Source organism: Sus scrofa, chromosome 15, assembly GCF_054392235.1.
Source record: "Sus scrofa isolate SSC_HxYL_T2T_F1_AM1 chromosome 15, Sscrofa_HxYL_maternal_Yorkshire_Landrace_v2.0, whole genome shotgun sequence".
Taxonomy (NCBI): domain Eukaryota; kingdom Metazoa; phylum Chordata; class Mammalia; order Artiodactyla; family Suidae; genus Sus; species Sus scrofa.
The window spans coordinates 46,506,775-47,641,037 of record NC_139397.1 but is presented as its reverse complement, the minus strand read 5'-3'; the positions used below and the strand labels follow the sequence as shown (position 1 = coordinate 47,641,037).

Sequence of the window (1,134,263 nt, the reverse complement as noted above, 5' to 3'; positions counted from 1 at the left end):
TGTGCATATTTTGGCATAACCTCTCATAAAGTTTGCAAGGTCAGAGCAGGGGTAGAAATGGAGATCCACGTGTCACATTAAAGTTAAAATCATGCTGAGTAGCATCAAGCTGGGATGTTCCGGACCCTCCCTTACAAGCATGCTCTCCTGATGTCTGGAAAGGTCTGGTTCTACCTGAGTGCTGCTGTCTTCTGGGAACTCTGCTATTGGAGGTGGGGGCTGCAAGGGGAGCTGGGTCCTGGCCACCCCCACGGCCCTACCTTCTGACCCTGGGTGTTCCCATGATGGAAGTGAAACTGCAAACAACAGTGTGGATCCCCCCCCCCCCCCGCCCTGCCCTGCTCCATCCACCTGCCAGTACCTACAAACAGGGGTCTTCCAGATGCACACAGAATGAGCAGAAACATCCCTCAGCCATGGGGCCTGGGGGAGAAGCCCAGCACCCCCAGAACCAAGTCCAGGGCATTGGGGGCCCAGGGACTACATGCCCTTGGCTCTGCCACTGCTGCTGTGTCCTGCCTCCATCCTCCCAAAAAGAGGGGGGTAGTGGGCACTCCAGACCACCCACCTGAGTTACCAGGCAGCAGCTTCCACTTGAAGGACAGTTGAGCAAGCGAGCAGAGCAGAGAACAAAAGCAGATGTGCTCAGAGGAAGGAAGAGTATTGGGAGTTCCTGTCGTGGCTCAGTGGTGACAAACTCAATTAGCATCCATGAGGACGCAAGTTTAATCCCTAGCCCCACTCAGTGGGTTAAGGATCCAGCATTGCTGTGAGCTGTGGTGTAAGTTGCAGACGCGGCTCAGATTTGGTGTTGCTGTGGCGTAGGCCTGCAGATGCAGCTCTGATTCAACCCCTAGCCTGGGAACTTCTGTATGCTCTGGGTGTGGCCCTAAAAAGACAAAAGACCAAAAAAAAAAAGAAAAAAAAAAAAAAAAATGAAGGAAGGAAGAGTGGGCCCCCTGGGCAAGGGGAAGGAAATGACAGTGTGGGTCCTGTACTGGGGGTGGGGGGTACATCTAAACTGTAAGGAAGTGGACCTGGCAGTGGGGGAGGGGAGCATCTTGGGGAGCTGGCAGCTCAGGGGGCTCAGCTCAGGGAGACAGGCTTCTGCAGGCATCCACACTCACAAATGCAGACAATGCCCATTGTCCACCTTGCAGCAAAGCAGAGACTCTTGCTCAGGTACCCAGTTTCCCCCTAGATGTGTCTCATCAAAAGCCTCAAATTTGTCTCAAAGTCAGATAAATTACAAGGCTACCTTGGGCTCATACCTGCTGAACGTGAATCTGGCTGAGCTGTACACTTTCTGGAAGCATGGGGGTTTTTTTCCTTTTCTTTTGCTTTTCAATACTTGACCTTCACACAGAGGGCAGCATCCCTCCCACTCGGCCCTTGGAGATCAGCAGCAGTGAGGCTGGGAGGAAGCCTCAGGACACTGCTGGCAACTTGGCCTGCAGCAACAGTTTGTACAGATGCCCCGGTGGTTGACTTACTCAGGCCTGGTACCAGGCTCCCTGCCACTACCTGAAAAGATGCTATTCAAGAACCCAGGAGAAATGAATATGTTTTGTTGTTGTTGTTGTTGTTGTTGCTTTTGTCTTTCTGCCATTTCCAGGGCCGCTCCCGAGGCATATGAAGGTTTCCAGGCTAGGGATCGAATCGGAGCTATAGCCACCAGCCTACACCAGAGCCACAGCAACGCAGGATCCGAGCCGCGTCTGCGACTTACACCATAGCTCATGGCAATGCTGGATCCTTAACCCACTGAGCAAGGCCAGGGATCGAACCCGCTACCTCATGGTTCCTAGTCGGATTCGTTACCACTGAGCCACGATGGGAACTCCATGAATGTGTATTTATAAATAGATAAAAGAACGACACAGCCCAGCACCACGCCAAGTGAGCTGAAACTTGGGCTTCCACCGGTACTTCATGTTTCTACGGCCAACGATTCACTCAGTATGTAGTTTAGGGCACTTAGAATATGTTTGAAGGAAATCACAGTCTGATGGTTTTACTGTGTGTGTGTGTGTGTGTGTGTGTGTGTGTGTGTGTGTGTGTTTGTTTAATTAAACATATATTAAGCCTTTTAAGACTGAAGCTGTTTTCCCTTTGTTACCTTTCCCTTGTACATCAAAGAATTCAACATCCGCAGAACTGCCTCAGTTTTCCTAAGACTTGCTCAAGTTCCCTTATTGTCTTTGGTGCTACCGAGCTCTGAAATAAATTATTTCTATATTTAATCATTGCGTAGGTTCTCACCACAGCACACAGTTCTGTGTGCTAATGTTTTAATCTTAGTATGCCCTTTTAATTCTCTCTTTGCCCTAACTTCCCCTCATTTTGTCATTGTACTGTATACCTTTTTGTAAATTATCTCTAAATGGTTTTGAAATGAGGGACAGGATAGACTGACTGACCAGCTGGTTATATAATAGATAAATGATCAGTTGATAGATCAGATGGATGGATGAACAGATAGATAGAAGATAGAATGATAGCCAGCATAGATAGATAGATAGATAGATAGATAGATAGATAGATAGATAGATAGATAGATAACAGGTGATGGAATAATGACAGAATAATTTAAGATGTTATTAATCCTCTACACCTACATGGAAGAACATAAATCAAATTCTTAGCACTGATTACCAGTTTGAGGGTTGAGGAGGGCGCTCAAGAGAGGAAACTGGAATAAAAGGGAGCAAGGATTTATTTCCCTTTTACAACTTTCCACTCTGTATTTTTACAATGAGCACTTACTACCTTCAATAGTTTAAAAATGCAAAGCAATAGAAATAAATGTACTCTACAAAAATAAATGCTGCATAAATAAAATATTAGAAACTTAAAATGAGTATAAAACAAATATAGGGTCGACATGTAATATATCTTTAAATGCTACATATAAGATGCCATGAAGGCTGCACCGATTTACATTTCTGCCATGGTGTGCAAGGTTTCCCTTCTCTCCTCATCCTCACCAGCTCTCGTTGATAACCTAATTTCTGATCTATTCTAAGGTACCTCAAGGACACCTTCATTACATACGCACTTTATATTTGGAAGATGGAAGCACAAATGAATTATCTAAGACTGGAGGCAGAGCAAGAAGAGACTTACACTGATGTTTAACTCATGCTCCACAAAAGAATTTAAGGCTATGTATTTTCCAGTAAATTTATAGCAGAACATTAACCACATAATCATTAACTTTTTTTTTTTTCCTTGTAGGGCCACTGCGGCATATGGAAGTTCCCAGGCTAGGGGTCCAATCAGAGCTACAGTGGCCGGCCTATGTTGCAGGCACATCAAGGTGGGCTCCAAGCTGCATCAGTGACCTACACCACAGCTCATGGCAACGCCAGATCCTTGACCCACTGAGCAAGGTCAGGAATCAAATCTGTGTCCTCATGGACACCAGTTGGGTTTGTTTCCACTGCACCACACTGGGAACTCCAATCATTAACTATTTTTATTAAATGATTTTATTTTTGTTTGCTTAGTAGATAAGATTTCATGGTAAATTAAATAGAGTGAAGAGATGTTTTTAATTAAATATATTAATCATTTAGAAATAGACATTTATGTATTTGGTGGATATTTTTATTTTTCAATAATGAAGAATAATGAAATCCAGAGGAAATTTTTGATCCACACAAAACATAACATTGAATCTAAAAATGGTATACACACACATCTACATACACACACATATATACACAAATGTGCACACCCAATACACATATATAGACACTCACATACACACACACACTTCTCACGTCCTTCTTCTTTTCTCCTAATGTCTCCACTTGCACAAACTTTTTGGATAAAGTTGGTTTTAAATGTTATTTGAATTTCAGTAACAAAATATTTTTTAGAGAATCATTTTTACAGCAACTAAACAATCTGTCAAAGCAGTCCTTTAAGGAGCAGGAATTACACTGAGTTGCGAAGAGCAGCACAGGAGAAAGGCATGTGATTATTATTATTATTTATTCTTTTTTTTTAGATCTGCACCTGAGGCATATGGAGGTTTCCAGGCTAGGGGTCGAATCGGAGCTGTAGCCACCAGGCTACGCCACAGCCACAGCAACGTGGGATCCAAGCCGAGTCTGCGACCTACACCACAGATCACGGCAACGCTGGATCCTTAACCCACTGAGCAAGGCCAGGGATCGAACCCGCAACCTCATGGTTCCTGGTCAGATTCGTTAACCACTGAGCCACGACGGGAACTCGAGGCATGTGATTTTTACGGGGCGATTATCCCAAAGTTCTAGGGCCAAGACAGGGTCCTGCCGCACTTAGTTAGAGAACTCAACTCGGGCTCTGTGGATCCACCCAGGACAGAGGATTATTTATAGCCTGATGAGTTACATAAGCCACACAAATATAAATTCCATTAGGAAAGAACGCTGACGGGTGCATTCTGTCCCTGGAATTAGGCAGGACACCTGGTGTGAGTGAGGGTGGTGTGTGCCCTGTTGCATAATTTCCTGCTAAAATTGTCAACCACACCCTCCACCCTCCTCATCGCTGGCAGAAAGTTGGCACAAATTGTCCCGTGTACAGCAGTCTCTTCATTATCCTTCACAGCCCGGGACTGTTGCCGCTCTAAAAATAAAGCTCTTCTCCTTTGCTTTCTGAAATAGGCAATGACAACACTGGATAAAAATGGCCAACGTTTTCAAAAAGACAGAAATTGTACTCCCTTGAAAAGGGATGGATGTCTGCCCTTGTGCTTCCCTGTCTGACTTGGAAAATTGAATTAAGACGATGTCAGCTCCCTGCTAAGTGTCAATTTCTTACAAATGTGTGTAGCAGAGCTCAGTGAATTTGTTGAATCTGAAGTTGACAAAGTTTGAAAATTCACAGGTGGTGAGGTCTGCGTGAACGAGAGATAGAGAGGGGCAAAGCCATTGGTTTCAAGACCACACAGGGCAGCCCTGCTCTGTTAAAAGGCAAGTTGTTTTTCAACCTCATAATAACCCTGGAGAGCGTTACTGTCTCGATTTTACAAATGGAGAGAGGAAGCCAGAGGAGACAGAGGTGATTCACTTCAAGACCCTGGCACCTGGATGAGGAAACCACTGCTTCCAGCTGAGGTCATTTTTTTATTAACACATACTGTGATGAAAATAAACAAGGGATTAATGATTCCTGCTGAACGTTCCACATCTGGAACCTGAAGCAGCAAACTGCCGACGAGAGCCGAAGTTAGTCCCCTGGGATGGCTTCTCTGTCCACCAAGCAACCAGATGTTGTCAAGGTGAAGACAGACCACGGTCTTTCAGGAGGTTGAGAAGCAGTCCCCTCTGACGGGACACAACTGAATCCTGCTCCCCAAGTAGAGTAGGTGGTGGAGGACAGCCACCCCTTTGCAACATCACTGCGTAACCACTTCCTATCACCCACCCAAGACAAGGTGCAGGAGAGGCTGCAGGTCTGTTAGAAGAGGTAGCGCTGAGCCCCCTGATCTGGGGAGAAGCCAGGAGAAGAAAACAGTCAGAGAGCCTTTCCAGTGGGCATCGGCACGTTTGCTGAGTGAGGGGTGGTACCAACTTGGACAGCAGAGGAACCAGCTCTCATTTTCCTTATCCCTGGAAAAGTCAGACTCTATGACACACAGGCCATGCTATCCCTTTTAGAAATGTAACAGCTCTTCCAATAGCTGTATGCAGGTGATATAAAATCTATTAGCAGATGCCAACTATAACATTCAGAATGGATAAACAATGAGGTCCCGCTGTTCAGCACAGAGAACTCTATCCAATCTCCCAGGATAGACCCCGATGGAAGATAATATAAGAAAGGGAATGGAGTTCCCATGGTGGCTCAGTGGAAACGAATCTGACCAGCATCCATGAGGATGCAGGTTCAATCCCTGGCTTTGTTCAGTGGGTTAAGGATCCAGCATTGCCATGATCTGTGGTGTAGGTCACAGACACGGCTTGGATCCCATGTTGCTGCGGTTGTGGTGTAGGCCGGCAGCTACAACTCTGATTCAACCCCTAACCTGGGAACCTAGGTATGCTGTGGGTGTGGCTTTAAAAAAGACAAAAGACCAAAAAAAAAAAGAAGAAGAAGAACAAGAAAGAAAGGGAATGTATATGTGTATGTGTGTATGACTGGGTCACTTTGCTGTACTGCAGAAATTGGCACAACACTGTAAATCAACTATACTTTAAAAATAATAAATAAATAAAATCTGTTACTCTCTTTTGCTTATGTTACTCTGCACAGAGCTATAATACATTCAAGTCAATCACTTTAAACTGTATTTTTAATGACAGAAGAAATGTTTTTGTTGATTTTAAGTCTCCAGTTTTATCTAAGATCACGTCCTTCGCCTATCCACTTTTCATTTTATTTTCCACATGAAAGCTACACAGGGTCCAAAAAGGACACAAATTACATTTCTCTAAATGTCTGCAAACTTAAAATGATATTAAGCTTCCTTACCTTAAAAAGCAAACAAATAAGAGCACTTTTTAATATGATGACAACAAAATCATTAACTGATCAGGTTTTTTCATTTTGTAAAAACCAGTATCTCAACAATGGGAACTCCGTAGGTTATGGTATTTGGTTGAAGAGATCAGGTGAAATACCTCGATGGCTGTGTTTCAGTCCATGAAATGGGAAGGTTCTAAGCACCTTTTTTCTTTTTTCTTTTTTCTTTTTTTTTTTGTCTCTTTGCCATTTCTTGGGCCACTCCTGCAGTATATGGAGGTTCCCAGGCTGGGGGTCCAGTTGGAGCTGTAGCCACCGGCCTAAACCAGAGCCACAGCAACAGGGGATCCAAGCCACGTCTGCAACCTACACCATAGCTCACAGCAATGCCGGATCCTTAACCCACTGAGCAAGGCCAGGGATCGAACCCGCAATCTCATGGTTCCTAGTCGGATCTGTTATCCACTGCGCCACGATGGGAACTCCTAAGCAGCTTTTTTTGTTGCCTGCATATTCGGTGGTTTTGTTTCTGTTTGTATTTTGTTTTCTTTCTGTTAAGCCGGGTGATTCAGCCTTGGCAAAGCCACCTGCTATACCTGCCTTGTGCCCAAGACTGCTAATCACCTTCTCACCCTTTCTCAGAAGTGGTGTTTCTTTGCTACAAGAAACGGCGAAACTCATCCCCTCATTGTTCTCTTGATGGACGACTTATTTACAGCAGCAAGCAGTGTTACACGTATTTCTCTTCTGCTGGTAAAAACATCCAGGGAAAAAAAAAGCAAACTTTTCTCCATAACCCTGAAGCCTAATCTGTTTCCAGGTAAGCAGTGGGTGTCCTGGGAGACCCCCTCCCTACTATCGGAAAGGGAAATGGGGAGTTCCCGTGGTGGCGCAGTGGTTAACGAATCCGACTAGGAACCATGAGGTTGCGGGTTCGGTCCCTGCCCTTGCTCAGTGGGTTAACGATCCGGCGTTGCCGTGAGCTGTGGTGTAGGTTGCAGACGCGGCTCGGATCCCGAGCTCCGATTCAACCCCTAGCCTGGGAACCTCCATATGCCTCGGAAGCGACCCAAGAAATAGCAACAACAACAACAACAAAAAGACAAAAAGACAAAAAAAAAAAAAAAAAAAAAAAAAAGAAAAGGGAAATGGGATTTGCTGTTTCTTGTATGTGATAACTCGGTGTTAAGAGTAACATACAAGGGAACATATATTATTTGCAATGGTTTCAGAAACCTGTCCACCATAAACTCCAGTGCCCACCCTAATTTATTTCCCTGAGGCCAAGGAGGGTAGCTTTATTCTAGAGCAGGGGAAGGGCCTGACTTTCCCCGTCCCCACACTCTGCTGACCATGAAAGGGCAGGGTGGGCACCCGGGGCGTGATGCTCTCCCACAAAGTCCTCAGTCCCCCAGTTCCTCGCAAGCACAGGGGCAAGCAGAGCCCATGTCATGGAGTCCTGGGCCTCAGCCTGAGCAGTGACCTTACTTCCAAGACCAGCTTCCAAGACCCGGCCCTTCCCGCAGGACCAGGCAGGCTCCCTGGAGGAAGCTGGGCATCCATCGGTCCAGCCACGCCGCCCAGGGGCCCTTGCCCATTCCTTTTTGTTATATTCACCAGTTTGTAGTATTTTTTAGATTCCACATAGAAGTGATAGTATACAATATTCATCTTTGTCTGATTCCTTTCATTTGGCCTGATACCCTCCCAGCCCATCCATGTGGCTGCAAATGGCATAATTTCATTCTTATTTTACGGCTGAGTAGAAAAGCAGAAGCTTGCTTTATCGGTGCATTGGTTTCAGGAAATTAATTGGGCAGCAAGTGGCAGCCAGGTGGAAGGATGAGGCCCGGAGAAGAAGGCAGGAAGTGTTTTGGTCGGAGGGCCTGGAATGGCACAAAAGGACGGGAAAGGGGAATGTGGATTAAATACGATGAGATATTCCCACTGCCCTGTGTTATCTGCCTCTCACAGAATGCCAGCTCTCCACCGTGGAATATATCACAGCTTCAGGAAGAGAGAGCCTTTCAAAAAATGGTACCCATCATCATGAAGTAAACACCAAAACAGAGACTGACTAACAGGTGAAATCATTTAGTTAAAGAGCATAACATTTAATAAATTAAAACAATTTCTTGGAGTTCCCACCAAGGAACTGCAGGAATCCAACTGCAGCAGCTCAGGTCGCTGCAGAGGTGTGGGTTCAGTCCCTGGCCCAGCACAGTGAGTTAAAGGATCCAGCTGAGGCTCGGATTCAGTCCCTGGCCTGTGAACATCCATATGCTGAAGGTGCTGCCATTTAGAAAAAAAAAAAAACTCTGCAGAAAATGCCACTCATCCTTAAGTCCTGTCTCAGACACATCTCGGTGTTCAAGAAAGCTTGGGGCAGACAACAAGGCGAGAAACCATGTTTGTGGCCTAGGACATTGCTTAAAATTACCTGGAGGGCCGCAAGCACATCGGGAGGAAGGAACCGGGGTGCCCGAGTGCCCTCCCCAGCTTTACCCTCAAAGCCACAACGTACTTAAAACACAACTTCACAAGCCGGTTTTATATAAACGAGCCCTGAGGCTGCCTGCTTGAGAAACACAGCAACCAAGGATAATGGGAAAGATGCCTCCTACCCAGAAGTGCTGTTACTGATTTGTTTTTTTTCCTTTTAAAAGACTGTGAAGTCCCTGGTGGCACAAGCAGAGGGGCTCCCAGAAGAGACAGAGCTGGAAATACTGGCCCGGCTTCCCCACCTGGGAAGATGACCGAGATGCACCGGAGCTCAGGCTCAAGAATGAACTGGAAAAAATACAAAGTCCTCGCCCTTTATTGCTTTATGCAAATGTCCAGTGAGCATGATCGTGTGCACTGACCTGGGGTGGAGGAGCGTGAGGCCCGCTGGCCCCAGGGCAGAGCAAGGGAGTGAACGGGATCTGGAGACTTGGAGGGAGGCCGGACAGATCACGTTTTCATAAGGCAGGTAGCAACGGTGGAGGGGTGGGAAATAGTTAAAAAGCATCCCTTTACTTAGGTGGCCTCGGTGACAAACAGGAGCACTGTTCTTTTTTTTCTTCTCAATCTTTAAAAGTGAAAACATGGAAGCAGATTCCTGCGCATTTCTTCCATTCAGCAAAAAAAAAGGGGCATCTAAAAAACAACCACTCTAGCCACTAGGTGACAGCCTTGAGGCCTGTGTTGAAGGGGCAGAGGTCCAGTCCTCCCACTGCGGGAGACCCCAAGGTCCAGGCCACCTGGTATGGTAAGCATCACGCCTAGACCCACCTGCAGGAGCAGGTGCCGCCCACTTTAAAACAGGCCACGCCCACCTCCTGGAGGAGGCCCCCACCCACCGGCTGGAGTAGGTCTGGCCCCTAGGCTCCGCCTCCGCTCAGCCAGAGGGCTGAGCTGTCTGGCACCCGAATGCTCAGATTCGTACCTGGATTCCAGGTACTCTGTAGCCCCTTTGTCCCCTTGGTCCTGACACTGCCGGGCAAGTAAACGCTCTGCTGACCCTCTGGTGTGCTCCATCCCTTCTGAGCTGGGTTTCTGCGGGTGGTAGGTGGGCTCAAAGGTGACCTGCTTCTCTATTTCTCACCTGGTGTGCTCTGGGTTGGCCGTCCTTTACCAAGTGGTGACCTGTTTCTTTAAACGCTCTCAGTTGTTGGATTAGGCAATGGGAACAAAGCCAAAAGCATGAACAGCCTGGGTGGACGAGCAGTCCCTGAACCCCCAACAACCCTGCTGGTGCCCAGATGCTGCCACTCCTCCTGCAGCGCTTGTGCATCCGCCCAGCCGGCCCACACCTGCCCCGCGGTATCTTTTTAAAAATCAAGAAGCAAAACAACCATTGAAAAAATATTCAAGGACAAACAAGGACACAGTGCGTGAACACAGCTCCCCAGAGATCGAGAAACCTGCCTGTTCAGATCCTATACCCCCACCGAGAGCCCTGCACCATCATATGTTTAATGTGAAAACTTCCAAGGCTGTAATTTACTGCTTTGAAAAATGAAGGAGCCTGCTGCGTTTGACATGCCTTTTTGAAACATGGAATAGTTAAAATTCATACCCCAAACTTAATGTATAGATAGATCACATATTTTTATGACTTCCCTGATGTAATAAGAGCCTTGTAATATCTCACAAGGTATGTTTTATTCCTTCTAATGTGTATCATGTGAAGATTAAGAGGCTATGCTATTGCCTCAAAATGACCTGCTATTTCCTAGAAACAGTAATTTGCCGGACCTGTCCTTGTCACTGGGGTAAGTATAATGCCTTTAATAATCTCCCATTCACTAAGTGATGTGTTTGCATCAAAGAGATGGATCTGGTGTGGCCACAGGCGGACTCTGGGTACCTGGTCTCCCAGTGCCACCTAGAGGCTTCAGGGCCCGGCACACAAGCCCCTGGAAGGACTTCCTCTGCCTCATAACAGAGCATGAAGGGTTTTCCTCGAGGCTGAGGACTGGTATCTCTAACTTGACTCCAGGTGAGAGCTGCGGCTAACAGCAGAGAGTGCAGCACAGGAAAGGGGCTGAATGGCCTGGGTCTGGGGCAGATTTGCAGTGAGGACAAAGGACACTGTTTAAAGCCACCAGTGCTCATTTGAGCTTGAAACCCAAAGCTGCTGGAAAGCTGGCCTTGGAAAGGCTGTTATACCACCTTGTCTGACAAACGAGGTGCACATCAGAAGGGATTCGAGGGAAGCAAATACTTTTATAAAAACCCTGCAGAAAGCCCAGCCCAGCCTTTCAGCCCTACCTGTCTTCTTAAGTGACCAGCCACCCTCCGGTCAAGCTGCACATAGGTGGCCAAGCTGTGGCTGGAGAAGCCAAAGGACAGGTGAGCTGCTGTAGCATTGCTGGCGGGCCTGGAGAAACGACATATAGCCAGGCCGGTATGTGAGGCTGAGCCCCGTCCTGTGTCTTGTGTTTGCAGTGGAGGTGAGGTTGTGTGTATGTCCACTTTATACTGGAGTCTTTTTTTTTTTTTTTTTTTTTGTCTTTTTGTCTTTTTTTTTAGGGCTGCACCCACAGCATATGGAGGTTCCCAGGCTAGGGGTCGAATCGGAGCTGTAGCTGCCAGCCTACACCAGAGCCCCAGCCACGCCAGAACCGAGCCACATCTGCGACATACACCGCAGCTCATGGCAAAGCTGAGCGAGACCAGGAATCGAACCCACAACTTCATGGTTCCTAGTAGGATTTATTTCCACTGCGCCATGATGGGAACTCCTATACCGGAGTCTTTTTGTGTGTGTGTGTGTGTCTTTTTGCTATTTCTTTGGGCCGCTCCCACGGCATATGGAGGTTCCTAGGCTAGGGGTCGATCGGAACTGCAGCCACCGGCCTACGCCAGAGCCACAGCAACGCAGGATCCGAGCCGCATCTGCAACCTACACCACAGCTCACCGCAACGCCGGATCGTTAACCCACTGAGCAAGGGCAGGAACCAAACCCGCAACCTCATGGTTCCTAGTCGGATTCGTTATCCACTGCGCCACGACGGGAACTCCGATACCGGAGTCTTAAGTGTCACTTGCCCCTCTTCCGAAAGTCCGTGATGGCAAAGCATGTTTGCCCAGCCTTCTTATTTAAACACCACCACTAGTGTATCCAGAGTTTCCCTTTTTACTGCTAGGGCAGCAAAGGCACCTCCTGGCAGCTCCCCTACAGCCTTAGTCTAGATGTGAATGCTTAGGAAGCTCGAGGACAGAAAGGAGGGCATCCTCCAGCAGCCCCTCAGCCCCACCCGGTCAAGGCTGGGGAGGTGCCGGACTCCATGTTAAAATGTCCTGGAAGATAAACCATGAAGAACGGCCTCAGGTTGTAAATGAAATCACCACAAAGATGGCTGAGAAAAAGCCACAAAGTGTGGATGAGGACAAAGAGAAAACAAATCAAGAGGCAGATAATCTGGGTTAAATAGTAAGTATTAAGTAATCACACTAGTTATGACGGCCATTATCGTAGCGACACGCTGCAGCCCAGGCTGTGTTCCAGACCCTGACCTGGGCACCTGTCTGTGCTCATAGTGGGAACACCAAGCTTCCACATGGAGCCTGGGGGACAGGCCAACGGTTGTCCACACTTACAGCTGGGGACTGAGCACAGAGCCAGTGATATTCCTAACGCCGATGGTGTGGACAGCAGAGCTGGCATCTGAACAGCAGTCAGGCCCCTGGGTCCTGTGGCCCCCTTAGTACAGAGGGGCCAGGAAATGAAACAGGGACATGGGTGGGAGGCAGGAGAGGAAGAAGAGGGACCCTTATCCTGAAGAATAAACTGACTGTCCGTCAGTCCACCTAAACATCCCGCAGGCTACAAGGGCAGCTGTTCCCTGTGGCGGGGCTCTGGTTGCCACTGGGTGCTCACCGGTGGGGCACCCGAATCCCCACAAGGACCGAGGGGTGGGGCCCTGTACTCCTGGGGGTCACGTCTTGAGTGGGCTCCTGGGTCTGGGCGGTGAGGCGGGCAAGAGGCCAGAAAGTGAGTCCAAGGCGCGAGTCAGGGGCAGCCTGAGGGCTCAGTCAGAGCTGACACTTCTAAAGAGTATACCAGCCACGGGCCCTATGGACAGGACTCCAGTGGCAGGACCTTCTTCTCACGCTGCCTGGCTACCTGCTTGGGACCTGCTGTCCCAGCCTCTGCAGTGAGACTGGACCAAGTTCGCCTGCAAGGCCTCGATTCCCAGTGTCCTGGAGAAAAGCAGGAGAACCACACTGTCTGACCTCTGACCATGAAATCTGAGAATACTAAGCACTCGACCCCCTCTGTCCCTGATCATGCTCCTAACTCACCTCCTCCACTTGCTGGAAACAAACCCGTCTTAACAGAACCCTGCGTGTCAGCGCCAGTCTAGAACCCCAAATGTGAGAAACCACTTTCTGTGATGTGGAAACAAAGCCTTAGCTCTCCCGATATGGACTTTCCTCTCTTGAGATACACACAGTCTTACCTTCATTTAGTTTCTTTTTTTTTTTAAGTGTGAATCAATTTTTTTTTACGACCACTTTCATAAATATCCACTCACTAATGAAACAGCCATAGTCCCTTCTGTCACAAATATGCATCTTCTCGTTTGTTTCATTAATGCAGGGGCACTTTATGAAATGTAATTTCTTGATCCACTCAGCAGTTGTACATTTTCTAAGTCATTAATGTGCACATGTGGATTCCCACTGCACACCTGGGTCAAAACCGTTCCTAGAAAAAAACGCATGTTTATTGAAAGCAGACATTTGTCACCCTCTGGATGAGGCAGGCGTATTAAATTCAAGCCCTGCCAATGGCTGTTATCACAGTGTCTGCCATGGATGGAAATATCCAGAACAGTCCTCATTTCTTGCAAACAGAGATGCAGCTGGGATGCAGCGTAAGGACTGGGCTTCAATTTCATGTTTACTGGCTAGAGGAAGTCGCAGATGCTTTTAGGAAGGGCATACGTTCCCCTCACTCATCTGCAGTGTTAGATGTTCAGGATTCATTTGAGGGGAGGGGAGTTACGGAATCCTACAAAATAAGCAGGACCTCCCTGATCCTGGGCGCTCTGCCTGCAAGAAGCTCTGCCTTGGCCAAAATGCCCTTCTGATGCTTGGAAAAACAGAATTCTGAGAAAAGAATCTCCAGCTCACTTTCTCAGCTCACACAACCTCATTTTGGCCTGGGGGCCAAGGGGTAGACCTGAACGAAGAGGTGTCAAAATTATCTCTTAAAAATCGTATTTGACATAGTGGAAGACAGTATAAAAAAAAGAATGTATGTGTATGTATGTATGACTGAGTCACTGATGTACAGCAGAAATTGAAGGAACATTGTAAATTAACTGTAATAAGATTCTTTAAAAAATAATAATAAGATAAAATGTAAAAAAAAAAAAAAACCTAAAAAAATAATATTCACCTTGTTTTCTAATCTTTTTTTTTTGTCTTTTTAGGGCCATACCCGCAGCACATGGAGGTTCCCAGGCTGAGGTCGAATCCAAGCTACAGCTGCCGGCCTGCACCACAGCCACAGCAACACCGGATCTGAGCCGCGTCTGCGACCTACACCACAGCGCACGGCAACGCTGGATCCTTAACCTGCTGAGCAAGGCCAGGAATAGAACCTGCATCCTCATGGATGCTAGTCAGATTCATTTCTGCTGAGCCACAACAGGAACTCCAATGTTCACTTTTGAAGATACAAAATCTGCATATTTCCCGTGAGAGCTGAACAAGTTAACATGAACCTTTTCCCCTAAGTTTACTGAGGTATGATGGATGTGTTAACACTGCATAGGTTTCAGAGGCAGGACAGGTTTCAAAGAAAGGATATGTTCATCCTAAACAGGTTCAAAATCTTCACCAAGAGACCTTCTGTGATCTGCCAAGTTTCATCCTTTCCCCATGACAATGACTGCTATGTTTCAAATGAGGGTTTACTCCCCTTAGAAATGCCTTAATTAGCCCACTCAAAAGAACATGGCCATCTAGGCCTCATGTTTTTCCTACAGAGATGTTACACCCAGTGGACATTCCTAGGCCCGTAGAGAACATTACCTTCCTAGGAATTCTGATCCGTGGGTGCCTCTCCTGGCCAGCCCAGTAGCCCTGTCCCCACGCCCTGCTGGGGAAGCTGCAGGGGGCAGCTGTGTCGGGGGTCTGGTCCCCCTGGCTCCTGGCTTGGGGCGTGTCACCCGTCGGCTCAGCTGTAAGGTTGTACCGTGTCCCGTCATTAAACAAGCCAGGAGAGAGCAGGCAAGTATGTTGGGAAGGAGTTGGCACAGAAGAGCCACCAAAAGTTGCCTTTTAAAGTTTTATTCGTCTGAAGCAAGAGAAAGCAGAGAATAAGGAGGCACACAGGCTCACGGCTCCCCCAGCGGCACGTCAGAGGCACTAGACCTTCACACCAGAGCACACGACCCCAGTATGGACAGCACCCCGCAAAGCCCAAAGAAAGGTCAGCTCTCCTCCAACCCACCCGCAGGCACCTGCAGATGCAGCTGCCCAGCCTCCTGAGAACACTCAAATTTTCCCCTCAGAAAGACAGAAGCTACTAACAGCCAAAGGCCGCGATTAAAACCGTAACTCATGATGGACTACCAGCCGAACGCAAGGTCACAGGCCCTTGTCACGGGCTGGACGCCGTCTGGCTCCAGATCGGCCCTCACTCAGAGGCAGACGCGGGGATGAGCTTGGGCTTGGCCTGCTGAGGGAGCACCACGTCAGGGATCTCCTCCCCGTGCTTGTAGACGCTCACGGTCACGTCGATCTTCTCACCCCCGTACTTGTTCTTCACGTGGATGCTGTACTTGCCCGAGTCCTCAGAGGTCACGCCCTTGATGGTCATGCTGACGTACTTGGCCTGCTCCACCTTGACTGAGAAGTGTTCACTCAGCTCAATGTCCTTGTCGTTCTTGAACCACACCACTTCCGGGTCAGGGTTCCCGAACACCGTGCAGGTCAGGTTCAAGGTCTTTGGTGGGGAGGGTGGGCAGAGAGGGGAAGTTAGAGAAAGAAAAGCCAGGCGGCCTCTGAGCAGGATGGGCCCTCTGCCCACTCAGATGTTTACCTGCCCTTCACATCTTTATTAATCAACATGCTCTTTATATATGTAGGCACCATACTAGACACCAGGAAGCCAAAAGGAGAGAGAGGCAAGGAGGTTCACAGTGTCATGGGAGAGCTTGTGAGAAAAATCAATAGTAATCTTTTATATTTATTCCCAGGTTTAATCTATAGTGTAAGTTGATTAAAGAATGTGAAGGTTTTCAACTTCTATGTTTTCCAGTAAATAGTTTTAGGCTGTTTCTATATTTCCTTTATAGTCAGACTTATGGATTCACTTGACCGGTTGCTCTGGAAAATCAGAGGCCATATTGTCTTATGGTAAAAAACACTGTGGACACATAAGAAAACATGCTTTCAGCCCCCAGGATAAAAGCAAACTGGTGCCAATTCTCAGTCCATGACCACCAGCCACAGCTCCCAGGCTTTCTTTAACTGCTAAAGAAAAGGGCTATGAATTTTTGTATTTTAGCCTCATAAAAATTCTCTCAAGTATCTATGTCCCCATGACACTGAGATGGAACCACTCAAGCGCCCAGAGAAGTACCAATTAGATATCAGTAATTCCACTGACAGGTGACGGATTAAAATTCCAATAAATCATTTCCATTATACATCCCAAAATGACCTTGAAAACTGGAGCAGAGGTTTTTTTCTTACTTCACACTCAACAAGGTGCCTCCCACCTTCCATGGGGTGCAGTGGGGGTGGGTCATGTGGGTGTGGCCCACCTACCCCTTCAGTTACACACTTGAATGGCCCCAGGACACCTGGTATCAGAGCCAGGTGGGCACCCAGGGCTGGGAACATCAGGTGCCTCAGAGATGTGCAACGTGTTCCAGATCTCACGTGATCATAAAGCTTCCCATGATCGTAAAGGATTCGGAAGGTTAAACTACTTTGTCCCTTGAGGACTCAGGGTCCTCAGAGGCAGCCTGGGGCCATCAGAGTGACAGGGACTCGGGATGCACTGGAGGCCGAGCAGCACATGGTCACCCCCTCACCCCCCAGTCCCTGCGCTGGGCCCGCTATAGAGCCCCCACCGCCATCCACACCACATCCCTGGCCTGCTCCTACCTTGCCTTCCATTATGGTCACCACGTCAGGTAAGCCACCAATCACCTTGCCACGATCTACAACAGGAGAGCAACCGGGATGAGAAAACTGGCCATAGGACGTTCCTGTGGGTCAGGCTCCAGGCTGAGCACGAGGGGCAGGAACCGAGCTTGAGGGGCTGTGCTTTCCTGGGAGATGACCCAGGACAAGGCCCAGCAGTGGGGACCCGGGACAAGGCCCAGGGGAGGGGGATGTAAGTGACCCCGCAGGTAGTAGGGGGTCGTGAAACACTCTAGAGGAAGAGCAGGCTATGAGCAGGGCTCTGAGGACGAGGATTCCACCGCGGACTGAACCCAGGCAAAGCATGTCCTCTGAGATTCACCAGGAAGCTGGGGCCTGGCGTCGGCAGAGGGGGTTGTGCAGGGCGGTGTGGGATATGTGTAGTTTGTAGTTTTCTGCCAGTTGTGATGTTCTGACATCTTAAACCTCCTGGCTGGGGTGGGACCATCCCTCCCAACCAGCAGCCCCCCAATGACACATGCCAACCACCAGCCAGGCCAGGCCTCCCCCGCCCCTCCTTCCTCCTGAGAGGTGACATTCCTCTGCCCGAATGAATCCCCCAGGGCAGGTGCCAGGCAGCTTGAGCCCAGAGCCCAACAAAACCATTAAAACTAGTCGGTCTTACATGTTCCCCTGCCCTACATGTCCCTTGGAGACCCCAGTAAAGGCTGGGGCCTCAACCCACCCATGTTCTGCCTTCTGCCTCCCCCCCACTGACCCCAACCCCTAGCACTTCCCCTCATGGCCCTGTCCCAGGACATGGGAGCATAACAAGGTGGCCTTCCTGAGCCTGTCCTGCGTCTCCTCTGGTGACTGCTGACCGGCCAGCTCACAGCAGAAACACAGAGCAGGTGGTGGAGAGTGGAAGATGGAAAGGAGGCCAGAAGGGGAGGGAGAGGGGGCTAGAAAGGGTCAGGCAGGGAGCAGGGGATGGGGGGGGGGTGCAAGCAGCAGGTGGGTATGGATACTGTGAGGGTTTCCAAGCAGGCAAGACGATTTGCTGCTTATTACTTAATGCATGGAGTGAACGGTCTAAAGCACGGACCCTTTTGTTCCCCCCAAGTTAATATGTTGTGCTTGCGATTATCTAACATTACTTACTTTTCTCTGCAAAAGCAGCTGCCCTAAAAATTCAAAGGGGCAGAGAGGAGAGAATGAAAGAGTTGTGAGAAAGTGCTGTCAACCAGAGATCACATATTTGAGAAGTTTGCAAGCGATGACGCCAAAGGAAGAGCACATTCAGGTCACGGGGTCTGAGGACCTCCAGTGTGACTTTCCCTGACATCCCCGCACCTCCTGTCTGGGAAGGGGGTGCCCTGTCTTCCAGTTTGCTAAAACCCACAGCAAAGTTTACCATTCAGACTCTTTTTTCACCAGATTCACCAGGTTGTAGTGGAGATTTTTAGACATGTTTAAAAACAGTGGTTTCTCATTTACCTTAGTCATCCATTCATTCATTTACTGAATAACCTACTCTGGGACAACAAGCATTCTCGGTTTGGGATGCTCCAAAATTTACATACATGTTTAGAAGTCCCCCGTGATTCTTTAAAAAGTTGCTCTGAACAATGGGATAATAATAATAATAATAATAATAATAATAATAATAATTCAGCACTCAAAAGAAATGAGCTAACAAGCCATGAAAAGACTTGGCAAATGATTAGGTGTATCTCACTAAGTGAAAGAAGCTGGTCTGAAAAGGCTGCAGACTGTGTTTAAGGGTCCAACAGTGGACCCTTAAACAATGCCAGGCTTAGGAAAATTCTCGCGGAACTTACAGCTGGCCCTCAACACCCATGGCTCCCCATTCGCAGATTCAACCCACTGCAGGCCACACTGTTGTATTTACCACCAAAAAAAAAAAAAAATCACGTATAAGTGGAGCCAGGAAGTTCAAAACCAGTGTCGTCCCAGGGTCAACTGTACGTGACATTCTGGAAAAGGCAAGACTAGGTAAGACGATGAGTGGCTGCCCCTCTCCCTTGGGGAGGGAGAGATGACTGGTGGGCACAGGGGATTTTTAGGGCCATGAAACTTTTTTGTAAGACACTGTAACAGTGGATACATGTCACTATATACATTTGTCCAAACCCACAGAATATCCAACACCAAGCGTGAACCCATTGCAAACCATGGACTCTGGATGATGATGACGTGTCCATGTAGGGTCATTGATGGTACCACAGGGACCATCTGGTGGGGGGGATGCTGGTGGGGGGGAGGCTGAGCATGTGGGTAAAGGAGCATAGGGGAATTTTCTGTACCTTCAACTTACTCTTGCTGGGAACCTAAAACTGCCCTAAAAACGTAAAGTCTTTAAAAAGAACCTAAATATATAACATTTAAAAAATGGCTCTGTGGGATGTGTTGCTATAATTATAACTAGTTCAGAAATTCAGCATTTTAATCATTTAAATTAACCCAGGGTGATGGTAACTCTAAAATTAATTTATAGATACATTTATAGTTTAGAAGAATGTCTTCTTCTACATATCCCATGACTTAAATTGCCATTCTCATCCCATTTCCTAGGAGCATCATTTTCCCTGGGCCAGCAAGGCATCCTGAGATGTCCCCACTCAGTCACAATGACACCACATCAACTGTACCCCAGATGGAAGAGTAATAATCAGACATGCAAATCTTACTTGAGCTGCTGGAATTCTGCAAATGCTTCATCAAAAGCTGCAAAGAAATATTTCATACATTATTAACCACTTCGATGTATTCAGCATTTAGTCATTCTACTTGGCTGCTCCGCTGCCCGTGGGTTTGCTTAATGAAAACTGACCAAGAGCCAAGGAATAAAGTGGTGATTCAGAAGTAATCTCTGAATGGAAATCATAGAATCAGATGGTCTTCCTCAATCACTAAGGGAATCACTGAGTACAAAATTATTAGGTCCTACCCTGCAATCCCACTCTTGGGCATCTATCCGGACAAAGCTCTACTTAAAAGAGACACATGCACCCGCATGTTCATAGCAGCACTATTCACAATAGCCAGGACATGGAAACAATCCAAATGTCCATCGACAGATGATTGGATTCGGAAGATGTGGTATATATACACAATGGAATACTACTCAGCCATAAAAAAGGATGACATAATGCCATTTGCAGCAACATGGCTGGAACTAGAGAATCTCATACTGAGTGAAATGAGCCAGAAAGACAAAGACAAATACCATATGATATCACTTATAACTGGAATCTAATATCCAGCACAAATGAACATCTCCTCAGAAAAGAAAATCATGGACTTGGAGAAGAGACTTGTGGTTGCCTGATGGGAGGGGGAGGGAGTGGGAGGGATTGGGAGCTTGGGCTTATCAGACACAACCTAGAATAGATTTACAAGGAGATTCTGCTGAATAGCATTGAGAACTATGTCTAGATACTCATGTCGCAACAGAAGAAAGGGTGGGGGAAAAACTGTAACTGCAATGTATACATCTAAGGATAACCTGACCCCCTTGCTGTACAGTGGGAAAATAAAAATAAAAAAAAAATTATTAGGTCCTAGAGAACAATGGCCTTACCTTGACCGGATAGGTCCAGTGAGCGTTGATGGTTATTTTTGCCGTCAAAAATCTCAAAAGTGTATTTGCCTTTATCCTTCTCGGTGGGCTCACAGATCTGCAGCCAGGCCATCTCCTCACTCCCTCCAATCCTCATGTGCTCACTCGATGCAATCTTAGCATCCCTTTAAAAGCCACAGGAACACATTTCAATTCAGAAGCTGTTACACGAGAGGTGCCTCTGGGATGATCAGACACATGTTTCAGTGGGCGCCTCTAGCTTGCTAGACCTGATGCCACCACAGATTTTTCTGGATGTTATACATTTCAGTGGGCGCCTCTAGCTTGCTAGACCTGATGCCACCACAGATTTTTCTGGATGTTATACATTTATTAACTACATCATTAGCTCAGCTCTGAAAACCTTCCAAAAAACCAAATCCGATGCTTCATTTTAAAGATACACTGTGATTTAACACCCGCCTGTTGGCCACATATCATAGACTATCAGATACGCTACAGAGGATGGCGTTTTTCTGCTGAAAACATTAAAAATAGAATCACTATATGATCCAGTGGTTGCACTCTGGATATACACCGAAAAGAATTGAAAGCAGGGACTCGAACAAACATTTGGATACCCGTGTTCATAACAGCGTTACTCACGATAGCCAGAAGCTGGGACCATCAACAGACAAACAACTGCAGTCCATCCACACAGTAGAATATTGTTGAGCCTTAAAAAGGGAGGAAATTCTGACACAGGCTGCAACATGGATGGACCTTGAGGACACTGCATTGAGGGAAATAATCCAGCCACAAAAGGAGAATTACACTCAGCCTCAACTCAGCAGTGACAAAGGGTTATAGACATGCCTCGGAGCAGGGGGAAGCCACAAAAAGCCAAACCACACACCGCCACCCTGCGCCCTTCTCGGACCCCTGCTTCCTCTGAACTGGTCAACCTCGAAGAAGCCAAACAAGTCCTGGTAGCAAAACACGGCCGCCGGCAGCACCGAATTCCTTATCCTGTTACTCTCCTAGACAAGCCTTGGGTTGAAAGGATTCTCTGTTATTGTCCGGGGGACTTACAGGGACCAAATCTGACAAAACCTCTTCCTTGGTTTTATTCTTGAATCACAAAACATGATCAAATTACTGCTTTCTCAACTAAATTTAAAACGTCTTACATTAAAGTAAGGAAAAATAGGATATAAGAAAGCCTCCATGTGTCTGCTCACTTGTGCAAAAGAAGCCCAGGAGATTGGTCACTGCAGTGGGGGTGGGGGGGCTGGGAGAGGGGACGTGGGGCTGGGAAGGGGAGTCTCCCCTCCCCCAAAGAGCTCAAGGCTTTGGCAGAGATTTCAGGCGCCTCTGGGATTAAGTAGCTGTAATTGTTTTCTTATATAAAGAGGCCTTGCAGCGTCTTCAGTGGCCAAGATGCGTCTAAGTTCTCAGTGGTCAATACTTAGTGATTTGAGGTCTAGCCCTTTCTAAATGACATAGTAATTTCATCTTTGAGCCAGAGAAGAAAATCCTTTTGTAAAAGGACATTTTTGCTGAGTTCCACTCTGCTTGCTTGTAACTCATCCAGAATGGTTTTAGCCAGGCCTCTAAGTGGCCCTGAATGCCTTACTCAGCATTTTTGTCAAAGAAAACTGGCCTTGCTTCTGCCCACATTTTACAAAATCACCCTCGTTCATCGATTTCTTGTCCCCTGTGGACACAGAATGTTGGGGCCCACAGCACCCATCTCCCCCAAGACCCCCTTAGGCATCTGACTGCTAAATGGGCCATTTAGCCTCAAACAGCAGATTATCCTTCAACAAATGCTATTATTCTCTATTTTCCCAATTTTGTCTAATAAGAACTGATGTAATAGTCAAATATAATTTTGGTTATATTTCTGTGGTAGACTTTAACTGCAAAATAAAGTTTAATATAGAATTTAATACTATTTAGTATTTAGGAGTTAAGGAGGGAGTTCCCACTGTGGCTCAGAGGGTTAGGAATCTGACTAGTATACATGCGGATTCGGGCTCAATCCCTGGTCTTGTTCAGTGGGTTGAGGATCTGGCTTCACTGTGGCTGTGATGTGGGCCAGCAGCTACAGTTCCAATTTGACCCCTAGCCTGGGAACTTCCATATGCCTTGGGTGCGCCCTCCCCCCAAAAAAAGAGTCAAGTAGTAAAAAAACAACTAACAACTAAAGGTAATTCTTTCCTGAAGAAGTACTTGTTTTGTTGAAATTTTGGTTTGGAGAAGAAAAAGCATGGAAACAAGCCATGTTTATGAGTCCATGGAAATTTCCAACACATTCCTGGCTCTGCTCTGTTGGTCTCTAGGGATCATTTCATCTGAGACAACTTCATCGAGGAGTCAGACACATAATCTGAGCCCTTATCTCTCAGTCTGTCTGTCTGTCTCCTTCCACCAGGCTAGACGGCCCTCAGCACAGTGGTGGCCAGAATCAGACCAATGAGTGTTTAATACCTGCTCTTTCACTTAACTAGTTGTGGGACTTTGAACAAAATGATTTATGTTCCTCTTTCTAAACTTCAGTTTCCACATCTGTAAAGTGGGAGTATTAATACTGAACTCCTAGGGCTTTTGTAAGGGTAAGTGAAATCACATATGTTAAGTGTTTACCACATATAACTGCTCACACAACATCTGTGCACCCACGTGCCTGGGCGTGCGTTCCCACGGGGTGTGGTGTGTTTAACCCCTGCATGCCCAGTGCCCAGCACAGAGTGAGCCACTTCCCAGGAGGCAGGGCTGGAGGGGAGCAGTCTGTGTCAAGGAAGGACTCAAAGCATTTACAGGGAAGCTGGAGCACTCATGACAACCACGCACGATGACTGTACTGCAGGTAGTGACAGAGGCACAGAGAAGGAAGTGATTCATTCTTCTCCATGGGAAGGTTTGATCCAGCTGGAAGTAGAGATTGACTCACTGGACCTCAAAAATAAATCTTATAAACAATCACACCACAAAAATACACCAGAGTTTCCATCTCAAAGGTCCCATTATTGGAATCCTTTACAAGAAGACACTTCCCCCACAAACCCCTTAGCTTGGGTCTGCACTGACTCCACCTGGTACAGGGCTCCACGCTCCCCAAAGACAGAAAGGCCTGGTTCCAAGCACAGAGGCACTAAGACGACTGCACATCTTATTTTATGAGTCTGGTCGTGACAGCTAAGCCAACAGCAGAGGGTGTCCAAATTTCAATATGAAAAAAATCCTGGGACTTTTGTCCTTTAAGCATTTCTATTTCCTGGGAGTTCCTGTTGTGGCTCAGCAGTTAACGAACCCAACTAGTATCCACGGGGAGGCAGGTTCCATCCCTGGCCTCGCTCAGTGGGTTAAGGATCCAGCATTGCTGTGCGCTGTGGTGTAGGTCGCAGATGTGGCTCGGATCTGGCATTGCTGTGGCTGTGGTATAGGCCAGCAGCAACAGCTCCAATTTGACCCCTAGCCTGGGAACCCCCGTATGCCGCATGTGCGACCCTAAAAAAAAAGAAAAAATGACATTTCTGTTTCCTCATGAGAAGTTTCACCTAAATAAGTCTTCCACAAGTAAAATAATCATAACCACGGAGTCTTCCTTGTAAAATGTTAATTAGGGGAAATAACATCTAAAGCATGAGGCAGACACTCTGGGGTAGAGTCCATTGAGGAGCTAAGACGTTGATATATTGACATCATTGAAAATGTGGCCCCAAAACGGTGCCCGTGTCCTCAGGTTAGAGCTGAAACGGCCACGGAGGCCCGGCCCCACCTGCCCCATCTGAAGTCGTCCATCAGAGGCCAGGCCCTAGTGGGCAGTGACCTGATTCCGCCCTGCTTCCTCACACTCACGCTGCAAGCCTGGCAGGGGTGGGAAGGGCAGACCCCAAGGGGCTGAGGGGGCAGGCACTCATCCATGTGTGGTGACCCCTGGGAAAGTCTGGAGCGTGTTAACAGTGAACACACCACCTGAACAGGCAACAGAACAGCAAACATGAAACATGGGAAAACCCAATGTTTGTAGGGTTTCATCTCGTTTGCTTTCCTCTTTTCATTTATTCAGCTTGTTTGTGTCCTTTTCTTTCGAATCAGTCCTTGGGAAAACCAACCGACTAGACATCTGGAGGGTGGGGTCTGACTATTCTTTCTCCATCAGCTCTGCTAGATTCTGGATGGCATGTGCGTCACCGGGAAAAGCCCCTTTGTCAACCTCGCCTCCCGCACCTTCAGGTGCTTCTTTATCTTTCTCCTTCTCCCCCCATTTCCATGACGGTCTCCGCCCCAAGCCAAAGGCCATCATCATTTCCCAAATCTATAGAGTCTCGTAGGATTTAGCCACAAGCGCCGGTGAGCCCAGCACCGCCCGGTCAATGGCACGGCCACATCCACAACCCTGGTCCACTTACTTGTGATACCAGTTCACTTTCATTTCTTCCATAAAATATTTCATGAAACACTGCAGCCTTATTCCTTCCGGGGTGCAGAGTATTTTGAGTGGAGAAGCAGATGCTCCTGCAGAAAATAAAACACACTCAGATCCAAGGAAAGCTGTCTGTGCCGTGAGGGTGGGAGGCTTGTGGCCAGAGGCCCCTCCCCCATCCCGCATCCACATCCAGACATTCCACATCCGTCAGCCACAAACTCTCCCAATTTCACTCCAGAACACAGTGGTTCATTAAATAAGCATTTGCCACCCTGAAAGCATCTGCAAATCTCTTTGACAATGGCATCAAGGAGCTCAGATGGCCCCAAGAAGATGTTCCTTAAGGGGACTTCCCACATCCCTGACCCTTCCATCCAGTCATTGCTATACTAACTCAAGACGATGTGTAAGTCAGATCCCGCGCCACCTTCTCAGACATGGGATGGGACTCCATGCTGGGCGGTCTGCTCTACCTGCAAGATTGTTCCCACCTCCTTCACGCTCTCCCTATTCCTGGCATTTGCTAACCTTGCCCTGAAGGCACTGGAACCTCCAGGCACTCAATGCCCAATAGTGCTTTTTGGAAAATCCACATAAATGATCCAGGGATGGGGGTCCCCTTACATGGCCAGAGCCCGGCTACAGAATGCTTACCCCACTCCCCCGGCTCCTGTACTCGTCTTTCTCTCTGCCCCAAAGATAAAGGGCAGAAAATGATTTTTCCAACCCCCTTCCTCTGCTTTGCTTCTCTTCACAGCAAGTAGCATGGTAGGCTGGCCAGACACTGAGGGTAATTAACCACACATCCTCCCACACAAAATACGGGAACGCCGTAATTTTTAAAAAACCTAATGGCTCACAGTTGAGGGTCATTTTTCTGACTACAATTCAGTGGATAAAGGATAGTGAGTCCAGAAATTTTCCTAATGGAGCAGAGAGGAGGGAAAGGTACCACCCAGGAAACGGACAGCCAGAGGGAGACCAATTCTAGGAAATCTCTCAGCTCAAATGCAAGGACCACACCTGGAGCTTTCCCTCAACACTGATGATCAAGCCCTGACATGGAGTCCACTTTGCCCTCTGGGCCAGACAGCAGGCTGACCAGCAGGCAGGTCAGCAGACAGTGAACCGGCCCAGCCCAGGGAGGAGGTAGGATGCATGCTCCAGGTAATAAGATTATAAGAGCCTGATTTCCAGAAGAATTCTGACCGAGGCAACATTGCCTAGGAAACATTGCCTAGGAAGCCCTTTCCCTGTTTTCTGGTTTTATACCAACTGTATCCTTACTAAGCCTTGATTTTGAAGGTTTAAGGAGCATTTATATCTTACTATACAAAATGTACCCAAATAGGTATGTAATCTATGCAGTCACCACAACACAAGTAAGTTCTGCCACTGGTGTTTCTGTTTCACAATTGACTCAAAGTTATCTGATTGGACATTTCAGAGTTCTATCAGGTTTTTTTTTTTTTTTCTTTTTAGGGCTGTACCTGCAGCATACAGAAGTTCCCAGGCTAGGGGTCGAATCGGAGCTGCAGCTGCCGGCCTACACCACAGCCACAGCAAAGCCAGATCCTTTACCCACTGAGCGATGCCAGGGATTGAACATGTATCCTCATGGATACTAGCTGCGTTCTTGACCACTGAGCCACAATGGGAACTCCCATGTTCTGTAAGTACTAAAAATCAAGGTTTATACTTTAAGTTTAGCCCCCTTTTGGTAATAATACACTTGTATATTTCTACAAAATGAGAGGATTACCAAAGTTCAAAGCACTGGACGAGGAACATCTTAGATATTCGTCTCGTGATAAGGAGGGATGTTCCACATGCCTTCCGAGGACGCTGACCCCTAACCTAGGGACACGGGAAGGTTTAGGTCCTCCCAGTACTCTGCTGATAATGAACTGAGTGACCTGGGGAGGATCACTCACCATCTCGGCGACCAGAGCTCTCATCTAAAGGCTTCATGGATCTCCTCTAAGATTCTGCAAAAATACATGCCCCCCCCCCCCCGCCACAGCACAACCTGTTGGCAGTTGATGGAGATGCCGAAAATGTAACTGAGGAGCTGGAGCCTCCAGTTCTGCTTTCTGCATCTCCAAAGTGCACAGGGAAACGTGCAGGAAAGTCAAAGCTATGTTCGCACACACACAGAAGCACGCACACTGGAACTCTGGCCTCAATTCTCCTAACAGGTGTGTTTGCGTCCACAGAACCACAGACCTTGACATCTGCATAAGCGTCTGGATGTCCCCTTGTCCAAATTCCTCACAATGAGGATGAGGATGGGGACCCTAACCTCTCTGTATTGATGATAACACATTTGCTTTACAGCCAAGCGCATCCTTTAACCTGTGGAACACTAAGACAAACCGCTTTGCTCTGTGGCCCATTAGCTGTCAGGGCAGGAAAGCCTCCTTTGCTTTGTGTCACACAGACCACTGCAGGGTCCTCTGTGTGGGTTCAGGGTCCAGAGAGTGAAGCTCACTCAGGAGGCTGGGTGAGGATCCCATTTTCATCCAAAGCCTCTAATCAGCCCTGAAATCCTAACAAAATTTGGGGGGCCCAGAAGAGCCACTGGTTGCTCCCCAGGATGCAAACCCTGGGGGGCTGCTTGGTCTTAGAAGCTCCAGGGACACTATCTCCGGTGGGAAGACACTATCACCAGCACATGAAGGGAAACTTGGTTTAAAAGTCAAGAAAACTATTCAGGAAACATTTCCATGCTCCAGAGAACATGAAATTGGTATTTTGACAACTCTCTGTTTGAAAGTGGTTCTCCTTACATGACACCAGTATTACCCCAGATGCTCTGCATGGAGGATAGAATTTGACCCAAAATGCCTCTCCCGGGTAGAGTTAGACCTCGTTCAACAAGGCAGAAGCCACCAAGGATCTTACACATGTGGCTCAACCATGACTCCAACGGCGTCCACGTAACAGTCTGCAGAGCACAGAAGGTGGGTCCCCACCTTCTCTCCTGATATTTCAGCTCTGTCTGCGATCAGTGATAGGGGACCCACTGAGTCTATATAAAGTCTATAAAGTCACTGACTGGGGGGACAGGAGCCCACTGGAACCCAGACAGGAATCGTGGCATTTGCAAGCCTTCAGACTCCTTCTGGGGGCTCTGAGCCGCAGTGATGATGGCCACACATCAGCCACCCAGGGTGTATGGGGACTAGGCCGTCTTCTGTCACCTGGACCATAGGCCACCTCCATTCGAGAGATGCTGGAGGTGCAGGAGGCAGGTGAGAGTAATGGTGAATGTGCAGGGATATGCAACTGTGTACATGTGAGCACGTCTGAGCGTGTGCAGGTGTGATGGCACCACCAGTGCGCTCAGAAGGAGGCAGACGCGGTTTCCCTGAGAATAGAGAATAGAGGTCAGAGGATGCAGGTGACTGCAAACCAAGGTCACAGAAGATTGGACAGCACGCGGGGACAGGTCCCTGATGGATGTGGGAGCCACAGATGTCGCTTGGAGACAAGACAAGACCAACACCACAAGCTGCAGGGAAATGTCACTGTTGGAGGACCCGGCAGCTCTGGGCTAAGGGGCCAGGCATGGGAGCTGCAGGAAAATCCTGTCTGCTACCAACACATCCACATCTAGTTCACATAACATCAGCTCTGCTCCTGCTGCGACAGCACAGAATGCAACCCTGCAGATGCAGGACAGAGGCTGAAATGAGTGATGCATGCCCTCCGGTGCCTTGTCTCTGCCCTGACTCACTCAGGATACCACAATCAGTCTCCCACATTACAGGGCATATGGTGTTTTAGTGCAATGTCATTCCCCGGAGCCTAAGAGGGAAGCCACCTTTCAAAAGGTTGAATTTACCTTCACAAAGTGCCCTGCACACCACAGAGCAGAATATGGCCCGCTAACAATCATCAAGGCCAAAACTCACTCAAAATGTGGTCATGCATATGACAAGCAAAAGCAAAAAGGAACAAAGTCTACCCTACAGAGTTGTTTTGAAGAAGCAATGAAAAAAGAAACGTCAGAAGTTTTCCAGAAGAAGGTGGAAAACCCTCACGAGGCCTCAGATGAGCTGGGAACTGGGAGAGTGTTAGGGTCTGGCTGGAGCCCTGACTCAGGCTGGAAGGCCCCTCCGGTTAAGCCCTTACCTACTGCAGGCCTTGGGTAAGTGAACTGAAGAGACAAGTTAGGTGATCTCTGGAAAGCCCACAGTCACACAATTTTGTAATTCTCCACATAAAGCCTTATACAAATATAAGCTATTATTATCAAATCAATAACCAATACATTTAGTCTCACAGTTTCCATAGAAGGGCAAATAGAGAGGAAGAATTTATTTGCAGAGCTAAGAACTGGGTTTGTACATATCAAACCAGGCACAAACTAGAGGCTTCTTCAAAATTCACTGGTGCCGTTCAGCATTTGTAATGAAGACACTGAGAGCAATTCCGCACAAAGCGATCAGCACTGACCTAAGGCAAACTGTGAGAAGCGGCTGGTGGTCAGGAAGTCCAAACCAAACTTGTTTTGCCTTTTTTTTTTTTTTAAAGGAAAACATAGGCTACGTGTAATGCTGAAAATCCCCTTTAAAAAAGCAGTTCCCCTAGCTGTGGAAAACGTCTTGCTCAGGAAATAGTGATTTTAGGACCCAAAATGACTTGAAAATTAGAAGACGTTTACTTACCGCAGACTCTGCTCATTGCCAAAATCATATCCTCGTACACTGAAAGGAAGGAGGAAATGGACCATTACGATGGATAATTTCATCAGCAGTATTTTCATGTTTAATTAAATTGATACAGGAAACCAAGACGTTCATTTGAAAAATGAAACATTAAAATGGCAGTATTTATCCATAAAAGGCTGATGTGCAGTGATAAATCCTTCTGACCTATTCCCTTTTAAAACAAGGAACAAGAACATTTTGCTCAACATAAATCCAACCATACATTTAATTGAACCACTTCATCACTGTTTCAGTCATTTTAACTACATTCGTCACAGGAGAGAACTTGGGTCCTGCAGAAGGACTCAGATGGCCTTTCAGAGAAGCCCAGAATAATATCAGACCTTTTTCTAAAATACAAACAGTTTTGAATGCAGCTCAAGTACAAATCTATTTTCTTCTACTGTGCTCACGCAACAGAAACAATATGTAGCTAAGGATACAGACGGCTGTGCCTTTGTCACACAGCTCATCCCCCTGGCTGAGTGGATACCTTTTAGCAGAAGGGAGGAGGTTTTATCCTACCTTTGCCAGCTATCTCAAGGATAGACACATCTTGACCTCTCTCGTCTTTCAAGGTCGCCTTATATTCACCATGGTCCTTCTTTGACAGCTGCAAATAAAACACATCCAAGTAGGTAAAACCAGTGCCATGATAGAAAATGAACTACATGCCAATACGTTTTCTTTGCAAACCATGGTAATTCAGGATGCAAACTGGGAGATCATGCAGAATTCACAAGTCATTTGAAAGACCTTGTTTGTCATGCTTTTCTCTGCTTTCCTTACTACAGGGTACCTTTGGTATAAGCAGTTCACAGACTCCCTTCTCCAGATCAGGCAACTTTTCAGTTTCATACAGAACATCATCCTTCAGCCATTTGAAAACCGTTTCTTTCTTGGTGTTTGCTACCTACAAGACAGGAATCTTTTGTTTAGTATGTGAATCGCCGTGGATCATAAGAAAAAAATCTATTTTGGTTTTAAATCCCAGACCTAAAAAAAAATCAGCACACATGGAGGCCAAGTTCCTGTTTTTCCCACTGCCATTGTGAGCATGTGCTGAAAGCCCCCGGTCAGAATAAAGAGCAAACTGACTCTTCACAGTTCCCTGCCTTCACTGACACTTGCCATCGTGTACACGGTATAATGTCCACAACTTGATACACAAATATACTGCAAAATGGTGACCATAATGAGATTAATTAACACATCCTTCCCCTCGCAGTTACGTGTGTGTGTGTGTGTGTGTGTGTGTGTGTGTGTGTGTGTGTGTCGGGAACACTGAAGATCTGCCTCTTAGCAACTTTCACGTATATAACACAGAGTTTATTAACCTTAGTCACCAGGCAAGACATTGGGTCCCAGAGCATATTCCTTTTATAACTGATACTTTGTACCCTCTGACCAACCTCTCCTCCACCACTCCACTCCTTGCTCCTGAACTTGGCTTTTTTCTGGTTCCACATATAACTGAGATCACATAGGATTTGTCTTTCTCTGACTGGCTTATTTCACTGAGTATGACGACTTCAAGCCCCACCCAGGTTGCTGCAAATGGCAGAATTCCATTTTTTATGGCCGAATATTATTGTATGTGTATCTCACATCTTTTCTCGTTCACTCTTCAGCAGACATGTGGGTTGATTCCGAGTCCTGGCCATTGTGAACACAGGAGGCAGGTATCTGCCCACAACCGTGATATCATCTCCACTGGATGTTCACCCAGGCGTGGGATTGTTGGATCCCATAGTGGTTCTAGTTTTAAAATTCTGAGGAACCCCCAGGCTGTTTCCCATGAGGCTGCACCAATTTACATCCCCCCAACAATGCACAGGGGTTTTTTGTTCTCCATATTTTTGGCAATACTTGTCATTTCTTGTCTTTTTGATGATGGCCTTCACCCTTATCTTCTGTTTTTCTGCTCAGCCTCTAAATATAACTGGATGTCCCCATCCTAAAAGAAGTAGGAAAAAGCCCCGACCCCATTGTGCCAGCTATGACTCTCAGAATGTGTACAGCACAACTGTACAGGTTTAAGAGGACAAACGACGCTTGTTTCCCATTTCATACTTACTCCTCCTCCCCTTCCCCAGTCCCTGGCACCCTCCGTCCTACTTTCTGTCTCTTTCTGCTTTGACTGCCTTGGGGACTTCATGTAAGTAGAATCTTACAATATTTTTGCATCGGGCTTCTCTCACCTAAGGCTCATCCATGCTGTAACAAGCACGTAACAAGATTCCTTGCTTTCTAAGGCTGAAGGACATTCAGTGGACTGACTACGTCCATTTCTTCATCCATCGATGGACACTTGGCTTCTTCCACACTTGGTTACTGGGGACATGCTGCCATCAATGTGGGTGTACATGTGCCTACTTGAACTCCTGCTTTCGACCCCGTTCTGTGCTGGACCGTGTGGTGAGTCCACATGTAACTTTCCAGGAGCAGCCGTACTGTTCCCCACAGCGACCTGCCCCACAATTTACACTCTAGGACTTTGGCTTCCTGTTTCCCATGCACTGTTTCACAGCGGAGACTGTGTGAGCTGCTTCCTGACCGTCCCCACCCGTCTTGAGAATGCGGACCACCCGTGTCCTCCCCAGCCATCCCCACACTCAGCTCAGGAACCATCGCTCTGCTGAGCTGGCCGTTTACTTTCCTCTCTTATCCACCAGACCCAGCAGCTGGTAAAGATAAGCAACGTATTATTGATCTCTCCCTACAGCCTCTTCTACAGGGACGGTCATATAGCAGGTGCTCCTTAAAGTTTATCCCCCAAATTCAGGTTTTTATAGTTAGTAGTAACTAAGGCTTTCTTTATTACCGATTGTTCAAGCAAAAACTTAAGAAGCCTCTTATTCCCAAAACACACATTTTATTTCCTAAAGAAATCATATGAGCAGCATAGAACCTTCCAGATAAATGTCATCCCAGCCTACTTTCTCATCGAAGCACTTATTAAAACCATAAATAAATGGTTTATAAACCATCTCCTCCTTGGAGTTCCCGTCATGGCGCAGTGGTTAACAAATCTGACTAGGAACCATGAGGTTGCAGGTTCGATCTCTGGCCTCGTTCAGTGGGTTAAGGATCCGGCATTGCCGTGAGCTGTGATGTAGGTCACAGACTCGGCTTGGATCCCGCGTTGCTGTGGCTCTGGCATAGGCCAGTGGCTACAGCTCCGATTTGACCCCTAGCCTGGGAACCTCCATGTGCCATGTTGGGTGCAGCCCTAGAAAAGACAAAAAAACAAACAAGCAAAAACCATCTCCTCAAATCTTCGTTTCCATGCCACTTGGTTGCTAAGGATCACAGACAAGACTGAGGGTCAGAGCCCCCCACCCCATCACCACCGCAGGGTATGGCCTGACATTAGCTGCTTCCTGACCGTCCCCACCCGTCTTGAGAATGCGGTCCCTGGTTTCCGCTAAGAACCAAGTCCTCACCTTACAGACAAGTCGAACTTCACACTCTTCAGTAACATCCCAATGAAGATACTCAGAGAAATGAGGGCCTGAGGGAGAAGGAGGGAAAAAGTTCAAAAAAAGGGGGAAAAAATACGTATACATACACATACATGTATTTGGGGCAGAAGAAAGTAGTTGTTCTGTCTGAAACCAAGGTAAGTCCTTTTCTGGGCTCTGAAGCCAGCGTGCACAATACGGATACTGCATCTAGAGGAAGATGTCTGATGGCTCCTGCTCATGCTCTTTAGAGTTCATGCTCTTTAGAAAGAAGAGTAATGAAATGTTGCATTTCCCTCTCGAGGCATGTGTCTCCCGGAAGACCCAATGGCACAGTACATGCACATGTTAAAAGAGGAGAACTGGGGCAGGTAAGATGAAGAAAAGGCAGTGTGACCCAGCAATTATGTCAGCTCATCATAGCTTGTTTATATAACAGTTGAAATCAAAGAAGAATTTGTATCACTTTCAAACATATCATTATTACTTAAAATAAATGTAGGTCATATGCTAATAACATATTGAACACAAAAATATAAAACAGATTCAGAAAGTATTTATTGCTTTCTTCCATATAAATACATACTACAAAGTTAAAAATCATATTGTAGAAATGAATACAATAAACATTTTTGACTATTAAAAATAAAAATAGGGGGGTTCCCGCTGTGGCACAGTGGGTTAAGAGTCTGACTGCAGGGGGTTCAATCCCTGGCCCAGCACAGTGGGTTAGGAAACCAGGGCTGCTGCAGCCGTGGCATAGACTGCAGCTATAGCTCAGATTCAATCCCTGGCCAGGGAACTTCAATATGTGGCGGGTATGGCCATAAAAGAAAATATAATAAAATCAAAATAAAATAATAATAAAAATCAAAAAACAATAAAATAACAATAACAAAAAAAATAAAACCAATCTCTTGACTTTATATTTTAAAGCCCATATTCTATTTTTTTTTCAAAAAGCAGAGAAATCTCACATAAAAAAATGTTTTTCAAATAAACCCTTGGGTTATATTTCAGATTCTAAAAGTTACCCATTTTCCTTTATATCTAGTTAATATGCATTTTTACAAAAGTATATTTAAATGTATTTTTTTATAATTAAACAGTTAAAACATCTAAAAGTTGAAAAGGTCACATGATTTTGAATAAAATAAGTTCCTGGCAGTGGGAATTACTTCTGCTGCCCTCTCTCCCTTTCTTTTAATGCCCTCAACCCACCCACTCTTGCTTTTTACTCTTTCTTGTCACAATCGCTGGACTCCATCTGACCATTTAATGGAGATACTCTTTCCTTATCAGTGCAGGAAAATATGAACACTAAACAATAGATTCTAGGGCTTTTCAAGAAGCAAGAAAAAAATACAGATGAAATAAAAGATCAAAGAACAGAAAAATATCCAAATCTCTACAGATAGGAAGTGGTCTGACTTTTTGATCATTTAAAATCGCAATTAGAGTCATCTGCCATTAAGTAGGATCCACTCCAAGCAAACACTCAAACCTTTGTCTTAGACTAGTGGTGGGGAAGACAGTCAACTACCTACCTTGTTTCCTGAGAAATTCCTTTCTTTGAAATTCAGCCTCTTCTAGGACAGCCTTGAATGCTAAATTCAATAAATAACAACAATAAAAAACAGAAATGAAACACGTTTTGCTTCTCTCCAGTCCAAAGAATTTTCTTTGACTTTTCTCTCAAGGGCGTATATGCATACCATCTCCAATAAGGACCAGAGAAGACTGATTTTTAGCTTTTCCATCGTGAATCTGCACAGTGTAGGTGCCTTCATTTTCGATGGTGAACCGATCCATCACCATCTCAACAATGCCGGTTGACTTGTCACACTTGATTCTGTGTGTCTGGGAGCAAAGAGGGGAGGGGAGAATTCCACGGTGAAACCCCGCCTCCACTTCTCCCTCTGACGCCTAAATGGTGGTGGCATCAACTATCATATCTTAAGGGGCTGTGACTCACATACAAAAACACAAAACCAAATGCCATCCACTGAACCTCTTGGTGAACCAAAGACCTTTCTGAGGTCCCAAGGGTTAGGGCGCGATGCCTCTGGTTCTGTTCGATCAAACAGGACTTTCAGGTTTTAAGGGACTAAATCCCACTCCTACCCCAGGCCTTAACTTCCTGGAAACATTGAAAAAAAATCACCTGGACAATTGGAAAATCCAACATTGCTTCACATAAATGTGTCCTTGTATAAGATCGCTTAGTTTTTTCTCAATGGGAAATTGGTATATAAATTGAGAAAGAGAGAGGAATGAATGAGAAAGCACGAGCTGGGATCACTTTTTGAGCGAGAGGTCATTTCAGGAGACGGTCCTGATTCCAGGAGGCACAGGGGACACTGCCTCCACCCCCAAGACTCAAGTAGCTGTGGGGGAACGGGGACGGGGCCAGGGCAACAGTCAGCAGTGTGACGGCTATATGCACCACGCCTCAACATGGTCCTTGCATTTCTTTGTAGTTTTGAGTGTTTACTTTTGAGAGCATATTTCAGGTTGACCAGACAAGGTGCTGCTCTGATCTGTAGGATGCTAGTTGGCTTCAAACATGGAAAGCAGAGGACTCGGGGACCCTCGTCTGATGAGGGCTGAGAAGCGGAAAGGTACCACTCCCGACAGCCGGATTCCTAATGGTACAGAGCGCTCTCCATTTACTCAGTGTCTGCGCTGCGGTGTCTGGGCAGGTTTGAGAAAATAATTAGGCGCCTAGCAATTGCCATTATGCAGCAAGATGAAGTTCAATGATTTTATGGGGGCCATAAATACAGGCTTTTATGTGACTTTCACAAAAGAGCATCAATCTCCACATGGAAAAGTCACCTGTGGATGTCTCATTAAGGAGGTAAAATAGTACAGCCGTATTCCAGAAGATTAGCCGTGCAGCAAAGACATCCGTTCTTAAAGCTAGCTTTCTACAGCAGGTAGGAGATGTTAATCAAAAGATGTTCTACAAATAAGTGTAATTACACTAAATTCCACTGCATGCCATAGCATGAGCTCTGCTCAAAGAAAACGTCTCCAATTACCTGGATTGTGCAATGGTCTCCCGCAGACAACTCCTGTACTGTGGGCTTTTTTGCAGACAGGAAGAAACTACATGCTTTCTACCTACTAGCCAAACCCCCAGTTTGTACAGTTCTTCAGGTATGTCACTGATCCCATGGGGAAGATGGACCAGATAAGGAAGCTCACATGCTCTTTGTCCATGCACGATTTCTTCCCGAGAAGCGTCCACCTAACCACGCTGTCCTAAATACCCATCAGACACCAAGGCCAGATAGGGACCAGATGCTCAGCTAGAGGAACAGTGAGTGGGCCACCAATGGCATGAGCGACCGGTTAATATTTGTGCTGCGGACAAAGGATTGTGGCAGTTAGGACCTGGTAGGGCAGCTAAAGTGACCCCCCACACTGGGGTGTCAAGAAAAAGAGAACAGAGGAAGAAAAGATGGTGGACCCCGCCCGAGGGGACCACCGAACATAGAAAAAGCCTCCATGTAGCTTGGCTTTGAACTGGGTTCTTAGATATGCTGCAATTATTAGATGAGGGGAAACTCTGGAAACATAGTCAGTGGTCCACAGCCAAAAAAAAGAAAGCTTCATAATACTTGCAAGCTTCATTCTTTACAGTTAAAAGTAAAAGAAGGGCAAGTGTTAGTTTCATGGTGTGCCGCGTATCTTTCTTTGCCTGGACTTGCCACGCCAGGGGAGCAGCCTGAAAGCTCAGGGAAGGTGCAGAAACTAATTTCCCAGCTGATGGCTTCCATGGGGCGCTGTCCTTGGGAGGGGGGCCTAGGGAGGCATTGCTCACCCTCAGAGCAAAAATCCATGCCTTCCAAACCCTTATCAAAGATAAATAAACTGACCCACCGAGAACCCCCCCATCCCATGTAACCCGAACCTTTTTACAATCCCACACCCCACGCCTCTGAAACATAGTCTGTTATTGTTTAGCTCCAACAGGCTTGGATTTAAAGGGCTCCTGATCTCTTATCTAATCCCGACCAAATCTCTGGGTGTTTCAAGAATCCACCATCTCCCATTCATCTTGTCAACCTCCCGCACCCCAATTTCTACAGCTCAAAAAGGGATAAAAACAAAAACCGAAGATTGATTTTCAGGGACTGACCTTCCAGAAATACTTGGCTGCTCCAAAGCCAGAGGCCACACACCCGTGAACTCACCTCGCTGTCAGGGACTTCTCTGTCGTTAATAACAAAGCGGTAGCTGGCGTCTGGAGATAGGTGTTCAGCCTGGAGCCAGAAGCGAACCTGGCCCTTATCAAAAATCTCATAAGCTAATTCTGACTTCAGAGGAATCGCTGCAGGAAGGAAAGGAAGCATAAGTCAGTAATTCATGAACCCTTGTGACAAAGAAGAGCTGCATATTGCAGGAAAACAGCAATCCTCATTATTAAACTGTTTTGAGAATGTGAAGCCCCGCAGTACTGAATTGGATCATGAAAACCAAAACTAAGCAATGCAACTCTAGTGAGTCTGGTGTTGCATTTGAAGTCTCCTGCCCTGCATGTCCCAGGGCCCCCGGTCTGCCTTCTTGACAGCCCAGCGGTAGCAGACAGCAGCATCCTTTCTGAATTCGGGATAAACCAATAACCGAGGAGCCCATTTCATATAATTCTCACCTGGATTGAACAGCCACACTAAAGCCCAAATTCAAAAACTCTCTGCATGCAGTGAAAATGTCTGCAAGTTACAAGATTAGCTGACATGTGTTCTGGGTGAATTGTTGAGCAGCTGGGAGCGTGACCTGAGTCCATCCTCTCCCCAGGGTGTCCCTTCTTGAGCTGCACGTGGTAGTGAACCCAGTCCTGCCAGGTTCAAGCCTGCACTCAGAGTTCCAGGCTCACTTACTGGGATTTTTTATCTCATTGCTCAGCGCCATCAAACGTTCCAGCTCTAAAATTAAGAAAAACAGAGTCACTGGTTTTGACCTGTACATTCGAAAGTTTTAAGCAAAAGCAAAGCTAGACAAAGCAGAGATCTGACATCACCAAGATTTGATCTGAGGCTGTGAAAGAAACCTGAACTGGGGGTGAAAGGGAGGTGGCGGGTAACTTCAATTCTGAATACTCCCTCCAGTAAGTTAGTCCCTGCTGCTAAGATCCTCACCATTCAGGGGAGTTCCCGTCATGGCTCAGCCAAAACAAATCTGACTCGTATCCATGAGGACACAGGTTGGATCCCTGACCTCGCTCAGTGGGCTAAGGACCCAACGCCATGTGCTGTGGTGTAGGTCACAGACATAGCTCAGATCCGGCATTGCTGTGGCTGTGGTGTAGGCCAGGAGCTGCAGCTCTGATTTGACCCCTAGCCTGGGAACTTCCATATGCCACTGGTGCGGGCCTGAAAATAAAAACAAAAGACAAAAGATCCTCACCATTTAAACACCCACTTACTGGAGGTACTGGTCAGAGCTGTTTAGGGCAGGGGTACTGGGGAATGTGGGCTGGGGGCAGGGAAGGTACAGTCCTGGAAGAGGGAGGACTTGCAGGGGGGAGATGCCTTGATCCACTTGCAGACCCTCTAATTCCACATGAACTCTTTCCTAAAATCGGTCTGGCTGGCTGAGAATATGGGTGGTCTCTGATTTTCCTTCTCCTTTCGAAGTGTCCTGCTTCAACATCCCTCTCACCTACCCAGAACGTCACTGTGGTGTATTATCATGAGTTTAAAATAATAAAAAATAATAAAAAAAAAATAAAAAGCAATAATAAAAAGCAAAATAATAAAAAAATAATAAAAAGCAAAAAATAAAAAACCAGATAGCATTGCTCCTGAGAATTCCAAGGGTAAGTTAAAAAAAAAAAAAAACAACTGACTGTTCTAAATCATTTTTTTCTTTCCTTTCCCTCCTCTCCTTCCTTCCTCCCTCCTTCCCTTCCTTTCTTCTTTCTTAAAATTAGAATTTAAGAATGACATCATGCTCACAAAGGTCTGAATGCACCTGTTCATTTAAACTGAACAATGAAGCTGAATTTCTGTGACCCAAATGTGTCCAGCCTGGACGAGTGAATGAGGCAAAGACTGACTCTCCCAACCAGGTCTCACGGTCAGAACCTCAACAGATCAAATGAGCTAAAGTTGCAGCCTCCAGGTTTTGCCTAAAATAAACTTGAGGTCCATATGCAATATAAAATATGCTGGAAAATTCATCTCTGGAAATGATTTAAAATTAAGGCGAGGAGGGCCCATTGTGGTTCAGTGGTTAATGAATCTGCCTAGGAACCATGAGGTTGCAGGTTCGATCCCTGGCCTCACTCAGTAGGTTAAGAATCCGGCGCTGCTGTGAGCTGTGGTGTAGGTCACAGATGCGGCTCGGATCTTGTGCTGTGCTGTGGCTTGTGGCGTAGGCCCTCGGATACAGCTCTGATTAGACCCCTAGCCTGGGAACCTCCGTATGCCACGAGTGTGGCCCTAGAAAAAACAAGAAGACAAAAAATTTTTAAAAATTAAAAAATGAAATTAAGGCAAAAGCGTCATCTGCACACTTTCATATGGAGCAGAGAACTGCATGGCTTTTCAGAATTCTTTAAGGATGCTTTGCGAGCAAAAAGCTGTTTGAGGATCACCGAGTGAAGGTCCAAAAGGGCAGCTTAAAAAGATACAAGCGGATTCTGGTGTGTTCCTGTCCCATCTGTGAGCAGTGGGCTCAAAAGGGACCACAAAAAGCAGAGACGGTGCAGCCCTTCACTGTTCTGCTGGTCCTGGGAAACATACAAGGGTTCAGCCCCATTTACCTGCGGATGCTGTCTCCCAGGTGGGATGCTGGGCCCTCACCACCTGTCCTAGGCACACTCCTGTGTCCCCCTCCTCGAGAGAACACCCTTAGCGGGCAGCCAACCAAGATCACTGATAAGGAAGGGATCCCCTTATCAAGCTTAAAGCATTTTGATGGTTTATTTGTTCGTTTATTTTGTAGGGGCTTTTTTTAGCCTCTCCCACTGCATGTGGAAATTTCCAGGCCAGGTGTTAAACACGCACCACAGCAGCAACTCAAGCATCGGCAGTGACAACACGGGATCCTTAATCCACTGTGCCACCAGGGAGCTCCAGAATTTTGCCTGAGGATTCTCAGAGACTCCTAAGCCTTTAGAGACCTGACAACATGCAGACTTGAGGATCCTGTCCAGCGCTGCCCACCACTGACTAATGCCACACCTGTACAGCTGACTCTGAGCTGCAGGTAGGGTGGGGAAGGGCTGGATACAAATAAACACAAACCCAGGTAGGGGAAGAAACCCCCTCCCGAGGCCAGTTCACTACCTGGTGGACTCAGATCTGGGGACCCCCCTAAGAGAAACCACTACTCTTCCCTGGGGAGCATGAGCTGATATTTTTCCCCTCTCCCTGCCATATCCTAAGAGACCAAGAGATTTTAACTATGGTAATTAAATATTTCACACACCTAAAAATATATATATCCACACATGTGCATGTGGGTTTTTTTTTAATCTTCCCATTACTCGGCTATTCAATGTTGGGACCAAATGGAGGCCTCCCATCTGTGTGTCTCTCATTAATTTCAAGGACATATTTGGTAATATGCTACTTGCCAGACTACTGACATGTAACTAAAACCCATCTCTGAAAGTATAAAAGGAAGGCTAGATAAGCAATGTAGAGCAATAAATAAAACCCTCCGGGACCAGCGATTCATTTAGTAGATACAGTGCACACTGTAGAGTCTGTTTAATTTCCAAAGTAATCGGGGGCTGTTAATAAAGATTTCCCAACCCCAGCCTCCCACAAACACACTCCCTTTTTCTAAGGAAATGTCTTTTTCTGTTAGTGTCAATCCTTGAAGGTGCTTTATATAAAACCCCAAAAGGCCAGCTTCTGTCCTACAGGTGTTACCTTCCTCATCCAAGACAAAGCTGGAGGACACGCCATCTGTGTCACTGACGGACACAGAGTAAGTCCCTAAGTCCACTTTATCCGGATGCTTAAAGTACAGCTTTGAGCTGAAAGGGAAGAAAAACGAGGGACGTTAATCACTGTGTTTGCAGGCAATCTGAAGGGTCACAGCTGCCAGCTCCAGGGTGGAACTTACTGGTCCCCCACAGTCTCGACCTTGAACCTCTCGTCATCCGCAATGTCTTCGTAGGATTTGCACCAGGTGAAGTGAGAGGCATCCGTCATCTCCTGGCAGTCAAAGCTCAAGTAGATGTTGCCCTCCTCGTCTACCCCCGCACTGATCTCCTTCGTGCCTGTGGAGCGAGAACACCGGGAGCCTCTCAGGAGCTGGCTGGGTCCTGCTGAGTCTTTTTTTGGAGTGTCGGGGGGGTGGCCTGGGTGGAGGGCTTGTTTTACATCGAGTCATCACTTTCCGCCTACCGTCCACCTACACTGGGGAGCGGACGGAGGGCAGAGAGGTTCGGGGCTTCATTTAAGTCATCACATTTCTGTGCACTTCCTTTCCTGCACCCAGTACACTGGAGAAAACCCTTCAGGCTGCAGTCCAGCCATAAGGATCTTTCTTCTCTGGGATTTGACCCTCCCTGATCCTGAGGTCCCAGCAGGTGTGGTTACAGCACCTGTTTCACCCACTCCGGGCTCCACTTACTCCACTTTTTCCTCTTAGGGGGGACTGTTTGTTTGTTGCTTTTTGACAAAATGGGCCCTGGCCCACACAGGCCAGTTGGGATCCATCCCTCAGGATTCAGGGACAGGAGGAAACATGCCAGCCTGAGCCAGGGCCCCAGAGTTTCAGGGCCCCAAGACAGTTTCAGGTTCTATCACCTGAGAGTCAGGGACCCTCCTCTGCCCGCACCCTCTGAGCTCACCTCCCACCCTCAGCAGCACCTCCCTGCCAAGGTCCCTCACTGGCCTCTTACTACCTGCAACCAGGAAAACCGCTATTGGCTTCATAATTTCTGGTCAAAACTCTACCACAACATAAAAGCCATGCAACATAGACTCCCCTGCACACGGTCCTACTGCTGCCAATAAAGACCCCGCCAGCCACACAGTGTGGCCCCACCAGCCCAGGAGGTCGGGGCAGGCAGTGTGTCTTTGAAGACTTGTTCTACTACGTTCATCAATCCAACTCCCTTAGGAAATGTGACAGGGCACCAGAGATTTTCTGTGATGCAGGACTTCTGGCGATGTTGAAAGACATGTTTACAGAGCTTTAGTAAATTCTCTCTCTAGTGCTTTCAAAACTTTCCATTTCAAAAGTCATTTCATTATATGTAGTTTGAGGCCAAACATTTATATTCAGTTGAATATAAAATGAATATCTACCTATCGTTCAAAAAGCAAACAAAACTAAAGTCAACAATATTAAAAAAAAAAGTTTTTCAAAATGAGACAGGGCCACTGTCCATTGGTCCCCCCATCCATGCCCATGTGCACGGCTCTCGTGAGGTTTTGCCAGTTGAGCACCCGAACAGGCAGGTCTCACCTGGCCTGGCCTCCACCAGCACCGGCTCCGATGTGTCCGAGGGCTTCCCCACCCCGTTTGCGTTTACCGCCCTGACGCGGAAGACATAGGTTTTTCCTTGGTGCAGGTCACAGACCTTGAGAGACAGAGGAAACGTCACACGTGAACAGAAAAATGAAAATGACGACACTATTCATCACATTTTATTACAATTGTACTCTCTTTTTACAAATAGCTTATTCTTCCAGCTGGAACAGCCACACAGAAGAAGCCAGAAGAACAGGAGGGAAAGGGAGCCACAGGCATCACTGCCTTTGCAAGAATAAACAGCTTTGCTACTGTTTTGATATAGTCTCTCCTTTGTCCTTTGCAGATTTTAAAGCAGAATTAAAATCCTATGATCTAGTTTGCAACCTAGTGTTAATATTTAAAATAATGCTATAGGACTAAATATCATCTTACGTGTGATTTTCTACATAAAATGTCCCATCATTGAGGCATATCAAAGTCAAGCCCATATGGGGAGTTCCTTTGTGGTGCAGTGGGTTAAGGATCCTGTGTTGTCACTGCAGTGACTCAGGTCGATGCTGTGACGTGGGTTCAATCCCTGGCTCAGGAACTTCCACATTCTGCAGGCGTGGCCAAAACCAAAATAAAACCTGTATTTCCTATGTGCAGATGATGTATATTTAATCTGCATGGATAACAAAAATAAAATAGGTATTAGCTAATTTCTAACTAACTCATTTAGCTGGATTCTGTTCATTCAGGAGACACTGATCTTGCTCCATGCTGTCCCATTGCTTTCAGAGGCTATGGCTCACATAGATGTCTCTCAGCACACAGCTGAGTGGATACTCAGAAATGGCCTTTCCTTAAGGATGCCAGTCACCTCTCTGTCTGAACCACACTGCAGAGCCCACAATCTAGAGATGAAAGCCTCTGACGAGAGGGGAGGGCCTCTGGGTCTAAGGACTACTGTCCCCACTAACCTGACCCAGTGACTGTGAACTGCAGGTACTAAAGACAGAAATACCTGGAGAAAGAGAAACTTCCTCATCATAATTCTGTCAAATGTATTCATACTGTGTATGCAGGTGTGTGTTTATCAGACATACACCAGTGATCACGTGAATGAAGTAAATAAATAAGGGCTTGGTGTGAAAAGACATAATACAGTCGTGACTGTGGAAGGTGCATCAGCACAGCTGTGACTGTGAGGTCTCAGCACTATCAGGGGTTGTAAGACAGCAGGAGGGGGAGGAAATAGGCCTTCCAGATGGCCCACACACACAGTCGCCCCCCCATGTCCTCCGACGGCCAGGTGCCCTGGAACCACCTACAATGACCCAGGTGCACAGCTCCCAGGGGGAGCTTCTAGCTAGACCCCCACAGGGATGAGCTACTTCCCCCAGAAGGCAAACCTAAGAAGGAACACTCAACTTTTATTTTATTTTTTTCCCCTTTTTAGGGCCGCATACGCGGCATATGGAGGTTCCCAGGCCAGGGGTTGAATCAGAGATACGGCTGCCGGCCTTCCCCACAGCCACAGCCATGCCAGATCCGAGCTGTGTCTGTGACCTACAACACAGCTCACGCAACACCAGATCCTTAAACCACTGAGCGAGGCCAGGAATCGAACCCACAACCTCATGGTTCCTAGGTGGATTCGTTTCTGCTGTGCTACGAGGGGAACTCCAGAACACTCACCTTTAAGTAACGATTTGCAGTGGCAACTTCATTGACGGTGTTCCACTCTCCGGAATCCTCCTCCTTAAAATCCACAAAGTAGCCAGAGACAGGGCTGCTACCGGAATACACAGGAGCTTTCCAGAGCAAGACCAGGGACGTGTCCCGGACCTCACAGAACGTCAGGTCGTAGGCAGGACCTGAGCAATGGAGTCAAGTCTGTGTAGGCACCCATGCAGGCAGCCCCTAGGCCGCCCCAGACATACCGCCTGCTAGTAGAGCCTGCACACCTGCTCATCGACAGGTGGTCATGGACACCCCTCCCTCCAGGCACTCATGGGGAGCAGTGCTGAGCATGGTCCTGGGAGCTGGGGAAAACCTGCCTCATCAACCAGGCATGTAGGTGCCTGCAACACACCTGGAGTAATTCATGAGTCCCCGTGCTCACCCGAACCCAGCAAGTACCTCCTGTAGAGAGAAAGTAGTACAAGAAAGAACCCCAGGGTACCTACCCAGCCACTGGTGGGAACCTGGGCATCACAGGACTGTCACTCAGAGCATCTGACCACCTGAAACTGGCTTACCTGCTCCGCCTCCATAGTACCCCAGCCCCACTCTCCACAGACACCTGAGCAACCCTAGGGATGAGGGCTGACCATCCCCAGGTCCAGAGGGGCCTCGAGCAGTAGGAGGGGAGCAGCAGCCCCCCAACACTAATTAGTCTGCAGCCTTGGAGCCTGCTAAGCCCCCAAAAGGCACTGGGAACTTCTACAGCTTTTCCTTCCATTGACTTGTCTAAGGTGCAAACTAATTTCCTTAAAACAAACACCCCCACAAAAAGGAAAGAAGAAAAGCACTATAATCTGGCCACAAAATGAAAAAAAAAATCATCTGAATTTTGAGCTTTTCAGCTCCAACTAAAGGTCTGCTATCTCGTCTTGCTTTGCTTTGTTCCAAGTGTGAGCATAGTATTAATTGCATTCCACATTGTTGAAGCGGATACAGAGAAGCAATGCCCAGTGCTTGCAAATTGTGAAACGGAGCCCTGAGTTGATGCAAACTCTGACAATGATGCATTGCAGAACCAGCAGCCCCGTGGTCCGCGAGGAGACTTGAGCTAATACACAGCTCATAGCATCCTGCTGTCCACGTGGAGCTGGCCCATGCCCCTCTCCTGGGATCGGCCTCCCTCTGCGCCTCAGAGAAAAGATCTTCTGGAGGAGGTTGCCCTGGACCAGCCTCCAGCCACAGCATCCTGGATGTGGGGGAGCCGTGCAGATCCTTTATCCCAGGGGGTGTCCCCCTACAACTGTCTCAGACTTCAGCCCCAATCACTCCACACTTGTCACCATCTTATCTATGCATCCACAGCCCAGATCACACAGAGGGTCAGGCTAACGCCGTGCCCAGTGCCTGGTACCTGGTAGTGATGCCAGAGTCTGTACAAAGTGGCTGAAGGTCTGCTGGTGCCGAGGCCAATGGGGGTGAGGCTGGCACACGGAAAGCCACATCTCCCCCAGCCCTGTGAGTACAGCGCTTCACACAGCATGTGTCCACAAGAGACCATCTTACCTGGCTCAGGCGCTGTCCAGGCCTCACACTTGAAGAGCTCACTGGGATCCGACGGCAGCCCGATCCCCACCAGGTTGGCGGCAGCAATTTTGAATTCATACGTCGAGCCTTCTGTCAAGCCCTCCACCTATTGAGTATCTTACGTTAACAGGTGAAACAACAGCTGCACTACAGCCCATGGGGGAAGGGGGGTTGGTGGCTGATTTACAGATGGAATACAAGCAGGGGGGCCCTTGCCAGTGAGTCAACCACGTGTTTCTGGAAGGTTATTCATATGCCTGCTGCCATCATCATGTTCAACCTGACGTGGTTTGCCTCATCTTCTCCGTACACCCTCCTCAGGGGAATGAAGGGAGGACTTTCTGGCGGGTGGGAAACCCAGGCTGAGAGAGACGAGAACCAGGAGGACCCAGGGGGATTGCAGTCGGGGGGGGGGGCTGCCCTCAATCCCAGGAACCCCCCCCTCCCCTCAACATCACACGTGGGGTGTCAAGAACCAGGGACAGGAAGCATCCTCACTGAGGGGTGTGGCCTGTCCCCTCCCCACACACTGTCTGGAGGTCCCTAAGGGACCATTCTGCCTGGTCTGTGCCACAAAAGATGAAGGGAAGGCCTTGGACCAGAACCACTAGCCCTGCCTCACACCCCGGCCACTGGCACGAACACAGATCTGCAGGATATCGTGTCTCCCAAAGCAAGTGCATTTGCAGTCAAACTGCTACACGTCCTGCACACAGGTCTGCGCTCCTTGTGGAGGAGCTAACACTGCGCAAGCAGCATTTCCTTGTGACTTTGGGACCTGACAAAAAACAGTACAGTGTCTGAGGATAAGCGCGGACAAACCAGCAAGCCTGAACTTCTGCAATAGGTGTCATAATAGACACGCGTGAAACACACGGTAAAGACGTATCCTATACACTCAGATATTAACACAGAACCTTCCACAGACAGAGACTAGACCTTCTAAGAGCCTCCTCCCCCAAAACCCTCATTTTGTAGCAAGAGTGACTTCTGCACAATAGGTAGCCATGCCACCCTGGGAACGGCAGTCACTCCCTTCATGCACACAGGGACCCTGTTAAACAAACTCTTTGTCACCGGTCTCTCTCAGAGAAACCCTGTTCGGGGGGCTTTCGAGGAGCGGCTCAGGGAGGTGGAGCCGTTGCCTGTGGCTGCTGAGGGTTTGCACAGGGACTTGATTCCAGGCCTTTATTACTCTAAGTCCACATGCCTACTCCTGCCACCTGGACATACCATGCACTTGGGGAAGTGACTGCCTGGGAGGCTCGAACACAGGGCCTTCTCGGGAAATGGGGACAAGGGAGCAGAAGCATCATTCTTCTCTGTTCCATTCTTCTCGCCTCAGGAGGAGACCTGCCGCCAGCCACCGGGGCCGAGCACTCACTGCAGCACCCGGCCACCCGCCCACCTGCCCGCTTCCCTCCTCTGGCGTCTCAGAAAGAAAATGCTTCTGAGAAAAATCACCCCGCTAAAGTAAACAAACCCGCAGACACCCACCGTGAGGATCCTCTCTTTGAGAGGTGAAGAGTTGACTTCGTGCCAGTTTTTGTGGTGGCCCTCCCGCTTGTCCACGTAGTACCCAATGATGGGTGAGCCCCCGCTGAACTTGGGCACCTTCCAGCCGAGGGTCATGGAGTGGCCGTCACAGTTCAGAAGTGTGATTCCATAAGGGTGGGATGGCACGGCTGCAGGAAACAGTGGAAATGCACCCACAATCTTAGCACAATAATCCTCAGCATTTGAAAGCATCCTCAGCCGCCCCATCCACCTTCTTCCCTTGCTTTTGTCTCTTGTTTTAAAGAGGGCAAGTTTTATTTGTTTGTTTTTTTAGGTCCGCATCCATGGCATATGCAAGTTCCCAGGCTAGGGGTCTAATCAGAACTGTAGCGGCCGGCCTGCCTCACAGCCACAGCAATGCCAGATCCGAGCCTCATCCATGACCTACACCACAGCTCACGGCAACGCCGGATCTTTAACCACTGAGCGAGGCCAGGGATTGAACCTGGATCCTCATGGTTCCTAGTGGAATCGTTTCCTCTGTACCACAACAGGAACTCCAAGAGAAAGTTTTTAAGTTTCTTTCATATGTGTTTGCTGCAATTTCTAAATAATCTTCCAATACATATATACATATATATTCCAATATTTCAATCATCCAAGGGCAGTGAATTATTTAAATCTGGCCTAGACATTGGAATAGACACCCCCCCCCCCAGAAGGAAACCTTGAGAGAGAAGCTTTCTCACCATGGCTGTGAAGACCGGCAACCTCACCGCCCATGACCAGCGATGACCAATACATTTAGGCCAGTGAATCTCAATCTCCTACATAGTTACAGATGAACTCAGATGAGTAGGAACTCAGATGAATATGAATACAGGTTTCCCTTTTAAATGCCGGATTCGGAAGTGGATTATTTTTTCCAAACAGATGGAAGAGGATGTGTCTCTGCCGCCGCCACCCCCTCCCCCGCCCCCAGTTCTAAGCAACCTGTCTCCCATCGTCCTCGGTTACCTGAGACACAGGTAACTGGGAACAAGCTACTGTCATTTCAGAATTAAAACATAACTGATTGGTAGGAATGGCTTGAAGAGGCCAATGCTAATGTTTGAAAGTCCCTCCTGGGAAAAATGGATAGATTAGAATAATGACTTTAAGAGAATAATTGCTGTTTTGCTATATTGCCCAAGTAAGTATTATTAGGTTTGACATTTCTTGGAAATTCCAGTAACATTATTTTATTTATGGCTAGAAATCATAATTTTTGAAGATGCTTTTGGATTTAGTTGCAGACAAAAATCATTAAAGAGCAACACATTTCTCCCAGAAGTAAAAAGATAATACTATGATTCAAACTGTGTATATGAGATGTTCATATTTGAAAATATTCCTGAATCCATTTAAGTCGTGGGGTGCATTTTATACTAAATAACCAGAGCATCAATCATAAAACACAGAGCTGCACAGATCAAGTTTTTCTTGGGACCATCACACAAGTTAGGATCCAAACTGTTCAGTGTAATCAAAACAATAATTTCGAAAGATCACTAGTTATGAACAAAGCCACAAAGTTACGCAAACATTTGAAATTCTCTGGAATGATGTATTAAAGCTCCTTGAACTAAGAACAGCTGAAAGGCCACTGACGTGCTAGTTTCACATCTGTTTTGAAAAGAGTCGGTCATACCCCACAGCATACATTTTAATGTGGGTATGTGCACGTGGAAACAAAAGTGACCTCCAATAGCATTTTCTATTTTTAATTTACATTTTATTAGCACATTATCAATTCTCCCGTCACCCTGGCATGTCCGAGACAAGTAGCCAATTGATGAGAAGTTTCCACAGAATTATGTGTTCTCTGTTCATCAATTTACATCCCCTTTTCCCCTCCGGTTATATTCTAAATGAATCACAAATGTTTTCTCATGCAGAAATTAAAATGCAGCAGAGAACCAAACACTGGCTCAGAGCCGCCCGTGAATCACTTACTGAGGGCAGCCTGGACTTTGATGACATCAGACTCCTGCGAGTTCTCGCTCGTCCCCACCGCATTCACAGCTTTAACTCGGAAGATGTATTGCTCGCCAGTCGTTAGGCCGTGCACCACGAACCTGAGGAAGACACGACACGAATCGAGGGTGTGACTACAGGGGTCAACGTTTTTCCTCTTAACGACAGATAGACATCATTATGAACGTGCCGTAAAATCTTCACCAGAGCTAAAGGGAAGTTTACTTCTTTGAGTGCCTCGTGTGTGCACAACATACATCCATTTTCACTTGCAAGTTTAGTTCATTAATTGGAATCAACAGGCTGGGTCCAAAAGTAAGGCAGGAACACCCAAAGACACGGGGGCTGACAGCAGGTGGGCCCCGAGGGGTGGACCACTAGTTGCTGGATGCGGTCTGGGGGCAGGAAGCACAGTCCTGAGTGGGTCATGCGGTGTCAAAGCCCCTCGCTCTGTGGCTCCCCCTTCATTTCTGAATCTCCTGGGTTTTGTCTGGATACGGGTTCTAATATAAGGTAGGCTGCCACTCCTTACCTAAAAGAACGCACGGATGTAGAACTGAGTAAGAAGGAGTTAAACCACAAGGCCTAAGGATTTAGACCAAGGCCAGGTTAGGCTTGGAGACGGCTTGGACACTTGACAGATTTTATGTCCTCAGCCAGGTTACCTAACCTTGGAAAGACTTTGTTTTCCCATCTGTACAAGGGGATAATGGTCCCTACTGCTCAGCACAGCCACCTTGCTGGTGCTAAGTGCTCAGTAACTGTGAGCAATGATTACTCATCTCAGAGTCTACAAACGTTTCTCAGCCATTTGTGAAAATCCTGCGCTAGTGATAGTTTAAGTTTTCTGTCCTGAGAGCTCTCCCTGCATTTGCTGGCAGGACTGTGAAAACATCTAACCTCGTTCTCAGTTATGTCTCTTTTTTCCTGGCTACAGCTTTTTCCAATTTTTTTTTTTTTTTAAAGAGTGAAGAGGGCACGGTGTCTGAGCCATAACAGACAACCAGTCACAGTGGGGATCAGACGGCTACCTCCACTGTCCTGAGTGCACCTCCTGGAGAAAAGCCTGAGGCCCCAGGCCATCCCCACAGGCTCAGCAAGAGGCAGGAGCAAGTCAACGCCAGAGGAGACGCTGGGACCACTGCAGATGGGGCCATGTCACCCCTGCAAGTGGGCAGGGCTGCCCTCCACCAGCTTTGTGCAACTGGTGTCTGGAGAAGAGGCCTGTCAGCTGTGTAAACAAAGCAATATTTTTTCTTTTTATTTTAGGGCCACACCCACAGCATATGGAAGTTCCCAGGCTAGGGGTGGAATTAGAGCTGCAGCTGATGGCCTACGCCACAGCCACAGCAACGCAGGAACCTATGCTGCATCTTGTGGCAACCCCAGATCCTTAACTCACTGAGTGAGGCAGGGGATCGAACCCACACCCTCAAGGACACTATGATGGGTTTTTAACCCACTGAGTCACAGCAGGAACTCCGACAAAGCAGTTTTTAAAGTTCAAAAAATCAATACAGAAAAACAAGACACCTTTCCCATCCCAGTGGCTGCTTTAACTCTCCTATTCAGGAAAAGTCTTAAAGGCTAATCACGTCAGAGGGGATATGCTCTGGGGCTCTTCCTCCATCAGCAGACAACTTGCTTCAGCCAGGTGGTAGAACTAGCTCACCAGCTGTAAAGCACACAGCCCTCGTGTACAGGTGAGGACACAGACTCATGGTGTAGACCACACAGGTGTCCCTCCCTGGCACCTGCCCCTGTGGGCCCCATGGGTTGTGGTTCTTGTACTTCACTAGGGAGCAGGGGCATTGGCCGAGGGGTGGGGGGGGAGGGGCCCAGGCAGCAGCACCTGTTGTAGCCAATGGGCTTGTGGTTACAAGGCTCCCAGACATTGGAGCCGGCCACGCAGCAGTCCACGTAGTAGCCGAGCAGGTCCTCCCCATGCTTCGGCTGGTCCCACTGCACCACCACCGAGGTCTTGGTGTTCCGGGATGCAAGCACGCGGCCGGGGGCCGAGGGGACCACTTGGCAGAGAGATACGGACACAGGGTCAGTCACATCGGAGTTTGGGGGACACCCCCCTCAGGCCCTTTGTCCACAGGGCTTGGTTTTAGAGGAGAGGTGGGCAAGGAGGGCGGCCCAGGGAAACAGGGGACCCAAGTGGTGCTCAGCGGACCCCTCCCCCTGTCCCCAGGTCCCTGCCTGGCTTCCAAAAGGAATTCCCACCAGGGTTACGCCCCTCTCTCCCCCAGAAGTAACCCATCTGCAAAGCTCCTCGGTAACACATGGGCTTTGCTAACCAGGAGGAAGACATGTAGGATGTAAGATTACCCATTTTGAGAAAATAACACCATTTCTATCAGATTAGAGGGACTCTGGGGAGCTCAAAATCCAGCCATGATTGGACCATGGATTTCTCCCCTCCTGCAGTTCAGAATTTCTATAAGCCTTACCTGACATCTCCAGGGAGGGGACTTCAGCCAAGAAGTCCTAGTGCGTTTAGGGCTAGGTTTGGGGGATGGGGGTTGTTTCTCGTTTTTTGGTTTTTGTTTTTTTTAAGTGGCCATTGCCTAAAAATATTTCTAACCTGTTTACACGGGTCATAAAAAGATGGAAGTTGGGAGAGATGATGACCACATCAAGGCAGAACCTCCATTTTGCATCGCTTGCCAAACGGAGGTTCAAGGTGATGTGAATTATAACTCATGACGACTTTTAAGGTCTTTATCAACACAAGATAATGGCTGTCCCGCAGCCTGTCCTACAGGGGCCTGTCCTACAGTCTTGGCCACTGGCTGTGACAACTCACCGATGGTATCTTGGGCCTGGATGGGGGACGTGATTTCCGACGGGTCGCTCAGGCCATGCTTATTTGCTGACAAAACTCGGAACACGTATGATTTCCCCTCTGCCAGATCGAAGACGGCGTATCTTGGGGACCTGACAGCCGTCTGGGCGTTCTCCCGCTGCCAGGTCCCACTGCCGACCACAGACTGCAAAGACAGGGGACTGTGTCAAGGCCTGAGCTCCCCAATGTGCATTGAGGGACTGCTCCGGTCCAGTTCCCAAATTACCCTGTAGGGACCACACATCCAGGGCCATCCATACCTCAGTTCTGAATTTTAGGGAAAGGGAGCCGATTTAGAGAGTAGGTAAGAAATTATTTCCAAAGTTGGGAACGTTACCAGTGACAATTTTTAACATAAAAGCCAATAAACTATGGAAAACTTCAGGGAATCAGTGCATAGGTTGTGGCTTTAGTAAAGATGAAGTGAAATCTAAACAATGAGGTGATTAAGCAGGAGAGGCAGAGAATTCCATCACAACTGCTCCATTTCAGTTTAAAATATTCACATTTCGTAGCTATTATGGTAGTAACACAGCAACCTAACTAACCAGCAGTTGGGCAGATATGTTATGATCCAATATGATACATTAATACTACATGTGTCCATTTAAGTTACTATATAAAGATGTTTATTCAGACAAGAACTGGATCATTCTGTTAAATATAATGCAGGGAGTTCCCATCGTGGCGCAGTAGTTAACGAAACCGACTAGGAACCATGAGGTTGCGGGTTCAATCCCTGGCCTTGCTCAGTGGGTTAAGGATCCGGCATTACTGTGAGCTGTGGTGTAGGTGGCAGACGTGGCTCGGATCCCCCGTTGCTGTGGCTCTGGTGTAGGCCGGAAATCACGTCCCCCATCCAGGCCCGATTGGACCCCCAGCCTAGGGACCTCCATATGCTGCTGAAGCAGCCCTAGAAAAGGCAAAAAGACAAAAAAATATATGTATATAATGCATGATGCAGATTGTATCTATGATATATCTAGATTTAAACACCTATACAGAAAAAAACATATGTAACACATGTTATAATGACGGCTTTGCATTATCAAATTATTGATTTTCATTTTATTCTACATACCACCTATGCATTTTCCAAATTTTCTATACTGCGTGTTTAATTTTTATCATTGATAATTACTTTTAAAACCATGATTACATGTCTAATTTAATTTTTTTCCATGATAGATAAACCCCCTTTTGAAAAGAATCCTGAGGCAGTAAAAGTGGCGTGTGCACTGATCCTACTAAATGCCACCAAAAAGGACAATGAAAGCATATTGAACACCCCAGGCTCCTAGACATTAGACTCACACTTAGAAAAGTTTTCCGTTTTCAGCAAAAGTGACATTGCATTCTTGGGCTGACACAAGCATCCATGGTGCCTGTTCTCTGGCTGGGAAGCCCTGGGAACACTTAGCTGGGCTGATCAGAGGAGAGGACCCCATTGTTGGAGTGGGAACAGGGAGTGAGTAGGGAAAACGCTGCCAGGGTCCTATGGCCAAGCTTCTAGAAGAGCCTGGGAGGCAAAGCTGAGTCAGGAAAGGAGGAGCAGGAGCTGGAGGAGACTGTGGGTCCAGGGCCCTTGGGGGGGGCTGCCCGGGCATCAGAAGGACTGCAGGTGCCACTGCCTCCATTACAGCCAGACCCAGGCACCCCTCAGCTGCCAGATGCCATGCCCAAGAACTGCAGGTACCACTACCTCCACCACAGCCAGACCCAGGCCACCTCTTGGCCACCAGATGCTGAGCTCATGGCCATGAGGCATCCCAGCGTCCACACAGACAAAGAGCCTCGGGTTGTGGATTTCCAGGCAGAGCTCTAAGGCCCCAGTAGACCACCTTGTCTGTCCCGCAGCTCCCCACCCCCCCAACCAGTTTTCGAGGCATGGTGTTTGTGCTTTGCCCATCACACTGTACCACCTTGGTGGCAGGCAGTGAAGCAGAGGCAGGCCTCCAGGATGCAGTACTCTTTTTGAAAGGGATGGAGGCCGTGAGACAGGTGAAGGGGAAAGAGGTACCAACTCTAGTTATGCAGTAACTCATGGGACGTGGTCCACAGAAGAAGGAATGTGGTTAATAATACTGTAATCACTCTGTGTAGGGGAGAAGGTAACTGAAGTTACTGTGGTCATTCCACAGTGTGCGCAACCGTCAAATCACCATGCACTACACCCAAAGCTAACATAATACCGTACGTCAACCATGTTTCACTGAAAAATAACTAAACATATAAAAAAGATTTTTAGGAGTTCCAGTCTTGGTGCAGCGGAAACGAATCCAACTAGGAACCATGACGTTGCAGGTTCGATCCCTGGCCTCACTCAGTGGGTTAAGGATCCAGTGCTGCCATGAGCTGCAGTGTAAGTCACAGAGGTGGCTCAGATCCTGCGTTGCTGTGGCTGTGGTGTAGGCCAGCAGCTGTAGCTCCAATTCGACCCCTAGCCTAGGAACCTCCATACGCTGTGGGTATGGCCCCAAAAAGACAAAAAAAAAAGAAAAGACATTAAAAAGATTTTTTAATGTGTTTGCTAACGTTTGGTCTTTCCAGCATTAGGTAGGAGAATACAGAAATATCTCTGAAGAGGGCCCCAAAAATAACTTTCCTCCTGAGACAGCACTCATCCGGGGCTGACTACTGGATTTTCATAATGCAAAATCTATAAGTCAGCACCCAGAGGTAAGAAGTTAACACTTGACCCTGCACACAAGGAAGCCTTGCAGATAAGTGGGGAAAGTTGAGGGCCATTATGCCTCCTGAGCCTGAAAACTCCTCATTTCCATTCTGCTTCCTTCATTTTTTGTATTACACTTTGTTACTGTATGATATTTGCTCATGTTAAGTGTTATCAACTTTATGTGTGTATTATATATATCTTAATATATTATAATATAAATTTAGCCATACTATGGTTTGTATGGCTATAAAGGTTTTTCAATAATGGCCCACAACCCAGTCATGGGTCACCAATTCACAGGAGTGGGTTCTAAGTTGAATTTTTTTTTCTTTTTTTGTCTTTTTAGGGGCCTCACCCACAGCATATGGAGGTTCCCAGACTAGGGATCAAATTAGAGCTGTAGCTGCCAGCCTGCGCCACAGCCACAGCAACACCAAATATGAGCCAAATATGAGCCGCATCTCTGACCTACACCACATCTCACGGCAATGCCGGATCCTCAACCCGCTAGGCAAAGCCAGGGATCGAATCTGCAACCTCATGGTTCCTAGTTGGATTCGTTCCTGCTGTGCCACGACAGGAATTCCCCCAACCAGCATTTTTGGTGCCATAGGCCAGACCAAAGCAGGAGAGAACACATAGCATGGAGTAACGGTATTGTGTTTGAAATTTTGTTGGCTATGTACATGTATGGTGCGCACGTGCTGCAACACACAATCTATTTCTTTATACCCGTCCAGATCTAAAAAGTCTCCAAATCAGTGATTCTGCGTAACCCTTCGCCACCTGGAGTGTGAATTCCTCTACAAGATCGCCACCAAGTGGCCACTCGGCTTATGCACAAACTGAGAGCAGCGGCCTCCTGTCTGGGGATCCTCACAGCCTAGAATACTCCAGCAGGAAGAAAGCTGACAGAGCCCTCAGGGCAGGGGGATCCATGAATGGCAGCACAGCCATTGCTGGGACACAAGGCCCAAAGCCACTTCCTTTTCAGAATTCTCTACATGTTCAGCCAGAGCCTACAGCTTCATATGAAATAATAGTGTGAAGTCTCTTGAGATGATTTATCTGGTGGCTGCTCATCCTTAAAACATGAAATAACACAACACGAAATCCTACAGAGACCTGCTGCTTCAGGACACCAGCCAGTGAATACCTTCTCAATGAAATACATCAGCGGCTCCTTGCCACGGGGAGTAGGTGGGTCCCAGCTGAGGACAACATACGTTCTGCTGATTTCCGAGGCGTGCACATTGGTGGGAGGTCTTGGAATCTGAACTTCGCCTGGAGGAGGAATAAAGGCAGTCAGTCCAGAAGAACATGGCTCAGGATCCTGCCCCCCACCCCCATCTGCAGAGCCCTGTCCCTCTGCTGCTTTACAGGCATAAAGCACTCACGTATCGATGTCATCTTTGGCTTCATTTCTATTTTGGGAAAGTAAGCAAACTGCAAGGACTATTTTTCCAGAGCCAAAGCATAATGAGCTGGTAAAGATCATCCAACTACTTTTGTTTCCAATATAAGCCAGTTGGTAAGAAAAGAATTGAATGCAGAATTCATCCAGAACTGCAGCGGGAGGTGGGGGAGGGATTTACCCAGAAGAAACGGCATTTAAGCAGAAATGGAGCTGTGCCTTTTCGGGGCATCTGTGCAGAGAAGGCATTAGCGACCGTGCTCTGCAGTAGGGAAGCCTTTAGAGGCGTGATTTATTTTCTCTAAGGGCCTCTGTGGTGGTTTTCCTCTTATTAGGCTGCTGAAGCACCAAAACTATGTTATCAACTTGCAGAGCACACAGCTTCCCTTCACAGGTGGACCTGCTCCACATTCACAAGCACTGGCATGGGTGTCTCTCTATGGGGAATTCTGGAGTGACCTCAGTAAGTCTTCTGCAAGTAACTATGACAGAACATTTGCACCAGAGATGCCCACTCTTCTGACACACGTCCCTTTTTAATAAAATGTTAGGTGTCAGGGGTGTTATGTTTGGATGAGGGAACTTTTCATAAGGGGTGGAGGTTTTCCAGACCCACAGTCCCAGTAATTGCGGTACAAAATATTATGAGCTTCCAATTAGATTAGCACATGATTAAAATGGTTCAAACGTCCCCAGGACATCTCTGAGCCCTGCTCAATATCCAATTGCTCCCTCTGGACTCTGCTACAGGCGACGAATGGAATATCTGCGTGGAAACTGCACAAACAAGCCTGGATTTCATTTCATCAGAGTCCTGTTACCGAGCTCATCACATTTTACAGGCCATGGGGGCATGGGCGTGTAGCCGTGGCCTTATCCAGGAGCGTACTGATGAGTGGGTTGGATTTCAGACAAGGAGCCAGAGTGTCTCCAGAAAAGTGCCAAGTGTGCCGGGCGAGCGGGCCCCAGAGCACCCAGCACCTTCTCCGGATCTGCCTACGGCTTCCGCAGCTGAAGAGATCCAGGGAGAGGCTCTTAAGAGGGACAACACGGAACACCCACCCAGGGCCACGCCAATCTTCCAAACTGAGTCGTGGTTCATTTCAGAGGCACTAGAGGACACAGGACAGACCAAGGGGACAGAGGGAGCAGCGGGTGAGGGGCAACACATGAACACAGAATTGCCTTCCCTGCGCTGTCGATTCTAAATGCCTCGCTGATTTCAGAACTGGCACATAACATCTAGGCTCAGAGGAGAAGGGAGTAAGAAGCACTTTATTTGAGGCCAAGGCAAGAAGGAAGGATCCAGCTTTTCTCAGCAGGGAATCCCCAATCAGGGTGAGATGCTTGTGTCACCCAGACTCTCAGCACCCCAGGGGCTGGTCACGAGGGGGCCTTGGAGCTCTTTCTGCAGGTGACCCCAGCCCTGGACAGAAGAGGAGGGGATTCGAAATGGCACCAGGAGCCAAGGGGAGGGCCAAGAAAATAAGCTGACATCTGTTACTGACCCCCTGACAGCCAAAGGAGCATCTGAGAGGAAGAGCAAAGGAAGACAAGAGAGAATGAGAGGGAACAGCTTCACCAGGTGTGCTCACCACGGCCCTTGTTCCTACCCTCAGCATCACAGTGCTCCTCTTGAGCCCTATTCTAATGAGTCGCATGCATACCAGATGGAAGTGTCACTCAGGAACGAGCTTCCCTAGGGTCACAGAGCAGTGGGTGTTGAGTTGGGGTCCAAGCCCAGATCTTCTGATTCAAAATCTGGCTTTTTGTTCTATCAACCCAAGGAAGGAATCAGAGCCTCCACCACCTGCCAGGAGGCTCGACTTTATCTGGAATTTTTAGAACGCCCAAGAAGACAGAATTCAAGAGAATGAACACATGAATTTTCGGCAAAATGATGAAATCAATGCATTAACTGCAAAATGATGTTGTTCAAGACAGTGCAGTGAATGCTTGGACCTATAATGACTAGAACAGAAACATCTCAGTATTTCTATAAGATCCTATTCTGGCCTTTCCAAGAATGGAGTGTCCATTTTTCCATGGAGAAACTCAAGAAAGGTTGGAAAAGTTGGATGGTATTAACAGAAAAGAGCAGGAATATTAATTTATGTTTACAGGAATATACAAACCAATATTAAAATGACTGGGAAAACATAGCAGAAAAAAAAAAAAACCCTGAAATGACAGAGGAGCAATTTTTCAGGCAACAAAAGTAAAGTTTCTTTTGCATTAAAACAAAACAAATGGCATTTGCCAGTTCTTTTCTAGCTAAAACAATGCTAAGGGAGAAAGTTCAGCTTAGGTGAAGAAAAGAGATGTGGGTAGAGAAGGAAGAAATTCCTAACAGCACATTTTGAATCCAGAAATGCTTTCCTTGAAAGCTTTACAGAGTTCCTTTCTCTGTCTAAAGATTGTCACAGATTGGAAGAGGTATTCATTGATTAAAGTGAGTAAAGAAAAGAGATGAACTTTCTAATCCCTGTATTTGTGTGCAAGGTTTTTGTTTCATACCTGGTTTGTTCTAGACCATGGATACCACCTGTTCCTGCACACAAAGCCTCACACTGAGACCTGAAGCCCTACGAGGCTGAACGCAGGCTATTATCAACATCCCAAATCAAAGGATTTTCCATCCGAGAGCCTTAGCCTGGGCACTTCCTCACCAGCTATGTAAACAAAGCGTCAGAGAGTGTTCCCATCATGGCTCAGTGGAAGGGAATCTGACAGGTATCAATGAGGACACAGGTTTGATCCCTGGCCTCGCTCAGTGGGTTGGAGATCTGGCATTGCTGTGAGCTGTGGTGTAGGTCTCCGATGTGGCTTGGATTCGCATCACTGTGGCTGTGGTGTAGGCCGGCAACAACAGCTCCAATTCTACCCCTAGCCTGGGAACTTCCATGTGCCATGAGTGTGGCCCTCAAAAGATAAAAAAAAAAAAAAAAAAAAAAAAAACCAAAGCCTCAGAAATATCTCCCCGACTATGAATAATACATGAACAGGTTCAGGAAACCATCAAATAGAAGGCACAGCCCAGGCCACCAGAAACCCCGATTTCTTACAAAAAAGGAAATGGGAGGTGGAACGTGAAATGTTATCTGCGACTTTATTCCAGTTGGAAATAAGACCTATTGTGTCTGTGAAACAAAGTTCCATGGAATCCACTGGAAAACCAGGTCTTGGAAAATGAACTATTTCTTGACTTGGCATATAATGAATGGCTGACTATTTATACCCCAAACACATCCACATCTACGTATAAAAGGTAGCTGTTCTCCCCAAGGGGGCACCGTCCTACCTTGAAAGCTGTATTAGGTGATGTGACTTCATACCCCTTGCTTTTCACAGTGACCTTCACACAATGCAGATTTCATCATGGATGTGTGGCATTTATATAGCAACTTACATCTTCACATTTTAAGTAGTTTTTACCCAATTTGAACTCCGACAAGCCCACTCAGGATAATTAAGATCACTTCTCTCCTTACTGACTGATCTGCCTATTAGGGGTGAAAAAAACCTCTTTCTCCTCTCTCGCGTCAAAAATGCGTATTTTCTACAGGCTGGCCTCCCACAGCAATATCTGTTCCAATATAAATGCGGTCATTTTTTATTCATTCAAACATTTACATTTTAATCAGTGGTTTAGGAAGTCATAATATCAATGACTTGATAACAGTCCTCTAAACTGTTTTCTTTTGTTTCTTGCTTATTGGGCATCTTTCCCAGTTTCAGATTTTTTCTGGAAGTGGAGGTTTTAACTAGGACTATAACAGTTACCATGGAATTAATCAAAACTCTTGAAGGCTGTTCCTCTGAGAATAACGTCTTTCTTCTTGTTGAGAAACTAGAGACAAATCTTTACGGGGCAGAAGATACAGGGTTTGGATACTATCTGGGCAAATGACAGAGTCAACCTCTGCCCTTCTGACTGTGCAGCTCTCTGGGGAGGAACACCTGGATCAGCTGCCACTTTTAAAACCAGCTCAAAAGTACATCTCCTGGGACCATGGCTCCAAATTAAGTCATTTCTTAATTCTTATTTTTCACTCATTGTTCTCTAATTATAATTCCAGTTAAAATCTTTGGATTTCTGGTTAATGATACTATACTCTCCCCAGCTATCTATCGATCACAGGAAGGAATATTAAGGACAAGTGATCATAAAATCCAATATAAAAAAGGAAATGCAAACTTTCAAACCACAGGGATGCTATTTGGTAGGGAAAAAAAAAAACCATTTTAATTAAAATGTTAGAAAGAAAATTTTTGCTTTAAAAAATTTGAACAAAACACTGTCTGTCACGGAGTCTGGGAGAAAGGACCCCCAGGCTCGGCCAGGAATCAGGTCTCAGATTGGGTCTGGCTACTTCTCTGTAGGTCCCTGGGGATGTGCGAGACCTCAGATGCAGCCCCAACCCCACCAACCTCCTTACTTTCACTCCCGCCTCTGCCCTGCTGATTTTGTTGACTTCAACAGCCCTTAATCATGACCCACAATTTTTATTTTCACATATGAAAAGTGTATCCACCACACAGGTGTTTTTACCTCTGTTTCCCTCGTCTCTAATCACAACCCGAATCCCCAGGGTATAAGCAGCAGCGAGGGGATGGTGAGGACTTCCTTACCTTCAAGGTCATCCTGATAGATCACGATGTCTTTATCGCCCTCCCAATGGATCCCTGCAGAGAGAAAGGTTGCTGCTGAATGTGACTCCACGCTTTCCTCCAGATTGCACTGGTTTCTCGGAGGCCCCTTTGCCTGCACTGAGAGGGCACGCACGCCTCTCAAGTGATCAGAGGTGACATTTTGGAAGTGGTGCTAAGATATCCAGTGCTTCTCAGCTCTTTGTATTGGATCCAAAAGGCCACATAGGTAAGGAAGGTGCAGTGACTCATTTAAAACCATAATTAAGGGGCCAATCCCAGGGAGGAATCTGTGTTGTGTGAAATTAAAATTCAGAAGGGCTTGGTTTCAACACCTTCTAAGATGCATTAGGCGTTGAAATTACATCAGTGGACTAGGAAAAGTTTGGTTCTGAACTGGTTTAACTGGATTTCAGGGAAGAGCTGTAGGAAGATGAAACACCTTCATTTCAAGGTGGAAAAGTCAGCCAGGTGTCCCCACCCTTAACATGACCTTGACGGCTACTCAGAGCCCATGAGATTCAGCCATGCCACATAGTCCTAAAGACGGTCTCAAGGCTCAGATACAAGTTGGGGGCGGGGGGGTGGGGAAGAGAAGAAACAAATCACATGAGACCGATGGACCTTGAGATCTGAGTGACCTACCTTGTAACCGTTTGAGGTCAAGAGGGTCAAGGGCAGCCACAGCCTCGGAGGCTCTGGAAGGCCGGCTGACCCCTGCGCTGTTGACAGCTCGCACGCGGAACGTGTAAGACCTTCCTTCAACAAGCCCCGACACGGGGTATTTACAGATCTTCACAGGGGCGTCATTGCATTGAACCCAGTTGTCAGTCCCCACCTCACACCTTCAAGTTATAGAAAGAGTAGAGAATAGCAAATATATCAGTCTAAGAAGTATATACAGGTGTATACATACATTATGCATGTATATTACATATAGAAAACAGTTATAAGAGAACATTTCCCATTGGTAAAAATTGATGCTGTTGAAATATTAATTTACACAAACAGTAGTAGAAATAAACTTTTTAAAAATTTTTTTATTATAGTTGATTAAACTTTAAAAGACAGAGCTATTTAGGAAATGTCATGTATATACATACATCTCCCTGAGCCTTTATAACTTATAGCTGAAGCTTAATTTCTGACTTTGAACACATTTAGGCAAAATCTTCCCCAAAGGTTATTTCAGATCTACCCCCAATAGTTCTCTTCCAGGTTACACCATAAAATCCCGGTGCCCCACAGTCCCCTTCTCTGCTGCTGCTGCTCAGGAAACAGACACCCTTCCTTCCCAAGATGTATCTTTCTCTCCAGAGCCATGGAGTAAATCCTCACTGCAAGGCTCCCATCTACTTCAATCACGTTAAGATGTTTCTTTCTAGATAGAACCCTTCTCGTGGAATTTAGAAGTTTTTTTGGGGGGGTTGTTTTTTGTTTGTTTGTTTTGTTTTGTTTTGAAAACATCAAGTTCTAATCAGAAACCTGGAAATATAGAAAAGATTAACCTCTTTTCGGTGGCCGCACCCATGGCATATGGAAGTTCCCAGGCCAGGGACTGAATATGAACCTCAGCTGCAACCTATGCTGCAGCTACAGCAACCCCAGATCCTTTAACCCACTGCACCTGGCCGGCATTGAACCTGTCTGTGCCTCTGCAGCGACCTGGACAGCTGCAATCAGGTTCTTCACCCACTGCGCCACAGTGGGAACTCCTATTCTCCACACTTGACAGATTGAGAAATTTCAGTATAGAAATTTCTCATCAATTTCCAGGGAGAAAGAGCAAGTTCAGAAAATCCATCTTTCTGAGTGGTCTAGCCCTGGGGTTGTGCCTGCACTTCAAGAAGAATCAACCCTCTTTTTTTCCTGACTATTCAGGATTTTTCATGAATGTTCTCAGACTACCTGCTTCAGCCAGTCTGACATGGTCAAAACTGAGGCTGGTGGGGGGCAGAGTTGCTGGGGAACAGCTCAGGTCAACACCCCATCTGGCAAGTTACCAGGACAGGAGGGCATCAGAAAAGGAACTTCTGGATCCAGGAGGTTCTTTTTAGGGCTGCACCCGCGGCATATGGAGGTTCCCAGGCTAGGGGTCGAATCAGAGCTGTTGAGCCACAGCAATACCAGATCTGAGCCGTGTCTGCGATCTACACCACAGCTCACAGCAACACCGGATCCTCAACCCACTGAGGGAGGCCAGAGATCGAACCCACAACCTCATGGTTCCTAGTCAGATTTGTTTCTGCTGCACCATGACAGGAACTCCTTAATGAGGGAGAGAGGAGACTGGAATATTAACTGAGAAAGTACCCGAAATCCAAATGGTTGGAAGAATGATCAAATATCGAAGGAGAATAGAAAATAGCTTTTGTTTTGCTTTTTGTTTTTTAATTCAAGGTAAACCCTGAACAATGTAAATCAAATTCCAGCCTATCAAATAGTGCCTTGGTTGTAAGTATTTTATCTAAGCACATAGCTTTGTTGCATGGCGAATAGAATTTAATCAATGCAAAAAACAAACAAAAAGAACTAGAATGATAGTTTTTTCTGAAATAACTACCCTATCTTATTGTGTTTTACACAAATAAAATGAATCCCTACCCAGACCCACCCTCTTATTCCTCAATAGCTTATACCATTCTGTCTTACTTCTAAATGCATTTTCTTCGACTATATTTCTATCAGTGATTAAAATATGTTTTTGAAGCATAAACTGCATATCCAATAAATTCACAACTCTGTTCAGTTTCCTTCCCAGGATCTGAGCACTATCCTAAGCTCCTAAGCAAAGGAACATGAAAGAGTTAAAACTCCTTTGGGTTTAATGATGATCTGCATTTACACTATTACTCGAAGAAAAAGTCCAAAATTTTGTTCCTCGAAACATCATATATTTTACTTTGAAACAAGAACACATTATTTAACAGAGAAGTTTGGGCTTTGGGTAGTAATGAGCTGGTGTCCTCAGCTGGATGTCGCCATGCCCCAGCCCTGGTTGTCAGAGGAAGGAACAGGGCTAGGCGAGGGTCTCCTGGCCAGAGCCCGTCCCCAGCCTCAGGGGGGACCTTCAGGAAAGCCTGGAGGAGCACAGCGGGATTAAAGGAATCAACTGTGATTACATGAGGCCCCACCTTCTGGTGATACTTTCCCATGCCCTAGTCAGGGGCATTAGATAACCAGGTTCTTGTACCTATAGCCCATCAAAAACGTTGTCGGAGTTCCCGTCATGGCACAGTGGTTAACGAATCCCACTAGGAACCATGAGGTTGCGGGTTCAATCCCTGGCCTTGCTCCATGGGTTAAGGATCTGGTGTTGCTGTGAGCTGTGGTGTGGGTCGCAGACCCGGCTCAGATCCCACATTGCTGTGGCTCTGGCGTAGGCCGGTGGCTACAGCTCCAATTAGACCCCTAGCCTGGGAACTTCCATATGCAGTGGGAGCAACCCTAGAAAAGGCAAAAAAAAAAAAAACGTTGTCATGAACTTGAGTTTAGACAAATATCCACATTCGCTGTCCAGAGTAACACAGGTAACTCTTGTTTCAGGAACATTTCCATCCTCTGAGGGATCAATGGACACTCACCGATCAATGAAATAGCCAAGAACCGGGCTCTCCTTGGTCGTATTGGGTGGCTTCCAGGTCACGATGACATAATCCCGGTTGGCATCATGGCAGTGCACATCCATGGGCGCACCCGGTGCCCCCATGACCAGGGGGTCAGCATCTGGGGGAGGGGAGGCATGCACCAAGGGAGGGGTGGTGACAACGACTTTAAACTCAGAATTTGCTCTCCCTGGTCCTGCTCAACCCTCACGTCCACATGACTCAACCGTGATGGATGGTGACGAGACACTAAACGCACAAGGTCCTAGTCTCTACTGCACACCCAAGTCTATGGTTTTTCACAATTGAATCCAAAACCGAAGTGCACCTTCTGCTGTTGGCATGCTGTCACCTAATGTCATGCCGATGTCACACTGGCACCTAATGTCATGTCCTCAAAAACCGACCGATGAAAGGATGATAATAATGAGGACTTTGAACACCCAAGACACATTACCTCAGGCCCTCAAATGCTTCAGGATCCTCAGAAGATTTGAGGATTACATTTTTTTCCAGCAAGTTGTGAGCAAATATTGGGTCCGCTCCACAGCCTGGTTACAATCACAGTGCAATTAAATCTGTTTTCCTATTTTAGTTACAGCGGCACTGAAGGCTGACAGAGCTATTTAGAAAATTAATATACTGAACGATTAATTTCCTTATCTAAAATGTGTCTTTATTCAGTCACCACAGCCGCTGGGCTGTCTCAGCTGCGTAAGCACACAGTACAGTTAGTTCCTTGCTCCCGTCTCCTCAGCATATTAACAGCTAAGGCTTCCTTGACACAAAGCCAAATATTTTCTCTCCTATCCAAAATCTTCAAAAAGTCATGGGAACAAACTCCTCTGAACATGCATTATTTCCTTCTTGTTGGCAGCTGGGTATAAGCCAGGCAATTCAGCTACACTGTACTCATTGCGCTTTGATGGGGCAAAGCCCTTGCTGGAAGGCATGCTCAGAGATGGCAGGGACATTTTAATGCCAGCCTCATAAAAATGGTAAAACTTTGTGGAAGTGTCTAAACCTTGCAAGTTTATGCTGTCCAGTGGGAGTGGGGAGGGTGGGTGTGTGCTTGTTTTGCATTTGTCCTTTTTTTTAAGTTAAAATATTCCCCAATGATAAAACCCTTGATTCAGTTCAGAAAAAATAATATGCTGACAGTGCTAATCCAGGCACATATGATCTGGAGCCCAAGGTGGGCAGGAAGGAGCAGGAACACGGAGCACAGGGCAGGTAAGGCCGGGGGTGGGGTGGTGTGGGGGCAGAGGGCAGAGCAGCCAGGACGGGGAGGGGAGGGAGTTGGGGGCTCCAGGGTCAGGACGGGCGCCAGCCTCGCAGAACAGACTGTGCCAGTGTCCTGGGGTTGGGAGGGGGTGTCAGCTGTGCCTTGACCAGGAGGGCCCTCTGTGCCTGAGGTCACCGCACAGCCAGGACACATACAGGGAAGGGCTCGGCCAGGGGGAGGTGCTGGCCCCAGACACAGGGTTGCAGCTTCCAGGGGGACGTGCTCGGGCTTCCAGCGCCTCCCTCTAGGGAAAGGCCCAGGCCTCTGAGCCTCCACACTTCCATTTGAAAAGGAGAGAATGTTTTCCTACAAAACTGTTGTAAGAATTTTAGATTTTATATGCATATGTGAATATCTGTGTGTGTATATACACACATATGTATACATTTACCTGTACGTATACACATACATACATGTACATTATATATTATATATCATTTTACCCATTTCACATACGTTTTATGACATGCTGACATATTATTCCAGGCACATATGACCTGGAGCCCGAGGTAGGCAGGAAAGAGCAGGAACACAGAGCACAGGGCAGGTAAGGCCGTGTGTGTATGTGACACACCATATATACATACTCCTCTGACTATATACACCTATAAGCCTGTATACCTTAGGCTCGTGAGGGATAATGCATAAATATAAGTGTGATGTGTATATACAAGTACATCTATGTAACACATGGAAAACATCCAACACTGTGCCTGGCTACCGTGAACTCTGCCCTCCTTCACGGGCAGGATGATTCGAGCTCTCCTGGGGGCTCGCATGAGGATGAAGCTGCCTGACATAAACCTCGGAGGTGTGGCCCTCTTGTTCTTGTCTTAAACACACATAGAATCGAAGGAGTGGTAATGACAGTGGCCATCGCCCCAGCCGTCGCCCCCCCTCCTGTTATAAAGTTTCGGGTGGGAGAGGTGAGGGGGACCCAAGGGGCCCGGCTCCAGCCTTGGACCCTCCAGAAGAACAGTGCTGTGTGGTCACTCTGGGAGTCAGGCTATGAGTTCCAGCAATTCAGCACTGAGACAAAAAGCTCTCCTTCTGACCCACCCTAATGATGCCTGCTTATGTCACGCACGTGGTGGGATGAGCCCAGAAACCCCTCCTGGCTGCCAGGCCAACTCCTAGCAGTGCCCACTTTGCCTACACCTGCCCGCCAGAGCCGCGCACCTCGGACAAACAGGAAGGCGCTGTGGTCACTGATGCCGCCTCTGGACACGATCCTCAGGGTGTAGAGGCCCTCGTCGTCCTTGTTGAGGTGGCTGAAGGACAGTGAGGCCTGGCCTTCTCCAAAGAACATCTTCGTCCACTTGGACTCCTTCAGCAGCACATCTGGACGGGGGTCAAGGACAGTGGTGCTCAGGAGCGCCCAGGACCAGAGAGCACAGAGGACAGACATGCCAGCCTGACCTGGGGCTCACGCCCAACCAGGGCGGGTAAAACAGCCTTCACGGCCCAGACTGGATCGGCCCTGGAGGGGGGAAGGCGAGACTCTGAAATGGGCCCTGCTGAGCCTTCAAAGGCGCTCACCCTCCACGCTGGCACCAGGAAGCCCCCACCAGCTGGCCTTAGACATAAATAGCAAGGTGTCCTCCAGGGGACACAGACCTAAACCATACTGGATGTTACATCACATAAACCCAGAGGCTGTAGCAAATGCTCAAAAACAAAAAGCCTGAAAACATTTTTTGATATACTATTGATCAGAGTATTAGGGATTTTCTCAACAGTCCTATCCTTTTATTTGTCTTATTTGTGATAAGATCTGACTTGTAAACCTTAACTCAATGGAAAAATACCCCAATTTCACAAAATTCATCCAACTTTTTTTTTGGCTTTTTAGGGCCAACCTGTGGCATATGGAAGTTCCCAGGTTCAGGGTCAAATCAGAGATGTAGCCGCCAGCCTACGCCACAGCCACAGCAATGTGGGATCCAAGCTGTGTCTATGACCTACACCACAGCTCACAGCAATGCCGGATCCCTGACTCACTGAGCGAGGCCAGGGATCAAACCCGCATCTTCATGGATACTAGTCGGATTTGTTTCCATCTGCCATGATGGGAACGCCCATCCTACTTCTCTGTGTAAGGACTTGTTGGAGACCACTGAACTGCTGAATTCTGCAGGAGGTAAGTATCTGCTGACGCAGAGTTCTAAAGTACAGGATCTCCTTCAAAGACAAGATAAGAGAGTCATGTATAAACCGTGCTATTCTACTAGCAGCCGCACTATGCCCTAGAGGTAATTCACCAGTGCTAATCCTTTCCTTTGTTATTCACTAAGAGGTGCTTTGTCATTGCCTATGCCTGATTGTGCTCACTACTACATAGGTCACCTTCCTTAATAAAAGGCACAAGGGCCAAAGCCTAGGTGCCTCCTGGTCCCCCACTTTCTAAATGTAAAAGAGTCTTGTGTGTTTGGTGATACCTTGCCGTCCTTCTTCCAGGATCTCCCGTTGCCGTGTTGCACTGGACGCGGCAAGGACTGACATAGCCTCTCAGCATAGATGGATGTATACTTTAAAATATTAGATCTGGGGCCTAGTTATCGAACTCATTCTCTCCTAGTTATCGAACTCATTCTCTCCATTTGATCCCAATTTTTTAAATGTTAACACACTTCGCCTTAGTATGCTGTAGTCTTCAAGACTGGATTATCTTCCAGGTAAATGAATGTTCATGCATTTAATTAATCTGTGTAATATTGAAGATACACCCCATGCAACCAGCAGGCACATGGAGATGGGATATTTCCACGTCAGCAATACCTGCACTTTGATGCCTGAATAAAGGATGCTGGAACTGACATCCTAGTGTCCAAAGCTGTCCACCATCCAAGCCCAGATCACCCTCTCAAGGGTACCTTCCACCTGTCCCCTTCCAGGCAGATCCTGCTGCTCGTCCTCTGGAAATGTTCAAGTCATGGAGGTTTTTACTACCACTTCTCCCTCCCCTTTGCATCTCAGAGGCACTCAGAACTGTTTCCTAATGAGGATCATCTGGAAAATCCTAAAAATGCAGAACCACAATGGAGCCAGACTCTCAGGCTGACCCCAAGCACTGGGCTTATTTCAAGCCTCCCCAGTGATCCCTGTGTGCTCTCAGGATTCAAACCTGGGCATCCTTGCCTCCTCTCCTCCAGCCAAGGCTCAGGGAAGATCTCTCGAGGGTGCTGAAGCAGCATCAAGACAGCAGCTCGGCACTCAGACTGCCTCCTGACCCCATGCCTAGTGCCCCAGCTCAAAAAATTCACACATGACTATTTAGTCCTAGTCCAGGTAAGCACTTCCTTCCTTTACCCTGTGTCTGAGGGTCTGCAACTTCCTAGGGAACCTAGAAAACCTCCCTAGAGATGCGGATCTCACGGCTGGACCCTAGCCTCTGCCACTGTCCACAGTGGACGCTGCCATGCCCTGCCCGCCCCAGGGACCCCATAGCTGCTTTGCTGTGACCATCAGATGAAGCCACTACACATCTGAACCTGATACCCGTTCTCAGGGGAGCCCAAGCTGCCTGGCTAGCAGCCCCTGTGATCTGGCCAAGCCCTGAAGCCCACTATTTAGATGGTTCCCTCTAAAGAGGAGAGCAGTGGCTGTGGATCTCCAGCAGGTGACGTGCCAGAACAGCATTCAGGTGAGCACAGCTTTGGGGGTGAATTTAGAAATGACAAGAATTTCCAAAATAACACCAGATGCGATGGACTGAGCTGTGACCCTCCCCAAATTCATAGGTTGAATCCTAACCCTACTCGGGATGACGTTAGGAGTGGGGGCCTTTGGGGGTGACTAGGGTTGGTGATGCCATGCAGGTGGGGCCACTGTGATGGCACTGTTGTCCTTCTAAGAAGAGAAAGGGACCAACCCCTGCCATGTGAGGACACAGGGAGAAGGCAGCCGCCTGCAGGCCAGGAAGCACCTCTCACTGGGAATGGATCTGTGGGCACCTTGACCCTGGTGTTGAGCCTGCAGAACCACAAGAACTAGACTCTTGTTTAAGCCTCTGTCTGTGGTGTTTTGTTATCACATCCCGAATGAAGACATGGGGATTATTCAGAGCAGGGACTACCCTGGCTCATGTGCAGGAGAAGCTGAAAGGTGTCTGAAAATTGCTCAGACCAGACAGGTGGCACGTTCACACACAGGAATGTAAATAACAAACCAGGCCCCTCAGCTGCCCCCCCGCACACAGGGGCTGCAGCACACTTGGCTGGCATGGAGCCCACCCCCTCACTGGCCCCATAACCTCATCGTGACTTAGTACATTGCCCTCAAGAGCAAATCACACCTGGAGTGGTCTCAGGTTTATTGCCAGGAGCAGGGGTTTCCCGGTCAGTGATCCCTCTAGAACCCTAGCCCATCTTTATTTATTTATTTATTTATTTATTTATTTATTTATTTTGTTGTTGTTGTTGTTGTTGCTATTTCTTGGGCCGCTCCCGCGGCATATGGAGGTTCCCAGGCTAGGGGTTGAATCGGAGCTGTAGCCACCGGCCTACGCCTGAGCCACAGCAACTCAGGATCCGAGCCGCGTCTGCGACCTACACCACAGCTCACGGCAACGCCGGATCGTTAACCCACTGAGCAAGGGCAGGGACCGAACCCGCGACCTCATGGTTCCTAGTCGGATTCGTTAACCACTGCGCCACAACGGAACTCCCCTAGCCCATCTTTAAACTGTGTCAGTGCATTTCCCGGACCAGCAGAGGGGTGTCATTTCATAGACTGGGGCCTTGGGCTTACAAGCCACAGGCGGCTCACAGCTCATTAACTTTAAAGAGTATAAAGCATCTCCTTGCATCTTAATTCCAGAAGGAAGCTGCAGAGGATGGTCTCTACTGGTTCCACAGAAGTAAACCTGTGGAGGTCTGGTCATGACCAACAGCCTCCTGACCACTGTCCAGCTCCCTGTGGAGGCCGGCTGTCAGGCGCCACTTTGAACCTACCTTTCCGTTCTGATCAGTCAAGACTGAAACCAGGTCTCCCCAGAATTTCAGGTACTTTCTAGTCACAGGAAAACCTCAAATCAATGCAAACACTCTCTGGGAACCAGCAGAACTCTCCTCAAATCTATTCCGGAACTCTCCTCAAATCTATCTCCAGAAAGGGCAAACTAGAACCTTAGAACATCTATGAGATCTTAACCTAGAACCACGAAAGTAAATGAAATCTCCACTACGAAGGTAAACGAAATCTCCTTTGCCATCACAGACTCCCCCTCCGTCCACGTCCCCTCCTCTGCCTTCTGGACCATGAAAATCAGACATGATCCCGTCACGGGTCTCAGGCCTCCAAGCCAGCAGTGCACACCGGGCGGCCAAGGGCAAGGTCACGGCAGCTCCTCTGGCCTTGGGCACGTTCTGCTGTCCCCTGCCCTGCGCTTGGGCACAGGGGCCCTCCCTCTTCACCAGTTCAGAGCCTTCTCATCTTTCAACAACCTATTTTTTCTTTCCATAAGGCTCTCCATCATCACGGCAAACATGCTTTCTTGGCTAACCTGGACAGTATGCGGGGCCAGTACCATGGCTTTGACAAACTGTCACACCCTGTTCTGGGACAGTTCTTATACTTCAAAAAGACACTGCTTTGCCATTTTGTGTATTTTCCACAACTAGATTATAAATATCCTGTAGTATATGATTCTTTGTAATATTTTGCATGGTGTTAGATCCTGACTAAATATGGGCAGAACACTCTGTGACTGAATCCACAGAAACGAGCTCCCTTTAGAAGCTTCCTTCTGGAGTCTGCATGCACGTGGCTGGGCAGGGTTCGAGTCCCAACCCTGCCACTTCCTGGGGTTGGGGGTGGGGGCTGAGGAAGTTCTTGTCCAGCTGCTCACCTATGAGGTTAACTCACATCCCTCTCACAGTCCTTACAAAAACCATGTAGGTTACCAGGCCCAGAACAGGGTCAGGACGTAATAACTAATAAATTTGAGCTGTTGTTTCGGCCAACGGAAAACATAAAGAAACAGACACCCCACTCAGGCTTCCCCACCACAGAGAGATGCTGTCTATGGGGCCATAACCACCCCTGATGCCTCAGTGCCCCCTACCCTGGTCTTCCTGTTAACCACAGTCCCAAGGTCAAGCAGGTCCCCAATCTCACACACTTTGCAACCCGAAGCTCTCACGGACATGGAAACAACACCAGTCACACGGAGTTTCAAAACACACTTTTACCCCCGTGTGCCCCAGATCCAAGCCAGAGCAAGGCAGGCATCACCTGTGTCTGTGGCCATGGCCATGGCACTCACCGTCCCGGTACCACTCAGCCCGTGGCTGCACCCGCTTAAGGTCTGGCGTCACCAGCAGCGTGCATTTGAGAGTCAAGGTCTCGCCTTCCCTTCGGAAGGTGACCCCGAATTTCTCCAGAAACTGGACGTCGAAGTGCGTGTACGGAATCACGGACGACAAGGGCACTGCACAGAGCAAAGGAATGCGGTCTCAGCAGGAGGGGCTGGTGGACGTAGCCAGCCAGCCCTGCAAAGCCTGTTTCCTCACCGCCTCCTGCGCTCAGGTCCTCAAATGAGCTGTGCTGTGGGTGGGATGTCTGATCCCCCGGCTCTTGTGCTGAAGCCCTGACCCTGGTGTGATGATGTTAGGAGGGGGGCCTGTGGGTGACTAGGTTGGATGAGGTCCTGAGGGTGGGGCCCCAAGTTAGGATTAGTGTCCTTGGAGAAAGAGGAAGGGACCAGAGCCCTCTCTGCTCCTTGGTGAGGACACACGAGACGGTGGCATCTGCAAGCTGGGACTCAGGCTCATCACTTGTGGGCACCTTGGACCTTGGGCCTCCAGCCGCCAGAGCTGAGGTCAGTAACTGACTGATGTTCAAGCCCTGAATATGGTGTTTGTTACAGGGCCCAAGCTGACTCAGCCACTTCTGAAGAACCAGAAAGCCAGCCGTGGAGTCCTATCTGGTCCTTTGTGCCCAAGGAGGATGGAGGAGCAGGGTGTGCAGGGAGGCCACCTGCATAGGGACCATGTGCAGAGAGTAAAGGGTTTAAATCCGGCATCAGCCCCAAGACCCCTGACTCCCACCAAGTCCCATCACTCTGAGCTCCCAAATCCATGGCAATAGACTATCGGCACACAGACCATGGCCAGGAGAAAGGGTCTTTTGAAATATGGTTTTTAAAAAAAGATTTGATGCTTAGAAAGTATCTTTTTAGTTATGCGCTATGTCAGTACACATTCTTCTGCACGAAAAGACAAATAATCGACTTACATCTGATCGGGAGTCCCACGGAATGGAAGGGCTCCTCGTCGCCATGGAACCCTGTGAGACAGGTGAGTGGTCACGGTCACGGTCACGGTGAAGAAAGAGGGTGGGGAGACACCCCTCCTCCCATGAGAGCAAACTCACTTCTCACCACCACCGCCGCGTTGGTGGACACCTGTCCGTGCACATTGGTTGCCACCGCCGAGTAGGTTGCAGTGTCGTCAAAGTCCGCCCTTGGAAGGAAAGAGCAAGACCATGTCTGAACTAGCCCAACTGTCCTGGTCTCTGAATGCCGGTGACCTGGATGGGAGCACGGCCTTCCTCGAAAGCAGCTCGTGTGACCTGGATCCCTTGTTCAGGAGTGATTTGTTTAAGAACAATGCCAGCTCTGTCCTCGGAACGAGGTCTTAATTATAGACACGGGTGAGCTCTGATCCTGGACAAGGGCTTGGCTTTGGCTTTGAGGGGCAAAGAATGTACTGGCGCTTCTGAAAATCCTTCATTTCACCTCAAGGAGAAGCCTGTATTCCCTCTGGTTCTGTTTCTCTACCTCGCAGAAGCCATGGTTTTATCTTGTCCTTAGGTGGTTCCAATCCATCTACAGGAGAATGAACCCCAACCCTCCCCCACTGGGGGTTCCCTGCACAGACCCTCAGACAGGAAGCACCTGTTAGACGGACCCAGCTGAGACTCTACCTGGAGAGTCTTGGGGAGGCATGTTCTCACCCAGAAAGGACAATGACCCAGGAACCCAGACCCCGTTTCTCAAGGTGGGGCTCCTCCCCCTCCCCACATCCATCTCACAGAAGTTGAAGCTAATTTTCTCTGCAATGAACTGTCTGCCCCCCAGCTTACCCCAGAGTGTCACTGAGACAAGAGGATGTGAGAGGGGTGGAGCGCCAGCTCTGCTGGTAACCACACACTGGCAGCTTTGTACAAACGTCTCAGGGCTCATCAGGGTAGTGCTGCCACCCTATTAACATGGGGAGAAACTTCTTTAAGAAGAAGACTGCAGCTTTCTGCACCTGCTGTGCCTGCTGCTGCCTCTCCAAGGGTGAGCATCACGGGCATAATAACAAAAAACAGGCAGAGTTTACCCCAACCTCACTTCTAAATGCTTTAAGCAGGCAGTGTCCCCAGAGACAAACCTGTTACTCAGAGGCCCTGAATAATTTTATTGTCTTTTCTATTCTACTTGGAGCTGAAAATTGCTTCTTTGACCAAAAAATACACAGCATTTCCAGTAAAAGAGAGAGAACATTCAGACACCTAGGCTACCCGTGCCACAAGCTCCCAATGCAGTTCCGGCGCGTCCTGCAATGCAGTTCTGCTTGGCTTCCTCCAACTGCCACAGCTCGGGGCAGGGGGGTGTGGGGGTCACACAGACAGAGTCTGCCCCCATTGATGTCCAGACTGACTGCATCAGCTCAGGATCACCAACCACAAAGCCCGTCAACATGAAGCAGCAGTTCTAGCCTAAACTCATCAGCATTACTGCAGGGGCAGCCATATCCCCAGGGCAGAGTGACAGTGACTGTGAAACACATAAAAACCCCTTAACCTAGATGCGCTCTCCATTGCTCTGCATTCAGTCTGTGCTAATCCACCCAGATAAGTATCCCACAGATGCCCCACTGAGCACAGGCCCTGGGAGCTGCCTCTGGGACACAGCTGGGTCTAGGGTCTAGGGTGGAAGGAAGAATTACTTCTCTTCCATAACCTTAGGCACTGCATAATTTTTTTTTTTTTTTTTTTTTTTTTTGGCCACACCTGCAGCCATGGAAGGTCCCGGTTCAAGGACCTACACCATAGCTGCAGCAGCACCAGGTCCTTAACTCACTATACTAGGCTGGGGACTGAACCCATGCCTCAGCAGCAACCCAAGCCACTGCAGGGACTACCCTAGTCCTTGACCCACTGCACTACAGAGGGAACTCATGCTTGAATTATTTTTTAATCTCTCACTTGGGTGATTTCTTCTAAACAATGAAACCACTGTATTTTCCCAAATGCATTCTCCAAACAGGAAGCATTCTGAGATTAGCCCTACACCTTTCCCTACAGAGACCCAGCCCCCACTAGCAGTAACAGCAGACTAGAGAAAAGGGGCTGGGCTGGGGCCCCCATGGGTGTAGGCTGGGGAATCCAGAGACCCCAGCAAAGCAGGAGAAGCAAAGGCTCCCATACAAACTGCCTTGTCCAAGTTCCCAGCCATGGAGGCTGGGATGGATCCACACGTGACAGGGACTCAGAAGTCAGAGCCACAAGGTAGAAGCAAACACCCCACCCTGCATGGAGAAATGGGGCCAGCCCAGTGTAGGTAGTGACCCGCCCCTGCTGGACCAGGACAAAGACTGTCCCCAGCCCAACTGATCAGCATCCCTACCAGCTCCTGAGTGAGCAGCCATCAGTGCTTGAACCATGCAAGTCCTGGAGAAGACTGTGTACAGACATTACTTAGAATGTGGCCAGCATCACCAGAAACCTTTCCTTAACTCGAAGGCCTCCCTCAAAAGCCCTCCTGGATATTGTGTAGCATCAGTGGTCTCCAAACTGTGTCCCACGGTTTTCAAACCAAATCTCCCAAATGAGCTACCCACTTCTCCTTCAATATGGATTTTTAGCAGTTTTTAAAAGTGTAGTAGAAACACACCCTGGAGGCATCACGGAGTGGTCACAGGCTGGAGCCTGGACTCAGAGTTGTGCTGCACTTTGTGTAGTAGTCCCTCAGGCTGGACTACTCACACCGTCTCTGCTTAACTGAATTCTATTCTGAGAATTCAAGGTTAAACTTAATGTTCCCTCTCGCAACTACTTATCTCTGTGAATCAGGATTTTCTTCAATATTGTGCAATCAGAATAAACTCTGGAGGAAAAACGGTTGCTGAGACTATTATAAGCCTGCAGCCATTGCCACTGGGTCTTATTTCAGGTCTGTGCCCTCATTAGACCAGCCTGATAAGCCTCATCTATTGACTTTATAAGAAATAAATACTACGTATTTTAAACTTCTCCAAGGCATTTATTGAACACCTATACTTTACTTGGGGGACACTTACGATTAACTAAAACAATGCACTTGAAAACACTTTGCAAGTTTCTAGTACCATATTACCTGTGTATATTATTAATTAAACTGTATTGGGAGTTCCTGCTGTATTAGGAGTTCCCGCTGGCACAACAGGACCAGCAGCATCTTGGGAGAGCTGGGATGCAGGTTCAATCCCCACTCTGGCATAATTGGGCAAAGGATCCAGCCTTGCCGCAGCTGCGGCTTAGACCATGACTGTGGCTCGGATCTGATCCCTGGCCCAGGAGCTCCATGCCACAGGGCTGCCAAAAAAATAACATGAATAAATAAAAAATCAACTGTATTAGCTGGACTCCTGGACCAAGTTCAAAGGAGGTTTCCTTTCCCTCCTTTATGAAGCCCCTCCTCTCTGCTTACATCCCAACAGAGCAGCACATATTTCTATGCGTTTTTAGGACTACAATGAATTGCCTTCCATTGAGCTTTAGTGAAAGAGGCTTGCAGGGAACAGAGGGGGCAAGCAGAGCCCCAGGCGCCAGGCCCACCTGGAGAACAGCTTCTCCTATGGGGTCTGAGCTGTTCATCAGTTGACTCACGGAATTAGGACCCCGAGGGAAGAGCTACCTAGCACATTAGCACTGCCGGCTGGTTGCTGCTTGAGCAACCTGTTAGCACCTGGTACTTGGAGGAAGGGCAGGGGCAGGGAGAGGGCACCTCGCTGGCAGGACCTCAGTACACAAACACACACATACCTGCCCACGTGCTCTTCTCCAGAGGAGATGATCCACAGGAGTCATCCGATTTGCAAAGAAGCCCATGCCCCTGAAAATATTCAGACCCCCGATTTACTGCACCAGACCCCAGTGGGCCGAGGGAGTGTGCAGGGACAGTTAGAACTTCTGGCTGCCTGTATCCACTTCCTTTTCACTTCTCTTTTGTGAATATTTTACATCATATCAAATACATAGATATAAATAAACACACGTGCATGCTTTGGGGGGGACCTGTGTGCTTTGGGGGGCAGGGATCACAGACATCAGTCGGCCGCTGGTGCAGGGGTTGAGCTGCAGGAAGCCTGGCACCTGGGGGCTCTGGGCAGAAGGGACAGCTGGGGCTGGGTAGGCAAGACTTGGCAGACTCGGAGGAGAGAGTGCCCAACTTAAGAATTTGTCCACAGGTCACTTGAGACCCACAGGCCTGACCACAGCCCAGGGAGCTCCAACCTTTCTCTCCCTCCCAAAGCCACAAAAGGAGAAGCACTTCACTAGCCCACAGGGCCTAATTTGAGCCTTTACTTCATGCTCTCAGAAACTGCAAGCAAGTGATTAAGGGGCAAAAGGGTTTATTTTCTTTTTGTTTTTTGTTTTTTGGTTTTTGGTTTTTGGTTTTTTTGTTTGTTTGTTTGTTTTATTTTTTTTAGGGTTTATTTTCTATTTGGACAGGATCCCTGGATAGGTCTCGTTTCCTTTGCTCTCAATTGTTACAAACTTCTATGAGGCACTTTATATCCCAAATCCTGGATGGAAGTGACCCCAAAACCACTCGGAGGAGAAACTAATGCTGCTCCATCTATTTTAAAGAAGGGAGACATACCCTGTGTCCTTAAAGAGGGGAGATGCGTTAAGTGGCCCAGGTATCTCTCCTGGGTAGTCAGGCCACGTGTCCTCAAACTCTCAGCGGTGTTGACATGGGATTTAAAATTTAACTCAAAGTAGAATTTGAATATCAAAGTCTAAAAATAAAGTGCAAAAAGAGGTTTAGCCCTGGAGTCACCCTGCAAGGCGTGGGGCCTAGAGAGCAGGGACATTGGAATAAAACATGAGATAAGAGGTTCTAAACACCTTTATAAAAACACGACAGCAGCATAAAATTCTTTGAAGAAACAGCACTCACGCTCTGGTTCCCAAGAGACAATCTTATGAGCATATAAAATAGTGTCAATTTCAGCTTATATTCGAACAGCCCCAAAGGGAACCAAGCTTCCTTTTCGGCAGTTCAAGAATTTGGCAACAGCGGCCAAAGAATATTCATAGAAATAAATGTCACTCTTGTAACAGAAGGAGGAGCCCCTGAACCCAGGCAGAGCAGGGGCCAGCACATTCCTCACCACTCAAGTGGCCGCAGATCAGATGATGGAAAGTCAGCAGTTTGGAATGAACAGCTGAGGTCAGCTGTAACCTGTGGGCTTCCCCACGGCTCTTTTCCTGAAGAATATTCACATTTCATCTGCTAAGAATGTCCCAATGTGGGTAAGAAGACTGAGAGAAAAGTTAGCCTTGAGAGTTTGCTTTTCCCAATTCCTTGAAGATGTGCAGGTGGACTCAACCCCAGGTCCCTCTAAGGATACCTGGATATCCCAGGGCCTCACTGATTCTGTCCCCTGACAGAATGGTGCAAAGCCGTCCCTGTTCCCAGCACAAATGTGAAAGTGGCCAACACTCCTGTGAACAGGACTTTCTCATACGTGAGAAAGGGAATTCATGTTTCCTATGAACACAATGACTCAAATAGAGCCGGAAAACAAACCAGTTGCTATGAGGGTAGTTTGACAAGCAGTCATGGGGCCCCCAGATTAGAAAAACATCATTTCCCCCCCCCCATAAAAACGCACTTCAAAATGAAGGCAAATGGCCTCTTTCTAGATAGTCTGGCTTGCTGCCTGTGGAAATGTCTGAAAATTTGGGGATTCAAAGGTAGTGGCTGCCTAGACCCCCCATTCCTCAAGCTCCCCATCCCAGATGATGCAGGAGTCCCAAGGAACACCACAAGGAAGTGCCCAGTGTGACACCTGGAGTCTGGGCACCGGTGCAGTGAACACTCACACTTGGACACTGCCCTCCTTTCTTAAGCCATTTGTTCCCTTTGTTCCCAGAACCACTGAATTCACTGAATTCCCTCTGGCCTGACACCAAGGTAACAAAGGGACGCTTCTCCTATTAACTGCATGAACCCAGGCATGTGGGGGTGGGATGCGGGTGTGGTGTGAGGACCTGCTTCCTCCGCTGTGTGTGAAGGGCGGATGCTGGGGGTGCACCAGACCCATCCCTTACCTGTTGATCTCCAGGGTGTGCACGCCATACTTGCTCTCAATCCTGTACTTGCCCGGCTCCCCCGCCTGGCAGATCAAGCTGCCGTCTTTATACCTGAAGAAGGTAACACTCGTCTGAGCACAAAGGCAGGCTCAGGTTTGCATGGGCCCCATCTTCCTTACCACCCCCGAGCACGTCGTCTCTGCCCTGCCCTTCACCTCTCAGATCACAGAGGTTCAGAGCCACCCTCAGCTATCTAAGCAGAGAGCAGCTCTTGCAGGACTCGCACTGTCTGGGCCATCTTCCACCTGTGACAGAGTATGGGCCATAGATCCCCTTGAACTTGTTGGGAGGCAGGATATCACATCCCCAGGAAAAATGTAACCAGTGTTGGTTAGGCCCCAGAACAGGCCCTGGGGGCCACATGTCAGAAAGACACCTCCCCAACCCCCGAGGAAGCTGGCCTTGGCGAACCTCAGGACAGCAGGCCTGTGGCTCCCCCAGACCAAGGGTGGGCGGCTCTCAGCCTCCTCACCCACCATGTGAGCAGCCTGAGCATCCAGGCACTGTTTCTCTGCTCTGCACTGGGAGCTCCGGCCAGCACCCAAGTCATATGTCTGTGGTTTTGTGACCAAGAAGAGGCTCTTGGTCTCCAGTCTCACTCCAGCAGGTGGGGACACAAGGAAATATGCAGGTTAGTTGCAGCCACACAGAAAGTGTTGGTGGGGCTTAGAGATTCAATTCTTGGACCTCATGAGGCTTGAGGAACCCTCACCTGTGGTTCCTGAGCCCAGGAGCTCAGGCTCTCCTCCTACCTGGGTAAAAGCAGAGCCGCAAGTATAAACTCAGGTCATTTCAGGGAGCCTGTTTTTAAATAAAAGTCCTCTGGAACATCAGTTGGGTCAACATCATTACAATGAAAACACCCACCTAGGGTTTCTAGCGCCCCCTCTATGCGGTTCACACCCATTTCCTGTGGGCACCAAGTATATTGGTCTGGGGAGTGGGTGCCATGCACACGCATGCCCTGCTAGTGGGTCTCCTACAGCCGTCAGGTGAGCCCATCGCCCACCACAGACCCTTCCAAGGGAGTGTGAAGGGCCCCCACTCACCACTGCACCACAGGGGTGGGGAAGCCCTGTACGGTGAAGCACAGCTTGACCGACATCCGTTCCCAGACGGTGTGTGACCTCAGCCGCACCAGGATCTCAGGCGCCCTGCTTATCCGATCCTCAAATGAGTGCCTCTCCCAGGCCAGCCTGTCGCCCACCTGCGGCGGAAAGTGAGGCAGTCAGGGCTCGGAAGGCACAGCGCCTGCCATCAGACCCCTAGCCTGGCACTGACACAGCCGCACCCCAGTTCCACCCACCCCTACCGCGTGCCGCAGGGCATGTGTGTCCACGTGCTGCAGCGCGAATCTATCCAGCTTGTCCCGGGCGTGGGTGCGGGCCAGGTGAACGTCCTCTTCCAGCTGGGCCAGCTCGCTGAGGTAGCGCTCCCGCTTGGCCTCCCCATAGGCAGCCAGCAGCGAATGGTACCTGCAGGAACCAAGAGGCGCATCATGCTCGCCACACCTGCAGGGGGCAGGTGGCCACCGAAGGTCTGGCACCAGACATGCTCCCCAGGATGTCCCAGGTGGACGTGGGAAAAAAGTGGGCGAGATGCTACTGCTGCTCATTTTTGTTTCTTTCAAGAGGGCACCTTAGTGCAAGTCCCAGGTAAGGAGTTGTAAGGAAGGGCAGGTGCAGGATTTATAAAGGAGACAAATCTGGGAGCTGCCCGCCCCAGGGTCCTCTCACAGAGGCCAGTGGGCTCCACTTCATCTCGCCACCAGCAGTCCCTACGCCCGTACTCCCTGCTGGACATATCTGGTATTGGAAGTGACCCCGCATGGGGTGGGACATGACAAAAGGCAGGTAGTGGGCCAGGCCGATAGTGGGTCTGAGACACCCTGCAAACAGGACTTGCTTTCCCTGTTGTCCACCTGGCAACTCACAGACAGCAGGTGCTCAATAAAGACCAAGAAGCCATGGGCAAATCACTACACTTGCCAGGACTCAGTCTCCCATTTGTAAAGCCAGGACCTGGGCTGCCTCAGGGCTCTGAGAGGCCTGAGGCCTGGGTCCTGCGGGTGAGGAGCTGTTTCCAGTCGGGTCTGACATACGAGGATTTAAGGAAAGGCTGGGCCGGAGTTCAAGCTCACCTCTGCCTGGCAGCACACAAAGGACACTTGTTTTCCTGGGGTGGGGTGGGAGAGGACTGCCATTTCTTTAGGACAGAAGTAACACCTCCTGAACTAACAGATTCAGATCAGAAATGTGCATATTTTAGAAAAATTAAAAGGATTCAATCACCAACACAGCTCTGGATCTGCAGGGTCAGAGAAAGGAGGGCACAATCCTTCTGGCCTAAGGACGAGAGCCCCACTGATCACACCTGACACTGCCGGCCCAGCCATGCAGCCACTCCCCAAGCCTGAGCCAGCTGCCCTGTCCTTGTCCCCTGCCACACCTCCTCCTGACCGCATTCCCGAGAGGCACTGCCTGGGGAGGGAAAGCGAAGAACCAGCATCTCCTGCGGCAGTTGGCAGGGGCGGGGCCAGTGCTCTCGTCCACAATGGTGGGTGTCAGCCCTGAGAGACGATCTGCTTCACGGGGTCCATGGTGTCAGGAGAGCGGAAAAGCCCCAGCTCAGGGTGAGGGAGCTGTGCGGGCCCTTTCCCGCACGCCCACCCCAGCACTGACCATCACACCTCTCTCCCCCAGATGGAGCGTAAGCTGAGGCCCGGGGGCTCATGTCTGGGGACTTGGAGATCAGATACAGAGTTGCAGAAAATTCTGCAGCTTCTTCAGGCAGAACCATGGATTGAAGAACTAAAAACTAAACAGGCAAGTGCTGATGAAGCTTCTTTTCACTCCTGACCAACCAGCCCTTGTTCATACCTGTCTGTGCCACTAGGACACACAGGCTTCTGCCACCATCTCAGGCCATCTCTTCACACCTCAGGCCTTTCCCACCCTCTGTTCACGGTGATTCCCCCCCCCCCCAGAGGAGAACAGGCTTCGGTGTTCCTTAGGCACCCGTGCACGGGCGATGACAGCGTCACCACCCCACCTACTGACCCCCCACTCCGTGCACTCTGGGTGCCAGGCACACAGAAGCGGCTCTGTGGGTCCGTGTGGAGGAACAGCAAGCACCTTGCTAAGAGGACCTGCAAGACACAAGGCTTCTCTTCTGCAGAGAGCCTCACAATGACAGTGACAGCAAAAACAAATCTTTGTTCCTGCCGCAAACAATCATGAGAGCTTAAAGGGTCAGATGTCCCTCGTTGAACACGTCCATGTGCACTGGACTTGTCAGTTGCACCACCATCCCATAATGTTCATAATAAATATTACAAATGGAATTGCTCCCTCTACCCCACCCCAAACACTGTGATTTGGAACACGGAGAAAGTATTCCTACTACTCTCTAACAAGGTGAACGTGACTCTGGCTGCCTTGTGCAGAATGATGTCACTCACTTTGCATCTGCCGGAATGACAAGCCCCTCAGACAGCTGCACAGTGCTCAGAGGCCCATTTCTCACAGGACAGAAACAGAGACATCGAAGGGACATTTCTAACCCACTGGAGCTCCCTGAGGGATTGCTGGACCCCTCAGGGCACCAATGCCTCCTTGGTATTTATTTTACATGAAGACAGAACTTAATTCAAATGGACAGAACCACAACTTCATCTTTCACAAAGGACTGATTTGTCCTGTAAGTTAAACTAATATCTGCCACAGGAGGCAAGGAATAATAAGTGCTTCCAATAATGCTGAAGGCCAGCCAGAGTAGTGAATTAGCATAATAGGGACTGGAATTCATGAATTCCTCAAATCGCCCTATACCTAGCTCCCCTACATGAACAGAGCAGGAATTGCAACAAAATCTCCATTAATTGGTGTTCCCATTGTGGCTCAGTAGTAATGAACCCAACTGGTATCCACGAGGCCACAGGTTCGATCCCTGCCCTCACTCAGTGGATTAAGGATCCAGCGTTGCCATGGAGCTGTGGTGTAGATTGCAGATGAGGCTCAGATCCCCTGTTGCTGCAACTGTGACATAGGCCTCCAGCTGCAGCTCCGATTCAACCCCTAGCCTGGGAACTCCCATATGCTGCAGGTATAGCCCTAAAAAGCAAAGCAAAACAAACAAACAAAAACAAATAAACCCTGGCCTGGGAACTTCCATTTGAAGTGGGTGTGGCCCTAAAAAGACAAAAAAAAAAAAAAAAGTCTCCATTAACTCTGGCCCCATCCATCAAAATTTCCAACTACTTAAGATTTAAAGGAGGAAAGACCTAATTTCAGTAAGATCTTTCACATGGAAGATATGCACATGGGCTGTGAGAATAGATCATGATGAGGGTCCTAAAATGCAGAGTCCCAAAGCCTGGGAGCGGGACTCTGGGGAGCATCAGCACAACCCTGACCTGCATCCACTGTGCTTGCCTGGAGGGTCTGATGTCTGCCACCAATGATCAAAGTACAGTCAGATCTGCTCTTGCAAGAGCACAGCTTCCTGTGTCTTAGGAAGGTTTCCAAGAGCTGGGATGGTCACAAAAGGCATTTTCTGCTGCAAGTCATGAATCACAGTAACCCACTCTCTGACTGTCCAAATTAATACAAGCTTACTTTCCCCATTCCTTTCATCCCAGGAGACTGAGGAGTAGAATGTTATGTGATAAGGTCACATCAAGGTGTAACTGATTAAAGTTATAAAGCTCTAGTTTTCTTACTCCCTGTGCCCAACCCTTATGTATCATAGAATCCTTTCTTAGATAATTCAATACATAAAAATCCATTTTCTCAATGTACACATTTTGAAGTGATTCTTTTACAAAAGAAGACTTCACTTGACAATAAAATTAATTTACAGGGCAAAATTCCCATAAGGTGTTTACAGGATAATTCAAAATTTTTAAAATAAAGGCTAATCTTTTCAGCTATATAATATTTTTATTAGACAGATTCCTAAGTCATAGAGCAATGTTCAGACTAAAGCATGTTTACCCCAAACTCATTTTTCCTTCCAGTTCAGGCTGAGTGATAGAGTGAAAATTTTCTAGAAATAAATAGTAGGAGCAGGCGAGGAAAGAAAGAGACCAGGTGCAAAACGAAGCATCATGAGAGGTTTAACTACTCTGGTCTTAGAAGATCAACGTAAGTTGACCACCTGTTCTCTGGGATCTGGGAACAGTTTTAAGACCAACATTCTTATGACTTCACCTCATTCCTGTGACATGTTCCCCAGGAGCGGAGTCCATGGGAATGAGGAGCATGAGGGGCTACAGAACGCCGTCCACTCTCCACACGGCCATCTGGCCGGAAGGAATCCCGGCCCCCTTCTTGAGTCTAAAGTCTCACCCTCCCAGCTGTCCTATAACAGCCCAAGAAGTTCTCAGTGGAAAACTTCAAACCATTAGGTCTTTCCATGCTTCTGAATGTAACAATCCTGTTCTCTAGGAAGAGGTATTGAGTCTGGGGGGAGAGGACAGGCCTGAGGCCAAACCCAGCTGCACAGGGTGAGAAGCGTGTGGCCCCGGACAGTGGCCGAGAGGCCTCCAGATTACAGTCTGCACAAGGAGGCAGAAAAATCCATCCAAGTCATTTCCTCATCAGGATTAAGTGAGAAGATTCTGGAGGGGACTAAGAACAGGCTGAAAATAGCCGCTCATGGCTTATACTGCCCCAAGTGCTGCCATCCGACTAGGTCCCCCAGCCCTTTCGCTCTGCCCCGCAACACCCCGACCCAGAGCCCAGGTCCCTGCAGCGGGGTCTGGCCTGGCACAGGCAGAGGGCACAGAGGCTTACCTGCGCTTCCTCTCCTGCTCTTCCTCTTCTAGTGCTGTGCTCACCCTCTTCGCGCAGAGCCTACAGGTGGTCCCTCCCAGCAAGGTCTGGCTGGACGCCCTCTCGGATGATGACTCTCTCTGGGACGATGACTCCTGAGTGACAGACTTCTGGGAAGATGACTGGGTGGAAGCTCGCCTCGATGAGCATTGAAAAAATCACATGTTAGAGAAGTTTAGCAAACATACATAACATACCTAACAAACTACAATATTCCTTCATGCACTCCAAACCATCCTTGAAATGAACAGGCACTCACACCTGCGCGTGCACAGGCACACACACACACACATACACACACGCTCATGCACACGCGTGCAGGCAAGCATGTGTGCATGTGCCTACCTGCACATGTGAACATACGCATACCCACATCCCTGCACACGGCCTACACACACACACACACACACACACACACACACACACACACTCATGCACAGGTGTGCAGGCAAGCATGTGTGCACGTGCTTACCTGTACATGTGAACACACACACATATCCCTGTACACGGCCTCGCCATGCCCCTCCCGTGTGCCCCTCCCTCCCAACTCAGCCCCTTGGGGCCAGCAGTGCTTTCTGCCCCCCTTTATGGCCTGAGGCCACAACTATGTATAACTTAAGGGATTTGAAGCCCGTGCAGCAGCTGGGAGGGGCCACAAGTATTTGGCTCTGTTTGTTCCAGGGAGAGCAACCGGGCACAAGGACCACAGGCGCTTCTAAATATGGGTGCTGGGGACATGTGCAATGCCATGCCTGCTGTCACCATCCCAAACCAAAGCTGCAGAGACACGGCAGCCAGGCCCCCGTGGACGCTGGGCCTCAGAAACAGATGAATCTGGGGCTGGACCCCAGCCTGTTGGGCGCTGAGTACATCTCTGTTTGCTGCATTCACAGTTAATGCAGCAAAACTATCTCTGAGATCGGCTTCCATCTGATCTTTACTTGGCCCCATTAACTCCTGTCGCCTCAACCTTCATTCCCATTGGATTCCTTCTCTTGTCCTTGTTTTTGGTGACCTTTTGATCTAGTTCTGGGAGGTGTGTGAAGAGGAGTGAATTCAAGGAGCATTCACTGAAGGTCCCTGCCTCATGATCTAATCCAGAGGCTCAGAGCCAGTCTGCCAGGATCTCTCAGGGCCTGCCAGAAACTTCCAGATCTATCAGGATCTTCTAGGATCTGTCAAGACCTGCCAGGATCTGCCAGGATCTGGCACAATGCAATGTAATACAATGCTTCACACCCAGTTTGTGGTGCAGCCAGGTCAGCCACTTTCCCCCTCTGGCGCTGCACATGGGCATCTGGAAGTATTGCCCTCCTCAGCCCCTCCCAAACCAGTTCATCTCCAGGCTTCTGGGGACTGGATAAAGCTTCCTGCCCTGAAAGTCCTACAAAGCTCATAATCAAGGATCAGCCAGGTAATCAGTGAATTTCAACTTACTTTTTCGCAGCATATTCATCCAGAAGATACCTTGTTTGAATATTCCGGTAGGACTGGTCAAAGTGTCTGTGTCTCTTTTGGTAGAAGGGCACGGCGACAAGCGACATCTTTGTGTACACCTACCAGTAAAGTGTGACAAATGGAGCTGAGACCCTGACACTTCAAAATTACTCAGGTCCCTGCAATTTCCACACCAACATGCTGCATGGTTCCCAAGGGCAAATCAACTCCAATTAATAAAACCCTTCTGGGGGGGAGGGGGTTAAAGAAAGATTCTATCAGAAGAAGTCATCTTGGACACCTAGTAAGTTCCCTGGGACCTGATTTCTTGTTTGCTTCCGTAACAATTACAACACTGGGTTACACGTTTCACTTAACTCTAAACTCAACCGCTATCCGTGGAATAGTTTGTTTGAGGCAACTCCAAGAGCAGTGTGAGTGATAAGGATAAAAATAATGAAAACAGAGCTCAGAGAAGTAAACAAACACTTAGAATCCAAGCGAAGAGGAGATAAGGGCACAGAGACACAAAACACACTGGGGGTGAGAGGGGAGCCCATAGCAGCCAGCAGCCCTGCAGCAGGTGGCGTTTGAGAAGAGTCCTGAGAGACGGGAGGTGACAGGTGGGCACAGGGGTGGCAGAGGGCATCCCAGGAGTACAGCAGGAGGCAGGGAAGTACAGGAGCCCAGGGTTTGAAGGAGGAGACGGGACAAGTGGCTCTGGAAAATAGCAGCCTTGTAGGGAGAAGATGTGCCAGCTTTCTGCCTGGAAGGGGGACCTGGAAAAGGATGTATGCCCAGGAGGCCTTCCAGCCCCACTTGGAGAATCACGCCTCATAGGCGACTTGCCCACTTGCTTGGCTGGGAGGGGTGGGGGTGGGGACTGAGCCCAGCAGGAGAGACTTGGGGCTGTGGGGAAGTGAGCACATTTTGGTTAAATTCCCCCCAAACAAGAAGTGGTTGAGACCCATCCTGCAGTGGGGACATGGGGATCTGAGGCGGCGCAGGCGTTAGATGGCCATTTAGATGGTCACAGTACACACGTTCACACCGACTTGCTCTCTACAAAGGAGCCTTACCGGGCCCCTTGCTCTCTACAAAGGCGCACAGACAGTGTCCCCAAGTGTCCGTGACCATAAACCTCCCGGACAAAGGGGCACAGGAACTCCTCCAAACCCGAGCTCCTTTTTTGCTGTCTGTGCCAAAACTGAAATAATTTGCCCCAATTTAAAGAAGAGAGCCTTAGGAGGCCCCACCACAGCCCCCAGGAGACATGAGCGTGGCCCTGTGGTGATCTGCAAAGATCTGAGTAGGTGTTAGAACACCTACCAAACATAATGTGCTCCAAGTCTATGCGTCATGATCAGTCCCTTTAGACTGATTTCTGAGAGTCCCAGGACTATAGAGCTTGGAAAGATCCTCAGAGATTACCCAAACCCCTCTTCTACAGGAGAGAATGGGTGGGGCAGGGGACTTGGCAGGTGGAGAAGAGAAATGATTTTCCCAAAACATACAGAAGGGGTATGCCCATCCAGAGGCCATCAGATGTCCACTTCCTGGCCTTTTACACTTTCCACACTAACTCATCTCAAAATTCCCTTAAAAAACAGCCAACTGCCTCATATCCATTGAGGGTCCAGCAGGTGTCTGGTGGCAAGCTGGCATGGGCTTGATTATAAATATATAATAGGATGTTGCCCCTAATGGAACACAATAAAAATACACCCCCTCTTTCCCGCCTGTTTTGAAAGAGGTACCATAATGCTGAGGTCAAGGGCACAGGTTCTGACCTCTGATAGACCTGAGATGGACTTCTGACTCTAGCACTCGGACAGGACCTTGGGCTAACTTCTCATTTCGCTAACTCTGATATTCCACCAAATCTGTACAATGTTGGCACCGGGCTTGGTAGGGAGGAACAAACAATGGAATCGGTAACTGAACCTAGTGAACTATTATTGTTTGTTGCTGTTGTTAACTTGAATTCTGTAGATAGGAGAGGGTATCTGAAGACACACTCATCACTTTAATATTTGCAGTATCCTCAGCCTCATCTCAGTGGGGTCTTCCAAGGAGTCACTCAAGGTGAGTCTTCAAAAAAAGCTTCCCGGGAGTTCCCGTCGTGGCGCAGTGGTTAACGAATCCGACTAGGAACCATGAGGTTGCGGGTTCGATCCCTGCCCTTGCTCAGTGGGTTAACAATCCGGCGTTGCCGTGAGCTGTGGTGTAGGTTGCAGACGCGGCTCGGATCCTGCGTTGCTGTGGCTCTGGTGTAGGCTGGTGGCCACAGCTCCGATTAGACCTCTAGCCTGGGAACCTCCATATGCCACAGGAGCGGCCCTAGAAATGCCAAAAAGACAAAAAAAAAAAAAAAAAAAAGCTTCCCGTCCACAATGGCACACATCCCATTGCTGGGCAAAGTACACTGAACTGACGTGTCACAGCTTGGAACCAATTTTGTCCCTGCAACATTGTCTCCCATCACCCCTGCACACGTGGAGGAAAATTCTGCTGCTTTGGAAAAACCCAGAACAACCCTGCAGCTGCTGCTACACAGCAGTCCCTTCCCATGACAACATTTACTTCCATCTGTGCCCAGTTCCCCCTCAAAGTGGATGTACTTCTTGGCAGAGGGATGAGTCCAAAAACAGCCCAGGCACCAGAAGAGGATAAGCTGTCCATTTTTTTTTTTTTTTGTCTTTTGTCTTTTGTCCTTTTTTAGGGCTGCACCCGCAATATATGGAGGTTCCCAGGCTAGGTGACTAATTGGAGCTGTAGCCACTGGCCTACCCCAGAGCCACAGCAACGCCAGATCTGAACCATGTCTGTGACCTACACCACAGCTCACAGCAACGCCGGATCCTCAACCTGCTGAGTGAGGCCAGGAATCAAACCCACAACCTCATGGTTCCTAGGTGGTTTCATTACCACTGTGCCACGACAGGAACTCCGGATACGCTATCTTGACATGTGTAAAGTGTGGCCGTGGGCACCCCCAACAGGGGCCCACACTTGCTGGGCCCCTGTTCACAGCCAGTGACCCATGGCCTTGAACCTGTCTGCACTGCACAGATCAATGCTCTGTGCTCAGCCAGAGCCCCGCGCATCCTGTATTGAGGGACCCAAGTTGTGTGGCTGCGAGGCTCAAACTCCCTCAGGAGCAGACATCCTGCAGCAATTGGGGGCACCCACCCAAGTCAGGGGCATACGGTCCCCGAGGTCCTCATCCAACTGCAGACTCAATGGCCGTCAACCCAAGGATGTCGAGGGTTCTCGGCAGCAGCCGGCACTTGGCCCTCGATACTCTGAGGCTCAGGACTGGGAGCCAGGAGGCTTCAAGGGCACGGCACTTATACTCACTGTTCACCCCGCGCATCTGGGGCACCTGGCGCGAGCCAGTCAGGCCTGGATGGGGATCCCCAAATCCATGGATCCCATCTTCTATGCATATGCCCCTGTGCCCTCACTGACCTCCACAGGCCTCAAGCCTAGCCCAGGCGCCAGCGGGACAACCCACAGCCCCCACCACAACCCAGCCACCATTTGGGCCCTGCTCCATGGACCTCAAATTCCAGAACCTGCCCATCCGTCCCAACCCCTTGGAAGCGAGTTGCCCTGCAGACACAGCACATGGCCTGGGGTCTCAAGGCAGCCAGGGGGGTCCCAGAGATGTGGCCAGCTGTGTTCACCCACACTAGCAAGAGGAGAGAGTGAGGGGCAGGCTGCAGAGACCTCCCTCCACAATCTCCTTTAAAGGAAAATGACCCCCACCCGACACCCCAAAAGGCAATGAGAACAGCCATCCCCAGCACAGCTTGGGGTGAGTCTTGGGTAGAAGGTGTGGGGACCGGATTCCAGTGCTGACCTTGCCATCCATCCAGCTCTTGGGCCTCAGTTGGCTTCGTGGAGGGGCCAGAGAGGGGCAGGGACATTCCTTCAGTGCCAGCCATTCCCGCCTCTGAGGCTGCCTTTAAAGATAGCCTGCTCTGAGCACTGGCATCCGTGGATGACGAAGACTCGGAATCCACAGTAGACGAAACACACAGGCTTGGGTGTGAATTTTCAACAACTGCAACTGAGTCTACACAACCTTGAGCTGCACCATCTCATTCTATCCTGGTTTGAATCTCAGCCTTTCCCACCAGGAAACTGAGTCTCAGAAGGTGAAAATAACCCTCTGGTCACCGGCTCCCAGTGACGGGGCCCAATGCCTAGCCCAGCATCTGCCCGGCACCGGCCTGCTCTCCACCCACAGCCACTCCTGACATGGGTGGGAATCGGGACGGTGAAGTGAAACCCAAGCTGTCCCCAAGTACAGGGGCTGTATGTCTGTGACAGGCTCAGTCCTAACCCTCCTGCCAGGCCTCATTGGAACCACACCTCATGTCACCCAAGAGGGCTTTTATTTGTGAAAACCTTTCAGCTAAAACACATTCACTTCCATTTAATCCAAGTATTGGTGGTCTGCAGCAGATGCTGTGAAGGCCCCTCTGCACACAGGTAAAGTCCTTGCAGAGCAGAGAGGACAATTGGGCCATGCCCCACGCAACCACCCCCTCAGTTTCCACTGGCCCTGCGAACACCGTTCCCCAAGGTTTTTCCAAACTACTCCGCTCCACCAGCAAATAGAACTGGGAACAGAATGATCTTAAATCATCATCACCCAGCATGGCCTGGCATCGAAGGTCTGGCAGCCAATTTCCCAAGTGTTCCCCCAAATAACCTTTCAGATGCAGGACTAGGTGTCACCGCCGTTCACCCGCTGCCTCTCCCTACGACTGCAGTTCCTCAGCTCCCGGGAACCTGACCCTTTCAGGCCCAGCACTTAAGCAGGATCAAATTAGACGGAGAAACAAGAGAATGTGCTGCTTCCTGCCCAGGAGAACTTTCCAGCCACCAGCCAGTTGCCACAGTTTTTTCACAGATCAAGAGAATTACAAACCAAACAACAGTTATACAAATATTTCAGCCCATCAAATTCTACCCCCAGGTTCTCCTTGTTTCGTCAAGAACAGGCCCTTGGGGGAAGGCACCTGATTTTTTTTTTTTTTTTTTTTTTGTCTTTTTTCTAGGGCCGCTCCTAAGGCATATGGAGGTTCCCAGGTTAGGGGTCTAATTGGAGCTGTAGCCGCCGGCCTACGCCAGGGCCACAACAACGCAGGATCCAAGCTGCATCTGTGACCTACACCACAGCTCACGGCAATGCCAGATCCTTAACCCACTGAGTGAGACCAGGGATCGAACCTGCAACCTCATGGTTCCTAGTCAGATTGGTTAACCACTCTGCCATGATGGGAACTTCTGAAAGCCCCTGATTGACTGTGAGTTTCCTGTAGATTCCCTGCACAGATGACCCAGACTCAGCTTATTAAATAATTCCACAAAGTGATCTGCGCTCCACGTGCTCTGTGGGTGAGGACCGTGAGATCAGAAAAGTGAAGCACTTCCAACTCCCAAAGACCCTGTCTCTGCCTCACTGCCAAGTGCAGACATCCAGCTGCACTATCCTCGGGGGCCGAGTTTCAAGAGCAGGACCAGAGAGAGCTCACACGCTGGGGGTAGCTGAGCCGGAAAACTCTACAGGATCACAAGGCATCAGGGACACGGGAGAAGACATCGTTTTCAGGTGAGAACATGGAAACAGTGACAAGAAATAGAGCTGTCCCTCCCCTCTGCTTATCCAAGTCGAAGGTGAATGGCCCTGGTTTCTTTCTTTTCTTTTTTTTTTTTTTTTTTTTTTTTTTTTGTTTCTCTTGAAAAATGATCTCATTTTATTTCACACCATTGCAACCCCGCCCTCTCCTCAGAGGCTCTCATTTCTGAGACTCTAGAAAACTGCAGAAGTGAACCCACTCAGACAGCTGAAGATGCTGCAGCAGAAACTGGGGCTGAGGGACACGAGGGTGGGAGGGGGCTGAGAGCATCCTAACAACAGGGAAGGATTCAAACCCAGTAAAGAAACACCACTGCTGATGTGATCACAGAGTGGAGAGCACGGGTCCGCATTTCTCCCCCCGACACAGTCCACTCAGAAATCTGAGTGCAGCCAGCTTGGGCACACACAGCATTCTCTCCTCCAAAGCCTCAAATTAGAAAAGGAAAGAAGAGCAGGAAACTCACCAGAGAGAAGGGGAAGCGGCAAGGAAGAGTGGGCTCTGCCTCGAGGGCTCACCAGGCTGCAGGAGAACTTCTCCCTCCAAATGCCCGGCCTCCCTCCCCTTTATGGCCAAGAAGATGCTATTTATAGACATGGGAACTGCCCGGCCCCAGCTGATACCTGCATCATAAATCATCAGCCACATCTTCAGAGGGAAAAGTCTAATATGAGTCGGAAAGATGGAAAAGTGAAAGGCATCCTTCCTGACTCACAAAGTACTCTTTCCTACCCAGGAAAGTGACCATGCAGCTACTGAACCAGAAAAAGAGGACAGGACCCCAACCTCCCACCCCCGCCCCGCACCTGCCCTCAACCCAGCTTCACACTAAAGCTAAATTTGCAGACCAGTTTTCAACCCTTTTGAGCTAAAGTTCCCCTGGCACATAAACAGATTCTTCGGGACAAATCTCAAACAAGGATGTCATTGTCATCAGCCTTTTTACCATTTTGGCACCAAACCCAAGAGCACAGTTAGCCGAGGGTGGAGGAACAATGGCCTTTTTGGGTTTTGGAATTTGGGGTTGGTTTTTTAAGTGTATTTCAGAGATGGCTCTCGCTCTGACTTGGTTTCATCCTGGGGTTGATTTAGCCAGAATTTCTGCCTAAAAGAGGACCCGTGCCTACTCGGCAAGTTACGCCTTATTTATAGTTATTTCCACAGGCGTGAGCGGCATCTAAGCTGCCCAGGGTTGCTGGGGACCAGTGCTCTGCACAGCGTGTGGCCGAGTATAAATAACACACGACTGGCACAATCAACCCTGGGCTGTCACTGGGCGCCTGTCGCAGAGAGGAGGGCCATGTGGGAACGCCCCATTTCAGGGGCCAGGCCCAGCGCAGCCCAGCAGGGACAGCTGGTCCACCTCCTAGTCGGCCCAGTTGTGCTGGGACTCTGCTTCCCCACCTCCAAAAGGTACATAAGAACTACCAGCTTTTATGGATGTTGCAAAAATTAGACTAATACACAGGAATTGCCTGAAAGTCCCAAAACTCCCTGTTCCTACTTCTGCTTTCTCAGGAATGTAGCCAAGGACCAGCAACATATGGCAATGAATGAGATAAATGTCACAACAGCACACAGACAGGGACAAAAACCAAATGTCCATCTACATAGGAGTGGATACAGAAGATGCAGTACATATATACAATGGAATACTACTCAGCCATAAAAAAGAAGGAAATAATGCCATTCGCAGCAATGTGGATGCAACTAGGGACGATCATACTACATCAAGTAAGTCAGACAGAGCATGACAAATATCATATTATGGTCCTTCTATGTGGAATCTAAAATATGATGCAAATGAACTTATTTACAAAAGAGAAATAGACTCACAGAGAAAACAAAGTTTTGTATTAGGCGTCCGGATTAACAGATGCACACAACTGTGTATACAATAGGACCTACCATAGAGCACAGGGAACTATATTCAACACCTTGTGATAATCTATAATGAAAAAGAACATGTGTGCGTGCATGTGTGTGTGTGTGTGTTTGTGTGTGTGTAACTGAATCACTTTGCTGTGCACCCAAAACTAACACAATATTATAAATCAGCCATACTCCAATAAAAAAAAAATTACGAAGATGCAGAGTGAAAGTTCACTCCATCCTCTGAGCATCCCTGCATCCTCTCTCTGTCCAGCTGTTCACTCTCCTCCCTAAAGTGCCGTCACTGTTCCACATGTGGGCTGAACCCGGGGGCAGACAAGAGCCAAAGAGAAGAAACCCAGAGGACACCACGGTCAGAAATGTGATACGAGACCACTCTCCCTGGGCTTCCCAACCATGAACCAAAGATCCCTGCTTTACTGAAGCCACTTGGCATAGGGTGTCCACCACGTGGGACCCTAGGTTTTAGAAAGAGCACAAAGCACAGCATCAATCATGGTGGAGATGGCACTGCTGGTAAGTGGCCCAAGATTGTCTGAGCTGCACCACCTTGGGCCATGTGGCCTTCACATCTTCATCTCTACACAGCCCCCCCAATCCAGAAAGCTGCCAGGTGGAGCGCCTGGAGAGCTGGGGCCCCTTAGCCCAAACACCCCATTCTTCCTCTAGACTGTTCATCTGTCTGATGTTGGGGGTTTCCCTTCTCAGCAAAGAATGAGATCCTAACACTCTTGCTGCAGTTCAATGGAGCCAACCCCTAGCCTAGCCCATCCTGTGCCTCTAGGCTGGACATGCTCCCTGCCCAGCTTACCCACTCTGCTCAGCAATCTTCAGATGACACTTGACCCTGACTGGCCTCAAGGGGGGCAGTGTCACACCCCCTCCATGAATCTCACTCCCTTAAGACTGATGGCTGCCTGCTTGGGGGCTTAAACCTGACCCCTGGACCCTGGACCATGTCCACCCTGGACCCTGGACCCTTTCCCCCTTGACCCTACTTCCCCTGGACCACAATGGGGCAGGTGCACCACTGAGGCAGGCAAGCCCTAGAGGAGGTCAATAAATAGCTTACCTAAGAGAAATATAGTCAGATCTTAAACACTGGTTTCTTGTCCGCATTCTCAGCTGCTCTAAATAGCAATCAGCATTTTCTCAGCGTGCTCACACAATCCCACATTTTAGGCAACAAGGGAGCCATTAGAAGTGTCTCCCCCCTCCTATGGGACGCAGTCTCCAAACATGGGAAACCAGAGGCAGTCACCCTGGACCACTCACCCCGGCTGCAGCCCCATCCTTGGCCTCCTTCTCCAGCCCTGCACGAGGAAGTACCACGAAGAGCCACACTCTGGGGAAAGGGGCGCTGTGCTCGCTCTGTGATGTCTTTCTTCCCAGGTGTGTGTGCCCGAGTGTTCCAGACTTGGACCCTGCAGGAGGGATTAAACCTCAAAGAAAAGCACATCTAAGGGAGAACCTTCTGAAAACGCCAGTCCTAAGCCTGGACCTTGTGCAGAGGAGATGAAACCTCCTCTCACCTCCTCTCTGCAGCCGCTCCCATCCCACTGACCAGGGAACACGAGCTGTCACACAAGCTGTCACCCTGCCCAGCGGAACCTGTTCTGAAAGTCAGACATGCATCCATAGGGAACCATAGCCTTACTGCAAACCTCTGACGCTTCTACCATTTCTGACACATTCTAGGGAAAGTTGGGAGAAGAAATGTTTATGTTTCCTTAAACTGTTTTTACCCATGTCTGACCCTGTTTGGGACCCCAAGCAGGTCTTCTGGTGCCTTTTTGAGGCCAAGAGCTGTAAGACACATTGAATTTAAATTTTCTGAGGGTGGCTTCCCTAAATAGCCCTTCTCATGGCTCCCAGTGTCCCAGCCACACACCAGACTGTGGTCCCCTTGTCCCCAGAGCACGGCGCAACTCCATGCTCACAAGGGAGTTAACTACCGAATGAATAGGTTAAAGACATGGAGACTCACTTGGTAAACATTAGTTAGTAGTGACTTATAACTAGAAAGAAACATCCAGGGTTGACTATATTCAGTCATTCTTTGCCTGTATGTATTATACCTCTACATTAAAATGTATATTTACTTTAAATATACTTATATAATATCTATTATTCACTATGTCTCATTATATCTGCATGTTTTAACCCCCTCACCAACACTGCACGCCACAGTGGTGCATTGGATGCAGTTACCACTCAAAGCCCCTTTGTATTGCGGCTTCCTCTTGGTGGTGCATTTTCTACGAGTTTTGGCATATGTATGACAGTTATTCACCATCACAGTATCGCACAGAATAGACTCATTGTCTGAAAATCCTCTGAGCTCTGCCAGTTCATCCCTTCCTCAACTCCTGGCAGCAATGTTTTTTGTTTTTTGTTTTTGTATGTGTGTGTGTGTGTTTTGTTTTGTTTTTTTACTGTCTCCACAGTTTGGCCTTCTCCAGGCTGTTATAGTGTTGGAATCACACAGTAAGTGGCTTTTTCAGATTGGCTTCTTTCACTCAGTCATATTCACTTAAGGTTCCTCCTTGTCCTTTCATGGCTTGAGAGTTTATCTCTTCTCAGTGCTGCATAATATTCCATTGTCTGGATGCACCATAGTTTCTCCCTTCACCCACTGAAGGACATCTTGGTTGCTTCCATGTTTTGACAATCATGAATAAAGCTGTTACAAACAGCCATGTGCAGATTTTTTGTGTAAACATAAATTTTAACTCATGAGACTTGTTTTCATGAGTATTTCAATTCCTCCAGCACCACTGCTGGACCATGGAGTGAGAGGATGTCTATTTTGTAGGAAAGCACCAAACCATCTTCCGAAGTGGCTATATTCCCACCTCTGCTTTCCCACCAGCATTGATGACAGGTCCTGTTGCTCCACAGCCTCGCCTACAGTTGATGTCGTAGAGTATAGCTTTGGGCCATTCTCATAGGTGTGTGGTGGTGCCTCATGGTTTTAATTTGCATTTCTCTGATAACATGTGATGGGGAGCATCTTCTCATGTGCTGACTTGCCATCTGTGTGTCTTCTTTGGTGAAGTGTCTGTCCAAGTCTTTTGCCCAATTTTTACCCAGGTTTTTCATTTTATCTTGTTAATTGTCAATAGTCCTTTATATATTTTGGATAAGAGTCCTTTATCAGATGCGTATTTTGCATATATTTCTCCCAGTCTGTGATTCGTCTGTTCATTGCCTTGACAGTGTCCTGCACAGAGACGATATTTTGAATTTTCACAAAGTCCCATTATTTCTTTCATGAATTATGTCTTTGGAGTTCTTACCTGAAAAGTCATCGCCATACTCAACGTCAATGAGAGTTCGTCTTAGAATTTATTGCTTAAAAAGAATAAAAAATTAAACTTCTAGAACTGAAAAATCCAACTAATGAAGACCTTAACAAACATTTTTAACAGCACACTTTCTCTCCTTTGCTCCTTCAGACCAATACACCCGCCTGTGTTGTGGACCCCATTCCCTCGTGTGGAACCATCCCCAGAGCTCATATAGGGTCTGGAACCCTTCGTGAGCCCATCAGCCACACAGAAAAACTTCACAGTTCATGAGACATCTGCCCTCAACAGGGCATTGACTCAGTGATGCATCAAGATTATCCTCCAATAAGGCTGGCTCTCACATCTCCATGAGCTCAAGAAAGAAAGAATGGATCAAACACCTTAAATAAAAACATGGAAGATACTGAAAAGATGCAAGTGCAACTTTTAGAAAATACCACATCTGAGAAGATTTAAGGTACTGATGGGATTGACAGCACATTACTTCAGCAGAAAAACATCACTGAATATTGAAGATACACCAATAGGACATACAGGAGATAAAATTCAAAGACAGAAAAATATAAAAAGAGTTGTAGGACAACTTGAAGCAGTGATACATATGGAATTAGGGTCCCCAAAGGAGAGGGTTGGACGGAAGAACGTATCTGAAGAAATAGCAAGAATCTCAACAAACATCAAGTTCAAGAAACAAACAAAACGATACCAAGTCACATCATAATCCAATTGCTTAAAGCCAATGATTCAGAGGGAAGCTTGAAACAAGAAGAGAAACAAGACATAGTCAGTGCAGAGGAGCAGAGGCAAAAAAAGCAGCACTTTTCACAAAAGCAATGCAGAGGACAGTATTCAGAAAAAAAAAAAATCTTTCAAAAAGGAAGGTGGCACTCCCACACACACAGCCAGGTGCTGTGAGTGAGGACTTAGTGGGACCCCAGCACCAAGGGGGTGCCCCTCCCCACACCTGGGGTCAGCAGAGGCCCAGTGGGGAGCCTGGTCTCACCAGGAACCAGGAAGCACCCTCCCCACCCCCACCTGCTGCCAGCCCAGGCACAGAGGAGGCCTGACCTAAACAAGGTCCAGAACCTCCTAACACCCCAAATGTCCCCTACTGCACACAATGACTCTGTCTCCTTCTCCTCAAAGTCAACCGAGGTCCATACATGGGAACAGGCTCAGCTCGCCACCGGAAGCCCACCACCCTGCTTCCCTACCCCCAACAACTGCTCAGACGATGCTATGGGCCCCGTGCCCCACCCCACCCCCGGCCGCCTACTGATCCTTTCTGTCATCATCCCAATGTCCTTCCAGTGTCCCTCCTCTGAGTGTAGGACCAGTCCCCCGACACACGCCATCCTACAGCCCCAGCCACCAGGGCAACCTCCCAGCCTGGCTGCTGAGCTTTACAAGGTCACAGTCTCCGTTTATCCACTTTCCACTCACCCTTTGGCCTCTTCCAATCTACCTTCTACTCCTGTCACATCACTCACCAAAATAGCACTCAGTCACCCATGACCCCGTGTCACCACACCCAAGGACACATCTGTTCCCAGGCTCCTCCGCCTTTTGTCACCACCTGACCCGCTGACCACCCCGGTCCTCTGGATCATGCGCTCCCTGTTCCCGCCGCATCTCTGGATGTTCCGCTCTTCTGCCTGCTGGTGCCACTTCCTTGGTGCCATGAGCTGTTAAGTCTCCCCCAGGGCTCTGCTCACGACCTCTCCTCTTCCCACCTGTGTCCCGCCCTGGGCACCTCAGCTGGACACTGCGAAGGCCCCACCTGGAAGCAGGTGCCCCTGGGAACCCAGCAGTTCTGCCCAACTGCCCCTCCCTCCTCCTACAGAGCAAATGAACCTTAAATGCAACAAGTGGAAGATTAACTTAGCCCCCCACCCCAGGCTCCATGTCCCGTGATCCCCATCCCATGAGCAGCACAAGGCATGGATCCTGGTTGGCCCCTCCTCCACAGGGTCCTGCAGTCTTCCTCCTAGACACCCTCAGCACTGCCCACCTTCAGGGCCATGATCCCTGCACCTCCCGAACTCCCCCAGGCTCTATCTGCACACGCCCCCTTTCCTCTGCTCTGTGTGTTCCAGGCTACATTCCAAATAAATGTTTCAGGAGGTAGATCTAAGTAAGCAACCACCTCACCCCCCTTAAAGCCATCAGGTCTTAAAGCCCAGCATCTGATGTGGAAGCCCTGCCCCCAGGGTCCTCCTCAGCTGCAGGCTCCCCGCTTCCACTCAGGAACCCCCGTTCACACTTGGTCTCAAGCCCCAGTCTGTCAGGCGCCTTCCCTGACCCCAGTCCGAGTCAGTCTCCTCGCCTATGTATCCCAGGGCCCTAATCTTGATTTGGAACCATGCACACGCAATGATTCCAGTGATGGTCTGGACAGACTCAGAGCACAAGGTGCTCCCCTCGCCATGGAGGCGTGGGGTCTCAGCTCCAAATCCACATGAAAAACTCTCTTCACAAGTAAGTACTTCCCAATGAATGAACCAAACTAAGGGCCTCCCTCAATATTAGCAGAAACTGAGCAGTGATCCAGCCTGTGCTCTTCCCAACATCAAAGCGGCGAAGCTGCCTGGCATCGGGGCATTCCTCAATGTCTCTGTAATGGAGCCCGGAGTTTTTCCATATTTTGTAAATCAAAACTAATCCTAGGAAACCTGGCAGCTGCTCTCGGCCACATACCTTGCAGGTATCATGTGTGCACTCCATTCACCGTGACCTCTAGACATTCCATACTGAGATGGGGGCACAGGAGCCCCCAGGGCCACAGGCAATGTGCAGCACTGCTCATGCAGGGCTCAGATGTTTCCTCTCTGGCTCCGAAGAGTCATCTGCACCAGTCAGAGGATAAAAACTGTCTTAGCAGAGGAGACCCAAAGAGGCTGTGGAGAGCCGTGTGGGAGAGGAGCTGCTTATCGCTGTCAGCGTGACCACAGATCTCTACATCTTGATGAAGTTCAAGATCATAATGTGGTCCTTAACACAATATTCACAGTTACGGTTTAAAACTATGAGAACTGCCCATCTGACTGTTAGAACTGCACACTCTATGCCTTTCTTCTAGGCCAACAGGTCCTGAAGTCAAAGATTCGTGCAGAGATGGGAGCTGGCTTGGAGCTGCGCCTTCACTTTGCCTGGGTTGTGCCTCGCCCATCAGACCAGGCAATAAATGCGTTTTTACTTAACATGAGAGCATGGCTTTTATCCTGTAGATTCTATTTACAGGTTTCTGTTTACAGATACGGCCCTCAATTAATGGGAAGTTTATCTCTATGCTGTCATGAAACAACCATAACAAAGCCAGAAGAGGTGAGGTCTGGCCAGGGAGCCCTGCGCCGGTTGTCAAGGGCACTGGCTCCAGGCCCGGTTCTCCTGTTTGTTAAACTGCTGCTGAAGCTGCATGCCTGGGGCAGAAGTTCGGCAACACCCCGGGGCCTTGGCTTCCCCATTTGGAAAGTGAGCCTCGGATTAGATGATCCTCGTCTAAACTCCGATATGCTGTGATTTCAATCCTGAACCATCACGCCCGGCAAAGGGAGCGCTACCCACATGAATACGGTCGCCAGCTGCCCGGCCCCAAATAGGATCCAGGAAACAGGAACCAGAGCACAGGATGGTCACGCCAGGAGGATTCCATTCTGCAAGCGCTTAATGGCTTAAAGATTACCAACCGCACAACAAGCCATGTGCTTACAAGAAGAGTGGTTGTCACAAAACAAAAGTGGGTGGAAGGGGGGCCGCCTGTCCTGTGTGGAGCAGGAGACTGACCACGTGCCCTGGATGTGGTGGAGACAGAGATAGGACGGAGGTCAGTCCTGGGAGGACTCCCAGAACCGGACAGGACATCGGCTACCGAGCCTGGCCCCTCACTTCACCCTATAAACTCGGAAATTGAGGCCCAAAAAGGTTTTAAAGAGTTGGCAGGGTCACATGTCATGCAGTGGGTTTGAACTAAAATTAAAATCTCTTTATTCTCAGGCTCTCATGATTTAGTCTCCAGAGAGGGGCTGCTTCCCACAGGGGTTGTATGAAGCTAGGTCAAGGACAAGGTGATAGCCATGACCAGTTCAGCTCATGATTCAGGCCATAGCCCACTCGGGGAGGCCACAGCCAGGGTGCATTATGGGGTAGTTCACACACAGGTCAAGTCTGCTGAGGGGCCAGACCCAAGGACATATCCAAACATAGGCTTAGGGTCCAATTCTTTTTTTCTCTCTCTTTTTATGGCCATACCTGCAGCACATGGAAGTTCCCAGGCTAGGGGATGAATGAGAGTTGCCCCTGTGACCTACACTGCAGCTCACGGCAAGGCCAGATCCTTAACCCACTGAGCGAGGCCAGGTATCAAACCCATATCCTCACAGAGACTGTGTTGTGTTCTTAACCTGCTGAGCCACAATGGGAACACCCCAATTCATTTTTTTGCTATTGTAGTTGATGTACATACACTATTATATGTTACAGGTGTATAACATAGAGCTTCACAATTTTTAAAGGTTATACTTCATTTATAGTTATTATAAAATACTGGCTATTTTCCCTGTTTCATACAATATATCCTTGCAGCTTATTTTTACGCAGTAATTTGTACCCCTTAAGCTCCTATCCCTATATTGCTTCCCTCCACACTAATAACCACTAGTTTGGTCTCTGTATCCATGAGGGTCCTTCTTTTTTGTTATAGTCACTAATTTGTTGTATTTTTTTAGATTCCGCATATAAGTGAAGTCATACAGTATTTGTCTTTTTTCTGTCTGACTCACTTCACTTAGCATAACGCCCTCCAAGTCCATCTATGTTACCTCGAATGGCATTATTTCATTCTTTTTATGGCTGAGTAATATTCCATTGTGTATATACACATCTTCTTTATCCACTCCTCTGTTGATAGACATTTAAGTTGCTTCCATGTCTTGGCTATTGTGAACTGTGTTGCTGTGACCATTGAGGGTATGCATCTTTTTGAATGAGTGTTTTCTTTTGGGGGGGATATATGCCCAGGAGTGGGATTGCTGGATCACGTGGCCACTCTACTTTTAGTTTTTTGAGAAACCATGATACTGTTTTCCACAGTGGTTATACCAACTGACATTCCCACCAACAGTGTAGGAGGGTCCACCTTTTCTCCACACCATCTCCATCATTTGTTATTTGTGTTCCTTTTGATGATGGCCATTCTGACACGTGTGAGGGGATATGTCACTGTGGTTTGATTTTCATTTCAAGATCCAATTCTTTCTAAGCACATGGGGTCAGGAACAGGCCCTGGAGTCCTGTGTTGCTTCTTCTTTTTTTTTTTTTTTTTAGGGCCACACCTGCAGCATATGGAGATTCCCAGGCTAGGAGTTGAATCTGAGCTACAGCTGCCAGCCTACACCACAGCCACAGCAATGCCAGATCCAAGTCAAATATGCGACCTACACGACAACTCACAGCAACTTTGGATCCTCAGTCCACTGAGTGAGGCCAGGGATCGAATCTGGGTCCTCATGGATACCAGTCAGGTTTGTTAACTGCTGAGCCACGACAAGAACTCCAGTGTTGCTTATTTCTCATTTCCAGTCTCAGCGTGTTGTCTTCTCCTCCATCCTGAGAGAGGACACAGCAGGAGCTGTGGACTAGGGTGACATTTGGGCCCAGAGATTTGCTCTGCCCAAACTAGGTATGAACAAGGCAAACCCTAGAAAAGCACAAGGATGTCCCCCAGGAGGTTCAAGTCTGTGTTTATTTGAAGTCTAGGGTGTTCCAGTGTTTGCTCCTCGGGCTTCCTGGAAAACCTAGGACTATGCCATTGACATCTGTCTCGATTGCCCAGATAGAACAAGGAGTCTATGCTGGTTCATTCAACCAACACAGATGCAGCATGAAGGGATTTCTCTTCTCAGGGTCAAGGGAAGGTCAAGGCAACACTCCCCCATCACCCTGGATAACTAAGCCTTCAGACCCCTCTGTAAGAGTAAGGCCAGCCCAGCGTGAGGACCCCACTCACCAGCCCCTTCTCAGGAATAAACAGGTCCTCACAGGTCCTGGGACCCCCGGCCCAATCTCTTTAGTGTCAAGGACCTTGCTGCCATAGGAACCCCCACCCCCGCCCCCACCAACCACCCTCCCAGGGAAACTACAGTAACTGCAGAAGCATCCAGAAGCCATCATGGTCCACGGCCGTCATTCCAAGGGCACCTGCTGACCAACGGGCAGAGTGAGCAGCACAAGCAGCTCGCACCAAACAAATGGCCATATATTTGGGGCAGGACTGATATTCAAGGCTTGTGTCCTTAAGACCACCATTCACTGGTGTGTAACAGTGAATCAGGCACATATGCAGTTTTCTAATAATTTAAAGGGAGTGAAAATGAAGTCACTGGACCTTTCTCCAACTAGGCCATTAGGACCTAGCTCACTTCCAGCTGATTCTGTTACAATCAAGGGACCCTACAGCCTATCACCCAGCTGAAAGCATCTCGAGAGTGAGAAGAAAGGACTCTTAAACACTCTGAGACAACAGGCACAAACTGTTATCACCCGGGATGGCCAATTTCATGTGTCACCTGGATGGGGCTAAGGGTATGCCAGGAGAGCTAGGAGAACAATATTTTAGGGGCATCTGGCAGAGGAAAGACCAGCCTCCCCAGTGTGGGCAAAGCACGCAGCCCTGTGAGGCCCTGGGCAGGCGCACAGGGGAGGGAAGGAGAGCATTCTTCCACCCTCCCCTGCCCTCGGACATCCCAGCTCCTGATCCTGGGGACCCTGGACTTGGACCGACTTGCAGAACCGGCTATCCTGGTTACCAGCCTGAGACTCCATGGTCTCCATAACCCATGGACCACTTTCTAAAACAACCCCCCTGGCTTGTGTCTGTCTGTCCTGTTGGCTGTCTCTCTGGCAGACCCTGAACCACAGCCCCTTGTTACGACCCACACAAACTCAGCCCCACGTGTGGGGAAGTCACCCCCTCACCTCTGGGGAACCAGAACCATTTGGGGCCTGAGAGGCGCCGTCTCTGTGAGGTGGATTTTCTTTCTCCAACAGACTGTTACTTCTCCTTCTGGTCTGATTAAAAACTGAGTCCACAGCATTTAGTTCTTTCCCCATGAGCTCTGCACATAATTATTTTTTATGCTTGTGAGCAGCTTTCACAGAATCATGGCCCTTGACTTGAGCACTACATTATTGCACTTCTTCTTTTAAAGACTTCTTTTACCATCACAGACTCCAAGAAAAAAATTTAGATAATACCCCAGTGGTAAAACATCCTAAGTTCATGCAGAGGTTATTTGCATAAAATTCTAACTTCACCATAAAACTGCAGACTGCAATGCCTAGAGTCTAAAAGTCATCAGTTATTCCTAAATTAAAAGATGACTTCCTGAGTTAAATCTGGCAGTGATTTTAGAAATCTGAGCAAGTTATTTTCAAAAGTATACAAAAATCAGGCTATTACTTTCCTACCCCAGGAGAGATAGAAACTACATCTCATTCTCTTTTTATTTTAAACAGCTATCCTGGGCTGGCATGTAATAGACACTCCATAAGTATCCCTTGATTGGGTTGTTTAAAAGAAAATAAAATGAACTGAGTTAAGCTATGAGGTCAAGTCAGGAATGGAACTTGCTTTAATCCTTTGAAAAGTACAGATACAAGTATCAACTCCTGACTTTTTCATGTAAAATGAAATGATGTTAAAGCATCAAAAATTAACACTAGAGGGGAGTTCCCTTCATGGCTCAAGAGTTAACGAACCCAACTAGGATCCACTAGGATGCATGTTCAATCCCTGGCCTCGATCAGTGGATTAAGGATCCGGCGTTGCCAGTAAGCCGTGGTGTGGGTCACAGATGCACTTGGATCTGGTGTTGCTGTAGGCCAGCAGCTGTAGCTCCAATTCAACCCCTAGCCTGGGAACCTCCATATGCCACAAGTGTGGCTCTAAAAAAAGAGAGAGAGAGAGAGAAGAGCATCTTATGAACAGTCTTTTCTTTCCCTAGAGCCAAACACTATGTGGTAGAGTTTTAAAGCTCAGTTGCAAAGTGGCCTCTGGACTCTCAGCAAGAACTTTTCTCGCCTGTGAAGTTAACACACTTCAACCTCTTCTGCAGCCTGAATGCAGGTTTGTGACAGCCCATGTTGCCATATGGAAAATAAGAGTTCACTGAATGTTCACAGATCTTCCAAATGCCATCGTACAGCAGCAAAACCTCACGTTCTTGATACAGACACCAAGTTCATCAGTACCATGACAATGACTGGACTCCCAGGCTTCCTCAAAGGGTATTAGAAATCCACACTCCGGAATTACCATCGTGGCTCAGTGGAAACAAATCTGACTAGCATCCATAAGGATACAGGTTTAATCCCTGACCTCAATGGGTTAAGGATCCAGTGTTGCCGAGAGCTGAGGTGTAGGTCACAGACGCAGCTCAGATTTGGTGTTGCTGTCGCTGTGGTGTGGGCCAGAGGCTACAGCTCCGGTTTGACCCTTAGCCTGGGAATCTCCATATGCTGCAGGTGCAGGCCTTAAAAAAAGAAAGAAAGAAAGAAAGAAACCCACGCTCTAAGAACCTCAGGCTTCAGAAATCTTGGCAAACCTCAGGCTTCAGAAATCTTGGCAAAGTGAGTTTTCAGCTTATATCCACTAGAGGGCGCACCGAACCGGCAGAACGATCTCGGTCCTTTTAAGGGGGAAAATGTGCTAACACCAATTCCTTTAGGAAGAAACGCAAAAGTGTTTTGTAGGAGAGAGGAAAAACACTATAAGCAAATTTAAATAACTGTATTTCCAATAATCTTTTGCAAGTTTGAAAAAAATTATATTCATCCTAACGTGGCTCCAGCTGGTCACAGTAATTGCATCTCACCAAAAGCATATCAGGGGGAAAACCCAAGTTGAATAATGACAGGTTAGTATTTGAAGTAACTCTTACACTGAAAATAAGTTTTTAAAAATCTGAATATATGTGTGTGTGCACACACAGTTACTTTTATGCGTCAGCTTGGCTAGGCTGTGGCACCCAGATGTTTGGGCAAACACCAGTGTAGCTGTTCCTGTGAAGGAACTTTTTATTATTTATTATTACTAACATTGCAGATTATCCTCTGTGATGTGGGTAGGCCTCGTCCAATCAATTGAAGGCCTTAAAAGAAAAAGAAACAGGGGATTCTGCCAACAGACTGCCTTCAGACCCAAAATACAATTCTCCCCTGGGTTTCCAGCCTGCCACCCACCCTATGGATTTTGGACCTACCGGCCCCAAAGTGGTGTAAACTAATCCATTACTAAACCTCTCTCTAGCTTGGTTTTACCTTGTCAGCTCCTACTGGCTCTGCTTCTCTGGAGAACCCTGACTAACACACACACACACACACACACACACACACACACACACACACACGAACTGACAAGGAATTCCGCAAGGAGTACCAGCCTGAAGCAGAGGGGGGATGAACCCCTTCACGTGGCAGCTTGTGTTAGTCACCCATAGCTCCCATTTGACAGCCTCACATAAGAGGCAGAAATAAAAATCCTGCATCTGACAACAGGGACCTGCTGTACAGCACAAGGAACTATTCTCAATAATCTATAATAACCTATATGGGAAAAGAAACTGATAAAGAATATGTGTGTGTTTATGTGTATGTGTGTGTGTGACTGAATCACTGTGCTATACACCTGAAACCAACACAATACTGTAAATCAACTAGACTTCAATAGAAAATTTTTTAAATCCCATGCCTGAAATGAGGTGAAGAATCCAGTAAGGGACACCCCCCCGCCAGGAGCTCCAATGATGGGTCCCCAGGGTAAGGACACTGGGTACAAAAGCACAACCAGGCCAAGTCCTGTACCCTCAGGATAACCTTAAGCCTTGAACTTGGTTAAAGGGAGTCCCCATCCACTCACCCACCCACCAGACACCCAGCAGAAATAAATGTAAATATAATCTGAAAAAGGTATCCTATCTATGGGGAAAACTGCTCCTACTAGTAATTTTCCAAGAACAATGCCTATTATCTTGTCAAAGATAGAGAAACATCTGTGAAAACAGCAGAGACTAAAATAGGTCCACGGAGACTCCCATCATTGCCATCATTGGGCAAATTGTAGAGCAAACACCAGCCACACCAGTCATCAGGAAAACAACCTAAAGCACAGGGAGACGGGACCTCACACCCACAGCAGCCATCAGGACACCCTGCGAAGGTGGGAATTTCAACGACATGTCCACATTGGGGGCTCCTCAAACATTCGATACAGTCACCAAGTGACCCATCAACCCCGATACTGGGCAGACACACGAGAGCAAGGGACACACAGACATGGGTACCTCTGCTTCCTTAGAAGTTTCCTTGTAGTTTCCCAACCGTGGGGACAAGCCGATGTCAACAACCGACTCATGGGCAAAAGAAAACGTGGTCCAGGCACGAGGCCACGTATTGTGTGATCCCATTTTAAAGAAGGTCCAGGACAGGCAAATCCACAGAGGCTGCAAGCAGACCCGTGATTGTCCAGGCTGCGAGACTGAGGGAAACGGTGTGGGTTCCTTCTGGGTGATGGTGGCTTAACACAGACAGTGCGATGGCTGCACACACTGTAAATACCCTGAAAACCACTGACTCCCTTAAAACTTTTTGCATCTATGACAGAAAAGAAAAACCACCAGCCTACAATTTAGATCATCTAGACCAGTGGTCAGCCGCCTTTTCTGTAAAGGGCCAGAGAGAAAGTATTTATTTTAGGTTGAGTGGACACACTGGTCTTTGCGACATACCCTATTTTTTTTGTTGCTGCCGTTGTTGTTGTTTGTTTTGTTTTGTTTTGTTTTAGGGCTGCCACCATGGCATATGGAGGTTCCCAGGCTAGGGGTTAAATTGGAGCTGTACCTGCTGGCCTATGCCACGGTCACAGCAAGGCAGGATCCGAGCTGCCTCTGCAACCTACACAACAGCTCAAGGCAATGCTGGATCCTTAACCCTCTGAGCAAGGTCAGGGATCAAACCTGTGTTCTCATGAATGCTAGTCAGATTCGTTTCCCCTGAGCCACGATGGGAAGCCTGGTTTTGTTTTTATAAACCTTTAAAAACATAAAAGTATTTTTGGTTTAAAGGCCACCAGATTTGGCCTGAAAGAATTCACATCACTTGGCGTGTATTCCCAAAGCAGTTTTCCCTTATTGTTCTAAAATATATGTGTCTTGAGAATGAGGTAAATTGCAATGGTGTGGGCCATTCATCATAAACACCCCATTAGGATGTCATGAAAGTCTTAAAAATTCATCCCGATTAAAAAACTTCCCATGAATTTCATAGATGTGTATTTATGTCAAGCTGGGGCCATTCCTCTCGTTCTTGGTTCCTTATATTTTGTCCCACAGACTTTTCCATCTGGGTCGTGTCCCTTCTGCCTGAATGGCGTCCTGTGGTATTTTCTTCTGGTGGCAAAACGTCTCAGTTTCTCTTTGTCTGAAAGATTAGTGACCTTGCCTTCATTCTGGAAGGATCACGTCTCCGGTTGTAGAGTTTTAAGTTGGGGCAGTTTTATCCCCAAGCACTGTGGGTGTTTTGGGGCATTTTCTGCCCCTATGATGGCTTAGAGGACAGAGGCCAGCTCATTCCAACCCATCTTTACTTTGAGGCCACCCCTTATTTTCCTTTGCCTTCTGTTAGGATTTTATTTGTATTTAGTTTTCTGCAGTTACCTATGGTCAATGTCAGTGTGGACTTTAATAACAATTTGATCTTGGCATTTGTGAGAATTCTGGGTCTGTGGTTGGTGTTTTCCATTTTCTATCAGGTCTGGAAAAGTTCCACGGTCTTGTCATCTTTTGCCTCCGTGTCACTCTGGAATAAGTATGTATTAGAATGGCTTACACTCTTGTTTTTCACAGCTTTTACATTTTCTCTATATTCTTTCCATTTTTGCCTCTGGATAACTTATTCTGATTTATATTCCACATGTTTATATTTATGTGCCAACTCTGCAGTTAAATCCATCCAATGAGGGTTTTTTTTTTTTTTTTTTTTCATTGTTGGCCACCCCATGACATAGGGGGCGCCTGGGCCAGGGATCAGAACTGAGCAGTAGTTTCAACCTATACTGCAGCCACAGCAACACTGGATGCTCTAATCCAGTGCACTAGGCCGGAATCAAACCAGTGTCCTGGCGCTGCAGAGATGCCACCAATCCCGCTTCGCTACAGCATGAACTCCCATCCACCGTGTTTTTTATTTTGTTTATTTACTTTTTATTTCTGAGAGGTCTGTTGAGTTATTTTTAGAGTCTGATATGTTTTCTGTTATTGCAGATTTCCTCAGGATTGTCTCTCACTCATGTCAACATTTTCATGTAAGTTTTTCAGCTTTATTGAGATATATTTCACAGACCGTATGATTCACCCATTTATTTTTATTTATTTACCTTTTTTTTTTTTTTGTCTTTTTAGGGTTGCACCCACGGCATATGGATGTTCCCAGGCTAGGGATCTAGTCGGAGTTACAGCTGCCGACCTACACACAGCCCATGTCAATGCTGGATCCTTAAACCCACTGAGCGATGCCAGGGATTGAACCCGCAACTTCATGGTTCCTAGTCAGATTCATTTCCGCTGTGTCATGACGGGAACTCCATTTTAAGAGGATCAGCTTCCAGGAAACCCAAAGTGACGGGGTGCAACCTCCTGGGGCCAAGTTACTCCATGGTCTTTCCCCTCCAACCACCTGCCTCCCCCAGCACCACCCCCCAGCACTGTTTCAAATTAAAGGGGGGCTGCCACACACAAACGTTTCCCCCAAGCGGAGGCTGCTGCAGAAGTGTACCGGCCAGAAGACCTGCTTACTTAGTGTTAGGCATATGCTCCAAGTCTATGCCTCATGATCCGTCCCTTTAGACTGTTAGGCATGATTTGAAATTTTAAGGAGAAAGATGTTGGCTTAAGGGGATTAACAAGTCCAGGGTGCATGGGGACCTGTTGGGTATTAGCCTTTTCAGACAAAATGCACAGATTTCTGAAAAATCACTATGGGGGCCAGAGATAGTCATGAAGAGGACCCAGGACACTGGGGTGTGATAAAAAGGAGGTGGGCCTGATCTGCCCCTGGGAACCACTCAGGGCCTTTCAAAGCCCATACCTGTCCCCTCAACACCGGCGATCATGAGCCTACTATGTGCAAGCTCAGTTCACGCTTGTGTTCAAAACACCAGGGCTCAGGCCCTGCAAAGGCCACAGTAGGATGGCACTGAGATGAGTCACAGACACAGGTGGGCTGGGGGTCTGTGCTGTGGGGAGTAGGGAGGGGCTGGGGGCCATCTGGGCTGCCATCTTGGACACAGTGATGGGGTGGACCCTGCCAATCACTTAGTCGCATCACTTCCTGTGGTTGCTAAATGTTAACATTCCCAAGAGTCTTCCTCTTTCTAGTTTTTTATATTTAAAAATGCTAAATACACTTTTTCTAGCCTCAAATAACTCTGGGCTGCTATTTGGATATTCCAAAAGGCCCCCACTGATGGGAGGAACTAAGTCTGGTCCCTCGCAGGGTGACTGACCTTCATCAGCGCAGTGAGCACACACGAAGGCGTCCACAGGGTTAGGTTATTAACAGGAATGTGTGTCACTGGAGGGTTAATACTTCCCCTTTGAAAAGGAAGATACATCTCAATTCTTTAATTAACAAGTATCTATTGTGTGGATGCACTTCAGATATCACTAAATGCACACCCAAAGGGTTTTGAAAATATCTTGTTGCTCTGATCTATTTTATAGTAGCTGTGATGTCATTTAAAATACCTTGATCTTTCCAAATTTCAGGATCCTGGATATTTAGTTCACGGTTGGCTCAAGGTGTAATGTACTCTCTTCCCAGCAGGTGGCGGTGCTGGCCGCAGCCCTCCTCGAGCTGGGCGGTGGGTCTTGGTTCCTGATGGACCGCAGATCCAGCAACCACAGTTTCCGAGGCCGGAGCACCGTCCCGTATGTCCCTTACGCGAGGATCCAGGCCCAGAAATGCACAGGGTGCGGTGGATTCGGGGTGAACTGAGGCCAAAAGCGGGGAAACAAAACAGAACTTCTTCACCTGCTTCAAATCGGGGGACGTACAAAGACAGGAGGTTGGCAGGGAATTGAGAAGGAAAGACTGAATCTTTCTGCCACAGCAGCCTCGCAGGGAGTTCTAACCCCCGACCCCTGACCCCGCTGGCACGGCCCCCTCCCCTCCTGGTCCACACTGGCCTGCAGGGGCTGCAGTGGTCCTACAACACACCTGTGCTTCTGTGATGCTTCATTTCAGGTGTCAGCTCTATGGCCTGGCCCAGATGCCTGATTAAACACAGTTACTGGGTGGTCTGGTGGCACCACCCAATCCCCCCAGGACGGAAATGCACTGGGTAAAGCACCCCCTGCCCTTCAGGCTCCCGGGCCCTCAGACTCAGGGCAAGGGAAGAGGTCGACACAGAGGCCCCCAGGCCTCCGGCCTCCAGCTGCACCACCCACCAGCTATCCCGGGCGCCTCTAGGGCTCCTCAGCCTCCAGCATCATGGGAGCAAATACCTTATGACAGACGTTTTCTAGAAATAGAGATGTAAGTCTGGACAGAGATTTGCATATAGACAGCAGTCACAAACAGTCATCTCCATGTCCACATGGCTGTCGGGATCTCCACAGCTGGACCTCCTCCTGGCCTGTCTCCCTGAGACACCCCCCCCCCCAGGAGCCCCCTGACTTCTAACCAAAGATGATGCTGGCTGTGTGATACAAACATCCCAGGAGCAGGAGAGGAGGCCAGGCAGGTGGGCACAGAGGGGCAGCCAATTAAGACCCTTCCTGTGGCCCCTGGAGGACATGTGTGTGTCTGCGTGTGTCGGCCCATGTGTGTGTATCTGTGTGTCTGTATGTGTGAGTGTGTCTGAGTATCTGTGTCTGTGTGTATGTCTGTGTTTCTGTGTTTGCGTCTCTGTGTGAGTCTGTGTCTGTGTGTATCTGTATTTATGTGTGTGTGTGTGTGTCTTTGTGTGACTGTGTGTGTCTATGTATGCCTGTCTGTGTGTCTGTATTTGTGTGTCTGTAGGGGGGGATAACTGCTCACCCCCACTTTGTGTGATAAGCTCTGATGTTGGTTATTCTGCTCTATTTCAATCCATAGGTGCAGCTGCATCCCAGCAGATTGATTTCCTGATGCATGAGTCACACCTGAGGTCTGGAAACACTGATGGGTAAGGCAGCTGATTCCTGCTGGCGTTTCTGGGGCTTAGAAAGTGCCTGGCCATGTGGGGCGGGACCAAGTACTGGCTACCCAGAATGAGAAAAACAAAAACAAGCAGCAGTTGGAGGTGGGCAGGGGCATCCTGGCAGCTCCCCCCTCCCCCACGACCCCGCAGTTTCTGGAATCTCAAATCTCATCTGACGCAGTCCACATCCAGTCCGCTGAGGACTGGGGGCTCTCTGCTTCCTGCCAAGGGGCAGCCGAGGGCTGAGTCCCACTGTGTCCCCCACCTGTGCTGAGCCCTGGTTCATGGGAAACAAAGCAGAGGGATGGGGGTGGAGGGAGGCAGTCAGGGGCCTCTGGTCTTTGATGCTTGTCCCTCAGGATGTCGAAGTCACTGATGAGTTTGCTTTTCTCCCGCAAGATGGTTCTAACCACCCCCCCCTTCCCCGCTTGGTCCCTGCTCCTGAGGGGGCAGAAGATCACCCACCCTGCACTCAAGGGTCTCAGGGCTCTGTTGCGGTCACAGCCCTCCGCCCACAGGGTGCTGAGCACCTGTCTTGCTCACTCACAGCATTGTCCTCCCTGCCTCAGCTTCATGGGGACACATCGTGGGGATGGGTGGACAGCCCAATGGCCTTGGCACAGGCACCCTCACTGCATCCCGCTCCTCCATCCACTAGTGCCCAAGGCTGAGGACCTTCTGAAGGCCCATCGCACGTCAAAGGCAAGACCCAAGGGGCCCTCTGGAAGCACTGGCCCCCATGACCTTGTCTCCCCTTCCTGTCACCTCCCACGCTCCCCACAACCACGCCAAGCCCACAGCCAGCCCTGCTCAGCCACCTGCCCAGCCCTCGCTTGTCTGGCTTGCCACCAACAGCAGTCCCCCAGCTACAGCGTCCCGGGGTCTGTCCTGCACTGGGCTTGGGACTGCCTTCTCCAGGAAGCCCTCCCTGACCCTCAGGACCCCAGTCATACCAGCAGCGGGGGCACAGCTGTGCTAGGCCTGCTCATGCTCATGGCACAGCAGGAACTCAAGAACTGCTGAAATAACTGCTCCTACTTCCGCTTTGATAGGATCCTTCCCTTCCTAGAATCCGAATAGCCATTTGAGTTTAATGCATTTGAACGGGGCCAAAGAAAGTATCAGAAACGATTAGTGACTGGACGGGGCGGGGGTGGGGACCAGAGCCAAGGCTTAGAGAAGGACCTTGCTGACACGCTCACAAACTCCCTGGACTGCGACTTTGTGGCAAAGGGACACAGAGATCGACATCAAAGAAAACCCTTTAACCACTAAGGAGAGCTGTGAGGAATTAACAGCTTCCTCTTGCTTTTCTCTACTGTGGTCCCTGCTCTGGGAGCAGTTGTCGCATTTGCTCCTGGATGCCATCCCGCTGGAACCGAGGAAACGCGAGGAATTCAGACCAGAGCCCACAGTAAGAAAGAGCCTTTGTCTGTCCTTTGTTCCCACAGCCGCTTTCACACACACAAAGGCGGCCGTGGACACTGCTCTGCTGTGTCCCTGCCCTGGGTGTTTACAGACAGGGTCTGTGACCAGCAAGAGGGGATGGGACGCGCCATGTGTGCAGAACAGTGCCTGGCAGATCAGGGCGTCGGCTGTAAAGTCCTTCCAAGGAGGAGGACACTGAGGATGAATGGCAGAAAAGTGCAGAAGAAAAGGAATGGGAACTGCCCGGTGAGGTCTGCACACGAGACACGTTGGGGTCCTGTCCCCGCCCCAAGCCAGCTGCCCTGAAGGTGCTGATTTTGCCCCGAAGGTGCCCTGCCTTGGAGGAGATTCCAGGACTCTGCGCCCTGACAGAAACTAAGATTTACTGCCATCCCTACGTCTGGTTACCATGGCCTTGGGCTCCGCCAGCCACAGCTCACAAAGGCTGCCGTCCTGGGCCTTTCAGACCCAAATTGAAGCTGCTTTTAGAGCAGCAGACGTGACCACATCCTCCTGTAAGTTCCCTCTAGCATCCCAAAGTTTCATTTGCAGAGTAAACACGCTCTAAATGGCCACAGCTGTTGTGCAGCTTTGCGCTGGCCACGGAGGCCTCGGTCTTGACCTCCCACATCCCAGGAACGCCGGCTGAAGGAAAACAGCCTTCGTGACCCACAGACCCGATATCAAGTTACTCCTACATTATCCAGAGGGGCCCGTGGTCTAAAACCCAGGAGGAAACAGGGCAGCCTGGCTTGGCGTGTGCAGTACATTTCAATGATGACACAATGCTGAAACCGCGGCAAAGGATGTGATGTATATTTTTCAGATATTAATTTTTTTTCTTAGATCATATGTGCAAGCCCAATTATACCATCACTGCTCAAATTTTAGAGCATTTCCAAATTATGCCATGGAAGTAGAAGATGTTATCGGAATGCATAAGAAAGGTTAATATCGAATTTGCAGAAAAGGCGTGGGGTTGGACTTGAATCTCACTGGTCTCTGAGCATTGCCCCCAACAGGGCTGCCTGTTCTGCCCAAGGACCCCACAGCTCCATCCAGACTTCAACACCAGGACTGTCCGCCAAACTCCAACAGGGCCACCAGCCCCTTGAAGCTGTGTCCCAGGAGGACAGACCCCAAAGAGGCCCCAGGCTGCCGGGAGAGCCCACTGTCTGTGCCAGTTGCAGCCCTGACCCTCCCAAGAGCATTTACTAACTAGAGCTGATGAGAGTGAGCTCCTCCTCTGTGTGGGGACAGCTGTGGACCTGCCACAGCCCAGGAGCATCTGTCAAGGGCCCTAGAGTCATGCCTTCCAGACAGAATCTTCAGGAAGGACAGGGCCGGGGTCCCAGGCCCTGGGGAGGGCAGAGTCCTGACTCTGGAAACTGCCACCTGCAGACACACAGCAGGCCTTGGCACCGTCCCCGGGTCCCCTGTGTCCCGTCCTGCTCCTTCAGCCTCCCTGGAAGTTGCTGTCACCTCTGTGTGAATCCCGGGGGCCCTGGCCCTTCCCACTGTGGGTAGGAACTGAAGAGACATTGTCACCACTTTAACTGAGATCCCTTGTCTGTCCTCGAGGGGTTTCAAGGTCAGGAGGACTGGCTCAAACCCAAGCCTTGGTCTGGGGGGGAGGGAGGATGGCCACCAGGATGTCGTCTTGAGCATCGGGTGTTGGGGGCAGTGAGCCTGGACCCTGTAAGGATGGGGGCCGGGACATGAGAGCTGTGGGCACAGGCACGTGACAGTGGGGCCAGAGCAGCTGGTGAAGAAAGAGCAGGGGGTGGATGGTGAGCATGTGGACTTGGCCGTTGGGGTTTGGCAGATTCTCCTACCTGCTCCTGGGCCTTCTAAGGGCTGTTCTGTACATAGCTTTTACCCCAAAATGCAAAATGGCCAGGAGGGTGTGGGCCACTCCTGTGGCCGCAGTGTCTTACCCTCTGTCCAGGTGTCGGCTACGCACTCGGCTCCCTCAGTGAGCAGGTCCCGTGAGCCAGGGCCTGGCAGGGGTTTCCGGACATGCTCTCTTGCAGAGCATCACTCCCTTCCCGGCGTTTCCACGGCTCTGCAAGTACATGCTGAGTGCCTGCCCTGTCCCAGGCACCAACCGAGATCTGGGGACACAGGGGTCAGTGAGACCAGCCCCTGCTCCCCTGTCTTCATGAAGCTCGATTTCCAGTGAGGAAGGCAGACCACAGTCACCGAAAAAGACCTGCTCTCTCACTGGATACTAACAACAGAAACTAAACTGATAATAATAAAGACATAGGCGGGTAATAGTAAGAAAGATGGGACATAGTGGATGTTAATAATAAAGAAATGATATAAATGGATGATGCCTGACATAACAGAAAGTAATAATAAGGACACAATATGCTGGACATTAACAACAAAGACATTAACAAGAGCCATCAAGAAAAACAAAACATGCTGAGCAGACAGTGGCCGGGGTGGAGGTGGTGAAGTTTGGACTGAGAGAGAGAAGTGGGAGACTCGAGGCTGGGAGATGTGGGGACAGAGATCCAGGCAGAGGGGAGCACCGATGAATATGTTGGGGCGGGCCCATGTCAGGAAGCCAGACAGCCTAGTGCCTGGAAAAGTGGGAAGATGGGGGAACAGCAGGGAGTACGTGCAGAGGTTGGCAGAGGCAGGTCTCCGAGGCCTGTGGGCCAGGTCTGGAGTGTGGGGTCCATGGGGGTGTGTTGGCACCAGAGGGCCTATGCTGGGGTGTGACAGGCCCATCCCAGGAATGGGTCGTCCTTAGGGTGATGACAAAGGCCAAAGGGTGAGATTTGGGCTGGACCTTGCCCACGGATTAAGATCCTGCATGTTCCACACAAAACCCTGCACTTTACCTGTCACTGCCAGAGTTTGGAAGATGTCCAAGGTGAATGAGTAAATAAATTGTGGAACATCCCAACAAGAGAAGACTATTTAGGGCTAAAAAGAATTGAGCCCTGAAAAGACATCGGGGAAACTTAAACTTACGTGGAAGAAGCCAATCTGAAAGGCCCCATGTGTGATTCCAACGCCATGACCTCCTGGAAAAGGACAAACTATGGAGACGGCCACAAGATCAGTGTTTCTAGGGGTTGTGGGAGGAAGGGATAACCGGGGGAGCACAGAGGAGACTTGGGGCCGTGAGACTGCTCTGTGTGACATTATAATAGGGAATTCACATCATTATAAATATGTCCAAAACCAAAGACTGTCAAACATCAGGAGTGAAACCCAGGGTGAACCACGGCCTCAGGGGGACAGTGATGTGTCAGTGGAGGTTCATCAGTTGTGACAAAGGGACCATCTGGTGGGGACACTGATGGGGTGTAGGCCATGTAGGGTGGGGGCAGAAGGACTGCTCATCTGGTTGCTACCTTCATGGTCAGAAGCAACACCACAGCACACCTGTCAGGAAGGTTCCAGAAGGGCCACTGCCATCCTACAGTGGTTCTGATTTCTCAACCCAGACTTACTGGGTGATTGGACTCTGAGCTGCAGTTCCCGGGAGCTGCCTGGGATTCCCCAGCCGTGGGTGGGACTACGTGCCTTCCTTCATCCCACGTGTGCTTTGTGACACCACTACCTCTCTGGGGTCATCCAAACTGACCAACCTCAGGTGGTATCTGCACGACGGGTGCTGGGCAAGGGTGAGCGAGTGGGGATGTCAGCAGAGAGCAGAGCCCCGAGCCACGGGGCCAGACCACGGCCACCAGGACCACTGGCATCTGACCACTTGTGCTGGTTGCTAAAAATGCAGGTTCCTGGCTCCAGCTCAGACACATTCAACGGGAGTCTGTCTCTAGAGACGTAGGAATTCATATTGTTAAGCAGTAACCCCATCGAACACCATGGCAGGTAGGTGCCCATGCCCAACCTTGTAAACTCACTGAGGGGTGTTAGAATCCACATTCTACCATTTGGGAAATGCGACCATTCACGGGCCCAGCACTTTGTCCTGCAAGAGGGCAGGAGGCAGAACCAGGCTCACACAGACCGGGAACGATCCACTTCAATGGTTCTTCTGCTGAGTTACAACCAGCTCCAGAGGAGGGTGTGTGGTGTTCAGCTCTCTGACGACCAATGAGGCCCTGCCTCTGAAACGCTCCCATGGTGTGCTCTCAGCATGACCTCTGTGGGATGGAATGATGCTGTGTGCATTCAAGGCTTAATTTCCTCGGCTGAAATGTCTGGGGTGTCTTCTAAGATGTAGTGAACCAGTGGGGGGCAACTTCCAGGCACTCCCCCACTGCAGTGCCTGGACCCCCTAGAGTTACTGCCCCGGGGTAGAGACACGCATGGGCTCCCAGCCCAAGGAGGGCTTTTTTCACAGCCTCTAAAGAACTGTGCAGAAGGAACTCTTCTTCATAAGAATAGCTGTCACTTAATTTGTCTGAAGAGGTTAGAGAACAGCCATCCTTCTCACTCAGCAAGATTATCACACTTGGGTGACTTCCTCCCACGTCCTTCATCCGCTCCAACTTTCCCTGTCAGATGCATCACCTCTGTCTGAAAAGCCCATGTGTTCTGTGCCATTATATCTAATGTAAAAGATGCCAAAGACCGAGAAAGTCATTTTCATTGATTGTAAAAACCCCAGCACTCGGCAGGGGAAAACAAATAGCCATGGGAAAGTGAAGGTTTAAGGATATTTTTGCAGAAGGAACAATGGAAGTTCAGATTGGTGAGCATCCTTCTCCATCCTTTGCTTAAAAATATCAGCAGCATCTTCCCCATGAAAAAGTAAAGGTTTCTACAAGGAAAGATAATTTTTAAAGAATCCCTACAAAGTAACAGTAACACGAGTGCACACTCTTGTTGGGTGTGAATGTTTGAGGGGACACCATCTTACAGACTTTCATTCCAGGAGGCGGAGTCAGGAGCACTGGCTGTGATGGAATCATTAGTTTCCGGAAGGAGAAGAGTGTGATGTGTTAGCCGAGGGGTCCAGGCTCCCGGGCAGGTGGCACAGACGACTTCCCACCGCCCTGACATCACAGCCTCACTGAGTCCCCGTCACAGCACCTTCTCTTCGGGCCTTCAGGCCATCTCTCCCTCGCATCCTGGGGCTCTGACTGCTCCTCCAGAGCCCTACCCCATCCTGGCTGCCCTGCTCCATCTCAGACCCTGCACGCCCCTCCCCCAAGCAGCTGCAGTGGGAGATTCTGTGCAAAGAGTACTGGGAAGCTCATGTGCAACGGCCCATGTCTGACACGCTCATCCAGGCTCCAACTGGAAACTGAACAGAGTGCAGTGGGCAGTCTCTAACACCCCCACACACACCTGGTGAGCTGGGAGCCCCACACGGTCAGCTCCAGCACAGCAGGAAATGCTGCCCCAGGAGACAGATGGTCACCCCCCATCCTCCTGCCACGGGTGGAAATGTCCAAGCTGGCATGTCCGCTGTCTCTCGGCCCCTCCATAATCCTGCGCCCTAGGGGAGGGGGAAGCCCAGGGCCAGACGTCAGGGAGGCCCTGCCCTTCCCACTCGGGGCTCCCTCCTCGGGATCTGCGCCTGCAAGGAACAGGCATCATCCATGCCCACTGTGCCGGCCTCGGTTTGTAAAGGTGACATGTGACAATGGAGGAGTCAGTGCCGAGGAAAGAAAAATATCACCCAGTTCCCCAGAGAGGAGGGGCAGGCTCGCCTCCAAGGGCAAGGGAGAGGCACCGGGTTGGGTCCAGGGGGCAGAAGGCAGGATGCAGGGGTCCCGAGGCCTGGCCTTTAGTGGGCTCTCCAGGGGACAAGCAGGGTGGGGTAACATGTAAGACTGGCCGATTTTAATGGTTTTGTTGGGCTCTGGGTGACAGGGGTGTCTCAAGCTGCCTGGCCCCCAGGGGATTCAGGCAGAGGAGTGTTGCCTCCTGGGGGCAGGGAGGCAGAGGAGGCCTGGCTGGTGGTTGGCATGTGTCATGGGGGAGCTGCTGGCTGGGAGGGGCCATCCCTTCCCAGCCTGGAGGTTTAAGATGTCAGAACATCATACAGACAGAAAATAAACCCCGGGTTCATCCACCCACTCCTGTGGGTCTGCAGGCCGGCACCCTCTGAAAGAGGCCACAGGCCAACACCACCTGATTCAGGGAGCACAGGCCCCCCTTCTCTCCCCTCCTGTGCTGGTTGAAGTGTCTGTCTGATCAGTGAGCCCATTTCTCAACTTACTCTGAACTTGGCTGGGTGGGGGAGGGGAGCCAGAAGAACCCCCTCTGGCCCCAATTCTGTGCCCTCTGGGATTTCAGTGGGAAGAGGTGTTTCTCCGGAAGCCGGGAGGAACATGGGGAAACCCAGTGAGTGTGCTTTGCTGCTGCACCTGATGTACCCACTGGCACCCCAAACCCTTGCGGGGGTTGGGACGTGGGACCCACAGTCGTGTTAGTCGTGCCTCTGATTTTCTCTGCTGTGTGATACTTTGACTCTGGAGAGACCCCCGCCTCCCAGGGCCGGGGCCTCCCGAGAGACAGCAAAGGGCAGAGAGCACGACCTCCATAGAGAACCCACCCAGGCAAGCCCCTTGTGCAGCCTCACACAGGCCAACACCTCCCTAGGGATTCAGGCAGAGGAATGAAGCCCTCAGAAGCCCTCGGGACCCCTCACAGCGGCCAGTTCCCAGCTGTCCACTCTGCCTGCCCTCCCAGGGGAATCCAGTGAAGGCCCTTCCCCTCACTCTGCATCCCTGACCAAAGCCAGGTGCGCCTGGACCCCTCCCCGCTCTGTAAACGTTAACAAACTTCTTCCTCTGAGCCTGGGTCCTGGCCCCTCCTGTGGCAACGCTGCAGCTTAAAGAAAGGCCTCTCCAGGAAGCGGTGCAGCCAGAGGGGCCAAGGGGCCAAGGGAGGGGAGGGGGGCAGAGATGTCCAAAGGCACCTGATGCGCAGGCCTAGACCCACTTCCTTAGAACCAGAAGGTGGAAGGACCCCGCCCCCCTGCTCTTTCAGGGATGGGGGATCCAGCCCCAGGCCTGGAGGGCGGAGCAGGAGTCCTCCAGCCCCAGGGAGCCCTTCCCCAGGAGAGGACGCCGAGGCAGGGCTCTGCGCTCCAGAAAAGACACAAGAAGGGCCCAGAGATTTCAGGAGCGCTGGCATCGCCCTGTGATTTATTTCATTTCGGCACAAACACACAGACATACAGGGTTGTAAGGGATCCGTGCCCAGGACTGGGACACTGAGCAGCCAGCCGGCACCCTCTCCCACAGGCACGCGTCTTAATCCGAGGTAGACCTGCGGCGCTTAGACCTTTCCAAAGCCCTGGAGGAGCTTTCGTCTCCTGTGAGAACACACCTGGCCTTTTTGTTTCAACTCTTTCCAAACCCACTCCCCAAGGAGATAAAAAGCAGCCGCAGTTGCCAGCTACGCGCTGAGCTGAAGCCGCGTAGTTCAGGCATCTACCTGGACCGGGGTTCGGAGAGGGTGGCTGCTGACACAGATCCAGGTGCCACGGGAATGTGACACACTCCCACCCGTAGCTCCTACTACCTTCCCGTAAACAATACTATGGCAGAGGAAAAGGGAAATAGGAACACTGATTTCTTTTAACACCAAAATAAAACATTTTGTAAGCTGGGAAAGCATGGAAAATAAGACAGAACACAAAATAGCACTTTTGTTTACATTTCGCCCCAGGAAGGTGTTACAACAGATTATGTCCTGAAACCATCTTAACTTCAGGAAAAGGCAAAGAACCAAAAATACTGTTTCAAAATCTTTCACAGGAAGTTACCCAAGAGACCAATAGATTAAACAGAAGCTACTAGAATTACTAAAGTGACAACAGAAATTAACAGAAATGGAGCAGGTAATTCATCTTAAATATTTGTAGCAAAACTGATACAGGCAGTTTTCACTAAGGAGCAAAAGAATTTCCACAGCATTTATTCTCTTCAAGGAAAAGGAAAAGATGCCACCACAGATTGAGAAATAATGAGAAACTCTATTTGGAGTTCCAAAGCCAGCTCCATAAAGCGCCAGGAGTCCACCCTGGCGCCTGGGCTATTCCCAAGACCAAGAGTGAAAAACAGAAAAAATGAAGACGTCTTAACCCAACGATACAAAAGTCATTGCCTCTGAACTAACCAAAAGATTGAGCTTTTGTGAATTACAAGGTTTCCCCTTAAAATGCCACTGCGATTTCAAATATTTGAGAATGTCAGTGTGCATGGATTTGATAATTTCATGAGAATTATGGATGGATGTGGTAAAGGCATTACCTTCATTGACTCTTAATTGATCGAAGAGCAGGGCTATTTTTGCACAGTTTCTCTAAACAGAGTTGGATAGAGATTTAGAGTGACACAGTTGATGTGACAAGATCCTTCCTTGCAACACAGACCAGAGGCAACTCTCTGTTGTGCTTCCCCCTCTTGCCAGCCGTCCTCCAAACCAATGACCTTGGATGGGGTGGCTTTTCTATTTGTTTAATTGGTGCACACCCTCCTGGCCCCACACCCCAGGTACTGGCCCCAGAAAAGCAAAATAAACTGGTCCCCATAGCATGCCAGCTCCTCTGGTATCTGTTCTTGTGATGTTCCTATTAGAAATGTGGTCTGTAAGGTTCTGCAGCCTCCACCCATCCTGAGCTCCCTTGGGTATTTCATCCTGACAAGTCCCTGCACTTTGAGGCCAGCTCCCACAGGAAGTGATGCTATGTCTCATACAGACATTTCTCCATCCAGTTAAAGGATGAAATAATATTTATCACGTGGCTGTCTGCACTGGCTCTAACACGCACCGCCCCCCATTCTCCTCTGGGTCCGTTTACTTTGGAAGCCCATTTCAGCCTTTATGTTTTTAAACAGTGAACATCATAGAAATGATTTCTCAAATAAAATCACAGTGATAATAGCTCATGAGTTTGCTATGGAAAGAATGAAAATATTAAATTGGTTCCATTTCATATCAAAGTTTTAGTATAAATAATGAAAGTCTAGAGAAAAACATTATCATGTGAAACACTCGTGTCTTTAAAAGAACACTGTTTCTTTTGGATCTTAATTTTTTTTTTTTCCCTATTGGTCCTCCAGTCCACTCCTACAAAAAGGCCAAAGAAGTCAGGCAATAGGAAGCCTGCTTTTCGTGCAGAAGATGATGAACCATGCTCTTAGGTCAGCAGCAGCCATAAGCAGGCACACAAGTCACCAGCCACTCCTGACCCTCTGGTACATGCAGAATCAAGCTGTCCTTCCTAAACATGCTTAACTGATCACTTCATCACCACAGCCTCTTTCAAAAGCATAACCCAGTTCCATATACCCACCAAATGACAAAGAGAGGTCAACTCCCATCACTAGAATCAGGAGTAAATCATAGCAAGGTACACATGACTTCATCTACTTATGTGCCAGTAACTCTCAATGTTTACTTCTATTGTAATAAAAAATAGGATTTGACTCAGAATTCAGATCATTTTGCCTCTATTTATGTGTATACTTTCTCCTTAAACTCTTCATCAACCCAGTCTAGACATAATTGGAAAGTAAAATCTTAGAACAAATGAGGAAAGACCAACTGATCTGTTTTTAATCCTTGTGCCCTGTCAAAGTAGTGAATTTCAGGTTAATTCTATTAAGGTATTTTGGAATTCACAGTAGAAAAATGTAGTTTACTTACTATACTACCTTATAAGTATGTTTTTTCACCTTATGTCAATAAGCTCATTGTCATTCTGCCACATTTTCTTAGAAAGATGCTTGTAAAAATGAATATTCCTCATCGGAGTTACAGAATTCACATTTATAGCATCACAAGTAGTGGGTTCAAACTGTGCCTGCAGATTTTTCTTTAGAACTCTTAGAAAGAAGGGATTTTAACCTCCTTTTGGGGGGGGGGCACTACCGTCTTAGAGTCCACTATAAAATATGAAAGTGTCTGACCATATCTGGTAGCTACCAAATGCCCCTTTTATTTTATTTTATTTATTTATTTTTGTCTTTTTGCTATTTCTTGGGCCGCTCCCGCGGCATATGGAGTTTCCCAGGCTAGGGGTCCAATCGGAGCTGTAGTCTCCGGCCTACGCCAGAGCCACAGCAACACGAGATCCGAGCCGCCTCTGCAACCTACACCACAGCTCACGGCAACGCCGGATCGTTAACCCACTGAGCAAGCACAGGGACCGAACCCGCGACCTCATGGTTCCTAGTCGGATTCGTTAACCACTGCGCCACGACAGGAACTCCCAAATGCCCCTTTTAAAACAGACAAGCACCACATGGTCAGCTCTTCCTCCTGATGACATGCTCTTTGGCAAACATTTAGTCACCAAAGACTTTAAACGATAAATCATACTATATCATTGAACATAATTATTAACATCCTTGAATTTGGAAACTTAAACTCACCTCGGTTAAGCATGAGATAAAACCAAAGTTGAGGTGTGTGGGCCTCTGAGGCCGGGGGTGGGGGTCTAAGTGATGGAGGAAGAACTTCCAATGCTTACAGGACAGGAGAGCTTATTGGTAATCAAAGAGTTTACTTTTAATGCTTATTACTTTTGAAGTTGAGCCAACCAAAGCTTCAGCACATACGACTGGAACTTTTAAAACTAAATTAGAAAGGGTTTAAGAGCTTTACTTATCAGTTATAATTTTAAACCTCAAGCCAAAAAAAAGTGTGACCTTCTTTCTGTGGTTCCACTGACACAGTTCCCATTGGCCTAGTTTAGGATCTCAACTCTGGGAGGTGACCTCAAGGTCCCCGAGGGGCCCTCTCATGGCGCAATAAGCAACAGTACCCAATACCCCCACGGAACTCATCTGGCCTCCTGGCCACTCCTGGAGTGACCATGACTCACCTGGGTACACTCCGGGCCCCACCCACTGCACCCTGAAGCATAATCTGATTCTATTTCTTTCCTTCACAGGTATTTTGTATCTTAGTTGTAAGGCTGTCTATTTGCACACATCCTACATTTTACGCCATCGCCATCGGCCAATTAAGCAAGCAAAGCAAAAAGAATGCAGAATAGGAAACAGACCTTTACACAGCGTTGCAAGAGGTCTTCAAGGCCCCGCGATAAGCTCCCACCTGCTGAGCGGCTAAATGACCCCCGTGGGCAGAGCCCACCCACGACTCTCTTCCTCCCCACTTCCACTCCCTTCACCCCTTCCAGTTTCCTGGTTGGGGCCTCCGTGACCCCGGCCCACCCTACGCGGCGCCCTCCTCGCCTCTGTCCGGCTTTTCCAGCAGGTTGAGCACGAACGGGAAGAGCAGGCCCCGGGCGTCCGGAGGGGCTCGGAGCGACTGGAGCTCGAAGCTGCCTTCCTGGCCCGCGTCGCCGGCGCCAGGCTCGCAGTCTCGGGGTGGCACAAAGCGCCAGGTGCCCGCGCGGCTCACGCAGTAAATGGTGCCATCCAGCGCGGCGCAGCGGAAGGGCTGCAGGCTTGACGGTGCGCCGGGGGGCCGCAGATGTGATGCACAGCGGCTCCACTGCTTAGCCAGGCAGTGGTAGCGGAGCACACTGACCCCTCCGGCCGGCCCGGCTGCCGGAGCGTCGCCTCGGCCCCCACACAGGTCGAAACGGTAGATGGAGCCGTCCAGGGCCACCATGTCTGCTGAGCGCTCGCGGCTGCTGCTACACGGGCACTCCTGCCACTCGTCGCGCCGAGGGTCATACTTGAGCAGGCGGTAGAAAAGCGAGCCTCCCGACACGTATATCTCACCATTGCAAGTGGTAGCCTCGTGCGCCACGGCAAAGGCGCCCCGGGGCAGCGGGGCCACAGTGGCCCAGCGGTCGGCGCGCGGGTCGTAGCGCTCCACGCTGAGGAGGCACTCGCCACCCACGGCGTACAGGTGGCCGTCCAGGGCCAGCAGCTGCAGCTGCGAGCGCGCCTGACGCAGCGGCCGCACGGTGCTCCAGCGGTCGGTGGCCGGGTTGTAGCAGAAGACCTGGTCCGAAGGCCGCGCGCGGCCGTCGGGCCCAGCGGGCCCCACACCGCCGGCCACGAAGAGGTAGTTGTAGAGCACGCACAGACCGCAGCCCCGCGCCGGCGCGCCCTCGGGCAGCCGCGTCAGCTCGCGCCACTCGCCTGCCACCTCCTGGAAGCAGTAGACCGCGGCATCGCCGCGCCCCTCCGCGTCCCCCGACGGGCTCTGCGGGCGACTGCCCGCGCGCTCCCCTGCCGGCCCGAGCGCGGCGGCCAACAGGCGGGCGCGACCTGCGCGCAGGCGGCGGCGCAGCAGGAGGTCGCGCTCGGCGCCTGACAGGCGCCCGAAGACGGCGGGCTCGCGCAGCACTTCCAGGTAGTGGTCGCTCATGAAGCGGTAGGCGGCTTCGCGCAGCTCGGCCAGCCGCTGCCGCTTGGCCGCGGTCAACACCTCGTAGCAGTTGGACAGGCTCAGCTGAGGCGCCACGGCGTCGGTTGCGCGCTGCGCCGCGCAGGGCAGCTGCAAGCGGCGCGCGCCAGCCACTACCTCGGCCACGTTGTCCGGCCGCACTCCCGCCATGCGCCCGGTGTACGCGTAGGCCAGCAGCAGCCGCAGCGCCGCCCAGCTCACGCCTTGCACCCGCAACACGTCCCGCGACGCTCGCGCGCGGAAGTAGTCGCTGCGCGCCGCCAGCACCGCCTTGTGAGCCCGCAGCCGACGGCCGGACACTTCGATGAGAAGGTCAGGCTCCCCGTGCTCCGGCCCGACGCCGGGGGGGACGGGAGCAGGGTCCCCGGGCTCCTCCGGGGACGTAGACTCTTCGGGGGACACGGGCTCCTCCAGGGACACAGCCTCTTCCAGGGACACAGGCTCCTCCAGGGACACGGGCTCCTCCGGGGACGTGCGCTCCTCCTCGGGGGACACGGGATCCTCAGGGGATGCGTGCTCTTCCGGGGACGCGGCGCCCGCGCTGCCGACCTCCCACTGCCTCTCCACCACCCGCTGGCCGCTGCGTCGCGAGGGCGGGGAGGCCCCGGCGCTGTCCGCTGCGGAGGCGCGAGACTGCGGCGGGGAGTCGTCTCCGGAGCTGAAGCACAGGGACGCGCTGAGACTGCAGGGTGTCTGCGCCGGGGAGGCAGCGCCCTCCCCCGCGGCCGCATCCGGCAGCTGCAGGCTGCCCTCTCCCGGAGCCTCGGCAGCGCTGCCCCGACCCGCGGCCTGGCCGCACACACCGTGCGCAAAGGCGCGCCCGGGCTCGGCGCCGAGGACGCGGGGGGCCACCGGGTTCTCCATGAGAGCGTTTTCTCCGGCTGCGGCCCCACACTCAGCAGCCCCGCATAACTTCGCCCTGACTGTGGCAGCTCAAGGTCGATCGCTCCTCTGGGGTTCCCGGCTTCACACGCTTTCCTGGCAAGCGATCAGATTTCACTTGCCTCCACACCGGGTTTTGCTCACACGCCGCTCCTCTCGCGCCCTCCGGCTCTCCTCTCCCGAGAGAAAGGGGCGTGTCGACTGCAGCGCTCTCTCGGCTGAACTTGTGAACCCGGCAAGGTTACTGCCCTGCAACAAGCTGTCTGCCAGGGTCTTTGTGCCTTAGTCTCCACGTCGCCTGGAGATGCTCGAGTCGATAGGCAGGACGGCCCTGCAGCCACGGCCGCTGCTCTGTCTGTAGGTTCTGCCCTGTAGAACTGAGCTGCCAGGCCCTTTCTTCCCAAGGAGTCAGTGATTATCACGCCACATTGCCTCACATCTCTGCCTCCACCGACGACCAACGAATCAGAGACAGGCTGCGGTCAACCCTGATTTTCACTCCTGTTGTACAGAGAGCCGCCCCAGGGAGCTTTCTTCTTGAGTGTGACTCCCATTTGCGATGAAGGTTTATGAATGGTCATCCAGAGAACCTGTGTGTATGTCTGGGCACCGGCGCCCCCCCTTGAAGTTCCTGCCTCCGGCGGTGTTCTCCCGGGGGGAGGGGGAGGGCATAGTTCACTCGCTGATGGGTGTTAGGAAAACACAACCGCTGTGCGCACTGGAGGGGCCTCTCTCGTTTCTCCATCAGGAGGCTTCCTTGGCAACTTCCTCTGCTGGACTGTCAGGTGTTTCCATGTCATGTCACCACACTCTTCGTATTCCTGTTTACAGGAGAAAAAGAGAGGGTGTTTGAATTTGCATTTCTCAGCAGGGCTATTCTGTGCCAGTGGATCTATCCCAGTTCCCTCCACAACCTCCAGGTGTCAGGATTCAGATTCGGTGGGAGGGAGGATTTGACTTTTTGTGGAGAGCCTGGTAAATAAGATACACGAGTTTATTTAGATATTAAAAACAGTTCCTGTCCTATATCCAATCACTTGTGATGGAACATGATCGAAGATAATAAAAAAGAACATATATATATACATATATATACATACATATGTATATATATATATATATATAACTGGGTCATTTTGCTGTACAGCTGAAATGGACAGAACATTGTAAATCAACTATAGTAAACATTTAAAAAATAATAACAAAAGAAAAAAATAAAAACAGTTCCTCTCCTGATTTTTGATGCCTATAAAGAAGCAGCAGTTCAGCCATGAGCCTGAAATACATTGGGTTAAAACGTAGGAAATGGCTGGGTTTGTGGGTCAATGGAGTCAAATATCAACCATTTCCTGTTTTCAACCTAATGAGATATATATGTAAAACTAAGAACTTTTAGTGAGAAAGCATGACTTGCCTAGGAAACCTTCTGAGTTTTACTGTGTGACAGTTTTCCTGAAATCTTACAGTTATCTCAGCTACAATCACAGCAAATATTTGGAGACAGGTACTGAGGCCTCTTTTCTGGTGGTGGCCTCAGAGGCTCCAATGCTGAAGTCTGTTTGAACTGCTCATTCTTGGAATCATGTCTCTGAGAAACCTTGGAGAGGCCAAGTCTCCAAATGCAACACATGCAGCAAAAGAAAAGCCAAAGCAAAAAAAAAAAAACAAAACAAAAACAAAAAATCCACAGAAGTACTTGGCAGACTTGAGCACCTGCAGATGAATTATTTTAAAATATAGTAAAATATCTTTCCTAAATTGGCAAAACCTTCATTGAGACTCCCCAGGCTAGAAGGGACCATAGGGCAGAGGCGAACTGCACGCTGGCTCCCAGAGAGACTGGGGACAAGAAAACATACCCAACACAGCTCAGGCTTGTCATCAAACTGTGGGATGTGTTCGCCTCTCACATGAGATAAAGTGGTACTTAATCACCTACCCTCAACTTTCGAGTTTCTACTAATCACACTTAGTACTGTCACCTTATCTCTATAAATGCTCCAGGTTGAGTGTGTATGCCTGTGCATGTATAAATATATACATGCTTGCCCTGCTCTTCTTGCTACTATGTTACTAAAAAAGCTTTCCCATTATTCTCAGAAAGAAAAGTGTCTTAGAATTGGAAATTCAAGACCTTCAATCTCTTTCTCCTTTCCTCTCTGCCTCTGTCTCTGTCCCTCCCCCCTCCCCCTTCCCTGTTTTCCAGTAATCTTTAACATAACCTTTAGGGCATATTCACCACGTGCAAGGCACTATCCAGGACACGTGGTTAGGCGGTGTGCAGAATGTGGGGACGGGCTGACACTCTGACCAGGGTGTGCAGGGCGCAGAGGTGCTGCATGTTTACTCAGCTGTGCCGGGACTGGCGATGCTGCCTGGGAGGCTCGGTATGGATGGACATGAACCCTGGCCCACAGCAACCGGAATGTGATGACAGACTGGAAACCTGCAAGGATTTTATAAGCAAAGTTTCTGGCATGTTCCCAAAACGCCAGAGGTGCTTTCTTAGCGGAGTCATTCGAGGGAAAGTTAGATAACAATTAAGAAAGACATACTTACATATCTTACCCAAGTACACACATGAACCTCAATATCTGAAATAAAGTCAGGAACTGGCTCTCTTATTTGCTTCGTTCTTTTCATACTCTCTTAGAACGAGAGGAAGACCTTGGACTTCAGAAAACTAGTATTCTTTTCTTTTTCTTTGGCCAGAAGGGTTTTAGAACTTTCTAGCTCATTCTTTGGCTTGACTCTCATCAGAATGTGCAAAAGCCTAGCCTGAGAATGTCATCACAGACTCACAGGAAAGGCAGGGACACATCTGAAAAGTCTAAGTTTGGAATTCTTATGTTTTAAAAAGCTCTAGAGAATCAGTGTAAAGCCTGAAAAAATCAGCGTAAATATATATTCTGTCTTAGGTACAATAAGCAAGCGCTCCAAATACAACCTAAGTAGTCAGGGGTCTAAGCAGGCACGTCCTTGCCAGCTCCCTGGGCATCCCAGGCACAGACCACAGAACAGGTTGGCAGAGCTGCAGGTGGGGGTGGTGAGACCTTGGCACAGTCACTCAATCCCATCCAATAGAAGCGTGACAGCCACTCACCCAGGCAGACAGCTCCACACCCCATGACCAGCTCAGGAGTCCCTGTTCACCACACAGTCAGCCAAGGAGACGAAAGACACCTAGACATTGTCAGGTGTGTCAGGAGACTGTCCGTCACTGTGATGCTGCAGGTGGTACTGCTGGATCCCAGACACTGGGAGCCACCCAGTGGGGCCACTTTCTGAAGGAAGGTCCTGGAGCACGACAGGTCCTGGCCCCCACCCACCTTACAGGATAGATGGTCAGATCCACAGGAGTAATGAGGAAATTAAGCAGATGAGCCATTTCCTTTATCAAATGATGCTAAAGAAACTCAACATTAAGAACTATCTTTTTTTGCCTAGATTGTCCCATTACTGTGATTCAGCTTTAAAATGCATGCATCAGCCCATTTTGTGTACATCAGTTTTCTGAGGTGTCAGCAAGTCTAATACGTTAGTGTCAGATTTCTTTGGGCTGGAAGTCCAGGATTTTCAGAGGGACTTTCCCCCAAAGCTGCAGGTGGTTCCAGAATCAGAATTCCCCCAAGAAGCTCCTAGAAGACTATATGCTCTGGTGGCACCCACACAGGTAACCAGAAAATAACCAGACTCTCCACCCAACAGAGGCATAGGTCACAGATGCAGCTCAGATCCTGTGTTGCTGTCTGTATCTGTGGTGTAGGCCAGCAGCTGCAGCTCCGATTTGACCACTAGCCTGAGAACTTCCACATGCCGCAGGCACAACCCTAAAAAAATAGATAAATCTTAAGTAGCGTTCTCCCCTGAAGGATATAAATTTCTTCCTGACACTGCAAATACCTAAAAGGAATTTGGGGGGGGGGGGCGCCCCACCCATGGCATAAGGAGTTCACAAGCCAAGAATGGAAGTCAAGCCAAAGCTTCAACCTATGCCCCAGCTACGGCAACACTAGATCCTTAACCCACTATGCCAAGCTGTGGATCGAACCCTGGCCTCAGCATCGACCTGAGCTGCCACAGAGATAACACTGGATCCTTAACCCACTCTGCCACCAAAGGAACTCCCTAAACAGATTTTTTTTTTAAGTTTCTTTCTACAAATTTCTTCACTGTCAATATGAGTTTTTTTAAAAAGACTGTTTCCTAATGAGGACATTATTTATGTACCTAACATGGACATGAGATTTATTTAAAATTAAACATGCTCTGTTATAATAATACAGGTTGCTAAAGAGAATCTCCCTTTTAAATAAAATCAAATTAAAATTTTAAATAATATTTTTTAAAAATATTAATGAACAGACTTAGGAAGTTTATCTAAACTTCTGCCACATACATGTATTGTAGCCAATTCCTCCTCCATGTCCTCTGCGACATGCCAGCTGAGTGTCATCCCCGTGTCCAGCCTGTGACAGGAGAGTGCCTGTCACCTGCTGCCACCCCCCACCCCAGGGCAGGACCCTGTTCCCACAGTAAATAGTCAGTAAATCCTGGGGTTAACTCACCAAGGAAACAACAAACAGAAGGAATATCATCAAGTCTTAGAAACTTGCAGAAAACCTCGGGATTTCTGTTTGATCATGAAATGTGTTGATTTGCTTCAGCTGTTCACAACAGATACTGTTTTCCAAGTTTCACTCCTTTTTGGGCCCAAATGAAATGACCTGGCAATTCTGGGTGCACAGAGCTGCTGGGGCAGGGAGTGGGAGGGCAGCCAGTGACCTTCACTCCAGCCAGAACCCAGCTCGGCACTCTTCTCTGTAGGAAGCATGGTCCTAGGAAGACCATCAAAGCTGCGTGTCTGGGATCTGCCACGAGGAAGCATAGCCCACAAAACGTATTCATTCCGAAAAGCATCCCAAGAACTCTGCTGTCCAGCTGCTAAATGGCAGGTGCTCTGTGGTCTTGGAAGGTGTGGAAGGCGCATGCTCTGGGTCTTGTCTGCAAGGCTCTGGACTCTTCAGGCAAAGAGACAGCAGTATGGGTGAGAGGAACCCAAAGCCATATTTAGGCCATGTGCTCAGTGAGGCTGAGGTGTGACCAGGGGGTCTGGTAAGCAACCTGATGTGATGAATAATTAAGTGGGGAAGTGATGTCCTTCCATAGGTCTAGGATGTTAATCAGAGTCAATTCTGCCAGAATTTATGATTCTTAACTTACTTTTAATGAAGGACATTTAAGACTCAAGGGGCTGTAATGTAACCTGAGTGCACCAGTAATAGAAAAATAGCCTGCATCTATTTTGTCTATTTTACAGGCACTGCTGTCACGTGTGTGACATCATAGGACACAGGAGACCCACGCAAGCAACCCTTCTGTGGGGTCGTCGTTTTTAGCTCCCAGGCAATGAGATGTGAGGCGATTTCACCAACGTCACACAATTTATCAGCCCCACACTTCGTGGGTGGTAGAACAAGAAACATCACGAGGCCCTGGTGGATGCTCTGAAGCCCTCCACCGTCACCAACCCCTACGCTGCGTCTGTGCACTGGGGGGATGGGCACCTGCAAAACACTCCGGGGTCTGCTTGGCTGCCCAGCACACCCTGTGAGAGGATCCCAGTGACGCTCTCACCTTCGAGAGTAAAGCAGACCTGGGGTGGGGGTGGGGAGGAGCTCATACCGGCTCTGCCCGCGTGGGCATGATTTAGGGGAATAACAGCGGGTGACTTTTCTGGCAAGGCATCACTGTAAGAAGTAAAATTATTGAGAATTTCCAAAAGAAAAGCTTTTATGTAAGAGCTAGTCTCAAAGTGCAACCTCCTTCCGCTGGGAAATGAGGCACCGAGCCATCCACTCCAGAGTCTTCACTGCCCTCATCTCCTGGCCCCTCGGCCTGGAACGCCTGTCAATCCTCCGCTCCTGTCGAGGAACCCAGCCCCGCAGCCATATCCCTGCGGGTAGACCCCGTGTGGGGGTATCCGTGTGCATTTTCACCCTAGGCTTCTCCCTGCAATCCCCAGAACCACCTGTCCTCCTCTGAGCCAGAATCCTTGCTCTGTCTCAGGCTCAGGCCCCAGGGACCTTCTGTCATTGGCGCTGCCTTCCTCACTTCCACCACTCCTGCGACTGTGCCGTCTGTGTTTATATGGTACGACTTATTTTAGTACCTCCTATGTCTGTGTGTCATCCTTTTCCATGAGAATGTGGAATTCATTGTTCTAACCCTGGCAGGGATGGGTTCTTCAAGGGCCACCAGGAAGGACTTGATGGACGGATGGATGGTAACCATGGAAACTGGTAAAAAACAACTCTAAAAACAACCAGATTAAAAAGTCATACAACAGCAAGTTCTTAAACTATACAAAGAATGTTGTAACAAGGGTATTATCAATGAAATATGAAAAATGATAAATAGCTCACAAAAACTTCTTTAAAAAGGATCAGCAGTTGTCCGTGGATGCTGGATGAGATAGATGTTGTTATCGTCTATGTCCAGTTTCTGTATGTTCTAAAACAAATATACACTGGCCTCATGATCATAAAGGGCTGTGGTTTTAAGTGAGAAGGAGGCTCCAGTCCAGCCGAGCCCAGCGCTGCAGATCTTGAGCTTGGTCTAGGAGAGCCAGCCTGGCTCAGGCCATGTCCTCCTGCTGAAGCAACCCGGCCTTCAGGTTGATGGAGGAGAAGGGCTTTGCCCACACGGAGAGGACATAGGGGGTGGAAAGAGAGGAGGGCCCTCTGGACGGGGTCACCCCCTGCAAGGGCCTTGAGGTACGTGAGCTAGTAAGTTCTGTGTCTGGCTTCAGCCAACATGGATTCCTGTCCCTGGAAACTGAAATACTTCTGAGTATAAACAAGGACCTACCTCACCGGGTCGCTGTGGGGAAGAAATGGATATTTGTAAAAAGCACAGCCCTGCATAGGCCCCAGCTCCTCATAACCACGTACTGTGAGATTCTGACCTGGAAAACATGGTCCCCAGCTCAGAGAAAGGCCCGGCAAGACAGAGGGATGGTCCCTGCAGGCTGTCCCCAGACCAGCTCCTGGCACCTTCATGGCAACCTTCCTTCCCGTCCTCAGGATTCACATGTTGAGGATGGGTAAGGAATGGCTATGATCTTGATTCGAGATGAGAAAATGCTGAAGGCCCAGAGACACTAAGATTCTGGTCTCAAAAGACCAGGGTTAGCAGCAGACAAAGCCACCAGGCATCCTCCCCTCCGCCTCTCTGTGGCATCTTACACAGGCCACAGGGAAAACACCTGGGATTTGCACCTGGTCACTAAGGGCATGACCACATGATTCCCAGGGCTTGCTTCCACCAATCAGGAGCTTCAGAAGTTTGGGTAGGAGCCTCGGATTCTGGCCCTAGCCTCATGCTTTGAGTAGCACAGCCCCACTCTGAAGCCAGCCTCACAGGGTGCTGGGCTGTGACAGAGGGTGGTGGTAGTTACGAATGTCTCTGTGCCCTTGGCCATTGCTGGTTACCAGCTATTTGGGGGAAGATGAAGCCAGTGTAGCGAGATTAAATTTACATTAATCCAGCTGGGCTGCTGGGTCATGAAAGTCTTAACAGAGTCCATGTTCTGCTTCCTTCATCAGATCGTGGGTCTCTGTTTTAATTCAAGAGGTACACACAGTGTGAGAGCTTGGTGATTCCTAAGACAGCCCTTTGTTGATTCCTGACAACAGCCCTGAAGTCAGCACACTTTTAAGCAGGGTGGATCTCAGGGGCATTGCTGCCACGCTCAGGGAGGCCTGTGCCTTCAGCCACCACCAAAGGCACCATCAGCAGATGGTGCCCCCTCCGTCCCCATTATGACACAGTCCTGTGCTCACTGCAATCAGCCCCTGAAGAACTGGAAGGAAAGTGGACAAGGATAAATCTGCATTGGCTCAAAAGAGACTCCAAGTTAGGTGGGTGCAAATTACGAGCTGGGTTCTGGACATGCCTTCAGGGAGCAAACTCAGAATATTCCGCAATAGAAGCACCTGCCTTTGCTTGTGGCTCAAGGTTCATGTCTTGCTGACTGAGGCCAGCACAGAGTATGAGCGCTGGGACCCCTAGAGTCCCTGAGCCTCTGGAAAGAGGCACATGAAATGCAGTCCTGCCTGGAGATTTCTAGCTCTGAGACCCAGTTCTGAGCTTTACCCAATTTGGGTAAAGTGAACTCTTTTCACATCAGTCAATTTTGCACACCCACTGAAATCAGAGGTGTGGGTCTGACCAATGACACGGTCAGAAATGAGAGGCCACCTGGACCACACAAACCCCACACTTTTCCCAATTCTTCAATCTGTTCAAGTCCCATTGACATGTCAACGTTGATAATAATTAACAATATTCAGTCATTTGTTCATTTACTGAGCAGATAAACACTGAGCATCTACAGTGTCCCAGGAAATGCCCTCGGTCCCAGACAGCAGCAAGAATCAAGCAGATTTGGTCCTGGCCCCCACACGGCTCACGGTCTAGTGAAAAAGGCAAATATAAGCCATTATTATATGAATTCTAGTGCAATTCCAAAGCACAGTAGGCAAGTGCTGTGAAGGAAACATAAACAGGAATCTGAGATAACTGGACGGACTTGGTTCTACTCACCTCTGAGAGAGAAGGAGGGAATAACCTTCTTTCTATGGAAACAGGCTTGACCAGTTCTAGAACCTCAGAGAGGCTGGGTGGACAGGGAGCCCTGTCGTCAGCAGGACAGGGCTCCTCTACAGAGTTCTGGCATCTTAATGACAATGGCACTCCTCTGATGGCTTTAAAGAAGAGAACAAATGCGACAGGGAGGTAATGTGATCTGCCTTGTGTTTTGGAGGGTGCTTTGTGTCCTTTTCATACAAAAAGAATTGATGAAACTACCTCTGGACCAATTTTCTATCATTGCCAAAATGACCACACAGGTAAAAACAGATGAACCATAGGTCTCCATATCAACACGGATACATTTCAAAAACATACTTTTGAATTTTTAAAGGTTTGCTGACTGCAGAAAGATACCATAGAATACAATTTATGTACATTTAAACATGAAAAAAATATGATATGTATTGAGGGAGTGTGGAAAAGATAGGTGTGAATTCTGGTATGGTGGGTCCTCTGCGTGGGAAAGGAGGAGAATGGGGCTGCCAGCTCTGCATCATGTGGTTTCCTAAAGCGTTAAAGCACAAATGGCCAGATGATAACGTGTGTCAAGTCTTACTTGGATACAGGAATATTTATTACATTGTTTATGGTGTTCGAATATTCTACAATTTACAACTTAAAATGTTATTCCATGTTTAAATTGCTACCATATTTGTCAAGCAGTCAGTCTGGTCTGCCTCTGGGACTAATGCAAAGAGCACAATCTGAAACGTGAGTGGGAGAAGGTACTCACCAGCTAAGAAGACCCTTGCATGACTGTGCTCCTGGTGTGGAAGAGCTGAGTGACTTATTCATATGTTCAAAATTCCAGCCACACTCAAATATGGGAAAGTTAAATAAAAACTCACATTTTGTCATCTGTAAAGCTCTAAGCTCTTGATTTCATAACAGATCAGGCCCATTCCTGGCAGACTGAAGCCAAGCAGATTCCTCTTGTATTAATCTCAATTGTTGATTTACCATTGTTAGAGTAGATGGCAAACAAGAGAGAAACTGGCTCTGCGATGCCTGTCCTGCTTTGCTTTGTTAAGATGGAACAGCGGAGCCCTGCTTCCCCTCCCCGACCCCGGCATCGCCAGGGTGTCAGCACAGTTCCCAGGACAGGATGCTGTTGAGCAGGTACCTCCTCTTCAAGCCTAGAAGGTCCTGGGAAAGTGCCTGGGTCCCATCTGGAGGCCCAGTCACGCAGAAGCACCTTCTCTTTGGATGTAGAGAGGAGGCACCTAGCAGAGAGATTACAGTAAAGTAAGTCATCTGAAGTCAGTGCTTGCTCTCTGCCCTCAAAGCAATGAGGGTAGCTGGATGGGACGAGAAGGCAGACAGAAGGACAGCTCATCTCTCACTGTTGATATCTGGCCACTGCTGATATCTACCTTGGACTTCCTGAAAAATGCTGTGAAAAAAATGTCCTTATGCAGAAATCAAAGGCAGACATTGACACTGGTACGTTCACCCACATGAGTGTCAGGAGAGACCATTTCACATCAGAACAGACGGTCCTGAAACAGTCAGGAGTGAATGGATGCAAAAACCAAATACTTAAAATTACTTTGAGGTTGGATCCAAGGAAACTGTCATTACGCAGCTTCTTTGCAGAGGCTTTGAACCTCTGGCTCAGTATGGTTTGGTAGATGAAGGCTGCCAACATATTGATTTTTATTGCATTTCCCCCTAAATGTGGGTTTAAAGTTAATGGCTGCAGTGGGTTCAGAGTGAGAGGTCACTTCAGTGTCAGAAAGATGATTACTCTGGAAAACAGTGCTCCCACGTAGGCAAACGCCACAGTGAGCCCCGGGGAAGGCTGTGACTCCTGCACGTGGCACCAGCACCAGCAGACCCCAGGAGCAGCGGTTTCCTGCAGCCTATCTATTCAGGCCTGGGATGCCACGGGGACGTGTCTCCAGGCCAGCCCTCCCCACCTCCTGTCCGAAGGGTCTTAGCACATCCTCCCCACGGAGATGGGGGCTCCACTGCGTCAGCACCTCCCCGAGGTCCCAAGGCCACATGCAGATGTACCCTCTGGGGACTGGGCCCTCTCTTGCTCCATCCTGCTTTTGGCAACCGGCCTCCTTCTCTTTGAGGGTCCCTAGTGAGCAGCGATGGGGCTCCTGAAAGGGCTTTAGGTTTTTACAGAATCTTCCACAGACATTAGAACATGCTCTTTCAGAGCCTGAGGACGGGACACCCCTTCAAACTGCAACACCAGCCTACCTGCGCCCACAGGCGTGTCACCTTCCAGAAGCTCTGTACCCTAGCCCTCTGATGATGGGCTCAGGAGATGGTCTGACCCCTCGTCAAAACTCAGCCACCGGCACGTCTGAGAGCATGCAGGCGGTGCACATCACATCTGCCAGCCTTCACTCAGCCACTGGTAGCAGGGTGCAGTCTGTTGTCTCCCCAAACTGAAAGCTCCAGGAAGGCAGACTGTGCCACTGACCGTACTGTGACTCAGGGTCTATGCAGTGTCCGTGGCGGCGGCTCTGGGTGGGCTTGGGTGGCTGGTTCATTTCGAGCACATCAGACCACAGCACTTCCTACAAGAGGGGGCATCCCCACCTAGCTGGAGTCCCCTCAGGCAGGGCCCCCATGTGCTGCTCACTGGAGTCTCCTGGCCTGGAGGTGAGTGTGCACAGAGCAGGCTGTTACTGCCCACGTATGGGAGGGCGGAGTGCCAGGCAGGGCCTGCAAGGATCTTGGTATAAACAATAGGGCTTCTAGGAATTTTAAGGACATTTTTTCACAGCATTTTTCAGGAAGTCCAAGGTAGACAAAGAATATACATGGATTTTGTGGCTGTGGCTGTTGTCTAATGGCAGGAATCCTAATAGATGCATAGAAAACCCACTAAGATTTTTTTAAGATAACTGTACAGGAAGACATACTGCCAGCTTGGAGTAAATGGGACAGAAAGAGCACAAAATGAAGCCAGGAAACAAACAGACTGAGAAAACCATGCGGCTGCCAACACTAGTTGTCTCTCATGAAAAAGGACGGATGACTCAGAGGGTAGAGCCAAGAGTCCAGAAGGCAGAGAAAGAGCACTGGGAGTGACTCCCAGGAGTGAGACGGAACCAGCACGTGCCCCATGGCAGGGCAGGGTTGCCACAGGCCAGGGCCGGCTGTGCCTCTGTTCCCCTTTCTGAATAGGAGGGCTGTAATGCTTAATTTTAGAGGTCAGCATGGCTGGGCCACAGGGCCCAGATGTTTGTCAGATGTCCATCTAGACCTTGTTGCAAGGTGTTTGCAGATGGATTAACACTCAAGTCAGGTGATGGGGGATACAGGCTGCTCTCCATAGTGTCTGATGAGCCACTTCCTGGCTCACCGGTGTCTACCTGCTGTGTCCTCACTAGGAGCTCAGTGAGGTCTCTATTATAAGGACACTAAACCCATCATGGAGGCTCCACCCTCACTGACTGTATCACCTGCCAAAGCACCCCACCACCACCACCCTGCCACCGCCACATTAATCCCATCTCAGGAGTGGGGGTGTTACGGTTCAACAAGTGAATTGGGGGACACATTCAGTCTATGGCAACCACAAAGTTTTTCGGATGGTCATTGAACAACCATGTCAACTAGAACAAGTGTCCTGTTGCCCATGTTCATGGACTGCAGCCCATGGCAACAGGAAGCTACTGGCCAGCCCACATAATAAGTATCTTAAATGACCACTCTGATGGCTATTTGGGAAACTGACCAAGGGGGCAGGAGAAGCCATGTGAAGTCCCCCAGGAGCTACCACGTGGGGGCAAGAGAGGACAGTGGCTCGGACAAAGGCAGTAGATTTGAGGACCACACTAAGGGCCCCCACGATTCCAACTTCACAGAAAACAGTACTAACAGCATCCCAGCAGCGACGTGGTGGTTACCAGCTTAGAAAACATGTCAGCCACGCCATCCCACTTAATGATCTCCCTTCCTGATTCCATAGATCTCAGTTCTGTAAAATAAACCCACGTTCCACTCTATCAAGTCCTAAAGTATAAAGGTCCATCAATTTACAAAGAGAAAATACCACAGCTAATAAGTGATAAAAATCGTATTAGGTTACAAATCTATGGCACATGGTCTAGGTGCACCTCCGCCTTCCTTTCCTCCTCCAGGGTGTCCTGTTCCTCTATGCGCCATCTTCCCTAGGACCTCCCCTGCCCTCCTCATCCTTCAGACTGAGCTCAAAATCCCTTTGTCAGATGCTTTCACGGGGCTTATTCTTCTCCTTCAGGGCACTTGCCTACGTGTTCTTACACATCAATCACCATGGTTATATTTTTCATGCCTTTCACCTTATTAGATTCTATGCTGCAAGGGGTGGGGTGGGGGTGAGGACTATGTCTATTTTAAATGCCATTGTACTCCTAGCACCTAGAACTGACCCTGACCTGGGGTTGACATCTGATAAATATTTGTGAAAGAAATTGATTACCATCAACTATTGCATAAGACATGCAATGGCTTCAATTTCCAAGGCACTGTTTATTTTAATTTCCTTTCTAGCAGAAGCTGGCAAAAGGCAAACTCCTGGAAGTTTTTGCTTTATTCCAAAAGTCATTGCTCATTGTTAACTATTTGGCAAAGATGTGCTGGTGCCAACACTATAATTTTAGCATAATTACAATAATTCCAGGAGAAAAACCCAAATCAAGGCCACAGTGGAGAAATAATCCCTTGAACTCCAGATTCCCCCTGAGTCACCAAGGGAAGATGTGAAAAATGACAGGGCTGGTTTGTGCTCTGCACATCAATGGCTCCTCAGGACACCCTGGAGGCCAGCCCAGAGGCCGTCCTCCTGGGTCACGATGCCTCAGATATAAGGACGTTGAGGGGTGTTACAGCTGCCTAAGTAATTCCAGACTCACTGCAGAGCTTTTCTTACTGACAATTTATGCTGTTGGTATTTAGAAAAACAATTGAAATTTGAGCCCAGATGGAGGATCCGCAGCACGGAAGGCCTCCTGGTTTCAGCAGAGGGATGAGTCTGAGAATGGAAGTGGACTCTAAGCTAAAGAGCTATCTGCTCTCCCGCTGCCAGTGTGGCTACTCGTATCAGAATGGATGGAAATGAAATCAAGCAATGGGGACTGCCAAGAAAGATGTTCGGAGATGATGGACAGCCTCACCACATTTCCAGATCCTTCTGTTCTCCTAAGGCTGGGGCCAGCAACAGGCCAGGTCCTCTGCATGTGAAGGAAGGAATGCCTAGACAGGAGGAAGGCACAAGGACCACACAAAGCCAGGTAGTCGAAAGACCTCCTCCCAAGTCCAGACGCTTAGATCCTGTAAGCAAAATCTTTCAACTATTTCCATTCTGTGTTCTAATTACATTATCAGCATTGCCTATGGAATTGATATTAAAAGGGTGAAAAACCTCTCCTTAAATTTCTGTTTTGTTAGACCCAGAAAAGAGAGATGGAACGCCAGTTACCATACATGTGCAGACACTGGACTGACCCTGGGCAACTAGATGACAATGCAGAGCTCCCTTGCATTTCAGGGTGGGGAGGATTCTAATAATAGGACACCATTAGCTGGGGATAAAAGGCCCAAGGGCAACATGGATCCATTAAGGGTTCCTAATTAGAGGCTGAGTAACTGCTGGTTAAGGAGAATTGGAGGGAGGCAGTCTGAGAACAGGCCCTGAACAGAGTGAACTGGCCCTTCCTCTGAGGGGGTGAGCAGGCATTTTAAATCTGACTGTAAAGTGCTTTCAGTGGGTTGAGTAGAAATAAAGCTTATTTCACTGATTTGTTCTTTTCTTTCCTAGAATAGATGTGAGGGTGGGTGAAGATAAAGAATGTAGTTTTGTAGGAACTAAGAAGCGGGGAATTTTTTTTTGAAACCTTTCTTATTTAATGTTACAGGAGCTGCCACGCTGGAATGGCGCCAGCCTGTGCCCCCCGCCCCCCAAGGCTGAGGTCCCCCAGCATGTACAGATGTACAGGTGGGGGCGGTAGGCTTGATGCGGAAACGCATTTAACCTCCACTCCTTACATCTTTAAGTCCATGCTGTCAATGAGCTGGTTACACAGTCTTTATTTAAAAATACCCCCTCCCCCGCGTCATCATGATGTCAGGCACGTTCAAACCCAAGCGACAAGCACTGCTGGTGGGCTGTCTGGTCGATCGGTCAGTGGAGCAAAGGAAAAGAAAGCACTCGGTGTGCACTACCCAGACACCCCACCAGCCCGGAACAATCCTGGCGGCGGTGGGGGTCCTGGCCAAGGCTGCAGGGCAGTTAGAGCCAGCGATGGAGGAGAAGCGGCGAGATGCCTCTGCACAAACTCCGGCACGTTCCTCCCCTCCCCCAGGTCCCAGGCCCAGGAGGGACCTCCCACCTCTTCCTGCGGCCACTCGAAATGGAAGCTCCAAAGGCAGGGTGGCCCAGCCCTGGCCGTCCTCGAGGAAGGGGTGCCAGGCGCTAGTCACCCGGCGCGAGGCGTGAGGCCTGGCTCCTCCCCGCCGGGCTGCGGGCCGCTCCGCCCCCACTCTGGCTCCCGCCCGGCTGCGCGAGCGAAGGCGCTATCGGCGGCGGGAACCACAATGGACACGGCGCCCCGGGGGCTGTGTCCATGGATGCGGTCCCCGTGGGCGCGGTGCGGGGGCTGGATAACACTCGCTTCCCGCAGGAGCGCCCTAGGGGAGTCCCCACCGCGGCCCCCTGCAACGCGGCGCTCGGGGGTGGGACGGAGGTCCGCACACCCTACTCCCCTCACCCCCACAGCGAGCAGGGCCACCCTCGACCGCTATCCATCCTGGCCACCAACCCCCGCCCCAGCGGCTACCCGTCCCGATTAGCGCCCACCCCTGGGCCCCCGCCCCTCTTAACCTCCGCCTCTGGGCGGAGGGGGGGGGCTCGCCGCCGCCTCCCCCCGCCTCAGGGCCCACCCCTACCTCTCAGCTCTGTGCCTCGCCCTCCACCCGGCGCCCACCCGAGCCCGGGATGCTGAGCCCTGGCCGGGGTCGCCCACGCGCATGCGCGGGTCCCTTCCCGCGCACCTGTGAGATCGCCCGGAGGCGGGGCGCCGCCTTCCGCGCACCTGTACGAGTGCCTGTGGGCTCCCGGGCATCTTCCCGCCCGCCTGCGGGCGCCCCGCGGGACCCTACGCGACCAGGCCCGGCCCAGGGAGTGCCCCTGCGACCCCAGCCCGCCGTGGTGGTAGCGGGCCTGGCACTCACCGCGTCCGTGGAGGCCGCGCCGAGCGCCCAGGGGCTCCGAGCAGCGCCCAGAGGCGGGGACGCGGGCGGGAGGGCGGCCCCAGCTCTCCTGCTCTCAGCCGCGCAGGCTCTGGGCCTGAGCGCGCCGGCGCAGCCCCGGGTCCCGGTCCGCCCGCCCGCGCCCTCCGCTCGCTTAACCCTTTCCAGGTGCAGAGCGGTCCCGCGGAAACCCGGCTCCAGGAGGGGAGCGGCGCCCACTGGAGGCGCGTCCCTGTACACACATGGAGAGGCGCGAGCTATGGGCTGGACCCCGCGGCATCTCGTGGATGCTGAGTTTGAATCCAACAACCACCACACCAAGAAGCCAAGAAGCTAGAAACAGGTCCCCGCTGGTGCGCTGGGGGTCCTGCCAAAGGCCACACCCTCTTGTGTCCCAGGACCACCCCCTCCCCGCGCTCCACCAAACCGTGAAATAATGTTATTTAGTGTTTACGTTTTTGTAAAAGCAGGGATGATGCGTTCTTGAAATACTTCGTGGTTAAAAAGCTGCCCACATCCTTACAGACTCCAGAATAAGAAAGGAAAACATTCAGAACACTCGAATGGAGAAAATGCTGAAAACTGTTCTCGTATCTAGATACGTGCCCCCCCTCCCCCCGCCCCGCCACCAGGTCCCCGCGGCGGGTGCAGGGCATAGGGCGATGATGCGCAGGGCGAGGAGGGTCCCACCGTGAGGAACCAGCTTCCCAAAGACCTGCCATCGGAGAGGGACGAAATGCCCTCAGATCCAGGCTGCTTTCTGTCCCTGCACACAGCTACTTCCTGCCGGCTCAGCTCTAATTAAGACTGGACCCCTGATAGTAAGTGCTATTTTTAAAGGTTTTGTGGAAAATGATTAAATTTCCATAGTCACAGAGAGCCTTGAGCTTTTACTTTTTTTCTTTTTAAAATTTCTGCCTTCCACATTCTCTGCCAATATATGAGTGCTTCGACTTTCAGCAGCAGAGTTAATACCCTGAAAACATCCTTAAAACACATCTTCTTTCTGTTGCTAAGAAGAATACATCTTGATTTGGATTACACGAGGCAGAAAATGAGTAAACTATTGGGAAATAACTTTTTTAAATTATCAGTTACCTAGCGGAAAAAGACCTTTTGGGGGTTGAAATAATTCCCATCATGCTCTGTTTGTATTTTATCCAGTTTACTTCAGAAATATTTCAGCATCTATGGGATCTTTCCAGTGCATTTTTTTAACCTGTTTACATGCATGTAAGCAGCTCAACCTACATCACCGAGGTGGAGATATCTGGAGGGGAGCTCCCATGCATTTCCCCAGCACCTCTCCCGTCTTTTCAGGAAACCGGCTGGGTGAACCCCCAACATCAGAGCTTCAGTTGGCCTCCCCACCCACCTTTGTGAATCAGCCTCCAGTGACCACCCAGCTTTCTCCAGTCACAGGTGCTGTTGTCACTGAGGTCCTGGTCTGTCCTCTCCACCACTCTGTCAGCTCCAGAGACCCACTCATAAGTCATGTTTAACTTTTCTTCTCACTGGATTTTACAATGCTTGGCATATACTGGGTTCCCAATACATATTTATTCAAGGAATGAAATAATAAATGAATTCACTTAAAACATCCATGCAACCTCTACACTATCTAGTAGAGAAGGAGTGTGGGGACCTCCATTGATTTTCAGACTTTAGATGTTTTATTTTTTTAAAATGCACTGTGGCCTCAATGTGGTCAGTGGAAATTGCAGAGGAACATTGTATGTATTTCATTAGGAGTTCATTCTAACGTCAGAGCTTCCTTAAATTGAACCTGGGGTTTAAAAATGTCAGGAAAAAGGACTAGCCATCTTAAATATTTTTTAAATATCTATTTCAAGTATATTTTAATAAAACTATTTCTTTTTTTTTCTTTTTCTTTTTTTCTTTTTTTGGCTGCAGCAGTGTCTTGATGTGGGATCTCAGTTTCCAAACTAGGGATTGATTAAACTCCACCATGGTTTTGGCCGCCGTGGTGAAGGCACAAAGCCCTAACCATTAAACCACCAGGGAGCTCTGTTTCACTATTCAAATCTTCTACTGCTCAAAAGAGCCTAGTTATGCATGGTAGACTTGAAGTATGCAAATATATCACTGTGTAAAGCTGTGCCTGAAAAATAGAAATGAACTCCTAGTTGTCCTGGGTACAGCAGTTTAGAGGGCCCTGAATGCAGTGACTGGGGACCTGGGTTCCAGGCTCAGGGACTCTGAAATCTGTTTAGAAGCTGCATGGAGCAGTACGGAGAACAGGGCTTTGAAATTCAAACCCCAATTTCAGCACTGCCAGTCTGCGGATTCTGGACAAAACACTTAACCTCTGTAAAGTGGGGGCATGACTGTCCTCCCCTCGGGACACACCGAGGTGATAGGCACAATCACTTAGTGCCTCTGACCTTCACCCTAGGGGAGCACCACTCACACTTGCTGTTTCTAATTCTGTCACCATCCCCTGTGTGATTTCCAGCAAATGTTCTTACCTCTCCAGTCTGTGCTCCCCATAGAGTTTACATCGCTGGAGGAAGAGGAGGGATGGCTGGTGAGTCACAGTGGCTTGTTCTGGACCCTGGATAGTGTTTTCCTACCTGTGCTAATACCAGATAACAGACAATTTCCCCCAAGCTTTTAACAGCCCATAAGAGTTCATGCACTCCCCCAGCCTTCCAAAAGAAAAAAAAAAAAAAGCAATTAAATTCCAGTAGCTGTCAGGAATTGATCCAGTTGCTACAAAGTACTTTGAGTCTCTTGGCATGAAAAATTAGTTAGAATATCTGTGTGTTGGCGTGGAAAGCACATTCCCTGCTTCATTTCAGAATCCTCTCCATCTTGTAGCAAGGGGAAGCCATCTGCCCTACCCCTTGCTTTCACCCAGCCCCAGCCTGAGGACTCCCCTCAGCTCTGATGACCTCGGGATGCACCTGCATCCTTCAGTAAGCCATTCCTTAAACACCAGAGGCTCTTCTTCATGTCTGAGTTCTTCTTATCAGCCAGTGCCTGAGAACCTCACGTTCAGAATCAAAGATGTGGCCCAGCTTTCTGAGACATTGTGACTCCTGACCACGGATGCCACACACAGATGGTCCAGGCACTGGCTGAGTCCGTGGTCCCACCCAATGCTTTGGTTATCCTGGTTTGAATAAGACAACAGTGGCCTGTCTTTCTAGGCTCATGCAACAGCCACTGTATTGAGGCAAAGTCATCCTTAGCAACTGCCGCATCAGTGAACAGGGGACTCCGAGTTGGGCCGAATGCCTCTCTGTGTCCTGCACAGTGGTCTGCATGGAACGGCAGGCGCTCCTGCAGGTACTTTCCCTCAGCAGATGGCGAGCTGCCGGGAGCCGATACATCCTCGTCAAGTGAGTAAAGATTACCATCACTAAATGGCCAATAAGTTTGCCAGTGCTGATCCTAGTAAATCTTCCTTTGGAAAAGAAAGAAAAATTGAATAATTATTCTAAAATATTTTCAAGGTATTGTATGACTGGGTCACCTTGCTGTAGAGCAGAAATTGATCCAACATTGTAAATCAACTATACTTTAATTTAAAAAATGAAAAAAAATATTTTCAAGGTATGCATTCACAGTGTGAGAGCAAATTATCTGCAATTAAATATGACTTCCCTAAGTCTACACGGTACTTCTATGGGTAAGTGTAGGTGTAATTCGCAAAATACCCAGGTCTAGATATAGACACACACACCTGGGTACACAGGACTCCAAGAGGTAAGGACCACTTGCATTTTATTTTTTATTTTTTATTTTAAAATTATTTTTATCTTTTCCATTATAGCTAGTTTACAGTGTCCTGTCAATTTTTACTATACAGCAAAGTGACCCAGTCACACATATACACATTCTTTTTCTCACATTATCCTCCATCATGCTCCATCACAAGTGACTAGATATAGTTCCCTGTGCTGTACAGCAGGATCTCACTGCTTATCCATTCCAAATGCAATAGTTTGCATTTATTAACCCCAGAGTCCCAGACCACTTCCATTTTAAAGTTGAGGACATTTCACTCTCAGAGAGTTTATGTAACATTTTCGCTTTGTGGGAGGTGGGGCAGGAATTCTAACCCCCACAACCCCAGAGGCCTTGCTCACATTCACCATGAAATATGGTCCTTCTAAGTGAATGAATGAATCCAAGCTTTGGAGAGTAAATTAAGAGGCTTACGAGCACAACAAGCATACTCTGTGTCACAGGAATACGGTGTTAAAAACAGGAGTGGTGTCCCAGCCCATCTTGCAGTTTCCTTTTACCACACTGACTTTCACCCCAATCCCAAGGTGTTTTGTGCAAGTGGTCGGATTAACCTTGGCGCTTCACTGCCCTTGGGGGGCTGGTTGTGTGTCTCAAGGAGTCTTGTCCTAGATGTCTTCTGGCTCAAGATTCCTCCTCCAGAGGTGAGCTTGGAGGAAGTTTCCAGACAGGAAAGTCATGAAGCTTGCCATAACCCTAGGAAGAGACAGCAGGACACAGCGATCCGGCAGAAGGGCCTGCACAGCCTGCAGACTTTGGCCGATGGTCTTGTTCCTGAAAGGGGGCCCGGAACTGGGGTCGGTCTTGTTGTCAAATAAGACCGTTCCACAGACCATTGCTGTCTCCAACTATGGAGTGTTGGTGATGGCTTTGACAACCTAACTGAAACAGGACGAAACCCAAATCAAAAGTAACCACGTTATTACTGACCTCATCACCGGTACTACACTGACTGCAAAAACGTTTAATTTTTCATCTTTACGTAGTCAAGGCCTAACTAGTAAATCCTCCAAACTACAGACTAAATAACGACCCTTAATCTGATAGCCTATTCTGGTTAACCCCAATTTAAAGGTTTTTGCAGGTTGAACTGTGTCCCCACCTATTAAAGAATATGTTGGAGTCCTAACCCCCTGGAAGTCAGAACATGACTTTCCTGGAGATGTGATCTTTATGAAGGCAATCGAGTTAAAATGAGGCCCTTAGACTGGGTCCTGATTCAGTATGACCAGTGTTTTTATAAGAAGAGCAGATTGAGGAAGTTCCCATCATAGTGCAGCAGAAACCAATCTGACTAGAAACCATGAAGTTGCCTGTTCGATCCCTGACCTTGCTCAGTGAGTTAAGGATCCGGCGTTGCCCTGAGCTGTGATGTAGTTGGCAGATGTGGCTAAGATCCCATGTTGCTGTGGCTGTGGTGTAGGCAGACAGCTATAGCTTCAATTCAACCCCTAGCCCAGGAAACTCCATATGTTGTGGGTGTGGCCTAAAAAAAAAAAAGAACAAACTGGGGCACAGACATAGGCAGCAGAGGGAAGCGTGTGAAGCCAAAGACAGTGGAGAGGTGCAGCCCCAGCCAAGGGATGCCGAGGATGCTGGCAAAAGCCAGCGGCTGGCAGAGGCAGGAAGACCCCTCCCCTTGGACCTTCAGAGGGGTTGTGGCCCAGGGGCCCCTTCATCTTGGACTTCTGTCTCCAGACTGATAGGGGATACACTTCTGTTGTCTTAAGCCCCCACCTGGTACATTTATTTTATTATTATTTTAAGTAATTAATTAATTTATTTATTTTTGCATTTTAGGGCTATGCCCGCCACATATGGAGGTTCCCAGGCTAGGGGTCAAATCAGAGCTACAGTTGCTGGCGTATACCACAGCCAAAGCAATGCCAGATCCAAGCCATGTCTGTGACCTACATACACCACAGCTCACTGGCAACGCCAGATCCTTAACCCACTGAGCAAGGCCAGGGATCAAACCCACAACCTTATAGTTCCTCATTGGATTCGTTTCTGCTGTGCCACAACGGGAACTCCTGTGGTACTTTATTAAGAGTCCCTGAGAAACTCATACAAAGGTATCATGTCTTCTCTACATAAGCACTGCTTCTCAGACTGTCTGATGGAATAAAATCAGTTATCTTTTTCCAATTTTCAATCTATTATGGACTGACCTTTTCAAAATACAATAAAAATGAGTTGCTAGAAAAAGAAAATATAAAAAAATGACATGCAAAATGCAAAGCCATTTCTTTAGTATTTAGTTAGGCACTGTCATTCTGTCACACTTCTGTACACGTTTCAACACACTGCTCTCAGTTTTCTTCCTGGCGGGGGTTGTGAACTGGCAGTGGGCCACACGGCTCCTGGAGCAGCCCAGCTCCAGGACGCCTGGTGATGGTGAGCAGGCAGTTGGCTCGTCCTTGGGAAACTGACGCTTTCTCACGCCCTTGCAAAGACCACAGCACACAGGGTGGGGGTATTTCCCTCTTTCCAAACAATGTCTTATTGTGGAATTAAGCAATGCACCTGGGGGAGAGGGGATAAAATGTTTGAAAATGGGTTCTAAACTATTTCCAATAAATATACGTGGAAATCTAACAGCCTGCCAGGTGGGCCCCTTTCCCCTGCTGCTCTGGGATTCAAATGAGTGCCAGGAAAACACTTTTGAAAAATGTTACCCTGCAATTTGTAGGTCCTCTCCTTTGAAACCCTAGCCCTCCAGGAGGAAACATGCCCTTGATGTGTTTACATAAGTGCTGTTTCCCTCAGGCCTCTGCGTTCACCCTCCTAGGAGGCAGCCGGCAACTTTGTGGGGAGGAAAGGCCACCTGGGCACAGATGCAGGCTGGCAGTGTGCCCCACCAGCCACAGCCCCTCCAGCCACTTCCTCTTTGCTGCCCCATCTCCAACCATCTGGTTGGTTCGGCAAGGGAGATCCAGGCAGCAGAGAAGAGGGAGGGGCCGACCGCAGAACCCTGCCAACTCCAGTGGTTTCTGTGTTCTCTCACCCCCCAGACCCCAGGGCCATTGGGCCCTGAGGGGCTCTGATTCCTGCTGTGTCTCCCCGCCTCAGGATCCTCTCCTCTCCTCACTGTCCTGGGTAAACAGATAAAGGTGTGAAGCTTCATCTGAAAAAGGTTTGCCACCTTTTCCTGCCACTGGGAAGGTGACAGTGCCACCCAGCTTGGGTCTGTTTTTCCTAGAAATCATCTGTAATCCTGTTCATGCCTCCAAACCCTTCCAGCATGAAGGGTGGTGCTTTCAAGGCCATCCATAAACCCCTTGTGTTGAAATGTCAGTACACAAAGAGGCTTAATTACAGGTAGCCAGCCTCGCCTCCCCACTCCTGTGCTCTGTCCCCAGCAGCATCTCTGGTCCTTCTGTAGTCACCATTCCTCCCACCTGGGCCACCACCACCCAGCTAGCCTTCTCCCACATCTGCCTCAAGGCCTACCACCTCATGAAGCCTCTTTTGGAGCCTTCCCACCTCTCTGTCCCCACAACTCTGTCTGGAGCTCCATGTCACTTTGGTGTGCTGGCCCCAGGCTATCCGGTTCCGTGTGCACAGCCCCCAGGTCTCCTCTGCAAGCCTAGCCCCCGTCACAGGGCCTGACCCGCAAGTGGCTGTGTGGACAACACTTTTTCATCTGTTTGTAGCTTTGTATTTACACTGCGCCCTGTCTTAAGTCTTAAGTCTCGGCTCAGGCTTGTCTTAAATACCAGACTTAATCTTTTCCTTCTTTCTCACAGTTCTGGACGCTGGGAAGTTCAAGATCAGGGTGCCAGCAAGGTGGGTTCAGCAGGGGTGCGCTGTGGGGGGGTAGGCGCTGTATCCCTGGCCTGCAGACCACACCTTCTCCCTGTGTTCTCATCCTCACGTGGCAGGGAGTCAGCCTGCTCTGATGCTACCTCTTCCTCTAAGGGCACTAATCCTGTCATGAGGCCCCACCCTCATAACTTCATCATCTCGCCAAGGCCCCACCTCTTAATACTGTCACACTGGGGGCACAGATCTGGGGGGACACAGACACGCAGGCCACAGCTCAGCCTTAGAGAAGAAGAGATGACGGCTTCAAAGCCAGCCTCTGGGATCATCTCTGCCTGATGATTTGTTCTCTGTGCTTTTTCTTTATTTCCTTCTGAAAGTATGTGGTTTTGCTTTTATCACTGGAAAGAAACAGTAAATGTATACTTATTTTTGACAAGTCAGTTTGGAGAGTAAGCCCTTGGGAACTCTGCTGAGCATCCAGTCACTCTGCTGTCACCTCACCCCTTAATCAGCCCTGAGCCAGCAGGACTTTCCTTCTGTCCCCGTCCACCTCCTCTCCTCTCCTCTCCTGCTTTCAGGCAAGGCCTCCCTCAGGCCCCTGGTCCCCCTGCTGTCCTCATGCCTCCCAAGACCTGGGGGACTCTCGGAAGAGGGCTCAAGGGGGTCTGATTGGCTCCCAGGGTTCACTGCCCTTGCCCCAAGGGGTCTCCCAGTGGATGAAATGTGGCAGGGGGCCTGTAGCCGCTGAGGGACCCCCCCCAAGTCACACCTCCACCTGCATCCTGGTCCTCACCTCGTCTTCAGCTGCTGGATGTGTGTAGGGCCACAGGCAGGTGGTGGGTGTGGCTGGGGTGGGGCTGGATGCCCGCAGGCGCCCTGCTGACCAGAGGCCCCCACCCACTCCTCCCTCCACACCCTTGAGCAACTGCAGAAGACCCCTGCCCATAGGCCCAAGTCAGAGAGAACTGAGGCCAGACCCTCCAGCAGCGGTGGACACTGGCATCTGTCATTAAGTCTGGATACGTGGAAGACGGAGCCCATGCCCATCAGAGCCTGTAAAATTGGATGCATGTATGCTGAACCTAAACACTTGGTATATTAAGATGTCTCCTGGCAGCATGAGGTTTTTCTTTCTCTCCGGGCTATGAATCCAAATCCCCTCTAGGCTGCGGATTTACTGTGATGGTACATCTTGCTTAAAGATCAGTAAGTGGGGGTGTCTGGAATGCAGGACCTTCTCCCTGTTCCCACCTGCTAGTCTGCAGGAAAACCTCTATTTTCCTGACCCAAACAAGCTGTTTTTATACTTAAGTTAGAACAGCACTGCTAAAGTAGGACAAATCAGTGAGGACGTTGGAGAACAGAATGGGGTCCTATGTGCTAAGGGCAGAAAAAAAGCAGGCTGTGTGGCGTCTGCAGTTGCCTGGGAGTAAAACGGGGACGAACTCCTAGGACTCTACCTCGGCCCCGGGACGTTCAGGACATCCTGTGCCCTGCGGGCTATCTGGCAGCACCTCTGGCCCCTGCGCAGTGGACACCAGTAACAGTCACACCCCCAGGTGGTAACCACCAAGTGTCTCCAGATGTTGCCCCATGGCTCCTGGGTCGGAGGGTGAACTTGCCCTGATTTCAAACAACTGAACAAAAGGCAAAATAGGAATCCCACATGTTAGCCCCCAAAAGGGAGAAAAGCAATTATTTTTGATGAGCAGAAGAAAATCAGGTGACTCCCCTGTACTTACCAAAGGGCACCACACATCTGTGCCTGCCTCACCTGGCACAGGTGTCGGGCCCCTGACAACTCAACTGGGGAAAACAGCTTCGTGGTGGGTCTCAGATTGGTGCTCATCCCTCGCTGGGGCTCTCCCGGCTCTGCACTCAATGTGGCGTCTGAGGAGGCCCATGGGTGGGTGGGTGGGGCACCCATGGCCCCTGGTCTGGGTCTGGCTGTGTACCCCCTGGCCTCCCACCCACACTCACCACAGGCCCTTGGCATTGTTGTCAGGCAGCAAACAGCCTGGTTACCCTCTCGAAAGGCAGCCCTGCACCCTCGGCTGTCCACATGCCAAACAAGGTGGTCTACCTGTCCCGACTTACCAAGACCCTCTAAGTCACAAATAGAGGCGATTTGCCATGAAACTTCCAGGCAGCAGACACATGGACGGGTGCCCAGCTGTCACTGGCAAGTTATAGTGAGCACTGGGGGAAACTCCCAGATCACATAAAACCACTGAGTTCCGTGGGTGGCTTTTGTGAGGTTCGTGCTCCCAGCTCTTCTGCTGCTTCCTGCCCTGGCTGGGCTCCAGGCACTGCGGTTCTACAATTCTGGCCAAGCCCCAGCCGCCCAGCAAGTCCTCTCCCCCTCCCCCCCTCCTCCTGAGTCCAACCCTGTTCTCCTTGCTCTGGAAAGTTCATGGGCTGACACCAACCCTGCCACTGGCGTCGCCTGGAGCATTGGTGCACCTAACCACCAGCTTCCCCATTCTCCAGCCCTGCCGCCTGGCCAGGCCCCAAGCCCCAGGTGCTGTCTGTGGCACTACGTCATCACACCTGCCCTGGCCCATGCCTGCGTGGCTGTGACCCCCAGGCTGGGCCAGGGGATGAGGGTCTGGAGAAGTAGCAGGAGGAAAGAGGGCCTATCCAGGGTCACAGCTGTCCACTTACAGGTGAGAACATAAAATCCTGCTCTACCTGCCTGAACTCAGAACCAGAACTGTCGTGTTCTTCTCAGAACCTGGCAGAATTGTCTCCAGCTGCAGGCCCAGAAGGTGGGGGAGGCTCCATGACCCCACCTGGAAGGAGCAGGAAGGCATTTTCCCCCTTAATGTGCAGCCAAGACGTGCCTTCATCCCCATGAAAGCTGTCAGGCAGCAAAGACTCACTAACCCGCTTCACAAGGGTTAATTCTTTCAGACTCTGAGCAGCAGGGAGGAGGCTGAGCCCCAGGCTGTCTGCTCCTTCCTCGAAGCCCCAAAACAGCCTGAAGGTGCAGGGATGTGTGTGTCTGTGTGTGCGCACGCACTGTGTGCATGTTTGAGTGCACTGTTATGTGCAGGTGTGTGTGCATGTGCCCGTCCACGTGTGCACATGCATGTGCACGTGCACAGGCCCAGCCTCTGTGCAGAGTGGCTGGGGGCATGAAGGGAGAAGCGGTTTCTGAGCAGGACCTGCTCTGGGCCTGGACTAGAACTGACACACAGGTGAGGAAGCCATCAGCGAAGTGCTGAAAACCACCGAAGAACACCAGGCAACCACCTACTCTCTTTTCTTACACACTGACTCACTTTTTTAAAAAAGAAAATAAGTGAAGTGGCTGCAATCCCCACACATCGCTCGGCTCAGTAGCCATGACTTGGCATCTATGTTCTATGTCAACACAGAGCTCCTGCTACTTTGAAACCTTTATTCATTAAAAAGAAAAGTCAAGTTTTATGAAACATTTTCATGCACATACATTTTAAATCCACCAAAAAATGCAAAATCACCAGGGCTTAAGTTATGTCTACTTCACAGGTGAGAAACCTGTGGCTATAAATGATCCCAATGACATTCTTAACAAATTCAATTTATGAAAATATTTTCAGGAGTTCCCATCATGGCTCAGTGGAAACAAATCTGATTAGCATCCATAAGGAGGCAGGTTCAATCCCTGGCTTCGATCAGCGGGTTAAGGATCTGGCATTGCCGTGAGCTGTGGTGTAGGTCACAGACGTGGCTCGGATCCTGCGTTGCTGTGGCTGTGGTGAAGGCTGGCAGCTGTAGCTCCAATTGGACGCCTAGCCTGGGAACTTCCACATGCTGTGGGTGCGGCCTTACAAAGAAAAAAAATATATTTTCAGAAAAAGATATTTTGGGATGTGGTTATAGAAAATCAAATCCGATGAGTCCCTGTGCAAAGACCCCACTTCCCCACAGCCTGGCCGAGGGAGAAGCAGCTGCCCTGCATCACGGCCAAACCGTCCTGCCTGACTTGGCCCGTCCTCTAGCTCAGCGCGGGCTCTGCTCCCTCAGGACAGGCCCCTGCCCAGAGGTGGGGCACCAGGAAGAGAGCGTCTGGAGCTCTGAGAGGAAGCTTCTCCAGGCTCCTGCTCTCAGTGCTGCTGCACGTTTAACAGCCACAGCCACTGACCCCGCTGCAGCCCCCCACTTCCTCTCCACCTGGGACCTGTGCCTCCTCGTGACCCTGCCGAGGAAATGGATTATCCCAGAGGCTCAAATCACAGAAAAGACTGTGCTCCCGGCCAGAGGTGGAAACAGACGGTGCTGCAGGGGGGGTCCAAGTGGATAGAGTCAAAAAGGGTCCCTGAGGGGGCTCCAGATCAGCTGGGGCTGGAATGTGGGCTGAAGAGGAGGCAACACACACACACACACACAGAGACACACACACACCCCCCTACATGCATCTGCTCAATGACTGCTGAAAACAACTCACTTAAATGCCACAGAATCTGTGGAAAGGAAGCCATCTGATGGCTGGAACCGCTGTGAGCGTTGTCTGTAACTGCGTGGCGCTCATAAAACATCCTTGGGAGGTGCCTGGGTTGCGCCTCCCGAGGGGTTTGGGAATTACCTGTCACTGCACAGAGCTGTCATGCCCAGGGGTGAGGGGAAGACCACAATTAACAGGGCACAGGACCCAGAGCCACTCAGCTCCCACCCTCTTCACCTACCACTCCCCCAACTCCCTGCTGGGGACCGTACTATACACGGAGCTGGCTTTCTCCTGAACAAATCAGCTGACCTCCAGGAAGACGATCACCTGCTGAGCCCAGCAGTCTGCTTGGGAGACGTGTGCGCTGACCCATGGTCAGAGCCCTGAGGCGACTAACAGCTCACACACTAGGCACACGGCAGACCAGACACCCAGGGATGCTCTGCAGGATGTTAGGAGCCACGAGAAAGCACTGCTGGAAGCTGCTGACAAGTTAAAGTGCTAGCTTCTTTATGTGACAGTTCACAGTATCTCCAAACGCTCTCTGCACACAAGTTCTCTGTGAGAGGGAACTCTTCAGGAGCTGACCAACAAGTTTGTACTTTGAGAAGGAAGAGTGTCGCATTTTAATGGAAAGATAGGAATTGAGTGACATTGAAAGCCTTACCACACAGCTGGGAAGTAAAACCCGGTGAAGTGACAGATGGACAGCACGTGACAGCAAGACTTTTCTAAATATGTTATCAATATTGCAATGGAAATGGAAATCTCAATTGGCACCATTTTAATTTTTTTTTTACTTATTTAAGGTATAAGAAAACGTGGTAGTTGTCAGTTGAGTTTTTTGAGGTATTGATGAAGATCACACAAGCTTTGTGTGTCAAAGTTTAAGTGAAAGGCATAGCCAAGGACTTCTGTTTTATTTGATCACTTAAAACACCGAGAAACTATACTTCTTTAATCAGGGCAAACGGTATGGAGCTTTAGTCTTACTTTACATACTTCTCTTTCTGTTAAATTCATTCACCTCATGACACCACTCAAAATAAAAACTGGCAGGTGTGTGCGTCTCTAGAGAGTTTCTTGGCACCAACTTCAGATTCAAAGGGTTCTTTTACACATACATTGTACCATCTCTGGAATCTACATGTTATCTCCCAAACCAGCCACTAGGGGTGCCACCCTGGCTAGGACCATCAGGACGCCCCCTGAACATAACTGCCCTTTTGTGTCTTACAGGACAAAAGGCAACTCAGAATGCTGTATTTTTAAATAAAAACACTTTATTTATGAAATAAGATAGCAGCTAACAGTTTAAGAAAGCCTGGGGAGATGTTACTTTCACATGGGGTACATCTGCACCTTGGACAGTATTTGGTTAAGTCATAAAATTAGCATCTTTAGTCACCTGTAAAGTGCTGAGAAACTTCTCTCAGATAAATGCCTGCATTAGTTCTCCTGACCTTCCAGTAAGTTGAACATGGATACGTGATACACGTGCAGCACAAAGAACTCATGGATAAATATGGGCTACTCACACATGACGACCGCAGAGGCAAACCCGCGCATCTGCAGAAGAGGTGCAAAGTGCCAGGTCATGCCACCAAGGGCCACCTTGCTCATGGCTGCCACCAGCAAGGCACCCACCGTGACGGCACTGTGTGTGTCCTTCAGAGCCAGAAGCATTCCTGGTCAACAGGTGCAAAAACAGCAGAAAGGACCAACAAAGACACCTCCATGGGTCTCAAGACACTAAAATACACCTGTCTCTAAGGTGACATTAATGCTGTTTAACGTGGGAATGGACAGGTATTTTGGCATTGACACTTGAGTCTAAGTGTTGATAGGAATTGAGCATTTTGGTTCAAAGCAAACATTATTTGTGAAATGTTACAGACAATATATTGACTAAAACTCTGTTAATTCTTTTAATAGAAAAATGCAATATAAAAATACTACTTTGTTAAAAATATACAATACACGCATTATACCACTTTGGAAAACCCAGCTCACCTCAGAAAGCAAGTAACACCACCTGGATTGGTATATATGTGACCCGGCTTTCTTCATTGTTATAAATTCTATCCTGGAGTTAAAAGATAGACAATATAAATAAAAGTTGTGAATCTGAATCAAGTATAATTACTTGAGAACTGTTAATAACCTGTCCACTACTGAACATGCCGTTGCCAGAGTTCTGGGTTTGGAGGCTCCAGGTAACAGGACAGGAGAGGTCCAGATGCCGTGTCTATTAAGGACCACAAGGCCAGAGGGGCACCATTCTGGGGACTTCCGCTCACTCATCGAGGTATCCACTCCCCCCTCTGCCGCCGCCCCCGCCACAGGCGTCCATATTCAGCTCTGCAGAGTGGGGAGGAGGACAGGGCTGGCAGGATATGCCCCCTTGATGATATTGCACATTTCTGCCCCACAGATGATTGGTCATTGACCCCAACCAGTATAGACACCTGGGGTGGCCAAAAGGCCGTCCCCGACCACTGCTCTGGGCTCACACGTTCAGCAGGGGGATCTGCCAGACCATGACAGTGGAGGTCATCTCCTCCGGCCGCTGCTGCCTGGCCTTCCTGCTCATCCGCCGGTGGCCCTGGCCCCCACAGGCCACCAACACGGAGCTGGCCTTCGCCCTCCTGGCCCGCCGCCCACGGCTGGGTGCAATGCTCGTGTGCCGTAGGAGGTCCTGGACGAAGCTCTCCTCTGGCCGGGGCTCGAGAGGGCCGGAGCCCAGGGACCCAGAAGAGGAGGAGGAGTCGCTGGCGTGGGGCCCGGGGCCTGGCGAAGCCCCCAGCCACACAGCGTCCGGGCTGCTCTGGCTCGGGCAGGGGGCTGCATCCCTCTGGTCTTCATCCTGAGGGTCGGCATCAGGGGGCGGGGTGTCCCTGGGCTTGTCCTTGTCTGCCTTGGGGGCGGCGGCAGCCACGACCAGGAACTTGACGGGCCCGCTGTGTGCGTGGTAGGAGACCAGGCCTCGTCCTGAAAGGGGACAGGGCTCAGTGGGGTGTGCACGTCAGGCAGGACCAGAGAGGAGCCCAACACTCCATCCACAACCCTAGAACCCACACAAGACAGTGCCAAGAACAGCTTCCAGATCCTGCTCCTTCGCAGTTTTAGTTCATTCCAAGAACAATCTCAAAACCATGCTTAGTAACACAACCCCTGGCTTTTCATCAGCAGCACCCAGTTCTGACACTCGCATCATCCTTTTAAAGTGAGAAAAAGGCCATTCTCCTGTTCTCTGCATAAAGGCCTTCTCACCTGCTCTAAGATAATATACTTAGGAAAATCCTTCCTACATCTTGATTTAAAGGAATGAAATGCCTGGGAGTTCCCATTGTGGCTCAGTGGGTTAGGAACCCAACTAATATCCATGAGGATGTGGGTTCAGTCCCTGGCCTTGATCAGTGGGTTAAGGATCTGGTGTTGCCATGAGCTGTGGTGTAGGTTGTGGATGTGGCTCAGATCCCACATCGCTATGGCTGTGGTATAGGCCGGCAGCTGTAGTTCTGATTCAACTCCTAGCCTGGAAACCCATATGCCACAGGTGCAGCTCTAAAAGGCAAAAAGTAAAAAATAAATAGGAGTTCCTCTTGTGGCGCGGCGGAAATGAATCCTACTAGGAACCATGAGGTTGGGTTCCATCCCTGACCTCGATCAGTGGGTTAAGGATCCAGCGTTGCCATGACCTGCGGTGTAAGTCACAGACATGGCTCAGATCTGGCATTGCTGTGGCTCTGGCGTAGGCCCGCAGCAACAGCTCCAATTAGACCCTTAGCCTGGGAACCTCCATATGCCGTGGGTGCGGCCCTAAAAAAACAAAAAATAAAAAATAAATTAAAAAAATAAATGAAATGCCTGAAAGATGTCAATTTGAGGAATAAGATGCCTACAACTCCAGTAGCTTCCTGCCATTCTTTATTACCAAAAGGTTCTGTGGTTTAGAATAAGTTAGTCCTATGGTATTAATTAAAATGAAGACTTTTCAGTTTACAGGTGATTGAACTGAATCTTAAAATCATCATCAGAAACTCCCTAGAGGTCTTTTTATGAAAAGCAGAGCCCAGGACACCCTAACTCCAAATGTCAGTGGGAGTGGATGTCCATTCTTTAAGCACCTCGCAGGTGATATAACAAGTAAGGGGAGTTTACATCCTTTCCACCAACAACATAAGGCGGGACATGCCCCAGGGGCCCCCCTCCCACCTCCCGGGCTGAGGCACACTCCTCAGCAAGCAGAAGGGCAAGTCAAGAACCCTCCCAGCGGGTGCTGGGGGCACATGGAGGGTGAGGACGCCCAGACGCGGGGATGGAGGTGACCACCTGGTGAGCCTGAGCCTGTGCTTCCTACACTCCGGGGACCCCAAGCCCGACAGACGTCCAAAGGGACCTGTGTGCGACCGAGCCCTGCATGTGACACACAACTGGAAACAGCTAAATACCCACCACACCTCACATGGGCAACAAAGCCACACCACACAGCGGTGAACTGTGTGAGCCACAGTCACATGACCAAGGATGCACCTTGGAAATAACATTGAAACAAAGCACTGCAGAGGAACATGATGAAAAATGGTCTTTTAAGGTACAAATCGCCAGAACTAGAGAGAATAAAATCAGCGGTCCGGTAATGTGAGATGAGCCTTGGCAGGAGAAAGGTTATGTCTGGCTGGGGTGGAGGGGTGCCCACTCTGCCTTTTTATCACTGAAAATGATGTATTCATCACATGTAGCTGCTGCGGGTATAAGAGGTAGACCATAGGAGAACAGAAGTTACGAAATGAATAAACAAAATTGGAATTCCACAATCCTAGCAGGCGGAAGATGACAAAACATGGGTTTATCGCAACCACCAAGCTGCCTGCAGGAGACCCTTAAGGCCTCATGACAGCAGGAAGGCGTGTCTGCAGTCACAGTGAATATTCCAGTGCTGACAGAAGGAAGAGACTTAGAAAAAAGGTCTTTATCAACATCTGGGTGAGTTTCCTACAAATATTTTTCTCTGAGTTATTACACAATCAACATAAAATTTAAGACCTTGGTTTTACTTAACTTGCAGTATTAAGATTTTCCTGTATCATTCAAAGCTCTCTGCAACCATCATTTCCACTGGCTATGTTACATTCTAAAGCAGCTGCACCACCATTGCTTAAATATCTCCCCTACCCCTAATGTTGGACCTTCAACTTGTTTCCTGTTCTTCTGGCATTATGCTTTGTTCATAGATTTGGCAGCTTCTCAACAGATGCCTGAACTGGAAACCCTGACTCCTGACACATGAGAGTTTCAAGACTCATGGTCCTTAATGCCAAACTGCTTTCCAAAAAAGCTGTGCCCACTTGAACTCCTCCCAAATGTGCTAAGAAGCACAGCTGAGCTTTCTCTGATACTGGGCTTCCTTCTGTGCAAAACCTAAAAAGCATCCTTTTTTTTTTTTTTTTTTTTTTTTAGCAAAACTGTGTATCGTGATAGAAACTAACAGGTGGCCAAAAATTATCATGAAAACACATTTTAGGGACAAGACTCTGCCTAGGCCATGATGTGAAAAAGAGGAAAACAAAAGTACGAATTGAACAAATTAACAGACACAAACTTCATAGCACAGAGGGGGCAGGGAAGAAACAACCCAAATAATTTACACTGTCTAACAACTCCTGGGATGACTTGGCTGGACACAGACCCACATGCTTAAAGAGTGTACAGGACAGAGGCTGGGGAGGTGTGGGCACATGGGTGGTGTACTCACCGGTCACCTTGGGGATGCCCTGCAGACGAGGAACGGGCAGGGCCACCACAACGCCCAGGCTGGTGCCCACCATCAGCAAGCCATGGCAGACGAGTAGGCTGGTCACTGACAGCCGCTGGTGCCCTGGATGGAGAGATAGGAGAGGCTTGCACCCCTTGGCCTGGCCTCTGCAGAGCACAGGCTGGAGCAGGGCTCCGGAACCGCCCACCTCACCAGAGCACTACCAGACTGGCAGATGTCACCGGGGCCCTGGGCATACTGGGGAGAGACGGGGGCATCCTGGCTGTACTCCTGCCAGATGGGCAGCTATGAACCTGGGACACTGCTAAGCACTGCTGGGCAGCACTTCCAGGGCCAAGCAAAACCCCAAACCATTCAAGAAACTATCCATTTCCTGCCAGGGCCACACACACACCCCTCACACGGCAGCCCTGCCAGCAGAGCCCACCTGGACAGGTACAAGGAGACTAGGATGGCTCCCCTCGCAGCCCGTGCTCAGCAACACAGCCCATGCAGGAGCAGGGAGGGGACTGCGCCAGGAACGGGAAGGGACCTCATCATTCAGGCTCTGGGAAACACTGATAGAAAACACTAGAGCCCAAGGGCCTCCAGAGCTCTGGGCTATTTGCTCTGCTTTATTTTCCAGCCAAGGCTCTAGGGCCCAGAGAGGCTGACCAGGCTGACAAGGGGAGGAAGTAGGAGTGAAAGAAAGAGCAGAGCTTCACCCCAGGTGCACATCTCTGGTGACTGTCAGGAGTGATCCGGGCTGTACAGAATCTCGCTGCAGCTCCGACACCACCCACAGCAGCGTGGCCCCCCAAAAGGAGCTGTAGACCACTCCTGGTGTCTCTGCTCAGTGCTGAACTCAAGAGCAGAGGGGAGCGATTCAGTCCCCTCCTGAGAAGGAGCAAAGAACACTTAACAACAACTGGATTCTTCTGTTCCCTAGAAATGGGTCATTTCCAGTATCTCTGCATAGGACCGGAATTTCATCTTAGATAAAAAGCATGAGAAGAAATGCTTTCATGCCAAAGCCAAAGGCTGGCTAGCATGTCCACAAAAGTCATTCTATGATTAGGTAATGGAAAAAAAAAAAAAAAAAAACCCAAACCAAAACAACAGCTACAAAAACTAAAGACCTAGTTTTATTTCTAAATATGAAATATTTCTCTTAAAAAGCTAATGTTCTAAGTTCCCAGGAATTCTGAACATGTGCCCGTGGGAGCAGCTGGCTGTAGAGACACCTCGGAGCTGTGTGTCAGTCTCCACGTGCTCCAGGAGCTGTCATTTCCAAAAGCCAGTGAGACATGCAGAGGTGGTTTAGATACACGGCGCTGGGCATGGTTCTCAGCCTTGTTATCCAGAGGCGGGTGGTCCTGTCCTGGGCAGCCCTTTGGAGGTGAGCCCAGGGGCGAGGCCACGTCCCCGTAACACAGGTGCGGCTTCCAGAGCATCAGTGCTCACTCAAGGCCAAGTGTTCTAACACTTCCACGTGACTGCTCATATACAGAGAGCAAGTCTGCAAATCTGACCCCCCCCCCCCGCCCGCCCCGGGTAAAGCTTTGGTGGAAGAGATGGAAGCAGCTGGGGGAGGTGACAGTGGGACCTGGCTCGCTGCTCCGTGTGCTGTGTCATTTCACTGCTGCACAGGGTGGTGGACGTCTTTGCATTTGAATACCATAATTTTCAACGTTGACGGAAACGGGCCACAGCAGACCTGACCCGAGTGGTCAACGTCATGACAGTGGGGTGGACGGAGGACACAGATGTGATCTTCCTCTTGCAGCCACTTTAGAAGCCACCGTCCTGGAAGGAACTTAGAAACTGGGCAGTGGGACGATCCTGTGGTCCTAATGTGACTACATGTCCTCTTTAATACACAAAAGTACTGGGAACAGTACTAACAAGCAGACTCTCTCCACATGGTCTCAGGGCTGGATTGAGAGGTTGGCTGTGGGTGTTTCTACAACGTGATTCCACCCACACTCTCATTTAGGTTCCAAGTCCTGCACATAAGTGAAAACTGCACCAGTAAATTGTTTTGTGATTTATTCAATCATCCTGAAATATTTTGGTTTGGGAAACTGTGAGTTTCATTTAATTCTTCTTCAAAAAAGGAATTTATGAGTTAGATTTTCTTTCACAGAGAATCTGTAATTTTAAAAATATTGTTAGGGCTATTAAAGAAGCATTTAAAATACTTTCAATTTACCACTTGGCTTTAAAGAAAACTAAAAAGGGGAAAATGGGAAATTTTTTTTTTGCTAATGTCTCTTCTGCTGGTACTTCCTCTTGGAAATGTTGATGTGCTTGGTGGTATCACATATTTCTCTGAGGTTCTTCGTTTTTCTTCATCTTTTTTACCTTTGGTTTTTGGCTTCAAGTTCAGTAGTTCTTTTTTTTTTTTTTTTTTTTTTTTTTTTTTTGTCTTTTTAAGGCTGCAGTTGCAGCATATGGAGGTTCCCAGGCTAGGGGTAGAATCAGAGTTGCAGCTGCTGGCCTATGCCACAGCCACAGCCACAGCCACAGGATCCAAGCCGAGTCTGCGACCTACACCACAGCTCACGGCAACGCCGAATCCTTAATCCACTGAGCAAGGCCAGGGATCAAACAGGTGTCCTCATGGATACTGGTCGGGTTTGTTTCCGCTGAGCCACAACGGGAACTCCAAGGTTACATTTTTATATCGCACACAGAGCCTCGTAAAATATGTGAAGTATTTCCAACCACTAACACAAACATTAAACAGGTTTTACTTTCAAATTATGAAGGATAAAACTTTACCACTTTTTTTCACTCAGAAATTCGTTTTGAAAAGTAATCTCAGCCTCTTCAGGAATTTTTCCACTTCTTTGCCTGTAAATAGCATATTAGGAACATCTGACTTTTCGCCCTGCTGCAGCTTTTACATCTGTGTTACGTTACATGTGGTAAAAATCTGAGAAACTTTCTCTGGTCTTTGTAAAGAAGTTCCTCTCTTCAGAAGTGGATCTTTCCAAAGAGAAAGCACAAAACAGTTCAAAGGCAGAGAAAGGGGCCCTGTGTGGTGTTGGGATGGGGGAAGTCATGGTCGGGGGGCGGGGAGGGGGAAGGTTATGAAACACTTCAAAAATGGGGAAAACTCTCTCCACATGGGAAAGACCAAGAGGAATACTCTGGGTGGTGGGAGGAGCCCCTGAAGGACCCCCAAACTTCCACTAAACCATAGCACAGGTGGAGGAAGTTGGAAAACCGCAATAGCCGTTCTTCTTTGCAACTGGTTGGAGAGCATTCAGAATTGACTAAGAGCCCAAGCTCCGCAGGTGTGGTTTGTTCCATTTCCAAAGTAGCCTAGGGCTCACCTCTAATTTCACACGTGAAAGTTTAACTGACTAGTACTTCGAAAGGTGGTGATTTTCCCATTCAGGAGGATCATAACTAATCAAGAGCCCTGTCCAAGCTGCTGAATCCCCTTATGAAGTGGTTGATGGTATTTAGAAAAATTACACTGAGGTTTTTTTGTTTGTTTGTTTTTTTAAGTAGAAAAACTTGGCGCCTTCCTTTGGTTACGTCACCCCTGGAAGGCAATGCAGTCACTGGAGGGACGTGAAACGGCTCATCTGTCAGGAGGTCTCAGCACTTTTCCATAAAAACATCCTGCCTCAACTGTCCTGGGCAAGGAGGGAAACAGGGCTTCCTGACACAGTTCCTACTGACTCGTGACCGGGGCCGGGGTGCGGGAAACTCCTCTGCCCCATGTCCAGCACCCTCCTTGTGGCTGAAGTTGACCAACTGCATGTGTGCTGATCCATGGTGTCCCTACCACTGCGTGGCTGTCACATCTGATGTGGTTCAGGGCAAAGAGCTGAGCAGATGGGCTTGGAACTGGTCTCCAAACAGAAGAGAAGGAACCGAGGTCACACAGTCAGAGGCCCCCGGGAGGCAGAGCAAGACCCCAGGGGACTGAACAGATTTCATCAATTTCACTGCAGAAAAAGACGTGAGTTACAGGATAATAATTTTTTTTAACTTTGTTTTTCTGGCTTGAGAAGTCTTCCTCTCTAGAACATCCTGGAATTTTACATTCCAGTGAGAGCAATAAAGGACACTTTTACATATTGCTGGTACGTGCACGTAACAAAATCCACTTGGTAAGTGCAGGAACACAGGTCTGAAAGGAGGCTCTACGTCTGCGTGTCCAGGATGGCAGTAGCCCCACGACCTGGACTCCCTGCTCTCGTCTCAGGTGTCTGAGCGTAAGACAGACCCCTGGGACACTGGCCTGAGGGGCAGACGCTTCTAAGGAGGAGGAAGGGTGCCTGTCCCCAGATAAGAAAACACATCAGAAACCAGACCATCGAGGGATGGACCAAGAGCAACTGGGAGGGAGGATCCCACACGGGGTTGGGGGCAAACTTCCCCTTCTCCAGCAGGGCCCAGGAGGGTGCGCCCAACCAGTGGGTTCCGGAAGGGACCTGGGGGAGGAGCGAGGGGCGGCCAGGCAGGGGCACCAACACCACCTCCTCCCACGGGTGTGGATGGACCTCTGAGCACAGGCCTCCCTGGAGAAAGGGCTGTGCTTGGGCATCTACAAATCTGGACAAGTTTCATCCCAACAACTACAACCCAGCTTCAAACACATTCCCTCAGCCTGTGCTGGTCCCACAGCAAAGTGCTGGAAGTTGTGAACCACTGTCTTTTCCTAAATAGGTGAGGCTCCATTTCCTCACTGAACAAAGATACCTGGTTGTTTTAAACTGCTTTGTGCAGAGCCAGCTCGAGGGGTTAAATCCTTCTGCTTGCATGCACACTCACGCATCAGCTCCTAGTCTGTCCTCGGCCTTAGCAGCACCTGGAACCAGCAGGCAGCTCCCTGGCCTCCCCCTCCCATCCCTCCTCCCCCTCCACCCCCTCCCCCTCCCATCCCTCTCCAGCATGTCTGATATGCTCTTCTCACCAACCCTTCCCTCCTGAACCCTGTCCCTCATCACTCCCCAAAGGACAAACTCCCAAACTGCATCCCCCTGACCTCTGGCCCACCTGCCAGACCCTGAGCTCCAGCTTCCTGCTGGGTCTGTGCTCAGCAGCACCAGATGGATGCACCATTTCCCTCAACCCCCTCTGTGTCTCGGTCTGTTCCCGATTTTGCGCTCTTCCGAAGATCCCAGTGCACCCCCACCACCTCTCAGGCACACTCAGCACTGCAGCCCACTTCCTCAGTGCCTGCACTCTCCCTGCCGCCTCCAGCCAGGCCTGGACCACACCAGACTCCCCTGCCCCACCCCCGACACAGACACTCTTCCCAGGACTCAGCCTGGAGCCACACGCCTGCTCAAACCACCACCGACTTCCTTCAGCCCGGCCACCTGTGCTCATGCGCACTCTCCACGGGCTGACACGTGCCAGCTAATATGTACACATGCCATACACAGGCTTACATGCCAGCCGTAGGCCAACACACATCGGCTACATGCATATACAGAACAAAGGCATGATCATCACAACAGGTACATGCATGTAGGTATTGGCTAGACGCCTCTACATACCAGCCACATGGCTCTGCACTAGCCACACACACACACCCACCAGGTACAGGCTTAGAGACCTAGGTGCATGTTCATACACACCAGGCCATGCATATACACACTAGCTACACACGTGCATACACCTGCAACATGCTTACATACGCTAGCCACATGCTCGTACACACCAAGCCCAAGTGTATCCATATACACACCAGGCACACATGTATGCACACACACACACACATGCTATACACACCAGCTGTACACACACACACACACACACACACACACACACACACACACACACACACGCACACACCTCTCCTGCACCCACCTCTGCTCCTTGGCTGGTTTTACTCCCCTGTTGGGAAACACCCTTCCCACGGAAGTGGTGGGAATTGCTGATGGAATCCAGCGGAGCTGCCCTGTGACCCCCCAGCAAGACTCCTCCTCTCTGCTCTTCAACTTCAGGTTTGTGTCCCCCTGCTTCACCCCCGTGCAAACATCCTCAGGGTCACCGGACACGTCCTGAGCCCTGGCCCTGGGGGAAGCGGGCAGCGGGGAACAGGAGCCCCACCTGGCAGCATGTGGTGGACGGGAGTGGCGATGTTGATGTCCTGGAGATGCTTGAGCGTCTCTGTGTGGAAAAGGCGGAGCGTGGACCCTGAGGTGAAGGCGACCCAGATCCCCACACCGGCGATGGCCATGTGCGAGACCACCATGCCCTCCTCCTGGTGGGCCTCCAGCTGACTCTGTGGAGACCAAGGAGAGAGTTACGGCCGGGCTTCGGGATGCACGGAGCTTCACCCCATGTCCATCAGCTGTGGCAGACCCACCCTTTGCACTGCTCCTTAAACCTCAAGCAGCGCCTGGTCCCGCCCATGTGGTGTCCAGCCAGTGCCATATGTCCCCTGCCTTCATCCATCCCCAGCAAAGGCTCTGTCACCCAGACCCTTGGATGCTGAGCTGTGGGCCCAGACTCATGCAGACTCACCAGTGCCCCTAAACCTGAGCAGGAACAAGGGTGCATGCCCGCCTGCTGCGAAACCTGTGGAGCTCAGGGTCTCCTCGATACTGAGCTGTACCACCCTTGCTTTGTTCCCAGTGGCCACCTGCTGCTTCTGTCTGACCCTCACTGCCCCACTGTCCCTCCAGACAACCCTGCTCCACAGGGACCCAAGAGGCAGAACTATGACAGGCTGGTGCTGGGCAGCTGTACTCACTGCCTCTCAGGGATTGGAGAGGCCGAGCTCACCCATCCCTGTACACCCACCCTCACGGAAAGAGTTCGCCAGGTAAATCTTCATGCTCACCCATGCCGTGCGGCAGTCCCTGAGCTAGACTGAAGGGAGACAGTGAACCACTGATTTCAGTCGGACAGGAGACTCCACGTCCACCAGCATCACAGCTCATTTCAACTGAAGATTGCATGGGGACAGGGGGGCATTCCAGGCCCCTGCACGGGGAAAGGAGGGCGTCCTGGGCCCCTAAACCAGGATGGGTGGGCATCCTGGGCCCCTGCACAGGGGGTGCAGAGCTGGGGATGGGGAGGGGTGCAGGGTCAGCCTGAAGTCAGGAAGCTGGCAGGATTGTCATCCCAGGGGGAAGGGGGCACCACCACATGCCCATCCCAGAGCCGACTGCACCATCCCAGGAGGGAACAGGGAAATCCAGAAAAGACGAGGACCTGCTCTCTGGGGCCCGGCCCTGGCCCTGCAGGGCAGGCAGTACTTGAGCCCTTGGCACCTCCGGTGTATGTGTGTGTGTGTGAACATGTGCATTGGGTTTTCTCAAGTACATGCATGTGATCGGAAATGCTGGGTCACGTAGTGATTCCATGCTTCACTTTTGAGGAAGGGCAGGCTCTCCTTCAAGGGCTACCACGTGTCCCATCCCCCCAGCAAGGCTGCAGCCTTGACCCCACACCCTGTCCTGTGCCTGTTAACATCCTTCTCCTACTTTTGTGGTCCTAGAGGGTGAGGTGGGATCTCACGGTCGTGTGGGTTTGTGTTTTTCTAAGGACTAATGATGCTGCAAATCCCTCCAGGTATGCAAGGGCCAACTGCCTATCTTCTCTGGAGAAACCTCCGTTCAGATCCCTGGTCCCTTTTTTAAGTGGGCTACTCTTATTGTTGAGCTGCAAGTTATATAAACTGTTACATATTCTTGGCAGATTTGTAAATATTTTTTGCCATTCTGTGGGGTGTCTTTACACTTTATTGATAGCTTTCTTTGAAGCACACAAGGTCTTAATTTTTATAAAGATAAATTTATCTGTTTTTCCCCCTTGGTTGCTTCCACTTTAGGCGTCAGATCCGGTCACAAAGATTTACTCTCAGGTTTTCCTGTAGGGTTAGTTTTAGCTCTTACACTTAGGTTTAATCCATTTTACACACCCCCTTTTTTTCCCCTGTCAGGGCTGCACCCAAGGCATATGGAGGTTCCCAGGTTAGGGGTCAAATAGGAGCTGCAGGTGCCGGCCTACTCCACAGCCACAGCAAGGCAGGATCCAAGCCGCATCTGCAACCTACACCACGGCTCACAGCAACACTGGATCCTTAACCCCCTGAGCAAGGTCAGGGATCCAACCCACACCCTCACAGAGACAATGTTGGGTTCTGAACCCGCTGAGCCACAATGGGAACTCTCATTTTACCCCACTTGTGTGTGTGGTGTTAGGTAAAGGATCCAGCTTCACCCTCTTGCGTGTGGATGTACAGCTGTTCCAGAGCTGTCTGTTAAAGACGATTCTTTCTCCACAAATCGTTTTGGCACCTTTGTTGACAGTGAATTGACCATGGACAGGTGGCTTTATTTGTGGGCTGGCAATTCTGCCCCATCGGTCTGTCTGCCTGTCCCTGTGCCAGCACCACACTGTCTCCACTACTGCAGCTGCAAAGCAAAATCTGAAATTAGGAAGTGGGAGTCCCTCACTTGTTCTTTTTCAAGACCGTTTTGGCGACTGTGGGTCCCTTGAACTTCCATGTGAATTCTAGGATCTGCTTGTCAAGTTTTGTTTTTTTTTTTTTTTAAAAAAAAGGCCATTGGGACTTGGATGGGGTCATGTTAAATCTTCAGATCAACTTGGGATTTCTGTCATGTTCTTTTCGATGTATTATAAGTGAAGGGGTTTTTCTGGACCTGCCCGCAGCACGGGGAAGTTCCTAGGCCAAAGATAAAACCCACATCACAGTAGCGACAAAGCTGCTCCAGTGACAATGCCAGATCCTTCTTCACCTGCTGCGCCACAGGGAATTCCAAGTTGCTGTTTTTTTTTTAATTTCTTCCTCAGATTGTTTGCTGCTGAAATGTGCAGAAATTAAAGATTTTTGTGTACTGAACTTGTTTATGACTTCTAACATTTTCTGTGGATTTGTTAGGATTTTCCGCATAAAGATCATGTCATCTGCAAACAGAGAGGATTTTACTTCTTCCTTTCAACCCGGATCCCCTTCCCCTCCTTTTTCTTGCGCCCCTGCTCAGGCCAGAACCTCCAGAATGATGAATGAAGTAACGAGTGGGCAACCTCAACATTCCTCATCTCAGTGGGAAGCTTTCCATCTCACCAAGGAGTGTACTCAGCCACCAGCCTGTCCCAGAGGCCCTTTGTGAGGCTGAGGGAGAGGTCACCTTCTGTTCTCAGTTTTCTGAGCACTTTTTATCACCAGAGGGTGATGGGTTTTGTCCAATGCATTTTGTACATCAATTTGGGATGAGCATTTTGTGGGTTTTCCCCTTGGTTCTGTTAATGTGGCGTATCACATTGATGTTGTTGCACTGAGCTGTCCCTGTGTTCCGGAACGAATCCCACTCGGTCATGGTAGCATAACCCTTATGCTGTGGAATTTGGTTTGGTAGCATTCTGCTGAGAATTTTTTGCATCAATATTCGTAAGGATGCTGGTTTGTATCTGTCTGTGATGGGAATATCTTTGCTTGCCTTTGGTATCAGGGTAATGCTAGCATTACAGAAAGAAAAAGTGTCCCCTACTTTTAAATGTTTTAGAAGAATTTGAGACAGATTGGTGTTCATCTTTACACGTTTGGAAGAACTCACCCGTGAAACCTTCTGGTCCTGGGCTTTTCTTGTGGGGAGGTTTTTTTTTTTTTAATATATTTTTTTTATTTTCCCACTGTACAGCAAGGGGGTCAGGTTATCCTTACATGTATACATTACAATTACATTTTTTCCCCCACCCTTTCTTCTGTTGCAACATGAGTATCTAGACACAGTTCTCATGTGGGGAGGTTTTTGATTACTGATCCAATATCCTTTCTCGCTTTGGAGATTCAGATTTCCGGCTTCTTCACAATTCCGTCTCGGCAGTTTGTACCTTTCTACCAACCTGTCCATTTCATCCAGGTCATCTCATCTCATCTGCTAGCATATAACTGTCATGGTTCTCCTTAGTAATCCTGTTTATTTCTCTAAGATTGGTAAAAGTCCCTGCCTTCCTTCTTGATTTTAGTAATTTGAGTCCTTTCTTTTCCTGGTCAGTCTTATCGGATTATTCTTTTTTCTTTTTGTCTTTTTGGGGCCACACCCACGGCATATGGAAGTTCCCAGACTAGGGGTCGAGTTGGAGCTGGAGCGGCCAGCCTACACCACAGCCACAGCAACGCAGGATCCAAGCCTTGTCTGCAACCTACACCGCAGTTCATGGAAATGCCAGATCCTTAACCCACTGAAGTGAGGCCACGGATTGAACCCACATCTTCACAGACACCATGTCAGGTTTTTAACCCGCTGAGTCACAACAGGAACCCCCCAGGGGATATTTCCTGCCTTGTCAGGGGCACTGGACTTCTCGAACATTCCCTCTGTATTCCTGTGAGGACACCCTCTCCCGGGGTTCCCCCTTCCTCTGCTATTTCTAGTCAGATGCCCTCACACTCCCCTTTCTCTTCACACCCTTAATGCCAAACTTCCATGTGCCATGGGTGCAGCCCTGAATAGACCAAAAAAAAAAAGAAAAATGTCACAGCACATTAGAGAAACACTGGTGCTACTTGAGCACAAAGGCACAAAGGCACTGGCTCTGCCAGCTGCTGATCATTCCACAATTACTGCTGACACCTCCTCTGGAAGAAGCCAGGAAGTCATGGTTTACTGGTCCTCAACCTGCTGCTTTTTTTTTTTTGTCTTTTGTCCTTTTCAGGGCTGCACTGGCGGCATATGGAAGTTCCCAGGCTATGGGTCAAATCAGAGCTACAGCTGCCGCCGACACCACAGCCACAGCAATGCCAGATCTGAGCCATGTCTGCGACCTACACCACAGCTCACAGCAACACTGGATCCTTAACCCACTGAGTGAAGCCAGGGGTCGAACCTGCAACCTCACGGTTCCTAGTCAGATTTGTTTCTGCTGCTCCACGACGTGAACTCCTTCAACCCGCTTCCAATTAAGCAGGTTGGGTCCACCCACTCACTGCTCTGTGCTGGGTTAATTCAGTTATGGCCATTAACCCACCTTCCTCTCCCTTCAGCCTGGCAGGTCACTTGCCCCCTAAGTATGAGCCCCCAGAGGGTGGAGCTTGAGCCCTCTAGGAAAGTCTGCCTCGCTGTCCTTGGCCTTCACAACTGGCTGCTTTTGCTCACAGAAGCACCCCCGGCCGCACACCTCCAGGGCCTGCAGCATCCACCTTAAGTTCTCCCAATCCACCCTTCCAATGCAGAGTGGAATTTTCCTGGCGGGGCTCTGGACTAACCTTCCCAGTGCGTCTTCAGTCTCCAATCTCGCCCCCTTTACGCCTCAAAAAACCCTCTGAGAAGACAGATTTCATCACATCTGTTCCATATTTAAATCCTTCTATGGCCCCCACCACACACAGCATGGTGGTGAGCAGATCACACGCAAATCTGCTCCAAGAAACCAAGCCAAGCGCGACTGCCTCCGCGATCGCGGTCACGGTGGCAGGCTGCGCCAGCACAGCCCAGATGGGCCCCCCGTGAGCTGGGAGGTGTCCACGGCCTCCCCTGAGCGCTTAAAGGAACAGAGGCCACAAGACAGTGACCACAGAGGACTCCAAGCTCCTCTGCCGCAGGTAGATGACCCCATGCCCTGCACGCTCAGACTCACCCAGTTTCCAGGCAAAATTCTCCAAGGAACTGCTTTGTCATCGGGCAGGGAGTTCCCATCGTGGCTCAGCAGTAACAAACCTGAGGACACAGGTTCCATCCTTGGCCTCTCTCAGTGGGTCAAGGATCTGGCATTGCCATGAGCTGTGGTGTGTGGTGTAGGTCACAGATGAGGCTCAGATCCTGTGTTGTGTGGCTGTGGTGTAGGCCAGTAGCTATAGCTCTGATTTGACCCCTAGCCTGGGAACTTCCATAGGCCACAAGTGTGGCCTTAAAAAGACCAAAAAAAAAAAAAAAAAAAAAAATTGATACACACAACACTTACTGGGTGGGAAAAAAAAAAGGTTCTAAAACTTTACTAGGAGTTCCTGTAATGGCTCAGTGGTTAACAAATCCGACTAGGAACCATGAGGTTGCAGGTTAGATCCCTGGCCTCACTCAGTGGGTTAAGGACCTGGCGTTGCCGTGAGCTGTGGTGTAGGTCTCAGATGCAGCTCGGATCTGGCGTTGCTGTGGCTCTAGTACAGGCTGGCAGCTGTAGCTCCGGTACAGGCTGGCAGCTGTAGCTCCAGTTAGACCCCTAGCCTGGGAACCTCCATAGGCTGCAGGCACAGCCCTAGAAAAAGACCAAAAAAAAATAAAACTTTACTAAGTTGATCATATTCTTTATCATGGCAACTTCTAGGTATATGATACGTTTGGAAAGTGGCTCTCACTGCAAAGTGACAACCATTCTACTGTTTGTATCTTGTGAGTCTGTCGCTTTATATGTTTTAACATTCCCACCTCCAGAATATCTAGAAGGGGAAAGGGTTGGAGCCTGAAAGACATCTCTGGTTCTTCCAGACCACGCCCGTTGTCTCATTATCTCTACTGAAGGACCCATTTATCGTACTGACTTGAAACACCTTTTCCATCCAACACTAATTTTCCACATGTCCTTGAAGACTCACTCTTACGTTCACACTGAACACTTTTTTTTTTTTTTTTAAGGTAACGTTTGTATCAATTAGCAGGTAAACAATGGACAATTATTCCATGGATGTGGCTAGAAAACGGTTGTGGGATTTTTGAGTTAATCCTTCTTTCTAAGCCATCAGGAGGGATTTGCTTTGAGCACAGGCCACAGGCAAGATGCTGCCTGAGCTCCCCACCTTCGAGAAGTGTTCCTTGACCCTCAGCCCGGGACCTTGGCTGGACTAGCTCTGAGGGCTTTTCCACACTGCACAGTCACTTTAAATGGCTCACCTCCACAGTATGAGTCTCCACGCTGATCACAGAGACTTGACCTCCGCAGGCCGCCCACAGCGCGTCTTCCATCACTAGTAGACTTCGAACTGGCAGGACGCCCAATTTTACCACTGTTTGAGGTTCAGAATTCCAGGAGCCATCTTAAGAGAAAATATTTTTTTTTAATTGCGTTCACATTGAGTTTCTCCAAAGAAGACACACAGATGGCCAATAGGTACATTAATTATTATAGATATGCAAATCAAAACCACAGTGAGATGTCACCTCACACCTGTCGAATGGCCACCATCAAAAGACAAGAAATCACAGGTGTTCCTAAGGACGTGGAGAAAAGGAAACCCTTATGCCCTGTTGGTGGGAATGAAAATCAGTGCAGCCACTATGGAAAAAGCCTGGAGGTTCCTCAAAAAATGAAAAACAGAACTACCCTATGATCCAGCAATTCCACTCCAGGGTATTTATCCAAACAAAACAAAAACACTAATTTGAAATGATACACGCACCCCAACATTCATAGCAGCCTTATTTAACAAGAGCTGAGACATGGAAGCAACCTAAGCCATCGATGAATGAATGGATATAGAAAATGTGATGTATATATACATATACACACAATGGAATATTACTCAGCCATAAAAAAGAATGAAATCTTGCCATTTGTGACAGCATGGATGAAGCTTGAGACCATGATGCTAAGTGGAATAAGTCAAACAGAGAAAGACAAAGTCTCACTTGTATGTGGAATCTAAAAAAGCCAAAATCATAGAAACAGCAGAATGGTGGCTGCCAGGAGCTATAGTGGGGAAATGTGGAGATGGTGGGAAAGTATAAACTTCAGTTATAAGATGAAGTTCTGAGGAGCGAGCACAGCACCGTGACCAAAGGTAACAACAGATATCTGGATCTGATGCCTGACAGTGGTCGAGAGTGAGTCTTACATGTGCTCACAACAAAAAAACAATGGTGAGTATGTGACGTGATGCAGGTGGGGGCCAGCAGAGGGTGGTGATCATTTTGCAATGTGTGTGTACCAAATCAATACATCGCACATTTTAACCTCACATAACATTACGTGTCAATTTTATCTCAATCATGCTGGGGAAAAAAAATAAAGGTCTAGCTTCCCCCAATTAAATAAATAAAGCCTGAGTAAGAAGAAATAGCCATAACTATCCCAGATCAAGTTGGCGGCTTACTAGACCGGATAGAAATTAGGGTAATTTCAAACTTCCAAACAGTTAATAGTTGCCATGAAATTTAATCTCTGCCAGAGCAGAGGAAAAAACAACTTGAGTGAGCAAGCCTCACCACTAAAGCAGGAAAGGTCACAGACAAGAGGAACTCGGAGAAGCTCACATAAATCTGCACAAACGTGTGTTTAAATACACGTCATGTCCTCCAGGAGAGCAAGGTTTCCTCCCTGAGGTGACCCCCCAAACCTGCCTTAAGGAAGTTGCTGCAAATCACCAGCCTCAGGGCTCCCTGTGCCCCCTCCATGAAGCTCCCCCCAACCCCGGGAGTCGCAGGCTCCTCCCAAGGCTCCTCAGCACCCAGCTCCCAGCCAGCCCAGCCCTCCGTCTGGGTCTATTTGTTTATATCCCTCGGGTGATCAGCCTGGGGTGCCCTGAACTAAGCTGAAGGTTACTTCTCCCTGGATGAGACAACGGCCCAGGCCGGGAGCCAGGGAGCAGGGCTGGCACGGACGGGTGACAGCCACTCCACACAGAAGGGCCTCACGTGAGGGCAGGACAGCACTGGGGAACAGCTGTGGGAAAGGCCTGAGGACCATGGAGGAGCCAGCAGGGCACCAGCTGAACACAGCTTGCAGTGTGATGGGCAGGTGGCATTCTGATTTCCGTCCTCCCTAATGGGTCACATGTGCCTCAGGACATGGGGGACGAGAGGCACCATCCAGAGCGCAAGGCCCCCACCCCAGATGCCCACGGGACACTGGCCTTCTGCTTTGGTGTAGACAGCCACAGCCCCGCTGACCAGGCCGGCGTACAGGTTCTGAGGTGTGCAGGCCAAGCTCAGGACTGTGGACTTGTCAGGAGCGAAGAAGTGTTGCAGCCGCACCTTCTTGGAGCCTTGGCTGCTCTTGTAAATGGAAATGCTGTGGAAGAAAGAGAGAGGGAGCCACAGTCACTGCCAGCCTCCCGGCCCTCCCCTCTCCTTCCAGAACTACTCAGCTGTTTTAAAGAACAAGACCGGAGTTCCCTTGGTGGCTCAGTGGTTAATGAATCCGACTAGAAACAATGAGGTTGTGGGCTCGATCCCTGGCCTCGCTCAGTGGGTTAAGGATCCGGCATTGCTGTGAGCTGTGGTGTAGGTCGCAGACGTGGCTGTGGCTCTGGCGTAGGCCGGCGGCTACAGCTCCGATTAGACCCCTAGCCTGGAAACCTCCATTTGCCATGGGTGCTGCACTAAAAAGACAAAAAAATAAAATAAAGACCAAGACCACTACCACTGTGATCGCCTTTTCTTTTAAAAGAGAAGACCTAGGCTATTTAAAAACAAAAATAAAAAAAGCTGAAGTTCCCGTCGTGGCGCAGTGGTTAATGAATCCGACTAGGAACCATGAGGTCGCGGGTTCGGTCCCTGCCCTTGCTCAGTGGGTTAACGATCCGGTGTTGCCGTGAGCTGTGGTGTAGGTTGCAGACGCGGCTCGGATCCCGCATTGCTGTAGCTCTGGCGTAGGCCGGTGGCTATAGCTCCGATTCAACCCCTAGCCTGGGAACCTCCATATGCCGTGGAAGCGGCCCAAGAGATAGCAACAACAACAACAACAACAACAAAAGACAAAAGACAAAAAAAAAAAAAAAAAAAAAAAAAAAAGCCTGGTCCTCCCTACAGATCTAGGAACATCACATCTTAGGTCTCCTTTCAACTCCGACAACGCCCAGTGTCAGCACAACTGAGCATGGCTCTGTTTAATTCCAAAGTGTAAGAGGGACACACATTGAAAGCACCAACAAGAACGGAGCACGTCCATGCTGGGCAGACCAGAACTTTCCCTGTCAAGGTCAACTTCTCATGGGGTTGCTCAGAGGACTTCCAGGGGCCTCGTTCACTGGCTCTGCTTGTATCACGTAAACCCTGACTCGGTGGTCAGGGAGGCACCTCCAGCCAGGCTCCCACCACCTCCCACTAACAAAGCCGCTGGGCCGTTGATGCGGTGATGGACCCACCTTCCCTCCTCCGTCCCCAAGCAGACAGCAGGGACACCCAGTACTCGACCCGCCGTGGCCTCGGGCTCGGGGGCGCTAGGCTCCCGGGGCCTCTCCTCAGCAGGCGCGTATACCATGCACAGGACACGGGACTCCACATTGAAGCACTCGATGACTTTGGGGTGGGAATTTTGGAAGGAGACGATGGCGATCTGACCCATCTGGCTGGTACAGCTGCCGATCTGGATGAGATACAAGAGATGAGAAGGGCTCTGGGACTCCCACCCAGGGGACACCGGACACAGTGGGGGAACAGGCTTTCTCTGGGGAACCAGCTTCCATGGGGGAAAACCTGCTCACAGAGCCTAGCTCCCTTTGCAACAGGTTCATTAGGTTACTCTGCATTTTAGTAATGAGGGCAGTTTTGTTTTCTGAAAAGTCACATTATGTCCTTTAAGAGACACACACCTGGCACCACAGGATGGCAAAGGCCTATCCATGCACAAATCAGAGTCTGGAAAAGCAGACAGTATCTCTTTTTTTAAAAAACAAAAAACAAAAACCTCTTTGTGTGTGTGTGTGTGCGCATGTGTGCATGAGCACTACTCACAACCTAACAACGAAAGACATGACACACCTTGAAATTCAATCTGCATCACTTTATTTTGCCTGTACCACAGCATGCAGAAGTTCCCAGGCCAGGGACTGAACCCACATGGCAGCAGTGACAACACCAGACCCTTAACCCATTAAGCCACCAGGGAACTCCCTGAACAAATTAATTTCAACTGCTAAGTTTCCAGTGTAAAAAGCCAGAATGGGAGTTCCCATCATGGCCCAGTGGAAATGAATCTGACTAGGAACTATGAGGGTGCTGGTTCAATCCCTGGCCTCGCTCAGTGGGTTAAGGATCTGGCATTGCCATGAGCTGTGGTGTATGTCACAGACGCGGCTCAGATCTGACGTTGCTATGGCTGAGGTGTAGGTCAGCAGCTGTAGCTCCGACTGGACCCCTAGCTTGAGGCTCCATATGCCTCAAGCGAGGCCCTAAAAAGCAAAAAAAAAAAAAAAAAAAAGAAAGAAAAAGAAAAAAGAAAAAAAAGAGGCGAGCATGGTCTTAGAAGGGGAAAAAAAATATCCTATACAATTTAACTGCTCAAATGGAAAAAAAAAATATTTAAATGATTCCATCAGTTAAGTTCGTTGTTTTTAGATTGAATTTAATATGGTAGGGTTTTAGAGGAAAAAGAAGAGAGAAACATTTTAATTCCTTAGAATTCTACATCTTTTCCAAAAGCAGTCAGCTCCCTTTCCCGCTTCATAAACACAATATTAACCATCTATGGGAACGTTCCACCCTGTGGTTTCTCATCACGTGAGCCATGGCTATCGATTCTTGACGAACTGCATTAAAACCAGACAAAGGCATCTCACCCACAGGAAACCGTGAGCCGTGGAGGACGAGTCTGGCTGATTCTCATGACTCAGGTAAGGCTCGGGATTATACACAGCACATTCGATCTGAAGGAGAACAAAACCAAAGGCCCAAATGAACACAGGACCAGGAGGAGCCAGAAAGCCCGTCTTACACAGATGACAGATTCTGACGTAAACCACAGCAGCTCCAAGAACTAAGAGGGGAGGATCAATGGGTGAGTCTCAGAAATCCGCTTTTTAGAGGCAAACACCTAAGGAGCCATTGTCTGCAGTGCGATGCTCCTCGGATCCCAGGGCCCCCTGGACATAAATGCAGGGAGCCGGTCCCCAGTGGGGTGGGCTCTGCCAAAGGCTGAGGGGGGTATAGGTCTGGGTGAGACCAGGAGTGAGCAGTAACCATGTCTTTTCTGCTGATCAGCGTGTGACACAACCACGAGCCCCTGCAGTGCATGCGGGGACGTTAGCAAAATGCCCCTGGAGATGGGCTTTGCATCAGCCAAGAGCGGGCACTGCACTTCCCAACCAGAAGGCCTCCAACAGCAACCCACGCACGTGGAGGCTGAGTGCCACCCAGCAAGGGTACGGACCTGACACAGCTGAGCCGCAGTGCCTGGCACGCGGGGTGCTTCGGCAAGGGGGGCCCAGCATTGGCTCCAGCTTCAAACCACAACACTCTTAAGTGACTTGGAAACCAACCAGCCCTGGGGAGGGGTGCCCCTTCCTGGCCTGTCGGCCCACCAGCCAATCACCTTGAACTCTTGCTGCTTGGCCACTGTCACTGGCATATGTCCCACGAGGAGGGGGTGTCTCTCCTTCTTAATCTGATTCCCATCGTCTTCCACGCAGAACCAGCCCAGGTGGTTGTCCTCCTCTGTGATCACACCCGAGAAAAGGGAACAGAGGTCGGTCGGCAACGTCGACAGGTGCGGGGGCAGGAGGTCCGGGCACCCTGCTTAGTATAAGACTGGAGAACTACGCTTTTACTCCTGGAAAACAGCACAGCCACTCCTTAGAGGAGCGGCGGCACATGGCTTCTCTGCCTGGGGAGCACTGGCCCCATTCAGGAGACGCCCGTCCAGATGTCTGGGAACCGGCACTCCCCGAACCACTTGGGTCCATTTTCCTTGATCTTTTTCCCAAAGCAACTGAGATGTTTAGATTCAAATACTAGGGACAGAGTGAGAATTTTTTTTTTTTTTTTTTTTTTGTCTTTTTAGGGCCTCACCCTCGGCATATAGAGGTTCCCAGGCTAGTGGTTGAATTGGAGCTGTAGCTACAGTCATAGCAACGTACTCTCCGAGCCGTATCTGTGACCTATACCACAGTTAACAGCAATTAACCCACTGATTGAGGCCAGGGATAGAACCCATGTCCTCATGGATCCTAGTTGGGTTCATTACCACTGAGCCACTGTGGGAACTCCCAGAGTGAGAACTTTTTTAACATGGCATCAACACCTTGGGATACAAAAGTACCACAATATGAAGAAATATTTACTGCAAAGCAAGTTGTCCATCTCAGTTTTGAACATGTGATGCATCTGAAGGTAAAAGGGAGCTTATCTTTAGGGGCTGGGCTGCTTGCTCATTCACGGAGACTGAACCTGGCCCCACAAACCATGAAATTACTTGAGGATCAAGAAAGGAGCCCCACTCCACTTCCCCTTCCGTGGAGAAGGGCCAGTCTAGACAGCGCTCCATGGATGAGGAGAAGGGCCTTCCTTCCACCAACCTCAGCAACCCAGGCCCATCTCTCTTCTGAATTTTATTTTCAGTTAATATTTCAGACTGTTTGCATGTGAATGAGAGTTTCACACAGACAGGCAGGACATCCAGGTGTTCTGAGCAACAAACTTGTGCCTTTGGCAACTCCATATGTATGCATGTCAATGGATGCTACCCACCGTCTGTCTCTTTGACACAGATCGAAAGAAGGCAAGGCTAAGGGGACATCCGGACAAGAAATGATCCAAGTCCCATCTCTGAAAGAACTACAGGCCTTATATTTCCTGCGGGACAGTTCAGTCCAGGCCTGTGTTTTACTTCGCAGGTGAAGGCTGAGGAAACAGGGTGAGATGAACCATCACTTTCCTGTCCTGTGTGGCCAGTGCCTGGGCTGGGCCTCCTGACTCAAAGGGCTTTTACTTGGGTTGAACAATCCCCACTAACATTAACGTTTTCTTATAATAAATTTTTTTTCCACTACAACCCTTAAATCACAGTTGTAAAGGTGCTAGGTTAATTTTTCCTACTTGCAAACACTCTTTCATGTGATTGGATGAATACTGTCATGCCTACCTCTCAGCCTCAATTTTATCCTCCTGGGTGTGCATTTCATCATAAAATAGGAAGGGACACTGCCTCTTTTTCTTTTTTTTTTTTTTTGCTTTTTAGGGCCACACCTGCAGCATATGGAGATTCCCAGGCTAGGGGTCAAATTGGAGCTACCACTGCCAGCCTACGCCACAGCTACAGCAACACGGGATCCGAGCCACATCTGCGACCTACACAGCTCACAATGCCGGATCCCCGACCCACTGAGCAAGGCCAGGGATCGAACCTATGTCTTCATGGATACTGGTCGGATTCATTTCCACTGCGCCACAACAGGAACTCTCACTGCCTCTTTCTGAAGGTGCCTCACTGGGCTGAAATCCTCGCCCTCTTACCCAGGGCGCGCTTGGCCATCTGCAGGTTGTTGGTCCAGGACTCTTTGATAGCGGGAGTAAAGGTGTTGAACACAGCTGTGAAGACGGTCGGCCGGCCAGACCTGCCGGAGAGAAGGCAGGGTGGATCACCCACATAGTGGGCTCCACCCCGTGAAATCCAGTCACGTGTCCCAACTGTGGGGTAGCATCCTGAACCTCGAGGGCATGCAGGTCAGGACAGAGAACCACGTGCCCGGCCCCAGCCCCCAGAACTTCCTTGTACAGGTGACCAACCTGTCCTGCTTCCCCGGGAGCTGTAGTTGAATCCGACAGCAGTCGGCTGCTCTGATCTCCTCCTCCTTCTTCAAAATAAGTCTCTGTAAACCGGAGGTCCAGTCGTGGGCCACTGACTGGTTCAAGTTCTACAAAGGAAATGAATTTGCCCATTTAAAGTGTACCGAGGAGGGAGTTCCCGTCGTGGCTCAGTGGTAACAAACCCAACAAGTATCCATGAAGATGCAGGTTCAATCCCTGGCCCAGCACAGCGGGTTAAGGATCCAGTGTTGCCGCAGCTGTGGCATAGGTTACATGGCTCGGCTTGGATCTGACCCCTGGCCTGGGAACTCTATATGCTGCAGATGCAGCCATTAAATATAATAATAATAAAGTGTTACTGAGGCACACCCCTCCTAAGTGAGAGAAAATGCAATGATATAATGTGAAAAACCCAGGGAGACCTGGGACACCCATCTGAGGTGAGCCTGGGAGTCACGCCTGGTGGCGGTTAGGTAGGGGTACACCTACAAGAGAACTGGTGCTCCAGTCAGCCTCAAAAGGAAGACAAGTTACCCAGAAAGAGGAGAAAACACACCGTCAGAAGAATGCTCACCTCCGGGAGAACGAGGACACAGGAGCACATGCTGACAGTGAGTTAGAAACAAAGAGGGAATTTTTAATTGAACGGCTACGACTCTTACCTGGTAGTTTCCTTTCAGGGTTCCAATCAATTGAGTGATTTGACCGACGACATTTAAGTCATGCAGCAAGTTCTGCAGATCTTGATACAGCTGCCCTGGCCCCATATAAACTCTGTCTGCAAAGTAAGACGACAAAGAGGACAGATCCCAAGTTGGCACCAGCACTCGAGGGAGGAGACGAGACCAAGGTCTAACTCCTCCAGAACCTTTAAAAGGTGAATGTTTTCACATAATGAGAGGCTTTCCTGTTTCTGACTTTTTCTTCTGAAACAGACATACAGAAAAGCTGCAGTAGCACAGAGCTCCCTTCACCATGTCCAGGGGTTTAAATCTTGGAGAACCACAGAATCGAGGTGCATTCTGGGAAGTCACATCACGGCACCACTAACCACAGCGGATCCCTCAAGCCTTGCCCACTTCCCCATTTGGGTCCCACGAGGTGCTAAGCCGTCGGTGCTCCTTAAATCTCCTCCAACCTGGATCAGGTCCCAAGTGCCCCTCCCTCAGGACCTTGACTTTTTTTTTTCTTTTACTTTTTAGGGCCACACTCGCGGCATATGGAGGTTCCCAGGCTAGGGGTTGAATTGGAGTTGTAGCTGCCAGCCTACACCACAGCCACAGCAAGGCAGGATCCGAGCCTTGTCTTTGATCTACACCACAGCTCACAGCAACACCGGACCCCTAACCCAATGAGTGAGGCCAGGGATTGAACCTGCATCACTGGATACTAGTTGGGTTCTTAACCCGATGAGCCACAATAGTAACTCCCAGGACCATGACATTTTGTTTTGTTTTGTTTTTGGTCTTTTTGCCTTTTCTAGGGCCACTTCCCGCAGCATATGGAGGTTCCCAGGCTAGGGGTCGAATCGGAGCTGTAGCCGCCGGCCTACGCCAGAGCCACAGTAAGGCAGGATCCGAGCTGCATCTGCGACCTACACCACAGCTCACGGCAATGCCAGATCCTTAACCCACTGAGCAACGCCAGGGATCGAACCCACAACCTCATGGTTCCTAGTCGGATTCGTTAACCACTGCACCACAATGGGAACTCCGACCTTGACGTTTTTGAAGGATGCTGGTGTTTCATGGAACATCTCACAATTTGGGGTTGACATGTTTCATCACTTCTAGTATTTTTAAAGCATGGTTGATGTAATTACTACCAGTAAGAAGTTTCTAATCTCTAGAAATGACATTTAATCTGAACCAAATTTCCAATAACCCAGTCATCTGACACCAAAAGGAGCTCCGCAATGAACGTTCTCTGAACGTTCTCTCTCTCTCTCTCTCCTGGTTTTAAAGGACAAGGAGGAGCTCGGCCATCAGCCGGGTGAGTGGACTGGCCTCAAGTGCCCAAGAACAGCTACCCCCCACCCCCGACTCAGGCTGATCATCTAGTCCAACAATCCAAGCTTGGGGGAAATCAGGCAAACGGTTAACACGTAAAAGGTTTTGAAGCTGTTGGAGTATTTCCAGGAGGGAAGTGGGTAAAAGGTGAATTTATATGCACATCAGCGTAATGCTAGCCTGGCCAGGGGAGTAACGCGGAAGCGCTCTGTGACCATCCCACCCTGGCGGGACGGTTCAGAGATCTGGCAGTGACTTAGGACTCTGCCTTCTGTGTCTGTAACTAAAAGGCTCTTAAATAAACAGGAATTGGGAGTTCCCGTTGTGGCACAGTGGAAACAAATCTGACTAGGAACCATGAGGTTTTGCGTTCGATCCCTGGCCTCCCTCAGTGGGTTAAGGATCCGGTGTTGCCGTGAGCTGTGGGGTAGGTCGAAGATGTGGCTTGGTTCCTGAGTTGCTGTGGCTGTGGTGTAGGCTGGCGGCTACAGCTCTGATTGGACTCCTGGCCTGGAGTCCACATGGACTCCATATGCCTCGGATGTGGCCCTAAAAAGGAGGGAGGGAGGAACAGTGGTGGTGGGGAGGAAAGAAGGAAAGGTCGGATGCCTCTGTGGGCCTTCTAAGCAGGCAGGGAAGAGCTGAAGTGGGTGGACGGTCCACGGCATGAAAATAAGAAGGCCTCAGGCAGCCTTGGTCACAAGAGCCTCCTGCCAACCAAACTCACTGCCCTCTGTCCACCGCCCTGCAGCTGGGACCTGCCAGGCCATCCTGTCCAAGCAGAGGGAGAAGCTGGGGCAGGATGAAGCCCTGCATCCAGGGGCTATGGAGGGGACTAGGACTGGGTCACTGCAGAAGACATGGTCTGCTGAGCCAGGGTGGGCACGCAGACAGGCTCCAGGGACGGAAAGGACAGGAAACGGGAAGCAGCGGGACTGGCCTGGCTCCACCGCAAAGCTGCTCTGCCCGCCCGTCCCATCTCATGGGGTAGAACCAGGGCTGCCACTGAGTCCCCATCACGGGAGGGAGACATGGAGAGGGAGGTGCACATTTCCAGCAGGCTTAGAGGATCTTCCACAGTGGGGCTAAAAGGAGCTTCTCTGCCTTTACACAACATGTGCGGACACAGTCAAGTGTACACCTGTGAGCATGGGAGATGCTTTATCAAAGGGCACTTTGGGGACACAAAGAGCAAATAATATCCTAAGGATGCAGAGGATGAACAATAAGAAGTGAGTCCACTCACGTTGTTGAACAAAGCAACACAGAGCCCTCCTGTTTTCTCAAAGGGTACTTTCAGTTTAGGAAAGAACCTCTCTTTCTGGCAAAATTTATATGAACAACAAATTTGCAAATCAAGAGTTTTGCTGGTTGGGTTTCCCACCATCTGGTCACGACGCCCAGCACCCTGGGTGGGGGGAGCGGAGGGCTTCTCACAGTGCCCATCTCCATGGAAACCTCTGCCACTGGCTTGAAAACTCAGGCTTTGAAAGCTGAGTGGAGTCCACATGGCCCACAGGACTGGGGCCGTGGCCAAGGGAACTCTGCCCAGAAACATCCAGGGTGGGGTGAGGGTGGGCATGCCGCAGCTCAGAGGCCGAGGCCCCTCATCACACCTCGGCCTGGGCAGTGGGACATTTCAAGGACCGGGGACTCCAGGCAAGAGCTGGGGGGAATGGGCCACTGCAGACGGGTCCAGCCAGGGACGATGAGGGGTCCTGTGGTGCCAAGGGCTGAGTGAGCATCTGCTGGGATGACCAGGCTTCCCTGCAGCACTGTCCAGTCCTCAGCACAGGTTCCCTGCCAGGAACTTTCCAAATTGAATTCAGAAGTTTGGTATCTTAAGGATCAAGGTCTTTTTTACTGAGCAAGAATCGACACTTAAACACTGTAGATGCTGAGGGTACTGTCTGGTGACCCAACACACACACGTCTGTCGGCCTCATTCCCACCCTCCCACCTGGGACTGTGGAGGTTCCCGCACCGAAGACCCTGTCCTGCCAGCTCCCCGTCCTGGGTCTGTGCCCACATGCCCTGTACCCCTTTCCTCCACTTCCTCCCAGGGTGAGGCCGGTGCACACAAAGGAGCCACAATCTAACAAGGAACCTTCCATCCTTTTCCTTCCAGAATGGACTCGACCAAAAGCCAAGTTTGCCACAGCTGAAAATAAAGCTTGGCTCCCTGCAGAGGGAGACCTCGCCTCCACAGCCTGGGCCCTGGACCCAGGGCTTTCCAGATACAGTCTGATGAAGAACCTGTGTGCTTCAGAGACGGGGCCACTCCTCTGCCTCTGCCGTCAGCTGGGTTAACTGCTTTGGTCTCACATTTTATGGGAATTTGCTGCCCCTTTCTGGCCTCCCCCCCACCCCCAGTCTCCCCACCTGACCTAAAAGCCCTCCCCTCTCTGTCCTCACCACCACCCTGCCCTCCTCACCACCCCCCTCCCCCCTCCCCACCCTGCTCCCTCCTCACCACCCGCCTCCATCCTCACCAACTCCCCGACTCTGTCCTCACCATCTCCCTCCCGGATGCAGCACCCACTGCCCCGACCCTCCCTTTGCAGCTAGAAGCAGGGACCCAGGCATCCGTGTTAGATTTCAACTAGCAGGGAACACTGGTAAACATTTCAGGACAGCTGGCCTGCTGTCCTCTTTGCAGAGTTCCCTTGTCTGCCTGCAGCGCTGTCCCTATCCCTGCCCTGCAGGCTGCCCGGGACAGGGAGACCACCCTGAGACGCCCGTAGGCCACCGCAGTCATTGCTGGTTCACCCTCTTGCCCTGAGACAGGAAAGCTCACACCTGGACGCTGGCCCAACAGCACGCACAAGCCCCCGGCGCCGTGGCGGGTCCCTCATGGGTGCAGGTGTGTGTCACCTCCTGACAGAGGCCCAGCTGTTTCTCTAGCTTTTACCACCAACTGTTAGGGTTAAGTAAGGAAAGCAAAGCGAATGACTGGTATGAATCACATGCTTCAACATGTGCACATCCAAGTGCTCCTGAAAAATACATCTAGCCTGTTCTTACCTCTTGAAACACTTTCAGAACCTCTCCCTGGGAAGCGTTTGATGACAAAACGATGGTTTCTCCATCTCATGTAAGTGACTCACCGAGGGCCCAGCAGTTTGCCACTCCCCCAGGCCCCCGAGCTGGGACACCGCCTCTCACGCCCTCCCCTGCACCCACTTGACACAATTCCTTGCCAACTAGGAGGGTCTACTTGTTAAAACTGAACTGAGGTTATAAGGTTCATAAATGAAGAAAATACAGAGTCACCTTATTTCTGGCAAAAGGGAAATTCATTTTCTCCTAAACCCACCTCTTGAGACAGCACAGAGCAAAGAGAAACAGAAGCGACTGAAATTTTGCAGAAGTTCAGGGGGTCTGGAAGCTCAAACCAACCAGGGACCCCAGGGTGCAAGACCTACACTAGAGGGAACAGTTTAAGGCGATTACACATCATGACCAAGGACAAGAAGGATTCAAACAAACGCAGGTTCCAGCTGGTGCTGCTGGGGTGCAAGCCTCCCACGCGGCTCCCCCAGCCGCTCCTGCGGTTGCCAGGCAGGGAGGCCCACACTGTCTTCATCACTGAACAACAGACAACCTTCCACACTGAACTTCAGTCACGTGTCTACCCACTAGGAATGGGGATTTCTAATTCAGCTTCTCCAAATAACTTAGGGACATGCTCACAGAAGAGTCATAAGGAAGAGAAGCAGCGGGTGTGAACCTGAAGCTGGTCCATAAAGCCCGCAGACACCAGGGCAGCCCAGCTGAACATGACTTATGTGACTGCAGGGCCGGCCAGGGGCTCATCCTTAGGAACCCACCCAGGGAATCCACGGGCTCAGCCTGTGCTGAGATCAACAGTGTGGATTCTATGCACACAGTCAACCCGCTGTCTGCTCCAACTAGCCTGTCCCTCTCTCCAGATGAGCCTGGTCAGATCAGGATAAACCCTCCACCATGGCCAGATGTACCAGCGAGCGCACAGACCATTTCCGGCATCTGTGTAAGCTGGACAGCATCACACTCTTGTGCCAGGGCCTGAAAAGGAGGGTCATGGAGTGCCCCTTGTGGCGCAGTGGTAAACGAATCTGACCAGGAACCATGAGGTTGCAGGTTCGATCCCTGGCCTTGCTCAGTGGGTTAAGGATCTGATGTTGCTGTGAGCTGTGGTGTAGGTTGCAGACGCAGCTCGGATCCTGCATTGCTGTGGCTGTGGCGTAGGCTGGTGACTACAGCTCCGATTAGACCCTTAGCCTGGGAACCTCCACATGCCACGGAAACAGCCCTGGAAAAGACAGAAAAAAAAAAAAAAAAAGGAGGGTCATGACTTGAGTTCCATCTTCCAACACACACAGAATTAGCAAACTGAATTTGTTAAAAAAAAAAAAGTTTTCTTTAATCTAGAAGGCATGTTAAAGATGCCATATTCCTCCTTTCAGAGTCTGGAGCTAAAAATTAAAATCCACTTTAGGGTTAGGGAAGCTACAGTACAGAAGTCCACACACCAAACTTGGAAGCCAGGTGAACATCTGGGCCCACGGGCCTGACTGGGTTTGTGGGCAAGGACCCAAAGTCAGCACTGCCCCTGAACTCCAGACTCAGTCCCCAGCGCACCCCAGCACCACACCCCACATGACTGTCTGTCCACTTGGCACCTTTGCTGGTAGCACTGTGGGCTTAAAGTGGGTGAGTTGTGGTCTATGGAAATACCATTAAAAAAAAAAAAAAAAAACACGCTTTAAAAAGTAACACATCTAATACAGAACTGAGACAACTACACAGAGCTTTGGGCAACGTGAACACTCTGCGCCCTTCCAAGACGCCTGGACTGACTCCGCCCAGTCATGCTGCCATTGTCACAACCTGCTAAAGAGACAGATGTGTTAGTGGACAATGGGCATGTTAGTTCTTCCTCCTTGAGAGGCCGGCATGGCCTAAACTCTGCCAATCGCCTCCCTCTGCTCTTGGTTATTCCGGATGGCAGATGTTTCACTGTGTTATTGGCATCCTTGTGTTTTCCTTCTCTGAGCTCAGCCTTTGTTCTTCTGGCGTCCGACAGTGTGGGTAATCAAAACAGTAAGAGTAAGAGGACCAGAGATGGAAAAGGCCCATCTCCACGGCAACTTGTCAGGTCCTGGGAGGGGGGTGTCTGGGGACCACTCAAGAGCTCTGGGTCCCTCCTGTGGGGACTAGGTGGCCTGGCTGGTCACCAGAGTATGTCTCCATGTCCCAGGGAGTCGGAGGATGACCCGAGGCTCCTTTCAGTCTCACGTTCCCATGCATGGAGCCTGATCCCCTGAAGAGACCCTCGGGGGTGCCCCGGATCCAGGGTACAGCCACAGCCTGGGAGGTTCTCGTCACCCAGCCAGTCGCCATCCCAGGACACATGAGCTTCTTCCAATGCCCCCAGGGCAGGTGGCTGAGTGGCCAGCTGGTCAGCAACCAGCAGCTGAATGAATGAACCAGCCACCCCATCAATCACCCCACCCTCCACTGCTCATTCCTTCTCTGGGAAAGTCACCTCCTTTCAAGCTGCCAAGCTGTCCTGTGCTTGCATCTGTGTGGGGATGGACCCTACGATGTGCCCTGCTGGCAGGTCTGCCCAGCACGGACCCCACATTCAGAGTCACTCCCTTCAGGACAGACCTTCCATAGACAGATGGGTGAAAAGGCACCAATTCACTAAAAACTCAATAATGAATCCGCTTTTCTTTGCATTCATCTAATACCTACTATTATTGAACTCCAAGTGCATGCCTGGCTATAGAACTGGAAGGAAAACCATGAAGACAGCAAGCTCAGCAGGAAAAGGATGAACTAACTTTGGACAAGGTCCCTCACACACTCACTAGGTTACTAGCATCTCAGTTTCCTAAGATAAAGGCATGACAGTAACAGATCACACTGAATGGCATTGCCCTCCGCCCTCAAAGGCCAAGAGAAACGGATTAGAGACGTCAACCTCAAGGTACGGATTCTGCCCAGGAAACAGAGAACAAATTTCTACTGATGACAGACAAGTTTCTCCTTAAATTCCCTGTGTTAGACAGTGTGCAAAAAGGTGTTTCCTGAAAATCTGCTTTGACTGAGATTATGTCCTTGCTTTTCATGGAGGCACGATAATGTGAAATCGCAGCAGTCTGCAGAACACCATCCCAAACGCTTTCAAGTATTTTCCAAAGTCCCCTTCACTTAGTATGTGACGACAAAGTTCTCCCTAAATTCAGAATGAAAGGACCTACTCTGCAAAGTGACACACTTCCTTTCGATGGACAACGAGGACCACGGGTTTCCGTTTGCCGAGGCTGATGGAAAGTTCATGGCAATACTTAGGACCCAAAGGCAGCAGTAAACTTACTCCAGGTTCATTCTTGGCTGTGGTACTTTAAAAATTAAGTCATCCTGCTTTTTGCTTTTTAACATTGCTGATACGAATCTAAGTTGGCTTTGCAGGAACCACAAACCCGAAGGTGAACGAGAGGAAGCAGCGTTCCCTGTATCACAGCAGAGACCCACAAGTCCAAGGCATCCTTGGAGATTTGAACACGAGAAGGTGATCTTGACCATAAACACATCTCGGGATTGCTTCATTATAAAATACACAGAGGCGTTTTGTTGTTGTTGTTGTCCACAAACCCAAGACAAACAGGATCTGCTATACTTGCAGGTAATTTTTTTTTTTTTTTTTGTCTTTTTGCCATTTCTAGAGCCGCTCCTGCAGCATATGGAGGTTCCCAGACTAGGGGTCTAATCAGAGTTGTAGCCACTGGCCTACACCAGAGCCACAGCAACGTGGGATCCGAGCCGCATCTGCTACCTACACCACAGCTCATGGCAACACCGGATCCTTAACCCACTGAGCAAGGCCAAGGATCAAACCCGAAAACTTGCGGTTCCTGGTCTGATTCTTAACCACTGAGCCACGACGGGAACTCCCTTGCAGGTAATTTAAATGGATTTCTAAGAACTTATAACACACAAGGCCGCTCTTGAGTAAAATTTTAATACATCCAGTCAACTTGGAGACTGTGCCTCCCTCCCTCCCCTCCCCATCTCCCCCCTCCCCACCCCAGCTGGCCCTTTCTTAGGAAAACATGTGATTTAGTTTGGGATTTCCATTAATAGGACGGTATGCACATTGCTGTAAACAGGAGCATGGTTTTCTCATCAGCAACTCAGGCATTTAGAAACTTAAGCTTGAGGAACTAGCTTATTCACCAGGTCACTGAAATGAATGACTGTTAACATCAGACAAAGAGGAAGAGACAATGAAAGAGACCCCATGTCAGATGGGGCCCTATAGTCACTGTGTCTTGTTCCCCCAAATCCAAACCTGCATATTCACTCAGAAAAATCCAGCCTTTCAAAAACAGCCTCCTTCTGAACACGTCAAAACCAAAACAATCAAAAAGGTTATGGAATACACTTACAGTTAACATCGTATCATTAAATACAAAGGCTCATATTATATATAAAAAAATGTATGGAAAATTTCCATTCACCATACTTTAAGTGCTCCACGATTCAGGGGCAGAGGCCAGTGTGTGAATAAAATTTAGCCAGGCTTTATTTGGATTAAAAAAACAGAAAAAAGATTTCCTGCTGCTCGTTGGCATCTCTGGAGTGCAGGGACACAGGTTCAATCCCTGGCCCAGCAGAATCCAGAAGTTAAGGATCTGGTGTTGCCACAGCTGCAGGGCAAGTTGCAACTTCAGCTCAGATCTGATCCCTGGCTCAGCAACTTCCATATGCCACAGATGGCCAAAAAAGGAAAAGGATTTAAAAGAAAAAATAAAATTAGGAGTTCCCACCATGGCTCAGCAGAAACAAACCTGACTAGCATCCATGAGGATGTACATTCGATCCCTGGCCTTGCTCAGTGGGTTAAGGATCCAGCATTGCTGTGAGGTGTGGTGTAGGTGGCAAACGTGACTCAGATCCCGCACTGATGTGGTTGTGGCTGTGGCGTAGGCTGGCAGCTATAGCTTTGATTCAACCCCTAGCCTGGGAACCTCAATAAGCCTCAGGTGCGGCCCTAAAAAGCAAAAGAGTAAAAAAATAAATTAATCAATTATTTTTTTTTTTTTAAAAAGAAAGTAATGAGCTCTAGTTCAAAATAGTTTAGTAATAACCACCGTGTGATAGACTGCTGCACAGCTCAGTGGGGGACCCCGGCCCCACTTCTCTGTGAGGGGCACAGATGGCCCCGCCTCCCAGAGACGGAAGGAGAAGAGGCTGCAAGAGCTGGTCAAGGCTAGGCAGAGCCAGGACCGAGACCCATGCACTCTGGGACCATCTCTGCATCAACGCTGGCCTCACACCCGCAAGCGCTGGTAAAGCGTCACTTACTTGGCTTGGCGCTGGCCACCACGGCCAGGCTCTCGGGCACGTGCACCAGGGGACAGCGGCCGTTTTCTCCCACGCCTTCGTCCCCACCATACTCGATCACTTCCACATGCCCCAGAGGAACGCTCCACTTCAATAAATACCTCTGGCTGGTGGATACGCCGGCACTGCTGTCGTGGGAGGTCCTGTAACAGCCAGGAAGCCTCAGTTCAGGGACAATCACAAGCCTGAGTTGTGACACTTTTATCCTTCAGCCACTCAAGGGAGAATCGTCTGAAGTGGGGAATCATGGTGTTTCTGCCTTTCTCACCAGCAGGGACCACTCAGGTCCAGGTCTATGGGGGGCTTTCAGAGATGAATACACCTATATTTAATAAGAAAAAAATCATCGAAGATATGTTTATAGGAGTTCCCTCTGTGGCAAAACAGGATCGGCCGCCTCTCTGCGGGTTCGTCTGGCACAGTGGGTTAAAGGATCTGCTGTTCCTGCAGCTGTGGCATAGGTTGCAACCATGGCTCAGATCTGATCCTTGGCCCCTGAACTCCATATGCCAGAGGGCGGCCAAAAAAAAGAAAAAGAAATACATACACGTGTGTGTGTGTGTGTGTGTGTGTGTGTGTGTGTGTGTGTGTGTGTGTGTATGCAGCTAGCAGCTAATGAGAAAGAATGTAAATGATGATAAAAACAGGAACAGTGGATGATTCAGGAAACTAGAAATGAAGTTCACTTTAGTTTCCAGCTCCACCATCAGCCTCGTGTTCAAACAGTTAATGTACCACATGCCTCTAATCTCCACCTGCAACGACCTGGTGACATCCCTGGACCCAAGTTGAGGGAGGGGTCGACTGCACACAGACCTCTGCAGAGTCAATGAGAAGGCACAGTCACCGGCCCCCCGGACGCCTGCAGTCCTGCTCCTTACCGAGTGCTGACCGTGGTGCACAGCAGCACGTCGTTCAACATGAGCAGTCGGCGCTCTTTGGTTTTCACGATCTCCCCGCGGTCATTGTAGACGGTTTCTATCATGTCGTCAGAACGGACGAGGTAGCGGCTCCCGCTGCTGAGAAGCTGAATATTCAGACCACACTTGACACAGTGGCCACAACCAGGTCACCAGGAAAAGGAAAAAGGATGAGGAAGAGGTGGTGCGAAATCCATGAGCAGTGGCAGCAAAGCAAAGGGAAGCGCGTATGTTCTGTGTGGGGTTCAGAAAGTGGCTTTTTTGCTTTTTTTTTTTTTTTTTTTGAAAAAAAAAAAAAAAAAAAAAAAAACTAATTTCAGAAGTGGCAGGATCTACCCTCCTTTCATAAGCAGTTTCTCCAGCTAAGAGACACCAACTTGGCCATGGAGGGCTGCCTGTTCTCTCCCATCAGCCGGTGTGTGCCTTCTCTTTCCTCCACCCTCCAGTCTTCACAGAAGTCGCCCCATCCTTTCCATTACTTGCAGCATCAAATCAGCCCAGAACATTTGTAAGTAGAAGGAGTTATTCTGTAATTTTACTTTTCCCAAAGGGCAGCATCATGAAGAAGTCACCCTGCCTGCTTATGGCACCTCACGTTTGACTTCACTGAGCCAAGTAAGAGAGTCCGGGTTCTTGGGAAAGATGCTTCAGATTAATTAATAAAATATATAAAGTCAGACTTAGTGTAGCCCAGTGGCAAATCCAGAGTCCCTGGCCCAGACGTCCATGATGGCCAGCCAACCTGACCTGTTCACTTTCCCGCAGCTCATGGGGATGAGGCTGCAGGTCACTGACATAGCAGTAACTGATGTGTCACCTGCAAGCCCACCCAGACTGTTGTGGGTTCCTAAACGTTCAGGTACCACGGGGAAGCATGATTTTAAACAACACAAGTCATGTCAGGAATACCAGTGGATGCAATTTTCTGCTTATAAAAAGTTCCTACATAAATCAAGTGGAAAATCATGGAAAACCTAAGCCTGAACTGTATGATTTTTTGTTCTTGTCGTTAAATTACTGGACATCACTGCACGGCAGGAAATTACCCCTGCTGTCAAAAACAAGGCAATTTTAGCAACAATGACTACTATGTATAATTAACATAGTTGAGGTGCACTGGAGCTTTAAATAAAAATGAGAAAGCCTATGCAAAATCAGGTTATTGTGGCGGGAAGAGGGCTTTGTAAATGAAGCTGAGATTCAGCTCTGCAGAGAACTACTTTCATACTGACTTCCCTTCCTGATGATGATACAGTCCAGTCTGAGCATGGACAGGTGCAGATAAGCACGTGTGTAAATGTCCATGCTTCAGGTATGACTTAGATGAAACGCTACATTTTGAAGGTAAAATTCAGCTAAAAGAGTGCTTCTTATCCATTTGGGGTCCTGGGTCCATATGAGGACCTGCCACTCTGTGAACCCCTTTTCTGGGAAAAGACACACAGAGGCCGGGAAGGCTTGGTGTGCCCTTTCCTGCGTCCTGAGCCAGGGTCTCTGTCCACCTCAGCCCTGAGCTCTGGCCCAGGGGACTCCCTGCAAAGGTCCCAGGAGACTGGGAACAGACGGCAAGGAGGGCGGTGGCTCATTAGTGCCAAGCAGACAGGAAAAGCCCCACCTTGTTCAGGTACCGCTCGTTTATGGCTTTTGCTATCTGCTTGATTTCACAGCGCTGGTCAGCATCTCTTTTTCTCTCATTCAGCTTCTCGGCGAGTGTCTCGAGCTCCGTCAGTGCCATCTGGAGGGGCAGTCTGTCAGGGTGCCCTCGGGGCGTGTTCTTCAACATGTCCTGTAGGGGAAGCTGAGTGAGGGGAGGTGTCGCAAGAGGGCCCTGACATCACCTGATGCTGGGAAGAGGGAGACAAGCCCTGGGAAGGGGTGACAAACCCAGGAAACACAATTCCGCTCAACATTCGAAGCTCCTTTTGCAAAACCAAAGCTGACTTATTAAATGGGATGGGAGGGGACGGGATTAAGATAGCGGAATAGAAGGACTGGAGCTCAACTTCTCTCCCAAAAACAACAAAATTCACAACTAAAGACTGAGCAATCTCCACCCAAATGGACCGGAAACCTTAAAAAAGATACCCTACTCCAGAAGAAAAAGAGGAGGCCACATCAAGAGGTAGGAGGGGCGATTTGACGATATAAACAAGCCCATACCTCCCGGGTGGGAAGCTCCACAGACTGGAAACTAACTGGTTCACAGAGACTCACCTACAGGAGTGAGAGTTCTGAGCCCCACATCAAACCCTCACATGTGGGGATCTGGCACAGGGAGAAAGAGCCCTGGAGCATCTGGCATTGAAGGCCAGTGGGGCTTGTGCACAAGAGCTCCACAGGACTGGGGGAAATGGAGACCCCATTCTTAAAAGGCACACACGGACTTTCACGTGCACTGGGTCCCAGGGCAAAGCAAAGTCTCCAAGGGGATCTGGGTCAAACCTGACCGCAGTTCTTGGAGGACATCCTGGGAAAACAGGGGTGAATGTGGCTTGTTGTGAGGGAAGGACATTGAAAGCAAAGCTCTTGGGAATATTCAGCAGCAGTGCCTTTCTCTGGAGGTGGCCATTTTGGGAAAATCTGGCCCCACCGGTCAGCCAGCCACTGAGAAGCCCCAGGGCAAACAACAATCCAGGTGGGATCACAGCCCCGCCCCTCAGTAAACTGGCTGCCTAAAGACCCCTCAGGCACACAGCTGCCTCTAATCCCATCCAGAGACTAAGCCCCACCCACCAGAGGGATTAGAATCGGCTCCTCCTCCCAGGGGGCGGGCATCAGCCCCTCCCATCAGGAAGCCTACACCAAGCCCCCATACTGACTTCAGCCACAGGGGGGCAGACATCAGAAGTAAGAGAGGATACAACTCTATTATCTGTAAGAAGGTCACCACACCAAAAACCTATAAAAATGAAAACACAGAGAACTAGAACTCAGATGAGGGAGAAAGAAAAAACCCCAGAAAATCAGCTAAGCCATGAGGAGATACTCAGCCTCCAGGAAAAAGACTTTAGACTGTTGATGCTGAGGAAGATGCAAGACATTGGAAATAAACTGGAGGCAAAGATGGATTACTTACAGGAAACACTGAGCAAAGAGATACAAGATATAAAACTTAAACAAGAAGAGATGTAAAATACAACAACTGAAATAAAAAATTCACTAGAAGCAGCTAACAGCAGAATACAGGAGGAAGAAGAACGAATAAGCGAGGTGGAAGACAGATTAGTGGAAATTACGGATGCAGAACAGAAAAGAGATTGAAAACAAATGAAGAGAGTCTCAGAGAACTCTGGGACAACGTGAAACACACCAACATCCGTATTATAGGGGTGCCAGAAGGAGAAGAGAGAGAGAGGGAGACAGAAAAAATATTCCAAGAGATAACAGCCGAAAACTTCCCTAACATGGAGAAGGAATCACTCACTCAAATCCAGGAAACACAACGAGTACCATACAAAATAAACCCAAGGAGGAACACCCCGAGACACATACTAATCAAACTGACCAAAATTAAAGACAAAGAGAAAATCCTGAAAGTAGCTAGGGAAAAGAAACAAATAACATACAAGGGAACCCCGATAAGGCTATCGGCAGATTTTTCAACAGAAACTCTGCAGGCCAGAAGGGAGTGGCATGATATACTCAACGTGATGAAAGGAAAAAAACCTCCAACCAAGATTACTCTACCCAGCAAGGCTCTCATTCAGATTTGAAGGAGAAATCAAAACCTTCTCAGATAAGCAAAAGCTGAGAGAATTCAGCAACACTAAACCAGCCTTACAACAAATACTAAAGGAACTTCTATAGGCAGAAAGAAACAAGAGAAGAAGGAAAGAAAAAAGAGCAGCAAAAACAAATCCAAAACAATTAATAAAATGGCAATAAGAACATACATAATAATTACCTTAAATGTGAATGGGCTAAACACCCCAACCAAAAAACATAGACTGCCTGAATGGATACAAAAACAAGACCCATATATATGCTGTCTTCAAGAGACCCACTTCACTTCTAGGGACACATACAAATTGAAAGTGAGAGGATGGAAGAAAATATTTCATGAAAACAGGGATCAAAAGAAAGCTGGAGTAGCAATACTCATATCAGACAAAATAGACTTTAAAATGAAGAATATTTTAAGGGACAAAGAAGGACATTACATAATGATCAAAGGATCAATCCAAGAAGATGTTATAACAATTTTAAGTATCTACGCACCCAACACTGGTTCACCACAATATATAAGGCAACTGCTAACAACCTTAAAAGGAGAAATCGACAATAATACAATCATAGTGGGGGACTTTAACACCCTACTTACAGCAATGGACAGATCAACCAGACAGAAAATCAATAAGGAAAAACAGGCCCTAAATGAAGCATTAAACGAGATGGACTTAATAGATATTTATAGGATATTTCATCCAAAAGCAACAGAATACACATTCTTCTCAAGTGCACATGGAATATTCTCTAAGGTTGACCATATCCTGGGCTACAAATCCAACCTCAGTAACTTTAAGAAAATTGAAATCATATCAAGCATCTTTTCCGACCACAACGCTATACGACTGGAAATCAACAACAAGAAAAAAACTGCAAAAAACACAAACACGTGGAGACTCAACAACATGCTACTAAACAACCAATGGATCACTGAAGAAATCAAAGAGGAAATTAAAAAATACCTAGCAGCAAATGACAACAAAGATACAACACTCCAAAACCTATGGGATGCAGCAAAAGCCGTTCTAAGAGGAAAGTTTATAGCAATACAAGCCCACCTCAGGAAACAAGAAAAAGCCCAAATAAACAAGCTAACTCTACATCTAAAGCAGCTTGAGAGAGAAGAACAGACAAGACCTAAAGTTAGTAGAAGGAAAGAAATCATAAAGATCAGAGCAGAAATCAAGGAAATAGAAACAAAGAAAACCATATAAAAGATCAATGCAACGAAAAGCTGGTTCTTTGAAAAGATCAACAAAATTGATAAACCCCTAGCCAGACTTATCAAGAAAAAAAGAGAGAGGACTCAAATCAATAAAATCAGAAATGAAAAAGGAGAAGTAACAACGGACATCACAGAAATACAAGGGATCATAAGAGACTACTATATGCAACTATATGCCAATAAAACGGAAAACCTACAAGAAATGGACAAATTCTTAGAAAAGTGCAATCTTCCAAGACTAAACCGAGATGAAATAGAAAAGATGAATGGACCCATCACAAGAACTGAAATTGAAACTGTGATTAAAAAACTTCCAACAAACAAAACTCCAGGACCAGATGGCTTCACAGGCAAATTCTATCAAACATTTAGAGAGGAGCTAACACCTATCCTTCTGAAACTATTTCAAAAAATTGCAGAGGAAGGGATACTCCCAAACTCATTCTATGAGGCCACCGTCACCCTGGTACCAAAACCAGACAAAGATACCACAAAAAAAGAAAACTACAGGCCAATGTCACTGATGAACATCGATGCAAAAATCCTCAACAAAATACTAGCAAACTGCATCCAACAATACATTAAAAGGATTGCATATCATGATCAAGTGGGATTTATCCCAGGGATGCAAGGGTTCTTCAATACCCACAAATCCATCAGTGTGATACACCACATTAACAAACTGAAGAATAAAAACCATATGATCCTTTCAATAGACGTGGAAAGAGCCTTTGACAAAATCCAACACCCATTTCTGATAAAGACCCTTCAGAAAGTGGGCATAAGGGGAACCTACCTCAACATAATAAAGGCCATATACAACAAACCCACAGCGAACATCATTCTCAATGGTGAAAAACTGAAAGAATTCCCGCTGAGATCAGGAACAAGACAAGGATGTCTGCTCCTGCCACTACTCTTCAACATAGTTCTGGAAGTCCTAGCCACAGCAATCAGAGAAGTAAAAGAAATAAAAGGAAACCAAATTGGAAAGGAAGAAGTAAAACTATCCCTATTTGCAGATGACATGATACTATACCTAGAGAATCCTAAAGACTCTACCAGAAAACTGTTAGAGCTTATCCACGAATTTGGCAAAGTTGCAGGACACAAAATCAATACACAGAAATTGATAGCGTTTCTATATACTAACAATGAAAGAGCAGAAAAGGAAATTAGGGAAGAAATCCCGTTTAGCATCGCATCTAAAAGAATAAAATACCTAGGAGTAAACCTACCTAAAGAAACAAAAGACCTGTACTCTGAAAACTACAGGCCACTGATGAAAGAAATCAAAGATGACAAAAATAGATGGAAAGATATACCATGCTCGTGGATTGGAAGAGTTAATACTATCAAAATGACTATACTACCCAAGGCAATCTACAGATTCAATGAAATCCTTATCAAATTACTGAGGACATGTTTCAGAGAATTTGAACAAAATATTTTAAAGTTTGTTTGGAAGTACAAAAGACCCAGAATAGCCAAAGACATCCTGAAAAAGAAAAATGGAGCTGGAGAAATCAGGCTCCCGGACTTCAGACTATACTACAAAGCAAGAGTCGTCAAACCTGCATGGTACTGGCACAAAGACAGACATATAGATCAGTGGAATAGGATAGAAGGCCCAGAATTAAACCCATGCACTTACAGCCAACTAATCCATGACAAAGGAAGCCAGATTATACAATGGAGAAAGGACAGCTTGTTCAATAAGTGGTGCTGGGAAAACTGGACAGCCACATGGAAAAGAATGAAATTAGAACACTCCCTAACACCATACACAAAAAATAAACTCCAAATGGATTAAAGACCTAGATGTAAGACCAGACACTATCAAACTCCTAGAGGAAAACATAGGCCAAACACTCTATGACATAAATGACAGCAACATCTTCTCAGATCTACCTATCAGAGTATTGACAATAAAAAGAAAAATAAACAAATGGGACCTACTCAAACTTCAAAGTTTCTGCACAGCAAAGGAAACCCTAAACAACACAAAAAGACAACCCACAGAATGGGAGAAAATCTTTGCAAGTGAATCGACTGACAAGGGATTCATCTCCAAAATTTATAAACAACTTCTGCAGCTCCATACCAAAAAAACAAACAACCCCATCCAAAAATGGGCAGAAGATCCAAACAGACAATTCTCCAAAGAAGACATACAGATGGCCGAGAAAAACATGAAAAGATGTTCAGCGTCACTCATTATTAGAGAAATGCAAACCAAAACCACATTACACCAGCCAGAAAGGCCATCATCCAAAAGTCTACAAACAAGAAGTGCTGGAGAGGGTGTGGAGGAAAAGGAACCCTAGTACACTGTTGGTGGGATTGTAAATTGGTGCAACCACTGTGGAAAGCAGTATGGAGATTCCTCAGAAAACTAAACATAGAACTACCATTTGATCCAGCAACCCCACTCCTGGGCATCTATCCAGAGAAAACCACGACTCTCCAAGACACATGTACTCCAATGTTCATTGCAGCACTATTTACAATAGCCAAGACATGGAAACAACCGAAATGTCCATCGACAGAGGAGTGGATCCAGAAGATGTGGTACATATATACAATGGAATATTACTCAGCCATTAAAAGAACAAAATACCAGCATTTTTAGCAACATGGATGGACCTAGAAACTATCATGCTAAGTGAAGTCAGCCATACAATGAGACACCAACATCAAATGCTTTCACTGACACGTGGAATCTGAAAAAAGGACAGACGAAACTTCTTTGCAGAACAGATGCTGACTCACAGACACTGAAAAACTTATGGTCTCCGGAGGAGACAGTTTGGGGGGTGGGGGGATGTGCCTGGGCTGTGGGATGGAAATCCTGTGAAATCAGATTGTTATGATCATTATACAACTACAGATGTGATAAATTCATTTGAGTAATAAAAAAATGAAAAAATAAATAAATAAATAAATAAATGGGATGGGAATGGGACCAAGGCAGCATTTCCAGTAAAGGACCCATCCATGCAAGCACACAGGACCCCAGAAGTCACTGCTCTCAGTCTGGGTGGGACCAGCGAACCTAGGTCCACAGCCGGGCCAGGTCCTCTTCCCACCAGGGACATAAGCAGCACTGCTCCAGGTGATGTTGAGGGGCGGGGGGGCCGCCTGCAGAGCACAGTGGGGGCACCTGGAGTCAACCTCAGAGAGGGACATCTTAGTGTGGGCACTGTCACCTTCTGAGTCCACACAAGGAGGGTGAGCAAGACAGGCCCCCTCCCTGCCTGCCACCTGCCACCCACGGAAGCTCAGGCAGCAGTGTCCTTCTCTCTCAGCCTCTTGGTCTCCTTCATCTGGAAAGAACCCACATAAGGACTATGTTTCCTTTTGGATGAACAACGTGTACTGCTCCGTGTGATTGTTTCCCTGTGAATCACGTGAAATGCTGTCAAGGCAAAATGAATCATCTTGGGAGGAATTCTGGTACCAGCAGGGCAGGGGGCAGTGCCTGCCTGGACCCAGGGTACCACACATCTGGAAGAAAGCTGAGCAGAGGAAAGGGAAGTTCACTGCTGCTACCAGGTTGTTACTTACCTGCTCCAAGACGGGAGAGGGAACAGTAATAGGGACAAAGACAAGGGCTTCTGGAGGACCATCTGTTAGGACCCAGTGGCCAGGAATAGCCAAGGGCATAGCTTGATCCCAAGTTTTGGGGGACGGCTATAGGGTCATAGCAAGTACAGGTCACGGGGCCCCGGGAGAGCTAAGGGGGGTCATGTGTGGTTAGGACAAGGAGAGGCAGAGGGGTAGCCAATGAGTGAGGGGAAGCGGCCCTTCCTGGTTATGCCCTCCACTACCAGTCTCACTGCACGTGGACCCAGCAGGAGTCAGTGCTTGGGAGGAAGAACACCTGCTCCAGCTCCCAGCTGGTCCCTCTGAGGTAACAGTTCCCAGGAGCATCTTTACTTGGGAGGCAGGTCCTTGGGCATATCCCGTCATCATCAACCGAGGCCTGTCCCCCACCCAGGGCAAGAGCGCATGTGGTTAATGAAACTTGGCTTTGCCCCAGTTCAGGTTCCTGGCCCAGGGTCCCTAAGACCCTCGGGATTTCCCTAGTGATGGGAGTGAGGAGCATCCGTTCGTAACAAGCCCATTCGCCCAGGGCCTGCCTTGGGAGACACGGAGACTGGACAAGGGGCCAGCTGACCCAGGGGAGCCCTACCTGGAGCAGCAAGATGAACTGTGGGAACCTCTGGATGGGCTTCATCATTAGGCTGTAGAGCGTCACGCGGTCAGGGCTGGATTCCTGGCACTGCTGCGGGGACACGGGCCCGCTCACCTGAGGCTAAGACCTCGAGGCCCCCCTTCCACCCCCACCCCCCGCCCCCCGACACAGCCCCAGGAAGGGCACACACCTGCCCTTTGCCCCATCTGCTTGCAACCATACCCACTACAGCGCAAACATGATGACATGTGCAAGTCCACGGCCACACTGCAAACACACTGACACTTTCGAGTCCCCTCTCACACCACAAACACACATGAAATCCATGGCCAGGCCCATCTGGTTTCTGAACTGAAATCTTCTATTTTTTCAGTCAATGTTTTAAGTGCTATTATGAGCTAATTTCTTTTCTTTTCTTTTCTTTTTTTTTTTTTTTTTTTGTCTTTTTAGGGCCACACCCACAGCATATGGAGGGTCCCACGCTAGGGATCTAATCGGAACTGCAGCTGCCGGCCTACACCACAGCCACAACAACGCCAGATCCGAGCTATGTCTGCGACCTACACCACATCTCACGGCAACACCGGATCTTTAACCTACTGAGTGAGGCCAGGGATCAAACCTGCAACCTCATGGTTCCCAGATTCATTTCTGTTCCATGATGGGAATTCCTATGAGCTAATTTCAATACCCTAAGAAGCAAATGAGTTTCTCAGATCCTATAAGTGCCAAAAAAGTGCAACTATCAAAAAGAAAAGTGACAGAATCCCCAAGCGGAGTGGCGCGGGCCCTTAAAGGGCCTTGCCCTGCCTCCAGTGGACTGCCTGGGTGGCTTGTTCTGCAGGGGGCCATGGATTTGTCCTGAGTCTATGAAGACTCAGGACAGGGTGGGGCGTGCGTGTCCAGAAACAGGCTTTGGCCCCAGGTTTTATAATGCAAACTGGAGTCTCACATGGGAGGAGGAGACTAGGCCCAGTGGACGAGGGTGTGAGCAGATTTCAATGTGGTTCTTCTTGCGGCAAGCCTTCCTGGTGAGTGGACGTCACAGCCTGGGACAGGTGTCACCCATTCAGTCCAGGGGGAGGTTTCAAGGTCAGCCACCCCTGAGAGGGTGGGGAGCCCCCACCTGATGTCAGAGGAGGGCTAGACGCCGGACTCCCACCACCTGGTATGGGCTCGGCCTTCAAGGTCTGCTGACAGCTATGACTCAAAGAGGCCAAGGAGCCCCAAGCCAGACTCCAAGAACCATGTCCCGTTATTCCTCATCTTAGGCTGAAGGATGGGGACCAAAAGCCACTTGCTGGGGTCTGACCTTCATTTTCCGACTGTCTCCCCATCTGGCTACCCACTTTGAAGGATGTGCAAATAAAGGTTTTTCTCAAAAAGCTTGGAGTTCCCATTGTGGCTCAAAGGGTTAAGAACCTGACATGCTGCCTGTAAGGATGCGGGCCTCGCTCAGTGGGTTAAGGATCCTGCGTCGATGTGGCTGCAGTGTAGTTGAGCAGCTGCAGCTCTGATTTGACCCCTAGCCTGGGAACTTCCGTATGCCTCGCGTACGGCTATAAAAAGAAAAAAAAAAAAAAGCTATGTTACTGCTAAACATTCATCTTTATTTCTACCATGGATCCAATACCTAGGGTCCTGTTGGTGGTAAAATCTTTACAAGTAACACACATTTAACAGGAATGTTTGATAAGATTTTCCTATGATGTATTTTGACACAGAATCTGTTATTGGAGAGTGTTAAAACCCCTCAAGGCTTAAATAAAAGTGCTTACCTTTAAAAATTCAAGAAAAGCAGGTTTCGTAGCACATGTTTTCTTAAGGATTGCCACCGCTGTGCTAAAATTATTCACATATTCACTATAGGCATCCAGCACCATGGATTTAGAAAACTGAAACAGGAGGAAATTGAGAAATATAAATAATGTGTAGAGTCCAAATGCTACTTTTCCAAGCTTAAAATGAAAGACTGAAACCGGCACTAATCATAACCCCTCAGTCACAGCGGTGTTTTCATTAGATAAACTTTATTATGACTGTGTGTGATTATTTTTTCCTTTACGCAGACTTGTTAAGAATTTTGAACTGGATGGCTGATCTTGTTTTGCTGACCCCAATGCTCTTTAAGGCCTCCCTTCCCAAACCCATGGCAGTTTTGGGGGTTCAGTGAAGAAAGGTTCCTACCACAGATGTACACAGACGGTGATTACAGACATCCTTCTTTCCGTCCCTGACAACCAGCACTCTGTGCACTTCACCCCGAGACAGGATGTCCTGCACCTGAGTCGGTGGAGGTCCTGTATCCAGACCTCAACATCCCCTAGAAACAGCCTTCCAGGCTGAGGAGCAACGTCACATACATAGGTTCACTGCCTGATTTTCCTAGAGGCACAAGGGTCTCAAGGGTTGGAAACATCTGCCTCACTCTCTGAGATCAGTCTTCTAAGATGCCACATATTCTTGAGGCTGGACATCAACACCCATCCGTAGACAAAGTGGGTCACCACTTAGAAGAAATGCTTTCATCTATATTATATTTCTGATAAGTATCGTATCTAAAGATCCCTGAAATAATCTGAAAGATCCCTGAAAGGTGTTATGCAAATTAATTTTAGTAAGAACTGTTTCCATGTTATGTTCAAAGCATAATTTATGTACCTTATCTCATTCAGCACACAAACATACAGAAGAAGAAGGCTTCGTATATCCTATTAGAGCACCCCCTTAATGCTCTGATGAACACTTAAATGTTTTTTATAGGGAGTTCCCGGTGTGGTGCAGCAGAAACAAATCCCACTAGTATCCATGAGGATGCAGCTTTGATCCCTGGCTTCACTCAGTGGGTCAGGGACCCAGCATTGTGTAGTTTGCAGACTTAGCCTGGATCCCGAGTTGCTGTGGCTGTGGCATAAGCTGGCAGCTGTAGCTCCAATTCAACCCCTAGCCTGGGAACTTCCATATGCCATGGGTACGGCCCTAAAAAGGAAAAAAAAAAAAAAGTTTTTATATATCCTATTAGAGCACCTCTTCAAGTATATGAACACTCAAACATTTTTAAGCTCTCATCCCCCTGACGTCATTGTCTTCAATCAATTATAGAATCCATCTTGCTTTCTCCATCTCTGCTGCCTCTGGAGAGGAAACCAGCCAATTACAGTGTGGATGATGCATAAATAGGCCAATGACAAGCAGCTCAGTACTGCCCGGTGCCCAGGCTCAGGGCCGACATGGCTCCTGCTGCGAAGGCTGTGGTGCCTGCTCAAATCCCACCACATCCTAGGCCGCCACAGGGCCCGGTGATCACATCACAGAACCCCAGGCAGGGTGCCAAGGTCGGGGGAGAAACAGGAGGCTATTTTCCCGCAAGACATTTCCCGCGGTTGCTGGAGGGCGAGTCCCTGTGAGGGCACCAATCCGACAACCTTACGACATCGTTCACAAGCAAAGCCCTGGCTCAGCAACAAAAGGCGTCCTCCAACTGCCTGTGGCGTACCCCAAACCAACAGTGCGGTTTCGGGTAAACCTTCCCCGTAAGCCTCTGGATGCTTCTCTCGATATTCCTCCCCCACCCCACACCTGTGCAGAGCCTCCCGACTTCAGACCCGCCTGCACAGGCAGCTCAGCAGTGTCTGCAGTGTCCTGGGGATCCTGCTGCAGGACACTGGCCCTAAGGCACCCGCGGAAGAAGGGCAGGGGCACCCACAGACCCTCCAGGTGTGGCGGCTCTGTTACCGAGGCTACGAAGACGTCTCCAATCATCTCCACGGAGTCCCACTCGGCCACACGGCTGGCCAGGGCGATCTGGAACAAGCAGTGGCACTGCAGCACCTCCTTGACCCGGTAGAACACGGTCCGCAGCTTCCTCTCGCTCAGGACCCTGGGCTCCATCTCAGAGAGCGGTTTCTCGTATTGCTGAGAAATAGAAACAAGGACGGCACCGGCTTTTCTCGGGAAGCACGAGAGAACAGGGACACCGTTACTCTACGTCAGAACGAACCGCCTGACTTCTGATGTCAATGTACAGGCACCTCTCAAATTCTTTTAAGAATTCTGCAAATTTGAGTATTTTATGGTTCGTAAATATACATAAACATATACGTATGTAACAAAAATATATCTGTAAAAAAGTCTCATAAAACACATCCACTACGTTCACGACATTTAGGTACCTCCAATATCCTCTTAAGGGCATCCACGTAGTTCTTTTCACTGTCGACAATCGAACCCAGAATATACCTTCTTACGACCTGGTGGGAATTTGAAAACACAACAGCTGAAAACTGCCTCAGAAAACACAACAGATAAATTTCACCTCTACATTGAGGCTTGGTAAGTTTTTGTTTTCAAGACAGTTTTAGACAAATGAAACCTCCCAAGGCCTTAAAATATTTTAGATAGTGTATTAACTAACCACCTTTTTGGGCACAAAACATACTTCCCCCATCACTCCAATTATTTTATTTTTCTAAACCTCAAATTATAAACTATATACTATGGCAGCACAATTAAATTATGGCATTAATAACAATTTCATCCACTTACCCAGCAACAATGAAGTGAATTAACCTGACTGCATTTCACATGCCCAGCATGGAACTGCATGGTATTTCACAGACACATTAAGTATTTAAAAACAAACAAACAAAAAAACAGTTCCAGTCTTGACTCAAAGAGTGCTATCAGTAACACTGATTTAAAATCATTATTCCAAAGTTAGAAGAGAAACGGAGTTCCCATTGTGGCCCAGTGGTTAGCGAACACAACTAGCATCCATGAGGATGCAGGTTCCAACCCTGGCCTCACTCGGTGGGTTGAGGATCTGTCATTGCCATGAGCTGTGGTGCAGGTCAAAGATGCAGCTCAGATCTGGCCTTGCTGCAGCTGTGGTGGAGGCCAGCAGCTGTAGCTCTGATTTGACCCCTAGCCTGGGAACTCCACATGCCATGGGTATGGCCCTAAAAAGACAAAAAGACAAAAATAAATAAATAAAATAAAATAAATAAAACGTTAGCTACCAAAAAAAAAAAAAAAGTTAGAAAAGAAACAAGAAGATTTGGAAGGTAGAGGTTATGGTTTTGTCCTGAGGCCCTTCCCGCCTTGAGGCCGAGGAGACAGGGAGCAGTCACCAAGGTCTCTTCTGAGTACAGAGCTCCTAACGGGTTGAGATGCTTGTTTTGCCAACAGTGAGGTCACCTCTGAGGTTTGCTTTGTGTTACTGGAGCACAAGTTTCTGGCCCTAAGATGCCTGTTAAAGGCCAGTGACCATTCTTGGCACTTCTGTCAGGCTTACACACAGTTTGGCAAGTTGTTCTTGGCAATAACGGGAAAAGAGAGCATACAGATGACAGTAAGGTTGCTCCCACCCCACACCCACAGGCACCAGCCTGGCGGCAGTGCAGATTCAATCCAGGATCCACGACGCCACCTGGTGGAAAAGGGACAATGTTCTATGGGGACGCCTCTGGTTGGTCACCACTGCGTCAACAAGGTGCAAAGACGTGAACCAGAGCTGTTCTGCTCACAAAATGATGGCAAAAACCAGCCCTTCTAGGGTGCTTAAAGAGGAAAGTCATGTATTCAAAATACAGGTGTGTGTGGCTTCAGAGAAGTGCCGGGCCAGGCAACCCGCCCCCTGGGGGCTGACTCCAGCCCACAGACCTCCCCCAACTCTAAAACGAGGGTGAACCCCCAACTGAGACATCCCCAAACTGCAGGTGGTCAAATCCAGGTCAGCCTTCTCCCCAAACCCAGATGCCCAAACACTGACTAAAGTCTGGAGCCAGAATTATTTGGGGAATTGGGAGGGGTCTAATCTAGCTATTAGATATTTTTTTAAGTCCTGAGATGATATAATGTACCAGGTCAAAGGGCCTAGAACTGGTATTAAGACAACTGAAAACTACAAAATAAAACCCAAAATTCTGGAGTTCCTGACATGGCTCAGCAGAAACAAATCTGACTCGCATTCACGAGGACACAGGTTTGATCCCTGGCCTTGCTCAGTGGGTTAAGGATCTGGTGTTACCGTGAGCCATGGTATATGTCGCAGATGCAGCTCAGATCCTGCATGGCTGTTGCTGTGGCTGTGGTGTAGGCCAGTGGCTAGAGCTCCAATGTAACCCCTCCACATGCTGCGGATGCAGCCTTAAAAAGACAAAAAATAAAACAAAATCCCAAATCTTGCCCGCAGTTTGGCCCCCAGTTAAACTCGGGGCATGAACAACATGCCTCAGGCTTCCTGGGACCCCAACCACAGCCCACGAGGGGAACTCAGCCCTGGAACAGACCTTCCTATGAAGCCACGGGAACCAGCAGGAAGGCGCCAGGGCTGAGAGGGTGATTAGTGCCAAGGTCCTGGGGTCAGAGGAGGGGGCCACTGCCTGGACAAAGGGCAGAGGGCAGAGGCCATAGGCCAGGCCGTGTCCTTCAGTATCAATGCTACTTTTCAAGTAAATGACAACCAAGAAATAAAGGAGGCTTTCTATTTCTTTTTTTCTCCCACAGGGCATGAAAAGAATGCTCCATATCCAGCATTTACCATGACATTATGTTACCTTACTTCAGTGTTGGAAGAAAAAATAATTAAAGAGCTTCCACACCTGGGTGTAACTTTTTAAGAGAAAGATCCCACAGAGAACAAGCAGTGAATCGTGGAGGTAAGAAAGCAAGCTGGGGAGCAAGCACAGAAACCAAAATACACGTCCTCTGCTGTTGTAACCCGGCCATCCTGTGCTTAGTGCTGAGGGCGTGTCCAAAACACCAGGCAAAGCCTATCACACGTGTCACGTCAGTGTCCTGTCGCATCATGAGGAAGACACTGCAGACACATCCTTGTGTTACAGAGAAGGGTGTTGCTCAGGAATTGTGGGCCTGGAGTCAGAACCAGCCTTGTGGGAAGCCTTGCAACATGTCACCCCCTCAGCCCTGAGGGGACAAAAACAGACTGGCGGGTGTGTGCATCTGTTAAGACTCCAGGCTCGAAATACCTTTCCCCTCTGTCTCTTGGCCAACCCTCAAGACCCCTCACCGCCTCCAGGTCCCAGTCTGGACCAGATGCCAAGCAGCCACTGAGCCTCAGCCCACCCTGCAGGCCTGCCCCCTGCCGTGTCCAGCCCCTCCCTATCATCCGAGAGAAGGGCTCAAGTCCCAGGGCCTCGAGATCGGCCAGAGCCCCAGGTGGCCAAACGATCCCAGCCAGAAACCCCCTTTCCAACAAGGTAGGTAAGCTGGGAGCATGGACAGTGAGCAGAGGGCAGCGGAGATGGGTCTCTGCTCCTGGAAAATTGGCAATGCAGCCACATTTCCACACAGGAGCACGCGCGAAGCAGGGCTTTGGTCAGAGATCCAGGTGGGACCTGGACCTGCCATATTCTCCACACGATGCCCACTCCCCAATAAGGAGCCCCAGGTCTGGATGTTCCCTGTGGACCCACACTCCGCAGGGTCATGCAAGGTGGCACATACAGCCTGTTGGACGTGTCCCGCCCCCTGAGCAGGAGTCCAGCCCCTCACCATCCAGCGCCAACAATGTAGACCCTCCACTTCCCTCTCACGTGCCAGCTTCCCATCCTGTCCTGACAGAGTATTAACAGCCCCAGGCAGCCTTTCCAGTGCAGCTCATCATCTTAGGCTCTGAACTTACTGGGAAGCATTTCTGTGTGGTTGTGTCTGCATCCGTTATCTATGCGTGTATGTAGTGGGTATTACACGTGCTTCTACCATCCAGCTCATCTGCCTATCACCTACCTACCTACCAACCTACCTATGTCTGTGGGGCTGTTGTTCTGCCTGCATCGGTGTGTACGTGTGTACATGGAAGGTCCTACACATGCATCTACCATCTAGCTCGTCTGCCTATTACCTGCCTACCTATCTACATCTCTGGGGCTATATCATCTCCTTATATCACCTGCCTGTCACCTCTCTCAGTCTCCAAGAATCTCATGAGGTTGCCCACAAAGGAAAAACAAATCACATCCCACCCAAACCATCGACCCCTCCCCTCAGGCCCTTGTTCCTGAAGTTTTCCTTGCCTTTTACCCAAAGATAATCAAATGGAAACCACTGCATTTTTCCCCTCTGCTACCTGTTTACAGAGATTAAGAACTTCACTTATATTTGGCTGCTTCATTAGTTGTTGGAGTCTGTATTCTAATCTCCGACTGAGGCGCCATGTACACACACACTTCACACTCTCATGGCCAGTCTCTGTAAAGTCGTCCCATCAACACGGCCTGGTTCACAGAGGATGAACACGTTCCACGCATGTTCACAATTACTCAAGGTACTTAAGGACGGGGATGCAGAGCCGGGCCCCAGCTGCTGACCAGGCCTCAGAGGCCCACCGCTGGGTTAACCCTTCCCTTGCTGGCCCAGGGGAGGTGGGTGGAGGAGGCCAGGTGGGGCAGTGACAGGGCGTCTGTAGCAGCAGGTCCCTCCCAGCCAGCACAGCCTCTCGGTTGCAAAAACACCAGGTACCAGCCCGCACAGCCTACCTGCTGCTGAGATAAACCGTCCGGCATCGGGGTCAGGACAGCCTCCGGGTGTCTGCAGTCTACATCAATGAACAAGCTCTGCTCCTCTTCCAGGCAGGATCTGTGATCTTAAAGGAAGACACAACGTGCTAGCTTGACCCTGCAGTAGTATGTTCATACATCACCTCACAGCAAAGCTGGCCGTCAAATCAAGGCCTTGGGTAGACTTCTCAGTTCTACACAATTCCTTGCCACCCAGCGATGAGTCAGGTCTTAACAAACCCAAGAAAATACCCTCCCCACAGGAGGAATGCAGTGTTTGCTGATATTCGTAATTTTTCAGTACTTGAAGTCTAACTTTAAAAGGCAGAGGGGTCATCTGAATACCTAGATGGCAAAGAAGAAATACATATTTCAACTTTTAATCTATAAAATATAGATATCAGAAACAAAGAAAGGCAGCTACAAAGAGCTAAGAACACTCAGTAGTCGGTGAAAACTAAATGAGATGGAGTCACGTCCTGAACTTTCTGCCTTTGTCACTAGAGATCTGGAAAAGCACAACTTTCCCCAAATCGAACATTTTAGACAAAACTAAATTCATTTCTAAAAACTGAGATGCAGCTAAATAGTCTAAAGAATTCACAAAACAGCTAGAAACCAGAAAGCACAGAGATTTCTAGGTAATTTTTTAGAGATTATCTGATTATCTAATTCAAAAACACAAAACCCTAGTGGAAAAAAAAAATGTCTATGGAACTTTTAAAAGCCTACAGTGGGTGCACACCTGTCAGAACAGCCAAATCTAGACACTGACCATGGCACATGCCGGGTGTGGAGCCACAGGAACTCTCAGAATCACTGCTGTGGGAGAGCAGAGAGGTGCCACCACCTGGGAACACAGTTGGGCTGTTTCTTCTAAAGCTGGATACACGCTCACCCTGTGATCCAGTGACCATGCCCCGTTGTATTCACCCAGAGGAGCTGAAAACTTCTGACCATGTGAAAACCAGCACACAGTTATTTACAAAAGCTTTATTCACAATAACTGCCAAAACCTGGAAGCAGCCAAGATATCCTTTAGCAGGTGAATGGATAAACTGGCCCATCTAGACACAGAATATTTTTCAGCTAAAAAGAAATGAGGTTTTGGAGTTCCCATCATGGCTCAGTGGTCAATGAACCCAACTAGCATCCACGAGGACATGGTTTGATCTCTGGCCTCACTCAGGATCCGGCATTGCTGTGAGCTGTGGTGTAAGTCGCAAACGCGGCTCAGATTCCGAGTTGCTGTGGCTCTGGTGTAGGCCAGCGGCTATAGCTCCTATTCGAACCCTAGCATGGGAACCTTTATATGCCGCCAGTGAGGCCCTAAAAGACAAAAAAAAAAAAAAAATAAATGAGGTTTCAAGTCATGAAAAGACACAGAGGAAATTAAATGCATGTTACCTACTAAGTGACAGAAGCCAATCTGAAAAGGCTACAGACTGTATGATTCCAACTCTAAGATATTTGGGAGAAGCAAAACCATGGAGATAGTAAAACAATCAATGGTTGCCAGGGGTTGAGCACAGAGGGTTTTAGGACAGTGACACTACTCTGTGGGCGGGGGGATTGCGTGGGAAATCTCTGTACTTTTCACTACATTTTGCTATGAACTTAAAACTATTCTAAAAAGATAATCTTAAAAAAAAACACAACAGGACATTCCAGTGTCCAGACCCCTCCCTCAGAGGTTCATCAATGGTCTGAGAGGTGGTGGGCGAGGCACATGCTATCTTTAGAAGCTCCTGCATGTTCCTGGGAATTTCCAGAGCCAGAAGCCAGAATTCAGCCCAGTCTTCCCACTTCACAGTGTAGAAAACTAAGGCTGCAGAGCTTCAGGGTGCATGTAAGGGACTCTCCCCACCCAGACTAGGGACGATCCTCTGCTGCTCTGCTCACTTGTCCCCCAGATCCAGCTTCCAGCCACCCTGAGCATCCAGTCCTTGGACCTCGTTAGCCTGTGACCCTATTCCAGGGTTTCAGGTAGGCCTGAGTTGGCATTAGTCCCCAGAATCCGGGGACCCAAACCCCAGCCTCTGCACCTGTTGGGCTCTGCCCCTGTGCCCTACCAAGAAGGGTCCCCCTCAGGGGCCTGACCTACTGCCAGCTCCCATGGGGCACATACTTTATCCAAGCCCACAGCTCTGTCCTGTGGGAAGAGGCCGAGGGCTCTGCAAAGAAGTAACCTCTTTAAAGGCTCCCTGACTAGGTCCAAGTCACAGGGGCCACTCTACCATGTAACCCCCACCTACCTGCATAACTAGGTATCTCCTAACTCATCAGTGCACAGAAACACTCTGATACAGGATAGTCCTTGGCTTGTGACTCATTGCCAATGTGAACAGACCTGACAGGCTCTTTCTGACACAGAGGCTACTGCTGCCCTGAGTGAAACTGGTCACAAAATCTGAAAGTTCTGATCTCACTCCCAACCGTCTCTCCCAGCACAAAGGTCCCTGAAGTCCCTGCTCAGAGCCTGACAGCTTGACCCCAGTCTGGGACAGGCGGTAAAGGCCCAGGAGAGCCCAGGCACTGTGAACACACCTGTGGTTCTGTCCTGCTAGGAGCAGCCCTGCTGAGAACTGGGGGTGTTAGGGGAGGGCAAGCCCACCCTGGGGGGAAGCCACAGACCACTCAGCAGCTGAGAGGAGCTGGTTAAAGGAGAGTGAGACCCACCACCTCTCCCTTGGCCCAGAGAGCACACCTGTGCCCTGGGAGGGGAGGCTGGGCTGGGGGATGAGCAGGTGCTGCACCCGAGGCCAGATGGCCAGCATTGGAGCTGGAGGAGCCCGCACACCTGCAGAGACGAAGGACTTGGTCCTGATGAAAGAGCGGCCCCGCTTCACCGCGGCCTTCGTCTTCTCCAGCCCATCCTTGGTCCCCTCCCGAGCAGCCTTCATGAGCTTCTGCATCTGCGGAAAGGGGAGCACAGTGAGGGGTGGACGACTCCAGGAAAGCCACTTGCTGCTTGTAATCCATTTTAAAAGAATACTGTCAAGTAGTTTGGTCTTGAAATGTCATCTGAAATTGGCTTTTTGATCTGGGAGGCCTTTCTTGGCTGTTGTGAGAGTGTGTGTGTGCGTCAGGGGTGGTTTGGGGCTGTTTTGTTTTGGTTTTGCTGGTTAAAAAAAAAAAAAAAAAAAGAAGGAAAATAAACTTTCAAAACAGAGCCCTTCCTTAACACAGTTTTAAGTCTCCAGCTACGTTTAAAAGTCAGTCTTCATTTTTATCACAAACGTTTGCAATGAGCCTTGTAGAAGTTTGAGAAACTAAAGCCGCACTTGTTCAAGGGTTCCCTGAGGATGAAGCACTTAGGCAGGAAACAGCGGAGCCACCAGTGGGAGACCCCAGGGCCTGCTCAGCCCTGGACACTCCCCACCCTGCCTCTGAGCCCCAGGGAGCCCAGTCCAACAGCTCACGGCCCTTCTTGTGGATGATCACATGGACCTGGCCAGGAGTCACTGTGCCCACTTGAATGGCCAGGTGGAGTTAAGAGCCAGATATGGACAGAGCGATGCCCACATAAGAGATGGGCACACCCCTTCCTCCACAGATGTTAAAGAATCAGGACCACTGCCCACCACAGACAGGGGGCTCCTTCCTTCTGGTTTCCTCAAGCCAGGGACCCAGCCTAATCCTCAGACTGGCCATGAGCCGCCAAAACTTCCAATGACGAGTTTTGGCATTTTACCCACACTTCCCACCCCTGGAACACTAACGTCTGAGTACCAGCCATCACATACCAAGTGACCGATGGCCCGGAGCAAACACACCTGGCCTCGCAGGAAACAAACCAACCCTTCTGTCTGTCTACACTGCCTGCCTCCCCGTCCTCCTGCAGGTCCTGCCCAGGGGTGGGGGGTTCCAGTATCTTTACAGGTACCTCCAGCGTTCAGCCTGACTCCCTCGCTGGCCTCTACATCCCGCTTGGGCCTCCAGGGCCGCCGCCCAGTGGTCCAGACTCAGTGAGCAGCCTGGATGCCGGAGCCAAGCCCTTGGCCGTCTATCCCACAAGGAGCCCAGGCTGCTGTCAGGCACTTGCGACTCCAGCCCTGAGCGTTTTGGCAATTCCTCGACATCCCCAGCCTTGGGCTGCCTTCCCGAGGAGACACAACTAGGCCACCGCTCAGCTCAACAGAAACCAAACCAGTGACCCTCCCAGGCTGATCCCGTCTCCCTCATCCACTAGCCCACCACCACCCCGCTCCACCAGCTCAATCACCACAAAGCCACTTGGGCACCGACCTCTGCGTACCTCCAACCAACCCATCCATGTCCTGCTGACCACCCTGGATGGTGACCCGCCATCCCCTTCTCCACGGCCGCTACTGTCGTCTTCACTCTGCGCACATGCCCTGCCTAGCAGGCTGTCAGGCGGCCCTACTGAGCTTCCTCCCCCAACAACCATCCCAGGTCCCAGCCTTTGCACCCTAGGACTGTAGCCCGAGCCCGTGCAGGCTGCCCCCAAGGAGAGTGAGGAACAGCGAGTCGGCCAGGGACCCTGATGGATGCCAGGTTTCAGGGAGGGGAACGGCTGACCAAGACACCCGGCCAGCCAGCAGCCCAGCATCCCAGCAGCATGCCCAGCCGCCTGGCCCTTTCTGCAGCTCTGCCTCTTCCCAGAAGCGGGAGTGCTCAGCCGGAGCCATGACCTCACCCCTGCACTGGCCACCACCTCGCCATCCTGCCATCTCACCTGTGCTTATTCCCACCTCTTCTGCTGGCCTGGCCTCCCACACACAATTCCCCGGACGACCCAGCCCTGGGCTCCCCACAAACCCCCACTGGACTCCTAGCTACCCCAGTGACCTGTGGCCTACTTCCTAAGGAGAGGCCCTGATTCCTAGGGCTTTGCTCCTGCACCGGAAAGCATGAAACCTAGCGATGACATTACAGAAGACATTTCTCAGTGAACACCGACCTCAGGTAAGTGCCATAAACAGGTGTGAACATGTCACAACCCTCAGAAGGATGGCAGACCCAAATGAAGTAACAATTACTTGACAGTGCCCTTTTAAAACACATCTCAAAACAGTGACGCCACCACATCCAGATCCAGCAGTTCTCAACTTGTGGTCCCAGGAGCCCTTCACACTCACAAAAGTCATCCAAGAGTCAAAGGGCTGTGGTTTGCCTGCTTTATCTATATTTACTATATACAGAGGTAAAACAGAAAAATGTCGAATTTAGTAATAGTCATTTTTTTAAATAATAAACTTATTGCATTTTACCTTAGGTAGCATATTTATGGAAAAGCACTCTATTTTCCAAAATTTAAAAAGTGCATAGTTTTGCATTCTTGGGGAACCTGCGTGGAGACGGCGGCTCCTGAGTGCCACTGGGCGTGGGTCATGCATCAGGAAACCTGGGGAAAAGTCCCCCGTCCACACATGGGGGAAGCAGAGCGATGGGGGAACGTGCCCCGCTGGGGTGGCGCCTGGGGTTCCCTGGACCGCACTGTGAGAACCACCGCCCGGCAGGACCGGCCAGCTTGGCAGCTGACTCTCCTCTTGACGGGCCGGCCGGTTCCAGCAGAAGCGTCCAGCGCGAAGCACACTACCTTCAGCTCATGTTTGTGCTTTAGGCGCTGGATCTCCACGGCTCCCACCGTGCTGGCCATCACCTCTCTCATTTTTCTCTCATAGTGCTCCTTTAAACGCGCTAGGTCATGGGAAAGCTACAGCACAAAGAGACACAAGCTTTTCACAAACACGCCCCTCTGGGGACTCCGAGACCAGCTTACGTTGCAGGGACGTCAGCGGCGTCTGGTCCCGGGGCCCCTCGTCCCAGCCCCCCGGCTCTTGGGAAACAGATACAGGGGTGAGTACAACCATCATCAAAAGGCAGACGCGCCTCCAGCTGGGCCACCTTGGTGAGGTCTCTCCACCCAACGAGAGCAGGTCAACGCAGAAAGAAGTCTGTGTGCCGTCGCTGTTCCTTCACGCTTTGGTGAAATTAAAATGATCGAGTGTGTAAAACATGCATAAAATGATTCCTTCATGTCGGCACCAAAGCAGGCGAAACTCGAATCCAAGGTTGTATTGAGGGGCACACTTTGGGGGCAGGGGGCGTGTAGATTTTTAAGGTTCCAAACTATGTAGCTTTTTCTGCGGCCCATGGGGTTGGGGTAAATCGTTCCTCATATGATCACAAACATCTCAAATGTGCAAACTGAAGGCCCACTGCTCCTTAGCGACTGTCTCCCAATGTTAACCCAGACAAAGACACCTTAGCAATTCCTGATAAAATCTGAGACTTCGGGTAAGAGGACTCTTCAAGGACTTCTCGTGATACTTGGGCAGCTTCTGAAATGTGACTTTTCAGACAAGAAAATCCGGGCCTTCTCACAGCACCTTCCCCATCCCGGCAGCTGCCTCACCAGGACGGGAAGCTCATGACCACCTGCCCTCAAGTGGCTCTGGGCTGCCCAGCCCCCTTTCTGCTGCTGGGTCCTCCTCCCCAGACCTGACCCCTCCCCCCGCCTGGCACTGGAACATGGGTCTCGCTGGACGGCAAGGAGGGCTCAGTAACCATGTCCATGGCTCACGGGCTATAGCCTGACCCAGCCCCGTTGGTACATAATACAACAGGCTTGTGAAAGACGAAATTTAGGAGTGTTTTAACCTCCTTTCAAGGCACCACTCTGCTGAAATCAGACCGTAGCGCCATATTTAAAATCTCAGTTTAAACCTAGAATGCTGCACTCGGCCATAACAAGCCAAGTGTCACAGCCATAGCTTCATTCATTGGTTAAGTCTCCACTGCCATAAGTCTGGTGACAGAAGAGGGCTCAGTTCCTGAAAAAATCTTGTTGATAACATTGAGTAGTTGAGTTGACTACCCCAGTGTGACAGATTCTTCTTGGGTTTCGTGACATGATCACAGACAGGAGAACATCAAGCTGTCCCTAATAATGTATAACCTACGTGGAGAACACATCTGGGCACACATCAGCCTGGTCACTGGGTACAGGCAGGTGCAGGGGTTACTGATCAATCCCATCATGATGGTGAGGCATTAGATCACAACCGCTGGGCACATGTGGCCCGCATCCCAAGGATGCAGAAGGCATTGACGTGGCTCTGTGCAAATCCACCCTTTTAAGAACAGCTGAAACACCCAGCAGCAAAAGCATTTTTAGGGTGGCCGGTCACCACTGATCATCGCAAACCTCAGTGGTTGACTTCCCTCAACAAAGCAGCTCTCGGGCCCCCACCCCACACCCACCAGGCCAAGAATTCACGTCTTCAACCTCTGCAGCTTCCCCCTGGACCCTCTGGAGTCTCTGGAGTTTCACACACATGTGCTCCCTTTAAGGAAGGATAATCCTGGGCAGCCCAGGAGCTTTTGTCCTGTAACATCCTTTTAGAACATGATCTATTTTTATGTCTTCCTGTTTGTGTTGAAAACACTAAGGCTCACAGCATCCAGTAAAGGACAGTGGGGCTGTGCAGCCAGGCCCAGCTCCATCCATACAGGGCACAAACTGCCTTCGGTGTGCACAGCACAGACATCCAGCCAAGAGCTGTTTCCTTTCTTAAACTGTTCAAAATAGCAAGCTGCTTAGGGCCTTTAGAGTGATTTGTATAAATTTAATCTTCCAGTCCTGCCAAGATTATGTGAAATAATCTTTTTTTTTTTTTTTTTTTCTGGCCTTAGCCACAGCAAGCAGAAGTTCCCAGGCCAGGGACCAAACCCTCACCACAGCAGTGACCTGAGCCACGGTGGTGACAACACCAGGTCTTTAACCACTGAACCACCAGGGAACTCCTAGGGATTGCTTTTCTTTTGCCAACACCTCATGCTTTTCTCAAACTACATATCAACAACATCTTAAAATAATACATGAATGAAAATTACATTTCATAGTTTACATGTCAACATGAGACCGTTCTATCTCTTAAACGCTCAGACTGGGCACATACTTGCTTTTTGTGGTTGCTGCGCAGGAAGGGCCTGGGGACCCCGTTTCTGCTCTCCGAGTCGCTCTGCTCCTCGTAACTCTCAAATTCACTCGAACTCCATCCGTATTCCAGAGAGCTGTTTCCACCTTCACCTCCATTGTCAACATCATCATAAATCATTTCATCTGAATGCATAAACGTCAAAATGAAATGTGAGAAGCAGAGTTCGCCAGCTGTAGTTGTGTGCATGCCTGTCATTCTATCCTGTTGTCAAGAGCTGGGGAGGAAGCATCTCAGAGAAGCTCAGAGGCCCAGAGTCTTAGGTGAGATCCTAGGGAAAGGCGCTGGGGTGACTGGCAGGGTGTCACAAAACTCTGCTAAGTCCCCAGCCCCAGCCACGTTCTGAAGACTACCCACTGGGCTGTGAGAATCCTCCACAATTATACCAAATAACTACCTGCTTATAGAGAATTTTTTTTCTATTTTTCTTTTAGATAAGTGTATGGAATATAAAAAGATTAGACAGATAATAGATCGCAGGTAGAGGTATTCAAATATGGACACCAGTGACGCTTACTGCAGACAACTATAAATTCTGCTTCTGTGCTAAAAATATCCCATACAACCTATAATCTATGATTGTATTTAAATGCCTTCATCACATCAGTCCTTCTGGAATTAGTGATGAGCACATCTGTTTATGCCACCGGATACAATGACAAAGGCGCCGCCTGTCCAGGGGATGACGTACCAGGGCAAACCAGCACAGCTGTCACCTCCAGCAGGGGCACCACTGGACTACGTTCTGCTGGCGTTTGGTTTCTGAGACCCCAGACCACCCCTCTGTACTGGGAAAGGGGGGATCAGTTATCCCCAAATGCATCTCAAACCTGGTTCTGCAGAAACCAGCCTTCAGTCTCCACCTGATCTGCACCAGCTACTTAAATAACTGCCTGGGGCGGGGGGGGTGTGCTCATTTTAAGGCCCTGGAAGCCCCAGCATGAGCGCTGGTCTCCCCCACCTAGGACTCTCTGGCAGGGCCTCCCTTAGCTGAGCCCACAGCAGAGCTGGGGGCCTGACAGCATCCAAAAGTGCTGGAGGAATCAATCGATGAACTCCCACTTTTAATTAGCAAGTTTGCTGCAATTTTAAGAGCAGGCCCTCTGTGAGGCTGGCAAAGTCCCTCCTAGCCTAGTCTTCAACACCTCCTGGCCCACAGTGGGATGAGCACAGGGCCCACGTCAGTAGTCTGATCCTGTGGGAAACGACAGAGAACCAGCCCAGGCTGAGGACCCCTGAGCTCTGGAGACAATCCTCCCAGGTGAAAATGGGCTTTGGCTTGTTTGCTGGGATACTCTGGATGGGATCTCCCACCACTTCACCAGGAATGTTCAGCATCATGCCTTTTGGCCTCCAAGTTTATGCAAGCACCCTCAGGTGGTCAGAGGGTCAGCCCACTTGCTCACCACGCTTTCCTGCCTCCTAACAGGGTTGGTAGCTTTTCCTTTGAAATACAGCAGGAACCAACTCCTCCAGGGTCTACGAGTGGTCAAGCTCCCAACCTCCGTCTGACAGGGCCTGTTTCTCTCTCTCTCTCTTTTTTTTTTTTTTTTTTGTCTTTTTGCAATTTCTTGGGCCGCTCCCATGGCACATGGAGGTTCACAGGCTAGGGGTCAAGTCGGAGCTGTAGCCACAGGCCTACGCCAGAGCCACAGCAACACGGAATCTGAGCTGCATCTGCGACCTACACCAGAGCTCACAGCAACGCCGGATCCTTAACTCACTGAGCAAGGCCAGGGATAGAACCCGCAACCTCATGGTTCCTAGTCGGATTCGTTAACCACTGAGCCATGAGGGGAACTCCCAGAGGCTATTTCTCTTGTTAAAACCTTAAGATACAGGCACCCCAATGTTCACACCACCATTTACAACAGCCAAGACATGGAAGTAACCTAAGCATCCATTGAGAGAGGAGTGGATAAAGACAGAGTTCCTGCTATGATACAGTGAGTTAAGGAGCCGTGGGTTTGATCCTCAGCCCGGCCAAACAGGTTAAAGGATCCAGTGTTGCCACAGCTGTGGCTCCAATTCAATCCTGGCCCAGGAACTTCCATACTCTGTGGGTGTGACCATAAAACTTTAAAAAGAAAAAAGGAAATGTGGTATATGTATATACAGTGGAATACTATTCAGCCATTAAAAAAGAATGAAATAATGCTATTTGTAGCAATGTGGATGGAACTAGAGATTATCATACTAGGTGAAATAAGCCAGAGAAAGACAAGTATCGCATGATATCACTTATATGTGGAATCTTAAAAAATTATACAAATGAACTTATTCACAAAATAGAAACAGACTTACAGACTTTGAAAGCAAACTTATGGTTACCAAAGGGGAGAAGTGGTTGGTAGGGGATGGACTGGGGGTTTGGGATTGGCACATGCACACTGAGCTCTATGGAATGGATGGTCAATGGGAACCCACTGCACAGCACAGAGAACGCTACTCAGTGTTCTGCAATGACCTATGTGGGAATGGATATGTATGTATAACTGAGTCACTTTGCTGTACAGCAGAAATTAACACTGCACTGTAAATCAACTATACTTCAATACAATACAATTAAAAACAAACAAAAAAAAGATTTATGAGTTCCCACTGTGGCCCAGCGGAAACAAATCCAACTAGGAACGATGAGGTTGAGGGTCGATCCCTGGCCTCGATTAGTAGGTTAAGGATCCAGCATTGCCGTGAGCTCTGGTGTAGGTCGCAGATGTGGCTCAGATCCCACGTTGCTGTGGCTGTGGTGTAGGCCAGCAGCTGTAGCTCCAATTCGACCCCTAGCCTGAGAATTCCCCTATGCCACAGGTGAGGCCCTAAAAAGACAAAGGACAAAAAAAAAAAGAAAGGAAAAAAAAAGGTTTACACTTTGGCTGGGTGTGGAAACCTGGGCTGGAACACTTTCCTTCAGCACTTTTGAGAACATTATGCTGCTGTTCCTCCCTGGGTGGCCACGCTCTCTCCCCTGCTGCCGAGATGTCACAACGGGGCTGTGCTCAGTCACGTGAACTGCGTGTGCCTCAGTGCAGACTCATCTGCACTCTGCTTTGAATTCATATTTCTACAATCTGATAACTTCCATCTTTAATTCTAGAAAATCCTCAGTGATTCTTTCCCCCATGTTGTCATATCATTTATTAGGTACATGCTGGCATTTCCAGCTTCCCTGTGTCTTACCTTCCTATTTTTTCACATCTCTAACTCCTTCTGATACTTTAGGGTAATTGAAAAAATTACCCCCCTCGAGAGCTGTAATATAAACACATGCACGCGTGTGCACATGGGGACACCATAAACTACAGATCGTGACGAGCCCCACATGGGCTGTGGCCCTGGCAGGTAAGCTGCACGCTTATACCCAGAGGGAAAAACTGCAGACTCAACTCATAAAACTCGATTCCAGCCCCAAATCAAACCTGGCTCGGAGTCTGAATTTTCTCTTGGCACATCATCATAAATGGCTTCTTCCGGATCTGGAATAAAAGGAAGGGAAACTTTAAAACCTGACCAAGACCAGGGCACGTGGGGGCGGGGTGGGGGAGGAGTTGGCATTTCCTGGGGCTACAACTTGCTGCAGCTCCTGGAGAAGTTAGTCAGTCATGAGGCGGTGCTTGACCAAAGCCCTAGCCTTAGGGGGTAGGAGGACCACACCCTAATCTGAGCTGCTGTGAAACATCCCCAGTGGGAGTTTTATGGTTTCCAGGCCTGCTTATTCCATTACTTCACGTTCAATTACACAACTGTACAAGAGCTTTAAAAACATTTTTAAGTTTATGAAGTTAATGTGTTCTGATAGAAAATACAAAAGTAGTGTTCAGCCTCCGAAACAGAGGGACAGAGAGTTCCTGTGGTGGCTCAGCAGGTTAAGAACCCGACTAGTATCCAGAAGGATGTGCGCTCGATCCCTGACCTCACTCAGTGGGTTAAGGACCCGGCGTTGCCATGAGTTGTGGTGTAGGTCACAGGTGTGGCTCAGATCCCATGTTGCTGTGGCTGCGGTGTAGGCCAGCAGCCGTAGCTCCAATTCAACCCCTAGCCTGGGAACTTCCATATGCCTCAGGTGCAGCCCTAAAAAGAAAAAGAAAAAAAAAAAAGCAGAAGGGACCCTCCATGGGCAGATGCTCCCTCTGTTAGGAGATCCTGCAGTAGAGCAATGGGGTTTTTCATTTACATTTTGTAAGAGCTCCGGGCTTAACAGGGAACCCAACCAAACCCGTGTCCTCCACCCTGGAAACCATAAAGGTAACTGGTCACTAAGCAACGGGAGACAAATGAGGTACATAAATACAGCTTCACTTGTCCTCTGATGTCGACCCACAGTCGTTGCCCCCATGTCCTCAGGGTCAATAGTCCTGTTCTTGTGCTATTGTCAAGCTCCCACATCATGCTTGTTGTCCTCTAATAATATTTATTAACTGTGACCACGGTATTTCCACTCCTATTAGGTAATGCGAGGGGCTGCTAGTGTACAGAGCTTACTTTCAAAAATATATACATATGTTATTCTAATAATAAAAACAAGTTACGGGAGAAAGTCAGACAAATTCTATTTTGGAAATAAAATGGCGTGAGAATAACTAGATGATGGTTTAATCCTATAATGATCCAGCGTTAATAGCCCCCTAGCAGAATCATGTACTTAAACTAAATTGTTTTGACAATGTCATCATTAAAACCGAAATGAAACATTATAGGAGAGAATTTAATAATTAGGAGATAGTTAAGATGGTTCTACTTTGTAAGTCAATCATACAAAAAAACCATTACAAAGAAATTAGTGAGCCAGTGGATACTAAAAGGGATAATTAGAAAAGCAATCTTTACTTTAAAAAAAAATGTAAAAACAAATCTAGCTAAAATTGGTCCTGCTTTCTAAACTACACGCAGAACAGATCTGGTGTGCCATCTGGTCAGTAGGCTGCCTAACCACCCACCACCCCTTCAAAATGGTACCATGGGAATTCCCTGGGGACCTGGAGGTTAAGGATCCTCCAGCGTGTCACTGCTGTGCCGTGGGTTCCATCCCTGGCCTGGGAACTTGCACATGCTCCCAGATTCAGCCAAAAAAAATGGTGCCAAGAAAAAACATCTCATTGGGGATCCCAAGAGAGAATGGCTTGTTAATGCCACTGTCCCCAAATCTCTGTTGGGGCAAAAATCAAAATCTAGACTAGAAAGAAGGGATCAGAAAGAGGAGTGTGCAGGATGCAGAGAGCAGAGGTGATCTGACGGGGGCATGATGGCCCCCAGGGCCTGGGCAGGCCTCGGGCATCAGCGCTGGTGTGGGCTCCAGGTAAGTAGATGCCCTTTACATGTCTTAGATCTGATACGGGATGGGGGGCAGCAGCAGAGCCTGACAAGGTGCCCAGCGGCCACAGTACTCACTCTCCATCCAGGCGGTATTGGCCGGATCTGCAGCCCACCGGGCCAGTGCGCTGTCCTCCTTCAGGGCCGGATCCTCACTAGAGAAAGCACATGGGAGCATCGAGCAGGTGAAAACCCATCCAGCATCACGGCCCCCTGTGCTGCTGCACGTGCCATCAGCCCTTTCCCAGGCGGTATATGGGATGTGCCAGGTTCAAGATTTCACCAAGGCTACTTCTAAATTCGTGGTCCATAAGGCCCACCCCACTCAGCACGGCGGACGTGAGGAAAGGTGGTCCCTGCTCCTGGCAGCCCAGCTCAGCCTCCTTTCTCCAAGACTTTGCGGAGGGACCGCCCCGGGCCCCCAAGCAGCCGGGTCGAGGAGATACACCTGAGGGAACAGGTCAGTGAGAGAGAGACACAGGCCCCGAAGGTAACGATACTCATGGCGCGCTTTGCAGGGAGAAGCCGCGCGGAGTCAAAGATTGAAGCAGGAGGAAGAGAGCCTGGAACTAGGGATGGTCAGCTGGAGACAAACATGGGACACTCTGCAAACTTAACACGTGGAAAAAAAAGAATCATTGAAATCGAATTACAGGAATATCAGCCGTGCCTCAGTGTAGGTAACAGACAACAGTGACAATGCGGGGCTCAGGCTGGGCACGCAGAAGGAGCCAGGACTCGCCCTCCCACACCTTCTGCAGTGCTCACACATGCTCCAGCCAAGAGTAAGGGTTTGGGTGCCTTGGAAATAGCGACAGGGGCCAGGTTAGGGAGATGACCACCTGGACACGGCCAGGGAGACCCCTGCAAGGGGACACGGGAGGTGAGGCTGCAAAGGTATATTTGGTTGAGGAGAAGGAAAGGGATGAAAAACTAGACCCATATTCTAGGAAAAAGCACTCATCCGTGTTTGTTCGGAAATTAAAATAACCTAATCTTTCAGCCCAGGGTTACCGACGCTCCTGGAACCACATACCCTTCAGAATAATGATCTTGGGCTGAGGAGGGGCTCCATTCATTCGTGGGATTATCTGTCTGGTCGGTATCCCTCTGCCCCACAGATACTGTAGGAAGCATGACAGCACTAAGGTGTACTTACTGTTCTATTCCCAATGCCTCGCATGAAGCAGGCACTCAATAAATGCTTTGCAAATGAAAAATAATCATAGACACACCTACCAGGTACCAATCACACTAGCACACTAGGTGGTAAAACTTGGTAGAACCTGGTCAGATAAAATAGACTCTGAATCAAAAAAGGTTACAAGAGACAAAGAAGGACACTCTTTATTCATAAAAGATTCAACACAGCAGGAAGATGCAGCAATTATAAACACACACACAACCGTGAAAGGGGCCTCAAAATACACGAAACAAAGATGGGCAGCACTGGTGGGAGAAGAGGACAGCTCACTACGACCACCAGGACTTCAGCACAGCACTTCCAATAGCAGACAAACATGCAGACAGTAGGGGTGGGGGGGGGGGTCGGAAGCAAAGGATATGACAGCACTACAGACCCACGGGCGGCTATGGGACAGGCCACCCAGCCTCAAGAGCTACCATCATAAACCTCCTAGAAAAAAACAACAAAAAACTTAGGACATGTCATTTGTCACCAGTGATTTACTGAACATGACACCAAAACCACAGACAATAATATGAAAAAAAATAAACTGGACTTCGACAAGATGAAAATCTTTTGTGTATCAAAGGATGCTATCAAGAGTGGAAAGACAACACACAGAAGGAGAAAATATTCCTGAGTCACTTATCTGATGATGGGCTAATATCGAGACAATCCAACAACAACAAATCCATTTCAAAAATGGGCAATAGGACTTGAATAACATTTCTCCAAAGAAGACATGCAAATGGCCAATATGCACATGAAAGGATGCTCATCATCTTCAGTCATCAAGGAAACACAAATCAAAACTACCAGGAAACACTGCTTCACACTCAGGAGGATGGCTATGATTTTAAAAAGCGGAAGGTAAGTTTGGGGAGCTGATAGGGAAACTGGAACCCACGTGTGGCTGGTGGGAATGTAAAATGGTGCAGCCGCTACGGAAAACAGGTAGGTGTAAAAAGTTAACCATTGGATCACTGTGTAACCAGCAATTCCATTCCTGGGTATGAAGCCAAAGGAATTGAGAGCAGAGAGCTGTAGGCCAATGTCTACCCCAGCATCACTCACAGGAGCCAAAAGGTAGAAATGACCCACATGCCCACTAGTAGATAAGCAAGCACACAAAATGTGTATACACACAATGAGGTATTGCCAAACCTTAAAAAGGAAGGAAATCCCAACACACGCTGCCACATGGATGGACCTTGAGAATATGATGCCAAACACAAAAGGACAAACCTTGTGTGGTTCCGACTATGCGAGTTACCTGGACCAGGCAAGCTCAAAGAGGCAGAATGCAGTACAGAGGTCACAGGAGCTGGGCAGGGGAGCTGCAGGCAGTGGGATAATGGGGAGGATTTCTGTTCCAGATGACAAAAAAATTCAAAAGCAGATGATGGCTGTATAACACTGTAAAATATTTAATGCCACCGAATTTTACACTTTCAAGTGGTTAAAATGGCAAATTTTTATGGTATGTATTTTTATCACAATTTTTAAATGAGTAATGCAATATATCAAAAGCCAGAGAATGACACACTTTAGGTGAAATATAGCGTGGTTCATGAATTATAACTCAGTAAGGCCACTTAAAACCAACCAACAAACACACCTGCCATGCACCTAGCGCAATGCTGTGCTAGGTGACAGGTGTTTTAAGACTTGGTAAAACCTGGTCTTCACCTCTGAAGAATTCAGTATAGCAGCAGAAAGGGACACAAGAAATAAGAGTGAGAGCACAAAGCAATAAATTAGAACGTAGGTGTGTGCACACAGCTCTGGGAGCAGGGAGGAGGAAACTGTATGAAATGAAACATTTAAGCTGGGTTCTGAAGGGTGAGTAGGAGTTTGTCTGGGGGAGGGGATTTTGGTAATTTCAAGCAGATGAAACAGCATTTGTGAAGACAAGTGGCATGCAAGAAAGATCTATAATGAAAGCAGTGTTAAGGATTCTAGATAAACCCTGACAAGAGTAAATAAACCCTTGACAAGAGTAAATCCTTTCCCCGTGGGATCCTGAGAATCTTTACGAGGTTAAGCACATGGACCACTTCCCACTGGGGGACAGGAGTATCACATCATCCTCCTCTATCTGGCCTCGGACTCACAGTTTCTCCATTTCCACAAAGAATAATGTCAATGTCTTACAGAGTCCTGACATTCAGTCTGGGGGGTCCCTGGGTGAGAGGGCAGAAGACACGGAGGACAGGAAGGCCAGGGTTTGGGGGAGGGCAGGGCAGGAAGGCCTGGGAATCACTGCATCAACATTTCAGGAACTGGTCAGGAACTCAGAACATCTGTGGAAAATTAGGGGTGATACCTGTTTGTCGGATCCTCAGAACTCAAGGAATTAAACTGGCTGTCTTCTGCTACTTCCTGTGTCTCTGCCAGGAAAGAGGAAAAGTTCATATTGTTTTATACCTGAAAGAAATGTTTAGGACATTGCTTTTTATCCTTAGAGTGGTTTCCTATTTTCCTTTCTTATCGATGAGAGGCTGGGGTACCCAGGGGGGAGGGGTCCAGCGCTGTGATGGGGTGTTGGTTAAAGAGTCAGGCATTCACCTCCGCCAGTGTTCCTTCCTGCTAAGCAGAGGTGAATCATGACTCCTTAAGCAGCACTCTGTCACAGCGCTGCCCCCCGACCACCAGCACCCCAACAATTCCCTCCCTGCAACTCCCCCTGCTGGCTGTTGCTTCTCAAGACACTTCCCTATTCCGCCGCACTTCTGCCTCCTCTCCCAGTTTCTCAGGGTGCCCCCCCAACACACAGACACACACAGACACACATAGACATAGACACACATAGACGTAGACACACACAGACACAGAAAGACACAAAGACACACACAGACACACAGATACAGACACACACAGACACGGACATACATAGACACACAGAGACACAGACACATAGACACACAGAGACATAGACACACACAGACACAGACAAAGACACACAGACACACACAGACATGCACAGACACAGACACACACAGATGCTCAGGCACACTCCCCCCTTCCCGCGTTCCACTCGCTCCCTGAACTGGCCCCAGCTAGTCAGTCTGACCTCAGAGAGTCTATAATCTATGCATCCACGCACCACATGAGAGTGCATGCACACGCACACACACCTTGGATTTAGAACAAGATGTGATAAATGTCACCCAAATGCACAAGGTGCTGGAGCCCTTGAGGGAGGTGGGAGATGGGGAGGCTGATGAGAAAGGGATAACACACTCCAGTCAGAGGAGGCTTCAAAATCCCCGCAAACAACAAGCTCTGAGCCCTTCCTGGACCGTGCTCCTGTCACTGAAGTGACCTGGGGGCCACTTGTGGCCTGGGGGCACAGTCTAGCGACCAGGTGAGGAGCAAGTGCACCCAACCCCGCCTGAGCTCTACCTGCGGGCTCCGTGGGGATATGGGTGACGACAGGGCTGGAGTAGGCGGGCAGCAGGAGCGGTAGGTTGGAGGGCACGGCATAGCCGCAGGGCACCGGCACCAAGTACCCGCTGGGCACATGTGGGGTTGCGCCCTCCTCCTCAGCTCCCGGGTCTGGGGTCGGCGGCAGAGGCGGGTCCTCCTGGAAGGGCGTGATGTCGATGACGGAATAGGGGCTGACCCTCGCTGGGGCCCCGAGCTGAGGCGGTTCCGAGGGCGAGGCCGTGTCTGCTCCTGCCCCGTCTACACCTGAGGATGGAGAGGAGAGCATGGCAAACACGCAGCCATCGGGGGCACCGCCACACCTGGGCTGGGGAGAAGAAGAGGCAATACACCCAGGTGCCGGGGAGACCCCCAGGCCTGGGAGCATGCCCCTGGGGAGCACAGGTGGGGTAGGAGCAACCTCGGGGTGGGGGTACACAGAGCCTGGCTGCACCCTGGATGCCTCCTCCAATGGGGTAAATAGGTTAGAAGCCACCACAAGTGGGGGCTGGTTCACCATGCCAAGAGGTGACCCAGCCAGCCCAGTGGTCAGTAAACAAAACTGCCCAGTCCACCTCCAAGCCTCAAAATGTGCATTAAATTTCTGCATTTCACCTCAAATAGCATGCTTTTGAGAAAATGTTTCATATAAAACAGTGACTATACTGATAAGACTGTTTTTATAAGAAAACAGCAATACCAGTTCCCTCCAAACATAAAGAGGCAGATGGACATGACTGAAAATCACAGGAAACAGCACAACAAAGAGAACCCCGGCCAAACCTAAATGCTGTAATATCAGCTCACATCACATAAGGGAAACGCCACCTTCCCCAGGACGCTCTACCCGCAGGTGGGCTGACGGCTGCTGGGGGGCGCCCGAGGACATACCTGACCCGGTGGTGGCATGGGTGGTGCAGGCGGAGGTGGCGCTGGCTGGGGCGGGGGCAGCAGTGGTGGCGGGGCCAAGGGTGTCTGCTCCCGCATCCCCTGCCCCAGGGGCGCCAGGCGCTTGTCTGTCTGCTTCTGGAATTTCATCTCCACTGTCAAGATCCAGCTGTTCTCCTTCCTCCTCCTCGTTGTTGTTGGCGTCACACTTTACTTCATTCTCTAAAGTTTAAGAGAACATACATTACAGCTTTAACGACTGTTTCGGGCAAAGGACTCTGGAGCTCCTGACAAACAGAAGCCACAAGGCCAAGGACAGCAGCAGGGAGTGGGCACTCAGCCTCCCTGGGGAAGCACTGTCATCAGGCTTTGGGGACAGCCAACAGGACCTGAGGCCACAGCCTGGATGGGAAGGCAAGGCAGAGAGTATAAACACTTAGACTCTGGACTTGGGGCCACATTAGGAAAAAGTCTCTTGGAAACCAGAGTTCCCACTCTGGCTCAGCGGTAATGAACCCAACTAGTCTCCAGGAGGATGCGGGTTTGATCCCTGGGCTAAGGATCTGGTGTTGCCATGAGCTGCGGTGTAGGTTGCAGACGTGGCTTGGATCCTGAGTTGCTGTGGCCTACGCTGGCAGCTGCACTCCAATCTGACCCCTAGCCAGGGAACTTGCATATGCCACAGGTGCAGCCCTAACAAGGAAAAAAAAAAAAGTAAACCACTGGGAGGGGGGACACGCGGAACTCAGCCATCCCCCAGGCAGAGTGTCATGATCCTGTCTGCTGTTCACCCCCACGGGCACACACCATACATGCAGTAGACCCACGGCTGGGAGCCACTATGCCACCCCAGTCAGGAGAATTCCTTCTAAGACTGCTTTTGAAGGAAGTGAGAAGGATACATGGATTTGCTGAGACAAGGGGCTTTTACATCACAAACAAAAAGGTCCTTCAAGCAGAGTTCGTCTGAAAGACCAGAACACTACCCCCTGTAATCTCAAGTCACTAGAGGGTCGCTTTCTTTAAAAAAGTTTTTCGAGGGAAAAATGCATACACTGGGATTAAAATGTGCAACAGCACAAAAATCCTCTGTGTCTACCTGTTTTATTGTACATTACATATAAAAATAGTCAATAAATTATACTTACAAATACTTTGTTTTCAAGAGAAACAGGTGACGGTGGTCACAGGAGAGCCTGTGTCTCCCGCTCATAGTTCATTTTTGCTCCATCCCCTCCCAGATATTTTGGAGCCTACTGAGTCGTGGGATATTGCAATGCTTTTTTAAAAATAAATTTCATAAACTGACTTCCTAATTCTCAAAGTTCAGCGGTTGTAAGATTCAGTCCCCGAACGAGAGGGCTGATGAGAGAAAATGCCAGCATGTGGTTCTGAAAAGCTCATGAAACTCAACACTGCCCAGAGTGGTCTGTTATGCTGCTAATTCAAAACACTACATTTTTTTCCCCCATCATTTTTGTCAGGGTATTTAACTGATATTATTCCCCTGTCATTTGTATTTAGCAAATGAGAATTTCAGGGGATGATGATAGGTGTGTTTGGAAAATGTTCTAGAAATTTTTACTTTTCTGTTAAAGAGATTTATTGCTCTAAGATGTGTTTGTTTTGCTTTTTGTCTTTTGTCTTTTTAGGGCCGTGCCTGTGGCATATGGAGGTTCCCAGGCAAGGGGTCCAATTGGAGATGAAGCTGCTAGTCTATGCCAAAGCCAGAGCAACTTGGGATCTGAGCCGCGTCTTTGACCTACACCACAGCTCATGGCAACGCCAGAGCCTTAACCCACTGATCGAGACCAGGGATCGAACCTGAAACCTCATGGTTCCTAGTCAGATTCATTAACCACTGAACCACGATGGGAACTCCTAAGATGTGTTCCTTATCTCAGTGAATAAGCTGACAAATGATAGCAGGAAAAAAAAAAAAAAAAACTTTTTAAATATGTATTGTTCCCTGTTGCTCGACACGTAGTTGGAGTTGTTAGCAAGCACCTAAGTCAACAAGACTAGGATCCTGGAAACAGTGGTTCCCCCCCGCCCCCACCAACTTCTAGCCCTCACCCATGTTTGTGTGGCTCGGTTAGGCTGAAACTCAAGATCATAAAACAATTTATTTTAAAAATAAATTTCATAAATTGACTTCCTAATTCTCAAAGTTCAGCAGTTGTAAGATACAATCCCCGAATGAGAGGGCTGTTGAGAGAAAATGCCAGCATGTGGTTGGTTTCTCCTGTGGCTTCTAGGAAGTGGCTGACCTTCATATTTTAATTAGATACGAATGTCAGAGGATTAATATGGTCCACAAAGATTAGAGTGTCAAGAAGAAACATGTCCTTAAACCAAAAACAGCAATGAAACAGGCAAGAAATGTATTCATTGTAGAAAATTTGAAATATGTAGAAAAGTGGAGAAGAAAACACCAATCATTTGCAGTAGTCCAGGGACAGCTCTCATGCGTGAGTGAAGAAAGGGATTAAACTGGAGTTCCTGTCGTGGCTCAGCAGAAAGAAATCTGACTAGCATCCATAAAGACACACATTTGATCCCTGCCCTTGCTCCGTGGGTTAAGGATCTAGCATTGCTGTGGCTGTGGTGTAGGCCAGCGGCTACAGCTCCTATTCGACCCCTAGCCTGGGAACCTCCATTTGCCATGGGAGCGGCCCTAAAAAGCCAAAAAAGGCGGGGGGGATTAAACTATCGAAGCCAAAGTCTTTTTTTCAATTATGGTAAAATATGCAAAACTTGAAATGTACCATCTTAACCATTTTGAAGTGTGCAGTTCAGTAACATTAAGGTCATTCACGATGTTGCAAAACCATCACCGCCATCATCTCTAGAGCTCTGTCATCTTCCTCAACTGAAACTCTGCCCCCACCAGCCCCGGCCCTACCATCTACTTTCTATGACTCTGACTCCCCTGGGGACCTGGTCTGGGTGGAATCACACAAGACCTGTCCTTTTGTGGGAGGTTATTTCACCGAACACAAAGTCCTGAAGGTTCATCCGTGCTGCAGCGTGGGAGCATCTTCTTCTGTTTTAAGGCTGAATCATATTCCATTGTGCATACAGACTACGTTTTCTTCAAACCATCACCAGTTGATGGACACTTGGGATTGTTTCTACCGCTTGGCTATTGTGAAAAACACTGCCATGAACGTGGATGTGCAAGTGTCTATTTGGGTGCCTGCTGTCAATTCCTTTGAGTCTAATAAAACCAGAAGTGGGACTGCTGGATCATATGGTAGTTCTTATTTTTAATATTTGTGAGGAAGCTCCATACTGTTTTCCGTAGTGGCTGTCCCATTTTACACCCCCAACAGTGCACAAGGTTCCAATTTCTCTACATCCTCACCAGATAACAAATATCAATATATTTGGTATATTTGTTATTTTCTATTACATGGGTGGGAAAATACCTAAGTTTTCAAAAAAAAGCTTGTTAGCATGGCAGGAACTTCTTTCCAATTACTGAATTATCTTCAACGAAGTAATTTTAATGGTTTCCCTGTATGACACTGTATGAACATGTCATAATCTGAAAAGTCTATTTTCTACTCCAAGACATCTGGGCTGCTTCCTCACCAATATTCTTATAATCAAGTATTGTACAGATCTATGATCATTTCATTGAGATAAAATATTTAGTAACAGAACTTCTGAGACAGGGGACATGCAAAATTTTAAGGTCTGGGGTATACACTGGCAATTTCCCATTCAAATGTGACATTATTTGGAAATATTTCACGGTGGATGTAACTGGTTAAGACAAGGTCACACTGGATGGAGTTCATGGGCTCAAATCCAACATGACTGGTATCCTCATGAGAAAGGAGAGACGCACACACGTCAGGAACACCCAGAATTGCTGGGCGCCACGATAGCCAGAGTCGTCAGAGGGAGCGCAGCCCTTGCTGTTATCAGAGAGGACACCCACTGTACTGAAAAGCTGCCGTGGTTCTGCAATTCAGGGGTCCTCAGCGATGGGTCACTTGGAGATGGTGTCTGGAGATCAGCTTGCTTCCAAATCACACGCATGAAAGATGTGGAAGTGGCCAAGCACAGGGAGCAGGTCAAGAAGGGACATGCAGACGAGGTAATGTCCCCCCTTGGTCCAGGAGCTGGGCTGGTCACCACCAAGGTCACCAACCGAGGGACAGATCCCAGGACAGGATAGGGGGTATGGAGGCCACCCTGCAGCACCTCCTCGGGCTGAACACAGAGCATAAACGCCTCGGGCTGAGAAGCTCAGGGGCCGAGCACTGGACACAACAGCCCTTGCACCACCTGAGTCAAGCCTTGAACTTGGCTTCCTGCCCACGGATGGCGAGTCCTCACAACCTCTGCTCACCGTGAACCTTCCTCTGGCACCATGACCTTCCTCTGGTGGCACAGACACTGCACCCTCCTGGCTTCCTCCCTCTAGCTGGCTGTGTGTGGGCTGGATTGTGTCCCCAAATTCATACACCAAAGCCCAGGACCTCAGAATGTGATATTTATGGAGACAAGGCGCAAAGAGGTGATGAAAGTGAATGAGGCTGCTGGGCGGGTCCTAATCCAGTGTGACGGGCGTCCTGACGTGAAGAGGCCATCAGGACACAGACATGCACAGAGGGGCTACCACGTGGGGACACAGCGAGGAGACAGCAGTCCATACCCTAAAGAGACACCTCGGGGACCCGCATCTCTGTCTTGACATGCAGAGGACAGACATCTGCTGTCCTAGAGGTCCTTACAGAGGCCCCGCAGACTGTCTCCTGGACAGGCCCCCTCCCCTCCATGCCAACAGGCTCCAAGAGGGGCCCAGCATGCCCACCCCCAGGTCCTCATCTGTAGGAAGCTCCGTCAATGTCTCCACCCACATCTCCTCTGGGACCACAGATGGGGTCCCCAACAGAGCAGATCCCTGTCCTCCTGCCCCGCCACTGACTCTCCAAAAGGAAGGGCCTTGATCCCCCTGGATTCTCAGGTCAGGAGCCTGAGGGCCCCCAGACTCTGCCTGCTCCCCAACCACGAGTCCAATTCACGCCCAAGTCCTTGGGCTTCACATCCCTGAATCTCGCTACTCTGTCCTTCCAGGTGTTCCTCTGGTGGCCTCACAAGGCCTGGTGCCCCAGCAGGGTAGTGCTCTGCTCCCCTTCACCCACACTGGGATGGCAAGTGTTCCCACAGGTCTTCGGGGGACCCACCAAGTGCTCGAAGCCTCGGCACAGACTCGGCCTGCTAACGTGAGGCTCCAGCCCACTGCTTTGGTGCATCCAGCCTTCAGACCTCAGGTTGGGGCAGCGAGGAAGCCCCCGAGCCTGGACAGGGTACCCCGCATGACCACTGCACCCCGTGACTCCCTTTCCTAGCCTGCACCTGCCTGTCCACAGTCTGTCCTCCCCCACGGGGCCCACACACCCGGCAGCCCTTGGGGAAAGGAGTGACTCCAGACCCCTGGGCAACCTACTACTCCAAGCAGGGGACAGGGTGCCATTGGTCCTGAGACCCCTCCTCCCAGGGCTGCACCCGTGCTCCTTCCCACATCACATCACTGCCTGGGTCACCTGGAGCCACGCTGCCATTATCGAGGAAAAGAATGTATGTTGGATAGTTCAATGAAAAACGGTTTTAGCCTCCACTACACTGATGGCAAAACATAAGTCACCGCAAGTTAAGATGTTGTGTTCCCAGCTGCGCTGATGAGAATGTCTGTTAGGATTTTAGGCCATCCGAAGGAGGGGAGGGGAGGTGGGCAGGGAGGGGAGAAGGAAAGCATAAAAGAGGGCAGCCACTCCCGGTGGACACAGGACCCAAGGCCCACAGTCCGCACAACTGCCAGGGCACCCTGGGAGTCACCGGGGCTGGATCTGGTCCCCTGCCCCACGAGGGAGTTCACTGCAGGGCTCCAGAAGTCGTCGTCCCTCCCCCCACTCCCAACTGTGAGCAGACAGTGCTCTGGCACAGCTAAAAAGCCACTGACAGCTTTTACAGACAGGGCATGAAATTCACACAGAAAGGAAAAAAATACAAGAATGGTCTTTTTTTTTTTTTTTTTGGTCTTTTCAGGGCTGAACCCCCAACATATGGAGGTTCCCAGGCTAGTGGTCTAATCAGAGCTGTAGCTGCCGGCCTACACCACAGCCACAGCAACACAGGATCCGAGCCACGTCTATGACCTATACCACAGCTCACGGCAATGCCAGATCCTTAACCCACTGAGCGAGGCCAGGGATCCAAACCCGCAGCCTCATGGTTCTTAGTTGGATTCCTTTCCGCTGAGCCATGACAGGAACTCCAAGAATGGTCATTTTTAAGTTGAGAGATAAATGCTATGCAAATTGTTGTTTCAGGGGCTTGTAAGACCACAGCAGATTATAATAACAAAGCTTAAGACTTGATGTTTCTCTTATTTCACATCAAGGCCCCGTCAATGTCCCGGGTCACAACTCCCCTGGGACCTGTTATGAAGAATTTTAAGAAGAACCAAGATGCAAACCCCACCAACAAGGGGCCAGTCACAGCATCCTCATTCTGTGCCACCTCTAGGTCCTATGTGTCACAGCCAGGAGCAGATCCCTGAGCAGCAGGGTCCTGGGAACAAGGCTACCCATCAAAGACCAGCTCCCTCACCCTCAAACACCTCCCACTGTGCTATCGTCCCTCCCCTGAGCTCACCTCCAGTCACCAGGCACTTGGTGAGAACTGACTTGAATCAACATGAAGCTGGTGACAGTGCTGACTCTGTCCCCACAGTGACTCTCTTTTTTGTTTTACTGTTAACTATAGAAAGGCATGAGCTGGTGGTGACTTTAAAATCCCCAAACTGTTGAGTTCTGTGTCCTGAAATATCCCAGAGCATCTTCTAACTTGCTGAGCTGAGAGCCTCCAGGTGGACGTGACCTCTGCACTTCTCAGCGCAAACTCCTGGGGTTGGAGCTACTCCAGCTCCGTTCTTCCAGAAGAGGACAGAGACTGAAGCCTGGAGAAATGCACAGCTGCTCTGGGTCTTCAGCTCCTGCACCTCAGGGTCCACCTTCAGACCAAAGCAGCCGTGGATGAGGCCCTCAAAGCTAAAGCTTCTCTGCTGTACAACCCGCCTCCAAATCCCACTTTACCTGGGCGATTTGACTTGTCATCAAGGAAGCTTCTAGAAAAGGCACAAGTGCCTGATGACAGGTAACAAGTGGCCATGAGGTAGATTTATCTCACCTGAAGACATAATGACACTGCAGATGGAACACTATGCAGCCATTGAACATGACAGCTGTGACAGCCACCACGCAGTGACATGGAAAATACTTACCATGCTTTAAACATGACCTTGAAACATAGAGTCAACAATTTTAAAAGGTATATTCAACGGCTGCAATTATGCAGGAAAAAAAGAGGGAAAAAGAAGAAAAATGGGAGTTCCCGTCGTGGTGCAGTGGTTAACGAATCCGACTAGGAACCATGAGGTTGCGTGTTCGGTCCCTGCCCTTGCTCAATGGGTTAACGATCCGGCGTTGCCGTGAGCTGTGGTGTAGGTTGCAGACGCGGCTCGGATCCCGCATTGCTGTGGCTCTGGCGTAGGCCGGTGGCTACGGCTCCGATTCGACCCCTAGCCTGGGAGCCTCCATATGCCGCGGGAGCGGCCCATGAAATAGCAAAAAGACAAAAAAAAAAAAAAAAGAAAAAGAAAAATGATCAGAGTACAAGCACTGCTGTGGCTCAGTGTGCTGGGAAGGTCAGACCTCAGCGACTTCTAGCCCCTGGCCATGTTCAAGGGCTTTGGAAGAAGGTAGTTTCAGTTTAATAATGGGTGAAATTATAATTAACGTATCACTGAATCATCAAAAAGATGCCAGGCCATTATTCCCACAGCTAATCATCACAAGAGTTAACTACCCAGGAAATCATGTAAGTATTAGCATGCTTAAGATATGGTATTAGCATGTTTACATCGTTTTCACCTAAGTCAAACCTAAGTTTTCACCTCTCAGCCAGGAAAGGACCATTTGTCCAGGGAGACAGGGAAGCCTCACTGCATGGCAATACCTGGCACCTGCGGGACCTTCCCGGGTTCCCAGAGGGAACCTTCCAGGAAGACCATGAACCATGGTCCATGTGGCAGGGCCCATCTCCTCCTGGCCGAATCAGTTCCAGCTAAGAGTGGTTCTGCCAGGGGATGGAGTCACGAGCGTTCCCGTGGACGGCCCGGTGGGTCGGGCTGGGCCCTAGGATCACTGAGCCTCGCCTGTCAGACCTGCTCGTGAATGTGAAGACGGACAAACAGGACAGGTGGGCTTTTGGTGCTGGAGGAGGAGGGAGTAGGTGATGGGAAACAGGTCTGAGCAGGTCATACATCATCTGGAGCCCTAAACACTGGTGCAGAAAGGGCTCCTGGGCCCTCCTTCTGTATTCTAACCCCAGGGAGCCCCATCCCGCCTGAATGCAAAGGCAAGAGGAAAGGAAAACTCCATGAGCTAGCTCATAGGCTGGTGACCTTAGAAACAGGAAAATAGCACAGGTGGCAGCAATGGCTCTATTCAGTGACAGGCAGGAAGGAAGAGGCAGGAGGGCAGCTGTGGAAGAGCCTGCTGCCCGCAGCCACAGCTCCCAGAAGCACACTGCCGGCGCCTGGGGACTGTCCCTGCAAAGGCACAGGAGGACACCTGGACATCACCTCTTTGACAGGGCTGACAGGCAGTGGGCAGGATCAGCCTGTCTCATTTTCAGCAAAAATTGTCAAAGCCGGATCTAGTCTGGAAGCCCCCTGAAGCCATCAACGCACAGATGGATGAAGTTGTGGGGGACCCTGAGGAAGCCATGCTGGGAGGTGGGAGGGGTGAGGTCACCCTCACCCTCTTGGGCTCGCCGCACCCCAGTCTCTGGCAGCTACTCCACTGCAGGGAGGTGGCCCCCGCTTCACAGTCCTGGCTCAGGGGCAGTTGGAGGGAGGAAGGAGAGAGGGAGGAGGGAGAGAAGGAGGAGGGAAAGAGGGAGGAGGGAGAGAGGGAGGGAGGAAAGAGGGAAGGAGGGAGGAGAAAGGAGAGAGGAGGAAGAGGGAGGAAGGGAAAAGGAAGCCGCCCCAGGTCAGCCAGGGCCCCCCCAGACATGACAGTCAGTAAGCTGGAGTTCGGCCTGAATCTAGTCTCTGAAACAGGAAGTCAGCCACCTGTATCCTCCCACCCAGGTTTGATCCATCTAATGGGGTGGGTTGAGATAACCTAGACACCAGTGTGTGCAGGGGGGTGCTTGGCCAGGACACCCCCAAAGCGAGGGGGCACTGGGTCTCTGGGTCTCTGCCTCCTCGGCGTCTGCTCAGACCCTCTTCTTCCTTGGGAGCTCCCCACCAAATCACACCCAAATGACAGCAATTTAGTCCCAGGAGAGAGCCCTAATTCACCTGCCTGCTCGGACCCACCCACCTGGCCTGCAACAGGTACCTTCTGAAGCGGGAGTCGCCGGCCCCGGCTGGTCCATGCCGCTGCGTCCACCTGGCTCTGGGCTTCGGAGGAACAGGGACTCTGTGAGGATGAGACACTGCCATCAGGGGCAGGCGGGGGGCTGGCTGAACCCCACCAGGTGCCCCACCCACCACCTGAGAAAAGGAAAACACTGATTTTTCACCCACAGCTGCACTACCACCTACAGTGGTAAAGAATGTAAACCTCTTTGAAATAACACTCAGTGCAAACTGAAAGGGAGAGTCCCAGTGTCTTGACATCACATTGACTTGCAGCCAGGAATTTATTTTTGCAACTGGGATTTAGGGGCTGGACCCCTCCCAGCCCAGGACGCCCTCAACTCTCTGCTTAATATTATACATGTTCTAAGGGGAGAGATGAACACAAAAGTCCAGGACTACTGCTTCTTCCTTTGACCAAACTTTAACAGCTTTGAGTGAAGAATTCATTTCTGAGGATTAAGGATGAGGCTGACCACTTTCTTAAGCCCTTTTAAGTAAGTGTGTCACTAAACCCTTGGCTCTGGGCCGGATCTCTGCATGCCTGCGTGTTCTCTTTCTTTCCCCTCCTTTCTGTTTCCTTGTAGGCTCTTAGAAAACGCGGTCTGGAAGTGAGTGTGACAGCAGCTAAGTCATGAGATGGCCAGTCCCTCCCTCTTGAAGAGGCCGTCCTGCTAACCACGGCCCCGTTTACGAGTGCTCACCCCAACACCTGCTTGGGTTCCACCGCAATGGGGAAGCTGCGCTTTGCAGAAGCACCTTCCTGGTGTCCGGGGTCCTGGACGAGGCTTGGGGGCAGCCCTCGCGCCGCAGCCTGCCCACGCCCAGAGCAACACCTCATCTGCCCACTTGCCACAAGGAGAGTAGGACAAAAGACCGTGGGTGTGGGCAGGGCCAAGCTTGGCGTTCCATGCTCCCAGGATGCTGCCCCTCCGGCCCCACCCTGTACTGATCAGCGCAGGCAGCTCGTTCTGTGCTCAAAGGAGACACGCCTCTCTCAAGTCCTCAGGGCTGCCGAGGCCCCTGTGGACCTGCCCTAGGGGGACAGAGCGGCTCCTGGTCAATGACTCAATGCCCGTGGGTATGAGGCCTCCCATCCCCTGTCCCCTGCTGCTGCCCTGGGCTGCTCTTCAGCCCCTGTGGCCTGTCCCTGGCCTTCCCAGGATGACCTATCATCAGGCACGCTCAGCCCATGATGTCCTGTGCTCAACATGAGCGTGTCACCTCTCCTGTTAACACAACTCCCCTAAGGAAGAAACAAAGCCTTGGGGGGTTTAAGAAGCCCAGCCAGGGGAGACCCGAGGGCAGCTACTGCAGGATGCCGAGGGCCTGATGCCGATGCACCTGCCTCCGACCACACACTCACCTGGGACTCAGGGCAGCACCTGTCCCAGGAGCAAGGCTGGAGCAGGGCCGGGCACAGGGCAGGCCAGGAGCGCCGGCCCACCCTACCCCCCACAGACCCCACAGGAGAGACAGCCAGTGACAGCAACTGAGGACAGTCCTGCCTCCTGGAGAGAAACTAGTTTCCATACCATTTAGGACAGACATGTTCAGACCACAGGGCCAGGGCACCGGAACCCAAAGAAGCTGGGACAGTACCAGAGGACCTGACACCTTCACGCTCTGATCCAGCAGGGGCAGGGGAACATGCTGGCTCCTGACAGTGACACACAATGACCGCCCCCAATTCAGCCAACAAACCCTCAACACCTCCCTCGTGCTGGGCCGAGAGGTCACTGTGAGGCGACATGCACATGGATCAGAGAGCGGGACGACTCAGGATCACACAACTGCCCCGTCACCCCCAGGAGCAAGTCAAACATGCCTGGACATGTATTTACACCTGTCAGGTGTACATCAGCTCCTGTGGAGCCAGGCCAGCCAGGTGACCACACAAAACACTCAGCACATCCATGTGTTGGGTCTTAGGCAACACCGAAGGAAACAGGGGGTGAGCTTCAGAGCAGAGCAGCCCCCACCACCCCTCTGTGTGACCCCAGCACCATCCCGCAGGCAGAAGTCCCAGTCATCTGCCCAGAGCTGGTACAGAGCAGTCAGACATACACACAAGCCGGACCAGTGGTCAAGTGGCTTTTTCTTACAGAATTCAGGATTCTCAACCACACTGTCTACTCACTTTCAAATCTTTCTTTAAACCACATGAACGCTATTCATTTCTACTTCAAACACATAAAAATACAGTCAAATTGGCTTCTTGTTTTCCCATTGCTAATGTGGGACAAAACAAAGGAAGAATATGCCTGTGGTTTTTCCCACTCCATTGCCTGCTCCTATTAACTAAGCACAGCTCGCCCTCAGAGCACCCCGGACGCCAGGACAAAGCCCATCCTAGTGGCCCTGCCTGAGGATGACGAAGCCAAGACAGCGCTCAGGGCTCTCGTTCCACGTGGCAGAGCTGGGACTGGTGCCTCTGCCTGTGTGAGTTACTGTGTGAGAAGTTCAGGCAAGTAGAAACTCAGGGCCTGTTTTCTTCCCAAATCAGCAGCCATGGGAAGCTGCCTTCTTGAGAAGGGAACTCTCTAGGAGATACATGAGTACGCACAGGCACGCACGTGCACACACATGTGCACTTGCACACATGCACGCACAGGCATGCACATGCACAGGCATGCAAGCACAGGCACACACACCCATGCACATACAGGCATGCACCAACACACACACAATCTGCCTCTGAATTTCGGAGCCCCACACATCCCTGTTCCCCTCCCCACCCCACAGGCATCACCCAGCACTGACACGTTCCCCTCTGGGACCTCCTGCAGCCCCAGGAAGCCTGCTCCCTGACGGCAGCCAGGTCAAAACTGGCTTCAGGCTTCCCTCCTGCCAGAAGCCTGCCACGTGCCTGGCACCTGCAGCTTCCTGATTACCCTCCAGGTTTGCAGACAGTATTTTCAGGGACAGAGGACGAGCCTCCTCTTTCACAAGGCTCCTCTGGGGCTGACAGCAGCAGGAGATAATGCCAGTCTGGGCTGCAGGCTGTGGGTCATTTTCCAATTTAAGCTTCCAAATGAAAGAGTTCACTGTGCACTCAGACTGTAGTTCTGAACAAAAAGATGACGTGCGGCAGAAGCAGCAGCCATAGAGACGAGCCGGGCCCGTGCTGCACTTCTGGGCGGCACGAATCTCTTTTTTCCCACAATTTCATGGAAACGGATCCAAGTCTTTACCCAGTGGTGTTGTCAGTGTCGTGTGCTGTCTCTGCAGGTGTGCAGGGAGGCTACCATGGATGCTCTGAGGGGTGGGGACTGGCCACCTCCCCAGCAGGTGTCTCCTGAGCACAGGATGCTCGGGGCTCCAAACATGAGGACAGCAGCGCACTCTTGGCCAAGGTTCTTTCCACTCGGAAGCAGCAGGACAAGTAAGCAGTGGGGCCTGGAACCAGTCTGGGGAAACCCTGCTCTGGGCCGACTCTCCGGCTGGACAAACTCTGTGTCTCAGTGACCTCGGCTGTGAACAGAGATGACAGGATGTCCTTGCCGGCTGCTGTGGGGCTGGGAGCAGAGGGCACCTGCTCAGACCAGACAGCAAGCACTGGGGGCGCTTCACCAACATCCAGCCTCCCCCGACAATGTGCTGCTTGATCACAGTAAGGTAGGGGGACAGACCTGGGCTGAGCCTGTTCCCCCCCGACCCTGACCCCAAGCCCAGCTGGGACCCGTGGCGTCCATGCAGCAGAGACAGCGCTACAGCAGGTCAGAGGCACCCGGAGTCCTGCACCAGGGAGACAAGCTGCACCACCAAGCCCAGAGGGTGCCAAACACCTCACACCTGAGGACAGAGCCCGGGGATGTGGGGGACGGGGACCCTGGTAGCTCACAGCTGCCTGTGCCAGGTCTGCTGTTGCCCAAAACCAGGAGTTTCTGACCAGCCTCAAGTTAGGGAGACCCGACATCCACACAGAGACCCAGGAAGGAAAAATGGGAAGCTCACAGGATCTTAGCACATGGTCCTGCTGAAAGGCTCCACTGAAGATTAACCAAACTCCACAGCAAACCAAACACATCAGCCCTTCTCACTGAAAGCTTCCATAGGTTTTTCTTTTTCTTTCCAGGGCCGCACCCGCAGCATATGAAGGTTCCCAGACTAGGGGTCGAATTGGAGCAGCAGCTGCCGGCCTACAGCACAGCCACAGCAACACCAGATCCGAGCTACATCTGTGACCTACACCACAGCTCACGGCTGGATCCTTAAACCACTGAGCGAGGCCAGGGATTGAACCTGCGTCCTCATGGATACTAGTCAAGTTTGTAACCTGCTAAACCACATGGGAACCCCAGATGTTTAGGCAGATATGACACTCACAAAAAGGAAGGAAGAGAAACCATAAAAGCACAGCTCCCCCTACAATGTGCAGGGGACTCCACTTTGTGATCATCTAATTCTACCACAAAGGGTACAGAAGTGACAGCACCCAGGGCCTCACTGGGGTGTGTCCTGGGTCACGCGCTTCTCTGCTCCTGTCAGACTGAGGCCTCTTCCCAGGACCCTCCCCGCCAAAGGAAAATAATGAAGAGGAGCCGTTCATTCCATGTGGCAGGAGCCATGAAACAGCACCGGGCCACCAGCTGTTCACATCTCCTCCCCACAGTGCCAGGGACCAGCCCCTAGAACTGGGGGGGGTGGGGAGGTGGCAGGGGGGGCTCACCTGGACAGAGGCTGGCACACTGCCTCCTGCCCTGGGCATGCGCAGCCCTGAGGTCCACGCCTCCACTGCCACCTCTAAACCAACCCCTCCTGCACTCGCCCCTCCTGGGCCCTCCTCCCTGCAAACAGCCCCCATCACCTCTCTGCCTCTCTGCCTGTCTCTGCCTCTGTCTCTCTCTGCCTCTGTGTCCATCTCTCTCTGATTCTGGCTATGGCTCTGTCTCTCTCCGTCCGTCCCTCTCCCCCTGCCCCTCCTGCACACCCCCATGCTCTGCTCCTGACCAAGAGGAAAGGACACAACTCTTCCTTGGGAAGTCTGTCCCTGGAAGCAGGCACAGCCTCAGCTTGGTGACAGGAGCACAGGAGTAGGTCCCGAACAGAACAAGCCCCAGGTCCTGGGCCTAAGGATGGAGGGCAGCCCACAGGGACAGGGATGGACGATGTGGGGATGCAGGTCTGGTTGGAGCCTGAGGAAATACAGCCCCAGCTGAGGGCAGAGGGGGACAGGGACTGGGCCTAGGCTCCACAGTCACAGAGTGACTGTCCCGTTCCCCCCTCTGCCAAATCCAGACTCCAGAGGACCGGAGCACCTCACTCTTGCTCAGACAGAGGGAGAGGGAGTGGTGAGATGGTCCCACTCCTGAGGATGCGCCCACCCCCAGGGAGTCCGAGGGGCAGGTGAGGGGGACACGCCCCTGGAGCCTCCCCAGACACCTGAGGGACCCCCACATGCTGCTACATGTGGGCCCAAGAGAACGAGTGCGTGAGGCTTTGGCTGACACCCAGTCCATAACATGCATGTTTACAGAGGTGAAAACATGCATTTAATTATTTATTAGGGTCCCCTAATAAGGAACAAAACCCAGAACCTTACCTGACTGTGGTCTGCTTTCAGAAAACCCTTGTGGGAGGAGGAAGGGGAGAGGGAAGGGAGGGAAGAGAGGGGCAGGGGAGGGAAGGGAAGGGGGGCAATGGTGGGTGATGCCGCTCGGCCCCACCCAGGCTCCCCCTCCCCTCCTGCCCCTCACTCTTCTGGGACTTTTCTTCCATCCTTTAAACCCAAACCATGGGACTGGACTGGATTGGTCTGCGGTTGGTCTGCACCAGTCCCTCCAAAATCCGACAGTGCCAGCATTCCTGACCCTGGCCCCCGCCTCTGGGTGTGGGTCCATGTCCCCTAGTCCATGTGTCCCCAGACAGAGTCAGGGGGACATCATGGGGACAGTGACCTGCCGCCCTCCAGGATCAGCACCCAGACAAGACGCAGGCACAAATGCTTCACCGTGAAACGTGCCTGCGTCCAAAGGCACAGACACGCCCGTGCAGTCAGACAAGCCAGCCAAGAGCCTTCTCTCAAAAGCCCAAAGCCACCTACACAAAGTCACATGGCTTCATGTTGTCAAAACTTACCAAGGACAAAGCTGACTCTGCCTTTAGTTGGCAAAGTCTTTGAGAAACCTCTTCATCACATAGGGTACTACATCCATAAGACAGAACAGGAGAAAGTTACCCTTGCGAGGGGGAGTCACTGGACTGGCCTCTGAATCTCTGTGGGTGACATTCTGTACCCAAGGCGGCTGCCTGGTGGGCGTCTCTTTCTAATTCTCAGGCCGTGCCTGTCCTCAGCCACTTCCCACACCACACGTGCCTGATCCAAGGACATGCGCAGCACATACCAGCCAAAGACTGACCGAGGATGCAGAGAAAGCACACACCCCATCACCCCAGTAATCAGAGGAGGGGGAAGTGAGGAAGGAGAAGGCAGGAAACGATCCCAGCCCTCCTCCTACAACCCATACACCCAGCAACTTCTTGCATAAAGTAAACTCCAACTTTCAAAAATCATCCTTACAGAGAAGGTCATCCAGCTTGGGGTATGGAAGTAACTTGGGAAAACTCCTGGGGCTAAAACCTGTCCCCCGCCTTCTTGCAGGGGCACCTACTGCAGCTCCAGGTGGAAGTTCAAGGGTGACTGACCATGAGGGCCCTTCCCCAGGGACTCACATTCTAGCAAAGAGTTCCCCTTATTTATAGGAAACATAGTTAAACTATGCCACAGAGAAGGAAAGACGCTGTGCAAATGTGTAATTACATCAGTCAAATGCAGATGAAGCCACTGACCCCCAAAGCTCAGCAGAGCCTTTCATCATACATCCAGGGCACAGCTCAGCCCAGGTGTGGGCTACCTGGCCCCACCTGGTCCCACTCTAGGGACATCATCCCCCAAGAGGCTGGCTTGGACCACACCCTGGACCACAGCAGTGGCAGGGTCCAGACAGCCCCTGCAATTACATCTCCCCCACAGCCATCCCTGCTGCAGGGGCTGAGACACCCCAAGGATGGGAAGAAGAAAGAGGAGCCAGAGCACAGCCCCAGGGAGGGAGCCGACAGAGCTCTCCCAAGGAAGACTGAGGAGAAGACAGAGGAGGGTGGGGAGAGGTGGCTGTCCCACCCACCATGGGGACCTGTCCAAGGCAGAGGACATCCACAGAAGGCGTCTGATCAGAGAACTGACATGGCCAGACTCACCTTTTTAGAAGGTCGCACTGGCATCAGGTAGACAGGGCATCGAGAGGAGGGCCAGGTGGACAGAGGGCGCCCCCAGGAGGCTGTGGGGCAAGAGCCAAGGCTCATGATCAATATGATGGAAATGAGGCAGCAGCACAGGAGACAGTGCAGAAAGTGCAATTACAGCAGCCACAGCTACAAGGATGGGCTTTTCCCTCTTCCTCCTATGGCTGGTTTGCAGTTTCATACCACTGTGGTCAAAAAAGATACTAGATGAGATTTTAATCTTCCTAAATGCATCAAAACTTGTTTTGTCACCTAACATCTGATCTATCCTGGAGAATGTCCCACATGTGCCTTACAGAAATGTCCATTCTGGGGCATTCCCGTCGTGGCTCAGTGGTTAACGAATCTGACTAGGAACCATGGGGTTGCAGGTTAGATCCCTGGCCTCACTCAGTGGGTTAAGGATCTGGCATTGCCGTGAGCTGTGGTGTAGGTCGCAGACATAGCTCAGATCCTGCATTGCTGTGGCTGTGGCGTAGGCCAACGGCTACAGCTCTGAGTAGACCCCTAGCCTGGGAACCTCCACATGCTGTGGGTACAGCCCTAGAAAAGACAAAAAAAAAAAATGTCCATTCCACTGCTTTTGGAAGGAATATCCTGTACATATCTAATTGCAGTAAAGTTGCAGAATACAAAGCTGCCACAGAAAAGAAAATTACAAGCCAACAAATTAATTACAAATTAATATCCTTGATGAACATAGAGTCAAAAATCTTCAACAAAATACAGGCAAATTCAACAATATGTTAGAAGGATTTATTCCAAGGATGCAAGGATGGTTCAACATCTGCAAATCCATGAATGTGCTGCAACATATTAAAAAAATGAAAGATAAAAATTATATGATCATCTCAATAGATGCAGAAAAAGCATCTGACACATTTCAACACCCATTCAAGATTAAAACTCTGAACAAAGTGGGTATAAAGGAACCTCAACATAATAAAGGCCATACTGACAAGCCCACAGCTAACATCATATTCAAGGATGAAAAGCTGAAAAGTTTTTCTCTACAATTAGGAATAAGACAAGGATGTCTACACTTATCACTTTTATTCAAAATAGTATTGGAAGTCCTAGTCAAAGCTATTAAGTAAGAAAAATAAAAGGCAAAGAATCAAAAAGAAGTAAAACTGTCACTATTTGCAGATGACATATTATATATAGAAAATCCTAAAGATTTCACCAAAATTTTTTAGAACAAATAAGTTCAGGAGTTCCTGTCATGGCTCAGCAGAAACGAATCTGACTAGTAACCATGAGGATGCAGGTTCGATCCCTGGCCTTGCTCAGTGGGTTAAGGATCTGGCATTGCCGTGAGCTGTGGTGGAGGCTGCAGACACAGCTTGGACGTGACGTTGCTGTGGCTGTGGCATAGGCTGGCAGCTACATCTCTGATTCAACCACTAGCCTGGGAACATCCATATACCATGGGTGCAGTCCTAAAAAAAAAAAAAAAAAAAAAAAAAAAAGACAAAAAAAAAGAATAAACAAGTTCAGTTAAGTTATGGGACACAAAATAAATATATAAAAATCTGTTGCATTTCTATACACTAATAATGAACACTTCAGAAATAGAAATTAAGAAAACAATCACATTTACAATTGCATCAAAAAGAAAAAAAAAATCTAGCAAAAAATTTAACTACCAAAAGGTTAAAGACCTATATGCTCAAAACTTTAAGATGCTGATGGAAGAAAAAAAAAAGACACTGATGAAAGAAATTAAAGAAGACACACATAAACGGAAAGCTATTCTATGCTCATGGACCAGAAGAAATTAATTTTTTTGTGCCGCACCTTTGGCATATGGGAGTTCCCAGGCCAGGAATCAAATCCAAGCCACAGCTGCAACCTACACCACAGCTGCAGTGACACCAGATCCTTAACCTATGGTGTCACAGCAGGAACTCCTGGAAGAAATTAATACTGTTAAATGTCTACACAATACCCAAAGCAAAATACAGATTCGGTACAATCCCTATAAAAATTCCAATGGCTTTTTTTTTTTTAACAGTAAAACAAACAATCCTAAAATTTGTATGGAAACACAAAAGACTCCAAATAGCCAAAAGCAATCTTGAAAAAAAAAGAACAAAGCTGGAGGTATCACGCTTCCAGATTTCAAACTGCATTACAAAGCTACAGCAATCAAAACAATGGTATTGACATAAAGACAGACACGCATATCAATGGAAGAGAGCACAGCCTAGAAATAAACCTGCTATCAGCACAGCTGTCACTCACCTGCAGGTCTTTACCCAATAAATATATCACCTTCCAAATGAGGCTTTGCCTGGCCACTTTCGTGCATAGCAGCCCCTCCCCATCAGCAACCCCAGCCGGGAATCCTGCTTTATTTTTATCATCTTCTAAAGTACTATCTACTTTTCCCATCTGGGGCATAAGCCCCACAAGAACAGGACCTGGTCCCTCTGGTCACTGCTTAGTCTTGGACTGACTAGTACTTTGCACCTAGTAAGTGCTCACTAAATACCTGTCAAATTAATAAATCATTCCAAGATCTGCCATAGCAGGCTGGTCGTGGGACCATATGCATCTTTTCCCATCTGTAAAGAGGCTGTTTCTTTTATGAAAAGTTTTAGTACAAGAACTTCATTTTTTTTAAAGCATGAAAACAAGATGACATTGAATGTATTTCATCAGGGGAGAGAGGGGGCCTAAGGGGATGGCCTGACCCTGGAGTCCTAAAGCCCTGAAGCTCCAGGCCAGCAGGTGCGCCCAGGCAGGGGACAGAAAGCAGGGAACAAGCATCAGGAGGAGCTGTCCCCATTTTGGGGGTACACATGACCTCCTCGCCTTCTCCCCAACACAGTGCAGAACGGGGCTCAGAGCAAGCAGGAGATGCCCGCCATGGGCAACAAAGGCCCGTGGCAGGGCCGCACATGCTGAAGACATGCAAACACCTGGGACTGGTCTCCTAGGCATCGGTCTTCTGGCTAACGCTGCACCTTCATTCTTTCCTATTAAATCATCGGGAGCATCGCATGTCTAAACGCTTTTCCAGAACAGAGGCCGGCGGCAAGCCCCATGTCTGCCCCTCCAGGCACTGAGTTCTGGCCCAGAGACGGAGAATCATGAACCCTGCAGACCCTACAGCCCAAAGGCAGGAGAATGACCCTAGTTCCAGTTGAAAAGCAGCCTTTGTCACACTACAGGGGACAAGAACTTTGACACAGAGGCACTGCCCTGGGCCCTGGGCTTCCATTGGCTGAATGCACTGCCCACGCAGATGTCCAGACCAAGCTTCTGCGATGTACGTGAATCAGGGTGGCCTCTGCCTAGTGTCCTGCTGTATCAAGTTCTTCTCGCCCCTGCAGCAAGAGGGCTCAGGGCCAGGAGCCAAGTCCTGTCCTGGGGAGGGGGCAGGTAGCCACCCCGTCAGAGCACAGCCCTATGCACACATGCCACGCAGCATCCTGGCCTCATACCACCCCAGGATCCCAACCGCCTGCTCTCACCACCTGGCCGGGTTCAGACCTGCACATACTGGGAGGAAAAGACTGAATTCTTTCCACCAGAGCTCAGCGCTCCTCACAAAGAAGCGGACCCTGGCTCCTGAAACAGGAGCCTGGTTAACTCTGGAATTCCCGGGTTGTATCTACACTGGCCCGCACTGCTAAGCAAATGCCTACACTTTCAAGCTCACTCAGGCTGCCCCACATCCATCCCGGAGCCCAAGGCCCTCTGACACAGTGAAGAGACAGACACACAGTGCTCCGCCTCTGCACAGACACCGCCTCTCGGGTGAAAGGCCCCCACATTCCTTAAAAAAGTCACAATCCTATCTTCCCTTTGGAGAAACAAGGCGAATAACAATAAAACAGTATGTGTGCCCTTGGCCTTTCTTCTAACTCCGCACCAGTGAGCACTGACACAAGTGCAAAATTCAGGTCTGTGACTTGGGAGTTTGAATGTCACAGTCCTTTCTAAAAAATAACAGTGATCCACCCATGAGGGTCTGGTTCCCACCACCAGCCTGCCAGCCTCTGGCCTGAGCAGCCTCAGCCCAGGAAGCAAAGCCCCGCCGTAGGGCCCTGATGCTTTCTGGACCCTCTGCTGCAGGTGGCCATCAGGGCAAGTGCTCGGATTCCTCATATCTTCCTTTTGTTTTCTTCATAAAGTCCCCAGTCCAGGAGGCATCACTGAGTCAAGGTTTTGGTGCCTGGGATGGGCCAGCTCACCAATCCCCTTGAGGAAGGCTAGCTTGACCGGCCCACATCCACAGGGGAGCACAAAGCATCACCAACCCACGCATGGGCTTCTCCATAGCTCCCTTCCACAATGGGCACTCTAGGCTGGCACAGCACTTGGAGCTGTATTTTAACTTTAAAAAGTAATTTCTAGTATCAGAAGGTGGTTTGTGGAAGAGAGACACGTTAAACCTAAAAAAAACTTCTAAAATTTTTTTTTAAATCTCCTGAACATTGTGTAATAAAACCGTAAAACATCAACAACCCATTTTCTACCAACAGGTATGCATTACTTTAATGATACAAAGAAGAACAGGAAATGAAAGAATAACAGCAGTGCCCATGACTGGTCACCTTTATAACGAAAGTTTTGAAAATGTGCACACAGCGACATGGATGCAACTAGAGATTCTCATACTAAGTGAAGTAAGAAAGAGAAAGACAAATACCATATAACTCATAGGTGGAATCTAAAATGTGGCACAAGTGAACCTCTCTACAAAACAGAAACAGACTCACAGACATAGAGAACAGATTTGTGGTTGCCAAGAAGGAGCGGGGCAGCAGGATGGACTGAAGGTTTGGGGTTAGTAGATGCAAACTATTCCATTTAGAATGGATAAGCAACGAGGTCCTACTATACAGCACAGGGAACTATATCCAGTCTCCTGAGATAGACCATGATAGAAGATAATATGAGAAAAAGAATGTATATATGTATGTATGACTGCATCACTTTCCTGTACAGCAGAAATTGACACATCATAAATCAACTATAATTTAATTTTAAAAAATTTTAAAAAGGAGTTCCCATCGTGGCGTAGAGGAAAGGAATCCAACTAGGAACCATGAGGTTTCGTGTTCGATCCCTGGCCTCACTCAGTGGGTTAAGGATCAGGCACTACCGTGAGCTGTGGTGTAGGTCACAGACGCGGCTCGGATCTGGCATTGCTGTGACTCTGGCGTAGGCCAGCAGCTACAGCTCTGATTAGATCCCTAGCCTGGGAACCTCCATATGCCGTGGGTGCGGCCCTAAAAGGACAAAAAGACAAAAAATAAATCAATAAAAAATTTAAAAAAGGACAGTGTACACACACACACACAAAGAAATAAACGCAAACAGGCTTGAAAAGCCTCAAGTTGGGAAGCGTGAGGATCTCTGAAGAGCCTGAGTTGGTAAAAAGGGGGTGTGATGGTTGGGGACTGGTGGTGGACAAGTAGGTCCTTTGCCAGCTCTCCCAGGCCTTACTGCTCAAGGTCATCACATGTCACACAGGAGTCCCAGGCCATGCCCAGCACTGGCCCTGCCCCACACCTGCAGAAAGAAACCAGGCTGCAGCTCTCAGACCCGTCACGTCTACCTGGACCCGAACGCCACTCTGTACTGCAAAGCTCCCAGAACACCCCCCACCCCACTTCTTTCTAAACTACACTTCCAGGAGGCCCATCATCTTACATCACGTGTGTTCCCCTTCTGTCCCATTTCACTCCGCTAACGTTTCTACCTGTGAAAACTACATATAACACCTAAAATCAGGAAACCATGAAAGTCTACACCTGACTTTAAAGAGTCCCTCACTGAGTCACCTGAGTGCAGATGTGGCCACTAAATCATATCCCAGGCCAATCAAGGAAGCATTGTGACAGCTTAAGGGATGAATTATATTTTAAAATTGTACAAAGAGCACACCTCACCTTTCCTTGATAACAAAAGTTATTTCCTATAAAACAGATGTTCAAAATACATTTCTAAGCAAGAATTGAACCTGGAGGGACATGAACTAACTCCTGCACAAAATCCAGAACATTGACAGTATTTTCCTTTTGTGGCTTAACCAAAGAAAACCTAAAAATCCATTGTTTTGTGTTAATGAGAATTTTTACTACTAGTAACTGAAATGAATATTACACTGCACCAAATATGTCTGCTGCTTTCTCAGAATGTACACATCCTATTAAGAGCTAGAACATTTACTCAGATTTTTAAGTAACAACTGAGGGTCTCCCAGAGGGAAGAAGTGTTGCCAGCTTGCCAGGTGGGGTTCAGTAAGGCACCTGCGACCACTGGTCGTACACCTGCTTCAGTTTCTGCAGCAATGATGGGGGGGGTGGGCGGTGAGAGCAAACACGCACAGGGTTTTAAAGTAGCAAATAAATATTTTCACCCTAAGGTGGGCCTCAGACTTTTGCCTTTATAAGAAAATATAAAATTCTGGTCCCCACCCAAACACCCCAAGTTGCTATTCCTCCAGCAGCTTCACGGGGTCGAGCTGATCCAGACTCCAGGCCCGGGCCTGGGATCCCTCCTGCACACTCCTGACAGCCGGTGGGGTCTCGCCGCGGTTCGCGTTATCGCCGACGTCACCTGCACTGTCTGCGCCCGGGGGCAGGGAGCACCCCGAGAGGCCCTGGCACCGTCCCGCAAAGCCCCGGGACGGGCGGGCAGCCCGGACTCCACGGAGCAGCAGGATTTGGCCGGTTCGGGGGGAGTTGGGCAGAAGTGCAACTTTGGAAGGAAAAAAGAAATCTCCGAGTCTCCGCGATAGGCTCGCTGGAGGGGCCGATCAAGGACTACCATCCATTCCCAGCCCGCTCTCACCCCGCAGGACCCCTCTCCGCCCCCAGACCATCCCGTGTCCGCACTTACCCTGCAGCCCGGACGGGACCCCAGTCTGCCGTCCCTCCGAGCGCCCCTCTCCCCGCCCCGCGTCCGCCGCCCAGGGATGCTCCCCTGCCCCCCCCACCAAGGAGACAGCCCACCTTCACGCCGTGATTGGCCGAACTGGACGGTACCCGGAGCCCATTGGTTCCCACACCCGCCCGTTCCTCGGCCGCGCTCCGCCCACGCGCCCGCGCATTCCTGCGGAGCCACGTGGCCGCCCGGGCCCCCTCCTTCAGCCCAACGCCCGGCGCCGCTGCGCACGCGTAGGCAGGGGGTGCTCCGCGGGACCCCAGTACCGCAGACATTTCCAGGTGGAGCTCTGAGAATGCGGACCCTTGGGTAGGGGGCGCCAGGCAGACCACACCCCCAGCTCCCCCCCACCCCCTCCATGTCCCCAGAGCATCCACCCCTTCCCCTCGCAAGCTGGCCATGCCTGCAGGGGCGTTCCTGGCTGCTCGGAAGGTCAGCTGCTCTCAGACCCGCCAAGTCTTGGGAGTTTGGAAATGGAATGATTTCACACATAAGCTTGCGTGCTTTTTGAAAGTGCTTATTTTTCCCGGCACCTTTCCAGTGAACATGGGTTCTAGAATTGCGTATCTTGTAAGAACCAGAAAGTAAGTGATGCTGTAAGAGGGAAGCTTCCCGCTGCGTTCTGCCCTTGGAGTGGTATTACAGATTATCCTAAAAAAAGATAATTGGGAGTTCCCTTCGTGGCTCAGCGGTTAGCGAACCCGGCTAGCATCCATGAGGACACGGGTCCGATCCCTGGCCTTGCCCAGTGGGTTAAGGATCTGGCCTTACCTTGAGCTGTGGTGTAGTTCGCAGATGCAGCTCTGATCCAGTGTTGCTGTGGCTGTGGGGTAGGCCAGAGGCTACAGCTCCGATTAGAGCCCTAGCCTGGGAACTTCCATGTTCCAAGTGCCCCGGAAAGACCAAAAAAAAAAAGATAGTTGGGCCTAAAAAACATCCTTATACTCTGAGCCTATTTGAGGTTAAAAGTCTACACACATGCTTCGTTCCTTCCAAGCTGAACAAGAATTCCTTTCTGTGCTGTTGCAGTTGTTTGCCTGGAGCATGTTATTGTTATAATTTCTCTTACAGGACAAAACATGAGACAAAGCATCTTTAACAAGAATTCAGACCAAGGAGTTCCCATTCTGGCTCAGCGGGTTAAGAACCCGACTAGTATCCCTGAGAATCCAGGTCCCATCCCTGGCAGAGCTCAGTGGGTTCAGGATCTGGTGTTGCCGCAAGGTGCAAAGTGTGGCATATGAGGCAGGTGCCGCTCGGATCTGGTGTGGCTGTGGCTGTGGCTGTGGCGTAGGCCAGTGGCTCCAATTCTACCCCTAGCCTGGGAACTTCCATGTGCTGCAGGTGCGGCCCTAAAAAGAAAAAAAAAAATAGAAGAAGAATACAAACTGAACAAAGAATGTTGTCTGTTACCTGGTCAACAAGGTAAACAGTCACACCCTTGGCTCTTCTCCTGTCTCCTGTCCAAATCTCTCAATCATATAAATAATTTATTGTCAGAATTTTAGAACTGCCAGACATCTTTAAGACCTAAGGTGCCTTCATGAGGTTTCTAGGAGAAAGACAACGCAACTAAATGTCACAGAGTGAATTCAAACATTGACTGCAAAGCCCCATGCCTTGTAAAGTTCTTTCCCTGCAAACTGTGATTAATGTAAATCATAGCTAACATGCAAAGTCTACAATTGTTGGGAAATAATCAATAGTAGATAAAGCAATATTTTAGCAATGTTTTATTGTTAGTACTTGCTAATTTTATGGACTGAGCTGGGGTTTTTTTCTTTTTCTTTTTACAGGCCCACCTGTAGCATGTGGAAGTTCCCAGGCTAGGGGTCAAGTAGGAGCTATGCCACAGCCACAGCAACACAGGATCCAAGCTGCATCTGCGACCTTTGCTACAGCCTGTGGCAATGCCAGATCTTTAACCCTTATCCTCACAGAGACAACGCCGGGTCCTCAACTCTCTAAGCCACAGCAGGAACTCCTGAGCTATTTTTAAATATTATTTCAGGAGTTCTTTGGTGGCTCAGCAGGTTAAGGATCCAGCATTGTCACTGCTGTGGCTCTGGTAGCTACTATGGTGTGGGTTCGATCTTTTCTGCCTGCCACAGGTGTAGCCAAATAAATGAATAAATACTATTTCAGACCCACCTTAGAGCACACTTGACGATACTAAAGCCTGAGTCAATTGAAGAAGATACTTCCTCTTGGTGACTTTAATATCAGAAAAAAATATTGTGGGTCCTTTCCTCTAGGGGTCTTTGAATAGCTTATTCAAAGTTCTCCTACCAAATTTTCCTAATAGTCATGGTGGCCAGAGGTAGAAGGGCCAAGGGAATTAGTTTTAGTTCACCACACAACAAGATCTGGATACTTGTTAGTTTCTGATCCAGTAGAGCAGAAATGAGAGGGAAATAATACCGTGTGTGGATTAAACGAGGGATTTGGAGTCGATGTGGGGATCCTGTTTTGGCTTCTAACACTAGTAAAGTCCTGTGTGGCTTACACAATCTCTGAGCTTCCGCCTCACCATCTAGAAAATAGGACTAATACTATCTACATCATAGATAAGTTTAAAAGGGAGAACTCTGCAAAGAACACAGTGTGATATCTGGCAAAAGTAAATGTTCACTAAGCCATAATATAATTTCGATCCATCTTATTTTTTTTTTCAGGAGCAAAAAAAAAAAATTAAATCACTGTTTTGTGTGTGTGTGTGTGTGTGTGTGTGTGTGTGTGTGTGTGTGTGGCTTTTGTCATTTGCCTTTAGGACTGTACCCGCGGCACATGGAGGTTCCCAGGCTAGGGGTCTAATCAGAGCTGTTGCTGCTGGCCTATGCCAGAGCCACAGCAATGCCAGATCTGAGCTGCATCTGCCACCTACACCACAGCTCACAGCAACACCGGATCCTTAACCCACTGAGAGAGGACAGGGATTGAACCCACAATCTCCTGGTTCCTGGTCGGATTCATTTCCGCTGTGCCACGACAGGAACTCCAGAATTACTCTTTCTGGTAGATAGCTCACATGTTTGTCTTAAAAAACTTAATTTCGAGAGGCTACTATTTTGCCATCATTTTTCACTCAGAAACCATGCTGTTTGGAGAAAATGGATATGTGTATATATACGACTGGGTCACTTTGTTGTACAGCAGAAATTATCCCAGCCTTGTAAATTAACTATACTTCAATAAAAATGGTCTCATGAGAAGAGAAAAATTATGCTGAACCCCGTATCATTCTAGCAATGCTAAGACAAAGCCACGATGCAATTACAATAAAATTTATTTGAACTAATTTTTAAAATACAGCCCTAGTCATATTATATTCAAAAATGCATCTTGTTTTTAAATTTAAAGAAAGAAATCATGCAGTGTTGGATCATGGGATTGATACAGCAGCATCCTACCTTGCAGCACAGAGTGGGGCCATTTCCTCAAGGCCAGCTGGGGGCACCAGCAAGGGCAATGCGGACGGGCTGGGGTGAGGCTCTGGAGCAGAAAGGACTCTGGTTGAAGCCTCCAATCCAATCTGGTTTATTCTAGGGTTCTTCAGATAAGTCACCCTGATATGGAAGAGGAAGTGAATTTCCTCTGCAATTCTCTTTGACTGTGGCATATTTAGAAAAGGCAGGTTAAATTTTCAAATATCAAGGGACTTCCTAGTTTTCTTTTCATTATGCCTGAAGCTTCATTTCCCTGTGGTATAAGAATATAATCTACATGATATCAGTTTTTTAAAATTTGTAAAGCCTTGCTTCACAGCTCACCATAGCATCAATGTTCGTTAATGTTCTGTGACCATCTGAAAAGAGTGTGTTCCTCACCTGCTGATGTAATGTTCTGTATGTGTCACTTAGGTCATATTTGTTACTATTTTTTGTCTGCTTTTTCTATCAGATACTGAGAAAGGTGTACACTGCACTGGAACATCTAACCAGTGTGATAAGGCAAGAAAACAAAAAGTATAAGGATTGGGGGTGGGGGGACTGAGTATTCACAAACGATGTAATTGTGTACATAGAAAGTCCAAAATTACCTACAGATAACCTAGAGTTAAAAATGGAATTTAGAAATTTGAGATGCCTCATAGACCTAAGTTTAAAAATTAAACCACGAAGGAGTTCCTGCTGTGGTACAATGGGATTGACAGCATCTCTGAATCACTGGGATACAGGTTTGATCCCTGGCCTGGCAGAGTGGGTTAAGGATCCAGCACTGCCACAGCTGTGGCATCAGTGGCAACAGTGGCTCAGGTCTGATCTCTGAGCTGGGAACTCCATATGCCACAGGGTGGCCAAAAAAGAAAAAAATTAAACTATCAAGCTTCTAGAAGAAAATATAGAAAATATTGATCTTGGGGTAGGACCATCCATTTAAATGCACTACCCATTTAAAATTATCAGATTGGACTTCAAAATTTTAAATCTCTGCTTATGAAACCATTAAGAGCATGAAAAGATAAGCCACAGTTTGGGAGTAAACATTCGTATTACATACATATGACAAAAGATTTGTCAAAAAGTACTTCTACAAATCAAGTTCCTGCTGCAGTGCAGTGAGTTAAGAATCTTACTGCAGTAGTTCCCGTTGTGGCACAGTGGAAAAAATCCAACTGGTATCCATGAGGATGTGGGTTTGATCCCTGGCCTCACACAGTAGGTCAGGAATCTGGCATTGCCCTGAGCTGTGGTGTAGGTCACAGATGTGGCTCAGATCCCAAGGTGCTGTGGCTGTGGCATAGGCTGGCAGTTGTAGCTCCAATATGACCCCGAGCCTGGGAACTTCCATATGCCTCAGGTATGGCCCTAAAAAGCAAAAAAAAAAAAAAAAAAATCTGACTGCAGTGACTCCAGTGGCTGCAGAGGCACAGGTTTGATCCCTGGCCCAGTGGAGTGGGTTAAAGGATCCAGCATTGCTGCAGCTGCAGTATAGATTTCAGCTGGGGCTCAAATCTAGTCCCTGGCCTGAGAACTTCCATATGCCATGGGTACAGTCATAAAAAATTAAAAAATTAAAAACGGCAGTACACCATAGAAGTCTTGCTGATTGCTGGTAAGAATAGAAAAGGGTGCTCAATGTTACTATCTTCAGAAAAATCCAAATTAAAACCACACTGAGATACCACCTCACCCATAAAAGAATGGCTAAAATTAAAGATGGACAATAGCAAGTGTTGGTAAGGCTGTGGAGCACTGGACCTGCTGTTGTATTAGCCAGGGTTCTTCAGAGAAACAGAACCATCAGGAGGTACATCTAGGCCTATGAGGAAATCCAGAAATATGGAGCAGAGGGACCAGGGATACGGATGAACTTGCTCAAGGGTCAAATACACATGGTGAAAGATCGACTGACTGTGAGGAATGGATTCACACAAGAGGCTGAGAAGCCCCATGACCTGCCACTCCAGTCAGGGAAGCAGTGCTGAGGACAGGAGGTGACAGGAGATGACCCAGCTCATCAGTGAGGCAGAAAAAGGGAGAAATTCCCATATCCTTTGTCTTTTGTTCTGGCCGTGAACTGATTGGATGATTCCCACCCCAACCCCCGTGGGGGTCAAGGATTTATTTTGCTGAGTCCACCGACTCAAATGCTAACCTCGTCCAGAAGCTCCCCACTGACACACTTAGAAATAACCCTTAATGTAATTAACCCATGGCCATCAGCTGCCCCATAAAATTAATGGTCACAAACAACTACAAATTGTGACAGGGGTGAAAAATGGTACAACCACTTAGAAAATTTGTTTAGCAATTTCTTGTAGGATCAGCACATTAATCCCACTCTTAGATGTTCACTCAAAGTAAATGAAGACATAAGCTATTACAAGAATATTTTATGCATAACAGTTCAGACTGTTCAAATCAGTGCAGATAGTTCAAAACCGGAGACACAGGGTAAAGCTGTAAAGGAAGTGTGGTTTACATAGACAGTAGATCACTGCCTGTAACAATAGGTAATGAAACAATAACAAAAAGGGCAGTAACAGAAAGGAATGAGCTGAGTACTCAGCAGCTCAAAAACACTGTGTTACATGGAAAAAACAAACCTGGAGCAAACTCTGCCCTCAACCATGCATCCTTTACATGCATGACCAGGGGAGTGTGTCCGTGGACGCACTGCCTCAGCCCTGGACCCAGGGGCTGGGGGTGGAGGCCGTGTCAGGATCAGCACGCTGTGCTCCACAGAGGGTCCCTCCTTCACTTTCCCACGCTCGCCCTTTCCACTGCTCGCCCAAAGCCGCCCCCGCCCAGGTCCCCTTCGAGGGCCACAGGCCAAGGGGACAAGTTGGGGGAAGAAGTAGGAGCCTCGGGAGATAAGCAAAGCGCGGGCGCGCTTCTGTGGGTCTGGCGGCCACTGGAATCCAGGGGGAGAAGGCAGCATTGTTCCAGGCGGGAGACAGGACTGTTTTGTTCCCAGAGCACTTGCAACAAGGACGAAGCTGTTTTCCTGCTTTGCTCCATCTCCAGTGGGGGAGGGGAGGGCAGAGCCCTGCAAAGAGAATGCTGCTCCCACCAGCAGTGCAGACCTGGGGGGTGAGGTTGGGGGGAGCCTGGAGGGATGGGGGGAGGCTGGGGCCGGGGGAGGGGGCGTGCATCTCAGCACTTCAGGTTTGCACCAGGGCTCCCTGGAGGTGTAAGAGCTCTTCACGCAGAGGGCCCTCCCCTCTCTGACCCCCCCCACCCCCTCTCCTCTGGCCAACAATTCACTTTGGAGGGTACAGCTGGGAAGGACTGTCCCAGGAAGAGAAAGAGGACATCTGTGGTGACCTAGAAGGTGATTTCCTGCTGGAAGAGGCTTGGTCCCACGGAGAACAAGCTGGGATTCTCTGCGCAGAAGTCGGTGGAAGGAGGCACAGTCAGGGGTGCCAAATGAGGAGGCCAGGGAGCACGTGCACCACAGCCCTGCGCAGGGTGCATCCCTTTCTCCGCATGGGCTGAGGGTCTCCTTAGAAGAAGGGCATGCCCAAGGCCAGCACACCCCAGGGCTCCACTCAGCACTTTCACCTGACCATCAGGGGCCTTTAGGAAGAGCAGAGGGAGGGAGGATGGGGGCCGGGGGGATCAGCCCTGGGCTCTGGGAACCTATGCCCTGGGTCCCAAGGGGCCAAGGGGGTGAAGGGGACCGCAGTGGACAGAGAGGCTCGGACAATCCGACTACAGCCCCTCACCAGAGGCTCACCTTCCTTATAGGAGCCCAGAGGCCGTCTCCTTCCTGCAGCTCATTCCCTGCCCTTCATGATGATTCCAACCCTGACCACCCCCCAGCTGGGCTGCCCCCCAACAGCACCTCACCCTCTCAGCAGGACAGACTCCCATTGTATCTGGAAGTGCTGAGGCCCTAAGTGGCCTCCCTCTATCCACTCAGACCCACACCAGGACAGGAACGCCTTTCTCCGGATGAGGAGTCCCCACTCCTGCCCACGGCCGACTGAAGCTCAGACCTCTGCTATTTCCACCACCACCCCCCCTTCAGGCCACCACCCCAACTTCCAGACCCTCATCACAGGGCCTACGGGCCCTGCCTGGGACCCTTCCCATGAGTTCTGAACCGGGGTCTGTGTCTGCAGGGCCTGACCTGGAGGCTCACTGCTTCTAACCCCAGCTCCCCCTACTCCCCCACAACCTGGCTTCTGTTCCACCCCTGGGATCTGCTTGCACATTTGTGTATCTGCTCCCCAATCCCCTAGAATTTCCTGGGTGATGAGGGCGTGTTTGCTCAACAGGCACTCCCGGATGGCTTCAGGGTGGGAGCTCATTGTCAGAGATAGTGAGCCCTGATCAGAGGCTTGGGCCTTCCAGCTCCCAGAACATACCCCCCCCCGACCCCAGGTCCCAGCCTTCAGCCCCCAGCCCCCAGCCCCCAGTGCCCAGCCCCAGGGAGGAAGATGCTGGGCAAATGCTGTCAGAAAAGGACATAATGATGGATGCCGCCTACGTGAAGAAGCCTTGGTGAAGTTCCAGAAGTATATGGGGTTGGAGAGCTTCCAGGTGGGTGGACAAGCCCCACCTCCGTGGACAGCAGCCCTGCCCTCAGGACTCTCTGTGCCTCTTTTGTTGGCTGTTTGGATGCTTTAATCTTACCTTTTATTTTGTAATAAAGTAGCCTTTCTCTGTGAGACCAAAGAAGGGGATGTGAGGACCCAAGGTGTCAGAACCTGCTACTGGTGTGTGACCAGAGCCCTTAACCCCAAGGTGTGACGCTGCCTCGGGGAGACAGTAGAACACCAGCAGGTGTGGGAAAACCCACACATTTGGTGTCAGGAGTATTAGCAGAGGAGATGGAGTTTTTTCTTTTGCCATCACTGGCTGAGGACCAGGCTGGTCCTCTGCTCTGCACCCCCAGCGGCTGGGCTGTCTCTTCTGAGCCCAGCTCCACACGAGAGGCCTCTGCTCACAGCCCACAGGTACCTTCCTGGGCAAATGCTGTCAGATCTGCCTGCTCTTCTGTCTTTGCTCCCTCCCACCCTCGCACAAGCTTTCCAGACAGGTGCTCGCTGAGCCTGTTTTCCGTTTGTAAGTTTCAGCCTCCTGAGGTCTAGCGTCTGCACAGCTACCAGACATACAAAAAGCAGATTTGATCCAGAACCTCAGAAACCTAGGAGGGTTCCCTCCCACCCTCTGGCGGAGTTAAGTCTCAGCCTCTACCTTCTAGAAACATGAGTTCTGGGGGCAGACATGCAAAAGCAGGAGAGAAGGGCCAGCCACTGTCCTGCATTCCTCTTCACCTGAAGGCTGCAGAGACCAAGGGAAGGTTGGAGTATGCATTGCTGCTGATCTTGACAAAGCACATTTGAACTACAAGGGTCCCACTTATACGTGGATTTTTTTTTTCCAATAAGCATAGCACCGGTGTTTTCATTTGACGGATCTTTAAATGAACTAAGTTTGGGGAAAGTTTGTGTTTGCTTAGAGATTGCAACTGGTGGAATTGAAAGAACTAGAGTTTGAGTCTTGATTCTCTCCAGGATGTTTCAGCTCCCTGCCCTTGGCCGAGTCCACCAATGCCTTTGTTTTTGAGACAGAAACTGGATTTTCTTTGGTTTGGGAGTCAGGGCCTCAAGCCCCCTCACTGTTCATGGATCAACTGCATTTCTTTCTGTCTTTCCCACTAGACTGTGTTAGCCGCTCACACTACATTTTAATCACTGTAGTTATTCAAAAGATTGAACATAAAGTATGGATTTCTCTTGGACTTCAAGGACGAGGGTTATTACAGAGGAGAAAGGCCAGTGGTTGACTGAATGGGACCACACTCTTCCACATGGATACTACATTTTATTATTATTTTTTTTATTTTTTGGTCTTTTTGTCTTTTTAAGGCCGCATCCGTGGCATATGGAGGTTCCCAGGCTAAGGGTCAAATCAGAGCTGTAACTGCTGGCCTACACCACAGCCACACCAACTCAGGATCTGAGCCGCATCTGTGACCTACACCACAACTCACAGCAACGCCAGATCCTTATCCCACTGAGTGAGGCCAGGGATCGAACCCTCAGCCTCATGGTTCCTAGTCGGATTCGTTCCCACTGCACCACGATGGGAACGCCCTCATGACAATGGCTTTGATTCGCCCAAAGGGGTAAGGCACACACATGGAGTGAGGTTTTCTCCAGCATCTTTCTTGTTTTCCCCCAATTACTTTTAGAACTCTGTCTGTGTCCTTCTCTTCATTCTGCTTTTGACCCTCCAAACATGAGCCTAGTTTGATGTTGTTTAAAATGAGATGTTTGCCCACCAGAATGATAAGTTGGAGAAATCTGACAATACCAAGTGTTGGACAGGCTGTGGGGCAGCGGGAATTCTCATTTGTTCATCATAGGGGCTCAAACCGTTTGCAGTCTCATAAATTAACTGTATATGTACCATCTGACCCAGCAATTCCACTCCTAGGTATTTATCCCAACTACATAAACATGTATGTCTACAAGACCGCTATGAGCAGTGTTCTTGGCGGCTTTATTCAAAACAGCCCCTGTGGAGACAGTCCATCAACATGTGACTAGACAAATCCTGTTATATTCATACAAGGATGCTACTCCATAAAGCACAATGGAGCAGTATTAATAAATCTCCATGCATTACCCTATGTATCACCATGTATGTGAAGTTCTAGAATAAGCAGAAACGGTCTACTGGGGTGAGATGGATGAATGGCCTGGGAGGAGCTCCGAGGACATTTGGACTGACAGGTGCTGGCAACACAGGTGTACGCGTTCTTCTAAACTCATCTAACTGTACATTTAAAATGAGAGCATTCAGTACTTCCCGCTGTGGCACAGTGGGTTCAGGAACCAGCATTGCTGCAGCTGCAGCCCAGATTTGATCCCTGGTCCAGGAACTTCCATATGCCACAGGTGCAGCCAAAAATAAAGAGTAATAAAATGGGTACCTTCATTATATAGTAAGTCATACTCAAGAGAGTTCATTTATTTTTTAAATTTTATTTATTTATTTATTTTGCTTTTTAGGACTGGACCTGTGACATATGGAGATTCCCAGATTAGGGGCCAAATCAGAGCTGCAGCTGCTGGCTCATATGACAGCCACAGCAACACCAGATCTGAGCAGTGTCTGTGACCTACACCACAACTCACGGTAACACTAGATCCTTAACCCACTGAGCAAGGCCAGGGGTCAAACCCGCAACCTCATGGATAGTAGTCGGGTTCATTGCCGCTGAGCCGCAACAGGTACTTCCAAGAGTTCATTTATTTTAAGCGAGATGGATGTCAAGGGTAAGAAGAGGCAGCACTTGAAGTGAGTTTTAAGGACGTGAACTCTATGAATCTTCAAGGTCGCCACCCACCCCCACGAGTCCCTTTCATTCTCCAGACTCTCCCTCCTCCTTCCTCTCTAATTGAACTTACCTCTTTGGGGGGCAGCAACATTTAATATAAAATTTAAATAATTTATTGTTCAATTCTGTTATTTTCTATTGTTTTTCCTCTTTCCTGTCCGTATGTGTATAGAAACACTTTTATATCACTTACAGTTCCAAATGCATGGTTTTTGGCTTTGTTAAGCTTTATGGGCTCACCTGGGTATAAAGCAACAATCAGAGCAATAATGTCAAAGAAAATTAACTTTAGCTAACCATCAGGATGTGAGGTTCTGTGTCACACTAACCATCAGGATGTGAGGTTCTGTGTCACAAGCCACCTTCAGGTGAGGGTCATTCAGTCTACCACATCGTCCCCATTAAGTACCAATCCTCAGTACCAACAGATTCTGTTTTCCTACCACATCCAAAATCAGGCATTGTAATGAGCGTTTGTCGCTTTTTACCTTTTTGATTTTCATCTAATTGCCCTCAAACTTAACTTTGAATTATTTACAAGCAGACAACAAAGAACAATGAAGCCATCCTCTCTGGTTCCGGTTCCTGGCCCCTGCTGGGTCAGATCCAGCCAAGATCTGAAAGCATTTGTGGAAAAGCTATGACTCAGTGCATGCTCACCATATTGTTGTTTTCCTATTTCCTTCCCAAATGAAACTCAGACAAGACCACCATGTTGCAGAAGGTGAATAATATCAACAAACTGATTTGAGGGGGAAATGGCACCGTCTTCTAAAATCTCCTAAGGTTTTCCTCTTTGGAAAACAGCATGGGAATGTTCATTGAAATGAAAGGTGAGTTAAACAGTATTCATAAGAAGCAATACCCTGTGGTAATAAAATGTGCATTTGGCTGAAAATAGAAAGATGTATGTCTTTATCCCAGCTACTCCTCGACTAGTTAGATGACTGGTAAAGTATTTCACTTCTCAACCCTGTGCTCTGAGATGAGTGACCTCGAATTTCCCCCAGTGACACCATAGGAAATAGATGGCCCCTTCTGAAAAGGGGTTAATACCCAAAATACGTAAAGAATTCATACAGCTCGATTGCCAAACAATCTAATTAGATAATGGGCAGAGGAGCTAAAGAGACAGTTTTCAAAAGAAGACATACAAACAGCCAATAGGTACAGGAACAGATGCTCAGCATTACTCAATTATCAGGGAAATGCAAATCAAAACCACAGTGAGGTATCCCCTCACACCTGTTAGAATGGCCATTATCAAAAGAAATAACAAGTGTTGGTGAGGACGTAGAGAAAAAGGAACACTTGTGCACTGTTTGTGGGAATGTAAATTCGTGTAGCTGCTATGGAAGACAGTCTGGAAGTTCCTCAAAAAACTAAAAATGGAACTATCATAAGATCCAATAATCCCACTTCTGGGTATTTATCCAAAGGAACAGAACTGCTATCTGGAAAAGATAGCTGCACCCCCACATTCGCTGCAGCATAATTCACAATAACCAAGACAGGGAAACAACCCAAGAATCCCTTGACATGTTAATGGTTGGAGATGTGATATGTATATATGCAAGAGTAGAGTAAACATAAAAATAAAGGAAATTCTGCTATTTTCAACAACATGGATAGACGTTGAGGGGTTATGCTCAGTGAAATAATTTAGGCAGAGAGAGACAAATATATATATGATCTCACTTTTACGTGGAATCCAGAAAAACTGAACTCACAGAAACCAAAATCTTATTGACAGTTGCCAGAGGTGAGGGTTGGGGGGTGGGCAAAATGAGTGGAAAGGGTCAAAAGCTACACATTTCCAGCAGTAAGATAAGTAAGTTAAGTTCTGGGGATTTAGTGTGCAGTACGGTGACTAAAGTTAACAATTTTATATTGAGTATTTGAAAGCTCCTGAGAGAGTAGATCTTAAAGAGATCTCATCACAAGGAAAACATTTTGTTACCAGGCGAGGGGATGGGTATTAACTGGAATTATTGTGATTATTTCACAATATGTATACATACCAAATCTTTATGTTGTCACTTTTATGTTAGCACTGTTTATCACCCGTATCACTATTTATCATTTGTCCTACTATTTATCATTGGTATCACTATTTATCACTTGCACTATTACTTGCACCTGGGGGATGCTGAGGGGTTCTGTTTCTCCCATGTACTGCATGAAAGCAGAAGATTCCTATTTCATTTGTGCTGAAACTGGCCCCCAGTCCATTTCCCCAGTCGGCTCCCTTCTATCTCCATGAAACCCCAGTTTCTATAAGGTGATCCCTAAACCCTTCTCCCTAAACCCACATTAATAGAATCTCTCCCCTGGACAGGGTTCATCACTTGCCTGCACCTTCCAGTGCACCAGTCCCCAAGTGCAAGTACAGAGCTTGGTGAGTAGAGCCATTGGATTTTAGCTGCCACAAGTCCCTTGTGCAGTCAACAGCCTGCATATCCATACAAGGCAGACCTGTGTCCTCAGGGCTCCCATTTAACTTGGGACTTAAGTCTCATCTCCTTTGTAGCCCCTCGCAATCTAGCAATTTCTTCTTTCTCCGAACCACTATAGGTCAGGTTGTTTACTTATGTGGTGCTGTAAACATGCATTTTCATCTTTGCTGTTTTAAGGCCACGTCCATTCCTGGCAGTCTGATCCCTGGCAGCACTGGCTGTCATTTAAAATATTGGATTACGGAGTTCTCTTCGTGGCTCAGTGGTTAATGAACCCAACTAGGATCCATGAGGATGTGGGTTCAATCCCTGGCCTCACTCAGTGGGTTGAGGATCCGGCATGGCTGTGAGCTGTAGTGTAGGTGGAAGACTTGGCTTGGATCCCGAGTTGCTGTGGCTATGGCTTAGGCCAGCAGCTACAGCTCCGATTTGCCCCCTAGTCTGGGAACTTCTATATGCCTTGGGTATACGGCCTAAAAAGCAAAATAAATAAATAAATACTAGGTTTATTTCCAATATTCAGCAATTCAGTACTCCTCACTATTTATTACTACCCTTGGTTCCGGGAGGAGAAGTTGGGTTTGAGGCACAGTCTGTGCCCACCTGGAGCCTGGTAGTAACAAGGCCACAGACGTTGATCATCAGCAATCAAATACATCCAGGCGGCTTGATAACTGTGATCATCTCATGTTTAAAACCTTCTAAGGATCACAGCCAGACCCTCTTTGGTGCTCAAATTGAAACCATGGTAAGGCATCAAATCCTTCCACCTGCCCTCACGAATCAAGCTCCTTTCAAGACTTAGGTGACCTCCCGATGACCCAAGGCCTAAATAATAAGTTGTTCTCCAGGAACTTGGACTCAGCTGAGTCTCATTTGGCTGAGCCGGAACAGGACCACGGACCTTTCAACTGGGCCTGCAAGGGTCCACAGGTGACCACGTGAAGGTGGGAAGGCATGCAGCCAGTTACGCCTGCGCGGAAGGACCTTACGCACCTTTTCCCACTCAGCTTTCCCCGCCCTCCGCGTGCGCCCACGCCCCCGACGTGGCCCATCCGACGCATGGTTCTGATCCTTTAAATCCCCGCCCCCCTGCCTAGAGGTGGACTTGGGTTTCGTCATCGTTCTGTTGTCTGGCTTCCCAGTGAGAAAACCCTTCTCGTTTCAAACTTCGGCATTTCTGCTTCCTGTGTGTCTGCAAAACAGACTTGGTTTGGTAGGAAGTTTAGGAGCTGTGGGAGGGAGTCTAGAGAGATCTTGGCTTGCCCGTCGCGGTGCTGAGAGCCGGTGGCCGGAGCGGAATGGCGCCCGAGCCCATTTATTGCAGGGCCGTCCTGAACCCCCGGCAGGTGCCACAAACCTTCTGCACTTGGTTTCTTTTTGCAGCAGAGAAGCAGTGTGAGGTTTAGGGTATGAAGATGTCTTAGGGGGTGAGTAACCTCATTAGGGAAATGTAAGGGTCCCCTTGTTTACCTGTCCTGACGCCATTGGTGGCTGGAGGCCCCGCTTTGGCAGGAGTGTCTGGAGATAGTAGGAAAGGTCACAGCTATAGGGGTCCTGGTGAGAAACAGGGGTTTTGGTCTTATTTATCTATGTTGGTCTGTATCTGATTTTTTTCCCTTTTTAGGGCTGCACCTGCAGCATATGGAAGTCCCCAGGCTAGGGGTCGAAACAGAGCTGTAGCTGCTAATCTGGCACCACAGCAATGCAGCATCCTTAACTCACTGAGTAAAGCTGGTGATCAACTTGCATCCTCACGGACACTGTTGGGCTCTTCACCAGCCGAGCCACAATGGGAACTTCCTTCATTGTCTTGATAAGAAATGGCAGTTAGGGACTAAGTTTATTTACTGCAGCAAAGGACATTTGGATGTTACTCCGACCATCTGGAAGCAAAGCCCCCCTTGGAGACCTCCCGGCCGCAGTATTCTCTAGGTATGAGTAAATAGCCTGGAAATCAAGTTATAAATGCAACTTTGACTAGACTTTGTAAATAGGAAGAAAAGAGGGGATGAAATATTTTCTGTAGTTTTTTATTTCAGAGTAAACCTGTGCCAAGAAGATGTAAAATTATGTCCAACAGGAAAGGTGAAGAAACCCGTTGAGTTGGATCCTAATGGAGAGGAGGGTGACTTAATGTCAGTCGGGCCAGGAAACCCCCAAACTTGGGTGGGGCAGTAGGGGCTGAAGCAAATCCCCCTTAGGGTGGGGTGTGGATGCTGAGACCAGGCAGCCGATGGGGTGGTTCTTGATGGTGGGGGTCTGGATCCACTCGCCTTTCACAACTTTGATTTGGGAGAATATGCCAACTTCTAGAGATGATCCAAGGAGAACAGAAAAACCTGTCCTGGGTGGTCTTTCCTTGCAATCCAAAACCTGACCCAGGCAGGTGTTTGAAATTCACAAATACCCTCCTAAGTACATTAAATGGTGTTAAATAGAGCCCAGGAGGAGGCTGATCACCTCATGCAGAAACACCTGGTGGCCCAGAAGGGGCTGCAGCAAGCAAAGCAAGTCCTAAGTGGGGCGTGAATGCTGGGGATGGGCTGAGATTGTTCTTGCAGGATGGCGGGGAGTGGGGGCAAGACAGAAGCACTCACAAACCCTGTGAGGTAAAACAGGAGCCTTCACAATTCCTAGGGAAGGGGCTTTGGCACAGACAGAATAGGACCATGCACCTTTCAACTGGGCCTGCAGAGGTCTCTATATCTCATTCTTGAAATGGCCTTCAGAATTTTTCTCAGTAGGTACCAGGTTCAGCAGAAAAAGCAACAGAGTAGTGGCCTTGACCCAAGGAAGAACCGGGCTCCAGGGGGACTCAGTAACAGGTAGGATCCCCCACTTGACGGGGCACCCAAAGTGTGACCAGTCTGCACGTTGCTGGCAGGAGCAGAGAGTCCCCAAATGAGACTCGGAAGAGAAACAGATGATGTATATAGGGTGCCCAGGCTGACCGACAGTGACAGCAAACAAGCTGATCTGTCCGTGTCCCCACAGGGAGCCCCAGGTGACCAGGACCATTGGGAGGCTGATTTACACTGTAGGGGGCGAGCCAGGGGGCTTTCTAAACCCCATGACCATTAGGGTGTCTGCAGGCTAACAGACACCCTTACAGCTGCTAGGCTGGACAAGACCCACTCGAGGAGTAGCTTTTTCTCGCCTGTGCCTACCCCTTCTGGATGGTTTCTGAAGTTCACCAGTGTTGCTTTTGCACAGGGACACTTAAGGACATTAAAGCGCCACTAGAGCAGACCTGCACAAGGCAGGATCCACAGCTCTTAACCCCAGAGACCAGCCTGAGCCTTCAAAGGCAAGTCTGCGGGGGGAGTGCTGAGAAGTGGTGGAGGGGGGGCGGGGGGAGCAGTGGCACCTGAACGGGTTGGGCTCTGCTGGGGTCAGACAGTCCAAGCTTAAAGGGTCCCCATTAGAGGAACAATCAAAGCCTGCGCTTAGTTCCTATTGGCTCCCTCCAATCTGACTTAACACGCCCCTGCAGGTCACCTTGTGACAGACTGGCCCATAGCTGGCTGTTCACGTGATTGCAGTGTTCTCCACGAGTCTCTAAGCCACAGCTGTGCTACCTTGTCCAGGTACATCTGCTAGGTTATGGAATTGGGCTTGGGGGAGGCCCTTTTTGCATGCCCTGGAGTTTAGAATCCCAGGAGTTACATGCCTGCCAGGGGGGAGATCCAGATTAAGGACCTAAAACACCTTTGTGCTGCTCATCAGCATTTCTAAAAATATCTAGAGAAATCCTGGCAAAAGCTTGAGGGACCTTAAACTCAACAGGGAGCCCTGATCCAGGATGTGGGTGGTGCCAGATGACCAGTAAGGCAGAAGATGCTTGAGACCCGAGACATGGGTTTAGCTTGACTTCCCTTAATGCCTGAGCGAGGCTGTAGGGCGGTGGGGAAGAGGGCAGATCCTCGGCCCGATTGTGTATTTGGGGCTTTGAGCTCAAAGACAGAGCTGCTCCCTAGGGGCTGGGGGAGCTCTAACTAGGACCGAAGTTCCCACCAGGGGACTAGGGGTTCCTGGGAATGAACCGGTTCTGCCACATCTGGAGCCCCCCAACTTTGGACTTGAGCAAAACCCCCTTAAAGTAGCCCTTGAAGGGCTGGAATTGTGGGGGATAAACTTCCCCACCCCTGGTTCTGTCCTTGCTGGACGGGACCTGATGGGGGATGGAAACCAGGAGAGAATGTGAATGAGATCTTTCCAACTTGGGCTGATTCCTAGATGCTGACCTTGCCCGGGGTGGGTCAGGGGTGAAATCTGGCAGATAATTACATTGCTTTTCAGAAGCTGTGAGAAGAATCAGTAGGTTTGTTGCAGTAGGGACCTTTTTTTAGGGCTGCACCTGCATATGGAGGTTCCCAAGCCAGGGGCTGAATGGGAGCTACAGCTGCCAGCCTACACCACAGCACCACAGGATCTGAGGCCCATCTGTGACCTACACCACAGCTCACGGCAATGATGGATCCTTAACCCACTGAGGGAGGCCAGGGACGGAACCTGTGTCCTCATAGATACTAGGTGGGTTTGTTAATCACTGAACTATGGTCGGGAACTCCACAGTGGTGGTTTTGTAGTCAAATGCCTCCCTCAGAAAGCAGCTTAGTAACTTGTAGTAAGAACTCCTGTTAGGGAGTTCCCGTCATGGCACAGTGGTTAATGAATCCGACTAGGAACCATGAGGTTGTGGGTTCGATCCCTGCCCTTGCTCAGTGGGTTAATGATCCGGCGTTGCCGTGAGCTGTGGTGTGGGTTGCAGATGCGGCTCGGATCCTGCGTTGCTGTGGCTCTGGCATAGGCCAGTGGCCACAGCTCCGATTAGACCCCTATCCTGGGAACCTCCTATATGCAGCGAGCGGCCCAAGAAATGGCAAAAACAAACAAAAAAAAGAACTCCTGTTAGTCCTTCTAACCTCCTGGTCTTGGAGGGAAAGCTCGGTGTGAGAACTCTACTTGGGCAGAAGTGAGGAACTTCTCTAGCTGTCGATCTGTCCTCCAAAACCTGTCTGTACTTGACTGTGCTGACCCCTTGCTTAATGCTCGTCACCTTCTCCATCTGCACTTTCATGGGCTTCAGCTGTAACCCATCACCGAGGCTAATCACCTGTCCCCTTAACCAAGCAGGTGCTTTCTCTCCAGGTCCCGGCACCCTCATTTAAAAGCCCTGGCGTTTTCCCCCCAATCAAGGTTCAGAACACTAGAGAAACTATGCTCTTCTCTGCCTACATCACTTCCATATTTAACATCTCAGGGTAGTGACTGAGGCGCTACAGCAGATAAAAATGATCCCTGCTTGACCTCGTCCTAGATAAACTCCTGAGATCCTATATGTCTGGCAGTCTGTGTTCTCAAGGGTGTGTCTTTGTGGTTTCAGTTACCAGTCTTGAGCCTCTGGCCGCCTGGACAGCTGGCACAAAGGTGGTATGTTTCTTGGGATCCAAGTTACCTTGAAACCGGAAGCAACTCGAGAGCAGAGCTTGACTCAGGAAGCCCATGTTGAGTCTGTGCTCCTTACCGCTCCTGACGACCAGTAAGATGGAGGCGGGAAGGGCCTGGGGACTCCCTCACCCCTCGCCCTCCAGATCGAGGAAGGGCCGTGAAAGATGGGGGACTGAACCCTGAACCAGTGAGCTAAATTAGCTCCCCCTGCCATCACTGGTAAAGGTCAGGAAGATCCTCCGTGTGCACAGAGCTTAAATAAGACATTCCCTGAATTGTTTTCCAGGAACTTGGAGTCCCAGCCGCATCTGGTTTAGGCTGAGTCAGTTGAGACAGGATAGGACCACCGACCCCTCACCTGGGCCTTGGAGTGGCCTCTGGTTACCGGGAACCTGGGGGTCCTGCGCAGAAGGGTGGTCCCCGCCCCTCGCCGATCATGTGAGCCTGGTGGCCCACTTCCCCGCCCGTGGGGCCCAGCCCCACTTCTCATGGGCGGATTGCGATCTTTGCCTTCCAGGCTCCTTGCTTGGCTGCCTTGTAAGTAAGCCCCTGTGCTGCAGACCTTGGTGTCTCGGTGTTTTGGCTGCTGTGTACTGGGCTTCAGTGAGGGGTCACTCACCTGTCACCCTAGGAGGGCATCCGGACGCTACAGCCTCAGGAAGCCACTGACAGGAAACCTGGTCCAGCCCATCTCAGCACCCCGAGATGCTGCACCTTCCCAGTCAGTCCTGAACAGTCTCTTTCAGATGTTTCAACCCCAAGGCCACCCTGGCATGCACCACCTTCCTCCAGGGTTGAGGAGGAAGGTGGAGAGGCCCATGGCCCAGGATTGTATGGGTGTTGGTGCCCAGGACACTGTTGGGGTGGGGGTGTGGTGGGGGGATGCGTGTGCAGTAAACTGGCCCAGCCACCTATAAAGGGAGAGAAGCAGCCAGTGCAGTCCCCACACCGACTTCATGAGGCTCCTGGGGCAGTGGAGGGACGATGTCCCCAGGCCTGGGTGCGGGGGCAGAGGCATGGCACTGACCTGGGTGGTTCACCCCCATCCTCCCCAGGGGGCCACAGGGCTGTCCCCCTGCCCCTCTGGAAGACAGTCAGGCAAGTGTAGGCATCAGCGACACTGCTCAGAGCCCTGTTTCCCAGACCTCAGGCTGGAGGTGTTGAAGGGCAAGAGCCAAGGTGTGGGAAACAGCAGCATGTGAAGGGCAGTCTGGTGCTGTAGCATGGGGAGGGGGCCTTGGTGTGTCGGCGCTCATGCTGGGTCATCACAGTGGGTAGATGCTGCTCACGCAGGCGGTCTTCTGCACTGTGCAGATGCTGTATTTCTTTGTTGACATATAGTTGACCTACAATGGGAACTTCTGCTGTACAGGAAACTGACTCAGTTATACATACTGGCGTTTTTTCATATTTTCCACAATGGTTTATCACAGGATATTGACCACACTTCCCTGTGCTACACAGGACCTTGCTTCTCCATCCTGCATACTGGTTTGCATCTGCTAATCCCAACTCTCAGTCCTTCCTCTGTGATACCACGTTCCCTACACATCGAAAGTTCTTGGCAACGCTGCTTGAAACAAGTCTGGTGCCTGTTTTCCAACAGCCTTTGCTCATGATGTTTTAGTCATTCTTAGAGTATTCAACTCATTAATGCGGTCAGTGCTCTTACTAAGACTTAGGAAAGTGCACTTGAACGCTGAAGCATTAAGGTATGTATGTTCATTCTGTGTAGACTCATGTCTGAAGTACAGCGTAAGCGAGCTTTATGTGCCCTGGTTCATGTGACTCGCTCAGTCATGATCAAGTTCTGGTCAGGTTCACTTCTGTCACATCTCTCCGAGGTTCACCTGACATGCCCCAGGGCAGCCTGTCCAGTCCTGGGAGCAGGACTGGGGACCAGGAACCCTGTGGGCCACACTACATTGGGGAGAAAGGGATAGCCTGGGCCAGGGTGACCGTGACACATGGGCTGGAGCAATGGAGGGTCAGTCTCTCCTGGAACAAGTATTCATCTGAGGATTCCCAATTAGACCCTGACTCCTTGGGCTTCAGGAGTATATATCTTTTTTTCCCATTGTCCAGTTTTAACCAGAACTGCCCAGGCTCAGCATCACCCTCCAATCTGCTCAGATACCTCACCCCCTTCCTCCCCTAGCCAGCTTTCAGTGTGGATCCCGTATGTTGGTATGGGGGTTTTCTGCTAAGGTCTGAATGTCCGTGTCCCCAAACTCATGCTGGATCATAATACCCAGTGTAATGGTGTGGGGCCTTTGGGAGGAGGTCATGAAGGTGGAGGCCTCAGAAAGGGGATCAGTACCCTGAGCCCCCAGCTCTCTCCGTCCCCCAGACAGGACACTGAGAAGACACAGCCTGTGAGCCAGGAAGAGTCCTCCCCAGTTGCTGAATCTGCCATGAGCATCTGGATCCTGGAGGTACAGCCTGTGGTGTGCTACAACAGCTGTACCCTATAATAGCAGAGGTGCCCTAGTACAGCACCTCAGAGACACCCCCACCTCTGCTGTTCATGCGCTCCGTGACTTCCCGTCGTTGACACCACCCTGCTCCTGGCTGCCAAACTCCGCAGGAAAAGGTGAGCCAGTGTCTTCCCCGAACAACCCCGCTGAGGGAAGGAATACCCTCTGTATGGACCTTTAGGGTTTCAACAAGTAGCCGGTGGGGAGCAACCATAGGACCCTGGCTGGAGGGGCGGCCGCAGTGCATCCTGTGGGCCAGTGTCCTTATGCGTTTGGCCTCGGGACTGACCATCTCCTGACATTGGATGAGATTAGGTGGCTGTGTCTATCAATGCTTAATCTATAGTAACCATTAAAATACACTAGTGTAGAGCTATTACATATTAATTAATGCTATATTACGAGAAATAACCACTTTCCAAAAATAACCATCCATGAGGAAGAGCAAATCATGGACTGTGTTTTTGCCATCTTACTGTCTTAACTGAAGCTGGGAGTGTTCATACTTGGTCTTGCTTTTGTCAGTCCTCATATTGAGGTAGGAGCCCCAGGTGAGCAGCTGCAACTGGTCTCTCTGCTGACCCAGGCGGGATACAGTTGGGAGGGAGCACCATGTGGATTTCCTTCATGAGACACCCACAGAAGACCCTCAGTCTAGCGGAAGGACGAAAGGAAGGTAGAAGACACCAATGGGAATCCTGCTCAGGGGAGAGATGGCACGTGTCCCAAGCCCTGTCCCCATCCCAGTATAAATGAGGGTAAGCCCTCCTTGGTGTGTGCTTCCCCCCTCCCCCACCGGGGCTCTGCAGCTAGAGACGCTTACCTTCTCTCCTTTGCTCTGTGCCTTGCGTTCTCTTCTCATACTCGCAGGTCATGGTCTTGGTCCACCCACCGTGACAGCTCCTGTCTTTGGAGGTGCCTAGGGGTCTCCCAAGCTGCGCAGTCATAACGCTGTGGGTGACGGTGGACACCTTCTTCTAGTATCTGCCGGAAACAGGTTTTCCGGCCCTGAAGGAGCCTGCTGAGTCTTTTTCTCCTGTCCTGTTCGGGCTCCTCTCCTGCAGCTTTCTCTCCTTTTTATCTGGCGCAGTGAGATGTCTTTCCATGTTGCTAATTCGGTGCTGTTTACCTGGGGTAGAGTTCACAGGTCCCCTGAGGTCTTATGAGAACTGCTAAGGAAATGGGGCGAATGACCGTGGAGTCCTGTTGTCTGTCCCCTGTCCTCCTCTGTCCACGGGTTCCTCCTGGGGAGACCGGCAGCTTTTCATCTCTAGGACCCCTTTTGCTTCATGCCCTGGCAGCTTCTTCTCTCCTGTGAACAGCCTTCTGGGCTGGTCGACCCCATGCAGCTCACATCTTGAGTCTCCTGATGCCCAGTCCTGGGGCTATGCCCCAGTACAGGAGAGATAGTGAGATATCCTCAAGGAAAGCCCTGGCAAGTGCTTGGCCATAGTCAAAATGTCCTCCCCAGGTGATGTGGGAGGATCCCTTGTGCAAGGGACCAAGTTCAATGGGATACACCTGGTCAAGGGCCGCCCAAAACCCCCTCAGGGTAAAGCCTCTGGTGAGCATTTCCAGGAGGCCGAATCTCTCCCGGCAGAGCTTTGTTCTTGCTTACAGGCCTTTCAGCAGGGGATGACTCCCATCTAACTTGGAAGAAACACCCTTCTTGTATCCTTGACTTAGAAGCTTTTTAAATTAGATGGGCTAGGAAAAGAAGCTTACCTTGATCAACATGCCCCAGATATCAGGTGAAAACTCAAAAGTTTCAGTCAGGCCCACAAACTCCTAGAGGTGACCTTTGGGGTATTTAATAATGGCGGTCAAACCAAGGAGGAGGAGAACCAGTGTAGAAGGCAGGCCAAGGCTCAGGCTAAACAGATGCCCTGTAACCTCAGGGCCACCCAAAGGAAAGGGGCCAGGAAGTTTCAACCACCCGTCTGGAGGTAACGCCAACAAGTGGGAAGCTTCCAGTGCAATTCAGCTGGCCTTTGGGCTCATAAATGTGGAGGCCTCCCCCAGTCTGCAGACAGGCGGGGCTATTAGGACCGCCCTCAGTCCCAAAAAATGGGAAAGGGGCTCTGTGAGGCCACACTGGATGACTCGGGTGGCTGGGGGTGGGGTGTTATCAGCCATGCTGGATGATTCAGGCAGCTGGGGAGGCTCTAGCGTTCCCCCATGAGGTATCTTCACCAAGGAGCCCTGGGTGGTCCTTGAGGTGGCAGGTAAGAGGATTGGCTTTTGTTTTTTTTTGTTTTGTTTTGTTTTAAAAATTTATTTTCTATTGGAGTATAGTTCACTTACAATGTTGGTAGTTTCAGGTATACATACAGCAAAGTGATTCAGTTATACATAATACATCTATTCTTTTTTAGATTTTTTTTTCCCATATGGGGGCTTTTGTTTTTAATGGATACAGGAGCTGCCTTTTCTATGCTGGTATTTCACACTGGCTTTTCACTAAAAGCTGTACAGTAACTGGTGTTGACAGCAAGCTGTACACCTGTTGACCTTGAGCCACTTTGAACAGTGTCTGATCTTATGCCTTCCTGGTTGTTCCCTAGTGTCCCACCCCACTACTGGGGACCTTCCAGGCTCGCTTGGAGCCATGTTACCGTTAGGGGCCTCAGGCAGCCCCTTGTCTCTACCCTAAGATTAATAAAAGCAGTGGTCTGCTCCCAGGCTGAGTTTCAATCCTTGCCTCTGTAATGTGTTTGTTACGTTTTGTCCAGGTTTACTGCTGTAAACAGGGTGACAGTGATGCAGGCACCCCAGCTCCTTAAAACCGACCCTGCTAGAGGAGCGGAGGTCTGCCTGGGGCCCCTCGACAAGGTGGGTGAGAGCTCTGTGGCCCCAGGTGGGTAGGGTCCATGTGCCTGGAGGAGCTACAGAAAGAACTTCACCCTTCAGCCTCCTGGTAAAAGATCTGGGGTCCACAGGTCTCGGGGCTCAAGGTAGGATATACCCAGGCCTACATGGAGCAGCTGCAGTTGGACTCCTGTGGATGCTTGAAGATAGGGTGGCAGTGAGAGCCCTGGGCCCTGAGGTGGTCAGAGATGTGTGGTGTGGATCGGGTCGAGAGAGGCCTTGGATTGAGGAGGAGGACCCCAGCGGGAGTCCTGCAAAGTGGAAAGATGCACATGCACACCAGGACCAAACATGGAGAGGAGTGGCTGGAAAGACCTGTAAAACTGCCCCACATCAGTGACCTCAGCCACCCCAAGCTCCCCTGTGCTCTTCCACATGTACCCTGCCTCTTGTCTTTCCCAGTCATGGTCTTCTGCTGGATTCTGCCTTCAAAGAAGATAAGACCAGGTCCTTCTCCAGAATTTCTCCTCTGGCATCAAAACACTGGCTTTGAATGGCCAGGGCAAGGGGAGGTTAGAAGGTATGATGCCCTGGAGCTGGCAGGACCCTAGCTGTGGCCTCGGTCCCCAGGTCACTCGGGCAATGCAAGAGGCACATGAGGACGGGGCTCTGACTCCAAGCCAAGGACAGCTGTGTGCTGACTGCTGGGACCCAGATGGCTCTGCTTTGTGGACCAGACCAGCTGTATACACAGAAATGGGGTGGAGGCAGGGAGGCCGAGACGAAGAGAATGGAGGTGTGAGGTGTCAATTTTGGTCCTGCAGGTAGAGCTAGCGAGACCTGCAGACCGAGTGGACCAGCCATGGATGAGGATGATCCCGGGAGTTCTGACTTGACAGGAGGTCCTGATGGACCTTTGCAGGTTGTTTCCATGTCTTGGCTATTGTGAATAGTGCTGCAGTGAACATAGGGGTGCATGTATCTCTTTTTCTCTTATTTTTTGGGGGGATTAGTACTTTTTATAGTTGTACAGCAGTCATCACAACCCCACTTTATATCATTTCAATCCCAAACCCCCAGCCCATCCCTCCCCACACAACCTGTCTCTTGGTAACCATAAGTTTTTCAAAGTCTCTATCAGTATCTGTTTTGCAAAAAGTTCATCATATCCTCCTTTTAGATTCCGCATATAAGTGACTGTATGTATATATGTATCTTTTTAAACGAAAGTTTTGTCTGGATATATGCCCAGAAGTGGGATTGCTGGATCATATGGTAGTACTATATTTAGTTTTCTGAGGAATGTCCATTCTGTTTTCCAACAGTGTAGGGAGGGTACCCTTTTGCCATACCCTCTCCAGCATTTGTTATTTGTAGATTTGCTAACGATGGCCATTCTGCCTGCTGTGAGGTGGTACCTCATTGTGGTTTAGATTTGTACTTCTCTAATAATTAGTGCTAATGAGTATTTTTTTTCATGCGCATATTGGCCATCTGTGTATCTTCTTTGGAGAAATGTCTATTTAGGTCATCTTCCCATTTTGCCATTGGGTTGTTTTTCTGTTGTTGAGTTGTACAAACTGTATATTTGGAGATTAAGGCCTTGTTGGTTGCATCATTTGCAACTACTTTCTCCCAGTTCTGTAGGTTGTATTTTTGCTTATGTTTATCTTTATTATGCAAAAGCTCTTAAAGATAATTAGGTCCCGTTTCTTTATTTTTTGCTTTTCTTTTGCCTTAGATGGATACAAGGGAGTTTCCTTGTGGCATAGTGGATTAAGGATCCAGCATTGTCACTGCAGTGGCTTCAGTTGCTGCTGGTGAGTATTTGATCCCTGGCCCAGGAATGTCCATGTGCCATGGGCATGACCCCCCCCCCCAAAAAACAGAGATGGATCCAAAAAAAATACTGCAACAACTTGATATCAAAGACTGTTCTGACTTTTATAGGAGTTTTATTATTTCTGGTCTTACATGCAGCTCTTTGAGTTGATGTCTGTTTATGGTGTGAAGGTGTGTTCTAATTTCTTTTTTTTTGGGGGGGGGTTGTCTTTTTTAGGGCCACACCAGCAGCATATGGAGGTTCCCAGGCTAAGGGTCAGATTGGAGCTACAGCTGCCACCCTACGCCACAGCCACAACAACACAAGATCCAAGCCATGTCTGCAGCCTACACCACAGCTCACAGCAATGCCGGATCCTTAACCCACTGAGTGAGGCCAGGGATCGAACCTGCATCCTCATGGCTACTAGTTGGGTTCATTAACCACTGAGCCATGACGGGAATTCCTAATTTCATTCTTCTACATGTAGCTGTCCAGTTTTCCCAGCACCACTTACTAAAGAGACTGTTTTCTCTATTGCATGTTCTTGCCCCCTGTTGTAGATAAATTGATCATAGGTGTATGGGTTTATTTCTAGATTGTATCTCGTTCCATTTATCTGTGTGTCTGTTTGGGGGCCCATACCACACTGTTCTGATGACTGTAGCTTTGTAGTATAGTCTGAAATGAGGAAGCCTGATTTCTCCAGCTCTGTTCTTAACACTGTTTTGGCTATTTGGGGTCTTGGGTTTTCTATACAAATTTAAAAATTGTACTAATTCTGTGAAAAATATTGATAGCGAATGCACTGAATCTGTAGTAGTCAAAAGCTTGACCTTAGATAAGATGCTCTTGGTCACCCTGTAGCATATGGAGTCCCTGGGCCAGGGATCAGATCCCAGCCCTGGTTGTGGCTTATGCTGCACTTGCAGCCATGCTGGATCCTTTAACTCACTGTGCCAGGCACAGGATCAAACCTGTGTCCTGGGACTGCAGAGACACTGCCAATCCCATTACACCACAGCAGGAATTCTGTCATCTTAACAACATTGATTATTCTAGTCCAAAAAGAGCACAGTATGTCTCTCCATTGTGTCGTCTTCCATTTCTTTTGTTGGTGTCTGTTTTCTGAGTACAAGTATTTTATCTCCTTGGGTAGGCTTATTTGTAGGGTTTTTGGGTTGGTTGTTTTTTAGGGCTGCACCCATAGCATATGGTGGTTCCCAGGCTAGGGGTTGAATTGGAGCTGTAGCTGCTGGCCTGTGCCGCAGCAACGCCAGGTCTGAGCCACATCTGTGACCTAAACCACAGCTCATGGCAATGCTGGATCCTTAACCCACTGAGCAAGGCCAGGGATAGAACCTGCACCCTCATGCATACTAGTCAGATTCGTTTCCACTGAGCCAAAACAGGAACTCCTCATAGGTATTTTAATCTCTCTCTCTTTTTTTTTTTTTTTTTTTTTTTGGCCAAGATCACAGCATGCGAAAGTTCCTAGGCCAGGGATCAAATCTGTGCCACAGCAGTAACCCAAACCACTGTGGTTACAAGGACTGATCCTTAACCTGCTGCACCACAAAATAATTTCCATTAAGCATTTTCTTCTAGATGTGAGTATAAATGGGATTGTTAACTTTTTATAGTTTTAATGTATAGAAATGACACAGATTTCTGTACATTAACTTTGTATCCTGAAACTTTTACCAGATCCACTGAGCTCTAGTAGATGTCTGGTGGTAGCTTTAGGATTTTCTATGTACAGTGTCCTGTCACCTACAGACAAGGACAGTTTTACTTTGTGCTTTCCAATTTAGACTCCTTTTATATCTTGTCTGATTGCTGTGTCTAGGACTTTCAGTACTGTGTTGAATAAATGTGAGGGTGGGCATCCTTGTCTTGTTCCTGATCTTGGAGGAAATGCTTTCAGCTTTAACCACTGAGTAGGTTAGCTGTGGCCTTATTATATGTGGTCTTTATTATATCAAGGTATATTCTATGCCCACTTTATGGTGAATTTTAATCACAAATGGAACTTGAATTTTGTCAAAAGCTTTTTTTTGCATCTATTAAGATTTTATGGCTTTGATTCAGTTTGTTTGAGGTATAACACATTGATTTTTGCGGACATGGAACCATTCTTGCATTCCTGGGGTAAACCCCACTTGATCATGGTATATGACCCCTTTAACATATTCCTGGATTTCATTGAGGACTTCCACATCTGTTCATCAGTGATACTGGATGTAATTCTTTGTGGTGCCTTTGTCTAGTTTTGGTATTAGCATGATGGTGGCCTCAAAATGAATTCAGAACTATTCCTTCCTCTGGTTTTTTGGAATCCATGTGAAAAGGATAGGTGTTAACTCTTCTCTAAATGTTCAGTAGGATTCACCTGTGAAGCCTTCTATCTCCTGGACTTGTTTGTTGGGAGTTTTTTAAATTACTGATTTCAAAGTTACCACTGTGCTTCAGTGGGTTAAGAATCTGACTGCAATGGTTTGAGTCATTGCAGAGGCACGTGTACAATCCAGGCTTGGAACAGTGGGTTAAAGGATCCAGCGTCGCCACAGCTGCAGCTCAGATTCAATGCCTGGCCCAGGAACTTCCATATGCCATGGGTGAGGCCATGAAATTAAAAAATATGTTTTTACTCATCAATGGTAACTAGTCTGTTCACATTTTCTATTTCTTCACGGTCAGTCTTGGGAGACTGTTTCTAGGAATTTGTCTGTTTCTTCTAGGTTGCACATTTTATTGGCATATAGTGCATAAGAGTCTCTTATAATGCTCTGTATTTCTACAGTGTCATTTGTAACTTACCCGTTTTAACTTCTGATTTTGAATTTTGGGGCCATCTCCCTTTTCTTTCTTGATGAGTCTGGTTAAAGCTTTTTTTTTTTTTTTTCCTTCAAAGAACTAGCTCTTAGTGTCATTGATCTTTTGGTTTATTTTTAGTGTCTCATTTATATGTGCTCTGATGTTTATGATTTCTTTCCTTCTAATTTTGGGTTTTGTTCATTCTTTTTTGTTCCTTTATGTATAAGGTGAGGTTTGATCTTTCTTGTGTCCTGAAATAAGCTTGTGGTTCTATAGACTTCCCTTTTGAAATGTTATTGCTGCATTCCTTAAGCTTTGAACAGTTTTTCATTTTCATTTGTTTCAAGATATTTTTAAAACTTCTTCTTTGGATTCCTTGGTGGTCCACTGGTTATTGAGTAGCATAATTAGCCTTCATGAGTTTGTACCTTTTTTTTCCTTTTTTCTTTCTTTTTCTTTCTTTTTTGTTTGTTTGCAGCTTTCTTTCTTGTAGTTGATTTCTAGACTCATGGTGTTGTAGTTGGAAAAGATGTTTGATACTTGATTTCAGTTTTGTCTAATATGAGTATGCTACCCTGGCTCTCTTTTGCTTTCCATCTGCATGGAATATCTTTTCCATCATCCCCTCAGTTCCAGTTTCTGTGTACACATTTGAAGTGAATCTCTCTAGGCAGCATATCCAGGTCTTGTTTTTGTATTGGATGCTCTGTCTTATTTTTACTTTTGCTTTTTTTTTTTTTTTTTTGGCTTTTTAGGACCACACCTGTGGTATATGGAGGTTCCCAGGCTAGGGGGTCTCATTGGAGCTGTAGCTGCTGGCCTATGCCAGAGCCATAGCAACACCAGATCTGAGCCACATCTGCAACCTACACCACAGCTCATGGCAATGCCAGATCCTTAACCCACTGAGCAAAGCCAGGGATCAAACCCGCAACCTCATGGTTCCTAGTCAGATTCATTTCTGCTGCACCACAGTGGGAACTCCAGATGCTCTGTCTTTTGAGTAGAGCCCTTAGTATGTTTAAAGTAACTTTTTGTTTGTTTTTTAGGGCTGCACTCATGGCATATGGAGATTCCCAGGCTAGGGGTCAAATCGGAGCCACAACCACTGGCCTACACCATGACTGACAGCAACGCCAGATCCTTAACTCCCCGAGCAAGGCCAGGGATTGAACCTGCAACCTCATGGTTCCTAGTTGGATTCATTTCTGCTGTGCCACTATGGGAACTCCTAAAGTAACTATTGATAGGTATGTACTTATTGGCATTTTGTTAGTGGTTTTGGGGTTTCTATAGTTTTTTATTCCTGTTTTCTTTATGATCTGATTATCTTTGGTGCTTGGATTCCCGTTTCGTGTGTTACTATAGATATTGAGTTTGTGATTACCATGAAGTTTATATATAGCAATCTATACATATAAAGTGGTTATTTTAAGTTGCTAATTTTTTTTTCTTTTGGTCTTTTTCGTCATTTTAGGGCCACACCCGTGGCATGTGGAGGTTCCCAGGCTAGGGGTCTTAATCGGAGCTACAGCTGCCAGCCTATGCCAAAGCCACAGCAACACCAGATCTGAGCCATGTCTGCAACCTACACCACAGCTCATGGCAACACCAGATCCATAACCCACTGAGCAAGGCCAGGGATCAAACCTGCAATCTTATGGTTTCTAGTTGGATTTGTTTTCTGCTGGGCCACAACGGGGACTCCATTAAGTTGCTGACGTTAATTTCAAACACATTTTAACAACCCTGCATGTTTACTCTCATTTCCTCATGATCACTGTTTTTGATGTCCTGTTTTACCATGTATTTGTTTTGTGTAACCCTTAACTGTTTATTGTGGATGTAGATTTTTATTAATTTTGACTTTAACCTTTTTTACTAGCTTTTTGGTGTTTACCACCTCTTCTATATATTTGCCTTTAGGGATGAGCTTTTCCCTTTTGTAGCTTTCATAGTTTTCTTTTGCCTAGAAAATCCTCTTTAACATCTATAAAGCTGGTTTAGTGGTGCTAAACTCTTAGCTTTTACTTGTCTATAAAATTTCTGATCCTCAAGTCTGAATGAGAGCCTTGTCTGATAGTATCCTTGGTCATAAGTTTTCTTCCTTTTATCCCTCTAAATATGTCATGTCACTCCTTCTGGCTTGCAGAATTTTGGGGAAAAAGTCAGCTGATATCCTTATTGGGAGTTTTGTACCTTGTTACTCTTCCCTTGCTGCTTTTAACATTCTATCTTCAAATTTTTGCTCTTTTAATTGCAATGTGTCTTGGTGTTTATCCTCTTCAGGTTGATTTTGCACTTGAATGTTTGTTTCTTCTTTTCCCAGGTTAGGGAAGTTTTCACAATTCTTCAAATGTGTTCTGTGCCCCTTTCTCTTCTCCCTCTGGGACCCTCCTAGTGTCCATATTAGTGTGCTTGGTGTTGTCCCAGAGGCCTCTTAAACTGTCCTCATTTTCTGCTTTTTTTTTTCCTACTTGGCATCAGTGATTTCCACTACTGTCTCCAGCTCACTGACCTATTCCTCTGTATCATTTTATCTATTGTTGATTCCTTCTAGTGTGACTACCAGTTACTGTATTCTTCACCCCATTGGTTCTTTACAGTTTCTAACTTCCCCCTCTGCTCCTCCATTCTTTTTTTTTTTTTTTTGTCTTTTGTCTTTTTTTGTTGTTGTTGTTGTTGTTGTTATTGTTGCTATTTCTTGGGCTGCTCCCGCGGCATATGGAGGTTCCCAGGCTAGGGGTTGAATCGGAGCTGTAGCCACTGGCCTACGCCAGAGCCACAGCAATGCAGGATCCGAGCCGCGTCTGCAACCTACACCACAGCTCACGGCAACGCCGGATCGTTAACCCACTGAGCAAGGGCAGGGATCGAACCCGCGACCTCATGGTTCCTAGTCGGATTCGTTAACCACTGCGCCATGACGGGAACTCCTGCTCCTCCATTCTTGAGTTCTTAGATCAACCTAAGGATTTTTCTTGGGTGGACTGCCTGTCTCCACTCCACTTCATTTTCTTCTGCAGTTTTGTTCAGTTCCTTAACTTGGAAATATTTCCTCTGTTGCCTCTTTTTGCCTGAACTGCTGTATTTCTGTGTCTCTGTAGATTGGTTACATTTCCTGACCTGGAGAAGTAGCCTTTTATAGGAGAAATCCTGTGTGTTGCAGCAGTGCACACCCCACTGGTCAGAGCCATGTGCTAGGAAGCCACAATGGGGCCTGTATGGGCCCTTCTTTTATGGTGAGCTGACTACTGTGGGTGGTCTGGTGGTCATGGCTGGCTTCCAATCCAGTTGGTAGCCAGGTCCTGTCTTGTGCAGAGGCTGCTGGTTGGTGGGGCCAGGTCATAAGGTGGCTAGCTGCAGAACCCTGGGGTACCTGGGGTTTGTGCTGGCCCACTGGTGGGTGGAATCAGGGCCCTGGAGGGCGTGGGGCTGTGGCCTCCCCACTGGTGGGCAGAATCAGGGCCCAGGAGAAGGGGGTCCCACGGCCTGGGGCTATGGGATGGGGTCCCACTGACAGGAAGAGCCAGGTTCTACAGTCTGGCCCAGCATTGGTATTCTTCACCCCATTGGACTGATTACTGGGCTGATTACTGGTTCTGCCCCGGGTTTCAGAGCTGGACTTCTGCGTGTGCCCTGAAGAGTGGAATCTGTTCTCACAGCCCTCTGAGGCTCCACAGAGTAAGCCCTACTGACCTTTGAAGCCAAATGCTCTGGGGCTGGTCTGCCAGTGCAGACCCCTGGGCTGGGGAGCCCAGTGTGGCGTTCAGACCCCTCCTTGGGGACAAACTTCTGCAATATAATTATCCTCTCACTTGCAGGTCACCTATGGGTCTTTTTTTTTTTTTCCTTTTGATCGACATAGTTGACTTACAATATTGTTTCAGCTGTACAGCATGATTGTATTATTGCAGATTTTATTCCATTATAGACTGTTAGAAGATAATTGCTAAAATTCCCTGTGCGATACAACATATCTTTGTTGCCTACCTGTTTTATACATAGTTTGTATCTGTTAATCACATGCCCCCAGTTTCCTTCTCCCCTTTGGTAGCCCCAAGTTTTTTATGTCTGTGAATCTTTCTCTTTTGAACATATGTTCATTTATATCTTTGAGATTCCACATAAGTCAAAGGAAAATACTGTATGATATCACTTATTTCCTTAAGCATAATCTCTAGGTCTATCCACGTTTCTGGAAATGGCAGAACTTCATTCCTCTTTATGGCTGATGAGTATACATATTCCATCATATGTATACACTGTATCTTAGGCCAGTTATCTGCTGATGGGTCACTTCCATGTGCTGACTCCTGTAAGTAGTGATGCTACAAACATTAGGGTGTATGTATCTTTCTTGACTTAGTGTTTTTATTTTCCAGATATATACCTGGAAGTAGAACTGCTGGATCATACAGTAAATCCATTTTTAGTTTAAGGACGTTCCATACTGTTTTTCAGAGTGGTTGTACCAGCTTGCATTCCCACCAGCAGTGAAGGAGGGTTCCTTTTTCTCTACATCCTCTCCAGCATTTGTTACTTGCAGACTGTTTAATAATGGCTGTTCTGACCCATGTGAGGTGATGGCTCATTGTGGTTTTGATTTGTACTTCTCTGATAATTAGCAATGCTGAGTATCTCTATATGCCTGTTGGCCATCTGTATGTCTTCTAGGTCATCTGTCCTTTTTTAAATTGGATTCTTTATTTTGATTTTTTTTATATTGAGCTGTATGAGCTGTTTGTATATTTTGGAAATCCCTTGTCAGTCATACTGTTGGCAAACACTCTCTCCCATTCTTTAGGTTGTCTTTTTCACTTTATTTATGGTTTCCTCTGCTGTGCAAAGCCTTTTAAGTTTAATTCCCATTTGTTTGTCTCTTTTATTCTTTTTGCCTTGGACTGATTCAAGAAAGTATTGCTGCAGTTTATGTCAGTGTCCTGCCTATTTTCTCTTCTGGAATTTTATGGTTTCAGGTCTTACATTTTGATCTTTAAGGTATTTTTTTCCCCAACATGATGTGATGGAATGTTCTAATTTCATTGATTTACATGTGGTGGTCCAGCTTTCCCAGCACCACTTGCTGAAGAGACTGTCTTTTCTCCATTGTATATTCTTCCTCTTTCGCCATGGATTAAGTAGCTGTAGTTGTATGTGTGTGTATGTATATTTCTGGGCTCCCTATTGTTTCATTGATCTTTGTGCTGATTTTTGTGCCACTTCCATGCTGTTTAGATTAGCTTTGTAATAATTTTTTTTTTGTCTTTTTGCTATTTCTTTGGGCCACTCCCGCGGCATATGGAGGTTCCCAGGCTAGGGGTCGAATTGGAGCTGTAGCCACTGGACTGCGCCAGAGCCACAGCAACGCGGGATCCGAGCCGCGTCTGCAACCTACACCACAGCTCATGGCAACGATGGACCGTCAACCCACTGAGCAAGGGCAGGGACTGAACCCGCAACCTCATGGTTTCTAGTCGGATTCATTAACCACTGCGCTACGATGGGAACTCCTGTAATATGGTTTTAAATCCAGGAGAGTCATAACCTCCAACTTTGTTCTTTTTTTCCTCAAGATTGCTATGGAAACTTGGTCTTTTGTGATTCCATGTAAATTCTGAATAGCTTAGCAAAAAATGTTCTCGGTATTCTGATAAGGATTGCATCAAATCTGTAGATTATAACCTAGTATGTGATCTAGCCTGGGGAATGTTTCATGTGCATTTGAAAAATGTGTTGTAATGCTTTTAGGTTGTAATGTTCTGTGGATTCAATTAAATCTAACTGGCGTATTGTCACTTAAGGCTACAATTGCCTTATGATGTCCTGTCTGGATTAAATGTCCATTGATGTCATTGGGGCAGTGTGTCTTCTATTACTGTATTATTGTCAGTGTTTGTTTTATATATCTAGGTGTTTCTGTATTGGGTGCATGCATTTTAGCAAGCATTAGATTCTCTTCTTGTGTTGATGTCTTTATCATTTTATACTGCTCTTCTTTGTCTTTCATTGTAGCCTCTATTGTAAAGTTTACTTGCATAGGACTATTGCTCCTCATACTTTCCATTTGCATAAAATCTTTTTTCCCTTTAAAAATTATTTCAGGAGTTCTGCTGTAGTGCAACAGGATCAGCAGCATCTCTGGAGCCCCAGAGCAGGGGTGTGTGCAAGTTTTATCCATCCCTGGCCCAGCATAGTGAGTTAGGGATTTGGCATCACTGCAACTCAGATCTGATCCCTGGTCTAGGAACTCCATGTGCCACGGCAGGGGGGTAGGGGGAATAACTTTTTTTTTCTTTTTTTTTTTTTTAACACAGTATAGCATAGTTGATTTACAATGTTTCAGGTATTGCAAAGTGATTCACTTATACATATATCTATTCTTTTTTCAGGTTCTTTTCCTATGTAGCTTATTATAGAATATTGAGCAGAGTTCTGTGTGCTATACAGTAGCTTCTTGGTGAACTATCTATTTTATATATAGCAGTGTTTATATGTTAATCCCAAGCTCCAATTTACCCCTCTACCACATTTCCCCTTTGGTAACCATGAGTTTATTTTTGAAGTCTGAGTCTGTTTTGTAAATAAATTTGTTATTTTTTTTATTCTGCATATGTGATATCATGTGGTAGTTGTCTTTCTCTCTTTTTTTTTTTCTTCTTTTTTTTTTTTTTTTTTTTTTTTTGCTATTTCTTTGGGCCGCTTCTGCGGCGTATGGAGGTTCCCAGGCTAGGGGTCGAATAGGAGCTGTAGCCGCCGGCCTATGCCAGAGCCACAGCAATGCGCGATCCGAGCAGCGTCTGCAACCTACACCACAGCTCACGGCAACGCCAGATTGTTAACCCACTGAGCAAGGGCAGGGACCGAACCCGCAACCTCATGGTTCCTAGTCGGATTCGTTAACCACTGCACCACGACGGGAACTCCGTCTTTCTCTTTCTGACTTCACTTAGTATGATCTCTAGGTCCATGTTGCTGCAAATGACATTATTACATTTTTAATGCCCGAGTAGTATTCCATTGTGCATAGATACCACTTCTTTATCCCTTCATCCTGTTGGTAGCCGTTTATGTTGCTTCCATGTCTTGGCTGTTGTAAATAATGCACCGCTGTGTTCATAGCACTATTTTTTTGAATTATGGTTTTGTCTGGATAATATGCCTAGGAATGGGATTGCTGGGTCATATGATAGCTCTACTTTTAGTTTAAGGGACCTCCATACTGTTTTCTATAGTGGTTGTACCAATTTACATTCCTACCAACAGTGTAGGAGGGTTTTCTTTTTGCCACACCCTCTCCAGCATTTATTCAGACTTTTTAATTGCCATTCCGATTGGTGTGAGGTGATAACTCTTTGTACTTTTGATTTACATTTCTCTAATAGTGATGTCGAGATGCCTTTTCGCCACCTGTCTTTTGAGAAATGTCTATTTAGATACTCTATTTTTTTGGAGGAGGTGCTTGTTTTTAGGGCCACACTCATGGCATATGGAGGTTCCCAGACTAGGGGTAAAATCTGAGCTACAGCTGCTGACCTATGCCACAGCAACATGGGATCTGAGCTGCATCTGTGACCTACACTGCAGCTCATGGCAATGCCAGATCCTTAACCCACTGAGTGAGTCCAGGGATTGAACCCACACCCTCACGGTTCCTAGTCTGATTTGTTTCCACCATACCACACTGGGAACTCCTTTTGCCCATTTTTGATAAGTTTTTTTTTTTTTTTGATGAGTTGTATGAGCTGTTTATACATGTTGAATATTATTGGTTATTTCATTTGCAAATATTTCCTCCCATTCAGTAGGTTGTCTTTTCACTTTCTTTGTAGTTCCCCTTTCTATGCAAAAGCTTTTAGATTTAATTTGGTCCTACCTGGGTTTTTTTTTTAATTTTCATTACTCTAGGAGGTGTATCCAAAATGATATTGCTGTGATAGGCAGAACACTCTGACATATGTTTTCCTTTACATTTTATAATAGCTGACTTTATGTTTAGGTCTTTTATGTATTTTATTTTTGTTTTTAGAGAATGTTCTAATTTCTTTTACATGGAGCTGTCCGGGGGGGCTGGAGCAAATGGGGCTCGTGCTCACACAAGTTTATGTTGGGGGGTGTGGCTCTGTTCAGATGCAGCCCAAGGTCACATCTTTCCCCATTTGTGGTCATCTTATGCCTAGTGCAAGGTTGTAGTGTGGAATGGGCAGAGTCAGAGTGTTTGTTCAGCTAGGATTGGGGATGGTGGTATAGTGCAGCTGCTATTAGAAGTCTGGGCTGTCTCTGTGGCAGTTTGAGTAAGTTCCAACAATGACCACTGCCCCAACTGAACCTCACTCTAGGTCCAATGTTGAGCTGAGACATGGGGAGTGTGGCTGGGTATCTCTCCAGCTTATTTAGGGGAGCATGGCCAAGTCGGCAGGGACTGATCCCTGCCTGCCCTGTCTAGTGGCAAGCCAGCACCCACATGCTTCTCATAAACAGAGTCTAGGTTTTTCCAGTCTTTATTCCTGTCTCACTAGTTCTCCAAGAAGCCAAGAGGACTTGTTTCCTCTACATAGGACCATGAGACTAGGATGCCCAGTCTGAATTGACCTGCTCACTCCCCAGAACAAATGTCCATCTGTGCGATCTCCCTTTTTCCTAGGTCCCAACCTGAGTCCTACCCAATTACATGTGTATCTTTCTGCCAGCCTTGGCTGTATAGAAGCTCTGCCAGTTTCTGATTTTCCATGCGAATTGTTTAACGAATAGCTGTATCTCTGATGTTTGTTGGAGGTGACCTCCACATCCTTACCCTGCCATCTTGATCCCCTCTTCTAGGAGTCTTGGCTGTACCATGACTTTGCTCTTCCTGCCCTGCTTGTTCCTTCATTACACCTGTACTTGTAGCACTTTTCTGGTAGAGACTAGTCTTTGTAATTAATAGGTGCTCTGTAAATAGTAATTTTGATTTGCCTGTGAGAGGAGGTGAGTTCAGGGTCTTTCTATTCCACCAACTTGGGAAATCTCTCTTGCCTGAAACTTTTGACTCCCCGAAAACTTAATTACTAATAGCCTGTTGATGGAAATCTTTCACGAGAACACAGTTGATTAAAACATTTTTGAAGTTCCTGTCATGGTACAGCGGAAACAAATCCAACTAGGAACCATGAGGTTGCAGGTTCAATCCCTGGCCTTGCTCAGTGGGTTAAGGATCTGGCATTGCCATGAGCTATGGTGTAGGTCACAGATGTGGCTTGGATCCCACGTTGCTGTGGCTATGGTGTAGGCTGGCAGCTACAACTCTGGACCTCTAGCCTGGGAACCTCCAGATGCCGTGGGGGCAGCCTTAAAAAGACAAAAGACAAAAATGATGGGTATTTCTATTTAGAAGCATATAGGTTCAGGCATTGATAACAAAGCAGCAGTATGATTCAGGGTAGTGCAGACAAAGAATGTCACCTACTACATCAGTAAACAGTGCTGCCCACCATCAGCCACTGCAGCTGCCCCTGAGGGGAATTCAGGGTGAAGAAAAACAGGATATGCTCTGTGCTCTGGATAGCAGCCCTAGATAAGACATACATATTCAGGAATAACTTCAAATTTTTGTGTGTGAGTAACAGTAGTCTTTGGAGTTCCTGTTGTGGCACAGTGGAAATGAACCCAACTAGTAACTGAGGATGTAGGTTCAATCCCTGGCCTCACTCAGTAGGTCGACTATCTGGCATTGCCACAAGCTACAGTGTAGGTCACAGATGCAACTTGGATGCTGCATTGCTATGGCTGTGGTGTAGGTTGGGAGCTGTAGCTCTGATTTGACCCCTAGCCTGGGAACTTCCATATGCCTCGGGTGCAGCCATAAAAACAAAGAGCACCAAACCCAGTAATCTTTGATGTTTGACTACATCTTTTTTTGGCTGTTTAAAAAAAAAATTATATCCTGGCTCCTCCCTTAGTTCTGCTAAGAGGGTATCTCCCCAGTTACATTCCTCAGTAAGGTCCCCAAATTAAACTTAATGCAAAACTTTTAGGTGTTTGTTTCTTCAGCTGATGGTTTGGGTGACTGTGAATGGAGCAAGAGTGGACATCTCTCTTGCACCTGGACTCTGTGAGAACTGGGAGGCTTGAAACCAGTAGAGGCCTCTTTTGCCCATCTGCCTCCTAAATGAGTCTCCATGGGCCTTGGATTTCTTGTTACTAGAGGCTGATCATGTTTTATTTTGTGGTGGATAACCTCCTCCCTGGAGAAGTAGGTTTTCCTTGAACTTAGTTTCAAGTAACGGTACCTGGGTTACCCTAGTTGAGAAATACTGGAAAGATCTTACTCAGATAGTGAGTAGGGCTGGACTGGGTAATTAGGTGGGAGATTGGCTTCTCATTTTTTCTTGAATTGATTACTTTATAGTTTGTTGGAATAAAAGTGGCGATAACTCCTGAGAGCCTTCAGCTCCAAAGAAGGGACATCTCCTTCAGGGTAGAAATGGTTTTTGTAGGCAAAGACTACATTTGTGGGAGTGGTGGAGGCAGCCTCATACTGTGCAGCCGTCCCTATAGGGAAACCCACTCATTCTAATCAGAGCTTGCTCTGCTAGGACGTGCACAGGAGCTGGCCACTCGGTGATCAGAGCACTCACAGTGGTCTCAGGCTGCAGAAGGTAGAGACATGCAAGAGGGCTGAAGTGACTGCAGGCTTGAACCTAAAGGAGGTAAGCTCACAGCCAGTATACTGGCTCCCCACATGGTCATCACTAGTGCGTTATCTTGACAAACATACCTCTGATGGGGAACAAAGCTGTCAAAACCAAAGGAATGACAGATTACCAGCCTCCACCTAACACCCTAGCCAGGTGCAATACACATGAAATTTATACCTGCAAATACTTATTTGATTGGGGAAACCGTACCAAACGATCTCGACTTGGAATGGCCAAACTGGGTTTCTCCTGGCTTTCCAAAGTTGTCTTGTGTATGCAGCTAGTGAATGCTATGCATAAGGTCAGACTGAGTAGAATGCTTGACTGGTATTTAGAAGCTTCAAAAAGGAAATGATAAAAGGTTCCTTTCTCTTCTATCCCCTCTGCCTTCTGCCGCTTCCTCTCTCCCAGTAACAGAGAGGACACAGACTCAGAATCACAGCCCCTTTAAGGTGAAACCTATCACAGGAAGTGATGAACCATCCTCTCCCTAAGTACACACCCTGGACTCGAGCAGAACTTGAGTTCTAGCTGAGAAATTTCCCAAACCTAGTCAAGACCCACAGGGATATGCAAAGGAATTTGAGTTAAGCATCTGAACCTATGAGCCTGGGGTTTTAGATCTGTATCAATTAATCCAGATAATTCCTTTCTGAAAGTAAAGCAAAGAAATGGATAAAAAGAATGGAACACCCCTTAATTTTGATTTCCATAGACCACAGACTTAAGCCAAATGTAAGGAATTAGCTTATATGTCACTTGCTTATCCCCAGGCTTTTTCCAGAAACTTTAGACTGGACAAAGATTCAGCAGTGTAAGTAAAATCCAGATGAATGCATTCTAGATGATTTTGAGGTTTGAGAACTTTTAAGCAATGTTCTGGCTTGACACCCAAATCTTTCTCTAACCACCAAAATGATCTTTTGCTTAACTCCCCTTTTGAAGGCACAGATAAGAAACTACTTATCTACTCTGACACTGTTTAGGCTGGTCAGCATTACAGATGCCATTATCATGTCTGCCAGCCCCCTTTTCAAAACCATAAAAGAAAGCAAATACATCTACAACAAACCATGACCCTTCAACTGTGCCAACTAAAGTCAGTCAATGGTTAACAAACCCTGTCCAATCCATGACTGACCAAGGAAGCTAGCGTTTGCTTTTGCTATTAAAACAAACAACAACAAAAAAATCCCAGGTCATTGGAGAATGAACTTTAGAAAAAATACAGGAGAACAGCTAACCGATAGTAGACACAGGGGCCCTCTTTCAGCTTTAGCATCTGAAATCAAAGTACAGCTTCCTGGGGTGACAGACACTTCAGTGCAGATGGCAGAGGTGCTTCTAAGACCCCTATTGAGGCTCTTCAGTCATTACCTTGAGAGTTTTACTTAGGACTTAATGGAAGGCACCCCTTTTGCCTAGTAGAAAGTGCCAGTTTACCTGAGAGAGATTTATTAGAAACTTATGAAGCCCGTATTTCTCCTATGAGGGGAATATTTTTAGGCCTGAAAGATCAGATTTCCCCTGTTGCCCATGATAAGGGTGATGCAGGAGACTTGTTAGGCTCAGTACCTGAAGAGTTATGGGCACTGGATCCTTCTGACATGGGAAATGCATTCCGCATCTAGACCAGAAGCCCAGGGCTCAACAGTGCCCGTTGAGGCAGGAAGCTGTGGGGGACGCAGAGCCCTGGATAGCAGCACACGCTGAGAAAGCCTCTTGTGCTTTTCACCAGCCCTGGGAACACTCCCATCCTGCCAGTTAACAACCCTAATGGCATGGGCTGGTGATGGTACGAGATTTGAGGTCGGTGCTATTACTCCTCACCCCTCTGGTGCCAACCCCCACGCCTTCCTGTGGCCTCTGAAGGGCATTGCTGAGTATCCACGTCCTGATCGCTTTAAATGGATGGTGATGCCCAGGGCCATGCCGAAAGCCCCACTCTCCCCAGATATTAAAAACAGACGTCCATCTAGTTTTTCCTCAAGTCAGCTTTGATACAGTACATAGATTTGCTGTTCTGTTCAAGTTCTTTGATAAATAGCAAGGCACCCTGTACTTCAGAAGCCAGCCTCAAGGGACAGTGTGTCCAAGGAAAGAATCACCATTTTGTAAGGCTAATGAGAAATACTCAGGACTCATGCTAAAGGTTTTTAATTGACAGAGGGCACTCTGGCTTTCCCTGCCTTGAGACAAAAGGGTGGGTGAGGGGATTTCTAGGCCTTGTGGTCTACTGGGGAAACCACATTCCAAATTTTTCTTTAGTGGCTCATCCATTATATAATTCGCTTAAACCAGATCACCTTGAACCTCCTTGGAAACATCGTGAAACCACAGAGGCCCTAAAAAACCTCCAGGCAAAGGCCCAGCCCTTGGGGCATCCAAATTATGATTTGCCCTTTTTTCTTTTTTTTTTTTTGGTCTTTTTGCCTTTTTTAGAGCTGCTCCTGCGGCATATGGAGGTTCCCAGGCTAGGGGTCCAATCAGAGCTACAGCTGCCGGCCAACACTATAGCCACAGCAATGTGGGATCCAAGCCACGTCTGCAACCTATACCACAGCTCATGGCAATGCCGGATCCTTAACCCATTGAGCAAGGGCAGGGATCGAACCCGCAACCTCATGGTTCCTAGTCGGATTCGTTAACCACTGCGCCACGACGGGAACTCCATGATTTGCCCTTTTTTCTTTGTGCTAGGTTAGGAGTACTAACCTAGCAACATGGTGGTTACCAGCAAATGGTGTATTGCAGCCGCCAAGTAGGCACAGCAGCCAAGGCCTGTCCCGCCTTGGCTCACAGCTGTGCTGAGTCAAACCACAGAGACTATCACCATCTCTGCTCCCCATCCTGGAAGCCTTACTGAATGTGTCACACATGATTCAGCTGTTCAGCTCCCTGGGGTGGTTTGGATCTCGCCACCTCCCTCTCCACAGGTATGAATCACTTAATCCAGCCTCCGTGCTCTCCAACGCATCAGATGTCAACGATGGAAATCTTTCACCTCTTAGAGGAAAGCCCAGTGCATGACTGACTTTGTTACTCACTGAGAGTTAGTGTCTGCAAGGACCTCTTGGAGGGTACTAGGCTGGCTATACCATTGTTTCTCCAGTGTCTGCACTGGAAAATGCCCTCTTGCCTAATTCTCCTCACCCAACAGGCTGGAGAGCCTGCCAGCTGGCAAAGGCAAAGTCTTTAATGTTAATAGACAGCCGCTGTGCTTTGGGGCTGGAACAGGACTTTTAATGTCCCCAGGATGGCCTGTTAGAATTACTGGGTGCAGGTCTGCAGCTGAATGCACTAGCTGTCAAGGCTGACACTGCAGAACCCAGAGGAAGCTAGCCGATCAGGCAGCCAAGACCTCGGCTTTACAAACCAGCCACCCACTGGCTTTCCCTCCCAGCCACCGTACTGACCTGTGGTTAATTTCAGGGGACAGGAGGGAGGAAGACTGAACTCCAGCAAAGGGCTGTGACAGGCCCACAGAGGAAGCCCACCTATCCTTCCGTTTGAAGCCTGGTGTCCCATTTTGTGATATTTTCCCAAGGTTGCTCATTGGAATCTGGTAAGATGGTATTGTGGGGCACATTATTATTATTTTCCTTAAAAAAGTTGTATTCTTCATTTACTCCAGACCCTGGGGGTCGGGCGTAGAGGCAGATGGGTTCTGTTCTCACCTGGGTGTGTTCCTGGGACACCTGCGCTGGCCCGGGTCACAAGCCTCGATGTGTGTTTCCCTTTTTCTTTTTTTTCTTCTGTCTTCCTGCCATTTCTTGGGCTGCTCCTGCGGCATATGGAGGTTCCCAGGCGAAGGGTCTAACTGGAGCTACAAATGCCTGCCTATGCCAGAGCCACAGCAATGCAGGACCTGAGCCGCATCTGCAACCCACACAACAGCTCACGGCAACACCGGATCATTAACCCGCTGAGCAAGGGCAGGGATCGAACCCGCAACCTCATGGTTCCTAGTCGGATTTGTTAACCACTGCGCCACGACGGGAACTCCTATTTCCCTTTCCTATACAAGCACAGGTCTTACCACAGAAGAATCTGTCCTGCAGGTGTCTCCACATCCCCTCAAGAAAGAGGCTCAGAGCCAAGGTCTGAGTGCCCCGCGTTCTTGTCTCACTTCCCCCATGTCTCAGTCACTGGGGAAATGATAGCTGCTCCCACTGCCATGATGCATAGCACAGTAATAGTCAGCCTCGTCCTCAGGCTGCAGCCCAGAGATAAGAAGCCCCACATTGGCCAAAGCATCCTTGGCCCCAGAGAAATGGCTGGGGACCCCAGAGCTCTGGTGCTTATCAGAGTCTGAGTAGAAACTCAGGAGGTACCAGGGAGGGCTCCCTGGATTCTGCTGGAACCAAGATATGACTTTTCTACCCACACTGATGTCACTGCTCAGGATGCAGGGGAGCCTGGCTGATGCTCCAGGAGAGGCAGAGAGGGAGGGTGGCAGAGTCAGGAGAGCCTGGGAGAGGAAACCTGTGCAGTGATAGGAGCACGAGTGGCAGAGGAGTCCAGGCCATGGTGCTCACAGCCCCTGGTGCCCAGAGAGGGGCTGGGCTGCCCAGGGCTCCTTTTCTTGCCCAGCCTCTGCCAGGGGAGGGGCTGCCCATGCAAATGGGGGCCTAGCTGGGGACCTCCCCACCCTCATTGGGCCCTGGTGCTGGGGCTCAGCTCCCAGCCCAGACTCAGGGGCTGGAGGGGGCCTCCCCCTTGGGAGCCCCAGAGAGGAAGCACCTGATGACAGCACACAGGTCCCTGCTCAGAGGAACTCTGGCAGCTAGAGAGGACCCACTGCTGAGTCCCCACCAGGGGGCACAGGCCCCGCTCCATGCAGGTAACTTTTGTAAGATGACAAGCGACATTTTTTTTTTACTGGATCCTGGACTTTGGGGAGATTACATAGAAACTGAGTCCCATTTCCTCTTCCTTGTACCAGGTGGTCCTCCTGCAGCAGCAAGTCAGAGGCTTGTGTGCGCTGCTCACTGAACCAACAGAGGTGGGGCCTAGACCCCACTGCTCTGGGCTGCTGACTCTGGCCAGCCCCAGTCACCAGGCTCATAGGGAGCGTCAGGTAGTCCTGCCAGGGTCTCAGAGTCTGTGAACGCCTTTGTTACGCTGTGGTTATGATACTGGAAAGATGATACTAGAATCCAGGTTCTTGTTGACGGCAGTCTAAGAATGAACTCCACCAACACACAGGCAGCAAGCAAGCAAAGTCTATTAAAGAAAAGCAAATAGCTCCCAGGACAGCTGGGAGCAGGGAGGAGAACTCCCTGGGGCACATTATTTTTGGAAGCCTTGTACAATAGCTGGCAAGGTTTACTCCATGCCCTTGGTCCAAAACCAAACCCGGGGAAGCCACTATAGTTTGCAAGGGAAGCTGCTGTTACCTGCGGGTCCCCCTGAACCTTGGCAAATTGGTTGTATACAGGCCTCCCTCTCAGGTTATCGATATGCTCCTCTATGACTGGTATGTCTTCATACTGGGCTGAGGCCTCTGAACGCTGAAGGGAACAGAAGGGAAATTGGTTTTAGAGTGATGCCCATTTGGGGAACACCCTCAGACTTAACCACTTACGCAGCATTTCCATTAGGCCAGCACCCCAGCCTTCTAGGTGGTGAAAGAACAAATGGACCAGTGAACTCAGTTGGCCAGGATGATAGAGGCTTATTCCTTACTCAGGCTAAGGTCCTTCTCAGACCTGCCCCTTTTGGAAAACACCATTTGTCCCCTGAGATTATCAAGGGGTGACCAGTGAGACTGGATGGAGTTTGTGAACCTGTATTAGTGAAAGGGGTAGGCTATGGCACTGCAAGCGTTCAACTGAATTGTTAACATCCATCAACAAGCTTGGAAGGTCCTGTTATCACAGTAATGGGTCTTCAGATGAAGGTCGGATGCCCTGTGACCTACAACCAGGAGGCTGTGTGTACTGGAAAAGGCATCATTTACACCTCAGTGGACAGTCCCTTATCAGGTTCTCTTAAACAGCTCATGAACAGCAAGACTGAAGAGAATTGACCTCAGATCTATGTTTCCCCCCTAAAAAGGGCCACTGCCTGGGACTGGTCTATGAGAGAACCACTGGCCTCAAACTCACCTTAGAGCAATGTCCAGCAGGAAGGAAATGCCCTGCCAGGGCGAGGAGGCATCAGAAGCAGATGGCTGTCCCAAGGCTGGACCTGACTGGTATGTGGTTTCTAACGCTGCCTTGATTTCTGGTGTCTGAATTTGCAATCCTATGCACATTTGAGAATTCAAGCCACTTGTCGGGTCTGTGGTCAATGACCTGCATCCTGTGCTTCTGGTTATTGAGACCCTTTTCAAGGGTCTGATGGATGGCCCTTCGAAAGCTCATCTTAGAAGTTATGTCCAGGCTGCTGCTGCTAATACTGGGACACCTTACTTGGCCAGTCAAGAAGCACCCTTGCTCTGACTCGGACCATAAAGAAGAGTTTTTCCTTAAAGTTACTCCAGCTTCATCAGAGCAACAAGCTAGACTTCAGTCAAAAATTGTAACTTTCCAGATCATGAGGAGGGACCCTCTCTCAGTTGTGGGATGGATTTAAATGGCTAATACTGGGCTATGGCTCTTGAAGACTAAGCCCCACCTCCCACCATGTTGGGAACAATTAAATCAGACTGAAGATTATCAGGCTCGGTGCAGTTATGACAAATGTCAGTATATCATTTCCCTTAAAGATAGCCATTGATATGACACAGATTGGGTCAGGTCACCGGGAACATACTGGGTTGCACCTGATGGAGCTCAAGTGGCTTTGTAGCACCAACCTGGCCCTGGTTTCTTCCAGAATGGATGGAAGAGGTACTTCAGGATCCTCTGGGGGTCAAGGCCGCTGTGTGCTGTGTGCTGACAGGTACCAAAAGATCCATGTTCCCCTGGCATGAATGTTTAGCCTACATGCTAATGAATGAATCGTTTTAAGGTTTATGGCAGGTAGCCACATTCATAATACAGTATTGGAAACATCGTTATATTAAAATTCACCTGTGGGAGTTCCCGTCGTGGCTCGGCAGAAATGAATCTGACTAGCATTCATGAGGACACAGGTTCGATCCCTGGCCTTGCTTAGTTGGTTAAGGATCTGGCATTGCTGTGGCTGTGGTGTAGACCAGCAGCTACAGCTCCGATTCGACCCCTAGCCTGGGAACCTCCATATGCCATGGGTGCAACTGTAAAAGGACAAAAAAAACTGCCTGTGATAGTTGGGGAGATGGCATATCATCCTATGAGATAGAAGCAAGGTTATAAAACAGTAGGAACACCAACATTCTTAATTTTATATTTAACATCACTTACCTTATGCCTGTGTAAGTACAGACTACACGTATTTCACGAGGTCATGAGACACCTGACTCTTAACTGTTTTAATATTTCTAAGCTAGAGGGGTTTTCTGTTTTATTCAAATTGTTGCAAATCTCCAAAAAAACTTCCAATGTATTTATTGAATAATATCCTTACTCAGGATATTAAGTGGAATCTCACAGTTCAAGGCTCACCTGTATAAATGGGCCAGAGAGGGAGGTTTCCACACACTTGCAGGCGACTACATGGGTTCTGCCCTACCTGTCTGGGTGGCAAAGGATGTGGCCACTGGGTGGAAGTCCCCAGCCCCATAGGTGAACCAGGGCCTGGATGTGCTCTGGGCTGTGGTGACAGAAAATGCAGCACTGGAAAGGCCCCCGATGTGGGGACAATCTAGAAGGCAGCTCCCGCTCAAAGACCTGAATTGCCCTCCCCTGCTGTCCTTCAGGAAAGGTTTTGCAAGACTGTGTGAGGGAGGGGTTGCCGGGTGTGTGGTTAGTGCCTGCACAGTTCTGATGGCTTGGTGGTAAGGTAACTGGAGAAATTATAGCCCTTGAGGAACTAAAGGTCCTTGACTGTTTTATGGCTCATCTCTTATTTTTGTCTTGCTTGACTGTTTTCCTTTGTATCTGAATTTTCTTACTTCTGATTAAATTTGTTCTTTGCAATGTGGAAGACCTGAGAGGCTAAAGCTCCTCTCTAAATAGAAGGAAGGGGGGACATGGGAGCGGGGTCTGTCCCAGGGAAGCCCTGTAGGGTCTGGCTCGCTTTCAGCACCCAGAAGCCTCCTGTCACTGACACAGCTGCCCTAAGATCCCCACGTCCCCTTCTGCATGGCCTCAAGGTTCTTGGGGTCATTCTAGAGAAACTTGATGGAGCCAGTGGCTTCATTTAAGTAGTTTTTTTTTTTGGGGGGGGGGGCTTTACCCATGGCCTATGGAGGTTCCCAGGCTAGGGGTTGAAGTGGACCTATAGCTGCTGGCCGACACCACAGCCACAGCAACGCCAGATCCAAAACACATTTGCAACTTATACCACAGCTCACGGTAATGCCGGATCCTTAACCCACTGCTCGAGGCTGGGGATTGAACCTGAGCCCTCATGGATGCTAGTCAGATTCGTTTCTGCTGAGGTTTTAACTTCTGATATGGTACTTCTGTAACAGGAGCTACTGGCCACTAAACCTGTCTCCTTTTTCTAGAGCAGTTTTCTAAAAAATTGATAGTTACAAGGGGACTCCTTGACACTCTAAGTTTCAAGGTGTCAAATTCTAGAGAGACTGCTTTGAATTTCCTAAAACATAGTTATTCCCAAAGAGCTCAACTCCCCAAACTCTTAAACTTTAATTTCATCCCATTGTTATCAAGTTGTTCTTGCTGACAAATTTTATAATAGGATTAATAAGATCTTACTAACTTTCCCAGGTACAATAAAATTATAGTTGACTCTAAATATATGTCTGGGAGTTCCCGTCATGGCTCAGTTTCAACAAATCTGACTAGGAACCATGAGGTTGCAGGTTTGATCCCCAGCCTCGCTCAGTGGGTTAAAGATCCAGCGTTGCCATGAGCTGTGGTGTAGGTCACAGATGTGGGTCAGATCGCACGTAGCTATGGCTCTGGCGTAGGCTGGTGGCTACAGCTCCCATTAGACCCCTAGTCCGGGCACCTCCATATGCCACGGGTGTGGTTCTAGAAAAGACAAAGATATGTCTGCATTAACTAAACAAGCTTAACTACCTATCAGATCAGGTATTAATCTAATACTAAGTGTTTTACATGAACCTAAAATTCATTTGGGTTAGATATTTCTGAAGATTTGTATAGGCCCTTAAAAGAAATTAAGCCAATTAAATAGAGCTTATTTACAAATTAATTTTGACATCCATGCATCTACTTAGACTTAGCTCTCCGTTTTCCCACTTGGTAAACAAAAAACCTCCTTTCCCTTTTTTCTCTTCAGTCTCAGGAACTAGAGATTGTCAGAATGTTTGTATCTCAGAGGCCCAGGGAGAGAAAAGCAAGCTCCTCTTAGAAAGTGAGAATAAAATACTGCTTGTGACAAAGGATGTCACAGTCCCCGTGATGGCAGCCACCTCCAAGGGTGAGCCAGTGAGCCCTCAGGGCACTCAGGAAGGAAACAGAGAACACTGCCATCTAGCAGCCATCAGGCTGCAGCCACTCCTGAAGGTGAGCCCTGAGGAAACTCAGGATGGGAAGACACAGGAGGCTGGCCCCTGGAGAACCGAGGTGCATGCACATCAAAGGAAAGATTTCAATGAGCCCAGACCTTGCATCTTCCCATACATGGAAAAGTGCTAAATCCCCGACCTGAGATGTCTAGTTTTCTGCTATTAGCAATACTGTTTTGTTCCTACTACCTGCCCTTTGTTGCTAAACTCCTGTGTATCCTAGCTCCCACCTCTCCTCCTTGGAGCGGTTTTCTCAGGGTTACTTGAGAGGCTGCCTCCTGGGCTTGAAATCTTAAATTTTATTCAGTGGACATCCTTAACTTGTAGGTTGTGCATGTGTGTTAGTTGACAGTTATGGCGATCACCAAGGGACCAGAACAGACCTCTCTCCTTTGCCGGAACTCTACGAGGCTCCAGAGCCCTGATACTAACAGAGGCCCCTTGTGCTCATCTGTCTGGATGAATTGGGGTGAGTCTGTCCTGGTGCTAGGATCTCCCATTATTAGTTGATGAACCTAAGTTGGTTGGTTTTTTGTCATCATTTTGTGATTTTTTTGGGGGGGGCCACTCCCACAGCATATGAAGGTTCCCAGGCTAGGGGTTGAATTGGAGCTGTGTAGCCACTGGCCTACACCAGAGCCACAACTCGGGATCTGAGCCACATGTGTGACCTACACCACAGCTCACAACAACGCTGCATCCTTAACCCACTGAGCAAGGCCAGGGATCGAACCTGCAACCTCATGCTTCCTAGTTGGATTTGTTAACCACTGAGCCATGATGGGAACTCCTAAGTTGGGTTTTTTGTCTTTTTTTTTTTTTTTTTTTTTTTGCTTTTTAGGGCCGTACTCATGGCATGTGGAGGGTCCCAGGTCTGGTGCTGCCCTGAAGACTGACCTGGAAGATCTGGGAGAGGCCAACAGGAGGGAGGAGACCACCAACCTCCTAGCATCCTTGGTGCTGGCATCCATCTTGCTTGAGAGGTGCCTGTACCACCAGGAAGGACCCTGAACCAGAGCAAGTCCAGGCTGAGTGAGATGACTAGCCAGAGACACCCCGGAAACTCACCCCATTCCCATAAGATGTGAGCCTGTGAGTCACGAGGCAGAGCAACTCTCCTGGGTGCCCTCACCTGCTGCTCTCTGCCCGGGTCCCCTTTCTGATAAAGCCTCTTGTCTTTGTCAGCATGTGTGTCTCTTCAGACAACTCATTTCCAAGGATTAGACAAGAGCCCACGCTCAGGCCCTGGAAGGGGTTCCACTTCCTGCAACAACTGGCGACTCTGGTGGGACATCCCTTCTTTGCCATGACTGACATCTGGGTACTCAGGGACAAGCAGACCCAGCGGCTGCCACCAAGCCCTTTTGTCCCTGGTCTCCTGACTCTGACGACTGGCCAGTGTGCCCTCACCAGGTGAGGGGCAAGAAGACGGTTGACCTTCTCCTCCCCTTCCCTCTTTTCAACCCCCACCCATTTACCCTCCTTTGCTCTGCCCTGAATGCAGGAGCCTGGTTGACAGCCTGTTATTTAGTCTGAGGGCTGGAGGCTGATCACCTCTGATAGGCAGAGACATCGAATCTGAATTCCATATTCTGGTCTCTAGTTGAATTGAGTTCCTGTGCCCCTTTCTGAAACCCAGGGAAAAGCTCTGTAACACCTGGGCATCTGCAGGTGGCAAGACACATTATCAGGCCACACCCCCTTATCTTTTTAGGGTCCCACCCACAGCATATGGAGGTTCCCAGGCTAGGATTTCAATTTGGAGCTGTAGTTGCTGGCTTACGCCACAGCCACGCCACGCCGGATCTGAGCTGCACCTGCGACCTACATCACAGCTCACCGTAACACAGGATCCTTAACCCCACTGAGCAAGGCAAGGGATCGAAGCTGTGTCCTCATGGATGCTAGTGGGGTTTGCTAACCGCTGTGCCACAACGGGAACTCCAAGGCCACCCCTTTTGTTCTTCCTTCCCCTCTCTCAATCTGACCTCTTTTCCTCCCTTTGAAACCTTTGAAGACCCAAGATATTTCCATTTACTCTGTTTGTTAGTACTCGGATCTGAAGTTCTATGTCTCCGCAGGCTTTCTGAGAGACAGCAATCTTGTGTTTAAGGGCATGTCTGATAAGGACGGCCCTACCTGTGTGATCTATACTTGAGGTTCTTTGTTAGGATTTGTGATGGCCGTTTTTTGCCTTGTGAAATGGGAAATTCAGGCTCTGTCCCACTGTGGGGACCCTCTTAGAATTCTGTCCCACTGAGAAGATTCTAGCAATGGGCTTGGGACTAAGAAAAAGAAGATATTTAACACTGGCCACAAAACTCTTTAGACTCCAGAGAAAATTGGTTTAGATGAAACTTTTTTGAAAATTCCCAAACTAGTTCTTTTTGCATATATAGTTAGAAAAAGCTTGGTAAAACATCTTTTGAGAATTCTGACCTTGAGGGAACAAATCCTTCTAGGACAACTTTTTTCCCCTGTGCCTTGAGACCTGGGCTCTCAGGATCACATATCTAGGTCATTTCTAATTCCTGGGACTAAAAAAAAAAAAAAAACCGAGGAAAGAACTTTATAACTAGTGAGTTTTATATCATTATAACCAGATTCATAACTAAGTTCATAAAATGAATCTGTGACCTCTGGTTGTGTCTATATGTCTGTGCATTATGTATATGTCCTTACCTTTGATGGTATTATCAAAATTAATCTGTCAATGAGCTCTACTTAACTAGATGATTTTTTTTTTTTTAGGGCCGCACCTGCAGCATATGGAAGTTCCCAGGCTAGGGTTTGAATAGGAGCTACAGCTGCTGGCCTACACCACAGCCACAGCAACGCCAGATCTAAGCCACATCTGCACACTGTGCCACAACTTGAGGCAACACCAGATCCTTAACCCACTGAGTGAGGCTAGGGAGCAAACGCATATCTTCATGGATACTAGTCAGGTTCTTAACCCACTGAGCAACAACAGGAGCTCCTGAAAATTTTTTAATAGCTTATATAGGAGTTCCTGGGAGTTCCCATCGTCGTACAGTGGAAACGAATCCAACTAGGAACCATGAGGTTTCCAGTTCGATCCCTGGCCTTGCTCAGTGGGTTAAGGATCTGGCCTTGCCATGAGCTGTGATATAGATTGCAGATGCAGTTCAGGTCTGCTGTGTAGCTCCTATTCGACCCCTAGACTGGGAACCTCCATATGCCCTGGGTGCAGCCCTAAAAAGCAAAGCAAAAAAAAAAAAAAACTTATGTAGGAGTTCCCACTGTGGTGCAGCTGAAACGAATCCAACTAGGAACCATGAGGTTGAGGGTTCAATCCCTGGCCTTGCTCAGGGCATTAAGGATCCAGCGTTGCTGTGAGCTGTGGTACAGGTTGCAGATACAGCTCGATCTGGCGCTGCTGTGGCGTAGGCTGGCAGCTGTGGCTCTGATTCAACCCTTAGCCTGGGAACCTCCATGTGCTGCAAGTACAGCCCTAAAAAGACAAAAAACAAAAAACAAAAAAACTTGTATAAATTCTCAAATATAGAAGGTAACTGGCAAGAATTAATTTTAGGTTCACATGAACTGGGAAATACTGAGTATTAATATCCACTATTAAAGTTTGATCTAATAGACATCTTTATAGTCAGCAACATTAAATACCTTATTGGACCTATAGGCTTAACAGAAATTAAATAAGATCTTGTTACATCTGTTGCAAACTTGTCAGCAAGAAAAATAACTTGCTTATAAAAATTTTTATAAATAAGAGCTTTAGGGTGAACTCTTTAGGATTAATTATGTTTTAAGATGTCTCCTTGGGGAAGACATTAAGGACCTGGCGTTGCTGAAGCTGTGAGTTCAATCCTTGTTCCAGGAACTCTGCCACAAGTGTGGCCAAAAAAAAGCGGGGGGGGGGGAGGGTAAGTCTACTTGAGGAGGATCTCTCCAGGTATTTGATAATGTGAAAATTTAGCGTTGTGCTAAATTTAAGTTAAATGGTAGAAGCTTATTGAATAGGTCATTTCCACACACAGGGTAAGATGTTGAAACAATTACTGAACATTGGCCTCATTTTACAGAGAATCTAAAGGTATTTAGAACTACTAATGTTTGGTGCCACACTGAGGTTTTCTATAAGTACATGCTTTTTAATGAAATTATTGGTATTTATGTTTACCAATCTATAGGGTGCTGATACAGAAGACAATTCGTGGCTGCTTAAGGAAAGTAGGATATGTGTTTCCAGTGGGGGAAAAAAAAAGAATGGATGAATTCTATCAAGGGGAAAAAATAAGTGTCTTATAGTTTGTTTGGGATGGAAAAATAAGAGACTAATATGGATACAGAAAGTGATGGAAGGTTTGTGGAAGTGTTCCAGAGAAGAGTTTGGTGCATGGTTGGGAGTGATTAGAATAAATTTGAGTAAAGTAATTTTAAAAGTAAGCTGGTGCCAAATCTGAATTTGACTTTTTTCTTAAGAGAACAAAATTTTCTTGGAATCCTACTTTTGATAACAGATTTTATGGAATTCTTTGCCTTCACGTGATCTGTTTGCTTTTGAGATCTCTTGTAACTTTGACTAAGGAAAAAGCATTATCCACAGTGATCTATGATCTTATTTGTCCAAGTGTTTTGAAACATTTTGATAAACTTCCCAAGTATCAAATTTTAATTTTTGACCTTCAGCTAACTTTGGGACACTTTAGAGGAATCCTGAGTCATCTCAGAGAAATACTAAATTAACTAGGATTATTTGGTACATTAAATTACAAGGAAAGCATTATCACATGAGCAGTAAACCTACTTGGATTATACTGTAATCAGGTGTATAATTGCTTTTTACATCTTATTTATAGATATTGTACTTTAAGGCTGTTGCAAAATGGCTTCATCTTCAGGGAGATTCACAGGAAGATTATGGAAACTGTCACAACAGCTGCACATCAAGATGCTGGTGTACGAGGATTCTAGCCCATACTGACCTAAAACAAGGGCTGGGCCTATAGATGAGGTATCCAGAGGCTTTTACTCCCTGATAAGGCAGGGTCAGTGCCCCTGCTCAGCCTTGAAGCAGTTACAGAAGATGGATCGTCACCCCCCTGCTTCCCATAAGAATAAAGGAGTGAAATCTATGAGGGGGGAATGAAATGGGCAGGGCGCAAACTTTAAAAAGAATGACGTAGACTTTGAGGATATGACAGAGACTGGTTAGAACCAACTGGGTCCAAGATGGTGGGTGATTTGCCTTCTAGTAGACCTCGAGTTTCTATATGCTCACTGCAGTGCATTAGCAGGCTAAATGGCGCACCACAAGAGCACTGAGGATGAATGTTAACATTAATTTTTAGAATGTCTGTTAAGTGGATAGTGTAATGTAAGATGGGTATGTCCTGGTATTGTTACATTTTATCTTAAAATGTATGTCATAGCAACTTAGTTAAGCTGCTTTGTCAAAAGCATTGTAATCAAGGAAGCAGGATCAAGATGGCGGAGGCGTAAGATCACACAGAACGTGTAATGAACACTGGCAGAAGACCTCAGACCTCCAAAAAGGACAAGAAACTGTCCATGTAACTGGGTAGGGAAAAAAAAGGATTCAGGATGGGACCAGCACTCCTGAGAGGTAGCTGTGAAAAGGGGAAAGGAACCCACACCCTGGGAAGCCACCTAACTGACGGGGCGATCAGCTGGACGGAGGGGGGAACCTCAACGTCTCAGAAAAGCACAGCAGCTGGACTGAGGAAGGCAAAGGAGAGCTGCACAAACTGTCGGTACTGCCACTACGGACACCACAGCCTGAGACCCTCGGGTGTGGGTGCCGAGACTCAGGCTCGAGGTCAGTTCCAGAGAGAGGACCAGGATTGGCAGTGCGGAGACAGCTTGAGGGGCCAGGGAGCAGCACACCACAGCTAAGTGAGCGTGGGAGGAGGCCTGGGCCTGCAGGAGAAACCAGGTGCCATTGCTGCGGAGGGTGAGAGGAGAGGGGTGGGGACCACTGCAGGAACACCGTTCTCTGCTCATGCATGGGCACTCGGGCAGTGGGGCCCCTCTTGGCTGGGCTAAAACTGCTGTACCCAACTCAGACTCCAGAGGTGGGTGAGATGGGCATGGCCTGCTACCACTGAGGGTCCTGTGACCAATCACTACCTGTCACTTCAGGGGTCACTGCTGAGGAGGCCTCTGCAACTGAACACCACCTGTTGCCCTCACTCCCTGGGGGTACACACACCCTGCCATTGCCACTGTCAAGGGCTCTTGGCACTGCCCCCACCTCCCTGAGGGTCACTGCCACTGCTAAGGGCCCTGCAAGCAGGCATAGCATACAGCCCCCACACCTCCATGGGTCCTCACCACTCCCAAGGGCCTGGTGACCAGGTGCTGCCTGCAGACACTGTCCATTGCCCCTACCTGCTAGGAAGCACGTGCAGGCCATGTACCTTCACACCCCCTATCAAGTGGATAACAGCTTGCACACACTGAGGAAAGTGCAAGTATCCACACCAAAACCAAACCTTACACTAAAGTAAACCCACACAAACTATCCAGGGATGCTCCCACAAATATAGGGAGTTCCTGTCGTGGCTCTGTGGTTAACAAACCCAACTAGTATCCATAAGAACACGGGGTTTGATCCCTGGCCTTGATCAGTAGGTTAAGGATCCTGCATTGCTGTGACATGTGGTGTAGGTCGCAGACACAGCTCGTATCCCTTATTGCTGTGGTGTAGGTCAGTGGCTACAGCTCCAATTTGCCCCCTAGCCTGGGAACCTCCATATGCCATGGGTACGGCCCCAAAAAGACAAGACCAAAAAAAAAATCCAAGAATACAGTAGGTAATTGTTTTCCCTAAACCCACAGACTAAGAAAAATATAAGCAAAAGGAAGAAGCACAGGAACCAGTCCCAGTTAAGAGAACAGGAGAATCCCCTGGAGGAGCAAACAATGAAGACCTCTACTGTCTAACAGACACCGAGTTCATAAAGGAGATAGTGAAAATAGTGAAGAAATCAAGGGTAACACAGATTACTTTATAAAAAGGAACTAGAGTAGAAACTACAGGAGGAATTGGGAGTTCCCATCATGGCTCAGTGGTTAATGAATCTGACTAGTAACCATGAGGTTGCAGGTTCGATCCCTGGCCTTGCTCACTGGGTTAAGGATCCAGCATTGCTGTGAGGTGTGGTGTAGGTTGCAGACACGACTTGGATCCCACATTGCTCTGGCATAGGCCAGCAGCTACAGCTCCAATTAGACCCCTAGCCTGGGAACCTCCATATGCTGCGGGAGCAGCCCTCGAAATGGCAAAAAGACAAAAACTACGAGGAGGAGCTAAGAAAAATTAGGAAAGGCATGTGCAGAGCTGAAAGCTGAGTTAAAGGCATTGAACCACAAAATGAATAAGCCAATGGAATAAGTGACTTGGAAGACAGAAAAATAGAAATCACCCAGAAAACCAAATGAAAAAAGAAAGCAACATAAGAGATCTATGGGACAATATAAAGTGTACCAATTTACACACAACAGGGATGCCAGAGGAAAAGAAAAAGGGGATTAAAAATATACTTGAGGCGCTCCTGATGTGGTGCAGTGGGTCAATCTGACTGAAGCACCTTTGGTCACTGTAGAGGTATGGGTTTGATCCCGGTGTAGTGGGTTAAGGACCCAGCATTGCCCCAGATGTTGTGTAGGTTGTAGCTGTTGTTCACATTCAGTCCCTGGCCCAGGAACTTTCATCTGCTGCAGTGTAGACATAAAAAATTACAGAAAATCTTTTGAAGAAATTATGGTTGAAAACTTTCCAGATCTAAAGAAGGAAACATATCTAGACACAGGAAGCACAGAAGGCCCCAAATTAGTTGAACTCAAACAGACCTACACTAAGACGTATTATAATAAAAATGGCAAAAGTTAAAGGAGCGGATTCTAAAGGCAGCAAGAGAAAAACAATTATAAGGGACCCCCCCCCATAAGGCTATCAGACCAAGTGGGATTCATCTGAAGTTGCACAAGGATGGTTCAACATATGAAAATTGTCATATACCACATTAACAAAAGTCCAAAACCACATGATCATCTTAATAGTAGCAGAAAAAGCATTTGACAAAATTCAACATCCATTCATGATTAAAAACTTACCAAAGTGGGTATACATGTATAAAAGCTGGTTATGACACTCCCACAGGCCAATAGAATAATCAACAGAGAAAAGCTGAAAGCCTTTGTACTACAATCTGGAAGAAGGATGCCCACTCACCACTTTTATTCAACATAGTATTGGAAGTCCTAGCCACAGCAATCAGACAAAAGAAATAAAAGGTATCCAAATTGGAAGAGGTAAAACTGTCACTATATGCAGGTGACATGATACTATACATTGAAGCACTAAGCACTCCAAGCAAAAACTACTCGATCTGGTCAATGAATTCAGGAAAGTAGCAGGATACAAGATTAACATTCAGAAATCAGTTGCATTTCTATATAGAACAATGAAATATTAGAAAAGGAATATTAAAAACCTTTTAAAATTGCACCCCCAAAAATTAAATACCTAGGAATAAACCTGACCAAGGAGATGAAAGTCTTATGTGCTGACAACTATAAAACAATAATAGGGAGTTCCCATCGTGGCACAGTGGTTAACAAATCCAACTAGGAACCATGAGGTTGCAGGTTTGATCCCTGGCCTTGCTCAGTGGGTTGAGGATCCGGTGTTGCCATGAGCTGTGGTGTAGGTCGCAGATGCGGCTCGGGTTCCGAGTTGCTGTGGCTGTGGTGTAGACTGGTGGCTACAGCTCCAATTAGACCCCTAGCCTGGGAACCTCCATATGCCACAAGTGTGGCCCTAGAAAAGGCAAAAAGACAAAAAACAAAAACAAAAACATTAATAATGGAAATTAAAGAGGATTCAAAGAAATGGAAAGATATTCCATGCTCCTGAATTGGAAGAATTAATATTGTTAAAATGGCCATACTACCCAAAGCAACCTACAGATTTAATGTGATCACTGTCAAATTACCCATGACATTTTTCACAAATCTAGAATAATACAAAAATTTATATGGAACCATAAAAGACCCAGAATTGCCAAAGCTATCCTGAGGGGGAAAAGAAATCAAACAGGTGGCATAACTCTCCTAGACTTCAGACAGTATTACAAAGCTATGGTAATTAAGACAGTGTGGTACTGGTACAAAAACACACCAATCAACAGAACAGAATAGACAGCCCAGAGATAAACCCAGACACCTTTGGTCAATTAATCTTCAACAAAGGAGACAAGAATATAAAATGGGAAAAAGTCTCTTAAGCAAGTGGTGCTGGGGAAACTGGACAGCTGCATATAAATCAATACCCTCACACCATGCACACAAATCAACTCAAAATGGCTTAAAGACTTAAACGTAAGACATGACACCATAAATCTCCTAAAAGAACATAAGCAAAATGTCTGACATCAAGCATACAGATGTTTTCTTAGGTCAGTCTCCCAAAGCAATAGAAATAAAAATAAATGGGACATAAACTTATAAGCTTTTGCACAGCAAAGGAAACCATAAACAAAATGAAAAGACAACCTCTGGAATGGGAGAAAATTGCAAATGATGCAACTGACAAGGGCTTAATCTCCAAAATATACAATTTTTACAACCCAACAAGAAAAAAAAACAACCCAATCAAAAAATGGGCAGAAGACCTAAACAGACATTTCTCCAAAGACATAGGGATGGCCAACAGGCACATGAAAAAATGCTCAACATCACTAATTACTACAGAAAAGCAAATCAAAACTACAATGAGTTACCAACTCATACTGGTTTAATAAAATTAATAAAATTTAATTGAAAATTTTAAATAGTAATCAGATCTTTAACCTTTTGGCTTTTAAAGACTTTTTGTCATTCGTAAGACAAACCGATGCTCTGCAAAACTGGATCATCTTCCAGAGATTCACAGAAAGGGCATGTCTCTGATAACTTTTAAGTCACATTACTAAACTAGGTAAATTTTAAAAGTTTAATGGAAACTGTTAACAAAAAGGATTAGCCACATAGGATTGAGTAAACTGATGAATGCGGTTATAATCTTTATGGTTTCTGTCTGAAACATTACTAGCTTTTAATCTGTTTTCCCAGCTCTGGATGAAGGCCAGATGCTCCACGATCTGCAACCAGATTAACACCAGGCTACAGTCATTCAAATTATTTAAGGCCGCACCCATGGCATATGGTTCCCAGGATAGGGGTCGAATCAGAGCTGTAGCTGCCGACCTACACCACAGCCATACACACAGCAACGTAGGATTTGAGCCATGTTTTCCACCTACACCACAGCTGATGGCAATGTCACATCCTTAACCCACTGAGCGAGGCCAGGGATCAAACCTGCGCCCTCATGGATGCTAGTCAGATTCATTTCTGCTGAGCCATGATGAGAACTCCTGGTCATTTAAATTTAAACCATATGAGGGATAACCAGCCTAGTAACACTAGGAAATTTGGTTGGGTGCCTTGTAGGCAAAGCCAATATATAATTTCCCTTAAAACTAAGAACTGGTATAGAACAACTTAAGTCGAATGACCTGGGAATATACTAGGCTGCACCAAATGGAAGTTCTTGACTTAAATTCTGGCTTATGACCTTATTAATACTGCTAGCTGTATTTGTTTTATATTGCCTGTTTTACAAAATTGTTTCTTGCATTACCAAATGTGTGACTGAGCCTCTGATAAAGTGACAACACATAGTTCTATCCAAAATCAATTACTGTAATGGTGTGACACTAGATATGGGCAGAAGCAACAGAGGGAATATCTTCTTGGAACTTAAGAGACCAGTAAGACAGGGGCCCAGAGACTTGGCTATTGTTAATAAGACCTAGTCCAACATTAGCACATTGAGTGTCCTATCAGTGAAATCTCTGCCAGAGCTGGGAATAATTCATAGCACTGTGGAACAAAATGGTCATGAAATGCCCCCCAAACCACAAAGGGCCCCTGCCAACTAAAAACTGCCATGCCATCTGCCTCTGTAAGGATTAAGTCAATGGCCACTGTGGCCACTGACCTTCAAAGCACCCTGAAAGGAGATCAGAAGTTAGGCCCTCTGAAAAAGTGTCAGGAGAGGCCTTCAAATAGTTAGATAGGAGTTCCCGTCATGGTGCAGTGGTTAACGAATCCAACTAGGAACCATGAGGTTGCGGGTTCAATCCCTGGCCTCACTCAGTGGGTTAAGGATCTGGTGTTGCCATGAGCTATGGTGTAGATCACAGATGCGGCTCAGATCCTGAGTTGCTGTGGCTTGGGTGTAGGCCGGTGGCTACAGCTCCGACTAGACCCCTGGCCTGGGAACCTCCATATGCCGCGGGTGTGGCCCTAGAAAAGACAAAAAAAAAAAAAAAAAAAAGATTCAGGTGAGGATTTTTTATAAGCCCAGACGACTGACCAGACAGCCTGGAAACTCACCCCATTCCCATAAAACCCAAGCCTGCGAGACACACAGCATGGTGTGCTCTCCTGGGTGCCCTCACCTGCTGCTCTCCACCCAGGCCCCCTTCCCAAAAAGTGTCTTGCTCTGTCAGCAAAGTTGTGTCCTCAGACAACTCATTTCCGAGGGTCAGACGAGAGCCCATGCTTGGGCCCTGGAAGGGGGTTCCTGCTTCCTGCAACAACACCTGACTTAGAATTACTTGGGGCATCAGTTAGGCCAAGGGCTCAAACCCCTCTGGGGATCTCTGAGCCTTTTACAGATAAAATAGATAAAATGGACAGGGAATAAAAGGAAAGAAAAACTTCTAAGACTCCTATAAGATCAAAAACTTATTGACTGGATCCTAATGAAAGCTAAAGTTTAAGGTATAAGTGGACAGAATTAAGGTGGAAGTGTATAGTTTTTTTGGGTTTTTTTGGGTCTTTTTGTCTTTTTACGTCCACACCCACAGCATTTGGAGGTTCCCAGGATAGGGGTCAAATTGGAGCTGTAGCCACTGGCCTACGCCACAGCCACAGCAATTTGAGATCAAGCCACATCTGTGACCTACACCACTGCTCATGGCAATGCCAGATCCTTAACCCACTGAGTGAGGCCAGGGATTGAATCTGTGTCCTCATGGATACTAGTCAGGTTCTTAACCTGCTGAGCCACAATAGAAACCCCTAGCTTTTTTTAAGTGAAGCCATAAGACCTCTTCTTTTGCCTGTTAATATTTCTGTGTGCACATTATACCTATGAGCTATCGCTACCTCTGGAAAGTGTTATCAAAATTGAATTTATAAAGAGTTCTATTTAGATGACTTAAAAGTAAGTGCTTACAAATTAAAGAGAAACTGGCCAAAATGACTTTAAGGTTCACGTGAACTGGGAAATACTCAATATTAAGTTATCTGGCACTAAAGTTAATTAAAGTATGTTAATCTAATTAATATAGGCATGTCTTTAGAGTCATCAACACTAAGCAAAATATTTTTATTATAATTAGGTTTAATCTAAGTCAAATAAGACCTTATTATATCTGTTGCAAACTTGTCAACAAGGAAAATGACTTGATATGGTGAAACTTTATAGTAAATGTAAATAAGATAAGGCTTCTGGTAAACTCTAAAATAATTATATTTAGAAATGTCTGCTTAAGTAAATCTCCCTAGATATTTTGGTAACTTAAAGTTCTTGAGTTGTGCAAATTTAAGAGATGAAAGTTTATTGAATAGCTAGGTTATTCCCAAATAAGATACTGAGACAGCGGTTACCAAACAGAGAAAGTGTGAAGGTATTTAGGACTATTAATTAATATATTCAGAGCCACCCTGAGATGTTCTCTATAAGAAAACAAATGTTTTAGAAAATATCACTGGTATTTATCTCCATCAATCTACAGAATGCTAACATAAAAAGCAGTTCATAATTGCTTACTTCCTAGTTTTCACTAAAAATTAAGGTTTTTAAGTGGTGAAGATTCTAATTAAACATGTAATTAAAGCTAACAGAAATAATAAGGAAGCATTTCAGCACACGGTAGAGAAGTAGGATGTGTATTCTTAGTAAAGAAGGTATGAGGACAACTCAACAGCAACAAAAAACAAACAACCTAATTGAAAAATGGTTAGAAGACTTAAATAGACATTTCTCCAAAGAAGACATATGGATGGTCGAAGGCACATGAAAAAAAAATGCTCAACACTACTAATTATCAGAGAAATCCAAATCAAAACTACAATAAAGTACCACCTCACAGCAGTCAGAATGGCCATCATTAATAAGTCTACAAATAACAAAAGCTGGAGAGGGTGTGGAGAAAAGGATACCCTCTTACATTGCTGGTAGAATGTAAATTGGTACAACCACTATGGAAAACAGTATGGAGGTACCTCAGAAAATGAAATATAAATATAAATATAGAACTACCATATGACCCAGCAACCCCACTCCTGGGCATATATGTGGACAAAACCTTCATTCAGAAAGATACACGGGAGTTTCCGTTGTGGCACATCAGAAACAAATCCGACTAGGAACCATGAGGTTTCGGGTTTGGTTCCCTGGCCTCACTCAGTGGGTTAAGGACCTAGTGTTGCCGTAAGCTGTGGTGTAGGTTGCAGACATGGCTCAGATCTGGCGTTGCTGTGGCTGTGGTGTAGGCCTCCATATGCCACAGGTGCAGCCCTAAAAATAGCAGAAAAGAAAAGAAAAGAACATGCACCCTTGTGTTCATAGCACACTATTCAAAATAGCTGAGACAAGGAAATAACCTAAGTGTCCACTGACAGATGAATGGCTTAAGATGTGGTATATACACAGTGGAATACTACCCAGCCATAAAAAAGAACAAAATAATGCAATTCACAGCAACATGGATAGAACTAGAGATTCTTATGCTAAGTAAGTCAGAAAGACAAATACCGATACCATATGATGTCACTTATATGTGGAATCTAAAATATGGCACAGATGAAACTATCTACAGAATAGAAACAGACTCACAGACATAGAGAACAGACTTGTGGTTGCCAAGGTGCAGGGAGAGGGTGTGGGATGGACTGAGAGTTTGGGTTTAGTAGATACAAACTATTCCACTTAGAATGGATAAACAATGAGGTCCTGCTGTACAGCACACGAACTATGTCCAATCACTTGTGGTTTTTATTGTTGTTGTTTTTTGTCTTTTCAGGGCCATGCCCTTGGCATATGGAAGTTCCCAGGTTAAGTAAAAGTCAGATCAGAGCTGCAGCTACTGGCCTACACCACAGCCACAGTAACACCAGATCTGAGCCGCTTCTACACCACAGCTCATGGCACTGCCGGATCCTTAACCCACTGAGGGAGGCCAGAGATCTAATCCGCAGCCTCATGGTTACTAGTTGTGCTCATAACCCACTGGGCCACTACGGGAACTTCCCCAATCACTTGTCCCGGAACATGATGAAAGATAATGAGAGAGAGAGTATGTATATATGTATGACTGGGTCACTTTGCTGTATAGCAGAAATTGACAGAACAATGTAAATCAACTCTAATGAAAAAATTTAAGAAAAAAAGGTATGAGGAATGGATTACATTTTATTGAGGGAAAGGAAAGGATGTCATAGAGTTGGTTTGGGGATGAAAAAGGAAGGGACAAAATAACATAGATACAGAAAGTGATGAAAGGCTGTGGAAAAGAACCTTGAAAAAGTTTTACTCATGGTCAGAATCAACTAAATTTAGATGGAAGTTACTTAAGTAAATGGCTTTTGTAAATAATCTCTTACAAGGCTGGAATTTGCTTTCTCTCTCTGTTAAGATGAAGTTTCTTATAGTGCTCCTTTTTGATAACAGAATATGTTTTTCTGTGCCCTTAAGTGATCTGCATTTGTTTCTTTTTTCTTTTCTTTTCTTTCTTTTTTTTTTTTTTTTTTGTCTTTTTGCCATTTTCTTGGGCTGCTCCTGAGGCATATGGAGGTTCCAAGGCTAGGGGTCTAATCGGAGCTGTAGCCACCGGCCTATGCCAGAGCCACAGCAACTCGGGATCCGAGCCACGTCTGCAACCTACACCACAGCTCACGGCAACGCGGGATCCTTAACCCACTGAGCAAGGGCAGGGATCGAACCCGCAACCTCATGGTTCCTAGTTGGATTCGTTAACCACTGAGCCACAACAGGAACTCCTGCATTTGTTTCTTCTGAAATTTTCCTGACTGGTTAAAGAAGTACTGTTTCATAGAGACCTATGATCTTGTGTTTTAAAACCCTTTGAGATTTTTAACTAACTTCCCAAATATTAAAATCTAATTAAAGTTCTTTTCAGTAGCTCACGTCCCGAAACTTAATATGGTATTTTATAATGTATCCTACCATCTGATGTATTAAAAAGCGCAGCTGGACCAGAAGGAAAATTCTAGTCCAGATTTTGACATTCAGATCTGTATGTATGGGAATGTCTCTTAAAACTTTCAGAGTTGCTTTTTCTCATCTATAAAATAAAGGGGTTAGACTAGACACTAATAAATATCCCTTTTGTGTTTGTTTCCTGGTAGATCTAAAGTTCAATATTCTCTGATTCTTTTAGAATTTATAAATGATTGCTGATATTACCATTCTGGGAATGCTAATCATTTTTTTTTTTTTTTTTTTTTTTTTAAGGTCACAGCATATGGAAGTTTCTGGGCCAGGGACTGAATCTGAGCTCCAGCTGTGACCTACGCCATAGCTGCAGCAATGCCAGATCCTTTAATCCACTGTGCCAGGCCAAAGATTGAACTGGCATCCTGGTGCTGCAGAGATGGTGTGATCCCATTGCACCACAGTAGGAACTCTCTAACTAAGGTCCTTATAGCCTCCAGTTGCCTCTGGGATGCTTCAAGGAATCCTGAAACACCTCAGAGGGGAATGTTCACTAATTAGGCTTACTTGGTGTGTAAAATTATTTGTCAAGTGACTGGAGTGATTAGAGATGAATCTTAGGTTATAGTGTGTGGGTATTCCAAAACTTCTATGGAATTCCTAACATATGCCCTGATATGTTATCAATCATAATTCTAGTTATCTTAAAATGTTATGTCACAGAAATATCCAAGTTTCTTCCCAAATGCATTGTACTTCAATATTTAACCATGCTATTTGAAGTTTGTTCCTTCAGAGACAACCATTATGTTACACTGATGCTTTTGCAAAATGAAGATCGTCAAGAAGACTCAAAAAGTTTTTAAACAATATGAAGTTTCTGAGACTTTAGATAATACCATTGAACTGGACAGCAAATGACGATGCTATTGGAAAACCTGATGACTTCATCAAGATCAGTGGAAACTAAATGGGACTAAATGAACTGGTAAAGGGGATTTACAACTTTATGACATTTTGGGAAATATACCAGCTTTAACCTTTGTTTTCCAGAAAACTTCTCCTCTTATGCTAGCTATGACTTACAAGTTGATAAAGTACAAACACCTTTGTAAAGAAAGATATAACACTTTTCCTTTCCTCTCTACCTGATCTTTCCAGAATTTGGCTTCTCCAGCTGGCTCACCTATGGACTTGATGTTTATTACAACTTATAGCTAGTTATACCAATCTTTGTTTTATTTTATTTTATTTTTTTTTGTCTTTTTGCTATTTCTTGGGCCGCTCCCGCGGCATATGGAGGTTCCCAGGCTAGGGGTTGAATTGGAGCTGTAGCCACCGGCTTACGCCAGAGCCACAGCAACGCGGGATCCGAGCCGTGTCTGCAACCTACACCACAGCTCACGGCAACGCCGGATCGTTAACCCACTGAGCAAGGGCAAGGACCGAACCCGCAACCTCATGGTTCCTAGTCGGATTCGTTAACCATTGCGCCACGACGGGAACTCCAATCTTTGTTTTAATGTGTTCTTTGTTTCCAAATGGTTTATGCTTTATGTCTCCCCCTGCACTATGACTTCGTCAGCATTACTGGCTGTATTATTTATCTCCTATTTTATAAGACTGTTGTCTCTTAAAATACTCAGTGTGTAACCAGGCCTTTGACAAAACTGATGATAGCTAAATACCTTAAGGAAATAGATCACACTCATGACTCTTACGGAATAAATGTAATAGTGTGACTCTAGGGATGGGAAGAAGCAACACAGGAAAATATCTCCTGCATCGTAACAGACTAGTACAACAGAGGATCCAGTGAATCTTTAGTTATCGACAGGGCCTAATCCAGAAATCAGCACCTGCAGTGTCCTGTCAACAAGAATTTTCGCCTGATCTGGGATGAACCTCCCAGGGCCTTGGGACAAAAATTGGTCATGAAGCCTCTCTCACACATTGGTCAAATTTCAGACAAAGAGAAGGCCCTGAGAAAATACTGCCTGTCATATCAGTAACAAAGGATGTCACAGTCCCCGTGATGGCAGCCACCTCCAAGGGTGAGCCAGTGAGCCCTCAGGGCACTCAGGAAGGAAACAGAGAACACTGCCATCTAGCAGCCATCAGGCTGCAGCCACTCCTCAAGGTGAGCCCCGAGGAAACTCAGGATGGGAAGACACAGGAGGCTGGCCCCTGGAGAGCCGAGGTGCATGCACATCAAAGGAAAGATTTCAATGAGCCCAGACCTTGCATCTTCCCATACATGGAAAAGTGCTAAATCCCCGACCTGAGATGTCTAGTTTTCTGCTATTAGCAGTACTGTTTTGTTCCTACTACCTGCCCTTTGTTGCTAAACTCCTGTGTATCCTAGCTCCCACCTCTCCTCCTTGGAGCGGTTTTCTCAGGGTTACTTGAGAGGCTGCCTCTCGAGCTGAAGTCCTCAGTTTTGTCCACCAAATAAGACTTAACTCTCAACTTTTAGGTTGTGCATATATTTTTTCAGTCGACAGACATGTGCACCAAGACACACACATACATACCCAAGATAAGAGCCAAACTAATTCCCAAAGACTTTGCTTCAATAGCACAAAGCTAAGGAATTGCACACCACTTACTATCCCTTTCTCAAAACAGTTCACCTGAAATATCGTGCTGTAATTAATTTAGCCATTAGGGGCCGTTTCTATCTGGACCCCAAGGAATACTGTGGCCAAGTAGTGTTACAATAAAATAACAATTTCTTTCTTTACAGGGAAGCATAGCTGAAAATGTCCCAGTTTTGTAAAATACACCCAGAGGACTCCAAGAAGGAACAGGGCCCAGATTTCACGTTCTTTTTTCACACAGTCAGGTATCACCAGAACCAGGCCGACCAGTATGGGCCTGTCAGTGTCATGGCTCCCTAGCATGAAGATGGCAAGTTTCCTACCGGCCATTCCGAGGGCGCAGACCAGCTTTGCTCTCACAGGAAGGGACTGCAAGTAGTGCCAGATGACCTGGAGACCTCGATCCAGAGGGAGAATCTAGTTAGAATGGCTGAAAAACAGACGGCCAGGCCTTCTTCCTCCCCACCCCCCAGGAGGGAAATTCCTACCAAAGTCACCCAGCTGGGAGGGACACTCGGTGCCGGCACACACATGGTCCCCCCACCTACAGGCCGGGCCCCAAGCCCTCTTCCTCCATTAGTTCAAAGCACCAGAGGCTGGTGATGCCCAGTTGGCGGCAGGCACACGGGGCTACCCTGGAGACACAAGCTGGACCTGCTGGATGGGGTCCAAGAGCTGCCACCAGCCACGGGCCGATGGGCCATGGGGTTTGGGGGAGCACCCACTGGGGACAAGTGCACCGTTGGGGTGCTACGAGAAAGTACCACTAGGACCTTTGAAGGTTTCCTCAGCCCGTACAGTGTAGACCAGGAGCCCATCAGGAAGCAGATGGAGGAGACCGAGGACCCTGCAAGTGGCTGAGGCTTCGACAGGCCCTGTGGGGACAGAAGGAGCATCTCCAGGACCTGCCTGCAGTGCAGCCCAGAGCTGGGCCAGAAGAATGAGCAGGTGAGCCTCAGGTAGGCAAGGCCTCCCTCCACCCTTGCCCTCCCCTGCAGGCCCTCGCCCCATGGACGCCACTCTTTGATGGGCTTGAGTTTGAGGCCTTGTTCTCACAGCCTGAAAGCAGCGCCCCCAGTGGGGGAGCACAGGATGGAATTCCATTTTTTCACATCATTAAAGATGATCAGGTAGGACAACATGTACACTGTACAAATTTGCTGAAAAAGGGAAGCTTTATTTAAAAAGAGAAATAGGAGTTCCCGTTGTGGCTCAGCAGAAACTAATCTGACTAGCATCCATGAGGATGCAGGTTCGATCCCTGGCCTTGCTCAGTGGGTTGAGGATCCGGTGTGGTGAGAGCTGTGGCATAGGTCACAGCTCGGATCCTGAGTTCCTAAGGCTGTGGTGTAGGCCGGCAGCTACAGCTCTGATTCGACCCCTAGCCTGGGAACCTCCATATGCCGCGAGTGCGGCTTTAAAAAAAAGACAAAAAATAAAATAAAATAAAGAGAAAAAAGCTCTCCCATTAGAGCAAATGTTTAGTAAAGCCAGAGAATTGAAAGCATCCACAAGGAGTTCCCATTCTGGCTCAGGAGGTTAAGAACCTGACTAGTATCCATGAGGACACAGGTTCGATCCCTGGCCTCGCTCAGTGGGTTAAGGGTCCGGCGTTGCTATGTGCTGCGGCGTAGGGCACAGACGGGGCTTGGATCCCGTGTTGCTGTGGTTGTGGTGCAGGCTGGCAGCTGCAGCTCAGATTTGACCCCTAGCCTGGGAACTTCCATATGCTGTAGGTGCAGCCCTAAGAAAACAAAACAAAACGAAACAAAAAAGACATCCAGAATGGTGTGGGTATCACTCAAGTTTGTTCATTTCAGGTGAGGTGAAAATCCCACTCTTATGACTAGAAATGAGTCTGACTGTCGGGGGGGGCGGGGGGGGGACTTCCTGGGCCAGGCACCTCCTCAGCCTGCCCCCCCTTCCCCCCACCCCATCATGAAGTCACATGGTGGACTCGAGCATCTGAGGGCACAGCTAACGGGACCACCTAACCCGCCATCTCTGCACAGGGGGCTCCACACAACCAACCGGTGTGACAATGGTGCAGGCAGGGGTGGGAGGACGGGCTGTGGGCCCAGTTTCCAGGCTGGCTTCTGTTCAAGTGCAGGAGGCATACAGAGATCCCAGTTTGGCTTTTTCTAACACTTGGACATGTTTAGCAGATGGTCCAGCGCTCATCCCACCACCTGACCAGCCTGATGCTGACAACTGAGCAGACAAGCCTGGCTGACCCGCTCCCCGCCCCAGGCCCCAGCTCCACATCCGGAGTGTTGCCAGCGGCCGCCAGCCTTACCAAGAGCCCAAGCCAGGATGCTGCTCCCTTGATGCCCCCCCATTTATGTTGTGAGCCAAACGGGAAGTCCAATGCCCCCCCTTTTATAGTAGACCCCGCACGTGTCCTTCGATGGCCCCAAGAGTTACCACCTGTTCTCTAAGGACACCGCAGCCTCGCTCACCATTGCCGCTGGGCAGCCGTCCTGTTGGGGCTTCAGCACCTGGACAGAAAGACAGACACGGCCATTCCAGCGCTCTGCATACCAGGAGGGCCTCCACTTTCTGTGATGGACACAGTCACCAGCTTTGGCGGTGAAGCCAGAGGAGCGTGGCGCCCTTGTATCCAGGTAAATGGATGGATGGTGCCTACCTCACAGCGCTGTTCATGCCAGAAAGCCAGAAATCCCAGGTGGGAAAGCCACATAGGCCACGGCAGGGACGGCTGGTGGGGCAGCAGGCGCAGAGGCCAGGGCGGTGGGGGCTGATGCCCCACCGGCGAGTCACCTGGGCCCACATCCTCACACAGGCTGGGCAGACCCACAAAGCGCCCACAGCTCGGAGGGCATCAACTGTCTGGGCAATACAGGCCACGGGGGCTGCGTCCTAGGCGCAGAAGGCCCTTCTTACCCAAAGCCCCTGCCTTCGGGGTCCTCACGGGAAGCCTGGGTGGGGGTGCAGGCGGGCCATGTACCCCGGGGAACTTGGGTATTTAAACACCACCTTCCCTGAGACACAGGATGCAGAGACTGAAGGTCAAAGTCATAGCGAGGGACACAGAAAAATTAAGCTAAATGCTTCAAACCTTACACTGAGTTTTGAACACATGACGATCTGCCATCACGTTTTGTATCTCCAGGTAGGAAACACCCACAGTGATGGGTAGGATACTCAGAAAAAGGACTGACATTCTTTCAGATTCTGTCAACAGCAGTCACTTTATTAATGTTCTGCCCTTTGGAAACAGCCAGCTCCACTCCCACCGCTGGGGGAGGGGAAGAGTGGGCAGCAACAGACCAGGGACTTCAGTGAGGGAGGCAGGGTCTCAGCAGGGACCTGGCTGGTTCACTTCTCTCAGTGTCATAACTTGCCCTGCGTACAAAGTCAGAGCACAGGAATCAGCGCACACCATTCCAAGGGGCACAAGGGCGGGAGGCACGTGGGATGTTCACGACCAGCACATGTGGCTTTCAAATACAATCAAGGGTGCTTTCAATAAATAGACTCTTCATTTTAACTGCCCACTTGTGGCAAAAATAAGATGTCTATACATCTGTCAACAGAACTATGGGTTGGCGTGGGCTCTGCAACACAGGGAAAGGGGTGCCTGGGATGCCGGGGAGGAGGGCCTGCAGCCAACCACTCCAAGGGGCTGGGTCCAGCCCAGGGCTCAAAGGGAAAGTGACCACTGCTCTGACCTGACACCTAGAGAAACACCACCCACAGGGTTAGTGTCTGGCTGGGCACCCACTGGAAACTAGTTAAAAACAGCTCTAAAATCTAGACAAATGGATCACCAATATCTCCCTTGTTGTATTAGCTGAGCAACAGACAGGGAAAGAAAATCTTGTTGGGATGAACTTCCTGGTGAGAAGTCCCTGTGGCCCCAAGTCCCAGGTCAGGTCAGTGCCCAGTGCCTGCCACTAGGTGGCACTGCAGAGACGTGGCTTACGGTCAACAGAGCCGATTATTTTCCATCTGAAGACAATTCTCTTCAAGCAAACAGAATGAGGCTATTGAATGACACATAAATGGCTCCAGTGTGGCCGGTCCATATGGTCCCTCCTGGTGTGACCGCACAGACAGGCTAAGCTCCCAGGGACAGGCACAGAGGGTAGTGACATCACCGGCAGAAAGCTCTCGGAAGGCAAATCCAGGCTGGTGCCCCTGGGGGGCGGGGGGTGGTCAGTCCTCACTAGGCCGGGGTCAGCGTCGCTGGGGCTACTGCACCTTCTTGGATGGCACCTGCCCATCGGCGTGGCGGGACGCGAAGTTCCAGTCCGTGGGGTTGAGCAGCTGATGCGTCTTCTTGTGAGTCCAATAGGGGTTGATGATGAGTGTGAGGAGGGCCAGCCCCACCACGAAGAGTGCCAGGTGTGGCAGGAAGAGGCTGCGGGCCAGGAGGTCCCAGTGGCCCAGGCACACCCACCACATGTGGTAGGTGAGAACCATGCGGCAGTGGAACAGGTGGACCATCACCCACTGGTTCAGCCTCCAGAGCAGCGAGTCTGAGTGGCCGGCCTGTGGGCAGAGCGGGGTCAGTGGACACAGACTTGGTCCCCTAGGATGGGCCACCGCCCCTTCCCAGACCCCAACGCACCCCCCACCCCCGATGCCCCCTAAACTGAAGTTCAACCCCTTCCCCCCTCACTACACTCTCTCTACCGTAAATCTGCGCATTTCAAGTAACTGGATGATGCTGGCTGAATATAAAGCCGAGGGACACACAGGTCGTGCCAGACTAAACCCCAAACGCTGGGGGAAGGGTGATCGGAGAGGAGTTTAGGATGAGACATGCTCCCTCTTTATTTTTCCCAGAAGCCCTTCCATACAAGCCAAAATAGATGTGCCTTAAAATAATATAATTGTAGCTAAAACCAAACAGGGAACTCAAAGGTGGTGTAGAGCAGACAGTGGACACTGAAGTGGGATTCATGGCAGAGACCTGATCAGCACCAGGATGAGGGCACCAGGACAGCCCGGCAGCAGGGTATCTGCACCTCTCAGACCACGTTGCTGTGCACACCAGCTTCTCCCCGCTCCCTCTGCCCAGCACAGGCTGGAGCATCCTGGACAGCTTCAAGCTCTGCACCCCCTCCCCATGGTGGGGGCACCCCCTCTCCAGGTGGGGACACACCCCCTCCCCAGGGTGGGGACACCCCTGGAAGCCCCTCCCTGTGTGGGGACACATCCTGCACCCCCTCCCCCTGTGTGGGGACACACCTTACACCCTCCCCATGGCGGGGACACATCCTACACCCCTCCCCAGGTGGGGACATGTCCTGCACTTGCAGGAGGAAACATAGAGGTGGAGGAGGGGCTCAGGTAACATAAGCATCCCTCATGGTAGAAAAGAACACAATTACATCTGGTTTAAAAGTGGCAGGCGATTCAGACTTTTTGTGAAGTTACTTTTGAGCAAGTCCACGGTACTTCAATAGATTAGTTTCTCGTTTTTTTTTTTAAGGTCGCGCCTGTGGCATATGGAAGTTCTTGGGCTAGGGGTCAAATCAGAGCTACATTTGCAACCTACACCACAGCTCACAGCAACAATGGATCCTTAACCCTGAGCAGGGCCAGGGATGGAACCTGCATCCTCATGGATACTAGTCAGATTTGTTTCCACTGAGCCACGAAGGGAACTCCCCTTGTTTTTCTATTTCAAGGCCATCCCTAGGGCATTGGCCATTGCTTCTCATTTCTTTCTCAGAACTCTGGCACATTCTTGTGACACCATGAGGTTAGGGTTCCTTTCTTTCTCAGGATGTTGTCACTGCAGAGGTGCATTTGCCATGTCCCCTTGGGGGCTCTGCAGGCAGCTGCAGTGAGGCTGCCCCTGGTCCCAGCCTCACCTGGGCAGCCTGGTGATGAGCCCCGCCTGTTCTCACTGTCCTGCCTTCTTGGCCTCACAGCAACTTTGTGGGCGCTCCCTGGCTCCTGTCCTGCCAGCGAAGCTGAGGTGGGTGGAGGTGGTGGCCTGGGCTGTGGACGGCTCAGGACAGAGCAGACAAAAGCCACGACTGTCTGCCCTTCCCTGGGGGCTAGGGGTGGGGAGAAGTCCATGGGCCCCTGCTGGGCTCCCTTCGAGATTTCTCCTGGCTGAGGACAGTCAGGAGAATGGGGGAGGCGTCTGCTTAGTCTAAGGCACAGACGCCAATACAGTCATGGAAGATGAAGAATTAGGCAAAGATGCTTCAGATCTAGGAACTCTGAAGTGAAGTCAAATGATGTACCTGGGCTTAATTAAAGTAACAGTCAAAGGACAATCACTGCAGTCAAGGGAACACGCCTGAGCAAAGTGCGCCATCATCAAAGATGGAAATGTAAAAAAAAAAAAAAAAGTACCAGATAGAAATCAAGGAGCTGAGGGACACAATAACGGAACTGAAAAACTCACTAGGAAGGTCACCAAAGTGATCTACAGAGTCAATGCAATCCTCTCGGTATTTGTAACAGAAACAGAAAAAGCAATCTAAAATTCACATGAACCCACAAAAGACCCCAAAGAGCCAAAATCAATCTTGAGAAAGAAGAACAAAGCTGGAGGCACCACACTTCCTGATTTCAAACCATCATAAAACTGCAGAAATCAAAACTGCATGAACTAGTAGTTCCTGTTGTGGTGCAAACAGTAACAAACCCAATTAGTATCCCTGAGGATGTGGGTTTGATCCCTGGCCTCGTTCAGTGGCTTAAGGATCTGGCGTTGCCGTGAGCTGTGGTGTAAGTGGGAAGCTCCAGCTCCAATTCGACCCCTAGCCTGGGAATTTCCAATGCCATGGGTATGACCCTAAAAAGCAAAAAAAAAAAAAAAAAAAAAAAAAAAAAAAAAAAAAACCCCAAAAAAAATCACCCTGCATGAACTGATACCCAGACACACAGACCAATGGAACATCACAGAAAACCCAGAAAACATCCACATATACACGGTCACTGATCTTCAAAAGGGTACCAAAAACACAGCAGGAACAGGGTAGTCCTTTCAATTAAAGTTGCTGGGAAAACTGGACACCTACATGCAAAAGGATGGAACTGAACTCTTATCTCACACTTTACACAAAAATCAGCTTGCAATGGATTGAAAGCTGAAATTTAAGACACAAAGCTCCTCAAAGAAAACACAGGGGAAAGCTTCACAGCATTGGTTTTGACAATGATTTCGTGACTTTGATACCAAAAGCACAGGCAACAGAAACAAAAATAAGCAACTGGGACAACATCACACTAAAAAGCTTCCTCATAACAATGGAAACAACAGAGTGAAAAGGTAAAAATATCTGCAAACCACATATCTATTAAGAGATTAATCTTGAATATATATAAAGATCTACAACTCAATAGTTAAAAACAACAAAGAATCAGATTTTAAAATGAGCTAAGGACTTGAACAGTTTTCCCAAGATGACACAGAAATGGCCAACAGATACACGAAAAGATGCTTAATATCACCAGACATCAGGGACATGCAGATTACATGCACAATGGAACGTCATCAAAAAACAAAAACAAATGCTGGTGTATATGTGGAGAAAATGGAATTCTGCACTGCTGGGGATATAAAATGGTGCAGCAAGGTTCCCACTGGGGCACAGTGGACTAAGGTCTGACATTAATGCAGTTGTGGTGTAGGTCACAGCTGCAACTCAGATTCGATCCCTGGCCCAGGAATTTGCATATGCCATGGGTATGGCTAAAAAAATAATCCTAATAAAATCAAATGGTGCAGCTGCTGTGGAAAACAGTCTGTGGATGGGTTGTTTTTTTTAAAATAGAACTACTGGAGTTCCCTTTGTGGCTCATCAGTTAATTAACCCGACTAGGATTCATGAGGATGCCGGTTTGATTCCTGGCCTCGCTCAGTGGGTTAGGGATCCGGCCTGGCGTTGCTGTGAGCTGTGGTATAGGTCACAGATGCAGCTCCAATCCCATGTGGCTGTGGTGTAGGCCGGCAGCTGTAGCTCGGATTAGACCCCCAGCCTGAGAACTTCCATATGCCATGGGTGTGGCCCTAAAAAGCTAAAAATTAAAATTAAAAAAAAAATTAAAATAGAACTACCTTATGATCCAATAATCCCACTTCTGAGTATTTATCCAAAGGAACTAAAATCAGGATCTGGAAAAGACATTAGTGGCCCGTGTTCACTGCAGCACTATTCACAATAACTAAGACGTGAAACAACCTTAAGGGTCCACTGATGGAGGAGAGGATAAGGAAGATGTGCTTTACACAGGATGAAAACTGCTGAGCCTGAGCAAAGAAGGAAATGCTTCAACATGCAACAACACGGACGGATCAGGAGCACACTCGGTGAAATAAACCAGAAACAGATGACAAACACCACTTGATTCCACTCATAGGAGGCACCTGAAATAGTCCAATTCACAGGATCAAAGGGTGGATGGAGGCTGCCAGGGGATGGAGTGGGGAAATGCCAAGTTACAAATCAGCAGGCATGAAGTTTCAATCACACAAGACGAGGAAGCTCCTGAGACCTCTCTGCACAACCCATCCCCATGTCGACAGTGAGGCGCTGTGCACCCAAGGGCAAGCGAGGGGAATCTCAGGTTACATGTGAAAATACATGAAATGAGCATTTTAAAAAGATATGTACATTGACATATATATTACTTTGGTTTTGGCAAAAGCATATGAAAGAAAGAAAAATCCAGTTTTCTTACAAATACTGTCTCATGAGTCAGACACAAGACCACTGAGCCTTCTTGTGTGATGGGGCTGGAAGCCTGAAAGAGTTGTTTAAAATTAATAAAATGGAGTTCAACCAAAATGGCTTGCGTGCTCTAGGCCAGCTGCTGGTACTTCTACAGCAGAGGCCATAAGGACCAGGAACACAGGCACTAAACAGGCACTAACTCAGCCTTTCACCTCCTGCTGCCAAGGAACCCAGACGGTGCAGGGACACTCACCTTCAGGAGCATCCAGGAGGCGCAGGTGAAGGGCGTACTCATCTCCAGGAGCAGCGTGATCATAGCCAGATAGTGGCCAGCCTGGAGGTTGACCACAGAGCCCAGAAACCCAAGGAAGGCAAAGAAGTGGTGGGTGGCCAAGAACCAGTCGAATGTGCAGAAGAGCACATTGGACAGGTGAACCAAGACGTTTTCAAAGAAGAAGAACCCAGTCGCGGTGGTGATGTGGAACCAGCACCAGTTCTGCTGGCCGAGCGCTTTGTCAGCCTGGAGCACGGGGTCCAGGAGCAGAGCCCACAGCCCTGCAGCGGTGCTCTGGACACCAAAGACTGCACGTGTGGCCGCCAGGTTCCAGAAGACCTTCTCTCTGGCCACCAGGGAGCGGTAGGTGGCATTCAGGGCAGACGACAGCTGGTGGCAGACCACGAAGACGCCTAGGTAGAAGGTGAAGCCAGCGACCACCAGCACCAAGCGGACCTTCCAGGATACATAGTCCAGATCAAAGACACTGTCTGCTGGGTCGGCCACACCCCCAAGGCTCATGGTGCTGGGTCCTGTCTGACGGTCCCACGCTGTGCCTGGTCCCAGAAAGAGCGGTCAGAGCCACGGCCTCTGGGATCCTCATGCGACTGTCTTTGATCTGGACAAAGAAAAGAGTCATGAGCTGTAGGGTGAATGGGAGCTGGGCCGAAGGCCACTTCAATGCCCTAAAAACAAATCATGAGACAGGGCAATAGGCCTGTACCTCATGCTGGTCCATAGCCAGAGATATACACAAAGCAAAGAAACATCTGAGAACAGGATGGGAGAACAAATGGGCTTAAAGACAGGCATGGACACAGACTCAGGAGGATGTCCCACAGGCAGTGGTGACGCCCACGACTCTCCAAGACAAAGTACAAGAAGAGGATCACATGCTTCTAGAACCTGAGGTGGCTGGGGCTTGCCCGCTCCTTTGACCCTACCCTGTGCTGGATGACAGCTCTGTGAGGGCAGGGCCAACATGCTGTCCATCTTGTGCCCCTACTGGGTCCTGCCCACCTGGAGCCTCCTACCCCCACAGCTCTTCAGGGCCCCAAACATGGATCTCCTGGGGGAGGGGCGTGAGGCCAAGTCTACACAGCTACAAATAACTCAGTGCTTTGGGGGCCACCACCACTCACTGGACCATGAGCTGCAAGACCAGCACCCATGCAGAGGGCTGACAGCCTGCAACCCTTTGGAGCACAGCCCATGGCCAGTCTGAGGATGCAGATAATGTCCACAGACCGTGTATGTCCATACATGTACCACAAACTACAAAGGCATGGCTGTGACCATCACCTCCCACCTCTGATGACATCACAGAATCAGAACAATCACACAAGTGTTTTCCTGTTTCTCCATAACACTCCCACTCCCCGTGAGGGTAACTGCACGGCCACCAAGAATTCTACCACATGGCCCCACTGCATTTCTGCATCCAAAGAGTTCATACGGCAGGCCCATGACACCAAGACTCCAGCTTACTCACATGCCTCAAAATGCAATTGAACTCAGTCTGAACGCAGATCAAGTGTAACACAAGTTGAAGAGGCTGCAAGAGCTCTGGCTCTGTGTATCCATGTGCCTACACATATATAAGTATACAGGTACTAATTACACATGTGTACTTATATGCATGTGTGCTTGTGCTTACGTGTGCTTATATTTATGTGCATGCATGTATGTATGTGTGCACATATACATGTGTGTACATATACATATGTGTGCACTGTGCATACACACACACACGTTATTTGTCAAGTGCGATGTTCCAACAGCCCCTCCCAGCCAGCAGCTCCTCTGTGACACATGCCAACCCCCAGGAGGCAACATTTCTCTGCCTGAATCCCACAGGACAGGTGCCAGGCAGCTCGGGACACCCCTGTCACCCAGAGCCCAACAAAACCATGAAAGCTGGCCAGTCTTACGTGTTCCCCCTGCCCTGGAGACACCAGTAAAGGCTGGGGCCTCAACACCCCCATGTCCTGCCTTCTGCCCCCTGACGCTTTCCTGAGTGGCCCATAACAAGCTAGTTTCCCCCATGTGGCCGCTCTCTGCTGGCCCATAGTGCAGGCACCGTGAAGTTGACGGGAGGTTTCACGTGAGAAGGGAAGGATTTTTGTCTTGGGCAGAAGGGAAGCGTCACCACCAAGACTTTAACCCCATTAAGAGGGCTGCTGCAAAGCGTAAACTCTGCTGAAACACAGACGCCTCCTAAAACTTCTTGTCCTTTTCCACACGGCCCTCATGAGGTCTAGGCACCAGTTCCCATTTTGCCATGATTGCATCAGTCTGCTCTGGGCCCAGACACCCAACTTCCGTGGAACCTCTGCCTTGAACTGGGAGGGTCCCTGTCACTCTGAAAAGCTCCATCGGAGCTCCTAGGGGGGTGGGGGTGGTCCAGATGCCCTTTCAGGAAGGCTTGGAGTTAAGCGGACTTCAGGGCTTTGGGACCAAAGAATCGAGACCAGAACAGCGGGTTCTGATCCTGGATCCACTATTTACACGCTAAGGAAACAGGAGCCCAGCGCCTGACTACAGGGATGATCGCCACCCATCAGTACCTGGGGGGTAGGGGCTACCAACAGAAGCATCTGTGTCAGGCACGTTCAATTAGGCCACTGGATCCATTAAATGGGGAAGAATGTGTTTCCAATTTACAAATGAGAGCCCAGGGTTCTTTGCCTCAAATCAAGAAGCCACTCAGTGGGGCCCTGGAGGGGAACATGATCAAAACCTCAGAGCTCTGGTCTGGGTGCATTAAATTGCTGCAGGTCTGCCTGTTTTCCCATACTGTGGAGTCTGCCCAGGCCAGGACTGCCTCTGGGCTCCTGCTTCACTACCCTGGAGCACCCAGGTGCCCAGGCATGACCTCTAGCCCCCCTGCTGAAGGTCCTGGGACTAAGGAGGGGCGGTGTAGTGGCCTCCTTGTCCTACACCAGGCACACCTGAATGCCTGCAAGGGGCTTCCTGTGTGCTGCAGGTAGTTTTTTATTTTTTTGCTTTTTAGGGCCACACCTGCAACATATGGAAGTTCCTGGGCTAAGAGCTGAATTGGAACTGCAGCTGCTGGCAACACTAGATCCAAGCCACATCTGTGACCTATACCGAAGCTCACGGTAACGCCAGATCCACTGAGGGAGACCAGGGATTGAACCCACATTGTCATGGATACTAGTCAGGTTATTTACCACTGAACCACAACAGGAATTCCTGGATTTAAATGTCAGTCAGGAGTTGCCATCATGGCTCAGCGGCTAACTCTAGAGGCGGCTCAGATCCCGTGTTGCTGTGGCTGTGCTGTAGGCCAGCAGCTGTAGCTACAATTCGACACCTAGCCTGGGAACTGCCACATGCCACAGGTGCAGGTCTAAAAAGACAAAAATTAATTAATGTCAGATTAAAAAAAAATTCTGATTATCTTGGAGATAAACCCTGAAAAAGGACCAGCACACACCCTGCTTCTCCATCTCCCCTCCTTGACTGCCCTGCCTTCCATTAAGCAGCACAAGGGGTCCTGGGGGTGCAGCAGGGGGGCTGGGAGGGGAAGGAAAGTGGAAAAGCGAGGCTGCACACAAGGGCCCACTCACCAGCCTGCGGCTGCACAGGACGTGGGAGAAACTAGGACACGGACACCCAATCTGGGTCTGCCTGCTTCTGAAGTGTGTGCTTGAGATGAGGGTGGAAGGATGGGATGCAGAGCCAAGGACCAAGGGGGGAGGGCAGCAGGCGTGGTGCAAGCATTCCAGGCAGTAATGGGGGACTTGCTCCCAGGACCCAGAAATCCAGGACGAAACACCAGCCTTTCAAATTCTCCCCACAGAGAAAGCTCAGCCTGGCTTCTGGGTCCACAACACTTCAAGGTAACCTTCCTGAAGAGTTAACCTTTTAGTGTCTTATCTAGAGAAAGAAATGCAGATGGATTAAGGTCCAACACTGCAACAAAGACTCAGGTGAGCCAGAGCAGAAGCAGGGACACCCCACCACCACCACCCCAGGGCCATCAAGAAACAGAAACAACTCCCTATAAAAACCCAACACTTGTCACCCTTTAAACCCTATAAACACGCCCTATTCCCATCTGTTTTAATCCTCCTGGTTACACCCCTTCCTACACCGCTGCAGCACAGAGGTTCTGGGTCTGACCTGTCCCCATGGGTCTCCGGGACACAGGAGTGAGCTGATCCACCTGAGGCATGAGGGGACAGGGCCAGGCCTTGGGTGGGGGGCTCTTCAGGGACGAGCGGAGGCGCTGTTGCCTTGGACTAGGTGGCACCCCCAGGGTGAGCCAGGCCCTGCTCTGGATGCAGCACAGACTAGGTGGGAGGGCAGAGCCCCAGTGCCCACTCCCCTTGACCAGACCCCTCTCCTTCCCTGGCACAGGGTACCCTGGGGTCACCCTGTCCTGCTGCTGCAGGCTTGCCTCCCCCCAGTCCCCAGACTGAGGGCTTCTTGTCACCTGGGGCCACTGTTGCCTTCCCTGACACGGCCGCAGACCCATGAGCACTGATGACGCTGTTCCTTCAATCCTGGTGGCTTCGAAGCTCACCATCCCAGTACCTCGGAGGTCGAGGTAGAGGAACTGTGGCCATGAGGGAGGTGATTCCCTGGGGGGGCGGGGGGGGAGGCCTTGTCCCCTGACTCCCCACGTCCCATTTTCTATAAGATCTATTTACAAAAACTTCCTCTCATTCTTTTTTGTATAAGGTTTAGTGGCTTCTATTGCACCAGACCAGGCGATTTTTTTGAAATTTATTAGAGTGTCAGCCCCGGCACTACAGTAGCCAGGCAGTAGGGTCCCCAGGATGTGACCCTGGCCACCAGGGCCCCCCAGCTCTGACAAAGAAGCATCTATGAGCACCTTCTGATCACTGGTGGCTAAACTGATACAAAAGTTGGAAATATTGCCCAAAAAAGAGGAGAACTCATGCTGTTTTATGTCATGCTGAATTGCTGCTTACAAACCCCTGAGGGTTCACTTGACTTTCCAGGAGAGACAACAGTGAGACAGGCCCAGACTTCAGTCTATGAGGTTAACCTGGCAACACTGACAAGACACAAAAGCTCTCCTCTTGGCCCAAAGAAGGTAAAATCCCAAAGGCTGTGGCTCATTGCTCTCCAGTGGCATCCCTGCTCAGTCAGATAATGCAAACTGACATGTGCTCCTTATCAGCTGGACAGATGTTTCTAACATTTTGAGAGTTACACTTCGTCAGTTCAAAAAGATTTTTTCCAAGATTAAAGAAACAACATGCTCAATAAACAAAATTCAGAAAATATAAACCAGCATAAAAATACAAAATTCAAACCTAGTAATCCTCCTACCCAGCTCTAAACACTATTACTATATTGGGGGGGCGGGGTGCTGGGTCAATCCTCTTGCCAAATGTGAGCTTTTACGTTTTTTTTCTTCTTCATGAAAAACATACACGCTGCCTTTCGCCTAATTCTTTTCAGCATGATGTTCACAGTTCTCTTGTAAACCCTCTTCTCGAGGGAGTCTGTGCACAGACCACTCTGCAGTGAACATCTCTGAAGTCACCCCAGGAACTTACTGCTCAGCTCTAATAATCAGGGATAAGACGCTCGTTGACCAGTCCCTCAGCGTGCAAGACCTGGACTCTCGGAAGGGGCTGAGCTCCCAGGTGGACCAGCCGGCTGCACCCCTGCTACCGGGGCCCGGACTGGCTCCCACTCCGCTCGGATCGAGCCCCCACGCGGCTCATCGGTACACGGGCGGAACTGGCCTCTGCTCCACCGCTCACCTGTCGACGGAGCGCCAGACCGACCTGAACCTGCCCGGCTCACCTGCAGACGGCGTGACCCGCCCCCTGCCCCGCTCACCTGCGGACCGGGCGGCCGGACCGGTCCACGGCCCACAGTCAGCCCAGGCCTCCAAGCACCGCAGGCCAGACGTGGTCACGCGGGGCTCCTCCGCGCGAGGACGCGGGGTTCTGCGGTCCAAGATGAGGAGCAGACAAGACTCACACACCCACCAGCGCCCAGCGTCCACCTGCACAAAGATGGGTCACGACCCGCGCCCAAGCCGCCGCGCATGCGCATTCGGGATGGGGAAAAACGCACCGCGGCCGGACGCTACCAAGGGCGCAGCCGCGGGGGGGGGGAGTGGGCTGTACCATACCGGGGGGGGCGCGGGCTGTACTGTGGGAGGGGGGCCGGATCTGCACTCGCCGCCCCTCCTCACTGGCCTGTACCGTGAGCTGGCCCGGGACTTACCCCTCCCGTCCCAGGTCGACCCTTCCGGAGCGGTGCTAAACCAGGAAGGAGTCTTCCGAGTCCACCCAGAGCTCGCGGGGGTCCCGGGGCCCCCAGGTTCGGCGACGCCTCTGAACTCACCGCCCGCGGGGACGACCCTGCGGAGGACCCTAGGAGACCCCACGGAGCCCCCTGAAAGCTCGGCTGCCAAGGTCCGCGGGAGGCCGCCCTTTCCCGGCGGTGACATTGGTCCAACCCAGCCCGCACCTCTGCAGAGGCCAGCCCAGGGCCACGGAACGAGCCTCAGGTGCAGTTTCGCTTCCTGCCCCTGTCAGCCTTGCTCCCACCACGCCAACCCTGCGCTCAGAATCCGCATTTGTGAACCGGAAAGGATCACAACGCCGGCTGGTACGGTGGGAGGATTCCGCATTAGCACCCGGAGCAGGCTGCGTGGCTCACCTGTCTGCAGAGTGTAAAAAAGGCCTTAGCTGTTTGACAGCTTGTGAAGCGCGTACTGTGGGCGGTGCAGTCAGGCCTTGCCAGCCCCCCTGGGGTAGCCCATAGCCCATGTGCAGGGCACCCGCGAGGTGCCGCTGGGGTCCTAGAGTTCACTAGTGGGTGTAGGTGCCAGGATCCAGACAGCCAGGAGCACCCTCTCCAGGCCTGACTCAGAGAGCCCGGGGCTCCACATCCACCAGCTGAAACTACCTGCTTGAGCTCCGACCTCAGGTGTGAAGAGTAGATGCAGACCTGACCCCAGGCCAGCCTAATGCTCACGTGTCCCTACAGCCTGCCCTCCCCTGATCTCACCCTGAATCTTCTTTCTTTCCTGAACTTATCACCGCTGGACACTTTGTATTTTCATGGGTTTGTTTTAGCTATTTTCTGTGTCCTCTGATTAAAATGTTAGCAGCATGGGAGGAGAATGTGGTCCTGTCACTCCTGTATCCCCAGCACTTGGGAATGTGCCTGTCACTCCTGTATCCCCAGCACTTGGGAATCACCCATGATTCACACACATCTGCTGAAAATACGGGAAATCACATGGAAAGCCTTCTTTCCTCCCTACACCCACCCTGGTGTAGGGAGACCATATGAGAGACACACAGTAAATGTACTGAGTTGGATTAAAAACGACAGCTCTGGAGACTCACTCTTGTTTTGTGTTGCTTCCCCTTCCCAAAGTCTCCCAGTGGTGAAGAGAATTTGAGGATGAAATAAGATGTTTAAATTATCAACACCTCTTGAAAACAAAGTATCAACAATGATTGTATCTTCTGATTTTCTGATTCTCATCAAGGTTCAGCTAAATCCTGAGTCTCCTGTAGAAACAGAGATCTGGTGCTCAAGGTGCTGCCACTTCCCCAGTCATTGCCCTCACTCTTGGTGTCCTCTGTGCATGCTGTGACCAGGTCCGCCTTTCAAATGAGGAACTGGGCTCAGAAAGGTGAAGTGGTGACCTGATTAGCATGCTGGCAGTAAATTTCTCAGCTTAGGTTAAGATGTTCAAGGACTGTATTTTTCTGCTATGCTACTTTTATTTTTATTTTCTTTTATTGTCTTTTTAGGGCCACACCTGCGGCATATGGACGTTCCCAGGCTAGGGGTCTAATCAGAGCTGCAGCTGCCGGCCTACGCCACAGCCACAGCCACACCAGATCTGAGCCACGTCTGTGACCACCTCTCAAGGCAACACAGGATCCTTAACCCACTGAGCAACGCCAGAGATCGAATCCGCATCCTCATGGATACTAGTTGGGTTTGTTAACCACTGAGCCATGACAGGAACTCCCTGCTCTGCTACCTTTAAAATATGTGATGAAAGCAATCATTTTTTCAAAAATTACAGGTATAACTGGTGATCAATAACCCAATGGAACGGAGAAGACTCTGAATGAAATGCACCCCGATTCCTGCTTTGAGCACCCAAAATGAGGCACCTGTGTTTGCAACCTGGTCGCTGACCTCCTGAGTCACCTGGCCAGGGCTCTGTCCCCTCCTCTTCCAGGCCTTCCTGACAGCGAGGTCACTCCATGTTGCTGCCGCCAAGCTGAGCCCTCTCAGTAGGCAGCTCACTCACACCTCAGCTGTACGGGCCCGTACTTCGTAGATAAGGAAATGGAGGTTCCTGTGAGTAAGGTTAAGTGACTCCTGCTTCCTGCTTCCTACAGATGCTCAAGAGGAGCCTGAGCTATGGAATTCTACACCTGAGGTCTTGGAGAAGAGGATTGAATGCACATTTTAGAGGAAGTGGCCAGGGATGGCATCTTTTTTTCTGATTATACAAGCAATACATGGAGTTCCTGTCCTGGCTTAGTGGTTAATGAATCCAACTAGGAACCATGAGGTTGCAGGTTCGATCCCTGACCTTGCTCAGTGGGGTAAGGATCCAGCATTGCCGTGAGCTGTGGTGGCTCGAATCCTGCATTGCTGTGCCTCTGGCATAAGCCAGCGGCTACAGCTCCAATTAGACCCCTAGCATCTCCATATGCTGTGGGAGCGGCCCTAGAAAAGGCAAAAAGACAAAAAAAAGAAAAAAAAAATATATATATATATGTAACACATGCTCACTGTTTGTTTAATTAAGAAAAAGACAGGGGAATTCCGGTTGTGGTGTAGCAGAAGCAAATCTGACTAGGAAACATGAGGTTTCAGGTTCAATTCCTGGCCTCGCTCAGTGGGTTAAGGATCTGGCTTTGCCGTGAGTTGTGGTGTAGGTTGCAGACTGGTGTTGCTGTTGGCTGTGGCACGTAGTCCCGGCAGCTATATCTCTGACTCAACACCTAGCCTGGGAACCTCCATATGCCGCAGGTGTGGCCCTAAAAAGCAAAAAAAAGAAAAGATTCTAAAAGACATTAGCAGAGAAGTAATGTGATTTCTAGCCTCTGCTTGTTTCTTTCTAAGAACCAAGCAACATGACTGTATTCTCAGTCGGTCAGGGAGGGAGGGGTCTCCCCAGTTTTTTTTTTTTTTTTAGGTGGAGCCCACAGCATGTGGAAGTTCCCATGCCAGGGATCAACCAGTGTTTTAACCACTAGGCCACCAGGAAGCTCCCTCCCTCCAGTTTTAAACCGGGTGTTTCTTGGAGTTCCCTGGTGGCTCAGTGGGTTAAGGATCCAGGATTGTCACTGCAGTGGCATAGGTTCAGTCCCTGGTCAGGGAACTTCCATGTGCCGTGGCCACAGCAAAAAACCAGCTAAACAAACAAGTAAACCAGGTGTTTCTCCCAAAGGAATGCAGTTGCTTTTGGAGCAGGAATGTCCCCACACTGGGCTTCCAAACCACAGTTCAAGGCACTGGAACCAGGCTCACCACCTGGGGACAGTGGGTCAGGAACAAGTCCGGGGTGCTCCGGGTTTCTTCAGTGCCAATGATCAGGGTCTTTCGGACCCAGCACCAGCTGGGCTTCTCTCCGTCCTCAGCAGTTAACCTTGAGTCTGTCCTTGAACACTTAGTTCTACTTCAGCAAAATCCCCCACCCAGGATATCTGATCACATTCCTCACCCCACCTTCCATGTTTTATCACCTGGGCCTGCCTTCAGCGAGAATCCTGCTGAGTCTGTCCAGTGAGGATGCCACTGGCCTTGGTGTTTCCTCCCAGGCATGTCCCATCCACCACCACTCCAAACACACATCCTGCTCCTTGGCTGTGATCTCCACTTGTCCCTGTTGTGTCGGGAGGTCAGCACAGTCTCCCTTCCCCACTGCAGGCCCCCGTGGCGCTGGTCCCTACACCTTTCTCAGTGCTGCTTTGACTAAAAGCTGCTGCAAGGTGCTGTAACAGGTGTCAGGAACCTTAACAACTGGCAAAATGAAAGCTTCCTGGAAGGAAAAAAACATCGTATACAAATATATCTTAGAATCAATTGCTTCTACGAGTATTCATTATATCCATTTCTTTTTCTAAAAACCATATTTTTGAACCATAAAGCATGGTGGCATGGGTCCAAGAGTCTCAAAATGTGCTCAGGTCTTGGGCTGGGATCTTGATCTCTCTTGCCAGGTTTTACTCCCACTGGCTTTGTGACCTTGGAAGGGCTGATTAACCTCTCTAAGCCACAACCATGAAAAGATGAAATTGGTCTAAAGTCTCTTGCAGCATCAAGGCTACTGCTAGGTCAACGTTAGTTGAGCCAGGCCAGGATTCTCTCTGTTGCAAATGATGACCTTGAAGCTAATGACTGTAATTATCTTGGCACACAAAGAATCCTTAAACATATCACCATAACAACCAGAGTTTGAAAAATGCCTTGAGGAGGTTAAGTTGGTTCAAGGGCTGCAGAGCCAGATTGCCTGTGGGGTCCTGCCTGTGGGGTCCTCCAAAGTGCACCTTCACCTAGACAAGCCCCAGCAGGGTCAAATTTGGACATTTCTGGTTTTTCGGCTGGTGGAGGTGGGGCAGAGGCAGCCAGGCAGGAAGCCACGCCCCCCGGGGCTGGTTCTGCAGGCTCAGCAGCGTCTGACTCACAGTTACAAGCATTAGGGGGGGTGTGTGGGGCACTACTCTGGTCCTGCCCTGTAGGTACTGGGGGGCAGGGGCGCCAGTAATCCCTGCAGGTTCTGGCAGAAGCACTTGTAGTGAGTCCCAGGGGTGAGATTTGTGCCTGGCTCTCCTGCCCCTCTTGTCTCTGGGAGGACAGCTGGGAGCCCTGCCCCGGCCTCCTGATTGGCCTGGGTGGCCTTCCTTTCTAGAAGAAATGTCAGCAGTGCTGGGTTGGGAGGGGAAGTGCCCCAGTTCCAAACTGTGACTGCAGGGAGGCACTGTGCTCCCTCCAGGTGGCCCTTCCCTTCCCCCAAACTGGCTGGTCCAACTCCGTCGCCAGAACTGGTACCCGAGGTACTCAGGTGACCAGGAGGGCCAAGTGCAACTCTGAGCAGTTCTGAGTTCTTATCCACAGAGAGATTAATTCCCTTGATCTTTCCCCTCAATTTAGAAACAAATTGACAGGTTCCAAACTCACCCTGCCTCCCTGAAACAAAGCACAATGTGACTGACACACAAATCGAATACATGGGCATATGAATGAAAAGGGAATTTAGATTTTCTAAAATGTCAGGTAGGATGTTGTAAGGTAGGCAGATCCAAAAAGTAACACATTGGAGTTCCCATTGTGGCGCAGCAGAAACGAATCAGACTAGGAACCATGAGGTTGCAGGTTTGATCCCTGGCCTGCTCAGTGAGTTAAGGGTCTGACGTTGCCGTGAGCTCTGGCGTAGGTTGCAGACGCAGCTCAGATCCCAAGTTGCTGTGGCTATAACGAAGTCCAGCAGTTGCAGCTCAGATTCTAGCCCTAGCCTGGGAACTTCCATATACCGTAGGTGTGGCCCCCCAGAAGACGACAAAAAAAAAAAAAAAAAAAAAAAGTAACACATTAAGACGGCACATTTGTGAAATCACCAGACAAAAGCTCACCCGAGAGTTTTCTTTCCAGTTGTCCTCCCCAGTGTCTGTGCTGTCAGATGTGGAGACAAAGTTGTGACTTCAGATCAGCTGACCACAAACCACAATTAGGAAATACTCCCAATTCTCACGTCCTCTATAAAGTCCCTGAGCCAAAGGAGTGGTGAAGGAGCTGGACCCCAGCATTCTGCCATGCACCCCAGCCTGAAGGCCACCGGTAACCAGATGATCACCAGCCTCCCCAGGTCTTCTCTGCTCAGGAGGCCAGGGCAGAGCTTCTCTGGTTTGAGTAATTACTGGGTGGGCATGGGGAGCCTTGCAAAGACAGTCTGAGTCACCACAAAGGACAGGAAGGGTTAACACGAGGGCCACAGGGCGCCCACACACCATGCAAGAGCCGTGGTCATACCCCGTATGGGTCTGGCACCACCTGGCACCACCTCCAAAGCCCAGCCCTGTCGGCAAACCTGTTTGGTGCAAGTCATTTCAAAGTACAGAGAGGCAACAGACTGAAGACCAGGCCTTCAGTGGGTCCAACACAAGATGTTCTTGCCTTCACCAGGGGACAGGCCCCACGTTGTGGTCATGTTAGAGCCACGTTCCTAGAACAACAGCGAGGATGGGGCCACTTTATTTTGCAGACTGCCAGCTGGTCTTTTGTTCTTTCTACCAATAAATATTAACCATGAAAATCAATCAGCTTTGAGCCCCCAGGTAGCTGGGAGTGAACTTCTTGTTAGTACACAATTTACTTAAGAAAATAACAGACTGGTTTGTGCTTGTGTTTACGAATATCAAGAGAAGAGACAGGACTAAACTTAGGGTGGTCACTATAACATCGGAAACAATAAGACCCCCCAGTTAATGCTTTAGCTTATAAAGTGTGTTTCATAAACCTTTTATTTGAGCCTGTGCTCCAAGAATGTTAATTCAAGCAAACAAGTAAACATGGCCCTTTTAGTTAAGCCTGGTCACTTTGAAGGAAGAAGAGATATTGCTCTAAAATAGACTGCATTCTTTTTTTAAAAAAAATTGGGGTACAGTTGATCTACAAAGTTGTATTAGCTTTAGGTTTATAGCCAAAACCAAAACCCCAAACCACTCAATTGTAAATGCTGTTCATAGAGCATCTTGGGGTCGGACAAGTGCCCCTGTGAGGCTCTCACCCTGTGCATGGGGTACTCTGCCTGGCAAGGTCGTGCAGGTTACGGTGTGAGGTTGCCATGTGAGCCCAGCCACCCCTGGGCCTGGGGAGTCCACCTGGCAGGCTCTGAGGCAGTGCCCACGACATGCCAGAGAGGCCGCCCTGGGACAGACACCGGAGGTGATGATTCAGCATCCTTGCTGCTTCCTATGCTCTCATTCCTGGTCCAGAAGAGGAGGCACCGCCCCCACATATCTAGGAAGCCTGCTGTAGCTGATGTGTGCGCCCCAAATGACCAAGCTGCAGCCTCAGGATTTCATCTTCAAGTCATTTAACTTCTGCACCATGGCCTTGGAAAATAAAGAATTCGTGTAAGTTTATGTTGATTTCAAATATTCTTGGAATTTACATTTTACGTGAAAACATTTCACAAATGGGCACACTGAGCTGGCTGTGAATTCACCCAGGTGGCCAGCCAGGAAGCCACGCCCCCCTGGCGCGGGTTCTGGAGGATAAGCAGGGACCGACTTAAGGGTCACAAGCCCTGGGCGGGGGAGAAGGCCCTGCTCTGGGGCTGGACTGGGGAGCCTGCCTTGTGGCTGTTGGGGGCAGGGGAGGCGGTCAGTCCTGCAGGTTCTGGCAGAAGCCCTTGTAGTGAGTCCCAGCGATGAGATTTGTGCCAGCCTTTCCTGCCCTCTGTCTCTGGGAGGACAGCTGGGAGCCCTGCCCGGCCTCCCTTCCTCCCCCATTGGCCTTGGTGAAGGTTCTCTTCCTTTGGGGCAGAACCAGGGGTAAAAGTTGGGGTGGGTGCCAGCGAAAGGAGAAGAGAAAAGTGCAGGCCTGGAGCTTTCCTGAGAACAGGGTTGCTGAAGCACTAGTGCTGGGAACTGGGAACTGGGAACTGGTGCCTCAGGCGGTTTGAGGGGGCAGGAGCCTCCTTATGGTGGCTGGATTGTCAGGAATGTCACTGTGTTTTGGTCAAGGTTCAGTTCAGTGGGGAGGTCCCCGGTGCCCTGTAGGCTGGGCCCACCCCAGAGTGACGGGCAGCCAAGGCCCTGTCACAGACACCCTGGAAAAAAACTAGAGTAGGGTGTGACAAACTCTGATTTTGTTTGGCAAAAAGTATTAGGTTGGGGGCCTGCTCTGTGACGTTCGAAACCATCAGAGACTTAAGATTTAAACACCTTCGAGCATCACAACGATCCATAATAGAGCAGCACGGGCAGCCACAGGCTAACCTCCATCCCCTCAGAGCCCCTTCCAACATCCCGTCCAGAAGCCAATTCAGGAGCAGAGCACTCTTCCAGAACAGGACCAGCCACAGAGCCCCTGCCGGGAGCTGAGTCATTGAGCAGCTTGTTTCCGTCACCTCCTGCCCACCAAGGGCGTGGGTCTGTCCTTCTGGAAGAGAAGGACGACGGTGCCTTGGGTGACTAAGTCATTAATGCCACCTGTGTGCTCCGCTGGGGGCCAGGGAGGCCGTGTGGCTTTTCTGGACCCTTTTTTCCTCCTGACCAGTTAGGGACCCATGATGCTCGCCAGCCACCCTGCCCTTTGCTCACTGTGTACCCCTGTGTTAGAGGCCAAGGTCACTCAGCATCTGATCCAGTGATTTGTGTTTCCACGCCTCCCGCGTCACCCGGATGACACCTTCTCCCAGGAAGTGCCCCCTCCCACAGGCCAGGTCACCTCTGCTTCCCGACCTCTACCCTGTGTTTGACCGTCACCTCCTGGGCCATTCCCGGGACCCCTGCTGGTCATCATGCAGGTGGGGGGGGCTGTTCTCTCTCCCTGCCCTCCTGTGTCACCCACGCCCTGACCACAGCAGTGCGAGTCTTTCTGTCCCGGTGACTGTGCACCATGTCCACCTGGCTACGCTGGGACTGCATCTCTCCCTTCCCCCAAAGAACGGCTCCAAGTTCCTGTAGGCGGGAGGGAATCGGAGTAGAAAGTGGAAGGCAGAAGCCACTGCTCACACCCTGTCACTGTCAACTCACTGAGAATCACTTGGAAGCCCCTGCTCATCCTGTCCAGAGCCTCTTACACAAGAGCTTTGCAGGTTCCACCTGCAGGGAGCCCAGAGAAAGGAGAGGAGCCAGAAATCAGGCGGTCAGGTCAGGGCAGGTACCAGTGAAAGGCTAGGACACACAACGCCGGGCCCCCAGAATAGAACCATTGTTTTGTCGGAGCGGCCGCCAGGCTGGGGATGGTAGGTGGGCACCCTGCAGGTCTGGGGCTCATGGGGGACTCATCTGACTCACCCTGTCTGTCTGTCTCCCATCTGTCTATCCATCATCCATCTATATCCATCATCATCATCATCTAACTGACCACAGCTCCACACCCACTTCTTCGTGCAACACACCAGCTGTATCCCAGCCTTCCCGGTATCGGTGATTCCTCCTCCAGCAGGACAAAACAGACACACAACAACTTCAGTACGCTTTGTCATTGTGGTAAAATACACATAATGCATGCATTACCATCTTAACCACTGTGGTAAAATGCAGCTCAGTGGCATGAAGCCCATTCACACTCTGTGCAACCCTTACCACCATCACCTCCAGAACTTTCCATCTTTCCTCACTCCCACCCTTCTCGCCCAGCCCCTGGCAAACACAGAACCTCCAAGTATTTTCATCGGTTCCCACTGCTGGGCACAAGAGTCCCACCTCCAGACCCACCCAGGAGGAAGAGGAAGTGGCACCTGGAAGGAGGAAAGTGCATTGCGGAATGCGCCTACCCCTGCCCCTGGGGTGCCACCCCCAGGCTGGGAGATGCTGGGGCTCCTCAACCCCCCCATCACAGCCTCCCCTTGGTTGGGGGGGCAGCAGTTCCCCAGCTGTGGGGGGAGGGGCACAGTACCTTTTGGCTCCTAGAGGCCATTCCTGCTCTCTGTGCCACCTGAGACTTCTCCCTCTGCCTTTGTTTCCCAGTTGACCAGTTTACCCCATCACAAGCAGTGACTGCAGTCTCTTCCCCCAGCTGGATGTTCCAGGTGCTACAACCGGCAGCTTCACGTCTGACTGGTGGCTAAGGGTGTTGTGGCCCATTTTCTCCTTCTCTTCTTGCAGGACCGAATTACCTGCATGTTCCACTGACCCACCTTGTCCCTCAGCCCAGCAGCTCTCATGCCCTGCTCTGTTTCACTTGCTGTTTTCTCCACAGCCCCTTTCCTCATCACCCCCTTTGATGTGTGTAATCTGCCTTAGAGTCCTCATTTTTTTTTTTTTTTTTTTTGTCTTTTTAGGGCTGCACCCGAGGCATATGGAGACATGGAGTTTCCCAGGCTAGGGGTCAAATTGGAGCTTTAGCCTCCAGCCTACACCAGAGCCACAGCAACACCAGATCTAAGCCGTGTCTGCAATATACACCACAGCTCACAGCAACACCGGATCCTTAACCCACTGAGTGAGGCCAGGGATGGAACCCGCAACCTCACAGATCCTAGTTGGGTTTGTCAACAACTGAGCCACAAAGGGAACACCTAGAGTCCTCATTTTTGGTTTTACCTTTTTTCTCTCTAGAACTTCTACCTGATTATGTATATATGATTCTCCATCTGCTCTGAATACAGAAGTGTGTGTGTGTGTGTGTGTGTGTGTGTGTATAATTTTGTTCTATATTTTTAATGGGCTTAGCTCATAACTCCAACTTCTGGAAAGCCCAGGGAACTGTTTCTATTGTCTGTTCTTTTTTTTTTTTTTTTTGTCTTTTGTCTTTTTAGGGCCACACCTGAGGCACATTGAGGTTCCCAGGCTAGGGGTCAAATTGGAGCTGTTGCTGCCAGCCTATGCCACAGCCACAGCAATGCCAGATCTGAGCCGTGTCTGCGACCTACACCACAGCTCATGGCAACGCTGGATCTTTAACCCACTGAGTGAGGCCAGAGATCAAACCCACAACCTCATGGTTCCTAGTCGGATTCGTTTCCACTGAGCTACAATGGGAACTCCTCTATATTGTCTGTTCTTATCGCTTGGTTTTTGATAAATTTTTCCTGGGATTATCTCTGCCAAATACTTTTGAATTGAATATTGATTATTGCATCTGAGAAAACTGTAGAGCTGATTTGAGCCCAGATGTTTTATTCTCGGAGAATGTTTCCTTCCCTCTGGGGCTGCATGTGCTGGGGCAGATCCTCGTAATCCAGCTGAGGAGGGGGCTGGAGCTGGCTTTGGGTTTCGAACCTGAATTGGAAGTTACTGTGTACCCTTGGTTTAAACCCCTAGAGAAATGTGAGCTCCAAGCCCAACATCCTCAAGGCTGGGGCGGCAAGTAAGTCAGTGAAAAGTCAGCCCCCAGTCCTGCTGTCAGATTCCCGGGGCGAGGGGCACGGCTCTCAGACGTGGAGGAGGTTTTGGGGGGGGTACTTTGAGGACAGGCTGTGGGGGGGCCCAAGGTCCCACGGGGGGGGGGTCACTGAGCTTTGTCCCCTACTTTAAGACCCAGCACAGTTTCTTATAAATTTTTCTTCTTTTACAAGAAAAAAACAAATTAGAGTGGGGAGTGGTTCTTATTGATCTTCAGCCTTGATGCCCAGGGTGGGCTAGGAACTGGGTGCTACTCTAACTTCCCATTTTGTGCCTAAATCAGTCCCCCCATCCCCCTCGCCATGCCTCTCCCCTTTTTCCTTTCTTCCCCTGATGTGTAGAATGATTAAAGTGTTTGAAATGAGGGTTGCCTCGAGATAATAAACATTTATGAGTTGGGAGTTCTCATCATGGCTCAGTGGTAACAAACTCGACTAGTATTCATGAGGACACAGGGTTGATACTTGGCCTCGCTCAGTGGGTTAAGGATCCAGTGTTGCTGTGAGCTGCAGTGTAGGCCACAGATGTGGCTAGGATCTGGCATGGCTGTGGTGTAAGCTGGTGGCTGCAGCTCCAATTTGACCCCTAGAACTTTCATACATATGCCGTGGGTATGGCCCTAAAAAGACCAAAAAAAGAAAAAGAAAAAAAAAAAAGAAGAAAGAAAGAAAAGAAAGAAGAAAGTTTATGAGTTAAAACAAAAATTAAATCTCTAGGAGTTCCCTCTGTGGTGCAGTGGGTTAAGGATCCAGCATGGTTGTAGCTGTGGCTTGGATTTGATCCCTGGCCGGGAACTTTCATATGCTGTTGATGTGGCCAAGGAAAAGAATTAAGTCTGTAAAATACATAACCCACAAGCTACTGTGGAAAACTCCTAGACTAGTTTTGGCAGCATGTGTGCCTGATTCACCTCTACGGTCTACATTGACTTCTCCCCAGAGATGCCTTGTCTGCAGCAGGAGTAAGAGGGCCATTCATGGAGGGGACTGCTTGGGGGGTGGACACTGCTGTCCACTGTCCTGTTGTTGTAGTCACCTTATGCACCTAAGGTGGAGCAAGGACATCCCTCATGCCTTTTGGAAACACACATAGCGTAGAGCTCGCCCCACATCTTTTCCTGGCTTGGTTGCACCCTGAACACAACTGCCCGTGAATTAAAGCTTACACCAAGCACCTGAGGTTTTTCCGATAGTTTCCTTGTTTCTCATAATCCCTGAAAAAAATACTATTTCACAAATATTCCTGTTCTAGGGAAGGTCAGGACGTGATAACCTAGAAGACCCCTAGGACTATGATGAAATCTCCTGACACCTGCTCTGATGACTAAAATTCTCCATAAGGAAGAATGTGTGCCTGCCCCAACCCAGTTCTTATCTAGAATCTTGTTTTTCTCCTTTAAGACTTTGAAACCTCCCTCAGTTCTTCCCCAAGGGAGGGCACAGTCCTTAAGTCATAACGCTTGCTGTGGCCCCCTTTGCCCCGCAAAGCAATAAATGGCTCTTTTCTATTTCACCTAAAACTCTGTCTCCATGTTTCAACCCAGGAGCAGAAGACGCTTTTCGGCAACATAGTGTCAAACAATACATATTTTGTACACAAGACATTCCTGGTTAGAAGCAACAGTTACTGGTTGATTTTGACTCCAGATTAAAATAAAAGATCTGACATTTCCTACTGTACTGTATGGTTTGCATTTTCTTATTAATCAACATGGGGTTTGATTTCTGAGCCTCTCCTGTTAGTTCAGAGAACTGCTAGTTACAGAATATGATCCTTATTTTGTGTTTACCAGGACGGCTGTAAATTTCTGACAGCTTGTTAACAAACTGCTTACACTTTGAAATATAATGTCATTTTACCAATCTTTGTTTACTCAACATCCTTGAACAAAAATCGAAACAAAAATCACCGTGGCTTTTTGTGTTTGCTCACTGAAAACTGTTTCACAGCCTTTAGAGCTGAACTGGGGGGGCTGCTGCCCTCTGGTGGACGATCATTGTGCTGCACTGCTCTTCTCCTGCATCCCTTGAGGTGAGTCCAAGTACAGTGCCTGCAGTCAGGAAAATTCCTGGAAACAGTAAGGAGCTGTCGCTGAAGTTGCTGGCTGTGTGCAGCCCCTTATTACACATTAATGCACAAAGCAGATTTGCTGGGTGTACATTACTTAACTCAAACGGAGACACCTGTCCTGTCTCTTTGTGGTTATTATGGATGTTGGTCAAATGCAAAACTTCTGGATCAGAAAAGCCCTCTACTCCCCACACAGGGATGCTGTGAGTGCTGGGTGTGGCTATTTTACCTGATTTCCTAGGGGACCTGCAAGGTGGCAGGTGCTGCTACCTGTGCTGGGTGGGCAGCACAGCTGGGGAACAGTGACCTTGGGGACCCTGGTCTCAGCAGCCCGGCGATCTGGTCTTGCACATGTGCTGGGAACAACTCAACCCAAAACCAAGTCCAGCCTCACCTAGGAAGCTTCCACTGGTCTTGTTTCAAGTAGAGATGACCCGATAATACTCCCTGGGAAATCGTTGTGGGCTGAGGGCTGTGAAAAGCTCTGCAACTTTGCTTGGTTTAATATCTTATGAAACCACCTTCTTCTTTGAATACAATTAAAACAAGCTCTTCTTGGAGTTCCCGCTGTGGATTGCCAGGTTAAGGACCTGATGTTGTCTCTTTGAGGATGAGTTTGATCCCTGGCCCTGCTTAGTGGGTTAAGGACCGCGTTGCTGTGAGCTGCAGTGTAGGTTGTAGACATGGCTGGGATCCTGCATTGCTGTGGCTGTGGTGCAGGCCGGCAGCTCAGCTCCGATTTAACTCCTAGCCCGGGAACTTCCATATGCTTCAGGCACAGCCATAAAAAGAAAAAACAAGATCAAAAAAGCCTAAAACCAAGCTCTTCTTATTGCTAAACATTTGAAGTATTTCCTAAGTTTTTACAAAGCTACAGGTCCGATATCCATGGTGAGCACAGGATGGCCCCGGAAGGCTGAATGTGGAGAATTTGGGGCCAGCATAGAAGGCCAAAGTCATCAGATTCTAATGTCCATGAGTGAAAGTTACATGTGAGTAAAGAGCTCTGTCCAGGGACCCTCTGTCCTCCATGGTATGGGGGGCTTGTCAGATCAGAGCCAGCTGACTCAGTCTGCACACAAGGTCTGGCCGCCCTCTGTGGCTCAGGTCACAGCGGCCTTGATCCTGGCAGTGACTGTAGGAGGGAAATCACAGGAAAGTGGGGTTTGAAACAGAGAAAAGGTGATGGATGAGATGGAGTAAAAAAAAACTATCACTGGATGGTCTCACTCAGCACAGGCATGTAGTATCCTGGCAGTTTCAGAGCAAAGACTCCTGCTGGGAAGATACTCCCCAAGGACCGTCCCCTCCTGCAAGCTGGGTGTGCCCTGACCGCTGTTTCTGGGGCCATTTCTCAGGTCAAGGTGGCTATCCGTAACCTTGAGGGTGAGGCAGGGTGTCCCTCCTTAGTATTGTCTATGACACCAGGGTCCCCAAGGTCACTGTTCCCCAGCTGTGCTGCCCACCCAGCACACCTGCCAGCACCTGCCACCTTGCAGGTCCGCCAGGAAGTTGGGTAAAGGAGCCACACCCCAGTGCTCATGGCATTCCCTGTGTGGGCAGTAAAGGGCTTTTCTGATGCAGAAGTTTCATTTGACCAGCACCCATGCTAGTTACCAGCTTGCAAGCAAAGTAAAACAAAACCTGTGACACATCACAGACCCAAAACTGTTTTGGAGAAAATCTGTCTGGTAGGTGAACATAAGTGCCAGACCCATGGCACTCTGTCTTTTTGAAAAAATAAAATAAAAAACTACAGTATTTCCAGCACGGTGCTCAGACATAAACGCTGTCCACTAAATATTTATTGAATCAATGAATGATCAATAGAGACAGAGGAGTTGGACCAATTCATTCCTCCATCTGGTGGCTCACAGGTGCATGTGAGGCTGTTGTCAATGTATATTCAGTGTCGTGGGGCCTGAACTACAAAGAGACGTTCAATATATTTCTTGCTCTCGAAGGTTCACATAAGATCCAAAACCAGTAAACAAATGCATCTTGCTCAAGGTGACATTGTAATAGACGCAGGATGATCATCATTTTGGGAGCAGAATGAAGAAAGTGATTGGCTTACTTGGAAGGAAGGCCTTCAGAGGCGATGGCCGGAGTTTGGAAAGTTCAGGAGGGCAGGCAAGAGGTGTTCCCACCAGGATGAAAGGCAGATGCAGGGGCAGAGCCAGATCAGGTGGGCCTGAATCTGGGGACTGCAGGTCATTTGTTGCAGCTGGGAAATCCGTGCACAGTGGGCTGGCTGTAGGGAGAGGCTCATGGAGGCATGGTGTGGGTATAAAATTGAATTTTTCACACTCTAAACTGTAGCCATGTCATGAGATCCTTTGAAAATGGATTTTCTTCGGTACTGGACTCTAGTTGTTTGGAGGAAATCCATCAGTCAATTTTAACCACAAAAGCTGTAGGGAGCATTCCCAAGAATTCATGGGGGTGGGGGTGGGCTGTGTGTCTGGATGCAGCAGCTTGACGCAGGCTCCACAGTCTTGGTCCTTTCCCCTACAGCACCTGCGCCTTGCTCTGCACTTAATTACGAAGCAAGAAACAATTCTTTGTATTGGAGGCATGAATATGCGACGTGACAAAGAATGGAAAGAAAAGATTGGCACCACAGAGTGGCTGCAGAAGGACAGTCTATACTTTACAAAGTCTTGTGACTCTCTCGTGACCCTTGAGGCAAAACAAATGAGAACATCAAAGAACGGCATCTTGAAAACAAGATTGCTGAAGTACTGATGTTGCTGATGGAAAACCATCAGCTCTGACATTCTCAGGACTGGAGCCTTGGGGGATTTATGGGAGAGGTCAGAGATGGCTTGAAGCAAACAACAAATTACGGCCTGGGAGGGCTAAAATATTTATGATTATTTTATGTGCTTAGGAATGACTGTCCTAGCATATCTTGCTTCCAATAAGTTTGATGTAAAATACCGATGTATCCCCTGCACGTACCAGGAAGTAGAAAATAGATAAAAACCATGAGTTGGCACACAGGGTTGCTATTGCCTCTTGAAGGCGGGAGCCCCCTGATCCCCACTCTATTTCTGTGTCTCTTTCTTCTTATTCCTGCGGCACCGCTGACTTCAGGACCTGGGTTGATGAGCAGGCCTCCTCATCTTTGCACATATTAGGTGATGATAGCTCACGAGACAAAAATAAACAAAAATAAGGAGCAGAAATCTTTCCAACGGTCTTCTTTTCACAAGGCAATTTATTTAAAACTTCAAATAATGGAAAACAAGCCGAAAACATTTAGATGGTTGCGTCTGACTTTCTGATTATTGCTTCTTGCTTTGATGCTGTTGGTTTTCGTTAATAGGCAATTCGGAGGAAGATTTGGGTTTAAAGATTGAGTGGGAAGTAGAGTTCCCCTGTAACTCTTCACCCAATCAATATTAATCCACTTACAATGAATATCATCTAACTACACACTTGTACTGACCCCTGGGAAAACAGCATTAAGCCATAAGAAAGCTTAACCTTTTCAGTGAAACACCAAGTAAATTAAAACTTTTAGGGAAGGATAATGGGGTTAAAAAAGAAAAAGGTATAAAATTTCTTTTTGCTAGCTCTGGATGTGTTGGAGAAGGACAGGGTGAGAGGAGGCTAAAGTCCTGGAGGTGTGTTCTCAATTATTCAGAGATGGTTTCTCTAAACTGAAAGCATGAGAATCGTGATTGTTCTGAGTCCAACGGGAGGGATTCCTCAGCGGGTTCAGCTTCCCCGCTGGCCGGCCCAGCTCCGTACTCCCCAGCTTCAGCGGCAGTTCTCCGCCGAAGGCACACAACTCGCTGAGAGCGGTTAGCTGAGCCTTTCCCGTCCCACAGTCGCCTCCACCTGGCCTCCACCAGTGACTCACCTGGACACCTCGGGGGCGGCGGCTGGAGCAGGTCGGGGTGGGGTGCGTGTGGAAGGAGGCAGGAAGCGCGTTCCCGGTGAACACGGGCAGGGCAGCTGGGCCGGGCCTTCTGCCCCAGGACCTCTGCTCCTGCTTCCCGGGGCCGGGAGGAGCCCAGACGGGGAGCTGCCTCCAGTGACGTCGTCCTGGGAAAGCCGAGGCCCCGGCGCGGGCGGGCAGGCGTGGGGGGAACGGTGGGGCGGTGGGCGCAGAAGCCCGAGCAAGCAGCATTCACCACGAGCAGCGAGGCGGACCGGCAACAGCCGGAGCAGGACGCGCTAGCGCCCTCGATGGTGCTGCTGCGAGAGGCAGGCAATGCGGAGCCACCTGGGGCCTCCATGCTCGGCCGGGGGTGGGGGTGGGGGTGGGGGTGGGGGTGGGGGTGGGGGTGGGGGTGGGGGTGGGGGTGGGGGTGGATCGCCCTCTCCCGGCCTGCGCTGCAGCCGCAACACCCATCTTTACTGCCTCCTCTCCCTGCAAATGAGAGTCTAAAACAGGCATTAACTAAATGCTGTCGGTTGTGCTAGTTTTAACCTCATTTCAATCTGTGCCATGTTTACGGACGTGAGACAAGTGCAGCCTCAATAATAAATGTCCATATCTTCTTAGCCAATAGAGACCTCAGGGCCACCTCAACAACTACACGTGTACTGGAGGAACATGGGGTGTTCTCTGCATAAACCTCTCTGGTCTGTATCAGTTTTCTGAGCTGAAAATAACGCGAGAATTCACTGCAATAAAAAGTAAACATCGCTTTTCTCAAAAAATTTAATTGCAGAACTATTTACAGGAGGTGAACATCAGCAATACAGAAATCGAACAAGAGAGGCATTTTCATAGAAGAGTTACGCAGAAAATGGTGAGCACATTTTTCTTATAATTAGCTGAGAGTGAAAAAAAGGGAGGAAAAGAACCCAAATAACACAATCCTTAAATGCCTTAAAGTAATGACAGACATTCTAAGTTACTGACAGGAAGAAAGAAACTGTGGTGTACATTCAGAGTAGGTATCCTGCATGCTACCCAAGAGAAGTTAGCAAAAGAACCAGAAAAGCATGAGAAAGAGAAATACATAAAAGAGTTGAATTCCAGTGAAGAGTTAACTCTGTACAGATGTGGAATATTTGGCACTCTGTTCACCCTCGTTGTGGATATGATTTCATATGTATATATATATTTATATATATATATTTATATACTTTTTTTTTAAACATTAACTAAACAGCTAGTTTCCTGGTTCTAACATTCCTTGAATTTCTGTAGGAGGCATTTGATTTAGTTCTTAGGCCACACCTGGGCGTTTTGGCATGTGACATGGGGGGGGTGACATGGCGGGGGGATGGATTGGTCTCCAACAGGGACGACCTCAGGGGAGGAAAGTGACAGCGTTTGGAGGTGAGAGTTCCAAAGTAGCCGAGGATGCTCTGCTGGCGAGGGCACACCTTGTTGAATTCGGCAAACCAGGTAAGGTGGAGGGAGAGAGACGTACATGCTGAGCCCTTTTAAAGTGATGTGATCGTTTAAGTGACTGGGGCTAGGCCGGGGGTGGGGTGGGGGGGGGCGGTCAAAGAGCGGGTAAGGGGTATCAGAAGGGACCGCACACAGCCTCGGAGCTCCCTTTCTGTGTGTTTGCCAACACAAAGCAACATCCTCTCTCTGTCTATTTGAAAGACACGTGTGCGCAACCCACCTGGCCGAACCTCTCCTTCACTGCCACCTCTCCTCCACTGAGTACGTGAAAGCCTGGACTCCCAAGGCTTTCAGTTTCAGAATAAGCACCCATGATGAAGAGTCACAGAAAATCTAAGAAAGTGGGAGGTAAACCTCTGTTACCTTAGTGTGTGCATATACAAAATCTTTTAAAAAGTAGTGTTGTCGCAGGTAACTAACATTTCCTCTGCAAAGAAGTCCTCGGTCAAGAGTTTGGCTTGCAACTCGAAATAATTTCTTTTGAATGCTGGATAAAAATACCAGGGTTAGGACAGCAATTCATAAAATGACGGTGATTCTTTTTCGCTATTGTAAGGATGAAGGATGGCGGCTTCTTGCAGCGTTCCCAGGGACCACTTCCGCCTTCTCTGAAGTGTCAAAGGGGCTAATTCTTTCAGCCAGAGCGGGAGGGGCCAACCTCACATGCCTTTAGCAACTGCGGTCAGTGTGTCAGACTCTGTCGTAGACTCTCTCCCACGCACTCAGTTTTCTACTTCCTAATTCTTTTTTTCTTTGTCACTTGAATGTTTAGCTTGGCATCTCCTCACTTCATCTCAGATGTCGCAGAGCTTAAGCAATGGTGAACATCGCCTTGTGCTGTTTGGCACCTCGTTCTTGCTCCTGGAAACGTCTAGAAACACTTGCTGTCAAAGCCACGAGACATAGAGAAACACGCCCTGTGGTAATCTCCCCTTCTCCAAGGCTTCAAGTAGCTCGTTTGGATGTGTCCTGCCCCAACAGCCTTCCCAGGAGTGGATGCTGCATCTCTTGGTCCTGATCGTCTTCGATCTGACTTGACCTTCGCCTGCATCCCACACACAGAAGAAGCAGTGGGCACTAGCGCTCACAAGAACTGATACTGACTCCAAGGAGCTCAAAGGTCTTCACTGTCGAGTTTTCCTGTAAAGGCGACAAGGACAGGTGAAAGCTGCACAGGTGGTGGCTGATGTAGGAACAGAAGCTGGGCTGCTCCACGAGTTGGCTCAGGACCCTGGGCTTCTCATTTGATTCCAGGACCCTCTGCAGCCACTCTGTGCTAATGGGTGCTTCCCTTAAAGTGTAAAAGGGCACCTTTCCCAGCATCGTGTCCACTGCCCACACTTCCTCGACTACCAACAGAGTGGGAGTGACAAGGTGGACCTCTTTCTGTGAAGGCACAGGGCTCCAGTGTGACCTGATGCCGTGCGTTTTATGACAAACAGTGCAGGGAGCCAAGTGAAGCATCTCTGTTGCTGTCGCCTCTGTGGTTAAACGGACCTACTAACCAGCAGCTGCTACATTCTTGCTCGCTTATGCTTGAGGTTTTCTATTTTATTTTCACATTTTGGAACCCTGTATTTGACCAAAACTTCCAAGCAAGTGTAAACAGATATGCAGATAAAAACAAAGGAGAACCTCAGGATGGTCCAAGGGGTTACTGTTTGAAAACCACCATTTTCAACTAAATGGCGAGGAGGATAAATGTGCAGCAAAAAAGGGAAAAAAAGAGGGATTCAGGCATTGAGAAGAAAGGAGGTACCTGGGAAACACGTACAAGTGAAAGGTGTAGAATGGAGCCACTCTGCCCGTTTCTGGGAGATGTGGCAGGGATGTCCCACTTTTCGGAAGGGTGGGGTGGTGCCCCACCCCCACGGGGACGGCGTCCACCCCAGGGACATGTCCCTGCCTCCCTGACTGAGGTTCCCCTCCCCTGGACCAGGTGCTGTGACTCTGGCCAGCCCCAGGTGCTCGAGGTCCTAGGCTGACTCCAGACGAAGTGGAGTCAGGTGGGACCTCTTGCCATCCGAGGTCCTGGGAACTGACAGAACTCCAAGCCAGGCTGGAGGCTCTTCCACACGAAAGCAGCTCAAACGTTGGCCGCGTCTCCTTGATGCTCCAGTGCCTCCAGGACCCCAGGCAGTCGAGTCTGTCCGATGTGACCCAGTTGCTGCCGAGAGGAACAGGCTTCTGGTGGAGACCATCATTCCTTTCTCTCTCCCTACTCGCCCTGAGAGGGTGGCCCAGACCAGGGAGCCGCTTTGAGAAGCCCGCAGGAGTCACTCCGGGCACTTGGACCACATGTCTGCAGTGTGACCTCCTTTCCTTTCTGTCGGAATCCACCCCAGACCGGGGCGGGGGTGGGGTGGGGGGGGCGTCTGAGGCTCGAGTGGGTCTGAGTGAAGGCAGGGCAGGGTCTCTGAACTAGGGTGATGAAGACTGGCTGCTCAGCATGGTACTGGGAAAGGCAACTAGGAACACAGACCCCGAGAAGTGACCACCCCACCCGTATGCTCTAGAACCGCGTCTCGTCATCAATTTGCCCACAGCTAGAGCAGCCGGCAGGGAGTCCCTCTACCTGGAGGGTAAATCGACTTGGTGGCTATTTTTTTTTTTTCTTTTTTTAAAGAGGGGATCTTAAATGTAATCTGCGTTTTCTGTAATCCTTCACTGTTCTATTTAATGCTGAAAGTCTTTAGTAACAATCTTGAGGTGAAAACATCAACAACATCTCCTTTTAAACAAAAATGTAATTTTTTGGTATCATACAACAGTTCGATTCTTCACACCCCATTCCGGGAATGGTGATACAAATTTGCTGAGAAAAGATGGTAACAACTGTGACGGGGAGCATCTACTTTTGCGTTAAACACAGCGATGACGGATGAAGGCGTACAAGATGAAGGACACAGAAAGTGGGCTTGTAAACAAGTGATATGTGCCTTTCTGGAGTTTTGTTACACTTTAGGATCCTGTTTATTATGCTTGTGTTTTGACTTGGAAATTGAATGTGGGTCTTCCGCACAGTAAAGCCAACTTGCGGGCTGCGGGGTAAATGATTTCTAAAGGAGTAGGAGTTATGGGCTGGGTTTTCGGGAAGGAGAGTCAGGGCTTACGGAGAACACCACGCTTTCTTTCAACCGTAATGTTCACAGAACATCGTGCATCATCGTTTTTAACCTTATTCTCAACTTTGCCGACACTCTCTTCGTCAGGTTACACCCATGATGTGAAATGATGGCACAGCAGCTCTGTGCTGCGTGTGCGCTATGAGCGGCTGTAATAAGTGAGGGGGACAGGCTAACACAAGGATTATGAACAGTTTTGTCTTTCTTTACAACACGTAAACGTGCCTTATTGCCTGCAGTTCACAACGGGGTGCACGTTAAGAAGGATATATTGCACTTGGTCACGTTGCAGGAACCTTCCATCAGACCCAGCTGCATGTGTCGGCCCCACCCGCACACAACCTTCTTTGGAACAATGTGGACCAAACAGGGGTTCCTGCACGCTCCCCACTTTGCACCCACAACCAGTGTCAAATTGAGTTGTAGACGAATTTGCTCACCTAGGGATGGTTTAGGCAAAGACTTTGGAGGATTTTAGTAAAAATGAGTATACAAAACATAAACAAATTAACCCAAATCCAGTGAATACTTTTGTTTAAGTCAGGATCGGAATCTGGGATCTCAAATGAATACTTATTATTTCATTTTATAATTTGTTGGGATGTATTTTGTACAAGTTCAAGGAAATGAGATTAAACCCACTGGCTTCCAGGGGAGCACATGTGAGGGGCTGGCAAGCACATATGCATTTTACTTTTCCTCTTATGAAGGACTGCACACCGACTTTTCTGTGGTTATTTCTAAAGACCCATTCATCTTAAATAATACATCATTTTTACAGTCTAAAATGCCAATGCTTGCAAATACATGTTTTTAACATAGTATAGTGACCACAGGAAGAAGCATCATTATTGTATACTACTGAGGATTTACCTATTTGTTTAGATAGAAAAAAAATGTTTAGAACACTCTAGGGGGGATAGGTTTCATTTATAGAAGAATATTTCAGGGATTTTCTCCTTTTTTGCATTTTTCAAGGATATACATTCGTACTGATTTTTGCTTCCAAATATATTTTAAGGCTGTTTGGTAAACTATATACCAGATATGAGGTTCAGTTTTCAGGGTTTTGTTCCTACAGGGAATTCTTAACTACTCAGCTTTAAAAAAGTAACACTCTGAAGCTACACATGCTTAACATCATCTGTGCTCCTCCGAACCCCATGCTTGGTGGAATGTGGGATGTGAGGAAATGGAAAAGCCGCGCCCAGCTGCTCCAGGACCTCTCTGAAGTCTCTCCTTTGTCCTCAGGCTGCAAGGGAGCTGGGTGCGTTTTAAAGTGCAAGTCGAGGGAAAGAAAGTGCTATGGGGGCCGGGGGCTGGGGCTGCAGGGGACCAGCGTTGTCCTCTGCCTTTAGCTGGAGTCAGAATGGGGAACTCCAGTGTGGGACCAGGTGTGTCAATCACTAGGCGCTTCCTCTGAGGTGTGTCTGAACACAGACACACCAGTGGAGCAATGGTCACGGTGTCTAAATGTAACTTTAGGAATGGAAAGCCTTCCACTGGAATCCTTCCTCTTTTTCTCGGGTGCCAATCAGAATCATGAAAACGAATTGCTTTTCTTCAAATCCGCAGCAGGAAATCACGATGTGACCTTTTGTTTTGTTTTGTTTTGTCATGTCTAAAACAGGCAAGAAATATATTCTTGACTTCAGCAGTACTGCATAGGACAAAAGAATTCTGGAAAAATACAAATGTAAACTACATTTCTTCTTTACCATTTAAACTGAGATATACTTACCACTCACATTCATATTTCTTAAACTTTTTTTACAACATCACAACTGTCATTTTAAACAAGCAAACTTTTTTTGTGGTTTTGTGTTTTAAGGATACCCTGGAAAGTCAACTGATAGAGCATTTGAGAATATATATATACATCTATTAAAAAAAAGCACATGGAGCGTAAATGGTGCAACTTAAAGATAGAACCGTGTGTGATATTTTAAGTTACAAAGGAATAAAAAATAAATGACTCTTTCGTCTGAGTAACAGCTCCTTTCTCTTTGTACCCCTGCTACAGAAGAGCAGCCTTTCCCAGGCTCTGGTCTGTCTCGCCCGGCCCTCCCTGCGTGGATGGACACTCAGCGACTCTGACCATGTGGCTGTGGCTGGACATCTGTGGGGGCAGATTGCGCCCGGCGTCGGGAGAACCACGTGGCGGGGGTGGGGGGGTTGGCTGCACGGGTGACTTCTCATCACCATGGACTTGGCACAGGAGCCGCGTGAGGGGCCAGCCGGGTTCGGGCACAGTGACCCCAGGCCGCAGGTGGGGTCCTTCGCTCTTGCTCTGAAGCTGTAGCACCTTCCTCGTGGGGTGTCTAATGCCTCGAGTGAGTTGGGGGGCACCCATTCATAGTTATTTGTTATTCTTGCCTCGAATATCACACGATTTATAAAAATATAAATAACAAAGTGTGAACTGGGTTCCTTGTCCCCTCTAAGGACAGATGGGGAGCTAGGGGTCCCCATGCCCCTCCGGCTCGCAGGCGGGGAGCCAGCAGTCCAGGGAGGAGCCACACCGGCCGCGAGATGGCACCCGTGGCCGCCGGGCTCTGCAGCGCGTTCGTGGCACAGAGGACACCACAGGAGGTGAGGGGACAGACAAGGGACCAGGGACGTGAGGAAGTGGTGGCTGCAGCGCAGGGGTGGCCGGGCCTAGAGCCGCGTCTGGGCTTCAGGGATGTAGATCTCAATGCTGTCGGCCCGCTCGCCCACCGAGCTCTGGCGGAAAGAGGCCGCCCGCTTGGCTGCCGCCAGCCGCCTCCGGGCCTCCTGGCGCTGTCTGTCCGGCAGGTCCAGAGACTTCTCTCTCGTAATAGCCAGTTTCCCTTTGGGGGGCTTCTTTGGTATTGGAGGGGGGACCTTTCTTTCCTCCTGAAAAGCATCACAAGTCACAGTTGGGGGGTCAGGGACGGAGCATGGACATGTGCGCTGCTGTGACTTCCCTCGGTTCCTGACGCAAACCCCAGGGTGCCCGCCCTCCTTGGTATCAGTTCATGCGCCCTGCAGACCCTCACCCGTCCCCTCAGTGCGGGCACCCGCTCCCTCTCAGGTCTCCGCCTCTCCTGGGTGTGTCCGATGATGCCACTGACACCCCTGCCAAACGCGTCTTTTCAACAGACTCCAAGGTCTGAGGTCCTGGAACTTGTCTCTTGTGGGCGCCCCAGGGAACGCTGGCCACATTCTCTATCCTGGGCCTTGAGCCTCCCGACACTGACCACACAGGATTGTTCCCTGACTTGGTAAAAGGATGCACATCGTTATTTCTGACCCTTATCCCCGGTTCTCCAATAAGTCACACCAAGATATGTGGATGTAAGGATTACTGCGCATCTTCAGACAGGTTTAAGAAGTTGTCTTCTCAGTGATTTATTAGAATAACTTTCTCATTTGGAATCACCCCTTATGAGCTCCTTCCCTTCAAAACTGAACTACAGGTTTCCTGGTCTTGCTTACATGTGACCTGGTCCCTTGGGGGCTCCTCTGCCCTGTTATCTGTAGTCAGAAGGACCTGGTCAGCCACCTGTCCTGGCCGCTGTGGCCTCTGGCCTGGAGCCATCAAGACAGTGGGCAGCACCTTTTGGGGAAAAGTCGATGGGGAGGTGGGTGGGTTTTATTCTGATTATCTAGCTATACATCCTCTGCTATATGTGCAACGCCATTGCGCCAAAGGATGTTGGCTTAATTTTCCTTATCATTTTATTTGAACTGATAATGTCCATCCAGGAAAATCAGATGATGACTACTTAGAACGTCTCAAAAATGTGTTAGGACATCAACATCTTTATTGGTAATTCAGACCTATCCATTATTCCTAAATGACGCCTAACGGGAAGAAGTGAAGCTATATGTTCACACTCAGTGGATGGTTCAGCCTGTTTCCAGGGCCAAGGCTCAGTTTACAACCTCAAGTTGTTCTGTGAAGTTTAAGCGTTTCTCATTTTCAACACCAGGTACACAACTAGAACGTTCCTGACTCTGAGCGATGCACTGGAACCAACCTGGAACTTTCCCTGGGGAAAGTCAGCTCAGAACAAAACACACAGAGGTTTGAGAAGCTAATTCAGAGGGTAGATCCCTACAGAAAACAAGACCATGGATTTACCCATGACTTGTAGGGTCTTCCTGGAATGTCTGCACTTGAGAAATTGAGCAAGAAAGGGGCTCAGTGCACGTGCTGGGGTTTACCTGCACTGGTTAGACCACGTGGGCTTACACGTGGGTTCTGTGTTGCCACCAGGGACCGAGCCTGATGTTATAACGTGATATTGGGAGCAGGTGGACTGGACTCCCTGGGGTGGTGAGTGGCACCTGCAGCCACAGTGGCGGGGGTTACCTTTCTGTCCGGAGACTCCGCCGCCCGCCAGTCATTGAGCTTCAGCTGGTGCAGCTCATCAAACTTCATGCTGACGTCCTGGACGGAGAGCTGCAGCATGTCCCAGTACCCGGCCAGGTCTTGGGAGGTGGGCCTGGGCATAGCGCTCGGGTCCTGCCAACACACATGGGTATTAGAGCGCACACCTGGCGGGGGGGGTGTTCTTCCCACCTGTGCCCTTCAGGGGTAGGGGTCAGGGAGAAGCCCCGCTAGCCCAGGATCTGTGCAGATGTTCAAGAGGGCCCACAAGGAGTCAGTAACTGTTTACGTAAGTATTTGCTGACAGTTAAAAAATCTGAAAAGGCTATTCCTGTGTGATACCAACTCTGCGACACTCTGGAAAAGGCAAAACTATGGAGACAGTAACAAGATCAGTGGTTTGTCAGGGGTTGAGGGGAGGGAGGGATGAGCAGGAAGAGCACAGGGGATTTTTTAGGTCAGTGACACTACTCTGTACAACACTGTCATGGTGGATACACTTGTCTAAATCCAAAGAATGTCCAACCCCAAGATTGAACCCCAGTGTATCTCTGGGTGATGGTGATGTGTTTGTTCATGTAGATTTGTCATGTAGCACAGGTACCATCTGGAGGGGATGTTGATGATGGGGGGGAGCTAAGCATGTGTGGGGTTGGGGGGGTATGTGGGATTTTTCTCTGTATTTTTCACTCAATTTGTCTGTGACCCTAAAATTTCTCTAAAAAATAAAGTTTATTGACCTGATTAAAAAATGGGCAGAGGACCTGAAAAAGACATTTTCCCAAAAAAGCTACACAGGTGGCCAACAGGCACATGAAAAGATGCTCAATGTCACTAATCATCAGGGAAACGTGAATCAGACCACAATAAGATGTCACCTAGCACCTGTCCTAACGGCCATCATCAAAGAGACCACAGAGTACAAGAGCACAGGTGGTGAGGTGGGGCTTGGAGCCACGGCTCTTTCTGATGCTCTCTGAGGGATTTCAGCCCAGATTTCGATGGTCTACACCCTACACATGGACCACGTATTCTGTTGCTCCCACACAGAGGAGGGGACAGGCAGGTCAACCACCTGAAGGAACAGAATCGTCTTGGGGACAAGGTTCCTGTCTTTGGAAGGCACAGGCGTGCCACATATTGGCACACAGGCAGCTGAGGGCCATTGTGACCCTGAGATGGGTTTTGTTTCTGGTCCCAGCACCTGATGGATGTGTGTAGCTGCAGTGAGTTGTCTATACTTAAAACTGGGTGACTCCATGGGATCAGAGGCCAGTGGCCCGATTGTTCTCATCACCCAGTGCTGGCCAGTGGTTGCGCCGTGCATTCTCTGGGCTGACCAGGCCAGCTTGGCCAATTTACCTGCCTGCAGGCACCTGAGTTTGCACCCAGTCTTGGGTGAAGCTTTTTTTTGGGTGTGGTTCCCTTGATTCAGCAGGGGGCTATCTAATATTAAACACAGAAGTTTCTGCTGGGTAAACGTTTATCTGAATTTGCTTAAAATGTGTAATTTCCAGCTTACTTGCAAGTTGCTCACATGAAATACAACAAGAAGTTCTATTTGGTTTGCTTCTGACTTCCTTTAACCTTTGTTTAGTCCATTTGGGCTGCGAGAACCAGGGTACCAGAGACTGAGGGGCTATTTCTCCCAGGGCTGGAGGCTGGATCCAAGACTGAGGACCTGGCAGGTTCAGTGTTCAGTGAGACCCTTTCCTGGCTCACAGGGGGTCTTCCCGCTGTGTCCTCTCATGGGGGAGGGCTGGATGTCTCTAAGTGCACTGTCATAGGGTGACTAATTCATTTTGGGGGCTCCACCCTTATGACCTCATCACCTCCCACAGGCCCCCCCACCATCACATGGGGGTTAGGATTCAACATGCAAATGAGTCCTGGTTCCACAAACGGTCACTTTTTTTGGTCTTTTTTAGGGCCACACCCACGGCATATGGAGGTTCCCAGGCTAGGGGTCGAATCGAAGCTGTATCTGCCAGCCTACACCACAGTCACGGCAATGCAGGATCTGAGTCTCGTCTGTGACTTACACCACAGATCATGGCAGTGCCTGATCCCTAACCCAGTGAGCAAGGCCAGGGATCAAACATGCATCCTCATGGATACTAGTCAGATTTGTTTCCACTGAGCCATGAGCGGAACTCCCCAGAAGGTCACTTTTTGAGCCCTGTCTGTTCTGTGGGATGCAGCCAGATGGCAGCCTGTGCTGATGTGAAGGCATCTCAAGAACTGTCACTTGCACAAAATGCCCTTGTTTTCTCCTCATCCAGAGTGAGAACTGCTATCTGGAGTCATTATTTGTGGTTTGAGGCCTGTTCTCCATTGAGCCACCAGGGGGCAGGCTGGGAGCACGGACCTGAGGACCCTGACACGCAGGTGCAGGTGTGGATGTGAGTGCAGGTGGAGGTGCAGGTGTGGGTTTGGATGCAGGTGCAGGTGTGGGTACAGGTGCAGGTGTGAATCTTGGTGTGGGTGCCAGTGTGAGTGCGGGTGTGGGTGTGGGTGCAGGAATGGGTTCGGGTGCAGCCCACTGGCTTCAATGGCAGGTCCTTTCTGGTGTTGTCTGGATGAGTTGCCCATCGTCCTTCCTAAGTATCTGGTGGATTCTGACATCCCACCGCCATTCCTTGACTTAAAACTATTACAACCTAAAGCTTACAACCGTGGGCAGTTAGGCTCAGGTGAGCACGGCCCCTGCCTGTCCTTTCAGCATCTCTCCTGCCAGCCCTGCTTTGCACCCCTCCGCAACTTTAACAATTGCTCCAGGGTTTTTGTCTAATCCCAGACAGAGGCCAAAAGAAAAGGAAGCAGCTGCACCAGAATTTTTTCAAATTTCACATAAAATGCAATCTGATGGGTAGAAGATGCATCAAAAATATTAGGGTGGATAATTCTAAGTCTAATATTAGCTGCTTCTGGGAGAGGAGACATGGTATTTGATAAGCTTGAATAACGTGACTTTGCTGCATGTAGGGACTACTCTCCCCAACTCTGTGCAGCAGGTGCCACGTTCCCCAGTGGCCTAAGTCAATTCCTAAAAGATAGTAATTAAACAGATCACAGAGGAGGCTAGAAAACGACTGGCCAGCAGGTTAACTGAATGTTTCTGCAGCTATATGTTTCTCTCAGGGACTCTAAACCTGCCTGATCCCCCTTTTAAACGTTGATTATAACATGGTGAACTTAATGGGATTAGTTGGAAAATATTAGAGAAGACGTGTATTTTAATGACCCTGATTAAAAGGGATGAATTGGCAACTCTGATGAGCTCTGCCGCCTTTGATGTGGAAGAACATACTGTAAAGTCACGCCTCCTTGTAAATTTAGAGATGGAACAAAACAAAATCAAATCATCCCAAACCATTGCTATGGGAGGCCTAGCAGAGACCTGCTGTGTTTTAATGAAAAAGTTTGGTCTGAAAGAGGTCAATATATGGATTATAACTAAAAGAGCCTGTAAAGTAATGTGAACTCTATTTAGTTATTTCTCCAAATAATAGAGTACTGTCTTTAGTCAGGTAAGGAAATGTGTGTGTATAACTATGTGTATGTATAATTATGTACATTTCTACATAGATATAGCATATGTAAGCATACATATATATTATATACATGTATTTATTTCCCTTTGATTTTCAGGGAAATTTTCAGAACCAAGTTTAATGTCAACTGTATTAATTTAGTCCATGGTATTTGATTTCACTTCTGAGTGTAAAATATAAGGCCCACAATATTTCTAAAATCTCTTCCTAACCTCTCTAAGTGCAGTGTTTACATATTCTGTTCAAGCCACTTCCCAGCACCATTTTCCTTTGTGGCATCCGAGTGACCCTGGGTTCCTGCATCACCTCCTTCCTCGGGTCTCTAGGGACAGTCTGATGGCAAAGGTGCATCTCATACGTCCTGTCCACCCCAGTCTTCCTGTCCACCCCAGTCCCTCGCCCTCCAACACACCCGGCAGCCTTTCTGCTTTGGCTGCACATTTAAATGGTCCCAGAGCGGGGACGTGTCCCCTGTTCAGGCAATAGGCTGCAAGCACACAGGTGTCTGTAACAGGCACGAGGGGAAAGAATGAACATTCAGTTTGGTTTTGGGTCTGGTGTTATTGAGCATCTACTTACCATGTTCTGTTGGCAAAGCCAATAAAACTGCTGGAATTTCTGGGACATCAGAAGCTGGGCACTTCCAACAGCACTCCTGATCTTACCAAGTACTGTTAAAAAACAAAAACAAAAACAAAAACAGGTTTAAAACTGGGTCAACTGAAAACAAAAGCAAAAGCATCACACAAAGTGGGCATACGCCATTATTCTAGTCTCTTTTCCTGGAGGGTAGAACTTTGAGTTTATCGTGTGAAATACAGGCTATTGTGTGGAATTATCTTTCTGCTCCATTCCTGAACAAGAGGGTGATTCCCACTGACCAAGTGCCAGCTACCAGGATGTGTCAGTGTTTAGTTTGGGAAGTGTATGGTTTGGGAATTTAGTCTGGAAAGTTTAACACCACCGAGACCTTGGGGGTCAGTGGGGTGACCCGTCACTCCAACCCGCTCACAGCACAACTTGATCACGGTGGAGGCGTCCTACTTGGTCTTGGTGTGAACATTCCCCTTGGTGTGCCAAGCCCCCCCCCCCACTTTTAGGACATACAAAGGGTCAGTTTAACCTACAAGCCACTTCCAGGTTGTAACACTTTAATTCATCAAATAGTACTTTGAAAAGGTAACTATTATAGCTTTGTCAGTGGAAAGGATTTAGCCAATTAAAGGACAGGTATGACAACTCCGGGAGTTTACTGTATAAATAAAAGACTTCATGCCTGAAATTCTGGAGAAAAGCCACACCCACAACCTCCAGGTGCTTGCATGATCCCCATCTTTCTGCCCCAACCTTAGCCTGTGTAAACATCACCATTGTTTTGGAAATAATAGCTTTGGTGGATCCCAGCTCCCATGATTCTCAAAAGCACTTAGGAATCTGTTGGAAAACATTTCTGGCCACTAGACTAGGGCCCGTTTATCTCTGATGTTTTATTGCCTGAAGCAACAATTGCCAGTCATTCCCCCAAGGTTACCTGGGACCTGCCTGAGGGGCCAGAACGGATCCCTCCATCTGCTCAATTTCATCTCCTCTTTTGGGTCCTCCTCGAGACGTGTGCAGAACACAGATAACAAGCAGCACACCAGACCCCCCAAACTCCAAGTTCAGTAGTTCAGCACATCCCCACGGCCTTGTATGGGAAGGGGGGTGGCAAGCTTGTCTCTGACGCCCGGTGGAAAGCATTCAGGAAAAGGGGCGCTTAGCCTGCAGATGTGGCCATGATGAAGCAGAGACAGACCCATCACCACCTTCAGGCTCCGGGACAGAATGTTCCACCTCCCGAAGTTCTATGGGATTTGCCCACAGAGGCCAGACCTACCAGCACGTGAGGGACTGGAGGGTTGCGTACAGGCAGGTCCCTGCTCGGGGGTCTGGGCTGGGCCTGCAACCCAGCATCTCCACCAGCTCCAGGTTGTGGGCTGGTCCCCTCGGCCCTTGAACGCTGCTGGCTTGGAGGGTGTCCATGAACGTGTGAGCCAAGTCCAGAGACATAAACTCCATTTCGCTGGCTCCCTCCCAAATTTCCCCAAACGTTAATGATTTTGACAGGCAGGCTCCAAAACAATGGCTCAAGGCTCATTCAACATGCATTAGAGACTGGCATCAAAGACTGACCCGTGACAGCACCGCCACACTGCAAGGGACCCTGTCCCTGGGCCTCCCTCTGGGGAGACGGGGGTCACAGGTGTGGTCAGGAAGGGCCTCAGCAGCCACGTAACGAAGTATCCCATGTCCCAGAAACAGACCTGCTGCTGTGAAGGGCGCTAAGGACACGTTCTAACGTAACAGAAACCAGCCTCAAAGCAGGAGGGGCAGCCCACCATCCATGTTTGCCAGCTGAGGATCTGCTTGTACACAACACGTTCTTAACGTGGTTTTCTGCTGGGTAAGATAAAAGACCCCAACCCTTAATTTGCCTGTATTCTCTCACTTGCCTGTCGGTTGTTGTTCCCCAAAGTTTCACACACACTTTAGTTGGAAGGAAAGTATCACAAATGCCCCCCTCCACCGCCCCCATCACATCCCTGTGAGGATATGCTGGTTTTCCTGACCCGAGGTAGCCAGTGCCTCCCCCACCACCATCCGGTACCACCACAGCACCCTTATCATTGCTAAGAAATTCATAATTCATCTAAAGTCGTCTAATTCTAGATTGCTCCTAGAATATTAGAGTTAGAAAGGGTAACCTCTAATACAGGTGCATTATTGGGACCGCACTCTGGCATCCTTTCAGACTTAAAAAAAAAAAAGGATGTTGTCTTGTCACCACCCTGACACCTGTGCCTTATCTATCCATCACCAGAGGGCTGCTCCCCCAGCCCCTCCATCCCACACAACGCTCACTGGCTCTGCCTCCAGCCCCGCAGGGGGAGGGGCGGGGGGAGGGGAGTGGAGAGGGGGCACAGCCTGGAAGGGGGAAAGGATTTGTTCGCAGTTTGTTCACAGTTTGACCCACAGTGAGTTCATTTCTGCAGCTTTGATCTTGACTGCTGAGTGGAAACAATCTGTGGTTTTGAAACGTTGCATTTCCACTAGTGACCCCACAGCCAGCATGGCTGGTGAGAACCTTTAAAGAGACTTGTTTAAACCAGCAGGGATACAGAAATGCTTGGTTAAATGCACTTCTTTTTACTGACTCTGTGCTTCCTCAAATGGCAATTAAAAAGCCAATCAGTTTTACACCATTTGAAGTTTTGATCCCTAATTCTCATATTCTTAAAGCACACGTCAATGGAAGTATAAAAACTTCAATTTATAATCTGCAGCACAGTGTGGCCGGGGGACATCTTGGTGGTGACTTGACATGGTGGAGAGTTATCATAATGGCATATTGATCATTGCTCCAGAGAGAATGAATGTTGGAGTGTGGCTCATGCACGAATGGCTGCAAACGGCGGAAGGATGGAGCTGCTTGGTGAATGAGGATGAGCCTGACACCTTCATGTAAATATCTTCCTATGATTGCAACGAATTTGAGGTGAAAATCCACTTTCTTCTTTTCCACTCCCCTCCCCTAATTTTGTCATCGTTTAGACACCGTCTTTCAAGAGTGGCAGATAAGGGCTCATGTTCATCAAATGCAAATCTACAGAGAACCTGAGCCAACCTTGCCTCTGATGGATGAAGACATCTGATTAACTTACCTGCTCTCTTAATTTATTTTTCATGCATCCTCTGAAATTGCCAATTCAATCTAAATGTGCTATGACGTGCCGGGACAACATGGACACTGTTCTTTCCTTCTAAAACGTGAAGTGGGTTTTGTGGAATCTGCAGACCGACTGGAATGATCACTTGAGGGTTTCCCACCCTTGGACCCCTCGTCTGCCTTCCTGAATATTTTGTAGAGCAGGCTGCTTCCACAAAGCTCCTCCCTTCAAGAGTGAAAGCTTCCTTATTCTCCTGTTTCCTGAGCACATGATTCTCTCCAAGCTCCAGTTTGCCTGCGGCCACAGCTCCATCAGCTCTCAGCACATCCTTAGCAAGAGCTGGACACAGGAGTTCCTATTGTGGCTCTGTGGTAACGAACCTGACTAGTACCCATGAGGATGTGGGTTTGATCCCTGGCCCCACTCAGTGGGTTAAGATCTGATGTTGCCGAGAACTCTGGTGTAGGTCGCAGACGTGGCTTGGATCCAGTGTTGCTGTGGCTGTGGCTGTGGCTGTGGCCGGCAGCTGTAGCTCCAATTCGACTCCTAGCCTGGGGACTTCCATATTCCTTGGGTATGAACTTAAAAAGACAGGGAAAAAAAAAAAAAAGCTGCGATACAGCAGGGGCTGGCTTTCCCACCAGACAGCGGCTATTGTTTGACTGTATGATGTGTCAGATCCCCAAGGCTGGCGGTGGCCAGTGCCCAGAGCCATCACCCTTAGGCCTGTCCTTCCTTTGTCATCTTCTCCGCAATGGTGCAGTTTCTCTGTGCCCATGTCCTCATCCCCTGCACTCTGATGTGGTCCCTGCATCCTCAGGGTCACCTGACATCCTGTCATCTGCTCTTCTTGGTGCCGACTACACAGTGATAGAGCCAGACAGCTCCCATCAGGGACAGTGGCACCTCAGCAGGGAAGGGGTCGGGAGACCCAGGCTGAACACGGATTCCTAGCTCTTTCACTAAGGTGACTAGTGATGCTGGGGGCCCTCACTGCTCTGTCAGTAAAAGGAGATCCTTAGCTGAGGAAATCAGCAAAGCCGCCAACTCTGCGAGTCTGCGGGTCCGGGCAGGAGATCAGGAGGTCTTCAGATTATTCTCTGTGGGGGCAGAGCTGTTCTGGGGGCAAGAGAATGTCCCAGGACATCTCAAAAGCCCCTGCTGTTGAGTTCCTCATGACATTCATCTCACTGTGGACTTGTTCGAGAGGATCTCGGTGGCTCTGGAACAATCTCTTTTATTTCAGAAAAATCTACTATATATATATACTTTTTTTGCTTTTACTTTATGCCACATACTTTACGTCATTTGGTTTAACATAATACAAAAATCCCCAAACACTAGTCTAGTGATAGTTTACAATCCCTCCAGAACATATCTATTTATGCCTTAACAACAGGAAGCCTGCTTTAACGTGACTTAAACCAGTATTTAACTGGGCTCATGATGCTTTTATTAACCGCACAGGGTTGGCTGAATCTAAATTCACTCAATCAATTCAGTGAACTGTGATTACAGAATTACAGCTTGGGAAAAAAGTTCTCTCATGTAATGGAAATTTCAATATTCTGACCTCAGGGTTTTGATTCAACAGCCATTTCCTCTAATCTTCAGTTTTTAAAAGGGCCATACGCGATAACCTTGTCTCTGTTCTTAAAATGAGGACGAAAATGGAAGCTGCTCTTACCTTTAAAACATTACTAGGGAAACATCTGCGCTTGATCAACACAGTGCTAGGCGTGTATGTGCAAAACAGGCCGTGGAGGTGTATAACCTGTGTTTTGTCATCTTTGTTCACAGATAAAACTGGACAGTTAGGAGATTAAGAAAATCACAGAGGGTCAAGTAGCCCTCATCTCTCGTGTCCGAGCCACATGGAAATGCACTCACGTGCAGTCTTCAAACAGTGGTGGGAAAACCCACACAAAGTCACAGTTACTGAGCTGGTGTCCTCGGACTGGAGCTCAGGGGTCCTCGCAGACGTGCTGAGGGCCCTCTGGGTTTTTAGAGACTGCACTTTGTGAAGGAGTGGGGTTGTGAAGTCTGTGGAGACTGCCGCCTCTTCCTCCTCCTTCCCCTTCTGACTCTGTCTGCAGAGGCTGCACCGCTGGCCAATAGCCCACACAGCCAGTGTGATGGTTCCAGGGGCCTGATCTCAGGTGAGAGCGGGGGCAGAGCATTGGGAAAATGCAAGGCTGTTCCCTCCTTTAAGAAGCACGTGCCCCCAGGGCATTGGAGACAGCAGAGCCAGGGACTCTGAGAAGTGGTGGCCCAGGGTCCCCCCCGCCCCCGCCCCCCACCCGGCAAAGTTCATGTCGAGAAGGTCTTCCTGAAGGGTCCCCTGGCTGGTCTCCGCCTCTGCTTGTGCTCTTGACGCTACTTTCTCATCACATCCCCTCTCCTCACCCTGCCTGCTGGTCCATGGACAAGACCCACCTCCCCTCGAGGACCAGCCCAGACATTGCCATGGTGCCAGCACAGAGTTTCCCTGCTGACAGCATGGCTCACACGGAGGTTCCCAGGCTAGGGGTCCAATCAGGTCTACTGTTGCTGGCCTATGCCACAGTCACAGCAATGCCAAATCCAAGCCGCGTCTGCGACCTACACCACAGCTCACGGCAAAGCCAGATTCTTAACCCACAGAGCGAGGCCAGGGATTGAACCCACAACCTCATGGTTCCTAGTTGGATTCGTTTCCACTGTGCCACGATGGGAGCTCCAGACTCTGAGCTTTTAAAGCACTTTATCTACTCGTATTGCACTGACCATCTCTCACTTGCTCTAAGTCCTCTGTCCTGGTCCTATTCTCCCTCCCTTAGCTCACTGCACTTCTAGACGCCACCTGCTCATGGTTTGCACCCACCTGCCCTCCACGGATGGCTCACAGTGTGTATTCAGACAACACCTGCTGGGTGTTACAGGATGCAGAGAGTCCAGAAGAAGGTCCCAAAGGTTCAAAAGGGACTTTAAGAACCTTGTTTAGGAGTTCCCGTCATGGCGCAGTGGTTAACGAATCCGACTAGGAACCATGAGGTTGCGGGTTCGGTCCCTGCCCTTGCTCAGTGGGTTAACGATCTGGCATTGCTGTGAGCTGTGGTGTAGGTTGCAGACGCGGCTCGGATCCCGAGTTGCTGTGGCTCTGGCGTAGGCCGGTGGCTACAGCTCCGATTGGACCCCTAGCCTGGGAACCTCCATATGCCACGGGAGTGGCCCAAAGAAATAGCAAAAAGCCAAAAAGCCAAAAAAAAAAAAAAAAAGAAAGAACCTTGTTTAGGAAGATAGACTTGATGGACGGCAGGCATTCTGCCCCCCCCCCCCCCTTGTTGATGGAAAAACTTGTTCTCCAGAGGCCTAACCCTAGGACAACTGCAGTTCAAACACCATTATCCTAAGCGATGGCATCTCATTGTTGATTTGGGACACTGTAGATCATCAAATCGAACAGCATATACAGTACATAGTCTCAGAATTTTCTTGAATGCCCTTAGTCCCAGAATTTTCTTGAATGCCCCCAGTGACAAGAAAATCATAACTTATCATGACAATGCTTCACCTCTTAATTCCCAGAAGCCAAGGGACAGCCATGCAAGTGTATCACTCGGGGGTTCCTGCTGGTGCACACATGGGAGCCACAGCTACAGAGAATCAGAATGAGGTCAGTGGTCGGGGATAGGGGCTCCACGTTTCCTAAAATATCAGAAGCAGCCAGTGGGTAGAATATGGGGGGGGGGGCAGCGTGGGGAGAAAGCCCCCAGAAACGGAGCTTTAGGGTTTAACAGCGTCAGGCAGTGTGGTAAGAAGATGCTCCGACTGGGACCTTATTCCACTGCTCTGCGCTGTGGATCATGGGGTGAGATTTTAACCTCTCCGAACCTCAGTTTCTCTGTTGCTGTAGTGGTGACAATAGTTTCTAAGTATCACATTCGCTGAGCCCTTGAAGATGTGAGTGAGGCACTTAGTATAGTCCTTGGCACAGTGCTCAGCACACGCTGGCTGAGAGATTTCTTTTTAACAAAACGATAATCCTTGAAGAAATAATAACAGAATCAAAGGTACACACTAAATATGGAAAATCACATAAGGCAGGTTTTGCTCTGTGTTATCTTACAAACACACCAAAGACTAATGCCTCCATATCTTCCACACCCAGAGGGAGGCCAGACCCTCTGGGAGCTACCCTCAACAGTGTACATTCAAGGGATCAGAGAGTAAGATGCCACACGTCTAAGATGACAAGGCTTAGCTCTCACTGAACTTTCCCCACCTCCTCCTCTTCAGAGGCGTTCCACAGAGAAGCCACAGGATATAGAAAATATATCCTGACGATCCACCTCAGGCTTGTGCCTTTCGGGTCCTGAACCCGGGGCACCAGCCCCAGGCCTCCTGCAGGAGTGAGCGCACAGCTGCTGCAGTTGGCTTCATTCAAGTTCCCTGTCCGCTCAGGCAATTTGGTCTTTTGTGGGTTATCCTTGTGATAAAGACGGTAAATCCCTGTTACCGTCACACAGTTGCACCAGCTCAAAGCACATGCAGATACAAGAAAAGAAGCTGTGGGAAGCGAGGGATGTTAAATATCGGAATTGTGAGCAATCACCATGGGACTTGCCCTCCGCAGGTGACACTCGTCAGGCACACGCGGGGCAGCCACAGCCGGAGACCGGCCGCATGTCCTCCGACACCCTCAGTGTCTAATGCCACCTTGGAGGCAGACCACATAGAATTTGATGACCAAGAGAGAAATGAGGGAGAATGGAATTTAAGGGCGACCTCCCCCTTTCTCCCTAAGTTAACACCATAAGTTCTAACAACTAAAGATCAACACAACAACCATTTCCTGAGTCCTCAGGGTTGGTGCCATGTGCTCTGTAAGTTACAGTCCTCGTAATTTCGTCCTCCTGTGTCCACTTCTGGATTATTGACATAATCTATTACAGTGGACAGCTAGACTTGCAACGCCGGGGCGATGTTACAAAGGACACCAGGGGTCATTCTGAACTTCAGAATTTATAGTCCTCTAGCAAAAGTACAGAAGACTTCATGGAAAAAGAAAAAAAATCAAAGAGAGCAAGTGTTGTCAAGACATTTAGAATCTCCTTTGTGAAACTGTATTTTGGTAAAGATGAATGTTAGTTCTAAGTATATTCCCATCATTCTGTGGTCTTCTTGGTCTATTATCAAAGATGGAGGATTTGTTTAGAAATCAAAACGGCATATGCTGTGCTGCTTCTAGACAGTCCTGATGGGAAGTTTTCTCAGGGACATGGGAAATGCATGGAACCCACCTGCCCTGTGGTCGGGGAGCTGGCATGCTCCATCACTAGTGGCTGGTTAACTGTTTACCACTTGCTAACTTTTCTTTGGCGTAAAGCCAGAGCAATTTCTCATAAACGTGGGACCGTGACGCAGCTAGAAGAAATGCTCTCTGAAACGCTCCACATCAAGTCCTTGCCAGGATTCAAGAGATGTGGCAGGAGGAGGATGAGATAAACTCCACGACCAAGAACACTGGTAGCAATACCTGTCCCCTTATCTAACCAAACCCAACCCAGATCCCTTCACTATCGCAGCAATTACTTCTCTGTCCACTTACTGCGAACTTTACTTGGAATTGTTGGGCCACGTAGGAAGCACTCTTTCTTCAATTTACTCCAGGATCAAAGGGACTTCCTGCGGATTCTCTCATTTGCTAATTTGCTTTACAGAAACATTAGAGTGTCTACAGAGCCTTGGGACACTGGCTGACCCAGACACTTACTTTCTTCGGAGAGGTCATTTTCTTCGGCTTCCCGCTCCATCTCTTTACACCAGCCTTCCATCCTCTTCGTCTCTGTGTGCAGCAGCTTCAGAAACCAAGAGCCATCCCTGCGGCACGGGGACATGCGTCCGCTGTCCACTGTCTCCAGGGACGGCTCCAGCCAGGGGTCAGGCGGGGGCAGGTTGGCAGTGTCCACGGGGGCCCTGTAGTCTTCACGGTAACTGAAGAGCCCCTGCGTCCGGACGGTCCGCACGGCCCCGTACTGGGTGGGGGTGCTGGGCTCCGAGTGCCTCTGGAAGGAGGACCCAAACTGCAGGCCCTTGTCCTCCGTGGCAATGTGTCCTGGAAAGCCCTCCAGCTCTAGGTCCGCCTGCACCGCGGCCGTCACGCTGTTGGAACGCTTGAAACGCCCGTGTCTGCAAAGGAGGGAGAGAGGACGGATGGGAGTCTTTCCGAGGTGACCAGGTGCAGCAAGCCAGGGCTTGCAAATAACTAACCTCTAACTTACATCTATGATGCAATGTCTAAAGAGCGCCCACTTCGGACTCCTGGTCACTGCAGAAAAGGATGAGGGTCAATGTGTCCCCTGCAGCCCTGCTCCCCGGGTGGCCGCCTGCCTTTCAGGAACACACTTCCGGGTGTGGCTCATACACAAAGTGAGGCCCTGCTGCTTCTTTACTGTATACAGTTCTTTCATGTGATAACATCTGTGTCCTGTGAGTTCTGTCCATATCACATTTCAGGATACGGGCTTCTTCTTTTACCTGAATAAAGTAATATCCTGATTATGGCTTTTGTGCCAAATAATGAATTCAAATTCTGACTTCAGCAGGTGTTTTAAAAACATTTTCACTGCATGTCTTTGAATGTCACCCACTCCACATGGCCAGTTACTGAAATGATTGGCAGAAACGAGCTTATAATTGGAGTCCAGATTTTGCTGGTGAGAACTGTGTGTACGCCCGGGCACATGTGCGTCTGCACATCCAAACTACGCCCAAGCTATACATTTTGGCTCACACCAACTGGCCCCACAGATGGCACAGCTGTGGGTGCAGCTGGTTAATAGATTTGCCACTTGTCTCCTTTGCTGGAGGCAGAGGAGCCGAGAACGAGCCTCCAGGGGGGCAGGAGGCAGCAAGCCCAGATCCCCAGGTGCAGACAGCGTCTGGATTCCGAGAGGTCTTAGGGAAGCTATTAGTTTGTGCTCTGAATTCCTTTGCAATAAAAACCTCTGCAGGTGGGTCCTAAAATTCTCCACTGTGGGCCAATCACTGGGGCTTCCACCAGATACTAACTGGAGTTTAAGATGTAATGTGCTTGTCAAAATTTGGTCTTATGAAACTGATGAGATATGCTGTTTTAAATATAAAATTAATTAATCATACTGCTCTTGTTAAGGAACAATCCTGTAAAGGAGTCCCTTTGAAGTGTAACAACCCCCACCCAGCTAAGCTCTTCACTCTCCCTCTCTCTTTCTTTCTTTTTCTCCTTTTCCTTTTTTTTTTTTTTTCTTTTTTGGCCACACCTGCAGCATATGGAAGTTCCAGGGCCAGGGATCAAATCTGAGCCACAGCTTTGACCTAGGCCAGAGCTTGCTGGACAAGCTCCTCTGAGACAAGCTGGATCACTAAGCCACTGTGCCACAGTGGGAACTGCTCTTCCTTTTCATTTTAACATGATAAGGTGAGAAAACACGGTTTGCTTTACCCTCAGCCCGGGTTTTTTCCCTTTGGATAAAGGATTTGACATTCAGAGCTGTCAGCCACTCTGCTTTCGTAGGTGGTAAATTACTTCGGAAAAAATTATTCCCTGGCTGCTTGCAAAAACAAGGCACTGGAGGATGTAAATTCATACTTGAGCGATGTAAACTGAAAGGTATAAATATATGACCCTGTTCCACAAGAGGCCTGAATTATTGATGGGCAGCATGGTTTTGACACCGGCACGCAGACTTTCGGCAGACACGAGGTATTTCGAGGGGCTGGTTACCTACCGTTTCTCATCTTCCACCTGCACCCCGACAGAGTGGTATTCCCGTAGGCCTCGGCTCTCCGTGTCAGAATCTGTAGCTGTTTCCACCTAATTCAACACAGAACATCTTATTTTAGCACCAAGATATGGGACCTGGGCCAGGGACTATTTGTGTGTGTGTGTTCGTTTGCTGTAATTAATTATGCATTTGTTTAATTAATGCAGAGATGGACTCGACCCAGTAAAATCACAAAGAGAGGGAAATGCATTCATATAGGGGTAATTTCCTGTTGCTACTGTGTTTCACCAAGTTCTGTATCATCACTTGAACTTCACGCTGCACTTCAGTCTTTTAAAGGTATGCTAATAAAACTGCTTAGTTGGATTGCATTACTACAGGACTTAAAAGCTCTTACCACACCCTACAGTAAAGCGGGTACAGATTGGACCAGATACAGCTAAGAGCAACACACAAGCAAGTTCATAGAATTTTATGGATGGCTGTTTCCACATACAAGAGCACACAGAAGGAGCTGAAGCGTTTCCCGGACACTGAGGCAACCCCTCCATCTGATCCTGTGGAGAGCCGCCTCCCGCCTCCCATTTGCCGGCAAAGCCCTGCCCAGAGCGGGGCGAGGTCAGAACAGAATGGAAATTGTGTATTCTACATGTTGCAGTTGTATTTGCCCAAATCTCCTGAACCCACGAAGCATTTTACATTCATCAGAGGTGTAAAGTCAACACAAAGAGAATCCTAGTAGCGTGCATTTTTTCCCTAAGAAACAAACAAGCAAACAAACAACCCCCCCCCCAAACCCTCCAAACTCTCAGTATGAAAAATTTGCAGGACTGTAGGCTAGTTTAGTTATAAAAATTATTCCAGCTACTAGACTGTCCCTTTTCTTTTTCTTAATAAAAAATATTACCTACTGCACCAAAAGGACTTTTGACCCCAATCCAAAATGTCATAACTAAGCTATAAAACACAACTTTTCTTAAAAACATTAATGATTGCCATGAGGGGTAAGATACAAGCCATTAAATGAATAACTGTGACACTCCCTTCTGTGATTTATGAGTAAAAGGTGTACTTGACAATTAGGACTGTGACCGGCAAAGTCCTGGATAAGCTTTTGTCACTGAGGACTGACTCATCTGTGACGAACAGAAGTCCCGTTGCTCAGAGGTGGTGCTTGCTTTCCACTCACCCTGCGCCAGGCACCATGCTAAGAGCAGGCAACGGTCACTACTCCTGTGCTCACCACGTCCCTGCTGTCATGTGCGGCTACGGTGAACACATCAGAGGAGGTAACTTGCCCAGGGGTGCACAGGATGGAGCCAGGATTCGCGCCTGTTGTCTCTGGCTGCACCCCATGCTCTGCACTGGCAGCTGGGGCCAGAATCATCATGGCCACGTGAGGAGCCTGAAGCCCTCTCCCTGTCAGCTTCTGAGCTGTGGACAGCGGTCGGGGCTCCCCACTTTTTATTGTTCTAATTCTGAAAAAACATGCATAGAAGTTGTCCCTCATTTGTGTTGTGTATTTTGGCATCTGAAAGAGGGAATAGGTTGACCACCAGAGGAAACAGACTTCAAGAGAATTCCTGACCTTGCTGCTGTTAAGTACCACTTCTTTTTAGCTTTTAAGTGGGTCATGGCTTGCATAAATATTACCTTGCTGGAAATGGAGACTATTATTATTATTGCCTTATACAAAAAGGATTGCAATAAAAATGAATATATTAGGGAGTTCCCGTCGTGGCTCAGTGGTTAACAAACCCGACTAGCGTCCATGAGGACATGGGTTTGATCCCTGGTCTCGCTCAGTGGCTTAAGGATCGGGCATTGCCGTGAATTGTGGTGTAGGTTGCAGATGCGGCTTGGATCCCATCTTGCTGTGGCTCTGGCATAGGCCAATGGCTATAGCTCCGATTCGACCCCTAGCCTGGGAACCTCCATATGCCGTTGGGTACGGCCCTAAAAAGACAAAAGACAAAAAAAAAATTTAATATATTAGGATGTTAACCCATGTCAGTGCAAATGTGGTTGCCTTGTGTTTTAACTGCATGCTGTTCCGTCTAAGATTGGAACCTGCTTTACTTAGTCCATCTTTAGCGGAGGGACTCTTTGGTTATGACAAGTTCTCTGCCATTGTAAATGATGCTGCTGTACATACACGCCTGCTCATTATGTTCTTTTGTGATTACATTCACAGCCCCCATGTGTGTGCTGGGTCAAAGGAATCTCCCTTTACAATTTTGGTAGTTAGTGTTGAATTTGAGAGATACATTACATGGGTGAGATCAATTCATTCGTATAGTTTTAGAGAGTTTTTTGTAATGGAAAGAGCACTTTTTTTTTTTTTTTAAATCAGAAAGCTGTTCAGAATACTTGCCTCACTTATTCCACTTTTAGGATTCTAGTCTAAAGAAGGTACCTTAAATTTTAACAAATTGTAAGGTGAAACATGGGGAAATAGGAGAGTAAAGTGGGGTAACAGTAACATACAGTATGTTTGATTTACTCTGGACACAGAATAACTGCAGTTCATGAAGATGAAGTTAGAAGGATCACACCACAGGAAGAGTAGGATACAGTGCAGACAGAGGATGGACGGCGGCAGGTGGCGTCACAGATGCGTGTGCACGCATGCAACACACACATCTTCAGACACATAAATGTACCATGGGGTGACTACAATACAGCCAAAATACCACAAGATACTTTTCCTTCCTTTCTCTCTCTCTCTCTTTATTTTTTTGCTTTTTAGGGCTGCACCCATGGCATATGGAGGTTCCTGAATTGGAGCTACAGCTGCCGGCCTACACCACAGCCACAGCAACACAGGATCAAAGGATCCGAGCCACGTCTGCAACCTACACCACAGCTCACAACAATGCCGGATCCTTAACCCACTGAGCAAGGTCAATTTCTCCAAAGTTCACACTTTATTGAATTCTCTTGTTTTTCTAGTGAATGGGAAAAGCATAGCTTTTGAAGCTAGTCAGATCTGCTACTTGCTGGTCGTGTGACCCTCAGGTAAGACTGTTAAATTCTGCTGAGTCTTTTCTTCCTTATCTCAAACAGGAGGGAACCCTGGACACCTGGTTTGATGGATGTAAAAGTCTCTGTGTGAAGCCAGATTCAGGTTAAGTTTCTCCACAGCAAATATGAGGCGTGGTCCTCTCATCTCCACTTGTAAGAGCATCAGATATCTTAACAAAATGATGTTAAATTCAAGGATACACATTTAACGAATGTTATAGGTTTTTATAGTGGTTGTCATATGGAACCTTTCTGAGAAAATTGCAGTCTTCCAGAAGGTGGAGGGGAGATGATCAAATGATATAAAGCCAGGATGAGCTAAATATTTGCCAATTTCAGAAATCCTGGGAGAATTTATACAGATGGGAAAGAGAAGCAAATTTAGGACAAAGAAAAGGAATTAGTATTTTGCCTAGTGGAAAGGAAATCAAAGGACTCTTTTCCCAAGAAAAAAGTCTGGCTGGAAGTATAAAGAGTTGTAAAGGTTTGCAGAAATATGTGCATATATAATATATTCGTTTTGACAAGACCCCTGATGTTGTAGGCATTGAGAAGAAAGATGAATCAGCAAACCCCTGCAAGTTGAGTGAACTCTATGAGGCACACACGCCGTCCCTGATGCATCTCCCTTCGTCGGTGCACTGAGTGGTGGGGGCCTTGCCAAGAAGCCTTGAGCCTGGGATCCAGAAGCCCCCACCCCCCTCTCCTGGGGCCTGGTCTCAGGACTGACGCTGGGCTGCAGAGGAATGGTGGGACAGGGACAGTGCCAAAGGGCTTCATTCAGGAAGCCAGGAATCTGGTGTGGCTGGTGTGTGTATATACGCATGTGAATGCACATGTGCAGACATGTGAAGCACACGGGTAAGCATGCACGTACACGCACACATGAGTGCATATGCTTGATTGTGCCCATGCGTGCGTGGTGCACGTTTGTGTAAAGTCAAGGCAGCTCACCCGCGGTTGGAGGGACTTGGGAGAAAGAAGCAGTGACCAGACTTATGTGCTGGAATGCACTCCCGTCTCAAGTTTTTGTGTAACTGCCCATATTAGGCTCTGCCTTCAAAACCTTGCCCAGAATAAGGCAGGTCCATGACTTCCAAGACAAAGTCTCAGCATTTCTCTCAGGAACCTACTATGAGTCCAGCAGTTAAACGTGATTTGCCAGCCCTGCCTCATGATGTGCTTCTAGCCCTGGCAGAAGCAGTTAATGAAGAGCAGGGCAGGAGGTTGCTGGAAAAGGGCTCGGACATTGAAGGCATCTGAGTCGGGAGTAAGCTGGCGTGACCTCACAGAGGACACTGAGACTGAGTAACCTTGAGGCTTTCATAGGTCACCCTGGTGACGTCACAGAGGGAGCTGCTGCCATTTTAGATGGGATGGCAGGATTCCTGAACATCAACGCAAATGGCAAGGTCTTGAAACAGCGAACACCCCAGTAGAGTTTTACACACACACACACACACACACACGCACGCACGCACGCACGCACACAAGAAAAGTAGAAACTCTGCAACAACAGACAAGTCACAGAAAAGACCAAAAATGAACACATGGAAAAGTTAAATGTCAGCATTGCAGGAGTTCCCGTTGTGGCTCAGTGGTTATAAACCCAACTAGTATCTATGAGGATGCATGGATCCTGCATTGCTGTGACTGTGGTATAGGCTGGCAGCTGCAGCTCAGATTTGACTCCTAGCCTGGGACCTTCCACATGCCACAAGTGCGACCCTAAAAAGTAAAAAAAAAAGTAAAAGTCACCATCACCATGAGGAAAGATGATGTAGGCCCAGGTAAGGGTGGCAGGTGGGAGGACAAGTGTGCTGGCTGGACCAGGTCATTAGGGGGCCCCAGGTGCTGCCCACCTGCAAAGCTTGGGGCAGAATGTCACGGGAGGTGCCCTGAGCTGAGGGACAGAGGACTCTACCCCTCAGGGGCACCAAGGTAGTGCAGGGGTGGTGGGGGGTAGTGCTCGCTCTGTGGGAAGAGGGTGTTTGTAAAATGAAACTCCCCACTGCCTGCATTTGGACCAAACTGGGCCGGGCTTCCAGTCAGCTATGAACGTGTAGGTAACTCACGTGTCCCACCTGGGCTCCAGGCCCCACCAGCCCATGGGGTTAAGGGAGGAGGAGGTGGGCTCCGAGTGGGGCCAGGACGCAGATTCACTTTGTCCACCCGTGTCCCCAAGCCTGTCCTCACCCTTAGGGTCACCTCCACTTGTGCCGCAACCCCCCTCCTGCCCTGGGATGCTTTCCTTGAGCCTTCCAGGTGGCTAGAGTGGTCTCCTCATTGCTTCACCGGCCCCATCCTCCTGCCGTCCTGAGTGAACTCCCATGCTCAGGCGGCTCCCTTCACCCTGACGCTCAGCTTCTCTGACAAGGCCTTGGCTTTCCCGCTCCCTGGGGTTGGGACCGCGAGGTGACAAGCTCACACGGCACTGTGACTGTTTGCCGCCATGGAGGACACTGCAGCCCTGCATTCACACACACACCACACTCGCCCACCACTCGCTTCTCTGACATTTACCGAGAGCCGCTATGTGCCAGGCGCTGTGCTAGGCGCGGGGGCTGGGAGGCGGGGGTTGCGGGGGGGTGGCAGGTGCGGCTTGGCCTGCACACAACACGCATCTGGGGACGGGGAAGGGGTCTGAAAGCCTCGTAGGGAGGGCAGGCATGTGAGCCGCTCAGGGTGGGTGCCCTCGCAGGAGAGGCGCAGTTGCTGAAGCAGAATGGGTGCAGGGCGAGCGGCAGGGTCAGGGTTGGTGTGAGACAGTAAGTGGTGGCCGGATAAACAGGCTTTATGGGCTTCAGGAAGAGTCTGGACTCGTCTAAATTATCTGGAATGTTCCCACTATTTTCAGATAAAGGTGGAAAGTCCACCTGTCCACCTGACCCCTCAGCCTGGTGTGTGGCTGGGCTGGCAGCCCAGAGAAAGGCTGCAGAAGGCGCAGGTGGGAAAACCAGGGTGAGAGGCACCAGGATGGGACCCCGGCCTCGTTAACCTGGGGTCCTCACAAGTCTCTGGGGACATGATTTGAGAGGCAGAGCGACCCCCGTGTGAACCCCAGCTGCCCCACCAGCATCTGGCCCGGCAAGGCTGCTGCTTTGAGCCCCATCTTTGTCCTCATCAAGGTGGGTGGTTCTGCGTCATAGGGAGATGGGGCTCCCTGCATTAAGCGGGGGCACCTAGCATAGAGCCTGGCATATAGAATCAGGACAGAAAGGTGACAAGGCAGGTGTATGAATAGTCCAGAAAGGGAGATAGAATAAAGTCATGCGTACTTGGCTTTGGAGTACGTTTGGTACTTACATCCGACCTTGGGTAGGGCTGATGCTCTGGGAATTCAGAATCCTAAACAAAACAATGAAGCCACAGTGTGGAGACTGGGTTCAGAGGACCCAGGCAGGTGGGCAGTCTCCCCACCTGCTGTCCCCTGTCCCCAGGATGCCCAGACATCGCTCCCCTCGCACCTGCTGAGCCGACGGCCTCCTCCCTGGTGCCAGTGAAGCCCCCAGGCTCTTAGCACTCCTGGCTGAACACGGGCTGATGGGGTGCCCGTGCCTGCTGGGGACGCCAAGGAACCACGGCCAAGGGCACCTTGAGGAGCAGTCAGGGTCTGAGGACCCTACGCTTGAGCGGACGTGGTGATAGGAAGGGGGAAGGAGGACCCTGGAGCACCTGCCAGTGCAGGGCAAGGCAGTCGCCCGGCCTGAATCTCAGGCAGACGCTGGGGCCTGAATGGCTGTGGGTGCCCCTCGGTGGTCAGAACCCTGACTGAAGCCAACTGCCAGCATTGGGGTCAGTGGCCCCTGTTTCCTACAAAAAGCCCTTTCCTTCCTTGACCTCTGTTCCCAAAGCCTTCTCTCCCACTCTGCTGTTTGGCTGCAAGACTGAACAGCTTTCAAAAAATCGGGTTTCAACAAAATACCTCCCTTTGTAGCATCAGAATAACCAATTTCCACATGCCCTGTGCAGCCAGCAGCCCTGGAAATGCCCTGGGTGAGGGCCGTCGGGTGGTGGGGGCAGCCTGAGACACACTGTCACCCCGGCTGTGCCCACTGGCTTTCCTCTGGCTGTGGGGCTCGTGGCCCTGCAGGTCCCCACGAGGACCCTGGGCCGAGGCGCTCGGTCTGTGTCACGGCATGGGGGGTGGGGTTTGGTACCTGGACCCCAATGGAGGAACTCCGGCTCTTGAGGAACTCCTCGGCCTTGGACGCCAGGATGGCCTTGTCGCTGGTCCGCACCACGCCGCTCTGGCCCTCGGAGACATGGCGCTGGGCCGCGGCTGTCTCCAGAGCCAGGCTCATGGCCTTGTTGCTGTCCAGACTGTCCGTGGAGTTGTAGAGGCCACGGCCATCCTGGGGCCACGGCGCCATCCTCTGCGCACGGCTGTCCTGGTAGGCATCCTGCGTGGACTCCGTGCTGCTCTGCGCTGTCACTGAGATCAGCGGCTTGGAGGTGGTGCGGGGGGGCACGGGCGGCGGGGTCTTTTTGTAGTTGGTGTAGGACACGGCTGGAAGAGAGACAGAGGCCAGTCAGCACAAGTTCGGGGCCCTCCGGCCAGGGTCTGGTCCCCAGCCTGTTCGTTCCCTCAGCCACCAAGCAAGTCTTTCCCCAATGCCAAGCCTGAAAAACAGAGGCAGAGTGTGGGGAAAACGCTTTACACTCAGAGATGGTCTACACGGATCTGTTTATAGCAGTGGAAAATTGTAAAAACACCAAAAAGTCCAGCAGTAGCGACAGATGAGGTAACTTCTGGCCGCAGGACAGAAGCAGCCACACCTTCCTCTTCACACAGGTTCCGGCACCTTGGGAGATGCTCATTTTACAAAAAGATAGAAGTGCTTTTTTTTTTTTTTTTTTTGTCTTTTTAGGGCCACACCTGCTCCATATGGAAGTTCCTAGGCTAGGGGTTGAATCAGAGCTACTGCCGCCAGCCTACACCACAGCCACAGCAACGTGGTGGGCTCTGAGCCACATCTGCAACCTACAACACAGCTCATGGCAACACTAGGTCCTTAACCCACTGAGCAAGGCCAGGGATCAAACCTGCATCCTCGTGGATACTAGTCAGGTTCGTAACTCACTGAGCCACAACGGGAACTCCCTTAAAACACAATCTATTAAACTGTATCCAGACCAAGATGGCATATATTTGTAAAGAAAACCTGTGTTTGAAGAAAAATGAAAAATACGTCCTAATCACGGTGATATCATTCAGTGACAATGTGGCTGTTTGCTGTACTTTCTGCAAATGCTTCTAATGAACAGGAATTATTTCTGTGGTAGAGAAAACACTCAGCATCAGAAGGTGTCTGCTCCCTGCAGCACACTCACTGGGTTTAAACTGTAGGGCCGACTGAGAAGGGACCCCAAGTCTCCATGTCTCCTGGTCCATACAAGTCCCCTGGCCTCCTCTGAGCCCTGCACCCATGTGAGTTCTGCACACATCCCAACAGCAAACCCACCCAGTAGGTGCCACTGGACATGGGTGGTATTAAAGCCTCTGAGGAGGCACCGAATTCTTCAACTGTATGTGCTGGGATCTGGGGGTTGCTGATTTCCGCAGCAGGAAAGTAAAGCACATGCGCCCACGCAGGCTGCAGGGGTGTGAGGGCTGGCGGCTCTGAGACCACATGTGCCCAGCAGGCTGCCCAGGAGGGCAGATGGGGCAGCTGTCTCGTTTAAGGGCCTCCAGACGGTGCCTGAGAACCGCCATCCTGCTGCCGCTTGGAAACGCAGGGCACCCCTCCTGTTTGTGGGGATTTTACACAACACTCCTAACCCTCACCTTCTCCGCCAGTGACTTTTACATCTGTGTCAGTGGATTTTTCAAATAAACAAACCCTTAAGTGTTGTCCCTGGAGAACCTTGGCAAGTAAAACAAGATGAGTCTGTTAGGTCAGAATGATCTGAGTCTTAAGGCGTAAAATTGCACATGAAAGTTTATGAAATGCCCAGTTTTTAAGGAATGAATGAAAAAGAGGCTCTGAAGTGGAGGAAGACAGTTCTTTGAAAATGGGCTTTAAGCTTTGTCTAAAATCATCTTTTAAAAGTCTTTCTTGGGAGTTCTTGTCATGGCTCAGCAGTAAGGAACCTGACTAGTGTCCATGAGGATGCAGGTTTGATCTCTGGCCTCACTCACTCAGTGGGTTGAGGATCCGGCACTGCCATGAGCTGTGGTGTGGGTCACAGACACAGCTGGGATCCCGCCTTGCTGTGGCTGTTGTGTAGGCAGGTAGCTACAGCTCTGGTTCGACCCTTAGCTTGGGAACTTCCATAAGCCGCGGGTGCGGCCCTAAAAAAGGCAATCGATCAATCGATCAATCAATCAATGTATGTCTTTCTCCCTTAATGTCAATCAACCTCTAAAGGGAAATTACTGAAAACTGACTATGGAAAGCATTTTTCGGGGAGATTCAGGGATGTTGAAGGTAAGGCTCCGTATTTCCAACACTTACAAACCAGCTGGCGCTGGACCAGGAGTGGAAAGAAGAACTCTCCAACAGGAGGCTGCGTCACGGGCGGTGGAGGGCGGCCCCCTCCTGAGGGCGGTCGCTCCTTCTGTCCCTGGACCATCAGCTGCACCCTGGGGCCCTTCTGCCTATATTTCCTATGTCACCAGGGCAGTTGAACACCCTCACCCAGACCTGTCCACCTGGTGTCCAAGCAGTGAAAGCACTTTGTTGGCCAGCCTCTTAACTGCCCTCACACACGTACCCCATCCCTGCCCCCTCCCCAGTCTGCAGGGACCCACAGACAGGTCTCTAGGATGCGGGTCGGCTGGGTGTGGGACATGTTGGGGCAGCCGGAGAAACCTCCGGTCAGCCCTCTGGCCCCATGTCAGCCCCATCTCCAGCCCCCGAACCCCTGACGTGGCTCTGCCTTCCCCCACAGCATTGGCTCCCACTTGGCCTCGGAGTGCAGCCCCCTGCCCACCTGCAGCCCCCTTCACTCACAATCCCACACCAGCCAGAGGGAAGCAAGGCTGGGGGACAGTGTGTAGGAGGCTGGGGCGGTGCCTAGCTCTGTCCCATGGGTCTCTCCCTTGTCTGGGCCTCACTCTGCTTGGATGGTGGGTGCCTGGGAGAAGTGCCTGCCCTCAGGGCCCTGCTCTGTGAGACTCGGATCCCAGCAGCATCAGCCAGTGGTGCTCACCCGGCGAACGTGTGCTTCTCTCTCCCAGGGGATCCTTGGCAAAGCCTCAGGATGTTCTTCATTGTCACCACTTGGGGAGGTCCTACTGGCATCTAGTGGGAAGCGGCCAGGGTGCTGGGCATCCCGCAGGGCTCAGGAGGGCCCCCCATGCAGAGTACCCAGCTCAGAAAGAACCCTGAGCTAGGCCATCATGGTCTTTCTGGTGGGGCCTTGGTGACATGAAGGGAAACTGGTGTGGCCAGGCCATCCTGCAGCAGCTCGTCTTTCCCTCTGTTTGGGTATCAGCTCTGCTTCCTAATCCTGGATAAGGATTGCTCGTTTAAAGTGTGTTCACCTCTCCTTGACGGTGGAGGCTGCTTAAAACTTGGTTTTTCACTAAGCTTTTCTTAACACTATTTCACAGCGTTGCTACATCAAAGGGATCCAGGGCAGCGTCTACACGTGAAGAGAGCTGATGGTAAAAGTGGGCAGAAAGTGCATGGACAGCGTCTCATACAAAACACTGGGAACCCACTCGACCCATTTACTGAAGGAGAGTCCTTGTCCCTTAATGACCTGTCTCCAGATTCTCCCACAGTGGAGAGCAGGCATCCCCACTGGGCTCCCAGCACTTGGCACCCCAGAGCTGGTTCTGTGTTGCTTCTCTTTAGCTGACATACTGTTTCTGAAGAAACGCCACGTCCTGACAACAGCGGCAGTGACAATGCAGGGCAACGGAGAAATACAGGGATAGAGTAAAACATGGGGTCTCTCAGCACCATCATATTCATTTTCATAGTGTTGGGATGAGCAGAAAGCAATTATAAAAATGCCAAACGGGTGGGCTCTCCCAGCTGTGTCCTCTCACCAGTGGGGGTGACATACACGCAAGGACTGTCACATGGTCTCATGGACACAGAAAGGTCTTCCCAGGAGGAGCAGCAGATTCACTGCAAAACCCACATCCTGTGAGGTCCATGGACCTCCTCACACTTAACCTCAAAGGGGTCCCTTCACCCATGTTAAACGTTATGAATCTCGGGGTTCCCGTTGTGGCTCAGAGGGTTAGAACCAGACATTGACTCTGTGAGGACGTGGGTTCAATCTGTGGCCTCACTCAGTGGGTTAAGGGTCCAGCGTTGCCATGGCTGCAGCATAGGTTGCAGGTGTATCTCTAATTCGACTGCTGGCCTGGGAACTTCCATGTGCTGCAGGTGTGGCTGTAAAGAGAAAAAAAAAATTATCCACCTAACTAAGTGTATCTAGTACAATTTAAGAGACTGAAAATTTGACAAAACAACAAAACTTCCTTCCTATGTGGATACTTCATAAATGAAAAGTTTTCAGAGTTTTACAATTTATGTTCATGATCACATATCACATCTTCTCACCTTATAATGTGTTTGCTGTCAGGTGATAATATGAATTTTAAAACTGATTTCTTTCTAAAAATGTAGTCGAGCAACATATTTTCCCCACAAGTTAATTAAAAGGGGGGCAGTTTGCAGCATAAGAAGTGGCTTTACTCATGCCTTGGAGGGTGCAGCCTAGTGATCTTTCCTGCATGACAAGGGGAGGAGTCTGTGCTGTTTTTAGACTTGCGTCAGGTGCCACTGAGGCTGCTCTCAGGCCACTGAAGTTGACATGGTTCTATGTCTTTGGGGTACTGTCCGTCCAGAGCAGCATGGATGGAACAGTATCAATGGAACCAGTTTTGCAGCGGTTTCCAGAGACTATGACTGATTGCTTTTGGTAAAAGTATAGTGAGAACTTTCCTGGAAGATACTATTCTCACCATGACCACAAAGCCTAGATGTCAGGTCTGAGGCTACTCTGTTCTCCTAAAAAACATTTGAGAAGGTACATCCAAATATATGCTGTTCCTATTGTTTAAAACCAACTGGCATTGAAACGATATGATCATTACTTTTCATGGTCAGACTACTCCTGGATGTTTTATAAAGACATGTTATCAACCTGAGGTCTTGCTGTGGATGCTGTGACTCTGGGCACTTCAGAATCTTTAGCTTCTTCCTGTGGGCACCAAAGTCATCAGCTAGGGAAGATGTGGAGAAAAGGGAACCCTGTGCATTGCTGGTGGGAAAGCAAACACTATGGAGGACAGTATGGAGGTTCTTCAAAAAACTAAAAATACAGTTGCCATATGATCCAGAAATCCCACTCCTGGGCATCTATCTGGAGAAAACCATGACTCAAAAAGATACATGCACCCCAGTGTTCACTGCAGCACTACATACAAGACATGGAAACAACGTAAATGTCAATCAGCAGAAGAGTGGATAAAGAAGATGTGGTACATATATACAATGGAATATTACTCAGCCATAAAAAAGAATGAACTCTTGCCATTTGCAGCAATGTGGATGGACCTAGAGATTATCATACTGAGGGAAATAAGTCAGAAAGAGAAAGACAAAATCATATGATATCACTTAGATGTGGAATCTAAAAAAAGGATATAAGTGAACTTGTTTACAAGACAGAAATAGACTCACAGAGGTAGAAAACAAACTTATGGTTACCGAAGGGGACAGGTGGGAAGAAGGAACACACTACTATATATAAAACAGATAAACAACTATAGGTCCTACTGTACAGCACAGGGAACTATACTCAGTGTCTTGCAATAAATGATAATGCAAAAGAATATGAAGGAGAACATGTATGTATATAACTGATTTGTTATGCTGTCCACCTAAAACTAACACAACTCTGTGCATTAACTATACTTCAACAAAAAAATAATTAATTAAAAAAAGGGAAATTTCACGACTTCCATTCCGGTTCTATTAGAGCTCCATTGCTTCAGACACAGGATGATGGAAGTGTGTGTGTGATCGGGGAGATGCTACCTTCGATCAGCCTCGGCTTGCTCAGCCAGAAAAGGGAGCACTCAGGATGTCACTCATCTGCTGTCATGGGGATGATGGGGAGCAAAGTCTCAGGAAGAATGCCCCTTTGCTGTGCTCACTGAAAGCCGCTCAGGGCTCCGCCCCCAGTGAACAGAAAGATAAACCCCATATGGACTTGGCACCACCCCTCATCTCTCTGGAGACTGTGACTATGTCACCAGGTGTATATTTACGAAATTCAGTTTCAGGAAAGAACAACCCTGGTGCCCACGTGCCCCGAGCACACCAGCGGCACACCCGCGCTTGGGTGAGTGTGCTGTGCACTGCCCCACCTGGCTCTCTGTCCTTTACTTCTCATGGACGCTGCAGACCAGCCGCACAGGTGGATGGCGTCTATTCTTCCACTTCGTGGGTGGCTTTAAATGTTTTCCTGAGGTCAGCCAGTGGGTCAGCCCCAAGACTGGCACTAAGCGCCTCTCTCACTGGTTAGAATGACTCTTCCTTCTTTGACCTAGACATAGCTCAGCCTTTTTTCTCACGGCCTCATCTGACTCTATTCTCTCAAGACACAGGCTCCCCAAGAGCGCAGAGAAGCACACTGGAGTCCTTGCCTGCGGCAAAACTAAATGGGAGAATCACTTACTGTTTTAGCAAGAATTTCCCTTTAATTATATCAGTCCCAGGATTTCTAAAGGAAAAAAAAAATCCAAATACATTCGGCGGCAGAAGAGTTTTCAATTGGACTCCCTGTCCAAGGCCCAAAAAGTCTGAAAGGACTATGAACTAGTAGACTTAAGACTGAGAAAAAGAAATTAATTGACATTATCTCCCAATTTCTCGAATGATAGAAACCAAAGACAATTACTTAGGGGATAAAGGTTTCTAAGATTGAAAGTGCGAATGGGACACAGCGATGTTCCAAGCTGCCCCATTTCTGCATTAAATGCTGCAGAGGCATAGTCTTGGGCAGAGCAGCAGCCCGGCAGAGCACAGGGCTTTTGCATCTGGATGGTAAACTTTGCAGGGCAAGTTTCTGTTCTCTGTTTTAGTCGAATAATGGTGTTGTTTACCCACCCACTTCTTAGCACACTGACCAGCCAGCTGGGTTCAGGGGCGGGAGGAAGAAGATGCGGTTACCCTGTCCACACGGCTGTGGTCACACAGGGGTGGTAGCCCAGGCCCCGCTGGCTCAGAGCAGTGATGTTCCTTCCAGGCTCCAGTGTGAACGGGAAAGAAATTCTGAACAAGCATGAGAAGGATTTCTATTTGTTCCGAGTTTTCTTGGAAAGGGCTAACATTTGAACGCTTGTAAGTGCCCGTCCCTGGGTTGTTTTTAACTGGACTGCAGCGCTTCATCTTCCCACAGTCCCATGAGGCAGATACAGGTGATGCGGCTTCCTCCCTGAGCTCAGACAGTTAAGTGTTAGACATGGGTCCAGGAGCTTTGGGGCTGCTTGCCCTGCTGGCCGCAGCATTAAGGGGCTACCATGCTTCTGTGATCAGTTCCAGGGCAATGAGCACGGTGAAGTCCTCCAGGACTGCTGGGCTCCCTCAAAGACATCTGAGATGATGCTTGGCAGGGGGCCAGGGAAAGATCTGTGAGCATTTCTACAGGATCCAATTACCGCCATCTCGATGGTGGAAGTGGGTGCACCTGTGGGACATTTCTAAGCCCCTGAAAATACTTATCACGAGTGCACTTGATTCCCTTTGTAACAGCCCCAGGGAAAATCCAGCATGTACCTTTAATGGATGTAAACGGCTGCAACCTAATGTTTTGAGAGTAACTTTACACAACTTAAAGAAATACTCAGAAATACACATAAAAACTTCCAGGCACCCAGGTACCAGACCCATTCTCACACATTAGGATAGAAGTCCAAATGGGATTTGTAGTTTCAGATGTAAGAACGACATTCGATGCACATTTTTTTTTTTTTTTTGGCTTTTTTGACTTTGCTAGGGCTGCTCTCGCAGCATATGGAGGTTCCCAGGCTAGCGGTCCAATTGGAGCTGTCACCGCTGGCCTACACCAGAGCCACAGCAACTTGGGATCTGAGCTGCATCTGCAACCTACACCACAGCTCACGGCAACGCCGGATCCTTAACTCACTGAGCAAGGGCAGGGATCGAACCCGCAACCTCATGGTTCCTAGTCGGATTTGTTAACCACTGCGAAACAACGGGAACTCCTCGATGCACATTTTGAGTGTACTTTTTGCCACCTTCACAGGCCCTTTATGCATATTATGTAATTCTTCATGTGATTTTTTTTTTGCATTTAAAAAAATTAAAGTATAGTTGATTTACAATGTTGTGTCAATTTCTGCTGTACGGCAAAGTGACCCAGTTATACATATACATACATTCTTTTTCTCATGCTATCTTCCATCGTGGTCTATTCCAAGATACTGAATCTAGTTTCCTGTGCTGTACAGTTGGACCTCGTTGCTTAGCCATTCTAAATGCCATAATTTGCATCTACTAACCCCAAACTCGGGTCCATCCCAGTCCCTCCCCTTCCCTCTTGGTAACCACAAGTCTGTTACTATTCTGTAGATAGGTTTATTTGTGCCATATTTTAGATTCCGCATATAAGACTCATGTGATTTTGAATGAGGCTATTTACATCAGACAATATCGCTTTTATATTTCTGGTCAGCTGAATGCTTTTGAACTTGATAATTTAAATGTATCAGTTGGCTTTGGTAAATAAAAATAATGACAGAAAATATTTTAGATAAATAGGAGTTCCCATCATGGTTCAGTGGTTAATGAATCTGACTAGCATCCATGAGGACGCTTTGATCCCTGGCCTTACTCAGTGGGTTAAGGATTGGGCATTGCTGTGAGCTGTGGTGTAGGTCACAGACGCGGCTTGGATCCTGCATTGGTATGGTTGTGGTATAGGCCAGCAGGTACAGCTCCGATTCAACCCCTAGCCTGAGAACCTCCATATGCTGCAGGTGTGGCCCTAAAAAGCACACACACACACACACACACACACACACACACACACACACACACACACAATTTAGATAAATAAAATAACACAGAGACAGAATTTTTGAAAAATAAAACACATCAATGTATTCATCCATGAGTCCAGTCTTTTGACAAATACACATTGGGTACTTAGGATCTTGTAGGAGAGAATTACATATTCCTAAATTGTTCTTTAGAATTATAATTAGAAGCTAGGAAATATATTAAAGAAGTAATTAAAAATTCTCATTTGATTATGTTAATTTGCTGCTATGGATTAAAATAAACAGTTATAGTTATTTTGTGCATTCAAGAAAGATATTCAATTATTCAGTTGAATAGTTTGGGTAATAATGATGGGGCTAATTGTTAAGTTACAGGCTGTGTTATCTATCATTTTCTACGTGCAGGTCAGACAAACATTATATATGAATGGAAATTGTAAATTTAATTTAGCAATGTGATTCTATTGGAGTTTGTACAGCTTCAAAAAGTGGATGAGTCAACAGAGAGATTTCTAAACAATTCCAAGGTTTATTTAAATAAAACTGATCAAATATGAATTCTGAAGTGCAAAACGAAATGATTCCTTAGTATATTTAGGTATCTGGAGAACTGACTACTCAATTTTTAAAAATTTTTTTAAAAAATTTGAGTCAAGGTATGAACATCCTGTCAGTTTTAAAAGCCTGTCATTGATCTCTTTCCCCATGTGTGTAACGCTGTGAAAATCCCTGGAGATTTAAGTGGCTTCCTGACTTAAGGGAGAGAGATTAAGATGCACTTGTGTTTTAATCCATTTCCTGAGTTAGTCTGGACTCCAAGTGTGTCTCAGGGATCAGGGGAGTCAGGAGACTCACCCCAAGAATAATGGGGTGAGAAGGCTCTGCAAAGTGCCTTCTGTCCTGAGTCCAAGGCTACCAGTGTCAGCCTCGGCGCCACCAAGAAACGGTCAATCACCCTGTTCAAGGTAGAAGGAGACGTGCCTGCACATGACACGTTTTAGGGAGATGTCTATGAAAATGCCATTCAACTAAAAGTAGTGATACTTAAAGGAAACGCTATTAGTCTTTCCTGTTTGAGCCAAGCAGCTGAGGCATGGAGGAGGCAAACACACACAAGGGACTAAGTAAATCTCATCCAGGCCCTTCCTGAAGAAATGCCTCAAAGACCCGGATCAGAGCACCACCAGCTGGGACGCCAGGAAGAGGCTGTGGTGACTGACGCTGTTGGCTGAGTGAAAGGAGCGCAGAGCCAGCCCACCTAGGCCACGACTGTGCCTAAAATCTCAGAGATCTGCCCTGATCACGTGGGAAGGGCGGCGTTCCAGATGGCTTCGTCCAAGAGCTTAGCCAGGAACCAAGTTTAAACAACCTAAACTTATGGAATATCTAAACATCTATACTTCAACTAAAAATCATTTTTGTGCCATTCCCGTCATGGCTCAGGGGTTAACAGACCTGACTAGTATCCATAAAGGCTGAGTTTGATCCCTGGCCCTGCTCAGTGGATTAAGGATCCAGCATTGCCGTGAGCTGTGGTATAGACTGCAGACGTGGCTCTGATCCTGTGTTGCCGTGGCTGTGGCATAGTCCGGCAGCTACAGCTCTGATTCGACTCCTAGCCTGGGAACCTCCATGTATTGAAAGTGCGGCCCTAAAAAGAAAAAAAATCTAGAGGTTTTCTCCAGGCAAAGCCGAATCAGTAGGCATCCGCCCATCCATTCAAGAGATCATAACAAATCGATCATAAGGTCTTCCCTTTAGGTCCTCAAAGTGCTGGGTTAGCAAGCCTATACAAAGAGAATTTGGAGAAACATTTAATTTCAGGTAAACTAACTTGAATGGGATTAAATAAACGGCTGGCCAGCCTCCACTTGAACATGACTTTGAGTAACCCACAATGTGAATACATCATTACTTCAAAGGCAGGCCTGATTATCCATCTACACCTGGGATTCTGGACAGCATTGCCAAATTCAATCCTTAAAAGTTGTTTGCAAGCCAAAAAGGAAATTTGGAAATTAGCATACTATGGTATAAAGCACAAATACGTAATCAAGACAAAATATATTTCAAAAGGAGGGCTTCACCATTCTCTTTGAATGTAACAGCCACACTTAAATTCACTGCACTCTCTTAATTAGAACTTCAAAGATAACAGCATGAAAGGACTTAGCGTAATCAAGCCCATGGAGGTCTGAATGAGAGTCTGGATACGGGAGAAACCAAACTACAGGCAAAGATGCAACATAAAAGAGGAAAGCAATTTTGACACTTTAATTAATGTTAGTCTCAAAACATAAGTGTAAATCAAACAGGACGCAGAAATGACATCTCTAATGTTACAAAAGCTTGTGTGGCCCCAAGTTCCTGGGCAACCTGGGTGGGCTGGCAGCAGCGACGTGCCTCAGATGTATTAATTAGCAAGAAATTATAGTGTAACCAGCTTTTAACGTCATGTGGACAGGGATACCAAGTGATGACAGCTGTCTCGCGGTTTGAGACAATTCCTGTTTTCATTTCAAACACTTAAAAGTCACTTGACACAATAAGAACTTGGATTTTCTGAGGAAAAGCTGAGAAGGAGCGGACATTCAATGATGGGAAGAGTCACCTAAGCGTCTGAAGACAGAATTCTGAGTGTTCCAGGGGCCAGGCCACGCGGAAGCCACGGGGAACTGGCCTCCAGCCAGGGGCTCAGGTAGCAAGAGGAAAGGATGAACCGAAGGGGCAGCGGAGGGCGGCTGCCTCCCACACCAAGGGTCCAGCAGGACACAGCTGTGTCCCAGGAGTTCAAGAATGGGAAGCTTTCAATTTGAGGAAAACCATTTTGAAAAGCAGGTTTTTTTTTTGTTTTTTTTTAAGTGGAAAGGCTGACAATGCAACATAAGGAATGTGAGTGGGTGACCCGGATTAACCAGCTCTTGGAGGACCTGTGGGCTGAGTGGCGGACAGCCAGGTCCTCTGTCTTCACGGCAGCCGTGGCTGTCCTTTGTTCACTTGGGATGTTTACTTGTGAATGAAGCCTACGTTAAGGTTGTACCAGAATTGTCTTTTCCTACCAATATTTGTGGGGGCAGAAATTCCTGCGGTGGTATCTCGTTTAATGGTGAGATCACTGATTTTCACATCTGCATGTGGCATTCAAGGCATGTAGCTTGAATGGAGTTAAAGTCCCAGAGTCACTCCGGTCTCTGCTCCAAGAGAGGAAAGTGGCCTTCCAGCAAAAACATTCATGAAATGACCAAGTGAATGCTGGTTGCAGGGGTGCAAAGAGCACACAGCTGCTGAGCTATTTATACTTTCTGATGCTTAGCATCAAATGAATACATCCTAGATATTGAGACTTCTCCTGGGAAGCTCGATAAGAAAGTGGGGAAGCCCCAGAGCTGTCATGTGGACAGTGTAGCCATAACCCCAAAATGATAGTTGCAGAAAGAGAATAGGATCTTTGATCCTGACTTGGGCCAAACATCACATCTGTCTTCTGTGTGCATCTCATTGGGAGCGGGCAGTCAGATGGCAGAGGTCACTTGGGCCCATAAGTCAGGGCTCTGGGCTGGAGGCTCTGGGGTGAACTTTTGAGCCTGGTTGAATCCGTAACCACTATCAGTATGAGCACAAGCAGTTGGAGTGGCCAGGAGGCTGGGGGCCCCTAGGGGAGTGAGGTGGGGTGGGGTGGGATGGGGGCGGCTTTGTGTGGACCAGTGAGACCCGGGCCCTATTCTGGCACCACCATCAGTGGCCATGAGGCTCCAGGCACCCCTCAACCTCTGCAAAGGGATGTGTCCTGCTTCCCCGCCAAGCTTGCAGACCCAGAGCAGAGACAAACACAGGCAAACATCACTTGTCTCCTGTGTTGTCCTGGCCTTGGGAGTATATCTGCTTCAAATTCCCCATTAACAACGGGGCCCTGAAAACCAGGAGCTTCTAATGGCTCCCAGACCACTGCCACCTGGAATCTCCAGGAAATTGCGTCCCTCCCTGGCCAAGGCAAAGGGTTCATTAAGAGGAGAGGCTGGTGCAGTGACTTGTCCCAGAGCTCGGCCTTGAGACAAGAACAGAGAGGCGATATGCAGATAAAGTGGCAAGTCACTGTGCCATCCAGAATCTGCTCAATATACAGTCTGCTGGCAGATGCCTATTACCAGGTTCCATGTCACACGTTACTCTTTATTAAAAAGAAAACCCGACCTGGACACATGGAGCTGGAAGACAAAGGGTGCAGATTCTGTGATGAAGCACAAAGAGGCTCAAATGTGTCCCCACAAAGGATCGGGTTGCTGATTCACGTGCCTGGGTGTCTGCTGGTCTCCTGCAAGGCGATGTCAGCATCACACACGCTGTTTCGTTCCTCTGGCTCAGGTCTAAACTCACAACATAATCACAGAGGGAAAATTGCCTGCACTGGGACCATGCTCATATCTCAGAGAGTCTTTATTAGTTAACCCATTTGTTCACTGTTTTGATACAAACTCTGCAAGTATTTATTTCACATTCAGCACATCCAGGCCCTGCGGATCCAGCAGGGAGGCAATTCCTGCCTTCCTGGTGCTTCTGCCCTAGGGGAGGGGTCTAAACCATCGCTGATGCACACGTGATGCTCTAAGATGATGTCATGATGCACTCAGGATGGGCCCCAAGTGCAAAGTCATGACAGCTTTTGAACAGCAGCTTGATGTGTACAGAACTGAACTGTCTCTTCTGCTAAACCCAGGGTCTAGTTTAATACACATTTAGCACCAGACTAATGGGAGTGTTTTTCTAAAACGGAAACACAAACATCCCTAAATTCCACACCTGCATGTTAATGAATGTACGACTAGGAAAAAAGCTAACTCAATTCTAAAGGGAAGAGGCGAAGAACCATCAGGCAACGGGGCTTTAGAGAATGAACTCCCTGCACATGGGCCCCAGACAGGGCCTCTAAGTGCCCGCAGGGTCAGCCGAGTGGGGCAGGGCTTGCCGCATCCCCCCTCTCCCCACCTCCCAACAAAGGCCATATCCGTCCTTCTCCCCCTAACTTTTCACAAATCCAGACGCAGAATAGGAGCAGAAGCTTCTCTGCAGCCCAACTGCTACCCAGGAACTCTTATCTGACCCTCAGGGAGGCGGAGGCTTGACCGCCCTGGACAGTTCTGGCTCAGCAGTGAACGGAGACAGGGCTGCATGTAGAAGCAGAATCAGGGGAAACAAGGGAAAGGGGGCCGTGGGTAACCATCCTTGGGGGGATGTTGGTACACCTGCCCAGGGGCACCATCCTGGGGGGGATGGCAGTCCATCTGCTCTAGGGCCTCAGCTGCCTCTGCTACTTCCACCTTTGGGGCTCAGGTCCACACTGCTCCCCAGACATCTGGTCTCCCTTTTGACAGAGCTGAGGCCCAGCTGACTCCAGGGAAGCTGGGGTGGCTGAACAAGAGCTGAGCTAAGCTGGATGCTGCTTTCAGCTTCCCACCAAGGACCCTGAGCTCCCAGCATGTCCCCACTGTCTTGACAGGCCAAGCTCATTGCTGCTGGCCCGAGGGCTGCCCAGTGAATGAGGCACACTTCCCATTTCGGCCACACAGAACGTCTGACAAGCCTACTCTCTTCAGCCCTTGGACCTTGGGCTGTAAGTCTGAGAAACGGAAGCGCTCCTTTGTCAGCACTGCTCCCCAAACTCTCTACGTGATGCAGAGCTGTGCCAAGAGTGGTTTTCCTGGTGGAAATGGAGACGGAGACCAGGACTTATCACGGTAGTAATGGGCCCAGTAGCTGCCCTCTCCCCAGCATCTCTGCTTTAGAGACTCTGTCCCTGTGCCTCTGCCCACCCAGGCCAGGGAAGCAGATGTGGACTCGGTACCCTTGGAAAAGAACAGTGTCTGCCTCTTCAATAACCCAGATGGCTAAGTAACTCATTCTTTTTGGCACCATTTGCCAGATGGAACAGATCTTTTAGAAAACTCCCTCACAGAGACTAAACTTCAGTCTGCAGGACTGTGGGGGGAAAGTCCTGTGCCCACAGCTGAGGTCTGAGATCTAAGTTCCTGCTGTAAACATTCAGAAGAGGAAGGAACTTGGACCATTTCTGAATCATAGACCATTTGTAATAACTCAGCATGAATTAGCAGAAGGGGTTCGATGTGAAGGACCAAGCATGAGCAGCGAAGTCGAAGACCTGGCGATGAGCTACCTGCAGACATGTCTTGAGCTTCTAAGTCCATTTCAGTTTCTGCTTCCCTTTGTTTGATGAAGCACCTCTCCACTATTTTACAGACACTGGGCACAGAATAAACACTTGTGGGTTTCATTCAGTTGATTGTGTGGCTGATCAAAATGGCAACAAAGGAGTGACCTGCTATAAACCAACAAACGGACAAAGAAAATACCAACTTTCTCTTAGAGAAAAGATGAAAGCACATACGGACAATTTAAAGAACCGGAAATGTCGCCTTGTCCCCTGTTAACCAAGTGGATTTTTCTTCAGGAATTCAGCTGACCTGCCCCTGCTTAGGCCAAAAATGAGCCATGTTCCTGAGCTGGTGAACCTCTTCCTTCTAATTTCTTACACTCACTGCTAACATTGGATATGATCAGTCATTTCATTCTTCCTTATCTCTTTCCTCCTTGGCTTCCAAAAAAGGAATATATGGATAAGCAGAGGCATGAATGTTCTTTATGATAAATCCCCTGGGGATGTCAAAGCTTTCCCATTACTTGTGTTTAAAGAGCAGAGCATGGCCCTACACTTTAATGGCTATGTTATAATGAAATAAATCCAAGGCAATTAAGTATTTTAAAAAGGAATGCCTTACACATGTGAATATGTTTCCTATATTGCATGTAACTATTTCCCTACCTCATTTCACTGCCACCTCTCTGTCACTTGAAAGTTACCAATGGATAATTTTCAGAAAAATGCAAATCAGAACTACTATGAGGTACCACCTCACACCAGTCAGAATGGCCATCATTAATATGTCCACAAATAACAAATGCTGGAGAGGTTGTGAAGAAAAGGGAACCCTCCTATACTGTTGGTGGAAATGCAAATTGGTATAACCACTATGGAAACAGTATGGAGGTACCTTAGAAAACTATACATAGAACTACTGTATGATCCAGCAATCCCACTCTTGGGCATATATCCAGACAAAACTTTCATTGAAAAAGATACATGCACTTGTATGTTCATTGCAGCACTCTTCACAATAGCCAAGAAGTGGAAACAACCTAAATGTCCACTGACAGATGACTAGATTAAGAAGATGTGGTATATATACACAATGGAATACTAATCAGCCATAAAAAGAACAAAATAATGCCATTTGCAGCAACATGGATGGAGCTAGAGATTCTCATACTAAGTGAAGTCAGAAAGAGAAAAATACCATATGATATCACTTATATCTGTAATCTAATATATGGCACAAATGAACCTTTCCACAGAAAAGAAACTCATGGACTTGGAGAACAGACTTGTGGTTGCCAAGGGGGAGGGGATGGGAGTGGGATGGACTGGGAATCTGGGGTTAGTAGATGCAAACTATTGCATTTGGAATGGATAAGCAATGAGATCCTGCTGTATAGCACAGGGAACTATATATAGTTACTTGAGATGGAACATGTTGAAGGATAATGTGAGAAAAAGAATATATATATATATATATATGTATGTATATATATATATATGTATGTATATATATATATGACTGGGTCACTTTTCTGTACAGTAGAAATTGACAGAACACTGTAAATCAACTATAGTGGAAAAAATAAAAATCATAAAATAAGAAAATGCTTAATACCACCAAAGGAAAAAAAAAGTATCAGTGGATATACAAATGTCACAGCCCAGGTCCCTAAAACCGTAAACCAAGCTCATCACATACTTAAGTGTGTGGCACTCAAGGTTTTTTGGTGTCTGAAAAAGGGTTAAAAGATTAATCTCAGAGTAATCAAACTCAGTCAATCTCTGCCTCCAAACTTGGGAGCATTAAAATGGCCTAAACCGATTCTGTGTTAGCCTAATACCTCGACTGGAAATAAATAACCAGCTGGCACTGCCTCACAGTTTGAGTGCTAAGTGGCTCCGGTATCTGTGCATAAAGGCAAAAGGAAGTTAGTGACAGGAATTTTTCCTAACTTAAAAAATATTTTGAGGAGTTCCCATTGTGGCTCTCGGTTAACGAACCCGACTAGTATCCATGAGGACATGGGTTTGATCCCTGGTCTCACTCAGTGGGTTAAGGATCCGGCATTGCCGTAAGCTGTGGTGTAGGTCACTGATGCAGCTCGGATCTGGTGTTGTTGTGGCTGTGGCGTAGGCCAGTGGCTACAGCTCTGATTCAACCCCTAGCCTGGGAACCTCCATATGCCACAGGTGCTGCCCTAAAAAGACTATATATATATATATATATTTATATTTGAGCTATGAGTATCTAGCTTTTGGACCTCTTGAATTTCAGAGAAAGGCAGTTCCCTCAAATTCAGTTTATATGCCTGAATAGTTTTTACCTTTCCAGGGAATCAAAATTTAAACGGGAAGGCTCACAGGCAACGATTTTTCAGTTAATGGGCCACTAAGGACCTCTTTTTGGAAGTGCAATCAGACGTCATCTGAGGAATAATTAACAGGCATGGCTTGCTGCCATCCTGGGAAAACCTCTGCACTTGACCTATATTGTAGAATAAAACTTTGGGATATTATTTGTATGTTTTTTCCACAATTCTTCCCATTGCAAGCGACTCTGGGTGTCCTTTCTGCAGAGATTTTCTTGGGTGTAGGTGAGTCTCCAGGTTAACCTCGCCTTGACTTGGGTGAAAGCCTAAACTCAGTGGCGCTTGCCCAGGGGGTGGGGGTGGGGTTGGGGGTAGAGGACAACTCTGCAAAGACCGGCAGCCAGGAGGAAGCTGTGTGGGTCTCTAAGCAGCTGAGTCCTGACGATGCAATGGAGACCCAAGAAACCCGAGGCCCGTTGGAAGTGGACGTGGAGGCCTTAGGGCACAGTGTCCGTGACCAGGAGGTTTCTGGATGCCTGGATGCCACCTGGGAGTCCTGGCATTGGTCACGCCCTGAGTTCACCCTAAATGACGGGGGCTGAATTTCCTGGTATATCAGGCAGGAGGAGTGCCCCCCCTGGAAATGGAATTCAAAGGCCTTAGAGAGAGAAGATTGCTGTGTTGTTTCTTGCACGACTAAGTTGTCGGTGGCCCACTGGTATGTCACAGGGAGCATCTGATAAAGACTGCAGTGGGTACGTCTGAATTGACACTGTCCAAAGCAGAAGGGCCCAGAGGAAAAGCTCAGAGAGGTCTGAGAAAAGAGCCGAGCCCGGGGGAGTTTAAATATTGATTTTAAATATTAAGCTAGTGCAAACTGTTAATGCAAATGGATTTAAATATTTTATAAACTGTAAACTCTCAAGTCAGCCATTCAACACACTCTCACTGAGTCCTGTAGAGCCTGGGGGCTCAGATCAGGAGGCGGAGTGCACCTAATTGGGAGCATGTTCCAAAGTGCCTCAGGCAGTTGTGACCTTGGCCATACCAGCAAATACACTAACTGAGGTCAAGGATAGCCTACAAGCATGGGCTTGTGCACCGTTTCAGGCAGATGTGCCAGCCAGCCAGTGAGCAGCAGCATTGCTTTGTAATGATGGTGGCACTTGTGATTTCCAGCTGGCCTCACAGGAGGCTGGGGGGTTGGGACTGGTGACATGGCTGGAGGTGCCCATGTAGCTAGCTCACCATAAAAGACCCTACCCCTGGCTGACCTAGGCCTCCAGATGCGGAGGTGTTTGGTGCTGGTAGCAATTTCCGAAGGTGTGTGCGGTGCTCCTGGCAGTGAGGGGTCCCAGCCCCTTCAGATGCATATCGTCCCCCTGCTGTGTACTGTGTCCTTTGATGTGAACAGATCACTCACTGTTCCAGAGGCTTCTGATAAGAGTGTTGAACAGCTCCCAAGGGTGTCTACTCTCACTGCGGCAGAGGAAGACAGCTAACAGTAAAAATTACAATAATCTCTTATATCAACTGTCTATGAGAAAACCTAATACTGCAAATGCTGAAAATTGGAGATGTCTTGCCCTGTGGCTGCCAGAAAAGCTTGCTGGTCAGAGCAGAGACACCCCATCATGGTGCCTACACTCTGCGGTGACCTGGGGCTGGTCCTCAGCCCTGCTCCTGGGCCATGACCCTTGAGCAGCTCTGTCAAGCCTGCACCCCTTTCTCAATGTATTTTAAATCCCAAAAATAAAATGCCGAGGATTAAATATTACACTGAAATACAGTTACCAAAACGTCAAACATTTTTTGTGACATGTATGTGTCCACGCCTGCAGTAATAATGGGATATGGTAACAGAATTAGTAACGACAGTGATTTCACAGCCCGGTCAACACAGACAATGGCATGAAATCCTAGTGGGAATTGCAGGGATGGTAAACTGAGCCCCACACCCAGGAGGCCAGAGGCCATGCTCCTGTAAGCTTGTCCTGCTGCCACATTCACAGCCGAGAGACGCTTCAGCTATGGTGCAACGTTAGAAAAAATAAAGATCTGCTGTGTATCTATCTCTGGCTCGTGGCCCTGAATTCCTGAGAGCTTCAGGGCTTCCCTCAGGGGCCCTTGGGTTCCAGGTTGGGGACCTCGATTCTGGCCCTGGCGGCCTCTGTGGGGAGGAGGTCCCTGGTTTCCGTGTTAGTTTCCTGAGGACCTGCAGGGGTGCTGGGAGGGGGAAGGAAATCTCCTCCCTCGAACTCCACATCTTTTTTTTTTTTTTAATTATAGTTGATTTCCACTGTTCTGTCAATTTCTGCTGTACAGCAAAGTAACACAGTCATACATCTGTATACATTCTCCTCATATTATCTTTCATCATGTTCCATCACAAGTGAGTGGACACAGCGAAACTTCGTGTTTTACCCTGGCAGTCAGGATGTGCCCTGGGCCCTGCTGCACCCTTTCTGTTGCGTCCCAGGCCTTCCCTCAGCTAGCTGATTGCCTCTTGGTTGCCTCTGATGCTGGACCTCTCCCTAGCTCCTTTATGGGGAGGGACACTGGTTCCTCCGGCTCCCACCCTTGGTCTCTTTTCTAGACCAGACTTTCACTTGCCCTCTGGCTTGAGCATGCTCACAGTCCTGTTAACAGGCACCTGTCCAGTGCCAACCCAGTCCTGGCAGTCGGACATTATCAGGGGCCTACAGAGCCCCCAGGCGGCACATTCCTCCTCTGCTGTCACCAGCTGCTGGGGAGGGTGTATGGTCCCTGGAAGGTAGCACTTGCTGCCTTGGGTCTGAGCCTGGCCATCTGGGAGGCCAGCTCCCTGGACCTGCATAAAATCTGTACTGTGACATCCCTCAAGACAGCTTTCTAAAGTGAATGGTGTTTCCAGACTTTCAGTATAGCTGGTTGATAATCTTACAAATGCAGCTTTTCACATCTGTGGACCACCCCCTCCCCACCCTCACCCCCGCCCACAGCCACAAGGGCTGAAAATTCTGATCCATCTCTTCAAAGCTCAAGAGTGAAGGGCTGCTGGGGAAAGTTCTCTGCGTAAATATTCTGACCATTTTAAATATAGAACCTGAAGAACTCCTCAGGTTGGAGATACTGCATTCGACACAACTGTCCAGTGAAACAGCCCAAAAGAATGTGTGCATACACAGAGAAAGAAGTTTATCACGAGGAGCTGGCTCGGATGACAGTGGGGGCTGTCAAGACACAAGGTCTGGAGTTCCCATTGTGGTGCAGCGGAAATGAATCCGACTAGAAACCATGAGGTTGTGGGTTCGATCCCTCAGTGGGTTAAGGATTCAGCATTGCTGTGAGCTGTGGTGGAGGTTGTAGATGAGGCTTGGATCTCACATTGCTGTGGCTGTGGTGTCGGTTGGTGGCTGTAGCTCCGATTTGACCCTTAGCCTGGGAAACTCCATAGGCCATGGGTGCGGCCCTAAAAAGGAAAAAAAAAAAAAAGGACACAAGGTGTGGGGGGGCCAGTCAACTGGTTGGAGACCCAGGAGAGACAAGACCAAGGAAAAGCTGATGTGCCAGTCCAAGTTCGAAGGCAGGAGAAGGCTGATTTCCTACAGCCATGCAAAAGAGTTCCCTCCTACTCTTGGGAGAGTCAGCTTTTCCTTCTGTTCAGGCTTTCAACTGATTGGATGTGGCCCACCATACTGGGGAGAGCAGTCTGCTTGACCCAGTCAATTGATTTAAATATTAACTCATCAAAAAACACCCTCACAGAAACATCCAGAACAGCATTTGCCTAAATATCTGGACCTGGTCAAGTTGACACATAAAACTAACCATCACCAGTACTGCACATACAATGTTCCAACATTCCTCAGAACACCAATGCCTTTGTCCTCAACCAATAGGCCAAAGCAAAGACCAACCAAGAACTAGGGAACAGGTGCTGCAGATGGTAACGGCGCAGATGGGCAGGGTGCAGGAGATCTCTTTCCCTTCTGAGCAATGCCTCAAAGGATAATTTTTCTTAAAGGCCAATTCTCCAGAGAATAGAAATGCCTAACAGGAAACCATTTTATATAAGTTCAAGTATATCACATTAAACTGTCAAAGTGTTTCTTGGAAACTACAAACAAGGAAGAAAAATTTGAAGTTGCAAAAGTACCAAGTGAATTATAATTTTTATAGCATTTTAAAGATAGTATGCATAAAATTATTAAGTCCAAATAATTAATAAACTCAAATGTATATGCAAGACTTTGTGGCCACATTCCTCTGATTTCCAATATTGATTCATATTCCACCTCATCGAAAGGAAACTAAATACTGACTGGGTGATTTGACTGAAAAGCATTGCTGAAATATTTCTTTTTCTCTGAGAGAGCAAACTTATTTTCTTTTCAAAGTTGTCAGCATATTTTATAATTTTATGAATTTAAATAACTTACTTTAATGTAATGCTTTTTAAACTAACATTTTGTAAGAAATCAAAGCCATAATATCAATGTTTTCTAAACATATTTATGAGATGATGTAAGTATATCCAAATAGTAAATATAACTCACAACCATAGCCAAAATGTTTTGGTGTCTAGTAGCTCTATATTTCTATTTATTTACTTTTGTTTTTTAGGGCCGCATCTGTGGCAAATGGAAGTTCCCAGGCTAGGGGTCAAACTGGAGCTACAGCTGCTGGCCTACACCACAGCCACAGCAAGGCAGGATCCAAGCTGTGTCTGTGACCTATACCACAGCTCATGACAATGCCAGATCCCAGACCCACTGATCGAACAGGTATTGAACCCACATCCTCATGGATACTAGTTGGATTCGTTTCCGCTGCGCCCCGACGGGAACTCCTCTCTCTATATTTTTAAAAGCTAAGTGCATTTAAAAAATAAATGAAAATCAGGCTTTTTTGGTTTTAATAAGTATGTGTTTTGTTCGAGCTCATATGACCTGGGTGGGATGGGAGGAATTTATGTTGGCATTTACATTAATTAGATTAAGAGTGAATCAGTGAATACTTCCTGGAAGAAGTGATTCCTGAGGTGACTCTCAAAGCAGAGCTAAGAATTAGGCAAAAAAAAAAAAAAAAAAAAAAAAAAAAAATCCAAAAAGGCTAATTCCAGGCTCAGCAAAGGGTATATGCAGAAGTACAGAAGTGAGAGACTTTAGGAAGGAGTTGTGCAAGGGGAGGGAGGGCAGCTGGGGGCTGGGCCGGGCCAGGCCCCCGAGTTATGCCCTCACCACGTAGGTTGTTGCCTTTGCTCACGGGGAACCACAAACCAGGGAGGGGGCCAGGTGGGCAGTGTAGGGCCAGGCAGGACTTTTGGAAAGGAAGGGGGAGGCAGTGTGGAGGGCATTGAGAAGGGAACGGGGGTGGGGGGCGGACCGCAGCTCTGGGTGAGCATGGGGAAGTACAGCAAAGAGGGCATGGCAGGAGGAGGGGGCAGCGTGGGGGGCGGGGACGGGCGCTGAGCGGTCTACTGCACAACACGGGTATCACTGCAGGACCCTAACGCTGGCTGGGTGGTGTATCCCTGAATGTATGTGTTCATTCAACCATCGATTATTTACGGCAAAGGGCTTTAAATCAGAGATCTGACCGTGTTGCCCGTCACTCTGGCCACGTGGAATCGCCAGGGTGCTGACACCAGGAAGGCAGGAGGGTGGCAGTCAGAGGAGACGTCCGAGGGACCGGGTTGGAGTCACGTGGCCAGAGCTTAGGGAGGCAGCCAAACTCAGGCAGCCAGAGGCCGCCTTGGAAACCGGAAAGGATGCTGCGCGCTTGAGCGACAGGTTACTATAGAAACATAAACACCAAAGTGAAAATAAGCTTAGGTTGTTTCCTCTGTCCCGCTCTGTATGGATTTTCCCTTTGTTGTAATGATTTCGGGAATTGGTTCTGACATATGTTGAGAAAATTCCTGACCCAGGGAAAAATCATTATAATCTAATTTTACAGTGTTTTCCTCCATGGTGTCAATAATATGCCCTCCCTAGAAAAATCGGGCTGAGTGCATATTTAGACAAGTAAATCTATCTGATAAATCATTTCCCAGATGAGAAATAAACCATGTGTGAAGTGAAAGTTAGATGTTTTCAAAACCACTTCACGGAAGGAGAGAACCCTAATCAATACGTAGCGTTTTTCACTAGGAAAGACAGTGGGCTGGAGAGACCCTCTGGTCCCAGGTCCCAGGGCCTCGGGGGGAATCGGCTCCTATTTGAGCTCCCTGGAGAGGAGATGAAAAGCGGGTGTTTCAGCCGAACCCCCCGCCCCCCCCCGGCCCCCTGCCGCCGCGCGCGCCGTGAAGGGCTGAGAGAAAAAAAAAAGCCCCCAAACCAGCATAACCTTCACTGGCACCCTCGGCCGGCCCGTCAACGTTGAAATGGAACACCTCACGTCTTCCAAAAGGCTCAAGGAAACTTTCAGGCCCACGTGTGACATTTAATTATTTAGATGAGTACTGACATCATACATTTGCATTTATATAGAGGAGACCACCAAAGAACAGCAACGTTTAGGTTTCAGGCTCAAAAAGAAGCATTTAAATAAATCTTATAATTCAAAGTAACCACTGGGAATATTTTGGGAAATAACTTTTTGGGGGATTCTTTTCAAAATCTACTTTTGGAAGCATAAAAGAAAACCAATTTGTCAAAATAATCTGTCTCTCCACACATACATCAACAAAGGATAGGTATTAAATACTATATGGTCTTCCAAGCAGCGTTTTAACAGGAAACCGCTGAAATCCTGTTTTGCCTTGCCAACAGAAAGCTCTGCATCTCACTGCAAGTCCAGCTGTAGTACGAAGTGGGCATTTACCCCCTGCTCAGCTGGGGACTTTGCTTTTCTGGGTTTTCCCAGATGGGGGTTTTTCTTTTCTTTGGTATTTTTCACAGTCTTATGGTTGCATGCCACCTCAAGTCTATTTAGGGAAGAAATGTTATAGATACTGAATTTACAAAATGCTTAGAATCCAACAGGGGAGGGCGGGGGTAACGATTCCTCTGGTCCCACTTTTCTTCAAAAAGGCACCTTGCAATTCCCCCTGGACATTTCTCCTAAAGTTTCTACCTCTTCTCTCATTTCCCAGACCAGCCCCCAACTTTGGAAGGACCTCACCCCACCCTCTGACAGAGTCTAGAGGAAATTCTGATTAAATAACTAGGTCAAGATCCAGTAGATACTTTGAAGAGAAGCATTTTTGGGGGTAATTTATTTGGTGCGTACATTTTGGGAATACAAAAATGTGCTTGGTAAAATGATATGTACATAAATTAAAATTTTAGTCTGAGTTCTGCACTGGTTCTTGTATTTTCTCTGTGAAACCTGTTTTTCTTTTTATTCTCTCTGGAATGACAGCTCTATAAACAACGAAGTCATTTTCTCTAGGTAATTATTGTTTCACAGCATTTCTGAAGACGAAGAGGGTGCTTAATTGTCACTTGCTCATAAGAGACGCTTGACAAATATTGGTGAATATCAGCAATTATCTCTTAAATTGTGTTTTTTAGAAATGCAATTATTGTAGGCTCAATACTCCCCTAAGTTTCTAATTTGCTCATTTTTCATAGTTTTTTCCCCCCACAAAGGCAGAGCATGAGGGGTGGTCCCCGATCTCCCCAGGGGAAGGAGCAGGGACAATAGGACACTAAGAGGAGGCTCAGCTCTGTCGCCCAAGCCCCACTGGCTGCCCCTCACTCCTCACAGCCACAGTGGAGCAGGTCCTGGGCTCTGGAGCCGTGGGGCTGGCCTCCCAGAACAGTGCCCACTGTGACCCACGGTGTTTCCACGGGAGGCCCCAGGCTCAGCAGCTAACCTCCGCTTGGGCACCACAAGACCACAAAAAAAGGTCATGGAGACCCCACGGCCCTTTGATTGCTCACCCTCAGGCTGCCCTGATCAGTTATTCAGAGCTACTACTGTTCTCAGACACAACGGAGAAGTGAAAAGCTGAAAAGCTAACACGGCCAAGACCTTAGTGGGATGGCGAGATAGGACAAGATCCAAATCTCCTTTGCCCTCTCTCTGCTGCGGGCTCTGCCCGTGAGGATGAAGGTTTTGGGCAGCAGCTTGAGCCTGCAACTTGTGATTACATGTGACTACATGTCATCACTCCAAAGTCCTGCTAAATGGCTTCAAACACACCCAGCTCCGTCCGTGGCATGGGGACAAGGGACACAGACCTTTTTGATCTGGCCTTTACCCCTGACCCCCATGAGCCAGGTTCTCCCCAGTCCTTCCCAGAACTGTTCCTAATTCCCCCGGCACATCTGCAGCTCCAGATCCTACACTACTGACAGCACTGCTTGCTCCTGAGCTGCTCTGTGTGGCTTTTACTTGTGGCCCTGCAGACTTTGATCACCGCTGCTGTATGCGTTCCTCCAGGCCATGTATATTCACGGTTATATAAATAATGATAGTGCAGTGAAATATCAGACAGTGACATTTAGTTTAGGTGGTAAATTTCCAAAGGGGTGGATATGGTTTTCCCTAAGAGCTGAAGGAAACTGTGACCTTGAACCTGCACAGCCCTGAGATGATGAGTGCATTTACATTAACGATCAGTTTGCTCTGCGGCACTGAATTGTGTTTATGGATCCGCTCGCCAGGCCGCAGAGACCTGGCTGGATGCCACAGTGAAGGACCTGGAGTCACCACGTATCAGCCGCAGTTTTACAGGTCTATTAGACTCACAGTCACCTCCCAAGTGTCAGCACATAAGGTAGTTTCCTATGTTAAAACTCTAGTCGACTATTTTAAAGAAACCTGATAACCAACAGATTTCATTCTAAGAAAAAGAAAGGTTGTCTTTGACAGAAATGCTTCAAAACACCACGGCAAATGGGACCACATCACAAATACAACCTGGAAAAGTTCCCAAACGTTTGAAAGGAACTGAGACCCGCCCCTTCTGATGCAGGCGCCTCATACCCAGGAGAGAAAAGTTAGATTCCTTATGCTTCTTTTTGAAATGAATACTTTGAAATTGAACAGCTTAGAGTCCTTCCTTGTCCTTCTCCCTGGCTTAATTGCACCCTAAACACAAGCACCCGTAAGCTAAAGATTAGGCACCCTGAGCATAATTGCCTGTGGGTTAAAGCTTATTAGGAACTTTCCTGGTTCGTTCTAATCTCTGATCAATATGCCCTTTTTGCAAGTACTGTTATTCTAGGCAACAACCCAGAAGACCACCATCGTGATCAGTCCAGGATCTCCTGACTCCAGCTTCGATGACCAAGATTCCCCCAAAGAAAGAAGAACGCATGTTTGCCCCAATCCCTGATTCCTCTCTGAAAACCTGTTTTTCTCCTTTTTACTATAAAACTCCTTGCAATTCTAAGGGTTGGGAGCACAGTCTTTAAGGCATTAGTCTTCTGTGACTCTCCTTTTGCCTCCTGGCCAGGCAATAAAGCTATTTTTTTCTCCTTTGCCCAAAACTCTGTCTCTGAGTTTCAACTCGGCACCGACAGAGGCCAAATGCTGGCAACACTTTGAGGATAAAGGCAAATGCACACCTGAACGCCACCATCTTGTCTCCCGCCCCCGGTCAGCAGGGCGTCCTTTTACCTGTCGTGGGTCTGATGGATGAGGCGAGGTCGGAGGGTGTCATCATGGGAATACATTCATCATCTTGGGAGTAACCAGCTTGGATGGCCCGAAGGTAACTGTGGCTGCGGGTTCGGAAGCATCCCGGGAGGTCGAGGGCATCCATGGCCTGAGATTCCACTTCGCTGAAGACGGATTCACACACGGACTCGAACTGCCCATTGATCTCCGCTTCACTCATCTGAAATGACCGACAGCTCGGATGATGGCCAGACCCAGCCAAGGTTATCACAGCCACTGGCAAGAGACCACCCCACCTACCATCCTCCATTTCCAGAAAATCAACCCAATATCAGCATTGAGAATCAGTAAGCTTGGGCTAGTTCTTAGAAAACACTAATGTAAACTGCCAATTCCAAGATGTCCTTAAAATTATATGGACCCCCTCAAGGCAAAGCTTTAAAGGATGACTGGACGCTAGTTCTGCGTTTGAGACTGAGTTTAGAAGCTCAGTGCATTGTTCATAATATCAATTTCTCCTCTTTCTGTTTCCCCATGACGCCGTCAAGTCCTGGGCTGTTTGCAGCACCCACTCCAGGCCAGGAGGCTGTGCTTACAAACCACACTGAAGCACAAGTTGCTTTTATTTGCATCTGCCGGGCATCCTGGAGTCTAACCTCCAGCTGGGCAGGGTTCTAAGCCCGAGGCCAGAGGAGAATGCAACTGCTAGGTGGAGTTTCTGTCCACACACAAGGGCATCACCCAAATTCCAGCTCTGTGGCTTCTCTTCCTTAGCCTGGGAGAGCAGCGCCCTGCATTTGACGGCCCAGCAGGTCAAGTCGTTATTTTCAAGCCTGAGATTTAATTTCTAGGTATTGAGTCACCCTGGGGACCTGAAAGTTCCAACTATATTTAAAGAAGAAATGATCAGGCTTCGGGTCGGGGAGGGGACTTACTGGATGTGCCCACAGGGGCCTGGCCTCTATGTGGGGTCGAGGGCGGAAAAACTTCTCTTTCCTGAAGTTTAAGGGGCAATATTTGTGTGTTTCCCATGAATCGAATCTAGAGGCTTTAAATGCAAGTCCAGTGAAGTGACACCGAGCACTAAGACAAGGCTGAAGATCACCAGGTGGGGAAGGAATGGGAATTTAAGAATGAAGAGCCCAGACCGCGCTGGGGACCTACAGCTGCTCCAGGTCTGAGGGCAGGAGGTCCAGGGTTCGAGGGCAGAGGCGGTGGGGGATGATTTTCACCCTGTGGTGGGAGGGTACTTGCTCCTGTATTTAGGGCGCACCCTGGGTGCACCTTCTATGCTAACATGTAAGCCTGTGTGGGGTGCCTGTGGTGATGCTGATACTGGGGGCTGGGGTTCCTGGGAGGGTTGAGGCAGTGTGAGCAGAACCCAGGCTCAGGCAGAGGCCCCAGGACAGCCCTTATGGACTGGGCCTCCACTGTCCCCCACCGGGGCTTATGGAGGGGCCTGACACCTGGGCTTATGGGGGAGGCCCGACATCTGGGTTGGCCTCCCTGAGCAGGTAGACTCTTCTTTCTGAAGCCCTCTGCTTCTCAGCACCTCAGTCACACCTCCCAGCAGGTCCTACAGCCTAGGCATGCTCTCAGGTCTCAGCCTAACACAACCACCTGTATCATTCATTCCATGGCTTGAAATGTCACCCCTAATTTCCTGACACCCCAGGTTATGCTGACAGGTAAGTAAAAAGTATTGCTCTAAATACTGATTTCCCCTTCAATAGGGAAGACAGCTTCTGCCCACCTCTAATTGCAGACCTATGTATAGACTCCCCACTTCTGCCTGGCACTCCTCACGTGATTCCCTGCTTCTGTCTGGGATACTCACCTGGTTTCCCTCTCCTACCTGGGACTTGTCACCTGACTCCCTGGCTCCTACCTTGGCTTCCTCCTGAGCTAGAATAATGGCTCCTTTCCTCTCACTGGACAATTGGAGTGAGTAGAACCCAGGAGGAAGGTGTGAGGGATCGAAAGGCTGGATTGCCTGCCCAAAGCCCAGTGTAAGAAGGAGAATGTTAAGGTTGTCCAAGCAGAAAAGACTAGAGAGAACAATTAATGGGTGACTGCACTCGTCTGAATAGTTTAAGAGTGTCTGATGTTGAGACAGACAAATTCAGGGCAAAGACAGAGGTGACCACCCATCATGACAGCCTTGAGCACCTGGTGAGAGAAATGCACACAAGGCACTCATGCTGCTTTGAAATATGAAATCTTCTGGAGTACAAATCCCTTTCACGCTAAGTTTTCCCTTATGTGGAATTATATCAAAAAGTCTCAGGAGTTCCCGTCATGGCGCAGTGGAAACAAATCCGACTAGGAACCATGAGGTTATGGGTTCTATCCCTGGCCTCGCTCAGTGGGTTAAGGATCTGATGTTGCCATGAGCCATGGTGTAGGTCACAGACGGGGCTTGGATCTGGCATTGCTGTGGCTCTGGAGTAGGTCAGCAACTACAGCTCCTATTAGACACCTAGCCTGGGAACCTCTGTATGCCATGAGTGTGGCCTTAAAGAAAGGATAAAAGAAAAAAAAAGTCTCAGATTTCTTTATGTCGTTTATGTCAAAGAGCCAAGTTAGACAATCTGAAAATGCCAGAAACTGAGTGATGTCGCCAGCGCCCACCAGCTCTGGATGCAGGATTTCGGCGGATCCCTTCCTGCGAGCCCACCCTGCTCCTGGAGCTTCTTGGGGAAGAGGCACCATCAAGCCTGAAGGTGCATCTCACGAACAGTGATGGACACTTCACAAGGACCAAGGCTTCTGCTTCCAGCTACAAAACTCATCAGAGAGGTTCTAGAAATGAGGTGACTTTTCTCCCCAAACAAATACACGGCTGAGAAGGATCTCACACTGGTCTAGGCAGGAGTTGAAATAACCTGTTCTCTGAGGGCTGGTTTGTTCACCAGCTCAAAGGGGTTTTGCAAAAGTGAGTATTTTACTCTGAAACTCAAAGCACGGCTCAGCCCCTCTGAAGATGTGCCAGGAGGATGCTAAGCCAGTGGGGAGTCATCAGTGTGGTCCTGTGAACTATAAAGGCAGATAAGCACCTAACCTGCCTCTAGACTGTGTGGGCTCGAGAGACCAAAGAAGAGAAAACTGGGAAACTCGTGAGGAAGGTGACTGTCCTGTTGATGGCAGAGCTCCCTGCACTCTCCATACAGCGGAGGGTGGCCTTCTCAGGATTAGGACTGATGACATCACAAGACAAGCAGGGCAGTGGGGGTGTGGGGACACTGGGACCTTGGGAACAGCTGCTGGGGCTGGAAAATGGTGCAGTCGCTGTGGGGAACCTTCTAGGAGGTCCTCACAAGGTTACAGCTAGACCTCCCGGGGTGCCAGCACTCCCACTTGCGGGCATATGTACACAGGAACTGAACACACCAGGCTGCTGGTTCCCTGCAGGGTTGAGAGGGGACAGGCAGGTGGGGGGCAGGGGTCCCACCTGGCTCACGCAGCTGGCCTGGCTCAGGGTGCTGACGGCTCTCATGTAGCTCTGGTTCCGGGAGCGGAACTTCGGGGAGTTGTAGTTGGCAGGGGGGTCCAGGCTGTGGCCGGCAGGCCCGTCGCTGGCAGCCTGCAGGTAGCTCTGGCTACAGAGAGAGAGGAGAGAAGAGGCGCTGGTGAGCATCACTGAGCCACGTTCCCCGAGGCTGCTGCCAACTCTCATCCTGCCTCCTGTCAGTGCTCCTGTGGACACTCACGGGAGCTGATTTCCTCAAAAGCCACCTGGAGGCCACCGACTTGCTTTGAAACCTGGATATTTTTTTTTTGTTTTGGCTGTGCCCATGGCACAGGACATTCCCAGGCCAGGGATTGCACCTGCGCCACAGCAGAGACCTGAGCAATGATGGAACAATGATGGATCCTTAACCTGCTGTGCGATCAGGGAACCTCTGAAACCTGAGTTTTTATTTATTATTTTTTAACGTTTAAAAATTGAAGTATAGCTGATTAACAATATTGTGTTATTTTCAGGTGTACAGCACAGTGATGAAACCTGATGTTTCCTGACCAGGAAGTGAAATGAGGGCCATTCCATACTGGAAAAAAAAAAAAAAGTGCTAACGGCGTGGGTAACTCACATAGCATGGTAAGGAACTTGGCTCAAAAACCTATGAGTTCCATAAAAGTCATGGTAGCTTTTGGCAGCTTGATACGCTCAGAAAAATAAAAGAAAATAAAAAGAAATCAAAGGCTTGCCTTCAGTTTGAACTTACACAAAGTTATCTAGATTACACAACAGGGGCAGACAGCAGACTGAGATCAAATGCATTTTCTTATCAGTATGATCATATTTTCCAAACAGCCTTAAAATTCAATGGCCTCCAGCTTCTCTGTTATTTTGTAACATGTTAAAATTATGGGAAAACCTTGGGGGGGTTTGGCAGATGGGAGGTTCAGCTTAGCTTACATTTCTGGCTAATCGAACTGCTTTCAAGTTTTGGTGACAATCTTTCCACAATATAATAAGAATTCACTCTATTTGACCCAGAGCTGGAATAACGTGGGCAAAAATAATGTATTCTTTTTCCTATTTTGGATCACAGTGGCCTATGATCACTATATAGGCCTGTATAAAAATGTGTGTAAATATTAGATTGCTAATTCTGACTCTATATTTGGCCAAAGTATGTTACTTGTTTTCAAAGTGAACTATTGGTATAAATTGTTTTCCCTGTGATTTACTTTAGAAATCGGGCAGCTGAGGAAAAAATTGGGCTTGATGATAAGTTTAAGTTTAAGTGAGGGCCATTTGTTATAAAGCCATTATTTTGGGTAAAACTAGTAATAGGTGTGTTTAGATAGAAATAGAATAAAATTTATATTATAAATTATAATAATACTAATTTTTGTTTAAATTTTTTGTTGTTGTTTTAAAATCAAGTGTACAAGCTCTTGCAGGAGCTCCTTCCAGCTCCTCCTTCCTCCCCACTTGAAAAGACAAAAAGGAAGGCAAATGGAGAGACATGAGCTTGGAGCCAGTTCTGATCTTGGCAGGAAAAGAGGTCTGGGTCTCTGCCGGACTCCAGGTCACCCCCACTGCCTTGGGAGGAAGGGAGTCTGGGCTGGAGTCAGGCAGGTGTGTGATAATGCCCAGCACCCACGGCCAGGGCCTGGGGCAGGCTGGCTAGGATGTGACCTGTGACCTCCATTTGCATCCCCTGCACTGTGTTCGGTCCAGTGCCGCATGCAGGGGCCTGAGCGTCCAGCCTCGGGGGTGGGGGGCTGTCTGGACTCTCGAGCTTCTGGCCTCATGTTGGCTTTTGCAAAAGAGAAAACTTTCTGGGTTCCCCTCTCCTGTGTTTCCTTGAAATTGCTGACTTCACACTGCAAACTGCTACCCGTTAGCACTTTCATCTTAGTTTCTTCCCATATAATAGCTTTCCTTCCTGATTACCAACTTTTCACCGTTTTAACATTCTCGAATTAAAGTTCTGAGAAGGGCTTAAAAAAAGGCCTGTGTCTTCTTTCTGTCTCCAAATTTCCAGCCGAGAGCCTGTGTCTGGGGGGGCCTCAGAACCACAGCAAACCACAGCCCCTTTGGTGGTGGTTGAGTGGCAGCCACACACGGTTTACTTTCAGATATGTTCAAGTTTAGTTCAAATATGTTTTCTACTCTCAACAAGTGCTCTCTTTATTCCAGCACTGGGTAGCCACTTAAAGAAGAATTGCCTCTACAAAAAGCTAATCACACTGTTTCTTTTTAAACACAGACTCAACAACAGTTCAAGTTTACACACGGTTATACTAGATCCGTAAGCACGTGAAGGGTCTAACCCATTCGGTCCTGGCAGGGCAGGTAGTGATTTTGCCGTGCAAATGGGGGCACTGAGGCGCATCTGTTCAGGCCCCAGAACTCCCACTTTTAGCTCCAAGATCTAAGCTGCTGAGTCACAGGAGCCGAGGCCCCAGAGGCCTATCCTCTATAAGCAAATCTTTTAAATAGTTTAAAAACCCAATTCCTGCTTCATTAAGCTTAGTACAATTATTTTTTAAGGGCTTAGCATCTTCTAAGATCCTGTCACAAATCACAACTCAGAGACAGGACACCATGGGAAGCTGGGACTGGGAGGTGCAGCTGAGGGCAGAGGGGCTGGGGCTGCCCCTCCCACGTGGATCAGGGGCCAGGCTGACCCCTCCCAAAAGGACACCCTTGCTCTTCCTCAGAGATGCCCTCAGGAATCAATGGCATTGAAATTTCCTCCAAATCCCCCCAACCCCCTCCCCAATCATAATCCCTTCTCAGGCATGGAACACATTTTCACATACAGATCTTCTGGCAGCTCAGAAATTTTTAAGAGGAAACCACAAAAAGTTTTCTAGAATAGCATGAACATATTTTTTTCTGGTTCTCTTCTCTTCCAAATGATGCCCACATCAGACAGTCATATACACATAAATGAGACTGGAAGTCTATTTCAGAACACTGTAGGAGTGAAAAAAGAGTTGTAGAAAGGAGGTTTCCAGCTTTCTACCTTTTTCTTCCATCTGCAAACCGGGTCAGGGTTGTTGGCTGGATTGTACGCTCACCAACCTCTTTGCAAAACAAAACACATACCTCACCAGGCCATTGCAGTCAGCTATTCGGATCCATATATATATACCTGGATATTTAGACAAAATAAACCACCCTTTTGTCACCCAATTTTACATTTATGCAGGGTTTTTTTTTTTTTTTTTTTTTTTGGTCAACAGAGCAGTTTGGACTCGGGTGGACTTATGTATGTGAAATCTTTCTGGGTTCAAATCCTGGCTGAATCTCCTGCTAACGTGTCATTCTGGACAAGTTATGTGGTTTCTCTGAGCGTCTGCAAAATGAGGGCAACAGCCTTGGGACTAACTCAGAGTCCAGTGAACGCTAAGGAAGAACATGATGGATGGCACCTAGGGAGGTGCCTGGACCGTGGTGGGAGCCGCGTAGTCTCAGCAGTCATTATCGTCAGTTCACCCTCAGAAGGCCTGGCCGGACAATGGGGCCCAGTTCCCAGGGTTTGTCTGCGGAGTTTGGTAGAAACATCTTGGGACACACCTGGGGGGATGTTGACGGGGGGGCTGCTTAGAGGGAGCCCTCAGTTTTCCGTGCCAGATTTTGTCCGAACAAAGTATTTCAACTGTTTGCTTTTCTGGGAAAAGAACACATCTAAATGAAGTCATCAGAAAGAACTTTTTTTTTTTTCTAAAATAGAACTCAAGGAACAGAAAAATAAATACCACTACATTTTTGTTGAGATGGAATCGACATGTGAAAAGCAGAGATCTCACGCATACGACTCCTGAGTTCTGACAGACGCATCTTCTCTGTAACCTCCACCCACATCCTCAGCAGCACCCTGTGCTGTCACCCTCCCCAAGCAAAGCTATTGTAGTGGAAGTAAAGTGGTGTCTCATTCAAGTTTACTCTTCGTTTTCAGGATGACTGATAGTCTGATGACTGGTTATTTGCATATCTTATTTTGTGAAGTGACTTTTCAAATTTTTTCCCATTTTTAATTGGGTTATTGGTCTAGAGTTTCGTTTTGTAGGAGTTCTTTATTCTGTCTTCAAATCCGTTGTCAGATATGCATTTTGGATATATTCCTTTCTGTGGCCTGCCTTCCAATTTTCTTATTGGAGTCTTTCGATGAGCAGAAGTTTTAAAATATGCTGGTTAGAGTCACTCTTCTGTGACACTGAGTTATTCTATGTGAGTAGTCCTTAACCTGAGACATTTCATTTCCCGAGGGACAAATGGCAATGCCAGGAGGTATTTTGTTGTCACAACTTGGGGTAGGTGCTGTTATCTCCTAGTGGGGAGAGGACAGAGATGCTGCTAAAATTCTAGAGAGTTGAGATAGCCCTCAACTAAATGAGTCTCTGGCCCCAAGAATCAGTAGTACTCAGGTCGAGAAACCCCAGTCTATTCTGCCAACACTCTGTCTTGAGAGCAGATTGTCACTAGTTCATAGAAACATAATCCATGGTTTTCTGAGTGACTGCCCTTTGGATATTCACCAACAGAGACTATATTCTGGGTCATGAAACAACCTTAACAAAGTTGAGAGAAGAGAAATCATACAAACTATGTTATGGGATCATAATAAGCCAAACTAGAAATCAATAACAGACACATTTCTGGAAAATCCCCAAATATTTGAAAGTTAAAGAACAGTGTTGCAAGCAACTCTGGTTCTAGACAACCATGGTTCAAAGAGGATGTCACTACAGAAATTTTAAAATATCTTGTACAGACAACCAAGGTGGGGGAGAAAAGCTGGAACGAGCCATGCTGTATTAGATTACAGTTAGAGACATCTGCAGACGGCAGAGAACATAAAGATTTGTAGATGCATGTGTGTATACGAGCTCTGCCTGCTGAGGGAGCTGGCAGTGAGCACACCCAGGGCCCAGATCTTGGCTTCTAAATCCATTCTCCTAAAAGGAAACAGGGATCTTGAAGAGACAGCTGGTTCCAGGGCTGGGACCAGGGGAAAAATCAGATACAGGGAGTGGTCCAACTTTGTTCTCCTTTACCAAGATTGATTTGGCTCTTCAAAGGTCCTTTGCATTTTCACACACATTTTATTATATTTTATTAATTTTATTTTTATTTTTGGTCTTTTTCGGACCATACCTGAGGCATGTGGAGGTTCCGAGGCGAAGGGTCTAACTGGAGCTACAAATGCCTGCCTACGCCAGAGCCACAGCAACGCCAGATCTGAGCTGCATCTGTGACCTACACCACAGCTCACGGCAATGCCAGATCCTTAACCCACTGAGAGAGGCCAGGGATCCAACCTGCAACCTCATGGTTCCTAGTCGGATTCGTTTCTGCTGTGCCACGTCGGGAACTCCACACACACATTTTAGAATCTTCCTGTCAGTTTCCCTGAAAACTGAGGTTGCTCTGAATTGCATCAGTTTTGACTGAGGTGACATTGCAACTACACCTCGATCTGGGGAGAGTTAACACCATGGCAACATGGTGGTTTCCATCACAGATTCTCTCTCCTTTTATGTTGGTCTCCTTTAACTACTTGGAGCAATGTCTATAGTTCTCAGCGGGGAAGGGTCTTATACCTCATACATGTAGAGTGAATTGACAGCTACACGCCTCAAACAGATTTCTAGCTCATAAACAATACTCTCAGGAGTGTATGACCGTTGATTGCGGGACAGTTCCTTCCCCAGGACTCTTCCTCAGGAGTTTATTTTCACATTGTGCGGTGGTGGGCCTTTGTCCCCTGCTTGGCTTGCTGCTGGCTCAATTCTCTAGCTGTCGTCTGGTTTTTTTTTTTTTTTGGGGGGGGAGCGGATGCTAACTGCAGGACTGCATGTTAACTACTTGCATGCTCAGTCTTGCTTAGAGCAGGGCCGGGCCCGTACCCACATTCGTCTGATCTCTGAAAGATGCTTTCCCCAGACCCGGGGTCAAGGCTGATCGCAGAGCAGGAGCCATGCTAACGGCCTCCGTGGCAGCCGAAGCACCTTGTTACAAGGTGTGTGGCGGGAGTTCAGAGGGCGGGTCCCCTGTCCAGCTGGGGTGTGGACAACTGCGAGGTGTTTGCACAGGCAGGTGGCGATTCCTGGCTTCACAAGAGCAGTTCTGAGCAAGGCGCTTTTTCTGCTGGAGATTCTCGGATATCCCTTATTTTTCATACATTTCCTTTCCACTTGTTTATTTTATTTTTTATTTTTTAATTATTTTATCTTATTTTATTTATTTTTTTGTCTTTTCTAGGACTACACCTGTGGCACATGGAGGTTCCCAGGCTAGGGGTCTAATCGGAGCTGTAGCTGCCTGCCTATACCACAGCCAAAGCAATACAGGATCCGAGCAGTGTCTTCAGCCTATACCACAGCTCATGGCAATGCCAGATCCTTAACCTGCTGAGCAAGGCCAGGGATCGAACCCGCAACCTCCTGGTTCCTAGTTGGATTTGTTAACCACTGAGCCACGATGGGACCTCCCTTTCCACTTGTTTAATGAGCCTGTTCTTGAGCTTATGACCCTCTAAGTCCTGTGTGTGAGTCCGAAGCTGTTTCCTGGGCGCCAGGCTCTCACACCTGGATTTACAGGGAGCAGCGTTCTTTTTTTTTTTTTTTTTTAATTTTATTTTGTTTGAAGCATGTTCATGATTAAATCTGTATGCTGGCTTATTTGGGAGCAGCGTTCTTAAGGTCCATCCGGCTCCACTGAAAGGCCCCTCAGCCCCATTTTCCTGAAAACGCTGTGGATCCCAAAACCTGTTCCATCACACATCACAAACATTGGCCTTCCCGGTGATATGCGCACTGGGAATTGTTGAATGTAACCATTTCAACCTTTGACATTCAGCATTTCTGAGGTTTACTCTTTGAAATCCAATTTGCTAACATCTTCGACTATAATTTATTTTTCCAAAGGGACACAAAATGAGGCCAGCACTGTGACCCGTGTACACAGAGCCCACATAAACAGAGAGGGACGCAGAGGCCTGGAGAACGGCATTACCAGGAAGGACCAAAGCACAACAACGCCTCCTCGGAGACGTTTTTTCATGCTAAAACGCTCCTCCAAATATGTTTACCCAGCAAAATGAGTCATTCATCTACCATTTATTGGGCACCAAGGACAGAAACAAGATGATTGAATCCTCGCCCTTGCTCTCAAGGAGCTGTCTGGGCAGCACATAAATTTTAATAGAATTCGATTTTCCAAAGGATATATTTAAAGAGACCCAGTGTCTTTCTAAAAATCCTTTTTCTCTCCATTCAAGTTGCCTTAGAGTAAAACTTCTGAAATGCCTTTAAGGAAAAGATGGCAAAAAAAGGAGAATGAACTAGATTCCAGGAAATCTAGATTTAAGGAAAGTAGAGAGATTGAAAAATCAGAATGAATGATAAGGGTTAAGGAAAAGCTCCAGCACAAGAAAAGATGCTCAACATCACTAATTCTTAGAGAAATGAATATCAAAGGTACAGTGAAAGACCACCTCATACCAGTCAGAAGAGCCATCATCAGAAAGTCTACAAACATATGGTGCAGCAATCCCACTCCTGGGCTTCTATCTGGAGGAAATTGTAGTTTGAAAAGATACATGCACCCCCAATGTTCACTGCAGCAGTATTCACAAGAGCCAAGACACAGAAACAATTTATGTGTCCATCAGCAATGAATGGACAAAGAGAATGTAGTACAGACAATGGAATACTACTTAGCCATGAAAAAGAACAAGATAATGCCATTTGCAGCAACATGGAGGCCACTAGAGAGTATCATACTAAGTGAAGTAAGTCAGACAACGACAAACATCATATGATATCACTTATATGTGGAATTTAATAAAAGCGATGCAAATGAACTTATTTGCAAAACAGAAAAAAGGGAAAAGCTCCAATTTTTTTATCCTCCATGTTCTGACATTCTCTCAACATCAATGGATGTAAATGTATCAAGGTTCATGAAAAAAATCTGCTCTAATTACAAAGTTATGTGCCTATAAGCTCTCAGAGATTAAAGCAATGGATATAAATAAGAAAATAAAAATTTAAAGTGAGGGATAAATGTCATACACATACTTGTGTATTTATACATACAGCACAGTACAGTATAGAATACATTGAAATTTATATTCAGTAGTAGATGAGGTTCAGCCTCTGTAAAAACAGTCTGAGAGCTCCTCCAAAGGTGACATGTGACCTTCCCAAATGACCCAGCAGCCCTGCCCCTGGGTGTGAGAGAAGCAAACACAAGCTTGTGTGACAACTTCAGGCAGAATGACTCCTAATAGGCTCGAAGGGGAAACAAGTCAAGGGCCTCAACAGATAAATGGTGATGAAGCCCCAAGATGGGCTATTTTTCAGCCGTTAGGAGATGAAGTGCTGACACTCACCTCCACATGGAGGAACCTCAGAAACATGCCAAAGACAAGAGGCCGGGCACCAAGGCCATGTGGGGGTGTAGAGTCCACGTCTGTGAAATGTCCAGAACCCGCTAACCTGTGTGTACAGGAAGCACTACTCAAAGTGCAGAGGGGGAGCTCGGGAGTGGCTCCTGTCACGTATGGGGTGTCTTTCAGTGTGAAGAATGTTTGAACATTGACCACAATGTACTGAAAGCCACTGAATTGTTTAACTTCAAGTGGACGGAATGACAGTCTATAAATTATACCTAATAAAGCTGTTCGGAATTAGACATGAAAAGGACTATATTTAGTCCTACGTCACTCGTAAATTGAAATGAAATGTATGTTTGCAACGACTATTTGGGAGGAATTCTCAAAAATCAGCTGATCCCACTTGCCAGTTTACAGTGTTCCTCCCTGGGTGTCCTTAGCAGGAGGGGAGGCCCTGAGGCGACACAGTTGACAACAGTAAGGGACCTCCCACATCTCCACGCTGCTGGCTGTGATTCTCTGAGGAAGCAATGATAAGCTATTTTGTTGCAAGAAGGCACAAGACCCTTCCTGAGAGGTCACTAAGCAGGTGACGTGGTTCAGATTCTGCATGAAGATCACTGCCTCCAAAGCTTGCACCTGTCACTTTGGTACTATATGCCTATTTTTACAAATCTGCAATGGATTATTACAACTGTGTGATAAGCTAATAGTTCTGATGAACACCAAACCACATAACAGTCTTCTCCCAGAGCGGAGGGCTGCCAGCTTTGGTTCTGGCCCCATCGCTGACTCAGGGCCCAGAGTCACCAAAGGGCTCGTGCTCCGTGTCCCCCTGAGATAAGACAACATCAAGCTGGCAAGGATTCGGGGGTGGGGTGGGGTGGAGGTGCAGGTGACCACTGAAATGAGCAGAGCGCTAAATATCAGACTCTAAATGAAAAAAATCTTAACCTGAAGAGATGTTTTAGGCAAACAAGGATGGAGAAAGTTTCTAAAGTCTGGGCTGGTCTCAAGGGATCATCAGATTTGTGATTTGGGGGAGAATTCTGTCATCCGCTTTCCAAGCTGTGAGAAAAAAACCTCTGGAGAATATGGAAATGGCTTCCTTCTCAAGGTTGTTAAATCCTTCTCCTCTGAAAGGACCTGCATTTCCTCACCCACAAAAAGGGAGACAGAGATGCGAGGGAGGGAGCGTTTCCAGCTCCCCATGAAAACCTCCAGCACTCCCCACCCCAAAGAGGGAGGGGCCTGAGAAGAGGGTGTGAAGTCATGAGCCCTGAATATGGGTCTGAATCTCCGTTGCACCCCCTCACCGTGTGGAGCTGAGCAGGTCGTAGATGTGCTTCTTCCTGGAGAATGAAAGCAAAGACTAGACCTTCCCCAGGCTCTTAGCTGGGGTCCTGAGAGTGAATTCAGAATCAGAGTCACAAACCCTGCCCACTTCTCTTAGGAGGGCCTGGAAGACAGAGGTGACTGTGGGTACTGATCTTGTCCCATCAGGAGCCCATGGAGGACCCACCAGGCTCCAATCGTGCAGCCCCCGCCCAGGGTTCCGCCTGGTTACTGTTCATAGGAGGCGAATGCAGGGAACTTTCCTGTGGCCTGAGATCCTTTCGTTACTATCTCTCTCTATGCCCTCTTCTGTGTTCGGCATTGTTTTTTAAGCAAGTAAATAGCTTTTCTGTTATTAAAATTTCTGACAGTTGCCAGTTTATATTAAAGGCTAGTGTCGGGGCAACAGGAAAACATCCATTGGATGGTTTTCACAAGTGCTAGCCTGTATCAAAATGTGCCTGCGAACTTGGAGAAGAGACTTGTGGCTGCCTGATGGGAGGGGGAGGGAGTGGGAGGGATCGGGAGCTTGGGCTTATCAGACACAACTTAGAATAGATTTACAAGGAGATCCCGCTGAATAGCATTGAGAACTATGTCTAGATACTCATGTTGCAACAGAAGAAAGGGTGGGGGAAAAACTGTAATTGCAATGTATACATGTAAGGATAACCTGACCCCCTTGCTGTACAGTGGGAAAATTAAAAAAAAAAAAAATGTGCCTGCGAATAATGTAGATTCTTAGGTCACATTCCGGAGATGGATTTAGAAGGGGATGGTCAGCCCCAAATCCAAACTAGGTGACTCTGCAGGTGGTGTATGGACACGACCCACCGAGAAACTCAGCTCTTCTGAGATCCGAGGGGAGAGTTCTTAGAGAATTTGGGTTTCATCTGTTTTATCCACAGATAATAATAAACACTCATGAAGAGGCTGTTGGGAGACAGGCCTCCATCCGCATCCTTGTTTCCTGGGGGAAGCCTGAATCCACTCAGACACTGGCCATGTGCATCTGAGCCTAAAGTGGCTGGCTGCTCCTCTGTGTGGTATTTTGCTTCGCATCTCTGGGCACTGAGGATGGAGGCATGGCCGTGGGACCCTTTACTCAGGGGAGGTGGAGATGCAGAAATGGGCTGTGGGAAGCGGGGAGGCAGGGTCAGGAACACCTCTAAGGAGACCTGAGTTTAATGACTTGCCCTGGATCTCATCAAATATTAAACAGTCAAACACTGAACAGCAGTTTCCTGCCCAGAGGACACAGAGGGAATAGGGAGCCTGGCTTGGAAGCGTCCTAGCCCCCCCAGGCCTGGTTTCTTAGACAAACAACCACACGACAGGAAATGTGTGCAGCCAGGCTGGGCATGGTGCCCCATCCACGTGGGGAGACAGCGTGGGAAGCAGGGCGGACAGGCCCTCCACTGCCATCCATCCTGGTGTGTGCAAACAGGACACCAGATCAGTGACAGGATTGTCACACCTGCTTTGCCCACCGCATCTTCAGGCTCCAGGTTTTACCACCAGGCCAGGAGGAGGGCGTGTGGGTGGGACAGGCCCTTGCCTTCAGGGAAGGGCTAAGCGCCTGCTGGGAGAGGGTGCATGGTCGTGGCCGGCCTTCCACGTCCCCACAAAACAACTCAAACACTCAGAAGAAGCCGCCAAACAGGACTAAGCAGATGCTGCTGGTCAGACTAACCAACCTACCCAGTTTATAGGTAATAGCGGATTCAATAATGAGCTAATTCCATCAACACGTTAACGAGTACATTTGATGGTTAGTTACCATCAATTAACTTGTTACCATGTATTATACTTATTTATTTATATATGATTTTTCTTTTTTCCATTATAGTTGTTTTGTCACCATGTATTAACTACTGGTTTACCAGGTGACAGCTACTGTGAAGTGAAACAGAACCAGCCACACGTCCTGGGAGGTCAGGCCTCGGGGAGAGGCTGCCTCAGGGTGACGACAAAGCCCTAACTAGTTCTGGATTGTGGGGATCACAGAACACAGTCCACAGCTAATTACTCCTTCATCATGTGTTGGCAAAAGGAAGGCAGATGAAGGAAAGTTGGAAGAAAATGGAAAACCCAGAGGTTCTAGTGTGAGCGACCAGGTAGCCTGGTGGAGACAGCCTGCCGCCCCAGCTTATCCCGAAGGGTTACCGCAAACACGGGGGCTTTCTCAGGAAATTCTGCTCCTTGACTCTCAAAACACTCCCTGAATCTGAGCCCCTGGCGCCTGGTGTGTCTGCCCTGCGGGTGGCCTCCGCCATCTGACCAGGCAGGCTGGGTGCTGCCCTAAACAGCCCCCGCCTTGAGACTCACCTAACTTCCACCCAGAGCAGCACCGCTGGGCAAGACCCTCCTCTCCTCCACAGACCACGCTCGGGCCCCCCAGTGCCGGCCTAGCCCCGCCTGAGAGTCCTGCTGAGTTGAAGCCCCAATCTACCCACCACCCCGCTGCTCTCTGCTCCTCCCAGTGGTCGGCCCTGGGTGGTCCGACCACACACCCCTGCAGCAGGATCCTGGGAGTTGGCCTGGTCACAAGCCCCAGCCCTGATGTTCCCTTAGAGGTTTTCACCTGTAACCCCGCCTGTCTCAGGCTGTGACCAACCCCCCCTGCCCCGTCCTTGTGTTCAGGGTCAGCCCAGCCTTTCCCCCTGCAACCCCCATGGGGTCCAGGATAAAGTCGGCCTCCCTGCTCCAATCAGGCTCATGGATGACATTTTTCCTCAGCACCACTGGCTCTTCTGTCCCTCAAAGTCATGCCAAGCTGGGTTTATATCACATGGACAATGGGCCAGATGTCATCTACCCTCCTGCCCGACCCTCCCCTTCTTGGCTGTTATTCCAGCCTGGCCGCCCTGTTTCCCCCACCAGCCTCTCCCTTCTCAGACACCACACACCACCTCCCCCTGCACATGTTGTCTTCCCCGGAAGCCCTCCCTGACCAAGCCACCCACGCTGCCACCCCCTCCCAGGCTGCCCACATCCCCACCCTGCAGGTCCCTGGACCCTTGACTCCAGTCACTGTCCTCCTCTGACAGGCAACACTGTCACCCATCATTGTTGGTTAGTTATCGTGTCTGCAGTCCATCGCCCTCTGATGGAGCCTGAGGCCTGTGAGGGCTGGGCTTCCTGTCTGTTTGTTCCCTGTGTTTCTAGAGCACCTAACGGGGCCTGGCGCATCGTAGGAGCCGCCACTGGTGTTGAGAAGAGGAGGCTTCCTGCTGCCTCAGGCACTGAGCTGGGCAGTCAGTCTGGACTGTCCGGTGGCCTTCCTGCTTTGCCTGGGAGCATCTGCACGCAGCCAACGCACAGCAAAGCAGAGCGAGGCAGCAAGTCTGCGGGACGCTGCCTAGGCCTCTGTGGACACAGCTAGGCTGGGTCCAGCCCTGGTTTTACCGGTCAGCATGCTGCCCCCTTTGCCTTCTGCTTCCAAAGCTAGAGTCTTGCTCAGACACAGCCTGAGGTCTGTGCATTGGTGGCGGAGTTCCTACAGAAAGACCCAAATCCAGGGGCACATCAGCCACGGCGTGTCACTAACTAATCAATCTGTGTTTACAGGGGCTGTGTGGAGGCGGATGGTGGTGGGTCAAGGTCTGAAGCAAGGGGACCAGGGGGTGAGAGTCACCACGATGGTCCAGCCAGGAGTCAGAATAATTTGCATGGGGGGTGTGGACAGGCTCAGGGTGTGACAGAGCTCGACCCAACGGACGTGGAGCGGGGAGGGGGAGACAGCACAGTCCAGGTGGTGGGACTTCCTTGTTTCCTCTAGTTGTATTTTGGGGGTTCTATTTTGAACATTTATTTCTCAGTTTTATTACATTGCCGTCACAGAATGTGACCTGTGTATTTCCATTTCTTGGAAATGATGGAGGTCAATAACCAAATTTTTAGTTAGCTAACTCTTTACTTTGCAATACTTTTGGACCCACATCCCTTCACCCAGCTCTTCTCAGTGTTAACATCTTACATCCTGTGCTTTAATTAGAAACACCAGGAAATCAGAACTCTCTATAAGGTGACCACTTTCCCAGTGCTGATCTTTCCACTTCCAGCGGCCTTCCCAGGATCCCAGGCTGCATGGGGTTGTCCTGGTTCCTAATCCCCTTCTGACCTGTACATTCCCCTGTGCCCCGTTTGCCATGACGGGGTTGAAGAGTGTCATCACTTGTCAAGGAAACTGCCCCATGCAGGGGTGTGCTCTTTGCCAGGGTCACATGGAGGTGATGCTTTCTGGTGGGAACACCTCAGAAGTGATGTCCCTATGTCATATCCAGGGTGTATGATGCCCTGGTGTCTCAGGGTTGATTTAATTCTAGTTACCTGGTTGGGGGGTGGGGGGCAGTCTGCTGGGTTCTCCACTGGGAAGTTTCTACTGTTCCCTTGGCTGCTAATACCCGCCTTGCAGGCAGATATTTTGAGGTTCTGTACCCAAGAGCCTCTGCTCAGCAGTTAACATGGTGCTGCTGGCCCATGTGTGCTCTTCTTTCCCCCAATCCTCCTACACAGAAGTTCTACTGCAGAGAGAACTGTCTTGCTTCCCCAGTCGCTTATTTATCAGTACTTTGCAGGTATCCATATGGACTCATGGGTACTTCTTTTGGCTTGTGGATTGCAATTATTATGATTTATTCTGTCACTCAGAGTTTCCTAGTTTTGGCCCCTGGGGCTCCCTCAGGCTACAATCTGCGTCTCTCTCACAGGCCCCCATCAGGTGCCCCAGCCCAGAAGCAGAGAGGGTGGGCAGGGTGGATCTGGGGGGTCTGCATCCTCGGGGGGCTGGGGCACCAACCACTGATGCTCTCCCTGGTCATCAGGACGCAGCGGCTACTCCCCTCTGCCACCTTAAACTCAGTCTGCCCAAGGCCAAACTCAGCACAACCCTTATATCTGCCCCTGTTTCCAGGCCCCCTTCTTGTTGAAAGACACTACCAACCCGCCCAAGTCACAGCCTTGGGGTCCTTTCTGCCTGCTCCTTTTGTCCACCTCTGCCCCTAATGCGTCTGCTTTCCCACTCATTTCCTGTGCTCCCACTGCCATGTCTCACGGAGTCTCACACTTCACCTGCGTGCCCTGAGAGACGCCTCACTGTGTCCACACAGTCGGAGCGATCTTTCTGGAACAGAAACTGCTAATTTACTTGAAATTCTTCAATGGCTCTTCAGGAACAATTTTAAAAATTGTTAGCCTAACAAGTGAGATGACTAGAGCACAAAGTGATAGTAAAAATTACCACTAATAACCCCACATAATTGGCCCCAGTTAAAATTTCCTTATAAACAACTCAGCCCATCAAATACTATCAAATACCTACTTACTCCATGTCTGGTAACTAACATGTGATCTCTGCTTGCAAGGGCTTAGAGTGAGACCAGTAGAAAACCAGATAAATGCCATGTCAGGGGTGTGGGCAGGGGGAGGGGCATTTGCAGGGGGAGGGGCGTGTGTAGGGGGGAGGGGAGACATTCCGTTCTGCCCTCAAGAGCTGGCTTTGTTCCAATATTTTCCCTGTAAGTGCTTGAAATTAAATATCACTGCAGCCATTAAATATGTATTTCCATTTTCTCACTCCATTATATTTTCTGACTGCTGATTTTATAGTTAAATATTTGATTACCTACCACTCTATAAAGTAAGAGGTACAAGCTACTTAAGGAGAAAGAGTTCTTTTACTATTGCAATGTTTAATGACAACTGCTGAATTTAATAACTACTTGAATACTCCCCGTATAAATGTAAGAATCAATAGACAGTAAAATCTACATCCTGCTGTGATTGGAGGTAATCAGTAAATGTGCACCCATTGGAAACGAAAATAATAGTGTAGCTGTATGTAAGAGATGACAAATTGTGACCTGGTCAGCGAACAATGTTGTCAAACATTCTCTGCATGAAGATTACTCATGAAAAGAAATGAGTGTATTGTCACTTGAGGGGTGACAATAATTTAATCAGGAAGTAGAGGAAAACACAGAAGATAAAAAAGGAGTTCCTGTTGTGGCTCAGCAGTAACGAAACTGACTGGTATCCATGAGGATGCAGGTTTGATCTCTGGCCTCACTCAGTGGGTTAAGGATCTGGTGTTGCTGTGGCTGTGGTGTAGGCCGGCAGCTGTAGCTCTGATTTGACCCCTAGCCTGGAAACCTCCATATGCCACAGGTACCGCCTAAAAAAGACAAAAAAAAATAAAAAGAAAAAAGAAGAATTATTGCTGTTTCTGTTGTGGTTAAGTGGGACAAGAACTCAACATAGTGTCCATGAGGATATGGGTTTGATCCCTGGCCTTGCTCAGTGGGTTAAGGATCTGGAGTTGCCGTGAGCTGCAGAGTGGTGGCAGATGCAGGTCAGATCTGGCGATGCCGTGGCTGTGGCATAGGTCTCAGCCTGATTCGGTTCCTGGCCTTGGAACTTCCATATGCCATAGGTGCGACCTTAAAAAGAAAGAAAAAAAAAAAAAAAAAAGAATTATGACACAAAGTGTGCGGGATGTGACAAATGGAAAACTCTCAGTATGGGAACTTTTCACTAGTTAGAAGTCACGGGTAATGGAATGGGGTCCTGGGAGGGAGGCCGTGCTGGAAAAGCCCTTGACCGTCTGGGCCGGGGGATGTTTGAAGGTCTGTCCAACTACTCATGGTGGTGTTGGGGGTGGACGTGATTTTAGAGAGCTTCTCATTCAGCAGTGCTCACATGCTTACCCCTTCCACTTCGTCAAGGAAGGGGGTTCCATGGCGACAACACCAAGCTCTGAGAACTCCCAGGGTTGTCTCTCCACAAGCGTCTCTCACTATATGTCTCAGGAAAATGAGCCTTGGAGACACTACCGGGAATAAATTTCCCTTAATGGCTTTAAAACCCACGTAAAATTATAATTCCACTTATAGCTGGAAAGACTAATAAAGTCACTGAGCATAAATCTACTACCATGGTAACTTTACAACACAAGGATAATTTGTTTTAAATGCAGAATTATTGTTGGAAAAACAGTACTTATAGGTTATGAGGGAGCTTAGACAATAAAACTGATTTCAATATCTTTTCTTATTTTAACACTCATATACGCTTTTGGAAAAAATGTAGAACACAGTTAAAAGCAGAAGTTCCCTTTGTGACTCAGTGGTAACAAACCCAATTAGTATCCATGAGGTCACAGGTTCGATCCCTGGCCCTGCTCAGTGGGTTAAGATCTGGCATTTCTGTGAGTTGTGGCGTAGGCCGCAGATGTGGCTCAGATCTGGTGTTGCTGTGGCTGTGGTGTAGGCAGGCAGCTATAGCTCTGATTCAACCCCTAGCCTGGGAACTTCCACATGCCATGGGTGTGGCCTAAAAAAAAAGAAAGAAATGAAGAAAGAAAATAGTTAAAAGAAAATAAAATTCAGCTATAAATCCACCACCTGGAGATAGCCATTACTAATATTTTAATGCCTTCCTGTATTAGTTTTCTGTTGCTGTGTCTGATGGTTAATTTTATGTGTGACTTGGTTAGACTGTGGGACCCAGATATTTGGTCAAACAGTAATATAGATAGGAGACTTTGAGTAAGCAGATCACCCTCCATAATATGGGTGGGCCTTGTCCAATCAGTTGAAGGTCTTAAGGTCTTCCTTTTCAATGAAGAGAAATTGTGCCTCCAGACTCTCTTCAGACTTAAGCTGGAGCATCAATTCTTCCTCCAGCCTCTAGCCTGCCAGCATGCCCAATCATGGAAGTCAACTCCTTATGGTTAATCTCTCTGTGCCTCCATCTCTCTCTCTCTCCACACACACACACACACACACACACACACACACACTCCCTATGTTTCTGGAGAACCCTAATACACTGCATAGCACATTACCATAAATTCAGTGGCTTAAAGAAACACTCAAGTGTCAGCTCAGATTAGAACTGAGCTCACGATCTGGCATGGTGTGACGGAGTCCTTCTCTGCTCACACTGTCACAGATGGACATCAAGGCACCAGCCGGACCGAGTTCTCTGGGAAGAATTAACATAAATAATTTTGACATATTTTGCTGAATTTCACAATAAAAGAGACTTAAAACCCATTTTATTAATATCAATAAAATGGTTATTTCAAAAGCAATTTCATTCATCAAAACTTCACTTTTTTAACTCCGTGAAAATGATTTCTGTCATTTTAAATTAACTGTTTAGTTTTAGGGGCCTAGTTCATATCTTGGCAATCTGACATTTATTTATTTACTTAATATTATCTCAGTTACATACTCAGTTCCTAGCACACAATTATTGGATGAATAAATAAGCAGATTCATATGTTAAGTATCATATACTGAGGAAGACAATGATTTCAACAGAATAAATCGATGTTACTACATTTGAGAGAAATGCACATAATACGACTTAGTAAAAATTATTGCTGCTTCCGATTTGCTATTCAGTTTAATTTTATTTCATTTGCCCCCAAATCTTACAGATTTGCCTCTCTTTGCTCTAATTTCCTCATTCACTGCATCGTCTGGAAACACAGTCAAGGCTTTGACAGCCATTGGCTTCTGGCTTGTTAACAGAAAGCCCTGACTGACTCCCACAGGCATGTTCAGCTGATCCATCTGCTGCTGCCATCAGACATCTGAATCCTACAAAAGTAGAGTGACTTGTGTTTAAAGAGTGATCTCTTTCAACACTCTTCATTGTTCAAGTGTGACAAATTCTCTGTCCATTATGCTATCAGAGCTGTCAGTTCACCACGAGATGAATAGAGGAAACGCCCTCAGCTTCTGTGCAGGAAAGCACACATGGTGGTTAGATGAACAGGAGCAAAAATGCACAAAAAGTAGCTCAGCGGTGGTCTAAAGAGTGAGTAAATGAGCTATGAGAGTGATCAGGAACGACTTGACTTTGGGGAAATTGAGAACTTATACAATGAGAAATGGGAAAAAATTGGAAAAAAGGATATGATTTTATCTAAGTTTCTAATCTAGCTCCCCATCCAAAGGGCTGGAAAGAAAAGATGGGCAGTATTAAAAAGTTTACACAATACAAAAGTTTGAAAAAGTAATTCAAATTAAGAAGAATAGGAGTTCCCACTGTGGCTCAGTGGTTAATGAATCTGACTAGCATCCATGAGGATGCAGGTTTGATCTCTGGCCTTGTTCAGTGGGCTCAGGATCTGGCATTACGGTGGCTGTGGTGTAGGCTGGCAGCTGCAACTCTGATTTAACCTCTAGCTTGCAAACCTCCATATGCCAAAAGTATGACCCTAAAAAGCAAACAAAACAAAACAGAAAAACAACAACAAAAAAAAGAAGAATAGTTAATAGTGGCTACATTTTTCCTAGTAAGTTGATCTTTCCTTCATTCAATTCATTCAACCCTTTATCAAGGGGAAAATCAAAACAAAATTGCAGAATATCCAGAAAGTTGTGACAAAAAAGCATTAGTTTATCAAGATATGTGTGATGCAGCTAGAGGTACTCTCTTAGGAATGTTCATAATCTCAAACACTTTGGCAACTAAATAAGCTTTCAGCTGAAGAATGAGAGAAATAACACAATAGAGCTAAGGAAATAGTAGCAGAAAATCAACAGTGAAAGCCTAAATTAATGAATTAGAAAATAAGAGATTAGTAGAAAGTGATAGATCAATGCCAAGAGCTGATTCCACAGTCTGAGACTCAAAAGCTGAGGATTTACTAGAGAAAAAAATTAAAATAAATGAAGAGGCATGAAAATCCATGACTAGAGACAGAAAAAGGCCTTGGTACAGAGCGCGCCCACCTTGCTTCGAAGACAGAATCTCATTGAGCCTGCAAAGCCTGCGGTGGGACTGCCTCACTGGCAGGTGGAGACAGGAGGGGCACAGCACAGGTGCCTCCCCTGCCCTTGTCCCCACCTCCCTTTCAGGTCTGATGAGAGACCTTTTCAGGCACCTAGGAATCCAGGAGGTTGGATCCTATGGAGCTGCAAATACCCACTCTTAATGCTGGCTGCAGCTTCAACGTGGCCTGGCACAGAACTCACCCCTGGTCTCCTCCAGCTGAAATGGAGGGTTTGGAGGTCACCAGCTGAGGGGGAGCAGTGGAAACTGAAAGAGGACACTTCATCATGGAGCATAAAATTCCCTCCTGATTGAAGATTTGCACGTTTAAGGTGTGTGATATTTTCAAGGAGGCAGGCATCTGGTCCTCTTTGGACTAATTGTTAGGGAGTTTAAGGAACTGAGTGAATGTGTATCTGCTCTCACACATCTTCTTTTTTTTATTTTTCCTTTCATTTTTGGGCTGCATATGGAAATTTTCAGGCTAGGAGTGGAATCATAGCTGCAGCTGCTGGCCTTCACCACAGCCACAGCAAAGTGGAAGCTGAACCATGACTGTGACGTACACCACAGCTGCAGCAACACTGGGTCCTTCAACCCACTGTGCTGGACCAGGGATCAAATCATTGTCCTGTCACTGCAGAGACATTGCCGACCCTGTTGTGCCACAATGGGCACTCCTTTGTTTGTTTGTTTATTTATTTATTTATTTATTTATTTAGCTTTTTAGGGCTGCACCCCTGGCATATGGAGGTTCCCAGGTTGGGGTGAAATAGGAGCTACGGCTGCCGGCCTACGCCACAGCCACAGCAACGCTGGATCTGAGCCTCACCTGCAACCTACACCACAGCTCATGGCAACAGTAGATCCTTAACCCACTAAGCAAGGCCAGGGATTGAACCTGCAACCTCATGGTTCCTAGTTGGATTTGTTTCCACTGCGCCACGATGGGAAATCGGATGGGCATTCCTCAATTTATGATCTTTATTTTTTGAAACTTTAAAACAGATGATATTACTGGTGCCCTTAATAGCAGTTCACTTTTTAAGCTGATTAGCAATGATCCCTGACTAGTGATTCACAGGAGGTTAGTTCTATACCTCCATTCAGTGAGTGTGGAGCACATGGAAGATGCTACACAGTAAAGACAGGATGGCAATGATAAACAGGACATTTCTAGCCCTCAGAGAGCCCGAGGCTACTGGGGAGAGCACACAGGTGAATGGCAGAAGTGAGCACAGAGCACTCTAGCACCATACACCGGGAAGTGACTCAGGGAGACTCCCAGGAGGAGGTGATCCTGAGCTGGTGCTGAAGGGTGAACAGAGCACGTCAGTGTGAGGCTGCACGGCAGCCAGGAGACTGCAGGGAGTTAGGTGAGGCTGGAAGGCAGATTTCCAGTCTGGGGATCAGTGGGAAGGAAGCAGGCTGGGAGGAGCTGGATTGTGAGGAACCTGCCGTGGGCTCAGCTAGGTTACCAGGTGTGCAGATGCTCAGAAACAGGACGTTGAGGGGAGGGGGCCTGGGATACGCAGGGCTTGGGGCTGGTGTGTGAAAGGTGCTAGGAGCTGTGGATCTGAGGAGACTGAGAGCCCAAGTTCACAATGGAGTCCCAGCATCAGGAAGGAGCAAAACCTGATGCCCTGGAGGTGGGAAAGGTGGCCCTGATGGACCTCCAGGGAATCTTCTAGATGGTTCTGAACACCCTGTGTCCTTTCAAAGGTTTCTTGGGGTGACTTGGCTGTGTCTCAGAAGTAGACCCAATTCCTCTCCAAGAACCAAGGAGATAACTATTTGTCATTGACCCATGAATTCCAGGATGGCCACAGAGCCGGTGTCCAATCTGCAAAAGGACTGTCACTGTCATCTGGAGGAAAAGGAAGCTCATGTTTCTCAGGGCCTGTGACACATCTGAGCCCATGTTCCCATCACTTCTCAGGTTCTCCCCTCCAGGGCAGGGCTCTCCCATGACTCAGTCTTCTCACCAACCACTGGCCCAGAAGGAGGGAGAAGGTGCTGGGGGCTGCCTTACATCTTACACCACCTGATGTGAACACAGCAAGAGGGGAGTGAGGCTGACGTGCGCCTCCTCTTTCTGTCCCAGTTTAATGTTTATTTATTTTTTATTTTTTTATTATCATCTAGGGCTGCACCTGCAGCATATGGAGGTTCCCAGGCCAGGGGTCTAATCAGAGCTTAGCTGCCGGCCTACACCAGAGCCACAGCAATGCCAGATCTGAGCCCCATCTGCAACCTACACCACAGCTCATGGCAATGCTGGATCCCTAACCCACTGAGCGAGGCCAGGGATTGAACCCACAACCTCATGGTTCCTAGTCCCCATTCATTAACCACTGAGCCACAATGGGAACTCCAAATATTTATTTCTCACCACAGAGGAGCTGCTTGCATAGATTCCATTTATCATCCTCTGTCTGGTTTTGCAGGCCTCGGTTTTGCCAGTTCTGGTTTGGTTGCTGCCTGTCAGCATCTCTCACTCTCTGGACTGTGGCAGGTGCACGTCCATGAAGCCACCATCACAAGGCAGATATGGAATGTCCTTCTTTGCATAGTCTCAAATGTCTGTCTGTCATTGTATTATTCCATATTCATGCTTGAAGAACTTCCTTTAATGTTTCTTGCAGAACAGGTCTGTTGACAATGATTTGCCTGCTTTTGTTTTTGAAAGAAGATCTTTATTTAATTTTCATTTTTGAAAGATACCTTCTCTAAGTCTAGAATTCCGGGCTATTAGGCTTTTCTTTGAATACTTTATAAAGGTGTCACGTCATTGTTTTATGGCTTGAATAGTTTATAATAAAAAGACTGTTAAAATTTTTTGTTCTCTGTATGTGAGGTGTCTTTTATTTTTTCAAGTTTCCTCTAAGATTTTCTTTTTATCCTTGCTTTCTGGTAGTTTGAAAATGATGTGTATATAACTGCGCATTTTTGCTTTGTTTTTTTTTTTTTGCTTTTTAGGGCCGCACCCACAGCATATGGAAGTTCCCAGGCTAGGGACCAAATCGGAGTTACAGCTGCTGCCACAGCCACAGCCACAGCAATGTGGGATCTGAGCTGCATCTGTGACCTACACCACAGCTCATGGCAATGCCAGATCCTTAATTCACTGAGCAAGGCCAGGGATGGAACCCGCATCCTCAATGGATCCTAGTCGGGTTTGCTACCACTGAGGCATAACAGAAACTCCTGTATTTGGTATTTATCTTTGATACAAAACCAGGCAAATACACGACAAAAAAAAGAAAATTACAGGCCAATATTACTGATGAACATAGATGCAAAAATCCTCAACAAAACATTAGCAAATCAAATCCAACAATATGTTAAAAGGATCATACACCCTGATCAAGTGGAGTTTGTCCCAGGGATGCAAGGATTTTTCAATATCTGCAAATCAATCAGTGTGATACACCACATTAACAAATTAAAGAATAAAAACCATATGATCATCTTGATGGATGTAGAAAAAGCTTTTGATAAGATTCAATATCTTATCTGATAAAAACCCTCCAGAAAGTGGGCGTAGAGGGCATACCTATATACCTATATAGGCATACCTATCTCAACATAATAAAATCTGTAGATAACAAACCCACAGCTAACATCATATTCAGTTGTGAAAAGCTGAAAGCATTACACTTAAAATCAGGAACGAGACAAGGATGTCCATTGTCACCACCTTTTTTTCAACATAATTTTGGAAGTCCTAGCCATAGCAATCAGAAAAGAAAAAGAAATAAAAGGAATCTAAATTGGAAAAGAAGAAGTAAAATTACTACCATTTGTAGATGACATGATGCCACACATAGAAAAACCTAAAGATGCTACCGGAAAACTACTAGAGCTCATCAATGAATTCAGTAAAGTTGCAGGACACAAAATTAATACACAAAAATCTGCTGTATTTCTATACCCTAACAACGAGAAGTCAGAAAGAGACATTAAGGAAACAATTCTTTTCACCATCACATCAAAGAGAAAAAAATACCTAGGAATAAACCTATCTGAGGAGGTAAAAGACCTGATTCTGAAAACTATAAGACGCTGATGAAAGAAATCAAAGAGGACACAAACAGATGGAAAAATATACTGTGATCTTGGACTGGAAGAGTCAGTATTGTAAAATGACTATACCACCCAAGGCAATCTATAGATTCAATGCAAGACTTACCAAATTACCAATGGCACTTTTCTCAGAACTAGAACACAAGATTTTAAAAATCGAAATATATGACCCCCCACCTGTGAGTCTATAAAAACTGCAGGCTTTACAGTAATTTACAATTATTTTTTCTTTGCAAATACAGGTTCTATGCCAGGTAGAAAGTGAATATTGCCTTTGTGAGTGGCAAAACAAATGAAACCCTCATAACAGTTGTATATGCAAAATTCACCCTAAAATATTAAAAATACCACATCATCACTGTGGGATTAAGTGAGTTAGTCATAAAGGTACAGTTCACATTTGCCACATGTGAGTTCAGTTCAATTCAAGAGTCTAATTTTTCATCCCAAGTGTTCATGCTACCGGATGACAGAGTTTAGTTCACGCTACCAGATGAGTTTATCAGGAGAAGCCACACCGCTGTTCATGGGTAGCTGTGCCCATGGGGCCACCGTGGGGAATGACACAAAGGTGACACCCTGATCAAGCCTCATCTGCTTATTACACCACAAGGACAACTTGGGATGCAATGGGCAAAGCACGGAGCTGCGGTTCACCCTCTTGTTGGATCCTCACTCGGAGGACACGCAGCTCGTGGTAGAAAGAGCAGACGGCCCTTTGCCTTTACGTCCAGACTTGGATGGCAGGACTGACACACACGACAGGGTCACGGCCAAGAACCAGAGTCATATGTCATAGTTCACACCAACAGCCGGGGTTCCAGTTTCTTCTTGTTTATATTTGGGAAATTAGTTGAATTTGTCAAGAGTGTACTTTTGGACAAACATATAAAGCATATGTGATTATATTTGTAAAAGTCATCCAATTCCTCACTCAACCCCACAAAAAATTCGTGGCCTATATATGCACTTATAAATTATAGTAAATAAGACCCCCCCCAATAGTGATTTTCACACACACGCACGCAAATGTGCTCCTGATAAACGACTGGAATAGTCTGAGCAGATACTGAGGGCTGCTGGCTGTGACAGCTCTAAAATGATTATTTGACATAGAAATCACCCATGACTACTTCCTTAAACTACTCTGCAGTAAGTAAATAACTGAAGGCCTGACTGTTTTCTTAAGGACTTGAAAATTGATGGCCATTAGGTCTACTATTTTCATCCTGGGATGTCTGTAGGGTGACAAGTGGCCCGGAGAAGACAGCCCTGGGGTGGGGAGGTGGGGGCTTACGTTTGCAGCTCTCCCAGCGGCCTGGGTCCGATGGACTTGAGCAGAGGCTCCGGCCGGAGGGTCACCTTGGGGGATGTCTTGGGGCTGGAGTCCGACTCCCCGCTCTCCTCGTCGCCCATGGCCTTGATGTAGCTGCCACTCCTCATCCTCCGGCAGGGGATCTCCTCATCCTTGCCCCCAGGGGGGTACCCAGCCCACTCGTCCTGGGGCACCTAGGGGAGAGCAGACACGTCAGTCCCCTTCCTGCCTCTCTCGACAGATCCTGAGCCCTGAGGATGCGGCTCCTTACGGTCACTTGGCGTTTGTGATCAGACATGGCCTGTCATTCAAACCCCAGAAGGGCCTGAATATACCATCATTGTTTCCCCCCCATTATAAAAGTGATCAACATTATAGAAAAAGTGAGAAAATGTTACAAAAATAGAATGAGAATAAAACAATCTCAGAACCTAGAAAAAACCACTTCCACTTAGTTTTATTTTCTTCTGGTAGGAAAGCAGCTGAAACCTGAGAAAACTGGAAATAGAGTGGAATCCGGTGTGGAGAAGAAGAGGAAGGAAGAGGGGGCAGAGGGGAGGCCCTGCCTCGTGGTCAGTGCTGACCGGGTGTGGGGGGCTGAGCCCAGGTCGCGTGTTGCCACAGGCCAGGGCCCTGCACTCCTAGGGAAGCAACTGGGTCAGGTCAGGACGGGGCCCTGAACCACCATCCCTGGCACGTGTCCCCACAGAGTGATGCCCACCCAGCGCTCTCGTGTCAGGTTCAGGTCTGAGTGCTGGCTAAGCCGCGAAGAGGACAAAGCAGGCCCTCATTTGGAGGTCACCCGTCGTCCCCGACGTGGAGCCCTCACACAGTGCAGTGTCACGGACCTTGTCTGGCAAGGTGTCTGACCGATCATGTCCTCCGTGCTCATTCACAAAAGCCAGAACCACGGTGATGGTAGCCAAGAGCAGAGGCCATAGGATCCCAAACACAGTGATGCTGTCCCCGGTCTGTGGTCAAAGGGCTCGACACATGCTCTTCCTGCTGGAGGCAGGAGTTTCCCACAATGCTCTTGGTGGAGACAGGAAAGGATGCAGTTCTACACTGAGCAGGTCCCAAGTGGGGCTCTTCCTGCGGTAAATACTGAGAGGCTCCTGGTATGCTTTAGCACTAGAAGGAGTCCTGCCATCTTCCCGGCCTGTCTCTCACCACCCTCTCCAGGGACCTGCATGCCTGGCTGGAAAGGCAGGGTTTTCAGCCAAAAGCACCTTTTCTCTCATGTTACAGCCCGGACAGGAAACTGGGATGGAATGTTTGCCTACTGGTGTAAAAGTATCTTCTGTGACTCTGGCCGAGACAAACAGGAGCTGGGCCCCCCGAGAGGCAAGGTGCAAGGGTGGGGACCACAGCCCTTCCAGGCCCCAGTAGTGGCCACTTGGGTGGGTCTTATCTATAGCTTGTGTTGTAAAAGCCCAGGTGGCTTAGGAACGCAGGGCTCACGGAAACACTGTGGGCCATGCAGGAAGAGGAGGGGGCCACATGATGGAGAGTCCAGGTTCTCACTAGACCCTGGCCCCAGGGGCTGTGTAGCCCAGGGGACACACAACCCAGCCCCACGGCTGCCAGATAGGGCTTGGGCAGGAGGCATTTCCAAGCTCCTGTGGCTGGGTGCCCAGAGCCTGTCTTCACGTAGTTTTGACCCTGGGGAGTGGTCCAGAACCAAGTGGGCTGCCACGAGTCCACAGACTGCATTGCAGAGTGGAGCCACCAGAGCCTTGGTGGGAGAAATAAACACCCAGGACATGGCAAGAAGCCAGCCACTGGGAGAGCAGGTTGGTTTATGCATGTGGGTTGTTTCCTGACACCAAGGACTTGGGGGCTCCAGGAAGAAATGACCAATGAAAAATGAAGACTGAAGGTCTCTGAGTATTTGACACTCCCGTCCACAGGCCTTTTTACCAAAGGCAGTTTCCAGCAATCAGAACAAATCTCCAAGGCGGAGAAAGGCGTTTCTACACAGCTTTGTGCCAGAAGGTAACTTTTCTATCAGAGGACTTCAGACTATTCACGCCTCTGACTCAGCCATGCCCCCGACAACAGGATTCCAGCCAGCAATAGGGAATTGAGCAGTAGGATAAAAGGAGGGAACAGAGGAGTTCCCATTGTGGCTCAGTAGGTTAAGAACCTGATGTAGTCTCTGTGAGAACATGGGTTCAATCCCTGGCCTTGCTCAGTGGGTTAAGGATCTGGCATTGCCACAAGCTGTGGTGTAGATCACACACACAGCTCGGATCCTGCATTGCTGTGGCTGTGGTGCAGGCGGGCAGTGGCAGCTCCGTTTCAACCCCTAGCCTGGGAGCTTCTACATGTGGTAGCTGTGGCCCTAAAAGTGCAAAACAAACAAACAAAAACTGATAATACCAGACAGGATGGCAGGAATTATTTACTATAAGCATACAATGGATACTGCACAGAGGATATGTATTTAGCCAAGCAAGGATGTTCATGGGGCGGGGCGGGGGGGCAATTTTAAAGTAGAGTGTGCACTCCATGTTTTATGCATCAGAGCCAGACAGGCCTACATTATGCATGGAAACAGCCAGAAGGACATGGAATCACCATTGGGAGATACTGACTCTGGGTTTCTCAGTGGTTTTTCTTTCTTTCTTTTAAAAAAAAATCAATTGATCTATATTTTGGTGGCCATGCCCACTGCACGTGGAAGTTCCCAGACCAGAGATTGAACTTGAGCCACGGCAGTAACAATGCCAGCTCCTTAACTCACTGAGCTACCAGGGAGCTCCTCATCAATGATTTTTCTTTATACTTATATTTTCTAAATTTTCTGCCCAGACCATATATATTGCTATTATAATACAAAGTAAAAACATATTGATTTAAGAAAATTCAGTCCTGAGTGGCAACACCTGTCCCTGGAGGAGATAGGCATTAAATAAATTGAATTACGGTTTAACGAGGGCCAAAGAAGCCGACACAGAGGGGAAACAGGAAAGGAACCAAGAGAGGCTGATGAGAAAGGGATGATCTGGGAGGCCTTCCTGGAGGTGACCTCTGGGGCTCTAACTCAATGGGGCTTGATGAGCAGGCAAGGCAGGAGGTACACAAAGGCAAGACTCCTACAGCCAGCGCCTGGGAACAGGGAGGGGAGGGCGTTCAGGGAGGGAGGCTGGAGGCTGGCCGGGGACAGACGGAGGGGGCCGTATGCCAGGAAGGCCGCATTCTCGCATTCTCATAGGCGGCTGCATGGAATTTTTGTGAACTAAAAGCACGTTTCTGTAAAAAAACAAAGTAAAGATTTTTTCTAGCAGCTTGTGAATTAACTAACAAATGAGACCAGCTTGTATTTTTTTTTGTTTCTGATTTAAGCCGCCAATTTCGCAGTCTTTGACAGGAGAAATTTCAATACAGAAGGCGTGTAAACCAGAGCCGAGCACAGGGTATGAATAAGGCTTCCAAAGCATATGTCCTCAGACCATCAAAAGGACAAGGGAGGGACATGGAAATGCCACTGAGCCTCAGTAAATAGCCTTCTTGGGTCCATTACCAAGTCAAAAACCTGCAGCAGGAGGTGTGGGTGGCCCATGTCGGACCCCAAACATTAAGTGCTTTACAGCCTCTGGTGAATGAACAAATGAGCTTCTTTTCACACAGAAAAGCCACTGACCCTGTGAATCCAAGCGTAGTCTTTGCTGCATCTGTGATAATTAATTGCCCTAATTCCCAGCTTGCATAGAGAGTGGAGAGATATTTATAACTTTTACACAAGCATTTTCCAAGGTTGGGTTTAGCGTACTTTTGGGGATCTCCTGCTTTTTGCTTCAGGGAGATTTCAACACTGCATATTAAAATGTCCTTTTTTCTTTTCAAGCAGCGAGGCACAGGTGACAAGGGCCAGGGTTGTGTAATAATATTCTCTTTCAGGTGTCGAAACCAAAGCAGAAAATGCCATCAAATATTGTGTGTCCCTGTAGGGAAATGTCTTCCCCACTCACTCCACAATTTTTATTGGTTTTATTTTAAATGCATGCCAGGCACACGTGCCACTGAGGGTTTAACTGAGAGCAAGAGAGCTCGGTCTCCGTCCTAGGCTTTTCCAGGAAAAGGCATGGTTCCAGGTGGGGCACCCTCTAGGCAGCCGTGACCGCCACAGACCTGGGGGCATGGCCAACCTGCCAGGTACTGGGATGCTTGTTTGCAGGAAGGCGGGACGCAACACGCCTCATGAAGTAGCCCCATGTTTTCTATGCCTCTGAATGTCTGCTTTCCTGTCTATGACTATGGGAGCCTTGAATCTAACTCTACGTATAGAAACCAAAGTTTTTTTGTTTTTTGGTTTTTCTTTTGCTTGGTTTTTCTTTTGCACAGGTTTTAATGAACAATGCATTTTTCAGGACTAACCATGTAAATCAAAGGAAGAGGGAATTTTGTTTGGCGTGATGCTTTACCCAGAACTGTTTATTGTTTGCGAAAATCCCATCAGCCTGGCGGAGGGCAGTGGTCTGAGTCATTCTGAAACCTCTGTGGGTCTGAATTAGGATGAGTCCATATCCAGAAACAAGCTTCTGAACACTTCATTCTGCACACGTGTGTCATGGGCCCAGACATTTTGATATTCAAATTCGTGTTCTTAGTTAAAAGTGACCTTTTTATTTCTCTGTTTTGTTAGAGCTCAAGCAAATGTATAAATAAGCAGACACATGCAGTTGACCCTTGAACAATGCGCGGGTGGGGCGGTGCCCCTTCACAAGGTCAAAAGTCTGAGTGCAGCTTCGAGTCAGCCATCCAGATGCGCAGTTCAGCCCCACTGCAGGACTGACTGCTGAGAAATTCCGCCCGTAACTGGACCATGCAGTTCCAGCCTGTGTGGTTCAGGGTCAGCTGTATACTCAGAATAGCATGTGGAGGTGGGTCACACACAGAGTTTCCTTTGAATCAAGGGGATATTGTGAAATATCATCCTTAGAAACATGACACTTGGCTTGGGAAGTTTAGGAGCCATTGTAGGGGTGGGGGAGTTTTTCACGTGCTTGCCTGCTGGGTCATAAGTGCACAGAGTTCGGAGGGTGCAAGGCGAGGTTACCCGAAACCCTTGTGGGCCTGAGGAGACCGCTCCTGGGGTCCCCACGCTGGCTCAGTGCACCGCGGTGGAGCGGGGGGGGGGGGGGGGGGGGGCAGGCGGTGCTGGGAGGCTGCTGAGGGAGGGGCCTGGCCGGGAGGGAGGAGGTGCGGGGGGGCGGGGCTTGCTCCAGCGCAGGGAGTCGGCTTCTGATGACCTGAAGTCCAGTTCTAACCTCACGCTCTCCCAGGAGCCCCGAGATTCTCAGCTGGGGCAATTCTGTGCCCAGGACATGTGGCGACGTCAGAGACAGGTCTGGTTGTCTTCCAGGTGGGGGTACTGCTACCGGCTGCTGCGGATGCTGCTCAATGCCCCTGGTACCCTCTACTCCCCACAAGGCCTCCCCTGCCCCGGGAGAGAGCTGTCCTGCCCTTTGACCTCTTGCCATGAACACTCATGAGGATCCACTCGGTCACACGCGGACCACATCCTTATCTCTAAACGTGGGGAAAGTAGAACATCTATGCCCTCATATCCCAGGCCTGTGAAATGACTGATGATTTTCTGAGTGTCTTCATTACACTCTGATGACTCTAAGATCAAAGTCTGATGGATATGGGATCAATGAGGCAGAAGGATTTAGTGGACTCCTGGCTGGCCGTACTTAAAGCCCCTATGTCCTTCGGTGAAGAATTTATTCAGCATGTTACTTGAAGGCCTGTCACAGGCCTGAGACGACAGCAGGTACTAAAAGTGATGCCCTGAATAGGGATGCAGCTTGTTGGGGTTAACCCTGTGTGCTGGTCATTCATTATGTCCTGTCTGTCCCCATGGCTGGTCACTCTTCCATGTGCTGGACACTTTCCCTGTGCTCTGGTCACTGTCCTGTGTAGTAGTCTCTGTTCCCATAAGGTGGGCACTGTCCCCATGTGCTAGTCTCTGCCCCCATGTTCTGGGCACTTACCCTGTGCTTTAGTCACTGTCCTGTGTACTAGTCCCTGTCCCCATGTGCTGGGCACTGTCCCCATGTTCTGGACACTTACCCTGTGCTTTGGTCACTGTCTTGTGTACTAGTCCCTGTCCCCATGTGCCAGGTACTTACTCTGTGCTCTGGTCACTCTCCTGTGTACTAGTCTCTGTCCCCATGTGCTCTTCATCAATCTCTTGCCCACCTTCCAAAACCAGGCACCACTGGAAAACAAACACCCTCCTTTGAAACCGCAAACATGCATCTGAAGCAGAGCTATGGGGGTCCAGGTTGGGTCGCTGTCCTGGGAAGCACTGCTGTCCCAGAGGATGCAAGTCTGTTTTTCATTCTTTGCCTCTATAACTACTCATACTGAGAAGGATTCTGAGAAGCGTGGTTTTCTGGAACTGGGTGGTCTTTACAAGCCCAATTCCAACTACCCTGAGGGGGCAGGAATCCTGGGAGAGCAGAAGGGTGGGGGCTTATTCAGCCCCTGAGCGCCCTGGTCCCAGAACCACCAGACACCTCCAGGGCCTGGAAGGACCCTCCTTCTGTTCATCGCTCCCGGGTGTCCTCCAGGATCGCAGGACAAGGGTGTCTCCTCGCCCCTTCCTTCGTGTCCAACGCTACCAGATGCAGGGGTGACTAAGTGACAAGTGTGTGGGGTCTTGTCGGGTGGGAGCCAGATCGTTGACTGGGCAGATGGACTGGGTGGAGGGACAGACTGTGGCGACTGAACAGGAAGAGAATCTGGTCGAGGCAGGCAGCTCTGCAGACAGACATCGGATGTCAGTTCACAGGTGACAAAACCCTCAAGGCCTAGTTCAAATCCAGCTTTCACTCCTGACCTGGGCGGAAGCAAACGCCCAGGGGCTCTCCTGTCTGAGACCATTTGAAATGTCTATTGTAGAAACTGGAGAAAACCCTTTTGGTTTTTCTAAACCACAGACAGAACCCACTGGATAAATGTCCTTGGGAAAGGGGGTGCTCTTAGGTGTATTTCTGTGTGCACATGGAACTGCTCAAGGAGGCACGGCGCCCCCTTTCCAGCAAAGGATGGGGAGCAGCCCACGCCTGGCGCTCGGGGGGAGGCATGGACCTTAGGATGGGGCTGGGAGCAGGGTTGACAGACTCTTCAAACTTGGGGATGTTTTCATTGTTCACCACGACCTTCCTAGCTCTGCCTTCGTCCTGTTCCTTCCCCCCAGCTGCTTCCCTAAGTGCCAGAAGGGAGGCTCCTCCTCCTCAACACAAAATGTTGCCTTCGGAACAGCAGCACAATTAGCACAAACCGCTGAAATGAGCCCCAGAGTCTGGACCAGCAAAGACACAAGAGGGGAGGAATGAGAGAAAGTGACGGGAACGAGAGGCCAGGAGGTGAGAAGTGGGGGTGAGAGCCGGGTGCTGGCCTGAGGGTGCGTGCGGCTGGCAAGCAGCAGTGACGGAGGGGTGGAGGCCCATGTTCCCGGCGTGGCGGACCCAGCTGCCACCCTGTCCTCCCACCACAGATCAGCAGGCCTCTCCCCCCTTCCTGACCCCACAGCTCAGGACAGCCCAGGGTGGGAAGCCTTCTGCCCCCTGAGCTAAGCTGCTGCCCATCATCTCCCCTGACCACTGCAATACTTATCCAAAGTATGACCTCAGATGCTTGGTCTGCTGATGGAGAAAATACCAAAACAAGCTTTGGCAAAGAATAAGATGGACTAGAATTTTCTTTCAATTCTATTGTCTGCTTTGACCTACTTAAAAACATTAAAAAAATCTTTCTCTAATGTTAAGTGTATATTCTGCACAAACCAAAGGTGGAACTAAAAAGCAACTCTCTGTTCAGCTCTAAATCTCTCTAGCTTTTGTTGGAAAAAAAAAAAAAAAGAAAAGAATAGAGCGTATGAGCATTTATTTCTCTCTTCTGTTTTTTAAAATCTTATTTGTACAGCAGCATCTTCAGACAAATTCTTCCAACCCCCACCTTCCGGTTCTGAGATGAAACCTGGGCATCTGAGGACAAGAGGTTTTAATCTTCCAGGGAAGTTTAATGCAGCCAGTGCCATGAAGCCCCAGTAAGAACGCTTTGGAGAGGCTGGCCCTCCGCCCTAAGGGGTCCTGGAGCCCCACGGAACAAAGCCAGCCTGGGGAAGGGGCAAACCTGTGCTGCCCCAGGTCAAAGATCTGGCCCAGTGTCCCTCAGTGATGGTGGTGGGGGGAACGGGAAGGGGAAGTAGGTGTTGGACTCGCTTCTAGGAGGAGGGGGAGGCAGGGGGCTTCTGAGTAAGCCCACAGTCCTGTGTCCACTGGCCCCACCATGGGCAATGGTGGTCCAGGCTGCCCTGGTGGCCAAGAGGCCCCAGTGTGGATGATCGTGGACCAGGCCGCCTGGAGGCTCCATCAGCAGGTGGACACCGGCCAGAGTCCCACCCCAAGGACCACTCAGGCTGGGGACCATTTCCTTCTCTATGCCTCTGCCTCGAGGACCTTACTCAACAGCAGGGGTTGTTCCTATAACAAGATCCAGTCCCTTATCACATGTGATTATTTAAGGATGAATGTTCTGAAGGAACAGCTGGAGGGACGACCCTGTCACTCCACTGGGCACCTCCCAAGAATGTCAAGAACATCAAGTCCTCAGTGACCCACGGGGCAGGGTGGCTGCTGGCAGGAGGCCTGACCACCACCTGACAAACCCCGGGGCTGGAGAAGCACCTGGGTGACCCCATGAGACCCCACCGTGGGGACCCAGACCGCAGGGAGGTCAGACACACGGGTTCCTAATTCATGGGGGAAGACAGCAGGGCCAGAGCGAGAAGAGGAAGCGATGGAAGAGAGGCCCTCGGGCTTTTCAGAGATGGACCAGCCCATCCCTGCAGGCCTGGTCTGGATACTGCCAACAATCCGTCAGACAAACGTGGGTGGCCAGGGCACAGCAGGTGGGTGGTGACTGGGAATTTGAAACTATTGAAGAATATTCTTCCTTAATGATTCACCTGTATTACAGTTATGTCTCAAAAAGAAGAGTCCTTATTTTCCAGGGGGTCGTTCTGAGATAAACAGGGAAAGGACTACGGGGGGAGCCTGGGTTTTGTTTTGTGTCACCTGGACAGGAAGGTGGGTGGGGTGCTGATGGGGCAGGCCTCGCCCTGAACTGGCTGATTCCAAGGCTGGAGGATGAGGGACAGGGTTCATTATGTCACGCTTCCCTGCTACAGGATTGACAGCTTCCATCATGAACACAAATTAAAAAGAACTCTTGGAGGGCAGAGAAATAGGCAATGTTCAGTAAGAGGAGTGGGCATAGGGGGTGGTGTGGGGTGTGAGGCTCTGCAGAGGATGTGCGCCCCAGGAGGTGGGAGGGGAGGCAGGTCTGGGAGTCAGGCACAGGGGCCCAATGCCCAGGGTCGGTCCCTCCTGCAAAGTCTGGGGACACTGCACAGAGACTTCCCAGGTCCAGACACAGAGATAGACAAGAGTTTTGCTTCTCTAGCAACGACTAGACTGGGCCCTGGCTGCATTTATCATGTTCCTTTAGATGTACAGGTAAAAATTTCATATTTAGGTATCACTGGCGTTTGCTAACTACAAGCAAAATTTAAGTCTCTCCCATTGCTATAAAAATAATATTTTATCTAACTACCAATTTGTCCTCTTGAAAAAATCTGCCTGTAAAAGCAGTGTGCTTGGCATTTCCTTTTAAAACAGAACCACTGGGTTTTGGACAACGTACCAGGATGGCACCTGGAATTGCTAAAATGATTTGCAGCCACCTGAGGCAGGAGAAGATTCACAGTTGTTTATCTGTTCCATTAATTGACTGCCTGATGACTCAGCCTGCACTTAGCACTGTCACTCATGATCCCTGAAGATTTCTCTCACGCAGTGCTCGGCCCACAGTACCCGCGGCCAGGCAAGTCCAAGTGATTGCAAACTGGAATACAAATTATGCATATACTAAAGGAAAGCTCCAGACTTTCGAGTTCTGCTAATGGTCCTGTTATCGGATAGAAGTAATTGCAGAGACCTCCTTAAAAGAGGCGGGTGCCTCTCAGTGGCTGGTACACTCAGCGATGGTGTGGTTAGTGGTTAGGCGGTAATGGGAAGGAAAGGACATAAAAAGGAGAATTCCGGAGTTCCCATTGTGGCTCACTGGTAACGAATCTAACTAGTATCCATGAGTTGCAGGTTCGATCCCGGGCCTCGCTCAGTGGGTTAAGGATCTGTGTTGCTGTGAGCTGCAGTGTAGCTCGCAGACGTGGCTCGGATCCTGAGTTACTGTGGCTGTGGTGTAGGCCAGCAGCTGTGGCTCCCATTTGACCCCCAGCCTGGGAACTTCCATATGCTGTGGATGCGGCCCTGAGAATAAAAACAAAACTGGTGAGTTCCACGACAGGCCACCTCCAGCCATCCGCTGTTTTTAATCTGCTTTGGGTTAAAGCACACCTCAGAGGCCAGCTGCATTTTCTGTGACCACGCTCGCTGGCCTTTTCAGGAAGTAAAGATGCTCCTGTCAGATAAGCCTGTGAACTACTCAAGCAGCAGGCAATCCCTGGGCCACACCAGCCACTTTCAGAGAAGAAAACACAATCCTGGGCTGAAACATGTCCAGGCCTGGTGCTGTATCCTGCCACCTTGGAGGCCCTGAGGCCCTGTCATGCACGGAGGGCTCCAACAGGCAGGCAGTGCCCAGTGGCCCGGACCCAGGTCAGATGCAGCAGCCCCTCCCGCCCCCCTTACCTGAAGATAGTGGCAGGGCCGCAGCGGCGGCTTCAGGTCCTGGGGCACCAGCGGCTGGTCCAGGTTCAGGGAGCTCTTGCGGTAGGCTTCCTTGGCCTGGCTCACGGTCAGTGTGGACCAGGAGCTCCGCTTCATGTACTTGGTGTCTGGCGTGAGCGCCAAGCCCTCGCAGGCTGAGCACTTCACGTCGTTGTTGCTCTTGGAGGTCCGAAGTGAGAGGTCCCCGAAGGGGCCCTGCAGCGCATCAGGGTAGCAGTGGGCGCTGTGGGCCACGTGGCGCCTGTTGGCCACACTGGAGGCGCGGTAGGTGCTGTCGCTGTCCAGGTTGTCATCCGAGCTCCACCAGCTGCTCAGGCCCGAGCGGTGCTTGCCCTCGGGCTTGCGCTCCTTGCTCTTGCTCCGCTTGCCGTGCTTGGCATGGTGGCCGTGCTGATGCTCGTCCGGCCGGCCGTCACCCTTGGTGCCGTTGGCATGGCTCTTGGCCGAGCCCTCCAGAGAGTGGGACTTAGTGAAGAGCTTTTGCACTGAGTGCACGAGGTGCCGGATGCGGCCCGGGCTCTCACTGCGCTGCTCAGCAGCCGCCGAGGTCCGCTGGTACTGCAGTGTGTGGAAGCCGTCCCTGTGCAGGGGCAGCTGCTTCTCGAACTGGTCCAGGAGGTTGGCCGGGATCCTGTTGGTCTTGGCGCCGGCATGGGACACGGTGCAGTCGTCCCGCGTGTCGTAGTGGGAGCTGTAGTGCATCCGGGGGAAGGTGCTGCTGGACACGTGGTCGCCCAGCACCACGGGCATCACCACACAGTCCGAATGGATGGAAGTCCTGGGGGAGCAGCGGTGGTGCTCCACGGGGCAGCTGTCCGCCGGGCTGAGCAGGTAGGGCTGCCGGGTCTCCTGGCCATGGTGGAGGTGGCCGTGGCCATGCTCGAAGTCCTCGGGGGGCGTCAGGCCACAGGTGTGGCCAGAGCACAGCTGCGGCGGGTTCCGACTCCCGGAGAGCCCTTTCATAGTCCTTGGGGCCGGCAGGTACCTCTCCTCATTGAAGTGCTGGGTTGGGGACCATGAATACTGCTGGTCTGTTGAGAAAACACAGAAGCACCCGTGAGACTCAGCAGGGGTGGGGAGAACTGGGACAAACCCTCTGGGCGGGGTGGGCAAGGGGCTTGAAGCCCACCCCTGCCGAAGGCACTGTTTTTCCCAGAGGTTACCCCTGGTCTGGGCATTCAAATGAACAATCTTTTTTTTTTTTTTTTTTTTTTAATACCACATCGACTGCTCTAAGGTATAAAAACATGAAGAAGAGTAAGCTCTGCTATTCCCTGGGGTGGGTCTACAACTACAAATATTTAATGTCCAGGATGTTCATCAGGTCTCTTGAGAGCAAGACTTTGTAGTTTTAAACAAATGGGAAACATGGAGGGGAAACAAGTTACATTTCAAGTAGATTTGAATGCTGTGGTCCAGTTTAAGGACTAACATTTATTTATCTATTTAATCAGTGGTATTGCTGGGGCGGAGTGTGGGGTGGGGGTGCTGAGGTGCCAAGGGCACAGGTACTGGTCGTGAGTCCTTTAAAAGCTGTATCCTTGCTTTGCAGGTGGAGCCGGGGTGGGGGATGGGGGGCTCTCTCTCCTCACTTCCCATTTCAGATTTTTGACTTTGAGCTGTAAGATCCTACTCAGGAAAAACAAAAAAGCTTTGATTTGTGAGCTGCGCTATTACACACAGACCCCCAAACCTCAGGTGCAATGTGCGGGGGGGTTGAGGGTTTGCTACTGCTGGTTGTAGACCCTGCTGGGCCTCCCAGAAGGAAGGCAGTTGAGCTCAGGGGTTGGAATGGGGGCCTTTGGACACAGAGTAGTTAGGGTCCCAGTTCTGCCACCTCTAACCTGTGACTCTAGGCAGGATGCCCTTTCCTAAACTGTGTCCTGGTAAAGCAACTGGTGGAGCCCCAGGAGGAGGGCACCTTGTGTTATGCCTGGAACTGTTATCATTGTCAGTATTTCTCAAGTTCAGGGTATCCTGGACTCTAGGCTTTGCTGGAGAGGCCAATGGCTTCACCTCTGCTTCCTGCTATCCCAGTGTTTCTGTCTCTGCTGCTTCCAACTGGCTACCCAACAGATGCAGGAAACACAGACTATTACAGCAGATGCTCTGCCTATATAGTTTGTGTATATAACATACATATCTATATATGATATGCATACATAGTATGATATGCTATAATACAGTATATACAGATTATTCTAGTATATAGCATATATATATATAAAATACACAATATGCATATATGCCATATAATGTAATATATAGGAAATATAGATTTTATTATATAGTGTATAGCATGCACTTATAGTATGTATATATAATGCACACATCTGTATATAAAATGCTTATATAATACATAAAGTGCATATAACATATCCAGGAAATAGAGTCTATTACGGTATATGATATGCACATATAACATGGATAGATAATGTGTACATTAATATAGAATATATGTATATAATATGCATATATTATAACATTCAGGAAATACAGACTATTATACTATATAATATGCTTATATAGTTTATATAATGCATATGTATCTATATATAATATGCACATATAGTATACAATGTGCATATAATATATACAAGAAATACAGACTATTGTAGTATTTAGCATACAAATATAGTACATAATATGCATATATGGTATATAACGTAATATATACAGAAAATACAGATTCTATTATACTGTACAGTATGCACTTATAGTATATATACAATGCATATATCCATATATAAAATGTCTATATAGTATATAAAGTGCATATAATATATGCAGGAAACAGTCTACTATGGTATACTGTATGTACTATAAAATGTGTATATAATGCATATATTTATGTAGTATATATGTAACATGCATATATTACAATATATTCAAGAAATAAAGATTCTATTATAGTATGTAATGTGCTTATATGGTTTATATAATGCATATATAACCATATAAAATATGCACATATGGCATATAAAATGCATCTAGTATAGGAAGTAGATCCTATTCTTGTGTACAATATGCATACATAACATGTACATATGATGCAAACACTCACATGTAATATGCATATACTATAACATATCAGGAAATACAGATGTGGAAAGCTGATTCCAACAGGAAAACAGCTGAGAAGAAACCCTCGGGTTTTGCCTGGAGAGGATGTGGCAGCCCCACCAATATTGTTCCACTGGCTGGGAGCATGCAGGCCAACTGGGTCCAGGTGGGCCGTCTCCCTCCCTATGTCCACGCCACCTCCCCCAGGGACCAGGCTGTGCCTCCTCCTCTTCATCAGGGCCACAAGGCTGCTCTGGACAGCAGGCAGCCTGCCGCACAGCCTGAGACAGGGTGCAATGTCTCCCTCTCTCTGTCCCTCTCCCGGCTGTACTTACCCTCCCCTTCCTCTCTGCCCACACTGGCTCCCCCTTCCCACCTCTCCCACCCAAGGCTCTGCCCTGAGTCCTGGTCCCCAGGGCCACAGCAGCTGCCTGCTGGTTGCCTTGCTGTCCCAATTCTCTGCTTGTCCATGGCCACAGCTGAGTTCCCCAGACACCCCCAGCCAGTCCATTCTCTGCCCCCACCACCCAGCCCTGGTCCTCGCCCTGCTGCCCAAGGCCACCTCGAGGATGGCAGCTCCGTGTGGCTATGTGCCAGCCCACCCTGAGCCAGGCGAAGTGTGGATGCTCCCAGTCGTGGGCTGACAAGTTGGGGCCCCCACTTCAGATTCCTCTCTCAGTTATCCTGTGAAGCCCCCTGTCTCTGATCACAGAGAACCACTGCTCCTAACTACTCCCCGGGCTTTCTGCACGTCTGCTCCCAGTAGGTGCTTCCTCCAAGATCTGTGCTCTGAGACTCAGCTCCAGGCCACCAGACTCAGAAGCCCCCTGTGCACTGTCCTTGGGTTGAGGGTGGGGCTTCTGAGTCGGAAACGTGTGAGGGCCTTGTTTCCTCAGGAAAGAAGCTGTCGGGGAGTTCCTGTCGTGGCGCAGTGGTTAACGAATCCAACTAGGAACCATGAGGTTGCGGGTTTGATCCCTGGCCTTGCTCAGCGGGTTAAAGATCCGGTGTTGTGGTGTAGGTTGCAGACACAGCTTGGATCTGGTGTTGCTGTGGCTCTGGCATAGGCCGGTGGCTACAGCTCCGATTCAACCCCTAGCCTGGGAACCTCCATATGCCGCGTGTGCGGCCCAAGAAATGGCAAAAAGACCAAAAGACCAAAAAAAAAAAAAAAAAAAAAGAAGAAGCTGTCGGAGCCCTGACCCCTCCCTTGCTGTCCCAGGCCGCCTCCCCAGGGCCCAGTGCAGGCCTGGCTGAGGGTGCAGATCACCAGCTGCCCTACTGCACAGAGAGCCCTCCCCAACTACAAGCCTACCCTGTAGCACATTGCCTGCAACCTTGGGGGCTTGACACCTGCACTCAGAGACCACCCACTCTGACCCCCAGGGTGGCCTCCGAAGGACACTGAGGGCCACCGTGGGATGTGGAAAGGAAGCCGAGAGGCAGCAGGCTCTGGTGCCAGCAAACCCAGCCGGCTTGGGGATGGACTTGAGGGAACATTGTCACCTGCCCAGGGACAGCGGCCTGGTGACTGGTCCAGGGTGCTGAGATGGAGCAGGACCCTGGGGGGTCATCTGGGGGCACAAGCCCTTCTGCATTCCCTGTTTTTGGCTTGAGGAAAAAGACTTTAGTCTTCTAGGCCTTCCTAGAGTCCTGCCTTCCTGGACTCCTGAAGAGCAGACCCAAGCAGTTACTAAGTAGGCAAGCGAGGGAACATGGGAAAGAAAGGAAAAGCAGTCAAGCAAGAAAGAAGAGTAACAAGAGCTTAAACAACAGTTCAGGGCAAGGAGTCCTAGTTCCTCCCCTAGGGATAAACACACCATCTGCCACACCCTTGGAGCTGTCCCGCAGAGACCCCTGCCCAGGTGGGGGATGGAGAGAACACGCTGAGACCCCAGGCCAGTTGCAACCAGGAGCCTGAGGATCATGAGTCCTGGAACCTTGCCCCGTTCCTGCACCATCAGTCACTCAGAAGAAAGTCGTGCCCCCTGCAGCCCCCACCCAAAGGCTGCCCTTGAAACCTTACGCCAGGCCAGCAGTAACACGGATCCGAGATGAACCTACGTCTCCCACAGTTGTTGATGCCTCTCGATCAGTAAACCTTTCCCTGCTTCAAACTCTGATGTTTCCACTTGTTTGGCCTCGCCGTGCATTGGGCACACAAACGTGGGCTCGACAGCAGTGTGGGTTCAAAATGTCCCCTTTTCAGAAGCACCACTTGCCTGGGCCAGCTTGGGCGTGGAAACGTATTATAAGAAAGGGATTGCTGAGCAATTAGGGGTAAGGCTTATACCTGGGGTGACTGACAGCGGGAGAGAAAGTACACCTGTCTGGAGGGGCCCCAGGGGGGCTGGGGGTAAGGAGGGGGCAGGACAGGGGTCTCCAGGTCCAGGTCGGGGCCCTTTACCTCTGCTGTCTTCACCTCATCACAATGTGAGGTGCCTGGGTGTCTTGGGGGTGGGGGGTTGGGGCTCTCCTGTAATAGCTGAGGAGTGCTTTCCTTCCAACAGCCAAATTATCGCCAGAGCACTTCCACATATCAAGAAGGGATATTTTAGGTTACATTATATTTTAATATAATTAAAAGCAAGTTTTCAAAGGAAACTCAGCACTCAACTGATAAATAGCAGAACTGTGTTCTGTAATCTAGAATTTACGGCAGCATAAAGTTGTCATCCTATTATCTTTTGCTTTATTTTTCCATTAACATGTAATTTAATACAATTCTAATCTCGCTCCGTATTAAAAAGCGAGCCATTATCGCCCCACTCACGTATCCCATTTCTGCCTAATGTTTAGCCTGGAAGCTACGTTATGAATGTGGCTACATAAAAGAACAGCATAAAAGAGACAAGTTTTGCTGAAATGAATTAAATTTGATTATGCAACATGTTGATAACATTCTCATTTCCCTGCCCAGGAATGAATTCCTTGATGCAGGTGTGGAGACGCATGTACTACCTCTCAGAAATATAACAACACACAAAATAATAACCTACCGTAAATAATGGCAATACTAAAACATATAATGAGGGCTTGTACTATAGGTTTTTTTTTTTTAATAAGTCTACATAACATATAATAAATACTTAGGGGCTGGCAATTTCTTTTTGTGAAAGTGAGGTAACACAAACACGAAAAGTGGAAGGCATCTTCGCTTCCTAATTCTTAGCTATTCACTGAACTCTTTTTTGTTATTAAGGAAAAGAAAACAGCAATTATCATCATTATTCATTAACTGTCTCCCCCAATTCAAGCTAGAATGTAAATGCACATTTTACTGCTGGGTTTCACGAGACTGGTGGCATACCCGATCTAAAAAACACATTTTGAGTGGTGGAGTTAAGCTTATTAAAACCCAGTGAATGTGATGGAGTGCTCACTGTGTTTGGGGCTGGGTCACAGGCTTTGCCCTCCTCGTGGCCCCCAGGGAGCAGGGCCTGTTCCCATGGCAGGCTGAGGAGACCAAGGCTGGGGAGGGGTGGAGTGGGGTTCCTGAGACTGCACTGCAATGCAAACACACACGTGCTCACGTCCACACCCACAGCAGCTGCACTGGAGACCCAGCCTCCAGCTCTGTTGGTCTGTTGCCATCACAGGCTGCTGATGGATGGGGAGTATGCAGGGGCCCTTGGGCCCTTCCCGGTGAAGCCAGGCTTGGGGGTCCACCCCAAGCACAGCCTAAGCCCCCTAGCTGGGTACATGCCATGGCGATGGGCCCAGGTGTTTTGGGGGAGCGTGAGGCCTGGACTGGCCACACCCTGGCTGCAGGGACAGGCACTGCTGGCCCTTCCCGACAGGGGCGCTTGGAGGTCCTTCCCCCAGGAAATTGATTTTGTCTCCTGACACCTGCATTGCCTGCCCATGCCATGCATTTCCATCTGATCTCATCTGCCTCCTGGGAAGGCACAGGCCCTCCATGCTATCACATGCTCCTGCATCACTTGGGAAGGACAAGTCAGCTACAGGAGGAAGGCCACTGGACTAAACAGAAAGAGCAGCTGGAATGAGACAAAATGAAAGAGCAAAAACATTGTCACGCACGCCATGGTGTTGCCTGCTAAAGAATGACGTATCTTCCCAAACCATTAAACTCACCAACATTTCCCCAGAAATGTCAGTGGGGTCTCATGTGAAACCGGGAGCTGTCCCTTCTGCCCTGCTTCATCTTCCCATCCTCCCCCTCCTCCCTCCTGCTGCCCTCCAGGCAGCACCTGCTCAGCCCACCTTCCTTCTCACTCCCCAGGAGCTGCAGGCCACCCTGCTGTCTTGCCAGGACCCTGCAGCACAGTGCAGTTCAGGGAAGACAGAAAGAAAGAGCCAAGTGGACCTGTTCCTGTATTTACCATGTGAAGACATGAGAGATGCGGCTCATCATGTCAAAGGGAGCCTATTTAAAAACCCCTTAAAATTTCCTCAAAAATTGAAACGTTCAAGATCTGTATGTTGACAACTACAAAACATGGTTGAAAGAAATTAGTGATGCTTTAAATAAATGGAAAGCGATCCCATATTTATAACTTGGAAGAATTAGCATGGTTAAGATGGGACTATTCTCCAAATTGGCCTGCACATGCAACGAAATCCTCATCAAAACCCCAGCTAACTTCTTTGCCAAAATTCAAAACCTGATCTTCAAATTCACAGGGATAGGAAAAGAAAACTACATATAAAGTTGGTAGAAGGAAATAATACAACTCAGAGTGGGGATAAATGAAGTAAGAAATAGTACAGAGAATCAATGAAATAAAAAAGTTGTTTCTTCAAAAAAATCAAAAAATTGACAAACCTTTAGTTAGACTGAAAAGAAAAAAACACTCAAATTACTAAAATCAGAAAAAAACTGGTGGATTACTACTAATCTTGTATAAATAAAAAAGATTTTAAGGGAGTACTAAGAGCAGTTGCATGCCAGCAAGTTAGATAACCTAGATGAAATGGACAGAATCATAGAGATACGCAAATAACTTTAAGATAAATAGAAAATCTTGACAGAACTATAAGACAGAACTTATAAGTAAGGAGATTGAATCAGTAATCAAAAGCCTCCCAACAGGAGTTCCCCTCGTGGCTCAGTGGTTAACAAACCCGACTGGCATCCATGAGGACGCAGGTTCGATCCCTGGCCTTGCTCAGCAGATTAGGGATCCGGCATTGCTGTGAGCTGTGGTGAAGGTCACAGAAGCGGCTCAGATCCTGCGTTGCTGTGGCTGTGGTGTAGGCTGGCGGCTGAAACTCCGATGAGACCCCTGGCCTGGGAACCTCCATATGCCGTGGGTGTGGCCCTAAAAAGACAAAAAGACCAAAAAATGAAACAAAACAAAACCACCCAACAAAGTAAAGTCCAGGACCAGAAGACTTCACTGGTGAATTCTACAAAATATTTACAGAAGAATTGACACCAATCCTTCTCAAACTCTAAAAAAAAAAAAAAAAAAAATAGGAGAGGAAGAAAAACTTCTTAACTCCCTTAAAATTACCAGCATTACCCTGATATGGCAGCCACAGAGAGAGATCACAAGAAAAGAAAGTTACAGACCAATATCCCTTATGAATATAGAAGCAAAAATCCTCAACAAAATCCCAGCAAACCTAATCCAGCAGCACAATAAAGTGATTATACACCAGGGCCAAGTTGGATTTATTGTGGGAGTGCAAAGATGGTTCAACATGACAAAAATCACTGGGATGGTGAGAATAACGTATATAAAATACCATATATTAATGAGAACCTACTGCATAGCACAGGAAAATCTACCCAATAATTTGTAATAACCTATATGGGAAAAATAACGGGTATCTTTATGTATATGACTGATTCATTTTGCTGTATAACAGAAAGTAGTACAACATTGTAAGTCAACTAGACACCAATAAACTTAAATTTATTTATTTATTTTTTTTGGTCTTTTTGCTATTTCTTAGGCCGCTCCCACGGCATATGGAGATTCCCAGGCTAGGGGTCGAATCGGAGCTGTAGCCACCGGCCTACGCCAGAGCCACAGCAACGCGGGATCCGAGCCGCGTCTGCAACCTACACCACAGCTCACGGCAACGCCGGATCGTTAACCCGCTGAGCAAGGGCAGGGACCAAACCCGCAACCTCATGGTTCCTAGTCGGATTTGTTAACCACTGCGCCACAACGGGAACTCCCAATAAACTTAAATTTAAAAAAATCAATCAGTGTATTATAATACATTAACAAAATGAAAGAAAAAAACCCACAATCATGTCAGCTGATGCAGAACTAGCATTTGAGGAATTCCTGTTGTGGCTCAGTGGTAATGAACCCGACTAGTATCCATGAGAACGTGGGTTCGATCCCTGGCCTTGTTCAATGGGTTAAAGGTCTGGCATTGCCATGTGCTGTGACTACAGGTTGCAGATGCAGCTCAGATCTGGCATTGCTGTGGCTGTGGTGTAGGCTGGCAGCTGCAGCTCCGATTTGACCCCTGGCTTGGGAACTTACACATGCCACAGGTGCTACCCTAAAAACCAAAAAAAAAAAAAAAAAAAAAGATTGGCATTTGACAAAATTCCACATGATTTCATGATAAAAAACACCCAGAAAGTCAGAAATAGAAGGGAATGTCTTCAACATTACATTACAGTGGCATTTATGAACAACCCACATACTCACTGTGAAAGAGTGAAAGCTTTACCTCTAAGGTCTGGAACAAGACAAAATTGCCCACTTTTGCTGTTGGAAGTTCTAGCCAGAGCAATTAGATAAGAAAAACAAAGAAAAAGGCATCCAAATTTGAAAGGGAGATGTAAAACTATCTATTCACAGATGACATGTTCTTATATAGAGAAATTCCCACAGAACACATGAGAAGGCTATTAGAACTAATAAAATCAACTAACTTGCAGGTTACAAGATAAAAACACAAAAATCAGTTGTGTTTCTACATAAGAGCAATGAACTATCCAAAAAGGAAATTAGGAAAACTATTCTATTCACAATAAAATCTATGAGGATAAAATACCTACATCTACATTTAACCAAAGAGGTGAAAGATTTGCACACTGAACACTAGGAAGCGGTGGTGGAGATGAAAGAAGAAATGGAGAGACATCATGTATCTCTGGATTAGAAGACTTAATATTTTTAAGAGTTCAAGGCTATCAAAAGTGACCTCCAGATTCAACACAACCCCTACTGAAATTTCAGCTGGTATTTTTGCAGAAGTGGAAGAGCTAATCCTTAAATTCAGTGGAAATGCCATGGGTCCCAAGCAGCCAAAACCATCTTGCAAAAGAAGAACAAAATTGGGGGACTCACATGTCCCAATTCCAAAACTTACTACAAAGTTACAGTAATCAAACAGTGTGGTTCTAGCATAAGGATCCATGTAGAGACCAATGGAATAGAATTAGGAGTCCATTAATAAACCCAAGCACCTATGGCCAGTTCATTTCTGATAAGGCTGCCAAGACTGTTAAATAGAGAAAGAACAGTCTCTTCTACAAAAGGCGCTGGGACAACTGGATTTCCACATGCCGAAGAAGGAAGTTGTACCTCCACCTCATGTTATGTGCAAAAATGAACAAAATGGAACAAAGACTTAAGACGAAAGGGATGAAAGTATAAAAATCTTAAGAGAAAAACATATATGCACCTCTTTGTGAATGTGGATTACAAATGGTTTCTTAGATATGTCATCAAAAGCACAGGGGAAAAAAAGAAAAAAAAGTTAAAATGGACTCCCTTAATTGAAAAACTTTACAGCTTTAAAGTACACCACTAGCAAAGTGAAAAGATAACCCAGATAATAGGAAAGTTTTTTGCAAATCACGTATCTAGTGAGGAAACTATCTAGAATGTATAAAGAACTCTTACAACTCAATTATAAAAGATAAATAATGAAAATAATGGGCAAAAGAGCTGAATAGACATTTCTCCAAAGAAGATATAAAAATGGCCAATAAATGTCCATGAAAAGATGCTTGACCACCACCAGCCATCAGTGAAATGCAATTGAACCCACAACGAGATACCCCTTCCCACTACCAGGATGTCTACATAAGTGTTGCTGAGGATACAGAAGAAGGGAAGCCTCATGCCCTGCTGGGGAGGTGGGGCAGGTGTTTCAGAAGTTCTTCAGAAGGTTAAACACAGAGTAACCACTTGACCCGGGAATTCAAATCCTAGATAATTGCCCCAGAGGAACAAAGGCAGAAGCCAACAAAAACTTATACCTGAGTTCATAGCAGGATTATTTGTAATAGTCAGAAAAAGAAACCCCCCAAATGCCCATCCATGGATGAATGATAAACAAAAGTAGTTATGTCCATCGAAATGGCATATTATTCTGCAATAAACCATTTAAGTATGGAAACATGGTACCTGATGGCTGGACCTTCAAAACATGCTGAGTGAAAGGGGGGGTCACAGAGGACCACCGTTACGGGATCCCACTCCTATGAAGTGTCGGAAGGGCAAATCCTCAGAGGCAGGAATTAGATTATCGATACCAGGAGCTGGGGTGGGGAGTTGGGGTGACTGCTAGGGTGTGGAGTGATGAAAATATCCTAAGATTGACTCTGCATGGTGGGTGCACGTATCTGTAAATATGAAGGAACCATTGGCTGGTACATTTTAATAGTGAGTGGTGTGGTATATGAATTACATACCCATAGACCTCTTACAAATGAATAAATATTATATGATGGAAGAAGACATAAACAAAACCACAAAATTGAATGTATACAAACTTTAAAAATGTTATCCTCATGTGTTTAGACCTCAGTAAAGGATTTGTGCAGTGCCGTTTGGGAAAGCAGTGCGTTTGGCTTGTCTGTTTGCTTCTAAATGTCCTTTCTTTGCTACGGGGGTTCCACTGCTGTGATTGCCCGGTGGCTCAGGGCCAGTGTGTGGTCCATGACAGTCACAGTGTCTCCCTTAGTCCATCATTCTTACTGCAAGTTCCTGGATCATGGTTACGTACCTGCATTTATATTTCATCAGTGTATTTTACATGGTTTTGTTATTTGCCTTTCATATTCTTATAAAACAAGACAAGGTATAAATTAGTAAATAAACTAACTTAAAGTGATCTGATAATATTAGTCCAGGTTATACAGCAAATGTATAATCACCTGCTGGATAACCGCTGGGGGAGAATGAATGCGCTGGGACCGCACAGGGCACAGGGTCTGGAATCCGGCCTGCTTGAGTCTGAGCTTCTCTCACATCCGCTGTCCAAGATCTGGCCCTGTGACCTCTCAGGAACACCATGAATTTCCTCACCCACTTGAGGTGCTCCATTTATTTACCTAGTAGTTCAAAGGCCTTCAAACTGGGCTGTGCACCAGCACCCCCCAGGGGAAGCAACTGCAAGGCAAGTTCCTGCGCGTTGTCCCCCACACGGTGGGATCTCACCTCAGGGATGCAGCCCACCCGCCTGTAAACGGCAGAGGCTGCCCCAACTTCGGGTTGGCTGGGGTTGCACGCAGAGGCTTCCTCTGTGGCTTTGTGCCCCAGCCAATCTTTTGTCTGAGTCACCATGTACACGGCAGTGTCCCGTGAAGCACTACCTGTCCATCAGGCTGGCAGCTGCATGATAATGTCAGGAGAGAAGCTAATACAGAAGCTCTGTGCCCAGCGCTCTGCCAGGGGCAGGACCTGCCCCGAGGCCCCTGAGCAACACTTAGATCCTCCACCATCTTCTAAGGCTGGAGTTGCCAGAAGAGCAGTTACTATTTTCAAGCAGCTGGAGCCTTTGTAAGGGAGGTTCTGCCCCAAACCCCTGCCACTTCCAAACTGTGATGTGCTGAGTGCAGTTCTGTTGAAACGATTCTACTGCTGAGCTTTTCAGGCCCTTTGCTCTGCTTTTCCTTTATTAAAAAAATTTTGCTTTTATAAAATCACGGCCCCCAGTGGACAAAACCCTCAAAGCTTGTGTGGTTTCCACATTTTCAGAGGAACAGCTGTGTTACGCTGGGAGTGAAGGCTGCCGTCCTCACTGCTGGGGGCCGTGTGGGTGCCAGGTCATAAGCCTGCAGGCTTGGGACCCTCCCTGTGTGTAGACACGCTGCAGCTCCCCGGACCCCTGGTACTGCCATCTGTGGGGGCAAAGTCAGCTGCCCTCTCATCTCGGACTGGACAGGCCAGGAGGAGGTCTGTCTGGTCGTGGTCCTGGTGTTTTTCTTTCTCTCATTGGGTCACAGATGCCCAGATGGAGTAGCCCCGGGGGAGAGTTCAAGGTGGGGCCTGTGGGAGCCTCTGTCCCCTGTCCTCTCCTGCTGACCACCTGGTTCAGCCGTCATCCATACTGCCCATCCCAGACCCTGCCTGGACACAGGCCGTAGCAGGTGGGAGGTGAGACCCTGCAGAAACCAGGAGCAGGCCAGCAGGCAGGGGGAAAGCAAGGGGCTGGCAGTGTGCTCTCTGCTCTCACCAGGGCTGTGCACCCCCACTGCTTGGATGGGGGTGTGAAAACCACACAGATGTGTCCACTTCTGACACCCACTGATTTGTGCTTGATGAGCCAGGGCCCTGGGAACACACACTGTTTTAGCTTTCGGGGCTCCTTTGGACACGTATGCTGTTTACTGCCACATCAGACAAAAACCTCGTGTGTCAGATCACATCCCTGGCGTGTTGGAGGAAGAGATGTATCCTTCCGTCCAGGAGGCCGCATGTGGGTGCTGGGAGGTCCCGTCTCCAACTTTGGCCCTTTCAGAAATTTCCAGGCAGCATCTAGAGACTCCATATCCAGGACAGAGGTTTGAACAATGACGGTAAACCCCAGTTCCTAGAGGAGGGCCTCAGGGGAGAATGAGGTATGTGCCAGCCCTCAGCCTGAGGGGGGAGGGGACCTTCGGCACCTGCCCAGGGGGGCGTTCCACCGCATGCAAAGTGCTTCATCCAATCCATCTAATAGCCGAGGCAGAGTGCCGAGCCTTGGGAATCAGCCAAGGGATCCGCACCAATTTAATAGGCTTTGCAATTCAATTCTGGTTGGGTTTTCAGGGAATTTCTTATTTAGGGAGGGAGCCTATCTGGCGGTGAAATGAGGACACAACAGAATCGAGGGTTGGGGGAGTAGGCAGGGCTCAAGAGCACTGCGGAAGTCAATAGTTCTGGAACGTGCAACAGAGTGTCCTTGTCACATTCCAGCGGGAACATGGGTCTTCTTGGGCCTAGACATGGGGTGGGGGCAGTGCCTGTGGTGTCCTCTACAGCCGCCTTTGTTCTTTGCTCCACCTCCTGGAGGGACCCCCCTTCCAGTCTCAGCAGGATCTCTGGGGACAGGGACAGAGCTGGATGAGCCACTCACAACCCAGCAAGCGACTGGACTCGAGGGGGCTCAGGTGCTGTTCGCCCTTTGGCGATGCGTGGGATCCTCAGAGGCTCCACCCGCTTAGCACTTGTCCAGAGGGATGAAAACACCTGTCAACCTTGTAAGCCTAGTTCCCAATTTAGTAAAATCAAATCTATTGCCTACTTTTTCAGCCATGCACATTTGGACAAGAGCTCAAGATACTGTGGGGCTGCAGGCACAGCTCCCTGACCGCTAGTGAACTGCCCATGTCACAGACCTTCCGTGAACCCTCTTCTGCGCCATCCTTAGGGGATAAGGGATGGAGGAGGCCTGATCCGTGAGGAGGGAGGCCGAGCCAGCACATCCTGCTGCCTTGTGAGCAGAGAACAAGACACCCCTCTTTCTTGGGGATTTGAGATCTAGGCAATCAGAGAGGGTGTGTCAGTGCAGTAGCAGCAGAGCAGGGACCGTCTCAGCGCTCATGTGGGATGCCCAGGTCCAAGGGCATGATGACCAGGGTCGCAGGGACCCCATGGCCCTCCTCCTGGAAAGACGCACTGGTCCTTTGTGCGCAGCAGCTGGGCACTCGCAATAGGGCCCTGCCCCCGGAATCCCCGTGGCCTCTGCAGCAAACTGTATGCCTGAAGGTGACTTGAGGCATCTGTTCCTTGCAGCCAGAAAGGGCTTCATGAAAGGGATGCTCAGGGGGATGAAAACTGCTGGCTCAGGCAAACGGATGCAAATGGCCAACTTGCAAACCGAAAATGACCGGAAGGAGACTTTCACATGTTCAAACCGCAACCTCAGCTAAAATTTAGGATGAACTCAATCTCTTTTTTCAGTGTACCCTGTTCCATAGTGATCACACACACACACACACACACACACACACACCCTAGTGATTCTGTTCCATAGTGTACCCTGCATATGTTGATCATACACATACCCTAATGATCTCACTTGCCTCTTTGAACAGCAGTTTCAATAATATCACCAATAACGTGTAAGGTATGCAAGTAGCTTGTTTTCTTAATTCCCCTAATGCCACATGTATCAAAGTTCTATTTTAAAAGAAAAATTGCACCTAGATGTCTTTTGGGAGGGGAATGTCAACATGAGGAGTTTTTTCAGAATTTCATTATATTTTTGATTAAGCATTTATGGTGAGCACCCCTGGCAACTTAATTGTACTTAATTACCAAATGACTTTTTTTTTTTTTTTGTCTTTTTAGGGCTGCACCCATGCCATATGGAGATTCCAAGGCTGGGGGTCGGATCAGAGCTGTAGCTGCCGGCCTACACCACAGCATCTCGGGATCTGAGCCATGTCTGCAACCTACACCACAGCTCGCGGCAATGCCAGATCCTTAACCCACTGAGTGAGGCTAGGGATTGAACCTGAGTCCTCATGGATACTAGTCGGGTTCATTAACCACTGAGCCCCGATGGGAACTCCCCAAATGACCTCTTAGTTATGGGCTAAAGAAATAGCTGTTAAATAGAACTTTATTCTTCACTCAAAAACAATGGCTTCCAAAACGCAGAAGTAAACTAAGGGCTGTAAACCTCACCCCTTACTCCTGAGGCCCAAAGTCTTTCCTGACTTTTTTAGAAAAATATGCCTTGAGAAACACGTGGGTAGCTTCAAAAAGTACTTAAAATTGTTTTCCAGTCCTTCTCCTGAATTTGATACAAATCAATTTTCTTAATTTTAATCAATTTTAATCTCTCTGCTTTTACAACTTTTAATGATTATCATACATTTCTGCTTCGACAAAAATTTATAACCTGTCAGAAAGGTCTGTTACCAATTCCCAAACGTATATGTTGGAATCTTGCAAAATAAAGATTGTTTTAAAATATTTGAGTTTTGAGAATTATTTCATTAGCAAATATAATATTGAAACAGGAGTTCACAGTAACTTTTAAGGAAGTGTTGATGACTACCTGAAATTTCTCAATTTATAAACTGGAAGTTTTATGAAAATTAAATTTGTCCAAACTTTTCAAGATGATGGAAACTCATATTGCAATCCCTGGTGTGAGCATTTTAATTTAAAATCTGTGCATCCACCAGAAAGTAGTCTAGACAGTATTCATTTTTTTGCTGAGTGCCTGGCAATTTCCAGGAGAAACATGTTCTTTCACTACATCCAATGATAAAGGAGAGAACATCAGCATGGATTTATGCCATTATCCAATTTTCCCCAGCATCGATGTCTAACTGCTTAAGGTTCGTTAACAGGGGAATGTGGGGGGAGAAGGTCTTGTTTGGGAAGGTATAGACCAAGTCTCTGCGTCTGCATGACTCATCTGGAAATAATTTACCTGTGAGAAGAGTAGGAAGAAGTACCTTTGTTGGTGGGCAGGGCCTAAACAAGGGAATTGCCAGTAGGTGTGACACTGGGGGGACAGGGAAGCTGCTGTCACTGACGATACCACTACCATTCTCAGGGTGACTTGCTTCCTTCTTATGAATGCCCGTTTTCTTTTTTCTTTCCTTCTTTCTTTTTTTTTTTTTTCTTTTTTTGTCTTTTTACCTTTTCTAGGGCCGTTCCTGCGGCATATGGAGGTTCCCAGGCTAGGGGTCAAATCAGAGCTGTAGCCACCAGCCTAGAGCAGAGCCACAGCAATGAGGGATCCGAGCCGCGTCTGCAACCTACACCACAGCTCACGGCAACGCCAGATCCTTAACCCACTGAGAAAGGCCAGGGATCGAACCCTCAACCTCATGGTTCCTAGTCGGATTCGTTAACCACTGAGCCACGAGGGGAGCTCCCGAATGCCCGTTTTCTAAATGGTTGGCTAGAACTAAACCTTCTTTCCTGCATCACAAGTCAGAGAGAGAGAGCTGTGTCTACCAGCCAGCCTCTCCATTTTACTCACTTAAAACATTAAAAAAAGCTGAAGTCAAAATATTTCTGCACATACCTTTGATTCAAACAGGTACATTAACAATTAAAACAAGTGACTGTGTCTGGGAAGAGGCAAAGCGTGAATCCTTCACTGCCTGAGGGCATTTATCAATCAGTAGGACCTCCCGGGAGATAAACTAGGTGGTGGCATGTTAGAAGCCGCAGGAGTATTAACAGCCCGTCCCTGGGGAGCAGACTCACAGCCCTCCAAGGAAAGGACCGTCTTGGCTGGAGCTGCATAAGGATGCTTCTGGTGGTTTCAGGAAACCTAGCTCATGTCTGCTTGCTTCTACCCCGACAGGTTCCAATGAGGATTTAGTTTGATTTTACAAACACCATCGAGACAGTAAAGTAAATTAAAAATGTAAATATGAAGTGAAAGACAGGAGGGCAGGAAGGCGATGGGCCAGGATCACGCTCTCACAGCAGGCCCTCCCATCTCAGCCCCTTAGAGCTCGGAATCTGTTCGCTAGAGACACAAGAGCGGGTCAGAAAAATGCCCAGACCCGTTCTCTCCACCTCCACCTCCTGGGGGGGCGAGGGCGCCTCTGCTGACCCCCTGACGTCGGGAAGCCCGCAGACCCCAGCTTCACTTCTCAGCAGGCATTCTGATGCTTGGGATCAGTTTTCTGTTACCTCCTTCGGTGCAGACTTTTTGAAAGATTTAGGTGGTTACTGGATTTAAACTGGTCACCCCTGCTGGACGAGAAGCTTCCTGAGGCTGGGAGGGCAGTGACCCTCTTCTCCATGAGGCTTGTGAAGATTTGCACAAACACTAAGTTTCTATCAGCTCAAGGCCAAATCCCAGGGAGACCCTGGCCTGAGAAAACTGAAGATGCTGCAACCACAGCTGGACAGGCTCTGTGTCCCCACCTCTGTGTGGAGGGGCGCGCCTCCCTGACCCCCAGTCTGCAAACCAGACGGCGTCCCACCGACCATCCCCTTCCCTGCTTCGTGACATTCACCCCCTCCAACCCCGACTTACTGTCCCCCAGCTGCAATTATCACTGAACACCATCCTCACACGTGCCGGGCACCCGGCTCTTCAGCTCTGACACTGGGCAAAGACTCAGTGCAGGCGTGTGGAATTCATGCCCTTGGGCATGTGTCTATATGATGCCCTGCAGCCCCTCTTTGGTGGAGAGAGTGAGTCATCCATGAACCTGATCTTGAGGCTCTGGGGTCCCTGACATGGAGGATGCAGAGCCTGTGGGAGGCCGGCGAGCCAGCGGCTTGGGAGGGGATCCCACCATGTCTGCCTGACCCCGAGTCCCACCTGTCCTCCGGCCCCAGTTCTTACCCCCATTTCTGTGTCCACCCCCCCACCCCAAACGGATCTGAGGATGAAGGTTTATCGTCTGGAACACATTTGCTGGTGACAAAGTGAGTCTCCATTAAAAAAATTGGAGCCTTGGGTTGGGAAGTAAAATGTTGTAAAACTGAGTATGAGAAAGAAGGTATTGTTATTGATTTTCAGAGAAAAGGGAGTTAGAGAGGGACCGAGTTGGGCTCCAGTGGCCCGAGGGACATGGGAAGGATGGGGCGACTGGAGGTGGCACCAAGTGCCTGGACCATCGCTCCATTGTGGCCTGATTCTCTTCCCTTGGGGAGGGGCTGGGAGAAAAAAGGAAGATGGGGGCTGGGGGTGCTCTGAGCAGGCCCCTAGGATGATGGTGAGGATGACAAAAGAAAGCCGGGGGGTGGAGGACGCCCCAGGGAGGCAGGGAAGAATGATGGAATGATGGCTCCTCCTAACTCCTGCCCCCGATATGCTGGGGCCCTCCTCCCTCCTCCCCATGAGGCTGCATTTGGAGATCGGGGTCAGTAGAGAGGCAATTTCTTGAGCCATTAGGATGGGCCCTAATACAGTGTGACAGCGTCCTTGTAAGGAGACCAGGGCACAGACAAAGGGATGACCACATGAGGATATGGGGAGAAAGGCCTTGCAGACCAGCCCTGTGACTCTTGCATCTCGGCTGTCCAACCTTCCCCATGCAGAGAGAATAAACCTAACCGCCCCCCTTTCCTCCTGCCCCAACCTGCAGTGCTTCCTTTGGCCCGCCAGAGCCCCAGGACAGAGAAGTGAACCAAACTTGGCTCATTGCAAGCAGCTCTTTTGGCCCTTCCCTGTTTATTTCTTTCTCTTAAACCTGAACCATAAAAGGGACACTAGGTAGTGCTTGACATAACTCCCAATATTTGCTTTACTGAACATACAGGACGCGAGGTCTAACCTGTTGACCCCTTTTCTGGATTAAGAGGACAGTGGAGAAAGAAGCCATGAATGAATGACTCTCCGCCCTGGGCTCTCTGCCCCAGGACATCTGCAGGTGGGGCCCGCAGGCAAGACAGTGTCCCAAGGATCAGGGGTCGGGGGTCAGCCTGCATGGAGAAAGGACCAGAATCTGACCTGTCGTCACAAGTAACTGAGACTGTTTCCACCCCCCCTTTACAAACTCTCGGCCAAGGAGCTGGTCCTTGAGAGCTGGTCTCTGGCCGTGAGATGGCCTTCTCTGCAGATGGCCGGCTCTCTGGTTAGAGTGCCTTCCTTTCCATGACACTCGCCTCTCAGTTGTTGGCTTTTGAATGGCAAGTGGGGGGACCTGGGTCCGGTGACATCTGGTTTCGGCAGCAGTCTGGGAGGAGGCAGTTCCTCTCCTGGGACGCACAGAGTGAGTTCAGGGATGCCCTCTGCTGTCCCCCTGCCCTGGAAAGAGGCTTCCAGCAACAACGACCTGGGGTGCTCTAGAGGCCATGCAATCCCGTCCTGCAGAAGTCCCCCTAGGATGCCCCTTGGCCTCTGCTGAGAGGGAACGTGGGGCAGGTTCCTAGACTTGCCCTGCTCTCCAGAACTCAAGATGACACCTGCTGAATCGAACATCCCTAAAGACAAGGCCAGAGCTTATGCTCAGTCACCCCGACATTTCAACCCAGGAACGACTTCCACGGGCACTGACTTCCATGGGCGCTGATTTAGGAGACGATTCTTCTTGAATCACGAGAGAAATTCAACTCACTGACTGGATCTGTTAAACTGAATTGTTTTACTCAGTCTATTCATTCACAGACCTTTTGCATCCCCACTGTGTGCAGGAAGTGCTGGGGGCAAGGTGGGGGTGGGGCTTGTCCTCCATCACTGAGAGCAGAGGAGGAAGACTCTTGTGCAAGGCATTCCTCCTGCGTAGGCAACACACAAAAAAATATGCAACCTATGGGGTCCAGGTATTCAGGGACTGCCTGGTCCTGCCCTTGAGGATCTGGGTGCCCTGGATTTGGAGCAGTCGCAGTCTGAGCAAAGTCTGGTCTGGGATGCTGTCTTGGGACTGTGGAGGGCTGGGTGGTACCCACATGACCTTCTCATCTTCTGAATGATGGCTCCACAGCCCCATTGCAGACCTGTCCTGGAATTCCCAGGATGGCCCAAAGACCCCAGGGCCGCCTGTGTGGGTTGGGGCAGCAGGGCCCTACATATGTCATGAGACGAAGGTGGAGATTCAGACTGCAGGCCAGTGGCGCTGATCACAACTGGGCCACGCACACTGGTCCCCGGCTCTCTCCATGGACGGAAACCACAGGAACAGCAGATTCCACACTAAACATCCCACCGCAGGATCTTGTTTGATGTCCTGTGTCCTCTGGGTGCCAGGTGGAGGGGCTGCTGCCCCTCCCCCAACTTGTTTTATGTGGGAAACTCTAAGGGGGTCATGATGGGTGAGGTCACCCTCAAGGCCGGCCTGCTGGTTCCCGGTGTGGCCTGGGCACCAGTGATGGTCATTCCTCGGATGGTGCTCTTCTTAGCGTCTGCCCATCTCTGGTGTCTGATCTGCAGACAGACTGCAATGCAAACCTGTATCCTTTTAAGTCTGCAGAGCTATTCCCTGAGTTTCTTTCCAAAAGTTGTGACGTCATATTTTTTCACCCAAGAGTAAAGAAAGGATAAATGGCTGCTGTTTGCCAGTTAACATGATTTATTTGTTTGGGAAACACGTGGTGCCATATAATTTGAAAATTTTTGAATTATTATCCAAGACAGGTAATTTCCATCTCCTAGTTCTGCATGCTCATTTTTCTAGAAGCATCTACATCAGGCACCTTCATTTCACTGCACAGATTCTCTTCCTGCTCCCGACAGCCATGTTCCGAGGGCATTTGCACCCTCCTTGCATGTGAGAGAAGTGAGAAGTCAAGGCAACCAAGACCTGCAGTGGCCACGTGGCCAGCAAACCATAAGCCTGAGCCCGAGATCTGTGGGAGGAGCTCTGACACAGGTCCCAGCTGCACGCTCGCTTACTAGCCGAACCCCTGGAAGGTCCACAAGGGTAACTGTCCCCAGGCCCCCAATAGAAGTGGTTAGGCTTCTCATGGGTCCAGCTGGCCCAAGTCACCCTGGGGGGCCCCGGCCACACCAAGGGGTTGCGATTGTGGGACAGTCTTGCGGAGAAGAGGAAACTCTGACACTGGGGACACTGTGCCAGCAAAATTCTTCCTTGTGGAAGGAGTGGAGGAGGAGCAACCTGAGCGACTGAGTTCCACAAGCCTTCACAGGGCTGGTGATGACACTCTCTGCGTCATCCCCTGGTTGGGTAACTTCTTCCTGAGCTGGCACCGTGAAACTCAGAGCACATGGATGGCTCTAAAAGTTGCAGGACCTTCTCTGCAGCAAGTCTGCACGTCCTATCACCTCTGCCCATACGCAGGTCCTCGATCCTCTCCCGGGGACCCTCCACGAGCTCCTTCTGGGGTCCCCCACCAGTAGCTGCCCTTCCCCCCACACCAGTCCAATCCCTTCCAAAAGCCCAGCTCCCAGATTGCCTCTCCTCTACAAACAGACAACCCAGCCGGAGGTCTCTGAGTTGCTTCAGTATAAAATCAAGCTCTCTAGACAGGCAACGTCCTTTATGGTCTATTCTCAAAGGACTTCTCTTTACATCTCAGTTTCTCCATCACTGCTGGTGGCCATAACTCTGCTCCCATGATGTTTGGCCAACACATCAGCTCCTCTGTGGGCGGGGACCGTGGTATTGCCATTGCTGGTGGCGCCTGCTCCCTTGCGTCTGTGTGCAGTGTCCTCTCTTGTCCCCTGGCCACACCACCCACCACTTCCATTTGTCCGAGTCCTTCCTTTGAATGCAGTAACAAATGTCCACAATCAGGATAACACTCATCACACTTCCAGCTTGTGGTCCGGTAGGTACAGAGCTTGATGTTCCCACAAGAAGTAACAAGCAACAAAGGGAAATGCAGCCTCTCATCTTAGGCGCAGCAGAGGACAAGGTCACTGCTTCAAAAGTGGAAGATGCACATGCGAGGGTACCGAGAAGCACAATATAAGGAGCAGAATCCAGAAATGGGCGGAGAAAACTAAACTGAAATGGGCTGACTGCCGGAGGCTCTGTGGGAACAAGTCTGGGAGGCAAAAAAATCCAGGAGGTCCAGAAAGGGGGTCCATCCTTTTGTGAGTTTAACTTCCAGGAGCCCTGCCAGGTTCTCCAGGCAGAGATCCTAGAAAAGTGCCCTCCTGCTCCCAGCAGAGGGAGGGAAAGGAGCCTTACAAAGTGAGGCAGAGGTGACTCCTCCAGCCCGTGCTGCCCAATGGAGGAACTTACTGGGCTGCTTAGAGCCCACAGCCCTGGGGGAAGGGAAGCGCCCACTCAGGCCTCCCTAGCTTCCTGTCTCACCTACGTGGAGAGAAAACCCAAACAATACAACAGCGAGCTTCGTCCTCGGACACCTGCAGTTACAGCAAACAGGGAGCACAGCCCAGCTGTAGAGAGAACACGAGACCTCACACCGAAGACCATGCACCTCGTTCCTTCCACCAAGCTCATCCGTGAAGCTTTCCACCAAGGTGTTACAAGGCAAACCAAAGACACCCCGGTCTGAAGAGACTCAGCAGGAGAACCAGAGAGAGATACGGCCAGAATGTTGGAATGATCTCACCAGGGATTAAAGACAATTGTGATTAATATACTAAGGGTCCCCACAGCAAAAGTGGACATCATGTGAGAACAAATGGGCAATATAAGCAGAGAGCTGGAAACTCTAAGGAGGACTCAAAGGAAATGCTAGAAACCAGACCACTCTAACAGAAACCAAGAATGCCTTTGGTGGGTTTGTCACGAGACTGGATACAGGAAAAAAGAAGAATTAGTGAGCTTGAAGAGATGTCAATAGGATTTTCCAAAACTGAACTGTAAAGGCAAGATGATTTAATTTAAAGGCAGAACAGAGTACATGAACTGTGGGGCCATTAAAAAGGGTGACACATTTGTAATGGGAACACCAGAAGGGGACGAAAAAGGAACAGAATTATTACATGAGGCAACATGACTACTTCCCCAAACTGATGACAGCCACCAAACTCCAGATCCAGGAAGCTGAGGGGACACCAAGAAGGATCAACATCAAGAATATACGGAGTTCCTGTGGCTCAATGGTTAACGAACCTGACTGGTATCCATGGGGACGCAGGTTTGATTCCTGGCCTCGATCAGTGGGTTAAGGATCTGGCGTTGCCGTGAGCTGTGGCATAGGTTGCAGACACGGCTCGGATCTGGCATTGCTGTGGCTGTGGTGTAGGCCAGCAGCTGTAGCTCCAATTTGATCCCTAGCCTGGGAACCTCCATATACCACGGGTGTGACCCTAAAAAGACAAAATACAAAAGCCAAAAAAAAAAAAATGTACATGTAGGCACATCATATGCACAGCGAATCAGAGACAGAATATTTGAGAAAAACACCTTCCCTACAGAGGAGCAAGGGTGAGAATGACACTGGGCTTTTCTTCAGAAACCACGCAAGCAGGAAGAGAGTGGGTAGGGTATTTAAAACATTGGAAGAAGAAAATAGAATCTCACCTACTTGTAATTCTGCATTCAGCAAAAATATCCTTCAAAAGTGAAGGTGAACTAAAGACTTCCTCAGACAAATGAGAAAAACCTAAGGAATTTGTTGCCAGTAGATCTGCCTTAAAAGAAATCCTTTAGAAAGAATAAAAATCATACAGGTGGAGAAACTGTTTACATAACAAAGGAAAATTTTTAGAGAAGGCGTAAATGAAGGTCAAATAAATTATTTTTTTCTTAACTTACCTAACAGACAACAATTTGTTTGAAATAACAACAGCGACCAAGTGCTCGGTGATTACAGTGCAGTGACAAGGGAAATGACAGCAACGTCACAAGGACAAGACAGAGGAACTGGGATGCCCTGTCACAAAGTGTCTGTACCACCTGTAAAGCAGCATAGGGCTTTCAAAAGAGAACCTGAATTATTTGTAAATGTGTTACAAACTCTCTAAAAAGTAAGAAATGAAGTATAGTCGATGTGCTAAGGAAGGAGCGAAAATGGAATCCTATAAAATGCTCAGTTAAAACCAGACAAAGCAGAAAGAGAGTGGAAGACAAGAAAGAAAGAAAGAAAGAAAGAAAGAAAGAAAGAAAGAAAGAAAGAAAGAAAGAAAGAAAGAAAGAAAGAAAGAGGAATAAGGGCAAAACCAGTAACAAATATGGTAGATTAATCCAAGTACATCAATAGCCACGTTAAACATCCATGGTCTAAATACACCAACTAAAAGAAAGACAGAGACTGTCAGAGTGGATAAAGACTGAAACCCAACTGTATGCTGTCTATAAAGAAACCTGCTTTAAATATAAGACACAGAAAGATGAAAAGTAAAGGCATGGAGAAAGTTATGCCATGATAACAAAACGAAGCCACGATAGCCATCATTAATTTCATCAAGGGAGACTTCAGAGCAAGGAAAACTGTCAGCCATAATGAGGGGCTTGATGTGATGATAAAGTCATCAGTCCTCCAAAAAGACATTAGAGTCTTTAACGTCTGTCTAACAGCAGAGCTTTCGAAATACACGAGGCAAAAACTTGATGGAACTGAAAGAGAAATACATGAATCCACTATTGTGGTTGCTATCAACACCCCTCCATCAGAATGGACAGATCCCGCAGGAGAAAATGAGTGAGGATGCAGCTGAACTGAGCAGCACCATCCATCAATGGGGTCTCACCGACTCCTGTGGATGAGTTCACCCAACAACAGCAGAACATATATTCTTCTTGGGGTCACACAGAGATTCACCAAGATAGAGCACTCAGAGCCATAAAACGTGAAACATTTTTAAAAAATAGAAATCATACAAAATATAATCTCAGAAAACAATGGAATTAGATTAGAGATCAATAACAAAAAGAAAGCTGGACGTCCCCCAAATTTGAAGAAACAACACTGTAAGCTGATACTGAAGTTAGAAAAGATGTAAGACCTAAAATCAATAATCTAAGCCTCCACATTAGGAAACTAGTAAAGAAAGAGCAAATTAAATCTAACATAAAATGGAGAAAAAAATAATCAAAATTAGAGTAATAAGCATTAATGAAAATGAAAACAGGACATCAGGAAAGAAAATCAATAAAACCAAAAGCTGATTCTTTGAAGGATCAATAAAACTGATTAATCTCTAGCCTATTTAAGAACAAAAGGGAATACACAAACCGCTTACATCAGAAATGAAAGCGGGGCCATTGCTACTGATCCCACAGACATTAAGAAGACAGAAAAGGAACATTATTAATAACTCCATGGAGTTCCCGTCGTGGCGCAGTGGTTAATGAATCCGACTAGAGGTTGCGGGTTCGGTCCCTGCCCTTGCTCAGTGGGTTAATGATCTGGCGTTGCCCTGAGCTGTGGTGTAGGTTGCAGACGCGGCTTCGGATCCCGCGTTGCTGTGGCTCTGCTGTAGGCTGGTGGCTACAGCTCTGATTTGACCCCTAGCCTGGGAACCTGCATATGCCGCAGGAACGGCCCTAGAAAAGGTAAAAAGACAAAAAAAGAAAGAAAGAAAAAAGAAAACCAAAATAAACTTATTTATAAAACAGAAACAGACTCACAGGCATAGAAAACAAATTTATGGGTACCTAAGGGGAAAGTGGGGGAGGAATAAATTAGGAGTGTGGGATTAACAGGTACATACTACTATATATAAAGTAGATAAATGAGGATTGGGGGGATAGCACAGGGAACTGTATTCAATATCTGTAATAACCTATAATGGAAAAGAATCTGAACAAGAATCACTTTGCTTTATACCTGAAACTAAGACAGTGTTGTAAATCAACTATACTCCTATTAAAAAAATCAATAGACTAAAGAAGAAAAATCACATGATCATATCATAGATGCAAACAAGCATTTGATAAAATCCAACACCCTTGTATGATAAAAATTCTCAGTGAACTAGGACTAGAAGGGAATTTTCTCACCTCGATAAAGAACACTGACAAAGCCCTACGTTAATATCATACTTGGCAAGGAATTAGCTGTTTTCCAGCTGAGATCAGGAACAAGGAAAGGACCCTCTCACCACCCACTCAAATCATACCGCGGCCCTAGCTAATGAAATAAGACCAAAAACAGGAAATAAAAGTATACGGATTGGGAAGGGAGGAAAAAAACCATCGTTTTCTGCAGATAACATGATTTTCCATGTAGAAAATTCCAAAGAATCAATTTAAAAATTCTTGGAAATAGGAAGTGATTATGGCAAGGCACTGGCTATAATACTAACATTCCAAAGTTAAACTACTTTCTTATATACCAGCAATGAGCAATAATAGGATTTTGAAATGAAGAACACAAAACCATTTACATTGGCAACAAAAAATGAAATAATGTAGTATAGAGCTAATAAAATATATACAAGAGCTGTATGAGGAAAAAGTACACAATTTCAATGGAAGAAATCAATCAAGATCTAAATAAATGAAGAGCTATTCCATGCATACTGATCAGAAGACTTGATATTGTCTTGAAATCAATGCTTCCCTACTTGGTCTATAGACTCAATGCAGCTCCAATCAAAATCCAGTCAGGTTATTTTGTGGATAAGGACATATCAATTTAAAGTGTATATTGAGAGTCAGATGACCCAGAAGAGGCAGCATGACGTTGGAGGGGAGCAAAGTCAGAGCAGGCAGTGCCCAACTTCAAGAATCACTATCAGGTTAGAGTAATCAGGGCAGCACAGCAGCACAGTACTGGCAAAAGAACAAACAGACAGATCAATGGGGCAGGACATGGAGCCCAGAAAGAGACCCATACAGATACAATATTGATCTTTGACAGAGGAGAGCAGGAAATTCAATGGAGAAAGAACAGTTTTTTGTTTTTTGTTTTTTTTTTAAAAAAACAAAAGAAAACAAATGGTGCTGGAACACCTAGACATTCACATGCCAAAAAAAAAAAAAAAAAAAAAAAAAAAGAATTGGGTATAGACCTTACGCCTTTTACAAACATTAACTCAAAAATAGATTGTAGACCTAAATGTACAATGCAAAACTATAAAATCCCAGAAGATAACAGGAGATAATCTAGGGAACCTTGTGTTAGTGCATTTTTGTACAATACCCAAAACATGAGCCATGAAAGGAAAAACTGATAGGGTAGCCTTAATTAAAGTGGAAGACTTAGTAATAATTCCCCAAACTTGAAAGCAACCAAGATGCTCTTCAGTAGGTGATCGGATAAAGAAACCATAGTCCATCCAGACAATGGAACAGCACGAAGAGAAATGAGCCATCAAGCCATGAAAAGACACAGGAAAAATAGAAATGCATAGTGTTAAGTGAAAGAGGCTAATCTGAAAAGGTCACATACTATAGGATTCCAACTGTGTGACATCCTGGAAAAGGCAGGACTCTGGAAACAGTAAGGAGATCAGTGGTGCCAGGGTCTTGGAGTTGGGAGGAGGGAGGACCGGGCAGAGCACAGAGGGTTTTTAGGGCAGTGACACTACTCTGTGACACTGTGACAGTGGTTACGTGCCTTCATACATCTTCCAAAACATACAGAATGTACAACAGAAAGAGTGAAACCGCAGGCACATCATGGACTTCAGAGTAACTAATAATTACAGTTAATGATAATGGTAATGGTTAATAATCCATAGTAACCATGGATCCATATCAGCTCACCAACTATAGCAAACACACCACATTAATGTAAGATGTAATAATAGGGGAAACGAAGGCGTGATATATGGGAACGTACTTTCTGCTCAATTTTTCTGTACACCTAGAATTGCTCAAAATAATAGTCTATTCATTGTAAACCAGCCAAACAGAAACCCCAAAGCCCTGACAACACACACTGATCTTAGACTGTGGGGCTCAGAAATCTGAACTGGATTCCATGGGGCAAAGTTCCGACAGCCCGGCTGGGCCCTCAGGGAGGCTGTGTGGGGATGTGGCCCTGCCTCCTCCAGCTCATGGCCCAGGTGACCCCTCCTCACCAGCTCTCCCCTCCTGTCCCCCGAGACACCTGCGGCTGCCTGGGCTCCCCAACAGCCCAGGTCAGTTGCCTTATTAGAGGGTCTGTTGACTGGAACGCCCTTCCAGGGAACTCTGTTCGTTCCCAGGTTCCAGGATCAGAATAGTACATCCTGGGCCTTCACCCTGCCGAGCCCCCACAACCTTCACAGCTCCACACCCTGTCCTTGCTCCTGAGCGCCTCTTCTCTGCGTTTCTCACTGCCCTGGCCTCTCATTCACACATTCACGGCCCTCCCTCAGGCGCAAGCTCCGAGGCGGGGTCGGTCAGTTCATCCTGCTTGGCCGCTGAAATGGCATTCAGTGGGGGATGGACCACTGAAGCACCTGCACACGGCCAGGGGTTCCTGGTGTGAACACACTACACGTTTATGATGCTGGGCCAGGCCCACTGCGTATGGGGGAAAACCAGGGACAGAGACACCGGGTCACCTCCCTGTGTGGAAGGGACAGCACAAGAGCACAGAGTAGCCGAGTAAGGGTCTGCATGGCAAAGTCCATGCCAGCATCGCTGGCTGTGGAGAAGCCCCTGCCCTTAGACCAACGTCAGCAGGTGGAGGCACCGCAGGGCTGATGCAGCTGATAGACCCCTGGCTCAGAACACAGATGTGGTGCAGGTGGGACACCGAGGGACCAGGTTCCAATCCTGATCTGGATCCCAAACCCAGCTCAGCCCGTCCCCAGCTTTGCCTCAGTGACCACCACGCCTGGCCAAGAAAGCAGTTGGAAGACCAGGGGGTCTGGCAAGAATCAATCTCACCGAGAACTCAGAGCCTATCGGGCATGTGTACAGGACAGAGATTTTGAAGACGTGTGTGTGTGCGTGTGCATATACACCATCAAGACATACAATACAGAGTTCCCGTTGTGGCTGGTTACGAACCCAACTAGTATCCATGAGGACGCAGGTTTGATTCTAGCTTTGATCAGTGAGTTAAGGATCTGGGGTTGCCATGAGCTGTGGTATAGGTCACATACATGGCTCGGATCTGGCCTTGCTGTGGCTATGGCATAGGCTGGTGGCTACAGCTCAGAACTTTCATGTGCCACAGGCGCAGCCCTAAAAATTAAAAAATCACTAAATAAAACAGATAATAGAGATGAGCCAGTGTCTCACACGACCCCAGCTTGACTCTCAGAACTCTACAGAGTTTACATATTACTAGGACAATATTTGGAAACTAGGAAGAGTAAAGCTCAAAGAGTTAATAACTTAAATCTGTAGTAAAAGGCAGGGAGAAATCAAATTTCTATTCTCTGACCCTACATCGTCCAGGAGCACTAGAGCTGTCCGGAAGCCTGGGCCCAAACCAGCTCAAGGTCATTTCCTAGCCCATTGGCAGTTTGACGAGGAACTTGATTCTGAGACTCAGTTTCCTTATCGGAAAATAGCCTCCTAACTGCAACCATTTTGTCGTGAGCTCCATTGTCATGTAACTGTCATTTAGTTTCATTCCACGTAGCTAATGTCCACAGCCTCCAGGCACGTGGTATGTATTTGCCTTTTCCCTTTAAAATGTGTATTTAAAAGTCCATGTTTAACCTAGACCTGGTCTGTCATGGCTGGAGAATAGAGAGTTTGAAGACAAACGCAAACAACCCTCAAGACCTAAGAGGCTCTGTCCTGGTGGACCCGGGTGGATCAGACACACCTCATTATGACTGGAATGCAGTTTGGGAATGGTGGCCAGTCCAGCAGGGGCTGGGCATCTGCAAACTTGACTCTGCGCCTGACCTGTGCAGACAAGCCCCACAACATGAGAACGGAATGCTCAATGTTCTGGACGGATCTGCAGGCAGCTCCGTGTGACACACACCAGACCCCATGACTGAGCAGAGCCATCAGTTTTAATCACTTCTAAATGTTCTCTAAGCTGTCACTGCAACAAAACAGTCTGCAGCTCTGCCTTGACGGAAATCCAGTTAGTGAGCCGCTGCTCACCCGGGCGCGCATTCTGGCAACTTCCCAGGTGCAAACAATTTGCCTCTGGACGCTCATTTGTGCAACGCTCCCTAACTCCCCGTCCATACTCTGCTGCTAGCCGGGGCTGCTGCACAATGCGAGGCCCAATTTTTGAAAAATAAACACAGACGTCTCCTGACAGATGGCCTTCCCCACAGCTCGAGACGCCAGGCCACACTCGCTTCAGGGCCAGGGCCCAGCAGGACTCTGTTCCCACCACAGGGGCATCATTAAGGGACACATGCCCACCACCCGCATCCCTTGGTCCATCAGCCTCTGCCCTGAGCCCCCTGAGAGATGTCACCTGCTCGCTATACCCCGCCCGCTGCAGGGAACTCGGCTTCAATGGTGGTGGGGGGTCAGCCTCCCCTTAGCTCAGCCTCCCCTCCTCCTGAGAGATTGGTGCCCTGTCCCTGGGAGGTACCGCCCTCTCTCCAGGCATTTACCCAGGTGTGCCCCTTCTCTGGGGCCTGGTCCCCAGGAACCGCTCGTGGCCTTCAGGGTGGGCTTGGGCACTGCCAGACTCAGCCCTCCCATGTCCCCTCACCCAGGGCACCCCCTCTCCTGCCTGCATTGGTCACCATCACAGCTTGCCTTCTGAGACCTTTCTGGGCCAATACGGGGTGATTTAAACTTAAATGTAAGTGGATAAATTCCTGTCACTGTCCCATTTGAGGTGACCAGAGCCACACATGCTGATGATGTCCGTACTGGCCATTACGGGTAAAGCCCTTTCTGCTGTCTCGGAAGGGCCCATGGAGCCAGCGCCCATAAGAGCTGGCCTGGAGCAGCACAGGCCCAGTGTGCGGTCACCACTTGTTCTGCTCATTTGCATAAAATCGGCTAAAAGGCTCCTGTCTATTGAATGGAGGCTGCAGACTCGTCTTGGGGTCAGGACACCCAAGTGCCACCCGTCCAGTCACCAACGCCTCACGAAGCCTCGGGCTCATTTCCTTTGCTCCTCAGATGAACAACTGGGCGGGGTCAGGTTTAAAATGTGATGATTCTAGAAAAATGCTCGTCCTCACTACTTGGCAACACACAGCCTTCCAGCCATTGGGCGGGAGGTCATGGTCACCCCCCCGCCATGAGGGCCCGTAGGAAGCAAACAGAAGGGGGCCCCTCATCACCATGCTCCTGTGGAAATTTTCAGGGGAACAAGTAGCCGGGCTGACGGCCTGTCCAGGGCCTCAGCCACCCCGTCTATAGCTGCTCTGATGGCCCAGCGGGGGCTTGAGGGGGCCTGCCCATTGCCTGTGACCTTTCTTTAGAAAATGTTAGTAACAGACACACAATTTACCTAATTAGTCTTCAGATGAATAAGTGCAATAGTAGAGCTTCTCGGTCCTGCTTCACTGACACGGCAGGGAGCCAGGGCCCATGGGCGTTTGCAAGCTGCTGAGGTTTGCAGAATCTTCTACAAGGAGAATTGCTTAACTAGATCAATCACTAGGTTGTCTTTAATTATGAATAACTTTCTGTTTGGGTGTATTGTTCTTTGGTTTGTTGTGACTTTTGGCTTCACTTAAGAGTATGTAGTGAGGCACATGGAGAACTGAGGGTTTTGGGCTGTAATTTCCTAAATGAGAATTGATGCATTGAGGTTCAAGGAAAAATCTCCATATACCCATGGCTGTAGCAAATATGCTTTAACCTCCATCCCTAATACCTCTTATAATTTAACCACAACTTGCATGAGTAGTGATATTTGCTTGGCGATGTTCTGCTTAGGAAATTGTGTGAAACAAATAACTGATTATATTTTCAGGATAAGTGTAATACAATTCCTGGGTTATTTTTAGCTTATAGGGTGTTATTACATTTAACATTTGTGTGTATAGGTCCTATTCTTGTCCTGTAATGTAGCCAAGTGTTTGCTTTCTGCAGTTCACTCAGGTAGTTCCACTGCAGTGTCACTGCCCCGGGGCTTACCCCCTCAGCACTGAGCCTCAGGGTAAGTGACACCAGGCCTTCGCCTGGCTGCCTAGATTGATGACGCTGCACAGGTTTAAGCAGCCCCAGTCAATGGGAGCCTTCTGCACCTCATTAGTCCCAAGTTTAATGCTAATTATAGCCAGCATGGACTTGAATCAAGTCTATCATTGGGAAGGGATAAAATGGACATAAGATAGGTGTGCTTCTTATTCCTCCTTGATGAGATTTGGAGCATGAGGTTTTTCTTTTAAATTATTAAGCAGACTTTGATGCGCAACTTTATCCATGTGATCTCGTCAGAGACTCCACGGCCGTCATTCCCAAGGAAGACCGCTTCCACTGTGGAAATGTTATTTTTCAGCTCCATCTTGGGGTGAAAATGGGATGCTCATGTATAACAAAGGTTTTCAGCTGCATGAAGTCACGACCTGGAGAGAGCGGTTTCTGATTGAGAAGATGGAACCGGTACAGAGATGCTTCTGATGCCTGAGACCAGATGAATCCAATTGGTCCAGCAGATGAATCGTATTTAGTCACATGGACTTGCTAGTTTAACATTTATTCCAGACTCCGTTTCTTATCATCTATGGAACAATTCAATTTCTGGTGTCACGTGCAATGTTTGCTTTTTGTTTACAAGCTAGCTACACGGGACAGGAAATTTTTATTTCTTGGGGAAGGAAGATGTGCTGGGTAGGAAAGTGGTTTAGTTCAGGCCCAGAGTGGCTGCTGGCTCATCACTAACCTGGGATGAGTCTCTTTATCTCCGTGATTGTCAGTCAGTCGTGGGGACACTGAGGCGGCTGTGGGATTAGACTCCCCGAACCAGGTGCCCAAAGAAGCAGGGAGCACATGCAGGGGGTTCCCAGAGACGCCACGTCCCCTTCCTGGTGCTCTCTCACCTCCTTGTGTGGCCAAGGATCTTCTCAGTCTTGATGCCAGCAACACCAGTGGCGTGCTAAATCACTGAATGTGGGTAACATTCCCCCCAAACCCCAGTGTATCTGCTACTTATTTTTCACAAGCAACAGAGCTCCGCTAGAATCCCAACATTTGGTCAGATAATCCTGGTCTTGTCCCCGGCTGACTTTTCATTTCCCATGTCCCGGATTCCAGACTCACAAACACTGACACCAAACAGACCAGCAAGTGTCCCCCATTCTCTGAGCAAGTGCCCTGCTTTGCTTAGTCCTCCATCCACACAATGGGACAGACACGTCCTGATGACTTCTGACTCACTGAATGCATGTGGGCTTATGAGTCACATACAGTTGAAGGGGCAAAACCTGCAGGATGCAAAGCCAGTCTTGCAGAGTTCCTGCTGTGGTGCAGTGGGTTAAGGATCCAACGTGGTCTCTGCGGTGGCTCAGGGTGCTGCTGAGGTGCAAGTTTGATCCCCAGCCTGGTGCAGTGGGTTAAGGATCCCGTGTTGCCACAGCTGTGGCTCATATTCAATCTCTGGCGCAGGAACTTCCATATGCCACAGGTGCTGCCAAAAACAAACAAACAAACAAACAAAAACCCCCAAATCAACCCCAAAAAACAACAACCCAATGTCGCAAGTCCCTGTTTCAGTGATTGCAACTTGCCAGTGGATTTAGCAGCCTTGGAAATGATGTTTTAGATGCCCCCAGAGCCAGACGTCCGTCAGGGAGCTAGTGCCCACTTTCCCCACAGACAGTCTCCACGGATACACCTATGGCCCTGCAATTCATCCTTTCACACCTGGTTAGTAGAGGCCAGCTGGTGACAGCAGGGTGGTAAGGCAGTCACAGCGGCTATAGTAAAACTGATGAGCGTTAACACGGGTCAAACACTAAATGTGAATAAGCTTGTGAAAGGCTATATGTTCAGGTTACTCGTCTTGCAGGATATAAGACGTCCTCTCACTGCTTCCCCCTTATGTTTAATAAACAAGGTGCCAAAGGGCACAGGGAGATCAGGTAGACGTGGGTCCCCGGGCACTTGGGGTCACCTCTCAGTGCTGCTCAGGGCTTCCACCCAGGCACCCAGAGGTTCCCCTCATCCACTGCCCAGGGCCACTGTGTCCATACACAATACACCTATTACACTGGAACCTAGTCCACACACACACACACATATATCACACAACACACATACATCACCCTCATACCACGTATGCTCACACCACACACACACACACACACACACACACCCTGATGTGTCCTTCAATGGTACCTGTCCTGCTTTATACGATGTACCTTGATATTTTCTACTCCATACATTCCAGATTTTCCTGTTCTTTTTTTCTTTTGTCTTCTTAAGGCCACACCCACGGCATATGGAGGTTCCCAGGCTAGGGGTTGAATCAGGGCTGTAGCCGCCGGCCTATACCACAGCCACAGCAACGCCAGATACAGGCCGTGTCTGCGACCTACACCACAGCTCACGGCAATGCTGGATCCTTAACCCACTGAGTGAGGCCAGGGACTGAGCCTGTGTCTTCATGGGTACTAGTCAGATTCATTTCTGCTGAGCTACAATGGGAACTCCCTTTCCTGTTCTTTTTTATTTAAAAAATTGCTGGTAGAACACCAAGGTCCTCTTAGGAGCACGGGGAATTATAGTCAATATCCGGTGATGAGCCATAATGGGAGAGAGTCTGAAAAAGTATAACTGAGTTACTTTGCTGTACAGCATAAATTAACACAACACTGTAAATCAAGTGTATTTCAATAAAATTTAAAAAATAGTTTATCTTGGAGACTCTTTGCATTCAAGACTGCTAATCTGAAAATAAGTGAAATTAGTGACAGGCTAAAAAAATTGCTGGTAGTGACCCAGTAATGTGAATGCATGATCCATTGAATGGGTTGCAGCCTATGGTTTTACAGTGTCATGTAAATATAAACATTAGAAACATGAAATGAAAATTACATGCTGACTCAGGAAATGGCCCATTAAATGGCTGGATTTTTTTTTTTTTTATTATTAGCCAATTCTTCCATCACCTTCCTTCCCTCCCACGTCGGTCTCCACCCCAGCCCACGGCACCCAGTACAAAAGCCGTTCACTTATTATAGAAGCTGCTGGCTTGAGTCACTGTTGCAGTAAAAGTGTCATTTCAGGAGGAAGGGTTTTGAAAGGTGAAATGAAGACTTCACATGTTATTCACACTCACACGTGTGTGTGTGGAAATAACTTGCTTCCTTCGAGACAAATTTTCTGCAGAAGTGAGCAGTGAGCATGCGCATTGCAGACCCCAGAGCGTCAGAAGGGGGAGGAGACTCTCCCTGTGTCTGGCCGGGAATGTGGGGTCTGTGGTCTCCTTATCCTCCACCATCAGTGTCCTCTCACTGGGCCCCCAGCACATCATCCCACCTCCACCACTGCCCCCTTGTGATATCCACACATTGTCCTCCAGACCAGGTCTACACTGCACTGACTTCTCAAAGAAGCTTCAAAGCCATAAATGGTTCTCTTGCGCCACAATCTCACGTTCAAATGCTGACTTTACCAACAGACACATCAGGGAAACACAAACTAAACCACAGTGAGACATCACCTCACACCTGTCAGAGTGACTATCATTAAAAAGACAAGAAATCACAAGTTTTGGTGAAGACGCAGAGAAAAGGGAGCCCCCAGGCATTGTTGGTGGGAATGTGCATTCGTGTAGCCACTATGGAAAAGAGCATGGAGGGGCCTCAAAAATTAAAAATAGAACTTCCATACTATCCAGCAATTCCACAGCTGGATATATATCTGAAGGAAATAAAAACATTAGTCAAAAATGACACATGCATCCTAATGTTCATTGCAGCACTATTCACAATAGCCAAGACACGGAAACAACCTAAATGTCCATCAACAGATGAATGGATAAAGATGATGTATATATACACAATGGAATACTACTCAGCCATAAGAAAGAATAAAATAATACCATTTGCAGCAACATAGATGCAACTAGAGATTCTCTCCTAAGTGAAGTAAGTCAGAAAGAGAAAGACAAACACCTTATGATATCACTTATATGTGGAACCTAAAATATGGCACAAATGATCCTAACTACAAAAACAGAAAGAGACTCACAGACATAGAGAACAGACTTGTCGTGGCCAAGGGGGAGGGGGAGGGAGGGGGAATGGACAGGGAGTTTTGGCTTAGTAGATGCAAACTACCACATTTAGAATGGATAAGCAATGCAACAACATATAAAAACTTGCCATTTGTGACAACATGAAATGTGACAACAGGGTTTTATGCTAAGTGAAATAAGTCACACAAAGACTAACTGTATCATACTTCTATGTGGAATCTAAAAAGTAAAATGAATAAACGAAAACAAAACAAATAATAAATATGACAAAACAGAAACAGAGCTGTAGATAAAGAGAAACAAGCAGGTATTGGTCAGAAGGCAGGGGGCAGGGGGTGTGGAAAGAAATAAGAGGGGGACATTGAAGTACAAACTGCCACTTAAAAAGGAGTGTGTTGTGGGGATGGAAATACAGTGCTGGGACACCGTCCACAATAATGTCATGTCCCTGAATGGTGATGACAGTGGTCAGAAGATACAAACTTCTAGTTATAAGATGGCTAAGCACTAGGGCTGTAATGTACAAGATTAACATAATTAACGTTGCTCTACGTTGTGCATAAACGTTGTTTACAGAGTGAATCCTGAATTTGCATCACAGGGGAAAAGAGATCTTTCCTATTTCTTTAATTTTGTTCCCATTGGAGATGGTGACACTAAATTACTAGGGTAATCACTTCATGGCCTATATGAGCCAGGTCATCAGGTTTGACACCTCAAACTTACGTCAGTTATACCGCAAAAAATCTGGAAGAAAACAAAACGATGTCAAATTTGCAAAAAAGAAAATTACTTGTTTAATTAGAAGAAATTCACCTAGCTGCTTTTTGATTAGTTCTTTGTGGTTTTAAAAAAATGATTTCAGAGACAAAATATGATCTTTTTTTTTTTTTTTTGTCTTTTTGCCTTTTCTAGGGCCGCTCCTGTGGCATATGTAGATTCCCAGGCTAGGGATCTAATCAGAGCTGTAGCCACCAGCCTGCACCAGAGCCACAGCAACGTAGGATCCAAGCCACATCTGCAACCTACACCACAGCTCATGGCAACGTCAGATCCTTAACCCACTGAGCGAGGCCAGGGATCAAACCGGCAACCTCATGGTTCCTAGTCAGATTCGTTAAGGACTGTGCCACGACGGGAACTCCAAAAATATAATCTTGAGAGTTAAGTCTCTTTTTGTTTTCTGTATTTTTTTTTTTTTAACAGAAACCCCCAACTTCAGTGCCTCTTAGGGGGAGGATCTTGAATAGTAGTCCTGCTCTAGGGTGGCTCTGTCGAGGGTACCCATTGTGTGTGTGCAGACGCCTTGGACTGTCACACCTGGGGTCTGGGGGGGACTGTCACACTGAGATCACCCTCTGTGGCTGCAGCATGAAGGCTGCGAAACCCGGTCGAGAGCTGACGGATGACGCAGCAATGGGCCTGAACCTAAGGGTCCCTCTCCCACCTCCTCCTAGGGCATCTCTTTCCTCCCCGTGGAGCCTGGTGGGAATCCTGCTGGTTGGCCCACTGAGGCTTCCAGGGTAGCACTGGGTCCCCTTTGTACTCACAGCCCCCGCACCTTCCCTGGGGGGAGCCTGAGGGCCGGATAGCGCCCCCCAATCCTGTTTATCAGGTATTTACACACCATGCACCCTGGCTGGTCCCACCAGCTCCAGCAGAGCAAGAGCAAGACTGCTCCTGGTCACCATGTGACCTTTCAGAACCCCCGGGGGGGAGCGGTCTGTGTGCAGCCCCCTTCCACCTGTACCTTCCAGAAGATGCTGCTCAGGCAGCACTGGCTTCAAAATGAAAGCACATTTTTTCCTGATTTTCTGAGTGCATTCTTTAAGGTCCTGATGGGAGCCGTAAGTAGAGTTCAGGGGTGACTCTGCACCCTCGAAGTCCTGCCCACTGCAGCTGACCCCTCCCACTCCCCTCCCTCCTGTCTGCCAGCCACCCCCCAAGGGCCCACCCCTCATGCATGTCCCCTGGGTACCTGGCAGCCAGGAAGGAAGGGACTTTCTGCCCCTCTGTCTCTGGAAACCTGCTTGTCCCCCTGACCCTGACCTGTGCCGCCCTTTTCACCACGTTCTTTGGCTCCTTCATCTGTATCTGTTCGATTTGGGGCTGAATTCTTAGCCCCAAATCAGTCTAACTGCCCTGAATTCATTTTCTCTTATATACACAGCAGGAACATATATATATTTTTTTCTACCCCTTCCACCACGTGGGGGTTGCTGAGTTAGGGAGCTGGCTGGTCACTCATGTGGGGGCTGCCTACAGAGGAGAAAAAGCTCGGTCGTTGTTGTGGGCGTGAACATCGTCGGCTACGGAGTGAATGTCTGTGTTCCCCCCAAATTCACATGTTGGATCTTAACCTCCAAGGCAATGATGTAGGAGGGGACCTCTGGGAGGTGGTGAGGTCGTGAGGATGAGGCTCCCATGGATGGATTAGAGTCCCTACAACAGAGCCCCCACGGAGCACCCAACCCCTCTTCCACCTGAGGACATAGTGAGAAGATGCTGAACCTGTCAGGGGTAGGGCTGGGCTGCTGGATCCTAAATGTCCAGCCTCCAGAACCAGGAGAAGTGGGTGTCTGCTGTTTATAAGCCCCCGGTAGGAGGCATCTTTTACAGCGGCCCCAACACACTAAGACCTAGCCACGCACTCATGGAGGCATGAACAGATCGATAAAGATCTACTGCCTGAGGAAGGGAGAAAACTGGGGGAAAAGGTACCAGGATTTACTCAGCAGCATCCAGGCTTGGAAACCGTGCAGGTAAAAGCTGATAGTTAAGCAGAAGAGCTCGGGAATGCATTCCAGAACTTCGGGTGAAAAATCCCACTCTCCTAATTTCCAACAGATGGAAGGAGTAACTTTAAAATTGATTTTGATTTGTTGTAAAGTGTTAGCATGACATGGTCACACTGTCACATGGAATGTCCACTTGATTAGCTGACACTTAGCCTCCCCCATGTCAGACCCCCCCCACCCTCCCCAGCATGTGACAGTGATGCCATGTCCTGGCTGGGAGGAGGGCCCTCTGTGGTGTCTGGATTCCCACGGGGGCACTGCAGGTCCTGAGGGGCCTCCAAGGTGGGGGTGGCAAGGAGAGGGCCCTGGAGGAAGGGGACGGGGTGCAGTAAATGGTTACACTGGTACCGTCCAGACAGATCCTCGGTAAGACACTGCATCCACTATTTATAGACACTTGCAGAAATTTCTCTGAAGGAAATAAGGGTGGACACCCATTAAGTTACAGTTACCCCTCGATATATATCTCTAGGGGTGTTCATAAAAGGACACAAAAATGAATATCTAAAAGGGGGGTTCCTTTAAAATTAGCTCTGTGTCATAATTACTACGAGACATTCATGTAAATGGTGTGCAGATCTTAAAATGAGGCCAGTAATGTCCTTTATATAAAAATAGTTTCACAACATGTGCAAGTCCTATAGGAGGCTTTAAGCATTGTTAAACATTACTTTATATTCAGGTGTTTCTAAAACTGCACAACGTGTCCATCTTCTCAGGGCTGCCTGTGTCTCACGCTATCGGCCTTATATTTTCTGATGGATCTTTTAGTCTGCTTCTTTCTTCTCACTTGGCAATTGACTTGCCAGTGTAACATTTAGTCCAATGAAACAGTCCCCACAGATGCTTAGAACTCACCAATTTTACAATGGAATTAAATATAACATTTGAGGGAATGAAGAAAAGCCATTATTAGAAATCACATCTCCTATAATGAGCCAATGTCACAAAAATTACTAGTAAAGCAATTTAATATGTGTGTGTCTGAGGTCTTCCCTTAAAACGCTTCTTCTGGAAAAAGTGGGTTTTCCCTTCCATTGTGGTCATGCTGAATGTGCTGCATTAACCCGCTTTTATCACTGACTTTAAATTAATTTTATAGAAACCTCTCTCTTCCTCTGTCCACGGCCACTTTCCTCATCATAAAATTGCTTTTCATGCGTGACACCCTATGCACTTCAGAGACCGCGCACGCCCTAACATGTAATGGGCATGAGGTGTGATATTCTTATATCTAAAAAGATCACTTTACTTATTTGTCCATTGCTAAAGAAAATTTGGGCGTTTTCACTAAATGTCACTCATCCTTCCTTGAAGTTTTTAAAGACTGAAGTCCTTGGAAAAACAGAAGGTTGGTATTTTGAATGGGACTGGACGCTAACGTTCCTGAACTGTTTTACGACTTCGACCTCTACCGCGCTGTGAAAGGCCCTTGGTGTTCGGAAATGAGCATGACTCACTTCACTGTTATGGCCTTAACATCGTCATAAAGTGTTTTTAATTTTAACGTGGCAGAGAGAATTGGGGAGCCATAAATCCAAAACCTGCAAGAGCCTTAAAAACCTGTCCAGTTTCAATCCCTCGATTTAGAGGTGAGGAAACTGGAAAACCCAGTTTGGAAAATAAAATGTCTAAAATTAGGGTGTTTGCTGTCAATTAGTCAGCATACTCACTGGGAACATAACATAGATCTTCTCTCCTCCCTCTCTCCCTCTCCCTTTCTAACCTTCTTATAAATTAGCTTTCCACAAACTTCACATCCGTGTCCCTGACATGAGGTGTGTGTTGGAATCACACAGGAACTTTACAGACCCTAAGCCCTTTGGGAACCAGGATTTAAACCCTCCCCTCCCCAGGAGACACTGACCAATGAGAGGCAGGCTGGCCTGCAATGTTCCCATAAAGGGGCTGATAGAGACCACTGACCCCAGAGAGCACCCCCCCACGCCACACTCCCCACCCCCACACCAGGGGCACCACTGCACCCAGTCCCACGAGGACTGTCCACTGGCTACTTCCATCCATCCTGCCACCTGATGGCTAATGGAGAGTTTTTCCCTCCTTGCACACACCACCACAGCTGGGGCAGCAGCACAAGTGGAGGACCAGGCAACATTTAGAGCCCCCCCACCCCCCGACTTCTGTTTGCTTTTTAGGGCTGCACCTGTTCCCAGGCTAGGGGGCAAATCAGAGCTGCAGCTGTCAGCCTAAACCACAGCTATAGCAATGTGGGATCCGAGCTACGTCTCTGATCTACACCACAAATCAAGGCAACGCCGGATCTTTTTTTTTTTTTTTTTTTTTTTTTTTGCTGTTTCTTGGGCCGCTCCCGCGGCATATGGAGGTTCCCAGGCTAGGGGTCTAATCGGAGCTGTAGCCACCGGCCTACGCCAGAGCCACAGCAACGCGGGATCCGAGCCGCGTCTGCAACCTACACCACAGCTCACGGCAACGCCGATCGTTAACCCACTGAGCAAGGGCAGGGATTGAACCCTCAACCTCATGGTTCCTAGTCGGATTCGTTAACCACTGGGCCACGACGGGAACTCCACAATGCCGGATCTTTAACCCACTGAGCAAGGCCAGGGATCGAACCTGTGTCTTCATGGATACAAGTTGGATTCTTGACCTGCTGAGCCATGACGGAACCCCTTTTCAATATTATTTTTGAAGCCAATCAAATGAGCAACAGATTCATTGGCTAAAGATCTGATACAAACTAAGAAAAATTCAAATTTAAATATAAATCAAACAGCAGATGGCCAGCAGACGCTGGGAAGGCAGCCGGAAGTGTTTTCAGCTGGTGAATAACCATGTTCGATGCAGGGCCAGGAACCCAGAGCCACTGGAGTGTGTATTTTCTCAGTTACTGTTTCATGTTGATTTCATTCAACTCTTTGACGTTGAATTTATCCACAGCTCCACATTTTGAACAGAAGCATTTGCCCCATTTTATGTAAGCGTGCCTTCATGTCAAACGGTGACGGCCAGATACGGCTCCAGCTTCACTGTGACTGTGGCAGCATAGAAATAAAATTTCCATAAAATTTCCACGTGATTTTAACTACTACTGGGGAAAACAGAACGTGACAGTGATTGGGAGCATCTTTGGAAGGAAGCGCATAATTGCACTCAGCATCCAAACCACAGAGGCGCTGGGCTGGCGCTGGGCTGGCGCTGGGCTGGCCCAGGGAAGTCAGCTCTTCTATGTCAAGTAACAGTTACTTGAAAAAATGCAAATAAAAAAGCTTTTCCCTTCCTTAGATTTACTTACAGTTTTAGTCACAAAGGAGATAAGAAGAGATATATCGCTTTACACGTGTGGACATGTATCAATTATGTTAATGACAGCCTTAATAATTAATAATAATAATTAGGCTAATTACTGCCATCACAGTTAATCTGTGATGATCTGGAGCAACCATGTTCTCACCTAAAGCTTCCATAATGTTCACAAACTACTATTTAAAAAAAAAAATGTCACCGCATCTTACTTAAAGTCGAACATATGCTTTGAACATTTGTCGGGGAAGGGTCACCAGTGATGGACGTGCAGATGGTCACTCCAGCCTGGAGCGTCCGGTCACGTCTAATCTGTGCAGCGGCCAGGCTGGGGTGCGTACTCTACCTAGATCCTCCTCTGCCGGCCCCGGAAAGCTGATGCCCGGCTGGGCCAGGTCCCCGCCCTCTTCCTCTGCAAAGAGAAACAAAGTCACTCTTTAATAAGTTGCTGGTGTAGCTCACAGTTTTCACAGCGCCTCTCCCACACTGCCCACGGCAGACACGCAAACACTCTCCCACACTCCCCACCACAGGCATGCAAACACAAGAGAGACATGCTTTTTTGTTTGTTCAAATGCCGCCGCTCAGAGCTGGTGCTCTGGCGGAAACCTCAGGAACCATCACCTTCTCTGAGAACAGCCCTGTGGTGTTATTTCTTTGCACCCCCCACGGAGGTGCCACAGGGATTGCGTGGGAGAGTTTCCTCCAGACTCACTAGCCTTGGCATGAACAGGGTTCTGCAAACTCGGCCCACGACTATTTACGGCCAGTGAAGCCTTCGAGGAGGCTTTCTCTGAGGTCTACAAAGTCCTGTCTCATCTGAGGCCTCATCAAGCAATATTCAAACCTGTGGTCACTGCTCTAATTTTAATATTCGTTTGTCTTAGGTCAGTTTTGTCCAAATCTCATTTCCTTCTGCTGGGAGAACATTTCAGGTCGCTGTCATTGATTTTCAATTGTTCACTCTGTGATTAGTGAAAAAGCAGAGTGACATGGTCATCAAGCTGGGGCCCTCCATTCTCAGATGGGGCGGTGAGAACAAGGAGGTGCTTTGCTCTTTGTCCAGCTCACCCTGGGCCGCTGGCCATGGACACCTCCGTGGCCTTCGTCCTGTACTCCGCTGGGCAAGCCAGGCGTCTTGCTATGCAGGCTGCTCTGGGCCCCATGTGTGCTGCTGGGTGGTGAAGGGGTTGGGGGGTGCTTAGCCCTGCTGGATGCCTGGTGATTGTCTGCCCCACACTGAGGGCAAGTGGGGGTTGCAGAGAGTGGGTCTCCCTGTGGAGACGGGGAGCTTCAGATGAGTTTAATACATAGCTATAGATATGCCACCATTTGGGCACATATTCTCTAAGTATAATTCCACATAAAATTACATATTCAGACTCCACATGCACTTATACAGGCTTCCAACATTCATGAATAGGCTTTGGGCAAAAATTTCAGTAATTACATCCTTCTAGCAACACTAAATACCATGTTACCATGGTATAGTCCTGGGGGATTTGTTTCACTACATTTGCACTGTCTTCAGTTCAGCAAATAGGCATCTCCCACTTCCAGGAGGTTTACAGGATGTTCAGAAGGGAAGACGGGAGGTCTGGCCATGAGGGGGGCTGGGGGGCTGTGGCCACCTCGCAGGTCAGTCTGTGCTGGAATTTCATCCCAGGCACAGCCTTTAGGATACAGATGTTATGCATGGACATCTGTGTAAGGAATGCCTGTCTGGAGTGGGGTAGATATTTCACAAGAGAGCTTACTCGAGTTATTTCACATAGTTGTCTGCACCCCGTTGGAGCGCACTTTCTGAACATTTGAAGTCGTGTTTTTCCATTAATGAGCCACTGACCACAAAGCTGGTTGGTTGGATGACCACACTAAGTACAATACAGAGCCAGAGACGGCCCTGCTTTCATTTGTGGGGATGTTTAATGCATTAGGGTGCACAGTGCTAATTAAGTATGGTTGCCATGGAGACAACAGTCACACAGTCAGTGTTATCAACCTGGAAACAGTCCACATGACGTGGCTGGAGTAGAATTAGGAGAATAAACCAAAAGAACAACCCCTCGATTTCCCACCCCTTTTGTTCTCCTTGGTTTACACACACACACGAAGCAAAGAACAAGCTTTAATATGTGAACTTGGACGATGAGCTAACATCACATGGTGGAATCACAAGCATGCATGACAAAAATGCCTGATGTGTGGCCACAGGGACGGGGTGGAGGCAGCGCTCAGCCCCACCTTCGCGGGAGGCACGAGGTTCATGGTCTCAGGACACCACTCACAGTGCCACCCAGGGCTGTGCGAAGGGCAGCTTGGGCCTGTAAGTGGGATGCCCTGAGCCGTGAGTGTGGATGCCCTGGCCTCAGTTTCACCTCTGGTCTGTCCTGCATCAGGTCAAGACAGAGCAAGGCCTTGGCAGCATTGCTCCAGAAAGACTTTCACTCAAACACACTGAGTGTGATTAAGGGGGAATGACCCCACCACGTCTGCTCCTGGTTTCACCTCCTGGCTGTTGAGCTTCACTCGGAGCATGCTGCTGTCATTAGGGCCTCCATCCTGCCTTTTCTAACCCACTTATCTTGGAAGCTCAGCTCTTGTGTTTCTACCTGATGCTCACTCAGAGCTGGGAGCGTAGATGCAGGTATGTCTCACCCACATGTGTGGGCAGGCCCTGGGCTGTCACCCCAACGTCCTCAGTGTCCCAGGACACATGAGGTGCATCCCCTTTTCCCACAGCTCCCTGGGCAAGGTGCCACTTTGGCAGTGGTGGGGCCCCAGAGCTGCCCTGCCGGGCTTGCTGAGACCATGAACATGGGTTGGTTCTCTTCTGCCCCAGCTGGTGCTTTGGGGAGGAGGTGTCTGTCCCTGATGTGACACAGTGGGACCCAGGAAGCAGCCTGGCTGGGGTGATGACAGGGTGGCTCCCGCCACATGTGCAGACCCTGGGCATTGTGGCCACAGCTCCTTTACTGCCCCCAGCAGGTCACAGCCCGTGGGGAGGAGGCAGCCCCGCGGTTTACACGTGTGAGATGAGTCGCTCTGTAAAATGAAGAGTGCCTGCATCTGATGCCATGTTCCAGTTCCCATCACGCTTTATCAGCAACAATGGAAGCTGCCATGGATGAGAGGCCCTGGAAACCCGCACTGGCCCTTCTGCGTGCCCCTCGTACCTCTGAGCCCCAGGCCCTGGGAGAAACACAACCCTTCAGTCACAGGGTTCTTGTGGACCGCCTCCCCCTGCGGAGCTTATGGTACTTGCCAGTGAAGTCACCTTATGGGTTAATGTCCCCTTTACTGGGTCTCCAACGTGTGGCCCAGCAATGTGGTGACAGCTCAGGGAGCTAGGTGATCTGCAGTTCTGTGTCTTCAGAGGTCAGCACAGGGGCTGTACCACCTGAAGGGGCTAGGGTCTCTGGGGAGCCAGTGCCCCCACTGCGGGAACCAGAGACCCTTCCAACGTGTGGGGCCCCTGCTGGGACAGAGTGGGAGCTGCCAGTACCAGAGCAGACAGTGGGTAGGGGATGAGAGGAGACCATGTCATGGTTCTGGAGAACTGCCAAGCAAAGTCGGGTCCCGAGTAAAGAAACAAGCTGGCGGGGATCAGGGCAAGGGTGATGGCAGTGTGACAGCAATGCCGCAGTGTGACAGTGTGATGGCAGTGTGGCAGGCGACAGTATGATGACAGTGTGATAGCAATGTGGCAGTGTGACAGTGTGGCAGGTGACAGTGTGATGGCAGTGTGATAGTGTGGCAGTGTGACAGCAATGCAGCAGTGTGATAGTGTGATGGCAGTGTGGCAGGTGACAGTGTGTGATGGCACTGTGACAGTGTGGCAGGTGACACTGTGACAGCAGTGTGGCAGTGTGATGGAAGTGTGATGGCAGCATGACAGTGTGACAGCACAGCAGTGGTTTGAAGGAGACGTGGCTTTCCTACACTGACCACACACAGCTGACTTTCTACCTGCTCATGGGGATGTCTCGAGGCTTTGTGGAAAATGGTTCTGCGGAACTTTCCTTAGTCACTTGATCCCCCGCTAGTTCCTGCCACTCCAGGTGGTGGAGGTTTTCAAGTCCGAGCTTCTGAGGCAGCATCAGAGGACGTAGAGGAAGTGCTGGGTCTAAGATGCCAGCCAGGTCTCGTGTGGGCACATCCACCCCTGGGCCTGGTCCCTCACCCTCCAGAGACTATGCCTTCCTGTGCGGCTGCCAGTATCCACCCAGCGAGCACCCAGTGCCGTCACACCATCTCACTCTCTTCTTTCTCCCCCTGAATACAGTTCAACCTTGGGTTAAGGATCAGCACCAGGGCTGGACAGCTCTGCCAGGTCTGCCTCCCGCAGGTCCTGGTAACACCAGGTTTCAGAGAAGTGGAGAAGCAAATTGATACAGGAACCTGTGTGCACTTTCACAGGTCCTCGGGTCTCACTGCCTCAGTTTACTGGCCCAGCCAATCTGTGGTTATGGCAGGACTGGTCCCCTCTGGCCTGATGGATGCAGAAATCACGGCCCGGAGAGGCTGAGTGACTGCGACTCAGAAGGAACAGACTCCAAGACTGAGCTGCCTCCTGCTGTCCGGGGGCATCAGCAATGAGTGAGCCCTCACTTCTTAAAGAGCTGACCTGAAACGCCCCGCTGCAAGACTCAGAAAAGAGCGGCGAGTACATATGTACAATTTTTGTGTTTCTAAACCCTCTTAGCACAGACTACATCTTTTTTTTGGGGGGGTGTGTCTTTTTGTCTTTTTCTAGGGCTGCACCTGTGGCATATGGAGGTTCCCAGGCTAGGGGTGAAGAGGAGCTGTAGCCACCGGCCTATACCACAGCCATAGCAATGTGGGATCCGAGCCGTGTCTGCGACCTACACCATAGCTCACAGCAACGCCGGATCCCCAACCTATTGAGGGAGGCCAGGGATCGAACCCGCAATCCCATGATTCCTAGTCGGATTCGTCAACCACTGAGCCACAACGGGAACTCCCAGATTACATCTTTTGAGTTATCTTTAAATCATGCCCGCTTGGAAGTAATAATAAGAAACAGTTAAGGCTTCAAAGTAGTAGGTAGAAGGGAAAACAAGGTTTATCCATGAAAAGGGAAACTGCGCTTAAGAAAATACCAGATTTCTTGGTTTGAAAGAACACAGGACTCTTATTACCTCATAAATACCAAGAAAATGAAACAATACGCTTCTATCCACTGTGCCCGTCTCTCTGCAGCATGTCCTGCTCCATGTGGGGTTTTTATTTACGTGTTTAATTGTTTCCCCACTGTTTCCCGTGGGTGGGGCAGGAAGGACACCTCTGTCCTTGACACAGCAGCCGCAGGCCCAGAGGGCAGCAGGGATTCACCTGCAGTCCCCACAGGGGTCGTGATTTCTGATTTTTAGTAGTACAATCCCTTTTTACAGTGAAATCTGTGCAGATCTCTACGTGTAAGGAAGGGAGCCATCAGATTGTGGAAGGGGTGGGGGGGCAGTGGTGCTGTAGCCTTGGGGACACAGGCCCCCAGGGCATCACGTGGGACGGCGCCCACTTCCTTTGGGTCTGGAAGCACGTTTTGAGCCGGAGGACGCAGCATGTGAGGCATTTGCTATTCAACCCAGGCTCCAAAGTCTGACCCTGCCCAGGTCCCGCCACCACCCTGAGCCGCTGCCCGTCTGGGCCTCCTCAGGGTGGGTTCCTCTGACGGGCATTTCTTCTCTCTTCCTTCCATCCAAGCCCAGGGATCTCCCGGCTCTGCCCCCTTGGCCTTGGCCCTGGCCTCGCTCCACCACCATGTGCAGGCTCACGCACCCCTCTGTGCCACTCCTATCGCCAACTAAAGAAGGTCGCTTGCCACCAGGGTCCACAAGGATCAAGTCATCAAGTCATGAGCCACTGATGTCCTGACCTTCCACAGCCCCTGAGGGATGAGCACCTGCGCTCTGCGTGCAGTGGTGACCAGGTCTTCACTTAGAAATTTTCAGATTTTACAAACACAGTTTCTCCCACCTTCTCCTACTTAGAAAAGCGCTAAAACCTTTAACCAAGATACCTGCTCCTGGTGGCTAGCAGTGACTTTCCACCCAGACGTGTGGCTGGCTACACGTACCCTTTGCCAAAGTCACATACATGCTGACTGCAACCCCCTGTGTTGGGAGCAGTTCTTAGAGCTACCGAGAGGCTGCCTCCAGGCACAGAACCCAGGAAGTCCCCAGATAGCACTGACTCACAGCTCCCACCTTGTGTGTTGTGTCCACACCTCCCAGCCTTTCCTCAGCTCTGTCTCTGTCCGGGCCCAGCAGGCAGGCTCGAGCCAGGGGTTTTCCTCTGTCTGGATGAGAACTTTCTGTTCAGTCTTGCTGAGAAATTCTCCCCATTATCTGTTTATTTAAAGATGGAGACAGGGTGGAGGGCAGGCTGAAGGTATTTTCTGCCCCTGTACCTGATCAGAAAGCCCCTTGAGGGTAGAAAAGGTTCAGGATACAGCACACAGAGCAGTTTGTGGGCCATGTCCGTGGGCGGGTGGGAGGGGTGACACCAACAGCTATTCTGGGCACCCAGGAGACCCCCAGGAATTCAGTTCGCTGAAGGAACAATCCACGGAGGTTGGCAATCTGACAGTTCACCCAGTTTCTCGATTCTTCTCCAGTCTCTAAGTTTCCCTCTGCAGAAAGCACTCAGGTCTCCATTCCAGCAGCTTCCTAATGACAGGACTGGAAGCTGCACAGATTGGGGGCTCAGCTCTGCTTCAAGAGGACAAAGACGCTGATTAGCTCTTGATGTTCCTCCTTCCCGTTTCAGCTGCAGCTGCTCCGCCAGAACGATTACTAATGGCTTTTCTTTGAAATCTGTAAAAGTGCTCATAATTTTATTTTGGACCAAGGATCAGGTCCCAGAAGAAGCTGCCCTAAAGTCTGCAGAATTTTCACTAGGAGTTAAATGTCCCTTGAAGCCCAGCAGGCAGGGGTGGGCCATGGATGGGCCACGGTCCCTCATCCCGGGCTTGCAAACCAGGTGACAGTCATCAAGTGACGGTTTGTTGGTGCAAACAAATTACAAAAGCACCTTCCACAGGAATTCACTTTTGACTCAGAGCAGCACACATTTCACTTTGAATTTCTCTGGACTCAGAAAAGAGATTAAGAAATGCCGAAGTAAAAGCAGACTTTCTTATTTAAATATGAGAAAGCTTCGGGATGAAACCCTACCTGTCTGCTGTTAAACTTGAACATGATATACTGCAAAAGGGACATTAATTATATTTTATATGCTATGTTTTAAATCTAAAATCCAAATTTGAACACAGTGTCAAATTCTCACATATGTTCCCCATGTTTAAACTGGAAATACAATTTTAAAGACAGAGCAAAGGGCATTTTACAAAGCTTAGAAAGAACTAGCCTTTGCAGCTTAAGTTACTGCTTAGGTAACTGGCTCAGAGATGGGAGTGAAAGGTACAGAAACCAGACACCATCTTTGTGTTTGATGTGTGGTTTTCCACAGGGGCATTAGAAGTCCCTGCGGAGGGCGGCCAGGCAATATCCAGGACACCAGTCAGTTTGAATTTCAGATAAACAAAGAATAATTTTGTAGTATAACCCAAAAATTGAGATCCTGTTGTGGCTCTGAAGTTCACAATTACAAGGGCATCCTGTATCTCTATTTGCTAAATCCTGCCTCCACACCCTGGGGACTTCAAGAAGAATGCAGAGGCCCAGGCTCACCCTGGGGATTCTGGGTCCAGAAATTCTGGTTCTGGGGGTTCTGGCATCACACCGGGCTTCTTCCTGCTCCAGGGCCAGTGTCCACCTGAGTGTGAGGGGCTTTGTTTGACAAGGCAGGGGTTAACAAGGGTGCCGGTTATTTTGTGCCTTTTTCTGGCTTTTGTGCAAATGACTCAAGGGTAAGTAGTGATGCTTCATTTTTATCCCTTAAAAAAAGGCTGGCAAGCCTAGATTTTCAAAAACCCCAATAAAGCAGAACAGTTAATAAATTATGGAACAATCGCGGCACAGAGTTAGTTTTTAGCCATGGTGGAGAGTCCTGGTGTAACACGAGGCGAGACAGAAGGATGCAAAAGCCCTGGGGTCTTCATGATCCTTGTTTGCTCGGGGGAAGGCCAGGGGCCATTTACCAAAATGCCAAGAGGGACTGTCTCCAGTTGGAGGAATTATGGCCATGTTTTCTTTTCCTCTTTAAACTTTTGTTCTTTCCAGATTTTCTTCAGCCAGCCTGGCCTCTGTGCTTTATAAGCACTAAAGAGATTATAGAAACACTTGGTTTTCAACAGTCATCAGTAAAGCCCAAAATGCGAGCTTTCTCCTTTACTGGAGTTAGATGGCCTGGCTCCAAAGTCCGACTTCACTCCTGTTCTGCATGTCAACCCTAACTGCTCATCTGTTTGCTGAACCCATCTGTGCAGCCAGTCCGGGCTTAGGAGGGCCTGGGATCCGGGTCTGCCTTTGAGCGCGTGTCCTCAGCACTTTTACTGTTGCCGTCTTTCCTCGACATGCCCACGGTCCTTTTCTGATTCCTCTTGAAAACACTCCTTTCCCTGCATTGAAATCTGGGCTCAGAATGGAAATGTGCTAAGTTCATTTCTGCTAAAGTCCTAATGGACCCCCTCAGCCTCCCTGAGCACCGACCCTGTGTCAACTCTGGTTGCCGCGTCCAGGGACTGTGTGTGCCCAGGGGGACGAGGCATCCTGTGGACACCACGGTGCAGGGACTTTCAACCCACAGGGGACAAGGGGGGGAAGGAGGCCTTGGGCCATGCTGGGGACCCTAGGGACATTCTCTGGTTGAACCTGCCTTACGGTGGACTGTCTCGCAAGGATTAGAATTCCTTCCAAAGACACATTTACAACAAGGACCTGCTGTACAGCACAGGGAACTATATTCATTATCCTGTAATAACCTCTCATCAAAGAGAATCTGAAAAACAACATACATTTTTATGTATATGTAACCGCATCACAATGCTGTACATCTGAAACACTGTCGATCAACTATAGTTCTATGGAAAAGAAAAGGAAAAAGATATTTAAGTGGTAACATTTTCACACGTGCTACTTTTAAAAACTTTTTTCTTCCAAACTCCCATATGCTCTTACGTTACTTTTTCAATATAACTGAAAATGAAATGATATCAATAGATGAATTGTCTAAAATTCAAACTGATTTTTTGAACTTGTCTTGCGGCTCCCATTTTTTAAAAGCTGAATCCTGGAAGGGGGCGTGAGAGGGATTATCTGAGAAGTGGTCCTGCCTGCCGTCTCCCTGGCTGCGTGTAAGGGATGCTGTCCCACACTTGCCCACACTCAGCCCCTGGAGTCCTGCCCAGCACTCATGTCCCACCCTCACCTGCTGGCTGACACTGAGATGGGAACCACGCCCTCCAGGGGCCACTGTCTGGCAGGAAAATCACACACAACAGCGACTACGGTGCCCAGAAGCAAGTGTGGTGACAGATGTCCATCAGAGGGGCTTTGGGGGTGAGGACAGTGACTTCAAAAACACATTACGTATTATGTTCAGTTGATACACAAACTTGAAAAAAACTCAATTGTGTATGAAATTCATTATATAAGTCAAGATATTAAAGTACTTCATAGCCAAATGTTACGTTTACTCTTATTTTCTAAAAGAAAAAAACTTTGGAAAATTCGATTTATGCATGGTTGTTTCAGACCTTGAGTCTTTGTAAATACCCATTTTCAGTGCTTCTAAGCCACAGAACTGAATTTTGATCAATATCCCCAGGCCTGGCCATTATTCATTTATTCCCCTTTGGATATTAATAAAGGCAAATCACATTTGTCAGAAGATGACAGATGAACCTGGTTACAATTATGCGTTGACAGATCACATCCAGGGTATCGCTCTTCTTTCTGTAAATACATCACACGTCAGGTTTGCTCACAGGAAACCAAACTGGTACAAGGTTTTAGGGCAGCGCCCGGATCACAATTCATTTTTAAAGCCCTCGGATCCCAGATCGATTCTGGTTTAACACGTTATATAGTCCTTGACCTGAAACCCAGCCAGAGGTGTCTGTGCCAGGCTGTGGCAGCTTGGCTGCCCCCATATTGTTTCAATCTCCAAAGCAGCTGGCCTCCCGGGTTAGCAGCGACATTGGGAGTGGAGACGCCAGTCTTCCTGTTAGTGCTTCTAGAGAGCGGCAGCTGCACGGATGCACGCCTCTCAGCATTTTAATGCCATGTTTGTGACACAGTGCATGATTCTCCCTGGCATTGAACCTGCCTCCGGCAATTTGTGTTTCCATAATGAAAACCCTGGCGATTTCATCCCATTTGGCAGGAAGCTTCGCAATTCAGAGTTGGAAGAGCCACAGTGATGGATGGTGGGGTCCCATCAGCTGTGTTGGGCCCACCTGGTGAGTGTGTAGGGACCCCTGTTCCTGGGGAGATGGCACCTCCAGCTTGCCCCCCCCAACCCCTCCCTGAGGCCCTTCCTCTCCAAGGAGGACCACTCTCAATACTTTATCCACACCGTCCTTCCTAAATCACAGGGACCAGACCTCAGGCAGCTCTGAGCTAAGACCCCCCCCCCACCTGGTCCTGAGCACACGTCCTGCTCCATCTGCCTCGGCCTCGTGGCCTTTTACAAACGCTGAGAGTACGGGGACCGTGTCTGTCACTCTCTTCAGAGGGCTGATTTGCTCAAATCCAGGCGTGGTAGGATTTGGGCAAGTAGCTTAAGCCTGAGCTCCCCACTCTCTGCAAAATGAGGACAACAGCAGAATGTCCAAAGGTCATTTAAAGACAACGTGAGAAAAAGTCACAGGAAGGCCCTTAGCCAAGCCCTTGGCACTAATGCTCATCAGCCTTGGTTTCCTGCCCTGCTCCTGACTTGTCCACGAGGATGCAAAGGGCTCTTGGAAGATGCTGCCCCTTTGTCAGGTCCCCTCCAGCGTGGAGGCTAAGCCTAGGGAGGAAGCCGCAGAGGGATGGGGTCGGGAAGAGGCAACCTGGAGCAGAGTCCCTGAGGTCAGGCACTGTCTGCTCCTGCCTGAGCCCTTTACACACTGACCTGTCATCCATCTGTCAGGAGGGCTGAATGCTCAGACCACAGCCAGCCCCCTGGCAGCTGAGCTCCAGGAGCACCAGGGAGGTGCCACCTTCCCACACACGGAGCATGGAGCTGGGGACTCAGCCCCTCAAGTTCACTGGTTGTTTCTACTGTACAGATGCTTGCTCCTCGAACACAGTCCCCAAATACTTGTGTCTCCTGTTCTCTTCCCCACAGTCTCGCAGCAACTTCCATTCTAAACCAACTCCCCCTGAATTCTGAACATGCCCACTGCTTTCAAAAACATTTTTTGCATTTGAATGACAGATAAGTCCTGCCTGGGCTCTAAGGTCGAGAAACTGGAAAAAAAAATTTGCAACTCTTTAACTGTGTTTACAGAGGGGAGCAGGTCTGGATAATCAACCCAACCTAAATTATACTGAAAAAGCTTATCATAATTATCTGGCAAGATGAGGGGAAAGGAGGATAAAAATACATTTTTTTTTAAACAGAAAACTGACAGGACAGCTGCATTAAAACCATCCAATTCCCCAGCTCATTTCTGAGCCTCCTGTCAAGGCCTGCTCCATGTCCACACAATTCTGCAGCTCTGTGAATGCGACCGTAGCAAAGCCCGACGTTCATGGATAATTTTCACCCTCAATTTATTCATTCGCATCAAAAGTGACGGTAACTCCTCCTTATTGACATTGCAGCCACGGTGGCAAAACAGTCCCGACAGGGCAGATGTTAGTGAGGCGAACGGCGGGAAGTTGGAGAGGCAAATACAATGAGGGCCCTCATCAGCCTTCTGCTGCCAGGACATCTCGCTAGAGTCCAATGACTCAGGTTGAGAGTCAGTGAAAGAAGCGCAGAAACCACATGATGATCTATTACTGTCCTCATTCCTCATACATTTATGGCCAGTTAGGGCTGGTTTAATTTTTCTTGGATCTCCCAAGAGAGTTCATGAACTAATAGCATGAATGTTCCTGTGTCAGGTTCCACAGCCGTTTTGAACAGGAGTTCCCGCTGGCGGGCGGGCACCTGGGGGCTGTGTCGGTTTCACTGGCAAGAAGAACCCTGACGCTTCCCAATCAACCCGAACCCCCTGAGTTTCGGAGTCAGAGTTCTGGGTTACCACCAACGATGCAGAACCGACGCTCCAGCCAGGACACGTGGGGCCGTCGCAATTTGTCAGGCTCAGAACCAGCTGTTGCAGGTCTAAGCCGTCAGGTTTAGGCTTCCAAGCATTTCTAGGCAATGAAGGTCTTTGGAACTCGTTTTACCATCAAAAGAAACATCACTGACGTTTCCCTTCTAAGTCAGAAATGTTGAGTCTGAAACTCATGGCCTTAACCTGATGGGCCAGGGCAGTGACGGGTCTGACTGCTGGGAGAGAGGACACCAAAGCACATTGGTCCACAGTGCAATGAGCCAGTGCATCGCTGATTCAGAAATCCCTGAAGCTCGTCAGTGTCTTCCTGCTGCTGTAAAGCAGGCCTGGTTGCAGGTTCATAACAGATCATTACAGGGTCCCCTTCTGCCCACAAGCCAAGAAGTAGATCAACTGGTTTTCAGGTTCTTTTAGAAGGAAAAGAATGAGTTGGGAAAGCCACTGTTCTGGATTTGAGAGTATCTTTAATAGCCACATACTCTGAAGCACACAGAATCTGATGAAATGGAAGTAATTTTCCCCAGACTGTATGTAGGCAGATACCAGGTGACACAGGAGCCAGGACACCTCTCTCCCCTCTGAGTGTGGCCATGTCTCACCCTCCCAAGGAAGATGGACCTGATCCCAGCAGAAGTGTCAAGGTCCTGTGGTCATAGGTCAGGGCCCAGTCCCAGGAATCTCTACCCAGCTGGCCATTCTCAACGACGAGGTGGCTGTGCCAGGTCTGCTGGGGGGACAGCAGCTGGGGTCAGAGGAGGCTCAGTGCACAGAGGTGCCCAGGACGAGTTTAATTTCTGGGCTGGCCAAGGAATCAGAGGTTTTTAAATTCATCGAAGAGTTCAGGGCCTTAGAAAACAAAATTCAACAAACTCTGATTTTCCCCCTGAGACTTTTCTTTTCTTTTTTATTACCTGAATTCACTTGATTTCTTTTATTTTGAAGTAGTTCATGGCAAGGGCACTTTTTTTTTTAACTTTTTAAAAAAATAGTTATTTTCCCAATATAATTTTTTTCTACTGTACAGCATGGTGACTCAGTTACACATACATGCACACATTCTATTTTTGCACATTATCATGCTCCATCATAGGTGACTACACATCAGGATCTCATTACTAATCCATTACAAAGGCAATAGTTTGCATCTATTAACCCAAAGCTCCCCAGCCACCCCACTCCCTCCCCCTCCCTCTTGGCAACCACAAATCTGTTCTGCAAGTCCATGATTTTCTTTTCTGTGGAAAGGTTCATTTGTGCCTTATATTAGATTCCAGATATAAGTGATATCATATGGTATTTGTCTTTCTCTTTCTGACTTACTTCACTCAGGATGAGAGTCTCTAGTTCCATCCATGTTGCTGCAAATGGCATTATTTTTTTCTTTTTTATGGCTGAGTAGTATTCCATTGTGTATATATACCACATCTTCCTAATCCAATTGTCTGTTAATGGACATTTGGGTTGCTTCCATGTCTTGGCTATCATGAATAGAGCTGCAATGAACATGTGGGTGCATGTGTCTTTTTTAAGGAAAGTTTTGTCCGGATATATGCCCAAGAGTGGGATTGCTGGATCATATGGTATCTCTATGTATAGATTTCTAATAGTGGTTGTCCCCTAAGACTTTTCTATGAAAGTCTTTGCTATCGGAAACGATGTGCATGTCCTCATCCCAGCTCAAGCAGGTGTGGGCGCCGTGGCCTGGGTGGGCATCACATGGTTATGTGGGCTTGTGGCCTTGCTCAGTGACCACGTGGGAAGCACGTGAAACTCACACCCAGAGACTTGGAAACACGCTCACCAACTTCTGTCATTTTTACTGTTGTTTTTATTTTGTTAACAGCAACTCTCCTATTTGACATGTGACGCTGGCTGTCTTGGGGTCTTAGTGCTGCCACTTGGTATCATGGCATCTGACAGGGTTGCTAAGTTTGTTTCTGTGTTCTTTAGGGGATGTTAATAAATTAATGTTTTCTGGAGTTTCTGTTGCATGAATCCCATGTGGCTAATGCTGCATTCTGACCTTTGACTTCTCCCCCAATCTCAGGACACTTTGAGGCTGTCACCACATGAAGGAGTCAGATGGAAGAGTAGCCCCTCCACCAGGAAGGCTCCCTGGGTTACCAGACACAGCGATGGGGGCTCTGATCCCCAGGCGCTGCCTAACTTAAGCAGAGACAGGGTTAGTGGAGAGATCAACATAATCAGGACAGCCTTGGGAGGAAGTATGGCCCGAATTACGGACAACTATGGGCTCATCTGGGAAAGCTAGGGTGTGAAGCTGTGGCCTTCACATTTGGGGATGCCTTATAGGACCCCAGGTGGACTTTCTGAGAAAACCCTGACACCCACAAAGCACCTTTTGCCTGTATCAACAAGGATTTGTAACAGCTTCTGGTACTCCTTAGTGTCTCCAGGGCACAAACTCCCAGTGGAAAGGGACATGGCCTGGACCCTGGCACAGGTCACAGGAAGTCCCCTGATGTCTCAGGAAGAAGAGAAATAAGCAAAGACGCAAACGGGCTCTTTTGTCAGAGAAATGCAAGAAAATGAGCAGGTAGATAAGGTTGAAACAGACGCTGTTTCTCTAAGAGTACTGAAGGTCATATGAGCAGCGGCTCAGAGATGGTTAACCAGGTGGTTTCTTGCAAACTCAGTGCTGGGTTGGCCAGATTTGCACAATCAGCAGCAGATTCCAGTGGGAACCCGTCCAGAATTGGCGAGAAGTTCCCACAGGCCTCCTGCAACTGTCAGACAGTGAGGGTCCCACTATCATCAACTTGGGTCAAATTCAAATGACCTCGGCCATTTTAACTGATGGGTTAAGACACGCTGATTGGGGTAAAAGGAGACCACTGGGGAGCGAGGAAGGGTGGTGACCTCTGAAGGTCACACTGACTGACCCGAGCACAAAGAATGGAGAGTGAAGCCCTGCTGACAAGGGCAGGGAGCAGAATGTAACCCTACGCCTCCCACCCTGCAGATGCTGTTTGAATGGCCTGACGCCACTGGCTCGTCCCCCAGTGCAGAATTAGCAAGAACTCACTTGCTCCGGCTGCTGACCGCTTCCTAGGCCAGGCCTCTCGCTTGGTTTGGGCTGTGACTCCACCAGCCACCACTTCTAATTTCCCACCTTTGAAATTATTCTGGGTCACATCATCTAATTTCTGGTCATCACTGAGTCTGTGAACCACAGTAATCCATATGTTTAAACCTGAGGAAAAACATGTCAGGGAAGAAAAGAAGCAGCTATTTTGCATCCACTTTCCTCTGGGCAGGTGGGAAGGATGCTGTTTGCCGTGGCCACGGACAGGTGAATTGTGGACATTTGAGGCTGGATCACATGCTCCAGAGATGACTGAGTGGCCTTACCCCCAAGCTCAGGCTTTAAAGCTGATTTTCTGAGCCAGAGTTTCAACCACAGAGCACAGTTCCCCACAGTGCAGGCTTACCAGAGGGCACTGAGTTGGGTTGGGCCATGAGGGCCATAAAAGAGCATGCAGTGGCCACTGAGGGAGAAGGGGAGGAAGGAGGAGCAGGTGTAGATGCAGGGCGGGACAGGGCAGCTGCGGCCAGATTCCTACCTGGCGGCACCGACCACACACATGCTCATAGGGATGGGAGTCCTACCATGTCTGTATTTTACGTCATGGCTGGTCCCTTCCAGCCCTTAGCCAGAGGCCAGAATGAGGTGGCGAGGGCGTGGTCTCAGCCTCGGCCCCCTGGGCACCTGGGCACCCCTGTCTGTGGGCCGGCAGCCTGTCCCCTGGTCCAGCAACGCCATCCTGCATGTTCCCAGAAGGATGAAGCAGACCCCTGGGGCAAAGGCTCCCTGCCTGGCGTGTAGGAGTGAAAGGTGGTGCTGCAAACAGCAGGCGCTCTGCTCTGCATGAGTCAGCGCAGAAGAAGCCGGTCTTGGCAAATCTGAGATTCCCGAGTGTCCGGTGCAGCCTGTAGATTATGAAGCAGGTTTGGCTTAGCACCTGGGCTAATAAGTTGGAGGCGAACACAGCACCACGAGCAGGTCTGACTGGAGGCGAGGAGTGCCGGGGTGGGAGGGGTGGGGGGGGTGGGGGCGGCTTCTCAGAAGTTTCGCTCTGATGACGGTGACACTGACACTTGCCCTGGGCGAGGAACTGCGGGGAAGCGTGTGATCAAAGCATCCCAGCTGGTCTCAGTGGAAATCGGCTTGACTCAGCTAAAAACAACATGCTGCGCTCAGCTGAACTGTGGAAACCTGGGCCCTAGGAGAGCGGGGCTGGTGACCCCCGGGGGCACACGGAGGAGAGGAAGGAATCACAGTGTCACCAGAGCAGATTTACTTGTTAATATGGCTTCAAAGGCACCCTAGGGACATTATGAGGATTACATTTTGTGTGTGTCCCATAGACGAGCACATAAATAAGGCCTCAGGAGGATTTCAAAGTAGATTTGAATGCCTCCTCACCAGTGCACAGACATGGAGCAAGGCACTTTTTGCTGAGAGACCCCAGAGGCCACCCTTCACCCCACAGAGCTTCTCTCCTCTTGAGGTTGGAGATCCGTGGGCATCTTGTGTTCCACACTGGGGATGCCTGGCTGTGCCCTGTGCTCTGGACCAGCCGCAGGAGCAGTGCCCCCCCAGGCACGCTTCAGGTGGCTGGCATCGCCTGCCTTGGAGGAAGGTGGGCCGGCTCTGAGCACTGCAGCATCAGACGTGGGAAGAGGAACTAGAGACCGTGCTTTCCCCTTAATGAAGAAGAGGTATGTCTGAGATTTTCCCAGAGGAAAAGCAAAGAGGAATCTGAAAATTGAATCTTTCCATTTGGCTCGTAAGATACCATAAATCATACTCTGGAATCATCATCAAATAGAGGGTGAAAGTCTGACATTTCCTTGACTTCCGGGTGCTGCAGGATGTTCCTTAGGCTCAGCCGTCATGCAGTGGGAGACTCTGGACTCTGAGGCCCCCGCCTGGGCTCGCAAGGGCAGCCCGGAGAGTTGGGGGAGGGGCAGGGCTGGGAGTGCGGACCTGATGCAGTAGAGGGTGGCCGCTGTGCCCCCCATGAAGTCTCCTAAAATGCCTGCCAGGCACCCCTGCGGCTCCTCTGAAATGGAATGAGGGAAGCATTCCTCCCAGTTGACCTGCAGCAGGAAGGATGGGATCAAAGATAGGGGCCGCCCAGCAGGATTTCTCAACAGGCATAAACATTCTCCTCCACCAGAAGCCCCTCTTGTTAAAGCCAAGTTTGGATGGGGAGGAGGGCAGGTGAGCGGACAGGCCCTGTACTCACGGGCGCTAATGCTCTAGCAGAGGCCAGAGCTCTATGGCCATGCAGGCCGGGGTCTGCGTGGGGACTGGGAGGCTGTGAGAGGGGCTGAGTGCTGCTAAGAGGAGGACCTGATCATCCCTTCAAGCAGATGGAGGAGTTTCGCCTAAATTCGCAGAAGTGACCAGACGGCTTGGACTCTGTGCAGACAAATCTTACTTCATGCTTATTACAGGGAGGGCTCATTCATGAACTGGACACAGAAAGTGGTTAAATCATCATTGTTTATGGACCCTGGGTCTGGCTGGGTCACCTCCATATGGAGCCTCATTCCCTGGTCGCACCAGCTCGGATGGGAGGCGCAGAGGAGCTGAGGCCTGGAGAGCTGGCTCTGCCCGTGTCCTGGCTTGAAACCCAGTGTGTGACCCAGAGGTGAGCAGCACAGCCGGGCCTCAGGTGCTGCGTTCTCAGGCCACACCTGGTCAGAGGCAGCACCTGAGCTCTGGATGTGGAACCCTCTGGGCACGAGTCCAAGCCAGCACTCACAGCGGGCGTGCTGAGCATTGGGGAGGGGAGATGGTGGGCAACACCTTTCATCACAGAACAGCAGCTGGGGACAATAGCCCAGAGGGTGCAGGACCGTGCTGGCAGATCACTCACTGTCACCTCTGTATCCTCCACTTGTTACTTTCTGGCTTGAGGGTTCAGTCAGGCATCAAAGATTTAAGAGAAAAATACGCTTCTGTTTGCCACTAATCCACCATCGTGGTCGTGTGTGCTATTCTGTGAAGGTATGAGAGGAGGATACACAACAGTACGCTGTGTGCCAGCGGAGGCAGTATTAAAAATATTTATCAACTGCTGTGTCAGTGTTGACCACTCGGAAAGAACTTGAGCCCTGCTGGGGCGGACGCTGGTCATAGGAACCAAGGGGGCTGGGTTGGTGCAGAACGTCTGCACCAGCCTTGGGGATTCCAGGGGCACCTGACTGGCCACTCCTCACGGGCACTCAGCTGACAGTTGCAGTGGAGTGACTGGCTGAAAGCAGGAGTGACAGCCACCAGGAGGCAGGACAGCTGCTCCACGTGACTTGCTGTGATCGAGTTTACAGGAGTCCCTGTGTGGCAACTCCTGGGACATGGCCACGGGCCACCCAGTTGAGGAGGGTCCATTAGTTCCTCTTGCGCAACGGAGACCCTTCACCAGGCCTCTTGTGTGCGAATCTTAAGGCCACAAATCATAAACTTAGAACAAGCACGACTCCTGGGTAAATGTAGAGGAGGTGCTCCTGACCTTGAAAACAATCCTGAGGAGAGGGCATGAAAACCACCCTGGCTTGCTGGAGAACGTCTCCTGTGAATAAGCAGGAGCTTCTCAGGAAGGTACAGGTGACAAAAGACGGGCAGGTCAAACCACGGGAGCAGGGCTTCTCTCTGGGCTGCTCTCCATTATTTTTGCGGAGAAGATCTCAGGAGTAGAAACAGGGAGGTGAAACAGATGCAGCTGCCCATGGGGCTTAGGGCTCACGGGCCCCTAAGAGGGGAGAGGCAGTCCTGCAGCCCCCAGAAGGAATCCACAGGGCTCCCTCCCCTCTAGAACAGGGTGCTCTCCACACACTGGGGGCTCAGGGCCGATGCTGCAGATCAGCTTCGCTGGAGCTGGGGTTACTGCTGGCAGCCATGCCAGCCACTATTCCCTCCCGCTCGGGGGCTGGACTGAGGGACACAGATGGATACCCATAGGACTTCCAGGTCCCATGAGGTGGGACCCTGCTAGGTCTCCAAACGCTGAAGCCTGATGTGCAGGATGTTTGCAGTAAGTGTTTTTCACTTAGAAAGACTGAGGGCAAATGCTGTGCCTGCCCCCGGCATCTGTGTAGGTGGGACCAAGTTCAGGTGAGGTCATGCTGGACGAGGGTGAGCCCTAAACCCATGCCCGGGGCCCTTTGGAGGAGATAGAGCTTTGGGCAGAGACACAGGGGGAGGCCACATGGTCACAGAGGCAGAGATGGAAGCACCGTGTCTACAAGCCGAGTGAAGCCCAGAACCATAGCCGTGCCCCCCAACCAGCAGGATGAGGACCCACCCTGGAGCCTCAGGAGAGCCCAGCCCTGCCTGCACCCTGACACCAGGTTCCAGACTCGGAGCCCCTGACTGTGGGAGCACAGATTCTGTTGTTTAAGCCCCGAATCGTGGTCAATTGCTGGGGCAACGGCAGGACACAGACCCGCCAGGAGGACACTGGCCCTTCACAGGGTGGGGGGCACGGTGGGGTCCTGACCTGGCAGGACTGGACGCCTAGGCCTGAAGTCCACATCATGTGACAGACCAGGTGGGTCTCAGATCCACCCAAGACCCCTGGTGCGACGCAGGGCCAGCCTGGACTTATCTGCCTTCTGACCCTTGGTCTAGGTCTTGTCTACGTCTTGTGCAGACCAACCAGAAGTGGCTCCTTGGAGGACTCAGGATGCAGACTGAAGTCCCTACCATCCAGCAGAGCAGAGGCAGACTCTGTCTGGGTGGGGGACTGGGAAAATAGCATTTCTCTATTGGGTGACAATTTCCAAAAGATCTTAGCATCAGAATTTTTTTGGGGGGGGCATCAAATCAACTTGTATGATGGGTCACATAAGTGTGGTGGCCTTCTGATCAAGTGGAGCTGGGGCCTCAGGGCCTGCTGTGCTCCTCATGACTGTCCCAGCCAGCAGTGTGGCCTGGAACCTGGGGCCCTGTGGAACACATCTGAGAACCCCCGTGGGTTTTCTCCTCTGGCGCTTTCTGCAGTTACTGGGCGCTCAGACACTCGAGTTCCTTCAGAGCTTGCATGGGCCAGGCTTTGCATCTCAGGGGCCCTGAACCCTGCCCGGGATGTGGTCTGTAAGGGGCCACACCGTGCACCAGGGCAACTGTGACAAGTGAATAGAGGAGCCCACTTCTATTTGGAGCTCCCAAGGGGCAGCCCAGAGCAGGGGCTGTGGGACTGGACTCTGGGCAGAGACGGGGGCGGTGGAGGATGTGGTCAGGGGACACAGGGAGCACCTGGAGATGCAGGGTCTGGAGTGGAGTAGGAGGAGAGGACAGAGCTGGGGGACCAGCAGAGAGGCTGCCAAACTTTGCCAGAACCTGGTCAGCAGTGAATCGATTCACCAGGATCGAGAAATGGAGCAGGACTCATTCAAGACGTGAGTCTCCCTCTCCCGCTGTCACGCCCCACTGGCCCAGTTCTGGGCTGGAGCTATTTGGGGTTGTTGCCCCCAGTGCACTTCCTACACTCCCCCACCCCCCTGCAGGTTACAGAATGAAGCTTCAGTGAATTCAGTAAAATCCCCAGCGAGACCAAGCCCAGGATATGACTGGGCTGGGAGAGCATGGGGATGGGGGTGGGGGGCTTGGAAGGTACTGGAAAACCACACTGGTACCTGCCTTCCTTCTCAGGGCTTCCATGCACTGACAGCACAGAACACATAGCCTTGTGCTTCGAGTTACCATCAGGCAATAAATCAGCACGTCAGGGTCGCTTACTGAGTCAAAGCTGCGATCGATTTTCATTGTTGCCTAAAGTTTCTCCTGTGATGAGGTGAGGAGAAGCATTTGTTTCAGTCATTTGCTGCAAAGTGGCATTTTTTGTCTTGAATCGGCCCTTTGAAAGGAAAGGGGACCCTATAAGTCAAGCGCCTCTGTGCCTAAGGGCTAGGGCCCAGCATGTTTCGTGGAGATAATGGTTCTCAGAAAGTGCCTGCCCTGGACTTGCTCAGTTCCCCTACTGGCACCTGTTGCCAAGCAACCCAGGATGCTTACCCTGTATCCCCGAGGTTGAGTTACTGCAGAAGACGAGTTAAGTTAATTTCTATCTGCCTGATACAACAACAACCCAGTGAAAACGGTGCCCTTTCCAACATGAACCAGCTGGTCTCCCTTCCTCCTGGTCCTTCTCCAGAACCTGTTATTTCACTGAGTCTGCGACTGCTTGGTTATGGAGACAGGAAGCCTGGCCTGGGGTTTCCAATTTCAATTATTTCAAAATTCAGCTTGCTGTCTATGTTCTACAGAGAGTGTGTTTTCTGCATCCCTATTAATCCAGACTTTGGGTGGAAATTCTATTGAATGAGAAAATGCACTGGTGACAGAGGCGAAGAGATGAGCAGTTTCTGCGGATATCGGTCTTCATCCATAAAGTATCTCCCTGATTTGAAAGATGATAATAACTCTTTTCTCTTGATTCCACCTCACGTTCTCCAAAGAGATTGTACCACAAAATAGATTATGATATTTCATCTCTTAAAGTTGAGAAAAAAATTGTGCCCCGATCGAGTTTAAGAAAAATGCAGCAGAACTTAGCTATAGAATCTATCTAGAGAAAGGATTCAAATTCACCATTCTGACAAATGAGAAACACAGCACGACAACCATGAGTGCGATGCCTGTCATTGTGGTGGCTCTGAAGTGACCCACCATGGTCCACAGGTGAGGGGGCTGGGAGGTTTCAGAATTGACGCACGGAGCCCCAGGCTGGAGCTTAGTCGTACAACCCGGGCGAGTCACCTCACTTTGCAGGAGTTTATTTTCTTATCATCTTAACATCCTCCTAATCCTCAGGGATTGTGAGGACACATGAAATAAGATTTTTTAAAAAAGCCCCAGCAAGTATCTGGATAAATGTTTGTTTAAAGAGTTTTTTTAAAAACTTAAAACAATTAAAAACTCCATTAACATTTGTTTCATTGCTAACCAAAACCATTAGTTACAAGACATAAGCTCAGCGCTGAGCTGCTTAGATGAGGGGTCATGGCCATGGTGTGTTTGGGTGGGTGTCTTAAATGGAAAATAACTTTAAACCTACAGACTCAGGTCCTGAGCCTACTTAACTCCATGTTTCAGAGGGAAAAGTGATGGGACAGACACCCGGGATTTCGGATCCCGTTTCAGGTGCCGCGTTGGGGGTTCCTAGCGGTGTCACACCACATACTTCCTGCTGCCTGGCGACATTCAAGTCATCCTATCAAGACCAGGACAGGAATGAGCTATCACATCATCCCATTAAAGGCCCACAGGTTGGAAGGCGCTAAACCTTCTCAGCGCCGGCTGCCCCTGGGAAGGAAACACTAGGGACTTAAGGCCCCGTGTGAAGCATGGGATGAAGTGCGGGGCTCCGGCCCTGGGCTGTCTGGTCACAGTCGTGTGCTTCAGCCAATCGATCAGTCTTACAGAGGACACCTGCCTGGTGTCAAAGCCAATCTGAGGAGGAAACAATCCATGCTCATCTGCACTTTCCCTGACGGTGACAAACACGTCTGCTCAGAACTGAGTTACAAGGCCGATTACACACAAGGAATGGGGTTATGTGACGGGACAGCCCCTCCACGTGGCCCTGAAAACGTGAAATGCCGTGTGGACCAGCGGGCGTCTCTCCAGCACATGCTTTGACTAGGAAGTAGGCAGGAGACTGGCCGGGACACTGAGGGCTGCCCAGCACCCAGGTCTCCCCACTCGGAGAAGCAGAATCCCCTTCCCGGCTCCCCTCGCCTGCTCCTCTTCACACTCGGGGTGCTGGACAAACCTCTGAGTCTTCCTGCTAGACCTGCCCATCAAGGTCAGGTCACTGAAGCTGAAGAAAACAACTTTTCCTGGAAACGCATCTGCTGTCCCCACCCCTTGCTACCTAGAGAGTCTAGGAACATTCACGGGAGAGTCAGAGATGGCTTCAGACTGGTAAAAAGTACAGACACATCTCCACACCCTGGGGAAAATTCTAGGGTTTCATCAGCTCCCAGAAGCCCAGCCATTATGTACAATGTCAGCTGATAGGCTGCATCTAAATACATTAGGTTAAACCATGGGAACTGCCATTTCAAAAGGTCAGAGCCAGTGAAACATCAGTCATCTCATCTCGTTCAACAAACTAAAAGGAGAGGAGTAATATAATGTTAGAATAACTTCCACCTGAAATCAGAAAATGTATGTTTTTATCCTTACTGTGGGAACGTGTTCAGTTATTCAAAATGCTAACCTAACCTAAATGACTAGATAACTAATTTTTTAAAAAGAATATTTCCAACACACTTCAGACAGAGAACAGAGAGAATTTCAGGAATGGTCGCTTTCATTTTTGTCTGCATCCATTTTATGAGCTATAGAAACATGCGATCTCTCCAAAACAGGATTAATGAGGAAATTCACCAAAAGCAGGAAGCCTGTGGCTGTAGACAGTGGCTCTGTTTTGTGCTCATGAAGACACTTGGAAGAAGAGGAAATCTTTCAGGATGAACGGATGGGGGTGCCGAGGAGAGGCTGGGATACCTCGAACTTCACCCAGGAGAAGCTTCTCCATTAGGAGAGAAGCAGGGCTAAGATCAAGGGAAAGCAGCTGCAAGAAAGGTGCATTTTTAGTCAGCACCAGATCGCAGGTCCTCTTGAAATGAAGCTGCTTGAAATGACGTTCGCAAGAAACCATCTGGCTGATCAGAACTGAAGCCTTGCTTTGGTGCCATCCGCTTGTCGATTAGCATTTGAAATGGATCTTTTAGCCACTGATGAGGGATATAAACCTATGTTTGTAGAAAACAGGCTGGAATACGCTTCTCATTACATGTTCCTCTTCCATCAGTGTTCCCAGCCGCCAACTCAGACCCCACTTAAAATAAGGACCACAAAAGGGATCTAAGTCCTGGTTTTCCTTCCGCATCTGCTCTTATGCTAGCCAACCACAGACCATTCATATGGATTCTGACTACACCTTGACAACTATCCTTTGGGGTCAGCCTTTTTAAAAACATAAATAAGCATGATAAATAAAACGGGATGGAAAAGAATACACAAAATGTCTCGGCTAACACTTAATCTGCTTGAACATAGGACACCCTTAAAAACCCTGCAACTCCACTAGGACCCGAGTCTTCACGAGTCACCTGAAGCTCAGAGGGAACAAGACACCCGGTTCCAAAAGCCTACAGTCCGCAGGATGGACAGACTCAGGCCTGAGCACAGAGCCTCCTCGTTCTTCCCAAACTCCTGCGCCCGAATGCAAGCTCTGGGCTCCTCCTTAGATCCCACTGAAGTTCTCTCACAGACACACTTGCTCTTAGGCAATGATCAAGCACAAGTTCTAGATGATTCATCCACAATCGGTCTCATTTATCTTATTTTTCATAAATGCAGTTGGTGTTTCTTCGGCAGCACTTTTTTAATTCAAAAGCGTAGTTTGCTGCAGAAACGTGATCTTTCTCATAGTAATTTTAAAAAACCCAATCGTTACTATAAATTGGCAGCTTCCAAGAGTCCACTGTAACAGACCCAAGAGTTCCTTATTTGCAAGTAACAGAATAGGCACCAAAGTCAATTCTGAGCAGTTATGTGATTGCCTTGAAAATACTCGGCTGTCACACCCACACTGTGTTATTCATTTAGTGAGACTGACAGAATTTCAGTCATATTTAAAAGGGCAAAATGAGCAAAAGCAGTGTTGGCAGCTAAGAAGGAGGAAGAGGCTGTGTGGAAATGTTTCCTTCTAACCTGCAACGCTGTCTCTGATTAAGAGGCATGTCCTTGGGGTGAGCAGCCTGCCTCACACACGGTGCTTCTGCCAAGAGAGGGGAAAGCTTCCTGTTTGCAAAATACTGCAGAATCTGCAGCTTTCTTAGGAAAGTGCTTGTTCCAAAACCATCCAGGAGGTCGCTGCTGAGTAAAATGCAAAATGGCAGCAGGAACTTAATCCATGGAAAACCACTGGTAAAACCTACCTCGGAATCAAACCCACGGGTTAATTTTGGGTTAAAAGTCAAGGAGAGTTGGTTCTTTTTTAGTGGGATGTCCTGTAAGAGACAGAACACAACCTGGCCCCCAACCACATAACACTGATCTTGGTCACAGTGAGGCCACACAGGATGACACACTGGACGCTGCCCTTCTGGTCAGCTTGGGACCTACATGGAGGAAGAACTGACAGGTTCGATGAGATTTATAGGGTGGGGATAAGGGGGGGTAGAGCCCTGGACACTTTTCAGTGTGATTCAGCTCAGGCTGCGGGTTCAGGTGCTTTCCTGAGGAAGGGATATTTTATCCCACAAGAAATGGGTTTCTGTGCCTGTAGCAGGTGGGAGGGCCCAGGAAGGCCCAGGAAGGAGGGGCAGAGCTGATGGAAGAGGAGAGGCAGGTGGATGGCAGCACCCACTCTCCTTCACACCTGAACCAGTAGACAGGAGCCAGGATGGGGCACGGAGGTCACTCTGTCCACACACTCACACCCTGCCCCTGGCTCCTCCCGGGTCCGGAGCCTGGACAGACGCAGATGAGTTTGGGGCCCTGTGTGGACCTGGATACCTGTGGCTCATGTCCCCCAGGGGGCTAGGGGACCAGCTTTCTGCCTGTTGGGTCTGAAGCTAGCCTGTGGCGCCTCACCCCCTCTACCTCCAGATCTCTGGACTCAGTCCCACCAGGACACAGAAGGATCTCTGCCTCTGATCGGGCTGGTGGCTGGCACTGAGCTGGAGCTGCTGGCTTTGGAGGCTCTGGAGCAGCATCCCCCTGACTAAAGGTCAGAGAGTCCCGGGCATGTGCACCTGCCCACATTCAGGCCACTTCAAGGCACGTTCAGAGCCTCCTTGCAGGAGCACACCCCAGGCTCACAGGTTCAGTAAGTGCCCACTGCTGGCTGCCCTGGACCCAATGGGCTGACTCAGGGGACCAGGAGCTCCGGGGCGGGAGCCGAGAGCCTGCCGGCTCCTGCTGTCCTGGTAGGAGACTTGCAGCAGTGAGGTGGAGACGGCTTCCCCGATGGCAGGGCTAGGGCTGGATGTCCAGGCCCTATGCCTGCATGGCCGGTGGCTGAGAGGGCGTACACAGCATGCCTGAGGCTGGAGCAACACCAGAGTCAGCTTCTGTCTCACTCACCTGGGGCTCTGTCCACTACCTGCAGCCCTCCCTGCTCCACGATTCCTAAGTGGACCCGGAGGTGAGGTGTCCCCTCAGGCCTCAGTCTGGAGACACTCAGATTAGAAAAGACAGGACATACGCAGCAGGTGGTACACCTGGAGACATTTCAGTGGAGCTCAGAACGATGAGCACGCTTTATTTGAGAGAAATCTGTATTCCTGAAATAAACACTCACCTCGGCACGTTCCTGCCTCCCATGACAACACAGACCCAGGTCACAGCCAGCAAAGTTCTGCCTTCAAATGCACGTAAGGACGAGGGGTTTCAGCACAGCCTTAAAAGAACCAACACTTTACAGGAAAGCAAACCTGCAGCCCACGTGGAGGCAGCAGGAAGGTAGGAAGCCATCCTCAGAGCAGTTCCGTTGGTGGAGCCAGGACGTGACATCCCCACAAACGTTTCCTTGTTGACATGCTTGTCACACACATGGGTGTTGACGGCTGGCTTGTGAGGAGACCCCTGTCCCCCTCACCCCCACCAGGGACCAGTGTCAGTGCGGCCGCTGTTGGGAAGTTTCCTGGGTCAGGGTCAATCTGGAATCTGCCTCTTGACAGAATCCCCCCTGCACTGTTTTCTGGCTAGATCTCTTTACCGACGTGAGCTTTCTCTAGTTCTCGCTTCACACACTGGCCGCGCATCTGGCTTTTTGTCTGTGCACATGTCCAAATTCAAGACATACAAAAACTCCAAAGACAAAAATATCTTAATGCATCTGAATATCCAGTTTCTATGGAGACTGAAATCAAAGTGAACTGTCTAATGAGAGGGGTTTAAAACATTTTTTTATTATAATTCCAGCCTGATGCTTTACATTTTTGGAGTATGTTGAAATGCCTGCAAGCTGGTTATTATTCCAACCACATTTTGCTGAAATGCAATACCACATCCTAATGAGGATTGTTGATGACAGCTCATTTTCATCACTGCACCCCACTGACCCTTACAAATGCTCTGATTACATGGCAAGGTGGTGGTTTCAAAACTTTTGGGCTCCAAGAAAGCTCTCTGCCACTTCTCAGGCCCGGGTGCCGTGTTATGCTGGGTCAACACGGTGCTTCTTTCAAGGGTTCCCAAGGGTGTTCTGAGATGTCGCCACGTTCAGTCTGCAAATGACTGCAAATCCAGAACAACCTACTTGTTCCCTGGGTCTTCCTTCAGAATCCACAATGACCGTCAATATGCTCGCACACACGCTCACACTCAATTTTGTCACCCATGTTACAAGGGAATTGGGTTGGCCCCGACGGTAACTCGGTTAGAAAGGTGAGCATCATTGTGATTGGTGCTGCTCTTGGAGATGGGAAGCATCTACAGGGAACACAAGGAAGATGGTCTTTCCTCATCCACTTCTCCCAGCTGTGCTGGCCAATTGCACGTCCAGCTCCAGCCCTGGTTCCTTGATCAACTTCGCTGATCCTGAAAGGCCTGCGCGCAAACACCTAAGCACACCTGTCCCTCCTAGATGCTCAGTTCAGGGTCGTCTCCTCCATGGAGACCTGTCCTTCTGTGTCTTCCTGTGCCCTTGACCTGCTTCCAAAACCCCGAGTCCATCCATCTCGTCTCTAAACTATGGATTCCTTGTGCTTTGGTCAGCTCTGTGCCTTGAACCCATGCACAATGCCTGCTGGCTTTGGAATCTCCACAACCTGGCAGGTGTAGGCGCCTGCATCTGTGGATGATTTGCGCCTGGGTACCAAACCGATGCTTCTCCCACCTGCACCTGCCCGGCCCCAGCTCCACACAGTCCGATTGGGTTAAATGGAGCAGGGCCTGGGGATTAGTCTTTTGAGAAGCTCTAGGGTGATACAGGGTCTGTGGGCTGCACCTTGAGGACTACGGATCCCACCTGGGCCGTTGTGAGACCTGCAGCCTTGAGTCTGCAGCATCTCCTGCCTGCTTGCCTTCAAGCTCTCCACTGCCCTCTCCCTACTCCTGGCCTCAGCCCCTCTCACTTGGGGTTGGAGACCTGTGCCCTACCCCCTCCCAGACGTGTCCCCTTTGCATCTGCATGTGTGTGGACAGGGGCTTGGTCCTGCCTGGGTCTGCGCCTGGGGGCTGATGAGCCTGTCACACACTCAGTGTCCACACCTGGTGGATGCACCTGCTAACAGAGTATGACTGTGTTTCTTTCCCTGGACCCTGCGAGGCCAGCGAGGGGTCCACACAGCTGTGCCCAGCAGCGAGGGCTGTTTTGGGGGCTGCCCAGCACAAGTAACCACAGGAAGCGGGGCTAGGGGGCAGAGTCCGGTCAGCAGCGGCTTTCCCGTCTCTCAGGTGTCTGAAGTGAACAGGCTCCTCAGCCCAGCTAGGCCTCGGCTGCCTGCCCTGCAAACGACACGGAGAGTACAGGGCTTGGCTCAGTGGGACTGACGTGAGACAGTGTGGTCCTGAGGGCCCTCGGAAGGCGCCCCGCCTCCCCGCTTCTCAGCAGCACCTGCCAAGCTCCTTCAGCTCCTGCCCAAGTGGAGAGCAAACACCCACCCTGGTCACACTCAGCTGGGATACCCACGACTTGGTGCAGCATTCTGAGAGAGCGGCTGCTGGGGTAGAAAAGGCTTGAGGTAGCGTGAGGGCTCTGGGTGAACGTGAGCTGGAGTGATGGTCACGGTGCCCCAACCCCTGTTCTCTGGTGTCTGCATCAAAACAGTGACCAGCATGACACCTCCCTTGTGGGTGATCAAAGGGATAAAGTGAGAGAATGCACATCATTCAGACCTGGATATATATGAAATGCTCGGTGAGGGCTGGGCCTTCAGGGCCCTGTGATGTGGCGGGGTCGTCTGTCCCCTGCAACCCACGATGCCATGACGACCATTTACCTGCTCAGGGGCACAGGCTGAGACACAGACTAGCGGAGCTTTACAGGAGAGCCTGGCGGTGCTGGATGGGTTCTTTTCTGTTTTTCTACTAAATAGAACCTGCGTTATTCATGTCATTTTAAAACTGCCACGGAAACCAATGAGAAGTAGCTGGAATTCACGACCAACGTCGCGGAGTTTCAAGTTTATACTTTGAAGGTGTGATGCGTTTTCAAACGGAAAAAGTAATGATACGAACAGATCAGTGCTTTAACTTAAAACCTACAAGAACACGTTTTGCTGAGCATTTTTAAAGGACTACTTATTACAGTGCTTCTTTTAAAACAACAACAAAAAAGAATTACTTTTTGTACTTTACTAGTTCTAACTCTCTCTCTTCTCAATAATTCTCAATAATTAGCCCAAATAGCATTTTTCAGCCTCCCAGGCTTTTGAGCAAAAAGAGACACAAACAGATGAGACGTTTTTCTCTGCCATTCAGCTGCACAGGCAGCTGGCACCCTGACTACTTACTTTGTAGCTTTTCTGTCTTCCCAGAATACTCGGCATGTGGTGATTTAGAACCGCAGTGTCGCATAATTACAGTGGGGAGGCCACTGGGAGAGGAGCTAAAGCTTAGAAGGGGACGGGGGGCTGCGAGGGGGCCCAGGTGGCCTCAGCTAACACAAAAGAGAATGAAAACCACCCCACAGGTCCCTGTTTAGGGCTGGCCCTGCCTGCGCCCACCTCGCTCTGAGGCAATCTTTCTGGAAAGCCCTCTTCCCATGACTTTCTACATGCAGTTGGGCTCCGAAGTTCCTCCCTAAGATCCGCCCTCAATGGCGGGGTGGGCCCAGGCTCTCCTGGCATATCTGGGTGCCCAGTTTCTAAGTATGGTCCTGGGTGCTGGTGACACTATAGAATCAGCCCCGCCCTGTGCTCAGGACTTGCACAGGTCCCACCCGCCTCCCCAGGTCATCCATCCTGAGGCTGATCCCACACCAGCTTTGTGGATCTGGAGTGGCCCTGGAAGGCCAGCTTCTGCTTAGCCTCGAGAAGACACCCAGCTGACGGACCTGCCTGACCCCCGCCCCTCTGCCATGTCCCAACCCGCCTCTGACCAGTGCCCTGGTGGCTGGAGGGCTGCACTCTGGTGGGTGCAGGACCCCAGGAGACGCCAAGGTCAGCCCTGGCTGAGAACCGCGCTGCAGGGCCAGGGCCACCATGGAATTGAGTTTTCCATCCTGGACGACCTTGGGAGGGAGAGGACAGCAAAGGCCATTGTTCTGGGACCACAGGCAGGGCCACACCAGCCAGGCTCCCTGCCTATGCTGAGCCCCATAAGAAGACCAGACCATCTTCAGAATGTGTATCAACTTCTGAAGGAGAATAGGAGCTTCATCAGGGCTCCGATCCTGTCCTGCTGATCTCTGAACACACAGACCCACTGAGTGTCATGTTTGGTTGACACTCCGGGGCATTGAAAAGTGCACAAAAGGTGACACATGGTCAAGCCTCAGGTGGAAATTGGGACCAGGCTTCTCGCTTCCCTCCACATCCTTCCTGTACTTCATTGGCTTATCAGTGCAGTGCATGCTTTCTAGATGTAGCAATGAGAACAGCAAGGCTCACTGAGAAAGCTGAGTCTCCCCATAGTTTAAAAGAATAGCAAAGAAACATCAACATTTTCAGGATGATGGCTCTGAAGCTTATGCATTGAAGTTTCCTTTCGGCTGTGGCATCTGCTTGGGTGTTTGAGTCCCAACTGTTGGACATGTGATTATGGAAGGACTCCACAGGCCAGCTGGGAGTAAGCACATGAGAACAGACCGTAGTTAATGAAACTGTAATTAAACTATGAGATCGCGAGCCTGAAAATGAGAAGAAAAGACCTGATGAAGATGTGGAGGGCTCCTCAAAATGTTCCATGAGGGGTCTGTCTTTTTATTCCAAGAAGGAATAGATGTTCCCACCATAGAAACGGTGCGAATGAAAGATGTCAAACAGAACAGATTGGGGAAGGCCTTCAATGTGGAAATATTTCAGACATGATCTCCAGCAACAGGAAACTGCCACAACGTCCCTTTCAAACAATAATGTGAGGATTTGTTAGTATTGTCAGTAGTTAAAAATAGAGTGTAGAAGTTCCCACCGTAGCTCAGTGGTTAACGAACTCGACTAGTAACCATGAGGTTGTGGGTTCCATCCCTGGCCTCACTCAGTGGGTTAAGGATCCTGTGTTGCTGTGGCTGTGGTGTAGACTGGCAGCTACCACTCCAATTAGACCCCTAGCCTGGGAACCTCCATATGTCAAGGGTGTGGCCCTTAAAAAAGACAAAATAAAAACAAAAATAGAGTATATGCATCCATTTATCTGGGTTTGGTGACAGAACTGTCACACTGTTGGGTGCTTTGCAGAGACTCACCACCCTGGGCTGTAGGGCTGACCAAGGGCAGAGGTGTCCAGCTTTTCTACACTATAAGTTCAGTCTGGGCAAGAAGTCAGGGACGCTGGAAAAGCCATACAACTGTTGGAGGTGTGTCAATTAGGAAGCTTAAGCCATGGCTCTCTTTGTTACAGAGCTAAGATTGCAATTAAAAAAAAAAATAAAGATTTTTAGTTTTTAATCTGTCCCCTTTCTAAGGAGCATGACCCTGAACATTTAAGTCATGACACATCTATGTTGCAGAAAAGAGATTTAGTGATATGAAAAGATATTCCTAAAACAATAGAGGGTAGAAAAATAATGTGATACTGTAATTATACATGTGTGGGAGGGAGGGAGGAGCAGAAATACCCAAACGCCCGCCAGGACCATCTTTGGGGGTGGAACTATGTCTTGGTATCTTTTCCTGTTCATCTGTGTTACCTAAATTTTCTATAACGACTATAAATTACTTTTGCAACATGAAACAATTTGAAGTTATTTTTAAAGTATATATTAGAGCTACCCAGTGTTAACCCAGTGTTGTTTACAGTATTAAAGTCATGTAATTAATGGTTGTCTGGAAGAGAGAAATGCACTAAATATTAAGTGAATGATCACTGAATTGAAATCGCAATTAGAAGAGTAACTTCCGCCAATGAATGCATTTATTTTCAAAACTCTTATTCATGGAAAAAGACTTAAGTATATCTATATGATACAAATTACTAGATGCCAGACAGTCTAGGTGAGCGGTATGGTCACACTGGCTGAAACAATCAGTAGCCTGCAGGGTCAATGCTTTGACAAGTCATCCCTTTGCCTAGGCTGAGGAAGAGCCACATGTCACCGCATTGCCAGGGCTTAAGAAAGTCCCCATTTGGACTGTGGACAGTCCCCCATGGCAACTGGATCAATTAGTAAAGCCCATTTTCTCTTTATGTATAAAGTTGGAGCACGAATTTCAGTTAGAACAATGACACTTATCAAAACGCGAGGCTGAAGACACTTGTGTTATTTAACAGGCACAGACATAACTAAGGTATAATTTCAGGCAATCGTATAATACAATGATAAATAGTATATCCATAATTAAATCTCCAGAATCTGTGAAAACTTGAAATGCATTTTAATGAGGAGATTAGCACTAAATAAACACTGCACATCAATTACACAAATACATCTCTTCATTCAAACATTCCTTCCTCAAAATTGTGTTTCTTTGAGCTTGATTTTTATCCTCACATTACATCTCTAGTACAGAATTTTCCTTCCAGTGGCTTTTACCTACTTGAATTGTAGCCACTGAACATTTCACTTCTCTTCATGAACACCAACCATTCGGCTGGAAAATCCCAATGTGGATAAGGCTGCCATGTAGACTAAGCTTATTTTACACTGGGTTCGTTTTATGAAAGCTATTTCAGAAGTTACTCTCCCAACCTGAGCATAAAAGTAGCAGTTTACAATGTGCGATTAAATGAACCATTATCAAAATCTGTTATCACACAGTACTGCATGTGCCGATGAATTCCTCACTTATAAAAAGAGCTATGGATCACTCTAACTCAAGAGGCCCCTGGTACCTCATCCCCAGAAGCTGGTTCTTGGGCACCACTGCCCTCCTCCTGCTGCTGGCGGGGTGACGGGGATGCTCTGAGCCACACACACAACTGGCCTTCAAGAATCAGTGTGCATGGCTCAGCTCTGGCCAGATCAGCCACATCTGCGTCAGAATAGCCCCAGTTTCTCAGTTCCTGCAACATCTCCCTCTAGGTCTTGTGTGATCCTTATGGCAGGTCCACCTGTTCATTCCCAGTGAGCAGCCCCTTTCCCATCCTGCAGATGAGGAGCTCCCAGTGTCTTTGCACTTGGATGAGAAGGGCAACCACGGGCCACCCAGCTGGCTTCTGCAGACATTCTTGAAAATAAGCTTTGACACAATGTTCAGAGTATGCACGGGGTTCTCATGTGAGTCCATTTTAAAGTTGGATTCAACAGACCCTACAGTGCAGAATTTCATGGTCTGTTAAAAAAAGATGCTAAACTCAAACCAGGCACCCAATGAATTTACAGCATGATTTGGGACCGTGTCTGTAATTTATACATCTGGTGGAAATTGTATCAGGGTCTTCTCCCTCTTTAACAAACTGTTTTCCTCTTTACATTAAGAAGATTTCTGGTTCCTAGAATGATGAGAGGTGAGAGCAGCTGGGAGCAGAGGCTAGAGCCAAATGGCCCAGCTCAGCCTGGATCTGCCATCGCCAGGGCCTGCCTTTGGCACCTTACTAACCTGTTCTCCCACCTGGCTGAGAAGAGCCACGGGGGGATGCTAGGTGTTAAAATCTCTAAGCACTCAGAGTACCACCTTGCACAGAGTGGATACTCAAATCCCAAAACATTATGCCACCTTTAAAAAGCTGGATTCAGGCCCACTGGCCAGCAGCGACACAGGAGAAAGCTTCGCAGCTTCAGAAGTCTCTCCGACTTCTCATCAATGCCTGCATCTCCAGCTCCCCCCACCCCCCCGCACTGCTCAGATGCCTGAACCTGGACTACAGATGGAGCGTGAGGTGGGGGGAAACAGTGCCTGTGTTGCTGTTTTATTTCTGCACATCTGCCCTTTGCTTGGGCCACTCTGCTGCAATGGCCTCAGTCTTGGTCTAGGAAAAAGAATAGTGTCTCGCGCCTATTTTGGAACTGGAGAAAACTCACATAGCAATGCAATGACTGTGTGATGCTGAAAAGTGATGGATCCCTTGGAGCCCAGGTCAGCGAAGGACAGCCAGGACTGCCCACTGTCCAGGGATGAGGGAACTACAACCAGAGCACGTGTCTCCCTGGGTGACCTTGGGCCTTGTCAATGGGGATCGAATCACTGTTCACCCCGGGAGCCTGTGACCCCTCAACATCTTTCTCCCTGACATCTGGGCACTGGCACAGCTGCCCCTATCCCTGGGCTCAGCTGCCTGGGACTGTGACTCCAGGAGGTGCCCGCTGGGCTCCTGCCTAAACTCGGCTCTGACCATGGTCTGGGCGGCTTCTGCTTTCTCCTTTAATTCTTAGACCTTAAACATGCTCTACCTAGTAAATTATTTCTGGAGATGAAGCCACAAGTTTCTGGCTGGCACAGATAGTCATTTCCCTTCTGTTCTCACCAAATCCAAATAGAAGCTGGGATTTCATTACAACCAAGAACGACTTTTAAATGGCCAACCATATTTTGACAAAATGTTCCTATTTTCATGTTTGTATTTAACAGTTGCGAAAGTGATGCTATATCTAATAAAGAACATCGATTAATATCAGGATATCGCTAGTAGACCCCATTCGAATTCCAGCCAGATCCTGCTCGGGAAACAATTGCGGACTATAGTTCCCATAGCAACGAGTCCCGTGTTTTTAGCGAGTGCCGCTGCCTTCCCCTGTATGAACCTCATTGTCTCCACGGCCTGCGTACGCTAAGCGATTTTCTGAAGAAGTTCATATTGGGAGAGGTCAGATGCCTCCCTTGAGAAAAGATCTTCGCGTCCGCTGCTCTGTTTCTGCTCCTTGCACACAAGACTTCTCATTTCCTCCTTGTTCTAGTTTCACTAAAATATCGTCAACACAATGCATTCTTTTTAAGAAGAACCACTGGGTGGTCAAATGCAAACTGGAAGTCACCCCTCGTACACCTGTGAGTGGGGAGTCACCCCAATACCCATGCAGGTGGAGTCACCCCTTACACGCGAGCACTGGGTTCTCCTCACTAACCACAGGTCTTCGGGTCTGGGGACAGTGAAGGGAGGTCGATGCTTTTATCCTTTGGAAAAACTCCCTTTGCAATCCTGGAAAATGGCTTCCTGACAGAAGCAGAGAGCCAGGGAGATGGTGCAGGCAAGCCAGTTAGCAGCGGCCTTGTGGTTTTAATTCCCAGTAATGGGAAGACAGGAAGGGCTGGAGGGGCCCGGGCACCGGGGTGCAGAGCTGCGGGTCACAGGAGGCCTCTCTGGGCCACGCATAGGCATGTCCCCTGGTACACAAGCCTCGGCCCTCCCAGGCAAGGGAAGGAAGAGAAGGACCACAGCATCTGAGATACAAAAATGTAGGTGGCAGGGCCATCCTTGCAAAGTGTCAGGCAGAAGATGAGCGTGGCCTCTGGGGATAAAACATGTTTTAAAGTGGAAACAGCCCATGACACGGTGGATCCTTTGCAGAAAGTATTTCATTTTATCCACTTTGGGCAGAAATATTTATTTTTCCTCTCTAAGCTGGGTGCATATTTGCCAAAAACGTTGGTGGAGATGAAATAAGCTTTCCTCATATTGGGGACTGGTGCCAGGATTCAGCCGCCCCCAAGGTCCAGTTCTGGGCTGTGGAGGGAGGCTGGGAGCACGGTGAATGACCCTAGGCACTGAGGGACATCCAGAGTGATATCCCTCTCGGAACCTGCTCAGAAACGGATGGAACAGCGCTTCACACAGAGGGTGTTTTTGTGTTGTACTGGAGGCAACAGTATTAGTGCCAACTTCTGGGATCATAAGTCACTTGCAGACCATCCCCGTGAGACAGACTTTCTTAAGAAATAGGTGTCGTTATGCCATTTCAGCAGGGGCTGCAGGAGCTACACAGACCCCAACAAAAGTAACTTAAGCCACAAATTAACATGGAAAATTAGGGGCTTCAACTCCAATATCCAGACTTGAGATCATGTCTGTTTACTAAACAAGAGACTGGCTTTGGAGAGCACTGAGTCTCTATATCAGAAACAGCCAAAACATCCCATAACAGTCAGGAAGAGGGGGTTGAAAGGCTGTTAAAATGTTGGCGAAACTAGAGTTGGAGGAAGAAGAAATAGAGACTATTCCTGTGTGTGCATCTACATGTATGAACAGCATCAGGGCCCTGTTCCCAGCAGCAGGTGAGGCGTCCACTGAGCGTGCTCATCCTCTAGGCAGGGCCCACCTGCCCAGGATGACAGGACAAGGTCTTCTCTGCCATCCAGCCTGGTTTCTCGGTCACCTGTCCTGGCCATTGACCCACCCCATGAACTGGACTCTAATAATCTGCTGGGGGAAGCTGAGTGCAATTTCTTCTGGTCCCACCAAGAATGCTCCACGATTACCCAGAGAACTTCTCCTGGCAGACCTAAGCTGCTGACAGTCATGATTAACCCCTTGGCGGCACAGGGACAACCAAACGCCTCGATGCCCCCCTGCTTGCTTGGGCCGTGGACAAGCCCACCCACAGCCGCCTCCTAAGGAGGTGCTGGCCTTGAACTGCCTGTAGGAATGTTTACAGAGGGATGGAGTGGCTTAGTAAGTCCCTATTTCCTTGCTTCTCTACGTTAATATTGACATGGTGAAGCCTGGCTTGTGGTTCTCAGAGGGGTATCATCCTGCCCGTGTTGAAGGCTTCAGGTTCTCCAGGGCCTGGAGAGCCCATGTGCTGTGCTAGATCGCTCATGTGTCATGCAGAAAGAGTGGGGATGAATCATCAGATGTTGCTGGGGTGGATAAAATCTTGTCACCCCTGTGTGACTCCCCATCCTGGAAGGGGTGATTCATCCTCAGTGCCACCAGCACAATTTGGGCACCCAGAAAAAAATCCCCAAGTCAGTAGGTCTGTGCTTTTGTTCCCCTTTGATCAACAGTTTAACCATTTTGATTAGGAATGTTCCTTGAACACGCTGTCGGGATGAAGGGCTTTTCCAGGTTGGCTCATCAAGCACAGTGCCACCACACCCACGCAACACCATGCCAGGGTCAACAGAGTGATCTTGCAAGCTCAGCAGCAAGGCCCCTTGCAAAGGGTATTCCCCAACCATGTTGTTCAAGGTGCAGCCCTGGCGCCTGCGCAGGTGGGAGGTGGGCGGGACCATTCACTCATGGTTTGTGTTCTGGTGTGGACCACCTGCATGCTGCCCACCTGTGCTGACACAAGCTGGGCTAGTACTAGACTATTTTCAGAACCAGAACACCTAGAGTGTCTCTGGGTGGGTTCCATCTCCAAGAAGGCAGGATATACCTTCAATGATTGATTTTTAAGATGGACTCTGGAGGCTGGTGGAATGCAGGCCCAGCCCGTTTTCCAGGGGAGACTTGAGTTTGCCATTCTCACTCCCTTCACTTGCTGCGCATCAGAGCATCACGTTGGAACACGTGGTCCAGCCAAAGTAACCCCAGTGTGCTGTCAGGAGCCTCTGGACTAGAACTTGCCTGCATCAGGCAGGGGTTGGGGGGCAACTTCCTCGGAGGTCCAGAGGTCCTGGGATGGGCAGCCTCCTGTGCGCCAGGAGGGGTCAGTGGAGAGGTGGAGATGAGGCCCGCAGCCCTGGAGGATCTTCCAGGAACTTTTGCACATGTGCTCTGTTCCCACTTTGCAATGTCTCCCCTTCATGTGGCTATCCTCTGCGCTCCTGCACCCAGCCTGGTGAACTCACCATCAAGAAGCCCCAACCCAGGGCCCCAACCTTGAATTGGACCAGTCAGGTCAGCTCCCTCTGGACCCAGATCACCCCAAACACCCTACAGGGGGAATGAAACATGCTCTCCAGGCCAACGGGCCCTGCCTGAACCACTGCTGCCCTGGCCTTTCATCTCAAACTCTACAGCATGCCAAGTACAACGCACGGGGAAAAGAACAGCTGGTGTAAGTGCTTTCAATGTGAACATTTCAAATGTGTTTTGCTATTAATAAAAAATGGCCCTCACTTTCTAGAAACAAAATAGAGATAAAGTTCCATTTAATAATAAAAAATGCCCTTACTTTGTAGAAACAAAATAAAGTTCCATTTAATAATAATAAAAAAAATGGCCCTTTACATTCTAGAAACAAAATAAAGTTCCATAAACTCAATACCCAGCATGCTCCACTCCCTATCCACCCAGGCAACCGTTTCAGGAGACCACGCCACGTGAATCTTCATGGGACATTAAGACGGAACGTGTAGACAAAACTGTGTTCTCCTTGATTGGACTAATCCCTTCACTATTGGTCCTTTCAATTAACTTGATGTTTTATCCTCTCCCTCTTTTTTCAAAGCATGTAGCAGTTCTTGAATGTAAAAGCAGTTTCTCAGATTAAATTTGGCAGCTGCTTTTGTTCAGAAAGCAAAGCAAATCGATGAAGAATTTTTAAGAGCTGTAATCTTGATCTTGGCGACTGGCCTTTACAAATTGTCTGCGCCGGGGGAGTAAGGAGAAAAGAAAAAGCAGGGAGAGAAACACCTGTTCCTGTCATGAGTGTGAGGGTGGGGACCTCGCCAGGTGACCAGCATGCCTGCCTGAGCTGGTGATAGCAGCAGTGATGGTGACTGGCCAGTACAGGCTCCTGGTGCCACCACTGTCTTGGGTGTTTACCATCATCAACTGATTGAAGGACCAAAACATCCATGAAGGAGGTACACTGGCCTCTCCAATCCTGGATGAAAACCCACAACGAGGAGAGGAAGGCTGAATGAGAGGCCCCGCAGAGTCTGTGGGGACAGGAAACCCAGCCCCGAGCTGGCCCCCAGCCTCTGCCCCATCTGAAAACAGGATGACACCAGAATGCTGTCGTCTTGTCTGCATAGTTTGTCTGCTCAGCTTGTCTGCATATCGGGAGAAACAGGAGCTGCTCTGTCCTGGGGGAGAACAAGCCTCCCAGAGAACAAGCCTGTGAGGGGCTTCTGGCCACCAAGGCAGTTCTGCAGCTCCAGATCCAGAGTTGCTAGTTCCTACTGCTCATGCTCACAGCAGAATCTGCCTGGTTGGGGAGCTGGGACCAGCAAGGTGTCTGACATTGGCGGGCAGTCCACATCCATCGGACACACATCAACAAGTTGATAAGTAGAAGGCTTACTCCACTCAGCGCTAAAAAGTTAAATCTAGCAATTCTCAGCCTGTAAGGACATCCAAAAAATTTGAATAGGGGCTTAAGCACAATAGTTCTAACCAGGCTTCAGACTGACACGAGATGGCCTTTTTATTAATGGCCCCAAAGATGCACAAAAGGCGGTTCTGTTTGGTGCTTTTCACTTGAATCCCTGGTTGTGTAAACTGAGCGTCTGGAACAGGGAATGGCTGCTCCTTTGCTCGTGGGCCCCAGTTAAGGGTTTCTCTACTTTCCGTGCACACATTTTCTTTGCTCCTTGGGGGGAGGGGGGGCTTCACTGTGAGGACCCCCTGAGCACAGACATAGCTCTCCTGACGCCCTAAGAGCTGGGGCCCAGTGAGAAGTGAGTGTTTGTCACCCTTCTCTTGTTATTTCTCATGCCTGATATTTAAGAAGTTGCTATTCCATTTTTGGCTGAATATTGTCTTTTATTTTAAAGACAAACAGCCTTTGAATCACCACTACCAAGTTGGTTTGTTTTTCTCCAGATACTGCAGTTCAAAGGTGTTTCTGGGTAGAAACTGACTTGTGCTTGTGACAGAGGTACATGACTTCAAATGGATTTTCCCCCCAACAAAGTATGGGAGGTGGGTCATAAACCTGTCTTCATCTTACAGAAGGGTGATCGTATCCTGAAATCTGTAGTCTGAGAATGTCACTCTTTTCCCTTTTTTTGGCCACCCCACGGCACATGGAGTTCCTGGACCAGGGATCAGATCTGAGCCACAGCTGCGACCTATACCACAGCTGCAGCCACGCCAGATCCTTAACCCACAGCGCCAGGCCGAGGATCGAACATGCGTCCCAGTTCTCCAGAGACACCATTGATCCCTTTGCGCCACAGAGGGAACTCTAGAATGTCATTTTACATATCAGTTCCCTGAGTCTGGGGGTGGGGGTTCTGCATTTGCTAGAGGCATCACAGCCACAAAGCATGTGGATCCAGCTTTTCTGAACATGATCTGGTTTCCTTTCACCAGGAGCCTGCCCATCCTGTCCCCAGAGTCCCCAGTCTTGCCTTTTTTTTGGGGGGGGGGTTGTTAAGGCCACACCCATGGCACATGAAGGTTCCCAGGCTGGGGGTCGAATAGGAGCCACCACTGCCAGCATATGCCCCAGCCACAGCAACACCAGATCCGAGCTGTGTCTACAACCTACACCACAGCTCTTGGCAACGCTGGATCCCTAAGCCACTTAGCAAGGCCAGGATGGAAACTGCATCCTTGTGGACACTCGTCTGGTTCATTTCCACTGAGCTACAATGGGAACTCCAAGAGTCCCCTGTCTTGCAAAAACACATTACCACAACTTCTTATATTCCAGAAAGCACACGTCTTCCCACACACAACATACACCTAAGTCCTTCTATTAAATGTAGTGACGTCTTTGAATATTTAAACTGCGTCATTATTTTTTGATTGGTTTTTGCAAGGACAATTTCTAATGCTTACTTAAAGTCCAAATTAAAATCCAACCAAAGGAATCACAGCTCATTGAGGACCTAGAGGGATTGAAATCTTTTGCAGAGATTCTCATCTTTAAAGTAGATGCTGAAACCAATGCATGAGTCATAAAATTACCCCAGAGGCAGACTGTACTACAGTGGTTTGTTTTCCTACACCATCAAATGCCCTTCTCATTAAACGGGAAGCTTGTTTTCATATACACACGGCCTCTCCACCTTCTGTTTGCTTTCATTCCACAGCACAATACTAACCGGTGTCCATCTGGAAAATACCTAGAAGGACGTAAAGACTCCAGTGTATTCTGATGCAACAAGCAGTAAATCAGCCCCAGAGCGCCAACGCACAGCACGCGCCTGCAGACTCAGTCCTGTACAATAATTCAAACTCGCTAAGAGACTAGACAATGATTCCAACCATGGAAAAGAAAGGAGATTATGAGACATGATGGAGGTGCTAATTATTGCTACCATGGCAATCACGTCACAGTGCATAAATGGATCAAATGAACATGCTGCACCTTAAATTCGTGCCTTCCATGTCAAATATGTTTCTAAACAAATAATAAAATGTATTCTGAGCATATACTTTTGACCTCATCACTAACGGCCTGATCACCTTGGCTGAGTAGATGAGTGTTCCTTGAATTTTTTTTTTAATGAGCACAAAAGCACTCTTTTTTTCCGCCTTGGAGGAGAGGGCTTGGGGAGCACGCTGACCACCTGCTCCACACGGATGCAGCGGGGACACGAGCATTCTGCTCTAGCTTGCATATCTTGCCGGCTGCCTACTAGCCCGTACCATGGGTTGCTGAAATCACGCTGATATATGCGTTGGCGCATTTTCTTGCCATTCCTAAGGCTGCAGATGGTTGTCTTCAGGAATTGTTTTTTAGTAAGTTGTGGTTATAAGATTGTTTCATAAAAGGGCAGCTCTCAGCATTGCTGAGTAATTTTCAGCTTGCACATTATCAGCAAATAAATCCAAGCTTTCATTCTATCAGCATTGTTTCGAATCTCCTGCATCGCCAGGACTTTATCAAGTGCTGAATCACAAGGATGAATGACAGTCTGGGAGATGGTGAGTTGTCACGGAGACACCCACATCTCACTGGGGCAAGGGAAAGGCTTGCTGGACAGGTGAGAGGGGTGCCGGGCAGCTTCAAATGTACGAGCTGTGTCTGCGCATCCGGGGAGTGAAATACAGGCCCTGATTAGCACACGCCTGCCTCATGTTACCTATAAACCTTCTGATACATCTTCTGAGATTCAATAGTTGTTCATCCCCAAGATAAACCATACTTGTTCAATGGAAATCACTGTATTAAAATTAAGATTATGTGCCTACTTGCTGTGTACACCTATTTTTATTTATTAGGTACCTTCATTTTTGTGTGTGTGTGTGTCTTTTTTGCCATTTCTTGGGCCGCTTCTGTGGCATATGGAGGTTCCCAGGCTAGGGGTCTAATCAGAGCTGTAGCCGCCGGCCTACGCTAGAGCCACAGCAACGCGGGATCTGAGCCATGTCTGTGACCTACACCACAGCTCACGGCAACGCCAGACCCTTAACCCACTGAGCAAGGGTAGGGATCGAACCCGCAACCTCATGGTTCTTAGTCAGATTCGTTAACCACTGAGCCACGACCGGAACTCCTAGTTAACTTCATTTTTATTTATTTATTTATTTATTTTTATTTTATTTTCCCACTGTACAGCAAGGGGGTCAGGTTATCCTTACATGTATACATTGCAATTACAGTTTTTTCCCCTACCCTTTCTTCTGTTGCAACATGAGTATCTAGACATAGCTCTCAATGCTATTCAGCAGGATCTCCTTGTAAATCTATTCTAAGTTGTGTCTGATAAGCCCAAGCTCCCGATCCCTCCCACTCCCTCCCCCTCCCATCAGGCAGCCACAAGTCCATGATTTTCTTTTCTGAAGAGATGTTCATTTGTGCTGGATATTAGATTCCAGTTATAAGTGATATCATATGGTATTTGTCTTTGTCTTTCTGGCTCATTTCACTCAGTATGAGATTCTCTAGCTCCATCCATGTTGCTGCAAATGGCATTACGTCATCCTTTTTTATGGCTGAGTAGTATTCCATTGTGTATATATACCACCTCTTCCGAATCCAATCATCTGGCGATGGACATTTGGATTGTTTCCATGTCCTGGCTATTGTGAATTGTGCTGCAATGAACATGCGGGTGCATGTGTCTCTTTTAAGTAGAGCTTTGTCCGGATAGATGCCCAAGAGTGGGATTGCAGGGTCATATGGAAGTTCTATGTATAGATTTCTAAGGTATCTCCAAACTGTTCTCCATAGTGGCTGTACCAGTTTACATTCCCACCAGCAGTGCAGGAGGGTTCCCTTTTCTCCACAGCCCCTCCAGCACTTGTTATTTGTGGATTTATTAATGATGGCCATTCTGACTGGTGTGAGGTGGTATCTCATGGTAGTTTTGATTTGCATTTCTCTTATAATCAGCGATGTTGAGCATTTTTTCATGTGTTTGTTGGCCATCTGTATATCTTCTTTGGAGAACAGTCTATTCAGGTCTTTTGCCCATTTTTCCGTTGATTGATTGGTTTTTTTGCTGTTGAGTTGTATAAGTTGCTTATATATTCTAGAGATTAAGCCCTTGTCAGTTGCATCATTTGAAACTATTTTCTCCCATTCTATAAGTTGTCTTTTTGTTTTCTTTTGGGTTTCCTTTGCTGTGCAAAAGCTTTTCAGTTTGATGAGGTCCCATGGGTTTATTTTTGCTCTAGTTTCTATTGCTTTGGAAGACTGCCCTGAGAAAATATTCATGATGTTGATGTCAGAGAGTGTTTTGCCTATGTTTTCTTCTAGGAGTTTGATGGTGTCCTGTCGTATATTTAAGTCTTTCAGCCATTTTGAGTTTATTTTTGTGCATTTACCTTCATTTTTAAAAAATATTTTAATGTTTTCCATCTGTGATCACAAATGCACTGACTAGTAATTTCCTTTCCTTATTCTGTCGGTGGCCTGTTTTAACATCAAGAAGACATACCTTACAGCACTGGCCAAGTGTCCTCCCTTCTGTGTTCTCTGAAGCTTCCCTAAGGCTCTTTCTTCCATTTATAATAGTCCTTCCCTCACCCCCTAAGAAGAGTGGAGGTTCACATTTCTTATTACAGTTTTATTCGGTTTATTTGGGCTCTCGATGTATTCTTCAGCCAATTTAATTTTTTTAAAGTTGTATTTTTACTCTAGATTTAAAAATTTTATTCTCATGAAATTGCTCATTATATTATGATTTTAAAATTTTACTATGACTTTTAAGAATTTCTGATTTTTTGATCAGTTTTTTTCTTTTTGTTTTTTTGTTTTTTTGTTTTTTTTGTCTTTTTGCCTTTTCTAGGGCCGCTCCCGTGGCATATGGAGGTTCCCAGGCTAGGGGTCGAATCAGAACTGTAGCTGCCGGCCTTCGCCAGAGCACAGCAATGTGGGATCTGGGCCGTGCCTGCCACCTACACCACAGCTCACGGCAATGCCGGATCCTTAACCCACTGAGCAAGGGCAGGGACTGAACCCGCAACCTCATGGTTCCTAGTTGGATTCGTTAACCACTGCGCCACGACGGAAACTCCCTCTTTTTTTTTTTTATGGTCAGTTTTGATAACTGATAAAGGTTTTTTTATTTTCAAGGAACTATTTCTGAGTTCCATTTTGATTAATTTTTCTTTCACCTTGCTTATTTTCTTTCACCTTGCTTATTTTCTTTCTTTCTACCTGGTGTACTCTGTTCTTTTTTCCAGATCATTTTGCTATTTATTTAACTCACTTACTTTCCATTATTCTTGTCATTTTTCAATAAATGCATCTATGGATTTTTATAATTACAATCTATCATTTTAGCCTTATGCCACAAGTATTGATATTAGTTTTTTTGGCCATTATTTAATTCCAAATACTTTATAATGTTCATTGTGGTGTCATTAAGTCATGAATTACATAGAAGTCTATTTCCTTTTGGCATTTGACGGTTTCCAAATGTACAGATATGTTGCTTATATTATGGTTTCTAATTTAATTGCATTATGTTTACAGCAAGCAGTTTCATCATATTTATTCTTTAATATTTTTGTGGTTGATTTTGCAAGTGTTTTGTGTGTGCTGGAAAGAAAACATTTTATTCTATATTTGTTGATACATTGTTTTATTGCGTTTGTCACTGTGTTGTTCAAATCATCTATAGCCTCATTTTTGGGTTGGCTTATTTCTTAAAAAAATATTAAAATCTATGACTGCAGATTTGTCAATTTCTCATTTTGATTTTATAGAAAATGATGCCATGTTGTAAGGAGCATATTAGCTCATGATTATTACAAGTGTCTTGTTGAACATATTTGTAATCCTAGGTAGTGTTTCTTGTTGCCCTTTTTATGCATTTCTTCTTTAGTAAAAGTTATTTGCTGAGACAGAGAAGGGTCTCAACACTCTTCTTCCCAAGGAAATAATTTCTTTCAATTATTCAAGTAAGCATGCAAAACGCTATTTTTAAACTTCAGTAATTACTTAGACTTATAAAATATTTCTATAAAGCAATGGCAATAAGCCTTTGACAAGCCAAATTAAATTATATTAAAAGTGATGTTTATTGATTTATCTAAAAGTTATGATCAGAATAGCTCCCCAAAAATCTGTATGAAATACATATGCAAAAAAATCTTAGAATGTATTTTGTACATTCTACTAATATACCTTTTCCGCAGGTGAGGGGAAAATGCTGTAATGCAGAGATTTTGAAACTTACTTTAAACAAGGAAATTATTTTTACATAAATACTTGCAATGAAATCCAGATAAATAAATAAATAAATAAATAAATATCTCTGTGGGTTTATCTGCTCACTAGTATTGATTGTACCCCATAGCTACCCTGTCATTTTTTTTTTCCTTGCTTAAATATACAGTTTAGCAGTATTTCACATATAATGAAAGGCTGAGCTTTTGTGAGTCTGATAACTACACTGCTCTCTGATAACTACGGTTTACCTAGACATGAAGGTTTCGATGGGAGGTTATTTTTCTTCCATGTTTAGGGGCTGTAATTTGGCCATCTTCTCTGTTGGAATGTGGAGTTTACTGGGGTCTGATCCTGTTCCTCTGGTGGTTTTCAAATTCACAGTATGAGTTTCTTGATCATGGACAGGTGCGAGTTTAACTACATCTGTGCAGGTTTGCAGCATCTTCCTTCCAGGCTGCGGCTGACACTTTCAGTCTGGTGATGGGTGATGATTACTCCCGGCCACGGCTTCCTTGTCTTCCCCAGCATCTTTTCATCTGGAATTCCTCCTATGTATACATTGGAGTCTCTAAACTTGTCCTCCCTGGCTTTTCATTTCTGTTTCCTACTTTGAGTACATCAGTTCAGACTTCATCCTGCCTAGTGCATCACTGCTAAGTTTTAGTGACTACATTTTCCCTCACTTTCATCTGTCCTTGATTTCTTTCTTCTTCGCTCATCATTTTAATCTGCTTGGAAGGATGTTACTCTTCATCCCTTTATTTCAGTGGGTCTTCACCAGACTTGTTTCAAACCATCTTACGGTTATTCCATCGCTGACTCTGCACTTGTCGTGATTTTATCTCATGGGGGGGGGGCGAGTCCATCTCCCTCTCCTCATCCTGCATCTGCTGGGACCCTCAGGGCAGGCAGGCTCTTCATCACTTGGAGCTCAGAGCCCTGTCCTGCTGGCCTGTAAACAGCTGCCCCACAGTACCTGCCTCGGGAGTGGCCCTTTGCTTTGCTCCCCATCTCGATCCTCTCCTGGCTTCAGCCCCAAGTCTGGGCTGGCCCTTAGCACACATCACTGTCACTGTCCCTCTCAGCACTGAACGTGGTGCTGTCTGGGGCTGGGCTGGGGTCCAGGGCCCTCAGGTTGTCTGGGTGGGCCATCCTGGTAGTGGGCCGTGGGGGTTCCCAGCCTGACTCACAGCCCACACAGGCCTCAGCCGGGTCCCTGGACATTCAGACAACAGCCTCCCGTGTGAGGACACATCACGCTGGGCATGTGCAGGGGCTGCAGGACAGGAGAGGCCAACAACCTGGCTCAGCCACACAGCCATACCCTCCTGGGTCCCCACAGCCACCATCTGATGTTCCCCCACAGCCCCACCTGAGTGACCAGCAGGGTCACTCTTATGTTGCTAAGACCCGGTCCACCTCCTAACCCTTGTGGAGTTTCAGGGGCTCCGACAGCAGGTCACATTCTCACCCAGCAGGGATGGGTTTATCTACCCTCAACCAAAAGTGGGCATGGCTCAGCCGTTCTTTAATACTCACACTCGCACAGGTGCCCGCGCACACACCCCTATTAGCTTAACATGTACATTTTATACACGACATACATTAACTTTCACTGAAGTCAGTGCAAAGGCTGAGTTCACAATATGACCATGTCTGAAGCTATGCAATTAGGTATCACTTATAAATTTAAAATCCTTACATGGATCAGCGCTGAAATAACTAAAAAGACTTTAGTTTGCAAAGTTCCATACAAGTACTAAGAACTGATAAATGACACATGGTATAAAATTTGCCATCTCAACCACGACTAAGTGTGGAGGTCGGTGGTGTCAGCCCCTTGGGCTGCAGCCACCACCACCATCGTCCCGAGACCTCTTTTCATCCTACGGGACACTTGGTCACAGGCACACACTTTGCACCCCCCGCCCCTCCCCCCACCCCACCTCCCTCTCGACTTCCTGTCCCATCAGTTTGGCTCCTCCAGGGGTCTGGGGTAGGAGGAACCAGGTGACAGTCCCCTCCTGGCACTGGCATCCTTCACTCAGCAGAGTGTCTTCAATGTCCATCTATGTGGCAGCTCGGGACAGAATTTCCTTCCTTTTGGAGCCTGAATCATTTTCTACTGCACAGACCTAAAGAGCTGAAGGCTGTTCTTTACATCACTTCTCTGGAAGCCACGACCACTTCCTGGCAGTGTCCGTGCTCTGGCAGGAGGGAAGTCAGTCTCCAGTGAGGCAGGAAACACAGGGGGCGTGTGATGCTGATGATTTCATAAACTTATTTATGTCTCCTTGAAATGTAAGACTTAGAATGAGACTGCAGGACAGGCCTCCTTTGAGGGGGCACCCTTCCTATTTATGCCTAAGGACCAGCTCAGGGCCCAGAAGTCCCGATAAAGAGTGACTTGCGGCTGCATGTGTATCTCCCTGAGGGGCTGCACGTCACCCACCACCTGCGTGGGATCGTTTCAGTGAATAAGGACCCTCATATGCACACATCTGGTTGCTGCCTTCAGGTAAATAATAAACAAGGAAAATCTCTGTCCAATTGTTACTTAATGTGAGCATTGAATTATCTGGCTGTGTTTCTTGTTGGACTCATTCAAATCCTATGCGTTTACAGCAAAAGCAGATCCATTTTTTGACACTGTTAAGTCATTTCAGGCTCTTCTGAAGCCATTTTATTTCTGCTTTCCTAGAGCTCCACAAGGGTGGGTAAGTGTAGTTCTTAAACAGAGATTCACCCACAGGAGTTTCTTCTATGACAAGAAGCAGTTCCAACTGGGGCTCCTGCCCCACCCTCTCCCGCCACAAGTTGCAGGCACACCTGTTGATCATGTTGACAGACACTGGGCATCGAGTGTGGGTTGGTGCCAGGCTCTAAAGCCTGCTGAGCTCCCTTTGAGAGCTCCACACATAGACGCAGGGCAGCAGCCTGGCTCCTGAGTGTCCTTTGGGCAGTTCTGATGGAGCTGGGGCCCTGAGGCCTCGAGCAGGTGGAGTAAGGTGGCAGTGGTCAGCTGTCAGACACCAGGGCACAGCCATTGGGAGTGCGTGGGGTGGGGATGCAGTCCCCTCACTGAGTCAGCACTCCTGGGGCGGTCGCCAGGGGTCCGCAGGTCTCTGCACCCACAGAAACTCCCAGGGCATCCTGCTCTGGAGCCCTGGCCCCACACCAAGAAAAGACGGAAGGAGGACCAGCTGAAGTTTACAGCCCCCACCTCACTGACACTGAAAGGTCAATCTGCTGATTGGATTTAAAAATGTGTATTAACCCACCAACCTGCCACCTCTGTGTCGGGGCTGCGATTTTTTATTCAAGTGTTCCATGCATTTATTCACCTAAACCCATGTCAGAATAAGACCCTTACATTTCTCATCTTCTCAGTGCGTTTGGCTGACATTATCAGGAAATGAGATGGTCCTCACAGGGGACCTCACCATGTGAATGAAGCAAGCACTTAAATTAAGGAATCAAGAAATTCAGGATTCAAAATCTCTGGGTTCATAATGATACTCAAAAAAGAGCAAGGGAAAATTCTTGACAGCTAGAAGCTAGCTAATAAATCTAGGATTGGTCCGATTAGAAAATCACCATTTTTTTCAATGCCATTCACCACATTAACAAGAGAAAAGTCAAAAGCCCATCATCATCTCAACAGATGCATAAAGAGCATTTGACAAAATTCAATATCCTTTCATGATGAAAACTCTTGCCAAAATGGGTATAGAAGGAACATACCTTAACATAATTAAAGCTATTTATGAAAAACGCATAGTCAATATAATACTCAACAGAGATAAGCTGAAAGTCTTCCTGCTAAAATATGGAACAAGAAAAGGATGCTCACTCTCACCACTTTTATTCAACATAGTATTGGAGGTCCTAGCCACAGTACTCAGACAAACAAAAGAAATAAAATGTATCCAAACTGGAAGGGAAGAGATAAAATTGTCACTATATGCAGATGACATAATAGTATATATACAAAACCCTAAGGACTTCTCACAAAAACTACTCAAACTGGTCAACAAATTCAGCAAAGTATCAGGATACAAGATTAATGTTCAGAAATCAGCTGCTTTTCTTCATTCTAACAGTGAAATATTGGAAAGGAATATAAAAAACAATGCCTTTTAAAATTGCACCCAAAAATTACCTAGGAATAAATCTGACCAAGGAGGTAAAAGACTTATATGATAAGAACTATAAAACATTAATAAAGGAAATTAAAGAAGATTCAAAAAAATGGAAAGACATTCCATGCTCCTGGATTGGAAAAATTAATATTGTTAAAATGGCCATACTACTGAAGCAATCTACAGATTTAATGCAATCCCTATCAAATTATTCATGACACTTTTCAGAACTAGAACAAATAATCCAAAAATGTATGTGGAACCATAAATCACCCAGAATTGCCAAAAGAATCCTGAGGAAAAAAGAAAACAAAGCAGGAGGTATAACTCTCCCAGACTTTAGACAATATTGCAAAGCTGCAATAATCAAGGCAGTATGGTATTGGTACAAAACAGACATATTGGACAAATGGAACAGAATAGAGAAGCCAGAAATAAACCCAGACATCTGTGATCAATTAATCTTTGACAAAGGAGGCAAGAATATAAAATGAGAAAAAGACATTCTCTTCAGTAAGTGGTGCTGGGAAAACTGGACAGCTGCATGTAAATCAGTGAATCTAGAACACACCCTCACACCTTGCACAAAAATAAACTCAAAATGGCTTAAAAACTTAAACCTAAGACAAGAATCAAACTCCTAGAAGAGAACACAGGCAAACCATTCTCCGACATCAACCATACAAATGTTTTCTTAGGTCAGTCTCTCAAGGCAACAGAAATAAAAACAAAAATAAACCAATGGGACCTAGTCAAACTTATAAGTTTTTGCATAGCAAAGGAAGCCATAAAAACAATAACAAGGATAGAAAGCCCAGAATTAAACCCATGCACCTACAGCTAACTAATCTATGACAAAGGAGGCAAGAATATACAATGGATAAAAGACAGCCCCTTCAATAAGTGGTGCTGGGAAAACTGGACAGCCACATGGAAAAGAATGAAATTAGAACACGCCATAACACCACACACAAAAATCAACTCAAAATGGATTAAAGACCTAGATATAAAACCAGACACTATAAAACTCTTAGAGGAAAACATAGGCCAAACACTCTCTAACATAAACGACAGCAACATCTTCTCAGACCCACCTCCTAGAGTAATGACAGTAAAAACAAAAATAAACAAATGGGACTTAATTAAACTTAAAAGTTTCTGCACAGCAAAGGAAACCCTAAATGAAATGAAAAGATAACCCACAGAATGGGAGAAAATATTTGCAAATGAATTGACTGATGAGGGATTAATCTCCAAAATTTATAAACACCTCCTACAGCTCAATACCAAAAAAACAAAACAAACAAACAAACAAAAACCCAAAAATGACCCCATCAAAAAATGGACAGAAGATCTAAACAGACAATTCTCCAAAGAAGACATACAGATAGCCGAAAAACACATGAAAAGATGTTCAACATCACTCATTAGTAGAGAAATGCAAATCAAAACCACCATGAGGTACCACCTTACACCAGCCAGCATGGCCATCATCAAAAAGTCTATAAACAATAAGTGATGGAGAGGGTGTGGAGAAAAAGGAACCCTAGTACACTGTTGTTGGGATTTTAAATTGGTGCAACCACTGTGGAAAACAGTATGGAGATGCCTCAGAAAACTAACAATAGAACTACCATTTGACCCAGCAATCCCACTCCTGGGCATCTATCCAGAGAAAACCATGACTCCCAAAGATACATGTGCTCTGATGTTCATTGCAGCACTATCTGCAATAGCCAAGTCATGGAAACAACCTATATGTCCATCGACAGAGGAGTGGATCAAGAAGAGATGGTACGTATACAAATGGAATTATCACTCAGCCATTAAAAGGAATGTAATTTTGGCATTTTTAGCAACATGGACGGACCAAGAAGTTATCATGCTAAGTGAATTCAGCCATACACCAGTCAGAGACACGAACATCAAATGCTATCACTTACATGTGGAATCTGAAAAAAGGACACAATGAACTTCTTTGCAGAACAGATACTGACTCATAGACTTTGAAAAACTTAGTTTCCAAAGGAGAGTGGTTGGGGGATGGGGGGATATGCTGGGGTTGTGGGATGGAAATCCTATAAAATTGGATTGTGATGATCATTGTACAATTATAAATGTAATAAATTTATTGATTAATAAAAAAATTTAAAAATCTCCTCATTAAAAAAAAAGGAACAAAAAAATGAGAATACAACCTATGGAATGGGAGAAAATAGTTGCAAATGATGCAACCAACAAGGGCTTAATCTCCAAAATATACAAACAATTCACACAACTCAACAACAAAAAACAACCCAATCAAAAAATGGGAAGAAGAACTAAATAGACATTTCTTCAAAGAAAACATACAGATGGCTAGTAGGCACATGAAAAACAACATGGCTAATTTTTAGAAAAATGCAAGTCAAAACTACAATGAAGTACCACCTCACATAGGTCAGAATGGCCGTCATTAATAAGTTTACAAGTAACGAATGTTGGAGAGTGTGTGGAGAAAAAGGAACCCTCCTACACTGTTGGTGGGAATGTAAATTGGTATAATCACTATGGAAAACAGTATGGAAGTTCCTCAGAAAACTAATTATAAAACTACCATATGGTCCAGCAATCCCACTCCTGGGCATATATCTAGACAAAATTACAGTTCAAAACAAGTACCCCTATGTTCACTGCAGCACTATTCACAATAGCCAAGACATGGAAACAACCTAAATATCCATTGACAGATGAATGGATAAGAAGATGTGGCACATATATACAATGGAAAACTACTCAGCCATAAAAAAGAACAAAATAATGCCATTTGCAGCAACATGGATGCAACTAGATCATCATCAAGAGTAAGTTAGAAAGAGAAAGACAAATACCCTATGATATCACTTATATAAAATATGGCACAAATGAACCTATCTCTAAAACAGAAACAGACTCACAGACATGGAGAACAGACTGTGGTTGCCAAGGAAGAGGGGGAAGGGATGGGATGGACAAGGAGTTTGGGGTTAGTAGATACAAAACAAACTATTATATTTAGAATGGATAAGCAATGAGATCCTGCTGTATAGCAGAGAACTATATCGAATCTCTTGGGATAGAACATGATGGAAGATAATATGAGAAAAAGACTGTATATGTATATGTATGCCTGGGTCACTTTGCTGTACAGCAGAAATTGGCACAACATGGTAAATCAACCTTAATTTTAAAAAATCTAAAAAAAAAAAAAAGAGGCTTGAACAGCTCTGCCCTCTCTGCCATCAGCTATAGCAGCTCATACTCCCCCCCATCTGGGCCCTTGTGACAGCCTCTCTGGTCTCAGTCTCAGGCACATGGGTGGTTCTGCAGAAAGGTCATTTCCATGGAAGACCCAGAGGCCATCAGGGACCCAGGCTGAGGCCAGGACTGTCCTCTGGGAGGTTGGTGCAGGTGGGGCAGTGGGGCTGATGGGGAGAGTTACTGGACCTGAGGGCACCAGTACAATTACCCCTTAGATTGAACTTCTCTGGGAATCTGACTTTGAACCCTTGTAAGGGATACAAGGAAAGTAGAAAGAATCCCATCACACTCTGGTTGAGAGTGATGTGAAGTGAGAGAGGCCCCTCCACCTGGGCTGTGTGTACGGTGTGACTCGGGCTCCCTGGGCTGCAGAGGGCAGAGGCTCCACGGCTCCCCAAGGCCTCTGCCCACAGCCACCAGTGTGTCCACCAATGGCACAGCAACAGCATCTAGGCAACAGAGATCGGGCTGCTGGAAACAGTGGGTGGGTTCCTTCCTGGTGGCTCATCCAGGCTCGGCTAAACTGTCTGTAAAGTGGGTGCCACATCCTGCCAGCCTTGCAGGGGTGTCCTGAGCGTTAGGTGGGGTGATGGCTACATCTGACTCTCTGTGCCTGACACATATCAGATAAACAACAAAATACAGATTTGGGGCATAAGAGAAAGAGGGAGGCAACACGACTATGAATCAGGCTTAGTGACCAGAAAGATAGTTACTTCTCTAAAATGTGCTGAATGAAATCCTTTCAGTAGAATTTTTTTTTTTTTTTTTGGCTGCACCCATCACCCATGGCATGTAGAAGTTCCCAGGTCAGGGATCAAACCCAAACCATGGATGCGATCTGCACCATACCTGCAGCAACGCTGGATCCTTAACCCACTGTGCCACAAGGCAACTTCCTCGCTAGATTTTTTTTAAAGACCTGAGGATATATTCTAAAATTTAACAGTTTTAAGATTTTAGACCATTGACAGTGAGGTCCTATGCTACTTTGTAGAGCATACAATTTAATGAATGACTTAGTTACACTGAGGATCTAGGATCTATTTCTTCACTGTTCAGTGGTGGATAATAGGTTTTTTCACATAATAGGTTTTTTTTTTTTTTTTTTTTTTTTTTTTGAGAACCAAGATCAAGACCTTTGAGAGAGAACTTCCAGGACATGGCACTTGTGGCAACACTGCCTGACTGGAGTTGCCTCATTGGTGGAGAAGGAGTTAGGTGTTCCTGCTAATGAAGTCACTGCTTTCTGGAGCACATGAACTCTCCATCCCACGTTTAGGACTCACCTGAAGCCACAGACTCTGTTCCCCAAACATGCCCTGATTTCAGATCTTTCCTGCTTTCATAATAGATGAATTGGAGATGCAGCCACGATTTGAAAATAGAGCCCAAGGCTCCAGGTGCCCTAGCATCTGCATTGTGAGCCTCCAAATTCCTGCCAGGAAAGAAGGGGCAGTAACTGAATCCTTCAAATGCATGAGCCCATTGGTGTAGATGTGGATCAATTTCTCAACGTCATTCCAGGACCCTTGTGGTCTGTTCAAACACTTCCGGGGGGCTGCTCACAGAACTGCCAAGTGGTGGCTGGTGGAAACAAGACTCTGAGCCACACCCAATTCACAACCCCCCGCCCCCCCACTGCCTGCCCTCCTTCCTCCTTCTGTCTGGCCTGTTTCCTGGAAGCACTGACTGACACCTGTAGCTTGTCCACTATGTCAGCTTGGAAAGGGGTCACATGATCCTGCCTGGAAGCAGCTCTCGACACTACCCTGTCCAGGAGACAGATAAAAGGCAGGAAATCAGAGTGAAACAAGTGCTGCCTCAACAATTCTGGGACTCCGACTCCTCTCTCAGCACAAAGGCAGTGATGACACCATGTGCTCCGGTTTTGTAGGGGCTGCATGGCAAGGTCCCTGCAGCTTGGCATCTGCAGGTGACAGGTGCCCAGCACCCCTGGTCTCCCCACTGCCTCCGCCAGTTTCCTTCGGGTGGTGCTTGGGTGGGGGCAGGAGGATGCATCTGCTGTACCCACAGCCCCGTGTCCTGCAGCCCCAGCAGCTGGGGCTTTCTCACCAAGTACACCTATCGCTATGGACACAAGCGCACTCTTTGTGGATTCAAGAAGCTTATCCAAGAACAGGTTTTTCGCAGCCAATGGATCTGTGATCCAACTTTGGAACCAGCACCTGAAGAGTGCGGGCAGGCCATGCAGGAAGGGCTTCAGCAGGACATTCAGGGAAGGAATCCAACGGCTGGAAACAGTCCTGACACACGATGCCCAGAGGGGCCACACCCTCAGTTCCTTTTCACTCGGAGGCTGCCGCCAGATGCTGGGCTGAACCTCCCTGGGGTTCATCTCTCCTGGATGTTTTCACAGACGGATGGAGGTAGAGACTACAGCCCCACACACTCTTCCACTGGCTCCGTGACCTTGGGAGCATCACGCAGATGGTGTGATGCTCCTCACCCACAAAACGGAAGCTAGAGTTTGACCCCTCCAGCTTGCAGGAGGCTGGACCACGCATGTGTGCTTTACAGCATCGCCCTGGAGATTCTGAAACCACTGACACAAAAACAGCTTCAAAACCACACTCCACTTTCTGCTGTTTTGGTTATACTCGTCTGTTTTCTTCAAGTTATAATAATATATATATTTCAGCTATTCATTGTACGTAATTAATGTACCTAATAAATTCGAACAAAAATATAAGCACTGATTTTCAAACCAAATAGTTGGAGTGAATGATTAGGCAGAATGATTGGTGTGAGTTGCTCTTCATTAAGAGGCTCAGGGCTGTAGGGTCAGCTCACTGCTGGGAACACAGCAAGCCCCATAGATGTTGGCAGTGTTTCCCACAGTGACACCTTTAAAACCTTTAATATACGGGGTCAGTAACTAAGGGTCAGAGGAGTACTGATTTAGCTGCTGAATCAAATTCATCTATAATACTGCAGAATTACAACAAAGGAAGCTTTCCAACATCTTAGAATACCTGTTTTTACACCCCTACTAGCACTCGCTGTTCCTTCCAGAATAATGCTATTTAGGCGGGAAGGTAAAAGAGATGAGCCGTGGAGCATGTGAAGGGGCTTTAGGATGAGGGATGATGGCCATGTGGGAAAACCCCTGAATAAAATAAAGGGATTTCCCTGGGTACCCTGAGGTGGCAGTGAGGCCAGTGCTGGTCATATACAGTCCTGGTGGCACCAATGTCCTGTGAGCCCTGCTTTACTCAAGATCCAGGGTTTACCAATGTGACGTGGCTCCAGGCAGAGAGCCGGCTTGGTGCCTGTCACCCTGCCTTCACCCCCTGCCACCCTGAGAGTGCGACCTGCAGATCAGCCACGGTGAGGCTCTCCCTCAGTTCCAGTTAGACTGTAGGGTGTTGCAACAAGCTATCTCTGCAGAAGTAGGTGACAGGGCGTCTGATGAAAAGGATGAGCCCACTTTCACATGTTCAGGGGACGACAGGTGATCAACACTTGTTGCCTTACCACGAGGTTGATGGGTCCCCAAGAAGCCCACGGAGTTTGTTCTGCATCAGGAATATGGATGCTGCCACCACCTGATTCCACAGAGTCAGCGGATTCTGTGTGGCCCTAATGCAGACAAGATTCTGGCAAGTCCTGAGTGAGGGGCACGAGGAGGGGCTGGGCACCTACATGGGAGGCTGTGTCCTCCTGTCCACTCCGTGCCCAGAAGGATGATGCCCTTTGGCTCACAAACAAGATGGATTTAATAGCCAAGGATCAGCAAAAGTACCCGATCCTTACTTTTGCTCATCTCTGTTTTGGAACTCGCTCCTGGGAACATGGTAAATTGATCTTTCCTGAGTCCCCCTCCTCTAAGGCAGTCTCCTGGGCAAATGCATGCTCAGATGTGGCCCTTGAGGTGACACAGTACCCAACACAGGGAGCGCTGTGTGGGGCTCAGGAGGGAGACTGAGTTCTGGACCCAGGCCCATGTGCCCCTTTGTTACAAGGGGATTCTACTTGCAGGGAATCAGCTGACCCATCACTGATGGACACACATAAATCGTCCATTTTCTCCACACCGGGGACCCGGGAGCCCAGCAGGTCACGGGAATCAGCACTGTGAATGGTGGCCATTGGCACTTGACTCTGTGCCTTTGAAACCTTCCTATTAACGTGGCATTGAAGCTTCTGCTTAACAGTGAATGAAACATGGGAGGTGTCTCAGTGTCAGAGGGTGGTGAGCTCACCAGCATCCCCAGGTTCGACCTCATCAGAAAATGCTGCACTTTCCCATGGAAGCTTACATACAAACATACTGCAAGGTCACAGATTCTGAGGAGCATTTTCAAAGTCAGAAAGCAGCTGCTGGTTGTCTGGAAGCACAGGGCCACTCTCAAGGATTGAGGAGGCAGAAGCCCCTGAGTCACCACCCATACCTCATTCCAGACACTGGGTCCCAGCACAGTTGAGGGGCCAGAGGGAGGTGAGAATGGAGGTGAGTTCCGAGCTGGGGGTATTTCCAGAAAATCTCGCAGATGGTTTGGGCGGGCAAATGGCAACCATCAGAAGCTGTTAAGAGGTAGGAACACACGCAAGTTTTCATGAGGAGAGATGCCTGTGAACGCGGCATCACGGAAAATCCAGGGTGCGCTGGATGCGTGAGGCGCGTCTGAACACACAGGTCCCTGGAGGAAGAGGGCTGCCCTGAGAGCTCTGGACAGATGGGTGGATCGGAGACCTGGACCACAATAAAGAGCAGCCTCTCCACGGGGCTGCCTCCCCAGGGCCACCTGGCAATACCTGGGGACAGTTTCATTGCCGTGATGGGACTCGCCAGAGTCCAGGGATGCTGGGCCACACCCTGCAATGTGCAGGGCAGCCTCTCCCCAACAGAGAACACCCAGTTTAGAACCTTCATGGGAAAAGCTCCCAGCAAGCCTGGCTCAGCAGCTCTGGATGGGGTGGTCCCCGTGAAACGCTCAAGCCCAGGAGCCCTCCTGCAGCATTTATACCAAACCTGTCCATCTGCATTTGGGGGGATAGTTGCTGAGCCCCCAGTGCCGTTGCCAAGCCTGGAGGTGCTGAACAGGCGCTGGGGCCCACTGCGGCAGAGAAAGCCTGGTGGTTCCTTAGCAGGCCCCAGGGACTCTCAGCTGGTTCCATCCCTTGTAAGGGCACAATTAAAATCCAGAGTAATATGGAAATAACCAGGCTATTTGAGGTAATTTCAGACAAGGATTTGCTTTCACTCCATCACCTCCTTACCCAGAACAATCAAGCACAGCGAGAAAAAGGCACTTAAAAGAGGGCCCATAACGCTAGAGTCAGCAGACTGAGTGTGGACTCTGAAAGGAGGCTACTTGACCCAGAGCTTTCCTGAGGGCTGCGAGCCTGTGGCAAGACAGCGCAAGCTTCCTCCTGAGCAGGCAGGGGATGGGAAGCCACCACAAACCTGTGTGGATGCCAATCCAATCCGGTGTCCACCGATGGGAAAGCGACCGCCTTCCCGCCACTGGCCAGGATCATCTGCCCAAACCAACGATTTCAGCAGGTGGGGGCTGCCTGGGTTTCATTCCCTCTGCAAAACCGAGGGTGGGCACAGGCTCCCACTGATTTGAAACTCAGGACAGAGCCCTGGGGTCACGGTCCTGTGGCACTTCTGTGTCCATCGCCTGGCTCCCTACCATGGCCCCTCATGCCCCCAGCTGTCCTGCCCTGTCGGCTCCTCCTGCTTCTGGAACGTCCTCTTCTGTCTCCTGACTATGCTCCTTCTGGCTCCTCTCTGACGTCTGGTTCACATGGACCTGGGGGCGCTGCTTTGAAGAAGCCCATGTGGAGGAAGCCATGTGGTTACGGTCAGGCCTCCTGGTTCCACAACGATGCCACTCGGGCTGGATCTGCTTCTCATGCTACAGGGAGGCCCCTGGAGCTCCACCCCCCTTGGAACTGCTCAGTCCTGGCCCCTCAGCTCTTCCCTAAAGGCAGGTCCTGAAAGCTGGTGTCCCTGAGGACACAGTGAGGGACGAGCGGGCCTCTCTGCTGTCACATCTGTTCTGTGGAATTGTGGGCCTGGGTGGAAGGATTCACTCGGCCTCTCCCTGGGTGCAGGGAATCACAGGCCACACACGGCGGGGTCACCGATGACATGTGGCCCCAGCCGCTGCTGTGTCTTAGCACTGGCTCCTGGGCATGTCTACCCGACACTGAAGGGTCCCTGTCCTTCCCAAGGTCCTGCGCAAGACCCAGGGCTCCAGGACAGGGAGGGTGAAGGCCAGCAGAAGCTGCCATTGTCACGTCAAGTGCGAGTGTAGTGTTCAATGCTGAGTTGGCCTCCATGGGTGCTTTTCGAAGGAACGGATGAATTTTTTAGATATCTTTGCCTTTGTTCCTAGTTCAACTCCACTGACATGGCAAAGTGACTCCCTCAGAATACGCTTTCAATGAGTTGCCTTTGGACAGTCCATTCTTGGCCAGGTGGAGGGATGGGGCTGTGAGAAACTACCAGAAACCAGCTACTGCGTCCTTGCCTTAAAAACAGGTGAAGAATATTTCCTGAAGAGTTCCCATCGTGGCTCAGTGGTTAAAGAGTCTGACTAGGAACCATGAGGTTGTGGGTTCGATCCCTGGCCTTGTTCAGTGGGTTAAGGATCCGGTGTTGCTGTGAACTGTGGTGTAGGTCACAGACGCAGCTCAGATTTGATGTTGCTATGGCTCTGGCGGAGGCCGGTGGCTACAGCTCCGATTAGACCCCTAGCCTGGGAACCTCCATATGCCGCAGGAGCGGCCCCGGAAAAGACAAAAAGACCAAAAAAAAAAAAAAAAAAAATTTCCTGAAACACTGCGCTGTGCCTCTCTCATGAATTCTAGGTAAGAAGTGTCTTTATACCCAAGAATCAAGAAACGCTTTCCTTCCCCTGAAGAGCGGGCTGCTCTTCAGGATAAGGGACAGTAAACACCATATGACAAGGGATGGCTCCTCCATGTACCCCATGGGCTGCATGCTCGGAATCACATTTATTCTGCGTCACAGACAGGACCGTCAGGTGTCCCTTTTCACTAACACGCACTTGACTTCTAACCTAATGAACGCTGATTGGATCCTTCTATTAACAGACACTGAAGCCAGAGTATAGGCATTTCTAGCATCTGAAAGAGCCACTGAATTATGAAAGCCCTTTCCTACTTGCGATCGCACATTTCATCACTACGACAGACACTGGACTCAGAACAGGCTGTGCGAGTTCTCCTTTATGAGCTTATTACAGCTCCAGAGACGAGTGAACGAACGACCTTCTGTCTCCACCATCCACTGCCAAAGGCATCTGCAGCTAATAGGCCTGCTATCCATGAAGGGTAAATAGATTTATTAGTTTACTCAGCTGGAAAATGCTTGCTGGGAACTGCCAGTAGTCATCTGACCAGGAATTTAATTCACATTTCCTGTCACCACGAAGCTAATATGGGCTATGATGTGGCCGTTCACACACCGAGAAGTTTTCCTGCCTCAAAGGGAGAACCTGAACCCACCAGGCTAGAGGGAGCAGTGCCCAGCTGCCTGTTCCAGCTGCCGGGGAGGGACACGGATGCGAGATGTCACCCCTCATTACGAAGCTGATGAGTCTCCAAAAAATAAGACAAGAGCACGGAAACAGTCCTCAGACACAGCACCCTAACTTTTCTGTGTCACTAAGTAGCTTCTTTCCTTGGGTGGGTCAGTCAACCCTCTGAACCCAGGCCCCCTGAGCCATCCTGCATGGCTTTCACTGTGCAACCTGAGTCAATTTTGGTGGACTTATCTTTTACTGTTGCTCTTCTTTTTATGTTTTATAGCTCCCAGCACAAAGCGGGTAGGATCAGCACTATTTCCTAAAACACCTCTTCCACATTTGAGAATTTTCACTACTTTATTCCTATCTTACTCAGAAAGTACTTCACTATTTAAAAAAAAATAGCTTACTTTTCTGGTTGCAGAATTTATGATTATACATGATAAAATGATTCTAAAGTGGCTCAAGTCTACAAAGGAGGCCATCGCTATGACCTTCAATACAAATACAGCACAGCTCATACTGATCAATATCCCTCTTCTGGGTATTTTCTATGTATACAGAGATGTTTTACACGGAAGATGACATTCCTTATGCTATTTTCAGCCTAATTAACACAATACAGTAGGTACACTCTCTTTTTGATGAGAGTCCCTTTCCACACACACACTCTCACTGCATCCGTGTACCTCCTGCAGAATTTTAACAGCCCATGGAGCTCTGCTTATCAGATGTACTCAAGTATACTGAACCAGTCCCCTTAGATGAAACATGCACCACGGCTTCTAATTTTTTGCTGTTACAATAATAAATTATAAATGTTTCTGCACGTATGTCTGTGGGTACCTATTTGGCTTTTTTCAAGATTCCATATGTGTCAACTTAAAGCTTTTTGTGTATTCACTCTTCTGGGTGCTGGGGTTCAGAGGTGGACAAGGAATTTACATTTCCTTGACATAAATTTGCAGAAGTGGAATCCCTCTCTTAAGGATTATGCTTACTTTAAATTGCCATATTGAACATTAGAAATGTTTAATGTATGTAAATACATATAATACATATATTAAACACAAATGACAGCCCGTTCCCCCATTTTTATTTTTTTTTGCTAATGTGCTAACACTGGCTATTGTTAATCATTGACAACTTGATAGGTAAACAGTGGAATCTCATGGGAAGGCACATGGACATAATCCATGGTAAATCTGAATCCCCTTTGACTGTACTTTCTTATTTTCTGCATGTCTCTGTGAACTACCTGTTTTTCCTTGTCCCTTTTTCATCAAAATTAGACTTAACGGGCAAATTTAAAGTAGAGGAATCATTAACAGATGTTGACAAAGAGCTAATATCTTTGACATATTAAAAAGAAACTAGGAAACAAATCTGCAACTCATTAACCGTGTTTACAGCGGGGAGCAGGTCTGGCTAATCAACCCAACCAAAATTACACTAAAAAAGCTTATCATAATTATCTGGCAAGATGATAAGCTTTTTAATATGTCAAAGATATTAGCTCTTTATCAATATCTGTTAATGATTCCTCTACTTTAAATTTGCCCATTAAGTCTAATTTTGATGAAAAAAGGACTTCGTTAGTATTGTTTCATGACATCAAATATAATAGCTTTTCCATTATGCTTTTTTTTTTCCCCCTGAATCATGGTCATAACATCATAACCAATTCCAAGATGATGTAAATGTTCCCCAGGATTACCTCCTGAATCCTTATGATCTGATTTACTTTAAACTTTCCATCCCTCTGGGGTTTAAGTTGTTAGATAAGAACCCAAGACAGCTGGCCTCTGTCCAATGTCAGCACTTAGTGGGCTGAGTAAGGAGAGAGGGTTTACAGCTGTTCCAGAACATAAGACGCTGGCAGAGCCACACCAGGTCCCCAGGGCACAGCCCCTCGCTGACCCTGTCGCTTCAAAAGTGAGTCAGAGCAAGTGCCTCGTCATTCATGTTCATCACTGTGGGCCAGGTGACAGGAGAAAGGTCTAGACCTTGTGTCAGAGGAAAGCCTTGCTCAGAATGTCTTTTTGGGGCGGTAGATTAGCTTTGGCAATCCTGTGCCTGAATTTTACACAGAGATATGTTTTTCCAAGGATGACAGCCTAGCTGAGCTCAGTCATGGTAACTAAAGTTTCCGTGGTAACTCACAGTTCCATCCCATAATTCCTGAAGAGGTGGCTACGACCATTGGTGGGTGTTGCTACCCCAGTGTGGCAAGCTAAGATGCTCCCTCTGCGACTGTCCCGCAAGAGGAGGGTGAGGAGACCTGTCTGAGACTCCTTGCAGGTCTGTCCACGTTCTCATACACATATTTCAGAGCTGCTGCGTGGCTGGGCCCAGGGTGGAGCAAGGCACCTGCCTGGGCTGCCCACTCGGAGGCTCCAGGGAGCACATACATACCCAGGAGGCGGCTTTCCCAGCAGGTCAGGATGGAGGGCATCCAGGCCGCAGGGCTGTCGCACCATCCACGTGCCCGTCACAGTGCTGGGGGTACCTTCTCTTAATTGCTGTGTCCCGCCCCCGCCCCATGAGTTCACATTTGCTCCATCTCTGTATCTCCAGGACCTGCAAAGCCCTGGTTAATAACAATGATGTGGTTACTATTATCATGAGAAAAAACTGAAGGAAAAGCAACAACGTGCTCCCTCAGTAGCCGGTTGGATGAATGAATGAATAAATGAATGAAAGAAAATGGTGAGAGGAGAGCAGGGGGCAGATTGCCCCGGGTTGAATCCCTGAGATGCATTTAACTTGTCTGCCTGGCTCGTTTCTCCGTCTTGCAAGTCAGGAATAACAAGTGTGGCTGCATGCAGGTGACTGTGATGCGATGAGATGGGGACACGGCCTAGCAGAGTTTGGAGCCTATGAATATCAGCAGAAACGGTGCCACGGTCCCAAGACGCCAGGGACACAACACAGGCTGAGAGCAGAAGGGGCCCAGCCCCATGACACCTCAGACTCCAGGCAGTGGACAGATAACAACGGCCTTCCTCATGTCTTACACGTCACATTTCAGTCCTGCAGCTGTAGAAACCAAACCTTTTTGGTAAAGATATTGCTTTTTTTTTTCATTTTTAATTCAAAAAGCAGAGTTATCCAAAGCTCAGTGTCCACCCAAGGGAAGAGCTGTTTTGGTGGGTCCTCCAGGCACGGCTGAATTTTCTGGATGACTCGGATGCTGCAGGACTGAGCAGGACTAAGAAACACTGGCAGCACCAAGCTGACCAGACGGCCGGTTCCTCAAAGGAAGGATCAGAGTTCAAAGTGACCTGCTGAAATGAGGGACATGTGGGGTCCCCACGACCCCCTGGAACTTTTTTTTTTTTGTCTTTTTATGGCTGCACCCGCGGCATATGGAGATTCCAAGGCTAGGGGTCTAATTGGAGCTTCTGCTGCCAGCCTAGAGCCATAGCCACAGCCATGCCAGATCTGAGCCTCGTCTACCCCCTATACCACAGCTCACGGCAACGCCAGATCCTTAACCCACTGAGCGAGGCCAGGAATCGAACCTGCAACCTCATGGTTCCTAGTTGGATTCGTTTCTACTGCGCCACGATGGGAACTACCCCCTAGAGCTTCTTTTATTTATTTATTTATTTTTTGTCTTTTTGCTATTTCTTTGGGCCGCTGCCGCGGCATATGGAGGTTCCCAGGCTAGGGGTCGAATCGGAGCTGTAGCCCCTGGCCTATGCCAGAGCCACAGAAACGCGGGATCCGAGCCGCATCTGCAACCTACACCACAGCTCACGGCAACGCCGGATCATTAACCCACCGAGCAAGGGCAGGGATCGAACCCGCAACTTCATGGTTCCTCGTCGGATTCGTTAACCACTGCGCCACGATGGGAACTCCTCCCCTAGAGCTTCTGAGTGGAGCCTCGTGGCCTTGGCCCACCCGCCCTCCCACTTCTTCTCCGCTGGGTGGCAGAGGGAGAGCGGGTTCTGGTTGGTGCTAGCCCAGCTGTGTGCAGTCAGAACAGAGTTCCAAGCGGTCAGTCCCATTGGTGGTTTTCTCCTCCAGGGTGTGGATGGTCAGGAAGCTCTGGTCCAGACAGGGCCTCCCGCTGGTTCTATCTGGAGGAACTGCAGCTCCGAAGGGCTGACCGATGGAGGGAGAGGCCAGGGCTGGGGGCCAGGCGTCTGCGTGGGAGGCCCCACTAAAAGTCTGCAGCATAGAAACAGCCCCCAAACTCAGGCCTCCTGGACTGTGCAGGGCTGCACCATTACTCAAGTTCCCTTTATGGTGATGTCCATCTTATTTGAAAAACCGTTATCCCGGATTTAAGAGGTCTGATCTTCTGCTATCCAGCCAGGTGACTTTAGGAACCTTATTTCTGGGGAGTTCCCATTGTGGCTCAGAGGAAATGAATCTAACTAATATCCGTGAGGATGCAGGTTCAATCCCTGGTCTCAATCAGTGGGTTAAGGATCCGGTGGTTAAGGATCCTACACCATGAACTGTGGTGTAGGCCGGCAGCTGCGGCTCTGATTAGACCCCTAGCCTGGGAACCTCCATATGCTGCGGGTGTGGCCCTAAAAAGACAATAAAATAAAATAAAATAAAATAAAATAAAATAAAATAAAATAAAATAAAATAAAAATAAAAGTAGCAGATGTGGCTCGGATCCCACATTGCTATGGCTGTGGCTATGGTGTCGGCCAGCAGCTACAGCTCTGATTTGACCCCTAGCCTGGGAACGTCCAGATGCCACGTATGCGGCCCTAAAAGACAAAACAAAGAAACAAACAAAAAACCAATCTTATTTCTGGAGCATCTTAAGGAGGGTTATGGAGGTGAGGAAACGGCCCTGGTGGCCACATTGGGCTCAGATCCCCCTGCAGACAATGTCACCTGAGGACACAGCCTCCGACTTACAGCGTGGCACATGGGGCGTTACAGACTGTCGCTCTGTTAAGTGGTGCAAGCCGTTAAAGCCACTCAGACTGCTGTGCTATTAAATTAGGTAACTAAGTATGATGCAGTGATTTCAACGACCTAATCCTTACTTTCTAACATAGTGTCTTGATTTACAAAGTAAAGCTGATGAAGTTAAACAAGATGCATAATTACAGAAGCATAAACACTCAGATGAACTTGGAGTTCAAACCTCTAAAGCCCAAGTCAATCCATACAAATGCTCTCTGCTGTAGGTTACAGGATGGAGAGAAGTTTAATTTCCAGAGATATAGTGAAGCACAGCAGGAACAAATCCTTCCCAGATGGCCTTCGTAAGGAAATTGGAGCAAACAGAAATCTTCAAAATTCCCACTGTTTTCAAAATGACTCTTGTAACCTTTTGCTTAATCATCCGAAAAAGGAGGAAAAATAGGTATTGGCTTAGAGCACAAGCTGACCTTCGGCCAAGGAAAGCCCTCACAGCACTTCAGCTCTTCCTGTGTGTGTCTGGGGGGGTAACAGGACCTTCCGAGGGTTTTGGTGAAGTGGAGGCACTGGGGGGTGCTGGGTTCAGGGGTCCTATACACGTTCCCAGCCCCCATCTCCGGGGGGGAGGCCTGTTTTGTGATTTTTTTTCCCCCTAAACGCACCCATTCTGCACAGTGACTGACCTGTGGCTTAAAACAGGGCTTGTGCCTCTGACGTACACGTGGACCATCTCTGTGACGGCTGTGGGGGAGTCAGCATCCTACGCCACCCCCTCGATGGCGCCTGTGTGGAGACGGGATGTGGAAGGCAAGCCAGTGAGGTGGGTCCCTCACGGGTTGCACCTGATTCCCTTCCTTGGTGGATGGCCAAGGTGTGCAGACTCCAGGTGAGTGAGATGTGATGGGCGCATTGGATGAAGCCCCCTGGCTCTGACACAATGTTCCCGCCCTTTGGGGGCTGCTGGAAAAACCCCAGATGAGGCGATTACAATGGCAGAAACTTATTCTCATTCTCTGGGCTGGCGTCAAGATCAAGGTTCCTGGTGAGGCCCGTCTTCTGGGCTGCAGACTACAGACTTCCCGACTTCTTAAATCCAGGGCGGGGGGTGGGGGGCAGTCACTGTCTTTCAAATAAGATGGACATCACCATAAAGGGCATGTCCAGGAGGCTGGCTTTGGAGACAGAGGGCGCTAATCCCATCACAGCCCCACCCTCACAACCTCATTAAATCGAATCAGTCATTCCCAATCCACCTCCCAACACCATCACGTTGGGGGTTGGGGTTTGATACATATGTTTGAGAGATACACATACTCAGTCTATAAAGATAAGACCAATAAATACAGACAAAACCTGGGTCCCATCAGGGCCACAATCTCCACTACATATCTTCTGTGGGCAGACGCCTCTCCATACTCAGGTCACACTTAGCCCCGGACCTGGATCTTTGCAGACGCCCCTGCCTGGGCCCCCAGAGAGTGAAGCCCTTCCTCCCTGACAGGCTTCAGCCCAGGGTCCAAGCTGCACATGCTTGAGCCTGCACCACAGGACCTGCTGGCACATCAGCACAAGGACCTCTCCAGGAGCCCAGAAGCCATTCTGGCTGCCCCGGCACAACCTCCACAATCCCACACTCTGCTGCAGGGTAAGCTGACTGCTTAAAGGCTCAAACAGAAGTAAATGCAAATATTCAAACCTCTAGGCCAAGGTTTAGTCTTAGAGATGCACCCTCCATGCAGGCAACCTCCCCTCTCATCCCATGCCGTCAGGGGAACCACTCCCAGCAGCTCAGAGCCCCAGGCCTCCAGGAGAGGTGACAGGACAAACACAAACGTGGCTCTAGGGTAAGTCACCATAGGAATACTCTATTTTAAGTTCAAGGGTATGCAGTGTTCCTTTCACTGAAACCTTTAGCAGTGTATTCAGAACTCCAGGGGCGAACGTTTAAATTAAACTCCAACGGCTCCAGGCTGAAGGACGAAACTTCCATTAAGAAACTCTCACATTGGGATTCATTCTGACGTGGAGGGTTCTAACTCCATGGTCCCTGGGGGAAATGTACGACCTCCCTAGCAGAGATAAATAAGAAACGAGTCATAAAACATAAGAAAGCCACTGTCATTCAACACTTCCTCTCCCCTATCTCCCCCACCTCCCCATCCATTCACAGCAGGATTTCAGAGCCTCGGCTTTGAGGTGAGAGCCTTGGGTCTGAACACCAGCTCTGCACTGAACTATGTAACTTCTCTACTTTTTCACAATGTGCTTCTGGTGTGTAGAGGGCAGAGGTGGGGGGGGGTGTCCCCAGATGCCCTATGACGTGCAGCACAGCCCCACAGCAGAGGGTTCTGCAGCCCTGCCCTCCACTGGAACTGTCAACACCCGCCCTCCCTCCATCCTGAGGGCAGGGCAAGGGGTGGGTGTCTGTGTACCAGCACAGCTGGCGCCCAATAAGCAGCAATCAAGGGCCTCCCACCCCCGTCCCTCTGTCCCCCCTCCCTACCTGGCCCTCTGACCCTCCCACCTAGTCCCTCTGCCAGAGTTTCTCTCTGGAAAATTTATCTTCAACATTGAAAACAGATTTTTTTTTTTTCCTTGAGTGCAAAACCATTTCCATCACTCTGCTTGATGGCTGCTTCTGGCCTAGAGATGGTTGATCAGGTGCCAGGGGTGGTCCCGGACCAGGAACAGCATCACCTGGGAACTTGCTGGCTGTGCTGATGCCCAGCCCCACCCTGGACCACTGACGGGAGACACGGCTGGGACCCAGCAGTATGTGGTGTGTCTCTGATCCTCACTGGACTTTGAGAACAGCTGAGGAAGAGGTGACCGGTCTTGACCCCGCCCCCCGGTCTCTTCTCCTGTCACATTTTGATTCCTGCCATTTTCTTTGCCAGTCGAGGTTTCCCGAACACACCATGATGTTCTCGTCTCTAAGCCTTTCCCTGTGCTGTCTTCTGTCTGAAATATTTTTTTTTCCTCTTCAGGGAACCCCCTCTCCTTCTTTAGAGGGACATGTCCCCCACAAGCACAGCCTTTTCTTCTAATTTCTTCTGTTTTACCCTAGTTTCATATTCTGAAGCCATAACAAATTGCATCAAGTCAAACTTAGATGTGTGAATCCTGTATTCTAGCACTTGACACATAGTATTCGTATGACTTAGACAAATAGACACATACATAGGTAGATACAGAGGTGGGGGTGGAGAGAAAGGGAGAGAGATGGGTGTAGATACACACAGACTCTTCCTGAGTCTTGATTTCTGGGAAGAAGGAGAGAAGATGGGAAAGGATGAAGGGAGAAAGGGGCGAAGCTTTTAATATATGTCATATTTAATCCAGTAACATTTCCTATTTAGCAGCTTATCTTTATACATGACCTATTTTGAACAAAAATTATTTAAAAATGCCACTCATCTGAAGTATTTGGGAAACCAACAGCAAAAGAGTCCTATCAGGTGGTTAATATAATATTTCTAATTGTAGAAATGATGACTTAATTGCTGAGATGGTGCAGGAAGAAGGCAAAGGCAGGGCTGCAGGTGGAGCCAGGTCCTCACATGCCTGCTGGCCACGTTGCTGCTCTCTGTCTCTATCTCTTCACCAAGTTTAGCTGTTTAAAATATCGAGTCAGGAGTTCCCATCATGGTGCGGTGGAAATGAATCCGACTAGGAACCATGAGGTTTGGGGTTCGATCCCTGGCCTCGCTCAGTGGGTTAAGGATCTGGCATTGCTGTGAACTGTGGTACAGGTCACAGACACGGCTCGGATCTGGTGTGGCTGTGGCTGTGGCATAGGCCGGCTGCTGTAGCTCTGAATAGACCACTAGCCTGGGAACCTCCATATGCCGTGGGTGTGGCCCTAAAAAAAGGCAAAAAAAAAAAAAAAAGCAAAAATCTTAAAATGCCAAGTCATAAGAGCCTCATACACTGCTGGCAGGAGTGCAGGCTGCTGCAACAACTATGAAGAACAGTATGGAGGTATCTTAAAGTAAATATAGAACTACCATATGATTAGGCAATCCCATTCCTGGGCATTCACACCTGTATATTCACAGAAGCACTATTAATAATAACTAAGACTTAGAAACAGCCTAAATGTCCATTGACAGAGGAATGGATAAGGAAGATGTGGTACATATATGCAGTTGAATATTACTTGGCCATAAAAAAGAACAAAATAATGCTATTTGGAGCAACATGGATGTGACCAGAGACTCACATATTAAATGAAGTCAGAAAGAGAAAGACAAATACCATGTGATATCACTTATGTGTGAACTCTAATCAAAATGATACAAAAGAACTTATCCACAAAACAGAAACAGACTCAAGATTTCAAAGCCAAACTTATGGTTACCAAAGGGGAAATATTGGGGAAGAGATGGATTGGGAGGTTGGGATTGGCATATACGCGCTACTATATACAAAATCAATCGGTAACAAGGACCTACTATATACAGCTCAGGGAAATCTATTCAATACTCTGTGATGGCTTACAGTGGGAAAGACTCTGAAAAAGAATCGGTATACATGTAAGTATATGGCTGATTCACTTTGCTGTACACCTGAAACCAACACAACATTGTAAGTCACCTACACTCCAATGAAATTTGTAAATAAAAAAATAAAATGCCAAGTCTTTGTTCGTAAGGAGTTCCTTCCTAGTCTCCCGTGCTTCCTCTTTCAGAGCAAAGTGGTAGAACACTCTCGGTAAGCTGTGATTCTCTGGGGCTTGCTTTTCTGTCCAGAGTCTAGAAATGCTGAACAGCATGAAGCCCATCTCATGTGGCTGGTGTGACAGTTCCACGACCCCAAACAAAGCACTTGGAACACAGGAAAGGTCACGAATATTCATGTCTCCTTCCTAACTCGGCAAGGACACAGGGCTAAGCTCTCCAGCAAGATTCTGGTCTCCTGCGAAGGGCCCTGAGATGTCCTGTTAGCAGTGATTTATTCGCCTCAAATCTCAACATCCAGTTTCATTACCATCAAGTGTGAGAAAGCACAAAAGATCTTTAAATTCCTCCTTTTCCAATCAAGCCACGGGAAGTGAGAATAACAGGGTTCAGCTGAAGAGGTTTCCAATTACGGAAGCTGCAAACTACCGCAGGATATTAATCGTACAGGGAGTGGTCACGGTGGCATTTTGGGCAGAAGGCCAGCCTGGACCATTCTGCCTGCATCATCCATTTCTCTTGTGGTGAGTCCAGGAAATGCACCTGACTTTTGTCAAGCTGACCAGAGCATCTCTGGGTGTACATGGGCACTGAGACCTGATCTGCCTTTAGGGTCCAGGACCGCAGTTGGGGCTGGTGAGAGGCTGCAGAGGCAGCAGAAGTCCTGGCTGCACTAGAGGGTTATTGCGAAGAGAAGGTCATGTCAGTGCCATTCAGCTAAAGACGGCCTGTTACGTGGGGTGGTGCTGCCGGGTACAGGATAGGACAAAAGAAAAATAGAACTTTCCTCCCCTGGAGCAGCTGACACAGGTGAGAAGGGATGCACAGGAAGCAAGTGGAGGAAGAAACAAGACAGTATAGGGACACACTGGCTTCAGATGACAATTATAATAATAGAATAACAGAAGCAGCAGAAATACAATCCTCGCTATTAACAGTGAAAGCTGAGGTTGGAAAGGGAAACGTGTGTCACGAGGAGTGTCCCTGCCAGTTGGGACTGCACCCCGCATTCTGTCCACCTGCAAATACTGGAAATCACAATAAAAGACAGCTCCCTCTGTCTTTTTTTTCTTTTTAAAGCTTATTCTTTACCCCATTTTAAGCAAAGGGAGCAAGAACAAGTACGTGGTTTATTACTTGAGGAAAGACGGTCTGATGTGAATAGAAGGTGAGGGGAAGTCAGTTCAGACCTGCATTTTCCAAGTCTATGAAAATGCAAAGAGTAAGGTCCATGGCGACGGGTGGGGGTGCTCCTGGCCCAGGTTGGGGTGGACGGAGATGGGTCTGGGGGAACCACATGCCCTGGGAAGAGGGGCTGGCCCAGCAGCACCCTCAGGGCTAGCAGGCTGGGCATGGCTAAGACCTGGGCCATTCTCCTGGAAGGGAGGCCCAGCTCAGCGCCTCTACCCACAGGGTGGGGCTGAGAACTGGTGAACCTGAGCGGAGGGAAAGGGCTCCTTCTGGGAAGAGCTCTCACCTGGCGGAGCCCAGAGACAGTGTAGAGCCTCACCCAGTGGAGCCCAGAGATGGTGTCCAATGCCCTGGAGTGGCCGGCAAGACTAGACCACCTTTGCGGAGCGTGTGGCTGGGCTGGCCCCTTCAGGGACCCTGGGTGGAGGCATCACGGCTCCCTCTGCGCCAAGGGTCCAGGTTGTCCCCCAGTCATTGTCCCACCCACCACGCTGCCATCTTCCCCCCGATGTGTGGGCACTTTCCTCTCTTTCGTGGTGCCTTACAGTTACCCTGTCTTGTTTCACTCGTGCTGCTGAACGTCAGGAGGTAGAGACTGAACCTTTATAGGCGCACCAGGTGCCAGGTCCCCCCAGAGGTCCTCACCAAGTCCCCAGGGCCTGTGCCTGCGTGGCCAGCCACTCAGTGAGCAGGACACACTGCAGAGACCCGTGGCCTGAGTGCCTGAGTCCTGCCGGGTGTGTCTTGCACGTCCTCTTGAGTGTGCACAGTGGGTCCTGGAAGGTGTCTGGGAAGCAGGGTACTTTCTTGTGTTGTGGCCACAAAACTCCTGCAGATGTGAAGGCATAAAGACTCAGAGACTGTGGGACTTGCTGAGGACTGGGATAGACTGGGGGCGGGGCTTTGTCACCGTTGAGGGACTTGAATTGGGCTTGAGGGACACGGGCTCCCTGCACCCACTTAAGATCAAAGTGCCAGAACCAAATGTCTCTGTAAAATGCAGACACTCCTGGAATTTAAATTTGATGCCAAACAAAATAAATGGAGAAAATGTAGAGGCAGGGAAAGAAAGGACACAGCAGCATCACGGTGCACCGCCAGGAGCACAACTAACGGTCACAGGTGGGACTGCATCCCCAGATCCTAACGTGCAGGATCTCAGGATGTGACTGCGCTGGAGACAGAGCCCTCAAAGAGGCAATGAAGGTATAATGAGGGCCTGGGGTGGTTCCAATCCTATACCACAGGCGTCCTTAATGCGAAGCAGCCATCAGGACACAGACACGCACAGAGGGTGACCATATGGAGACATGGGGAGGAGGCGGCCATCCACACCCCAGGAGAGAGGCCCCAGGGACCCCTGCCCACACCTCAATCTCAAACTTCCAGCCTCTGGACGGGGAGAGACACGTTTGTTTGTCACTCAGACTCTGGCCCCAGTCACAGCTGCCCCAGAAGACTCGCACCAACCTTGACCACTTGGATAGTTTGCTGCTGGTGGACACAGGATTCCTAACACGGCTGAGTCCCCATTTGTAATCTTGCTGGGCTGCAGGGCTGGGTGCCAGGTGCATGGCCAGTGCCGGGCAGAGCCTGGGACAAGGTGAGCACTTGGAAAATGGGGGCACAATGCTGGGGAAGCCATACTGAAGGAGCTCCTGGAGCCACGGAAGGCAAGGCAGACTTCGTGCTGGAGCGGACCCAGCAAACCCGCCGGGAGCTCACCTCAGTGGGACAAGGTGCTGGGCTTTATAGATTCCTCGTAGCCGCACAGGCAGCTCTGACTGCTGGACTCAACAAACAACCAGTTAACTCTCCAGTTTATCATGTAGTTTTCCCAGCATTAAAAATACGTCAACCAGGAGTTCCCATCGTGGTGCAGTGGAAACGAATCTGACTAGGAACCATGAAGTTGCATGTTTGACTGGCCTCGCTCAGTTAAGGATCTGGTGTTGCCGTGAGCTGGGTGTAGGTTGCAGAAGCAGCTCGGATCCCGCGTTGCTGTGGCTGTGGCGTAGGCAGGCACTTGCAGCTCCAATTTGACCCCTAGCCTGGGAACCTCCATATGTTGCATGCTGTGGGTATGGCCCTAAAAAGCAAAAAAACAAAACCAAAAAAAAAACTAAACAAAAAATCCGTCAACTTATGAGAACGATGACCAGGCGAATGGACACCTCAGTCCTCATGAAAGATCTGCATTTCTCTCTTTTCAACCATTCACCCTCTGCAAAGAGGTCCTGCTGATGACACGCTGGGCTGAGGTGGCCAGCATCTTTCATAAACATTCACGGAAGGTTCCCCTCTTTCTGGACTGTCCATGGAGAGTGCTCATGGGGCCGTGGGACCCTGGGCAGGCATGTGCGTGCTCAGGGCTCCCATGTGGTCTGTGGGCTGGCAGCCCAGCCCCACCAGCCTCTGTTAGAATCTGCCATCTCACCAGAGCCCACAGCGGGCCATCTGCACAACTGCACACGAGGGAGAGTTGGTGACCACGACTTGACAAGCCAGAGCAGGAGGGTGGACTCTGAGGCCTCAGCAGCCACCCCTTCTCCACCTCTGGGGAGACAAAGGCACACGGCAGGGAAAGCAGCCCAGGCATCCGTGTCCCCCCTCTCCCGGGTCCCCCCCCCACTTCCTCTTGTCATTGCTTACATGTAACTTATGCCTGGACGTGGGCCCACTGACTCCACAGCTCTGATCAAAACTTGGCTTTCAATCCAGACAGGCTGACACTTGCACAAGGGAATGATATTCTGAATCCCAGTAAAGAAGGCACACACAACAGCACATACTTTTTAAAAAAGTGTTCAATGAGACACGCATCAAACCCTCTCTGTTATGAGATGAGGCTACAGAGTTTTCCGAGCACCGTAGCCAAAGAGCCTTTCATTAGAAATGTGTGAGTCCCACCTCTCTGGACTTGGAGGGTGGTGGGAACAGCTCGGGTGGAGCTGGAAGGGCCTGCTTTCTCCTGAGCTCCCAGTGGGGTGGGGCCTGGCTGGGCTCACAGTCGGACTTCAGCTCCTGAGCTGGGAAGCCCCGGATCATGTGCTCATTTTATTACTGCTGACCTGGGAATTCTCCCACAGGCACCAACACCTTTCCACCAGATTCTTAGAGAGGTCTGGGATTCAAAAGAGAATCAACAAGAACTGTCTGTAGCCATCACCTTCTGAAGGGGGATTATTCTGGCTCCTGTGACCCAGGGAATCCCACAGGTGACAACCCAGCAGCAGCCAAATCCTGACATGTGGTTTAACAACCACTGTGTCCCTGCCTGGAGAAACCATCTCTCAGAGTGTGATCTGCAGCCAGTAAGTCCCACCAGGGATGTAATAGTGGGGGGAATACATTATGCAAATTTCAGCACCACTGTTTACTCTAGGACCTCATCACTTAACCAAGCCTCCTAATTTTATTCTTATCTGAGAAAATCCATCAGGAAACCTTGGGTGGGCATCTGTCTGCAGCCCCCAGTGTCCTGGGTCATCTCTCATGCTGGCCTATTTCTCACCACTGTCCTCTTCTGCCCTGTTTGGGCTGATCAGGCACACGCCTGGAGCTTTCCAGCTCAGATCCCCTGCTCCTGCTCATCCTTCACCTGGAGTGTCTCTGCCCCCATACCTCCTTTACGCTGAGACTTGGCGCAGGCACCACCTCCTCCAGAAAGCCTTCCTGGATTGCCCCTCCTCAAGTCTTGGTCAATGTCCCATCTCTCCACCTCCAGCACAGTGTGGATGGATGTGCAGCCACTCTGCCTCTTGTCCCCTTAGACTGTGAATTCCTCGGGGACAAGACACACGTCTCATTTACCTCTGTCTCTAGCCCTTGGCACTGAACCTGGTGCAAGTCAGGTAATGTTTATTTTATGAAGAAATACACACTGACCATTCAGGAAATGACCTGTTAGAATTCATGTTAAAAAGAGGGGAAAAGGGAGAAAGAGAGAAGCAAGTGGGAAACCGTTCCACATCGTGAGGGCTTCCTGGTTTCCACCGCAGGGCCAGGGCACACAGTTCCATGAGTTGGACCAGCCCCTGGGTTTCAGTTTGCAGGCCTGGCCTGTCTGGGGCAGCACCAGCTCTGAGAGCAGGCAAGGGTCGGTTTTACAAGGATAAAGCTCAGCTGGGCATTTTCTGAGGCATGACACACAGGGCGCTCCTCCTCCATAGCACGTGTGGCTTCCCCACCGACACCCAGTTTCCTCCTGGACAAACACTGACTCTGGGCAGTGAAAGAGCAGGGACAAAACATTTACATCCTCGCAAGCTGCTCTCAGCGCCCCGTCCTGGACCCTGATGCAGAGCACCTTCCCCTCAGTCTGCTGTGGTCCCTCGCCTGTGCCCGGGTCCTGAGACTGGGATGTGGCTGCCAGGCTCTGTCCATGGGGACACAGATGGATGTTCTGCTCTATGCGGGTAGACTTGGCTCTCCCAACGGGTCAATGCCAGTAACAGCTGGAGGACATCCAGGTGGCAGCTTTTAGTTCAGCAAGAATCATTTCATCCAGGTGAGCAAGCTTCCTGAAGGGCCAGTCCCGGACCCTCTCGGAGTGTCTGTTCCGTGATGTGCACTTCCTCCTTTGCGACAAGAAGCACATGGATTCAAAATGACCCCCCTCCTCCCACCCACTGCACAGGGGGTAATGCAAGCCTTGCAGAGATGAGGGACCCACACGCTTTAGTTCCCTGTGTGCTACCTCCTGAGGTCTCAGGACCTCCTCACCTGGGTCCCCCTCCAGGGCCGAGTCCACCCTGCCCACAGGCCTCCATGCCCTGGGGAAAGCAGAGGGTCTGACCTGCCAGCCTGCAGGCTGTGGCCAGAGGAAGCTCAGTGTGACAGCTTCAGACATGCCTCTTCCTGACTCGAGTTTCTCAGAGCATTTACTTTAGAAAATCTGTCAACACGAATCCTCTCTCCCACCCCTTTGAGATGTCAGTCTTTTTAGGAGCCTCTTGCCAGTTTTATAGCCCCAAACTATCTTTCTCCAGGACCTGGGAACCGTCCCTGTGATATGTCACCATTTGGATCCTCTGGTCTCAGGCCAGGCAGGAGGCAAGGAGCCTAGTTTGGGTAGCGCCTACTCAAAGCTGCAAAACTGCCCGCTGCCGTGAAGCCAAGGAAGTTCGAGCCTCCTCTGGGAAAGGCCAGCCAGCAGAGGCAGGTGGCCTGGGGTCTCCCGGCTGGGCTCCCACCCCCACCCCTCCCTTCATCCTGTAGAGCTGAGGTCAGTTCTCAGCCCTGGACCATAAAATCTCCCTCACTGGTGACTGTCCAGCATGATGCATGCGTGTGATGGACTGAGCAACTCTGGGAGGCAGCTTTAGAGTCAGCCCGACAAGGGCGTTCAGCTCAGGGACGTTCCTTCCAGGCTGGAGCTCCTGCAGTCCTGGCCCTGGAGCCCACCCCGTCTGCTGCTTGCGAGCGTCCTAACAGGATATGCAGATACATCCTTCCCCATGAGACAGTACCGGCCCTCAACGGCTTGGACTAAAGCCCACTTAGAGCCCCTGTTGTGGTTGGTTTTTGTGTGAAAAGAGGCATGGCTGGGTGGTAGCAGGAAGACTGGGGGGGAGGGCATTCACTCCAGCTCTAGTTTGGTTTCAGAGATGATGCTGCGAGAGGCCAGAGACCCATGTTCTGAGGAGGGTGGCATCTTTCTTGCAGGCCCTGTGCACCTGCTCTTTCACGGGAGTCACTTCTTCTCCTGTAGAGGGGGCGGAGTGCAAGCTTCCAGGCTGGCGGCCAAATCTACCTGCAGATGCATTTAATTTGGCCCAATCATGAGTCCCCAGTTTTTGTTTTTCCCTGTATGAATTACTTGCCAACATCTAAAATGAGAAGATTTCAGACAGAAACCAGATTTTTGGCTTCTCTTTAAAACTCAGAGGGTCTAGCAGCCCTTGGCCTGAGCCACAGTCATGGTGGGGCTGGAGAGGCTGTGAGGGCAGAGGTGGCTGGTGGGGCAAGGGCTGCTCCCTCCTGGATGGTTCCCCCTGCTCCTGCCATCCCCACAAGGTCCCTGAGGGTGCGAGGTCACCACCCCTCCCCTCAAAAAGGTAGCAGGAGAAAGAGACTGGAAACCAAGGAGAAGGGGCAAGGGGAGAGAACCTTGTTATCTACCTTGAAATTTCACACTCAATTACCTAAGAGAAGTTCAGCGAATCATGAGGTCGTGTTTCCTAACCTGAAATGAATGTCATTAAAAGAAGTCAGTGCTGTTCTTGAAACGAAGGCTTTAGCTTCACAAATTAAAATATACAGGAAAAGAAAATAGATTTGACTTCTCTCAGGGCCGATGTTAGGTTCCCATGCAAAGGAGGGACCCCCACCCCCTACGTGGGTAACGGGGTGAAAGAATGCACGACTATTATTAGGGTGGAAAACCATGGCTGAAGGGACTCAGACAAGAAATTGGGGAAATGAGGAAATAAATGAGCTCTGACAGAGCAGCCCCTCGTGCAGACCAGGCGCCTCGCCTCCTCTGAACAGATTCTGTGCATCCAGAGCATGGCCTGCATTCGTGATATGAAGACAGAGACGTGCAAGGAGCCGTGTGACTCCCCAGCATCCGGGCCTTGACCCCTCTATCCCCGCCCCCCGGCCCAGGACAGACCCTGTGGACCCCTTCACCACCACCAGGGGACGCATGTGTCCTGGCGGTGGGGGATTTGCTCGGGCACAGCTCCCGGTGGTGCTCGGTCTGCTCCTAACACTTAGTGTGATCACAGAACACCTTTGGCTGTAGGTGGCTTTTAACTGCCCAAGTCCCACCTGCAAGTTGCTCCTTCCCCACCCTCCCAACATCCACCCTGGAAAGCTTGTCTACCTCAGAGAGAAAGGAACTGCTGTCCCCACCTCCACGGGCCCCTTCCTACGTGACCCTGACCTAGTGGTGGAAGGTCAGAGTGAGCAGTCCTTAGACAGAAGAGCAAGAGACCGCTGCAAAGTGACGGGATGGCCACCCCCTCCAGGACCCCTCCAGGCCTCTCTCTAGGTCCCCCTCCACGTCCCCCTCGAGACCCCCACCTGGATTCCCTCTAGACCCCCTCCAGGCCCCCTCCAGGCTCCACTGGAAAAGAAACCACACCTGGAAATACCCTGTGTACTTGGGGTCCTTAAGAACCTTGATAAGGCGGCAAATTCTGGGAGACTACTTGCTCGCATTAGCTACTTCTGTACCAATTCAGTCGCCAGCCACCTTGCAGTCCCCTTTCATGTATCTTGGTTCCTGCTCAAAGGAGAGGGTACCTTTCACAGAGAGCATGCGTAACCCACTCACTCAACTGGGACATCTAATAACCGGACACAGGTGGGCCTCAAGATGGACTTCTGGTGATACTTAACCTGCACACCGAGCCAGGAAATCAAGCCAAGGAATGGAATTCACTTAATACCATTTACCTAAAGCTGTGATGATTGGTAGGAAGGGCCAGAAAGTCTCACAGGTAGAGAGGGTTGCCCACCGAGTCCTGTGTGAAAGTTAATCTCGGTGATGACAAAAGGAGAAAAAAAAAATCGATAGAGAAGAATCATTTCTAAAGGCAGCACATGGATTTCCATTTGTTTTCATTTTTATAACTCATTAAGAAAGATAAATCCGTGCCCTTCAAATATCATCTGAAGAAAAACTATGAGTTAAGGTCCAGCCTCAATACCCCAAAGTCCTTTGTTAGAGGAGAATTTGATCCATGAAAGAACTGGACCACGCTGCCCACAGAGGCCGGCTCGCGCAGGACGGCCCTCAAGGATGTTGGCGGTCACTGGTGTCTGGTGGCAACTGCCATAAATCTTGCTTAGTGAGGCCCAAGGGTAGCAATGATGGTCATTTTGACTTTTCTGTTCCATGAACAGACTTAACCTGGGTTCTGGCCCCAAGCACAGGGGACCATGTGATGCTTCAACGTGATGCTTCAGAGGAGATTCCTCCTGTTCTCAGGACGGTATTTAAATCTGGTGACATCTCCCTTTCAGACATGGTGCATGTGCCTGGAATACACATGACCCAGAAGGAATGTGAGACAGGTTTCTGCATGGGGGGCGGACCGGAGGGCAACTAGGAAGGTAACAAGGCTCCTGAGCAAGAATTGAGTCTGCAGGTGGAGGACAGGTGGGCCCGGGCTCTGGACAGGCTGGTACACCTTCTTGGCCTCAGCAGTTTGTGAGTTCCCATGGGGAGGGGCCGGACCCAGCTCCGTGGTCCAGGGGCTTTGAGATTGAGGGCATCTGTCACCCCCCCCCCAAAGGAAGGAACCTGCAGACCCAAGAGTTTGGTAAATGCCCCTGGGGACAATCCAAACAGGAGAAGGCCATTGACGTCACCTCCTGACCAGATAGATGCCCAAAGACCTGGCAGAATTCACCATCAGGGCAGAGCGAACGGCGGTAAGGACAGCCGGACTGATGCCCAAAGTTCCCGAGAGCCCCTGCAGCCTCCCCCTGCCACCGGTAGATATCACAGCAGTCATGCCCTCTGACACCAGGAACCTCCACCTCCTCCACCCACCTGGTCCATGCTTCACCACCTGCAACCTCATTGGTGGGTGGCCCTGATGTCTCATTGGTGGGTGGCCCTGGCTATCCTTGGTCCACCCAGCCCCCAGGATCTTTTTCAATGTGCTCTGGATGCTGGTAACTTCCAGGCAGAGCAAATGCAGGGGCTGAATTATATGCTCAACCACCTGCTGGGTCCCCCCAATGTGGGTGTCTGACTCATGAACTTGACCCCCAGTCTCTCCTCCAGGAATGTGGCAGGGCAGCACATAGCCATGGGAATGAGCATCTTCTAGGCCTCCATTGCTCCATTCCAGGCACCAGTTGGAGCCCTGGTCTTAGCACACTAGGGGGCCATGCTGCTTCTCTACACTGTCTCCTAGCAGGCAGAGGTCAGAGCCCTACATGGAGCCCACCCCCCATCCTCTGATCACCTCTCAAGAGCCCCCCCCTCCGATGCCCACCCGCCGAGCCCTTCATCACCTCCACGTCCTTGTCACACATCAGTGTAGGTGAAGCCTGCCCTTCCCTAGTGCGGTTCCTCCTTGACGTTGCTTTCCTTCGCCTTACTCATAACACCCCTTCAGGCCCCTTTCCTTTTCTATGGTCCCACCTACCCACTGGGAATATCAGCTCCAGGGGCCCCAGGTCAGAATTTTCATGGATGTATCCCAACACTTAGAGAAGTTCCTGACCCAGAGAAGGTATGCAGTGTGCACTTGTGGAACCTCTCGATCTAGGTGTGTGTGTACGCCTGTGTGTGCATGCATGTATACGTGTGCCCCTGTGTATATGAGTGTGTATGTGCATGTCTGCCACTGTGTATGTATGTGTGTATGTCTGTGCACATGTGCATGTAAGTGCATCCCCGTGTGTATGTATGTGTGTCACTGTGTATGTATGTGTATATGCAGGTATGTGCATGTGTGTGCATGCATATTTTGTGTGCATCTGTATATATGTACATGTATGTATGTGCACTCAAGCACACGTGTGCATGTGCGTATGCATGTTTGTACATGTGCATGCATGCATGCATGCAACTGTGTGTGTCTGTGTATGTATGTTTGTGTATGCACACAGTATGTGTGTGCATGTGTGTATGCATGCTTGTATATGGCCAGGCCATCCCTGCCTTGACTCTGCCACAGACCAGCCTGCAGCATGGAGCCCCTCCTGACCTCCCCGCCAAGGGTGCTCAGAAATGACAGGGCAACCCATCCCCTGGGAGACCTCACCTGGCTCCTCTTGACTTTCCCACACCAGATACCAACTCGCCCTGGGTTTCTCGTGCTGCAGGCGCTGAGAACCCCCGCCCTCACCGGAAGTCACACTGGGAGCTGGGCAGCAGCACAGACAGAGCTGGGACCCTGTCCAGGGAAATCTGTCCCCAAGGGCTTTGAGCTTCAACTCCCCTGAAACCTCCTCTCACAGCTCAGGCTTTTCAGCTAGAATTCTGAATGTATCACAGTTTCAAAACTTAGAAAAGAGAGATTTTGTTTATTGCTGTGAACATCCACCTGTGTGAGGCCAGAGGATATACACGCCTGCATCACCTGCACGAGTCCCTCATGACCTTCCAGTGGGACTGCCCTGTTCCAGATGTGTAGCATCTGGTGACCAGGCAAGGACCGATGACACTGCCTTGGCCATCAAGGGGTTTCCAGTGGGTTTTGGGGAAAGAAAGAGGAAGATAACACAAACACTCAGAGAAGGGCCACTGTGAGGTCCCCTCCCCCATATACTGGGAGAGTGGGGTGGGGACTCACCTGTGGCCATTCTGTGTGTGAACCGAGATCACAGCTGGACGCTTGGTGACCTGGAGTGGGGGGGGATGGCCCTCAGGGGGCGGCCAGCCCATCTTTGCCTTAGCCTGAGGCTTGAAGGGGCCAGGAAGCTATAGACACCTACAGGGACTTGTCCCAACACCCGGTCCAGGGCTGGTGGCTGCAGTGTTTTAAAGTAACACGTTTTTCCATTTTAAAATGTGCACACTTGCTTAGGCAGAGAAATGGACTGTCCCGCAACCTCATCTCCTGGAGACACCCTGCTTGGTCCCCGGTCATCACAACAGGTTCTGCACCACACGCTTCTTACACAAAGTGACCACTTGTCCTGAAGCTCCGTCCACTTCAAACACAGACGTGTGTGTCTCTGTCCCATTACACACCCACCTGCACATCATCTCAGTGGCTTCTCCGTTTCTTTGTGTATTTTCTTTACTTAAATAATCTCCCACTGTTGAACATCAAGATACTCTTCAACTTTATGCTAAGAGAACACCCTTTACGGTAAATACCGAGAACCAGAATTTGGGGATCAAAGCAAACGAATATTTTAAGGTTTCTGATATGTAATTTCCCCAGCAGGCTGCATCCACGAGCCCTCACTTACAGTGATGGCCACTGTTGCTATAAAAATTAACAGTATGATAAGTACAAGAAAGACTTTTTTAAGCTTTTTTTTTTTCAATTTCCACTTATTTTATTCCACTGAATTTTTTTTCACAGGTTTATTAAATTTTTACTTTGTGACATTACTATATTTTCCTTTGTTGATTTTTTTCCCTTGAGGGTTGCCAACTTGCATCTCCCATATTGATTTGAGATATTTTTCCTATATTAATATTTTCATGTCAATATGTTGCAAATATTTTTCCTGCTGTGTTTTTGCCGTTTAATTTTGTTTACAATGTTTTTTTAACCTGCAGAAATTTGATTTAGATGTTAGGTCAATTATTTGTTCTTATTAATATTCCTGCATTCAATTTCATGCTGAGAAAGGCTCCCTACCCGGGATCGGCCTCGATTTTATCTAGCACTTTCGTTCAGATGTGCTAATGAGAACCTCCAAGAAACATCAAAGACAAGGCTTAACTACAAAATGCCCTCGTCTGGCCCCATGACTGACAATCCAAGCAGGTATATGAAGCCACAGACACAGCTGGGGACTATAAGTCCTTCCCAGGCACCTGGACCAGGTGCACAGCTCCTGCCAGGGGGAACGGGCTGAAGGTCAGTTAGCGTGCCCCCCCCCCCCCCCCGCGCCAAACTTCACAGTGGAGTCACGTCTGTGTCTTGGCCATTTCCATGCCTTGAGAGGGATCAGTACCCTCCAGTGGCCCACGGGAGGCTGAGGGACAGAGCAGCACCTCTGCTGCAGTATTGGGACCCCGTTCTTAGATCAGGATGCCCTGCCCCCATCCTGCTCCTGGATCTTCCTGCCCCTTCCAGTGGGTTTTGTTTGCAGGACAGTGGACTTTGAGCCAGTGGCTTGGGCAGGGGGAGGCAAGGGGACAGAGGCTCACTCTTTCCACACAGTCCCTGCAGAGGCCCCACCACATGCAGGAGCAGTGACACTGCTGGCTCCTCTGAGAGCCTTGGTAAGGACCTGGATCAGGCCGAGGGCCTGGAGGGGCTGCAGAGCTTCAGAGACTGAGATGGGACAGGTGTCTACAGATGGCTGATGGAGTTGAGGGACCAACCAGCCCACAGATCCCCTGCAATCATGGTCTCATGAGTATCTATGTCCCCGAGCAGGGAGCATGATGCAGCGGTTATTTCTGCCTGAGTTTTTAATAATCGGTTGATTGCAGTGAAATTACAGTGTCTTATAAAGGAATCTGTTTCAATATGAAAGCCACATTTTCCTCCCCTTTATATTAATTTTAAGGTTATGTTTGTTCCATTTGCTGGGGAACAACCCAGGACATTTATAAACATGGCATATTCCTAAGACTTTGCCTGTACCTAGAGGCACGTGTGTTCATCTTGGAAGTTTAGCAAATATGTACAGGGTACACGATTTGCTGGTCTATAGGATTTGGGATGCAACAACACACAGCTTTAAAGTAAACTCAGGGTGAGTCAGGAGTTTACATTCCTCTTCCACGTGTCTCAGTCCTGGGTGACGAGTGCCTGACAGCTCTTCCCTAATCCATCTTGTGTATCTCATGGTAACACTGCATGTACAGCCCACTGCATCACATCTGCACAAGTTAACGGGAAGGGACAGGGACCCCACCCATCGGCCCTTGCAGACGGGGTCCCCCAGCTGGGCCTAAAGGTCAGAACTCGGAAGCCAAATCCTTCCTCTCCGTTGACACCTCACTGCATCTCACTGCACCGTATTTACTCACAGAAAGAGCGACCCTGTCTCCAAGCAAGGCCACAGACCTTGGTGGTGAATTTCCACATGAATCAAGAGGCATCCACCCCACCCAGAGATGACCGCACTGACCTACAAGCACACTTGGCCCAGGGGGAGGGTGTGTCCCTGGGCATGAGGCTGAAACACAAAGAATCCACCCAAGGTACCCTGAAAGCTTAGGCACATAACTGTCCCCAGCTCCTGTGAATGCTCGGTGGCGATTCAGGGCTCACCTGGCCCCGGGAAGGACCAGTGGCCAGAAGCTGCCCCAGAGGTGGCAGCAAGGATGGAGGTCAAAGGCCGCCCCTTTTGTTCCTGCCTCGTTGAGTCATTAACCTCTGCCTCTTGTGCGTTCTTCCTAGAGGGCTGTCACTAGCAATGATGACAGGGGACACACTGTAAACACACTCCTTTAATTTTACAACAGCGCTGTGGCAGGTAATACAAGCATCATTATACTGACCAAAAAAGCTCAGAAGAGTTAAATTTGCATTTGAAATGCTTGATGGTTCCATAGCCTGTGCCCAGACCACCAGGCAATGTATTGGCTCCTTAAGGAATGGCAATGGCCACTTGTCCCTTCTACCTCCCAGATTAGCGCCTGGACCAAAGAAGCGAATATACCCAATGGAAAAGGCATGAGAAGCACAGGGTTATAGGATGCAAAGGGTCATGTTTTATTGACAGGTCTACTGCTAAAGGAAAGCATGCATTTTTAATCCAATTACTTTGTAATTTATACTCTATTTTCTTAAAAGGCTTTAGATGGCTTTTCATATTAAAATGTGTCCAACAGGAGAGTTCATATTAAAAAATGGAAGTAATATCAGAAACCACTGTCAAGGAAGGGAGAGCGGCTGGGGTGAAATCCTGCATAAAACTTGCCCCTAAATGTTATCTTATTAGATTTTAGCAGCCAGGACACGAGAGAGGAAGCCATGCCGTGTAGTCCTCAGTGGTGATGAAAGAAACCCACAGGTCTCCCTGGAGAACTGTCCACTCGGAGGGAGGAGGCCTGCCCTCCAGGTCAGGGACAGGATTCTGTTTCACACAAAGTACACAGTACCCCAGGCCCCTTGCTCGAACCCTGCTCCAAACTCAATTCCTTACCTGCTCCTGCTCTACAGTAACGGTCTTGTCAGAGAGCCAGGCGACAGCACCTTTGAGCTCTTCTCTGAATAACCAACTATCTCCCGTATAGTGTGGAAGTGGCTGAAAGGACTGATTGGAGGGCGCCGCCCCCCACCCCAGGGTGTCAGGCATTCAGGCATCTTTGACTGTAAGTGGAAGCATTTACCCTGAAAGAGGAGCAGGGGGTAGGGGTGCAGACGAGTAGGAGGCCAGGCCAGGCATATGAGTTGTGCAAGCCCATCAAACCCCCAATTAAAGGGAACAAGACAGGAGTTCCCATCGTGGTGCAGCAGAAACGAATCCAACTAGGAACCACGAGGTTGTGCGTTTGACCCCTGGACTTGCTCAGTGGGTTGGGGATCCGGCGTTGCCCTGAGCTGTGGTGTAGGTCACAGACACGGCTTGGATCTGGCGTTGCTGTGGCTGTGGTGCAGGCCGGAGGCTACAGCTCCGATTGGACCCCTAGCCTGGGAACCTACATATGCCATGGGTGCGGCCCTAAAAAGGCAAAAAAAAAAAAAACATTAAAAATAAAAAAATAAATAAAGGGAGCAAGACAGGATGCCAAGTCTTATTTCGTCAAGGGGAAAAAAATGAAAACAAAACCACCACTCATTTTGTAATAAAGTTATAAAAGAATGTGGATACAGAGGAAGGGCATAATCTGGTGTCCTGGGAGGTGACCTGTGAGCCCTGGGGGTGTCCTGCTCCATGAGAGTACCTCCGTAAGCTGGGGCCTCGGGCCATGCTGTGTACTTGAGGCTGATGTGTGAGCAGCACAGAACGCTTGTTTCGTTGGTGGCTGCCCCGGCCAAGGACATCACTTGGCCTCATGCCTGTACAACTGACCCGCAGTAACCCGCACATGGCTCAGCAAGCTTCCCTGCAGGCTGTGCCCAGACCTCTCATCATTGTTGATGCCGGAGGATTACGTTTGACTCCACGGGGGGTGGGGCTGTCCCTCCTCCGCTGCCTCCCCCGGACCCTACCCTGTGACCTCGGACGTGGTTGTCACCTTTGCAGTGAAACCACAGCTGCTTCCCATCACATCATGGAGCCCAGGGGTGGTCTGGGGACACCCTGGGTAAGGCTAGGTTATCAGCTGCTGAGAACTGGTTCCTGGCTATGTCTCAGGTCAAAGGGACATGAGGAAAAGGTAGAAAAGGGAAGCTGGTGAGGGCAGGTTTGTGAGTGACTGAGGCGCCCAGCACCCCCTCTGCTGTGCGAGGCCCTAGCCTAACATTTCAAGGAAGAGAGGAGCAGCTGGACCCTCAGCACCTGTTTTCCTATTTGGACTTTGTAGCTAAGGCGACGCTGAGCAAGCAGCGTAGGCTGAGTGCGAGGGAAGAGGAAGAACTGGGTGGTATGAAAATGTTGCTTTAATGCAACCGACAGGGGAGAAGTAACAAGTGCCGAGAAGGTGACACCATCTGCATGTCCACGAAGATGCCATATTTCACACGCTCTTCACCTTCACCGTGAGGTTCAGTTTGGCCACTTTCGACAATGCTGAGACAAGGGATGCAGGAAATTTTCCAGTTTGCGTCCGGCCGTGTCTGAGAGATGGGACCAGACAAAGGCCATGTAGCTGGGCAGAGGTGCTAATTTCTGCACCGTGAACTGGGCGGGGAGGGCATACCAGCAGGTTGGCTTGAGTGCTCTCTGCCCTTGACCCCACAGCCTTCCCAGCTGCCTGAAATCAGCCCACAGAGCCTGAGGTCTGGCCTCCGTCCGCTCCCTCCAATTCCACAGGGTGGTGTCTGCTTCTTCAGACCCCGTCTCCTGTGTCCACCCTGCCCTTGGCCCATGCCAGTTGGGCTTCTCCCTGAGCCTGAGGCTCCTTTGCTCCTCCAGACCCAATGCCCCACCTCTGTATCAATTATTCTCATTGACACTGCCCCCCACATCACCCAGCCTGCTCTTTGGCTAAAAGGACAGAAGTTATGATCAAGACTTTGAACCTTTAGGGAAATGATACCTAAATTTTAACAAAATGATTCTGGAGATGCTTTGTTCAAAAACTAATTGCTAAAAAGATCCTACTAACGATCTACTTCTTCTCTGGTGGCAACAGAAATGGTGGCAGCCAGGCTGACGGCCTGTGGTCCTGCTCCTGGCAGAGGTGCCATTGCAAGAAAGCAGGCCTCCTGCCCTCCAAAGGCCTCAGGACACTGGGCAGAGATGGACGGCCAAGACTCACCAGAAACTCTCTCCTCTCTGGCTGAGTCTGCTGGGCCCTGAAGGGCGAGGGAGAGGTTATTTAGTGCTTGTGCACGTGTTCATGTGCATGTGCATGCACGTGTACTCCTGTACATGTGTGACTCTGTGTGTGCATGTGCATGGCTGTGCACGTGCATGACCATGTGAGTGCATGTATAACTGTGTGTGTGTGTGCGTGCACATGTGTGTAGGAGTGACTGTGTGCATGTGTGTATGTGCACGACTCTGTGTGTGGGTGTGGGTGTGTGTGCATGATTGTGTGTGTGCATGTCTATGACCGTGTGTGTGTAGGAGTGACTGTGCGTGTGTGCATATGCATGACTGTGCATATGTGTGTGTATCCCTCTCTGTGCTCATCTCCATCAACAAGATCTGATACATTTAAACCAGGAAGGAGGGAGGAAGGAAGTATTTGCTGGCTGTGCTGGACGCCGGCACATCCATCCATTTGGTGCTGAGACGCCCCTTGTGACTTCACATCCCTTTCATAGTGAATGAACTGACCGACTAGAACTTTGGAATGAAAATTAATCTGCAAGATAGAGTTTAAAGATCAATTTGGTTTGGAGAAAATGATCACAAAACTATGTAACCCATTAGTTCAGTGTGGCTGTCACAAGCATCCGCCTTCCAAAGGTCCACGTTGCCCAACTCTAACCCTGAGCATGCTGGGTCATCCTGTGTCACCTCTGCCTCTGACACCTCAGTGTCTCATTCACATGGCAAAGTGGCCTCTCACCTGTGATGGGGGCCTGAGGAACCTACTGTGCTGTGCAAGCTTCTTGCTCCCTGTGGGCAGGGCCAGGCTGGGCCAGACGCAGTCCTGGTGGCTGCCACATGGGTCACAGACTGCACTGTGCCACAGCTCCCAAGTGGCAGGGTTGTGCCCCCACCCCTGAGCACAGCTTCCCTCACCCACCCCTTTCTGATTTCCTGCTCTGTACCATGAGCTCTTACACCAGGGGTTTGAACCAGGACATTTTTGGCTCACTGTCTGTTTTTTTTTAAATAAAGTTTTATTGGAACACATTAATCATTACATATTATCTATGGATATTTTCTCGCTACATCTGCACAAGTGAGCAGTGGTGCCAGAGACCACACAGACCCCAACACTGAAATATTAACTACCCAGCCTCCTTGGACAGAAAACGCCTGCTGACCCAGGGTCGATGTCGTCACGCTGGGTTGTGATACATACACCAACTGCCGCTGAACCCCAAGAAAGCGAAGTCAGAAGGCCTCCAGCCTATCACAGATCAACGCACCCTGTGTGAAGCCTGGGAATCCACTGAGGCGGCAGCAGGATCCTGGAAGACAGCAATGCAGCTGTGGTTGCCTGGAGCCGGCCTCTAGGTCCCCCGTTGCGTGGCTGCCCCGCCACAGGCTCGGCCTCCACGGGGCCTGGCAACCAGCAGGACAGAACCTGCCAGAGCCCACACGCAGGAACCCACGACACTTGCGAGAAGCCAGGGCCACCGGGATGAACAGACCTGAGGGGGACATTCACCATGCAGATAGCCTTGGTCAGCACCCCAGTGGACGTGGCAACTGGCTGGGCCCCCTGCCATCTGTAACCTCTTTCAGCAGTAAACCACCCAGGAAATGCCCCACACCTGTGCTCGGTCAGTAACACTCATTCCCTGCCCATCTCTGATTTTTCTGAGACCCCCCTGAACACCTCAAGCCTGCCCTAGATGCAAAAGTGCTGACAAAGTGTTCTGTTAAATACCTACTGTGCTACAGAGAGGCGTGATTTATGAAGATCATGTTCAATAACCATTTGGCTACAAAGAGTTTCTGCTTAAGACTATCTAATGAAATTAAATGTCCCCTAGAAAAGAAAATGTGCCAAGAAAATTAAATATAGCTCTCCCGGAAAATGCTGGTGGATGTAAAAAATGTAATTTTTTAAAACAAAAATGGGACCATTTGAAGATTTACTTTGTAAGCACCCGGTGTGGGAGCAGGTGGTGCCTGTTTTCCCCCTCCACCCTTGAAACAATGTAACTGGATGTTGTTGGTGCTGCTTCCTGGGAATATATACTTTGTCACTGACTCATGGGATCCCAGAGGAAAAAAGCAAAGGTCCTGCTTCTTGTCTATTATCAGAACTGCGACAAAACTCCCACCACAGTGCGGAGAGATTAGCTCTCACATTTTATCTTTTTTTTTTATTGTTGTTGTTATTTCTTTGGGCCGCTCCCGCAGCATATGGAGGTTCCTAGGCTAGGGGTTGAATCGGAGCTGTAGCCACCGGCCTACGCCAGAGCCACAGCAACGCGGGATCCGAGCCGCGTCTGCGACCTACACCACAGCTCATGGCAACACCGGATCGTTAACCCACTGAGCAAGGGCAGGGACTGAACCCGCAACCTCATGGTTCCCAGTCGGATTCGTTAACCACTGTGCCACAACAGGAACTCCAGCTCTCACATTTTAAAAGTGATTGTGACAACGGGGACCATGGTTGAGGGAAGGCGGCCCTGAGCTCCTGCCGGCCTCCGCAGACTTGCAGGTCTCAGCCTCCCGAGACCCAGGGTCCTGGCCACTTAACATGGGTGATGGTGTCACCTCCCGGGATCACCACAGCCTGGAAGGAGATCATGGCAGAGAAGCTCTGGCCATGGTTTCCACACCTACCAGATTTGGGAGAAGCTCACATGTGTATCAGGAGGCCTGCCCCTGGGGTAGACCACGCTGCCACTCCAGACAGTGGTCCCCGAAGCCCCGCATACCTCACGGCTGCTCTGCCATCAACCTTCGTGTTCCTGGAGGCCCGCCTACCCTGATGCCACAGCTCCTGCCACGTGAGATGTGTTCACAGGACAGACGGACCCTGTTTGTGGTGCCCCCGCCTCACTGGGCTGGATGCCCCTGATTCCTCAGGGTCTTGGATTTGACCCCACTTGCCTTTGGTTTGCTATCTAGTTCTCTGGTGTCAGAGGGCACCGTGCGCCAGGCAGCCCACCACACTCCTCCTGAGGCACCAGGCGTGCAAGTCTGTGCACAGCGCCCTCTGGAGGTGTGTGCTGAGCAGGAGGCAGGCTTGCGTGGTAGCCTCGGGCTAGGGGCATGGAGGGTGTGCCCCCAACCCGCCGAGTGCTCCCTGGCACTGACAGGAGGAAGGATGGGTCCATGACGCATTAGAAGCAGGTGGGGACAAGCGTGTACAGGCATCTTCATCCCAGAAGGAGTCCTGTGCCTACAACCCTGGTCCTGCATCTCTGCGGTTTTATGCCAACAAGGTCTTGGTTTACGTGTTCGTTCCATGGGACAAGCACAAGGCATCTCTCAGTTTGTCCGTGAAATGGGACAGTGGCAGGGAGAGGGAGGGAGCTGATGGGGTCAGCGCCGGGGGCAAAGGGTCACAGGTCAGAGACGGGCTGCCCGCACGGCCAGAGCTGGTTTCTGTGGAGTAACTCCTCAGTTGTTAGCAAAGGCAGTGCCCGGTCTGCCAGCCTTGCCCCGGGGACCCTCACACTCTTGGGACACAGGGGGAAGCCGGGTCAGCTGCACTCCGCCCTTGACCCCACGCTCCAGGCATCAGATTCCCGAAGTTTCCTTCCTTTCCAGAGGCTCCACAGGAGAACCTGATAATCATGTGTGATTATCAGGAATACCTGGTTTTCTTTCTTTTTTCTCTTTGTGTTTATATTTTTCTGGGAAATTCTTTGCTTTCACCGCTTAGATATTCTGAGTCCTGAAAGAAGCCTGTTCTCTTTTCCGGAACACTTAGCCTGCCCAGAGCAAGTGCACAGGGTCACGCGTCCACATGTATTTATTGTGCACCTACTGTGTTCCCGGCCCTGGTGCCCAGGACAAAACCAGAGGGAACATAGATCCTCCCGGCAGCTCGGGCACCTTGTTCAGCAGCTTGCAGCGCTGGCACTCGCTAATTTCCTTCCCTTACTTTCTGTCTGCTTATTTCTCTGATTCATTTGAAACGCATTTTATTGTGCCCTAATACATCCTTTTCAGAACTAGTTAGGACACAAATCAACATACCACAGAATACGCAAACATTGTCCTGGGTTCCCCAGCGCCCGTGAGTCCCCCTGAGCATCGAACCCTCCCCCAGTGGCTTGGCTCATCTGACACACCTGCTCGCCCATCAGGCCGCATTGCAGGTCCTTCTGTGTGACACCCCTCCCTCCTGGAGCACCTGGTGCATCTCTCCCTGAGGCCACGTTCACACTGCTTCTCCAGAGAAACTGTTTCCAGATAAGAGGGACCAGAAAGACCAGGCTAGTCTGCGATGGGGTTTTCATGTCTGAGAAATGGAAGTCCTCTGGGTGGGGGAGCCTCCACAGAGGCGTCACCCAAGGCCCCCGGCACTGGCTGTCCCCTCAGGTTTGCCCTGGATGAGCGGACAGCTCAGTAGCGGCTAGCATCTACCTAGACATTTACAGGACTTGTGCGGCTTCATAGATTAACTGAAGCCCCTGTGAGGTCTGGGTCCTGGGAGCCATCTGATGAAGGGATGGCAGATCTAGTGGTGGGAAAAAGGGGAGGATGAGGGGATGGGGGACAGGAGGGGACGAAGGTGGAGAGAGGGGACAGGAGGAGCTGGGGGGACAGGAAGAGGTGGGGGGTCAGGAGAAACAGGAGGAGATAGGGAATGAAGGGGACGGGGTCAGGAGGGGATGGGAGGGGACAGGAGGGGTCTGGGGTGGGGAAGGGACGGGGTGGGGAGGGCACAGGAGGGAACAGAGGGGACAGGAATGGATGGGGGACAGGGGCAGGGATGGTGGGGGAAGGGCAGGTGGGGGCCAGGAGGGATGGAGAAACAGGAGGGGACGGATGGGGACAGAAGGATGGAGGAGAGAGAAGCCAGGTGGGGTGCAGTTCACGAGGCCACTGGGTACCCTTTGCTTCACAACCAGCAGGGCTCCACGTGCTGGGGAAACAGCTGTGGCAGAGCTGTCACTGCAGAAGGCAGGAGGCCAGGTTGCTGTGGAAACCTTCACCATGGAGCACCCAAACACCAAGCTGCAGGCCCCATGGATTATTCTGGGGGATCCGACATATGGCCTAGGGCTCCCTCTCCTCTGCATGGGGCCAGGGGGTAGGAAGGACTGCCTCACACACATTAGGTCTGCATGGTTTCTTAATGGAAGCTGCTTCCTAAACTGTACCGGTGGCTTTTAGAGAAGATTAAGTGGAACAATAAAGTAAAAATGAGAAATTCATAGCACGCCTCCATACATGTGCTTAGAGAAATGCAACAGAGGCCTTGTAAATCTGCACTTGTCTGGAGGTGGGTGTGTGTGTGCACACGTGTGCGCACATGCAGGTGTTGCCTGGGGGCAGGGAGATGCGTTGGGGGCGGGGGGCAGCTTGGAACTCGTGTCCTGCCAGGTGTCGGCTGCCCACAGGCCACTCCTGACCACCACAGCACACTTAGCTTAAGCAACTTAGGTTTGCAGCTGAAAAAGCTGTCAATTTTCATTGCAATCAAACTTTTCCTTTGTGCTCAACTTGGTGGCTTGCAAGGTAGCTGGTCAGAATTTCCAGAACAGCACCAAGGAGCAGTGTACGCCACCCCTCCCCAGGGGAGTAATGCCGAAAAGTCCCGGCCCCCAGGCACAGGCTGCAAAGGACCTCTCGGGGGGGGGCCTGGGGGGGCCATTGTCTCCTGGGCCTTGCATGAGTCTCCAGAAGGAAGCTCTCCTGTCTGCCTTGAGTCCCTCCTCGGGCAGAGCCCAGCATCCTCTGCAGCCACCTGGGTTGGGACCAGGGTGGGAGATAAGAAGATGCCCTGAACTTGACCTTCTCTGCCGCTCTGCTGCTATCATAGTCCAGGGTGGGATCAGCACTCTGCTCTGACCCTCCACAAGGAACGGCCCATGCCTCACATAGTAGCTATAGCTGGGAATCCTCTAAGGCTGTGTTGACACCAAGTCCCAGGCATGCAGGTCCTGGTGTGATGGACACTCAGTGAATGAGGCCACCTGTTCTGACCACACAGCTTCACTCCTGCCACTATTACCATGTGACACCGGCTCCATAGATGTTCCTCTGACCAGGGATCAAGGGGGCAAACCACCTACCCACAGAGACACCTTGGGAGACGAGAGGCGTGGCCAGCTGGAGGGCCCAGGACTGCAGAGTCTGAGGGTACCCTGGCCCCAGACCTGCATCCTTAGAGACGTGCTCGTGCAGGTGCCCTGAGCATGGCGGGAGCCCCTGTGCTGACGGGGTGGGTGGTGCATGCACGGCAGGTCGAGCTGCATCAGGGCCCTCCTACTTCCCCACTGCCTGGGAGGCCTGGTCCCTGGTCTGCAACTTGGTCAGTCCGCGTCTGTCTGTCTCACCCAGGGCAGGCCCCTCTTCCTCTTACCCGAAATGGCTTTTCTTCTGGAGCCCCTGCCCTCCCCCCGCCCCATTTCCCGGCAGGAACCTGGACAGAGACCCACAGTAGCTAGGAGCTCAAGATCCCCCCACCCTCGTGGCTGCGACTTCTCCGTGTCCTCAGGGCCTCACAGCGTCTGCTCTGTAGCAGAATATAAATGCTCATGCCTAGGCCTGGAGCACAGGAGTCACTGGGCATCCTGCCTGCTGCTCGTGCAGCTCCCCAGGCTGGAGCACTGCCCACCCCCCACCCACCTCCCTTGCCACTGTGAGCCGTGGCCCAGGAGTCCCACATGGGATCATGTTGCTGTTCAGGCAGCGGACACCGGTGGTTTACTTAAAGTCTGTGGAAAGTACAGGTGTCTTACACTCAGGTTCGAATGCCCACGGAGAGGCTCCAGGAAGAACAAGCACACAAACACCCCATCAGGAAGCTTTCTGCTTGCAAGTGACTGGGGAACAAAATGCCATGGAAATCCAAATGATTGCTGCCACGTGACCTTGTTATGTTTAAAAATACCCTCCCCATCTGTGTGGAAACAAGCTGACCACTCAGCTTCTCCAAGATTGTGACCAGGCAGGGGATGGAGACAGGGGACCAGCCAAGCTTGAGGGTCCTTCTAGCTCCAGACCCCTGACCGCGCACAGCCCTGAGGCTGCTTCAGTGACGTTGGGGCACTCATGTTCACAGCCTCTGAAATCAGCACTGAAGCTCCGCCCACTCCTGGTTCTTCTCCACCATCTGCTGTCAGGAAGAGTCAGATTTCCATCACTCATCTTCCACTGTAGCTCTGGGACACGTGACACTGGGCTCTGCCTGTCCACGTGCATCACTGGGACACGCGGATTCTGTGTCACCACCGTTCCCGAGGCCTGTGTACCACATGGAGCCTTCATACTGTTCCTGGAAACGTGAGGGGCCCGGCCACGGGAAGTGAGTGACTGCTGAGCACACCCCCTAGAGAAGCCCAGGTCAGGGATGGACCAGGGCCTGAATTTGTGACTCTGTGCCTCGAGTGGGCTTCTAACACCTCTGAGCTTCAGTTTCTTTCACTGAGGGAACCATAAGGGCTGTTTGGAGAATGAGGTGCATTTATGAGCCGTGATTGTCTGGCAGTGTTGGGTTTTAGGAAAAACAGACCGTGTTTGCATTTGCCACGACTGGGGTGGCAGCCTGGAGGCCCTGCACAGGGCAGGGGTCCATGAAGGGTGTCTGCTCATCCTGCCTCAAGTCCTGGTTCTGGACCCACAGGAACGGCCACCTGTGCTCTTGCTGGTGGGAGTCCTGAAGGGAGTTTTAACTCCTCAGAATAGGCTTTAACCAACCCCAGCTGCTTGCTGCACCCAGCCTGGGGCTGGTCCGTGTCAGCTGCGGTTTTACCTCTGGTCTCCTTTGGGCAGGGCTGCTTTCATGCTTGGTTGTTCATCTCTGCATGAGAGGTGCAGGCTTCCTTCCCAGGCTGGGGGCAGCCCAGCTGCATGGTATGTTTACAACTCCTCTGTGCCCAAGCCAGCCACGTGATGAGTTCTGGCCACAGAAACTTGAAGGGAATTGACAGGTGCCACTTGTGGCCTGGCAACCACCCTCCAGACCCTTGTCTGCTGGTTTGTGGCCAGGAAAGCCACATGTGGGGCGTGAGGAGCCCGGGACCCTCATCACTGCTGATGGCAGTGTGCCCTGTCCCCACGTGAGCGCCCCAATAACGGGCATGTGAGCTCCACACACTCTCCATTCTCTTACAGTATTGAGATTTCATGGCAGGTCTGCATGGCAGCTTCTAAAACATTTAAGGAGGTGGGGTCTCCCTTCCAGGGAGGGAAGATGCCTCTGGGGGGCTCTGGTCAGCGGGGTGGTGGTACAGCACTTGGAAGGGGCGGGCTTTTGCATGAGGGGACAGAGCCACAGAAGCGTTGGTATGAAGCGCCTGGGACACTAACTCACGTGACCATGAATTCGCCTTAACTAACGGAGGCTGGACCAGGTGGTAGGAGTGGGGCGTGTGAGACCCTGGGTATGCCTGAACGAAGTGCATGCACATGGAGTCCGGTGTTTTGCCTGGAGCTGGGGACACCTCGGAAATGCCAAGGAAGAGCGGCCCTAATTCAGCATCGAGATCAGTGAGTTACCATCCATGAAAACACAGGCTAAGGGAGAGGCAGCTGCTGAGAAGGGCTGGAAAGAGCTGGCTTTTTAAAAACCAACAGACTGTATTCCTACAGCAGTTTCAGATTAGAGGGAACAAAGGACCCCAGTCCTCATCCTGTGTATCCTCTCTTCCCTGCTCTCAACCCCCATTAGTAACACTTTGCATTAGTGTGGTCACGATTATTACAATTGACAAACCAATACTGAAACATTGTCATTAACTAAGGTCTAGACTTTACATGGACAACTCTCTGTGCCTTACATTCTCCGGGTTTGGACAAAAGCAAAATGACATGTACCCACCGCGACGGTGTCCCACAGCGTAGCCTCAGGCCCTGATCAGCCCTTCCTCCCCCAACCCCGGGAATTGCTGATCTTGCTACCGTCTCCACAGTTCTGCCTTTTCCAGACTGTCATGTAGTTGGAATCATAAAGGATGTAGATGTTTCAGATTGGCTTCTTTCACTTAGTCATAGGCATTTAAATTTCCTCCCTATCTTTTCATGGCTTGATAGCTCATTGATTTTTAGTGCTGAGTGATAATGCACTGTCTGGATGCATCAGAGTTTATCCAGTCACCCACAGGACATCTTGGTAGCTTCCAAGTTTGGGGAACTATGAATACAGCTGCTATCAACATTGTGCGTAGGGTTTTTGTGCAGACATATTTTTTTTTTCAGATCATTTTGGTAAATACCAAGGAGCATGATTGCTGGATTATATGATGAGCATATGTTTAGTCTTGTAAGAAAGAGTAACAGTTCCAAGGTGGCAGCACCATTCTGCTTTCCCCAGCAGTAATGAGAGTTCCTGTTGCTTGTGTCCTTATCAGCATTCGATGTTGCTGGGTTGGGACTATGGTTTGCATTCAAACATGCTAGAGTTGCCTATTAGACATCAGTGAGGATTCGAGGGAGACTGCAGGATATGAGTGGAGTTCTGAGGAGATGGTGAAGTTGGCTGTATCAACCAGAGAATCATCAAAAAGTCGATTGCACTTAAAACCATGGGAAGGATGGGGTGACTTAGAAAATAAATGCAAATTGAGAATAGAATAGAAAAGGTCCAAGGATGGCACTCTGGGCACCAAAATAGTTATAAGTCAGAAAGATCAGGAGGAACTAAAAAAATAACCTTTCCCAAAGAGATCTGGCTTAATCTAACCAATTAATAAAACATTGAAAAAGGAGTATTGCTCTGAAACAAAATACCACTTAAGTCTCAGGTGGCAAACATTTTTCGAGACAAGCACTCTGTCCTCCTGTGATCAGTTGAGAGTCAAATCCTTTCATTAAAGAATTCCGGGAATTAAAGTTACCTTTCAAGACGGACTGCAAGGCCCTTCCTTTTTTTTCTAATGCAGTTTCTCACAGTATCTCAGCCACTCAGTGGCTGACCTGGGCTCACTTGGAATCAGATTGTGATCCAGTCACCTTTCTTGGGATTTCTCCTGTCTTCTTGGGGTGATGCTGAGCAGGGTCACGATAAATACCGTTCCTGCGACTCTGGCCCAGGATGAGTGAGCTGTGACGGGGGTTGAGACAAGCCTTCCCTGCAAAACCCATGGCAGTGCCCGCTCAGAGTGAGAATCTTGTGGTAATCAGACACCTCGTCTCTGTCACATCCCACCTCCCATAGCCCTGCAGCCCGAGCTCAAATCATTTCACAGCAAATACGTATATAGCATATTTCTCAGAAACACAGTTCTAGACCCTGAAGATCCAAATATTTAATCAGCAATCTAACCTTTCCACCATGCCTTCCATTATTACAGGACGTTTGTCCTGCTGAGGTTCTGTTTTAGTAGTAGTTTTTAAGAGACTGAATTGTGGTGATTGTGGAATTGAGGAAGGAAATGTTATTAGTTGTAAAAAGGTCACCCTAACAGAAGCATCTCACCTTCACCCAGGAAACCTGAAAGGCCCCACTGAGTTCTGCATGAATCTGGGGGGAGGGTGGGGTGGGGGAAGGTCCCGGGCTGGCAATCCCTACACTTCTGTGGCGTCAAAGAAAGAATAGTCCGACCTGATGAGAACCTGGAGGAAGGGTCTCTACAAGTTTGCAATTTTAAGAATCAAATAAGGTTCTTAAAATTGTTATACTCGTGTAAATAGTCATAAATATAAGAAGTATCCCCTCAACAAAGAAAAAAAAACTATAAAAAATTACCCTGTAGAGATGGCACCCCTGTTACCAGGACTGTGATTTGTGCACAACGAAAACTCAAGGCCCCTTGTTCAAAAACTATGAAGAATCTCAAACAGTGATAGCAGAGTCTAAACAGAGCTGGGGGTTTGCACTGATGGAGGCCAAGCACGTGTGTGGGGGGAGGTGGCGGGGGGCGGGCACAAAAGGTCACAACCAAGAGGCAAACTTACCCCCTGGGCAGTCTCTACCCCTGACTGTCAAGTCAGAAGGCTTTAGGCTGATCAGAGGTAAATTTTCTGTTATTCTACTAAAATGATACAATGTGTTACTCCTTCTAAACTCTGCTCAAAAGCAAAGGATACAGGGCTTTCAAATGAGGTCACAGCTAGTCTCAGCGGGAATCCAGGTCATTCAGTTGGTGAGCATGTTCCCACAGGACAATTTTCTGTCACTGAAGCAAGAGCGTGGAAGTCCCTGCAGTAGTCACATTGGTATTTTCCCTTACGCAGGATATAAACAACTTATACTGAAATATTTCACCTTCCATAATCCCGTATGTCAGCTCTCTCGTAAACATTCATTTCAAAGTTTTCCTTTGTCTTATTTTCTACTTTTTTTTTTACTGATCAATTTGCTTTGCCTAAAGGTATCACCTAGGAATCCTTCGGTTTTAGCACACATTTGGTTTGTGTTTTAGCTACCAGAATTTACTGAAACACACGTTTCGGTTTTTCTTTCTCAGTATTGCTTTTATATTACAAAACATGATTTATCACTATATATCCTGTTGTTGTGGCCAGCAATTTCACAGTGGCTCTAAACTGAATGTGTGTGTGAGAAGGCTGGGTCTGTGGGAGGTGATGGGGTTGTGAGGATGGAGCCCCCAGGATGGGATTAGTGCCCTGAGAACAGAGCCTTCAGGGAGCCCCCAGAAACTCCTCCACCTGAGGACACAGTGAGAAGATACTGGCTAGAACCAGAAAGCAGCCCCGCAGATGCTGAACCTGCTGCGGGGAGCACTGGATCTCACACTTCAGCCTCCAGAACCAGGAGAAGTGAATTTCTGTGGTTTATAAACCTCTCGCTGGGGAGAAGTCTGTTACAATGGGCTGAGAGCAAAGCACAGAGGTTTTTCATTTTTCTCTCCCAGTCAGTAGACAGCTACCTTGTATCTAAAGTCGAGGTTTCCTACTGGACTTCCGATGCCTCACAGGACACTCACAGACAGGACAGGTGTGCACGCTGGGCGGAGGGAAGTGTCTGGTGTGGCACACAGGCTGACTCATGGGTGCTGTGCTCTGACACTGCTGGAGTGGCTGGGCTTGACCCCTGGTCCCCAGCCCCTCAGAGACTGGGGTTGGCTGAGATTGGGCTGCATGTAGGAGGCAGCCTTCACAGGGGTCTTGGGAGCAGGGTTGTAATGTCCTTCTTGCCACTTCCTCTGCTACGGTTATTGACTCCCCCAAAGATCTAAAATTTTCAAGGTCAAGTTCAACTTCTCTGGATCAAGTTTCACAAATTATAAGTTAGTGACACCCAAAGGAATCCAGTGCTAGGAAACTTCCTGATGAGACAAGCGGGCTGCAAACCATGACTTGGGCATAAACAAAGCCTCCATAAACAGAACCTCAGATAGCGTATGGCACGACGAAAAGTAAGAGGTAGTTTTGTGCAACTTTTTCCACTGGTCCACCAGGAACCAAACATCCTGTGTGTACTAGTGAGGAAATACAACTGGTATAATTGCAGTGATCTGCATATGAGTTATGCTCTCTTGCTTTTACTTAAGACTGGCATTGCACTGTGCAAAGACAAATGGTAACATCCATGCTGGTAACCAAAATTTAAACCTAAATTTAGGTTACATTTAAAATCTTTACCTAGGATGACACTAAAGAGGAAGTAAACAGTAAGAGTCACGGGACTGGAAAAAGGCAAAGCCTTGATACCTCAGTACTTTTAAGGGTGCTTTTCCTGCTTATTGAATAAGCAGCCCCATTTTCCCTTCGGCACTGGGCCTGAGACCTGGGAGGGCAGACGCTCATGTTCTCCTGGGCCTTACAGCTCTCACTGGTCAAGACGGCCACGCACTTGTGACCTACACTGTGATAAGCAGCACGAAAGGGCCAGGTCAGGCTTCTGTGATGAGAAATGAGCTAAGTCTACAGAGATCCTTGGGAAAACTCCAAAGGGAGATTGGGCAAAGCTCGACACTGATTGGGCAAACCTTTCTCAAGAAAACAGGCCTGCGTGTGGCCATTTTCACTGGCAGGTGTACACACCAAGGTTGCTGCAAACTTTCTGCCCACCTGCCCACAAACCAGCCTTGCTCAGGGCTCCTCCACTCAGGCTCTCTAGGCTCATGTGTCTTCCTAGACCATTTAGGGAGAGATCCCCGCTGTGGCCCAAATGGAAAAAAGAATATGGTAATAAGGTTTAATTTGGGCTGAGCTGGCAGTTTATGCACACAAAGTCTGCACAAAAATCAGTTCATCGAGCACCTCAAATCTTGGAACAGTAGAGGATAACAAAAGCTGTTTAAATGATACAGCGCCAGCGTTTCCTGCAGGGCTCAGCTGCAAGGGCTAGTGTTCCCTGGAGAACGAACACACCTTCATGTGAATACAGCTGCAGGATGGGTTTGATTACTCTATAAACTGTTTGGTCACTGCCTTGGTTTGAGACCATTTATGTTACTGCTAATTGCAGAAAGGAAGTAGGTCAGCTTCTTACCTCGTTTCGGGCTGTCGAGAAAAGTTTTGTTTTAGGTATTACAATTCGTACTTCTCTCTTCAATGGTGTTTTAAGAAGACAGAAAAAGAGAAATCTACCTGCTCAAGTGTCTTGTAAATATTAATTCTCAATAATTAAAGAACTGATGAAAGACTAAAAACAATGCAGCTAGGTAAGCGGGAATTAATCCCCATCAAAAGGAATTTTTGATACAATAACATTTTTGTTTCCCATATCATAACACTTAAAAAGACACCTGTGTGGAAAATGGATATAATATTGTGCCTTAAATAATTTTACACTTGTAGCAATGTTAACACTTAAGATGATAGCAGAAGGCTGTGCTTGTTGTCGACACAGAAACATGCGGAATGAAAGCTACGGTGAGACAATGACGAGGACATAAGATCACTTTGAGTCTTAAAAGGGCGACTGTAGCACCATCTCTTAGAGTTTTGTAGGGTGGAAGCAGGGCTGAGTTCACAGTCAGTGCAAATGCACAGGGGAGAGAAAATGAACACACTCTCTGAGACAAGGGTCTGTCATTCCACAGAAACTTTCAGGCCTTGGAGTCACAAACATCTCTTGATCTGGGGCCCAGACAATGGTTTGTCCTGATCTGAAAAGGTTAAATAAGGCTCAAATGCGGTACAAGTGCAAATAGTGTGTACTGAAGCCACAGAGACAGGAGACGGGTCCTGCGTCCTTCACAACACTTGTCTGATGAACCTCAAGGACCCTAAAGCCCAGACACACATCAGGACAGGTACACAGTCAGTTGGCCAACAGAACTGAATTCACATAGAGATTCAGTGCGTCCTTCACGCTGCTGAAACCTGTTAATCCGATAGCGGGACAACTGGGCTTTTGGAAGGACGCAGGGTGTCAACAGTACACAAAGTTACGAACTGTGGTCCCCGAGAAGCTGTGCGCTGCAGACTGGTGAGGTAAGGGATGAAACATGCCATGAGACTTTTCTCCCAGAGGGTTCAATCAAAGCCATCCCAGGCTCAATGTAGCAACTTGATAGCTGAGCAGAGGCTGCAGGCTGGGTTTTGCGGACAGGTTTGTGGATGTTCCAGAAAGCGGCAGCCTAAACCCAACTGTAGTAACGACCGTCTCAGGGTGACATGGTGATATGGACATGTGCATACTGCACAGTGGCCCTGCCCTACAGGATGCACCTGCCTGGACAGAGTCATGCCCCATCCACAGGTGAGCTGGGAGCCCCCAGTCCCCAAATGGGCACTGGCTGAGCCCTCACAGTGGGGAGGCTGTGTGTTATGGCTGCTTTAGAGTCTGTAAGGTTTTTGGTTTAATTTAACACAACCAACATGTAGTAGGCACTGTTCTGCAGGGCACGGAGGGGAAACCAGTGAACATTTTAATAAAAGAACTCTACCTTCAATGAGTTCATTGTCTGCCAAGTGAGGCAGACATGGAAAATAATTATAACTAATAATTACCATTATGCATTGTGACAAATGAAACAACCATAAATCTACATAAATAGATGAGAATTAGAAGGGAGCGATTAACTCAGCCTCAGAGACGATTCTCGTATAGTAACCTCTGACCCATGCTTTTGGCGAAGAAGGGAGTTTTCCAGGGTAGAATGGGGGCATCATTCCAGGCTAAGAAGCCGTGAGTGTTGAGGCCGAAGATGTGCTGCTGCATTTCCCAGGCTTCCCCCACCGTTAAACATCCTGACTTGCCTCTGTTGTATTTATCCTGCTCAAAGATGTATATTTTAAACTTGGCATTTCAATGTTTTTCGTTATGCTTGGTTTTTAACTGGAATTCTATTTTATAAAAAATGAAATAGTCTAAACTCCTGTTAAATTATGTACATATGAAGTAGTTAACGGCTATAAACTGATTCAAAACACAAGGCTCACCTGACATTAAGGCACAGTCTCTGCTAACCTGAAGGGCACAGTTACACTTTCTAGTGTACAGAATGAGAATACAGTTTGAGGTTTATGCTACATTTTATGCCATGAAATAAATGAAAATGCTTGCATTTACTGTGTCCATTTGCTTAATTACTTTGGAATCTAAAGAATGGGCCTAAGAAAATTGACTCTATAAACAGAAAATAAAAGAGCCCCTACTTTACAGAACTCAGCTAATCACTAAGTACAACTATTTACACTCCCTCTCCCTCTCAGAATTCTGAAGCCAGAGAACCGCTAAATTTTAGATTTTATAGACAAGGAAATGCAGTCCCAGAGAAACACCATCAGGTTTGTACATGTTTTTAAACATTCTGAAAAGAGCCTGCAATTCCTTTCTTAACACAGGAACTGAATATGCAGGTAGGTGACACCTGGGGACTGCGTGCAGGTAGGGGGCCGGCGGGGCCCCCACTAACTGCCCGCGTGGAGGGGCCTCCCGCTCTGCCTGGGGAAGGGCCCCAGCCCAGGGGCCAAAGGGCAGCGCCTCAAAGCAGAGGAAGGAGAGGACACTGTCCCCGGGCAGGCGCAGAGACCTGGGGCGGCTGGGGCTCAGCGTGCACGTGATGAGAGGGACTTGGGACGAGCTGAGTTCCTGTGAGTGATCAAACAATCATTCCAGCAGCTGAGGCCGACCCTTTGCGCTTGCACACACACACCATCTGGGCATCTCTGTCTATGTGTCCCCACCTCGTCCAGATCCTCTGCCTCCCTGCCCCCCCCCCCCACTTCCCCCACTATACGCCTCCCTACATCTGATTCAGCTCCACGTTTAAACTGCCATCTTCTGTACTTGGATGCTCTCCAGCGGTCACCCCGGTCCTGGCCCCTTTCCTGAGCCCAGACGCTGTAATTAGCTGCCTATTTAACACTGCTGGTGTGTCTTCACTATGCTCAGCACGGCTCAGAGAACCCGGCTCTTTGGCGGCAAATCTCTCTCCCTTGGTCTCCTCGGCAGATGACCTCATGGTTACGAAACCACTCAGGTGCTCAGCTCAAAAGTGAGTCAGCTGTCTTTGATCCTGTTTTCCTCACACCTCACAATAAATGCAACAGAAAATACTGTCATCTTCACAGATGTGCCCGGAGTCCAAACACTGCTGAACAAAGCCCCCACGTCGCGGCTGCGGCTTCTTTCGCCTTGATGCAAACTCTCTAGTTTGTTCCCCTCCCCACTCTTGAAGCCCGGAGGTTACTCTGACCAGCATCAGCGTCACGCAAGCTTCCACCTCATTAGACTAGAGATTAAACCCATGGCACACACTCAAGATCCTCACGATGGCCTCTTTCTTTCCCCGGGGTCTCACTGACGTGGTCCTGCCCAAAGCATCACCCCAGCAACACCGACCTGGGTGTTTCCTACCTTCTGGATTTCCTTCCCGTTTCTGGTTCCTTACGCTGGACATTTCTCTGCCTGGAGTGGCCTTCCTCCAAAGCTCCCTTGTGTCTGTCGCTTCTTCCCAAGTCCACCTGAAGGTCAATTCCTCCAAGGGGTCCACACCCCATCTAGGATAACTTCCTTTTCTCTCTTGTGATTTTCTCATCACAACTGACGTGGTCTGTTGACATGACAACTTACTAAGTGCCTACCTTCCCAGTAGAATGTAAGCTCTGTAAAATCAGTGAGTTTGACTTTTTAGTTGCAATATTCCTATAACAAATGGATAGTTTACTGGCTCTGTGTATAGGCTAACTCCACCCCCTCCCACTCCTCTCTAGGGTGCAGATGCTGGAAAGATGGATGGCGGAATGGATAGAGAAATACAATACACGGATGGCAGATAAATAGAAAGATACCGTAGACTGACTGATAGATGATAGAAGATAGGTAGGTAGATAGATAGGTGCACTGCCTAGTCCTTGTAATGAGGCTTCTATCTGGGATTGATTTCTGTGCCACCAGCTGCCTTGCATGAGTCTCTGAACTGAATCTGCATCAGAGGAGATCAGACCCGGGTTCAAAGGATCTGCCTGAGAGGCAGGTGTTGTGGGAGAGGTGATATGGAGTTCCAGGGAGATGAGCTCACAGCTCAGCAGTCAGCTGGGGCAGCAGCGGAGCGTCTGACCAGAAGCCAGAGGCTGTGGGCTCAGCAGGGTGGCCACGAGGTTTCCTGGTCACTGTGGAGATGAGAGTACCCAGGGACCTGGCCAGAGCCGTCCCTCCCACCCCGTCCTGGCCTGGCTCCTGTACCTCCCACTGCTCCATGTCCCCTTTCCACATAAACCAGCAAACAGGAGCTACTGTTTGCACCTGAGCCCTGGCCAGCACACCAGCCAAGTTTCCTAAAAACCCACAAAGCAGAAACTAGGTCGATTCCCATCTTCCAGGTGCAAAACTCCATGCTGAACCCATATGTGATGAGTTTTGACTTCATCCACAAATCTATGAGAATCCACTGAACCCGTGTGAGTAGTGAAGGGACATAATTAATTTGCATTTTGGGAAGACTGCGCTAGCAGCTGCTGGAGAATATGGGGGATGCCGGGGCTCAGGGAGCAGGGAGACTGAGTGCTGATAACAATGGAGTTAGGAAGACAGCCAGGTATACCTGTCTGGATATATGAACCTTCACACTCCTACACAAAATGAATACATTCTGTTAACCTCAAACAAGCTATTTCAAAGGAAAGAGCACCATAATGAAATACGTAGTATGTGCTGGTTTCTCAGTACTGTTATTTATGCCAGTAGGAAGCCACTGCCAAAGCCAGGGTCTGATTCTTGCCTGACAAAAACATCAGATATATACCGTCTGACACGTGGGAGCTGGCAGAGTTGCCCTGACACAGAGCTCACTCACATGGATGCAGTTCCAGTCCTAATCCTTCATTACTGTTTATCCACTGCTTTGTAACAGCTTCCTAATTGTTTCATGCAGATGGTGACAAGTTAGGGATCTGATGCTGGAAGAACGGGGGTGTTGGGATTACATGACGCATGTTGTTTAATCAAGGTGAACATATTTTCTAGCAGAGCTGATTGCAGAAATGACATCCCTCTGCAGATAATTAAAACTAGAGACTCCAAACCTTTTTTGTGTCTGTGTATCAATCGCACGTTAGATTTTGAGAAAAATAACCTTTGCCAACAACCCACATTTGGGCAGGAGACACAGGCCTGACTGCTGTCTGTTCAGACTGCTGTCCTGGCCAGACTGGCCCCAGCTGCTTTCCTGGCTGGTGGGTCAGTCACTTGCTGTGTGATTAATTCATTACTCATTCATTAACTCACACAAAAGTCAAGCTAAGTGCCCTGCCTGTAGTTAAGTTGAATTAAATGATCACGAAAATCTTTTGCTTGTTCGTAGACCAGAAAAATCTACCAATTAAAACAGTAAAATTGGTTACAGATTAACAAAGATTAAGCAATTATAAAAATAAATAAATAAATAAATAAAAGGATTGTAAAAAAGTACTCCTGTTAAAAGGACCTATATTAGTTTGCTAGAATTTGTCAAAACAAAATACCCCAGGCCTGGGGTGGCTCCAGCAGAGAAATTTGTTCTTTCACCTCTGAAGCCAGTGGAAGAGGAGGTATGAGCAGGGCAGGCGGCTTGTGAGGCCCCAGGGGGTGGGGTGAGGGGTCTGCTGGAGGCCTGCTGTCCATTCCAGGCAGCTGCTGGCAGGCTTGGTGGCCCTGGACTGAAGAAGCATCACCCACATCTGTCCAACTTCCACATGTGTGTCTGTGTCCTAGTCTCTCCCTGAGGAGGTTGGGACCCACCGGCCCCTAGTATGACCTCACCCCAACCAACCAAGCCTGCAAAGACCCTGTGCCAAGTGAGGGCTCCTGCAGAGCTGCTGGCAGGTAGGGCTCCAGCATGGGCTGGAGGACACAGTGCAGCCCAGAACAGTGCTCATCAAGACAAAGTATGACCAAAATAAATCTAAACATCTTAAAACATTCAGATTCAATAGCCATTCAGGCTGAATGCCAGCTTGCTTCCTTCCTCCCTCTCTCCGTCCTTCCTTTTGCCAAAACAACAGGACAATTATCTCATATTCTGACGCCGGCAGGTAGGGCATCTCCACCTAAACCTGAGCCAATGTTCTTTCCATCTTTCCTTCCAGAAAAGGCCTCTAGGACCACAGCTCCAAAGCAAAGGCCTCTTGGTAGGGGAAAGGCACTTCCTCTTTGGCTCTTTGTTTTATAAATAGGGAAGGGCAGATTTTCGGGTTACCAGTTGGGGACTGTGGATGTCCAGCACACTCTCTGGTGGTCTCACCAGTTCCTAAAACATTTTACGATTTGAGATATACTCACAGACCATGACATTCACCACCCTATGTACAGTTCAGTGGTTTTCAGTACAGACCATGTTGTACAAACATCACCACTGTCTATTCCAGAACATTCTCATCACCCTAAAAGGAAGCTCTCCCCCCTCTCCCAGCTGTCACTCCCCACCCCCCACTTCCCACCAGCCCCTGGCAACCACCAATCTGCTTTCTATGTCTGTGGATTTGCCTGTTCTTGACATTTTATCAAAGTGCAATCATACAATGCACGACCTTTTATGTCTGGCTCTGTCACTCAGCATGAGGTTTTCAAGCTTCATCCAAGTTGTAGCCTGTGCCAGTATTTCACTCCTTTTTTAAATCATTCAATAATGGTCCATGTTATTGGGATAACTGCACTATTGCTGGAATATTCCTACATATAAATGGCGTGATATTCCACTGCCTGGATCTACCATATTTCTTCCTAACTTTTTATCTTCCTATCTTCCTTCCCTCCTCCCCTTTTTCTAAACTGTAAACTTCTTCAGATGAGAACATTCCAAGTGAGAAAAAATTCTAAAATCTTTTCGTTTCTGCCACGTCCCTGACACCCTAACCCAGATTTGGGCAGAGGGAAAGCATTCCGTATGTGTTGGCTGTTGTGAGTGACCGACGGAGGGATGAATGAGCCCAGCTGGAGGGCACGGGCAGACAGACTGGACCCCTCGTGCTCTGAGGACACCCCTTCCAGGCAGGCAGGAGATGCACACCTTGGTCTAGTCACAACAGCCTTTCAGCTCTGCCCCATTCCCACTCCGTGACTCTGAGGCGGCCGATAGGTGTCCATGGAGAAGAAAGACTGGACTGAACTGTGATGAGAACAATACGAAGGTGCAGTGTGGACACCAGGCACAAAGGCAGATGAGTGTGGGATTAGCTCTCCAGCTGCTGGACGTCCAGTCCCTGTGTTTGCCCAGAAAATTAAAACAGAGCGAAATTATATTAAATTTTGATATGAGCCATTTGATGTTCATCTAAAAAGTAATAAATTAATATACTGCTTGCCAGCACTTCATTTCTAGCCTCAGTCCCATTTCGGAGAGGTGGGGAGCTGCTTTCCGCATTGGTGGACGTGACCTATAACCACGTCAGTGGTCAGTCAGTCATGCTGGGCCCAACGGGCCACATGGGGTGAAAACGTCCAGGTCAGAAATGGCCTTTCACAAAATCAAGGGCACTAAAGGCCACCATTCTGCTGACTGGCATATGCTGGCCTCCGAGAAACAATGGGTACGGATATGTTAATGTCCTGGATGCAGCAGGGAAAATAAAACACGAAAGCCGCGTTGGAAGCTAAGCCAAGAGAGCGAGGCGGAGGTGATGAGCACGTGTTCTTGGACGAGCCACACACCCAACCTTTTTCACCTTGTTTTGGTTTTGAGAAACGAAAGACTGATATGGGATTGTTCAAGAGTTATCAAAAGACAAAAAAGAAAGGAAGGAGGGAGGGAGGGAGGAAGGAAGGGGGAGGAAACCCATTTCCACATAGTGTACAAGGGATTCTATACCCGTTAAAGTTCTATTTTTAGAAGTTGCTGATTTTCTCTGTTGTTGGGAATTACCCCCAATTATTTCTTTTCTTTTCCGCCACCCTCCAGCACCTGGAGTTCCCAGGCCAGGGATCAGATCCGAGCCACAGTTGCAATCTAAGCAGCATCTGCAGCAACACCAGATCCTTAACCCACTGTGCTGGGCTGGGGATCGAACCCGTATCCCAGCGTATCCACGATGCTGCTGATGTGATCCCGTGGCGCCGCAGCAGAAACTCCATATCCCTGATTATTTCTTGACTTATTTCAGGAAGTTTTACTCTTCCCCAAAAGTTACCCACTAAGTGTGGTGCCATGGGGTCATTTTCTAAAAATGACTCTTTGGCTAAAGTTATTAGAAAAATATCACAATGAGGCCATATTCTACAAATTGTATTAATAATTCAGAAAAAAGTAACTGTGCTTATAACTACTTTTCCATCACTGTCCTGTCTGGTCTTTGGCCGGCAGAGTGCAGGGAGAACATAAAAGGAAACATACAGCCTTTTTCTTCAAAGGCTGGGGATTCATCTGCAGAAATCCAGGGGACATTACTATAGGCTGGTGACCAGTTCCGCCCCCTGCATCCATCACATGGAATCGATGAAAATGTGCAAGGAATTTGGGGGCAGGAAAGCAAGTGGGATGGCCAAGGAGAGTGCCCAACCCTTCAGAGGGTGTGTGTGTGTGTGTGTGTGTGTGTGTGTGAGAGAGAGATGGCCAAGGAGAGTGCCCAACCCTTCAGAGGGGTGTGTGTGTGTGTGTGTGTGTGTGTGTGTGTGTGTGTGTGTGTGTGTCCCAGGGAGCAGGGTGTGTGGTCTGCATGAGGGAGGCAGCAGCAGGCCCGGCAGAGGAAGGGCTCCTCTGGCTGAGTGTCTGCTGTCCACCTTGTGCTGGACCAAGTGCTTCAACCATGCCTCTCCCTCCCTCAAGGCAAAATAAACCCGAGAGGTCACATCACGGAGGAAGCTTATGACAGAAGAATAACCCAGTCTAGCCTCCCTAGATGTGTTAAAAAATGTTATTTTTTGACAGAGGATTCCCCAAATACTTGATCCAACAACAGACAGATCTACAAACAGATAAATCGACAACAGATACAGTGTAATGATTTTAACAGATTTTAGCTAAAAGTACTGTATGAGCCTTAACTTCCTTACTGCTACAAAATATACTGCACCTTTAAGGCCAAGAGCACCAGTAAGTGCTTCAATTAGCTGTACAATGAACTTGGCCCCAGGTGTGAGAAGAAAATCTCTATTTTCCAGGGTCATTTACCAAAAATATTTCACCTGCGTAGTTAATAGTAATCACAATTACAACTGAAAAGGATGGGCTGCTACAAATTCTAAGGCAAATAAATGTGTGTGTCTTATAATACACGTTTGTGGGATAATACCATAATTTTAAAAATCTATAAACAGGAGTTGTTTTATCATCCTATGTAGGAAAGCAACTTTTGGGCAGTTTCTGGAAGTGCGGTGAATTTGTGAGCCTCTGTCTTTGAAGTGACAATGAATCCGGGGAAGGGATAATGACTTGGGCTCACTTTCAGCTCTGCTGGATCCAGGCCCCTGTCTGTGCCCCTACATGCGACTCAGTCTTCTTTGTTTTGATACATATTTTTAAATTTGAACCTTTTCTTATCCTCTGATTGGAAAATCTTTTGCCTTTTGCTTGACGGGCTGTTTGGGACCGAATCAGTATAGGCAGGACACAGCATCCAGCCACTTTGCAACAGGGCTGTGTTTTTACCATCACGTGTTCTCAGTCACCCCCCAGACTGACTCAGTGCCGGGCTCACTGGGGGAGAAAAAGAAACCTGTATGAGGAATTGATCCTCACCACCATTTGTTCATTTCCTCTTTTAAGATTTTATCAGCACGTTGGGATTTACGATTCCCTGTAACCATGGCCAAGGGTATAGGTCAACGGTGCCACTGTCTAGACAAGCAACAGGTGCTTCTGTTTTTACATTTTTCATGGAGACCTGGAGAAAGCTAAGCAGTGAAGATCAATGATTTCTTATTCTCTTGTGATGGTTTCTTACTTCACCTGTAAAATAGCACGTGCACGCACATGTGCAGGCATGCGCGCGCGCGCGCGCGCGCGCACACACACACACACACACACACACACACACACACAGTGCACGCACGTGGTAAAAGATAAACGTTCCAACTACTATCAGGTGGGGACCTGCTATTTTCCTCTTTACAGGCAACTTCTGCTACCAGGTTTATAGCCATCTCTTCAGATGTATTCTATACAAATACCCACCCCCAGGCGATAATATTCGAATACTACACACCTGGCGTGCCTGGGCAATCATCAGTCAGAGTGGACACTGGTGAGCATTTTCTTTCAGTTCTGACTGTGGCCCTATTTCTACTAAGGAAAAATATTATTATTATTATTTTGTCTTTTTTTTGCCTTTTGTAGGGCCGCTCCTGTGGCATATGGAGTTCCCAGGTTACGGGTCTAATCCGAGCTACAGCTACCGGCCTTCGCCAGAGCCACAGCGACAAGGGATCCGAGCCACGTCTGCAACCTACACCACAGCTCATGGCAACGCCGGATCCTTAACCCACTGAGAAAGGCCAGGGATCGAACCCGCAACCCCATGGCTCCCAGTCGGATTCGTTAAACACTGTGCCATGACAGGAACTCCATAAGGAAAAAAATATTATTTTTAAAATGAAGCTCAGTGCCTTTGAAATTGGAACACATCATAGCTAGGGCTCAACCTCACTCATTTCATTGGACTCACAGAATTCCACTAAACAGATGCACAGCCAAGTAAGCCTTTTCTTACAGATGGACAATTACATTCGTCTCCAGTCTTTCATTCCTATGAACCCTCCTGCAGTAAATAGCTCTACCTCTATTTATGTGATCATATGTGTATTTCTATGGAATGAATTCCAATTTAGTTGAGTGAAAAGGTGTGTGCATTTAAAACTTTTTTGTGAATTTTGTGGTAAAATACATATAACAGAAAATCTGCCATTTTAAAACCAGTTTAAAGTGTACTATTCCGTGGTATTAAATATATTGGTCACGTTGTGCAACCATCATCACTCTTTCTTCCAAAACTTTCTCATCACCCCAAGCAGAACTCCTGTAACGACTGAGCAATAACTCCCCATTCCCTGGTAATTGATATACTTTCTGTCTCTATGTTTGTTTTCTTACTGTTGAGTTTTAGTCGTTCTCCATATATTTTGAACACCAGTCAAGTCTGTGGCTTGTCATTTCTTTTTCATAACAGTGTCTTTTGCAGAGCAGGAGTTTAATTTTACATTTTTTTCCTTCATGAACTATTCTCCAGTATTGTATCTGAAAAGTTATTGTTGGACCCAAGATCACCTAGATTTCTCCTATATTAACTTCTGCTAGTTTTATAGATGCATATTTTACATTTGCACCTACAATCTGTTGGGAATTAATTTTTGTAAAAGATGTAAGATCCAAGTCTAGATTTTTTGGCCCAAACACAGCAGGTTGGTAAATGTTCTGTGTGACCTTGAGAAGAAGGTGTGTCTGCTGTTGGATGAAGTCGTTCACAGGTTTCAGTTGGGTCCAGCTGATGGGTGGTGCTCAGCACAACTGTGTTCTTAGTGAATTTCTGCAGCTGGATCCGTCCCTTACTGACAGTGCGGTGTTGAAGTCTACACTTACCACCATGGATTCATCTATTTCTCCTTGAGATTCCATCGATTTTTGCCTTAGGTATTTCACGCGCTATGGTTAGGGGCATAAACATTAAGAATCATTATGTCCTTGGAGTACTGACCCAGAAACTGGATCAAAAGCTGGAAATCTCAGCTGTGGACTTTTCATAAATGCCCTTTATCAGGTTGAGGAAGTCCTCTTCTATTCCTGATTTTCTGATAGTTTTTAAACATGAATGTTTATAAGATCTTGAAAATACGTTTTTCGCATCGATTGAGGTGTTCGGGTGTTTTTTTTTCCTTTCCCTCTTTCAATATAGTGTTAATTGATTACTCTTATGTTGAACCACCTTTGTGTTCCTTGTTTTTTTCTGAGTTTTTTCCTCCACCTTTATTAAGATATTACTGATTTTCCTTCCTTGAATAAACCCTGCTTGTTCACGTGTTCAACCTGTTGGAGTAGGTGTGTTAGTCTTTCCTAAGGGATACTGGTAGATAATTTTCTTTACTTGTGTGTCTTTATCTCGTTTTGGCATCAAGGTAACACTGGCCTCAAGGAATGTGTCAGGAAGTATTCTCTCTTGTTCTATTTTCTGGAAGAATTTTAAAAGGATGGTGTTAATGCTGCAAATGTGTTAACTGTATACGTTTTATAGAATTCAAAGATGAAGCCATCTGGTCTGGATATTTTTCTTTGGAGGTTTTGTAAATTACTGCACAGATCTCTTAACTTTTTACAGGTCTATTGAGATGTTCCATTTCTGCTTCAGTCAGTTTAAGTAATTTGCATGTTTGCAGGGATTTATTCACTTCATCCCAATTATCTAATTAGTTGTATAACTGTCCATAGTATTCTTTTATAATAATATTTATTTCTATATGGTCTGTAGTAATGTCTCCACTTTCATTTCTGATTTTTTATGTCTTTTTTTTTCTTTGTCAGTCTTATTAGAGGCTTGTTAATTTTTTGATGTTTTCAAAGAATCAACTTTCAGTTTAGTTGATACTCTGTTGTTTTTCTATTCTTTACTTTAATTATCTCGACTCTACTATTGATTTTTATTTCCTTCTCGTAGCTTTGGCTTCCCCAGTTTCTCAAGGTATAAAGTTAGCTTGTTGATTTGATATCCTTCTTCTTTAAAAAAAGTTTTTTATGGCAGTATCTGCAGCATATGAAAGTCCCTGGGCCAGGGACTGAATCCAAGCCACAGCCGTGACCTAGGCCACAGCTGCAGCAATGCTAGATCCTTAACCCACTGTGCTAGGCAGGGGATCAAATTCACACCTCCACAGTGACTCGAGCCACTGCAGTCAGATTCTTAACCTGCTGTGCCATGGTGGGAACTCTATCTTTCTTCTTTTTTAGTGCAGGCATTTACAGTTATTAATTTCCCTCGGAGCATAGCCTCTGTGCTGTAGCCGCAACTTATGCCACAGCTATAGCAACACTGGACCCTTAACCCACTGTGCTAGGCTAGGGATCAAACCTGAGCCTCCACAGAGACAAAGCTGGATCCCCCACTGCTGCACCATAGTGGGAACTCCCCATTTTTAAGCTGGCTTTTTCTTTTCCTTTCTTGTCTTTTGCTTTATATGGTCACACCTGCCATTGGCTTCTTCTTGATGAAGCATTTCGTTGGTTGCTGTAAACGTCTTACTATTTCTAGTGTTCTGACAAAGTTGTTTCTGACCATTTCTGTCTGTTTTTTTTTTTTTTTTTTTTTTGATGTTTCTATGTGTGGATTGGCACAGGGAACTGCCAACTCCACCGTTTTGCTGATGTCACTCTTGTTCATCTTAAATTTCCCTTTAAAGAAGCCATGTCAATCATGCTGGGAGCGTCTGAGGCCTTCACCAGTGCAGGGCATAAAGACAGGTTTTGATCTTTGCCAATTTGATGAGAAGAAAAATATTTCACTAAAAATGTTTCTTTCATCATTAAAAAGGCTAAGCATCTTTACATATGTTTATAAATCATTAATGCTTATTTATACAGTGAAATATGCACCATTCAGCCATCTTGCCAAATGTAGTAAATACGTAAGATGAATAAGTGACACAGGACATGATCTCCTGTGACTCCAAGCTGGAAAGAAGGCTAAATTCAGGGGTAATCAGCTAACTTGCCAATTGTAATCCAAAAACTTCAGAATTAAAAAATGTACTTCTAAAATGGTTTTGAGCACCAATTAATTGTGCATAGCTTTGGTAGGATCTGTGAAGAATACTGAAGAAGAAGGATATGCTTCCTTTAAAAGGGTAAAAATATTAGAGACCTACATGCAGAATGCCATGTGTAGCACATACTGCCAGGGACGGTGGCTATGTTACATACTAAGCACCACACAGAGGTTCTCCTGCAAATCTTATGTGGGTGACCATTTTCTGAGGGGACACGAGGCTTAGGGAGGTTAAGTACCACCAGAACTTAACTTGTCAAGGACAAAGCCAGAATTTGAACCAATTCTTCAGGCCCATACTTTAAAACAAACTTTAAAACAAAAGTTTTGTAATTGAATAATAGGTCATGAGGACTCATTATTTTCAGAGAAATGTAAAATAAACATGTGATTTGAATAAGCCCATCAGGCCAGTGCTGAAGACCCATAGCTTTTGGGGCCCCAGGAAATCATAGAAGCAACAGCTACTGTGCGTCCCGGTTGCCAGGGACCAGGCCTGTCATGTGTGCTATTTCTGATTCCCACAGCTCCCCGAGACATTCCATTTTCTATCTACTTTGGTCATGAAGTCACTGGCCATGATTCCAGGGTGGGAACTGGCAGTGCCATCTGGGTCCTCGCCTTGCACCCCACAGCGTCAGCCCGGATGGGACTGGAGGACACCGTCCACCTGGGACTGACCTCCAGGGAGGCACATGCTATGTACTGATTCCCCCTGAGGTGGAGGAGGCCACTGAAGACACCTTGTATGCAATTATCCTTAGCTAGGACTTTCAGCTCGCACCTGCCTCATTCCACCTGCGTGTGTATCTGAGGGTTACTTTTTGGCCCGTCTGTGCGTGACAGCAGATGACTCCACCAAGGGTCCTTTCAGATATGTGCCTTTTCAGCTGATTCCCGTGATGCCAGAGGGTGTTTATTGTATGCTAACTGACTATAGCAGTGACACGAAAACACTGGTGTGTAGGTACACGCCCTAGGGGTTCATGAGCAAGTGTTACTCAGCTTTCGAGAAGTCACTTCCCTGCAGTTTCGTACATCTGATTCATTATCTCCCCTTATTGTCTATTTATCCATGAGAATTAAAAAAAAAAATTTAAGTAGAGTCATATGTATTTAATCAATTGGATTGGAATAAGAAAACAATCACCACTTCTGCCTTTTCTTGCTCTATTTTCTTCTTTTAAAAGAAAAAAATGGATTAATACTCTTCGTTTTAAGTCAATAACCGCTGTGGTCATTTTCCTTAGATACTCTGCTTTGGATACAAACATTTATTATTTGTTTTTGGCGTGAGTGTATTGTCATGATATTGAACACCCCCACTTACTACTTTCTTCATAAGCGGATGCCTAGAATCTCAGATTTCTCCCCCGCTGATCACAGGCAGAGAAATTCCATATAAAGATCTGGCTTCTGTCCTTATCAACAGGTCGCCCTACCCTCTACACTCAGTGTCTGCACCACCTGCCACAGTGGATTTAGGCTCAGGGAAACCAATGCTGTGTAATCCTGCAGCTCACCAGCCCCTTTGTTCCTTTAGGCAGAACCCAGTGACTAGATCAGAAGTTCTTAGACATATTTGAGTTTCCCTGCAAGGACACACTGACCAGCTACCGATATAGCTTTTCTTTCAGCTTAAGTTGCAAGTTCATGAACAGTGAAATGGCCTCTGCACTGGAAAATGCTTTTAAAAACGCTATCCTCCGATTTCACCCACTGGTGTTTGTGGACCATGAGCAAATGGCCTGGACCATCCAGATGGTGAAGCCGTTTTCTGGGCATGTTCTCTGCTCGCGGGAAATAGCCGCCTACATTTCAGAGTGCATTAGCTGCTCCAGTTACTGGGGAGATAAATACGCCTTAAAAGCCCATCTCTGTCTACTTTGTCGGTGATTCTGGTCCAGGAGAGAGGATGCTGGGATGTGGGGACAGAAGGGTGCCTCCCAGAACAGCCAGTGCAGCCGGGCTATGAAGTCCAGATCAGAGCAGATGTAGGACTTAATTAGCTTATCCCAAACCCCAGAGACTAGAGAGGGGGGAAAACTGGCTTAGTGGGGGGCACCATCAACCGCCAACCCTCCTGTCCTGACACTGCCTCCTCTGGGGTTTCTCACTGGTTCTCCAGCCTCCGTGGGGCCGGGGGCAGGGGGTGTCACCTCATGTGCTGTGAGCAGGGCCATTTGGTTTCTTTATGTTTGGAGGCATAGAGAGAAGAACTACTGATTCTCCATCAACAAAGTTGGATCTTACAACGGAAAAAACAACCTACCAACACTTAAGAGCAAGAGATTAAAGTCCATATGTCAAGTCCTGGACAATTCACCTCATACACTTTGTTTTCAAGATCCTTTCCCTCTGCACGAAATCTTGGAGTAAAAATGTCACCTGCTGACCACTCTCCTCATTCCGTTGGCTCTTCCCTCTTCCAAGGACTTCTCTCCCCTGGAGGTGGAGCCAGGGTGGCCAGCCACCTGCTCGGTGCATGCGGCAAATTCCACTGCTTATTCCCCAACTTCAGCAGCCGAAAATCCCAGCTTACAATGAAGATGCGATCGAACATGAGAAACAAATGCAACCCGGTCAGATCATGGCCACTAGAGTTGTGGGAGCTGCTCTGTCCCATCCAGAGCACAGCCCCCGAGCAGGGCTGCAAGTGCCTCATCAGCACCCAGCAGGCGACAGTCACCATCCTCGTACCCCTGGGGCAGTGCCCAGGAGGGTGTGGTTCTGGATGCCAGGCAGAGTCAGTCCCCTTTTTCTTACAAAAATATCACACTTGATCTCCCTCTCTTTGATTTATTGACAGATACCTGTCATGCTGACGTGGTGCCGGGCTGAACGAGACAACCTCTCCCACCTGTCCAGGTGGGTTTATGTGGTCGAAACACGGCTCTTCGTTGTCCAGACATTTCATAGTTTATGCCATTTCAGCAGATGCCAGGGAGATCAGGGATCTCAGGGGCAAGTGTTCAGCCCAGGCCCCTGCCCATCTTTTGTTCTAACTCTGGGGCCGCACGTGCACATCTTGGCGGTGTTGGTTCTGAAAACTGCTATGGACTGAATTGTGTACCAACATCCCCCCAAATTAGTACATCAAAGCTGAACCCCCAGGGTGACTGTGGAGAGGGAGGTAACTGAGGTTAAGTGAGGTCATAGGGTGGGGTCCTTACCCCATAGGACTAGTGCCCTTTTAATGGGAGGGGATGTCTCTGCCAGGTGAAAGACACAATACGGAAACTGTGCCTGCAAGCCGGGGAGGGTCCCCAGCAGGAACCGAACCTGCCGGCACCTGGACCGTGGACTCTCAGCCCCCAGTAAATGCCTGCTGGGGATAGCCCCCCTCCCCCCACCGTGGTCTCTTGTATGGCAGCTTGAGCTGATCAGGACAAAAGTCATTTGAGTTGTTTCAAATCTTGACTAACACAAGAAAGAGTCTTCAGACCACTTCTTGACCTACTTCAGCTGTGCAATCCAGTGGGGACTGCAGATGATAACTGTGATGTCATTTTGGTTTTATGTAGCACTTTTCTTCTGATTAGTTCACGGCACTTTTTTAAAAAAATAATGTAAAGATATCAGAGAGGGGCTAGCATTATTAGTTCTAACTCACAACCAACCTCAGAAGAGGAGCTTGCAAAGTGAATATTCTGGTTTGAACTAATCAGTTGGTTATTGAGCCAAAGAATTAGCAAAATCTAATTCTTTTTAAAAAATGCATTCGGTTTTTAAATTTTTTATACAGTGTTAAAGGTTACTTTCCATTTACAGTTATTGCAAAACATTGGCCAGATTCCGGTGTTGTACATACATCCCTGAGCCCATCTAACACTCAGTAGTTTTATGCCTCCCACTCCCCGAATTGGTCACCACTAGTTTGTTCTCCATGTCTCTGAGTCTGCTTCTTTTTTGTTGTACTCACTAGTTGGTTGTATTTTTTTGATTCCACATGTAAGTGATATCATACAGTAACTATCTTTCTCTGTCTGACTTATTTCATTCAGCATAATGCCCTCCAAGTCCATCCATGTTGCTGCAAATGACATCATTTCATTCTTCTTTATGGTGAGTAATACCCCATTGTAAAACGTACCACATCTTCTTTAACCATTCACCTGCAAAATCTAATTCATGAAACAGTGCTTCTCTTATTATGGAACACTTTCTTCATAAGCTTTTCTGTTAAATGTGTGCAACTTTGTATTTCTGAGATTATCATAGGGAAATTTAGGAAACATCATTATATTTTTACAGTAAAACATTAGATGAAATTGACGTGTGAAAAAGCGTGTGAATCTGCTTCCAGATTTCACACGTGTATCCTCATTTACCAGGTGCAGATTGGAAAAGCCCCACTGATAAAGCCCAGGCTGATGACCCTGGAAGCCCTGTGTGCTTCCTGGAAGATGGGCTCCATGGGGTCTGGGGGAACATGGTTTGCCCCATGGTGATAGATTCAAAGTGAAGGGCTGTGCCATCCAACATGGCATGCTGGCCACTCTGAGTGCTTGAAATGTGACTGGTCCAACCTGACCTGATCTGCCCGCTCCTCTTACACACGGCTCCTAGAAAATGCGATCTCCACAAGCTCCCGTTCTCTATTGACAGCTCCAGGCTAGACAAGTGTCCTTAGTAATCGCACTAGCCTCCTCTCTCCTGGGATGCTCGGGGTTTAGGCCCAGGACCCAGCTCTGCCTCCAGCCTGGGAAAGGGGCTCACTCCTGCTCTGGCCTCGAGAAGGTTTGCTTAGGCCCATGGGATCCGGTTAGGCCATCACCACTTTCCATGAGCTAGTCAGTTTGAATCACATTGCCTCTCAGGATTATCTTTGCAAATGAAAGGTTTTATTTACAAAAGTGTTATAAAAAACCCTCCAGCCCTTTTAGGCATTCAGTGACTCCTATCTAACACCAGATGACCCTTATCCTGGCATGTGGTGTGTCTACTATAATTGTGAGAGTGACTTGCAGCAGGATTTTCTCCCTAGATTTCTTCCTCATGCTCACAGTCAATCACAGGCTGGGGAATGTCCTGTCCATTCCTGGTCTTTGGGGCCACAGGTCACACTTCACTGAGCTCCCTCCTCTGAGTTCCCATAAAGCCTCATTCACACCTCATTTACAGAACTTACCATGATCTGAATTATGGCCTCCTGTGTGTCTCCACTGCTAGCTCATGACAGGGTCTGGCACACAGCATTGCTCAACCATTGTAGGATGGATTGGTGGATGGATGGATGGATGGATGGACAGATGGATAGATGGATGAATGGGTGGATGGATGAATGGATAGATGTGAGTGGGAAGATGGATGGGTGGGTGGATGGATGTATGGAAGGGTGGATGGATGGATGGTTGGATGGATGGATGGATGGATGGATGGGTGAATGGATAGATGGGTGGATAGGTGGATGGATGGGTGGGTGGATGGGTGAGTGGTGGGTGTATGGATGGATGAATGAATGGATGGATGGAAGGAAGGATGGATGGGTGTATGGATAGATGGATGGGTGAGTGTGCAAGAGGGTGGGTAGATGAATGGATGGAGGGATAGATGGGCAGATGGGTGGGTGGGTGGATGGATGGATGAATGGGTAGATGGGTGGATGGATAGGGACATGAATGAGCTTGGTAAACAGGTTTAAAGAATTTAGATTCTATTACTTCTAACTGATCATTTATAAAAATGTTGCTGAATAAAATAAAATTATGCCCAAGGATCCTCATTGCCTGTTATTTTTCTGTATGTCCCTGGTATCCATTTTATACCACATCTCTCATCAGTGAAATGTACAATGTAAAGTTCCTAACTGAAGCTCCAGTTCTTAGAGGACACAGCCAGCAACCTCACAAACATCCTCATCCTAAACACAAGGGCAGAAGCGTGTTTTTCTAACATATGTTTATATACACAAATGTTAACAATTATTCATAAAGATAAACATGTATCTTTCTCTAGATGCCTACAAGCATCTCATTATTTGAATTTCTCTGAGCTTATCATTGAACTCCTTCTTAGTGGATTCCCAGGGAGCCATCTTTCTTCTCAATTTCGTGGAGATTGTGCAGCAAAGAGAGGGAAGGGACAAGATTAGCAGAGCATGTGTGTCAGGCTCAGTTAGAGGTTCTCACACACCTGCTTTCATTTCATCCTCACCCAACCACTGGTCATGCCCAATTACACGGAGAACTAATCTCTGCTTAGTGTCATGGAAATCACGGGAAGTCAAGGCTGAGCAGAGCCCCTGGCAGCCCTGCACCCATGCACCCTGCTGGTTGGGCTGGCAGGGGACACGGGGCTCACTGGAAGGGGCTCATGTAAGGCTCACTGGAACCCCTGCACCAGTTCCTGCAAATGAATCTAAGGGTTTTAGGTTCTCTAAGTGCTTACTTTGTAAAGTGAAGAGTGAAAAGGCTGTGTTCTTTGTTCACAGGACTTGTCAAAATTCAAAAATCAGGAAGACTTCACATAGATTATGAAATCAGCTTTTACCCTGCTCCAGGCATATCTTTATTCATGGAGAATTGCAAAAAGAATTTGATAAAAGGCATGATCTGCACACGAGGCCATGACAGAGATGAGCCCACATCCTTGGCTCGCCTCTCTGAAGACGTATGGTCCCTGCAGGGCTGAGAAACACCAAGTGCTAACACCCTCATTTGATCTTGATGATCATTAAGAACATTTTTGGAAGTTACGAAGCATTTGCAGCCCGAATTCCACGTGAGATTAAAGGCGCCCTGAAAATCTCTCTCAAGCACACACTGGAATTTATTTATAGTTATAATTGAGGTTCTGGGAAAGAACTCAAGGTAGCCCACGATGCATTCACTGAGAGCATTATATGTGATGTAGGTTCATCCCTAGGCTCTGCAGGGCCCCAGCCCACTGCAGTGTAAGGGTAAGGCGGGGGTGGGGGGCACAGCCAGTAGCACCTCGGCTCCAGGCCCCAGAGCGTCCCCTGCAAAACCAATCGTCAGGGGAAAGGCTAAAACCACGGCACTAACTACAGACACAAAAAGGGCTGTGGACAGACATGGTCCAGGATTTCATTAGCTCATCAGGGACCTGCAGAGGTGTGTTCCCTGCCCCCTAGTCACCATGGGTGGGGTTTCCCCCAGACTCAGGCACCTGCTGATGCTGTGCTAATCACGGTTCCTGAGGTGATTTCAAATTCCCAGGTGCATGTTGGGAAAGGTGTGCAAATGATGGAGTCTGCTTTAAGCAAAAAGGCACTTCTCTCTTCCTTTCTGTGGAATAAAGGGTCACCGCACAGACATTCCAGGATGGCCTCACCTGCCCGCCCATCGGTGCCTGAATCAGCACGGGTCATGGAGCCACCAGGAGGGTTTTACAAAGACATTTCACTTCTTGAGGAGATGCACCACACACATAAATATATAATATATATATGTGTGTATGTGTGTGTGTGTGCTATATATGTAGGTGAGTGTGCTTTGTGTGTTTATACAGGGACATATATTGTATGTGTATCTATCCACCTATGTTACACACGTCTTTGTGTAAAGATGGTGAGACAGGAACACACAGCCCACCATCTGCACTGCACCTCCAGGAGCCAGCAGAGCCTCAGTTACTGGGTATAGCCAATATACGCCTGGGTGATAAACTCTTTATATCAGGCATTTAATTAAATGACACAACTTCTCCCACCATTTTTTATAATAACAGGTATTCCATAGCCCATCTGGACAAAAGATAGCAAGATTTTTCATACTGAGATATCTCCTGCAAAATCAGCTGGTACATTTGGTGCCTGAAGGAGGCAGACCACTGAGAATGCCCACTCAGCCTGGAGCTGACCTGTAGCTGCAGGTGACACCTGGACCGGCCTGTGAGCTGAGTCCCGGGTCACCGTGTGCCAGGTGTCAGGGGAGGGCAGAAGATGCACATCACGGAGATGTGGAGCCTTCCGCTTAGGGGGCTGGTGGAGCCCCAGACAGCTCATCCCCAGTTCAGTCCCCCCACAGGGCCACAGCCCTGAGTGATCAACGCCCGGACCAGGAGGAGTGGGCACCTCCTCGTGAAGCAGCCAGGGACCCGTGGTCTGTGCTTCCCTCCCCTCCAGAGGCTGGAGGAGGTGCCCAGGAGTCCCATGAGGCTGCACAAACAGGCAGACCTTGCCGGCCTGGCTTGGGGCTTATCTGCTTACAGTGAATCAGGAATCAGAGGCCCTGCCATCCCCCTACCACCTCGTGGTGGCCAAGGTCACACTGGGTGCCACCATGAACACCTACAGAGTTGCTTCAACGAAGTGGCTTCTTGTTGTAAAAAGCTGGTGATGGGAGTTCCTGTCATGGCTCAGCGGAAACGTATCTGACTGGCATCCATGAGGACGTGGGTTCGATCCCTGGCCTCGCTCAATGGGTTAAGGATCCAGTGTTGCTGTGAGCTGTGGTGTAGGTTGCAGACACGGCTTGGATATGACGTTGCTGTGGCTGTGGTGTAGGCCAGCAGCTACAGCTCTGATTCAACCCCTAGACTGGGAACCTCCATATGCCATGGGTGCAGCCCTAAGAAAAGACAGGAAAAAAAAAAAAAAAGCTGGTGATGAATAGAAGTAGTTTGTTCACTCTACTTAAAAAATTCAACTCAACATTGGTCCAATGGCTTCCAGGGTCCAGGCCTCATGCTTGGCTCTGGGACATGGGACAGATAGCATAGTCCCTGCAAGGCAGGACTTGGAGAGCACTGGGGAGGCTGTGCCACAGAGTCAGGATGAAGAAGGGAGACTTTAACGTACGTCTCGTCACTCATGAGAAAAGAAGGGACGCTGTTCCCACAAAGGGGACACATGACATCATGCTAGTCCCTATCAACCAACAAAGGAGAATGGGGCTCATGATCTGGCTTCTGTGACATCCTGATGTTAAAAACCACATTTTCTGCCGTAACAAGACAACGCTCACCATCCTAAGTGTAACGTGATCAAGAAAATCCAGTTCTTGTGAAAGACCTTTAAACTATGCTGTGCAGTGATGGACATGACTGCCCTTGGTCTGGATCCAGGAAGCAAGGTGAGAAAGCCCTGCCCCACCCGGGACAGGGGACAGGGGACAGCTCTGGGTCAAGTGGGGCCTGGGAAAGGGCACAACCTTTCCGTCCAACATGGTGCTGCACCCCTTACTCCTGATGCTCGTTCTGCATCAGAATCGGCATGATGTAGCTCTCAAGCACGGCTTCTGCAGAAAATGAACCACGAAAACACAGTGGTCAACAGCAGCACCAGATGGAAAAGGGCCACACTCCCTGGAGAGGAAACGGCCAAGAATCAGAGCAAGAGGTTCTGCCCCTCACGTCTCCCCTGTCCCCGGTGTCCTGATTGGTTGTCAGCAGAAATAAGGACGAATGTGGGCCGGGGGTGCCCTGGTTCTCTGGCTCCTGAGAGTTTCCAGAAACAGCAGGTCTGTTCAAAAGGGGGGTTAGCAGATGAGGTGGTGACAAGTAAAACTCAGTGCAGAAAGAAACAGGAAAACACGTAGAGCATTTCAGGAAAATTTCAGACCCAAAGAAAGATAATGAGAACACTTCCTGTGCCATTAATTCTGCCCAGATAAACTGCACGGAGCACTGAAGGCGGGGGCAAGGAGGGAAAGCTGGGAACTGCCCTGGGAGAGTGCGGCATGGTACACTCCCAGGGTCGGGGGCACATTCCTTGACCAAGTCCCTGTCACTGAACAGACAGAGGGGAGAAGTGTGTGTGCGTGTGTGTGTGTGTGTGTGTGTGTGTGTGTGTGTGTGTGCGCACGCTTGTGTGTGTGTGCATGTGCCTGTGTGTGTATGAGAGAGATGTGGAGACGCAGAATCAAGAGAGAGTCCACGAGAGAGAGGTGACTGAAAACGGGGTCCTCCTTCCCACCATCCGGAGAAGGTCGATGTCTCAGTTCAACTTGGGCTCCAGCTGGTTTGGTGGGAACAGGAGCATATACTGGGTGCCTGCTACACTGAGTGTCTGGAACAGACAAGATAAACAAGGGTGGTCCCTGCCTGGAGGAGAATATGGATGCAGCAGGGGACAGAGGCTCTCATGCTTGGTGAATCTCGGGTGGGATGGGACATTGTTCACAGGGGTTGACAAGTGACCTGGAAACACAGGTGAGCAGGAATGCGATGACAGAGACTGGGGAAGGCTTTCCAAGAAAAGGGAAACATAAAGGGAGTGACAATCAGAGGCTGGAGACAGAAACGTGTATTTGACAGACTCCAAATAAGTCACTCCTTCGGAGTAAAAGCTGGGCTTGTATTCATATGGCATTTCTCACTCTATTAAGTGTCCAGACAATGGGACCACTATATCTGATAACAGGGTGCTTGTCATCCTTTTTGCTCATCTATTTTCAAAAAGATTTGGGGGGATGTTTACAATAAAATTATCCCACACATGAACAAAAGTGGTCAACATAAACACAGAAAAGGACAGAACCTATATAGAAAATCAGAGCTGTCACTTTACTCAGGAACTGAAGCCCATGAGGCTGCCAGCTGCCCGAGCAAAGGTGGGAAGGTTCACAGCATCTGGTGAAACGAAGCACCTCCCTCATGGTGTGGGGCCCACCTGACGGCCCACCTCAGACCCCCTCTGAGGGGGTCGGCAGAATGTGGGGGGTTTGTCATTGTCATCCTCTCTCTCTGGGTGGGACCCACCTGAGTAGTGTACAGCTCTCTGAGGGGGTCTGCAGTATGCAGGGTGTTTGTCATTGTCACCTGCTTTCACTGGGTGGGACCCATCTCATGGTGCAAAGCTCTCCAAGGGGGTTTGCAGAGCATGGGGGCTTGTCATTGTCACCTGCTCTCACTGGGTGGGAGGGACCTACCTCATGGTGTACAGCTCTCTGAGGGGGTCTGCAGAACATGGTGGGAAGGGCTTGTCATTGTCACCTGCTCATGATGTCCTTCCTGTTACCTTTGCCAGAAGGGATGACGGTTCTTCTGCAGTGATGGTTACACCACATTATGAATGTACTTACTGGCCCTGAATTGTGCACGAAAAATGGTTACAATGGTGAATTTTGTGTTTTGCATGGCCTACTACAATAAAAAGGAGTGCCATTTCTTTGAAACCTCACCTCTTGCCATTTTGTGTGTGTGTGGACAAGCCACCAAGCCTGAGCATCTTGGAAGGCTGGGACTTCTGCATCTTCACACAGCACTAGGGCATTTACATCAGGTATATTTTTCAAATGTGAAAGGTGTACTTATCCTCTCAAACACAGGACCCATAGAGGAGCCACCATCCTACCCCGGAGTCTGTCCTGTCCCGGAGTCTGTGTCTTTCCCACGCAAACACCTGTTTTCAAGTGCTGAGTGTGTGCTTGGTTCTCCTCCGCAAATTAATCTCTGACCCATTATAAAGGGTTTAGAGCCTTATGTGGTTGTAATCTTAGAATAGGAACTGAAAACTTTAAATAAGGATCTTGGAAGCAGTTTCATGGGATGGAGGGAGCTCAGATTTAGAAGTCAGACATTCCTAAGTTTCAACCCTGTTGACACTAAATGCACGTGCTTGGGCACGATATAAGTAATTCTGAGTCTCACTTTCCACATCTATGAAATGGGGATAATAACACTTAAGTAGGCTGTGCTTTAAAATGACAATTAAGGAAGGCAAAAATAGGAACAAAGAAGGGCAACAAATAGAAAACAGTAATAAATACAGTAGATATTAATCCAACTATATTGATAATCACTTGGACACCAATGGTCTAAATGCACTGATTAAAGGACAGAAATTGGCAGAGTGAGTACAAAAGCAAATGTGTTGTCTATAGAAACTTGCTTTAGGCGTTCCCGTCGTGGCGCAGTGCAAACGAATCCAACTAGGAACTACGAGGTTTTGGGTTTGATCCCTGGCCTTGCTCAGTGGGTTAAGGATCCAGCGTTGCTATGAGCTGTGGTATAGGTCGCAGACACAGCTCAGATATGGCGTTGCTGTGGCGGTGCTGTAGGCCAGTGGCTATAGCTCTGATTAGACCCCTAGCCTGGGAACCTCCATATGCCATGGGTACAGCCCTACAAGATAGACCAAAAAGACATTAAAACAAAGGAACTTGCTTTAAATATAAAGTTACATACAGATTGAAAGCAAGCAGATGGAGAAAAATATGCCATGTTATCACTGATCTAAGCAAAGCGGGAGTAGCCTTGTTCATTTCGCACAGAGTGGACTTCAAAGCAAGGGAGTCCCTCTGGGATAGAGGAGCATTGCGCAATTCTCCAAGGAGATGCAACAATTCTCAACACGCACACACTCCACCTCAGAGCTTCGTCAAACCACGCTGGGCAAAATCAAACGTAATGGTAAAGAAAAAGGGACGAATCCACTATGGCAGTTGGAGGCTCCACCCCGACCCGTAAGGGGCAGATGGAGCAGACAGGGAGTCAGTAGGAAGGAGCTGAACTCAATCCACACCACCACCCATCACCGGGGTCTCAGGGTATCTGTGGGCTTCATCCCACAAGAGCAGAACATTCCTTCTTCTCAAGGTCACATGGAATGTGGACCTTGGCTGACCACATTCTGGGCCATGAGACAAGCCTTAACAGGATGAAATAAGAACTAAGTGAAGCTGAATGCATGCTTAGACCCGCAGGGCTCCAGGTCCACCCTTCCTCCCCTGCTCCCCCAGCTTTGATGTCTGCATGTCCGCATTTCACTCAATCCTGGCTGCTGACCTGCTCCAGGAAGACATCTGACTGCTCAAGGTACATAACCAGCCCCACATCGCCTGCTTCTCCCAGCACCTTTACCCTAGGCAGGACTAAGTCCCACCACTAACCATGTCACTGGAATATTATGATTTGGACCCTAAAAACCAATTGGCTGCTCCCAACCCAGCTCATTTTGGTTCAATCCCTAGTATAATGTCATATCTTCTCTTCCCCCGGATTTACCACTTTATCCTTCTTGAGTATCTTACATGGTCAGGATGTGCTGAGTGAAACCACGTGAAACTGTCCTACACACACAGCTTAGGCAAGTCTTTCAAACCCCCTTTGCTACTTAATCTGATGACCTGTTCTGGGATCTCAAGAAGCTCCCCCGATCCTTCGCCAGTCCGCAGTGTGGTGTTCAAGTTGTGTGCTCATCAGGGAGGCCACACATGAGGGGCCGCGTGGTCTTATGAAAGGTTAGCCCAGGGGTCTTTTTGTCTGGATGCTGTGGGATGGGATGTGGAAGTCTCTCAAAGACAGCAGGAGGAACTCTGCAAACCCCACAGGAGCAGTAAAATTCCAGGGGTGCAGGAACTGGTGACATGACAAAGGTTGATGCTGGAAACCCCCTGCCTTTAGGTCCCTAGGAATACAAGCAGTGAGATGTGAACTCTTATACCTCAACCGATAATCAGACTCAAGACCAGTGTGGAGTGTCCAAAATGGGGTGGGTTGGGCGTGGCCAGGTGGCCGAGCATCAGATAGAGAGGGTGAGCCTGAAGACCCACTAACAACCATGAAGAGCAGGCATTGGAACTAAAATGGCAACTCTGAGTCTCAAAACAATACCCACCATTTGTTAAATGTGACTTGCCCACATGTCATAATATACTAGTGAATTTTAATTTCTCAAATTCATTAAAAAGGTAGATGCTCCCATTTATTAGCACTCCTTTAACAAACTTACTGCTCCCTTAACCTCATCCAGTCTTTAAATCTTGGCTCCTCAGACCAGCTACTGAGATATAATCACACTTGAATCCAGAAACTAGTTTCCTTCAGGTTGGAAATGGCCCAGAACCTCACGTGAGGGACCCTGAGCAGCGTGTTTGCACTTCTTGTGTCAGAGAGAGGCCAGGGAAGTTCTGAGTATCAGAGTCAAAGAACAGACCCAAAGGGACACTGCTCTCCCTAGAGACTATCTTACATTCAGCAACTGTGATACACAGATGACTGAAAATTGCTAACTCCTGAGCTTCAGGCTGGAGATCTTACACAATTCTTTACAAAGGAAGCCAATCAGCAACCAAATTCAAGTTAAGGTGTAATAAGCAGCCTGCAGGGTCCCTTCCTGAATCAGCAGAGCCACAGCCACATACACCTGTGCACTCCGGACCAGACAGACAAGCAGCCTGGGGTAGATCAGCTCACCGATGTGAGTGGCCATAATTCACGGAGGCCAGTGACCAGGGGTTGATCTAAACACAAGCCCCTCTGGAGTACAGACCATTCTCATCACTCTGCAGACTGGTTTTTTTTTTCCTAGAACACACCTGACTAAGGCACATTCCCCACATTGTCCACGCACCCTGGCCCTCCCTGAGGATGGTGGGATTTCAGAGACACGTGGAGGTGATGTGTATAGGACAGAGAGGACACACTTCGGAGACAGACGTGGATTAAAATTCTAGTCTCTCCAGGGAGTTTCCATTGTGGCACGGCGGAAATGAATCTGACTAGGAACCATGAGGATTCGGGTTTGATCCCTCGCCTCGCTCAGTGGGTTAAGGATCTGGCGTTGCAGTGAGCTGTGGTGTAAATCACAGATACAACTCGTAAGGCCAGCAGCTGTAGCTCTGATTAAACCCCTAACCTGGGAACCTCCATATGCCGCAGGTGTGGCCCAAAAAGACAAAAAATAAAAATAAATAAAATTCCAGTCTCTCCAGTTCATGCCCCTGACAAAAGCTGCAGGGCTGGATGTGGCCTGTCATGAGTGGAAACAGAGGCCGAAGCCCAAAGCCCGCCAGGACTCCCACCTCCGAAGGCAGGAGGGGGCGTGGGTGTGGAAACAACAGTGCTGACCTTCACCTGCGCTCCAACCGTGTTCCGATCAGAGCTCCAGGTTCGGAATGTTCGCTCTTCTCTTCACTCCACGCAGGAGAAACCACGGCCGAGAGCACGAAACTCCTCTGGCCCCAAAGCGCCTTCCTAAAAGTGCTTTCCTTTCTGATTTCCACACACTGTATTTGTTGATCTAAAAGAAAAATATGGGTGGACACGTCGGAAATGGAAATATTTCAGGCGCTTTTGTGGGGACTCACGTCATAAAAATCTCCGTTTACAAGCTATTTTTCTCAGCTTACAAAGGCCACACTTTTTATATGAATAAGCGGAATTCTTCCCTCAAAAAGATGTGTCGCATTGTCTGTGTAACTGGACGATGTGCTATTATCACCCTACAGCACCAAGACACCAAATATTTATGCAGCCGAGCTAAAGCATGTCTTATATCATCTCGAGGGCAGTTTCTATTTATAAGCATCTTTTCAAATATCTTCTCAAGCTAATCTAAATGCGCAACATGACATGCACTTGTTAGTATCTTTTAAAAATATAACTGAGCTTGCTGAGAAAAATGAATCACAAGACATTTTTAAAAAAGAAACGTATGAACTGTTTTTCCAACAATGAATACTGGGACCATTCATTTGGTGGATATCAAGATGTTTTAACTAAAAATAGACTTTTCATCTACTTATATTGTTCTTCCACCACGGAAACCACAGAGAAGGAGATCAATGAAATCTATGATGCAGATGTAAGTTCTCATCATTAAATTTCACATGGAAACTACCTTATCTGGTAGCATTTGTACTGTACAGAATTGTGCAAAACTTTGGCAAGATGCCAAAAGCAAAGGAAACAAGGCATCTGCAGGTTGTTGAGCCCTGGGAACGTGATGCAGAGAAGGGGAGGCAGAAAGAGATGAGTGGCCATGAGGAAGGTCAAGGACAAAGAGGGGTCGGGAAGGAGTTTGGGTGCAGAGAAGAGCAAAGGGAGGGGAGAGGGGCAGACAGTGAATGGGGCGCTGGCCGGTCTCAGTTTGTTGTGAATCCTTTCTTTGAACTGATGTTAGAAACGGTGCGGAGACAGGTCAGCCTGCATTCTCCCGCTGTCTTCTTCTCATTCGGAGCCTCGATGATATGACAGGGCCATTGTCACAGGTCTCTTTGAAGCAGTTTAGAAAATCCCTCCTGGGAACGGAAGCCTCTGGTAGATCCCTGTGACCACAGGCGCCTGTCCTTTAAGTCGGGGTGCTTAGCTGCTCGAATGAAAGCCCTGCAACTCAAAATGCATGCGGTACGCCTTGCTTGCTCGTCTAGGGACTGGGAGGTGGTAATTTTAAAACAAGTTTCCCATTAGTATGTCACAGACTTATTACAGAAATTTAGGAAGACTGAGAAAGAAGGGAGGAGAAAACATAAGAATCTAGAGCTCCACTTTGGAAGAGGATTGCTTTATACATCATTATACTTCATCTCTGGATAATTCAGTGACGTTACTTAAAGCAGACATGCTCTATGGCATGTCCCACATTTTTAAAATCAGTGTTCTAAAGCATCACACTGGGAGGAGACACGTGATTTCATTGCATGGAGGCTACGTGGTTTAACAGCCAACTCCTTATCATCAGACTTCAGAGGTTTCCAATTGCTTACTTTTCTAATAAGATTGCAGCAAACATACTAGTATTAAGGCTTTTTCTGAATATTTTCTTATTTCCATAGATAGAGTCCCAGAATTAGAAATTCAGTGTATGAATACTTTCAAGATACCTGTTAGGTGGCAAAGAGAATTCTTACTAAAACTCGAATATTCAATACAAGTCTTAGTAGCATCACTGTCACTTTCTAGAATTAAAAATGCCGAAGAGAAAACTAGAAATGATAACAAAGCAAAACCAAGCACCAGGGATAAAATAAACTGTCTTGTGCAGCCACTGAACTAATTCATCTTTTCAGTGGAGTGCAGGAAGATGTATTTATCGTTTATTTTAAAATAACTTGTATTCAATAAATTAAAACAAATATGTTATATCTAAAGAATCATGCTTCTTCTCTAAAAAACGGGATGGGCTAGGACACTGGAGAGAAGTGCCAGGGTGACAGGCCCACTGCTCCAAGCCTGACCTCTACGAAGTAGCAGTGATGGACAGCACAGACACCTGCCGTCCTCCCGAAGCTCCTCCTGCAACTGATCAAAGATGAGGTGATGGGAACAGAGTCCCTATGTCTCAGCTACCCTGTCACTCAGCCAGCCTCCGGGAGCTGCAGCGGGAGGGTCTCGGGCTCTGCTGGGCAGTCTGGTCAGATCCATGGCTCCCAGGGGTGGGGGAGGGTCTCATGATTAACACGTGGTGCCATGGCCCGCCCACACGCTGGTGAAACTAATGACATGCTCAGTGCTCAGCACCAGTCAATCCTAGAATGTGCTTCTGTTCTTGAGGCTAGCTTAGCCGGAAGGTGACCTCTGTCCAGCGGTGACCTTGACCCAGCAGTGACCATGGCCCCTGGGCTTCCTGGGGGTGGACATGTGACAGCCCGTGGGGGGGGTTGGGTAGCAGGCTCAGGAACTGAGCCATAAGCCCCTAAGCCGTGTGGGGAGTCCAAAGGGTCGGGAGCCATTGATGTCACAAAGACAGGAAACATCAACCTGCAAGCTGTCTTCTTGGCCCCAGACTCGGGGACAAAGGCACTTGGCTGGAAGCACAAACCTAAGCCTTGGAGGTACATGCCTTCTGAGGTCACTAAGTCAGCACCGCGTAGCCATTTATAGGGTATAAATGAAGAAAGAAAAAAAAAAGGATTGAAAAAAACCTGTGATATTCATGCATGTATTTATATTAATGGAATTATTATTATGTGTCAGCCATTATGATAAAAACATGAAATGCAATTTCATTTAAAACTGACAACACTGTGAGCTGGGAACTGTTATTATCCTAACTTTTCAGAGAAAATTTAGCAAGGTCATTTCTTGCCCAAGGTCACAAAGCTATCTCTGAGATTCCTAGGCCATACCCAGCGCGACTCCAAACCCCAGTTCCTCTTACAGCTTCTGACATTAAAGGAGTGGATTGTTTCCCAGGAAACTGCACACAAGCGTCGTGTCAGGGGTGGGCTGTATGATACCCAACCTTTGCAATGCCTCACGGGAGCCACTTACGAATTTGCACCACAAATGACACCTGCAGTAGGGGCATGGCAGCCTGACCTGGGCTCCCTCCCAGCCCCGCCACCCACAGGGCAGCACCCCCTCTCAGGCCCACAACCCACAGCTTCACCCACGTGGCTCCCCAACTTCACAATCGACGTCCTCACCCCTCGCCGCCCTTCAAACTCCACTTCTCACATGAAGGGCTTTTTTTCATCTTGGAGCCATGATCCTGCCTTCCTTTAGCTGCCCTGAACCATCACCTGTCCAATCCCTTTCTGTTGAAATGCCTAGAGAAGAGTCTGTTTTTCTGACAGAAGGAAAATCAATGCATGTCTGTTAACTAAATGGATATAAATACATGTTGTGACACAGGTAGATCTTTTGATTGTCCTCAGTTAAATATTCATGGGGCACTCTTAATCTCAAGGCAAGAGACAGAAGGTGTGGGGTGTAGACAGATGGTAAGCTAAGTGCACGGCTGCTGGCTACTTCTAATCCTCTGCAACTGGTCTAAGATTTGATCAATAAACCTGGCCTGTGGTGAGGAAGCCCATGGGGAGGGACCCCTAGACCGGCTGGTGACGGCTGAATGAGGCATTTCACCACCTCTGAGGCCAAGTATGAGCATCCCAGTAAAGTCAAAGAGAAGGCACTCAGGGACTTCCAGACCCTCAGGGGGCAACCTTCAAAGACACCACAGCCTGGGCTTGGTGTGGAGAAGTGTGTTCATGCTGCTCCTTCGCCGGGGACAGTGGACAGACTCCAGGTGGTCCCAGGGACCCTCACCTCCGTGTTCACGCCTCCCCCTGTGTGAGGGCAGGCCCTCACCTTAGGGCTCACCCACAGAGGACGGTCAAGGTGAGGGAGGTCGCCCTTGGGGTTGGGTCACATTAGGATGGAAGACTCCATCCTGGGTCCTCAGGCTCCACCGAGGTATGAGGAGGAAGCTGCCAAGGATTCTAAGCCTCAGGGAGTGAATCTTACCTGCAGGCTCCGCAGCCATGGGCATGGGCACAGCTCAGACACCCTGGCCCACACCTTGACCTCAGTCCTGCCAAAGACCAGCTGTGCCAGACTCGGGACTCATAGAAACTGTGACATAATGAATGTGTTTTCAGCCACCAAGTTGGTGGTAATTTGCTATGCAGTGATAAAAAGCTCACATACCTAGAATTCCGATTTCCCTCCAAAGCATGCCCCTTGTGTATTGGTTAGGATTCTTATTTATGTCTTGAATCATAGGTTTGGACATGTCTCACTTTCCTACTTCTAGACAAATCCAGTTAGGCTGGCATCCCAGGTACAAGTCTGTGTTCATGGGGACCAGAGTTCAAAACAGCTGTGCATACCAGTTTTATTGAAATGAAATTGAGTTGAATAACATTCTGGAGAGTAAAATCAATAAGCTGAATAACTCAATATAAAAAATAATAGACTTTAAAGTTTTTTTGACAAAGGTCTTTTGAGATTGAGAAAGTCTAGTTTAAAATGACTCTAGTGTGACAATCAAACCACACGAGTGACACCTCTCACCTGCAATTTCACAGAAGCCTAAGTGAGAAAAATACCGGTTTGTTTGGGCTTTTTTCGGCTTTATTGGAATATAATTGACCTATAACACAGTGTGAGTTCAAGACATAAAACATGATGATTTGATATACATGTATTTTGTGAAATGATTACCACAGGAACATTAGTTAACACTCTCATCGCCTCACACAGTTGCCATTACTCTGTGTCTGTATCTCACATCTTCTTTATCCATCACCTGTCGATGGACACTTAGGTTATTTCCACATCTTGGCTGTTGTGAATGATGCTGCAGTGAACATGTGGGTGCAAATGTCTCCTTGAGAGAGTGGTTTCATTTTCTTTGGATAAATACCCAGGAGTGGGATTGCTGGACCATATGGTGGTTCTACTATTAATTTTTTTTGAGGACCCTCCATGCTCTTTTCCATAGTGGCTGCACCAATTTACATTCCCACCAACAGAGCATAAGGGTTCCCTTTGCTTCGCACCCTCACCAGCGTTTATTATTTGTGGTCTATTTGACCATGGCCATTCTGACAGGTGTGAGGTGACGGCTCACTGTGGTTTTCATTTGCATCTCCCTGATGATAGAGATGTTGAGCATCTTTTCCTGTAACCTGCTGCCCATCTGAATGTCTTCTCTGTGAAAAGTCTGTTTGGATCCTCTGCCCATTTTTATTCAGATTTTTTTGCTATTGAGTTATATGGGTTCCTTATATATTTGGATATTAATCCCTTCTTGGATATATGGCTTGCAAATATTCTCTCTCATTCAGTAGATTGTCTTTTCATTTTGATGATAGTTTAATCTGCTATGCAGAAGCTTTATTAGTTTGATGTAGCCCACTTGTCCATTTTTGCTTTTCTTGCTTGTTTTGTTCTTGTTTGGAAAACTTATGCCGTTAAAAATCTATTCCCTGGGGTGAATAAAGTTCATTTCCTCCCAATTATTATTAATTTTCTACATATTCTTTCTCCGAGTCTGAACTGGAAGAACTCAGGTCTATGTAATGGTCATGGGTCTGTCAACATGAAGAGCATTTATGCATAAATATCTTCTAATGTTTCTTCTCTGAAAGAAGGGCTTATGTTTTAATCAAATGGATACTGAGGCATTGGTAGGACTTTAAGCCTCTCACTGTCAAAACCTCCAGCCTGTCTCACCTCCAGGTGTGTGCTCTGGGTCTGACCTGTGTGGGTCTTTCTGGGAACAACATGAAAGGGAAGATCACATCTCCTGAATGGGAACTGGGACAGACCATGAGAAACTCACTGCTACCTAAGCTCAAATAAGCAGAATTACTGGTTCGTCCTCAAAGGCGTTTGATGCCTCTCATCCCACCGCCTACCCCTGACACCCAGCCCGGAACTGGGTTAAACCAATTGAGACTGCAGAGGAGTTTCCTGCCACAAATTCTGCTGCTCACGGACCCGCCTATGTAAAATTCCTTGTGCAGCGTTTGCCCAGCAATCCTGGGGAGGTGGGCGATTTATGAAAATGTGGGGAGAGTTGAAGTTGGGAGCAGACGGACTGCAGCCCCTGATGCTCTGTGACCCCGTGAGTTTGTGCCACTGTCCCTGTCTCTGAGTTCCGGCCAAAGCTGCACGTAGCCCAGGGGTCCCCACAGCTTTCCTGCCTGGCCGACACCCAGACACTTGAACCACTGAGTTCAGGACTCCCCTCTCTTATCATCAGTTTTCCTAACTATCAGTTTGCCTTCTGGTGAAACTAGCCTTTCCCTTTAGGACCCCATACAGCTGTCACAGACCATGTTTTTTCTTTATAGACTTCCTGATACGTGTACTTCCCCCTGCATGTCCTGCTCTGCTTCTTCCTGCATCCCTAGCACCTGCTACAAAGCCTAGTGAAGACAGGCTATCTAGATATCTGTGAAATACTAACAACAATAAATAATTGAGCTTCCAAACACTTGGTGTAAAGGCCACACATGCATGGATACGCCCCCCTTCAGGATGGTATAGATCACTCCTGTGTTCCAAAAATTCTAATAAAGTAACCACATTTTGAATAAACAATTCTATTTCTAGGATTTCTAGAATTTAGTCTTAGGAAATAATCATGAAAGAGCATACAGGTAAAGCTATGAATATATTCATGAAGGTCAAATTCCTATTAGTAAAAAAATTAGAAACAGCTTAAATTTCCATTAAAAGAAGATTAATTCAAAAAATCACAGTGGACCAATACAATGCAATAATATGTAACCACTAAGAATGATATTTAAAAGCATATTAATGCTATGGAACTGCATTCACAAGTTATAGGCAAGAATGCAAATCATTAGGAAAGACGTGGTTCTAGATAAACAAATAGCTCTATTCCATGCCTAGGACATTGTCAAAAACTGCTATGAGGTGAAAAGCCATAAAATGAATACTTCACTATATTCACTTTAATGAGAAAATTATGACGTCTCCTTTTTCCGTTCAAGCCAAGACAGAAATAATTTTAACTGATAGAAAAATACATCAATTAAGCAGTGTGGTCTAGTTTATGTCTGTTATCAACAGCACAGTTAAAATAAACCAATGAAACTGGGCCATAGCACATAGGTAACAGTGGTTTGTTTTACCCCCAGAAAGTAGACTTGCTAAGGGGGAAGGGGCGGGGTCTTCTGGAAGGTGATGGAAATTCAGACACACAACTGGGGGTCCTAGGCAGACCAGCACTCGGTCTGCACCTAATGTTGCAACAGGAAATCCTTCAGGGCATTCTTGCTGCAAAGGGTGTTCTCCTTGCTGCAAAGGGCGTTCTCTTTGCTGCAAAGGTTCTCCCTGCTGTAAAGGGCATTATTCTTGCTGTAGAGGTTCTCCCTGCCGAAAAGGTTCTCCTTGCTGCAAAGGGTGTTCTCCTTACTGCAAAGGGCATTCTTGCTGCAAAGGTTCTCCCGTTCTCCCTGCTGTAAAGGGCAGTCTCCTTGCAGGAAAGTGTTCTCCTTGCTGCAAAGGGTCAGAAGGGTCATAGGCAGGGGGACAATTGTTATGGGCTCAGACACAGCCTCAGAGGATGGACGACTTCTGTTTTCATTTTCCTTGCCTATATTTTCTGGTGGTTTTCTTTTGCAAATTAGATCAAAATAAAATGATTAGGAAAAAACCCTGGCATATACATATAGAATATGCTAAATCAACGAATGCTTCAAAAAGAGTACTAGTATTTTTTTTAATGAAAAGCATATTTTATTTTAGTCCTAATTATTATCTCCCCAAACCCTTGTTTTATACGGACTTTGATGAATTTTTGTCTTTTTGGATTGGAGACAAAGTTCCAGAAGGCTTGGCGTGAGAGTGATTGACTTTAAGCCTTTTCTTAGCAAACACACAAGCAGAGCTTTTGCGTTACCTTTGGGTGCTACGTCTATGTAAATCTGAGAAGGGAACTCATCACAGAGGGTTGATGCACTGAGGCATTTCAACTACACTTGGAATTTAACTTCTGATGAGAGAGAAACCGCCACCACCTTGCTTCCATGCTAGTGTCCATGGTGTTTCTGGAACGTGATTTAGGGACCTTTCCCTTGGCACATAGGGCACAAATCTATCACTGTGTTTTACCTTTTTTATTCCAAATTCTCTGCCACAAGCCAGAGAGCATGTCTGGTTCTACTGCCCCTTGAACCAGCATGTGCTCTGCCCTTCTGAGCCTGTGTTCCTTTAACTGCAACCCTGGGATGTGGGACCCTTTAAGGACTTCCTTCCCCGCCCTTAATATGATTGTCAAGTCCCCTACCACACATCACAACAGAGAGGATGCTGGGTTATTCAGGAAGACGCTGGGACCTGGCGCTGTTGCCAGACTGCTCTCAATGCAGACCCAGTCTCTCAGGGACTGAGCCCAGCTGAGCAGACAACTTCAATGCTCTGGTTATGACAGTGAACGACGGGTAGCAAATCAGGTGGACACAGAGCTTTGAACATGAGGCAGCTGCACGGAACATGCACTCTGGCCGCTACAGGTGTCACTGCCAAATTAGCCAAGGTCCCTGATGAAGAAATGAAGGAAATTTGGGGCATCGTCAGGTCAATACATTAAGCCCCACAGAGTTTCTCCTCTGCTCTTGTTATCAGCCTGAGTGTTAGGTCCACAATTCTTAGGTTTCACTGCACTGGACCACCATGCAAACAACAAAAGATAAATGCAGAAAACCACCTCAGAAAATGAACCCAAAGACACTCACTTTACATCTTTTCTACATGTTGACCTGGTCTTCTCTTCATGCAGGCGTGTGCATCTTCATTCTAGCACACTTACACTTGGGGAGAGAAGAGTTACTATTTTAAAGAATCTTATCTCTTAGACATATTAAAGTATAATTTAAAAATGCATTTCCCATGTAAAAAAATCTGACAAATGCAAATTAAGAAGTGATAAACAGTGCTGTTACGCTGAGACAACACGGCATTATAAACGATTTTTATCACAAAGCTATTATTTAAATTGACAAGACTTTCATACATGAAAAATGGTTATTGAATGACTCAGGTTTTGAACTGATTTCAAAATCAGAAGGCATATTAATAAGAATATAGCCGGGTTCCCAGAGATGGAGCAATTCTTGCCTATATACCAAGGTACTAAACTCAGGAAAATGCATTTAAATTTTCCCATTTGGAATTATACATCAATGTCTTTCTAGCCTCATGCTTTGAACAGAATCCCACTTCCCTCACTGGGAATTCTACAACAAGTTTATCTTAATTTAACATGCAGTATGTATCCCAGTTCATTAAAAATAGCTTCTGAGTCGAAGCATTTGTACTGGCTGGAGAATTCAGATTAAATTCAAATTCAAGCCCATGTTTTTATGCAGTAAACTCCAAGGATCCGTGGAAAGCTAGGGAGCCTTCTGGAAAAGATGAAGCCATCTTTACGCACCATGGAGCTGAGGCAGGACATCTAAAATGACGCTGTCACATGTTCCTGCTCCAAAGTGCACACACGATCCAGGAACTGGGGGCCTGGCCTTCCGTCTCTGGTGCAGACTCAGTCAGGTGATACTAACTGTGGTACAAGCTATAAGGTCAGACAGGCAAATTGCTGCAGGCTGTGGGTGACAGGTGCCTCTACATCCCAGGCTTGTTCTTGGCAGGCTGGGTAGCACAGGCACAGGGCACAAGTTTGCCCTGCTCCCCAGGCTGCCTCATGCCCAGGACTCAGTACCAGGCCAGGGGGTGGGTGCTTGTGTTCGAGGCGAACTGGACCCAGCCACACCTATCCGGACAAGCCAAAACAGGCCTTGGCAGTGAACATGTGGGTATCATTTACTCCCAGTGTTAAGGGTGGGCCTTGTGTAGACGTTCACAAGCGAGCAAGTGAGCTGGGCCAGGGTCAGTGCCCAGGGGTCCAGCGGGTTTTATCTGATCCAAGGCAGAGATGGATGCACGGAGCATTGAGGGGTGAACCGCCTGTGCATCTTCCCAGCCAGCCGCCCACACCCACAGCCTTCTGCACTCACAAACCTATGAGAACGTGATGAGAACTATAGCACATGTAGACACATCCAAAAGTTCTGCCCACAGATTTAGCACCTCCACAGACCTATGGCTCATGGGCCCCTTACAAAGCTGCATGAAGACTCTGTAGCATGATACGGGGCATCATACAGGATGTGATACAGGGAGTGATACAGGGCTGCTATGGCGCATGCTATGGGAGGTGGTACAATCTCAGACCTCCTACATCTGCTGATGCACAGGAATGGCCCATACCCCTAATTAGTGCTGACTGGAGATGTCAATCAATTCAATTAATCTGCTGTTTCACCTAAATGCTAATATTCTAACTCCCTCTTAAATCTGGTGACATTAACTTCCTTATTTTCGCTTCACAATTCCTAAGTAATGATTTCAGAATTTAAGGAATTAGAGGATTTTATTATTCAAAACCAATAAAAAGCAGGTCCGTTAAAAGAGAGATATCAGGTCAACTTTCTCCATGTAATCCAGTCAGACTGCTTGGTCCGTCATGTGGCGTCATGTGGCTGTGACCCCGAGACATCAATTCCGTTCACTTCTGCAGGCTGGTTCCTTGGGTGTAGTGCAAAGACATCCCACCTGGTCATCCCCAAAAGACCCAGATGGGAGCTCCCTTGAACTCGGGAGACACTGAGCATTTCTTTGAAAGACCCTACCCTACACCTCTTCCACCTCAGGACTCTCAGATGCCAAGGATGGCCAGGGCTGGAGGGATGGGTGGAGGGTCCACTTGTCTGCAGAGCCTCTACTTTTCTCTCTAGCCTTCAGCAGTGTCAGGAGGGCAGATCTGGAGAACTCTTCTGGCACAGACCCCACCTGAGTTAGCAAGCATCCCCTGCCCTTCCTTTGAGCGGCGCTGACACAGGTGCCACAGGTGCGGTGACACACTGCCAATGGGTCTCTCTTCTGCCAAGGAAGAGAGATTGTTCCGGCAGAGAGAAGAGAAGGGTTTCCATAGCTACATCTTAGCGGGGTCCTAAAATGCAAAAACAAACCAATCCTTTCTCTGTGTCTCCAATTCTCTGCTCCCTGGAGTGCCTCTTTACCATGTGAGCCAAACATCATGATGCTTGGGAACCACTTTCTATTAAACAATAGATCGGTCATCATCACCATCATTACAACAATTGGTTTATTTAGAGCTGTTTCTTACAACTGTTGCTTTAATTGTAAGATTTCCTTTAGATGCATAACTATCTCTTTCATCTGCATTTCCTCAACACCTAGAATAACCCAGAATGAATAGCCATGGAATAAAAACACAGAAATGGAATAATCGACAACTGAGCAAGGACGTAAACAGCAAAGCAGAACACATTGCTAAGTCCCTACTAAGTACAGGCACGATGCGCCATGACTATCTCAAAAGTGCCTTGAGATGCAGGTATGGTTTTGCCCATATTCCAGAAGACTTCAGTGAACTTACACCATTTGTTCAAGGTCTACAGGTTCTAAGGGGAGAAAGATGGATTTGTACCCAAACCTGTTTAATTCAAATCTTGTATTCCTAATTTATGTTCTTTTCTCCCTTTTCACACATTTTTATTTTGTACTTTCATCATTAGTTTGTTTAATTAACTATTCATTATTTAGTCTGGTAATGGTTAATCTGCCAAAGTTGTCATCGATTTCATGGAGGGGTGGAGGAAGCACATGAATCTGAATGACAGGAAGTGGGTCAGGCCTCATCGAAATTTTGAACAATTAGTTCCCATCTGCCTTTGCTGCCATGTGTCTAATAATAAGACACGGGGTTTCACTCAATAGCAGGTCAATGACACGGGACGTCACAGAAACCAAACTGATGCCTCTGCAGAGTATCTAGAAGATAAAACAAACTGAGGCTGCGCTCTGTGGATGTGTGTGCGGAAGCCTGAGGAAGCCTTGGGTGAGAGCCTCAGGTACATGAGCAGCTTCCCATGGAAGCACACGCTCCCAGTCCCCGCAAAGGAGCTGGATCGGTGGCTCCTGAGTCCTGGGCCACTGGACTCAGAGTCTGTATTTGTCCCCAGGAACGTCCATTTCCTTGGATATGAGGCAGGAATCCCAAGAAGATCTGTATTTCAAAAACTGTTTTTCGAGACAAATCCAATGATTTTTATATCCTATTAATCAATGAGACCGTGGTGCTCAACAACCACATCTGCCCAAGTGGTCCCCTCACCACCTTGTATAGCCTCTTCTTGTTTCCACTTCTAGTCTCAGAAAAAATGTTCCCGTAACTTTGAATTCCCCTGATTCCACCCACTTCAGTACATACAGATGAGTAGCTCTCATGTTCCTAGTTCTATACCGTTTAACACAGACTCCCACAGCCGACATGTCATTTCCCATTTTGTTGAGACGAGGTCCAACATGATCTTTAAGGAAAATAAAAAACCACCCACGGGCCAAATGGGGATGCTCTGTATCATGGTCAAGTGTGAGCTGAGCTGAAGGGAAGACGGTGTGTCTGCAGTGAGAAGGGAGGGGGCACTTCTAATGGAGAAACCACAGGAAAGATAAGGAGAAATGGGCAAAGTCCATCATATGCATGTCACGTGTTTGTGGGGTGAGGCCTTTCCTGAGGACCCTCCCAGCCAGGAAAATACAGAAGCTAGGAGTCACAACACTTCCGCACACATTATTTCACATGAGCCCCTCAAGAAGCCGATGAAGAGAGAACCACTGTGTGTTTAGCATTTTTAGAAAAGTGAGTCACACATCTAGTTTCCTTTTTTTGTTCCAAGACTGGTCTGCCCATTACACCAGAGCAAGTGTCCTATTTTTAAAACATGGTGTCCATATCTGCAAACCCTTGCAAGCATTTTTGCTAACTTGTAGGTTCCCAGCCTGAGTTCTGGGTCATTGATCACAAGACAGGTTGGGAGGAGGAATTTTCTGTTGGAATATTTGCCTCCAAGGTCATTCTACAAAGATAGATGCTGTAGAAATCTGTTATTTGTTATTCATAACATTGGTAATGAGATGTAACAATCAGAGAGAAAAGCACAATTAGCAATACACATTATTGATAATAATAACAAGGGATTCAGCAAGAAAGGTTTCTCATCTCTGTTGTCACTTAAAGGACAAATCATACCTAAAACTCAGCCAAACCTGTAAACACAAACTTTGGGGCAAGTATCGGAGAAAGGTCAATGGTTTGACCTTGGCTTCGCATCACCTCCTCTGTGAAATGTTCATGATAGATCCCTGGCCCGTGATGCCTGGTCTTTCCAGCACATTCCCAGAGCTCAGAGAATTCTGTCCAGGTTGGAACACTGTTCAGCTTTTCTTCCCAGGACTCAGCAGTGTTTTGGGACTCACAGAATGCTTGTGAAATGCAGGCAGGAAATCGAAGATAATCAAGGAGAGAAAGGCAGGAATGAGGCCCCCAGTGTGGTCAGGAGAGAGGGGTAGACAGGAGTGAGAGCCTGGGCAGCCCCAGGTAATGAGCCTGATCAGGAGCCCTGCTGCTTAACCTGGCGTTCTCTTGTCTCCATCTACCGCTAAGACTCGCCTCACCCACTGGATGCTGCTCCCTGGGTTGACTGGAGAATGTGGATTCACGGGCTGGTGGCACTGGGCATGAAGCCAACTCTGCCCAAAGGTCTGAGGCACAGGAAAGCTTCATTGTCTTTCAAAACTTCTCGGCACTTGTCAGGTCTGAAGGAGACTCCCAAAAGGATCCTCACACAGCTGCCAGTGTACAGCATAAAACACGGGCATAGAGAATGGCAGAAAAGAGGCAGTAAGTGAAATACCTTAGCCTCTGCATGGACATTTCATTCTCGGGAACAGAGGCACTCTACCTCCTTGTATTCCTACAACTTAAGAAGATGGAAAGAATTCTCTCAAGGATACTGAACTTGCATCAGATCAGCCAAAAGACAGCCTATGTTTGGGGTATTTTGTGCACGTCTCATGAGATGGCATGAATGACATTCAACTTTCAAAACAAAGTTCTTGCTTTCAAGGTGCCAACATTCTGTCATGGAGGACAAATGTCAGAGCCTATCCTCACACACTGCGAGTGTAGCCAGAAGTTTTTCTCACTCTAGCTATTTTTCCAATATTGTAAAGGATTTTATTATGAATTACTAGAAATAACTTTAATTTGGCTCTTCTCGACATTCAATTGCATATATTCTGTGTGTGCTTTCGCCTCCCATACATGCTTCAGCGTCCAATAAATAGGCATTAGTTTAGCAGCGAGAAAAGAGCACTTCATCTACACGTACTAAACCTGAAGCCTGATATTTAAATTATCTGGTGACCAGGAAAATAGAATATTTATTTATTCCTTGAGCAAATTAATGAAGTAAAATTGTTTCAGTGCCAGCTGAATGCCTGAAACTCAGATATTGGATAATGTAAAAAAATAGAAATTTGCAAATTAGAGTTCATTTGTGCATTTTATATCACTCTGCATAAATGCATAATTGTGAGTCTCAGATACCAGATGGCATGTGCATTTCATCCCCATTTCACTCTATTTTATCATATTTAATAGCATTAGCGTCGCCTCTGAGTCTAAACATAGGTTACATAACTGCCTTTGTTGGCAACAGGACCAGATATCCTATATGGTCAGCTTTACGCATCTGGTTCAAAAATACACGACTGGGTGCTATGGGATGTAAGCAGGAAGAGACAAATCTCCTGTGCTCAAAGCACCTACACACCTGTGCTCAGCTCCGAGTCTGATACGCATTATGCTCCAGCAGTATGTTCAGAAGAAGGAAGATGAAAGGAAGGCTAACAGGAAGAATAACAGAGGCTTGGAGGTGCCCACTGGTGATGGAGAGGACACGGGACGCTTCGTCAGACAAATGGCCCTCCGGCTCGTGCCTGAAGTCTTTTCTAGACTTTCCTAGGTTTTTTTTTTCTTTTTTTCGAATTGTATTACATTTGTAGGTGTACAATAATCATCACAACCAAATTTTACAGCATTTCCATCCCAAACCCTCAGTGCATTCCCCCCCCCCGCCCCCCAAGCTGTCTCATTTGGAAACCATACGTTTTTCAAAGTCTGTGAGTCAGTATCTATGTTTAACACAAAATGTACTTCACATGTTCCCTGCAACACTAACCTCTGCTGAGATAACTGATGCCAGCCAGTCCCTGTGTGTCCCTTGGTACTCTTCCCTCTGCTTATCACATGCGTGCGTGCATACACGCGCGCGCGCGCGCACACACACACACACACACACCTCCCACCAGTCTTCCTCTGTCCTCTGTCCATCCCTTGGCAGCAAAATCTTCAAGCCCAATTGCACTCCTGGAGCCCAAGGTTAGGATATGATGACCAGAATCCCGAGGGAGCCTGGCTTACACGTGGCTACATGAAGTTGGAAGGCACATATGTTTATGGCAGATTTTGAATGTGGAATTCATCCTATAGACGACGAGGCCCTAACAACATTTGAGGCAGGATGATACCATCTGACTTATGACTCAGAAATAGACACTTATCTTCCTCAGGCCACACAGACTAGAGGGCGGGAGGTGGGTTCCCCAGGCTTGGGGATGCCCAGGGATGGAAGGCAGAGAGGCTCCACCAAGAGAATGTAGTCCAGGGGAATCCCTGTTCATCCCCCCAAGAAGCCAAGAGAGTCCTGGGTTTCTGAAAATATTTCCAAAAAAGGCTCAGACCATTTGGCAAGCACTTGCTGACCTGCCGCACAGCCACAGTCTAGAAGGACAGAGGCCAAGCTGAAAACTAAGGCTTTGACCTTGGCAGGAGCTCTCTTCAGCAGACATTAGACAGATTCCCTGCAGGGTTGCTGGAATAAGGAAACACCCGGGGGTCCTCCGCTCTCCCTGGGGGACCAGCTCCCCCCAGGAAGATTCTGCATCCAGTCTGAGGTTAGGGAGCCACCTGTCAGGTTCTCAGGTAATCCTCTTTTCTTTGTCTTTTTTGTTGCATGTTTTGAGTCAATTCCAAAGTAATGGCTGTTTCAACCTCTCAGAGTAGTATCCTTGTTATCGTTAAGTAGTGATTTAATTTATCTGTAAAAATACTTGAGTCATTTCTCTCACGCATCTTGTGTTATCTGAGCTGTTCTTCCCGTCCCCCTCTCCTCTCTCTCTTTTAATGGGATGCGTACTGCACGCGCGTGTCTGCCTCACTCCCTTTATTCTCAGTAACTTTTAAATATTCCCCAATGCCATCCAGCATCCATTCTGATGGTGGGAAGCCTCTGCCTTCGCTGTAACCTGTCCATTCTCTTCGGCTATATTTACAATCACTTCTTTGTCTTGCATATCCTGAAGTTTCACTTTATAAGATGTGGGTGTTTTATTTAATCAGGACTCTGCAGATCAAGAGGCCCAGCCCGCTGCTTCAGTCCTGGAAAATTCTCAGCATTCCCCCACTTTGAGCAATGCTTCCCTTCTCTTCATTCTTTTTAATTTCCTCACTTGATTCCTGACACGTGTTTGTGCTTCTCAAGTCACCTCCCATGCGTCTTCATTCTTGTTTCATATTGTCCTTTATATTTTTATATAAAACTCGAGGTAATATCCTATAATTTTTCTAGTTTGCTCATTCTCTTTTCAGCTCCGTCAAATCCTCTTTATAACATGTGGACACAGTAGCAAATTTAAATGACATTGCTTATCTCTAGCTACACTGTTTTTTGTTTGTTAGTTGTTCTTGGCTGTGCCTGTGGCATGTGGAAATTTCCAGGCCAGAAACTGAACCAACATCACAGCAGTGACAGTACCAGGCCCTTAAGCACCAGGCCACCAGGGAACTCCCAGATACACTGTTTTTTAACCTGTCTTTGCTTTTATACCATACAGTTCTTTTATTATGGTTCCTTTTTCCTCTTGACAATCTATTTAATAATTTTAAACCCACGCACCATCTATGCAAGTCTATGGATTCTCATTTTTCCATCATGCTTTCTTACCCTATGAAGTGTCTTTATATGGGTTATAACAGTTTGTTGCAGGTTTATCTTAAGTAGGGTGTGTAATTTTTATTTTTATTTTTTTATCTTTTGTCTTTTTTTTAGGGCCGTACCTGCAGCATATGGAAGTTCCCAGGCTAGGGGTTGAATTGGAGCTACAGCTGCCAGCCTACACAGCAGCCGCAGCAATACCAATCCTGAACCCACTGAGCAAGGCCAGGTATCAAACCCGAGTCCTCATGGATACTAGCCGAGTTCGTTAACCACTGAGCCACGATGGGAACTCCAAGGGTGTGTTATTTTTTAAGTGAAGGAGTTTCATGAGCCCTGTTTTGTGAAAGATCCCATAGATGATTTGTGATTTAGAGTCCGCTGAAGCCAGCAGGTTCAGACAGAACCCTAACCGCTTCTGGAACAACGTTCACAGCAATTCCCCCGTGTGGTCCTTCTGTCACAGGGACGGAAACTCAGATCTTGCATCCATGCCTGGAGCGTGATTACCTCGTGGGAGACTACGCTCCTGGGCGTGTGATAACCTTCCTTTATGCTCTCTGGGGCTTTGTTTCCTCGTCCTTCTCATCGAGACTCCGGGCCTCATTCCAGGGGTTCAGTTCCAGCATCTCTGCAGATGTCCCCACGTGTGTCCCCACCCAAGTCCCCCGATGTCCCTACCATCCTGCCCACAGGTGCAAGACAGCGCCCCTCACCCCACATCCTTCTGGGTTTGGCTTCTCAGAGGCTACTGTCCCTCGAACCAGGCCCATCCCTGAGTTTAAAATTCTTTCCTAATGTTGTACCCTAGAAGAATCGCTTTCTTTCTTTCAAGTTCAAGACGTGCTGAAAGCAAATGCTGATAAAACAATACAGTGGTTTCCTGTTTGTAGCAGGGAGGGACCAGTCTTCCACGTGTCCCCACGTCCTCTGTTGTAAGCCTCTACAAGGAACAATATACTCTCTCTTGCCCTAGATGATATTATTTTCTGATTTCCACTATAACACAAACCATTTTAAGGTCCTAGAAGACAGACTGGCTGGAGCAGAGCTCTGCTTTCACTCAAAAATTAGTTGAAGTGTTCAGTTCCTAAGCAACACTAATCTTTCTGGAGTGCCTGGCACATGTCAAGAACGTAATAAATTCAGGTTATCTTCCACTAACCTTCCAAGAAGAGCAGTCAGGAAAAAAAGATTTTTATCCAATGCATAGAATTAAAAAGATAGGGTCTTAAAACCAGAGGGGAGTGGCTTGTATTTTCGAGTTGCTGCCCCGTTTCCACGGGGGTGGGAGCTGGGAGGAGGGGAGGAAACGCTTCTCTCTAACCCCTTTGATGCCCAGTTTCCTAAAAGCAACCTTATTATTTTCCCTAATTGTTGAGAGGCCTTAAGATCTCAGGATGACACATTCTCAATTAAGGTACAAAAATAGTGTGGAAAATTTCCACTGTTTAGAGTCACTTGTAGGGAAAATCTGTATTTAAAAAACCAAGAATATACTACTACTAAATACAGGGGAAATTCTCCTTTTTTTCTCCTGAGGTATGAAGGGAGAAGTATTTTGGGACTCTTGTCTGTCCAAAATTCCAGGAGGAATATTAATTTCTGTTTTTAAATGGTCAAGTAAAAAAAAAAAATTCCAGATTTAGAAAGAAAAATCTCTCAACTACAATTTTTTGAGATTTTCCTTTTAAACCTGACTTTTGGTTCTGGACTGGAATTTCTACAAAATAACATTTTTCCAAATGATCCCATGTATATTTATGCCACCACAAATGTCTACTGCTTTTCAAGTTAAAATCTTAAGGCCTCTATCACTAAAACATCTTTCATTCTAAATCCCATCGTAACTTTTTTTGTAGCACATTCCTTCAAGCCAAATTTATATCACAATAGCCTGTTTATCTCTTACTTTTAACTGGGTTAAATACTATAAATGTAGGACATTGTTATTACATTATAGTGGATTTCAAATAAATACTCCTAAGCCCTGCCAGGCACCTGTGCCTGTCTTCCCACATCAGAAAATCTATTAGGTAGGAGGGCAGATCAAACCACAAACTATAAACAAACAGACAAATCCATGAGCTGACATTGGTGGTCCCACCCAACATCCATAATTTTCCTTATGGTCTTATTAAAACCAAGTGGTACCATGTATCTGCCAATAATGTTTGAAAAGGATCATCTACTCTTAATTTCTCCTCCTTGAAGTGATGAGTTATTTCACACAAGCCTTCAGAGATTCTTGCAATGCGAAGAAAACCTCAGAAGGTGATCCTCTTGCTTCATAACTACCAATTACCTCCAATGTCTAAAAGGTAACAGGAACCGCTAGGGAAATGATGCAGATCGAGACAGTCTTACTACTAAACTGCTATGGAAAATTATTTGAACAGGTGAGATTGCTCTTAGTAAATTTTGAACTATTTTTTGTTGTGGAACAGGTCCCCCTCACAGGACGCATCTGGTGGCCACACCCTGGCCCATGGCAGATGAACCTGGCTCCACTTTTACCACCCTCTTTCAAGCATTCAGAGTGGAGTCGGCTGTGTGTGCTGGGAGGGAAGAAAGACATCAATAAACAACAAATTTCCTGAAACATTTTCATCTCAGAAACATACACGTCCCAATTTCAGAAAACTTGCAATGCAGCAAGTGTAGGCAATTTGCATGTCGAAGTTATGATATACAATTAAAATTTTAAGCTCTCTGACAAACAGGCCACACCAGTACAGGGATTCACAATCCCACTCAGCCTCCCGCAAACCTGTTCCCAGTCTCACTGGCCTGACAGATCTTATCAACTGAGACAATGCTGATTATTTAATCTGCATCCAAAGACCCAGCTCTCTCCTAGAGAACCAATCATTAAAATGCAAATAGGTGTTTCCCACTCCACTGGTTCAGCAGTGCAGCAGCCCCCACAAGAAAGCAGAGCTGAATCAATGGTGCCTTCACCCTCTGGGTGTCAGGAGCCCTGCGCCCAGCCTGGATCTGAGCGACAGCCCGCCTGCTGCTGGCTCTGATCCCTGGGCACCCGGCTTATGACTTAACTGACGGAAGCTGCCGAAGAAATTACTGAACAAAAAAAGTAATTTCAGATTCTGCTCACTGCACCCAGCCAGCCCTCACTTAGACTAATTACTTAAATGATTTAAAAATGTATGAATATTCATATGATAGTGCTTTTCAAAAAATAAAGCACAGCTGAGGCCATGCCATCAAACGCTCTGATTTGGAGCAGCACGGATTGCAAGTCTGAAACTCTGCAGCGGCTGCAGGCTGCAGGGAGTTGCTCACTGGGGGGGAGGGAATCGCAGGTAGTCCACCCACGGCCCTTCCACCGTCCAGCCAGCCGCAGCCTCAGATCCCCTGTCCCTCAGGGCCTCTGTCTGGACCACTGGGGTCATTCTGAGTCAAGTTCGGCTCCTGTTAAATGTTCACAAGCCCATCTGCCCCCAGAACAAAAACAAGCGCTCCGCCTTCCCCCAACATCTCCCACCTTTCTGGAGCGGCGGGCAGCATCCATGCTGGACATCGGATGGGCAGGTGGAAGCGGACAGGCAGGTGGAAGCAGCCCCAGGGTGTCAGGATGGGTGGCCCTGGTCTGTCTGAGTGTGGGGTCTCCCATCTGCGCTGCAGCTCAGCGGGGTCTGCGGTCTGGAGCCAGCGGCCACCTTGGGGTCCCAGGACTTGCCTTCTAACTCAGGTGCTGCCTCACACACAGAGGGCTGGGCTGACTTTTGGGGGCCACACTTGCTCCCTTGGAACAGCAGGAAGCAGCCGGTCACTGACCATCAGGCCCCACTCGGCCATCACCCTCCACAGAACAGGGAAGCCCTTCACAGGGACACGTGGATGTGAGATGCAGCACAAGCTGGAGACACTACCACTACGAGAATGTCCTGTCACAACTTCTGCAGCGTGTGTGCACACTGTCTACTTTCCACAAAGGGGGGCCGGGTGGGGGGCAGCAAAGAGCATTAGACAGGAGGCCGGAGCATGGGCCTGCAAAGCTGCTAGTACCAGACACAGAACACACTGGAGAACTCCATCCGTCACCCCCCAACCCCCCACAACTTTCACAACCCCCCATGACCCCTGCGACCTTCACAAACTTCACAACCCCAACGACCCCCTACAACACCCCATGACCCCCCACAATGACCTGTACCCCACCCTGAGACCACCTCCCCCACCCCCGCATCCCTGCTGTCCTCATGCCAGGAAGCAACGCAGCTCAACTGAGAGATCACCTCTCACTGCCATCTTGGGGCAGCCGCCCGAGACCATAAAACCCCACATGCCTTTGACCCCAGAAACACCAGGGACGCAAAGTTCACATTTCTATAACAGTGAAGCTTAAAATCTGACTTAATATTACATATTCTTTAAACAACACAGGAGGAATTCCAAACAATGCTAATATCTCAAACACAAAATCGAAGGGACAGTGTTTGATGGAATTTCTGAGCTCACCCTATGGTCACTTTCCTTCACCTTCCAGTGACATGATCACGTGTGTGTCCTGGAGCCCCTTGGCATGGACACTCCAGGGGCCCTCAACCCACACGGTACTGGGGGCCTGGAGCTCCCATCCCTCCTCGGCTCCCCTTCCTCACACCAATGAAGGTCTTATTTCATGCGAGGCTCATCAGCACCATTGACCAATTTATTGAGATGTATTTCCAACACTGGCACTGATTACAGGGAGAAAATGAGTTAACTTTCTCCACCCAGACCGCACGTGTGGCAATCTGGGTGCGAGGCCAGTTTTCCTCTAGAGATGAGTGTGTCCTGAGCAAAGCTCATCCCTTGGGTTCTGGTTTTTCACTCACTTTTTCCATCAAACACCACCAAGCACGCATTTGGGGTTTTTAGCTGCCTCAGGCAGGCACGCTGCAGTGTCTGTTTCAGCACAGGGCATGCCCACCTGAGGCGGGGGTGAGGGGTACTCACCTTCTGGCTCCCCGCAGAGGGTGCACTGCGACTCTGCAAACAGAACAGACAGAGAGAGGGTCACTCCAGAGTCTCACTCAGCAGGTACAGAAGAGCCCAGCTCGCAAGGCGGATGTGCGCCAGCACCCCCCCCCCCTCCCCCGGCCCCCGCTGGGTCAGACCGCCAGCAGGCCCTGACCTTGAACCTCAGCAGATACTACTGTAAGGAAACGACTGCTGCAAGTGTTTTACATGACACCATTCATACGGCAATAACTCCTGTCACGCACATGCACCTGTTCAATACATGTTCACAGCTTACACAGCTCAGATTACCCGGCTGAAATAATGAGGACATCTTTTATCACTTAATTTTCATATCGAAAGCTTTACTTTGATTACAACCCTGTTAAACCTTTCAGGCACAAATAGGTATGAGCAAAAGTATAATACTGTGTTTAAGTAAAACCATATGGAACCTGATAGATGACGAACCCTCACAGAGCAGGCCCACGGCCGGGGACCAGGCTCTGCAGATGAGACCAAGGTGTTGAGGGGTCATGGCATTTGGCCCCACAGGGAAATGACCGCAAATGCAGGTGTGAGTGTGTCCACCATAGGCGTCCTCCTGGGAAAGAATCTAGCTCTGTGGCCAGCACACCAGCCAGCCTGTCCACTCCCGCCCTGCCCCTCAGCCCTGGTGGGCACAGTGACAGCTCTGAGCTGGGGATGGAGGGTGAGTGACGGGCGCTTGGGGCTGGCCTGTCTGGCCATGGGGAAAACAGAACAGGTCTCACTTGGGACAAGCTAGCCCCCTGGGCGGGGTCACAGGGTCACAGAGGGGACCCCTTCCTAACTGTAGAGCAGGCTTTCCAACAACAGAAAGGCCAGGGAAAAACCAGGCATGGGGGTAGTGGGGTGGGGGGCAGGAGGCTGAGGCAGGTGACATGGAGGGCACGACTAGAGAGCTGGCTGTGTGGGGCTCACAGCAGAGGCTGGGGACACAGGCAGTGGAGGGACTTTCCTGAAGGGGATTTTACACACTAGAAACTGGGACCCATGGCTGGTTCCTGAGGGGGCGGCAGCGGTGTGTCCATCACTCAGGGGTCCCTGGGGGCTGGTCCAGGATGGCTGGGGCCAGAGGCTGAGGGTGAGAGGAAGCCAGGCCAGGGCAGACTTTGCCCACACAGGGTGTGTGTGTGTGTGTGTCTCTGAGTGTCTCTGTACATATGTGTCTATTTGTGGCTGTGGATTATCTATGCATCTGCATATGTGTGTCCGTGTGTGGCTGTATATCTCTGTGTGTGTCTGTGAGTCTGTGTGTGTGTGTATCTGTGTGTGGGGAGTGACCCCTGGGCTGCAGCAGGCCCTGGGCGCTCACAGCCCCTCCAGAGCATCTTCAGGAAGTGGAATGGGGCCTGGCTGGGGTGCAGTGACCCCCATGTCAGCTTCCCTTGGGGTCCAAGGCTGGGCTCCCTGTGCAGTGTGTGCAGGAGGTGGGAGAAGACCACCCAGGACCCACCAGCAACAGTGGGAGGTGGGCTTTGCCTTCGCGGGAGCCTGGTCACCTGTACACGTGGAGGGTGGACCCCAAGGCGCCCCCTGGGCCACCAGGCTTTCCCACTAGAAACTTGAAAGAGGCCCTTCCTTTTCCTAAGAGTCGGAAAGGGCCACAGAGTTGCAAAAACAGACAGCTTTACATAAGCCCCCTGCCCAGGAGTCTCCTCTTCCCAGCCAAGGGTAGCCCTAGGGGATGACTTTGTCTCCCAAATGGGGTTGTGGGCCCATCGTGAAGGATCCTGTCCAATTCTATGCCATCGAGAGTGCTCACGTGGCTGCAGGGACCCTTCACCATGCTGGACACACGCACTCCAGCTGCCCCTCTCACCAACGCCACAGTGGGTCCCTGTGAAGGTGACTGGGCTCCTGGTGCCTGGGTGGAGGGCACGCCTGCCTGCAGGGGGGAGGTCACCGCAGGGACCTGTGTCTCCCTGGAGCAGATCCTGGGCTGAGGGTGGGCGGAGGGCGGGGCAGCCACACCAGAGAGCTCAGAGCTCAGAGAGCACCCATGGGGTCGGGTTTCACACCCAGCCTTGATTTAACCACCCTCCACCCCCACTGCCCCACCCGGGACCAACACTCAATGCCAGGCTGTTTACTGGGATGAGAATCATTTCCACCCCCGGCCCAGGGGAACAATAATCAAATTTGCAGCAAAACCAACCCCCAAATACAGGACTTTCTCAGTAGGTTTAATCTCCATCATGGTTTATACATGTTAAAAATTATCCAGCCAGATCAAAACACAGTAGTAGCATAATAATAACAATGATTATGATAACAACGGCTCAGTAACTGATACCTTCAAGGAACTCAAATTCTGTAACTCAAAGATCATTCCAAAGCCTCCGGAAAAAAGGCATTAGGCCAGCCAGTTGAATATTAACTTCTCTAGAATGCAAGTTGTAAGCAAACGCCATTTCAAATTCAGTGAGTAATGCATCTAGGCCTCAGCCTTTAAAAAAAGATTTCCAGTGAATTCATAAGTAAGAAACCTATTGTATGTGTTATAAGCCCAGGACAGTGTCCTTCTCTTAAAGGTCCATCACAGGCTGTCAGCCATGAGCCACAGGAGACTCAAACATGTGGGGAGGGCCCCCTGGTTCTTTCCAGAAAATGCATCCTGCGGGTCAACTCGGAGCTGGAGTGAGCAGCTCCCAGGAACACGTGACACCTGGAGCTGAGACTCCAGTGAATGGTCCGTGGTGAACTCTCCGACCCCTCACCATGCAGTGGTGACCCCAGACGTCACCCTCTGGCAGGCAGAGACACGCTCCAGAGCAACAGAAGACACCTGGGCCCGTGACCGCCTGTAATGACACCTGCCTAAACCCCTAACTCCCTGTGACCTCCTATAATGACACCTGCCCAAATCCCCTGCCTCCCTGTGACCTTTCTGTAATGACACCTGCCCAGATCCTTGCCTTCCTGTGGCCTCGTGTAATGACACCTGCCCTGAACTCCCTGCCTACCTCTTGCCCACGTTCTCTCCCCATCTCCGAGCACCTTGGAGTCACAGGTGGCTTCTGCCAGCTCACCCTCTCCCTGGCGTCCAGGTGACCAGACACTGCAGCCCCACTCAGCTGGGTGTCCAACAGCAACTGATCGCCCAGAGCAGAGCAAGCCGTGGCACAGGCGCTCTTGCTCTGTCTACCCCGCAAGAGGGCAGGCGAGGGCTGGGGGTGACCAAGTTCCCAGAGAAGTGGCAGCTGGTGTGGGCGGATCCTTCCCAGAGGCAGCGGAAGGCAGCTTCCTGGGCGGGCAGGTCTGTGGACCCAACTGAAGCCTGGCGTTCGCCCACCAGCTCACATGCAGTGCTGGGTGCTGAGCACTGACACGCCCAGGAATAAAGACCATTGAGTCACCACGTCACTGAAGTCCCCTTCCATCCCACAGGGACACTCTGAGCCCAGCTCCACTCCCAGCTCTGTCCTGAGTCTTGTGGTACAAACAGGTGGGAGACACTTTCCTTGTTGAGAAACTGTCGTTAAATGAAGGAGGCGGCTGGGAGACTGAGTGTGGTTCAGGGTTACCAGGGCTGAGGAGGCTCCATGAACAGGGAGGAACAGAACGTGTCCCTGAGCTGCAGGAAGCTCCCTGGAAATAGGAGAAGGGGGGTAGAGCGACAGCACTGAGTTTCCTGGGGGATGAGGGGGATGGAGGCCCACAGGGAAAGGTACCAGCTGGGCACATGGGAGGTCATAAGAGAGCAGATGGAGGAGGTGACAGATTCGGGGGGGGGGCCTCAGGTTCACACCCCAATCAGGTCGAGTGGGGGTTCGAGGCCTTTGGAGATCCTTTCTCCTAAGTGACGAGGGCCTCAGTGCCTGTCAGCGATTCATTGGGGCTGTCTGGAGGTTTGCCCCCTCCCAGAGCTCAGCTCACAGCAGGAGGGACCCAGGCAGAGTGATAAGCAGGCCTCACTGGTCCCAAACTAGGAGTACAGGAACCAGAAGGTGGCCATGGTGGGGAAGGGGAAGCAGGCAGTCCTGAGACGGGGGTTGGAGGAGGGAGGCCAGTAACAGTGCCAGGCGATGCCCCAGGGGACAATGGCCTGGGGCCCATCCCAGGCTTTGTTCACGTCTCAACCCACTCATGTGACCCTAAGACTCTGGGGGGACCCTGGGCAGCTGATGGGCTCTACACTCATGATTTTCTGGAAAGGTGACTGTTTCAGTCCATGCAAGACTGTGGCCCTGCACGGCCCCGGTCATGGAAGGCACATGACCCTGGAACCTTGGCTGCCCTCCTGGCCCAAGACTGCAGGTGACAAGAGGAATGAAGCATGTTATATAGGGGGAGCCTGGCACTGGACTGGGGCTCTGTCACCAATGCTCCTGTCTTCCGTCTGTGAATACGTGCCCAGCCGCAACCTGGGATCCTGAGACAGGAGAGGCACTGCCCTTAGATCTGACCTGTCACTGCCCTCCTGCCCGGGAGCACCAGTCACAGTCACAGTGTGGAAGGGACCTGGACCCACGGCGCCGTGGGCTCATCCCCATCAGCTGGGGCCGTGTGTGGACAGGACTGCATCCCGTGCTGACTATACAACAGAGCTCGGCCTGGTGTGCCCCCTGCTCCAGACGCAGCCCTAGCATGGGTACCCCCAGGCCACACACCTAATGCTGGAGCCCCTGTTGTCTGGCCTGAGGCTTGTGCCATATTCTAATTTCACAGAAAAGGGGACATTTGTGGCTCAGTGCAGCCCATGGCTCATTTTCTCCCAGAGGCTGCTCTGATTATACACAGATGTTCAGAGAGGCAGCTCTCAGTCTGTGTGTGACACAGCTAGGCCCCCTCCTGTTTGAGGATGGGGACGGCCACAGCCCCCACCGGCCCCCCTCCATGACCCGCTAGGGGCAGCGGTCAGTTGACAGCAGCATGGCACCACCCCAGCAGCCCACGAGCAGGAAAAGCTGATGCAGGAGCACAGACTCACTGGCACTGAAGCACCCCTGGTCAGGCCAATGTCAAGACCACTGGCACAGAATGCCCTCTCCTGAGGCTCCTTCATATCAGCCCCAAAGCAAAAACAGATGGGCTCGCTCTGCTCCGAGCAGGCGGCTAGACGGTCGGCGGGGTGTGAGGGGCATTTGCTGGAGGCTGGGCTGTGGCCAGAGAAGGGTGGAGGTGAGGGCCTGAGCCAGAACGCAAGCACTGGGCTCAGAGGGTGGGGCGGTGCCAACTGTACTAACCTGCTGCCCTACACCATCCTCCACCAGGGCCGACTGATGGAAAACAGCCCCCTCCGAGAGCCTCAGAGCAGACTGCGCCACGGGGGACATACGATACTCTGGGCGCTCTCATCGGGAAGGGCTCCATAGCGAGAGCCCGGGAGGCAAAACCCAACAGGAGGCAGGGAAACCCTGAACCGGGCACCACAGCAACTGTCAGGCTTCCAGACAAGCAAAGAAGGATCAAGAGATGCCCGTACAGATCATGGGACCTGGCGCTCACTCACCCTCGCACTGGATGTGACACTGCCTGATGGTGTGATATAGGACAGCACTGCTATGTGATATCACCACACGACAACATAGGACATGACTACACAGCGACAGACAATCCATGTCACAGGACAGCAGGGCCATAAGGTAACATGACAAGAGGACACCACGACTATCCCATGATATCCTGGGGATATGATAATACAAGTGACAACATGCCTGTTTGGGGACATCACCTGACGTAACAGCTCAAGACACCTGACAATTCATCCAAGGAATTGCTTCAGGAAACCATAATCTGTTGATTCTATGAAATCTGATGCACTAAGATCAAAACCAAAGGTAGAACATTGTGTCTCATTTCCACCTTTGAAAGTGAATCCTTTAATATTTACTCAGTGAATATGTACAGAGAGCCTACTGGGTGTCAGGCCTTCTGCTGGGGACAGGCATTGATAGCATTATATTGTGACACATGGTGCTGAATATTTATAGATGCACAGGAAAGAGCCTGGACGGATGCGGATTCATCACGTGAAAAGCGGTCTTTAAAATGCAAATAGGTGAAGTGTAATGGAAAACAATACTTCTGGCACAAAGTCAGTCCCTAAATATTACCTGTTAATATCACCATCATCTGGGTTTACCCTTGTTCTGATTTCAATCACAGGACACAATCTGACTATCTCAGAGGGCAGAAGATTCTACCCCAGGGCTAGTCCAACGGTGAATGATGTCATCATTCCAGTCCTTGTCTCCTAACCCTGCAGACACTGATCAATTGCCTAATGTTAGTGGTTTGCAAAGGATTTCATTGATCATTCACCTATGAAGACAGAGCTCACCTCACGGGCAGATGCTGCGGAGAAGAACCAGTTACAAAGGAAGAAGAGCCAAGACTGAGAGCAGAATGTGCCCTGGCAGCGCAGGTGACATGGCATCAGCCAGAGGGACGGGCACCCCAGCAGGAGCAGAGCTGTCCAGGTTAGGGAGGGGGGGCCCTCTGGGGGAAGGAACTAGAGTCCAGGTCTGGGGAAGAAGTCATGCAGGTTTCTTTCTGATCATTTTCAAAACATTCATCAAGAAGATTGCTCCGTGCAGCCCCTCACACCTTTCAAGGCACACGTCAGGCGTGCACAGAGGCAGCAAGATGGTGGGAAACTGCATTCAGGCTTCCTTGGTGCTTGAGAAGCACAGGAAAAAACACATCAGAAACTACATGGTTGGGAACATGCTGTTTGTAAGTGTGCCCCACGCTTAACTGAGGAGTAGGGTGCAATCAAACGAGGTGAGCACATCAAATGACTGCATGTGAGCAAAATTCTAATGAGGTTTTTAAATTAAATTTTACAATGTGAAGGCAAACCCAGGAACTGGCAGTGTTAATAAAGCAAAGAGCCATAACAGACCAAATATAAAATCCATGGACAAATGGATGAGAGGGTGTGGTCTTCTCTTGTCTGGAAGCCACTGTTTTGTTGGTCACCGACATCTACACAGGATCCGTAATGGCAGAGGCAGTTCAGGGTCCAAGGTCAGGCTGACGTGCAGGCGTCCATGTCACTCAGAGACCATCTCCCTCCTTCCTATCCGCCCCCTCCCTCCCTCCTTCCTTCTTTCCCTCCCTTCCTCCTTCCTTCCTTCTTTCCATCCCTCCCTCCCTCCTTTCATCCTCTCCTCCCTCCCCGACTCCTTGCCCCCTCTGTCCCTTCCTTCCACAAATCTCTGAAATCTCCCATGTCCTGGCATCATCCAGGTAATGGGGACACAGCAGAGGCACACTGTGCCCTGCAGCTCTCATTCTGTACCCCTGGCCCCACCAGGTCTGCTGGGAGCAAGCACACAGCATAGACATGCTCACCTGCTCTGGAGCCTCGTCACCTGTGAACTCACATCCCTGCTCACCCGTTCCTGGCTGCCACCCTCCCAAGTGCGCATCTGACTTTTGAGAGTCTCTGGGGGCTGACTGACCTTCCCAGTAAGCTGACGTGAGAAAAGTAAATTATTATTGAAATCTCTGAATAAAGATCAGGTCCTGTGATTATTCAGTTCAAACACGCACACTCACCGCTGGACACAAGTGCATCACCGCCGGGCACAAGTACATTTGGGACGCCAAGTCAGCCAAGAGTAACTGGCTGATGGTGAAGAATCAATAGGTCACTCTGTCTCATGCCATTTTATCCATGGAATTCAATGCTTCTCACGACTCCAATCTTATTAACTCCCAGGATGACTGTATGTAAATAACCAGCATCATTATTTCTTTCATTCAGCAGGAAGGGAGCTGCCCAAAGTGAAGTCATTTGCCTGTGGTTGGTCATGTGGGCAAGTCAACATCAGGACCAGTGATCTATTTCTGGGTGTGACAGATGCTCCTTAGATGCAGCAGTGACACTTAAGAATCCTGGACCACTTCCTTCCTCAGAATCAACAAAAAAGTCAAGGGCATAAGCAGTCCTTGTCCATCATTCAACCATCCTCAGAGACACTCCAGGAAGGAAGCTGTGCTAAACTTAATTTCTGGTTTTCCAAGGATCTTCCTCCATTCAGTCTCTTCAACATCACAAGCCAATATAAAAACCTCTCTCCAAAAAAAAAAAAAAAAAAAATGTCCCCCAGGCCTTGTTCTTGACCTACTGCTTGCCTATTTTCTAAGGCTTCTTTGGGTGGGTCCATTCAGTTTCACAGCTTTAACTGTCAGTCATTTATACCAAAGCCAAACACCCAGCTCAGATGCCCAGACCCACTGCCTGCTGGTGCTGAAGGTACAGTCCCTGAGGTCCCTCCTTCCAGTGGAGACACTGTGTCCCACAGACTGACCTGGAGAGCATCTTGAGTTTGCCTTTCTCCCCGTGTCCCACCAGACCTCCTGCCCCACCCACTATTGCTCAAATTTTAAGAGCCATCAAAATAACACCAATTCAATCTTCAACATGTGAAGACAGATGGACTGGGTTTTTGTTTGGTTTTGTTTTATTTTGTACAGACTTTATTCTTGGAGTAGTTTTAGGTTCACAGCCAAACTGAGAGGAAGGTACAGAGATTTTCCACATACCCTTGCCCCCATACAGGCACAGCTCATACCCCCAGTAACACCATCCCCACCACACAACACACAAGTTATAATCCAGGGACCTGCATGGATGCATCACCATCACCCAGAGTCCCTTCTCTTGCTGTGCTATAGGCCTGGACAAATGGATGATGAGGCATCCCCACCATCACAGGGTGACATAGACATACTTTCACTGCCCTAAAAACCTTCCAGATGCACAGGTTTTCACTCAGTTTTGATGGTATATTTGTGGTCTCTGATAGTCATTATCTCAAGATTTCACCATCTCACCTTGATCTCATAGTTGAGGCTAAAAGACAGGAGTAGATTGTGATGATTTGCTTTCCTACACTCTTGTATCCAATTAATCGAAATCCCAAAGTTATCAGGAACCCATGCACTGCCCTCCACCCTCACTGCCCACTCCCCGCCCAAGAGCGACCAGACCAATCCACTGCTTCACGGCCTCCGGCTGTTCCTAGTTTGCATTCCAGCATCCAACATGGCAGCTTTAAAGCACAAATCAGACCCTGCCACCCCCGTTCTGAGCTTCCTCCTGTTTCCCATTGCAGCTAAGAGAACAAGCAGAAGTCTGAACCACACCCACAAGGCTCCGAGCCCTCAGCCCTGTCCCCAGGCTCCATCCCCTGGACTCAGCCAGGGGAGGACCTGAATCTGGTCCTCCCTCTCCCCAGAGTGCCATTCTCAAATCTTAACATGTGCATCTTCTCTGCAGTGAGAAATCCGTGGTGGACAAACCTCTCCTGCTAGCCTCTGTGCAATCACCCTATTTCATGCTCAGGCTGAAACTCAGGGCTGGCTCCTTTGTGCGTTTGGTTAGCGGTCTGTCGTGCACCCCTTCCCCACCCCACAGGACACAGGATGCAGTAAGAGCTGGATCTTCTTGAGGGTATTCTCCCTTCTATCAACAGACTTAAAACAGTTCCTGGCACACAAGAGGCACTCAATGAATGTGTTAAATCCAGAATGCTCAAGATTCTTATCACCACAGGAGTTTCATCACAGTGTACATAATTACAAAAACCAGAATCCATCAGCCTGCAGTAAAGCCGGTACATTTCAGGACCTCAGCCAGGCAGGACACAGCACCTGCCATGTGGCTTATTAGAGCAGCACATCAGATGTTGGCAGGAGGCGAAGGAAGAGAACAGGGAATGCTGGGAAACAGCTGCCAGGTGCAGGGGAAACAGGACAGGGTGGGGCAGTGCACATGTGAGGGGCCACCCAATCTGCCTACACCTGGAAGCCAAGAACCCAGACTTGCCATGCTGATCACCTGTCACCTCTGCCCCTGTCCTCTTGTCTCATGCTGCCTCTTGTGGACCAGCCTCATGTGGTCCTCATGTGGGCAGCACCAACTACCTCTTCCTTCTGGGCCATAAAGTTCCCTGTACCCCAGGCAGTGGTGGAGGTGCTTTCCCTCCCTCCAGATCAGACAGGGTGCACGAGGCCAGGGCTGGCCCTTCTCTGCACTTGTGTCCACTTTCCAGAATCAGAATAGTCTTTGAAAATGTTGATTCCATTCTTCCTCTTTGAAGAGAAAATCTCCCCAAGGGTTATATTGTACTATAGTTAATTCCTATGCATCAATCTAACATTTTAATGCTGATATTCCTATGTATTTTGTGCCATACCAGCTACATTCACATAAACATTTAGTCATTCATTTAATATTTCCATAGGGATCTAATTATATATGTATACACATACATGTGCACACATACATATATAAATATAAGTACATATGTGAATACAGAAATTATGCATAAATTCATGATGCATAAATGCAAACATAAAAACATACATATATACACATATAATTTTATAAATGCTCCTACTATCTTTATGTCTTACCTACTCTGGCAAAAATACAAAGATGGACACATATACACAGAGGTTTGGATGTGTCTGCATTGAGAATCCCTCTAATGTGGAATGGCATATTCATAGGTGCTCATAAGCATTTACTAATTTTTTTAAAAAGGTGTTCAGTCATAATCCATATCTATTTCTGATAGTCACACCCAGAAAATAAATATTTGTCTCAGGGGACTCGGCCTCATTTGTTATTGTCAGGCTAAAGGAAGTTGGTATAAAATACCAAAGGCACCACCTAGTCTGCCATACTATAATGACACAGGCAGACCCAGGACACAGGCCTTACCAGGAGCCTCTTAGGTAAGGACAGGTCCAAGATTGCTTCAGGCTAACTTTCATTTCCCTGAGCTGCAAATATTTCCACTAGAACCTTCTATATCATATATCCTTTCCCTGACATCAGTGTGTCCTTAGTTTGTTCCAAACATGTCAGCAAACTCTCACTTTTTCTTAAGCCTCTTTCTTTGTTTGCAGCAAGGTATTCATTTATTACAGCAGGATTCGCAGGCATTGATAAGCAAGGCGTTGTTCAGCACCGTGGACAGAAGCTGCAGCTTACTCGTACTGTCTGGGCTCATTCCTCACACTGCTGTACAGAAAGAATCCCACTGGGTCAGTCAAAACAATGTTCACCAGGTGATGAGCATCACTCTTTAACATCACTTGAATTTGTATTTTCTATTTTTGACTTATAACCTGTTTTTTTCCCCATTTCTGGCACTTGTAGGCAGTGCATGAAGTTGAAAGGCAGTTAAACCTACCTGCAAAAGTACAGAGCTTTTACAAATGTTTTTGAAGTAGCTTGAATTTATTTTTCAAAGAAAATAAGTCTTTGTGACAGTTTATACTATATAAAATCTCCCCCTAAATTGGAGCCAAACATAGCTACAATAGAAGCCTTGTCACTGATCCTGAGAACTTGAAAGTGATTTAAAATCTGGGCTCCTGAAACCATTCTTTATTTTGCAGCCTGACACAGAAGAGCACGAGGGATCCGCAAACCCAGAGGGTCTTTCAACCCAGTGAAAGAGGCAGAGGAGAAACAGGGCAAAGAAGTTCACTGAGCTTCTGGCAGCCACAGATGAGGAGCATCCGTAGAAAGAACAGAGGAAACGATGAAGGATGAGACTTTAAAGAGCGGTTTAATGTATGCAAAAGCATCATCCGCTTCAGGTTGTAATTTTCATGAATATAACTGTGATCAGCAGCAAAACTGTTGCTCTATTTCCAGGTTTGACTAAAAGTTTCTAGAACTCTAGTGTTTTTAGGTCAGTTTCTCTCTTTCATTTACTAATTTCATTTGGGCCAACTACCCACTTCCTGAACATCACAGTCACCAAGTGTTATGAGGTGATTACAAAGCGTTTAGACGCCTCGTGAGGATCCTATTTGTAACACACAAGATATTTAGAAATTACGTGTGTTCATTTGAATTGGAAGGTAGTCATTGATGATACATAGTCACAGGAACATGTTTCAACATAAAAATTTCAATGCAAAAGTTAAAGTGCTCTGACTCTGTTCATAGGTCCATTTCCTAAATGGTAGAGTCTTTACCTCTTAGCAAGGGATAGATGGCACCTTTCCTACCTTCCCTGGTTACACAAGAACCACATCAGACCACTTGGTGTTTTTAAATCAAGCCAGACCCCTTTACCCCTGAGCCTCTGCACATGCTATTGTGCATGAAGTGTGTCCTCCCGCCCTTCTTTGCCTAGCAAATGACACCTCATTCTTTTTCTTTACTAATTAAAAAAAATAACCATTCTATTAGATATTGTTCATGTACCATACAATTTTCCCCTTTACAGAATACAATTTGATGATTTTTAACATATTTACAGAGTTGTGCAACCATCACCACCATCAATTTTAGAATATTTTCATCTTGACTCCATTAGTGGTCAACCTCCAGTTCCTCCTCACCTCAGTCCCTGGCACTACTAATCTAATTTGTGTACAGATTGGCCTATCCTGGACATTTCATGCAAATCAGTCCTATAATATGAGGTTGTAATATGTTACTGGCTTCACTTAGAAAAATGCTTTCAAGGTTCATGCACAGTATAGCATGTGTCAGTACTTCCTTGGTTTGATTGTTAAGTAATATTCAGCTGTATGGATAGACCACAATTCATGTATCCATTCTATGGTTGCTGGGCACTTGGGTTGTTTGTACTTTGGGGCTACGATGACAATTGCCTCTAAACATTCAGGCACTGGCTTTTCTTTTTTCTTTTTAGAGCTGCACCTGGTGCACATGGAAGTTCCTGGGCTAGGGTTAGAATCAGAGCTGCAGCTGCTAGTCTACGTCACAGCTATAGCAATGCAGGATCTGAGCTGTATCTGTGACCTACCTACACCACAGCTTGTGGAAACACCAGATCCTTAACCCACTGGGCAAGGACATGGATTGAACCCACATCTTCATGGACACTACTTTGGGTTTTTAACCTGCTGAGCCACAATTGGAACTTCATGTACTAATTTCTGAGTGAAAATATGGTTCATTTCTCTTGGATTTACACCAAGGAATGAAATTTCTAGTCATACGGTAACTCTATGTTTAGCATTTTGAGGAAATACCAAATTGTTTCCCGAAATGGCTGCACAATTTTACATTGCCAGAAGCAGTATGGGGGCTTCAATCTTTCCACACTCTCACCAACACTTGTTACTGTCTGTTTTTGGTTAGAGCTATCCTAGTGGATGTGAAATGGTGCCCACAGCGGTTTTGATTTACATTTCTCTGATGTCGAATGATGGTAAGCACCTTTTCATGTGCTTATTGGCTATTTGCAGGTCTCCTTTGGAGACATATCAATTCTTTCACTTAATTTTTGTTGGCTTGTCTTTTATTATTGAGTTCTAGGAGTTCTTTGCAATTTCTATGCAAAAGCATTTATTTTATATAAAATAAATATAAAATATAAATATAAAAATTTCCCCAGTTTGTGGGTTTTCTTTTCACTTTCTTGATGGTGATCTCTGAAACACAATTTTTTTTTGCCGGGGGGCACGGGTACTCTTGGCATATGGAAGTTCCCAGGCTGGGGATCAACCCTCAGCCACAGTAGTGACAATGCCGAGTCCTTGACTGCTAGGCCACCAGGGAAGTCTGCAAACATTTCTAATTTCAATGAAGTTCAATTAGTCTTTTTACTCCTTCATTGCTTGTGCTTTTGGTATCATACCTAAGAAACCACTACTTAATCGAAGATCACAAAGATATATGCTTAGGTTGCTTTATAATTTTAGCTCTTACATTTAAGTATTTGATGCACTTTGAGTTAGTTTTTGTATGAGGTGTGAGGTAGGGGCCCAACTTCATTCCTTTGTGTGCAAAGATTCAAGTGTTTCAGTACCATATGTTGAAGTCCTGGTCATTCTTTAAGATTTATTTTACATCTCAATCCTCTTAGGAAGTCAGCTCTAACTGCTCCTCCACTGTGCTTCCATAGTGTCTCTTTTACACAGGACTTCAGAGGTGCCAGCCACTCCCCTGCTCCTTACCACCTTCCTCATTTAACTCAGTTAACACACTGTTCTCAGCACACACCATGTTACAGGCCTCACAGTAAGCACTGGGAGTATCTTTCCAAGAAGAAACAAACATGCAAACAAAACAAACGTGATAATAAAAGGAAATGGAAAATGGAGGGTTTGCTGAAGGGTCAGGAATGGCTCTGCAGAGAAAGACCGAGATGGTATTTGAGGAATTGGAGGGAAGTTTTTTCATTCATTCATTCATTCTTCATTCATTTCTCCATTGCGGCCCCTCCCTCAGAGCTGATCCTTAAGTGAGAGAGGTGCCCACAAATTGAGGAATCACGAGGACAAACAGAACATGTGAACTTGACTGTGCCCCCAAGGACAGTTGCCCGGCCCACAGCAGAGAAGGCGACTTAATTCTAAGGAGGGACGTTTCCTTGAGGAAGGAGCTCCAGCAGCATTTGAGAGGGAGCAGGATGTGGAGCATGACAGAGAGAGGGGATGCCTTCTAAGAAGCAAGCAATGCCAGTGGCACAGGTATTTCCCGATTTTATGGACGGGGGACTCGCAGAGAAATCACGGGTAACCAAGACCCCACGGTCAGTGACGACATCAGGGCCCCAGCCACGGGTCCAAGCATTTTTCTCTCCTGTTCCAGGTCCTGCCTGGCTGAGTAGGTGGCACTGGGGTTGCGATTCCCTACACCTTCCCTTCTGCTGCTGCGAAATCTCTATCCTCCAGCTCCCCTCTCCCTCCTCCATCTGCCTCTCACGAGTGTGCCAGCCCCTCTCTGTCCCTCAGTACCCGGAGCTCTGCCAGCAAATTGGATAAACTAATTAGTACTTTCATGTTAATTAATTTTCTGTTGTTTATATAAGCGATGAGATTTCTGTTCTTGTGATGGTCCCTTTAGGTAAGTTTATCTACAAACAAATTAAATCCCATTATACCAAATTATACAGGAATGTCAATCATCAAAGCAAGTCTTAAGTGTGTGTCTTTCCCGGTAGTACCCTCAGAGATAATCTCATACCATAAAGAACTATTTAAAAGAGAGGGAACGCTCATAATTGATGTACGTTGTCATATTAAAACTTCAAAAAGATTTATTAGAAAAGTCATTTGAACAGTGTGACAGCTATATTTTTCTATTTCTAAGTTCAAATTAAATCATTAGAATTAAGAGTATAAGTGCCACTGAACTTTAAAATTGAACAACGCCAATCTGAACGTCTCCAGAATAGATTACTTTTTTACCTCTTACATGATTTTTGCCAGTTTAAATCTGTCATACTCTTGCTTTAAGAAATTGTACAGTTAATGCAAGCCAATTCTATTAGTTGCAATGGAGTACATTACAAATGACTAAGTCCAATGCAGAGCGAAAAGATGCAAAGGCCGACTGATTCCCACCCAGGTGACAACAGCGTCAGAGAACCCCCCAGTGAACCACCTTCCACCTCCTAGAGTATTCCTGCAGGTAGGTCTCTGCAGGGACAAGCCGCGGCAACTCCAGGGAAGAAGTACAGAATACTTTAGTTTTGAGAGAATTCCTAAATAATGCTACCATTATTCAGCATTAAAAGCCGTAGGCACCACACACGTGCTGCAAACATTGTGTACTAACTCACTTGAGAGCTCATACAAAGCTCCAACCAAATGATCTGTTAATTCTAAGTTATAAACTAATTCTCACCATCCAAGAGTTTCCATCAATGATGCCTAATAAAACCAAACTCATTAGCAATCCCAAATCACCTAATGTAGTTTTAAGCCTTGTTTGCAAACCCTTCCCTGGCATGGATTGTTTCAGAACCGGGGAAAGCTGGCGTGGGCTGCACTGTGACCCCATGTTCCTATGCGGGACCTCTAATCTCTAGAACCACAGAATGTGACCTTAATTGGGAGAAGTGTCATTGCAGATGTAGCTAGTTAAGATGAGGTCCACTCTCCTCAGTGGGACAGCCTCTAATCCAATACAACTCTGTCCTAATAAAAAGGGGAAATTTCGACACAGAGACATGAACCCAGCGAGATGCACACAGTGGAGATGGGTGTTCTGTTGCCACAGGCCAGGGAACTGCCAGAAGCCAGGAGAGATGCAGGCACAGACCCTGAGTCACAGCCTGAGATGGAGCCCACCCTGCAGACGCCTTGATTCCAGAACTGAGCAGTAAGTCTGTTCTTCAGGCCATAGGCTTGTGGTACTTTGCAGCCCCAGCAAACTAAAACACTGCCCATGACAGTAACCACCAGGACCCTCCGCTTAGGAAGCAGGGCAAGAAGATGCTTTGCTAGCTCAGTTTTCCTCCAAGGTAACAGGCTCCAGGAAGGAAGATTGTCCACTAAAAGAAGACTGTAGTAGATAAATAAGGAGTCGACATCTCTGCAGATACTCGGCTGGGGCTTTCAGCAGGGCAGTCACCGCCACCGATAGAATAGGAGACCCCACTGATCATCTAGTCCACCTCTCCTGTTATATGAAGTTCTTTGTATCGTTAGCATTATTATAATCACCAAGTTCACACACACCCGTAGGACACTACCATGTGCAGAACTCGTGAATCTGGCCTATGTTACAGACCCGTGGCTTAAAACGGCACCTTTCAGGTCTTCCGTATTCAGGTCTGTTCTGTCTTTTCAGAGAGGGAGTTCCTCAAAGGGCACTTACTATATATTTATATCTCTTTGTGTTGCTTTGGAAGCCCATTGACAGGCACTCGCTGAATTCCTATTGACCAAGATCATCTATCAATAACCGTCAATGACATAACAACTAGGGAGCAGGACCTGTTGGACCTGGAGCTCAGAAGTTCTGAGACTGGGTCCAACCCTGACCATTTACAAGCTGTGAGCTCTTTCACTGTTGTCCAGAATTCTTCATGACCTGTCACTGCATCCTGCCCTTTCATTCACTGTGTTCAGCCACATGGCTACCATTCAGGATGTGCCATGCATCAGGCCTTATGTTAAGGTGCCATTCAGGATGTGCCATGCATTAGGTGTTATGTTAAGTGACACTTAGGATGTGCCATGCATCAGGCATTACGTTAAGCTGACATTCAGGATGTGCCATGCATCAATTGTTAGGTTAAGGTGATGTCGCCAGCAGTTAATGAGACTATCACAGTCCCTTCTCTCACAGGGCTACAGGTGAGTCTTCTGCTGCAGAGGCAAGACCAGATTCAGCTCTGTAAATATACCCCATGGCACAGGGCCAGGCCAACATGCTGTAAAAGTTAGTGGGATACACACAGAAAAGGGCACGTGAATGTGCAGAGCAGCTTTACTCATCATAACCAATAGGAAGAAATAGCTCAAATGCCCGCCAGTTGATAAGTGGCTAAATTAGAGTATATCCATACAGTGGAATATCATTCAGCCATAAGAAAGAAGGAAGGTCTGGTCCACACTACAACATGGATCAATCACACTAGGGGCAGAGGGCCAGCCGCAAGAGACACCAATGTCGCATGACCCCACTGATATGAAACGTCCGGAGTAGACAAATCTGTAGAGACAGAAAGCAGATGAGTGGTTGTCCAGGGATGGGGGGCGGTGGGAGGGTGGGGGAGGCTGGAACTGGGGTGGCTATTAATGAGCATGGGGTTTCTTCTGCGGGGAACAAAAATGTTCTAAGAGTGGATTGTATGATGGCATTACCACCCTGTAAATACTCTAAAAACCATCAAATTGTACCCTTTAAAGGGATAAGTCATGGAGTTACCATCGTGGTGCAGTGGTTAATGAATCCGACTAGGAACCATGAGGTTGTGGGTTCAATCCCTGGCCTCGCTCAGCGGGTTAAGGATCCGGCGTTGCCATGAGCTGCGGTGTAGGTGACAGACACCGCTTGGATCCTGCATTGCTGTGGCTCTGGCGTAGGCTGGTGGCTACAGGTCCGATTGGACCCCTAGCCTGGGAACCTTCATATGCCATGGGAGCGGCCCTAGAAAAGGCAAAAAGACAAAATAAAATAGAATAAAATAAAGGGGTAAGCCATATGATTTTTTAATTATATGTCAATAAAGCTATTAGCAGAAAAATGAATGAGTGAATGAGTGAGTGGCTTCAGGTAAGTTACTGAACATATGCATCACTTTTTTCTAAGAGTGATAACATCCATTCTACAAAGATTTTGTGAGGATAAATGAAATGTAAATGAACGCTCCTTGCAAATTAAACACTCAACAAATACAAATATCTACACTCAATTTTAAAGGGTTAAACTACCCCAATATATTGGCATCCCTGCCTTGCTGTACCTCATGTCAGCCCACTGACAACCCAGCCCTTAGATACCACTCAGGACACAAGAGGAGCTGGTGCCAGGCCAGCTGGCCTGGAGAAGCAAGGTGAAAGGCAGTGCCTCCTCACCACCACCACAGGCCAGTCTGCTGGCCACCATGGGGCAGGGCTGGGAAGGCACAGGGATGGAGACACTGACAGAAAGGGTCAAGGGTTGGGACATGGCCCTCAGACCTGTCTCCTCAAAGCCCAGAAGCCAGAGGAAAGACAGCCCAGCTCGGAGTCCAGATGCCTGGCTTCAACAGGACTGTCCACCCCAGGCTCATGCCTCGCTTTGGTGAACTGGCTCCAAGAGCCTGACAAGCCCCAGGCAGATGTTTCAATGTGATGCTGTATTGCTTAGCTGACTGACTTGATCAGCCACCATCCAATCACAAAAGTGACCATGTTGAATTATGAACTCCCTAAATAAGCATCTCGGTTGCTTCTTCAAATTAGAGAAAGAAATTAAAAATTTGGATTGATTGTTTATAGAGATACTTTCTAATTCCTAAAGCAATTCATATATATACATATATATATATATATACATATATATACATATATACACACACATATATATAATACAACATGCGATTGACATAAAACTAGGCTTAAGATCCCAGCAGCCATCGTGACCAAGTTGTTACCACACTGAGTCTTTAAAGTAAAGCAAGTGATCATTACATCTCATAAAGCCTAAAGTAGGGTTTTTCTCGGCAGGGGGTGAGGAATAGCCTTACTGTGATACAATTCACATACCAATTTACCCATTTAATGTGTATAATTTAATGGTGCCTCATATAGTCACAGAGTTGTGCAACCAGCACTACAATTAATTAATTAATTAATTAATTTATGTATGTATGTATTTTTAGTGCCACACCCACAGCATATGGAGGTTCCCAGGCTAGGGGTCCAATCGGAGCTGAAATCGCCAGCCTATACCACAGCTGCAGCAACACCGGATCCAGGCCCTGTCTGTGACCTACACCACAGCTCACAGCAACACCAGATTCCCCAACTCACTAAGCAAGGCCAGGAATTGAACCTGCATCCTCATGGATGCCAGTTGGGTTCATTAACCGCTGAGCCACGACGGGAAGTCCTTGATCAGTTTTAGAACATTTCATCACACTTCATGGGAGTTCCCGTCGTGGCGCAGTGGTTGACGAATCCGACTAGGAACCGTGAGGTTGCGGGTTCGGTCCCTGCCCTTGCTCAGTGGGTTGACGATCTGGCGTTGCCCTGAGCTGTGGTGTAGGTTGCAAGCGCAGCTCGGATTCCGCGTTGCTGTGGCTCTGGCGTAGGCCGGTGGCTGCAGCTCCGATTGGACCCCTAGCCTGGGAATCTCCATATGCCGTGGGAGTGGCCCAAGAAATAGCAACAACAACAACAACAACAAAGACAAAAAAAAAAAAAGAACATTTCATCACACTTCAAAAGAAACCCTAAACATACACTTTAACAGCACACCCCTGCCCTCTTATCCCTTCAATCCTAGGAAGTACCTACTCTGCTTCTGTGTGTATCTTCCTATTCAGGCCATTTCAATAACTGGAATCCTGCAACACGTGGTTTCTATGTCTGACTTCCTTCACTGAGCAGGATGTTGTCAAGGCCTGTCCGAGCTGCAGTGGGCTTGCGTATCTCATTCTTTTCACTGGTAAATAACATCCCACAACTTATCAGTCCATTCATGATTGATGGGCATTTGGGATGTTTCCACTTTGGGGCTATTTTGAGTAATGAATGCCATGCTGAACATTTGTGCACAAGCTTCTTTGAGGACATATGTCTTCATTTATCTTAGGTGTATACCTATGAGGAGAATCAGTGGCCCTACAGTAACTCTGTTTAATCACTTGAGGAACTGCCAGGCTGTTTTCCAAGTGGCTGCATGATTTTACATCCCCACCAGCAGCTGATGAGGGTCTTGTTTCTCCACGTCCTTTGCCAACACATGTTATCATCTGTCCTCTTTATTACAGGCATCTTAGTGGGTGTGAAATGGTGTCTCGCAGTGGTTTTGGTTTGTGTTTTCCTGATGACTAAGGACGTTAAGCATCTTCTCCTGTGCCCGATGGCTATCTGTATACCTCCTTTGGAGAAATGTCTACTTAGATCCTTTGTCTTTTATATATATTGAGTTTGTATATCATTTTTTATTGAGTTTATATATCATAAATGCAAGTCCTTATTAGATATATGATTGCAAATACTCACATTCTATGGGTTTTCTTTTCACTTTCTCAATGGTGTCCTTTGAAACATAAATTTTTAAAAATTTTTTATTTTTATTTTATTTTTTTTGGCTTTTTAGGGCCATAGCTGCGGCAAATGGAAGTTCCCAGGCTAGGGATCGAATCCAAGCTACTGCTGCTGGCCCACACCACAGCCATAGCAACACAGGATCTGAGCCGTGTCTGCGACCTACACCACAGCTCACAGCTCGACGCCAGATTCTTAACCCACTGAGCAAGGCCAGGGATCAAATTCACATCCTCATGGATCCTGGTCGAGTTCGTTAATTGCTGAGCCACAAAGGGAATTCCATAAATTTTTGATGAATTCCAATTGATGCACTTTCTCTGTTGCCAGTTTTACCTTTGGTGTCACAGTGAATAAAATGTTTAATTCCAGGTTATGAAGATTTACCTCTGTTTTATTGTAATACTTTTAGTTATTAAATTGAAAATTTTGATTCATGTTGAGTTATTGACTATATGTGAAATAGATATCCAATTTTATTATTCTGCATGTGAGTATCCAGTTGTTAAAGCATCATTTATTGAAAACACTACCCTTTCTCCACTGAATTGTCTCAGCACCTTGTTGAAATGCAACTGATTTATTCTGATTTATTTCTGTGATCTCAATTCTATTCCATCTATTTATAGGTCAATTCTTATGCCAGTACCACACTGTCTTGATTAGTGTAACTTTGTAGTAAGTTTTAAAATCAGGAAGTATGAGAACTTTCAAGTTCTTTTTCAAGACCATTTTGGCTATTCTGAGTCCCTTGAATACCCATATGATTTGTAGGATCAGTATGTCAATTTCTGAAAAAAAATCATCTGGGTTCTTAGCAGAAATGTGTTAAATCTGTAGATCAATTTGAGAGTATTGCCAGCTTAATGTTAACTATTCTGCTCTGATCTATGAACATGTGGATGGCTTTTCATTAACTTAATCTTCTTTAATTTCCTTCAATGTTTTATAGTTTTCAGAATATAAATTACGTACTTCTTTTGTTATATTTTGTTCATTGGAAGTGTACATAAATGCAATTAATTATGTATATAGATTTTGCGTCTTATAACCTTGTAGGACTCAGTCATTATTTATAATAATTTTAGTGAATTCCTTAGGATTTTCTGTACCCTTTCAAGTTGTCTGAAAATATGGTTTTACTTCTTACTTTCCAATATGAATCTTTTTTCACCAAGTGTGACTGCTGTGGTTGGAACCTCCAGGTCCATGTCTAATACAAGTTGTGAGAGCAGAATCCTTGTCTTGCTCTCGATCTTCAAGGGAAAACTTTCAGTCTTTTAGCATTAAGCATGATGGGAACTCTAGGTTTTTCAAAGATGCCCCTCATTGTAGTTGACTATTTCCCTGCTATTCCTAATTTGTTGAGTGTTTTTATCATGAAAGGGCATTGAATTTCATCAAATACTTTTTTTGCTTCTGAGTTGATAATGTAATTTTTGTCCTTTTAGTCTATTCACTAGGTGCATTACATTACTTGATTTTCAAATGTCATCTCTTGGGGAGATCCCAATTAGTATGGTGTGTAAATTTTTATATGTTGTTGCATCGCTTATCCATTGTAAATGTGATAGTTTGCATCCACCAATCCCCAAACATCCATCCATCCCACTTCTTCCTCCATGTCCCTTGGCAACCACAAGTCTGCTCTCTATGTCTGTGAGTCTGTTTCTGTTTTTAGATAAGTACATTTGTACCATATTTTAGACTTCACATACAAGTGCTATCATGTGGTATTTGTCTTTCTCTTTCTGACTTGCTTCACTTAGTATGAGAATCCTGAGTTGCATCCATGTTGCTGCAAATGGCATTATTTTGTTCTTTTTATGGCTGTGTAGTATTCCATTCTGTACATGTACCACATCTTCTCAATCCATTCTTCTGTTGATGGACATTTAGGTTGTTTCCATATCTTGTCTGTTGTGAATAGTGCTGCTATGAATACAGGGGCACATATATCTTTTTTGAATGAAAATTTTGTCCAGATGCTGTACAGCAGAAATTGATATAGCACTATAAACCAATTGTACTGTAATAAAAAATCCTTAATAAAAAAAACTTTGCATACTTTGTTAGATTCAGTTTGCTAATATTTTATAGAGAATTTTTGTATCTATGTTCATAAGACATATGGGTCCCTAGCTTCTTTTCTTGTGAGATCACTGTATGGTTTTGGTTTGAGAGTAATATTGGCCTCATACAATGAGGTGGGGGTTTCTTTCTTTTCCAATTTTGAACAAATATATAAAGGATTGATATTAAATCTTCTTTAAATGTTTGCCAGAAATTCCCAGTGAAACAAGCTGGATCTGAGCTCTCCTTTTCAGATTGTCGTTATTATTACAATGATAATAACAACTCCAATTACTAATGCAACATCTTTCCTTCTTATAGGTCTATTTGGATTTTCTATTTCTTCTCCAATCAGTTTTGGCAGGTTGCGTCTAGGAATTTTTCCATTTCAATTAAGTTACCTAATTTATTTATTGGCTTACAACTGTTCATAGTACTCCCTTATGATTATTAAAAACTTTAAAAAAATTGAGATGAAATTCATGTAACCTAAAATACTTTAAAGGGAAAAATCCAGGGCTTCTAGCACATTGACGACATTGTACAACGCTTACTTTATGTAGTTCCAAAACATTTTAATGAAGCCAACAGGAAACTCCATCCTTGTCAGGGAGTGGCTCCCCATCCCACCCCCTTCTTTGTCACTGGTAACCACCCATCTGTGTTCTATCTGTGGATCTAACAATTCTGGATATTTAACACAAGTGAAATCATGTAATAAGTGATCTTTTACATCTGACTTCTTTCACCTAACATAATGCTTAGGAGGTTCCTCGTTCTAGCATGCATCAACACTTTGCTCCTTTTCAGAATGATACTCCATGGCATGTGTATACCAAGGTCTATTCATCTGTTTCTCAGTCTGTGGACATTTGGACTGTTTATTCCTTTTGGCTACTATGAATAAATGCTTCTGTGAACAAGCTTATACTTGAGATCCTGTTTTCAATTCTTTTGGGTGTATAGTTCAGAGTGGAATTTGATGGGTAATGTGGTAATTCTGAGGGTTTTTTTTTTTGTTTTTTTTTTTGCAGACAGCTAAAGGATTTTCCATGGCAACTCAACCATTTTACAGTCCCATTGGCAACGTAGAAGCATTTCAATTTCTCCATATCCTCACCAACACTTTTTTTTTCCTCCTGAGTTCTTAGTTGCTATTGTTCTTATTGTTTTTAATTACAGTCATCCTGGTCATATGAAGTGGTATCTCACTGTGGTTTTGATTGCATTTCCCTAACGAGCAATGAGGCAGAACAGCTAATCATGTGCTTATTGGTCATTTGTGTATCTTCTTTGGAGAAATATTGATTTAAGTCCTTTTCCCACTTTCAAACGGGTTGTAGTTTTTGTTACTGAATCCTAATAATTCTTCACATATTCTGGATGCTACATTATAATTCTTTTTTTTTTTCTGTGAGGTTGGTAGTAATGACTGTCATTCTGTATTTTAGTAATCTGAGCTCAGTCTCTTTTTTCTTCATCAGTTAGCTAAAGGCTTGACAATTTTGTTGATCTCTTCAAAGAGCCAAGTTTCAGGTTCATTGATTTTCCACTCTGTATTTCATTAATTTCTGCTCTATTCTTACATGGAGTAGTTCTGAGAGAAATAAAATCCTGAAAGTGAAAGAGCCTTTAAAAATGAACTTGTATATGAATGTTTATTTATACTATTTATTATAACTATTGATTGGAAAATTTATCTCTGCCAAGCAGGCTGTGGTCTAGATACTTGGGATACAGCAGTGAAATCTGTTCTACACGGTGTACTTGCAAGTGTGCATACTTGATTGTAGGTCTTATTTGGAAGAACGGTGCCGTGGCCATCTTTATATTCCATCTCCTTGGCCCATACCACACCAAATGCTCTGTGGATGTCAGGTAATGATTAAGGAAGTGTAAAATACTTCTATTATGTGTCATTTTCCTTGCAATTCCCCTTAGACCATAAGCTCTTTGAGAGTAGAAACCCTATCTTAATCATCCTTGTAGTTTAAATTCTGCCACTGTGACGCCTGAAACAATCTGTATACCCCCAAACCACCCTTTTGATTAATTGATTAGCCTGAATCTGCCTTCATACTAATTAATATTAGGAGAACACACAGAAAGGAGAATCAAAGCTGATAAAGTAACACACTTGACAGTAAGAAAGTACCTTGAGTGTTTTTAATGCCAAGGACCCTACATCCTGCTTCTTTCATATCTCACACATTGCTTGCTAGAGAAAGAGCATACAGTTGGTGCTCAATAGATCTCTGTTTACTGTCAGCTGATTTTATTCTTAGATCCAACAGCCTCACTTAGGGGAAACCGAACAGTCATCACAAAACCCGCTATAATGATCACAGAGAATAATGTACCCACTGTGCAAAACAATGTTTGTTCTTCCTTTTAGGAAATCTTACTCTGGGAATCAAATAAATCAGTGCCCCTCTCTATGCATATGTCCCTGATATGTGAGCCACACAAGATTTTTAACAAATCATATTCTTAAATGATATCAGCCCATCAAGAAGACAGGTGATAAAACACTATTTTACCTTGGATTTCTCCTCTCCTGTTCACAGAAGGAAAGAGAAGTCAGGGATCAGAAATTCTGGTTAAACACTTTTTTTTTCCCAAGCAGCCCTTCTTAAGCAGAGATTTTTTTTTCCTTAATATTTTAAACTTTTAGTTGTCTTGTAGGGGAAAGAGAAATGTCATCCACCCACTAATTGGCTCAAAGTCGTTCTTTTTCTTCCCACCCTGTACAGGAGACGCGGTGAAAAAAACACAGCGCTGTCATCGAATTATGTCCCGCTATGAAGCGAAAAACAGCATCTCTGTGTTGAATACATGTCTCCTCTTTATCTTGATTTCTCATTACCTTCCATCAACTGAGACAGAATAGAGTTTATCCCCTGATTATCATGACGCTGCTGTTTACCTCATACTGGTTACTTTTTATCCAATTCAAGGTGAACATGACTTTTTGGCGGGGAGAGAAGGTGACACATATACCATTATGAAGGCAATGTGATGGCCAGGGGGTGTGGAATTAGAGTACAGTTTAAGGCAAGAATCAAATTTAAAAATGTAGAATTGGTTCCACGACAATTAGGAAGAAACTTAATTCACTCAGGTAAAGATAGAACATTCTGGTATGCCAAAGCCTCCAGTTTGAAGCAGGGACATGGCTGCTTGGGATTATTCCTCAACATCTAGGGCAATTAACTTCTTTCATGAACCACCTGATACTCAAACGGGACAGGGCTGCAGACACCTGTCAAGCCCCTGCAGATGTATGTGCCCTTTGCAAACACACACACATCTCCCCGCGTGCTCTCTGCAGACGGAGGAAGCCCGTCATGAACTAACAGGGAACCAATGATTGGAACTAAGCAACACCCTGAACACACAAGCAGCCTCTCTCCCAGGCTCATCAGAGGCAGGTTTCCAGGATGCTATGCACTGACCAGCCTGCTAACCTACAAGTATCCATGTTCCTAAGCCTGATCACAGGGCGGCTAAGGACATATCCCGCTACTGAACTCACAGATTCCTTATCGTCCTTCCAAGTGAGATGCTCTGATATGGTTCTTACTGAGCTGAGACCCTCCAGTCACACTATACCCTCAGCACCACATCTTCTTTTGCTTTTTAGGGCCATGCCCGTGGCATGTGGCAGTTCCCAGGCTAGGGGTTGAACTGGAGCTGCAGCTGCCAGCCTACACCACAGCCACAGGATCTTTAACCCACTGAGCAAGGCCAGAGATCGAACCCACATCCTCACAGATACTCTGTCGGGTGCTTAACCCACTGAACCACAATGGGAACTCCTGGCACCACATTTTTTGTTAATGCCCCAAAGTTCTTCCCTTGATGATGGCCTTTGTTTCCTATACAGATATCGTTGTCTTCCCTTTTGATTTGGAAACTTCCAGGAGGCTTTGGAGAGGAGTGAGCAGCAGAATATGTGAGCACAGAGTGCCGTCTGGAAACAGGATTGCCCCGCTTTTCTAAACGTCCGTTCTAGGGAGTTTGAGTCGGGGAGGTACACGCCCAGTTTAGTGCAGATTATGGCCACGTTCACAGAAACAACAGCAGTGGCAGATGGTTTTTAATTCATTAGAGAATATTATGTATAATTCAGGGCTAATGAGAAAATCTTGATCGTAGCAAGAACAGTAAATGTTTAGTATTCATCCCCTCTCCACAGATTTACTGAATGCCGACTGTGCAGACCAGGAACCCATTCAGAGGTCAGAAATTCTGGTTAAGCACTTTTTTTTCTGGTGTGGGGCACAGGGAGGAGGCAACTCGCACCTGGATGGTGGACTGGGTGCCCGCAGGCTGCAGAGCGAGCCAGAGGAAGCCATGGGGGCGGTTACCAGGCTCCTAGAAGCAGGCTGGGCAGACTCCTGCCCCACTGCCCTGGCCTCCCTCTTTGTGGAGCACAGATAGTACAGAATCTTCCTGATATTTAGGAAGGCCATGTCCCCCAAATGCCATCACAGTCCCAGTTCAAGCTGCCTTCGTGTGACGTTCACAGCCTCGGCCCCTCTCAGAAGCATCCTGGCTGGGGGTGGGGAAGGTGACCACTGCTGCAGAGCTGCAGCCACTCTGCACTTGGGGTTCTGTGCTGGTGGCACTTGTGCTGTGGCGCTTGTGCTGTGACCACTGTTGCCGCGACTGCACCTGCTGAGTCGGTGATGAAGGCCTTGCTGAGAGAGACACTAACCTTGAAGACCAGCAAGTGGTCAGCTGGGTGGAGCAGAGTCTCTCTCAGAGTGGCGAGGGTGGGACTTGTCCTAAAGGGGTGGGAAGAAACTACACCGGGAACTCGCTCAGGGTAGGGGCAGGGCCAGGAGGCATGGAGGAGCCATGTAGGGCTCAATTCTCAGAGGAGGGAAGTCTAGGGGGGTGGTGGGGCCCGTCGCTGGGACGGACTGGGCTCAAGAAGTGGCACAGACACCATCCAGAGGCAGAGCCTTTGCCCGTGTTTATCCTCCCGGCGCCTCAGGAAGACGTGGGAAGCTTAAGCCCCCACAGGCCGTGGAAAAGACTGACTGTGTCCAAGGGTTCCTCTGTACTTCACAGAGGCTGATGGTCACAGACAAGTTGTGGCTGGGGCCTGCAAATATTAGGCAGGACACACATCGGGCAAACTGGGTCAGAACTCAGAGAAATGGAACAGCTCTCGAATTGACTTAAGAGGCTGGTTGACCACAGTTCACAACCCAACAGAGGTCACAAAAAGCCTGCAGGATAATCTTACCTACTAGTACAGATGGAAATTCCTAACTCAATGTAAGTAATACAGATTCACCAATATATGAAATTCACAATGCAACAAACACAATGCAGATTTACTTTGGGAAGTTAAGGATGCGATAATATTAGAAAAATGATTAATGTAACTATTTTCATAACTTAACAGGGATATAGCTGATAACCACTGTGATATATAGTAAAAAGACAGTTGACAAAATTTTACTTCAAAACTTTCAGAAAAAGGAAAGAGATGTGGACTTCCTTAAATTACTTTAAAAATCTACTATGGAGTGTATCAAAAGAGAAGCTGACTCGCCGATACAGAGAACAAAGTAGTGATTAGGAGTGGGGAGGGGGAGGGGAGTCAGAGGTCAAATTACTATGTATAAAATAAATAAGCTACAAGGACATACTGTACAGACAGGGAATAAAGCCAGTAGTTTATGATAACTCTAAATGGAGCATAACTTTAAAAAATTGTGAACCACTACATTGTACGCCCCAAACATACACGATACATTAACTGTGTCTTATAAGTGTTGCATCAGCAAAACAGTTAATATCATTCAGTAAACAAGGAAGCAATATCATTGCTCACAAATATGATTTTCTCTATGGAAAAAGCAAGAGATCTTAGAAAAAGTGAAGAGTTGATGAAGGTGCTAGGGTCACACTAATTCTCATCATAAAACAAAGAAGAGAACTCAATTTAAAATATTTCTATCCTAAGAACAAGAGTAATGTATAATAAACAGAAGCAAACCTAGTAAGAAATCTTTCTTTATGAAGAATGCTAAAAGTCTTCAATAGTTTCAAATGAAGGTTGAGTAAATTAAGAGATGTGAGATGTTTTGTGAGGGGAAGAGTAACTACTACACATGTGGTCACTCTTAGCAAACTTTAGGAATCTCAGAACCCCAGTTAATCAAAATTCCAATTATAGGAGAAAGGTAAGTCTTGACAAAATAAGGCTGGAGAAATAAAGATGTAAGAAAGTACTTAAAACAAATGCAGTCGGGGGGACTTCTCTGCTGGAAACTGAAACCCAGATCTAAGTCGCCTCCTCCAGGCAGGCTTCCCTGATGGCCCACCTTTGTCCCTCATTCTAGACTGCAGTTCATTCATAGATCTGGCTCTAAAGGCAGCATGGGAAGCCCTTGTGTGCAGAGAGTCCACCCATGTGGTGGCTTCATGGCCAGTGCTTGCGGCTCAAACATGTCTAATACAAACTAACCAGACACTAAATAAGTCTTTGCTGAATGAATGAATGATTGATTTAAAAACTTGGGTGGCATAATCTGAAATTTATCTTTCAGTGCTCATGGGTCTCCATTGGAAAGGAAGGGTGCTGCTTACTCTGCCTTTGGAGGCTGAGTGCGATTTCTTGCCATCAGAGCAGAAAGCAGCTGCCCGCCAGTCCCTTCTTTCATGATGAGGTGACAGGCACCTGGAAGTGAAGCGATGGCCAAATTTCCCAAAGACTCATCAGCAGAACAGAGCTCTTCAGAACTCGAGCTCCCCTCATCTTCCTGGTCTTTTTGGTCATCCCTTAGCCTTCTATCCCCAAGTCCAACTTTGTCACGACGAAGAAGAGAATGGTGTGCCAACTCCCTAGTCTGCATCAGGACCACAGGTCTGTGCAGAACATGGAATCAGAGCCTCTGCTCAGAGCTGGGTGGGCTCCAGCGACCGAGGAAGAAGGGAGGGGTGGGATGAGGGCCGAGTCACTGAGATGAGCAGGTAACTTGACAGTGACTCTATCACATAAGCAATGTATGTTCTCTTAAAACAGTAACTTAGAATCTATTTAGTGCAATTGATATTGTGCTTACAGAAATGGTAGCAGATTTGGGGTTGATTCAAAACCCAATAGCTCCAGGCTGTTAAGTCAAGTCCTCTTCCTGAAACACCCAGGAGCCGCTGTGCTATTGTTTCTTTTCCTTTGTTCAGCTTTCTTGAGGTATAACTGAATTTTTGGTTTTGCCATCCATATATTTTATGGAAAATCAACATAGTTCACTGTGTGGTCTGTCACCACTGGAAAACCCCTTCACGTGTCCATGACCAGACTGGCACTTTCTAAGCTGCCATCTGTGCCCCAAAGGGGAAAGGCCCTCCACCTGAGACAGGAGACCCAACTCGCTGTGCTCTGTGGACCTGCACCTGTCCACACACACGCACCGTGAAAAGCCACGGGCCACCTACAGTTGGAAACACTGCAAGTACCCTCATCCCCACAGCTCTCAGCAGGTCTCAGGTGCAGGGGCCAGGTTCTGAGCCCTAGCCGACGGCACACCCCTGTGGGGCAGCAGCTGTGAGCATGCCCCATGGCACACCCATGTGGGGCATCATCTCTGCACTCCCCCTCCCCTCACGACACACCCCTGCAGGGCAGCAGCTAAGCCACCACCCCCGGCAGCCCAGGGCAGGCCCGTGAGCACTGGCCGGAGAGCAAGTCACAAGGCTGGTTACAGAAAGACCTGAGTCAGTGCCACACAGACAGGTGTGACCGCTGTGCTTACAGGTGAGAGGCGAGGAGTCGTCCATGTTAGCAACGCTCAGACAGACCTGCCCTCCAGGCGGCCCTGTGATCCTCTGGATGGACACTGGACCTTTTCCATTGTGATGAGCCAGCCTTGCTCCCCTCCTGCTTCCCCTGCTGCAGCCATGGTGGTCGCCCGAGTTCCCGAATACCTGTCCCAACACAGAACACCCCTCCCTGCCTTCATCAGCAACCCCAGGCACACTTCCCACAGCAGCTGGCACCTTTGCTTCTGCAGGAATGGGACGCCGCCTGACCAGGCTGTCGACAAGCCTGTCATACCGTCACTGTCAGCCCAGGACCCTGCGTGCAGCCAGGTCGGAATCAGACCCACCCAGAAGGTGGTTAAGTGGAGCCCTAAACACACACAGGCTGCTAACCTAAAACCGACAGTGGATCTACGCCTGCATTCCTTAGAATTAAGACCTCGTAAGCTACTAAAACAGGGAAGACACTGGGCCGAATGGGTCACTTAGTGAAACCGATGACGCTGAGGCTGAAGTGACATCACACTGGATGCCAGAGGGTGGACATCCTGCAATGAGAAGTGCTCGGATGCATGATGCCCCTTTGCTGGGGAGCGAGTGGATCACGAGAGGCGGCTTTGGGCATCTGTGTGAGAGGTGCATTTCCTCCCCCTGCAAAGGATCCTGATATATTTCAGCAGAATGGGAAAACCCAGGACAGACACGAGGAAGAAATGGACTAGAAGTTGAACACAGTAAACTCACTGGAGAATGACTTTCTGGACAGGTATTCTCTGCTCTTATCTTGAGTTATAAAAGCAATCTGTATCGAGCGTGACAAATCCAGACAACACGGCGGCATCAGAGCTGGCCCCTCGACCCGCCCGGCCCCATTCACCTGGATGAGGAAGAAGCCCCAGCGGCCATGACATTGTGACTGGGTGACAACTCCTTCTAGTTCTCCATCGCCTGGGGCTGCTGTCTGAGAAGGTGATCCTTTTCCTTCTACTTTTCCCTGTGAAATGTGACTCTGTTCAGCTTGCAGTGACCGGAGATGGAGGTAACTCTGCAGAGATGCATCTCCTCTGGGAGGGTCTGGGCTGGGAGGCAAGTGCCACCCCCTCAGGAAGCAGGCAGTAGCCCTGGCTGAGTCCGGCCCTGCCCCTCTAGCATTTTGGGTGGCAGAGGAGCCGCTGCACACAGTTCAGCAAGCACTTTGGGAGCCTCCCGTGAACAACAGTATGGCCCCCCCTTAGTCCCCCAAGACTCCAATTAGCCTCCAGGTGTGAAAAGGAAAGCAGCTCAGGGCACAGAGGGTGATTCAGTACCCTCGGGGTGGGTATGGTTGCCTTGGATCCTGAGATGGGCTTGGGAACAGACACAGGGAAGAGTCACAGGAGGCCTTGGTCCCTGAGTGTCTGCACTTCTCCTGGGCCACCTGTGGGGAGACCCCTGCCCTGGGACCCCAGCAGCACAGGTGGGCTTCATTCATCATGGCCGTCCCCCCTGGTCGCAGGGTCTTTGCAGAGGACACTCCCAGAGGGGGATGCATAAGGCTCGTCCTTGCAGGAAATCCTGAAACCCCAACCCAGGGTAGGGTGAAGGCACAGAATTCTTCATGTTCACAGGCACACACGATTTGAGCTTGGCCTCCATGTGGACCAGCCAGCTCCGCTGCAGGGCTGCTGTCAGGGATGTTCATAACACCCCAAACTCTGTGGGATACGTATTCTCCCCCTGAAGGTTAGTGAGAGCACCTTTCTTAATACAGAATGCCTTGCCCCGGTCCTCTTGGTGTTTAACTTGTCATCTCAATGCATGGTGTCTATCCCTCATCCCTTGCAGGCATGTGGCTGTCACCTCCTGATCAGTATCATCTATGAATCACTCAACGCATGTCCCCTGCCTACTCCCAATGCAGACCCCATATGACACCGGACCTGATCCTGATCCCAAGGGGTCCCTAGTAGACATCACCCAATAGTGCCTGCTGTCCTTTGAGAATCAAAGACACTGTCATCAACTGTGGGCCAGAGTAGAAAGTCTGCTACTCTTTCTACTCTCAGAGTAGAAAGTATTGGAAGCGTCTGTTGGCAATGAATGTGAATAATGCAGAGCTAAGGTTCTCAGCAGTTGGCAACTGCAGAGGGTGAAGCAGAGGACGTGGGACACCCCCCAGCCTGGTGCTGGGATGAGGAGGGCATGTGTGCCCACCACATTCACGCTGGCATCATATGCCACGTGTCTCCTGCCTACATCCCCTTCCTCCCCTCGCTCTGCTGGTGCCTGAGCGGGGGTGGAAGTAGGGGTGGGGGTTGGTCCCCACCCCAGGAAGAGAGCATGAGAACTCAGAGAGAGGAGCTGGTGGGGGAAAGAGGAAGCACGGGGAGGGGGGGGTGGGGGGGGATGGGGCTGGAGGACAGGTATTGAGTGCTATGCAGTGAAGAATTCAGTTTTGTCCTGGGTTCCTGGCACAGAGGTTCTAAAAAGTCTTGGTGTTACAGACTGAACTGTATGCCCCCAAATCCTCACTCTGACACCCGCACCCTAGTGTGACTGTCCTTGGAGATGGGCCTTTAAAGGGGATTTAGGTTAATGGGGCCAGAGGGTGGAGCCCTGATCCAATGGGGCTGGTATCCTTACACAAGGAGGGGAGGGGACAGCAAGGACATCCATGCACAGAGGTACAGCGGTGAGGACACGGGGAGGAGGCGGCACTTGGGGGACCAGCCTGGGACACCTGACCTCATAGCCTTGGGGCCCAGGAAGAGAGCCTCCTGTCTGCATGCTCTGCTCTGTTCCCCTCCCCGGTGACTGAGATCCTTGGGATTTCTTGAGTCATGAGGGTCTGTGTGTGCTAACGAGGTGACTCAAGGCGGGTCCCCTAAAGAGCTTCAGGACAGGGCAGGTCCCCCAAAGGCCCCTGTGCAATTAGAGGGTGGGGCTCTGAGTCTCGTGCCCAGTGATGCAGGAGCGTCTGTCACTCCTGCCCATGGCCCTGCGGCTGTGAGCCCAGGGCCGAGGGAGGGTGACTGGGCGAGGGCAGGGAAGCTCTGTGCTCAGGACCACGGTCCCCACACGAAGCCGTCATGATAAACTGCTGGGGGCCGATGTGGATTATTTTCTCTCTTTAATCTAGAATTGTGAGGTTTTGCTAAAATGATGTTCCCATAATTTTTAAATGGAATATACATATTAACCTCTTTTCAGATTTGTCCAAGGCTTGTGGATAACTCAGACAAAAACAGATGCCGCTGTTTTAGGGCTTATCTGCTTAAAAGTAGAAATAATGGCATAGAGATGCAGGCTCTCTATCATCCACTCAAGTCATCTCCAAAGCCTTTTTTTTTTTTTAAGACAAAACAGGGGCCAGCAAGTGGCAGGAGAGTATCTAAATGGTCCCAACTTCTCCTCTGACAGGTCGTGAACTTGGGTGGGTTCCTGCCTGCCTGTTGTCACAGGAAACACGTGGTTTGGATGCTTGGACGATCCAGCAACTCAGGGCTACTCATGGACAACGCAGGGGGAACAAGCTGAGGAGGCACAGGAAGCACTTGCCAGGCCTCCTCCGCCAAGTGGGGGCACCTGAGTGTCCCTTGGGACAGTCCCCTGGGATGGTCCCTGGAGGGTTCACAGCCCTTCCCCTCAACGTCCCCCTTGGAAAGGAATCACGTTCAAGGGCTGGCGTCCTCTCCAGACCCACACTCAGGAGCAGAGAACAAAACCATGTCTCTTCTAGTGCGAACCGCGATGGGACCCTCTGACGTCTGGGACAGTAGCATGTCAGTGAGGTCCTCAGGCACCCACCCACTGCCAGGGCTGGGTTGTTGGTCTGCTCACCCGCTCAAAGGTCACTGTTTCGTTTTGTTACTGTTCAGTATGGAAAACCCGGCCAATTTCCCAGCTTCTGCTCACCTCCCTCCATGGGTCAGTGGCCCTTGGCAGGGCCACAAGGGAGCAAAGAGGCACAGACACAGTATGGGTGCCAAGTCCTCCACAGAGGGAAGCTGCCTGCCTCGGAGATCGAGGGGATGTTCCTGGAGGACCAGGTGAGGCCACAGCGCACACTCCTCTTTGAAGGCTGGTCCCCTCCTTGTCCATAGCTCAGGACGTGAGTCCTGGGGTCACAGTGACACTGAGCATCACAGGAAATTGCACAGCTGTACTTACAGAGAGGTACTGTGTCTGATACAACCTAAGTGTACATATCTGCACACACACAGTGTACACATGTGTGTACTGGGTACATATACATACTAGTATACACACACACAGTGTACACAGGCACATATGCATATTAGCATGCACACGCAGTATACACATGCCTGTGGGGCACATATGCATGTTAGCGTGCACACATGAGATAGCGGGTACACGCATGCATACAGCCACATACATGCACATGTACATTTGTCTTTTTTTCCAGAGGTGGAAATTTTTTTTTTTTTGTCTTTTTTTTTGCTATTTCTTGGGCCGCTCCCGCGGCATATGAAGGTTCCCAGGCTAGGGGTCAAATCGGAGCTGTAGCCACCTGCCTATGCCAGAGCCACAGCAACGCGGGATCCAAGCCGCATCTGTGACCTACACCACAGCTCACGGCAACACCGGATCGTTAACCCACTGAGCAAGGGCAGGGACCGAACCCGAAACCTCATGGTTCCTAGTCGGATTCGTTAACCACTGTGCCAAGACGGGAACTCCCAGAGGTAGAAATTAAGATCCTACACACGAGGTCATTTGCTCTGTTATACACACAACCCATAAGAAGTTCGACCCAGATTTGAACCCCATTCTACCTCATTCCATGACCCACAAGCGTGAACCTGACTCCAAGGTCCAGCAACACTGACATTCCCGTCTTTCATTTCCGAACACACTCCTGTCCCACATGACGGCTCTGTGATGATCTCTGCCATGTCCTTCTGGTCTCAGAAAGCTGGTGGGACCTCACTGTTGACTCGTCTTTACTCTCTCAGTGGGTCTGACACAGCACAGGGCACACAGGAGAGGCTGATTAAGTACGTGGAGAGACCCTCTAACGTGTCACAGCCCCTGGTAAGCAAAGTGGTCCCCGAGTGGCAGCGCCCCACTGATACAGAAGCGTCCATGAGGCAGAACTTGCATCGCCATGGAAACGCCATAGGTCCCTCCCTCAGACCCCCAAGTCAGAACCTGCATTTTAACGAGATACCAGGTGACACACAAGCATGTGGAAGTCTGAGAAGCACTGATCTGGCCTATTTTTCAGTAAAACAAAAGCCTCTTCAGAGCCGACAGACTTCTTGACACTTAAAATGCACATGCTTACCGTCAGGCTTAGGGGGTGAGCAGGAAATTCCCAACAGAAACACAGCCACTCCTTCCATAACCGAGTGACGCGTGACCCATCCTGGCAAGCTCACTAACGAGCCAGCTCACTAACGAGCACGCAGGTGAGACACGAGAACAAAGGAGGAACTTCTGGGTGAAGCTGACTGTGTGAGAACGAGGATGACATTCGTCACCAAGAGGTGAGGACAAGAGAGGTAATTTGTACATACAGCCAGGAGCAGGGCTGGAACAGGGGGGTTACGTAGTCTCAGCTCCGGGCTCTTCTCCATCCCTCCCTCCCTGTAAATATGGCTCTTCCAAAGTGTGGGGGGTTGTCCTAATGAGGAAACCAGGGCTAAAGACGGGAAGGGAAGCTCCCGATGAAACATGGGCTCTAGACGCATCCTTCAGGGACCTCTGGGCGCAGAGCAGGGACCCCTGAGAACAGAGCAGGGACCCCTGGGAGATTCGTCTCTGCTCCTGAGCGAGATGCAGGTGGGAGGAAAGCTGCTTTGGAAAAGCTTTTCCCTTCAAAGCTTAAACTCTGAGGATTATCAGTCTCAGAGATGTTAAAATCAAGGTGCGGACAGGTGCACCATTAAAAACACATACAGGCCACAGTTGCCAGGTGGAAGCAAACATATGGGGTTTTCAAGAGGCCAATGATCACCCACCCCCATCCCAAGTAGGTCCTCCTGGTCACACAGCTTAATGCTTGGTGGGGAAAGTCCCTCCATGCCACAGCCCCCACATGCCATGGTGAAAGCAAATGACATCACCACCACCCAGGGTCTGTGGTTCCCATTGGGCTCACTCTTGGGGTGGACACTCTGTGGGTCTGGATGACATATGATGTATGATGGGATAAGGTATGATGTATGATGTCAGAATATATGATGACACATGTCCCTTGTTAGGTTCACACAGAGCAGAGTCACAGCCAGAAGAGTCCTCTGGCTCTGCCAGGTCACCTCCCTTCCCCAATGCCAGTGACTTGTCAGGGTGAGTTCATGGACCCTGTGACATCCTGGGGGTCTGTGCCTTCCCCTGAATTCCCCTGTGAACCTAGCCCTTCTCTTCAAAATGAAGAGCGTGAATCCATGTCCTCAGCAGTTGGTGGTTACTGGGCCTGATGCCTGAAACACTTCCTAGCGCCTGGCATCTTAGAGCACCATAAAAGGGGAAATACTCTGTGTAATTGCAACTGTCATGCTTCCCAGAGCATCTATAGAGTCAGTACATCCCTATTCAGATTCTAATGGTATTTTTACAGAAGTAGAAAAACATGTCTAGAACTTATATGGAATCACAAACGACCCTGAATGGCTGAATAAATCCTGAGAAAGACAAACAAAAGCAAAAAGCATCAGGCTTTTCCATTTCAAGCTATATTATAAAGCAAGAGTCATGGAAACAGTGTGGTAATGGCATAAAAACAGACAAATAAACAAATGGAACCGACTCGAGAGCCCAGAAATAAACCCACATGTATATGGTCAACTAATATTTGACAAAGGAGCCAAGAACACTCAATGGAGAAAAGATGGCCTCTTCAATAAACAGTTCTGAGATTATTGGGTAGCCACATGTGAAAGAATGAAACTGCACCCATACCTTACACCACTCAAAAATTAACTCAAAATGGATTAAAGATGTAAATGTAAGGGAGTTCCCGTCGTGGCACAGCAGAAATGAATCCCACTAGTATCCGAGAGGATGTGGGTTTGATCCCTGGCCTTGCTTAGTGGGTCAGCAATCTGGTGTTGCCATGAGCTGTGGTGTAGGTCACAGACAAGGCTCAGATCCCCAGTTACTGGGGCTGTGGCATAGGCTGGCAGCTATAGCTCCGATTCAACCCCCAGCCTGGGAGCTTCCATGGGTACAGCCCTAAAAAAGCAAAAATGTAAGACCTGAAACCACAAAACTCCTAGAAGAAAATGCAGAAACAAAGCTCTTTGACATGAGACCCGGCAATGATTTTTTTAGAGCAATAAAATAAAAAATAAATGAGACCACATCAAACAAGAAAGCTTCTGCACAGCTGAAGAAACTATCAACAAAGTGAAGTGACAAACTATTAAACTGGAGAAAATAATTGCAAACCACATATATGATAATAAGTTAATATTCAAAACATAAAGAACTCATACATCTCAATGCAAAAAACAAATAATCCAATGAAAAAATACACAGAGACTCTGAACAAACATATCTCTAAAGAAGATATAGGAAAGGCCAACAGGTTCATGACAAGATGCTCTACATTATTAATCACTGGGGAAATGCACATCAAACCGCAATGAGCCACCACCTCACACCTGTCAGAATGGCCACATCAAAAAGGCAAGAAACAGCAAGTACTGGTGAGGAGTCGAGAAGAGGGAGCCTTGTGCACTGTTAGTGGAAATGTAAATTGGTGCAGCCACTACGGAAAACAGTGTGGAGGTTCCTCAAAAAAAAAAAAAAAAAAAAAAAAGGAGTTCCCATCATGGCTCAGTGGAAAGGAATCCAATTAGGAACCATGACATTGCGGGTTCGATCCCTGGCCTTGCTCAGTGGGTTAAGGAACTGGCGTTGCCATGAACTGTGGTGTAGGTCACAGACATGGCTCAGACCCCGCATTGCTGTGGCTCTGGCTAGGCCGGCAGCTGTAGCTCCAATTAGAAACCTAGCCTGGGAACATCCATATGCCACCGGACTGGCCCTAAAAAGAAAAAAAAAAATAGAACCACCATATGATCCCACAATTCCACAAAAACATTAACTTAAAAAGATATGTTCACAGCACCACTATTTATAATACCCAAGACATGGAAACAGCCTAGGTGTCCATCTACGGATGAATGGATAAAGACATCGCACACACACATGCACACCTACACATGTACATGGTGGAAGGTTACTTAGGAAAAAAGACAAGGAAATCCAACCATTTGGAATAACTTTGAGACCATTATGTTAAGTGAAGTAAGTTAGACGGAGGAAGACAGATAGCATATAACCTCACTTCTAAGTGGAGTTAAAGCACACTCACAAACACACAGACCCAAGAAGAAGAGACCAGACATGTTGGTAAGACCAGAGGTGATGTTTTGGAGGGAGGCAGTCTGGAGGTCCAACCTCCCAGGTGTAAGACAAATGGGCACAAGGGACTTAGCAGACAGCGCCTGCCTCCAGCTCTCACAGCTGTAGGACATACTTGAGCCGATGAGCAGGTCCTAAGCCTTCTAAACACAGGGAGAAAAATTTACTCTGTCCTGTCTTTTTATTGACTGTATGAGAAGACAGATGTTGGCTAGCCTAGTGTGGTCCTCATTTCAGTGTATGTACCCGCTGTGTGCCTTAAACTTGTCCAGTGACTTTTGTCAATTATCTCCAATAAAAGTGGAAAATCAATAAAAGCCTTGCAAATCTGAGTCTGGACTCCCTGATGTCAGCATGTCTTTGCTCAGGATCCTGGTTTTGCAGGTCGGGGCTGCTGCCACCCCACCCCGAACTTGTAGCCTCACCAAACGTGAAGTGTTGATGCCTTGGGGACTCAGCTGTGGGTGGCTCTGCAGGGGTCTGTGGGGGTCGGTGGTTTGAAGAACTTAGCTAGTAAGACCAGAGAACAACACGCTGTTCCAGCAACACAGTCCCCTGAGGATTGGGAATCCAGGTGGATAGTTTTATGATGAATAAGCACCTGGTACGTGTGGAAACACCATGAATCACTCTGACAACTGCTAGTGACTGTCCTTGAGGAAACACAGTGTAAAGCATAGTTTTAACAAGCGCTGAAGATAAATTAAGGGGGGAACCCGAGGGGCTGCGCTCAATGACAAAAGGACAAACACAGTCCTGGAGCAAGAGACCAGAAACCCATGAAAAATCGCCACTGACACGTTAGGTTCACTAAGGACGGACACCGGGAAACAGAGGGAAGAGAACGGGGGCCTCCCGGAGCAGAGGACCCTCAGGTGACCCTACCCCCAGGGTGGTGACCCTGCCCCAGCCCCTTCCTCAGCCGACTTCAGGGCTCACCCTGCAAAGTTCTGCTTACTGGTCCCTCCCCTGATGGCCCAAGACTCCCCGCGCTATTTCAGGCAGCGATGACAGAAGATCTCTAGGGACCAAGACCCCACAAGGACAGGGTCTGGGGTCTGCAGGCCTTGGGCTGTTGGGCATAGCGCAGGTGGCTGGGACTTTCCAGGACCTGGGACTTCTCTCTGCCAACCGGACTCTGACAACCCTCGGTGCTCACATGGGCTTTTACCCTGTGGGGAGCCTGGTCCCCCGAGGCCTGGACACAAAATTAGCCAGAGTGACAGCCGGCAGACACCCACAGAAAGATGCTCTGCAGAAAGCATTATTTCCACTGCAAAGGATGGAATCCACTTTCTGGCACTAATGTGATGGAGGTGAGTTCAGGTCATTTTCCCAAAATCTAACTAATTTTCTGAAGCCAACCTTTGAGTCTTCTGACCAAGAGGCTGAAGATCTGAAGACTTTCCAGATCTTTCTTCGCCTTGACTCTGCCATATGTTTGTTCTCTTTGCATTCTTGTGTTTTATATTTCTTCCAAAATCATAATATAATATCTACTAATGTGTAATGTGTGCTTTTGGTCATGGTCCTGAAGCCTATCTTCCTACTAAGTTAGAAAAAATGAAATTGGTACACAAATTAATAGCCAAAGTGTATTACAAAGGAAAAGCTTAACCTGCTCAAGTGTTGCAAGGTATTTATTTATTCATTAAAAGAGGTTCCTAAATGATATCTATTCAGCCATGCTTTTAATTATTTCCCACTTTAGACTGAAAACATTAAAATTTCATTTATAGGGCGCTCCTGCTGTGGCTCAGAAGTTATGAACTCGACTAGTTTCCATGAGGATACGGGTTTGATCCCTGGTCCCACTGTGTGGGTTAAGGACCCAGCATTGCCATGAACTGCAGTATAGGTTGCAGATGTGGCTCAGATATGCAGGTGCTGTAGCTGTGTCATAGGCAGGCAGCTGCAGTTTTGATTCAACCCCTAACCTGGGAACTTCCATATGCTGCAGGTGCGGCCCTAAAAAGACAAAAAATAATAAAGAAGGAAGGAAGGAAGGAAGGAAGGAAGGAAGGAAGGAAGGAAGGAAGGAAGGAAGGAAGAAAGAAAGAAAAGAAGGAAGGAAAAGAAAAGAAAGAAAAATTCATTTCTATAAAATTAGTCAATAGTCCAGAATTCTTTTCAGCAATTCAGACCACCATTTCTGGGTGTGTGTACATACTTAAATAATATGTATTCAGATTAGAGTCTTAACTATTTTGATGATCTAGTCTTTGAAAGTGAACAATTTGAAAATCGGAAACATCGCCTTTAATCTGTTGTCTAATCTGTTAGTTAATAAAGTTTAAGGAGAAAATCTAAAGCTCAGCTCTGATGAGTAGCCCACAGAGGGCATAAAATCTACCTAAGGAGTTTCTGGGTTCAAACTTCTTTTTTTGCATTCAGACAAGCTGGGTCACCAGCACACTTGCCTCTTTTTCTGAGCTTCATCTTCCAGAGAAGGGAGGGGATGGGCCGAGTGTTCACTGGGCACTGGTTACTCATTTGTTTCCCTGCCAAGGCAACTCTGACACATCGTGATGACAGCCACTCCTGATGCCAGGACAAAAGGTCAGGGGCATGGACTACTAACCCTTCAAGGTCACAAGGTCAGCACAGGTCCGTTTGCTCTGTGTTAAACCTCGGGTCCAAATCCACATTCGCCATTAATGGTTCAGCCTCATTTCAGCTAATTCCGTCTGCTGGCCTCACGGTCCTCAGTGGAAACCTGTGATCACCAGTTCCCCAGGTGACAAGTGAGGATTAAAGGAAACCACAAAGGACTCAGTCCAGAAGTGTGGATTAAAGGAAACCACGAAGGACTCAGTCCAGGGTCCGAGCCCAGGCATCTGTGCCAGTGGTAACAACGCTCTGGAGGAGAAGGGACTTGGGGCAAGGGTTTCCTGGTTACAAACAGCAAAATCAAAACAGAACAGCAGCAACCTCCCCCGAAACACACTCTATACCCTTTAACAACACGCCATTTCTATACCCATTTCCTCCTCATTCCTGGGCGAGCACGATGGGCACTGGTAACTTCCAGGCCTTGACAGGTGCTGCTTCACCCTCCAAATTCAGTTGCCTCGAGCTCCTGCCATTTCCTGGGCTGGGTTGGCAGGGCCGACAGTCAATCCCCGCATGGGAGGCACCTGGTGAGCCGGTGGCCAGCACGCTAACTTTTAAGGAGGATTCATTCACATGTGGATTAACTGACCCGCTTTCCTCCAGGAAAGACAGGCTTTTAACTGAAAGCATGCTGAAAAATCCAACCGTAAACAAGCTGCTCTTTACCCAAGTGAGCGTGTTTCCAGGAAGCATGGCCTGAAAAGACTGGCTTGTACAAATGGTGGCCAGGGTGAGGGTTACCAGGGTCACTGGGGAACTATAGGATTTCATGGACAGCGGGGTGGCTGGCAGCCAGGAGTCCAGGCACTGGACCCCAAGCTGTATGGCACGGGATCAGGTATCAGAACAGACTTCCCACGAGATGCAGAAGGAGAGTCCAGACACACACAAGAGAGCCCCTGCCCACCCCTGTCTGGTAGAGGGATTATAACCAGGTCGGCAGAACAGCTGGTACTTTCCTTCATCGCTCACTGACCAGCACCGAGAAGGCTCAGGAATGAAACCATGAGGGAGAGTTTGGAAACTGTCACCTCTTTGAAATTCCAGGGACTCTCAGAGACAAGCTGCTGCCCTCACTGCGCACAGACTCAGGCAGGGCCACCCTTTTTCTCAATTAAGCTGGAAAGGAATATTCTTGGACTCACAGGAGAACCAGAAATGTCAACTAAGAAAATGTGCTCTGTCTGGAAGCATTTTCACCTAATGAAATGTATCCCTTCAAACCCGAGTGACCGCTGAGGCCCCGCCCACAACTCAGGGACACCACCCATCCAGTTCTGCAAGCAGCTGGAAGAAGGCTCTGTAGACTGGCGGCCACGCCCTCGCACAGACCACCTGCTCCTCTTGTGCTTTCTCTCCCAGCCTAGTGGCTCTGGCTCAGCCCCCTTCCCAACACAGCAGAGCGACTGATCACCAGCAGCCTGGAATTTGAACGCACTCATCCCCCTTAGAGGGAGGGTCCGCATTCAAATCCTGAGATCTGCTGAGAATCACGGTCCAGCCTCCCAGCCATATTCAGCAACTGAGGTACCAGCCTCTCTGAGCCCCGTGTTGGCAAAGAGGGACCAACGTCCACCACGAGATGACTTCTCAGAGTGAAAAACAGAGAAAGTAACACATAAATATAACTGATAACGTTTCCTCTGATGGGACTCGTCCATGCACTGGGAGCCCTGGTCCCCAGCTTCACGCTCTCAGAGTCCCGGACCCTGCCATCCCCACCCCTGCATCTGCACAGGCTGCCTCCTCCACAAGCCATCCTCCCCTCTGGCACCTGCCCATCATTCTCACCCAGGACGCTGCCCTGACCTTTTTGCTATTAGGCTTTTTAGGTTGACTCCAGGTTTTCAAAAATTTAAGTTTTTGAAATTTTGTGAACTCTTAAAATTTTAGTTTTTTTAGAAGGACAGCCAAATAACTTTTCTTAAGACATCTGAAAAGGACTGCACAGATTGTTAGCTCCTTTTCAGGATCTCAGTCTTTACGCCTTGAAAGAACACCTGACAAGGGAGCAGATAGAAATCCTTCCCACCTTCACTCCGGGCCTCACTTTGGGGCGGGTGCCTTATTCTGTCACTCGCTCTGTGGCTGGTTCTTGTCACCATGAAGGAGCCTTTGGAACAGTTCTGATGCCTCGTCCTGGCTGTAAGGGTGGGTGTTTAGCAGCCATGGCTGCATACAGGGCTGTGGTAAGCTCCTCACACACTCATTCACCCCCACTTCAAACTTGCAGTACCCCTCACACACGATACTGTCACTTCCCCATCCCTTGTTCCAAAGATGGAGATGCACAGAGAAACAAAGTGACCCCTGGGCCACCGGCTGAGCAGATTCAGGGGTGATGGCCACCCAGCCCATATCCTACCCCTGCAAGTGTAGACGACTTTGGCACAGTCCCGGAGGTGCCTGCAGGGAGGCAGTGGCCCTCTCAGCTCCATTAACTCAGTGGGGTGGGGGGTCCTGCCGGTGGATGACCACCCCCACCAGGGAAGATCACCACTCCTGCGGGCACTGTCCCCCCTTTCCAACCACCAGAGCTGGGGGTCGATGTGCCAGGCCCTGCAGCCTACCCTCAGTTATGAAGGGAGACACGGTCCAGGCCAGCTGCACCCACTCCCACCCTGGGAACCGCAGCAGACCAGGGCCGGACCCCTCAGGGCAGCTTCCCAGGAAGACGAGCAAACATGCTCCTTAGCAGCAAGGGGTCAGGTTTCCAGAAGCTTCCCTGCAGTACAAGTGGGGATTCTATTCATCTCCTGACATAAGACATGGCAGAGTGTTTTCACATCACAAGGGGGAAACTGAGAGTGGGCTAGATAGGAACCACCAGGTCTGGAGGTATGTCTGAGGGGAGACGCCAGGCTCCAAATCCAGAGGCAGAACCGGAGGTGCCAGCTCCCAGTCCTGCTCCAGAGACACCCGGGCTGCAGCTCCTCCTTCCAAACCCTGAGCCTGGGGTGTCTGAATAAAGGGAGCAAAAACCTAGGACCAGGCAGCAGTCAGCTCAGCTACTGGCTAAGCTTCTACTGGAACAATGAAGATAGGATCCCCTTGTGATCACAGGTATCAGCCCAAATCAAAAACAAGTCACCATGGAGGGCCCAGCCGATGCCACATGCAGGTCAGACCTCGGCTGGTTCCAGGGCTGGCATCAGGAACAGGCTGCACACAGGCTGAGCCTCTGCTGGCTTGGCTGCTGACCAACACCAACGTGCAATGCTGTCTAAGTAAGACGCCTTGTTGTACCAAGGACACCTGGAAGAAGGAAAGATGGAAAACAGACCAGGAGGGAGAAGAGGAGCAGAAACGGGAGAAGCCAGCAGTGAGCACAAGTGCCTTCTCGACGGAATGTTCTCAAGACTCTGCTTCTTAGACTGAAGAGCATCTTAAACATTGGCACAAAAGCTATCATCGCAAACACATTCTTGGAACACAAAGGCAGGGCAGTGAAAACTCTGCGTGTGGCTACAATGCAGGCGAACCCCTAGCCTGTCCAACCCCAGAAGTGACCCCAGAAACCACGCTTCTGAGCCACAGGACATGTCTGCAGGTCCATCAGTCGTAAGTGCCAGGAGGGGAGGGGAATAGGGGAGGCTTGCAAGGGGCGGGGCCTATGGGAAGTCACCGTCCTTTTCTCTCAAACCTGCCCTGAGCTTAGAACTGCTCCCCAAATACAGTCTTTGAAAATAATTTTTTTTTTTACTTTAAAAAATGAAAAATAAAGGAGGTTTGGCCATCTCTCTTGTTCTCTATAAGAACATGCGAAGGATGTATACTGGAATTAAAGAGGAAAATTTCAAAAGATAATCCATTTTACTTCCTTTTTAGCACTTTGAAAAGTGCACAAGGTTCTGACCTTCAGTGGACAGGTGACCTCTGGCCCTGGTTTCCTCTCTGCTAGCAACTCAGGGACAGGTGAGTGCCAGGATATGGAGAGAGGCCCACCACCCCTGTGACTGGACACGGTGCCCCAGGGCTAGAGGCTTGACCCCGCTCCAGGCGCACGGCTGCCTACCCAGCCCTCAGCACTACTGGGCTTCCCTGAGCCCAGAAAAGGCGGGCAGGAGGGCAGCACAGCCGATGGCCACAGACTAAGACCACCAGGAAGACCGCTACCGGGGGCTCCTCTGGATCCTGGGGCATGAGGCCTGAATCCAAGGTTGAAGAAAGAGGAATTCCACGTCTCTCAGGTACCAGCTCCTGCCTGTCAGGGCCCAGAGGGGCTCAGCAATGGTTCCAAGCATCCTTCCTTGATGAACAGGAAGCGCCTCAGCGCACTGAGGTCCTTCAATCTCACAGACAAGTGTCCTCACACGTTTGAAGACTGGGTCTTTTTGTTTTTTTACCCTCAATGGACTTTCCAAGGGTCTCCAGATGCCTCCCCAGGCACCCAGACCCCGGAGTCATCCACCACCCCGCTGTCTGTGGTCCAGCCTCCCCTGCATCTGTGTTTCTGTCCCCATCACAGACTCTGGCGTGGCCAGGCCCTGCCCCTGTCCCCTCGCTGCCCCAGCACCCAATTACCTGCGGGATGTGCCGTGAGCGCTACCCCCCTTCCCTGTGTCCCCCAAAGCTGCCTGCAGATGCTGACCTTCCCCAGGGATAGGCCGGCCCTGCCCTCCCAACCCTGGGTCCAGGCTCAGGGCCTCACACACCAGCTGCGACATGTGTTCCAATGAGCAGAGGGGTCATTTCTTCATCAACAACCTGATCTCTCCCTCACTGCACAAATGCAGACTCAGTTTAGCATAAGCGAATGTCACTTTTCTGTGTGTCATGAAACAAAGGTCAGAAACTGTTAAATCGCCCATTTTGTTTTTGTGATGAACGTTTCTCTTCCAGAAGTTTCTGACAGGCTAAACGTCCTACTTAAAGAGCCCAGTCTCTTGACTGCACTAAGGACCAACCTTGGTCCTCCTCCCAGTGGGCACTGAATCCCCACCATGGGCTCCCGGTTCCCAAACACTCGTCATGTGTCACCCTCACTTTCAACACAGCATGAAACTTCTGCCCAGCTCTGAGCTCCAGGTAAGAGTCACTCAGTTGAAAATGCTCTGTGATATAAGCAAGGCGACCTGTGTGACTAAGGGACTATCTGGGGCTGTCTATTTTTGGAGTTTGGGTTTTTTTTTTTAACAGTTTGGAGTGACAAGTTAGTGGTTCCTAAGAAAGGCACATCCGGAGGACGTGGCAGGGACGCCCTGAGAGCCTCTCTTGGTGCCGGGGGGCGGGGCGGGGGGGGGGCATCTGCCGGGTACTGACAGCGTGGGCATCGCACCAGCGAATTGCCATCAGCCACCTGCCAGAAAGCCAAGCAGCATATACTTAGTTCCCTCAAGGCTCTTTGCAGCGTGAGTCACCTCGCCTGCTGAGAGGTGCTTTGAAATTCCACGGGAACCAGCGCAGACGTCCTGTTGTTATTGTCCCTGTTTTCCGTTACAGTTGATGCATGGCCTGTGCTATTCTGGTGACAATGTTGCCCTCAAAAGCACTTAGGGGCTGCCCTACAGCGGCCCCTCAGCGCCATGACTCAGGGTAACTCTACTGCTTCCTTCCTGCACAACACCCTGGGCATGAGTGCAGGAAGACCCCTGCCTGTCAAATACCCAGCGGGGCTGGGAACACACCCTAAAGTCTGCCTTCGAGGACTGTGGGCGGCCGTGCAGGCCTAGCCTGGGGGCATTTGACAGCCAGTGAGATCACTGCCAGAAGCCAGAGGACAGATGTGACCCAGCCTTCCCGGCTGCTTCAGGGGACCTAGGACTAGACTGGCCCTCGTGGGGCAGGGGTGGCTTCAGACAGCCCTGCAGATGCTCACAAAACAACCCACGTGTCACATCTGTGGCGTCAGAGGACTCCCTCTCCGAACAGAGGGATGACCATCAGGTGTAGGGAGAGGCCGCCATGCCTGGCCATGTGTCAGCTGCGAGCCCCGTCTGCATAGGAGTCATGGGCCACCCCACCTTCTCCAGGTCCTCAAGACTGTCCACTGCAGAGCCTAGGCTGATCTGGGTTATGACACCAAAGAGCCAGCCTCCTGAGGGCGTCCTGGGCTCTGCCGCTGCCCCCATAGCCCCTGGCTCCCAGACACTCAGAGCCCACATAAATCCTGGCCACAGTACCTACTCCCATCTGGCTCTGTATTCCCATCCAGGGCAGGTCGACCACTTTCATCCTGACACCAACTCTGTGACATTGCCCTTGACAGACGAGGAAACTGAGGCCTGAGACCTGGTGAAGTTGCCCAGCGGAGACACTGCTGAGGTAGGACCCACCCATGCCGGGAAGGCAGCCTTGGCAACCCACATCTCAGCCGCCGCATTCTGGTCCCACTGGAGCCAAGTGGGCAGGTGCACTGGCCTGGGGCCTTGCTTTTCTGTCTGCAGTGACATCTGTCTGCACTCTTTGCTGTCTTGATTTTTTTCTTTGCTTTTTTAGGGCCACGCCCACGGCATATGGAGGTTCCTAGTCTAGGGGTCGAATCTGAGCTACAGTTGCCGGCCTATATCACAGCCACAGCAACTCGGGATCCAAGCTGCACCTACACCACAACTCACGGCAACATCGGATCCTTAACCCACTGAGCAAGGACAGGGATTGAACCCAAATCCTCATGGATACCAGTCAGGTTTGTTTCTGCTGTGCCACAATGGGAACTCCTTTTCTGTGAATATTTATAACTATCCACTGTGCTCCCAATATTTCTTTAAAAGCTAGTGCATGATACTTCCCCACCAATCTTGGCGTCTACTGCTTTTTTCTTTGGTTTGGACTTTTTCTTCTACCATTTTGCACTATTAAATAGGGAACCAGCGAGTGTCGGATTACACGTTGAGGTGTTTCCTGGAACGTGATCAGACAATGTTCATGATGAAAGATGTGTCCTTGCTGCTAATGTGTGTCTGACCTGCTTTCACTTGGTGGAGCCACGTAATCTATCTTCAGGGAGTGGGGGTGGTCAGAGGTTAAGGATGCATGGTCGTCACTGCCGTGGCTCAGGTTTGATCCCTGGCCCAGGAACTTCCACATGCCATGGGCGCTGCCCCCCAGACCTTATCCTCGTGGGAAGTGGATGGTCCCCTGGGAGCGATCTGTGCCTGCAGGAGGCCTGCTATTGCTGGACATGTCCTGGAACTGGCATCTGGTCCAGGAAAACAGCAGAAGGGAACTGGCATCACGTGCACCTACTTCAAGTACACTCACCTGCAGCCTAAGATCCCGCAGGTAAACTCCCAACTCCCAGACCAACCCCCCCCCCCCCCACCACCACCACGCTGGGCTGGATCACAGGATGACAAGGAGAGAAAGAGCAAGGCAGGGCTCTAGTCCATGTGGCAACGGTGACAAAGTCACAAATTACGGTCCAACTGGTGCTTCCAGGGAACTGGTGGCTTGCAGCACCCCAAAGGCCTTTCCCCAGTCAAGCCTCCCCGACTCCCCTCAAGGTAGGCTGGGTTCTTCATAGTCTGGGGGGAGGGTGTGATTTCTATGGCAGATATTGGGAAAAGTTCAATGATTTTGGATCTGAGGGAACTACCTGGGTTTGGAATCTGCCTCTTCCACACAGGGTTCTATGATGGGGGCAAATCCAGTCACCTTTCCAACTCCATGAGCACAGGAGTAAACCTGAGAGAACTGCGCCCCTTGGAACAGGGCCTGGGGCATGGCCAGCACTGATTAAACTGGATGATTGCAGTGTCATGTGCCCCTACCCATCCCCAGATGCCACCATTCCACCTGCACTGGACCACTCCTGCTTCTAAACCTCACCTGCCACTCACAGCATCCCCCACCGAGGGGGGGACCCGTGTGCCCACAGCCAGCTTGCAGACTGTCTGGCAAAGACCTACTTAACTTCCAGGGCATAGGCCAAGCCCTGTTCCAGCAAATGCCCAGCCAGTCCTGTCCTGCCCAGAAGAACAGACCTTTCCCTCTTCTGGGTGAGGGATCACGGCTGCACGGGTGCGTCTACACGACCCCATGAGACAGACCCCATGAGACAGGTGACCTCAAGCGCAAAGGAAGATGCCTCATCCTCCCACCTTCAGAGGTTCGTGGGTTTCACCGCATTTCACATCTGAAACTAATAAACCAAAATGCTTCAAAATGCTTTCACCTGCTATCTTGAATTAATCATGATTTTTAAAATGTCCAATAGTATGGCCTCGTATGGTTTTAGAGCAATGAGTTAAGCCTGGTAAAGACTCGTGAACAACTTGGAGCTACCAAATGGCTTTGAACAAAATGCATTCTTGATTTCCCCCATCCTGATCCTATGCTGGTCCATGTAATATTTAACATGAACAACAGTAAAAATCTGTAGAAATCTTTCTCAGTCTTCACATATATTACTTCATTTAATTGTCAAAAATTATGTGAATTAGATGTTCTTATTCCTATTTTATAAATAAATAAAGAGTAAATTTCCACTAAAAACTGTTGTGGGTAGGAGGCTGTGACGACGGAAACACAGCTGGATGGAATTAGCTCTTCTCCTGTGCCCTGTTGCAGTCCCAGCACCTGTCCTGCACACCTTCCCTCCACTAGGGAACCTCAACAGCCCCGCCAGTCACTCAGCCTCCCTGTGTTCCAGCTTTTCACCTGACAGAGGAAGATACCAGGGGGTCCCGTCTCACAGGCTGCTGTGTTTAGTAAACAAGGCAATAGATTTCCAGCTCTGGGAACCCTTCCTGGCTAGGCAACATTTGCATTCATTTTTAGTAGCACATGCTACAGATCAACTATTAGAGCAATTATTAGCATCAGGAAACACTTGCACACACAAACCGAGCACTGCCAAAACTAAATGTAACTAATCACTAGGCTAATTGCAAATCATCCATCTTTTCCAGGCATTACACAATTTGCTTCATGAGCTACAATTATTTCCTAAGCTTCTGTATCCTTTACTTTCTTCGTGCATGTGACTGTCCCTTCTTCAGCCCCACTGCCCTGAGATGGCTCTTCTCACTCACTCCCAGGTTCTGGTTTCTCTCCACATCACTGATGTGACTGAAGGAGTTGGTACCCAGCTCCGCAATCATCTCGAGGGAATCAAACGAAAGGGGCTAGCTGCAGCATCACAGCCCTGATCATAAACTTACTGCCCTTAAGCACCACCCACACCCCCTCAGACTGCCACCTCTCACACCCAGGCTGTCCCCCTTCTGTCCAGGGTCAGACTCCCAGCAGCTCCATCTAACCAGCCCTTCACTCTGGCCAGGCTGTCTTCCCACTGCTCCCTGAACACTCCTGAGCTCCACTCTTGCTACTTTGCAATACTGCCAGCACGGTCTGGAAGCCCGGTGTCCACTCCCACCCTGCCAGGGTCTCCTCTCCTGGGATTCTACCAGCCTCCCCAGCTCCAGGACACACTGCAGGCTTGTCACAGGCTCCCCTGCTCCTGTCACTAATTTCTATCTTATTTGGCTTTTAATATTATACACATTATTTTCCCTATTTGATAAGATCTGTGGAAGATGGAAACCTGCCCCTTAAAATCTGCCAAAAAAGGTATTTATATAAACAAATAATACATATATAAATAATATAAATATATATAACATAAAGTACCCAGAATATTAGTTTGTTTCCTCAGAATGATCTATCCGGACAAGTCACCTGGGAACTTCTACAAGAGGCGTGGCAGGTTATTCGGAACAAGCTGGGTCATTACTTAGCCCAAGGTAGGCAGCCAGCATGGATGCTGGGCAATGGCTGTGTTTGGAGGTTATTAGGGGATGGGTATCGGCTATGACTGAAGTTAACTGGGTCGTGTCACACGACCCACCTGTTTACACACATGACCAAATGCTCAGAGCATCTTGACCTCACGAGTGCCATCTGTGAGTTCTAACTCAGCACATTTACCTTCAGGTGGATTCAAGTGTGCAGTCTTGTCCTAGCGATCCCATCCAGCAGTTCCAGGACACAACGAAGACGTGAACTTCCCTCCATTAGCAGGTGCGCTGGCAGCGAGGTGCACATAAGCTGTGTTGTTAGTTATCTTCAGGGGCCACTTTGTCTCCACAGCAAGGTGTTTCCAGCTTTTCTGTTTTCCCTTCTGTGACCTTAACCAAATGCACCAGGCTGATGGGGTGTGAGGTGCCCAGACAGTCAGTCAGGCATTATTCTGGCTTTGTTTCTGAGGGTGTTTTCAGGCCAGATGAACACTTGAATAGGTCAACTGAGTCAAGTGGACTGTCCTCCTTAGGTGGGTGGGCCTTGTCCAATCAGTCAATGGCCTGACTAGCCAAGAGTGCAGACCCTTCCTCCATGAAGAGAGAATTCTTCCTGTTTGACTCTCATCAACTGGGTTGCTAGTTCTTCCTGACTTCAGACTTAAATGAAATGCCAGCTCTCCCTGAGTCCCTGGCCTGCCAGCCTCAGACTGGACAGCACCAGCAGCTCTGCTGGTCTTTGACGTGACCACTGAGCCTGAAGATCCTGGGACCTAACCCTTCCAAATCCTTGTGGCAGATCTCCTTCTACGGTGTACAGTCATACCTCCTACCGTTCTGTTTCTCTGGAGAACCTAACACCTTCCAGTGAGATGCAGTAAAATCCTACCTGCTGCAACAGTTTGCACACGGGTCAGAACTAGGATATCAGGTCTCCCCTATGCACCCACGTCCAACACTCAGAGCTGCATGACGCCCAGTGCCTGAGGAAATGCAAGCGTGGACACAGGACCGCATCCTGCAGAGGATGTGGCCCTCGCTTGGTTCCTCGTGGCCTTTGACAAATGCTTGCTGCCTCCCCCCACCTCCCCAGGACAGTTCTGGAAGACGAGGGTGAGCTGGGGGCAGTCACCTCCCATCCCAGCCTCTCCAGGTGCAAGATGGTCTCTGATCTCTGTCCCCCAGGGGAGGAGCCGGCCTGGGTGGGAGGCTGTTGCCACGATGCTAAGCGATAGCCACTCCCCTGACAGCCCCCACTCTGACCCCCGTGCCATGGGCAGCAAGACCTCAAGGGAAGGGTGACCCGCGGAGCACAGGATAGTCAGAGTAACAGGGGTTGCTGACTGCGGAATGGAACGCTTGTTCCTCCGAAACAAGTCTGTGGACCATAAAGAGCAATTTCCAGCAGGTCACAGGGAGGTCTCTGGCAGACACCCACACATGGGAAAGATGCTCTGATTATTGAGCCTCAGAGGATTCATGTCACACATCCCTCCTATTGGTATCTTGGGGGAGGGGCGGTTGCCCTGAAGCTCCTGCTGGGAACTTGCAAAGGTCTATGTGGTGCTGAGAACTAAAACCAGGCAGATTACACCTGTGAACTGAGCAAGGTGAATGTGAACAACCTCTCCTACCGAAGGTGCTGAACGTGAATGCTTTGAACAGATCAGCTCCTGGGCCAAGACCATCCATCAGGCATGGCTCTCCCCAATGCAGTCTGCAGGCTGCAATCTCCTGGGACCGGTGCCATGAAACTAGACCCGTAAAACTCCCCCTTCACCTTCAGTCTTGATTACTCTGCAGTATTTATGTCCACCTCAAATGTGAACTTCTATCACCTAATCACAGACAAGGAACAGGAAAAATATGTTCTGGGTTTGCAGCAAAGGAACTGAAGCCATTTGACCCCGGGGGAGAGGGAGGCAGAGAGAAGGTGAGATTGGCAGCCCCTTGGAGCAGGCCCGCTCTCTTGTTGGGGCTCCTCCCGTGGACACCGCTGCCACGGCGGTGTGGCCCCTGGTGGAGCACAGCTCTCCTCGCTTCAGTATCGATGCTTACTTTCCTGGCTCAAGGACAGATACACGACCAGTCAACTTCCGTCTCCTTACAGAACATAATGCAGTTCCTGCAATGCCCTGCACACCGCATGTGTAGCAACTACCAGTTCTCAACCAAAGGACTCGGGTTGGTCCTTGGTGATCAACATCAGATGACTTTGTGAGGGAATTTTTGGAATGTGCACCAGTTCTCCATCTTGATGGAGGACAGGCCACAGGGTCGTCTGCTTACAGGAGTTTGGGGCACTTCCGCCTATGTCAATGATACTTCAATAAGGAAGGAACAGACCTGGCTCTGCCAGGGAAACAAAGGATAATTTGTCCTCGAAGTTTTTGTCACTGGGAAGGTTTTGATTTATTCATTTAAACTTTATGGAATTATTAGAAACCTAATAGGAATACTCAATAACATTTTACAAGTGCTTCTCCATTCAAATAAAAACAAATGAGATTATGTTTTCACTCTAATTGGCTAGTATCAAACAGCAAATATTTTAATTGCATTTACTCAAATAATAATCCAATATTTACTTATAAGGGAAGGCTTCAATTTTCTATCTACTAATCACTGTGTTTTCCCATAATTATTTGTACACTGAAGCTGGTGTTTCAATATACTGAAATTTTTAAATCTATTCTTAACAATCACTGCGAATATGTTTAAAGGTATGCTATGAAGGCTAAAATATTTTTCCTATTTGGCTCAAAAACTTTATACTCACATTTTTATTTCATAAAAACACGACGACTCTGCATAAGTGTGTATTAACATAGTAAGCACTATTCCCGTATCATTTAATACGTATATCTAGTTTAAATTGCGATTGCAGCACACAGAGGAAAAAAGATTTCTTTGAAACAACAATGCACAGACCATGTGGAGAGTTGATTTAATTACTTGGCACCGTATTTATTTTACCTTACCAAATTAAAAAGAAAATCAATATGGTAATTTCAGCATTAACGATACTAAACAGGTACAAAGGGAAGGATGAACGTGGAGCCCCTCCATCAGGCCTCAGTGCTGGGGAGGCAGCAGAACCAGCTGGGCCTCAACAAGGATCCGGCGGCAGGTGCCAGAGCAGATGCCTGGACAGCTGGGAACCCGTGAGGCTGCTGACTTCTCCTCTCCTGGGAGTTGTGGCCTCCCACTGGCCTGGGCACCTGGCAGGGAGGGCGGCAGGGCTGAGCGCTCCAGGGTCCCTGAAGTGTTAAGTGAACCTTTCTCCCAAACTGTGAAGTGGAGGCAACAATATGTAATACATATGGATCTTGACTTTCCTTGGGAGCTTAAGGGATTAAGGAAATTAAGTCCATAAAACACTCTAGGCTCTTTGGTGTTATATGAAGGTATAGAACAGTTGTTTTATATTTCTTTATTCTTTTTTTTTTTTTTTTTAAGTTTAAGCACATGGGTGTGTGTTTAAACTTCACTCCTGACAGAAGCTGGAAGTTACAGCAGAGTCATAAGTAAATCTGCAGGGATGTCACGCAGGTGAGATGGAGACCTGGGCCCAGGTAGGTGGATGGGACAGCTGCAGACACAGCTCCAAAGACAGGGGCCGTGGGTGCTGTCATGGAGGGAGGTGGTGGGCGGACCAGTGCTCTGAATTAGAGGAGCAATCAGAGGCCAAAGCCGGTAAGGAGGCTCTCCTGCTGCCTTTCCCGCAGCCAGCCCTGGAAACAGAGGTACAGGTACCAAGTGGTTGGAAAGATGACTGGGTACAAGGCCATCTTGGGCATCTACAGGAGTTGACAGCAGAGTCACAGGTAAGATTCTCCCTCAAAGTGGAAAAAAACCCAGCCCCCGTTTTGCTAGAGCTTCCACACTTTCCTGTCTTTCCCCAAGGGCACAAGGTGGGTTTGAAGTTGTGCTGCTTTTGTGTGTAAGCATCAGGGGATTAGGCAGTGGTTCAAAGCTCACCTGGGAAAGAGCAAGAGGAAAGCTTGGCCTCACCTCAATGTCGCCATTTGACACCAAACGCTATGTTCACCAGCGCTATGTGGTGCTAGGTTCAGCTGTCTGAACAAGGGTTCCTGTGGCCACAGCAAAAGCGTGATCAATGATGGTCAGACTGAACAGGGTACCAGCCCCTGAGTGAGTTCACTGCAGCTTCAGGAAAACCCTCCCCGGTCACCGACTGCTTCCGGGAAGCGCAGGTTTTCCTCTCATGAGAAATGAGCAGTTCCTAGGCCTGCAAAGGTCAAGAGCAAATGCCTCAAAGTCACAACTCTGTCAGTCACCTCAGGGACACTGCCTGTGGGTGCATGTTCAAGCAAACCAACATATTCCTCAGATTCACCCATCCTGACTTTCAGGCGGTCCTCTGGGGTGACAGCTCTCCCCACTGAAACAAGGCCTTGCTCCCCTCCCAGTGACCACACAGCACCCCGGTCCACGGCCCCCACCCACATGAGCCAGCTGTGTCCTGCCACACCGGCTGCAATCACACCCTTCGTGATGGGAGGTGACAGAGCATCTGTTCCTGCTTCATAGGGCTTTCCTATTTCCTCTGATGTTGAAATTTAATGGAAATAAACATTAGCGAAGATTAAAGACACAAGTCAACAAAGCCACACAGCAAGGAACCAAAACAATGTTGCTCCTCCTTGACGTGGACACGCTGACACCCTGTCTGGAGTGGAGGGACACATGTGCAGACTCCAGTTTGCACTTTCAAAGTGGGGGGTACAGCAAGGAGGCTGGTGGCCAGGGACCACGTTTCTATCCGGAGAACCCAATACAAGCCAGGCTCACTGACATAACTCCTGCTCTGCGCAAAAAAAGACACTCCAGGAACAAAGAGAGAAGGGAGAAGTTAATGGGTGGCTTTGGCAAAGAGTCCAAAGTAAAGTGTGACTGCGGGCGCAAGGCTGCACTGCGGGAACCATGACCTTCCTCACCTACTGAGGGCCGACTGCCCACAGGGACTGTGAGGCCAAGTGTGCACTTGCAACTGTATGTGTGATTACACATGGAATCTTGCATTATACATAAAATAGTATACATGGCATACAATAACATGTCACATGCATATTTATAACCATAACTAGATGATTAGACGATATTGGCTCTATTGTTATATACTCAGAAAAGGATAATTTAAACATTAATACACTATCAACGTGATCTGCAGGGTGCTGAATCCCTTGGTCCTATCACCATCTGATGCACATGAACGGAGCCTGTGGCTGAGTCACAGCGTCTCCAGGGGGCTGCTTGCTGCCTATCTCTATAGATACCCGTCCCGCCCAAATCAGCAGGGCCATGTTCCTGGGTTTTGGCTCTGTCGCCTCGTGAGCACATGGAGCGAGTGTGGCTTGGAGCTTGAGGGGAACAAGAGGCAGAGCCCAGACTGTGTGTCCTTGTCCCCACAAGGACAAAGGAGTGAGTAAAGAGGCCGTAGTCACTTCCACAGGGAAACAGAAGGAACCTCTGTAGACCACCCCTCCAGCGGGAACCTACCCTGATCCATCCTGCCCTCTGCCTCTTGTTCGAACACCCAGGACCCAGAGTGCAGGCCTGACAGGGCTGCCAGGAGCTCCAGGGGATGACGGGCACCAGCACATGGGGTGGCGGAGGCATGGTCCCCCCGCTGGCAATACTGCTCCATCCTCTCGGTGGCCAGGATGCTGAACTCCAGAGGCTACATAACCACATGTGTGACCCACATGGGTGACAAAGGCTGGACACACAGCCTGACCCCACATGCCACAGCAACGGGTGGCCAATCAGCCCTCACTGGATTCACTCTGCCTGCCAAGGGCAACCTGCAGGCACAGGAGGGCGCCACCCGCTCAGAGCGCCCAGCATTGCTCCCAGGAGCAATGACACTGGGCCACAAGCCTCCCTGGATGTGGGTGTGTCCACTGTGACCCTGGCTCGGTCCTCAAGGACAGTTTGCTGTTGGTCAGGTCCCAGCGCAGGGAGACACACGTGAGGACAACTTTCACCAGCAGGAATGTGTCAGGTGCCAAATGTGTCAGGGTATTCCACGGAGCTCCCTGTTGCAGGAGGACAGGAGTTCTGTTCACAAACAGCGGCGGCCTCGACTTTCCAGCTGAACTCTTGGTGGACGAGTACAGATTCAGGGAACCGGAGCCACGCGGTGTGCAGGGCCTCCCTTGGGAAAGGCACCAGCGCCCACGTCTCACCTCTGCGCAGGTGAGAATCCTGCAGGTGAGGATGTGCCTGCACAGGGCTGTGGGGCTCAGCCTCAGTGTCCTCAGAAAGGTCTTCACACTTAACATGGATGCGCAGACCTGGAGCCGTGAGGCAGGTGGTGAAGGGTGCCAGGCTGATCTCAGGGGAAATCCGAATAGATTCTGCACTTCAGCGGGAACTCTACTATTATCTGACGACTTCAGAGGAGAATGGAACCTCCCTTCGCAGGAGACAAGAGAGACTTTCATTGATTTCCTTCTCTGTATCCCCCAAACAGGTCAGTTGGCGGGCACAGGCCCCCAAGCTGCGTCTTGCTGCACGCGTGCCCGCCCCCGACACCAGGTGTGCAGATGCAACGATCGAGTGTGGAGATTAGTCACATACGCATTCCCCCAGGGCAGCACTTTTCCTTCTTCCTAGATTTCCTGAAGGTCTCCCAGCCCTGGCCTCTGTGTCAGCCTGGGGCCCTGCTCAGTGTCCTCGGCCCCCATCTAACCCACAAGGCTGGTTCTCAGGAGTAATGAGTCCACTGAAGGAAGCTGCTGCTCAGCGAAGCCCCCAAACCAGCGACGGGTAGGGAGTCCATTTCCGTGATTATCACAATGAGCTTAAAATTCACTGGACCCCAGTTTTAAGCATTAGTTCCATCTGAGTCATGGTTGACTCTGGTCTCAGAAAAGCAGGCTGAGCTTCCTGCTGGGCAGCCGTGGGCCAGGACAGCCCATAATTCCATCAGACCCACAGAAGCCCTTGGAGCATGACAGTCACAATAGCCACAGCCCAGTGGCCAATGCTGCATCCACTTCCCTTTCCTCCCACGGAGCCCACAGGCCAAAGGGGCACAAGGAGAGGGCTCTCTGAAAAGACTGTGTATCTGACGAGCCACACTGGGGGACCTGACTCAACCAGTACAAGGGTGGCTCTCTTCCTTGGGACTCTCTCTCCCTGGCCAAGCACTTCACAATAAATCTCACAGAACCAAAACCTCAGAGTGATTTATTTCTGCAAATTTGGCACATCTGCCATTGTTGTTGTGCTGTATTGTCACGTGTGTCAGGAGGCCTTTGTGAGTCTTTATTTTTTTCTTCAAAACTTATAAGCTACCTCAAACCATTATGCATTCAAGGAAAACTATGAAACCATACTTTCTTTAGCAGAGACTTTTTTTCCCCCAACTGATTAAATTGTTCTACGATGTCAGCAGGGGACTTAATGTTACAAGAAAGAATAAAATAATCGAAAAATAAACACCAGAAATTGCACAGACATTTCTCACAAATGTTCCATAAAAATGTCAGCATAACAGTGATTCATGATGAAAAGAGGAGCCATCAGACCGTCCATTCCTCCAAACAGATTCCCTGACCCGGAAGGTGCCCCCTCCCTACAGGTTCACGGCAGGGGGGTGGTGACACCCCCCTCCAGCAGAAATCACATCAAAGGGCATCCATGGCCCTGGCTGGAGACAGTGGAGCCGAGACCTCTGACCTCTGACCTCCGACCTCCCAGGCCTGGGCATCTGCAGGGCAGTGGAAGGAGGGAGGGGGTTCAGGCATCTGTTTAAAGAGACAAAGCCCTAATACTGACCCACACGCAGGAGGTGCAGGGAGAAAGGGCGCCCCCTCCTCAGACTCACCCTGGACAGCGGTCACGGGCACCTGGGGTGCCCCCAGCACATCCCCACACCCAGCCGACGTCCTCCCAGCAGATTACAGAGAAAACCAAAGCCTCGGCCATGACTCAATCTGTAAAGGAGTTTGATCATTGAGCCACGAGGTGACTCTAACACCATGAGACAGGGAGGAAGGGAGGATGCAGAACCGCTGCCCACTTTCTCAGCCTTGATACAGAAGGGTTTTTTGGCCATGCCCATGGCATGTGGGAGTTCCTGGGCCAGGGATCGAACCCACGCCGCCACAGTAACAACACAAGATCCTTAATCCACTGTGCCACCAGGGGACCCTTGATGTGGAACTGAAGTGTGTTCCTTCATAGTTCAGATTCTTTACACTAAATACCACGTGTGATTCTCAGATTACTGTATTGTTTATATTCTGACCATTTTAAACCCACTTGGTTTCCCCTCGACTTACTTGTCTCCAATAACAAAGCAAGTGAGAGAGCTGCATGTTTTTCTTCAATAGTCATCATGACTGACTTTATTGAAATGGGAGCTCCTTTCCCTCAGGTAAGCTCTGCCATCACCGTCCTGTGTCACAATCCAGCCTCTGCTCGATTCACAGCTGCTACAAACAGGTGTCCAGTGAGTTCAGACTCCTACCCAGACGTCCATGTGCAGTGACCACTACGCAAACTCGAGTTTCTAACGTGGACTTGGCCTGTGTGTGCCCGAGGAGGCCCTGCTCCTGTGCCTCCCGCGGGGACTCGGCTGTGCCAGCCTTTGATGCCAGCTACACAGAACACTTTTGATGACCAGACTCAGATGCTCAGGACTACCTCTCACTCTGCCTGCAAACATTTAGGCCACCTTTGCACTGACGGTCCTCTCTCCTACTGTGCTTAGGAATGCCTGTGACATCCAGGCCCTGGGCTCACGATGGTCGGTTTCAATATTAATAGATCATCCACGGCCCTCGCCAGGAGGGCCCTGTGCATGGTGGGAAACCCAGAGGTGCTTACAAAGAGCCTGAGCAAAACACGTGAGGGTAAGACCGACCTTCCCGTGACTGCTGTTACCGACCATTCACACAACCAAGCTACGCTTGTGGGCTGAGCACAAGACCCTATTACTTTTCAAGTACCTGGAGGAACACATCAGATAAAAACAAATCCATTAAGATACTAGACAACTGTAGACACGCTCACCAGAGGTCTATTTCTGCTGTAACCCTGAGGACAATATAATATTTTTTCCAGTGAAAACTCCACAGTGTTACCAGTCTGTACTTACTTACCTGGTTGCCAGAATTAGGTTTCAAAAATGAACGCAAGGAGAACACAAAATCAAGGCTGGTCTTGCAGAAAAATGACAGCGATGACGTGCCCTGGGCAGGTTGAGTCCCGAAGGATCAACGTGGGCTCTGCGCTTCTCCACGTGGCCACCTGGCTCCGTGTCCCTTCTGGGCAGGCCCCTCCATATGGAAACATAAGTCAAACCAGGGATGCCACGGGAATCTCTCTGAGAACAGAGTTGTTTCCTCGAAACTGGCGAGTGGATGAAAGTGACCCAAAGCAAAAAGCACACACACTGTCCCTCTCAGTTTACAATTAAAAATAATCACCAAAGAGTCCCTTCACTGAGAAAAAGCCTCCAAGGCCAGAGAAGATCTCAGCCCTTAGAAAACCTGAGGTCAAGAACCAAGCTTACCCTGCGGGGACCTGGGGTGGGAGTGGCTTCCTCTGACTCATGAGGAGGAAGGGACCGTGGGCCTTAGGTCACCGGCTGCTCCAGGGCACAGACTGAAACCGGTCTGCTCTGTCCACCAAGATGGAAATTGCTCTTTACAGGAGGGTTTTCTACGCTGAATGGCCCACTCGTAAGTAGCAGCCCAGTCTTATGCTGTGTTCACACCACGAGCAGCAGGACCACAGCCCCAAACTGGCAGAATGGTTGTGTTAGCTGATGGTCAGCTCCCAGGGAGGTCCTCCTGCAGCATCGGCAGGAGCATGGCCAGGACCAGTCCTCTCCCCACAGCATACCCGTGCCCCTGGGTCAGGCATTAGGTCCTGGACGGGGTCAGAGTGAGGCTGCCCGCAGGGACAGCCCTGGGCTGGACAAGGCCTGCCCGGCCCCACTTGCTCCCTGAAGGCATTGTCGGAACTGCTTAACCTGTGAAGGGAAATGCTGTAACCACGAGCCCATCTAACTGCCTGATGAGACTGGAAACTACTTAAAATGTCCATAGCAGCCCTGCCCTTACAAGGCACCTTGTGAAGTGCAGGCGTTTCACTTCTCCCATGCAAACTGAGAGAGAAAACCAGACTCGCCAGAGCGTGCTCGTTGGTGAGTTAATACACACACGACTCACCAAGAACTCGAGTTGCCAAATGCGTGAGGGCCTGGGCGGCGAGGTGTCCTGCAGACAGCTGGCCATGGGGAAGGGCTCGCCTCTGGCCTGACGCAGTCCTACCCCCAGGACAAGCCACACTGGATGGAAACAGGTCCCACCCAGGCACAGTCAGTGGTCCTGGAACCTCTTTCCCTCAACTCAGTGGTTCTGCAAGGATGCGGGGCCTGGAGATGCTGGGAAGCATGGAGGGGCATCCTCAGGGGACCAGACCCCAAATCTGTAAGTTTACAACAGTTTTGGGGGTAATCTGAGTGACCACAACATTTTCTGTAAGTTTTGTGTCAAATATCTGGCCTCTTCAGCAACAAAGCACGCACGCAGGCATCCTCTGCGCCTCCTATCCCAGGAACACAAGGAAAACGAAAGCCATAGAAAGTTCGTACCTTTGAACAGGGTCAGTCCATGAAAGTTTCCTTTGATTTTAGTCAGTTTCAGTTCCATGCGTTGGGCCCAACCGTCTACTCATGTCCTTTGGAAAATGGAAAGTAAGGGTTCCACTAAAGTGCTCCCTAAAGTGACCAAATCACAAGAAAATCAACTTTGCAGTTGTCGGTGTCAAGGGTGTCACAGACCCACCCTAAGGGGGAGCTCTCAGTGTGGACAGGATCACAACACACTCTATGGAGGAGCTGTCGGTGTAGATAGGCTCACAGACACACTGAATGTAGAAGCTGTCAGTGTGGATGGTGTCACAACAAACTCTATGGAGGACACTCACTATGGGGGGGCTGTCAGTGTGGATGGGGTCACAGACACTCACTACAGGAGAGTTGTTTGTGTGGATGGGATCGGAGACACTCACCACAGGGGAGCTGTCGGTGTAGACAGGCTCACAGACGCACTCAATGGAGAAGCTGTCAGTGTGGATGGTGTCACAATACACTCTATGGCGGATATTCACTATAGGGGAGCTGTCAGTGTGGATGGGATCACAAACACACCCTATAAGGGAGCTGTCAGTGTGGACAGGACCACAGACACGCTCCACAGGTGAGCTGTCCAGTGCAGACAGGATCACCGACACACCCTAGTGGGGAGCTGTCCATGTGGACATGGTTACTAACACATTCTACGGGGCTTTGGCACCAACAGGCTCTTTAGGTCGTTCACATACAGGGGGCGATCTGGCCTTTAAGGACCAGGTGCTACATACAAAGCACAGAGGGTGGCCTATGGGCTTAAGCCACTTGGTAAACGTGGAGTCACTCCTACATTCAGCCAAACATTCAATCATCATCCAAAGTCATTCAAAGGGCAATTTCTTCATATGAAAATATCGCACTTACAAAGTCACTCACACAACCCTCTGAAATGTATAATTATATCTTAAATCAACTAATAACCCAAAATCATTCAGGGTTAGTGAAATTAATTGTAAATCAAGTATAAGTTTGGTATTCTCAGGCATAAATAAATGACCATTCTGGCTCACGGATCTTAGGGAAAACAATGGGTTACACACACGTGCACACGTGTGGCTGCACATGCATGTAGTAATGAGCTAATATCTGCTTATTTCTCAGTGCAACACACACAATTATGTCATTTTTTTTACTTTGCCTCATTTAAAAAGTTTTTGAAAGTTATGTGGCAGCCACAAAATAACTGTAGAGTTCATTTAAATTGGCAACTTTAGACCAAGTATGTTTTATGTCCCAGGAGCATAACATAAATGGCCATAGATTCACAGCTCGTGGCCTGTCGGGAAGAGAAACACAGGCTGAATCTGTGTCTAAACTGCAGCCCTGCTCCTCCCAGCTGTGAGAACGAATGTGGATGGTGTTTTCCTGTCTCTGGTACCCTGGTCTCTAAGCCTGGAATCTACCTCCTGTGTTGGCTCAGATGTTGCTCAAAGTAAGACAACGTGGAGAATAACGTTTAGCTTCCAGGGAGCCCAAGATGCAGATGAGGCAAAACTCAGGATCTTAAGAGGCCCCTGCACTGTTCCCGTGAGGTCTCACCTCCTCTTTAAATAATTAGTGTCTATTTCAGGGGAAGTATTTAAATTAGGGAGCACCAGGCCCCAGGTGGCCCACGCTCTCTAGGATATTGCCTTGGGTTATTTCTGAAGAACCTGCCACCTCTGCCAGAACAGAAGCTGGACCAGACCAGCCAGGACAAAGGCGGGGAGCCCAAGAGATCAGAGGCCTGGGCCCCACGACCCCCAGACTCAGTCTGAGATGGGACTGGCTGGCGGGGCCATGGGGGCCGCAGATGTGAGGGGATGACCAAGAAGTTGGGACTCCAGCCTCCCCACCTGGGCCCTGGAAAGGGTGTTTGCTTCTCAAAGGGGCCCTGGACTGCCTTGTGGAACTTCCTCCAGTGGCTGTGTCTCAGTCTCTGCCAGAGTCCCTGAACCCTGTCCTCATTTGAAATGAGAACCAAGCTGTTGGCCGTCTGCCTAAGGCCCTGCCGGCACACAGTTGCACATGCCCAGCCCCATCCTCTGTCCTGGGCCTCTCAGTCAGGTCCACTCACACAGACACAGGAGAACCCGCCCTGCTGACGCCAGGGAAGGCAGTGGCTGCACCAAGCACTCGGACTCTGGACTCACTGACCCCTGGCTGGGAGCTGCTGCGCTCAGGCTGGGCGGGGAGGGAGGGGGCGGGGAGTGGAAAGGGTGGCGTTAAGTCTTGGATGATGGTGCGCTAAACAGCCACCCTGCCCAGGGCTGGAGCAGATGCTTAGCCTCCTGAGATCCACCTCCGAGTGGAGGGACCTGTGGCCACACCCGAGGACCCCGAGAGGGGGTGAGATGGCTGTGCGAGAGCAGGACACAGACACACGGCTGCTTGTCCACATAAGCAGAGCACTAACTAGAACATGGCTAGGGTTTTCCTAACGTGTTTCCTAGGGATGTGCAAAGTGAGCAGCACCCAGCCCTGCTGGGGTTCCCTTCTCCATGTTTTCAGAAGCCACAGGAGGTTAACTGCAAGAGTGCATCACCACCAACCCTCAGCTCAGACACAAGGTAACTGCACCATAAACGAGAGACCCTGTGTGTGACCTGGAGGGCCCAGCTTTAACCTCAGGTTCCACCAGCAGGGACTCCAGCTCAGGATAAGGGAGGTTAAGGGGTAAAACATGATGATAAAGGAACATTTGCAGAACACAGAGCAGATAACTGGATCCTTCGGGCGACGGCCCCTCCTCCCGAGATCCCCTCCCCACCCCTCCAGGTTCTGCACGCGAGGACCACCTCCCACATCTGGTTAAGCAAATGGACTCCTGGGTTTCAGCCTAATTAAATCTGTCCCCACAGGACTTTGGTGGAGCCACTCGTGGGTTCTGTGCCAAAGAGGGGAGGTCTGGTAAGCGGTCAGCCTGCGTGATGGGCAGAAGGAAGAGGGATGCTGGGCCGTGATGGCCTGGACGTGGCCAGGTTACAGGCTCGGGGGACACTTGGCACGCACAGCCGCCTTCTCTATGGACAGCGCTGGGCTGTTTCCCACACATCCCTGGCTGAATGGAAGAAGAAGGAAGCAGGGTACAGATGGGAGAAGCCCAGGGCCGTGCTCATCCACCTGTGAGGAGCCTTCCTGGTCACTCTCCATCAGCAGGTGGCCAGAGAGACCATTGTACGGGGGTGGGGGGTGAGCTGGACACCAAGTGACCTCCAGGATGTGTCTCTAAAGGTCCTCTCCCCGCAACACCTGCTTTCCTGCCCCTATTCCAGGACACTCCCCCTGTACCCTCACCCCATCATCTAGTCATGGGACAAACACCCAGTGAGGCTATGCCCTGGCCGGGCATGCCCTGTGGCTCTGGAACAAAGGCCAAACACACAGGGTCTACATTCTCAAGGGGCTTGTGGCAGGACTCGGGGGCTGAGAGGCCAGTTCTGGTCCAGCAAGCTGTGGCGACACCTGCTCAGGGGGCTTGGGAGGGACTCTGGGGTGCTTGGCGGCCTGTCAGAAGGTGCAGGGTCTCTGAGAACAGGAAGCCCCTTGTGTGGGAACAGAGGAAGGCAGGGAACAACCCACGCTGCATCTTCAGGTCTGCCCCAGAGGAGGTGGGTGGAGTGTGGGGGGTCTGCCTTGGAGGAGGGGGAGCGGAGGGTGCAGGGGACCAAAGCCCCACACGTCATGCTTCTCCTGCGGGGATGTGCAGAGTGGGAGTGACAGGAGGTGCAGCATGTCATGGGGCTGTGGGGACAGCAGGCCTGGAAGGTACCTCCCATCAGAGGAGGTCCCATCTTCCCAGAAGGGCCTTCCTGGGTGGGAGGCAGTTAATACATAAGGATGTTTGCATCCCACCCCCAATCCATGTGTTGGATCCTAACCACCCCCCCACCATGTAAAGGGGTCAGGAGGGAGGCCTTGGGGCGATGGGTCGTGAAAGTGCAGCCCCCATGGTGGTCTGTGCCCTGATAACAGCCACCGGGAGCTCCCCTCCTCCATGAGGACAGTGAGAAGACTCATCTGCTTGTGAGTGAGGAACAGCCCCCCAGACACTGAACCTGTTGGGTTTGCATCCTGGACGTCCAGCCTCCAGAACTGCCTGTGGGTTCTGCTAGAGCAGTGCGACCAGACCAAGATGGGGCCCAAGGTGGTGAGGAAGCTGGGTGTGGGTGAGGGTGTGGGGTGCTGAGGGGTTTAAGGGTTAGGGTTAGGGTTAGCATTAGGGTTAGGGCCGTGGGGCTTTCATTAAAGGCCGTGGGGCATTCAGAGGTGGTGAATGTCGGGGTGCAGAGTGACAGGAGAGGAAACATAACTTAGGGGGCAGGGGGAGACTGTGGGCCTGACTCGTGGTCCTCAAGCGGGTGGGAGGTTGGCCAGGTTCTGAGTATGAGACACTGGGGAGCGAGACCAGGACAGAGGTGAGGAGGACAGGCAGAGTCAAGGAGATGCCCAGGGGGCAAATCCAGCTGAGGACAGAGTTGCTGGGTGATGCCAGGTCCACAGGGAGAAATGGGCGGCCAAGCGAGGAGGTCCCAGGGATGAGCCAGATGAGCCTTTGGACTGCCCTGCGTGTCCTGGATGACACACAGGAGGCCACGTGGGTGATAGAGACACAGGCAAAGTCGGGGCTGGAGTCAGGGGCAGCAGGACCCGGGACCCCTCCTTCCAAGCAGGCATCCTCTTTGCCCACCAGGTTCCCTGCCACCCACTCCCAGGAGGCAAGGCCCTCTCAGGGCTCACAGGGGAGTTAGCATTGGTGCTGAGAAGACCTCCCAGGGTCCCAGTGGGCTGACTGCAGGCGCTCAAGAGCTTCACAAGCTGGGGATTAAACAACCATTCTTAAAAATGAAACTGTGTAAGCTTACGGTCAAATAAATCATGTTACAGCAGAGGTAGTATGCTCAAAATCGCCACTCCCTAATTATCTACACTTTCCTGCTACCAACACCCTTGAAGCCATCGGCTCCTATTCTGCCCATGAGATGGATAAACCACAGTGAGGTGGTCACTGACACCGGGCCCCCAGCTCTGAGTCCACAGTGCTGGGGCAGCATCTCCACCGTGGAGGCTGTGAGGTCAGGGATGTCCCACGGGGCTGCTGCTCACCCCAGGCTTTAAGGGACCAGAAGTCCTGCAGGAGCCAGAATTGAGAGGATGCTAGGAGAGACTTCGACTTTTATGACCTAGAAAAGTACAGCCTGAAGGGTTTCCTACTGTCCACACACAGAGCTCGTGGGGCTCCCTGGATGGCGGTAAAAGGCCCCCTGCCCTGCAAGCCCGCCCCACTGGTGATATTTCCTTCTCTCTCAGCTCATTTCAGGCACTAAGGGGACCCGGCCAGATGTGGTAGGACGCAGGGTTGCCTAGCAACCTGCCTACGCCACATCCAGACCTGCTGCCTGAAATATCCTCCTGCAACAGAGCTTTTTGGGAAAGTTCCGGGGACATTTATAGAACCAGTTTCTCAAGGTTGCTGAGTGATAGCACAGGTGTTGGAGGCTGTAAGGACCCCTTGGACAAGACCCCACGTCGGGGAGCCTAGACCATGCAGAGGCCAGGAAGCAGGTAGACAAACGTGGCTGTTCCCTTACGAAGGCTGCTTATGACAAAACACAGCTGGTTTTGCTTTTCTCTCTACTGGTTTCTTAAACATTTTCCCAAACAGCACTTGGACAGTTTGGGAAGGTTAGCTGCCACGATGTGGGGTCAGTAAGCCTGTGCAAGGAGCACAAGTTGCAGCCCAACTGAGGCCACCCCTGCCCTCATGTCTGGGACAGGGGAGTGTCTGAACCAGTTTCTCTTCAGACAGGAGCCTGATTCCTCAGCTTGTCTCCAGCAGGAACCAGGCATCCTCAAGGTCTGGGGTCCTGTTTCCTCAAATTAGACAAGGCTGATTTAAATTTCACCCACTGGCCTAACGCCAAGGGTGCTTAGCATCACACGCTGTGCGGAAGAGGCCTGGATTTGACTGCTTCCTCCTGTCCATTAGCGCTTCTGTCCAGATAGCCTTCACGGAACCCACCCTCAGGCACACCTGTCCTCTCCTCTCCCTACTGCCCCTCTACCATCTGGCTCCAGTTCACACCCAACTGCAGTGGCATTTTCTCCACTGTGTCCCATCAGAGGGGAAAGCCAGGTGGATAGAAGCTCAGAATGTTTACAGCCTCCCTGGAGGACAAACACGCTGACTTGGGGACATCACCCTTCAGAAGGATCAGGAAATAAGGTCAGCTGGTGAGAAGCCAGAGAAAGACTAGCCCGGGAGGGGACTGGGCATGAGCTGCAGAGTTGGAGATGGTGATTTGCAGAAACTGCAGAAGTGGAAAAGCCACATTATCAACCCTGTTCTCTGAGGACCCTCTGAGTTCAGGACAAAATGAAGCAGATGGCGATGAAATCCAAACAGGTAACTCAAAGGCTAACTGAACTTGTCTTTGCCACAAACATCTGACAAGAGCCAGGACAGAAGACCAGCAGTGACTGACACCCCCCTGACTCCCACCCCAGCCCCCCAAGGGCAGAGATCGCTCTGGCAAGGACTGCTCAAGGGAGACCCTGGAAATGCAGTCTCATCTCTGACGCAGCTAGGGGGCCACCTGTCCACCTTCCCAGATCAACACCCTCTCCTGCTATCCAAGTCTGGAGGACACTGGAGTTACTGATTTCCTTACACAAAATGGCACATGCTCAAAACTTAAATAACAAATGGCAAAATTTCAGGCTGAGTAGTATTTCATTGAATAAATGTACCACATCTTCTTTATCTATTCACCTGTTGATGGACATTAAAGTTGCTTTCATGTCTTGGCTTCTATAAATAGTGTTGCTATGAATACTGGGGTGCATGTATCTTTTTGAATTAGTGGTTTTGTTTTTTCAGATCTATTCCCAGGAGTGGAATTGCTGGATTATACAGTAGTTCTATTTTGAATTTTTCTGAGGACCCCCAGGGACGTTCTCCATAGTGGCTGCACAAATTTACATTCCCTCCGACAGTGCAGGAGGGTCCCCTTTTCTCCACACCCCCTCTAACAGTTGTTATTTGTTTTCTTTCTGATGATGGTCATTCAGACAGGTGTGAGGTGACATCTCATGGATCCTACTCAGCCATAAAAAAGAATGAAGTTTTGCCATTTGCAACAATAGGGATGGACTTGGAGGATATTATGCTTAGTGAAAAAAGTCAAAGACAAATACTATAGGCTATCACTTAGATGTGGACTCTAAAAACTCAACAAACTAGTGAATATAAAAAAAGAAATAGAGACTTAACTAGTGGTCACCAGCGGGGAGAGGTAATGGGGTAGGGGCAATGCAAGGGTGGAGGATTAAGAGGTACAAACTATTATGTCTAAAATAAGCTACAAGCATCTATTGCACAATACTGGAGAAATAGTCAATATTTTATAGTAACTATAAATAGAGCATAACCTTTAAAATTGTGAATCACTATATCATACACCTGTAACATATAATATTGTACATCAATTATACCTCAATAAAAATATTTTGAAAAACTTAAAGAAGCAGTATTAGGATTTAAGGTAAGGCTTCCCTTTAAACTGAATCTTCCGAAATTAGAGTAACAATGGATACAATTAAACTACTCTGAATCCCCCAACTCTGAACGACAATGTGTTATTATATATAAAAAAAGAGAGAAAAGCACAACCCAGAAGACAGAAATAGATTCACTGTCACAATGGCCCAGAGTCAAGTTCATTTACTCAAGTTCAAGGCACCTGAAGGAGCAGCACAGGGCCAGTCCACTCTGAGATCAAACTAGATGACTGTGTTCAAAGACTTTAAGGTAATTTTAACTGCTTACAAAGTCATTCAAGCAAAATATAAACTGCACAGGAAAGGACATATTAGAGCTGATGTACCATTTTCTGTTGGGAATCCGGTTCATCAACGCCCCCAGGAAACAGGGACCAAAACCTGCCAAAGGCCCAGAACAAATCTGCAAAAACATTCTTTTTCATGTCCCTCTGTTTACCTCATCACTTCCAACATGAATTATTTGCATATAAAAACTTGCCCTTATTCCCAGATAAGGCAAAGAAAATTAATCGGAAGAAAACTGACTAAAATACTTAAAGCACATTTTTATTTTCTCTCCCCTTCTTGCTTGTCTCCTTCCTTCTTTCTTTCCCTTCCTTTCTGCTTTCTCTTTCAAAAGATAGTTTTTAAAGATGAAAAGTGCTGTAAAATATGATCACTGTTCTGAGATCTTACATGTTCTCACAGCAAAAAAAGAAATGGTAATTTTGTGACTTGATGCAGGGGTTAACTCATGCTACAGCTGTAATCAATTTGCAATATATGGGTATCAAATCATCACGTTGTGCACCTTAAACTTACACAGTGCTATACATCAATTACATCTCAAAAAGCCGGAATAAAACAGGATCACTGCTAATGTGGGATTAACTTCGCACAGGAAGGAGCCAGTCTGTCACCAGCTGAACATATTTTAATGTCATTAGTGTTTTTCCCAAGCAAGGATGTCCTAGATGTGTTTATCAAGACCTCAGGAGGTGGCATTTTGTCATTGAAATGGATCTGAAAAACATTACACTATGCTCTTAATTAAGATGGCAATCGTGTGCCACTAAGTAGAGCTAACGACGTTAAAGCAATGTTAATGGTCTGGCAAAACAAGAAAGGCCTAATTTTGACGGATTGTTTCTCATTAGAGTCACATCCCAATCTGCCTGTGAAAAGTTAAAATCAAAGTTATGGGTTTGCGACTCTTACTTAATGTTTGATGATTTCACTCTAAAGTGAAAAAGGAAAAGAAAATAAAAACAGGCTAATGAATTCAGCTAGGACCCCATACATCGCCTTTCCTAGGATGCCCTTGTGGATTCTGGCAGAAGAGGGTTTGTGTGACATCCACAGGACTGACACACTCTCTGCTCTCTGTGCTACCACGAGAGAAAATCATAGACGCGCTCTGCTCGCTAAATCCATGACTGTAAAGAGGCAGCAACGTGCTACTTAGGAGGCTGAGAAACTGTTGGAGAGAGCTTGAGGCAGACAGGTTTTGACTGAGATACAGTCAATGCCAAAAGCAGAGTTTTTTCCTTCTGAAGACCATGACAGTTATCCGGACTTGCTCTGAACTAGGGCTGAGGGCTGCCTGCGTAGAAGAGGAGCAAACTGGATCTGACATTGCTGCAGTCTGAGGCTGAGGAATCCCTTTTCCCACAGAAACATGGACAACTTCAAAGCAGAGACAGGATTTCCTCAGGTGTGGTGCTCTGCAAATCAAACCATTTTCCTGCTTCTAAAAGAGGCTTAAGAATGAATAAAGGAGGTAAATTGAATTTTTAACTTTCTTTAGAATCACTTGAATTTTTAATGAGTGCCAAATATATTGCCAGGGAAAAACATCTTAGTGGGCAAGGTTCCACACTTTTAAAACATGCTAATTCATTTAAGTCATTTCAAAAGCGAGCAGAGAGAAAGATAAATAGCTGCTTTGTAGAGTAACACAGCAAATTTTGGGCAGAGACACTAAGAGGCAAAGAGTGATGCAGGTTTGGCTTGTCCGGTTTAGGATGTATCCATTCACTCAGATGTCTGGGAAGAGGCATTTGAAGATGGAGATGAAGGGGCGGAGGAAGGGCTCTGGGTCCCACTGCAGATCTGACAGACCTCCGAGGCCACTTGCTAAAGCCCCATCCCCACCAGGAGACCCCTTCCTGCATAGAAGACGTCTTGTCTACCCCCCAAACCCTCAAAGACTTCAACTGATCAACTAACTTACTCACTGCCTTGTATTTTACAAGTATTCTTTATAATATTTTCATATTTCAAAGAATAGTGCCTGGGGTGGAGGGCCACAGAAGAGGCCACCCCAAAAATATGATGAGAAGTTCAGGGCCCACTGTCCCAAAACATGCCACTTTGGTGTATTATTTGAATTGAAAGCACTGGAAAAATAGCAAAAGCAGGGAGAGGTTTTCTCTGCCTAAAGACAGATCCTCTAAAAGGAATTCTGTTGCTGTGAATCCCCCCGCCTGGAGTTTCATCACGGGGGCAGGGGGAGGTGGGGGGACATACTGTTGTCAAGGAGAGGAGCCTGGACGTGGACTTCACACCCAGAGAGGCTGTGTCACAAATTGTCGCCCTCCTCTGTCCTTCTGAGGCCCAGACATCCTTTCTAAAACCACTTACCCTTCCCCACAGCCTACATCCACTTCTCTTTTCCCCATTAAGATGATTTTTAAACCCAAATCTTAAGCCACCTGGGGAATTAGTCATTTTCACTATTTCCCATGTAAACGTGAGGTCTATGTGTTGGTAAACTTCTGTTTGTTTTTTTCTTGTTAATCTGTCTTTTATTATAAGACGTTTCAGCCAAGAACTCAGAAGAATGGAGGGAAAATAATTTTTGCTCTCCTACAAGAAGGTAATTGAATAAATTATTTTCCTATTTTGCAAGGATCAGATCACAGATTAAAGTAAAAATCCTTCAGTTATTCACAGCCTCTGAGACTGACTGTTCTTTATCTTGTCTGCATATTTAGTGCTGTTTCTTTAAGGCAAGAAGATCCATTCAACCTGCACTCCGAGTAACCAGCAAAGGGATGGATACCTTCTAAGGAAAAAGCTAAGACTACACCACAATTCATATGTGTTAAAAGCAGTATTCACATAATAGAAAGATAAGTCCACATGGAAATATATTTTAAAAACACAGTAAATGTGGAGTTCCCATCATGGCTCAGTGGTTAACGAACCCAACTAGTATCCATGAGGACACAGGTTCTATCCCTGGCCTTGCTCAATGGGTTAAGGATCTGGTGTTGCTGTGAGCTGTGGTGTAGGTCTCAGACGCAGCTTGGATTCTGAGTTGCTGTGGCTGTGGTGTAGGCTGGTGGCTATAGCTCCAATTTGACCCCTAACCTGAGAACCTCCATATGCTGCAGGTACAGCCCTAAAAAGACAAAAACAAACAAACAAAAAACAAACCCAGAAAATATTAGTATCAACATTATACAAAGATTTCTTAGAAAACATTAAGAAAATCACTATCATTCTATTGCTATCCAAAGTAAATAAGTCTACAAATAAAATTTACAGAAGAAATATAAAGAGCCAGGAAATATTTGAACACATATTGTGCTCTCTATGAAATACAGGAATGAAAATTAAAACAAGATACAACTGTCACTTTTTAATTTGGGAAAGGTTAAAATGGAACTGTGATTCAATGCTAGTGAGACTGGGGTGAGCAGAGTACTTGTAAACTTCTCACTGGAATATCAATTTATTCAAACAATCAGAAAGGTAATTTGCCATTAAATATCATAAGCATTAAGATGTTCATAACATTTGATCTCTAATTTTACTTCTAATATTTATTCTAATGAAATAATCAGAAATGAAGTCAAAGATTCATGTCAAGAGTGGCTTATAGCAATGGCACTAATAGTAGGTTTAAAACCTAGAACAACCCAAGTGTATGGTAATGGGGGCATAGTTAAATTAATAAAAATCCAGTCATAATGGGATATCAGCCAATCATTATCTACAATGATTTGAAAAAAATTCATGGACTGTAAAATTGATAACTACACAGAGGTGGGTGAAGAAGAAGAAAACCAAGTCACACAGATGACACAATACCACCTGCATGTGTATATGTGTGTTTTACACATGTGTACATCAAAAGAAAACAAAAGGTTCCTCAGAAAACTAAAAATAGTGCTACCATATGATCCTGCAATTCCACTCTTGGGCATTTATCCAGATAATGATAATTTGAAAAGATACATGCACCCCAATATTCACTGCAGCACTATTTACAATAGCCAAGACATAGAAACAATGTAAATGACAGGAGAACGGATAAAGATGATGTGGTACTTATATACATTGGAATATTACTCAGCCATAAAAAATAATGAAATAATGCTATTTGTAGCAACATGGATAGAACATTAAATGAAGGAAGTCATAAAGAGACAAACAGCTTATTATATCACTTATATATATATGTGTGGAATTTAAAAAAATGATACAAATGAACTTATTTATAAAACAGAAACAGACTCACAGCCTTTGAAAACAAACTTATGGTTGCCAAAGGGGAAGGATTAGTAGGGGAGGGATGGACTGGGAGTTTGGGACTGGCATATGCACATTGTGGTCTATGGAATGACCGGCCATTGGGGACCTGCTTTATAGCACAGGGAAGTCTAACCAATATTCTGTGATAACCTATGTGGGAATGGATATGTGTGTATGTATAACCAAATCACTTTGCTATACAGCAGAGATTAATGCAACATTGTAAATCAATTATACTTCAACAAAATTAAATTTTTAAAAAAGAAAAAGGAATTATATTAGACTGATAATGATTCTCTCAGACAGTAACATTACTTGTTTTCCATGTTCATACTATTTTTAAACTCAAAAAAGTGTGTGTGACAAACAAGTGACATTGTAATAATACATTTGGAGTAATTTGCTTAGTTGGATTCTCACATAACTCCTGCCTCACGTTTCAGACCCTGACCTGGCTCAGACCCTGACCTGGACAGATCTTGACCTGGATAGCCTCACTACAAGGCACAACATTCGCAAATGCCAAGGTCCTTCCCTACATCCCAGAAATGTGTAACGTGAGCAGCGCCCAGCCCCGCAGATGTGCACGGATGGACTGGGGTTCCCATCCCCAGATTTTCAGAAGCCACAGGAGTTAACTGTAAGAGTGCGCCACCACCAACCATCATCTCTGGGGCAGAGGGAAAGTGAACCATAAACACGGAGCCCACAGAGCCTTGCATCGCGGAGAACATGCCCGCTTGGAATGCACAGGTGTGCATGTGTTATTGCAGGTAGGATGCAATAACAGAAGCTGAGATGTCACATCAAGCAACAGTGCAACAGGATGACCTCCCACTAAATCTCCCCAAAGAAAGACAAGTGACATCGCTGAAAAGCTGAAGGAAAATAATTGCTCCCTGCATGTCCACAGCCAGCAAACACATTCTTGAAAAGGAAAGGAAAATGAAGGCATTTCTGAACAAACAAAAAGTTAAGAGAATTTGTTGCCAAAAGATGCTCACTAAAGCCAAAATTTGGGGAGTTCTCAGGGAGAAGGAAAGTGACCCCAGACAGAAAAAAGGAAATGGGAGAATTAAATAGAAGCTAAAAAGGTGAACATTGTAGTAGATAAATACAGATCAATAACAATTACAAAGAAGTAGGGTTTTGAAGGGCTTACAAATGCTGAATTTAAACTTGGGCCCCAAACAACACAAAGCAGGAAGAAACCAAAGAAAGTCAAAGTTTTAAGCTCTGGAAAGGGTTACAAATACTCCACTCTTATTAGTTTCCAATAACATAAGAATGGCTGCAGTGATCCCTGGTGGGGCTACTGAAAATAGTAGTGGGATATGCAGACAGCAGGCAAGAGGGAAAGAGGGCATAATAAACAAATCTGGTGAACACCACAGGAGGCCCAAAGGAGAAAAACAAAACATTAATCTATGCTACAGACGGAACTTGGCCAGTAAGATGGGAGGTTTAAACCCAGGAGTGGAGGTATGTATACGTATAACTGAATCACCTTGCTGCACAGCATAACATTTTAAATCAACTACATGTCAATAAAACTTAAAAAATGAAAAAAATACATCCAAGTACATCAGGAATTTCATTTAATATGTAAATGGTTTGACTGGACAAAATAAAAGCAACTACCTGAGTAAGAAATACAACTTAAACATAAGGACAGAGAAAGTTTGGAAGTAAAACCATTGAAGAAGATAAAATGTCAAATATTAAACCAAAGAAAGCTGATATATAATAACATCAGATGAAGTGGATTTTAAAGCAAAATCATTGAAAGAGATAGAGTACTTCATAATGACAAAAGAGTGAATTTTCTAGGAAAATTATGCGTGTCAATAAATGACTTCCAAATATTAAGATGCAGAAACTGGCAAATTGAAAAGAAAAAATAAATCTAGAAAAATTTGAAGGATTATACAGATAGATTAATCAGAAAATATCAGTAAGGATCTGAAAGACCTGAACAAGAGGGTTAAAAATCTTGAGCTACTGATTTTTACAGAATGCTGAATCCAAGAATAAAACAATTTTCTTCTTTTTAGTGCACACAGAACATCTGCCAAAATTGGCCATATGCTGAAAGTTAAAGCAAAGCTCAGCAAGTTTCAAAAGATTGATAACATTCAGAAAACATATTCTCTGACTAGAGTGGAATTGAATTTGCATTCAATAGTAAGATAGATAACTAGTAAATGGCCAATTATTTCAAAACTAAGTAATATACTTCTAAAAAGTCCTTGTCAAAATGAAATTAAATAGAAAATGTACAACATTTAGAGCTAAAGGTCTTAAAATATATATACCAAAACTCACAGGATGCAGCTAAGATTCAACAAAAGAAAGATTTGCAGCCTTAAATCCATACATCAGAAAAGACAAAAGCTAAACATCAATGATTTAATACTACATAATAGGAAATTTAAAAAAGAATAGAAAATGAAAACTAAATAAAAAACAATAAAGATAAGATCAGAAAGTCATTAAACAGGAAAAGGAACGTAGCATTGAAAAAATCAACAAAGTCGAAAAACTGCTATTCTTTAAAGACGTAAAATCCATAAACCCCTTTAAATTTAATTAAGGAAACAAAGCAAAAGGCTTAAAGCAAAAATATCAGAAATGGAAAAGGAAAAATCATTACAGTGGTAATAGTGGACATTCTGTCTTGTTCTTGATCTTAGAAGAAAAGATTTCAACCTTTCACCATTGAGGTTATGATGTTAGCTGAGGGCTGTCATATATGGTCTTCATCATGTTGAATTATGTTCTCTGTATACCCACTCTATCCAGAATTTTTATCATAAATGAATGTTAATTTTGACAAATGCTTTTTCTACATCTACTGAGAGGATCATATGCTTTTCATCCTCCATTTTGTTAGTGTGCTATCACCTTGATTGATTTGCAGATATTGAACCGTCCTTGTATACCTGGGTAAATTCCACTTGAATTTGGTGCATGACTCTCTAATGGATTATGGAATTTGGTCTGCTAATATTGTGTTGAGGATTTTTGCATCTATGCTCATCAGGGATATTGGCCTGTATTTTTCTCTCTGTTCACTTTTAGAATCAGGGTAATGTTAGCCTTGTGAAATGAATTTAGAAGCATACTTTCCTCTTCAGTTTTCTGGAATATAGGGTGAAAAACTTTTATATCACAAATCTATATATTAATCTAATGGAAAAATTCCTTGAAAAGCACAACCTATGATAGCTATCACAAAAAGAAGTTTAAAATCTCAACAATCCTCTGACTAATAAAGAAATAAAATCTGGAGCCATAAACCTTCTCATAGAAGAAACACCATAAGCAGATGGCTTCCCCAGAAATATTTCCAATGTTTTAGAGAATAATACCAATTACAAGAAATCTTCAGAGTAAAGAAAAAAGAACACTTTCCAAATGTGTTTTGAGGTCAGATTAATCTTTTTTTTCTTTTTTTTCTTTTTATGGCCCCGCCTGTGGCATATGGAACTTCCCAGGCTAGGGGTTGAATCAGAGCTGCAGATGCTGTCCCATGCCACAGCCACAGCAACACCAGTTCTGAGCCGCATCTGTGACCTAAGCTGAAGCTTGTGGCAAGCCCCATCCTTAACCCACTGACCGAGGCCAGGGATTGAACCTATGCCCTCAAGGGCACTACGTTGGGTTCTTAAGCTGCTGAGCCACAATGGGAACTCAGATCAGATTAATCTTAACCAATTTTTTTTGGCCATATCCATAGCATGTGGAAGTTCCTGGGCAAGGGATTGAACCCTCACCACAGCAGCAACCAGAGCCACTACAGTGACATCACTGGATCTTTAACTCACTGAGCCACATGGGAACTCCAAGGTCAGATTAATCTTAATTCTGAACCAAAGGGATTTAAAAAAAAAAAGAAATGAGGCATCTGTTGTAAATATACACAGAGAAGTACTAAAGAAAATATTAGCCAATATTAAACAATATTTCAAAAGGATAAAAAACACAAAGATATTGTGTTTATTTCAGGAATGCCAATGAGGTTTTTATATAAAAATCAAAAATATAATACCATATAAAGGAATAAAGAATAAAAATCATATAATCATCTTGTTAGAAAATGATTAAATTCAATTTATGACAAATTTTAAGCAGATCAGAATTAGAAAGAAATTTTCTTGTCCCAATAAAGGGTATATATACATTCTATAGTATTTATCATATTTAATAGTGAAATATTATAAATTCCCCACCCCTCATTGAATTTAGGAACACAGCTTGGGCGCCTCAAATCCTCACTTCTATTCAGTATGGTCCTGGAAGTCCTGGCCAGTGCAACACAGCTAGAAAAAAATGAATAAAACAACTAGAGAAAAACTGGCATCAGAATCCAACTTATTATGGATGTTGAAAGTCTAAAATATCTACAGAAAAATTAAATTAGAATAAATTAGTAAGTGAATATAGCAATTTTACTAGAACAAGGTTAAAAAAAAAACCTTTGATTTCTACATAATAGCAATAAACAATTATAAAATTATGTTGAATCAACATCTTCAGTAAATTGCCCATCAGAGTCTAGTGAGTTACTCTCTATAAAATCTAAGACACTGGTTCTAAATTTCACATGTAAATGCAGAGTGGCAGTAACATAACCCCTCCTGGAAGAGAAAGGATTCAGCTCGAGGACTTAAGCTGAATGCAGGAGCAGCAGCAATCGCGGCAGCAGGGTCCCGGCTGAGTCTTGACCAGACACCATGACACCAGCAGGCAGCCCAGGACAAGTCCTCAGGCTTCCTGGACCATGGCAAAGGGGACGCAGCTCAGGGGCAGGCACTGTTCTTTTAGTAAGTGCTGCTGCACAAAGGGCTGCAGAACGTCCTGCCCAGAGACATCCATAAACTTGGCATCAACTCACTTTAGAGCCGAAGGCAACCAAGGAGAAGGAGAAGCAGAAGCAAGAGAGGCTCACTCCATCTCTCTGTCTGCCTGAGAGCAGGGAGTGGATTTACAAAGGTTCCCCCCACCCCAGGAAGGAAAGCTCCGGACCCTCGTCAGCTCGAGATGCACCAAGGGCTCCATGTGCAAACCTGCTTAGAACCGGCCTGTGACCGCCTGTCCCCACAGTCTGTCATCCTAGAAACTCAAAGTCCTTTTCCTCTGTCCTGTCACTTCTGTACAAGTCCCTGTTCTCTGTTCAGATGCCACACGAGCCCGAACCACCCACCCCTCTGAGCCCTTCATCTCTGTGTGCGGCAGGTGTGCATGTGGTGCACGTGTTGACAAGCTCTTGTGTGTTTCACTCTTGTCAATCCATCTGTTTTCAGTCTAATTTTAATTCTGCAGGGCCCCAGCTGGAGAACCTTAGATAGAAGAGAAAAAAGATTTTCCTCCCTACCTCGGTCAATTGCATATCTAGTTGGGAAAAATAAATGTAGACCCCCGTCCCCTTACTTCACTCTGAAAACACACACACAGAGTTTCAGGTGTATTCCAGATTTAAATGTTAAGTTAAGCAATAAAGCTTCTAGAAAAGCAACAGAAGTTCTAACTCTGAAGGTCAATTCTGACATTACTGGGCTACATGAAAGAAACTCCGGCCTCCAAAGAGGATGTTAAGAGAAAGGAAAGACAGGCCACAGAGTAGAAGGCATTTGAAAACCTGTGCTTTAAAAGATCTTGTATCCAGACTATGTTAAGAAAAAGATGGACAACGTGTTATGAAAATGGCCACAAGATGTGCATCAGAACTACTTAGATGCCACCACCCACAGGAAAAGGAACTTAGCGTGAGTGACCATCAGGGAAATGTACATCAAAACCATGGAGGGGGCGTTCCCGTTGTGGCTCAGTGGTCACCAACCTGACTAGTATCCATGAGGACACAGGTTTGATCCCTGGCCTTGCTCAGTGGATTAAGGATCCCGCATAGCTGCAGCTGTGGTATAGGCTGGCAGCTGCAGCTCTGCTTCAACCCCTAGCCCCGGCACTTCCATATGCTGCAGGTGCTGCCCTACAGAGGAAAATAACAAAAACAAAAACGAAACCACAGAGAGATACCACTACTACCATTACGGGCCATCAGGAGGGGCTCCTTCTGGAAGATTCCCGTCATCAGGTGCCAGTGAAGGTGAAGGGCGGGGACGGGGCCAACCTCTGACTCGGGGACTTGGGTTGTCTGGCCGTGCATGGAAAGGTGGGCACACAGATGCTCCATGCCCAGCACTCCCTTCCCAACTGCACTCGCCAACCACCCACCCCAGGCGGGGGTCCCCAGGAGTGCTGTCTGCCCAAGTTCCACACTGAAACAAAGGAGAAGGTGGGAAGAAGGAGGGCCAGGGGAAGAGGGGCAGGAAAGGTGCCCATGGACATCAGGAGAGAGAAGCAGCCCATGGTGTAGCCATAGGCCTCAGGACAGCAAAGGGGCTGTGCACCATTCCCACAGTCAAAGCTCACACCCAACACAAGCACAGGGGGCCAGCTGTGCTCTGGGTTCCATCATCCCCACTTGATGGACTGTGGGAAGAAAACACGGAGTGGTCACTCTTGGGGGCGGTGCCTGGGGGGTGCTGATCAAGTTCTATCTCGTGATTTGGGTGTACTCTGTCCAAGTTCCTGTTCTCTTAATCTGGATGTGGGCATCCTTGTATAAATATCTTTTATTGGAAAGTTTACTAAGATTAGAGACAAATAAAACCGACTGTGGAAAAAACTGCCTCTCTTGGAGGAGGGCCCTCCTGAGCGGCCAGCAGGAGTTCAGAGACCCGTGAACTGGACCCCCACCTCTCTGGCTGCCAGGGCCGTGCTGGGGAGACCACAGGATAGAGTGGCTGGGAGACCCCTGCTGAACTGCAGATCACACTTGGACGACAAAAGCCCATCACATGGTATTTACAACAGAAAGGGAAGGAAAATGGAAGCAGAGGAAAGGACAACCTTTTCAGCTTAATTTTTCTGTGGTTGTGGAGGAAAAGGGCCTATTTTCTCTAACATCTGAAGTTTGCCATGAGGGTAAATAAAGACAAATAAGGCAAGGATCCTTTATTCGGATGGATTAAAAAGGCAATATCTAATCAAAGGGATACAGAGATTGGGGAGAAACGCTCAGACTCCAAGGAAAACTAAGTTCCGAAGGCTCCCTGTAATTTTTACCAACTGTCACAGTGCCAAAGTGGTAGATTTCCTTCCAGCAAGCTCTCCAGCACACAGCTCCACAGGCCTCTCCAGCCCTCTAAACAGTCATCTCACCTCCCGGTTCGTTTTCTCTTTAATCATCCACTCTAATGCTCCAGTGCATTTTCTATCTGCTTTTGGAGAGTGTAAGTTTATATTCATTATCTTCACGAGTGCCCTTCCAGCACACGGCCGCAGGAACGTGCCCCTTGGAACTCATTTCTCCTTCTCTGTTCTGCCTCATCTTGGCTCTGCCTTGACGTCCCTCATTAAGCTACATGATCTCATTGCCCCTGTTCGGGATGTCCCGTGAAGGCACGCATGCTGGGGACAGTAATAAGAGCTCTAAGAAACGCCTGGGGTGGAACAGGGTCTATAATTCTGCCTCGTCTTGCCTTCCCTTATCTGCTAGGATATTCACATCACAAACGTAGATACCATCATATGCCACATTGGCATCAACTCTCTGAGCCGAAGGCAGCTGAGGAGAAGGAGAAGCAGAAGCAAGAGAGGCTCACTCCATCTCTCTGTCTGCCTGAGAGCAGGGAGTGGATTTACAAAGGTTCCCCCCGCCCCAGGAAGGACAGCTCCGGAACCTCGTCAGCCCGAGATGCACCAAGGGCTCCATGTGCAAACCTGCTTAGAACTGGCCTGTGACCTCCTGTCCCCAGTCTGTCATCCTAGAAACTCAAAGTCCTTGTCCTCTGTCCTGTCACTTCTGTACAAGTCCGTGTTCTCTGTTCAGACGCCACACGAGCCTGAACCACCCACCCCTCTGAGCCCCTCACCTCCATGTGCACCAGGTGTGCATGTGGTAGGCGTTAACAAGCTCCTATGTGTTTTGCTCTTTTGGATCTGTTGGTCTAATCCATGGGCCCTGCAGGAGGTAGAAGGAAAAAGAACTGTCCCCCCTCGTTGCATGCCTGTCCCTCTATGTGAGGCTGCCCCTGAGCTGGGAGCCGGAATGCAAAGCCGGAGCAGAGCGGCTGTGCCAGCGTGTCCTCCGCACTGGGTGGGGCGAACCCCTCACAGATGCAGGTGTCACAGGTCATGGCATAGCACAGAGGGGCTGCTCCCCTGGCCGGTGGGGCTGGAAGAGCAAAGCGTGGGAGGAAGGCACACCGGGACTCTGAGTGACTGGGGCCGAGGGTGAGAGCAGCAAAGAGGCAGCATGGGACTGAAGAGGTAGAACAAGCCTAGTCGGGAGTGTCTGAGACTCTGTGCTAAGGAACTGCCACCTCCAAGGCACAATGGAGAACCTGGAAATCAGAATATTAGTGATATTGAATTTGGGGAATTTTGCTGAAATCAATTGCATACTTGTTTTTTGTTTGTTTTGTTTTTTTTTCAAATATCTTATTCATGGTTGCTGTGGACTTGAGGTTTATGTTCTGTCAAAGTCACAGTTGTATCCCGACCTGTGTGTTGGTGTTGGGGGCGGGTGGGAGGTGATGAGGTCATGAAGGTGGAACCCTGTGAATGGAATTAGTGCCCTTATAACAGACCCCCACACGGCCTCCAAGAGGCTCTCATCAGACAAAGATCTGCCCCCAGAGCCTTGAGAAATAAATTGTTTAAGCCCCTGCCTAACGCACTTTGTTATAGCAACTCAAACACACTATAGTTAACAGAGCTGCAGCACCTCAGTATATACCCCTTCTATGGCTCCGGGGGAAGAAATTGTGAAGCAAAAAAATGAGTCTGATGATGGTATTAACTGAAAGAAATCACAGTGGTGAAATAGTAAATTAACGTTGATGCAGAGGTTTTGGAGAACATTTTCATTACAACCACGTCACAGAGAAATCCTGCTGGGGGTGGCATGTTTTAATGTCTGATTCGTATCAGTTTATAAAACCCCTCGGTCTTTTCAGGCATTTTACGTGTGTTTTCATTTTATCCTTAAAATAACTGTTTAGAGAACAGTGGTAGAGAACAGGAGAGGTTATTTTCCCTAAAGGAGAAAACACTGGCTGGGAAAGTGGTGACTGGACTCCAGTCAAAGGGCTGAGCAGTGACGGGGGGACAAGGGCTTGGCCGCAGGTTCCCAGGCTCTCCAGGCAGTGCCCTGCAGGCTGGGTCTGGATCTGGGCCCAGGGGTTTGCCCAGAATCACACCTCGGAAGCAGAGCCTTGGTTCTCACATGGTCCACTCTGGCGGGAAAACCTTTTAGAAAGAGAAGCTAAGCAGACATCCAGTGTAGGGGTGGCCAGGAGGTGGCTCGTCCCTGAGCCTCATCACCCACAGGCCTGATTCCCTGACGAAGCTTCCTGCTTCCTGGGCTCTCTACCCGCCCCCTTGGCCTGGAGGCTGCCTGACCCCCACTTCGGGGGCAGCAAGTTCGAAGGCCCCTCCCTGTCTGTTCCAGGCCAACCAGGCAAGGCCCTTACGCATTTTCCACTTACATGGCTGCGCTGCTCCAGAAGCCCTTTTACAGCAGGTCTCGGAGGAAAAGGCAACTTCTAATATTTGCCCTTTTCAGTTCTGAGAGGCAGAAATGCCACGCTTCATCTTCCTCTGAAGTTTCTACAGAAGATATCCTTCCACGCTGCCCCCGCCCCCAAATAATTCATAAATACCACCTATCAAAGTCCTAAGAGACACCCGCTCTCCTTTTGATCTCTTTGTGTTTGGAACTTGATCTGCTTGCTTCCTTATCAATCTCTAAGCTGAGAGGTTGCTGAATAAACCTACTGACTCATTCTTTATTAGATTTGAAATTATGAGGCAAATACTGCACAGAACCCATGGCTTATTTATTGTAGGTTTTTTTCTTCAGGAAAGTAAGGAAACTCCGTATAACCTTTCCATTTACTGGTGAACCACCTCGTAATTCTAAATTTTATTATCCAGCTGATACACACAAAAATCTCCATGGCAGCCCTTCGGAAGTTCAAAGACCCTCAGCTCCTTAAATAAAAAAAAGCAAAGCTATGATTCCAAGTTTCTGAAAAGATTCCTTGCAAAAGAGTATTAGCATCGTCTCGATTATGATACCATGGCAAAAGAACTATCTGTGTAGGCAGAAAATGAAAATATCTACATCCCCTAGGAAATAGCAAATAACACTTCGAGACGTATTTTTCCCAACCTTTCTTAACCAAATGAAAATAAGCTAATCATTTATAAATTCTTCCATGTAAAATTTTTATAGGATGCTTAGTAATTGTAAACTGAATACGAATTCACTTTGGAAAATTTGAGGAAAGTTTTTAAAAGAATAAAGAAACATAGAAATGATGGAAAATCCAAAGAAAGATATCAGCCTTTTGCATTATTTACATTCAGCCTTGAAGCTTATGCCTCTCAGTTTTCTTTATATCTTATGCACTTTATTATTAAATATTATTTTAAAATATAACCTTGTTTTCCAGGCTCTGGTCCATGACTCATTTCATCATTCTTCTATTTTAGAATTTTAAGGTTATTTCCCAACTCTTGCTAATATGTACATAAAGTGTCCACGTCTTTGTTATATCCACAGAAAAAAACATTCTAGACTCGGTATAATCTCTTAAAAACATGAGAGCTGTTCGGATTCCCATTAATCATATAAGAAAGATCCCCTCTGACTGTATTACTGATCATCTGTATCGACTTTTCTTTCTTTTTCTAATAATACAGACTTTCTTCTAAATACCAGCATGCTTTCAATCTGTGAGCCCTGATTCCTGGGCCCATGAAGCAATCTTTATCAACTGTAAAAGAAATCAGGGAGTTCCTGTCATGGCACAGTGGAAACAAATCCAACTAGGAACCATGAGGTTGCAGGTTCCATCTTTGGTTTTGCTCAGCAGGTTAAGGATCCGGCGTTGCTGTGGCTGTGGTGCAGGCCAGCAGCTGTAGCTCCAACTAGACCCCTGGCCCAGGAACCTCCATATGCCGCGGGTGAGGCCCTGAAAAAAAAAAAAAAAAAAAAAAAGAAGAAAGAAAGAAAGAAATCAGGTCTGATAGGATATCTTCAGCTGAAATTCACTTCTGCTGGGAAATTCAGCTGTAGTGTTTTAAAATGATTTAATTGAAAAACATACAGTTGTTCCTTGGTATCTGAGAGGTTGTCCTCCAAGATCCCCCCTTGGATACTAAAATCCGCAGATGCTCAAGTCCCTCATGCCAACGGCACATTATTTGCAAACAGCTTCTGTGCATCCTCCCACACCCTTTAAATCATCTCTAGGTTACTTATATATCTAATGCAACGTAAGTGCTATGTAAAGAGTTGCCATTGCAGGAAGTTCAGGTTTTGCTTTTTGGAAATTTCTGGAATATTTTCCCAAATATTCGGTTGGAACCTGTGGATATAGAGGTTCAACTGTATCCAATTTTTAGGCCAATTAAAATGAGCACCCCTCCCTCATCACAAGTCTGCTCCCTCCTGGTCACTCCTGGTCTGTGGTGAGGCCTTGTCCCATTGTGTCAGTCACCCCCCCAAGATAACTGCCTTTCTCAGGCACAGCCACATCCCCAATCACTTTAAAAATCATCCACTGTAATAATGGGGAGTTTCTGCCCTAGGGAGTGGTGTGAGGGGGAGGGGCGGGCTGGGCAGCTTACATGACTGTCCCCAGACCACGGCACCCACACGGTGATGGGGCCTTGTGGCCCCACCAGTAATAAGATTCTTGGTCACTTTTATGGCTTGGCACATACTATGGACCGACAAGGGTCCCCGAAATTCACAGGCTGAAGCCCTACTCCCCAGTATGACCGTGTTTGGAGATGGGGTCTCTAGGGAGGTAGTTCTGGTTAAATGAGGTCATAGGGTGGGACCTAGTTCTCACAAGAGGTGGGACAGGCACCAGGGAGGAGCCTGTGAGGACAGCTGTGCAGGTGAGGCTGTACCCCACCTTTCACAAGCTCCTGCCCGGACACCTGACTTACGAACCCCCTTTAGCGCTGGAAACACTGCACACTTTTAAGAGCTTGGGGTGCAGTGCTGTGTAGGTGGGAAGCTTGACACTGAGGTCAGCCCTGAGAAAGCCCAGGGACCGCTAGGGGTCTTGGGGAGGCACCCATCCCTCACTCTTTCACAGTCCCCTGGAAGGTCACAGCAGGGGGCCCTTGCTAGCAGGCCCGGGAAAGGTTGATGTGAACCCAGAAAAGGGACGAGGCTCCCGATAAGATGTGATTCTCAGAGGGTCATCCATCCCCCTGTAGGTGGCAACAGGCAAACCGTGAAACAGCTGCAACAACCCAATTTCTTAACTTTTAGGAGTGATCACTTGAGATGAAAGGGCCCATCTTCCCCGCTCTGCCTCCCAACACCCCCACCCTGGAACCTGGTTCATGGCTCACCCACCTGGACATCTCTGTACAACAGAACCTGTATGTGGACATGGCTACCTCCTGTGCCAGGACATGGGTACCCACCCAGGTTTGCTTTTATTATTATTATTATTATTATTATTATTATTATATATATATATATATATATATTTTTTTTTTTTTTTTTTTGCTTTTTTAGGGCCACACCCACGACATACAGAAGTTCCCAGGCTAGGGGTCGAATGGGAGCTGCATCTGCTGGCCTACACCACAGCCACAGCAACGCGGGATCTGAGCCACGTCTGCGACCCACACCACAGCTCATGGCAATACCGGATCCTTAACCCACTGAGAGAGGCCAGGGATTGAACCCGAAACCTCATGGTTCCTAGTCGGACTCGTTTCCACTGCGCCACAGTGGCTACTCCAAGGTCAGCTGTTTTATATTCCACATGTATGAAAATACCACACTTGTCTTTCTCCGTCTGACATCTCAGCATGACGCCCTCAAGGTCCAACCATGTTGTCACAAATGGCAGGACTCCCTCTTTTCTCAAGGCTGAGCAATATTCCTTTGTGTCTACACCACTTGCCTACGCTTTTAATTCTACGTGACCAATACCAGGAATGAAACTGTAAAGGACTCACGGAAGCCACATGTCTGAAGGTGCTAAAGACCCTGAGGAGGGAGATTTTTCATGACTAGAGTGGAGAAAATGGATGGTTTTCATCAAATTAAAATGAAGAGTAATGGGATCATTTTACCAGAAGGCTCTTTGGTCCTAAAAATCATAATCAAAGTTTAATCAAATAGAGTGCTTTCCTTTCATTTCACTTCAAGTCCTACTTTATATTACTTTAAATTACCTTGCTCACTTTAGTGCTGTTAATATTAATGCAAATTTGTGATGCCAGCTGAACTAGAGTTTGATGCTAGAATAAAATCTGAATAAAATGCCAATTACATATAAACTGCATGACTCATAAAATGATTGGTCTAGGCCCTTCTTAACCCCAAATAAGCTTTATAATTTGAGAAAGACAGTCATAAAAATCTATTTTTGACAAAGTTGGGCTTCATTTTTCCGGAAAATAAATATCTATAAGGTGTCATCTTAAATCTCCTTTAAAAGGAAAAAAAATGATTTTTTTTGGCTCACGTATTTATATTTCCCCGGATGATTTATTCTACCAATAACCTACAGAATGTTATAAAACCCTAGTTCATTCCTGGTTTTACAGAAAGATGAATGTTTTTATAATCTTCTAAGCATGGTAGTCTATAAAAATCTATACACAAACACGTTACAGTAAATAAAAATGCTGCCAAGAAAAACCCCCAAGTCAGTATTGACTGCTGAAGCCCAGAGTGGTTTCATTGTCTGGCTGGGAGTTAACCCTGTGTTCCTCCTTTAACCCCCAGGATGCTCAAGTAAACTGCTGGAACGTGGCAGGAATCCTGTATTCTGCATCTGGGGCTTGCAGATCCCTTGTCCACCCACCGGCGCTTCATGCAACAGTTTATAAGGTCAAGGTGTTGGCCGGGGCTCCAAGTAAGCTGATTATATAATAGATTGTGCAATAAAAATCACCAAAAAGAAAAGAAAGATTCTCTTGAAGTTACAAGTCCATTGTCAAAAGCACCACTTTGTGTGTCTATAATTTACCTCTTTCTGATACCTTACCTTAGAGCGTTCTACTCTAAGGCAAACAGTGCTTACTTGTTGATTTTGCAGCAAACACATATAAAGAAAAAGTTATCATTCATTTCAAGAGATCACTGCACTACCCTTCCAACATTTTCTGGGAACATCCACACTAGTCTTGTTTTCGTCTATGTTGACAGTTAAATACAACTGATATCCTTTAATAGTTGGCCAAGCTTAAGATACAACTGATACTCTCAAATTCACAACAATCTGCTTCTGAGCAAATATGCAAAAATTCTAAGTAAAATATTCATCCTTCAGATCCACTAAGGCATTAAAAGAACATCATAATCAAGTGGGATATATCCCAGAAGCCGATGAATGACTTGGTGTTACCCAATGTACCAGCAGAATCTATAAATCAAGAGGGGAACGTTATAACAGACACCACCCCCCAAGGAGCATAACATTAAAAAGATATCCTAGATAAACTCTTCACAAACTAGAACTCAAAAGAAATGTCTTTACAATGACAATATCTTACCAGACCCTCAGAGCAAGCACTACATTTAATGTGAGACACTGACAGCTCCTTCTCAGGAAAGCCACTCACTTTCTTAGACACACACACACACACACACACACACACACACACATGGGCACCACCCCAGCTCAAAGCAATGGCTGCAGACCCAGGGGAAGCAGAGAAAGACTCTAGTTTTCCCCTAGAAAACTTGGATCACTGCTTTTACAATATGAACATGTTATATTTTTAGTAATTAAAATAAATGTAAAATTTTTCTCAACTTAGGGAAAAGAGTGCACATCCTTCTAAGACAGTCAAGTGCCCAAGTAAAGGTGTGCGTGGGGGGTGAAGGTCTTTCTGGGTTTGGACTAAGTCAGGCTCCAGAACAGCCTAAGGGCACATCTAGGGCTTACAGCCTATCCATGAGTCTCAGTGGCCCCACTGTTGCGGGTAGCGGGGGAGTGAGGGGCTGCAGGAAGCAAAGCAGACCCCCCCCAAGGGAAAGTCCACCTCCAGTCTCTAGGTCTCTAGGCTGGGCTGCTGCAGAGCCCAGATGCCTCCCTCTTTGCCCTCCCACCATGGCTGCTCTTTGATGTGTTGCCCTCAGCCTCTCAGATGCTGGCTTGGGAGGAGTCTCGGGTGGCTGGTTGCCGTGGTTACAGCGATGCTGGTGCGCAGGCTGGCCCTGCAGCACTTTATGGCTCCTGGTGAAAACCAGCAGGACGGACGTCTCCCTTGGGCCCAGCACCTGTTCTCACTGAACGGACACAATCAATACTGATACTGAGACTGATCCTCCGCCCACACCTGGTCTGGACGCGTGGCCAGCTCAAGCCACCACAGTGTTTCACATCGTCAGGTCCCTTTTGTTCTCATCTTTCAAATTTTGTTTCCATTTGAATGTGAACTATGTCTAAGTTGCCTTTTATCATTTTATGAGCAAGGACTGATTAAAAACAAGTAAACACATACAGACATACGTACATAGAAACAAAATGGAGCGTTAAAATCCCCATCACCTGGAACCTGCTTCTCCAGATAACTCTTTAAATCAAGAGTGAGACGGGCGCATTTGTCGATTATAAACATTCATCACAGCCAATTAATTGGAGGGTTACTCTGTGCCCGGCACGGCTCCCTATGTCATCTCATTGAGTTCACGTGATGCATGTGAGACGTGTCAGCTGTGATTACAACGGGTGACCCTGTGAGATGTGCCTCATTGAACCAGTGCGGGGTCTGAGGGTCACAGGCTCATGGTCTGCTGACTTTCAACCACAAATCTAGACTCTGCCAGTGAAGTGTGTCTTTCTGCCACAGAGAATGTCTCTCTCCCATCAGAGCAGGAGGAATTTTTGTTATGTAAAAAAGGGTACAAGCACATGCATGCGTACACACACAGACACACACACACGGAAAAGAGGAAACATGCACCAAATCAAATCTAACTGTACTCTCAGTTACAAACACAATAGCCCAGCTAATTTGAGAAAATGAAGTAAACATGAAATCACAGAGCAGGTTTCTGTCTTACCTCTGAGCACCTACAAGGCCAGGCTTGCTTGGAGAAGGGATGCTCCCCAGGGAAAACATTAACCAGATATTTCCCAAAAATGAAGTAAACATGAAATCACAGAGCAGGTTTCTGTCTTACCTCTGAGCACCCACAAGGCCAGGCTTGCTTGGAGAAGGGATGACTCCCCAGGGGAAACATTAACCAGATATTTCCCCCCAATATTTTATGGAATTTAGAATTATAGTAGTAAATGCTAGTGATGCTACTTTCCTGAGTTCTAAAAAAGTACATCATTGCCTTTAATTTTTAGCCCATCTTATCTTTTGAAGGCCTTCTTAATTAAACATATGACTCTAATATTCATGTCTGTACACAAAGAGAGGACAGGTCCACGGGGTGGAATTCTGAGTTTACTATGATTGGCTGATACTAAAAATCCTTTGCCCATCAGCTGCCAAAACATGTTAGCAACCCAGAGAAGTGTCTGCATTGCTGACTCTGCATATGCATACACTGGGCAGCCCTGCTCACAGTATTTCTGATATCTTTGTCCAAGTATAATGTGCAAATGCTTTCAGGGTTTATTTCCAATATTGGTTGATCAAAAACTACGAAAGACTAGACTTGCAATTCTCTAAAAACAATTAGCTCTTAATATTCTCTGATCAGAGGATGATTTGGGCATAGTGCATATTTTGGGGGTCCTGTTAAAAGTTACTAACTTCTGGTATTTCAAGATTTCTGACACATGCTAAGTGTGTAAACACCTAGTCGCTAAATATTAAGTTTTTTGGTTACTTCTTTTTGCAAAGGCAAAAATCAAATAATTGTTATTTTTAATGGGAAGATGACATTATTTAAAATATTTGCATGCTTTATTCATTATTAAAAGATCCAGAAAAGAGCACACATCTTTTAACTCCACTCAGATTCTATGGAAACCTCCATGAATTGTCAACCCAATTGCCACACCCGAGTGGATGAGTTAGGGGACGTCCATGTGGGCCTGGCTGGAAAACACTGGGTTCCAACCCTGTAGGTAGTCCACGGACACGCAGATGTGAGTTCTGAATAGGGCTGTGATATGTTGGTTTCTGTTGCCTTAGTCCAGTAACAGGTGTCAGGACAGTGCCCCTCCATGTGTGAGAGTCTCCAGACACAGGTGGGAGCTGGGGGGATGGACCACTGTCACCTCCTCCACATCAGCTCCCTGTCAGAGCTCACTGGAGGTGACCCCACACAGCCTGGACATGGGGACCACTGTCACCTCCACACCAGAGCTCAATGGAGGTGACCCATGCAGGCTAGGGGCCACTGTCACCTTCTCCACATCAGAGCTCACCGGAGGTGACCCATGCAGCCTGGGCAAGGGAACCACTGTCACCTCCTCCACGTCAGAAGTCACCGACAGCCAGATACAAACATACAAACACAGGCTTCCGTGTGAGTACAACTTCCAAAGATCTTCATATTTAAAAATCAATGCTTTTCTGAGAATTAAGAGTACACAGTGGTGGAAGTTCATAGCTAGGCAGGTATGGTGTGGCTGCCCATCTGCCTAAAGGCTGAATCTATGACTTGGTGAGTAAAACATGGACATTTTACCCTGATTCCAGGCTCAGCCTGAGATGTGTGAAATAAATTCACGGCTTTTAGAGCTGGCCAAGTCCATGAGTGAGTGTGGTTTTTACAGGGGTTGGGAGCAGGTTGCTTGGTGCCCACATGGTGCCTGCCTGTCCTGTTTCACCTCCCTCCACCTCTCCCTGTCTTGCCTGGCCCTGTCCCCACCCAGCAGCCTCAGCCATACAGCCTGACCACGGGGAGCCCCAGCCACATGGCCACAGGGCAGTCTGCACTCCTCTGCAATGTTTTCCTTTCAAATTTCCAAAGCCTTTCTATTTCATAAATTATATATGTCAAAACATGCAAGTCTAAAGCACAAATAAATTGACGTGCATTTGTAAGAAAATAGCCATTCCTTATGATCTCTACCTAATAAAACAAGCATAAATCACCTTCCTGCCTACTAGATTTGAATCCAACCAGACAGCAAAAGGAAACAGCCCGTATTTTCAAGAGCCAAGTGGGTTTCATTTGCATGATATACTTGGAAATAAGTGGTTACACTGAATTCAAACAAAATCTAGGACTGTTTATTATCCCACAGATCTCAGTATATGGAGACATCCAAATGCAATGCCTGGAATCAGTTAGAAAATAAGGGTGAAGCTATTATAGGAAATTCCACTTCAGGTAATGGAAGAAACTCATTTTTCCATGAGAAAACATTTGCTCGAGAGCTGAGAACTCCTCAGGGATGCAGTGGCACTCAATCCTCCAGCTCTGACTGGAGGATTCCGGGCCTCAAAATCCCCGGCCGGAAGCCTGTCCCACACCTCTGGGGTTTGGAGCCAGGGGGCTGCACAGACCGTGATCTGGGGGCTGCACAGTTGAGGCCACGTGGCCTGTGGGAGGCCCTGCCATCTACTCTGGGAGAAGGCCAGCTACAGCCTCAGGGATCCCGTAACCTGGAACATACAGCAAAACTGAGGCACTGGGAGTGTTCATGACCAGAAAAGGTCCTTTGGTAGGACTGTCAGAGGGCAGAGAAACTGGGAACTAAGGTGGCAATGAGACCCCCACTAAGGGGGCAGCCCCACATCCTAACATGTAAGGGTGTGAGGAAGAAGGGCACCTGGCCTGGGGACTGCGCAAGGATATCCTTCATCACAGGATGAAGCCAAGGAAACTTGCATGACACTATCCGTATTTCAAAAAGCAATGACCACCACCGGTCACTCACAACAATGGCACAGATTAGCTAAAGCAATAAGTTGGTGAAGGTTCATGAATGGTGAGGCTGTGAGAGGGACGCTCAGAACAGCCACACAGCAGCCCCACTGCCAGACAAGAAGCAGAAACTTGTATAAACTTTGTAAAACACAAATGGGACAGAATAGGGGAAAGGAGCCCGCGCTCAGAGCACGGGGAGCCCAGGGTAACAAGGACCCTCGACCTGCTGTCAGGGGCGGGAAAGGACATCCCCAAGCTCCGTCCCAGCTCCTGTGAGGTCAGACGGAGCTCCAGGAACAGCAGCTGACGCACTGTGTCTAGGTGTCAACACTGGACCCTGAGGGGTGAGGATGAGAAACTTCCACTCTCGGGGCAGTGCTACCTGTTCAACGTCCAGAGGAGACCGAGCTCTAAATGTGCTCAAGATCATGGCCCCTCGCTCCCAAACAAGACAAGAAAGCATGTTCTCTGCTCCAACATGCGGTACAGCTACACGTACGTCCTTAGTCTCAGAAGAGAGAATCCTCTTGTGAAAAAAAGTAATTTTACACAAATGGGACAGGATAGAGGAGAAGGTGATGTTAAGGCTTAACACTGTTGTTAGTGAATGTTAATATGTTTACAAAGTATTGAAGGGAAATTCATTTTAGGTTCTTTTCAAAAGGGGTGGGGGTGGGGTGGGAAGAAGGCGAAGGAGAGAGACAGGGAAGAGATAGACAGAGACAGTAACTGAGGGTGGGGAAGGGAAAAAGGAGAGACAGACAGACAAAGAGAGAGAAATTGACTGAGGGTGGGGGAGGGGGAAAGGAGAGTGACAGACACAGAGAAATTGAGGGAGGGGTCAGGGCAGAAGGGAAGAGGGGGAAGAGAGTACTATTTCCTTTATTTGTTTCTTTAGGAAACAAATGAAAGATTATTTACAAATTACTTGAAAGGCCCACGCAGGTTTATGCTTATCATTTGTCAAGGTTTCAGTCCAACACTATGACACTTGAATGTTTTTCCTTTAGAATCGCCAATAGCAACAGGCATCTCCCATTTGGTTCCTGGAAAACAGTGTGAGGAGCCTGAACTGCTTCCCAGAAGATCCTGGGCTCGTCCACGGAGCCCTGGGCTCCTGCTCTGACTGGGGGACGCTCGCCGTTATGTCCCGGGAGCCGCGTCTGCGAGGTTACATCCTACCGTCACCACATTGCGAGCCAATAAATGGAACATAAAAGAACCGCCGTTGAGACTCAGAGTAATGGGAAGTATTGTTCTTTGCCTTTTCCTTTGTGCTTGGGATACAAGAGGCAGTTTTAAGTGAAATTGCTATAAGGTAGATGAATGGGGACGCCTTTTGGTTTATAACTCACAAGGTAGCCAAAAGCACTCATTCAAAGACCCTGAGCTCTACAGTTGAACAGTCCAGGCGACGATGGCCGTTATCCCAACAACACCTGCAAGTCCCCTAGCCCCCAGCCAGGTCGTGTAAGAGATGAAGACATAGGCCCAGTTGGGTTGAAGGAGTCCTCGGCCCCCCTCACCACCACCTGCTGACCAGGACCGACCCAGGTAATTAACTCTCCCGGAGCCTCTCTGCCTGGCTCCTGACAGGGCTCTGCTGACACAGGTGCGACTGTGGGTCAGAGCAGTAAGAGAAAGGCTGCTCTGAAGACCGAACTAAACTTAAAAAGTAAAGTTCCTGGGGAAGAAAAAGAGGAAGGAAGGAGGGACTTCCACCGTAGTCTTCCACTAAAATTCTTCAAAGGGGAGGGGCAGGTTGGCTTGAAGCCAATATGAACCTCAGAACCTTAGGTGTTTGGAGAAGGAGCTACAGGTGTGTGAAGCAGGTGAGATGCACATGAACACGGTCACAGGGAAAACCAAGTTTATGGCGATGAAACTGTAAGGGTGAGGAAGAGCAGTCCCACCTGCCATTCGTGTAAACGTTCCTTGTGGGGGGCTGACCTTTCCACGCCACACTCCTCTGGGGTCTGGGCTGTGGCAATGATGCTCCCAACATGCCCCTCGCTACTGTTTTCATCAGCCCTTTGGGACGGTCAGTCCACTCCCAGGAGAGAAACCATCTAACAGACAACACCTGCCTGTCATCGGTGACCCAGCATTTTTGCTGCCCAGACCCCAGAACTGGGCTGTGACTGAGGTCCCCTCAGTGGCCTCTTCGTGGACAACTGGTGTGTGTCTGTTCTCTGCTCACCTGTGCACAGACAGCGCACAAGGTGGATTTCAGGATCCATGAGACAATCCAGATTGGCACACAAATACCTCACCCACGCCTCCAACCCCGAGGGCACCAGCAGGCCAACCCGCTTTCTAGAAAGAGCTGCGTGTGTCCTCACAGCCTATGTTCTTACTGGAGGAAGGGCTGAGGAGGGTCCGGCCATGAACTTCAGGCCCCCAAGGAGGCAGTGGCCCCCCAGCCACAGGCTAATCTGAAGCAGGATGGGTATGGAACTGATGGTGGAGACTTGGGGACAGGGACCAGGCTCGGGCCCGTGGAGAAGGGAGCAGCACCAGCCTCTCCAAGCCCCTATTTGGTTTCAATACAATTGGGGGCCTTTCTGCCATGTGGGACAGTGACAGCAGATTCTGAAGGGCCGTCCCACCACAGGGCCCCAGCAGGGCGGCTGTGAAGGGAGATGGCCTGGGAGCGGGGTCTGAGCTTCCACGGCCCTGTCAGAGGCCCCCAGGGTCTCATGGGAGAAGTGCCCAGGACAACTCATCACTGAGGGCAGGGCGGCCATGCCCATCCCCCCCAAGGAAGGCACCCCACCCTCCTGGATGCTCAGGAGGCCTCACAGAGGCCCAGGGCTGCCTGCTCATCAGAACAGCCATGACCTTCGGCCTCTCAAAGCCAACCTGCAGTCCCTGTGCTGTTAGAGGGACACAGTTGCCCAGCTCTGCCCTGGCAGTGCCACCCTGTCTGCCAGCTATTCGCACAAGCCATCCCAGAGCAGGATCCCCACTCCGGGCAGGGGTGCCGGTGACCTGAGGAAGGCGGCGCTGGGCAGGACAGCAGGACCATCCTGTGCCTGATGCGCTCGCTCAGCATCAAAACTTTCACTGCCTTCTGTTAGAACCTGCCCCTGCTGAGTTGGAGGTCACAGCAGATGTGCAAGCTCGGCCATTGCCTTTCACCCGTGAGACAGGCTGCCTGGAATGCGGGAAATCTGACGGCGTCTGAGGAGACCTGAATTCAAAGTTGAGGCAACCAGCCCCCAGGTGTAACATCACATGGGCCTCAACCAGTTGCCAGGGAAGGCAGGCTACTGTGCGTGTGATGGCAGCTGTGACCTGTGCTCACAAACCCTGCACTGCAGCTCAGGGACAAGGCCAGCCATGGGCTCTGCCACCTCTCCCCAGCCAGTGCTGCTCAGGACCTGACAGACACAGGGGCTAAGAAAGGTCTGGACACCACAAAAAAACCGGCAGGGACTCAGCACAGCTGGGCACAGGTAGGCAAGGAGTGATTTCAGTCAACACTCTTCTACTAAAATCCCTGCACCTGAACAAGGAGCTCACGTCATTCCAACAAGTGCGGCCTGAAATAAAAAGTATTTCTACCAAAGATGGGAAGCCCACCTGAAGCACGGGTCACACACTGCAAGCTGGATGCCTCAAGGCAGAAGGGGCACGAGCTTTGCGTCATCCATGCAAACGGTATGGACCACAGTGACTCGCCATCTATGCTCCATGCTCATGTGAAAAGACCAGTGTTCTTTTTAAAGTGGGACCAATGATAATCTCAGGCACAGCTGTCTCCCTGTGTGTAAGTGTGGTCCTCATGCTCATGTCACACACGGTGAACATGCCACTCAGGTCCCTTAGAAACACATCTCTACTCCTTGCAAAGTAAAACTCATCTACTGCAAGTCTGAGCTGAAGGGTTCAGAGTCGCCTCAAGGATGCGAATCATTCTGAAGACTCACTCACTGCAGGAGGTGCCTTCTGGCTCGGGGCCAGCTCTCTTCCACCTGACACAGTTCATGCTCAAGAGGGTCTCACTGCCCACTGTACTCACCCCAGATCTCCTCCAGACCAGGGTGGTGACTCTGTGAGGGTCACTTGGTCCCCGGGCAGTGACCGCATGAGGGACATCCTTTTGCAGGATCTGCCGGGACTCAGGGCCACTCCCCGCACTTGGAAGCAGAAAGAGGCACAAAGTGGCGCCCCCTCCTGACGCTGCTCCTGGATCATAAGGAAGCACCTATCCAGGCAGATGGCTGCCCCAAATGAATTGTGCTGTTTTGGCGGCAGAGAAAAGAGTTGGAGTCTGGGGGGGTGGGGGGTGGGTGCAGAGGAGGCGAGACGGGACTGAGTCCAGGAGGATCCTGCCAGGGGAGACAACGTGAACGCAGGTCTTGGAGGCCCTCACCCCTAAGCTCGGTCCCCAGCCCCAAGGGCCAAGACCCTACCTGTGCCAGGTGGAAGCACAGGGTCCGAGTTCCAGGCCACGTGGCTCAGCGTCTTGCACCTGAGAGTCCACAGTCTCCATACATCCTGCCTCAGGAATGCACTTGTGAAAAGGGCACAGCTGAACAGTGGTTCCTCAGACCCAGGCCCTCCTCACCTGAACTGAAGGCTTTGAGGACCCGATTCTGGGAGCAGGTCAAAACCGCTCCAGGCCAGATTAATCCACAGACGTGCAAAGTCATCACGACCATTAGAGACATAGCTTTACAAGCCCACTGGGTCCCTCCCCCTGGAAAAGGGTAGGTGCTCACACTTCTAAAATGCTTCTTCCGTGCTTGCAATACTGATATTTCTGAACAATGATTTGAAAATCTGTGAACAGGTGCTGCCCACAGGGGAGCAGGGGGCTGTGAGCCCCAAAGCATCTCAGGGATCGATTCTGTGCACCTCCCAGTGCAGGTGAACTGCTTGAGGGCCTCACGGTTCCCGAGAGCACTTGTCGGCGCCCTACCTCCATCTGAGCACCACCCCCCTGCCCCCAGGGAGGAATCGGGTCCTCTGGCGCAACCTGCTCACCTCCACCCAAGACTCAGCTCCTCCCTCCCTCCTGACTCACACCTCTGCAGGGGGGCCCCCTTCCCCCACCATCACAAACACACCTGCCTCTGCCCTCCAGACCTGACACCTGCTTGTCCACAGTTGATTACAGGCTCCCAACCTCTGCCTCAGTTCCTGGCCCAGGGCAGGGCGTGTGCCACAACAGCACCTCCACGAGCGGTGTCTCCCCACGCAGACCGTTGTCACATCTCTGCTCCAGAAAACAACGTCCGCAGCTTCAGAAATGGGGGTTCAGGCAGCACCACGTGGAACCATCTGAGCTTGGCCTGGACCTGCTTCATGAGGGAGGTCAGAGAGACTGTGCTGGTTTTTCCAACCCCTTCCTGATGATAAGCGTCCAGGAAGTTAAGTGGTGGCGGTGATTTTTAAAGCCCTCCCCCAAAGCTTTCGGACTCTGCAGAGTAGCTCTGGGTCTCTTTGGGGGCTTACAGCAGGTTTATCTTCAGCTTCCCTTTGGCAGAAGCTGCCCTGGGATCTCCCTTCTGCACGTTCAGCCAAGAGCTGTTGGCTGGCGCTGAGTGTTTGCTTTGGTGTCTGCGCCCTCCCACCAACCATGTTCAAATTCAATCCCACTGATTTTTATGCAGTTCCTACCACGGCCCACGTATTGTGCTGGATATTTTCAAATACATTATCTGCTCTGGTCCGGCTGCGAGGGGTACACACCATCCCCCCACTTACGACAAAGGGCCCGAAGGAGGAAGGAAATGTTCTGAGCCTTCTGTGAGGCTGCACGGCCCCACCATGTGGAATTCAAATTCCAACCCAGGTTTTCTGACTCCAAGTCCTCCTCGCCCCAAACTATAGCTGAAGCTGCGGAGGGTGGCCTCACAGACCCCAGGGGAGGTTGCCAGGCGCTGGCCCTCACTGCACCCAGGAAGGGACACACAGCACACATATCCACATGCAAGCATGGCCCACTCCCTGGACCCAGGAGGCAAGTCCTGTCCTTGTAGTCCAACCTGTGCAGCCATAGAGAGATGGAGGGAAGGCAACGGGTTCAGCGTCATTTAGTCATTCAACAACTCCCTAAAACCAAGTAGGCTGGAAATGGAGGGGTTCCCCAGTCCTCAGGAGCTTAGGCCCAGGTAGGGGTACCTTAGCTGACGTTGGCCACACCCGCTGAGTAACAGACACCCATTCAAGGCCATGCTCTCAGGTTCCAGAAAGCCATCCCAGGACTACCCCCCAACTCTGCACTTCCAAGGACCTCCACGACCCTTCACATGCCCGCTGGGGACTGAGCTGTCCCTGGGCAGATACTCTGCAGGGGGCCCATGGGGGCTGGCTTCCCAGCGCTGGTGTTCGGCAGTGACACTCTGCATTCTGAGGAGGTGAACCATCACATCCTATCACTGAGCTCCTAGAAGGATCCAGCGCACCTGTACTGTCCCTGCTAGTGGTGGCAGCTGACAGAGGACCAAAGAAGCTCAGAGGCTCTAAGCAGGCAACATGGGCATGTTTTCAGTTTGTCATTTTAGATCTCAAGATTGCTGAGCTCGGCCACCGTTCAAGTGCCTGTCCTGAGAGCACCGGCCCTGATTTTACAGGACCCAGCGCTCTCACTTTGGGAACACATGCATTTTCCTGATTATCTGGGTTTTATCATTGCCCAGAAGAATTCCTGAGAATTCCACTGTATTTATGCCATTTAACAAAACATGACATAGCTTCTGTGACATGTTGGGTGTTGTTTAAACACTGTGCAAATAGAAGCACATTCAATCCTTGGAACAACCTTATAAAGCAGCACCTTAGTCCGCTCAGGCTGCAGTAACAGAACAGCATACACAGGTGACTCGTACATTTGCTCTCACGGTTCTAGAGGCTGAAGCCCGAGACCAGGGTGCTGACCCACGTGAGGACCTGTTTTGGGCTCAGGCTCCCGCATCCTCAAGTGGGGAAGCAGGGCGGGGTGGCGGCGCTCTGTGGGGCCTCTGTTATCAGGTGCTAATCCACTCACAGGCTCCAACCTCACCCTCATCACCTCCCCAGGCCCCTCCTGACACCACCTGGAAGTGAGGGCTCAACAGGAGTTTGCACGCAGCTACCCCAGCTATCACGTGAAAAATATGGGCGGTGCAGGAGGAGGTGCTAAGCCCAGGGGGCGTGGCCCAGAATCTAAGCCTGTTATCCTGGGCGTGCGGTGGGCCCAGGGACATTCCGACACTGCGCGAACTCCACCCCACCGCCTTTGTGCTCAAATTATTTCCACCACACAGTCCCATCTGCTCCCCGGGCTGTGGGCTGTGACGGAGCCTTGTGGGACCCAGGCTCGCCCTCCGGAAGGGGTCTGACGTGCAAGCCCACTCTTCTTCTCTCAGACCAGGAAAGTCCCTGCCTGGACTAATGAGAGCCGCTCTCTGGAGGGTCTGCAAACTCACACATTTCAGCAAAGTCCTTTCCCAAGAAACTTCTGGCCCCTCCCTCCTACCCAGAACTTGACTCTGCTGTCATTTATGTCCCTTTCCTCCCATTTTCTCATTGCAGTAAAACATATACAACATAAAATTCACCCCCGTCACCATTGTCAAGTGCACAGCTCAGGGCATCAAGTTCATTTGAGATGTCCTGTAACCATCGCCACCATCATCTCCACAACTTCCTGACCCTCCCAAATGAGACTCTATCCCCATTAAACACGGACTCCCCTTCCACCCCCAGCCCCTGAGGCCCACGGTTTACTTTCTGCCTCTGAGGACCTGACTCCTCCAGGACCTGGCGTGAATGGACCCCTAGAGACATGTCCTTCTGCCTGGATTAGTTCAGGGCCATCCACCTGGAGCAAGGGTCAAAATCCCCTTCCTTTCCAGGGTGAGCATCGTATGGTGTGGACGATGTCATTACCTGGTCCACCCTCTGTGGGTGACCCTCCTTGGCCCCTTTGTTCTGGCTGCTGTGAACCTAGGTGACATCTGTCACTAGGAGCTGAAACAAGACCTGAAAACAGGATGGTTTCTTCAAACCAAAATAAAGGGAGAACACAAGCCAAGCTGGGGTTCACGACCTTCTCCAGAAAAGACTCAGGATGAGCCTGGATATGCTTGTTGTCTGCTCTTAAGGAATGAGGGCTGAACCCAGGCTCTGATGTGATGGGACAAGCTGGGCCTGAGCTGGACAAAAGCAGAAGCAGGAGTTCCCGAGGGACACACAGTTCCCCTCAGGGCTGCTGACCCCCAAGTTGGGCGAGGAAGGGAGGTGCTGCCACTTAGGGGAGCAGGGAGTGGGGGCCTGGGCACAGCCACAGCAAGGCCGTGAATGTCTGTGGTTTGTGAAAAGGCTCTGCTGGGGAGAGAGCGAGGAGGAAAGCAGAATTGGGATAGACGCCATGTGACACAGAAAGCCACCCACGGGCAGGGTCAGCGTGGGCTCTCTCCAGCGAAGGGGACAGGGGTCTGTCTTGGGCTGGGAGGCTTGACCTTCCCACTCCAGCCGCGGCCCTTCCTTTACCCCAGCTCAGATGAGACCCCAAGGAATAATGACCAGCTGGCTTCCCCTGGACGGCCTGGGCCCTTGGCCCTTGTCTGGCACAAGTACAACCGCCTGAAGACCCACTGCAGATGGCCTCCTGGCCCTCCTGGGCCGCAGGAGCTCAGACCCAAGCTCTGGGCGGCCCTCCTCCAGGACAGGGGTGATGGCTCGGCACCCAACCTATGCCCCGCCAGGTGACCCACTCCTGCTCCTGGAAAGCCCTCTGGGGACCCCCGCTAACCCCCAGTCACTGCCCCACCCCAGGTGCAAATTCAGCCTCCAGCCAAAATCACAGAACGAATAAGCTGCCCAGCCCTGCTCCCTCCGCGTCACCCAATTTAAATAAACCCACCAGCTTCAGTGTCGCTGCGTGGGTTTATTCAGTCTTCCTGACCTGAGCAGCACACGAGTCCCATTTTATTAGGAAGGGAAATCCATTTTTGGTGCATCTAACTCGGCCTTCTCCATGCAGTGAATAAACTTGGTGTAACAGACCATCTGCCCTTGCTCTGCTCATCCGCTAAGACTCTTCCCAGAAGAAAGTGTGTCTGAGATGCTTAAGGAAACCTGCTTCTAGGACTCATTCACCACAGAGCCCACAAAGCCCAAACAGCTGAGTTTTCCTTGTGAATTGCTCCTGGCACCACCCATCATGGGCCTGGCTCATGGCGGGGACCAGGCTGGGCTGAAGGAGACCTTTGATGCACAAGTTCACACGCTCATCACACACACACACACACACACACACACACACACACACACGGCTCCACTTCCTTAGTCCAGTGCAATGCCCAGAACCATCCCCACGGCCTCACTGTTCCCAGAACCCCACAAACCACAGCAGTAGTGCAGCACACATGGCACCATATGGCGCCAGGCATCTGTCCCTCTGTCCTGATCTAGGGACGCCTGCTGGGTGGCCAGCCACTGGAGCTCCTGTAAAACTGCAGACTTGTCACGTGTTAGAGATGCCCAAGCTTTATTACGTTAGTCCATGACCCCAGGGGACGATGTGCTTCACAAGGTCATTTTCAATTAAGTCTTATTCTCTGTGCAGAGATAAGTGCTCCCCATAATCACATTAAGAGTTGGGTTTTCTCCCAGAACCACCAGGGCTGTGATGGCCACTCAGCCACTGGGGTTGCTGTGACCACTCCCTTCCTAGGACAGCATCTGGAAATTATCTGAAGCTACAACCTGGGTTTGTTACATGACCACATGATGGTGCTGAACCCCTGGGACTGTATGACCTGCCTCAGGGCACTCACCGATTTGTGTTGCTGGTCTGCCTGGGGGTGCTGAGCTGGGGTCCCGGAAGTTCAGGGGCCTGGAGGCATGGTCCCCACAGCCCCACCCCCCACCCCAGGCCACTGGTCCTGGCAGGCAGTAACCAGGACCAGGGCCTCCTGGTTCTAGTCCTACATCTGGTGGAGGGCGGGTAGCTGGAACACCCTGAGGTCTGTGCTGTGACTTAAACTTGATGTCCTCCAACCTAACTTTGTAAATGCAAGCCAGCAGAATGAAAAAACACTGATCAGCGTTTACAGATAAGCTACTCCTTGCATTCACGTGGCCATGGGTGGCCCCTGCAGGCCCTGCCCCAGACAGTCTGGGAACCCCACACCAGAGCCCTTTCCAATTCCATCGGCTGAGTACCTCCTGAGTGCAGGATGCCCCTGCCGCACCCTGTGTTCTGGTGCTAGGAGTCAGGGCACCCCTCCTGCACAGTGCATTGGGATAAGGACCTGGGCAGAGTGGGGGAAGGACCTCATCGGGGCAGCCCTCTCAGACACACCGCACCCAGGCCCGAGTCCTGATTCCAGGGCATTAGTCCACACAGAATGGCCCACTTAGGAGAAGCTGGGGTTCCGCTAGTGAGCAGGTGGGGGGGGGCCGGGGTATGGCCTCTGGAGGCTCTCAGGCTGTCACCACCCTTCCTTGCAGGTGCACTGGTGATAGGAACTTGCTGGGCCTCTTGGGAGACCCCACAGACATGGATGGAGGCAGCATCCTGAGGTCAGCCCCTCCGTGCTGAGAAGGCAACCTAATTAGGGTACCTCCGGACCTCTGAGCCCACCTGATTAAGGTAAACTTGGACCCCCAGGCCCACCTGATTAAGGTACCTGTGGACCTCTGAGCCCACCTGATCCATGAACCAGGCCTTCTTCCTCTGCAGGAACAGGGGAAGCCCCAGGGGTCCTGGGGCACACTGCACCAGGTGTGTACAGCTGGGCCTGCCCAGCCTGAAGGTGACTGTTCCCCCCTGAGGTACTCGGCTATGTCCGTGGTAAAGGGTAGCCACAAAGCTTCATGTTTTGGGCCTTCCTGAAGCCCTGGTGGATCGTGAGCCAGTGTCCTGTTGGGACCTGCCTGTGGCCTCAGCCACTGGCCATCATTGGGCTGAGGGCTGCATAGCCCATGGCCCCAGGACAGCCCAGGACCTGTGTCAGGATGAGCCCCGGCCGCAAGCAGACCAGCTGCATGCATCCTAACCCCAGTGCACTGGATTCTGGTGACAGCCACCCTGCCTGCTTATTGTGGGGCCTTAGGAGGAAGGCGATGGGTCTCAGAGATACAGGCCCGTCCTCCCCAGAAACCCCTGAACCACATTTCCTGGCCTACCTGGTGCAGACTGAGACCACCCCCCCCCACCAGGAAGTGCATCCCCTAAATATCCAAACACCTGTGGCCCCAAATCATGGCTCAGGCAAGGGAATAATGCCACCCAGGTGAGAGGCTGGAGACACCCCCCAGGAAGGCCCCATGCACCCCCAGAGTAGATGCCATCCGAGGACCCCAGGCCACCTCGCACACCCCTGGCAGCCCTGCCGCTGAGCTGCCCCAGGCTCCCCTCCCCTCTCCCTTCATCTCTTCTATAGGGTTAGCAGCTCTAGAGGCTGCACAAGCCGTGTGAAGAAAGCACTTTGCAGAGCTGACCCCCCATGTGGGGCTCCCTTGTTCATCCCTAAGCCTTGTCCTGCTGCGAGTGGGCTGACCTCTGACCGCACGGCCACCTTGTGGTCGGAAGTCTTTATTTTCTTGCTGTTGTGGCTTTGCTTTGTGATTCCCTGTGAGCTCTGTCCTCATGTCACAGTCCTGACTATCCTCTCTGTGCACGAGGCTGGGGAGCAGGGCAGGGCTAGGGGCCGGTGGGGGGGCAAGCGCCAAGGCCACCCTTCTGTGTGCGGCTCCACCAGTTTCCTCTGAACGCGCTGAGAACATAGGATCCAGGATTTGAAAAGTTCGGACACCAAATCACAAGCTGGCGCTTTCAGCTCAGAACACGAGACTACAAAAGTTTCAAAGAGTGAGATAGTAAAAGGGATGATTCGCCCCCTGAAATTATTCTAGACTTAGTTCCTCTCGGCCCTGATTTTACAGGGATGCGCCCAACTCACAGAGTGGTTTAAGACTAAGATGGAGATTCCTATGTAAAGTGAGAGTGATAACAGATAACACTTTATAATGTACACAGTTTTACATATATTGACTTATGATTTTTTTTTTCTGTTTATTTGAGCCTTTCTCACAGGACTAAATGTTCCTCTGTGATCTGAAATACGCTGGCTGCTTTCATTTTGTGGTAAAATAAACATAAAATTTACTATTTCACACCACTGTTAAGTGCACAGCTCAGTGGCATGAAGCACATGCAGGCTATTATTCAACCATCCCCACATCACCTCAGAACGTTCCACTCTCTCAAGCTGCCACCATCCCCATCAAATGCTGACGCGCCACCCTGGCCCCAGTCCCACCATTTACTTCCTGCCTCTGTGATAACGAGACTCCGGGGACCTCACTTGCATGCATGGAATCGGGATCTGAACTTTGAGCCTAAACCATCTGGCTGCAGCGCCCTCCGCCTTCCCGGCTGCAGCCCGGTCAGCTGCCCTGGTGACAGCCCTTTCCTAGGCTAATACTCGCTGCCCCACCAGCCTGGCTTCTTGCCCCATCCACCGATGTGGCTGTGTCCTTTTCTTTCCCAGTATACGAGAGACACTTTGGAAGTCACTGACATTACATTTCAGTAAAAATCCTCATTCAGCGAGGCTCTAAGAGGAGGCAAAGCCTTGAGGATTTGCCCTCAGGGATCTCTTGATCTTTGAGAGGCTTCGCGCTTAATTATCCAGCAGGGACAGAACCACAAGCTCCCCTTCCCGTGCCACAGACGACAAGACCACCGCAAATCCAGCCCTTGGGTGACAGCATTCAGAACCCCGGTCAGCGCACTCTGCTTACTCCACATGCACACTGCACCCACCCGGGATCAGGCAGACCCACATTAGAGACCCGCAGGTAGCATGTGCCTGGTGGCTCTTGGGCCTCAAGACACCCACATGCAGAAAACTGTCACATCAGCCCATCACCAGAAAAGACTCAGGTAAAATAAAATGTGTCTCTTGTTGCTTAATTTCAAAGCGGGTTTCACATGGACAGCTGCAAAGCAACTGCACCTCTTTGGTTGAAGGGCTGCTATAGGAAATGGATTTTTCACTGCTACCACCTGTAAGACATTTAAGCCCACTTTTCAAATCCAGCCATCTCTGCAGAGCATGTAACTCCTCCGAGGTACCTCTTCCCTGGCATCTCCGTCCCCCTGACCCCATGCGGGGACAGGGAAAGAGTGGGGAGCCCTGAGGGGAGGCTGAGCCTGGGGGCAGGAGGGCGGTTCCCAGGGGGTTCCCGTCCTGCTCAGGCATGATGTCTGAAAACCCCCTTGTGGACTGACTGCTACCCCTTCACGTTCTTGTAAAAGCCTGAGTACAAGCAACGTGCTGTTACTGAAAAAAGGGCCTGAAATGCACGTATGCACGAATCAGGAAGGGATGATCTAAGTGTGTGTGAATTATCTCAGGAAGCCAAAGGCTGGGTAAACATAATGACCCGAACTGCTGCTAAATACCATCCACGACAAGCACCAACGGCTAAATGTCAGGCTGCTCTGGCAAGTGAACCAGCAGCTCTCGAACAAGCTACCACTTGATGACCATGGGGAGCCCCGTGCAGGCTCGCCTCAAATACCCACATGGAAGCACCGCTTCCTCATCTGCCCCGTGTGCTTTGCCAGAGGAGCAGGGTCCTCCTGAAGGAACGGAGACGTGGCTGCGGGCGTGGGGCCACTGGGCTGGAAGGTCAGGAGGGTTAAGTCGTTGGATCTGCTCACGGCCTCACCTCCACACCTCCCTGCACGCCAGGCACGTACAGGCAAACAACTTTGAGAACCATCAACTGCTCACACTGGCGTCTCCGCAGAGCGCACAAGGACTCCTTGTTTTCTTTCTACTACTGTGAAGTTTTTGAGATGCTAACAGAAAATAATAATTCCCAGGAGCACCCTGGGAGGATTCCCAGCTGCTCAAAAAAGTTCTAAAAAGAAAGACCAAATCCAACTAGATTTCAAGGCACACAGAGCTTTAGAAGGCTAGGTGCCAGGAAGGTTAGCAGCATGGACTCAGGTTTCTCTTTCCATTTTTGCCCTCAAAGACTCTCTTTAAAATGTCATAATAGTAGTATTTTCTACATGCACATCAGCCTGGAGGAGACGGCCCTGAAGCTCCCCCTTCCCAAGGAACCAGCTGTCGAAACACATGCCCCCTCCCCCCAGAAAGTACAGGCAGTGACAGTAATACATTACAGTTATGGTTTTGGAGACATCCAGGGCAAGAGAAAAGGAAAAGGGGCACATCCAGGGACTGGGGGCAGGTACGGAATCTGTCCACGACCGTCCCCAAGCCCTGGGCAGTTTCCCAAGCAAACAGTTTGGCCATGTCACCAAGTCTGTGCCTGGGCAGGAATGCATGGGTTTGCCCGCAGGCTGTGAGAACTGACCCTGAGGAGCCGCCCCCGGGAGGAAGGTTAAACCACAGGCCCATTCACACCCCAAGCCCCTCCACCTGAGGACACAGAGAGATGACACCAATGTGGGCCAGGAGGGGCCTCCCCAACACTGATCCTCAGACTCTAGCACTGGACACAGCCCAGCCCCCCACCTGAGGACACAGTGGACACCAATGTGGGTGGGGAAGGGGAGAGTGCCTCCCCAACACTGAACCTTGGACTCCAGCACTGGACACAGCCTAGCCCCTCCTGGCACCATCGGGACCCAGAGGCTGGTGAGCATCCTGCTGGCGTCTTATTTATCATCTCACACCTGAATGACTCATGTCCAGTTGAGTTTGCAAATGTAAAGGCTCTGTGAGGAAACAACTGGGTGTGGGGAAGCGTGTCCGGGATGTGAGTGAGGAGTGCTGTGGGCTCGGCTGTCCTCCAAGGCTCATGTGTGCCGGGGAGGGAGCTGCCTCTGGAACATTCTGCATGAGTGTTGCTTTAAAAGAGAACCAGAGCTCTGTCTGCAGTGAGGTCCCTCCCTGAGGGGTCTCTTCAGAGCAGAAGCTGTGGAGGTGATGGGGGGGTGGAAGGGGGGCTGAGTGGGGGGCAGGGCAGCCAGTGCCCCTTGGCCCCAGGGCAGGTCTGAGAAGAAGAAGGGCTTGCCCTGCCACAGGGGTGCTTCTGAGACAAGGCTGGTGGGTCTGGACCAAATAGTGTGGTGTTGCCTGGAGACCCTGGGGATGAGCACGACCCAGACGAACTTTCAACGCTGCATTTCTGAGCCCCAACCCAAACCCATTAAATCTAAGTTTCTGTAGAGGAAGTGAGCTGGAGCTGAGCAATCTTTTAAACACGGGTCCCAGGTGCTTCTTCTTAGGGAGGGGTTTGGGCATAATCCACCTCCAGTTCCGCCATCATGCGGAGCACAAATATGGGTCCAATTTTAATCCAGACGTGCCGACAGCACCCTTTGCATGTTTGCCTTCTGGTAATTAGGAAAAAGATTCACGGCGACGTCATTTCCAAACAAACCTGTTTTTTAAGATGTTTACTTTAAGTCTTTTCTTCATTTAACATTCTAGACCTTGATTGCTGAGAAATGAACTTCTTTTCTTCAAAATATGCAAAGTGTCCTAAAATCATTAGGCATTCTTGGTGTCAAATTCAGCTGGAGCACGCTCTCTGGGGAAAGGCAGGCAAACATTTACTCAACAGACATTTCTTAGGCATCTCATGCTTAAGATCCATCTTGAAAAATGAATGAACTCTTATTAATGTGTACAACTGCTTTATCACCTTTTTACTTTGGATTCTAGAACTAAAGCAATATTTTCTAATACTGAAAGAGGAAAAGATAACACAAAGAGTGAAGCCTCACAAAATTTCCTCCGTGGCTCAGGACTGTCTGGCCCGAGAGCTGATCGTGGTGGTGACAACAGCAGCGATCATGATTCAAGGGCACCCGCTATGTGTTAAATGGCCTTACTTCCAGCTTCTGACCTTTACAACCATCTTGAAAGGGGGGGGCATTCACATCCCATTATTAAAGTAATACTCCTGGAAGGAATAAGAGACAAGCCCCAGGTTGTTTCTTATTCCATATCCTCTTGCTGACAACAGACATGGGGAACAGTCCTCACCCAAGGACGGAGCCCCGAGAGGGGCCTGGCCACGCCTCCCAGCATGAGGGGTGTTGAACCAGGGGCCTGAGTCTGGGCAGGCAAGGGGGGGGCCCCACCACTTAGACACTGGCCACCTGTCGGTGTGTCCACACCCAGGGCAGGACGGAGGGCCAAGTGGCCTCTGCAAGGCTCTGCGCCTCCTGCATCTGGCCCAGTAATTTCAGCTTCCAGCCCTGGGCTTCTGTGCCCGTCACTTAGAAACACCGAGCAAAAGGCGACGAGAGGGTCCTGTCTCTGCTGAATGAGGGTCAAGGTTATTGCTGCAGACTGAAGTTCTGTGCCCCCCAAACCCATGTGTTGGGCCCTAATCCCCAGAGAGATGGTTGAGGGGCGCTTTGGAAGATGACAGGTCATGAGGGCACCAGTGCCCTGAAGACAGAGACCCCATGGACCCCAGTCCTCCTGCACCCGAGGACAGAGATGCCGTCTGTGAACCGGGAAGGTGCCGCCAGATGCTGAACCTACCGGGGCCTGGATTCCAAAACTGGGAGAAGTGCCTGCTGGTCACAGCCGCCCGGCCTGTGGTGTTGTGTTACAGCAGCCTGGGCTGACAACCACCCTAGTGGAGGGCGGTTCCAGACCAGAGCAGACCAGCCCCCAGCGTTCTTCCCACTCTAAACAAAACAACCACCTGCACAGAGCAACAATGATGAAGACAAACATGAAAGCAGCAGCTGGAGGGTCCAAATGTGGGGGGATGCCTAGCTGCCACGCTAAGCGGCGGCTGTGTGGAGCGTCATGCACCCCTTTCCGCAGAAAACAAGCATGTAGACCTGGCCACACCTGTCACTGGAGTGCCCGCTGGACACTCGATAACACAAAATGGAGTGTATGTCTGGAGGCTTCGGATCAAGCCCTAGAAGAGCCTTATGTTGTGATGAACCACAGAATTCAAGTTGCAGTTCATTGGTGTCTCCATAGAAACAAGACGGACTGAAAGACGGGATATTGTCAAAGGACGAAAAAATTTAAGCCTCAGCAGAAAACAGAGAAAAGCACTTGAAGGATTTTTTTTCCCCCCTGGAAAAACAAAATTATTCATTCTCTGTACTGGAAGTGTTTGGTTTTACCCTAAACCCTTGATGCTCTGTCCCTGGAATTCACCATGGACCCTCCTGACAACCTTCAAAACCCAAAGAGTGGATGGGGAAGAAACCATCCTGGGGGGCCTGAAACCACTCATGTGCCAGCTGCTAACGACTTCCACAGCATCGAAGATATCCATCCTCAGGCCTGCACCCAGTTTCTACTACCAGGAACCTGAGCTGGGGCTAAGCTGCCCCCAGGCAGCCCCCTCCTCAGAGATGAGACCTGTCTGTGGCACCTGTGGCTGGAGAGGGATGGACTGCCCCCTCATGTCAGAGGCTGATGCACATCCCACAGCTGGTGCAGGGTCCCCTGTAAGCACCACAAGCCCCCCAGCTCACTCAGGCTTGAGCAGCCCCAGCACTGAGCTTGTGTCTCCTGGGGGGTGGTAACTGTATCTGTCAACTTGGCACCAGGTATAGGGTCAAACACTAGTCTACGTGGAGCAGTGAAGGTGTTTTTGGATGGAATTGCGTTTAAGTTGGCAGCCCCTACATAAGCAGACTGCTCTCCACAGAGCAGGTGGGCCTCGTCCAATCAGTTGAGGACCCAGATAGAAATGGATTGAGGTCCCCGAGTGAGAGGGGATTCTGCCTTGACTTTGAACTTGAGCTGTAGCATTCATTAGATATCCCATGGGTCTCTAGCCATCAGCCTGCCCTGCAGATTCCGAACTGCCAGCTCCATAAATCCATGAAATAACTCTCTGTCTCTCTGTGACACACACACGCACACACACACATGCCCTACGGGCCCCATGTTCTGGGCCCCATGTTGTGCAGCGCGTGGCCCATCTGGCCTATCTCCTCCACAAGGACACCAAACACACTCTTGCAGGCAAAAGACGACTGGGCTCCTTGTTGGAAAACAGCTGAGAATTTCAGGCGGCAAAAGAAGGGCCTCAAGCCAAATGCAGCGTCCTGGGCAACTGCCCAGTGCAGGGGGCCTGAGAGGGGCTGAGTGGGCACAAAGGGGCCCTCACAGCAGCTGGTCTCTGATGGAGCCAGCCATGCGGTCTCCAGGGAAAGAGACCCAGGCCACGGGAACAGGCATCCACATGGTACTCAGGGCACAGACCTGGGAGGGCATGGTCCCAAGGGTGGCCAGGGCTGGTCAGAGGGAAGAGGGGACAGGAGGGGGATGGGCAGGGGAGGAGGGGGAGGAGGAAATGCAGAGCTGGGTCAAGGTGCATCCGAGGAAGACACACAACCTCCCCACGGCCCTGAATAAGAGTGGTCGACAAATCAGGACCCTCGGGGGCTCGTGTGACACAGACGTGGGTCATGACACCAAAGCAAAACACTAAACAACAGCAAAGTGTCAGAAGATAAGCACGTTGCTGTACGTGTGCCTGCGAAGCCTTGGCTCAGAGGCGTCAGTAGCCAGGGTGGGGGGATTAGAGAGGGATTGTCCTTATGAGTTGCATTCTTAGTACTTAGCTTGTGGTTATAATCAAGAAGAGGAGTAAGGCCACTTCCCTGAAAAAAGAAGCCTTTCTGGTTTGTTCTACTAACGCCAAGTTCAGTGGATACTTGTGAACACTTGCTTTTATCCAGCCGTGTCTGTGGATCCAATCCTTGGGAGCCCACCGCCCGCACATGCTCTGGCCCCTCTGTGCCGGAGAGCGGGCCTGTGGCGGTGATGGTGACACCAGCTCCCACGTAGGGCCTGGGCTTGTTTCTTCCTTGTTGGCCCTTCCGCAGGGTGTCAGAGCCCCAGGCCCCATGGTCTCTGTCACAGGCTGACCTTGAGTGAAGTGTGTTGAAAGCCAAGTCTGTGAGGCTGAAGTCAGCACCCAGAGTTGGAGCCTGAGCTTCTTGGTCTCTGGACATGGAATCTTAAACTGGCAGCACAGAAACACTGAAGCGACTGAAGCAGAGGTGACCAGACCTCCACCCAGACCCCGAGAATGAGAGCTCTCCCTGTGGGGGTTGCCACCTTCTTTGGCTTTTGCACAAAAAATAAATAAATAAGCCTACATCAGGGAAAAAAATTGGAAACACAAACCCCAAGTGCCCAGCTTCCAGGGGGCCCTGTCTGCCCACCTCCCTGCACTTCACAGGTCCCCCTGGCCCTCCCCTCCCAGGGGACACTGACTGCAACCTGTCATCTTCCCCTCCAGGCCTGTTCTAGACTGCTGGGCCCCCGCCGGACACCCGGGAGCTGGCCCCAGGAAAACCAAAGCAAGATGTGGGCGGAGATGCTGCGGGGAGGCCAGAGCAACCCCCCAGCTCTGCTTCCTTGGCCACTAGGGCTGCCCAGAGGGTGACGGGCTGTGGGGTGAGGCAGGACCCTGCATCTGGCAGATGGTCAGGGCTCAACAAGAATGCAGTTGGTCCTTGTGGGGTGGATGCAGAACTGGCCCCAGAGGGAAACATGCTCAGGTTTGGTTTTGTTTGGAAAATATTCCTTTAATTGGTCATGAAAAATGATAAAATCCCAGACAGAGCCCAGTTCTCATCCACATCCTCTCTGCCTCCTCATTAGATTAACCAGTTCAGGGTTGATAACAACAGCATAGACTTGGAAGTTGGTACAAATTAGCATTTTTAGCATATCTGCAAAATACCTACTTCAACCCCAACAGTGAGCCAAGGGCCTGGGTGTTGCAGGGATGGAGGTGTAGACTTGGCAGAAACCGCCCCGGGGCGAGGAGGGCCGAGGAGGCAGGTGGGGTGTCTGTCGGGGGGAAGACCCTGACACTGAGGGAAAATGGGATGCTACCTGGCTGCGCCCTGTGCATCCGGAGAAGGAGAAGATGTCGGGGCCAAGACAGGATGAAAGGGAAAGGCTGGCGGCCCACGTGGACTGACTCCCACAGAAAACTTCCGGAACTAGATGCTGGGCTGGCTTCCGAGGAGCAGGTGCGGCCTGGCAAGTCAGGGACACTGAGTCCTGCGGCTACGCATCTCACGTGGGGAAGGGGAGGGTGAGGAGACTGAAAATTAGCTGGAGAGCTCAGCAGTGTGCCCTCGAAGGGGGCGGGGAACCTGGGGTCCAGGCCCCGCCCAAGAGGCGGGCCGATGCGCTATGTGGGCGGGCACACGGTCCTCCCCGTGGTCTGACGTGAATGCTACCACCAGTAAGGCCCACTGGTCACACAAGGGGACCACAGGTTTGTAATGGATATTACAAGTTCTTCCTGATCCAGAGACTTGCCCAGAGTAGAAATGTTGCTTTATTTTACAAAATAAGATGCCCTCACCATATTCCAAAACCATACCTGGGAAGAGTGGGCAGAGAGGCCTCCTGGCCTTAGGAGTTTGCATTTTTCCGGGAGCCACTCCTTTATGGGATACAGGAGTCACTTTCTATTTTAGGAAAAGTTTCATTGTGGTGCAAAATAAGACTTTCTTTTCTTAAGTTAACATTCATAGCTTGATTACTCACTTTGGGAACCTGTGTAATTGCTGGGGTGGACGGTGCTCACATTTGAAATTAATGCTCTTAAATTCTTTTTAATGATCTGCTTTCAGAACTTGTTCCCTAACAAAAGACTCATATCACATAAACTTTCCCTGTTCAGTCAGCCATTAAGATCTGATTCTCATCAATTCATGATGCCAGTTAGTACAATTATGAGGGGAAGGGCCATTTCTAAATTCATACTTAAAATATTCATAAAACATGAATATATGTATACTTTATGGAATGAAGGAGCTCAATTAAAAATATTCAGAGTATAAATTTGGGTAATGAAGTCAATACAAACTTAAACTCCATAAAAAAGCAAAAATCTTTGCCAAATCTTCAAAATCTCATGTAATATCCGGTATTTGCTAAAATCCAGCAAGGAATGATGAGAAACAGAGAAGTTGACTGCTCTCCTGGGCTCCCCAAAGCGGCCAAGGCAGAGGCCACAACTTGGAGTCAGTGGGGGGAATGGGTCTGAACAGACGCTGGACTGTCCAGGTCTCCTTCTTTCCCCTAGTCGGACCCTAGGAAGAATATTCCTCTTAAAATTTAACATCCTCTCCCTCTTTTGAAGAAGAGAACTTCTATAATTGACCCACATTTCTGATGCCTTGACTAACAGTGAATCTGGGGTCAAATCTCATAACTAAGTAATTAATTGTGGCCGACATTTATCCTCTTCCTTTTTTTCTGAATTTCAACATGTATTTTAACATTCCTATGTAATTTATTTATAAACCCATAACGAACCCTTTTAAAAAGAAGTTTTAGGAGTTCCCGTTGTGGCTCAGTGATTAATGAATCCGACTAGGAACCATGAAGTTGCAGGTTTGATCCCTGGCCTTGCTCAGTGGGTTTAGGATCCCGAGTTGCTGTGAGCTGTGGTGTAGGTCACAGACACAGCTCAGATCCTGAGTTGCTATGGCTGTGGCATAGGCTGGTGGCAATATCTCCGATTAGACCCCTAGTGATTGGGTAATGAAGGTTCCCTAGTCTGGGAACCTGTATATGCTGCAGGTGTGGCCCTAAAAAGACAAAAAGGCCAAAAAAAAAAAAAAAAAAAGAAAGAAAGAAAAGAAAATGCCTGAATTCTACCCTGCCTTCATTTCAAGCAGCTTCAAGAATAGCCTATTTGAATTCTACTTTTCCCAAATCAGTCACCACTGATGATCTCGACAAAGTGGCATTTTGTTCCCACCAGGTTTTTTAATCTGGGTAAAATCTACACAGAGGAAAGAACATACGCACTCTTCTTGTGTGCTGACTGCCCTGGTTACTCAGCAGGCCTCACGCAGCCGTGTTAACCTTTCTCTGGAGACGACCCAAGGACAGAGATAGACTGGCACAGCCTGGAGCCCCCACTGTGCCCAGACCGGCATGTGCCAAATGTGGATTCTTTGGCAAGCATGTTCCAGTGGCACATGCTTCTCCTTTTGAGTTTAATCATCCGTGAGTCTGTTATTAGTCTGCCTCCCTGAGCCATAGCATCCCTCGGTGTAGGTGTAAGACCTCCGCTGGCATCCCAGGCTTGCTGCCCCCACCTTAACCAGATCCAGACACACTATTACTCCCAAATAAAGTAGTTCTTCAAAAAACAAAGAGAATGTAGAAATGTGAAGACCAAAAAGAGTCAAAGAAGGAAAGAGAAAAAAAGTTTGAAAAATGTTTTTGTCTTTTGCAAGAAGTCCATAAGATTGCTTTTGTTGGGTTTTGTGTTTAGGGCTGCACCTGCAGCATATGGAAGTTCCCTGGCCAGGGATCGAATCTGGGCTGAAGCTTCGATCTGAGCCATAGCATAGACAAAGCTGGATCCTTAACCCACTGAGCCACAGTGGGAACTCCATGATGTTGTTTTCGAATTATGAACACAACATACTTTAGGTATGGTTTTCAACCTACTATTTGAGTTCTGTCTCCAATGGGTTAAAATAAAAAGTAACAGGAAGATGTTTGTCGAAACTGCAGGCACCATCCCTTGCAGAGAAGGGGGCTTGCATTTCTGCCCACAGGGAGCCCTGCCCTTTTCACAGGAGGAGAGAGAAGGCGCATTATCATCCTTCCTTGGGGGATTCCTCTTCTGATTCCTTCTAGAGGTTAGGGGACATTTTCCTGTCATCCTGGCTTGAAAGGCCAGGGGAGGACCGACAGCAGCTCAGAATCCATTTAGTGTGGAGATCAGATCATCTTGTTGACGTCTTTCCTCTGAGGCTGCAGATGATATGAAGTTCAGAACACGTGGCCGTGTGTTCAGTCTTACCAAGTTCCTAGCATAGGTAAGACTCAACCAACCATGAATGAACCGGACAGAACCAGAAAGAAACACACTGTTGATACGTTTCTCCTAAAATATTTCTTATTTATCCTATTTTAAATCAGAAACTTAGTAACACAAATGGCAGTAGTTAAGAAGGATCACTAAGGAGTTCCTGTCGTGGCTCAGTGGTTAACAAATCTGGCTAGGAACCATGAGGTTGCAGGTTCAATCCCTGGCCTCGCTCAGTGGATTAAGGGTCCAACATTGCCATGAGCTGTAGAGTAGGTCGAAGACACAGCTCGGATCCCACATTGCTGTGGCTCTGGCGTAGCCCGGTGGCTACAGCTCTGATTAGACCCCTAGCCTGAGAAGCTCCATATGCCACGGGTACAGCCCTAGAAAAGAGAAAAGAGAAAAAAAGAATGTTTGCTGAGCTTTTACAAGGTGAGATAGCCTGTGAGGGGTACACATGGGTTAACATTTTAATGTTATTGTTATTACTACTCTAGTCATTACTTTTCTGATTATTTCAGGAACTAGCAAACATTCAGAAATGCAGCAAGTTAAAACATTATCCAATTGTTTTTTAAAAAGTGGAACAACATACTAATGCAAATTTAATTAGATTTTGCAATCATCTCCTGGATAAAGCCTTATTTTAAATTTTTATATACCAGGCATAATACCTGGGTATGAAAATGAAGTATGTATTTATATCCATATAAATTTATACCATTAAACTGTCAAAATATCCATGTCTTCTCCATTTTTAAAAACATTCTAGATCTAGGAATTTAGAATTCCAGGGAATATTTTACTCTCTTAAAGCACCGTTTAACACAACCCATTTCCAGTACAATAGAATAAACAGGACAATTCCTCAGAGTGACATGTTAAGTGGATGTGACCTAGTGTGGATTTACCACTCACGAGTTATTTTTTTAAAACTTGATTATATGAGCATCAGTGACTCATAACTGGAGCTGAGGAAACTGGCTCCTGGAGTCAAGAGCAAGCACGTGCCTCCCGAGGCTCTGTGGAGCCACCGCAGGCCCTTGGCACCAATGACAGTACCCACCAGGGCCACCTCGCCCTGCTTCCCTCCTGCTCCCCGTCTCTGTCTCTCTTTCTTCCTGTCTCCGTCTCTCTCTCCATCTCCCTCCATCCCTCCCTCTCTCCTTCCCTCCCTCCTTCTCTCTCCCCATCTTTCTCTCTCTCTCTGTCTCTGTTACTCTCTGTCTCTCTCTCTTCATCCCTCCTTCTTTCGTTTGTAACAAAACAAGTTCTACTTCCTTACTGTGGACCTCACTCTGCTCAAGCCTGGGGGCAGAGGGTATTTTTCAGGCTTGACTAGTTTCCTTTATAACACACCTTGCAGGAGACTTCAGGCTCCAAAGGAGGAAGGAGCCCAGCCCGGGGCGGGGGGAAGGCGAACTCAACTGCACCCAGGACCAGTGTCAGCCTCACATGGTCCAAGACCACAACCTGCTCACCGCATGCTTGACAGCAGGCTCAGCATGCGGTGGGAAGCAAGCTGCAAAAAGTTCTAACATGTGAGTCCATGCATGCTCCACCCCACCGAAAGTCCACGTGTGCTCCAGCCTGGGGGCAGCCCTATAGGAACTGCGAGGGCACTTTGGGTTAGGCCACTCCCCGTGCATTTGAGTCCAAAACGTATATCCTCGACCAGGTTCCATCTACCCATCTGCAGCATCGAGGCCATCACAAGGTCACAATACCAGCCATACACCAGTAGGAACGAGGCTGACCCTGGAGAAGGTGCGCTTAGAAAAGACGAGTGTTCAGGCATCGCTTAACCCTCCTAGCCCTTCACGCCACAGAGCTGCTGCTGGACGCCTGCCCCACAGACTTTCAGCTTGAGATCATTTCCTCTGATTCTGGTATAAAACTCCCTGCTGGACCTCTAAGTCCAATCAGAACCGACTCCCTCCTCGAAGCTACCCCTGATCCTTCAAACCCAAATTAAACTGGCTTCTTCTCTGAGGTCCCCAGGGCGCCATGTCCACAGCTTCTCAGGAAAGCTTTCTTGCTTCCTGTGGATTGATGCTATTTATGTCCATGACCATCTTCCCAACTGGATCATAACCTCGTCCAACACATGAATCATGTTTTAATTGTCTCTGTATCTCCAGAACCTAGGTGCATTCCTACTCATGGTTCACAATAAATGTTCATAAAATAGAGGCATGGCTATTAGAACCTGCACCCTTACTGGGGAACCTACCTGTATGAATAAAGCCACCAAAGACAGACGGTAGCAGGTAGAGGCCAGATGCTGGCTTAACCTGCCAGCTGCTGTGCAGCAGCCAATTGATAGCTGCTGCAAACCTGATTAAGATACTTCGAAACAGTTTCAACAGAATAATCCAGAAGAAATGAAAGCATTACTACCTAAAAAGATATATATTACTTAAAAAGGTCTATTTATATACATGTATATGTATATATATTATATTAAAATAGTGCTTAAGAATGAAGAGTCACAGACTGAGAAAAAATATCTGCAAAATATATCTGATAAAAGACTGGTACACAAGGAATTCTTAAAACTCAATAAGAAACAAACAACTCAATTAAAAAAGTGCAAAAGATACCCCACCAAAGACTGTATACAGATGGTGGCAAAGATGCCAATGTCATACATGCAGACACTTTGGAAGACAGCCTGGCAATTTCTTGCAAAGCTAAATACACTCTTACTATCCAATCCAGCAATCACACTCCTTGGTATTTACCCAAATGAGCTGAAAACTTATGTCCACACAAAACCTGCACTCGATTTTTATAGCACAATTGCCAAAACCTGGAAGCCACCAAGATGTCCCTGAGTAGGTGAATGGTCAAATAAACTGGGCCCATCCGGACAAGGGGATATTATTCAGCAATTCGATGAGCCATGAAGAGACATGAGGAGCCTTATCACTACGTGAAAGAAGGCAACCTGAAAAGGCCACAGTCTGTGATTCCAACTCTGTGACATCCTGGAGAAGGCCAGAGAATGGGGACAGGAAGGAGATCAGGGGTGGGGAGGGAGAGATGACCAGGCGGAGCACAGAGGATTCTTGGGGCCGTGAAGCTACGCTGTGAGACTCTGTGATGGTGGGCACGTGTCACCCTACACTTGTCCAAACTCACAGAATGTGCAACACAAGAACGAACCCTGATGTAAACTACAGACTTTAGACAATGACATATCAGTATTGATTCATCGGTTGTAACAAATGCGGCACCAATGCGAGATGTTACAACAAGGGGAACTGCTTGTGAGAGGGGTGCTTTCTGCTCAATCCTTCCATCAACCTACAACTGCTCTCATCAAGTCTACTAATTTCAAAATGATGGCTCTGGCTGCTGCTCTTCCTTTATTATTACTGTTATGCTAGCTGAATAGATGTTCTGAACTAGAAGAAAATGCTCCAGGGAGCCAGCATGTGGAGGGAGCTGGGAAGGGTGGGGTCCAGAACCACTCCGTGTCAAGATTCAGGAGCCCCAGCCCAGGAATAAGCAGGACCCAAGGTCACCACAGCTTGACCTTCAAATGCAGTGTCCAGGGCTGGGCACAGCCACCAAGCCTGCAGCCTGCGGAACCCCTCTGCCCAGGCCACTGCCCAGGAGTTCCACCTGGTGGAACCCCCTCCCTCAAGGACCCCCCTCAGGGGAGGGGCTGATCAGTGCGTGGTGACTTCGGGCCATGGCTTAGCGGGGGAAGCTGGGCAACAGAACTATCTTAAAGGTTTCATGAGATCAGTTTCAGAACAAAACTCAGATGTGGGCTTCCAGCCGATTCCCTAGGACATGCTGTAAGGTGGCTGCCAGTTTAAAAAGCCCTCCTAAGCCTCACGTGAGCATCAGAGGTGACGCCACAGGACCTGTTCTCTGGAGGTGTAAACAGAGGCCCGGAACAGAGGACTTTTTCACACTGTGCTGGAAACCCTGTCAACAGGGAGCCAGTGATCTTGCGCTACAAGTGCAACACCTCGGTGACAATCAAAATCAAGACAGTGACTGACTTTCTCATTAGAGGCCATAACTCCGTCACTATCGCTCGGCCCCCTGATCATGGAAGCACCACACCGTACCCCCAAGACCAGTTCCTACCAGCTTTCGTGGGCTGAACTGAGTCCCCCCCAAGTTCTGCTGAGGTCCTGATCCCTAGCCGCTCAGATGTGACCTCATGACAGAGGTGACTAGTTAATGGGGTCACACACCAGTCCAGGAGGACTGGTGTCATTACAAAGGGAGGAAGCTTGGACACAGACACACCCGGGAGGCCACTGCATGAAGAGGGGGCAGAGGCCAGGTGATGCATCCACACAGCCAGGGAAGCCAAAGGGGCCAGCAGAGCGGGAGGCACCTGGAACAAACCCCTGGGCCCCCGCAGGGCCCCCAGGGACACCCCAACCTTGGACTTCCAGCCCCCTGGCTGTTTAAGCCCTGGCTGTGGGGGCCTGAGTCACTGAGGCCACTGGCCCTGAGCTTGAGAACCTTCATCTCCCCAAATCTACACAGAGCAGGAAGCAGGGAGCAGACACACTTCACAAGCGAAAACGGTGCAGGCTCTTTCCCCCTCCCCAGGGGCGGGGCTGCTGGGGGGCAGGGCACTCACCCTGCCATCTGCAGAAGGACCAGGCCCTGTCTTTCTATCCACTTGTGAACTTTCCAGGAAACGTTTTTCTTAAACATCCCTCTATCACTTGCTATTGATAACAATTGCCTTTTCTCTCTGAAAGGCACACTTCAGATCTCTCCCCAAACCAGCCTCTGTGGACAACTCCCAGGTAATCACGATTGGGGACTGGGGCCCAGACACTCGTCCTGACCACCCTGACACACAGCATCCGCTGCCTCTACCCCCAACACCATCCTCAGTTCCATCTGGGCTCAGAGATGTTTCAACATCCCCTGCCCCTCCCGCATGGAGAAGAGGTGGTAACCACAGCACAGAGGATGGATGGCTGAACAGTAGGCTCCTCAACGCCCAGAGAAACATGCATCACGGGAGAGGAAACTCGGCACAGCTCTCCCCGATGACCATGGCATGTGCAACTGATGTGGCTATTTTTGCTGTATCTGTATCTTTAAAAAAAATGTATTTATGGTAAATCAAAAAAGAGAGTGTGAATTGATGCACTGCAAAGGCAGGAGAGAAAATCAGCTCAGATGTTTCTGTGGGGTTTGCATTCAGGAACTGGTTCAGAAGGTAGAAAACCCACCCTGAACCACACCACCACCGAGGGATGGTGTCCCCACGGGCCTTCCCTCCTTCAGTAAAGGAGGTGCCTTTCTTAGGGGTCCTGGTGGTGTCAGAGCAGAGGTACAGTGGGGAGGGCTAACTAGTGGGACACAAAACCCACAACGTGTCACACAGGAACTCCCTGATTGAGTTAATAGGGTACCAAGGCCTTCCCTTGGAAAGGAACCCCATCCACCCATCTATGCGGCTCCAGCAGCCACTCTCATTTCAAGGCCATGTGGCAGCCAGGCTGACACACCACAGATCCCCCCATCCACAGGCAGGGATGCACCTAGGCAAGGTCCCTGCCCACCTCAGGGCACAGGCACCTGGCTCGGCTGGCTTCTGGAGCTGCATCAAAAAAGCACAAGGTTTTCTGAAGAATGCCTTCTTGGATTCAATAAGTGGGTGATTAAGGATAGTCATTTCACCAATACACACACATACACATATAAAAATAAATAAAATAAATTCGGAAAATCTAAGTGACACATGCACACAGACCGCTGGAACCTGCAGCCATGGACATTGTAACAGATGGATAACACTCACCAGGGCATTAAGAGATGAAGTTTAGAAACTGGAAGGAAATGGGCAAAGTCAGGCACAGGAAGAGGCAGCCGAGGGGCAGCATGATGGCTCTATCTTGTGGAAGGTCTGGAACCCCAACATTTGTACAGCTGTGGCCACTCAGTTTTGCTGAATCAGGCCCCTGGGAGAGCCGTGCCCACCGTGCAGTGCCCAAAGCCCCAGAGCCCCATCAAACATGAGACCAGGCTCCCTGCTGCCAGAGGATGGGCACCAAGTCACCAGTGTCACTCCTCTGGCCATGAGGAGAGGGGTTGGTGGGCCAGCTCAGAGCTGAGTTCCCGGGAAGAGGAGGCTGCAGCCCGTGAAGGCTAGCCCTGTAGAAAGGCACTGACACGCCCCCCATATCTGCAGCCCTGAGAAACCAGAGGCCCAACTGGGGGCCCAGAAGGGGCCCGGGCATTGCAAAGTGACATGCCCACAAGCCAACTCCACCTGCGAGACACTGTCTGCTAAATGGCTACTCTGGTCATAAACTCACGCTCAGCTCTGTGGACGGGGCCTCCTGTCACCCGCCGCTGAACCCAGGTGGCACACCCCACGTGGTTGGGGTCCATCAGACCAGTCATAGCCCATCTGGACTCCGTGGGAAAAGTCACGTGGCACAAATTCACTCATTCATTCCAAATACCGGCCAAAGGGGAAACATTAAAAGCCAAACCCATTTGCTTGTCTGTGAATGGAGGAGAATTTTTTTTTTTTAACTAAGAAAGGTGCACTTTTTAAGTTGGCGTCTATTCAGGAGGAAACACTGGACAGACGGTCACTGTGACAAGTGTCAGAGGACACCCAGGGCACCACCCTCACAGGAGGTCTCTGGGCTTCATGTGGATGGGGTATGAAAGCCACACGCCTCCCGGCCACACAGCACTACCAGATCTCAGCCTTCAGCTTCTCTCTGGCCAGGAACGCGGCTGCTCTCTCTTCAGAAGCCTGTCTGTGGTGCCGCATCCTTCCCAGGCAGTTCAGGAGGAAAGAAAACGCAGCCCTGAAACTACCTCCCCAAAGCAAGGAAACAGCCGGTGATGAGCCGGAGAAGGGACGTGGTTATAAAGCAGCTTGCGTGCCAGCAGCAGAGAGAAGGTCGGCGGATGGGCCACGACCTCCTTGGCTCTGCCCACTGGAGGCTCCAGCAAGCAGCCTCGCAGTGGGAAGAGCGTGCACCGTCAGGAAGATGTATTTTCAAGCACCAGAAGAAAGCATTTTCTAAAGCTAAACGTGGGTTCCCTGCCCTCTTCAGAAACCCCTTTCTTCCTGGCTCCACAGGCCTGGGGCCGCCTCCCCCCAGGTCCTGCTGGATCTCCTTGTAAAGGCCAGGCCTGGCGCTCAGAGGCACCATGCCTGGACCAGCTCGGGTTCTCACGTGGACATTTACAGTAGCAAACTGGCACATTAAAATCATGCTCATGACATGACAGGAGCACAGGCTACAACTGTAGGGGGTGGAGGGGCAGCTCCTGGTGAAGGGAGCACCCCCACCTCCGCTAGAATCCTGGGGTCAACATGCTGAAAGTTTAAGTCTACAGCCTGTGTGTTGCATCACAGAGTCAGCCTGAAGGGCTGAGAGGACTGGAGGGAGGAAGAATGGGGTATGGATGGCCCCTCCCTGGGGGCTCAGCTGACCTGCCTGCTGTCCAGCAGCGCTGCCCCTCCCCCAGCCCCGGCTGCGGGAAAACCTGGGATCAGGCAGTCCCCCCACATCAGACATCACTGCTTTCAGCAGCAAGAAAGGCTGTCGCCACCTTAGGGCCCCAGAGTGCTCAAGGCTGGAGCAGCACACGCGGCTGCATGCTGGGTGTCTTCGATGGGCACCTGGTTACCAGGACCCAGAATCATGCACACCCTGGAGCCTCCTCCAGGTCCGGTGAGCAGACTGCAGCCAGGTCCTGACCCTCCCCCCTTCCTGCCCGCCAACCCTTTGCTTTTGCAAAACACCCCTTTTTAGAGCAGGATCTTGAACAACAAGCTCAGGGGTGGGAAGAGAGTAGAGGGAAGGTCTGCAAGGCCCCCCCAGGAGCCCCAAAGGCCCCACATAGTGAGGGGTGTGTTCCATCATGGCCCATGGGCTCTGGGGCCCTGGACTGCATCTGCTGTGCTCCCACCCCACCCCATCCCCTCCCAGCACAAGGTACTCCCAGGAGGAAACCTGGCCCCAGACACCCCCCCCCCCACCGACTCCCACCCCCACAGGACTGGGAGGAAGCATAGGCAGGGCTGGGTCTGGACCTGCAGAGAGGGGACAGGTGGATATCGGTTGGTGACACAGGCCTAGAATTGAACAGAGACAGGCCCAGGCAGAGCCATCCACCCTGCATCAGACAGGCTAAGACAATAAGGAGGGAGGTGGATGGCCCAGCTTATCAATCAAACCAGAGGAAACACTAGCACAAGGCATCTGCCACAGACGCAATGGTGCTTATGGCCTGGGAGACAAGGGAGCCAGCAGGGCTGTGGGTCTGAGTATTGTGATGGGTCAGAGCTCCCAAGCTCCAGAGGGGACCAGTCCCCATCCAGGGACAGTCACCTTCCTCCTTTGCTCAGGACAAATGCCCTAGACCAGCTGAGCCCAGCCTCCTGGGTACCCACCAGGCTGTGTAGGCAGCTCGAGTAGGAAGAGGCTTGGGTGCATGTTCTCGAAGCTCCAAATGGGCACGAGGGTCCCTGGTGCACAGCCTGTCCCCCTGGGACCACTCAGGAAGGAACCTGGGAGGTGCCCTCTCCATTCTCAGCCCAGGAGGTGAGGGACCGCCTGCCCAGCCCAGCAACTCAGGAAGGCGCCCGCAGCCTCTGGCTCAGCCCTTCAGACGGACCAGCTGATGCGGCTCCCAGGGCCTTAAATCATTCAGCTTCTCTGCGGTGACCTGCTGGCCACGGACAGCCACATGGGACAGGAGAACCTGCGCGGCCCCCAACAGAAGACACCCAGGCAGCGTCCGGGGACAGCAAATGAAGAGGCAAATCGCACACACACACACCACCGGCCCCAGCCAGGACTTGGCCTCTGCTGAGCACCCGCCATCAGTAAGAAGAGCCGCCAGGAGACCGGGACCCCCCTTCCACAAGCCCCTTCCCACCCCCAAATCGAAGCACCCTGTGCTGTGGGCCACGTGATGGAAGGAAAGGTTCCGCCCAGGAACGCCGCCCTCGCGCCTGCTGAATGGGTGCGTCTTTCACGAACTGTGGACGGGAGAGCAAATTCATGGTAACTGTTTCCTAAACAGGAATCCTATGACTGTCCCTGATGCTAGTCAGAGGGAGAAGCCTAATTTTACTACCGCTATTATCTTGAAATAATCATGAATAAAATAATGGCCCAACGATCAAATTGCTGGCAACCGCTGTATCTTCAGAAACAACTCACTGAGTCAGAGTGGAGACACAGCCCTCGTGAGTGGGCTCCTGCACACAGATGCCTGGAGAGGGACCATGTTTGAATGGAGAGTATGGCCCAGGGAGTCACATTTGCGTGGGGGCGTGTTTATTCAGAAGTACCGTGCCTGCGCCACTGCCGAGCCAGGTTAGAGACACAGACGGTCCTAGCTCAAGGCCCAAACACCATGGAAGCTTCAAATGCACAGCATACTGCCCAACACCCTTCCTGTGCCTCCTGCCACGCGGGCCCTGTGCTGCTCTCACACAGCTTCTGCTGTCCTGTGTGTGTGTGTGTGTGTGTGTGCACGCGCGTGCGTGCGGTGGGGCAGGTGTGTGTGTCTGGATCTGTGTGTCTGTGATGGTGCAGGGTGTGTGTGTGTGTGTCTGTGGTGGGGCAGGGGTGTGTGTGTCCGGATCTGTGTGTCTGTGATGGGGCAGGGTGTGTGTGTGCGTGTGCATACATGTGCGCATGCATGGTATCATTTTATTCCTCCTAATAAGCACCGATGCCTTTGCAGCATGCAGCAGACTCAAAGCAGAGAGGGAATGGTCTTGAAAGGCTCCCAGCCCTGGCAGAGCTCACTTCTGTACGTCCAACATGTGGAGTCTCCCATTCAGCCTGTGTGGACTCTGGATATTTTAGAGAATGTCAGTCTGATCTGGTGCTATAAAGACTTGCTCGTTCAGAAAAAGCAAGCTCTCAAATTAAACAGTATTTAAATAAAAGTGAGGTTGCTTCAGAAAACAAAAAGTGCTTTGAAGTGACTGGTGTCGGTTTGACCAAACGAGAGCAGACAGCGAGCGTTTCTCTGCCAAATGCACACCAGCCTCCGAGGGCGTTTCTAGCTTGATTGTGGAAGGTCTGTTGCCTGTCACGTTTAAAGAATTGGGTGTACATCTTGCAGTTATAGTTTTCCAATTTGAACAGTGTTACTATACAGACCTATTTTCAGGTTATTCATTTTTGTTTTAGCTAGAAATAGACTGAAATGAGTTGGTAAGAAATATTCGCTATTCATTTCATTACTTGTCAGCGCTTATTGTTGAATCTGTGCTGCAAACCAGGGCTGAGAAGTAAACTCAGTCGGCTGTCACCTCTGCCCAGGGAGGGGTGGCAGTGGCGTCTGCTCACACCCTCGGCCCAGACGCCCCCCACCCCTTGCAGCTGGTGGAGATCAAACTCTCCCTCTGCATGGCCACACATCCCACAGAGGCGCCCACTTGCTAGCTACTCCCTGGGGGAGGCACCGCCCTGTATGGGGGCCCCCGTTTACACGAGTGACATTCCTGATCAGGGATCCTGGGCCAGCACTTGTTGCTGAGTAAAAAGTGACTTACAAGCCAGAGAAATACCCATTGCCCCATTCTGCCCCCTGAATAAACCAAAGGCTGCAAAAGATCCCCCTGTAACACTGAGCCTCTGCATGGAAATGCACCTGAGCTCTGGGGACAAAATTATGAATGAAATTGTCAATATTCACCTAAATATGGGCAACCAGTAGCTGCTTCTTATTGGACATGCTCAGTTCTGCACAGAGTGTAACATCCACACAGAAGACATTTGGTCATTTATAGCAGGGACTTGTGAGACCAACTGCCTACAGATGCCGGTGTGAAAACAACCCTTGTCCACAGCCTCTCGTCAGAAAGGGGCCACTACTATGTAGAGGATGCATCTTGTGCACGAGGTGAAGCAAAAGAAAACGCCAACAGAGCAGAGAGATCAGCACAAGAAGGAAGCCCCTCAGCTCACTGCCCAGGGCTGGTCAGGCACCTGCCACCGTCCCTGCCTCAGGCCCCTGGGGATGTGTCAGCCAGAGACCCTGGCTTGCAGGGACCTCAGTGAAGCGTGGTGCTTGGATGCCGGCTTCGGCTCCAGCCTCGGCAACTGCCCTCACACTCCAGCACCGTCACCTCTGCCAGAACAGAGGACGCTGCTCGGACTAAACAGAGGACTAAACACTGACACCTCCTGCTCCTAAGGGGGTTTTTGGCTTTCATGGCATAAACACAAGGCAGCGCTTCCCAGCGTCTCAGTCACAGCTCTTCCCCTTCCCTTTCAGCCTCTTTGATGCAGCTGCTGGGAGGCAGCGGGGCCCTGGCTGCAGCAGGCATACAAAGGAAGCTGTCTTCACAGGCTTCTCTCCCCACGGCTTGCATAGAAAACACGGGTTTTAATAACAGCAGCTCCCTGGATTTACTCATTCCCAAAGGAATGCTGAGACCAGCAGCCCAGCTGCTGCATCTGTGCTTTCATAAATGGAGAGTGAGCCAGAATAGTTCTCGCATTACAGCCGCTCGGGTCTCCAGTGACGTTGGGGAGAAGGGTTAATTGGAGACTGAACTTGCCTTCTCAGAAAGACAGCGGTGTCGTGCTTGCCCGCTGTGCCAACCCTCTCCCCAAACCCTCCGCGGCAATGAAGATGCTCCCAGCTGCTGCCACAGCGTCTACGGAGAGACAGGCTTTTCACTTGTAAAGGTGGAGCAGCCGGGCTCGGAGGAGGGCTCTGGGAAACATGGTGCAAAGTGCCGAGGGCAGGCTGCTCCCGGAGCCTGACTAGCTGGGCGCTACTGGCTCTGGCCGCTGCCTGGTGCCGCCGCACCGGTGGACGGACCTCCCAGGCGGGAAAAGTAAGAGAGTCACCCTGGACTTACCGCGACAAGGCTGCTGCCTGCAGCTCCCATGCAAAGAGCAGGCGGCTTCTCAGCAAACGGGAGCTGGGCGCTGAGAGGAAGCTTCGAAACCGTGGCAAGACAGCCAGGCCAGAGGCATGGAGCGTGTGTCCGGGGCTGGGAGTCACGGCGTGGACCAGCGGCCACAGGGCTCTGCCAGACAAGTGCACTGCAGCAGGGTGGCGGGCATAGGATTGCGACGCGTGTCCCATATATTCAAGCGTAATAGAAAACACGGATCTGGAGTTGACTCCATGTGGATGTGGGGGCCTCCTGGTCCAGAGCAGGAAAGGGAGGCTCTTGGCTGGAAATGGAATTAGCCACTGAGGCGGCCGCCTGCAGAACCCCCCGGGACGTCCATGCAGAAAGCAGGTGCCTCTGTCTGCTGATGTTTCACAGAAACGGCTATAATCTCATTTCACAAACGATCCCTATTTAGACGGGAGCCACCTATTGTGATGAAATCATTTGCTCCAGTGGCCATAAATGGGCAACTTCCTGGGATCGTCACAGCACTGACGCCACGGTCTCTGGAAAGTGGTGGGCAGGGCACTCGCAGGCCGGCCACCAGGGCAGCGCAGGGCTCTGGAGGGCTGGAAAGTGACAGCCCAGGAAAGCCCTCCACCCAAAGGGCTCCGCACAGCCCCTCCTCTGGGAAAGAGGGAGGGGCCTAAGCGGCAGTGGGATGGAGGACTGAGGAACACTGTCTGCTGACAGCGGAGGTTTGGGACCTTGCTGCTGCCCTGACGGAGCTGAGACCCACCCTGCTTCACCCCCGCCTGCAGCCCTTGCTCCGGAAGACTCCTGGTCAGTGGGATGGACGCTGAGCCCAGGAACCATGCAGAGTGGCCTTGCCACCAATCCCATCCCCAAGGGAGCATCTGGAATGGCCAGTGAGCTGAGGGCTGTTTACCTCCACCTCCACCCTGTCACCCTCTGTGCCCAGGCAGACGGTTGGGGAGAACCAAGCTCAAGAGCGAGATGCCCATGGCCAAGTCGGGGACACAGGAGTCAGGGACACAGTGAGGAGAAGACAGACACAGAGTCTCACAATAAGCCTCCAGGAATCCCCCTCCCACCACTTGGTGACCGAGACATTCAGTGGGGGAGGCAGACTTTCCACATTCTTGAACCTAAGATGGCAGGTGAATGAAGACAGCAGGTTTGCCGACACCCTCAGTTGATCATGAGGCCCCGATGTGCCATGTGTTCCTGGTGGGGTCAAGCGTTCACCTGAGATGTTCCCAGGCACAGTGCCCAAGGACTGAGGGGAGGTCTGCTGGAGTCGCACCTGTGCCCAGGCTGAAAGCCACACGGCACAGAAGGCCACGCTGGGGACACCAGGTCACAATAGGTCAAGATGGGGCTCTGAGTGAGGGACACCACAGGGTCGGGCGCATGGGAGTCAGCTTCAGGCCACACGTCAGGCTGCCTCTTGCAGCAACGCTGCGCCTGACCTCAGCTGGCTTTCGGAGACCTTGGCGGGGACCTCATGACCCAGCTCAGGAAGGAAGACCACCTGAGCCAAACGCATGGTGTGTCCCTCTGTGGGGACAGCACCATGACCAAACTTATGTCCCCTGGAACCTGAGAATGTGACCCTATCTGGGAACAAGAGTCTTCACACGCACCATTCATAAGGGTCTTGTGAGGCAGCAGTGCTGGCTTCATGCTGGCCCCAAAGCCAAGGGCAGGCTTCCGGCTAGAGAGGCAGCAGTCAGAGGCTGCAGTGGTGCGTCCACAAGCCAGGACCACCAGGCCTGTGTTCATGCCAAGGCCAGGCTCGTCAGACGGGCCCTGAGCCTCAAAAGAAGCCAGCCCTGGGGCCCCAGTCGGTGAGACTGGGCAGTTATGTTGTTTGAAGTCCGCAGCCTGTGGCCTCTGGCTATAGCAGCCCCAGGAAACACATTCGACCTCAAGTCCTGAGACAGTGCTAGATTCTGTGGAGGGGCTCGCATCATCACTGACGCCACCATGAAGAACTCAAGCTGCAGACCCACATCCCCAAGGCCCTCCTACCTGGTTGAGCGGCTTCCCCAGCAACACGAGATGCCGTGGGACATCCTGCACCCAGAGCCTAGAAGCACCTCGAAACCGCCAGCTTTTAATGCATGTGCTTTATGCTGCTGATGACAATCAGAACCAACCAACTGGAATCACTTACACGGCCACCGGGCTTAGTCCTCCAGGCTCAGGCCGTTGTCACCGCCTGAGGTCCCTCCAGCAGGTGTCACCTTGTCTGTGGTTTTCTCTGCTCAAGGCACCCACATGCGGCAGAGCTGCTGTCCCACACCAGTCTCCCCCAGGAGAGCCTGTGCACTCGGGGGGACGCAGACAGCCGTCCTTCCCCTTGGCCACGCCACATGCTGGGAGTATCGTGGATAAGAGTGGATCGAGACACCTGCCTCAGTGCAGCCGCGGACAGAGGAGGACACAGCAGGTGAGTAACCACAGCAGTTCCAGGGCCATTATGAACAGCGTGCTCATTTCACACCCACGGCCCAGGAGGCTGGAGCCCTTCCTGGGCCCCCTCCAGTGGGGAGGCTGGGACACGCAGCCCTGGAACCCAGACTCCTGGCAGATACACCCCCCAGGCAGGGTGTGGAGAGGCTGGGTATCCCTGGGGACCGGGGATGCTGGGGCCAAAGTGAAGACAGATCTTCTCTGGATGGGTGTGAATTGGGGTGGGATGGGAGGGCCCAGGCAGCTTAGGTTCAGGGTCTGCTGGGGCACAGACAGGTGGGATGTGGGGGCACCAGGCCCCTGGCGGCTCCAGCAACAGGGGCGCTGGTGTGTCTTCCCAGAGGCAGCTACTTTGTACGTGACCCTCAGGTGACATACAATGTTCGCTGAGTAGAATTTATGCTTTTCAAGCTTCCCAGCACATGTATAATTCATTTTGGGGGGGTAGAGGCAGGTGGGCATGGTCATCAGGGAAACCGAGGCTCAGGGAGTGAGGTCACCTGCAGAGTCACCTCAAACACCTGGTGTCCCAGCCCTGTGCCCTGGGAGGGGCCTTGAACCCACATCTGGGACCAGCACTGATCTTTCCCAGACTGACTGAGGACCCTAATTCAGGAACCACATCAGGGACAGGTTAACCCCCAGGTGGTGAGTACACCCGGCCCCCTGCCATTCGACCTCCCTTCCACCAACACTGAGGTCTTTGCTGAACCACACACACCTGACTGGTTTGTCGCAATGCCACCCAAGATCTGGGAACTGCCACACAGGGGACTGAAGAGCCACTCAGACCAGTACCAGCCACACAGGGGACTGAAGAGCCACTCAGAACAGTACCTGTGATTGAGTGGTTAGTGCAGAACCAGGACTCACTGTCAATCACAGTTCAGAGCCACAGCCAGGGCGCCAGTCTCTGGCACATGGTTAATGTCAGCCAGGGCTCACCAGAGACCCAGGACCAAGAGAGAATGGACATGGATGTAGTCCATAAGAGGAGGCCTTGTGACCACAGAGGCCAAGAGATCCTAGGATCTGCCATCTGCAGACCCAGGATGGCAGAGGCACTGCTCAGGCTGGGCTGAGGGCTGAGCTCTGGGGGCAGGAGACAGACAGGGTCCTTCTTCCCACCTGGGCCTCGATGGACTGGACAGCGCTGCCGCTTCGGGAAGGGTGCTCTGCTTGACCTGCCGACAGAGTCAAAGACCGCTCTCTCCTGGGAACACCTTCACAGCCACACCCAGAAACACCAGTTTACTAGCTTTGCGGGTGGCCCAGATGGACACAGGAAGTTAACCCTCATGTGTCCAAATGGGAAGGCAGCCTCTTCCCACAAAGCAAGCAACAACCTGCTTGTGATGCAACATCTCAGTCCCAATGGGAGGCATTTCAGCAAAAGGGCCAGCATGAGCCCCAGTGGCAGTAAACCGGACCAAATGCCCAATGGAAGTCCACCCAGAACCTGAGGGCTTCACCTAACCTCCCTTTGGGAGCAGAAAAAGCTCCCTCCGACTTCTCCAAGAGGCTATGTGTCCCTAAACCTCCCTATCACTAAATCTAAACTCGTAGATTTGCGCAGAAACACAAATTTTAAAAAACAAGTTTTCATGTTTTATGCAGCTTCATGTTAGGGCCTAACACAGAATGAAGGATTTGAGAATCAGTAAACAGGGAAACAATTTCTCAGCACCTTTTTTTCCATCTCCTGTCTGAGCATCAAAGCTTCAACAAGTACTTTGTTTTTCTCCATCAAATGAAAGATTATCTTTCTTTTTGTTTTCTGGGTTGCACATTTTAACCTCTAGTGTTGTTATCAATGAACATGGTCACAATTCTTAAGGATGAAAGGCCACAAGCTGTTCACGAATAAATCTCATTCAGAGACAATTACCCCAGAGGCTCTTGTTTGCATGGCCTCTGATCATAACCTCCAGAAGGATTTGCTGGTGTTCAGAATAAAGATTCCTAATCTTCTCTCAGAGGTAGATATAAGAAATCAAGAGACAGTCCAGCTAGTATGTTATAGAAACAAATAAGCTGCAGAATTCTTAGACAAATGCCATGTGTATCTGTAGAAGGGAAACATAATTATTCAATTAATGATTTACGTTGTTGCTTACACAACTAGCACAAAGGAAAATAATTCAGCAAAGCTGAAAATACATGCCGTATTTGAATCTCTGTATTAACATGAAGTGTGTCATCCAAATTCACCAGTGTCAGAATGTGTTTTAATTTGGTCAGGCTGTTCAAAATCTAAATGAATACAAACTACCTAACCTTAATTCATCGTACCCGCATGTCTAATAAGGACTCTGTGTGTCCCAGTATCAAGATTACTCCAGGTTGAATACAGTGCAGTAACCATTTCACAACTGAAAGCCATCTTCATGGGGCAAATGTGCCACCTCCCAGGAGTCCTGAGCAAACCTGGATCTGATGGCTCCCAGTGGCCCGTGAGCTCTCAGGTTTGACAAACACTGTCTCTCATTTCTCAAGGGGATCTCTGCTTACGACACCTCATCTACCTGCTGGCTGTATTCACTATGAATGAAGGCAGATGATTAAGTTGGGATTTCTTCCTCCTGAGCCTCCTACTAGGCACGGTGAGACGTTTCATGGGTGTAACTGCATTTCTCCACCGCAGCTCGTCAGTGCAGATGGTGGTGGTGCCTCCAACCTCAACTAGAGAGACTGAGTCTGTCCAAAAGTACCTTCTGGAGTGAGTCTCCAGCATGGTCTGAACTCAAGCCCAGCTCTGTCCACTCTGAGGTCAATGTCACCTCCACACGACGCTAACAGAATTCCTGTCATCAAACCACATTCACCCTGAGGCACTGAGTCCTTCTGCGCAGCTTCTCCTGGAGCTGCACTGAGTGACAAACATGCTGGGACCCTGGGCTGTGGTCCTGCTGGCTGAGGGGCAGCATGCCCTTCCTCACTAGTTCTACAGAAAGAGAGCAAAAATGACTCCTTGAAATATGCATCCCAAACCAGAAAAGTCCTAGCATTAAAATCAAGCAACAAATACACCAGGAAAAAGAGGCGAGCCCGATGGGAGAAAGCACAGGTGACCAGAGGGAAGACGTAGGCAGAGCCGCGAGAATCCAATCCTTCTCCAAATGCACAGATTTGCTCAACAAAATGAAACTCTGAAACCCACAGACTTTAAGGAGCCGCACGCACTTGAGGGAAACACACTATGACATCAAAAGTGGATGACCCGCCGGTCAGGCCTCTCGTAAAACGATTCCACTTAATGCACTGGACTGAGATGATTTAATCAAAAGTTGTCACAAGAAACAGCATGGGTAGGATTTCCTAAAACACAACAATTTTTTTTATTACTCAATGAATTTATTACATTTATAGTTGTACAATGATCACCACAATCCAGTTTTATAGTATTCCCATCCCACACCCCCAGCGCATCCCCCCAGCCCCCAAAGTGTCTCCTTTGGAAAGCATAAGTTTTTCAAAGTCTGTGAGTCAGTATCTGTTCTGCAAAGAAGTTCACTGTGTCCTTTTTTCAGATTCCACATGTCAGTGATAGCATTTGATGTTGGCGTCTCATTGTCTGACTGACTTCACTTAGCATAATCATTCCTTAAAGTCCTTTAATGTTACTGTGAGTTTATTAGGGTGCAGCCTAACAGACAACTGGCCCTGCAGTGACATGATTCCACCCAGAAGACCCAGGGGCCACCCACCATCCCACACCCAAGTCCCCTGCCACCACCACTTCTCATATCTCAACACCATCCATGGTTCACCAGGATTATACCAGCTTCACTCTTTCCAATGGCTCTTTTCTGTACCAAACAGGTTTTACTGTCCCTGCATTTAAACATTGAGAAGCTAAGGTTTACACATAGTAAATATTTTGCCCCAATTTATGAAGAATCAGAGTTCAAACACGGTTCTATAGACTCTGGTTGGCAACTTCCTCAGTGGAACCAGCTCTCACTCTTTCTCATGTAGGAGCCCTCTGGATGTTCAGACTCCTGAGGTAGCTGGAGGAAGGTCACTCGAAGGTCGAACAGCCAGAAGGGTGTCTACTGTTGCGAAGGAGAGACAGCATTGAGAGAGAAGAGGAATTTGGCTGTAGGTTTTTAATGGCAACTGTCTGCCAGCAGGGCTATTAAAAAACACATAATGGAATCTAAGTAATAAGCACAGAGTTTAAGTGGAAACATCTATTTATTATCTGATGTGAACATTAAACCAGATAAAGCCCTACTATATCCATGGGTAGGGGCCGGCCACTTGTCATCTTCATACTTGGAGCAGAAGGAGGAGACTTAAATTTTGGGACTCTAAATCATGGTCCACACAGTTAAAAATGAAAAGTAGAAATCCACTTGCCAGTTTAATAAGTTGAGCTGAAGTCTTAATGAACTGTCTTCTGCCTCCCCTAAAAGAGATCTTATAGCTCCTGAACCACTAGCAGACCACTGTATGTTTGGAGATTGTCAAAGTTTCATCATATAATTAGACACTTAAGAACATGGTCTCATAACAAACTCTACTTTTTTAAAACAATAAATTTTATTATATATATAGCTGTAAAACAACCTTCGTAACCCAATATAAATTCTATTAATAGCTTCCGCTACCAAAGTATCTGTCACATAGAACTGACTTCTGGGTAAATGTTTAAGAAAGTTGATCCTTATCAACATCTGAGACACATGTGTATTTCATACATGACTTTTTCTGAGCATGTGCTATTTCAACATTTGTTGCTGTGGGAGCAAACTATTTAATTGTGCATGTACAATTAAATGCTCAGTGAGAAAAATCTATTTTTGTGTATCATGGGCTAAGAAGACTGTTATTATTTTGTTCTAGTGCTTTTTATAAAACAAACAAAAAGCATTAGTAAGAAAGTCTGATAAGGAAAAATCTTTCTAGGTAAGTTATAGCTTTTCTTTATATTGATTATTTGGGAGGCGTCTGTTCTCAGACCACTCAAGAGTTTTAAAATTTTGACTAATAAAACATCACAAAACTAACACAGTACAAAACAGTAAATCCAAATGTTCTAAATAATCTTTGTTTCTGCTGAGAAATTAATTTCTGCTGTTATGTTTTATTCATTTGTCATTCATTATCTCATAATTCCTGGTCATTCAATCCAAGGGGGGAATAACAAATTACTGTGTATGTTTTATTCAATTTTTATATTCTTAAGGAATTCAACGAAAAATAGAAATATTTGCATAAATATAACACATTCTAATATACAGTGAGTTAGACTATCTTAATGATATCCGTGATTCAAAGTCTTATGTTTATTTGATGGTAAAACAAGTCCTGAAATCCTAACAGTAATAGCTAACTAAAACCCTCAGTTTTTGTCTAAGAACGAAGCATAGTCATTTAATACAGACACTAAAATAACAGAGCATAATTTTTACATACTATGTTTGAATACATACATGGCTATAGGGTTTTATGCATGTATTTTTGTGTTACTCTTTGTGTATACGTGTGTGTGTTCTAACCAAAAGAAGAAAAATAATAAACAAACAAACCTTCCAAGAAGCACTTTGCTGCAAACTATTAGCCCCCAATTTCAGCACCTTTAATGATGAACAGCTTCCAGAAGTCAAAGGTTAAACTGGGAACTGAAGCAAGTTTAACAACGAAATGTGTTGTAGCACTAAACACAGATTTCTTTACCCAGAAAAACCCAAATAACAGTTAGATTCCTAAAGGACCATTTTCATCTTTTGGAAAATCTAAGTCCTACAGCTCTTGCTCTGAAAGCATTATGGAACAAGTTTCTATGACTAGGAGAGGAATCCATTCTGTTAAGAAGGGGAAACCACAGTGGATGAGATTGGAAAATAAAATATTAAAGTTTTGGTTCTTAAATATTATAATGATTTTTTGCTGCCTGCCAACCTGCAACGGTTACTTGCTTGGTTGCTATGGTGACATCCTGCTGGTTCCCAGCATGTTAGGTAGAGTGACTGCAGGCCCTTTGCAATTCAGTCCTGGAGTCACCCTGTTTCCTGGGCAGCACGACTGACCAGTTCCTGCTGGTCACCAGGGCTTATGCTTACTGTTCTGAGACAATCTTCACCATTCACATAAGTTACACTAAAACATTTCCTTTCTCACATTTTCCCAAGACTGGCCTCAGGGACCTCGGTTGAGGAGGGGGGTGGTCAGGACAAAGTTGGGGGGCACTGCCCTCCTGGGGAGAACAGCCCCCTCCTTTTCTTTCTCTTTCTGAACTCCTGGCTCTGAGTATGTGGGAGGCATTTCATAGATCAGGAACCTGAGGTCAGGAAGCACCAAGTAATTTGCGCAAAGGGATTAGCTAGTCACCAGGACAGAAAAGATTCCTCATCACCCACAGTCAGCTCTGATTCTTGTGAACACCCCACATTACAAACTAGAACATAAAGGAGCACTTCACCATTGCAAAATGCAAACAGCAATGCACATTATGCATATTTCCTTGTGTCTGTAAATATATACACATTAGCTCAGGCCTGATCATGTATTAACCCCACAGGGAGAAGAAATGCTGGCACATTTATTAATTATGTCACATTTACGATTCTCATAATAGGCTCATATGTTTGCTTAACCTGGGCATTCCTTGGTTTGCTGTACAGACAGACATCTGGGAGAAGACAATGAGTCTGAATATTGATAGTACAAGCAAACTGCAAGCATTTCTGGTCCCCTGGTGGAATCTGTCAGCAGTGTTGTCACAGACCCTCTCTCAGAAATGCCAACAGCCTGTCTGGAGCCTGTGCCATAACATTATAAATAAGCCCATTATATGGAACCAAGCTCCTGGCAAACCCATGTAAGTAACCAGGTGAACCCCCTAAGTCACCAGGTCAGTCAGAACAGGCAAACCTCCCAAGTCAGGCCTTAAATGTCTGGTGGTTGTTCCCATGTGAGAACGCAGTGGTATCTTCTGGCCTCCTGGCTCTGCCTCGCCACCCCAGCCCTCCTCCAAAGACTCCACCTGCGGATTCTGCCCCCATGTAGCACCCGGGGTACCAGTCACCCCAAATACTAGTCTCTCAGTTCCTGCCTCTAAATCTTAGCACAAAGCCCTCCTCCGTGAATAGTGTGCTTATTGCCACGCATTCGAATGACTAGTAAAAACAGTTCTCTCTTTTATTATCTCTGAGGCCAGGGGTTACACAGTATTTAACTTTGAACATCCCAGAGCACATGACATGGTACCATATGTAAAATAAATCCTCCGCACTCGTGGAAAGAAGGAAGAAATAAGGGACTGAGAGAAAGAAGGGAAAGAGCAGAAAAAGGAAAGAGATCTTTGACCGTGAAGAACCTCATCAGACATTGTCCTACCAGGGAGGGGGTGGGGGCTGGCCAGGATGGGGTGCTCCCATGGCCCCTGGTGACATAGGGAACCCAGCACCAAACACACCTCCAGAGTCAGGGACAAGAACTCTGCTGTCACCTTGCAGGACACGTGACCACCCAGCTTCTCCCTCTGCCTCCTTTGGGGCATTGCGCTAGTGTGCAAGAGAAAAAAAACAGATACATTTGCAATTGCAAGTGTGGGCTCACCTGCTTCATGAATGTCCAGCAGGTCAGAATTTAACTCTCCCAGTCCACGCCCTCCATCCAGGGAGGAGAGAGCATAACCTCTCGCAGTCCAGACCCTCAGAGGGGCCGCCGGCAGTGGCCAAGCAGAGCTGGGGCCGGACCCACGCTGTCCTGGCCCCTGCACAGGCCATGTGCCAAGTGGGCAGGAGTCACAAGAGGATTAAGTCTGAGAAGTCTAAGCAATGAGGTGGATGGGACACAACTTGACTCTCGACACAAAACCCAGTCCACTTAGCTCTCCAGAAAACACCGTATTAGGACAGAACTGTACACTAGCAAATCCGCTGATATTTGCAAATGGGCTGAATTCTCTGTTGCGTTTTAAATAAAATATTCTAGCGTGCCATCTTACACTGGAGGGTATTACAACTAATCAAATCTGTGCCTATGCTTTGAAAATATGTCCCCACAGACGCCTGTGGGGTTGACCCCTTCACATCTGGGTATAATGGATCTTGTGTGGAGAGAGGCTGTCTACAGACGAGTGCTTCTCCTGGCTGAGTGCCACTTAAAGATGCTGTGTGGACATTACACAGGGAAGCCTGGCTTTCTTAAAAGAGTCTGTGACACAGCCAATGCCCAGGGGCACTGCAGTGGGTACCTGGATGTCACTGGGGGAGACCGCTCGGCTCTGCAGACCTGTCCCAGGCCGGTTTCCATCTAGGCAGCAGGTCTGGCGGGGTCTCCCGGGCTGTGCATCCGGGTGTTGGGGAAGCTGGTGAAGAACAGGGCTGTGTCCGCCACCCTGAGGGGCCTGCTGAATCAAGGTCTCTCTCTGAGAGTCTGCACTTTAGGCCAGTTCCTGAGAAACACCATTTTCTCAGGAACATTTCAACCACGTATGTTCTCAGGTGTCATTATGTGTGACAGTGAAAAATTCTGAAGCTATTTAAATATGACAAATAGGGGGCAGGGTTGAAAGAAATCATTGTGTGTACGTGAGCCCCCTCCTAGGTGTTAACTTGCAGAGTGTAAGGACACTGACAATGGCTGCATTTAGATATTACCATCTATGATCAATGTTTAAAAGGTGGTGAAAACCATCAGCCTACCACAAACTCAAGTCTGTGCTCTGAAGATGGATGGCGATGTGTGTGTGTGCGTTTGTGTATCTGGGTCTGCCCATGCATACGGAGGGGCTATAGCATGGCCTCGATGACAGCGGTTATCTCAAGTCCAGGATGGATGACAGAGTAGATTCTCCATGCCCTGCATTTCCCAGAGTAAACGTAGTCTATACAAGCCTTCAAGAAACCACAATGAATTTCATTTTAACCGAAGAAGGAGAAAAGGCTCAGAACATGCTGAGCCCCGGGGCGCCTGGCATCCTCCCCCACATACCCCCACAGGGTATTTACTGAGAGCCTACTGTGTGCCAGGCACTCCTGGGCACAGGATGGAAAGCCCGCCTCTCGGAGTTGATGGTTTATGGAAGGAAACAGGAACGGAACAAATGTGTGTACTTTTCTGTGGGGAGAAAAGAGGAGGAAAGAGACTTCAGTGTTGGCCTCTGACACCCATGTCACGGGGTGATCAAAGCAACAAAGAGGAAGTGGGCAAGAGAGAAGTAAGAGGCCAGAGGGACAGTGAGCCCTCTTGTCTCCCTGGCTCGGGGAGACACGCCTGCAGGGGAACGGTGAGCCCCCAGGGCAGGAACGGGGCAGCATGGCCTGAGACCTGTGGGGAGACCACCAGGCCCAGGGCTGCGGGAGGGGAGAGGCCAGAGGTCCTGACCTTAGGAGGTGGACCCTGCAGGCCTTCAGTTCTTCCAGCGAGTGAGGGGCTGGGGGATCATCCCAGACAGCACTCAGCTGTCCTCTCTGGAGGATCCCTGGGGCCACCAGGTGGATGAGGGCCCAGCAGGGCATAGGGCGGGCAGTGGGGTGGCACTGGGATGCTACGGTGGTTCTGAAATTGGACCAAAAGGACCTGATGGGGGCAGGGTGGTCTCAGCAAGTCAACCAGCTGCACAGAAAGCCAAGGCAGCTGGACGGTCCTGCCAGGTGGGAGTGTGGGTGGAAGGGCAGCTGGTAAAGGAGTGTGTGCAGCCTGAGGGCAGAGGGACCAAGGGATGGTGGGCGGGGCGGTGGTGGATGGGGCGATGGTGTCCAGGACACAGGAGGCCTGAGGCGGCAGGGTCACTGGCGCTGCCAGGCAGGAATGAACAGTGAGACCTTGAGGTTTCACTGCATGAGGTGTGGCCTGCAGTCTGCACAGTGGCTGCAGGAGCAGAGGGAGTGAGAGGTCGCTCCTGAAGGGGCAGGAGGACAGCTGGGACCCGGGGAGGACATTTGTCCATAGGTCCCTGCAGACAGAGATAGTGACCCCACCACTCCTGGGGAGACACAGGGAAGAGGGAGGACTTGACCCACAAGCGTGGTTAAGATTCCAAGGATCTGTGGTGGACCTGAGCCTCTCTGAGGTCAGGAGAAACATGGGCACCTGAGGCCCATTCTCAGGTGCAGAACACGGAGACCGAGCACGCCGGCCAGGTCTGCGGAGCGCCAAGCGCGAGTCCAAGGGTGGGTGGGGGTCTGAAGTCAGGTCTGGATGCCCCAATTCTGGGGCGACACGGACACTAACTCACTGGTTTGCCCTACTTCGGGCTTTGGGGACACTGGCCATCTCAACCACCTCTACTCTGTACCAAGGGCTGGTGAGAAATGAAAGATGGGGCAGAACCCCGCCCCCCCATAGGCTGGGGGTCCACTGGATCCTGTGGTACAGAAGGCACAGTGTTTGCCAAGTGGGCATCACCCCCACAGGCAGAGGACACTGCCCACCACTCAGGTCTGCCCGCCGCATCTGCCCAGAGGCTGCCATCTGAACTACCACCTGTCCACACAGGGCATGCATGGTGTCAGTGTCTATGTGGATTCCACGTGCTCTGAGGTCGTGATCCTGATGGTTGGGAACCTTGTCCGCGCAGGCATGGACCTCCCCTGTGTCCAGTGTCTGGAGTGTAGACACTGGCTGCGGAGCTCTGCCCTGACAAGCTGTCCCTGAGCTGTATAGCAGGTGGATGGCTCCATCGAGGGGACACTCACGTCCTGATGGTCACCTCTCAGGGTGCCCTTCAGGTCCGCATAACCAACAGGGCCAGAGAGAATAGGCGGGGGTTCTCTTCCATCTGCCAGCGGCCAGAGGCAGGATGCAGCAGATGGGATGACAGCCCTGGCCCTCAGCACCATCAACTTGCCTGGCCAGACGCTTCCTGTCGCACCACCATCCTCTAACCTTTAGGCATGTCCAACATTCGGGCCACAAGTGGTTGAGGGCTCGGTCCCGGTTTGGCCACAGTTCTAGGTAGCTCAGCTGTGACTTACCACCCTCACTCTGGTCTCCTGCTCCTCCACAGACAAAATGTGGCATTTTTAGAAAGGGGACAGCAGAGGGCTTTGACAGGACAACATGAGAAAATGTTCCAGGACAGCCAGGTCACATGAGGCCCCTGTAGCCACCACTGGATCTGGGCAAACACCAGCACTTCTGCACCCCACAGGGAGCCAGGGACCCCTGGGCCTCAGCAACCTCACTCGAGTCACCTTACAGAAAGGCAGACACCTGTGTGTCAGGATGTGGGGGGAGCACAGCACGGGCCTGGGGACCCCAGTGGGCAGGGATGTTGGGGGGGCACAGTGTGGGCCTGGGGGACCCTGGTGGGCAGGGCACAGGGACATGGGAGGCAAGTTCCAGCCTCGGGCAGCCTGTGCTGAGAGCCCAGCCGTACTGCAGATCCTGCCACCCAGAGGAGTGAGGCACTACGCCCCTGGGTTTGCAGAGTGAAGGAGAAGCATGGCTTCTGAGATGATGAGCTTGAGGCTTTGATGTTCCCTCAGGAAAATCTGGTAAATGAACGCCAGGAGCGGCCCTGCTTTATTTCCCCAGATTTGAGTGATCTAACAGCTACAGTTTGCATTTAAATTTTATTTGAAATGAACCACAGGGAGGGTGAAAGACGGAATCTCCCCAGAGAAGAGGGGACAGAATTCTGTGCCATCCCCAGGCCCAAGGAATTCAAAACGCCTCTTCCGCCTCCAGCACCAGGTAAGGGAGGCAGAGGTTAGGGCATGTTCTGCGTGCTTTACCTGGATATGTCCTGTACATATCCAGAAGTGCCGCCCAGGTCACAGGGGCAGCGACCAGGCTGGGACCCTGCCCTGGAAGGAAAGGCTTATCTTAGTTTGAGTGGCACCCCGTGGTCACCTCCCTGGCCTGTCCAGAGCAATGCCCTGTGGTCACCTCCCCAGGCCATCCTGTCACTTGCTCGGCCTTCCCACCTGGACTGCGGAGGCTCACCTGGAAGATCCATCCCACTGTTGAGGATGTGAGGGCTGAAACAATTCCCAGAAAATCACAGACAGTTGTGACCTTAGGATCCTTCTCCAGGTCAGGCCCCTTAGGTGCATAAGAAGTGAGTGTAACTCAAGGTGCACAAACACCCACCATCCAAGGGGACGGAGATCCCAAGAAACCTGCCAGCACAGACAACGTAGAAACAGAATCTTCAGACTTTCTTATGAAACAGTGTGATCTTCTGAGAAACAGCTGAGTTTCCAGTGAGCAAATATAGGGTCACAGGGCCGTGTACAGTCCTGCAGCACACGGTAAATGCGACCCCCTCCTATGTTCAGATCTGGCTGTGGTTCCATTATTTCTTCCAAAGCCCTGATTTCATACAGAAATGGAGGCCACAGGGAAGAAAGCCACGAAATTAAACCACAAACCACCGAGGGCTTTTAATTTACTCAAATGAACAAACTCATAACAGACTTACTTCTTGAGAATTACCACTAACTTTTAATATTTATTACTGCCCTAAATATTATTTAAGAATTATCTCGTTCCGCCACTTGGTTTCCAATTTGGTGTCTGGCAGAGGCTCCTCCGGGGGATGCGAAAATCATCATTTCATGGAGGCTGCCGGCCTTTTTCTTGTTTCTTTCCTCAAGTTCAGGGAGCTGTCCTGGGCATGTCTGATGCTCCTGGTACACGGAACCTCATACCCAAGGCTGGGGTCATTCCCGGACAGGACTCCCCAGAACCAAGCCCACCGGCAGGTGGAGGGACTTACCTGGCATGATCTTCGCAACAGTTAGGGCACCTGCATCAAGCAGCTGAGGGAGGATGATGGCCATACGCTCCCCACCCGCCCAGGCTCCCCTCCCAGGATGCACGGGTGCAGCTGCTCTGGAGGCATCTGCTGAACCTGCACAGGCACCTGCACACACCTGTGCCCACCATCCCCACCAACATGTGCCCTGCACACACTTGCGTCCACTATCCCCCTATCACAATGCCCTGCACACACCTGTGCCCACCATCCACCTAACACAATGCCCTCACAGCTCCTAAGCACAGAACCAAGCAGACTGATGCTGCCTCTGTGGGCTCCACGCTGGGTCCCTGGCCCTGAATCAGCCCGCTTGGTTATGCTCATTGGAAACTCGCCACCTTTCCATCTGCAAGGCCTCTGCTTATTAGATAGTGGTTCTCAGCTCTGGTCACTAGACCTGCAATGTGGGCCTCATCTGGGAGCTCACCAGAAATGCAGCCATTCCCCCTGCCCCTCCCAGACCTACTGCATCTGCAGCTCTGGGTAGGGCCCCACCATCTGAATGACAGTCAGAAGTCCCAGTGGTTCTGAGGCCGCGGTGTCTGTGGGGCCAGCAGGAGGCCTCAGCATGAATAGCTCAGGGCCCAGGAGCCCTTGAAGCCAGGTTTGCGTGTTTCTCTTCGGTTAAACTTCTAGGATAATGGCCCCCAGAGGAGGCAGCCACTGCTCACTGAGCACCACTCACGGCTTCCAGGAACTGCAGGCACTTAAAGCACTGCTTCTGAGCGTGCAGGGGCGAGCCCACTGATGAGCCCTGGAGGACCACATGCAAGGTCCCCGGACTCTCGGCGGCCACCTCCCGATTCCCCAAGACTTCAGGCCAACACCTCAGACCTTCGTCCACACCAGCCAGGGAAGTGAACAGCTCAGGGTGGGGGATGCGCCCCGGGGAGGCAAGACCTAAGTCCACATGCACTTCTGCTGTCAGGAGACATAGGCATCCACTGGCCCAGCTGCCAGGGCAGAAACACTTCACTGCTGCACTCTGAGGTGAAGTCCAGTGCCTGCTGATCGTCAGGCCCCTCCCCCAATCTGGAGGCTCCAGCAGCAAGAAGGGGCTGGATGCTGAGCTCCTGGCCCAGGAGACGGCAAGCGCTCATGACATCCAACAACCGGGAGCTGCTTCAAGACTAATTGAGATTAGTCACCTTCTAGTATTTTTGAAGCCTGCACTTTACTGAATGTTTTATTTACCACATCAGGGAGTCTCATCCCTCTTGAGAGCACAGCCCTCTCCCTACACAACAGGCACCAGGCACCCAGGTCTCTGTTGACCTGTTAGGCTCATGTGCACACCGTCCCCCGGGTGCTAGGAGCCACTGCAGGATCTCCTGGTTCCCTGCTGCTGCAGCCACACCAATGAATTCACTGTGGCCCTCGTACCATGCCTGGGGTACCCTGAACACACCTGTCCAGCCTGAGGCCGGGCGCACGGGCTCCACATCACACTGCCCTCAGGTGGCCTGCTGCTCTCCTAGGGGGGTGTCCTGGCACTCTGCCCAATGTCTGCTATGGACCAGCGAACACGTGCACTGCTCCGGGTGGGGCAGGGGTGGTGGGTGAGTGTTCCAACCTCTGGCTGGGTGTCTGCACTTCACTCACCGGCTCACCTCACCCCTTGCCCAGCCTGGTGCAAAGGGGCCCTGCCCAACGTTTGCACAAGGATCCCGTCAGCAGTTCTGTCTCCTTCTTGGCCCACAGCCTGGAGCTCAGAGCAGGCTGGCACTCTGGGCAGGGCCCTGGCCTCTATGTGTGGATGGGGCACCCACATCAGGTGCTCTCTGCCCCTGCCCCATCCACTCAGTCCCCAGGGCCTTGCCGCCCACCTTCTAACCCACCACCTGCTCATCTCATGGATGAGGCCAAAGGTCCCTCTGGCCAGGAGGAGATGGATTGAAGGGGATGCACTGGAGGCTGTGATGTTAGCCAGGAGCTCATCAAACACGGCCTGACAGTCATGAGGATGCTGGCGCTCATTTTATCTTAAAAATTGGCCATTCCAAAATTCAAAATTGTGAACAACACCTCTGTTCAACTGTGATGCCCAGGCCGTAACTGCACGGCTGTCAGAGCTGTGACACCGGTGACAGAGGGATGCCTCAAAGATAAGCACAGGACACGTCTCCTCTCGGGGGGTGGGGGGCTTCTGGGCTCAACGGGAGCCTAGATGTTCAACATGAGGAGAAACCTACTCCCACACTCATCCACAGCCCGCCTGGGACTCAGGGGTGTGGTGGAATCACCCGGCACATGGCGGCCTGAAAGGAACTAGTCAGAAAACGCTTACATCAACACAGCAGAACAGCAGGGCATTTGGCCTTGGCGAGTCTTCTAACAGGGACTGATCATGTCCACAAATGAAGGTGACTGCATGGGTCTGTGTGGAGGATGCCTCTGCGGTTCCCAGACGCCTGGTGGGGACTCACTGGTGGCCACGGTGCCTACCCAGGCTGGAAGCCACACCTGCCTATTCCCAACAAAGGAGCCCAGAACAATCCCGTCTACACTGACGCAGAAGGACATTGACGCAGCCCAGACACGACGGCAGCAGAGTCTTTCCCGAAACGCAGGCGCTTTTACAAATGTTACTTGAGTCACACACTGGACAGAGGCTTTCTGACCATCACGCGGCACAGACGGAAGGCCTGGGGACTCAGGGGGCAGGTTCCAGGTCGCTGGGCCAACTTGCTCTTTGGGGTTAAAGATCCGGGCATGGAAAAGATGGCCAACGGGGAGCACATTTCTAGTTGAAACGGACTACCTTCAGAGGATTGCTTTTAAACATAGTGGTGAAATCATCTAAGAATCATAGGGATTTTTATTTTTTTGGTAGAATTATCCTAAATAAAAACAAACTAATTCAGGCATTTCCATGCTTTTGTATTATTGCTCTCTCCCAAAGTGATCATAGATTTTGCATGTGTTGAAAATGACCGCAAAAGGGACCTTTTAGAAAAATCTGAGTCTGACTCAGGGATGCTCGGTCGGTTGGTAGAACTGACCAGAAGGGAGGCCCTGACCACGACCATCCCACTCTTAGGAAAAGACGGTTCCCAGGCCCTTCCACCTCCCTGGTGACCACTGGCAGTCACCAGGCCCCTGACCTTGTGTCTTGACTTCCTAGGACTTCTGTAAAGGAAGCTGAATTCGTCATGTCCAGGTGAGGCACAGGCTGGATCATGGCATATAAATAGGGGAACTTATTTGATGGGACAGTGGCGTCTGCTAACAAAAGAGCAGCGGAGGGTATGGCGGGGGAAGGGGTTTGAAAATAGGAGGCAGAAGACGCCCCCAGCCTTGAGGGAAAATAAATTTTCCTAAAATTGATATTATTTTTGAAACAACAAAGACCACTTCCCCTTCCTGGGAGGCCACATGGCTCTGAGGTGGGGCAGGCTCGGACCCTTGGCCTTGGGTTTCTCTTCAGACCCTCCACGCCTGAGTCTGCGATTTGCTCTGTTCTGACTTTTCCTCCAAGAGAGACCGGAGAGGCTGCACTGGCTGTTCAGGTGCCTCTGGTTTAATTTAGTTCAGTGAACAAAACCTGAATGACATGACCTCTCCAGGTGGCATCCTACTGTCTGCCACCTGGATGATGTCAAGAGTGCAGCTGCTCAGAGTTCCCGTCATGGCTCAGTGGTTAACAAATCCGACTAGGAACCATGAGGTTGCGGGTTTGATCTCTGGCCTTGTTCAGTGGGTTAAGGATCTGTTGTTGCCATGAGCTGTGATTTAGGTTGCAGACGCGGCTTGGATCCCACGTTGCTGTGGTTGTGGCTGTGGGTGGTGGCTACAGCTCCAACTGGACTCTGGACTCCTAGCCTGGAAACCTCCACATGCCATGGCTGCAGCCCTAGAAAAAGACAAAAAAAAAAAAAAAAAAAAAAAAGAGTGCAGCTGCTTAAACAAAGCAAAACCCAGAGCAACCAAAACAAGCATAGTTTGGAACATGCGTCCTCAATTCTTCCACAGATGCGCACATTTGTCAGTTCACTAAAAGTACCAAATACTAAGAGTTAAAAATCTAAAATATCCTAGGAGAGCGTTTTATGTTGTGAGCTTTAAACAGCTCTTCTTTCCAACATTTTAAGGAATAAAATTCATCATACGTATAGATGCCAAGACTATCAAAATCCTTGAATCGAACAAGCACACTTGTACCTCAGCCACCCTCATCTTAGAATCCCATTTCCGCAGTTTTAAAAGCCTTGGTGTGCTTTGATCAATATGTTTAATTCTGAAGAGAATCACATTTGAAAAATATTTAAGTAGTTTCACTTCATCTGAAGAACAGCAGCCAACAAAACAGCAGAGCCTTGGGAATGAACTGTGGCAAAAGGTAACAGGTCACTTTCTATTTCTAAGGGCACTAAAATCAGCGGTGTGGACAGTGGTGGGGGGCTGGTCTCAGGTCCTCCTGGAGCAGTGATCTGAGAGGTGCTGGAGAAGTGGTGTCATATGTGTTTATATCAACAGTGACTTCATCCAAAGACTCCCATGTTTATAAGTTTACTGGATTTTTTCAAATTCTGAGGTTGAAATAAACGGAAATCCTGGTCCTCAGACTGCTGATGTGCAGACTTCCAGTTACAGCAACAACCAGCCTTCTGCCTTTCCCTCACCAGCTTCTCTCTGCCAGGAGCTGTCTCTTTCGCTGTCAATCTCCTTCTTTCTGCTGGTTTCTGTCCAGAAGGATTCAATTCAACCCTCGTGTTTCTGGCTCAGAAACAGCACCCCTCCCCCACCGCCCGCCTTTCCCAGCCACTGCTCCAAGGACCCACCTATGTGCCCACTGGGCCTGAAGACGCCTTCCCCACCCTCCCATCCACACAGATGCTTCTCAGCTGGCGCCCTCACCCTCCCTGACCCGGCAGCCAGCCAGGTCACCACGCTGGCCCTACGACCTTAACTCCCATGCACCCCTGGCCACTCCTTTTCAGCAGTTTCACTTCTCCACTCACCCCTACATGCTGGTGTTTCTCACCTACATCACTTCTAAGAAAGTCTCAGCTCCAAGTCACATCCAGATGCTGAGCAATGTCCCCAAAGCAGCTGCAGCCCAGATCTGCCACTTCTGCACCAAGGCAGCCGAGGCTTCTGGAAGGAGATGACCCAGAGGCACGACCTCAGGACCAGGACTGGGAGGTCAGCCTGCACACCCTGCCCCTGGCCTAGCATCCTGTCTGCACGGGAGGGCCACATGGTCCTCCCGTCCACTCACAGGGCCCCAGGGGCAGCCCGGACCTGCCTCTTCCATACCCATGTCCAGTTGACCGTAAGCACTGCTGATCCCATGCGCCCACCACCATGCAGGTCTGCATCCCCTTCTGCTCCCTGCCGGCTCCAGGCCACCAGAGCACCTCTCTCATCTCTGTCCTGCCTGTACTTCTGACACAGCCTCTGTACCACAGCCTTAGGGAGCTCCAGACAATGCAAATTCCAGCAAAAGACACCCCGCACGACCCCCCTGGGCTTTCCATTGCCTCTGAGAATCCAAATTCCCACCACAGCTGGCAGGCCACTGTGACCTCACCCCCAAATGTGCATCCTGTGTCTGCTCTCAGAGCTCCTAGGCTGCATTCCAGCCACGAGAACCTTCCGTTTCTGACCCATATCCCACCATCCACACTGCATGTGCTGCCTAAACAGCTAAGCCAGCCCCATGCCCAGACTTCACAGATACCCTGTGAATAACTGCTGTGTTAACTGGTGCAAATCCACAAGTAAACTGGTTGTTAGAACCCTGTTCTAGAACAAGGTATGAAGTAGCCATGAAAATGGGGAAACTTCCATTTCCTACTGTGTGTTTATGCCTTTCCCGTGAAGCTGGTCCCTTAAGGATTCTAACTAAATTCTGAAAACCAAAGGCACAGCCGTCAGAGATGCACCTGCCACAGGACAGGGGCAGTCATGCCCAGCTTCTCAGGCAGGATCCTGACCTGGTTAAGTTTTTTAAGTACACGGTGTGAGTGATTTGAATAATTTACACACTGGTCCTACCTAAAAGAGAAGACAATTCTAGTGTTTAGGGATGATCTTTAGAATTCCAAAAACGAGGAGGGTCACAATATCATTCTAAAACGTGTCACCAATCTTGCGGGCATTTTCATAAATATTTTACCTAAATAAGATAACTATAGGATTAGACTGACATTCAGTGTTAATTTATATATAAATATATAAATAGAGTTTATATATAAATGTTAATATCTTGCTTGAATAAGAAGTCTGAGTCATTATGGAAACAACCTAAGTATCCATCGATGGGTTAATGGATAAAGAAGATAGTGTGTGTACACACACACACAAACACAATGGAACACTACTCAGCCATGAGAAGGAAAGAAATCTTGCCATTGGAATAAGATGGATGGACCTAGAGGGCATTATGCTAAGTGAAATAAGTCGGAGAAAGACAAATACGGCAAAGTATCCCTTATATTTAAAACAAAAACAAAACAAACTTATAGAAGCAGAGAAGAGAAAAGTAGTGGCCAGGGGTTGGTGGTGGGCAAACAGGTGGTAAAATGGAACAAACTTTCAGTTCTAAGATGAGTAATATCTGAGGATCTAATTTAAACGGGCGATAACACTACTGTATCACTGAAATCTGCTAAGCAAGGAAAATTTAAATGTTCTCACCCCCAACAAAAGAAGATAAATATGTGAGGTGATAGGTGTGTTAATTAACTAGATAGTGAGAATTCTTTTACAATGTATACGTATATCAAACCACGTGGCATACACTTACATGCCTCACAGTTTTGTCAATTACATCTTAATAAAGCTAAAGTTTAAAAAAAGAAATCTGAGTCATGCCAAATATTTTATATATGTTTAATTTGAGTTTTCTACATTTTTGATTCAAAATGACAAAGCGAATGTCTAAACAGTAATAAAAACTTCTTGTGCTCTTCTGCCATTGTTGTGAATTTTTTCAGTTTCCAGATAGGGAGATGAATACAGTGACAAATTAGGAAAAACCGTCTTAACATAAGTGACCTGCAAAGAAAAGAAAAACACTGTTAGAAAATCCGAGGCACAGCCGGTGGGTCCGTTCCGGGGGAGGGTCATCGCGCACCTACGGCTGGTCCCAGGGTCCGTCCCGCGGTGCATCCGAGGAAGCGGGTATCATCGTCTGCAAAACCAAACCAGGGAACATTCAGCCAGTGACCGCTTCACCGTCTGCAGCATCTGATGTCACTGAGGGTTGTCGGAGGAGAGATGTGAGTGACACCACGGTGGGGAAAACAAGATGGTTCGCTCGTGATTTCAGAAGGGCTGGCGCCACGGAGAATGAGAGCTGCAGACGTGGTCACAAAGGAGCGTGTGATCCCTGCACTCTGCTCTGCAGGACGGACGCTGATTCCCGGCTCTGGAGACGGCGGGTCCACGCCACGTGGGCACCAAGGGCTGCCTGGCTTTTCTGCACCTTTTGGTCCGAGGTGGGAGCCAAGTGCTCAATATCTGGGCAGCCCCCCTCACATTCTCGTCTGGTCCAGAAGGGGCACCTGCTGTGCCCTCCAGGTGCTGACTGCTGCCCACGAGCTCCCCAGAACATCTATGGAGGTGGCACTGAGAGCCCTGGGCCCCTACCCTTCACGGGGGCCGTTTGCAGGACGGCCCCTTTCACTTCCCAGCCCCCACCCCATCTCAGGCTGCTACCTGCTTTTCCCTCAGGATGGAAGGTAAACCGTGTGGTTCTGAGCCTCATGGACGGGGTGGACGCTCAACATGGGGGGTCTCCGCCACCACCCATAGGTGGAGAGGAGGAATCACTGTGTGTGTATGCATGTGTATATGCACGTGTGTACTTACATAATTATGGGTGTATAGACATGTCTGTTCATATGTGTGTGTATAGATGTATAAACATGCAGTCACCTGAACTGGAAAAGCAAGACCTATACCACACACGCAGTTAATTCACATAATCTATCTTGCCACCAGCCTGTCCTTCCAGGAATGTTCCCAGCTGCTCCCTTACAACATGAACCAAGGCGTCAGGTCAGGAACCACGCTCTGCCTTCATTCTGAGCACAGGGAACTTGAGAAACCCCCTCATCTAACCCTTGAAACCTCTTCTTCATGTAGCACACAGGGAAATTCTACTTCTGAGAATACATGGAGGCCCTTGCCTGTCCTGGGAGACGCTTCTGTGGACTTAAAAGGAACAGAACAAACCCCCATCACTGGACCTCCCCATCCAGGTACAGAAGGACATGCTACCTTCTTGTAACTTTGCCTCAAGCCCACCACGCCAGCGAGAGAGCGTGATCTTGTCGGAGGAAACGGAGTCCAGTGAGGAGCCCACATGGAGGTGGGTGTGGAGAGGGGACCAGCAGGCCCCACATCGCTGTCTCCAAGAGGAAGTTCCAAAGTCTCTGAGAGGGGCTGCTCTCGACTCGGAGCTCAGGCCAGAAAGAACCTACGCCCGTGAGTCTGCCTGTGCCCTCGAGTGGAGGCAGGTGAAAGCAGGGCCAAGACACTCAAGAGGCAGGGGTGACAGTCTGCGGCATCACCATCGTTTATAATAAAGATCAAGCAGCTGGGACTTCGCAGAGCATTTAGACAGAAAACTCTGGGCAAAAACTGTAGTTAAAGTTTGAGCACTCACAGATGGAAATACTAAGGACTCTCTGAAAATAGCAATAAAGACAGACGATGGAATGGAAATGCCACATCTCACTGCAAAATCAGGCAAGAGAAAACCTTATACTCACGAAGACAGCAGAACTGGGCTAATGTGAGGGAAAAAGTTGCTGGGATGGAACCAGGGCTGCGAACAAAATTCTAGACACTCTGTGAATAGTCCTCAGCAGGTCCTGGAGTAGGAAGACCTTGATGCCACTTGTCTGTTTATTGACTGTTTATCGCAGCAAGACACTCTGGCACGCTTACAATCACACACACACAAAATACTCTTCATTTTACAGTTTGTGCTCAGTCATTTTTAATAACTCATTTTGTTGAGTCTAAATGAGACGTCTATGAGTCTCTACAGAGAAAAAGTGAGTCCAGCCTGAATGGACCCCACTAGAATCATAGCCACAGCATCCAGGGCAGGTGGGTAAACTCTTTTTCCAAAACTCCTTAGTAAAGCAGGGCCTGTCCTCTATCTTAAAATACGCTGATCTTCCTGGAAGTGAATCCAGACAAATTTTATTTAAAGAATCCTCCATAATTTAAAGGAGTGCTTTACTTTGAGCCTTTGAGAAAAAGCTGGTGGGATGTGACAGCCACTTGTGGCTTCGGCCATCTCAGAGACTCTGACAACAACCTGGTCAAAGGTCCCCCACCCCTGTGTCCCTGGGCATCCAGACCGAACAGAATATACTTATTAGCCAAAGTGTTTTCCCTTGAACATTTGAAAACCTCATACCACGGCCTAGGGAGGGGAGTCCTGGCCTCGGTCTTGACGTGAGCGGCACCGCATCAGAACGCCGGCCTTTTGTGCACTGATGCTCTCGTGTAGACACGTATATCCAAGTCTACACTCTCCATGCACTCGCTGCAAGCAGATCCACATGGCAGCCTCTCCAGCCTGACTATGGCTGTTTAAATCAGCTGCTGCGTCTCAAAGTCGCCAGTCCAGGGGGATGCTGCACCTCTGCCTCTCACACCCCGGAATACAGCACATCCAGCAGCCTCTGCATGTTGTCCTGGCTCCTCTCTGTGCCTCTTGGTTAGTGGCAGTCCGCTTACCCCCAAGATGACGTTGCACCACGCATCCTTCCCTGTGTCCATGGTGCCTCCATGCACACAACTTGTCCACAAAGGTCTCAGGACCCTTCCCTAAAACCAGCAGTGACATCAAGAAGATGCTCCCCGGAAGCAGAGACTGGAGGCGATGACAAGACAGGGCACAGTGACCTCATCATAAAGAGAAGAAGGAAAGGGACCCCCCTCCTGCCACATGTGCTGCAGTGTGTGACCCTGACCCCATGGTTGACAGACAGACAGACGGACAGACCAGACACTGACCTGAGCTTTTCTCCAGGGAAATAAACTCAGTGAAATCATTTGAACCTAAGCCTTTCAGAGTCTTTAGCTGAGTTCTTATTAATTTAGCAAATTATTTTGGCTTCTTAACTCTTTTTATCACATCACTGGGTGGTGTTTCCAGGCCTCTGACTGCCTGGACAGGTTTCTGCCCGCCCACAATTTGTTGATCTGTAATTAGAGGAAAATCACTCCAATAACTGGTCCAAAGATGTTGGTTGAGCTCAGCATGCACACACCAGCCCTGCACACACCAGGGCATCTCTACTGAAAGTCAAACATGAGAAATGCCACGGGCCACCCGAATCGTGGCTGTGTGCCTCACAGGGCACGTCCATCACTGAGAAATGAAATAGGTCATCTCCACTGTTCTTCCACAAACATTTTCCAGAATACATTGTATTTCACAGCTGGCAGCTTCTGATCTTTACATGCTGGAAAAATTAGAAAACCCACGCATTAGGATCCTCCTTACACGTCCAATGCCAAGGGTAACTCCATCTTAATATTTAAGATGTCGCCTTCATTGGAACTACTTATTTCAGGAATAAGTTAATACTGAAGTTCATACTGATTGCTCTGTTAACACATGTGACCAGCACAGGAGCAACCTCCAGGCGAAGCCAGCACTTTGCTTTTCCACTGGAGCTCGGAACCCAATCACAAGTGACTTTGGGTTACTCACCGTTCTCTTTCCTTTCTGTCTCTTCATCATGAAGCATGTATAAGGACGCCTCAGTGCAGCGGGATGCTGATGAACCAGGGCCAGTGAGCAGCACGTGACAAGGATGAAGCCAAGGCTGAGCCAAATACATGCCCCCTTCAGGGGCTTCAAATCTGCAAAGATTCTGTCCTGCTCTGCTCGGGCTCCGTAGGTACTGGCTCAACAACAACTTAACCAGGCTCTCATTTTGCCAAAGAGAGTTGGGGCGGATTCATGTTCCTTTAAATTCAGTGATTCCTAAAATCAGGGTGACCCCATGTCCAGTGTGACCCAGTAACTGCCACTGCTTGATCACGATGGTTACAGCACCCCTTTCTCTCTCAGACAATTCAGTCAATAAATTATGTGGCCATGACTCCTAAGGCCTCGCACCTGCTTAGAGTCAGTATGAAATCGGTGACAGTACAGTTAAAGTGTCCTGAAACTGCTGAGATGAATGTGCTCTTACTATGTAGCGCAAGGAGCAGAGGCTTCACTCAGAGTGAGAAATGAGCAGGTACTTGCAGAGTGACAGGATCTGCCTTGGAGCCGGCAGGGGCTCGGGACAGGCTGAGAGCTGCTGCGATAGGTGGGCACAGTGTCGCCTCACTGTGCGCCCCAGGCACTCTCTGGCGCACCTACCACCTTGCAGCAGAGTTTACGCTGGGCCTCAGAAGCCTTTGGTAACAGGATGGCCTCCTTGCATTTCAAGAGCAAATGAATAAATAACTTCACTGTGGAATAATCCGCAGAAGTAGCTCCACTCTCTACGCAGACACTTGATCAATGACACGCTTTATCTCTTATTTCATTTGCTTTCTAGAAAGTGTTTTGTAGCGATCAAATATTAATATATGTGTCTGCTTCCTGACACATCTCTTATTCGTTGACAATTAAAATATCAAGCCAAAGTTCAGGAAATAATTCTGTCACACGGCAGAGAAATGGCTTTTGTCTCCAGCTCCCTCCATTCACAGCAAGGTGACCCTGGCAGGGGACGGTACGCTGGCCTTCCTTCTGACTCTGTCTCCTGAGAGGTCGGTGGGCTCCAAGCCTGGAAGTCACAGTTTATGTCCCCCGGGACCAAAGCAGAGTCACCAGTCCTGCGCTGGTCCCCACTGGGCAGAGGCAGAGCAAGGAGAACGCAGAGTTATGAAAGAATATGACAGAAACACAAATCCCACTCGGCTCTGGAAGTGTGGTTATGCCGAAGCAAACTCTGGCAGAGTCAGAGATCCAGAGCAGAAGCCCCAGTTCCTGCAGACAAAGAGGCCACTAAATTCTGGCACAAATAACTCACCTTCAAACCCAGATGTGGTTTTGATCACCAGAGGAGGACGGCAAAGGCCTCTTGGTCTCTACGTACAGGGAGAACAATGTTGTATGCACTCAGGACACAGAGAGACAGAGTCATCTGTTACCTAAGATTCTTGGGAAGATCTCACTTTGCGGGACTGTCACCATGCAGACACTCAGGGCCCAGCATTTGTCTGCTTGGTGCGATTATGTCAAGAGGAAGAGCCACGATGGAGAAAGACTTCTGAGCTCCAAATGGTAAGGGTGTGAGAGCTGAGTACAAGGACCTGTGTGCATGTGAAAAGGCACATTCCTGGGGATGAAGAGCTATAGACACCCACTGCTCACGTGACAGCAGAACCTACAGCCTGTGACATGCACGTGGATGGCTCTCCAACAAGGGGAGCGAGGAATGTGGCCAGTGGGCCTGACCTTCTCAGCTGCCTCCTGCAGGACTGGGGACTAGACAGTGGGCCTGGGTCAGCGCCCGGAGGCACGTCCATCCTAGTGCAAGTCCGAAGCCAGCACTGCTCTGCTGACCATCCTCAGCAATGGCTGTTTCAGCTGCGCCAGCTCCTCACTGTATGTGTCCATTTAAGGGTTTGGAAAGTAAATCACACAACATAAGGCAACAATAGCTCTTTAACGACAAGAGGTCAAAGTCCCAAACAGCAATGACATTGCAGTTGAAGTGACAGTGGAAACGGGTTTCCTTTGAATTAACAAAATATTTCTAAGAAGGAACAAGATGTAAAGTAGCCAATGAGTGTAAAAATTAGGAACCTGGTTAAATATCCCAAGTTCCTAAGTTTTGGAGTCTTGTATTTGATTATGGGGTGAATTAGAGCCCCGTGTGTGCAGCCCCAACCTCAGCAGGTGGCCCAGCTGGATCTGACAGCGGCGGGAGCTCACAAGGCAGCCGAGAGCCAGTGCATTACCTAATAAGACACTAAATGTGATTTGTCTGTAGGAGGACTTCCTGACTCAATGCAAAATATAATCACAGGAAGATGCCCCGTGATCAAATGAACGACTTGCGCTTCCTGCTATGCCAATCAGTTAACTAACTCACTGACCATCAACCTGGAGCAGCAGAGGAAGAAAGTCACTGGGAAAGTGTGAGCTGGAGTCCCTGTCTGAGCAGAGTGAAGGGCCATTAGAGCAGGGGTCGTGAACCTCTATAGAGGGCCAGGTGGTACCTAGTTTAGCCTTTGAGGGTAACTCACGCTCTGTCCCAAGTTTCATTGTGGTGGGAAAGCATGCACAGGCAACACAAAACAGTGGGGGTGGCGGTTCCAATAAAGCCGTCCTCACAGAAATGGGCAGTGGGACGCCTGGCTTGCTGCCCTTGGCTGAAGCTGACCGAGGTCTGAGACAGGGGTGAACCTGGTGGTGTGGATGCAGGAGAGGGGTCCACCCCGCCACTTGCTCCCAGGGCCTCTGAGGATGCTCTGCACAGCCCTGGTGTCCAGAGACCCCAGAGACACTGCCGGACCAAGTGATGGCCCCACTTGTCCATTTCCTCGGTAAATATGGGCTAGCACCGCCCCCCCTCCTGGGCTTCCGCCTCCCAGGAAAGCCCTGCTCCTCCCTCAGGCATTCGTTCCAACATCCTTCAGACCAGGTCCAGCACCACCTCTGTGACCACACCTAGTTCTCACGCCTAGGACTCTGCAGAACTGTGCTCTCAGCTCTGCAAAGTAGCACCTTGAGCTGCCACTGTCACCTCCTGGTCTCGAATCTGTTCATCTGGTTTTTCGCATCAGGTTGCCCAGGCCAAAAGCACAGGGGCTAGGGCACAGCAGGTGTTTAACAAATGGCTCTTAACTTTTTCACACCAACCGTTTAATTCAAAAGTTCAGATCATATACAAGGAGCTCCCCGAAAATCCCAGACATGAGAATTGGTCACAGGGGTCTTCAATAATCAGATTAAAAAAAAAAAACTCTGGCACCGGGAGTGATCACCCTAGAAACAGACAGAGCACAGGCATTGGGGACCAGAAGGATGGGGCACTGCGACCCCAGCATTTATCAGCTGTGGGGAAAAGGACCCCATGCTGTAGACGAGGGGGCAGAAAGGTGTGCTGAATGGTCAGGCACGTGACAAGCACCAGCCAGAGCATCACCACAGATGCAAGCCCCACTCGGACAGCACCCAGCAGACCCAGAAACAGCCTCCTGTGGGCACCAGAGCCGGGAAACATGTGCTTCGGGCACTTTCTATCACAAGCCAGGAGCACTTTTTTAAAAACAGGTTTCTAAGAGTGTTTCCGCATCTTCTTCCTTGATTCCAGAAAGAGGGAGGAGCCCAAGGAGAAGGCGGGGAGAGGACATAAGCCTGTGAGGATGGGAGGCCCAGGAGCTGCCGCAGGGGCTGAGGATGGAACCAGGGAGCTTCCCCCGAGGACCAGATGGCGACAGCACACTGGCTGGACCCTCCACCCTGGAGAGGCAGGTCTGTCTATGACCCTCCTCGGATGTCCTATGGCCTGTGAAGCAGCCCACGGTCATTTCTTCCACTAAAGCCCCACCTCTGATTCGAGCCCCTGCAGGAAGGAGCCCAGCCTGCGTATAGAACGTGTTTAGATGTCCGGCTGCCCACGAGTTTGCTAACGGTCTACACCCAGGGAACAGGAGCCTGACCTCGAGCCACCACCTGCCTCCCCCAGCACCCTGGGTGGCCTCTCACTCGCCCTCGGGGGCCTGCAGATCCTGGGACAGAGTAGCACAAGGTCTGCGCTCAGATTCTTCAAGTCAAAGCCGGGACACTTAAAAACCAAACGTCTCCAAGGGCCTCTGGATTTACCTTCTGACGGAGGAAAACAAGCATTACAATGGGAAATTGGTTTGAAATCTTTCGGGGTTCCCAGACCACATCCCTGATGCCGTCTCCCGGCCAAGCCTCACCCTCTCGCCCTGACCTGGCTCTGAGCCGGCAGCCTCATTGGGGCAGGAGCCGCAATCGGCCAGGGAACAGCTCCACCCCTCACAGGCTGTGCAAACATATGTGCACTTATATATATGCTTATGTATGTGCCCAAATGGCCATTAGGGGATATTTTAAAAATAACAGCCTTCTGAACATGCCTAAGTTTTCAGCTCATTGACAGTAACCATCACAGCAACTGCAGTAAGGGAAACACAGTCTTTTTTTTTTTTTTTTGGTTTGTTTGGGTTTTTTTTTGTTTTGTTTTGTTTTGTTTTGTTTTGTTTTTTTGCCTTTTCTAGGGCCACACCCACAGCATATGGAGGTTCCCAGGCTAGGGGTCCAATCGGAGCTGTAGCCACCGGCCTATGCCACAGCCACATCAATGCAGGATCCGAGCCTCACCTGCGACCTACACCACAGGTCACGGCAACGCCGGATCCTTAACCCACTGATCAAGGCCAGGGATCAAACCTGCAACCTCATGGTTCCTAGTCAGATTCGTTAACCACTGCGCCTCTACGGGAACTCCCACAGTCTTTTTGGAAACTTAACAAAGGCAAATTACACTCTTATCCTCAGAGGGCTTCCATCAAGTATGCAACAGTGGGAAGACTGAAGCCAACTGTGGTCTCCTGTAAAGCATTTTGAAAAGATAAAGGGGCCTTTGCTATGGATTCTATCTCTGGTTCAGATAATCCTCTCCCTCCACTTTCCTCTGGAAAGTACTGGGGTCCTGAAAGCAAGGACTAGACCCCTCCCGACAGGGAACCAGGCCCACTTTGCAGGTAGAAGGAGGGGGAAGCCTCTGGTCTTTTAAGGCAAGTCCCCTGCAGGACAAAGGTGGATTTGGGCTAAGACTGTGTGACACGGGGTATGACCCCATCCACTTCTCGACGGGGTACTGAAGCTGGAAAAAACATCCAGGGTGTAAAGCTAACATCCTCACTTGAATTTTAAAAGTTCCAGTTCATCATTTGCCCTCATGGGAAATGTCAGAGCATCAATACAGTCTGTTCTAGGTATTAACCCTGGATCACAATCGAATTCCCAATAGAGCCTCCTGCCAAAAATCTATCGTTTGTTCCTTAGGTCAAGCACCATTAAGAAGAGCCATTGCTGTTGATTAAATGGTCACCTCCCCACAGCCTGTGGAATCTGCTGATGGCACTGGCACCTCCTGACAGACGTCCTGAGTGGCCTTGTTAACAGGAAGCGAGTCTACTTTATTGACGGAGCAGAGGGAGGGGAAGTGGAGGAAAAACAGAAGTGTAACCTCAGTGAGTTGGGGTCCACGACTTAGGAGGAGACCCCCCAAAAACAGAGAGGTGTGAAAAACAGGTTGGTTCATAAAGGGTGTCCCCTGACACCTGCTGCCCCCAACCATGCTCTTGACACATAACATTCACATAAACATAAAGGAGGATGCTGAGACCTCTGGGGTCTCAGAGCATCTGGCCGGGAAGGATGTGAAGAAGCATCAGGATCAGCCTGGAGCTACAGGCACCTGCCCCCGGGTGCCCACAGGCTCTAGGTTCTGCCACCTCCTGCTCCAGGTTGAGGACAGTCTACTGGGGCACTGGCAGCCTCGCTGTTTCAGCACCAGCATCTTTGCACAGGGAAAGGGGTGGTGGGGGGAGCCAGGACCCTGCCCATCTCCACTGCCCTTGAAGACTGGCCAGGTGCTGCCTGTCCCTGACCCAGCTTCTCCATCCTTCCCCACAAAGAGGGGGGCAGGGTGGCCCCCACACAGCACCAGCCCTTCTCTGTGCATGGACAGTGCTCACTCACCCAGCCATGCAGGTCCCACTGGAAGCCATGGCCTCCTACACGTGTCTTTAGTGTCTTCAACTGTTGTTCATGGGGGAATAGCCACCAGAAACTACAGCGAATCAATATGAAAATATAATTTTGGAGTTTCCAACATGGCTCAGCTGAAACAAACCCTACAAGCATCTGTGAAGACACAGGTTTGATCCCTGGCCTCGCTCAGTGGGTTAAGAATCCAGCATTGCCATGAGCTGTGGTATAGGTCGCAGAGGCGGCTCAAATCGAGTTGCTGTGGCTGTGGTGTAGGCCAGCGACTGCAGCTCCGATTCAACCCCTAGCCTGGGAACTTCCATATGCCACAAGTGCGGCCCTAAAAAACAAAAAAAATACGATTTTATATGTACTCACTTTGTTCCCTCTTTAAGAACACCTTTAAAAAGGTAAATCACATCTTACTAGAATATGACCATAATTCTATTAAAATCATACGATGCAATCTGTCAGTTCTCACATTAATAGATGCTAGTGGTAAAATCAGTTGAGTGTCAAAACTGAAATGGTTTCACTTCTTCATAAAAACTAATTGCAATCAAATTTTCAAATGACCTTTCTTAGCGATATTTTTGTTCTAAGGGATAACCACCGACATTTACCACTTTGTCAAAACCTTGACCCTAAATTTCTTAAACACTTCCTAATTTCAAAAACCAACATGTTCATAGCAAGATAGATCTGGGTCCTGCTTCAGTAATCAATTTGGATGAAAATGGGAAATACATAAAAACTTATTCGAGCCTGGAGAATCATGTCATTTTCAACTAATAACCTGAGAGCACATACGCACAGGCCAGGCTCTCTGATCCATTACAGAGAAAGGACACACAGGCTTCCAAATGGAGGGTGTTTTTCCACTGGAGAAAGAACATTTTTTCAAAAATCAAGCACTAAAGAATAGGCTTTACTGTCCCCATGATGGCACATTTTGTCTTTTAAAATGCCTTTGCTATATAATCTGAGAAACACAGACCCTCGTGTTTCTGGGCTCAAAATTAATCAAAACTCCATCCCCAAACTTACAATTCCAGCTCAGACACAGTATTCATTGCCCCAGGACCAAATCAGTGGCCTCCTGCTAACTCTCCTGCTGGTGCCCACAGGCAAGGCCGAGCCTCCAGCTTGGATGCCTGCTGTCTCCACCCAACGCCCATGGAGAACACAGCTGCATCTTATCATCCCAGGCACTCCAGGCCGCATAGAGCCCCTGATGCTGGGTCCAGGGCCTTGGCTCAGTGCCCAGTGGAAGAAGCATCTTCCTGCTGATGCGACCAAGGCATCCAGGGCCAGCGCACAACATCCATCCTATGAAAAGGCAGCAGGAGGGGCCCCTCCTTCTCCTCACCCCGACCCATCCTTGGTCATGGCTGATCCCTGGATCCCCTGCAAATGACCCCAGGATGTCACAGCAGCAGAAAATAAGACTGTGCATGCCTGCGGCTGAGGTCCTGTGACACAGATGTCTGCAGGAAACAGACCCTATAAAACCATGACTGTGTTCACAAGCACAGTCACTGGCCCAGCCTTTCCCTGACCTGCACTGCTCTCCACTGCAGCAAAGTCCTAATGATGCAGCTGTCACACACCTGCACATCCCCAGAAATACCCTGTGGGCCCTCAGATTTCATGTGGGACCCTTGAAAAGTCTGTGACAGTGGGGACTGGCCCTTGAGTCTGCACCCCAGGGGGCAGGGTCAGTGTGAGGACGCTCTGCTGGCAGGAGAGGAGTCTCAGTCAAGTACTTGAAGGGCTCGCAGGGAGGAGGGGCTGAGCTTCTGGATGCCATCATTTTCTGGTGGAATCACAGTCAGGCAAAGCCACTCCCCCTGGGCACCAGCAAACCCCCTCTGGGGCAGCAGCAGAGAGGACTCCACTCCTTCCTGTTCCCACGTTCACTGCCTTCCACCAGTGCGCTCCAAACCTGTTGTGAACCGGTTACAGATCCACAGCAGGCTCAGGTCACAGTGCGCCCAGCAATCCTGCAATGCCCAGTGCTCCTGCCTCACTCGGCCCCAGGGCAGCGCCAGAGCTGGAGCCCCACCGTGCACGGGGCCTGCGACCTGTTCCGCACCTCCTACCAGGGGGAGGTCTGTGTGACACCCCTGCCACCAGGACGCAGGCCCTGGCAGTACTCAGTGCTCTGTCTGCATGTGCCCATGAACGTGGGTCGCCCTGTGGTTTCTGTGTTTTGAAGCAGTTGGAGGATGTAAGACACACTGACAGTGTTCTGACTTCATGATGGCGCAGGTGCACCACTGTGCACGAGGAGGGCCGGGGACCACGCGGGGCAGGGCTCACCCTGTTGGCCCAGCCCCAGCCTGGCGTCAGGAAAGCTACACACTTACTGGGACTGCTCATAAATTCCTGAGAAAGTGAAATGAGGTCAGTAATTCTCCTCTGTGATGGACACAGAGTCAGTGATTAGTGTGGGAATAGCCTGACTTCTTCATGCAGCCATCAGACACTCTAAAGCCCAAAAGTGTCACAGAAGCTCACACGCAGACTGGACTACTGCTGTCACCTCTTTCAATTCTAAATGCAGTTAACTCTACACCGAATACAACACTCCATGCCAATCCCCAAACTGCACATGTATTTAATAAGCTAGACCTCACCTACATCATTCTGTAAGGAATGGTACTCCCCAAACGCAAATTAGAGCAATAATGAAATGTCACTTTGGCTTTTCAAATTTATGAAGATAAAAGACAAAATTTAAATGTCCTGGTGCTGGCTAACAGTGCCCCATGTTTGCCAGTAAAACCTAAATGTCTCTGGGCCGCGGGGAAAGAGCTGGGAAGCACGCAGGGAGAGCCTGAAACAGGCAGCACTGGGAGCCAGTACTTTAACCTCTAGGAACAATTCTCGGGAAATTTCAATTACTACAGGAAAATTTAAAAGTATGTTTTCATTTAATGTTAGAAAAGCCACAGACTTGGAAACAACCTAAATGTCAATTCTGTTCTAATGTGTACAAGACACTTCCTGTGTGCCAGGCACCACCACAGGAATAAAAAAAACAGGTATAAAAGATTTGAAATAAGTATCTTTCTGGTACTGGTGAAAATTTTCATCTGGGAGGGGGTGGAGGAGTACACCAAAACGAAAGGATAATTTCAATAAAACATGACACCAAAAACGCAGCTAAGTCTAAATGGTGTGTGGTCACCTCTTGATGGACGAGCATGTAACTACTCAGTCAGTGGCTCCCACTTGGAATCCAGCCTCTGGGTGGCAAAGCCAGCCACGTGGGTGATGACACAGAGGTTTGCCAGGTGCCCCGGCCAGCAGCCCTGTGGGGGGACACCTGGGTCCCTCCTCCCTGTCAAAGCTGCAGGTGACAGCAGCCCCAGCCACATACAGGGGAGAAGGGCCAGCCCACTAAGCCAGCTTGCCCTTGGTCACTGGAAACATCAAATGACAGCTTCACTTCCAGCCGTGAAAGATTGGACCAAAAGAGATGGATTTGTTAGAAAATGGTTTGGCCAAAGAGAGTTCAGCCACCTAAGATAGTTCAATCGTCATTCCAGCAGCTTTGACACCTGTAACAGATTTACTGAGGCCTGTGCTAATCAGTGAGTGAGGTGACAGATGAAATTCTTGCAGATTTTTTTATCAAGACTAGCAGCCACCAATGTCCAGCAAAGGCGAAGCCACTGCGGGCCAAGATAGAGGGGCATGGCCTTGGCCCCAGTGGGCATGCACACAACCGCTGCTGCTCTAGTGGCCGCCCTCATGGCCATCACCACCAGGACCCGGCCTGGGGAAAGCACCCCTACAGCTGTGCCCCATCTGGCACCCTGCAACATGGGATGAAGCGGAGCAGCGGTACCAGCTTGGGGGCAGGTCTGCTCACCCACGGTGCTGAGGCCTGTCCACCCCGTGGACAGTAAGATAAATGAACTTCCTGTGGCACCCAGGCCACTGTAGAGCCTGTGTGCGCACACCTATGCAGCAGGTGCTATCTGGACTGCCGGTTCCAGCTCTGTGGATGCACAGCATGTGTGCAGCATGTGTGTGATCTCCTTCCAGGAGCCACAGCGACCTCATCCTCGTCCCTCATCACGAGCTCCTCGGGCACTGCTCTCCATCAACCACCCTGCACCTCCCGCACTGTCACAACTTCTCATTTTTATTCTGGTTCATCCTCTCTTGCCCCTTTTAGAAATGATAATAGGCTTAGGAACCCAGGGGATGGGCCACCAGTAACTGGACTCAGGCTCAGGCCCCACATCACTGCCAGCACATAGGGACACACCTCCACACTCATGTGTCCAGGAAGGGGGTTCGGACATGCCCACCTGGCCTGGCTCTTGTTGATACTCCACGCACCTACTCCCAGCCCGTGGGGCAGCTGTCACTCCACACGTAACTGCTGAGTAGATTTTACTGAGCATTTTCCCAACTAAAACCTGATCTTCTTACAAAGCCTGACTCTAAACAGCAAGTCATGTGGGATTAGTTAAGCATGTTAACTGTGGCCCTGTCGCTAAGACTCTTTCCCACTGATTACAGCTTGAGGTCATGGGGCATGAGGGACTATTGAGTATGTGCTTTGAAAACTAGCTAGAAAAATCGTATTTGTGTAGCACTGTCTTGTTTCAAAGGCAGCGACAAACTAAAAGGGCTCTGGGGTCCGGCTGCCAGACGGAGCACTGGACTCAGCCCTCATAACCCTGCAGCCGCATCTAAGCACCCGACCTTCAGACTCTCCATCCGTGAACCGGTAAGAAGAGTAGGAACAGCAGCTCTTAGACACATGGAAGGAGGCTAAGAAAACCTACAGGACACGAGTTCCCGTCATGGCTCAGTGGTTAACGAATCTGACTAGGAACCATGGGGTTGCGGGTTCGATCCCTGGCCTTGCCCAGTGGGTTAAGGGTCTGGCGTTGCCGTGAGCCGTGGTATAGGTCGCAGATGCGGCTTGGATCCCGCATTGCTATGGCTCTGGTGTAGGCCAGAGGCAATAGCTCCGATTGGACCCCTAGCCTGGGGACCTCCATGTGCTGCGGGTACCGCCCTAGAAAACGCAAAAAGACAAAAAAAAGAAAAAGAAAAAGAAAACCCACAGGACACAGCACAGTCCCCAGAACTGTGGTAAGTGCTGCATTTCCCAAACAGGAAAATGAATGGGGTCAGTTTACCTCATTCTCATTACCATTTTTTAAGCTCAAAAAAAAAAAAAAAAATCTTTACACTAATCACTTTGCAAAGCAAGGCCACTGAGCCTGCAAACATCAGTGGTGATTTCCAGCCCTTCACATCTGCATCCATGATGTCCTGAACCACAAGATTTTGTCCTTGCTTCTTGGTCTAGAAACAGTGACAGAAGTTTTGTGGGGAGACTTAAATCTGCATATACTCTAGATAAATTGCCTACTGCCAAACTCCTAAATCCTGGTAACTTACAGCTTCTACATTATTTTCAGTGTTATAGTGGAAATCAAATAGCGATGCTTTAATTCTAAAATATTACTTCATCTTACCCAGAAAAACAGTCCAGTTTTTTGTTTTATCTCTATAACTTTGGATATTTCAATACACTGACTCAAAATTTTAAGTATCAGAGTGACTTACAAACAGAAGCACTTTGATCAATAATGGTATCATGTTATAATTGTATTTCTATAAATGAAAAACCTAAAATTTTTTTGTAAGCATTACTTTACTATTTTGTTGTCAAAGGCTGACCTAAAAATAGTAAACATTAGAAACATTAGAAAAAATAACACAAAAGCATGTTTTTCTTTAGCAGGCTTCTGGCTGAAATAATGTCAATTTGTCAGGCTTCTGGGTAGAGAAGTAGGGAAAAACGATAGCCACTTACTCCTCTTCTGATCATAATGAAACCAGGAGATGAGAGTAAAAGCATATTCCTCCCCCTCCAAAGTTTCAGGGGGAAAAACCTAAATTGAGAATTGAAATAGCAGCATCACAAAACCCAGGAGTCAGTCAGGACCAGCAATTATCAGAGCAGATATATAGTGAAAGAAAAGTCTTGATGAAGATTTGAGATAATTACACTGAAATCAAGATCAGAAAAGTCAGTGAAAAAATATCAGACAGGAAGGAAAAAGGCAATCCAGGAGAAGGGTAACTGGCATAGCTCAGGAAGAAAATGCACCAAACATCTAATGAAAACAGGAATGAACAGGAAATAAAATAGCTTCAAAGATATAACAAGAGGGAGTATGCATGACATGAAGAAAGCATTCAAAACCACAACACGAAATAATGACACACAATAAATATTCTAAACAAATTTGAACAGTATCACAGATACCAAGAAATATCTCGATTATGTAAGAGTTAAGTATACAACTTTTAAAATTATCAGTCACACAGGCGTAGAGGAGGGAATTCACCTGGTGGCACACCTCCAGAAGATCTCCAGTCCATGTGACTCAGGGGCACTGTACCCAGCTGGGTCACCCTTAGCACTGGGAAGGTGGCAGGTGCCCTCCAGCAGGAATAGTGCAGGACCGTGGTACTTGCATCCCTTCCTGGGACAAAAGGTCCATTTACAGTTAAACCCAGCCCCCAAAACAGGATGAGGAAGACTGTGGTACCAGAATTGCTGTCTGGGCTGGTAGACAAGGGAATGGTTTATTAAGAGCATGAAGGGAAAGCAAGTTGTGACCCAAGATTTTAAGATCAGCCAAGTTTTCCCTTGAGAATAAGAGAAAAGGATTTTCTCATTTAGGAAGAAAATCAGGAAATAAATGCCCATGGCTCATATTGAAAAGGACCACTTGATAATAAAATTAACCAACTAGAGATCAAAATAAAGAAGTCAAGTTGGAAAAGCTACAATAAAAGGAGGGGAGGGTGGGGGCATGGGGGTGCTGAGTCCACGTGAATGGCTGAAAGACAGCCTCTGCAGAGGCTGGGTTACATGCGTGTAGGTGCTATAGACCTTGCCCAGCAGACTTATATTCGTGTGTGTGTGTATGTGTGTGTGTGTGTGTGTGCGTGTGCACATGTGCAAGCACATATTTAAATTCTTGTGGCAGAGGAAAGAATGCAGGAGAAAATGTAAGAATAAAATTTCATCTTTTGATGCTGCTTAGTATTTTTCAATGCTTTTCTTTTTTTTATTCTTAGGAAGCCTCTCAAGGAATTGTGTCACTGGGATGGAGAAGCATTCACGTAACCACAGCAATGTTTTCAGCTTCACATCAATATATTACTTCCATTAAAATCAAAGTGTTACCCTTGACAATTTTAAGAAAAAATTCTATGTAGACCACGATGTCATTGAGACAGTGCTTCTGAAGTTGGCTCTTCAGCAGACTTAGTGTCGGGTTAGCCATTCCTGGGCAGCAGGGCTTTAGATCACCACCTCCCTTCCTTCAGTTTTCTACACTGCTTCAGTGTCTTCTAACAGGGATTACGTTTCATTAAACAACAACAACAACAAAAAGACCAGCCATACAAAAGAACAAAATAATGCCATGTGCAGCAATATAGATGCAACCAGAGATTCTCACACTAAGTGGAGTTAGTCAAAAAGAGAAAGACAAATACCGTATGACATCACTTATATGTGGAAGCTAAAATATGGCACAAATGAACCTATTTACAAAACAGAAACAGACTCACAGATATAGAGAACAGACTTGTGGTTGCCAAGGGCGAAGAGGGAAGGAGTGGGATGGACACGGAGTTTAGGGTTGGTAGATGCAAACTACTACATTTAGGATGGATAAGCAATGTGTAGCACAGGGAACTATCCAATTTTGTGAGATAGACCATGATGGAAGATGTCTATATATATAGGGACTCTGTGTGTGTGTGTGTGTGTGTGTGTGTGTGTGTGTGTGTGTGTGTGTGTGTGTGTGTGTGTATATATGCCTGGGTCATTTAGCTTTACAGCATAAATTGGTACAACACTGTAAATCAACCATACTTTAATAAAAATAAAATAATTAAAATACAAAAGAGAAACTAAAAAGAAAAAGGAAGAAAATATAGCAAATGAAAATACACAGATTTTTCCAGATACTTAAACAGCAGTTTTAAATTTGTTCTGTAGTTTTTCGAATTTTCAGTATCTGGATTCATTTCGCATGTGAAATGACGGGCACTGATCTTTTCAACCTGAAAAATAAAGATCCCAAGCATGATGCTTCTATGTAAACTTCACGCAGAAACTGAGCGAAATCGGAAGCAAAGCCCATGATAAATATTATCTCTGGATAAAGTCCTGGTCTATGAAGGTTCCAAAGAGAAATTCTGTACCGCGTGAGAAGGCGACAATTTTAATCTATACATGTAAGTTCCAGGAGGCATGCTCCAAAAGAAACCAGTACAGTAACACTGAGATAACCAGTACATTAACAATTTCCTTCATTTCATTGTAAACTGTTGTAAACCTTGTGACAATCAACGCAGGCAGGGGCTGGATGTTAAAGTAAATGATGCTCCAAACGGGGATACAATTAACTGGTGGCGACGCAGTTTCATGTGCTCTTTCAAGGGCAGGTAATGTCCAGAATACTGCTGGACACGGGAAACCTCAGCACCAGGGTTGATGACAAAACTCATCCTGCTGCCCTGAGGGAGCTGCCTGAGGACAGACAGGCTCGTGGACAGAAGGTGGCACAGCCAAGGGACAGGGCAAACCTGCTTCTTGCCACCTGGATCCGAGTCAGGACCTGTGCCCAGGGCATCCAGGCTCCGGGTGCCATCGTTCAGACTCACTGAGGAGGCAGCTCCCACACCCCCGTCTGAGTCACCACTTTCTGTTTGTTCTCACGGGGGCGCGCTGGGCCCCTGGGGCGAGGGCTGATATGCCTAGGGCAGCATGAACCCCCAGCCCCCAAGGCAACCCAGGTGTTATAGGGAGTGACTGGCAGGTGACAGTCTGTGGGCTGCATCTCTAAGCCAAAGAAAAGAAAGGGACTCCAACTAAAGGGTCCAGTTGCCCAGCAGTCTGCCTGCCTCCCAGAGGCCTGCCTCAGCACCGGCAGAGGAGCAAGACATGGGGAACCAGCGGAAACCCTCTCGGAGGCTGTGTGTGTGGCTGGCTTCCTTCAAGTCTTGCCCCAAGGGTCTAACCAACAGAGTGCCTGCCTCTGTCTCTTTAGGAGGACCCAGAAAGGGGGACGTGATGGAGCTGGGAGCTTTGTTGCTGCCTCCCCAGACCACGGCAGAAACCCATCTCCCTGCGTCTTCCCAGTCCTCCAGCCCACCTTGGAGGGAATGACCTTGAACTTCTGTGGAGACACATGTAGTGCTTTCCACACCCCAAGAGAGTTCTGTTTCTACTGTTACCACCCTGAGGAATACCCTGGAAGATTTCCCATTACAGAATCAGCAAACCAGGCTGAGCCCTCAGATTTTTAAAAACGTGATTCTACTTACTTTAGTATTTTCCTAACCAAAACAGTTCCTGTTTGTAAACAGCTAGTGCTGAGTCATGTCCAGTGATGGTTTCTATTTTACCAGCCATCTTAGATCTTGAGTAGAGGTATAAGCCATTGCTTTTGCGGGGGGGGGAGGGGAGGGGTATTTCTATAACTCGAGCAGTGCAGGACTCACAAATCCCACGGGAAGAACTACTCATATATGTAACAGAAATACTAAAATCCACCAATGCAAACTGTAAAAAAAAAAAAAATGCATTAAACTATAACAGACTTGGTTATCTGGAAATACCTTTTAAAAGGAAAAAATACTGAATCTCAAAACCACTGTAAAGTTTATTTCATACTCAACAAGAAATGTTTCAAACAATTACAGATGCATCTTAAGTTCTTAAAGTCCAAGAAACTAATGCATCACAAAAATGGCAGGACTTTGTTATTAGTTCAACCTACTTTGCAATCACACCACTTCCTCCCACCAAACAGTCCTTATCCAGTTAAAGCTGGTTTTCATACTAACTAAATAAAAGTGTGTCTGAGGCAATAAAAACATTTTGGTAATTTTCTGTATTCTTCATTTATTCAACTATTACAGACATGTTTGTGGACTCTGAGGTTATTACAGTGAACAAAACTGCATTAGAATCTATTTCAGTACTAGGAGAAATAACACCTATCTATTTCAGGTACTAAATATGTGACACAATCTGGGTAAAACCAACTATCCTGTCATCTAATTTGCTTTAAACCTTCTATTTCCTGAGTAATTAAAGCACAATGCACTCAAATATAGGATAAACGGCTGGTCTATAAACTGAAATAGGACAGCTTTTCCGGCTGTTCTAGAGGTTGAATTACATGGAAGGGACCTGCCTCATCACCAAGTCCTGTGAGCCACAGACACTCCAGCTCCATCCAGCGCCCCGGCCGTCCTCAGGGTGGATGACCCACCTCTCACAGAGACAGGCAGGCCCGTGTGTGAGTGCATCGAAATCCCACACACTTGCCCTGCTCTAGGAAGAAGCTCCAGGCTTCAGAAGCAGAGACAGACAGGACCACGCCAGTGAGGAACCCAGGGTGTTGTAGAAAACTTCCAGAATGACACCACTATTAAAAATCACTGTAGGGGCGGTTCGCTGAAAACAGTTTCCAGTGACTTCCCCAAAGTCCAAAAGTAACTGGCAATGACACTGCAGTTCAGTGGTTCACCCAGAACCACCTGCACCTGAATCCCAGGTCCCAGGCTGCCCCAGGATGGACACTACAGGCTCTGATCTTGCTAGACTACGTCTGCCCCATCACATGTCAGAGGGGAACCAAAAAGTGGCCTGCTGCTCAGAGCCAGGGCTCTCGGGAGCTGGGTGACACATGGCAGGCATGGCTCGTCTCTAAGGTGCCAGAAAGGCTGTCACACCAGAAGCAAACAGAGAAAATGGCCAAGCAGCTTCCTGATGCAGTGACTAAAATTCCATGTTTAGAGAACTGATCTTGGCTACAGCTATGTTAAAATATAAGCTTTCCTGAGAGGCTGCGGAGTGTGTGCTTTCAGTCTCTATGGGCAAGTTCCAGAACCTTCTATGAAGAAGGTGATTTGTGAAGGAAGAAAGTGGCCAGGGGTTGGGGGAGGGAAGGTGCGGGTCAAAGAGCACAAACAGCCGTGAGCCAGACAAGTTCCGTGGATGTGGCCACGCTGACAAACCGCGTTACCACCTCTAGAGTTGCTAAGAGAGAAAGGAGACTGTAAATTCTCACCACAAAAAAAGTGAGTCTGGGCTGAAGATGTGCAGAGTAGCCTGGTTTTGCAGTAAAAATCGTCTCTCATCATCATGTTACACACCTTACACCTGCACAATGTTACATGTCAATTACATCTCAGTAAAGCTGCAAAGTGTAGAGAAAATATAAGAAGAAAGGATGTATTTCAGGTACTGGCAACAAAAGAAGGAATCTGAGCCAGTGGTGACCAGGAGAAAGCCCTGCTCGTTCCCAGGGGCAGGCAGAGAGCAGGGGCTCCATGCTGGGGGTTGAGGCCATTCCACGTGGACACCTGAGGTCACCCTTGGGCAGCCAACGTCGTGGTACAAAGTTAGCAGTTGGAAACCAGGAACACACCTGACAGGAGAGATGAGGGAGCACCAATCCAGCAACATCCGGGAAGAATCCTTCAAGGAGATGCCTGAAGGGAGGTGAACACAGAACTTGGCAAGTGGGTGATCCATCCACATGCAATCCCACTGCAGGGACTGGTCTGTGGCAATCGAGTCAGAATGATGTCTGCCTGGAACCGGGTGGTTGGGGGTGGGCAGAAAGACTGGGAGAGGCAGCAGGAACCTTCTGGTGAAACAGTGAGAGCATTCCTCAAAATTTACCACGCTTCACAGTTAATGCTGAATTTTAGTACCTGTAATTATAATTCAGTTATGTTTAAAAGCATTAGAAAAATAAAAAAATTAGCTTTTTAAAATGACAAGAGCAACTTCATGTCATAAAAGACCTTCTTCAAAGCCGGTCCACCAAGGACCATCCTGGGCAGTGCTGGAGCCCTTGTCCCTGAACCCTTGACTCCAGCCACCACACCATCGACCTCATACGGTTAGATTCATCTTGAAAACTTTTTTTTTTTTTGGTCTTTTTTGTCTTTTTAGGGCTGCACCCACGGCGTATGGAAGTTCCCAGGCTAGGAGTCATATCGGAGCTGTAGCTGCCAGTCTATGCCATAGCCACAGCCACAGTAACTTGGGATCTGAGCCACGTCTGCAACCTATACCACAGCTCACAGCAAAGCCGGATCCTTAACCGACTGAGCAAGGCCAGGGATCGAACCCCATCCTCATGGATACTAGTTGGGTTCGCTAACCACTGAGCCATGACAGCAACTTATCAACTTGAAATTTTAAATTAAGAGCAGTTTAGACACTAGTGACCGTCTCTACCATCCTGGGCAGAGCAGACCACATACCTGTGGAGGCCGTGGGCTCTGACTCAGCAGGGAGACCCCCCACCTCATGTCGATAGTGCTGGGTTACTTTAAGAAAGATAGCACCTTGGAGTTCCCTTTGTGGCGCAGTGGTTAACGAATCCGACTAGGAACCATGGGGTTGCGGGTTCCATCCCTGGCCTTGCTCAGTGGGTTAAGGATCCGGCATTGTCGTGAGCTGTGGTGTAGGTTGCAGACGCGGCTTGGATCCCGCGTTGCTGTGTGGCTCTGGCATAGGCTGGTGGCTAAAGCTCCGATTCAACCCCTAGCCTGGGAATCTCCATGTGCCACGGAAGCGGCCCTAGAAAAGGCAAAAAGACGAAAACAAAAAAAAAAGAGAGAAAGATAGCACCAAACAAGTGACATTCTGACACTTTCCATCATTTCCATCAACTGCGCAGGTCCCAGGGTGAGGACAAAGAGGTATCACAGGGTAGGAGCAGATCACACTCCTACAGGCAAGTCAGACGTGCTGCGTTACTCCGTGTTTAGACAGGGGCTGGGGAAGGAGGGGTGAGGAGGGAGTGGGGAAGACGAAGGGGGAAGAGAAACAGGTGATGAGGGGGAGGGGAGGGGAGGAGGGAGGAGGCACATGAGGATGGAGAGGACAGATGAGGAGGGAGGGGTGGATGATGAGGGAGGGAATCTGTGAGGAGGGAGGGGTCAGGGGAGGAGAAGAGGCAGGACATGGGTGGGAGCAGAAGTTCCCTGGACGCCAGGCCTGTGGAGAAGCACTGGACCTGGTGGGACATCCCTGACCCAGGTAACTGGCCTGAGGGGAGGGCAGCTGGGAGGCAGCGTCAGGAGAGCACAGGGACCTGATACAGTGAGACTCTGATACAGTGAGACTCTGATACAGTGAGACTCTGATACAGTGAGGCTCTGATACAGTGAGGCTCTGGGATGCTCCCGAGAAAGGAGGACGTCAAGGAGTCTGCAGGCCAGGTGGCAGTGGGGACAGCAAGGAGGCAGGTAACAAGTGGGGAAGGGGGCTGAGAGGGAGAGGGACACAGGGTGCAGCCAGGACCTGGGAGGGGGTGGGGCTGATGGACCCCTTCAGCCTGAGGTGGGGGCACCCAGGGAAGGAGGGCACATCTGACCCAAGGTCAGACCCAAGGTCAGACCCCACAAGCAACTGGGGGTGGGAGAGGGGGACAAGAGGCCTGTGGGTGTCAGGGCTACAGAGGGTCAGTCAGGATCCAGGATCAGGGCTGAGAGAGCTTTGTGAGGGATTTCTAGACAATCTATTACGCTGCCAAAGAAAGTTTAAACTAAGAAGAAGAAATCACATTTCTTGTCCTTCATGTGAAATGAATAGCTACGGAAACTGAGTTAGGCAGGTAATAAAAGAACTGTAGGCTGAGTGTTAGCTGAGGCTTTGGAGAAAAGAATGAAAAATTACACTTGCCGAGAGACTTTAGAGCTTCAGTTTCCAGATACTGTATTTCTAGGTTTCACGGAGACCCTGAAGCTAAAATCTATATTCTTTTTAAATACACATGATTATAAAACTCTATTATGCACTTGAAGGTGATTTAGTACCTACGTGGTCTGAACACTGAAGGGCATCAAGTGGATAAGAAGCTTCAGGGAGAGAAAAGGGCTATGAAAAGCCCTTTTACTCCACATGAAATCCCTACGATGAGGAACTGAGATGGTGAGACTGCAGGTCGAAGGGCACTCATGTTAGTCTTTCCAGGGCCCAACAGACCTAGAGGCCACGGAAAGGTCCCTTCCAATAAGGCTGTCTGGCAGGAGCTTCCAGAAGAAGGTCCAGGGTTCCCGAGGCTGAGTCAGGACCCAGTGTGCTTCTGAGGACCCTCACAGCAGCCACAGCTCAAGGCCACCTCCTCCGGGTGCTCTGTGTAGGCTGCGGTCTGTACGTGCAACGCAGGAGCCCAGGGCGCTGAAAGTCAGCAGTTGATAAAGGAAGAGGACCCCACCCGGAAGCCAGCCTACAGGAGTCACTCTAGAGCAGACCTGAGACCCACTGGAACCCTTGCTGTGTTTGCAAAGGGAAGCAAGGCTGGCCATCCTTGGGGACACATTTCCAGCTTCCAGCAGAGATGCCAAGGGCATCTCCTTGCAGGAGAGAGGGAGGGATCCCTAAGCTACAGGGAGACCAGGGAGCCCAACCTCTGCACACATGGGTGGACTGTCCTGGCTGTTTGCCCGCTGGGTTTCCAGGGCAACCATAAGGGATGCTGGAGGGTTCCGGCAGGTTTAGTTCTTCCCTGTGGGGTGGCTGATGAATTGAACTTTTTTTATCTTCTTTATTGATTTATAATTAACATACAATGTCATTAGTTTCAGGTGTAGAACACAGTGCTTTGATATTTTTACACATTCTGAAATGCCCACCGCGTTAAGACCTGTCAGCATACTAAGTCGTTACAACATTATTGACTGTATCTCCTGATCTCCCGTTCTCCCGTGTGTACCTCACATCCCCCCCACCCCATGACTTATTCATTACACAGCTGGAGGTTTACAGACACAGAAACACAACAGAAACCGAAACAGACTCACTGATACAGAGAACAAGCTGGTGGTGGGGATTGGGGTGGCCTGGGGACAGAGAGCATTAGGATTTGAGCCTTACAAAAGAGTAAGCAAGGAGAAAGTGGAGCCCTCCCCCAACAAGGTGCTTGCAGTTTGCAGACTCCTGGTCATGCCCCCCCAGCCCTCAGGGCATGTGGACAGAAACACCATGGAGCATAGGTGGCACCCACGACAGGTCAGCCAAGCAGGCAGAAGGCAGCATGGACTTGGAAGAGCAGGAAATGTCCAAGGAAGCGAGTAAAAAGACACGATTGGTGGAGGCAGGAAAAACAACCGGAATTTAACTGGATTCCACCAGGAATTTGCTCATGACATTAAATTTCCTTTTGGGCACAGATGGACTTAAAGCACTTGTGGACTATCCGACATAGTGTTGACAGTGGGGTGGGTGCCCAATGGGTGTAAGACACTTCTGCTCCCTGCGGCCCCTCTTCCAAATCTGACCATCCCCAAGGCTATTTGCTGTTGTTGCCAACACCCCTCTCTCTACCTCTTGGCATCTGGGAGAGAGTTCTGGTTGCAAATTTTCCTTCAAGGAAGAAACTATAATTGATGTAGCATTTAAGACTAGATAACACTGGGGAAGTCACACACACTAAGATACTAAAATACCTATGTGAAACATAGCTCACATTTCCATTAGCCTATAGGAATCCACCCCAAAAGACATGAGACTTAAGAGGCCAGCACCTCATCCAGCTCGGATGTGCTCAGCCCTGTGCCATCCTGGACCAAGATCCTCCCATTGACTTGTCCCCACCTGCCACAGGCCCCTCCAGGCCACAGTCTCCACCAACCACAGTCCCCACCAAGCACCTTCCGGGCACACATCTGAGAAAACAGCATGTGAAGAGGGTCTGGTCCAGCTGCTCAAATACATGGGAGCTTGTGCCAGGGGTCAGGGGATAAACTTGGGGGCCAGCCCATGTGGTTCCCAGCAACAATGAACGTGCCTCCCTCATTCACACACCTGAGGAGGCACTGGAATCAAAAGGCCCAACAGTGATCCTAAAACACTTCGCCCGTGACAGGTTTGACAGATCCGATTTTCAGGAAAATTAACCAAATTCTGCCATTGTAGGATGTCTTGTTCTCAGATATACATTGGACTTTAACATAATTTCACTTTATGAAATGTCATTAAAGATCCCAAACAAATTTAATTGGTCTACTCTCCTTTGAAACATAATGATTTCTCTCTGCAAAGTTTTCTCTGCATTAATCATTGTGACTTGCCCAACAACTGGTGAACAAACAGGGAAATAAGAATTTTTGAGAATATGCGCTATTATAAAATTATAAAATATGCACTATTTTATTAAATCCTGACACTGCTATTGCTCTTGTTGCTTTAACGATGGAAATTCAGGTTCTGAGGAATTAAATAACTTGTCTACACAGCATCAGATCAGAGATGAGAACCCTGGGTGATTCTGAAGCTTGTGCGACCACCACACCAATGACAAACTCTGCATCAGAGTCCTGGGCCATGGATGGTCCAGCCAGGACTCTGACCTTCTCTCTTGAACCAATTCCAGAGACCCCTCCTGCTGGTCAGAATGAGACCTGGATGCAACCTCACTGAGCCAAGGATGGAGGACGCATGAGACTTGGCCCCAGTACGTCAGCTACGGGAGAGAGTACACTGCAAGAGTACACTATCAAGCACTTTATAAATATTTGCTTTTACCTTCCTCTCAAGATGTATTTGGAACTATGTCTGAGACACGTAGCATCTGTTCTGTTTAAGCTGAACATCTAGATAAATACACACAGGCAGCAATTATTCTGAGGTATGGTTCAGGGGCTGGGTCCTCTTTCCTGTTACAATGGACAGTGACAAAGGCACACAGCACATCCCAGGCCCCCTACTTAGTGACAGTGAAGAATCGAGGACCCTCATTTATGCTACTTTCATTTACTTTTTCATCGCTCATCGGATACTCAGTAATCCAAACGGTAAATAATCAAAAACATGAAATCTGATGCAATAATGGTAGTTTCACTTGAGGGTGACCTCTGCATCCCGCATGGGTGACCTGCCTTACACTCCGGTCCCTGGAGTGGTGACAGATGGTTTCGTGCTGTCCTCCCCAGCTTTCAGGTCCTTTCTAAGAAGAGCTGTTGCAGGCCAGGTGTCAGTCCTCAGCCAGCAGTTGCTCTGTGGCCAGGGACTCAGGCCATGTTCAAATCCTCAGAAACAAGACTTTTCACCACCCACCAATCCCCCATGTCCTCGTGGGCAGCGGACTGAAGATCTTCACCATGTCTGGCATTTGATGTTGACTGTGAAGAGAGGTCAGGGGGGCCCTAGGATCCCACCCCAGGGGAGGGGGAGGGCTGCAGCATGCGACCACCCGCTGCATCCATGGAGTGGGGATGGGGGACCAAGCCGAGCCTAGCCGAGGCCCAGGCTGTATTCTGACCTCCATGTCTCATCTGGGGCCCCCTCCACTTTGATTCCCAAGTCCCCGCTTTTGAGAATCCCTGTGGGTGGTTTACAACACTGGGAGGAGCCAGTGCTCAAAGGTTACACGTGAGGCCCATGGGGAGCAACTGCTCAAAGTCCCAAAGGCCTGTCACCTGCTCCATGTCCCTACACTGGGTGCAGGCCCCTGACACAGGCACAGGCCCTGCAGGAACACTGGGGCAGCAAGACACAGCAAGAAGGCCAGGCCCCAGGCTGGGCACCCGTGCTAACCTTCAGGGCCACCCCAGGAACAGCAAGGAAGCAGAGCCTCAGAGAAGTGAAGAGATGCTGGGGTGTGGAGGAGGCGGGTGGGAGCTGACCCTGGGCCCCTGCTTCTCAGGCACATGTGAGGAACTGGATCCAAATGCGGATCAGGGCCGTGTATACCCCGACAGGTAGCACAACACCTGGGCCCCCTGCCTGGCCCTGGGCAGTGTTCACAGTGAACGAGAGCTCTCGTTTTCCAAAGAAATTACCATCCTGAAGGGAAGAGGTAGACAGAAACATGGTGTTAAGGCAAATATATTCATTTGGCACATCTTTCTCAAGGAGGCCCTCAGGACAAGGCATCAGAGACCTGAGACAGTGCCTCCTGCTGAAGCCCCGCATTAGGCGAGGGCAGATCCCAAGTGGGTGCAAAGGCCACCACCAGACAGTGTGTACCAGGGGCCAGCTTGAGCTGAAGACACAGCCGGAGATAGCCGGACAACCTCGGGCCCGTGTGCACGGTGCAGTCTTGTTAGAAGCGGCTGGTGAGTTGCCAGTACTCACGTGGGACAGGCCTTGAGACTCGGAAATCCTCAGTCTGCAAATACCCTGCAGCATTTACTGCTCTTGGGAGAACTTCACTTGATAGCACAGACCTGCATTCTCTTGACCATCATCTTCACTTCATCAGCAGTACCGCTGGCCTTCCTTACAGTGCGCTATGCTCCCCACAAAGAAATGACTTACACCACTTCATCTAAGTTCCTTGTAAACGCTTTCCTGCAAAACTGCCCTTGCAGCACCAGGCGCACAGCAGTCATTCAAATCCTTGCCTGACTCCTGAAAATCCCTACTTACCCGAGGGAAAAGACTTAGAGAAGAGAAAACAGACAAGAAAAACATCAATCCTCAGAGTTCCCTTTGGCTCAGCAGGTTAAGGATCTGCTGTGGCTCTGGTTACAGCTCTGACTCATGTTTGATCTCTGGCTCAGTAATTTCTGCAGAGGCAGAAATGCAGCCAAAAAAAACCAACCCCCCCCAAAAAAAAAAACCCATCAATACTCCCTTCAGTCCGATTGGGTTGAGTCGAAAGAGCAACACGTATTCAGAGGCACGGGACTCCAAGCCGGGATCGAAGGGTCTTTCACACATTAAGCCATTAATTCAATCTGTATCTCACCCTGTGAGTTAGGCACCATCATTATGCCAGCTCTGCAGGTGAGAAAACTGAGGCATATGGGTAAACAACACACCCACTCTTCTGCAAGGAAGGCGTCGGCGCTGCCTCAAGACAATTAGGGTATCAAGACACTACATTTCTGTCCCATGTCAAAATTCATGGGACAATGAATTTTCCCATGAAAAGGCAACCCAGAGAATGGGAAAGAATATCCTCAAATCATACACCTTGGAAGAGATTATTATCCAAAATACACAAAGAACTCCCAGGACTTAACCCCCACCTGCTGCTGTGTCAGGCTCTGGGTTTACCTGCCTATCACTTCTGCCAAAGCTGCTTCCTCCCTAGGTCCACCCCCCCACCACCTCCTCCACCACAGGCTCCCTCTGCACCTGGTACACTGCACCCCCCAAAGCTCATGGGACTCTGCCTGGGCACCCTCAGGGCAGTCACTTCAGACTTGCTTACCCACCACCGTTAACCACAGGAAAAGCCATGTTGAATTCACCTGTGCGTTGACAGAGTTTGGCCCAGTGCCTGCACACAGCACACATTTAATAACCATTTGCTGAATGCAACGCAGGGAGAGAATGAAAAGAAATATTAACATCACAGTTCCAAACCTGTGCTCCAAGGCACACTGCGTATAAGGGCGCTGCAGGAAAACTTTAAATCCCAGGGGAAACACAGCAGGGCTCCACTTTGTGTTGCACCAGAAACTGTCACGTCACTTATAAGTAGGATGAGAGTTCAGCTGATAACCAGGAGGAAACCATCCTGACGGCAGCCCAGGACCTGCTATGGAGCAAACACCAGCCAGAGCTTCCTGAGACAGCAAGATTCCCCAAACATGTGACCTCCCCTGAGTCAGGATCTGTGACTGAGGACAATGTCCCTCAGCCGCCAGAGCAATAGCACGTTTTTAGGAAACTCATAAAGTCACAGATGGACACTTGCTCGTGGGTTTCGTTCCAGTACTCAACCTCTCTCCCTGGGGGTACGTTCGCCAGGGTTCCCTCTGGTCTTAGCATCCGTTCTCCTAGTTATTTGGGTGGCAGTATATTTAGTGCTCCCATCTCCATTTGCTTAATGTTTTTATGATTTTGTCATTATAATCCCATTAGAGGAGAGTCTAGTTGCTGTCACGGTCCTTTGTGGGGTCACTGTGACTGCTTTCAAAGGATTTCAATAACTTTGAACCCATCCAGATGTGCAACCAGCCATCACCCCATCCCCAGACTTAAAAGTCTCCTTAATGATTCTTAATGATTTGCTGATGCCCTTGCAGAGCCTGAGGTGTGAGAAGGAACAGTGTGTGGCTCAAACCCTCGACCGGGCTGTTCCATTCACTGCACTGCTACAGGGATCACTGGTTCAGAAATGGATGGCGTGCTCACGGCTGAAGGACGGTGGCAAAGTTATTTTTGTAATAAGACGTCTTACACCTTCAGCTACTAGCATCCAGGATAAGCATTATTTTTATCGTGAATGCATAAAGAAAACATAAAAAGTTAAGATGGTTTGCAAAGGCTTTTTTGACTTTAGGACCAAACTGTAACACACCTTGGAAATGCCTTTCCATAGGGTCCACGTGAAAGCAGCCCCTCTCTCCATCCAGACGACCTGTCTGCATCACCAAGTTTCCACAATCTGAATAAACAGCTACAAAGAGGGCACTGTTCTAATACTCAACAAAGAATGAAGACTGCTTTACAGGTTTTCCAGCTTTTGTAGAATCTACTGGGCATGAGTGAAAATTCACATTCTGTCTTAACTCCTCAAAAGAACCCAACAGATGCATGAGTTCAAAAGTAAACATGCCAGACTAAGTGGTATGATCTGAAGAAGGAGCCTCAAGTGAGCCTTGCTGGGAAAGAGATTCTGCTGCCTCAGACGGTGCCATGTCGTGGGCGTCAGGAACGTGAGTTTGACCAAGTCACAGTGCTCTGTGGAGAAGAGCACACCCCACCATCCGCACTTGCCATGGCAAGAAGCGGTGGACTGAGGCTGTCCGCAGGGGGCTACAGCTGGCAGGTTTGGGATGAATCGCAGGGGAGGAGGGGTTTCACTTAGGTGGCACCTCGAGATGGGCTGGTAAGGCGCTGCCACGTTGCACAAGCCCTTATGAATTCTGGACTCAGGTCCTCATGAATGTATGATTTGCAATGATTTCCTCCCATCCTTGGGTTGTCTCTTCAGTTCTACGACGACAGCTTTGAATGAGCAAGTTTTTTAATGTTGATAAAGTTCAATTATCTATGCAAGTCCTGAATGCTGACTCATGCTCTTGGGTCCCCAAGTCAGCATTTAGGACCCAGCAAGGTCCTGATACAGAAAGAAAGACTATTCTACATGTGGTGGTGGGCTTTGACATTCATGGTTACACTGCTTGATGTAGGTTAAAATTTGTCAGCTTGCATTCTAGCTTAAAAGAATGCTGCAAATTTTTTCAGCACTGGAATTCTGTATTTGCTCAGAGGTTTTAAGTATGTTATCAATGTCAAGATGCCTTGGGGTCTCACACATGTCACAGAAAGTGCACTGAAAATCTCCGCTGTGTTTGTAAGCCCGAAATCAAGGCCACAGAACATACTAGAAATTTTGCACAGCTCAGGTCTATAATGTCACCAATTTAATTGGATAATTAAAGCATTTTTCATACACTAAGTTTTAAGAGCATTTTATTAAAGTAATTACACATGTCTAAGGACATAAAACTTGTGTTTTCCTGCATCTTGGATAGTTACAAGGAAAAAAAATGATCCTTGGTTTGAAAGCAAACACTACTGTCTTTTCCTTGCAAACTTTTTCTGTAAAATATCCTTATGAAATCTAATCTAATCACATGTGTTTACTTCAATCCACAGTGGTGACAGATTGTGACACTTACAAACAAGAATTATGTGATGCGTCCTGGAACAGTGGAGTGCTGCTAGGGCTGAACAGCTGCCTCTATAAAGAAACAAACATGCACATATCTGCAGATTTCCTATGTAAAGAATGCACAGCGTGCAATTGTGAAAAACAAAATATAGAACACTCTTCCTTGTAAATTCAACACACCTCTATCTTTGGTATGACTTGTAAACCCATCACGTTTATTTATCAATGTATATACATCAATCACCAACAGCAGAGTCACCAAATGAGAACTCGAAGCAGGAGCTCCTGCCGTGGCTCAGTGGTTAACAAATCTGACTAGGAACCATGAGGTGGCAGGTTCGATCCCTGGCCTCGCTCAGTGGGTTGAGGATCCAGCATTGCCATGAGCTGTGGTGTAGGTCGCAGATGAGGCTCGGATCTGGTGTTGCTGTGGCTCTGATGTAGGCCGGCAGCAACAGCTCCGACTGGACCCCTAGCCTGGGAACCTCCATATGCCATGGGTGCAGCCCTAAAAGGACAAAAGACAAAAAATAATAATAATAATAAAAATAAAATAAAACAAATGAAAAAAGAACTTGAAGCAGATCACAATCTGATTCAGCAAAGAGGCTTCACGCTCCTGACACACAGCGAATGTTGGTGGGTATTTCTGTTTAGTTCTTGAGCAAAAGGAATTGAAAGATGTCAGAATTTCTCTCATGTGTCCATGAAGTGAGCCATTTCCTTGCTGAACCATACAGTGGTTTCGGAGAATTAAAAGCATTTCCTCAATTTTTGTGCCACTTACAAGGTGACTGTTACAGACACAACATGGTTTTCAGTTTAATCTGCACTAATGACATAATCATTTCAAGTCCACACAATCAACGGAATGATAAACCAGGTCCTGACGGGAAACGTGCTGACATCCCTGGCGTGAACACCCACCCCACTGGCCCCGACCCAGGGAGGTGGTGTCACCAGACAGGAGCCAAGAAAGGGGATGCCGGGAGCCCTGCAGAAGAGACTTGTGTTTCCCTGATGATGCAGCTGAAGCAAGGAGCCTCAGGACAGTAAAATGCAGCCACGTTAATTAGGGTGGGACATCTCAATATTTATCATCTTTGTAATACAATTCATGGTTCTGGATTTATATCATTTAATTTTTTAATAGACTTCATATTTCAGAGCATTTTTAGGTTCACGGCAAAATTGAGATTTCCTGCATACCCCACCCCCCCACTCCATGTACAGCCTCCCCGTCATCAGCATCCCCCCCAGACAGTCCATTTGTCACAACTGAGGAACATACAGGACATGTCACCATCACCCAGAGGCCACAGTTCACACCGGGCTTCACTCCTGCTCTGGGAAATGTTCCGGGTTTGGACACATGTATGATGACACGGAGCCACCATTGCAGTGTCACATGGACTAGTTTCATGGCTGAGTCCCCTGTGCTCTACCTGGTCCCCCCTCCACCCACCCTAAGCCCCATGCTATCTTGAGTTTCGAACTCAAACACAGGAGTCCTGAAGAGTGAATGGCTGGCTCACCAGCCAGCACGAGACTATTCCAGGGCAGCAGTGGCTGTCTTGCCAGCCCTGCCTTGGGGCACATCTGGGACCCCAGCTCAGGCTCATGTGCATCTTTCCCAGTGATCTTAAAGCGTGGTCCCTTCCTCCACCATATATGTTACAGAAACGTCCAACAGGAGAAAAGAAAGAAAGACATTGGGGCTCAGGTCTCCCTGCCCCCTCAATGTGGCCTGCACTCAGCCTCTGCGAGTGGGCATCCTGCCTCCAAGAGCCCTGGGTCCCAGGTACCATACCAAGCGCACTCATGAAGCCCCAGAGCCAGGTGGGAGAAAGCAGAGGTGCATCAGGGCCAATGTGGCTCTGATTATGCCCACAACTAGGGACTCATTCAGTGAGAAGCAGGATTTGTCCAAGTTCCAACCAAAAGACGGCCTGAAGTGATCAAGTGAAGTCTGGAAGCTCAGGAACATCTGAAGGAGTGGAAAGCCACAGAACAAACACTCGTGTGTGCAGGTGTGGGGGCGCAGGTGTGGGGGCACAGGGGTGGGATGCAGGAGTGGGGGCGCAGGTGTGGGGGTACAGGCGTGGGAGTGCAAGTGTGGGGCACAGGTGTGGGAGTGCAAGTGTGGGGCACAGGTGTGGGGGTACAGGTGTGGGGTGCAGCTGTGTGTACGCACAGAGAGATGGCCGAATAAGGTGGATGAAGGAAGCCCCAATAAAAGAAATGTCACCCAAATCATCATGAAAAACACCTTTGCTGTATACACTTTTGTTAGATGCCTCAAGATTGCATAAAGCAGCAAAACAAACTTCTTTCAGCAACACTGAACTTTACTGTCAAATAAATCCACACACATATTTGTGCATCTCCTCAAAATCACACAACTTATCCAAGAAAAAATCCCAGCTGATTTGAGAAAATTGTGCATTTGAGTATTAGAGCAGCTTTGCGTAGTTCCTCTTATTTCAAATTGAATTACAGGCTATCCTATCCTTACCTCCTCGTGCAACTATTTAATACACAAACCCTGAAATTCATGAGCATTTCCAGACAACTAAGGATGTTCACTAAGCTTTAGCAACCAGAGACTCCCTCTTGGATTCAAGTAAATCACAAGGACTCAGAAAGAACTGGCACAGATTTCTCAAGATTATGTATTATCCCAACCTTCACTTTTAAGGTGGAATGGACCTGGACCCTGTTTCTGTAAATAGGGGTGGGATGCAATGGAGAAAAACTCATGAGCAAACCTGATGGTGCAGCCACACAAGCCAGTAGCAGGGGGCAAGAAGTTGGTACACGTGGGGAGGACAGCACAGGGAGTGGAACGCTGAGCCAGCTCTGACCCAGGGACCTCTCCTGCGAAGCTCCTGCGTGGCTGAGAAGAATAAACAGAGATAGTTTCAGCCTCACTGGAGGAGGAAAAGTCTGGATTCCATGATAAGGTCATGATGGTGCATCACACGTGCAGTATCGTGCAGCCACCACGAGGCTCAAGACAGAAGGACCAGAGAGAAAGCTGTCCAGGTACTGACCACAGGTGGACAAAACGCATGCTCATGAGCCAAGTGCTACAGGAGCACCTGTGGGGAATGGGGCGTATTTTACATAAAGTTGGTTTTAGAGCAGGAAGTGGGAGACATTCACTCTTTATCTACTTCCTTCTACCTTGTTAAAATAAAATAAAATCAAAAAAGAGCTCTACTGGTAGCAAAAATGCAGCAGGGGAAATAACAGGACACCCATGACATATTGTTAGTGAAAAATGCTTCAGAACAGTGTCTATGTTATGAACTCATCGTTATCAAAAGCACTTAATAATCATTCTCATTTTTTAAAGTTTGCAAGCGCTTACACTGAAAAGGCCACTGTGGCTCTAAGAGAGCTTCATTTTCTCCCACACTTTTCACTATTTTCCACGTTATCTACAAACAATTTGTGTTTCTTGTATAACTGAGACATATAATTTTAAAACACTTAATTTTTAAAAACTGATGTAAAAGCTCTTAAAACGAACAGATATTTAGAATTAATTCAATTATATAAAAATGTTGGATTTATCAAAAAATTTACCTCAGGAATTAGTTTACAATGAAAGCTTCCTCAGGACCTGAAACATTTTTAAAAATCCCCTTAGTCACGATTTCTCAGGAACCCACCCTCTGTTTTCACCCATGTGTGGACTGTGCTCAGGACCCTGAGCTCTAGTCACGCCCCAGTTCTGACACATGGCGCTTCTCGTGCTGCAACATAGCAGCTAACCACCTGCGGACCTCCTCTCTCAGGAAGACCTCCATGATTGCTGCTAATGAACACGTGCTGCCCTCCTGTCCCCGTCTCAGTGGTGACCCAAGGGGTGTCCTCTGCCACATCTACTGGGGACGTCAGGGCTCAGCTGGTCCCACTGGATGCTCTGTCACCAGGACCTGCTGAGACAGTGGCCAGGACTCCATCTGTCCCTCTGAGCTCAGAAGGCTTCCAGGCAAAGGAAGATTCAGCCCTGTGGGAGGAACGGGCCCTGAGTGTCCCTGGCCAGGTCCCGGGGCCTGAGCTGACCAGAGAAAGGGCAGCAGAGGAGCTGTCCCCAGTGATGGGGGGAGCCACTCGGGACACCGAGGCCCCAGGACGGTGCTCAGCTCCCAGCCTGCAGTCCTGTGTCCCACACACCCCCCACAGCCGACACTTAAATGTACTTTCCCAGGATCCACCCAAGGTTCCAGACGAACATCTGAACTCAGATGCCATCAAGTACATTAGCAGTAACTGCCCTTGTGCAGGAGGCTTGGGGAAGTGAGTCAGACAGGGAAAGACGAGTACTGTGGGACGTCACAACATCACATGTGGGACCTAAAAAATACCACCAACTAGCGACTGTAACAAAAGAAGCAGACTCACGGACAGAGAGCAAACCAGGGTTTACCAGTGGTGGGAGGTGGGGGGGGCAATACAGGGTGGGAGTGGAGGCACCAATCCCTGGGTGCCAGATGGACCCAAGGACCTATGTCAGCCACAGAAATAGGGCCAATATTGTGCAGCAACTGTAAACAAAGTATAACCTCTAAGAATTGTGTACAAGTTACTTGATTTGTGCCAGGCTTTAGTAAGACACTGGGTCAGGACCCAACTCCACTGTATGTGCAGATGTGGACAGCCCCGGGCACTGCCATGCTGCTACGTGATTCCACAGGGGACACAGGAAAGGAGGCTGCGAGGATGCCTTCAGAGTGCACCCAACCAAACTCCTGAGTCACTTTTCATCTGGTGGCTTAAAAGTGGAGATGTAGCTACACGTAGGTCACAGGATACTTCCAATGAAGGTGACTGCCTGAGCACATCAGTCTGCTTTGAAGTGTTTAAGTGTTTAAGACCAGTGATCAGTCTCCTCGGATTTATCATGACGTGGTCAATACCGTGTACCAGCCTTGAGTCAGTTTTCTCAGGCAAAGCATGAACTTGCTAAATTTTTCTGTACAGTTTTATATGTCCCTGTCCTTGTTTCCGAATAACATGGGTTATGAAAATGCACACATTTGTGTCATCTAAAGTAAACTGTAATAAGCCATCTTTAGGGGAAAAAAGAGTGGGCTCTGGCAAACTTGAGATAATGTTGCAAACTTGATTTTACACTTGCATTGATTGTTTAAAAGTCTTAAATGGCATCTCTGACAAATTTTTCACATCAACAGTGTCAGTGTTGTTCTTTGATGCAACTTCTAATGTAACTCCCAAGGTCCTTCAGTGACTTCCAGATCTTAAAATAATATTAGTTAATAACAGAAATCTTTGGCTACCTACCTAGGCAATTATAAATACACCAAAATTCAGAGAGAGTATAGGTATGGGGTCATGAAGCTCAGGCTTTCGAAGTCTCTTTTTGTAAAATTAAGATGATAAAATTATTCCCTGCAGACACTATGTTAAAGGGACTTGGTGAAAGCTTACCTTTAAGGCTGTAAATAACATTGTCAGCTAAGTACATGGAAATTTTGTATACACACAAAAAGCAATGGTTAAACTAATCAGCAAAAGAAGCCTGCATGTAAGAGAAGAAAGCTGGTGACTCCCAGCTGGTGGACACCTTTGCTAGTAACAAGTCACTCTGACTTTCCATGCGGTTGGTCCAGCTAGGATTCCAGAAGGCTCTCACTTGACAGCTGTTAGCTGCTGTTTTTTAACCAGGTGGCCCTCGTTGTCTTCACTTCTGAGTTAATTTTCTTTATTACTGTACTGACTCTTGAAACACGTATCTTCCCATGTTGTACCTTAATCTGGACCTTAATGTGGATTCTGAGGTAACTACACACGTCCTCGACCTCTGAGAAAGCTCCGGGATATTTTCTCCCCACTGCTCTGACCCACAATGTTCACAGGTTGAACCCTAACCCCAAAGTGATGGCACTGGGGTGGGGGGGCTTTGGGAGGTGATGAGGTCATGAGGGTGCAGCCCCTGTGGTGGAGTCAGTGCCCTAATAACAGACCCCAGGGAGCCCCCAGCCCCTCCCCCATGTGAGAACACAGTGAGAAGAACCCCTGTGAGTCAGGAAGGGCCCCCCAGACACTGAACCTGCCAGGGGTCCTGGATCCCGGACACCTCAGCTCCAGAACGGCTGGAAGCAGGGATCTGTGCTCAGGCATGAAGCTCTCCAGGTATTTGCTGTCCTGTTGTTTCCACAACACCTGCAAGTGTCCCCATATCGTAGCATCAGTGGCCTATTCAATCATCCTGTGAAAAACTGGGGGCTGGAAAGCAAATGCGGCCTGTTTGAGAGCCACGGGTTCATAAAAAGCTCCTGCAGGTGAGGAGCTGTCAGTTCACAGGGGTCGGCCTCCCCAGGCAGGGGGACAGGTGGATGTGACGGCAGCCCTGGTGCAGCCCTGGTGCAGCCTTAGAATGGATACAGCACATTCACAAAGGCTGGAAGGACACTCCTGAGAAGGTGTCAACTGTGGAATGAAGCACTCGATGCTGAGGGCAGGGGTCCAACTGTGATGTGATGGTCCTGCTCCAGATACCGGGGACCCCTCCCACCTCCAGGGGTCCCCGCTCTCCCCCACCTGATGCTGCTGTCTACTGAGAGGCCCTAACAGCCACAATCTCTGCTTCCTGCACCAGGCGTGACAGCCTCTGCGCTGAGCCAGGTCCCTGGAAGAAGGGCCTTGGCAGTGGGAGTGTGTGGGTGGGAGGTGTCGGTGACTGAGGCCGGAGCCTCAGCACGGAGCTGACCCTCAACCATGGATTCCTGGGCACCCAGGCTGGGTCAGGACCCCTCGAGGCCACACATTCCAGGCAGATGACTTTGGGGTCAGGCTGCACAGAAGCTAATTACCAAGGCCAACAAAGCCAATGGGGTAATTTAACTTTATCTAAAGCCCTCCTTTTTCTTTCTGCACCATGAATTGAGTTATGACTGCCATGTGAAAACTTGTGCACAGTTACCACGCAGGGTCCACTGGGTTTGCGGGCAGTCCCCTCCTGCCCCCGCCTCCAGCACACACCCCCTCCCCCACTATTATTATTAATGATGTGTGTGTGCGCGGCAAGAACATGACATATGATTGATCTTCCTAGAAGGGGTTAAGAACACAGCACAGGGCTGCTCCAGGCAACAGACCCCAGGCTCACTCACCCCACTTGATGAGCTCTGCGCCTGTGACCAGCGCCTCCCCCGGACCAGCCACCCTTCTGCCCCCTAAGCGCGTTCACTTAGCACAGCCATCCACTTTCAGCTGGTCCCTCTCCTTCCTTCTCCGCCAACTGCGCACCTCACTTTGGTTACAGTTTTACAAGCTGAAATGAAACACTCTTTCACCAGTATCTTGTAACAACCAATCCCTCAGAATTCACTGAAAATATCCTATGATAAAAATCTTAATACAAATTAGAAAGTAATGAGCCATGAGGAAACATAGGTATGATGACAACTGAGATAATTAGAAGTTAAATAAATGCTTCCGCAAATATTAACCCTGAAAATTTCATGAACGTTCACATTTAAATTTTGCACTTTCTAATTCCCACATGTCACGAAACAAACAATCTCCATGTGGGCAGCACCCTGGTAGCATATCTGACCGTTCCCAAGGGAGCGTGACACATCCATCAGCTATGTCCATCCTAAGGACCAAATATGCAACGTTTCTTTACAGAGTCCCATCAGTTTTCATGACAATTTAGTTATTTTATAGTTCCAATAAGACTCTGCTCTTCTTTACCAGATCAAACAGAAATATTTAGAAAAACAAATATCTGTAACCATAACAACTCCAGAACCTTGAGATAACTTTTTAAAATTTTAGGGGCACACCCGCAGCATATGGAGGTTCCCAGACTAGGGGTTGAATCCGCGCTGCAGCAGCTGGCCTATACCACAGCCACAGCCACGCCAGATCCAAGCCACATCTGTGACCTACACCACAGCTCACAGCAAAGCCAGATCCTTAATCCAATGAGCAAGGCCAGGGATCGAACCTGCATCCTCATGGATGCTAGCTGGGTTCATCACCACTGAGATATAATGGGAACTCCAAGATAAATTTCTTATTTCCAATTTTCTATAATTTTGAGATAGTTTAAAATGAAAACTTTGAAAAGAACTTAAGAACACAAGGCACACACAATGGCATAAAGCACCTTGGACAGCTCCCTGCACAGCCCATCCCTTGGTCAACATCTGTTGGATTATTGAAAATAGTTAGTAGAAACTGGGACCAACTTCATGAATGCAATAAATATCAGAAGTCTTAAAGATGTGCCTGTCCTTTAAAACAGAAACGTACTACCTACCTACTCACCTACAGAGGCAGCGTGTGAAAAGGCAGATACAAAGACATTGCTTGCGGTATTTTTTTAAAAGCAGTAAAGTATCAGAAATAAGGTAGAAGTCTCACAAATTAGTTGAATTGTGCTTAAGGCACACAATGGAATATTATAAATAATGCATTAGAGAAAAGAAACACAGAAAGCTATTCATGATAAAATGTTAAGTAAAAAATTATGAAACTATACATATTCCTCTACTTATGTAACCTATGTATAGAAACATGAATAAAATAAGAATCCAAATAAAAGTGATTCTCTCTGGGCAGAAGATGTAGATACATTTTCCCTTTGGTTTAATCTCTTATTTTTTCTACAGGAAATATTCTGCAAATTTTTCTGCAAGGAACATATAGAGTAATGCTCAAATGTACCAACTGAGCATTTACTTCTGGTTCTGATTTACCAACTGTGTCATACTTCTCCCAAACATGTTTTCTCAACTATATCACAGAGAAAATGCTCGTATCTTGAGAGTGTTGTAAAAATTACATGACTGCTCAATAGAGTATCATTTCTCTGTTACCTGTATAACGAAAAGGTTGGGGAAATGACCTTGAATGTTTTCCACTGGAATGAACCCCATTGTTAGCAGTGGTCCCCATCAAGTTCCATCTCATCAGTCAAATAAAACAAAACTGGCCAGAACACATTGGTTCACTTTTGGTAAGTTGGCATCAGGAGGCTGTACCTCCACATCCCAGAGTGACCGTCAGCCGGGTGTGAGGCTGAAAACCCAGCACTGGTCTTCAATTTGGATCAACTCTCCTGCTTGGGGCAAAGGTCCCTGTGGTCAGGGAACTGGCTGGAAGGTGGGGGGCATCGGGGCCATGCGATCCCCTGGAAGGACCAGGAGGGAATGTGCCCACAGTGACCTGTCAAGGTGCCTTGTTTAAAAAATGTTATTAACGCTGCGGTGCCCAGATCAATGTCTTCTGTGGCTCCTATTTTCCTGCTGGCAGAAAATCAACACTGTCCTTACCTACACGGAGGCCAGGTAGTCCGAGCCCCAAGGAGACCACGTTCTGTTTACGGTGCCCAGGCTCCTGCCCCTCCTCCTTAGGTCCATCAGTTCCCAGCTGACCATCTGGCGGTGTCCTGGACACCAAGAACTTTCACTGGCAGGGGGACAGTCAGGGAAGGAGGCCACTGCCAGAAAGGAACAAAGCCAAGAGGGAAGACCCCACGAGTGTGAGTGTGCGTGTATGCCTAGGTGTGTACACAGGTGTGCGCTCCTATCCTGCGGGGCAGGTGCAAGGCTTGCTGTCTGCTCCCTCCTCTCCTGTGCCAGGTTTTCTCCATGGTCTGAACTGCAGCCGGGCTCATGGTTCAGTCCACTTCTCTCCTCACACTTGCTCCCAGCTCTCCTCCCTCACCGGCTCTCAGGTCTCATGTGTGTGAAAACCCCAGGGTCAGCTCCAGCCCAGCCTCTGTCCCATGTCCCAGCCCAGGGGCTGCTTTGCACACATGTTTGAACATCTAAGCAGCTAAACAAGCATTGTCCAGAACTGAACTCTCATTCTTTCCTTCCCTGCCAATCAACGCTTTCCACTGCTCAGCCTATGATGGATGCCTCACTAACGCCTGCTGGTCCTTGGACCACAACTCTTTCCATCAGCAGATCCCATCAGCTCCATCACCAAAATGTCGCTGACCAGTACTTCCCACACTCTTCAGGATGATACCCCAGGCAGCCCACCGTCACCTCACCCAGGCCGTCCTTCCCCCCAACACCCCCTGGTCTCAGGGTGGCTTTCAAATGCATCTCAGGTCAAAACATGTCCCTGCTGGAAACTCTCTCGTCGCAAAGCCAGGTCTGCTGCAGGACCAGCCCGGACCCATGGGATCTGGTTCCCTGCACCACCCCCCACCTGCCGCCCTCATTTCACACATCTTTCTACCAATGTCTCCTTCTCAGAGGGGCCTTCTCGGGCACCCTGTCTGTCTCTGCCTTCACCCTACCCTGACGTATTCCCCTTCTTGGCACAGGGCACCCCGGCATCTCATGTATCCATCTGTGGCTTTTTCATTGACAGGACAAATGCTCCAGGATATCAGGGTGCCAGGGGTCTAAGCCTCTTTCCCAGCCCTCCTCTTTCTCAGTCTCAGAGCAGATGCTCTGAGACTGTTTACTGGCAAGAAGTTCCAGGAGATACAAACATAAGTAAGAGGACAGCGTAGCAGGTGAACAGACGAGCACATCGGCAAAGAACTGCACTGTGTCTTGGTGGCTGTAGCTGTGGGGAGACTGGGACTTAATGCAGAAGTGGCACCTCGAGTTACAGGATTCTGCACAAATCACAGAACTTCTGGCTTTTGGTCCCTGAACCCCAAGTCAGCATGTTTGAGGGACTTGTCTCCAGACCCCTTGGGGTGAAGATGCTGTGGTCCCACTGCCATGTCCCAGGCCCCTGTCTCCAGAGTGTCACCTCTTTTCTGGCTCATAGGCTTCACAATGGATTTCATCACTTTGCTCAAAAGGAGGCAGGGGACACTGATGCTGCAGACATGGTCTTCTACTGACTGTCCTGCCACTCTGCGTGGGGCCTGGCACAGCTGGTCCCTGACCCATCTCCTGCTCATTCTGACACCAACACTTAAGAGGCCAGTGGCCTCAGCTTCCCCACAGCCTCCAGCACTGGACTTTGAGCTTCAGCCTGGATGATGCAGCTGGGAGCCCCTGACAATGAGCCTCTCTTTTGTGTGCTCCTCCCACACAAGCCACATGCAGCAGAAGGGACCTGCCCTGGGCTTCAGAGCCTCTCTTGGCTTCTTGATGTCCTGGGCATGCCCTGGGCCCATCTATTGCCTCCTTGGAGCCCACCAAAAGTCAGTCACTGCTCCCCACACACAGACCTTCAAGCAGCCCCCACAGCTTCTGGCCAGAGCCCACCCCCTGCCATCTGGCAGCCCATTTGCACTGCTTCTCCTGCCCCTTATCTCTGCTGGTGACTTGGATGTGCTTATCTCTAAGAAGTCACCACCTCCACCCTCCACTGGTGTGTGCACCTTACTTCCATTTAAGGATAAGGCTACAAGGTGCTCAGCCCCACCTGCACCCTCACACTTCTCCCCATCACACTTCTCCCCATCCCACCCCCTCCCGAGGGTCTGTGTTTCAACAGCACTTGGCTTCCCCTGACTCAGCACCACATGCACATGGACACCACTTCACAGTTCGCGAGGTGACACTAAAGGCCCTGGACTTGTGCCCCAAGAGAAAGCAGGCCCCAGAAGTGAAATACACCAGCACCCGCATGTGACCTGGGCCTCACACCCAGGTTATGTACCCCCATGCCCCTGTGCTTCTCCTGCTCAAGCCAGCACTGTCCTTGAAAAGCCTGCATCAGGACGCGGATGTTCCAGCAGCCACTGCCTTGCTGGGCTGTGAGCAGCCAGAGCTTCAGGGCAGTTCGCCTCCCCCAAACCCAGCTCTGTCCACAGCATCTCCACATAGTTCCCTGCCTGACGGCCATGGCTGGGGCTGCCCACCCACCCTCAAGCTGTTGGAGGCCGCAGGTGGGCCCGGGCTCTGGGGGTGGGTGAGAACAGGAATGATGGGTTGCCCTGCAACACTCGATCTCTGCCTGAGCCTTCACATCACCCAGTCCTCAGGGCTGAGCCTCATCCTCCTTCACCCTGCAGGATGATGAGCTCCCTCCCCATGGCCCCCCCAACTCTGCAGGCACAGCCTGGGGTCCAGGCATCGCCGCCTCCAGGGTCCCCTGGGAAGTCCCGGAAAAGGGGCTCACCTCTGACCCTCCCCCACATGCCCCCCAGGCACACACATGGACACCCCTGACCCACACATGCTCCCCCATCAGCAGGTCTGTCCTCTAGGACAAGCCCCTCCCGACAACTCCTTGTCCCTCAGTCTGGGTCCCTCTCTGCCCTCGGGCTCCACACTGACCGAGTCACTCTTATACAAAGAGCCTCCAACAGGAACTTGGGCTGGCCCACTGTCCACAGACATGCTCACACACACACGGTCACCACTGGTCACAACAGGAGCCCAAACCCCTCCCAGGCCGTGGACCAAGCATGGCCTCTCCTGTGTCACCCCTGAGGCCACCAAGAAGGCCTGTGTGACAAACACTAACATGCTGCTTAGACCGCTCTCCACGAAGGCCTGCAGACCCCTGATCCGGCGGGACTACTGCAGCCCCTGGCAGGACTCCCCAGGGGCCCGTCCTGAGACTGTCGGGGTTTCTTATATAACAGGGGCCGCTGTCCTCCCCAGGGCCTCGATGCTGTCATGTTCAAGGACAGAAGGATTCCTGGAGGAGGAAGGACCTTGGGGGACGAGGGTGACATTCTAGAGGAGGGACAGTCCCTCTAGGTGGATGGTTGGTGCTGGCGCTGAAGCCCCGCCCCTCCAGGCACATGCTGCACAGTGGCTGCTCTGCCGCACGCGGCCACCAGGTGGCGCTGCCGCCCTGACCTGGGGAAGGGACCTTGGTGGCGGTATCAGGTCAGGTTGGTCCTGGACTTCAGGAGGAGTTGTAGTGCCCCTGAAGCCCTGCTTTGCCCCACATCTAACACGGAACAGGACAGACCCAGGGGACACTTGCTCTGCTCTTTGCTTTACTTGTTGAGGGTATCGGGTTCCCAGGCCACTGAGAGGATCAGGCAGACCGCAGACAGAAGGGGCACAGAGACAGCACAGCCGCTCCTGGGGACTCTGGAGAAGGCACAGACACATCAGGAAAGCAGCCGTCCCTCCCCACCCTTGGCAGCTGCAGCAAATCACCGCCTCACCTCAGCCGTGGAGCCTGCTTCCTGCAGCATCGTCTCCACACTTCTCTCCTCTCCCTGCCTTTCCTCAGTGTCCCAGCTGGGGGGACCCTCGTCCCCCACACAGGGGACAGGTGGGCACATCTGGAGACATCTCTGACTGGGAGGGCCTAGTGGGTGCCCTTCAACACCCCACAGCACACAGGGTGCCCCGTGGCAGAGAGAGACCTGCCCCTAATGTCCAAAGTGCCAAGGCTGAGAAACCATGTGCAGAATCACCAATTTCCAGCTCTTTCTTGGCTTGGGGGTTAAACAGCATAAGAAAATTACTTAGGAGACTGCAAGCCATACAGCAAAGTTCCAGCACATCACAGGTGTCACTGGCAATGTGACACCTACAACTTTGGGTCTCTCTGGGTCTCACTGAGGTGCCACCTTCTGCCACTGAAATTGCGGAGTTGACCCAGAATTTCTCCGAGACCCTGTGGAGCCTGGTTCTACTGAGGCTGAGGGGTAACATGGCTTGTGGGGCATCAGCCCTATCAGCCGCTCGTCTTTCTACTGTGATAAACTTGGGGGGGGGGCTCACCCCTGGGAAAACTGGAGGATGCCCTCTGTAGCCTTCCCGGCAAAGACGCAGCTCCAGAACTTCCAAAAACCTGTTCCCTAAACACGTGGCCACGGGCTAAAACGGTAGGTTTCCTGGGCAGAATCCTACACAGGAATAAATGCACCTAAAGGTCTTCTGGGCTGAGGTGGAAAAAAGGCAGAGGGAGGAAGAAAGGCAACCCTCCTGAGCCCAGGGTTGAAAACTAGGAAATTTAAACTCCAACCACAGCCACTAAAATGCTACATGTTATTCAAGGTCAAATATGTCAATTTCAAAGATGGTGTAGAAACTCCCTCTCCTTCTCGAAAGGCAATGACCAGAAGGAAAACAGCCTTGTTTCAGATCCGAGGCGGCGTGGGTACTGCCGGGGGGGACGGGCATGAGGTGAGGGTAGGGGAGGAGGAGGCAAGCTTGTCAGCAGTGATTCCTCGGCTGTTAAAGTGGTCCACACTTGTCAGAAATCGGTCAGTAAAGGAGAAACAGAAACCAGAAGTCACACTGTGGAGGGCACCCTGTGCACCAAATCCAAAACCTCCCCCATATGGGTTTCTATCAACACCCCCCCCAAAGGAACTATACCAACTGTGAAATGGAAACAGGGGGGTAAAGAAAGAACTTTGCCCAAATCTGTCACACCAGGCATGTACACTGAGGTCAATGCCCAGGAGAGATGGGCACCACCAGCAGACTAGCAACAAAACCTCTCATCCGCAGTCACCCCTCTGTCTTCCAGATGGAGTCAATGCCAGGTACTGGCCACACCCAAACGAACCACGGAGTAGAGAAGCACAGCTGCATTTCTATTTGGAACCTCAAGATTAATTGTTTGCAGGGAGATTACGCTGTTTTCACCATTGATATTCAGCACAGAAAAACAGAGACCAAGGTTGACTTGCTGGAGTTTAAGGTGAGAAATTTTAAGGCACGTTTAGAGGGTTCATATATTTCCACTAACTTCTGGCCATTTTAATCTAGTCAGTGATTAACCAGCTTCTCCCTATGCAATGTCCTAACTCAAAACGTATTACTAGTTCTTCCACGTGACCTCCTTGTATAGGAGGTGGGCAGCCCAGTGGGGAGTGCCGGCCAGTACAGGGCTGCCAGCCACACGTGAAACAGTCTTAATTGAGAGTCCCCCAAGTGAAAATACACACTGGATTTCAAAGACTCAGCACAAAACCACCCACAATTGCAAGCACGAGCACACACTGTGCAGAGAAGAGAGAGCACAGCAGGCCTGAGGCTGCTGTCTTCAGAAAGACCTGCCTGCAAAGCTGACCTCTGTGGATATCTGAGACCCTGATGAGTGGACATTCCCCACCCTACAAACTGACTTCAAATGTTCCCTAACTGATAGAAGTGGCTCACTGTGCCTGAGCTCTTAGTGAAAACAAAGTGGGGTGTGTAGAACACTTGCTTCCTTCTGGGAGTCTGGACTTTTAGTGACCGTGGCCATTGTGTGGTGTCGGACCAGGTACCCCTACAGGACCCTAGATTCCCGCACACAGGCACGCATCTCTGACAGCACTTCAGTACCATCCCAGCTCACTGCTGGAGGAGCTGAGGGTCCCAGGGGACGTCACTGGGAGAAGACCCTTGGCACCTGCACCTGCTTCTCTGGACTCTGTCCCATGTACCCCTCCCTTTGCCATGTTGTGTTGTATCCTTCCACAGGATAAATCTTATCTGTGAGCCAGACTGCATGCCCAGCCCTGTGAGGCCCCCAGAAAGCCACCAATCCTGGGGTTGGCCGTGGAGACTCTGACACAGCTGGTGTCAGAAGTGGGACTTGCTAAAACGATCCCAGCTCACTGAAATATGGGGAAAGCTTGTTCAGAGAAAAAAGGAAGGAGGGGTGGGGTGGAAGACCTTTGATGTCAGCTCAGCTCCTGAGCCTTCCTCCTCGAGGCAGCCTGAGTTACCTGTGAAATTCAACAGTAACACATCCGACCCAACAGACATGGTCTGCTGAATTCTTGGACTGTTTTTGGCTGTTCTGGATAAAGTAAGTGGGGAAAGTGCAGCCCTGGTGCTGCCTTCAGGCTTTTTGTTCTCCTCCAGGTGGGAAGGGAAGGACCCAAACATTCCTAAGTGAGCTTTGGATGTGCCCAAAATATTAAAAGTTGGGAGAAATAAAAGTTCAATCAGGTCACAGAGGCTGAAGCAAAGCTTTAGATAAATCTGAAAAAAAGGGAGAGAAAACAGTCCACAGATGCTGCAGCTAGACCACCTTGCTTCCAGCAGCATCTCCAGGATGATCAAACATCAGCCCATAGGTGCTGAATTTAAAGCTAGGGGTTTGGGTGAACCTACAAAGGGGGAAAAGAAGGGGAGGGTTGAAAGCTGTATTTTGTGGCTACTGCATCATAATGTATAATAAAAACTGATGTAAAACGTGTGTCTGCCATCTCACAGATGCTAGAGGATCATGCCAATCACAGACAGCTGCAAAAGAAAAACGTTAATGATGTCACAGCTTTCCGTTTTTCGCCATTGGTGGTGGACTGGGATTTCAGCTCTCTGAATATTAGAAATAGCCTGATCTCCATAATTGATGAGGTTACTGTTATGTTTTCTATCAGAGCTTGTGGGGAAGGGGCACAACAGGAGAGAGGCACCTGCCAGCTGGGGACACACTCGTGGATGTTTCGTTGTTTTTGAAAACAGCCTTTAGTTTGCTGAGTGGGTGAAATCAGACACTGATGACTCTACCCAGCCGCTGTGTGTTTCTCTGAGTGGGCAATTCGGACCTGAGACCGACAGAGAGAAGGGCTTAGGAAGGCCTGCTGGACACAGGATGTGGGGCACAGCTGTCTGGCCACATTACAGCCAGGTCACCTCCCAAGAAAAGCCACTGGATGCTTTAACCATGGATTCACAGATGCAGGTGCCCACACCTCACTAGCTGAAACCTGCTGTGTCTGGGTCAGACCCCACGCTGGCAGTGCAGATCAGCAATCAGGGGAAAGCGCTCAGCCAGAGGAACATGACCTGGACTCAGGGACCAGCAGGTTCTGGACACTGTTCTGTGAAAACACCCCGGGTGCCGGGCGGATGGCCTGGGCCCACCCACAGGAATATTCTCTAGCCTTCAAAATCATGCTGTGATCTGCTCTACGTTTCGGATACAGAGACAATCACAAAGCCTGGGATGGGGGGCTGCTAGGCAGGCATGTCCCTGAGGTGACCCTCCTGCCCATTCCTAAGCCCTGGCCATAGCTCCCCTGCTGACATGTGGGCACCTTCCCATGTGCCAGCCCCCCCTCCCTCACAGCCCCCAGGCAGCATGGTGAATAAACACCCTCCCCCAGGGCCATTTATAGGATAAATAATCACAACAAAAGGGGAGGGTTCTGCAAAGCTATTTTCAACTTTTGTAAGAAGTCATGTTTTTCCCCTGACCACCTCCTGAACAGGATGCATCTTTCTGGTTATATTGAGTAAAAACATAGTTGTCAAACATGTTTTTGTCCCCCCTCTTGCACCCATTGTTGCTCATGGAAGGTCTGCACAAGGAGAAGAAGTAATTGAGCAACAATGTACAATTATGATTGAAAAACCAAATAAAATAAAGGGGAAAAACAAACCCCAGCACCTGGAAACTCCCAGGGACAGACGAGGATGGAGCGTTACTGAACTTGATTTTCAAAGCAGCTCCTGAAAAGTTTCCTTCCACCACTCACTTCCCTAGAACATACATGAATAAATGCCTCAGGCTGCCTTTTGAAGCAAATCCCAGTGCTCAAGTTCAAAGTGACAGCAGTGCTGGCAGTGGGTCAACCCCTGCACCTCCCAGATGCCCAGCAGAGGATGAGCGGGTGTGAGGGATGAGGAAGACTGTCTGGAACTGTGCATATATGTGCCTATCCTGCATAGTGTGTGTGTGCATAGTCATACTGCATAGTGCATATACATGCACAGGGCATATATGTGTTGTATGCCACGTAGTGTGTGTGTAAGTGCATGGTGCATATACAGGCGATATACTACATAGTGCACACATTGTGCATAGTGCACACATGTGCTGTATGCTACATAGTGTGTGTGCATGGTACACATACATGCTACATACTACATAATGCATACATGTGCACAGTGTATATATGTGCTATATGCTGCATGTGTGTATGTGTGAATGGTGTGTGTGCATCCATAGTGCACACATGTACTATATGCTACATTGCATGTGCATGGCATGTGTGCACATGGTGCATACATACGCTATATACACACTACACGGTGCATAGATGTGCACAGTGCACATATGTACCTATGCTGCATAGTGTGTGTGTGTGTGTGTGTGTGTGTGTGTGCGCATGGGACATATATGTGCTGAAAACTGCATAGTGCATACATGTGTACAGTGCATATATGTGCCATATGCTGCATAGTGTGTGTGCATGGTGTGTGTGGATGGGGCATACATGTGCTGCATACTGCATACTGCCTACATGTGCACAGTGCATATATATTCCTATCCTGCATGGTGTGTGTGCATAAAGCATGCATGTGCTGCATACTGCATATTGTATACATATGGACAGTGCATATATGTGCCATGTGCTGCACAGTGTGTGTGTGTGTGTGCGCATGGAGCATACATGTGCCATACATGTGCTATATGCTGCACGGAGTGTGCGTATGCATGGTGCAGGGGTGTGCATTGTGCATGGGTGTGTGCACATGGTACAGAGCATATATCACATGGATTACAACATGAGTGCACTAGAGTCTGCAGGGCATCCTAGAGACCAGCTGGTCCCACTTCCACACATTTTGGTCGAGCAAGCTGAGCCTGATGAGGCACCTCTTACCCAGAGTAACACCACCTAGGGCACCTGAGTCTGAAGCACCAGACTCAGAGAAGACACGCCATCATTTTCTGCTTCTGCTCCCAGTTCCCAGACCTCATGAGGCCAGCAGGCAGCACCTCACAACAGGAAGTGTTTTATATGCGTTTCCCATCCGTGTCACTAAGCCATCTTTCCATGCAGCCATTTTTATTATCCCAATTTTAAAGGTGAAATGGAAACCCAGAGAATTTAAGTAAATGTCAAAACAGTCATAAAATAAGTAGCAAAATTCAAACATTAAGCCAGGTCTTCAGGCTCCAAGTCCCATGGTCTTTCCAGGGCTCTCGCAGACTTCATTTAAATTCCAAGCATTCTTGTTGCTTTAATACCAGCCAAAGGCATTTTTAATTTTAAAGATGAAGATCATGATTCCCTTATATTTCTGGATTTCTTTTACTGGCAGTTCAGGGGGCTGGCGCTATGCATAACTCATGCACACGGCAGTGACGGCCCCGCCACAAGGGACGGCAGCCGAGCCCAACAGGCACAGCCCCACATCCGCTCGCCGCGGGTCTGGGTCTGTAGTGAGGACACGGCCATCATGTGGCTTCATCACAGGCTAACTTGTGAGGTCTCTGAATATGATTTTCTCCATGCAGGACAAGTCATTCACCTCTGCCCAGCTTCCACTTTCCCTCAGTGTCTGAGGTAACACCGGCAGGTTCCCATGGCATTTTCTTCCCCTTCCAGGCCATGGCCGTGGCCCCCGAGGCGCTGAGCGCAGGCCCTGGAGCCTTTGCGTCGGCTGTACCCGGTGCTCACCTGCTCAGAGGCCCCCCTTCCCTAAAAGCCCCAAGGTCAAGTGAGACAAGGGTCCTCAGATCCCAGTCCCTGCCTGGCCCTCAGCCCTTGCCGCCCTACATCCTGCCCACTGGCCCCGCTCCAGACCCCAGGCCACTGCACTGTCTCTGCCAGGTGGGCCTCCCTTCTCAGCTGCCCCTGGAGAGCTCACTCATCCATGGAACTCAGGGCCCTCTTGGGAAAGGCTTCCTGGACTGTGCCAGGCAGAAGGGATCCTCCCACCACACGTGTCCATGCCTCATGTACTGCCCATGCCCTCTCCCTGACGGCCCCTGAGTCCTCTGCCAGCCAGGCTGCCCTGAAGTTCAGCTCCCGGACCATCCAGACACACAAAGAAAACTCAACAGAAATCTGTCAACACGATGCAGTTCCTCCTCCTTCTTATCCATGTGGGTCCTGAGACCCAGTGAAGGCTGTTCCTATTTGTATCCCAATCCAGTCATGACCATTTACTGGGCCTTTTCTTACATAATAGAATAAACAATAAACCAAAGCTAATCAGTCCTACAATATTCTCTGTAAGGAATGTGGAGACACAGGTCCACTAAACCCAGAACATAGTACGGCTGAGGCTAAGAGTTAAAGAGTTGCTGACGGTGTCCTTAGCTTCGGGGAAGCAGGCAAACAGCCACAGGCTGTGTATCTGGTGCACAGAGACCAGAGGGAGGTGCCCACTCCAATCCATGGCACTGGGCTGGCCTCATACAAGCTCCTCTCAGCAGGGCCCTGGGTCCTTGTCAAAACTTCCGACTCGGGTTCTTGATGTGTTCCTGACTTACTAGAAAACTTTTAAAAATGCTGTCCATTCTTCTGTGCCCCCCTATTTCCATTGGGCAAAAGCAAACATGATTTATAGACATGAATCACCACAGAGAAGCACACAGACACGTATCTTCCCTTAAAAAAACAACAGAAAGCTAAGCTGGACAGTGTCCAGAGAGTAAGAGACACTCTGCTCTGGGCTAAGTTACACAGGACAGAAAACTGGTTCCTGGGCTCAGCGGACAGAAGACTCTTCCAAGACACAGACTTAGAAATGACCAGCCATGAACAACACAGCAGAATCGCATGGCACTAATGCACCATGTGGTCAGTCTATGAAACGTGCAAGAGAAATACAATGTGAGCCATGCATATAGTTTTCATTTTTCATGAACCACGTTTAGAAATAAACAGGAGGGATCCATTTTAACATATTTCATTTAATCCAGCATATCTAAAATATTATCTTTATATGTCAATGTATAACTAATTCACAGTACACTTGGAATTAACACAGCATTGTAAGTCAACTCTACAACAAAATTTAATACAAAATAAAAAGATATCATCACTTTTAACATACAATCAACATAAAAACATTGAGATACTTTACTTTTTCAAGAATCTGGTGCACTGAGAGCTTGGCCAGCAGAAGCCACGTGGCTGGAGGCCACTCACCAACCAGCACAGGGAGACCTTGCTAAAGGGAAGCACACATCTCCATGAGGCCTCAGTTCCAGAGTGATTTTGTCACTCAAAACCACCCCTGTGAGCATCTGAGCCCCGGCCCAGGGGGACCAAGGAGACTATAGGCCTCCAGACAGGGGCCAGGTGGGCGAGGCCTCTCCCAATGCCGAGGGGGCCCCCTGGGCTGCATTTCCCTCAGTCAGGTGGTCGGGGGGACGTCCACGTGGCAGCACAGACACACGTGGTCTGAGAGGCTTGAGCTTCTGCCTGCAGAGAGGACCCTGCCCCCGCTCCTTAGCCGTTAGTGTCCATCCTTCTAATCCCCACAGATGCCCCCCCGCTGAGGCACAATGGCCAAGCTCTGCCAGGGAGGGGCCTTTGGGAGACCCAGCACTGTTCTCTGTTGACCTGTGTCAGGTTAGTTGCCCTCATTTACGCATAAACAGCCTCAAGCAAGGGAAACGTGGGAGCTCGTGCTCCCTAAACATTCAGTTTTTTGCTGGAGCTGACATGCACCGCTCTGATCCGCGCAGGCACCTGCGTGGAATGTGAATAAGTGTGAAGTGACGCTGGGTCCTTGGCTCAGAACATATGTTCCCCGCTCCCCTCGCTCATCCTCGCTGTGAGTCAGAAATAGCCGCACCTGCACACCTCAAACTCATCTGGGTGCCGCCTCTTCCCAGCCCCTCTCAGAGGTGCGGCAGCATCCAGGCCACCTGAGCAACAGATGGACAGAGAGCCAGGCAAGTGGCCGTGGGTGCTTGGTCCAGCTGCCCCCACCCTACCTCCTGGTGGAGGCCTGAAGAGATCTATGCAAACAGGCCACCACCCAGCCAAGGCGAGGGCGTGAAAGGCCAGGACGCACCAAGTCCAGCCCCTCCCACGATCGTGCCCACAGGACCGAGGACTCACCAGGCTGCACAGTCTGGGGGCCAAGCAAATGGCGGGAGACGTTGGTGTGGGACCCACACAACCTGCCACTCTTCGATCTGAGACAATAGGGAAGCACCCCGCCAGCCCCAGCTCCTCCAAGCGAGGGGCACCCTCACTGCCTTGGGCTTTTGCAAGAACTGAAGTGGATTATCTCGGCAGATATCTTTACAGACCAGCATAGAGGAGCTCAATGAAATGTCAATACCCTCCCTGTAGCCTTGCATCATACCCGCCCCGGCCATTTCCAATACTTTCTACCTTCCTCCCAAACGGACTCCAAGCAGGATCAGGGAGAAAGCTGGGTTTTGAATGAAGAACTTAAAACGTTCTTCCACACCAAAATTTTCTTCGTCTTAAGAAATGTTCTTTAACTTTTAATTTTTAAGCAATTACAGACATAGGGGAAAGCTGCAAAAACAATATAGGGAGTTCCCACCCACTCTTCGCCAGGTTTCCCCCAAATTAACATTTGACTGTGTTTACCATTCTTCCTCTTTCATAAATTTTTTTCTGATCCACTTGAGACTACATAAGAGACCTAAGAGCCCTTTACGACTCAATATATGTTTCCTAAAACCAAGCACATTTTTCTTATAATCACAAGACAATTATTAAAATGGGGGGGGAGGATGAAGGCAATACTATTATTTCATTTACAGACCTTACTCAAATTTTGTCAACTGCCCCAGTCCTGAGTTTTACAGAAGGGGGGGGCACTTCCCCTGTCAGCACCTTCAGGGGCCAAATCATGGTCAGGGTGCCAACTGCCAAGTCTAATCAGGTGACCACCTCCCGCTCCAACCACTGTCCCTGCAAGTCTATGTTTGCGTATCTCCCCCTGACTTCAGCCAGTCCTCTGCTTTATTGGGAGGCAAACAGTAATCTGCTTTTTATATACTTGTAAAAAATGAGGTGCAGGAGGCACTGACTTCAGGCATGAGGCAGGACCATGGCTGAGCATGCCTCCTTGAATAAACACTTCCCTGGGTGCTGCCAGGCGGCACAGACACCAGGTAGCCCCAAGCTTTCTCCCAACTCCCAGCTCAGACCTACACGCACTCCAGGTTGTTTTACTGAAAAAGGCACAGCTTGAGACCCAGAGAATCCTGATTCCAAATCCCGCTCTCACCACCTGCTGCTCAGGTAGCAGGTCCCCAAGGCTCTAGAACTGCAGCCATGTCCCCCCACACATGTGCAAGAAGTAGACCCACCCTGAGAGCCTGAAGAGATCAGAAATCATGTCCTGAACTCAGCGTTTTCCTAAACTTCTCCGTCCTCCCTGTGACCCACCCCTTGCATGCCTGGGGATCCTGAATTTATCCCCCAAGGTAACTGAGGTCTGACCCAGGACCTTACACTGAGTGCCATTGGCTGGGGTGGCTAAGCCCCTGCCCACACCCTCCAGCTCCTCTGCAGGTGGGTCAGGGGCACATGGTTCACACGACCCTATTGGACAGATGGAAGCTTGGCTCACTGACCGTGAGTGGCTGGACCTGGCGTCTCAGGGAGGGCGGCCTGGCTCCCAGCTGGAGAGCCCTTTTGGCTAGTCTTCTTCACAGCTGCCTCCCTGGCCCCAGGACCCCTCCACCTGATGTTGGGGCTCATGGGGGGGGCCCACCTGGGTCTGGCCAGGCACCTGCTCAAGGTGGGCCCTCCAGTGATGCTGCATTTATGGGGGCCATGGGGGCCCAGGTACTTGGTCAAACACCATTCTGGGGGCTTCTGAATGAGATCATCATCTGAGTGGGTTCAGTAAAGCAGATCAACTCCTCCCACTGTGGTGGGCCTCTTTCAATCAGATGAAGGCCTGAATGGCACAAAAAGGCCAAGTGAGAGGGGACTTCTCTGCCTGATGACCTACAAAGTCAACTTGAACTGAGACCCAGGCTCTTCCTGGGCCTCGATAATGCCTGGTTAGCCTCCATAATCACATGGGCCAAAATTCCTTAAAGTAAATCTAAGTATGTGTATCTATAGATAGACACATATTGTTACACACACACACACACACACACACACACACACACACACACACACACGCACATGCACACACACCCTCCTGCTCTGCCTCTGGGAACCCTGACACCCTCAGACAGAAGCCATTGGGTCTCTGGTCCACCCCGTGGAGAACCCAGAGGGGCCAACAGGGCTGTCCTGATGTCCATCCCCAAGGCCACCCTCCACCCACCGCATCCTCCCCTCCTCCCTGCCTCCCTCAGTCTCACTTCCCTCCGAACAGAGAAGGGAAGGTTCCAAATCAAAGGCAACCTCCCTGTGCATACAAAAGCCCAGGCTCATCCAAACGCCCCAAGCTTGTGGGATCATCACCAATTCTTTACCACGGAGAGGTGCTGAACAGAATAAACAGCCAGGAACAATCTGGAGCAAGCGGACAGTGGTCCCTTCTTGACGTAGGTCCTGCATCTACACCTGTGCCCAGGTGGCACCAGGGTCCCTCCTTAACATGGCCGCAGCCTGCTCTCCACAAGGCCGGAGGCCCCCCCCTCCCCCGCTTCTGTGGCCACACCCAGCTCTCAGAGGCACCCAGTCAAAGACAGCCACTTTGCTGTCCCCTCCGCTGCAAAGGTGGAGGGGGGACAGGGTGTCCCATGGTCCTGGGGACTGACTGTACCAAAGCCACTCCACCCCTGCAGGACATAAGGGTCACCGTGCTGTGGGGCCACAAGTGCAACCTTTGGATGCATGAACTGAACATGCGGGACGTCCCCACGAAGCCCTCCCGCCCCCCCCCCCCAGACTGCACACACTGACGTTCACATGCTCACATCATCGACATGGGCCCTGTGTTGTGTCAGGAACACTTTTCTCTGGAAGAGAACTTGGAAGTGGCCCTGGAATTCCTCCCACGCGGCAGCATCTAATAAACCTTAGGCCTTCGGCTTCAATTGTTTAGTTATTTTAAAACCACTCCCTGTGACATCTCCCTTAATTGCTTATGCGTCTCCAGTAACAGAACGCCAGTGGCCTGATAAAGGCACAGGTTCAACTCAGCTCAATTTAAAGTTGCTTTTATCAACTGTCTACTGTGTACCTTGTGCTGGGGGGGGGGTTGCAACTGTGACCCCGGGAATCCTATCAATACCTTTAAGAAGATGCATTTAAATGTCACTGACGTCCCCCTCTCCCAGCAAGCCTCCTAAATAGGAACATCAGTGTGAAGGAAGGGGCTGTAAAGTGGGAAGTTTCCGTGGTGACGGACGTGGACGCCAATGAGAAGCGACATGGGGATTTCGGTGGCCGATGTGGTGAATCCGCCCTGGCATCAGGCTCTCTCCACATGTCACTCCAGAGAGTCTGCAGGGCTGCGCCCGGCGCATAAGGACCGCCCACTGCCCACCCGACGCAGAGGAGATGGGTACCTCAGGGCCCAAGCCATGGGGACACAGGTGCAGCTTGACCTCACCAGGACACACTTCTCTCTCACTGTCCGTGCCTCCACCCTCACCCCCCCACCCACGTCACCTCAGCCCAGGGAAGCAGGTGCCATAAATCAAGTCTTTACAGCATGACTTATGAGGCCCCGGAACACTGCTTAACCATGATATTGCGCTGCTAAATAAGCAAGCCCCTGATGGAAAAATCAATCACTGTCTTACCTGATGCTTTCGCCAGGTATTAAAACACACACTAAAACATCCTCTCCCATGTGTGCCGTATGGTGGCAGGTTGTAAAAGTCCTCAGACACACAACCGTCCTGGTCCACATATTCAAGCAGAGCTCAGAAATATTTTTTACTTATTTTTAAAAACCTGATAAAATAATCGTTTTCATCAAAGATGAAATAAATTAATATTTCTTAAAAACTTCAACCTTTAGAGTATTTCTACACTAAAATAATGTCCTGGCATTATTTTAAAATATTGTTCCCGGCGAATATTAAAATTGCCTTCAGGAGTTCTTGTCGTGGCTCAGCAGAAACGAATCTGACTAGTATCCATAAGGACACAGGTTTGATTCCTGTTCTCATGGGTTCCAGTGGGTTAAGGATCCAGCATTGCCATGAGCTGTGGTATAGGCTGCAGACATAGGTCAGCTCTGGCATTGCTGTGGCTGTTGTGTAGGCCAGCAGCTACAGCTCAGATTCAACCCCCAGCCTGAGAACCTCCATATGTCATGTGTGCAGCCCTTAAAAGACAAATAATAATAACAATAATAATAATAATAATAATAATAAATAAAAACTGCATTGTCTCAAAACAAGGAATTCGGGTAATGGGAAAATTTTCAGGATCCCCCTCACATAATTTAGGGCAGGCCCTTCCCTCCTGAAGCAGCACCTCCCTCTGAGGATGCAGGGAGCTGTGACCCTCCGCAGAGGGCACAGTCACAGGTCACCTGGTCAGAGAACAGAGCAGGCATCTCCTCTAAAGTGGCATCTGGCTGGCAGGGGTGATGCCACCTCTTCCCACTTCCACCAAAATATATGAGAAAATGCAAGAAACACACCTGCTCTGAAATGTAGCACAGGTGATCGCCCAGCTGCAAGAGCCAGAAGCAACGTCCACTAACTAGATGCCCACAGCCCAGGCCAGGGTCCGGCTACAGCCCAGCCCCTGCAGGGACATGCATCACCCCTGCATCCTTAGCAAGTGGTTCCTGTGTCCCAAGTGCAGCCCACAGGCCACCACCTCGCAGAAGACCAAATTGACTCTTTCCCCAAAGGCTCACTGTCCCCTTGGAGAGGATAGACTCACAGAAGAGAGCACAGCCAGCACCACACCTCAGGGCTCGGCCTCCACCAGCACAGCTCCCTCTGGGAGGGGCTGTGACCAGGAGTGGCCCCGAGTGTCCTCACAGGCAGGGCGGGAGGTGACCCCCTGAGAGAAAGAACCCCTGGGAGGGAACATGGCACCACTGCAACAGCCTTGGGCCTCCCCAGGTACAGACATCGGGAGATGCCATGCATGCATGTACATGCACGCACGCACACACACACACACACACAAACACACATATACATGTATGCAAACACGTGTGTGCACACACACTCACACACATGCACTCTAGCACAAGGGGGTCTGACCAACTCATAGGCTCTGAACTCAGAAAGTGGGCTACAGAAATGGGGAAGAAATGTGGAGAACTATTTATCTGGGGGGGAAGGTAGGAAAGGATGACTGCTAGGAACAGGGACAAAAAGACTAGAAAGAGATGAAGATGGCAAGTTAGAGAAGGAACACAGTGAAACAAACACAAGCAGTAGCTCAATTCAATCTGCGGACACAAGGCCCGTGAAGGTGGACATCAGGCTCGTGGTCTGCTTTTCACAGGACTATGACCAGTCCAGGCACAGTGAGGGCTCCGTTCCACCTCAGACAGCAATGGACACGGCTCAGGAACCACTCCAAACAGGCAAGAGGGGTTCTTGGGCTCAAATGTTGTGCAAACAACACGGTTTATGCCAAGTGCCTGCCTCCTTCCTGGACATATGGGTTTGGGCACGTGGGGTGGGGGCCTGTGTGACCAGAGCCCCAGGAAAACCGGGGCACAGGCTCTCCAGGGAGCCGCCCCAGTGAACGGTGCCATTGCAAGGGCCTGCTGGGATGGCACGGGGCAGGCACCCTTGAGGCTGGACACCACCCCCTCTGCTCCCCTCGCCATTCTCCTCATTGCCCTTTGCTATGAAGTCTCAGCCATCAGGACAGCCCTGCCTGCAAGGTCACAGAACAGGGTGATCCTGGGGACCCAGGGCTAGATACAGGCATGGGACAGAGGGCTCATCACACTGCCACCCGAGGCTTTGAGACCACATCTTGTAAGGGGAGATTTCGCCCTCGGGGACACTGGGGAGCAAGCCTCTAGGACAAACCACAGATGGTGCAGGAGTGGGAGCTGGTACCATGGCAGCCCCGCCCCCACCCCCTCACTCCCTCTGACCTCCTCCCTGGTCCCCACTGCCTCCTTCCTCAGGGTGATGTTGACCCTGAGGGGCACGTGCTGACAGCAGACTCGACCTCAGGCAGGACGTGCACTTCCCTGATGGCTCATCTGCAGGGGCCAGGGGGCTTCCTTCCCTGCCTCCTAATTAATCACTAATCCCTTAGGGAAGGAAAAAATTCAGAAATGCACCAAAAATCTGGCACTGTGCAGCCAGATACCGGGTACTCGGCGAGGATTTGGGGAAGATCCTGGAAAATGCTAAGCCCACTTCAATGACATGTCAAATCCTGTCAGCTCAATGTCAAGTTATAGTGCATTTTACATATCAAGATTTTCTAGAAGTTGATTAAGTTTTATTGACGTGACATTGGTTTATAACTTTGGTTCATGTGTACAATACTATGTTTTGACCTCTGTATACACCACAGCAAGCTCCTTTCAAGAAAAGCCTTCTCAGGCTTTGTGTAGAGATGGACTGACAGGTATTTTTTAACAATATATTTTGCTATTTTCAATGACTCATAAAAAACATATATCAGTTTATCTTTAATTCAAACTAGTTTGTCTTAAATACCTATGCATCTAAAATACAAAAAGCAACAAAAATAAAGGCTATAGCAACATTTCTTTAGTTAAGACTGTAAACCAGGCAGCTGTGGCTCAACACAACGAAGACAAGCCCATGCTGTGAGGGAGGAGGGTGTCACTGCAGACAGGGTCACTGCCGTGGACAGAGTCGGGCGCAGAGATGTCATGTCACCATCTTCTCCTGGAATCACAGGCCACCCCGTCCACTTCATCAGAGATGGTCAAGGATTAACCAAGGATCCTGTAAAAGCCACCTCTTGGCAGGGATTTCAGACAACTCCTCGGACCCTATTTCTACTGAGGACTCACAAGGAGTTACTAACACAAGATTTGAAGAGCCCTTAACTGGCTGCAACGAAGTGGCATTTTAAACCAGGAGCCCTGAGCCTGACATTTTGAACTTGCATAATGTCAAACTTGCATAAGCACACGTGCACACAGACCTGCACCATTCAGAGGAGTTTGAGGTACGAGTTCTGGAAAAACTGGGATGCCTGAAAAGAGTCATTGTGATTTTTAGCCCATGACTCTAAAACAGCAGCACCAGATGTCTCACCTTTAGTTACAGATCTTATCTGTGGCTTCAGATGCAAAACTGACCCAGGAACGTGTCCCTGAAAGTCAGGACAGAGTTACACTGTGCACACTGAGCAACTTTACTTCACAAAAGGGCCTTGGACTTGAGGATGCCATGACAATAAGAAACAAAAAGAACCAAGGTTCAGAAAAGGTCCCCTGGGGAAGTTCAGCTCCTAGGGGCAGACACCCATCTCCTAGGGACAGACACCCAGTGGAGCCTCATTGCTGAGGCTCATTCTCTGGTCAAAGCCAGGCCGAAGGCCAGGTCCAAGGCCAAGCCCAAGCCCAAGGCCAGGTCCAAGGCCAGGTCAGCCCAGAGTCAAGGCCAGGTCCAAGGCCAAACTAGCCCAGAGCCAAGGCCAGGGCCAGGGCCAGGTCCAAGGCCAGGCCAGCCCAGCCCAGAGCCAAGGCCAGGTCCAAGGCCAGACCAGCCCAGAGCCAAGGGCCAGAAATAGGCCCTGACTCCTGACCGAGGAGTCTCAGACATTCTGGATGTTTTCCAACCAACTCACCTGGCAGAAAGCTCCTCTACCTGAAACTGGATTCCTCCCATTCAGGGAGACTCTGAAACTGGTGGTCCAACTAACCTCCTGGCAATTTAAATACAAGGATGAACAGCTTCCAGGAAGAACAGGCACCTGGTCGGGTGTCAGTCCTATGACCGGCGTGGGGCCCCTGTGGAGGAACATCTATGTCCCAGATCTACAGGTGGAACCCCAGATCCAGATGTGATGGTGTTGGGGGGCGCGCTCTGGAGTGACAATGTCCTCGGGGCTTCGTGGTGGGATCCGCCCACTTGTGAGAAGAGACCCCAGGGACATGTGAAGACATGGCAACACCCTCCAGGAGAGGCCTCGCGGGCAGTGCAGGCGGAACAAGCAGAGGCTGTTGTTCCAGCCCTGCCCAGGGCCCATCTCGGCTGCCAGAATGGACTTGGCCCCTGGGAGCCCCTTAAGGGGCAGAGCCTGGGGCCTTACTGTCCTCCTGGCAGGGCCTGGCCACCTCTCTCTGGACAGAATGTTCCCGTCCAAACCTCCTGGAGTAACTTACAAGGAAACACAACACTGGACTTAGGAACTGTGTTATTTTTCTCTGCCTTCAACACTGAAATGTGTGGAGAAGGGTTTCATACTTTTTTCCTCGAAAGTAGGACAAGCAAAGGGAAGGCTGGTGATTCCACACATCTCAGGCACCTCACACCTTCCTCTTCCCAGGAACAGGCAAAACCCATGGAGCAGGTGCCCTTCGGGGGCAGAGGGCGCCAGGTCTGACCCTGGCCTCCTGGGAGACCTGGGCCTGGCGGGAGGAAATGGCCCGCAGGGCTCATCCCAACCCCAGTGCCAGGAACCAGGCCATAGGGCTCAGTGCAACACCTCTGTCCAGGAGCTAAGTCCTGGTTCCCAGGGCCTCTTCCCCACCAAGAAGCCAGGATCCTCGCTGCGAGGTTATTCTTCACCTCCATGCCCCCAGAGTCCACAGTTTATGCCCCAATAGTAAGGGGTGGGTCACTGAGGCCTTCATTCTTATGTTGGCGACAAAGAATAGGTGGCTTTAGTGATCTGCCACAGCACTGGTGACAACCTACTTTTGTCCCTTTTATGTGCACAGGAATGACTGGATCGTGTCTATACCAGGAAGAATGTATGGTGTTTACACACATAAACGCCCCCCAACTGTCTTGCATTGCATCGCAACAACACAAAAAAAAGGCAGCGAGAAAACAGGGCAAAGGGGGTGGGGGTTCAGGGAGGTGGTGTGGCTCGCCGGGACAGGAGCACGGGTCTGGACAGCGGGTGAGCCATGTGGACCGAGCAATGCAGAGATGCTGACAGGCTGCACGTCAGCCCCCACGCTCTGCAGCTACTGGGGACCCCGAGGGGCAGGTGGGCCTGGGTGGTGCCCAGCCCTCCCTCGCCGTGTTCTCGTTCCAGTGGGGAGTTTCCTAAGACGGCTTTGGCTCCCCCGCGTGGTGCTGGTGAGTGAAATCGGGGCGGCCAGGGCCGTCTTGCAATCCAGGAGCTTCAGAACTCCAGTCGGAAGACTTCCCGTGACCCCGGGCAGCTCTCCTCTGCAGATCCCGTTTCTCTCCGGAGAGCTTCTAGAACACCAATTAATACAGACTTGGGGTACCTGTCTCTTCAGTGGAAAGGCGCAAGACAGCCCCCACAGAATGTGGGCGTGAGGACGAGGAGTTGTGAATCTGCAGACGGTGCCGACCACGACCACACAAACACCTGACCTTAGGTCCACTTGGCATCAAGGACACAGCTCAGCTCACGGCTCCATAGGTCTGCCCCAAGAGCAGGTGCCTCTTAAATCCAATGTCGAATGCAAGGTTTACGCATGAAACCTTTCAGCACAGTCGCACCTGTAGAACATCCAGCCTGGAACACAGACCTTGTCTCCGCGTGAACCCGGCAGTCACCACACACTTGAGTAAATCAGCACGTCACCTGTGCAAGGGTGGAGACGGTCTAATCTCGGCTCTACACCAAAGCTTCTGCTCCTGGTGAGCTGGGCTGAAACCCAGCCTCATTCAGGGGCCTCTAGTCCCAGAGGCCCAACCTTCCCAAGCAGCACAAAAATGCCACGTCCACTGTGAGTAGCCCTGGGGTTAAGAATGAGCTGCATGGAATAAAACAGTTTTGGCCTTAAAACTATGGATCTATAACCTCTCATTCTGGCCATAATTAAATAGCATGACCAGTATTCTGATATAGCCATTTCTATTTATGAAATAAAGCCCTTTAAGCACAGGAGGATTTCCATCCTGAAAGGGCAGGGGGATGAGCGGCTGCTCACCCCAGAGTGGCCATGGGTCAGCAAGTCACGGGCTGAAAGGAGAAGCATCCTCACAGCTGATACACCCCCTCCTCATGCAGTGCGACTCGGTGCTGCTTGGTTATTCTTAGCTTATGAATCATATCATATGGCACCCTATTCCACAGCCTTCATTCTTTTTTGAAAGAAAAAAAGGTATTATAAATAATTTCGGTCTCTGGGTAAAAGAAACTTACTTGAAGGATTTGATCATCCAAAGACAAAACGTCTTATGTTTGACTCTGTACATTAAAATGCCATCCACCTGTCCTTCCACAAAGGTGAGGCATCCCAGGTGTGTGAACGCCCCACCTGGTGGGCTTGCCCATCTCATGTCCTGAGGCCCCCCAGCTCCCCCTCCCTGTGCCCCTGCCCCAGAGCCCCAGCTGCACTGGGTTGCTGTACATCATATTCCATAGGAAAAGACTGCACGGCAGACTTGCACACTGAACCATAGTGGAAGCCGGCACCCGAGTCTCAGCAAAATATGTTTCAGCTGTGCAACAGTAAGTCACACACCTTGGAGTCTAACACTGGTCTGCAGAATGGGGGCGGGAAAGTGAGGACTCTCCCGACCCATATCCAGTGACCAGGGTGGGGCGTGTATGCCCTGGAAACTCCCAACAGCCCGCGTGGGCCCCTGACATCCTCTCACCAGTGCCTGAAGCTGGCAGTGAAGCACCAGCCAGCACATCACTGGTTGCAACCCAAGATCAGAGTCAGTAACACCGAGTCTTCCACGGACATCACGCTACAGCTGTACAAACACACAAAGGTCAGTCCCGCAGAATACAGGAAAATACAATCTTTCCACCCAGTTTTGCACGCAGATTATGCCACGATCATGCTTTCCCCGTCAAGTGGGGTAGGATGGATCTCAAAAATCAAATACCACCACGTGTTCCATCCACTCGAGGTGTCACTACTTACTTGTTACCATGAAAGTCTGCTCAGGTAAGTACTGCTGCTTAACTGTAAAATCAGTCATTGTTGTAACTTCCAGGTATTCTCAGCAGCAGGTGGGCTGTGCCCTGACAGACGGGAGATAAAGGCTGCGAGACCCCCTAAGCTCGGGGCAGAACCCCCGCCCACTGTGTTGCCCGTACAGAGTTTAGTGAGCTCACACGTGCCTGAGCTCGATTTCCCCAAAGGCCCGGGCCTTCTGGAGGAGTCAGACCATCTAAGGACGAAGCAGCCCCTGCCCCTCATAGTCAAACGCACAACCTGGGAAACACACTCAGAGTCCATGTCCTCTCTCGGAATGTGCCTGTGACAGTGTCTCCACGTGAGTCGTGCTCGGACCCTGAGACCCCCACAGCAGCGGAGGGAGGTACCCCCTGCATTTTACATGAGTCCAGGCCCCTCCCCTGACTTAGAAGCGGCAGGAAGAGATCTCCGTTTGCAAACACCTAAAGAAGGTTAACTTGAGTCTGGAAAATAGCCAATCTCAGCAAAATGCTCTCTATGAAGAGGTCGCTACCCTGTTAAGTTTTATTACCACACAGGATGAGCACCATTTGGGGCAATTTTAACTTCAGGGTGACCCTGAGTTCCCCCAGGGCCCCGCCAGTGGACGTCAGACACAGAGGCCAGCCTCCTGCTACAGCGAGGGCCCCAGTTCCTGACCCTCCAGAGGCAGCTCACGAAACAGGTGTGAAGGAAAACAGGACGCAGGACACCCTTCCAGCAGCTGTTCTGGCGAAGGTCACACTGGCTTCATACAGACGCCACTGTCACGCAGATGACACGGTCACACAGAGGATATACCCACTGTCACTGGTCACCCTGCGTGGGCAGCCACCCGGGAAGGCCCTGACCAAAGGCACAGGGAGAGGGAGATGGGTCACCAGGAGCAGGGAAGGGAGTTGATGCTGCCATGAATGTGTAAGAAAAGCTCAGCGCTGGGGGCGGGGGGAGTGGTCACGTGTGTCTGGGTGGACGGTTCCGCCTCCACAATGGACATGCCTTGCCGTCCAACTCTCAGTTTTCCTAAGAAAAACAGGAAAACTCCAGTCATCTGCAGAGGGGCTCAGCACAGTCCACTCCTCACATCACAAACCAAAATTACCACAGTTAATTGAAACGGCAGGAGAAGTGCTGAATGCTATCTCACAAAGCGGCCAGGCTGACTCCCGATGGGCAGCCAGACGCTCTCATCTCAGCTGCCGCGATGCCAAATGCCAAGTGTATCAGCTCCACAGCCACCAGCACACCTGAAAGCAGGTATGTCTTCCCCCAGAAACTCAGCTACAATATGTGTAAGTTACTGGAGCAAATGGCACTTCCAAAATAAGTACAAGTCAAACAAAGGAAAGCCACGACTCACCCCAAATTTGATCACTTTTTAAAATCATGGAAAGCACACACAACTTAAAATTTACTATCTTGACTGTTTTTGAGTGTCCAGCTCAGCAGCATTAAGTACAGTCACACTGTTGCACAACCATAGCCCCTGTCCATCACAGAATGGTTTTTATCTTCCTGAGGTGAAACCCCTACCCATCTCAAAGTTGATCTTTTAATCAAAAATTGGGAGTCTTTTATAAAACTGCTCAGGTAAGAATAAATCACACTTGAGTTTATAAGGGCCCTATCTGCCATGAAATGCAAAAGCAATACCCACTGTGTATGCATCTAAGAAATTTCCAAACATTTCCTAAATAATTAAGTAGGATTCAGACATATTAGATCAAATTATACAGTAAAAACCAGAATCCTCAAATCTTTCATTCTCAGTGAACTTAACATCTCTAAGACCTATAACTTCAGCCAGTTCCTCTATCCCCCCATTTGAAATGATTGCTTCCTGTTTCCACATCTAACGTCACAGCCTCGGGTCCTCAGCAGACGTGAAAGTTAAACACTCCATCCTATAAAAAGTTTTAGGGAAATTGCTGAGCAGATGGCTTCAATATTCCAGTCATGATGGAAGGCGGCTTGCTTGGTTCTGGAGGTTGGTTACTTGGATTCTTATGAAAAGTAAATGAAATGTTTCAATTTGGAAATATTTTCCATATTAACTTGAAAGTTCTTATATAACAGTCTAAACATATAGCAAACTCATTTCAATATCTAAAACCCACTTATTCCCACAGAACAGTAGTTAACATTTAATTATTTTTATCATTATATCTGATGTTTTTCAGAATCTGTAAGGACTCATCTGGAAGAAAGAAACTCATCCAGAAAACCCATCCACCTTCAAATTCTGTTATACTTGTTGTTGATGGGCAAAATTTGCAAAATCTTTGTTTCTTCACACGTGTCTCATCCATATAGTTCCATTACTAACCAAGACTTTCAGAAAATAGAAAGAGGCTCAAAAAAACATCCATCCATGTTCTAAATAAACTTCCCTATAAGCAGTAAACATACTCAGATTCACAGCGGAGGCAACATTGATGGGGCAAAACCAAAACTGAGACAGGCCTATGAACTTTTTTGAAAACTCACAGTCAGTAACATAATCCAACCATAATCATAAGCAACAAAATGAAGATTCCATTTTCCAAAATACTTGGTGTTTTACATTGGCATGCATAATATAAAACAGTGCCTTGTTAATCATTTAAGAAGGGGACCCTGGTCCACATGCCATCCATTCAGAATGACATTTATGATAAACGTAGACAAAACCCCAAGAGATTACATTCTTCTCATTATCACGGAAAAGTCCATGATGGTTCATTTTGTTTAGCTAGAAAACACATAAGGAAAGGCCAGGAGCTTCAGTTTCATACCCAACAAAAGTATCCCAGGACTCAGACAGACATATTTGGCAGGACACAACTGATTCTAGAGATGAATAAACTCTAACAAAGCCCTTTGCAGAGAAGGTGCAGCTTCTCTGCCTTTTCCTCCAGACCTGGTATCTCTGAGTAAAGCACTTTAAGTCAGAAGCACAGGAGAGTGGCTGAGATGCAGACCCACAGGATAACACACTCTGTATCAATTGTTCTCTTTTTTAATTTAAAAATGACAAAGTTTCAAAGGGTTTTTTTAGACTCCTTTCTCCTCTGTCATGTGTTCTTAACAGTAACATGAACTACTTCACAGACCACCTCCAGCCACATCCATCTGTCCCTCAGTGAGAAATTACATAGCATACAATTGCCAAGGCAAGACACCCAACCCACTGTTTTACTCACTGAGATCCTTCAGGTTTGAAGCACATAACATCTGCCAGTTCCTACCCTGACTGCAAGCAAAGCCTGGATTGCAAACACATTCCATGTTAGCCAATAACGGAGGTTCTCCTTAATAAATCAATATAATCCACAAAAGAAACAACTTTAAAATTAATATAGGTGACTTCATAAGCCAACCAATTTCCCTTAAAAATCCAAGGCAACAACCACCTAAATCTATTTACCTTGCAAACAAAAACAGATCTCTCAACTCATAACCCACTGTAGAACTGAATAATCCATTTTTTTGGCTTGTTTCAGTCAATATATAAAACAACCACCTTAAAAAACCAAGATATCTAAAATATGCAACCATATTTCTCAACTTTCCACTGATACAAAACCAAGAATCTCAAATCAGAAGAACAAAATGCATTTACCTGTGTTCCTGTCCGGTAAGATACAGCAATGCTTCTGCAGAATGCCAGGTAAAACCTGTTTCAAAAAAAATAAATAACATAATTTGGTTATCATTCAGGTAGAGAAAGGCACCTCATTAACCAGTGCAAGTATTTTTCTAATAAGGTCATGCAGTGTTGCACAGTCATCACACCCAGGACGACGTAACAAATTAAACAGCACTGAAAGATTCTGAGGACATACATTTTTCATCAAAAAGGTTAATCAGGTAAGTGTGCTGATTATATATGCTGCTAGGAGGACGGTAATGCAGTTCTGTTTAATGTATGTCCCTAATGGGTCCTCAAAGTACCTTGAAAGCTGCACTCAGGGGACTCCTACAATAAAGCAAATGGCCCACCAATTTTGTGATGGCTTTTAAAATATGAGACGCAATTAGAGCCTGAAAATGGAGGCTTGTTGGGGCGGTACATTGGGTCCATCTTCTAGCATCTGAGGCGAGAAGCTTTCATCAAGGATGACTCACAAAGAAGAAAATGTGAAAGAAAACCTGAGTTTACATGCACAGCTTGGTAGTAAAAGGTGAAGGAAATATCTTATTTGATAAATGAAAGGAAAGTGAAAATAATGGAAAATGGCTTTCCCAAGAAAACTCAGCCATGTAAGGGAGCTGCAAAGCATAGACTTAAAAAGAATTGCAGCTGAAAAGATCTCTGTGGGAAATTTATGATTATGCTTTCTCAACTCAATTAGAGTAAAAGCTGAACTTCCATCTTAAATCCTCCGCCGATGAACCTGCAACCACAACCCCCCAAATTCTCCGCCGAGAAGCATGCATCAGCTATTCTGGAGCAAACCGATCAGCCAATGGGGAGGGAGAAAAGGGCGCTGCAGAGACACTAAAATCCTGATGCCTGCCCCTGGCCAGCCGGTATACAAGAGATTCGAGTAAATACAGTCAACATGTGCAGAAGTTTTCCTCTGGAATAATAATCCCTTCCCCTTCCAAGCCCCTCACCAGCCCTTTACATGCGAGGGAGAGCAAGTGTTAAACTATGGGACAAGAAACCACCGGATTATGTTTACACTCTTCTCTCGGACCAGTCCCCAGCCCTCCATGTCGGACCGTGCAAACACACACACACACACACACACACACACACACACTCACACACATATACACACACACAGAGTTAACATCCTGGGATCTCTGTAAATCCACACCCTGTCTGATTCCAAGGCCTACACGCCCACTCACTGACCTTTCCAGCACTTCCAGAGGAACTCATCAGGCTAAGAAACAGTCGCCCTCAAAAGACGTGAAGGATCCTATAAGCTGCAACAATTCTGCACACGACACGGCCCACGTGAGGCTGGAAGAGCAGGTGAGATGATAAAGCTCTACCAAGTCCTGCAGTTAAAGTGGACCATGGAACCCTCTCATGTCCCCACCACCTATTAACACCCAGTGGGGAACAGGCTCCCCTGGCCCATCGCAAAGCTACCTAACTGGTATCCCTACTCTCAGGAGCACTGGCAAACGGTGCTGCCAGGTTGACTTCCTATGGAACTACTGCCAGCAGATAAACCACAGATATACACAAGTAGGATGCCAGGGGCTCCCCTAGAACCAATCATTCCCTCCAACCTGACACAGCTGACATTTCCCAAAAATGCACACAGCGAAGGGGACACAGAGTTTGGATCACTGAGCTCAGACCACAAAATCTGCCACCCCTGCCACTCAACCATAACTTGGTGACATTTATTTATTTACTTATTTATTTATTTGCTTTTTAGGGATGCACCCAGGGCATACAGAGGTTCCCAGGCTAGGGGTCAAATCAGAGCTGTAGCTGCCAGCCTGTGCCACAGCCCCAGCAACACAGGATCCGAGTCACATCTGTGACCTATACCACAGCTCATGGCAACGTCAGATCCTTAACCCACCAGGGATCGAACACTCGACCTCATAATTCCTAGCCGGATTCATTTCCACTGCGCCACGACGGGAACTCCAGACTCTGCGACATTTTTATCCCTGAGAAGTGATGGAGAGTGGCACACAGAGGCTTTGGAGAGGCCACAGTGGCAACCAGGGGGGGGCGTGTGGGGGCGAGGCAGGATGTTGTACATATACCATGGGGAGAGGAAGTGGGACATGGATGCTAAGGTGGTATACTAGTTAGCACTATGTAGCCCACCACTAACTAGCCCACCACTAGCTAGCCTGGCATTAACTAGCCCAGAAGTAATCAGCCCAGCAGTAATTAGCCCACCATTAAGTAGCGTGGCACTAACTAACCTGGCAGTAACTAGCCCAGCACTAACCAGCCTGGCACTAACTAGCCCAGCACTAACTAACCCAGCAGTAACTAGCCCAGCACTAAGTAGCCCACCACTAACAAGCTACCTGGCATGCGCAGCCACACAGGGACATGTGGATCTAAATCAAAGAAAACATGAATCCTCAGAGTGCTGGCAGCATTTCTGTGCAGGTGGGGCTGGTGGTCACCACACTGCAGAGAGTAGACACTAGACCATGCACAGATGAAGGAAACTACTTTCTGCTTTTAATTAAAGGGGTTCATGCTTTCATTCTCTCTGTAAGAAATTCAGATAATATAGACATGCACGGGATTCCCATATTTCCATTTAACTCCTTTGGGACTACCTGACTTTTTTTTTTTTTTTAATTTCACGGCCATACCCACAGTATATGGAAGCCCCTAGTCCAGGGACTGAATCTGAGCCACATCTTTGACCTAGGCTGCAGCTGTGGCAATGCCAGAACAGTAACCCACTGTACCAGGCCAGGGATGGAACCAGTGCCTCAGGGATCAAACCAGTGCCTCAGCAGTGTCCCGAGCCACTGCAGTCAGGTTCTTAACCCACTGTGCCACAGCAAGAACTCCCCTCCCTTACTTTTTAAACTCTGTACATATATAATGTTGATGCTAAAAACTCATATCCTTCAATTCTTGGAAGTTCAAACTATTTCTTCTTTTTTGCTAGAATTTATTCGGATACTGCACATATTGAATCTAATTTATTTAATTTCTCATTTTTGTTTTCTATTTGTCTTTTTGTTCTGCTTTCTGGAAAATTCTCTCAACTTCATCTTCAACCCTCTAATAAATGTTTAACTTCTATTCTCCTATTGTTACCTTCCTTTTCTCTGAATCTTCCTTTTGTATGCCAGCCTACTCTTGGGTTATACACATAGTACAGGCTCTTCTCTCTAAAAAAATGAGTTTATATCTTCTTCTATCCTTTGTATTGTCTCTGTTTCCAATGCTATTCTTATTTGCTCATTTACTTGTTTTGCATGCTTGTGGATTTTGCAAAACATTCCATGCCCTTGGCTTAGAGATCCACATCTAAGGCCTAACCGTTACTAGTTTATACTCCCTGTCTGGAACATGGGATCAGACAAGAAGGCTGGGGAATCTGGTGAGGAGGAGGGTATCTGTGTGCTTTTAACCCCACAGCGACCCAAGGGCTGAGAAAGAGGAGAGAGAGGAGAAGAGGGGCAGGGCCGCAGGACAGCCAGTTCCGCAGGAGCCTCCCTACCGTCCACAGGGCTAGTTTCGTTTTTTTCAGCTCTTATAGCTGAATCATCTCCCGATGGAGAGTCTTTTCCAAGTGTCCCACTTGTGCCCTGGCCTGTCCCTCTGCTCTCCAGCTCTTCCCTCTCCATCGTCCTACTTGGGCTGACGAGGAAGCTGAGGCAAGCTCAAGTCACCCAGCCAGGCTGCACTGGGTCCTCACTCTCTGATTCAAGGACAAGAAGGCAGCTGTGCTGTTTAAACAGGAAGTAACCCGTCACTCCTCTTGCTGCTCAAAGCACAGGAGCCTCTGAGATGCAGACGGCTCCTCAGTGCCAGGACATTAACACGTGTTCAACTAACTCTTCTGGCCAATTTCACGTTGGAGAACTGGGCCTAGGTTTGTTCCCAGAAGAGGCAGGTCACCTGCCTCCTGAAAAGAGACAAAGAGCTGCCCCCCTGTCGTGCTGCTACAACCCTGAGGTTCCACATGACTTTGGCGATGCTTGCTCCTCGCATCCTATCACGTGAGGTCAGATGCCTCTGGAGCCACCCAGCCCCACAGAGGCCGGAAGGTCACGTCTGCTGACCCCCAGTCAGGCTCTGGCCAGGCGAGGCTGCAGGACACCCTGGCTTTGGAGGGTCAAGACCCTGCAACAGCAGGAAAGCAGGGGCTACACACATGGTCTCGGTGCCTCTGCCACCCACCCTCCTCCAGGGTGGGCGGAGCTCAAGTGGGACACCTGCTGTGGTGGGCAGGGCCGCCGTCCGCACAGACCCCTGCACCAGCTGCCGCAGGCTGGCCTGCTGGGCAGGGCAGGGGGCTTGCTCTCTGGGCAGATCTTCCAACCTCAGCCATCACCACCTGCGGGCGTGGGACATGATTACAAGAGCAAAGCATGCTTCTCACTGTAGGAGGCGGTAAACCAGTAAAGACACATCAGCCAAGGAGCATAAACCACCTGCTCGGGGGCCCTGAAGCCTGGCGTGCAGCCCAGAAATTCACATTCCTCTCAGCAGAAAGCACGCCAGGTTCCCCACCAGGTGGGCCACGCCAGACCCGCTGCAGGGCCACGCCTACTCAGTAACAGTGTCTGCACCACACTGGGAGCCCCAACCACACAAAGGAAACTTCTAGAGGCCGGGAGTTCATTAGCTTGATCGTGATGATGGGACCACAGGGCTGCAAATGTCCAGACTCATCAAATTGTGGACAATGTATATGTGCACTTTTCCATAGATCAATAAAGATTTCTGCTCCACATTCTCAGCACATTTCTGCTTGTGCCTTGAAACACACAGGCACACACACACAGGCACACAAAGTGCACACACAGTGCACATATAGTCCACACACATTCACACAGTGCACACATGCACACACAGTGCACACATGTACACACAGAGCACACAGGCACACACAGGCACACAAAATGCACACACAGTGCACACATGCACACAGTGCACACACCCAGACTCTGCATTTCCAAGGGGCTCCCAGGATGCTGATCTGCTCTGCCAAGAAACACCCAGAGAACCACCAGGCCATGCACCAGGCAAACTAGGTGACAGTTCCCATTAACCACCCTCCTTGGTGGCTGCAGTCAAATTTTAGGTCAGTAGAGCAGAGTGGCTGAGGTGAAAGCTCACAGTCAGGAGGAACAGAATGACTGAGCACATAAGAAAAGGATTTCAAGTGTCTCTGAGAGGCAGAGTGGGCAGAAGGTTCTCTTACTAGAGCAGAGGCGGGGGACTGATGGCCCCAGCATGTCTGCAGGAGGCACTCAGGGCCAGAGGTATGGGTACACCAAGGGCAGGAGCGAGGGAGCGGCTGGAGGGAGCCCTCTTCCCCCACAGGCAGCCCAACCCCTGTGCCAGCTCCCAGAGAACTGAGGAAACCAGAGCCTGGCAGTGAAGGGGTGATGGCAGCAAAGCCAAGCACACAGGCTCTCAGCACTGCTGCCCTGACCCCACTCCTGCCTTCCTCCAGAAAGAAGGGGTTGGGGTCCCCATGGGGTCCCCACCCCCCCCAAGAAATGCTAACTCTTCTCTGAAAAATAGACGTGTCCCCTGTCATGTAGGTCTCCGACCTAAAACGCTGGCTTTCCACTAGATCTTTGAGTGGGAAATTCTACCAGCCAGTAAGCCCCGTTCATTCACCAAAATACACGTTCCATACATTTTAAGGTCTCACACTTAATGAAGACTTATAGCTGAGGATTATCACACATTTAAAGAAAACTCCCACTTTAGGAGACACTGAGATAGAAAAACAGAGTTAGAGAAAACAGAAACAATATAGGGAAAAAGAGTATTTCAATATACTGATGATTAATAATATTTCAGAAAGATAGGGGAGACATCTCGTCCATGACTCAAGGATAGGATGTTGGGCTTATAAAAGGAACATAACCAAACAGGAAGACCCTTGTTAAAAAGAGGACAACCACATTTTTAAAAAATAAAGACCTGAAGAAAATTCGACAAAATATCCCAGAAAGTAGACCAAAAAAAAAAAAAGAGTTGGGGAGGAAAAATAATAGAACAGAAATGCGTCTGGCCTTCTCTGGAGTTTCTGACCAATGGGGGCTCCGGAATGAAAGGTCCAGGACACAGAAGGGAACACAGCGCTGGACACACTCACAGGAGCCCATGTGCCTGGGTGACGACTTCAGGTTGCACAGGCCCTCAGGCGTCCAGCGCAACCCGCCCCGAGGACCAGCCTAACACTCACCACTATGAAAGGTCTGAGTAAGAGGATGGTCCCAAATGCACCAAGTTCAAGACCCTGGGTGCTGGAAAATGCAGAAACAGGGCCTAGGAAATTCTGGGAGGAGACGGCCCCCAACATTAGCCATGGATGAAGGAAAGAGGGTAAAACTGGAGAATCGCCGGGAGGACTGGGGCAGGGTGAGGGTGCGAGGGCCACGTGGGGAGGGCTCCCATCGTGGCCCCTGGGCAGTGGGCCAGCACCCAGAGAGAGAGCAGGCTGATGCCAAATACGTAGAAAAGAGATAAACATGTGATGAAGACATTAAGGCACGAGCCAGGCCTCTTAGAAAAGGCAATTAACAATGAATGAAAGATGTCCCCCAAAAGGCATAATCTACAAATGAAATGCGATGTAAGTACTAACTATAAATTTCAGAGAAATTCATAGGGGACAGGATGTCACCCCCTTGGGGAGGGGGCAGAGGTGCTGAGGGAGGGGAGTAGAGAAGAAGTGGGAGATGGTCTCTGGGTCGGGTGTGGAGTATGAGGCGGCTGCCTGCTCTTTATCATAAGCTTCTTAAAATGACTTCACTTTTTCTTGTACGTACGTGTAAATCAGATGAAATTAAGGCACATAAAGTAGTGTACAGCAAATCGGCACAATGATCACAACCACGAGAAGGCAGTACTAAAATGTCCTTCAGAAAAGAAAATTTAAAACCACCAAGACACCTATTAGAATGAAAGTACGTCGAGTAGACATGTTTATATCTTTCTCATTACAATTTAAATACCTCTGGAAGCTCAGGTGTCACCTGCTTATTCAACACGCATGTCCAAGAAATCCAGATAGAAAGCAAACACTCAGTTTAGAGAACAAAACCTAGGCAAAGCTTGGCCTGACCTGGAGTCACTTATGGCAAAATGTTTACAAAGGCTATGAAATGAGAGTGAACGATGAGGCAAATGCTTATATCTAAGCAACAGTCATCAAGGCAGTGTGGTGTGGGTGAAAAATTAGACAAGTGGATCCATGGAACAGAGCAGAGCAGCCAGAAACAGACCCACATAAATAGAGTCAATGATCTTTGACAAAAGGTCAGAGGCAGCTCAGTGAAGCAAAGAGTATTATCTATAAACGGTTGCCAGAACAACTGGACATCCACATGCAAAAAAATGAGCCTGGACACAGACCTTACACCCTTCACATATATAAACTCAAAATGGATTATAGCTTCAACATAAAAGGCAATTCTATAAAACTCCTAGGAGATGATGTAGGAGAAAATCCAGACGACCTCAGGATTGATGATAGGTTTTTAGAGACAACACCAGAGGTGTGATCCATGAAAGAAATACATGATAAGCTGGACTTCATTAAAATCGAAACCTTCTGAAAGACACTATCACGGGAACAAGCAGACACACAATGCACTGGGAAAAAAGATCTGCGAAGCCACATCTGATTGAAAAAATTACCCAAAATATACAAAGAACTCTTCAAACTCAATGATAAGAAAACAAACAACCTAATTAAAAATGGTCCAGGAGTTCCCATCGTGGCTCAGTGGTTAACGAATCCAACTAGGAACCATGAGGTTGCGGGTTTGATCCCTGGCCTTGCTCAGTGGGTTAAGGATCTGGCGTTGCCATGAGCTGTGGTGTAGGTCGCAGATGCGACTTGCATCCTGTGTTGCTGTGGCTCTGGCATAGGCTGGCAGCTATAGCTCCGATTTGACCCCTAGCCTGGAACCTCCATATGCTGCAGGAGTGGCCCAAGAAATGGCAAAAAGACAAGAAAAAAAAAAAGGTCCAAAGACCTTGGCAGACAGCTCAGCAAAGAAGACATCCAGATGTCGACTAAGCACGTGAAAAGCTGCTCCACATCACATGTCATCAGGGAACTGCAGATTAAAATAACAAGAAGACACCACCACACACCCATCGCAATCGCCTAAATCTAGACACTGACGACATCAAATGCTGGTGAGGACCTGGAGCAACAGGAACTCTGATCACTGCCGATGGGAACGCAGAACAGTGCAGCCACTTTGGATAGGGTGGTGCTTTCTTACAAAACCAAACATAGGCTTATCCTATGATCCAGCCAATCTTGCGCCTTGGTGTTTATTTACCCAAAAGAACTAAAAGCCTATGTCCACACAAAAGCCTGCATACTTTACCCACAATTGCCCAATCCTGGAAGCAACCAAGATGTCCCTCAGCAGGTGCATGGACAAACTGTGGAACATCCAGATATGAAATATTTTTCAGTGGTAAAAAGAAATGAGTTATCAAGCCTTTCCTGTCACTTAGTCATATGCATTTATACACAGAGGAAACTTAATGCATATGACTAAGTGACAGAAGCCAATCTAAAAAGGCTGTATCCTATAGAATTCTAACTCTGTGACATCTGGAAAAGGCAACGACACAGACAGTAAAGATCAGTGGTTTTCAGAGGTTGGGAGGGGTGAAGACACAGCACAGAGGATTTTAGGACAGTGACACTACTCTGTGTGACACGATAATGGTGGACCCATGTCATTAGCCATTTGTCCAAACCCACAGAATACTCAGCCCCAAGAGGGACCCTCAGGGATGGAAACGTGTCCTGTAAGTTCATCGGTTACGACAAAGGGACCTTCTGGTGGGGATGTTGATGGCAGGGAGGCTGTGCCTGGTGGGGAGGCTGTCCATAGGGAGGGGAAATACAGGAAATTTCTATACTCTATTTCAATTTTTTTTTTTTTGTCTTTTTAGGGCCACACCCCACGGCATATGGAGGTTCCCGGGCTAGGAGTCAAATCAGAGCTATAGCTGCCAGCCTATGCCACAGCCACAGCAACGCCAGATCCGAGCTGTGTCTTCGACCTACACCACAGCTCACAGCAATGCCAGATCCCTAACCCACTGAGCGAGGCCAGGGATCAAACCTGGAACCTCATGACTCCTAGTCAGATTTGTTTCTGCTGCGCCACGACGGGAACTCCTATACTCTCTTTCAATTTTGTTGTAAACCTAAAAATTCTCCTAAAAAGTCTTTTTTTAAGTGCTTATATTTGATGTGAAGTTGAGGCATTTCCGGTTTCATCACAAAGTGAACAGACACTGCTGCACATGCCCCCCCCCCCCCCACTGCTCCCACGCCAAGCGGGAAGGCACAGCCCTCTGTTCCATGGGGGACTTCCTCCAAGAGCTGCTCTGCTGACAGGGAAGGAGGGGACAGTGGCTGATAATCTATCAGACCTAAGGCTTGGCATGATTTCACTGCCAAGTCTCCTGCAAGATCTCTGCATTTCCCTCAGCTGAGATGCTGTCTGTAAACTGCTCTGCAAAACAACCAAAAAAGCATGGACACACCCCTGAAGAGTTTATGACTTACTACCATCTTGCATAATAAAAAGACAAATATCAACACAAAAGTCAAAAATCAACTCGCCAGGCAGAATTAATAGTTCCATTCCGCTGCTAAATTGCTGAGAGAAAGAAAGAAAGAAAGAAAGAAAGAAAGAAAGAAAGAAAGAAAGAAAGAAAGAAAGAAAGAAAGAAAGAAAGAAAGAAAGAAAAGAAAGAAAGAAAGAAAACCTGCATTGATGTTCCTTCCAAACTACAAAAGCACTACTCTCATTGCCACAGACCACATGTGTCAGGAAGTCTGTGCAAAGCAGGGGTGCCTCCTCCCAGTTGGGGGGCTGGGGGAGGCGATGAAGGTGACATTTCACTGTGTGTCACACCTCTGTGGACAGACGGGGGCCCCTCCACCTCCGTCACATCCATGTGGCTGCAACCCCTGGGCCTGCAGGAAGCCAGCTCAGCAAAGGTCAGGAGTCAGGAAGGCAGGCGTGTGGCTCTGAGACATCCTGGGCTCCACCGTGTGGCCAGAGCATCCGTGCAGAGGTGTGCCCAGAGCTGAGGCCACATGGGCCCTCCCCACTCTTTGAAGAAGGGGTCCCAGAGCTGTGCAGACCTCCTGCTAAAAGGACACAGGAAGTCCGGGTGCCCAGCTGGTCCAATCACGCCCAGGACCAGACCTTGGACCAGGCATCCTCCTTGTTAAGTCTCCAGGAGGCTGTAGCACCCCGGACCCCCAGCGTGGGGCAGAGGCAGCACAGCCACTGGACTCCACCTCCAGCAAAGTGTGATCTTCAGGGCAGATAATCATGCCCCATGAGAACTGTGGGTATTTCCCACAAGCTGAGTGCTTAGTTAGGTCATTGCCTGGGCTTTAGTTGTCTTCGAGGTGGGGTGGGAGAGTCAGACCCCCTCCAGCCACGTCTGCACAATCAGCACTCTGGTCAGAAATACCATCTTTTCTCCTCAAACCTTCTCCAGGGTAAACCCTGAACTCAGCTACAGCCCAGCTCTCTGAACCAGTCAGGGGCTACTAGGGCTACCCGGGTGCTTTCTTTGGATCAGGCACGCCCTTGCACCCTGACCCCGGCACCCAGATGAAACTCCCTCTTTGGGTGTATGCAGATGTTTCTGGGTGAAGGGTGGGGTGACCAGGTCCAGCAGATGGCCCTTCCTGACCTGGGGCCTGGACACAACAGGGGGAGGGGCCAGGAGGAGTGTGACCCCCTTCTCCCCGCCTCCCAGATGAGCTGGGCCCCCTCTCCTGCATCAGGCCGGTGTCTGCACCACCCACTGGCTGGGATCCCAGAACAACGGACTACACTGCAGCTCGCAGCGGGCAGAGGGTGGAGCATGTTAGCCCCCATAACCCCACAGGCCAGGTCCACACAATCAGTCTCCTTTTAGACAGACAGACGTGTGGTCAGGTGTGTAGACGAAGACGTACATCCCACTGCTTCTGCTTCTCTGGAGAACTCTAACCTGTGACAAAAGTCAGACTCTCCAGCTGCAGATGCCTGGCCCAGCGGCCCAGGGCCCCCATGGACACTTGATTGAATGGGCCAGGAGTGGCCTGTGATGCCACCAGGTGATTCTCAGGTGTAGCGGCATCAGAGCTGTCCCAGGGCTGCTTCTCACCCCTACCGCACCTTGGAGCGTCACCCCGGTTTCCAGGGCCCCCTAGAACCACACAGATTACACACTGAGGTGCCAGGAGACACCAACCCGCTGCCCCTATGATGTGTGGAAGGCTGGTCCAGGCTCCCATGAGGGACAACGACACCGGGCGAAAGAAGCTGTGCCCGGCATGGCTGCCCAATGGAGCCACCCAACAGGACAGGAGCGGTGTGCTCGGGCGCAAGGGGGCTCCTGGGCTGACCCCAGTTTTACTGGGAGACAGTGAGCAGCTGCAGGTCTGCTGGGTCCTGAGCACACATTTACTGGGGGGCTTGCCAAAAGGGCCTGGGGCAGAGAGACAGCCCTCCCACAGGACAAATGGCCAAGACACCTTTGGGGGAGCGAGCAGAGACCGGGATGCTGGGGAGGGTTTGTAAAACCAGAAAAACCACAGGGGTGGTCAGTGAGTGAGTAGAGGGCTGGGCCACCACCCTGCGCCAGATACGGAGCGGGGTCTGCAACCAGGTCTGTTGCCTGCCTTCCCCACCCGCATCCCCGTCCCTTGGCCCTCCCCTCTCTCACTCTCCTATAGGCACCTCCTACCAGAGCTCCCATTTTCTGGTCAAGAAAAATGGGAGAAGGCACCTCTGGTACAAGGTCACGCTCAGCTTTCTCTCTCCCAGCACTGAGGACCTGAGGACGATCGCCCCCAGAATGCGGCTCTTAACAGCCTCAGATCAGAGGCCCTCCGAGCTCAGGGCTGGGAGAGGGTCCCCAGGGCTTAGAAGCTCTGCCCTCACAACGTCCCATTTCTGAAAGTCAAGAACAGAACACCCGTTATTACTATGTCCTCTGGCTGCTGCAGAGGGGGGGCCATGGATAGAAGTTCCAAGACACACATGCACACACACACACCTGAACACACACCTGCATCTGCACACACACCTACACATGCACACACAGGCCTGCACATGCATTTACATGCTTACACCTGCACACATGCCTGCACCTGTACCTCCAACACATTTATACAATGCACCCACGTCTGCACATGCACATATGTCTACACATGCACACATGCCTGCACACACACACACATCTACACACGCACACACCTGCATGTGCATACACCTGCACGTGGACACAGACTTGCCTACACATGTACACACACACACACAGACACATACACTTTGCCTGAAATTTATGTCCCTGTTACTTAAAAAATGACCAAGAAAAGTGGCAGATATTTCCATTCTTATCAAAGAGACCATTTAACTTAATTTTATAGAAAATTTATCTGAGCTTAAAAATAGCAGAAATTGGTACAGAATGAGTTTAGACTGGCTGTTTCACAACACTGGAGCTCACATTACCTTTTTCTAAATTTCAGGGACAATTGATTGACAAGGTTAAGAACTAATTAAGAACTTATATTCATATGAACAGATTTGCAAAGGCATAACGATTTATTTATTTTATTTTATTACTCAATGAATTTATTACATTTGTAGTTGTACACTGATCATCATAATCCAGTTTTATAGGATTTCCATCCCACAACCCCAGCGCATCTCCCCACCCCCCAAACTGTCTCCTTTGGAAACCATAAGTTTTTCAAAGTCTGTGAGGCAGTATCTGTTCTGCAAAGAAGTTCATTCTGTTCTTTTTTTCAGATTCCACATGTCAGTGAAAGCATTTGATATTGGTGTCTCATTGTATGGCTGACTTCACTTAGCATGATAATTTCTAGGTCCATCTATGTTGCTAAGAATGCTGGCATTTCATTCTTTTTAATGGCTGAGTAATAATAGTCCATTGTGTATTTGTACCACCTCTTCTTGATCCACTCCTCTGTCAATGGACATTTGGGTTGTTTTGATGTTTGGCTATTGAAAAGAGTTCTGCAATGAACATCAGAGTACATGTGTCTTTGCGAGGCATGGTTTTCTCTGGATAGATGCCCAGGAGTGGGACTGCTGGATCAAATGGGAGTTCTATGTTTAGTTGTCTGAGGCATCTCCATACTGTTTTCCACAGTGGTTGCACCAATTTACAATCCCACCAACAGTGTAATTAATAGGGTTCCTTTTTCCCCACACCCTCTCCAGCACTTCTTGTTTGTAGACTTTTGGATGATGGCCATGCTGGCTGGTGTAAGGTGGTACCTCAGAGTGGTTTTGATTTGCATTCTTCTACTAATGAGTGATGTTGAACATCTTTTCCTGTGTTTTTTTTTTTTTTTTTTTTTGGCCATCTGTATGTCTTCTTTGGAGAATTGTCTGTTTAGGTCTTCTGCCCATTTTTTGATGGGGTTGTTTGTTTTTTTGGTATTGAGCTGTAGGAAATATTCGTAAATTTTACAGATTAATCCCTTGTCAGTCGATTCATTTGCAAACATTTTCTCCCATTCTGTAGGTTGTCTTTTCATTTTGTTTAGGGTTTCCTTTTCTGTCCCATTTGTTTATTTTTGGTTTTATTTTCAATACTCTAAGAGGTGGATCTGAGAAGATGTCGCTGTCATTTATGTCAGAGAGTGTTTGGCCTATGTTTTCCTCTAAGAGTTTTGTAGTATCTGGTCTTACATCTAGGTCTTTAATCCATTTGGAGTTTCTTTTTGTGTATGGTATTAGGGAGTGTTCTAATTTCATTCTTTTCCATGTAGCTGTCCAGTTTTCCCATCACAACAGGCTGTACTTCTTTACACCACTTATTGAACAGGCTATCTTTTCTCCATTGTATGTTCTTGCCTCCTTTGTCATAGATGAGTTGGCTGTAGGTGCGTGGGTTGAATTCTGGGCTTTCTATCCTGTTCCACTGATCTAGATTTCTATCTTTGTGCGATTACCATATGGTTTTGATGACTGTAGTTTTGTTGTATAGTCTGAAGTCCGGGAGCCTGATTCCTCCAGCTCCATTTTTCCTTTTCAGGATGTCTTTGGCTATTCTGGGTCTTTTGTGCTTCCAAACAAACTTTAAAATATTTTGTTCAAGATCTCTGAAACATGTCCTTGATAATTTGATAGGGATTGCATTGAATCTGTATATTGCCTTGGGTAGGCTTCTCATTTTGATAATATTGATTCTTCCAATCCAAGAGCATGGTATGTCTTTCCATCTATTTGTGTCATCTTTGATTTCTTTCATCTTATAGTTTTCAGAGTACAGGTCTTTTGTCTCTTTAAGTAGGTTTAGTCCTAGGTATTTTATTCTTTTGGATGTGATGGTAAATGGGATTGCTTCCCTAATTTCTCTTTCTGATCTTTCACTGTTAATATACAGAAATGCCATCAATTTCTGTGTATTAATTTTGTATCCTGCAACTTTTCTGAATTCATTGATGAGCTCTAACAGTTTTCTGAAGGTACAGTCTTTAGGATTCTCTAGGTATAGTATCATGTCATCTGCAAATATATATAGTGATAGTTTTACTTCTTCCTTTCCAATTTGGATTCCTTTTATTTCTTTTACTTCTCTGATTGCTGTGGCTAGGACTTCCAAAACTATGTTAAAGAGTAAGGCATAACTATTTAAATGATGAGAAGAAACACCACTTCTGATTTTTTTTTAACAGATCACTGAAAGTTGTTGTTCAGCCTCACTGTGAACAGGCTGCCTGTTGTGATGTGGGGTCATCTGGTCCCAGAGAATTCAGGCCATATCAGTAAAGGGAAGTGGAAGCCACTGACATTCTAAAAATGCTGTGGGGACTTCAAATAGCTCCATCATTCTTGTGAAAATGATAACTGCCTTCTTTGAATATCCCCAAATACTCAGTGTTCAATGTCATAAAAGAAGTAACTCACCCCAATCCCTCCTAGAAGCCTCTGAGCAGAATCCTGGAAATTTCCCCCAGGACCTTCCAGCCCACCCAAGTGACTGCACAAGTCAGTTCTCCCCCAGGCTGGGTGCCACCTCCCCATCCCTCGCTCAGCTCTGTAGCTTCCCACCTCCCTGTGCATCTTACCTGGGCCCTAAACCCCACAACTTAGCTCTTGCACCCCAGCCATCAGCTTTCTCCTTCCTGGATTTCAGAGCCAATGCCCTGCCTACTTGGTGTCCCCCAGGTGTCCAATGGGGGCCCCAAGTCCACGTGTCCCCAAAACCCTGTTCTCCCTGCCCCAGGCGGGTTCTAGTCACTTCACACCACATTCCTCTCTTCCCACATTCACACTGTCACACCCTTCTGCAAGTCCTGGTACAGAATCAGATCTGACCACGTCCCTGCTCCCCACCACTGCGCTGGCCCCAGGGGTCACCATCACCCTCCCCAATAATTCGACCTGCCTCTTATGACCTATTCTTCAGACACGGCCACCAAGGCGGTCCTACTAGCTCAAGTCACACTGCCTCATTCTGCCCAAAAGGCCCTGGTATCTCCTCAGAACACACAGCCCTTTAAGGGCCCAAAGACCTGTCCTCACAGCCCCTCGCACCCTGGGACCTCTGCACATGTGGCCGCTCTGCTAGAATCCTGCCCGGGGGACCCTGCATGTCACACTCAGAGACGACAGCCCTCTGTCATGGCAGCTGGCCCTTCTGGTGTTGGTGCAGCACCGAGGCCTGACTCTGCTGTGCCCCCTTCCCAGAGCCATTTGGGCACATCCCAGACCCCAAGTCACCTTCTGTCCCAATAATTCTAGATCAATACATGGGTGAGTCATCTCATCCTCACATGTTTCTGCATATCCTGTGGTCCCTGTTAGGAGGGACCTGACGTGTCAGGCATGGGGTCCGAGTGTGCAGGGACCATCCCCTCACCTGGGCAGCGCACGGTCACCCCTATGGATCCTCCACAACCATCTGTGAGATGAACAAGGGCTCATGTGTATGCAACAGGGAACAGGAACCAAGGATACATGCGGCCACACAGCCACAAAACCATGAGGCCCCCACCATCACCTCCATTTTAAAGGTGCAGAAATGGGGAGGCTGAGCAGATTGCCCAGGCACTTCCAACAGCAGAAGCGCTTTTTCCACCGCCAGTGAGCCAACCCACCACTGACTCCTCCTGAAACACACACGGCAAACACCCTTCCAGAGTCTACCTGGAATGCAGTGCATGCCTGTGCCCAGTAACACACAGTCCCTAGATCTCGGCTCGCTCCATGTCTGGCAGGGGTGGGGGCGCTCCGGTCTCAGTATGGCTTCAGAGAGGGCAGCCCCCACAGGTTGACCTGTGGGCGTGGGACAAGGGCCACTCTGCCCATGGCATCTGTGCCTCCAAAGCCTCCATCAGATGAGGGAATGCCAACCTGCTGGGGAGGCTGGAACCTTCCGTGGAGTCATCAGCTGCTGCAGGCACTTCGCTCCTCTCTGATGAGGGTGAAGAGGCCTGCGGCTACAGTGGCAGCTCTGAGGGAAGGGAGACCCTGAGGGATGGCCAGGCCCAGAGCCGGTCAGCATGGCTCAGAGTGGACTCCATGTCCTTCTGGGGAGCAGGTGGTTCCCAGGTCACAGACGCAGGCCATGGGGCGCACAGCCTCCTGCCCCCAGGACTGACCCCCGCTTGGCTTCCTGGGACTTCCCGTGGAGGCAGGATGTCTGTCCCAGGCCCCCAGGTGGCCTTGGCCTACATCTTGTCATGATACATCTTTCCCACTTTCTACTGGAGACAAGGCTGATGTTGGTGCATCTATTTAATTAAATGTCATTACATTTATTTGCAGTATAAGAAGATTTGAGTGCACAGACCATAAGTAACAGATAAACCACGAGCGCATGTTCATTGCATCGATCTCTTTGGTTGGGTGAAAAGGCATGAAACAGCCCTTCAGGACTGTGCCAGGTGCTGTCCCACTGAACGGAGCAAAACTCAATGTGAGTGGGTTCCCCAGGGGAGCAGAAGACACGGGCCAACATACAGTGTGTGTGCACATGTGTGTATGCATGCATGCTTGTGTGTGTGTACACATGTGTGTGTGTAGCTATAGTTACATAATGTAGTGTGTGAGCATATGTGTGGGGGGATGTGTACATACGGTTATGTGTGTGAGCACGCATGTGCCCAAGCAGATGCAGCGTGTGAGCACGCATGTGCCCAAGCAGATGCAGTTACAGAACATGGTATATGTGTACACGCCTGTGTAGATATAGTTACATTACATACATGTGTAAGCACGTGTGTGTGTATATAGTTACATAATAGTGTGTGAATGTGTGTGTGTGTAGACATAGTTATGCACATACATTATATACATACATGTGTAAATGTGTGTGTAGATACAGTCATGTAATACAGTATGTTGTGCACATGTGCTAGTGAGAGCAAGCAGACACAGTCACGTCATACCCATTGACCTCCATAACCACGTGAGCTGATCCGTCACAACAGGCCCACCACCTGCCAGCTGTGACTGGCACTGGCTGAATACAGTGACAAGTGTTTGTTTGAGTCCCTGCTCTCGGGTTCTTTGGGGTTTCTCCTAGGGATGGGATCCTCAGTCAACGGCAGTTCTATTCTTAATTTTTTGAGGACCCTCCATCCGGATTCCCACAGGGGCTGCCACCCCCGGAAGTTCCCACCAACAGGACACAAGGTCCTGCTTTTCCATGTCCTCACCAGCATCTGCCATGTTCTGGCTTTTCGATCAGAGCCATCCTAAAGGCCTCTGTCAGCAACCTCAAGCCGACACATTTATGCACCATCACAGGGAGGCACCCCCAAATTCCCTATGACCCACAGTCAGCCAAAAGCTTAGAACCTGCCCTCCCTGGCCCACCCCTGTCCATCATGGAACCTCCCTGATGTTTCAGGGTCCTTCCCTAGCTCCCACACTAACTGTGGCAGGGACACTTCTGGTCCCAGAATCAGTTTCCAATTCCCTTTGTAACTGGATGTCCCATGCGTCCTTATCCACCATGTGTCTCAGGCATTCCTGGCCTCCCACCCCCTTCTGGGGCCTTGCCAGGTTCAGAAGCCACTTCCCTGACCACTCGGTTGACCCCGTTGGGGCTGCCCCGACCATGGCCCTGGTGGCTTCGTGAATCTGGGGTGAAAGGGAAGAGTCAGGACACCAGCTGCCTCCTCACAGCACCGTCTGCTGCCTGATGGCCCAGGAGGCCAGCTCAGGGCCAGGGCCATGCTGAGCCTCTCCACCTGCAGCTGCTGCCTGGCCACACCTGTCATGTCCTTCCCGCATTGATTTGCTGGACATTCTCAGCCTCTCGCCCCACCTGGTGACCTTCCTTCCTATTTTCTATTGAAATCTCGAGCATTTTTCCAAATTAAGCCTAAATAAAAACTCTCTTTGACTTTTCATGCCATGTGGATCCTGGTCACCTTTCCTAACTCCCACGGGGCCCAACTATGTCCCCTACCTGGAGCACAAAGCCCTGTAGACTACAGTTGTGTCTGTTTACACCTGTGTGCCTCCTTGCTCAAGGCATCCTAAGGCCTAGAACAGGAGGGGCCCCATCTATTCAACCTGAAGAATGGATACAGGTCATGTGGGTCCTGGGCCCCCAAACTGTGCATGGGGGAAGGGTAGGCACAGCCCCCAAGTGAGAGGAGCCCAACAGAGGGGAGGAGACTGGGAGAAAAGCCAGGAGGAAGAGGTAGGAGGGAAGGAGAAACATGGCTGGGGGCCCATGGAGCAGCCAACCACTGGATCAAGTCCAGGGCCAGGCAGGAGACACTGGCACCGTATGTACATGGTGGGAGGCCAGGGAGACCTGCAAGGCAGAGATCGTGTTCCAGGCCCTGGAGAGCAGGACCTTTCTGGATGCTGGGAAGGAAAACGACCACAAAAGCATAGAATCTAGGGAAACTCTGACTTTCAACTCCCCACCAGCTGGAACTGTGTTTTCCAAAAGACATTCCCATCTTCCCAGGAAGAGTCTCGGGTGAAAGGTGAGAAGCGCGAACATACCTCTCACCCTGGGGACAGGCAGCATGTCGGCCTGTTAAAGTCTCCGCCGCATCCTACAGGACCAGATCTCTGCCAGGCAGGGTCACTGGTTAAATGCAGACAGCTCCCCTTAGGAGCTCCTGTGAGAAACTAAACATCAAAGGACCATCCCTGTGGCTTCCGTGCAGCTGAAGGATAGGAAGGAGGCCTTCTCAATTGTGCTGGGCCACGCTCTGCCCACTGTGGCCCACAGGCCAGTGGACCTTCTTTCCCGGAGGGCAGCTCAGGGACCCACCCTGCCAGCCCAGGTCCAAGGGTTCTAGGCAGAACCTGGGGCAACAGCAGGAGGGGCGAGGCAGAAGGACCCCAGAGGGACAAGCTTATCCATCCTGACCCTGTAGTGCAACTAACTGCCTAGGACACCTGCTGACACAGCAGCCACGCACAACAGGGCATCTGCTGAGCACGTGGCTATGACCTCAGTCGTCCCGAAAGCTCAGCTCATGGCACCAACTCCCATCAATGACTCAGAGTGGAGCAGAGAGGCAGATGTAGCGAACCCCTGCAGTGGGAACCAGAAGGGACAGGTTAGGGCACCGAGGATGGAGGCAGGGGAAGAGGGGGCATTCACCAGGTTTATTCATCATGGGGATCCCTGGGGACAAGCCATCCCCACCCAGATAAGTAAACCCGAGGGTGCACATATGCTGGTGCATGCATGCCTGTGTGCATATAAACACACACGTATGCAGAAAGGAGTGACATACTCAAAATACCTAGACTGCCTTTATTCAGGCTCTGTTTCAATTATCACAGGGAGAGGTCCTGAGCTGACTGCTGACAGCAAAGTTCCAGTGCCCAGAATGGCTGAAGGCAGGTCATGTGGGCTCCCAGGACAGACCACATCCTGGGGACTGCACATGGGGAACCTCCCACAGGGAGTCACCTCCCCACCCCCCAGGTTTGTCCCAGGTCACAGGTTGTTCACCGAGAGCAAAGCATGCACCAGTAAGCAGGAAGGCGGGCTGGTCAGGAGAGATCATAGGTGCTTTCACACTTACTTCTACAGAGGTATTTATTACACTGTTTCAATTGCCATTTTGCTTTCAAAATATGGTAACTGGAGAAACAGGGAACAGAAGAGGAACAAGAGTCTCTGGTAAAATATTCCACAGAGTTCCTGTTGTGTCTCAGTGGTGAGTGAACCTGCCTAGCATCCATGAGGAAACAGATTCAATCCCTGGCCTTGCTCAGTGGGTTAAGGATCCAGTGTTTCCGTGAGCTGTGGTATAGGTCACAGATGCAGCTCAGATCCTGAGTTGCTGTGGCTGTGGTGTAGGCTGGTGGCTACAGCTCTGATTCTACCCCTGGCCTGGGAACCTTCACATGCTGCAGGTGTGGCCCTAAAAAGACAAAAAGAAAAAAAAAATCCCACAACAGCCAACTTATGGGGCAAATGCCTCACAGAAAACGAGGGACAAATGAGCCTCATGGGGCTACATCAGGCACCTCTGTTACCACCCAAGAGTTTTACAGCCCAAATAATTCATTCTCTGAAAAGTGAAGATCCTCTTTCTAGTTTGCTGAATTGTCTTAAACAGAAGTATTCTACCTTGAAGTGTGTAAGGTCAGATTCATCCCTAATGTCACGCATGTAACTTTTTCAAGTTTGAGGAAGATGATGACCCTCCTGAGTGGACATGGTCACACCCCTCCATTGAGCCATGTACGCAGCCCAGTGTGTGCTGTCGTGTGGGTCCCAAGATGAAGCTGGCCAGCTGGAGACCAGATGAGAGACCCTCGGCAGAGGAACATGGCACCATGGAGAGCAGATGCCACCATCATGCCTGGCAGAGGTGCCCACAAGACGGGGGCATTTCTCCAACAAATACGGGGGTAATGTTCTCAGCAGAGTCCCATCAGCCACGGACGGTGTTCCTGGACCCAGGGCAGGGGTCCCATTGTGGCTGCAGAGCACGGTGGGGGGCAGTGAGAACAAGGAGGAGGAAGAGGCTGTGGTGATGCTCTGGCCAAGAGACTGAGAAAAGGACAAACCTTAAGGAGAGAGGTCAGAGGAAGAGGAGGGTCAGGGACCCCGGAGAGCAGGGTAGCCAGGACAGGAAAGCCTGGGGGGTGCAGGGCTGGGCATGGGGCGGGCAGGTGAGGAGCAGAACAGCTCCTGAAGAAACCACAGCAGGTGAGGCCGCCGCAGACCTAGAGGGAGACGCAGGTGGCTTGGGGGCCAGTGTTGGACACTGTCAGCTACTAGACACACGGTCTCCCCAGCAGCCTCTTTCTCCGAGTGCAGAAGGTCAGTGATGGAATTAACCAACGCCGGAACTTTGCCAAGGACGACAAAGACAGACGGGGGCTAGCAGCAGAAATGATGAACTGACAGACCCACAAGGGCCCTGTTCCCTGAGAACGGCGGCAATGAGAAGAGACAGACGGGAACACACCAGAGGGCCAGGGACAAGGTCTATGCTCGAGGCTGACCTCAGGTCAGGGAGATGTCTTCAGGACAAGGAGAACTGGAACGTGAGCCCCAAAGAGGGATGCCAATGGTGACAATCCTGAGCTCGCCCAGAGGACACTCGGGCCCCTAGCTCCACAGCCCATGCTCCCCGGGAAGAGCCTGTCCTTTTGGTGGATGTGCCAGGAATGGAACCGCTGCTACCTCAAGGGCTGATGACACGAAACCGGTCTTTGCAAAGGACTACAGGGAGAGGCAGTGCCGGTGGTGGCTCATGTTCCTGGGGTCTTGTCCTTGTGGCGCAGGAAAGATACAGGTCGGACCACAATCCCTATGGAGCCTAGACCAAGTTGTTCAGGGGGCATAAAACTAAGGAATTAAAATAATAAACATGAGTTTTAACACATGACCCACCCACTTTTCATCAGTGCGGACCCTGGAGGCCTCCTGGCTGAATTAATCAGTGTTAACACCTGAGTGAGCATGTGTGTGTACATGTGCTATGTGTGCACGTGCGCGTGCCTATATGTGCATGTGTATGTGTGTCTGTGTGTGTGTGTCTGTTGAGAAGGCTTGGATCTACTCTTAGCAACTTTATTTATTTTTTCTTTTTTTCTTTTTGTCTTCTTAGGGCTATACCCACGGCATATGCAAGTTCCCAGGCTAGGGGTCAAATCAGAGCTGTAGCCACTGGCCTACACCACAGCCACAGCAACACCAGATCCGAGTCACATCTGCAACCTACACCACAGCTCATGGCAATGCCAGATCCTTAACCCACTGAGCGAGGCCAGGGATCAAACCCACATCCTCATGGATGCTAGTAGGGTTCATTCACCACTGAGCCATGATAGGAACTCCTACTCTCAGCAATTTTAAAGCCTGCAAGGTACTGTTAACTGCAGACACCACGCTGTACATCAGACCCCAGAGCTTACTCTTCCTACAGCTGGAATTTGGGCCCTTTCAGCATGTCCCCACCCCGCCCCAGCCCTTGGTCATCACATTCTTCTCTCAGGTTCAAGGACACAAGCTTTTGTGTGGTTGTGTCTGTTTCTATATATAAGTGATCCTACCCAGCTTTGGCTCTGTCTGGCTTATTTCACTTAGGATAACATCTGCCGGGTCCATTAATGTCATCACAAATGTCAGGATTTCCTCAACCTCACGTCTTCATTACCCATTCATCTGTAATGAACACTCTGGCTGTCTGCACATCATGGCTCTGTGACTAACACAGTGAGCACCACAGCACAGGCATCCCTTTAAGGTACTGATGTCATTTCCTGCTGTACACCCAGAAACAGCCCTGCTGGACCATATGGTAGCTCTATATTTAATTTTTTGAGGAACCTCCATACTGGAGGTACCAATTTATATTCCCACCAACAGTGTACCAGGGTTTCCTTTTCTCCAACAAATAACCTGATAAAAAATTAGGCAAAGAACAAGAACAGACATTTTTCCAAAGATATATAGGCAGCCAACAGGCACATGAAAAGATGCTCAACATCACTAATCATCCGGGAAATGCAAGTCAAACCACCATGAGATGTCACCTCACTCTTGTCAGAATGGCCTTCATGAAAAAGACAAGAAATAACAAGTGTCATGAGGATGTGGAGAAACAGAAGCCCCCTCAAGCCCACTGTCTGCCATCACATCATCCCATTCTGGGACACGTGCCACCAGCGTGACGGGATTAAGGGTGAATCCTGAGCCCAGTTAATAACACTCATCTTCTGATGAGTCCAGAATTAAAGCAAGTGGGGCTCCTCCCTACACCCCATGATTCTTCCAGTGCCCCCAGCCCCCAACCTCACTCTCATTCATGATAGCAAAGCCGGCAGCGGACAGCCTGGGGGTCCCCCAACCTCGGCTACATTCAGAGATGTGCCCCCACCCCTGAGACTGGACCCGTGTGTTCCCAACCCCACATTCTTCTGGAAGGACTTGTGTCTATGGATTTCCCTTCTCTGTCCACACATTTAGCCCCCACTGACTTCCCCACACAAGCATTTAAACATGCTCTGATCTCTCCATCATTAAACATGAGATGGACTCCAGACTTTAGGGTGCTGCTCAGCTCAGAGGGGCCTGGGCTTCGTCCCATCCCAGCTCCAGCGCCTGTCCCAGATTCTGTCTGGGAGAGAAGCCAATAACATGCCATCTCCTTCCCCAAACTGACTGTGTCTGTGACGGAGCATGAGGAACCTTAAACCCCAGGCAGCAGATGCCGTGACTGCTTTACAGAGGGAATCAGGGCCTGAGGAGCCGGAGGAGCCCACTGGTCAGAACAAACATCAGAGTCCTCGGACACTTTTCTCTCAAAGGAGCTAAAATATGATTTATTCCTTCGTAGAGCAATTTACACCCCAGAGCACAGTTTAGAACAATAGTTTAACAGATGGGAAGTGGGCAGGAAAGAGGAAGAGAGGGCTGCCAAAGCCCCCTCCTGTGATGTGAGCACCCAGGGCTGCTCCCTCGAGAGGCAACATCCAACATACAGTGTGTGTGTGGGGGGGGGGGGTAAGTAATCCAGCCAGATAGGACACAAATAAGCAAACAAATAATTCCCCTGAGCTGAGAGTTGCTACTACCATCACGAACCTGCTCACAGAACTAATGGAAACCAAGATTAAAGAAGTAAAGGAAGGTATAAATACCATGTTGAGAAACAAACACAGAGAACACTGATACAGAGACAGAAATTGTCCCCTAAAATGGGAAAAATTGGTGTTGAAACTCACTTTAAGGGCTCAACAATAGATCTGAACTGACAGAAGAAAGATAAATAGGAGTTTCCACTATGACTCAGCAGAAATGAATCCGACTAGAACCCATAAGGTTGTGGGTTCAATATCTGTTCTTGCTCAGTGGGTTAAGGATTCTGCATTGCCGTGAGCTGTGGTGTAGGTCACAGATATGGCTCAGATCCTGTGTTTCTGTGGTTGTGGTGTAGGCCTACAGCTACAACTCCAATTCAACCCCTAGCCTAGGAACTGCCATATGCCACACATGAGGCACTAAAAAAAAAAAAAAGAAAGAAAGAATAAACTTGAAAACATATCAATAGAGATTATGCAAGCTTAAGAAAGAAGAGAAAATAGAATGAAGAAACATGACGAGAGCATCAGAACATTGGGATACCACAGAAGGAATGACAAAAGACTAGTGAAAATTTAAAGAAATTAAAATGCAACGTTAGAAAATATTCAATTAATGCAAAAAAAAGTAAGGGGGATAAAGGAATAAAGACAAATGAAGATGAGACAAATGGAAACCAAAGTGAAATGGCAGCTGGAAATCCAACTACATCAATAACAACACTAAATGTGCATGGATTAAACTACTGGTTGTTGGAATGGATTAAAAAGTGGAACCAAGTCTATGCTGCCTGAAGAAGACACACTGTAGATTCAAAGATACAAACTGACTGAAAGTAAAAGAATGAAAAAAATATCACACAAACAGCATCACAAGAAACCTAGAGCAGCAACAATGATATCAGACAAAATAGACTCTGAAACAAAAGGTGTTACCAGAGATAAAGGGACATTTTATAATGATAAAAGGGTCGATTCATCACGACATACAACAGCTTTAAATATATATGCACCTTAATATCTGAACACCAAAGTATATGAATCAAAGATTGCCAAAAATTAAGGGAGCTTTTCAACAATGATAGCCAAAGATGCTGACACCTCACTTTCAACAACAGTTAGAACGACTAGACATAAGATCAACAAGAAGATCTGAGCAACACTGTAAGTCAACCAAACCCAACACATTTATAGAACATTCCCCCAACAATGGTAAGAGAATACAGTTTTCTCAAGTGCACATGAAACATGTACCAGAACAGACTATATGCTAAGCCATAAAAAAACTCAACAAATTTAAAAGGAGAGATTTAATACAAATAATGTTCTCTGATCACAATGAAATGAAATTAGAAATCAATAAGAGAAAAGAAACTGGAAACTCTTCAGGAAAGAATTGGGAAATATGTGGAAATTAAACAAAGCACTTCTAAATAATGGGGCAAAGAACAAATCAAAAGAATAATGAAAAGACATTTAAAGCAGTACTTAAGAGAAAAATGTACAGCTACAAATGCCTTTATCAAGAAAGAAAAAAAGAGATTTCCCTGGTGGCCTAGTGATTAAGGATCCTGCATTGTCACTGCTATGGCACAGGTTTGATTCCTGGCCCAGGAACTTCTGTATGCCATGGGTGTGGCCACAAAGAAAGAAGATCTCAAATCAATGAGCTAAATTTCCATCTTAAGACACTAGAAAAGAGCAAACTAAATGCAAAGCAAGAAGAAGGAAGACAAAAGAAAAATGAAGCCAAAAGCTGGTGTTTTGAAAAGATCAACAAATCTTCAGTTAGACTGACAAAGAAAAGGTAAAGTTCAAACTAATAGAATCAGGAATCAAACAGGGAACATTACTACAGACCTTAGAGGGGGGAAAGGGGATTAAAAAAGAAAACTATGAACAACTGTATACCAACAAATTAGGTGACTTAGATAAAATGGACAAATTCCTCAAAAGACACAAACTAGCAAGTGGAGACAATGAATTAGTAATAAAAAAAATGGTCCACAAGGAAAAGCTCCGATTCAGATGGTTTCCAGATGCTTCCTGGGTGTCTAGTAGTTAGGATTCAGTGCTCTCTCAGATGGCTTCCAAAAATTTCAGAATTAATATCCAATCTTCACAAAGTCTTCCCAAAAAGGTAAGAAAAGGGAACACATCCCAACTCATTTTCTAAGACCAGTTTACCCAGATGCTGAAACCAGAAAAGACCTCACCAGAAAAGAAGGCTAAGGATCAATATCTGTAATGAACTTGGACGCATAAATTCTTAATAAAATATTGGCAGAATTAACCCAGCGACATATAAAAATAAGTATAAGTTCTTGATAAAAACACTCAGCAAACTAGCAATAGAAAGGAACATCCTCACCCTGATAAATGACATTTGCAAGAAAACTACAACTACCACTATCCTTGATGGAGAGAAACTGAATGCTGCCTCGGTGAGATCAGAAGAGACAAGGGCGCCCACTCTCACCACTTCCATTCAACACAGTCCTGGAGGTCCCAGACAGGGCAATGAGGCAATGGAAAGACATGCAAGGCATCCAGATTGGAAAGAAAGAAGTAAAACTATCCCTACTTGATGACACGACCTTGTATGTAAAAAATTCTAACAAATCCATTAAAAACAATTAGAACTAATAAGTAAGTTCTTCAAGGTTGAAGGATACAAGATCAATATAAAAAATCAATTGTAATTCTATAGCTTGAACATTTCAAAAATAGAAACGGTTCCATTTACAATAGCATCCAAAAGAATATAATACTTATGGAATAAATTTAACAAAAGTGAAACATTCATACACTGAAAACTACAAAACATTTTTGAAAGAAATTCGAGATCTAAAGAAACAAAAAGGCATCTCATGTTCATGAATCAGAAGACTTAACACTGTTAGAGTGGCAACTCTTCAAACAGATCTGCAGATTCAACGTGATCCCCGCCACAAACCCAACTGACTTTTTTTTTTTCTTTTTCACCACACCCATGACATGGGGAAGTTCCCAGGCCAGCGATGGAAACTGTGCCACAGAAGTGACAGCATAGGATCTTTAACCTACTGCTCCACCAGGGAACTCTGCAACTGACTTCTTTATAGAAACTAACAACACGACTCTAAAATTCATATGGGATTGCAAGAGGCTCTAGCATAGCCAAAATAATCATGAAAAAGAGCAACAAAGTTGTACTCCCGTCTGTATTTTTAAACATACTATAAAGCAACAGTAATCAAGACAGTGTGGTTCTGGTACAAGAACAGATCAGTGTAAGAGAACTGAGAATCCAGACAGAAGCCCACATATTTCACAGTCAGGTGATCTTCAACAAGTGCGCCAAGACCAGTGAATGGGAAGGGGACTTCTCAACAGATGGTGCACAGGCGGTGGGACAGGCAGGATTCTAATTGCACACCATTCGCAAAAGTTAACTGGAAATGGATAAAAAACTCTCCGGAGAAAACACTGTGGTAAAATTTCATGACTTCGGCAATAAATTGATGATGATGAGAAAGGTCTGAAGGAGTTCCCATTGTGGATCAGAGGAAACGAATCCGACTGGGAACCATGAAGTTGCAGGTTCGATCCCTGGCCTCACTCAGTGGGTTAAGAATCCGGCATTGCCATGAGCTGTGGTGTAGGTCGAAGACATGGCTCGGATCTGATGTTGCTATGGTGGTTGCGTAGGCCAGCAGCTGCAGCTCCAATTTGACTCCTAGCCTGGGAACCTCCATATGCCACGGATGCAGCCATCAAAGAGACAAAAGACAAAAAAAAAAAAGAAAGGTCTGAAGATGAAGATAGTGACCATGACAACAACGTGAATGTACTTGATGCCACTAACCTGTACCTGTAAAAATGGTGAAAATGATGAATTTCATGTGACGTATATTTTTCCACAATTAAAACAATGAAAATTGTTTAACCTTTAAAAATTAAAAAAATAGACATTTTGAAAAAAAGTAAAGTTCTAACACAATGTGGATGAACTCAATCTTGAAAACATTACGCTGAAGGAAAAACTCCAGTCACCAAAGACCACTGTCACAGTCCCATGTGTAGGAAACATGCAGAACAGGGAAATCCACAGAGACAGGAAGTAGCATGGGAGGGGGGACATCACAGGTGGGGGGTGGGAGCACAGGGGATGAAATGTTCTGAAATCGACTGTGCTGATGTTGCATAAACTAAAAATCATGGGACTATACAATTTAAATGGATGAATTGTGTGATGTGTGAATTATACCTCAACAGAACAGGTGTTTTTTTTAATGAGAGAAGAACTTTCCTTGGGTAGAAGGAAAGTTTGATTGTAGTGAAAAATAAGACTATGGAGAGTTCCCTGGTGGCCTAGCAATTAAGGACCCAGCATTGTCACTGCTATGGCACAGGTTTAATCCTTGACCCAGTAACATCTGCATCCTGTGAGCCAGGCCAAGTAAACAAATAAATAAAATAAAAGTACAAATATAAAGTTTCTTCACCTTTCCTAACGGTTCTTGCTTTTAAGAACAGAGACTTCAATATATTATTTAAAATAAAATGTAAATGGTAGAATAAATTCCTCCTAAATTTCTGGGAAAGAATGAAAAGAAAGCTCACAAAATACACAGCACAGAACAAAGTACATAATCTTTTTAAAGTTTCCATGCACATAAAAGCAATGATACAAAGTTAAGAGCACAAGATAGATGTTACATTAAATAGGATAAAATCACCTGGACTCAGATTGCATCAAAAAATAAAATCTAACACTAAATTCTCCAAAATAGACAGATATTGACAAGAACTGAGATACTACAGAACATGGTTAAGCCTAGGACAAACTGTCAAAAATAGGAAGATTTCATAACAGATAAATGGTAAAAATCAAAATCTATGATGAATCTATATGTACTGAATAGACTAAAGCAAAAGCTGTAGAACATGTAAGAAGAAAGTCAACAAAACTCAGCAGCACACAGTTGCAAGAAGCAGCACCACGTCACGTCTCGTGTAATATTCAAGCAGGCAAACATGTGAGGGCATGAAGATCAAATAAATATGAATGAAGATGATTTAATACGTATTCAAACAAATGGAGAAGTGGGTCCTATGGTATGATAGAGTCTCCAGGGGTCAGTTCTTTCTAATTTTATCTGAAAACCCACAATAACCCCAATCAAAAGTCCAAACATGATTCTTTGGAAATTTGAAACATGATTTTAGGTTTATCTGGACGAATAAGCATGCGGAAAATGAAGAGGGGTTCACCCTGGTCAGAGACTATGAAACGAGGTTAAAACAAGTATCGAGATGCTAGAGCAACAGAGGAAAAGAAGCACCCAAAAGCAAAACAAAGTACGTGTGGAAATGCAGTGTGTGATAAAAGCTGCATCTGAAACTCAATTACAACTGGACAAGAGATGGCCGATGGACAGCTGGACAGCCGTTTGAAGAAAAATAGACTGGATCCTGGAACTGGGCTATGACCTGATTAGATCTGCAGACATGGGAGAGCCTGTGCCTGTGCAAAGCATGCGGGCAACCCTCGACAGGGGTGGTGAGAGTGATTTAAATTATCACAAGCAGACGCCTATAACAGATAAGTTCAACTACACAGCACCAGCCTGAGAGCAGAGGCCTTGAGGTGATTAAAAGCCTTGAGATGTGGTTTCCTTTGAGTGATTAATGGTGACTGGTATTTTCCACAGAATAAACCTAAAAAACCCCTATTTTAATTACTGTAATTCAAGCTCTCAGAGTATAAATATAAACAGAATCTTCTTTTGCTAAAAAAGAAAATATGCAGAATCGTCTGCACTGAGGAGACAAAAGCTGAAGAATCCTCCAGGACACAGGACAGGGTGGGTGGGCAATGCTCCCTTGGAGGAAATGAGGGAGCACCTGGGGAGGGGGTGACCACAGGCCAGCCCCCATCTGGGGCCATTCCAGGGGCATTAACAAGAGTGGTCACCAATGAGAGAACATAGAAACAGTTTGGAGGTGGCTGGCTGGTAGCAAAGGGGGAAAACAATGAATTAGTTCCAAATTATGCAAAGCTGCATAGTAAATAACATGAAAAGAAGGTAAGAAGGCCTTAAAGAGGGAGCTGAGTGACGCTGGTGGCAGGGTGGGGCCAGGCCACTAACTCTGAAGCCCATGTGCAGGTGGCTGGTGGGGACGCCTGTGGAGACCCGGCATCCTTTTCTCCTGATGAAATTTAGACGAAGTGGTGAACCCAGCTTTCCTGAGAGATTTCACTGCTTCAAGTTCTTGAATACCACTACAATTACAGAGGACAAGGCACCGGGCACTGAGTGACACCTCAGCATCATTTCCAGACACCCCGACACACCTGCTCTCCACCCGCCCCTCATCAGTGCCCGAAGGCTACTGCCCCGGAGACAGCGGGAAGGATCGCGGATCAGGCGCTGGGCAACCAAGGCAGGCGGAGTCCCCAAGCTGTGTGCCCTGGGGAGGGGTGAGCACCCAGGGGTTAAGACCATTAAAACATTCCTGGGCTCTTCTTGACAGTTACCTTCAGGAACGGCAGCCCCACTCTGGACTTCCCACAGGCAACAGAGCCTCCTCTCTCTGGCCGATTTGGTTGGAGGTCAGCCTGAGCACCGCGCACCCTGGGGCTGGAGACAGTGTGTGTCCCACACACGAGGGACTTCATCCCAGGAGGTGCTGTCATATGTGCTTCATCAAGCGACCATGGTGGCTCACTTCTCTGTGGATAAGACTCAGAAACTAGAACAGGAATAGCTGGGCTTGCAGGTGCAGCACAGGCAGGTGGACAATGAAAGACATGTGAAGCTGTGAGGGGGGCCAACAGTGGCTCCAGGTGGGAGACAGGGCTTATCTGCACCTAGTATGTGACCCACATGAAGACTTAAGACAAACAGAAACAGTCTCAGGAATAAAAACAGCATTCTTTGGGAGTTCCCACTGTGCGCTCAGCAGAAACGAACCTGACCAGTATGCATGAGGATGCAGGTTTGACCGCTGGCCTCACTCAATGGGTTAAAGATCCAGCATTGCCATGAGCTCTGGTGTAGGTCACAGAGGTGGCTTGGATCTGGCATTGTGTAGGCTGGCAGCTGCAGCTCAAATTTAACCCCTAGCCTGAGAACTTCTATATACCACAGGTGTGGCACTGAAGAACAAACAAACAAGAAAAAAAATAGCATTCTTTTTCTTACGTGCCCCCCTTTTCATTGTATCCTTAAGATTAGTTATACTTCTTAAATAAAAATATTAAAGGAAAATGTGAAGATATTTTATGTATGTATGTATTTATGTATTTATTTTTGCTTTTTAGGGCTGCACCCGCAGCATATGGAGGTTCCCAGGTTAGGGGTCAAATTGGAGCCACAGCTGCCAGCCTATACCATAACCACAGTAACGTGGGATCTGAGCCACATCTTCGACCTACACTACAACTCATGGCAACGCTGGATCCTTCACCCACTGAGCGAGACCAGGGGTCAAACCCGCAACCTCATGGTTCCTAGTCGGATTTGTTTCCACTGTGCCATGATGGGAACTCCAAAGATATTTTAAATAAGCTGAAAATAAAACATACGACCATTGTGAATACTGATATCTTTAAACAACTTGAAGCAATGGGCATGACTGATGGAGCTGATGATAAACTTTAAGAATAAAATTTTAAATGTTGAACTATCTTCTCAGACGTTTATAAACGTTTCCAAAATGGATGTAAAATCAGTACAATTGTCACAAGAAAGTTGAAGAAATACACTGGCAATAAGCACTGGAGCAGAAGACAAAATACGTCCCTTAAATGCCAAGTTCACATCCTGGAATTTTACGCAAAACAGAATGAGATGCATTTCCCACCAGAAACCAGGGTGAACAGGGATGTCACACTGAGGAACCTGAGCCATAAAGCCAGGTGACGAAGTTAAAGTTCTACAAAAAGTAAATTCTAAAATCAGCCAATATCTGTGTGATTCATTTAAAATCCTCAAGGCCTGAATCTTTGCCCCTTGTGGAGGTCACTAAAGGTGACCACCACCAGGTACAGTCTAAATGTGGATCAAAGTCACCCTGCTTCTGCTTGCAGTCTGCATGTCACCAGGAATGAGGATCCAGCACCTACAAGAAACACGTGTGTGACCTCACTCCAGCCCCTCTTCTCCCCACCAAGCTGGAAAGGTCTTAGCAGAAAGGGTTTATGTTTGCTAATGAAAACAATCAGGGCATAAGGTTCAGATAATCAAACATATGTGGATTCAACACATTCCAACATAAAAACGTAAAAGAATAAATACATAAGCTGCTCACTCCAGGGAAGGACACAGAGAAAGGAAGCCTTTCTCTTGCACAGAGAAGTCCCAAGGGACAAAGATCAAATCTCATTGCAGATTCTGCCTTTGAACCCAGCCTTCAATGGTCACTTGATCTACAGTGATAGCAGGTCCTGGTGCTCCTCACAGGCTCAGACAATTCACAAATGAACAGGAACAAGAGAGCAGAAATGCTTAACCCCTGCTTTGGTCCATCTGACCTGGAGAGGAGAATGGCCTTCACAGTGGAGAGAAAACAAGATGGGAACTGAAGCCGCAGCTGCAGAGTGCTGAGACTGGGAAAGTGACAAAGACCCACTGCCTGCAGACCAGGGGAACCCGTCACCTGCCGTGGAGCAACAGGAAAATTCACCTCGAAGCAGCTTTTCCCAAAAGTCATGTGGGACAGAGAGCGATCCAGGAAATTAAGAGCAGCAAATCCTAGGCTGTTTCACAGAACGGAAGAAATGAATGGGATTTCATTCCTGGGAATAAATGGGGTTACGAGTTTGAGCCTCAGTTTAACAATGCTGGAAAACAATTAGAGGCTGCTGTCTCGATCTCGACAGCCTTTGACCAGCTCCCCAAGTTCATGCCCAGCAGGTGTGGCCAGGCGGCTAGTAAAGCCCCTTAACTGCGCCACGGAGGGGCCCCCACCAAGGTACTTGTCTGCACCTGCCTGCCCAGAGCACATTGGCAAAGTGGGCCTGTGAGCAGTGGGTGCACTGTACCTGAGGGTGGGAGGTAACCCTGGGCTTCTGGGGGGGTGGATGCAGCCCTGGAACTGCTTCCCAGCTCCTAGCCCTGGCTCCCTTGGGTGGGCACACAGATGCTCCCCAATGTAGAATTAGCACCAGTGGGAGGAGGTTCTGGGACAGATCTGGGGCTGCACTAGAAGGCTGTAAACTACTCTGATGGGAACCTGATCAGGTGCTTGTTTCCAGCTTCTGGATGTATTTAAAGAGGGGCTGACGGCCATGTGCTAAGAAGGATAAAGAATGCTGGAGATGGTGGGTTCTGTCCTGCACCCAAAGTAAAGCAATTAAATAACTTTCACACACCCCCAGAGATGATCCTAAGATCATGTACTGTTCTGTATAAAAATGACAAGGAAACCAGGAGAGTGAGTGGATTCGAATATTGTGCCTTATTAAACATCCCATAACCTATTTTTAATATATATGGAACAGGGAGGGCCTTCCTTGTTCTAAGGGAACAAACCAGACAGCCAGACACCACCCCCAGCACACACCTGTGCCCACCCCCACCCGGAGAGGACCATCAGGGGCACAGAGGCTGGTGGGCCAGCAAGTGCAGAACTGCCAAGAAGGCCACCCTGCTCAGGGATGGTGGTCTAGACACAAGCCCAGCAGGTGAGCAGCCACCCAGGAGGAGGTGTCAGGCAAGGGAGCATGACCAGGCTCTCGAAGGCACGCCTGGGTGCAAATTTCATCTCCCCACAGGTAACTCCAGGTAAAACGTATCCTGTCAGGAGGATGACGCATCAGACAGAGTACAAGTTGTGGTGACCACCCTAGACCCAGCCGAGGCATGTCCATCGTCAGGTCAATAAGGGAAGATTAGGCTTAGGAGGGATCTGGAAGCAGATCTGATGGTTCAAACCAACAGAGCCCAGAAAGTACAGCTTAAGGTGCAATCCTGAGACCTGAGCCCGAGCAGCCTCACGCTGGGGCTCAAGCAGAGCACAGAGCTGCAACCATGGTCCTGGGGTCATCCTGCATTAACCAGGCTCCAGCAGGCCCGAAGAGGGAGGCCCAAGCAGAAGTCAGAGAGCATGGACTGCAGGCCAAAGCTGGCCTGGCGCTACACGTGCAGGGACCATACCCTTGGCTGGAGACTAAACATCCAGCACTTCTAGATTTGAGGCTGCCGTCAAGGCTACTTCTTCCTAAAAAGACTCAGACCCTTAGCATGTTTACATCTGAGATCCCTAAATGCACTCTGCAGTTTTCCTGTATCTGCACATACAGGCCCCTCAGGATTTCAAAGGTGATGTCACAGAGGCAGTATATACTTTGTCTTCCCACCATAAATGCCAAGAACATCAACTAACATAAATATTTTTACTTTAAAAGACCTTACTATTTTTAAATGATTCCTTTTAAAAAATGAACTACCAGTGTTAACATAGGACCCGCCATTTGTCCGTAAGTGGCCTGAGCTTCCAAAACAGAGTTAACACTCAGGCCTTATGACCATACAATGTTTATTGAAACGAATCTTGTTTGAATGCCATCCCTGCATCCTATACTTTACAGCTCCTAACTCCCAATGAGTGGAAGTAATTTAATTGAACATAAATTAAAACATCATACCAAAGCATCTTGACAAACAATCCAATAGTGTCTCTTCAACCACAAGATCACCCCTCCTGTGTTTTTCTGGCCAAAAGATATTCCAAAACAAGGAGGGTTTTTTTTTCCCCAATTGGTACAGAATGAGATGAATGCTAAAATATGATGAGATATATCTGTCCACCTGGGAAGTTACTCTTCCAAGTGAGCCTAAGGTCATCAAATCTTAAATACTGAGAATTTAATCCTTATTTGCTGCACATGACAACCCAGTCAGAGACACGGGGAAAACTATGCCACTGGCATGAATGTAGCAGTGGAGAATGGAGGACAAGCTCACCCCCAACTCCCACTCTGACCCCAGCACCACCTGCTCGCTGAACTGCACTGGCCACGTGACCTGCCTGGGCACCAGAAACAACCGGTACCACATACACCTTGCTGGAGCCACACAGCCAAAGGCCACCATGTGCACAGGAGAAGTTTACAAGTGACAAGCTCAGTGAGACTCTGGAACCCACACCTGCAATCAGCCCGGTGGCCTGCTTCATGCCTACACACCTGGAGGGACAGACACATGCCCAGGTACCCACAGAAGAGTGCGGTGATGATACAGTCCCTCGATACACAAGTAGTGGTGAAGTTCCCCAATCCCATCCATTGACACATAAGCTGTTGAGGAGAATAAGCCAGTGTCTAGACCCTTAATGCCCACAGTCCTACATGAGTGTGTGTGTGTGTGTTGACACCAGGCTCCAGGAACAGAGGAAAGCACCATTTCCAAACCTGAGGCTTCCAATTAAATTACTTCATGTTTGACTCAAAAAATGTAGATTCAGAGGCAACCTGGACATGGTCCATTCTGTGGCACTTATTTCACAGAGGTGGGAACGGAGGAGGGGGAAGTCAGGGGTCCCAGGGCTTCAGGGCTAGTCCCCACCCTGCTGCCATCTGGGGCTCCCCAGGACCCTATGGGGACCCACAGCTTCCTGCCTGGTCAGGAAGCAGCTCAGGGGATGGCAGTTCAGCCTGCACCCCTCCCCACCTTGGATGAGGTGCAGAATCTACTGCCCACAACACGATGCTTCACCCTCAGTTGTTTGCTCTGATCGCAGGTGAAAATGAGCTATCTAACTCCTCAGCACTTCTGCAGCATCTGCTCCTACAGTTCAGGCAGAACTCAAAGGACAGGGTTGATGTATTTCTAACTCAGTTTTATCTGGATCCACCAGAAGAGCCACAGCCACAATGAGCTCATGGAATTATTGTTTCTACATACATTTCAGAAGAATTACAGAAAACGATTGAGAACATTGATGTGCAAGGTTGGGATTTCTGCTGATCCTCACAGCTGGTGGGATGAGAATTTTTACAAAACTCCTTTTGAAATGCTTTCCTAATGATTTCAAAGAGGACAAGTTCCATTTGCCCTGAGCTACAATTTACATTTTACTCTGAGCTACATAGTATTACCTGAGGAATAAAACAGCACATCAGCAGAGAACAATCTCTTGGCCAACACGGCAAGGTATCCACCAGTAACCACCCTTCCCCTGAACAGGTGCCTCCTGCCGATCCGGCTCCCAGCACACACACCAGGCCGGCTCTGCCAGCACGTCCAACAGAAACTGCTATGGTTGAGGCTGTCAGACACATTCCTTGTAATTTTCTGAAAAATTGCCCAGCTTGTTTGGAATTCTATCATTAACTTCACAGTAAATGGCAATAGGTTTGCTAAAGCTCTGTTTAGAATAATATCTGATCAGATATCTGTGAGTCGGCTTGTGAACTTACTCTTGCAGCAATGCCTGCAAGGCAGCTAGAACTATGTGGGAGCCATGGATACAGGAAATAGTTGTTCTAAAAAAAAATGTCCAAAGCAGATTAGCATTAAGGCTTCAAACTTTTCACACACAAGTATTTAGAAAAATCTACTGCATGTACAAATAGAGAAGCTATAACTATAAGAGAATTAGTAAGAGTAATGAATTACATACCATACATACCATAAATGCTCAATTTTTCCTTTTCAGTTCCTTTATAAATTAATTCTGAGCATAACGAATGCTCCTGATATAAATGCCGCCTCCAAGGGAGCAAGTTACCATGAACACCACAGAAATGCTGGTCTGCAGCCATAAGAGCAAATGGCCATTTTTTTCTCCCAATTATCTACATATTAACTAAAAGTGAGGGGGAAAAAAACTTCTAAACAGCAAAAATTAATGGACTACAAAGTTAAAATATGGAAACAAAGACACAGGGCGTGTTTTGCAGATAATACAAGCACGTAGAGGGGCCAAGGGGTCTCCTAACAAACTAAGTTGTTGCCAGGAGGCCTGGACATAGGTGCTGAGAACCCGGCAGTGTATGTGCCCAAGAGGGGAGCCACCCAGACAGGCAAGAGGTGTTATAAAAATCCCACTCACAACAGGAGCTAAACTGTACCACATTTTCCCAATTGTAAACCTAGCTAACGATGTCCAAAATCTAAGTGGGGAAAATAACAAATAGCATTTAGAACATAGGGGAAATCCTGAATATACAGAGACATATACTGTGCTTGTAACAGAGAAGACTAAATATTGTAAAGCCATAAATTCTCCATCAGTTAATCTATAAATTCAAGTTGACTTGAATCAAAATCTTTGTAGTGTTCTGGGAAATTTGATAAGTAATTTTCATGTGGAGAAAGTAAGCGGTCCATAAAATATTTTTTAAGATAGGTAGGCTTATTCTACCACAGATTCTGTTTTAAGGGCATAATAATTACAAAGATAAATAATTGCCCAAAGGTTTACTAAATAGACCAAGGAAACAAAATAGAAAGCCCTAGAATAGACCCACACTTGTGTGGGAACTTGACATATAACAGTGACATTTTTAAGAGTGATGAAAAGTTGATTGAATTGGAAAAGTAGATTATCTCAAATGGAAAATAAAATTAGATCCCCATCTCACCCCAAGCCACAAAACCTAGTCTGAGTAAATTAAATATGTGACAGTGAAATGAAAACTTTAAAGCCTTAAGAAAAAAACAATTGGCACCCTTTAGCATATGGAAAGTACAGAAGGCATTCTAAAGAAAATTAAACAACAAAAATTGCAAAACAGAAAAAAACAGATTTTAAAATTTAACTAAAATCAACACTGTTAAATATAGTATGACAATTGACACTAAAAACAGGTGGCAAAAGAAGTCATGGCTGACAAAGGATTAGTATCTCAAATATATAAAGAACCTCTATAAATTAATCAGAAAAGACAAAGAAACCAAGAGAAAAATGATCTAAGGATATGAAGAGATGATGAACAGAAAAGAAAATATGAAAAGTCAGTAAAACTTACAAAAATACATGCAATTTCATTAAAGGTCAAAGACTTGCAAGCCAACAGAAAAGTAAGAGACCATCATGCTGTACAGTAGAAAATTGACAGAACACTGTAAACCAGGTATAATGGAAAAAAATAAAGATCATCATACAAATTTTTAAAAAAATAAATGTTCAAAAAGAAAATAAAAAGAAGAAGAAACTATCCCACAGCCTTCAGAATACCCAAAACTAAAAAAGTCTTACAAGATCAATTGTTGAGTGAGAATGTGAAGTGCAGGAATTCTCACAGGCTGATAATGAGGATAAATCACACTTGACATCAAATTGAAAATAAAGTTGAAGATCCTCTTACCCTGCGACTCAGAGATTCCACTTCAACATAAATCCTAGAGCAGGTTCTCAGACTCTAGCTTGGATCAAAATCTCTTGCGATGCTTTTTGAAACCTAGATTTCTGGGCCTCAGTGCCAAGCTTCCAGTCCAGGAGGTCTGGCCCAAGAACGTTTATTTCCAGCAAGTTCCCAGGTGATACCGAGACTGCTGTACATGGGACCCCACTTTGAGAACCACTGCTATGGGGACCAATGCTCTTCCCCTAAGGAGATGCAGGGATTGCTCACTGCAGGCAGTGCTAAGGCCAGAAGCTGGACACAACCCTAATGCTCAGCAGCCCAAGGTCAAACCAAGCCAATCTCAACGGTGCAAGATGCACCAACTTCCACCTGCAAATACCTCTTCATGTTACTTTATTCACAGTGAAAACGGAGGCGCCATCTGACAAAAGCCTGGGATGACATGAACCATATGCATAGAGGCAAGGAGAGGACACGGGAGCCCCAAGGACTTGCATCCTTAAGCCTTCAGTTCTGAAGGAAGGAAGCACTTGGCTTGATGTTGAGATTTAATAAACACAAGCAGTGGTGGAGTGGTGGGCATTATGTGGTTCTCTATTTCTAGGTGTGCATCTGAAATAGTTATAATAAAATGAAGAAAATCATGTATCAAGATGAACGTTCAGAATTAACTGCACATAAGTATACGAGTGCTTTATAACAGCATTTCACTTGCATAAAACCTTAGGTTAGAACATAAACACGTGACTTTGTAGCTGACAGAGAGTTTCTCAACCAGTGACTCTCTAATCGGTCCTGTGCTGGGCACGTGGGCACCTGGCCCTCCTGGGACTCTGGGGTATATCCATCCAGGGGGAGGGACTCCAGGGACTAGAACAAATCCTTGGACAGCCAGAACACATGTGTACCTGGTCAGGGAGACCAGCAGTGCACCTGGAAGCCAGCTCTGACCCAGAGCCATCAGAAGGGAAAACGGCAGGTGACTGGGAAACCAAACACTTACAATAACCCAGCAAGTGGCTCACCGTTACCAGCTCTTGGACCAATGACTGAGTCCCACCTCCAGTTAACCCACCACTAGGTTGTCCGCTCTGCATCCAGATGCATCTGGAACAGAATCCTGTCCCCTGGGCAGGCAGAGGCTGCTGCCCTGCTCACAGGCTACAGCCTCCCAGTTGACATGAAATGCCCAAGGAGGGATGCAAACAGCCACCTCCCTGCCCATGGCTGCCACCAAAAGGCCAGGAAGCCTCCCTCTGTCTGGAACACAGCAGCTGGAGCTCGGGCCTCCAGTCAACCAGATGGTCTCCCGCCTCCATCCATTCGCTGACAACCTCATCTCCCTTCTCCCACTTCCTGCTTTCTCCACAGACACCACAACCTTGTGTGATATCCTGACCTCTTTTGTTTATTTTGTCTCTGTCTCCTCGCTTAGGCTGGAAACCACAGAGTGTCCATTATCAGGAAGAGTGGCTGGGACACACGTGTGACAAAGAAACATGTGAAATAAATGGACATTCATCATGTTTGCATTTTTGCAAAGAAATGAAAGAAGTGGTTTAAATAGAGTGACAGGGAAGGGCTGAAAACTCCCCTAAATCAGTGAGCGCTCCACTCAGGCTCCAGGGAAACACCTACCCTCACAGGCTCAGCACAGGCTCAGGAAGCTGTTTCGTCCATGGCAAGTGATACGTATCCCACTGGGACGGAAAAGCCAATGTGACAAATGGATGGAGAATCTCAGAGCTGTCTGTGAAGTTCAGCTTTCTTTATTCTTAAAACCCTTCCAATAGGCAGGTACTTTGCCATTTGGAAATATCAGGAGAGCTGGTAATTACACTGATTTTTCTGAAAAACCTGGGAAGTCTTCCCAGGACTCCATTCTGATTTCTAACCGGTGGATTTAAAAATTTACACAACAAAAGCCACCCTTGAAATGTTGGAGTTAGTGCTACTACAGAAGCGATGAAAAACCTCTTGAAGCTGTCGCAGAATCTACAGCAACAGGGCAAAAACACCAAAAATCAAGAGATTTATCCTTCTTGGTTCATTTCTTTAATTGCAAATAATGATCTAAAACCAAATTTACTATCTGAAGAAATAATCTTGGCTAACAATAACACTAATCTATTTTTTATCACCATTAACATACAAAAGCTGCAAAAAAAAAAAAAAAAAAAGCAAAACATCCATATTAGAAGTACCACAAGAAGCCTATGTTAGGCCCCATCTCTTTGAAGTTTATGTCTGTAACATAGGCAAGCCCTTCCTCAGAGCATGTGTGCAGCCTCCCCCACCCCGCCCCCACCCACTGTTCCCCTCCCCCATTAGCCCCGTTGGGGTGGGGAGGGAGTCCAGTCTCCCCTGCAACTTAAGTAACCTGGGACTCTTGACCAGACTCACACACAGAGTGAACACAGAGAAGCTCAGACTTCTAAAAACACCTCAGTCTGATTGTCAGCCCAGCTCGTCACTGAAGGCCTGTCCCAAGGCCATGACAGCAGACCTCACAAGATGGCATGACCAAGAAGAGAACTCGGCCCTGCGCTCCCTCCACGAGGTAATGGGCTAAGGAAGTTCCAGCTTGCAGACCTGAGGTTCAAACCCCAGGTTCCACCATCAACTAGCTCTCAGGCCAAGGACAGTCTCAAGCCCCAGGCGCCTAAACACAGGTCCTGTCTACCTCTCAGTTCTTTAGGGACTGAGTGAGCTATGTGCAAATATATGCGTAAATCCTTTTTTTTTTTTTTTAATACATAGACTATTTTAGAGAAGTTTTAAGGATATTTTTAAAAATTGAGAAGGATTTTACATACAAGAACCCATCTTCACCAGCCCCTCGTGCGCCCCCCCGCCCCCTGCTGTTGCTGAGCCAACATGGCTACATTATTATTAACTGCAGTCCACAGTTCATACTGGGGTTCCCTCCTGGTGTTGTATAGTCCATGGGTCTGGACAAATGTACAAAATGTGTCCATCATTCTAGTTCCATACAGAGTAGTTTCATAGTCCTAAAAATCCTCTTTGCTCTGCCTGCTTGTCCCTACGTCCCCCCAACCCCCAGAAACCCACGCCTTTTTAGTCTTCCCATAGTTTAATCTTCTCCAGAGCATCACTGAATTGGAATCACACCGTCTGTAGCCTTTTCAGACTGGCTTCTTCCACTTAGTCCTATGCATTCAGGATTCCTCCTTAAAGACTGACGATTCCTCCGTGTCTTTTCATGGCCTGACAGCTCATTTATTTTTAGAGCTGAACAATATTCCATTGTCTGGAGGCACAATAATTTATTCATCCATCTATCCTGTTGAAGGACATCATGATTGTTTCCAGGTTTGGGGAATTACGGATAAAATCTCTATAAACGCCTAGGTGCAGATTTTCATGTGGACATAAGTTTTCAACTCATTCGGATAAACACCACGAAGCATTATTATAGGACCTGATGGGAAGAGTATAGTTAATTTTTTAAGAAACTATTAAACTGTCTTCCAAGGTGGCTGCACCAGTCATCTTTCCCACCAGCAGTGATGAGAGTTCCTGTTGCTCCACAGCCTCACCAGCACTTGGTGTCATCAGGATTCCAAATTTTGGCCCTTCTAACAATGTGTAGTAGGATCTCACTGTTTCAATTTGTATTTCTCTCATGACATACAGTGCTGAACTTCTTTTCATATGTACATTTACCATATGTATTCAGATGCTTTTAGATTTTTACCTATGTATTTCTTCTTTGATGAGGTATGGAATCTTTTGCCCATTTTTAAATTGAGTTATTTGGTTTTTATCGCAGAATTTTAAGAAACTCATACTAATCCTTTATCAGATATGCCTTTTGCAAATATTTTCTCCAAGTCTGTGGACTGTCTTTTCTTTAACTTGACATTGTCTTTCACAGAGCACAAGTTATTTATTTTAATGAAGTCCAGCTTACTAATTATTGTATCTATTATCTTACATGGGATTATGTCTTTGGTTTGTAGCAAAAAGTCATTGCCATATCCAAAGTCATCTAGACTTTCTCTGTTAATTTCTAGGATATTTTTAGTTCTGCATTTTTTTTTTTTTTGTCTTTTTGTCTTCTTTTTTAGGGCTGCATCTGCAGCATATGGAGTTCCCAAACAAGAGGTCCAATTGGAGCTGTAACCTCTGGCATATGCCAGAGCCACAGCAACATGGGATCCAAGCTATGTCTGCAACCTACACCACAGCTCACGGCAACACCTGATCCTTAACCCAGTGAGCAAGGCCAGGGATCAAACCTGCATCCTCATGAATGCCAGTTGGGTTCGTTAACTGCTGAGCCATGACAGGAACTCCTTAGTTCTGCATTTTACATTTAGGTCTGTGGTCCCTTTTGAGTTTATTTTTGTGATGGATATAAGTTCGTGTCTGGACCCTTTTTTCCATGTGGATGTCCAATTGTTCCAGAACCATTTGTTTTTTCCATTGTGCTGCCTTTGATACTCTGTCACAGATCAGTCGAGTATATTCACCTAGGTCTGTTCCTGGGCTCTCTATTCTGTTCCACTGATCTACTGACCATCAGCTGTTTTCAATGCCACACTCTCTTGATCCCTGCAGCTACGTCCTGCAAGTCTTGAAGGTGGGGAGGGTCAGTCCTAGGACTGTTCTTCTATTTCACCATGGTCTTGCCTATTCTGGGTCTTTAGCCTCCTCTCAATATAAACTTTAGAAATAGTGTGTTGATAGTCACAAAGTAACTGCTGGTGTGTTGACTGGGGTTGCATTTAACCTATGGATCAAGTTGTGAAAACCTGACATCTTAGCAATATTGTTTTCCTATTCATGAGCGTGGACTATCTCTCCATTGATTCGGTTCCCCTTTGATTTCTTATCAGAGATTTGTAGACGTCCTCACAGAGATCTTGGACATACTTTGTTAGATTTTGCCTATTTCATGTTTGATGCTAAGATAAATGGTTTCATTTTGAATTTCAAGTTCCAGTTGTTCATTGCTGGTATATAAAAAAGTGACTGACTTTTGCATATTAATCTTATATCCTGCAATCTTGCTAAATAACTTCCTAGTTCTTAGGGGGGTTTTTTGGTTTGATTCTTTGTGATTTTCTACATAACCAATGTCATCTCAAACAAAAACAGTTTTACATCTCCCCTCCCAGTGTGTCTTTTATTTCCTTGTCTTGTTTCATTACCAGAAATTATCTTACAAAGTAGAAAAGCAGTTGTGAGAGAAGACACCCTGCCCTCACTCTTGATCATAGTTTATCACCACGAGGAATGATGTTAGTTGTGGGGTTTTGTAGACTTTCTTTATCTAGTGAAGAAATACCCCTGTCTTCCCAGTTTTCTCGGAGGTTTTATCATGAGTAGATTTTGGACTTTGTCAAATACTTTTCTCACAGCTACCGATATGATCATAGGACTTATCTTCTATGACCTTTCTTCTTTGCTAAGGGATGGTTTACACTGGTTGATTTTCAACATTGAGCCAGCCTCCCATGCTTGGGACAAATCTTCAACTTGCTTGGTACGCCCACAAGTTAGTAACACCGTCCCTTCTTCCAGTATCCCTGTCCATCCCCATCAGCTTCCTTCCAGTCTCCCCATCCATAGCAATCAGCTTTAAGTTCCTCATTCACCCCAGTCAGCTTGCAGTGTCCCCATCCATCCTGGTCACCTTCCAATTCCCCATCCATCCCAATCACCTTCCAGTGTCCCCGTCCATCCCAATCACCTTCCAGTGTCCCTGTCCATCCCAGTCAGCTTCCAGTGTCCCCGTCCATCCCAATCCAGTGAAACCTGGCTTTACTCTTGGGCACCTGACACTTACCCTTGACCTCCACGGCACCAATCTGGCAGACACGTTTCATTACCACCTTCTTGGTGTAGCTGCAGGATGAGGTACAGGGGTGGATACCTGCATTTCTAGAACTCTCTCGGCTTCCTCAAGATGCCAACTTCCTGGTTCTCCTTCTATCTCTCTAATCCCTCCTTTTTAGTCACTCACTCATTCAACAAACATTTCTAGAGCTCATTCTGGATTTTAGCCCCAGTATTAAGTGTTCAGCATACAGTGCCACCCCAAATATGCATGTCCTGCTGGAACACCCAGTTAGTGGAGAACAGAAACGTTAGAAGGAAAATGGTTACAACAGGGCATTATAGCCTCTTGTGCATCCCCCAAAGTATGAGGACGTTTTAACCCCTAATAGTTCAGAATGACTTTATTTGGAGACAAGATCTTTACAGACACAATCAAGCTTAAGTGAGGTTTATTACCCTCACTTAAGGTGAACCCTAATCCTACATAGCTGGAGTCCTTATAAAAAAGGAGAATTTGGGCACAGAAACAGACACACACAGAGGGAACAAGAAGTGAAGAGACACGGAGAAAAGACAGCTGCTTGGGAGCAGAGAGGAGTCCCCTCCCTCACAGCCCTTAAAAGGGGCCACTCTGCCGGCACCTTGACCTTAGACTTCTGGCCTCCAGACTTTGAAACTATAGATTCTGTTGTTTAAGGCCACAAACTGTGTGGTGCTTCATTACAGCAGCCCCAACAAGTGAAAGCACAGTGAAAAGTACCTGGGCAGAAGCCAGAACAAGCTTGTCACTCGTCACAGAGGAGCACAGGACACGAGCTTCCTGCACTCAGGGCAGAGAAGACGCAACATGTAAGCAGATGGTGTGAAAAGTGCATAGCCATGGAAGGAATAAATCTCAGCTGTGACTACAGGTATGTGCTGAGTTCTGGGAGGCCTCTCAGTGCATCACTGAATAGGAGGTCTCAAGGACCCCAACGCAGAGCTGAATGAGGTGCTACACTCCAGCTTCAGCGCCCAGCTCTTGGGAAGACTCTGAGCCCTGAATCTCTTCCTTGCAGCACTTATCTGTAATTATTTAATGTGTCCTTACTGAGCCCATCTCCCCAAAGATGTTTAAGCCAGGCCACATCTAAGTCTGAGGGTCCAGCATCTGGGACCAAGGCCACACACAGCAGACATCCGTGGGGACAGTTGAACCATCAGTAGGTTCCAAGATGAAAACAGCAGGAAGGGAAGTGAAGCCCCATCAGGGCACCAACACTCCATGGAAGGAAGCTGCGTGGAAGCCACATGGCTCACAGCACACCGGTGGCATCTGGGCTTCCATCACCAGCACACAAAGCCACATGCAGCCCAGTAGCTATTTATCCCTCGCAGAACTGCCAACAGGACAGAGATGCTAACATGGCAGCATGTAATACAAGCAGTATCAACGCCGTCTGCTGAGAACATGATACTGTGTCTGCAGCTTATACTGATAGTAAGAGGTTGGAGCATCTGGGTTTGCTTACTCATCACAGTGGACAAGCAATTACCTGGACAGAGAAAGACAGAGTGGAGGAAGAATCCGAGCAGAATAGAGCTGACACGTCATGGAAATTCACAGCCAGGGAGCAGATAAAAAGCAGGGAATGCCACAGAAGGGTGGATCAGACTCGCCAGTTGTCTCCTTTCGTCTTGCTCGAAGACAGGTGAGAACCAGTGAGAAAAGCCCATCAGAAATTCTGGGCAGATGGGGACGTGACTTGATTACGTGCAGGACCAAGGCCAAGAAGGCTGACGACCAGGCCAGGCCCCACTGACAGTCCCTGCTGTTCAAAGTCCAAGCCACAGGGAGAGGGGACAGGGAGGGTGGGCTGAGTGGGCAGGGAGGGGGAAGGAGGCTTGTCCCAGGGCACAGTGACAGGCCAGAGCCAGCATTACTCCAAAGCAAAATGCTGTGCTGGGAGGGGGCATGAGCTGGGGTTGCAAATGCAGCTAGAGGCTGGTTCAAGGCCAGTGTCCTGCTTTGAATCCCCACTCCCCCACTCACTAACCTTAGGAGAGTGACAACCTCTCATGTGTCCTTAGTATTAACAGAGGGACAGTAATAAAGACCCTGCAGGGTGAGAGGACAATGGAGAAAGGAATCATGCAGGGCCACCAGCACCACCAGACCGGTTAACGGCAGCCCCACGTCCAGTGATCCAGCACAGCCCCTGCACAGCGGCGACACGCACATGTGCTACACACTCCATCCACTGATAGGGAAGCCACCGGCCTTCCATCCCCACCGCCGGGAACAGACAGCAGTTTGCATACTTCCCGGGGTCGGGCTGCCTGGCTCACAGTGGATGAGAAGGGAGTGAACCACTAAGAGCAGACTGTCCTGAAAAGCCAGCGGCCCCTTCACGGCGACATCTGTAAATGCAGGTGATAAAACACACACTGAACAGCTCCACTGAGAGAGCAAAAGTCAGGTATTTTCATCACAATGTAGTAACACAGGGGGCTGGTGAGCACATTATTTCGCATGATCAAGCAGCAGATATGATATGGACACTGATTTCAAAGCGCTGAGGAGCTGAGCCCTCTCTCACCACATGACACGGATGTGCATGCCAGTGCCGGGCTGCGGTCTGCTGCCCACACTGACTACCAGTGCAATTGCTAAGCTCCACTCAGAAGCTTCTGAGAGCGAAGACCGATCCCCCGATTCACAGAACCACACGAGTTCTCGTCCACTGCCCTTGAGGGTCCACGCACCATGTCATGCATTCAGGGTGAGGCAGAAAGTAGATGGGCCCCTGGGCTGGGAACAGCTGGGACTTGTCAGGCTGAGTAAACTGGGCCTTGTTTCTCTTTGACATGTCAAGGAAAAAATTAATGGCAGGAGCTGAGCTCTGCTGGAATAGAAAGAGAAAATGACCTCTTTAATCGCTCCTGGGGTCAAGGAGACCTCCCCAATTACACATGCGCAGTAAGACTCCTAGGGGTCAGAAAGGGAGGGGGCTCCAGGCCATAATAAGTCCTGATACCGTCCCGGCACCCTTTGCTCTGGAATCCATCTTTGCCAAAAGATGTGCACGCATATGGGGAGGGTCCTGGGTCCCTCGGGTGTGAGAAATAAAGCAAGATAATTGGCCAAAGGCAAACAAAGACCCGGAAGAACTGTGCTACATAAGTGAGTTAAATCCCCTCTCTGGTGGCTCCTCACTCAGGGGGACGCCGGCACCCGCATTCCTCTTTAGGGTGTGTATTAGTTCTTTGCTTCTGACTTAAATAAACTGCTTCTCTGTGTGCTCTCCCACATGCTGTACTGTGACTCAAACAAACTTTATAGCTCTTTTCACAGTCTTGGCCTCCTTGAAGCATTCTTGCTTTCAAAAAGGGGCAAGAATCAGGGCAATTCTGCTTGTAGCCTCTAGCTGGTCTAGTGGCTGGGATTCCTGGTTTTCACTCAGACTGCCCAGGTTCAATTCCTGAGCAGAAAATTAAGATCTCACTTGAAGCCATTATTCAGTGCTGTCTCTCCGAGGTCAAGGGGTGATGTCTTCCTGGCCCTGGAACACGTCACAGAACATCCGCGCTCACTCAGGGTCACAGCCACTTCTGAGCCCCTTATTGACAACACCAGGAGGCCCTGTATCCCTCAGGGACCAGCAGGACTACTGCGCCCATCCAGGGGCTGCCGGAGTCAGTGACCAGGACTCAGCACTGGGAAGATCTGGGCAGGAGGGAGGTGGGCGGTGCTGGGGGGTAGCCAGTGCCAGCCGTGGACCCGCAGCAGCCAGAGCCCTTTCCTCTCACACTCTTTATCTGCAAAATGGGGGGACTGAGGGGTGGGGCACACACAGCCACATAATGTTACTCGGAGGGTCTCTGACAGGTTAACAACAGCCCCTTGAACCAGTTGTGCTTTATTCTATGATTTTAAAAAATGAGTTGAATTATTTGGAAGGCAGGGAAATCAGACACACACACAGAATTCCAGGATGAGGTTCCAGCAACATGCCTTGTAAAATTCCAGTAACAGGCCATTCGGCAACAAGACAAAGCTGTGAGCCCAGACCCTTGGGGCTTCCATGTGAAAGCTAAAGAGAAAGTTGGGTCACGGGGCTCCTAAACAATGAAACAGAATCCCATAAAACTCCACGTGCTGCCAGGCCCCTGAAATTTACTTAGGAATTCAATTTCTGTGAGTGATTACCACCCTAACCCATACTGGAAGACCCTCTCCACCAAGGTGGCACCAAAGACTCCAGGCTGCTACAAAAGAGTAAAGTCAGTGAATCCAACTCAAATAATCACGTGAGGAAGTAGAAAAACACCACTGAAATACCATGGGTAACGGACCCTCTCCTGCTTCGAAGTTAAATACCTTGGCCTGGTCACTGAGATTATTTTTAACGCAGGCACTGACACACTTGCCCATGATGGGAAGCCTGTCTTAGGACTAGTCCTACCTTACTGATTTTTAATTAAGGCAAGGTCAGGGGTAGTAAAAATAATAAGCCAAAGTCCTAGATATATGTCCTGAGAACCAAGTGAGAGGTTTGTTCTAGACTCCAGGACCGCTTTGCTCTTTCACAACAGCATCTTTGGTGCACTGCTCCCTTGTCTGCCTGTGATCAAGTATCTGCAGGTGACCAGAGCTGAAAGAGCTGTTAAAACTTCTCTCCTGTTGTGCATCAGAGCAAAGGGTTTTTATTTTCTTCTTGGTTTTAATGCAAATGAAACCTGAATGTTGTGAAAGTTCTAGGACATAAATTCCAAAATTATAACAAGTTACAAAACTAGAGTCCTCAGAGGAAGTAAGAGAATTTTCTTAAAACGTTTAATTGGAGGAGTTCCCTGGTGGCCTAGCAGTTAAGGATCCAGCATTGTCACTGCTATGACAGGGGTTCGATTCCTGGCCTGGAAACTTCTGCATGCCATGGCCATGGCCAAAAAAAACCCCATTTGATTGGAGATAAAATATTTACAACATCTCATAATTTAAGGGGGTTTTATCAGTTTTATAATCATTGTGGTATTTCTGCCTGCAGTTAAGAGAATCTGCTGTGTAAGAACTGCCAATTAAATCTGTATGAATGGCTGAACACTTTAAATTGGTATTTAAATGTTTTACAAACATTTTCCTTGTTAAACCCCAATGCATTAATTAATTATGCATATCATGTGCTAATTATATAAGGAAAGGTTGGCTGTTTGCTGTTAAAATAAAAATTAGGGAGTTCCCGTCGTGGCACAGCGGAAACAAGTCCGATTAGGAACCATTAGTTTGCGGGTTCGATCCTTGGCCTTGCTCAGTGGGTTAAGGATCTGGTGTTGCTGTGAGCTGTGGTGTAGGCCAGCAGCTACAGCTCTGATTAGACCCCTAGCCTGGGAACCTCCATATGCCTCAGATGCGGCCCTCAAAAAACAAAGCAAAACAAAACAAAAAAGACAAAAAAATTAATTATTTAATAAATGCATAAAATTAGTTGAGTATTAAACAAAATAAAAATTGAGTAAACAGTCCTCTCTCAAACAAGATTCCTTGAAAAATGAAAGAATCGTGAGGAATTAATGAAGTTTACCTTCTTGACAGTACACAGGAAGGACTCTAATTATACTTACATTGGAAACAAACATTTGGAACAAAATCACTGCAAAAATCTATAAAATATACAGACGTGCTGGAAAATATATCCTTTAAAAGTTTAAAAAGCGAGTGAATCATACGCAATAAATAAATAAACAACCTCAGACTATTCCTCACATCTTACACAAGAATTAGTGGGAAATAGTAAGAAGACTTCAATATAAAACTTAAAACTATAAAGTTTTTGGAAAAAATCATAGGACAAAATCTTTGTGGCTCTGGGGCAGCCACAGAGTTCTTGCACATAAGTTCAAAAGCACAGTTTCTAGGAGTTCCCATGGTGGCTCAGGGGTGAATGAGCCCAACTAGCATCCATGAGGATGTGGGTTTGATCCCTGGCCTCAATCAGTGGGTTAAGGATCTGGCATTGCTGTGAGCTGTGGTGTAGGTCACAGACGTGGCTTGGATCTGGCGTTGCTGTGGCTGTGGTGTAGGCTGGCAGCTGTAGCTCTGATTAGACCCCTAGCCTAGGAACCTCCATATGCCGTGGGTGTAGCCCTAAAAAGACAAAAGAAAAAAAAAAGCACGGTTTCTAAAATGATGATAGACTGTAGACTGACCATTATTAAAGTCAAAATATTTTGTTCGAAAGAAACTGTTAAGGGAAAAAATGACAACTCACAAGAAGGAGCGTATATTTCTAAATCGCATATCTGAAAGAAGACTTGTACCCAGAATATTAATGAAACCCTCAAAATCAGACATAAACTACAAACAACCTACTATTTTAATGGGTGAAATAATTGAACAGACACTTTACCAAAGAATAAATATGGAAAGGAAGCCTGTAAAAAGAGCTTGATGCCATTAGTTACTGGAGAAATTCAACAAAAACCTCGACAGAGATGCAACTGCCCACTGTTAGAAAAGCTGAGAGAGTTGGAAGTACCAGGAGCCCCAGGGACCAGGAGCCATAGGGACAAGAAGCCACATGGACCAGGAACCACAGAGACAGGAGCCACAGGGACCCTGGGCCACAGGGACAAGGTGCCATAGGGACCTGGAGCCACAGGACTAGGAGCCAAAGGGACAGAAGCCATCAGGACCAGAAACCACAGGAACAGGAGCCACAGCCTCACGTTCTGGGAGAGGCAGCACTTAGGGACAGGGCTTGGCAGTTTCCAAAGACATCAGCACATGCTTTCGCTCCACCAGCCAGCCCCATACTGCTGCTGAAATGAAACACTCACGTGAAATACAGGCCTATTTTCACACAAAAACCTGCACAGCAACACCTGGGGTGGCTTCACTCACAGTCGCTGGAGGCTACACAGCCCAGATGTGTTTCCGCGATGTAATCAATAAAGAAACTGGCACATTCACACAATGGACACCACTCAGCGAGTTTTCAAGGTGAACCTTGGTGCCGCAGCAGCAGGAGTGGACCTCAGATACGTTATTCTGACGGAAAGAAGTCAAAATGAAGGGCTCCATGCTGTTTGCTTCCACTCACTTGGCATCCTGGACAAGGAGCACATGGGGACAGGAAGCAGTGAGCAGGTGCCTGGGCAAATGCTGAGAAGTGGAGACCATTTTGCCCTCACCTGGGGCACAGCTGCAACAACAGAAGTCTGCCCCTGACACACTCCCATTAGGTAGAAAAAGAGCACCACAAAGAGATCAACGAGCTAAACAGCCTAAAAGCTAGAGAAGAACCACCGCACACAACAAGGAGAGGAGAGAAGAGGGAATATAGTGAAGAGAAAAGAAACTATTGGAAACGAAATAGAAAGAAGTACACAAGAGAGGGAATCTAACATCAACAAAAAGCCTAGATTCACTGAGAAATTCTGGCCAGAATTGCATAGGAAAAGAAGAGCATATAGATTATTTGTCAATTAAGTTGTTATTAAAGTTGCTTTAATTTTAATTAAAAATAAAAGGCACTAAAAACCAAGAGCAATTAACAGGAGGACAGAGTTAAAAACAACGCAAAGATCACACAGACCCTAAGAGACACTGATCTCTTGCCAACGAATCTGAAAATGAAGACAATGTGGAAAAGTTTAGATAAACAAAATTTCCCTGCACTGTCTCAAGAAGAGAAAACCTGAATATTCCCATAATCATTACAGTTATTGAGCAGAGGTTTAAAATCTTCCCACAAAGAAAGCACCAGGTCCATGTGTTTCTTGGTTTGTTTTGTTTTTTCTTTTTTGCCCACTCCGAGGCATATGGAGCTCCTCGGCCAGGGATCAGTTTCCAGCTGCAGTCAAACCTACTCTGCATCTGCAGCAGCACCAGATCCCTAACTCACAGCGCCAGGCCAGGTCTCGAACCTGCGTCACAGCACTCCAGAGATGCCACACATCCCAGTGCACCACAGCGGAAACGCCTTTAAAGAATTTTCTTTTTTCTTTTTTCGCCATGTAGAAGTTCCTAGGCCAGGGATTGAACCTGAGCCACAGCAGTGACAACACTAAATCTTTAACCATTAGGTCACCAGGGAACTTCCAGGTCAATGTGGTTCTAATGGCAAGTTCTACCAAATATTAAAGGTAAAAAATTCCTATTGTACAGAAACTATTCCAAAGCAAATGAAAAGCACCAAATTGCAACTTGTTTTATGATGCTAGCATAAACGTAACAATAAATCCTAACAAGAAAAATAGGAGAAGCAAAACTCACAGGCTATGCAGAAATATGGATGAAAAATCCTAAACAGAATAAAAGCAAGCCAAATGGGGAAAAGTGAAAAAAAAAATGGTACAAGTTGAGCCATATCCCCAAAATGTAAATCTGGTAGAAAATATATGAATATTTTTAATACATTAAAGAAGAAACACTGTATTATAATCTCAACAGAGGAAAAAAAGGCATTTGTGAAAATTTAATATCCATTTATAACTGTTAAATGTACCTAGTAAAACAGGAACAGAAGAGAAAATTTTCAACCTGACCAATATATAGAAAACATTTTATGATAATGAGAAACCGCATGTATGTGCCCACCAATACCACTTCCTTCCATTAAAATAAGAAAAATGAACAAAAAGATTAAGGGTTGGAGGCCAAGTGGACTAAAGAGCTAGAGGCAGGCACAAAGCTGCGTGCTGGAACCTCTTGTGAGCTTAGCTCAGGGCTCTGCACCCACCACCCACCCTCTGGCCCCACTGCAAATGCAGGAAGATGAGAAGGTTGAGGTTTCACACCCTAGTGCCCTCCCTGATGGTCAGGGGTTGGAAAAGTCTGCATTCCAACAAATTTTAAATTGTTCAAAACACTACCAACCAGGGCTCTGCCTGCAGCTCCCTTGTGCCTGGTGTCCACCCTTCCAAACCCAGAGAGCAACAGTGTCCTGAGTCCCTTCCCCAAACTGTACTCCCTTAGGGCACCCCTGCTCCTCCAAAGGACCACCGACATGACCACCAACCACGGAGAAAAAGATGGGTGAGTGGATTTTACTGAATGTAAGAATCTCTGTTCATTTAAAGAAACAATATGGGGTTCCCTCTGTGATGCAGTGGGTTAAGGATCCAACTGCAGCAGCTCGGGTCACTGCGGGGGTGGGAGTTCGACTTCCAGCCCTGCTTAGTGAGTTAAAGGATCCATGTTGCTGCATTTGCAGCTCGGAATCAATCCCTGGCCTGGGAACTCCCATATGCTGTGGGTGCAGTCAAAAAGAATATAGAAAACTATAAAAAACATGGGAAGACAAGTAAGCATTGGGAAGATAAATCTGCAATGCATATAAATGACACAAGATTCGTATGCAAAATATTAAGGAGTCCAAAAAATCAGCAATGAAAAGATAATCAAGTAGGAATATGAACAAAATTTTTCAATAAGCACCTATCATAGTAGGAAGTATGTATGGCCGATAAAAATAAAAAATGTCCCATCTTATTAACAATCAGAAAAATACAAATCAAATGAGATGTCACTTCATATCCAAAAGATGGGCAAAAAAATGTTTAATCTCACCATGACAAGAGCTGCCAAGATTTGAGAGAAACCAAGGGCCTGACCCAGAGCCAGTGGAAATGGTACAGTGTCTTTGGAAAACAATCTAGCATCTTCTAATAACAACAAAACAAGTCATCCATAAGACAAAGGCAAAGTTCACATACAGGTACCAGGACATAAACAAGAATACTCACAGCATCCTGGAAGGACAGAACTAGAAACAATGCAAATGTTCATGTAGCGGAAAATGAAGAAATCAACTGTGATTTATTCACACAACTGAAATTTCTAACAAAGGAAGCTCAGCTATAAGCAAAATGTGGGTGAAAAATCAAAATACTGAACTACAAGATACACAAGTAAATCAGAGGAAAAAACTACGATTCCATAAACATACAGATGGCCAGTAGGCACATGAAAAAACGCTCAACATCACTAATTATTAGAGAAATGAAAATAAAAATTACAATGAGGTACCACCTCACACAGGTCAGAATGGCTACCATTAAGTCTACAAATAACAAAAGCTGGAGAGAGTGTGGAGAAAAGGGAAACCTCCTACACTGTTGGTGGGAATGTAAATTGGTACAAACACTATGGAGAAGAGTATAGAGCTACTAAATACAGTACTACCATATGACCCAGAAATCCCACTCCTGGGCATATATCCAGACAAAACATTCATTCAAAAAGATACATGCACCCCTATGTTCATAGCAGCACTATTCACAATTGCCAAGATATAGAAACCACCTAAATGTCCATCAACAGATGATGGATTAAGATGTGGTATATATACACAATGGAATACTACTCAGCCATAAAAAGAACAAAATAATGCCATGTGCAGCAACATGGATGGAACTAGAGATGCTCATACTAAGTGAAATAACTCAGAGAGAGAAAGACAAATATTATATGATATCACTTATATGTGGAATCTAAAATATGGCACAAATAATCCTACCTACAAAACAGACTCTCAGACATGCAGAACAGACTTGTGGTTGCCAAGAGGGTGGGATGGATGGGGAGTTTAGGGTTGGTAGATGCAAACTCTTATATTTGGAATGGATAAGCAATGAGGTCCTACTCTACAGCACAGGAAACTCCATTCAGTCTCTTGGGATAGAACATGATGGACGATAATATAAGGAAGGGAATGTATATATATGTATGTATGACTGGGTCAATGTGCTGTATAGCAGAAACTGGCACAACACTGTAAAACAACTATATTTAATTAAAAATATGTAATAAAAACATTAATATAAATTTGGGAGTTCCTGTTGTGGCTCAGCAGAAATGAGCCCAACTAGTATCCATGCGGATGTGAGTTTGATCCCTGGCCTCGATCAGTGGGTTAAGGATCTGGCATTGCCATGAGCTTCAGTGTAGGTCACAGACATGGCTTGGATCTGGCATTGCTGTGGCTGTGGTGTAGGCCAGCAACTGCAGCTCTGATTTGACCCCTAGCCTGGGAACTTCCATATGCCGCAGGTGCGGCCCTAAAAAGAAAAAGAGAGAAAAAATTCAAATACTTGTAAAACTAAGCAACAGTTTTTGGGGGGGAATAGAAATAGTTTTAGTAAAACTCTTTTTTTAAAAAGGCAAAAGATTACCTCGTAAGGCTCAAAGGATTAAAGAGGGACTAAGGGAAACTGAATAAAATCATGAGGCCTCAGTTTTTTCCTTATACTGAGTTTTTATCATACTGGGTTTTTTTTTTATGCTTCATACATATTTTGGAAATATTTTTTATATCTGTATGATGTTTAATGAAACAATTTTAATGAGGAAGAATGCTTCGTCAATACAAACCAAAAAAAAGTTTAACAACCCAGAAAACTTCTGTCAGTCCCTAAATGACAGCCAGCCACCAATTAGAGGGAAAAAAATAGGTTTCCACCGTTCCAATTTCTTTTATCATTTATCACAAGCAGGAAACATTATTAGCATCTGAATGGGTGACCCCATAACATTTGCCTGAATTCAAAGCTTAATTCGAAACTAGCTTCCTGAAAAATCACCTTGAAAGGCAGCTGAGCTTTAAGTAAAGCACGTGTGCACTTGCAGCTTGACCCGGGTGACTCTGGGAAGTGAGGGCCTACTGCTGCACACTGGCCAGTCCAGTGTGGTCCCCTGCGAGGTGGGCACGTAAGAAACGTAAGATCAGCACCCAAGACCAGGTTCATAACGGAAGACTGTCCTCAGGGCATCTGGCAGATCTAAGTGTTTACAGTCACTGGGATTTGCTAGAGATGCTGGATTTCCTGTAATGTGCAGAGCACCGCTGCACAACAAGGAACAGTCCCACCTTGCTTGTGACCTTGAAAAGGTTTTCCAGGCACTCCTACAGGTCAGCCAATTGGGCAAGCGACTGAGCGAGAACACAGCTCCATCACTAAAAAAGGAAAAATGCCTCGTATGTTCACGTTCTGCTCAGGCTCCTATACATATCCAGGGGGCAGTGCCTTGTTTTGTCTGAAGCTTTACAATGAGTTTTGCCTTTTTTTCTTACTATTTGGAAAATAATTTCATGGAGGACAAAATGTTAAGATGGGATTTGAGTTGCCAAAATAACTGCATTTATAGCAATTTTCTAAACATAACAGAGATACACCTATGTACTCATATTTTTTTTTTTTTCTTTTTCGACCGCCCACATGACATGGAAGTTTCCAGGTCAGGGACTTAATCTGAGCTGGAGCTGTCACCTACACCACAGCTGCAGCAACCCTGGATCCTTAACCCATTGCACCAGGCTGGGGATCAAACCAGCACCTCCACAGAGACAAGTAGGATCATTAACCTGCTGCACCGAAGAGCCACAAGTGAAATGTGTCAACATTTATTGAACATAAGCAGGCACACTGGTGCTAAGGATGCACAAGCATCTGCTGTTTCCATTAAGCCACTGCCTTTACTCACATCTACATGTCATATTTTAATATGTATTATTTCATGAGTCTTTTCCTATTATTTCATCTTTGTATTAGGAGTGGGCAGTATATTGGTGTTTAGTTATGTGTGTGGGAAAGTTATAAAAGCTACAAATGTTTTTCTTTAACAAAAGGGGAAAGTGCTGGACACTTAACAGCATAAGACCCCTCTATCTGGCCCTGGCAACCTTGATCTCCCCCTTAATGGCTGGACTTGCCAAGACACAGCCTGGATTGTTAACTGTGTCAGTAGCATTTTTACAAACGCATTTTTAAAAAATGTTCTTAACAAAAGGTGGAGGTTGAACACACACACACACAAGGCATCCATTATGCAGCCTGATGCCGCAGAAGGAGAATGACAGGATCAGGAGACTTACACTGAGAGAGGTAACCCCTCAGGCACTGAAACACCCAAGCAGGCAAGGCATCCTTTCTTGGGACCAGACCTAAGCATGGGGACCGCAGCACAGCCATCTCCCTCCCAGACCAAGACCTCACTGCTCAGAGTCCCCGAGCTCAAACACACTGCATGGGCAGCAGCCATCAGCAGCCCTTTGTACTGCCCCCCAGGAAGTGGAGGGTCAAGGTGTCTGATGTTTTGTGAGTAACAAGTCCAGTGTCTGGCCCATCTTGCCTTCTGTCTGCATCAGGACACAGCAGTTTGCCTGATTAGCCTCAAAGAAGTCAAGGCAAATGCGAGATTCAGCATCGAGATTCATGGCAATTTGCTTAATCTCCCTCATTGTCAATTTCCTGGTCTGTAAAACCTGGAAAAGGCTGTGTAATAAGGACACTGTGTCCACGGAAATGCCACAGTGCAGAAATGTAGGCACATTACCACCGAGCTGCTCTGCTACTTAAAATAATGCTTCTAATTTGAAAGCATTACTTTTCAAAGTAAATTGACACATCAGACACAAAGTCAATTTCAGATTGAGAGCAAATATACATGAAAAAAGTAAAAAAAAAAAAAATTCAAGAAGAAAACCTAGGAAATCACTTTATGACCTTAGAAGATAGTTATTAAATAACATAGAAAATAATACTAACACACAGGAAAAATGATTATTTATATGAAAGTTGAGAACAACTGTTAATCAAAATAAACAATTAAGAAAGTGAAATTCAGAGTCAGAAAAAGTAATTGCAATCAAAGACAGATATCCAGAATATATAAACTATTACTATATAAATTTTAAAAAATACAAAAATAACCCATTCAAAAAATGGGCAGAGCATTGGAATAAGTACCTTGAAAATGAGCCAGACAGCCAAAAAATATATAAAGGTGCTTAATTTCATTAGCCATCAGATAATGCACAATAAAACCATAATAGGACACCATTACAAACTCTCCAGGATGACAAAAATGAAAATCACAGAAAATACCAAGAATTGGCTAAAATCTGCAACAACAGGAATTGTCCACACTGCTGATGGAAATGCACATTGGTAAAAACCACTTTGGAAACCTGTCTTGAAATATCTATTCAACCTGAACATAGGCAAATGTACGAACTATAACTTCCAATTCCAAGTATATACCCAAAAAAAGCAAACATATTTTCACTAGAGGACCAATAAAAGAACATCCAAAACAACTTTACTCATAATAATCAAAACCTGTACACCAATCAAATGCCCATCAACAAGAGAAGGAACAAATAAACCATGGCGTCTGTAAGAAGCAATTTACAACGAACACATCTTAGATAAATCCACAAACAAATGTTGAGGGGCAAAGAGTAAACAAAAGAAAACACACCAGATTTAGCCTAGGTATGCAAGGCTGCCCTAAACACCCAGAATTAAATTAACATAAAACACAATATTAATAGAATAAAGGACCAAGAGATAGACAACCATCTCAATGAACACACCAAAAAAGCATCTGACGGGGGAGTTCCTGTCGTGGCTCAGTGGTTAACAAATCCGACTAGGAACCATGAGGTTGCGGGTTCAATCCCTGGCCTTGCTCAGTGGGTTAAGGATCCAGCATTGCTGTGAGCTGTGGTGTAGGTTGCAGACGCGGCTCAGATCCCGAGTTGCTGTGGCTCTGGCGTAGGCCGGCAGCTACAGCTCTGATTAGACCCCTAGCTCAGGAACCTCCATATGCCACGGGAGCGGCCTTAGAAAAGGCAAAAAGACAAAAAGACAAAAAAAAAAAAAAAAAAAAAAAAAAAGCATCTGACAAAATTCAACACACTTTGTGGTAAAACACTGAACAAACTAGGAATAGAAGGTGATTAATTCCCTGGTAAAGGGCGTTAATGAAAAACCCATAGCTAACATCATGCTTAGTAGTGAAAAATGGACTGCTTTTCCCTAAGAGCAGGAACAAAAGAGTTATGTCTGCTCTCACCCCTCTAGTCAACAGCATCCTGGAGGTTCTAGCCAGGACAACTAAATAGGAAAAGAAATTAAGGGTACAGATAAGAAAAGAAGAAATAAAACTATCTCTATTAATAAATGACACAATTTTCTATAAGGAAAATCCTAAGTGTTTATTTTTAAAAACCACAAAACTAATCAATGAGCTCAGTAGGATTGCAGAACAAGATAAGCATACAAAAACCAGCTGTATTTCTACACAGTTGCAACAGACAAATGAAAAGAAATTAAAGAAAACAATTCTATTTTCAAGAGCATCTAAAAGAACAAAAGATTTAGGAATAAAATTAAGAAGTGCAGGAGTTCCCACTGTGGCTCAGTGGTTAGCAAATCCAACTAGAAACCACAAGGTTGCAAGTTCAATCCCTGACCTCTCTCAGTGGGTTAAGGATCTGGCATTGCCATGAGCTGTGGCAGACGCGGCTCGGATCCCGAATTGCTGTGGCTCTGGCGTAGACCGGCAGGTACAGCCCCAATTAGACCCCTAGCCTGGGAACCTCCATATGCCACGGGTGCAGCCCTAGAAAAGACAAAAAAAAAATTAAGTAGTGCAAAATATACACTCTGAAAACTACAAAATACTGTACAAAATACTGTTGACCTAAATAAATGGAAAGGTATATCATGTTCACAGGTCAGAAGACTTAATATTTATAAAATAGTAATTGATCTACATTTTAAATATCTCCATCAAAATCTCATATAATTTATTTGCAGAAATCAATAAGCTGATTTTAAAATTCACATGGAATTACAAATGACTCTGGGGAGTTCCCATTGCAGCACAATGGAAATGAATTTGACTAGTATCCATGAGGATGCAAGTTCAATCCTTGGCCTCACTCAGTGTGTTGGGGATCCAGCATTGCTGTGGCTGTGGCGTACATAGGCTGGCGGCTGTAGCTATGATTCAACCTCTGGCCTGGGAACTTCCATATGCAAAAAGCAAAAAAAAAAAAAAAAAAAGAGAGAGAGAGAGACTCTGAATAGCCAAAACAATTCTGAAAGACAATAAAGATTCACATACCCAATTTCAAAACTTACTACAAAGTTCTACAAAGTACCCCAAAAAAGTGTAGACTTATAGATCAACAGAATAAAACTGAAAGGCCAGAAATATACCCATACATCTTACAGCCAACTGATCTTCAACAAAAGCACCATGACAATCCAGTGGGGAAAGAACAGTTTTTTCAACAAATGGTGCTGAGACAACTGGACATCCACACACAAAAAAGAAAGAAACTGGACGTTTACCTGACACCACATATAAAAATTAACTCAAAATGGATTGAGACGTACACATAAGAGCAAAAAAACCATAAAATCCCTCAAAGAAAACACAGTATAAATCTTCATGTCCTGGAGTAGGCAGTGGTTTAAGTATGACACCAAAAGCACAAGCAACATAAGAAAAAATATATAACCTGGGCATTATCAAAATTAAAAACTTTTTATGCTTCAAAGGACACCATGAAAAAAGTGAAAATACAACCCACAGATTAGGAAAATATTTGTAAATCATATATTTGATAAGAAACATGTTTCTCGGATATAGAAAGAACACAACTCAGTAACAGACAAATAACCTAGTTTTTAAAATGAGCAAAAGCTTTGTTTTTATTTTATTTTAGTCTTTTTAAGGATGCACCTGTAGCAAATGGAGGTTCCCAGGCTAGGGGTCGAATTGGAGCTGCAACCGCCAGCCTACACCACAGCCATAGCAACACCAGATCTGAGCGGCGTCTGTGACCTACACCATAGCTCATGGCAACGCCGGATCCTTAACCCACTGAGCGAGGCCAGGGATCAAACCCACAACCTCGTGGTTCCTAGTCAGATTCGTTTCTGCTGCGCCAGGATAGGAACTCCAAAAACAAGCAAAAGCTTTGGATGGTCATCTCCCCAAAGACAGTGTACCAATGGCCAAAAGGACATGGATGATGCTCAGCATCACCATTATAAATACATGAAACCAAAGCATATAAAATCACCCCAGCCAACCCCAGTGTGAACCGTGGGCTCCAGGTGATGGTGATGTGTCAGTGGAGGTTCCTAGGCTGTAACAAATGCACCACCCAGAGGGGTGGTGACGATGCGAAACAGGAGGGACACGGGAAACCTCTGTACCTTTCTCTGAATCATGCTGTGAACCTAAAACCACTCTAAAGAAATCTTTTTTTAAAAAGTCAACCTTCTAACTTACATTTCCAGCTCTGGCACCAAATCAACCTCACCAAGCACACCTGCTCAGCATCGACCCCACCCCCCGACCAACCAAGTCAATCATGCACTTCCATCTTCCTCTAGCACGTCAAAATTGGCTCCCAACTTCACCGAGTGAGCCTCCCAGGCTGACACTCGGAGATGTGTCCCCGCATCCGCCCAGAGCTTGGTGCAGACCCCCTGCTGCACTCTGTTTAGGTTTCTCACCATCCACACCCGGCATTCTGTTTACCTATTTCAACAGCAAGTCACCAAGAACGACTGTAAAGTGACAACTTCACGATTACACTTCTGAGCAAGGTGGGCGCTGAGCAGCCCTGTCTCTGGGAAGAGGGAGGCGCTGGGCAGCACAGCAGCAGGTTTACAGGAAAGCAAAGCAACCAGGCCCATCACTTTGTCCCCTCGGTGGATGAGCGCCCCGGGCACCTCAACAGTGGCAGAACCCAGCTCGGAGATCTGATTGCCCCCAGGTCAGATGTGTCTAAATTTAAGATAGAAAAGTTCTCAAGGACAACACAGCCACTGTGTTACCATAGTGTTCTACTGTCACAGACGGCTCTGTAAACCCAGGCACCTGTTTGCTACGTAAGGACAGGCCTGCTCATCCTCCTGGAGATGGTCTTCAGGGCAAAGGAGTGTCCTTGGACCTGAACCAAAAGTCCCTCTCACAGCAGGGAAGGCCCGTGCTCACTACCCAAGGTAAAGTCTAGGCGTCAGAGGGCAGTGACCACCCCAGGGGTAAGAAGGAATGTGTCCGTGAGTAGAAGGGACCAGCCAACACGGGAAGAAAGTTGAAATGTGAAGGCTTGAAACAGCCATCATCGTAAAGAGGCTTATTATTTCATCATTTGCTAAGTATTTCAAGAACTTGGTGCCTCAGCCTAGTATCGAGAAGAGGTCGTAACAAAAGTGCATTCCTGAAGTTCATGAAGTGTCCCGAGCACAGCTAAGATCTCACACACAGATACAGACACACCATGTGCACAGATACACAAACACATACATGCATAGATACACAGAAACACATGCACAAACACACACACACATATACACATGCACAGAGACACACAAACACACATACATGGACACACAGACATATGCACACACACACAAGCACAGACACACACAGATACACATGCACAGACACACACACACACACGTAACACAGAATAGAACAGCCCTGCCTGAGTTAGTATAGTCTCAGTCTTGAAAGTCTTTAATGTGGATTAAACGGTTTTCTCGGAAACAAAGTGGAGTTTGGGAAGAATTGACAATGAAACCTCCAGGACCTCCACATTCTAAACAGGCTGTGGGACAGTCAGGTGATGAGGACACGGCCCAGAAGCTCTATTTCTGAGCAGCTTTTCTTCCTCCACACTGACTCCCTAGAGGAAGCCAGCTCTTTTTTTAAGGCAAAAAGATCCAACCAGTCTAAAGAAATAGAAATTAAAATGCAGAGAAGTGTGCACAACAATGAAATTTACAATGATTTCAACTAGAAATCATTCTTCCCATTCAACAAAATGTACTGAGGTACTAACAGTTTGTGGCACCAAGAAGCAGGAAAGCACTTCAGTTGCACCTGCTCAGATCTGTGCTGCGTCCTGCTGCAACACCCCGTCCACACATCCAGGCCCAGCAAAGTGCACCCTGGGCGATGCCAGAGCCCAATCTGCAGTGCAACCTGGCCCTGGGCCCCACACAGGGCTGGCTCTGCTTCATGGGGCAGAGTCACAAAGTGGGTCCCCGTAACCACATCCTGTGGTGGGTCTGACGTTCTGGTCAACGCTGACCCACCACAGGCAAATGACAACCTGCACTCCCCGTTCACGATGGCGAACCCTGTGCTTCACTCACTTTGTGCTCAATCAAGCAACATCTTACTGCATTTGCAAACCTCATGTGAGAGGGAAGCCCACGGCACTGGGGTGGAGCTACAGATCCAGGTTCTGCAGGGGGGATCTTCACCCCCAGGACCGGCGCTTTTAAAGTGGTGGTGATGGAGCTCTTCTTACCTGCCACGTCCCCTGAGATAGAGGTCAAGGACGAAAAATTACTCAGCGACCATTTTCCAGGAAATGTAGAAATTTTGTTCACATTCACAGTAAAAAAAAAAAATCACTAAAGATGAAAGGCGAATGTAGTTTTAAATGAGAAATCTACACTGCAGAGCAGAATGACGGCCCAAAGACGTCCACGCCCTAATCTCAGAGCTCGGAAAAGGGACTCAGTGAGGGGCCCGGTGGGGAGGCATCATCCCAAATAATCAAATGTGTCTCCAAAGCAGAGCATGGGAGGGGGGCCCCTCAGAGAGGCTGGATTTGAGGGAAGGGGCTAGAACTGAAAGCTGGGGAGGTCAGGATGGAATCTGACCTGTTGCCCCTGCTACAAACAAGATGCCCACAGAAGCTCCAGGAGGGAGCAGTCACGAGGGCACCTGATCTGAGCCCACAGAGACCGTGTCACAGTTCCAATTTGAAGAACTCTAAGGCAATCAGTTTGCGTTGTTTAAGCCAATGAGTTTGTTACAAAGGAAAAATCTGAATTCACTCGGGTAAGGGCACTAGGTGCCCCCAGAGTTCTCTGGATAACTGAGTGAGGCCACTGCCCCTGACACGTCTCTCAAATGTCTGCACAAAATGCAGAAAAAATGGGCTATGAGCACAGTAGGAAAGTCCAGCTGACAGACCCGTCCTGTCCCAGCCCCACCCCTGGAAACACATGCGCCCTCACAATGCTCTGGGCCTGCAGTTCTGTCTCCACAAGCCTGAAAGTCAGACTCACCGCTAACGCACAAAGTCAGAGGGGACAAGGGCCCTGTCGCTGTCATTCATCACTAGGAAGCTTCATCAGGCAGGGGCCCCATCTCCAGATTATTCACAGCTACCTCGAGGAAAGTGAATTTTGTTTTGCAAAATAAATTAGGTTTCTACATTTGTAATTACTGCGGTTTGACCTGGAATCAGTGCTAAGAACCTTTTCTATAATTTCTCTGATTTTAAATGAGACAAAATATCAAAATTCAGCCTGTTTGCTTCCTTATCTGAGCACAACAGAAGTGTAAATACTGTTCTAAACTCTGTGGAAGGATGCAATCATAATGATTACCAACGTGAGGGTCATGCAGGCAATTACTCACAACGAACCATTACATCAATGAAATGATAACCATCTGAATAATCCCAGGAGGTTGCTGTCATCCCCCAAAGTCCAAATGTACATTTTAAATATAATCCACTTAAATGAGTTTGCACGCAAACTGCTACCATTCACTGTCCCAAGAGCCCCCATGCAAAGTCCGCACCCTGAAGAGAAGTGGTTCTATATCAGGATTATGCTGGCATCCTCCTTATTCAGACTCCTGAAGATACCAAGGCACTTACCATATAAATGAAGCAGGTTTCCCAGCTGTGCCCCTTGACACCTTCCCCAGATAATTCTTGTTTGAGGGGCTGTCCTATGAACTGCAGGATGTTCCACAGCACTCTGGTCTCAACCCCTGAGATACAGTAGTACCCTCCCCTGTGTTGTGAAAACCAAAAATCTCTCCGGACATCGCCAGTGTCCTCTGGGGGCAAAAGTGCCCCGTTTAAGAATTGTCGACTTAAAGGGAGACAGAGGACCCTGTCCTGGACAAAGCGACACCCCTGGACAGAGCAGCCTCCCTTGGAAAGAGCATCGTCCCCTGCATGGACCATCCCCCCATCCCTGCACGGAGCAGCCTCCCTTGGCCAGAGCAGCCTCCCCTGCACGGAGCAGCCTCCCTGGCCAGGGCATCCTCCTCTAGTCCCCCTAACAAGAGAGAAGAGAGAAGGTGGGAGAAGCACAGGATGGGGGAGATGGAGGCTCCAACAGCCCCTTTCCTTGCCCCCATGCACACAGATGACAGTGGTGAGAAATAAGGAAGAAATCCCAAACAGAGCTGGAGAATAAGAACTTGCCATCCATGCAAGGGAATAAGGGAATTCTGAATGAAGACGATGGGTGGAATCCATGTGCCCAGGGAAACCCAGGCCGGAAGTGTGGACCAAGAGGCTGAAAAGGCGAGTGGCATCCAGGGACGGACATCTGACACGTCCCACCCAGCTAATCACAAAGGTCCACATGCTGCAACCACTTCTCCAGGACATTTCTACAAAGACAGAAGTCCCCATGGCCGGTAAGGGAAAGTCACAGCACTCAATGCCTGCATCAGGAGAGATGGATCTCAAATCACTGACCTTGGGGCCTACATTTAAAAGAACTGACAAAGAGCAAGTGAACCAATGTAAGCAGAAGGAAGCAGGCGCCAGACCAGAGACAGGTGTCAGTGAAACAGGATACAAAACTACAAGGAAGATCACTAAAACCAGAACCTGGGTCATGTGAGGATCAGTAAAACTGACACACCTAAGACTCAAGGAGAAGCAAGGGGAGAAGACACAAATGAACATCTAGATGAGGGAAACGACATCACTTCAGATTCTACAGATAATAAAAGCATTATTAGGGAAAATTATGAATAACTCTGTGCCAACGAACCTGAAACCTTCAGTGACCCCCACATGGGCAGGACCACCAAAGAAACAGGAGTCTGAGGAGTGAAGCAGCCCTCCATCCGGGAGATCACAACCCCAGACTAGCAGAGCCGGGAGGTGGGGGTGGGGTGGGGTGGCAGGATGGGGAGGGAGGGGCCCTAAGACCGAGTGCAGACCCCCCCCCCACCCCGAAGACACTAGAACTTCATCACTTTCCACAGGTTCTCTCCACTGTGCCACCAATGTACTTCAAACGAGACTAACACATCTGAGCCAATCTGTCTGGTTTCCTGGAGGCTGCACAGAAATCGGCAGGGGCGGGGGTTGATGCTGAACTGAATGGACTTTGTTCCAAGACCCTAGACTGGCAGTTGGACTGTGTGATGAGTGAGAGCTAGGGGCTCCTTCGGGGTGGAAGTAATTGTGTTTTCACTTCTGCACAGAACAGCCACCACCACTGACAGGGTGGGGATGAAAGGGGGGGGTCAGTGGGGGAGACCCTGCAGTGGCCCCACTTGGGGCAGCATTTCTGAGCAGCCTCCCTGCACCTTTGCTACCTGCCCTTGCTGTGCTCCTCCCCTTCCCAAAGCATAACAGGAACACAAACAGCAACGACAACAGAGAGGTTTCCCACAGCCCCACGGGCACCGGGCCTCCTTGTGCAGGGCACAGGCTCCTGCGGGGGCGACTCCCCATCATGCAGGGCCCCAGGGCCGATGGTCGCACACAGAATTTCTTCATCCAGACCCCACGGAAAGGTCCATGATGTGCCGAACAGCCTTTTTAATAAACCCCCTTCTGTTTACACAAGCCAGAGTAGATTTTGTTCTTTGCAATTAAGAACTGACCTAATTCATGGAAAACAGCGCCTCGCTAGCTTCAGGGAGTCTGACTGACAAGCTGACAACGGCACTGAACAGGCCACTCATCTGGTCTTTGCTGAGCCAGACGGGAAAGTGGGTTTTTTTAAGGAGAGAAAGAAAAGGCTTGGTCCCGTCAAGGCTCTGACCCAAATCTCCCACCAAGAAGTGACCATGCTCCTGGCTGCGACCCTGACACCCCAAGTCAACGTGCTTTTCTGGGAATATCAAGGAAGTGAAGGACTGTATTAGAGCAAGGGGGGCAAATGCGGGAGACGCCCCCCCAGGGGAGAACCACCAGGGTGACAGATGAGAGGAAGGTTACCAGGGGCCAGTGACAAGGGTCCATCTGAAATTTCAACAACCCTCACGATAAAAATCTTTTCCAGAGTGAGAAGATGATATACTGCAAACTGCCCCTCTTCCTTTGAAAGAGTAAATGAAATGTCTCCACCCATAAAGACTTTGACTGGTTATTTACTGCCAGGAGGGGGAAAAGGCAGGTCTCTGCTCCCAAAGACACTTAGTGGGGGATGGGTGAGCAGTGGACATGGCCCCTCAGCTGTCCTGAGGACACACCACAGTCCTGGTGTTTGAGGGACAAGGGACAGAGGAGATCTCTGCTGGAGGGACCTGTGCATCCCCCTTCACTCACCATCAGCTCTGTGACTTCCTGTGTCCCCACACAGAAGCAGAGCCGCCACCACCAATGCCTGAAAGCCCTTTAAAAACCCCATAAGATCATCAGGTCCCTCTTAGATAAGTCCCATCCTGGGTGTGGGGTTTAACCACAGTCTCCGCCAGCCCCCCTCCTCCGCGCACACATGTAACAGCACATGTGACACGTGACATCAGCAGGACCAGAACCCAGACATCATCTCACATCACCTCCCTGGGTTTCTGGATTTCTCTGCCTCCCTCACTACCTCCCCAACCACAGCACTGCATCCCTGAGCTGCTTACAGACCCATCTCGATCCGAATAGGGAAAACCTCCCCCAGAAGCTGTGAGGTTTCTGCAGCATCTGTGCTCACCTCCACCACCCCTATCACCTCCATCCCCTCCACCTCCACCACCTCCACCACCCCATCACCTCCATCACCTCCACATTCTCATCACCTCCATCACTCCACCATCTCCATCACCTCCACCAACTCCACCATCTCCATCACCTCCACCAACTCCACCATCTCCATCACCTCCAACTCCATCACCTCCACCATCCCTATCCCCTCTACCACTGCCATCATCTCCACCTCCATTACTACCACCTCCACCACCTCCATCACCTCTACCTCCACCATTACTTCCATCTTCTCCACCAATTCCATCACCTCCATCATCAATACCACCTCCACACCCTCCATACCTCCATCACCACTACTGCTGGGGCTGTCCCCCCACCATGCAGACGTGGCCTGGTAGCAGGGAAAGGGGTCACACGATACCTGAGCGGTCCCCATGGTGGCGGAGCTGAGCACGGGCCGAGGGCATTCACTGGCAGCTGCTGGGAAACCGGGCAGAGCTATGGCCGAGCCTCAGGTGGTGGGAAGGCCTATGATGAGGAATGGACAGAAATGGGGAAAACATGATAAAAAAGGGTAAACAATCTCCCCCATGGGGAAAAAAAAACATATGGAATGTACATTTTAAAAAATGATACTGAGCAATAATTAAATCAATTGAAAACAGCAATATGGCAAGAACAAAGCAGGCAGAGAAGCTGTTTATAAAAAATAAGTCCAGGCATTTTAAAATAAGACAATTTTTAAATAAGACATTTTTAAATGGAACAGCGGGTGGCATCAGCGTGTCCAGCATGTGTACATTATGCAAGTATTTCGATTCTCAACAGGGTTTGAAGTTATGATAAATAGGTTTCACAACTCAAAATATTCAACCACATAGAAATAACAAAGCCATACTTTAACTCAGGGTGATGACCCCTCACATAATTTGAGGATGGAAACAATATTTGTGAACTTAGACTGGTTGTGCAAAGAAACAGGCAGATTCCAAGAAGCAAAAGAACCATCCCAGGGAATATTAATAATTGATCATTTTTTCCCCGGGGGAAAAATAAAAGTGCTATCCCCAGATAAAACAGCATGGCATTTTTTAAAGAGGTAATCGTTCATGTGCTCTGATAAATTATAAAAACTTCTCCTTTTTTCACTGCATACTAATACACAAAATTGTCGTTTCCCCCAAAACGAATCAGACGGAGGAGGAACACATGCTTTATAACATAACACTGCAAAATGTGTTGTGCTTTTTTCATACTGAGCCAGTACACTCACAAACGCTCACGCACAGACACTTCACATGGACTTGAAACACTGTGGTCACATGACATTAACTTCCACAAAGCCCAGAAGACAACATGTTGTATATTATCTTCTGAAAATCCTGTTTTGTCACCAAAATCTCCGGCAAGCATCAGCCTGATCACATGCTACCAAATGCCACACACTCACTTTCAAATATACAATCCTAAAACAGTGAGCAAATGAGCCATGTCTTACTTTAGCAAAAACCCTCCACAAACACTGACTGGAACACATACGTTAATTTACATTTGTTGTGATTGTCAACCTAAACTGTATTTATTTCAAGGCATTTACCTTTCCAGAATTGTCGCCCTGCTCTTCTGTTTGAGTTATTCACTCACTCTACCAAGATTTCCCCACACAAGTGTGGAGTTAGGCAAACCTCACTTTAATGCACTGACTTTGTTGCACTTTGCAGATACTGTGGTTTTTTTAAAAAAATTAAAGGTCTGTGACAATCCTGCATTGAGCAAGTTTACTAGCACCATTTTCTTTATTTTTTTTTAACAGCCACACCTGCAGCATATGGAAGTTCCCAGGCCAGGGGTCAAATCAGAGCTGCAGCTGCCAGCCTATGCCACAGCCACAACACAGGATCCAAGCTTCATGGGCAATCTAGCCACAGCCTGCAGCAATGCTGGATCTTTAACCCACTGATTGAGGCTAGGGATTGAACCCCAACCCTAGGGACACCATGTCAGGTTCCTCAACCCGGAGCCACAATGGGAAATCTGACACCATTTTTCCAACAGCATTTGCTCGGAGCCACATTTTGGTCGTTCTCACAGTATTTCAACCTTTCCCATTATCGTTGCATTTGTTATGGTGATCTGTGATCAGTGACCCTCGATGTTACTGTTGTGATTGTTTGGGGCACCATGAACTGCGCCCATATTAAGACAGGAATTTAATCCGTAAAGGTTGGGTGTGATCTGACAGCTCCACAGACCAGCAGTTCCCCGTCTCTCACCCTCTTCCGGCCTCCCTGCTCCCTAGGACATAACAACACTAAAGTTACACCATGTAGCTCTCCCTACAAGGGCCTCTAAGTGTTCAAGAAAGAGGAAGAGTCACACATCTCTCACTTTTTTTTTTTTTTTGCTGCATCCTCAGCACGTGGAAGTTCCCAGGGTAGGGATCAAACCTGTGGCACAGCAGTGACCTGAATCCCTGCAGCGACAACCCCGGATCATTAACCTGCTTCGCCACAGGTAAGCTCCACACGTCTCTTATTTTGAATCAAAAGTTAGGCATGATTAAGCTTCATGAAGAAGGCAGGGGGAAGCTTGGCCTCTTGTGCCCAACAGTCAGCCAAGCTGTGAATGCAGAGGAAGAGTTCTTGAAGGAAATTAAAAGCGCTCCCCCAGTGAACACACAGATGGTAGGAAGCGAAACAGCCTTACTGCTGATTTGGAGAAAGTCGGAGTGGTCTGGATGGAAGATCAAACAAGCCAAAGCCTGATCCAGAGCAAGACCCTACCTCTCTTCCGCTCTAGGGGTGCTGAGAAGTGAGGAAGCTGCAGAAGGAAGTTTGAAGCCGGCAGAGGTTGGTTCACGAGGTTTGAGGAAAGAAGCCACCTCTGTCCCGTAAAAGTGCACAGCGAGGCAGCAAGTGCTGACGCAGAAGCTACAGCAAGTTACCCAGAAGATCCAGCTAAGATCATGCACGGAGGTGGCTGCCCTGAACAACAGATTATCGGTGTAGCCGAAACAGCCTCCTGTTGGAAGGAGCGGCCACCTAGGACTTTCCAGCTAGAGCAGAGGCATCAATGTCAGCGCCTGGCTTAAAGAGGCACAGGACAGGCTGACCCTCTTGTGGGGGGCTCGTGCAGCCGGTGACTTGAAGTTGGAGCCAGTGCTCTTTTACTATGTGACAGTCCCAGGGTCCTTAAGAATTATGTTCAATCGACTCTGCCTGGGCTCTGTAAATGAGGAACAAAGCCTGGATGACTGCACACCTGTTAACGACACACTTGCTGAATATTTTAAGCCTGATGTTGAGACCTATTGCTCAGAAAAAAAGATTTCTTTCAAAACATGACTGTGCACTGACAACGCACGTGGTACCCAAGAGCTCTGACAGAGACGGACAATGAGATTCATGGTGTCTTCATGTCTGCAAACCCACATCCATGTTGTAGCCCGTGGATCAGGGAGTCATTTCAACTTTCAACAAAAAGTCTTGTTTGTTTGCTTGTTTGTTTATTGCACCCATGACGTGTAGATGTTCCAGGGCCAGGGACCAAACCCATGCCACAGCAGTGACCCCAACCACAACAGCAACAACACCGTATCCTCAATCTCCTTCACTATCTGGGGACTCCTCAAGTCTTACTATTTAAGAAATTCAGGAGTTCCTATCGTGGCTCAGCAGGAAAGAATCTGACTAGCATCCATGAGGAATCAGGTTCCATCCCCAGCCTTGCTCAGTGGGTTAAGGATCCAGCACTGCGGTAAGCTGTGGTGTAGATCAAAGATGGGGCTCGGATCCTGAGTTGCTGTGGCTGTGGCATAGGTCAGCAGCCACAGCTCTGATTCAACCCCTAGCCTGGGAACCTCCACATGCTGCGGGTGTGGCCCTAAAAAGACAAGACAAGAAAATAAATACATTTCCTAAGGCTATAGCTGCAATAGAGGGTGATTCCTCTTATGGATCTGGGCAACCAAATCAAGTCAACTGAAAATCTGGAAAGGATTTGCCACTCTAGATGCATGAAGAACATTGGTGACTAATGGGAAGAGGTCAAAATAACATTAAACAGGGGTTTAGAAGAGGTTGAGTCCAACCCTCATGGATGACTCTGAGGGGCTCAAGATTTCAGTGGAACAAACTCTGAAAAACTGGTTGGGGTGAAGGATGGACTGGGGGTTTGGGACTAGCATATGCACATGAGGTTTATGGAACAACTGGCCACTGAGTTCTCTGTACAGCACAGAGAACTCTACCCAACATTCTGTGATAATCTGTGAAGGAAAAGAATCTGAAATATGTGCATGCATAGCAGAATCACGTTGTTGTATAGTAGAATTTACCACAACACTGTAACTTCAATAAAACTTTTTTAAAAATAAAACATATTTTAAAGATAAAAAGACTTCAGTAGAGGAATGCACTGCACATGTGGAAACAGCAAGAGAACTGAAACTAGAAGTGGAGTCTGAAGATAGGACTGAGTTGCTGCATCTCAGGATAAAACCTGAAGGATCAGGAGTTGCTACTTCTGGACGAACAGAGAGTGGCTTCTTGAGATGGAAACTATTCCTGGTGAAGAAGCTTCGAAGGCTGTTGAAATGACAACAAAGCCTTTAGAATACTGCAGAAGCCTGGTTGATGAAGCAGTAGCCAGGTTTGAAAGGGTTGACTCCAACTTTGGAAAGAGTTCTCCTGTGGGTAAAATGCTATCAAACAGCACTGCCTGCCATGGAGAAGTTGCTTGTGAAAGGAAGAATCATTTGATGCAGGAGACTCCATTGCTGTCTTATTTTAAACATTTGCCACAGTCACCTCAGCCCTCAGGGTCCACCATCCTCATCAATGAGCGGCCATCAACATCGAGGCTGGACCCTTCACCAGCAAAAAGATTACAGTTCACTGAAAGCTCAGATGGTTGTTAGCATTTTTTAGCAATGCTGTATTTGTTAATTAAGGCAAGTACCTTAGTTTTTCAGACATGTTATTGCATAATCAATAGTTATAGTGTGGTGTAAACATAACTTATACGCACTGGGAAGCCAGGCACTTTGTGTGACTCTCTCTTTTGTGTGGTCTGGAATCGAACCCACAGAATCTCTGAGGTGCGCCTGTACTTAAATATTTTTTCTTGCCTTGAAAACTCATAATTGGCCCTACAAATACCTTACTGTTAGGAATTCGTGTTGTTTCCAATTTTCTCCAATTGCTAACACTTCTGTACATTTTTATATACTCTCAGTGAGTTTATGCAGAATCGATTTTATGATCAAAATTACTGGGTCAAAGGATATGCACATTATTGGTCCAAAATGTAGCCAAAACATTTGTACCTATTTACCCATCACATATTATCAAGTTGTTGTTGTTTTGTCTCTAGTGAAAAAAAAAAGTGTCTCCTTTTCACGGGGTTTAAGGGTCTTTCATAATCAAATATATTTCTGTACAAACTGCCTGTTTCATAGATTAGCCTACTTATTTGGGGTGACAACTTTTAATAATCTCTAATTTACTTTTTAGTATCTCTTTATGTATTACAGACCACTGTCTGCTCTATAGGTTACAGATTTTTTTTCTTTGTCATCCTTACGTTAACTTCATCAATGGCATCTTTCAACAATTTAGATGGGCTTAATATTGTTTATGTGACCAAATCTATCAATCCTGTCCTTAAAGATCTCTGATGAGAAAGTTCTTCGCAATTCCACAATTTTTAAAATATTTTCTATTAAATTTTCTTTTAGCCCTTCTATAACATTTTTAATTATTAGGACTTTAATATATTTGAAAGTTGAGTTGTGAATTATAAATTAATTTTTTCTCTCCAACAGTAGCAGTTATTCCAACGAGTTGGCCAAATAAACCATCTTTTCTCCACCAACTTAAAAATGCCACTCAGATAAAGACGTTCTGTTCTACAGGAGAATGAGCTGTTCTTCAGCAGGAGAATGAGCGGTTCTCTCGGGCAGACCAGAACTCCCATCACTCAGGTTTTCCTTAAAACTCTTTTTTGGACAATCTTATGATTTCTTCCTTTAGTTAATTTCATTATCCTTTAATTAACTTCCCTCTCCCCACCTTCATTTCCCCTCCAAACAGGATTCTTAATAAAATTACATCAGATACACACGTGAAGGGAAGTGATGTGTTTTAATACTGAGTTTCCCACTAACATGCTCTCCATGCCAGGAACTTGGTAATACTTTATGTCCTTTCCAAATATTTTATCATTTCTCCCTTAAGACCTTATCCATTCCTGTTTTATCCGAAGGTATTTGCAGGGTTTCTTGTTCCAAGAACGGACTTATTTTTGCTATTTTAACACATATGGTACAATGATTTTTATTACTAATTTTCTATTTGTTCTACATAATCAATGTTCCTACTTATCTAGTAGATTTTGTACAGCATCTTCCATTTTTCACTGAAATTAAGTCTTGATTTCCAATATCTTAGCTCCTTTATTTTCTATAAGCCTTAACTAGAGACCCTAGACAATATGGACTAATGGTGTTCATTTCGGCATTTTTTTTTTACTTTCCAACTTTTTAGTATTTCCTCCATAACTACCATGACTGCTGTAGGGTTTCTGGTTACATCCTTACTCCTGCTAAGAAAGGTCCCTGCCATCACTCTTTCCCTTAGAATGTATCATAAATGGATTCTCTATCATTTCAAGGTCTTTCAGTATCTACTGATATAACTATGTATTTTTTTCTATTTTAACATAATGTTCATTTTATGCAATCCTACAATAGAGATTCTATTGTTGAAATAATCTTGCATTTATGGGAAAAAAGACTACTTGGTCATATTTAATATACAGCTAATTCAATGTGCTAATAATTTGCATATGCAATTTATATTTATACTCAAGTGAAATTAGCCTTTTTCTGGTGCATTACTAAATTATGGGACAATTCATTAAAGGAGAGTGATGTTTATTTCTCCAAAATAGTTTAAATAACATAGAATTATCAATTCATGCAGTTTTTGTAGAATTTACCTATGAAACTGAGCCAGTGCTTTAATAAAAGTATATTTATGGGAGATGGGATTAAGATGGTGGAATAGAAGGACTGGAGTCAACTTCTCTCCTAAAAACAACAAAATTCACAACTAAAGGCTGAGCAATCTTCAACCAAATGGACCAGAAATCTTAAAAAAGATATCCTACTCCAGATGACAAAGAAGAGGCCACATCAAGAGGTAGGAGAGGCAATTACGTGATATAAACAACCCCATACCTCCAAGGTGGGAAGCCCCACAGACTGGAAACTAACTGGTTCACAGAGACTCACCTAAAGAAGTGAGAGTTCTGACCCCAAATCAAATTCCCATGTATGGGGATCTGGCCCTGGGAGAAAGAGCCCCTGGAGCATCTGGCATTGAAGGCCAGTCGGGCTGGTGTGCAGGAGCTCCATGGGACTGTGAAAACGGAGACCCCATTCTTAAAAGGCACACACAGACTTTCACGTGCACTGGGTCCCAGGGCAAAGCAAAGTCTCCAAGGAATCTGGGTCAAACCTGACTGCACTTCTTGGAGGACATCCTGGGAAAACAGGGGTGAATGTGGCTTGTGAGGGAAGGACATTGGAAGCAAAGCTCTTGGGAATATTCAGCAGCATGCCTTTCTCTGGAGGTGGCCATTTTGGGAAAATCTGACCCCATCCGTCAGTCAGCCTGAGAAGCCCCAGGGCAAACAACAATCCAGGTGGGATCACAGCCCACCCCTCAGTAAACAAGCTGCCTAAAGACCCCTCAGTCATAGAGCCAACTCTAATCCCATCCAGAGACAAAGCTCCACCCACCAGAGGGATTAGAATCAGCTCCACATACCAGTGAGCAGGCATCAGCCCCTCCCTTCAGGAAGCCTACAACAAGCCCCCATACCAACTTCAACCACAAGGGGGGCAGACACCAGAAGTAAGAGAGGCTTCAGCTCTATTAACTGTAAAAAAGGTCACCACACCAAAAACCTTTCAAAATGAAAAGACAGAGAAATATAACTCAGATGAGGGAGAAAGGAAAACCCCCAGAAAATCAGCTAAGTGATGAGATTCTCAGCCTCCAGGAAAAAGACTTTAGACTGTTGATGCTGAAGACAATGCAAGACATTGGAAATAAACTGGAGGCAAAGATGGATAACTTACAGGAAACACCGAGCAAAGAGATACAAGATATAGAACTGAAACAAGAAGAGATGCAAAATACAATAACTGAAATAAAAAATTCTCTAGAAGCAGCCAACAGCAGAATATAGGAGGCAGAAGAATGAATAAGCGAGGTGGAGGACAGATTAGTAGAAATTACGGATGTGGAACAGAAAAGAGAAAAAAGATGGAAAACAAATGAAGAGAATCTCAGAGAACTCTGGGACAACATGAAACACACAAACATCTGTATTACAAGGGTGCCAGAAGGGGAAGAGAGAGAGAAGGGGACAGAAAAGATATTCCAAGAGATAATAGCTGAAAACTTCCCTAACATGGGAAAGGAACTGCTCACTCAAATCCAGGAAGCGCAATGAGTACCATATAAAATAAACCCAAGGAGGAATACCCTGAGATGCATATTAATCAAACTGACCAAAATAAAGACAAAGAGAAAATCCTGAAAGCAGCTAGGGAAAAGAAACAAGTAACACAAAAGGGAACCCTAATAGGATTGTCAGCAGATTTTTCAGCAGAAACTGTGGGCCACAAGGGAGTGGCATGATATAATCAACGTGATGAAAGGAAAAAACCTCCAACCAAGATTACTTGACCCAGCAAGGCTCTCATTCAGATTTGAAGGAGAAATCAAAACCTTCACAGATCAACAAAAGCTGAGAGAATTCATGAACACCAAACCAGCCTTACCACAAATACCAAAGGAACTTCTCTAGGCAGAAAAGAAAAGACAGCAACAGGAAACAAAAATTCCACAAATGACAAGGCTCATCAGTAAAGGTATATCTACAGGAAAGCTATGAAATCATCCACACACAATTATACTACCAAAATCAGAAATCATGAGAAGAGGAGGGTACAAATGCAGGACACTGGAGATGAACTTGCAATTAAGAGAACAACAACTTAAAACAATCTCATACATATATAGACTCTTATATCAAAACTTCAGAATAACTGCAAACCAAAAATCTACAACTAATACACAAACAAATACGAAAAATCAACTCAAATACAACACGAAAGATAGTCATCAAACCAGAAGAGGAGAGAACAAGAGAAGAAGGGAAGAAAAAAGAACAACGAACAAATCCAAAACAATTAATAAAATGGCAATGAAAACATACATATCAATAATTACCTTAAATGTTAATGGACTAAACACCCCAACCAAAAGACACACACTGGCTGAATGGATATGAAAACAAGACCCATATATATGCTGTATTCAAGAGACCCAATTCACTTCTAGGGACACATACACATTGAAAGTGAGAGGATGGAAGAAAATATTCCATGCAAACGGGGATCAAAAGAAAGCTGGAGTAGCAATACTCATTTCAGACAAAATAGACTTTAAAATGAAGAATGTTTTAAGGGACAAAGAAGGTCACTACATAATGATCAAAGGATCAATCCAAGAAGAAGATAGAACAATTTAAAATATCTACATACCCAACACAGGTTCACCACAATATATAAGGAAACTGCTAACAACCTTAAAAGGACACATCGACAATAATAGTGGGGGACATTAACACCCCACCTACAGCAACAGACAGATCATCCAGACAGAAAATCACTAAGGAAACACAGGCCCTCAATGAAGCATTAAACAAGATGGACTTAATAGATATTTATAGGACATTCCAGCCAAAAGCAACAGAATACACATTCTTCTCAAGTGCACATGGAACATTCTCTAAGATTGATTACATCCTGGGCTACAAATCCAACCTCAGTAACATTAAGAAAATTGAAATCATATCAAGCATCTTTTCCGACCACAACGCTATACGACTCGAAATCAGCAACAAGAAAAAAACTGCAAAAAACACAAACACGTGGAGACTCAACAACATGCTACTAAACAACCAATGGATCACTGAAGAAATCAAACAGGAAATTAAAAAATACCTAGAAGCAAATGACAACAGATATAACACTCTGAAACCTATGGGATGCAGCAAAAGCTGTTCTAAGAGGAAAGTTTATAGCAATACAAGCCCATCTCAGGAAACAAGAAAAAGCTCAAATAAACAAGCTAACTTCACATCTAAAGCAGCTTGAGAGAGAAGAACAGACAAGACCTAAAGTTAGTAGAAGGAAAAAAATCATAAAGATCACGAACAAACATCAATGAAATAGAAACGAAGAAAACCATAGAAAAGATCAATGCAACGCAAAGCTGGTTCTTTGAAAAGATCCACAAAATTGAGAAACCCTTAGTCAGACTTATCAAGAAAAAAAGAGAGGACGCAAATCAATAAAATTAGAAATGAAAAAGGAGAAGTAACAACGCACATCACAGAAATACAAAGGATCATGAGAGACTACTATATGCAACTATACACCAATAAAACCTAGAAGAAATGGACAAATTCTTAGAAAAGTACAATCTTCCAAGACTAAACCGAGATGAAATAGAAAAGATGAATGCACCCATCACAAGAACTGAAATGGAAACTCTGATTAAAAAACTTGCAACAAACAAAAGTCCAGGACCAGACAGCTTCACAGGCGAATTCTATCAAACATTTAGAGAAGAGCTAACACCTCTCCTTCTGAAACTATTTCAAAAAAGTGCAGAGGAAGGGATACTCCCAAACTCATTCTGTGAGGCCACCATCACCCTGATACCAAAACCAGACAAAGACACCACAAAAAAAGAAAACTACAGGCCAATGTCACTGATGAACATAGATGCATACATCCTCAACAAAGTATAAGCAAACCACATCCAACAATACATTAAAAGGATTGTACATCATGATCAAGTGAGATTTATCCCAGGAATGCAAGGGTTCTTCAATATCTGCAAATCCATCAGTGTGATACACCACATTAACAAACTGAAGAATAAAAACCATATGACCCTCTCAATAGACGTGGAAAAAGACTTTGACAAAATCCAACACCCATTTCTGATAAAAACCCTTCAGAAGGTGGGCATAGAGGGAACCTACCTCAACATAATAAAGGCCATTTATGACAAACCCACAGCGAACATCATTCTCAATGGTGAAGAGCTGAAAGAATTCCTGCTGAGATCAGGAACAAGACAAGGATGTCCTCTCTCGCCACTACTCTTCAACATAGTTTTGGAAGTCCTAGCCACAGCAATCAGAGAAGTAAAAAAAAAAAATAAAACGAATCTAAATTGGAGAGGAAGAAGTAAAACTATCCCTATTTGCAGATGACATGACACTATACCTAGAAAATCCTAAAGACTGTATCTTCAGAAAACTGTTAGAGCTCATCCACAAATTTGATGAGCTCATCTGGCAAAGTCGCAGGATACAAAACTAATACACAGAAATTGACGGCATTTTTATACACTAACAATGAGAGAGCAGAAAGAGAAATTAGGGGAGCAATCCCATTTACCATCGCATCCAAAAGAATAAAATACCTAGGACTAAACCTACTTAAAGAGACAAAAGAACTGTACTCTGAAAACTATAAGACATTGATGAAAGAAATCAAAGATGACACAAATAGATGGAAATATATACCATGCTCTTGGATTGGAAGAGTTAATATTATCAAAATGACAAGCATGCCCAAGGCAATATACAGATTCAATGCAATCCCTATCAAATTATCAAGGACATGTTTCAGAGAATGTGAACAAAATATTTTAAAGTTTGTTTGGAAGCACAAAAGACCCAGAATAGCCAAAGGCATCCTGAAAAAGAAAAACAGAGCTGGAGGAATCAGGCTCCCGGACTTCAGACTATACTACAATGCAACAATTATCAAAACCATATGGTACTGGCACAAAGACAGAAATCTAGATCAGTGGAACAGGATAAAAAGCCCAGAATTCAACCCACGCACCTACAGCCAACTCATCTATGACAAAGGAGGCAATGGATAAAAGACAGCCCCTTCAATAAGTGGTGCTGGCAAAACACATGGAAAAGAATGAAATTAGAACACTCCATAACACCATACACAAAAAGAAACTCCAAATGGATTAAAGACCTAGATATAAGACAAGACACTATAGAACTCTCAGAGGAAAACATAGGCCAAACACTCTCTGACATCAATGACAGCAACATCTTCTCAGATACACTTCTTAGAGTATTGACAATAAAACCAAAAATAAACAAATGGGACCTAATCAAACTTAAAAGTTTACGCACAGCAAAGGAAACCCTACACAAAACGAAAAGACAACTCACAGAATGGGAGAAAATCTTTGCAAGTGAATTGACTGACAAGGGACTGATCTCCAACATTTATAAACACCTCCTACGGCTCAATAGCAAAAAAACAAACAACCCCATCAAAAAATGGGCAGAAGACCTAAACAGACAATTCTCCAAAGAAGACATACAGATGGCCAAAACACACATGAAAAGATGTTCAACATCACTCATTAGTAGAGAAATGCAAATCAAAACCACTCTGAGGTACCACCTTACACCAGCCAGCATGGCCATCATCCAAAAGTCTACAAACAAGAAGTGCTGGAGAGGGTGTGGGGAAAAAGGAACCCTATTAATTACACTGTTGGTGGGATTGTAAATTGGTGCAACCACTGTGGAAACAGCATGGAGATGCCTCAGACAACTAAACATAGAACTACCACTTGATCCAGCAATCCCACTCCTGGGCATCTATCCAGAGAAAACCATGCCTCGCAAAGACACATGTACTCTGATGTTCATTGCAGCACTCTTTTCAATAGCCAAACATCAAAACAACCCAAATGTCCATCGACAGAGGAGTGGATCAAGAAGAGGTGGTACAAATACACAATGGACTATTACTCAGCCATTAAAAAGAACAAAATACCAGCATTCTTAGCAACATGGATGGACCTAGAAATTATCATGCTAAGTGAAGTCAGCCATACAATGAGACACCAATATCAAATGCTTTCACTGACATGTGGAATCTGAAAAAAGGACAGACGGAACTTCTTTGCAGGACAGATGCTGACTCACAGACATTGAAAAACTTATGGTCTCCAGAGGAGACAGTTTGGGGGGTGGGGAGTGCTTGGGTTGTGGGATGGAAATCCTGTGAAATTGGATTGTGATGATCATTATACAACTACAGATGTGATAAATTCATTTGAGTAATAAAAAATGTAAAAAAAAGTATATTTATGAAAAACTTTAATTTTCCCATGGTTACTGTTCTGGTCACACCTTCTAACTTTGTTGAGTCCTTTTTATGGCACCTATATTCACCATGAAAACCAATCATTTCATCTTGATTTTAAAACTTCTCAGTAAAAAACTCTACATATTATCATATGGCTCTTTTAACTTTATTATTTGTGATTCTATCATATTTTCCATCCCTAATTCTTTATATTCTTGAATTTCTTCATTTTCTTTATTAATCTTTCCACAAGTTTATCTATTCTCAGTACATTATTTTATTATAAACATCACAGATCTCAACGTTGTATTTAATCCAGTCTGAGTATCTGTTTTTAATATTCAATCTTTGTTCATTCTTATTTATTTTGATTATTGATAAATTAGGACTTATTTTGTCCTGATAGTTCATGTTTAATTTAATATGTGTTTCTTTATTCTTTTTTTCTGCATTACTAACTTTTATAGAATTTTCATTCTACTTCTTTTATACCTACATATTTTATTTCTCCTTTGAAAGTTTTAACATATGCAATTATACATACATACTTTTCTAGCAAAGCCATGAATTAACTAGTGTCTCTAACATCCCAGCATCTCTAACAATTAATTAGTATCTCTAACAAATGAAGATCATTAGAACACCTCACTTTCCTCCAAATGTCACTTCCTGACACCATGCCACCTCTGTTCTGATATGACGATTATATGGATACCAGCTGGGGATGCTTGTCAAAGAGAAAAATGTGTCACTTATTCTAAAATTAAAACTTATAATAAAACCCAGAAATAAACCCAGACACTTACAGTCAATCTTCAACAAAGGAGGCAAGAATATAAAATGGGAAAAAGACAGTCTTTGCAGTAAGTGGTGCTGGGAAAATTCAACGATGCATGAAAATCAATGAAACTGGAACACACCCTGACACTATACACAAAAATAAACTTAAAGTGTCTTAAAAACTTAAACATAAGACAAGACACCATCACACTCCTAGAAGAGAACACAGGCAAACATTCTCTGACATCAACTTTACAAACGTTTTCTCAGGTCAGCCTTCCAAGGTAACAGAAATAAAAGCAAAAATAAACCAATAGGACCTAATCAAACTGACAAGCTTTTGCACAGCAAAGGAAACCATAAAAAAAAGACAACTTACAGAATGGGAGAAAATAGTTTCAAATGATGCAACTGACAAGGGCCTAATCTCTAAAATATACAAACAACTTATACATCTCAACAGCAAAAAAGCCAACAACCCAATTGAAAAATGGGCAAAAGACCTGAATAGGCATTTCTACAAAGAAGATATACCTATGGCCAACAAGCACATGAAAAAATGCTCAATATCACTAATTATTAGAGAGATGCAAATCAAAACTACTCTTAGATACCACCTCACACCAGTCAGAATGGCCACCATTAATAAGTCCACAAATAACAATGGCTTGAGAGGGTGTGGAGACAGGGGAACCCTCCTGCACTGTTGGTGGGAAGGTAAATTGGTACAACCACTTTGGAAAACAGTATGGAGGTTCCTTAGAAAACTATATATAGAACTACCATATGACCTAGCAATTCCACTCTTGGGCAGATATCTGGTCAAAACTTTCCTTGAAAAAGACACATGCAGCACTATTCACAATAGCCAAGACATGGAAACAACCCAACTATCCATCGACAGATGAATGGATTAAGAATATGTGGTATATATACACAATGGAATACTACTAAGCCATAAAAAAGAACAAAATAATGCCACTGGCAGCAACATGGATGGAACTAGAGACTCATACTGAGTGAAGTAAGTCAGAAAGAGAAAGACAAATACCATATGATATCACTTATATCTGGAATCTAATATACAGCAAAAATGATCCTTTCTACAGAAAAGAAAATCATGGACAGGGAGAACAGATTTGTGGTTGCAAAGGGGGAAGTGGAGGGGTTGGGATGGATGGGGAATTTGGGGTTAAAAGATGCAAACTATTGCCTTTGGAATGGATAAGCAATGAGATCCTGCCGTATAGCACTGGGAACTATATCTAGTCGCTTATGATGGAGCATAATAATGTGAGGAAAAAGAATGTATATATGTATGTGTGACTGGGTTACCTTGCTGTATAGTAGAAAATTGACAGAACACTGTAAACCAGCTATAATGGAAAAAAATAAAAAACATTAAAAATAAAAACATTAAAAATAAAAAGAATTATTTTAATTGAAAACATCTTATAAATGTATCTTTGGTACTTCTGCTCGCATCTTTCTGGGTTCATTTTCCCTCATTCTCAAAAATATGCCCCTTGAGTTCCCTTGTGGCACAGCAGGTTAAGGATTCAGCATTGTCGCTGCAGCAGCTCTGGTCACTGCTGTGGCTCACATTCAGTCCTTGGCCTGAGAACCTCCACATGCTGCAGACACGGCCAAAAACAAAACAAAATAAAACAAAAAATAACAAGAAAAAAAAACACATGCTTCTGTTTTTCTTTCAACATGGTCTCTTGTGTGGTAAACTTTCCAAGTCCTTGTATGTCTGAAAACATCTTCCTTTCACCCTTAATACAGAAGGACAATTAACTAAGTACAGAATTTAAGAAATTCAGCAAGTACCTCCAGGCACCCATTGTTACTACTGAGACACTTCTTCTTAATATGTAAGCAACTTCTATTTTGTTGACCCAAGTCTTTCAGGATTTTGTCTTCACCCTGAAAGGGTGTCTATGGTGCTTACAATGATGGATTTTGATGGGTTTTGTTTTTCTTTATTCCAATTTAGCAGGTGGTTCAATTTTTCGATCTGAAAACAATTTTCCTCAATTTGGGGAATTATCAGTCATTTTATCATAGATACAGACCAACCCCTCCTTTCTCTATATAATTTCTGTCTTTAGCTTTTCTATTAGATGCATTTTTGCCTTTTGGGTGCATCCACTGCATCACCAACTGCTTTCTCATGTTCTCTTTATTGTGCTTAATTTCCAGGGATTTTTTTCATCTTGATCTTCTAGTGCACGAATTACTTTTCAGCTATGCTTGATCTATGACAATCTACTGAGTTTTAATCTCAAGCGTTACCATTGCTATAATATTTCTAACTGGTGCTTTTACATAACTATCTGTTCTTGTTTACAGGTATTCCATGTGGCATACTGGCTAAAAACACAAGATCTGAAGCAGAGGTATGGACTCAGAATCCACTCTTACTAGCAACACATCCTCTGCTGCCTGTTTCCTAATGGGTAAAATGGAGAGAACATCAGGACTACCCCTTTAGGTATTTGTAAGGACTAAGCCCTCGTAATTCAAGCAAAGTCTCGGAGCATTGATAGAAACATCTTAATAGCTCAACAAATGATACAGGCATGGTCTCTGGGGCCAAAGGCTTGGTTCAGAGCCCATGCACTGTGCCCCTGGCCAGTAACTCACTTCAATCATATTAACCCAGGTGGCAACAACATCCACCCAACTTTTAACTACCTCTACCAATTTTAAGGAGGACAAAACTAAATTCTCATTCTAAAATCCCTCCTTTTTCATAGCATCACTCTTACCTTACAGCAGAAATGTGAAATCTCCCTTCAAAGATGTATTAGGGCCTTTGCTAAGTTTTCCTCTGCTTTCCACTTTAGATCAATTTTAACAAGGCGGTCCCTGTTTAGAATCCAACGTGTTTTATCTTCTGAGTGACGACTGCCTGCTTTCTCTCACTCACCCTCAGCCTCACACTCCAGGCATCCTGAGTCCTGCTTCTGGGCCCCAGAAAGTTACTGGGCAGGGGGGCAGTGAGCAGGATGGAAGGTACCTCGTGCTTGATTATCTGGAAAAAGTGTGGCCCTCTCGCTCAGTGAAGGAAGCAGAGGTCTCGGACTCCTGGGCTCTCCTGAGTATTCAGAGCAGAGGTGTGAGTATAACACCCCCCAGCCCAGGTCCCAGGTCCCAGAGGGAAAGCGTGCAGGGTGGTGGGGCTGGGCCTGGAGGACAGTCCACTCACAGCCTCTATGGGCTGCTTAGGCCTTCAACCTCCTGTACAACCACACTTACAATTTGAATATGAATTTAACTTTCCTTTTTTATTCCTTAGTGCTGAAAAGAATAGGTCTTAAGAAATCACACACACACACACACACACACACACACACACACACACACAGAGGCTCTTCAAGAATGCAAAGCAGAGCATGGTTCATATTTATATTTTACATAGAGTATTTTCCCTAAGAAGAAGAAACAAGATGAAATTACAGGACTCTACTTTCCAAATCACAGAATAATATTTTCTTAATTATATCATATGCATGTGAATATAAACATTACCAAATATTCCTACCTAGTTTATGACATCCATAATTATTTTACCCCACCATCCCAAAACAGCTCAGCTTTTTTTACTTTCTAAAAAGGAACATAAACCACTGTGATAGGTACATGATGACAGGAGCTGCAGATCATGGATATTTGCTCTCTTGATCCATTAAGATGAGAAAATGTAGCAATTTTAAGTTCTATGTAGTATGTCTACAGGAAATCTTGTTGAATGCATATTTCGTCTGGATGTATGCCCAGGAGTGGGATTGCTGGATCATATGGTAACTCTATCCTTAGTTTTTGAGGAACCTCCATATTGTTCTCCATAGTGGCTGCACCAATTTACATTCCCACCAACAATGAAGGAAGGTCCCTTTTTTTCCACACCCGCTCCAGATTTGTTATGTGTAGACTTTTAAATGATGGCCATACTGACTGGTGTGAGGTGGTACCTCATTACAGTTTTGATTTTCATTCCTCTAATAATTACTGATGTTGAGCATTTTTTCATGTGTCTGTTGGCCATCTGTATGTCTTCTTTGGAGAAATGACTATTTAGATCTTCTGCCCATTTTCAATTGGATTGTTTGGGGGTTTTTTTTTGTTGTTGTTGAGTTGTATTAGTTTTTTGTATATTTTGGAGATTAGGCCCTTGTCGGTTGCATCATTTGCAAAGATTTTCTCCCATTCTGCAGTTTGTCTTTTAATTTTTTTAATGGTTTCCTTTGCTGTGCAAAAGCTTTTGAGTCTATGTTCACAGAAGCACTATTCACAATAGCCAAGACATGGAAACAACCTAAAATGCCCACTGACAGATGAATGGATTAACAACATGTGGCAAATACATATGATGGAATACTACTCAGCCATAAAAAAGAAAAAAATAATGCCATTTGCAGCACCATGGATGCAACTAGAGATTCCCATAGTGAGTAAAGTGAGTCAGAAAGAGAAAGACAAATACCATCTGATATCACTTATATGTGGAATCTAAAATATGGCACAACAGAACACATCCACAAAACAGAAACAGACTCACAGACATTGAGAATAGACTTGTGGTTGCCAAAGGAACCACAAGGAGGAAGTGGGATGGACAGGGACTTTGGGTTTGGTAGACGCAAACTATTACATTTAGAATGGATAGGCAATGAGGTCCTACTGTACAGCACAAGAAACTATATCCAATCTCTTGGAATAGACCACGATGGAAGATAGATATGAGAAAAAGAATATATATATTCTGGGTCACTGTGCTGTGGACAGCAGAAATTGACAGAACACTGTAAATCAACTATACTAAAAACAAAGGTAATCTTGATTCAAAATAGTATTAAAATAAGAACATCTCCTATGATGGCTGAGACACTGTGACAAAGCACAGCTGAATATACAAGTGACTCATGTGTCCTTTCTCTCATTTCATCCCTTAGATGACACACAGAGATCACCTGATCCCTGCAGCCAAAGCCATCCTCTTCTCCATTTTCCAACAAACTTGAATCTGTCCCCTTCCCTGGAACCTCAGACATGCAAAGGAAGCAGAGCTGGCTCCCAGAGATGTTCTTCTAAACATCACGCCCTGAGGTGAAAGGGTACACAGAAAGTGGACAACTTGAAAATCACTCATTCGATGTACTATCAATTCAGACAAGAACTTGCTATTAGTCAAGCATCACATCAGACGTGCTCATTTAACAGTGAGCTCCTGTGTTTAGAGAAACAGACCCTCCAGAAGAGCTTTAAGTACATAAACATGTGCTCAAAAGCACCGTGCTATGTTTTTGATATGTTTTACTGTAGGTATGTTAGCACAACCATGACTGTGCCATGAGTTCAGTTCTTCATGAACTCCAAAGCTGAACGGCTTAGTTTCTGATTTTTCAGCCCAGTTTGGAAACATAGTTCTCGTACTCACACAGGGCTCTGATTGATAATCCATCATTCCCAGCCTTTTCAGTGCTTGGATAAAGTCTCTTTAGCATCACATGCAAGCGTGTAGAGCTGATTTAAGTCCATCTGTTTCTGTCTCTTTCTTTCTAATGTATTACTCTGTAATTATAGATTGCACTGAAATGCCACAGGCCTCTCGTTATCAGCAAATCAATCTCTAAACTGCTTTCTCCAGGGACACTATGTCTTCTCTACCACAGCCTGATTTTCTTCATCCCTCCTGAACCCGACTCCTCTTCCCATCAATGCAACTACTCTCCTGCCTCCTTCCTCGGGGAGGAAAGCTGAGAGGTGGCTATGAGCTGGAGGCAGGCAGCATTGCTCACCACAGACTCCACAGCTGGCCATGAGTGACCCTCCCAGAACAAGTGTCATTGCCATCCGGCACCAAAGGCGAGGAGGGGCTGAGGCTGTCCTTCAGACTCACACCCGCAGCCGCCTAAGCCAACTCTGTCCCATCAACGTCTGGCTCATGCACAGCAGAGACGTGGGTACAGGTGAACATCCTACTGGTTCTGTGTCTTGGGAGAACCCAGACAACACAAACTTCTGCAGCAGTCTGGGGCACTTCTACCCACCCTCTCTAAGAATTCCTCCAAACACTCCACTTTGTGTTTGGTGCAGGAAACAAAAAAGCCAACTGGCTGGATGGACCCAGGGATTATCATACTAAGTCAGAAAGAGAAAGACAAATACCACATGATATCACTTATATGTGGGTCTAAAATACAACACAAATGAACTTATTTACACAAGAGAAACAGACTCACAGGACAGACTTGTGGTTGCCAAGGGCTGGAGAGGGAAGGATGGGGAGATTGGGGTTAGCAGATAAAACTAGTGTATTTACGATGGATAAACAATAAGGTCCTACTGTGGAGCACAGGGAACTCTATCCAATATCCTGTGATAAAACATAAAGGAAAATAATATGAAAAAGAATGTATAAATGTAAAACTGAAGCACTTTGCTGCACAGGAGAAAACATAATTAACTCATTGTACATCAAATAACTATACATCAATAAAAAAAAAAGTTTAAGTAAAAATAAAAACCCAACTTGCTTATGGGGAAGGCGATGCCTGGCTCAGAAGGCCCCCTAGCCCAGAGGCGGGTGTGACCCTGCCAGCTTATCCCACAGTTGACTGACCATGACCATGGTCCATGGGCGTGAGGGCTGCCCCGTCCTCTCAGGGGTCCCCTGCTCACTGCCAGGGAGAGTGGCCCCTAGCAGCCACCTTGGAAGAGAGGAAGTTCCCTCCCCAGCTCCAAAGGCTTGGCGGTCACCCCCGCCCAGCTCAGGCCAGGGCCAGTGACAGTGACAGGGCGGCTTCCTCCCAGGTCCAGGCTGCACGGGGCTGTAGGGAGGCAGGGGCAAGGTGACTGCTGCAGACACCCAGCAGAATCAGCGTCCTCATCAAGAAAGCAGAGATGACAGTATGGGTAACCCCACATTCACATCCTGTCACCAGAAAAGCTGACCTGTTAGTTCACCTCCTCTGAAAAGCCCTTCTTTCCCACAGGCTCTGCAGTAGGTCACCTAACTCTGCAGCTGCCTCCAGATGCCATTGCTAACAAAAGGTCACCTCGCGGGGCTCCCCAGGTACATTTAATCGTTTGTCATAAGTAACATAAACCACTTGAAATGGCCAAAGCATCCCTGACAGTCACAGTGAGACCACCAAGCACATAATAACAAGAGGCAGCTGACCTGCAAATCACAGGGACTGGGCTTCCTTGTCCTCTGCCCCTGGTCTTAAAAACCAAGGATAGACAAACTGGACCAGAAAACTCAGTTATAACCTTAGAGTTGAGGAGTTCCCATTGCGGCTCAGCAGTTAACGAACCCGACTAGCATCCATGAGGATGCCAGTTTGATCCCTGGTCTTGCTCAGTGGGTTAAGAATCATGCTTGCATTGCCGTGAGTTGTGGTGTAGGTCGCAGACGTGGCTCGGATCTGGCGTTGCTGTGGCTGTGGTGTAGGCGGGCAACTACAGCTCCAATTGGACCCCTAGACTGGGAACCTCCATATGCCGCAGGTACAGCCCTAAAAAGACAAAAAAAAAAAAACAAAAAACAAAAAAAAAACTTAGAGCTGATGATATGTTGGAAATGGTAATACATAGTGTAATAAACAGACATGGCGTGGCCTACGCCATAAGCAAGGATTACAGAAAAACAATTTACAGCCTAATGAAGTTTCATTTACAGGATGCACTTCAAAAACAACAGGCAGCAGAGAGCTAAGTGTGAGATCCAATTATCATAGCATTAGGCTCTCACAGCTTCATATCTGCAATTGTTTTATAATCGCTGTACTGCCGTTAGCATAAGCTGTGTGATGGCGTGTGCCGGGTAGCTTACTCTGTAGTTTGCTTAATATTGGAATTAATGACTAAAAAGATAATAAACAGCATTTCAGTACAAAATGCATTTGCACAATATTAAATTATTGATGTTGCAAGAACCAGTGGCACTGGCAGAAATAAGACAGAGACTAGAGACAGGCAGCGCTGGAAGCCCTGCGTCACGGGGGGCGAGCAGACACCCCATCACCTCCAGCAGCATCAAAAAGAGCAACAGTGGACCAAACTCAACCCCAACTTTCCCGCGGAACTGACGCCAACCAGGGAAGAGCCTGGACACAACCTCGGCAGACCAGGCCCAAGTTCCAGGGGGCCACACAAGCCACAGTCACACGACTTTGTGGCAGAGCCGCCATGGGGACATCCCGTGATGTTGGAGGACACCCAGGGAACACTGCCACATGTGCATAGCCCTCAGTGGGGCCAGTGTCTCACGGGAAGCAGGTGTCCTCCTAAAAAGCTCCATATTTTACTGGTTTCAGTCACTCTAACTCACCTGGGTACACACGATCTAACTCACAACAAAAGAGCACATTTTATCTGTCATCATGCATTTCCTTCCAATGATCCTGCCACCAAGGAGCCCCTTTACACAAGAGAGCATCACGCTGTGTCAGGGGACTGGTAGCCCACTGGGGCTGCTGGAGACCAGCCACACAGAGAAGCTGTGAGACAGACAGACGGACAGAGAGATGGCAGGAGAAACCAATAGCTGTCAGAGGGATATATGGACAGGCAGAGAGAATGGCAGACTCAGACACAGGGAGACAGACAGACAGGGGGAGAGGGGGAGAGAGGGACAGAGAAACAGAGGGAGACAGACAGACAGAGGGAGAGGGGGAGAGACAGAGACAAAGGGAGACAGACGGGGAGAGAGAGACAGAGTCAGAGAGACAGAGACAGAGATGGAAGGGGACAGACAGAGAGTGATACATATACACACAGAGACACAGAGGGAGACAGAGAGAGACGGATGGAGGGAGAGAGGGACAAAAACAGAGATGAGACAGAGACAGACAAACAGATGGAGAGAGACAGAGAGTGACCCACACACAGAGACACAGAGGGGGACAGAGAGAAGCTGTCTCCTTCACCTCAGACAGGGGCGAGCTGAGAGTTCAGGAGGAGAACGTGAACACTCGACGCTTCCAGCCCCTTGGGAAAACGCCCCATAACCAAACTGCTGAGAAGGAAGCAAAAATGCCAAAAAGCTCGTGAAGACCCCCATACATGGAGAAGCTGCTTGAAGTCCCTGAGGGAGGGGCTACTGGCAGTCTTCTGCTGAGTAGGGAGATGAGGCTCAGGCTCAAAGGTCCGAAGCAGAGCCCAAGTTCTGGGAGGAGGGTGTCTGTGACCCCAGACCAGTCATGGCTCTGAGCTTCAATTTACCGCTCCTGCTGGTCTCACTCTTCTGTGTCCTGGTCACTACACAAGGATAACCCTTTGATATTTCTCTTTTACCCACGGCCGTCTAATTTACAGGACATCTTTAAGGAGAGAGTGATGGACATAAAACTGTAATTGGACAGGACCTTCTCTGTCTCATCAGTGGCTACCGACAGCAGACAGTGGAGCTGTTTGATCAATTGTGACGTCGCTGCATTAAAAAGTGCCCAAGAGAAAGAAAATGTACTCAAGCATCTAAACTGCAGCTGGACCACAGTAAATAACTAAGGGGTTAAAAACGACTCGCATGGAAGAGGCTAAAAATGGCTGCTACGCGTGTGTGGTCCCTGCCTAAAGCATGCGGGCTCCTCTCCCTGGGCCTGTCCTAACCCTCCTGTGGGGACTGTCCCCCACTCCCTCCCATCATAAGGGCAGCTGTGGGGCTTCCAGGGGGCCCACAACCCAGACCTGGACTTCATCCACAGGGGTGCCCACCACTCACTGACCAAAGGACAGTCACCAGGATGGTTCTCCTGCAGTGAGGGCGAGGGCACAGGGGCCACAGTGGCTGCTAGCTCCGCCAAGTCTAGGATGCGCAGAAGCCTAGTACAGAGGGAACCTACACCCTAACGCTGTCATCCGAGCCCTCAGATACTGCTTCCAGCTCCAGGACCCCACAAAGTCCCCACACACTGTCAGCCACAATGAGCTGTAGGTCTGTCACTTGCAGCTGGTAAACCCTAACTTCTCGAGTGAACCGCAGGCCCACCCCCAGTAAACGGTGCCTGGCATCTTCTTCTGGTTCTAGGATAATCACTTACGCCATTTTACAGGCAGTCTTGGAAAAGATCAGATGCGAAGGAAATCAGCAACTTAGAACACGCTGTCTTTTTCTTCTTCAAAATGGAAAAACTGGGGAAAACCCCACAGGAACTAACTGTCCAGGAGGAAGTCTTCAGGAGGTTTCCCAAGATACAGAAGTATAAGTGTTGGTTAAATTCCCAGGCTGGATCATGTCCAAACAAACAAAGAAAGATCAGCCCACAGTGGTAGAGGGGACAGTGGAAACTGCAGCTTAAAAGTCCCAGCACAGACACTTCTGGACCTGGAAACTCCTGGTGCTTTGGGAATTCAGACACAGACACAGGACATTCTGAAACACAGCCCTGTAAGCAGGGACCTGCCCAACACTGGGTCTGGGCCGTGTTTCTGGGAAGGTTAGACAAGGTGAGCATCAAGGAGAAGGTGGAACTCAACTGCAAAGATGCTTCCTCAGCAAAGACTCTGACACCCCGCAACTGCAACCACCATCCACAAATGGCTTCCCCAAGGCTCAGCCTCAGCCAGTCCGGTCAGAGGGCGTGAGAATCTGGGAGCAGGGCAGGGAGCAGGGAGGGAAGTGCAGAAGTTTCCCTTCTCAGAGCCACACTGCACACACAACTTCGTGGAAAATCTCATCTCGGGTCTGGTATCTGGGAAGAAGGAACTTCAGGCCACTGCCTGCCAGTCATGCCCTTTGCAAATTGCTCCAGTAAGTATCTGGAGCTTTAAACAGGGAAGATGAGGGGTTCCCACGGTGGCGCAGTGGGTTAAGCATCTGACTGCTGCCTCTCGGGTTCCTGTGGAGGTGCAGGTTCGACCCCTGGCTCCGGAACTTCCATATGCGACTGGGTGCAACTGTAAAAAGAAAGAAAGGAAGTGAGTTGACATAAACGAGTGCAGGACAATCAGCGGTCTTTCTGTTGGACTGGCTGATGATGAAGACATGCAGCCTGCAGGCAAAAAGTGAGGACTTGACTCTGAGCCCATGGGACTCACTGAGAACCTCCTGAGCAGGGAAAGGCCAGGTGGTGCCACCCTGGGAAGGATCTTGGCCTTGAACGTGATGGAAGCAGCCAGGTGCTGGGTTAAGGGACACGGGACACAGAGGAGACGGAGGCTCCACCCCTGAGTGGGTCTCGGCACTGTGGCTGCAGGTGTGGACAGGGCAGGAGAGGAAATCGAGCTTCTGGCTCCTGCCCTTTCCTTCTAGGGGCCTGAAGCCCAGGACCCACTGGACAGCACCACTTGAGCCGGGGCCACGGGGACACTTGGGTCCTCTGAGGACCCCCAGCTGTCCTAACTCCACTTTCTCTGCCTCCTCCCATCCAATGGGGCATCCAAGGCCCCCCAGCCCCCACCTTCCTGCCACACAGTCTCCATCTCTTTCAACCCCAAATGGTTCTCCTTTTTTTGAACGAATATAAAATCCAAATGACTGGACATGAGCCCTCCAACCACACTCAGCCTGCCTTGCAGCTTCAGTGGCCTGGTCTGTTCATGGATCTCCAAGGTGGCAACAGCAGGTCTTGGGGGCTGACTCGCTGTAGATGTGACAGTGCTTTGTGAGCCTCCAAAGGCCATGGCATGTAAGTGGACACCTGGTGTGGGGTGGGGTTAAAGTTCACAGCAATGGGTGGCTGGGAAAGCTCCTCACAGGGGTGTTAAAGAAAAATTGAGAAAAAAATTTCCATTGGCTGTGAGCTCCCCCAGGGGTGAACTTTATCCTCCAGGCACCCCCAGTGGTTGGCCCAGAGCTGGACACGAGGTCAGGGCTGCAAAAAGTACACATGGGTTAACTCTCCCACCCCAGGTACCACCCCAGGATACAGAACCACAGGACACAGGACAACTGGACAAACAGGACCATAGACCGCAAGAGACAGGACCACAGACCATAGGACACAGGACACAGGACCACAGGGCAGAGGGACAAAGGACAGGATCCTAGGACATAGGGCCATAGGACACAGGACCCCAGGACATACGATCTCAGAACACAAGACCACAGGACATGGGACACAGGATCATAGGACACAGGACCATTGGATACAGGGCCACCTGACCACAGGACAACAGGACAAACAGGACATAGGATAGGACCCCAGGACACAGGACAAGAAACTATAGGACACAAGAGACAGGACCACAAGACAAAGGGCCATGGGGACACAGGATATAGGACCACAGGGCAAACAGGACCACAGACCAGAGACCAAAGACACAGGACCAGAGACCACAGGACCCCATGGCTCCAGACCAGGGAACACAGCACCACAGACTACAGCATGGAGGCAGAGGAGCAGAAGGAGAGACATGTGACCTTGGGAGAGGCATGACAGCTGGGGCAGAGGGATGAAGATGACAGAAAGCCAAGGGCAAGTGAGGAGCCTGCATCCCAGGCCTCTGATGAGGTCCCCAGACGGGACAGCAGTCAGATGGCCACCGTGCTGGCCCTGGACCTACAGGAGAGCCCTTGGACCCGGGACTTTACCCCAAGGCTTCCAGAGATGGAAGGAGCACCCCCACAGCTCACACACCCTGCAGTGCTGCCCTGACTAGGTCTCAGGGCTCAGCATGTCCTCCAGGGTTGACAAGCCATCGCCACATGAACAGAAAGTCGAGCTGCTGGAGGCGGCGAGACTCAGGGTTGGCAACCTACAGAAACCTCTTAAATAGCCCAGGACTCCAACAGCCCCTCTGAGGAGATTTGGTGCTGAGGTCACACGGGCCGCACAGCCTTTCAGCATTTGTACAATATGTGCATACATGGTCCCCAAAAGTATTTACATTCTGCTTGGTTAAGGCAAGAGCTGCAGCCTGCAGGGTTCTGCATAAGACTAGGATCCAGGGATCTTGCGAAAACCCTATAGTCCTCAGTTTCTCTTTAAAGTGGGATAGGAGTTCCCGTCGTGGCGCAGTGGTTAACGAATCTGACTAGGAACCATGAGGTTGCGGGTTCAGTCCCTGCCCTTGCTCAGTGGGTTAACGATCTGGCGTTGCTGTGAGCTGTGGTGTAGGTTGCAGACGCGGCTCAGATCCCTTGTTGCTGTGGCTCTGGCGTAGGCCGGTGGCTACAGATCCAATTGGACCCCTAGCCTGGGAACCTCCATATGCCACGGGAGCAGCCCAAAGAAATAGCAAAAAGACAAAAAAAGATTTTTTAATTAAAAAAATAAAATAAAGTGGGATAATATGCATTTAGAAATCGAGATTATAAACTGGTTGTCAAATTATTCAAATTATTCCCTCTTGTAGATGCCCTTTGCTAGAATATTTTCTTAAATAGCTTCATTAATTCAATAGAGATTTATTAATAATAATTATAACTTAATGGGTGCTTACTATGGGTCAGAACTACACATATTAACCACCGAACATGTGCCCAGAATTCTGTGAAATGAGAAGATGCCCAAAAGAGACAGTGCACGATGCCATGCTGGCTGCTGTGATCTGCAAGTGGGCAGAAAAGCAAAAGGATGTTGGGAGAGGGGTTAATGGAGAAGGATTCAGGGAGATCACGAACCATGACTTAGGGAGTACTGGGCTCCCAGTGGATGACAAGAAGGCAGGGAGGGTCACCCAGTAAAGGGCTGTGGCAGAGCCAGGGGGCAGCACACATAGGGGACAGGCAATGCTCCCGGCCACCAGGATGGAGGACTAAATCCCATTTCAGCCTCCTCAACAAACACCACCAATCCCACCTGCACAGTCCACTCTGAGGAACACACGTTCACACACACAGACACACGCAGACATGCACGCAGACACACACGCACATCTGCAGTCGTGCATGCACAAAGACACGCATACACATGTACACAGACATGCACATCTGCAGTTATGCACACACATGGACACGCACAGACATGCACACAGACCCATGCAGGCACACACTTGTGCACACAGAATGCACATCTGCACTCATGCACGCACAGAGACACATGCAGGCACACACCTGCATACATGCAGGTTTCCTACTGCTGACACCTGAGTAAGCGCCCCACCAAGTGACTGTCCAGGGTGGCAGGACGAGGGCCCCTCCCAGTCGGAAGGGTATGGTTGAGGTTCCCAGCAGACAGACCACTGCACTGCAGGGGAAGGTGTGTGGGCCCAGGTGGCAGCTGCATGGTCATGTCCACCCTTCAGGATCAGTGGGTCACTACTAAATGGACTAGAAGCCTCTCCAACAAACCACCTTCCTGCCGTTAAAGAAATACTTCCTCTGAACAACTAGGCTCAACAACTCAGGAACCTTCAAAACCCTGGTCCACAAACCCACAAGGCTGGAGCCTCTGAGAGCCCCAAGCCTGAGGACAACACACCTGGGCCCAGAAGGGTCACGCGGGCTGGCGGCCGAAAGGGGAGCAGGCCCACACCAGAAACTGTATGAGGTGGCTTCCTTTAAAGGGACCTAGTTTAAAAGTTTTTAAAATGTCATCCAAAAGTGTAGGCTCCTCAATGTGCTCCTTCTGTGTAAGCACAGCAGAGGCTTTAATTAAAGCAAGTAGAAATGCTTTTCCAATTACAGTAATTATAACATTAATTCACAATATTTAAGCCCTTTTAATAATCCAAAGTGAGTTCACAGTTAATATCAACTGTTTGATATGCATCATTAGCAAAATGCAGTTTTGCAAAATATGCCTTGTCATCCCAGTGACTCTGTTAGGGACACAGCCGGCCAGAAACAAGCCGTGAGGCAAGTTTCCTACCAAATTCACCAGTTTCCTATTGACTTTTCTAACTCCCAGCCTAGCCGGCATCAGATGTACCTGATTCTTCCGTTCTGTTGCTTCTCACCCCAGTGGCCAGGGTCTCCAGGCTGCTCTCTCACAAACCCCCTTTGCCGGTGACTCTCCTACCCACTGCCCACTCCATCCTGCAGCCCCAGGGTCTGCTGCAGCCCCACCCACCCCACCGGGGCTAAGACCGATGTGTGCTCACGAAGGGAAGGGGCCCCAGAGGCATCCAGGATGAGTCGAAACATGGAAAGAAGTTCAGCGTCAGCCCCCCAACGCCCTGCCTTGGGAAGGAGGAACCAGCTCACCCTAAAGAAGGCCTGTGGGGTAACCTGCAGGAATCCCTTAACCAACACCCACCAAGCTGCCTCCCTTTACTTGAAATTCTAATCAAAACACACAACCAATCTCAAGAGTCTTAAAATATTCAATGGGAAGCTGATCAAGAAACACTGACCACTGGGAAACAAGGATCTATGGTTTGCATGACATCGACTGCACCCACAGCTGGGTCCTGAGCAGGAGCTGGGCCTGGAGTTGGAAAAAAAGCAGGACCCAGGCCCTTTCAGGCAAGTCCTGGGGGTGACAGACAAATGCCTGACACAGAAACCACCCCATGAAAACACACAGGGCCCAGGATGGGTAAAATCAGAAAGACTATCAACACTACACCCTGGGAGGGTTTGGAGCACCTGGAATCTCGTGTCACTGGAGAGGCTAAAAAAAAACACAGCCCAGGAGGACTGTGCAAATGGCTGTAGAAGTAAAACTCACAACCAGGGCCCAGCAACTCCACTCCCCGTTTCACCCAAGAGAAATGAAAACCTACCACCACAGCATGGCCCCTTATCTTGAAAGCCAGGGCTGGTAACGACCCGGGGGATGGGGTGAATGGCATTGCGCTGTGTTCCTACCCACACGCTGCAACCCTAACCAGTGATAAAGGAAACAAACCATCGGTGTGTCCTCAGCAGGGACATACCTTAGAGATGGGACGCTGAGTAGGATAAACCAAGCAGCATAGCACAAACTGGATGGATCCACTGTGTTCCGGGAACAGGCAAACTACTTTGAGGTGACAGAAGTCAGAAGGTAATTGTCTGGGGACCTCTGGGCAGGGATTTCCTAGAAATGGGGTACAAAGGAGGGTCCTGGGGTCACACTCTATCTTGTTTGGCAAGGTGGTTACATGGTTATGCACAACTGTCAAAACTCACTTCACGGAAGAGTTATTATCTGCCATGTCATTGCATGTAAATTATTCCTTGAGCAAAACCTGTGAGGGAAGTGATACCAGGTTCCAAAGGGAGTAAATTAAAGTTCAAATATCTGCAGACAGGTAGGGCTGTTAGAGGGGCTTTGTAGTCAAAGGGGTCCCTGACCTGTAGAAGGAGGATGGGTTTGCCAACAAAAAGGGCCAGGCTGCCGGGAGCACTTGTGCCCTGAGGCTCTGGGGGAAGGATAGGTGGTCCCCGAGGACAGACTTGGAGGCGGCCCTACTGGGCCTGGCAGGGAGCAGGTGAGGGGGCCGGGGCAGCAGGGGAGTGGAGCACAGGTCAGGGGTCAGAGCTCAGAAAGATTTACCATCATGCCAAGGATGGGGGCTGGAAGCTAGGGAAGAATTATAAGAAAGGGGCGAGGTGACGCATAAAGTAGAGGATGCTGAGGCCGCAGCAGAGAAGTCCGCTTGGACTGAGGCAGCAACCAGGGTCAGTGAGGGCCTGAGCCGAGGCAGGAGCTGTGGGATGAAGAAGCAGCAGCTCCTTCCAGACTTCTCCTCCCAGGACCCCTAGATGCCACTTTGAAGGCTATAAATAGCACCGAATGCAACCAGAAGCCCAACCCGCTGCGCAGAAATTCGAAGACTTACTGAAAAGCAGAGGTCATTGGGATAGATGGAGGCTGGGCTAAAATCACTCCCAGGAGTGGCCAGGGAGGCAGAGAGGAAGTGGGTGGTGAGGCTGCAGAGACCAGGCGGGTCCCGGGGCAACACAGTTCACCCCCAGCATGGGGGTCTCCAAGCGTGGGCCCACCTATGGGGGGTCTCAGAGCGTGAGCCCACCCACTTGCAAAAATGTGTCTGTAACCCCGAAATCAATACCTGTATTAGGGTCATTTCCACAGGGTGACAGAACGCCTAAGTCTGCCGGCCACACATTCCAGCTGAGCTCCAACAAGGCCCCTTGACCCCCCTGTTCCCGCCCCGGCACCACGACCAGCGTCCTGATCACACTCTGTTTTTTGTGCCTTTTGCCTTTTGGTACTCTTCACTGGGGATTTTATTGTTTAAAATGCCCCAAACCCCCAAGTGTCCAGTGTTCCTAAATTCAAGAAAACTGTGACGTGCCTTGGAAACAGAGAACATACATGTGTTAGATAAGCTCTGATCGGGCGCAGATTACAGGGCTGTTAGCCATCAACTTCAATACGAACAGATCAATAATATATATTAAATAAGGTGTTTTTAAACAGAAACACATGTAAAACAAGGTCATGTATTGATTGACGGATGGAAATGTGACCCTGAGTCCACTGATATCCTGTTTGCAGCAGCTTCACAGGACACAGATAAGGAAACCCACTCCAGTGGCCCCCCTCCCCCCGGATGCTGTGCTAAGTGATGGGGATGCTGGACTTCCCAAGGCTGCCCCAGAGGACCTCAGGACAGAAGCCGCAGGGTGGCTGCACCAGCTAACGTGACCCAGACAGTGGAGAAGGCATGGTCACAACTGGTCTGTGTCACCACACCAGTGTCAGCTGGTTCCCGCCTGACATAGGTCACAAGCAGTGACTCCTAGTGTCAGAAGCAGTGCCTGTCACCAGGTCAACAGGACCACGGAAGCATAGCTGGACACAGCCCAGGTCACTCGGTCCTGAGCACAAGGCAACAGGACTGCAGAAGCTCAGGTGGACACAGCCTCAGTCACTCGCCCTGAGCATGAGGTGACAGGACTGCAGAAGCTCAGGTGGACACAGCCCAGCTCACTTGGCCCTGAGCACGAGGTGACACATTGCAGAAGCTCCAGGTGGACAAGGCCCAGGGAGGGAACAGGAGGGGACAGGAGGGGACGGACTTGCCCCAGGTAGACAGCAGTGGTCTGGGAGGAAAATGACTGAATTTTCGTTCCAACGCTCAGTAAAATTAGATTTCATGTGGGAATAAACATATTTTTAGTCACCCAAGGACTCCGAAAGCGTTCCCACTCACAGATGTTAACAAAGGCGCTCTTCAGAGACAGACAGCAGCCAACGAGAGATGAATAAAAACCGAGAAGGAGACACGAGAGATGGGGCAGCGGCAGGTACGGCAGGAAGGGTGGCAGGACAGGGCAGCCGGGTCCCAGGCGTCAGTACCGCCATCCAAGGCTGGGACGGACCTCCTTTATCTACGGCCGGGGGCAGGCGATGGCTCAACCAGGGCCTTGTGGTCGAGGTAAGACTGTGACGGAAAATGAGTACCCAACATGCTAATAAACTTGAACACACTCCACCCAGCAATGAAAATGCAACACCCTCAATAAAACATGAGCAAGCTGAATCCAGCCTCGCACTGAAATAACTTCACAGAAATGATTCAGGAGGAGAATACTTGTTGTTTTATTCCAAACTCCTTTATTAAAGAGCTGGGGAAGAAACCTACCCACACAGGCATTGAGTAAGCCTCTGATATGTTTCAACACCATTTCCGACTTTTTAAAATGTTTTGTAAACTAAGAGGAAGGGGAAATTTGTTTAATTCGTAAAAGATTGTTCACCTCAGATCTATGGCAAGCAATCATGTTATGATGAGATATTAAAACCATTTTCGTTAGAGTCAAAAAGAAAAGGACATCACAATTATCTCAGTGTTTAACACAATGCTGCCTGTCCTAAACCATGCGGTAAGACAAAAATAGGAAGAAAAATACTCAAAAAAGGAGTTCCTGACATGGTGCAGTGGAAACAAATCTGACTAGTAACCATGAGGTTGCAGGTTCGATCCCTGGCCTCGCTCAATGGGTTGCGGATCCCGCATTGCCGTGAGCTGTGGTGTAGGTCGCAGACACATCTTGGATCCGGTGTTGCTGTGGCCAGCAGATGTAGCTCTGATTCGACCCCTAGCCTAGGTACCTCTACATGCCGTGGGTGCCGTCCTAAAAAGAAAAAAAAAAAAACTGAAAAAAAATGCAAAATTAGCACTTACTGAGGATATATTTACTTAAAAAACAAAGGTGTCAACTAGCACTCCTCCAATAAGGAATACAATAGCACAATCTTAAACAGCCCAAGAACATGAAAAGATGACTTGTAAAATCATTATATTATATAAATACAAATATCAAATAAAATTATTATAAGTATGTTCAACCTCACTAGTAATGCTGGAATTTTAATAAAACAATGGTATGACACCTCTTCATTAGGGAAGGAATCACGGACAGCAGAGCACGTTTGAACTGGTAACCCCATATCTGTCAAAGTTGCATACCTGAATATTCATTGACTCAGCAACTCCATGTACTAAGCTACAGCACGTATTCAAATAAAATGAGTATGAAAGGTTATCATAGCATTGCTTATTCTAGGAAAAAAACCAGAAACAGCCTGTGTGCCCATCAGCAGGGGAATGGTTAGAGGTTACAAGTCCATGACCATGGACTTCAAGTCGTGACAGAGGGGGCAGAGAGATGGTAACTGACTGCAGCTCCAGCCCCACAGGGTCTGCCCAGAAGGGTTTAGGCTGTAAAGGACGCGACTGGGTCTAAGACAAAACTGGAGTGTGATGGTAGATGAGACAGACACACCACATGGTCACTGTCCCAGGACTGTCCTGAGCGTCCCTGGAGAATCTAGATTCTGGAGAATCTAAATGACACCTGCCACGTCCCCCCTTTGGACCAAGTGCCCCCGTGGCACTTGGCATCCATCAGAGATGAATTCACCTCTAGATCAAGGGAGGCTGTGGTTCATCTGAGAGCAGCGCGGACCTTCTGCCCCTGCTCCTCCGTCAACATCGCCTTTTTTGCAAAGCACTCGGCCCCTCAGGTAGATGTATTTTACCTGACAAGGGAAATCCACTGCCCCCCAAGGGGTAGGCAATCTATCAGCAACTCTCACCGCCTCTAAGCAATAAAGACGTAACTACACGCTCCCTCACAACCTCCGGGAACATCAAGAGGACCATGGGACACGCCTGAGGCCAGGTTCCCGCTGCCAGAGCACTGAGGCCTGGCCACTGACACCCAGGAAACACGCACTTCTCCAAAAAGAGCAACAAAGCCATCACGGGGAAAACAGAGTTTGGTTCAAGATTTGGGGGAGCCAATGAAGCTTCAGAATCCACCCAGCAGCGCATTTCCAACCAGACGTTACCTTATTGATAGAGACCCACTGACCTGGGATTAAGGGGTGAGCGCCACGGGGGCACTTGGTCCAAAGGGCAGGCACTTGGTCCAACATCACCTCCCAGGGCTATGTGTGAAACCCTGAGCTTCCAGGTTTCCTGGGAAGCTGTGAGCCTGGCAGCAGGATCCAGGCTGGTTGGGATCAATGTCAAAGGCAAAGAAGGCAAAGAGCCCCAGCCTCGCCTCTCCACCATCTGCCACTGGGCTCACATCAAAGTCCTAGACAAGAACAAACACAGTCTCACGTGTGCTCCACGCAGTTTGGGGTCCTGCAAACCATCTTATGAAATTACTCTCCAAGCATGAGAATTCTACAAAGCTGAGCACTGATCTGATGTGTTCTGCTTCTGGGGCCAGATGTCTAAGGGGCCCACAGGTTGGGGTGTCGGTAAGGCCCTCCTGGCCTGCAGCCACTCTCTCCATGTCCTCAGGAGGTGTGACAAGGCCCTTCTTCAAGGGCACTGACCCCATCACAGGTCCATCTCATGACTCCCTCTGGCCCCACCTCCAAACACCATCACATGGGAACAAGGACCCCAACACAAGCATTAAGTCCATGGCAAGTCCCCCGATAAAGTGACCTGGAAAACAGAAAGCCATCTGGCCAGGCAGGGCCAGGCAGGGAGAAGCTAGGCAGTGGCAGAGGGGCCCAGAGGGCCAAGGTCTGCCCTGGGCCTCCCAGCCAGACTCCAGATGCCCAGCAACCACCTCAGCTGCAGCTTCACAGGGACAAGGGGATGAGAGCAAGACAGAGACTGGGGCTAGCCATAGAACCCATCCCTGGACCTCTCCTGACCCCACAGTGATCAGAGATGAAGCAGAGGAGAGAGGAAAATGTCTACTTGAGTTTGTCAGTGTCCTGTCCTATAGTTCTAGAGTCTAGTCAGGCTCCGAGGAGGGGCTCGGGCATCGAGGGCTGGTCCCCAGAGGTAGGGGGTGCCCCAGCTTGACGTGAGCATTATATATGAGAAATAGGTTCCCAAGCATGTCATTGTATTCACTTTGCAAAAGGACAGAAAACTCCCTGGACACAGAGCTGAGAAGCAACAAGGCCTGGATGCAAGCAGCACAGAAGAAAACACCCCAAGCTCCCAAGAAGCCATTCTGGAGCCTGGGCAGGACCTGCATCAGGAGCACACAGGTGATGAGGAAGGAATCAGGAGCCTGCTTGCCTACAGAATCTAAAACAACATTTAATCCTGCAGCTACTTTAGTCACGAAACAAAAAAGAGAGAAAACAAAGAACAGAGAAAGCTATGGTCGAGGTCATCTTCTCACCAGAGTCAGCCCTGTGCCCACTGCGCCGAGAGCAGCCTGGTTTGGCAGCACATCCGCTGGAAGCAAATCGGGGCCTCTGCCACGAGACAGCTCGTCCTCTCGACCCTGGCACGTTTGAGAACTGATCCTTTGCGTGTCTTTATCTTTCAGTGTCAGCCCTGTGGCCTCACAATGTCCCCTCCAGGCCCAGAGGGTCCCCACATGTGGCAAATTCTCACACTCAGGCGGGGCTGGGAAGAAGCTTGCAAATCCGTTATGGTTTCTAAATCCTGGCCAATTCTCCTTCCACGTCATTCTGTCAGGACCCAGGACACACAGGCAGGACAAGAGCTAAGCGGCTGGGGCAGTGGGGCCTGGGCTACAGCACTGCTGGGCCAATCCTCCACGCAGGCCGACGTCAAGCCACCAGGGCCAGGTCAGGGGCGGAAAGCGGGGACTTGGCCTCGTTCTCTTCCCAAAGGCTGAGGGGAGACCTGGCCCAGGGGCTCAGGCACCGCGGAGGAAATACCCAGACAGGTAGCAGCCTTGAGCGTGGGCGCTAAGCAGGGCATGTGGAGGCTCCAGGTCTGTGGCCAGTGGGGAAAGGACTCCTGGCAGACAGGGGACAAGCAGCATCGGGGGAGCGTGGGGGGCCCGGGGGCCAAGTGTGCGAGGGGATGGAGTCACCAGGGCTCCAAGAGGATCTCACCTAAAACACCCAGACATTGTCCAGGGCCCTCAAGCAGGAGGAGAAGCACACACCAAGGGCCACCCCCCCTTCCCCACATCAACGATCCAGCAACGGCCATGGGCAAACAAGACCCAGACGGCACAGTCTTCAAGTTTATTGTCCCTACGTATTCACGGGATCCGAGGAAATGACTGCATGTGCCACTGCATGTTTTAAAGCTGACATTTAAAATCCTTCTCCGTATGATTGGTAGAAAAGACAAAGAAAATGAAAACAGCTTTAAAAATGAAAAAAAATAAAATGACATTCTTCTCCATAAATGTAAGCGTCAAAGGACATAAGATCTTATATAATCAACACTGGGCATTTTGAGAGAAAACTTTTATGTCACTCACTCTCACGTGTCTCAGCTGGCGTCTAAATGCTGCACGACCTGACACCAGCCATTATCCATAAAACACAGAAGCATGTGGGTCTTTAATGGTCTAAAGTACTACATCACTCATCTTTGTTCTTAAACTCTCTGTCCCATTCCACCTTCCCCTACAGGACTGAATCCTACTCCAGTACAGATTTAGGCTCAAAAGACTGCTTTGCCTCTTTCTCTGTACACATGCACACATGTGTACAGACATATGTACATGCAAGTATATAAAATCAGAAATGTATTATTCAATTATCTGTGACATAAACATTCTAAATAATGAAAGAAATTCTACTTGCCTAAATTATCATTACTCATAGATTTGGAGAATTGACCCTAAAATATAAATTTTGATGAATGAGCATGAAATATTAACCTTAAAATTTAATTAGAAATGCATCTCTTAATGAGATAGATTTTTCCCAATTCATTAATGTATCTGTAGTTAAATATTTCTTTTTAGTGAGGGAAATAGTTCGGCATCAATGCCTGTTTTAATGGTCATCAGCTCAGAGAAACTTAGATTACATTAACAAGTGGAAAACAATGTAATAAGCATTTATTATGGCAATGACCCTCAATTCCACCACCAAAAAGGATCTTTGTTAAGGAGCTAACAATTCTATTATATCCTCTTTCAGTTATGTTGAAAGCAAGAGATTAGACACCAAAAATAATTTTGACCCACTCCAACAAGTCATTAACTTTGTCAACAGCAGCACTGAGGTCCTTTTGCCTGGCAGCCTCCCCTCCCAGCCATGTAGCAGGTTCCTGATACTGTATCAGGGGCAGGATTTCCCTCTAGAAGCGGGAGAAAGGTGGGGATGAGAGCAGAGGGGGAAAGAGGTGTAAAAGCACAGAGCAAACACTTTCTCAGATTAACATATTTTAGGGAAAAAGCACATGTGAAACTTAGATCAAGATATTAATTTCCTGGAGCTCCCATCGTGGCTCAGTGGTTAACAAATCCAACTAGGAACCATGAGATTGCGGGTTTGATCCCTGGCCTTCCTCAGTGGGTTAAGGATCCAGCATTGCCATGAGCTGAGGTGTAGGTTGCAGACGGCTCGAATCCCAAGTTGCTGTGGCTCTGGCATAGGCCAGCAGCTATAGCTCTGATTCGACCCCTAGCCTGGGAACCTCCATATACCACGGGAGCAGCCCAAGAAATGGCAAGAAGACAAAGAAAAGAAAAGAAAAGAAAAGAAGAGAAAAGAAAAGAAAAGAAAAGAAAAGAAAAGAAAAGAAAAGAAAAGAAAAGAAAAGAAAAGAAAAGAAAAGATAAGAAAAGAAAAGAAAAGATAAGAAAAAAAAAGAAAAGAAAAGAAAAGAAAGGAAAGAAAGAAGTTAATTACCCTAAACCAATCTCATTGTGCTCTCCTTAGAAAGCCTAATTCATAGCCAGATGGAGTAGCTTCATTTGAAGACGCTGTACTAAGATAAAGTAACACACATTCCCTCGCCTATCTGAAATGTCAAGAAATGTACCTGCCTTTGCACTCAGCTTTGTAAACACAGAAAAAAGTCACATTGATATTTCTCCAATTACATAATCTCATGAGATTACTTTAAAAATACAAAAACAATACTAAACGGAGACAACTGACAGAGACACTGTGGCATTTTAACTCCCCTCCAGAATAGGCCTCTCACAGCAAACCGCCTTCCACTGTGTTCTGAGCCGTCAAAGTTTGTGCAAACACATGCCAGGCACACGTATTAGGAGCTGGGGAGTTTCATTAACTGTGGGGATGTTACAGGGACCATGTGCCAGTGGGTTAAAGCCTGCCCTATAAAAGGTCTCTCACTATCAAATTACTTCCCAGGAAAAGCAGTCTTCAGTGTGACTTCAGGGACTTGGGCAGCTGTTTGTGATTCTGCAGTGGCTGGTGAATCTCCAACTGCCTTGACATTGTATTGATATGGTTCTACTGGCTGGGATCAAGTGGGTGGCCCAGCACAGTGCTGAGCATAGGTGCATGCCAAGACATCTGGGTGAGGACCTACAGCCTGTCATCTACAGCTGACAATACCATGAAAGCTGCAGGCTCTGGGGCACCCTTGAAGCCCCTGGTGGGCCAGGAGGGGGGGGCGGGGGGGCTTGACCTAAGAAACAGTTCTACATGAGAAATGTTCAAGGTAGGCATGCAATTGGCAGACAATAAATTCCTGTGAATTAACACCCTATAAGTAGCACAAATAGACAGAAGCCATCAAATGAGAGAAATGGTTGGTAAAGTTCATGCTCAAAGAGCTCAAATTACCTTGACAGATAAACTACAACTGGGGGCTTTTGATATGTGTTGATTTGAATGTTTTAGAACAATAATTAAAGCCAAATTTGTTTCTCAACTTCTTTTATGAAGAATTAAAATATTTTATTGAGCATCGAAAATTAAGTGGTACATGATCTACAAATTCAATCCAATTCCTAGCATATTACCAATGGCATTTTTCACAGAACAAATAATTTTAAAACTTATGGAAACACAAAAGACCATGAATAAGCAAAACAACCTTCAGAAAGAAGAACAGGCGTTCCCATGTGGCTCAGTGGTAATGAACCCGACTAGTATCCATGAGGATACAGTCTAGATCCCTGGCCTTCCTCAGCGGTTAAGGATCCAGTATTGCCATGGGCTGTGGTGAGGGTTGCAGGTGTGGCTCAGATTTGGCATTGCTGTGGCTGTGGTGTAGGCCAGCAGCTGTAGCTCCAATTCGACCCCTAGCCTGGTAACCGCCATATGCCATGAGTGCAACCCTAAAAAAGCAACAACCAAAAAAAGGAACAGAGCTGGAGGAATCAGGCTCAGACTCCTTGGTTTAAGACTATATTACAAAGCTACAGGCATCAAAACAGTAGGGCACTAGCACCAAAAAACAGACACATAGATCAATAGAACAGGACAGAAAGCCCAGAAATAAACCCATGCACTTAACAGTCAATTAATCTATCACAAAGGAGCCAAGAATATGCAATGGAAAAAAGTCAGTCTCTTCAACAAGTGGTGCTAGGAAAACTGGACAGCTACATGCAAAAGAATGAAATTAGAATATTCTCTCACACCATATACAAAAATAAACTCAAAATAGCTTAAAGGCCTAAATGTAAGACCAAATACTACAAAATTCCTAGAAGAAAACATAGGCAAAACACTCTGACATAAATCCTAGCAATATTTTTTTTTTTGTCTCCTAAAATAAGGTAAATAAAGCAAAAAAAAAAAATGGGACCTAATTAAACTTAAAAGCTTTTGCATAGCAAAGGAAAACATTTAACAAAATGAAAAGACATCCTACCAAATAGGAGAAAACATTTGCAAAGAAAGTGACTGACAAGGGATTAATCTCCAAAATATACAAACAGCTCATACAAATCAACATCAAAAAACAACCCAATTAAAAATCGAGCATAAGAACTGATTAGACATTTTCCAAAGAGGACGTGTAGATGCCAAGAGGCACATGAAAAGATGCTCAACACAGCTAGTCATCAGGGAAGTGCAAGTCACAACTACCATGAGATGTCACCTCACACCCGTCAGAATAGCTATTATCAGAAAGAACACAAAAAGCAAATGTTGATGAGGATGTGGAGGAAAGGGAACCCTCTTACAATACTAGCAGGAATGTGAATTGGTGTAGCCACTGTGGAAAACAGTTGAAGATCTCTCAAAAAACTAAAAATTGAACCACCTTATGATCCAGCAGTTCCACTCTTGGGTATATATTTGAAAAAAATGAAAACACAAATTTGAAAAGAAACATGAACCCCCAACATTCACTGCAGCACTATTCACAACAGCCAGGACATGTAAACAACCTAAGTGTCCATCAACAGATAAGTGGATAAAGAAGATGTGGTACATATGCAATGGAATACTACTCAGCCATAAAAAAACAATGAAATTTTGCCATTTGCAGCAACAGATGGACTTGGAGGGCATTATGCTGAGTGAAATAAGTCAGACAGAGAAAAACAAATATTGTATGTTATTACTTACATGTGGAACCTAAAAAATACAACAAACTAGTGACTATAAAAAGAAGCAGACTCACAGATATGGAGAAAAAACTAGTGGTTACCAGTGTGGTGAGGAAAGGGGGAGAGGCAATATAGGGGGAGGGGATTAAGAGTCACAAACTGCTATGTATGAAATAAATAAGCTACAAGGATATATTATACAACATGAGGAATATAGTCAATATTTTATAATAACTATAAGTGGAGTATAATCTTTGAAACATGTGAATCACTATATTGTACATCTGTAACATATAATTATATAACATTGTACATCAATTTAAAACAATGCTTAAATCATGCAAAATAATAATAAAAATACATAGGACAGGAAAAAATTAACTAGCAGGTGAATATTGACTAAGAATTGAGGATGGTTAACTTTAAAATATCAGTGCATGTGAAACACCCTCAAGTATCTCAGCATTACAACATTTAGGAATTTATAAATAATTGGTAGTCTAGTAAGACAGAGTATTTATTATTTGTCATCAATTCCAGAGGCAGTCTGAAGCCCTGCATAGTTTGAAGGAAGAATTCACACTAGAAGTCTATCAAGATACCACCAGTTATCACAAGGTAATTGTGGGATTTCAGTGAGCAGAAACCAGCCCCCTAGCTTTTGAATGATAGTGTTATTATCTCTAAATGCAGTCAACTTTTCCTTCTTAACAAAAGAAACAAAAATTATAGCACAAAAATTAGGTTAAATATTTGTTGCTGCAGAAAATTCTAACAAACGAATTTCAGGAAGTGAGGCTGTAGTTCCCATAGCAACAATCACCTGGGCCTTTAGACAGATTCTGTGCATTTGTTTGACTCTAAGAAGTAACTTAATTCCTTAACATGCCACTTAAATGTTCAACCAAAACTGTCACAATGAATTTCCTTCCTCCTCGCGTCATTACAGGTTAGAGTCCTGAACCACCACCCTCCACCACTCACAGGATTAATGTGGTACTTTAATGGCACTTCATTTTTAAGAGGGCTGTGAACACTAGAAAATTAATTACAGCACTTAATCACAGTTGCAGTGAGTGTCAAATGTTTTCATATCTTCATTCATTGTTCGCATTTTAACTATTTAAGACAAAAAAAAAAAAAACCCTGAGGTAATATCAACATTTTCTTTGATTTTTTTTTTTTGCTCTTCTGTAAGTATCATTAGGAATCAAACCTCATTACTAATAATGCTCAAGAAAGAAAAAGAAAAATGCAAATGGCATTTAAAGATGGAAAAATATAAGCAAAAAATTTTAACACAAAATTTTAATATTCAATTAATTTAATGCATTTATAAATTTGACCCTATTAAGTGTACTGAGCCAAGCTTTAGTACTTATTAATAACAAATATGAAGTGTTAAAGAAAATGGTAGTAGAAACATTAACAGATGTGCGACAACGTAAAAATAAAGACCAATCAATAACAAAGTTTAAAAATGGTTAAATACACATATTTTCATACCTGGGCTGAAAGTGCTTTAAAGATCATAAATCACAAACAAGCCAAATGCATGCACAGGATCAAAAGGTACAAATTTCCAGTTACAAAATAAATAAGTCCTGGGAGGTAAGACACAGCATGGTGACTGTGGTTATATATTTGGAAGCTGCTGAGAGAGTGGATATTAAAATTCTCATCTCGAGGAAAAAAAAAAGGGTAACTACATTGGTGGCAGATGGTAACTAGACTCATCATGATCATTTCACAATATATACAATTATCAAATCATTATGTTGTACACCTGAAATTAATATATGTCAATATTTTTTTAAATCACACATCATGACACAACTGCATGAAGGTAACTGCAATTTCTCCTCAAATGCTATTTCCTCTTACACAAACTTCTAACACAAGTGAATTGATCTTGGTGTACTTTGTTGATATCATCAATCATTTCCACCTGGTACAGAGGAGAGCCCTTCCAGTCCTTAGAATTGGGACATGATATTGTTACATAATAAGAAATGTATCACTGGTCTTCATCCCAGCTACTGGCAGAAGCGCTTCTAGCCCTTGGATTTCCTGAGTCACAGAGGAAAAGGAGAATCTTGTTATTCTCCAGCCCCTTTCAACCCACCTGAGTTATGCTAATGAGGTGACTCAGGAGGCTGGGGGTTGGTTGTCAAGGGAACCAACCACCTGATTACAGGTTGGAACTTTCAGCCCCACCCCGACCTGCGTGGAGGGAGGGGTGGGGTTGAGTTTAATCACGGTGGCCAAGGATTTAATCAATCATGCTTATGTAATGGAACCTCCATAAAAGCTGAATGAAAGGGCTCAGAGTAGGTGCAATCGGGGAGACCGGGAGATGGTGAACCCAGAGACCAGGGCAGCTCCCCACCCCCCACCACGTTCTGGGCGTCTCTCTCCCGTCCACCTGGCTGTTCCTGAGTGGCATCCTTTATAATTAACAGGTAAACACGTTAAGTAAAGTGCCTTCTGGTGTTCTGTGGGTCCTAGCAAAATAGCAAACCCAAGAAGGGGGTCATGGGAACCTCAATTTGCAGCCATTTGGTCAAAAGTACAGGCGACAACCTGGGATTTGCTGCTGCAGGTCTGTGGTAACCCTGGGAGCTGGTGTCAGAACTGAGTTAAACCTCTGGACCCCCAGCTAGTGTCAGGAGAGTTCTTGGTTGGTGAGAAAACCTACACATTTGGTGTCAGAAGTATTGTCAGGAAGAACAGATCAGTAGCAAAGGGAAAACAAAGCGGCTGGAAGATCTGCAGTGGGAGTTGGGGGTGGGGGAGCTGGGTAGTAACCAGACCAGCATCCACGTCCCTGAGAGGGGAGGAGAAGGGCACAGGGGCTGGGTAGGCACAGGATGGCTGGCGAGAAGAAGGATATGGAAACCAGAGAATAGCTGTCACTCCTACCTTCTTAGAATAACTTCTGAGAACAACCTCGCAGAGATGCTGTGGGTTCACTCTAGACCACTGCAACAAAGCAAATATCACAATAAAGCGAGTCACAGGATTTTTGCTTTCCCAGGTGTATCAGAGTTATGTTTACACTATGCTGTAGTCTACCAGGTGTGCAATAGTGGCACTGTGTCTAAAAAACCAACGTACTGACCTTAATTTTTAAAATACTTTACAACTAAAAAGATGCTGACCCTCCTCTGAGCCTTCGGCGAGTAGTAGTGGCAACACCAAAGATCACTGATCACGAACACCACAACAAAGGTGATCATAATGACAAGCTTAAACTGCAAAAACTACCTAAATGTGACATAGAGACATGCACTGAGCAAATGCAGTTAGAAAAACGCTCAACAAAGGGTTACCACAACCTTCATTTTGTAAAATCAGTATGAAAACCGCAATAAAACGAGGTCTGCCTGGTTGTGCATCCCCTGCACCCAGCACACCCCGGGTGAAACACAGCTGAGTGTGTGTGTGTGTGTGTGTGTGTGTGCGCGCGTGCGCACGCACACATAAGGCCTAGATGCATTCTGGTTGTGCCATGTGGACCCAGACTATTCATCCACTAAGAGGAATGAAGCTCTGTGTGTACTTATACAGAACACCCTCCACGAGCACCGGCAGGGGGTGAAGGCACCTGCAGAATACACAACTGCCTTTATGTATGAAAAGCCATTTGTGGGCAAAGGATCAGGCCTAGAACCATTCCATCCAATACACACCCGCTAACCCAGGCGCTTCTCCAGTACCTGGGTGTGCTTGGTCCAAAGGAGCCGGGCTGCAATGGAAACATCAGGTTTAAAAGGCTTATTTTACAGAAAAAAATAATGTAAAATATTCTGTTAATAATTTCATAAGGACTACAAAATGAGAAGATAATGTTTAAACTATTTTGGCTTAAAATATGTTCTTAAATATAACTTCACTGGTTATTTGCACTTGTTTCAATGTGGCTACTAGTGATTAAATCAGATGTGCCTCCCATTATGCTGCTGGACACTGTGGTCTAGAAAGCTCTCTCCATGGACTGGGTCAGATGGACATGGCTGGACTGGAGAGGATGTTCTCACTTTTTTTTTTTCTGTTGCTTTTCAGGGCCGTACTCACAGCATATGGAGGTTCCCAGGCTAAGGGATCCAGTCGGAGCTACAGCTGCCAGCCTACACCAGAGCCACAGCAACGCGGGATCCGAGCCACGTCTGTGACCTACACCACAGCTCACGGCAACGCTGGATCCTTAACCCACTGAGTGAGACCAGAGATCGAACCCCCTGAAACCTCATGGTTCCTAGTCAGATTTGTTTCTGCTGCGCCATGACGGGAACTCCGCGTTCTCACTCTTGATACACATACATGATGTGTTTGTTTTTATGGTAAATTACTTCCGTATTTTTTTAAACAAAGTGGTTTTTAAAAGGAAAGAGGGTCCTGAAGTTAAATTTGTTTCACCTAATGCTAGGGCAGCTGCAGAGAGGCAGCCAAAGCTGCATGCAACCTGTGTGGGCTCTGCTGGTCTGGATGGTGGTGGTGGTGTTGGTGGTGGTGGTGGTGTTGTTTACTATTATTCATCAGCAGCAGTATCTAAACTACCCAGACCAGTACTGAATACAGCTAATGGGTGACTAAGGGTCACCCCATAACCACATATTCTAGATATGAAGCCATTAAATGGCCAACATTCAGTAATATTGCTGGCAGCCCCAATTTATACTATCCACTGGGACCAACGCTGGAGACAGCTGAGAATAGTAAACGCTGAAAGGCTTCTGAGGGGGTTTCTCTTCACTTACCAAGGGAGGCCACCTAATTTTCCCTAGAAACGTATTTGACCTGGGTGTTAGCAGAGGTCTATAGATGCCTTTTATGAAAAGCATCAACTAAACATTTAAAAACATGTTTAAGGCATTGAAAAAAATTACACCTTTGAGTTTCGAGCATTTGCACAACACTCTCTGAAGCATTTTCAAGTAAATAGGGCCAGAAAAATAGAAATACACATGATGACATCCTCAGATTTTACAGAAATGTAAGCAATCACGGACATGAATTAAGGACCAGCCCCTCCACTACAGGAGGAAGAGAGCTGGGCGAGGTTAAAGTCAGGGCAGAGGTGAAAGCGGGGGCAGGGGTCAAAAGATCAGGGAGCAAACTTCACAGCTATTAAGACCTGTCGCTGGGCTCAGGGCCTGATGCTCCCTCGGGTGACAGTTTTGTCAAGTTCAGCCAAATCTCCGAATAAAAAGATCATCTAAAGGCAGTGTTTTAAACAGTTCCTATCGGGACTAAGGAGACCAGGTCAAAAGCAACACGGAAAACTGACCCGGATTTCTACGGGGTGTGAGTGCCCTGCAGCTCCATTCAGAAAACTCCCTGCTGTTCACAAAATAGTTTCTAAACCAAAGCCAGACTTAGGAGTCAAACGTTCACCCTGCAGTGGACAGGGGCATGCAGTCCCCGCCTGATTGTCCATGCTGACCTGCCCCCCTGTCACCACCACCCCACCCCAAGCTCTGATGGGTATGTTCACAAAGCACACAGTTTGCTGACCTCGAAGGATGCTGGTGTTCACAGCCTGGCCGGTGACCCCGCCTCACCACCTGCAGGACACCAGCCTGGAGCAGGGGACCCCGAAGTCTGACCTGAAGGGCTGGGCACACTGTGGTGGGGGGCGCGTAGAGCCCACACAAAGGCCAAGGGAAGCACCACGTGATTTACAGAAGCTGGGGGTGCTGGTTTGGGGCCATCATGGGAAACTGGAGGACATATGGCTTTCTGCAGCTAACAGCATGTACCCTCGTCCCCAAATTCAATTTCCACAAGGAACAAAGCCTTTCGGCCATTCGTCAGAAAGTCTAAGTCACAGACAAATTGACATAACATGATCCCATAAATGAATAAATTAGAAGTGTAACTGCCCTCTGGGTAAGGAGGACAAGAGCACAACAGCTGCAACTGTGACCCCACGCCCCGACCCTGCAGCACGAACCCACAACCACGACCCCACAGACAACACCCCACAGCTGACACTCAGCAGCCAACACCCCGAAGCCATGACCCCACGCCCTGACCCCGCAGCTGTGACCTCGTAGCCAACACTCCGAAGCCAGGCTCCTCTTGCACCTGGTGCTCCATGAGGGACATGGCCCTCAACTCAGGGGCCACAGGAGGGCTTTTAACAGCCTCATGCTGTGGAAATGAATTGAAATACTAAGAACACTGTTTTTCTTTTGCAAGAACACACAAGATGTATAGTGAGATAATCCAGGAAAGGCCCTGAAGGTTCTGGTAGAAAAATGGTGCATGAAGACCAAACCTTCCACTATCAATCATCACTCACGCTGAGCCATCCGCAGCTCCTGACGAGGAGAAACTCCCGCAGCAGCAATAGGGTCTATGGGGCCAGCACCCCACCTGCTGTGGCTGGGCCGCAAGGGTCAGTGGTGTCACCACAGACGCCGGGGCGGCTGCCTCTGGGGCCCTGGACACGCCTGGAGGCTCCTGCTGCCTCTCGGGTGTCATTTCTGATGGAAGAAATCCCCTGAATCCCAACGGGCGCCCATCCTAGGACAGGAGCAGGAATCAAGTCCTCCTGACCCTAGTCTGCCCATCCCCTGGGCCGGTGGTTGTGCAGAACTGGACGAGGAAGCTTCATCTAAATCAGAGTCTGACATCTCCCTGCAAAGGTCCAGGACTCAGGTTCTGAACAGAGTATAGGCTGCGGTTTACTCCTCTCCTCCTGCCCAAACTACATTAAAGTTTCCATAAAGTTTAAAAAAAAAAAAAAAAAAGACTTCAAAATGTGAAGGCTCACATGAGGATTACCTATGAGCTATTTCACCGACCAAACGCTACTACCTTTTTCCAGATTCGAAGTTATCAAGTATACCTCCCAGGCAAGCAGCCTCCCCCGCCGTGGCCATCCTACCGTGTAACAATGACACCACCAACCCCTCAGCCACCCCAGCGTTTCTCTGTGGGACACCCCATGGAAATTTAAGGCCAGGGCTTCCTTCCTACTGAGATCCAACACCACCTGTCTCTGTAAGTCTTCACTTCATGGAATCTTAGCTTCAAGTTACTCCAAATTAGTCCTTTTTCCGGTTATCATTATTCATTAACCTTAAAAAATCTGGGGACAGATTTTCTTTCCCAGAAGGTATAGCTGATAACACTAATATTCATAGACCATCATGCACAGCCAACGACCGTGCCCTGTCTCACACTAAGAGATCACCTGTTTTCTTCTCATGGGGCACAAAGGAAATGTTCTACTTCCATAAATTTCTTCCAGGTGATCAAGTTTGCTGAGTTTGATAAAAAAAAAAAACAGTTGCCAATATGTAAAGTCATCAACAGCACGCACCCTGCACTTGTGCCACAGTCACAAATAGCGTCCAGCCTTTCAAGTGTTTCCACACCTTCCTTAAAAACGCTCTGTAAGGGCTCCCGTTACTCCTTCCACCATAAAATAGTCCCCAGACCAGCTGTCTGTGCATCTCGGCCTCCTCCAGAGGATGCTCCGGCAGCTGGTAAGGCCTTCCTGTTGCCCCCCTGGAATTGGAGGAGGAAGCAGAACCCACAGCTCAGCACCAGAAGTGGAACCTGGCCAGGCCCAGCAAGGACACTTGGTCACAATCAGGAGTGCCCACATGACAAGGGGACGCAGTCACCAGTGAGGGGCCTGACCAAGCCACTTGAGTCTAACTTCTCTTCTGTAGAAGTGAATGCACTCAAGGAACTGTATGGTCCAACATCTCAGGGCCCAATTCTATTTCTGGTCAGCTCCTGTTTCCCACCAGTCATGACTGAGAGTGTCCTCTGCCCCGTCGCCCCACTGTGCACACTCTGAGCCACTTGATGTACTGAGGGCAGTGATAAGCAGCTCGTACATTAGCTCTCAACTCACCCAAGCGACCCTGCAGGAGGAACAGGGTCCACCCAGGCCTCATTTCCCATGTCCGACACCAGGGGTGCTTCTGCAGGGTGACCAACACTTTGGGGCTCGGCTCTGGGAGGGCAGAATTCGTTTTTCAGTTACTATCGCCCTCTGCAAGGTCTCCAGCAATCAGGTGAAATGATGCTCCCGGTATCGTGCAGGGCCCTCCCCCGAGGTGAGTTCCCACCTCTTGCCCCAGCAGCCCATGCACCTGGATTCACAGACAGAAGCCTGAGCTCAAGGTATAACAAGTCCACTATCAAAACATACCTGCTACACAATTCAGGGCACCCCAGAGTTCAATTCTGGAGATCATTAGAGGTTTATTTAACCAATGGCAACAAGTAGTATGACTCACCTGGAGAACAGTCTCCAACGTCAGTGTTCAACCCACACTGCAGGTCTAGGGCTACCTGGAAGGGTCTGGAGGACAGCTTCTGTCCACACCCAGGAGGTACATGCATGTATGATTGATTATGCATGCATCTGTGTGTGCTTGTACATGTGTGCATGTGCTTGTGTGTGCTTGTGTATGCTTGTACATGTGAGTACATTGTGTGCTTATACATGTGCGTGTGTGTGCATGTCGTGTTATGTGTGTACTTATGGAAATCTGTGCCATGCACACACGTGTGCCAGAAGTAGGGCAGAAGAGGAAGAGGAGGGCCCTGACATGTATTTCCTCCCCCCTCACCTCCCTTCCTATTTTCTCAGCCACCCCGGGCCTTCACAAATATAGCCAAGTCCACCATTCCTTAATCCAAAAGTCCAAATTCAAAAGGTTCTGAAAATCACAAGCATGTGGGCAACTCATTTGGCCGCAAAGCCTGACTCTCCCGCCCCTCTGGGAGAGGTGATGACCTGGTCTCTGTCACCCACATGCCATGCCTCTGACAACTGCAGGGGAGGGTAACACGAGGCTTGGGGCAGTCCCCTGACCCATCCTGCCTGAGGCCTGCACGTCCCCACAGGAGGCCATTCCCAGGACAGGAGCTGTATGCTTCTTGGGGGCCCCCCAGGTCTTCCCAGGTCCATGCCTGTAAACAAGGCCACTTGCGGACAGCCCTGCTGAGTAAGCATTATTTAATACAGAGACTTAGCCTGAAAAAAGTCTGGAATTGGCGTAGGAGCTATGCTGCAAGAAAGAGAATGCACGCAACTGTGGTACAGGTCACAGCTGTGGCTTGGATTCCATTCCTGGCTGGGTAATCTCCATATGCCACAGGTGTGGCTGAAAAAAACTAACATTCTGCTATTTTCTGGTCTGTTTCTCTTGAAACTGGGTTTCCTTTAACTTTAATAATATTGTTGAAACATCTTGGTTTTATTTTTTCAAAAAACAGATTTGGTTTTGTTGAGTCTCCTTACTGATGATTTATTTTCTACTTTATTCATATTTGTTACCTTTGTTAAACTCCTTTCTTCTAGTTTTTTGGATTTATTTTGTCACTATTTTCCAAAGTAGTCAGATGCTTAATTTTTACATTAAGCATTATCTACAAAGACTATAAATTTCTTTCTGAGCTGTTTTACCTGTATGCTTCATGTTTTGATATAGAATTTTTCATAATTGTTCTAAAATTTTCTAATATCCATTTTGATTGCTTTCTGTCATTTAGAATTTTTAAATTTCTAAAATTGAGTCTTTTCATAACCTTCAAACTTAATTTTATTGTGGTTGAAGAATGTGACCCATATTATATCAAATATTTCATATTTGTCAAAACTAGTTTTACAGTTGATTCTAAAGTTTTTATATGCTTATGTAGGCATTAATCATCATGTGTGCTTGAAAATTATGTGTTGTCCCTAACTGTTTTGTACTTTATATAATGCAATTAGTTCAAGGATGTTATTTGTATTCCAAAGTTTTTTATATCTTACTGATTTTGGGGGGGTCAATTTGATATATTAGTTGCCAAGTAATTTGTATTCCAATCACCCACTATGATCTGTGACTCTCTCTTGCTAATTTTTACTATATACATTTTGAATTGTGATATTTGGTGCATGGGATATTTTTACCATTAGGTACTTTGATCCCCTAACTGAAATAATGCTTTTTATGTTAAGGTCTATTTTATTTTTATCTGATATCAGTATAGCCATATTAAATTTTTTTCACCCTTTAAAAAAAAAAAAGAAAGGAAAAAAAAGAGAGAATGCATGCAATGGGAATGAAATGTCCCATGCATGGGCACGTGGTTCTGAATGAGGAAAACTCTGTGTGTTCGAGGTTGCAGCTTCACCAGCGTGACCCCAGAAACCACAGGGGCTCCCGGGAGCCTATTCCCCAGCTGACTCGCAGCTCCTCCCTCAGGTGTGAAGGGTGGTGAGATGCGTGGGAAAGGAGGCTTTAACTCAAAAATGTGGAAACCTCACCCTCTGGTCTCCATTGTGGTGTTCAGGCCGGACTGCTGGAGCCGCAGGCCTTCATTTGAAAGTGAACGAGGAGGTTTCTTCGGTCCCCTTCTAGCCCTACAGCCTGTGAGCTCTGACTTGGGACCCTGCCATCCAGCATTTCCTGAAGGAAACGCACAGACGGAGGTGGAGACATAGGACAGAGAAGGGAGATCCCATAGTGGTCCCTCAGAGAACACCAGGACCACAAGGACACAGCACAACACCCCGGCCTTGGGCTGGGGAGGGGGGCCCTGCACACCCAGCTCCCTCCGGATCTTGATCAGAATCTAAGGTCAGGGAGCACAAGAGGGCAGGTAAGAAGCTGGACCTGGAATGGGAGCAGAACACAAGGCAGGCCCACCCTGAACGGCTGCTCCCGTTCACTGGGGGGAAACACACATGGAACATGAACAGCGGGGCCGTGGATGGTGGGGCTGGTGGACGGCAGAAGTGCAACTGCAACACCTCTGGGTGCCCTTTCAGGCATCACCCCAGATGCAGAGAGGAAGCGGGGATGTCGCCACAGGAACCTCGGAGCCTGAGCCCCCACAATCAGATCTTGGGACACTGTGGGGCCAGAGAGAAAACACCTTTAGGGCTCTGGGCTTTGTCAGTGTTTGCTTTAGAAACTACTCTTCCCTGAGCTGATGGCCTTTACAAAACTAAGATTTCCAAACAGACAGCCAGCCCTTGAGGCAGCACCCCTGGTCTGTGGCCCCATAAGACAGGGAGAGGAGAATCAGCACTCCCTGGCCAGGCAAGATCCACAGGAAAAATCAAGATGCCTTTCCTTGCCCCACCTTATCTCAGATGCTCACACAACTTTTGCCTTAACTCCAAAATGTTAGAATGTATTCCTTAATTAAGAAGTTTATTGTGTGTGTGTGTGTGTGTGTGTGTGTCTGTGTCTGCGCATTTTGAATTTCTAGTGTAAGAAAGTACAAAGGATTATACAACAATTCTGGGTATCCACTCTTCATATTTTCTTAAGAACTAAGACACTGATGCTGGCCGTCCCCTGTGCTGAGCCCCTGCAGAGACCGCTGACGTGTCCAGACCCATGACCTTGCATGTTTCCTTATCTTTATCCATAAATGAATATATTATCAGTAGGTTTAAACATACATCAATGTTTGCTGTATACATCATACATCACAATCCTTACATTTTACTCAAGATTCTTTCCAAGCACTACGTGCAGATCACTGGCCATACTGACATAAATATCGTAAGCCCTGGGGTACTTGTGTTAGAATTTCTTTGGAATGCAGATGAGGAGATGAACTTTCCACTCATCCAGACATGGCCAGGCTGCTCCCACAAGTGATGCATAATTTATACACCAACATGCGTTGTGGGTGGCTCCTTTTCCCCACATCCTCACCATCATTCAGTAAGATGAGCCTTTTAACTTGTGTGACCACATTTTCCTGAGCACCGTGCTCTGGTTCCCTCATGTGTGAACTGGGCTCCACCTCCAAAAAAGCAGTGTGCCTCACAGGGGAACAACCACAATGGGAGAAAATTATTTTTAAAAAAGCAGCCCTTTAAACCATTGTCCCAAAGACATGCAACAAATGAAGAAATAATTGAGAGAAACCCATTATGTCTTGGTAAAAGCAGCCAAAGCCGACACGGCCTCAGCATACCCACCCCCCAGCTTGGCATGTCAGAAGCTCCACTCCAGGCAGGTGTAGCCAAGGAGACAGCCTCCTTGCCCTCGGCTTCAGTGACGGGGTTCAGGAGGGCAGGCCACCAGCATCCTCCCCCACTGGGTCTCTACCACTGGGGGGACATGCTACTCCAGGTGCAAAGGGCCAGCTGGCACCTACCTGTCCTCTGCCCAGCTCACTCACAAAGCAGAGGCTCTGTCATGAGAAAGGTGCTATGGACTAAATGCTTATGTCCCCCTAAAATTCATATGTTAATTGTCAATGTGATGGTATTAACTGGTAAGGTCTTTGGGAAGTAATTAAGTTTAGATGAGGTTATCAGGTGGACCTCTCCCCATGGGGTTAGTGCCCTTATAAAAACAGGAGACAGGAGATCTCTCTTCCCTTCCCTGCCTTTCCCTTCACTTCTTCTCTCCCCCTTTCTCTCTCCCTCTTCCTTCCCTCCATGCATCTATCAGCAAAGCCCTCACGAAGACATACCCAGAAGAGGCCCTCATCAGAATCTGACCATACCAGTATCCTGATTTCAGATTTCCAGCCTCCAGAACCATGAGAATAAATATTTGTTATTTAAGCCACCCAGTCTAAGGTAATTTGTTATAGCAGCACAAAATGACCAAGACAAGAGGCAAGCCAAGAAGGCCAGATGCAACTGCGGCTACCCATCCCAGTGTGCAGAGGGGGGTCACTCAGAGAGAGGCAGGCCACTCCACTCCCAGCCCTGAAGCCGGTGCATAGCTTGTGCCCCAAAAGAGGGGCAGTCCATGACAACAGAGAACCCCAAATCTCTCCCCAAAGAAACTGACTTTATTTGAAATCAAGTATGAGAAGTTCAAGCCCAAGAGCACTCTCAAGACAAAGGTTATTGGGAGTTCCCATTGTGGCTCAGCAGTAACGAACCTGACTAGTATCCATGAGGATGCAGGTTTGATCCCTGGCCTCACTCAGTGGATTAAAGATATAGCATTCCCATGAGAAGTGGTGTAGGTCACAGACATGGCCTGGATCTGGCTTGTTGCTGTGGCTGTGGTGTAGGCCAGCAGCTACAGCTCCAATTAGACCCCTAGCCTGAACTTCCATATGCCACGGTCAAAGTCCTTAAAAAAAAAAGAAAGAAAGAAAGAAAGAAAAAGAAAAAGACAATGGCTATTTAGCTGAAGCAATTAGGATGAGGATGGCAGCTCTGTGAGAGCATCCAGTTAAACTGGAGGCAAACAAATTTACTGTTAAGAAGCAGGGATATATACATCTAAGAAGAGCCTTCCTAGAGAGTCTGAACAAATCTCAAGACTGACCTCAAAAACTACCCTTGAAAAGTGGTCCAAATATAATTGATCAGACTGTTGCACAATTTATTCCTCCAAGTATAATAGAAAACAGAGCAATCGGCTGACAATCAGTGGAGCCTAACAGCTGAGTGTGACACCAAATTAAGCAGAGAGGAGACAGAGACAAAAAAAATTCTAGTAAAACTACTGTTATCTGGCAGCTGTGTACAAGGCTGTGCCCCCCAAGAGCAACTGAAAAAGCTTCACACTGCAGGGGATGTAGATTTCACTAAAAGAGTTCAGCCACATCTCCAAAAAATTAAACAAGCACAGAAAACAAAAGCAAGCCCCAGAGGAAAGATCAAAATCCTAGGCTGCCACAATAAATTATAAAATGACCAGTTTCCAATACAAAATTATAAGACATGCAAACAGACCGGAAATTGTGATGTACACAGGAAAAAAAAAGAAAACAGGAAACAGAAATTGCCTAAGAGGGACCCAGGTGTTAGACTTAATGAAGACACCAAAGCATCCACTATAAATATATTCACAAAAGTAAAGGAAAGCATGCTTAGATAAGAACTGACAATGTCTCACCAAACTGAGCATCCATACAGACACAGAAACTGGACAAGAGAGCTAAAAGGAAATTCTTGACCTGAAAAGTACAGTAGTTGAAGTTAAAAGTTCACTTGAGGGGCCCAACAATATACCTGCATAGCAGAAGAATAAGCAAACTTGAGGTGGGTCAGCAGAGATTATGCAATGGCATCAGCAGAAGGGGAAAGGGAAGAAGTATGCTATAAAACTGGGTTGTGATGATCATTGTACAACTATAAATGTAATAAATTCTTTGAGTAATAAAATAAATAATAAAAAATTTTAAAAAAAGAAAGTCTTAAAGAAACGTGGACTGTCATTATCTAAATCAACACACACATAATGCAAGTACCATAAAAAAAGAAAGAAGCAGGGAAAACATTCAAAGAAATAATGACTTACAACAAAGTTCCACAACTTGATGGAAAACATTAACATACACATCCTAGAAGCTTGACAAATGACAACCAGGATAAATGCAGAGATCCACAACCAGACATATCATGATGCTAAAAGCCAAATACCAAGAGAAAATCTTGAAAGCAGCAAGAGAAATGATTTGTCACATGCAAGGGAATTCCAAGAAGATGAACAACAAAATTATATCAGAAAGAGTGACTTCAGAAGGAAATGGCCTGGTATATTCTAAGTGCTGAGAGAAAACACTGTCAACCAAAAATTTTATACCCAGCAAAACCACTTTTCAAAAATGAAGATAAAGAAATTTCCAAATAAATAAAAGCAGAATTTGTTGCTAGCAGAACTGCCTTAGCAGAAACACTAAAGTAAAAATTTCCATCTAGAAGCAGTGATCCAACCAGTAAATCAAATTCCTGGGGAAAACAAAAAACAAAAACAAAAAAAACACCAGTATGGTAGAGAAAATAACACCTCCCCCAAATCACCACGCCCTAATATCCAAAACCTGACTATGCTAGGTTTTATGGCAAAGGGGAATTTGGGTTGCAGATGGAATTAGGGTTGGTAAGTCTTGAGATGGGGAGATTATTCTGGATTATCTGTGTGAGCCCAACATACTCACCAGGGTCTTCAGAGGTGGACAAGGAAAGCAGAGGATAGAGGATGAGAGAGATGGCATGTAGGGGTTTAGGCCTAACACTGCCGGCTCTGAAGATGAAGCCAGGGCCACGCACCATGAGGCCACTGAAAGCTGAAATGAGCAGGGACATGGATTCCACTCTAGGCTCTCTGGAAGGAATACAGCTCTGCCAACGCCTCTGTGTGAGCCAGTGAGACCCAGCTCAGACTTCTAACCTCCAGAAGTGCCAGAGAGTAAGTCTGTGGTCCTTTAAGCCACTAAATGTGTGACACTTTGCCATAACAGCAATAGGCAATTAACACAGCTAGTAATGACAGCTATATCACTATAAAATGCTGTATAAATACATATTCCTCTTTCTTCCCTTAACTGATTTAAAAAGCAACCACAATTAAAATGGTTCTACTTGCAATAAAAATAAGAAAAAGCAATTGCAAAAGACAATATATACATAGGTACACATGCACATAATTCCATACATGTAATTTATCTGCTTTTGCTTTTGTTGTTTGTCATATGTAATAAATCATTGGATAATGGCATAAAAATGTATTCCTAAATTTTATTCCACGAGTTTTATAATTTTAGCTCTTGTATTAAGTCTGACTTCTTTATCAATTTTTATATATGGTGTGAGGGAGGAGGTCCAATTTTATTCTTTTGTATGTACTGCATATCCAGTTGTCCCAGCACTGTGTGAAAGACTATTCTTCCTTCATTTAATTGTCTTTGCACTTTTATCAAAAATCAATTGGCCTTATCACATGAAGACAGACAAATAACCCAACGGAACAAAACAGAGAGCCCAAGAGACCCTTGCTTAGATAGTCAAATGACCTTCAATAAAAGTGCCAACACTACACAATTGGGAAAGGATAGTTTCTTCAACAAATGTTGGGAAAATAGGAAATCCTCATGCAAAAGAATGAAGTTGGACTAACCTTCATCACCTATAAAAATCAACTCAAAATGGATTAAATACCTAAACAAAAGACCTGAAATGATAAAAACTCCTATAATACAACAGGTGAAATGCTTCATAGCAGTGGACTTGTTGATGATTTCTTGAGTATGACACCAAAAGCAAAGGCAACAAAAACAAAAATATAAAAATGGAACTATGTGAATCTTGGAAGCAACCAATAAGCCCGTTAGTAAGTGAATGAATGAATAAACTGCACGGCATCCAGACAATGAGGTATTACTCAGCAATAAGAAGAAATAAGCCTTCAAGCCATGAAAAGACACAGAGGAACCTTAAATGCATATGACTAAGTGAAAGAAGCCAATCTGAAAAGGCTATATTGTATGATTCAAACTCTATGACATTTTGGAAAAGGCAAAACTACTGAGACAACAAAAAGATCAGGGGTTGGTGGGAGGGAGGAATGAACAGGTGGAGCACAGAGGATGAAATTTCTCTGTATGACACTATAACAGTGGGTGTACATCATTACGTTTGTCTGAATCTACAGGATGTACCGACACCAAAAGTGAACCCAGTGTAAACCATGGACTCTGGGTGATGGTGACGTGTCCTTGTAGGTTCATCAACTGTAACACAGGTACCATCTGGTGGGGATGCTGACAGCGGGGGAGGCAGTATGTGTGGGTAAGGGGGCACGTGGGAAATCTCATATCTTCCATTTAATTTTGTATGAATGTTAAATGGCTCTAAAAATATTGTCTTAGTTCATTTTAAACGCCTCTTTTTACTTGGATTAAAAAATACTGATAGAGCTAATAAATGAATTCAGCAAAGTTGCAGGTACAAAATCAACACACAAAAATCAGTTGCATCTCTGTATTAGCAATGAACAATCTGAAAAGATAATTAAACAATTTCAGGAGTTCCCGTAGTGGCTCCGCAGTTAACAAACCCGACTAGCATCCATGGGGGTTCAATCCCTGGCCTTACTCAGTGGGTTAAGGATCCAGCATTGCCATGAGCTGTGGTGAAGGTCGCAGACATGGCTGGGATCCTGTGTTGCTGTGGCTGTGGTGTAGGCTGGCAGCTACAGCTCCGATTGGACCCCTAGCCTGGGAACTTCCATATGCCACTAGTGTGGCCCTAAAAAGACAAAAAAAAAAAAAAAAAGAAAAGAATTCCATTTACAAAAGCATCAAAAAGAACAAAATACTTGGAAATAAATTTAACCAAGGAGTCAAAAGACTAGCACACAGAAAACTACAAAACTTCTGAAAGAAATTGAAAGAGATATAAATAAATGGGAACACATCCCACATTCATGGATTGGAAGACTTAATACTGTTAAGATGCTCATACTACCTAAAGTGATCTTATAGATTCGATGTGATCCCAACAAAAATCCCAATAGTGTTTTGTTTTTTGTTTTTTGGGTTTTTTTTTTTTTTTTTTTTTTTTTTGCAGAAAAATCCAGCCTGAAATTCATATAGAGTCTCAAGGGATCCCAAATAGCCTGAACAATCTTAAAAACAAAGAACAAAGCTGCAGGACACACATTCCCTGATTTAAAACTTATCACAAAGCTACACAATGAGACAGTGGTGCTGGCTCAGAGGAAGACATATAGCCCAATGGGGCAGACAACCTGGAAATAAACCCTCACATCTATGGTCAAGCGATTTTCAACAAGGGTGCCAAGAGCATTCAATGTGGAAAGGACGGTCTCTTCGACACATGAGTCTGGGAAACCTGAATAACCACATTAAAAAAAAAAAAAATGAAGCTGGACTCTCACTTTATACAACACTCAAAAATTAACTCCAAATGAATCACAGAACTGAATGTAAGAGTTAAAGATGTAAAACTCTTACAAGAAATCAAAGGGTCAAAATACAAAACTTTTATATATGAAAGCATAGTGTCAAGGAAGTGAGGCCAACCCATAGAATGTGAAAAAAATACTTGCAAATCATACATCTGATAAGAAAATAATAACTAAAATATATAAAGAAACCTAGATGCAATAACAAGAAGACAAAAACCCCATTTGAAAAATGATTTAAGGACCTAAATAGCTATTCCTCCAAAGAAGACATACAAACATCGAACAAGCACATGAAAAGATGCTCAACTTCACTGCCATCAGGAAAATGCAAAACTGTTACCACTCCTAGTTACATACATGTTACCAATGGGTATGTGTCCAAAATAATGGCAAACGGACTCAGATGACATGCACAAGTGTGCTCACAGCAGCCCTCCTCCCAGTAGCTAAGCGGTGGGAACAACCCGGTGCCCATCAGCAGATGAACTGATGAACAAAATGGGGTAAATCCACACAATGGAATATTATTAAGCCTTAAAAATGAATGGAGCTCTGAGATACACCACAGCATGGATGAACCTTGAAGACATTTGCTAAGTGAACAAAGGCAGACACAGGACAAATACTGGATGATCCCACCTATAGGACATGCCTAGAATAGGTGAATTCTCGAGACAGAAAGTAGAATCATGTTCACCATGGGCTGGGGAGGGGAAGTGAGCAAGTGTTTAGTGGGTACAGAGTTTGCTATGAAAAACAGTTGTGAAAATGAATAGTGGTGAAGATTGCATAACATCATAAATGTACACTTAAAATGTTGAAAAGGCTAGATATTATGTTATGTATATTTTACCACAAAAAAAGGAATGAAGTGCTGATGCATCTACAACATGGAACCTGGCAACATGATGCTCGGTGAAAGAAGCAGGTCACAAAAGACAGGTACAGACAACCCCATTTAGATGCCCAGAGAGACAAACCCACAGAGACAAAGAGCAGGTCCCACAAGGGGGTGGGGGCTGCAGGGACACAGGTGGGTACACAGCTTCTTTGGGGGCATGATGGAAATGCTCCAACATTGATTATGGCGACAGTTGTTCAGTTTTCTGAATATACCAACAACCATAGAATTATACACTTTAAATGTAGGGAATCTAAACAATAGCTCAACAAAGCTATTATTTTTTAAAGGAAAAAGATATGCCAGGTTTATCCTCGATGCTTACCTATTCCCAGTGGACCCCATGTACGTGGATCTCATGCCCAATCCAAGGAGCAGCAGCTAGGACTAAAGTAAGATGTGGGAGCATATGCTCCTTGGAATGTGGTGTTTTATTTACATGTCCCTGTTCTCTCCTAATATTACAATACAGTCATATGAGACGTGGTGCCTAATCAGTACTTGGTCTGTTATTAGTTGTAGGCAGAGAAAAACCTTTCCTGTTTGGAAAGACCCTGAGAGGCCTGCACCATCTCTGACCCCGGGATAATGGCCTCATCTCATGACAACGGCCTAAACCCACTAACACCCCTTCCAGGGCAGGACCACCCACATTTCCAAAGTCTGTCTCTCATCTGTCACAGGGAGGGTTATTCTTTGTTGAAAATCGAATGAACTAATCAAATTCTCTCACTCTTTCTCAGTTTCAAAATGAGAAATCCACTACAGACTCCAGGATCCAACACTGTCTCACCGAGGCTTTCTAGCTCATGTATCCAGAGGGCCAGGTGCCACCCAGCCCAGCCAGAGCCCTGCCCTGACCCTGACTCTGACCCTGACGTGGCCTCAGGGCGGGGAGCCCGGCTCTTCCTGAGGTCAGGCGTGCGGGCCCATCTTCTTGCTCATCACTCAGCTATCTCCCTCCCTAATGAGCACAGGGACCCACAAACCTTCATGGGAAGCTGCTCAGTTGCCTGGGGACCCCAAGAAATCGCTGCCTGGGTTTTCCTGATACTTGCTCACACTGAATACACCCACCAGTGCAGTGACTAAGCTCCCAGAGAAGCCCTGTCCCCAGTCCCGGCACAGCGCCGGCTGAACTGGCATTTTCTCCTGCCCTCCCCCCAACCCTGGGCTGGGGGAAGTGGGGGGAGCCTGGATGCAGGGACCAACCACAGGGATGCTGCTTGTCCTGATGAGGAGTCACTGTGGGCTTTTCCCCCAGATCCAACTCTGAACAGGCAACAAGAACTTCTCCTAGTTCCCTCATTCCTGTTCCGGGGAGACAGCGGCTGGTTTTAATGATCCTCAAAACCCCACATTTCCCCAGAGGGTCCCTGAAAGAAGTCACCAGAACCTGCTGCCCATTACACAACTCACATAGATCCTGGAGTCAGTGGCTTGGAGCCTTTCCTCAGTAATCCAGGTGAGGGTCCCCCATTGCCCTGCCAGTACCCCCCAAGTGGACCTGGGTTTCCCAGTTAGGCTGATACACGGGCCAGCACTTCAGATACAGGCACATTACAGCAAGCGGCCTCCAGTCTCTTAGCGTGATAGAATCTAACAAGGGGCATGAATCGACCAAAAGAAAAAAAGAAAATCTGGAATCAGACTCCAGTGCCGGACAAAAGATAAGCTTTTACCTTAAACCAAAAGCTGCCGTTGAAACTTGAGAAGACAGCAGAGCAGACAGCAGAAGGCTGCACTCTGAACTGTTAGGACCACGGCGGGGGCGCAGGGCGGGGTGGGGGCGGGGGCACGAGGAGAGGGAGCAGTCATGTGCACGGCCACGCGCCTCCACAGACTCCAGACTGGCCGAGGCCCAAGGCACAGCCTAAACACAGAACAGGCTCCTCAAACAAGCTTCACCTGTGGGGACTCGAGCGTCCTACCCAGCAGTGCCTCTGCAGAATTGCAGATGGTTCTCACATCCATTTAACACGAGACTGAGAATTGGGTGGTACAGGAATTGCTCTGAGTTCCTGATTTTTATCAGGGACTGGATGTACAAACATCCCCTGTTTTCCAGGTGCTGTTCTGTATAGGGGAGCCGTCTCTGACCTCTCGGGAGTATGCACCCTGAGCTTGTTTTCTAGGAAGCCTCGAAGTACCCAGGGCTGTCTGCATCATCTTACCTGGTCTCCTTGGAAACCATGACTTGCAGAACCTTCCTTTTCAGTATAAATTCTGCAACACCTCTTTCCCTGATATTCAGCACAGAGGCGTGAGCAGAACCAATGTGTACAAAGAAGAACTAGAGGTGGCCTATTGTAAAGACAGATATCATGCATATATACATGCATGGATACATACATACACAATTGGAAAGGATTCACTTGGATTGCAGAGTTTCCACTGCTAATTTCAGTGGGTATTTATATCAAATTTTAAAACATGCATATTCAAATAATGGCACCATCACTATGTGATCCTGGACAATCTTCCCAAGCACTGGGTGCTTTTCCATGAAAAGGCAGGGAGAAGGACTAGACCAACATCAAACAGCCTGACTTAGCAGGGGCCGGCCCCTTAAGGGACACGCAAGCAAAGGCAGCTAACTGCTCAGTTACCCCTGCAAATGCTCAGTAAACATCCAGTATGTGGTTCTGAACCATATTCTAATGGAAACAAACTAGCCTTTCTACCTTCTGAGTCATTTGCCTCATGTTTAACATGACTAACTCATCTAGGATACACCTACAAATTAAAACAGTGAAAAACAAAGCCCCTACCAGTTTTACCTCTGGTCTGGTCACATAAACTATTATTTTACTAATAATTCTACTAAAACACAAGGATCAGCAAAGATGACTACAAGAATGCACCTGTTGGGGGAACTCCCGTTGTGGCTCAGTGGTTAATGAATCGGACTAGGAACCATGAGGTTGTGGGTTCGATCCCTGGCCTTGCTCAGTGGGTTAAGGATCCGGTGTTGCCATGAGCTGTGGTGTAGATCACAGACGCTGCTCAGATCCTGCGTTGCTGTGGCTGTGCTGTAGGCTGGTAGCTACAGCTCTGATTAGACCCCTAGCCTGGGAACCTCCACATGCCGTGGGTGCAGCCCTAGAAAAGGCAAAAAGACAAAAAAAAAAAAAAAAAAAAAAAAAGAATGCACCTGTTGAACTCAATAACCATTTTAATTTTCGGAAAGAGAGGTTTACATGCATATTTCAACCAGTGTTGTAGACTGAATGGGTCCCTCCAAAATTCGTATGCTTAAGCCCCAACCACCTACGTGACTGTGCTGGAGATGGGGGGTTAAAGCTGTAACTAGGTTCTATGAGGTCATAAGGGTGGAGCCCCAGCCAACAGGATCAATGTCCTAATAATAAGAGGAAGAGGAGTTCCCTGTGGGTAGTGGGTTAGGGCTCCAGCCCTGTCACTGCTCTGGCGTGAGTTTGATCCCTGGCCAGGGAACTTCCACATGCCATTGTCACGGCCAAAATAAAAGAAGCATAAACACACACTACTTGTGTAACATCACTCTATAGGGGAATATGTGAAACACACTCCTTCAGACAATTGTGTATTAAGAACAAACAAAATTCAGAAATAATAACCTAAAATTTTAATTTGAAAAAAAGGACCAATTTTGTCCTCATTTTCATCAACTTTGTGCCCAAACCACTATAAAATAAATAGGTCAAAAATCATTCAAAAAGAAATCTGTGTCCCTTTCACCAGTTAAAGACAGTTCTCCATGAAACATTAACAACAATGTTGTTCACATTCTGATCAAAAAAGACAAAGCCCACTGCTAAGTGCTGGTGGAAGTTTCGAGGCTGCCCTTCCTCTGAGACCTGGGGACCCATTTGGACAGCAGAGGGCACAGCTCTCCCACCCAGTGCCCGATTCCCACTGGCTCTTACACAGCACGCATCCCCCAGATCTGAGGGTGCCACCCCTGACTCACGTGCAGTGAACCCCATGATAGGGACAAAGCAGTTCTCCAAGTTATCTCCTAGGTCATCACAAAGCATCATTGCTAAGGACCAAACCCGAAAAGGAGGCGATCTGTAAACCAGCAAGTTGACGGCATGTTAAAGTGAAACAGTGAGATGAGAATCTCTGAGAGGTGGTTTGATCCAAATAAAGTGGACAGACGCCATGCTTTATGTGTCCTTGTAACCACACAACACAGGACCCATTCAAGGTCCAACACTGCCCTGACCACAGGCCCCCCCCCACACACTTGCCGTCGGCTTCAGGCAGGCCCCACCCCCACCCCACATTCACGCATGGTTCTGACCTGATAAACATCAGTAATAATAATATAGAATTTAGAAAGAGGATCTTACTTATTCATACTCATAAAGGACCCCTTCTTTTTTTCTGCCCTGCCTGAATCATGCAGAAGTTCCTGGACCAGGGATCAAACCCACGCCACAGCAGTGACAACACTGAGTCCTTAACCTGTTGCGCCACCAGGGACCTCCTTTTTATTCTTTTTTTTTTTTTTTTTTTTTTCCAGCCATGATGTGCAGTGGCCTGATGTGGAACCTCAGTTTCCAGACCAGGGATTGAACTGTGGCCACGGTGGCTGAAAGTGCCGAGTCCTAACCACTAGACCACCAGGGAACCCCCACAAAAGACCCCTTCTTGAAGGTCAAAGCCCAGATTCTGTTCTAGGAGGGTATGAACACACCCAGTTTTGGGGGCTATCATGCCTGCAACATCATGGCGATACTGTCATGGTGTCAGTGCTCAGACCACTTCCTTAGAGATATCTAGGATGGGAGTGGGGAGCGTGGTCAAATGAGAAGAATGTGGCCCTGAAGCCAGTCCATGTCCTGCCACCTACTGGCTGCAGAGACCTGACTAAGTCCTGAACTTCCTGTCCTCATCTGCATAGAAAAGGTGATTCCCACCTCACGAGGTGGGCACAGGTTAGCCTGCCACTGGTGCCCTGTGACCTGAACTTGCCTGTCTTCATCTGCACAGGGAAGGTGAATTCCCCACCTCACAGGGTGGGCATGGCTTAGCCTGGCACTAACACTGGTGCACCACTGCACCACGACTGCCAGTAGGACCAGAACAAGCTAGGAACAAAATGCAAGCAGTGACTGGGGACAGAGCTCCAGGACCCAGAGCCTGGAAAGCACGAGTCTGGGAGGCAGGACCAGTCTTTCCCCTCCATGTCTGTCTCCCCTGATAAGCAGGAGTCAGCAGAATCACTCGGCCCAAGCATGGGAGGCCCAGGAACACTAGAACAGACACCCAAGAAGAGGAAGAGGAATCCTGCAGAGAAGCAGCAGAAAAAGGACATTTCCTAAGGAAAGGGAGAGACAGAGAGGTGAGGAGGAGCCTTCACGAGGGCACAGGGAGGACACTGCCGGAGGATGGCAGCCCAGGGCCATCAGGCAAGGTGGGCTCAAAGCTGGCTACTCGAAGAATAACATGGACTCGGGTTTTAAGTACAGCACCTAAGAGACAGGGCAAGTTAAAGTCACAGGCAACTAACTATCCTTTGTCTTCATCTTCCTTTCTGACTCAGAAAAGGCCCTGGGCGAGAGTTCCAAGGGGCTAGAAATTCTGCCACTGCACCACTGGGGCCTCCTAGTGACGTGTGCGCAGGGCATCACTGTTGTGCTCTGCCAGCTTCCCACTGGGCTGTAGGGTGCAAATCTGGAAGGCAGAGGCCCCGCCTGAGATTATAAATTTTCATCCTGAAAGGAAACAATTGTGGTAAATAAAGAAAGAGCAGAAAACAAAGGTAAATTCACATTTTGTGCCCAATTGTGACCAATAACACTACTGCTATTACTACAACAATAATAACAACACATCCCAGATGGAAAGCAACATAGCTTCATTATAAATAAGACTATTTTGTAAGACGTTCTCTTTATCAGAGACCAGAGAAATAACATCATTGGTCCCCGGCACAATAATCTAGACTCTGCAAAGGCAGTGTCTGCAGAGTGTCTGTGGAGCACTGCAGAGCAGCTGGCCCATAACGGGAAAGAGCACAGGTATGGGGGTAGAGACACATCTGCACGATGATTCTGCTCCACATGGCACAGGCTCGATACTCAGAAACACCCTGTGAAGTAGAAAAAGTGTCTCTTTTCAAATAAGGAAACCAATGCTTAGATCAAGTGACTCATCCACTATAAGACAGTAAGGGGGGGAGTTCCCCAGTGGGGCAATGGGTTAAGGATCCAGTGGGGTCACTGCAGCAGCTCAGGTTGTTGCTGTGGCATGGGTTTGATCCCTGGCCCAGGAACTTCCACATGCCGCAGGCACAGCCAGAAAAAAAGAATAGGACAGTGGGAGTGGGGGAGTCAGAATTTGAACTCAGATTTATGTGGCTCCAAACCCATATTCATCATTGCTATGCCACACAAACACACATATGTGCCACCAATACAAAAAAAAAGATCTGCAAACAAAATTCAAAACCAGCTCCCAAAGGATCTGAATAGCCGATGGGTTAATTCCGGGGATTCTCCTTAGAAACGGTGAGCTCTGAGCTACAGGAGAAAGACAGTCAGAAGAGAGAGAAGGAAAAGCTACATGTCGGGAACCATCTAGAAGCAGAAGCAGATGTGGGAAGAAGCACCTTCTCCCTTTCAGGGCACGGACCCTTCACAAAATCAGTTTCATTTTAAATATAGGAGGCAAGGCCTGTGGCAAGAGCTGCACACTTGATGCTCTATTCTACTTTATATTCTGTGCTTCTGGTTTAAGAGGCAGAATTCTATTCCTATTGGCCAGTGGTACATGACCACCATTTTAATTAGAAACAGGTTTGGGTTATTTTTTACTTCTTCAGGTAAGAAGAAGGAACTATACACCCTCTCACAGCAAAACACATGAAATATCTGTGATGGCGCATGATGTCTTTCATGGATGAAACTCGAGATGGTTACAAGCAAAACTGATTTTTTAATTACAAGGGATGCTGGAGGTCACTGATGGGAGATATGAGCGCCAAACATCAAAAATATTAAGAAAACATATTTTGGAAGTTCCAATATGTCAATAGTTATGTATTTTAATCCTTTAAAGCCTAAGACAGAAGAAAACAAAAAGGGCTACCATCTTCTTTAAAATCTACAAGTGCCATTAAAAAATATCTGTAATTGGAGTTCCCTACTGTCTCCGTGGGTTAAGGATCCCACATTGTCACTGCTGTGGCATGAGTTCAACCCCTGTCCCCAGAATTTCCACATGTTACAGGCACAACGAAAAATACATATATCTACAGTCGTTGAAAACGACAGGTGCAAAGTAGCACTTCCGAGAGAGAAATCTTTATTATGCTGGCTCTTACAGCATCATTTAAAAAAAAAAAAAGTGTATATTAGTCAGGAAATCATACACTTCAGATCTCCCTACATACATAGTAAAATATACATAAAATTTACCATTTTCAGCTTTTTTAAGTGCACAATTCAGTGGAATTCAGTACATTCACAATGTTGCACAGCCATCACCACTATTTAATAGTTTTTAAAATACTCACAGCAGTGGCTTAGCACACACACACCCAAGAAGAAATAGGATCACACCAGGTACAAGCCCAATGCCTGTTTCCACCTGGGAAACACCAGGAGGTGAAGCACAGGTCTCAGGACATCACTCAATGTGAACTCAGGAGCCCAATCTGGGTCCCCCAGGTGGCCACCCACAGGACTCAACTGCTGGGCTCCTGCCCTCCTTCACATCAGGGGGACCATCCCTACGTGAAGCCACATGCAACAGGCTCTGCGAGGAACTCTAACCAAAACCTCAGAGTGATAGTGACACTCTGCGTCCTCAGCCCGCACACTGGACCCAGGTTCCCCAAGCCAGCTCTGACACCCTGGCCCTTGCACCAGCCCTTCCCTTTTCTGAGATTTCCACCTTGAGTTTCTGCCCATTCTGAGGTCCCCCCACCCCACTGTGCACGTATCTGAAGACCAGGCTGACACTGAACCCCGGGGGCTCCCCATCAGTCACGTTCACAGGCCTTGTCGGCTGGGCACACTTAGGATAGTCACACCCACATCACTGTACTCAAGGGCCTCCTAAACATTCTGTAACCTCTTAAAGCAACCCTACATAGTCGATGAGCATTAACAGGGTTACAACTCATTAAACGCCAACAAAAAAGAGGGGAATCACCTGGCAGTTCCCTACGGATGGGCAAAGAGGCCCCAGGAGACCACGGAGTAACACACAAGTATAACCAATGTGCAACATTGTGCAAGTTTAAGGTATACAATCCACCCTTTTTACCCTTAGGGATACAGCCCCTGAGCTTAAGGTTTCTGTTACAGTGGTGGCAAAATATAAATAATATAAAATTTGCCATTTTAACCACTTTTAAGTCTATAATTCAGGGGCATTAATTACATTCACAATGTTGTACAACCATGTGCACTGTTTCTAAAATTTTTCAACAGCCCTGAAAGAAACTCTGTATCCATTAGGCAACAACCCTTCCCCCAAGTCCCTGGTAACCTCATTGTACTCTGTCTTGATGGATTTGCCTATTCGAGGTATTTCACACAATCAGAACTATACAGAGTTTGTACTTCTGTATCTGACTTATTTCTCCCAGCACAATGTTTTTAAGATCCCTCATACTGTAGTACCTGATAGACTGCATTCTTTTTCAAGGCTGAATAATATTCCACTGTATAGATGGGCCACAGTCTGTTTATCACTGATGGGTAGTGGGTTATTCCACTTTTTGGGAATTGTGAATAAAGGCTCTGACATAAGCATTCAAGCCTCAGTTTGAGTTGCTGATTTTAGATCATTTAAGTACATGTTAGGATTGGAACTGCTGGGTCATAAGGTATTTCTATGAACTTTCTGAAGGCTACTAAGCTGTTTGCCACAAGAGATGAAATATTTCCCGTTCCCACCAGCAATATACAAGGTATTCCAGTTTCCCCTCATCCTGACCAAAACTTCTTTTCCTTTGCTGTTGTTTCGGAGTTTTTAATTATCCTTTGTTTGTTTGTTTGCATTTGTCATCCCGGTAGGTGTGAAGTGATATCTCTTTGTTGTTTTGATTTGCATTTTCCTAACGACTAATGATGGGAGCATATTTTCATGTGCTTTGACTATTTTATATCACTTTTGGAGAAATAACTATTCAAGTTCTTTGCCCATTTTTAATTGGGTGGTTTGTCATCTTGTGAGTGAATTGCAGGATTCAGATATTCTGAATATTAAACCTTTACCAGACACATCATTTGTGAAAACTCCCTCCTATTAATGGACTGTTTCAGTCTATTGATAGCGCCCCATATACAAAAGTTTCTCTATAACATAAACAAGGTCCAATTTATATATTGTTTTCTTTTGTTGTCTGTGCTGCTGGTCCTCACCTAAAGTCATAAAGACCTGTTTTCTCCTAAGGGTTTCAGTTCTTACAGTGGTATTTGATCCACATCAAGTGACTGCAGGTATATGGTGTGAGGTAGGAATCCAACTTCATTCTCGTGCATACAGGCATCCCGCTTTCCCAGCATCATTTGTTGAAGTCACTACTCTTTTCCCACTGAACAGACCTGGCACTCCTGTCAAAAATCAACTGGCAGTAAATGCTGGGGTTTATTTCTGACCTCACACTTCTATTCCATTCATTTGTGTGTCTATCCTAATGCTAGTACCAAGTTGCTGCATTATAGTGGTTTTGTAGTAAGTTTTGAAATCAAGAATATAGTCCTCCAACTTTGTTCTTTTTCAAGATTTTTCTGCCTATTTGGGCTCCACTGAAATTCCATATGAACTTTAGGATGGAGTTTTCTATTCCTGAAAAAAAAAAAAAGGCCCTAGGGATTTTGATGGAGATTGTGTTGACCCTGTAGACTGCTTTGCAGGGTGTTGCTATTTTAACTATATTAAGTTTTCCAGTCCATTAACAGGGGATATCTTTCCATTTACTTGTGTCTTTAACTTGTTTCAGCAACATTTTGTAGTTTTCAGTGTACAAGTCTTTTGCTTCTGTAGTTAAATTTATTCCTCATTATTGAGTTCTTTCTGAAGCTACTGTAAAGAAAATCATTTTCTTAATTTCCTTTTTCAGACTGTTCATTGTTAGCACATAGAAAATACAACTTATTTTTGTGTGTTGGTTTTGTTTCCCCAAACTTTGCTAAATTTATTTTGCTTAGTTTATCAGCTCTAACAGCTTGTGTGTGTGTGTATTTGGGTTTTCAAAGTATAATAATATGTCATCTGGAAATAAACTTTTACTTACTCCTTTCCAGGATCACTTTTATTTCTTTACTTGCCTAACTGCTCACTCTAGAACTTTCCAGTACCAGCCTGTATGCAAGCTATGGAAGCATGCATCCTTGTTTTGTTCCTGATCTGAGGGGAAGGCTTCAGTCTTTATGCAGGTGTTGGCTAGGGGTTTTTCACATATGGCTATTACCATGTTGAGGAAGCTTCACTATATTCTTAGTTTAATGAGTGTTGTAAAAAAAAACAAAACAAAACAAAACAAAAAACTCTTCTTTTTTACCTTGAGAAGAGTTGGGTTCTATAAAATGCTTTTCCATCACAGTGATTATGTGGGGTTTTTTCCTTCATTCTATTTATGTGGTGATTGATTTTCACATGCTGAACCACTCTACTCCTGGAATAAATCACATTTGGTCATGGTGTGGAATTCTTTTAATTGTGATGTTGAATTCTGGTTTGATAGTATTTTATTGCATATATATTCATAAGGTATTGGTCTATAGTTTTCTCTTCTTGTCTTTGACTGACTTCAGTATTGGAGTAACGCTGGCCTCATAAAATGAGTAAAAAGGGTTCTCTTCAATTTTTGAAAGAGTTTGAGAAACAATGATGTTAATTCTTCTTTAAATGTTTGGTGGAACTTGCCAGTGAAGTCATCTGCTCCTTTGCTTTTCTTTTTTGGGAGGTTTTTGATTACAGATTCCATTTCTTTACTCGTTATAGGTCTATTCAGATTTTCTACTTCTTCATATTCAGCCTTGGGAAGTTGTGCGTTTCTAGGAACTTGTCCATTTCATCTAGTTTATCTAATTTGTATATAATCATTCATGGTATTATGTTATAATCCTTTTTATTTCTTTTAAATCAGTAACATTCCATTTCTGAGTCTAGTATTTTGACTTTATTCTCTTTTTTCTTAGTTAATCTATGCAAGTTTGTCAATTTTGCTGATCTCTTTCAATCAGCAACTTTTGGTGTCATTGATTTTCCCTACTGATTTTCTATTCCCTATTTGTTTATTTCCACTCTAATCTTCATTATTTCCTTCCTTCGGCTAACTGTAAGTTTAGTTTGCTATTCTTTTTCTAGTTCCTTAAGATACAGTAAGGTTAATGATTCGAGATTTTTGTTTTATAATGTAGGCACTTGAAGGAATACATTTCTTTCTCAACCCTGCTTCCACTGCACCCCATGAGTTTTGATATACTGTGCATTTTTCTTCATTTCTTCCTAGGTACTGTTTTCTTTCCCTTGTGATTTTCTTTAACTCATTGGTTATTGAAGAGTGTGTTCCTCAGTTTGCACATAGTTAAGGATCTTTCCTTTGATTTCTAGTTTCACTGCACTGTGGTCAGAAAAGATACTTTGTTTTATTTCATTCTCCTGAAATGAATTAAGGCTTATTTTACATCCTGCATATATGGTCTATCCTGCAGTATGTCATATGTACACTTGAGAAGTATGTGGAGTTGCTGTTGGGTTGCACGTTTTTTTTTTTTTTTTCATTTTTTTTTTCCCACTGTACAGCAAGGGGGTCAGGTTATCCTTACATGTATACATTGCAATTACAGATTTTTCCCCCACCCTTTCTTCTGTTGCAACATGAGTATCTAGACAAAGTTCTCAATGCTATTCAGCAGGATCTCCTTGTAAATCTATTCTAAGTTGTGTCTGATAAGCCCAAGCTCCCGATCCCTCCCACTCCCTCCCCCTCCCATCAGGCAGCCACAAGTCTCTTCTCCAAGTCCATGATTTTCTTTCCTGAGGAGATGTTCATTTGTGCTGGATATTAGATTCCAGTTATAAGTGATATCATATGGTATTTGCCTTTGTCTTTCGGACTCATTTCACTCAGGATGAGATTCTCTAGTTCCATCCATGTTGCTGCAAATGGCATTATTTTGTTCTTTTTTATGGCTGAGTAGTATTCCATTGTGTATATATACCACATCTTCCGAATCCAATCATCTGTCGATGGACATTTGGATTGTTTCCATGTCCTGGCTATTGTGAATAGTGCTGCAATGAACATGCGGGTGCAGGTGTCTCTTTTAAGGAGAGTTTTGTCCGGATAGATGCCCAAGAGTGGGATTGCAGGGTCATATGGAAGTTCTATGTATAGATTTCTAAGGTATCTCCAAACTGTTCTCCATAGTGGCTGTACCAGTTTACATTCCCACCAACAGTGCAGGAGGGTTCCCTTTTCTCCACAGCCCCTCCAGCACTTGTTATTTGTGGATTTATTAATGATGGCCATTCTGACTGGCGTGAGGTGGTATCTCATGGTAGTTTTGATTTGCATTTCTCTTATAATCAGCGATGTTGAGCATTTTTTCATGTGTTTGTTGGCCACCTGTATATCTTCTTTGGAGAAATGTCTATTCAGGTCTTTTGCCCATTTTTCCGTTGATTGATTGGTTTTTTTGCTGTTGAGTTGTATAAGTTGCTTATATATTCTAGAGATTAAGCCCTTGTCAGTTGCATCATTTGAAACTATTTTCTCCCATTCTATAAGTTGTCTTTTTGTTTTCTTTTTGGTTTCCTTTGCTGTGCAAAAGCTTTTCAGTTTGATGAGGTCCCATGGGTTGGGTTGCACTTTTTTATATGTCTGCTAGAACTATCAGTTTTTAGTGCAGCTCAAGTCTTCCAGCTCCATTTTGCTCTTTTGTCTGATTTTTATTTCCATTATTAAAAGTAGGTTATTGGTGTCTCCAACTATTACTATAAAGCTGCTTATTTCTCCAATTCTACCAATTTTTGCTTCATATATTTTGGGACTTTGTTGATGAGTATCTATAAGTTTATAATTGTTATATCTTCTTAATGAATTGAAGATATTACCTATATATAATGTCCTTATTTGTTCCTAGAATCCTCAAGTTTTAACTGGACTCATGGCATTCAAAACAGGGGTTGGCAAACTGACCAGCAGGCTGACTGCTACTGCCTGTTTTTAATTGGCCTATAAGCTAAAAATGGTTTTCACTTTGTTAAATGACTAAAAACATGAAAATAATAATATTTCATGATGTGAAAATTACATGGAATTCAAATTTCAGTGTCTATGAGGCTTCCTTGTAATATGACAATGTGTATTGATTTATGTGTGTCCAGGACTGCTTTCACACAATAACGGCAGAAAAGTGCAAGAGGGACTGTATGATCTGCAAAGCCCAAAATATTTATTATCTGACCTTTTATAGAAGAAGTGTACCTACTCCTGCTCTAGGATGAAGACTACCTCTCCCAGCTTACTGTGAAGAAAGGAATGCCCATCTGACCAAGTTTTGGAAGGCTTAAGATGTCAGCAGAAATGCTAAGACATGTGCTACGCTCCAGGGAGTGTGCCCTTCTCACTACTGGATAGAAAGCAAATGCAATGAGAGAGCACCAGCATCCATCTTGGCCCGTGGATAGAAAAAGTCATAGCCCTGATGCAGAAATAATTTTCATAGAGCCATGCATATTCCCACTTTGGCCCCTCTTTGTATAATTAGAAAGCCAAAATACATACATACACACACAAAAAAAAACTTTTAGAGCTTATAAATTAAGCAAAATAAATTAAAAAATTAATGTCTATTTAAGTCATTGTTATTTCAGGATCATTTTTAGATGTTGTGTTAAAATCTAATCTAGACTGAGATTCATCTGCCCCTAAGAGCTGCTATATTTCAAAGTCATTTAAGCCAATTAAGTCAAATGCCATGCATTTGGCAAATTATTATTTTCTTCCTAGTACAATAAATCAACAGAAACTGCCTCTACCAACTGTGTGACCCAACTGTCAGAGTCCCTTGGTGAAGAATTTCTTTCATTTTTCCATCCACCGTGTAACAGGATTTAGAATACTCTCAACAAACTATATACATACCAAGGAAAACAAGGTCTTTCCCAATCACAGTACTTAAAATTTATCAATTATCAAATCATCTTAGCTCTGGAAGGGCCCTTGAAAATCTTAATTCATGTTACCATTTTTTTTTTTGCATTTGAATTACATTTTAAATAAACTTATACACAAAAACCCCTATATAAAATGCAGAGAGGAACTCAAATTGAAGCCAGGGTAGAGAGACAGGGAGCCTCACCCACTCCCCCTAATTCTCAAGTCTCTTCTGCAATGACAGGCACGGCTTAGAGTTACTGGGGCTGGGGGCTGGGATTCAGAGCACCACAATAAAACAAGCCACACAAAGTGCCTGGCTTCCCAGTGCACATAAAAGTTGTGTTTACACCACACTGTAGACTATTGATTATGCAATAGCATTATGTCTGAAAAACTAAGGTTCTTACCTTAATTAACAAATATAGCATTGCTAAAAAATGCTAACAACCATCTGAGCTTTCAGTGAACTGTAATCTTTTTGCTGGTGGAGGGTCCAGCCTCAATAGCGACTTCTCCATGGCAGGCAGTGCTGTTTGATAGCATTTTACCCACAGGAGAACTTTCAAAGTTGGAGTCAACCCTCTCAAATCCCGCTGCTGCTTCATCGACCAGGCTTCCGTAATATTCTAAAGCCTCTGTTGTCATTTCAACAGCCTTTGCAGCTTCTTCACCAGGAGTAGTTTCCATCTCAAGAAGCCACTCTCTGTTGGTCCAGAAGTAGCAACTCCTGATCCTTCAGGTTTTATCCTGAGATGCAGCAACTCAGTCCCATCTTCAGACTCCACTTCTAGTTTCAGTTCTCTTGCTGTTTCTACCACATCTGCAGTGTCTTCCTCTACTGAAGTCTTCAGCCTTCAAAGTCAGCCATGAGGGTTAGAATCCAGCCTCTTCTAAATCCCTGTTAATGTTATTCTGACTTCTTCCCATGAGTCCCCAGTGTTTTTCACACATCTAGAGTGGTGAATCCTTTCCAGGTTTTCAGTTGACTTGATTTGGTTGCCCAGGTCCAAAAGAGGAATATATCATAATCTATGCAGATATAGCCTTTTTTTTTTTTTTGGCTTTTTAGGACTGCACCTGCAGCACATGGAAGTTCCCAGTCTAGGGGTCAAATCAGAGTTGCAGCTGCCAGCCTACACCACAACCACAGCAACACCGGATCCTTAACCCACTGAGCGAGACCAGGGATCAAACCTGAGTCCTCATGGATACTAGTCAGGTTCCTAACCTGCTGAGCTACAACGGGAACTCCTGGAAAATGTATTTCTTAAATAATAAGACTTGAGGAGTTCCCAGAAGGAGCAACAGTTTAAGGATCTGGCATGTCACTGCTGTGGCATGGGATCAGTCCCTGGCCCTGAAACTTCTACACGTCATGGGTGCGATAAACAAACAAAAAAATAAGACCTGAAAGTTGAAATGACTCCCTGATCCACGGGCTACAACATGGATGTGGGTTTGCAGACATGAAGACGCCATGAATCTCATTGTCCGTCCCCGTCAGAGCTCTTGGGTACCACGTGCGTTGTCAGTGCACAGTCATGTTTTGAAAGGAATCTTTTTTTCTGAGCAGTAGGTCTCAACATCAGGCTTAAAATATTCAGCAAGTGTGTCGTTAACAGGTGTGCAGTCATCCAGGCTTTGTTCCTCGTTTACAGAGCCCAGGCAGAGTCGATTGAACATAATTCTTAAGGACCCTGGGACTGTCACATAGTAAAAGAGCACTGGCTCCAACTTCAAGTCACCGGCTGCACGAGCCCCCCACAAGAGGGTCAGCCTGTCCTGTGCCTCTTTAAGCCAGGCGCTGACATTGACGCCTCCGCTCTAGCTGCAAAGTCCTAGGTGGCCGCTCCTTCCAACAGGAGGCTGTTTCGGCTACACCGATAATCTGTTGTTCAGGGCAGCCACCTCCGTGCATGATCTTAGCTGGATCTTCTGGGTAACTTGCTGTAGCTTCTGCGTCAGCACTTGCTGCCTCGCTGTGCACTTTTACGGGACAGAGGTGGCTTCTTTCCTCAAACCTCGTGAACCAACCTCTGCCGGCTTCAAACTTCCTTCTGCAGCTTCCTCACTTCTCAGCGCCCCTAGAGCGGAAGAGAGGTAGGGTCTTGCTCTGGATCAGGCTTTGGCTTTTTGATCTTCCATCCAGACCACTCCGACTTTCTCCAAATCAGCAGTAAGGCTGTTTCGCTTCCTACCATCTGTGTGTTCACTGGGGGAGCGCTTTTAATTTCCTTCAAGAACTCTTCCTCTGCATTCACAGCTTGGCTGACTGTTGGGCACAAGAGGCCAAGCTTCCCCCTGCCTTCTTCACGAAGCTTAATCATGCCTAACTTTTGATTCAAAATAAGAGACGTGTGGAGCTTACCTGTGGCGAAGCAGGTTAATGATCCGGGGTTGTCGCTGCAGGGATTCAGGTCACTGCTGTGCCACAGGTTTGATCCCTACCCTGGGAACTTCCACGTGCTGAGGATGCAGCAAAAAAAAAAAGTGAGAGATGTGTGACTCTTCCTCTTTCTTGAACACTTAGAGGCCCTTGTAGGGAGAGCTACATGGTATAAGTTTAGTGTTGTTATGTCCTAGGGAGCAGGGAGGCCAGAAGAGGGTGAGAGACGGGGAACTGCTGGTCTGTGGAGCTGTCAGATCACACCCAACCTTTACGGATTAAATTCCTGTCTTAATATGGGCGCAGTTCATGGTGCCCCAAACAATCACAACAGTAACATCGAGGGTCACTGATCACAGATCACCGTAACAAATGCAACGATAATGGGAAAGGTTGAAATACTGTGAGAACGACCAAAATGCGGCTCAGAGACAAAAGTGAGCAAATGCTGTTGGGAAAGTGGCATTGATAAACTTGCTGGATGCAGGGTTGTCACAAACCATCAATTTGTAAAAAACTCCATTCTGCAGAGAACAATCAGGCGAAGCGGCGTAAAGTGAGGTCTGCTGGGACTCAAACTTCATGAAATTGTTTCTAATTGCAGTTCAAACTTTCCAGTTAAACTTCTTCACTACTGCATTCACTATCAAATTACATCAGTTCTTGCTTTACTGACTCTTTTTTTTTCTTCCTTTCTGAATCTTCACTTATCTTTGAATAGGTTATATGACCAAATATCTGGATCACATAGGTGAATCTGAGCACAATTAAAAGGAAAGTTCTGTGGTCAGTATCTGCAATAGAGGCACTGCTTTCTGGTCCTGGTCCCGCCTCGGTCTCAAGCATTGGGGGGTGTCCTCGGTCTCCTGGGGTGGCAGTGTCTCTGATAATGAACCCTGCACCCAGCTGCTTGGAGGATGCACCCAGGGCCCTAGTTTATGGTGTGTGTGGCACAGCTGAGGGAGGTGTGGACCTGAGGAACTTCTGGCAGACAATGTGTGGGTGAGTATGACTCCCTAACAATAAAGCAGAGCAGCTTGACCTTGGGAGTAATGCCAGGCCACCACAGCACTCAAGGCCTCAAACAGTTATTCTCTCAGAAGACATGTTAATGGATTTTAGGAGAAACCGACAGTTCTCTTTTCAACACCAAAGTGACCAACGTACATAACAAGCATTTATGTAAGTTTTGATCCCATTTCTTCTCCCAGATGGAGTAGTTCATAGAAAATAAGGAAATGACCGAATAAGGGCTTAAAAGTGTTGTGACGGATGTGAGTCTCTAAATAGGAACTGAAGTAAAAGTGCTGCACTCACTGCTCCCCCTTGTGCAGTGAGGAGCCCTGACTCTGCTCCGAGTCCACACCTGAGGTGCACGTATGGAAGGGAGCATGTGAGGGCAGCGGCTCACCCAGGACCGTGAACCTGGAACTCTGTTTAGACAGAACGTCGTGCTTCCTGGAAGAAGGAGCCCTGAGTCAGCGTCACACCAATATATTTAAACCATAAAACTAAATCTGGTTATAGATTGGCGAGCTGTAAAGCATAAACATCCGAGCGGAATGAACCAGCTCTCCAATTAGATGCCGGAAGCCAGTTCCAGACAGACGGCTCCCAGCACTGCAGAGCCTCGGTTTACTTATGACACTCACCCTCCGCTTCATTCTCTGTGTTGTTTTAAACAAGGAAGTTACCAGCTACGGTTCAAGACTGCAAAAGATGATTTTCCGTTTTTTTTTTTTCCTTCATCTTTCCACCCTTCTCAGTTCAGCTGCAGGAACTGAGTTCTTGAGTCTCCCATGTGCACAGGCACCGTGTCACACACGCTCCTCCATGCCTGGCGCGTCTGACCCTTTGACAAGAGTGACCGAGCTCCCCATCGGACAGGTCACCTCCTCTCAACCAGCATCATCTGCGCACCTGCAAATGGCCTTTGCCATCCACTCGGCATTTCTGTAATTAAATTGTCACTCCTCATCTTTCTCTTCACAGATCCTTTCAGCTACCCTCTCCCATGAATAGTCCTGAAAGTGGGGACCCCCAATTCAAGTGCCTTTCCTTTTGGCTGTTCTTCCTCTAACTACCAAACAGGACCATGGCCCAGGTGAGGTGGCCAATTACAGCCCCTCGGACTCAAGCAAGACACTCGGCATTCCTGAGCAGACGGCCTCTAGCCCGGTGTGCAAAGTGTTACTGGAAAATGAAATCACTGCACTTTGCTTAAATAAGAGCTAACTCCCTAAAAATCAGGTTTCTCAAGTACACATAATAATAGCACGCAAAGAAAAGTATAGTGTTAACCCCAGAGTTTGGGGTGCGAGCATTACTGCAGCTGCACCTGCCCTTCTTCCTGGGTGTGGCCGGGCAGAGCTCACCCCCTCCTGTTTCCCGTCTCCACTGCCCCCTCTGCCCCCACTGTCTCTCCATCCCAATGTTCCCCAAAACAAGTGCCCTCTCCTCGGGTGTCTACAGACAGGCAGGGCAGTGCATGCAGAGGACAGAAGTGTGACAGGAACACTGGGAGGCAGGGCCCCTCGACCTCAGCACCAATTGGGGGAAAGGGAACCTATGCATGTTGAGCTTTTCACTGTGTTCTGTCCGTAAGGCAGGGGCTAGGCACCCATGTAACACGCACATTCACACACGAGAGGAAGCCTGTCCACCCCGGTCACTGAGATGCCTGCTTCCAAATTCAAAGCCAAGTGCTCCCCAAGGGTCACAACACAAGTGTTCCTGCACACTCGCCAGAGGCAGCACACTGGGAACCCACATCTCCTCATGAAATACAGAAATACAGACCTTCTGAAACGGTGCTATGGAGAGACAGAGAGAACATAAAGCTTAGGGGACTCCTGGCCAATGTCACTTTTGTCATGCTGGGGAATGCTAGCACTTTTCAAACTGAAAAGCCAAACACAATAAAATCCCGCCTTACATCTGATTCAAGCTCAAGTGCCCACGTGCCTCCCTTCCTCCCGAGCCCTCTAATGTGCCAGGCCAGGACGCAGAGGAAGAAAGGAAGCCCCAAAACCACAGCAAGTACAGAGCCTCCGAGAGGAGGGGGCTGAAGACGCGGGGCCCAGGAGACACCAAAAGAAGCAAGAACGAGGAAGCAGGCCCCGCCACCCCTGACAAACCTGCAGTCACTGGGGCAGAGGAGACACATGGGAGCCACTCGGGGTCTTCGGAGCCAGGCCTGGGGCTCTGCGCATGCGGAGCCAGGCCGGGGGCTCTGCGCACGCACAGCCAGCGTCAGACCCCAATTAAAGGCGAAGTCATCAAGATCAAAACCTTGAGAGAGGGAGCTCCGTGGTGGCGCATTGGGTTAAGGATCCAGCGTTGTCACTGCTGTGGTGAGGGTTCCAACTCTGGCTCGGGAACTTGCACATGCCACAGATAAAGCCAAAAAAACCATGAGGGAATCCTGGAATTTCTTTTTCTTTCTTTCTTTCTTTCTCTCTCTTTCTTTCTTTCTTTCTTTCTTTCTTCCTTCCTTTCTTCCTTCCTTCCTTCCTTCCTTCCTTCCTTCCTTCCTTTCTTTCTTTCTTTCTTTCTCTCTTTCTCTCTCTCTTTCTCTCTTCTTTCTTTTTTGCTTTTTAGGGCTGCACCCACGGCATAATGAAATTCCCAGGCTGGGGGTCAAATTGGAGCTACAGCTGCCAGCCTACACCAGAGCCACAGCAACACGGGATCCGAGCCACGTCTGTGACCTACACATAGCTCACAGCAACACTAGATCCCCGACCCACCGAGGGAGGCCAGGGATGGAACTAGCATGGATATTAGTCGGATTCATTTCCGCTGCACCACAACAGGAATTTCCACTTATATTTTTCAAAAGTTCCCAGTTAAACCTGTGTGGCTTAAGATGCATCCGAGGACAAGCTGTTTATTTCTAATTTAACAAAAATACAGGCAGTATTTTTATCAATAAAAATAAAATGTTTTAATCAAAAAATCATAGAGGTTGTAAGATTTAAACAAAGAAAATCTGGATTCAAAATTTTAACATAGGTAATGTTTAACTTAGAAATACAGTTCTTCCTGTGGTAAAAAGTGCTCTCAACACACATGTGCACATGAAGCTCAGGAAGAAACCAGGCATCCACGTCTGTGGGGAGCACGGCTGAAGGAAGGCCTGGATGTGGGTCCTGGCCCCACACCACCCGGGCCTGCTGCCCTCAGCCTCAGAAACCTGTTTCACTTTGATCTTCACAACCACATGTGAGAAATTACCTTCATCTTCACCTCACAGATAAGTTACTGAAGCCTAGATAGACTTATGCACCATGGTCAAGGGCTCAAGGTCGTACCCTGGCAGAGCTGTGGGGAGCCTTATGCTGGCTCTGCTGGCCCAAAAGCACAGAGAAGAGCCAGCCTCTGGTTACACGGTGAATTCCAGGCAAAGCTTGGTGAGCTGCACACAGTCTCCCCCCAATCTCAACACCATCTAGATCCTGCTAAAAACATGCATCCAAAATGGGAAAATCAAAGACACACAGTCTTTACATCAAGGCCATGTGATCTGAGGTTGAGTGGTGTACGGCTATAAACTCCTCCAGCGGGCGGACCACTCTGCCTATGAGTCAGCACCACACAGCATGGGACACCCAAGGCCAAAGGTCCAAACCAGTCACGGGCCATCATTCTTAGGAATCTTAAGAATCTGCCAGAACATCCCACCAGCCAACGAAACACGGGTATGACTCAACTTACAGAACAACATGCCTAAAACCCAGTGTGAAATAAACCTCATGTAACTGCCTCATTGCCAATTCATAAAAGAAAGCTCCTAGTGGGGTATTTCCCAGGACATCTTCATAAATCTGGCCAATCATTAGATGGTGGCTGGTTTGCTGGATTAAGGTATCTTATGTAAGACAGCTTCTGAGTGTTATGAGGTGAGTAACTAGTTACTAAAGGAAACCCAAAGGAAAGGAAACAGTCAGAGTTGAGGGGAGAAAGCATTTGTAGGAGTCAGGTCCAAGAAGAAAGAGGTTCCAGACTTGGACAGGAAAAAGAAATGCACTTGGATCAAGAAAGAAAAGTAACATGAGGAAAAGGTTGATAAAGAATCTTCCTGGTGGGTGGTACAGTGTGTGCAAAGGCCCAGTGGCAGACGACGTAAAACATCAACAGGGAATCTGAGCAGCACTTTGGGGCAAACGTTCCATAAAGGCTCATGACAGAACCCTAGGAAAGGGGGCATTTTGCAGAAAGCTCTGAAAGCCAGAAAGGAGAAATCTGGATTTGACAAAAGGCAACAGAAAACAGCATGCAGAGAAGTGACATGATAAAAATGGCTTTAGAAAGATTATCCCAGCAGCTGTGTGTAGGATGGTTTCAAACTGAGAGAGACTGGAGGCGGGGGTGCTGGGGGGGTTGCGCTGCAAGAATGTTCTCCTAATTCAAGCACAGTGTGGTGAGGGTGGGTCGGGGAAGGAGTGCTCCTAGGGGAGTAGGGAATTCGGGCCCAACCTCGGGGTCCCATCTGTGAGATGTGCAGCTTTACCAGAGGACATTTCCACCTGAGCAGTTCGACCCAACAGATTCCTGTTCTCAATGATCCAGAAGGTCCAGGTGGGCTGGACGTGAATATGGATTCAGGGAGAAGGAAAAAAGTAAATCCCAACCTTCACGTCTAAACAGCAAGGCCTGGTATGGCAAGTTAAAGTTCATGTATTTTTTTAATTGCCTTAAAAATTCTCTTAAATACATAAAATTGCATCCACTAACTGAAAACGGATCAGAGGACCTTTCAAACTGGAAGCTGACCTGCACCCCTACCAGCTCAGGCCAGGAGCCCCAGCTAATCCTTGATGCCCCTGCACCCCTTTCCTCAAGCCCAGAAGACTCCCCATCAGCGCTCCTGACTCCTGTTTACTCCGTCCAGAGCCTGAGCTGCCCCCTCCACCCCAGGCTCCCCACCACCGTCACAGAGCCAATACTGGGGCATACCAAGCAGTCCTCAGAGCTGTGACAGATAGGAACACAAAGCACTTAAGTGAGATGACTGCTTTGTGTTTAATACTAAGCTCCCTCGCATGGTCTTTCTCATTTATTTGCTGAAATATACATAATGCCGAGCACAGTTTTGGCACATTGGGAGTTTACAAGAAAACACATCAAACAAATGAATTCATCAGTAATAAATGCTAAATTACATGCTCTTTTGTACCCACCAGATGTGCACCCAAAAGTTATCTTCCAAAGGACCATATGATCAGCAAGTTTCTAGACATTCCCTCAAAGTTACCCAGATTATTACAAATTGCTAGAGGGATTTACCAGATGATTAAAAACATGTGTTCTGAATGGATAAGCAATGAGGTCCTACTGTTCAGCACAGGCACCTATATCCAGTCTCAAGAGATAGATTGTGATGGAAGATAATATGAGAAAGGGAAGTTATACATATATACATATATGTAAGACTGTACACAAGAAATTGGCACAACACTATAAATCAACTATACTTAAATAAAAAATTAAATTAAAAAAATTTTTAAATAAAAACATAATATGGTGGTGGGAACTCTAGGTGACGCCTTTAATCTCCCTGTGGCTGCAGAGCCGGAGCACTGATTTTCCTCTGAGAAGAGGGAAGACACTAAGTAACCGGGCCCACCCTGGTCCCAGACCCTGGGAGAGGCATGCCGGGGGTCCTGACTTCTCAGCCAGGGTCTGTCCCTCCCTTTGCGCTCCAGTGAGGCCTCTCAGAGCAAAGTCCCAGGAGTACTGCTCAGTAAAATCGGGAAGATGAGCTGCCGCTGGATGAGCGGCGGTGGCAGCCACCCTGAGGGTCACTGCAGCCCTCGGCTGAAGCATGGGGCCCCCGCTGCCAGGGCTGGCAGAGGTCTGACTCAGAAAGCACTGATGGGTGCCCCTCACCCCCCAGGACCACCCTTCAAGTCTCCCCACTCCTCAGGCCCCCCAGCACCCCATCCTCCCCAGGAGGGCCTGATGGCAGCTCCCCACACCCCTCCCCCCATAAAGCCCTTCCCCTGACCCCCCCATCCTTCCCCCATAAGGCCCTCCTCCTCCCCCCTCCCCGCTAGGGGCTGGGTATCCCCAGGTGGAGGCAGCAGCCACAGGCAGGGCTACTTCAAACAGCACTGGAGGACGTGTCCTGCTGTTAGTGTGAATCTCAGGGTCTCCAAGGCCCCTCCCGCTGCAGTTACACAGACAGGCTGCCACCCCTCCTCTGAGGCAGAGCCTGAAACACATCCTATGTCCTCTGCACAGACTTTTTAAAGGCCTCAAGGAAAATGATGATTATTTGTCTCATTTTATCATCTTTGATGATCTTGGAGGACACACAAGCATGTTTAAAGGCCAGATAAAGCTCCATCTGGTGCGTTGATAAACTCTACCTACACCATTTGCGAGGGTGAATAAGGAACTCAAGCTCCTGGGCTGGTGTTACTTCCTCGGTCTTTATTCTCTTTCTGGGGCTCCTTCACCTCCCAGGCACCCCCTACCCTGGGGCGGCCTCACTGGGAACCTGTCACTCCCCAAGAGTCTGCCCCTAATTTCCAAACGCCTTTCCAGCCCTGCTGCCTCAAGAAAGCCCTGCTCCCCGGTCCTGGAAGGAAGTGCTGCCAGGCGCCCTTGGGGCGAAACCTTCCTCTCACGGACCAAACGCCTTCATGGTCTTGATGGTCGAAGCTGAATTATAAATTGATCATGGCCACATCAGCCCAGAAGTAACACTGAAAAAGAACCACCTTCCCGACCTGCCCCCAGTGTCTGCGTTCCTGGGAAGGCACATGCATCAAGTTGAGGTTCTGAGAAGCCGAGGAGAGACTCCGCCAAAGTGATCAGTGTCCTCACTCCCCCGATGACTGGGTCTGGGAGCCACATGCTGCTCCAGCCCCAAATCTCATTGCGAGGGCCCCCGGCTCACTGGGCCTCTGTCCTCGTGTTTACAAGACAGAGATAACAATAATACTTGATCCAAATAAGTCAAATGAAAAGACTCTCTCCTCTGCAATCAGTGTGTTCCTTCAAGGTGGGGGTTTAGGAGAAAACGATAATAGAGTGACCGCGGATTTGCCCACATGTCTAAAAATAGTAACTGGGAGACAGGATGAAGAAGAGTCTCCTTAACTGAACAAAGGATAAGATACTTGAGAGGAACCCAAGAGGAACCCATCCTCAGGGACCCAAGAGCCAAGCCTTCTGCTGGGACAGCAACCCCGGATTTTGCAGTCAGTGCCCCAGCCAGCCTGCACATTCCCCCACGAGTCTGCCGTGAGGACGCAGCAGTAAAACCCTCAAGGCCGCCTCACCCTGCAGGGCCCATCACGAGGGATCAGGACTGGCCTCTATAGGTCTGACACCTCCTGGCCACCACCTGTAGCCCCTGTTTATAAATTCAGGAGAACCCAGACCCCCTTCTTGGTGGTGTCCACAGGAAGCACTGCTCTGAGCAACCCACATGCCTCCTCCTTCCCAAATCCCTGGAAATCCCTCGTGCACAATCTGGATGAGGCTGACACCAGGCACTGTGCACACCTGACGCCCTGGGGACTCAGGAACACCCTCCAGCTCTCTGCTGGTCCCGCATCCACTGCTGGCAACCCAGGAGGACAAGGACTGCATCTCACATGCTTTTGTGACCAGCAGCTCAAGACCTGCAACAGACAAGCTCGTTCCCAGAGGATGAAGGATGCAGTGAGTGAAGAGCAGAGGGCACCTCAGCCCATTGCCTGCATGAGCACAGGGTCATCTGAGTCTCACCTCTGCCTCTTGGCTACATGACAGGGCAACAGGACAGATGGTTCTGTCCACACTAGAAGCACGCATGTGACAAGAGAATACAGTGAAGGGAGCCATGCCAGTGATTCCATGGAAAGGTGCCATATCCATATCTTCTTCTTCCAACACCTCCATCACCTCCTCAATCTCCCATCTCCATCTCCTCCATCACCTCCTCCTCCATCTCCATCACTTTCACTTATATCGCCTCCTCCATCTCCTCCTCCTCCATCACATTCTCCATCTTCATCTCCTCCTCCCCCTCCTCCATCTTCATCACCTCCTCCATCTCCATCTCCTCCATCACCTCCTCCATTACCCTCTCCTCCTCCTCAGCAGGAGACATGAAAGATAGGCAAGCAAACACCAGGTTCACCCAAGCCTCGTGCCACAAGAATCAAGCAATGACCCTATCTTGGCTAACAGAATGCTATTTCTTAAGGAAAAGATAATAATATTAAGCTTCAAAAAATGTCAACTGAATAAGAAATGTAACACTTAACTGTAAGAATGAAGAAAGGAAAAGGAAACCCCCAAAAAAGCCTTATGTTTTTTAACCTCATGATTCATCTGTTTAATGTCTTCAGAAGAGCAAAGAATAAGGACCAGTAGGAAGAAGCAGGAGGCGGCAGCCGATGACACCTCATCATCCATCACCAGGCACCTCGGACAAGTACAGCCCAGCGTAACAGACACAGCAGCACATGCGGACCCTCTCGTGAGAGCACAGGCTGCTGACACCTGTGTGCTGATGGGACGGACGGGGAGAAGAAGCCTCCAGCCCTCGGCAGTGCACCTTCCAAAGGAAAGGAAAACAGCATGGGCCCGAAGACAGATATTTTGGAATAGAGCTATTTTTGGCCTGGACATTTTTCAGACACTAAATTTAGCCAGATTCAATTCTTTTAAAAATGCTATCCCATTAAACCTTTGAAACAGGAAATCTACATTTCATTATAAAGTTGGAACACAGGGTTCTCCGGTCAGCAAACCCAGGAAAGACTGGGTGCCGGGCAACAAAATGCCACTGAGGGCACATTTGGGAAGACTGAAGGAGGCCAACAAATGGATGCCTTGAAAGTCCAGCTCTGAAAATGGGTGGACATTAAGTATTTTTAAGATAACTCATTTGATAAGTTTCTTTATAGCGATGTTTTAATTTTCATTTTTGTTACCATTCATTAGTGGTTCTTTTTCTCAGATGCTTACAGACCCCTTCACTAATTTCGTGTTTATTTCTCTGTCCAATTTTTGGGGGGTGTGCCCAAGGTAGGTGGAAGTTTCCAGGCCAGGGATCAAACCCGTGCCACGGCAGTGGCAACTCCGGATCCTGAACCTGCTGAGCCACTAGGGAACTCCCTCCCAGTCCGTTTTTATGCACACATGAAAAACCTTGGCACATGAAAGGTACAGCCCATTTTTTAGGTGAAAAGGATGGTGCTCCAGGCTCCCCTCACAGCTCCGCTCGGGTGGGCACAGAAAAGTTTCCATGAGCTCTGGTCTAAGCTACTGACCCTTTCCTTTGCCCCTTTTGACTTGCTTTCCTTTGCTGCTCTTACAAAAGCCTGCCCTGTGCCATATCAGCTGTCCTTTTTCTCTAGTACTTGTTGAGGGGGCAGCATGCTGGGGAAGCTCTGGTCTAAAAACCTATTCACCAGCGGTTTCAGGGTTCATAGGACCTTTGTACTCATTGCATGTGGGTGCTGCCATGCAAATCCCTGTGATCCAAAAGTGTGACCTTATTTGGAAAAGAGGTCTTTGTCTTTTTGCCTTTTCTAGGGCTGCACTCTCGGCATATGGAGGTGCCAGGCTAGTGGTTGAATTGGAGCTGTAGCCACCAGCCTATGCCAGAGCCACAGCAATGAAGGATCTGAGCCGCATCAGCAACCTACACCAGAGCTCACAGCAATGCCAGATCCTTAACCCACAACCTCATGGTTCCTAGTCAGATTTGTTAACCACTGAGCCATAACGGGAACTCCTAGAAAAGAGGTCTTTGCAGATATGATTAAATGAAGAACCCTGCCATGAGGAGAAAATCCTGGGTAATCTGGGTATGTCCCCAGACCCAATGACCAGGGTCCTCAGAAGAGAGATTCAAGGTGGACAGAGAAGGAGACACAGATGCAGAGGGGACAGCCCATGAGGATGGGGCAGAGACAGGCCAAGGGAGCCACGGCTGGCACCAGAAGCTGGAGGGACAGGAAGCGTCCCTTCCTGGACTCTCTGGAGGGAGCACAGCTCTGAGATACCATGATTTCAGACTTCTCTGTTTTCTGTTGTTTTAAGCCCCTGAGTTTGTGGTCATTTGTTACAGCAGCCCTAATAGAGTAGATACATCTATTAATTCAATAATTCTGTTTCTAGGAATTTACTAGAGAAAAAATATCTTTATTTTCAGAAAACATCAAAAAATAATCACAGATTAATGGCCAAAAATTTTTTGTAAGTAACTTAAATATTGAGCAACAGGGGAATGGCTGAATAACACTGCAATGGAACACTACAGTTAAAATAAATTGTCAAAGAATATTTGATTTTTTTTTTTTTGGTCTTTTTAGGCTGCACACATGGCATATGGAGGTTCCCAGGCTAGGGGTCGAATTGGAGCTGAAGCTGCCCACCTACACTGCAACCACAGTAACACCAGATCCAAACCACGTCTGTGACCTACACCACAGCTCACCAAAGCGCCGCATCCTTAACCCACTGATCGAGGCCAGGTATCAAACCTGCATCCTCTTGGATAATAGTCAGATTTCTTTCCATTGAGCCATGACAGGAGCTCCAATATTTTGAAATTTTGAGCAAATTCCCAGAAAAGAATATAAGCGAAAAAAATAACCAAGATAGTTCCCAATATTGGTTTAAAAAATAATAAGAGTAAGATGGGAAAGAAGCATGCAAGATATAAACTGTAATTATTTCTAGGCCATGGAGATACTAGTGGCTTCCAAGTCATTAATTTGTGTTTCTCTATAATTTCTAAATATTTAGCAGATTAGATGACCAGGAAAAAAAAAAAAAGAGGAAAATGTATGAGAGCACCTATCAGCCTCAAGTTCCCCACCGGCTATGCGAGAACAAAATATATCATAGGGGAGAGGAGTTTCCAGAAGTAGAATAATAAGAAGGTCTAGAAACCAAGGAAATGTGTTACAAGTCTGACAATAAAACACAGACCTCTGGGTTCTGCCTATTCTTCTCTCCGGGGAAAAACTACATACTTTCCAAAGCATATCCCAAACGCAGACCAGAGAGAAACTGTAGAGCCGCCCAGAGGCAGAGCCCACAGTTAATAATCTGAGTTGTCTCTGCAGACACTGCTAGACTCCAACACCGCGGACCCCGCTTTGACCCAATACCCCTATGGTGTCTGTTTTAAAAAATACAAGACATGACATGGGACAACACAAGATGTTGTGTCTCCCACCTGCCCCCCAGTCTGGACCCCAAGGCCCTGCTGGGGAAAGGCCAGGTGGGGTTCCCCCTCGGGTCACAGAATAAGACCGGATATTTCTGCCCTGCCCACCGCCACCCCCAGCCCAGATACCCTGCACGCCTCAGGCTGAAACGGAGCAGTCTGCTGGACACCTGACCTCACAGAGCAAGGCAGGGGTGCCCACAGAGGCTCCCAGAGACCCCCCTGCCAGACCCTTATCTTATCTTCCTGAAGCATCTTCAGCTTCCCATCAGGCCATAAGCAGTCCAGGTCCTGCCAGTGGATTCCTTCAGATGACGGCTGGATGAACGACTGACCAAAGGTGGACAAGTTACAGGGGTCCAGTAGGTCAGCAGAAGGTGTTTTCTCTATCCTATTTGCTTCACAACATCTCTGCAACCCCTCACTGCACAGACGCACAGATTCCTTAAGACATTATTAAATGACAGACGTGTTACATGCCCAGGCAACTACACGTTCAGAACAGCTGTGTGTAGACACTGAGGGCAGGTAACCACACAGCCCCTCCTGGTTTCTGGGGGAAGCTAGCTCCTCCCTCAGGATTTCCCTCCTCTGCGCAGCCTCAGGAGCAGCAGGCACAGCTCACCGGGAGGGGTACGACTGACCGCCAACAGTGCTCAGGCACGATGGGACGAGAGGCAAAGACCTCTGGAGACTTTGCAGGTAAGGTCTCTTCGCTCCAAAAATGAAACAAGGAAGGCTTCACAGAAACAGTCCATTCATCACAAACCCCTTCCTCTACTTCCCTGCCTCCCATGAGGTGACAGAGGGGCCCAGCACCATGGCCCCCCAGATCCTCCTTCTCCCTGCTGGATGAGGATGATGGTGGCAGAGCCACAGACAGAAAGAGCCTGGTTGCAGGATGGCCCTTTCAGGGAACACTACCACTGACCAAGAAAACCTATTCTGATCCAGCATAAACTAGATGCCAACTTGTGCCGTGTTATCCCACAAATGCTTCTGAGGGTCTCTAACATGGCAGCCTGCGGATCCCAGCAGAGGGACAAGCCCTCAACGGATGGGGAGCACACGCCATGGCCATGCAAAGGCCCTGACACTGGGTGGCAACTCAGGGAACAGCGGGGGTAGGGGGTGCCTGGCTCTGGGGGTGCTGACGGCCTGGGCAATGGCCCCTCCCTCTGGCTGCTGTGGGTCCTTCCAGATGCCCCTCTGGGCTCCACCAAGAGCAGCTTCATGGAAAGGGGACCACGATGCTGATATAAACACCTTTCCATAGTATAAATATATAACATTCATCTTCTTAACGGATGTGCAATTTTTTACAATATGCTATGTCATAACGGATTTATCCAATCTCCAGTTATTGCTATTTTCCAATATTTTACTATGAAACAAAGCTGGAGCGAACATCTGTTTAGCTAATTTCCTGTAAATTCATGATTATTTCCTTAGGATACGTTCCCAGAAGTGAAATTGCTGGGACTAGTTATGTACAGAAGAAGACTGGGGTTTTTTTAAGTGAGTGCCTGCTGTGACTCTTAATAAAATATCACTGGAGGAACAAACAAGGGGACGAACTGAAGACGAGGAAGTGCTGTTCAGTTGCTTTAAAGAGCTGCGTGACCCATCTTTCACAACAAAAATAAGACTTTGAACCTAACCATGGTAATTATCTAGACAATTTCACTGCAGACTCAGGAATGTTCCCAATGGCCACAATGGAAGTTCGAAGGTACAACATTCAACTGTTTGTGAAAGCTTCTAAATTATTTATAATATGGATTCTGTACTATTTTTAATAGAATCAGAAAATACATTCAGAAATTTGTTTGGAAACTGTTGAAACATTGCAAAGAATGTCAGAAAATGGAAATTATTTTTAAAGGGCCAAAAGTTTCATAGAACAGGCAAATGCACTGATGTGCTTGTAAGGTTTCCTATCTAGTGAGACCCACAACTCAGAGAACCAAGAGGCAAGGGCATGAAGGGAGGCAGCTTTCTCAAGGGTGCGAGGGGCCAGCTGGCTGTGGGTTTGCTTATCCACTCTATTTACCAAGTGAAAGGATCTAAAACACAACGGAAGAAACGGGGGGAGGGGTAACCGAATCTTTCCCTCGTTTCTCCTGGCAAGAGCAGGAATATGGTCTCCCCAGGAGGGTCCAAGAGGCACCAAGGACCCCCCAGGGTGACTAAGCGGTGGTCTCAAAGGGCTGGGAACATGCCTCGGGGGACGTTGCAATTCAAAGTCTCAGAGGATAAACTTGAGGAAGATGTAGAAAAGAGGAGTTTGCAAAAACACACACCTGCTGTGCAGGTTAAGGATCTGGCATTGCCGCCGCTGTGGTGTAAGCCAGAACTGCGGTGCAGGTTTGATCCCTGACCCAGGAACTTCTACATGACTCAGGTACGGCCAAAAAACAATTTTTGCTATTATTTTACACATGTATAGGTTGCAAATATTTATTTTTTTAGCAATGATTAATTTTAATTTTTCTTTTTTTCTGTGGATACACACAAAAAGACATACCAGACAAAAACGTCACCAATGAACAAATGTCACTGCACAATGAGAGCATTAAAGAAATTTTTAGGGGGAGTTCCCGTCGTGGCACAGTGGAAACAAATCTGACTAGGAACCATGAGGTTCCCTAGCCTCGATCAGTGGGTTAAGGATCCGGCATTGCCGTCAGCTGTGGTGTAGGTCGCAAACATGGCTCAGAACTGGCATTGCTGTGGCTATGCTGTAGGAAGGTGGCTACAGCTCCGATTAGACCCCTAGCCTGGGAACCTCCATAGGCCGTGGGTACAGACCTAAAAAGACAAAAGACAGAAGAAAAGAAAAGAAAAAAGAAATTTTTAGGGAAACTAAAAACCTCTACATCCCATTTGGTGGTCAGGACAGAAACTCACTTCAAAGGGGGATTTCCTGGTTGATATAACTGAAAATGAAGTAGTAATGATGGTTTTAGGCCCAACTTGGCTCTGGACATCGGTGACATCATAGGACCAAGCGTGTCCATCCAGGGCCCTGCTGTCCACCCACGGCCAGGCCCTGTCATCCTGGATACTGGCTTTCTTTCCAGACAGGCCACCCCCTCAGGCTGCATGGTGACGGACGTACATCCTTTTAAATTTACTTCCTAAAGGTTTCCTCTCCTCAAAAGGCATGTACCATTCTTGGCTCAGAAGAAATGCCGTGTTCTTTCAGGAAGCACTTGCTCCTGGGAGAGGAACGGGGTCCTGACTTTCTCAAACAACTGGGTGCCCTCCTCTGAGCAAACCCTGCAAGTGGGCAAGGCGGACTCTGCAAAGAAATCAACATGCAGTGGTCCTGGAAGGCCAGATAGCCGACACCACAGAGGCCCCCGGCCATGGGTCTGGTAAGTCAAACTCCTTGGAGATCCACCAAGAAAGACGGATGGCTCAGGAACAAAGGTCATGGAAACCACTGGAGACAATTCTGGAGGGACGTGTACTCTTAAGAGCAATGTCAACTGAAGTTCCTTGGGGGAAATGTCAGAACAGCCAGAAATGGGTGGTGCCTCATGGGGGACGGGGAAGGACACTCGAGGGCCCTGAGCCACTGATTGACCGGAGCTCTTCAGGCAAGGCCTTGCCAGGCCAGGCAGAGAAAAGAGCCACCGTTTACCTGCCGACACCACTGCCTTTGCAGACTGTGCTCTTGCAGACGTTGCAGGGACCTGAGGCTGCTGGCGCTAAGCCTGGGCCAGAAGGTACAGTAAAGGTAACCACTCTGCTAAGGCAGAGGCAGGAGTTAAACCATAATCTGTGCCCCTCAATGCCATCCGCGATGCCAAAGCCCAGATGCTCAGCTCTCCAAAATCCAGAGTGTCTGCTGTGAAGGAACAGGAAGGCACCGTCCTCAGGCTTTGTGACACAAGTGCCCAGAGACACCACCACCTACTCCACAGTTGGCAATCAGCTGAGACTATGGTTTTATGATAAAAACAACTTGTATGTAAACTTGTGGTTGATAAACAAAACGATTTTAACTGCAGAGGATGCTTTGCCCGGTAACTTCCTGTTTGGTGGCCTATAATTCTTTTATAACCAACATGCTGGCAATGCTTTAAATATGACTCCCATCTGGCCAAAATGATGAATCATAGTTATTTTTATTGCACCCAGTGAATGACCATGGTATGCCCGTTCCAAGGGTCAATTAATAATACATTTAATTAATTTCCCCTTAAAACCTATGGTCAAAGTGATATCACTTAACTCATCAAGTAACTGAGACCATGACGTTTTTCCTCAAATATAAAAGAATTACAGCATTTCTTCCATTTCACATGTAGGCACATGATGGAAGATACTCTGTTAAAAACAGATAACAGATCCTCTAATAATCTTTAAAATATTAGAATTTAGTTTCAGAATTGGTTGGATTCTGGGTTATCTGGAATCCAATGCAACTTAAATTTTCCAAAGTGCTTTTTTTTCTTGCTTTTAATGTTTAATATGGAATTTCCACCAATTTCAAAAATGAAGTAGACAAAAATAGGAGAAGCCGTAGATTGTCATAGGAGGACATATTTACAACACTGGAGAGAAGTCATACAAAGTAGTCTAAATTCTACAGATAGAAAACACATTGTTATTAATTCATCTACAGCACAAGAAACCTGAGGCAAGCAAAGACATTAGGGAATAAGTGCATGTTTATTTCTCTCTCAAGTAGCACCACTCTGGACAGTTCCACTGTAAGTGCAAAGTTCTTTGGATGATTAACAGCATAGAAAGCTGAATGGAATGTGTATTTCAGAATACATCTTTGTGGTGAAAAACTTTAATTACTTCATCACGTTGGATTATTTCCGGAGAATTCATTTTGCTCTTTAACCTAAAGTGTAACCTGCAGGTCTGATATGGCAGATGCTCAGGTACGTTATTCAATGCTTATGGATTTCTTAACCAAGACAGAGGAAATTTGGGAGGGAGGTGAAGAGGGGGACAGAAGGGGCTCAGAGACAGAAAGCAGGCATCCCTGGACAGGTGACCACAGAGAAGAAAGCCCCGATGATGGAACTCTGACCTGGGAAAGGACTCAGAAGTGATAGTGGGAAGGGCAGTATGCTTTGATCGGGACTATTTCCCACTGTCTTCATTCATTAGGCCCATAACTCTCCCAGCCCAGATGTGCCTGAGAGCAAACTCCCCACAGGCTGCTAGCCCCGCTGCCAGATGTGGGGCATAAAATATTCTAATTTGTTCCCTTCCAAGCAATGAGAAAGTCACACCATCTAAAAGGAAATGGTACACACACTCTACAATTACTCTCAGAGCCAAATCTGTGAGTCACCCAGCCGCCTGCACAAGACGATTTGGCTACTGGAAAATCCTGATTAATGACATTTTTTTAAAAAACACCAGAGTAACAACTTGACCTGCCAAAAATGATCATTTTTCATCATTTCACCATTTTTTTTGCCTTGGTTACCTATTAGCTTTTTCAGCGAATATAAAGGAAGTAAAAATAAAAATGGTGTTTTAATGTACTCAATCCAAAAGTCGTTCCTTCCAAGGTAGGGGGGGAGGGGAGAGGGTTCTGTGGTGTCAGCTCTGAGACAATGAAAGAGTCCTTTCAGATGAGGCTCCTGGGCTCCCTCAGGCCATGCCGAGACGCTGGGGTATTTTCTAATAACTAATACAATTAATTCACATCCGCAAATAAGAGTCTCCCTTAAGTCACGGATCACCAGGCCCGAGTTACAACCACACTGTCCACCAGGACACTGAGCTGCTTACTACCAGCAAAGCCCCAAGACCCTCCGGGGCCGAGACCCCTCAAGAAAGTCCTTGTCTGAAGTCCTCCACAGATGACAGAAAAAAGCAGGTGCGCTTTACATTTCCGGCTCCAAAGCCACCCACAGCCCGCGCTGACAGAATTAATCCCAGGAAGGGCTCGCTGCCGATCGCTTTATTTTTGATCGATACGAGCCAGCCGCGCAGATAAGTCCTAAATTTCGAATCCGGAGCCGGGCCGAGTCGCCATTCGTGGGGGGAAGCGACACGCAGGCGGCCAGACCACGTTCCAGAGAGAAGCAAGAGCCTAGGAGCCGCTCCCGAGTTTCCGACGCAGGTCGCCCCCCAGAGCGGGTTCCCGCCGCCCTGTACCTGCAAACCAGCGGGCCCCAGAGCTCTGCGCCCTGCCGCCCCCCTCCCCACCCCCGACTCTTTCCCCAGCCCCTTCTGGGTCCGGTCCACTCTGCTCCACGGCTCCCGGCGCTGCACGCGCAAGCCGGGGGCCGGCCGCCGGGCACCCACCTGGCCGGCACAGGCGGCCCCGTGCCTGCCGCCCCCACCCCTCGCCGCCCAGGCTGTAATAATGACATCCTCGTTATTTCTCCTGCCATCGTTAGCAAGCGAGCCCAGAACGGCAACAGCCGCTGCCGGGGGAGGCTTGGTTACAGCATCCTGCGCCGGGTAGCGCCTCGCTTAGCAACCACCCCTAAAAAGCCCCCGCGCTCCGCTCCCACTTGGAGAGCCCGCGGCCACCCTCCCGGCAGGCTCCGCCAGCCCCCCGGGGGCTGCGGCCGCTGCGCCCCGGCTGAAGTGACCCCTCCCGTCCCCCGGCCGCGCGCCCCACGCGCCCCCCGCGCGCAGCCCAGGCTCCCGGCTCCTTTCGCCGGCTCCCAGGGGCGGTCGGCGTCCCTCCCTGCGCCGGGCTGGGGGAGGGGGCGCAGTTTGCTGCCTGCCGCCCCCATTCACTGGTGGTGCCCAGCCAGAGCCCCGCGCGCAGCCCCTCGCCGGCCAGAGCTCACTCCCGGGTCTCCGAGCTTGCGGGGCCAAAAGGAGAATGTCACCCTTCCGCGACGCCCGGCTCTGCGCCCTTTCCCGCACCCCCGGCAGACCGGGGTGCGGGGCTCTGGCGCACAGGCTGCCCCGGGGTCCCTGCCCCGGGATCCCCGCGCCCCCCCAACTCAGCCGCCCTCGAGGGCCCCAGAGGTCCATCCCGCCAGGCAACCCGCGCCCCTATCACCCCAACCTCGACGGCTCTCGCGCCCAGAGCCCCGTCCCTGCACGCTACGGCCCCTGTGGCTCGCACCTTCCTCAACGCAGACATCCTTGGGCGCTCCAGTTCAGCAGGTGCAGGACGACATGGCCTGTCCGCCCATCAGTCAGTCAGCCCGCGGGTCCTCGCAGCTGCCGCCGCTCCGACCAGCTCGAGCCCGGCGCACTGTCGGTCCTCACGGCCGGCGCCTGCGCACTGGGCGCCCGGGGAGGCACCGGCGCACGGGGGGGCGGCCAGCGCGCGGCGGCATCTGGAGAGGGGCCGGGCCCGCGCCGGGGGGAGCTCCAGGCCTCCGCGCTGCGACCCCGGCCGGTGCCTGCCGCCTGGCCTCCTGGCGCTCTTGGCGCGCACGGCCCGGGGAGCACACGCCAACTGTTGCGCGGGGAGCGGCGGGTCACGCGGGGACAGCTGAGGGTAGGAGTCGCCCAAGCAGCCCCCGGGGGCAGCGGCCTCACGCTGCTCATAGAGCAGGTGCTCACAGCTCTGGAAAGTCCGCCCGCGCGTCCGACACACATCCCCAACAACTGGCACAGAGCGACCCGCTTGGGAGCTGGAAGGAGTGACACACGGGCGCACCGCTCGAGGGATTCGTGGACCGGATAAAGTCTTCTCCATAACTGGGATACTCACGTGGCAGAGAGGACTCGGAGAGATGAGTATCCCTCCTGCTACCGTGAGTGCCTAAACTGCGTCTGCACCTTTCCACGCTCGCCCTTCCCCATAGAGAAACGTGCCGCTGTGCTTTTGCAGGGACGAAGGGTCGCCGTGTACTCCCCACGCCCAGCAACAGCGTCCTCTCTGTCGGGAAACCTGGGGCGAGATGGGGTCTGGCCGCCTTTGCTCATCCTCTCCCCGCAGCGCACAGACCACACCAGCCCAGAGATGGGGAAGAATTGGTTCACTAGAAATTGTGTTCTACAACCTGCAACAAACTAGAAAATTTAGCGACTTTGGCCGTATTTTGATAGACCGGGATTAAATTCACGGAAACGCCCTTCCAAGATGGGAGTGCCAGGGAGGAAGGAAAGTTACTGTGGCCTCGCGTGAAGCCACTGCACCGGTAACCAGAGACCCACTGGCTTCATTCCCACTTATCCCTGTGTGTTACCTGACCTTGGGCCAGTCCAGAGCCCTGATTTTAATACATCTGCAAAACGGAGCTTTCCACATCTTTAACTGGGGTGTTGTGACGTTTAAATGAGATAAACGACATGAAAGCTGCTAAATTAAGATGCAAGTTTATAGGGAAAATAGGCAGTAATTGGAACAGGAAAAGAGAATCAGTCCACCAAAAAAATATTTGGAATGAGACAAACCAATCTTTTCCAGAAATTCCAAGATATTTAAACTAGAGCACTGTCTCCATATTTCTTCATATAACTGATCACTCACGTTTATCAACTGCAGCTTGTTTAATAGCAGAATTCCAACTGCTGAGAGAACAGATACAAGATGAACTAGAGGAAGTTGTTCTCTGGAAGAATCACATTTCTCCTTGGTGTTTATCTTCCAACTGGTCTCCTCTTCCAGAAATCAATGAGTTGTATGTGCCAAACCTTAATCAAAAATCTAGACTCTAGATCCATTTTTAACTTTAAAATGTACTTTCCATTTACTTTCCTCCTCTCCATATTTGTCTTCATCCTTTCATCTTTAAAAATTCATTTATGTATTCATTCATGCAAGAGAAACAACTAAAATGGGAAAACTGTACTGAGTACTCATCATGTCTGTCAACAGGTGAGCAAAACAGAGAGGCAGTCTCTGGCCCCTGGAGCTTCCCGTCTAGAAAGAGGATCATTTTTTTTTAATAACACAGTAACATAAAATTACAAATTATAATTACTTTTCTAAAGGAAAGTGTATGGTGTTATTGAATGTTGAAAGGGCAGCCCATACAGCCCTGAGATAAGAACCCTTTGAGGGAATCCTCATTAAGTCTTTTCCTCTAGGTTCCCCCACAAGCAGGTCCTGAGTTGTGGATTGGGTGCAGAAAGTTTATTTGGGAGGGTGATACAGGAAATGAGTGGAAGCAGGAAGAGGGAGGCAAAGAGGGAGGGAACATTAATAGGATGCATTATCAAGCTGACCACCCCGTAGATCATTGCATCTCAGTCTGGCTGGAGATCCCCAAAAGCACCATTGGAATGCACCTCAGAACTGCCTGTCTTCAGTTGGAAGGCTGGACATTTTTCTGTCTGATCCATCTGCCAATGATTGCCTGTTGTTCCCTCAAGAAAGCCATAAGGGCCACCAGTAGGGCTCAGGTTGCATGCAGGTGAATGCAAGGGTCTCTACAGAACAACAGCATGAAGTCAGAGCCACTTCTACCAGAACCCTGGAGGAGGAATAGGATTCAGGCAAGAAAAAAGAAGAGCAGGGGAAGGGTTTTAAGCACAAGGAAGAGCAGACCTGAAGACTCAGAGGAATAGAGGGACTTGGTGTTCTGAGCAGTCAGACTAACCAGAACAAAGTGAGTAGGAGAGAGGACAACATGAACACATCTGGAGAGCAAGTCAGGGTTGGTCAGAGGACTCTGAATTGTCTCCTTAATGCAATGAAATTTGACATAGGATTTTTAGCAAGGAAATAAGATGTTCTGCATAGATAATCATGTCATTTGCCAACAATGACAGTTTTATATCTCCTTTCCCAATCTATATACTTCTATTTTCTTTTCATGTCTTATTGCATCAGCTAGGACTTCTGGTACAATGCTGAAAAGTGGTGAGGAGGCATTCTTGCCTTGTTCCTGATGGTGAGAGAGTGGCATCTATTGATACGATCATGTGATTTTTCTTCTTTAGCTTGTAAATGTGATGGATTACATTCATTGATTTTTGAATGGCAATGAGATCTTTTAAAGGTCATTTTGGCTGCTATGAGGAAAAGAGATGGATGTGGGGCAGGAGTGTGGGGAAACAAAGTAGAATTAGGGAGATCAATTTTAAAGTGCCTGGACAAATCCTAGTAAGAGAGGCTGAAAATATGAACTAGACAGTGGGAGTAAGAACTGTTACAGTAGAATACACTTGGTGTGACTTCTCTGATGGGTCTTAGGGGAAGAGAGAGGGAGGAAAGGGTGCCAGCGAATCCCAGGTCTCTGATGCTGGATAGATGGTGCTCCTGGGACACTATCAAGTGGCACATGGATACTGATAAGCATGCTTTGGAACTAGGGACATGAGGTTCTGTGATGTCAACTAGAGCAGTACAGTGGAGGGGGATGGAAACACAAATGGGTGACAGAGTTAACTGTGGATGACAAAGTGGAAACTGACTTTGTCCTCAGCTCTTTCAAGAAGTTTGGTGTGAAAGAGATTAAAGAAACAGGGCTGGAGGAAAAGAGATGGTTTCTGGGAAGAACTTGTTGTGAGGTTAGAAAGTCCAGAGCAGGAGTTCCCATCGTGACTCAGCAGTAACAAATCTGACTTGTATCCATGAGGATGAAGGTTCAATCCCTGGCACTTGCTCAGTGGGTTAAGGATCTGTCATTGCTGTGAGCTGTGGTGTAGGTCGCAGATGCAGCTGGGATCAGGTGTTTCTATGGCTGTGGTGTAGGCTGGTGGCTACAGCTCCAATTTGCCCCCTAGCCTCGGAACTTCCCTATGCCACAGGTGTGGCCCTAGAAAGACAAAAAACCCCACAAAACACAAAAAAACAATCAAACAAAAAAAACACTCCAGGGAGTTCCCATCATGGCAAAGTGGTTAACGAATCCGACTAGGAACCATGAGGTTTCGGGTTCGATCCCTGCCCTTGCTCAGTGGGTTAAGGGTCTGGCCTTGCCGTGAGCTGTGGTGTAGGTTGCAGACGCGGCTCGGACCCCGCGTTGCTGTGGCTCTGGTGTAGGCCGGCAGCTACAGCTCTGATTCGACCCCTAGCCTGGGAACCTCCCATATGCCGTTGGAGCAGCCCAAGAAATGGCAAAAAGACAAAAAATAAATTAAAAAATAAATAAAATAAAATAAAAACACTGCAGAGCAGGTCTGAATGCTAAGTAGAGAACAAGGTCAGGATGTGACCTAATCAAGGACACCATTGCATCGTGCACCTCTCCCCTCTTGCCCCATCTGTTTTGTTAAATAGACCTGATTTTTTTAGAATGGTGTTAGATTCACAGGAGAACTGAGGGGGAGGTTACAGAGATTTCCTCTATGCCCCCTGCACCCTCTCCCTCCCCCTGTAAGCCTCCCCCATTAGCACCATCCCCACTAGTCTATTTGTTACAACTGATGAATTTAGGTTGACATGTTCCTATCACACAGAGTCCATAGCTTACACTGGGGTTTACTCTTGGTGTTGGACAATCTGTGGGTTTGGACAAATGGATAATGACATGTATCCAGCATTATAATATCGCACAGAGTAGTTTCACTGCCCTCAGAATTTTCTGTGCTCCACCTGTTCATCCCTCCCTTCCCTAACCCCTTATCTATTTACTGCCTTCATAGTTTTGCCTTTTCCAGAATGCCGTGGAGTTGGAATCATACATAGCATGTAACCTTTTTAGATGGGTTTCTTTTACTTGGTAATGTGAATTTAAGGTACCTCTGTGTCTTTTCATGGTTGAAGGCTCATTTCTTTTTAGCTGAATACTATCCCACTGTCTGAAAGGACTAAGTTTCTTTGTCTATTCACATACTGAAGGTCATCTCGGTTGCTTCCAAGTTTTGGCAATTATGGATAAAGCTACTGTAAATATCTGTGTAGACAAAGTTTCTGTCTCCTTTGGGTAAATACCAAGGAATGCAATTGCTGGATGATAGAGCTGGAGTATGTCTAGGTTATAAGAAACCACCAAACTGTCTTGCAAAGTGGGTGCACCATTTTGCATTTCTACCAGCAATGATGGGCATTCCTATTGTTCCATGTCCTTATCAGCACTTGATGTTATCAGTGCTCAGGATTTTGGCCATTCTCATAGGTGTGTGTGTAGTGGTGTCTTGTCATTGTTTTAATTTGCAACCCCTGATAACATATGAGGAGCAACCTTTCATGTGCTTATTTTCCATCTGTCCATCTTCCTTGGTGAGGTGTCTGGTAAAGTCTTTAGCCCACTTTTTAACTGTGTCCTTTGTGTTCATTACTCATTTTCTTTTTATTCTTTTTTTTTTTTTTTTTTTTTGGCTATGCCCATGGCACGAGGAAATTCCTGGGCCAGGGATCTATCTGTGCCACAACAGTGATAATGTCAAGTCTTTAACCCACTGAGGCACCAGGGAACTCCTCTATTACTTATTTTCAACCTCAACTTGATTGTGTCCTTTAGCACATAAATCTGGTATGTGTGTTATGTGCTGTTTTCTAAAAGCCCTCTTTTGATTTTATGTATATGCAGTGTGTGTGTGTTCTGTCACTGGGAACTTCCAGTTGCTGTCCCATCTCGGGTCCGGGAGGGAGAAGTCTGTCTTTTTTTTTTTTTTTTTTTTGGTATTTCTTTGGGCCGCTCCGGCATATGGAGGTTCCCAGGCTAGGGGTCGAATCGGAGCTGTAGTCTCCAGCCTACGCCAGAGCCACAGCAACGCAGGATCCGAGCCGCATCTGCAACCTACACCACAGCTCACGGCAACGCTGGATCGTTAACCCACTGAGCAAGGGCAGGGACCGAACCCGCAACCTCATGGTTCCTAGTCTGATTCGTTAACCACTGCGCCAGGACGGGAACTCCCCAGGAGGGAGAAGTCTGAATTCAATGTCTTCCATTTCCCTCCTACAATTTTCTCTACTGAATTTGCATTAAGGTTTTGCCTCTACCATTTCAGCAAGATTACTGTAATCAAGGTCACTAATAACCTGCACTTGATAAATAAAATTATTTGTGATGGGTCCTCATCTTAACCCCTCAGCATCTTTTCAGGCCAGTGATGACTTGACTTGGTTTCAGGACAGCTCACTGTCCTTCCCTCCTCGATGCTGCTCCCTCCTCATCTCCCCACCTTCCAGAAGTTAGAGTTCCTCCTGGCTGTCCTTGGACCACTGCTCTGTCTACATTCCCCCTTAGAGCTTTAAATGCACTGAAATGCAGGCAAACCCAGCTGTATATCTTTGTCCTGGGCCTTTCTCCTGAACTCTAAAATCATATTCAACTGCCTAGGTGACCCCTACATTTACGTGTCTAGGAGGCACCTCACACTTAACATGCCTAGCTCTGCACGGCACCCCACGATGACCCCCACTCCTCTGGAGCTTTCTAATTTTGGTACAACGCCAGCCTCCCAGTTCCGAGACCAAATTCCACACTTTTCTCATGCCACAGCCCCAGGTGGTCAATCAGAAAACCTCTCTTACATATACCCAATCCTCTTCCCAAGCCTCCACCACCATCCTTCTCGCTATGATGGACTCTACCTGGTCCCCATGCTTTCTCCACCAAATCTGCTCTCAGATCAGCAGCTCAGGCAACTTCTTCAAGATGGACATCAGACTTCACTCCTCTGCTCAAAACCAGCCAAACTCTCCATCTGGCTGCCTGGAAAACATAAGGCTGATCCTCACACCTATGCGACCTTGCCCAGCAATGCCTGATTTCCTGTCCAGTGGTGGCTGGCCCTGTCCCTACTCCCTGTGCTCCAGTCACACTGGCCCTGTGCTGCTTTGGGCCTTGGCTGTCCCTTCTGCTTTGAGAGCTCTTTACCTTGACATCATCAAGCCTTGCTCCCTCTGCCTCAAGCCTGGCTCAGAGTATCTTCTGGGAGGCTGACCCCCATCTCCCCACTTTGAAACCCCTCCCCCGCTCTCTTCTCCATGTGGCATGTTGTCCATCTCACCTAAGACCTCTGTCTCTGCTCATCAGCTGTTAGGGAGGTGCTGCAGCTGCCCCAGCAGTGGCTGGCACAGACAGACTCTCAGGAAACATGTTCTCCAAGAAATGAATCAAGGAAGAGGGGTAATAACAATAAACCAAGTTTCCAGAGGAAGTGAAATAGTTGGAGGGGAGCTCAGAGAAGAAATCCACCTGCCAATGTGCTGCCAAAGAGGTCAGGGCCACAGGGGTCAAGGGGCAGTGGTCGTCCTGGTGACAGTCCCCAAACCTCCTTCTTCCTGGTTTCCTTTCTGCTTTGAGTCCCAGTTTCTGTCCGGTGGGCGCTCAGCGGACCCCTCCCACCGCTCCCAGCGCTGCACCTAGGTGACACTATGGGTGGTAAAGAGACACAACCCTACCACCCACTGCTCCCCTCCCAACGACTCTCTAACCCCTCACTCCCCTTCTGCTGACTCCCTAACGACTTCCCGTTGACACCCAGCCCTCTTCATATGACGCTTTTCTGAAGACCCCGTAACCCTGACTCCTCTTCCGTTGATCCCTCTTGCTGACCTCTGTCCCAATGACCCTTCCCGATGACCTCCTACCGACGACCCCCTAACCCCTGACTCCCTCCTGCTGACACCTCCTTTGCAGGGTTCGCTCACCCACCCAGCTTCACTCCCTTCCCTCTGCGCATGCTTCGAGTACAATCGCCCACGAGCTACGCCCACAGAGCCCTTAAGAGCCACTCCTTAGCCGGTGCGTGGCTGATTGGCAGGGAGCGGCAAAGACTCCGAATCCTGATTGGGTAGGCCTGTGTTGTGGGCGGGCCTACGGGGGGAAATCCGGAAGCGCCGCTGCGCAGCTGGAACCCTGGTTGGGGTTGCTGAGGTTGCAGGGTAAGGATGGCCGCGCAGCGGAGACACGGTAGGCGGGGCCGGGAGGCTGAGGGTACCGGGGGTTCTGAGGGGTGGGGACTATGGGGGACACGGGACTGTGGGAACCCAGGGCTGTGGGAACCCGGAACTGTGGGAAGACTTGGAGGCTCTGGGGACCTGGGGTTGGGGGGCGCCAGGACGGCGGGAACCCCGGGCTCTGGGGACCCAGAGTCTGTGGGGAGACCCAGGCCTGGGGGCACTCGGGACTGTGGGGGGACCCGGGGCTGTGGAGGTCCAGGGCTGTGGGGACTTGGGACTGTGGGAACCCGGGACTGTGAGACCTGGGGCTGTGGGGACACCCGGGACTGTGGGGGCCCGGGGCTGGGCAGGGACCTGGGGCTGTGAGGGGTAGGGGGTGTGGGGGATCCAGGGCTGTGAAGGACTAGGGACTGTGGGGACTCAGGGCCGTGGAGACCTGGAGGCTGTGAGTGATCTAGGACTGTGGGAGCTGCTGCCTGCTCAAACCCCAGATTTTAGTTCTCAGCCAAGATTCCTGCCCAACTGCAGGGACCCCAGACCTGGGCCAAGGGTTGCCTCTGGGCAGGGTTATCCCCAGGACTCTCTGGGACACATAGGCCCAGACTTAGTCTGGGAATCTCTGGGTGTCTAGGAGCGACAAGGCCTGTGGCACCCGGACCCTGGGGACACCTTGGTGTGAGCAAATGTGAGAATGCCCCAACTGGATGTGGAACCTGGCAGGACACCTTGTAACTTTTCTCCTCACTTGATGCACAGCAACAAGCCTCTCTGAGCCAGTTTGTTTATTTGTAAAACAGAGATGATGATTCTATTCATCTGCAGGGACTCTGAATTGCTGGGCACTTAACTAATATTTATTTAAGTGATGGTGGTATTTTTACCAGCACCAAAGGCAAGGTGGGTACATTTAATTGGTTAACCTGGCAAGTGCCTTAGAATGAATGTCAGAGATACAGAGGATTGCAGGCACCTCAAGGGAAAGTCCAGCAAACTTCTCCTTACCCTATTATCATCAACATTAAAATGAAAAGAAGAAAGATTATATTTTCCCGGTTTTATTCACATATGACTGATATTTAGCACTGTATGGATTTAAGGTGTACAGCATAGTGACTTAATGGACTATATTCTGCAAAATGACCACCCAGTAACTTAACATCCATCACCTTCGGTACAGAATTTCTTTTTTCCTTGTGATAAGAACTTTTAGAACCTACTTTCTCCCTTAGCACCTTTCAGATGGGCCTCACAGCAGTGTTAACTACAGTCACCATGCTGTACATTACATCCCAGGGCTCGTTTACCTTATAACTGGAAGTTTGTACCTTTTGACCACCTCTTCCCTTTTCTCCCATCCCCCACCTGCCTCTGGCAACCACCAATCTGTTCTGCAGCTATAATTTTTTTTTCGTTTTTTGTTTTGTTTTTTTTTTTTTTGCTTCTTAGGGCCACACCCACAACATATGGAGGGTCCCAGGCTAGGGGTCGAATCGGAGCTATAGCCACCAGCCTATACCTCAGCCACAGCAACAGAAGTTCCGAGATGTATCTGTGACCTACATCACAGCTCACAGCAGCTCTGGATCCTTAACTCACTGAGTGAGGCCAGGGATCGAACCTGCATCCTCATAGATCCTGGTCAGATTTGTTGAGAACACCAAACTCTTTTTTTTTTTTTTTTTTTGATTCCACATGTAGGTGAATTCTTACAGTATCTTCTTTCTTTGACTCATTTCACTTAGCGTAATGCCCTAAGGGTGATCCACATTGATACAAATGGCAAGATTCATTCTCTATTGCTGAATAGTATTCCATCTTATATCTACACCACATCTTCTTTATTCATTATCCATTGTTGGATACTTAGGTTGTTTCCATACCTTGGCTATTGTGAATAGTGCTGCAGTGAACACTAGGGTACATGTATCTTTTGGAGTTGGTCTTTTTTTCTCTTTGAGTAAATATGCAGAATTGCATAGATCATATGGTAATTCTATTTTTAATGAGTTTTGTTTTTTTTGCAGAAATTCCTGGGCCAGAGATTGAACTCATGCCAGAGCAGTGACAATGCCAAATACTTAACCTCTAGGCCACTGGGGGCCTCCTGGTAGTTTTATTTTTAATTTTTTGAAGAACCTCCAGCCTGTTTCCACCATGGCTGCATCAATATACATTTCCACCAATAGTGCACAAAGGTTCCCTTTTTGCCACATCCTCACCAACATTTGTTTTTTCTTGTCTTTTTGATGATGACCATTCTGATAGGTGTGAGGTGACATCTCATTGTGGTTTGATTTGCATTTCCCTAGTCTGTATTTATTTTATTTATTTATTTATTGCTTTTTAGGGCCACACATGTGTGGCATATGGAAGTTCTCAGGCTAGGGGTTGAATCAGAGCTGTAGCTGCCAGCCTACGCCTCAGCCACAGCAACACAGGATCCTTAACCCATGAAGTGAGGCCAGGGATTGAACCCATGTCTTCATGGTTACTAGTTGGCTTCATTACTGCTGAGCCACAATGGGAACTCCTGCATTTCTCTAATCTTAAGGATCTTTTATCGTACCTATTGGCCACCCTATGTCTTCTTTGGAGAAATGTCTGCTCAGTTCCTCTGCCCATTTTTATTCAGATTGTTTGTGGGTTGTTGTTGTTGTTTGCTACTGAATCGTATTGGTTCTTTATATATTTTGGATATATAGCGTGCAAACATTTTCTCCCCTTCAGTAGGTTGCCTTTTCATTTTGTTGGTGGTTTTCTTAGCTGTGTACCTGGCCAGAACTCACTGAGCTCCTCCGCCCTTCATTCGCTCATGCCCACTGTGTGTTGGGCTCTGGAATACAGGAAGTCTGCCTTCTAGAAGGATTCAGCCAGTGACCTGGGGTGCCACATCCCCCTGTGGGCGCTGACCAGTGGGGAGGGCTAATCCCTGCAGTGGGGCTGAGGGGTGGGAGGTGTGCTTGGGAGGCTGCAACTCGCTTTCTTCTAGGTCTGACAAATGCTGGGCTGGTGTGTGTGCAGTTTGGGGGTGGGGGGTGCACCTTGAAGGAGCTCCCTGTGACCCTCATGCCTTGTCTGTAGGTGGGTGCTGCTGTCAAGCTGGCCTGTCAGTGGTCACCAGAAGAGATGCAGGACAGGCTCAGGAAGGCCAGCTTGTTATGCACCCAGGGCCACACAGGGAAGTGCCAGGGGTCAGGGTGGGGGGCAGAAGGCAGGACATGGGTGGTGAGGCCCCAGCCTTTACTGGGATCTTCAGGGGACAGGTTGGGGAGGGAACATGTAAGACTGGCCGGTTTTAATGGCTTTGTTGGGCTCTGGGCAACAGGGGTATCCCAAGCTGCCTGGCACCCTACGTGGGGGATTCATTCAGGCCAAGGAAGGTCACCTCTTGGGACAGGGAGAGCAGAGGAGGCCTGGCCTGGCTGGTGGTTGGGAGAGGCCATCAGGTGGCTGCTGGCTGGGAGAGGCCATCAGAACATCATAAGAGACAGAAAATTTAAGATCTGTGCAATACAAGGTGAACAGTGAAGCCATGAGGACCAATCACCCAGGCCCCATGTATGAAGTGGGAGGGTCATGTGACAGCTACGCCCTGGCTGTGAAGAAGACACTCTGGTGGCTAAGGGGCAGCCTTGCTCGGGTGGGGTACCCGTGCTCAGCCCAATGGCTAGAGGAATGACAGTGCCTGGACGAGGCTTCAGGACAGGAGGAAGAGGACAGTCCCTTGAGGAGGGGGGATGATGATAGGGAGCAAGGGAGCTTCCTGTTCGGGTGGGGAGTAGGAGCGATGGATGCCAGCTGATCCTCTCCCAGTGAGCAGATAACCTGGCCCGGGTCAGGCAAGTCTAGTGCTCCTTGGGTTGAATTCAGAATCTCTATTGAGAAAACCAGTGTCCATTAGATTGGAAAAGATGAAAGCACTGGAGCAAAGGGAGTGGGCTATTCTGTATCTTGCTCTCAGACTGCCCTGCCCGGGCCCTCACATCCTCTGGGTGAGGAGCAGGGCCAGAGGTCTGGGTTCAAGAGGCCACCCTGAGGGCCCGGGGCCATGACTGCCCTCTGTGCATCCTCTGGGTGAGTACCAGTCACCAGAACCCACAGAAATAAGAGTAGCCCTGCATGCACTTAAAATGTTTCTGAATGGCTAACAGCATAGAAATTGCTGCCAGAAAAACTCTACAAAAATTTTGGACAGAGTTTAGAATATGTTTTTAAGAATTAAAGTTTGGGGAGAAAATGAATATTTATGTCTGCTACTTAGATGGGGAGACCACCTCAGACTGGTCATGGCATAAGCAGCTAATTAAGCCCCATTTGAGTACTATTTCTGGCCTTATTTTGAGAACTATTTTCCCTTTAATTAATATTTCAGAAAGCTTGCCAACTCTTGCTTAAGTCTTAGCTAATTGTTTTTCCATTTATAATTCTGTGATGAAACTCATTAAGAAACTATCATTCATTGAGTTAGCATACTATGCTGAGCTTTTCTTTCTTGTGAATTGATGTGGTGCTATTATCAATTTATTCCTTTATTCCTAACAACTGTTAAAAACCCCATAGTGAATATTATTGTTGAAAAAGTTATGGATAGGTTGGCAGGTGACATGGTCTTCACTAAAAAGAGAAAATTGAAAATACCAGATTTCAAGAAATGCATTATCCTGGAGTTCCCTTCATGGCTCAGTGGAAACGAACCCAACTAGTATCCATGAGGAAATGAGTTCAATCCCTGGCCTCAGTGGGTTAAGGATCTGGCATTGCTGTCAGCTGTGGTGTAGGTCACAGACCTGGCTCTGATCAGTGTGGCTGTGGCTGTGGCTGTGGTGTGGGCTGGCAGATTTAGCTCTGATTTGACCCCTAGCAAGAGAGCTTCCATATGCCACACCTGCAGTCCTAAAAAAAATAAAAGAAATACAGTAACCCTAAGAAAATTTAAAGTGTCTCTTAGGAGATACAGATATCAGGTAGAAAAAGGAATCAGCTGAGTATTTTCTGAGGAGGGGGAATGTCTTCCTTTTCTTTATGATGTGGTGTGGCATGTGTGTTTGTTTTCTCAGTGGCTTGTTTTGGAATATTTTCTCTAATATGCCAGTCTAAGGTCAGGAAGCCATCATCAAATTAGCCATGGTGAAAGTTTGGATTAATGTTCATTTCTGGTCTTATTTTCAGTAGCAGTTTTTCATTTATATACAATTTCAAAAAGCCTGCCAACTCTCATTTCAAATTCTAAATAATCACTTTTCCATTTGAATAATCACTCTAAAAATGTATGTCATAAACCTGTTTGTTCTGATGTTTCTTTCATAATGAAATACGTCAAGACGTCACATTTTAAAAGTTATTTGTTAATATTTGTGGTCTTTTATTTTCATGTAATTCCTCTGAGCATGTGGCACCATCTGTTTTAACATCCACCCTTTGAGATGTAGTTTTTAGCTAATTTTATTCCTCATGTGCCCAGATTAGCACTGCACGTTTTTTTGTCCTCATAGAGTCATGCTTTTCCAAGAGGCGATGGTACGGAGAGATGATAACAAAGGTTTTGAAGTATTTGGCTGGAGATTCACTGTGAGTCAGTATCATTTCTAATCTCACCCATTATCAGAAAGCCTTACAGGAAATATTTTTTTTTTACTTTTGTCTTTTTGCCTATGTCTTGGGCCGCCTCCGCGGCATATGGAGGTTCCCAGGCTAGGGGTCCAAACGGAACTGTAGCCGCCGGCCTACGCCAGAGCCACAGCAACGCGGGATCCGAGCCGCGTCTGCGACCTACACCACAGCTCACGGCAACGCCAGATCGTTAGCCCACTGAGCAAGGGCAGGGATCGAACCCGCAACCTCATGGTTCCTAGTCGGGTTTGTTAACCACTGAGCCAGGACGGGAATGCCGACAGTATATATTTAATCAAAACAAATGTATGGTTTTATAGCAATGTGAGGTAAAGCATGTTCTGTACACAGGTGTTGGAATGCATAGAACTTTGTCATCATAATGAACTTCTTAAGGAAAAGAAAGATATTTCTGGCATTAATGGGTAACTCGGGTCTCAAAGATCAAAGGTTTTTTTTTTTTTTTTCTACCACATATTTTTCATCTTCCTTGGCTTTTCTCAGCATGGCCTATCATAGAAAAAAAAGTTCCGATTTCCATTTCCCCCCCAGGAGCCTTTCCTAACCGCACAGCTGATCCCCCCATCAGGGGCTTCCAGGCTGGGAGGCGTGCAGGGCGACGCCCATTGCGCAGGAAACCTGTTTCCTTGACATGCTGCTGTTGGCACCTCTGTTACAAATGGAGCAAGCAAACCCCTTCCTTTGTCATACCCAGCTGTTAGGTTCTGAAACACATACCTGCTGCAAGAAGAGTTCAGAACTGAGTCATTTACCACCGACAAGGAAACTTTCCTTTTGAGGTACATGTATTTACAATTCTTCCTAGGTGTCTCATTTCCAAAGAACACTTTGCTGACAACTAGTTTTGTTGGCTTGTGTCCTCAACCTGAAATAGCAAGTTTCCCTGCAGTCCTCTCCAGAAGCTATATTGAGAGGATTCTTCCCTGTGACACAGAGATGCTTGCCCTGTTGACCTCTCATCCTGTGAATTCCAGAATTTTTTTTTTTTCCACATTGCTGTGTCTCAGGCCCCAGTTCCAGTGGCCGTCCTTGTCTCCTGCAAGCATTCAGCTTCCGCTCCCCTGCTTTTTATGTTTTGCTGATTACTTTTTGACAGACACCAGAGTTTCAAGTTACAACCTGCTCTTGCTGCCAGGAGAGGGGCGCATCCAGGGTGGGGAGCAGGGTGTAAGGAAGGGGAAGAGGCAGGCATTTCATTTGGTTCCCATGGCGACAGGAAGCTGCTTCCTGGACCAGAGGGCCTTGCTCTGCTCTTTTCTGTTTGGTTGTTGTTGTTGTTGTTTTGTCTTTTTGCCATTTCTTGGGCCGCTCCCTCAGCATATGGAGGTTCCCAGGATAGGGGTCGAATCAGAGCTGTAGCCACTGGCCTACGCCAGAGCCACAGCAACGCGGGATCCGAGCCGCATCTGTGACCCACACCACAGCTCACGGCAACACCAGATCCTTAACCCACTGAGCAAGGCCAGGGATCCAACCCACAACCTAGTCGATTCGTTAACCACTGAGCCACGATGGGAACTCCTGCTCTTTTCTGTTTTTGAGCAGAGTGGAAAATAAGCAGAAAAGAGACTTTTAACCTCTAAATTGATTTTTAGGCCTACATTTGCAGTAGGCGTGCACATGCTCGTGCACACACGTACACACACAGGAACAAGGTGCATTTCCTCAGAGCAAAGATGACAGATGCTTTTCAAAAATGATGCTTTACTGTGTGCCGGTATCCTGAAAAAAATAACCTTTCATTTATGTTCTGCTTTTAACATGAATCCCTGAGTAGGTTTGGCCAGTTAGTATTAAGTCCCTGGTTGTAGGAAGCTGCAGGCAGTTCATGGGGCTCCCACCTCTTTCACAGCCATGGGGGCTCAGAGAAGTGAGTCTGGTGGCTATACAGCATTTCTTTTGATCTGAAATAGCTGGTAATTTCTCTTTAAGTAGACTATGAGCTCCTCTTGTGACAGGAGCCCAGTGGGACTGCCCAGGGGCAGCCCCATGGCCCCTTCGAAAAACAGAGTACTGCCCACTTGGGGCAGGTCCATGCCAACTGCTTGTTTGCTTCAGAGGACAATGTTCAGACAGTGTTGTCTCAGATGCTGGTGGAAAGTGATATTCACCAAGGAGTCCTCCAGCAGTATTAGTTGATGGAAAGTATATTAATTCTTATACATTGCTCTTTTAAAGCTGATTTTTTAGAAATTAAAGTCTTTCTTTTTTTTTTTTTTTCTTTTTTTTCTTTTTGTCTTTTTAGGGCCACATTCGCAGCACATGGAGGTTCTCAGGCCATGGGTTGAATCGGAGCTGTAGCCACCAGCCTACACCACAGCAATGCGGGATCCATGCTTTGTCTTCAACCTGCACCACAGCTCCCAGCAACGCTGGATTCTTAACTCACTGAGCAAGGCCAGGGATCAGACCTGAGTCCTCCTGAATACTAACTGGGTTCGTTAACTACTGAGCCATGAAGAGAGCTCCTAAAAATCATATTATTTTAAAAAGACTCTATGCTTTAAATTGTGGCAACTGAAAGTATTAGACATGTATATTTATTAGCCATATTATTTTAATCTGAGATACCTGAACACTTGGAGTGGGTTAAGACTTGCTAATTAAAAATCCTCATTGAAGACGCAGCTCCCACTCTTGCTGTTGACATGCACATGCTGGCTTCTCTTGGGGTCATCGGTCCTCGTGCCTGTTGACAAGACCCTGGATAAGTAGCTCACAGGTTGTGTGTGGTATGTGAAACCAGCCTTTGCCAGGAGTGAAAGCAGTCATGCTGCATGATGCCCTTGAACTCATCCCTTTGTGAAGCATGTGCTGTAGGGAAGCATGTGCTTCTGCAGAAAAAGGTGTGTTTTTGTTTGTGAGGTTTTAATACACACACATGTAGGATGCACAACGCGCTGCGCTTTCGGTTTACAGGATGCTTAATCCTGTTTAGCTTAGGATCCTGAAAGGTTTTCTCTTTTAGTTTTTGGACTACTGTGCTCACTTTTATCTTATTGTATTGTATTGTATTTTTGTCTTTTGTCTTTTAAGGGCCGCACCTGCTGCATATGGAGGTTCCCACGCTAGAGGTCTAATCGGAGCTTACAGCTTCTGGCCAACACCACAGCCCCAGCAATGTGGGATCCAGGCCACCTCTGTGACCTACACCACAGCTCATGGCAACGCCAGATCCTTAACCAACTGAGTGGGGCCAGGGATCGTACCCACAACCTCGTGGTTACTAGTCATTAACCACTGAGCCACAATGGGAACTCCTGTGCTCATTTTTAAATTTCAAACTTTGGAAAATTATCTTTCCCATTTGATAAAGTATGAATTGTACAGCCCTCTGACCTTTATGAATTAGCACATCTGAGTCTGGGTGCCATTCTCCCCTCAGTCACCTACCAAATATTAATTTGGGATTTAAACTTTTATATTTAAGTTGTACTTTTTATTAACATTTGTTTTTGAATTTTGAAGGCACAGCCTTGTTTCTCATCCTTAGCTGGTTTGCATGCCAAGCCCCGACCCCAGCTCGTGGCCCTGGAATCTGCACCACGAGACCCAAGCCTCTGTGGTGACAATGCCAGACCCTTCTGTTGCACCACAAGGGAACTCCTAGATAAAGTTTACTTTATCTGCCTTTTGTTTCCCTAGAAATTGCCACGCTGATATCTTGGAATAGAACATTTCCCCCTCTGCTAGTTAAGGAAATGGACATGGCCATTTGATTTCTAGCAGAAATTTTGGAACCTTCCCTTCGAATGCATCTCTGAGCCCTGATCTCACAGAACGGCCCACCTCTCACCATGACCCAGGTGCTGCCTCAGGCCCTGTTCTACAGAAGTACTGGGACCATCCTGGGCTGAATCTTGTGCTATTCAGCTGGCCACAGGTATGGCCTTGAGAGATGGCATTGTCACCAGGATGGTTTCCTCCAACCAGAAGCTCTGGTGCTCAGGACATGGCGTTCTTCCCATGAGCCCCGCTGAACACAGGCTGGGATTTCAGAGGTTTCTGAGGAGGCCTTTTGTGTTTTTAGACCCAAACTGAGTTTTTTACAACTGGAACTGGTGAAGGGGGTTATTTCTAATGTGCGTACTGCCTGAGAACGTGATGAAGTTAGCGGTGGTCTGTCTTCAGGGTCAAGGGCCTGCCCTCCATGCCCACAGCTGCCTGGCACACCTCCCCTCACACAGTTCAATGTCCCTTCACACAGCTCGGCGCCCCCATGTACCTCCCACCTCATCACCTGAGGAGCTGGGGCTCTCTCTAGGATCCCAATTTCTTCCCCAGATGCCAGAGCAGCTTTCTCTCTCTTTGCTGATTTTTTTCTAAATTTAAGAAGGTTAAAACAAATTCATTTGATGAACCTTTTCCCCTCACCTTTTCTAGGATGCTGTTTTGAGATTCATACCTGTTCGTTGTTCACGCTTAAATTGGGACGGAAATATTTATTCATTGTGGCAGCTCTTGCCCTCTAGTTAGAGCAGAATTGTAAACCAAAATAAAAAGTGAAGGTTGCACACCTTTGTAAGAAACTGGTGGGCAGGCGGGTGCTGGAGGGGGGCCGGGGGCTGCCCGGTGCCTGCCCTACGTGTCTGCCCTATGTGTCTGCCATGGCCCCATCCTCCTGGGGCACATGGGTGCCAGGAACTCAAACCCAGGTCTGAAAGCAGCTCACAGTCTGTGTTTTCCATGTTTGTTCAGCCAGAGATGCGGTGAGGGGAGAACAGAAGTATGAGCCCAGGTACAGACCCCCAGGTCCCAGTCCTCATCCTCCCCACAGGGCTTCGACTCTGTGCCCACACTTGTGGGCATCCTGTGCCTGGAGGTCCTTCCATGGGGACAGTGTCAGGAGGTGTCCTGGAGAGACAGTGCCAGGGGTCCTCTGATGGGGACAGTGCTGGGGGGTCTTCTGATGGGGACAATGCTCGGGGGCTTCTCTAACAGGGATAGCGCTTGGGGGGGGGGTCCACTGATGGGGACAGTGCTGGGAGGGTCCTCTAATAGGGACAGTGCTGGGGGGTCCTCTGATGGGGACAGTTCTGGGAGGTCCTCTGATGGGGACAGTGCCAGGGGTCCTCTGGGGGACAGTGCTGGGGCATCCTAAGGGACAACCCCAGTGATGTCCTGTAGCAGGATGGTGGTGATGTCAGGAAGTCCTTGTTTTTTGTTGGGTTTTTTATTTATTTTTTTGTCCTTTTAGGGCTGCACCCGTGGCATATGGAGGTTCCCAGGCTAGGGGTCTAGTCAGAGCTGTAGCCACCAGCCTATGCCAGAGCCACAGCAACACCAGATCCGAGCCGCATCTGCAACCTACACCACAGCTCACGGCAACACCAGATCCTTAACCCACTGAGCGAGGCCAGGGATCAAACCCACAACCTCATGGTTCCTAGTCAGAATTGTTTCCGCTGCACCATGACAGGAACTCCAGGATGTCCTTGTTTTATATAAAATCTATTTGCAATGTAAATAAAACTGCCAGCAGTAACTCTTTTCTTTTGCAAATTGCTTGCTTCTGTAGTGTTTGTTGGAAAAGTGCTGAAGAAACTTTACCCTGATGTTCCACATGGCCAAGAAAAGAAGGCACCAGTGACTCCAGCTTCCAAAAACCCACTTGAGAAAGTGGCTCCTGAGAGATTGAAGGGGGGCAGCATCCGCCCTGTGTCAGGTGAGCATGAGTCCCTGTGACCTCACAGGGGGGTGGGGGGGGGGTGGGCAGTGATCGTTTTCACGCTCTGGTAGACAGTTACTGAGCTTGGGGAAGGAAGAAGCCAACATGGGCGCCGCCAGCCAGGGACAAGGTCAAGGTTGCCGTTTGCATTGGGTTCATCTGCACGCTGTTCCTTGTCGTAGAGACTGGATAGCTAACCCTGCCGCCCAGTCTTCCCTGTCACCCTGCCCCAGTCACTGTCCACCCTGGGTGGGCCCCTGACACTGCTCCTCACAGACGTCTGTCTGAAGACCCTGAGCAGTGGGGTGCTCAGCAGCAGAGGCTCCTCTCACTCTGGGTTCTCATCAGCGTGGCAGTGTCACCGGTGAGGGGCCGCTGAGCAGGACACAGGCAGGGCTGCAGCCCTTCACTGCCCAGGTGGACCTGAGCCTGCAGAATTCTGGGAACCCTTTCTCGGGGTTGTCCCATTTCTCTTTGGCAGTGGCCCCTCACTGTGCTCTGTTCCCAACCGATTCTGTCCCTGAGCACTGGTCTCCTGCTGGCCTGGCTCAGTCACTTGTGTCCACACATCCTGACACTTGGTTGACCGATCTTGGTGGGCAGGCCTGACAGGCCCAAGGTGTGCCAGCTGCCCACAGGCCAGATCCTACAAACAACCCTGAGTGTGGCCACGGGATGGCCAGGCACGCCCAGAGCTGTCTAACCTGAGCAGCCATGCCCATGGATGAGCACGAGGAAAGGGTGTCCCTCCCGAACGGGGGCTGCGCAAGCCTGTCCCTCAGAACAAACCACGGCCACTGAGTTCCCTTTCTGGGTCCTCTCCTGTGCCTGTGTGTGGTCCAGGGCATTGAGCATCTGCCGTGTCCCCCAGGACCGCTGCCTGCTGCTGTCTGACAGAGCCCACAGGGGTGGGATGTGCCCCGTCTCTCTGGGATTATACTGGAGGGAGTGTGGCTGCTGTTTAGTGTGGTTTCACTTTCCAAAGAGTGTGCTGTCGGGGGCTGAATTGTGTCCTCTGAAGTTCATACAGTCAAACCCTGATCCCCAGGGCTTCAAAGTGTTGATGGTATTTGAGGACAGGCTTTAAGAGGTGGTGAAGTTGAAATGAGGCTGCTGGGCAGGTCCTAATCCAGTGTGATGGACGTCTTGATGAGAAGAGGCCATCAGGACACAGACACGCATAGAAGGGCCACCATGTGGGGAAACAGTGAGGAGGCAGCCGTCCACACGCTGGGAGAGAGGCCTCTGGGACCCGCCCACTGGTACCTCTGTCCTGAGTCCAGCCTCCAGGACAGGGAGAGAATGGATGTCTGTGATGTAAGCCCCTGGCGTGCTGCTGCCTACACGATGGATTCAATACCCACTCCACCTGCGGGAGACCCCGGGGGTTTTGAATAACAGACAGTTCAGACAGGCAGGTGCTGTGGGGAGACACGCTGCTCACAGGAGGGACAGGCCACCTGTGATGTCCTGGCTTTCTGTCCAGATTTGTCCAAACCAGTGTCCTTGGTCTTTTGAAAATTTTAGGGTTTATTTGCATTTTCTTCCCTCTTCTGCTTGATAATTTTAACAGTGATTATTCACCAGTGGTGAGGCCAGTGGAGAAAAAAATGAGGTGGGACAGTTGAGGCTTCACATGTAGGTGGTCCTTTCTCAGGAAAAAAAACTGCAAATTCCAGGCCAGTTCCCCCTTTGAAGATAAATGATAAATAATGACCAGCGGCCCATCACATGTACATTTCCTGGCCAAACGTGATTGACTTTTCATTTTTAAAATTAGTTCAGGGAGCTCCCATTGTAGCACAGTGGAAACGAATCCAACTAATATCCGTGAGGATTCAGGTTCGATCCCTGGCCTCGCTCAGTGGGTTGGGCATCGATTGTTGCCATGAGCTGTGGTGTAGGTCGCAGATGCAGCTCATAGCCTGCATTGCTGTGGCTGTGGTGTAGGCTGGCCGCTACAGCTCTGATTTGACCCCTAGCCTGGGAACTTCCGTACGCCACAGGTGCAGCCCTACAAAGCAAGAAAATAAAAAAAAATTTTAAATAAAATCACTTCAAAAAAAAAAAAACACTCCAAGACGTTGTTTGCCTTCCTAGATGTGGTTAAGAGACAGCTGTTCACATTAAGATTCATGTTTGCTAAGTCACATTACATCTGAGTGTAGTGATGACCAGTGAGAAGCTTAGATGGCTTAGCATGTTTTCCAGGTTCACTGGTGGTGTAACGAGGATCAGTACATCAGTCCTTTTTGTTGCTGATTACTGTTCCATTCTGTGGATAGGCTGCATTTGTTTATCTGTTCATCAACGGGTAGACATTTGGGTTGTTTCTGTACTTTAGGGTATTATCAATAATGCTGATTTGAACACCCCCACACCAGTGTCTGTGTGAACATGTGTTTTCAGTTCTCTTGGCTGTAAGCCTAGAAGTGGAATTGCTGGTCATGTGGTGATTCCATGTCTAACGTTTTGAGGAACCGCCAAACTTTTCCACAAGCAGTTGCACCACTTTTTACCCCATCTGTCGTGCAGCCGGGTTCCGGTTCCTCCACATCCCTGGCAACAGTTGTTCTTTTCTGTTGTCTTGATAGCCGTCCTAGTGGGTGTGAATTTGCCCTCACTGTGGTGTTGGCCATTTGTGTATCTTTTTTAGAGAAATGTACATGTAACTCCTTAGCCCAATTTTTAATTGGATTGTTTGTCTTTTTTTTGGGTTGTAAGAGTTGGTTATGATCTGAACTCTAGACCTTTATCAGATCTATGAGTTGCAAATATCTTCTCCCATTCCACAAGTTAGCTTTTCACTTCCTTGATGGTGTCTTTTGAAGTATAAAACATTTTAATTTTGATTAACTCCATTATATCTACATTTTTCTTTCATTATCTGTGTTTTTGTTGTCATATTTAAGAAACTATTGCCAAATCCAAGGTCATTTTTCATCTAAGTTTTCTTCCATGAGTTTTGGTAGCTTTAGCTCTTACTTTTAAGGCATTTATCCATTTTGAGTTCATGATGTCTGTTATGTGAAGTAGAGTTCCTGATTATTCCTGTGCCTGTGGATACCCTCCTGTTGAAGACTGCCCTTTCCCCCTTGAGTATACTTGGCACCCTTGTCAAAATTGGCCATGGATCTTTAGGTGCATTTGTGGGCTCTCAGTTCTATCCTATTGGTCTCAGTGTCTGCCCTTAAGCCAGTGCCACAATGCTTTAATTATTGTAGCTTTGTAGTAAGTTTTGAAATCAGAGTAAGTCTTCCAACTTCATTGTTTTCCAAGATAGTTTTAGCTTTTCAGAGTCCCTTTGCAATTCCACCTGAATTTTAGAATCAGCTTTTCCATATCTGCAACAACAAAAAAAGGCAGTCAGAATTTTAATATAAATTGCATTGAATTTGCAGAACACTCTGAGGATTATTGGCATCTTAATATTAATTTGTCCAATCTATGAGTTTAGGATAGCTTTCCTTTTAAGTCATCTTTAATTCCTTTTAACAATAGTAGTTTTCATTATAAATTCTACACTTAAAAACAAATTTATTCCAGAGTATTTTATTCTTTTTGATAACTATTATAAATGGAATTGTTTTCTTTTTTGGAATATTCATTGCTAGTATATGGAAATACTAATAAATCCTTTGACCTTGGATTAGACAATAGTATCTTAAATATGAGAATATAGCTTTTTGTGTATTGATCTTGTATCCTGCAACTTTGCCAAACCTATTACCTCTAAGCGTCTTTGTGTGTGTGAGGATTCTTCAGGGTTTTCTATGTGTAAGGTCACATCTGTGAGTGGGGATACTTTCCTTCTTCCTGTTCAGTCTGGATGCCCTTTCTTTTCTTTCTCAACTAATTACCTTCTTAGAACTTTAGTATAAGGTTGAAGAATAGTGGCAAGACTGTAAGTCCTGGTCTCATTCTGATCTCAGGGGGAGGCAGTGCCCAGGCTTCCTCAGTGGAGTGTAATGTCAGCTATCGGGTTCCATGGTGCCATTTGTCATGTCAGAGCTCCTGCTGTTCCTAGATTGTTGAGTGTTGTTGTTGTTTTTTTTTTATTGTGAAAGAGCAAAATATTTTTTTGAAGCCATATATCCCAGGAATTTTGAAGGAAAAGCATGATAATTTATTTTAAGGCTGAAGGCAAAACAGTGAAATCACAACCAAATAGACAAATAAAAGCTGTATGTAGGTCATATGAAAAATTCTGTAAAGGTCATTTTGAGAGTTCCCTTGAAAGCATGAGGCTCGCGGAGGAGGCGTTTGGTGAAAATCCGAGCCGCAATAGTGTCCACGTCTTTTTAGTATGAAGATGCAGTAAATGCGGGAAGGGGCCTTGGCCAGTCAGTCCTTGGATGAGGTTGAGAAAGTGTTCTTTGTACAGTTAGGACAAAGCATGGTGATTATGATTTGTTCACTTTACAGAAGCACTTTTACTTTTTTTGGTTTTTTTTTAGGAGAGTGTTGGTAATTCCGCTTCTTCTTAAAGGCGAGGGCATAATCTGTAAACAGCCACAACAACCAATATTTTGGTGAATTTCTGTTACCCAGGAGCCCATATTGGACCCTTATTTTTTTGTTACTGCATTTAGTATTATTTTAATTTATCAGTTGTATCTGCATATATTTATCTTGTTTTTTATTACAGTTTTTATTTTTTCCATTATAGTTGGTTTAGAGTGTTCTGTCAATTTCTACTGTACAGCAAAGTGACCCAGTCATACATATATATTATATATATGTATAAAATATATATATATACATATATTCTTTTTCTCACATTATTCTCCATCATATATATCTACACATATATTTTTAAAATTTTTTGGGGGGGTGTCTTTTTTAGGGTTGCACCTGCGGCACATGGAGGTTCCCAGGCTAGGGGTCAAATTGGAGCTGTAAACGCCAGCCTATGCCACAGCAACACGGGATCCAAGCCGCGTCTGCGACCTACACCATACAGCTCATGGCAACGCCAGATCCTTAACCCACTGAGCGAGGCCAGGAATCGAGCCCGTGTCTTCACTGATACTAGTCAGGTTCGTTGACTGCTAAGTCACGATGGGAACTCCTCTACATATATTTTAAAGAGTCAAATAATCCCACAAGAATTTAAAAAAGCAGGCTCATCCTGTCTGAGCACCGTAGCACAGACACACCTATTCCAAAGGCAGCAGCCATCCCAACTGGGGACTTGTCACCCTGTCCCTAAATGCACACTGTCCATGCTTCCCATTTGTTCTGTTCTCCAGCCTTATCTGTTGACTCTCAAGGGGGCTGAGGGTTTGGTCCCTCATCCCCACCAGAGGCGAGCATGCCCCCCCAGCCTGCATCCTTCTAGGACACGTTGGTCCTTCTCCTTGGGCCTGTCTCCCGCCTTCACCACTTGGGAGTTGATACCTGTCACTCTTTCCACCCACATCTCAGAGCATGGGATCATTCTGTCTCATACTTTAGTGGAGTTGGTGGAGCTTGATGAATTTAGTCATTGTCCTGGGTTCTTTGTGTGTTTGCTTAGTTGTCTACATACTTCCAGTGTTTCCCCAAATCTTGGCCTCGCTCCCTGAATCTCAGCTGCCTCTGATACAGTCAGCTGTGCCAGTTTTCCCTCTGGAGCCTCTCTGCCTGTGGTCCTGACCCTGCCTGGCCTGTCTCCTCCGCTGCTTGCACCCTCCCCACCTCCACCCTGCGGAGGTGCCTCTAGCCCCCCGGACCTCCTTGATTTTCCCTTGTTAGGTTTGCTCCTTCAAACACATTCCCTAGTAGCTTCCGGAAAAGTGGACTTGGGAGATAAATATCTGGGGAACTTTGAATTAAAAAAAAAAAATTTGGTTTCAGATTACTTTTTCCTATTCTTTTCCATTATAGTTTATTACGGGATAATGAATATAATTTGCTGGGCTGTACAGTGGGACCTTGTTGTTTATCTGTTTTTTTTTTTTTTTTACATTTTTTAAACGATTTTTATTTCTTCTGTTATAGTTGGTTTACAGTGTTCTGTCAGTTTTCTACTGTACAGCAAAGTAACCCAGTCACACATACATATATACATTCTTTTTTCTCACATTATCATGCTCCATCTCAAGTGACTAGATATAGTTCCCAGTGCTATACAGCAGGAGCTCATTGCTTATCCATTCCAAAGGCAATTGTTTGCATCTATTAACTCCAAATTCCCAGTCCATCCCATTCCCTCCCCCTTAGCAACCACAAGTTCATGCGCTTCTTTTCTGTGGAAAGGTTTATTTGTGCTGTATATTAGATTCCAGATATGAGTGATGTTTTCTATATAGTAGTTTGTATCTCTTAATTCTCAGCACCGAATTTATCCCCACCCCCCTCCCCCACTTTCCTCTTGGGTAACCTTAAGTTTGTTCTCTATGTCTGTGAATCAGTTTCTATTTTGTAAATGAGTTCACTGTGTCTTTTTTTTTTTTTTTTCCTTCCTTTTAGGGCCCCACCTGTGGCATGTGGAAGTTCCCAGACTAGGGGTCAAATTGAAGCTGCAGCTGCCAGCCTATACCACAGCCACAGCCACAGCAACACCGAATAGGAGCTGCATCTGCAACCTACACCACAGCTCATGGAAATGCCGGATCCTTAACCCACTGAGCAAGGCCAGGAATCAAATCTGCATCCTCATGGATACTAGTCAGGTTCCTAACCCACTGAGCCGAAATGGGAACTCTCACTGTGTCATGTTTTAGATTCTATTTGTAAGTTATATCGTATGGTATTTGTCTTTCTCTGTTTGACTTACTTCACTTAGTATGATAATCTCTAGATCCAAGCATGTTACTACAAATGGCATTATTTCATTCTTTTTATGGCTGAGTAGTATTCCATTGTATGTGTGTATCACATCTTCTTTATCCATTCATCTGTCTGTGGGCATTTAAGTTGTTTCCATATCTTGGCTATTGTAAATACTACTGCTATGAACATTGGGGTGCATGTACCGTTTTAAATTAGAGTTTTGTCAGGATATATCCAGGAGAGAGATTGTTGGATCATATAGCAACTCTATAAAAGATATTTTTTTTCTTTTCTTTTCTGTTTTGTTTTTTTTTTTTTTTTTCCACAGCCACAGCATGTGGAAGTTCCTGGGCCAAGGATGAAACCCACACTGCAATTGCAGCCTGAGCCACACAGGAACATCCAAAAAAAATATTTTATTCTTACACTTGACAGTTTCACAGGGTTTGAAATTCTGAGTTAGAAGTCATTTTCGCTCATAGTTTTGAACGAAGGCTTGACTTGTTGAGAAGTCGGGTGTCATTCTGATTCTCAGTCCCGTTGAATAGAATTGGTTTTTCACCCGCCTTGGGATTATTTTAGGTTTTCCTTTTTCACCCAGTGAATTGAAATCTAACACTGCATTTTCAGTGAGGGTCTGTTTTTATCACCATACTGGGTATTCATGGGCCCTTTTAGTGCAGAATCAGGCTAAAAATTGTTTCCTTGGTGATTTCTGTGCTGTCATCCTGAGGGTCATCAGACTTTGGGGCTCCCAGGTGATCACATCTTTTCCTCTTCCAGTTCATTTTCCGTGTCTTAGTGGTCTTGGTCTCCTTTCCCCGTGATCTTCTCAAGTCTGTCCCCACACTTGCGCTATTCCTCATTTCTGTGATCCCATTGGTGCTTCTTCAGAGGTGGAAGAGAGGGTGAGGTCCCCAGCATTCACTTTGGGAAGACTCCCCAGAGACCCAGGGTCTGCCCTCTGTTGGCGCATGGAGCTGGCCTGCCAGGGCTCCCACCTGCCTCTTGGCCCCCTTGCCAGCCGTCAGCTCTAGAGGCTTCTTTCTGGATGCTGTCCAGGCAGATCTATCTGCTAGGTAGCTGCCCCTGCTTCTGGGCTCAGTGTCCTCGGGGCTGCTCCCCCATCCTCTATGCTTCCCACCCACCTGCTCTCATGCCTGGGCTGGGGGAAACAGCAATGAAGGCACTTGCTCAATGAGGCCTGGTCGGCATCGTGATTGCTGGTGGGCATCCCTTTGGCTGTGCTGGGCGCCTCCCAGAGCCAGCCCCACACCCCAGGACTCCATGGCTGCCCCAGGCCACAGTCACAGAGACCCTCCCCACGTCCTCTGGCTGTTCTCTTGTTTTTTTTCCGTGGCTGCTGCTCTCCATTTACAGAAGGAGGGTCTTCTGGGTGGAGAAGCCACATTGGGACCTGGTAGAGGCCTTGAGTAAAGAAAGTGAACTATTCTAATGATGGGTGACAGTTATTCCAATGACAGGTCAGATGTTTTCCATTTCTTTGCTTTCAGCAAAATTGAAGGAAATAATTGAGTTATCAGCTGATAGATTATTAAAAAGAATCTTTTATGATGGATTTCTCTGTGATTTATAGTGTGTAAGTCAGAAAGAATTAAATGAAGTAACATTGCTATTGAAAAATCTCTATACACTGTCATGTACTTATTGATGTGTTCAGTTTCTCAGCAGGCTGTCTCTGTAAAAATGAAAAATAGGTTGAAATGCATGTTAGAACCCTGACTTATTTATTATACCAGTAATAAATCTCTTCCATGTTTCTTTCTTCTAATTAAGAGACTCATTTCCAAAAGGATTTAACTTTGTATTGAATAATTATCAAAAGTAATTATTATTTTGATCAATTGCATTCTACTAATTGTAATAATTCAGAAAGAATAGGAACTTAGTACCATAGAAATTTTTAAAAGAATGAAATTTGGGAAGTGTGAAGTGTTAAAATCATTGTATTAGGGCAGAATTGGAGGAAGGTCAGAGTTCCAGAAGAAAAAAGGTTGGTTTGGATTTCTGACTGAGCTAAGAGCTTGTTAATGCATTTTAGATGGATGAAGGTACCTATCTAGTTGCTGTGGACCTTAGATTCCCTTAGATACACATAAAAGAGGGATGTTAGGAGTTCTCACTGTGGCACAGTGGGTTAAGAATCCTACTGAAGCAGCTTAGGTTGCTGCAGAGGTGCAGGTTTGATACCTGGCCCAGGGAAGTGGGTTAAGGATCCGGCATTGCTGTGGCTGTGGCATAGGTTGCAGCTGCAGCTCAGATTCAATCCTGGCCTCATATGACTTCCATATGTCATGAGTGTGGCCATAAAAATTTTTTTAATTGTTTTTTAAAGAGGAATATTACAAGTTCATTTTAAATATCTTTTTACAGTAGAGGAAAATTAGGTCTTTCTCTGGCAGCTCCAAAATATGCATGGGGCACAAGGTTTTAAAACATACAAAAATAGCAAGTGGGGTGGCTGGGGGGCGGGGTCTGTCAGGCAGGCTGCATGGCCTCAGTTTGTCTTGCTGTGTACATACTGTTTATAGAAACGTCTACATGTCTGGAGTTGACCATAGAAATGTTGAAAAGCTGTTTTTTTTAAGGCCGCATACACGGCTTATGGAGGTTCCCAGGCTAGGGGTCCAATCGGAGCTGCAGCTACAACATACACCACAGCTCAAGGCAACACCAGACACTTAACCCACTGAGTGAGGCCAGGGGTTGAACCTGCATCCTCATGGATGCTAGTCAGATTCATTTCCGCTGAGCCACAATGGGAACTTCCCAAAAAGCTCTTTTTGATACAAGCTGCAATCAGTTTTCCATTAAGATGTGAATATTTTCTTCTAAAACCTTGATAATACCACAGATGCCTCTGAACCATCATCACATAGATCTTTCAAATCTTAACGTTTTGTCATACTTCCTCGAAAGTTTCATGTCATTTAAGAAAAGTAATATATGAACCTTGAGGGCATTATGCTGAATGAGCTCATTCAGACAGAAAAAGGCAAATACAGTGTGATCTCACTTACACACATGGAGTCTTAAAAACAGGGACACATAGAAACAGAAGAAACAGAGAGCGGCTGGGTGGGGGATGGGGGGATGTTGGTCAAAGGGCACAACTTCCAGCTGTGGGCTGAATAAATTCCAGGAATCTGACATACGGCATGGTGACTGCAGTTAACAGTACTTGAAAGTTGCTGAGAAAGCAGATCTTAAATGTCCTCACCCAAAGAAGAAATGTAACCATGTGAGGTGAACCCTTCAATGGTCATCATTTAGCAACATATAAATGAAACATTGCATTGTACACCTTAAAGTTACACAGTGTTACAGGACAGCTATGTCCCAGTATAATGACAGCGCTGTAGGTGGAGTCCTTAAATCCCCTCGCCATCCCACTTCCTTTCTTGTCTTCCCAGAATTTGGCAGTCATCATTCCCCTGCATTTTTATTTTACTTTTTTATGGCTACACCCTGCCCAGTACATGGAAGTTCCTGGGTCAGGGATTGAACCTGTGCCGGACCGGCAGCAACACTAGATTTTTTGAACCTACAGCGCCACAGCCAGTACTCCTGTTCTGCACTTTTTTTTCGTTGTTATATGTACACTTTGTTTTATTTACACAGTGTGGGAGGTTTATAAACTTTGCATTCATCATGGAAGTTGCCATTTATCTTGGCCACTGCCAGGTTCGCTGGCGTGACTGCATCAGTGTTTGCGCTGGTTCTCTGCAATCGGCCTGGCTGTGCGTCGGTGCAGTTTCCCCACATTTCTGGGTCTCTGGGCCTGTGATGTTTATCCTACGTGGAGATTGTTCAAGACCTATTCCTTCAAATGTTTTTCTGCCCTCCTTTCTGTCACCTCCCTCGGGGATGGTCTACATACCAGGACTCTTGGTGTTGCCTCAGCTCATAGTGCTCCAACCCTGCTGCCTCTTCCTTCCTCTGGGTTATTTGGCCTCCGCTGGGCTGCTTTCCTCCTGTCCCTAGGATGTGGAGGCCAGCTGGGTACAAGCAGCAGATGGGGAAGGCACCAGAGCTGAACGCCACTGCTGTCACAGAGGCGGGGGTCCCAGCCTGGTCCAGAGACATGCATCCAGCTGGGAGACATGGGTGCATAGAAGCAGAAGGCTGTGGGTTGTTCCCAAGAGCTTTACTGCTCATCTCTGCGGTGTAAAATTCTTGCCTGTTTTAGGTGTCTGTTGTGAACCGGCCTCTATAGCATGCGTCACCTCAAGAGATGACCAGTGTGCACATACCTGTAGAGAAGATTTGATGTAAGGTCCACCTTCTCGAGACAAATAACCATGTTGAATTTCCCAGAAGAAAGAGTTCTTAGATGAAAGTGCAAGAGTGCTCACAGGACAAGTGAAAGCAAAACCCCAAAGTTCAAGGGCAAGAGGCTGCCTGCGGAAAACTGGCCCCAGATGCTGGGCTGGAGGATGGAGGCTGTGGGTTTGGAGCTGGGTGACCAGCAGCACTGTCTGCAGGCGGCTATTTCATTTTAAACAAAATTAACTGGAGGTGAAAACTCAGTTCCCCAGTCAGACTGCATTTTGAGTAGTAGCCAGCATGTGGGACGCACAGATGTAGGACGTTTCCATGGTGGCAGCACCTCTGTTGGGACACCACTTGAATGGCACCCACAGTCTAGCTGACATTGAGGAGGGAGGGGCGGGACAGCAGGGTGAAGAACACTGAGTATGTGGGCTGGCCGGAAAAGTGACAGGAGCTGCACTTGGTCTAAATCCCAGGAGGAGCCAGAATATAAATCTGAGAAGTGGGGACCGTCACGGGGCTGGGAGGAACCGTGGGACAGCTTTTCCCTGTAAAGCCTCATATGCAGCCCAGAGGCATAAAAGAAAATGTTGATAAGTATACCTTGTAAAGTTTAAAATCCTGCGTGGCAGAAGGAGCCCCGGCCAAGTCTGAAGGACGTGATAACAGAGAAGAGAAGTTACAGCTTTTAGTACCAACAAGAGCTTCATGTCCTTTGTGTACAGAGCTTCGGGAGAGGGAGGGCACCACACGTCCTGCTGACTGCTGAGCACCAGGTAGGGACATGGCATCTGACCACACCCCAACGTGCACTCTCTACCCAGAAGAGGTGAGGAAGCAGGCCTGGAGGCCTGTCTCCATCCCAGGCTGCCAGCCACGTAGCTGGCAATGCTGCCTTGGGCCAGCTTTTTCCTCATCACCTCGTGCTTCACTGCCACAAGGCTGCCCATCCACAGCCTGACAATTCAGTGAACAGTAACATTTCCAAGTTCTGTTTGACTTCCTTACTAAGAAAAATTTAGCTGATTAAAAGCTTCCAAAAATACTCTGTGAAAAATGACCAAATATTCCCCGAGAGGGGACAGACTGCTTGAAAGCACATCTCCAACTCTGCCCTTGATTCCAGGAGGAACAACTGGGCAGATCAGATTAATTTAAGAACTACATTCTTACATCTTAGCTTCAAGAGAATCAAATATATTGATGGCAGAAGAATTTGAAAATATTCCCAGGTCTTTACACTTAAACGTCTTGAAACCACACATTCTGTTGTATATATATTAGTCATTTCATTCAACCCTTGTGGTTATTATTTTAAAATAAAATGTTCAGGGAGTTCCTACTGTGGATTAAGAATCCGGTATGGCCACAACTATGGTGTAGGTTGCAGCTGTGGCTCAGTTTGGATCCCTGGCCCAGGAACTTCCATATGCTGTGGGTGAGGCCAAAAAAGAATGAATGAATAAATGAATAAATACATTTTTTAAATGTTCATTTTTCTGTGAAAGACTCATTGGGACACCCACTTATGTTGGATAAAGAAGGTTACATTGCTGTGTTTTGAATGACATGGAGATTGAAGTGTTGACCTGGGGGCAGCACCTTAAGCTGCTTTTCTGGATGGTTCAGGTCAATAGGTCCATTTCCAGGGGTGTGTTTGAGGGGACCACGTGGTCAAGTAATAAGGGTGGCCATAGCAGCTGCTTGTGGTAGTGAACCTTTATGTGCAAATCTAGGACAGTGGTTAAATTAATTAAATTTGCCAATAACATGGAACATCATGTAGCAATTAAAGGATTATGTAGATTTAAACATATCTTAATATTTTATCATGTTCACTTTTGAATATTATAATATGCAAATGTTATAAAATATGATAATGATAAATATGTGATAAAAAGATAAAATATGTGTAGAGTGATCCCATTAAGATGTGTGTGTGTCTGTGTGCACGTATGCATATGTGTACACACACACACACAGTGCATATGGGTTGTTAGCATATATGGAAAAAAGTTCCAGAAGGTTATTCACCAATGTTGAGATTCATGTTGTGATAATGAGGGGTGTGTTATATGGAGTCTTTTTATTTTCTACTTCTTCCTCGTGAATTAGTTATGTTTTTACATCATATTATAAAAACCCAGAAGTTTACATAATAAGTAACTTAATGTGAACTTAAATAATCATAGCTCATTCATTTTTCCTGGCTGGTTATACAGCTGAGTGGCTCTTCTGCCATAACAAACCCGACTAGTATCCACAAGGATGCGGGTTTGATCCCTGGCCTCACTCAGTAGGTTAAGGATCTGGCATTGCCATGAGCTGTGGTATAGGTCACAGACATGGATCGGATCCTGTGTTGCTGTGGCTGTGGTGGAGGCCGGCAACTGCAGCTCCAATTCTATCCCTAGCCTGGGAACTTCCATATGCTGCGGGTATGGCCCTAAAAAGACACACACAAAAAATCAGTATCTGTGGCCGTGACTTCATGCCTTCAGTGAATTTGGAGAATCAAGTAAATGTCTCACGGCATCTTCCCTGCCTCTTCCCGCAGGTAGTGACACTCAGGTCCGGCCTGCACGACGCCTATACACTGTGAGCCTGCCCCCCGAGGGCTGGGCCCCCCCTCCAGAGCCCCCCAGCTTCTCCAGCCCAGAGGGCTCCTCCAGCAGTGAGGACACAGCAGGTAAGAGGCTGGGTGCCTTCAAGGTCTCAGGGTCAGGACTTCACCTGAGCTTTGACCTGAGGGCTTTGGGTGTGGGAGGTACCAGACCTGCCAGTGAGAGTGACTTCCACAGCCTTTTGGGTGGCGATTTTAGGCAAAGAGAGTATGTGAACCAGACTTGGAAAAGGAGGAAAAGCTCGATGGTTACTGTGCCCAGCATTGATGTCCACTTGAATGCCCAGCACCAGTAAGTCAGTTCAGGACGAGTGCCATCTGCAGCTTCTGTGTCCTCTCTCCCCTCACCCACCCCCAGAGGCCCAAGCTGATGTTGACACCCAAGTCCAGCCGCCTCCTCCCTTGGGCTGCGGTTCTGAGCCTGGTTGGGTCGCCCCACCCAGCACTACTGTGAGCATCCCTGACCCTGGTCCCTCGTTTGGGCGCCTGGCCAGGGCCTATCCAACTGGACAGTCCTGCTCATTGATGCAGCTCTGGTTTGTCCCTGGGCCATGTGTGCTTGTCATGAGGACAAGAAGGTGCCCAGAAATCCCGAGAACCACTCTGCCGAAAGGGCCCCAACGGCAAGTGCAGGCTTCAAATTCTTACACTTAGGGTTTTTAGGAATGGGTAGGAGGGTTACACAAGAAGGCAGTAATGTTAGCAAACCTAAACAATACTGTTGGACCTTGTTCTAGGACCTCCCTTACTATGTTCAAGTCACTTAAATACCAAGCTGCAGCTTCGGGTGGAGATAGGACGTGCTCCTCCTGCCCAGGATGTTTGGCATCTTCCTGCACATGTGGCGCTGCGTGTCCTTCTCAAGAAACAGGAAACCTTTGGCCTGAGCTGAGAATGGCCCATGTGTATATGCCAAAAGGAAACTGCCCTTCTTGGCAGCCTCTCCTCACATGCTAAGCAGCCTCATTTAGCAAGCAAGCTCACTGCTCTCCGTCTTGGCACATCTGTAGGATGCTGCCCTGTGTGAAGGTCATGATCAGGATCCCTCTAGGGCAGCTGGGACAGTAAGTCATGTCTGTCCACAGAACATACCAACTCCCAGCCATCTTGGGAGGAATTGGCTTGTGTGTCCTGGGGAAGAGGTGGGGTGGCTCCTGGTGAGACACTCTGCAGACTGGGAGCTGGTGGTTAGGAGACACCATGCCTTTCCTGCAGATACTGAGACATGCTCCTGAGTAGCTGGCAAGAAAGCTGACAGGCCATTTAACTTCCAGAAGAAAATGACATTGTCCCCAGTGCAACATCCATCCCCTGGGCTCTCACGTGCTGCACACTGGCCAGCTGCTGACATGCTGGGCTCCATGCTCTGACTGGCTCTTCTGCCATAACAAGTCTCTGATATGTGACAAGAGGTGCTGGGTGGGTCACCCCTACCTGAGAGGTTGGTTTGAGGCCCACTGGGTTAGGCTTAGGGTGCCTCCCAAGGACATGGTCTTCCTGTCTCTGTGCTCTGGGAAATGTCACTTGGAAGTTCACTTGTATGTTCAGTTTCTAGTGTAGGTTAATTTAGGGCACAGAGTGTTCTTTTCTTTTTAGTTTTTTTTAAACTATTATTACAGTTTTGTTTTTTATGCACTGTGCATTCACCGATGTTTATCTAAAAATTCAGGTGAAAAAAAATTCATTTTAGAGTTCAGTACTAGAAAAATGTATTTGCTTTTGTGAACTGTTATACTCTTCTTATCGTATAAGAGATGTGTTACTTATTTGTACTTTTTGCTTTGGCTACCAGGAAGCTCCAGTCTCAGCTGCTTATTGTTTTATTCAATTGCTTTTGTTTTCCTGGACTTCTGTTTTCTGAGTGATACTTTTCCCCACCTCTCAATTGCCTAACTCCTATTTATTTACTTTACTTACTTTTTTTTCATTCAATAATACATTCATTCATTATTTATCTAGTATTATTTCAGTTATCCAGATATCTAAAAACAGTCATTCTCCAGCAATTAAAAATATAAATAAGATGTATTTTTTGCTTTGTAATTTATTTATTTATTTATTTTTGGTCTTTTTGCCATTTCTTGGGCCGCTCCCGTGGCATATGGAGGTTCCCAGGCTAGGGGTCCAATCGGAGCTATAGCAGCCGGCCTACACCAGAGCCACAGCAACACAGGATCCGAGCCGCGTCTGCGACCTACACCACAGCTCATGGCAACGCCAGATCGTTAACCCACTGAACAAGGGCAGGGATCGAACCCTCAACCTCATGGTTCCTAGTTGGATTCGTTAACCACTGTGCCACGACGGGAACTCCTGCTTTGTAATTTAATCAAATAAACTTCCACGCTGCCCTACCCAGCACTTACATTGCTTGTTTTGAATTTAAGATTTAAACTTCTTACTGGAATCTTAGTTATACAGCTAGGGTAAAAGCTATTACATCTGCTATCATAAAACTCAAAAGAAAAATCTTAAATTGTTTTTAACATTTCACATTCTATTTCAGGACATAGATAGAGAGAGATAGATGGATAGATAGATGGATAGATATTTTTAATTTATTTTCTTTGTAGGGCTGCACCCACAGCATATGGAAATTTCCAGGCTAGGGGTCCAATCCGAGCTGTAGCTGCTGCCCTAAACCATAGCCAACAGCAACGCCAGATCTGAGCCACGTCTGTGACCTACACCACAACTCACGGCAACACCATATCTTTAACCCACTGAGTAAGGCCAGAGATCAAACCCATGTCTTCATGTATACTTCATGTATATGGGTTCGTTACTGCTGCACCACCACGGGAACTCCAGGATATATTTTTTAAAAACAGGCAAAAATGTAATGTATTTTAAACAGAAGACAGAATATCTTCAAAACACTTTCTAAAGTATTTTTAAAGTAGGTATTAACTCCTATTTAGATTGAAACCTTGTAGTGTTGATGTTGCCAAGCAGTGCTGGTGCCCTTTTTGGGGGTGAACCAGGTAAATAGTGTCCATTAAGAAGGGCCTGTGTGCTCAGGCTCTAGGAACACAAGGTAGGCAGGGGGCTCAGGACTCGTGCAGAGGGCTTCCAGTGTGCAGTCATACCAGATTCTGTCTGGTGAGTCACCTGGACACAACCAGCACCACCTAGGGTGCCAGGAGGGCCTCCAGAGACATCGCAGTGCTCAGGAACATGAGTGTTCCCATGGGACAGCCGGCTCTGTGGCGCGGGCCCACCATGAGTCACACTGAGAATCTCAGGTCTGGACTTAGTGACTCAGGCAGAGCAGGCAAGGAGGGCCAGTGGGAGGGGCCAGCATGGCCCAGCTCACATTCAGTGACAAGGAGTAAAGTGTGGGCTGAAGAGAGCGGGTCCCACATGGTAGCCTTTGGCAAGCAAGATGGAGGGAAGTCACGGCTGTGCCGTGATGGGCGTCCCTCTGCCAGGGCCTTGGTTCTGACCCCACAGGTGAAGGTGGATGAGAGACTGGTTTCAGGGGCATTCTGTCTGCCCCCTTTGCCTCTGACATGGGGCAGGAGCAGCAGGAAGGTTTCTAACAGGTGGCAAGGGCTGTTGAAAGTCTTTTGTGAGCTCTGGAGCCATGCAGTCTAAAGTACTGTCCCAAGAACTGTCTGATGTACTCCAGAAATTCGCATTTCATACGAGGCATCTTCTGAATCTGATTACGGTGGCTTCCACCTGGGTCGTCTTCAGGGGCTCCTTCCCAGTCAGATGGGGTCTCAGACCCACCCTCCAGGACCTGGAACTGATGGCCCCACCAACACCCCCTGTGGGAGCTCCTGGCCATGGTGCTAAACACATTGGGATGGTGTCATCAGCCATTCACACACCACCTCCCAGAAGCCCCACAAGATTGACAGAATGCGTCTTCTTTGTGCGCTGTACTGTCAGTCCACATGGAGAACTGAATACAGTTGTGCATTTCACTGTTAGGAGTTGGATATTTCATAAACTGGTTTTCTTTTGGGGTGAAACTGTTTCATTCTCTTAACTGATATGTTTTAACTGTAATGGAAATTGCTCCTCCCGTTTCTTTTGGGGAAGCTCTGCTCTTCCCCAGTAATTCCTCTCTCTAAGCGGTGACACCTCATTGCTCCCTACCCCTCCCAGTATGGATGGTGTATACTTGGTCAGCTCATTTTCTGTTTGCACGGGCATCCTGCTGCCCCCAGACCTTAGTAGCCGAACCAAGAATTCAGCCTCTCAACAGAGAGCAGTAAGCCCTAGTGCCCCTCTCCTTCCTCTCCTCAGGGCCAGAACTGCAGCCCTGGTCCCAGGCCTCAGTGTTGACCCCAACTACCAGTGAGCCAGCAGCAGTTCCACACAGTTGGGAACTAGGCAATCTCAGTGCAGGACGGTCCTTGCACTTTTCACGGCCGCTACTTTCTGTACCATAATCCCCTTTTCTTCTTAACTGAAGTAAAGGTTCTTACTAGCCATACTCCTCTGCCCCCTTTCCAACTTGCAGTGTCCTGTCACTTACGTGCAGGTGCTTGTCCTTGGAAAGCCGGGCAGCATGTCACCTGGGCCAGATCCCATGCAGCCAGAGGTGCATCCTCTCACTCCGAAGGGGCACTGTCCTCCTGCCATCATAGCAGCCCCTCAGCAGCTTAGAAGAGATCCTTGTCTCACAATGAAAAGAGCACAAGTTCCTACCAGCAGGTGAAGTTCTGGAGCCTCCACACAGAAACTGCACGTTTTACACACTCTACACAGAAGGAGGAGCCTCCGTCTTTATAAACTAGAAAACAGGCCAACCTTTGGGAAAGAGGGCATTTCCATCACTGTTATTGCCATCTTTGTGTGTGTGGGGGGGTTGTTTGTTTGCTTTTTAATGAGAGGTATTTTGCTTTTCTTGACCACAGAAATACTTACAGAAAAGTCAGGCATTGTGCAAGATATGCAGGAATTAAAACACCACCTGAGGCCACCAGCCCAAGATTTCAGTAACATATTTAAAACCCTACCCTGTGCCCATCTTATAAGCACGTGCAAATTTCATAGCAGTTGTACGATGTTATATATGCTGCATTATAAACCACTTTCCACACTTACTATGTTATGGAGGTTTTTTTCCCATTTCAGTGCATATAGATATATCATTTTTTTAAGTAGCTAACATCTATTTTATAAAAGGAACTTGTTTCTTACTAGCCTCCCCTTCCCCGCATTGAACAACATTTAGAACTTAAACTCCCTTATACATACATGCACTAGTCTGATTACCTCCTGAATATAAATTCTTGGAGTATTAAGTTTAGGAGTCCGTGTGTTTCTGAATTTGAAGACATACTAACAAACTGTCTTTCAGAAAACTGTTCAGTTTTCGTTTGTGAAGGCAATCTATGGAAATTCCCTTTCTTCTACTGCCTGGACATTTTCAGTCTTTTAAATTTTAGCCAGTTGTTTGGGCAGCATATCTCTTACATTTTCGTGTGAGCCTTAAGAAAAGTCTTTCCAAGCCTAAAAATCTAAATGACAGGTTTGACCTGTCAGTGCCTTTATGGCAAAGGGCACTGAAAACAGGTTCAGAAGCAGAGGCAGGAGAGGTGGTACCTGTACCTTCTACAGTGGACAGAAGTTGGTTTCCTTACCAGGTAACTAGCTTCCGCAGGTCAGTAAGGATGAGCACCAGGTGCAGCACCCGAAGGAATAGGTGACACATGCCAGAACCTTTCAGGGCTCCTGTTTCCATACTTCTGTGTGAAATATTTCACCCATCTGACATGTATTTTGTTAGAACAAGGTGTAGATCCATCTTCATAAAATTCTCCTGTGAGCTCAGGACCCCACCCCCCCCGCCCCTGCCTGCTGGGCCCCCAAGACTCCCATCCACCCCTGTCATCCATGTACGAGTTGGTCCTGCCAAGGCCTTGCTCCACGCTGGTCAGTGCAGGTGTCTCATTTGCTGACCTCACATGTCTGTCTGAGACCTGCTACCCTTGCTGGAGCCCCCCTCCAGCCAGCAGGATAGCATCTGGCCCTGTGACGCCCTGGCCTCCGTCTAGCTTCTGCCCTCTGCCTGGTTGCCCCAGTGGGGGCCCTCCCTTCCTAAGTCCTCTCTTGGCCTCTGCCCCAGCCCCACCACTGACACGGAGGCACCCCCTCCCTTTGCCTTCCACCCCATGCCTGATTATCTGTGCAAATTCCTGCTCTTCTGGTCTCACCTCTGCCTCCTGGGAGACAGAGTGCAACTTGCCTGGTTGCAGAGTGTCAGTGTCAGTGCGCCTGGTTGCAGAGTGTCAGTGTCAGTGCGAAGGGCCCTGGGTTTGCAGCCCTGCTGTTGACCTTGCATGTGGTCTTCCTTACTTCTCTGGGCCTCAGTGTCCTTGTCTACCTAATGTCGTAATAATCCTCGACTGGCAAACCCACACACTTGCTATGTCGATCAGACTGGGTTTATTACAAAGCTTGTGCAAACGTGAGCACTGCCAGCTCTTAATTCCCCGAGGCTCCAGTACCTGCTGGAGTTAAGTCTTCAGTCAATGTTTGATGAACCATGTTGAGTAATTATTTATAAAAACAGCCTAAAAGGAAGCACCAGTCCACTCTCCTTGTTCATAATCGCAAGTGGTTTGACTGTATTGACAGGGTTTTTGTGTTCAGATCAAGCTGCAAAGACATTAAAATCAAGTCATTTTTATGGAAAGCTATTATGATTATTATTCTAATGGCAAGTGCAATTGAAATAGTTATTAACTCCGTGCCTTTTGGAATTGTGAGCTAAATGCACAGTTCTGGTATGGCTTCGTCGTGAATTAAACCTCCATCCTCTCAATGTGTTTTGACAGATTTGGGCCTTAGTCTAAGGCAGATGAGTTTTCAGCTCTTATTGGCTCTGTCTGGCCTGAAGAAATCCTGACTTGTGATTTCTTTGAGGCGTCTCGGGTACAGAGCAGAGCAGGCCCTCTGAGCTCACCTGACTGATAAGCAAGATTTTCACCCAGTGCAGCCAGAGTCTAAGTAGAGCCCTCAGTGGCTCTCAGCTGAGGTCCTTTGACCAGGGCCACATTCCACACACATCACACTGGCTCAGGGGTGTGACACAATCACAGTCAGAGTTGGCAGGTTTCATTCTTGTCCTGATGGAGCATGTAATTGTGTGCAGCCTTTCCTTTCTCACAGGGACTTGAGGGTAAGTGAGGGGCAGTGGAGGTGGGGTCATCCTGAATGGAGGGACCGTCATGCCATGCTCAGTCCAGGCAAGAACAAAGGCCAGACTTGGAAAAGACTTCATGCATTCTTAGAGCACCAAAAAAGGCCTGGGTTTTTTCTAAAAGACAGTCTAAAACTGTCTTATATGCTCATGTTTTTTGTTTCTTTGGTATCTGTTGGCACACACCTGATACCTGGATCCCTCCTGGTACAGTAGAGTGAGCCAGCATAACTTTAGATGTATTTTTGACTTAAGGAGACGTGGCCAGAAATTAATTTTGAAATAATTCCCAGTAGATTCTGCACAGTTTTCTAACATGTCTTTATTTAAAAAACAAAAAAAAAAAAAAACAAAAAAACAACCCACATATTCATAAGATACTTGGTTAGAGAAGTATTAAACATATACACCACTTTAGCTTATTGTAAGTGAATTCATTACAATAATAGAACAGATTAGGAATACTTCTATTGGATAATAGTTCATATTTATTCAAGTAATAAAAGTTATTGATTAGTATTTCTTCAACTCATAGACATTCCAGAAAGAGATATTGAGAAAAGAAGCTCGGAAATTATTTAAGATGAAGATGCCCACTCTTGGCACTTTATTCAACATAGTATTGGAAGTCCTAGCCAGTGCTGTTAGGCAAGAAAAAGAAATAGAAGTTATCCAAGAAGTTCCCATCATGGTTCAGTGGTTAACGAACCCAACTAGTATCCATGAGGACGCAGGTTCAATCCATGACCTTGCTCAGTGGGTTAAGGATCCGACATTGCCATGCACTGTGGTGTAGGTCGTAGACATGGCTTGGATCCTGCATTGCTGTGGCTGTGGTGTAGGCCAGCAGCTATAGCTCCGACTCTACCCCTAAGAAGTCATCCAAGTCAGGAAAGAAGAAGTAAAACTGACTCTGTAATAAAGTTGCAGGCTACAAAATCCATTTTAAAAGATCACTTGCGTTTCTTTCCACTAACAACGAAGTATCAGAGAAGTTAGGAAAACAATTTACAATTTAAATTTACAATTGCATCAAAAAGAATAAAATACCTAGGAATAACTTTAATGATGGAGGTAAAAGATCTATACATGAAAACTATAAGGTGAGGGAAATTGATCATGACAAATGTAAGTAAGTGGAAATATATTTCATGCTCATGGATTGGAAGAATTAGTACTGTTAAAATGTACATGCTGTCCAAAGCAATCTACAGATTCAATGCAATCCCTGTCAAAATTCCAAGGGAATTTCTCATAAAAATAGAACAACCTTAAAAATATGTATGGAATCACAGAGGACCCTGAATAGCCAAAGCAATGCTGACAAAGAAGGACAAAGCTGTAGGTAACATGCTTCCTGACCTCAAACTATATTACACAGCTATCAAAATACTGTGCTATTAGTATATAAAGACAAACATAGATGAATGGAACAGAATAGAGAGCCCAGAAATAAATCCATGTATATATAGTCATTTAATTTACAACAAAAATATACAATGGAGAAAGGACAGCCTCTTCAATAAATTTTGTTGGGAAAACTGAACATTTACATGCAAAAGAATGAAACTAGACCCCTATCTAAAAACTAACCCAAAATAAATTTAAGACTTGAATGTAAGAACTGAAACCATGAAACTCCTAGAAGAAAACATAGTGGTAAGCTCCTTGACATCAATCTTAGCAATGATTTTTTTGGCTTTAATACCCATCTGTATCCTAAAATAATGAAGTAGTGTAAGAATCTTGTGAATTCTGGATATAAATTCCATCGCATTCTCACATCCAGTCAGATTCTTAATCTCAAGGTAATCAGAGCCAAATGGGAAACTGCTTTGCACAAGAGCATCTGCTCTGAAGGAGTAGTTGGTCACATTAGAGCCAGGGTCATGGATCTCCTCTGTGTCCAGAGGTTGACCTTGTGAAGGTGACCTGTCACCCTGTTCCCTGGGGAATGTCATTTTCAGGATCTCTGGGAACTTCACGTGAAACAACTGCCAGGGCCACCATTAGCCATCCTGGGATTCTTTATGTTGGAATATGGAAGCCATTGGCTGGGTGCGGGACCTATATTAACTCATTGAGAGCCAAAGAAACTTCCTGTCAGTAAAAGTCAGGAGGCCCAGACTGCTACCTACCTAAGTTCACCATAATCACTGATAGGGAGAGGGAAAGCCTGAATATGAGAATCCTTTCTGATTGTATGAACACCAAGGGGTAATGCCTACAATCAGGACAAACGTGGATTTAAATGCACCACGTGTGGCCATCCTTCAGGCTCCAAAAGACAGTTGGCTCATACTCATGGAAAGATAAATAAGCAGCTTTTGCTCTCGACTTTCAGAGCACGTGGAGTTCTGTCCCCGATCGCACTGTTTCTGCAGCGTGGCTGGATCTGAAATGCAAGCTGTTGATTAGAACCTAGTGTGTCAGACAGAGAAACAGCAGTGACTATGACAGGATCCTCAGTCCTGCGGCGCTTAGAGGTTAGTGAATGAGGAAAGACAATACCAGATTTGGGCCCTGAGTACTGAGTGTTATTGATGATACAGACAGACCATGTGCCCTGGGATCACAGCAGATGGAGAATGTAACCGTGGGAATGCGCTACAGGGCTTGAGGCTGGAGCTGGTAAGAAAAAGTTGGCGATAACCAGAGGAACGATTTTAGTCATAGGCGGAGAACGAGGCATCGTGAAAAGTTCTGGTGTGTTCAGCATGGAAAATAATGTAAACGGTCAAGTTTATTATTTCTCCATAACTTTATAAATTATTTTATATTACTTGGAGTTGTGCATGTAACCCAGCCAAACAGCTACATTCTATTTTTCTTTTCTTTTCTTTTTTCTTTTCTTTCTTTTCTTTCTTCTTTTCTTTTCTTTTCCTTTCTTTTCTTTTCTTTTCTTTTCTTTTCTTTTCTTTTCCTTTCTTTTCTTTTCTTTTCTTTTCTTTTCCTTCCTTTTCTTTTCTTTTATGGCTGCCTCACAGCATATGGAGTTCCCCAGGCCAGGGATCAGATCCAAGCTGCAATTGTGACCTATGCCACACCTGCAGCAAAGCACAATCCTTAACCCACTGTTCTAGGCCAAAGATCAAACCTTTGTCCCAGCACTGCAAAGACAACCTGTTGTATCACAGTGGGAACTCCCATTGTTTTTTTAAAAATAATCATGTTCAGTTATGTGTTGCCATTGCCCAGTGGTCTATAGGTTGTGCTAGAAATGCTAACACTTAAAAAATAAACAGATCTTTGTATCGATTGTTAATGCCCACATCATATCTAATTTATAACAGGCATTACTGTTTTTCAAAAGAAATGTTGAACCTCATGTGTAAATTAACTGGATATCTTTTTTTTTTTTTTCTTTTTAGGGCTGCACCCACCTGTAGCATAGGGAAGTTCCCAGGCTAGGGGGTCAAATTGGAGCCACAGCCACGGCAACGCCAGATAAGAGCCACATCTGTGACCTATACCACAGCTCACAGCAACACCGGATCCTTAACCCACTGAGCGAGGCCAGGGATCAAACCTGCATCCTCGTGGAAACTAGTCGGGTTCTTAACCTGCTGAGCCACGATGGAAACTCCTAATTGGATATTCTTCACGCTAAGTTACATCAAGATGTTGTACTTAGGAAGCAAACACGAAGATGTTTCTTTTGGGGAAATCATCTTAAGCACCAGGCTGCCACAGCAGGTACAGAAATTTAGAGTGGTTAACCTTGCAGTAGCTGCTGTCATTCATCTGTGAGAACACGAGAGACTCGAGAGACAGATATGTCGCCTCAGAGGGCTTCAGATGATGAGTATTTCTTCAGATTAAATAATTAGTTCTATCAGTTACCATGAACAAGACTCAAAAAGAGCAGGGTGGTCATGTGACCTCCAACCCCAGGAGCATGTCCAGCACCCCTGTCACCTCTAATCCCAGAAGCACGTCCAGCAAGCACCTTGAGGCTCTGACAAGAGTCTCTCCATCCCCTGCACTCACATGCTGTCTCCTGAGAGCTGGGCATCCCCATCCCTGCTTCCTGCCCACTTGCCTGTGGCCCGTGCTTCTGTGACAGACTCTGGAACTTACGGCCTGGAGCCGAGGGACCAGCATCCCACACAGGGATCAAACCTGCAGGTTCAGGCCCAGAAATGGGCTCATCAAAGGCTGCAATGAAATGTTTAGGATACACAAGATCATAGAAAGGTTTTAATTAAGGATCTGGCCTTGACGTGAGCTGTTGCAGATGCAGCTCGGATCTGGCACTGCTGTGGCTATGGCGTAGGCTGGAAGTCGTAGCTCCAATTAGACCCCTAGCCTGGAACCTCTGTATGCCGTGGGTGCGGCCCTAAGAAAGGACAAAAGACCAAAAAAAAAAGAAAGGATTTAAAAGGTTATGAGTGAGAAATGTTGAAATTCTCACCAACTGGGGAATGAGAAGGAAGAAGCTGGTCAGCACTTCCAAGGGTGGTCATACTTTATACAAAGGTATTTGCCTCAAAATGTGGATCCCAAGCCAGTGGCTGTCAGGCTGCCTGCACAGCTCGTGCTTGTGCAGAGAAAGAGGCGTCACACACTTGAGTCACACTTCAATGGCGCCCCAAGCCTGTGCCCCATGGACAGGCATCTGCTCTGGGCTGAACCAGACCACGTCACCAGGGCGGTCTAGCAGAGACTTCCCTCTGAGAGGACAGAGCTGAAGACTACCTGCTGTCGCCATGTGGTCCTGAGATAGAAACGCAGCTCTCATCTCAAACATCTGGCGAGGTGGGAAGCTGAGGAGGGAGGAAGACGTGGTTACCCAGGAAGCAGCAGCGAGGCGAGGGTCCCACAGCAGCGCCCCGGCTGCTCTGTCTGAGGGTTGAGTTGGAAGCACCTTTGCAGCTGTACTTGGATCTGCCCCCTGTAAGCCCTTGTTTCCCCTGCCCTCGCCCAAGCCCCAGGGAAACTTCTTCCTTCTCAGAGGCAAGGTATTCTGAGGGTGTCTGTCACCTCCGTGGTGGGTGGGTGCATTGACCCCATGTAGGCCCATGGGGGCATCCTCTGGGGTGTCTGGGCCAGGACCGCACTGTCTAGAAGCGGAATGTCCCACCTCCCAGTGGCATGAGATCTGGGAATGGGAGCCATCCAGGGCTTGCCTCCATGGACCCCAGGGCCCTGCATGCCCCCTTCCTCAGCCCCCCACCCCACCTCATGCCCTTGGCCTGCACAGAGCCTCAATGACAAGGAAGAGGCCCTGGGCAACACAGTTCCCCTGCTGCTCTGGGAACCACGCAGCTCATGGCTGCCTCTCTTGGACCCTGTAGTGAGCTGTGAGCATTTTTGCCGCCAGATCTGCACCTCGCCTGTGGGCACAGCCTCTGAGACCTGCTGGGCATTCTGGACAGCAGATGCCCTCTGTGCCTGACATCCATCCTGCCCGTTTGTAATGCTCTCTCTCTGTCCTCCTTGCACCACCAGGGCCTCCAGCAGGGGGTGGCAATGGCTGTCCTTGTGTCTTCCCCAGTGTCAGAGGGCTTCACTGCGACATCCCTTGGGATTTTGTAACTCTGTGTCACATCTAGAATTTCCATTTCTAGTTTGCCTCACATTTTCATGGTGTGTTGGTGTCAAAATTGATCAAATACTTTATATTCCCGCAGTCTGTTTACTAAAGTTTTGTTTAGAAGTTTTATGTTGACAATTATGAGAAGGACTGGCCGGCAGCCTTTGCATCTTGCGGTGTCCCCATCAGGTTTGATGAATGCTGGTTGCCTTCACGAAGCGAGCGGTCACTGTCCCTGTCTCTGAAAGCACACCTAGGTCTGAAGGTCTTTTGTGGAATCATGTTTAACTAAAGATTCAATTTTTTAAATAGGCATGGGACTATTAAGATATAGGACTGTTTCTTCGGGTGTCCAATTTGGTAGGTCATACTTTTCTCAGAATTCTTCATTTCACACAGACAGACGATGTGACGTATTTGCAGAGTTGTTCACAGAGCCGTTTCAGTGGCTCTTACTTAGTGCCTGCGGGATGTAGGTTAACACTTTGCGCCGACACTGGAGTTGTGCCTCCTCCACCCATCCTGTCCCGTCTGTGCTGCTTGTCCATCTTCATCCTTCGTTGTCAGGCTGGTTGCTGTCTCTTTGTTGTGTAATTTTCTCTTCCTTTATTTTCTGCTCTTCTGCTCGTTACTTCTTTCCCTCTACTTTCATCAGGTTTAAGTTGCTGTTGTTTTTCTCATTTCTTGCTTATATCATTGATTTTTAGCCTTTTTTCTTTCCTGACATAGTTAAGATGATAAAGTCTCCTTTAAGTAGAATTTAGAGGCACCCCATATGTTTTGAGTTGTCATAATTTCATCAAGTTTAAAATAGTAAGTTTCCCATATGAAAGCAGTATCTGCTCAGTGTCCCACAGTTGGAAACCAGAAAAGTGGTGAAGAGACCAGCCTAGAGCCACAGCACTCAGAGATGACAGTTAATCCCAGCATCTGACCTTCAGCATCTCCGTGTGCATTAAGTTTGCCTTTAACAAGTATACACACACTTATATGGAAAAGTAGGAAGTGTTTTACAGCTTTTCCCAGCTCTTCCTTCTTAAACTCCTATGTTACCACCTTCAAGAGAAGCAGGAGATGGCAATGTGGTCCCCACAGAGAGCGTTCATGCTGCCTTCTCACACTTGCAGAGAGAAATGACCCAGAGGGTGACACTGTGTGACTGGAAGCACCCGAGGGACGGAGATGCTGGGGGTAAATGAGAGCAGCCCCCTGGATGCTGCTCCTTGTGAGCAGTAACCGTGCCCTAGACATGGCAGTAGGCTGCTGATCTTTAACTGTAAATCTCAGGATCCTTAATGGTATACTTTGTTGGTATAAGGTTGTGAATCGCTAAAGTAAATATTTTAAATCCCTTTTCTGTTAAAATTACAAGATCCCAGTGGAAAATTTGTTTAGCCTAATAAGTTTGTTATGGTTCCATTTTTATGAAAATTGTTGTATTTAAATTTCTGTTTTTATAGATCAGGATCTTTGTGAGCAACCAAAGAGAAGAAGAATTAGAAAGCATAAATCAAAGAAAAAACTTAAAAATCCCAATATTCATGTCGAACAAGCAGAATTAGAGAAGCAGCAGAGTCTTTTACAAGAAAAATTGCAGCCACGGCACACAGATGGCCCCATGATAAGCAAAAATAAAAAAAGGAAACTGAAAAAGAAACAGCAGATTAAAAGGAAGAAAGCAGCTGGCTTACTAACAGGAGCCTCTGGCGTCAACTTCATGTACCAGCCTGAGGAGAACAGCAGCGGGCAGGACGACATGAGAGGAAGCGGTGGGGAGGACGCCCCAGACACAGAGGAGGACGGAGCCCTGGGCGCAGAGGAGGACAGAGCCCCAGATGCAGAGGAGGAGGAAAGGGCCGCCCTCGAAGCCACAGATGCAGAGAAGGAAAGGGGCGCAGAGAAGGAAGGGGTTACAGACACCGGGGAGGAAGACATTAAAAATACCAATGAAAAGGCAAATAGCATCCTAAACTTTCTGAAGTCAACACAAGAAATTTATTTTTTTGATGGTATGTTTTTTCCTGTTGTTCCTTTGAATAGTGGCATCCACTTATTTGGGGGAAATAAGCAAATGTAAAAAATATTATTTAGATGTTTAAAATCCAAAACATATTAAAATATTCAGTATTCAGAATAAGTTGTTAGTTTTGAGGCCAAAATCTGCATATTTAAATTCACCTCAGTGAAGATCTGGGCTGGCCCTCTGCCCCAGGCTCACCTAGAAAGACAGCCAGCCGGCCCTTTGGAGCTGTGGGGGCACTCTAGATTGGTCTCATCATTCTCTTTTCTCTACGGTGTGATTTCAGAATATCTTGGTATTCTCAGATATGCGTCTAAAGAAAAGATAAATCCAGATTGGGGGTTTTGATGTACTCTTGTTCCTTTTCATCAGCCAGCAGAGAAATGGAAGAAGTCCAGCTCTCTGTCTAGGGCACATGTTGACTTGCTCCATGTGTGACTTGCGGTTTCACAGTAAGCGTATCTGATCACTATTTGTACTGATGTAGGAGATGAACTTACTCTAGATTTATTCTAATCGGTGGCAATTTCTTACCTTTGTATGGAACTTCACGGGCAGCTGCCCTATGGATCAGGAAGAAGCAGCAGGTGCTGGCCAGGAGCCAAGGGCAGAGGCTCTGAGATAAGCCGTCTCCCGTTCTGATGCGTACCTGCTGGGTTAGTACATCCAGACTCCAGCACCAACAGAGTGAAGAAATACTGGCTATGTGATAACTTGTCGTGGAAGGAATGGATTTAGACAGTGATGCAAAAATACCATGCTTGATGGATCCATTTGAACCAAGAAGATTAACCCTTTTCTCTTTAGCTTGTTTGTCAGCACTTTGTTTTAAGCTGAAAACATCCTTGACAAATAGCCCAATGCCACTCACAGGTGGCATGGCTGGTACATTGAGGGGAAGGACTAGGGGTTCAGAGAGATCTCTGTTGGGAGGTGCAGGGCTCGGGGCAAATGGCCCCCCCGCCAAGGAGACGAAAAGCCCATTTGAAGTGTACTTAGAATCTTGAAAGCTGCTGAGTAAAAGCCTGAGAGGACAAATCCCAGAGGAGGTGATGGCCAGGGCACTGAGCCTGAACCCCACAGCCCTCCTTCCCTCAAGATGCCTGCCACTCTGGACAAGGGCTTGGGTGAGGCCTGGGGAAGGGGCAGCAGGGTTCAGAGCAGCCAGGTGGGCCAGTTCTGTGAGGGGAGAAGCAGAGGTCCTACTAGTGATAGGCTGGACTTTGTCACGTCTTGAGGGACTGAGCTGACTGGGTTGGACTGACCCAGTACAGCACATAGGCCGTGCTCAGGTGCAGGTAGGTACCTGCTTGAGTTCAGTGGTCCCTGAGTGGACAAGTCCACTGCCCCTCTGTCTTCCGAGCGTGGCCAAGGGGGGACCTTCCTGGAGTAAGAGTTGCCAGCCAAACCCTGGGATTCTCCCAGTCCTGCAGGGGAGCATGCCAGGCACAGCAAGGTCAGGACCATACCACCAAAACCAAATGTTGGAAGAAAATGGAGAAAAACTCAAAATGGAGAGTTTTCGCCAGATAATTTAAATCTGTTAGGATAATAAAATGGAAATTCTAGGCCTGAGAAATATAATAAGTGAAATTAAGAACTCAAAGACGAGTTCAAAGTGTCCTCTGGTGGCCTAGTGGCTAAGGATGTGGTGTTGTCACTACTGGGATGCAGGTTAGACTTACAAATGCCACAGACATGACCAAAAAAAAAAAAAAAAAAAAAAAAGATACGGTCAAACAGCAGGTTAGATTGAGTGTAAAAGACAATTAGCAACTGGAAGGTGGGCCGAAGGGAGTGTGCAGAGTGAAGGGGGAGAGGAAAGGACAGCAGACAGGAGCATAACAGACATGTGGGAAGAGGCCTCAGCCTGGGACGGGGGCGGGAGGGACATGGACGAGGGGAAAGCTGGGGGGTCTTTCAAAGTTGGCAGAGGCCATGAAGGTCCGTGAACCCCAAGCAGGATTAGTGCAGAAATGAACTTGGCACCTTGTGTTTGGACGGCTGCCTGCCACAGCAAGGAGGGGATGCTTCCTGACCTCCCGGAAGCATCACAAACACCCAGCAGCTTTGATCTGGGTGTGGCTGCCAGAGGGCCCAGCTTCATGTCCCCCTAACCCTGCTCAGCAAGAATTCCTGTGCATGCAACGCTTAGAGCAGCTTTACAAGATCTGTGCCCGTAACTCTTTCCCCTGACATTCAGCAGTTGTATTTTGTTGTTTACTTTTCCAAGTTCTGCTCTGATTATCCCTTCTGGTGGCTTTTTATGTCCCAAACACATCCTAAGTGCAAACAAATGTTGGAGGCTTTATTTTCCGGTGAGAGCGCATCTTCAGTTTGCATTTCTAAGTGATCCTGCCTTGTTTAGGTGCCTCCAGGGATTCAGATTCCACTGTCCTTATGGAAACCACTGAAGAGCTGTTTCAGCATCTTGAAAGTCATAGCATGTCCTCCTCAGACGTGTTCATCCTGGATCACATGAAAACGCTGTTACTTCTGCGAGACACTGAAAGATTGAAGAGAGCCCTAGAGGTGTTTCCAGAGCACTGCTCGCTGCCACCAGGTATGTGTTGTCCTATGTTCTTTGTGCTGCTTTAGATGCCAGCCTAGGTTTGCCTCTGAAAACCACACACTCCACCAAAACAGTCCCAAATCAAAAAATGCAGAGTGTACATAGAGCTGGCAGAGCAGAGCCTTCCAGAGGAATATCCTTCTTGTGTCTATGTGTGCTGTGAAAATGCCTCCCAGTATGCACAGGCGTGTACATAATCCACTGTTCACACCCATGAGCTCCACCCTCAGGACCAAAGCTTCTGTAGTTTAAGTGGAAGTGCAGGAGTTCGTTTCTTTTTCCCTTTTCCTTCTCTGCTAGCTTTGGAGAAAGCCCATTCTTTCCATCCTCCAAATATCTTGGTCTGCCTTTCTGAACCCCTACAGTTAAAGAGAGTTGGACTATGAGTTTTCTCTTCTGCTACCTTGTCCTTTGTTGGGGACCCATTCTGTGCAAACTGTGAAGTGCAGGGGGACAGCTGTGCTCCTGCCTTCACACCACCATGGGTGGGGACGTCACATAGGCAGCTTGAAATGGGCCATGGTGGGAATATTCTGGCTAGAGAAACCAGAGGGTAGGACTCTTGAGGGCGCTGCACTGAGCGGCAAAGAGCAGAGCCCATGCAGGACCCAGAGAAGGTGCTGGACACTTTTTTTTTTTTTTTTTTTGTCTTTTTGCTTTTTGTACAGCCGCACCTGCAGCATATGGAGGTTCCCAGGCTAGGGGTCAAATCGGAGCTGTAGCCACCAGCCTACGCCAGAGCCACAGCAATGAGGGATCCGAGCTGCATCTGCAACCTACACCACAGCTCACGGCAACGCCAGATCGTTAACCCACTGAGCAAGGGCAGGGACCGAACCCGCAACCTCATGGTTCCTAGTCGGATGCGTTAACCACTGAGCCACAACGGGAACTCCTGGACACTTTCAGTTGAGTGGGTGAAGTGGTTCAGTGGGTCACCCAGCAGCAAGTCTCTAGACAAGTGCCATGCATGTCTCCCTCCTGGTCCAGCTGAAGGGTCAAGGCTGTCACGCGTCACATCTGGTCACAGGAACTGACAGTCAAGCCAACAGTAAAGCACTATGGCATCAGTATAATTAGTGAGGCAGGGGCCAGGGGTTGGGATAGTGGGAGAGGTGGACCCGGGGTCTCAGGGTGGCCTGCCTCCCCAGACATCCAGGACCTTATTTGTAAGGGGCCCTGGCCTGTGCCCTGTGGGGCTCTGCCCCCACTGTGGGTGAGTCTGGGGGAGACCTGCCCTTGTGCCTGCTTCCAGCAGAGACAGAGTGAGCCAGAGGGAGAAGGAGCACAGGGGGGCCATCAGGGTGTGGGGGCAGGCAGGGCCCTGGAGGTCATGCGTTTGGTGGCCTTGGTCCCGGGAGAGTGGGCTCCTCTGGGAGGCTAGTACGGTGGGAGGCATTGAGTGCAGGGTCTTTCCATCTGCTGGATTCAGACTGGAGAGAGTCAGGACACCAGTGGGGTTTTGGTCAATCCCAGTGAGGTGGCTGTCCCCAGGCATGATCAGATTTGTCCCACAGGTGCTGTGAAGGTAGGATCAGTAGGATTTGCCTGCTGACCAGATGTGGGATGTCTCTGGCCTGAGTCCCAGGGTGGAGCCTGCACCCGTCCAGAGGCAGGAAAGGGGATCCATGGAGCAGGTGGGGGTGTCAGCCAGGATAGGTTGGGGGGGTGCCTGTTGGTCCAGGTGTGGGGGGATTCAGGCCTGGGAAGGCTACTGGCCAAAGGATGGAAGGAGGAGGGAGAGCTGCCATGGGAGCAGCTCTGGGTGGGGAGACCCCGATGCAGGGGTGCAGCTGGCAGAGCCCTACACATGAGGAGAGCCACGGGGTGCTCAGGACCCAGTTCCGGGATCCAGAGCCTTGCTCTTTCCTTACTGTTGGTTGTCAGGCCTGCTATAGTAGGTATTTTAAAATTTACATTTGCATAAGAAAGTTTTATCTCAAATTGCAAAAAGCCAATTTTGTTAAGTTAAACTAATATGAAGTTTTTAGGAGAGATGAAAATAAATCATTTCAAATGTTAAATTTTCATTGAGTCCCTTGAGCATGGCACTGAAACACATCAGAAGCATCTGGGGCAGCAAGTGGGGGGTTAGCAGAAATGCTTTTCTTCCTTCTTACATTGAAACCACTGGGCGGGGTCTGCCTATGAGCGCATGTATTTTAAGCCCTTGGTGGAACTAAAACTAGGTATGAAGCACTTAAGTCTATAAAAATGAATTCCTTTTCAATGCATGTAGGATGTGCATTCAGAGTTTTTCTATGTCAAGCTACTTTGTAAAATAAAATCTTATAAATGGCGAAGCTTTATTTTCAGATATTGGTTCTTTCCAATTCAGATCTAGTGCTCTGAAGGCATCTTTTCCATAAAACTGGCTTATAGAGTTTAATTAGTAGGCGTGTCTCTCTGAGGCAAAGCAGGGGAATGAGAGCCTTTAATAGCAGCCCAGGGGCATCCTCTCTGCCTGCCATAGTCACTTTTCACTGGCCAGGATGGAGCAGTTCTGTGTTTCTATAGTGTTGAGCTCACACACTGTGAGGCACTCCCCTCCCCAGCCCTCTGCCTACAAGTTAGGGGCCATCAGGCAGGAGCCCAGGGCTGGAGGGCCAGGCAGCCGTGGGCTCCCACAGGAGATGAGCTTCTGCGTGGAGTGTGCGAGGTGGGAACCGCACCCCCCTCTGGAAAGTAGGTGGTGGCCTGGGCAACAGGGACCTGGAGTTCTGGCAGCCAGCATCTTTACTGGGTGCGAGGCCCTTGCTGGCCGCTCCCGGGACAGTTTCCTCAGAACTGAGTGCCATCCACCCAGCCCACCTCACTTTGGGTTGTGCTTCTCAATTCTTGCTATTGTGTCCACCTTTGATGTAGACTTCTTTCCTTTGATGTTTCATTTTGTGTGTATGTGGTTTTCTTTGAGCTCAGATGCTAAACATGGAAGGAATATTGCATGTGATGTTGGAAAGTTCAGGTCTAACAACTTGTAACCCAAGTAAAATACACATATTCCAGACTCACCTGTACTGTAGGACTCACAAATGTGCTTCACAAGCAACGTCATTTCAGCATCTGTGTTATGTATTATTACATTATTCTAGGGTTTTCTTGGGGCCTAAAGACTAATATCCACAAAATAATAACTTCCAATTTTTCTCTTTGGATTCTTTTGTTTTATTTTATTTTTTGTCCTGTTTTGTTTTTGCTCTCCAGACTATGCCCGAGTAATCTCAGCTTTCTTTAACTACTGGATCACACATATCCTTCCTGAAAAAAACAGTGAATAAAATCAATATATCTAAGAAGAGCTTATATTTAATAAGAAAATAGAAAAGACAGATGTGAAATGGACTAAGACTTGCTTCCTATTCATAAAGAAGATGAAATTCCCTAAATTTTATTTGTAACCCAAACCCTAAGAACTCTGAAGACATTTCTGCCATATTATTTATTCATATGTTTATACATAATAGGTAAGATGTAGTCTGAGACTTTAAATGAGAAATTGGGATAAAATTGAAAATTTTTTGAAATTGCATATGTCTTAAATTACTGCATAGTGATTCTGCTTTTCTTTTTTTTCTTTTCTTTCTTTTTTCTTTTTTTTAAATTTAGGGCCACACCTGCAGCATATGGAAGTTCCCAGGCTAGGGGTAGAATAAGAGCTGTAGCTGCCGATCTACACTACAGCCACAGCAATGCGGGATCCAAGCTGCATCTACAACCTATACCACAGCTCTCAGAAACGCCTGATCCTTCAACCCACTGAGCAAGGCCAGGATCAAACCCTCATCTTCATGGATACTATTTGGGCTCCCAACCCACTGAGCCACAATGGGAAATCCTGTTTTTCTGATTCATGGGCATTCTGTTAAATTGAATAAACTGTATAGTTTGAAGCTGTTACATATATTTTTATAGTTTTATATAAACTTTGTGTCTGAAAGACTGTCTAAAAATGCTAAATGAGTATTAAAATATTCTTGTTTAAGTAGTTTGATTCTAGCAGAATTTGTTATTTTCTTCCTTTTTTTCCTCTTTACTTTGAGAATAACATCACACACATGTTTTTCCTGTTTGATCTTCCTTTTTTTATGGAAGCCATCACCAGTCTTCAGCATGACAGAGTTTTAAAAACACTAATTGGATGGAGTTCCCGTCGTGGCACAGTGGTTAACGCATCCAACTAGGAACCAAGAGGTTGCGGGTTCGATCCCTGCCCTTGCTCAGTGGGTTAACGATCCGGCGTTGCCGTGAGCTGTGGTGTAGGTTGCAGATGCGGCTCGGATCCTGCGTTGCTGGGGCTCTGGCGTAGGCTGGTGGCTACAGCTCCAATTCAACCCCTAGCCTAGGAACCTCCATATGCCGCGGGAGCGGCCCAAAAAAATGGCAAAAAGACAAAAAAAAAAAAAAAAAAACACTAATTGGTGCATTGTTTTAGGACAGGATTGGACTTTATCCATGAAAATATACTTTTTATTATGGTAAAATATTCTAAGGTAAAATTTGCCATTTTAGCTGTTTTTTAAATGTACAATTCAGTGGCATTAAGTACATTCACAATGTTGTGAGTCATCACCACTCTCCCTTTTAAGGCTGGAAAATGTTCCACTGTGGTATATGCACATCACTTTTATCCACCATCCAGCCATGGACACTTGGGTTGTTTCCCCCATTTCCTGTTATGAATAATGTTACTGTGAACATCATGTACAAAATTCCACATGGACATTTGTTTGCATTCTTCTTGGAAGGGAATCACTGTGTCATACGGTAACTCTGCGCTAACACCTTGAGAGACTGCCAGGCTATGGTCAGTCCTCACCAGTTCTCTACGTCCTCACCAACACCTGTTGTGGTCCCTTTTCTGATAGCAGCTATCCTAGTGGCATCACTTGATGCTTTCTGTGTGCCCACTGGCTGTTCTCTTCCTTGGAGAAATGCCTGTGGAAGTTGTTGCCCATTTTTGAATTAGAGTACTAACTTTTTGTCATTGAATTATAAGTGTTCTTTATATATTCTGGATATTAATCTTTTATCAGATCAATGATTTGAAAATATTTTCTCCCATCATGTGGCTTGTCTTTTCACTTTCTTAGTAGTGCTATTTGCACCAAAGTTTTTAATGTTGATGAAGACTAATTTATCTTTTGTTTCCTTTGTTTCTTATGTTTCTGCTGTCATATTTAGGAAATAATTGCCAAACTTGTATCATAAACATTTTTCCCTATTTTTTTTTCCTGAGAGTTTTATAGTTTTTTACAATTCTTACATTTAAGTCTTTGATGCAGTTTCAGTTAATTTTTATGCTTGGTATAAGGTAAAGATCCAGTTTCATTCTTTTGCTTGTGGATATCCAGTTTCCCAACAGTGCACGTTGGAAGAGGCAGTCCTTTCTGTTTAGATGGTCTTGGCACCTTGTCAAATGTAGATTGGCCACATATGTGAGAGTTCATTTCTGAGTCTGTTCTGTTCCATTGGTCTATGTATCTGTCCTTATTCCTGTGCCACACTGTTTTGGTTGCTGTAGCTTTGTAGTAAGTTCTAAGATCTGAAAGTGTGAGTCCTCCAAGTTTGTTATTTTGCAAGATTGTTTTAGCTATTTGGTTGAGATCCCTTGGGATTCTGTATGAGTTTTAGGCTGGGTTTTTCTATTTTTGGAAAAGACTCCATTGGGATTTTGATAGAGATGGCATTGAATCTGCACATGGCTTTGGGTAATACTGACATCTTATTAACAATATTAAGCCTTCCAGTTCCTAAACACAGGATGTGTTGATGTCTTAAATTTCTATTAGCAATGTTTTATGGTATTCAGTATAGAAGTCTTTCCTTTACTAAACTTACTTTTGTCTTTTTTTTATTTTTATTTTTTGGCTTTTGTCTTTTTAGGGATTCACCCACAGCATAGGGCCGTTCCCAGGGTAGGGGTCTAATCGGAGCTGTAGCTGCTGGCCTACGCTAAAGCCACAGCAATGCCAGATCCAAGCCTGCATCTGTGACCTACACCACAGGTCATAGCAACACCAGATCCTTAACCCACTGAGTAAGACCAGGGATTGAACCTGCAACCTCATGGTTCCTAGTCAGATTTGTTCCCACTGCACCATGATGGGAACTCCTAAACTTACTCCTTTTTTTTTTTTTTGGTCTTTTGTCCTTTTAGGGCCACACCCACAGCATATGGAGGTTCCCAGGCTAGGGATATAATCAGAACTGTAGCTGCTGGCCTACGCCAGAGCCACAGCAACACCAGATCTAAGCCACATCTGTGACCTATACCACAGCTCATGGCAACACCAGATCCTTAACCCACTGAGCGAGGCCAAGGATTGAACCCACAACCTCATGGTTCCTAGTCGGATTCGTTTCCACGAAACGAATGTCTGTGGCATGACAGGAACTCCCTAAACTTACTTCTAAGTATTATAATGTTTCTGATGTTATATTTTAATCTTTCTGATGGAATTTTTCAAAAATGTATTTCTATTGAAGTGTAGTTGATTTGCAATGTTGTTTTAGTTTCTGGTGTACAGCAAAGTGATTCAGTTATACATATGTGTATGTTCTTTTTTCGTATTCTTTTCCATTATGATTTATCACAGAATATTGAATATAGTTCCCTGTGCTTCACAGTAGGACCTTGTTGCTTATCCATCCCATTTATAATAGTTTGCATCTGCTAATCCTAAACTCCTAACTTATCCCTCCCTGACACCCTTGGTAACTATAAGTTTGTTTTCTGTCTGTGGGCCTGTTTCTGTTTTGTAAATAAGTTCATTTGTACTATTTTTTATATTCCACATATAAGTGATATTATATGGTATTTGTCTTTCTCTTTCTGACTTATTTCACTTAGTATGGTAATCTCTAGGCCCATCCACGTTGTTGCAAATGGCATTATTACATTCTTTTTATGGCTGAGTAGTATTCCATTGTATATATGTAACAATCTTTTTTTATCTATTTCTCTGTAGACATTTAAGTTGCTTCCATGTATATCTTGGCTATTGTGGGTAGTACTGCTTGTGAACATGGGGGTGCATGTATATTTTTGAATTTATAGTTTTGTCCAGATATATACCCAGGAGTAGGATTGCTGGATCATATGACAACTCTATTTTTAGTTTTTTTAAGGCACCTCCATACTGTTTTCCATGGTGGCTGCACCAATTTACATTCCCAGCAGAGTAAGAGGGTTCCCTTTTCTCAGTACCATCTCTAGCATTTGTTATTTGTAGACTTTTTGATGATGACCATTCTGATAGGTGTGAGGTGATATCTCACAATAGTTTTGATATCCATTTCTCTAATAATTAGCCATGTTGAACATCTTTTCATTTGCCTATTAATCATCAGTAATTCTTCTTTGGAGAAATGTCTATTTAGGTCTTCTGTACATTTTTTGATTGGGTTGTTCAGGGTTCTGTTATTGAGCTGTATGAGCTGTTTGTGTATTTTGGAGATTAAGCCCTTGTCAGTGGCATCATTTGCAAATGTTTGCTTGCATTCTATAGGTTGTCTTTTCATTGCTTCCTTTGCTGTTCAAAAGCTTATAAGCTTGATTATTTCCCATTTGTTTATTTTTGTTTTTATTTCTATCACCTTGGGAGACCAAGCTAAGAAAACAGTGGTACAGTGTATGTCAGAGAATGTTCTGCCTATTTTCTCTTCTAGGAGCTTTATGGTATCCTATATTACATTTAAGTCTTTTAGCCATTTTGAGATTTCTTACATGGTGTAAGGGTGTGTTCTAGTTTCATTGATTTATATGCAGCTATCCAATTTTCTCAGCACCACTTGCTGAGGAGACTTTTTCCCATTTTATATTCTTGCTTCCCTTGTCAAAGATTAATTGACTATAGGTGTCTGGGTTTATTTCTGGGCTGTCTATTCTATTCCATTGATCTGTATGTCTGTTTTTGTACCAGTACCATACTGTTTTGATTATTGTAGCTTTGTAATATTGTCTGAAGTCTGGGAGAGTTATGCCTGCAGCTTTGTTCTCTCTCTCTTTTTTCTTTTTTTTCTTTTTTTTGCTGATTCTGGGTCTTTTATGGTTCCATATAAATTTTTGGATTATTTGTTCTAGTTCTGTGAAAAATTTCATGGGTAATTTGATAGAGATCACATTAAATTTGTAGATTGCTTTGAGTAATATGGCCATTTTGACAATTTTAATTCTTTCCGTGCAAGAGCATGGGATATTTTTCCATTTCTTTGAATCACCTTCAGTTTCCTTTGTCAATGTTTTATACCTCTCATCATATAAGTCATTCACCTCCTTGGTGAGGTTTGTTCCTAATTTTTTTTTTAAGGAAATTGTTTACATTTCCTTTCTGATATTCCATTGTTAGTGTAAAGAAATGCAATTGATTTCTTTATGTTAATCGTGTATCCTGCTACATTGCTGAATTCCTTTATCAATTCTAGTGTTTTTGTGTGGCATCTTTAAGGTTTTCTATATATAGTATCACGTCATATGCAAATAATAACAATTTCACCTATTCCTTTCCAATTTGAATAGGAAATTTCTTGTTCTTTGATTGCTGTGGCTAGGCCTTTCAATACTATGCTGAATAGATGTAGTGAGAGTGGGCATCCTTGTCTTGTTCCAGATTTTAGTGGGAAAGCTTTCAGCTTTTCACCACTGAGTATTACATTGGCTGTGGGTTTTTCATAAATAGCTTTTATTATGTTGAGACATGTTCCCTTAAGTAGAACTGTTTTAATTTCCTTTACAGATTGTTCATTGTTAGTTTGTAGAAGTACAACTGATTTTTATATTGATTTTGTGTCCTGCTAGTGCTCAGTTCATATATTAGCTCTCACAGTTGTATGTGTGTGTGAGATCTTTAGTTTTCCACATGTAAGATCATAGCATCTATAAAAGATCATTTTACCTGCTTCCTTCCACTGTTGATGCCCTATCCTCCAGAGTTCCTCTTCTCTTCCCCCTTCCATGTCCTTAAGAAGCATCTGTACCACTAGAACCTTCTGGAGGATTCCCTACTGGTTCTGCAGATCCATCAGCTTGAGAGTGGTTGCTGCAAAGCACCTCAAGCTTAATGAAGGTTGGTAAGTGGAGCCACTGACCAGGACAGCCTACTGACCAGGATGGGTCACTGACCAGGATGAGCTCACCAACCAGGATGGGCCACCAACCAGGATGGGCCAGCAACCAGGACGGGCCACCTACCAGGACAAGCCACCAACCAGGACAAGTCATCGTCCAGGACAGGCTCACTAGTGCCCAGGGCTGCCTCCTTGGAGTGGGTGATGGTCCACCAACTCCATGGACCTGAAAACTGGATGTAGCCTCACTCTGAAGTGGGAGCTGTGGGTAGCATCCTGTCCACACCCACGACAGCCTTCGTCTCATGTCCCTTCAGCAGAGACTTGACCTCCTGCCACCTCGGCCTCTTCCCCCTCCCTGAGACACTGTGTCCATGAGATAGGAGGCCCAGGAGTCATGCCTCTTCCTGCATAGGGCTGAGGGGCTACTCACTGGCAGGCATCCGCCAACTGCTCCCACCTGACTTTCTGACGTGCCAGGTTGTAATCCTCCCATGGAGGTGACTATTAATTAATGACACATTGGCCAATGTGAAAATAAACTAAATATTGGCAGATTCATAATTTCCTGTTAATTCTCAACGTCTGGTTTGTGTCTTTCAGTTATAAACAGTTGACATCTTTTCCATGTCTTCAAGTTAATGCACCACTGATGGATTCCAGGGAAAACCTCGAGTGTGCAGATAAGACTTGACCCTTTACTTGATTCTTTCTGGCCTCAGCTCGGAATCTCTGTGACCTCTCCTGTCAGGTCACTGGCCTTTCCTTTGTCTACTTCCCTGGCCACCCCCTCAAGTATAGAGGACGGGGGTGTTATTGAGCAGCTGGGATAATGAGGGCTCCTCAGTTTTGTATATCATTCTAATTTCAAAAAGAAAAACGCCTCTGCTAGAGACAAAAAACAAGTGAACCTGGTCTCTGTCGGGATAAACACACTGATCTGTTTCTCCCAGTGTGGTTGAAGTGGGATGATAATTATATCGAGTTATCTTTCGCAATTTGCAAAATATTCATTCAGTCCATGTCGCTTGTTCTCTGTAAACCATACCAATGAAGGAGACAAAGCACTTGCAAGACCACAGGGAACTCTGCTCAGCTCGCTGACACGCGACAACTGTATCAGAAGGTAGCCCAGCCTTTCCCGCTTCCCAAAGAGGTGGCAGCGTCTGGCCTCTTCTGCACCCTGACCCTGAGGCTCAGTGTTTGCGGGGATACCTGCCCTGGCTTTGCCCACCCCCGCTTGGACTGGTTCTGGGTTTTCTCCGTCCAGTGCTTGCTGTGCCCATTTTTTTCCAGGAAGCGCATCTTCTCATTCACAAACCTGATGACACGTCAGGCTCCGAAGTAAGAAACATAGACACTGCTCAGCTTCACAGGATGAGGACTCCCAGGACTCACACGGCGGGGGACTGCCTGTCTGCTTCTGCGTGACAGATGACCGCAAACCCAGTGGCCTTTTATTGCCCCCAGAGGCAGTGGTCGGCCCAAAGTTTGGCCAGCTGTGTGCTGGGCCCAGGGCCTCCTAGGCTGTGGGCAGCCTTCCTGTGCTTGTGCAGTCCTAGATTCCTCACTGGTTGCCACCAGGGGCTGCTTCCAACTCCTGAGGACCCCAAGCCCCTTCCCGCCCACAGTAGTTCCCTGGAGGTGGCAGGAGGCTGGGAGGGCCACGTTCTAAAGGGCTTCCCTGTGGGCTCAGGCTCCAGGATGGGCTCCCTTTGATTCATTTTAAACCCACTGATTAGGGACCTTGAGCCCTGCTCACAGGGTTACAGGCTGGTATCCCAGTGTCACCACATGGCCTCCAGGTTTCACTTGGGCTGACCTTCAGGCCATGTCAAGGAGCCATGAGTGTTACCATAGAAATTGGATTTTCAAAAGTGGAGAACCCTCCCCACTCAGACACAGACTCACCTGTGTGCACACTTGAACATGTGTGTGCTCTCTCACACACACTGTGGGCTCCCTGTCTTAGCAGAGGCAGCTTCAGGAATGCCCACTGCAGAGTCCAGGCGCCTTGCAGGTGCTGGAAGGCGTACCCTCCCAGCCCCCTGTGGGCTCTGCAGCCAGACCACCCAGCAAGTGCCCTCCCCACCTACGTCCCCATCCATCCTGCCATCCAAAGGAGGCGGCCGCAGGGTCACCCAATGGTATCATGTGATGGAGTGCCCAGCCCCCTGGCTGCACAGGTGGGGCAGTGGTGCCTCAGCAGAGGCTCAGAGGGAGAGGTGGAATCAGGGAGCTTGGTCCCTTGCCCACAGGCCTTGCTGCCTGGGGGCTGTGGCTCATCAGAGCCTCTGGAGACTGGAGTTGGCAGGCGTGCATGTGCATCTGCCCTGAGCTTCAGCTGCTCTGGGCAGTGCCAGGCGTACAACCGTTGGTTGCTGCTTTTGGTTTTCTTCTCTTGATGGAGAAGGTTCTGGAAGAAGGTCTCTACTATTAGTGCCTGCAGATGAGAGTATTGGATGCTGGGCAGCCCAGCGCGTCTTTAGTGGGGCCCAGTATGCGCCCACCCCCCAGGGAGAACCCTACTGACGCTTCTGTTTGACACCTTCTTGTCCTGGAGCGCTGAGAAGAATGCCCTGGTGGACACAGGCCACAGGCAGATTTTCTTGAGTCCAGTTCATTTTGCAAAAGAGAAGCTGGTGACCAGAAAACTTGGAGGCTTGCTGGTGTCACACAGCACTTTTACTAAAGGTGGAAAGTAGAATGTGAGATGAGTCAAGTGCAGAACGTCTGGCTAATGTGTTATGGGAAGTCCGTGGAGAAAATTTACCTTCATGGAGGAGTCAAGGGAGAAAGTTGCTTCACAAAAGCTGACATCTGAGCTGCTCCCAAAAGTGCAGGATGAGGGTGTCTGGGATACAGGAGGAAGCAGAGGACTGGGGGCAACAGGGAGGGAGGAGGTGCTTCATTGTCATGTGACTATTTTCCATCTGCAGCAACGAGGAGGTATTTTAGTCAGCAGCTAGACTGTTGATTCACAAAAACTGACACACTGCTGGAAATTATTCCCAGGAATATCTCCTCTTAAAATTTAATTCGCCCTTGCTGGAAACATGCCTTCCTAAAATGGTATGTGTTTTCTTCAGGGATTAGAACATTCCACTGTGAACGGGGACGGTAACTGATGGCAGAGATCACAGAAGGAACACCAGTAAGCGTCTGTGGGAATCACAAGGCCAGCCCGTCTGGTTGTCCTCACAAACTCCGCAGTGAAACCCATCCTCTCTTCCCAAAGATGTTCTCATCGCAAATGTAGATGCTCATTCAACGTTTAATTATAGTCATGATGGAGAACAAAGAGGAAAAGGGTAACGGGTATTACTGGGCACCTACTATGTGCCAGGCATGTGATCAGTCCCTTTGACATACTATCAAAATATTCTCCCCAAAACCTACTAAGGCTTTAACAGTTTCTGCTGTCCTCACTTTGTGAATGAAATGTTTGCTTGACCTTAATTAAGTTTCTTATCCACCACAAGTAACAAAATGTTAGTACTTCCTTCACTAAAGCTAACGTTATGACCTACATATCAAGCTCAACCTCACCAATTCTCCAGTTGTCTTTTATCGGCATCTGAGAATAGCTGTTGCCCGTGATAGACACGTTCAGACATCCAGCATATCCTCCCGGTGATGATACATGGTGCCCAGAGTAGAATGGGCACAGGCTCGTGTGATCTGAACGGCGCCTGTGTGTACGATGTGCTGGTCTTGGATGGCTGTCACGTGCATTGGTGGCTTGGGAGAGCCCTTGAGGGGCCATTTGGACACTGACTGTCCTTGTACCTTACCATCCCCCTAAATGTGGCCCCATTAATTGATGCACTTACTGTTTGTGATTCAGAAACACCCCAGGACTGTGCTGGGTGATGACCCACACAGATGGAAAGGAGCCAGTCAGCTGCTATGTCATTGCCATGTGTTGTTGCCACAAGGGTAAGTCATAGCTAAAACCCCAACAGATCAATAGGAGTGAGAGGACAGGGGTCTTCAGGCGTGTGAGTGGCCCTGACAGTGCACTGAAGGCGGGAGCATCAGTAACTGTCCCGGCGAGGCTGGCTTGGCTGAACTTGGCGCCAAGCTCGGCCTGAGGGTCAGCCTCTGCCACGTGTCCCAGAGGGGAAGGCTGGGGGCCATGAAGCAGATTGATTTCAAGGACTTCACACTGAGGACACTACCAGCAGGAAGGGCAAAGCAGACGAAGCAGTGCTATCAGAGCAGAGGACAGCGGCAGAGCAAGCCAAGGCCACACAATGGGGCCAGCAGGACAAACAAAGTCGCCCAGAAGCCAGATGCATGGAAATGCAGAGTGGCCCAGAGTCAGAGCCTTGTGAACCCAGGGAAGTGGAGGGTCCTGGGGCACAGACCCTCACAGTGCATCCAAGGAAGCCCACCAGGCTGACACCTCAGAGCTCAAAGAACATCATTGTTATTGCTTTTAAGAAGTATTGTTTTCATACTGTTAGAAAGTAAAGCAGTACAAAAAAGTACAACTAAGAAAGTAATATATTGGAGTTCCCGTCATGGCGCAGTGGTTAACGAATCCGACTAGGAACCATGAGGTTGCGGGTTCGATCCCTGCCTTTGCTCAGTGGGTTAATGATCCGGCGTTGCCATGAGCTGTGGTGTAGATTGCAGAAGCGGCTCAGAACCCGCGTTGCTGTGGCTCTGGCATAGGCCGGTGGCTACAGTTCTGATTCAACCCCTAGCCTGGGAACCTCCATATGCTGCGGGATCGGCCCAAGAAATAGCAAAAAGACAAAAAAAAAAAAAAAAAAAAAAAAAGAAGAAGAAGAAAGTAATATATTACCCCCAAATCCCACCACTCAGAAACAAGCACCATTAGTTTTGCTGAACACGAGACAGGCCTGGGAGGGTGACAGCCATGCCAGTGGTCAGGAGAATTTCATAGTAAGAGACTCGAACGAAGCTGAGTCTGCTAAAACTAATCGGCATTACAGTTCATTTTCCTTGGATTTAATATGTAAAATGTTATGTGTTCAAGAGAAAGAGACTGAAACTATAATGAAGGAGGCATTGAACTTTGCAAAACGATTTCTTCACCCAAAGAATATTAGTTCTATGGAGTTCCCGTCATGGCTCAGTGGAAACAAATCTGACTAGCATCCATGAGGACACAGGTTCAATCCCTGTCCTTGCTCAGTGGGTTAAGGATCCGGCGTTAATGTGAGCTGTGGTGTAGGTCACAGATGTGGCTCGAATCTGGAGTTGCTGTGGCTGTGGCTGTGGCTGGCAGCTACAGCTCCAATTTGACCCCTGGCCTGGGAACCTCCATATGCCATGGGAGTGGCCCTAAAAAAAGACAAAAAAAAAAAAAAAAGAATATTACTTCCTAAAGGACCTTTGCAATAGTTCTCTCTGGCGGCTGAACCACCCTAAGGGGAGCCCTGTAACTTGGGGGAACTCTGGACACCAAAGAGATGGGGGGACAGTTGGCACTCAGAAGAGGCCAAGGAGATCTCCCCCATATAGGATGGCTCTCGTGTAGGTTCCCCAGATGCCACCTGACCTGCAGGTGTTCTGCCAACAGGTATGCAGGTGGGGAAGCTGCTCACCACCACCGGAGCACAGCACCGGCTCTGTTTCACATGCACACACAACTGCACATTTGCTGCGAATTTCAGGAGCACCACAGTCTGCATATACTGGGGGAGGCAACGCTTCCTTTCGTACCAAAATCTGTTCACCTTTTCTGAAAATCAGTCCCCATGGCAACAGCCCTCGTGTTGCTGAATCACCATCAGGCGGGGAGGGGAGATGCTGGGAGACCATGACCAAAGACAGGGAGACGATTGGGCTACGAGGCTGTAGACAGACAGACTCAGGCCCTGCATGGTGGATGCTGTGCCCACCCATGGCCCTTTTCCCAGCCCCACATTCATGGGGCCACTTAGGGGATCCCGCAGTTCCAGCACAGTGAGGAGGCATGTCTGCCCTGCTGTGTCCAGGAAAGTCTGGTTTTAGGCAGAATGTGTGGTGGTGCTGGCCAGGTGGTGTGGACAGTCACGGCTGCAAAGAGGGCAACTTGGACAGTGTGGAGCCTAGAGGACTCCAGCCAAGTCAAGACCTGAAGGACCAAGTCACTTTGTCACACCTGTATCCCCACTCATAGCACCAGTGAAATGCTATGAGAAGCCCTCTTAAAGCTCCTGAAAAGGAAGAGTCTGCACTTTGCAAGTCATCCGTCTGCTGAGGACTTCACGGGATGAGCACCCACGGCGGCTTTTGCTGCAGGAGGGGCATCTTTAATGGCCTTGTTACTTGGCTGAACTGTGCCTTGGCGAACTGACGACAGAGTCACAGGTTGCTGCCTGCTCTGTCCCTTAGTAGAACTCGGCCCACGTGTATTACTCAGAGCGCGCAGACACAGGCAGGTGAGGGAGAGAAGGCAGTACAGCCGAGGGCAGAGCCCGGGGATAGAGGGCGTCTGCCTGCGGCCATAAGATGCCAGATGGACGCTGGCTCCCTCCATTCTGGAGGCTGAAGGCCTTGATCCGAGGCCTGGGGCTCCTGTGGGCCCTCTTCCTGGCCTGTGTCTTCACATGGCCTTTCCTCCTCTGCAGGGAGAGGGGACCCCAGCACCATCAGAGCAGGACCCCCATGCTTCCCAGGCCCACGAGTGATCCCATGGAGCCCCCCAGAGGCCCGGCTCTGGCTCCCAGGAACGGGCAGGTGGGGGCTGGCTCAGGGTCTGGTGTTTATAATTGGTCCTCAGTGCTGGGGCAGGGCGGGGAGAGGGATGTAGCCAGACTTTGTAGTAAACCCGCACTGAGTGTATGAGGATACGACAGTCTAGGACTCAATGTGGGTGTGTGGAGGGAGGGCAGGGCTGAGGGTCCTGTGAACCCAGGAGGACCCCACCTTCCAAAGTAAACTCCACAGGGGTCTTCTGTGCAGACTTAGAGCCTGGAGCCCAGCATACAGAACTTTGTGAGTCTCCTGGGAGAGGCAATAAAAGCAACCTCTGGGAGAGTTTAGAAAGCTGGGTCTTACCAAGTGTTGGTGAAGATGAGGGCTGTGCACAGCTGGAGGAAGTGTGAGCGGGACAGCCACCCTGGAGAAGACTCAAGAACTACTTTAGCAAGTGTGGGCCTCACCTATGACTCTGCTGCTCTGCCTTTGGGTGCATAGCTCAAGGAATTTACACAAGTCCTTGAGCTCATGTGCAAAGACATCCATTTCAGCATTGCTTGTGGCCAGGAGCAGGGGGCTGCCTGTTGTCCACCGACAGACCAGGATGTATGGTGGGTGTTAGAAGCAGCAAAGTATACAGACTTGCAGCCTCGTTGGTAGAGTGCAGAGGGAAATTAAGACACACAGTGATAACATGTCCATGAAAACATTTTCATAAAAATGCATGGCACATAGGCAGTTCCCTGGTAGCCTTGTGGTTAAGGATCTGGCATTGTCACTGCTCAGGTTCAGTCCCTGACCCAGGAATTTCCACATGCCACGGAGGTGGCCAGAAAAATTGCATGCACATAAAACAATAGCAGAAGTCTTGCAAGAATGTGTTCAAATAAAGACACAGGTAGAATGAATGCCTAGAGAGGGGAGAGGAGGTGGAGAAGAGAGGAAAGACCGCATGAGAAAGATGCTGCACATCAGGGGTGCTCATGTGGGGTAAAGCCAGCAGCATGATTAGTTTAGCAGCGGGGCTCCTAGAAGCAAAAGGAAAATCAACTGACCCCACAGCCAACCAACCAACCACGCAAGCGGCCAACCAGACAACCAAACACAGAACCAACTAAACCAACCAACAGTACAACCACACAACCAGTAAACTACACCACCAGACACACAACCAATTCTACCAACAGCATAACACCACAACCCACAGCACAACAGCACAACCAGTCAACTACACAACCCACAGCACAGCCAGACAACCAAGCACAACAGAGAGGAGCATGAGCTACTCCACCTGGGTGGGTATTTAGTGCACCAGAGCACTGGTAATTTGAAACATGAAACCGGCACTTTTGTAAAAATTGAAGTCCATGTGAGCAAAGGGCAAAAGAAAACTAATGAAATTCATATTAGATTATTAAATGTCAGAAGATTCCGAGACTCCTGGTTATGCTAATGCATGCACAGAACCCTCTGCAGGCTTCATTATTATTTGCTGTGTTTGACTCACTCACAAACATGCCTGCAGCTTTAGGGAGTCTGAGTGTGAGAATAAATAGAATTTATTCCTGTAAGTCAGAGAGCGGTCTCCTGTCTAGAGGCAGCAGAGGCCTAGGCTATGAGAAAATCTAGGCCAAGACAAAAGGCAAAGCCGAGTGCTGCTTCTCATCCCGAGGACACCCACGTGTGCCTCAGACCAGGGCTGGCTGAGGCTGGGGACAGCCTGGAGGGCAGTGAGCTGGTCTCAACAGCCTCTTGGGACCTAGAGGGAATCCCTAACTAATGGTGATGAAAACCCCCAAGTTGGCTACTTGTTTACTTTAAAGAGTAATAAGTTCTATCAGATGCCGCTCACGTTTTCAATACTCACATTTTTTAATAAGATGGGTTTTATCTATGCATGTACCCTTTTGAATTAGGAAAAATTCAACCTTTGCTCATGAAATTACCACTCAGCTTTGAGAAGGGGATTCAGGGGCTCGAGTTTCAGTAGCAGATCACCAGGGCAGAAATCAGGCCTTGGAGCACACTCCGCTGGGTGTCTGCGGCTGGGCTGTATCTGCAGCAGGTGGTCTCGTTCCCCAGTTTCTCAGACTTTTGCCTTCTGCTTCCTCTCTCCAGCCTGCAGAGGCTGGCTTTGTGTCCCGGAAGTCTGTCCTGCCTTTGCTCCATGTGGTAGAGAACGTGGCCTCGAGAGCCAGGGAGAGCTGTATTTCTCTGTGTGTGCCCAGCAGTCCTGGTCACCCTTGGGCAGAGGGGTAGGGCGAGGTGCCTCAGGCGCCATCTGAACCTGAGGTCAGATCTGGTCCCTGGAAGACACATGACACTCAGTCTTAGACTTTCATATCCCCAGGACTTTATAAGAGCCCTCCACACCCTGCACCTGGAAGCTGCCTGTTAGGGTGTGTTTGTGGGGGAAAGCTGTGCCTCCCCGTCCCAGGCTCAGTGCTGCGGCTGGGAGAGTAAAGTCAAAGCAGGTTGACAGCAGACCCTGCTGGGATCACACATCCACGAGGGAAACCCATGGGTGGGGCTGCGGGCACCTAAACCAAGAGCAGGGACTTGCAGAGAAGTGACAGGACCAGGGAAGCAGCCATCTGCTGAGGGTCAGAATGGTCTCCATGGTTACGGATCCAGGAGTCATCCTCTTCCTACAGACCTGCTACAAGTGGGCATTTTTATCCTGCTTTTAGGAAAGCAGAGATCGAAGGGCTCTCCAGCTGTGCCCCTGCTGGAGGGTGTCAAGGGTGAGGTGGGGCTGGTGGGGCGCCCTGGGGGGCAGCATGGGTCCTACAAGCCTTTCAAGAAGCCCAGGGGCCTTTGGACAAAAGACAGAAACTTCAGGTAAAAGAACTATTTTATCTTCTGGGAAAAGCGAAACTACAAGAGCAGGAGTCCTTGTCCCCAAGATGCCGGTTTCTTAGATTTATTGGATTAGAAGGCAGACAAAAAGCTAACTTCTCTCGAGGGGTGGGTGGTGGTCCCTCTCCCAGAGTAAAGCCCACCTCCGCTTTTCTTTGGAGAAACGTCTACTCACATCCATGGCCCTTTTTAGCTACGCTGAGGTTTGTTGCTGTTCGCCATGCGTTTTGCAAACTAGTTCTGAACGTCTTTGCTTTGGTCCTTTTAGACAGCTTCAGTCGGAGCCCAGGCACCTCCCTGAGCTGCGAGGTCCTCCTGCCTAAGCTCAAGCTGAGGTTTATGCGTAAGACCCTTGACACTTAATTCCTGACCTTTGACCCACCAGGTGAACTGTCTCCAAGCCTTGGCCTCCGGGGGCATTGGTAATTCTGCCCAAAGGGTGGGCAGGCCAGTGGCGGTGGCGGTGGTGGCGGGGAAGAGGCTCTGCTACTCTGTCCACATCCTGTCGCCCCAAAGCACCTCTCAAACCAGGAGCCCTCCAGCCACCCAGTCCTGGGCCCTTCAGCCTTCTCCTGTGTTTCCCGTGTCCATTGAGCCTGGGCCAGTTTCTTGCTCTCGTGGTCCCACAGCTGCTTCCTGGAGTTAGGCCCAAAGGCCATCACTCCCCCCAGCATAGCTGGACCTGCGGATTTTCCGGCTTGTGTAGACCCCTCACAACTGCCCTTAGTCAGTTGTTTCCACTGGGCTGCAGAAGAGCTGCTTTTTAAATTCTGTCATTGCTTCACATTAACCACAGGCATTCTTCTGTGAAAGGGGCCTCTTTCCCTCATCACTGAGAATGAGCCAGGTTGCCTTAAGAAGGCAGGTCTCTGTTTAATTTATTCCCTTTAGTAACCACTTTCTGAGTAGAGTTGATTGACCAGAGTGACAGTCACCTCCAGGGAGGCCCATGAGCTGTGTCTTGGTCTCTCTGTCTGTCTCTCTCAGGTCTCTTGCTCCCCATCAGGACACATGCATGGGTTTCTCCCTGTCCAGTGGGAGCCCCATCAGGCTGGCTCCAACATCCTGCTGACTTGTGCCTGTTAAACTCTGAGGTCTACTTTGCCCTTGGAAAGCACCAGCTCTCCCAGGCAGTCTCGTGCTTTCTATGCCCCAGAGCTAGGACCACCATTTCTCCACAGAGCTCAGGGGTGATTGTTTTTTGAATAAACATTTCGGAATTAGAATCAGTATTTGCAGAATCCCTCTTCCCTACACCCCGCACCCAATGTGACTCATAATAACAGGTAGATTTGGGATATTTTCCACCCCTAAGAAACCTAGCATAGTTCCTGGTACATAGAAGGTACTCAATAAAAATAAATAAAATGTCATTTTTCTTCCTGAGCCTGGACCGGCAACTTGAATTGAACCAAAACATGAATGTAAACTCTAAAAACCCATATTGATTTGCAGTATCAAATTCAACTTAATTGAATATCTGTTTTGTACTGAATCTAGCCATTGAAAAGGAAACATAGTAAACCCGGAAGATACAGCTCCCAAACAGTGTTTTTATAAAATCTCTGATTCTGGACAAGGCCAGAAACCAAGGTTTTAGAATGCATGAATAAGCAAATATCCTACTTGCCTAAAATCACTTAATGCCATCTTTCAGCTATTTTTAAACCACCCTGGAGATGGGACCCTAGGTCGGTTTCTAAGGTGCACTGAAGGAGAGTCCCCTGTCTCCCTGGGCGATGCCTCCAGGTGTTTGCATGTGGTCTTTTCATCACAAACACGCATAGTTAGGGTTTCTTTCTGCAGTTCCAGCCACCTCCTCCGGCCTCAGAAAAGGTCACAGCTACCCTGGTTGTGCCAGCCAAGACGGCTGCTCAGTTTGCGAGATGTCTCAGCAGCACCTGCTGGTAGAGTCAGGGCGGGGGGTGTGCTGTTCCCTGTCCAGTACGGGCTGGGGGGGTGGGGACCTCCACCCTAACCTCATGTTGGCTGAGAGGGCGTATCGTTCACCATATTAGTTGGCTCAGATGCCAAAACAAAACCACGGGTTGGAGGCTTAAACCACAGAACCCCCTTCGTCCAGTCCAGGGACCTTCCTCGCTGTGTCCTCACGTCCCCCTATATGGACACCGGTCCTGTGCGGTTGTCAGGCCCCCTGGGACCTCAGCACCTTCAGCATCTCCTCATAGGTTTCATCTCCAGATGCACGCTAGGGATCTGTGAACCCTGAGGGGACCCAGTTCAGGCTGCGCTCATCACCTCCCCCTTTTGACATGAAGGGCCCTGTGATGGCGCCACCTGCAACCTGAGGATGTAGCCGCCCAGCCCATGCCCTGGAGTCTCCAGTGAGGTTGGGCTGTGAGGCAGAGGCTGGTCAGTGCCCAGGGCAGCCAGGCAGAGATCAGTAACCACTGCAGGAACGGGCAGAGGGTCACTGCGGGGGGGAGCCTCAGACCCTTGGCACCCCTCCTGCCTGGCACCCTTGGGAGGCGGACAGTCCTGTAGGGAAAGGGACGCCCAAGGATCACACCCTGAGTCAGACATCCCTCCAAAAGACAGGAGAGGATGGGACTCTTTTCTGTGCATCGCATATTCTCCTGGTGATGGTGTCTGCCCCGAGCAGGCGGGTGGGGGTGGCTTGGGGTCAGGAGTCAGACATGAGGCCGACACAGCCTGCCCCTTCCCCAGGGAACAGCAAGGAGCAGGGCTCCCAGCAAGAGGAGCAGCTCTCCGAGACCACTGCAGTGGGATTCCCTGCTCTCTGCGTGCTTTGCCTGCCAGGCCAGCTGCCACTGTGTACCCCATGGGAGGGTGGGGAGTAGATCAATCTTCCTCTCTGGCCTGGGGCTCTTAGAACTCCACACTGCCCCTGGGGTGTCTCCCGGGTGGATTCCAGCCGCAGGGCTGCTCAAGTCCTGACTCTCGGCTGCCTGTTTGCCAGGCCTCTGAGCAAGGGAGGGGCCCAGTGCAGTCTGTTGTGGGAGGCTTGCTGATTGAGCTGTCTTGGGGGGAAGTGCTCACAGGGCCAGCTGCCAGCAGCAAACAGGACAGTCTTTTAATTCCTGAGGTGGGTCAGTGCTCTGTGGCTTCCCCATCCCCAGCGGCTGGGAGGACAGCAGGGCACCTGTTTTGCATGTTCTCTGCTCTTGACCTAAGGAAGAGGCCCCATTCCTAGCAGAGAAAGTTAGGAACACTCTGAACATAAAAGCCATTGGATTGTCGCATTTTTCACAAGCCACTGTTTTCAGCGTGAAATGCAAAGGTAGTATGTGTTAGTCACATATTTCAGCTAAATATTTAGTTACTCTAAAGAAAGTTCCAGAACAGATGTACCATTTTCTGATCTCCCCAAATCCTGGTAGAGGGAGGAAAGTGTTATTTAGAGTTCTAAATCCCTGTGTCTAAATTCACTGGGTCATTAAAATGCTATCTGTGTTTCAAAGCGCTGCAGTTATGCAGAAAATCCTGTTATCAACAAGAGTATTTGAATAAATACGGTAGATCATCCTGTTGGGCTGCAAACACTTGCACCTGTATTTGCACCTATATTTGTACCTGTATGCAAACATCCCAGCACACCCGTTGGAACAATCCACTGAAAGGTGTGCGGAGATTCCAGGCAGGATATACTCTGAGAAGGCCCGGGCAAAGGCAGAGCTGGTCCTTCTGCCTCAGGAAGGTGGGCTCCACCGTTTTCCGTGTGAATTCACTGCCATTATGAGTCATCGGGGCCCCTCTTCATTCGACTCCCGTCTCCCAAACATCAGAGGTGAAGTAACTTCAGCTGTCTGCTCCTGGTGTTCTCAAAGTGTGGGACAGAGAAGCACCACTTGCTGCTGTTCACGGTTCGGGTTCAGATGGGACAGAGTCACATGTGGTCACCTGCCTATCAGGTCAGGAGGGGAGGAAGACAGCAGCTAAGGCGCCACTTCAGGCCCAGGGTCGGCAGAACCCAGCGCTCCCAACCTGGGTGCTGCCCTTCCTGCTCTTTCCACTGGGATCTTGGCTGCGGCGTCGGGGTCTGTGCCCAGCTCAGGACCCCACCCCGGGAGCGGTGCAGGTCCCATCCCACACCCTCCAAAGTGTCCACTAAAGGTGAGACATTGCTTCTTGTGGGCAGCTGTCCTGCATCTGACGCATCACTCTTGGTGGCCCATGTTTAAGGTGACACCGCCATCTGCCTGTCTGCTCGCACATTTCCCTGCCTGCCTTGGCCACACCTTCCTAGCCACTCATGGCCCACGGAACCCACTCTCCCTTCCTCCATCCGCTGTTTGTTAGTGGGTTTGAGCTCCAACTTGGAGCTGAGGGCTCAGGCGGGGGACTGGGGCAAGCATGACCTATGGGTCAGGCCCTCACAAGGAGACTGTGAGTTTTCCCACGGTCTGTGCCACCTCCCAGGGCTGGAACATGGGTCGTAGACATCAACTTCAGCCTATAGATGTGGACAGTCCGAGGTGCCAGGAGATGCTACACGTTGGTTCCCTCTGGCTCTGTCTTTCTGACCTTGGAATGGAAACCAACCCTCCAAAACCAGCTCTGATTCAGGTTTTGCTATGTGTCAATTGAGCCAAATTCTTCAAGTTTAGCCTTTGTGAGATCTGAATATTTTCCGGTGCTATCCTTGTCACTCTTGATAAGACATTTTTTTATTGATTGGTGGAGAATTACTTTGAATATGTAAGGTTGCTGCAGGTAGGGAGAAAAATTCTAATTTTCTCTGCTTCTAATTACAGCTTTCAAGCTGCCACATGGGTTTTGCTCAAAGTCACTCTAGCTTGTAATTCCGTGAAGTTGATTTGCATGACCACACACTTCTCCTGGTGGAGTCTCGTAATAGTTCATGAAAGTCTTAATTAAGCATCTGCTTAAAAGTAAATGACTTATGATAATTTTTGATAATGGCTATCATTTTGGAATAGTTAATGCCAAATGTTTGAAGGAAGAATTATAATAGTTTCTGGTTACTTAAATGATGAACATTTCTCCATGAGACTCTGTATTGAACTAACTGCATGTTGGAGGCAGTGGGAAAGTTAAACATGGGAGCGTCTGAAAGCCAAGGCCAGGTCAGAGTCTCACCACAGAGGGACCAGCAAAAAGGTCATCCCCCTCAGCACCCAAGAGTCAAATAGCACAAGGTCACATTTCATTAAAAGAAAAAAAGTCAGGGAGTTCTTGTTGTGACTCAGCAGGTTAAGAACCTGACTATTATCCATGAGGATGTGGGTTTGATCCCTGGACTTTCTCAGTAGGTTAAGGATCCAGCGTTGCCATGAGCCATGATGTAAGTCGCAGACACAGCTTGGATCTGGAGTTGCTGTGGCTGTGGTGTAGGCCAGCAGCTGTAGCTCCGATTCGACCCCTACCCTGGGAACCTCCATACGCCACAGGTTTGGAGGAAGGAAGGGAGGGAGGAATGAAGGAGGGAAGGAAGCCTGGACACACCTAGCTCTAGTTTGCCAAGTTAGAGTCAGAGCGACAGTGACAGACATCAAGAGCTGAAAGTTCTAAATATTCAGTGTTCCCACCAGCCCCTTGCACACATGTCCTCGCCTTTCCTGCCACGAGTTGGCCAATGTGGGGTCCTGGCCATGGGGACCAGATGCTGACATGTCCCCAGGCCTTGGAAGCCCTGCTTCCCTGGAGGCCCGTTAAGAGTGCAGGTGATACATTTTGTGTGGAAACGTGTGACTTCAGCTGGAGGCGTCTCCCTGGGTCCAGGAGTGACAGGGTGTCCCAGCCTCAGCCAAGGGATAGTGCTTCCAGCATGCCAGGGAGAGGGCACAAGAATGGATCCAAAAAACATGTGCTTGGACTGTGATCATCTTCAGCTGAAAGTGAATTTGCCAAAGTCCATGCACACACCCACGTGAATGCAGGATCCCTCGAGATGGATTTGGAGAGAACAGGAATGATCTGATGGGTGAGTGATATGTGTTCATAGACGGTGTCCGGCCAGAAGTTTTCCTCCAAGAACAAGCACCTGGGCAGAGACAGAAGCAAGTGACTGCGCCTGTGCCTGCGCCCTGCACCTGTGCCCAGAAGCCACGGGACCCTGATATCTGGCCATGTGCTCACTCCTGGGCCCCAGTGAGAGACCAAATGGACATAGACACAGCCAGACAAAGATGCAAAAGTAGAACCCTGGCAGTCCACCACCCACAGCAACCAGCCCAGGGAGCCAGCCCATCACCTACAGTCATGGCTGGGAACAGGATGGGAGTGGGACGGGAGCCCACTAGAGTGTGAATGTGGTACAGGAAGCAGGACCCCTTCCAGGACCCAAGCATGGGCTCTTGTCTAACTCGAAATGAGTTGTCTGAGGAGAACACGTACTGACAAAGTAAGGGGCTTTATCAGAAAGAGGGCCCGGGCAGAGAGCAGCAGGTAAGGGCAGACAGGAGAGCTGCTCTGCCTCGTGACTCCCAGGCTCAGGTCTTATGGGAATGGAGTAAGTTTCCCGGGTGTCTCTGGCCAGTTGTCTCGCTCAGCCTGGACTTGCTCTGGCTCACGGTCCTTCCTGGTGGCACAGTCACCTCTCAGCCACGGTGGGTTCCAGTGCCAAGGGTGCTGGGAGGTTGGTAGTCTCCTCCCAGATTCTCCTGATCAGTCTTCAGGGCAGCACTGGGTTCCTCATCAGGGCCTCCTGCCGCGAGACAGCTCCTGCAAGTGACTGTTACCGGCCCTCCCAGGGTGGGCGGTTTCCATCAACACTTCTCTGACAACTGGGCCTTGGAGCCTTGCTTAAGGGGACGAGCAACTGGTGGAGGTTTGTGCGTCAGGGGCTCCCAGGAGGAACTGTACACAAAACATTCAGCCAGAATATAAAGATTTCTTTTCTTCTTCTTTTTTTTTTTTTTTTTTTTTTTTTTTTTTTTTTTTTTTGTCTTTTCTTCCCAGGGCCACACTCACGGCATATGGATGTTCCAGGCTAGGGGTCTAATCGGAGCTGTGGTCGCCAGCCTATACCACAGACACAGCAACACCAGATCCGAGCTGCGTCTGCAACCTACACCGCAGCTCACAGCAACACCGGATCCTTAACCCACTGAGCGAGGCCAGGGATCAAACCAGCAACCTCATGGTTCCTGGTCGGATTTGTTAACCACCAAGCCACAACAGGAACTCCAGATTTCATATTTTTTGTATTAAAACTAGCGTCTGCCACCATTTCTTGAGCACCATCTGTACAGGCTCTTGGTGTATGAGGTGCATCCTTCAGGAACCTACGGCGTAACCTCCAGCTCTGCGTGTGCTCCAGTGTCCATGGCACCGTGTGGCCAATCCATGTTCTCCCCAAGGACCAGGTAGGTGGCGCGGCCCCACCTACAATGTGAGCTCATCTTGTAAAATGAGCCCATCCTGTAAAGGTGTCCAGAGCACTTCACATCAGGGCAGCCAGGACACACCTCCCAGAGGTTTATCTTCCTCATTCTTCTTGGCCCTGGAAAAGCCCAACTGGAAACGGAGGGTCAAGAAATGGGAAATTTAATGCAAGGCAGATGGCCAAGGAATTCAGACACAGGGTTGTTTCTCAGCCCAGCCCTGTCACCCTTGCTATAGAGAACATGGCTTGTGTGACTGCACCTCCCCCCACGACAGGCAGACAAGTGACATTTCATGTGTGCCCAGAGCTATAGCCTCTGAATTAAATTCTTATTGCAAAGATCGCTTCCTGCAGCTTTCTTCTAGGAAGCTATTTTATCCAGTGTCAAAGAATGAGCAACGTGACAACGGCCACAAAGACACCTGAGGGGTGAACAAGCAGGGGCAGAGCTCTCAGCTGGGCCCTGTAACAAGAGCCAGGTGACCAGGAGGACAGCGCATGCACTGACCCTGGTGTCTAGAGGTAAGTCCCTGGAAAAGCATAGCCTGCGTCATGTCTTCAGCCTGAAATAGGATGTGCAGAGAGGCAGCAGGAGGACAGCATGTGGCTCCAAGGGAAGGAACCGTGGAGGGTAAATGCACAGGAAGCCTGTGTGTCATCCCCTGCTTCCAGAGTTGGCAGCCCCTGAGAAGGGGGAAATGTTCAACAGAACAGCCATCATGTGGCAGGGACAGTGCCTGTGAGGACAGTCTAGGGCAGCAGTTACTGAAATGCAGACAATGCTGGAGGAAAGCAGGGTTGCCTGTTAAGGTCCCTTATTGCTGAGCACTGCATGCACAGGTGGTGACCCAGGGACACAAAGTCCTGGACAACACCTTCCTTCCATCCACAGGGAAAGAATCTTCAGGTGTTCTGGACGCCCAGAGGTGCAGTGCAAATGGCAGGATTTCCTCCTTTTTTATGAGTGAACAATATTCCACTATATATCTAAATCTATCTATATGTATATGTATATGTATATATCTCACATTTTCTTAATCCACACACCTGTCAATGGACACTTAGGTTGTTCCCATATCTTGGCTATTGTGAATAGGGCTGCTTTTAACGTGGGTGGGCAGATATCTTTTCAAGTCAGTGTTTTCATTTTCTTTGGGTAAGTATCCTTAAGTACAATTGCTAGATCATATAGTAATTCTGTTTTTAATTTTTTGAGGAATCTCCATAGTGTTTTCCATAGTGGCTGCACCAATTTACAATTTACATTCACATCAGTGGTGCACAAGGGCTCCATTTTCTCCATACCTCACCAACACATTTTTTTGTTCTTTTGCTTATTTTTTTGTCTTTTGTATTTTGAGGGCCGCACCCACAGCCTATGGAGGTTCCCAGGCTCAGGGTCCAGTCGAAGCTACAGCTGCCAGCCCACAGCAGCAACACCAGATCCGAGCTGTGTCTTCGACCAACACCACAACTGACAGCAACACCGAATTCTTAACCCACTGAGCGAGGCCAGGGATCGAACCCACAACCTCATGGTTCCTAATTGGATCTTTTCTGCTGCACTTCGACGGGAATTCCAACAGTTATTTCTTGTTTGTTTGTTTGTTTGATGATAGCCATTCTGACAGGTGTCACATTTGTATTTCTTCTTTCTTTGGAAAAATGTCTATTCAGTTCCTTTGCCCATTTTTAAATTGGATTGTTTAGGGGGTTTTTTGCTTTTATACAAATAAATTATTTGTATTTATTTTGCATGTTAACTCTTTATCATATACATAATTTGCAAGTATTTTTTCTTATTTTGTAGGTTGCTTTTACATTTTGTTGAGGGTTAGTTTTGCTGTGCAGAAAAGCTTTAGTTTGAGTCCACACACTTGTTAATTTTTCGTTTCTTGTGCTTTTGGTGTCATATCTAAAAAAAAAAATCATTGCCAAGACCCATGTTAAGGAGCTTTATTCCTGTTTTCTTTTAAAAGTTTTATAGATTCCAGTCTTATATTCAAGTCTTTCATTCATTTCAAGTTAATTCTTTGTGAGTGGTGTAAAATAAAGGTCCAGTTTCATTTTTCTAAATGGGATTGTCCAGTTTTCCCAACACTGTTTGCTGAGGAGACCGTCCTTACCCATTGGGTATTCTTGGCTCCCTTGCTGAATATTAGTTGACAGTATATTCATAGGCTTATTTATGGGCTTTCTATCCTGTTCCATTCATGTATGTGTCTTTTCTATGCCAGTACCATACTGTTTTGATTACTGTATGTTTGTAATATAGTTTAAAATCAGGCAATGTGATGCCTCCAACGTTGTTCTTTCTCAGGATTGCTTTGATTATTTGAAGTCGTTTGTGGTACCATTCGAATTTCAGGATTTTTTTCTATTTCTATGAAAATTGCTATCAAAATTTTGAGGAATTGTATTCAATCTACAGATGGCTTTGTGAAGTATGAACATTTTAATGATATTAATTCTTCCAATCCCTGAACACAAAAAATCTTTCTAGTTCTTTCTGTATTCTTCTGAGGTTGTTTAAATTTTTTCTTCTTACTCAAATGAATTTGTCATATCTGTAGTTGTATAATGATCATGAAAATCCAATTTCATAGGATTTCCATCCCACAACCCAAGCACACCCCCATCCCCCAAACTGTCTCCTCCAGAGACCATAAGTTTCTCAATGCCTCTGAGTCAGCATCTATTCTGCAAAGAAATTCAGTCTCTCCTTTATTCAGAATCCACATGTCAGTTAAAGAATTTGATGTTGCTTTCTCATTGTATGGCTGACGCCACTTAGCATGATAATTTCTAGGTCCATCCATGTTGCTAAAAATGCTGGTATTTTGTTCATTTTAAAAGCTAAGTAATATTCCATTGTGTATATGTACAACCTCTTCTTGATCCACTCCTCTGTCGATGGACATTTAGGTTGTTTCCATGTCTTGGCTATTGAAAATAGTGTTGCAGTGAACATCAGAGTACATGTGTCTTTGCGAGTCATGGTTTTCTCTGGATAGATGCCCAGGAGTGGGATTGCTGGATCAAATGGGAGTTCTATGTTTAGTTGTCTGAGGCATCTCCATACTGTTTTCCACAGTGGTCGCACCAATTTACAATCCCACCAACAGTGTCATTGGGTTCCTTTTTCTCCACACCCTCTCCAGCACTTCTTGTTTGTAGACTTTTGGATGATGACCATGCTGGCTGGTGTAAAGTGGTACCTCAGAGTGGTTTTGATTTGCATTTCTCTACTAATGAGTGATGTTGAACATCTTTTCCTGTGATTTTTGGCCATCTGTATGTCTTCTTTGGAGAACTGTCTGTTTAGATCTTCTGCCCATTTTCTGATGGGGTTGTTTGTTTTTTTGGTATGAAGCTGAAGAAGGTGTTTATAAATGTTGGAGATGAATCCCTTGTCAGTTGATTCATTTGCAAAGGTTTTCTCCCCTTCCGTGGGTGGTCTTTTTGTTTTATTAAGGGTTTCCTTTGCTGTGCAGAAACTTTTAAGTTTAATTAAGTCCCATTTGTTTATTTTTGGTTTTACTGTCATTACTCTAAGAGGTGGATCTGAGAAGATGTTGCTGTCATTGATGTCAGAGAGTGTTTGGCCTATGTTTTCCTCTAAGAGTTTGATAGTGTCTGGTCTTATATCTAGGTCTTTAATCCATTTGGAGTTTCTTTTTGTGTATGGTGTTACAGAGTGTTCTAATTTCATTCTTTTCCTTGTGGCTGTCCAGTTTTGCCAGCACCACTTATTGAAGGGGCTGTCTTTTATCCATTGTATATTCTTGCCTCCTTTGCCATAGATGAGTTGGCTGTAGGTGCGTGGGTTGAATTCTGGGCTTTCTATCCTGTTCCACTGATCTCTATTTCTGACTTTGTGCCAGTACCATACGGTTTTAATGATTGTTGCATTGTAGTATAGTCTGAAGTCCGGGAGCCTGATTCCTCCAGCTCCATTTTTCTTTTTCAGCCAAATGTCTTTGGCTATCCTGGGTCTTTTGTGCTTCCAAACAAACGTTAAAATATTTTGTTCAAGTTCTCTGAAACATGTCCTTGGTAATTTGATAGGGATTGCATTGAATCCGTAGATTGCCTTAGGTAGTATAGTCATTTTGATAATATTGACTCTTCCAATCCAAGAGCATAGTATATCTTTCCATCTATTTGTGTCATCTTTGATTTCTTTCATCAGTGTCTTATAGTTTTCAGAGTATAGGTCTTTTGTCTCCTTAGGTAGGTTTACTCCTAGGTATTTTATTTTTTTGGATGCAATGGTAAATGGGATTGCTTCCCTAATTTCTCCTTCTGATCTTACACTATTAGTATATAGAAATGCTGTCCATTCCTATGGATTAATTGTGTATCCTGCAACATTGCCAAATTCATGGATGAGCCCTAACAGTTTTCTGGTAGAGTCTTGAAGATTCTCTAGGTATAGTATCTTGTCATCTGCAAATAGGGATAGTTGTACTTCTTCCATTCCAATTTGGATTCCTTTTATTTCTTTTATTTCTCTGATTGCTGTGGCTAGGACTTCCAAAACTATGTTGAAGAGGAGTGGTGAGAGAGGACATCCTTGTCTGTTCCTGATCTCAGCAGGAATTCTTTCAGCTCTTCACCATTGAGAATGATGTTAGCTGTGGGTTTCTCACATATGGCCTTTATTATGTTGAGGTATGTTCCCTCTATGCCCACTTTCTGAGGGGTTTTTATCAGAAGTCATGTTGGATTTTGTCAAAGGCTTTTTCCGCATCTGTTGAGAGGATCATATGGTTTTTATTCTTCAGTTTGTTAATTTGGTGTATCACACTGATGGATTTGCAGATATTGAAGAACGCCTGCATTCCTGGGATAAATCCCACTTGATCATGATGTACAATCCTTTTAAAGTATTGTTGGATGCAGTTTGCTAGTATTTTTTGAGGATTTTTGCATCGATGTTCATCAGTGACATTGGCCTGTAGTTTTTTTTTTTTTTTTGGTTGTTGTTGTTTTTTTTGTGTGTGTGTGGTATCTTTGTTTGGTTTTGGTATCAGGGTGATGGTGGCCTCATAGAATGAGTTTGGGAGTATCCCTTCCTCTGCAATTTTTTGAAATAGTTTCAGGAGAGGTGTTAGCTCTTCTCTAAATGTTTGATAGAATTTGTCTGTGAAGCCATCTGGTCCTGGACTTTTGTTTGTTGGAAGTTTTTTAATCAGAGTTTCAATTTCAGTTCTTGTGATAGGTGCATTCATCTTTTCTATTTCATCTCGGTTTAGTCTTGGAAGATTGCACTTTTCTAAGAATTTGTCCATTTCTTCTAGGTTTTCTGTTTTATTGGTGTATAGTTGCATATAGTAGTCTCTCATGATCCTTTGTATTTCTGTCATGTGCGTTGTTACTTCTCCTTTTTCATTTCTAATTTTATTGATTTGAGTCCTCTCTCTTTTTTCTTGATAAGTCTGACTGAGGGTTTATCAATTTTGTGGATCTTTTCAAAGAACCAGCTCTTCGTTGCATTGATCTTTTGTATGGTTTTCTTCATTTCAATTTCACTGATATTTGTTCGTGATCTTTATGATTTTTTTCCTTCTACTAACTTTAGGTCTTGTCTGTTCTTCTCTCTCAAGCTGCTTTAGAAGTGAAGTTAGCTTGTTTATTTGAGATTTTTCTTGTTTCCTGAGGTGGGCTTGTATTGCTATAAACTGTCCTCTTAGAACGGCTTTTGCTGCATCCCATAGGTTTCAGAGTGTTGTATCTGTTCTCATTTGCTTCTAGGTATTTTTTAATTTCCTGTTTGATTTCTTCAGTGATCCATTGGTTGTTTAGTAGCATGTTGTTGAGTCCCCACGTGTTTGTGTTTTTTGCAGATTTTTTTCTTGTTGATTTACAGTCATATAGTGTTGTGGTTGGGAAAGATGCTTGATATGATTTCAATTTTCTTAACATTACTGAGGTTGGATTTGTAGCCCAGGATGTAATCAATCTTAGAGAATGTTCCATGTGCACTTGAGAAGAATGTGTATTCTGTTGCTTTTGGCTGGAATGTCCTATAAATAAGTATGAAGTCCATCTTGTTTAATGCTTCATTGAGGGCCTGTGTTTCCTTATTGATTTTCTGTCTGGATGATCTGTCTGTTGCTGTAGGTGGGATGTTAATGTCCCCCACTATTATTGTCGATGTGTCCTTTTAAGGTTGTTCGCAGTTTCCTTATATATTGTGGTGAACCTGTGTTGGGTATGTAGATATTTAAAATTGTTCTATCTTCTTGGATTGATCCTTTGATCATTATGTAGTGACCTTCTTTGTCCCTTAAAACATTCTTCATTTTAAAGTCTATTTTGTCTGATATGAGTATTGCTACTCCAGTTTCTTTTGATCCCCGTTTGCATGGAATATTTTCTTCCATCCTCTCACTTTCAATGTGTATGTGTCCCTAGAAGTGAATTGGGTCTCCTGAAGACAGCATATATATGGGTCTTGTTTTCATATCCATTCAGCCAGTGTGTGTCTTTTGGTTGGGGTGTTTAGTCCATTAACATTTAAGGTAATTATTGATATGTATGTTTTCATTGCCATTTTATTAATTGTTTTGGATTTGTTCGTTGTTCTTTTTTCTTCCCTTCTTCTCTTGTTCTCTCCTCTTCTGGTTTGATGACTATCTTTCATGTTGTATTTGAGTTGATTTTTCATATTTGTTTGTGTATTAGTTGTAGATTTTTGGTTTGCAGTTATTCTGAAGTTTTGATATAAGAGTCTATATATGTATGAGATTGTTTTAAGTTGTTGTTCTCTTAATTGCAAGTTCATCTCCAGTGTCCTGCATTTGTACCCTCCTCTTCTCATGATTTCTGATTTGGTAGTATAATTGTGCGTGGATGATTTCATAGCTTTCCTGTAGATATACCTTTACTGGTGAGTCTTGTCATTTGTGGAATTTTTGTTTCCTGTTGCTGTCTTTTCTTTTCTGCCTAGAGAAGTTCCTTTAGTATTTGTGGTAAGGCTGGTTTAGTGTTGCTGAATTCTCTCAGCTTTTGTTTATCTGTGAAGGTTTTGATTTCTCCTTCAAATCGGAAGGAGAGCCTTGCTGGGTTAAGTAATCTTGGTTGGAGGTTTTTTCCTTTCATCACGTTGATTATATCATGCCACTCCCTTGTGGCCCACAGATTTTCTGCTGAAAAATCTGCTGACAACCTTATTAGGGTTCCCTTGTATGTTACTTGTTTCTTTTCCCTAGCTGCTTTCAAGATTTTCCCTTTGTCTTTAATTTTGGTCAGTTTGATTAATATGCATCTCAAGGTATTCCTCCTTGGGTTTATTTTATATGGTACTCATTGTGCTTCCTGGATTTGAGTGAGTGGTTCCTTTCCCATGTTAGGGAAGTTTTCAGCTATTATCTCTTGAAATATTTTTTCTATCCCCTTCTCTCTCTCTTCTCCTTCTGGCACCCCTATAATACGGATGTTGGTGCATTTAACATTGTCCCAGAGTACTCTGAGACTCTCTTCATTTGTTTTCCATCTTTTTTCTCTTTCTGTTCAGCACCCATAATTTCTACTCTTCTGTCCTCCACCTTGCTTATTTGCTCTTCTGCCTCCTGTATTCTTCTGTTAGCTGCTTCTAGTGAAATTTTTATTTCAGTTGTTGTATTTTGCATCTCTTCTTGTTTCAGTTCTATATCTTTTATCTCTTTGCTCGGTGTTTCCTGTAAGTTATCCATCTTTGCCTCCAGTTTATTTCCAATGTCTTGCATCATCTTCAGCATCAACAGTCTAAAGTCTTTTTCCTGGAGGCTGAGAATCTCATCACTTAGCTGATTTTCTGGGGTTTTTCCTTTCTGCATCATCTGAGTTATAGTTCTCTGTCTTTTCATTTTGAAAGGTTTTTGGTGTGGTGACCTTTTTTACAGTTAATAGAGCTGTACCCTCTCTTACTTCTAGTGTCTGCCCCCCTTGTGGCTGAAATTGGTATGGTGGCTTGTTGTAGGTTTCCTGAAGGGAGGGGCTGATGCCTGCTCACTGGTATGTGGAGCTGATTCTAATCCCTCTGGTGGGTGGGGCTTAGTCTCTGGATGGGATTAGAGGCTGCTGTATGCCTGGGGGCTCTTTAGGCAGCCTGTTTACTGAGGGGCGGGGCTGTGATCCTGCCTGGATTGTTGTTTGCCCTGGGGCTTCTCAGTGCTGACTGATGGGTGGGGCCAGATTTTCCCAAAATGGCCACCTCCAGTGAATGGCATGCTGCTGAATATTCCCAAGAGCTTTGCTTCCAATATCCTTCCCTCACAAGCCACTTTCATCCCTGTTTTCCCAGGATGTCCTCCAAGAACTGCAGTTAAATTTGACTCAGATTCCTTGGAGACTTTGCTTTGCCCTGGGACCCAGTGCACGTGAATGTCTGTGTGTGCCTTTTAAGAATGGGGTCTCCGTTTTTGAAGTCCCATGGAGCTCCTGCACACAAGCCCCACTGACCTTCAATGCCAGATGCTCCAGGGGCTCTTTCTCCCAGTGCCAGATCCCCAAATGTGGGAGTTTGATGTGGGGTGAAGAACTCTCACTCCTGTATGTGAGTCTCTGTGAACCAGTTAGTTTCCAGTCTGTGGGGCATCCCACCTTGGAGGTATGAGGTTGTTTATATCATGTAATTGCCCCTCCTACCTCTTGACGTGACCTCCTCTTTGTCTTCTGGATTTGGATATCCTTTTAAGGTTTCCGGCCTATTTGGGTGAAGAGTGCTCAGTCTTTAGTTGTGAATTTTGTTGTTTTTAGGAGAGAAGTTGAGCTCCAGTCCTTTTATTCTGCCATCTTAATCCCATCCTGTGTCTTATTCAGTTTTTTTCATCAATACCTTATCATTTTTAGTGTACAAATCTTTTTTCCATCTTGATTAAATTCACTTATATTTGTTATTTTATTTTTGAAGTTATTAGATTATTTTCTGTATTTCTTTTTTAAATAGTTCATTGTTAATGTGCAGAAATGCAACTGATTTTTTTTGTTGATTTTGCATCCTACAACTTTATTTTTTTATCGTGCACATGAATTTTATAGTTTTGCAATTTTTATTAAGCATTTTTCTATATAATGATTTTTATTTTCATTACAGTTGGATTATCGTGTTCTGTCAATCTTCTTTTTTTTTTTTTTTTGTCTTTTTGCTATTTCTTGGGCCACTCCTGCAGAATATGGAGGTTCCCAGGCTAGGGGTCTAATTGGAGCTATAGCCACCGACCTACGCCACAGCCACAGCAACTCGGGATCCGAACCGCGTCTGCAACTACACCACAGCTCACGGAAACACCGGATTGTTAACCCACTGAGCAAGGGCAGGGACTGAACCCACAATCTCATGGTTCCTAGTCAGATTCGTTAACCACTGCGCCACGACGGGAACTCCATGTTCTGTCAATTTTCTACTGTATAGCATGGTGACCCAGTTACACAGATATGTATAGATTGTATCCTACAACTTTACTAAATTCATTTATTAGTTCTAACAGGTTTTTGGTAGAGTGTTTAGGGTTTTCTATATGTAACATCATGTGATCTACAAATGAGACTATTTAACTCTTCATTTCTAACTCTGATGCCTTTTATTTCTTTTCTTGCCTCATTGCTCTGGCTAGGACTTCCAGCATGTGTTGAATAGGAGTGGTGAGAGTGGGCATCCTTATCTTGTTCCTGATCTTAAAGGGAAAGCTTCAACAATCCAGTACCAAGTAAGATGTTAGTTGTGGTCTTTTCATTTATGGCCTTCATTATGTGGAGGTAAGTTCCTTCTATGCACAGTTTGTTGTTTTTTGTCATGAAAGGATGTTCAATTTTGGCAAGTGACTTTTCTACATCTACTGAGATGATCATACAGTTTTATCTTTTATTCTGTTAATGTGGTATATCACATTTATTGATTTGTGTATGTTAAGCCATTTTTGCATCCTAGGGATAAATCCTACTGGATCATGGTTTATGATCCTTTTAATGTACTGCTGAATTTGCTAGTATTTTACTGAGAATTTTTGCATCTCCATTCATCAGGGATGTTGGCTTGTGGTCTTATTTTCTTACAATGCCATTATCTGGCTTTTGTATCTGGGTGATTCTGGCCTCATAAAATAATTTGGGGAGTACTTCCTCCTCTTCAGTTTTTGGAAGAGTTTGAGAAGGGTTGACCCTCAGAGACCAGCCTGTAGGTTGGGTCTGTGAGGGACAGTCTGGCACTGGGCTAGACCAGGAGCCCTGGTCCTTGGAAGCCAGCTTGGGTGTAGGTCTGAGGGGACTGGCCTGGTGCCTGGTTCACGGGAGTGCCCAGGGTCATGGAGCTGCCAGTGCTGCAGTGGCCTGGGTCCTAGGTTCACTGGAGTCTTATGGCTGCCTGGAGTCACAGGAGTCACTTGGCCAATGGGTTAGACTGAGCTTGGAGTTGAGGGAGTCAGCCTGGTGCTATATGGGCCAGTCTGGGGTCCCTGCTGAAATGGGATGCACACTTCACAGTCCTCTCCCCAGGGCCACTGTGGTCTCACTGAGAAGTCGAGGAGCAGGTGATGCCTTATGTTGGCCCCACCCCCACTGTCATCAAAGCCAAGCTCCTGGTGAATCCCCCATGTCTGCACATAGTGGCTTTTGCTGAGGCTTCAAGTTACAGGAGCTACCAGTGTTCACATCAGGGAAGAAGGGGGTCAGATACTGTGAAGGCAGTGGGGCACATCAGTCTCACATGTCGCCCTGACCCTAAAGCCCTGTGTGGCTGCACCAGTCCCACATCTGACAAGACCAGAGGGCAACGCCTCAACCCACAAGTTCTTAGCCTTACCTAGCTTGGCGGGAAGCACACTCATTTCTGCTGGAGCTTCCACCCCAGAATGCACGTGGTTTGGACAAATGTAAAGCATTTTGAGAACCTTCTGATACAAGTTCCAATGTAGTCACTTCTTTGCTGTTTCAACTCTAAGGACTGTTATCTTCTCTACTTTTCTCCCATTGACCCATTATTGTGAAAGACCTTATCTGCCTAATTGACAAAAGTGTTTCCAACGTAAAGATAATTATGTAACTAGACTGAGTGGTCACTATGCTAAGCAGGATTGCCACATTAGGATGATGTAATTTCAGCCCCAAAATAATGTGGCAGGAGGCCTCACTCGTGTCTGAGGGTAAGTGTGGTATTTCCGTCAGGTCCCATAAGATCACTACTGACTACTGTGCTTTCCATTAAGGTCCTCGACTGCCCGGGTCCCAGAAACCTGATCAGTAATTGTTGTTGGAACTGCTGCTATTGCAGCCAATGGGTGAGCAAGCCTCCCATGCCCAGCCATTGGCCTCATCTTAAAATGGGGTGTTGAGGACTGTATCTTCTCAGCTGACTTGACACCCTGAAAGCACCTGGCACCCTGGATGAGAAGCCGTGAAGGTCATCCCTGTGGGTTGAGGGTACCACCTGCTGCCTCCCCTAGTCACCAAGTCCCAGTGCTGTGTCAAGGGACCAGAAAGCCCTGCACAGCAGCTTCTGAGGGCCATGGACAGAAGGGTGTGAGCCCAGCTCCAGAGAGGAGCCCTGGCCACCACCCCTATGCCCCTGGCCCCTCCTCCTCTCCCTTCGTGGTCTGCACAACATGGGCAGCCCCAAAACCAAGCATCTGCCTTTCGTCTCGAGCTGAAAGGTGAATGTCTTTGCCATTGGCCTTGGCTCTCAGGGTCAGGTTACTGACGTGTTTGCAGAGAAGATCCTGAGACAGGCAGATGCAGAGGCTGCCACGCCCACTCTTAGGGAAAAGCTGCTCTTTCATTAAGTTGCTCGAAATCCTATGTGAGAGTTTCCTTCCTCCTCAGATTGAATTGTGTTCCATTGTGTGGCTGGACCACATTGTGTTCATCCATCCATTGCTGGTAACATATAGTTGAGCTCTTGTGAATGATGCTGCTGTGAACATGGGTGTACAAATATCTCCTTGAAACCCTACTTCCAATTCTTTTGGCTATATACCCAGAAGTGGAATTGCTGGATCATATGGTAATTCTATTTTTAATTTTTTGAGGCACCTCCAGGCTGTTTTACACAGCTGCTGTTCCATTTTAACATTCCCACTGACAGTTCACAGGGTTACACTTTCTACATATCCTGGCCAACACATTATTTTCTGTTTTTCTTTATAGTTGCCATCCAGGTGGGAGTGAGGTGAACATCTTTTCATGTGCTTATTGGCTATTTGTACATTTTCTTTGGAGAAATGTCTATTCAAGTCCTTTGCCCATTTAAAAATAGGGTTGGTTGTGTTTTTGTTGTTGAGTTTTAGGAGTTTTCTGTGTATTCTGAATATTAATCCCTTAAAAGGTATATGATTTGTAAATGCTTTCCCATTCTGTGGGTTGATTTTTTACTCTACCGTAGTGCCTTTTGATGAACAAAATTGTTTAGTTTTCATAAAGTTCAATTTGTCTATTTTTTTTGGTTATTACTTGTGCCTTTGGCATCACGTTCAAGAAATCATTGTCAAATCTAGTGTCATGAAGGTTTTGCCCTGTGTTCTGTTCCAAGAGTGTTATAGTTTCAGGTCTTACATTTAGGGCCTTGATCCATTTTTAGTTAATTTTTGTAAATGGTGTGAGATATGATTCGAACTTCATTCTTCAGCATGTGAATCCTGTTTTTCCAGCACCATCTGCTGAGAAGACTGTCCTTTCCACATTGAACGGTCTTTACCCCCTTGTTGAAACCCATCCGACAGTACATGTGGTGCATTTCTGGGCTCTGCTCATCCCACAGTTTGTATGTCTGCCTTCAGGCCAGCACCACACACTGTCTTCATTTTGTAGCTTTGCAGTAAGTTTGAAAACAGGGAATGCAATGCCTTCAGCTTTGTTCGTTTCAAAGCAGTTTGGTCATTTGAGGTCCCTTGAGAGTCCATGTGAATATTTTTGGATGGGATTTTCTTTCTTTTCTTTCTTTCTTTTTTTTCTTTTTTTTTTTTTTTTTTTTTTTTGTCTTTTTAGGGCTGCACCCACAGCATATAGAAGTTCCCAGGCTAGGGGTCAAATCGGAGCTACAGCTGCCAGCCTACACCACAGCCACAACAATGACAGGTCCGAGCTGCATCTGGGACCTACACCACAGCTCACGGCAATGCCGCATCCTTAACTCATGATCAAGACCAGGGATCGAACCTGTGTCTTCATGGATGCTAGTCAGATTCGTTACCACTGAGCCATGACAGGAATTCCCTGGATAGGATTTTCTATTTCTGCAGACGGATGATTGGATTTTGGTAAAAGTTAGATAACATTTTGAGGGCTTGAAAATGTCCTCTGTATGTTAAATTCCTTTGTTGGCAGTTCTTCTCAGCATTATGCTGGTGAGACTTACCTACGTGAATGTGTGGGGTCCACTTACCTTAAGGCATCGTAATATTACACTGTGTAAATGCTTGTCCCTTGTCCTACTGAAGAACATGCTGCTCCTCAGTGATCAGACAGTGTTTCGTGAGCACTTGGCACCGTGTTCTCTTATGCTTGAGTGTGAGAGTCTTTCAAAGGTATGATTCTCAAAAGGGAATTGCAGGGCCCTGGGGTGAACATATCTTTCTTTTATAAGATTGCATCAAATTGGCCTCTATGCTGGTTATGCCAACATCCATTCCCACGAGCAACATCCAGGAGTCCTGCCTGATCTGCATCCCCTCCAATGTGTCTCAGGGTTTCCTGTATCAACACCACTAACATGTGAGCGGGATAATTCTTTGGGGGGCACTGTCCTGTGCACTGTAGGTGTTAAGCCCCATCCTGGGCCTCTACTGACCAAATGCTAGTAGCACCCCTCGTTGTGACAGCCAAAAATGACTCCAGACACTGCCAAATGTGCCCTGGTGGCAAAATCGCCCCACCTGAGCAGCACTAAGGTACTTCATCTTTGTCAGGTGATGTAAATGACATCATCTAAATTTGCATCTCTCTAATTATTAGGGAGGTTGAGCATCTTTTCATGGCTTTTGGCCATTGTATTCCTCTTTCATGAACTTTCTGTTCACAATTTTGCCCATTTTTCTATTGGGTTTGGTTTATTTTTTAAAATTTCTACTGGAGTATAGTTGACTTACAATGTTGTATTCATTTCGGTGTACAGTAAGGTGAATCAGTTATACATATACCCATTTTTTTCCCATATAGGTTACTATAGCATTTTGAGTAGATTTCCCTGTGCTATACAGTAGTTCCTTGTTAATTATCAATTCCATATACAGTAGTATGTATATGTTACTCCCACCCTCCTAATTTATCCATCCCCTACCACATTTTCCCCTATGGTAACCATAAATTTGATTTTGAGATGTGAGTTTTTTCTATATTATAAATAAGTTCTTCCATCATTTTTTATTAGATTCAACATATAAGTGAAATCATATGATATTTGTCTTTCTCTATCTGGCTTACTTTGCTTAGTATAATAATTTTCTAGGTCCATAGTGTTGTCATTATTTTGCTCTTTTTATGGCTAAGTAATATTCCATTGTATATATGTACCACATCTTCTTTATCCATTTCTCTGTTGATGGACATTTGGGTTGCTTCCATGTCTTGGCTATTGCGAATAGTGCCGCAATGACCTTTGGGGTGCATGTATCTTTTCAAATTATGCTTTTTTCCAGATATGTGTCCAGGAGTGGGATTGCCGGATCACATCATAGCTCTATATTTAGTTTTCTGAGGTACCTTCTTACTGTTTTTCACAGTGATTGTACCAATTTACATTCCCATCCACAGTGTAGGAGGGTTCCCTATCTCCACATCGTCTCCAGCATTTATTGTTTGTAGACTTTTCGATGATGCTCTTTCTGACCAGTGTGAGGTGATACCTTATTGTAGTTGAAAAAAGAAAAACAATGTTTAGGGGCATACCTGTGGCATATGAAGTTCCCAGGCTAGGAGTCGAATTTAAGCTGCAGCCAATGGCCTACACCACAGCCACAGCAACACCAGATCTGAGCCACATCTGCAACCTACATCACAGCTTGTGGCAATGCTGGATCCTTAACCCACTGAGCAAGACCAGGAATTGAACCTGCATCCTCATGGAGACTAGTTGTATTCTTAATGTGCTGAGCCACAATTGGAACTCCTTTTTAAAGTATTTTTATTAAAGTATAGTTTATTTACAATGTTGTGCACTTATTGTAGTTTTGATTTGCTTTTCTCTAATAATTAGTGCTGCTGAGCATCTTTCCATGTGCTTTTTGACCACCTGAGGTTTATTCTTTAAGTATTTTGGAGACATCTTTTGTTAGTTATTGTAGTGATCCTTCACCAAAATAATATTTATAAATTTATTTATAGTGATAGGTAATATAAAGCATCTTGAATTAATAAAACTCCATACATGTTTTAACTGATGGGCTTTAAGAATCTTCGGATCGTTTTATCTTTCACTTTCTTTTGGCCTTAAGTAAGACAATTTTTGAAAATTTCTTCCTGGCTTGGGGTTTTAAAATTTTTTACTCAAGGCATGTTGCTAACCCGGAATGGTTGTCAGGACTTTACATGACATCAATTGCAGTTTTGAGAAAAATTATCTTGAGACACTTTTTTTCTCTGAAAACATTAACTAATGAAAGTTATTAACTCTAAGAGTTCCTGTTGTGGCTCAACAGAAATGAATCTGACTAGTATCCATGAGGATGTGGTTTCAAACCCTGGCCTCGCTCGAGTGGGTTAAGGATCCAGCATTGCCGTGAGTTGCGGTGTAGGTCACAGACACAGCTTGGATCTGGCGTTGCTGTGGCTGTGGTGTAGGCCAGCAGCTGCATCTCTGATTTGACCCCTAGCCTGGGAACCTCCATATGCCACAGATGAGGAAGTTATTAACTCTAAAATGTTAAATACATTTCTCACTGTCAGGATTTAGGTGGGTTTTTTAATGAATTTACTTTTTTTCTTTCAACAGAGGTTTATGAAGATGAGGTAAGATGCTGTGTATATTATAACGTTGAACAAAACAGTCTCCACTTGAGCAGTTTATGATTAGGGTGGAACATAAGACACTGGTACAAATAACTGTAACATCAGAACTTCAGAACGCCTTGCAAGAAGAAAAAAAAAAAAAAAAGCAAACTTATCAGCCACGTGTGTTTATCCAGCAACCTGTTCTCTGCCTGTGCACAGGTTTAAGTTGGCGTCTCTGCCCCGCAGGGCACCTCTGGTCTTGGATGAAACCAGAGTGTCCGACCCAAGGGAGCAGGGACTGTTTTCCGGTTTGAAGCTGTAAAGAGTTTAAAACAGAGAATGTCTGAGCCAGTCCATAGGGAGTAGGCAGAATTTCTTTGGGAGCTTAGCGCACTGCTTTGAACATCAGCCTCAGAAATAAGTGTGGCTCTGAGCTGGGAGAAGGCCTGGGTGGGAATGGCCCTCGAGAAATGCCTGCTGAAGGGACCCCAGCTCCCTCGAGCTCCCTTCCATCACCTCCCACGAGACCATCACGAAAAATTAGTCAGTGCCTATAAAACACCAATTCCTGTGTGATTTTTCAGAGAACTGATGCATTTATTTTAGTCATCCCCCAATTACAGCTCAGGTCTGCCAGATTTTTATCCAGTGAGGAAAGGGTGCAAGCTGTGGGGTGCTGCTGGGGGTTCTTTCAGGAGTGAGGGAGAGTGGTCTGGGCTTCCTCCCTCTCCCCCTCCCTCCCTTTTGTTCTTTCTCAGCCTTTTATTTAGAATCTGCAGACCAAAAAAAAAAAAAAAAAAAAAAGGGTACGGTACATGCCTGGCAGCTGCTATTTCAGCATGTTGAGCAGCATCATGAGGTCAGTGCTGCCCCAGGCTGGAGCGTGTCTGGGGGTGACCCCCTACCCTGCCCCAGAGGAGCTGGCACAGACAGGCAGAAGGAGCAGCTAAGACCCCTGCCAGAGTATAACCTGGGCCAGACAGACGTACCAAGTCTGCTTCAGAGATGAGAACAAGCCAGGAGCAGAAACTAAAAGGAATTGGGGGTATTATTACTTTGGTTTTGTTTTTCTTTCCAAGGAGGAATACCAAATGAGATTCCTTTTATTTAACACGTTGGCATGATCTTGAATTGTGTAAAAGGCGTGGGCATTTCTGGTGCTTTTCCAGTAGGCACTTTCCTCTTGCTGCACCTCCTTCCCACTTCTTCAATAAATTTGTCATAAACGTAATTACCAGGGTGGAAATTTTAGAACTTCGAAAGAACTTCCAGAACTTTGAAGGTATAGAGCTTCTTGAGCTATTTTATAAGACTTACTGCAGAGTGGGAGTCAGAGCCCAGGGTGCTCAGCAAGTTGTGGGGGGTGGGGGTGGGGGGTTGTGGCACATTAACACTTCCCCCACAGGGCCAGCCCTCAGCCCGGGTGAAGCAGCCCCTGTGCACTGACCAGGGATGGAGAAACAATCTGTGGTCCATCCGTATGTACAATGGGATGTTATTCAGCCTCAGAAAGAAAGGAAATTCTGACACCTGCTACAACATGGCAGATGAGCCTTGAGAGGCTCAGTGAAATAAGCCAGAGCACAAGACAAACATGTGTGTCCATTTCTGTTAGGCAACCAGAGGGGTCAAGTTCAGAGACAGGAAATAGGATGGTGGGGGCCAGGGGCTGGCGGGGGGTTGTGTTTCATGGGGACAGAGTCCCAATGTGGGAAGACAAGAACTTTCTGGAGATGGAGTGTTGATGGCCACTGAGCTGTGCACTCACCAGTGGTTAAGGCAGTAAATTTTATGTGATGTATATTTTCTTTCTTTTTTTGTGTGTGTGTGGCCATGCCCACGACATAGGGAATTGGCTGGGCCAGGGTTTGAACCTGAGCCACAGCACTAATGCAGAGTCCTTAACTACTAGGCCACCAGGGAACTCCTGTGATGAATATTTTCTCATGTTTAAGAAACATCCCCTTCCTAGTTGTATTCACTGGCTGGCAATGTGTATGTTGACGTTAGAATCTCCATCATAAGACTAGCCCTGGCTGCCTCTCCCCAGATTCCTCTGGCTGCAGGGGAGCTTGGACAGCTAAGGCCCCTGCATGTCCCTCCCAGTCAAGCGCGCCGCAGTTGGTGTCTCTCCTGTCCTCACCCCGAAGCCCGCCCCCGCAACCCCCGCCAGGCCCTAAGCGTCTAGTCTTCCCCCAGTCTTTCCCGAAGGTTGTGCCACCCCCCAGGCTCCATCCTGCATCCCAGAGGTCGCGCCCTGCCCTGGAGAGGTCCCAAAGCCTCATGGGGCCCAGATGCCATGAGATCCCAAGTAAGTCCCCAAGGACACACGGAGAGGCGACAGCATGCACCTGTGTGACCGCGTGCACCTGCTGCGCGTAGCGCTGGTCTTGCGTCGGCGGGCTCCGCTGCCCTCGCGGCGGCGGGCTCCGCTGCCCTCGCGGCTCCTGAGACCACAGCCTGTCTGCTGAGCGCCTGGGGATCTCAGGGAACCTTCCTGCGACCCCACAAGGCGCTGAGCCTGGCGACGGGAGTTCAGAAGCGATTGGCTCTCTGGCTGTGGGGTTGTCGGTGGGGGGGAGGGTCCTGCACCGCAGTCTCTGAGGCCCCAGCGGGAGTGCGAAATCAGGCTCCCTCCGCCTACCGGATTGATTGGCGACCAGCCCAGCGGGCTGGCCACGTAGCGTTAGATGACTTTAGGCTGGGCAGACTTGTGTCGCCCTTGTCCTCCTGACCGCGTGCTGCTCCCGGATGCCGGGTCCGCTGCGCCGGAGGGGGCCTGGCTTTGTTTCCTGAGACTCTGGGTGGCGTGAGGGGCTTGGCCAAGGGCAGTCACCCCGGGGAGGGGCCAATGGTCCGTGAGGCTCTGTTCCGCCACTGCCGGCTTCCTTCCCCCGGCCTCTGGGGGCAGGCGTCCGATGTCACCGAAGCCCTTCCAGCCCTAGGGTTCTTGCTATGGCCAAAGGGACAGGGGCTGCTGGCCCCTCTCTTACTCCGAGGGGGAATATACCTCATTTCTAAGGTATACCTCATTCTCCTCATTTTATTTCCTAGTCACCCAATGACAGTCATATGACTATTCTCAGTAACGCTGCGCAAACATTCCTGTGCAGGTGGTGTGGACCTGTGCTTTCATGTCTCCTGCATATTCACGTGGGAGTGAGCATAAAGCATAAAGTAACTCTGTGCTTAACTTTTGGGGAACCTGCTACAGTTTTCCAAAGTGACGTGCCATTTTCCATTCTCATCAGCAGTGTATGTAATCTCTTTGAATTTTCATCTCAGTGGCTCAGATTTCCCCCATCCTTGCCAACTCTGATGTTATCTGCCTCTGATTATAGCCATCTTAGTGTATTTGAAGTGAGATCTCATTGTGGTTGTGATTTGCATTTCCTGTGGCTAATGATGATGAGCATCTTGTCATGCGCTTATTGGCCCTTTGCATGTCTTCTTTGGAGACTTATCTATTAAAATCCCTACCTAATTTTTAGTAGGATTATTTATCTTATTATTGAGTTCTCAGAGTTCTTCATCTCTTTTGGATACCACTCCTTATCAGATACGTGATTTGCAAATATCATCTGTGAATTGTCTTCTTACTTTACTTCACTGATAGTGTCATTTGCAACAACAAAAAAATGCCTTAATTTTAATATAGTCAAATTTCTTTTCTATCTTTCTTTCGTTCGTTCTTTTTTTTTTTTTTTTTAATTCCTTGTGCTTTTGGTGTCATAGCTAAGAAATCATTGCCACACCCAAGGTCATGGGAGTTTACTTCTGTTTTTCTAATATGAGTTTTATAATTTTAGCTCTTACAATTAGTCCCTTTTTATTGAATTTTTGTGTATAATGTAAGAAGAGGATCTGACTTAATTTTTTTACATATGGCACAATGTGTTTAAAAGACTATTCTTTCCTCTTTGAATGTCTTGGCACGCTTGTCAAAAATCAATTGACCATACATAAAAGAGTCAGACTGAGGACATCTCTCTAGTCCTAGTTTAGTAAGTATTCTTTAATTGTGAAAGGACGTTGGAGTTTGTCAAATATTTTTTACCACATCGATTGAAATGCTCATGTAGTTTTTGTCTTTTACTCTACTAATTATATAGTGTATTACATTTACTGCTATTAAACCAATCTTGCTGCATTCCTGGGATAAATCGCATTTAGTGGTGGTGTATAATCCTCTTTATATGTTCTTTTAATCTATTAGCTAGTGTTTGGGAGGATTTTTTGCATCTGTATTCATAAAGGACATTAATCTATGGTTTTCTCTTCTTGTGATGTCTTTGCCTGGCTTTGGTATCAGGATAACACTGTCCTATAGAATGAGTTGGGAAGTATTTACTCCTCTTCTGTTTTTTGGTAGCGTTGTAAAACACTGGTGTTAATACTTCTGCAAAGGATTGATATAATTTGCCAATGAAACTCTCTGGGCTAGACTTTGAAAGTTTCTGCATTATCAATTTAATTGTTTTACTTATTTTAAGTCTATTCCTATTTTCTATTTCCTCTTGAGTCAGTTTTGAGATATAATTGTTGATAATGTTCATTTTCCTTTATATTTGTATAGAATCATTACTTTTATGAGCTGTTACCTCTTTCACTCCTGGTTTTGGTAATTCAGTCCTTTTTTTCCCTTAGTTTAGTTAAACTAGCTAAAGGATTTTCTTTTTTTAATCTTTTCAAAGAAGCAAGTTCTGGTTTTGTTGATGTCTCTATTATTTTTCTATTCTCTATTTCATTTATTTCTGCTCTAATCTTACTTTAATTTCCTTCCTTTCCCCTGGGCACTGCCACATGTTTGTGAATTTCACAAATTTCCTTCTGTTATTGATACCTAATTTAATTCCATTGTGTTCACACAACATACTATGTATTATTTCAGTCCCTTTAAATGCACTGAAGTTGATTTTATGGTGCATCATATGGTCAACTCTGAGAATGTTTCACATGTACTTGAGAAGAATGTATATTCTGCTGTTTTGGGTGGAATTCTGTAGATATCAGTTAGTTCTAGTTGGTTTAAAGTGTTATTCAAGTCTTCCATTTCCTTCTTGATCGTCTGCATATTTGATCTATTACTTAATGACTGTAGAGTTTTTGATTCTCTAAGAAGTATTATTGAGTTGTCTGTTTCCCTCTTCCATCCTATCAGTTTGTTTCATGCATTTTGAGGTTCCACTCTTAAGTGCACATAGGTTTATAATTGTTATATCTTCTTTATGAATTAACCCTTTCATTATTACAAAATGTCACTCTGTATCTCTAGTAACGTTTGTTTTAAAGTCTGTTGTTTTCCTGATGTTAATATATGCTCTCTAGGCCTTTCATAGTTGGCATGGTATATCTTTTTCCATTGTTCTCCTTTCAGCCCATTTGTATTTTTTGAATCTATACTGCATCGCCTATAGATAGTCTATATTTATGTAACCCAGCATACAGTGCAAATTCATATAAATATCTGTAAATAAATCTTTTTCATATATATTTTTTCTGTTTCCAGTCTTCATATAAATATAATGTCTTTATCATATATATTTTTTCTGTTTCCACTCAGATAATCTCTGACATTTTCATTTTCCAGCTTTTTTGAGATATGTTTGACACCTGAATTGCACACTCTATTCATTTACATAGTTTCCTTTCTTTTCTCAGCTTCTTTAAGAAATTAAGTTTATGTAAAATAATAATTTTAACAGTTATTATTGGTTTTGTGACATAGATGGTCTGAATTATCAGACTGAATTCTTGACTGAATTGCTCAGTTGATTCATGTTCAATGTTTTTATTGGTACAACTGTACTTACATCTGCCATTATGCTCATTGTTTTCTACATGACTTTTCTGTTCCTTCATTTCTCCTTTACTTCCCTCTTTTATATTAAGTGGATATTTTCTGGTACAACAGAGTTTTTTGGTTTTTGTTTTTACTGTATTTTGGAGTTATTTTCTTAGTGGTTGTTCTACAGCTTACAGTGTACATCTTAGCATTAAAATCTAGTTCATGTTTATACCAACCTAATGCCAGTGAAATCCAGAAATGTTACCACAACACAGCTCCATTGCATAGAATTTGTTTTCATGGTATTATGACTTCTATCTTTGTCACGAACCCAATAATAACAATGTTGAAATTATTATTTTACATAAACTTAATTTCTTAAAGAAGCTGAGAGAAGAGTGGAAACTCTATGTAAATGAATAGTGTTATATTAAACTTCTTACTCACCATTTTTGATTCTCTTCTTCTCCTCCCGTGGACGTGGGGGTGGGTTAACACCTCTGTCACTCCCTTTCTCCAGTACAGCTTTGTTCCTACCCACCTTCCATGTGCTGCTGTTTTCAAATGTATTACATTTCTACATGTTAGAATCCAAAGAATACAGTTTTCCACACACTGGCTTATGCAGTATTTTCTAAGTCAGTTACGAGAAGGGGAGATATGTTCTTACCCCCTCTTTTACGATAACCTTCATAGGAGCCTTTACTAACTGTTTCACCACATGGTTTTGAATTACTGTCTGGTGTCACCTGTTCGCAGCTTAAGAACTCCCTAGTACACTTTGGAAGGCGGTTCTGCCAGCAGCAGACTCTCCTACTTGGTTTATCTGGGGACGCCTCCATTTCATCTCCATGTTTGCTTGTTGTAAGATCCTTGATGGACAGCCTCTGCTCTCAGCCTGTTGAGTGAGTCATCACACTGCCTCCGGCCTCCTCCTCCGTTTCTGCAACTCAGCCCGTCAGTCTTCCTGGGGTTCCCTGGTGTGTGATGTCATTTTTCCCTTGCTGCTTTCAAGATTTTCCTTTCTTTGCCTTTCAACATTTTAACAACATGTCTCACTCTCAGTCTCTTTGCTTTTATTCTACTTGTTGTCCATTAACTCCTTGGAGGTGTAGACTAATCTTTTTCATCACATTTGGGAAGTTTTCAGTCCTTTTTAAAGGGTTTTTTCCTGCCCTCCTTTTTTCTCTTCTATCCAAGTAATACCATCCCATGTTTACTGGTGTGCTTAATGCTGTCCCACATTTCTCTGAGGCTCTGTTCATTTTTCTCTGTGCTTCAGCTTGCACAATTGCTCCTAATCTACCTTCAAGTCTTCCAAGTCCTTCTGCCATCACACATCTGCTGTGAGCCCATCTAGGGCGTTTCCACTTCAGTTATTTTACCTTCAACTCTATAATTTCCATTTTTATGATTTCTATTTGTTGATTGATATTGTTTGAAGAGATGCTTCCTAATTTTTTTTTTTTTTTTTTTTTTTTTTTTTTTTTTTTGGTAATGCCTGTGGCACTCAGAAGTTCCGCAGGATCAAACTGCACCACAGCAGTGACCTGAGCCATAGCAATGACAATTCTGAATCCTTAACCCACAGAACCACCAGGGGACTCCATAGACACTTCCTAAATTGTTTAGACATGGTTTCCTTCACTTCATTGAACATGTTTATGTGGCTTCTTCAAAGTCTTTGTGTGCTAAGTCCAAGATCTCGACCCCTCCCAAAACCTCTTCTGTTGCTGGCTTTCTGTGTATGGACCACACTTTTCTCCTTCATCACATGTCTTGAAATTTCTTGTTGAAAGATAGACATTTAAATGTTATCTTGTAGCAACTTTCTATACCAAACCCTGACCCCCTCACCTGCCCTAGGTTGTTGTCTGCATGTTCATTGATTTATTTATCTAGTGACCTGGCTAAACTACCTGTGAATTCTATTTTCTTGTGGTGTGCAGCCTCTAACATGCCTGCTCAGTCTTTTTCTTGTTTTCATTTTTCAGCCTGACTACCTAAGAGTCACGCTGGACCAGCAGAAGCCACTTACTTGCCAAAGGTTGTGGTTAAGTCTCTGTGCCCCATGAAAGTTTTGCCCCTTACCTTTGGGTGTCTGTGCAGCATGGAGGCTGCTATCCCAGTTTGGTTTTTTGCCCCACGTCAGGGAGACCAGTAATTTGAATTCCCCCCTCCCTGATCTCTCCTGAAGGACACAGCCTTGGGCATGCACACAGTCTTCCAGAGTGCCAGGGATGTGTATGGTTTATTCCTAGGAGCTGCTCCTGGGTAAGGTAGCCTACTGCTCAGCCTGTTTGGTCAGAAGTGTGAAGCCATTAGTGCCTAGGGGCTGTGCGGGCATGGTGGCTGTGTGGATGGGGCTGTATCAGTGGGGCTGTGTAAAGGCGGGGCTGCATGGGCAGGGTTGTATGGTTGGGGCTGTGTGGATGGGGCTGTCACTGGGGCTCTGTGGGCAGCACTATGTCAGTGGGGCTGTGTAGGTGGGGCTGTGTGGACCCGGCTGTGTCCATGGGGCTGTGTGACAATAACCTGGGAGAGTTTCTGAGTCCCTGTCCCTCTCTGAGTGTTCCTGAACAGGTGCAGCCTGGGGCTCAGGACAGGTTTCCTGCCCCCAGGGTAGACTCTGATCCAAGGAGGGCTCTTCTCTGGCAGTCTCTTTCCCTGGCTCTCTGTCAAACTTTTGACTCCTCTGCTGTTTACTGGTCGCTATTGGTATCATGGTAGTGCGAGCACCTTCTTAATTGCTCTCTACCAAGATCTCCATTGGTCGTTGTACAACTATAAATGTAATTGAGTAATTTAAAAAAATGCTATTAAAAAAAAGATCTCCATTGGTTCTGACAGCACTTGTACACACAGAATTCTCCACAGTCTATTCCAAATAATGTCGGTCCCCTCAGGCAGAGCATGAACTTCTCATTATAGCCTGCCTCTCCCAGGCAGAAGTCCTGGGCCTCTGCACAGCAGCTGGGGGCGGGGGCAGTGGCCGGCTCTTCCTGGGGTGGCATCCCTGCTCCGTGAGTGTGCACCAGTGAGGGATGTGGTGTGGCGGGGGCGGGGGGAGGGGGCGCGCAGCCCTGGTCCTCTCCACTTGCCCCACAAGGCGTGGAACCTCTGCCTGCATAGCAGCTTGGGTAGGGCTGGTAAGCTGGTGCTCTTGGTGTCCTGAACCTACAGTGTGGGAGGGGGTTGTTACTGGTCCTCCCTTCGGTACCCACCAGGAGTAAAAGTTCTACACCAGGGGCTGGTAGATGGGAAACACAGCTGCCTGTCCTCCACAGACCTAGACTGGGAGCTGAGGTGGGGACGCCTGTGCCCTGGGCCACATCTGGAAAGAGGGAGCCCCTGGATTGGTTCCCCTAAGAAGATTCAGAGGCCAGGGAGCAGGACGTAGCTCAAATGCCACAGACTCACCGTGTTGTCGCTGAGATTTCCCTGAATGAATATTCCCCATTTGGTATTTGCGCTCAGGATAACTACAGAGACTTTAAATGATTTCCAAAGTCGTTTCCTACAGCGAAGCAATTGGTTTGGGGGAGAGAGTCCGCCCACTCTCTCTACCCCCCACTCCTGTCTTCCCAGCCGGCCAGGAGTTTAAAGGGACCTCACTTCTCTTGATTCCTCTGTGGACATAGTTCCCTTCCCACTCCTGTACTGAGAATTGTTATTACTGTTATTACCATCACGCGGTGGAACAGAGTCATGGAGCGTGTCCTCAGCGCATGCCCTGCTCCGGGTCGTGCCAGGGATAACTGACAGCCGCTCCCTCCCAGGCCTGGGGGGTTCAGGCTCTTGGCGCTCCTGCCCTCCCCCCACCCAGGCAGCCGGGCCGTGGGGTGGTGGTGAATCCAGCCTTGCTTCCTTCCCACCCTCACTCCTCAGAGCTCCCCTGCGCCTGCGCAGAAGCTGGTGGGCCAGTGCCCAGGAGGCGGTGGTGCTCAGAGGAAGGGCAGCAGGTCAGGAGGCGGGGCCCCTGGGGAGGTGAGACTAACAGGTGAGCCTCAGCTTCCAGATGGTCCTGTAGGGTCCCTGGCTCTGGCCCTGGTCACTGATGGGTAGAGACAGGCTAGAGGGCCAGGAGCTAGAATCACTCTGTCCCCATTGTTTTCCTTCCTCCTCCTATGAGCTCGCTCTCTCTGTCTCACTGTCTGTCTCTTTGTCTTCTGTCTGTCTCTTTGTCTCTGTTTCTCACTGTCTTTCTATCTCTCTCCATCTCCCTCTCCCTCTGTTTCTGTCTCTCTCTCTAACATATTCATTAAAGAGAAAAACTAAATATTGACATAAAACAGAGGCTAGACACGTGTAACAAGACGTTTGCCCGGAAGATGAGCGTGTTTCTTGTCTCTGCGAACTGTGGGCACCCACACTGTTGTTCCTCTGGATCTGGCTTGAGCGGAGCTCCGGGCAGCGAGGAGATGATGTCCTTCCACTCTGGCATCCCCCCATTCCCCCCTCCCCACCCCGCCACCCCACCACTTCCAGCCAGTTTCCAGCAGCCAGTGGGGAATCCTTCCCGTGTGTGCTAACTCTGGGCTGCCCACTGCCATGACATCACAGGTGCCCATGTCATTACTGTTGTAATTGCTGGTCTTGTCACCACCCTCACTTCCATGAGGGAGGATGTGACACCCTCCCCACAGTTGGCACCCACCTGTGGCCGATGAGTGCTAACTTCAGCTGCAGACGATTCATGTCGCTTGAGCAGCTCTTTCCAGTGTTTCCAGAAACCCGAGTAGACAGAAGACATGAAGGATAAAGGTGCCACCGTGCTGACTTGCAGGCTGACTTCTGCTCTTCCAGGTCAAAACTGACTTTGTGTTCCCTCAGTTCTCACTCTTTTGTGCGATGAAGTTAGGAGAGACCAGGGCACTTTCTTAGGAAAGACTGGGGGGTCCCAAGGCTCCATGAGGCAGTGGGTGAAGCCAGGGACCAGTGACTCCAGACAGCTGGGATCCTACAGCATCTACCCCAGGACGCTGGAAGGCAGGTGTTGTTCCCACCCTGCTGGCTGGTTAATGTTGATAAGTGGAGCCCAATGCAGGCCTGGCTTCCCACAGCTGAGTGCATGTTGGTGGGTGAGTCGCCCCCACACCTTCGTCTACCTACTCAGATGAACCGGCCTCAATGTCAGGCTCAGAGCTGGGCGACAAGAATAGACGTGGGAAGGATGGAGGGGGTTAAGGGGCAAATGTTGACTGAACGCTGTTTCACGCCCAGTGTTTAGTTCTACCCAAAACATTAGGAGAAATAAATCGTGGTCTTTATCCCTGAAGATCCTAGAAACAGGAGGGGACACACACACAACCATCAGCACGGTGGACATGTCCCCACCAGCCTGATGAATCTAATGAGATGCGTCTGCAGCCCTGAACCTGCCCAGCAAAGGCACGGGCTGCGGCAGATCTGGAGCCCCGTGAAGGGAAGGTGCACATCGCAGCTGGGCTGGGAGAGGAAATCTGCAAACCTAGGAAGCCCCACCCGTCGCCACGCCCAGTGGGAGGAGGCGTGGAGTTCCTCTTCCTTTCCGAGAGGCCTGGTCCAGGGCACAGGGTGTGGTGATCCCTGCACAGCCCTTCCACGAGGGTTTCTCCCACAGTAGGCCCTGGGGACCTCAGACAACTGGCTGTAAAGTCACACGTGGAATTTTGACTGAAGTGCGAGGATAGGGCCCCAACTCCACATTGTGCAAGGATTACCCTTCCCGAGACCCTAGGTCTGAGCCACCCGAGGAACGGGGGAGAGGAGCCATAGGACCCTGGCCTTGGTCTCCAGGAAAGCAGCCTGCACTTTTCAAGTGATTTGGGTGCAGAGATGAGCTCGCTCTCAGACACTGACTTCACAGCCTCAAAGGCGTTCCAGGGCCATGGCTCCTGTTGCTATGGCTGCTGGTTGAGTATATGTTAGGGAGCAGGGGTGCCCCCGGAAACCCTGCTTGAGTCTGGTGGGCTTGTTCCTTATGGAGGGAACCCCACCCACCACCCACCCCCCATTAGCCTTTGAGTGGAACCCACCACCCGCAGTGAAGCCAAAGCTAACACCAAGGGGAACCAGGAGCTGTGTGACCACAAGTCAAGGTTCCAAATTTAACACCTCTAGGTGTTTGCGTGGAGAACTTGGGAGAGAAAGCACCACTCTGGACCTCATTTTCTTTTGTAAACTCCCTTTCTAAATTCCTGGGGTTGTAAATAAACATGGTTTGGCCTGTAGGAACAGGGCTTTAGTGCATTGGTCATTATCCGCCACCACAAGTAACAAAGCTTTGAAAGGAAGCTCTGTCTTCCCATCAGAGCAAAAGAAGTGAATGAGTAAATGGATTTGGTCATGAGACAATCAAACTCCACAAGCATCTTTGTAACCAATATTATCCACGTATGCAGCAAAGTACTTGATATGTACCTCCCAAAGAATGAATAATCGATACATCAACTTAAAATGAATTATAAAATTTCAAACCATTTGGCACTTTATTCCACTTGGTAACCTCTCCAAGATGAAGAACCAAAAGGCCCAAAGAAATGAAGGCATTAGAGGATTCTGGAGATATTACTGGCCAAATATTTAATGATTTTTTTATTCATCAGTTTTGATGAGGATTTTATCATTTAACTTTTTATATTTTTTCCTTTTTATATATTTCTCAGATTGAGTCCCATGAACGTTTAATTTCTGTTTAAAAACATTGGTTGGGAGTTCCTGTCGTGGCTCAGCAGTAACGAACCCAACTAGTAACCATGAGGATGCGGGTTTGATCCCTGGCCTCACTCAGTGGGTTAAGGATACAGTGCTGCCGTGAGTTATGGTGCAGGTTGAAGATGAGGCTCAGATCTGCATTGCTGTGGCTGTGGCGTAGGCTGGCAGCTGCAGTTACATAGCCTGGAAACTTCCATATGCCACTGGTGTGGCCCTAAAAAGGAAAAGAAAAAAAAAAAAAAAGACTGTATCTACTTATATAAAATTTAACCAATTTGTTGTGGTTTGTGCTAGAGAGATCCCCAGTAAGTCCCTGTACGGGCCACCAAAATGTCCTGGTCTTTGCACACAGATCGGAAGAAGAATTTCCAGACTTGTATCAGGGTGAAAAGAAAGAAGAGTTTATTGAGTCCAGTGAGGTGGAGAGAAGGTAGAGTTTATTGAGATAAGAGAAGTTGCAAGCACAGCAGGAGGACTTCCTGACAATCAGGGAGAGCCAACAATGAGTGTGTGGTAATGTCTATTTTTATAACCCAGGAAGAGAAGAGGTCTCACAATACACCTGCTGACCTGCTGATTGGTTGGGGGAAAGGGGGGGTCTCAGAATACACTTGCTGGTTGGCTGGGGGCTTATAAGGGAGTGGGGGTGAGGAGTGGGCCTCATACCTTTCCTTGTAGGAGCAGGAAGGAGTAGGTCAGGTTGCTCAAGGTGTGGGACAGCATTACAATGAGACAGGTGGGGCGATGATAAGGGTCTGGTCATTCTTGTCTTGGCCAAAGGCTTTGAGGTCCATCTCCTTGAAGCCCCACACAATTAGGCATTCTTATAACTGAAACAAATTTTCTCACATAAGAAGACTAATACCTGGTGTTGTCACTACTGTGGCTCAGGTTCAGTCCCTGACCAGGGAACTTCCACATGCCATGGGCGTGGCCAAAATAGAGAAAAAAGAAAACTAATACATTTAAAATACACCTTTGGGAATTCTCTTTGTGGCGCAGCAGAAACAAATCTGATAAGGAACCATGAGGTTTCGGGTTCGATCCCTGGCCTTGCTCAGTAGGTTAAGGATCCGGCATTGCTGTGAGCTGTGGTATAGGTCACAGACGAGGCTCAGATCTGACGTTGCTGTGGCTCTGGTGAAGGTTGGCAGCTGTAGCTCTGATTAGACCCCTAGCCTGGGAACTTTCATATGCCTTGGGTGTGACCCTAAAAAGAAAAAAAGAAAAAAGAAAACCTTTGGTGCAACATTTTGGCTTTGCCTAATGAAAAATACTCTATTTCACATTTGGAATATTTTCCACTCCATATACATTTTATCTCTGTAATGAGGTTCATAATTCATTCTTTAAGTAAGTTTCACTTTGGGCATTCTGTAGATATTATGCATACAAATACTTTATTGGCCCACAAATTCCATTTACTATCATCTTATTTTAAATGAAAATTGAAGATTAAATGCATCTAAATCTTTTCACTTAGGTGAGTGAACTTTAATAAAAGATACAAGTTTGCAGAGATTTTAATCCTCCACTGAAATAGGCCCTGAATTGCTGTTATTTTGTTAGACAAACAGCTGATTCATGTTCCAGTACCTCCTACTCCCAGGGCCCTTCCCCAGGTCAGGAGTAAGCATTGAATTGTGCTGCGTTTGTGTTGTTAATTCTATATTAGAAGTACCTTTGAAAGTTCCTTCGAGACCTTTGTTTAGAACAAGAAACTTGTACTTAACACTAACTGAAAAGTTCAAACCCAGCTTATCCAAATATCTCCATTGATTTTAATGTTTTTGCCCTTCCCTCCTCATCGTAAGAAACTGAGTTGAAAGAGAAAAAATAATGACACAACAAAAGCATTTTCTTTTGTTTCTTGAATGTTTTGCGCTGCAGATAAATGATTCCTTTTGTACACCTATTGGGATCAGTGGTTTAAAGGGATCAGGAAATCTTCATCCCCATGACCTTCAGTCACAGAGCCAGAGCTGGTGGGTGAGAGGGGCCTCACTCCTGGCTGACGCTGTGCTCAGCTGGAACCCTCGTGCCTCGATGGCAGAGTTCTCCCACTTGCTCTGAGAAACTTGGAAGGAAAAGCTGCAGCAATAAAAACCTTTGCAACATTCTTACCCAGCAAGCAAGTGCCCAACCATCCTCAGACTCAGCGCCTCCAAGTTTTGTGGGGCCACGGACAATAGAGACCATATAGTCTTGTCTCTGTCTATTCTGGCTGCTGTGACAAGAACACCACGGCCTGGGTGCCTTAAAAACAAGGGAAATTCACTCCTCTGGGTTCCGTAGGCTGGACGTCTAGGATCCAGCCTCCCCCTAGCCCCCAGCAGGTTCAGTGTTCAGAGGGGCCCCTTCCTGACTCACAGACGGAGTCTGCTCCCTGTGTCCTCACGTAGGGGAGGGTTCTGTGGGGTCTTCTTATAAGGGTGCTAACCCCTCCATGGGGGCCCCACCCTCATGACCTGGTCATCTCCCAAAGGCCATGTGGGTTAGGCTTCAACACATGGACTTGGGGAGACAAAACACATTCAGTCCCTGTCAGCCTTGGGCAAGCATCCGGACTGTGGCGCCAGGAGGCTGGATGGAGGCCCCTAGTTTGGGGATCCTGCAGGAGCAGCAGAACCAGGAACCCTCAGATCTGTGGCTCCAGAGGTTGAGGCCAGTTGAGCATGAGCTGGACTTGCTCTCAGATCTTCACTGTCAATTGCTGCCACCTTCAAAGTCACCCTGAGGGGTTGTGACTGATTCTCCACATTTAACAGAGGAGAAAATTGATCAACTAATTTGAATCACCATCATCCTTTTAAAAAATGTTTTTCTTTTTAGGGCCACACCTGTGGCATATGGAAGTTCCCAGGCTAGGAGTCTAATAGGAGCTGCAGCTGTTGGCCTACACCACAGCCACAGCAACACTGGATCCGAGCTGCATCCATGACCTACACCCCAGCTCACAGCAATGCAGGATCCTTAACCCACTGAGCGAGGCCAGGGATCGAACCTGAGTCCTCATGGATACTAGTTGGTTTCGTTACTGCTGAGCCTCAATGGAAACTCCTCCTTCTTCCTTTTTAACAAACTGGCAGGAATAAATAGAGAAGGAAGCTGGTGTAAAATGTAAAAATCTCAAGGCAAAACCCACACATTTCCTGGACTCCCCCGGGGTCATGACTCAGGTCATCCAGGCCTGGTGACCTCTTCCTCATGGCAGCTGTTACCCAGGACCCTCTGTGCTGAAAAAATAGAGTGGCTGGCATGACATTTGTGCAGAAAATCCAAGATCTTCCCAACGGACGGCTCCCTCATGGGCCCTGCAATAATTACCTGTCCCCATCTTAGCAGCAAAATTCCACAGCCAACTGCATTTTAGAATAAAAGATGTCAGGTAATTTGTGGCATTATTTTCGTCTCCAAATGGTCATTCTTAGGTCTGAGTTATATAAAAAGAAATTCAAATAAAATAAACAGCAGTTGAAAAGTAGTCTGGTTGGATGACAGAAAACAAACAAACCATTTGTCCCCTGGGTTAATTCAAGTCAATGTCATCCTATCGGGCTTCAATTTTTCTCACTTTCTCTATGTCCCCAACTTAAGATTAATTTTCTTGTGTCTCTTTGAGTACATTTGAGTTCCAAATGTATTTTGGAACATTTGTAGGCAATGTCTAGAATTTTACAATTAGCTAATGTCAGACTTTGTAAATAAGGGTCAAACACAAAGACAGTCCTAAGTCAGAGGAGAATGCCAGTGGCTTTTCAAATTAGGGTTAAAGGGATGGAAAAATAGTACCCAGAGCTTACACTATGGAATATAATGACACATTGCTCTAAGGCAAATTAACATATTAGCTTCCTTTTAAAAATTAGTTTGAAGAGTTCCCACTGGGGCTTAGCAGGTTACAAACCTGACTAGTATCCGTGAGGATGCAGGTTCAATCCCTGGCCTCGCTCAGAGGGTTAAGAACCCAGTTTTTGCTTTGAGCTGCAGTGTAGGTTGCAGGCACGGCTCAGATTCCTTGTTGCTGTGGCTGTGGCATAGGCCAGCAGCTCTGATTTGACCCCCAGCCTGGGATCTTTTCAGGGCAAGTGCAGCCTTGAAAAGCAAGAAAAATAAAATAAAATAAAATAAAATTAGTTTGAAGGTGAAATAAATGAAATTGGTTTTCATAACCATTAATCAATTCCAGTCTTTGGTTCTGGACTCTCAACATGAAAATCTAATCATAAGGGTTGAACATATACTTAATTGCAAGGCCTTTATTTTAGGAAGTGAAAACCATGCTTAGTTCTTTCCCGTAGGGAAAAAAAAGAGAGATATTATGGTATTTTGGTCACTGGGTAATTTTTGGAGAAAAGTTTTACATTATTTTTAAAGCATTTTTCAAATAGCCGCTAGTTCTATCTGAACACAAATCAGCTAGAAAGTTAAATAAATGAGACAATCAACCTCTGTTTTGTTGATAGGAACGGACCTTTTAACTTGCTATCTGCAGATAAACGTGATTCTGAGTATTTATTACATTCCTTGGATATCAAATCATTTACACTAAGAAGGCACAAGTAAATTTCAATACGATTATCTCTTTCACCTACTCATGGGTATAAGTGTCCTGGAAACCAGATCATCTATAGTCAAGGAATTCAAAAAAAATTGAAAAACCAACATTTCTCCATGACTGCAAGGCAGAGCCTTTGCTCTATTTAAGGAGCTGCAGACGTGAAGTAACATCACTGTCTCCACCAGGGACTTGGGGCGCTGAGCCCACAAGTCTATGTGACTTCGAAGAGGCCCCAAGGTGGGTGCACGGCTTGGCCTCTAACCACAGCTCAGGGCTCTGGCCAAACCCATCAGCCTTTGACACCAACCAGCTCTGGATCCTCAAGTCCGTGCCCGGAGATTTTACCTGAACCACCAGTATTTGTGTCTCTAAAGATGATGAAGATGAAGCCTCACACCAGCTGTTCAGACAGGTTTGTCCAAGAAAACCCAAGTTAATGCTTCACTGATTTTATAAATATGTGGTTCCCAGTTTCACACAACAAGCAACAGACGCCACTTCTGGCTGATAGAAGCCAAAAAAGACCAGGAAAGATACTGGGAGGGTGCGTGGAGCAGCCAGAACCAGAACCAGAACCAAAACCACACCAAGGAGGCCATAGGAGGCGCTGGTGAACACGTGTCCTGGCAGGAGCCCTGGACGCTGGGCCACACAGGCCAGGCAGGGATTGAGGACTCACTGTGTCAGTGTCGGAACATCCCCTTAAGATCATTAATTACTGAGGCCTATTCAAGGGCAAGCACGGAGGCCAAACTCTGATCACAAAATGGCTTAGGCCAAAATGCAATCTCTTATGTCAAGAAATCCATGCCTGGTTCTTTCTCCGGGGACCCCCCCAACCTGTTTGCTTACCAAATGTCGACAGAACCCTCTTTGCTTTCAACTTCTTGCAAACTTGGGCAGCGCTAGAAAGCAGGGGTATTACCCTCCTGCACTGGGCTGGTCCGTGAGTCACCCCTTCCTGAGCTGCTCTTAACCATGCTGGTCACTCGGGTCTGCGTCTCTGAGCTCAGTGGCGGGAGCTGAGAGCTTGTGCAAGGTCACGTGTTTTATTTTGTCTGTTTGGATGAGTCTCTCCACTGAGACTGTGGACAGGGGGATGCTCCCACAGAGCTCAGCGCTCCTGGAGGAGAGGGACAAATGCCTGGGAGCCCTTGGCACTACAGGTTCCCAGGGCCGCATTCATATCTGTCATGTCTGTGTGTGGGATCTGGGTTCAGAAAATAGAATGGCTATGTAGAGAGGCACAGTGGATATTTTTGGCATGCAACTTTTTAGTTGGCTTGTTAAAATTAATAGTCCATTATAGTAATATAAATAGAACCAGAACCACACCAAGAGGGCCATCAAAGGGCGTGCCTGGGACTGCAGCAGAAGTCCAGCGACTTCTGACAGATTCACCTTTCCACCCCAATCTCCTGAAATGCAAACTCAAGAGTCTGCGTTTTAATCCCCTGCCAGGTAATTGTGGTTCAGATAACATGACAGCATAGCCCTCATCCTCCATCATCCACCTTTTCCAGATAAAACGACCACCAAAGCTGTGGTACTTTGGAAATCTCCTGCCCTCAAAGAATGGCAGTCAGCAGTTGGCAAGGTGGTTTTGGATCATCTTTTCACAAAAGAACTCCTTCCTCATGTTTTGCTATATGATGTACAAAATATGTATTTTTGCCATGGATTGTCTTCTTTTTAAAGGAAAAGTTAGCCAGTATGTTTGTATTTGCCTGGTGAGGACCTGCAGTCTAATTAGTACTAAAATGGACCTGTTCGCACAGTTAAAACAACCCCGGAAGAAAGCCACATAAAGTGAGCTGTCAAGCTGGGTCCGTGGCAGTGGTCTCGCTTCAAATCAGATGCTGATCAGGGGAGGCGCAGCATGGCTCTGGAGTCGAGCAAAGCACTAGAGTTACTCAAACCGTGTGTTTAGCTGTTTAGCTCATCTGTGTGAGAGGTACCGAAAGAGCGAACTCTCAAAAAAAGGAACTTTTCACACCCACGCGATACACGGGGAGCCGCGGGAGGGGGCGCCTGGGGGCCTCCATGGGACCGAATGTACCTGGAACACGCGCGCCGCTCCCACTCCTGCAACATTAAAAGCTAATCAGAAAAAATAATTAGAGGAATTACGAGCATTTAAGGGCACGCGGTGGAAAGTGCAAGCGACTAACGGGCGAGAGAGGCGCGCAGCCGAGTTCTGAGCTAAGGGGGCGCGCTGGTCTGCTGGTGTCCGGTCTGTCCGAGTCCTTCCTCAGGGAATTGGAACCTCTCGTCTGGGGAGGGGCGGGATGGCAAGTTTCCAGTTGAAGGAAATACAGTTATTACTAAACTCTTTGTTGATTCCGCGGACAAAAATGCTCGGGGAGAGAGGAGGGGGAGGAGGAAAAAGGGGAGGGGAGGGGGAGGAAGGAGGGAAGAAAAGAAGGAGGGGGAGGAAGGAGGGAAGAAAAGAAGGAGGGGGAGGAAGGAGGGGGGAAGAGGAAGGGAGGAGGGGGAAGAGGGGGGGAAGGAGGGGGCGGAGGAGGAGGGAGAAGGAGGAGGGGGGAGAGAAAGGGAGGGAGGGGAGGAGGGAGGGGGAGGAGGGGAGAGGAGAGAGGAAGGTGAAGGAGGAGGGGAGGAGAGAGAGGGAGGGAGGGGAGGAGTGGGACGCGAAGAAGAAGGAGGAGCGGATAGAAAAATCTTTGCTTGGGAACAGCGACATTCAGAGTCTTTCTAGAGAGAAAGCAGAGGGCAGGGGTCCTCTCTCCTTATCTAAAGGGGACCGAGTTCTCCATGGAGCCCTTCCTCAGCCCCCATCCCGGAGTGAACACCGGTCTTAGCCCAGTCCCGCTTCAGAGTCCAGCAAAACAGCTGAACTCCAGCAACTTCAGGAGAGTTTAAATAGGCTCAGTAACGTATTCTCCGAAGGAAAAGGCAAAGAGGAATATGTTAAAACTCAGTAGTTCGATGCCCAAGTCCTACCCCTGCAAAGACTGATTTCTTTTGCGTTCAAATGGGAACGTCTCCACCACCCCCAGATGTTTGTCTTCCACCTCAATAGGTAGGTTTTACCTCCAAAAATGTCAAGTATTGTTTTTCTGCTTCCTTTCCTCACGTAAGAAAAGTCAAGAACTCTTTCTAACACGTGTTCCTGATCATATTTTATGCTCGTCTTTCTCTCATCACGTTCGGTATACAATTGTGACAAAAGTGACATTTTCCCCTTCTTCTTGGGCCAAGGATCCTGCCTATTTTGAAATCTGTGGGCACCAATTTGCAATAAGGGCTACTCACTGAGCTCATCATTTGGAACCGCTGGTTAATCTACCCAGCGGTGTCCGATAGGGGGAGGGGGAGTCGCCTTCCCTGAAGCCGGTCCTGCAGGAAGACCCTGGAGAGGAGGGCAGAAAAGAGAGAGAGGAGAGGGGAGGGAGACAGACAGGGTGCATGAGATATTTCCTCTGATTAGAAAGGGCTTTAA

At 48.1% G+C, this 1,134,263-nt stretch overlaps 8 protein-coding genes and 5 long non-coding RNA genes across 162 annotated transcripts; 5 read left to right on the top strand and 8 right to left on the bottom strand.

Moving 5' to 3' along the window:
* Positions 1-15,234: 15,234 nt before the first annotated feature.
* MYOM2 (myomesin 2) lies at positions 15,235-92,771 on the bottom strand. Of its 2 annotated transcripts, none has more exons than XR_014829728.1 (37): positions 92,695-92,771; positions 86,575-86,693; positions 85,099-85,275; positions 80,616-80,778; positions 80,353-80,510; positions 79,262-79,354; positions 73,325-73,413; positions 73,187-73,237; positions 72,216-72,380; positions 67,130-67,291; positions 64,645-64,786; positions 61,706-61,905; positions 61,043-61,096; positions 56,153-56,280; positions 52,281-52,464; positions 51,321-51,495; positions 49,448-49,569; positions 47,453-47,640; positions 45,935-46,061; positions 44,384-44,562; positions 42,695-42,809; positions 41,342-41,498; positions 41,146-41,252; positions 38,143-38,187; positions 37,456-37,592; positions 34,969-35,113; positions 34,801-34,860; positions 33,236-33,303; positions 30,589-30,702; positions 30,315-30,402; positions 29,748-29,786; positions 20,994-25,163; positions 20,661-20,929; positions 19,768-19,804; positions 18,218-18,240; positions 17,078-17,133; positions 15,235-15,908 (listed from the first exon to the last, which is right to left on the bottom strand). XR_014829728.1 is itself a non-coding variant. In XM_021075902.2 (37 exons), the coding sequence occupies exons 2-37, from the start codon at positions 86,679-86,681 to the stop codon at positions 15,600-15,602; spliced, it is 4,434 nt and encodes a 1,477-aa protein (XP_020931561.2). In that variant the 5' UTR covers positions 86,682-86,693; positions 92,695-92,771; the 3' UTR covers positions 15,235-15,599. The 2 variants fall into 2 exon arrangements, 1 of the variants encoding a protein (XP_020931561.2); XM_021075902.2 differs by having other exon boundaries at positions 20,661-20,824; positions 25,058-25,163.
* A 28,380-nt stretch (positions 92,772-121,151) lies between these two features.
* On the bottom strand, positions 121,152-143,195 carry KBTBD11 (kelch repeat and BTB domain containing 11). 4 transcript variants are annotated; one of them, XM_084999783.1, is made up of 2 exons: positions 142,905-143,195; positions 121,152-128,074 (listed from the first exon to the last, which is right to left on the bottom strand). In XM_084999783.1, exon 2 carries the CDS (start codon positions 127,233-127,235, stop codon positions 125,223-125,225), a length of 2,013 nt encoding a protein of 670 aa, XP_084855909.1. In that variant the 5' UTR covers positions 127,236-128,074; positions 142,905-143,195; the 3' UTR covers positions 121,152-125,222. The 4 variants fall into 4 exon arrangements, with proteins under 4 accessions (XP_084855909.1, XP_084855910.1, XP_084855906.1 ...); XM_084999784.1 differs by having other exon boundaries at positions 142,946-143,195; XM_084999780.1 differs by having other exon boundaries at positions 143,085-143,195.
* A 13,146-nt stretch (positions 143,196-156,341) lies between these two features.
* ARHGEF10 (Rho guanine nucleotide exchange factor 10) lies at positions 156,342-252,606 on the bottom strand. Of its 50 annotated transcripts, none has more exons than XM_084999656.1 (31): positions 252,556-252,606; positions 247,495-247,607; positions 245,650-245,729; positions 238,412-238,510; positions 229,008-229,226; positions 228,096-228,383; positions 227,017-227,080; positions 223,583-223,659; positions 221,614-221,670; positions 218,156-218,319; positions 215,791-215,907; positions 213,028-213,142; positions 210,207-210,313; positions 205,881-205,958; positions 205,444-205,623; positions 203,487-203,603; positions 201,706-201,798; positions 194,175-194,345; positions 192,521-192,666; positions 191,601-191,782; positions 181,896-182,011; positions 181,213-181,340; positions 180,940-181,040; positions 179,021-179,142; positions 178,269-178,355; positions 176,856-177,076; positions 175,623-175,780; positions 173,665-173,807; positions 166,916-167,090; positions 160,835-160,957; positions 156,342-158,067 (listed from the first exon to the last, which is right to left on the bottom strand). In XM_084999656.1, the coding sequence occupies exons 4-31, from the start codon at positions 238,464-238,466 to the stop codon at positions 157,586-157,588; spliced, it is 4,086 nt and encodes a 1,361-aa protein (XP_084855782.1). In that variant the 5' UTR covers positions 238,467-238,510; positions 245,650-245,729; positions 247,495-247,607; positions 252,556-252,606; the 3' UTR covers positions 156,342-157,585. The 50 variants fall into 50 exon arrangements, with proteins under 50 accessions (XP_084855782.1, XP_084855787.1, XP_084855795.1 ...); XM_084999661.1 differs by having other exon boundaries at positions 201,706-201,795; XM_084999669.1 differs by having other exon boundaries at positions 238,430-238,510.
* A 14,354-nt stretch (positions 252,607-266,960) lies between these two features.
* On the top strand, positions 266,961-306,860 carry LOC106509653 (uncharacterized). 50 transcript variants are annotated; one of them, XR_014829708.1, is made up of 23 exons: positions 266,961-267,072; positions 267,713-267,791; positions 268,601-268,684; positions 269,073-269,166; positions 269,353-269,446; positions 271,246-271,401; positions 271,597-271,847; positions 271,942-272,031; positions 272,775-273,022; positions 273,661-273,903; positions 274,313-274,463; positions 276,520-276,619; positions 277,058-277,175; positions 277,420-277,517; positions 278,337-278,415; positions 291,809-291,922; positions 294,611-294,846; positions 295,343-295,475; positions 297,971-298,109; positions 301,211-301,437; positions 301,785-301,908; positions 302,281-302,852; positions 306,281-306,860. XR_014829708.1 is itself a non-coding variant. In XM_084999753.1 (23 exons), the coding sequence occupies exons 19-23, from the start codon at positions 298,082-298,084 to the stop codon at positions 302,448-302,450; spliced, it is 615 nt and encodes a 204-aa protein (XP_084855879.1). In that variant the 5' UTR covers positions 266,961-267,286; positions 267,713-267,791; positions 268,601-268,684; positions 269,073-269,166; positions 269,353-269,446; positions 270,159-270,392; positions 271,246-271,401; positions 271,597-271,847; positions 272,775-273,022; positions 273,661-273,903; positions 274,313-274,545; positions 276,520-276,619; positions 277,058-277,175; positions 277,420-277,517; positions 278,337-278,415; positions 291,809-291,922; positions 294,611-294,846; positions 295,343-295,475; positions 297,971-298,081; the 3' UTR covers positions 302,451-304,081. The 50 variants fall into 50 exon arrangements, 22 of the variants coding, with proteins under 22 accessions (XP_084855879.1, XP_084855880.1, XP_084855872.1 ...); XR_014829683.1 differs by lacking the exon at positions 271,942-272,031 and adding an exon at positions 298,733-298,798 and having other exon boundaries at positions 266,961-267,791; positions 274,313-274,545; positions 302,281-302,531; positions 302,625-302,852; XR_014829691.1 differs by lacking the exons at positions 271,942-272,031; positions 306,281-306,860 and adding exons at positions 298,733-298,798; positions 305,612-305,864 and having other exon boundaries at positions 266,961-267,791; positions 302,281-302,531; positions 302,625-302,852.
* Positions 297,122-335,229, bottom strand: CLN8 (CLN8 transmembrane ER and ERGIC protein). Of its 16 annotated transcripts, none has more exons than XM_021074640.2 (7): positions 334,125-334,335; positions 328,257-328,896; positions 323,562-323,852; positions 321,797-321,835; positions 320,102-320,212; positions 319,661-319,735; positions 297,122-297,423 (listed from the first exon to the last, which is right to left on the bottom strand). In XM_021074640.2, the coding sequence occupies exons 2-6, from the start codon at positions 328,797-328,799 to the stop codon at positions 319,694-319,696; spliced, it is 1,026 nt and encodes a 341-aa protein (XP_020930299.1). In that variant the 5' UTR covers positions 328,800-328,896; positions 334,125-334,335; the 3' UTR covers positions 297,122-297,423; positions 319,661-319,693.
* Positions 335,230-340,780: 5,551 nt separating this feature from the next.
* On the bottom strand, positions 340,781-351,680 carry LOC146395825 (uncharacterized). 4 transcript variants are annotated; one of them, XM_084999774.1, is made up of 3 exons: positions 351,297-351,680; positions 342,227-342,443; positions 340,781-341,392 (listed from the first exon to the last, which is right to left on the bottom strand). In XM_084999774.1, exons 1-3 carry the CDS (start codon positions 351,673-351,675, stop codon positions 341,374-341,376), a joined length of 615 nt encoding a protein of 204 aa, XP_084855900.1. In that variant the 5' UTR covers positions 351,676-351,680; the 3' UTR covers positions 340,781-341,373. The 4 variants fall into 4 exon arrangements, with proteins under 4 accessions (XP_084855900.1, XP_084855901.1, XP_084855904.1 ...); XM_084999775.1 differs by having other exon boundaries at positions 342,281-342,443; XM_084999778.1 differs by lacking the exon at positions 342,227-342,443.
* Positions 351,072-357,916, top strand: LOC106509644 (uncharacterized). 6 transcript variants are annotated; one of them, XR_014829714.1, is made up of 6 exons: positions 351,327-351,647; positions 351,945-352,024; positions 352,126-352,194; positions 352,694-352,799; positions 353,007-353,153; positions 353,578-357,916. It is a non-coding gene; the product is annotated as an uncharacterized LOC106509644 (long non-coding RNA). The 6 variants fall into 6 exon arrangements; XR_014829717.1 differs by having other exon boundaries at positions 351,345-351,643; positions 351,952-352,024; XR_014829713.1 differs by having other exon boundaries at positions 351,350-351,643.
* On the bottom strand, positions 355,456-1,022,194 carry DLGAP2 (DLG associated protein 2). 18 transcript variants are annotated; one of them, XM_084998159.1, is made up of 17 exons: positions 1,022,051-1,022,194; positions 1,002,780-1,002,877; positions 927,549-927,655; positions 859,383-859,437; positions 642,315-642,347; positions 491,486-491,551; positions 448,470-449,539; positions 437,722-437,933; positions 412,802-412,949; positions 409,351-409,570; positions 382,481-382,830; positions 381,627-381,668; positions 375,300-375,385; positions 373,304-373,719; positions 364,421-364,512; positions 360,270-360,422; positions 355,456-358,807 (listed from the first exon to the last, which is right to left on the bottom strand). In XM_084998159.1, the coding sequence occupies exons 3-17, from the start codon at positions 927,561-927,563 to the stop codon at positions 358,589-358,591; spliced, it is 3,177 nt and encodes a 1,058-aa protein (XP_084854285.1). In that variant the 5' UTR covers positions 927,564-927,655; positions 1,002,780-1,002,877; positions 1,022,051-1,022,194; the 3' UTR covers positions 355,456-358,588.
* On the bottom strand, positions 573,500-582,640 carry LOC146395824 (uncharacterized). The gene is made up of 2 exons (XR_014829723.1): positions 580,957-582,640; positions 573,500-576,626 (listed from the first exon to the last, which is right to left on the bottom strand). It is a non-coding gene; the product is annotated as an uncharacterized LOC146395824 (long non-coding RNA).
* LOC146395823 (uncharacterized) lies at positions 769,055-777,631 on the top strand. Its single transcript, XR_014829718.1, has 2 exons — positions 769,055-772,067; positions 774,587-777,631. It is a non-coding gene; the product is annotated as an uncharacterized LOC146395823 (long non-coding RNA).
* LOC146395822 (uncharacterized) lies at positions 808,648-813,708 on the top strand. The gene is made up of 2 exons (XR_014829727.1): positions 808,648-812,548; positions 812,649-813,708. It is a non-coding gene; the product is annotated as an uncharacterized LOC146395822 (long non-coding RNA).
* LOC146395821 (uncharacterized) lies at positions 811,256-829,406 on the bottom strand. The gene is made up of 2 exons (XR_014829726.1): positions 829,294-829,406; positions 811,256-813,333 (listed from the first exon to the last, which is right to left on the bottom strand). It is a non-coding gene; the product is annotated as an uncharacterized LOC146395821 (long non-coding RNA).
* A 7,439-nt stretch (positions 1,022,195-1,029,633) lies between the features above and the next one.
* Positions 1,029,634-1,081,573, top strand: ERICH1 (glutamate rich 1). Of its 8 annotated transcripts, XR_002339062.2 has the most exons (7): positions 1,029,634-1,029,692; positions 1,040,832-1,040,978; positions 1,054,588-1,054,719; positions 1,068,812-1,069,360; positions 1,071,740-1,071,934; positions 1,075,148-1,075,407; positions 1,075,550-1,075,928. XR_002339062.2 is itself a non-coding variant. In XM_021075040.2 (6 exons), the coding sequence occupies exons 1-6, from the start codon at positions 1,029,671-1,029,673 to the stop codon at positions 1,080,970-1,080,972; spliced, it is 1,110 nt and encodes a 369-aa protein (XP_020930699.2). In that variant the 5' UTR covers positions 1,029,634-1,029,670; the 3' UTR covers positions 1,080,973-1,081,573. The 8 variants fall into 8 exon arrangements, 6 of the variants coding, with proteins under 6 accessions (XP_020930699.2, XP_020930698.2, XP_084855848.1 ...); XR_014829681.1 differs by lacking the exon at positions 1,068,812-1,069,360; XM_021075040.2 differs by lacking the exons at positions 1,075,148-1,075,407; positions 1,075,550-1,075,928 and adding an exon at positions 1,080,908-1,081,573.
* Positions 1,081,574-1,134,263: the final 52,690 nt, after the last annotated feature.

Bases quoted from the DNA above. Each gene is read 5' to 3' on its own strand.
- MYOM2 (XM_021075902.2), bottom strand. From the start codon at position 86,681: ATGTCGCTTGTCGCCGTGCCCTTCTACCAAAAGAGACACAGACACTTT. The intron at 44,563-45,934 runs GTAAGATGGTCT...TCCATTGCTCAG, and splicing joins CTGGACAGCGCCTGAGCCAG to GTCCTGCCTACGACCTGACG. The intron at 41,499-42,694 runs GTGAGACCTGCC...CTCGCTCCACAG, and splicing joins GCTGGTGGAGGCCAGGCCAG to GCACGAAGGAGATCAGTGCG.
- KBTBD11 (XM_084999783.1), bottom strand. From the start codon at position 127,235: ATGGAGAACCCGGTGGCCCCCCGCGTCCTCGGCGCCGAGCCCGGGCGC.
- ARHGEF10 (XM_084999656.1), bottom strand. From the start codon at position 238,466: ATGGACCAGCCGGGGCCGGCGACTCCCGCTTCAGAAGGTACCTGTTGC. The intron at 194,346-201,705 runs GTAGGGCTCCCC...CTTCCCCTACAG, and splicing joins AGTTCATCTTGCTGCTCCAG to GACATGTTGAAGAACACGCC. The intron at 178,356-179,020 runs GTGATTGGCTGG...GTTCTCCTTCAG, and splicing joins CCAAGCAGCAAGAGTTCAAG to ATCGAATGTGCTGTGTATAA.
- LOC106509653 (XM_084999754.1), top strand. From the start codon at position 298,082: ATGGCTGTCCCAAGGCTGGACCTGACTG. The intron at 298,110-298,732 runs GTATGTGGTTTC...GGTTTCTTCCAG, and splicing joins CCCAAGGCTGGACCTGACTG to AATGGATGGAAGAGGTACTT. The intron at 301,909-302,280 runs GTGAGTCTGTCC...TTTGCTTTTTAG, and splicing joins ATCTGTCTGGATGAATTGGG to GGCCGTACTCATGGCATGTG.
- CLN8 (XM_021074631.2), bottom strand. From the start codon at position 328,799: ATGAGCCTTGGGGGTGTGGCCGACCCAGCAGACAGTGTCTTTGATCTG. The intron at 323,853-328,256 runs GTGAGTGTCCCT...CTCTGCCCACAG, and splicing joins CCTCCTGGATGCTCCTGAAG to GCCGGCCACTCAGACTCGCT. The intron at 320,213-321,796 runs GTGAGCGAGGCT...CTGTCCCCACAG, and splicing joins ACGGCTGCCCAGCGGCAATG to GGCCTGTCGAAGCCTCAGCC.
- LOC146395825 (XM_084999774.1), bottom strand. From the start codon at position 351,675: ATGGAGGCCCCAGGTGGCTCCGCATTGCCTGCCTCTCGCAGCAGCACC. The intron at 342,444-351,296 runs GTGAGTCACTGG...CTTCTCTTCCAG, and splicing joins GCCGCCCCCGAGGTGTCCAG to AAGGACAGACCCACGCCCTT.
- DLGAP2 (XM_021074619.2), bottom strand. The intron at 382,831-409,350 runs GTAAAAGGACGC...TCTCTCTTCCAG, and splicing joins ATCCATCAGACCCACGACAG to CCGTGTCCTACACCAACTAC. The intron at 364,513-373,303 runs GTAAGTGTCTGG...GTTTTTTAACAG, and splicing joins AAATGACCTCTCCGAAGAAA to TACTTGGTAAGATCAGGAGT.
- ERICH1 (XM_021075039.2), top strand. From the start codon at position 1,029,671: ATGGCCGCGCAGCGGAGACACG. The intron at 1,040,979-1,054,587 runs GTGAGCATGAGT...CTCTTCCCGCAG, and splicing joins CAGCATCCGCCCTGTGTCAG to GTAGTGACACTCAGGTCCGG. The intron at 1,069,361-1,071,739 runs GTATGTTTTTTC...TGCCTTGTTTAG, and splicing joins AGAAATTTATTTTTTTGATG to GTGCCTCCAGGGATTCAGAT.